Below are 987305 nucleotides of genomic sequence, written 5' to 3' on the forward strand. Positions count from 1 at the left end.
AAACATTTTAAGGCTTCTTTCAGCTGGGATGATAGCTAGGTCTTTATTTCCCTTATCTAAAATGATAAGCCTGCTTTATATTAAAAAACAGTAAAAGAGGTAATTAATTTAAACAATAAGTATGACCTTTCTATGATTTGTCAGATAGGTAGCAGATGCTAAGAACATCTAAATGGATGTTAAATAGAGCACTTAACTTACTTGCAATCACACAAGAAAGACAGACACATGGAAATAATGACATAAATAGATCTTTAAGCCACTGTCTTGGGTAGATGAATATTCCCTGATACAAAATCCTGACCCATCTTGTGTTCCCTCCTCCACAGTTACCATATCACCTCTCTCCTCCCTTTTAACTAAATTTTTTCAGTTACTATGGTCAATTTTCCATTTTCTACTTTATTTAAAACCCCTTACATGTAAATTCTGCCAATATCTTCCCCATAAGGCCACTGAAAGTCTTTCACCAAGGTCTTTCACCAAGGTCACGAAAGTCCCCTCTTAATTGATCCCATGGCAGAATTTGCTAGAATTACTGTTGACTGCTCTGTTCTTATTGAAACGCCCCTTCCTTTCTGTAACACTGCACTCACCTCAATTCCTTTCTGTCTTTAGACAGTTCACTGGGGCCTTCTTTGCAAACCCTTCTATTGCTGTCTATCTTTTCAGGTTGCTGTTTCTTGGGAACTGGTCCTAATTCTCCTCTTACCGGGACATTTCAACCACACCTACTGCTTAAATTATCACTTTCACACCAAAGGTTCAAAGCTCCAACACATCTTCATCACATATCCGTGTCCTGAAATCCACACTCACCGTATTGACTCCAGCATTTGGTTAGAGATCATTAAAAATCAACCTGAAAGACTGAGTTTTGAGTTGCTGAATTACAATGGCCTTTGGATTAATAACGTTGCCCAAGTTTTTCAAGTGAAACTTAGAGCTTTGATCAAATAAGAGTGAGTTTTTAATAACCAAAATAATGAAATTGGAGATGATTGTGAAGATCTTGAAAGCATTGGACCAATGAATCCATCTGAAATGATTTTCATTGCTCGTCTCTTGGCTGAACAAAATGTACCTCCCTGAAGAAGAAAAGCTAAAACTTCAAGCACCTTATTCTAAGTAAGTAGGATTTTAAAAATCTCAATGTGCTTAGGTGATGAAAATGAAAAATCAGACTAAAAATTGTTACAGGAATTCATAAATGTAAAGCACCTGGGGAAATGAATATTTTGCTTAAGCAAGGATGATGAAAATAAAATTCTGGATTAGGCTAAAGTTTTTACATGAGTGAGCTTACCAGAGTTTTTATATCAAATATGGTAGCTCCATGTAGATGTAAACATTTTCCGGGTTCATGAAGACTACTTACACTGAACACAGACCATAAGTAGCAAAAGAGATCAGAAACATCTTGACATAATTTGGAAGATAGAGTTGAAAGAGTTTGAGAGACAGAAATGCTAGACTGAATATCCCATGCTTTAAAAAAAACCCCAACAAACCACAAACCACAAAAAACAAAAATCCTTACCTCATTCTAGGGCTTTCACACTTAAGATGAAAAATAGATTGATAAAAGAAGGACTAGAATCTTTAAAAACAACTTTGATGGTTGTTCATTCTAGGTCACGAATCTAGTAGAAAAACAACAATTGAAATGTACTAAATCCGACTCTATGATTTTTGCAAAAATGGGAGGAACCTGGAGGGCAGAGCCTTTGTAGTGGCAAATGGAGCACAAGAGTGGAAAGAGGTGGTATCTTAAGGAATGATTTGACACTCAGAATTCTCTAGAATGGTAACATAATAATAGAGGCCCACCAAAATATTCAGAAAGTCAGGTCTTACGTAAACTGTAAAAACCCCAAATTCTAAATCTGGTAAACAGAGGCCTGATTTGAGTCACAACATTAGAAAGTCCCAACCACTAACTAGGTCTCATTCCTGAGTGAGATCAAGACTCAGAGCACTTTGGATAAAGAAGAGGTCATGTGCCATTAAGGAGAGTGTTAAGAAGTTGTCAAATTAACACTTAAGTGGAACACAGGATGCCAGATGATGAGTTGCTGTGGTTCAACAATGACCACAAGAGGCAGTGAAATACAGAAATTTACTGCTCGTAGATCCTGGAGGAGGTACCCAGCACACCTTGGGGGGCCACATGGGAGGTCAAGCAAAGTGTAGACAGAGAGTCAGGACCTGGGGCATACACCTTTATTAGGGTCTGTGGGTGGACTGCTTTGGGCTTCCCAGGCTAAGGCCAGATTGGTCAACTCAAACTGAAAGAGGAGGGCTTTGGTAAGCTCCGTGCTGGGGGCTTATCTAAGAGGCACACAATGGGAAGGTCCCAAGAGGCAGGGCAGGCTATTAATCACAAGGACTGTTGGAAAAATCTGATCACCAACTTTGCTGGTGACGCTCTGGGCTATTATCTAGAGTATGTGCTTGCATGGAGGTGGGGTGGCTTGTGTTATTTGAAAGTCACTGCAGCCTGCTTGGCCAAACCAAATGATGCCAAGGCAGCAATATGTGGAGGAGACTAGCTAAACTCTGGACAGAGAGACACTCATAACACACGTGGGTGCACCTTCATCTGCTCTTTCCTAAAGAAACTCTTGGGTAAGAAAGGACTGTTGGCTACAAAATGTCATTACTTTCTGGAGGTCTAGGTTCCCAGTTCAGCCCAATATTTCCAATGGGCATTAAGTGGGATAAAAGTATGTCTATGCTAAGGTGGTTTTATGGCAGACTGAAGGGGATCTTCAACATCATTTGTGGTTATTTCCCAAATCCCTTACTGTATACTTGGAATACATATCTTGAGCAACTGGAAGAATCCTTTACCCATTAAGTAAGTCCTTTGGTCTCTTCTTTCTCCCGAACTAGCAAATTCAAAGCAAAATCATTTCACTGCGGGAAATGCAAGATTGGTATCTACATTCTGATCACATCCTCATTAAATTCCACAGATGGGGAGTTAGAAATACTGAAAAGTCTTGGGGAATGGCAAAGGGTTATTATAAACCTAATCAGGTGATGACGTGAATTGCTGTTTGTGTTTCAGATGTGGTTTTCTTACTGAGGCAATTTAATGCAACCCCTGGCACATGATAGGGAACTATGTCAGCTGAATATATTTGTCTGCTTTTATAAATAGCATAACAATTTTGCTTTAACCTAGCAGTATAATCTTACCATCCAAACTCACATTCATTTACTCTTGTAACAAATGCTACTATCTACTTTGGACTGAAATTCATCACACTCTACCACAGCCCTTCACACTGTGGTTTACACATTGATAACATCGTGCCTGTGTGTCTCGAAGGATAGGAAATAATAGGGACCCTAGATATCTTGGTGTTATTTCCGATGGTGAAACCCTTGGTCAGATTCCCCTATTTAAATTCAAAATCACTTCACATTTATAAAATCAAGGGCTTTTTCTCTTTTTCTCACTCTCTCTCTTTTCCCACCTCGCCTCAGAAAAAAAGAAAGGATATAATAACAGCAAAGAGCAAATGTTAAGTAAAATGTAGCATTTCAGAAAAATTAATTTCCTATGTTGTAGCAAACGGAATGTGAATTTTCTGAGTTCCTCTAAAAAATACATGTCTCAAATAATGCCAGTTTCTATTAATGACATTAATAGAGAGCAGGAGGGACCTGCACAAGGGGCTTTCCTTATATGTAATGATGAAGATTTGGTAGAACTCACCTGTGAAACCATATGGGCCTGGTGCCACATGTATTTCCTTAGGGAATTGTCCATTTGACCTAGGTTTTCAAATGCATTTGCATAAAAGTCTACAAAATGCTATGAGGCTTGTTTAAAAATTTCCTCTGTTTCAAACATTATTTCCTATCTTATTGCTCTTTATTTTGTATATCTGTGCTTTTTCCTTTTTTTCTTTGATCAAGCTAGCTATTTTGTTTGCTATTTTGAGCTATTTTGCTAATCTTTTCCAAAACACAATATTTTGATTTATTAATTAAGTTTTCTGGTTTTTCTATCCTCTAACTCATTAATTTCTGTCCCCTATTTGGTGTTTTTCTTTTAGTTCTATCATTTGATACGTACAAATAATATCACATTAAAAAAGAAAATTCAGTAATATAAAGAACTTAGAAATGTTGTCCCCCTGGACAGAGATGGTAAAGATAATTAGAACAAATGTTTTCTTATTACAGTCTTGTGAATTGTGCCTAATAAAGTATTATTTGATTCATCAAACATTTATATTACCAAATATATTTTGAAAGGCTTAGCCTGGACAATAACATCCATTAACTAAAGAGAAATATGTCAGAAAAGGATGTGTTTTTGCCTGAAAAGCATATTTATCTTCATAATTTAAAAAAGCTTTACTTATCAATGACAAAAGAAGATTGATGGAAAATATATCTCACTGTTTTATATTTTATTCTTGTCAGAATATTTAACTCATGAAACTCATTAAAAATGCAGATTTTAGGGTATTCTATGTATCTTACTTCTTTAGAAAAAAGTGTGAAACTACATGAAATACACTGAAATGATGGGGAAAAAGCATGTTTACTCTCTGGCTGATAATCTAAAAATAGAAAAAGAATACATTATTATTATTATTATTATTATTATTATTATTATTATTATTATTTTTGCTGTTGTCTTTTTCTGAATGTAAAATGAATCCTCTCTTTCCTTCGTCTCTCTGAACCTTCATACTTAGCACATTGGAGTCAGGGATTGTTAGTATATGTGTGTGCATGTGTATGTGGGTATGTTTTGCTTTTGTTTTTTAATCTAGCCTGTAAATTATAAAAGGACAGAGGCCAGCATTCTCTTTGGGCTCACCTGAACTCCAAGCAAAGCACCAGGCATATGTGTGGCTAATGAACACAGAATATATTTCATTCACCTGAAAGAAAATCTTTTAGTTATTCACTTTTTCACGTTCATCCTGTGTTCCTAAATTGAAATTGTAAAACCCACCATCAAACTCCATATACAGTAAATTCTGGGTCAATTACATTCATTGCTAAGGTCACAGACAGTGAGAGAGACTTGTGCTGTGCATTCCTTTTCCATAGTAATGCAGGGACAGGCAGATACCAGAAGGTAACGTCCTACTCAGGCAAAACCCAAGAACAGAGATGTGTCGGCCGGGCAGCAAGTCAACACTAAAGACTGAAGATAAAATGCCTAATCTATTTCTTTTATTTTTTACACATGGGATTTCTTATGGTTAACTGTGCATTGATGATAGAAATGTCAATCTAGATAAATGGAGAGTCTAGGCTTCATGCACCTGAGTATTCCAAAATGGACTGAGAATCTACATTTTAAACTTCAATTTTTACTACATTTCAACTTAGTCACTTTAAGAACTTTCCTTTTTCTATTCCCAACAGTATTTTTTTATATATATATTCTTATCTTCTTCCTTGTAATGGTCAATTCCTCTATCTCAAAGAATTTATAACAAGGCAGTGTTGACTTTCCATCTCAGGAGACTATCTTCATAAGATAATTTCACATTGAAAAACCACATAACTCAACATTAAATTATTTTTATCACATTCATTAGGAGACATTGTATTACAAAGAAAAGGAATCCACCCTTCAGAATGGATATTAAATGGAAATTAAAGATTTTGGAAATGCTTAAACAACTGTTTCAAAAAATCAACAATTTCTACCAATACATATCCAACGCAAGAGGGAGAGAGAAGAAATATTGTAATAATAAGAGCATTTAAAAGCACTCAGGAACAACTGATGCAAAAGGCAATTTAAGAAATCAGAAATCTGGGGGCATCTGGGGTCTCAGTCAGTTAAATCTGACTCTGGATTTCGGCTCAGGTCATAATCTCAGGGTGGTGAGATCGAGGTCTGCATCAGGCTCTGCACTGAGCGTGCAGCCGGCTTGAGATTTTGTTTCTCCCTCTGTCCCTCCCCCGCCCTCACTTGTGCATGTGTGCATTCTATCTCTCTGTCTCTCTCTAAAAAAAAATTCTAGAAATTTCTACATTCCTAGTTCTTAATTAAAAAGCACTAATTTGTTTACTGTCTCTAAGACGCTTTGCTACACGTACTTTCCATTATTTCTCAACTTCATATGGCTGAGACCCTCAAAAGCTAAGCCTATCTTCCAGTCTAGACAACACTGATGGGATTTTTATATCTATGAAAATACTCCTTATTCAGTGCTAGGGAGGAGCTGGTTGGCTTCAGGGTTCAGGTGGGCTAACGGTGAGAGATAGTTTGCTGCATGGTATACGGCGCATCAAGCTAAAAAAAAAAAAAAACAACGGGATTAATGCCTTACTTCCAGAAGATGTGGCTTAATTTAATAATTTCTGATATCTTAATTCAAGAGTTATCAGACTTTTTTGTTAGTATTCCCCACGGGGTTTATTAAAAAAACAGATTTCAAGAACTCATTCCAAAGTCCATGATGCTAGGGTCCAGAAAGCTGTTCAAAAAAAAAAAAAAAAAAAAGAGCTTTCCAGTTGGTTCTAACCTAAGCAGTCTATGTAGCACATTTTGACAACATTGGCTTAAACTACATTCTAGATACTATGCAAAATCTTATAAACTTAGATAATCAAATACTATGATATTTTATATAAAATGTCACATCACATAATTTCTATATTACTCCTACTGCCGTGGATGACAAACTTTAGAAACATTAGAGACATTGAGGTAATGGAATTTGAAAGAGGTTCTCTGATATTTTCAAAAGGGTTTTAGGGGACAGGTTTAGGTCACTTGATGGGACTGTTTTGTTTTGTTGATGTTACTCTTCACTGGTATGTCTGTTTGGTGACTTCTTTTCCTCACTGTGGTTTTTCCTACACTAAGCACAGACTAAGAGATCAAGCCCTAGATAAGTTTGTCACCTTTAAACGTCTTCCTCTTTGCTGAGGCCACCCCTTATTGACATTCCAGCTTCATGCTGTAAGCAGCCTGATGTAATAGTGGATAGAACTGCTGAAGACTTATGAGAAAATCCCAATTTTTGTACTCTAAATTATTTTGTCCGTGTCCTGTATTGTTTCACGTGTTCAACATCAAAGTTTTGGTTGGAGATTTAAGCAAATACAGACAACAATGTTGTTCCCAAATTCTCAAAATCTACAGTATTTTTGCTCCATCTCCAAGTCCTACATTTGCCCCATAGTATGGTTCATAAGACCCCACTAGCCCCCTGGTTCCTTCAGTGAGTTTTGTTAAAGTTTGGTTATGGCAATTGGAAGACCTCAGCAAGCAACACCCTTGCTCTGGCTGCTCCTCAGAGGTTTCTATACTTTAGAGTTTCTGACTCAAAAATGTATATATAACTCCCCTTCTGGAACCTGAAACCAGACTATACCAGCAATGTCATCTAGGCTAAAGCCTTGTGCCCAGCTAGGGACCCAGTGGATTCAAATCCCTATCGTTCTCCTTTGGGGAGCTCTCTGACCCTATAGCCCTCCCAATTATGTGAGGTTGATCAAATGTGCCACAAAGCTTGAGGACTCTGCCTGTTGGATCATTTCAGGAGCCAGTGGCCAGGTCCCAGTGTCAAGTGGATAGACTCGTGAGTATACCACTCCTGCTGCCCATATGGTAACTGTTTTGTGAAATGGTGCAAATTTATGCCTCCAGAATGGAGTTGACCGCTGATTGTGGGTGACATTCACTCACATTGGGTATGGGATAAATGCATGGCTTTGGGACACTGAAGGTCCACTGCCAAATCATGAGCCATGTGTGTGAGCAAGCACTCACTCAACTGTGTTCCAACCATCACAGCTTCTCTAGTCTATAGCAGGGATATTGTGGTCATTCTTTACCCTGTGTAGAGGGGGCTCCACTGGTCCCAGGACGGTCACATGAACTCTGCTTGCAAGCTCACCACGCTGACTTGGTAGTCCTCCTAGAGGGGCCACCCCCATCTCTTCTGAGGGCTTGAGGGCTTCAGGACTGTTGCTAAAACACAATTGGCTCTTCAGATAAAAGTCCTCTCTTGCCTCAGATCTAAGCACACTAAGTATTCTTAAACCATGTTGGAGGAAGGACCGATATTCTATTCACCCTGTCCATGAATACCTCCCTTATCCTTCTCCTTGGCAACATGTGGAAGGAGGGAGTGTGGCCAACACTGAAAAAGATCACATTCCAGGAATGCCATGATTGTGTGCAGTCTAGAGAGGAACAGTTGAAAGATATACTGTTCTACATTGTATGCTACAAAATTTGAAATGATGAATCTAACATGACCAGGAAATAAATTATTGGTCTCATTTCCCTGCACACTCTGGGTACACGTGCATTTGTGGTCATTATCAGTGCTGCTCAGTAACAACCTTTGAGAGGATCATTGGAAGCCAGTGTTCATGGGCCACGTGAAGGATGATGTACTGTCATGAGTAATGATGGAACCAGCAGTAAATAATGGTATTATGAAATTACAGCAGCAAGGAAGTCTATTTTGTTTCAGTACAAAATACAAACACAAATTCTGAAAAGCGCAGCATCGTCTATAATAACAGTGTTGCCACCTTTTTTCTCACAGTGGGAGATACGAAATTAGGATGGTACATGTGACAGGAAAGGTCACAAGAAGTGGTTCTTTGACCCGAACAGAAAGAAATGGTATCTGAACCCCACAAAGAATCTTTATGTGCACTGACCAGACAATAAACAAAAATGTGAGGACCTTTCTTCTTCTCATTAGATATTCATCAATAAGGCAACAAATCTTACCTGTTTCAATAAATGTTATAATAATTGCTTTAAATCAATTTGTTTACAGACAGAGGCCCTATACAAAATATTTGCTCAGGGTTCTCCACACCCAGGGGCAGGCTCAGCAGTAGATACCAGTGACCAAGGACTGAGGGTCCACAGTGTGGTAAACACTCTACGGCTGGTGCATGTATTAACACTAATCTTTAATCCTCACGACCTCTCTGTTGGGTAAATTTTTTAAAAATCAACATTTTAAAGATTATTTATTCTAGAGAGAGAGAGAGAGAGCATGAGAACAGGGGGAGGAGCAGAGGGAGAGAGACAAGTAGACTCCGTGCTGAGCACAGAGCCCGATGCAGGGCTCAGTCCCACAACCCTGAGATCATGACCTGAGCTGAAATCAAGAGTTGTACACTTAACCGACTGAGCCACCCAGGCACCCCCTTTTTATTAACATTTTAAGAAGAGGAACAATTGAGACTCAAAGAAGCTAAGCCACTTGTCCAAGTCTACAAGACAATCGAGTCAAGCGTGGATTTATTTCTAGTCTGTCCAACTCCAAAGCCCAAGCTCTCTCTCACTAAATCAGGAATATGAGCAATGACAATGTAGAACTCTCCAAAGCAGGTGTTTGGGAGGTAATATATATATTAGCAATAATGATGCTGCTACCAAAAGACATCTTTTGAAATCACCTCACTTGAAATGACTTAAAAGAGTATTTAAACCATAATGGGTAGAAACCAGTATCTTTACACAGGGACAGGGATAGTCATCACTGGCCCCAAACCTTTCTTGTTTTCCCTACTTCACTCGCCTGGCCCCATGAAGGAAGATGGGTGGAGGGTTATTGGAACAGGTGAAAGGCTAGGTATGTGTGGGGCTAGTATCTAGAGCACATTAAGGAGAATAGCAGAATGAGGTTCATCTTTGTGCTCTCTGCTGGCAATGAGGACAGTGAACTGATAACACAGATTTAATTGGCTGGAGGCTATAAAAGCAAATTGCTGGACATCGTATGGCTGTACACCAAGGTCTACTAATATGGTACATTCAACTTTCGAAGCACTTTGTATGAATAATACAATGTCATCCTCTCCATGCTGTGTGAGGATGATGAGAAATGCAACTGGTCAGCTCTGGACTTCGAATGTGTTTGTAGTCTGCAAATATATACAAGATGCTAGTGCTGGTAAAGACTGAAGTGACCTAGGACTAAGTTTTTATTTTCTGATACCAGAAAAGATGTGTAAACTTGAAATAGAAGTAAAGATGAATGATGTAATATTAAAGTTACCTGTTTTTGCCCTCATGAGTTAGTTGGTCTTAGATAATTATAACCATTAATTTTTTTATTTAAAATTTTTTTTTTATTATGATGCTAGTCACCATACAGTGCATCATTAGTTTTTGATGCAGTGTTCCATGATTCGTTGTTTGTGTATAACACCCCGTGCTAATTTTGACCATAGACTAATGTCCTATCATCTAAAACATTATATGACTTATGTTAAAATGAGATAGTTTTCTGTGCATAGCTGTGTGTGGGGAGGAAGCATTGTCAATAGACAAATCATTCAATGAGATAAAAAGGACATTAAAATTCATTGATTTTCCAAGAAATTTCCGTATTTTCTCTTGTCATGATCTTGGAATAGAACTGGATTAAATGATGGGTCAAGCCGGCAGTTGTCAGAGTGGCTGCCCACAAGAGACACTGAAATAGCATTGAAATTGATTAAAAACTGGCATAAAAACATAGATTCAGTCCATTAATTCGGGTTGTTATTCATGACTCTTTAGATAACCAGAAAAAAATGCAATTTTGTCTCTCTCCTCTTTGAATATAAAAAAATGTCTTATTTTGAACTGAAATATATTACAGTATTAAATGTGTAAGCCCAATTGCCTCTTAAGGAAGATGGGGCAGTGGTGTGGGGGAATCTTTCATTTTTGGAGCAGAATCAATATGTCGCCCATCATCAAAATGGCCTTAGATACACTGAACTTAAATGAAGTAATGGGTTAAATCGTATGGTTTGCAGTAAGAATCTGGGATAGAGCTAAATTGCTATGTATAATAAACCAAGAGAGACAGTGGTGTGGGGAGTAGAGGGGGCTGGGGTAACACAGGATGGAGGCAAGGGCTTAGGGGCAGAGCAGGGAAAAGGGAACGAGGACACCTGATGGAAGTCCAGAGGCCAAGACATGGGGGGGGGGATATTAATGAAAAATTTTGAAACGAATGTTATACGCTGAGAAATAGAATCCCTCTCCTTGTGACCTGTGTTAAGTTTAATAAAATCACCATTATTTATTAATGCTCCTTTGCAAAGAGAGTTTTATGTGGGGAGAGCCCAAAGGAAAAGGCCAGGTCACAAAAAAGTATATAACTTTTTTATCGTTAGAGAATTATTTTCACAAAAAAACAAGCTGACAGAATCAGGATAAAGAGAAAAGCCATTGTGGTCAGAGAGTTCTAGTACATTCTTCTCAGAAGCAGAGAGGTGAAGAAGACAAACCATCACAAATAACAAAGTTGAATAATGTGATTACTAAGCTCAAACTAATAGCTATACATACAACTTTATGTACTGAGCAGAGAACACATACATTAAACTGTCACTAAATGTATGTGAAATAGTTCAATTTCCCTAACTTACTCTTTGGTACACCAAAAATCTGGCACTTCAACTTAACTCAGCATACGCTACCTTTGGGTCCACATTTTGGACGGCGGATCAAGAAAACCGTTAGAACCATTTCCAGGCCTTCAGTTTGGAATACAGAATCTCTGAGGAGTGAACCCTATCATTTTATATTGCTTCTATCTTGATCCTATACTTTTAAAATCTATTCCTATATATATTTTCCAGCTTTCTGGAAAAGTCATTATTTTGTGTATATCAGATCTCCTCATGGATCATACTTTGTGCTTTGTCCTTCGAGGCCTACTGAGTCTTGAGTTCAGTTTCAGGCCTGTGACTAAAGAGAGATGGTGAGAGTAGGTCCCGAGGAAGATCAGTGGTGCCTTGCAAGCTACGTCTGGGGAAGCCAGTACAAATTCTTCAGCCAAGGGAAGAACAACTCATTAGGCAGAGGTTAAAAGTCTTCTTCTCTAGGCAAAGAAGGCTTGACAGAATTTTGAGGTTCCAAGTACCAAGCTTCACAGGAATTTGTCTGTATGACCCCTTTCCAATTATTCAGATGTTACTCCAACTATATCAATGACCTAACGTTAACAATAGAGGTTCTATAGAATTGGGGATTCGATTTGCATTTGTAAGTCAGCCATCCCCAGAATGAGACACTGGGTTTGATTTTGAGAAGTATTTTCCCTATGGCTATAGAGATAGGAGTTTACTTTGGACAATTATTGAAGCTTTCTGTCCCTTGGGCAGACCTTAAGCTTGGAATTTAAAGCCCTGAACTCATTACTTTCTTTCTCTCATTTCTGCAGCACAGTAGCCAACAAACTCCATTATACTTCTTTTTTTAAAAAATTATTATTATTATTATATTATATTTGTTTTTTTAGAGAGAGAGAGCATGAGCAGAGGGTGAGGGGCTGAGAGAGAGGGAGAAAGAGAGAATCCCAAGCAGGCTCCATGCCTAGCATGAAGCCTGATGTGGGGCTCGATCCTATAACCCTGAGATCATGGCTTAAGCTCAAGAGTCAGACCATCAACTGGCTGAGCCACCAGGCACCTGTATACTTCTTATTTTCACTAAGATACTCTATGGAAGCAATTACTACGCCTCCCAGAGCATTGGCTTCACTGCAAACATGCTTACAGTTGTCTATAATTGAAGTATAATTAAAGTAATCGTTGTGAAATTATGTGCCACGGATGACCAAGGTCCCTTTTCCCCTGGACATGAAGTCATGAATGCCTATAAGTCTAAACTGATCAGAGGATCCAGTCCAGAAAACTCAAAACCATTTCTGAGGACTAATCCTAAATATTCTATCCCTCTGGAATCACTCTTGGTACCAAATTCTGTACCAATCAGCCTTCAATCAGAGCAGCAGAACCAGCAGGATATGTAGATATACATATGAGGTAGATGGAAATATAGCTCTAGATACAGATGCAGATACACAGAGATAGAGGTACGGAGATAGAGATGTAGATATATTAAAGGATTTGCTGCAAGGATTTGACCTCATACAATTACGGGAGCCTGTGAGTCAGTGTCTGTAAGGCTACTGTCTTTGCATTTAATGCTGGAGCCAAAGTCGGCAGGGCGGGCAGGCAGGCAGGCAAGATGATGTAATGGAGGGAAGAGCAAAGACACGTTGTGACCCCAAAGAGCTGGAACCTAAAAGTCTAGATTGAAACACACATCAGTTCTTGTGACCTGTGACCTCGATGGTATGGACGGTGTGTGAGAGAAGCTATTGCTATTGTCGGTCATCGTAGAACTTGACACACACCTGGTTCAAGAGTTAGGGTAAGTGAAGGGGATCAGGGGAAGGTGCAGCTCCATGCAGCCCTTTTACTCTCTTAGTGTTCTGTCAGTTCCTGAGGGCAGAATATGGAAGTCTTCCACTGTAATTGTAGATATGGCTATTTCTCCTTTAAATTCTATCATTTTTGCTTCTTGTACCTTGAAGATTTATTATCTGGTAGATACTTATTTCAGATTGTTATAATTTATTTTTGGAAAATAGCCTACTTTATCATTACATAATGTCTCTATCCCCAATGATATTCCTTCCTCTGACATTTTGCCTGACAGGATATCCCTATTTTAAGTATCTTTGTGCTTAGCGTTTGCATGGCATAGCTCTTTCCATTCTTTACTTTTAACCTATTTATATATATATTTTTATTTAAAATGTGTTTCATCAGATATCATCTAGTTTAGCCTTAAGTAGCTGGGGTTATAAGGAACACTTCTGCCAGGCTTATTGCAAAATTCCCTTTTGTTGGTTTTCTACAACCAAATTCTCACTACTAGAAGAGCCATTTATTAAATTTATTTTCAGAAGGCCCATTTAAAATATAAAATATACATATTTATATACTTGCGTATGTTACATGTACATGTATGTGTATATATACATACACACACATATATATGTATATATATATTTTTTTTTTTTTAAGAGAGAGAGTGAGTGTACAGAAGGCAGTGGGAGAGAGAGGATCTCAAGCAGATTCCCCACTGAGTGTGGAGCCTGATGCCAAGCTTGATCTCATGACTCTGAGATCATGACCTGAGCCAAAACCAAGAGTCAGACTCTTAACCAATTGAGCCACCCAGGCGCCACTATAATATAAATATATTTCTTGAGATGAAGGGCACATCAACAAATTTGTTATCAGTCATCACCACATGAGTAGAAGGACAGTTCCAGAGGGACAGGAACCCACCCTAGATAAACTCTGAAATCTACACAGGATTTGAGGTAGAAATGGAACATGGAAGATAGGAGGGGTTATTCTGTATGTAAGTGACCACACATGATATAAAATAGATATATAACGGGGGACAGTAGACCAGAGAAAAGAAAGGAAGTAGATGCCTAAAAGGCATCAAAGGCAATGAAACGAATTTCATGGTGGGTTTTAGAGTAACTTAAAAAAAAAAAGTCTTCCCTTAGTTATCAGTTTTTTTTAGGGCCAGAATTAGATACTATCCTCAGCTAATCTCATTTCAGCTGGTCTAGTTAGGATGCGGAAACCCTCGGAGAGGCCATCAGAAATAGGAGGACAGAGGTTTAAAATGTCACGAGTTAACCTGGTTCTCCAAAACAGTTCTTTCGTAACTTGACATTTTGACCTGTTAAATTCTGTATCATCTCCAAATTGCTCACTATCAAGAGAGCTGTCTCACTGCTTACACCAACTATGTGGTTCTGCTATATTTGTAGTTCAGTTTTGCGTTCCGTGGAAACTGTTCCATTTTTTTTTTCCTGATGGCACATTACTTTCATAATTCTCTTTTGCTTAGGGCACAAAATGACTTTTTCCATCATAGTTAGCTAGATACCCAAAGCCTTGCTCATGTCGGAATACTTCTGCTACATTTATTTTGGGGCAGAGAGTGGCTGCGTAATTCTCAATAGCCTATCTGGCTTTAAATTGTTTTACCCTAGTTAAAGGCTCTCACAGCAAATAGACAATGATCCCCGCTTGCCACAGCAGAGACACGCAAAGGTATAATGTCACTTTGGATTCCAGATAGACCAGGAATATATACCTTACCCGATGGTCACTGCATATATTAACAACTGAAAATGCTATGTAATGAAATCCAATGTTATGCCACCATACCCGTCTATGCTTTCATGTTTGCCATCATTATGCTGCTGAAGAGGTAGTGGGGGTGGGGAATGGAAAATGACAGAATAAAGCTGTCTCTCTTTGGCAGCACACTTCACTGCTCACAAAGAATTCTTGCTGAATGTTCACTCATTTGATCATTCCAGTGCTGTCAAGAAGGCATGAAATGATTCATTATTTTTTAATGGATGGAGAAGTTCCAGCTGAGTGGGAGACCTTCCCAAGGTCACTCACCCTGGTAGGAACGGACAGAGGCTGAATTCTAGCCTCTGGACTCCTGACCCCATTGTCTTTGCTGGTTGATTTTTTGGGGGAAAGAGATGCATTTGATAGAACCTACTGGTTACTTGAGATTGAGAGCTCAAGAAATTGACAGAGATCGCCGTGTAAATAAATCAAAGCCAGAATTCTGCTTTCGCTTTAGTTACTAATTTTTTGTAGCATAGATCCATTTTCAGTTAGTTTCTTAAGCCAAGTAAATGTCAAAAGAAAATCAACATTCACGCGTTCAGCACCCTCAGGAGACGCCAGCCTCCACGGCATAGGGCACAAGTAGTTTGGTCTGACTCACTTTTATGGGCCTGGAAACTCCTTCCATTCATCAACACCTACTAGAATTTTACCGGTTCTTTCAGACCTATTTCAAAGACGCATGGTTTCTATGAAACCTCTGATCCCCCTCCACCAGGTATGATCCCTTCTTTTGAACTGCCGTTGTAGTTTACTTGCATTTATAATACTCTCTGTGTGCTGTTAAAGTAATCAAACAAAGAGGCCATTACACAGAGGGAGCTCTCATGCCACAGTGGTCTACATAAGCAAATTGAAATCTAAGCCTGGAAATGCCTCAAGGTTACAAAATCAAAGCGTTAAGGGCCACCAATCACAAAAGCCAACTAGGCTTTAAACTACAGACAATCGATAATTTCCTTTCTTTATTTCTGTGCTTTCTCTACATAAATCTTTCCCCTGGTTGCCGTCCACAGACTGCCCCTAACCACTTCCGGTTTGGCACTGCCTAATTCAGATCGATATTTGCTCAAATAAACTCATACGCCTCAGTTTATTTTTAACAGTTCTGGCTCCAGGAGCAAGGGGCAACCAAACACGGGTACCTGTGGGGCTCCTTAAGCATGCTGTTTTCTCACTGCCTCCTGAGGTCCTAGGTAAGCCCCTCTCAGATCCTAGTTCCACAGCATTTGTGGTGTGAGCTTTCAGACTTTATTTGAGCATTTCTTTTTCTGGACTGGGTCTGAAACCAGCCAGATTTGGACTGGGTTCAGAGCTGACTGGGTCCACCTAAACCTGGACTGGGTCTGGTATGAAGTCTCCAGTAAATAAAATTTTGTTTTAATGCTCAACAGGTAAATTAATCTTACCAAAGGTAATCTGGAATTATGGTGGCCACAGTGGAGAAATTTTAACCTAGATAAACGTATCCATTTCTAGGGGTCTTGGCCAAGCACTCCTTATAAAGGGTAGAGGAGCAATCTTCTCTTCCTCTACAGTTTCTGGTGACCAAGATGAGAACCACTAGAACACCCCACTTAATCCAGAGCCTGCAGATGGGATCTGCTGAAAACTGACAGAACTCGGCAAAAAATAAGAATTTTTACCAATAATTTATACCAGCTCTCCCAGATTTCTGTCTATGGTATGTGGTCAAGAAAGGAAGGTAAAATTTCATTTTCTTCCTTCCTTTCCAGATTCAAATTGTCAGGAAAAACATTTGTAAGAACTAAATCTTTGAATTGTGACTCATGAATTTACTTTTGGGTACCAGTTGGTTATTGATCCTTTCCCAGAAAGTTCTTTGTCTCGTGTGCAGAGAATCGAGCTTGGCTTTCTGCCTGCCTGGGACATGTAGGTTCTTGTGTGTGCAGGCAGCTCACCCTTCGGGTTGGGGGCTCCAAAGTATGGCTGGACAGAAATGTAAGATGCACCCCACTTGCTGCTAGGGCCCTACTAGCTATTGTTAGCTCTCAGGGGAATTGCCCAAGGCTCTCTCTTTTGGTTATTTTTGAGAATGGCTCTGGATCTTGCAAGGGTAGTATCTTTTGCACCCTCTGTGGGGATGCCTGTCACACCCAGGGGATTTTCTTACACTGCCAGGAGTTATTATTGTTTATCCAGGCTGAAACCTGAAAAGATATTCCAAAGAATTTTTTTCCAAAGATTTTATTTATTTGTTTATTTATTTACATATTTATTTATTTAAGAGAGGGAGAGAGAGCAAGCAAGGAGAGGGGCCTAGGGAGAAGGAGAGAATCTCAAGCAGACTCCACACTGAGTGTGGAGCCCAACATGGGGCTTGATCTCAAGACCTTGAGATCATGACCTGAGCCAAAATCAAGAGTTGGGCATTTAACTGACTGAGCCACCCAGGTGCCTGCAAAAGGATTTTTTTTTTTTTTTAAAGTAGCTTTATGAGCAGAAGTTGGCCATATTGGAAACTACTATTCAGAGCCTGATAGGAACTTTTTTTCAGACCTTCTCCCCTAAGTTAAAATATAGCCGGAGGGAAAGAAAAATATTCTGAAGCTATTTATGGAAGGATTTACTAAAACATTCTAAAGACACACAGCTCTCAATCTAGAACGCAAGAATCTTTGATTTCCATCTTAGTTGAAGATCTAATTTGTCTAATTTCACTAGAAATGAACGTTTCTAAGAATCCTAATCAAAATGTGTAACTCAAACCACTAGGAGTAATGAGGTGAAAAGGAAACAACTGCACATGAAAATAGTTTTACGGAAAGTTGAGAGTATATTTGGAAAAGGGAAGTCATGGGGGACATGTTTTGTTGTTGTTAAGGAGGAAAAAAGAGAGTAATTTTGACCTAAAGTAAAATGACTGCTGGTTCCAGAATGCACAAGAGGAAAAACAAGAGTGGATAAGAGTTGTAGAAAAGGAACCTTGGGGAAGGAATTTTATGTGTGGTCAAGCTGGTTAAGATAGGAATGAATGTGTATTTAATTTGTTTAAAAAAAGAGTCTTAATATCAAAACTACACTATTAGAATTTTTTTTTTCTCTGTAAAGGACAAAATGTTCTTGGACTATTGGTCTGCTCTTGATAAGAGACTGTGGAAGTTTTTGTTTTGTTTTGTTTTAACCATTTAAGTAATCTCCCTGGAAAACCAAGATCTTGTGTCTTGGAATTACTTCTTGTGTTTCACGTTGTCTTTATCAGGCTTTTCAATACTTAAGGAAATCTACTCTTCTCAATATTAAAAGGGCTAAGTTTTGTCCCAAACTATGAAACCTTCTGTATTTGCCTTTAAAATCTTCTATTGTCACTCTGGTTAGATTGGTAATTATTATTTCATAATGATGTGTGATCCTGTTTAGTCAGATGTTCAAAACTTCTGATGTTTTAACAACTTCCCCAAATCAAATTCTAAATGGAGTCTATTTGACTTCAAAGTAACTTGGAGATTTCCCAGAGGGTCCCTGAAAAAAAATCTCAAAGAATTTGTCTCCACCTTGTAAAGGAGAGATATTAAACTATTGTGGTTTATTTGATATGTTAAATTCCATGGGAAGCTTTACCAAGCAAGAGGTGATAATATGCCTTCTTAGGGCACATATGTGGTTAAATGTTACTAATATAGGTATTCCAAAAATTGTCTGAAGTTTCTAAAAATTTGTCAGTACTCTCATTGTTCAATTATTATTCTAATTTACTGTATACCATGGAAGTAACTGCTTTTCCTTATCAAAAGAACTCTTATCAGATCTTTAACTATGGGCATTTTTTTTGAGAGTCCTTTTGTCATTTATAGTTGCTGTTTTACTCTGAAGCATTTGCAAAAGTGCTTCATCCTGAGGAGATTCATGGAAAAGCCTCCGACAACCACTCTAGAATACAGGTTTCTGATAACTTTAAGACCATGGACCGGAACTGCGTAAGAATTTCCAGAACTAATGGAAAAACTGGATTCAAGCAGAACAAGAATAACAAGGTATTGAATGAAATGATGATGATGATTTTAATTATTTTTACAACTTTTTCTTTGAAGGATTCCTGGTTCCTTTATGCTTTGTTTTTCTAGATTTAAGGTAAGTTTTTTTCTTTTTTTCTTAAGTTATCTATGACTTAGGTAATTTTGCAAATGCACCTTTGTAAACAGAATGGAAACATTTACTTTTTCTCCCTATGTAATCCCTCCAGAATTCAGAAATTTACTGAGTCTTTTATTTTCTTAGCAAGATAGTTCTTTGCAGAAGTTCAATAGGAATCTCTTCTCCTTGTAACAGGACCCAAGTGGAAACATTGGTCTATTATCAAGGCTTTAACCAGACTGTCATATTTGAGAATAAGCATAAAATCAGTATAATCAGATTTAAGAACTGATGTTGAGTTTATGGAGACAATAAAAAAGGCCCTTGGAAAAACTGGCCTGATACCTTGTTGACAGGATTCCTTGATGCCTTACCAAGTGAGTAAGGAGGGTTACTTCCTGGCAGTCCCAGGAACCTCAGGTTATTTTAGGAACATCAAAAAGAGAGGATTTAACCCCAAATCTGTAGGTAGTCCAAGTGAAGTCTGATGGTGAGTCTTTGACTTGGTCGCTTAGCCTCGAGAAGCTTTAAAAGACTAAACTAAGATTCTTCATTAACGGTTCTCACAAAGCAGATTTGAAAAGAGCCCATAGGGTCAATCACTAATCAGGCCAACTTCAATGAGATTAGATTTATTTTTCAAACCAATTAGTTTTACTCTCAATATCTTTGATAGAAATGAGGGTTATTATAGAATAAAAAATTATGTTTCAGTAGAAAACTATAGCACATTTTTGTGGATATTCGAATCTAGTTTTCTTTCCTCAGTGTCTTTGAGGTTTTGTTATATACTTCTAAACCAAACTAGATTCTGAGTTCTTCTAATTTCCTCACATATCTGGCTAAAATTCTCTAAACTAATGTTTTCCATTTTCTCCCACCCTTCTGATTTGGAATCACTAACAACAAAGACTGCCTTTGAACCTACTTGGAAGGGGTCATACCACGTTCTCCTCACTACCCAGACAGCAGCCAAATTCAAGAGTCATGAACCTTCAGCCCACATAGCTCAGTTAAAAAGGACCCCACCAGACTCTCGGAACAGCGTGCCACCTAGAGATCCAAAATTAAAATTGTTCAGAGAGGGAATGATGTCATCAAGATGGCAACATAGATTTTTCCTGACATCAGTCCCCCTCAAAAGAAGAACTAACAACTGTTCAAGAACAAGATACCACGGGGTATCTGTTCTTGACATGGAGGTGAGGCTGAAGCAGAGAGAAAGACTGCGTTAGAAGGGTGAGAGAAGCAGCTACATGCTGACTGCATCACCCCTCCACCAGGCCGGCATGGCACCACCTGGAGAGGTCTCCTTGATGCTCCACTTCCTCCCGTGGAAAAAGAGAAGATGGGGGGACAAGAAACTGCCCCCACCCCAGCAGTGGGGATCACTTTGCAGGAGCCCTTACTCTGATCTCACAGCACATGGGTTGCAGGGAAATCTGTGGGGCTGAGCTACTGGGAATCTGACCATGATGACACGGGCTTCAAACACCAGCAAAGGACCTGGGCAAACTGAGTTCATACCTGCAGTGCCCAGGTAGAAATCCCAACTCATGGTTTTGCTTGTCTGCGGAACCAAGTCAGGGGTGCATTCTGACCAGGGAACTCAGTGGGGGTACAGATCTAATTCAGATCCTCAAATGAGTTTTGCCAGCCCTAGAGCCTTGTTTGCCTATGCCCAGGCAAAGAGCTGAATCAAATACCCACCCAGATGGAGAGTATCTTCCAGGCCTATCAGACCAGAAGGACTGGCAACAACTCCTAGACGCAGTGTAACTCAGTTGTCCTCGAGCGGAGAGGCAAGGGGGCAGAGCTGATGTCCCCAGAGCAAACCTGGTACGAGGCACAGAGCATTCACAGGCTATAGAGAGGCAGGGGGTTTCAGTCACAGCCAAGACTGAGGGCAGCTCTCAGCCCCTCCCAACTGCAGAGCCTGTTTGGGAAATGAAAGTAGCCTGGAGTGGCTCCTTCCCTTCCCTCCCAGGCAAGGGAGCTGAGACATAGCACCAGTTGCTGTGTAGAGAGTCTTCAGGCTCCATTTGACCATAAAAGCTGGGCCCAACTCTCGGAAAAACAACTCCAGGGACACGTGAGCTCAGAGGCAGGTGTGCAGAGCTGATAGTATGCAAAGCCCAGCCAGTGGCCCTGTTTGGTCAGAGAATTTGGGATGTAGGTTGGTGGGACAGTTCAAGTTAAGAGAGCAAAGAGCTCTTTACTCTTTGCTCTCCTTCTGTATCTGGGCAGGAAATCTAATGTATAACCATGCTCCCTCATTGCTGAATACAGCCTTCAGCCTATTTGACCAGAGAACCTAACCAAGCACACTGGAAGCCACATACCCCACTCAGCAACCCAGTGTGCAGTGGCACTTGAACAGAGAGCACCATGGTTTCACTCACCAACACACACAAATTAATCAATGTGATACATCACATTAATAGAATGAAAGAAATCATATGATCATCTCAATAGACACAGAAAAAGCATTTGACAAATGTCAACATCTATTCATGATAAAAACTCAACCAATTTGGCATAGAAAAAACTTATTTCAACATAATAAAGGCCATATACAAGCCCACAGCTAAAATTATACTCAGTAGTGAAAGATTGAAAAAATAAGACAAGGGTGCCTACTCTCACCACTCCCACTCAATATAGTACTAGAAGTCCCAGCTATACTGGTCAGGCAAGAAAAAGAAATACAAAAAAATCAGAATTGGAAAGGCAGAGGTACAATTGTCAATATGTGCAGATGCCATGATTTTATATATAGCAAATCCTAAAGATTTAACCAAGAGACTGTTAGATCTAATCAATGAATTCAGTAAAACTGCAGGATACAAAATTAACATATAAATTCAATAGCATCTCAGTACACTGACAACAAATTTTCTGAAAAAGAAATAAAGAAATCGATCCCACTTACGATAGCATCTAAAACAACGAAATACTTAGGAATAAATTTAACTAAGGAGATGAAAGATTTCTACTCTAAAACTACAAGACTTTGATGAAAAAAATTAAAGACACAAATAGTGGAAATGTATCCCATGGAAGAATTAATATTGTTAAAACATCAATACTACCAAAAGCCATCCATAGATTCAATGTAATCCCTAACAAGATTCCAAAGACATTTTTTACAGAGGTAGGAAACACACTCCTAAAATTTATATGGAACCACAAAAGACCTCAAATAGCCACATAAATCCTGAGAAAGAAGAAAAAAGTGGGAAGCATCAGACTTCTGGCTTTCAAGCTATAGGTACAATCATCAAAACAGTATGGTCCAGGCATAAAAACAGACAAATAGAATTGACAGCCCAGAAATAAACCCAAGCATATATGGTCAACTAATATTTGACAGGGGAACCAAGAATACTCGGTGAAGAAAAGAGAGTCTTTTCAACAATTAATGCTGGAGTAATTGGATCTTAACATATAAAAGAATACGACTGAACCCATATCTTACACGACTCTCGAAAGTTAACTCCAGATGGATTAAAGACTTAAATACAAGACATGAAACCATAAAACTACAAAAAGAAAACAGGAAAAAAGCTCATTGACATTGATCTTGGTAATGATTTTTTAGATATGATACCTAAAGCACAGCATCAAAATGAAAAACAAGTACCAGTACATCAAACTAAAAAGCTTCTGCATGACAAAAGAAACCACCAACGAAGTGAAAAGACAACACGCAGAACGGGAAAAAATATTTGCAAGCCATATATCTGATAAGAGATCAATATCAAACATATACAAAGCACTCATTCAATTCAAAAGCAAAAGAATGAATAACTCAACTGAAAATGGATAAAGGACTCGAAGCTATGTCTCCAAAGAAGATATATGAAAGGCCAACAGGTCCATGAGAAATGCTCAGGATCATTAGTCGTTAGGGAAATGCAAATTAAAACCGTAATGAGATGTCATGCCATCTTCATTTCCAACATGAAAGCTTTATTCCCTTTGCCTCTTCGCTACTTGCTTTTTCTCTCTGCTAATGACCATCATAAAAAAGACACGAGGTAGTGAGCGCTGGTGTGGATGTGGAGAAAAGGGAAGCCTCATGCACTATTGGTGGGACCGGGAAATAAGTCCGACAGAGAAAGACAAATACTGTTCAAACTCACTTACATGTGAAATCTTGAACAAAATGTGCAGAAAAAGAGATCGGATTTGTAGTTACCAGAGGTGAAGGGTCTGGGAGAGGGGAAGGTGGTCAAATGGTACAGACTTGGAGTTATATAAGGTAAAGGAGTACTAGGGATGTATGATACCAGGGTGACTGTAGCTAGCACTGCCATTTGATATACAGAAACCTTGTTAAGAAAGTAAATCCCATGTGTTCTTAGCACTACGAGAATGTTTGTTTCCGCTTTCCTTTTTTTCTTTCCATTGTATCTATATGAGAAAATGGATCTTAGCCCAACCTATTGTGGCCATCATTTTGCAATAGACGGAATTCAAACCATCATGCTGTATGCCTTATATTTATATCGTGATGCCTGTCAATTATTTCTCAATACAACTGGAAAACAGATTGACTAGGGAAGTTCCTCGCCAAAAGTCGATAGGATCTTGAGCTGTATAGCTCACAGATTGCGATCTTCTTCTCCAGTATGAAACCTTTATTCCTTTTGCCTTTTCACTACTTGCTTTTATTTTGAAAATTTATTTATTTATTTTAGAGAGACAGAGTGCTCGAGCTGGGGGAGGAGCAGACGGAGAGAACTTCAAGCCAATTCTCTGTTGGGCACGGGGCTGGAGTGTGGGGGGTGGGGCACGGGGCTCTATCCAATAACCCTGAATTCACAACTTAGCTGAAACCAAGGGTTGGACGCTCAAAGGACTGAGCCACCCAGGTATCTCTCACTACCTGCTTTTTGTCTGTATAAAGTCATGTGATGATGGTACTCCTTCACTTTGGCAGTGATTGCTGAATTTACTGCTAATGCCACAGCTGCACCGCAAAAGTCCCTAGGCTTTCTTGCTAAGGTGGGTTTTAGGTAATAGAATTACGTAATTCTTGCTTGGTAATTGCTTTCAATTACCTATTGGCTAAACAAGGAGGAGTCTCTGCTAAAGGACATAAATCCCTCCTGCCTACCTGAATCAACACTTCTGGTATTGTAGCAAATATAAGATATTAACAAACAAGCCACTCAGGCAAAACAGGTTGATGCCCCTTCGGGTTTGTTCTTTGATTTACTTGACACAACAAACACATACACTGAATACAACAGGATGCAATTTTAGGGCATAATGTGGGGTGAGATAGTGAAAACAACAAAATTATTTTAAAATACTGAACAAAATTGAAAGAGTTCCCCCAATATTAAATGTGTACAATAATGAAAAGATTAATGAAGCTATAATTTGGATGTTGTGATATTGTATTTGTCAATATTTTATAGAATTTACAAAAATGTGCTGGAATATTTGCTTTACGAATTCATTTGCAGGTGGCAGAGCCAGGCTATCTCAGGAAACAAACACTACATGGAAGTCTAAAATAATCACAACTTTCACCTTCTTTTTAAAAGGCAGCAAGCCTACCTATAGAAGCTATCTGATGTAGAACTTTTTGAGAATAAGTTTTCATTTACCATTCAAGGATAGATAGATAGACAGAAGCATACAGTAAAACTGATATTTCTGCTGTATAGTTTTGAAGTTTTAATAACATGTACAGATCTGTGTATCTGCTACCAGAATTAGGACACAGAACAGTTCCATCTCCCCCCAAAAAACTCCTGCAGGCCGTCCCTTTGTACACACTCACACCACCCAGCCCTTGGCCACAGCTGATCTTTTCTTCATGGTTATCCTTTTAATTCTTGTCAAATACATTTTACTCAGAAGGGTTTCTACCCTTCTAGGGAGATCCCAGAAATCTCTTACTGTCTGGGTGATGGGGGTACCATTAAATATCATTTCCTTGTAACAGGTTCAGAGAGGAAATGCATTGAAATAGATAAAGGAGGTTAAGATGATATCATGATTCACCCTCCATGGGCACACACACAGGTGGCAAGATGAAATGGGAAGGACTAACCAAATATCAATACTAATTCCTTTCTCTTTCCCTAGCACATCCGCTGCCGTCTTCTCAACTGATTTCCATCTCAAACTGCACTGGCAGAGTGAAGGAGCCTTCCACGGGGGGCACGGACCCATAGTCTACACCATATTATTCAGAGATGTTGCCGACTCAAAAGAGGTTTACTGGATCAAAGTGATTTTCTTCCTGCCTTGGAATGATAAAAAGTTCAAGTTCTAGGAAGACACAGCTGACTAAGGAATCTCGTTTTAGATGGAGGGAGGAATGGAGATTCTCACTTCTTCCCAAGGGTGGGTGAAGAAGGGAAAGGAAGGTAATGTAAGTGGGTACCTTGAAAAATATGGGGTTTCTGAGAGATGAAACAAATTTGCTATTTCTTGAATGCAGTTTGAGAGCAGAAACCTCAGAGATGTACCCGATACAGTGAGTTCTGGGGAAAGAGGAGAGATGAATAAATGGTATATTTGGACAAGATCTCAATTCTCCCCGACATTCCCTGTGGCTTGGGAAGAGCATTGAAGCGGTCCATACTCGTCTCATGGCTCCAGAGTAAGCTGTGAAAATGAGCTTGGGGACTGAGCTGATGTCCATCTGAAGGGGCCACTTGGTCAAAAGAAAGTCGCAGATCGAGATATGCATTACAGTGACGCACGGGGACCATGAGAAGGGAGCTGATGGCTGGCGAGCCCAGCACACTCTGTGGGTGACCACTGTGTCCCCAGCCAGAGTCAGCTCCACAGAGCATGGACGGTGTGGGATAATGAAAGCAAAAGGAATGCCGCTCTCCCTGCCACAAGCGTGTGGATGATTATCGGGACGGACTTCTCCTTCCCAGACCTGTACCCGCTCCAGAAGACGGTGTAGGAAACTCAGAGTCAAGATCTGAATTTGATTGAGATTGAACTAGTAATCCTGATAAATGGCTCCTTGAACTGAATTTCCCCCAAGATTATTTTCCTGGAGGCAGATAAGTAGCTCCTTTGCTCCTCCCTCAAGCCCTTGGCTGTAGATTTTTAAACGTGTTACACAAATCTGGGATCAGATGGATTCACTTTGTATCCCAGAAACCAGCTTTCAAGACGGTATGTGGCAAGAGCGCTAACCTCTGACTCACCCAACAATCCCGCTGACACAAGAAAATCACTATTGCATTACCCGTGATGGCTCAAGCTTTCCCAGTACATCTTCGAGCACAAAACACATTTCTCAGATTCCATTTAAAATGCAATACCAGTTTCAGCACAACGTTTTAAATATCAAGTACGTATTGAATAAAAATCGGTTTTTAACTATGTTAAGGGTTACATTGCTCCTGAATTTTGTATTTCCGAGGATAGTAAAAAGGCCGGGCCTAGGGCCAGGACCCAGAGATGGCTTCTATCCCCACATCTGCCTTTTTGTCCCAGAGGGAAACGCTACCAAGCGGACCGTGCATTCGTGGGAGCCGAGAGGGAGTGTTTCGGCATTCACAAAACAACCCTGGAAAACAGTGGGCCCCCTCATTCCTGGCCCTCAGCTTTGACAGAGTTTGCTAAGGAGCCCACACTCTTCAAGATCTTTTCTCAACCTTAAAAGAAAGAATCACCAGGGGAGCTTGTTACACATGGAGACTCCGATTTAGCTGTCCCGGGATTCTGCATTCCTTAACAAGCACGCAGCACAATTTGAGGAGAGACCGCATGGAGGACTTGGTTAATGAGTTCTGTGCACTCAGCTTGAACAGCTGGGTCGGAAGACTTCTCAGTATGGGACCTCAATTACGGTCACCTTCCTGCACCGAGCACGCTCGACGGTCTCGGCAGGGCCCTGCTGCCCACGCCAGGCTTTCATCAGCACAATTAATCACTCCTGTTCTTTGCAAGTTCTCCACTCATTTGTCAGGGTTTCCATTTTAACACCAAAGAACGACAGTCCTCAAATTGTTTGGGAAGTCGTTTCCCATCCTGGTGCACACCTGCCATCTGGTGGTGAGAAGTGAACTCCGCGCTACAGGGAAATAAAAGCCACCATTTCTTTTGGCTTCCCTGACCTCGGGCTACGCTATCTCCCCCCGCCCCCCATTTGAAAACTCAAGAGTGTCTGCTCAGTGTATAAGTTTAAAAAACGATGTTGCCATGTTGTGCCTTGGTGCCTTACCTGGCAGGACTGGGGAGTGGGCATTGGAGGGATTCATTCCAGTAACGTCTCTGCTGGTGAGGTGGACCTGAATGTCTGTGGGAGGTTGTGCTCACCTCCAAGTGCGTTTGAGGTCAGTGCCTGTGGAACCAGGCTCCTGTCCGGGCTCGAGAGGAGCTGGGGCTTCCTGGGGCTGACATCTAACTTAGGGATGATCCGAGGCAAGGTTGGAGAAATCAGATCCTGTGTTCTGAAAAGCTGTGGTGGGGAAGACATTCTATCAACGTTATTTACTAAGAAAGAGTAATTAATCCATGACTATTCTTAATCAAGGGGTCAAGGGTTTACTTCTTATCTTACATAGAAGCCACATGAACCCTAAATGGACAAACAGACACAAGTTTAAGGCGTTTGCTTTTCCTGTTGGAGGGGGCACAACTGTGTTTGCACTTACTTAAATTGTGCATTTTCTGTATTTCCTCTGGGAGACTGGAGCTGAACAAGCACACACTGTGGGTGGAGGGCAGAAGAGAGAAACTACTCCTGTTTTTACCAAAATCTGGAATATTCCAAACTCGCATTCCAGTTTCGAGAAAATAAAAACGAGGCTGGAAAAAACATCCAGAGTAGGTTTAGATCATCGAGGCACTCACTTCAGTTTTTATCCTGACACATCTTTCGACGGCTCTGAACCTCAGTCTCTTCTCTTGTAAAATGCAGGTTTTATACTTCTCTCCCGAGATTGTAGCCGAGATGAAATGAGCTTGTGGAAGTGGAAGGGTTTCGAAATTATGAAATGTAGAAAGTATGTCTGTTCTGTTCCTATTGGCCTGAGACAGCTCAAAAGAGGGCCGGATGGACAGATCAGGTGTGTGTGCACGAGGCGGGTATGGGGTTGGGGGAGAGACTTGCTGTCCTCAGGTATCCACTGGGAATCTTTCTGAATAAATGGCTCTACGATTGTGTATTTATGTGTTGATGGTAATAAGCAAGAAAGAGAGAGAGAGGCAAACCATAAAGCAGACTCTTACCTCCAGAGAACCGCTGGTTGCCGGAGGAGAGGTGGGCAGGGGCATGGGTTAAATGGGTGATGAGTAACAAGGAGGGCCCTTGTTGTGATGAGCACTGGGCGTTGTATGGAAGGGATGAATCATTGGGTTCTACACCTGAAACTAATAATGCACTGTATGTTGATTGACTGGAATTTAAATGAAAACTTGAGAAAAAATTAACATAAAAATAAGTTTTTTTTAAGAACTAAGTTTAGAATTCATGAAAAAGTCTGGGATCTTTATATTAAAACGTATACCAATGGCAGCAAATACAGTGACAATATTCTCATAACATTGTAAACGTTTTAAACTTTAAAAAAATATATGTTGACAAAGTTTCGTTAACTGCCATTTGATTTATACCGACTGATAAAGTTTTGAATCTAGCCTAGCCATTGTTTTATAATTAAGTTAATAATCTAAACAGCATTTCACCAAACTTGATGCGAATTCCAATGTGAGGGATTTGAGAACTTATTTCATAATCGGAAACGAATTAACAAGTTTAATTAGCGTCAGAAGAATGCCTTCTTTCTTCTCTTTGTCAGGAACTTGAAAACAGTAAGTATAGTGTAAGTAAAACTGTGGGAGTCTTGACTCTCATCTCTACGGGCCAAAGAAACCTCATCAGGGAACATTTTATACCGAAACCACTAACTTCCCTATTTAAAAAATATTTTTAATTTCAAATTTTTCTTTTGAAAGAGAGCCTTTCATCTTCGGTTTTTCTATACACATAACCAACCCACACCGAATTCTCTACCTACTCTGTCTCTTTCCGGTAGGTTTAAGGCACCGAGAAAAAAAGAAGACCCCTGGAGATACCGCATACTCATTCCAGGCAGAGAGGAGGAGGAGGGAAAGGCGAGATTCTGAGGTAGAACCCTGAATCAGGACAGCACACGAGGAAGTCCTGCCCACTTCCTAAGAAGAGAGGGCCCAGTTTGCTCCTGAATTTTTCCAGCAGGCCACGCGAAGAAGGAAATTTGATCAGGTCCATGAGTCACAGTGTTCATAAAATGAGAGCAGAACCGCTCTGGCAGAAAGCTGCGTTCAGTTTCTGAAACTGCCCACTTCGGCTGAATATTCTCACCTCAAGTTGGGCAAGAGCCTGGACTAAGTGATTTTTTGGAAGGAACCAGCAAAGTTATCTTTCCTCTAGTGTGTGAGACTCTGTGAGTGTGTAAGTAGAAATCCAGAGAGCTTGAGATTTAATGGCCGTCTCTAATTATGGTTTTAAAATTATTTTTTATATTTGATAAAACTACCTTTTCAACGATATGAGGGGAGGCTTTAAAAACTGCTAATGAACAACAGGAATAGGGAAAAGGGGAATTAAAAAATATTTAAAGATACAGAGAGCTAAAATGTAGAAATTCAGATCGTCCCATATCTGACACAGCGGGAGATGATTTAATATTCCTAAATTTTTAACCAGTTGGAGGTTGGGAATGGAGCATCCCTAAGAATACCACTATTTTTGACTTCAGCCTATTCCGGGTCCCAGCTCTGCCTTCAGGAGAATGACTCTAAGGACAGCCGTGTCTCTTTTCTTGCAGAATGAGCAGGAATCAAAACTAGTCATTGCAAGAGCGGAAGGCAGGAGCTCCTGGCCACGTGACCACGCTCGGTGTCAGCACAGCAGCTGAACAGCCTTCAACTGAAAATGTCTCCGGTAAAATGCATTTTCCGGGGCTAACGGCCGACGGTAAATTTCACCACCAGATGGCAGGAGCGCACTCTGTATAAAATGGAGCCGCCAAGGGCACTTTTTCTTTGTTTTCCACTCCCTGAACTCTCCACTAGGTGGCAGCAATATGAACATAGTTGGAATAGCCATTAATGGGTTACGTAAAAAACAATTTCAATTCTTTCAAATCCGCTAGCAGCACTTTAAAAAAAGTATCCACAACTGGAATATTTATTCTCTAGGAAATGACCAGACTATTTGCTTTTAGGCCTCCCACACACTAACCTAATATCCCCAAACCAAACTAAACACAACAAAACAAAGCAACAGAATAAAACTTTTTCGGGGGGCGGGGAGCGCGTTTGAAAGTGCCTGGGAAAGATTATCCTTTGAAACCATTATTACTGAAGAATTAGTGGAACCCAGATTTTCTTATCCCAATTTAGAAAAAAAAAGTGACCAAAAGAGTCACTTTTTTGAAGATAATAAGAGTTATTATTTATTGACTACCGATTTTGTGCCAAGGATTGTATTTAAATGCTTTAAAAACATTGATTCACTGAATCTGGATCAGCGCTTTTTTCAAAAGCCCAGATTTGAACTTAAGCCTGTTTAGGGCCATCACCTCTGTATTTTCCATGACCTTATTGTGCTTTTTCTGCTAGAGCCATTTTCAAAACCCATACTAAAAGAGAGGTTGGCACGGCTTTCACAGTATGATTTTGAGTGCACACAGGGATGTATTCACTCAACTTATGACTTTCCCTTTCGTGTAGATGCATAATATTAATCCAATGAGGGATAATAATATATTCTGATTTTACAGTTACACTGAAGGCTAAAAGTGAAGATTGGTTTGGGAGCAACAGCAAAGTAATAAACACATTCATGCTGAAACATAAATGAGTGTTAGCGTCATGGAAGAGAGCAGAGGAGGACTGGAGAGAACAGGGGGGTACCAGGTGCTTGACGGGGGCAGAAGAGAAAGGTAATGAGATGGGGGGAGGGGGTCAGAAGTCGAGGTGGGCAGCTTCACACACTTCTCCTGTGGTGATCCCTGCGGAGTGCCCTTACAGAGCCTTACCTGTATGTGGCCCCGGACAGCTGGTTGTAACCCGGTGCACACAAATGCTTTCCATGCGTAGCAGAGACCTGAACATAGATCGAATTCCTTAGAAGCAAGCACTGGGCAGTCAAGCTTTGAAAAACAGAGTTAATACGAAGCGGTTGTCTGCCAGGCATCCACAGTGAGTGGGCCTGCCCTCAGGAATCCCCAGGACCTTCGTCTCTCCTTAATTCAGTTCTAAATTGGGCAGAACCTGTTACAGAGGAGAGGAGGAAGAATAAGTTAAGTGCTACAAATATGGCTAAGACAATTGTCGTGCACCACGAATTTATTGTATAGTAAAGGGGCACTTCAGTGTTCTTTATTTCAAGTATCTTTAGGAGAGATACAGTAGAATGGTGTGGTAATCCCAAAGGCTGATTAATGGCAAGAAGAGAAAGTCCCTTTTCTGCTTTATGCGCTAAACTTTGGGGGGTGGGAGCCTGGGGTGGGGGGAATCCTGAAAGAAGAGAAAGGATCAGGGATGAAAAGGATTTAGGATCTGGTGTTCTAGGACAAAGAGAAGGCAGTTGACTTGATTCTCCATCTGTGTCCAGCATCATGTCCCCAGTTATCTGCAGGCAATGGCAGGTGGCCTCAGGGTACCAAGAAGCTTAGCATATATTTGTAGTAAGAACCGTCCTTAACTAGGCAACTACTTACTAGGAGCCCGGTGTTGTTCTTATCTGTCTCTTGTTTAGCCCTTAGACGAGCCCTGCTGGGGAGCTGATCCTATCCTCTCTCAGAAAGGATACCTTGCCCAGGGTCCAACAGTTAGCAAAAGACACAGCAAGGATTCAGATCCTATTCCCTTAGCCGTGTTTCCTCTGCTTTTCTAGGGCCTTCCTCTGAGGCCATGGCTGGTGATACATACTTCCTGAGAGCCACCGGGGCTCACACTAGCCAATGTGGATCAATCAGTAAGCCCAATTGGCTCTACACGTAATTAATTACAGAACTAGGGCCTGTTCAAGTTTAGGTCTACTGAAATCGCTACCTCAAACAGAGGCATTATAAAGCAATCCTGGGAAAATGAGAATACGTTTGAATAAAGCCACCTTCCATCCCTTTTTCTGGCTTCAACAGGAATAAAAGAAGATAAAACAGCATGAATTCAACCCAACAGGCAGCACAACCAGTAGTTCTTACGTTGCACGTCTGAGGCAGCCAGAAATGCTTTGCTCAACTTTTTAGGGACGAGAGGAGGGGGCCGGTAGAAGGAGGTAAGACAAATCTGCAGGCAATTATTGGTGCTGTTCTGTTCCCTATCCTAAGTGTTTCACTTTGGTTGTGTATAGCAGTTTTTCTGTGGTTTTGATCCCCAGAATTCCTGCTTCCCAAAGGACAAAGATCCCTCTGGAATTCATACCAAGACTTCTAGAACAAAGGAGAGAAAGCCAGCATATCTCAGGCAACATTTGCATTCAACAAGACAATGACACTTAGCTGGACATTCAACAGTACATTCATACCACGTGAGCATGTTTTTCTGCAAATGTTTATTTGGAAAGATTTTTAAGAAATTTCAAGTGGCTGTATCGGCAGCAGTTTCTTTAAGTGAAAAGTGTGCTCACGGTCACTATGAAAACCAAGATGCAGGCAACAAGGAGCAAAATCAGACCTATACGGCAATATTTTGAATGCTTTTCTTGCTCCTCTTCCTTTTTCAATAAGGTATCAAAACCGGGCGTGTACATGTCTCCCAACCAAAACCGTAGGTCATTAGGATTTTCCTAAAAAGAAAAAAAAATTACATAGAATAGGATCAATCAGTAATCAGTCAGTGTTACAGACTAATTGATACTGCAGAACAACACCGTGAGAGGTACTGAAGGTTGATATCACACGGTCCCCAGTGAGGCTTAAGTGTCACAGCTCAAATATGAGAGGCTGGGCTTTGAAGAGCATCATTATTTCTCATCAGCAATGGCTTGCGGCTGAGCTGCCCACCCTCTCTCTGCCTCTCTAGTCTCAGTGGACTTTAAGTCTGCTTCGGGGGGTCAGTGAATAAGCTTTGGACTTCTTAGCGCCCTGCTAGGAGAGGAACGGGCACACACGTAGGGAGCTGGGCGGATGCTGGTGATGGCGGTGTAATTCCTCCACCACACTGCTGCGGTATCAACTTCCTGGTCTTAGAAAAGCTACAAGAGTAAAATGAAATTTGGCTGAGCTCTGCGGAAGGATAACCTTGCAATCCTTGTCTACTTGACTGGTACCCTTCATTTTCTAGGTGTCCTAATGCCTGCAATCCTCAGGAAGAACTTCTGTAATCCCAAACTCCTCTCGCATTCTGTTCCTCGTTAGCCCTGCTAACTGCATATGGGGCTTCTTTCCCCCTTTCTTATTTATAAATTCTTAGTAATTTAGAAAATTGGTATTGGCCAAAGGCACTTGGAGCTTTTACAGCCCGTAAGAGGTGAAGAGATTTCAGAAAATAAGTTATGGGCTCCGTCTGCTAGTTATGAGGTGCAGAGAGCTAGTGATGAAGGAAGTCGAATTAATGTAGTACAGAAAGAAATGCTAAAGAAAACGAAAGTCATGACTTTCAGAAGCATCCCTCAAAAGAGTGCTAAAGAATAGCATCATGAGGTCTGGAAGTGCTTTGAGGTGACTGTATGTATGGAGGATGGGGAGGGGAGGGAAGGACCCAGTTTCAGTGAAGCAATGCACCCATTTATATATATATATTTGATCTTTCTAAACATAGCACAGAATTTGCCAACAAAAATATTCCTCATTGCCAACGATGTTCAATCTCCTTTGCCTTACATTCAAACACTTTTTAAGTGTTTTTGAGCCTTATTTTCCCATTATTCTATTACTTAAATTGTAGTGTCAGCAAAAGTGGACTAATTATTGTTCTGACAATCTCTCTCACTTTCTGGTATTTGGGCCTTTTTTCTTGCTACTCTGGATGAGAACCTCCCTGCTCATGCAAACCATCCATATCTTTTGGAATTCTATGCATTCTTCAAGCCCAGCATACAGTAACTTTTTCTTGAAGCCTTTTTATAATCCAGCGTGATTTTGTCCTCTTTTGAATCTGCATAGCCCTTTCTACTATCACTACAATACTATCCTCTTCCTTTATCTTGTTATAAAATTATGACTTGTTACTTTGACCAGTTAGATGAACTTTTTGATGGCAGGGACAGTAATATTCATCTTCAAAGCCCTTTTGCCATTTGGGTAAACAATAAAGAGCAAAGAAGAGCCTCTGGCACTCGGTCCAGAAATATTTGTGAAAGAAAACAATACATACTTTCCTAATTGTAGAAAGTGACCTTTTAAGCAGCCCAAGTGTCCACCCAAAGACAAATGAACAAAGATGTGAGATATATATATAATGGGATATTATTCAGCCATAAAAAAGAATGAAATCTTGCCATTTGTAGCAACATGGATGGAGCTAGACAGTATAATGATAAGCAAAATAAGTCAGTGAAAGACAAATACCATATGATTCCACTCATGTGGTATTTAAGAAACAAAACAAATGAGCAAAGGAAAGAGAGAGAGAGAGAAACCAAGAAATAGACTCTAAGCTATAGAGAACAAACCGATGATTACCAGAGGGAAGGGGGCTGGGGGACGGGGGAACCAGAGGATGCGGATTAGGGAGTGCACTTTTCGTGAGGAGCCCTGGGTGAATTGTTGAGTCAATATATTGTACACCTGAAACTAATATAACACTGTATTTTAACTACAGTGGTATTAAGATAAAAACTTAATTTAAAAAAAAAGAAAAGAAAAAAAGAAACTAACTTCTTAGAGGTCCTGATCTTCAGACTCCTGATAAAAAAACCCACAAGATTACTGTTGCTATGGGAGAGCCTCTGTTGTGGAAACTTCTCTGGAAAAGAAGCTACATTAAGGAGGAGATACATTAAATCTACTAGGAGATCAAAAAAACCTCAAAGACTCTGGACAACAAGATATTTCAAGAGTGCACATTTGAGATTCTTAAAAGTGTAAGATTTTAAGGGGACACAATATTATCCCCTTTGCAACAGAAAAAAATCTTCAGGTGCTTAAGGTATGGGGCTCCGAGCAGATACACCTTCTTAAATGAAGTGTTTGTGGAAGAAGTCAGGCCGCCCTGACCCTAGGGCAGGCAGAGGCAAGCCAAGGCTAGGGAGGAATGCAGCCCACTCAGAAAACAGAGGGCCACTCTCCCTGCTTTGCAGGTATTTCTACATCTTCTATGTGATAGATGACACCAGGGGGAAAAAAAGAAAACAAAGAAAAACTGAAGTTGGGTTTAAGCTGGGTGAATGAGTTCATTGCATACTTTTCCTGTGTTGAAATGTTTTTGTTTTGTTTTGTTTTGTTACTGAGACACAGGAAAATGTCCAAAATGTAAATCTGCCATCTTAAATCCCTGAGTGGGCTTGGCATAAGATGACCCTTGATGAGAACTCCCTTGCACCGTGCCTAAGACAGAGCACGGAATAAATAGTTCTGAATCAATGTAGATGAGGGAATTCTTAAGTCTTCATGAAATAAATGATCACAAAACTAGGGGAAAACATACATAATCTGGCAAATTAATTTTCAAAACCATTTACCTTCTAGGTAAACCTTTCTGTGTCACATCATTTCTTTCTCTCCACACCAGACAGATGCCAGTAAGGGCTGACATAGTATAGGTCAGAACAAATCCATAAACACGTATTGAGTAGGAGAGAAAAAGGGATGTCAGGGGCCAAAATGACCTGAAATCTAGAGATCTGGGTCTAGTAAAGAGTGCTTGTCACTTTAATACCCATTTTTTTTAAAGGAATATTTAACTGATCTAAGGAGGTGATTCTTTGCTTTGAGTACCTTCAGATGCCCAGAAAGGTTTGTGTGCAGGGAATGCCTGTCATACTCCTCAACGGTCCATGAGGGATGCTTTCTTCTTTCTTCCATAGCTTCCTCCAAGCTTAGGTCACCATAGAGCGGGTTATTCTTCAGAACTGACGACAGGGATGGTGGGGGATGGTCCCCAGCAAGAGGGCCCTCTGCACCGGATCGCCTCATTCGCTGCGCGGTAATGGTCTTCTTTTCTCTCTGATGGGAGACACAGTGACACAGCTTCTCTTACCAATGGGCCACTGGTGGCAGAAGATGCAATGTGAAATAACGGTCCCTGAAAATTTGCTCCTTCTGCCTGGAAACCCAACAGATTGGGACAATGAATGAGGAAAGGATTCTAGGCTCTAGTCTGACCTAGAATCCCGCCATTAATTAATTTTTTTCTTTGCATGTGATCTTGTTCAGCTCCAGTGATCATTCATTAAAATGCTCTTTTATAGAACTAAAAAGAAAGAACATTGTTCTTTAATTCAAATAGCAGAATTCTGAACAAAGCCAATTTTTTTCCAGCTCACTTGCATTGAGATTTAATGACATTTTACTTCTATTTGTGCATTCCATGACTGATAAAAATAATATTTAATGTTGCAGTATTAATCCAGCAAAGTCAAGATTAAAAGGCATTTTATAGATATGCTTTGGCTTTCACAAAAACTCTCTTGGGACTCCTATTTCAGACAGCTTGGAGGACAGAACAGCATCCTACTCCTTTATGTGTCTACACACCAGCTGGCTATAAGATGGCTCCAATATTGACTTTCAGATTTTTTAAATCTTTTTTTTTTTATTGAAGCAAAACATATATATAGAAAAGTGGGCATAAATGTATAGCTCAATAAGAAACAGAACATTACCAGCATACCTCTTGTTCCCCTCTATGATACCCTTGCCCTCTCCCTGCCCAAGGACAGCCAGTATCTCAAACTTAACAGTGTAGGGTAGTTGCGTTTTCCTGTGTCTGATTTGAACTTCAGGTTTTTACTTTGCTTATTTTTTTCCTTATAACTATAAAATTATTATGGGGGTAGAAAAATTTAGCATTAAAATTTGTTCATTGGCTGAATAAAATGAAGAAGCAGCAAAAAACTTATAGATTAATGGCTCAGTTATCATGGGACATCAAGGGAGAGGAATTCCACGTAAGTTAATTTTCAGAGAACTTAGGTTTAACCCTTAAAAACTGGTGACACATTTCATGAATTGGCAGCAATTTTTCAATACGTGTGTTTCACATATTTCAGCCTTCCTAAACAGAGAAGTTTCAATAGCAATTAATATTCCTCTGAGTCATATTTATGACCAACAAGACACTGATTTGCTCAGCATATATTGGAGTATATAGGTCACATTAAATATGTATTTATGTAAGCTGGGTTGTGAACTAATATTACATAGTTTCCTTCTGAAATGACTGATAAGCCAAAAAAAAAAAAAAAAATCATCCAGATAAAACCATTCACATTCTCTTTGGCCTTAGGTTTCCCTAATTTTCTTAACCCGTACGTTTTTTACATACTTAGAGGTCAAGTCGGAGATCTTCTCTGAATTTATTAGGTTGTTGGTCTGCTCAAAATCAATTTATATTCTTCAATACTGAAATTTGCAATGAAATAATACATCATCATGCCTTAACATTTGTCTTTAAGATGGATGGCCTCATAAAAAAATGTTTCTGAATTGAGAAAAAACAATTTGATATGAAATTTAGATCATTTCAGCTTAGCATAATTCTGACTCAATTTTTTTTTTCTTCCCCCAAGGCTAGACATCTTTGATCATCTTTGAGAGGGATAATTCTTCAGACATTGACAAATTTGCTTTGTCAGTTTTCTTGCCTGCTAGACTATTCCTTGAGCTTCTTATAAGAAAGCTCTATAAATGAGGAAAATATGGTTTGGGGGGTCAGGAAAAAATAACACTCTATTGCAATGTATGAAGACCTTGGAAAACTAATAGGTATAAGATAACAAAATAATTTTAATAAGTATTAATTCAGAGCTATAGTCTAAAAAGAACGTTCAAGCCCTTAATTCTAAACCACATTCTTGAAAGTCTGAGGTTATCCTAATATATGGTGCCCTTTATTTTTTGTGTTGCATGACAATTTTATGTCTGAAGGACATGTGAAGAGAAAATTAATAGAATATCTTTGCTAAGAATTTGATGGCAGAATAAGAAATACTAATTATGGTTGAGGTTCATTTATATGTTGGCAATTTTTTCAAATACCTTAAGAAAGAAAATAAAAAAGCACGTATTTCTTCTAACTCTTGATACCACATTCTGGATAGATTACACTTACCAAAGGAAAACTCAACAGTTTACTCTATTCTTTAAGTAATATAAACTCTAAGATAATTTGTATTCTAAAATATTTAAGGAAAGTAACACTTCAAAGCTTACCTAGACTTTTCTGTATTCACTGTTACTTTGTCCATTTATCCTTTATACATTTTAGTCATTATCTACACCATTTACATATAAGTAAACTATCATTCAGCAAAAGGAGTGAAACAGAATGCATATTGAGACAAACAAAAACTTAGACTACAGAATTGATAGGCCAATAAAGAAAGAACCTCTAAAAAAATGTACTTCAGGAAGAAACTTGACAATAAAAGTAAAGATTGAGATGCAAAAAGAAATGCTGAGGAAAAGAAAGGAAAAAAGAAAGAAAATTGATAAATCTCTCTCTATTTCTATCTAAGCAAGTATTGATTTTATGGTAAAATACAGATAATAATTACTAATTTGTGAGTTTTTAAATAAGGGACAATTTAATCACTGGACTGCAAAATTTAACACAGATATTTTTGATTAGAACATCTGAAGAAATATCAGTGAGAGCATAGAAATATTAGTAAAAATAGAGAAAGAATATATAGTTTCTAAATCAGTAGACCAGTAGAAAAAAGATAAAAGAAATTTGATCATAAGACAATAAAACTGAAACAAAGAATAGGAGGAACCTCAGGAAAACAGAAAAATTTTAGAAATCATCGTGTTAAATGTAAATAGACTAAATCTTCTATTTTAATGACAGAGATTCTCAGATCAGATTTTTAAAATTAAATTATGTAATATTTACAAGAGGAATACCTAAAATATAAGGACTCAAAGAATGAGAGTGAAGGATGTGAAAAGATATACTGGCAAATAGAGAGAAATGAGAGCTATGTATTGTGATGACTGGTTAAATGCTTATGAATTTTATTCTCCCTTCATGAGCATAAAGGATGACTGTCTTCCCCAGTCTGGCTTGAAGTTACAATGGGACCAGCTCTTTCCTAGTCGACGATGTATGGATAAAAATAACAGAAACTACCATTGAACCTGGTCCTTGAAATCTCTCACAATATTTTTGGCTCACTGTCCTCATTTCCACTTTTGTGTCACCATTAAGCAAGGGTTCTGTGATGGCAGAACTTCAGGATGAAAGAACTTGAGGCTGTGGGTTATTTCTTGGAAAAGAGCTGCCATTAAAATCCATCTGCCCTTCCTCAGACCTTTCATGAGCAAGAAAATTCTTTTATTTTTGGAGTGCCTGGTGGCTCAGTCAGTTAAGTGTCTGACTCTTGATTTCAGCTCAGCTCATGAACTCAGGGCCCTGGGATTGAGTGCAGCATTGGACTGTGAGCTCAGCAGGGAGTGTGCTTGAATATTCTCTCTCTCCCTCTGTCCCTCTCCCTGCATGCTTGCGTGCTCTCTCTAATAAATAAATTGATCTTTTAAAAAAAATCTTTTATTTTTAATTAGTGATATTTTGTGGGGATACATGTCATCACAGGATAGCCTATCCTATCCTTCCCAATACAGAAAGAGGTTTATCTTAAAATTCCACAAACATGTGGCATGGACTTAGGAACCAAGAAGTGGAAAGGGATGAAAAAAACATCAGCAGCAGGAATGATGGTTATTCATATCTTAGAGGAAAAAAAATTGGCATGAATGTCATGTGTCATAATTGGGAATCCAATCACCTGTAGCTCTGGGAGAGATACTTGTAAATAATCAGAACATTTATGTACGTATGATGACATTATCATAATCAGAGCATTAATGTGATACAAGAAAGAGATGAGACTAAAGAAAGAGTTGGACAGTTGAAAAGAAGGAATGAAAAAGAGTAGAGAGGACCTAGAAATTTGATGCCTTCTATCCTTCTACTGTTGAAAATCTGTTTGTGGACCCCAACAGTAAAACACAGATTAAAAAAAAAAAAAAAAAAAAACATTGAGCAAAATATACCTATTGAAATTTCTCAGTCGAATAAGGTAACTCAAGATAAATATCATGTTAGGCTGTGCTTTCATAACTCTTATCCCTGAGAGCCTCTGTGTGGTTGTCACTGACTCTAAAAATACAGAAATGGAGCAGGAAAGCAAGACATTAAAGCCCACTTGAGTGTTATGCCCTCAAAGAACTTTAGGTGTATTTATTGACATATAAAGTTGACTGCAAGTAGTCAGTTAGGTCAGGTAAGATTACATCAGAAGGGGGAATGAAGCATGAGAGACTATGGACTCTGAGAAACAAACTGAGGGCTTCAGAGGGGAGGGGGGTGGGGGAATGGGATAGACTGGTGATGGGTAGTAAGGAGGGCACGTATTGCATGGTGCACTGGGTGTTAAACGCAACTGATGAATCGTCAAACTTTACATCAAAAACCAGGGATGTACTGTATGGTGACTAACATAATATAATAAAAAAATTAAAAAAAAATTACATAAATAAATAGCTTCCTAAAGTCTGTAAGAAATATATGACCAAAGAAATCACAAGCCTACACCTAAAAGCTTTTGAATGTTTAGAATTAAAAAACAAAACAAGAGAAAGCAGTAATAATAACCCTAGATAAATTTCCTTAAGTACAAGTAAACTTTGAAGCCTATCCTTGAAGAATGGTCTACTTCTGATGTGGCAAAAAGAGAACAGTGAATGAAGGGATGCTTCCTAGAGGGTGGAATCAAGGACCATAGAGAACAGTGCACCAGAAGTTCTTCTACAAAACAGAATCACGGCCTAATCAATCTTCCACAACTTCAAGGAAGGAGGGCTGCACAAACTATTCCCATGGGATCTCAGAATTACTTTGGAATAGTGACTGCCATGTCTTTACCTTATTTAATTAATTTCTTTTTAAAAGATTTTATTTATTTATTTTTGCAGGAGAGAGAGGGGAGAGAGAGAGAGACAGAAAGTGCACAAGCGGTGGGGAGGGGCAGAGGGAGAAGCAAACTCCTGGCTGAGCAGGGAGCCTGATGTGGGACTTGATCCCAGGATCCTGGGATCATGACCTGAGGTGAAGGCAGACGCTTAACTGACCGAGCCATCTAGGCACCCACGACTGCCATCTCTTTAATTTTCCCATTCAGAAAGGAAGAATTTATAGATATAAAATAAATATTTATATAATATATGAATTATATAAAATATAATATATAGATATATATATTACATAAATGTGTTTAAAAGAATGATAAACTGTGTCAGAGCCTGGCTAGCAAATCCATTTCTTCTTTATGGGCATACAACAGTCCATGGAGTAGGACATAGGACTGGATTGGGACATGTCCCAACTCAGGGTTGATCCCTGAAATCCCTGGAAAGATTCCTGGATTACTCTCTTTCCAATCTATAGACCCAACAGAGATTCTGATATAGTAGATCCCTAAGAAGGAACAGTCTGGATTCCGCTTGGAAGTCAGGCCCCTAGGACATCCATCCATATCACCCACATCAGACCTTATGTGGGAGGTACATTTTATTGTGTTAAGTCACTAAAACTTTGAGTGTATTTGTATCCACAACATAACTTAAACTACCACTAAGAAAGTAAATAGATTTTAAGACAAAAGATTTGTTAGATACAGAGGATAGCTACAAAATGAATAAAGGGAGATATCATTAGTAAAATACAATAATTCTAAGCTTATATGTATCTAATAGTCTCAAACTTTATAAAGCAAACTGGAGATAATTACACGGAGGAATTAATACATATAATTTTTATCAAGCAGACAAAACAATTACTAAAGATAAAGAGGATTTGAGCAATAAAACCAAGTTTGATCAAGTAACATATACTGAGATCTTTATTAAACAATTGAAAACATTAATTTTTAAAATATACACTGCATATTTACAAAAATTGATAACGTGCTAGACTCTAAAACAAATTTCAAAGACTCAGTATTATATGGATCATGCTGTTTGAACACAGTTAACTAAGAAATTTATATATTGTATTATATGGATCATGATGTTTGAATATGGTCACCTCAGAAATTTAGATATCAATATCGAAAAATTAATTTAAAGTACCACATTTTGTAGAAAACTAAAACATACACTTCAAGGAAATAATAATGGAAATTAAGAATTTAGAACAGAATGAAAATGAAAAATGCTACATATGCAAAATTGTTGGCTGGAGCTGAAATAGTATTTTGAGGGACTATTATAGAAATATATGCTTCATGATAAAAGCAGAATGAGAAAATTAATGAGGTAATAACAAACAATAAAGATAGAAGTAGGGAAAATTACACTGTATGTTAACTGCAATTTAAATAAAAATTTAAAAAAGATAGAAATCAATACGTATTACAAAGGAAAAAACAAATACACAATGGAGAGGATGAACAGTGTTGAAAGCTATTTCTCTGGAAGGGCTGGAAAGATTGAAAACACCTCCACAATACTGCTCAGGAAAAAAAGGCACAAATCCACAGGGTTAGAAGTGTAAAAGAAACATGAGTAAAGACACAGCAGAGATTAAGAAATGTAACAGGGGAATAATGAGAGCAATTTAAAAAATTTACATGCAATTGGGCAGTTTCTCACATAGCTTAGCCAGCTTAAGGAAAAAACAGAAAATGTTAATAAACCTGTGATCATTTGGCTAATTGAATCAAGAGTTTAAAATCGACCCCAACTGCACACAAATTGAAAAATAACAGGCCAACCAAGTGTTGCAGTCAACTTCTACCAGATATTCTTGAAAACGGATCATCCCTATTTTTGTCAAACCCTTTCAGAAAATAGGAAAACAAAGAATACTCCTCAGTTCATTTTATGAGGTTGGTATAGACTTGAGACAAAGGGAGTAAGTAAAAGAAAAGGTAATTTAATAATAGGCCAATTTCTCTTACAAGCACAATGAATAAATCATGAATAAACTATTGCTAAAAAGAATCCTACAATATGTATAAATTCTACATACCAGGATAAGAAAGATTCATACCAGGAAAGAATTTTTACCTAGAGGGTGATTTAAAAAATTAGAAGATTAATATAATCCACCACGGTAACAGGAAAAAAAAAAAAGAATTTTGGAACAGATTATGAAAAAGATTTTGAAAACATTCGAACATATTTAAAGCACACTTTCTTAGCAAACTAGAAATACCAGGGAATCTTTAAAAACTAATTAGGAAAATCTGCCCAAAACTTCCAGGGCACAGTTTACCAAATAGTTGCAATATTAGAAGCATTTGTTTTAGTTTCAGAATTAATACAAGGATGCCGGTAATCACAAACATTCATATGTTATTGCAGTGGAAACCCTAAGCAATACAATAAGAACAGAAAAATAAATGAAAGGAATAAAGGTTTTAAATAATGAAACAAAACAGCAGATGGCATGATTATCTATAGGGATATGTATCGTCAAAATAAAACAGATTAACAGACTTTCCGGATTTAAGATCAATATATAATAAATGCAGTCTATAATAATCAATGACATACATGAGTAACACTTTATTATGAAATATGATTTAAAAGATTCTAGTCTTAAGAGCATAAAGTGCTATCAATATTTAGATATAAACCTAACGAACTTTATGAAAACTTCTATGTGGAGAATTATAAGACATCATTGAAGGGCCATCTGAAGTACTGAAGAAATGAAAAATATATACCATGTTTATGGATTGGGAGAATCAAGATCATAAAGATTTCCATTTCCCCCCAATTTGATCTGCAATGAAATCCCTTTCATAATCATAATGCAAACAAGACCTTTTGTTTACCTATTACTTGTGGGAGTACAAACAAATTTGTGGTCCCCAGTGATCACATTAATTCTGTTTTCCAAATTACTAGAATGGCTATCTTTATAAAACACAGGTTTGATCGTGTGATTCTCTTGCTTAAAAATTTCACAAGCCCTCAAAATTTTCAGGATAAAATTTAAAATCTAAACAACAACTACCAAGACTTTGTATTCTGACCCAGGCCTCTCTTGAACCTTGTTTCCTGCCTTCTTCTCCATCTAGCCAGGGCTCTGGAGTCCCACACATACTATTGTACCACTGAAGGTGTCCTTCAAAAAGGTGTTAGTGCCAGAGGAATTTGGGTCTGGTCTGAGAGCAGTATGGTGGGACAGTTTCGGTGTTGTTTCTGGCAGCACACCATCCAAGGCTAAGTTTCAGACCCCACTGAAGACTTTGTGAACTGCATAAATTTAGCATAACTTGATAAATCATGTTCTGATATTTGCACGTAAATCCCTGAGCAACTGAGCTATGCCCCTCAACTTCCTAGATAATAATTTAAGTGCATCAAAGATTCTATAACATTTCCCCAAATATAGGCTTAAAAATGGGAGACTATTGTGTATGCACGGCTGTTCTTTTCAGAGCAGTAAGTGGAGGATTAGGAATAGAGATATTTTTAGAGAAGGCACGACAGATCTCAAGGACCTGTCCAGAGACAGGTTGTTAAGAGGTGTAATTATAGCCTACGAAACAAACAAACAAAAAACACCAAAAAAATCACCCAAAAGAAAAAACTGACACAGAAGAGACATTAGAATTTAAGGGGAAAAGTTAGCTATTGAGACTGAAAACAAAGCAAGGAAATGTGATTAGGGAATAAACCCAGGAAATGACACTGTCTAGAAATCAAGGGAAGATCAACTTCTTATCCTTGGCCTTTTGGTCCAGCTCACAGGTTTAGCACAGAATGCTTCTGGAAGCCAGGAAAATATAAAACAAAGAGATTAGTCTGAAAAGATTCTGAAGTCTAACTGCTAATCAGAAAAAAAGGGGGGGGGGCCCACTACAGTATCTGAAAAAACATATTTTATTATTTAAACTAAAAAAAAGAAATTTTGCCTTTTCCTCTCATTACCTCGTTTTATAAAGGGATTGGCAGAGATATTTGAATACAATTCCAAATGCCTTCATCAGATACATGCCCCAAATTATTTTAACAACCAGAAACATTAGATTTTGGCGAACGTTTGTTCATTGCACTGAGATGAAATTTATTGTGAAGCTTCTTTTCTTCTCTAGTGAAAGAATCTAAAAAAAGTATAAATAGAGTGGAATCAGGAGATACATGCTCGCTCCTGCAAACATGGTGACCTGTGTGTTTGCGCGGGATGGAATTCACAGTGTCCGGGGTTACTGGCAAGAGTGAGAACAAGGGCTTACTTTTCTATATGCCTAGAATTGCTTCTGCATGTAAAAATGGCTGACAGAATTTCCTCTGAAAGTGTACTGTGAATTTTTAAAAAAAGCTTTGGGAGATAAATCATGGATGGAAATATGATGCATATATTTAGGAATTTGGCTTCATACTTGGGATTATATGATATGAGTTTTAATGGCTGAGTTACCATTAATTTTGAAGGCACTGGTTGTAGGATAAGTCCTTCGACATTCCCTGAGGTGGTCTGACCCCCCAAACACCAGGCACCTGGGTGGTGTGAGACTCAGGGATCAGCTGATGGGACTCTGAAGTCTTTGTGGATTTCATGTGAGTATAAAACCTACTGCTTGAATTATGGATTGACAGATGTACTGACAATATTCCCTAACACCACCATCTCTACACAACCCCCCCTCCATCCGCAGTATAAATAAATAAAAAAAATGCAAGTAGTCTTATTTACTGTTTTTCAAAATCTAATGAAAGGATAATTTCAACACCATTTGGAATATTGTCTAATAATAATAATAATAATAATACACATTTCTTAAACTTTTACAGGAAACCTTTTCTCTCAATTGTTTTTACCTCATATTTTTATTTGTTTTAATTTTTAAACAGATATGTAAAATTAATTTTATACTAATTTTTTAAGTGGAAATATTGAAGCATGAACGAAATAAGGGCCATAGTAGAGGTGTCTTAAAGTGGCTTACTGTGGGTTTGAGACAAGAAGTCAAGTTTCTGGAGCGCCTGGATGGCTCAGTCGGTTAAGCATCCATCTGCTTTCGGCTCAGGTCATGATTTCAGCATCCTGGGATGGAGCTCTGTGATGGGCTCCCTGCTCCCTGTGGAGCCTGCTTCTCCCTCTCCCCCTGCTCCTGCTCTCTCTCGCTCACTCTGGTGTGTGTGCACTCTCTCTAATAAATAAAATCTTAAAAAAGAAAGAAACAAAGTTTCTAATCTCTTTATTCAATGCTCTTCCATTGGCTTAATGTATCCCCAACAGAGTGAAGGTTTTAAGTGAAGAACTTCTGACAGCTGCCACTTTATGCACCCCTAATAAACTTCAATACAGCTGGTATACTCACCGCCTTCTTCCAGGAACACTACAGCCACTTAAAACTTTCATATATGCTTTTATTTTAGATTTATGTTTTATCCAACAAATATATCACTCCTGAATTTTAAGATCCAGCCAGGGAAAGAAGAATTACTTATCCACATATTACAAATAAAAGTAGTAGATATAAATCGTAGTTAGTCCTAATTTGTGTCATGCCTACCCAACTATCTGAATTTGTAAGATTTATTCCCCCCCACCCTATGCATCATTTCAATAGTAAATTGGCCTTTATTCCGTCATGTAACATTTTTTTAAGAGTAAAAGGAAAACTAAATTTACCAAGCTTACGTGTAGTTTACAGTTACCAATAACATATCTAAAGACAAAGGAAGCAGATTTTTACCTCATTGGTGTTCTTGGGATAACTACTGCAACTCGTCAGGACCTACCTGTTGGAAAAGATGTCCCTTAAAAATTGGATGCATTTCATTCAGGTTTAGGAATAACACTCAACAGAGCTTTACACCGTGGAGATTCACATAAGGAAATAGGTCAACTCCAGTACCAAACAAAAGATGTTAAATTGATGTGTTCCAACCTCAAAGGAATTTATTGGATACGTTTTCTTTGACTAAACTTCATAACATGGGAAGGCCAAGGTTTTCTGAACTGATTTTTGAGTCATTTTGTTCCATGATATAAACAACAAGGAAGGAAAAGGAGGAATTTCACTGCATTTAACTTAAAATACAAAAACAATAACCAAAAGGTGTGTATGGGGGTGGGGGAAGAGTTTTGAAGATTACAAAAGGGAAGGATGTGAAAATTTTTTTTACAATGGCAGTTGTCATAACAGGCTGCCTGATGATGGAAATAAATTAAAACCCTTATATAGGTGGAGGAAACACTTACATAATCATTTGAGTGTACTTGATTTTGAATGATCTCATGATAAAGGTCCCGAGGAGCCCACAAACACACCACAAAGGAGTCACTTTACACCAGGACTCATGAGTAGCAACTATTTCTTAAAAGAAAACAAATTTCTGTTCAGGGAATTTGAACCACTCCAAAGGATTTAATGACTTGCAGGGGTTTGTAGGTCAGTCACATCTGTTCTGAAATGAAATGCTTCTTCCTGTTTCTAAATTGACTAACCCTTAACCCCATTAGCCCTCACGTCTTAAAACAAAGATTATTCCTGTTTCATGGGCTGTCCAACAGTCAGGGCCTTTATGTTTATTCCAGCACATGGAACTCATCACAGTTTTGTTCTTCTCTTTCAGTCAGCAAAGAGAAGGAAGATGCAAAAGAAGAAAGCAACAAATGAAGCCTGCACTGGGTTTGAAGGTCTGATTGCTACGTCTTGTCCACATGGGAATCTGTGGAAAGTAAGAGTCTCTAAGACAATAGCCAGCACCTTTCCAAGGAGAAGAGTTCCTTCTATTTTCATTTCCTTCAGTCATTAGGTTTCTGTTGTTGTGCTGTCCTCTCTGCATGAAATGAAAGGCAGCCGGTCTACTGGAGGCATAAGTTAGTTCCCTGGTTGTCTCAGAGGCTGTGTATGAGTCCCCAGTGTAAGCGTCGGCTGCTTTGTGCTTAGAATACACCAGAAGATAGAGGAAGGGTTGCCCCCAGAGTCTAATTTGCAAATGTAACAAGTGGTTTGAAAAATTCTGAAGGAAAGGAGCAAAATGAAAAGTAGGCAATAAAATGCATTGGACAGGCTGAAAAGCGAGTGCTTAGAAGAAAATGAATGGTCGGGGGAATTCACATATTTTATAAAGTGATCAGAGACCTTCCTTATGCTAAGGAAGAAAGACCTTTTTATATTGCAGGAGTGAGCTGCTACCCTGTACTGTGTTCCCTACAGCTTTTTTTTTTTTTTTTTTTTTTTTTTGTACAAATAACGAAATAGTAGCTCAGGAGAAAGCAACGAGACCCACCCTGTGTGCTTCAACTCCCGGATTTTACCTGTGAGTACACGAGGTTTTGCCAGTGCTGCGCCGCAGGGTAGTTCCCCCCTGGAAACCTCACCAGGCCAGCCTGAAGAAGAGCTGAGCTCCTCACGAAAGCCTTCACATCGAGCTGCAGGAATTTGTCAGGATGGTTGTTGTTTGGCAAAACAGAGAGATCCATGTCTCCCTTCGTCTGCGGTGGAAAACAAAGGAAGTGAGGCTGCTCTTGTCAGACTTGTCCATTATTAACGAGGCTGAGGTGCTCCAACTGGCATCTGAAACCAGGTCCCTCAGCTACACTGGGGAGCCACTCTGGAAATGGTACATCACCACACCAGAACAAGGCAGCACCCTGCCTTGCCTTTCACGCACGCACGCACGCACACACGCACGCACGGTGCTTGAATGGGACAGATGGGGTACACTCATTAGATTTGACAAAACGCCAAAATTCAATATGGAGCGCTCATGTCCCTCCGTACAGCGTCAGAAAGAATAGTTTTAGTGGAATTATTCTTTGGATAAAGACTGCCAGCATTTCAATGTCACAGTCCATAACTGGAGCTCGTGAAATATCACCCGTAAGGGAGAGATGCCCTAATTTTTCTCTCTGAACATCGCCGAGCTAACATAGCGGACTCGGCCCCGCCCGCGCAGCCTCCCACGTGATACGCAGGATCTTGTTTCTTCTCCTGTTTGCACTCCCAGAGTCTCGGGCTCTGTGAAACCTGACCACGTTTAGGTTGTCAGCTCTGGTCTGAACCTAGTAATGGCAAGAATTTGCTTGAGAGTTTGCCACAGTAATCTAGTCCCCCAGTCTACTGCCTTGACGCATTCACTAGCTGAGGCCCCTCTGACTCTGTTCCGAGCTGTACGAGCCCCTACGGTTGTGTGGTGTTCGTACGGTGCGCTTGCGACCCAAGGCGAACATGGCTGCTGGGTTTGGATGATGCGCTGTCCTAAGTGAACCCATCTGCGCTTCAGAGAGCCAAGGTGGGAGTGAGGCTGTGGACCGTGTGTGAAGCCAGGGAGGAGTGATGACTTTAATGGAGATAAGCTCTCACATTTCAAGCCACTCTGCCTCGGGCAACCCATACTTCTCATTGGGAAAGTATGGATTTCCACCTAGAAAAAGGGGAAAACTTCCCACTGTGAGAAGGCAAAGGATAGACACATTAGCGGTGTGAAAAAGACAGAGGATGTTTGTTATGTTTGCACCTCTGTAAACCCAGCTGATTCAGCAGGAAGGTTTCTCTTCCAGGGGTAAATGGGGTCACATGTGGAATGTATCAGCACCAGATTTCAGAAGAGTGCCATACAGCTTACAAGCAGCAGCCGCCAGGATGTTCTCAAATCGAGCAAGACACTAGAGAGTACTTACCTTCTTCATAGCAATAAACATGGGGAGTTAAAAAAAAAAAAAAAAATGTCCTACTTATAGTTGGAAAACTGGATTAAACAATCAACATTTTCTGTAAGAATTATTTTTTGGATCCAAACTCTTTCGCCGCCTTATAATATTTCAAATACATTTGGGTGGTTTTAACAACACCTTTCCTGGAGAAATAAGAGGTACTTCATAATGACAGTTAACAACAAAACAGTTAAATCTCAAGTGCAAGAATCAAGTGTATTACGAGCATGTGCAAGTGTTTGGTACTTTCTGGATTTTCCTGGCGGCTGCCAGAATACATCTAATGAATAAATATTTCTCAGGCTGTTTGCTTTTCCTAAAAGATTCTTCAGGGAATAACACACATCTTCAAGAAGAACCTTACTTCTCTTTGGCTCTCTCTATTGGCAAGTGGAGACACAGAACCTAGATCCAAATACATTTGATTAGGCCTTTTCCTTAGCCAAAGTATGAGGTAGGTGAAATGAGCCTTCAGTTCTCCTTAGGCATCCTTCCTTTAGATCCCTCCACCATGCTCTAGATGCCTGGCGGCTTGTACCCTGCCTCTTTCTGTTTATAAGTTTAGTTTCAGCCTCTCCATTTTCTTTCACCATCCTTTGTGCACCCTCACCCCCAAACCATCAGTTCTTACTTCTCACTGCTATCCCTGGAGGTAACCTGCATGATAAATAATTGGAAAATCAAGTAATCTCCTCCCTCTCCTGTTCCTGGCCATCACCTCCAGCCCAGCCTACCCTGTGCCTCTGTAAAGCCAGTCTTTCTGCCTGGAAACTCTGGCTGTCGACCACCTCCTAATCATCCTTCACAGGCCATTGCTGATAACTCGCCACTCACAGAACCTTTATGCATTTTCCCAAGTAAGTATGGTTTCCCCCTCTTTTGAAATCTTAGAGTGATTTGTTTATACTCTCATCTTTCTATCCTTTGTTTGATGATGTATTTCATACTTTTCTTTTACAAGCCCTACACTAGATGATGAAAAGGGGCAGCCCTTTTGGATGCTTCCTTCCCCATGAGTCATGTCTGAAGACCCTCATGAAGTCCTTTGCTCAATAAATAATGATGGCTCTTCTCTTTTCCAAAGCCTTAGGAAGGGCTCTACTCTGGTTGGAAATTGATAATCCAATTAAATTTGATTAAAAAAATGGCTTAGGGCTGTTTTCCAAGCTCAGCGAAAAACAGATTCTATTGCCAAAAATGTTTATGACAAACTCTGTATTCTCTTCTGGTAGCTTATGATACACAGGCTCACACTGAAGACTCTGAGAAGTTCTGCTTTGATAAATCTAGCATTGTCCGAATTGATCTGATCACATAACACCCACTTTATTGTTTTCCTTTTGGCTCAGGGTTTTTATTTCTTTATTGTCATTAGTAACTTCAATCTAGAGTGACAATGGTCATAAATAAAGAGTTGTAATTGCAGGGAAATCTGGAGGAAATGTGCATACCTGGGGCTCCCCAACCCATAGCATGCAGGTAATCATTTGGTTTTTTTCTTTATAACAAATTTTTATGAAAGTATTACTTTCTCTTGGATTTGGACCCAGCTTTACTGTTTTTTGAAACATGAGAATTACAAAAATAGACTTAAATATGGTTCACTAGGCAAAACTGTCTACATACTAATTAACCTTATTTTCTTTTCTTCTCCTCATTCTCTCTCTCCTGTTTTTTCCTCTTTCCTCCCTACTTACCTTCCTCGATCCCCTGCCCCCCCCCAGCTTGTATCGATAACCAAATGAAATATCTGTAAGTATTTCCAGCTGAAAATCCTATATACAATGTCCGGATGAGCAGTTGGAGTTCATCAAAGTATTTGAGAGTTTGGAAATTACTTGGCTAGTTTTGACTATGAAGAAAGCCTGTGATGAGCTTATAAATCATTTTTTATCTATTATCCTCAACACTGGTGAACAAAGCTGGTGATCAGGATAACCGAGTGCACAGAAATTGGAATCAGGAGTGGCATCCAATGAAGTTGTGTTCTTGGGCAAGTTACTGAATCTCTCTAAACCTGTTTCCTCACCTATCATGTGAGGATAACAGTAGCACCTTATAAGGTTGCTGTGAGGTTTTACAGGTAGCGTGGTTAACATAATGGTTAGCCTATATTAAGGGCTTAACAAGAGTTCATTGTGATTTTGAGGGGATAAGAATGTATATTTTTATTTCAGTTGTCTCATACAAAGAAAACTGAAAAAAAAAAAAAAGAAAGAATTTAAGTCATACAGCCATCTTTAATTAAAAAGCAAACTGCATTTCCCAGAATCTCCTTATTTGTGTGATTCTGTGTGAGAACTGGACAAAAGAGGAGCTTCATGGAGATTTGGACAGAAACATGGAAACAGCACCCATTAATCTGAAAGTCTTTTTGCAGTCAGGTGCAGTGAAAGAGGCATAGGTGCCTGGTGGGTTCCAGACTGCCTTTGCTCTCTTGAGTTCCGTGTCCATTTCGCCTTTCCAACTGTCAGTCCTGTTGACCAACAGCAAACTCAGATCTACTACCAGGAGTTTGGCCATGTACCTGCAAAGCAGGAAGCTACACAGAGGCAACAGCAGCCCATAGACCTCTTAACAGATTATCCCTTCTTACCTGGCTGCTCTGATGGGCCGGTGACCCCTCCGATTCTCTAACTCTGCTTGTGAACCTTCACTTCCCCAGTTCCTCCTGAAGTTGTGTGAATTCAAATCCGGTTACTGGTAAACCTGGGTTTGAAATTCACAGTTTAAGGTCTAAGCTGGGAACCAGAAAGCTTCCACGACTATCTTAAAATGAAACCTTTAAACTGTAGTGCTGATGTTTCAGCATCTGTCATGTCTTCTAAATCCATATCCAGATTCAAATCCTAGAAGATCCAAGGGGGCCAGTGTGACATGTGAAGTGTTATGCATGCAAAGGATGCAAGACTGCACCAAGTCATATTAACTGAAACCCAAAGTATACATATGGGAATATTTCTTAGTCGTTTTGTATTAAGGCAGAAGAAATACTAAACTGTATTAGCCCGTGTGTTTCTGATATGGATTCACTAAGAGGAGATTCTGGATTCAAAGTGTTATTTCATGTGACTAGGAGAAACTATAACATTGTGCCTGAAAACTAGACCCAGTGGTGGTCCACACTGAATAAAATGGAGATGCCAAAACTTCCACATTACGATGTAGTCTGTAGGAAGGTATACAAACATTGAGGGAGATTGGTTTTAATATGATAGATGTTCACCCACCTGTTCAATGTGACCCCTAAGAGGCTCCAGAGGGCATTCCCTTCACCGAGGCTTTGCACTCCCTTCACGTCAGCAAAGGCTGTGTTGGAATCCTTAAAAAGAATTTCATAGTGGCATTTCTTTGAAAGTCTGGAATAAGGAAATGTTGCCACAGAACTGGGCTTCTTAAATTTAATGAGGATGATGGAATTCCATAAGGGCAGGAACCAAAGTGCTGCATTTCACCATCAGAGATCATATGGGAATGGTTACCGGAAAGGGCAGCAGAACCCAAGGGGTAAAGGGAATGGTTTGACCTGCAAAGATTTTGGCTAATTGATCATGGAGTCCCTAGGATTGAAATTGACGGGCATTCTACCGAAGTCTTACTTGATTTAAGTATTAAATCTCTAGACTTTGTGAAAAGAGGTCTGATTTGGATCACCACATCAGGATATTGCATGCCTTTGATCAATTTCCATAAGAGAACACGTTCACTGACTCAGACTCCTTGAATGAAGGGGAGGGTGGATCATTTTAAGGAAGGATCCCGCTACACTGTCCAATTTTACACTGTAAAATTTACCTTCAAGTTTTCCCTGATGGGCACAGTGTACTTACTGGAGGAAGGGAAAAAATCAGACTTTTTGATGATTACTGAATCTCATCTGATACTATTCCTGGTGATCCTAAATTCCTATTGTAGGAAAGTCAGAGCAAAAGCTTATGGAAGTCAGATAATTTAATCACATTTTGACTTAAATCTGTCTCATAAGGAACCCAAGAGTCTGTGAACCCCCCCGCCCCCATTGTTATTTTCCTAATAAGGCATATTTGGAATAGGAAGGCATATTTGGAATAGAAATACTTAGAAACTGGGAGAACCCTTGCTTACCTTGTTGGTTCCATGATCTGTAGAATGAGGGTTTTTAAGATGATAATGGCACTGCAAGCCCCTAGAACTGCCTCTACACACCAACATTGGAAACAAAACCAATATTGCATTTTTGGAGGGATTCAAATTACGTATATCACGAAGGATTTGAAGGACACAAAAATGTTAAGCCCCTACCCCCCAACACTAGTGCCAGACAGAATATTTAAAAAAAGAAAGAAAGAAAGAAAGAAAGAAAGAAAGAAAGAAAGAAAGAAAAAGAAAGTAAGTAAGTCATGGCACTATTCTTTTAGGCCATCCTCTTCAGGGTGATGGGGAACATGGTAATACCAGAAATTTACATGAGCAGGACAGGACAGCAAGTCCTTTTATTTGCTGTACTGAGTCAGCCTGTATAGAAACAATGTTGTATGGAAGGCCATAATAATGATATGAGGTATTTGGTAGGTTCATAGAAGAAATTTTGGCAGAAACTCTGGAGGCTGGAAAGGCAAATCCCCATTCAGGTAAGTGATTCTTTCTGTGAGAACAAGCGGCTGCCTATTTTGTGATCTGAGTAAGCATACTACAGTCAAGGGGGTGGGCAGGTCCTTCCACAGAATGGTGCCATAGCAGAAAATGGTACCTTGTCTACTATTGTGAGATTGAGCTCTCAGTAGTGACTGTAGCTAGACTGGTCCTGGTGAGTGGAGACTCAGATTGCTGAACCCATGCATAATCTCCATTCCTGCCACCACTGTCTCTTTGTTCCTGGGCCCATTGGTAAACGACAAGGGTGGCTGAGGAAAGAGAATGACCCATGTATGTAGACCTTGCCTTCTTCTCCACTTGATGATTGAGACCTCTCTCGTGAAGGTGCTCTTTGGTGGGAGGCCAAATGGAATATACAAGAAGGTCTATCCACATACCTTTTCCTCAGAACTCCCTTGTCACTAACTTTTAAATCACATTCCTTCCAAGTCCTTGCCAATGCAGCTAAACCACCTTGATCGCAGTGGGATAAAATCAGATCACTTCTATCACAAAACAAGCAGTCATTGGTTCTCATAGAAATAGCCACTTACGCTGAACATGGATTTGCCTTCCCAGCCTGTAAAGCTTTTGCCACAAAAATTAATTTACCAAATGCCTCATTTCTTGCTATGGTATTCCAGAAGATATTTGTTTCTGGTCAGGGAACCCACGTTACAGCAAATACAAGGTGGCACAGGCCTCACGTTCATGTAAATCTCTGGTATCACCATGCTCTCCCATCATCCTGTAGCAGATGGCCTAACAGAAAGACACAATGTCTTCTTTTTTTCTTTAATATTCAGTTCTAGCACCAGTTGGGTGAAAACATTCTGAAGATATTGTATATGGTCTGATTCATCCACCAATACATGGTGATATTTCTACCTAGATTCAAGGATTTAGGAATCAAGGGATGTAATTGAGAATGTCTCCTCTTACTAAATAATTTTTACCTCTCTCAAGGCCCTACTCTCTTACTTATGATGTGCTGATATTGGTGAATTTTATATCTCAGCAATTAAATGAAAGGATATACATAAGTAAGGGGCCATCTAGAAACCAAATGCCCCCCATATTAAAATGAAGGTAAAACACACGAAAGAGGGAAGCATCATAAACTGCACAGATGCTGAGGTTTTACTCTACTTACGATCTATCACGTGAGCCTGCACACTTTGAGGGCAAAAGACAGAAGACCCCTGGATTAGAGACAAAGGACTTTATTACTCACAGCAAGAGCAGTAGCAGAGAATCAGTATGGTCTTGCACCGGTTTCCTGAGCCCCAATTGCCCCAGAGTGACACGAAGAGAGGCATGTGATATCTGCACATGCAGTGGCTTATATCACAGGAGAGGGATCCCCATTTTAGGGCCAGAAACCTATTTATAATGAGAAGTCAGCATGTCTGCCCTTTGCTGCACCATCTCGATCTCCCAAGGCTGCTCGTTACGCAAGCTTTCCTTAGAAGACGCTCCCGAGCAAAAGCAGACCGTGCCCAGATGTGTAGAGACGTGAGAGACCTATGAAGAACAGCCTCCCAACAGGAAGCTTCACATATTTTATTGAAAAAAAATCTAAGAAATCATGTGAATCATGTACAATATTTTCTCACAAGAAAACATTTAAGCTGGTTTTTTAACGTTTCACAGAATTGTAAAACTTTTTCGTTTTCAAAAGGAAAAAACACAATGAAACTACCACAGTATTATAAGTGTTTTTGTTTCTTTTCTTGTTTCTAGGGAAAAAGCTGAAAAAATATTTGGTAAATTTTCTCCTTATGATTTGTGAGGCTAAGTACTATACTCTTTTATAAATCTGCTAAAAAGATACAAGGAAATGGGTGGATCACTGCTTTCTTTGTTCGAAATATTTTAAAAAGCTAAAATCTAATGACAACATGTTAAAATAATACCTATTTTTGTAGGATGTTACCATTTCTATAATGGTTTCTCTACACTATATCAACAGTGCAACGGTGATTCAGTGTAAATCATTACAGTGTTTCATTGTTACAATACTTGTGTTCAAGTACATGTTCACGAACATGATCAAAGTCTCTATTTTGACTTTTCTTTTCCGTTACTAAAATAAGCTTATAATTACAGTAGAATTTTTCCTATGGATCTCTCTAAATCTGAACCAAAGTCATAATACATTCTCTAAAAACCTGTTCAACACTATGAGGTTTGTCACGTTTACACATTTCCTGTAGATTACAGAAAACGGGCTAATTCTGCGTTAGGACACCAAAAACCAAAAATGATTTCTCTCCATATAGAACTAAACTATCACACTAAGTTAGTATACATCCTGGATAACTCAATGGTATTGGCAGGGAGAGAATAGCACCTTAGAGACAGCCCTATCTTTAAAAAAACCTTTTTTTTAGAGCCTAATGATCTCAGTTTTTTTTTTTTCTTTCCCTTTTTATTTTGTTTCTGGAAACTGGATCCAACTTATTCACATAAAATTATTTATGAAGCCATATAGTATAAATCGAAATGTTTGTATATCCAAAACAAACACCATACTGGATGTTTGGCAGGCACAAAAATAAATTAATGTGATTAAATTATATGTAATCTGATAATATTTGGTCTGAAAAACATGCTAGTGTGTGTGTTTATAAATAATGTAATTGCAAAGAGCTGTGAGCCAGCCAGCCTGCTTGAGGTCAGCTCTTCTGCTGCAGCTTTTGGGCATAGAAGTCCCTGCACGTCTCACAGCAACGCTGGTACCATCGCATGTCCTGACATAGGTTCTTCTCACGTATCACCCGGCAGTACACAGGCCACTGATCTCCCAGGCACTTGAAAGTCAGCGCGGCTGTGAAGCAGAGATTAGGGAACTCAATACATGTAGGTATCCTAGGTTTCAGGAGTAGAAACAAACAGCCATCACTGAAGTGGGAGGATTTTGAACTTTTACTTGGACTCATTTATACTGCATTCTGGAACTTAAAAGAGATAAACACGCACACACACACATCCTATAATAAGGAAGAAAATGAATGAATAATAGTCTTACTTAGGAGCTCTTTCAGACTCATTAAAGCTAAGTTTTCCCAAATTCAGTGAGTTGTAATACAAATGGCTTTTAAGGTTCCATTTTATGGCTTTCATTTAAGCTTCTTTGGATTTTCAGTTGAGAAGATTAAAAAGGAAAAATGACTACGCTCACTCCATCCACTTTTATGGGGTACAAATGAATAAGTGTGGTTATGGATGAAAGAGCAAAACAAGTATGTTTGTGCTTATTTCACTTTCCATATTTCTTAGAGAGCAGACATCTCTAGGTGGGCTACCTGGAGATCTTGATTTCACGCATCTTTAAAATCAAAGCTGATCATCAAAAGTGACCGAAATTTACAGTAATAAAGTATGTGGAATCTTTCTTTTGCCACCATTCTAAGACGACTCATTATTTTACTTTTTAAAACCTCAGGTTTTCCACTGTGCTTGTGTGTTTGGGCATATACCTTCAAGAAATAATAGATACAGAAATGCAATTTTAATTAAAATTTTCTTTTAATCCATTATTTTCTGCCACGTGATACTTCAAGAAGGACTTCAACTAGAGAAAGGGATTATGTTGTTTTGAATACAGGCATTTAGGGCATCTGCTCTAGGATTGCTTAACTTTTTGTCTTAACTATTCTTAATTCTTCTTGAACTGATTATTTCCTAGAAATGTTAATTATGTGGCTTGAAAAAGAGAATTTTTGTATTTCTGTGAAGAACCAGACTTTTCCATTTGATTGAATCCTATGCTTAAAAAATATCTAAGACAATTAAACTCCTTTCATTTTGGCAATATTGTTCTGTGTGATTGAACTGTTACCCCGTGGAGTACACACACAGATTAAAAGTAAAGGTGTTAAGCATAAACTAACCCAAGGACAGTCAGGTAGCAGTGCTGTTAAAAGCCACTAATTGCCAAAGAAATAAAAGCTAAATCATTTATGACATTTTTTTAGGCCAGTGCAGGCTCTATTTACTTAAAGTACATAAGCTACTTCTTGATGATAGATTAGATGGAATAACACAAATTGAGAGTATATATGGAACCATTTATAACATAAGGAACAATATGTTACTAGCATTTATTTGTATTTAATATTATGTCCTTAAGGATTCAAAAACTGTTACCTCTTTCTCGGTGGTTTAGATCCAGGCACGCATTCTTCTTGAAAGCCATTTTTACTCTATGTCTCTCCAAAGGATAATTTATACCCAGGATCAAAAGAAAGGCTATTAACAATGGAGAGATCTAAGATATATACCACAACCTCACCTTTCCAGAGACATTACCTTCATCGACAGTGCTGCCATGAAATTGGTCAGAACCCAAAATATGGTTACATCCTGCGACCCTTAATAAGATGACCTTGTGACGTATGGCACCCGTATTTCCGGGGCTCTGAGTAGATAGCTTCAGGAATCCGAAGTGTTTCGTCTTTAGGATTTTTTTTACCTCCTGACCATTTGTACTCAACTAACTGGTTTAGTCAGAACCAAACTAACTGGTGTAGATTAAGAACTAGGCTTTACGTTAATATACAAAACAGAAGAAGCCATGAGCATTTCCATGTTTCTCAAAACCATCCCCTTTTTGGTCCGCTTACCCAGCCTGGGTGATGTTATGGTATTTACATTAATCTTCTCATTGCAGGGTTGAAGGTGGCATGGCCTGTATGCTGCAGGTTTTTCGGAAGAAAAACATTCATTTCCATGTCTTCCTGTGATCTTATGCATGCACTGGATAACGCGGGACTGCATGCCTTTGCCACAGGTGACTGAGCACTGCAGAGATACAAGGGTGTTAAAATGCCTTGTTGCTCTTTCCTTTTTCTAGGATTGTGAGCCATCCTTCCCATCCCTCCCTTAGAATTTAACATGAGTCACAACATCCAGAGTTGATGCAAAACGTGGGTCAGAAATGTCGATACACATAACTTGGGCACGCTGCTGTTCAGAACCTCTGGCTGACCATTTATAACCTAAGAAACTATGTAAATCAGTAATAAAATAAAGTCACTATAGACACATGATGACTAAAAATACATAATTTTAGCAGATAAATATTTTAGCAGATAATGGCTAAATAGTGCCTTTCATAAAATTTGAAAGCACTTAAGAGAAAAAGATGTTAGTTGCATTCCTTATGCAAGTTAAGTTTTGTAACAATCTGGGAATAACCTGGAAATGAAAATAGTATTCAGGAAATAATGGAAGTTCTATAATTCATTTAACTAAAACAGAATCTTTTCTGCCTTTGAAACTAACAGCATAAGTTTTATCACAAAATTAAATAGTCTAAAACATTTTTTAATAAAAAAATAAATAAGAATAAAAAATAGTCTAATAGCCTTAGGATCTAATTTTCATTAGCATACTTTAGTAATAAAAAAATCAGGCTCTTACTAGTAATAATCTTCTTTGTAAAATACATTTTGGTAAAAAATTTATTGCATATAGGTGAAAAATGAACAGATATTTGGAATGAAACAATTGCAAAGTATCTTCTAACTAGCTCTTACTTTATTATTGAAGATACTAAACAATTGGATAGTTCCTCAAATCTTGTCACTATGATTAAAGACAGGGACACCTAGATGGTTCAGTTGGTTAAGTGTCTGCCTTTGGCTCAGGTCATGATCCCAGAGTCCTGGGATCGAGTCCTGCATCGAGCTCCTTGATCAGCAGGGAGCCTACTTCTCCCTCTGCCTCTGCCTCTCCCTGCTTGTGTGCTCGCCCTCTTTCTCTGACAAATAAGTAAATAAAATCTTAAAAAAAGAAAGAAGACAGACAGAGGTTAAAAGAAAAAAAAAAAAAACCAAAATAATTATGGCCTTGAAATGAGGAGACTGGGCTCTAATATTGTCTCTTGCACCTAATTTATCTGGGACTGATTTTTCCTTTTTGTTAAGCAAGGCATTGCAGTAGATTATAACTATACTTTCAGGTCTAAATTACTACCAAAGTAAAAATTCCCAATCACTGGTTATTAAAAGTTACTGTAATCTGGCATTTTTTAAGTAGTCAAGCTTTATAACAGGAAACTTCATCCTCTAATATTCAGTGTGCCAGCCAACAATGATATGACACAGGTTCTGTCAAGATTATAGTTTGATTAAATGTCTCATAATATCCAATCATTTATTGAATTCTCAAGTATTTATTGATCACCCACTATGTTCAGGATCCCATGCAGAAAATAAAGACGGCAACAACTGTTAATATGATGGAGTTGGTACTTCCATCAGTAAATTTTATTAACAAAACACTAAGACATGAAACAGCTGGTCAGATTATGAAACACTGCGGAAGTTGGGCAATTTCATCCACTTTTAACCAAGTGTTTAATATATTTTTTAATTTATTTGTTTTTAATTTTTCCCAATTGTTTAGTAATTTAAATAACGAGATGCCCTAGAGAACGACAGTTTGCCGCTTGAGGATCAAAGGAAACTGATACCACTACCTCCAGAAGCTTCTACTTCGAAGCTACGATACTAACACTAGTTAGCACTTACTTAGTATTTATGATATGTCAGGCTCTGTGTTAGGTCATAATTATTTTGGTATCTCACATGAAGCCCATGAGTACTAGTTTTATCCCTTTTACACAGATAAGGTAGAGGCTCAAATAAGTGAAACAAATAGCCCAAAACTTTACCGTTAAGAAGTAGTGGAATTGGAATTTGAACTCACATATACTAAATTCAGAGATCGGACGCTTAAGCTTACTCGATAGTACAACATTGCTGATACTCCTGTTTATGTGAATAGTCAGAAATCTTTTCTTGCCCCTCTCCTGCCAAATGGACCTCTAAGCCTCATATCTTACTATTAACTTAAACATTAATGAATTAGAAGGGCTTTTTTGCTTCGTTTTGCTATAACCCAGGTTATAAGGAAGGAGAAAAACTTTTTTGCCTTAAAGACAATTCACATGCATGATTTGTCTTGGGATAGGGTAAGCATATCATTTCTCACCCAAATCAGGCACTTGTGAAAAAAGTGGTTGAAATAATTATTCCTATACCATAGGCATACATGGGACAGTGATGGGTAATCTGGGACATACAGTCACCTCACCTACAGACATTTTACTGGTAGAGCTATGTATTAGAAGAGAAACACAAATGAATACACACAGGAAATAGCTATTGTATTTCAAGCATTATCTAATACGCTTTTACACAGAATGTCTTGGTTAAACTTTGTCATAATCTTCATAACTTTAAAAATGAAAAGGGTGAGATTCATAGAGATTATTTCTTTTATTCATTCATTCATTCATTCATTCATTCATTCATTCATTCAATATTTACTGAAAGTCCACAATGTGCCAAACACTGTTCTGGATATTGGGATTTGACAGTACATAAAATAGACAAAAACACAGGCCCCCAAGGAGTTTACATTCTAATAGGAGGGAGCAGGAAAATAAAGATTTAAATTTCATTGTACATTAGATATGGACAGGCGCGATGAAAAACTAAAGCTGGGAAGGAGAGCTTGGGAAAGTCTGGGGTGGGGGGCTTTGTAATTCAAATGGGATGATCAGAGAAGGAGTCATGGAGGGGGTGACAAAGACTTGTTCCACAAAAAGGAGAGACAAACATCAAATGCAAGTCTTTTGATTCCAAATATGATGGTCTTTCCACTGTGTTTCTATAGATCTCAGATTAATTTCAATGGCTTTTTCTTTGTCTCTCCTTCCCTTTCCCCCTTTTTCCCACCTTCCTTCCTTCCCTCCCTCAGTCTTTTTATCTAATACATTTTAAATCTTGCTCTTCACAGAAGTACCAAGTAAATTTAAAATGTATTTGAAACAAGGCAGCACTCTAGACTTCCACTAAAGGCCAAAATGCTAAAATGTCAACATTAATTTGCCAGCAACTGGTAAAGAAACACAAGGTGTACCTGATAACTTGCCATTGATATTTCTTTAACAAGGAATGTTCCCTGACTACAGTATTTTAAATAGAGAGACTTGTATTGTCTGACAAAAATTCAACAGTTAATCTTGCCCGGAAGGGCCTTTGAAACAAAGCACCTCATGAATCAATTCCATCAACTAGAGGCCTTTAATTCTGAACAGGAAACGCAATCTTAATGACCCAGATTTACCACAGTAAAAAGGAAACCGTAAGCTTTAGAACAAACTTAAACAGTTCAGAAAATTGCTTACATGATTTTGGAGTTAATTTTGACCAAGATAACAAGGTACAAGGAGAACTGGTGTTGTTAATCCCTCTTTCCCACCAAAAAATGAGCCCCAAAGTCTCTGGAAGTGAAATTTGTTTTACTGACTTAGTGATATTCCTCATTTCAGTCTACCTGAGAAAATTATGACCTTCTCTGCACTTGGGAACACATGAGCCATATCTTCAGATAATATCACCATAGATTTCTCTTTTAATGGAATAAATCTTTCCTGGCCCTGGGACATTAACAGCAACTACTAACACTGGATTAATTTATGTCTACACTCTACCCTACATATCAAACACTAAACATGACCAGGGAAACTTTCTCAATAATTCACAGATCGGACTATTAAAATAATTAGGGAAATCGTTTAGTAAATGAGAACATGAATACAAATCCTGGCAAATCAAGAGGCTTTATCCTCTTTTAAAATGAGATACACATTTACAGAACCTTATAACCATTTCTCTTACCTGAAATTTTATTTTCTTTCTGTCACTCTTATGCCAGGTAATAAGAGCTGAACGACTTTATTCTACCTGAGAAAATTTCATTTGAACTAACCGGAAGAAAAATATCTGGAAAAGCAAGAGATGTACAAGTTGGGGGAAGTGTATAGTGGATGTTTCCTTGGCTCATATATTTTTCTAAAAATGGCCAAGGATGATCTGATGTTAGATACAGATATAAGTCTTGGAAAGTTATACGTACTGAGTTAGATGATAGCCCTGCAGTGGACAGGATGTGCCAGCTTGGTTTCACAAACTTATGAATTGGCCTAAATGCAAACAAATGAAGAGAACAAGAAAAAACGTAGGAAAAACAAACACACTGAAAAATTTCTTAACAAACTCTTAGCTATGCGGCCTTATCATAGAAAGAAATGAACTCTGAACGGCTACGAAGTCCATCTCACGGGCAGGCCAAGGTGTGAAATCCTTCCTTTCATCACAAAAGATGGATGGGTGTTAAGGCATTGCCCATCATGTGAACTGCAGGGAGAAACTGTCCATGCACATTTCACTCCTGACATAATATTACTTATGGCATTATTAGACAGTGTTGCTCAGGTCTTGGTTATTACTTTGAAAAACATGTAAACACCTTAGAGAAGGTGTTAAAGAAAATGTGTATCTTGAGATAATTTATTGATGCCTTATAATATTATTTGTTTTCAAGTCTAATTTTGAAAGATCGAAGATAATTAGGTCTGAATTAGTGCAATGGTATAAATAAGTTTTTGATGCATCAAATACTACATAGAAGATATGAGCTTACTCTGCGGCTAAATTTTCATTACTTTATATAGAAATACTCTTTTTATGATAGTTTTAAATATGTTTATCAAGAATCTGCATCTTTTAAATATAATCTACATGTATTGTTCCCCAAAGTTTCTATGAATATCATTATGCTGAGTGACACAGATTTACTAAATAGTAGTGAATGACAGCAAACGTGCTCCGTAATACACTTACACAAGTAAAACACGCTTAATTCAAAGAAAAAGAGCTACATAGGCAGCACGAAATAGCCATATAAAAATTTATGAAGTGTCAAAATGACAGAGGAGAATGATTTTCAGACATTCTCAAGGTTCATAGGTCCTTGTCCATCACACTACTTGAATCTACTTTTGCAAAGTAATAGAATTATCCTTCTGTCAATTGGAAAATTCATGAATCATGTAGGAGTTTCCATAATGGCTCATGGTAAAATCTACCAAGTGTTGTGTCTCTGTTAAATTCATCAAAAAGGGGCGCCTGGGTGGCTCAGGTGGTTAAATATCTGCCTTTGGCTCAGGGTCATGATCCCAGGGTCCTGGGCTCGAGCCCCACATCGGGCTCCCTGCCCAGCGGGGAGCCTGCTTCTCCCTCTCCCTCTACTGCTCCCCCTGCTTGTGCTCTCTCACTCTATCTGTAAAATACATAAATAAATAAAAATCTTTAAATAAATAAATACACAAAGAAATAAATTAATCAAAGAACATTGTTTTCTTCTTGCCCAAGAACTGGCCTATACTTCTAGAAAACGTATTTTCACTTAAGAACCCTTTAGAAATGGCATATCCACAAATATCTCTTAACTACTCACCTATGTAGAGAGGAGACTCTCATTCTTTGCACTGATCTCTGATTCTTCTAGTGCTTCTGTGCTTGATAGGTTCTGAGGTCAAATATATCTATTCTGCATATGTGATTCTGAACATGGAGCTCAAAACCACTTCCACATCTAGTCTTAGGTATGGGGATTCTGTAGTAAAGTGCCAAACTTTAAAATTATTGGTTAAATGGTAGTTTCTTACCTCTCCTTTCAGGGTGTCAGAATAGTCACAGAAACACTGTTATTTGTTACCCTGGATATTTGGGTGACTTGGATTTGGCAACAAACTGGGACAGTGTGGTATAAATTAATTTGTAGACTCCAGTTAAGTAATCAACTAGTTTGCCAGTGAGTTTATAGAACTATTAATTTGTGCATTTTATACTATAAAACGCTTCAAGCTGTAAGTGCTGTCAAATGTCCTCTGAGACATCACACCAAAGAGGTGGAAAACCAAACAGTAAAAATACTACTGTAAGATATTTATTTGCAGTGTTGTTGGCTACCAAACATCACTAACTGGTTTGCTTTTGAGTTCCTTAGGCAAACAAATTTTAGTACATTTAGGGGTTAAAAATAATAATTCTCACACTTGGCCAGCACGGAGATTACCCGAGATTCCTTCCTTCTCGACTGTGCCAAAGATATATATTTTGGAGAGAATGTGTATTCTCTAGGCCAACAGCTAAGGAAGGCTCTGTAATGCTTTACTCATTTCCAGCTGGCCTCTGTAAGAAATAGGAATTCCTAAATTAAGAGAAAATTGTCACTGGCACACAGAGTTCAAAAAAATTTTTGAAACCAATATAATAGACAATCTTACAGATCCTGATATAATCTCTAACGATCAGTGCCAATCTATAACAAGGTTAACAGTACTGACTTGCATAATTTGTCTTTGGGAATACGTGGATTATTCCAGAGTGGTTTAACAAGAGTGAAGTAGCATTCGCAGTGGAGAGTGGACCTCATAAGGGAAGTAAATGATGACTTCTACTGGAAATTATTAGCACAGCATTCCTATTCATTTATGTATATGTTTGGCAGTTCCATCTTTCAGCTTTTCAATAAAGCGAGTGTGAAACAAGCATACGAAGGAACAAAAGTTAGGTTTGTTTTTTAAGATGTGCTGTTTATTTTGGTCAGTGTTTCAGCGTCTTTTTAAAGCCGTTCATCTGCCTTATTTAACACATGGGTATTTGGAGTTGACTCTATTCCTAGAGGTCAGACATTTGAGGATTTTTTTGCATATGTGTTTAATTAATACATCATTTGGTTCTACAGTTCAAACTATTCTCTTTAATGAAAATGTCTGCATATCGTTATAGCCAATCACGGAAATGTGTGTGGCACAATCACGCAGAATGCTTATGAGTGATTAGCAGAGAAGGGAATATGTGATGAAAGGGCCGTCAAATTAACCCCCCAAATCATTTTTTATATCAAAGTACACATTGATCACCACAATCATGGAAGGAAAAAAAAAGATGTTTTGCATTAAGAAGCAATTAATAAACACCAAGTCTTGAGCACATTTGCAATTCTGCCAGCCCTCAGCCTATGAATCACACGGTGTTCGAGAGGTGAAAAAAGACTATCGAGACATTTCTATTTTATCTCTATCATTCCGATGAAACATCTTCCCACCAGAGAGAACTGTTTGGAATGATGGTGATTGAATTTCCTTTTCAAATAAAATACTTTCCAGGTCTAGTCCAACAATTCTGTGTCCAAAATGGATCAGATCCCTCTGTGGCCATGTGAGAGAAATGTGTATGTTTTGTTTTGTTTGTTTTAATAAAGTCTTGGTTTAAAATAGCACAGACAGCACTACGTAGTTACCTTTAAGTTATGCCAACCTGAAATAAACCAAGGACATGCCAGGTCACAGAGAAGATTCTTAAGTGTGCTTTGCTTCCATCCACTGCTTTCTTTCCAGGTTAGGTAACTGCCATCTAACCTGATGGCACCTATTTCAGCCAAATGGATTCAAGAGAATGCAGAAGTCCACCAGCTACCTCCAAGCTCAATGTTAAGCACTTTTTTGGGCTTAAGCAACATGTTATTCAAACAAGGATAGATTTACCTTTTTAAAAAAAAAAAATCACATTTTTAAGTAGTTTGACTTACCATACCGAAAAAGGTCAAGGGAGTCATATATTTACATAAAAGTATACTGATTAATTTTCCCAAAGAAAAATAAGCTGGCTAGTAATTCTTTTGTAGTAAAATATATGCAACATTGTAGTTCTTACAGAATTAGAGTCAGAAGATAAAATGGATCAGAAGAAAAGAAATCCAATGTGTAGATGTATCCTACATTTTTTGCTTACTTGATGAAAAACTTTAGTGATCATTTATTCAATAAACATCACTAAATGTAATGCAATGTTCTGGTCACTCAGAGAGATTTGTGAGAAGTGTAAAAGTGGTTAAAATATTCTTAATTTTTAAAAAAAGATTTATTTATTTATTTGAAAGAGAGAGAGAGCAAGCATGGGGAGAGGCAGAGGGAGAGAGAATTTTAAGCAGACTCTGTGCTGAGCGTGGAGCCCAACGTGGGGCTCGATGCCAGGACCCTAAAATCACGATCTGAGTCGAAATTAAGAGTTGGGCATGTAATCAACTGAGCTATCCAGGTGCCCCAAGATATTCTTAATCAGAAAGCAGCAATATAAGGCAGTAAATAATTAATTGAGAAGAAGTAACATAATCATTAAGTGCAAACAAATTCTGTCATTTATTGTGGAAGTCTTTGAAAAATCAGACACTTCAGATGGTCCTCGAAGGACTCAAGTGCTGGAGAAAGCACATTCTAGGCGGAGAGATATGAGCGAAGACACAGAGAATATACAAGTACAAACTGCTCAGGCTTCAGCTTAGAGGAGATACCCAAGTAATGAGAATAATGAGACATTCTCAATATGTAAGTTAGGACCAGAATATAGAAAGCTTTGAATGACAGCATGAGTAGCTGCTGGTTGACATTCTAGCCAAAGACAATTCTCTGGAAGTACTTAGCCTAAAGGATAGAGTGATGAAGTCATCCCTGTGAGTGGATGGGTCTGAAATAGGAGTATGCTGGTAAGGAAGGACATTAGAAACTGTTACTCTAATCCTGGGGAACAAAAATAAAAAAGACTGCATTATTATATTGGAAGCAAAAAACAACTGAAGCAAAGCCCTACTTGTATGAAGAAGAAGAAGAGCCAAGGGTAGTTTCCAGCCTGGGGAGCTGGGAAGATGATATTGACATTTTTCAAGAAAAAGGAAATTGGGAGTGGGGTATGGTTTGAGGAAATAAAATGAGGAATTTTGTTTTAAATATACAAAATTTGAGGAACTCTTGGCATGCTGATGGCAGAGTCCGAGGGCAACTGAAGTTCGGGCTGAGAATAAAGAAAGACACAGCCCGCCCCTCACTCAACTCCCTCCAGCTACACTCCCTTTTCTAGCTACACTCCCTCCTTGGGCACACTTAGACTTGAAAAATTTAAACACCGTCTAAATGTGGATGATTCCAAAATTTATATTTCCATCCCATTTCTCTTCTCTGATCTACTCGATGCCAGTATTTAAGTCTTTACAGGCAAATGAAACACAGTTCAAAAGGGAAGTGAAAATCTTTCCCCTCCAATTGGACTCTTCTCTTAGGCTTTCCTATTTCCTATCACAGAAGCATCTGTACAAATTGTTCAGACCAGAAAGCCAACCTGGGAGTCCTTCTTAATACCTTAATACCTTCCTTTTCCTCATCTCCCTCACAAATAACCAACCCCAGTTCTGTTCATTTTAACGTCAAAACAATTTCTCCTCATCTCTACTTAACACTACTCTACGAACAATCAGGATTTATCTGGTTACTATGTATCTGACACTATGCTAAGAACTTTCCATGAATTATTTGACTTGGATTCATTAACTCATCTGAACAGAAGATGCAGAATTCAAACCCAAGCCTGTGGGACTCCATACAAGATGTATGACGCTATCATACCTCTTACAGACCCCAATCTTCTCCCCTCCCTAGAAATTCTGTAATAGTCTCTTAGCATCTTTCTATATCCATGACATCAGTCATTTTTGATCTGGTAACCTGAAAATATTTAAATATTAGGAAAGTATGAGTTTCCTTCAATTTCAGACAGAAAACGTTAACTTGTTTACAAAATTAAAAGTAACATATGAATATGGTAGAATTCTAAGCACAGGCCTTTTTCTCCAATGTATTTACAATAAACTATTCTTTGTATATCTGTGCAGAAAAAATTTTAAAAAAGATTTCACTTATTTATTTGAGAGAGAGAGAAGGAGCATGCAAGCTGGGGAAGGACCAGAGAGGAACAGAGAGAGATAAACATACTCTGCACCAAGCATAGAGCCCAACGTGGGGCTCGATCCCAGGACCCTGAGATCACAACCTGAGTCGGATGCTTAACCAACTGAGCCACTCAGGAACCCCCAAATTTTTAATATGTATAAAAATAATATATGTAAACAACTTTAGTTCATACTATATAACTCTTCTGCATAATATTTGTTCACTTAATAGTAGGTCTTTGAGAAACTTTCCCATCATTATGTATTTATAAATATATTTTTATAAAAACTACAGTATTTCTCTGTTTGAATATGGTATTATGATGTATATAATTAATTAATGGACATATGGGTCACTCCCAAATTTTTGTTGTGCCAAAGAAGGCTGCAATGAGCATCTTCATAAATACGGTTAGCAGATTAGGTAAGAATGTCTATAAGGAAAATCTTTGGCAATGGAGTTGTTGAGTCAAAGAATGTGTGCATTTCAAAATGAGATACCATTTTTCTCACCTATCAAATTTGTTAAAAAATTGTGATTATGGGGCGCCTGGGTGGCGAAGTCGTTAAGCGTCTGCCTTCGGCTCAGGGTGTGATCCCAGTGTTCTGGGATCAAGCCCCACATCAGGCTCCTCCACTGGGAGCCTGCTTCTTCCTCTCCCACTCCCCCTGCTTGTGTTCCCTCTCTCGCTGGCTGTCTCTCTCTCTCTGTGTCAAATAAATAAATAAAATCTTAAAAAAAAAACTGTGATTACATCCAATCTTAGTAGTATGGGGAAACAGATATACGAAGGTACCTGGGCAGAAATAAGTAGAGTTTGCTCCCCATAGATGGAGCTTTCTGGTTGCCCCATGGCAATCCCTTGTTGCCTTTCTGAGCCCTGAAGTCGTGTGTGTGTGTGTGTGTGTGTGTGTGTGTGTATGTGTGTATGTGTGTGGGTGTGTGTGTTTATATCTAAACATGTTTTATTATAGTTTTATTATCCTATATGGACTTGTACATATTCTGTATATAGTATATAAAGTTACAGGTTTATATTTTTCTAATCCAATCAATTTGTGTTTTGTCTCTAAAGTAGATCCTTCATTTTAAGTAGCTCAAAATACTCTTTTTTGGACTAGGCAACCGTTCGGACCACTGCATCACTGACACTGGATTACTACTTTTACTTGCACAGAGCACTGTGATATTCAGAAAGACCTACAGTTGCTTTGGCACATTTTACAGATGTAGGAAGGAGGCTGGGGACCCTGTGGAACCGCTCTCTGGCATACAAGACTGATGTTGGTTGTGCTCACGGGCTCTACGGATGCCCCAGACAACCTTAAGCAAAACCAGAGACCTGTTAAAATAATTTTCCCTTTTGTTACATTCTGCATCCAAAGACCCTAAATGATGCCTTTCTTTTTTTTTTTAATGTTTTTTTAAACTATATTATGTTAGTCACCATACAGTACATCCCTGGTTTCTGATGTAAAGTTCGACGATTCATTAGTTGCGTATAACACCCAGTGCACCATGCAATACGTGCTGTCCCCACCACCCATCACCAGTCTATCCCATTCCCCCCACCCCCCTCCCCTCTGAAGCCCTCAGTTTGTTTCTCAGAGTCCACAGTCTCTCATGCTCTAAATGATGCCTTTCTAACTGCCTAATCATTTGCATACGTTTCTTGCATTTTAAATATGTCTTTCTCTGGTAGTCCTGCTGATCTGGTTACATCTATCTCTGGATATCCTCTCGTATTTCGTAAACATATACTTTCCTACATCTAAGCAAAAAACACTCAATGCAAAGACTACTGAATTTTATAACACTCTTATCAAATTTCTTTATATTTTTTATGTGGAAAAAATCTGCCCCCCCCCCCGACACTCAATGTCCCCAGAATGAATTTTGGCATGTTCCATGTTCTATACCCTATAAAGAACATCAAGGGTAATTTTTTAATTAAGTCATATTTATTTACTGAAATGCTTTCAGGTATGATTTATAAAGTGAAATTACAGAAACCCTGGTATGCAGCAAAAGAGTATTGATAGTATTATTTCATAAGCCTAGCAATTTTCCAAGGATTTATTTAATTAAGCCTTGTGGATTAAAAAAATCCTCTTGTGTTTTCTAATCCAAAGGATGTTAAATACATGTTCTTATATCTACACCTATAATTATACATGTGTATGCATATATAATATGTAAATTACATATACATACACATATGCATAGACAGAGACATTACTTCAAGCTCTCTAAATTATAAATTTTCTTTAGATAGAAGATATACACAGATAGTATGTGTACATCATGCTTTTTAAGCTAATGTATTTCTGCTGTGTTCAATCATATCAGCCAGAGGCTTTGACAACTTTGAGTAATTCAAACATTTTGGAAATTAGCTTTTTTTTTTTTTTTTTTTTAATGTACCTGGGTCAAGAGATCAGATTCTTAGGAGACTTTAAAACAAAAAATGGTAACAATGCAAAAAATGTCCCATTCTCTTGCAGTATAAAGAGTCAGAGGCAAAACAATTTGATAGCCAATAGTTTGGAGATTTTGTGCCTGGTTTAGAAGACAGCTATCTTCTCCAGATAGAATGGTGAATAGCAAATTTGTGTAAATGCTCAGTGGATGCATCTGAACAACGTAGTAGAAAGTCTTTCCTGATGAAAAGTATCCTATTTATCACTGAGTAATTTCTTTACTATGAACAGCTTACTCAGAGACAAACGTATGTCAAAGTAAATATTCCTATGATGTAAAATATGTCTTCTGTAGGACATCATGCCCAAATGTTTAACCAAACCCACAACCTCTGACTTCTTTAATTCATTGACTATTCAACAATGATAGATTTCAGTGTGTTAGATTCATATTCGTTTATGAGGTAGCTCCTCAAATTTTCCTGTCTTAAGAGACTCTAATAATAAAGAATGATAGCCAGTTACCTTTCCCAATGACTTGTAGAAATAATTAGAAAATTGTGCTATACAGAATTGCTAATCCACCAAGGATAGTTTTTTAGATTATAGATAATTTCAGTTTGGCTTCAATCTACAAATATTCCGCTGTTTCAAAAAAAGCACTTACAAAACTAGTCTTTCAAATTTGAGTAATCTAATGTAAGCCTTCCTGAAGTGTATTACACGAAATAACAAAGTAGCCATATGTTCTGCAAAAGTGTTCTTTGGTAAAAGAAAAAAGAAAAGAGAAACACTGGAGTCTCTCTTTGAGATTTACCAAGTAGAGAGAAATGTTAAAGGATCTGAAAGTCCTATAGCAAACAGTATTTGCTTATCTCTGTTCAACTACATTATTTCTCAGACCTGGAGACCATATCCCAAGGAATGAGTTTTCCATGGAACTTAATGTGGGGAATACAAGGCTTAAGAATTCATAAATTAATATAAATTTAGTCTTATATAAATGATGACACTCGGACCTTTGGTAAATATCAGTCTTACTAATGTATCTATCTAACAACATGTTTTCTCCATTATAGCAGTTGTCATTTTATTGATTCCTTTGATTCTATGGCTTTAGCTGATACTTAACATTTTCTATTTTTACATTCTATTAGGGTATTTAATTTGGTTATTTGCAGCTAATTATTTCTTTAAATTTGAGTGAGAAATCCTCTAACAAGGAATTAAGCTTCCCTCTATTACTCTGTAACAACCCACTTAGTCTAGTTGTATTAAAAACCAGCAAGATATACATTTGGATTCTGTGACCTCTAACAAGTGGATTTTAATTGGGGTGTGTGTATGCTGGCATTGGGTCAGTCCAGATATGCAGAATTCCACAGTCCTAAGTCCTAGCCTGGCCATGGGGCAACAAGAAATCCCTCCTTTGGAAATTCTGGCTCTGGTTCTTTCTGTCTCTTTTGATTTAATGCAAAAACACTAGGCTCTGTAGATGCATAATTAAAAACATGGTGTTATCTAGTCATTTAGAAGAGGACATTCTTGATTGCATGGGTCAGGACTTCTTTCTCTAAGTTTCCTTCAATGATTCACTGAGTTTTCCTCCAGTGGAAAGAAAGGTCCTCTGTGATTATTCATAATTTCATAGTTTTTAGATTCCTCTTCAAATGAATATACTGGATATAATTGTGGTTTCCTTTTACAGGATAAGTTAAAATGATTCATTATACTGCAAGATTTATATTTACCACTTCTAAACAAAAGATAGACCATATTATTTGTACAATTAAATCATCCAAAATGATTTATTGTGCTTCCAGCATTATTGTGAATTATATCATCACAAAAGACTCCTCATCTCTTATCCAAAAATCTATTTATCATGTCATAAATTCAGATGTGGCCAAAACTATTCATTTTCCAGAATTCTGAAGGACTAAATTAAGTTCAAATTATAGAGTATGAATTGAATCTAAGAATAAACCAGGAATAATTATGTACAATTCCAAGGTGTTTTATGTCTCATTAAAATTCACTTAAAGGAGTTCTCTTGTTAATACTGCACAGAAAAGTTAATGCTATAGGGGTGCCTGGGTGGCACAGCGGTTAAGCGTCTGCATTTGGCTCAGGGCGTGATCCCAGTGTTATGGGATCGAGCCCCACGTCAGGCTCCTCCACTGGGAGCCTGCTTCTTCCTCTCCCACTCCCCCTGCTTGTGTTTCCTCTCTCGCTGGCTGTCTCTATCTCTGACGAATAAATAAATAAAATCTTTAAAAAAAAAAAGAAAAAAAGTTAATGCTATAAAACTTCAGGAAGGACCAAATTTTGTGTAATAGGTAGATAAAACAATACTTTTTTATTTGCTTCTCTATAGGCCTCCAATAATGAAAACAAGAAGCTGCAGACATTCAAATAAAGGTGGAAAGGTCAAATTCTGGCAGAAAAGAAGGCACTTCATTAAACATAAGGGACTATGTTATTTTTCACGTCAGTATTCTAAGGACAGCTTAAAGGAATGAATACGGATTTTTACTGCCCAGAAACATACAGGTCACGTTCTGTTCTCCTGAGAAAGACCCCAAGGCCTTGGGGTCTATATCTGAGATATAGTCAGAATGTGGCATCTAATTGTGTGAATGGTTAATGCAAGCCAGGGCAAAGCAGCCACACTGTATCCTATTTTTTTTTTTAAAGATTTTTTAATTTATTTATTCGACAGAGATAGAGACAGCCAGCAAGAGAGGGAACACAAGCAGGGGGAGTGGGAGAGGAAGAAGCAGGCTCACAGCGGAGGAGCCTGACGTGGGGCTCGATCCCATAATGCCGGGATCATGCCCTGAGCCGAAGGCAGACGCTTAACCGCTGTGCCACCCAGGCGCCCCATACTGTATCCTATTTTTGCCAATTTTCTAGTCTCAATGAAATACATGTAAGCCCTGTTCAACAAAGGCTGTATTATATCTACTTAGAAATCAGAGGTAACGTTTTTATGACCGATTCTTCTCTTTTGAATATTCCTGGATTTCTATTTTTCTCTCTCAAGCTGAGAGCAATTTTCCCACTGTTTATACAAAACTACCAAAACATAAATGATAGAAATCACATAGGCTGATACAAATGCAGTGAACACAGTCTGAGGCATAAACAAACCTTTTTCTTAGGAAGCCTCCATTTAGCCAAAAGACCCTTGGCTCAACAGTGCTTAACGACTTTCAGACAGCGGGAGAAGCTGAGGATATTTTTGTCTTTTAACTGATTCTCTAGGGGTTCACCTACATTTGGGAGGGAGGAACACGGTTTCATAGCTGGATTTTTATGCATATCTCATTGAATATCCCTGATTAAAGCCAATCCAAGACTTAATTTTAAGTCTACTTCGGTTTATCAATCCTTTAAAAAAATACTAGTAGAATTTGAGTGAAACTGACAGATTAATTGAACTCGGAGGAGCACAAAAATCCACCCACAATTGCACACATCTTGTTGCTATTTCTGTTCCAGGGACACAGCTGATAAGAATAAGAAATCTATGAGCTCCCTCTGTCCATGAACACTTTAATCACTGAAACTTAATAATCGCAACATTATTCCTTTTCTCTGTAATTATTTTGGGATGGTTTTTATTTTAACATGAAAGTGGTATGTTGGGAGTGAAAAAGAAGGGGTGAAATCAATAAAGTTCACATGGAGCCCCTTGCTTTAATTTGTGCATGCTGTTTAAATCTGTTACGCTGAGACCTCAGTCATAAGAAAGAACAAGGAAACAGGTTTAAGGATAAGAGCAGATGTATATCCATATAAGGAAAAAATGCAACAGACCGAATCTTCTAAATAAGCAAACAAAAACAAACGGGCCAACAGACAAAGGTAAAAAGTCATAAAACAAAGATGAATCTATCTACTCTTTTCCTTACCCACAAAGGCTATGTTCAAGCTGGGTAGCAGTACGATAACTCAGCAAAACCAACTGAAAGTAATTCAATCTAAGTATACCTAAAAAGGGACACACATGTTACTCCGGTAAATTGGAAAGAATATTTTTTCAGGCTTAGCATGGAAAACAAAAAGTTATGTTTTTTTATGATCTCACCAGTTAATTTTGATTTTGCTTAAGATTTAACCAGAGGCCACATAATAGGCACATTTCTTAATCAACAGCAATAGTATGTATCACGTGAATAGGATTTGCTAGCCATATTTCCACATGTAGCACTGAAGGAGCTTACAGTTCTGTGTCATAAATTATAAAAAAAAACCTGGATCTTCTGTTTTTTTGCAATGACAATTTTTCTTTTTTATAGTTAACTGGAGGGAAACACTTAATGCTTGAAATACTTCCTTTTTTTTAAAGACTTCACCATCCTGAGATCATGACCTGAGCTGAAAGCAAGAGTCAGCTGCCCAACCGACTGAGCCATCTTGGCACCCCTCACTTCGAATATCCCTATAAAGCCAGGAAAAGTAGAGCTCATCTATTCTAGTGATTTTTAAACTTTTTCTTAGAAAAAGAATTGTTACACTTAAGGAAAACACCTCAGATTTCACGAGCCAAAATAAACAAATGTGGAGTGGCTACAGTGAAGAGAGCAATGGGTGATCTTCCCCACACCCCTCCAACTAGGACTTTCATTCCTTGTCCTATTTTATACCTTCAGTGCTGAAGAAAGAGTTAATATACACATAGCTTGAAAACAATGGTGTTATCTATTTTCCTTAGCTCACTCACAGGGAAACAAAGATACAAAGGTATTCAACAGCTTGACCAATTGGTCCATCTGTAGAATGAGGGAGTCCAAACTATGCCCCTCTTGTCTTGACTTTCAAGCCACGGTCTTGCCCCATCATCCCGCTGTATTTTCCTCTCTTAGAATTAGGAAAATATGAACCCTGAACATAAAATAAACTGTTTGTGGTTAATCTGGAATTCTCTTTCCCCTAAAAGTTGTTTCCTCTAAAGTGTAAAGTTCCCTTCCATGGTTCACCAGTTCAAAGTTGCGTGGATTGGGCTGAATATTTCCTAATTCTCTAGGGAGGGATTGATTTACATTGTTTATAAATGCATCCTTTAAAGAGTCCCAATGTAAACTTTAAATGTTGTAGGTCTTTGAAAGAAGAATATAGGTTATGAGAACACGTGATGCTAATACGCAAACATTTTTAGAGAGGAAAGTGTTCAGTAATCACAAGAAAATAGATTTTCAGTGTCAGGAATTTCTTTGGGGCAACATTACACAAACTGGCTAACCATAGTGTATTACACATTGAGAAGATTTCTTCCAGAATGTCCCTTAGGATTCTTTATGAAAAGCCACCACACTCCCTATCATGCCCCAGCATCTACCTGTTGTTTTTCCGCATATAAAATAAAGGGAAAGAAGAGAGGATTTATTATGTCTCTTCGGAGCCTTAGAATTCTATGATTCCATGATAATAAGTATATAAAATCACAGCTGAAAGTGGCAAAACACAGGGATTATTTGATTAAGCTTACATTTTTGAAGACTAGTATTTGAGAGCTGTTTTCACCCAGCAACTATCAGAAGTTTATCTTAAAACATAGGATTTAGTAATACTTCATGCAGAGTGGCTAGATGAGCTGTTTTCTATGGCTCACTCATATACGAGGCTCTACTCATTCATAAATTTAAATATTACTATTTTCACAAAACTAAACTTACCGTTCACCTGCCATATGAATTGTGTCTACTTGATTTGACCAAAGGACTTCAAGAATGCTGCTCCTTTCCATTTCTTCTATATACAACCCCAAAATTGGTGGGAAACAAAATGCCTTTTACATATTAAGATAGAAATTGCCTCTGCTTGATGCTGTCACTACCTTCCTTAGTTATATTTTCAATGTACTTATCTGATAGTATCCTGTTTGTTAGATAAGTTTTAAGCAAAAATATTCTGACAAAGAACGATATCAATAAAAACTCAACAAAACACTAGATAGTACTTTTTGAGAGCTTCTTTTGTGTCAGTCTTCAGTGCTTTATACATTTTATCTTAGCTGATCTTTAAAATGATTTTATAGAGCTCATGATCACGGACAGATAGGATGTGAACCTGGGAATATAACACTCGATCTCTCATGATCCATACGTCTATACAGATCCCCTAATACTGAGAATGTACAGAATGAGTCTCACCTTAGACCAGTCGCCCATTCGCCACACATAACATTTCGAGTAATCCTCACAGTCTTCAGCCTCCCTGGGTCTGGTGGAGAGGACACATTTCTTTCTAGGGTTAGTACACCTCACGGTCCGATGACGTACGCCTTTGCCACACTTGACTGAACACTAAAAGATAACACCAGAGTCTGGATGAGGTCGGTGATTAGAGATATAGACCAATGGTTAAATTACGTTAAGTAATATTTCTAATCATCTCTCATAAGCCTATCACTCACATAAAGACCAGGTTAAAGAATAAAGAGAAGGAAAACACCTGGCTACACCCCAGTACCAGGAGCCAGAAGAAGCTTAGGGCACCGTGTTGGAGGTAAATGAGTTTCAGGAACACAGGACCATTATTACACAGAGCAATATAACATAGGATTGTTGATGAAAGACAAATAATACACAGTGATCAAAGTGTAAAATACTAAACTTGATTGACACCACATATTTATGTATAGTTAAGTAAGAACATTCAAAAATTTATATTTGCTAGGGTTTAGTCTGGTTTAGCCCTAAGAAATGTTTGTGGAAAAGGAATATTTTTTTAGAGTGTCATTTCTCACAGGCTTCTCTTAAAGCAAAAACAGAGACAATTTTAGCAAAAAGAAAATATTTCATTGCATAATTATATACCCCCAGAAATCATCATTCTAAATGGCTATATGCATTGCAAACATTATTCAGTTCAAAAATAGTTTAGTTCATTTCATAAATAATTGAGGCCTGATTTAAGATGGTGACATAACATATAAAGCACCTATGTATATTCCACCAGTTTTTTCTAGGTGCAACTTAGCATCTCATTTTCATTTATGCTCCTTGTTATAGGATATGTGGAAAAACTTCTCAGTCTTACAAAGGTACACATCACTGGCTATCTGGACACAGGGACCAAAATGGCATTGGGTGGGAGAAGAGAGAGGAGAGCGAGAAGGGAAGGGATGAAAGATATGGGAAAACTTGAACATTCAATGAATAACTGTGTCTGAAAAAGGTCCAAAGCAAGAGTTGCAGGTATACATTTAACAACGACATAGTATATGAATAACCATGTGGACTCCAACAGTTTGTGTTCCTAAACACCTGAGCATGGAAGTAATGATATTTTAAATATGGTAACTTTTGCACAAATGAGTGATTGTCTCATTGGCTTATGTTTGAATATGTTGAGCTTTAAAGTGGACTACATGTGTAACTTGGCATTTTAATATGTAGATTCTTATTTTTTTTGCAATTGGAACTAACCGTGATCCATAAAATCAATTTTTAAATTAAATAAAAACAAGAAAGAGATTTTTTTTAATTGGTAGACGGCATTGAGACATATTATTGCTCCCAGCTGTTGCCAAAAAGTCTGTATAGAATATCTCTGACCTATTTTCCTCCTAAAAAGTTCGCAAAAATGTTATGGTTTGGCTGGAGGTGGGGTATGTTCCTTCGCTCACATGAATCTTCTCTCCAGATCCAACGGATTGATTCTGATATAAAATTAGATACCACATGCATCGTCCAAAGTATACTTTGCCAATATAGAAGAATCTGTTAAACAGCAAAGTATAGCCCAGAAAAGGAAGCCAACAGAAAGTCATGCCACTTGCTAATGTATTTTGAGGCGGAGAGGGGTTGGGTTAATTGAAGAATATTCTGAAACCTTATTGTCTAAGCTACTTTATCCTCATTTTCAAAAGATTGGCTACTCACGGTAACCTAGCATTTTCCATTTGTCAGTTTTATATGCTAATATTTTGAGATTAAGCATGTGAAAGATTGTGTTCTGGGTGTGCATCTGTTTGCACACGTATGGGTGTGTTTGCGTGTGTATGTGCATGCGGCCACATGCTCCTCTAAAATGCTAAGAGCAGCTAGAAAATCTAAGTAATGACTGGTATTGATGACGATGCACTGATACATATCATGATAACAGAAAAGACACAGTTGGGCGTGGAACACACCCGTACGTGCCACACTGCATGCTAATGCGCGTGTGATGCAGGGAGCATGACAGCGCCGGGTTCAAACCCCTGATCTCCCACTTATATAGGATTTTGGGTAAACTGTTGAATTTCTCTGAGCTCTATTATAAAATGGTGAAACTATTAACCTTCTTGGATGGGTGACTAAATACAAACAATATACTAAATAAGAAATAAAAACAGAGGCCTTGCTTACAGGAGATGATGGTTAAATGGTAACGTCCTTTCTTCTTTCCCTTTTAAATGTTCAGGAATAGACGGTGAATCAAATGCATATTAACATTTCTGCCCACTATAGAGCATACTCACGGTATATAAATGAAAAAACAGCATACTAAAATGAACGTATAATACGTTCTTGATTATGTTACAATATTGACTGAGTGAAGCATAAATAACTGTTGTACTTCCTGTTTGCAAAATTATATATAATGAGTATATTCCTTTATTTATTTATTTACTAAAAGATTTTATTTATTTATTTGAGATAGGGAGGGAGAGCACAGAGGGCCAGTGAGACAGAGAAGCAGACTCCCTGCTGAGCAGGGAGCCCAATGCAGGACTCGATCCCAGGACCCAGGATCACGACCTGAGCCAAAGGCAGAGGCTTAACCCATGGAACCACCCAGGTGCCCCCGTATATTCCTTTTATTATCAGAAAAATCAGAAGGTGGTATTGACACTGCTGTGTGTAGAGATTCTGAATGCAACAGCGCATGACCTCACACAAGCTGAGAGTCAGAGGAGAGCAAGGACATGGGGAGGCACAGCGGCCCACACGCACCTCAGACCACACTCCTGCCTCCCACACGGTCATGCAGTCCTGGCCCTCGCAGCGCTGGGCGGAGGCAGGCCTGGGCCCGGCGCAGTCCCTCTCCCGCGCTCTGATCAGAGTCCCGTTGCTCAGCTGTTGGGTACAAGCCACTTGTCTGCTCTGCATCCCTTTTCCGCAAGTTCTCGAACAAGGGGTCCATTCTGTCATCATCCATCTAAAAGTAAAGGAAGAACCACTGAACCCAGTTGAAAGATATCGACCCATTGTGTATTTTGTCACATCTGGAGTTAAGAATTGTCGCACACTGACTTTTACCTTTTTCTTAAATACAGTTTTGTCTAAAATACCGGTGCTTTCTATTATTTTGAGTGCTCCGTGTTTCTAATCCGTTTTGGAATCTCAAAGACTGAGATTGCGTCCGCGCTGTGGCACATGCTTTGCCTGTTACTGCTTATCACATTGGCCACACTGAGATACCCGGCAAGTACACAACTGCTGACATACGTGAGTTACTCCTCTTCTTTGTGTTTTAAATCTTTACAATATCTCCATGTGTTAGGGGCTACAACTCTCATGGCCCTTTACAGAAAGGGAAACCAAGGCAAGGGGAGATTTAGCAACTTACCAAGGGTCACAAGGTTATAGAGTCAGAAACTGGAATGAGGCTGTGGATGACCTCACCATGAAAGAAACGCAGATATGGGCAAGGTAACAGAGCCCTGTCACTGGAAATAGCTCTTACTGGGGGAAGCAGTCGTTAGTGCATCAGGCCGATGGCCTGCAACAAGATTTCTGTGTCTGGGCCATATCGTATGGACAAAGCTACGTGTGCTGCTTTAGGCTGGCTTCCAGGGACTTGCCATGTAATCACAGACATGCAGGTGCAGGCTCAGAGGGCTAAACATGGAGTGACCTCAGTCTAGAGGTCCAAAGGAACTCCAAATCTTTTTCTTGGATTTTACTGATTCAGTGATTCTGCCAATACACAGGCATTTTAACACCTAGATGGACATCCTTTTCTCAGTCATATCTATGTTGGGTAGTGATACATATCTGTGGAACTTCCATTTCTAACGAGTTGGGCTATAGCCTGAGGACTACTAATTTAAACACCTCCCAAAATGTATTTTGCCAGAAAAGTGATTCATGAAATTTGTATGATTCTTTTGAGTAAAATGCTCTCTGCACTTCCCATTATTAGGTCAACCCTGCAGGGGGGATCTAAATGCCCCCCGAACTACCTGCACAATCCCATTTTGGCCCAGTGCAGGGCAGTCAGAAGCCCGGAGCTTAATTCTGGGTTCCTTACTAATCGTGCACATTCTTGAAACAACACTCACAGCTGTTACGTTTCCGTTTTGTCATTTGTAAAAGTGTTTATTATTATACTGTCTGACATACAATAGGGACTCAGCATATAGTGTATACTGTATATATTACAGTATATTTATAAGTAATTTATACTTACTCATTTCTCTAGCTTCAACTCTCATTTGTTTGGAAAAGAAACTATATGCTCAGCTTGTTCCTCAAACACTTTCTGTTTTCCTCCATGGTCCCTCTTTATGGAGCATCCGCTGCCTGGACCCTTGACAGCCAGCTCCAAATCCCTTCTTCCTAAAAGGGTTTCTCCACCCAACCCACAACGATGTGCTCTCCTTTGCCCTCTGCCACCTGGCTTGTGGCACTCACACAGCATTTGTTAGATATTCCCTGGGGAAGAGGATGGGTTCACATTCTCCCTATACTTCTTTTCCTGATTAGCATATAAACTCTTTAAAGGCAGAGATCAACGTCTTATTCTTCTTTGCATTCATAACACCCTGCATACAATAGTTGTCATTAAACATTTCTTAAATCAGAATTTGTGTCTATGTTTTACAGAAATGGCATCAATTCTTCCAAATTTACTTAAGCCCAAATGCTCCTGGCAATGATCCAAAATTTGGAAAGTCACATCTCATGCAATCCAGTTTTCTCATCTGTTCAATGGTTTAATTCTAAATGATTCTATGCTTCTATTTCTGAAAAAGAAAAAAAAATCCTGATAATATTTGCATTCCAGTATCGCCTTTAACAAAGTGCTTGTCTGCTGGTCTACCAAGTATGCTGCAGATTACCATTTTGGTTGGGAGTCCCCTAGTGGATTTTTCCTAAAGTACTTATCTTCCAAATTTATTGAGTTTCTGATTCATCTTTCTACATGAGGATACCCAGGTTATAAGTACACTTGAAACCCATGCATGTACCTTTCCCTCCAATTATGGAACCAAGAAGATACTAGTGAAAAGAGAAGTATTTGCTATTTCACAGAATCTAATATTTTTTAAATAAAATAAATTTTTAGAGATCCTTAGTATAATGATAAAAGTTACTTTTTTCTTTTTTTAAAAAAATATTTATTTATTTGTTTATTTATTTGAGAGAGAGTGCATGCAAGCATGAAAGGAGAAGGAGGGGGACAGAGAGAGAGTCCCAAGCAGACTAGGGGCTGAGCATGGAGCCCGATGCAGGGTTCCATCTCATGACCTGAGCAGAAACCAAGAGTGGGACACTTAACCCACTGAGCCATCTAGGTGCCCCAAAAGTTACTTTTTCCATTCCTTGTGAAAGCAGCTCAAAAATAAGAATTAGAATGTAAAACGTATTCTAATAAAGCCCTTTGTCTTTTAGAATTAATCTAATTTGGAATTATCGCATTTCCTTATCTTTAAGATTCCTTCTTCCAAAACTATTTACCAGTGCATTGATATATTTTATATTTGGCACATAGGGTTCCATCAGTCTATTTAGTGACTTTTTCATCAATAAATGTAAATGGAAATTGGAATGTTTCTTACTAGGGTGGGGAAAACCAAAGGTTATGCTATGCCAGCAAGTCACAGAAGGTTTTCCTACCATGACCCCTAATAATTGCTCATGTCCATTTCTTACTTTTCAATATTTTGGTTAACCTCACTGAGATTGCCTCTCGGTGGTTTGCAATACATTGACTCCCTCTCCAAGGGAAGGAAGATAATAATCTCTAACAAAAAGACATCCAGTGTCCAGCTGCAAAAATGTCTCACTCAGAAATGTAATGACCTTTTAAAAATACTCATTTTACCAAGTCATTAGCAAGGCGGAATTCTCCCCCAAGATAGCTGAGGTCAGTGAATGAACAATAAGTGTGTATTGTACATTCTGATCCTTTACAGACCAAGTTCGGAAGTGACAAATAGGCTCTTGTCCTCAAATCCAACTCTTCCAAGATTCCTGATAAATCAGAAAAAGCCAATGCTCTTTCCTCCACATGGAAAAATTATAGGGTATATGAAACAAATGGTGTTTGGAAATATTTTAGCAAATATCACAAGATAAATTAGCATTTTAATATCTATTAAAAGAGATTAAGAAAAATAATTCTTAGGAATGGTAACAACAAAATGATCCAGGTTCTTTAGCTGACAGGGCAAAAGCCAAAAACTCCGCTTTTATATCTGTCCAACACTGAATGGAAAGGAGCCAAAGGCCTGACTGCAGGTAACAATAATTCCCTTCGTCTCTTTTCCTGTTGATTTCAACATTGTCTCAAAAAAGCTTAATTAGTTCATCTACTTATGAAGTTACCCTGAAAAGCAGAGAGCAAGGTAGGTGGAATGGGCATAACATTACTGAGAGTATATCAATGCGCTTTTATCTTTTGCCCATCCTTTTACGTATCATTCTTGGGTCCTATTCCTTAGAAGCATAATTTTCCCTAGGGATTGGGGAAGAAAAAGAATATTGGAGCAGGAATACAAAGGAAAGGAAAAGTCGATAATCACCTTTTGTGACCTCAAATACACCAAATCTATAGAAAAGCAAGCCTTGAGATTTCAGCAGTGTAGAGGAAGAAATGAGTTTCCAAATTCTTTTAAGCTCTCATTAACATAGCATGAGCTGGATCTGAAGGGCTTAATAACTGAGTTTCACAATAGGCCAGAAACAGAGGGAACTCAGGATCAGTGCTACATCAGAGGTGGGGAAGGCAGGGGGGACAGGAAAGCCAAAAGAACTGAACGTTATTAGCCTGGATGACACTAATTCCTAAAGAGATGAAGACAGAAAGGTTTAAATACAGTTAATTGGCAACTTTGTTCCTCCTCCCTCTTTAACGTCCTCCCTCCATACCTACTCACTGTGGTGGAGGGTCAGGAAGCGTATTCTATTAGTTACAGACCACTACAGAGCTACAAATTCTTTGCATATCCGAGTTGCAGGACATGTAAATTCACGGACTCCAGTGCAGGAGCCCGTGAGAGGGAAGATCAATCCCTTGCGGTCCCCTAGGAACTCATAACCAATTACACCCTCACTCACTGAGTCTCAACAGATCTCTGAGTGTCAAGACCGAACAGGTGTCCCTGTGCCTGGATTCCAGAGGACTCAATGCAGTCTCACACTCTTTTTATCATTCTATCTCTGAAAGCTTTTAGGACCTTTGACACTGGGGGTCAGTCCCACTGAAGCCCAATAATTTTTATATGAAACCACATGGATTTTCAAGGGGCCCTACGATGGGAACCACTCCAAACAGCCTTGATGCTCGCTCACTCCCAAATGGTACTTGGGTTCCTCGTCTCTGCGGGTTACTGAGGCATAATCTTTCTACACCACTTTCAGCTGCTCAGCATCCTTGTCTTATTTCCTACTCGAGAGTTTCTTGCCTATTTTGTTGCCTCATACTCAATGGGGAAGTTACAAGAGACCAAAACCGCTGACTGTTCCGTAACTAGGACCCAGCACAGTAAACCAGCGAGCAGAGGTCGGGAATCGGGCAGTCAAATGGGGAACTCTGGGAGAAGAACTGAGGAGGTAGCCTGAGGAACCAGGAGGACCACACTATCCCTGGTGTCCTGTGAAGGACTGGGTCCCGGCCAGTCCTGCTTTGCTTTATATCATCTTTGGCAAGTTCTAACACATCATTGCAGAGAATTCAAGAAATGGCTAAATTCGACCCATAACCAGATTTTTGAAGAAGTGACCAACAGATTACCACATAATTTTAATTACACCTCGTCCATCCGCTTAGTTGTTGTTTTCACACCATGGAGAATACAGTGAAAGTTGAGGCAAATCTTAGCCTTGCTTCTTTAATACTTTTTTCACCCAGGCAATGATCTGTCTTTGCTTGTTTAAAACCTTACATTTTAGTACATATTCCTTTGCACTGTCTTTAGGAAAAAGTGATTCTGTTAATATTTTGAGTATGTTTTAAATGCTAGTAATTTAGTGTCCACACTGAACTTTCACAGGTGGTGGGACATGGTCACCTTGTTTGGCATGGCTGCTCATGACACTTGCGAATCTGTGGCTCAGGCTTGGTTAAGTATTTGCATTTCTTGTTGTCCACGATGCTGATATTTTTGTTCATGATTTTTGTGCAAGACACTGTTGTCTTCCTTTCTCCTGAAAAGAGCAAACAAACAGATAAATTATAGGACTTTACGTAAATGACTTAGGAGTTGTGCATAGGCCTGTTGTAATATTCAGACTTCGAAAGGAATTTTAAGTTAGATCAATGAAGATAATATTTATTGTTCACATAAAAATGCATCTCTAGGCTTAAAGAGAGGTAATGGTCATTTTTTCATTAGAAATTAAATCATGGGGCATCTGGGTGGCTCAGTCAGTTGAGTGTCCGACTCTTGATTTCAGGGTCATGATCTCAGGGTCATGGGATCAAGCCCTGTGTCAGGCTCCACACTCAGCATGGAATCTGCTGGAGATTCTTTCTTCTCTCTCCCTCTGCCCCTCTCCCAGCTGGCACATGTGTGCGCTCTCTCTCTCTCTCTCTCTCTAAAATAAACAAATAAATCTTTAAACAAAAGAAATTAAATAGCAAGTTTTAAATTCCCAAGGGATTGTAGCAGCATGAGTTGCCAAGACCTTAATTAAAGATGTGTTCAGGTGCCTGGGTGGCTCAGTCATTAAGCATCTGCCTTTGGCTCAGGGCGTGATCCCAGGGTTCTGGGATCAAGCCCCACATCGGGCTCCCTGCTCTGCTGGGAGCCTGCTTCTTCCTCTCCCACTCCCCCTGCTTGTGTTCCCTCTCTCGCTGGCTGTCTCTCTGCCAAATAAATAAATAAAATCTTAAAAAAAAATAAAGATTTGTTAGTAGGGACTACACCATCTTTTAGCATTAAGTGGTAGAAAGCTATAATATGCCTTCAGGAAAACGCATAAACACATGTGCGTACTTTATTGTTTGGCTGTACACCATCAGCGCTATGTAGTAAGTTACGGAAAGCAAGCTTGTTCTCGGTATGACTCGGAACTTTGTTCTTACTGTCTCCGATGAAAGTATTCCAGAGCAATGAGGAATTCTAGAAATCCTCATTCCCTGTTTCTTGTGACATTCTCTAAGAAAAGCTATGGGACTCCTTGTATTTTTCACCCAATTTCAGAAAAATGACTTTTCTACTTTCTCTGTTATGAGAGAAAAGTCTGATTACAGGAGGTAAAAACGACCACTTGTACTGTGTATTTATCTTTATCTGGGCCCTACAAGCACACTTACTTGGCAAGATTTTCATTATTTCATCTTGCACCTAAAGAGCCTACTACACACATGTTAATTCTCTTCCTCTACAAAAGTCTATAAATATCTATATAAGATTTCATAATCTAATTTAACTTATTGACATTATAAAGTAACTAAATCAACCAACAATTTTAAAGGCAGATGGGTCATAAAGGAAAAGAATCACAAGTCTTCTGGGTCTCTACCGCAAGGCCATTAGTTAGGGTCCGATGACTGTCATGCAGTGATAATTAGGAAGCTCAGAGCATTCATGCCATTCGTGACAAATATGACAGCCTGGGCTGGTGGCAGAGAGGTCACTCTGTCATTTAATTAACAGAGAGGGAAGGCTGGCACCAAGAAAGAAGGAAGGAAGGAATGTAGAGAGAGAGAGCTACTTTGAATAATTTTTGAGTATCTTTTGCTTTGACCTGAATGGGAGATGTGGAGAGACAACAGGGTGGCCCCGTAGAATATCTTTCCTTCCTTTCCCTCTCAAGAACACTGAACACAGTCCCAGGACAATTTGTAGGATACAAAAAAATGACTACCTCTCTCACCTCTCTCCCTCCCCCGCCGAATGTGTGTAGTAACTAACAATTGTATCTGTGATTATTACATATCGCGTTATTGAAATCACTTAGTTTTTTTTTTTTTAAAGATTTTATTTATTTATTTGACAGAGAGAGATACAGCCAGCGAGAGAGAGAACACAAGCAGGGGGAGTGGGAGAGGAAGAAGCAGGCTCATAGCAGAGGAGCCCGATGTGGGGCTCGATCCCACAACGCCGGAATCACGCCCTGAGCCGAAGGCAGACGCTTAACCACTGTGCCACCCAGGCGCCCCGAAATCATTTAGTTTTATCTTCTAGTAAAAGCAGCACAATGTTGGCCAATTATGCCCTATCTGGAGAATTCCAGGTCTGGTGCAATGCATCTTATTCTATGGGAGCTCAATACAGACAACAGAGTGCCAGGCAGATAAAATGTCTTTTCCCAGCTTGGCAAACAGAACGTGGGCTGAACTGCAGGACTTTATGGCCAGTTGCCTACGTGAATGAACATTTCTGCTCAGAAGTCCTCTAAGCCTGCCCTGTGCACCTCACACGGTTGGGCAAGCTGATGGGAACTGGCAGAGAATAGGCAACATTTCACGCCCGGGGTAAAAGCTTAGGCGCTGCCCAGGCTATTCCCTGGTAGGCCAAGAAGGAGGGAGTGTGGCATTAGATTTACTCATAAGAAGCGTTCGATACCTACCAACTTCAATTTTCAAATAAACTGCAAAAAAAGCAGAAATGGCTTATGTTCATTCTTTCACAGAGAAAACCGGCCTCATAAAGTAGGAGTTAGATCTAAGTGTAAAAAAGTGGGACAAGTGTTGTGGATCACTTCCTCCTGGTTTCCTGCGCTCTGGTGCTGCTTATGACCCAAGGCACACACTAAACAGATATTGTGCAAATTCTAAATAATGCTAACATATGTGAGCACAACTTTCACAGTATGATGATGCCTACGTTAAAGCAGGATTCACATACATGTTACTTTCATTACATATAAATGTAATTTATATGTAATTTAAATCTAATTTAAAGGCTTCAAATCCATAAGACACTCTTTTGCATTATAGATGGAGTTGCCTAAAGTAATTTAAATAGTGGCTTTCTGCCAACTACAATGCAAAAAGATGACTAACAGACATTATCCAGAAAGCTTTTGCTGAACATACATGTAGTCATGAGGTAGATAACTCAGGGCTAATTATACGGCATTTTTTTTCTTTCTTCAGAAAATACGTAACTTTAGTTATACTACCCTAGAGCTAACATATTAAGTTCTTGGAAAAAATCTTTTAAGTGTAAGTGTTGATATATCAAAAGAGATATAGATACCTCTGTCATTTCAGGGATCACCTTGGTGTTCTAAGAAAGCAGGGAGGCGGGACTTCTCCATCCACAGTGTAGCAAGGAAGCTCACATCATACAGGTTTTGGCAGATAGGATAAGCTTGGCCCTACTTTTTAAAAATTTCATTGAACAAAGACAACAGAATTGGGGGGAAGAAATCCACTGCTCAGCTACAGGCACAGCATGCCTATGAAAATACAACTACATCTTAAAGCCATATGGAAATGTTATTGTTTGACTTTTTTCTTTTATATATTTTTATGTTCCAGCCAACACAGGAAATTTCCATTCTAGCATCTAATAGCAGTATTTACAACGCATCCAATACTGTGGAACCTAGGGACGGGCAGAAAGTGATGAAGTAACTGGCTTTCTGCCTGAACCATGAGTAGCTGCGAGCTGTTGACAGTGTATTACTTGCTTTACGGCAATTAACTTCACCTCTGGGTCATTCCCATTAAATCAGTATTGGGGAAATCAGTTTCGATGTTCTGAATACAATTAGGAATAAAAGAACATAACCATTATGCAATTGGTCTCATTACCGAATTTGGTCAAGATCTGAAAACGAAGGGTAATTTTTCTATCTTGACTCTTTCTTTGTTCTCTGAAGATACTTAACAAAGACTAGATATTAGATTGGGTGCCTTCTTTTCCAGGCTCAGATATAAGCTGATATTTTTTCTATGCTCTGTATTTAACCTCATGAAATGGATATTTTTAATAAAAATATGTTCTATCCACAAAACATCCAAATGTGTAGATCACATTTCTAGAACTGGCATCATAAATATGGAAACACGTTCTTGGGAGTGTGTTCAGTGTTTCAATATACATCACTGAAATTCTCTCTGTCTTACTGGACGCTCCAAACTTTTAAATAAAATTGTGCAACTCTATAAGACAGACAGTATATATATTCATTTGTCTTTACAATTTTCTCTCAAATTATTTATTTTCTATTGAACCAACAATGGCCAGCAAGTAAGTGAACCAAAAGTAAATGTATTTTAAGAAGGACAAAGGGCTTTTCTCTGAGCACTTCTTAGAAATACGTGAAATGCAGGGTTTTTTCTTAAGCATACATTTTTTAAACTTGAACGACTTCCAAAATTGTGCATGTCATTTCATTCTTAGCCATTTTTTGAAATTTCTATAAAAATTTTCCCTCAGGGCTTGGGCTTAATATTTAAGTGACTATTTTCTATTTTTTTTAAATGAAAATATTTTTATTTTGTATTTTTTTACAACACCCAATATATAACCCAACCTGACCTTATCATTTCCATGCACACAAATAGTTTAATGGGATCCCATAACTTTCAAGATAAACTTAACTCGAGCGCTAGCATAACACTCAGGCATTTTCATGGACTAGCTACTTTCTATAAAAAAGTAGCAAATGGTCAAAGTAGCTCCCACTCCTTGATCCTCATATTTTGCACCCTAGAAATAAACATTCTCAGAAACCTGTGCCTTTGCACCTATGCATATCCCTGGAATGATTTCTACATATTCCCACATCACTCTGTACAGTGATTTTATTATTAGCTGACCCCTACTAATTGAACAGTGAATCCTCTAAAAGCAGAAAGCACTCACCATTGGACCACTCACAGCAATAGACAGTGCATATTGCTAAAGGAATCAATGAGTGAAATAGAAGAATGTAAGTCAAGGCTGAGGTGCTTTCTGTACTAAGAGGTTCATCTCAAGACCATTTCCTAAAATGGTGAAAAGTCATTTGCAAACCAAATGAGTAATTACGGGGGAGAGTTATCTATGGCAATTTGGGCTAATGAATTATGTAGATATTAAAATTCAAGTTTATAAAGAGCTCACATTAATATAAAAATGTTCTTACTAAAGAAAGCAGAATTTAAAACTGTATTAAATATTACTGAAATGAAATAATGCAGAGAAAAAAATATTTGGGTGCATTTTCTTCAGGTAGTTACTAACGTTTATTATGGAGCAGGCAACGTGTCTTTAAAATGGAAAAATGCAAACACACTCCGCCGGCAAAAAGATAGGGGTATTCTACTCAGAGGTGTCTCCTCAACTTGGACCCAGAGACCTGGATCCTCCTTAGAATCTGTTCACGTACAAGTAAGCCGTGTCTAAAGGATAACACGATATAAGGCCAATACAGAGAGAGTCTTCAGCTGGTTGGGTTCAGACTCATGGGAAGAACGTGGAATGCTGGCTTATTTTTTTCCCTTCAAATGATATCTATTCAGATTTCCTAAAAGCATGTTTACTCATTTATTTCAAAACAGACGATGGAATTTTGGGGCTCTTACTCTAGGTTTGATATCACTAATCCATCCACTGGCTCCAAATAAATTCTAGAGTAATGCGGTTATCGTATGGAGTATGTGGAACGCTAATTCAACACACAACCCTCACATACTGTGAAATGATCCATCTCGAATGCCTCTGAAGACCAAACTCACTTAAAACAGGTCTTTCATGTCAAAAAGAACTTCACCCAGTGAACCATCCTTCTGAGGTGCCAACATATATTTGAAATATCCCGTTAAAGAGTTTTTAGATGCTGGAGAACACCAATGCAGAGTAAACATTTATTTTCCAAATGCATTTTAAGCTGTTTGAAAGTAAAAGGACTAATTTCAATGGCCAATGCTAAAAGATGAAATGATATATATCCTTTCAAATAGTTCTAAAACTATCATTAGAATTTGAAAGGATGGGGGCGCCTGGGTGGCACAGCGGTTAAGCATCTGCCTTCGGCTCAGGGCGTGATCCCGGCGTTACAGGATCGAGCCCCACATCAGGCTCCTCCACTGTGAGCCTGCTTCTTCCTCTCCCACTCCCCCTGCTTGTGTTCCCTCTCTCGCTGGCTGTCTCTATCTCTGTCAAATAAATAAATAAAATCTTTAAAAAAAAAAAAAAAAAAAGAATTTGAAAGGATGGTGCCAAAAGCGTACATATGTTACACTGTTGGAAAAAATTTTCCTGAGATCATCAACATCCATTCGATATTTAAAAATATTCCTTCTAAAAGGCTTTTCATATCTTATAATAACTGATATTAATAAAACTAATTAAAATGCACAGTGGGGGCACCTGGGTGGCACAGCGGTTAAGCGTCTGCCTTCGGCTCAGGGCGTGATCCCGGCGTTATGGGATCGAGCCCCACATCAGGCTCCTCCGCTATGAGCCTGCTTCTTCCTCTCCCACTCCCCCTGCTTGTGTTCCCTCTCTTGCTGGCTGTCTCTATCTCTGTCGAATAAATAAATAAAATCTTTAAAAAAAAATGCACAGTGAATTAACTTTAATTCAGATTTTCATTCTAAAACAGTTTGAGATTCTGATGTAAAAGATCATTACAATAAAAATTTAGCTACATGACGGTAGGTATCTTTTAAAAAAATTGTTTCCCACTTATTGCTGGCAATCTAATGCCTTGCAACAGAATCCAAAAAAATAACATGTCAAACACTGAAATTTTATATTCCTCTGTGATATTTTATTTGCTCTTGCTTAATATAGTCCTGTGAAGTAAAATAATGCTATTATTCCTCTTTGCTGTTGAAGATAAATTTTGCATGAATCTGTTTCCAATGTTCTGTGCTTTGAACTGACTGTCCTTTAATTCATGAATACGCTGAAAGATTACAAAGCTCTTTCTGGCTATAAAATGGACAATATGAAGTTAGAAATGATACGATTCTTGAAATCCTGTCCATCCGCTTTATTTATGATCTGCAAAGGAAAATAATACCCAAAAGCCCAGAAATATTTTGGCACTAAAAGGAATATGTACCCTATTAACATAGTCAGAGATAATTGAAAACTGTTGACTAAACACAATGGAACAGATTTGAGAGAAAAGGTCTATTCAAGTGCAAATCATATAAAGGTTGTGTCTAATTAGGACTACTTTACAAAGCAACCCATTTGAAATAAAAAATAGGGACATACCTAAATTCTTACTGAACAGATTAAATAAAACATCTCTCTGAATCCAAACAAAACTTATCTCTAAGGGACGTGCTCTATTTTGTGAAAAGAAATGACACTAAGCCTTCTGAGCTGCTGTTGAAGGAAGCATGATGTGAGGAGAAGAGAAGATTTGAATTTAGAAGTCCTGGATACTAATCTGACCTCTCCCCTCACTGGGCATGTGGCGTTGGGAAGTCACTAATCTCTATGCATTTAAATTTTCTCATGTTAATAATTAAGAAGTTACGCTTAAGAATATCTAAAAGCCCTTCTGACTCTGGAACTTTAAACATTTACAGCAACTTTTCTTCCTTAAGGTTTGGCAACTGGCAAAACATACTCTACGTTGTAATTAATATTATTTTTGGGAAAAAATGTTAACCCCCAAATTTGTTCAAAATGAACAAATTGATAAATCCTGTATGTTTACTTCTGATGTAGCTGCTATTAGACAGCAAACAGGAGCAAGAAAAAAAGGAGGAAAACAAAATTTCCTGGGCTAACATTTTCCTGTCTAGACTTTCAAATACAAACAGATTTTAATAACTGCCTTTCGGAGCCATAACAAGAACTCAACCTTTTTATCACTCCTTTCTCCCACAGCCCACCATTAGATGGGGGCTGGTCTTTCTTGTCTGCATTCTATTAAAGAGAACATTCTAGCCATATAGATTTTCATTTCAAATGTGTTTGTTCTATTTGTGTTTTTGATTTTCAGTTGGAAAGAGGACGTGAAGCAGAATCCCCTAAGTGAAATGGCCCCTGGCTTCACTACGGAATGGGACTGTGGTGTGTATGGGAGCGTCAGCAGGAGGGGACAGGAAGGCAGTGGATCCCATGTCACTTGACAATAACGGGGGCTCAGGAGAAACATGGCCTTTGAAAACGTCACTGTGGCAAGGATGACTAGTTACATTTTTTTTTTAAACTGTTAGAGTAATTTGACAGCCTTCAGGTGTACTTCTTCTATATCCTCAGGAGCAAAGTGTGTCCTGTATCACCTCCTTCCCTTAATTTTCTTTTGAATCCACTCCATTTAGTCTTTTGAGCCAAAAACTTCATTATTTTTGACAAGGTCATGATTGATCTCTATGTTTCAAATATAATAAATATACTTGGATATAATAGATACCTAGATACTTAGATATAATAGATATATTTTCAAAGGTAATAGTCAACTTTCAGTCCACATTATTTTTGACTTTATAGCTTTTGATAAGGGTTGATCATTCCTTCCTTCTCGTAATACTTTCTTGCTTGCTTTACAGGAAAGCATTCTTTTCTGCCTGCTTCTTCTGTGTTGGTGGCTATTCATTTTACTCTGCTTTGCTGGTTCCTTCTCTCTCTGAACTCTAAATGGTAGTATCCCAAGACTCAATCCTTTAGGAGCTTCTTTCTCTTTTCACTCACACCTTAGGTGTCTTGATTTAGTCTCAGCATTTGAAGATATCATCCATATATTTTCTATCTTTACTCTGATCTTCTCTCCTAAACACCTGAATTATAGACCATACTTGATCACACTTAGATGTCCAACAGGGATCTCAAACCTCTGTCGGAAATCAAAGTCTTTCCTAATTCTGCAGCTGCACGGGCTTTCCTAGGTAAGGTGATGGTGACTTCATCCTGCCAGTTGCTGAGCCAAAACCATCACAGTCAATCCCTGACATCTTTCTTTCTCTCACACTCCACATCTAGTCTTTCAACATATTCTATTAGTTCTACTTTCAAAAAGACCCAGAACCTGACCACTTCCCCCTTCCTCCTCTGCTACCACTGTGGTCAAACTACTATCATCTCTTTCTTGGACTGCTGTAGTAACTTCCTAACTGATCTCTTTACTTCTACTCTTTTCTTTTATTCCATCTACTCTCAACTCAGAAACAGAAATAACTTTTAAAAACATAAAAACAGAACAAGTCACTCCTTTATTCAAATCCTCCAATGGCATCTTACATCACTCAATAAAGGAAGGTCATCCTAGCATTCTTACTACTCCTTGAGCTCGTCAGCTCTACTCCTGCCTCAGAGCCTTTGCCTGGAACTTGTTCCCACCAGATGCCCTCAGAGGCAGCGCCCATCCACGCTCACTGCAGATTTTTAAATCAGTGTGATCTCCTCATTGAGACCTTTTGGACCACTGTATTCTGCACCTACCCCCTCCCAACTCCCAACTCATATTTATTTCTCAGTCTTGCTTCATTTTTACACAGAGTATTCATCACAATTTGATACTATGTTACTTACTTATACTGTATATTTTCCCCCAAACACTCTCCCTCACATGCTAGTCTAATGTGTAATTTTGTCCACTCTTGCTACAGCACACTTAGGCTATGTGTATCAATAGTTTCTTTGCCTAGAGAACAAAATTGATATTCTACTTCTCTTGCACAAACTAGTTTATAGTATACACATAACATATGTAAACACATTATATAGATAATGTATATGTATATAATGTGTATATACTATATATAATGTGTATAATATAAACTATATATATAAACTAATATAAACTATATATATGTGTATAATATAAACTAGCTTGTTTTTATTATATATACATACATGTTATATATACATGTTATATATATGTTATAAACAAATTTGTTTACATTATATGTACTAGATTGTTATATATTGTTTATATTATATATTGTTATATATTACATATATTATGTATGTATAACATATGTATATATTCTATGCATACATTACATGTATGAATGTAAGTACCATATATAATATACGTATATATTATATATGATTATATATTGTCATATTATATATTGTTTATATCATATATATATACTAGCTTGCTTACATTATTTATATATTATATTGCACAATATATACATAGTATACATATGTTATATATAATATATATCATATATTATACCATATACATGTTATATGTTATAAATATACATATATTTTATATATATTATTTTCATATAATTGAATATAATATTTCCTTTTAGCCTTAGGAGGAAGCTATTACTAAAGAACTATAGAAAATTTGTTATTAAGTGCAAAACACAAATGAAATACTACGCTGCTGACATATATGATGGGAAGCTGGGAGCCTCATGCCCTAAGATCCTACCTTGGCCTAAATGGTTCTGACCATCTGTTTAATCTCTGGGACTCAAGGGTCTCATTCGTAGGATTAAGTGATTTGTTAATCTCACATTTTACGCTGAAGCAATTTTGGTTTTTTGCCTGCTAAATTCTAACACAAAAAAATAATTTAAAAGCTTTGGAGTGAAATTTCAGGATACACCTATATTTATAGAAAATAGTGACAGACACTTTTGAAGAATCAAAATAAAGGCACGGGGGAATTAAATTAATTTTTCAGGTGCTCCGTCTATTCAAACTAAGTATGCGGATGGCACAGAAGCCAGCTCGATGTTACTCTTTCATAGCACCTTTGAATTTATTGCAGGTCTACAATTCTTGTGGGTAGATGTGTTCTGGAATTAAGAACTTCAAAGATTTTATAAAAGTAAAAAAGTAAATAGAGTAAGTAAATACAAAAGCACATATATAAGGCAGAACAACTTGTGTGGTGCCTAGGACAGGCCCCACGGACAAATACATTAATATTTATGCAAAGCAATGCAATGACTAACTGTACATGGCCTTTCTTCAATTCACGTTAGATTTGGCACACAAGAGTTCAGGCATTTAGGCACTACACGTGTCACAAAAAACTTTCAGTTTCCAATACTTTATGGAGTTTGGAACTTCATATAAGGGGTTGCAAATGTGCCTTAATTATCCAAGCTTAATTAGAAAACAACTGCTCTTTTGATAAGGTAAGATAAATCCTGGCAAATCCCTCACCTCCTCCACACGTAGCATCGCAATCTTCCCAGCCTGTGTGCGTCCACATGAAAAGGGGTTCGGGTGCTTTTGAGCTCTGATTCTCTGGAAGAGGGTCTGATGGGATAGTATATTCATAGTGGAGACCGTAATTCTGGTCCTGAAATAGCAGCACCTGTAATATAGGAAAGTGATCAAGGCAGCAGGGTTAAAGGAGAGCACAGACAATGTGAAGTATAATACCTAGGATACTGACACCTTAAAATGTTTACTGCATGGTGTGCATGCTCCTTTTATATGTAGAGTTGTGACATGATTACTGAAATCTTCCAAGTGACATACTTCTGCAAAGATTGGAGTTACACACTTACCTCTGAGCTAAAGACACCATGACAAACAGCCCACCTGCGTGAGGTCAGAGACACCAGGTCATTTTTTGTCAAGTCGATGAATGGACTAGGCAGTTTCCCAAAGTATGGTACATGTGGACAATGACTTTAGTAGAGGGGATAGGATTATCTGTCCTAGCTACCATCAAGATATAACCCACAATCTAACATCAAATGTAGCCCTTCCACTCACATAAAACAGCAAGATGGATAGTAAGTCCCTGTGTCGGTGGAGGAAGGGGATATAAGACTGTGCAAATCACTTCACTCCGTAAGGGTAGAAAATGTCTAACTGACCAGAGGACAATAATATTTTTCCATGTTGCTTACTGTTAACTTTCAGTTTTGGCAAGATTGTTAATTTTCCTTTTGTAGGAAAGATCATTTCATTTGAAAAGAAATTGATGTTCAAATGAACTTTTATAAATAAATATTAACTTAATAATGGTACAGTTCTGTACACATATGTAAACAGTGCAATTAACCATGAAAAATATCTGAGAATGACTGAACTCTGGGCCCCACTGGACTAACCCATAGCAGGGACCATGTCTGTTTTGCTCTCCCCTGGTACCCAGCGCCAAGCTTAGGAGTGCATCATCATGGGCAAACAGATCTATTTTAAGTGAAAGAAAAAACGCCTATGTATGAGAATATACGTTCCTTTATAAATACATTTGCACAAAACATGTCAGACAACCCCATGGACTATATCACTTCTATGAATCTGAGGTTTTATGAAAGCAACCTATAGGATACAACATCATGCAAAAAACATATCTAAAATTTAAATTATGCTAAATTAGTCAGGACTTTGATATTAAACCTCTATCAAGGTACTTATAATGACAGATAATTCAGAGTTAACGCTCAACGTGAAAAACAGGACATGGGCACAGGTAAATTTTCTTTGCTTCTTTAGCTCAATACTCTGTTCAATATACTCAACAGAAATGCAAGATATATTTTAATACATGGATTTGGGAACTAACATAATGGAATTGTAAATCAGCTCTATCAACAATAAAAATAATAGTTTTCAAATTCTCATATACATAACATACCGGGGTACTAATTCTAAATACATCCCAGTGCTTATTTTGGCCTTAAATATCTCATTTGATGTGGCCAGTTATAAGCAACCTCCAGCTAAATTAGTTAAAAAAGAGAGAGACAGAGATTGACTTATCTTGTTTATGGACATAACCAGACTATTACATAGTTTTTAAATTGATAAAAAGGACATAAATTATAGCTCTTTGCCAACTTCTTTAATGAAAACATGGCTATTTTTCCTTAAAAAACTACCTCTTCATTGATAGAACTTGAGATTGTCCTTGAATATCTAACGCCACTTCAAATAAAGACATTGGCTACCAAATCATTAGCTCTCTCTGAAACCATTCGCATTTGGCAGCAAATGTTTGCAAGAAGGAAAGTGTGACCGTGTTACAGTTGAGGGGTGCACACTGAAACATGGCAGCAAAAGGTACTGCTTTTCAAAAATTCAATACCGGCTTTCAATCTGTAATAGTCATTAAAGAAAAATATCTTAGAAGTGCAGTTTCCCTTGGATTACTGAAGAAATCCAGGTCACATAGATGCCTTCTTTCAGACATAGTTCACTGATTTTAATTATGCTTCATGCTTCCAGGAAAAACCTTGGTAATTACCAGTCAGATTAAGGATTCTGCAGCAAAGAGACTCCCCCGCCCAACCCTGAGGTCTCACATACTATTTAAAGATTTTGAATTCTAGGCTCAATAAAGAGCTCCTGTCCTGTTGCATAAAAAAATGTAGGTTACATTTGTATAAGGCAGGTCGCCTGATGGCCTTCTCTGCAACCCCATCCTTAAAAATATGTTTGCTGTTGATAACGTTGTTATTAGAAGTGACCCAATCATGGAAAGAGCCAGATGTTGGTCATACAATGTTTGTTTAGTCCTTTTTTTTTTCTCTCTCCAGATGGCACAAGGCACAGAGTGGAGTTTCCAATTCAAATTAAATGATAGGATCCAAAGGAACTGTGAGGAGCTGAAGAACACAATTATTGAAAGTATGTGCACACTTATGATCCCACGTTGTCTGGCGTCAAGAACTTAGAGCTGAGCTTTCGATCGGGAGAGGCAGCATGAAAGACTGATTAACACCTGGTTTATGCACAGCTGAGTAACTTACTGGGAGACACCGCGCACATTACTGAACTTTTTCATACTGAGTTTTTTTTTTTTAATCTGTAAATTGGGTAATAATCATACATATGACACAGAGCTTCTGTGAGGACTGCATGCTGTAACGAATGCAAACTACTTGTGAACAGTATCTGACTCAGTGCTCAGTGAATGGGCTGTATTATCATTATGATGATGATTTGGAGCAGAAGATTCCCATGCATCTCACTCTGCTCCCTTCATCCCTGTTGGTCAGGCCCGCGACTGCAGTTCTATAAAAAACTGTGATCTGAAAATGTGGTCACTGGACCAGCAGTAGTCCCATCAGCTGGGAGCTGGTTAGAAATGCAGATCTCAGGTCCCTGGCAGACGAAATGAATCAGAATGTGCATGTTAGCGAGAACCCTAGGTGATCTGCAGGCACATGAAAGCAGGAAAAGCAAACGGGCTGATACGTGATTTGAACTCTGGCTCCTCGACCAGCAACACAGATGTCTCCAATTGAAGACAAATTCAACTTGAATTGTGCGGCGATATTAAATAATGTGGCACACCACACTCCAAATAAACAGTCAGTTGATCGTGTTTTAGAGTTGTTTTTATGTGTGGACTTAAGGAGGTGTTGAAGTGTCTGAATTTCAGACTCTGCCACTAGGATAGAGAGCATGCCAGCTGTGCAGTCAGTGCTCAGGCTCCTGAGCCATTACCACTGACGGCAAAGATCAAGGTCAAAAAGAGCACGAGAACGAGCCACTAGCTTGGATGCAGAGCCTTACTGTTCCGCTTCCTTCCCTCCATTCTCTGTCCTGCCTCATACCTAGTCTTCTACTACATGGAAAAGAAAGGAATCATCCCAATGATTCAAACTTCTATAATTCTTTACAGGAATCAATTCACCTCGTAAGAAAACAGAAGAGGGTAATTGGAAGCATTGTGAGATATGCTTACCAAATCTTTTCCCGGGGAAGGTATCATTTTATCAAAGGCATTTTATGCAGATCCAGAAAATGCCCACTCCGTGGATTCTTGAAATGCTATGATCTGCCAAAGTATAACACTGTCTATACGGACACCCACTCTTGTTAGTGATTCACTAAGACGCTGCTAGTAAAACTGCTCTTTTAGAATAAACAGGCTCCTTATTGCCTGACAATTCACTTCTACTTTGAGTCTGTGAATTCCTTAAAACATCTAATTCTTATCGCAATAATTTCTGGTTTGGACCTCATGATTTAAAACACATTAAAATGAAAACCTAAAAACCCCCTTCTTAAATAATTTTGTATGTCTACCCGACAATTCAAACTTGGAAAAAAGATTAGAGAAGATAGAGTGGGAATGGCCTTTGACATAGAAAGTTGATTATGCAATGTTAGCAGCGGGTCCCCTCATACCAGGAGGTGTAAAGGTGACGTAGTAGGACCTTTGGCGGAGATCTTCTCCCAGAGGCCTCGTCTTACATAATGGACAGTAGTGCCTGCTAAGTTGAAAGCTCCCGAGTGTTCGATCTTCCAGTCACTATTAATGGACTGTTTTCCAGTGTCTCGTAGAGCTATAAAGAGGTTCGCAAATATGACAATTGAACAAGTTAGCATCATTAATCAATATCTACTTCACATGATTTCATTAAAAGCAGTTCATTCATTTCTAAACTAATGGGTTAACACTCCCCGGTGTAAAACGGGAGGCATCTCCTCTTCAGGAAAGTCCAGAGTCAGAACACGTGCCATAGGCTCTCCTTCCCTCCTGATGCTGTCTATCGCTACACAGCCACATTTATCTTTGCCTCTTTTAACCTCCTCTGGACATTTGAGACCTGTAACCCTTATTTTGGCCCATAATTCTTTATTCTTTAACAGATTGTTGTCTTAAGACTAAGTGTGTCCAGGGGCATCTGGCTGGCTCAGTCGGGAGAGCACGTGACTTCTGATCTCGGGGTTGTGAGTTTGAGCTTCACTTTGGGTGCAGAGATTACCTAAAAATAAAAATGAAAAAAAAAAAAAAAAGACTGTGTCTGTGTTGTCTGTGCAGTAATCCTATGAAGAATGTGAGGGCTGACACTACATCTTATACATGCTTTGTGTGTCCCATGCCACCTAAAAAAGTGATTTAAAGAAAGGTCATTACAAAGCATGTTAACAAATGGATCAGGATGACAAGGTTATACTCATGACAAAACAATTCAAACATAATATGCTGGTTTTACAAATAGAACTCAGGACCCTTGAACATCACGTTTGTGATTTGCTGTGTACAAGAACAGAAGATAAATGCTAATTCTCACCTATAAACAGCCATCATTTATACAGGATTTTACAGAATAACTTCGTTTACCTACATTAATTTTTCTTTCTTTTTTTCTTTGATCTGATTTCTGCTACTATTTAAGTAAGATTCGTGACAAGGAAATGAGATGTCATCATTACCATTTTAAATTAAAGACTCCTTATTTTGTTTCAGATGATTTTATTTGTTTAATTTACACTGCCAGGCTCTTCCATATAACTGAATTCTCATTCTAAGAGACATCCACATGAAGATTAATTGAAAGCTTTTAGGTCATAATTCTATGAAAATGTTTTGAAAACTTAAGCCAATAAATCTTCCTAAATATCATTCAAGCCAATCTCCATTTATGAGTATTTGAAGGTTTCCCAGTTTTTATATTGTAAATAAGGCTCAGATAAATACACTGTGTACTAACTGTATGTGTATCTGATTATTTCCCTTGGATAGATTCCCAGATTTGGAATTACAGAGCCAAATAAATGGAACATTTACAGATTGTGAGAAACAATTTCAAACATTTTCACAAAGGTTGCACCACTGGAGGCTTCCATAACAGTCACCGAGAGTGCCATTTTTGAATACCTTCTCGGAAGCAACTTTTTCATGTACAATATATACTCATGACTGAATAATTACTCATTAAACATCAGCGATAAAGTAGGAAATACTCAAAGTTTTGGGACCTCCCCAAATTAACAATTATAAATATGTTCTCTGGCTTTATGGAATTTATAGTCTAACTAGAATTCGCTGGAACTCACGTGGGAAGAATGAAAGAAGACTTATCTGAGAGACTTCATTTTCCGAGGCTGTAAGCCAGGGGTAAAGAGAAGCAGGAGAGAACATTCAGGACTGAGGGAGCTACAAATGGGAAGGTCTTAAAGGTCACAGCTTGGTGAGAATCAGGGAGCAAGTGTGCAGGACGCCAGATGTACTGAAGTGGATCATGATGAGATGAGGTTGGAGAGGTAAGGGACCACCAGATCTTATGGACCTTTTTCATATTTTAAGGGCTTTTTTTCCGAAAAAAAATACAAAGCTATGAAAGTTTTTGAACAATATTGTATAGAAATGGATCACATGTGGGGCAAATTTGGATTGCAAAGACAGGATACCATAGTAACCCAAAAGAAAGTACTGGTAGCTTGGATTCAGGTACTGGAGAAAACTATCAAGAGGCATTTAGGAGTGAAATTGATAAAATGGGATGATGACTTGTCAGGTGTGAAATTATGCAATGGGAAAGACTAGCAAAAGAACACGTGTGAGGAGAAATACCAGGAATTAAATTATGAACCATGTAGATTAAAAAATATATTGTTTAAGTACTACTGGAGATTCAGGTACTGGAGAAAAATATCAAGAGGCATTTAGGAGTGAAATTGATAAAATGGGATGATGACTTGTCAGGTACTGGATTCAGGTACTGGAGAAAAATATCAAGAGGCATTTAGGAGTGAAATGGATAAAATGGGATGATGACTTGTCAGGTGTGAAAGAAGTGTCAGGTATGATATGAGGCTTCTAGGATGAGAAAACAAGTGGGTTATGCAATGGGAAAGACTAGCAAAAGAACACGTGTGAGGAGAAATACCAGGAATTAAATTATGAACCATGTAGATTAAAAAATATATTGTTTAAGTACTACTGAGGTTAGGGATATTTTAAATTTGCTTAGTAGTCATTTGTGTTTTTAAATATAAATTAATAAAATAAATTATTAGTGATCTGTTACAGCATTTCTGGTTCACTGAGTGATTTTTCTGGGGCTGATATTCTCATTATTATAAGTGACATATCAATAAAATTACTGAAATTTTACCTTATCAACCTTAATTTCTACCAAATAAGATCTCTGCCACGTACTGCACATAAAGCATAAGGTTTTAGATAAAATATTAAGCATACGTATTTTCAGATTTATTAAAAATATGTAAGTATTCATTTTTAACTTGAAATTTAAACCTGAGGGGGTAATATGTTGACAGAAAACTTAACATTTTGCAAATAGCTATTACCATCTACAAATGGATATACTTCAGATAATGCTAAACTGATCAAAAAAGTGATTTTGCCTAAAAGGTAAATATTTCCTTGTATTTCTCTAAAATCTATTAAATGTTTTAAGAAAACTTTTTGGCATAGATTTGTAACTGTGGCAAGCATAATTCCGTATTTTTTCTGTACTTCAACATATACTCAGGACACAATTATAAAGGAATATTTCCTGAAACTCTCTAAAAAAATGCCTTAAAAAAACCTTCTGGGTGTGGCTATAGTATAATGTTTAGATTCAATTGATGTTTCTGGAATTCGGCATCTCCCCCAAAATAGCACATACCCATGAAATCTCACATAATTTATAAGCTTCATAGCATATGAAGAATTGATACACTGAGTAAGCAATTTTCCTTATTCAATGTTTTTGTTTTTCATCCATTAATTTAAAAAATGTGTTTTTAGAAAGCCTGTTTCTGGCCATACCTTAATAAGTGGAACTGTACTGTCTCTCCCACTTTAAACAATGAGAAAACGGAAGAGTGTACGAAACAACTGTTTTCAGACACTGGACAATAGCAAGAGAGAACTGAGGTCCCTAAGAGAAGGAGAACAAATGTGATCTCTAAAATTGCTTGACATTCTGCCTGAAGATATTCACCAGACCAAACCATGGGGAGGAGGAACTCAAGCAGAGCACCGATAATGGGGGCTTCAATGAGATGAGGGTGAGAATGCAGAGAATGGAGTTCAAATTGCCTGAGGCATCTGGAATCTATTTTATGGATTACTGGAGAAGGGGGAGCTGCAGAGAGACAAGCTCTAAAAATCTGCAAAGGTGTTCCTCTGAGCCTATAGCTAAATACCAAGCTGCAAATAAGTGTGGTGAGATTTCTCAGGGCTGGGAAAAGAGCAACTACATCGGGTCTGGAAACTATACAATTCCTGGAGCTCGGGTAGGGCTGGAAGACATATGAGTTCTAGTCAATTAGAGGGGATAGATCCTACTGAATGTACAACAGAGACCTTAGGGGAGGACCTAAAAAAAAGTGCGCATTAGAAATAAGGTTGGATTAGTCTTGGAATAAAGGCTACTCTGGATTCACCCTAACAAACCTTTACAAAAGCTTCAAGAACTTAAGCTGATCTGCAATTAAACTAAGTGGCCAGAAAGATGAAGCTCAACAATGAATAAAAAGAAGAGCCATTCGGCACTCTCACATTAACAGTGTCCAGCAACCAACCAAAAAATTACTAGATACATGAAAAAGTCAGAAAATGTGACCCATAATCAGGGAAAAAATCTGTCTATAAAACAAGACCCAGAAATAAGAGAGATGATGAAACCAGCAGACCAAGACTTTTAAAAAGCTATTAGGCATATGTTCAGGATGCACAAAAACTTAAAGAAAACCCTAGAATATTAAACAGAAAAGTGGAAACTCTAAGAAAATAAGCAAATCAAATTCCTCAGAATAGAAATATAAAATATCTGAAACAATAAATTCACTAAATGGGCTTAAGAGCAGATTAGACATTGTAAAATAACTCCGTGACCTTGACGAGAAGCTTGATAGACTAGAACTAAGTGGAATGCAGAGATAAAAATTAAGGTTGAAAAAATGATCAGAGCTGGGACACCTGGGTTGCTCAGTAGGTTAAGTGTCTGCCTTCAGCTCAGGTCATGTTCCCAGGGACTTGGGATAGAGCCCCGTGTCGGGCTTCCTGTTCAGTGGGGGGCCTGCTTCTCCCTTTCCCTGCTTGTACTCTCTCACTCTCTCTCTGTCAAATAAATAAATAAAACCTTTAAAAAAAATGAACAGAGCATCAGTGACCCACAGGAAATACCTGGTAGATTCATACATGTGTAGCTGAAGTCCCAGAGAACAGGGGGTAGGCAAAAAAAATACTTGAAGACATAATGCCCCCAATTTTTCCAAAGTTGATGAAAACTATAAACTTATTATACTACCAACACAATGGAACCCAAGCAAGAAAAACACACAGAAAGCTCACCAACGCACATCATAATCAAACTGCTGGAATCCAATGATAGGGAGAATAATCTTAAATCCTAAAAAGGCACTTTTTTTTTAAGGGGAAAAAAAGATTACAAATTTTTTGGATATACCATCAGAACTGATAGAGGCCTGAAGACAATGAAACATTACCTTTAAAGTGAAGAAAACAAAATAAAGCAAAACCAAACAAAATACAGAATTCTATATCCAGCAAAAATATCCTTCAGGTAGGGAGGAAAAATAAATACACTGTCAGTAAAACAAAATCTGGGAATTTTGCTGTCACAGAATTGCTCTGCAAGAAATGTTAAAGGATATTATTCAGGCTCAAAGAACATGGTTCCAGGTGGAAACCATGGTCTATGTCTATGTGAAGGCATGAAGAATGTCGGTACAAATACATAAGTATTTTTTTTTCATTAATAAGTTTTTTATAGGATGATTGACTTTAAAGCAAAACTGATTACGATCTATTTTGGTGATTAAGGCATATATGAAAATAAAGTGACTATGTGAAATGTAGAAATAAAATACATAATAGCACAAAGGACGGGAATCAGGTAAAGGGAAATACACTTTTAAGGAGCTTATATTACATGCAAAAGTGGTATGATATAATTTGAGACTGTAATAAGTTAAAAATGCATACTGTAAATCCTAAAGTGATCGTTAAAGATATAAAACAAGAGCTATACACAGCCAATAAGAAAACAGGAGATTAAGTGGAATGTTAAAAAAAAACCAAAACCCTCAGTCCATCAGAAGACAGAGACATATTGAAAAAGGAATAAAAAGGAATGGAAAACAGAAAATAATTCAATATATCTGTAATTATATTATGTTTAAATGCATTAAGGATATTGGTTAAAAGAGAGAGACAGTCAGGCCAGAGGAGAAAAAAAGACCCCACTCTATTCAATTTAGAAGAATGTACTTTAAAAATAAAACATAGGTACGTTAAACCTAAAAGGATGAGAAAAATTAAGTATGAGACACTAATCATAAAAAGGATGAATTGGCTGTATCAGTATCAGATAACACGGACCTCAGGGCAAGGAATAGTTTCAGAGATAAAAAGAGAATTTTTAAAAATACCATTTAAATTTAAATTACTTTAAATGTAAAATTCTAAATGACATTTAAAACTTATTAAGTAAACCATACAATCCTAAGTGTGTAAGAGAGCATTAAAATGCATGAAGCAAAGCTGACATAATTGAAAGGAGACATGGACAAATCCACAACTTCAGTTGGAGAATTCAGTAGCTCTCTTTCCCTAATCTATAAAACAAGAAGAAAATCGACAGGAATACAGAAAATGCAAATCAAAGGAGCTAAGCGATATTTAGAGAAGAGTCAGCAATTACAGAATATAGCTTTTTAAAGTATAAATATAATTTTTTTAAAAAGATTTTATTTATTTATCTGACAGAGAGAGAGACAGCCAGTGAAAGAGGGAACAGAAGCAGGGGGAGTGGGAGAGGAAGAAGCAGGCTTCCAGTGGAGCAGGGAGCCAGCCTGATGTGGGGTTCGATCCCAACACTCTGGGATCATGCCCTGAGCCAAAGGCAGATGCCCAACAACTGAGCCACCCAGGCTCCCCAAAAGTATAAATATAATATTAACCAAATGGGCCATGGGCCATGAAACAAGTCTCAACTGAAATCACGCTCAGCAAATCCTCTTACCACACAGATTGAAACTAGAAATCAATAACAAAGTATCTATTAAAAAAATCTACAAGTATTTGGAAATTAAACAATACATTTATAAATAACCCATGGGTCAAAGTAGAAAATTACAATGGTAACCTGAAAATATTTTAAACTAAAATTGCAATATTCACAAATTGTCATATATAGCTAAAGCAGGGTTTAGATGGATAAATTGTCATATTAGCAAAGAAAAAAGGGCTAAAGTCAATTATCTGAGTTTCCACCTGAAAATGGTATAAAAATGACCAATCCAAAACTTAAGTAGAAAGAAAAAGAGCAGAAGTCAATTAAGTAGAAAGTAGAATAACAACAAAGGAGGTCAGTGACATCAAAAGTTGGTTATTTCAAAAGATCGAAAACTGATAAATTTCAGTTTGAGTAAGTAAAAAAGAAAGACACAAATTAACAATATGGGAAAGGAGTGAAGGAATATTGCTATAATGTTACAGACGTAGTATAATAGGAAAATTGATAAAAAACAAAAAACCTTTAAGGCAATAAATTTGATAAGGTAAGGGAAATGGCTTAATGCTTTGAAGACACTAATTACCAAATCTGACCAGAGAAGAACCTACCTGGGCAGTCATATACATACACACATATGAGTGTGTACACACGTGTGCACAGACACACACCAAAGAAATTCAGTTGGGATTTAAAAACCTTACAACAAAGAAAATACCAAGATTCAAACACTGAAGAAAACTTACCACCAGTTTTAACAAAATATATTATAACACAGAAGAGGAGATCTCAGAGGTCTTTAAATGTACTAAAAATAATTTTTAAGGTAGATAATAAATATAAATACTTGTATTTGATTGTTTCCTTTATAAGTAATACATTAAGAATATTTATTGGTATCTATTAGACATTCAGGAATATTACATTTTCATATTTTAGAGACGAGTTTTTTAAAAAGATAAGTTTTTTTGCAAATATTTTTCTGACACTATGACTTGCCTTTTTATTTTCTTAATGGTGCCCTTTAATGAGCAATATTTTCACTTTTGATGAAATCACACACATTCATTTCTACGTGAAGGGGTTGGTATTTTTGCACATCTATTGTAAAGAAATTTTTGCCAGTCACAATGTCTTGAAGGTTTTCTCTTATTTTTTTTTAAGATTTTATTTGTTTATTTATTTATTTATTTGAGAGAGAGAGAGCACATGCGAGAGCATGTGAGTGCGGGGGGGAAGGGGCAGAGGGAGAGGGAGAGAGACTCTCAAACAGACTTTGGACTGAGCCTGGATCCCCATGTGGGAACTGGATCCCAAAATCTGAGATCATGACCTGAGCCGAAACCAAGAATGCCACTCACTCAACCGACTGGACCATACAGGTGCCCCTCTCTTATGTTGTTTTGCTAGAAGTTTTAGAGTTTTAGCTTTTTTGTGTAGATCTCCAATCCATTTTGAGTTAATTTTTGTGTATGATAAGAGGTAGGAGTTAAAGTTCAGTTTTTGCCCCTCACATAAATACCCAATTATTCCAGCATTATTTGTTTAAAGAATATCTTTTTCTGTGTTTCCTAAACACATTGGTTGGAAGTCAGTTCATGCCTATAATTATTTTTTAATTTCACTATGATGATTGATTTGTCAATTTTTCTTTGTCAATTTTTGCTTAAAAGCTTTCAAGCTAAATTCCTGGGTTCATACAATTTTAAAATTAAAATGTCTTCATGATGAACTGAATTATTTTTTAAATTATTCTGTGACTTCTTTTTATCTCAAACAATGCATTTTCCCCTAAAGCGAGTTCTGACTTGGGCGCCTGGGTGACTCAGTTGTTTAAGCATCGGCCTTCAGCTCAGGTCATGATCTCAGGGTCCTGGGATTGAGTCCTGCATCAGGCTCCCTGCTCAGCAGGGAGTCTGCTTCTCCCTCTGCTCCTCCCCCAGCTAGCACGTGTAAGCTCTTTCTCTTTCTCAAAAATTTTTTAAAAATCTTTAAAAAAAAAAGTGAGTTCTGACTTATATTACAATGACTCTATCACAATTCTGTGGTTTGTATTTTTTCTAGTATAGTTTTCCATTCTTTGATTTTCAGTTTTTCTGAATCTTACATGAATACCATATATTTGAATTATTTTTAAAATCCAGTCTGCTAATTTTTGTCTTTTAACTAGAGATTTTAGTTTTTAAATGTTTAAGATTGCTGGTATGTTTTATTTATACCATCTTATTTTATGCTTTCTTTTTTCCTTTTTGCTGTATATTTCTGTTACTTTTCTCCTAATCTTGTAGTCGATTTGAGTTTTTAAAATTTAATTTTAAAATTTGTATTTGGTTATTTGAATATGTTTTTAGTCAGTTTTATTCTTATTTTTAAATCCCTTTCTCATATTTTAAAACTGTACTATTTTTGTAGTTTCTATATGATCCAAATACATACCTGATTCTGCTCTCCCTTATTTTTACTGTGTCTATTCCCTTTTGTGTTTCTACTTTTTTTTTTACTACTTTTTTTTGCTACAAAATTATACTTGTTGAACCTTATAAAATTCCTCTGAGGTCTGGTTTGAAGGTGCATTACTTCAAGAAGGATTTGCATTTGCACATACCAGCCACCTTGGTAATTTCATTAAAATAAATGTCTCGGAGTTTTGGACTTCCTAGTTGGAAAAGCATTTGCTTTGGGTTTGGAATCTTCAAGGAAGTTCATTTTCTACTTCCACTCACTACCAAAATTAATACAGACATATTTCCTTTTCACTCTCCTTTTATGGTGCAAATGCATTTCCATGTCTCCTTCACACTGAACTTGTAGTCCTTCAGGGTCCTGCTTTATGTAGGTGTCTCCTGTTCAAGCCTCTACTTTGAAAGCCTCAGGCTTTGTTTTCTGTCCACGGTCTGCCTTGGTACTCAAAATCTAAGCTGGTCACCAGGTTTAAGCATAAGTGAGGTTTCGCTCAGCCTAATACTCTGGCTTCCTGTACTCACTTTGTTTTTGGCATGTGAGGGTTCCTTAATTTCTTTTCAGTTTAGAGGTAACTTTAAAATGTGTTTTTTTTCTTCCTCTCATATAATTTGCTCAACATTTTAAATTGTTCTTAGTGAAAAGTTTTCCCATAGCGGTTTGCATGCAAAACTGCAGGCAAGGTAAGTGGACCCATATGACCTTTATTTTTTAGACTTTAAAAGTCCTAAGCTATAATGATTTTGTAAAGATATAACATATAGCCCATCTGAACTCCAGTCCATTTTAGACTTTCTCATTAATTTTTAACAAAACAATTGAGCCATGATACTCAGAGATACAGATAAAAATTACATATGGGAATACAACTCAGAGAGTAATGAAAAAGAATAATTGTATTGGGAGGGAATTAACTGTCTCCTTTGAGATAATATAATTTTATGTAGACGAGTTAATTTGTTAAAGAATGATCAGTTTGCCAGGAAATAATCCATTTTCCTAATGCTATTTCAGAAAAAAGATTTTCAATAACTTCCTTCCAATGTCTAAAGAGGCCTTTAGGAAATGTGGTTTATAATATGTATTCTCTACAATAGGCTTGAAATTTAAGATTTGAGGCTTAAAATCTAGGATTTTAATACTGTATCATTTTTCCCCCAATTTGCCCCCATCCATGTGTACTATCTCAGTAAATGCCATTATTATTTGCCCAGTTGTTTAATCTAGAAACTTAAGTCATCCTTGAATCTTCATCTTTTATCAATGCATCCATTTGAAAAAGTTTCATGAGCTCAACTTCTTCAATGTCTCTAGAAGCCACCGGGTTCTTCCCATTCCCGTTCTTTGATAGGATTATGCAAGTGACCACTTTGTCTTCATTCTTGCACCCTTCTCCTAATTCATCAGGATAATTGTGATTTCTTCGGTTAAGGAGAAAATTTAGTGGGTTCTTGAATAAACATGGCAACATATATATTTTCAACCCTAATCTCCAGAGCAGTAGCATTCAGGATGTTCAGGAACACTTGTGCTGTTTCCTTAGGAAGTAAAAGACCCTAGTAATGTATGCTTAATTCTAAGTACAAAGAAAACTGACAATAATGAGGCCAGATACTTAACACAGACATGTGATTCCATTTCAAATTAAATGTTCTTTTCATAAGAAAAAGTAGTTAGAGATATATGTTTAGAGATATGCATCAGGGAAAGAAGATGGGATCTGCCTGACCCAGAGATGGTGATAAGAGAAGAAAACTGTCTTTTCATGATTTGTATTCCCTCGAGTTAGCTCTATACAATTGATCTCATTAATTAAGAAAAAGGGGAAAGATGGGAGTTTGGGGGCAAAGTTCAAGGACAATGTGTTCATATACGACATGTACCTTAATCACAAGTGTACTTAATCACAAGTGTAATGCGAGAAGCAATGAATAAAAAAGAAAAAGTAAAAAGAGACACTAAGAGCCAAACACTATGGCCACACTGCTCGGTCTGAAATCCAAGATCACGGTTTATTTAGTTGTATGGTCTTGGGAAAGAAACTTAAAACTCTCTTGTCCTCTAGTCTCTGATTTTAAAAAAATTAGAGGTGCCTACTTCATAGAGATGTGAAGATTTATTTAACAGATACATTTAATGAACTGCCCCGTACTAATTATTATACAAGTATGAACCATCTTTCCTTAATTAAAATTCCCTCATAAAAGTTTTTATTACTTTCTGGGTGCCAGAGTCTGCTCTAGTTATTGCAGGGGAGGCTCTGTGCAATGTGATCCCTGCCTTCAGAATTAACCACGGAGATACACAATATAAAAGCACCCATGTGAACAGATAAGAAAATTCAGATGGTGACAGCAATAAATGCTCTAAAGGAGATAAAGCAGGACAGGGCAGCAGGGACTGGTTTGGTGATGGGTCACAGTGGTTATGGAGGGGAAATGATACATTTGAGTCACTGACAGGACTTGCTGATGCATTTGAGTGGTAAAGACAGTCACCAAGGAGAGCTAGTGCTGGTATAAATTACTGGATAGAAATTAGTGACTGTGGTGGGATAAATAACGGATCCCAAGAAGACAGCCATGTCCTGAAAGATAGACATCATTACAAAGTACCTTCTCTGCCCACAAAGGGATGAAGTTACAGTAGAAATCAAGCACAGGGAAAACTAGAAAATTCACAAATGTGGAAATGAAACAACACACTCAAAAAGCCAATGGATCAAAGAAGAAATTACAAGGGAAGTTAGAAAATATCTCAAGAAAAGTGGATATAAAAACCCAACACAGCAAAACATAGAGGACACAGCAAAAGCAGTGTGATGGTGGAAACTTAGAGCAACAAACACATGAAAAGAGAAGAAAGATCTTGGGGTGCCTGGGTGACTCATTAATTGTCTGACTCTTCATTTCGGCTCAGGCCATGATCTCAGGGTCATGAGATAGAGCCCCACGTCAGGCTCCACACAGAGCATGGAGCTTGCTTAAGGTTCTCTCTCTCCCTCTCCCTCTGCCCCACCTCCCCCCACATGTGTGTGCCTTCTCTGTCTCTCTCTCTCTCTCTCTCTCGGAAAAAAAAAAAAGAGAGAGAGAGAGAGAACAAAAATCTCAAATTAACAACCTAACTTTACAACTTAAGGAACCAGAAAAAGAACAAACTAAACCCAAGCTACCAGAGGGAAGACAATAACAAAGATTAGAGCAGAGATAAACGAAATAGAGAATAGAAAAATAATAGAGAAAATCAACAAAACCAGAAGTTGGTTTTTTGAAAAGATCAACAAAAACAACAAAAGTTTAGCTGCATTGACTAAGAAAGAAAAAAAAAAAGAGAAAACTAAAAAGTCAGAAGTGAAATGGGGGGACATTACAGCTGATGTTGCAGAAATAAAAAGGATTATAAGAAAGTTACTATAAATAATCCTCGCACCAGTCAGAATAGCTAGTATCAAACAGACAAGAAATAACAAGCTTTGGGGAGGATGCAGAGAAAAAGGAACTCTCGTGCCCTGTTGGTGGGAGGGTAACCTGTGCAGCCACTGTGGAAAACAGTATGGAGGTTCCTCAGAAAATTGAAGATAGAAATTCCATACAATCCAGTAATTCTACCTTTGGGGATTTACCCAAAGAAAATGAAAACGCTAATTCTAAAAGATACCTGCACCCCTATGTTTATTGCAACATTTTTTATAATAGCCAAGATATGGAAGTAACCTAAATGTTCATCAGTAGATAAATGGATAAAGAAGATATGGTGTCTGTGTGTGTGTGTGTCTGTGTGTGTGTAACAGAATATTAGTCACCCATAAAAAAAATGAGTTCTTGTCATTTTTGACAACACAGATGGACCTAGAGGGTATTACGCTCAGTGAAATAAGTCAGACAAAGAAAGACAATGTGATTTCACTTATATGGGGAGTCACAAACAAACAAGCAAACAAAAACAGAAAAAAATGGAAACAGAAACATACTCATAAATACAGAGAGCAAACTGGTAGCTGTGGGTGCTAGAGGGATAGGCGAAATAGGTAAAGGGGATTAAGAGGTACCAATTTCAGTTATGAAATAAGTTATGGGGATTAAAAGTAGAGCATGGGGAATATAGTCAAGTATACTAAAATAATTCTATGGTGACAGATGGCAACTCCATTTGTCATGGTGAGCATTGTGCAATGTAGAAAACTGTTGAGTCACTATACTGTGCACCTGAAAATAATATAACATTGTATGTCAACTACACTTCAACAAAAATTTTAAAAATTTGTATGCTAACAAATTGGATAACCTAAAGGAAACGTACCAATTCCTAGAAACACAAAACTTACAAAGACTGAATCACAAAGAAATAGAAATCCTAAAAATATCTATGATTAATAAGGACACTGAATCAGTAATCAAAAATAGCCCCCAAAAGTAAAGCGCTGGATGTTATGGCTTCACAGGTAAATTCTACAAAACATTTAATGAAGAACTAACACAAATTCTCGTACTTTCCAAAGAAGTGAATTGGAGGGAAGACTTCCTAACTCGTAGTATGTTGCCTAATTCACTCTCTGCTACCAAAGCCAGACAAAAATACACAGACAATAAAACAAAACTACAGACCAACTTCTCTTATGAACAGTGATGCAAAAATTCTCAACAATTCTCAACAATTCTCAACCAGCAAACCGTTTTCACAAGTATAAAATGCATTCAAATCAGAGAGGAAGAAATACAATTATTTCTGATTGCAGATGATATGGTCTTCTATGTAGAAAACCCTAAAGATTCTACACACACACATACACGAAGAGCCTGTTTTAAAAGTAGCAGGATACAAAGCCAACACAAAGAAAAGCAGACGCATTTCTATACATTAGCAACGAACAATCTGAAAAGGAAATTAAGAAAGCAATCTATGTACAATAGTAGCAAGAATAATTAACTCAACTGAGGGGCAAAAGACGTACACAATAAAAACCAGAGCACATTGCTGAAAGAAATAAGACAAAAATAAATGGAAACACATTCCAGGTTCGTGGATTGGAAGACTTAATACTGTTAAGATGTCAATATTATCAAAGAGACCTACAAATTCAATGCAATCCTTATCAAAATGGCCTTTTTAAAAGAAATAATAAAACCTATCCTAAAATTCATATGGAATCTCAAGTAACCCTGAACAGCCAAAATAAACTGGAAAAAGAGGAACAGAGCTGGAGACTCATACTTCTTGATCTGAAAACTTGCTAGAAACCTACAGTAATCAGAACAGTGTACTGCTAACATAAAAACAGACATACAGACAAATGGAATAAAATAGAGACCCCAGAAATAAACCTTTGCATGTGTAGCCAAATGATTTTCTACAAGGGTGCTAAGATTGTTGAACAGAAAAAAGACAGTCCTTCTACCAGCGGTACGGAGAAAACTGAGTATCCACAGGCTGAAAAGTGAAGTTGTACACTTGACTAACACCATCTACAGAGCAAACCCAAAGGAAAACTTTACAGTATTGAATTTCACAGTGACTCCTTGAATATGGTACCAAAGGCACAGGTGATAAAAGAAAAACAGACAAACTTCATGAAAATTAAAAACTCTTGTGTATCAAAAAGACACCATTAACGGAATGGGAGAAAAGATTTGTAAATCATACATCTCTTAAGGGGTTAATATTCAGAACATACAGCGACTTCCTAAAACTCATCATCGTCAATCACAACAATGAATCAAACCATCAATCTATTTCAAAAAGAGACAAAGAACTTGAATAGACATTTCTTCAAAGATATGCCAATGGCCAAGAAGCACATGAAAAGATTTTCAACATCACTCATCATTAGGGAAGTGCAAATCAAAACCACCCATTAGGATGGCTACTACCAGAATAAAGAGAAAACAAGAAGAGTTGGCAAGAATATACAGAACCTGGAACCCTTGCACACTGTTGATGGGAATGGAAAATAGTGCAGAACTGTGAGAAAGGGCGTGGCAGTTCTTTAAAAAATTAGAAGTGGAATTACCATAAGATATGGCAATTCTACTTCTGGGAATATATTCAAAAGAATGAAAAGCAGGATCTTGAAGAGATATTTGCACACCCATGTTCACACTAGCATTATTCACAACAACTAACATGTGGAAGGAGCCCAAGTAACCATGGGCGAATGAATGGATAAGCGAAATGTGGTATGTGCATATAATGAAATACTATTTGGCCTTAAAAAGGAAGGAACTTTTGACACATGCAACAGCAGGATTAAATCTTGTGGACATTATCCTAAGTGATAGAAGACAGTCACAAAAGAACAGATTCTGCATATAGAGAATATGATTTCACACATGCAGAGCGGTCAAATTCATGAAGACAGAAAGCATGATGGTGGCTACCAGGGGATGGGAGGAGAGGGGGATGGACAGTTACCATTAATGGGGACAGAGTTTCAGTTTTGCAAGATGTGGACGGCAGTGTGGTTGCAGAACAAAGTGACGCCCTCGAAGCCCCTGAAATGTACACTTCACATAGTTAAGATGGTAAATTTTACGTTGCACGTATCTCACCTCAGTTAAAAAAACAAGGGTTATTAAAGAAAAAAAAAAAAGATATCAATTTCTGAATCCCCGGAACCTATGAATGCTAACTTACATGGCAAATAAATAAATAACTTTGCAGATATAATTAAGGATCTTCACATGGGGAGCTTATTCTCAATAGTCAAGTGGGTCTGAATACAATCACAGGTATCCTTATAAGAGGTAGGGAGAAAGAGCTTTGAAGACAGAAAAAGAGGAGATGTCAATGACACTAGGGAGGCAGAAGGAATGATGCGGTCGCAAGCCAAAGAATGCTGGCAGCCACCAGGAGCTGGAGGAGGCAAGGAATGAATGCTCCCCTAGGGTCTCCAGAGAGAGCACAGCTTTGCAGATGCCCTGATTTTGGGTCCAGTGAAACTATTATTGCCTCCAGAACTGTGAAAGAATACATTCAAACTACCAGATGGGTCGTACTTGATACAGAAGTCCTAAGACACTCCTACAGTGACACAGACTATAGGGGGGGGTCTGCTGAAGGAGGAAGAAGTTTCAGCATGGGATAGGAATACAATTTTTGACTTTGACTTATTATTTCTGAGGTACATGAGACATCCAATTTACATCCAATAAACATGGCAAGCAATGGAGTTAGAAGGGATTCCCTAGGGAGGCAGGACAGCAAGGAAAGGGGAAGGACCCAGGCTTGAGATCCACAGTATGGGAATATACGGAAAACATGTGCAGGAGGAGAATCCATTGCAAGACACCAGGTCTCTCTCAAAGTCAACAGAAGAAAGTATTGAATGAATGGTGACCACTGGATGTATTAATATGGAGGGCATTTGCTGACTTTATAGTAACTCCCTTTGTCAGAGGGGAGACAGAAACAAGACTGGATTGGTCCAAGGGCCTAGGAAGTAAGGAATTATAGCATGGAGATGTCCCATTTGTAAAACTGGCTGGTTCTTTCAGTCACATTTGTTAAATTACTAAAAATCATAGTACAATGTAGAGTTTTACAGAATATGAGAACATTCCATTTGAGACATCCATATTCTTTTCCAGCTTGGAAAAAAGAAAACATATTCCCAAGTGTAAGAGCCAATTGTTGGCTATTGAACGAATGTCCTGAAATTGTCTAGGTTTTGCACAGTGTCTCCAAAAACTGGGTATTAGTTTTAATCTGATTTTGGGTATCTGGGATGATTCACTTGCACTTAAAATGAATTTGAAAACCTAGCAGGTAAAAGTAGATGAAATCGGTAATTAGTAATAACAAACTAATGAGTGTGTCACATGACAAAGGATTTCTTTTACTGTCCCCTTTCCTCATATTTTCCTACTCCTAGAAAGCAAACCCTAATGAGAAAAATAACTCAGTCCAAGAGTAGACTATTTTTAATATTGCAAAGTAGAAACAATCATGTAATATTGGGTTATTTTCCATGCACAAAGTGTTTCCCTTGGGATATTATTTCTTTTGAGAAAGAATAATGAGAACATTATTTCTGTTAAGAAAAAAGAAAAGACATGCAGGCTTTCTTTAAAGACAGGATAAATACGATGTTTAAATTCTGGGAGAATCTTTACCCTTTTATCAGACCTAACCACATTAGATCCCTTTATCCGGGGATGCCATATTATAGACAATTATTTCGTATGACTTAATTGCTTTGTAATTTTGACATATAAACAATATGTATTTTGGCAACTGTTTTCTTTCATATATTTAAAATCACTAACTGACCTAATTAAAACAGCTGATATAATTCTTTCCACGTGCAATATTTAAAAATTTAAAATACTCTCTTCATAGTTGAAAATACCTGAAGTGAGGCAAGAGACGGCATCGTTTCCCATTAAAAGACTGTTCAGTATATCAGAATTTTTTTTAAGAATCCCACAAGATCTTCTATTTCTAAAGTAATCATTCATATATATATATGTATACATACACATATATATGCATTTGCACATGCAATGTGTATATATACGTGTATGTATATATGAAATAAATACATTTTTGAAATATATATATGCATATATATGAAATAAAACATACCTAAATCCTCCAATGAGGTTTTGTTTTTTTTTTAAACATGGACTAACATGTGGAAGCAATTTATACTCTCCCAAAAACATAGACAACCAGATTGCTTTTGCTCTGGTAAGTCCCCGGGAGAGAAGGAAAGAAATTCCTACTTGATATGACAAGAGGTGCTTCCTGGGAAATTCAAACATGTAACTAGAAACAGATTGATGTCGTCGTCATCAGAGAACTGTCAGGGCAGGGGGAGGGGGGCTCGTACTTGGATTGGCTCTGTGTCAGGTTACCTAAATAGCTATGTGCCGGCTTTTCCTCCACAACTTTGATTCTTCTTGCTCCGGCAGGTATCACCAGCACTTCTACATAACCTGTAAGAGTCAATAAAACATGAAATAAATCACGAGTTCTTTTAAGATCTGTTTTCTTAATTGACCTGCTTCTCCCTTTTTTACTTTTGGTTTTGGTTTTTGCTATGATATTTCAATACCTACGCAAAGAAAAAAAGTTGGTTATAAAAGCCGTCATAATTTCAAGTGGAGAAGTTTCTTGGAAAGTTGTTGAGTCTATGGCACTATTAAGGGCAAACAGGTAATTGTAGGTTATGTAAAAAAAAGAAAAGTTCATTGATATCTTACGAAGTATGAGGGTGAAAAAAAGCACAATGGTACAGCCCATTTAGAAACACAGTAGACCTTGCAACAAAGCAAATAACCTCAGATTTTGTTCAGGGAGGGGCACCTGGGTGGCTCAGTCGTCAAGCGTCTGCCTTCGGCTCAGGGCGTGATCCTGGAATTCTGGGATCGAGCCCCACGTCAGGCTCCTCCACTGACAGCCTGCTTCTTCCTCGCCCACTCCCCCTGCTTGTGTTCCCTCTCTCTCTGGCTATCTCTCTCTCTGTGTCAAATAAATAAATAAATAAATAAATAAATAAATAAATAAATAAATAAATAAAATCTTAAAAAAAAAGATTTTGTTCAGGGAACTCCTTTAAGTTAGAATGTGTGGGGAAGAAGATAATGCAGCTGGAGAAAATACAGCTGGCGGGGTCAGGTTCCTGGGTAGCTGAGTATAGGACAAGAGAGACCAAGTGCTCCCTTAGGAAATTAACACAGGGTTTTAAAACTGGGGCTGGAGACAAGTGTCAGGTCACACCAACCAATCTGGCATCACCTTGGAAGATGTCAAACAGCTAGAAGGAAGACACATTTAGGTGTTTCTTAGGGAAGATTTTTCAGCAGAGGTTAGGAATATAATACTCAAAGTGAAATAAGATAATAAAATAAAGTGAGACAGAAGAGAGTGTGCAGAAGAACTCAAAATTAAGACTTTATTTAGTGCAGAATAGTGATAGAGCAGACACCTACTTATGGCTGAATAGTTCTGTTTTAAATTATAATACATATAATATATATAATAATATTTAATACTCTTCTTAATATCTGGATAGTTCCATATAGCTGATCAAAGCCTAACTTCAAAGTTAGTTTTAAAAAGGCACAATAACAAATCTCAGAATTGTCATCTGTTGATTATTCCTGAAACTGTTTACAACTTTTGGTGTATGCCCAAAGGTGGCATACACCCCACCTGGTGGCAGTGGCTGGAATTCGAGGCATGTGTTTTTTGAATAATAATTTCCATTAGCAAACGCTGCTTATCCAATTTAACCATTTTTAGTAACACCAAACCTTACAAGCACTATCACTTTGAACAAAATAGGCAGCAATGAAAATAGAAACAAATGGTTACTGCCAATTTATACAGAGAAGTACAGTAAGATCTGGACACTCAATGAGCTCATAATGAAATTGGAAAGACAAGGCAAAAATGCCTTATACAAATATGAGTTTAAAAAAACTTCCAAAATTATGTAAAAGAGATCATATGCAAGACGAGATGGTTAATTCCCTGCTTAAGAATATAAACTGATGTTTTAACTGTCCTCCTCACCTGATCTTGACTCAAAAGGTTCACTGTGATTTTTAACTCACAGAAGCGGGATGTTTTTCTTGTTTTCCTTTTGAATTGTTACATACATTACTCATGTTTGAGAAACACTGGCATCAGCTGGAATCACTCTGATTCACAGAACATTTCAGAGCCAAGGAAAGCTTCACCAAGAAGTAAACAGGCGAACTGTCCCTGAAGAATGGACAGGATTTGGATATGTAATAGAAAAAAATAGGAGTTCGCTGTTCTATGAAAAGAAAAGTAAGAGAGTCAGTAATATTTTTAGTGGCATATCAATAAAATCATTCTGTCAGAAAGAGAAGATGGTAGAATATGTCTCTGTTAAAGAGGGTTTTAATGCATGCCCAAGACAATGAATTGATCCATCCGAAGCTAGTGAACATTCTATAACAAGGAACTTGGTAATAAGACACTGGTTTGGAGAAGTTCTGACAGCAGGATGCAGGGTGCCTAGGGATATAGTTGTGGATAATAGTGTCAGGAGGCTACTGTAAAATCCCAGGAATATGAGAGGCTAAGGAAGAAAATCTAGATGGCCTTGTGAAGAAAAAAAAAATCTGAACTTGACAACCAATACAAAGCGCGGAAATAAACAATGAGCACGATGCATTCTTATCACTTCTGTGAGAATGCAGCCATGGTTTATAAGAACACGGAAGTCAAGTTTTCGTAGTAAGCTGATAAGTTCGACTTTGCAATTTGTACTTAATAAAACCATATAACACACTAGTAAAAATATCTACTAAGAACTGTGGAACATCTGGAACTCCAGACAAAAGTCAAAGGCGAGTGGAGTACTTTTGTGAGGCAGTGATATCAGCCATGAAAGTAACTGGAGAAAACTGAGAGAAGAGAAGTGAAGGACTCAACCTAGGACAAACATAGGTTTAAACAGACAGAATAAAAAAGAATCCAGAGAAGGAATAATTACAAGAAGCAGGAGATCTGGCTATTTTGGTGCAGTGGGAGCCTATGAATGATTGGGCTATCTCCAGGGGAGCCGTTGGTCAGCTATGTCAAAAGAATCAAAGAGAAAGGTGACAGACGAAGGAGAGCCCATCAGAGGTCACAAGCAAGAGGTGACTGTTAATCTCTGAGCAAAGGAATTTAGTAAAGTATTCCGAGAAGATGTTAAATTTCAGGATGGTAAGAAGGAAGACTGGAGAGAGAGAGAGAAGAGGGAGTAACTGTCAATTCCTATTGTGGGTTAGCAGTAAACTCAGAGGTTTGCTGTGCTGTGATATAACACCAGTTATATCTACGTGCATGGTTCTCTCTGGAGCAATTCTCTATTACTCAACTGGAATGGCTTAAAGGACAGACGCGTTAGGCTGAGTTTAAAGAAGGAAGGGAGGGAGAGAAATACTGAGCAAAGACATTTGAAGAGAGATAGCCAAGGACTGGGGGCCTAGATAGTTTTCAATCATTGAGTCATTTAGCAGAATTAGCAATGCACTTTTTTCCAAGTTTTTATTTACATTCCCTACATCAAAAACTAAGGATATACTGTATGGTGACTAATATAACATAATAAAAAATTATTATAAAAAAATTCTAGTTAACATATATTTAAATCAGTGAATACGAGAGTGGCTATTGCCGAGTTCAGTAGTTGGAATAAAGTCTGCGATGCCAAAGCTGTAAACCTGATCCTCATGTTGGATAGTTGACCTTGTACACAGAACATCCTGTTTAATAACCAGAGATCCTGTTCTTAAGAAGACCTCTTAAAATGCCAACAGCAATCATTATCTTCGTGGTAGTAATAATGATACATGTCACATTTTGAACAACTGCTATGTGTTAGACACTATTACAGACAATTTACGTAAATTATTCATTTAATCGTAGTGATAGCATCCAAGGTAGATACTACATTTCTCATTTGATAGATGAGAAAATAAAGGTAGAGGGGAAAAAAATACCAATTTTAAGACTGCTTTGTCAGTAATTAGCTGACCAAAGCTTAGACCTCAGATCTATCTGATTCCACTATGCACTTCCAGCTACGACCCGCTCCTACTATTTCATAAAATAGAATACATAACGGTATGACTCTCCTGTGCCAAACATACAAACAAAAAGTGGAAGCGCATGTGTTCCTTATACAGAATCAGTATCATCAACTCTTAGAGTAAGAACAACACATTTTATGCCCAGTTTCTCCCTAGTATATATTGGTAACTATCTAATTCCACAACCAGCCAAAAATACAATTTATCTTTAAAAATTCCTTTAAGAAATTATCCTGCAGCTAGGCAAGTTAAAGTGAAAGACATGATAAATGCACTAAGAAAAAAACCGCCTCAAGTTTATTTTCTAGCTCCAACAAAAATGATTTAGCAAACTCTAAATAGAGCACAGGGACCGAAAACACCCACATGTGTCTGCACATGTGTTACTCATACAATATATACAGTGTGCATGGCCAACTGGGCCAAAGAAGGCTGCAATTCTTTCAAGAAATTCTAGGAAGTCCATAAACTATAAGGATAAAATTGTCTCCAGAGAAACGAACATAACATTCTTTAAGTCACAAGTAGATGAAGCCCATGATATAATTAAGGACTTACCCAGATTTTTGTTTTTGAAACTTACTAAAAAAATAATGTTTCATTATTAATTATGTTAATACATATTAATGGATCATACACTATGCTGGTCATTGGGAATATGGTGTTAAACAAAAATAGTCATGAGATTTTTCCGCATTGATCTTAAAGACTAGTGGGGAAAGAAAGACTAGTAAATGTAAACTTACAAATGGGATTAGAGCCTCACCAGTTGGATACAAATATGGTGTCACTAAACAAGTTGTTAGTGATGGGAAGTAGAGGTTCTTCGGTGCTCACTGAAGAGGTGCCATTTGAACTGAGATCTAAGTGATATCTAGAAATGAACCCAGAAAAGCTAAGAGAAAGCCAACAGAACCGTATTTTTAAATGCAAGGTGCTGGATGGAGCGTGGTGAGTTTGAGCATCGGTAAGAAATGTGGAAAGGAAAGGGATGCTGGTGTGAGATGCTGCTGGAGAAACAGGTAGGGACAACACCATGCAGGACCTTTTGGTCCAAGCTAACAATTCTAGTCTCTTCCCTGAGAGTCATGTGAAAGTAGCATAGGGTTGGAAGGGGAAAAAAGCAATATTATTAGTTTCTAATATTCCCAGTATCTTAGGCATCTCATTTTCCAAGCAATAGCTTCCATTAATGTGAATTACCAACAGCAAATGAACAAAGTAGAAATCAACATGCAATGAAAACAAAGGAGGTTGGAAGTAGAAATATGGGGGGAAATGTACCCACACAACTGCGGTCAGAATGAAAAGCATCATTAATTTTTAAACTGGTATTTCCGTTTTCTATGCTTAGTGGAAAAATAAAGTGTTATTACAACTAAATAAAGATCTCAGTGCTGAATGTGTATCAGTAATCTTCAGTGAACTGTTTCCATGCATATTAAGAAACCATGAAAGCATATTCTTCAAAAATTCTTGTATCTTTAAAAAAATCTCTTTAGTCTTTCAGACTCCATTTGAACTTCTAGACTGTAAGCCCTCCTCCACTATAATCATCCTGGAAAGCTTATTATAATTGTACTTCTTAGCTGAAAGTCTGAGAGGCTATTACAGCAAAGTATGACTTTTCTAAATGAGTTCTGGCAGATTTTGACTTGTAGGACCTGTCACATTTTTCACAGAAGCTTTGGAGGTTGAGATTTTGATCTGCAATTTACCCTGGGCCTCAGTTATTTTTAGGCTTCAAGATCTTCAAGCTCACTTATCTTTTATTCTTCTGGGGCCTAGCAAAAGGTTATATTCAACTTTAGAGGTCTGTGTCTAATTTTCTTTTCTGAAGGACTCTTTTATCTAGAATGAACTCAGTTTTCTCGATTATTCAGACACAAATGGACTGCTCTTTGTATTCAAACTAAAACATCCTTTAGTCTCAGATTTTTTGATATTTGGACAAGAAAAGAATTTAAAACAGGAAAAAGCTGAGGTATGTAATAGACGCGGACTAATAATGACAAAAACATAATCCCAAATACTAAAGAGAGTTTAGAAGACGTCCAGGTAAGGTGCTAACGTAAATGTCTGCTTACTTGTAGTAAGCTCGGGGGTAAGGTGATTTCTACATATAAAGCAAACCTGTGGGCCATTATTATATTTCAGTACAGACCCTATCACTTGTTTGGGGGATCACGCTAAAACTCACACTACATGGCTCATTCATGGTCGTTTCGTTCTCACATCCCTGGAGTACCAGTATTTATAGATGAGGATACGAGAGAAGAGAGGATGACATCCCACTATTAATATATCTGGAACGTTATCCCATATCTCCTGACTCTCCCTGTTATCATTTCCACTACGCTACCCTGCTACAGACTCTCTATTTCCAAAATTTTATTCCTTCAAATTGAATAAAAACATGAAGAAAAAACAAAATGCGAAGCTGAAAACCTGAAGACTAATACTCTCAGTACAGCTGCTCCAGGCTGTTACAAATCATCATTCTCTGTTACACATCATGCTTCGCATTGGAGAATAAGGTCCGAAGAAACCTGATAACACTAGCCAATGCAAATTAGATTATTCCCTTCCTCCTCCAGTATATTAAATGCATAACAGATGACTTCATATTTACATTAATGGGACACGGGCTTGTTAGAATCTCTGGCTCATGTCACACGTATCGTATGTCATCACGAAAAATCACTCAATCCTCATTACAAAATTCTTCAATTAGGGAGTCAGAACTGTGATTTCTAAGTCAACTTCAATGTAATCTCTCTGTTTCCAAAGACTGGATTAGTAATTTTGAAAAAATTAAAAAAAAAATTACCTGCTCCTCTAGTATGATTAAAATCCCCTTTAATAATTTTGCATGATTTTCCATTGCCGTTGCATACACCGCAGTGATCTTCCCTGGCGAGGGACCCTAATAAACCATCACAGCCAACTTTCTGTAACAAGAGATTGACAGTAGATCATAAAGTGAGTTTTTTTTTTCCCTTTTGCTTTTTTAACCACTAATTTAGAACAAACCTAGTATTTCTAGACTTGACATGTTTAATTGACAAGCTGGTAAAATGTCATATTCTCTGGTGCAAACTAAGAGAGCAAGCTCACGTCGAATGATGTCATCAGTAAAATGACCAAATAGCAGGACAGTGATGAAGCTATTTTTCCCATATTAAGAATTAAATGGTATCCTAAAGCAATTTGGAAAAACACCATTGAGACAAATGCAATTTATATAGATCGCAAAGGAAATCACATTTCTATTAAATATTACATTATTGATCTACTTCATCCTACTTAACGTAGAACAGATACACTCCATTATATGGAAGGCTTCACTTCTTAAGGTGGTTGCAAAGCAAAGGCTGAGTAGGAAATATTAACTTTGTGAAAATCAAACATAAATGTTTATTTTTCACTACAGTTCACGAATAAACTTCTATCCCCGTCGTCTTTGGCATCCAGCACACGAATGTGAGTAAGGCCGCTCACAAGCCACGGCCCCATGGCTACCGTAAGAAAATATGAACAGTGGGGAAATTCATTTTAATTTGCTTCCAGAGGAATTAGGTTAATACGAATTTTCTGGGATAAAATCATTGACTCTTTTCTAGTGAATAATGTTGGTCTCCCATTGATGTTAAGAAAATATGATTATAATTTGCAAAGTTGTGCATACTCAAAGGGCAGAATTTAATATGTCAATATTGCCAGAACTAAATGGTACGAGTATTCCGTGACCCTTAATCAAGAAGGAGTTGCAAGAGAGACTGATGATACATCCATTTGTAATGTTACAATTATTTTAGAGGAATTTTTTTAACATATTAAATAAAACATGAACAAAAACACGGTCTTTTTCTGTGGTTACTGTTCGGGCGGGGGAAGTAAGCACATTATAAAATGCAGCTGCATGATGAATATCCCGAGAAAGCCAAAATCACATTAAACCTGCATAATATAGCAGCCTTTCCTTTTATCAAGGGGGATCTATCAGTGTCAAGAGGTAGACAAAGCAATGCAGTAGTGGAGAAATTGGATCTGCAAATCAAAGCCTATTCAGGGAGAGATAAAGAGAATGTCCTGGATGAAAGAGGTGGCCACCACAGAAAATTCTCAAAATACAGCCAAGGTATGGGGAGAGCTCACTAAGCAGGAGCCATAGAAAGACCTGAAAAAAAATCTCTCATTTACGTACAAATGAGGAAAAATTTACGGCAGAGTTTAGAGTTGATGATGCTCTATCCCTAGCTTGTTTCTTGGCAAATACAATAAACCCAATAAACAGTAGTTAAATGAGTGAAAAAATTAGTACCTACTAATTTATTAGTTCTTTCCAACCCCTGTAACTGGGATATTATAAGTCTGTAAACCTAAAATAAAAGCCAGGGATAGACATGATGCCATGGCTCAACGATCATGCATTTTAAAAATAAGAATAAAAGATTTTTTATTTTGTAACTGATAGTTTCAAGTATCCATACTTATAACATGCCCACGTTATCTCCTAAAGTTGAGGATGGATGGCTTTGTAAAGGCAATGTCATTGCACTGGTGGCGGGCCCCTTTAGTACCACGGGCTTGCTGGCGATGGGCGGATAACATGATAATACAGAAAAGGGCTTTTTCTATCCTTTTCCACGACAGAAATATCACAGAGACAAAATGGGTCGCAAGGAGAATGCTATGTATTTTCAACTGCCCTCCTTCGTCCCTCACCAAGTTTACAATTCTACATTCAGTTCTGGTGTGTGTAGTCAAAGCTGAAAATTAGGAGCTTGTCAGAAAGAAAAAAAAAAGTAGCATGCTTTTAATTATATTGAAAGACTGTAAATGTAGCATTTTAGTTAAAAAGCCAGAGTCTTGAAGTATTCCAATTCTGTCAGAAGGCACAATCCATTTCATGGAACTTTAATGATAACCATCAGATTCACCAAGTGTTCATGCAGAATTTTGTTGTTGTAATTTTGATGTCTAGGGACTCTGTAAAAGATCTGGCTTACACAACACTGTTAAGTGAAAAGAATAACAATTTAGGCTCTTGTATTTGGCATATATGGTTAGGAAAACACATTGTTTTGAAAAAATAAATTCATTGAAGACAGACACTAATCTGATAGATTTACAATAATCATGAAATAAAGTTAAAAACTTTAAATGCACAACATATAGATCTGAAAAACAAAATATGTACGGGTAAATGACTGCGATGATTTTTTTTTTTTTTAACAGGAAAATGAAAAATTACATTTTAGGTTACTGACACAGGCTGTTAAAGAATAAAGGAAATTAAAATGTAATTATAAGACTGTTTCTTATGCCAATGATATTACATGATTCTGTGCTTTAAACTTTATAGCATGCTGCCAAAATACAAAATCTTAGAGCTGGGAAAGCAGTTAAGCTTCATATTGTTTCCAAGTTTTTACCCAGAATTCCATAGGTCTCTATTGGAACGCAGGTTGATCCACCCACACCTTGAAATTGTTTTCAGATTTTGGCGCGCGCGCATGTGCGCGCACTTGTGTGTGTGTGTGCGCGCGCGCGTGCACAGACATGCATTTTTCTGGGAAGAAAGGAAACTTTTCATCAAATTCTCAAAGGAGTGTATTGTACAAAAAAGTCAATGACCATTGGTTTAACGACTTCACTTGACGGACATTAGTGTGCATACCTATTTCAGGTGATTTTCACAAGACTATAGTTTCTTAGTGGCTGTCATTGATTCAGAGCTGCTCCACTCAGATACCTCTTTTATAACTAAGGGATTTATTTCCTTCCCGTGCCCACCCAGTTTATCAGCCGATGGCTCTGAGCCATCAGCCCTTTGCAAAAATTGCCTCGCCTTAAGAAAACTGCCTTTCCCAAGGTCCCATCCCCCTCCTGGTGCAGTTTGCAGCCAGACACTAGTAGATGTTAGGGGTAAAAAGGCCTGGTTTTCTCACCACAAATGAGGACAACTCTAAAGAGCCACCCCAGCTTCAATGCTCCTCACAGGGTGGGCTGAGGTCTTGTTGTGACTGTACCATAGCCCCCTTTCTCCCTGCGCCCAATCCTGTCTTCTTCTCCTCCCAGCATGGATGTTGATCATGGAGACACTGGGCATTAACCTTTCTGCCTATTAATCTCCCTGCGGGAAGCCAACTTGAGATAGTGGTAGAATTGTAAGTAGCAACTTCAAAGTTCTAGCCTTTGATCTTCCCACTGTGCTGTCCCTACTTGCTCTCCTTTTCTAAAGATAAATGAAGAAGCGTGCATAAATGCATGTAGTAAATGGAGATTGTTTTAAAAAAGAAAGATAAGAGCAAATGAAATGTCTAAGCATTATGTGAAATTTGAATATATATATTTAAAAATCAGTTGGTTCTAGTATGTTGAAAATACTGTAATATTAAGTGAGTAATAGGACTGATTTTATAGGTTTTTGCCACATGGCTCAGCCTTGGACACAAGATATGGAGAACTGGAGTGCTTGAATTTTGGGTCTGGAATATTTTGACAGAAAATGCCATTTTAGATGTGTAATATGTACATTACAGAATTAAAATCTCAGGTTCTTTGAGCTAGTCATGGATTTTACTTTGTCAAAATGACAGTTGAGTCAGGACTCACCGCAGCTTTTGAATCTTGGTGCAGAGTTCCCCATCACACTGTGCAGCTGCTCAAAGCCTCCCTCAGCACATACGGTCTCCCTTCTGGAGTGTCTTACCTGACACCTGCCATTTGCACAGACATCTAATCCCTGATATCCACAAGAAGTTCCATCCATCACTTTTTCTGACAGAAGAATAGGCTGTTCTTTCCCAACAGGAGAGCAAAACAAGGCACATGGTTTTTCTACACACAGAGTGGATAAAAAAATGAGCAAAAGTTACTCCATAAATATTTCTATCTTGAGCTTAATTTTCAGAACAGTTGTCGAGTAAAAAATATAATCTGATATGCATTGAATAATGTAACTCTAGAGTAGTTATTATGAGTAGTAAATGAGAAGATGCCTGGGAAAAAACAGATGTCCAATGAATATTTATCTCCTTTTTAAGAAATATGTCTTCAGATTATTTTCAAAACGTATCACTTATTATTTTCTGGCGCCAAACCTCTACCACACACAAACCAATGATTCTTGCACCAAATATTTTACACACCACCGTTTTTTGTTCGTATCTCTTGGAATGAACTCCCCTTTATCTTAAGTACATCTGAGAATTCTGCCTATTCCAGATTAACTTTGTTCATGAAGACTTTCTTGATGTGTCCTTTCTAAATTCCCATACACGAATTTGCAATCCTATGCATTTAGCATTCTAACTGAAAAATTACTAAACGAGAAAGAAGAATTCCTAAGATGAGCAATTCTTTTAAGATTTTCCATTACAAGGATGTGTAGAAATGCAACACAATCCCATGAGAACATCCACTGAAATGCACGATGGTATAAATGCTAGCTAGGACTCAACTCCCTCCGTTGCTTCCTTGGAAAGCACGCCAGTATATATGATATCTAGGTGGAAAACACCGTTCTGGGTAAAGGATGGAATGTGAATGGAATTTTCTAGAGGAGCTCCTTTCTACATTATTCATCTATCTGGTTCTTTAGTGCTTCATTAAGCAATAAGGTAGGATGGGTAAAGTTAAAACGCTTGCCTATCAGGCTCAGTCAAGAGTGGCAAAATATTTTTAAGGGGCTGTTTCTATTTCTAAGCATCCTACAGAAGAACTGTAGAATTTGGTAACGCCAGTAGGAGAATTATCCAAATCTGAAGCGTCAGAGCAATTTCCATGCTACATTACTACTCTACTGGCTTGATACCAGTCAGGCCCTTTACTGTTTATTAAGCTCATATAAATAGAATGGAAAATGGTTTACAGTCTTTGACACTGATCTTCGCTTATGTCTTCAGTAAAGTTCCACGTATGCTGATGGGATTCTATAAATACCAAATAACAGCCAGAGGCATGGAACAGGGTATCACTTTGCAAAGAGAAGACAGACAGTTAAATGAGCCTTCAGAATTGAACATTTCAAACAGTTTTCACATGTGGCTTCTGAATACTGCTCTGAACAATTCTGGGGAGTTGGAACATGGCCTTCAATGTGCATGGTTTTGAAATTTTCCTTTAAGATGCCATTATAAGCCGCAATAAAGCATTTCAGTATGCTCTCACACCTCAAAGTAGGTTATGTTTATTCAATGACTGCTTACTATGTCATATCTTTGGACTTAAAAACAGCTGCTATAATTGCAACACTTTAAAAGTGGTATTTTATACATATACGTATATGTATATATAATTCTCTCTCTGGAGTTTTCATTGAAGAGAGGAGCAAACCAGATATACGAATAATGTGGAAAGGCGCTCATCTAGAAAATTCCATTCACATTCCAAGTAAGAATTCAGATAAAAATCTTTCTATTTCTCCTTTTACAACATATTGTCAATTCACTGTGCTTTACAGATGACATAAACATTTGATCCCAATCTTCCTTCCTGGAGTATACCCTTGAGATTGTGACATTATAGTGATCCGTGTAACATGCCAGTACTTACTTGGCGGGCAGGCTTTGTCTTGATTTAAGAGACCAATCCTTTCCAAGATATGCATTAAACATGGATTGCGGCCAAATCTCAGCACAGTGTATGTAAAATACCTGAATGTTAAAGCCATGCATCTTTTTTTTTCCTCTAAAAATAACTATTCACTATAACACGGATACCCTGTATTTAATTTTCCTAGCCACGGATTCATGTATTACATAAGAATAACAGAAATAACCCCTTGCAGTTTAAGGTGTCATATGCTATGAAGACTTGGGGCTTTTAAAAGAACCATATATTTCAGTTTCTTCCATCATTCCATGTAACCCATGAAGACTACAGTTGTGTATTTTATTCATTATAGGGACTGATGTGTTTGATGGATATGTGTTGCAAAATTATAAAAAATGCTAGCCTACTAATTCTATAAATACTTACTATGGATCATTCTGATGATGGACATCACTTTATAAGAGGTAGTGGCTTTTAAAATTGTGATTTCCAATAGCTTTAATATTTTAAATCGGCCCCCATCCAATTCTGATTTTTTTTTTTAATTTTGGAAGGGAACCTGCTTCCTTTCTCTTATTTCACCTCTGAATGAACAGGTTTCAAATGACCCCAATATTATCCAACTGCACAGCCAGTTAGAGGCAGAGAGAGGATTGATCCTCAGAGGATCAGATGATGATTTTCATTGTTTGAACGGTCATATCTTTTCTACAACAAAAATTTAGGAAACAAATATTTCTCAGAAGCTTAATATCTGCCAGTCTGTTCGCTAAGCACAGGCAATAAAGAGAATTCAGAAACATTAAAATCTGCTATAAGAGGGTGCTTGTGAGGTGCTTGGAAGGAGCACACACCCAATTTGGAGGATCAGGGAGATTCTTTTTTCCTAGAGGACTTGACATAAGTTGAGTCCAAAAAAATCAACAGGCATTTTTCAGGTAAATAAATGGTGAGAGAGAGAGAGAGAGAACAAAGCTTGAGAAAGAAAAGGTATTAAGCCAAGAAACTAGCATGCTTACAGGCCCAGATCTAAGAGAGCATGATGTGTATGAGGGATGGAATGGAAGTTGGCCTGGCTGTGCTAGAGAACACAGAAGGGAATGATGAAGGGAGATGAATGAGGGGAGAGAATGATGAAGGGAACGATGAGGGGAGAGAAGCTCAAGGGGCAGGCCACACAAACAGCCTTAGAAACCGGGCAGTGAGGTTGGAGATTGGTCCTGAGAGCAGCGGCGCTCATGGAAGGGTATTACTTGGCACAGTGGCTGACAGATCCAGCCTTTCAAAGGCAAGTCTGGCTGAAATGAGGGGCAGGGGCTGGAGAGGACTGTGGTCGGAGAGAAGGGAGGAAGCTGTTTGAGAATCCAGGTTCGAGAGAGTGCAATCACGAGCGAACATGCTGGCAGGAGAAAGGTTTGGACAAACAGGGCTTGCTACTTGTTTACAGATGGATGGAGATGGGGGAAGAATGATTCTGGCTAAGCGGGAATGAGGTTGATCACGATGCCATTCTGTATGAGAGAGCACTGTGAGAGAAGCAGATGGTAGGACTGAGAGAGAAAGGAAGGGGGTGTGTTGAGTTAGAAATCATGAGATGTTCAGTAGAGATGTCCATGCAACAGATGCGTAAGCAACGAAGGGGCTCAGGATGGAGAGATCTGGGTTGGAGATAAATATCTGTGTTCCTTTAGCATACAGATGATAAATAAAACCTAGTGAATAAAGTAATATAATCCCAAGGAGAATGTTTGGTGAGAAGAGGGGCCAGGACAGATCAGTAAAAAATTCCTGGAAGGCGCATCATTCATTCACCTAGTTTATTAAGTGCCTACTCTGTTCAAGTACTGCTGCTGATGCAAAACATACAGCCGTGCAAAATAAGGTAGTCCTTGCTCTTCCAACAATTACGGGGATGATAAACAAAGTTAAAACTATTACGGTGGATGGTGATGAGTTCTGTGAAAAAAGAATACAGCAAGGAAAGGAAAGACACTGACTTAGTATTTAACAAAAGACCTGAAGGAGGTGAGAGAATGAAGCCTACAGATATCTGGAGACAGTGTTACAACAGGGAAAGCAAGAGCTTCCAAGACACTAGGACTTATTCTAGGAAGAGCAAGGGAGCCAGTGTGGGTGAGTGACAGGGAACAGTGGAGATGAAGTCTGAGGGTAAGAAGAAGCCAGGTAGCAGAGCTCCTTAAGGTCCTTCCCTTAGAAGGAATGAATAAGGATTTTCAGTGAATTGGGAAGGTACCAGCGGCTTTTGAATGGAAGAATAACAGGACATGACTGACAATTAAATGTATCACTCTGGCTGTTGAGACTGAAGAACACAGGCATAAAGACCAGTTAGAGGGCTTACTGCAATCACGGGGGAAGAGACGGTGGCTTGTGCCAGGATAGGAGTTCTGGTGATGTTCGAAAATGATCAGACTCTGAAGGATAAGGCTCATGACCATAAAAAAGAATGAAATCTTGCCATTTGCATCAACATGGATGGATCTAGAGAGCATAACACTAAGTGAAATAAGTCACAGAAAGACAAAATCTGTACGATTTCACTAAAATATGGAATTTAAGAAACAAAACAAATTAACAAAGAAAAAAAAAGACAAACCAAAAAACAGACTCTTAACTGTAGAGAACAAACTGATGGTTACCAGAGGGGAGGTCGGTCGGGGGATGGGAGAAATAGGTGAAGGGGATTAAGAGTACACTTGGCTTGATGAGCACTGAGTAATATGGAAATGCCAAATTACTGTATCGTACACCTAACACTAACATAACACCATAGCTTAACTACACTGGAAATAAAAAAAAGATAAGGCTAATGTGACCTTACTGATATTTTCAATGTATAGTAAAAGAAAAGAAAAAATGATGACTCCGAGATTTTTGTCTAAGGATCTGGAAAGAGGGAAGTACCATTTGTTAAGAGGACGGTGTGAACAGCAGGTTGTGCTATCATTTCCTCTCAGCTGAGGAAACAGTATGTTTGGAGGCCATCACGGGGAAGAAAACATGGCGTGTCTGAGGCAATAAAACAAGACCAAGATCTGGAGTGCAGAGTGACAGGGAACAAGGTTCTAGATGAGATACGAGGTAAGAGAAGGGAGATTATCTCCTCGTCCTCTCACTATCAAACACACAACACTGTTGTATCTTTAGTGGAGTAATCTGCCTTGTTATTTGGCTGTTGCCATTAGTGCTTGTATGCCCAGGAGCTTACACTGCAAGAAGGGTTCCGTCAGATAGGTGCACTGAAATTGCTCAACAATGGAAATTAGGCTGTTGACCGACGTGTTATTGAAATGATGGAAAAGCAAAGTCCAAATTGACTAAGGGGAGAAATAAGGACAGGAGAGACTAGGGGCATGATGGTCAGGGAAATCAGAAAATTCGCCACCATGTTTGGTAATGTAGCTCAAACCCATAGCTCACTGACTGACCATGGGCAGGAAGTATCGTAAGTAAAGAAGTTATAAGTTATTCCTAAGTAATTCTCTTTTTTTTTAAATGATTTATTTATTTACTAAAGAGAGAGATAGAGCACAAGCAGGAGGGACAGAGGGAGAGGCAGAGAGAATCTCAAGCAGACACCCGGCTGAGCATAGAGCCGGATCCTGGACTATGACCTGGACCAAAACTAAGAGTCAGGTGGCTAACCGACTGAGAAACCCAGACAGCTCCCCCTAACTAATTCTTAAATAAAAGGCAGTATAATTTTCTTAACATGCTTATTCTAAAATAATTAAAGATTTACAGGAAGTTGCAAAAATAGTACAGAGATCTCATATACCTTACCCCCAGTTTACCCCAGTGGTTACACTTTGGTAACTTCAGTACAATGGCAAACCCAGGAAATGGACATCAGTACAGGTATGTGTTTACTTCTGGGCCATTTTATCACGTGTAGATTTCACAACTACCGGCACAATCAATACATTTAAGTACTTAATCGGCACAAAGTTCTCCTTATGCTACCCCTTTAGAATAACACCCATCCTTTTCCCTGCCATCATCCCTGATTTCTGGCAACCTTTATTCTGTTTTCCATCTCTACAGTTTTGTCATATATATATGGAATAACAGAATATATTATATACATTATATATATATATATTATGTATCTATGTTATAAGTTATATAAATGGAAGCAAAGAATATTTGATCTTTTGAGATTGGTTCTTCTCATTCAGCATAAAGTTCTGAAATCCACCAAGTCACTACACATAGCAGTAGTTTGTTCCTTTGAATTGCTGCATAATATCCCAGGGTATGGACGTACCTCAGTGTGTCTGACCATTCAGGTACTCAGAACTTTTTTGGTTGTTTCCATTTTTTGGCTATTGAAAATAAAGTTGCTATGAACATTCATGCATGGGATTTCTTATGGTTGTAAATTTTCACTTCATTGGGAAAATGCCCAGGAGTGTGTGTCAAAAGTATATGTTGAGTTATTTAAGAAACTACCAAGCTATTTTTCAAAGTGGCTGTACCATTTACATTCCAATCAGCAACATACGAGATCCAGTTTCTTCTCATCCTTACCAGCATTTTCTATTGTCACCTTTTAAAAAAATTTTAGTTCATCTAATTGGTGTGTGATAATATACTCCGCATTTTTAAAAAATTTACTTGGAGTCAGTGCTCATGATTGTTATAGGTCATTAAGGGTCGAAAAATAGAGCTCTGAAATATTTAGAATATAATCTGTATCATCTGTTAAATAACACTGACTACCACTATAAAACCCTTTGCAAACCTAGAAATCTACTTAATTAAGATGGTGGTGATCTGGGTCGCATACCTTCATCCAGGACAGCTTGCCACTGAAGAACATGCTTTGGGTGTGAAGTTCTAACACTATAGGCCTGACATTGCCAGTCTCTGAATCCAGGCAAACCTGCAGGACAAGGTGGATTCTCACATATTCTGTACTGTTTTCTGGGACCATTACAATCCCTTGCTTCAGAACCTAGCCTAGAAAAGACAGTACAAATAATCAATTTTATCTTATCTTTATGTTAACAACTACTCATTTAAAAAAAATTAAAAGGCATTAAATTAATAAGGTATAATCCTTTATATTAAATCTACTTCTGACAACGTGGACGTGTTAAATGATTGCTAATGGTAGGAAATCCGTATGCTTATTAAAAACTATATATTTTCCTATCTTCAATCAATTTAACATCTAAAACACATGAGAAATAAAAGCCAACTTGCCATGGAGATAGAAGAGTAAAGGCAGAGGCTGGGGGCAAAACAGAAAGCCTATGATTCCCGTGAAGGAGTTTGGTTCTAACGTTTTCACATCCTTTCTTTAAAATTGCTTGTGAAGGAATCGGGCCACTGAGCCCACACCAAGAGTACAAGTATAAAACTGAAATGATTTTCTCACGCGCTTTCCTGGGATCACTGCAGGAAGCATGGGGTTTAGCGAGCAGACCCTAAAATGCTCCCTATCTGCACACATGCTCAGCACGTCTTCATTTTTCAACACTACTCACTTATATTTACACTGATGGTGCTCTCCTTCCCTCCCTTCCTGAAGTCCTATCACCTTCCTGCTTTCTCGCAGTTCCCTTAATTGTTGACTTACTTTTGCTAACGCAACTCTCCTTGCTCATTTAAACACCACAGTTTCTTTGATTTACTTAAGAAACCACTCCCATGCAACACTGAATTCTTTGTTCTTAGAAGGGTGGTCTTATTTTCCTCCGGGGGAGATTTTATATCATTTAAACAATTTAAGCGATTTTCCTGTTGTCTAACATGGGGTGGGGCTTGAGGGGCTTCTTCTGCCTTCCAACACTGTTTATCAGTAAAACCTTTGCCTTTGGAAATTGAGGAAAAAAAATGCCCTCCCCCAATCCAGGAACTTTGCGTTTACCCAGGACATTTGCGCTCTCGACCGCTGATCCCAGAACTGCACGTTCGGCTACAGGGGCTCCACTCGCTCCACTCTCCGGCCACATGTCCAGGTGCTGAGGTCCTGCTGGTACATTCTCCAGCCTTACACCACTATTCCAAAAGTTATGTCTTAGGTGAACAAATCAGGGCACAACGGAAAATCATTCACTGGCCTACAGAGTCACTGGAATTGCGATTAAATCACGCCTACGAGAGCCCCCCCCCCCCAAATGAAAAAGAACGAACATAAGTTGGCACTTCTTTCTTGTCATAGTGATATAATGGTCCCTTCTCCCAGTTCTCACGTCAGATCACAGGGTCTTGTTAAGAAAACAGCACACACAAACTCGCACTACAGCCCTGAGAATTCAGTACGTATGACAGAGACAGGGTGAAGAGGGAAGTTGGGGTGGCACAGCCACGAAAGGAAAACTAACACAGTCCAAGAAACAGAACAGTTTCAAAGGGACAAATGACCAAAGCACAGTCAAACATAAGAATGGAAAATAAAACCTAAAAGTTCTTCCATGAATGGAGTGAAGCAGACATTTTAGCAAACTTAGCAACTGTGATGTGAAATGGTGGTGGTGTTTCTTGTAATTAAAAAGAAAGTATGATTTAATTTTAGCATCTTCCTTTATGCCTTCTTTCTTTTTTCGTAAAGAGTTCCCATCAAATCCAAACATTAACATCACAGCAAGTTTCCTTTTGAAAGTCATTTCCTTAAAAGACTTAGGCAATTCGATTCTTTGAAATTCCCTCATTTCCTTCCAGTTAATTCAGCAGCTTATTTTGTATCGATTAACTGAGAAAGATTAACTATGAGAGAAGAGAAAGGAATGTACTCATTCTCTTGTTTATATTTATATTTTCATTCACTTTAAACAAAGGCAGCCAAAGAGGCAGTTTCTGTGGCCACGAGGAATGGGTGCCAAGACTTGGGAGGTAAACTATAATAATTTCTCTTTATTTCTGAAAAATCAGATATATCATGGTCATGGCAAACATGTTACAAGTAAAATTAACTGAACAAAATCATGTTGAGATTAATAAGTGAATATTAGCAAAATTCAGATTAATGACTGTATAATGATGGGGTTGAACAAGCTGATTCCTCCAGACCTAAACAATTTTCTGCACTTAAGGGCAACATGATTTATAAGGGATTTTGCAGAAATTACAGAAACACTCTAATCTTCACATTTCCCATTTCAAAATGTGAATGATAATCGGATACCTAATGGACTTTGCAGGAGTAGAATGAAGCACTAAGCACAATGCATAGCCCATACTAAGGGCTTAATAAAAGTTAACAATAATTAATAATGATAATGATAAATTGTATGTACTGTTATCTTAAAGTCATTAATAAGTTTCCAGAAGTCTAACCAAAATTCTATTCATTCTGATCTTAACTGATCCATATTTCTTCAAATTTATTTTGAGATTATGTTTTCAAATGTTGTTTTTAGAAGGGAGAATTTAGAAAACTATGCTACATAGTTTTGTGTGAGCCCAGTTAAGGCTTTTCTAGGCAATAAAATAATGACTTCCTGCAGATTTTTTCCAATAATGTCAAATTTTAAATTCAACCTCTTTTCGATTCAGGAAGTTTTAAATCTATGCTTTAAAAAAAAAAATCTCAACAACTCAGAGTGCATTGATAGGCACATTACATGGAGATTTTGTACAAAGCTTGTCATTAAATTGAGATTTTGTGTGAAGATTCAGTCTGAAAATTGCAGAAGAGGGGGAAACACGTCCTTTTAAACAACTTAGCTGGCTTTAAGGATTAACAGTGTAATGCCATTCATAAAAAAAAAATCCCACATGAAAGCTGTCAAACTTCAGTTGGTCAAATTGTTTTGGCCTATTTGAAGGGTGTTTATGTTTCCCGTAGTGTATATCATAGCTCCTTGCTCAGTGAGCAGTAAACTGACATTGAAAGCCTGGGCTAGCATTCACAGCATCTGGACTTGCACATCATTTAAACCAGACCACATGGGGCAGATGAAGAGGAATGGAAACAGATATACGAGCCAAATTTGCGTACACCAACCAACGAAATGTAAAGAAAGCATAGCATAGTATTTAAAGTTCATCACCTTGCAGAGAACCACTTCTCTGGATGAAACCATGGAGAACCTGCCTTTGTGCCTTCTAGGTGGTGTTGTACTTCAACATTGAGGAAAGGGTTAAATGTTTTTGTTTAAATTATTATATAACTTATTCCATTTGTTTTTTGTTTAAATTATTATATAATACATCCCATTTGGTTTATATATAAAATGACCCTAATGATGCTTTTCATATATTTTCTGGCAACATATTTTGCTTCATTTGTACTTTTGAGCCTCAAAAATTATATTACACTTGGTTTAAAAAATGAAAAATTTGTCGTATCTACTAATTCAGTCTGATTTATGCAAATGCTAAGGAAATATAAAATATAGGTTACTTCTGGGACAGTACACGACCTAAAAAATTGACTGTATTTCCCTTCTATCAAATTTCTATGTGGACATGTCTGGGAAGTTCATGAAAACGTCAGATTGGAAGAGATCTGTGAAGATGACAAAGGGAACATCACTGTCTAATCAATCTTCTTGTACATACATTGTTGGATGAGAGGAGGACAGAAAGCAATAAACTCTCTACATATGCAAATGTGTGAGTGTAAGGATATTACAGTCATTACATTTTCAATAAAGAATCATGATGGTAAATTTCAAGAATCTCAATTTAGGGAAGTAAGTAACTAAAATATATTATGTAGAATTCTTCAAAACAGGCTAAAAACTTTACTAACTTTGTATTTAACTTTCCTTTCCCTTCCCCCAATTCCTAGCAAGTGTTGTCAGTGAAAAAACACACATTTCTCGGTTTTTACTAAATCATTTACCCACTCTTTAACATCTCTTAAATGTAAATGTAAACACAGATGAGAGTATTATAAAGAGAAGAGGAGAAGAAAGAAAACAGCCTGCGTGTAATTTGGAAAAGGCTGTGTAGACATTGTAGATAAATCCCCATCTTTACAATTACTTTGAACCATAAAATTCTGTAGGCAACTGCTCAGACTTGGTTATATACTCTTAGATGATTTAGTTATATAGCTAGATTAACATCACTATACATTATAAAAAATTACAAAATCACACAATTTTGTAACAAATTATAAAAAAAAAAATCCCAGGGCGCCTGGGTGGCACAGCGGTTAAGCATCTGCCTTCGGCTCAGGGCGTGATCCTGGCGTTATGGGATTGAGCCCCACATCAGGCTCCTCTGCTATGAGCCTGCTTCTTCCTCTCCCTGCTTGTGTTCCCTCTCTCGCTGGCTGTCTCTCTCTCTGTCAAATAAATAAATAAAATCTTAAAAAAAAAAAAAAAAACTAAAAAAAAAAAAAAAATCCCAGTTTTGTTTCTTGGTTTGCAATGTACCAGGCTAGCAGTGTTTTGTGTGAGGTTGAAAGCATTCAAATATTTTAACACTACAGCACTCGTCTGTAGAGTGTTGGAAGCTATTTCCATGATTGCTTCTACAACAGCTGGAACAGATGGATATTTGAAGAAGCCCACATGGCCTGAGGAACTGAGAAGTCCATTAGTTATTTCAATACACAAAGCATTACAGAACCACTAAGAGAATATTGTTAGCACAATTAGAAGGAAATAAAAACATTTTACTTTTGATGAGCAATTACAATTTTGATGGCTACAAGAATAAGTTTATTTTAGAGACCTCAAGAATGCAAATCATTCTCATAAAGATCAGATGAAAAAAATAGTAGAAAAATATTTAGGACATCAGTTTATAAAAATGAAGGGATTTTATATTGCTAAAGACGAACTAAGTAAGACGAATGGGTTGTATGATGTTTGAAGAAATACGGCTGAATACTTGGTTATCTTTGTTTATTACGGTTTCCATGTTTCAGGAACGATAAAAATTATAGCTGGTGCAGAGTTTTATGATTCCAGCAATAAATTACTCAACATAATACCGTGAGGCTTGCCCAATAAGCACACGTTATTGTACTTTTGTGTATAATTAAAAAAAAAATAAAACCAACCCAGATTCTGACTCTCCATATAAACTCACAGAAAAACATCTGGCACGGTCCGTAGACAACTGGCTGATAATTCACAGAAATTCCCTTTCAAGAAACCATTTTTCTATTGATTGTATCTAGTGATAAGACATTTCTAGTCTTAAAGATATTTTGTACTTAAGCAGTTATACATTTTTTTCTTTTTTAATTAAAGAAATCATAGAAGTAATAAATGACTACATGCTTTTGTCAGACAACCCAAAAGTGTCTGGGAAAATAATTTTATTTACCCTCAGCTACCCTACTGCCTTCAGCCATCAAGTCCACTTCCTTCTCAAGAGATAACTACTGATTACAGTTTGGAGTTTATATTTTCAAACCATTTTCTAGGAGTTTAGGAATACATACAATGTATGTGTGTATTCATAACATTTTTTGGGGTAAATATCAAAGGGTATCATAAAGTATTAATTTTTCTGACATGCCTATGTATTAACCACCATGTCTTTTAGATCTTTTCAGTTTGCATGTATACGTATATCTACCTCATTCTTTTAACAGCTACGTTGTAACCATTCCTCAGGACATGATTATTTGCATTGTTTCTCATAACTCACCACTGCAAACTGCATTCTTACATAAGCATTTGTGTGTGTGTGTGTGTGTGTGTGTGTGTGTTACATGTACACACATCTTTGTGAAACACATGTATTTCCTTAGCACAAAACTCTAGCAGTGGAATTGCTGAATTTCCATTATGTCCATTTTTAAAAACAATGTACTTTTAAGATAGCATTCTATATAACTTCATTGTTTTCATTAAGGAATTCACTCCAAGTAAGCTTTATATTGTTGTTTCTTTTTAAATTTAATAAACATGTATGTTCTTCAGAGGCAAGGTTTCTGATCTTATATCTAATGAATAAAGTGATTAACCATTCCACTTTCCCTTTACAGAATAAAAATTAGAAAATAATGTAAGCTATTGAACAGTTATCTTTTGATTAACTAACACTATATAGTTAGATGGGATCTACCTCCTTCATATTCTTCAAAAGAAAATTATTTTTCAACGGCAATAATTTTGATATGAAAATCAAAAGAAAATTCACTTTTCAATAGCAATAACTTTGATATGGAAATGGATACTAATAAATTTTCCTGTAAGTTTATGAAACACATTAAACAACTCAGACAGCCAAATAGTTACTAATCTTCAAAATGTCTATTAGAATATTTTATTTATAATGCTTGAAATGACAAGGAAAAATTATGCTAGTGTCTTTTCTGAGACAATGTTTTATTACTGAAAGGATTCATCAGTTCTGGAAGACTGACCTTTTATGCTATTATTTGTGATCATTTACCTATGTTTCACTTAAATAGTAAAAATAAATTCATTTTTTGGTTAAAGTGATGCACATATCTTTCGATGTTCTCATAGTCAAAAATAATAAAAAATAACTGCATTTATGTTAACAAAACAACCATAGATTTGAAAAGATATAAAAGTTAAAACCAAAAATGAATGAAATACTGAAAAATTTTTATAGGTTTACAGAAGGTATTCCACTAGTATTAAGATGGATACACAAATAACTGGCAGAAGAAAATGCGAGTTTCTTGAGTTTCATTCCACATTCTTAATTAACGTGAGGCGACTCAAATGACTTACCTTACCAGTGTCACAATCAGTTCCATCCATCGGTGGGTCTAGCTTGGTTCTGCATTCTTTCTCACCCTCTACCTTGCACCACAACCCTGTGCAAATAACATGCTGAAAACAAGGCCATAATAACTAATAAGGAGGAGGTATCACTTTTTTGAGGTGAAGTCAATAATTTCTGAGAACGCTATTTTGATGGAACAACAGAAATTGTTTGAAGAAAAATATGCTTTAGGTACTTTTCATATAAACTTATAATTAAAATAGCATATGGCTTATGTATAGTGATGAGAATATTGATACATTAAAAACAGAAAATCTGTTTAATACATTTAAATATCTGTATATTTCTTTAAAAAAAACACATGTGATTACTCAGGATTAACGCTACAATAGGAAAAGTGTACGCTAAAAACCATTATTTATACCATTCTGTGAACTAGGCTGGAAGGAAAAGTGATGTGTTTGTGGCATGAATTTAGTGCCTGCTGCTGTCCTAAAGCCTGTCCTCACTTATGTTCTGCTTTACACTTAAAGGCCATGGTTAGTATTTCATTATTTCATAAAATAGCCTTGGCCCTTGACACAATACAGACTCTGAATGGGTATGTTTTTGTTACCAGTCATTTTTACCTCAAGGCACACAGGACACATTCGCATTTCATAGAAATATGAAATCCATGAAGGGTATTTAAAGGTGATTAGAGTAATGCATAATGAAGATGACTGTGTTACCTATCGAGACACGTGGAGAACATGGAAGAAGATCGATAAAGAGAACAAGTCATGGCAATGTGAAAGGCTCAGTCTTGAACAAGATTGTAAAGATTGAAGAACCAAATCTCGAATGCTACGAAGGGTGAAAGACTCTATATTTGGAGGGAGAAAGAAGCCACTTAGCAGTAGACCAGCAGGTTGAGAAGATAACTCTGATGGTATACACAAAATAGACTAAAAATCACTGCAAAGTAAAAATTAGCTTATGACCCAAATCTACTAAATACTTTGGGAAAGATATTTAAAACGAATGTTGTAAGCAGCCCAGTTACAATTCTAATACTGAATTTGTCACAAGGCCGCAAATGATATTTTCCTATTCTTTCTTCCTTTAAAAATATAGATTTCTCTTAAAAATTATATAATGTATGGCAAGAGTGGGATATATTCTATTCACCTTATTTTATCTGCTATGATAGCTTTTGCACTTCAAAATACTTCATCCAAATATACCGTGTTATATTTAGGAGATGATTTAGCTTAACTTATATGTTTTGTTTGCACATATCGTTTACCAAAAATTCGTCCAGGGATTTATTTTTAAAAAATGTCAATGTCTAAATCAAATTGCTTCTCTGCAATATTTGAGACTCTTTCAAATAAACAGATAGGTTGTTTATCAACTACTTCTGTGCACACATTTATATTTGAATTAATGGATCTCTAACCTAAGAATTATAGTTCCCAAATGTATTTTTCCCCTTAATACCCTTCTGTTCAGGGTGTCTTATAGTCATGGGATCAAATGCTGAATTTTCCAACAAAGAACAATTTTGCTTTATCATGTGTGTTCAATAAAGCTTAGCTGTATTGTAACATGAGTTATGTTTGTCAAGCTCATTAGTTAACAAATGCATCTTGAACAAAAAAGCAAATCTTGTATACTGTAGTTTTATAATAATACCAGCTTATTGAACACTGTTGGTGGTCTAAATTCTGACCTTCCACCATTATCTGCTATTCAAAACAGCAGGTACTCTAATTGATTCCCACTTGAGGCACTGGGAGCATAAAAGCAAACCTGGCAGCTTTTCAAGAGAAGCACAGTCATGTAGAATAAATCTCTCATAGAGAGAATCTCTTCCCCCTTTCTGTTCTGCAGGTCCAGGGATCTTACGATAAGTAAATTACAACTCATTCTTAAAAATAACTCGGATTCAAGATTTCAAACTAAACTGTCAAAAAGTAACACAAGAAATTGTTGAAGATGTGTGAGATGAGGGCTGATATTAAGCCCTTTCTTAAGATAGTACAAGGATACTATTAAGGGGCAAGGGGCATCTGGGTGGCTCAGTCGATTAAGGGTCCAACTTTTGATTTTGGCTCAGGTCATGATCTCAAAGTCCTGAGATCCAGCTCTGCCTCAGGCTCCCCACTTCGCGGGGAGTATGCTAGAGATTCTTTCACTCTCTGCCTCTCCCCCCTGCTGGCACATCCAGGCTCTCTCTCAGATACATAAATAAATATTAAAAAAAAAAAAGATAATAAGGGGCAAGAACCAAATACTGTATGTTAGGCTAGAGTCAAATATTTTCTACAACTTAATTGCTGAAAGCACTTAATTTATCAATTAAGGAAAGAACTTTAAAACTTCCAATGCTTGCATGGGAATCCAGGACAGAAAGGCACACCTTAGCTTTTCCTAGAAAACTAATAAATAATAATGCAAAATTCTTTTTAAAAATTCTTCCATAATAAGAAAAGACCATTAAAAGCATATAATAGGAATTTGGATGTTTATCTCAAGTAGGCTTTCTAAAATGTTTACAGGAAAATACCATAGAGTTTAAATGAAATAATTTAAGTGGAAGATAAATCGTCCATGTATAAAAATCATAAATTTTATCTTCAAAGATAACCTATACTCATATCTTTCTGTACAGCAAATAGTTACATTAAGATGTTCTGAAATTTTTGTTAAAATAAAAAAATCTTGGGGCACCTGTGTGGTTCAGTCGGTTAAGCATCTGCCTTCAGCTCAAATCATGATCCCGGGGTCCTGGGATCCAGCCCCACAGTGGGCTCCAGCTCCGCGTTGGGCTCCCTGCTCAGCGAGGAGTCTGCTTCTCCCTCTACCACTCCCCCCTCACTCCTGCTCTTGCTTGCTTTCTCTGTCTTTCTCTCTCAAATAAATAAAATCTTAAAAAAAATTAAAATTAAAATTAAAAAAATCTTCAGTGCATACATATGGAAGTAACAATTAAATCTTGTACATGTAACTCCTTGTTCTACCACTTATATTATCTTCCAAAATACAATGTCAATAACTTAACATTTGGTTGCAAATGTAATTCAGTATGGGATAATATTTTTAAAAACCTTCGTTTCCATCACAGAACATCATAGTACTTTTAAGGGTGGAAGAGAAGAAAAGGGGGGAGAAGGGTATTTTAAAACACAGAAAACTAAAGGAATAATGTAAAGCAGAATCTAAAGGAGTAATAAAAAGCAGAAATCTAGTTCTTTGTAAATACTAATAAAATTGAAAATTAAAGAAAAAAGAGAAGGCAAAAAAAAAAAAAAAAAAACACCAAAAAACAAAACAAAACACAAAAAACAACCCAAACCCTACTACTAGGAATAAAATGAAGGTATAACTACAGATAATGTCAAGTTTAAACAAATAAAATTACATGAACAACTTTATGCCAATAAACTGACAACTTACATGAAATGAAAAGATATTTTAAAAAACTTACTAAAAACTTACTAAAATGGACTCAAGAAGAAAAAGAGAAGCAGAACTATTCTGTAACCATAAAATAGTTAAAATTGATCATTAAATATCTTCCCACAAAGTATACTTCTGGTCCCAAAACTAACAATCTTTCAAAAAACGTATATTCTCAATTTATGTAAGCTCTCTAGAGAAGAGGGAAAAAAGGAACACTTTTAAACACACTTACGATACCCAAACTAGACAGGGGTTTCAAAAGGACATGAAAATAATAATCTACCTTATTTATGAATCTAGATTTAAATATGTTAAGCAAGTTTTAACAGATTAAATCCGGCAATGCATTAAAAAAATGCAATGCCATGACCAAGTTGTTTTTTTCTTCAGAATACAAGGTTACTGTAATATCAGAGATTTGATGAATGTAATCAAGTACATTAATGACTTTAAAATCTATGATTTCTGTATCTATGGTATAAAGCACATAATGCAATTCAATATCTATTCATTAAAAAAAAAAAAACTTAGCTAACTAGCCAGTGAAAGAAATGTCTTCACGATTACTGGACACCTATGAAACTCTACAACAAACAGCATAAAAAAGAGTGAAATGTTGAAAGTTTTCTTTTAAAATTAGGAAAATGGCAAAAATAGCAACTTGGCACCCACATCAGGAAGTGAGTACATGGTGTATTCAAAGTGGCAAGAGGAAAAAAATAACTGTCAATATAAACTCCTGAACTCAGCTAAAATTTTATTCAAGACTGACAGTTAAATAAAGAGTCTTTCAAGGAAACAAAAACTGAGTATTTACCACCAACTGATCTGCTCAAAAGGAACTTCTAAATGATGTATTTCAAGAAGGAATATGATCTCATAGGAAAGGACTGAAAAACAACGGTGAGCAAAGAGACTGATAAAAATGAGGATAAGTCTAAATAAATGTTGAGTATGGAAAGCAACAATAATTGGATTTTAGCCAATATTATAAAACCTCCTCATAGTGGGAAAAAATACTAGAAATGTAGCTCATTTACATCTCAAAAAACTTTATCCTTTAATAGAGAAGATTTGGTCCCGGGCAGTCAAATAAGCTTGATGTTTTCTGTTTTCCCTCCTCTACTCCAAATACTTCAAGATCCTTCCTGGCCGAAGTTGAGTAGCAGACATGGGGAAAAAGGCAGTCCAAGCCCAGCCAACAAATGAAGCAGCAAACTGCAAAGGACGCCTGAACAGAACACATCAGAAAGTATGAAAGAGAGAGGGAAGGAGTGAGAAAAGATTAGAGAAAGGAAGACTGTCAGTACCTAGTTAATGAAGCCCCAAAGAAAAGAAAAAGGATGTAAAGTAAAAAGGAACTCCGAAATATTTCAAAGAAAAATGATCCAGAAATCCCTAGTATGAAAGAGAGAGAAAAAATAAAGATTCCCCTTCTGCAATGGTGGAGTCAGTTCCCCAAAGACTAACCATCCTGCCCATCACAACCATCAGCTGCGGACAGAATACAAAGAACAACCTCATGCTGGTTCTGCAGAATGAACAGAGGTAGGTGAACTTTTTAGGGGAGCTGAAGGGACTGCCACAAGTTGCATTTACCAGCTTTGCAGCTTTGACCCTACCGTGGGCTGTGGTCATCGCGTGACATTACACAGCTAAAGCAACAGCGAGAAACATGCCATCTTTTCAGATTCGTGATGACAGAAACAGCTTTGGTGAAAGCTGTCAAAAACGGATGGGCCAATCTCAAAAGGAAGGGAGAGAAGCCCATCGTCAGCTGGCACCTGACCCACACATCCAGAGAACACACTCCCTACAGGCCAGATGAGGAAAAAGTGGACTGAAGATACGAGCTGTTGTCCACAGTAGGTAAGACAAAGCTTCCGGTTTGAATCTAACACTTAATTCTCTGGGGAGGGGGTGGGGGTGGTGGATGATTGGGGAGAGGAGATACTCTTGAGAGGACTACAACAAAATTCAGAGTACCTGCAACAGGGGTCAGCAAACTTATTCTATAAAGTGCCGAAGTGTATATATTTTATACGCTTGTGGCCACATGGTCTCTGTTGCAACTATTCAACACTGTCTGTGTAGCTTGAAGGTGGCCAAAGAGAACATATGAACAAATGGGGGTGACTGTGTTCTAGTAAAACTTTATTTACAAAAACAGGCAGCCAGTCTCGAGGCCACATTTTGTAAGAAATTAATGTATTAATAAATAATGTGTTAATGTACTCATATTGCAGAACAAAACCTGTCTATACAAATATTCATTCACAAATGATCAGAGTACCCTTATTCATAATAGCTAACATCCCAGATGTCTACTAAGAGGTGAGTTAATCGAGAAAATAGGTTATCTACCAGTGGAATGCTATTTATCATGAGAGAAAAAACTGATTCCTGATACACATAAAAACATATGAAGAATGTATGATTTTTGAATGCAGAGGAAAAATATGGTTTCTCTAACAGGAAGTGGTAAAGGAGAAAAAGAGGAAAAATAGAATATAAATATGAAACACTAACACAAAACAGGCTGACAGAATAAAAATCTCAAATAAAACTAATTTAAATAAATGCAAAAATGTTAAATTAGCTGATGAAAACACACACACACAAACTATCACATTGGTTTAAACAGAAAAATAGAAAATCTAGCTACTCCTTATATCCACATCCATAGTTATATTTCTATCTGGAAAGGCTGAAGATATAGGTATGGAAAATATTAGCCAGGATACAAGTTTTTATGCCAGACAAAATAGATTTTAAGGCACAAGTCATAGAAAAATGGAAAAGGAAAAAACAGATCAAGCAAATGAAAAACTGTAAATCAACATTATATAATATATATAGTTTTCTGCATGAATAAATTTAAAAACAAACCCAAAATGTCTCTGGTGCTAAAGAAATATGATTTAAGCTAAAAGGAAGGGAAGGTATCATATAAGAATTTAATTCCAAAGTAGGGAAGGATGTGTACGAGAAAACAAACAAATAAAAAATATAAACAGCACAACCTTCACGGGAGAATTTGATGGATTCATCTTCCTCAAAATTAAGAGACAAAGGACAGTGTATAAAAAGTTAGCACACACACAACAAACACACTGTTGGTAAGGCATAAGGAATTTTCACCTAGAACATAGAAAGAACTCCTGCAAATCAGCAAGAAAAAGCCAGAAAACTGAAAAATGGGTGAAAATGTAAATGGGTAACTTACAAATTAGGGACTTAAAAAATAAAAGTCCATGTGAATAAAAATTCACGGGAAAAAATGAGTTCTAAAAAAAGAAACGGCTGGATTATGCAGTCAAGTAAACTGCCATGAAAGTCCTCACAGACTAGGCAGCGTTAAAGCTCGAAGAATAAGGTGAAGCTGTGATTAGAATATAACACATTCAGAATCAACTCCTGGTAGTTCTAACCCACCACAGTTTTAATGATCTTATAAGAAGGAAGGATTTAAAATTTACAACTTCATCAATCTTGACAACATGTTTTATCAGTGATGCTATCTTAGTTGCCCTAACAATTACTAGCCATCGAGGGCTATTTGATGCCACATCTTCTTAAGTCCAAATTCCTATTGCCTCTGGAATATCACAATGCCAAATCAGAGACTCGGCCTTCTAGAATTCTTCATAAGCGACCTCATTTCAATGCCAGCCTCTTCACTGGATCAAATGAGAGGTTTTAGAAGTCCATTGGCTTTGATGTACCAATTCAATATAAGAAAAATGTGAAACTGGAACTTTCCTCATTACTTTTTAAAGTGACCATATGATTTGATGAAAGCAGAAAGTTTCCTATTTGATAAAATATACATTTAATTCACTATGTGCCTACTCCAAAACCAACGGCAGATCCTTAGGTTTCCTGGAGTTCTTCAGATTTTTAGTACACTTCCTTCTCACTCAAAAAATGCAACTCTCATGCAGCCACTCCTTACTGTTTCTAGGGAAACACCCATACCTCTGAATTCTGAGCCAGGGTAAGTAAGTCCAGGAAGCTACTCTGATGACTTGATGCTGTTTGGAGCTGGCTCAGCCACGAGATGCCAGATGGCCCAGAAGTACCAACTGCTTAGGACTCAGGAACCAGCCACCAAGAAGTTAGCACATTAAGTCAGAAGAGTGAGCTATTATTACTGGAGGTTGAGTTGTTTCACAAGACTTTAAACATTGTCTCTATGCCTCAACAGACGCCTATTCCTGTAAACATTTTGCAGACGTAAGTTACGATCCTAAGGGTAAATTTACACCATTAATTAGATCAGCATGTATCGTTGGAGTCTCTAGCGCTTGTGTCTCTAGTGCTTGTGTCAAACTATATGTTTATACATATGGAAAACCCTACTTCTTAGCTCATTCAAATATGATGGACCAACTGCCTTTGTCTCTAAGATTCTGCCAGAGACACGCATGTCGCAGAGTTGCTATGAATCTTCACTCCATGCAGCCTGATACTTATTTCTAATTGATGGGAAATGGGATGATCATAGGGTGCCTGATTAATTCACATATAAGACCTGAAACATAAGCCTTCTGTCCTTATCGGCTGGTTTCTGTGCAATCACGGAGTTAATACTGAATAACATTTAGGGGCGCCTGGGTGGCGCAGTCGTTAAGCGTCTGCCTTCGGCTCAGGGCGTGATCCCGGCGTTGTGGGATCGAGCCCCACATCAGGCTCCTCCGCTATGAGCCTGATTCTTCCTCTCCCACTCCCCCTGCTTGTGTTCCCTCTCTCGCTGGCTGTCTCTCTGTCAAATAAGTAAATAAAATCTTAAAAAAAAAAAAATACTGAATAACATTTAGGTCATCGTCATGCTATCTTGGCATATGATATATCCAAGACTTGACTATGAGTGAAAATTTAGAATCATTACTCCAACATTCAGTTGATTCACTTCTTCATTTAACAAATATTTATTGAGCACTCTTTTAGGTGCCAGCGGGACAGTAATAAAAAGAACTGATAGAAAATTTCTTTGATGTTACCAAGCCTGTCTTCTAAGAGACTTGTTTTGTTTAAAAGGCTGGATGACTGACTAGTAGATGTGGTGACTCCACGTGTAACCACATGTGTGGCTTAACCAGGAGAACTCTCCAAAATTCTACACTTCACAACTATTTCCCTTATGTCTTTAAGTTATACCTCCTGACACTTACACGTTCAGGGATTTCCAGAAAACGCCAACTCACAGAGTACCAAATTCTGTGGGAAAAACAAGTCAATTACATATTCCCAGACTTCCTTTTACTCCCGTCTTCTGCTTTTTCATTTCCACTTTGAAAAATGTCCGAACTGAGCCCTCATGATCTCACTTTCTCTCGGTTCTGTTCCTACCAACAGATGTCTTCTGAGCTTTACTTGTTGGTTTCTCCTTATGTTCCTCATTTCCAAATATGGTAGTCAGCAGCTTCTCTGTCTCTCCTTTGTCGGTTCCATTAAACTCCTTTCCTGCTGTAATCATCTAGCATCACATCTTCAATATCACCTACTTATGGATGACTTCGGCATAAGCATCTATCCTGGACCAACTTACAGCTCTAGCTGGATGTTTAATGAGTATCTTAAACTTGAAACTTACTAAAACTTCATTCCAGGGCATTCTGCTTTCTCTTTTCTCTTTACATATCCCTCCCGAGATAAATGCATAGCCTGTTCTCTCACTGCCTTCAGATCTCAAAATAAATGTCACCTTCTCCAGGAGGCCTTCCCAGATCACCCTATAGAAAATAACAACATCCCTACCCTCTCAATCCCTGGTTTTACTCTCTACCCTTCTTACCTGGGTTTACACCTCTCCAAAACATTTATTACCAATTGACATGTTATAAATATATATGCTAAAGTGTATTTATAAATGTTTTTGCCTGTTTTTTGTAACAAAAATGGAAGCTCCGTGAAAGGTGGGGTCTTTGTTTCCTGTTCTGTAGGGTACAGAACTGTGCTTGAAAAGTAGATGGAACTCAATAAATATTTATAAATCAGTGACTGGCATTCGTAAAGAATCTCTTCAGTGGCTCTATTGATCTAGTTACTACACTTTGTACTCTGCACTAATTTGGAATTGAACTCATGATTTTTAAGAGTGGTATCAGAAAATGATTGTGGAATCACAGAAGTCCATTCTCTTAACTCTAAGACTCAGAAAGATAACATAGTCCAACTTCTTGTTCTATGGAGTCTGTCTTAAAGAGAAAAAATTTTGGACTAGGTCTGCACAACTAATACGAGGCAGAAGCATTATTAAAGACTGGGTTCACGTCCCTCCAACCAGTGTTCTCCAATCAAACCCTGACCCAGCGGTGTTGCTTTTCCACAGCAGTCCAATTCTTTCCAGTATTGTTTGAAAAATAATTTTTAATAAATATTACACACAGATAGAAATAAAGAAAAAACTGATTTTATCAATAAAAAAGTCACACCCATAAAACTTGAGGGTAAAAAAGAATATTTCTGAATACCTGAAACCTTATTTACAAAATGCCTACTTTAAAACACAGCAACATCTTACTCTCATCTATGGAACATGAGAACTAGGATGATCGGTAGGGGAAGAAAGAGATAAAGAAAGGGGGGTAATCAGAAGGGGGAGTGAAACATGAGAGACTATGGACTATGAGAAACAAACTGAGGGCCTCAGAGGGGAGGGGGATGGGGGAATGGGATAGGCTGGTGATGGGTAGTAAGGAGGGCACGTATTGCATGGTGCACTGGGTGTTATACGCAACTAATGAATCATCGAGCCTTACATCAGAAACCAGGGATGTACTCTATGGTGACTAACATAATATAGTAAAAAATCATTATAAATATAAAAAAAAATTAAATAAAAAATATAAATAAAACACAGCAACATCTTAGGACATTGAGAAATACAGATTTAAAATCCTGTAATTAACACTTACACTTTCAGAGATGGAAGAAACTCCAAGCAGGTAGGTTAGTGAGAAATAACATATAATAGAGCAAAATAGTTTAGAAAAATAAAATAAGTCAATGAAGATATTTCTTAACTCTGACGATGCCGGAGCTATAGCAGAAGGAACAAATTCAGTTAAAACATAGGATAGGATTTATGATTTTTTTTTTTGAGAGAGAGTATAAGATGGGGGGGGCAGGGAAGGGCAGAGGGAGAAGGAGAGAGACAATCTTAAGCATACTCCTCACTCAGTGTGGAGCCCAATGTGGGGCTCAATCTCATGAGCCTGAGATCATGACCTGAGCTAAAGTCAAGAGTTGGGCACTTAACCGACTGCACCACCCAGGGGCCCTGGCATCTGACGTATGACTTTAACTCATAAAGAAGTTTGAGTTCCCTAAGAGGCAGTAGAGCATAGTGGGTACAATGTACTCCATTGTTTGGATCTGCACCTAACGTTCCCTCCTGGCAGGTATAAGAACTTAACGGAGTTATTTAACTTCTACAGGTCTCAAATTTTTGATCTGTAAAAACAGGACTGAGTAATAACTATGGCATATAATATTTATAGGAATCAAATTAGATCATAAATATAAATAATTAATGTACTATGTGGCATATATTTGAGAGTTCAAAATATTGTAGAATGGTATTAGTGCAATTTAACTAACTGCAATATAAAATAATTTCTGAAAGCTCTTAAACACAATGTTTGTGAAAAATAATCTAAAATTTACCAAAATCATGTTTGCGGTTATCATTTGCAGAGTTTGTCTAACATGTGGGATACTTCATAAAACATGTAAATTTTACATTTATCAGCGCTATCAATTCTCTATAGCACATGAACTGAAACTATGTCCCACATAATACTACAATGGTAAGCAGAAACAGCCCCGTCTGTTTTCCAAAACGATGCTAATTTCAGCACGTGAAAATATACCTCAAAACATTCCTTTTGCCATGAAGATTTAAGAAAGAAGACTATAACCCACCTTTTGATTGTCTGAAGGCCCAGAATGAGAGCAGAGTGAACAAGAAGGTCAGGGAGGGATCAGGGACATAGTACAGAGCCGAGCTGCCTACTGCTGAACCATCACACCTGATACTAAGTTCCAAGGACCCATCGCTCTGCCACATATAAAGCCTTGGGACCCAGGTCACAACACACACCCACACCAGCAGTTCTTCTTCTTCTTTTTTTTTTTTTTTTTAAGATTTATGTATTTATGCGTGTGTGTGTGTGAGAGAGAGAGAGGAAGGGCAGAGGGACAGGGAGAGAGAGAGAATCTCAAGCATCTCTGCACTGAGTATGGAACCCAATGTGGGGCTCGATCTCACGACCTCAGATCAGGATCTGAGCCAAAACCAAAAGTCAGTTGCTAAGCTGACTGAGCCACCCAGACACCCTGCCAACAGTTCCTTTTGAGCTCCACTATTGCCAGATGGATTCTGTAGTCTATACACCTTTTGACATGTCACATTTAACGCAGCTCCAACTCCTTCATACATTCACTTATTTTAATCTTAAGTCGAACCCTCACTGAATGTCTACCATGTGCCAGCCACTGGGCTAGATGCTGGAGAAATGCCCTCTGCCCTCACGGAGCTTACCTACCGATGTGGGAAATGGATAAGAAGAAAATGATAAGTGAACAACTCCTCGGATAAGAACTACAAAGAAGAGAAAAAATCAAATATTTCGTAATGCCATATGCTTTTTTACTTATAATGGATTTTAATTATGGTGCTAGTACTCTGAAACAGCATTATCTTCAACAAAGCCAGTCTTTTGAGGCAATCACAGAAACTGAGGTAGAATGATAAACAGCTACCAACTGACTCTAAGCATGACTATCAATTTATTCCTGCAATACAAAGTGTGAGAGAGAGAGAGAGAGAGAGAGAGTGTGTGTGTGTGTGTGTGTGTATTTTGGGAAGAAGTGGCAATAGGTGGGCAGGTAGGGGATGGGAAACCAAAAGAAAGAAGAAAAGAAAGAAGGGAAAGTAAGAAGAACTAAAACTCTTATATCAATTAAGAAGGTCATTTTGCTCAATCTTTCAGACTTCATATTTTCTAGACTGGTACCGCTGGCCTCTCTGAGTGATTATTTGAATATTAATATACAGATATTGCAAAGTTTACCATCATATATTTACCCCTTTCCTGTAGTTCAACTATTTAAAAATGTACCCTCTAGTTTTTGTTCTGGTAGAACATATTTTTAACATTTTTATTTTCAGGGTTCAAAGATATACTTCTTCCTCCACAATTACATGTTCATGTATCGTTTTCACTGTATTTTTACCCAGTTACCTACCATGTAAGAAAGTAAGAGATTTAAAATAGAAGCACTGAACTGGCACAATATAAATACTTCCCTGACTTCAGTGCCATTTTTGAAATTGAAATTCTTGGGTCATTCCTTCCTGACTTAGATTAAACATCCACGCTTTCTTTCTATCACTTCCAAAGTGCCAGGGGAAAAAACGCAGTAACCTTCTCTTAGAAAAGCTTTCTTTCCAAGATTGGGGTGCTCTCAAAAGAGTCACAGACTCTGAAATACAGTCATCTTTCCCACCTCCAATCAATGCTTCTAAACAATGAATATGAACATATACTTAAAAAAAATCGCATCTGGACACAACCCTTACCTGCATCTCTTGACAAAAGGAAGCCAATGGCCCAAAGAGAATCTGACACTGCTCGTCAGCAGTGTATGTCATCCCTGGCAACTTGGAGGGAACCATCACGGAACTGACACTGTGGGGGTTTGTCTGTAGCAAGCAGTTACTGGCCTTTGACCTGGCAATATGCAGATATGTGTAAAATTTTGAATTTCATGTAAAAACTTGTTATAATTAGCATAGCAACAGGAAACATTTTTATAATGTTAAAAATATGTTCTTACTTTTATTTATAAATTCTTCTACCGAATAGTCACAGAACTCATCCCCTATGAGACTCATTTACGTACAACTATGTAAGATAATCCTAATAATAGTAACATTCAAGGTAACAGAATGTTTTGTATTATAAAGGTCTTTCCTAGGGATTAACTCAGCTAATCTACGTAACACGGTAAGGTGGTTATTACTTTACAGATTTATAAGGTGAAGAAGCTCAGACTTGAAGCATCACTTGCCCAAAAATAATGTGCAAAGGTAAGAAATCAATTATATTTGGGGACTGAGAGGATATACGGAAGGCTCTGTCAAGTGAGTATTAATAGTACAGATATTTTAGTACTTGACGTTGTAATACAACTTCTATTTACAAGGCAACGCTTAATTTTATCCTGCATCCGATTCTTGTGAAGGCAGCCGGACAAAATCACGCATGTTCCTTAGGAACTGCTCAAGGGTTACTGTTGCAGTGAGGTGGTAAGATCAGTGTTACACATTCTGCATACTGTTCTCTACACCATGGCAGAACGCAATGCATATAGCTCACACCAGAGTTATGATAAGGTAGAAAACATTATATTTTGGTGGATTTTAATATTCATTGAACAGAAAAAATAAGCTTGCCCATTTAAGTGGTATGGAGAACTGAATAAAATTTATCTGTATAGTGAACTTAGCTATCTAACTGCTCCTCTGTATCTTAGACTTGCGGATACTTGAATCATCTCTCACTCACTCGCTACTTTGTGTATCACGTACTGTTCCAGCTGCTCCTTTATTACCAAAGGGATAAGTAAATAACAAGGGCTTTAAAATGAAAACTAGAACACAAGTAATATTTTTCATATCTTTTTCCATCCAGAGAGAAACTGCTCCCGCTGCTGAAAGTGGGAAAGAAGAGAATGAGGACTATTATAATGGTGACAACGACGTATTAATGAAAAAATTCAGAGTTTAGAAGTATCACAATGGAAGGGTGGAGCTTTTGTTAAAGAGGTTCTTTGTGATAACAGATGTGCTCAGTGATGAGCAATGAGAACGTTTCCACTGGGAAATTGTGAAGAGGCAATTAAATACTGTGAGAGATAATTTTCCAACCTTCCAAATCATCTTGCGCATTCTTTTATAAGAAAATGTGGAAACTAAGAAGCAGATGGGTTAAATAATATGTTCCAATTCACACTATGAGTCAGTGGAAGAGCCATCATTGGAACCGACTGCCTTGATCCCTAATCTGGTGTCCTCTCCACTCTACCGTGCCACCTTCCTTGGTCGGTAGCGGAAGCAGGCACAGGTAAACATTGACAATACAACAAGAGTAAATGACCTTGGTACCTTAGAAATCTTTCCAAATCTTCCTTGCTACATCGGGACCATGACACATCACCAAGATTTTGTCCTTTAATCCATTCACCAGACATGATATGAAGACCATCAGCACATGATGGGTGGTCATTGTCATGATTAATGCCCATGCTGATTCAGAATATAATTAAAATAAAAAATTACATTAGATAAATGTATTTTAACTTTTTATAATGCCAATAAAATAACAGATAAATATTTAAAATAATGGGAGACCAATTCAAGTTTAAAAGATCGAAACTAAAATTAGGTTTCAGATTGATTTTTTAAAATTTTGTTATTTTGTTAAAGGTAAATATTTTTAGTTAGTAAAAAACATTTTCCCAATCAATCTGGTAAATAACATGTTTAGTCACCCCTATCAAAATGATCTGTAGATAAATTTTTCACAGAGTAGTATATATGAAACACAGAGAAATAGTTAATAGTTTTTATTCAACCATACAAGATTCTTGTTCTTGCCTGGAGATCCTTTATTCATACCTTCTACCAAATCTGAAACCACATTAAAACTATTATTTTCCCCATCTGCTTCATTAGACTATCTTCTTCCACTCATCATACAATACAAACTGTCCCTGGGAAACCTTCCCATTCCTGGCCATCTTTATTTTTTCTAGCGAATCTTGAATCTGTTGCTTTAACTTGAAATTCTAAAAATCTGACTTATCTCCAAATGGATGTACTAGGAGAACGTTAAATTCAATATGTGGAAAAACTGCCCTCACTATTTTCTCTTTCAAACCTCTACTCACTCCTGTATTCTCTTTTTCTTTCATTCTCTTCTTTGTGCCTTTGCTGGCCACCCAGTCTGCCAAGTCAAGAGCCTTCAGGTCATGTTTCCCTTCTCTCAGATCATCCCCCAGGCTAGTTTATTTACTCCATGTGACAGGGCAATTCGTGCCAGTTTTACTTCCCAAATGTTTCTCTCATCTGTCACCTCCTTTTAATCCCTTTGTTACTTTTAAAAAGGATTATTAAGTATTTAGTCCCAACAATATTATGGCATTATTGGGTTCCGTGCCTTTAATCTTTACCAACGTTCTCCCTTTTTCTCCTACTCTGCCCCAGTAAAGTCTATTTAAAACACAATCCACTGCCATGCCTCAGCTTCCCCATGACCCACATGGCACTTGCCAGCTCTCTAACATGGTACAAAGTCTCTTTATATTCTTCCAAATCCTTTACTGCATCTTTTTTTCAGCAAATGATTTCTTGTGTCCCAAACAGTATGTTCTTTCTTTTTCTTTTACAATTAATTGTCCTTGAGCATTTTCTGTGTGTTACATACCATACAAAGGGGCTTATAGGCTTGAATTAAAAGACTCTATGAGGGGGCGCCTGGGTGGCACAGCGGTTAAGCATCTGCCTTCGGCTCAGGGCGTGATCCCTGAGTTCTGGGATCGAGCCCCATGTCAGGCTCTTCCGCTATGAGCCTGCTTCTTCCTGTCCCACTCCCCCTGCTTGTGTTCCCTCTCTCGCTGGCTGTCTCTCTCTCTGTCGAATAAATAAATAAAATCTTAAAAAAAAAAAAAAGACTCTATGAGGTAGGGACTATTAAAACACATTTTTGCTGATGGGAAATAACTTTCCCAAGGGTCTACAGCTAGAGAGTGAAAAGTGGTGATTTCTGAAGTGAGGCGGCTGGCTCTAGAATCACGTGACTGACCGCAACACATGTGGCATCTACAAATTCCATTCCTTCTCCTGCCCTGTCCAAACTGCCTCTCCTTCAATGTCTTTGACTGGATACATTGTACTTAATCTTCAAGAATACTGTCAATTACCTTCGTGAGGTTTTTTTTCACTCACTTCCATCTTACCTGTGTATACTCTGTCCTACCATCAGATTCTGCGAACAACATTGTTATAGCATTTTCTGCATTACATTATACATTTTAACTTCGGGTTAATGCTGCAACTTCTAGGAACTGACTCATCTCTCTAAGATCCTGGCATACTGGAATCATACTCTATAAACTGTACTTAAATGCTGAATCAAGTCACCATGTAGAATCACTTCCACTGCAGGAAAACTTTCATATAATCCCTACTGAATTCTCATAGTGAAGGTTAACAGTGAAGACACAGGAAGAGGAAAGATTTGGTTTTGTAGAGGCTAAGTTTGAAATGATGGCAGGATAGTCAAGTGTTCCCTTTTCTCATTCTCTGTGATCTAGATAATAGTCTTTCATAATAAAAAAAGTGAACAGCTAAAATATCTACATTATATTTTAAAATGCTAATAAAAAATTGTTACAAAAGCTGCTAAGGGAAATCACAACTAGTCTACCTATGTATTCTCAAATCAAAATAAAAATTTTCATGATGATCAAATCACTTTTTCATTGAGATAAATTGAAACTTTGAATCAAAATTATTATATTTAATATGTTTTTGAAAGAAGAAAATGATATGGCTGGAATAAGTAATTTCTGAGTTAAAAATAATGAATAAGAAAATCACTATGCTTGCTAAACTTTTGAAGACTCCAAAAATTCTGGTCTAAATAAAACTAAAAACACTTGACTGAATATCATTTTTCATATTTTTGTGTTAGAAAAATTCAGTTCTATGTCAAACCATATTTTTCACTCCTAATTAATGTCTTCAAATAGGGTCCATATCAACACACATTAATAGGATGACCGACAGAGTAGGAAGATAAATGTTTTCCATACTTTGACAACAAAGAGGAAAAGTAAGAGATAATGTGGCGTACGTATGGACCAGTTTAGTTACTGGGAGGTACGGTGAAAGATGCTGAAGTTGAAAGATGTGAATTCTTTATCTCCCGTCCCCTTAATTCAGGGGACTAGAGACAAGTAAGTAATAATAAGGAAATAAATGTGCTTCAGTTTCCTCATTTATGAAATATACTTTCCTAACTGGTTGTTAGGAAAATTAAACAAGGATGATGTAAAATGCCTGCACAGTGCCCAGAATACAATAGGAACCCATAATGATTCTTTTTATGGGGGCAAGAAATAAGAGAAATCTTTTCATTCTAACTGGTCAAAAGGCACAAGAAGATAAACATCATTATGTGCAATTTGCTGTATTTGTGGAAGTTACTTTGGGGGAAGTTGTGGTCTTTAAGGAAAACCAAGCAAAGAATAACAGCAAGAATTTACTTTGCTTTGATCTTAAATTAAAATAAGTTATTGCAGGGGCGCCTGGGTGGCTCAGTCGGTTAAGCGTCTGTCTTCAGCTCAGGTCTTGATCCCAGGGCTCTCTGCTCAGCAGGAAGCCTGCTTCTCCCTCTCCCTCTGCCTGCCATTCTGTCTACCAGTGCTCGCTCTCTCTCTCTGTCAAATAAATAAATAAAATCCTTTAAAAAAAAAAGAAATTGCAAATAAGGCAGAATCTCACAAATTGAATAAAATGCCTTAACGCACTTCTAACGGTACGGTTCAGATGCAGTCCTTGCCAGGATCACTGTCTCACCTCCACGAGGGAGGAATTCTGGCTGCAGCACACGTTGCTGGGTGACCCTGTTTTATCAACAGCCACTTGCCCTATGGAACATGCTCAACTCTTCCATCTGTGTTGGTACAGTCTTTCAAATCGTACACAAATGCTATGACTTCTGAAAGGCAACTGGTCTTTTTCAGAAACAATAAAACTTCTTAAATAATATGTCCATTTGAGAGGAGAGGTTTCGTTTCCAAGATTTAGCAATTTGGACATTGTCCCAAAGTGGTGTAATGTGATTTTCCAAATTGGGAAGATTACAACTTCTCATCCAGATGATCATTTTCCTTTTGGGATCCTGATTCTCATGTAAGAAATTAGCTATAGCCATGGAGAGATCTGATGATTCAAGCATTGTTTACTATTAGTTCAATTTTCCTAAAGCTATTTAACTTGTAACAGAAAAGATCATCATTAAATTGGGATGGGCTTTTTTTTTTTTTTTTTTTTAAACCACACATCTGGAACTATAAGGAAACATTGCTTAGTTCTGATTTGAAATAAAACAAACTGTGAACCTTTATCTGCACCAGTCACTGTATTAATCATTTACAGTGATGATATCACTTAATCCTCACAATAGCCCCATAATGTTTCCATTATCATGACTTCTATTCTATACATGAGGAATGTGCAGAGGTTAATGGTGGAGTTGGGACTCAGAGCCAGGCAATCTGATGGTCAAGCAGAGAGATCTCTAAACAACCAAACTATAGTGGATCAAAACTCTCCATTTATGCATATGATTTTTTTTTCGTTTCCTGAATAATTTTAAATGTCTGCTCTCTCTTAGCAGACATACACTTCCACATATACAGTTCTAAAACCAAGTCACATGCATTGTATGGAAAACATTCTTGAAGTAAGACATTAGCAACACCTCTCCTCATACTGTGCAACAGAGCTACATTTTAATAATCTCAGTTTAAATTCATTTTGACAAAGAGCCTTGGGCAAATAAACTCTCCACTAACATTGTACATGGTTGTCAAGTCAACTGAAAAAATATTTTTATCTTATAAAACTTCTCAACTTGTTTAAAAGTCACTGCCAGGAAGTTTTGTGATATCCTGCGGAAAGCTGGAGAAACATTTGGATTTTGAAGATGGTCCCTTTTGATGTTTAAAGAGTTAGAAAAGAGAACATTTATGAATTCACTCACATATTTTGCATAATTCAGAAAGGATCAGATTTGTAAACAGTAGTTCTTTAGAAGAGTAAACTTTTTTGTACTAAATATATTAAATATTTTGTCATGATGTATTATTTCCCACTAAAAGCCATATATGATACGGAAAATTTTATTTTAAAAAAAGAAACAAACTGTCACAATGTCTAAGTAGAAGTGCATTATATTTCCATGAAATGGCAATTTCATACAATTCTGTGGCTGTATCTGCTGTGATGTAAGTTCACTGCTCATGGGGAAAAAATCAAAATAAGTTTATTACTTTTCAGAATTTAAATAATTTTAATCATTTAAATTTCGGTTTTCATAAAACAATTAAATATGTACCTCTATTGGAAGTCAAAAGGCAAGGTAAAGCAAGCCAGCAATGGTGTCAAAAAAAAAAAAAAAAAATAGAGGTACCAAAAGAGGGATTCGTTTTGTCTTTGCTGTACATTATAAGACAGGTTTATCTAGAAACTGAACAAACACTTGTTGAGAATACAGTGTATGCTGGATGCTATACTTAGCTGGGGTCATAAAAATTAGTAAGATCCAGTTCTTACCCTCAAGGAGTTTATCATCTACTGGGATTTGGGCACACTACCTTTGCTCTTAGAAAGTGAACACATGCCTGGATCCTGTTAGTTCTGTATTCCTTAAAGCTCTCCCACCTATCCTGCCCTTTCCACAACTAGTTATATCAACCAAGACAAGTGCTAATTCTCACTTCTGGACTCTTGTAATGCTTGTCTGACTGGCCTCGTGTCTGTTAACTCTTTGTTTATTAAGCCACGCTTTAATTACTTTAGCTTGTTATGAATACATTAATACAAAAAACTAGTTTCCTACGCAAAAAAAAAATTTTTTTTTTGAGAGAGAGAGAGTGAGAGAGTGGGGGGAGGGCAGAGTAGAGGGAGAGGGAAAGAGAGAATCTTGAGGAGACTCTCTGCTAAGTGCTGAGCACGAGCAGGGGCTCAATCTCATGACCCTGAGATCATGACCCTAGCTGAAACCAAGAGTTGGATGCCAAAACAACTGAACCACCCAGGCACCACCCTGCCATGCAAAATATTTTAATATTCTTTGGCAAGCAGTGGTACTGAAAATGTGAATAATGAACCATGTGCATCAAAATCCTAGGGCATGCTGGTGTTGGGTTAGTTAAAATGCAGAGTCCTGGGTCCTGCCACAGTGGACTGAAAGAGACTATCTAGAGATAAGGCCTAAGAAACTATAACTTATTTTCTAGATGATGCTTACTCAAAATTGTAAGAAGCCATGATCTATAGGACAAAAACTCAAGCTTTTATCTTATTTTTCAAGAGATCCGTAAACTGACTTCAACCTAATTTTCACTGGAACAGTTAATTCTGCCCTGTCCTTTTGTACAATCCCTTCTTATCAGAATGCTTTTCCCAGATTATCCATATTTACAAATGCAACTCAAATTTTAAGACTTTCTTCATGTATAAAGGACTCTTCAGTAAATTCTAGAATATATTTCCCATGATTGTTAACTTTGGTAGCTTTCAAATATATGACAGGTATACATATCAGAACTACCTTCTAATTTTGGCAAATTTTAAGCAAAACATATAAGCTCTCACCATCTAGAATTTAAGGGTTTGGACAACAAGAATTCTTTACATTAAATAAATGTCTACAGACTTACCAACTGATAGAGAATCATAGAAGCAACTAAATATTTTGTAAATTTGACTGCGAGTTGAAACTAACGTGGCCTCTTCCTGACTTAGAGAAATTATAAGTCTGAAAAGTCTGTAGATGATGTGCTCAAGAAAGGTCCCTTGCCTGACTCTGGACCACACATTTGCCAAGATATATTAGAGAAATGCAAACAGAAAGCCAGTTCTTATAAGACCATTCATTAGCTGGGTGATTTTTTCCCCTCTTCCACCTACTCACTCTGACATCCAAACCTACATTTGGAGAGAATCTGTTGTGGGAACGCTGCCACATCTATACTGGCTGAAGTCCCATTATGATTATTAACTTGGACAAACTACTTATTACTCTAACTGGTATCATTGTCTACATAAAGTATCAAATACAAAAGCTGTGTTAGTGGTCTACAAGGGTCTCCATAATAAGTTCACTTCCTGCCAATCCAGTAAGAGTTCTGAAGGATATGAAATCAACTCCTTGAATGAACAGAGACATATATGGCCAATGGAAGTTGAAGATCTCCTTTTTACATCACAGCATTCATAAAAATAAATACGCAACTACTAATTATTATTATTATTCATTCACTCTGTATTATGTGTCAACCACAATGCCATGCAATTAAAGCATGAACAATCTAACAATGAACCTTGAAAGGAAAACTTATCCAAATTGTAGGGATGAAGAAAATTAGTACAGACACATTGACTTGCCTCAGGTTTATTCAGTGAGTAGCTGGCATGACAAGAATTCAAGCCCAAATCTATTGCTCTAATATGTTTTCCCTAGCACCTGCCCACTGAGTAGTTTCCAACCTTAACCAAGGCACGTATACTACAGGAAGATACTTGTGACTTCTGCTATAGGGAATCCTAAAGGGTACAATGTGGTAAAACGGTACAATATAGTTACATGCGGCCATTAACAATTTTAGTAAGTCAAGGAACATTAATTAAAGAATAATTAAATTTGAACATTTTAAGGAGCAATGGATTTCTAGGGGTAAGTTAGGGTATATTTATTTTTTGACTATTACGGCAATTTGTTATTAGCTACTATATTCCCATCCTAATAGTCCTAGATTATGATGTAATGCCTTTATCTTCATTTCTCTTTACTTTTTACTATTTGTCTACTAATCCTTTAGAATATATCCTCTCTTTTATGGTAGATGCACATCAACGTAGAATGAAAAGCAAAATTTTTACTCCCTTCTGCAAGGTACTCTTACAGCAAGCTGAGAGAGATTAGCCACATTTAGGTTTGACAGGGCATCTCCTGGGGCATATGCTAGCTTCTTATTGAATTAGCAGCATTTTGGATTAAATAATCTAAATAGCTAAAAGTGCGGGATTTGGCCCTTCCAAGTCCACAACTTCAGGACTTACATGAAATAGTTGGATAGGCCTGTACCCAGACTTCAAGGCAGACTCATCGTAACTGATATATCATGTTAAACTATTGCATTTCCACATAGTTAATTTTATATAGGAATACAAAATATCATCAAATACCAAAAATATTTTGCCATCTTTATCTATATATACACATACATATAGTTATAAAACTACACATTTTTTTTTTCTCTCAGTTAAAACAATTGTATTCCTTGACCCCAGCTAATTCCTCTTTTCTACTTCTGGAACTCAACTATCGTCTACTTTGAATTTCAAGAGAACTGCCCAAGAGATGAGTATTTGTACAACAAATGCTTACTCATTCAAACACACGTTTGAGTGCCTACAATGTACAGTGCACTCAACATTATGCTGTGGCAGAAAAAATGTATTAGACAGTAAGTCTACTTTCATAGAGACTGCTGTTCAGTAGGATATGTGTGTAGGGGTTTGTAAATATAGGTATGAATCAGTATATATTAGAAATTAAGTGGTAGTTACAATAAACAGTACAAAGGAGCAGAAAAGGAAATATATTTCCAGCCAGACTTGTAGGTCTAACTTCAGAAAAGTGATAGCATTGGTCTTGGCCATTAACAGATAAGTAAAATTGCAACAGATATAAATCAGTGAGACCGGGAGTTGAAATAAGGAAAGAGCATTAAGAAAGACAAAATTTGAAACTTATGGATTGTTTGCATTCATGAAATAGAGAAGTGGATTATACAGTGAGAAAGGCAGACTGGGATCACTACAAAATTCATGAATCTAAGGCTAGGGAAGTTCACTTATTAGGAGGTAAAGGGCAATAAAGATTTCTGTATTAATGTGTGAGACAGATCCAAAAGGTAAAGTGCTATGGTGTAAAGACCGAGGAAGCAGGTACTGCAATAGTCCAAGCCTAGAAGAATGACAGAAGTAACAGACAGATGGGATAGCTCTTTCACTGGAAAAACAGGTAAAATTTGGCAACTGATTATGAGAGCAATTAAGGGGAGAAAGAGTTAGAGATGATTCAGATGTCTCAACTGAAGAACTAACAATAGTTCTGATGCCAGTAACAGAAATGCAGCTGTCTGAATAGGCAGGTTTATAACCTGGTCCTACACTTGGTTCTATTCCAGGCACAATTTCCAGCAGAGTATGTAAGCAAATGTCATTGATTTCAAAGGCTTGTTAGTTCACAAGACATCTGCATTCTTGGTACTCTGGCAATACTTAAAACTTTAGCAGGTGCCCCAAGTATTTATGGCCTTCAAGGAGCTAACTTTGCATATTTATTGCCTTATTATCCTCTCAGTTGTGAAGAAACTCCTGAATTGCCAACTTAGTGGAAAAGCTGTGGCTCCACGCCAAAGTGCGGCAATATATATAGTAGTCTTTCCCCTGGTTTAACAAGTAAAACAAAACCCAAAACACATAAGCATATTTTGGCCATATCAAAAAATGTTCTGTGTTTTTATAATGACATGATTTATAATTTCCCCTAACTCATGTAATTTTATCCACTCAACAGCTCTGCAAAGTAGGCAATCTAATTACCATTGAAAGTCTTAATCAGTAAATAAATTACATATGCTTAATGCAGTTGCTGTTAACTTATAAAATCCAGAATTCTGCTGGAGCTTTTTTCATTTTCTTGACACTGTTACAAGTGTAAGTTATCATAAATGTGCTAAAATCAAATTACGAAACGGGGTCATATGCCAATCTCAAGACAAACTGTTTTTGTTTATGACTCCTGGATTATTTCAAAATATAACATACCTTGAAAGGGCATCTTCTACGTATAGGAAAAGAAAGCACTGAGCCATCAGATGCTAATCGCCAAAAAAAATAAGTATTGTTTTATTAATGTAAAACAGTGACCATTTTGAAGTCTTTAGGATTATTTTTATTGGCTGCATATTTTTTAAGTATTTTTAAGTAGCCCAACTTTAGCTACTCAGAAAAAGGTGAGATGTTCAACTATTCTAGTAAGCAGAGAAACACAAATACAAATTAAATTAGAATTTAAAACCTGGCAAAAGGAGCTGAAACTGTGGGCACAAGCAGTCCTCTAAATTTGGAAAACTATTGCCACATGGCCTCCAAAAATAGTGTACTGCTTTATACTCCTCTCAAAAATGTATAAGAATATCTGTTTCCCCACACATTTCAACGCTTTACACTTATACTGTTATCAAAATATCATTTAACAGCTCTTCACTGAGCACAGACAAAGGGTGTTAGACAATGTTAAATAACAACAGCCACAAAAGAGAACAGAAAGAAAAAACCAAAACAAGACACAGCTCCAGTCCTTAGGAACCACAATCTAATTAGACACTGAGAGATCAAATAATGACACAAATAATGTAAACCTACAACATGGAAAACATTAGGAATGAAAACTACAGAGAGCCTCTAAGAACATATGTTAAGAGATTTAACCTGGCCATAGAATACTTTTGTGAAGAAATGATCTGAGAGAAGAGTAAGAGAAAATGGGAAGGACGGCAGGAAGAGTTTTCCTGCCAAGGGAGAGAAATTGTCCTTATAGTGGAAGTAAATATGGATAAATCTGTATAGATTTATATAATCTGATAGACGAAAGAAGAATTGCTGTGGTCTCAACTGGCCTTCTATGAACGAGGCTATGTTTTGTGTTTGTATGTTTTGTTTTGTTTTAAATAAAAGCCATGGACAGACCTCCATGAGCTGTGTGGTGCCATTTTTTTTCTAACAGGGCTTTTGTCATTTTGTGTATTGATTTGTATGAGCTCTCTTTGTATTCAGCAAAGTATTACTTTGTTATGTATCTTGCAAATACTTTCACTGATTGTGATTTTTATCTTCTGACCATTTTATTTCTTCCCTTGCAATGATATTTGAGTTGTTAATTTTAGGTGGCTTTTCCTTAAATATTTCTAGATTTCATATCTAAAATGACAGACATTCCTTATTAAAAGACCAAAAAAAGAAAAAAAACCCAACAAAACAAAAAATGACAATGTACACAATCATTTTGGTGTGTTCTGATGTAATATATAAGGCACAGAATCAGATTCCTGTTACGTATATTTATCTATACACATATATATACATAGGTATACATACATATATTTATAAAGAGAGAGAGATTTTTTTTTTTTTTTTTTGAGAGAGAGAGAGGCAGAGACGGAGAGAGGGAGAGAATCTTAATCAGGCTCCACACCCAGAGCAGAACCCAATGGGGGACTCAATTTCATGACCCTGAGATCACGACCTGAGCTGAAATCAAGAGTTGGACACTTAACCAACTGAACCACCCAGGCGCCTGAGATTCCTGTTATTTTTTTGACCTAACGATTCATTTCTTTCCACTGATTATAGGTGCAGCTTTTATTATATGCTACATTTCTACATTTCTTTTCCTACTTATAAGTTTGGTTTTTTTACTCTCTCTTCCACTGACTTCTTTACTCAAGCACCAACACAAACTACTCTATTATGAAACGTATTCGTATCTGATAGAGTTCACCCTTCTCCTCCCCAACATTTTTTTCTTTTTTAACAACAAACTTATGTTGATTTTTCCACATGGGATATATAATCGGTATGTCTAATTAAAAAAAAAAAGGAAAGAAAATTCTACTGGCATTTTTGGGCGGGACACGTTAAATTTATATATAGATAATTGTCATTTTATAATATTGACTGTTCCTATCCCAAACCCGAAAATGTCTTTCCATTTATTTAAACCACTTTTATGACTCTCTGTGTGGTTATAAATTCTTCTTTTTATAAGTCTTGTACATTCCTTTGCAAGTATTTTCCTAGGTATTTTATCTTTTTTTTAATTTTAATTTTATTTTATCTTTTGCTATCTTCAATATAAATGGAATTTTTTTCTTTCTTTATAATGTCCAAGTGGCTGTTGCTTATATACTGAAAAGCAAAAATTTTTATATACTTTTGCAACAGGCCAAAAAAATTCTCTTGTTCTAATAGAGCTCTTTTTAGTAGGCTGTCTTGAGTTTTCCAATTATACAAATAATGCTCATTTTGTCATTCCTTTCTAGTTTTAATTTTCTTTTAAATTTATGAAACATTTTCATGAAAATAAATATGTGTAATAGATACATTTACACATATCATATACATTTGTGTGTGCCTATATGTGTTATGTAGTCTAATACAACTTAATCATTACGGGAAACCGTCACACAAATAAAAAAATCTTAATCTGTTCAATTCTAAGATCCATGTCAAGTCTTTCTATCAGGTCTCGTGTTTCTGCCTTCAAAAGAAGGTACAAAGTACATACTGTTTTAGAAATCATTTCAATCCTGAAGTCCTGAAGATAGTGTTATAGATTTTCTCTTAAATTCTTGTCTGTGATACATCAGTCTTTATTTTATCCAGAACTGATTTTTAGAAGAAATCTGAAGGTATTCAATTTCATTTTTATATATGCAGTAAACCAATTGCATCATCACATTCTTCTGAAAAGTCAACTTTCTCCACTGATCTGCCAAAACCTTGCTCAGACATCAGGTTTTCATGTAGGCATGAACCTGTTTATGACTCTGTATTTTGTTCTAGTGGTCCCTATCTGTCCATATTTGCATAAATGCCAAAATGTCTTAGGTACTACACTTTTGAAATTGGTCTTGATTTCTGTTAGGGAAAGATTCCCACATTATTCTCCTTCTCATCCTTCTCTATCTTTGCCCCTATCTGCATCTCATCCTTCTCCAGTTAAGTTTTGGCTATTTTGTCTATACGTACTTAAATACAAATTGTGAAAATAGTTGTCAACCACAATATAAGACCCTGTGGTGGTCTATTTATTGGAATTTCCATGAATCTCTAAATTATTTACAGCAGAATGAAGAGAATAATTTACCCGCAAACATATATATTTTCAATGACACATTCAATAAATTTTAATAAGGGCATATACTTTCCTACCTTTTGTTGGATTCATTCTTATGGCCTTTGTGTTTTCTGTTGCTACAGTAAACGGTATTTTCTTTGTTAATGACATTTTGTATTTTTGTGTTGACAGCTGATTTTTGTATATTTATCTTATATTTAATAATCTTACTAGATTCATAAATTAATTCCATACTTTACTTCTACATTACATGTTTTTTATAGGGAATCAAACCACTTGCAAATTAAAATAGCTATGTTTCTCCCATTCTCATCTCTGTAGCTCTTATTTTCTGACATGCTTAGTTTGTGTCTCCAGTACATCTGTATATGTGACTTTCTCAATTTTGTAGAAATGTTTCTAATATTTCACCGTTAAGAATGATGTTTCCCCGGGGTGCCTGGGTGGCTCATCTGGTTAAGTGTCCAACTCCTGATTTCAGCTCAGGTGTTTAACTCAAGGCTGTGAGTTCAAGCCCTGTGTTGGGCTCCACACTGGGCATAGTGTCTACTTTAAAAAAAAAAAAAAAGATGTTTCCCATCGATTTTGGTAAATATACATCACTAAGTTTTGTCTTATTGGTTTTTTATTGTGCATCTACTGAGATACTATGGTTTCTACCTTTAATCTATTAATGTGGGGAATAAGATTTTTAAATGATAAATGGCCTTTGCCATCCTACACAAAGCCAACTTTATTCCCTTTAGTAACTTTGTTTACACAGTGTTGCTTTATTTTGAAAATGTTTTTTTCATTTTTGCATCATTGTCAGATATGAAAGGACTGTAGATTTCTTTCCTCATAATTGTCCCTTATTGATTTTTACTTTTACTTATTTTTATTTTTTTATAAGATTTTATTTATTTATTTGACAGAGAGAGAGCACAAGCAGGAGCAGCGAGCAGCAGGCAGAAGGAGAGGGAGAAGCAGGCTCCCTGAGGAGCAGGGAGCCTTTACAGGACTCAATCCAAGGACCCTGGGATCTTGACCTGAGTGGAAGGCAGACACTTAACCGACTGAGCCACCCAGGAGGCCCCTGTATTGATTTTTATATTACATTAATACTAGCCTCAAATAATGAGTTGTAGGGTATTCTTTTATTTTCTAGAAAAATTAGATTGATATTAGCATTATTTATTCATTGAACCTATTCCTATGTCTGCACTGTTTTCTTTGGGAAGATTCTAAAGTGCTGATGCAATACCTTTAAACGGTTATAGAGCTTTATGTCCTTCTATTATATTTTCTTAGAATTTTCCCATTTCATCTGTTTTTAATTTTTTGCCATGCCAGTGTTCAGTGTATTTCCTTAATATCTTTTTAATACCATTGGTGGCATCCGTTACCATCTTTTCTCATTTCTAATACTAATGAATTGTGCATTTTTTCCTTGATCAATTTTATATTTGTCAATTTTATTTGCATTTTCATAGATCTAATATGTCCCAATATAATTATTTTTTTAATATATATATATTTAGAAAAATTCCCCTTTTGGGATTTTGAGCATTTGTAATCGGAATGGGAGACTTCAGTGTCTTTTCAATTTCCACTCAATCCAAATCTTAACATGAATCCTCGTGTGAATTTTTAATGTGAAAAAAATTGCCAACATATTACTTAGCTATAACAACGAAGTTCCTTTAGAAGAATATTATTTTTTCATTTCTGCTAGACAATTAGTACATTTGTATATTCAGCTCTTCTACAGAGCATAGGAGGTTATACAAACTACACTTTTAGAAATAACAAATTTATCTTCACTTAATACATTTTTGAGCACATACTGTGCCAAGTATGCAAGCATTATTGTTCTAGGATGCTGGGAATATAATAGTGAACTAAGAAGTTAAGAATTCACTATACACCGGGCACCTGGGTGGCACAGTGGTTAAGTGTCTGCCTTCGGCTCAGGGCGTGATCCCGGCATTATGGGATCAAGCCCCACATCAGGCTCCTCCTCTGGGAGCCTGCTTCTTCCTCTCCCACTCCCCCTGCTTGTGTTCCCTCTCTCGCTGGCTGTCTCTATCTGTCAAATAAATAAATAAAATCTTTAAAAAAAAATTTAAAAAAAAGAATTCACTATACACATACAGATAGATCAACAGAAAGACAAATATATAGTTGGAACGGGAGAAGTTCTATGAAAAAAATAAAAGCAGGCAGAGGGTCATAAGCTGGGGCTGTGGTTATGTTTACATTGTAAAGAAATGTTAACAGAAAGGTCTCACTGAGAAGGCGATAGTTGAGCAGACACCGAAAGAAGAAAGGCACAGGTGTTTTGAGTTACGGTAAAGAAGCTGATGCATCTGGAGCCCTGTTGGTAATAACCACATGTGAGATGATGGTCATTTGGTCTGGGATGCCAACAGCAGAATTAGTGAGATATAAACAGAAGACAGATATATTATGAAGGCAGCTTCAACACTGGTGGATCGAACGTGGAGAGTGAGAAACAGGGCTCAAAGATAATTTCACTGTTTGGTTGAGCAATTAGAAGGCTGGAGCTTCCAAGCATTGTGATAGGAAGACCTGAGGGGGGAGCACTTCTAGGTTGTGGGGAGTCATTTCTGTATATGCATCGTGGAATAAAGGTTCACTCCATGTGGCCTTGGGTATATTTACAAATACACAACATTGTTTTTATAAAACTTTACCTGATAACTTATTAAAAGTTTCATACAATATTTAAAAACATTCTAAACACTCAGTGCATATGGCATCTTTGCTCCAACAAATTTTCATTGACATTCTATGCATAAGAATATTTTGCTATGAAAATTACTATATTAAAGCATTCACTTATTTTATACATAGTTACTGGACGCCTAATATGTCCCAAGCACTAACAAATGCATTAGGAATCCCACAGTAATAAAAAATGGGCATGGTTCATTACCTCTTGGAGCTTACAGCCTAAAATTAGATGAATGAATGTACATTTATAAAGAGATAGTGCCATTGAGTGTTTAACAGAGAGACTAACCTACACAGAACACATCCTGCAGGCAATGGTTATTGATATGATATATGAACTATGATTCGTAAGAGATAATAATGTGGCTGCAATGCTGACAAGAAGGGGGAGTGTAGTGTGAGGTATAGCTGAAGAGATAAGGTACGGACAGATAATACAGAGCCAGCCCAGAAGTAAGCTGAGTAAAGTTAAGGTACTTAGAAGTATCCTTCAGGGGGCACTGGGTGGCTCAGTTCATTAAGCAACCAACTTGATTTTGGCTCAGGGATGATCTCAGGGTGGTGAGATTGAGCCCGACAATAGGTTCCGTGCTCGACAGAGCGTCTGCTTGAGATTCTCTCTCTCCCTCTGTCCTTTCCCCTCTGCATTAGCACACACACACTCTCTCTCTTTAAAAAAAGTATCTTTCAGGATTTGTGCCGTAGTACAGTAACTAATAACATGAACTCGGGATTTAGAGAGCTTCACTCTGACATCACTTGGGCACTTAATTAGCTGTGTGAGCTTTGGCAATCAACTTCTCTAAAATAAAGCTAATATTGCCACCTTCCTTCTGCAGGTGGGAGCAGAAGTCTTCGGTCTTGATGTACTAAGTCAGTGAGTTTTGCTGTCAATAAATCTCCAGATCTAGCGAGGTCAGAAAAATACTCAGAGGGTTATGTTACTAAGAATTATCTTTAAAACTATGATTTCCCTGATAATGTATATATTTACAGTGTCTAAGATCTGGGGATAAATTTTAGTAAGCCTTACCCAATATGAGAGGCTGTTTTACTTTTGGTTGGAATTCACAGAGAGGATTGAATTACTTACGGCCATAAAGAAAAAAGGATGTGATATGTATATATGGCTTATATTTCTATTTTTGCCATATAAATTATATATGTATATATGTATTATGTATATATGATACATATGATATATTGACACTTTTGTTATACATATGTAAAAAATATATATAACAAAACAATCTAAAACACCACTATTTGTACAAAAAAACCCTTGTATTATTGGCAAAGGATTGTGTCGCTGAAGTTACAGCTAAAAGTACTTCACAAATATATGAGAACAGACGTATACAATTCAATTACAGACCACCTTTTAGGCTAAAAATAAAAATACTGGGCTCTCTACCAACTCAAACATGACTTCCATGCAGCATTAACTTAGAATAAGTATTATGTGGCAGGGCTACTCAGAGTGTGGTCTGTGCCCCGGCTGCCATTAGATGAAATCTTTTTTAAGATTTGTATCTAGATAAGTAGCTGGCACTACAATGTAAATTGGCTACATCACTAAGCACATAGCTGAATCCGGCTGACTGTATTTTTCTTTCTTTCTTTCTTTCTTTCTTTCTTTCTTTCTTTCTTTCTTTCTTTCTTTCTTTTCTCTCTGCCCCCCCCATTTCTCTCTCTCTCTCTCTTTCTTTCTTTCCCCTTCATTTCAAGACTTTTTCAATGAACCAAGCAATGCACTGTATTCTGGCATAGCCCTTACATCATCAGAGACCACATTTTGAATGGTAAGATAATTTATTGAGCAGTTAATGAACAGTCCAATTTAATGGTGAGAACTTTACTACATACACTAAAATGGGTTCTAGGTGGTCTTCTAGTGCTCAACGGTGAAAAGAGAGAGAGAGAAAAAAGAATGAGAGAGAGGAGAGAGAGAAGAAAATATAAAACAAGTAGACAAAACTTTGTTTTTTAAATTTTAGAACGAGGAGGCACTTCTAACCATAAAAAGCTACAGAAGAATAATTTTAAAAATGACATTTGACTACTAAAAAAATTTGCAGTTCAAAAACATGAAAAAACAAGATTACATTAACCAAGAGAACTAGAGAAATCTTAATAATACATTTGATGAAACAAGAGTGCTCTTAATATCAAAAGAACTCCTGAAAAATTAATCTCTATTAGCTTCAGTTTCCTCATCTGTAAAAAGACAATAATCACAAAAGAGAGCTCCAGATTTCTATGAAATCATATTATAGAGGAATACACAGTATTTACTGTAATACCTTCTAATAAAAGAAGACATTATTATTTTTATTAGAAAGGTTTTAACAATCTAATATAAATATGGTATCTTAAGAATTAAAGAATATTGTATCATTGTGCAGTAAAAAGTTAACTCTGCAAGTTTGGGTGGTCTAAAACCTGCTCATAGGTCTAGCCCTTGCCCAGCTCCTGGGAGGTAACATGTCAGCCTTTGGAATATCTTTTGTGATAAGACTCTCTTTGCTTACCTAGGGGCCCTAGGACAAGCCAGATAGCTTATACTAAGAATATGATTTTGGGGTAGGGCTTGGCCAGCTTGACCTCTGGAGGGGATGGAGAATGAAGGTCTTCCTTGGGGGTGGTCAGTCATGCCTCCACGAACAACATGACCATCTATTAAAAACCCTGGATGCCAAAGCTCAGGTTAGTTTCTTGGGTTGGCAATACTTTGTGTGTGTGTTTTGATAGATCATTGTTTAGAGAATTAACACACAGTTCAACTCCACGGGGAGAAGACAACTTTCAGTTCATGCCTTATGTCCCCTGGACCCTGTGCCTGCTCCTTGGCTGATTTTAATCTATACCCTTTTACTGTAATAAACTATCATTTGAATAATATAGCTTTATTGAGTTTTGTGAGTCCTGCTAATTAATCATTGAACCTGAGGGTGGTCTTGGGGATACTCCCCAAACACAGTAATCTAACCACAATTTATATATCAGTCATAAAGCATGGCTTGAAATCAAAGTAAAATTTCTTACTTTAACAAATTATTGTTTATAAAGATCATATAAAATATATAAAGCATAGTGCATATGTGTATCCATGTGCACTCAACAAACTCCATCAGATTCATGAACAATTTCCTAAGGTATTATTTATAAAAATAAAGTTCAACAAAATAAAGTTTTAGCTTTGATCACAGTTAATTATTGAATATCCCATTTGTATTATGTGACTATAAATACATTTAAAACCAATAAAAACATTATATTGTTGAAAATTTTGGTTATAACAGCAACAACAAAAAATCACACCCCCTTGACCTTGACCTATTGTTTAGAAAGGAAAATAATTTTGAAAAAGAACCATAAACATTGGTATAAATCATTTATTTCCTCTTCCTTGCTATGGATACTAATCTATACTTTTGTATATATTATAGAAGATTTTTTTATTTGGCACTTTCCCACAGGAAAATTTGATACATTTTTACATTTAAGATTCCTTTGAAATAGTAAAAAAAAAAAAAAAAAAAGTATTTTTTTGTTCTCTTCAATTACTCAAATTCTCACCCTTAAGGCTCGGGTTTTATTACTTGGTGGCCCTTACTGACTTTTCCAGCCATATATGGAGTTTCTCTGGGAAACTCTAGAAACCAAATTCAAGACAACGAACATAAACACACTCATCCCAAATCAATTTAGAAACATTTCATGTGTGATTACAAAGGCATTCTTTAATTGACAAGTTTAAATGGACTCATTCTGCCATTCTAAAATTGTGGTTTGCAGAATTATATGATCTATTTTCTGCATAGGGAAATAAACTGGAAAAAGTTATAACCTCTCCAAAAAAAAAAAAACCGACGGGAAAGAAATTTAAAAAGACAAAAAATAAGAATTTAACCGTTTCACTTAAGTAGTTGACTTAATTGTATCCCTAAGAGCTCTGTTGATTTGTGTGCGTGCACACGTAGGACCCACTGATATAATTACCTAACATTTGTGAAAACTGCCTGTTTGAGAGGCTATGTGTTATGGACATTGTTTTTTATGTCTTCTTCCTCCATTCTTCTTTCATTGTGCTTTATATCTTACACTGGATGGTGATGATATAGTTTATACAGATGACCTCTCTCCTGTCTGTTCGTTGTATGTTCTTTGTTAAAGACACAATTATTCTGTTAGTGTATCCCACGTTCTAGCATTAAGAAGAACAGTAGCCTCTACTTTTGAAACACATATTGCTTACAAGTAAGGAGGATTTTTAGTAACTAAGTAGTTCAACATATATCACATGTCTTGGTCTTAATCCATCAAGCATTACCCTACCTTTGGCACATTTCTATTGATTTTGGGTACAGCTCTATAAAAGTCAAATAAAATAATATTTGACTACCATTTTAGCCATTCCAACCTGAGTTCCTGGTCATAAACCAATGTTTCTACCACATAAAGCTCAAGTGGCCTTTCCTTAAACTATATCATTTAGTTTTTTAAGTAGTTGGAGGTTCTTGACCAAGCCTTTGCATGTTAATAAAGTAATTTGCACTGTGGCTGGTTCCTTTAATTTGTGTTTTTCCTACGTTTTAGAATACATCAGAGATTAAAGAAATTTATTTTACATATACTAAAGTAAAGTAAGATTGCTTCATAAAGTGAGCCTTCTACTATTCAGGTTACTTGTCTGTTTCATAAAAGTATACCGAGATTGCTTGTATACCACACTGTTAATGCATAGCTTAAGAGTGAAAATTATATTATTAGAAAACTAACATTTAACTTATAAAAACTGTACTTATGATGAATTTGTACTTGTGGTCTTAAAGTTTTTTAATACCAACTTTTTCTTGCCCCTAAACATTATTTTCAGTATGTTTTGTTCAAACAATGCACATGGTTTTCCTTAATATGATTAAATTGGAAATCTTTAAATTATGAAAATTATATTGGAATTAAGAGTCTAAATCCTATCATTCCTGGAGTGCAACACCAAATTAGGTTTTTGGCAGGGCATACTTTCCCTAAAGGATGATGATCTTAAAGTGTTATTTATCTTTTTTTGTTTCTTTTTTGAATAACAAATAAACACTTTGGAGTGTAGAACACTCCAGATTGACCACTGAAAGCCTGCGTGGGAGAAAATGAAAGTATATTCACACCTTTAAAAACAGTGACATCAAAAATCAATCACTGTTGATAATGTCTTACTTGTTAGAGTAGGTTATGGGCACATGGTCATACACAATTTCTAATAACTCATTGAGCTGTATAATTATAACTTGATTTTTCTCTACTTCAGTTTACTTGAATAAAAAGTTTTTTTAATCAAACTCTGTTATGTCCTATATAAATCTTCTTCTGTGCTTTCTCATACCAACCAAATTCTATGGCTCGATTTACTCAATTGTGTACAGAGTCCACGCATATAATGAAAATGGAGTGAGCTGGGTCTATGATACCCCAGTACCACAGAGCTGCAGCCAGTGATGAGCTGGGAAAGATGGGCCCAGTCTAAAGGGTACAGACGCTACTCAGCTCCAAGGAATGGCTGCCATATGGGGCTGTAGGTCTAACGTTGCCAGGTCTGGAAATTTGAATTTTTATGTCAAATTTATACTTTTTAATGTTGGCAACTGATTCAAATTTTTAAACACTACCAGCCAAACTAAATATGTCTTTGACCAAAGAGGCCTCCATAAAGATCACCTCCCTGAGTAGGACCTCACTAAATCTGAGTCCAATTAAAATACTTTTCATATGTACTGCTGATACTGCTAGCACGCAGGGAAGGCCACGGTCAAAATTCAGTCTGACTCCACACCATTCCTACTATAATATACTGCCTGTAAATATGTGCTTGTTCTTACATAATCTGAATCCCAGACCAACCTCATAACACAGGTATTATCCCCATTTTACTAATGAAGGAGAGAAGGCCCAAAGATAGCAGATAACTTAATATAAAAATACAGAACAGTTTGACTTCAATTAAATAGCCCGAGTTCAAATCCTTCCCCCAACACTTACTATTTTCATAACTTTGGAAGGGTAAATTAACTTCTCCACATTTCAGTTTTCTCCCCTGTTAGGTGGGTACTCTAATAGCCATATCTCCCCAAAATGTTCTGAGGATACATAAAGCTCTTAGAAATGTTTTGGCACATAGTAAATATTACATAAATGTTGCTATTACTAATTATGATCGCTATTAACATTATCTATAAAATGAGATCCTTGCTTTTTGAGTTTTAAATGTACCAAACTATGTAAAGTACTTAGAATTGTCCCTGAGACATACTGTTCATTACATATTAACTGTGTGATCAGATGAAGTTTCTTTCAAATACATTACTCCAAGCCATGCAGATTAATTCCTTTACTCTGTATCAGGTAAATAACAAACATGTTATCATAGGTTGGAAGTATTTTTATTTGTACAAAGTGTTTCCTTTGGACATTTGAATAATAAATAGCTCTATAGTGTCATGTTTATTGCCATGTTTATATCATTTGGAAATTGTAATGGAATGAATCATGTGCCACGTAATGAATGTCCTAATGTGAATGTCAATAACGTAGTTAGATTTTATTCAAAGTATCAGGAATGGTTACAGTATTCAGAAGACACTTTAAATTTAGATGATACTTGTTATCTTTTTGTTTCCCTAATTTTTAAATTCCCTAATTCCCTAAACCCCCCAAACACAAAAGATATGCATGTAATTCAATAACTCAAATTACAAAGTTATATGCTAATATGCGGCATAGCCAGAATTTTTACTTACTTGTGACCCATTTCATGAGCAATTGTAAATGCAAGATTCAGGCCATTGTCTTCAGCAATAATACATTTTCTCTTTTCACTACACATTCCACTCAAATAAGCTATACCTAGAAAACATATACATGAATTATCATATGTCAGATTCAAATGTAAATATTTATGCTACACATCAGAAGAAATGAAAAATGATGGTTTTTCCATTCAAATAACGTCAATATTAAACTATTATATCTACCCCTTGTACATGGAATTTTAAGGGAGACTGTGTATGTATAAATCGCTCAATAAACTCAATATTCTTTTCAATTTCATATTTCAGATTAAATTACTTGATCAATTATCCAATTCTCAAAGTGCATGCTCTAAGAATCTATTTTATAAATACCACTTTTCATTGTCATGTAAGATAAATGAATGGACACGAGTTTGAAAATTTAAATCAAAAATCAATTATTAAGTTAAATATTTTTCAATTATTGTAAAGAACCTAGTTTCAGAGAAATACCCCAAAATAAAATAAACTACATATATATGGCATTCTTGAACTTACATTGATATTTTGAGGTAATAAAATTTTGAAATTTTATTTTGTAAAATACCATTTTAACTAATATGACATAAGAACTACCCGTGATATTTGGAATATTGAAAAGCATTTCCTTTGAACATTTTTTGGCTAATAAGATGTCCAACTGCAGAGTATGATAATGAAATACTATCTAAGACAACAATTCCAGTAAGATATTTAGATCTTTTGGTTTAAATCAGTGGTAAGATAATATGCAAAATCATTGCTACTCCTTAGTCAAAGATTTATGTACTATATTACTAATTAAGATACATCCCTGAATAAATATCATTTAACACAAAGAACTGTAACCTTCCAAGTGTAAGTTTTAATGCATTTTCAAAAAACAAAGTTTATTGAAGTAATATCTAGTGTTTATTGAATTGTTTGTATGTTCTGTAATGCTCATATCCTTATAAAATACATTTAAACACATTATATGAAGAAATTAAGGACTGAACAGGTAAAATGATTTGCCAAAGATCACATGACGACTAAATATTATAGAATGAGGATTTGAAATGAACTTTGAATCCATCTACCAACTAACATTTATTTTCCTGCTCATTACAATTTAGTGCAGAGTGGTCCCCAGTTAAAGGCGGTTAGCTGACTGCTTGTGACTTTTCTCTCTTCAGAAACATAAAAAATAGTGTTATGAAATGATTATATTTAAATAAAAGAACAAATTGCCCTGCCCATGTTTTGGAAAAATAGAAGGTTCATGGAAGAATATCAACTGATTTAGGGGAGCACAGCCAAATGACAGGGGAGAAGGATTTTATGACTGTGGTAGAACCCCACAGAGACTCAAGACGGAGGCACACAAGGTTTGAACAGAGGCATTGTTCGAGGATTGAAAATTCAGTATCTGAAATCCTCAACTACCCATTCAACTCTTCATGCAGATTCTCAAGGCCTGGTATCCTCTGGCCTACCAGGAAAATGAAGATACATTCTCTAAGCAAAATATACTATATACATTCTATTTTAAAAACATAACTACAGGAAGAAACAGCCAAGAGATGAAATACATAAAGATGTTATTTTATCTATACATGTAGAAATATTTTATTAAAATATAAAATCTACAAATAGATGAAGTTGCTTCCTTACGAATGGATGGTAGGATGAATAGACAGGTGATAACCCTTACTACTTCATTTGGCTGATTAAGACAACTAGAATTACTTCAGGATTAAATCAAGATATGGTGGGAAGGAAAGATGTGAGTAGGGGTAAACACAGACGGGTTAGGAAAGGGAGAAAAAGAGGAGGAGAAAAACATATTTGTTCTCTAGTTCCATTAAATAACAAATCAACTAAATCTTTGAGGATTCTTAAGCATAATGTGGATCTTAGGAGAGCTAAGTCCTAATAGGACTGAAATTTAGGAGAGCTAATAAGTTGCACTTATTAATGCAACAAAATATGGAAAACAAAGATATGAGAGTAACTAAACTTGTGTTATAGTTTAAAGGAAGATGGAAGAAAAGAAAGATGGAAGAAAGGAGGGAAGGAGAGAAGGAGGGTGAATGAAAAATATCTCCTCTTAATAGAATACTTAAAATTCTCTTGCGCATTTGAAAATTTAAAAAGTATATAACTTGAGAATAAATACAAAAATACTGAATTAAGTTCAACTATAATTGGCATGCCAAAGATCACTGTTTGGTACCAATTTCCTTTAGGAGTCCCCTGTATTTCACAACTACAATAATCGTATCACCATACGCAGATTAACAGTCAGCTAATGTAGACTGTCATTACGTCATGTCTCTTTGCTGTATGGATCAATACATATCAAATTTAGTCACTTTAATAAGTTTTACATTTCTTCTCCTGTACCCCTTCAAATATATTGTTCCCACCAAATTGTCCCTTATTTCTAATTCTTAACTCTTCTGTATTATTCTTTCTATTCTATATTTGTATCTTTTTTCCATATTTTTCTGTATCTTCCTACATTGTCTAGGATACCTTTTTAAAAAAAAAAAGATTTATTCATTTATTTGAGAGAGAGAGAGAGAGAAAGCAAGAATGGAGGGGAGGAGGAGAGGGGGAGAGAGAGAGAGAGAATCTCAAGAAAACTCCCTGCTAAGCACGGAGCCTGATGCAGGGCTTAATCTCAAGAGCCCAAGATCAGGACCTGAGCTGAAAACAAGAGTCAGATGTTTAACCAGCTGTGTCACCCAGGCACCCCGCTGGAAGACTTTCATAGATACCATTTGTTAAGTTAAAGAAATTACTTTCTGATATTCTTGTATGTCAAGTGAAAAAAGATGCAATGTTAGGTGAGGTGTGGATCAAAGGTAGATGGGAGTTAGTATTTTTTGAAAAAGAAACAAAAGCTTGGAATAGTGAGAGAAACAGGAAAGAGAGCCAATTAAGTACTGGGGGAAAGCAGACGGTTCAGCCGAGGATAGACAGAATGAGCCTGTATAAGCACTAATATGCCCAAGTAAGTGATATCCAACCTAATGGTTGAAACAGAGAATATGTGGATTAAATTTGGGCTGCGATTTTGTAGATCAGGTCTAAAGGAAGAATCAAAGGATATGAGAGTTGGCAGTAAATTTGAGAATGAAAGAAAGGACAGAAATTACAGGGCTGGATAAGTGAAGAAGTAAAGTCAAAGGGAAGCTGATAATTTGAAGACTACAATACAGTTGTCCCGAGAATGGAGTCATCAATGAAGGAAAAGAACAGATAACTCTCTGAAAAAGTACTGGAGTCTGTGATAAGAGGTTGGGAATAGAGACATAAGATTTCAGAGGTGAAGTTCCATGATATGATTAAATATCGCCAGGGGAGCAGAGAAAGGTAGACATCATCCAGATCAAGGTCCAAGAATTATTTAGTAGTACTGGTTGGACCAATTATCTGAACATGAAATTGCACATGATCACAGTGAACTCAGGAAGCGGGGAAAGGTGGCCAACATCCACGTGAAATGTGGGCAAGAATCAAGGAGAAGAATCCATCACAGTGAGAGAGACAGTTAAGATGGTAAAGCTGAGGAGCTTCGGCTCCAAATGAAGAATTTTTATATGAGGACAAGAGACTTTGACTTACAGGCAGTAGTGGGAAGCAAGAGGAATGCAAGAGGTATAGAACTTTGACATTTTCCTAGCATCAGCCTTGTGGGATAGGAGAAGAGAAAGAATGAACAGTAATCTCTCCGGAGGCCCTAGATTCCTCACCAGGCTGTGGGAAATCAATGACTACTGTGTAATCATGAAAGAAATTTGCTGATAAAAATTATAATTTATAATATGAAAGACATTTTATACCATAAAATACAAATTTATATACAATAAAATGTAATTTAAAAATGAATATATATTGGCACAGAGGGATGATTATACCTAAGTATTAAAAAATCCATACCATCACATTTTCACAGGAGAATAAAAAGACTACATAAAAATGGGGGCACCTGGCTGGCTTAGTTGGTAGAGAATGCAGTTATATCTCAGGTTTGGGACTGCAAGCCCCACAGTGGACACAGAGCTTACTTAAAACAAAAGACTACATAGTTACGATAATGTTCTAACAGCAATTGTATCATGTGGAGAGATAATAAGTAATTTTTCTTTCTCTTTTTCAATTTTCCAAATTCATTTAAGTATTTACAATACTTTTATAATGAGAAGATTAAAGACATAAATATGATGATCACGTCTATACAATTTAAGTAGTAATTAACAGATTCTCTTATAGACCAGGAAGCAATTTAACAAACACAATGATCCTCTCCTCCTATTCTTTTTTTACTTATGTGTAAAATCAGAGTCTTCAACCAAGACTCTGATAAGTTTGAATTTCATTGTCTTACATTTGGCACACCAGGAAGATTTTCTTTAACTTGAAAGTTATGGAGAATAATTGTAACCATGACTAATTTAAATGACTTGCATTATTCTGTTTAAAAGCCTATGCTTTTCAGTTCCTTTCAAAAACTCACATGTTTCTTATTATAATAAGGGGTAGAGTTTAGAAGGGGAAAGGATTTAACACAGCTGTTATTTAAAGATAGATATAATACAGACTCTTTTTAAAATACTCTTTTGATATAAAAAATTCTACGAACACAAAGGACACCAAAAAACCCTCTAATTTCCCACCTAAAAATGAATCAAGTCATGTATAAGGTGTCAACAGAATCTCTCATCTGAAAAAAAAAAAAAAGTACTATCCTAGGATGTAATTTGATACCTCTCCAAGATAATCACAGACCCTTAAAACTCCACAGGAAGCATGGAGTAATAATGGACTAATCAGGAAATCAGTTTTTATGGGATCAGACGGATGTAGCCTAACAAAATTAAATCGTCCAGCCCCAGCACTATTGCCCTTAAGCACTAGCTAGACTACCTAAGTGCAACATCTCATCTCTCCTGGCACAAAATCCTGCATGGTCTTAGGCAAGATATTTGTCCTAGTATTGTATCCGAGGAGGAAAGTCCTTTCCCTATGAGTACTGCTGTTGCTTGAGGCCTAATGGAACCAGGAATGTTAAGAGGGGACAAGTACCAAAGGTACGAAGATGAATACAGGCTGAGCAGAACCACACCACGACTCACTTGAAAATGTGATCGTTAAAACCTAAAGACATACAAAAGATATTATGGGAGAATAAAAAGAAACCCCAAATAGGGAAAAATCAAAGTAGGAAAGGCTTTTAGGGAGAGAAACAGCTTGGCTGGTATTACTGAGTGGGGAGAGGTTGGTGCAGGGGGTGGGGGGGGGGGCGGGGGGGGGGAAGCAGAGGAAGTTTGTTGCGGGGGGGGGGGGGGTTGGACTCCTGAACAAAGGAGTGAGCAGGGAAAAATGCCTAAGCAGATAGAGATGAGAGTTGCTGTTGTTCACAGAAGGGGAGCTTAGGTTCTTTAAACGCGCCCGCCAGGTAACACATCTCTGCATCAATATGTATTTAGCACGTCCTCAATAAGGGGTGTATGAAATGAATGGCATAGATGAAACTCCTGGAAACAAAGACCAATATAAAGTGTAACTTAATGTGGGGCCTTAACTAAAAATGTAATTTTGAAGAATGGAAATGTATTTCGTCCATGAATTAGAAAAAAATCTTTTTTAGAATGATTTATTGATGGTGCCCACATAATATGAAACCCCTTTACGTGATTACATTCAAATTGGGCTTTAAACATATTTTAAAATACCTTGCCTCACCAGCTCGCTAATTATCTGCCTCTATTCCATTAAAAGACAAGATGATGATCTAGGAATATAAAAGTACAATTATGTAAGTTAGGAGTTGATCTAGGAATATAAAAGTACAATTATGTAAGTTAGGAGTTTAGTATCAGCAGAGTTATAAATGTTTTTTAAAAAATAGGCTTCCATATTAAGTGCTTAAACTATAACATTCTTCATAGTACAGTTTCTAAGAATACTAAGAAAAAAAACAAGAAATAGAGTATTAGTTTAATAAAAACTACAGTAAATCTCTGTGGTCAAAAAGGCAGAATATTTTCTAGAGAGTAAAATGTTGTTTATGTGTTCCCGCAACATGGTAGACAGAGTCCTGTTGTGAAAAACACATAGAGGTGCGAAATAAAATGCAATATACAAAGTTTTTAATGTGTAGTTGAGTTTAGAGAAAAAAGATTCTCCAGTGCAGGACTAAAGCTTAAAATTTTTCAAATTTGGAGTGATGATATCATGAGTTAATGTTGCTAGAGTCTGGGGGTCCACAGCTAATAAGACAAGTCTTATTAAATAATGGGTGTGGTCTCAAAATGTCCACAGGGACAGGAATTGAGTAAGGAACTGAGATCCATCAACAAATCAGAAAGCCTGAAATGGCTATTAATGTGTGAAAATAATCTCAAAAATCCATATGTAGGAGAGCAAAAAAGGAACCCCGGCTCAAAACAAATTCGGGGTATGCCAGAAAAGGCTCTACTAACAAACTGAAACCCAAACCATCAGCATGCATAGGTATGAAGCCACGGGAACATGGAGCCATAAATATAATGTGCAAATGGATCAGACAATTTGGGGCTCTAACAAGGGTGGAAAAAGTCTTGTCAGTTCAGGAAAATAGCCCAGTGATGGGTAGTAAGGAGGGCAAGTATTGTATGGAGCACCGGGTGTTATACGCAAACAATGAATCATGGATCACTACATCAAAAACTAATATGGTCACTAACATATCATAATAAAAAATAATAATAAATTTAAAAAAAAAGAAGGATCACTTTGACAAGACACTTCATCATCTCAACAAGCATAGAATTCCCACAGGAAAGAAAGTTCTACTGAAGATGGGCTTACAAATAAAAATGACAAGCGAAGTGAAGAAATGGCCACTGTGAGAAGGTGGCCACTGATATAAAAACTAGAGAGAAAATGATGACAAAATAAAGACATTTTTAACATAAAGATGGGGAGCTTGAGATCTACATTCACTGGGCCACCGCAAACCAAATAAATGTTTTTGTAGATAGAGAAAGAAACCCTTTCTCCACGACCATTTACGTCAAAGTACCAGTGTAAAGAAATGTTCAATTTCTTCAAACGGAAAGAAAAATCCTAGACTAAAACATGAAAATAAAGAGGAGGAAATAAAGGACACCAGAAAGAATAAATGTATGAGTAACTGTAAATTAATATCGAATGCACAAAATACTAATTTTAATGTCTTCCAAACCTTAAAATATAGGCCAATTTCCATTGGCCACAATGGAAAGCAACAATACATAGTTCAAGTGCTCAAGAGTTCTAGCAATAATCAGTGGTAAAATGATACATGTCATAATACACAAAATACTTGCAAAACAATAGTAAAATGATATATAACTACCAATTATAATTACATAGATTGAAAATGGTATACAAATATTGGATTTACCTATTTTTAAAGGCAGGAAAAGAAGAAAATGAAAGAAACATGACCTAAAGGCATACAGAAAACAAATAGAAAGATAGCATATCATTAAATAAAAAAATAAATAAAAGACAGAATTCGATTAAATAAAAAAGACTATGCCGTGAGAACTCTGATTGCCAAATTGAACAGATATTTAAATTCTCTAAGGTGAGAGGTGTGTGAAGTAACTTGATTGTGATAATCATTTTACAATGCAAAGGTATATTAAAACATCGCTGTCTACCTTACACTTACACAACTTTTATTTGTCAACTTTATCTTGATAAAGTTGGAATGCATGAATGAAAAATAAAGACTACGCTAAACCCAAACTAAGATTTTAAGACTGAATTAAAAATAAACCCTAAATGTATTGTGCTTATAAGAGATACAGCTCAAGCATAACATAAATAAGTAGAAATAAAATAATAGAAAACGATATAATATGCAAGTATCAACCGAAATAGTAAAAGGGTGACAATATAAATACTACAAATAAACAACATTAGACAAATTGAATTTGAGTCACAAGCATCTAGAGAGATGAAGAAGGATTTTTTTAATGATTAAAGGGTCATTCCAACACGAAGACATACAATTCTGTATCTGTATTTACTCAATAACTAAGCTTCAAAATATAAATAGTAAAAATGAACCAAATTAAGAAAGAAAAACAAATCCACAGTTAAAGTGGAGACTTAACAAGTCTCTTAATAGCTGATAAAACAACTATAAAAACCTTCACTCAAGATGTAAGAGATCTGAACAGAATATTAGCAAATCTGTCTTAATTGACATACCAGAATATTGCATCCAACAACAAGATTCATCCTTTTTAAGAGGATATGGTGCATTTATAAAACCTGACCATATACTGAGTAGGAAAAAAATCCCTACAAATTTCAAGAGTGGAAATTATCCAAAGTATGTTCATTGGCCACAATGGAAATAATTTGGAAATCAAGAACTAAAAAGGTAACTAGAACAACCCAAACTGCCTAGACATGAGATGATAAACTTCTAAATAGTCCACAAGTGAAAGCAATTATAATGAAAATTAGAAAATATGTTAAACATAGTTACAGTAAAAATAGAACACATAAAAAATGTGTGGGCTGAAATGACAATGCTCAGGGAAATTCAGAGTATATATTATAAAAAATAAAAGAGACTGAAAGTCAATGATTAAAATTCCTTCCAGAAGCTGAGAAGAGAGCATCAAAGCTTAAGAAAAGAGAGGGAGAGAAATAATAAAGAGCAAAACCAATGAACTATAAAATAAATGTAAAAGAAAATTGGCAAAACTGATAATTCCCCAGTAAACCAATTAAGAATTTAAAAAAAAGAGACAAATACAAATTACCAACATCAACAAAGAATAAGGAAATGTCTCTATAATCCTAAAGACATTAAGGTAATGTATTTAAACGTATGCCAATAAGCCTTACAACTTGCCAAAGCTGTCAAAAGAAGAAATACAAAATCTAGAATTTTCTGTTAGAATGCCATTTATTCATTCTACTCCAGCTATATTGGCTTTTTTTTTTTTTTTTTTCCTTTTCTTGTCATTTCCTTCTCAAGACCTCTTCACTGGCTTTTCACTCTGGAACATTCCCTCCTTAGCTATCTCTCTCCAGATCTTCTTGATCACCAAATTTAAATTGCAAATATCCTTCTCCCCATTCTGGAACTCCCACATTATCTCTTACTTATGTCTACTACTTTTTTTTCCTGAGGGGTTTATCTTTTAATATACTGATTAATTTAACTATTTGGATATTGGCCACCTCTCCATTGGAAGGTAAGCATCACAAGGGCAGGAAAGTACTCAGAAGTCAATTTGTTCATTCCCAACATGAGAACTATACACTGTATAGTACCATGATAATACATTTTGAGGTGTATTAACATGCATCTCTCTTTTTCCACACAGGGCAATCGCTTCTTGGTCTTTTGGCTAAGATCAAGTGTTGTATTTCCACCCAGGTCATGTCTTCTTAACCATCTACAGGCTTTGCTCTGAGGGCAGGTGGGAAGTCATAAGGATTAGTAGTAGGTAGCCTTTGGAACTCTGGAAGATAGCTCATTGGGAAACTCCAGGCTGATCCAGGATGAGTTAAGCAGGGAATTAATGAAAACACTGGGTGAGTAGGTGGGAAGAAGGGCTAGGCTGTCAAATCTGAGCCTACTTCCACTTTCATTGCCAAGGAGGCAAGAGAGGTGGGCAGTTTGACCTTGGGGGACCCATGGATGACATCACTGAGATCTGGCAGCATCTTTAGCAGCAGTAAGAGCAGGACAGGTAGGGACTGGAGAGGATGGGACAATAAAGAGAGTGGTAGAAAGAGTTGAACAGGAGTTACAGGGCTCTGACCAAACCAACATTCTTGAGTTGAACCCACCAAATGCATTTGGAGGCCCAGTCCAGCATGTAGACGAAGGAATTCACTGCAAAGACACAGATCCCAAAGATCTCAGGGGGAAGTGCAAGCACTATGATTTGTGATCCATAGCCCATCTCCCCAGCCATGGACGGGATCAAAGGAGAGGTGAGGGGAACTATCTGGAAGAGCTCAATATTAGCTAAAACTAAACCAAAGCAAGGTAAATGGATAAAGTCATTTAAACTGGAAGAAAAATTAACATCAAATGATGTGTTCAAGTTTTCACTGTCCTGGAATCAAGGGAGGTAGGAAGTTGTGAGGACACGTTTCAATACACTGTACGAAACTAGATGCAACATTTTCTTTTCCTAATTTAGTATCATCTTTGACCTTATAATGTGTATGGCGACAAAACTGTAGTTAATTTTGATGAGAATGTACATGTTAAACAAAAGTCTGTATGTGTTTTTAATTGGTTGCTAAAGGTAAATTAAACAGTGAATAATCACTCATTTTATTTTATTATCCTAAGGTGCGATTGGAGGTATCTAAAATCTGTGAAGTATTGGCGTAGACAGCATATGGATACCATGTCTAATTCTTTGGCAAGCTTTCATATAAAATATTAATACGATGCAGGAAAAAGAAGGTGAAAGGTGGTACAAGTAAATGTTCGTAATAAATAGTGAAAGAAAGTGAGTCCCGAGGGGGAGTGGTATGCTGGGTAGGCAGAGGTGGCCAATTCCTAAATTCTGCTCTTTTGAGAGATGCAGAGAATGTCATGGTAATGGACAAGTTCCAAAAGAGATTTATTTGTTGCTTTTCTTATTTTCACAGGTCCTTAATCTTTATAATAAACTTCCCCACCAAACAGACCCACCTCCTCCCTACATTAAGATAATGAGAAGGACTGCTTTTGTACGAAAGGAAGAACAATTAGGAAGATTTATGGCTGCGGGCTAGTTTTGTGCTCCTGCTCCTGTAGTCCAGATTTATTCTACTTCACATTCACTTCTCTCTTTCAGAAAATTTAAGGGCAAAATATTGGATGGTTTCAGAAGTTAAACTCTCAAATCCTTAGGGACTTTAAATTAAGCTAGATCCCAATGTACCTTACTGTGGTTTGGGTCTATCTTTAATACACCATTAATAACATATACCATCTAAAATTCTTCATTTAGATTTCAGTGCAACTCTGAAAATATAAGGCTTGCGGCACACTGAAAAAGCCATATGTGGGAGAGTATACATCTAACACAAATCAGAAATGAGAAATTTACTGTGCAGTCTACCACGAACATGGATGAAAATTGGTATTCGCATCGCTAAGTTAATTTAAAAATGATAAATGAGCGTTCTTAGGCTTTCTTTATGACTTTGGTCACAAAAGTAAAACAAAAACAAAAACTAGGCTTAATGATTTCATCTGCCTTGGAGATTAAAAAACTGTCATGACTTTAAAAAATAGGTAAGATGAATCACAGTTAAAGATTTTTGTGAAGTAAGCTGAAGGATACAGCTGGAAAAATTTAAAAGTGTTCTGATTGCGTATAAATCAGGAATTTTGGCTAACGCATTTTTATAATGTTATAACGTAATCATATCCTGAAGGCATTAAACAGGGACAATTAAAACTAAAAATATCATGCTACTAAAAAGTTCTATAAATTGTTTTAGAATACTGAAAACACTGACAGCATGCATTTATAACTACAAACCAACTCAAACTTCAAAACATTTGACAACACTTTTTCTCATCATGCCAATTTTTAATCATTTTGCTGCTTTTTATAACCTGCTTTCTATTCAGTATGATCAGTGGTTTTTATTGAAGTAAAGAAATAATTCTATAAACTGGAAAAATCTGAAGAATATAATTATAATTATAATTACAAATATCTAATATTCTTAAATCTCAACTACTAAAAATTAAAATACTAAGTTTAATACAGTGATTTGACATAATTTGTTAAATAAAACACATTTACTTAAGGACAAGTGTTTCAACTTTAGATGCATTTTTAAGATCTCAGCTTTTTTAGGTCTATACAATGAGGTAGTTAATAGTAAACTGGTTAAAAATCTTCTCAAAGATGATTTGATGTTTTCTAAAATCCTATTGGAATTCAACCAATTTTTTCATGACCTGTTTTCTGCATAGTAAAGGCAAAATGCAGAGAATAAAGCTTTAAGAATCTATGCTCTTGTGTCAGATATTCTAGGGTTTGAGTCCCAGCCTTGATTTTTAGCTGTGTGACCATAAGAAAGTTACTTCTTTTTTCTGAGCCCGTTTTCTCAACAATAAAACTGGAAAATTAACCATTTGGCTTAGGAATGCTAACTAATGTAGATAAAATATTTCAAGCCTATGTTGACTTATGTGAAACATGGCAATCATTAAACATTAACCTTTCTTATCTGTAAAATGAGGTTAACTATCCCTTATGACACAGAGGTTTTGAAGGGTTAAAGGAAGTGATGTATTTAAAAACCCATGGCATGTGGTAGATTCTTAGTAAGTGTGTGGTGAATACAAAGTTGCACTTGCAGACCTTATAATAAGAACAACTCTTAAAAACTACAAGGAGGACCTCGGGGTATTTTCTAAATTAAGATGTTTTTTTGTGTCCCAAGGATATATTCTGCATATTTTAATATTCATATAGTGTTTACCAGTACCATTAAAATATTTTCTAATATATACAAAATCCTATAACCAAAAGAAGCTTTAACTGTAAAGGATCTTTAGAAGGAAAGTATCTTATGAACAATCACTTTTCATAATTCCTTAAGAATTATATATCCAAATCTTATCCCAGCAACATGTCATGCCAAAATAGAAATATAAAGTGTCTGATTTATGTTCTGGCTAGAGCCTACTAAGAAATACACCAAAAGCCAAGAATTAAACGAGATAAGTTCAGCTTTGCTTTTATTGTAAACCACAGGAAAGATGTCATTTTCCTATCAAGAATTCATTTCTATTCAGAAATACATCAACTGAGCACCTGGGATGCTCATTACTGTGCTATGTGCTGAGGACACAGACAAGCAGAGAACAAGATCTTTGATCACAAAGAGATTAGAAGGAGAGGAAATGAACGGAATGCAAGGTATATCGAATTCCTCCGAAAGCATGCATGGTTAACAAGCCCCAAAGTGGAAATTAATCAGGGTTCTGAAAAATGGGTAGAATTTGAACAAGGATAAAGGAAAGAAAGGAAAACAAAGGAACAGTCTTCCATTTGGAAATTCGAAAACAATACATTTGAACTCACTCACTGAATTCTGCAAAAATTACCAGCTCTTCAGCAGAAGAGTCAGTTGAGTGCACTGGTGAATTCAAAAGGGGCACAGTGGGGAGATGAGGTTTTAAAAAGGCTTCCCAAGTGCATGAGCAAAGGTGTTTGGTAGGTGAAGTCTGGGTGGGATTTCAGTCTCTTCTGTTCCTTAGGCCCCACAGATTAGGTACTCTGTGCAAGATACAACCTGCAGAAATCTTTGGGAAATCCTTGACTGGAATGCCAAAAGCAAATCTAATGACCACATAATTTCTTTCTCTTTTTGTTTTAATTTTTAAATGCATTTTCATTATTTACTTTTTATTCAACAGTTCAAAGAATTTTAACACTCATATTGATTCATTTAACCACCATCACCATCAGGAGCCTGAAAAGGTCCATCACTCCCCAAAACTATTTTGTGCCTTCCCTTTATAGCTACAGTCTTGCCCATTTTTAAAACAAGAGTGACCACTGGATCACTGATCCGATCATCATTTTAGGGTTGTCTTTCAGACAATGTTGTGTAAGCGGATTCATAAGGCAGGTGACCTTATAAGACCAACTTCTTTCACTCCTTAGACTGTCTTCCTCAAATTACCACAGATTGTTTAAACCATTCACCCCTTGAAGACCATTGGATTGCTTCCAGTTTTTCCAAATTGCAAACAAACGTGGTTTTGGTTTTGTTGTTTTAATATCAATGAAATCCAGTTCACCAATTTTTCCTTTAATGGGTCATGCTTTTGGTATTATATCTAAGAACTCTTTACCTAATTCAAGGTCACAAAGATTTTCTCTTATGTTTCCTTCTAGGCTTTTATAGTTTTACATTTACATTTGGACTTATGATCCACTTTGTATAAACGTTTATAAAATTTTATTAAAAAAGTGAAAGAATTTGATTATTCTTCATTATGCATAATGATGTCCAGTGTTCTCAAGACCATTTCTTGAAAGATCATTTTTTTAAAAGGCTTTATTTTTTTTATTTTAGAGAGAGAAAGAGAGAGAGTGTGAGCAGGGGGAGGGGAAAGAGAGAGGGAGAGAGGGAATCCCAAGCCGACTTCGCACACAGCATGGAGCCCAACATGGGTTTCAAACCCAAAACTCTGAGACCACGACCTGAGCCAAAATCAAGAGTCAGACGCTTAACCCACTGAGCCACCCAGGCGCCCCTCTTTCTTTAGTAAACAGAATTTGTCTCTTTGTAGAAAATCAATTGGACATATTTATGTGGATCTATTTCTGGAAATTCTATTTTGATCCACTGACTAACGTATCTATAACATTTTTTTAGCATGTTTATTTATTTTTTATTTGTTTTAAGATTTTTTATTTATTTATTGGACAGAGATAGAGACAGCCAGCGAGATAGGGAACACAAGCAGGGGGAGTGGGAGAGGAAGAAGCAGGCTCATAGTGGAAGAGCCTGATGTGGGGCTCGATCCCATAACGCCGGGATCATGCCCTGAGCCGAAGGCAGACGCTTAACCGCTGTGCCACCCAGGCGCCCCAACGTATCTATATCTTAACAATACCACACTGTCTTGATTACTGAAGCTTTGTAGTAAGTGTTAAAATCAAATAGTATGATTCCTCCAAAACTATTTTTCTTTCCAAAATTGCTTTGGCTATTCAGTTATTTGCCTTTTCATATAAATTTTAGAATCATCTTGTTTATATCTACAAAAAAAGAGCTCAAACTTTCATTCTGAGTTAAATCTATAGCTCAACTGGAGAAGAGTTGCATCTGTGCTATGCTGAATCTTCCAATCTGTGAATACCGTATGTCTCTCCATTTATTTAGATTTTCCTTTATTATTCTCACCAGCATTTTATAGTTCTTATCACACAGATTCTGCACATGTTTTGCTAACTTTATATGCAGATATTTCATTTTGCATCTATGACAAATTAGAGATATATTTATATTACATATGTACTTATATGTATATTGTATATATATGTGTATGTATACACACACATATATTTAAAATTTCAGTTTTGGAATGTTCAATTCTAGTACATTAAAACCCATTGACCTTGTTGACTTTGTATTTTGTGATCCCATTAAGCTCACATATTAGCTTTAAGAGTTTTTTTCATGTGCTCATCGCCATTTTCTACTATATTAAGAATCATGTTTTTGCAAAAAGGGACAGTTATATTTCTTACCTCAAATTATTTATGCTTTTCATTTATTTTCTTATCTTGTTCTACTCCTGGACTTCTATAGGAAGAATGCAGTAGACAACCCTGCCTCCTTCCAGACTAAGTGCAAAGGTATTCCTTCTTTCACCATTAAATGTGAGGTTAAGAGTCACATAGATAGTAGATATTCTTCATTAAGGCTGCTCCCTTCTATTCCTAATTTTCTGAGAGTTTTTATAATGAATAGATGATGAAATTTGTCACATGTTTTTCCTATATCAGTTGATATGATCATGTCTCTTCTTTAGATTTTAAATAAGTTTAATTACATGAATTGATTTTCAAATATTCAGTCAGTTTTCCTTTTCTGAGACAAGCCCTATTAGGTTCTGTTCTGTTACTCTTATATATTACTGGGTTAAATTTGTTAATATTTGTTATCTATGTTCATGAAGAATATTGGTCTATAGTTTCATGGGTACTTTTCTCCTCGAACTTCTTGGTTTGGTTTTTATATCAGGGTAGTGCTGACTTCATAAAATGAGTTGGGAAGTGTCCTCACCAGTCTGTTTCCTTAAAGAGATAATGTAGAAATGGTATTATCTTTTCTTTGAGAGAATTCACCAATGGAACTTTCTGGGCCTGAAGATTTCCTTCTTGGATGGTTTTAAACTACAAATTCAATTTCTTTAATATGTTTAAGATTATTCAGGCTATTTCAAATCGGGTAAGTTTTGTTAGTTGGTGATTCTCTATAAATTGGTCTATTTTATCTAAGTTATCAAATTCACGTGCATAGATCTCTTTGTATTATTCCCTAATAATTTTTTTAAGGTCTGAGGAGTCTGTAGTAAGATATCCCCTTTTATTGCTGATGTTATTTTTCCTCTTTTTTATTTTCCTTTGTCAAACTTACTAGAGGTTTAGAATTTATTGACATTTTAAAAAAACTAGGTTTGCTCTAATTATCACTATTGTTTTTCTGTTTTCATTTGATTGATATATACTCTTTAGTATTTCCTGCCCTCCCCCCTTTTTTTTGAGAGAGACATGTGGGAGAAGGGGAGGAGGCTGAGGGGCAGAAGGAGAGGGAGAAAGAGAATCTGAAGCAGGCTCCATGCCCAGCATGGAGCCTCACTCCGGGCTTGATCTTATGGCCCTGAAATCATGACTTGAGCTGAAATCAAGAGTCAGACACTTAACTGACTGATCTAACCAAGTGCCCCAGTATTTCCTACCTTTTGTTTGATATGAATGCGCTTTTGTTTTGTTTCTCATTTTCAGTTTATTTAGGTAGAAACTTAGTTGCTGATGAGACCTTTCCTCTTTTTAATTAAAGCATTTAATCTTATAAATTTCCCTCCAACATTGTTTTACCTGTATCCCGTAATTTATATGTTGTCTTTTCATGATTTTTTTCAGTTCAAAAGTCTATTTTTTTTAAATTTCCTCTTTGACCCATAAATTATAAATATTATTTTCCAAATATTTGGAGAACATTTTCTTATTTTCCTACAGTTCATTATTAGTTTAATTCCATTATGTTCGAGAATGGAATGCGTATGATTTAATTCTTTCAGATTTGTAAGTTTTATGAGCTAGAAAATGTTCTCTCAGAAAATGTCACTTGAAAAGCACATGTGTTTTGTTATTTTGGGTAGAGCAGTGTGTCCATGTTCATAGTGCTGTTCAATTCTTTTACATGCATGCTGATTTTCTGTTGATGATCAATTATAAAGAGAGGAGTGTCAACATCTCCAAATATAACTGCATTTGTTTATTTTTCCTTTTGGTTCCATTGGTTTTTCTTTCATGAATTTTAAAGCTCTCTTGGTCGGGGCTGAAACATTTAACATCATTATATCTTCTTGGTGAACTGACACTTTTATTATTACATAACGTCCCTCTTAGTTTTTAGTAATTTTCTTTGTTCTGAAATGTAATTTTTAGCCACTGGAGTGTTTTTAGAATTTTTTTTCATGGTATATATTTTTCATATTTTTACTCTTAACTTACAATATTACATTTGAAGTGAGTTTCTTGCAGACAGCAAAGAATCACATCTTTGTTTTTTTCAATCCAAACCGGTAATTTTTTTAAATGGTATGTTTAGACTATTTTTATTTACTCTAATTACCAATATGTACGTTGGGATTTAGGTCTGCCATTTTGTTATTTGTGTTTTATTGTTGATGTTGTCTGTGCCCTCTGCTTTCCTTTCTTCTATTTCTCTTTCCTGCCTTGTTTTTGCTCTCTTGAACTAAAAGCTTTGATAAGAGGGAAGGTTTCAAATTTTTTACTATGTCAATTAAATTTATTTATTGTGTTTTCAGCTACATGTTTCTATATACTTGTTTAGTAGTTGTTTACTATACATTTTACATTATACATATTCAGCTTTCAAAGTTTACTTAAAACCAGTACTTTACCATGTCAAGTGAAATGTAGAAAGTTTAACATCATGTAGGTCCTTTTGCCCTCCTCCACGTATGTTGGTGTTGTCTTGCATATTACATTTAAATCTATCAAAAATACCAACAAATGGGGCTATAATTTTGTTTTTAATTACCTAAGATATTTAAAATACTCAAGAGGAGAAAAAGTATAATATATTTACCAATTCTCCATTTCTTTAGTGCTTTCTTTATTCCTGATGTTCCAGTTTCTATTAAATATAATTTGCCTTCCCAAAGAATTACTTACTTTGGCAATTCTTTTAAAGATACTCTTTTGGTTAAGGATTCTCTTAGTTTTCCTTCATTTGAGAATGCTCTTATTTCATCTTTATTTATGTTGACAATCCTTTCTTTCAGTGTTTTAAAAATGGTGTGCCACCCAATTGGCTTTCGTGGTTTGTCGAAACAAATCCGCTGTCATGAAAATCATTGTTCCCCTAAAACTAACAGGTTGTTTGTTGTGTCATTTTGTCTTTCTCTTTAGTTTTCACTGTTTGATTGTGATATCTCTGGCTGTGCATCTCTTCAGGTATTTCTTATTTGGAATTTACTTAGCCTCTTGAATCTGATGATTTAAATCTTTTGCCTAATTTGGGAAGTCTTCAGCTATATTTCTTCTCTTTCTGTCTCCTTCTGGGACCCATGATGATTACTTGTGATATTTCCCAAAGATCCCTAAAACTCTCTTCATATTTTTTTCCCAATCTTCTTTTCTCTCTGGTGTTCAGATTGGATAATTTCTTCTGATCTATCATTAAGTTCGTGAACTCTTTACTCTGTCATCTTGATTCTACTACTCGGTACATGCAGAGAAATTCTATTTTGGTTTTCCTTTTTATTTTTTAAGATTAATTAATTTATTTAAAAGATTTTATTTATTTATTTGAGAGAGCAAGAGAGATAGTGAGAGAGGGCATGAGCAGGGCGGGGAGAGGGAAAGGCAGACTCCCCATTGAGCCAGGAGCCTGACGTGGGGCTCAATCCCAGGACCCCAGGATCATGACCTGAGCTGAAAGCAGATGCCTAACCAACTGAGTCACCCAGCCATCCCATTGGTTATTCTTTTTAAATTCTAATATTTCCATTTTTTTGCTTATATATTCTATTTATTTCCTGAGACTTTCTATCCTTTCATTCATTTCAAAAATATGTACCCTTACCTTTCGGAATAGCTTTATAACAGGTATTTTAGTCTTCGTCATATAATTCCAAATTCCGCACCACCCTGGAATAGTATGTATTGAATGTCTTTTCTCATGAAAATGGAGATTTTCCTATTTCTTTATAGATGTTGTAATTTGGGGTTGTATCTTGGACATTTTAAATACTATAGTGTGAGATTCTCAATCTTATTTAAATCCTATGAAGAATGCTGATACTTTAAAATTTTTTAGAATAAAATCATAAAAGTTCCAAAATTCCAAAGCTCTATAGGCTTTGGTTCCATTGTCAAATTTCCAGTGTCAATTTTCAAAGCCTTCTACATGCCTATCTTCTATGTTTGTCATCTAGTGACCAGGTTGGGAATTAGGTGGCTCAATAACTCATCTTGCAAAGAAATTTTTACGGTCCTGTGCACACATGCAAAGCTGAGGTGAGCAAAAGCAGTTGATAAGCAACTGTATGAGGTTACTTTCCCTCGCTCTTCCCTCTCCATTATCTCCTTTGTACCTTGTATGTTCTTATGGTTCTCATTTCAGTAATGCTGCCAGTCTGGGCTTTAGGTACCCCACTGTGTAGTGCACTTTTCATGACTGTGTCTGTGTCTAGGTTTGAGCAATAAAAGGGCTAAAACAAAAAGCCAAGGGGTTCACCCTTCCGTCTTAAAATAAAAGCTCTATAGACCAGAGAGGAAGATTCATGTCAGATTCTTATGACTCCTGTTACTGACACTGTTGCTATCCCCACTGCCACTATCATAGGATTGCTTGGTAGATAGGGAAGGAAAGAATGCAGACTTTTTTTCTTGAAGGGGGGGATCTTCCCCCACTTTCTCTAGATTTAGGAGACCCTCCAGGTCCTTGATGCAAACCAACGGGATTTCCTACCTGCTCTCGTGCTATACGTGCCCTAATGACCACTTCCAAGTTGGGGCTGTTTTGAGTCCAGGACAGTGAAAAAAATAAACTTACTGCTGGTTTGGTGGTACTTCAAATTCTTGCCTTGTTCTCAATCTGCACACTACTATTTATGCTTTAATATCCTCAAATCTTTTTTCCATTTTCCCATATTTTATAGGTCATTCAATGAAAGAAGGGTAGAGTATGTTCACTTCAGCTTACCTTAAACTAAATACAGAAGTTTCTTCTCTGCCAAGAAAAAAAAAAACCCAGTAAGAACTAGCATCGTGCAATTTAAAGAAAATTACCTATGGAATTGTATTATTTCTACAATGCAAATGAAGCATCTCAATAATCTCAATATTCTCTAGAGTCATTACCATTTCCAGCCACTTAAGAACCAGAATTGGAAAGACTATGGCACATGCAAAACAAGAGATTACTGCATCATCAGATTTTTTTAGGTATTAAAGACACAAAGCGTTGTAATATCTGAAAAAGCATTTTCTTCTGTATGGGCTTACACAGTTGCTGCATTTTTTACCCTCTAACAATTTATAATATTCTATATATCATAATAGAATTGACCTACTCAAAAATTTCATTAAAATTATATAGATTGCATTGCTATTAGCACATACTAAAAATTAAACAAGGAGAAAAATGATTTATAAGCTTGATTTTCTTCAATCCTCTCACTGGAAGAATATAAATAAATGGTATAGAAAAATTCTAACCGAGATCAAGACAGAATCTTCTGATCATGAGATTTTTAAAATTTGATGACCCAATTAAAAAAAAAATACTAAGGCTCTTGGATACTTCAGAGAGGTGTATCAATACATTTATGCTTGGAAGGCATGATGATATAAATGTGGGGAGAAAGGGTGGCTCAGAGTAAAGGAAGACGAACGGGAAATGCTTTTTAGTTACCTAAGCAAAAATAACAAAAGGAAAGCAAAAAAGGAAAAGATTTAAAAGAATGTGTAAATAGTTTCATTTTATTCACCACTCTCTCCAGCACCTAGCACCTAACATGCTTGTAGGCACAGAGCAGGTACTCCAAAATGCTGGGAAAAATTGGAAAAATGAAAAACAATAAAGAGAAGGAGAAAAAATAAGTCAAAGAAGATCATCTGAAATGAAAGAACCCAAAAAAAAAAAATTGAAGAAGGACATATAAAGAAGTACAGTTCCTATTATCTTCTAAATAAAATTTGAGGACTTTGAGAGATCACAATTTAAAACACAACAAAAATCGTCACCCTTTTTCCATCTGATAAATCTGACACTCAGACCATAATGCTCTGTGGTATCTGGATGGAAGGAAAGCAAGGTTGAGAGAAATGGTACAAAACCAGCTTTTAACACATGTAGCAAATGCTCTTCTGCCGACTCTTAGTAAGTTCAATTGTTGTGATTGGGGGATTAAGTAATGAAATACCTAAATTACAGAAATAATTATTTTAGTTTAATATTTCTGAATTTAGTACTTTTAATGTATAATTTACAATTCTGAATAATATATAAAAGCATATCTGAAATATGTTTGTTAATAATAGAGTGACCATACAGTTAAATTGCCTGGGGTATTATCCTATTTTATGCTTTTGTCCAAACATTATTAAGCATTATGCCTCCTTTGACTTTTCAAAGTGTCTTAGGGTGTAAATTATAGGTTATATGATCACCTTACAGTATATGAATGTCACTGGCCTTTGTGTTGCAAAGCAAGAGTGGCCTATTCTGGGCCCTTGGTTTTCTTATTTTCTTTGCCAGAAGCCCAAACTTTGGCGTATTTTCCTATATTCTGGGCTGGTGCCACCCAATTGACCCCCTATTACACCCAGTTTTCCCCACCCCTTTCCACAGGGCGGGTGTTCAGACCCATTTCAATTTAGTATGCTTTTTGCTCATCACTGATGCAACAATGGGAAAAAAATATTAAATGTAGAGAAATTGCAAAGGCTATAGGTTGTAGCAAATTCTTGCAAAATCCTCTTAAAATCCTTTCACTCTTCTGCTGTCTCATCAGGTATGGTAAGTGAAAATCTCTTTGAATGTATCCCTTAACTTCTATTTCTTAACACACATTTTCTTTTTTCTTACTCTGGTTTCAGAGGGCCATGAACTGTACTTTCATCTAAGATGGCTTTATTTTCTTCCAGTATATAAACCCCCAATGTATAATGTATAATCATATGCAGACTTTGGTCCGACAGAGTTTTCTCTAACTGCATAGCAAATTACTATAAATGTAGCAGCTTCTGGGGCACCCGGGCGGCTCAGTAGCTCAGTTTTCTGCCTTCGGCTCAGGTCATGATCTTGGGGTCCTGGGATCAAGCCCCGCATTGGGCTCGCTGCTCAATGGGAACCCTGCTTCTCCCTCTCCTGCTCCCCCTGCTTGTGCTCTATTTCTTTTACTCTGTCAAATAAATAGAATCTTTAAAAAACATAGTGGCTCAAATAACACCCATTTATTACTATATAATCCTATAGGTCAAAAGTCTGGGATTGCTGATCCAGACTGAGTTTTCTGCTTAGGGTCTCACAGGGCCAAAATCAAGGTATCATCCAGGCTGGACTCTTATCTCACATCTGGAGAAATACCAGCTTCCATTTCATTTAGGTTGGTGGTACAATTCAGTCCCTTGCCTCTGCTTTAAAAGGTGAATGGAATTAGACCTCCAAATCTTAAGGTAAATGGAAGGAAGGAATATACTTACATCTGCAAAATCCCTTCATAGCAGTACCTGGATTAGTGTTTGAGCAACCAAGGGACAGGAATGTTAGCAATGTCATCTTTAGAATTCTGTCTACCACACAGAATATATTCCAATTGCATTTCTGGGAGTATCCACATTATTAAACATTGAGCAGCAATTTATAACAACATATGTCATACCAATATGATAAATTCTGGATATTTCAAACCTGGATCTAGTTTATCTAACATTATGCACAGTTAAGGTAATGCATGTGTTAATGGCTTTAATGATCTTTTTTTTACTAAAGCATATGTCCCACTAGACTGAGTGATCAAGAGTTCCCATAGTCATCGTTGAATCTATCAGAGCCTTGGAATGGGACTTTGAAGATGATGAATATCCAAACAGTGTATTTGAATTCTCTTGAAGACTTAGTAATGTAATTAGTACATTACATTGGTAACGTAATTCACTTAGAAAGTAAGATTTGTATAGGAAAAACGGTAACTTCATTCTTTGCCGAGTCTAAAAGAATACAAATTTCAAAATCCTGAATATGAAAATAGCATGATTTTTTGGTAAAAGAAATACAGTTCTAACCAAAAGGGCATTAAAATAGAGTTGACCTTAGTAATTTTTCCATATTTCCAGTCTCTAAAATTCTCTGTGCTTTAGGTGCCATCATGCAAAAGAAAATGGACAACAGCTAATGAAAATTAAGCTACTTAAAAAAACTGGCTTGACCTCTTCTCACCCAATAAAAATGATTACTTCTGCCGAAATGTGGTTTGGAGAATGTACTGGTGTTTGGAGAGGGAAGTGTCTGGAGATTCTCACATGTACAGTGTCAACATAAAAGGGTTATTTAAGTATGTTTTAGTCTCTGAATATGTTTCTTCTTGGCAGTTGCTTTCTAGGTGGTCTCTATGCCTGTTTGACAATTTGCAAGTGCATAAAATCAGAATTATTCAGAAGTGTGCAGAAGAAAGTTTATTAATAATACAGAAGCATCCAAGTCTTAGCAACAGAATGCAGAGAGGATCAAAGGGTCTCAGAATGGAAAATCTGGTGGTAAAGGATGCAGAGCCTCTCTCCTGAACAAGAACTAGAAAAACATTCACAGCCAAACACTCATACGGACCAACGTGTACTTTTGCCAGGTCTGCATATTTACCCATTTTCTATACTTTAAAGTATAGAAACCTCCTCAGGAGGTTTCACAAAACACACACACGCTAACAATCACTGACTTCTCACCATCAATTATCAATCATTCTCACGTTATAGCAGAATTTCCCCAAGACTGTTCTGCAAAATCCTGGGCTTCTACAAACTCTTTTCTAAAACCTTTACGAGAGGTCCACAAGGTCAAAACCATCAACATTTGCACTGATGGGGCGAAAACCATGGTAGGCACAATGGCCTAGCACAAATGAAGGAAGTGACACCAAACTTGACTGTTTTTTCACTGACACTTGCTCCCAGGGGGAAAAATGACAATTTCCCTTTAAAACGTCCTAGCTGAAGCAGTACAAGGTATTAATTTTACTAATTAAAATCTGCATCCCTGAGTACACACACCTCTTAATAGTTCATAACAAAAAAGAAGTATGATAAAGCATTTCTGTTGCAGACTAAAAATATGATGTTGTCTCTAGGAACAGGTCTGTGAGATGGTTTGAGTTAGGAGCTGAACTAACTTTGCTTTTCACTGAGCACCATTTTTACTTGAAAGAATATCTAACAGACAAACACTGGTTATTCAGACTTGCGAATTGGGCTGACATTCACCCCAAAATGAACAGAATGCAACCTGTCACTCTAAGGAAATGAACAGGTGGTACGTGTAGATATACATAGTGAGTATATTACCTATTGTTATATATGTAATAGGTAACACATATAACTGACAGTGTGTGTGTATTTATCCATATATATATATATATATATATATATATATATATATATATATATATGCCAGTGACAAAAATTCAAACTTTCAAGGGAAATTAGAATACTGGAAAACTTTTTTTTAACTTTTTAAAAAAAAATTTTTATGCAGGTTTTATTTATTTATTTGAAAGAGAGAGAAAGAGAGCATATAAGCAGGCGGAAGGGGCAGAGGGAGAGGCAGACTCCCCGCTGACCAGGGAGCCAGACCTGGGGCTCGATCCCAGCACCCTGGGATCGTGACCTGAGCCGAAGGCAGACACTTAACTGACTGAGCCACCCAGGTGCCCAAACTTTTTAAAAAAATAATCTCTATGCCTAACGTGGGGCTTAATCCCACAAGCCCCGAGATTAAGAGTCACATGCTCTACCGACTCAGCCAGCCAGGCGCCCCAAATATCGGAAACATTTCATCTGCCAATACGAGCTTGGCAGCTTTCCAACACTTAAAAACTTTTGTTGATGAGATTGAGGGTGATATAGACAAATACGATTTTTTAATATATATTGCATGGTGAAATGTGTCAACATTTAGAAGATCTGTCCAACTCAGTGAAATAATATTTTCCAATTGACCAATGAATGATGCTAAAAAGCCAAGTATTCATCCATTTTCAAACTGCCTGTCTTTGTGAGGTCATTCTTTTCCTCAAACACTTCAATCAAAATAACAATAGCAACACCTTACATGCAAAAGCACATAGAAGATCCCTGCTGTCTTCGACAAGCCCGATATAAAGACGCTTACAAAACTATAAAAGCCATGTCTTCTCAGCACTTTTTGTTTTGAATAATGTAGTGAATTTTTATAAAGAGTATGTTCTTTATGCTAACCTTTGATGAGTTTATTACTAGTCATTTTAAATGACTTAAAATATTTTTGAGAATTTCTCAGCTTTAATTTCTAACGTGGTGACAACTGACAAATAGTAGTGACATAAAAAAAGCCCTTTGGGATCTTCACAAATTCTCAGCAGCACAAAACAATGCTAAGAACAAAAAGTTTGAGAATAATTGGTTTATAGTCTTCACACAATTTAAGTACCTACAAAGAAGCTTCTAAAAAATTTTTTAAACTTGTGGGAGTCATCATAACTATTAACACCAACTCTCCAAATGTCTAAGACATTCACAGCAAATGTGAATGTTGACAAAGTGAATTAATGGTGTGGCCAAACGAAGCTACTGTATGTAAAAAATAACTATATGACAATGCTTTTAAAAGTTTTAAAGCATTTAAAAGGACTTCCATTTCTAGCAGCAAGACAATTCTGTTTGCAACCTATACATATAAATGCTGAATTAAAAATAACAAAAATCCCCTAAATTCAAGGGTGAGTGTATAAATAAGGGAAATGCTCCTGCAGGTCTAAAGAAAAGAAAGGAAATGGCACTAATGTGCTAGCTGTCTCTGGGCGTTAGCCAAACTCAAATCCAAAGGTGTTCAGCTTAAGTCATGACACTGAGACTAAAAGAGACTGCTCAAGGTAAGACCTCGGAACTGAAACGTCTACATAAAGTTATCCCTATATAAAGTGAGAAGGAGGGGATACCATTTTCCTTTCCCTCAACATAATGAAAGAGTAGTTTAGGAAAACAACTGCTCCCTGGCAAAAAGTAGTGGCATAAAATCTTGTCTACTTTGACCTAGACTCTGTTTTTAAAAAAGGCCTCCCCTGAGAATATTCATAGTTGGCATATCTAATTTACATTACCTGAATGGTCCAAGGAATTCTAACCCCAGAAATTAACTTAAATACTCCTAGGGTATATGTTAATAATTTTTTTTCACAGATGCCCCTGTGAATAAAAATTATATTTTGAGAAAGGTACCTCTTTTTCAGGCCATACGGGATTCCCACAGATAAAAGAAATTAAGTAATAAGAACTCAAATACAAAATTATATGACTGAGTGACGAGTCACGAAAAACAAGATTCAACAAAATGAGCAAATAGGACTAGAACCACAAGAACGTCAATAACAGAATTGTTCATTAAGTGAAGTTTCAAAAGTATACTTCTAATGATTTAGACCTAAAAGAAGAGACTGAACACGTAAGGAGGGCTCAGCATATTATTATCAAAATGCCATAGCAGAGAAAGAAAAAACCAAATGGGGTGTTTAGAAATGAAAGAGCTATTGAAATAAAAAAAAAATCCTTGAAAGCCGAACATATGAAATTATTAAGAAATATATGAAGAGGGGCGCCTGGCTGGCTCAGTAAGTTGAGTGTCCAACTCTTGGTTTTGGCTCTGGTAATGCTCTTAGGGTCATGAGTTCAAGCCCATGCTGGACTCCACGCTCAGTGGGAAGTCTAGTTGAGATTCTCTCCCTCTCCCCCTCCTTCTGCCCTCCTCCCCTGTGTGCTCTATCTCTAAAATAAATAAATCTTTCTTTTAAAAAAAGAAATGTATGAAGAAAATAGACAATTGGTATAACTGAGAAACACATGAAAAATTTACCTGGAACACAGCTCAGAAAGACAAAATGGGTATGAAGACAGAAGAGATACATGGAAATCAGAACAAGAAGTTGAAATGAGAATTTATTAGGATTTCTAGAAAGAATGGGAGACTTTTGTTCTGATTTTAAAAAGTGCACTTGGTAATATCAGACTTCTTAAAAAATCACTCTCATTGGCAGAAATCTCCTTTTAATCTGAACGTATATCTTTCTTACTACTAATGGGGTTGTCATCCCTTTACCTTCCTTCCTTCCTTCCTTCCTTCCTTCCTTCCTTCCTTCCTTCCTTCCTTCCCGTCTTCCCTTCCCTTCCTCCTCCCTCCCACTCTCTCTTTCTTTCTTTCTCTTTTAATTTACCCTTGATGTATTCTGTTCTAAAAATGGCTATTAGAGTCTTTGGTTCTATTTGGTATACCTATTTCTTGTTTGTTTCTTATTCACTGATTTATAGATGTTGTTTTTTATATTCTGGGTTCTAATAATTATTGGTGATGTATGTTGCAAATACATGACTAATTCCAAGATTCCCATTATTTCACATTGTGATTTGCCTTCAAATCGATGATATCTTACAATTAAGAATTTACTGAATTTTTTTTTTCCTCTTCAGTGGTACATTATATAATGGTAAGTCTTAAAATCAATGATAATAAAGGCACCATAAAATCCATGAAATAGAGTTATCTTCTACCTCAGAGAAGCCTAATTTCCCCCGGTGTTAGTATGATATCTTTTGATACACAGAAATTTCAAATGTAAATATAGTTGAATTTATCAAGCATTTCCTTTATAATTAGCATTTCTGTATCATTTAAAAAATTTGTCTCTACCTCAAAAGTATAAAATTAATTTTCTACATTTTCTCTTCTAATTTTTTATAAATTTGAACTATGTGATTCATTTTAACTTGTCTCCTTGTAAATAAACATCTTAACATCATGTGTTCTGCTCTCACAGCGTTCTGCTTTGTCAATTTCACAAACACGTGCAATGGCCTTGTCCTATTTATCACATACCGTAGTTGATATGTGATAGAGTGGATTCCCCTTCCATATTCTTCCTTCACTAGTGTCTTGGCAACTCTTAGGTCTAAGCTCTGCCATAACATTTAGAATCAGCCTGTCAATTTTCCTCCAAAACTCCCTTTAGAATTTTTATGGAAATACATTCTATCACTAGGTCAATTTGAGGGAAATGGCCATTTGGTTCACCTTTAGTCTTTCAGACTGTAAGTATAGTTTATATCTTCATTGAGTTATGCCTTCTTGATTGAATTATAAAACAGCTCAATAATTTCCTCCATATGTCAATGAATTTTGTTATTAGATGTAGTCCAAAGAATTTTATTTTTTCCATATATTTAATAGAATTTTTGAATTAAATGTTTCACTGCCAAATGCTGGTATATAAAATGCAAGTAGTTACTGACTATTGCTTGGATATCTAACCATCTCACTCTCCTGTTAATTTTAATATTTTAATTCCATATTCTCTTGGTTTTTTTTAAATGGAGACAATCATAACATCCACTTCATTTTAAGGCCTAAAATTTCAAATGCACTGTTGAATAGAAACAGTGATAATAAAATCCTCTCTTTGTTCCTGATTTTGAAAGGAATGCTTTTAATGCTTCACTGTTTTTCAAAAGGTATTTATGCATTTTGTGTAAATATCTTTGAGTTAATAAAGTTTCTACTTTGTTCTCTTTTGCCAAGAGTCTTTACCATGAACGTGTTTTGAGTTGTATGAAGAACTTTTTTTTATCCATTGTGATGATCATATGGTTTTTATCTTTAATTGTATTACATAGTTACATTTTAAGATTTTCTAGTGTTAAACTACCGCTGTATTTTTAGAATAAATCTCAAATAAAATAACCCTACTTGGTTGTTTAAAAAAACCTTGTGAGATGATATCTGCTAATATTTGGTTTAGAATTCTTTCATTTCTTTCCTGAGTGAGAAAACCTTATTGTTTTTCTTTCTTACACTGTCCTCTTTAGGCTTTGGTAAGAAATTTATGTGGTTTTAATTCACCTTTTTCTATTCTTTAAAATAGCATATATAATATTGGAATGGTCTGTTCTTTGCAATTTTAGTAAAAATCATCTGTAAAATCCTCAGCACTTGGTATTTTCTTGGAAAGATTTTGAAGAATTGATTACATTTCTTTCACTGTTCATAGATGAAAGAAACCATTTCTTTTGTTTTGTGATACTAGAGATTGGGAGCTGTTGACATGACTTGCAAGCCACATAGATTTATTTAACTTTGGGAAAAATTCATTGAGGAGTTTACCTGCTTCCTCTTAATAACAGCAGAAATTATTAATATTGCCTCTTATAAATGACTATATGAGTAACAGGGAAAATCTATGTCTTATGCTGCAAGTTACAGAAATAAAAGCTTTAAATTGGTTTAAATAATAGAGATATTTATTTGCTCACACATTTGGAAGCCAAGAGGCTAGCCTGGGTCCCTGGATGTAGGATGCAGTGATTTGACAATGCCGTCAAGGAGACTCCAAGAATCTAAGCACGCAGAAATAAGGAGAGATCTCAAGAAGGGCACTGGACTTTCCAAATCCTATGTTACAATATTTAAAACCAGTTTCTACCAAGCTCTTAATGGACAGGTTGAATAGAGAGAAGGACTGATTATACCGCTTTCCTGACAAACTCTGATTGTCCAAACACATCAAGGTATTTCATTATTCAAATGTGCTTTAAACCAGAAAATACGTTTCATAGATAATATATATCATGAATATGTATGCTATTTTCAAATAGCAGATTTAGCAAGCTGTGCAACACAGTCATAATCAAAAGGAAATTGGTTTGCCTCATGTTAGCACTTGCCTCCTGAGGCTATGCGCCCACGCTGGAAAGAGGTGACTAGCATGCAGGATCAGGGGAGATACTGCCCCAGCTGCTGATTTCTCTCAGGTACTGGAGTGAGGCAAGAAATGGCTTGCATATGTGAAAGAAGGCTTTGGAGGCAATACAGTTGTTTAGTGGAGGAAAAGGTAATTGTCTTGATACAGGCTTCATCCATAATTCAAAGCTTCTGTGGTTAGGTTGATTAAAACTATATATCAAGATTTAATTTCTAGATATTCAGACAAGAAGAGGAAAAAAAAAAAAAAAAGCCTCAGGAAGCAGGTGAGTTAATGGTAGAAAGATCATCCCTAAATCAAGTCAGCTTTTCCTTGGGTGTCCAGATCTTCTTATGCACAGCCCCTCGTGAATCAAACATTCCTCTGATTCCATCATTAACTGCTTAACACTATTATAACTATTTTCCACTTACTATCTCAGATTTTTAGCATGCAAAGTTGATGAGAAGATGATGGAACATGTTAGAAGTGATTTTTGTTTAAATACCTGTACCCCTTTATTCTGCTTTTGCCCTTTTTAGGTTGTTCATCTTACAAAGAACATAAGACACATCAAAGATGGTTAAGTTAAAATACATCCTACCCTACAGCAATAGACCCCACATGATATGTCAAAACCAGACCATGACTCTTAACTATACCTTACCAATAATGCCTTATTATATACAGCTACATGACTTAAAACTAATATATGTATATAGTAATATAATTAATATATGGTTATATATATGGATAAGTAAATTATATAGATACATCATTTATGTTAGCATGTATGTAGCCATTGTCTCAAAATTAAGAGCTGTAGTTTCATGGATTCCACTGGCTTATTCCATATTTTAGGAATTTTAGATATCCAGGACAAAATACAGAAAATTTATTACTTTATGTACAGAAAATCCGCATTCACTGGGGAAATGAGATGGAGTTTCTTTGACACAGTCTGCAAAGAACTTCAAACATACATAACTCAAAAAGAATAAAACTCATTAGCCTGAGAAAGGTCAATCATATTGACATTAATACATTTTTCCTTGTCTTAGCAATTATAATAGAACTTTGCTGAACCCATGTGTACATCTCTGTGATGATAAGAAAAAAGACCTCCTGATATTAAAGCATTGTTTAAAATTTTTCTCCAGTATATAGTGTATTTATGTCTTTAGGCTGTTTCATTAATAACTGAAGCGTTGACCAATGATTAAACACATAGGTTGGAAATACATACCTCCGACATTCTAAAAACAGTCCATTAAAACCAGCGCTCTCAAAGAATTTCCTATACTTAAACAAATGATGTGTTAAAGGTGTCCAGAACTCCTCAAAAGAGTAGAAAATTCTAGGTGCACTTACCAACAGTATCACATGGTTCATCTTTGTGAACACAGAAATCTTTCCTAGAAAGGAAACAGAAAATGGAAGTAAAAATAAACTTTTCCACAGTCAAGAGAGATTGTGTCTCATGTTGATAGTTACATGAACTGAACCATATACATTACCTCCAAGAATTTAATAGAACTGAAAATAAGATCAAGTTTTAATGCTGAGAAAATGTTAGAATTATTAAATTTTTAATGACACATTTTTCCTGATACACTCCTGAAGCATGTTGTCCTATTTCATCCAAAATATTTCAAAAATAAAATCCTATCTTGTTTTGAATTTTACAGGATTTCATTTTTTTATTACAAAAAATAGTATCTGGTATTGGGACATGGCTATTTGACAAATAATGTAAGATCTCTGCTTCACAAGCACAAAAATAATTTCCAGATAGAAGATTCAAATGTAAAAAATACAGTTTAAAACAGCAAAATATTTTATATCGTAACATTGGCAAAATTTTTAAAAGACTGATAGTCATCGTTTTAAAAAGGGCATGAGGAAATTAGTATTTTTACCCAGGGAGGATCTAACCATGAAGAATATTCTACAATTTGCTTTTTTAATATTGTACCTTGAAGAGCATTCCCTAATAAGTTATGAGCTTCAGAGGCAAACTCTATGAAAGCACTAATTTTATCTACCTTTTAAATTTTACTAGCTATGTGACCTTAGGCAATTTACTTAACCGTTTTGTGCCTCTGTCATCTCTACAAAAAATGACACCTGTCTACCATGTAGGCTTATAGTGCAAGTTAGGTGATTTAACACATATAAAACATACATACATACATTTATTTAGTTAAGAGAGAGCACAGGCAGGGGGAAGGGCAGAGGGAGAGGGACAAGCAGACAGACTCCAAGCTGAGCAGGGAGCCAAACATGGGGCTCGATCCCAGGACCCTGAGATCATCACGTGAGCCAAAGTCAGATACTTAACTGACTGAGCCACTCAGGGACCCCCACATATAGAACCTTTAATGTGAGTTTAGTGAATGTGTTGAATAAATTAATACACAGAACACTTTAAAGCAATGCCAGGCACCTAGTAAGCTCTCCAAAACTAGTTGTTGATGTTTTTGTTGTCTTTTGCTGTTCTTGCTGTTATTTTTGTACTATAATTTAAGCAATTTCCTAGTGATGAGCAAAGATGTTTAGATCCTACAAAATTTTTACTATTAGAAACAATACAATAATTAGTCTTTGTGTATGTGAGGGAGAAATTAAAAAAAAATTTTTTGTTGTTTATTCCTCTCTCTGTTATAGGCATCTGAATGCCATTTCTAAACGAAAAACGATGAAAATTAACTGCAACACTATCAATTTCACCAATGACATCTACTTTGATGATTACAATGGTTAGTTTTCAATTCACATTTTGCTCGGCTCATCAGCAGCCTCTGTGATTTAATATCTGTGCATAGTTTTGTATATGTTCCATGCATATTTAAAATGCAAAGAAATAAAAAACCCAACTCTTAAATATAGAGACCTGGTGGATGCCAGAGGGCACTAGGTGGGGGGGATGGGTGAAAAAGGTGAAGGGGATTTAAGAGTACATGTATGCTGATGAACAGTGAGTTAGGTATAGAAATGCTGAATCCCTATATTGTACACCTGAAACTAATGTAACACTGTATGTTAACTATCTTGGAATTAAAATTGAAAAAATGTATATTCTCAAATTGTTTGGAGCAAAGCTATAAATGTTCATCAGATCTAGCTATATAACCAACTCTGATATAAAATTGCTTAGAGAATGAGAAATTCTGAATTTATTTTTAAATCTGTTAACTGAAAAAGAGGTGTTAAAATTTCATTGTGGTTATATACTTGTTGTTGCCTTCTGATTCTGCTAATTTTTCCTTTATGTTGACACTAAGTTATATCTCTGAATTTTTATAATTTATTTTGAATTAGTTTTTACTGTTATATAGAAACCCTATGTACCCTAATGTTTTCTGTGTTAAAGTGTATTATGTCTGATATTAACAAATACTAATATATCAGTAATACATTGAGATTTGCTTGGTATATCTTTTTTTTTCTTTGTTCTACTTTCAGCTTTCATTTTCTCTAAGTCTCTTATAAATAGCGTATGGTTTAAATTATAAAACTTATTTATAAAATACAGACATGAATTTAATATTTCATTGTGGATATATTTGGGTTTCTGTATAATTTGTGAATTCCATTTCCCAGGTTATACTTTTGTTCTTTTCTTCTTTGTTTTTCTCTTCCTTCCTATCTAGTTTTATTTTCCTTTTTTTTCTTTTTTTTTTTTTTGGCCACTGCTTGAAAAGTAAGGTTAGATTGTGTTTAATTTATGGTGACTTCCACATTTAAATTACATTATATAAGTTTCCTATTGCTGCTGTAATAAATTCCATAAATACAGTGATTTAACATAAATGTATTATCTTACAGTTTCAAAATCAGAAATCTGGAGTCCACAGGACTAAAACCAAGGTATCAGCAGTATTGGATTCCTTCCAGAAGCTCTAGGTGAGAATCCATTTCCTTGCCTTTCCCGGCTTCTAGATGTTGCCTGTATTTCTTGACTCACAGTTGCCTTCCATCCTCAAAGCTGACAATGGTATCACTGGCTCAGTCCCTGCTTCCATCATCACATCTCCTCCTCTGACTCTCTTGCCTCCCTCTTTTCCTATCACCTGTGATTACACTAGGACCCCCCTAGATAATCCCAATCTCAAAATCTGAAACATAATCACATCCACAAAGACCCTTTTGCCCATGTAAGATAACACAGTCACAGGGTCTATGGATTAGAACAGGGACAACTCTGCCTGCAATGTTCATTTGAAATGCCTAAAGTTAAAAATTATCTTCAGGCTCCTCCTGCAGAAAGGACATCAAATGTTTTTAATCCAACCCCTCCCTTCAATTTTTCATGTTATTTTTACTTGACATTATAATTCTATCTCAATTTTTCAAATCTCAATTGAGATTTTCTAAACCATTATTAGATTTGCCCATGTGTTTAGCGATATACTTTCTCAGTAATATCTTGGATCCATACTTTCGAGAGAGCTTGTTATTCTTAAGTACATCCTTCAGGATCTTCTTCAGGGAGGATCTATGAATAAAACCTGTTCCAGAGTTTGTTGCCCATGTATTTATTCATAATGGAACAGTAGCCAAGTATAGAATTTTAGGTTAACTTTACTGCCCTCAGCACATGACAAATATTATTTCATTTCTTTCTAGCATTCATAAATACAGAAGTCAGTGTGTGTGTGTGTGTGTGTATATATATATATATATAAATATATATATATAAATATATATACACACAAATTGGTATATATATATATGAAAGAAGAGCAAGTTGATCACCAACTTGTGTGTGTGTGTGTGTGTATATATATATATATATGCATATATGTGTAGATGCATATATGTGTATATATGAATTTGGTTTCTGGTTAATTTTTCATTGAGAAATAAATGACATATAACATGGCTTTTGGTTAATTTTAAGATTTCTTTTTGTCTTTGAGGTTCTGCAGTCCCACACAGATGTGTCTAGGTACTGATTTTGTTTTTATTTATCTTCTTTGGTACTTCGTATTTTATCTAATTTGAAGAACCGATGAACACATACAAATTCTTACCATTATCTATTTAGCCTATTCTTCTCATACTCTATTGTGCGAGAACTCCTTTAGGTGTATTTTTGATCTTCTTATTCTGATGTCTGTAACTCTAAAGCACTCTTGTAATTCTATCTCTTAACCACTCTATGCAGCCTTCTGGCCGGATTCCTCAGATCTCTGATCCAATCCACTAGTGCTCTCTTCAGCTCCATCTAATCTACTCTTCAACTCAGAAATTGAGATTTTAAGTATAAATGCATTCCTTTTATAAGAGTTTTATTTTCAATTTTCAAATTAACTTTTTTCCCCAAAAATATCTTATTCTTATATTTCTTTTTTTTTTTTTTTTTGGTGTGATTGTTCAATCATGTAAATAAGCTTCCTTTTTTTTTTTCTTTTCTTTTCTCTTTTCTTTTCTTTTTTTAATAATCCCAGCTTTTTAAATCATTCTTTACTGGAACTCCTGGCTCTTACAATGGAAGATGCTGTCATTTTGTGTTTTGAAATTCTCTTGTGAACTCATTTAGTTGTATTTTATTTGCAGTTGTCTTGTGTGGTGTAAATCAAGAGAGGGCCCCTTCAGAGTAGTTTTGCCTAGGCTTTCAACAAGTGTTTCAATGTTGAAATCATATTTGTGGTAACAAATACCCAGACGAGCTGTTTTTTTCCTAACTTAGGGTCATGGCTGAAACAGAACGCTTCTTGTTGACAACCTGTGCTTGTTTGCTGAGCTTCTACCAGATCCCACTTCTATCAAGGGTATAGTTATCTAAGGGTTCTGGCTATATGCAATCATTTCAGCACCACTTCCTCACTTTGCAAAGCCTCCAAGTTCTTTCTTTACATGTTAAAGCCAAGAGCCCAGATTTTTAAGTACAACAAACTCCTCTCAGGGCAGCTACCACTTTACCTCAGAAGCTCTGCACTCCTTCCTTCCTTCCTTCCTTCCTTCCTTCCCTCCCTTCTTCCTTCCTTCCTTCCTTCCTTCCTTCCTTCCTTCCTTCCTTCCTTCTTCCCTTTCCCTTTCCCCTTCCCCTTCCCTTTACTCATCTGTGCACATACAAGGATTTTTATTATATTTTTTCTACAATTCTAAGATGTCTCTAATGGGAACACTTTATGATTATCTAGTCAGTCAGGTTATCACATAATTAAAGGAAGTGGGTACAATTTGTAACATACCATATAGTAATTAAGTATAGAGAAATACATATCTATTGTTAACATTAGATCTTAATGTACATAGAATCAAACCATTATAGGCCTTATTCTATTATGACACTTCATATTATGCAGCTCCTTTTACCAAACTATTAAAAGGACTGTGTAACTGCCTCAGTGAGATGGTTACATTGACTTCAACTAATATTTACCTTTTTTTCGAAGATATCTTCCCACAAGTAAGCATTGTTAATTATGAATTATTGTAAAAAATAGTGATCCCTACAATATTGCCATATCCTTTCCACAAGGTTGGAGCAGAAAGAAAAAGTTTGAGTGGGCAGCCATGGATATGAATGGATGACAGAATGATGTAACTTAATATCAACAATTAATCATTATAACTTTTTACTATTCCTTCTGGCAAATATCTGACAGACATGATTTCTAGAAAATAGATATAGAATCGATCCTTGATTACTAGAGTTAAGGAGAGAAGGGTAGAGTTCAAAAAAGAAGATGAAACATAACCTTAAATAATATGTTTTCAACACAAGGCACAAAATGAACTTAATATAAACTTAATACACTTAAAACATACTCAGTATTCAGGAATATGTTTACCATTCTGCAGTTATAAAGAACAAAAATAATACGAGTTTGGTGGTTTATCACATGAATTTCTTCACGAAGAATCATCTGAACTTTTATTATTCCTGTGGGTCTCTCAGCTAAGAACACTTCTCTGATATTTCACTGTGATTCAGGGAAGGCAGAAACTGAAACCCTCTTGCAGGTTATGCTTTCTTCTTCCTTTTCTCACTTAACCCCACCCTGAAATATTTGGCTTTGGTTTGTTTTAGCAGTCATGCCTACTTCTGCCTCTGCTTTTATATTGCATATCAGAGATATCTTTGGTCTAGAGAGACCTCTCATCTGACTGCAAGGGAGTTGGTCATACCCAAAATGCAATGCACACAGTGCAGTGTTACAATGTGCTATCTCCTGTTAACTGTGTATTTCCAAACAACAGAAACAGCACAGCATGTTTCCACTAATTTAAATTTTTAAATGTTTTTTCTCAAGTAAGCTATTATTTTTTGTTCTGATAAAACTGAAAAAAATAGTTAATCCATTCTGGATACTTGAAAGTTGGCTGTTATCGCTTGATACGTTCATCTTCACTGTACAAAACATCTTTTCTTTTGTATATAGAAGATATAATCTTATCAATATTACTTGCATATGCCTTAAAAATCTACTGTTCCAACTGAATAGATGCTTTAAACTACGTTAATTTTTGTTAGTGATTAAAAAGTAAATAGCAAAGAAAAAGAATTTTCACGAACTAAACGGAATGTCCATCAGCATTGAGTGTCTTTCAGAAAAAAAAAAATCTTTCAGAAAATACATGCCCAAATTAGAAAGACAACTCTAAATAAATGAGGGAAGACACACTTAAATTTTCCCATTAATCACCTAAAATACCATACCCCAAACTTCTCAGTTAAACTAGTGAACAGCATCCTTTTCAAATACTCAAGACACAAAACGAAAACTTTATACATCTGAACAAAACATTCATTGGAACACTTGTTCCCGGGATTATAATTGAAAGTTTTAAAATCCAAGTGATTGCTTGACAGCCACTGAGGAAGACCCTAACTATCCCTTGAGCGTCAGCATCTTTCCACTGAACAACCACCTTCAAATATATAATATTTCACCAGCTTCTAATCACAGAATTTGCCTCCCCACCCTACCCTGACCCAAACCCACTTTTTTCAGAGCATCTAAAGTGAATAATACAGTAGAAAAATATGAATGGCCCCGAATCATCCAAACGTAGTGGTTAACATTTCTAGTGTTTCTGTTCTCAGTCTTTCTTGATGTCTAGTTTCTCAATTCTTCCTGATTCTAAGTACTACATAGAATTTTCTCAACTATCAAAAAATTCCAGAGAAACACCTCTCTTGGTGGTCAACTTGGGCAAAGTTGGTCCCCATGGCTCAAAACCAACAATGATTGATGTAGGAAAATATATCCCTGTGGGGGTGAACATATTCAGAACCCGAGTATAATTACTGATAAAGAAGAATGGGAAAGGTTCGCTGACTTTTTTGTTACAAGTAAATGGCCAGATATATTTAGACGTTTTCTATATCAGAAGATACAAAAATCAAATTTATCACAGGGATACCATGCCTGGTTATATATGTTGTGCACTGCTTAATTCTGGGGATACCTTTACATACACAGCAATGTAAAAAGTTCCCTATCCTGTGGTGTAGTGTACAACCCACACAAGTGGATGTGATTGGATTCATTAAGTGCCTCTTATATGCCAAGTGGTGGATACAAGGAAAGAATAAAAAGATAAGTGAGAAAGCCTTCTACTCTCAAGACAAAGAAGAGGGTGACACACAGTCATTTTTGAAATGTGATAAGGGCCCCACAATCAGTGAGTTAGAGGCCTGGGGAATTGTATTAAATAATGAATAGTTCTATTTTGCAATTCCCTTTGCCAGCAAACAAATGGAGAGAGAAACGCCCACAACAGATGATACTGAATAATATGGTAATGCAGAAAATTAAAGAATCACATAAAAATCAAAATCTTCACCGTAGGGCCAAGAATCCCGGAGTGCAAAGTATATTCAGATGTAGACGGAAAGGGATTTTTTTTTCTTTTTCTAAACATGCATCATATCATAATGCATGAGGCTGCAACATAACTATTTGATTTACATAATGGGAAACAAGGGACTTCATCTGTAACTAAACAACATGATAAAACTATGACAAATGCACTGCTTATTTTCAAGGGTACTTAAAGTCTGTTGCACAGCCAATTTATACTCAGCAAACAAAGGAATAAAGCAAATTATTTCAACAACAGCAAAAAAGATGCAAGGTCTTTTCTCCAAAAGCACTAGAAGTACCCCTCAGTACTACTCAAGAATAAACTGTGAGCAACATTTAAAAAACTCCAATCAGATTATAATTCTTAATCTTCAATTCTTCCATTGTCAGCCTCTTTCAAGATGGACCAAATAACGTATTCTTAGCTTCCTAATAACATTTGCGGGGGGCGGGGGGGCAGGGATGGAGTATAGTGATTCGGTTGCTGCCTAGACCTGTGATCAGGCAGACCGAAATTCTCTCATCCTTGGCTCAAGTTGGCTCAGTGTGCCTGAAGACTGCATCACAGAGTTTCATAATGAGTTTATGGAAATGATACTGTTAGAATCTGGCAACTGGGAAGGCCAATAAATTCTGTTCGTGTTCTGATTTATATTGAAAAAAAATGAAATGTAGCCTTTAATATCCAAGAATGAAGATGCATCTGGGAATAAGTCTCACTGTGCAGTTTTATAGTGCCCTGGGATATACCTATAAATGATTCATTCAGAAATTATTCTATGGGTTGTATCAAATTAATATATTTCTACCATTTGGATAGCTTATTAAATTTTCTATCTTACTTGCCAATGGCATTAGTTTAAAACTAACTTTCAGAAGGACTGCACATAAACCGAAAACACTTCAGTAAATATGAGAAGCAAAGCTATCATTGACAAAATTAAACTCTAAATTTAACAGCATTTTCAAGAGAAACTTATGTCTTCTCCACGATTTCAAGGAGAAACGTGATAATTACACTAAGAAATCATAGAGTTGACAGCTGGGAGGACATGTTTTTTGTTTTTGTTACTATGAGCCCATAAGCACTGGGTCAGCTTTAAAATATTTACTTCATTGTATCACACAGAACAATTTAATAAATATAGTACAGAAGATAGCTTTGGATTTATGAAAACATTATTTATTTTACTTGAAACCAAAACTAACAGCTATCTAAAATTCCTTCCTACTAATATGCTCACATAAGATACAACACTTAATAATTATCTAAGATAAGAATATACTAGAAACCTGAGGTTAGCTTGTCACATGTGAATGAGACCATGGAATCCATGAAGATTTAAATTTTTATGTTATCTTTCACAACTTCCTTACAAAGCTAAAGATCTTATCACCTTTATGTTTACACTAACTAAAAAAGGATTCTTCTACCTCAATTGCTCAAACCTTTCATTTAGACTTTACTGATCAAATGGTGCTAAGCCACTTAGAATAGACATAACGCACTCCCTCTGGTGGGCTGATTTTCATTATTATGGTACTGATATGGAGTGATATGGAGAAACAGGGATCCTTCAAATAAGCCCGATCCCGGGGGGGGGGGGGGGGGGAAGTAAAGGGAGAATTACTAGTCAGTAACTATCAATATTTAATGTAACTATACTTAGACAGTTTTTTTCCTATTTTCAACCAAAAATTTTTCTATTTTCTATTTTATTTCTATTTATTCTTATTGTGATCCAAAAATCAAAAGCAATCTATTAGGTCCTATTCTAAGTCCTGGCTATCAGAGTACAAAAAATTGAAGTCAAGATTTCTACTAAAGGATTGAAGAGCTGTACGAAGATTTTTTTTCCCCATAAAACATGAAATGACAACAAAACCATAGCAAACTTTACCCCCAAAAAGGTTTTTGCATTGGGTTTTGAACAGAAATCCTGTTTGGACAATGAAACTTTGATTTTCTATCCATAACTAAAAGATATCTTAGAAATAACCATGTCAAAATGCACTAACCACAAATGGGTTTTATATACTTGTCACCTGATGAGATCTGTCTTCCTTCTCATGGTTGTTAGGTGTTCAAAATAATGCTTCTGAGACTAAAGAGGATGATACTCATAATTTGATTACTAATTCATATTTTTTCTCATTAAAATGCAATTTCTTATAGAAATTTGAGAACTACAAGAATTAGTCCATTTTTTAAAGAGATTATTTATTTATTTATTTGACAGAGAGAGAGAGCACAAGCAGGGGGAGCAGCAGAGGAAGAGAGAGAAGCAGGCTGTGCGCTAAGCACAGAGCCTGATATGGGACTTGATCCCAGGACTCTGGGATCATGACCTGAGCCAAAGGCAGATGCTTAACCGACTGGGCCACCCAGGCGTCCCATCACTAGCTGGGGATACTCCTAGTTAAGATTTTAAAGTCTGTTTCTCCAGTTTTATTTCCTATGTATTCATATAACTAAACACACTGTATTTAACTAAATACATGTAAAATATATATATTAGGATCATACTCTTTACATGCAAGTCTTGCCCCACCAATACTGTGACGTTAATTTCATTTCTCATTTCTAATACCATTTCTCTCTTCAAAGTCCTGAAAAAAGAATCCGTTAAGTCTGCTATTTTTTTTTCATGTTCTAAAGGTTTTAAAAGCCACACTCTTAACTAACCATTCTTACCTCCCTTGTCACTAGCTTTCCCTAGCAATGTAAGATAAGACAAAATAAAATGTTCTAGAGCATACCTACAGCAGTAACAGATGATTCTTAAATGTTTTAAGATAATGTGGGATGAAATTATAATTCTTTCTAAATTTTTTTGAGTGTAGTTAACACACAACATTACAAAATTATAATTTTATAAAAAAGGAAAGTGAATTGTAACTATGGGCTGACAAAACTATAAATATAAAAACATTTATAATAATACAACAAATAGTCTTTCTGATAGTAGGTCTTTCACATGAAGTGAGTACCTGCATACCACAGGATCTTACACAATTATTTGTTTGGAGTAAAATTATTGAACATTTGCTGTTTGGTAAGTATTATACAAGATGTCTTATATTCTTGACCTGGTACTACTATCCTCATTTTGTTGATAATGATGAGACTCAGAGAAGTCATTTAATCAGTTCAAGGTCACCAGCTAGTATTTGGACAAACACAGGTCATTTCTATTTGATCATCTTACTTACTGAGTTTTAAAGTTCTGTGTATTTGGGGCGCCTGGGTGGCACAGCGGTTAAGCGTCTGCCTTTGGCTCAGGGCGTGATCCCGGCGTTATGGGATCGAGCCCCACATCAGGCTCCTCCACTAGGAGCCTGCTTCTTCCTCTCCCACTCCCCCTGCTTGTGTTCCCTCTCTCGCTGGCTGTCTCTTATCTGTGTTAAATAAATAAATAAAATCTTTAAAAAATAAATAAAGTTCTGTGCATTTATATATTATATGTGTGTATTCACATACATACAAATATACATTTCAATACAAATGCTTTGCTAGACAGAGGTATTTGCCACCATTTTCTCTAATCCAGGGTTTGTCTTTTCATTTTCATACCAATGTCTTTTGGACATAAGAGGGTTTAAATTTTGAAGAAGCCAAAATGATTATTTTTAAGATTTTTTTATTGGTGCTCTTCTTATATCCTATCCAAGAAATTATTATCCTCCCTTGGTCATGTAGATTTTCTCTGTTTTTCTTTTTTTTAACTAAGAGTTTGACAGCTGTAGCTTTCATGTCACTTTCTATGCTCTGTTATGAATTAACATCACACAGGGCGTAAAGCAGGGTTGAAATTCATTTTTTTTTTCACACGGGTAGCCAGATGTTGTAGAGCCATTTCATTAATAGACTATCTTCCCATGACTCAATTATAGTGGTGGGTTTTTTGAGAGTCAACTAACCATACATGTATGGGTATATTTCCAGATTCTTTATTCCACTTCATTCATTTTTACCAACTTTCTGCCAAAAACCCATTGTTTTGATTACCAAATCTTTATAAGTTTTGAAATCAGATAATGTAAGCCCACCCAGTTCAATCTTCTTTTACAAAATTGTTTTCACTCTTTTATATCCTTTCTTTTTCCAAATACATGTTGGAATCAGCTTGCCAATTTCTACCAAAAAAAGCTGGCACAAACTTTCATTGAGAATATAGTGACTCTTGTCAATGTGGGGAAGATGGACATCTTGATAATATTTAGTCTTCCAATAAATAAAAACCTTTATTTAGATCTTTAATTTCTCTCAGCAATGCTATGTAGGTATCACTTTAGTGATTTCACACATTTTTTGTTATATTATTCTTATATGTTTTATGCTTTTGGAGGTTACCATAAAGTTTTCCAACTGTTCATTTCTACTATATATAAATACAATTATTTTTATAAATTGACTTTATATTCTGTGACCTTCAAAAATCCAGTTATAACTTCTGGCAATTCTGCTGCTCTATTTCCTAAAATTTTCTTTGTACCGAGGCATATCACCTATGAAGAGAAACACTTTTTATTTTTTCTTCCCAATATTTGTACCTTTCTTTTTCTTTTTCCCCCCTTACTATACTGGCTCTGATCTTCAGTATAAAACTGGATAGAAGTATAAGAGTGGACATCCTTGCCTTGCTTCCAGTCCAAATGGGAAAACATTTAGTTTTCACCATCATGTGTAATGTTAGCTGTAGATTTTTTTTGTGTATATGTGTGTAGATACCTTTTCATAGATTAAGAAAGCATGTTTAAGAATTCATTGAGGGGGTGCCTGGGTGGCTCAGTCAGTTAAGCAACTGGCTCTTGATTTCAGCTCAGGTCATGATCTCAGAGTCCTGAGACTGAGCCCTGCATCGAGCTCTATGCTCAGCAGGGAATCTCTCTGAGGTTCTCTCTCTACTTCTCCCTCTCCCGTCCACTCTCTCTCTGTCTCTCTCGAATAAATAAATCTTTAAAAAAGTTCATTGAGAATTTTTGTTGACAGGGTGGCACTTCACTCCATACATTAGAGACACCGTTTTTATTATCTTTTGGACTCATTTTTTTTCTGATAGGAAGTCACGCATCGATCTTAACACTGTTCCCCCTGTGTAACGTATCTCTTTCTCTGGCCAATTTAAAACTTATTTTCTGTATCTTTGGTTTTCAGTCATTTAACTAAGATACACCTAGGTCTATAAGGGTTGTGGGGGTTTTTTCAACAATTTGGGAAACATTTTTGCCATTACATCCTCAAATAATTTTTCTTACCCTTTCTCATTTCCTTCTGTTGAGACTCCAATTACAATATGTTGATCAGTAAATGCAACGTCTGAACTATCTCAGGGTCAGTTTCTATTGACTACTTTTCCTTGACCATGGGTCGCATTTTCATGTTTCTTTGCTTAGCTAATTTTTATTATGTTTGAGACATTGTAGATTATAATGTTATGGAGATTCAGGATTCTGTTATCTTCCTCTGAAGAGTGCTAACTCTTGTTTTAGAAGGCAGTTCAATTACTGGCAGGTCACTCTGAAAACTTACCAAGGTTTGAGTTTATTCCTTTGTAGGGAGGAACTGTGTAAAGCTCAAGATAATTCCCAAGCTTTGGTAAACTGGTGGGACTCAACCTCCAAACTCTATCTTCCCTTAATATCTTATAGGGGCTTGGTTTCAGGCTCTGTTAGGGTAGGTCAGAGTAGACATTTCTCTGGATCAAGGTCCCCACTATGAAGGCTCAGCCTTTCTGTTTTCTCAGCTAAATATGAGGACTGATGACAAAGTATTAATAAGCTTGCTACACTCTTGTGGCCTGAATCTACTCAATTCCTAGATTCTTTTAAAAATCTAACCTCAGCAACTGTAGCACTCTGATGCTTTTGGAAAGTTTCCATCTATATATATATTCAGACCAGCCTTGCAAAGTATTCACAAATGATCTTCTTGGTACCATTCTCTGCATAGGACCCTAATCTTTGATACCTTCAACAGGACCACTGTTCTTCACCTAGATTCCAGTTTTCTGTACCAAAAAATTGTCCCCAGGCAAAAAGCTGGGTTGACTGTGGAGTTCACTTAATAAATGTTCCTTCTTTCAGAGACGCAATATTGCACTGCTCATGCTCTAATTGAAAGCAATAGCAGGTCCACCTACATAGCTGGAATGGAAGTCCAACTGTGTTCTAACAATAGATTTTTTCACCTTATGAATTATTTATAAGTAGAATAGCTTTTACATAATTCAGCAACAAGAAGCTATCATGAATTTAATAGACCCATTACAGAAAATCATGGTTAGATGTTACTGTGTATTCTGTGATGTAAAATGTCAATACCTTTGATACTAAAATTAAATTGCCAGAGAATAATGAATTACTTTTAATTTTTAATAGTTCTAAGCAAGAAATTTATGATTACTAATATTGAGTGCTCATATGGAGTATACTGTTGCTCATTATTTCACCTTTTTATATTTACCCTTAATGCTGCATTACAAATGTGTGTTAGTAGTATAGACATTCACAAAGCAGCCAAAAACTAATTAGCTAGAGATTTAATTGAAACTTTTTTCTCAGATGGTATCAGAAAGTTTATCAATTGCTGAGTTTAACATATTGAGTGCTTTATCCATATGGTGATGACTGAAAAAACCCAGTGTAGGTTCATCATTTTGAAGTTCCACCAAAATTTGCTTATCATCTTCAATGGCTATTTCTTCATATTGAAAATTGAGGGTAAATTTTTTTTTTAATTTTAATTATTTATTTGAGAGAGAGAAACAGAGAGAGTGACAGAGAGCACAGGAGGGGAGGAGAGGGAGAAGCAGGACCCCCACTGGGCAGGGAGCCTAATGTGGGGCTAAATCCCAGGACCCTGGGACCATGACCTGAGCCCCTGGGATCATGACCTGAGCCAAAGGCAGATGCTTAACCGACTGAGCTACCTAGGCACCCTAAGGGTAAACGTTTTTTTTAAAATTAACTAGCCAAAAGTTTCGTTAATATGCCATCCAAAATGTGCCTGCTCAGAAATCAATTATTATAAATTGAGGGAAATGACAAAAACCATTATGCCAAAAGTTTTTTGGAACACAAAACCTGGAATAAAAGCATTCTCTGAAAACATTAATCCGATTAACAGCACAGCCATTGAATTAGGAATGTTGTTTAATTGGCTCTGGAAAATTTACCTTGTTATAAGTATCGCTGCATCCACTGAAGTCATGTCCTCTCCCCAGCTTGTTGACATCTCTAAATGTATATCATTCTTTTTGCCAAATTCTTCATGCTGCCACTTACAAAAACTCTCTAGCATTTTCTCTCCATGGTGCCCAATATATAGATCTGCCTGCAAAATAAGATATTTCACTTTAAGGCAAATTATTCTCAGATATACAAAAAACTAAAAACTGAGAAGACATCATGAATTACTAAAGCAGACTGCTGACCAGAACACCATTAATTAGAACCTGGAAGACATTCAGAATTAATTTAGCCTGAGCTAAAAATCTTGAAACTTTGTGAGGGTACAATAACTACAAAATCTGTTCCACGCCATATGAAAAAGAAGAGAGGTGTATTAAGAATGCGGAACTTCGAGACTTAAATAACTTAATTATTTCTATAATTTAAGACCAAATGTTTTCCAAAGTTCTAATTAAGCAGCATACTAAACAGAATATTCTGTTTAAAATGAATAACAGATAAGAAAAGGTTTCAAAAGCACATGTTTAAATAAGAAAATAAAACTGTCATTAAAAATCACTTTTAAAAATTACATCTTGGAAAGCTAAGGTTTGTTGTCAGGAACCTTGGAAACTAAGAACATTCCATTTTTAGAATAAAACTGAGGTATTAACCAAATCTAAAGGCCAGTTTCATGTATAGTTTAAGTGACTTTGTGGATATTTCTGGATTTTGAAGTCAATAAAAAGCACACTCCTCACATTCATTTTTACTTAAAAGTACCTGAACACAACTTCTCACCCACTTAATTGAACAAAAAACTCAAGACTTTCTTACTGGAGTTTCATGGAGCAGAATAAGCTTTATCACACGAAGATTGACCTGCACACCAAGACTCTTGTGTTGGAAAAGGTTAAAAACCTAAAAACAAATAAAAATAAAAATCCTAAAATAAAACTGAAAATCATACTTATTTTTCTTAAAGCCCAGACATGGGAGAAGTCTCAATTTAGTTTATATATATATATATATATATATATATATATATATATATATATATATATATGCATATATATATATATAAACACATTTAAATAATTTAAAAATTAGCTTAATAAGCAAGAATAACTTAGGCAATTCATTTTAAATACCAAGAGGTTTAGACCAAGCCTTCTAAGATACTCATCGCAGCCTTGACTGTCTAGGCATTTCAGCGGGATACAGAGGGAAGGTTGGCCTTTCACAATACTAAAGACAAGCATTGTAGTAACTAAACCCTAGAATTTTTCTCAAGACCACAAAATGCCAGTGTCTTCCTTTCTTCTGAGAAACAGTCCTGAAAACTGAGCCTGCTTTATGCTACTTCCCGATTCATTCCTTGGAGTATTTTTTTTTTCTCTCCCCAAGCTAGCTGCCAAAAAAGAAAAGGGTTTTCAAAGCTCTTCTCTTCAATGCTACCCAGGAAGACAACCTTGCCGACGACTGTTGATTAATGGTATTAGATCCTCATTATAACTGTTTTTTTCCAAAGCATGGCATGTGTAGCAATGCTGGAAAGCAAGGTGAATTTTTATGTGGTACCTTGATTTTTTGTAAAATTTAGTATTTATTTAATTTGCAACAGAATGTAAAACCAAACCCCTACCTTCAGATCTAGAACTACTTAGAAGAAACTGAGGTTGGTAGGCTATGTTAGTCTACCCGGTAACAGAATGCTGGCGGAGTGCTCTGGAGGTAGCTGAACATAGAAATGATGGAAGTGTGGGAAAATCTGTTCACTGCTCAACAAAGCCAAATAGTAAAAATGAGCAAAAACAGTAAAAATGGAATTTTGTGAAACAGCATATATTTACCCTTGAATCAGGGGTTCTTACCCTGCCTTATATGGAAACTGGAATCATAAATGGACATTTGCCTTTGGCTTTTATTTATGTTCATTCTCCCCTAAGAACCACTCTTCACTCCAACCTTCTAATTCTGCCTTGCAAAGGTTTAAGCAGCAGGGTATGCAATTAAGTCAAAGGATTCATTTGGTGGTAAACATCTGTAATATGGTAGGTACAAACTCGATTTTTGCAGTCCACAAATTGCTAACTGAACTTAGCTATGTGTGACCCAGCTGCTTAAAAACTGAGCTGTCTGCTATGAAGTCTTACTCATAAACTAGTATTAGAGCTGACATCAAATCTTACATACCTACGTAAGAGCTCAGTGGATTACCAGCCTCCCCTTTTGTGCCACCTCCTAATGTATAATAACTTTGGGTGGGGCCACGCATACAAAAAAGTATAACATTTCTAATTTCAGCAAATGGCCTTTTATAAGAGAATGAAAAGAAGGGCATACAAAAAAGAGAGAAAAGACTAACAGAGAGCTTTGCCACATCAAAATCGACAATCAGGATGGTTTCTTTTACTAGAAGATGTGAATTATTATTTTGATATCTTTTGAGATGGAGCAATTTGGCATACCCAAAGCATTTTTTTTTACTGACGTCAATAAAAGAAAGGAATAGTAATGAGTTAATTTTTAAAGAATGTCATTATACTCACACATTTCTTCCTTAGAGTTTTCTTGAAAAAATTCCAAGCGCACTTTAAAGTTTGCCTACCATATTTAAGATGGTTAGAATGAATCTCCTGGCTGCATCTGCTCCATGATAGGAAACCATTGCTGGGTCTGCAACCACTACAGTCTCTATGTTGTATTCTTGAGGTAATTTGTATGAATATCGTTTCCCTCTTCCACTTTCTGTTATTTTTTTAGATCTAGGTCTTCCTTTATCTGCAACAGAGAAATGGATTTTCCAATGTGACTCCATATTGGCAAAGTGAATAAAACATTTCTATTTCTTCAATAATTTAAAAAAGTGTTTACTTAATATTAAAATATGCTGATGGTGATACAATGGTGAGCAAAAAACAAGTAAGTTCCCTGCACACATGGAATATAAAAGGGTATCTGGCTTCGGAGCATGACTTTGGAATCAAACAGACCAGACTTCTACCATTTATTAGCTCTGCCACTTGGGAAACTAACATCACTCAGTTAGCCTTGGTTTCCTCATCTATAAAGTAAATACAGCAACATCTACCTTCTAGTGTTGTTGATGTCTTATAATAAGATTGCATTACTCAAATTTCTAGCAGAGAGTAAATAAAATAACCCAATAAAAAAAATCACAATTTTCTTCTTGAAACCAGTGACAAAATAAAGGTCTACTTGCAGAAATTGCTTTAAGTGATTGCCTCACACATCCTCAATTCAGGCAGAGGCCCTTAATTACTAAAACATTATGCATGGGTTACAAAAGACTTGGTTCTGCCTTCCATCAGGATCCCACAGTAGAAGTTCCTTAGGGAAATAAAGATTCTTCAAATAGAGCCAACTAAAAGCAGCAACCACAAATAAACATATTTATACATTTAAGTACATAAAATGTAAAATTTGTTTATTAAAACATGCCACTATCAGAATGAAAAGCATGCCACCAAGTGGGAGAAGATAGTTACAATACTTTTCCATAATAAATTAAAAGCTATTCTAAATCAGTAACAGATAACCCAACTGAAAAATTGGCAAAAGACTTGAACAGCCATTTCTCACACACAAAAAAAGACATCCAAATGGCTAATTAGCATATGAGAAGGTGCTCGGTCTCATTAGTCTTCAGGGAAATGCAAATTAAAACCACAATTAATTAAATTACCTAAAATCCCCAGAATGGCTAAAATAAAGAGATGATTATATTAAGTGTTGACAAGAATGTGGGGACAAATGGAAGTCCTATACATATACAAGCTGGGAGTTTAAATTAGGATAAACACGTTGGAAAGCTGGCTGGCAGTAACCACTAAAGTTAAACACTTACATATCCAATGATCAATGATCTAAAACATATACTCGTCAGAAATGCATGCAAATCACATCTACAAATTATTCACAGTAGTACTATTCTTAATAGTTCAAATAACCATCAATAGTATAACGGATGAAAAAATTTGGGCCTATTCATACAATGGAATGTTCTAGAGCAAGGAAAATGAACCAACAACTGCAATGTACAAAAACATGGATGATCTTCCCAAATATAATGCTGAGCAAAAAAGCCAATTACAGAAGAGTCGGTGGCATAGGCTTCCAATTATAGAAACAAAAACGAGGAAGACGTGATGTTAGACGGCAGGATAGTAAATATCTTGGGGGAAGAGATATTGGTGCTTAGGAGTGGACATAAGGGGGACATCTGTGGTGCTGATATTTTCTGTATCGTGATCTGAGTGTTAACGACATGGGGAAATTTTGGGAAATTTTCATTCTCATTTCGGGAAAATTTAGCAGTTGGACACATCATTTGTGAACTTTCTGTATGCATGTGGTACTTCAATAATGAATTTATTATTTAAACAGCTTTACTGAGATATAATGTACATGACAACACGTGGAGCCATTGAAGTGTACACCTTTAGTTTTAATAAATGTCTACACTTGGGCAACCATCTCCACAATGCATTGTTTTTTTGTTTGTTTGTTTGAATTTTTTATTTTTTTTGATGTAAAGTTCGATGATTCATTAGTTGCGTGTAACACCCAGTGCACCATGCAATACGTGCCGTCCTTACTACCCATCACCAGCCTATCCCATTCCCCCACCCTCCTCCCCTCTGAAGCCCTAAGTTTGTTTCTCAGAGTCCATTGTTAAATCATTGATTGCCTGTTCTGCTCCTTGCCATTTACCAAAATTCTGTTGATGTCCCTAAACTGCTCAACCTCTTTTCCCAAACTTGTACTTGGGAGCCGACATCTTTACCATATTCTTTACTATACTTTTAACAGAATCCCTAGAAGTAAACATGGGTGTTTAGTAGAGTCCCACGGAGATAAACATGTATGTTCAACTGGTCATGTTTTCCTGGGTGTCTCTAACTCTGTTCTGAATCTCAAAGTATGTATTCTCACAGTTCTAGTCCATCATGGTGGCTTTCCCTGAGTCCTGTTGCAGGTACTGTGGCCTTGGTTTGTCGATTCAATTCAAGGCTATTCCATTCTACTTCGCAAACTATTCCACCTTTCTTGCCCTCCAACATCTTTTCATGGTGCCGGGATTAATTTATACCTTGAATTTTTGAACCAATGGTTCCCTTCTATCACTGACTTCTAAGCCCGACTGAGTTACCTCTGAGATCTAACACGAACTAGAATCCACTACCATTGCTGGAAACTCTACTGTTCTGAGATATCTTCATTATTTACACTCTCTCCTTTTCTTTCCAGCAGTGACCCAGACTAAAGTCTATTTAATGAATGAAGTTTTACCCAAATTACCAAAAAGAATTAGTTAACTAGGTTAACAAAAATGTTACTAAGACAAACACAAAGACTCCCTATTTAAAGATAATAATAAAAAAGTATTATGTCATGAAACACGACAACGCTAAAGGACAAAAACAACAGTAGCCATATGCAACAGGACCACAAGAGTTTAAAGTACACTTTATGGATCCATATTTAGTAATTAAAACCAAAGATCTTGATGAAAGACAACATAAGAAATTGGTTTTATCTGTATGTTGAGGTCGATGACAATTAGGAATGAATTTTGTAGTTTTTCTAATCATAATCCCAAACTTATCCACAGTTAGTATATTGTTACACACACTTGTAATATTTAGTAGGTGGCATTCCTACAAGTAGATGAGAAGACTTGTCTTGGTAGGGTCAACACCAAATAAACTAACTATAGGGGGAACATATATATGCAGCTCTCTTACAATCATGTGTCACTGACCTTGTCTGTGAAAATCATGCAATGGTAGGAATAGAAAGGATGAAAAGATAGGCAAAATATTAGAAAATAGATATCATCACAAGTAAAATTATTCAGACTTAGGGGAAGAAAAGGGAGGTGGTTAGAATTACTCTCCCTTGTTGCTGTTGTTATTTGTTTTGGTTTGTGCAGGGGTGGGGAGTTGTTTAGTTTTTATTTTTGAGTGACTAGGTAGATAGATGGTAGAAGGTATCAGCAGGGGAGTCTGGGAAGGAAGATGATGGGTTCAGCTTTAGATTGATTGAGTCTGAAGTGCCTGAGAGACAGCCGAGTACCGGTGACTAAACACCTGACAGGAGAGAGGTTAAAATGGGGATTGGAACTAATCAATGTATAAGTGAGGTTGAACCCACGGATTTGGATTATATCACCTTTATATCCAAAGTGCATGGCATGAGAAATAGAAAAGGAGGAAGCCCAAGGAAATGCTTACATTTGAGGGGTGTACATATGGAAGAAGATATGCCGATGGAGGAGACGGAGACGCAAGAAAAATAAGATGAGAAGACACCAAGGGGAGAGTTATAAAATGAAGGGCTTATGAATTATAGCAAGAATGCTAAATAGACGAAGTAAGGGAGAGAAAAAAGTTTGTTTCCTTTATCGCCCCAGCTATGATAGCTCCAATCTGCCAGTGTGCTACACCCTTATTTGCAAGTTATATTTAAATAGACTACATGCAACACCCTAGAATGTTTCTTAAGAATCTCAACTAAATGGTAGACTCCATCATACAAGGTAACCATAGTGTATGAATCATGCATACTGAAGTAATCTTTTTATCAAGCTGCTTTCTTTGATGGCTTCGTTGTCCACATCAACTCCGTTAAGCTTGCTTTTCATCTCCCAAATCTTGAGACCATTTTCTACCCATATGCATGCATGGAAACAACATATTTGATACCACACACTTCCAGTTAGTGAAGAAAGTTTAAAATGTGTAGTCACCAATGCTCAGTGTGGGCTCTCCACAATACCCTACACATGGTGACAGTGATCTCCACAACAGTTATGGATGGCATATGGAAACAATTTCTGGTGAAGTTAGCTCTAAGAATAGAGGTGATCTCTGTCCTGCTCAAATAGATTGGTCTTCCTCAGTTCTACAAATCTCCTTCTTGCAACAGTGAGTCCTACACATATCCATTACACTTTTATTAAAGTGCTATGTAATATATATGAATAATGTCACTTGCCTGCTTAAAACCTTTTTGCTCCCATATGAAGTCCTTACGATAGCGCACACAATCAAGTCCCTTCTTCATCCTGTTCGAGACTACCTTTCCAGAGTTGCATCTCACGTCCATACTGCAGCCATTTGGCTTCAGCTCCCCCAGTCGATGCTGTCTCCTGACTTTATACTTTTGCATGCATTGCTCATTTGCCTGAAATGTTCTTCCCTGACTAACAATATGCACCAAAAATTTAACCCAAGTTTTTCACTTTCACACATAATCTCGTTTAATTCTGACAACAGCTCTGAGGTTCGGGTATCACTCTCCCCATTCTGTACACTGTGGATGAAGCTTTTGAGAGAGAAAGTCAGTTTTCCAAAGTCACACAGCTGGGAAGTGGTAGCATACATCTGTGAACACAGCAGAGACTCCAGAGTCCATTATCAGAATCCACACACTCTGTTCCCCTTTTTCCCAAAGATGTAAGCCTGTAATCAGGATAAGTTTTACTTGATCTTTGCAGCTCAGCCCCCTGATATCAGAAATGTGGTTTCTTATGTAGTGACTCTGTCAGAGTTCTTATCACGCTGCAGTATAATTACTCACTGAGCAGTTCGTCTACAATAATACACTGGTTGCCTCTTAAGAATAAGAGCTGTGCCATTTAGCTCTACATCCCTGTCAAGTGACTGGACATGCTTGTGTTGCAAATAAAGAAGCTGAGGTGCGAAAGTGGAGAATGGTGTAGAGGTTCCACAGAAAATTAAAAATAGATATAACACATCACCCAGCAATTACACTGCTAGGTATTTACTCAAAGAAAATGAAAACTTGGAAAGATATACCCACCCCTATGTTTACTGTAGCATTACTGACCATAGCTAGGATATGGAAGCAACCGAAGTGTCCGTGGAAAAATGAATGGATAAAGAAGATGCGATATATATCCAATGGACTACCGCTCAGCTATGAAAAAGAATGAGATCTTGCCATACATGACCACACAGGTGGACCTAGAGGTCTTTATGCTAAGATAAGTAATTCAGACAGAGAAAGACAAACACTATATGATTTCACATATGTGGAATCTACAAAACATAACAACAAAGGAAAAACCAAAAAAAAAAAAAAACCAAAGCCAAAACCAAAACCAAAAAACAACCCCACAGACAGACTCATAAATACAGAGAACGACCTGGTGGTTGCCGGAGGAAAGGGGTGTGGGGTGATGGGTGTAATAAGAAAAGGGGAGTAAGAGGTACCAACTTCTTGTTTATAAAGTAAATGAAATGTACAGCATAGGAAATATAGTCAACAATCCTGTCCTGACTTCGTAGAGTGATGGTAACTACACTTACTGCAGTGAGCGCCGAGGAGTGCACAGGGTGTCAAATCGCTCTGCGGTACGCTTGGAACTAATATAACGTTGTATGGCAACTAAAGTAAAATTTTAGAGAAGTTTAAGGGAATTGGCGAAGAGTCCCTAGCTGGAATGAAACCAAAGCTATGCCTTGGATCCATGGGGGGGCCTTTCATGTGCCTTCTCTTTATTACCTTTTATAGAAGAACACCACAGCATCATCCTAAAGTATGACGTTTCCTGTTCCGAAAAAATATTCATGAAGTCAATACACAGAAACATCCTATACCTAAGGCATTAAAATGATGAAGGAGAATAATGCAAGGACCAATTTGAACACAAGGAAACTTTTTGATTCTAGGGCACAGAGGCAAATATTGCAATATTATCCAAAGTTGAATCACGTGTTGAACATGTTAGTACATCAGCCTGAAGTACAAAGGGAAGAGCTACAATTAGACATATTGGTAGAAGTAAATCAACATTTTATTTCACATATCGCTAATTTTAAAGCTGTTTTTTAAATTCTAGACCTAAATTTAAAAAGTATTTGAAAATAGGTAAACTCCTAGTGAATCATCCAACTGGTAGCATAATACTCCTTGCATGCAAGTGACTGACCCAAATAGGTCAACTAATACCTAACAGTCATGCCTTAAAAATAAACACAATAAGAAACTTTATGAGCAACGTTTGCCAAATATTAACTGTGTATTTATGCTCTGTAAACCTATAAAAATTAAGAATTTTCTAGCAATCTGTCTTCTATGCACCATGGCACACAAAGCCTGTTTTGCGTCATCCTGTACATGAGTAATTAGAACAGCTGGAACTTACTATGATTTGCAAGTTGCACAGCGTAGATTTTTAGTATAACTCATACAAGACAATTTCCTTAAATGGACTAAATCCAAGTTGTTGCTGCTATCATTTCTCAACACAAGAGACTTTCTTTGGCTTGGCCATAATACTATGACTTCTTTGTGTCTAACCTTCTTCGAAGAGAGAAGAGGGATGTGTCTCGCTCAAATTGACTAAATCGTGTACAGTGAATAGTGGGGCACAGAGATTCACTTAAGTCCTTCTGAAGATGTTTCCCATACAGACTAACAACGTGAGCTTTCACGGAAGAAAACGGAAATCACGGATTCACTTGAGATAAATATATTTAAACAGAAACATGTTGTGGTTCTTTCTGAATCTGATTACCCTAAGCAAGCAATAATAGGAACAACCTATATATCTGCTGCAAATGCCACTAATTGTCACAAGTCATACGCCAAAACCAGCCTCAAACACCATAACCAATTTTCGAATTGGTATCTTGGCCCTAACTCTGCTAACACCTAATTTTAAATCTGCAAGTCAACTTTTTATGTCTTTTACAACAAAAATCCTTGCATAAATTCATATTTCTTCAGATTCTAACTGGAAATGTTTTCTCCTATCAGTGACTAGTCACTGAGATGTCTGGATTAGATATCTAAAAATTTTTTCCTAGGGACACTTCTAATTATTTTCTGAGTGTTGGCTATGACTTTCAGGTCCCACTTACATAATAGAAATCATTCGTTTTCCTTACCGTTCTTGCTAACACAGAGATCTCTGCCAAAGGAAGTAAGAAAGCTCACAAAACAGTCAGCCCCATTTTATTTCTACACAGAACTGGCAGACGGAGACTAGGATTTGATGGTTGGAAATGTTTATGAGCTTCTGAAATGTCCAGATTTAAGGTATTTTGATACTGAGAATAAAATTCAAAGAAATAAATCTTTACTCTTCTTCCTATTACACTGTTAATTTTAACCTCCAAGATGATTTTTACTTGGGCCAAATTTTAAAAAGAAGAAGAAGAAGAAAGAAGTAGAAGAGCCATCTGGTCAAAGTAAAGAGATATCTATGATGTGCTCAAAGAGGTAGACAAAAATAAGGCCATGAGCTCACAGGATTCCATTTCAGGAGATCAGGAATTCTCTCCATGTCATTTCTATGCCAGTGAGGTGAACAGGACACCACGAGGAACACTTCACATTTCGAGAGAGACTCAGGGCATGTTACACGTTAGTCTCTGAAGTCCTTCTGGAGTTCCATTTTTGATACTAAAACGTAGTACTGCGCAGAAGACTAAAAGAGAAGTCTATAATGGATATATTTAATTGTTCTTAACCAGAAGAGTTTCCATATTTTGAGAAAAGTATAAAACTAGTAGATGGATGGATGGACAGACAGGCAGAGGGACAGACAGATAGACAGAAAGAAAGGAAGGAAGAGAAAAAATTCTTCATGTATTCATCTCACATTGCATATTTGATAAACCCTCCCAGGAGAAGGCATTACCTGAAATGATACCACAGTAATGACTGTGAGGAGCTGACTTCTCTGTGACTTTTTCCTCCATGGACCTTTTCTGCCTATATACACGGTGTGGGTGACCCGTTATGGCCACTGTATCATTGAGTGGTTCAATAAATATGAAGTCCTCATTGAGCTGTATAAATCCCATCTGGAATATATAACATAAAAAGACAGGTAAGAAATACTGTTTGGATAAATTACTTTCTAGGCTCTCCTACTCACATACACTTTACTTTCACATATGTGCATACATTCTCGGGAAGCTTTCTCAGCAATGCCCCTAAGAAGGTAACTGTCTTCCCATTTTATTACTTCATCTTTACATACTTTATTGCACTAGCATAAACTTCATTTAGTTAGACTTAGCCTGTGTGGGTGGGAGGCTAGATGCCAGCAACAGATGCATAGTAAAATTCTGGAACGGTTAAAGGCTCACTTTGGGAGACCCATGGGGTCACTTACATGTAGGCATGTACAGAAGAGCAATACGGTGTTTAATTGCACGCACCACGTGGTCCAACTTTTTGACAATCGCTATTTAATAAAGTAATTCATGTAACATGTCAAAGCAAATGCAGGGGACACAGCATTGAAATTATTATGTAAAATATTCTTGAAGCCTTCTACTAAACATTCCTAAAACCTTTGCACAGTCAATTACAGAAAAAAAAGTGAATCATCACTTACATAAGCATGTTTCATTTCATAGAATGCCATGTCTTTAAACTTAGCCAATTGCAGACAGAGAGCTAAAAACTGTAAAATACTGTTATTATCAATAAAAAGAACTTATAACAAGTAGGTATCCTTTTCTTATATTGAGGCTAAGCCTAGTCATTTCTTTCCTTCCTTTTTTGGAACATAAATTTATATTATAGCTAGGAAAATATCCCACACAGAACATGTGACTTGACCTTTTCGATTTTTATTATTTTATTCTGCTGTGATATATATATTACATGCATAATATATATATAATACATATATTTGACTATTCCGTTAACTCTTTAGTCAATATTTTTGAAGAAATAATCCCTCAGAACCTGCATTATTCGTACCCAATGTGCTATCAAAGTTCTTCATTCTGTTCTGAATTAATTACATAAAAATTATGTGTAGTTCATTTTAGTTTGGTCCACATATACTTAGCATAGTAAGAATATACTTACTTCTTCAGATACAGTAATTCTTCTGAACTGAATATTAAGAAAAAATAAATCTATACTAAAAAGAGGTGTGTTTTCCTTAAAAGTACAGAAGAGACTTTTTCTTTTGTTTTAATCATTAAGGTGTGCTACATCTTCTCTACAGAAAGACTAGGTGATTGCTAATATGCCATCGCATTTTATTCTGTATCGAACTGATGTCACAAGATTTCTTAATAAATCCAAAAATATTCATCACTTCTTTCTTGAATTTTTATAACAGTAATAAAATTCTCAAGTACTACAGTAACAGTTCCACCACCTCTGTCTGTTGTCCCCTTCTCTCTGTGTTTCTCCCTCTGCTTGTCTTTCTTAGACAAAGACACACACACACACACACACACACACACACACACACACACACTCTGGGGGTGGGGATAACGGAGAAAAGATTTACTGTGACAATTCTTGTAAAATACATCAGGCATGTATTATATACTTGGGACATTTTGGGGGTAATTTTTTTTTTTTTTAAAGATTTTATTTATTTATTTGACAGAGATAGAGACAGCCACTGAGAGAGGGAACACAAGCAGGGGGAGCAGGAGAGGAAGAAGCAGACCAATAGCAGAGGAGCCTGATGTGGGGCTCGATCCCGCAACGCCGGGATCACACCCTGAGCCGAAGGCAGAAGCTTAACCGCTGTGCCACCCAGGCGCCCCTTGGGGGTAATTTTAATATGAATTCCAATGAATTCTTTTCTTTTCCACACGTGCTCATTGTCTCCGATGTAAAACTAGAATGAATTTTAAAGTCATTACAAGACAGGCAAAAAAATATTCCCTTGATAGAAAAAAGGACGGTAACAAATATTGAAAACCTGAAATAATAATCATTAAGATGTAGTACACCCACACATCACATGGACTGAGGGGGGAGGGTGTCACATTCTATATCACTGATGCACATGGGGAAAATACAAAAATATGTTACTCTTCTCGCGTATATCAGAATGCTTCTGAGGTTCAGTCAGTATTGAAGGTCACTAATACAACTGACAGTGTGGCTGATGATTGAAATAATAAGTATTTTGATGCTCAGTATGAACATTTCAAGCAAACATGCTCAGTTTCCCTAAATCTTAAATTCACAACCTGATACATTCTTTCCAAAGGTTATAAGTATCATTGGATTTAGAAAAATAAACCAAATAAAATTGAAATGCATATCAACATAGAAAATGTAATGACTCGGGATTTAAGATTATTTGGATTCATAATCGACTACTAGCTAAGTAACTTTGAGAAAGATACAGTGACTTAGTCCACACCACTGCTCCATAGGGCTGTCCAGAACATTCACTTTTGAAAAGCACGTGTAATGCTCTTATCACAGGATCTGATACTGGGTAACCCCTCAGTAAATGTTCACCATAATTTTTATTTTATTAATTAGAATAACCATAACAAATCAAAGCACCCAAACATTTGAGTATGAACTGGAGACCTCAGGAGTCCAAAGAATCAAAACTGATAGACCTTTGTATCCCCATATTACCTTACAAAATATTTTCTGAAATTAAATTTTTGAAGTTAGGATTTGGAAACCACTTCATAATAATTATTTGTTGTGTTAGAACTTTATCTACAGACATTTTTAAAAACAAGAAGGCCACTTTTGAAAAGGAAAAAAAATGTTGGAATAATTATAAATGGTGACTCACTCATTCAATACATATTTACTGTCTGACTACAGTGTGCCAGACTTGGTTCACTCTGGGGCAGAGTTAACACTAAGTGTTCAGCGTTCTTTCTTCAGGGAAGAGTTTTCGTATCTGAGACCAGAATACTATCCTACAGCAAAGGAGGTGGTCTAGTGTAGGTCGGTATCTTTCAGGATAATTCCTTATAGTAAAGCAGAATTGCAGAAAGACTTGAGGTTTTCTGTGTCACCATAAAAGCCTCACTTTCCCCACTAACCAAACAGAAATCTGTATCTGCACTGTGATTTTACAAGCTATGGAAGAACATAAATCCATATTAACCTCTATGCACAAGGGCCTCTGTGTTCAACAATCCACAATTAGGCAGCATTCACGTTAGTGTAAATATTCTCTCCAGTTTTAGAGGGAAAGAAAAGAGAATGTGAATGAATGTTGCACAGCACATCATCTAAAATAAATGTAAGTTTTATAAGCATTTTTTCTCCCAGATTGCTCTCATTTAGATTTTTCAAAATGATTTTAAATATTTTGAGATATTTCACACAAAATTTGGAAATGAAATTAAGTTTAATAGGTGTTCCCTACACCTTATTTCTGTTATCATGTGCATCAGATGGTGGCATTTGTCATTGAATATTATTCTTTGATCTCACAATGTAGCAAGAATTTCAGTATTTTGCAAATTTACCCTCACTTACATTAATATATTACCACTCTTTTTTTTTTTTTTTTACTAGTTCTGACATTTTATTTCTCTATTTAGATGCCTCTGTGCTTTATTAAGACAACCAAGAAAATGGTGCATCATTTAGGTGCAATGACGCTGTCAGTAAATTCTAATCACATGAAATTTGATTTGGTCAATGTGCCAAACACACTGTTGGTAAAGTGCTTCAATTAACCAATATAAATGTTTCATGTATCCAAATTCAAGTTAATTATGGTCTATTAAATAGATCCTAAAACTCTAATGCAAACATAACTTAAGGGGCACCTGGGTGGCTCAGTCGTTTAAGCATTGGACTCTTGGTTTTGGCTCAGGTCATGATCTCAGGGTGCTGAGATGGAGCCCTGAGATGTCCAGCTCCACTCTCATCAGGGAGTCTGCTTGAGATTTTCTCTCTGCCCCTCCCCCACCCAGGCTCTCTTTCTAATAAATAAATCTTTAATAAATGACTTAAAAATTAGAAAACAACATGGCGCTCTCCACTCTTGTTCTCCCTCTTCACTAACATTGCTACTTTACTTCCACGACCTCACTTCCCATTCACTCACAGAACTGAAACACTACCATAGTTATTTCAAATTTTCTCTTCATTCTTCCCTGCTTCTTTCTGGAAAATTATTTTCCAGAACCTTGGTTTTCTAGGTAAGCTTTCAATGTGCTGGCTGAAGGTATTTATCTGAGGCTCAAACTGCATTTTGTCAGTCTTTGATAATGTCCTATTTTTAAAAATACATAGTATTTAAGAACTCAATAGTATAAGTGCTGAAGGACCTGAGGAAGGTGTTAGATCATTATAATTTCAGGATATCAGACGAGTCTTAAGGGATAACAGAATCTGGATACGATGAGGGCAAGGTTGTTTCCATGAGAGGAGATATTATGAGCAAAGGCAAAGAGGATTTGGAGTCTAGCTAAGAGTTAAGAAGATGCCTGCCCTGAGCAGAGAGATGGGAAAATGTAACCTAAAAACAAGATGAACCAATATCATTGAAAACATCAAATGGTGAAGTTCTTGATAGGAAAGTCAACGTCCTGAGGTTCTGAGGATGATTACTCTAGCGTCTGACCATAGGTATATTAGAGAATTACTGAGACACCGAAAGAAGCCCAAGTGTTTTGTTTCTAAACAGCAATTACAGAAGTTGTGAAAAGATCTGGAACTTGAAATGCTTGTGAAAACATTATAGACAAATGTCTGATGCTTTACATGATCTGAGCAATATGCATTTGGCTTTCTTTGAGTATTTTTTGTATGGTAATGTTACGGTATACATCTCATTAAGTAAATAAAGTATATAAAGCATTATATACTTCTGAGCGTAAACATAATAAAAAGCTTGGTGTTAATTATAATATTATAGGTTTGTTGGGTGCTTTATTCAAAAGACATCTTTTTCAGTATCACTATAAATAGGAGTAATTTTTCATACATTTGTGTATTCAATACATACAAGCAAGTCTATAAAAATACACTTCTGACACCCTATCTATCCTATTGTCTTACAGTGTTAAACTCTTCCTGACTCGACCCTTTTGATGTTTCCCCTTTACGCCCACAGGGGGAAACTCTAAATCCTTAATGAGGATATATAAAGTATAAGGTCATGATAAACTCTTGCCTACCTCTCCAGCATATATTTTTACTTCTTAAAATTTATATATAACCACAACAAACACATTTTTAAAAGATTTTATTTATTTATGTGACAGAGAGAGAAAGCCCGAGAGAGCACAAGCAGGGGGGAGGGGCAGAGGAAGAGGGAGACGTAAACCCCCCGCTGAGCAGGGAGGCCAGATGCAGGGCTGGATCCCAGGACTGTGAGATCATGACCTGAGCTGAAGGCGGCCGCTTAACAGACTGAGCCGCCCAGGCGCCCCCAACAATACATTTTAATTGTGTCAACAAATTTTATATTTTAAAGTATTTCAGAATGACTGTTTATTGTATGATCACATCTCGGTACACTGCACATGCTGTTTTCTCTTTCCAGAAAGTCATTCTCAGTTATTGCTTCAAAATCAAGCCAACCTGGTCCTCTCTCCAAAGTAACCACTGCCTCCCTGATCCACTTCCACACTGTACCTGTCCCATTATTACACTAATACATCCACTATAGTTATGGCTTTTGTGTTCTCAGCTTCATGCCTTCAATATATAAGGCCTGGTACACAGCGGGTGCTCAAGGAATGTTGCTTTTACTTAACATATTCTTCCTTTTTGAGATCAAAAGAAAACGTATCCGTTCGATGCTCTCTACTCCACCAGTAACTCCATCTGAGGGGAAATTACTAGTCGATTTCTCCCCTCCGGCATTCCCAGTGTTGCCTTCCTTGTGAGCCCAAGTTCCATCTTTAGGAAAAGCTTCCCTGGCACCACATTGTTAACATTATTCCGTTTTCTTTCCTTGCCAAAGGGCTTCAGAAAGTATCGTGAAACTACAAGGGCAGAAGCAAACCTTAAAATCAGGCCATCACTGGAGTTTTAAAATCAAGAAAACCAGGACTTAGAAATGTTGCATAACTTGCCTAGAATCACACAGAGAGTTCATCCGAGTGTCAGGGCTGGAATCTAACACTCCCAATTTCCAAATTTTTTTGGGGTTTTAATACATCACTCTAAATTTGCTTGCTACCTGCATTCTCATTTCCCCCACTGAACTCTGGAAATTGTTGAGGCCACCCACCATTTCCTGTCCTTTGTTCTCCTCTCTAAGGCATTTGACCCTTGACCACTTCTCTTCTCCAGGAATATTACTATTACATTGTTCTCTCTCTCTTCTCTAGCAACTGTTTCTGTTTCCTTAAACAGGTCATGTTCCTCACTCCAAAGCAGGTCTTTGGTCAGCAACTGCTGGCAGCAATGACCCCTCCCAAAGGACCCCTCTATGGAGCCCATGCCCAAACCCCCAACCCCCTCTCAGCCCACTAGTTCTATTCAAGATCCATGCTCCTCCCTGCTCACTTCCCATCACCTCACTTCAGACGTGTGATCCTTGTCCCAAAACGGTACCTCTCTCTGAGTGTGTATCTCTGTGCATGCCACCAACTTGTTTCTAGTTACCTAGGCTGAAGAAATTTTAGAGTCCTTTTCTCTTTCCTTTTCAAACTTCCTTTAAAATACTTATAAGACAACAATAATGTAAGAAAATACGCCTGCGTGTCAGACACTGTATGTGTGTGTGCGTGCGTGTGTTTGTGTGCGTGTGTGTGTGTGTTTGTGTGTGTGTGTGTGTATATATATATATGATTTCATTTAATCAATCAGCAAGCTCGTGCCACACAGGCTAACCTCACTAGTTTTACAGTTGAAAAAAGTGAATTTCAAAAAGATTTATGGTGTCCTAAGGTCACAAATCAGTATGTGGCGAAGACAGGATTCAAACCAAAGAGTACCTTTGTGAGGCCATCTGAGGAAGTCTAGGCCCTGCCATATGACTGTTATTCCAAATAACTCTCATCTTTAAAAAATTTTGCACTGAGGATTTGACGTCAAGCACAACACCTCACAAATGGTAGATGTCCAAAATTTGACATCAAGAGCAAGGCCAGACCCCATCCCTCACAAAGCAGAAGACAAGCATACTGTGTTAGGCTCTGAACTTTATCTTGGGCTGACTGTTTTATATGATGAGACATATTAGCTGCCAAAAGCACACTGGGTTTCACCCCCAGGCCTCCCTCAGTGCTACAAGCCCAATCACTCCCCCATGGCAGATTTGGTGGAATGTTTCAAGGATTTCGTTTTTCTTGCCTTCGTCCTTTCTTTTACAATTCTCTTTTCTATTTTCTTTCTTAAAATGTGTCCTGATCATAAAACCAGAAGAGTTAAATAGCAAAACACTTAAAAATATAATTAAAAAAAGCAATTCACTGTCCCCAATCCCATCATATAGGATAATTACATAGGTATGTGTATACCTCTTCTTAAGTCTATTAACATACACACAGACACACAAAGTATATATATGAGTATGTACCCGTGTGTGTACATGTGTCTCTACACGTGCACACATTTGTTAAAGTTTTATATTCTACTTTATTTTCCCATTTAAGAATAGTTTAATCGCTGTTTTGTTTCTTAATGGTATTAAATAATCTTTATAAGCCTGGTTTTTAACTGCTGAATAACAGTGTACCCTCTAAAAATATCATAATTTATTAGCTATTCATTAATTTCACCTTCTATTCAATAAATGAGTATTGACTTTGTACAGCTAGAGGTCAGGGCAACAGTGATGATCCAGGCTGGCAAGACCCATCACCAAATTACACACACTCCAGGAAGGGATACAATTTGCTATTTATTTGACTGAGTGACACATACAATTGTTCTATCACAGTTAATAAGCTTTACCTTGATAGTTTATACACTCATTTATGTTTGTGTTCTACACACACACACACACACACACACAGTTTCAAATATAGCGTGGAAGTATCCTCCCATATACCTAAGGGCCAAGGCAGGCACTTAACATGACCAACTAGAGGAGATGAACCAGCCCTCTTCAAAGGACAAGTGTGAAATCCCAAGAGACTGAGGGGCATCTCTGAAGAGGACAGCCTCCCAGGAACTCATCAATGTGGTCCATGAGAGACAGTTACCATTGGAAGCACCTATCAAACATAATGCTGAACACCACTCTCCCATGACACAATTACCATGCCTTACACTGTCGCCAAGCCATGACACTACTGGTCACCCAAACATACTCCTCCTTCCCGCCTCCCTTACAGCTTCTGCCCTCAAGGAACCAGAGGAAGCTCAGTGCAGTGAGCAGAAGAAATGAAAGCCTGGGGGGGGGGGGGACACAAGGACTCTGACTTCACTCCCCCTTCTTACTGCAAGTGATGAGCTCTAAGCAAGCCTGAATGGGGAGGGCATGTGCAGAGAGACTTTTAACTTTATGGGAATTTGGAGGGTTTGATGATTACAGGATAAATATCTTAACTATCAGAAACTTCTTGTGGCTAAGTTTACCAAGCGACTTCTCACAACCTAAGTGTAAACAACACTAGAAAAAAGACCAGGGGGAACAAACCCCCAGTTTCATTATGGCATCCTTTGAGTCCAGTTTACTCAATGAAAAGTTAACAATATGAATTTAGGTGCCAAGTATTTCAAGGATTAGAGAGTGATGTGGGGAAGGTCTTTCGGGTGAGGTAACATCTGAGCCGAGATCTGAGAGTTGGCCAGGGCAAGTTAGAGGGGAGAACATTCTAGGCAGAAGGAGAAACAAAGACCCTGAGATGGGACCAACTTAGCATGTGTAAGGGAAAGCAAGGTTAGAATGGCTGGAGCACAGAGATTCCTGGGAAAATGACGACCGGAAAGGAACCCAGGGGCATTCCATGGCAGTATCACTTATCTGATTCATATTCAAAAATAAATCCTGGTGAAATCCTCCTGTGGTTTTTAGACTATTTATCTTCTTGAACACTGGCTAGAGATTTTACTATGGGATGCTTCATGATGACCTTTCGTGCTATGTTCTTTCAACGGCCTTATTTTATCTCCATAATAATTACTCAGGAATACATGTCACTCTTACAAATTAAAAAAATATGCTTTCTCTTCCATTTTCTTGAAAACCATTGGCCTCCTCTAATTTTTTTGCCAGCATATGACAGAGATATGCATTTTGAAACAATTTCAAAATGTTCCTTTTTAAGTCCATTATAGATCAACGACATCACAAGTATGATTATAAACAGAAGCTGTTCTATGTTGAAGATGTGAAAAGTGGTAAACGTGTAAAGTGGAAAATAAATGCTCCATCCTAACGTTTAAGTTTCCAAAATTACTGACTTTTCATTAGTAGGATGATTGTCTCATTGCTCATTTTATAGTCTAATTTTTGCTCAAATTGAGAAAAGCCATTGATTTGATTTTCATATACTTCCTAACATCCATTCACTTTACTGTAATTTCTTGTTGCTTAGAATGGTTTTTCAATTAATCCCTCAGGATTTAAAAAAAAAAAAGACTTATTTATTTTAGAGAGAGTGCATGGTGGGGAAGGGCAGAGGGAGAGGGAGAGAGAGGATCCCAGGCAGACTCCCCTCTGAGTGCAAAGCTGGACATGAGGCTCAATCTCACAACCCTGATATCATGACCTGAGGCGAAATCAAAAGTCAGATGCCCAGATGACTGAGCCAACCAGATGCCCCATCCCTCAGGATTTTTATGGATTCTTTAAATATGCAAAAAGGTGAGCTGAGAAACAGGAAGAAAATTCAGTTTTAGATCTAAGTTTATCAACCAGTGTAGCCCAAAAGCTATTATGTTCTACTGTACCTTCCTGATGATCACATGTTACAAATGTACCTACTGAATACTTGCCCCATGCCAGCGTGCAAGGCACTGAAGCTTCAAAAATGAAAAGAGATTTTAATTCCTATCTTCACGGACCTTAAACATGAGGGGGAAAGACAGGAAAAATCAGGTATCCAGACAAATATACATAATTATAAATTAGGCAGAGGATGCCACATACCAATACTATGACCCTGCAAAATACACGGGAAGAATTCAACAGATTGACTTGGTGTTTACAAAAGTGCACACTTTTTAATTATTATTTATTACAACATACGTTTGTGTTCTATATATTTATGCCACAGTAAATTTTATTTTAAAAATGAAAACCAAAGGACAAATAATGTAACAGTATTCCTTTGCAATACAGAGGTAAGGGAAGTACTAAAAGAAACGCGATTGCTCCTGGAAGGCAGAAATCAAGCACAGAAAGGAGAGAGCAGGATAGTTTATTTTTTCCACCAAAATTCTTGTAAGTATTGACTTTACAAACAATGTACAGATGTGACTTAGATTATACTTTAGTTTAAAAGAGAGGTTGAAATAGAGGGATATAAGACTTGTTGGGGGGGCACTGCTGTAATTAAAACAGTTAATAATGGTGGCATTGGTGTAAAGTCTATCAGTGAGGAAGACCTATAGATGAGCGAGGACAGCATGAAAGAATCGACAGGGAGACTGAGGCAGTGGCAGGAGTCACAAACAAATAATAATAGCAGCAGAAATAGAACAGATGGGTTGGCAGGCCATGATTCCTAGAGAGCTCTGAAGAGCAGGAGAAGGCACTGAGATTTTATTGGAAACATAATTGGAAGCAACTGACAGTGGATGGCATAATCAGATAGAAATTTTGAAGAAAGTCACTCTTGTTCTTTTTTTTTGGAAAACAGATGATAGGGTGACAAGAAGAGAATCAGGAAGACCAGGCTGAAGTGAACTATAACAATTCAAGAGCCAGCCTATGGTGACTCAGACCAAAGGAGCAACACACAGTGGCTGAACTAAGGATGTGGAGAAAAGTCACCACACTTGAGATTGATTTTAGATACTCATACACACCAGAGGGTGACCACTCCAATTTGTTAAATGGTTTAGATGCTGGGACATGGAGGGACAATAACTCAGAGAATTAAGGATGACTTCAGAGTTTCTGGCTTAAGTACTCCAGAAGGGGAGATACAGGTCTGTAATTGAGATGTAAATCAAAGGACCTTATTAGGTTTGATGTATCTGTGAAATCTCCAAGTGGAGAAATCAAGCAGACAGTTGGAGTATGGAGCTTAGTACAGAGTTCTGAGCTGGAGACATATGTCTGGGAGCTGCCAACAAAAAGATAATCTTTCAATCCGCAGGGAAGAGTGATGTTATCCAGAAAGGGAGTATAGAGAAAGAGCAAAAGAGAGCCTAAAACCAAACCCAGAGGACCCTATCATTGAGAAACAGAGAAGGAATCAGCAAAGGAAGAGCCAGTGAAGTTAAAGGAAAAGTAGGAGCTAGTTGATTTTTTTAAAATAAGAATTAACTCTTTCTAGAAGTGGCTTAAAAAAAAAAAAAAAAAGACAGGAATAAGCTCTCATTCCGCTCACTCCGAAGAAGCTACTGCCCTAACCCACAGGGCTTGGGTTAAAAATTCACTGGTCCCTATGCAAGATGATCAAACACATGTGCTCATGCTTCTGTTAAATCCAGCAGCAAAAACCAAGCGAAAGAACACTCCTCTGCCTACATCAGTCAGGGTTCTCCAAAGTCCTAACAATGTGACTTTTGTTTTACAGCAAGTAAGAGAATTTTACATGTTCCATTTTTTTTAGTCAGGAGGAGAATTTCAGTTTCTTAACTAACTCTGCTTGCCCTATGTACTTTTTTAACAGTTGGCTTCCAGCTCGCCACTCACCCCGGCTCTTAATGAGCTGGTGCATATTCAGTTGTACACCTAGTTGTTAAAGGGTTAGTCACAGAGTCACTCACCATGGTGATGAGCCCCTACAGCACTTATCTCATGCAGTTCCAGCCCCGTGATGTGCTTCCAGTGGAACTGAATGAGACCACTGAGGCAGCTGCGCAGCTGCGATGTGGGGAAGTGCTCCTCACTGCCAGGTCTCACTGGTGACCTCACAATTCACAGAGACGTTGCCAACCTCCTACATACCCCGAGGGAGTGGATGCGAATTCAGTTTACCATGGAAACAAGATTAGTGGAGCAAACTCGTCAAGGGCCATAGCACTGGTACTCAGAGACATGGAAAATGTGCTGCAACTTCTTTTCTGGATTCAACGAAAGGTCAAATAAATAAAATAATTAATTTACTCGACAACATTTACTGAGTACATACTATGTGTCAGCCGATGTGCCAGATGCAGCAAATACAGCAGTGCACCGAACGTGTTAAAACAGCCAATCTTAAGTATCTTTGATAATACAGACAGTCGCCAATTACAACAGGGTTGACTTAACGAGAATACAACCGGACGATGGTGCAAAAGCAATGTGCGTTCAGTAGAAACTATAATTCAAATTCTGAATTTGGGGGCGTCTGGGTGACTTAAGTGCTGCCTTCAGTTCAGGTCATCATCTCAATGTCCTGGGATTGAGCCCTACGTCCTGGGATTGAGCCCTACGTCAGGGTCCCTGCTCAGTGGAGAGTCTGCTTCTCCCTCTCCCTCTGCCCCTAGGCGCACTCGTGCTCTCTCTCTCACTCGCTCTGTCTCAAAAAAACACATAAAGTCTTTTTTAAAAATTCTGAATTGGATCTTTTCCTGGGCTGGCGACATGCATACAATCCTCTCTCTTGAGTCTGGGCAGGGAAGAGCCACCACGGCCAGCCAGCCACGTGATCCCAAGACTAAGCAATTGACGGACCTACTACAACCATTCCGTACGCACGGAAGCATTGTGTTTTTCACTTTCACTGCAGTGTTCAAGAAATCACAGAAGACAGACCACAGTATATTATAAAGTACACTTCGTATTAGATGATTTTGCCCAACTGTAGGCTAAGGTAAGTGTTCTGAACACATTTAAGGTAAGCTAGGCTAAGGGATGGTGTTCAGTAGTTTAGGTGCATTGAATACATTTTTACTTACGATGTTTTCAATTTATGATGGGTTTATCAGGATGCAACCCCACTGTAAGTCAAGGAAGATCTGGAAATAAGGAGTTTCCTTACTGCAGATTTTAAGTCTTCTTTCTCATTTGCATGCACATCAGCAAAATGTGTTACTACTTTTCCATTTAGGACCCTTGGATAATTCAGATATTCTCCCATACCCCCATTTTGAATGGCATTAGGTAATGTCCAAGAAATTATATTGGTGTTTTACCCCCTTACAGGGAAAAATAAATCTTGTGCCAACAAAGTTCGTCCCCATATCCTTTTTCTTAACTTCATAATCCCCAAATACCAATCTGACTAGACAGTACTGAAAGAACGCAATTGAGCGTCTTTCCTCTTCACCTTTCCTGCTCTCTCTTTTGTCCCATCACTGAGTACATAGGCTCAAAAAACTACTGTAACATCAGGCTGACTTAAGAGGTCATATACCTAAAGGGCTGAAAAAATCTGGTAAAAACTAGGAACCCCAAAGCACTCTGCACATACCAGACCACATCAGGAATATTACACCCATGCATCACGTTGTAAAACAGACATTTATAAACAAGAGCGTATCCAAACCAGAAATCAGGGGTCACTTTGTTCCAAATTTCACCCAGAGAAGAAATCATTCATCAACACCTTTGATAAATATTTAATATTCTGCTTACGCATTTCAATCACTAATAGGGCAGTCACTGCTCTGAAGCAATCCAGGCCTCTAATGGACAGCAGTAAGTCTCAGAAATATTTCTTAAAAAGGCCCAGAAGGCTTCTTCACCACCACGTTAAATCATGAGTCCTGACTGTACATCCTAAGCACCTTTCTACACTTCAAATATATGACAAATACCCTCTTGGCCTCTCTGTATGTGGCCAATTACCATCCCTGATATGAAATCTGTCTTCATTCTTTTCATTTTACTTGAATGCTCTCTAGTTTATCAAAGTCATTCTTACGTTTGATTTTCTTAGATTTTTAAGGTATGGAAGTCAATGTTCAATAAAAAATGTCTAGAATTAGGATGAGTTGAAATAACAGACTATAACAAAAGTAGCACATTAGGAACCTGGTACAGACTGGTATAAGACAAGAGAGAAAGTGCTTTTATTTAAAATTATTCACCCTTCTTTCTTAGGAAATATTTCAAACCTTCAGAAATATACAAGACAAAAGACTGTCCAGGAATCCATTCCTAGTATTTAAGAAACGTTAACATTTACGCACTGTAGATAATTTTTTAAAAATATAACAATTTCTCGATTCAGTTGAAATGGACCAGCACACCTTCCCAAAACCAACTCCCTTCTCTTATTGCTAAGAGGTAACTACTACACTGAAGATGTGTGTATCATTTGCTCTCATGTTTTAAATTTTCACTACATATGTACTGTCCTTACAAGTACTACAACGAGCAAACTTGGACCTATCTAAAAAGGTTCACTCCAGTGGCTGTACTGAGGATAGACACAGACGGGGTAAAGGTCACATGATGACAGGTTATTGACAGCTCAAGTAGAAGGTAGAGCTTGCAATGTTTGAATGCACACTCCGAAGGAAAGAAAAGAATTCAGGACCACACTACGATTTTTGGCCCCAGCCAAATGACCATCAGCAGAATGAAGAATAATGTGGGGAGAGGAGAATTTGGGGTTGGAGTGGGAGAGACGATCATTCAGTTTGAAACATGTTATAAGTTTGATAGACCTGCTAGACCTCATGTTGAAAAGTCAAATACATACCTGGACATACAAACTTGGAGATCAACAGAGAGGTCTAAACTAGAACTACATATTTTGGAATCACTGTTGTATAGTTGGCATTTAAGCTATGAGACTGGGTAAGATCCCCAAATAAGTGTGCACAGGGCAGAAAAGAAGGCCCGTGACTGAGCAGTAGGTCACACTGTTAGGAAGGTATAGAGAAGAAGAATGGTCAATGAAGCAGCCTGAGAGAGAGCAGTCAGGGAGCTGTAGGGTCCTGGATACCAAGCAATAAAGATACGTGTCAAGAAGGAGGGACAGCACGACCAGCTATTCCCAATGCTGATGTGGGTACAGTAAGAGAAAATGTTATCAGTAGCCCCAAGTGAATACTTGTCTCTGTTAGGTCCACATAACCCCATCTTTTGCAATTAACTATTCTGAAATATGGACATTTATTTGTTTATAATTCAAATGAAAAGTTAGAACAACTACCATTCAATTCCTTACTTCATTAATGCTACATGCAATATCCATTTCAATGGAAGATGAGGAAAATTTACTCTGTAAATTCTCTTAGTAATCTAGGATGTAATGACACATCTGCATCAGATCACATGGGTTTATGTGAAGGGTTGGGGAGTTTCTTGTCTTGATACCTAACTAGACTTCAATGCCACATGCCAGTACTTATCCCATCTTTCACAAGCTTGAAATTAATTAATTTTTATTTGGTAGAATTTGAGCACATTGTGTACCTTTCATACAATACTACGAATTTATTCTTACCTTGTAAAGTACTTAGCACAGTCCTTAGCAGGCTACCCAAGGGCATTCTCTTCTCATTTCTGCTTCCTACACATTCTTCTGAAATTTGTGAAGGCTGGGTAGGAAATTGAAGGTTACAGGAAAACAAGGAAATCAACCCAACATCTCTGTGGGTGTGCATTTCATAGTTACTTTGATCACTTGGCCATGAGAAGTCACTATGTCATTTATTTGTACTTGAATGGGGAAGTGTCAGAGTCCTTTTGGAAATCAAATCCTAGAGGCCACTTCAGCACTAAAAATTTGAGAGGAATTTTGGTGGCAGAATGTTAGTGAGAAAACTTCATTTAACTGCTCATTCGACCAACAGACATTTCCTGGAATGCAAGGGCTAGTTAGGTTTATATGTTTTCTTTCAGACCTACTTAAACAAACTGATGTACAAATTGCACATGGGTATACCACTACTTATTAACCTAATTTACTATTCCTCTTTCATTTAATTAACTAAAAATTCTAATAGGTAGCATTTCTAAAAGTCTAGAAGATTATTTCATGCGCTGACCAAAATATTTTCCATAACTTCTAAGTAACTTGCTGCACGCTTAAAGGTGAAGACACAGAGACACTGAGAGGGTAAGTAAATTGTCTAAGGTTACACACTACGATTATAATAGGAGAGCTTGGACTCACACAAGGGCTCCTAAGTCCACGCTCTTAATTTAAAGGAGCCAAGGAGCTCTACAAGTGAGCTTGTTACCTCTGGCATTCCATTTGCAATTAGTAATGACTGAAGTTTTTTTTCCCCTGTAAACTTAGAACTAAACTTTAAAAAAATATATATTCAGTTTTAGCTGCATATAGAAGGAGCTTTTCCTCAATGGAGTTTTTTGGAGTTTGGGGTATGTTTATAGGTTGTAGCACATGAAATTGCTTTTTATTGTACGTCAAACATTCATATATTGACAATTTCATACAATTCAACGTATCCAGAACAAACCTTAAGCATAGAGGATAAGGCAGAGTATGTGGCCACGGAAAGACCAAATTCAGTACTTCATCACGTGGGGCCAGTGTCAGCATAAGCAAGTCATATAACATCCTTGGTTCTTGTTTTTGTCATTGTTAGAGTAAAAAATACCAAGGTCTGTTGATCCCGGCTCCTGAGAAACTAACAGTTTAACCTGTAAAAAAATTCTCATCAACAGCAATGTTCAAAACAAACACTATGCACCATTCCAAATAAGAGGGCCAAAGCCCTCATCGCAAAAGGCGGATGCTTCCAAAGCATCCACATAACTCAGAATATGCTTCCTAGAAAATATGAAAACAGGCAATCTCGGGAACTTACAACTGAGCTGTGCATGCATCCAGGAAACTAAGAGCCAATGGTCCTGAAAAGATTCTCATAAAAGATAAAAATGGAAGATCTGAGATCACTGAATTAAAAAAGGAAAGGTTAAGGGCCTTGCAGTTCTGTTTGAAAACTGAAGCTGCCATAGGCCAGGAGGTTTTGAAATGGGCTTCTTCACAGAGACTTCCCTGAGCATCCCACCACAGGCTACACCGACGGTATCACCGTGGTTACCAAAAGGGCCTTAGAGACGACTAACACGTTCCAAATCACAGACAGATGAATACAGGAAAGAGAATTCAAGAGGCACTGTTTCCTCTCACCTGCCACATCACCTTTCTTTTTCTTTTGGTAATGAGCCTGAAGATGAGAAGACCCACCAACTGTTTTAATTGAGTGTATAAATCACGCTTTGCATTTCATAATGGGCACTGGCTACATGCTAGCCCGAATGCGATAATGATGTCAGAATTACTACCTACTGATTCGGGTAGTACACCAAAGCTATGAAAGTAAGCTAAATAGACCCAATTGTGACACTACAAGTCTGATCTTCATAGACTACTGAGGCTCCGTAACATTTTAAAATGTATTCTAGACTCTGGATTAATTTCCTTAAACACCACTCATTCGTTTCAAGAACACTCATGCCAAACTTGGTTCACTTTTCAGCCTTAGGAGCTGGGCTGATGCTTGGCAGATAAAAATGGGTGTAAGTGTCTGTGTCAAGCTTAGCCAGGACAAAGGCAACATTAAGAGTGAAATTAAAGCAACCCTTTCCTATCTTATGAATAACAGCTTCCTGTCCATTAAATGAAATGATATATGTGAAAGCACTTTATACAACCATAAATCTCTGCAGAAAGCGAACTATTCCTGTGTTCTACCTTACAAACTCCTAAGTACTTTATCTCTAGGTAACTAAGATTTTCAATTCAACATAAAAGCCTGGTATGCTTCCTGTGCTATGACTGTTAATAGGATCTCTAGCAGAAAGTAAATAAAACCAGAGGCCTAAAAGTCACACCACCCACACAATACAGAGTTACAGCATTGCCTCATGCTTTCTTTGGGTCTTGCAATTTATCTGGGACTTATTATTTATTCAACTTATCCAACATGTAGACTTCAAATCCATATATGGGTATGAATCCCTTCAGGTTTGATTCAACAACTACCCGAAGAATACATACGAATTACAGTTCTCACTAACTCAAGATACACCAGAATAAATTGCTTTAAAGAGTTGAAGACAAAATATTTTATTGAATTACACTCTTAATTAGTAAGAACACAGACCACTCCCATAAACCGAAAGTAAATTATTTCAACAAACTGCGATTATTCCAAACTGAGAAAGTTCATCTAGAAAATGTTATGCTATTTGGATTTCAGTACAGATGCCAAAAGAAAGGATAAATGTATTTATTATTTTACATATACAAAAAGAAGAAACACACAAAACTTTAAAATTCAGTTCCTTTAATTAGTATATATGCTAATTATATATTTTTTATATATATTATGGTCCATGAATAGGAATCTGACCATTTAGAACTGAATCAAGACACTATGCAGGATGGTGAACTGGATCTGCCCTATGTTATTATAAACAATATATATAGTTTATAATATATACACACACACATACATATATACATATTATATATATATATACACACTATATATATACGCACAGACTCGCACAAATATACTTACTATAAGACACATTTCTATTAAATTTAAAAACAAATCTCAAAGACCATAAAATAGAAACACTTAATATTGACTTATACTACAGAGTGAGGTTTTTTTGTTTTTGGTTTTTGTCGGGGGAGGGGCAGAGGGAGAGAGAGAAGCTCAAGCACGCTCCACAACCAGCACGGAACCTGACATGGGGCTTGAACTCACAACCCTGAGACCTTGACCTGAGCTGAAATCAAGAGTCAGACGCTTAGCCAACTGAGCCACCCAAGGGCCCCCTACAGAGTAAGTTTTTAAGCAACTTTATTTATAGAACTTTAAAATGGTAAGAGTTGAACTTTATGGTTGAAAAGCACTGTTATATATATAATCAATAACATCATATGTTGAAAAATTACCATCTTGTTTTTTAAGCCCTGACTCAAATTTTTCTCTGCATCTTGACAGTGCCCAACTATGCCTTTGAAGAGAAGAAAATAATCTTGAAACTCTTCAGGAATTAAAATAAATGCCCAGGTTGTATAGACATCTAAGAAAGAAGTTTAAGTTGCCTCAACTTTACTGTTTGATTAGTAATAATTATATTGGAAAGAGTATCTCATTTAAGTTTCAATAGTATGTGGACCTACAGAGGGGAGCAGGAGAATGTTAGAAGCAAAGGAGAAAAGAATTGATGTGTCCTCCCTCCCTGCCTCCCTCCCTCTCTCCCTCTCTCTCTCAATCTCTCTCTCTCTCTCTCTCTCTCTCACACACACAAGTGCGCGTGCACTCATTTACTGTAAATTGGCATCACAACTTTTGACCTTTCTAAACTGACTTTTTAGTTTTACTAGCTATTTTATAGGTTTCTTAGGATTTTTCATGTATATAATCATGTTGTCTCTTACTGTTCTATCTACATGTCTTTAATTTTTAAATAAGACCTCTGGTGGCAACATTGAATAGAAGTGGTTAAAATGGATATCCTCATCTTATTACCGATAATACACACACAGTCTTCTGATTTAAAAATGACGTCAACCAGGGATTTTGCTTTTGTTTTTTGTAGATGTGCATGGACAGGTTTTGGTATGTACAATCTCTTAGTTTGCTGAACATTTTTATCAGAAATTAATATTAAATTTATACATTATATAATGTATAATTTATACATTATATAATGTATAATTTATACATTATATAATGTATAATTTATACATTATTGTATAGTTTTTCTCTTTGTTTCATACAGTAAATGACACTGATAGACATTTCTAAGGTTAAGCCATCCTTGTATTCTTGGGCTAAACTTTTTCTGGTCATGATATATTACTCTTTTTACCTATTGCTGAATTTGATCTGTTAATATTTGGTAAGTATTTTAGTGTATATGTGTCTATGATTAGACTACAGGGGTTTTTTTGTCTTTTTTTTTTTTTTTTTGCTGGCAGTATCTTTATCTGGTTTTTGTTTGTTTGTTTGAGGGAGAGAGAGAGATTGGGGAGGGAGTAGCAGAGGGAGAGGGAGAGAGAGAATCCCAAGTAGGCTCCACTCCCAGCACAGAGCCTGCCTGATGTGGGGCTCAATGCCATAACCCCGAGATCATGACCTGAGCCAAAATCAAGAGTCAGACACCCAAGTGACTGAGCCACCCAGGCCCCCCTCTTTATCTGTTTTTGATACCAGGATAATGCTGTCCCCATAAAAGTATTGGGAACTGTTCCGTCTCTTCAAATGACTTCAAAGAATCTGTGGTATTTCATCTATAGATGATTAACAAAATTCACTAATGAAGGCATTTGGGCCTGGAATTTTCTTTGAAGAAAAAATTTTAACTACAAATTCAATTATACTATATTTAGGGCTCTACAGATGTTCCACATTATTTTTGTCAGTTTCTTAATATGTATTTTTCAAGGATTTATCCCTTTCACCTAGTGGTAAAGTGGTAAACTTTCTTGACATAAAGTGGTTCATAAAATTTACTTATTATAATTTTAATTCTAAAGAAACTGTTGTGATGTCTCCCTTTTATTCCTAATGATAATCCGCATTTTCTTCTTCTTTGATCTATCTAGCTAGAGATATAGCATTTTATTGTACTTTCCAGAAATTTTATTTTTCTCCACTTTTTCTGCTTTAATGATTTCTATTCTTACATATATTATCTCCTTCTACACATTTTGGATTTAATTTGCTCTTTTCCTAATTTAAGATGGAACTATCTTATTTCCTGACGTTAAGTATTTAATGATATAGTTTTCCCATAAGTATTACTCAGCTGCCTCCGATATATTTTGAGATAGTGTTCTTATTTTCATTCATTTCAAAAAATTTTAAGTTCCCCAGTGAGTTCTTCTTTTCTCTATGTACTATTTGGTAGTGTATTGTTTCACTTACAAATTTATACTAATTTTCAGGCATTATTTTGTTGCTGATTTTCATGAATTCCACTGTTTCCAGAGAACACATTAATACGTTTTCAGTTACTTAAAATGTGTTGAGAAGAGTTTAACAGCCCCAACACATATGATCTAGCTTGATGACTGTTCTATGTGTATTAAATACAAAATTTTCTGAAAGTGCCAGTTAAATCAAGTGAGTTGGTGGTATTGTTCAGTCTTTCCATTTTTAAAAACAAATTTTTCTACGGGCACCTGGGTGGAGCATTCTGCTGAGTGTCTGACTCTTGGTTTTGGCTTAGGTCGTGACCTTGGGGTCATGGGATTGAGCCCAGTGAGGGGCTCTGTGCTCAGCACGGAGTCTGCTTGGGATTCTCTCTCCCTGTCCCTCTGCCCTGCCCCCATGCTCTGTCATAGATGTTCAAAATTTTTGTTCTACTAATTACCAAAACGTAAGTAAAGATGAGAAGAAAAAATAACAGTCTGACAATACCAGGAGTTTGTTGGTATGGTTGTGGGAAAACACGCAGCTGGCAAAAGGAAAGAGTATTATAATCACCATGAAGAACAATTTAATAATATATAACATGAAGATGTGTATGTCCATAAGCCAACATATTACCGATAGGTATATACCTAAGAGAAACTCTTGCACAAGTGCACCCAAAACTCACGTAAAGATGATCATTATTATATTGCTTGTAACTTCAAAATATAAAAACTAAAGGGGAGGGTGAGGTGAGTGAACGTTAATCAGTAGGGGAATGGAAAAATAAACTCTACTGTATACAAACAAATATTGCAGTTTAAAGGGTGGACCAGACATGCTCACTTCTGCAGCACATAAACTGAAATTGGAATGATACCGAGAAGACTGGCAAGGTCCCTGCACAAGGATAACAAGCAAATTCATGACGCAGTCCATATTTTTAAAAAATTACATTAAAAAACTCAAAAATGCAATATGAATTTTTAAAAGCCAAGTTCTAGAAAGATGTGTGCAGTATGATTCCATTTGTGCAAATTTTTAAAATACAAAACAATGCTGTATAGATTTTTATGGATGCATACCTATTTAATACGATTATTAAAGTATGGATGGAAAATATGTATACAAATTTGAGAAGAGTGGTTACATCTGGGAATTCAGAAAATAAAATGGCTCAACATCATGTGCAAAATTTCAAAATAAAAATCTTAAGCAAAAAATGGTAAAATGTTAACACTCAGGAAACCTAGGTGTTAGTTGTATTTAATCTCTGTGCTTTTCTGTACACTTAAGTAGCTTCATAATTGGAGATTAGGTGTAGCTTTTAATGACTGAAAGATTAATAGAAAAATGGGCAATGATTATCTGCATGCAATCCACAGAAGAAAGGTAAGTTATGGAAAGAAACATTAAAAATTCATAAAATATGTTTTAATACAAAGAAATATTAGCATTCACTCTGGATGAAGATACGAAGAAAAGAGCACTCTTAGGCACTCTTAGGTACAATAGGGGAGACTGTAGACAGGTCTAGTATTTCTGGAAGGTGATTTAACAGAATATATCAAAATTTCAATATTGCAAGCCCTGTGTTGCCTCCCCCATCAAAGAGAACATTTCCAGGAATATCTCTGGTAATTATACTCATATAGATGTGCAAAGATCTATGTAACTGATTGTCATATTGTGAAATTATTGTTATTTGTGTTAGTGTAAAAATGGCACCAACCTAAAGCCTGGCAACATGGGCAGCTTTCTTAATGGCCCCTACCAGGCAGAACTGTAGCAAGAGCCCCTCATGATGTAGTCCATGCAAAGATCATCCCTGAGAACTTGGCTGTGAATGTGTCCAGCTTCCTGGAGCAGACTTAATACCAGGTACCATACCAGGCTCTTCTCTTCAACAGTGATTCTCAGTGGGTATATCTGTATCCCCCACTCCAAGGAGGGGGTGCAGAATCTGGCAATGTCTAGACACATTTTTGGTTGTCTTGATGGGGCATCTAATGGGTAGAGGCCAAAGATTCTATTAAACATTCTACAATGCACAAAACAGCTGCCCACAACAATTATCCTACCCAAAATGTCATTAGTGGTGAGGATGAGAAACCTGTTCTGGGAATAATTTATTTGCATTATTTCTCTAATCTCAACTACAATCATATGAAATAGGAAATATTTTTCCTTGTTTTAAATATGAAGCAGAACGTCAGAGAGATGAAATATCTTATTCAAAGTAACAGAGATAATAGATGGCAAAGTGGCTTGCTCTTAACTAAGAAGTTATATTAGCATTTTAAACAAATTATTGTGCTCTCATATTACGGAATATTATATAGTTATTTAAAAAATTTACATAAATGGCATAAAATGATCCTGAAGCTACAAACTTGTAAAAGATATTTGTAATGTATATAGCTAATAAAATATTAGTATCCCAAGTGAATAAAAATCTCTTACCATTCACTGAACAAAAAAGTTACAGAAGACATAATTATAATTATAATCCCATTTATATTATATAAGCAAAATTAAGTGCATGAAAATACATAAATGTCATGTACCTATGGTCCTACCTACACACCCAAAGAAAATCCTAAGAATGGAATTTTCCTTAAAGGATAATGCTTTCATAGAAATTCATTTAGAAAATCTCAACTTAAAAATAATGGATGAAAATCTGCCATGGTACACAGCAAATGGTGATGGTGTGATTTCTGGAAATGCAAATAAAAGGCCGGTGATCAGTGGGAGAGGATGGTGTAGACGGTAAAGGACAGTTACAGCAATGTCATGGAGCACCACCAGTAACAGTTCTTCATTCTCATGAGTTCTGTTGCAATGTAAACAAATGTTTAGAGCAGCACTTACCTGAAATCTTGCAAATTTATGTCTAATATGATGGAAAGTTGGTGTTTTTTTTGGATCATTGTGTTCTTTGGGAATTAAGAAACCTGGTAGTTCTCTTAATTTGGAGAAATAAAGGGAACAAAATACCCCACATGAAGTATCTTCTGTTCCATGTATATGGAACAGAAAAATGAAAAAGGTGAGGGAATAATTCACCTTGACACCTAAAAGGGTGTCTGGACAACTGAAGGCCCTTAAATTGATAGAATTTATGAGGTGAGCCATTTTTGCCTGGGGAGAGTTCTTAACTACAAGTTCAATTTCTCATTAGAGATGTGCTGTTTTGGGGACGTCTGGTTGGCTGGTTGGCTCAGTCAGTTTAAGTGTCTGACTCTTGATTCCAGCTCAGATCTCGATGGCAGATTGAACACTGCCTCAGGCTCTGAGCTTGGCAGGGAGTCCGCTTGAAATTCTTTCCCTCTGCCTGTCCCCTATTGGCCCGTGTGTGCACATGCGCGCGTGCTCTCGCTCTTGAATAAATAAATAAATCTTTAAAAAAGAAAGAAAGAATGTTCTTCAGATTTACTAATTTTTCTTCAGGGAGCTTTGGTGTTTTATGACATTCTTTGTCCATTTCCTCTAAGTCCCTGAATTTATTGTCACAAAGTTGTTCATTATAGTCCCTTTCATGCCTGTTGTATTTGTAATGATGTCCTCACTCTATTTATACTGAGCATTTGTGTTTTATCTTTTTTTCTTGAAAAATAGTTTATCGATTATTTTTATTTTTAATGCACCAACTTTTGATTTAACTAATTTTCCATATTACTATTCTATTCTCTTTTTCAAGGTCTTATTTTTATTTATCCTTTATGCTTAATTTAGGTTTCATTTGCTCTTCTTGTTCTAATTTCTTCATGTGTATACTGAGATCATTGATTTGAGATCTTTTTCTTTTTTCTATGCGTGTGATGCAAATATTTTCCTCTATGCACCAATTTAGTTCCAGTCCACACAGTACGTTTGTATTTCATTTTCGTTCACTTCCCAATATTTTCTAATTTCCTTTCTGATTTCTTCCCTGACCCCTATGTTATCTAGAAGTGTATTATTTCATTTCTAAATATTTGAGGATATCCCAAATACTTTTCTCTTACTGATTTCTATTTGTAATTTTGTTGGATTGAGAAGACTTACTTTGTATTATTTCACTCCCCTTAACTTCATGGAGACTTACTTTACGGCCCAGAATAAGGTATTACGTTGGAATATATCCCCTGAGTACTAGAAAAATAATGTGTGCTCTGGGGTGATACAAATGTCAGACCAGTTATCAGACAAACACACCAGAAGAACCCTCTGCACATCAGAAGATCTCTCCTAATGCACAGCTGCATCCTCTTTAGTCCCTCAGCAAATCCTAGGTTCTGAGTTCAGCTTCTCTCAAATCCCAATCATGTCTCTTTAATTCAGTAAGAATGCCAGGCTCTATTTTTGTCCCCTTTCAGCGCTGCAGCCTCACTCAGGCTGTAAACTGGGACATATGCACAGATTCTTCATTGGTATCTTTTCTCTCAGGAATGACTGCCACGTGCTACCTTTTGTCTAATGCCTGAAAACCTGTTAATTCACGTAGTTTGCCTGATATTCTAGCTCCTCTTTCATCATGGCTGGAAGTCAAAGTTCCAGGAGTTCCAAGAAAACTGTTTTATTCTACTTGGACACTTTTTAAACCAAATATTCTATGAAAATGACATGCTATTAAACAGAAAACAATGGCACTGATGACACTCAAGTTAGAATAGCCTGGAGTTCACCCTCTACTCTTAACCCTCCCCCTTCATTCTCCTTCACTCCAGAAGCTGAAACATGGCAGCTTCTGAAACGACACTTCAGAACTTTATAGCTCTGCAGAACTCAGTCTTCAAACCACCACCATGAAGGGTATTAACTTTCAAACCAGGCAGACCTGGATTTGATTCCAAGCTTGCTTCCTTGGAGACCTCAAGCAAATTCCTCAATTTCCTGATCAACAAAATGGGTGTAACAACACCTTCCTCACAGGATTACTATAAAAACTACTCAGGTAACTGTTAAAAACCACCAGGTACAGTGCCCCAAAATGAACTGATTCATAAATTATCACTCTGTCTGTAGCTGTTGTCATAGTCACTGCTGACTGTCATAAGAGAGATACAGCATTCTATGTATTGCAAAGAACAAAACCAAGATTAATTCCAAGATGCCAGGATTTTCCAACAGCATTTTCCACCAATGAAACTGGCAAGTGACATTAATAAATTCTTTGCTTTCAGAAGTGTTTATGGTATTGGACTCTGTCAGGCATATTTTAAAGAAAATCTCTCTCTTCTGTGTACTAATTTCTTACTTTAAATTTTTGAGAATCCTAATACAAGACAGCAACTAGAAGGAGTAAGAAAAGATAGGTTATATCAAAAATCAGTAATTTCTGGGAGCCTGGGTGGCTCAGTCAGTTCAGCTTCTGACTCCTGATTTCAGCTCAGGTCATGATCTCAGGGTCATGAAATCAAGCCCTGCATCAGGCTCTGCAATGAGTGGGGAGCCTGCTCAAGTTCCTTTCTCTTCCTCCCCCTTCACCCCTCCCCCATCAAAATTATTTTTCTGCCTCTCAAAAAAATTAGTAATTTCTATTATGTAAAAATCTATTCTTATATCCTCTACATGTCAATTTCCACCCTATACCTAGGATCAAAGAATTAAAATGTGAATGTTATACATCTCTGATAAATAAAACTAAAGCAACAAAATATTTTCACCACATATACAAATACACATGCTCACATATGCACACACACACACAGGTGTGACTCTGCATTTCACCTCCTAGCCTGATATGGGTGATTTACTCAATATCCAAGAGCTTCAGCATCTTATCTATAAAATTGAGTGAGAGCATGTATCTTAGTGGGTTTCTATGAAAATTAGCCATCGGTACGGCAGCATGAGTATGAGTGTGAGTACAGTGTATGGTAGTGCTCAATAAATATAGCTATTTGTATACTGGGCCTCAAGTCTTTCTTTTTAAAAATTAATGCAAATAGCATTCTATTCACTGATCTTTATCGATCTGAAAAAGAAAAAGGTGGAGGCGTTACCTACTTCCTGCCCTCATAGGTATGACTAGTGGAAGAGTCCAGTACCTCTATTTCTTGCAGGCATATCTCTTGTATGCCACTGCCAGGGCATGGAAAGCTACACACACCTATGCATTCATTTGAGCAGGTCACTTATTTTCTAAAAATGTGCAGACATACCATAATCAAAAGATTTTGTAAATGCAGTTTATAAACTACAGTACCTGAAAGACTTGTTATTATCACAGTTATAACCATTTGTAGTATTATGGAGGTCCTCCATCATCTTCCCTTGCATCTACATTGTGTTTTTTTAAGTCTCCAAGATTAATTTATTGGAATCCATTTCAGAATTACAGGAATGGGAGGGACTATAAGCACTGAACAGAACTGAATGCGCATCTTCTAGAGGAGTGGGTAATGGAAAGAAATGAGAGAAGGATTAAGTAGCCAGTTGATTATACAGTTCCAATATAGAGTCTGATGTATTCTCTTACAAGTCTATGGTGAGTTATTAATAGGTTCAGAACACGTAAGACCATGTGACCAAGCACCCAAAAATTGGACACTGTGCACTTGCGGACACTCCACAGCCAAGGCAAGAGGAGCCAAGTTATTAGAACACTTACTAAAATACTACAACTGAGCTAACCATAGGCAAATGCTTTGGAGCTCTCTTAAACCATATTAATGTGCAGTGCTGGGCTGTCCCCAGGGATGCTTTAGTATGTTATTCCAAAAGCATTTCAAATAGAAATAAGGGGTTTCCACATTCTTAAGCTTAGAACACATTCTAAATATGCACCAGTGGATTTGCTTCTCCTTTCATCTTTCCAACTGCTGACCCCCTTCATGACTCTACCTCCCTCCAAGGAAGGTTGTGTCAATTCACATAGATTATGTAAACTCTTGGGGCCTGACAAGGAGAAAGAACTATAGAAACTGAAAAGGCAAAATAAACCATCATGGGAATCAAATTAGTAGTCAAACATATTTCTTTAATTTACTATTCTACCAACTTAAATTTGGATCCAAATTTCAAGTGGTATTTGTAAATATGTCTTGTCTATTTTCCCCTGATCACTCCAAAGCATCTATCCTGGCAGAATTCTTGAGCCATCATTTTATTTCTTTTTTTTTTTATTAAGATTTTATTTATTTATTTGATGGAGAGAGAGACAGCCAGCGAGAGAGGGAACACACAGGCAGAGGGAGTGAGAGAGGAAGAAGCAGGCTCCCAGCAGAGGAGCCTGATGTGGGGCTCAATCCCAGGACTCTGGGATCACGCCCTGAGCTGAAGGCAGACGCTTAACGACTGAGCCACCGAGGTGCCCCCATCATTTTATTTCTTAAAGCTGAAATTCAAGATTTACAGGGATAAAAATCTGATTTAATCCTGACCTACAGTCAACTTAAGCAAAAGAAATTTAAGTATGTTAAAAAAAAAAACAACAAAACTATAAAGATTTCCTGTGTATATTGCCCTTCATTATCATTCAAAACATTTGGATATCATTACTTTTTATTTCATGAGCCAGGTTTTTCCAGAGCAACAGTTGCAACTGGGCATTCATAAATGTTTGCTTTCTAAAATGACACCAAGTCCACATTTGCTTTCATATTAAATTTCATCAATTCTGTGATGCTGTCAGTTTTATAACACACTCCTATGTAAGAGCTGCTAAAATGTGAACAATGATCTACTGAAATTAACTAAATACAATATCTCTATCTTTTATGAAGCCTCTTTATATCATTTTTAAATTAATGACAAATACATTAACTATCTAAGGGCCTTCGTTTTCCTAACATTTCCTCAATCATGATTCCTATAGCTGGAAGACATCTGTCTACACTCATATTACCAGAGAAATCATATTACTTTGGTTTTTAATAAAAGGCTGTATACTGGAAATCTTGGCTCCATTTCAATAAACAGAATTATTTGGATATAAATTTACATTTAGGGATTAAGTGTGAATGTTTGTGACTAAAATCTACTGACGCAGTAGATTTGGATTTTCTGTTTGTTTGGACTTAACTTGTTTATTTTTATTTGAACCTTGACCCCAACAACTTTGGTTTTTTTCACAGCAATGGGATATATGAAGCGGCACTGGAGTATGATAGCTAGATTCACATCCTAATTGTGCAAAGACACTAAATGTAAAACTTCCTATTTGTATATCTTATTTGTATAACTCCAAATGAGTGGCTTTCCTTGTTCTCATAAATCCTTATGAATTTTAAATCTTATACCTTATAATATGGGCTATCAGTAGCTAATTCTGTTCCTTATCAATCAACACAGTGTTCAAAACTGTCCCCTAATGACTGCTCTAGTAACAATAATTTCCAGGTAACAAAAGTTTTTATGTTGTTTCAGATGGAATTGCTCCCAAAATTGATCTGTAAACACAATTTCTATCAAAATCCAGAAGACCCTATGTCGATATTAACAATCTGATCCTAAAGTTTTGATGGAAGTGCAAAGGATAGGGAATAGCCAAAACATTTTTTGAAAAGAAATCAAACTTGAAGTTCCCAAATTCAAAACATATTACAAAGCTACATAAATCATGACCTTATAGTATCGACATAAGGATAAACACATATATTTATATAAAGAAGAGTGTTAATAATTCAAAAGTAAACTTGTATTTATGGTTGACTTTCGACAAAAGTCCTACGGCATTTCATGAGGAAAGAATGAACTTCCCAGCAAACAGTGTTGAGAAAAAATTAGATATTTACATGCAAAGAGATTAATTTGGACCCTGACTTCACGCCATACACAAAAACTAACTCAGAATAAATCATGGACCTAAATACGAAAACTGAAAGTATGGAAGAAGACCTATGCAAACGATGGGAGAAAGTCTATGCAACTTTAAGTTAGACACAGAATTATTAAATACAACACCTAAAGTACATTTGACAAAGAAAAAAATGAGAAACTGGAATTTTTTCAAAATTTATAAAAGTTAGCTTTAGAAGACACCATTAAGAAACTGAATAGAAAAGCACAGACTGAAAGAAAACAGTAGCAAATCTTATGTCTGACAAAACATTTACACCCAAGTATATAAAGAACCCGTAAAACCAAATAGTCAAAAGACAAAAAAAAACTAACTTAAAATAGATAAAGTTCTGATTAGACATTTCGTATGAGTAGCTATGAGACAGCACATGACAAGATGCTCCATACGGTCATCAGAGAAATGCAAACTAAAAGCACAAGGAGATACCACTGCATAGCCATAGATTAGTTATGATCAAAATGAGACAATAACAGGTGTTGTTGAGGAAGTGGAAAAACTGGAATGCTGATACTTTGCTGGTAGGAATATAAAATGGTGCAGTACTTTGTAAAAGAATTTGCCAGTTTTCCAAAATATATTTACCAAATGATCTAGCAATTCTGCTCCTAAACATCTACCCCCTGGGAATGAAAATATATACCTACACAATGACTGTTCTTATGACCATTATTCACAATTGAAAAAGTGGAAACAACCCAAATGTCCACAACTTACAAAGAGATAAGCAAAATGTGGTGTTATATAAACAGTGGCTAATTGGGGCACCTGGGTGGCTCAGTCGGTTAAGCTTTAGACTTGATTTCCACTCACGTCATAATCTCAGGGTCCTGGGATTGAGCCCTATGTTGGACTTCATGCTCAGCATGGAGTCTGCTTGTCTCTCTCCCTCCCCCTGCTTACGCTCTCTCTCTCTCTCTATCTCAAGATTCTACATAGAATATTTTTAAAAAAAATTTTTTTAACACAATGGTTTTTACCCAGCAAGAAGACAAATGAACTACTAACACATGCTACCACACAGAAGAACCTCAAAAACATTACACTAAGTTTAAGAAGCCTTAAACACAAGAGACCAAACTTTATATGATTTCACTTATATGAAATATAAAGGAAATTGTATTCAAACAGAAAGTAAATTAGTGGTTTCCTAGAACTGGGGGTAGAAACAGAGTGACTGCAAATGGATGAGTGACCACTTGGGGTTGATGGAAATGTTCTAAAACTGGATAGCAGTGATGTTGGCACAATTCTGTAAATGTACTAAAAGTCACTGTATTGTACATGTGAGTGAATTTTAGGGCAGATAAATCATACCAGAGAAAAAGATAGTAGAAAAAAAATTCACAATATCCTTTATGTCACATTTTAAATAATGATTTACCCTGGAAAAATCAGCTTGGCATATTCATGAATCTATCTTACTAATGAGAAATAATTAGATTCTACTTAGAAAAATTTTTGCAGGGGCGCCTGGGTGGCACAGCAGTTAAGCGTCTGCCTTTGGCTCAGGGCGTGATCCCGGCGTTATGGGATCGAGCCCCACATCAGGCTCCTCCGCTATGAGCCTGCTTCTTCCTCTCCCACTCCCCCTGCTTGTGTTCCCTCTCTCGCTGGCTGTCTCTATCTCTGTTGAATAAATAAATAAAATCTTTAAAAAAAAAAGAAAAGAAAAGAAAAATTTTTGCATAGAAACATTCAATCTAAAATACAGATTCAATACTTTTTAAAACATCACTAATTAAAAACACCTATTGTGAACTGACAAAATTCTAACTGGAGATCTACAGAGACAAAGGAATTATCCGTGTTAGTAGACAAAACAGAGGATGCCAGATTAAGTTTATTAAAAGACAGATATGTCCACAATGAATCACTCAAACATTATACTTCATTAGTTATATTTATACATAATTATTACTTCCATGATAAAGGACTCAAACTTTCTATTTTGTTGTAATGAAATTCTGAAATGCTATGTATTCTATCTGCAAGCACACAACCAGAGTCAGAAAACAACACAAAGACTCTATGCTAATTATATATAAGTTCCTCGGTCAATAACTGAACCGCCCATCTATGAACTGGGTACACTAAAATATTTGCTGGTAATATAACAATTTTATAATGAAAATGTACCTATTACATTTTACTTACACACATTGGGATCTAAGTAATAATGGAGATACATCATTTGCACCTATCAGATTAGTTGATATAATTACCTGCCTGGCCATTCCTCTTTGCAGGTTGATGTGTTTTGACTCTTAATTCTAATGAGTTTTATACGACTCATGACATCCAAATTCATAGAATGTAAATGAATAGATGAGACTTGTTATTTAATTTCTTGTTAGTTATTTCTGCCATTTGAGATAGCTTACCATTTAATTCTTACACATCTCCAAGGTCCTCTTAACCTGATCACACTGTCCTGCCATTCCAGGGTAGATAATTTCTTGCAAAGAGCTAATAATTCTCTCAGTGATTTTCTAATGCTCCTCAATAATGTGCCTCAGTCTTCATTTATCCACATCTAAACTATTTGGCACCATACACCCCTTTCGATCTGAAGGTACGTTCAGTTTCTTCCTTTGTTGCTGATCAACTTTATTTCATTGCAATAACTATTGTGAAACAGATGGAACAAGTCTTCTATTACATTACCCATAAACCTGTTGATGACACTTTGAAATAATTTAGCTTTGTTGACTTCCAAATTCTAGAATGGGAAGCAAGTTTCAATTTCTATATACTTTTTCACCTAAAGGGTAGAAAAACATTAGTACTAGCTTAAAGGTCCCTTTATATCACCTCCCAACTAACTAGTTCACATCTATAACTTGTTGAATAATGATTTGAAATCCATAAAATCCTTTCCAGCTCAATGAGATCTGAGTGGGTTCCTAGGAGGATGTTAAAGGCAAGGACAAAAGGTATCCAAGTTCACTGTAGGAGCTAAAAAGGTGCATTAAAATCCATTCAAGACACCTAGGATGTAAAGTTTGGTGGATGTAACTCTAGTGGTTAAAGATGGTGAATGCTGGAGTTTTCAAAGTCACTCAAAATTTAAATTCTAGTTAGAGAACATATAACGTAATATTGGTTTCACTAGCAGAATTTAGCGATTCAGCACTTACATACGACATCCAGTGCTCATCTTAATAAGTGCTCTCAATACCCATCACCCATTTAGCCCGTCCGTTCAACCCCCTTCCTCCATCAACCCTCAGTTTGTTCTCTACTGTTAAGAGTCTCTTAGGGTTTGCTTCCCTGTCTCTTTTTCCCCTTTCCCATATGTTCATCTGGTTTGTTTCGTAAATTCCCAGTGGCTACCCTCAAATTTTAGCTTGCACAAGAATTACTTTGGATTCTTTTTAAATGCATTTCTTGGATCCGAGGCCTAGTCTGGGATTCTGACTTAAATGGAGAATTCCCAACTCCCTCAACCTCACCCCTACCTCCATGATTTTGATAAAGCTGTCTGCACACCAGACTTTAGGAAAAAAAGCACTGAGAAGCATAAGCAAAGAGCCAGTGATGTGGGTTCACTGCAGAAAGTGGTCATATATTTTAGATGAAGCCTGGCAGAAATAAAAGGACCAAAAAAAAAAAAAAAAAGAAAGAAAGAAAGAAAAAAAATCTGGGGCAAAACATCTTTATGTGCTTGTGAAGAAAAAAGCCCAAATGTTTAGATCTTATTTTTTTAAAATGGAAAACAACAGGAAAGCAGAAGATGTTAAATAATGCCAAAATTTGCCTGGGCTCATCAGCTCTATTTCCTAATCATCTGAGTTAAAGCCTAACCAGTTAATAATTTACTGCAGATATATGCACACTAATTATGAAATGAAATCAAGTTTCTCTCATTGGAAAAGTCAAGTACTAAACTCTCTAACCCCCAAGGGCCTTCTCAACACCATCACGCAATAATTCTGTACAAATATCTGGGTAGCATTAAAATGGCTTAGTTCCCATTTTCTCACTTCTCTCAGTCTAGGGCTTGGCATAAGAATAAAGATGAGATGGAGACAAGATGATGTGCTCACTATGGCTGCACCCTAAATGCACTTTGAAGCAAGTTATGGTCCTCGCTTAGTCAAGGGAATCCTAAAATTTCCTTTCAGGAAACCCCCCAAATCATAATCCAAGAGGGACTACTGGTTGTCCCACAGCCTCAAAATATGTCAAGATTACTTTCCTAGGGTAAGACACTTCCCATCTATTAGGAACCTGGAACTCCTCTGATTATTCTTTACTTTGTACATAGAAAGCCATAAAACCATCTGGGATAAAAATGTAACTGCAATTAAGCGGAAACATTCAATTGTGCGTAAGCTCAATAAAAATGTGCTGTTTTAGTGCTGCATAAAAAATACTTTCAGGCTCCTGTAAAGAATTTCCTGAATTTGAAAAGTACACCATACACTGATTCAGCTAATAAACTTCAAATAAATACAAAATATTAATAATAATTAAATACTTAATAAGCAAATATTAAACAAAATTTCTTCTCATGAAATTGGTCCATGACTGTATTCTCTTGATATTAAGATATCGATTAATATATGATTAAAGAATTTAGTGACTTATAATGTACAATGTCACTTAATTCATCAGCATGATGATTCTTACAAGACTAGTTTTTTTATTAGAATTCACAGTATGATTGCATTAAATAAGACTGGAGTATCTGCACACTCTACATACAGAAACCACTCATGTGTCACCATTGGCGGAACCATGATCATACACGCCATCTTGAATCTTAAAACAGAAAACCACAGAATGCCTTAAAGAGATGCGCTCTTCAAGGTGATAAAGAGATACTGAACACTTACTAAATCAGAGATCTGTGATGGACACAGGGAGGACAAGAAGTTGAAGCAAAGGAACAGTGTAAATACACTTGAAGATTATAAATGCATCGAAGCAAGGAATTACTTCTTTTATGTTTTTGTCCTCTGGGCATTCAGCACAATATATCTATATAAATAGCCTGCTAAGGATGATTACTTACAATGTTCTGCCCTTGAAAACAACATTGCAATGAAGAGGCTCATGTGTAAATCTTTTGCACATATAGGAATATTCCTGAAAAGAAGGGTGTTTAAAATTTAAGAACATACAATACAAAAGCCTCAACTAATTTGCTCTCCTTCTACGTGTAAGATTAAGTGTTCCTCAAGCATGTCCCATGGATATTATCAATTTGCATAATTTGTGCCAACCTAATGAACCAGAAATGACGTTTGAGGAAATCCGCTTTTATTAGCTTACCAATAAATTTGAAAATAATTGTGTTCATTTGATACTTACATTTCCTTTTAAGCGTAGACACTAAAAAGTGACTATCAATGGATGGTTAAGTTTACAGATGACTTATTTTATATATTTTCCAAACTTTCTATACTCACCATGTATTATTTTGTTATTCACACTTATCTTTTTAAAATACTAATACAGAAAGAGCTCTGAATAGAAATGAAAAAGACCAAAAATCTAATAGAAAACGAGTACAAGATATGAACAGTACATTTATAGGAAACGAAGCAAGAATAAAAGTATGAAAAGATGCTCAACCTCACAAAAAAATACCCCAAAAAAGTCAATTAAAACTACAGTGAGGTAATAGTCTCTTTTGCCTCTTAGATTTCACAAACACCGATGTCTTTACCACCATCCATATTGGTAAAAGCATAGAGGAAAGACGTACTCTCATACTCTGCCGGCCCGAAGAGTACAGAGTGGTACCACCTCTGTGGGGTACAATCAGGCACCATCCCCCCCAAATTACCAATACAACATGCCCTTTGACAAAGATTTACATTACATAGGCAAAAATCACATATCTACAGAGTCCTATTTATTGAGCACTGTTCATAATAGGAAAATACTAGAATTGATCAAATGTACATCAACGCCGAACTGATTAAGTAGATCATGGAACATACTTGCAATCAGATAAAAGGGAACTATCCAAAAAAGAAAGAGGAATCTCTCTGTGCACTCATATGTGGTAATCTCACATGTGCATGCACGTGTGTGTGTATGTATAAATAATGTAGGCTTAAAACTATAAATTTATATATACATATTTATTTGTTTATGCATCAACTGTTTCTAGACGATACACTAGAAACTAATAACCCTAGCTACATCTAGGAAGGAATACAGCAATAACTGGATAAAAGGGGTTGGAGGAAGACTTTTCATTGCATACCTTTTTGGAGGTTCTGTTTGGTAAAGTTTGAGTCCTTATAATTTTGAAAATGATACTATTTTGCCTTTAGGCTTCCATGGTATTTTGGCTCTTAACTATAGAGAACAAACTGAGGGTTACTGGAAGAGGGGGTGGGTGGGGGAACGAGTTAAATAGGTGATGGGTAGTAAGTAGAGCACTTGTGATGACCATTGGGTATTGTATGTAAGTGATGAATCACTAAATTCTACACCGGAAACTAATATTACACTGTATGTTAACTAACTGGAATTTAAATAAAAACTTGAAAAAAAATGGATGATATTTGGGCTGAGTCCAGGATTCAAAATCACATTTCCTCAAAACTCTAAAACTATCAACTCATGATCCTCTAGCATCTATCTGACATTCATTCCATTAGAGATAATCATTCCCTTAATAAACTTGTAGAATTTTCTCTTTTTCTTTGATTTGCTAATACTCTCCCACAATGTGTCTAGGCATGGGTCTCTACTTTTACCACTGTGAGCTTGGTGATTCATCCTCCGATCTGAAGGTACTAGTCTTCCTTAATCTCTGGAAATGTGATTATGATACCAAAAAAAAAAAAAAAAAAAAGCTGTGTTAACTTCTATCTAACCAATATTAGTTATATCAGCCAAATCCACTCGAATCACTGAATTAAATAACACTCTACACACCATCTAGAAAATATGATCGCTGAGGCATACAACATGAGTGCACACAGCTCATAGATTCCTCTCGTCTTGCTACTGGCAATTATTTCCACCAATCAGCCTGTATGTTGACTAAGAATCAGCTTTGCTTGATTGAATACACATAGTACAAAATTCTGCAATCATGTAATTTAATCAGACTAAATATTAAACAACAAAATACAAGTGCAAAAGTGTCTTTTTTTCCTTGAAAATTTTGGAAAAGCTTGAGAAGGTACGTTGTTAAAGGAAAACTACTCTGATTTTATTCGGGATGAAGCAACTGTAAAAGAGTTGAAATTTTTGAAAGTCCAGGATTCTACACATAAGTTATGTTGAGTTTGTCTTCAGTTTTTCTTCCAAATACAGAAACCTGTATTGGAAATTGGTTTGTATGCCTGCTGGGTAAGGCTCGCCTCTATGACCAGTTATCTGCCCTCACATCCAAAGCTTGGCTGATAAATATATATATTGGTGATTTAAATTAGATTCAAATGTTTAGGGTACACTGCATGCATTTTTAAAATTCTATCCTTTATAAATGGGTGGAGGTAAATAATCAGATATGTGCTCAAAGTTTACTGTACAAGGGGATTTATCATGGAGTTAATTATAAAAGTGAAAAATTGGGACAACAGGACATTAGTCAAATAAATTACGCTACACTCACACAAACAAAATTCTATCCTCCCACTTATTTTGAAAAGTTAACCACTATTAGATAAATTTGAACCATCTAGATCGAGGATTCGGGGCTCAGAACTTTTTTTTCATACTGTGGACGCATTTGTCCTTTATAGTATGTGCTGGGAGAATTTCTGGGCCTGATCTTCTAGGTCAGAAATTAACCAGCCAGTTCTTTGATGGAGTTTTTAATTCTTAATGACCACTTATTTTTAGATCCATTGTTTCTCTAGTCATTTTTTTCTGGACAGTGGCTGTTGCTGTATTTTTTTTAATTTATATTTTCCATGAATATATATCCACTCTTATACTTCTGTTAAGGTATCCATTTATTCTATTAAGTTTGTTGCTTCATATATTAACTAGCCAGAGTTTGATGACTCTCCTTTATATGGTTCATTTTCTTAAAAGTGTGATATTCTTGGGTGTCAGCTCCTATCTTTTTTGTTTCCCTGCTCACCTATCTGTTGTGACTCATCGGGTTATTTGGTGAAACAGATGGGCCCTTCTGCTGGGTGCAGGGAGCCAATAGGTCATCTTTTGAAAGGGGAGACGTTTTGTCCTCTGGTGTCACCAACATGCCTGGGAAAGCTCTGCCTTTATCCTCTCTGGTCTTGCCAAGGCATGCACGTGTGGCTTCCAGTGCTGGTCATCCAAAGCGTCTGGGGCATACCTACATATGTACCTATCTCAAGCTACTGTATTTCCCTGTTTCCATTTGTCACTGGCAAGCCGGGCTAGAAGCTCCTTGACGCACACATCAAGGCGTTTTCATCTCCTTTTTGTATTGTCCGTATCTGTAAAATGCCTTGCTCAGAGGACTTGCTCAATGCATGTTCAATTGCTTAGTATTAGGGTATTTATGTGCCTACTGGATCTAATACGTGGCTCAAATGAGATTACTGTTCAATATTAGAGACTAAGAAGGGGAAACAGAAATAGCAAGAACTCTTCATACATCTCTTGCCAGATATATAAATACAATTTGTGTTTTATAAATAGGAAAAATGAGATCCAGAAAGATTAAGTACTTTGAAGAGGCAGCACCTGACCATGTACCCAAAATATCTATTCTAGCACTTTCCCTTTCACAGCACAAGTCAGACTGATATCTGGAGAATGAATTAGCCAATCTTATAAATGTTTATCACTTTGCAATAATGGGTACTTGATGATCTATTTCCTTTGACAGAGACTTTTGGGTCTTTTCAAACATGCAATAATCCAAAAGGTGTTGAGGAGTTCAGGCACCAGAAGGCAAAAGTAGCTGCTGAGAGAGGGGAGGGGAAGCTACACTTAGTTATCTACTCTTTCCTGGCAACTAACCATCAGAAAGTTTTCTCTTACTAAGAAGAAAAAAAGACTGTTGCAAACGAAAAGCAGTTGCATTTAAAAATAATTCACCCCCACAGAAAGTCATCATGCTTCCTCACATTAGAATTAGAGGATCACAGAATTCTGGAAATACAGAAGAACAAGATATGGCCCTATATAGTTAGGGCCTATACAGGACAAGAAAACATCCTATAACAAGAAAAAGCCTATAGTCCAGCAGGCAAGGCTTTTGAGGTCTGATCTCACCAGATACATTAGGATCATTTCCCCTTATTGAACCTTCTAGCCCAGTCCACAGGAGAGTCTTATTTTCATTTCTTTGATAGGTCTTCACATTTGTATCTTCATCATCAGCCCTCTACCTAACACACTCTTCAGCCTTGTTCTGCCTGGGGAGAGCCTCCTCATGCTTCAGTTAAACTCTGCTCAGCCGTCCCCAACTTCCCAAGCTGGATTTACCCCAGACACAGGATTTGATTCAGCACCTCGCTGTTCCCTAGATACCTGGTCATAACCACTTGTGTATGATGTCCTTCTCCCAATCTGTAAGTCTCTAATGCATGACGTAGGATACATTTAACATCTAATAGAATTTCAATTGTATCCTCCAGTTTTTAATTCAATCATCTGATCCTCTCACTTAAGTATTGAAAACCAAAGCCAGAGAGGTAAGGGACTTGTCAATTGTCAGGGTACAAGCCAATATCGGAGCTCAGATAACAAATTATGCTCTCTTTCCTAATCCACCCTCATAAGGGAAAAAGGGCTGGCATGGTAAAGTCTGGAGTAACAAACCCACTCTTCTTGGCTATCTGCCTAACTTTTTACTCAAAAGTCTGACTGCTATACTGTATTGCTGGCAACGTCAGATTTCCTCAATAACAAAGACTTCCCAGTTCAGAACATACACATATGTGGCTAATACGAAAAGTGAGTAAAAGTCCAACATGATAAACAGGGAGGTATGTCAAACTCCTATTCAGTCTATGAAAAACCTACTCATAATTCTAACTTTGCTCCCTTAAGTATGGAGAGAAGGCATAGCTCATTTGGAAAATGTGACCAAAAGCCCACATTTCAACACAGTGAAATGCTTTATCCCCTATTGCTTCTACAACACCAGGAACTTTCTATATGTAATTATTTAATCCCTGGCCAAAAACTAGTAGACAATGAAATCCCCACAAAATGTTTCCCCCAGTGAAGTGTTCAAACATCAGTTCCACAAAAAACATTTTTAAAAGCTTTTCGTGTATTTTTTCCACGCCAACTTTTTTCACTCATGGCTAAAAATGTCCATATTTGAATATTCATCATTAAGAGCATCTGGTAAAATATAGCCCTGTCCAGCAATTTACATCATTGGACTATGAGACCTTAGGAGGGCATAGGTAAAAATTTCCAGTTTCATTTTGTCTGGATTTTGACCATCTTTTTCCATTTCATGGCTTTGGGTGGCTTTGATTGTGTGGATATTTTCTACTCTCCATTACTACTGGATTTTTGTAGAAATGAGCAGACAAGTCCTTGTGGATTTCATCAATGGCTCATTAGAAACAGCAAAATGAAGCCACAAATCACATGAGCATTTTCAATATCTTGTGGGTTGTGCCTTAAACCAGTAATAAAGGCCACAATGAGGACAGTGTCATAACAACGTGAGGATACTTAATGCCTCTGAACTGTACATCTAAAAATGCTTAAAAGGGTAAATTTTATGTTATGTATACTTTACCACAAAGTAAAAGCCAACTTACAGGAGGTAACAGTTATCCCCAAACCTGGGTCAGGGCTGAGGAGAGAAAATCCAATGATGATCTCCATTGTTCAGATAGAGCAAATGGTTTTTACTTTCCTGTTCTAACAGGCCTCTCAGCAAGGCTCCCACCCCTACTACTTTCTACCACCGAGCGGAGAGGAGAAGAGCCAACTACCACCAGGTAAAATGTAAACCTCAGAAAAGAAAAAGTTAAACCACAGAACCATGACCCTCTGCATACTGACTGGGTTCTAAGGTCATTCATCAGTCCACAGCTCCCAGTCTTTCCGTGACTCTTTCTCCACTCCAGTCCCTCCCAGAACACTGAACAGGTGTCCAGTGTGGTTGTGCATGTGTTTAAATTCTAGACAGCTGTCAGAATGTAATTCCCTAGAGAACTGACAACTTTGAAGTAGGACATGAAAAAAAAAATGAGATAATAAATGCAGAACTGGGGATGGGGGCAGACCCCGAGGAGATTCTGCAGGGAGCAGATTGGTTGTCTTCCAAACTCCTAAAAGACACCACGTGCTGGGCTTATTTTGGAAAACAGAAAGAAGTAAAACCAGTGGGAAGAGTTACCAGGAGACAGTTTGATACAGTAATCAAAAGAAACGTATAACTATATAGAAGAAGGCTGTTCATCCATCCAGTTAGCCTTCAGATACACTCACTGCCCTGGAGATTTCAATCGAGGTAAACCGGATAGACTCCTGCATAGTGGAGACTAGGGTGAAGTTCAGGGCGACCCCTTTGGAAGGGGATAAGGTGCATGCAAACCAGCCTGGTGTATGTGGGGAGAAGGAAGAGTGGCGGGAAAAGTGGAGAGCAGGGGAAGGAAGGGCGCTTACCAGGCCACCTCCACAGGTGCTGAAAGAGGCCAGCGAGCCAGGGTGTCGCAGCACCGCCCCGGTGTAGAAGCAGGAGGCGTCGGGTGGCGCGGGAGGGCTCGGGGCGGCTGCTGCCCGCGTGGGGCCGGGGCCGGGACTGGGCCGCTGTTCCACCGCGAAGCGCGGCGCCAGGAAGCGGCCATCTCTCCGGAGCAGCAGGTACAGGTCCCGGGAGAAGGCCGGGATCCGCAGCAGTACCTCGTCGCCGTCCGGCTCAGCTTCCTGAGCCGGGGGAGGAGACGGGGGTGGCTGTGGGGGCGGCGGCTGCCACGAGGCCGGGGCGCCCGGGGACAGGGCGGCAGCCCCGCTGGATCCCCGCGGCAGTTCCTGCGATTCCAACTCCTCGTCCTCCTCAGCCGCCGCCGGCGGCGACGACGACCGAGGCTGGGGCCGGGGCTCGGACTGGCCCTCCGCCGGCTCCACCGGCGGCGCCGGGGCGACGGAACGCACCTCGCGTGAGCTGCCGGCCGCCTGCGCCCGGGCGCCTCCGCCGCGCACCCAGCCTGGGTCCGCGCTGCCCCCGCTGCCGCCGGCCGCGTCCACTGGCTCCCGGCGCCAGAGTGCAGGAAACACGACTTCCCACTCCTCGCGGTCGGGGGCGAACTGCAGCCCTGCGGGCGGGGCAGACAGAGAAGTGCGGGGCTTAAAGTGCCGCGGTTCCAGTAGCCCAAGCATTCCCCGGCTCACACTCTGTTCAGACACAAGGCTCTCGTGTTAATGTGTTGGAGACCACCCGTCTAGCCCCTGAAACTCTTGCAACCCCTGAAGCCTTGCGATCAGATTACAGACCCCAGCATTTTCAAAATAAAAGTACGATTATATGGGGGGAGGGGTGAAGGAGTGGGGCAGCAAAGTTTGGCGAGAGCACTTAGTTGGTGAAGGAAAACCGGTGCAAAGACTCCAACACAGATAAATTATTTTCTTAAGTATATGTCAAAGCAAAGCATCGCCATCAATTGCTGCACTTCCCCCATTTTCCTCCAGGTGCTGTAAACGTACCTTTGCAAATATTACTGCTCTCATTAGAGGAAAGCTAATCATTCCACGATGCTTAAAATGAGGTCGAGAGAAGTGCATTTCGCTCCCGAGCATGACCCCCTGATCTGCAGCCACACGCTCCCTTTTATTGCTACCCACTGAGTCCTGCTCACCGCGCACCGGCTGCACCAGCACTGCCTACCCGTGCGTTCTCGGTTTCCGCTGGGAAAGTTGGAAAGCCAGCCGAAAGACTCCGCAGAACTTACCTGAAACGATCCCATTCGATAAGACCCCCAGCTGGTAAAGGAGGCAGCAGCAGCAGATGTGAGTAAGGCGCATCTCGCGGCTCTTCCCGGGACCGCGCTCCCGCGGCCGCGGCTCCCTGCCCCGCGCGCGCCTCCTTGAGCGATCCACCGCGGGCGCCGCCGCCTCCCCGGAGCGCAAGGAGGCCGGGCGGCGAGTTTGCCCAGGCCCTTTGTCTGCCGGGGGTGGGAGGGGGGGTGCTGTGTGACTCCGAGAGGCTGCCCAAGCCCGGGCGGGGGTGGGGTGGGGGGAGGAGCGGGGGGCAGGCAGCGCCGCGGGCCGCAGAGCTCTGGCTCCCCGGCGAATTAGGTGATGAGCCTATTTTCTGCGTTCTGGACGTTGCGAGAGTTTCCGGAGCCCCACAGGATAGACCCAAAGTTCAGGAGCGAGCCGGCAGGCGCAAGGCGGGCAGTGCTGCCTCCGGACAGGCGGAGGACGGCCCCGCGCAGGCAGGAGCGCCGCGGTGTCCGAGCCGTGGCTCGCCGCCTGCACCCGCGCGGAACTGCCAGGGGCTGTTCCCAGTAACCTGGTGTGCCAAGCTCCGCACACGGCTCGGGTGCCCAGTGCTGCAAACTCTTACCCTGAGAGGCGCGGGAGGGAATTTGTGGCGGGATGAGGAGGAGACACGACTCGCGAGGCGGGTGTGGAGGAGAAAAGATTCAAGCAGATCTGACAAGAAAAAGGGAGCAAGGGGTGCCCACTTCGTGTGACTTTGTGGGACAAAGGTCCCAGAACACCAAACACGTGCTTACACACCCTACTGGGGTGGGGACCCAAATTCCCTCAGCTGACTCCTGATTGGCCAGTCTTGGGAGGCCGATTTGCATCCTTACTCAGCACCCACTCCCACCCCCACGCCCCAGCTGAGGTGTGTGCAGGTAGAAACGCCTTTCCAGTCCATCCCACCCCCTAGTTCTCCCCCCACCATCGTCACATCACACAAAGCAAAACTTACTGCAGGCTTGAACAGAAAGCCGCGGCCCCACTTTCCAAAGACCTTTGATTTTTTTCTATCCATCTTTGTCTGTAGGAATTTACTAAGCCTGGAGATAATGTAATTCGTCATGGAGTGTGCTTCAAAGGTTCCCAGAACAGTAGACACCCTGACATTTCAGAACCCCTTATACAACCTTATCTTTCAGGCTTCCCATTCATCACTGCTATCAATTTCCGCCCCCCTCCCCTTCTCTGATCTCATGCACACGCTCTCTCTCCCTCATAACAAGGGTGAGATTAAAGGGACTCACATTAAATATTGTATGCTAAAGATCTCAGATAAGGTGAGATTATTTTGTCTTTTTTACTTTTTTGCACATTAAAAATATATCTTTCCTCTTTCTGCCTTTTGCGGGGAAATTCAACCTTCAATATTCTTGCTTCCTTTGTTACAGATCCTGATGGTACCCACTCCCTTTTGCACACCTCTCCCTCGGCCACACCAAACCTTTCACATCAGACTCAAGGAGGTTTGATCTAACCTTCCATACGCATCCTCTGGACTAAGCCAGTTACCTAGATATTTTTTAAAATTCCAGCACTCGGAGATTGGTTCCCCACATCCTTTGTTATTTTACCTTCTGTTCCTTGTGTCAGAGGTGACTACTATGCCTTTAAGGGAGGCAGACTATCTTATTTCAAAGGAAAGCCACTGTTTGAATAAGCTGGGTCCTAGAATACTTTCTTTGAGTTGTCCAGGGCTTAAAAACAAACACGAAGACACTCTAGGTGTGTTTGTCAAGAGTGCTCTGCCTTCAAACCTTGTCTTGCAAAATCTCTAAAACTGGAGCAACTAGGGTGGGTGTGGATTTCCAGACATTCAAGAAATATCTGGGTTACTTAGAAACCTACACACTCCTTTTTATGGGATTCAATTATACAGACTTAAAGCTAGGCAAGAAATCAAAGGCAGTTTCTTTTTAACAAATATAGCAAGTATTAAGGCAGACGGCTAGTTTTACTGAAACATTTCCATTAGGATATACGACTTAAATAAAATGTTTCTTATGTAATTTGAACAACAATGGCAACAAAAATATAAGAGTAAAATTGGGGAAGGAATGTATATTGTCTTTATTTACTGGGACACATTTGTGATTCCTTAAAACTAGATGAGCCATATGATGAGGTTAAATATACTCAGAAGCACAGGTTGCCAATAGAAGTTCCCATCTCTGTCCTTTTTTGTCCCTACTGACGCATGAGCCCTCCCAATCCCTGATGGTGGAGGTTAATAGTGATTGTTAGAGAACGTTTTGCGTAATTCCCAGCTAACTCTGATCTTTCTCCCATCTGAAATCCTGTTAGGATTTTTATAATTATTTGGTTTTGTGTCCATCATGTACAAATCGCTTCCACTATCCTATCATTTTTTTTGGAAAGGTCAGATTTCTTTTATATATCTTTTTTATTTTCTTCAGATTTGATTTTTAAGTAATCTCTACCCCCAACGTGGGGCTGAAACTCACAACTCCGAGATCAAGCGTCTCAAGCTCCACCAACTGAGCCAGCCAGGTGCCCCACTTTTATATATCTTTAAAAAAACAAAAAACAAAAAACCAAAAAACAACACCCTGCCTAATTCAATGATTCACACTGAATAGGTGTGGAAATTCTAAGGAGATTCTCTAAGATCATTTAGAAGATGATATATTTCCGTATGGTATTTCATTCCACTTCTACTTCCTCTGTTGGTGATCAGAATTACAGCACTCACTCTGTTGGTGATAGCTACTATCAGCATGATTTCTCTGGCTTCAGAAAGAACAAGCTTAATAGAGAAAGGACTTGTAGGAAGTTTTTGTGCTCTAACTAAAAAGACTTAGATGTGCAAATAAGAGCATCCATTAAAGTGACTTTGAGTGTGTATATATGGACGTGAAAGAAAGACCCAGCCTGATTTGGAATTGAGTAAATTGTGCATGGTGAAATCAAGGAGAAACGACAGGACTGTGACATGTGTGTGCATGACTAACCTCAGAGGGAAGAAAGGAGCAGCTGGGAAAAATATGTTGCTTAAGACAGGTCACTACATATGTCACCAGATGGTAGCTAACATCAACCGAGCACGGCTTTTGTGGGGTGGAGGTAGGTAACAAAGCATCAGGGTAAGTGGAACCAACTGTTCTTATGCACAAGGTGCTTACATGTTGCGTTTTACAAACCACGCTTCTCTACATAGAAAGTTGGCTTTGGTGCCTTCAACCCTTCCTCATTCTCTCAACTCATGGGCCCTAAGCTTCTCACAACCTAAAGCTAATCTTAAATCCTTTCCCCTCCAAAAAACCTTAAAATATTAAGAAAATACAAAGAACGCTTTCACTGAGCTGTGTGAAGAGGCTTTGGCACAGTGAGGAGAGATCCAAACAGAACCCTGAAGATGAGCTGAGTAGGGGACATGGTGAGGTGACTAGAATTTATGGGCCAGAGTGCCAGAGAGGAGGGAACAGCATAGAGAATATGGTAGTTTTCTAACTGCTACATAACAAACTGAGCAGTTTGAAACAGTACACATGTACCATCTCACTTCGTTTCTGAGCATCAGGAATCTAGGAGTAGCGAAGCTGGATATTTCTGACTTGGGGTCGCTCACAAGATGGCAGACACACTCATGGCCAGAACTATTGTTTCTCAAGACTTAACTGGAGATAGAGCTCTGTTTTCTGAATCATATGGCTGTTGGCAGGAAACTTGTCACACAGACCTCTCCATCTGGCTGCTCTTTGCATGTGTTCTCTCAGAACAAGTGATTCAAGAGAGAGAGTGCACCCACACTGCAAGCTTTGGTCTTACAACCCAATCTTGAAAATGGCCTACCATTATTTCTGCCATATTCTATTCATAAGAAGCAAATCACTGGGGTGCCTGGGTGGCTTGGTCAGTTAAGTGTCTGCTTCTGCGCTCCAATTGTGATCCCAGAGTGCTAGGATGGAGCCCCACGTCAGGCTCCCCGCTCAGCAAGGAGTCTGCTTCTCCCTCTGCCCCTCCCCCTCCCCCTGCTCATTCTCTCTCTTTCATACATCTGCGTGCTCTCACGCTTTCTCTCAAAATAAATGAAATCTTAAAAAAAGAAGTCACTAAGTTCAGCCCATAATGAAATGGAGAAGTATCGAAGAATTCATGGACATATTTTAAAAGCCATCAGAGGACATCTATGCCCCCTAGCCATAAATTATTTGCATTTCTTCCCTGTGCAGAATGCACTCATTCCCTCCCAAGGCCCTCAAAAATCTTATCCTATTAAAGCATCCCCTCAAAGTCCAGAATCTCAGTATCTAAACTACGTCAGGTGTGCGTGAATGTTTTCAGCATCGTTCATTAGGTAGAGCTCCGTGAGTTCAGTCTTTCTCCCTCTACAGACTCGTGAAACTAAAGGAACAGTATTTGCCCCCCATACACCCAACATAACTGTGGTGGGACAGGCATAGACAGCAGCTCTAGCTGTTTTTTGTTCTAAAGGAAGGAAAAGAGAAGGCACAGAGGAGTTGCTGGTCCAGGCACAAAGGGGCCACTGGTCTATGGCAATTCTGAAATCCAAGTGGGAAAATGTTTTAAGTTCCTTGATAATGTCTCAAGGTCTGGGAATAATTCCCCATGGTGCTGGGTCTTCCCCCTGGGAACTGGTTTCTACTCTGAGTCATCCTTCCATTTTCATGAAAGATGGCATGCATTTATAACTGATTAGTTTTCTCTATTGGCTTCCTGTCAGTAGAATTTAGGGATCCAGCAACTCCATATCATTTTATATGGTCTCTGCCCCCTTTTTGTCCAGAAATATTTCTTCACATTTAATTGTTTTTCAAACTTTGCAAGTATTCTGTAAATTTCCATGGGTTTCACTTTCAATCCATGAGACAAAAGCCACACCTTCAAATCTCTTTAAGATAAACCCTTCCCTACCTTGAGTTTCTGAGGAGAAGCTGATTAGAACACTAAGAAGTGTTCTTAGACTTGTTAGAATTCCTAGTGTTTGGCTGAAAGGATCCAGGGGACACAACTTAAAAACTTTAGAGGACCTTCGCTGTGACACAAAAATGCTCTGAATGTCCAAGTGCAATCTCGATGAGTTCTTAACAAAGGATTTTATAGTCACACCTTTAGGCTTCATCATTATGCCATACTTTCCTGAAAGTGCCCTATTTGTTCTGATGTAATTTCTTCTTAATTTTGACATTAGTTTATAGAAAAAGAAGCTAAAAAGGTCCAAAGCCATCAGGTCCTGGCTGCTTTTTGTGAACAACCTCCTTCAGTTTCTCTCCCTCGTTGCACACTTTCTATAAGCAAAAAAACACCAGGTAGCAACTTGCAAAATTTTTGGAAATCCCCTTAGCTTGATGAACCCCTTAGGCCCATTTTCTATAACAGACAGCAGTCTTGCTAAATTTAATGGCAATGTATTACGAACATTCTCTTTTCTTTAGTTTACAATAATATTTACCTCATTTTCCTACAATCCCTCAACTATAGCCTAACCCAAGCTCATATGGCTTAAACTAAAAGGTGTTTTAAAGTATTAAAGAAATTAGATTTGTAGTTTAAAAACTTTGGAACAAGAAATCTCTAGTTCCAGATACTTTCAGTGATTACTGAACAGTTATTTTTAAAGTAACACCAATTCTACATAATCTTTCCCAGAAAATAGAACTTTGCAACTTAATTTATGAAGCTGGCATTACCTTCACACCAAATCCAGAGAAAGCCAGTACAAAAAGTCAAAATACAGATTAATATATATCATGAATAAAGATATAAAATCAACAAAATATTAACAAATTGAATTTAGAAATATATCAACACAATTATGTAATATGGCCAGCAAGATATATTTGAGGAATGCAAGGCTGGTTCAATATTCCAAAATCAATCAATGTAATCCACTATAACAACAGGCTACAGAAGAAAACCATGTGACCATACCAACTGATGAAGAAAGGACTTTCAACAAAATTCAACATCTGTTTGTGATTAAAACTCTCAGCAAACTGAAATAGGAACAGAAGGGAAATTCTTCAACCGGATAAAGAATATCTGTTTTTTAAAACTACAGCTGAACATGAGAGGCTGAATACTATCCCTCTATAATTGAGACCAAGGCATGGATGTCCATGCTCACCACTCCTATTCAGCATAGTATTGGAAATCCTAACCAGTGCAATAAACCACTTAAATAAAAGTAATGCAAATTGGAAAAGGATACATAAAGCTGTCCCTGTTTGCCAATGACATGATTGCCCACGTAGATACTTCTCAAAATAAATGCAAAACGATACCTAGAGTAATGAGCAAGGTCACAAGATACAAGGTCAACACCAAAAATCAACCATATTTTTATATACTAGCAATGATTAACTGGCAACTAAAATTAAGATTCAATATCATTTACATTCGCTCCCAATGAAATATTTAGGTGTAAGTCTAATCAAATATGTACAGCATCTGCATGCTGAAGACCGCAAAACACTAAAAATTAAAGACCTCAATAAATGTAGAGATATAGCAAGTTGGAAGAATAAGCATATAAAAGGTGACAATTCTGCCCAAATGTTCTTTTTATTTATAGCAATTCCTGTCAACATCCCAGCAGAATTATTTTGTAAATATAGACAAATTGAATTTTTTAAATATATATGGAAACCACAGAAACTAAAACAGTGAAAAAAAATATTGACAAAAGATAATAAAGTCTAAATACCACCTGAGGACTGAATACCACCTAATATTAAGGTTTAATCCACAGCTACAGTAACCAAGAGACTGTGGTATTCCATTGATCAATGGAACAGAAAAGAGCCCAGAGATATTTTCCACACAAGTACAGTCAACTGATTTTTTGACAAAGATGCAGAAATAATTCAATGGAGAAAAGATGATCTTTTCAACAAATGGGGTCAGAACAACAGAACACCAAGGACAAAAAAAAAGACACTCAACTTGAATCTCATATCTTATACAAAAACTAACTCAAAATGGATCATAGATTTAAATATAAAATGTAAAACTATAAAACATGAAACATATAGAAGAAAACATGAAACAAACTTGTTGGTCTTTGTAAATTAGGGTTAAACAAAGAGTTCTTAGACATGCTCTTTGGAAAAGAACAAAGAATGCTTTTCTAGAAATAAAAATAAAATAATAATAATAAATTCATTAAAAAGTGATGGATTGGACTTCAATTAAAAGCTTTTTTTATTTTTCCTGAAAAAGACTGTTAAGAGAATGTAAAACTGGGCCACAGACTGGGAGAAGATATTTGAAAACCAAACATCTGACAAAGGACTTAAATTCAGAATATTTTTTAAAAACTTTGAATTCACTACTAAGAAAACAAACAATCCAATTAGAAAATGGGGAAAAAAACTCAAAAGCAAGTATATGCAGAACCAATAAGCACGTGAAAATGTATTAAATATCATTAATTGGTAAAGAAATGCAAATTAAAACCATGATTAAATATCATGAGATGCCTGTTAGAATGACTGAAATACAAAATATTGACAATTCCAAGTGCTGACAAGGATGTGGAATCAACTGGAATTCTCATACATTAAATGAACTACTGAATATGATGCTGAATGAAAATCAATCTCAAAAAGTTACATGCTCTATTATTCCATTTACATACTATTTTTGAAATGACAAAATTATAGTGATGGAGAACATATCAGTTGCTGCCAGGGATTAGATTTTGGAGGAGTGTGTATCTGTATAGAAGTGGCAAAAGTAAATTTTTGCAGCTTAATCATGGTTATTGTCACACAAATCAATACACAAAAATATTTCACAGAAACTCCCCCCACCGCCCCCCACACACATGCAGCTGATGAAATCTAAGTAAAGTCTGTAGTTTATTTATAATATTATATTAATATCAATTTCCTTGTTTTGATACTGTGCTATGGTTATGTAAGACATTATCACTGATGAAAAGTGGATGAAATATGGATAAGAAATATTTGTATTATATTTACAAATTTTGTGAGTACAAAATTATTTCAAAAGAAAACCTGAAGTAAAGCTTCTTCAAGGTACTTTAGGCTTTCACTAATACTCTCAGTCTCTCTCTCTCTCTCAAATAAATAAATAAAATCTTTAAAAAAAGAGAGAAAAAGAAATACCTACTTCAAGATACCAAAATATGTAAGAGCTATGTAGTGCTACACAACAAATTACTCCAAAACTTAGCATCTTAAAAAAAAGAAACACTTATTTGTTAACATAGTCTCTTAGTGTTAAGAATTCAGGGAGTGCTTATCTGGATAGTTGCAGTTTAAGATTTCTTATAAGGTTGCAACTCAGAAGGTGGCACAATCACTGATGACTTGACTAGCCAGAAGATTCTGGCTTCCCCTGAAGTAGCTATCCAAGAGGGAGCAAAAGAGTACACTCAAGTAAGAAGTCACAGTTCTTTGATAACCTAACCACGGAATTGATAACCCATTACTTCTGCCACAGTCTATTGGTCAGACGTGGGTCACAAAGTTTATGTGAAGGGAAGAGAATGAAATTCTACCATTTGATGGGAGGAATATCAAAGAATCTGTGGACATATCACAAAGAGAGAACTCTGGATGTTTGCTGAGCAAACTCTGAAGTAATTGTCCATGTTCTGATTTGTGCAGGTATATGGAGAAAGTACCAACAGTCTGGTGGGGAGGGCAGGAGGCAGAAAATAAATGGAACAATATTTCAACTGCTGCATATTCGACAAGCTAGAGTAGAAGGACCTCATAATGCAAAGGACATTTGACAGTGCTCTCAGAAAAGTATATGTTAAGGAGTGGGGCTAAATTAGCCCTGTAATTAAAACTGATTTGCGCTCACTCCAACAAGGCTTAAAAGTAAGCCTCAAAATGGGGGCGCCTGGGTGGCACAGCGGTTAAGTGTCTGCCTTCGGCTCAGGGCGTGATCCCGGCGTTATGGGATTGAGCCCCACATCAGGCTCCTCCGCTATGAGCCTGCTTCTTTCTCTCCCACTCCCCCTGCTTGTGTTCCCTCTCTTGCTGGCTGTATCTCTGTCGAATAAATAAATAAAATCTTAAATAAAAAAAAAAAGTAAGCCTCAAAATGATACATCTGATTCCGAGTAACTTAACAGGCTACTAGAACAAAGTTCATTGTATATAAAGTAATAATAATAATAATAAGCAGTAAGGATGAGAAACTCTCATCCTGTGGCATACAATATAAATTGCAGGCATGTGAAAAGCAGAAAAATATTACCCATAACAAGGAGGAAAATGTCAGGTAGTAAAAATAGATCAGTCATGACAGAAGTAATGGAATGAGCCAACAAACCCATGAAAGCAGCTATGAAGATATGCTGTAACTTCACAAGAAGATAGAGAAAAACATGAACTTGATGAGGTGGGACATAAAAAAGACTCAGCTGTAAATTCTAGAGACGAAAGCTACAATATTTCAAATGAAAAACACACCAAGTAGATTAAAAGTGGGTAAAACCTCAGAAAGAAAGATTAGTGAACCTGAAGACATAACAATAGGAACTGTCCCAAGTGAAGCACAGAGAAAATGAACAACACAAAACCAGAAAACAAGAAGAAATAAATGTCTTGAACATTGGTGAGCTGTGGAATAATAACAGATGATCCAACATATGAGGAACTGCAGTTACAGAAGGAGAGAAGATACAGAAGGAGAAGCGAAACTATTTGGAGAAATCAGACTGAAAACTGCCAAATTTGTTGAAAACTACAAATGTATATATACAAGCAGCACATACATGATGAAAATTACGCCAACACATATCTTAATCATTAAATTGCTGAAAACAAAAGACAGAGAAAATCTCAAAAACAGCCAGAAGAGGAATGACACATTATGTAGAGAAACAAGAATAAGGGCACCTGGGTGGCTCAGATGGTTAAGCATCTGCCTTTGGCTTAGATCATGATCTCCAGGTCCTAGGATCGAGTCCCAAATCTGGGTCCCAGTTCAGCGGGGAGTCTGCTTCTCCCTCTCCCTCTGCCTCTCCCCCTGCTTGTGCTCTGTCTCTGTCTCTCTCTCTCTCAAATGAATAATTAAAATCTTAAAAAAAAAATGAAAGAAAAGAAAAAGAAACAAGAATACGAATGACAGCAAATTTCTTAACAAAACCTATACAGAATGGAACAGGGAGGTGGGGGAATGGGAATCCTTGAGCAGATACAAATTTTGTAAACTTTTTCTCCTAGTATGTGGCTTGCCATTTTAGTCACTAAACAATGTATTTTGAAGAGCAAACACACTTATTTTCTGCAAGGTCTACTTTATTCCTTTGTCCATTATGGTTTATCCTTTTGGTTTCTTACTTAAGAAATGTTTGCATAACTCAATATCAAGTGTTTCTTTTTCCTACATTTTCTTCCAGAAGTCTTAAAAGCTTCCCTCTTACATTTACCTAAATGTAAATGCAACCCATTTTTATATAATCTTAGTAGATAAGGTGAGATAGTGTTCATATTTTCACATACAGGTATCTAACACCATTAGTGATTAGAGAAACATTAGGTATAAATTAAAACCATCAACAGATCATGCTACACACTCATTAGATTGGAGAAAATTTAAACTATTCATAATACTAAGTGTTTGCTAAGCTGTGGAATGACTGGAACTCTCATGCATTACTTATATAAAGCAAAATGGTATAGCCATGTTTCGAAAAAAGCTTGACAGCTTCATATGTTTCTTTACCATACAACCCAGCAGCTCAGTCCTAGATACTTATTAAGAGAAATGGATATGCGTATATCCAAAAGACTACTGGCGTTTTCATACCAGCTTTATTCATAATTGTCCCCAAATGGAAACAACCCGCATGTCCATGGAGTGGTGAAAGGATAAACAATTTTCCTGTACCCTTGCAGGGGATTTTCACTTAGCAAATAAAGGAAACAAACTACTGATACGTGTAACAATGTGGATGAATCTCAAAAGCATTACTCTAAGTGAAAGTTACGTGAAAGTCTAGAAAAGATAAAACTAAAGTGATAGATAGCATATCAGTCCCAGATGCCAGGGCTGTCTGGGGGCACAGAGGATGAAGGAGTATGAGGAACTTTCTTGGGTGACAGAAATGTTCTGTATCATGATTATACTGGTTATGCAATTGTGTTTTTCAAAACTCATTCCAACTATACCCTTAACATTCGTGAAATTTATTGTATGTGAATTATAATTCAACAAACCTATTTAAGGAAAGACTTCAGTTGAATATGTGACATTCCCAAGGCTTCAATTTTAATTATCAAGGAGTATATGAATAGCAAATAGGGATTTTCCTCCAGAGTTCCCCAAGCAAGTAAAAACTACCACCATCCATCCACCCAGATGCTCTGACCATGAGCCCAAGAAGCCATCCTTGACCTGTCTTCTTTATCACCAACATCCCATCAGTCATTAAGTCGTGGCACTTTTTTTTCTCTTTAAATAGCCCTTTAATTCATCTACTCTCTCTAGCACTTCTAGTCTTAACCTGATGCAGCTGTCTCTCCTTGGAAACACGCCTCTAGTGTTCAACTTGTCTCGACCACTATCCAGTCTTCAGGCTGCCAACAGAGTGGCGATTTCAAATGAAAATGACACCCTTGGAATGAAATCCTTAGTGGCTTTCTATTGTTCACAGAACAAAATTCAACGTCCTTAGCATAACCTAAAAGCTTGGGTCATGTGAATCCTTTCATATCGTCAGTTCCATCCCATTCTACTCTTCTTGTTTTGATCTCTCTAGATTCTTAAAACACACTATGATTTCTCCAGCCTCAAGACAGCACTGCTGTTTCCTCTGCCTGAAACATGTCCCTTCTCATCCTGCATATTAGCTCAGGTAGCTCCAGCTTAGTCTTGACACAGAGCTCTCCTCTTCTCTTCTGCAAGCATCCTAAGTACCGGTTAGGTCTCACTGCGCTCTGCCAGAGTAGGACTTGGCTTCCTGCTCATACTCATCCCTGATCTAGCATTTATTTGTAATTGTCTGTTCAATATCGGACTTGGCCCAAATCCCTTGAGCTGCCCCATGATTCTGCTCTCTACGAAGAATCACTGTGTGCCCCTAAGGCTGTTATAAAACAAAAACATATTGACAAGTCAGTATAATACTATATGACAGACAAAATTAAAAAACATAAATATGCATAGCCTTCTCCCTCTCTTGCCTTCTAAGAGACAAGCTAAATTCCTCCTGCTCAGCACATGGGCCAAGCAGTTGGTTCATAGGATGAAAGCCGATCCTTCAAATCCATGTAGTGCAAAGAACTTTTTTATTAGAAAAAATAACATCTGGGAAGGAAAGAAGAGGTAACCAGAAAGAGAAGATCCTATGAAAACTAGTTTTGAGAGCTTCATTGAACTTTTACATGAAGTGGAACAAAGTGTGACAGTGGCAATTTCTATGCTGTGATGAACGGGCTTTGGAAATATGGGTAAATGAAGAACATTTGATTGCTATTCTTGTGGAGGAGTAGGAATATGGGACTTGCGTTTTATTTGGGACTGCAACACGGGGGCATGAAGTGTCTCAGGTTTATTTGGAATTTAAATAAAACTCAACACAGGAATCAGTTCTAGGGGTGCCTGGGTGGCTCAGTCCTTAAGCGTCTGCCTTCAGCTCAGGGTGTGATCCCGGGGTTCTGGGATCAAGCCCCACATCAGACTCTTCCGCTATGAGCCTGCCTCTTCCTCTCCCACTCCCCCTGCTTGTATTCCCTCTCGCTGGCTGTCTCTCTCTCTGTCAAATACATAAATAAAATCTTTAAAAAAAAAAAAAAAGGAATTGGTTCTACCTGGCAGGTATTTTTAGCTTTTTTTTTTTTTTTAATAGTAGGTGAGACCAAGATCAAAATCTCAGAATGGGAATCCTCAATCCTCAAAATAGTAAAGTGGGTTAGAATAAAGTTCTAACTTCATCGACCCCCGAGACCACTTTAGGCTTCTACATATACCACTGAAGTGTCATGTGGCAAGTTTCTGTGCCACTGAAAGTTTGCAGAATTATTCCCAGACAAAAAGGACTCCTAGCAAAAGAAAAAAAAAAGTTTGAAAATCCTCCATTTGTCAACTAGTGATCAAAATAAAAGTAGAATTTCATATTAGTGGGCTAGCAGGGACATTTCCTTTGTTGAGGTTTTGGCTGCCCATCATTTGACCTCCCTTCACTTTGTCATGGGAATCCCCCAGTTAAGAACATGCTGGGATGGGAGGGCATTGGTTCCCACTGAATAGTCCAAAAGTCCAGGTTCTCATTCTCCTTATCCACTGGGGAGCAGGCTCATGACCTAGGTCTAGCTAACTGAATGTTCATAGCTGGCAGGACAGGAACAAGTAGCACAAAGGAAAGAAAAGCAGTTTGGAATTCCTTTCAATAGCAGTGGCCAGTAGCTATGGTGGTGGTCGTGCCAACACTTTGTTCAGGGTCCCGAGCCAGCTGCACAAGCATCCCACCCAGCTGTTCCAGAGGTGGGGCCTTGACTGTAACGAAGCTGCCCAGCTTCCTGGGGTTTCTGCCTGCTTTCGGAGCTTGGTTTTCTAGCCTTCCCATCCATTGAGCTACAACAGCGACATGATTTTATTAAACTCTTTTCTGCTAAAGCTAACCAGAATCCAATTCTGCCGCCACGAGCAAGAACTGTAACCTAAATTGTCGTCATGGAGGAGGGTGCAGTCCAAAGAACGTCAGAAAAATCTAGGGAGTTGTGCATAGTTGGGGTGGGAGGCAATGAACATTCTGTCAGTATTCATTGGTAGGGATCTGTCAGTCCATGATACACAGAGACAGTTTCTCTTTAAATTATTGTCTCTGGTCTACTGGAATGAAGTGTGCACTAAGAGCAGAATTTTCTGCAACCATATCCTTACTGTACGGAATTTAGGAAGTGGCAGTGGGCCGGGAGTAGGGGGCTAGGAGGGGGAGGGGTATCTGCTTCTAACAGTTCTATAGAAGGTCACTGAGCAACACAAATTCTAAAATTCTCGGCATAAAGCACTTGCTGAATTCCAGTTCTATGAGTGGACTAAAAGTGTCTAACTTCTATCCATTCTAGAACTTCCTTGGTTTGTTGGAAAGAAGAAACCCTAAGGGCAGGAGATTAGAACGCAGGAGGAAATTGATCAAGTGGCGTGTGTACCCCCTGCTCCCCACTCCCCAAAGGCCTAGAAGCTGCTCCTTTCTCCAAGGCCTTGAGAAACAAACTGATGAGAGGACTCTGAAAATACATCATCTCTGAAAATACATTAGTGACTGTTTTTCAAAGCTGCAAATTCTGTTCTGGCGTGCCAGTGAGATGGTCTCTCTGACCCTAATAGGGCAACTCGGACCTTGGGTGACAGAGTGGCACCTAATGTCAGGGACGAGGCTCTGGTTACTAGCAATATAATCTAAACGCCCTGACCCACAGGGATTCTGGTGATTTCTAATTTATTATAGGATTATTAGAAGTGAAAGGGGTGGGCTGCTTGCTAAATCCTGTTTGATCTGTGTTTAAAAACAAACTAGAACAAACAAAAATATCCACTGTGTCTAACAAACCAATATAACCGAGGATCATGGTCTTCTTACCAAATTCCTACACCTGGCTCAGTACATAGCCCCAATCCTTTGAATGAAGGGAAGCCTGGACACCCCTGAGAAAACCAATGCTAACATTGTCTATAAGATGAGCTTCCATTTTGCCTGCCAGAAAAGAACCTGTAACTAGTTACTCAAATCACTTTGCTTAGAAAAATAGAATATGCCCACATCTTTTGAGTCTTATTGTTGGACACTAATTCTAACAAAACTCTAACCCCTGGGGGCGCCTGGGTGGCTCAGTCCTTTAAGCGTCTGTCTTCAGCTCATGGCATGCTCTCGGGGTCCTGGGATGGAGCCCTGTGACGGGCTCTCTGCTCAGTGGGGAGGCTGCTTCTCCTCCTGCACACCCCCCCCCGGCTCATGTGCTCTCTCTCAAATAAATAAAATCTTTAAAAAAATAAAGCAAACAAACAGAAAACCCACTAATAACTGATGACCCAACATCCACTGCAAATTACTTGATAGTATTTGGGCTTCTGAAAGTCACAAATGAATTTCAATCGGAGTCTGCTTACAATAGGCCCAGTGAAATCCTGAATTCACACTGTTAGGCTACAGCAACTCTCAAATATATTTTATATAAATAAATAAATCCATATATATATATATATATATATGTTTATATATATGTTTGTATATATATAACATATTTATTTATACATACATACATTACATACATATATATATATACATATTTATATACACATACATATAAAATCATGCTACAGTGTAGCGTAACAAATATACTTCCCAATATATAATGGCCAAAACACAACAGAAATATTTCTCACTTTTGTAAAAATCTGGGCTGGGCTTCCTTATACTTTATAAAGGACCCAGGGTCCTTCTCTCCTGGGGCTCATTCATGTCCCGTACCCTTGCTGCCTGTACCCCACCTACAAAGGGGAGGGCACATGAAGAGGCAGACATGTTTCCAAAACAACTCAGAAGGTACACATCATGCGTGTTTACATTTTTTGGGCAAAATCTGATTATAGGATCCTCTCTGCATGCAGGGGAGGGTAGGCAATATTGCAGCCTAGCAATCTCTGTCACATGCTGTGTTTTATTCGCCACTTGCTGAATATGTACTAGGAATAGAAATACTGAGAACTGGCAGATTTCCCACATTAGTTTCCTATCACACAGGGTAAGGGCTACTGTGATAAGACACCAAATGGAAACCCCTGGAACCGTCCTCCAAATCAAAATTATAAATCAAAGTAATCCTGAATTACTGTCCAACAATAGGGATTAGTGCCTCTATCAAAGTCTTAGAAGATGCAAAGGTGGTGACTTATTTTTCTGTATTGCTATTTAACTCACAGATAGGCCCTGGAAAATAAATGATCTTTGCATATTTAATTAATTTTAGCTGCAATTCCAGATGTGGACTTTTTACTTAAGCAAATAAATATAGCCTCTAATAATTAATAAGCAGCTACTGATTTGGTCATATTTTTTCTTTATCCATATTAATGTAAAGCAATGGAAACAATTTGTTTTTATCTGAAAGAGATCAAAGTACAAATTCCTCCTGGATTATGTCTACCCTCTAATGTTTTCTGTAATTTGGTCCTCGGGGACATTAAATTTTCTATTCCTCCAAGCGACATAATGTTTTTCCTTAAATTAGTAATGATGCTGATAGAACACAGAGAGCATGACGTAGCCAGTCTGGACAGAAACCACATATATTAAAGGGTAGGAGGTTAAGGGCCTACCACTTCCATTAAGTTCCTGGAAGTCCAGCAATTTGGGGCATGTCAGGATCTCCCCTTCGAAGTAAACAATTATTTTGCTCTACCTTGTACCCCACTGGTAAGAAAAATACTTCGTGGGTTCTTTGGATTTTGGAGAAAACATACACCTCAGTTCTTTGGATTTTGGAGAAAACATACACACACATCATTTGAATTTGCCTTTCCAACCTATTTACTAGTTGATCCAAAGGATGACATAAGCTTGAATATAATTCAGAGCAATCAAAGTTTGTACAATTGGTCTTGTTATGGTGCAAATACCTCTGTCTCTCTACCCTATAAACCCAGGAAAATAAGGGGGGCATCAGGCCTGTATTATCTCACCTCGTATGGAATGGTAGCGACTCATGATTAGAAAATCAAAGTGGAAGCCCTTACAAATCTGGAACGTTGTCATGTCCTCTTCTGCAAATAACTATTACCTTCTTTAAAAAAAAAAAAAAACTCTTGGCTGTGGCACCTGGGTAGCACAGTCAGTTGAGCGACCAACTCTTGGTTTGGGCTGGGGTCATGATCTCAAGGACATGAGATCAAGCCCCACGTAGGGCTTCACATTCAGCGTGGAGTCTGCTTAAGTGTCTCTGTCCATCTCCTTCTGCCCCTTCCCCAGTGTCCCTCCCCATTTCTCTCTCTCTCCCTTCCTCTCTCTTTCTCAAATAAATAAATCTTTAAGAAAACAAAAAAACTCTTGGCTTTCTACTAGGCCACGACTAAAACGGAATATCTGACTATGGAATGGCAGACGTTTCGATAAACCGAACTGCCCATCACGAATCAAGTGCTATTCTGTTCTACTGGAACATTAACACCACAAAGGAAGGGACAGGCCTCTCTTGCTCACCAATATCCCCTAGATTATGGAATATAATAGTTGTTTAGTAAATTCTTGCTGATGGGTGGAGGAAAGGGAGAAGGAAGGAAGGGAGGGAAGAAGGCAGAAAGGAATCTAGTTTAACTTGTCTAGAAACATTCCGCAAAGAGAACTTGCATACAGAGGACAACACGCAAGCTGGTGCTCACACTCTCATTTTCGTAAACCATTCTCTCAGATGAGCGTTCATCTCCCTGAAGTCCTTTCCACAAAGCTTATCTGTTGTTTCATGGGGAATTCTCAAAGAGAAGTTGGTAACTACAGAGGAACAAACTCAGCCCCGATTCATAGGTTTCTCTGCACTTGGCTGGCTCCAACCACAAGTGGACTGTGGTATGGTACAGCTGCACTCTGGAGTCATCCTGAGGGACAGCAGGCTGAATTTCAAGCTGCACATCTTTTTTTTTTTTTTTTTTTTCTGTTTTCTGTTTAGCCAGCTGGAAAGAGACATGTTAGAAAGTTTCTCTACTAATTAATGCACGGGGTTAATGGTTTGCCAAGGTTGTAAGAAACTAGGAAGAAATCTGTTGAAGGGAATGGTGAGAAAAAAGCCTGTGTGAGAACGATGGGTATGAACTTCTTCACCTGGAAGTTCAAGAATTTTCTAGAGTGGAAGACGTGTCCGGGGTGAATGTTCCTCAAAACTCCACTCTGTGAAAGAGGGGCTTCTGCCTGGATTTTACAGAACAGCCCTCTCTGACAACATCAGCCAGTCTTTTTTTCTCCACACACGCCTGGCTGATCAATGACCCGGAACGGAGAATCATTGGTGGCTGGTATGGAACTCTTCATCAATTCGCAGCATCGAATTCCCTCCCAAAGGTTTATCCAGCTTCTACTACTGCCGATTGTCTGATATACCAGTGGCAAAACATCCCTACATATTTGAATAATCTTTGGCTGGGGAAGACTTTGAAACAATAGAGAAAGGGTAAAAATCATCAAGAAAAAGAAAGATATTTGAGTTCAATTATTGGACAATGTATCTATTATAAAATACATGTTATAAAGTCAAAAGTGAAGAAGACCAAGGGCTGATATCCCTAATATAAAAATAACTCCTATAAATTAATTTTAAAAGAACACAGCAGTCAGGAAGAAAAATGGGCAAAGGACAGAATAAATCCTTGAGAAAAGAGAAAACACAAATGAGAAACAATCACAGTGAGAAGTTGCTCAGCTTCACCACTAGGGTGAGTAATGCAGATTGTTACAAAAAGGTCCTGTTGTGATTTTTTTTTTAATCCCTCCCACCACCACCAAAACAAAGTGGTAAGAGTCCATGCAGATGAAATGTGACAGGTGGGAACAGTCTTACCTTGCTTCTGAGACCCCGTGTGCTAAGCCTTCTTTGGAAATGGTACTGGTCATCTAGAGTAACATTTAAAAAGATCCAGGGATCCCACCTGAAGAAATGTTTCTTGGAGAGAGAGAGAAGCCTCGGTCCCTAAGGACATCACACGAAGTTTATGGCTCCATTGTTCATAGTGGCATGAAACTGAATGAAAGCCTCTACGTTCATTGTTAGGCAAATGATTGAACACTGCACATCTTACTAGGGAAAATTCTCAGTTACTTTTTAAAACCATTTATTTTTTTTCCTACTGATATGGAAAAGGGTATCGGCGTATTATAAAAACTTTAAAAAGTCATAATGCAATGTGCGTAACACTTCCTCTAATATACCTGGCTGTGTTTATGCGTATTAATATGCAGGAAGGAATGGCAGAACGTGCAACAAACTCTTCATCTTGCATCAAAGACAGGTGAATGTGCGTTAAGTGAAATAGAGCTATAGAGAGAGAAATTTTTCATAATGTTTTCTATTGTGTCATTTAATTCTCTATAACCTTAAAAATCTACGCAAGAATGTATAAAGGAAAAAAATTACAAGCACTCAATGCTTCTCTGTTTTATGTCTACTTTTACCTCATTGACTCATTAATGTTTATTGAGTGCAAGTGCAAAGAGAAAATCAGTCATTCTAGAACAACTGCCTTCTAAGAGAAGACTTTAAATATTAAATACCACAAATTGTTCAGGAAAAGCTTTTTTGTTTTGTTTTGTTTTGTTAAGATTCAACTGTTAATTATTTGGGCATGTGTTTTAAACCTATGACTGATGATGCCCTTGAGGGTTTTTTTTGTTTTTTGGTTTTTTTCCAGCTTGGGAGACATTTGTTTTAAATTTTTTACAATTTAACAAAAATACACTTGATCCATAGAAGAAACTACCCTGGCCGGAATACCTCTTACTACATTAAGGTCACATATCATATGACTATTTAAATTAGAACCAGAAACTTATGTCTTCCTGTTTCTGGAAAGCCTTTTAAATGTTATCTCAGGATAATAAACTTAAAAAAATTCAAGAAAGATTATAAACTGGTTTTGCATCTCAGAAGCATACATATATGTGCTGAGATATGATTTTTGTTCTAAAATGCTTTCTGAAAAATGGTGGTGTTCTCTTCTATGAGGGCAACAATGCATTTCTGTTCATCTAAACAGTTAATTTATATCACATTAAACTCATGATTTTCAAACATTCAATGTGTAATTCTAGACTGTATTTACATGCTTAAATAAAAGATGTATTTATGTATATATGCATAATATTCATGCATATGCATGTATTTAAGATTATTTCAAAAGCTTTTAAAAAAAATTTTAAGGAAACCTTGCTCTAGGACAAAATCCACTTGTGAAAAGGCTCAAATACAATACAGAAAAACAGTCAGGTAAAACAAAGACATCCAACAGCTCTGAATAAATAGTGTGTTGTTAACAGGTTTTACTTCCTTCTTTTCTGCTTTTTTGTTATCCAACTAAAATAGTTCCCTGTTCTCTGAAAATGAGAAAAGATAATTTTTGCACTTAAAATATTTTTATTACATTACAAATATTTGTGGATTTAATTGCAAATTCTCTGTGAAAAGCTGTCATGGACTTTTAGTGATCTGTACTTAAATGATATTAAAGGATTTATTATAAATTGACATGTGCCTTGTTTAATGTCAAGTACCAATGAGAAATCTGAAAAACGTTATAGGGATGCATTTACTTTCTATACAGTGTTTAATAAGAATAAAGAGGGAGAAATGAAGAGTAAAGAGAAATTTATAGATGAACATAAGCCCCAAAGCTTCACATTAACTGGTCTAGTTTATTCAGATTTCCTTGGCTGTCTAGGTTCTACTTTAAGCCCCCAGGGCAGGGGCTGTGTCTGCTCACTGTCAGCACTCAACAAATAATAAATAGTACTATTAACAGCACCACCTGTGGGCAGAATTTGTATGATTATTGTTTTTTTAAGAGCACTATTCAGCAGAGTACTAATTGGATTGTCATTCAAGATTTTCTTGATTTTGTCATGCATGTATTGTGCTGAGGAGAAATGCTCAAATTGATCGTTCATACTTTTAAAAATATGGCTTAATGAAAAAGCAATTTAGTAAATTGTTGAGGGCTGTTTTATATCACAGGGTGTTGTCTTCCCATAGAACAATTCCATTCAATGCAATTCCCTGGGAAGTTTAGTCTAAGCTGAAACACAAAATTTTTGCTGCCTGAAAGGTTGCATGCTTGCCTAATATGCAGAAGTTTCTAGAATAAGGATTCTTAGCCTCAGATACGAACCTTTTCCCCAATCTTTACACCCAGTTCCAATCACTGAAAAGTAGTGGCAGTATGCAGAAAATAATTCAGATGTTTTGATTAAATTTAAGGAAATCACTTTAAAGGTACATTTACACAAATACACACAGACACACAGACACGCACACACTTAAACACAGTTGAGTCCGTAAAATAACTTTCTATTGGATTTGCTTGTTTTTATTTCTTTTATTACTCAAGCAATCCAAAAGAAATACAAGGAAGTTTAAAACACTGGATCAAATCAGTCTGAGTTCTTGTATTGGTAAAAGTATGAAGTAAGGATATAAAACAAGGTAAATTCATTTTCAGAGATATGAAATATGATGTATATAGAAATGTATATATCATTTTTGAATTCTCGTATTTTCATTAGCTTTGATTCTTTCCCATAGTTTCTGGCTCTGTGTTAAAATTGCTCATCTGTTCTTGCATGTTGTCTATCTTTTCTATCAGACCCTTTATTTTATTTTTTTTAAAGATGTTTTTTACTTATTTGACAGAGAGAGAGACAGCCAGCGAGAGAGGGAACACAAGCAGGGGGAGAGGGAGAGGAAGAAGCAGGCTCCCAGCGGAGGAGCCTGATGTGGGGCTTGATCTCATAACGCCGGGATCACGTCCTGAGCCGAAGGCAGACGCTTAATGACTGAGCCACCCAGGCGCCCCTATCAGAGCCTTTAACATATAATTCATAGTTATTTCAAATTTCCTGTCAGTTTCAGCCTTTGGTTATATCTGAAGCTGGTTTTGATAATTACTTTCTAACTTCAGACTGTGCTTATTCTTGACTTTTCAAATGCCTTGTAATTTTTGTCGGAAGCCAAATGTATCATTTAGTACAGTAGATTCTGAGGCACATTTATCTTATGCTTGGAGATCAGTACACTTTTCCTTCTCCTGCAAATTTGCATGAAAGTTTGTGTTAATCTAGGTAAGCATGGGGTGGGGTTTGAAGTCCGGTGTTACAATTTTACCCTCTGTGCCCCAGAGGCTTTATATTCCTTAGTGACCCCTCGTGTTTTGGTGTGGGCTAGTTCACCAGGGACTGGTTCTCAATGTCTGTGTGCAGAGAAGCCGTTTCTCACTGTTCTCCCACCTGCATCTTACTGAGTGTTACCTCAGTGGGCAAGTGGGGGAGGAAGGGCATTCTCTGATGTTCTGAGTAAGCCTCAGTCTTGGCAGCCTCAATGAATTGGTGGAGCATGGCCTTCACAATTGCCCCTGTCTCTCTTTTACCTGTCGTGCTGGGCCTAGCAAGTATTCCTACTCTGCCCCCAGATAGAGCTTTTATCTTTTTCCTCTTCTTTTCTCCTAGTTGATATGAGTTTCCAGTGAAGGAAGGTGAGAGCTGTTCTTGCTCTTTCCCCTACAAATTAAGCTTCTGCTCTACAAGAAAGACTGGGGGTGTGGAATGGGGGTGGCATAAGAGGGTCTGGTTGTGATTTCTGACATTGCCTGGTGTTCCTTTCTCCCAGCTGACAGGACTACGGAGCATTCTCAAGAGTCCCCTCCATCTTTCATTTGAACATCGCTGAGGTTCAAGGAGGAAAAGGTGCAGCCCTCTGGAGTTACACACTCTGACACTAGCCTACATTTTAGCTGAAACTTCCTACAAGGTTATATGGCATCTGATGGTGGATGCCCCAGGTAAGCAAATACCTTTTTTGCTGTAAGGTTGGTTGAATGGAATGGAATGTGAGATCACATGCCAGTGGATCCATCATTCTGTAAAACTTTAATTAGCAGTGCTAGCTGGGACCCTATGAGTAGGAAAGGCAAACCCAAATTCTTCATATTTATCTATTCTTTTGAGAACAAATTGCTAGCCTTTCCAGAACGAAAGTGGTCAAATATAGTCAATGTGGCACCAACTGACCAGTTGGTCTTCTCAAAGATTGTTGCCAAAATGGCGGACGACTGTTGGTATTTACTCTTGGCCATTTGGACCTTTTTCATTGGTTTTAAGTAGATCAGCTAGTAAGAGCAAATGCTGCTGGACACACAGCCTCCACCTTGGCCGTAAGGAATACTTTATTCATGTGCCTAATGTAGCAGCACTAGAGTGGCCAATGAGAGAGGTGAGCTCATATCCCTGGCTGGCTTATCTTTCATTCTGGCCTCTTCTGTGAGGAATGTTTTCTTGTGAACATTAACATACGATACAATAATATTTGTACCCCATACCCACTCTCTTATTTCCTAGTACTTTTGTCTAATCTTTTCTTTTCCTTCCAGGCCTCTGTCAACCATCCAGAGCACTGATCACTACCAATTAATTAATCTTTATATATTCTAACTTCAGTCATGTTTTCTTTTAACACAGTGCAGATAACCAGATTCATAATCTGAAGATCTGTTAATTAGAAGGGTTTTCTCTATCTGCTGTCAGCCAATGTTGCAGGCCACCCCTGAGTTAGGTGGTAAATCCATCATCTATTTTGTACCTATATACTGAGTCAGTCCCCTAAAACCCTTAGGCATGATCTGAAGGATAACTGCTACCACAATGGTACTGGGGCCTTGGGGATTAGGTTACTTTCTCACGCAGCTTGCTTTCGCTCCCTGGCACTGCCCATCCCTGATCCTGGATGTTTCCCTTTCAAGTTATGATGAATTATTAATGGCTATGTCCAACTTATGAGAGTCACCAACACATGGGTCTGACAAGATCTAGCTCATGATAGGCATTTGTGGACACACGCTTATTTAATGTCCCATAGTCAGGTGCTCCAACTCTACCAATGCCCACTGAGATGCCAGTGGTTGTTTCTCAAAACAAGAGTTTCCATTGCAGATGGCATATGCACCCAAACCCCCAGACTCTTCATTGAGATTCTCCCAGTGGGACTTGCCATGGGCTCTAGACAGCCCCTTTCGCACTACTGATACGTCCAACACCACAAAGGTCTACTGGATCAAATGGCTGAAGCTTGGGCCTGCTGCAGAGGACTTTCCTTCTCCAGAAAGGAACATAGCCCTGTTGACCCTTTGATTTTGGCCCAGTGAAGCCTGTATAGGACTTCGAACCTACAGAACTCTAAAACAATAAATTGTGCTGTTATAACCCACTAATTTGCGGTCATCTGTCATGGCTTCAATAGAAAACTAATGCAACGTACAGAGAAGTCCAAAACAGGAATTAAATGTTAGTTCAACTGTTAGGACAACTGCAAGCCATGATAAGAAAAGTCAGAGTGTGAATTAGGAGACAGGGTGCTAATCCATGTTCTCTTTAAAACTACCTCTAGGGTGCCTGGGTGGCTCAGTCAATTGAGTGTCTGCCTTTAGTTCAGGTAATGATCCTGTAGTCCCAGGATCAAGTCCTGCCTCGGGCTCCCCACTCAGCGGGAAGTCTGCTTCTCCCTCTGACCCTCCCCCATCTCGTGCTCTCTCTTTCTCACTCTCTCTCAAATAAATAGATGGAATTTTTAAAAAAATTTAAAACCTCCTATAGAACATTGGGAAAACAGTTCCTGGATAGTTGGGATGGTGAAAACAATTGGGTTTATCAAACAGATTCGACCAGAGTATTTAGAGAGCTGAGGTATAATATTTTGGAGAATGTAAATACTGATGGATTTGTATGAAATACATAAGACAAAGAGATTCTGATTAGAAGAAGAAGATATCATTCTTAGTAATGGAACAGACAACTTAAATACAACCAGCTGTACACGGTTTTTTCCTAGTTCATACTGAAAAAAAATAAGAAGTAAGCATTAAATTCCTTTCTTTCCAAGGCTGGTTTCAAGTAGACTACTATTTTATTTCTTCTATTACACTCCATTTAGTTAATATTAAATAACAAACTGAAAGCAAAGATGTTTTATTTATGAATACCGGGCAAGCCAAATGTCATGTGGCAAATTACCTTGCTGCAACGACAGCCTCCAATTACAGTACCAAGGAAGTTATCCCCGAGGACACGGAACGGAAGGCCCGCAGACTAAAATCAAAGGCTGAGATCATAGTTAGAAGGCACGATTAGTAACAAGGGGAAACAGAGCAAGCTAATGCATATTGCACAGTGCATAAGTGGGGGTGCAAGGACCCTACTGCCTGAATCCTGGGGTGTGCCATGTTCATATGCCCTGCTTTTCTCTCTCCTACTTCTGCTTTCCCTGCTCATGATGTGATGAGTGGTACCAGAGTTTAGCAAGAGGGCCCACAAGTAGAAGGTGTCCTGGACCAATGACACAAACTTCCTTTATTAGAGAGTTAGAGGGACAAGTGTGCTCGGTCAGAGCTGGAACTTGTCAGTTAGCCTTCCAAATGACTGTCACCAATGGGTGACCAAATTAAACACTCGTGAATATCGAGTGCTTCATATATTTCATATATATTTAGAGCATTCTCAATATTCAGTGTATCACAAATATTTTGTAGCTGGGTCCTCATGACTATTAGGTATTTTTTTTATTTGCTCATTCTTTCTCCTTTCTTTTTCTTTATTGAGGTAGAAATGATATGCAAAACTGCCCATATTTAATGCGTGTAAGTCAATGAGTTTGGACACATGGATACACCCTTAAAACCATCACCACAATCCAGGTAAGAGACATATCCGTGATCTCTTAAAGTTCTCCTGTACTTCTTTCATTGCTATTGTTATAAGAACATTTAACATGAGATCAACCCTCTTAACGAATTTTAAAATATACAATAAAGTACTGTAACTATAGGTACAGATCTCCAGAACTTATTCATCCTACATAAGTTAAACTTTATGCTCATTGAACAACAACTTCCATTCCCTCCTCCCCTCAGATCCTGGCAACTACCCTTCTATTTTCTGCTTCTATGATTTTGACTATTTTAGATACCTCATATAAAGGGAATCATGTTGTATTTGTCCTTCTGTGACCAACTTATTTCACTTAGAACAATGTCGTTCAGGCTCAGCCACGTTGTTGCAAATGGATCACAAGAGTTGGGAAGGATATGGAGAAACTGGAGCCCTTATACACTGGTGATGGGAATTTAAAGTGGTGCAGAGACTATGAAAAACGGCATAGAGGTTCCTCAAAAATTAAAAATAGAACTACCATATGATCCAGCAATTCCACTTCTGAGTATTTACCTGAAGGAAACAAAAATGCTAACTCAAAGAGATATATGCATCCCCATATTAACTACAGCATTATTTACAAGAGCCAAAATATGGACAGAGACCAATGTCCACTGACAGATGGAGAAAGAAAATCTGATATAGTCATACAGTGGAATACTGTCTACTCCTTTCTATGTTTAGGATTAATATGCTAATAAGTACTAAGTACTTATCATTAGTGAACACATCCTATGAATTCTGCCTATATCTAACAAAATCTTTGCTTACTAGCTCCTTATTTATACTTGAAATTTCTTTACCTGTCTTTTACAAACTGCAGACCTGTTCACATTTCATACTAAAATTCAATATTCTGAAAAGTAAATGTACATTATGCCAAGCCCCGGAATCTCCTTTCTTGTAAGGTGACATGACATTGTTGTAAGGGGGCCATCCCTCTGGTTAGATATGAATACATTATAATTGGTCTGTAACCAATTCCTTTCTCTTGGTAAGCTGAACTGTAGACTCAGAGGGATTTTCTTGGTAGTGGGAACAGGGAGCTAAAGCGAGGAAAAGAGACCATAAGAGGCTGAGTGAGCACAGGAGGAAACAGGATCCGTGTGTAAGCACGAGCCAAGGAGACCTTCACGGGAAAGAGTGAGTGACTGGTCTGGCAGAGGGAACAGAAAGAAACCCAAGGCAAAGATACATGTAGTAAAGAGGCAGAAATGTAGGGGATAAATATTAACAAGATGGATATTGGTAACCTCCTTATTCGGAGGGGAGAGTCAGGAGGGTCCCTTTGGATTTTGAAAAACTGGCCAGTCCCCAAATTTTCTGAGGTCTAACTACTCTGACAGTGGTAATTTTCAGGATAACTAGTTTGGGAGCTTTTTCTATACTCACATGAGATAGAGCCCAGTGATTAAGATTCCTGTTGGCTAGTGTGTACATTCACTATAATGAAACGGACTTAATTTTTTCAAGATGTACCCATATAATGACCTGAATGTCTTCTCACGAAGAATTGTCTCAACTTCACTGACTATGGAGTATTACTACAATATATCAAATAATTCCCACATAAATGTTTAAAAGGCACCAAGCAATAATATTTGGTACACAGGTGTTTTTTTTCCAAGGTTAATGTAAACATCAACATAAATAAAGTTACCGTTGTACTGCCCTGCATTCTTCAGTGCAGCCAGCATAGCTGGTAATACCAGGAAAGTGACATGAATGATGATGCTAGAGCCTGGTAAAGAATTGGTTTTGGAAAGGATATCTGCCATTTGGAAAATAAATGGCAAGTGTACCATCATTCCCTCTTCCCATTCTGTGGCTGACATTACTAATTAATCACGGTATTGTTTCTCCCCAAATCCAGATAAGTTCGTAGTTAGACATATTCACAGCATTCTGTTTCGGGTCTCATTACTAACAGATCTAAGCCAGCACTCACAATTAAAGCTCTTTGCCATCAGCGTGTTATTTCCTCCTTTGGACTTCTGCCTTCTGTGCTGGCCATTTTCTCCAAGTGATTAATGTAACCTCATTAAGTTAATGAATCTGGTACTTTAGCATTTCTCCAGGGATGAGAGAACTAAAATTATTGGCTAGGTGCTACTCCATACACTGATACATTTTCTCAATTTATTAAAGGTGTTTATAGAAACTTAAGCATGATTTAGAAAATCTCAGTCTCTAAATAAGTACCAGTCCCTAGGCATTACTAAAGAAGAAAGGGAACTAAGAAAGCTTAAAAGAATATTATAGATAATAGTGTCAAAATCAAAAACTTTTAAAGACCAAACTCACCTCAAAGAAATAAAAAGATAGACACTGGGAAAAATATTTGCAACATATACAATATCCCAAAATGACTGATATCATTAGTAAACAAGAGTATTCCTATAAATAAGAAAGTCCCCTGAATGACTGTTAATGACGTGTTATTAGAAGGAGCACAAAAACGAGGCCACACTCTGAAATACTTTTTCCCCTACTTGTATACTAGAATAAGTCCATGTATGTGCAGGGTTTTTTGTTTTGTTTTGTTTTTTAGCCTTAAGAATTCCCTTTTAGGGGCGCCTGGGTGGCACAGCGGTTAAGCGTCTGCCTTCGGCTCAGGGCGTGATCCCAGCGTTCTGGGATCGAGCCCCACGTCAGGCTCCTCCACTAGGAGCCTGCTTCTTCCTCTCCCACTCCCCCTGCTTGTGTTCCCTCTCTCGCTGGCTGTCTCTATCTCTGTCGAATAAATAAAAAATCTTTGAAAAAAAAAAAAGAATTCCCTTTTAAAGTGATAGTACACTTAAGAAATAAGTTAATTTTAATACATGAGTTGGAATTCTTTGGAAACAAAAATGCGACAATTTTCATCTCCAGGGCTGGGTAGAAATGGGGAATATCGTAATTAGGCAAGACCTATGTAACTTTTAAGTACTCTTCAAATATTTTTGTATTGATTTGTTTATTCCAAATATCATAAGACCACATATGAGTCTAGGCAATATTAACCAGTGGCTTATACCATCAGGCAGACATGGATGACGGATGACGGAGTACGCACTGCCATGTAGTCCTGTCCACCCCCAAGCAAATGGTAACATGAATGTGGCCAAGACTCTGAATCTAATTAGAAATGTACAGGATAAATAAGGGTCAGTGGAACATAGTAAACCACACCGTGAGAAATCTGCAAAAATACACACTGTGGGAAACTGTATGTGATAAGCAACCTGTTTCTTCAGTGAAAAAAACTGGAGTGACAGAGAGTGAGAGAGAGACTCTATAGATTAAAAATAGAACAAAATAATAAAACTAAGAAAATGTAAGAGGCATATCAACCAATCACAATTCATGCACCTTAGTGGGATCCTAATCTGAAAACAAACTGTTTTTAAAAATATGACAATTCAAGAAAGTGAACACTGATGTGTCTTTTGATGAGAATGAAAGTTTTTAGGTGTGTTAATAATATCTGTGGTGACCAACTCTACTGGTTTTCCCAGGATTGAGAGGGTTTTTTTTGGGGGGGGGCAGACTTTATTTATTTATTTGACAGAGAGAGAGAAAGAGTACAAACAGGGGGAGCAGCAGAGAGAGAGGGAGAAGAAGACTTTCCAACGAGCAGGGAGCTCAATGTGGGGCTCGGTCCCAGGACCCTGGGATCACAACCCCAGCCTAAGGTAGATGTTTAACTGACTGAGCCACCCAGGTGCCCCAGGATTGAGAGGCTTTCAGAGACTTGGAACTTGTAGTGCTAAAACCAAGAATGCCCTGCACAAATGGTGATTTCCATCAAAACTAACTGGAAGAGGAGTTGTGACGTTGGTGGGGCTAGAGATAAACTCAGTAGGCTTTTGGAGGATAACTGTTCAAGTGTAGTATATATTTGAAAATGTCCAATATTTTTAAAAAGTCACATGGACCAATATTGCTTGAATGTGGAAAGATGGAATGGATTTTACCAACACTCAGAAGCTTCATGAAAGCATTATATCTGGATTTTTTTCTTTCCTTTCTTTCCTTCCTCCTTTCTTTCTTTCTCCCTTTCTTTCTTTCCTTTTCTTCCTTCCTTCCTCTCTCTTTCCTTTCCTTCCTTCTTTTTTACCAGTTTTTTTTTTTTTTTAAGATTTTGTTTATTTCTTTGACAAAGAGAGAGACAGTCAGCGAGAGAGGGAACACAAGCAGGGGGAGTGGGAGAGGAAGAAGCAGGCTCCCAGCAGAGGAGCCCGATGTGGGGCTTGATCCCAGGATCCTGGGATCACGCCCTGAGCCGAAGGCCGATGCTTAAAGACTGAGCCACCCAGGTGCCTCTGTTTTATTAAGTAGGCTCCACTCCCAGCCCCAACATGGGGCTTGAACTCACAACCCTGAGATCAACACCTGAGCTAAGACCAAGAGTCCAACGCTTAACCAACTGGGCCACCTGGATTTTTTTCAAACAGAAAGAAAATGAGTATGAAACATACTATCATCCAAGATAATGCAATGCTAATTTTGCCAGTAAACTTGAGGCTTGCATGTAATAAAATGAAATAGGCTGATGATGACTTCTGGAAAGCCCATATATCATTCTGAAGTTTCTTGTGTTATAGTATTGCTAACAGACAGTATTTACTGAGTGCCAAGGCCCTGTGAGATCTCCTGACATAGCCCAAGTATGCAAATTAGCCATGAGGAAGCAAGAGATTCTGTGTTTTTAGAGAGCTCACGGGAGGAAGCACTCACTGATCCACATGTGTATGTGACCATAGGATAAGTGTATGCATTTATCCGAAATTTAAAAAGATCTATGCGTTCACTAATATTGGAAATGGATGCTTGTCGGTGAATTTGACTAAGGGGATAGCTTGAAAATTTTCACAGACTATGAGAATTTGTGGGTGTCTATTTTTAAACACTGCATGTATACCTTGATGTGTGCTTCTTTCTTTTTATACATTCCTCAGAATGCAACTGTTGAATTGTGTAGTTTACTCCTTTTCCTAACAATATTGAATCACCAATGTAAAAAAATGAAGTCATTTAAAAATAACTTTTATAATCAAATCAGTGGCTTAGTGATTTGTGCGGATCGTGTTCCAAATAGAATAGTCTAGCAACAAAGTCCAAATTTCTTAGTGGAAGAAAATTAATTAACCTACCAGTCATCCTTCATTCAAATTGTGTGATGAATATCTTCTTTGCTCTGTTTCTCCCCTAGCATGGAGAAAGATTCCATTATCCTTGGCAGATTAAAAAAAAAAAAAAAAAAAAAAAAAGCAATGTTACAGAACTATGTTTTTCAAATGCATTTATTCATAAAACTGAGATGCAGAAGCTTGCAGAGAAGGTTTTGTAAGACCATATGAGTTGTGAGAGCATTTGCCGTGTCACGCAGTGTGGGCGCCTCGTCTCCAAGGTGTTCTTCAGAAGCAAGCAATCCAGTGCCTGAACCGCACCAGAAAAGTCTGGAAACAGCAAGGAGTGACAGAGCGATGGAGCATAAAAGTACAGGTTCTTACAGTCATCCTGAAAAGCGGGCCAAGTGCCACGAGCCTCAGATTCATACAACCCTAGAGAGGCTCTTTCTGGGAAGCCTGAGCCCAGAGAGCGCTGCGGCAAGATGCTTTCTGGCCGCTTGGCACCTTGCTGAGTGAGGATGTCCCAAAGGGAAGGAAAGCTGAACCACAGAAGACTAAAAGCCCCCGACCAGACCAATTTACTTGAGCTCAGGATATGCCCTGCTTTGAGTTACTGCTTCTTATAGCGACTTTCTTCTGCATGCTTTCCTAATCCCCCCTCCACGCCCTATCCCCAGTTACTTGTCTAACCCGACCTACCCTTCTGTCAAAAGCCAGCCTAACTGCTTCTCCTGCAAAGAGTCTGACGAGATTCCTTCAAGTAGTAATTACTTCTCCTTCCCAGGTATTTTCACGGGGCTCTCCAGATACCTTTGTTATGGCATGTGTTATAGATAGCTTAAATCCATTATTTCTTATGTGTGTGTATCTTCCACGGAAGTAGAAGTGACCATTTTTAAAAATTCTAATATTTACAACAGTTCTAATATCACAGAATATATTTTAATAATACTGGTGGAACTGAAATAATATATGGGAATTGGTTGCTTGAGTTAAGGTCTCATTAGAAGGGAAAAAAAGAGAGCTGGTAGACCATCCTTCAAAATTGGTTGAGCACACACACACACACACACGCGAAGGAAAATGAGTAAATAAAATATATACCTGAACTACTGATTTAATTTACTTATCTTTTACTCGTTCTATATTTAAGCTAGCAAATTTTAGACTCAGCTAATTAAAATGACTGATCCGTGCGTTACATATTTTCTTTCTGGAACATGATACAAAAGTTAGGGAAGTAACTACTCAGATGTAAAGTATAAGTTAAGAAACCCAGTTTCGAACATATCTTTGTCATTTGTTTAAACTTTAATTCAACATTATCAAAATGTTTACTGAATGTGCCAGGGTTATAAATGCAGTCAAATGTCAAAGTTTGTATTTTGCTCTCATCCCTTTTATTTCCATATAGGAAGAATGCTGTTTAAAAAGCTTTTCAGTTTACATTTCTAAATGACTTCAGAATTTTAAAGACTAGTTAGATAAATTGCTTTTAAACTATAAAACTTTGCATTCCAGACCAGAAACCATTGTCATACATCTGCTTTAAGATAAAGGATGGAGTTATATCAAGATCAAATAACGTTACCCTTTCCAAAACTGCTAACAAGAGGGTAATTACTATGTTTCTGTCATTTTCTTTCTCTATGCTGCCTCTTTGTTTCTCTACTTTCTTGCTCTCTGTCTCCCAGGTCAGCAAATGAAATAAACGCAATTTTGTGACTACCTTCCTGAATCAATTTAAACCTTTTCTGGGAATCAGAAGCATGAAACAAAAAGCCTTGCAAAAAGTATGTCACTTAACTACTGAATCATTTTTTATTTATGGGTATTATATTTCTAAATTATATTTGAAAAATCTATCATTTCCATTGTATGTCACAAGTTCTTGGTAGTAGAGAGAGGCCAATGTAGACAGATAATTTTTTAAACAGTTTTAATGGGACATAATTCATATACTATAGAATTCACTCATCTAAAGTATAAGCAAAATATACATCTTCAGTTTATTTACAGAAATACCCAACTACCACCGTGATCTAATTTTAGAACATTCTCATCACTCCTAAAAGCAACCCTGTAGCCAAATAGCTGTCTCTTCCATTTTTTCTTCCAGCCCCTAGTAACCACTAACCTACCTTTTGTCTCTATAGATTTTCATGTTTTGGACATCTCCTATAAACAAATAATGCAATATGCAGTGTCTTAGGACTGTTTCTTTCACTTTCCATTAAGTTGACAAGATTCATCCCTATTGTAGCATACATCAGTACTTCATTTCTTTTTATACCCAAATAACATTTGTTGTCCGGATGAACCACACTTGTTTATTCAGTCATCCTTTGATATGAGTTGCGTCCATCCTTTGATGATTATGAATAATCATTAGTGTACAGGTTTTTGTTTGGGCATACGGTTTATTTCTTTGGGGCAGCCAGATTATTCAGAGAATCTTACAAGAGTGTTCATGATTATAACTCTAGTTTGTTGGGAATGGTATAAAGAACATGTTCGCAAAGAAACACTGTGAAACTTGACTCCTTGATTTGTACACAGCTAGAATTAGATGTCACATATAAAACGTGAAATTCTGTGCAGACAGAACAGACAGTGTTACAGTGATAGTGCCATGACTGGTTATATCATTAACAAAAGAGAAGAGATCAAAAGTAATGAGAACAGGGGCGCCTGGGTGGCACAGCGGTTAAGCGTCTGCCTTCGGCTCAGGGCGTGATCCTGGCGTTATGGGATCGAGCCCCACATCAGGCTCCTCTGCTATGAGCCTGCTTCTTCCTCTCCCACTCCCCCTGCTTGTGTTCCCTCTCTCGCTGGCTGTCTCTATCTCTGTCAAATAAATAAAATCTTAAAAAAAAAAAAAAAAAGTAATGAGAACAAAGCAGGCAAATTAAATTACAACCTACTTCCCTACCCTTTTTTCATAGGCACTGATTTGGAGACACGGCCAGATGGTCTGGAATAACAAAGTTCTCATGATATTGGTTAAATTGTATCTCCAAAACATGAATGTCATGAATTAATTAATTTAAAATAAATAAAGAAAAAAGAGAGAAACGAAGTCAGAAACAATAGGGTTGATTCGGATTTTAAAATTGATATGTGAAGGGACATGATCCAGAGTAAACCTAAGAGACACCTCTGTTCACAGCTCAAGAACTCGGTTACGCCTGGGGGCACCTGGGTGGCTCTGACTCTTGATTTTGGCTCAGGTCATGATCTCAGAGTCCTGAGATCAAGCCCCATGTCCATCTCTTCCACTCAAGGGGAAATCTGCTTGGGGCTCTTTCCCTCTGCCCCTACCGCTACTCGTACTCTCTCCCTCTCTCTGTCTCAAATGAATAAATAAATCTTAAAAAAGAAGAAGAAGAAGAAGAAGAAGAAGAACAACAACAACAACAACAACAACAACAACAACAACAACAACAACAACTGAGTTACAGCTGGAGCCCTGGTATCAGTTTAGCCATGACCACCAGAACGATGGCTGCGCTGTTCCTGCCTCTGAGCTGCAGTTTCCTTTCGAAATGAAAATGCTGGCCTGGGAAATTATGAATTAGTCAGGCAGTATCCTCACCCAACGGCTTTAGAGTGAGGTGTTTAAATTTTCCAAACCAATATCCAAAATATTAAAAGATAGTCCAGATCGACAATTGTGTTCCCCACTTGACTTTCCCAAATTCTCTCCCCTTCTCCAGAGCTAGATCATGGACATATCTACGCAGTTGTTTTGTGTGAATCTCAACACACATTCAGAGACTGTTACAACTGGAATCTCAGTAATCATTGGGTCAGGAATGCAACACTCTCATTTTACTGATTGTAAAAACCGGTTATGACCTGTGCAAGGACACATCCCAGGGACTGAGGACCCAGAGCTGACCAGGGCACCTAGCTCTTCCGAATCCATCATGACACTTTTCCAAAGGATTCCAAACGTCTCTAGCTGTAACTCTGTCTCCACCGCAGACAGAGGACTATAGTTGTTGTTTGAATAGAAACAAAATATCATTGACTACTTATTAAAAACCATAAGTTGCTGACAGACACTAAGGTTTTAAGTAAAGGTTATCACTTGCTAAATTCTTCCCTTTTGCAAACACCTGGAACATCAATCAATGCATCATTGTGAATGAAAGAATGGACTCTTTAAAATCACTCCTATCGTGCAGGGAGGTTGAAGTAAGTATCTACCAATAATTTTTTTTTCCTTCTTAGAAACCCTCAGCTATGTCCTTTATTGACGCCACTGCTATTGAAGAAAAGAGCAGCAACAAATTACTTGGCTTTGAGTCGTCGCCTTCCGATTATCCTCTCTGCAGGGTCACACTGTGTTCCTCCTTCCTAACCACTTCCGCCATCTGTAATGATCATAGTTAGTGACATGTTCCCTTTTTATCTGTGTGTTTATAATCTGCCTTTTTTTTTTTTAAGATTTTATTTATTTATTTGACAGAGAGAGACAGCCAGCGAGAGAGGGAACACAAGCAGGGGGAGTGGGAGAGGAAGAAGCAGGCTCCTAGTAGAGGAGCCTGATGTGGGGCTCGATCCCAGAACGCCGGGATCACGCCCTGAGCCGAAGGCAGATGCTTAACGACTGCGCCACCCAGGCGCCCCTACAATCTGCCTTCTTAAGCTAAAATGCTAGTTCTTTGGGTGACAGGAATTCTGCTTGCCTTGCTCACCGAGGTGCCCGCAGTGTTTAGCATAATGCCTGATTCTTGGTCAATACTGTTTGCTGAATGAAAGATACTAATACTCAGACCAATAAAAAATCTGCACAGGAGACAGTGAGGAGTTTCATAAAGTTCTGCATTTCTGTGAATGCCTGAATATGTGTAGACATGAGGATCGATGTCCAGATATTTCAGATGTTTCTAGGTCAGCCTGGGGGCAAACAAGTTACATTCTTGTTACTAATATCTATCTATAAAGATGACGTTATTGCCTTACAACTAATTATTAATAGTGTGAACTATTAAAGTATAACTTTAATGTCTGATGAATGAAGCATCTCTTTATTTAAAGGCACAGGTCAAAGAATGTAACTCTGGAAATAAGCCTACATTCAAATTTAGGTCTGCCAATTCTAGTCTATGTCATCTTGGGTAAGTAAATCCATCTCACTGAGTCTCTGGACTCTAGAAATATAGATCCTAGATATAATATTTTCTTCAAGTTCCTGATACAATATGAAAATATTCAACCTGTCGCAAACGTCTCCATTTATTGCAAGGATTAAGCTTTAATAATGCTACAAAATTAGTGACAATCCCTGCTAAATACAGTAGGTGTCTGCCAGATGTATTTATTCTTAGTATTATCGATCCATGGCAACCTCAAAGATTCACACTATGTAAACAAAAAGTGATCCCACCAACCTCGTCACATTGTGGTCATATGGCTTCAGTGGGAGCAGCACGGAGATTTTCAAAGTAGTCTTTATCTGCCCTGTGGACAAGGACTCCCTGTGGACAGCCAGGACTTTGGTAGTGTTATCATCTTTTGCCAGCAGAGTGGGTTTTGCCAGCAGAGTGGGTTTCAAAGTAATACAGCCATGACGATAAATGCCTGGCTTAGTTACAGAATTCTATTATCAGCCTTCCTGGTTTACGTTTTGCCAAATAGAGCATTAAAAGTAAGAGATGTAGTGAGTTCCCCATCACAGAACATGTTCAAACACAAGCTACCCGGTAAAATGGAGGAAGACAATGTAGACAAGATCCAGTCTTTGCTGCTTTGTTGTTAAACTCCCAGCACATTAGGGGTACCGTGTGGTGTGTCACAACCGCTCTGCAGTCTTGCTGACAGGTGTTTCACTTTCTTTGTTGGAAGGCGTCATAATACCGCTCATTGATTCCTAGGTGCGGCATGTGCTAAGGAAATCCTCATCAGAAGCACAGAAGGCTCCTGGAAGACTAAGGATTCTGTTATCTCTGCCTACTCTTGGCACTTAGAAATTTCCAACGAAGTTTATAACGCAGTATCTTGCCAGATTCTCTGAAGGAGAGTCTTTTGAAGTCCTTTCGGTCTTCTAAGGACCGGCTGACCCTTTAGTAAAGGCGCGTGCTGCCAGACGGCTCTGTTCCTCTTCAGTGCTCTCTCACTAACCCCACGGGGAGGCGCTTTGATTTTCTCCTGCTAGATAAGGTCAAGAGACGGTTTGTCCAGGAGGCTAGAGAGCCCTACATTCTGGCGATAATTTTCAGTTTCCTGTTTTCTGTCAGCCTTAACAGCTCACTCACCTTTGATACATTTACTCCTAGACAGCCAAGACAACACCTATTACGGGTCCCAGTACTTCACTATGGACCCTGGAGACTGTGAGCGTGGTAAGAAAATGATAAATACTCACAATACATGTGATAGATGTTGCAGGAGGTAGAGACACTTAAATACTAAGAGTGAGGCGTAAAGGAAGTCGGTTCTCTCTGCACGGGCAACAGACAGATTCAGCAGGGCTTCATTCAGAAAGTGAAAACCTAGCAGGAATTCTTCATGTGAGGACAAGGGCCAAGAGCTCAGCTGTTGCTGCGGCCCAAACCCACGAGTTTCCTGCAGAGGCTGACAGATCCAGAACCTGGGCCCACCAAGTGGAGTGCTGGATCAGCTAAGAAAACTGGATAAAGCATACCAATTATTCAGATTTGGGGAATTTTGCCAGCTGGTTGATACAGCCATTATTAAGTGTCACATCATATAAAGTTTTGATCAAATAAATTAGGTTAAAAACAGAGATCATATTCAAACCTTCTACCTTCCCAGTTACTTTAATGCAACTCTTATGAAGGCTTTTGAGGTTATTTATGTCCACTGCATATGAATAGTAGAAATACTAAATAATGCTGTGCCTCTGTGCATCTCTTTCCGACCCTCACACGGTGACATCATGTTAGTAGCTTGAATGTGGCATCGTGGGAGCATTTATGGCAGGAAAACTCAGCAAACACTACAAACGGAGTTTCACTTACTGTGGTATTGATCGTCTGGGCTTAAGAAAGTGATGGAGAGGGGCGCCTGGGTGGCACAGCGGTTGGGCGTCTGCCTTCGGCTCAGGGTGTGATCCCGGCGTTATGGGATCGAGCCCCACATCAGGCTCCTCAGCTAGGAGCCTGCTTCTTCCTCTCCCGCTCCCCCTGCTTGTGTTCCCTCTCTCGCTGGCTGTCTCTATCTCTGGCGAATAAATAAATAAAATCTTTAAAAAAAAAAAAAAGAAAGTGATGGAGAATATGTTTATGCAGATTGCACTAAAAATATGTTGTACCTACAGCTGTTACATTGTAAATAGAGCAAAAAAATTGAGCAAAGATACTTCCAGGATTACAAAACTGTTTCCTGATTAAGCCAAGTTGCTTACGTCATTGACGAGCAAGCGAAGTTCCAACGCATGCCGTCCTTGCTCACGTTCATCTTAATCACTAACGGAAATAAAAATATCATTAACATTCACGTCACAACTCAAGCTGTTTATCAACTGCAATTCGAGCTTGGCTCCAGACAGAACAACAGTTCAGCAAAAATCAACAAAAGCCGCCTAATAGAATCAACTGGCTATCTTGGATTTATAGAACTATTTCACGTTTATTTTCTTTGTAAACTGTATGCTGTGCATGTGTATGATGTATGCATTACATCACTGAAATACACCGAACTTATGTTTACAGGCACACACAAGTGTATGTATATGTACTTTGTATAGTATACACATATCCTCTTCTTCTCGCACGGAGAGCCGGTCGTTAAACACTCACAGACTTACTACGGTGCATGTGTGCTATTGTACCTAGTACACCAGGCAGAGAGCTCAGCGAAAGTTAAGGGAGCCATTTAATAATTTAAGAAAGGAAATTACATGACTTTCTACATTTTGGCAAACTCTGTTTAACTGAAGTAAGAAGGAAGACAAGAAAATATCTAGGAGACAACTCATGTAGTTCAGGTAAATAAAGTATTGAGGACTTTAGGTTAAATCAGAAAACAAGGAAGAGATGGGTCTGAGACACACATTCCAGTTAGAGTTGAAAGAACATGGTGGCTGATGAACTGTGAAAGAGGGACAACAGGAAGACAGACCACCCCAGACGTGCTGCTCCGAAGGAGAGCGGACAGCAAAGTAAATAAATAGACTAATAATTTAAAAACCATATACACAAACACATACAAACATACACACACACACTCACAATATTTGGGAAAGGATTTAAGAGCTTAGTTTAGGACCAAGTTTGAAATACTTAAGATATTTAAACAGAGTTAATGGGCTCACAGTTCATGATAAGAGTCTGAATGATGGGAAAGAGATCTGGTTTGGACTAGGAATTCTGGAGGCTTGGAAAATAATGTGGTGGGAGAAGACATGAGTTATGAAGGGAGGCATGAAAGAGAATATGAGATTACATACCAGGGCACCTGGCTGGCTCAGTCAGTTGAGCATGTGACTCTTGATCTTGGAGTCATGAGTTCAAGCCCCACACTGGGTGTAGAGCTTATTTAGAAAGAAAGAGAGAGAGAGAGAGAGAGGGAGAGAGGGAGAGAGAGAGAAAGAGAGAAAGAGAGAAAGAAAGAAAGGAAGAAAGAAACAGAGAAGGGGGAAGGAGGGAGGGAGGAAGGAAGAGAGAAAGGAAGGAAGGGAGGAAGGAAGGGAGAAAGGGAGAATATATACCAAGAAAAGGGAAGGAAGACAAGATTCAAACCTTGGAACCACCCATATTTAATGGTGAGATGAGGAAGGGGATTGAAAATGGAGATGAAAAAGAATGAAGATGAGAAGAGAATCAGGAGAGAGCGGTGCCTCAGAAATGAAAGTCTGAAAACGTTGTAACCACAGGTATCAGTGGAGTGGAGAGTCCAAAAAAAAAAAAAAAAAAATCGAAAAAAAACAAAAAACAGTTTCACTGAGCAGAGCGGGCTGACATTCGATTATCTGCTGTGCCAACTCTGGTAGAATTCTATCTGGGTTATCAATTGTTGGATAGCAAACCACCTCCAAAATTAGAAGCTTAAAACAACCACAGTTTATTATTTCTCATGACTCTGAGGGTTGGTTGTCTTCAGCCCCACGGTTCTGCTCTACATGGAGTCTGCTGGAAGGTCCAAGATGACCTCAGTTTCATGAGGCTGCTGAAATGGCTGGAAGCCCCTGGGCCTCCCTCTCTCCCTTTGGGGTTTCTCATGCTCCAGAGATAGCTGGTCTTCTTTAAATGATAGCCAGTTTCCAAGATAGTAAAATGGTAACCTTCAGGGTCTCTTAACGTCTGTCTCACACATCCCACAAGATCACTTCTGCCATATTCTACTGGTCAAAGTAAACTGCAAGTCTAGCTAGGTTCAATGGTTGAGACCATACACCTCACCACTTGATGGAAGGAATGGTATGCATGAGCAGGGATAGGAAAAAATGTTGGTAACCATCTCTGTAGACACTCTGTGTGTTCTTCTTTTGTGCAAATTGAGTATTTTTAAGTCTTGGCTGCCCCTTTCTTATTGTAGTTCAGGCAGCTCCAGGATTAATACGCTGCTCCATTTACATACAAGAGAAACAAAGTGAGTGTATCTAAGATCCACAAATGAGCTCCTACCCAAGTGCAGGTCTCAGAAGTCACGGAAATGAATACCTAGGGCTAATGGCAAGATCTGGATTAGGATGTGCGAAAGGGGCCCTGGAAGAATGAACACACCAGAGATCCTCATCTCTATAAAGCTGCAGAAACACAAACAGAGCTCACTAACTTTCCCACCTACGAGGCTGGGTACAAACGTCCTAACAGCCTCATACCATTTCTTCGCTTTAGCACCCAGACATCTTTTGATCACTTGTGGCCACGAGGTATCAAATAACTGAAAAGGGGAGATGGGACTTTTTTTGTTTTAACAACAGGCTCTTTGTCCACATTGAATGTGCCACAGCAATATCTTAGTATGCAGAAAAAGACTGTAAACAGGACAACCTTTTGCAAGACAAGCTTTCAGGACATATGTTGGCCTCGTTATACATCTCGATGCCATATCACATAGTCCAGTGGATGAGTCTTCGGGCTGACCATGTGTACACAGATGACTAGACTCTTGTGTTTTTTTTCCATGCATTTCTAAAGTAAAAGTAAGCTCTAAATACCTAGATAGGTAACTTGAATCACTGATTTATTTTCCATTTTTTGCTTTCCATTTCCAATGTATGTACATAGGCTGATTTTATTATTTTGAATCATTTCTTAGGAATAACTAATTTCCCTAACAATAAAACAAGTCCACGATACAAATGATTTGTACATGTAAGTACTGCAAGATATATGAATGCAAACAGGCTGAAAGTCATGATAAAATTCCAGACCCATAATTAGAGTGGTTTAATTGTAGAGTCTATTTGTTGACGTCCCTAATTATCATGGTTGGATATAGTCTAGCTGGCTGTGAAATCTTGACCTACTTAGTTCAGGATTATGTTAGGACTAACAAATATTTACACACACACACACACACAAAATCACTATGCAAACAAGTCAATATTCATGTGTAAAATCATAACCCTGAATTTTATGAAAAGAGGACCTTACTGGTTTTGGTCTATTCTACTCTGGCTGGATGTGGAACTGTGAGGTAGTAAATTAACTGCATTGAAATGCATTTTTACAATTTTCCATTGAAAAAAAGTGAATAGAAATAGATCATTCCAGTGGTCCTTCTCCAGCTCTAACATTCTATCATTCCTTGGTTCTGAAAATGATTTAGAAGTAACCAAACAAAAAACAATACCATTTCTAAGAACAACTTAATCTTTCTACAGTACAGAGCTAATTCATTTTCCTCAGAGGATCAAACTGTCAGCATTAGAAGATCAGAATCTCATCTCCAACTAAGTCCCAATGAATCTTCCCCAAGACATCTCACTTTTCGACATGGGAATATTAAAAGGCAAAAATCACTATCCAAACTTTCACATGAAGATGAAAAATCACGACTTTTCAGAAGAAATGTTTCCACCACAGTCACACTTCACCTGTTTATAAAGTCAGACTGTTCTAGATTTAAAAAGTGCACAGGTGCTCACTACATTCGCTTGATTCTCATTTGTTGCAAAGACTTTAATTCTACTCTCATTGATGCTGATGGTTTTTGCCATCTTTTGACTACTACCAACATAATTTGTTTAATGAAGTTGTGTAGAACAAAAAAGGGGAGCTTGGATACTGACAAAAGAAAGCAAGGAACTGGTGATGGAAAGAAGGAGGCCTTCTGTTGGAGAGCCTCCAATCTGAACCCATCTGTTTAGGGTGGCGTGGAGAGGAATGGCATCAATAAACTCAAGAGTCATGCAGAACTGAGTCTGAATCCTAGCTACACTACTTATTAACTTCACATTCTTGGGAGAATTTCCTCATAACTCTAAACCTGTTTCTTCTTTTTTTTTTTTTGAAGACTTTATTTATTTATTTGACAGAGACAGAGACAGCCAGCGAGAGAGGGAACACAAGCAGGGGGAGTGGGAGAGGAAGAAGCAGGCTCATAGCGGAGGAGCCTGATGTGGGGCTCGATCCCAGAACGCCGGGATCACGCCCTGAGCCGAAGGCAGACGCCTAACCGCTGTGCCACCCAGGTGCCCCTAAACCTGTTTCTCCTTGGAATAATTTTAGCAGTAGGATCATAGGCAGTTATTAGTGCAAAAATAGATTGAAGGAGCCTAGCTCTGACCTTGACATATAGTTCACGCTCAAGTATTTGCTGTTGTCGTTATTCTTTTAAGTACTACTACTACCACCATCAACATCATCCAAGCTAAGATCCAATCGATCTCTCATTAAAAAGTCAAGTATCAATGAAATAACCATGAATGCTAATAATGTAATATTTATATATGTCTAATCGTCATTATAAAAATCATTACTTTTATTTTTTATTTTATTTTAGTGTGATACCAACACCTAACAGGAGATCTACTCTGCTAACAAATTTGACTACTTTACATACATCATAGAAGTGGAATTGTGCAGCAATTGTTTTACTGTGACTGGCTTATTTCACTTCACATAAAATCCTCAACTTTTATCCCTGTTGTTGCATTTTACAGAATTTCCTTCTCTTGAAAGGTGCCAGAGTATTACACTGCGTGTATAGACCACATTTTCTTTATCCATCTGGCAGTGGACACTGAGGTTGTTTCCACATCTTGGCTACTGTGAACAGTGCTGCAACAGACATAAGAGGACTAATATCTCTTCGAGATGCTGACTTCAGTTCTTTGGGATAAATACTCCAAGTTTGGTTTGCTCAATCATGGAGTAAAAATATAGGCCACACCCTGCCAAAAGAATGCCTAAAACTAACCCAGGATTTTGACTCAGAATATATAAACGACATCTGTAGATCAATAAAAACTATTATCAAATAGAAAAGTAATTGAAAAACATCAACAGGTATTTCACAGAATCAATGCAAATGAATCATAAGCCTATGTAAAGCAGCTTAGCCATATGCCTATCAGAGAAAGGAACTTAAATCTATAATAAAAGTCAAGTTTATATTTAGCAATTTAATAGTAATGAAAGTTAAATTAAAACCTACTAATAGGGGGTGCCTGGGTGGCTCAGTTGGTTAAGCCTCTGTCTTTTGATTTTGGTTCAGGTTGTGATCACAGGGTCATGAGATCAAGCCCCGTGCTGTGCTGGGCATGGAGCCTGCTTAAGATTCTCTCTCTCCCTCTCCCCTTGTCCCCCTCCCCCACACCACACCCCAGCCCCATGCTCTTGCGTGAGCTTAAAAAATATCAAGGAAACAGGGGCGCCTGGGTGGCATAGCAGTTAAGCGTCTGCCTTCGGCTCAGGGCGTGATCCCGGCGTTCTGGGATCGAGCCCCACATCAGGCTCCTCCGCTATGAGCCTGCTTCTTCCTCTCCCACTCCCCCTGCTTGTGTTCCCTCTCTCGCTGGCTGTCTCTCTCTGTCAAATAAATAAATAAAATCTTTAAAAAAAAAAATATCAAGCAAACAAAAACCTATCAATAGTATGTGTGCCCCACCATGAATGGGATTGTGACTGACATGTTAGTTGGTTAGTTGGTTGGTTTTGGCAATTCCAGTAAAGATGAACACGCACTTATTCATTGAGTTTGACATGAAAGCTACCCACTGGAATTCAAAGAAAATATCTCTTAATGTGAGCAATGAAAACATGCATTTTAATATTATGATCCATTAAACCGAAGTGACTCATTTTACTCAATTTTATCTCTACCGTATATCACAGGAAATTATTCAAAAAGGAAACAAAACAGAAAATAAAATTCAAAATTATCACTAGTCACATGTTTGCTTATAGATGTGAAACTGAGCAAAGATATCAGGGTTAACTATTACTTTCTAGGAATTAAAAAGAGAAATCATTACAAATACTTGTGATACAAGCTATACCAGTAAGTCGAGGGTTTTTTGTTGTTGTTGTTGCTTGTTTGTTTTTTAAAGATTCCATTTATTTATTAGACAGAGAGAGAGAGAGAGCGCAAGTGCACAAGCAGGGAGAGCAGCAGGCTCCCCATGGAGCAGGGAGCCTGCTGTGGGGCTTGATCCCAGCGTCCCAACCGACGGAGCCACCAAGCACCCAGGTCGAGGTTTTGATTTTATGTGCAATCAGAAAGGACTAGTAAATAAAGTATGTGTTAACAGCAGTGCGTGGGAGCAATCACCACTGTGATTTTTAGTTTTCTTTAGTAAAGGAAATTCTCTTGGACAGATTAGACAAGTACTCACTATGTATTTAAATTTCCTGGTCACTAATACATGATTCTTGTGAAAGAATCTCTTCTCTTTTGATATAGAGAAGCATACAATAAAATATTACCAAAAAATCAACTATCCAGAGATTATTGCTATTATCTTACTCTAGATGGTTTTTATTTCCATCTTTTATTTTTACAGTCTTTCACTGCATAATTGGTATATATACTGTTTTGAAAATACTGTATTCTATCACAACAATTTATCAGAATATGCTTGATTATTTAATGGTGGATATATACAGCTAAATTTTATTATGAATAACATTCTGAAAAAAGCTCTTATAGATTTAATTATGTGCTTAACTGTTTCTTTAGGAAAATTCTCTTAATGGGAATTGTTGGGACAGAGTTTATCCTATTTAAGGCTATTGATAATCTATGGCAGGACCATTTGGAATTTTCTTTCAATTATTACAACAATTTGGGGATGGAAAAGGTCTTTTAGATTACTCCAGCCCATATTTACCTTTTTTTCCTCTGAATGTCACACCAATTGCTACATAAGCATACAGAGTATTGTCTGTCCTGACATTTAAATATTTCATGCACAGGATTCTTATGTCTACAACAGGGAAGTTGTGGTTTGCAAATAAGGTATCATACAAAGTCTTAAATGCGTCATCAGGTACACACGGAGCTGTGCTGTGTGGTGTGCGTCGCATACTCTCCGACGTGCACAGTAACTCACTAAATATTGAGAGAAGTTAGAGAATGAAGACAGCTCAGAAGAAGGAGAGCCAGCTGGTGACAGGAAATAATGAAGTGAGGACTTTCGGATACCTAATAACAGTGAAGAAGAGAATAATATTTTGTTGGGTTTTCTTGGCAAATGAGATGGAGTGAAAATGTCCTAAATGGTACTTTGAAGTTGTCTTTCTGCTAATCAAGAAATAATATGGCCTTTTTTTGGATAAGAGAGTGGACTAACTCTACTGGTGATATTTAATGCCAGAAGAATGGATAAAGTAACCAAAGGGAAAATATACAGAGTGAAGAGAAAGCCTAGGATCTGGCCCTTGAAACTTGCAAATTTTACAGGACAGATTAATAAGGAGAAGCAAGAAATGCCTCGTAAGAACGGTTGCCAAGGTAGAAAGGCTCGTAAAACCTAGGAGAGGAGAATGTTTTGAGAAAAACTGATAGCACACCTGTGTCAAATGCTGCTGAGAATCTGAATAACCTCAGGAAAAGAAAAAAAAGTCAAATGGATTTGGAAAAGTGGTAAGAACCGGTAAGAACAATTTTGTGGTGCTGGAGGCAGAAGCCAAATTGGAATGTACGTGGATGGGTCATGAGCAAGCAGAGGTAGGACGTACTGATGCCTTTTCCATAAAGTTTGGTTACACAAGGGAGAGGACACAACGGAACTCTAACAGAAGGGGAAGTGGATCAAAGGGAATTTTCTTTTTCCGACGATGGGCATTGTCCATTGCCTTCCAAGGGTGATTTGCCAAGAGGAGAGAGCAGTGAATCAGGAGGCAGAGGTGGTAAAAATAAGCCAAGTCCTGGGGACAGACAGGAGGAGGGGTCCCGTGGTTGAAGCTGTGTCCTGACGGGCTCCAACAGCACTGCCCTGGGGAAACGTTAGTACAAGTTTTTCAACTGTAGAAATGTGCTAATTCTTTCCTAGCTTCTAAAATCCTCCGTGTGAGAGGGAGTGAAACTTCCTCCCTGCACGAAGCGGAGGCGAGGCCTACAAATGGCATTTGTGAGCCTGTGAGAGTGAAAAGCTCAGCAGAAGTGCTGTGATAAAGATCAAAGTCGAAACAGGACTGTGAATTTTGTGCATACCTTTTTTACCGTTTCTGGAGAAATCGCAGAAGCATCTAGGATAAACGTGAAGCAATACTAAGCAGACTCTAGGGCTACAGCCGGAGAGTAAGCAAAACAAATGTCCATTATATCAAGATAACGTAACGTACTATAGACACAGAACAGATGTGAAACAAATTCACTTTGTTTCAGGAAGCATAGCAACAATACCTATTGGTATAAGGCCGACGTCTTCCCGAAAACACCATCCACGAAAATAAATGTACTCACATTTTGGATAACCTAAACCAGGGCCCCCCGAATCCCAACAAGTTCCCCCCCCCCTTATCGATGCCATGGAGAGGGTTTTTTTTTTTGCCATTTAAAAATGAAATGGGAGTGAGAGTACGTAAACCCATGCCCAGTACATGGCAGGCATTTAATGATATGCTAATTAAATCCAAACCTTTACCCCAAGGGAAGTAAGCCAAGGAAATAAGGGGCTATGACATTTGAGTCTTTATGAGAACCTCTGTGGTTAGGACTCTAGAAAAAATATTTCATTTAATTTTATTTTTCTATGAAGGAGACAAAATAGTAAATATTTCATAAAGTCATAAAACCGGGGACAGGAGAGTGAATCGGCAAAATGGGACTTTTCATAGATTTGAATCGAACTAATTTTTGAGCACGTGACACTTGGTACGTGCTAGTGTTCTTGGTTAGGCTGAATGGTAAGTAATATTCATTGAGCCCAATTTATAGACTTGCTTTTCTAAGAATCACACTTTAGTTCATGTATTTCGACTTAGCTTATCGGAACAAGCTGAAATGAAAAGCACTACTGCCCATTAACTACCCGTATGACTTTGAAAAAGTGTTCAACCAAATTCGCTTTAATGAAAGTGAATGAGAGGGCTTCCTTATAAATCTGAAAATATAACATTAATAAGCCTTGACAGGCTCTAATGCACACTCGAACTAGTGTCTATTATATATGCTTATATTAAATACGTATCTCCGACTGTTAAAATTACAGCCAGAATATATTTAAAGCTTTTAGGGCTTGAATGAAACACATCTCTTCTCAGCTTGTAGCTTATCCTCTGATCTACTTGCAGGGGACTGTAGGCTTTAAGTCAGGGCTTTTGTGCCAGAGAGCAGTCTGTTCTAAACAATGTACTTTCATTGCTATGAGAGAGTTTATATGATGTCACTGACTGTGGGCTATATTCGTCTTAAATTGCTAAAATATGATGATAATTAATTGTTTCAATGTATTTTTCTCTTTTAGAGAAAGGACAGAAGAGTTTATGCACCATGAGCCAGGGATTTACCTGCTGGCCTGGATGCACAGTGGAAATTATACTCAGCAGGAGGAACAGTGGGGGCATGAGAGAGAGACGACAAAGATCTTGGGAAACCAGTCCCCCCTCCATTTGCTCTGACTTAGGAGTCTTACCAGGGGACAATATATCCACCACTCAGCCTACATAGTAGTGAAAGACATTATACGTCGCTTGATAAAAAGATGCCTGAAAGACAAAGTGACAAGCCTTCAAATCACAAAAGTTCAAAACGTCAGCAGAGTTCTAGAAACAAGGGGTGTCCTGAGATCAGATGACACTATTTCTTCGACATCTCTTCTTCACACAGAGAGGACCTAACTGAGGAATCACTGTGTTAAGTCTATTCTCCCGTCACAAAGGACAGGAATCCTGGAGGCACAAAGCCCTTGAGTTCCCTGTCTCGCAGCTGCCAACCTGGCGTGAACTGAGCGACGTCTTCTTTGAAGTTATCACCTCATCAGTATTCCGTTCAGCTGAAGCTTTCCTGGCATGCCCTCTGCTCTTGCTTAAGCTCACACTGAGAGGGGAGGCACCTGATTATAAAGGAGAGGACTGAAGGATCTTCTTTAGATGTGACAGTTCGAAAAGAATGTTTGTGGAAGTGGGTACTTGAGAGAAGCCTCCAGGGCAAATTCCAACAAAATCAACCCTAACACTTAAAATTAGAGGCAAAGATTATTTAAACAAAGTGAAGTGACCATGGATTTGAATGCCTTGGAAGAATTTAAGGCATTTTCCCATAAGTTTAAAGAAGTTTGATTATTTTCTATAATTAGAAAGAAACACAGTGGGAGACATCACCTATTCCATCCACAATTTCCTCTTCTGTGAAGCAGTAAAATCTCTAAGCATATGACAAATTTTTAAAAAATCTCATCCTGAAAGCTGTTACTTAGCATCTAGGGACTGAAATTATCAGGGGGAAAAAAACCCTGCATTTTAATACTCTAAAGACAATCAGCTTAAGAAGAAATAAAATATTCCTGTATTTCTCTAGTACGGTTTCTCAGAGATATCATGTGAAAATACCTTTGAGCAAAAATATAGAAGATATTACTCAAGGGGCGCATGGTTACGCATCCGACTCTTGGTTTCAGCCTGTGATCGTGGGGTTGTGAGATCGAGCCCCGTGGGGTGCTCCAAGCTGAGGAAGATTCTGCTTGGGAATTTCTCTCCCTCTCCCTCTACCCTCCCCCTTGCGCGTGCGCATGTGTGGGTGCGCACGCTCTCCCTCCCTCAAATAATTAAATAAATCTTTAAACACACACAAAAAAGAAAGATATTACTCAAGCCATACCTACAGCAGACTCACTGCCCCACTCTGTGAAGATAGGTGACATCCAGAAAAAACTAAACCACAGAATTTAAGATTCTTTCTGGTATCATTTCAGGTACAGAGCGTGATTTGTGTTTACTTGCCTAATAAGAGCTTGTTGTAAGAAACAAACGATGTTTAACTGGCAACGTACATTCCACTGTTAATTGTCAAACAGTCTCAGCATCAGATTCAATGATCATTTCACGTTGAAATCATAGAGAAAAAAAAATCTCTACTCACACTGTCTTCATTTGGAATGTTCTGGGATATCTGGATGACTTAAGAAGCTTTCCGTTTCTCTCCTATCTGCTTCTCCTGTCCATCTTCTTTTTTTAAAAAAAGACTTGATTGATTGATTTTCAGAGTGAGCAAGCACGTGAGCTGGGGAAGGAACAGAGGGAAAGAATCTCAATCGGACTCTGCTGAGTGGGGGGGGGCTCAAGGTGGGGTTCGATTTCACCACCCTGAGAGCATGACCCTAAGATCATGACCTGAGCTGAAACCAAGAGTCCGATGCTTAACTGACTGAGCCACCCAGGCGCCCCCCCCTCCCGCCCATCTTTGATCACACCCTTTGACACCGATGCTCCCTATACTCCAGCAATCTCCAGCCTCCTGCCATTATCGAAGCTGGCTTGGTCTCTCTCTCATCAGAAGCAGCACACCCATTGCTTCTGCTCAGATCTTCTCCAGTTTGCTGGGTAACTCCACTTCACCTTCCACCCTTTGGCCCACACCTTGTCATGGGTTTTCACAGACTCCCACAAGCAGGACTAATCATTCCTCTCCCTTTAACTCAGTACTTGGTGCCTTTATTAGAACATCTGTCATATCCTACTCTAAGTATTATTGGAAAGGTCAACTTCCATGTTATTTTCTTCTCCTCTTGGGGCCATCTTTATTTCAATAGTGATGCATAGTGTCATGTCAGGATGGTGGGGAGTCAGTTGCATGGAATCAGAATCTAGAAAGGTGTCTACCCTCCCCCCACCATATGTATCAGGGGAGTATTCCCTGGATGGTCTCCTTGAAGCTCCTATGACTGGGTGTGAAGTAAGGAGGCCTCTGATGGATGGAGGGAGAGGAAATTCCTTAGCATTCCGACACACCTCTGCTAAGACATTCTCAAAGTTTCTTCAAACTCAGTTCTTTCATGTGTTGATTCGGGATAGCATTACAAAAGTGGGGATTTGTTTACTTCCACAAGTTTTAAAAAAGGTGTGAGGCACTTGGTTTTGAAGTGTGCACTAGCTGCTAAGACTGTTTTGTTTTTGACCTTTCGGGGCTTCGGCTAAAATTAAGACAAAAAGTTATTTAGAGAAACAAGTTACTGCCAGGCGAGAGTTCTAGAGAAAACACCCAAAGTTTCCCATACCCCCAAAGTGGAATTTGAGGGCATGTAAAAATGGCCCCGTCTCCCGAGTGCGCAGAAAATTAGAGCTCGTGGGCCTCGTAGTGTCTCCCTGTCTGAGGACGCAGAGCTGAAGGGGGTGGGCTGGACAGGCCTCTCAGTGACTGAGGAGATGCCCACAGCGCCAAGATCATCCACACTCCTGAGAGCCGAGTCAGGGCCAACGCACATTCGAGGGACAATCAGGAGCCAAGATAACGTGCAGGGTGACACTGCGTTCAGGTTATACTGCAGCCCACACGTGTCCCCTCTGCTGAGCAGCATTCCGTGAACGTGTGACATCTTTCTTGAAAATGAGTATCTGCCAGCAGACTGAGAAAACGGTACTAGATTTGATTCCTAGAACATTTTTCATAACTTAGGATACTATTTCAAAAACAAGAAACATAACCAAACATAACTTCACTTAAATATCCATTCAATACTCATCAGCAAAGAGGAAAACACTAAGAATTCGTCTCTATGCCATCCATGGAGAGGACTCACAGGGTCATAAAGATCTTCAAGATTTTCAGGCTAGTGCCAGAAAATAGACAGACGTCCCTCACAAAGCCGCATGGGACTGGCTTACATAGAGTAAGCTGTCATAAGAAAGTCCTTCTATTAGCAATCTGTGGCATCTGTTTCTAAAAGAAGAGTTCTTTTGAAGTGGATACTTCTTGTCAGGGAGGCATTCTTAAGTGCACACTTAAAAAATTGGTTACTGTGCCTCCTTATATCCTGGGGCTAGAGGGCAAGCATGGTTTCATACCTGAGGGATGCTGCCTTCTTTGCTGTGTGCAAATAAAATAACCCCAAAATCCTTCTTAACGTAAGAGCTATAGATCTTTTTTTTTTTAAGTGACTTCTCCATCAGATGACTTTTTCAAAAAAGGTTTCTCTATTTTATAGAGAGCAAGTGAGTGGGGGGAAGAGTAGTGGGAGAGAGAATCCTTAAGCAGACTTCCTGCTGATCGTGGAGCCTGATGCAGGGCTCCATCCCAGGACCCTGAGATCATATCAAGAGCCGATATCAAGAGCCCTACACTCAACTGACTGACCTACCCTGGTGCCCCAAGATCTATAGATCTTTTTGATAAAATGCGGGCACATTTTAGTCAGTGTGTCATATTTATACCAAATCCCATACAGGTTTACCTTAATGGTCTCTTAAGTTTTTTTATAATTGTGATTTTGGTGACCAGGAGAAATGGGGCATTTAGTCTGAGGAAACTGGGTATTTAAGTCTTCATCATTTTCTCTCTATATTTTTACAATAATTCACCAGAGAATTTCACACAAAAGTACATATTTTAGTAAGTCCCTTTTCTTATAATATGATTCCCTTTTAACTCGGATACTTGCCCTAAGCTCTGGCAGATACTTGTCTCCATCAAATAGCTTTGGACCTAACTGTTTGCAATGGGGAGGGGTTGGGAAAAAATGATTCGCTAACTCCTAACAGTTTCTAGACATGGATTCAAATTCTCTCTCTCTCTCAGACAGTTCCTTAGAACATACCCACTCTCCAACTTACGTGTTGTTTTTCTCAGTCATTGTACATAAATATGTATATATTTATTATATAACTATAAATTATATATAAGTAAATATATGAAATGTGAACCATCCATCATCATTTTTATGCCATCACACTCTGTTTAGATTACTCTCATTTTTACCATTTTTGTCTTCTTACCCCCTGCCACCTCCAATCTTCCATTTGAGATCCTATGTATTCTTTCTGAAGAAGTGTTTTTCTTCCCAATGGTAAGCTCCTCTAGTATTAGTTCTTTCAGCATCTGTTTGTCTGCAAATATCATTTTTTTTGCTTTAATTTTCTAAAGGCACTTTTGCTGTGTATGAAATTCTGCTGGGCAGTTATTTTCTGTCAGCACTTTGAAAATATCACTCAGCTGTCTCCTGTTTTCCATTGTTGCTGTCGAGAAATTAGGTTTTCATTTAACTGTCATACATTAGAATATAATCCCTGAAGTTTTCTTAACCTTCTGATTGCTTTTCAACTTCCTCCTTGTCTTTAGTTTTCAGCAGTTGCTGAGATGATTAGGTGTAGATTTTCTTTTGTATTTACCCTGCGTGTTGTTCATAGTCTTTTTGAAAAAGGGTTTTTTAAAAAATGGGTTTTGTCTTTCATCGGTTTTACAAAAATAATATTCATCATGTCTTTAAATTTTTCCTTCCATTTTTCTTGGGTCCTGTAGGATTCCAACTACAATTATGTGAAGTATTCTTACCTCGTTTTCCATGTCTCTTATGGTTTCCCCCCCTTTGTCTCTGTGCACCTTCGCTCTTACACTAAAATTCTTGTTCAGTTGCTTTTGATTTATTTTTAAACCACCCACTGAGTTTTTCACTACAGTTATATTTTTCACTTCTAGAATGTCTGTGCATTTTTTATAGTCAGCAATTTTCTCCTGAAAATTTTAATTCTGGCTATTATCACCTCATACACAGTATAATTATTTCAAAATTTGTTTCTGATATTTGGAGCCTCAGTTGGTCGTTTTTACATGTCCTAAACCATTGGGGCTGCTATAACAGAAGGACACAGCCCGGATCGCCGACAAATTAATTTCTCACAGTTCTGGAGGCTGGGAGTCCAACACTAGAGTGTCAGCATGGTTGGGTGAGGGCCCTCTTCTTGGTTGCAGACTTCTCATTGTATATTCATGCACAGGTAGGGGCTCAGGAGCTCTGTGGCGTCTCCTTTATGAAGGCACTAATTCCATTCATGAAGGTTCCACTCTCATGATATATAGTCACCTCCCCAAGGCTGCATCTACCATTACCTTCACCTCTCTTGGTTTGGATTTCAATGTAAGTATTTTGGGCGGACACAAACATTCAGACCACAGCATTATGTTTTGTTATTGCTGTTGGCTTTCAGTCATGCTGTTTTGTCTCCTCACTTGTCTGATTATGTTAGGATAATTTGATTATTATTATTATTTTGGTTTTTTTTTTTTTTTTTTTTTTTTTTTTTGTGAGAGAGAGAATGTGCATGAGTGGGCGGGAGGGACAGAGGGAGAAGGAGAGAGAGATTTTTAATCAGGCTCCATGCCCAGTGTGGAGCCTGATGCAGGGCTCGATCTCACAACTCTGACATCATGACCTCAGCCAAAATCAAGAGTCAGACACTTAAACGACTGAGGCTCCTAGGCACCCCAAATTATGTGTTTGAAAAGTCATTTGAAGAAATAATTTGAGATCACATATGCTGTCATGTTCCAAACATGCCATCTTGTTTCCAAGTCTTTTTGTTTTCCTTCTACTATCTGCCATGGGGCACTAGAAATCTGGGCTTGCCTCGATCCATCTGAGGGACTGAGATTAGTTGGAGCTAGGCTCCAATTCCTGGAAAGACCTTTTAATATAGAGCTCATTCTTACCCCAGGGTGGGGCTCTTTTCACCTAATAAATGAGAAGTCATGCAATTCCTCTTCTTTGGAGGTTTCTGGACTCCAATCCCCATCTCCTGGTCTACACCAGACTGTCAAAGTGCTTAATTCACCTCTGAGTACTTTGGCTCTCCTGTCTTGAGTGGCATAATTAAAGGGGAAAGTCAACCCCAAATTCCAGGCTTACCTCACTGGGGCTCTATCCTTTCCCAAATTCTGGTCTGATAAACTTTAGCTTTCTTTTCCCACCCTCCAGCATTTTCAGAATGCGTGAGTTTTCCCTCAGGTTGTCTAGATATTCTCGAAAGAGTTGGGTCCAAAATATTTTATCTACCCTATTAGAAGCAGAAATGCCTTCAATAATATTTTTAATTACTCTTACATTAGTCAAATATCATTTGTGATCCTTCATTTTGAATATCTGACCTTTGATTCATTTTAAATTTGTGTCATAAAACATGTCCCCAAAGCCAAGGCATATCACATATAAGAACAAATGAAATTTCTTCCTTCATTTGTAAAACTGTGATCAACAGAGTGAAGTATTTTTATAGAAATAGGATGCATTTCTAATTATCCAGAAAATCTGTTAACTGGAAATATGCAACAGAGGCAACCTGATGTGAATGTCCATTCACATGGATCAAGATTTTCCACTCAGAAGTTGAGTGACTTTGGGAAAATTTTTTACTTACATGTGTCTCATTTTCTTCATACATATTATGTGATAATAACACTTCCTTTCGTGGCCTGTTAGGGTTTAATTAATGTATTTACGGCGTTTGTCACAAAATGATAAAGGCTCTTCTTTTTCTAGGACTGGTAGGTTGCCATTTTTTTTTCTTTTTCTTTTTGTGGCTCTCTAAATGACCCATTGTAAGAGAAATTTTATATTTTGGACGTTGCTTCAAGCTAATTCTCTGTTGTTATTTTCAGATCTTGAAAAGTGAAAATGAATGGTAAACACATTTATTCACTAGCTGGATTTTGTCCTCACAGGGCATATCAATACCAACAACGCTCTAAAGTGTTGTCACAATTTCCCAATGTTCTCTCTCTAATCTACCACATAGAACTTATGAAAGCCATTTTTATTTGTGGGGTCTCTATTATTGTATTGAAGTATATATATATTTTTTATAGGAGAAAGGAAAGAGTAAAGTTTTGTAATTCATCACTTTTTAAAACAAAAGTGGGTAAACACGGTACAGGTCACAAGAGTGTGTGGGTGATACATATGTCCGGAAATTTTAGAAACTTTAATTTAGGATACGGTGGGGAGTCTTCTTCATCAAATTTAAGAACACTCTGGAATTCAGATGGTCGTCATGCTTAATGAAATAATCTTTACCCAAAGTTTAGGAATAATTAGAAGAATCTACTTCATATTTTTATCTTTTAAACAATTCCATGATCCATATGAAAATATATTTCTAGTTACAGAAATCCTTGACCTCTCTCATTAATAAGGTTATACGTTTGAAAAGCAGCCTAAACAGCAAAAAAAAAAAAAACCACAAACCCCACTTTGTACTCCGACTAAACACACAAAAATAAATGGACTCATGTTGACTGCTAATGCATACCAGGCACTAAGAGCACTTTTACATGTAATCTATCATTTAATGCCCAATACAAATTTGTGGTATCTGACTTGTGAACTGCGCAAACTGATAAGATCATAAATAAATACAGATAACTTCCAGACATAGCTGGTTTTTCACATCATGCCTTTCCTGGCTCTTCTCTAGTTTTATTTTTGTTCAAGTCAGTCACATGCCACCTAGTGATATTATAAAGAATTGCAACTTATTATTTATTAATATACATTTTCCTACAGTGAATCCTTTCCTCTAACAGCTTTCTTCTTTTCTCTTTCTTCTCTTTTTCTCTACCCCACCCCCACCACATGCTGAAAGGCAGTTAATTATATGGTAGCAATGTGTGCTTAACCATTGATGCATGCTTGCCCCAGGCGACCCTAACATAAATTGTGCTAGGAATAGATAAAATCTCAGCTCTGATAGTCACAAAGAAAAAAGGAAATGAGAAGAAAAGAAGAGAAAATTTTATTAAAAGTAAATATACTGAATGTCAATTACAGTGAGACAAAATACAAAAGGAAGTAACTTTGAATGTATTTTGATCTTACTACACGTATAATACATAGCTGTATGTCTTGTGTTACTCTTCCCATCCCTTTAAGAAATCCTAATTATTGAAGCATTCTCAAATTTAAAATTTCTCTCAAAGAAATAAAAAAGCCCTTGTCTTTGCATAATATAATTTAAGCACAGTGTTTCAGAAGTTAGCTGCCTTATCTACATCTTCCTATTTTTAAATACAAAAAAAAGAACCTATCAGATTACAGAGTGAAAGAAAAAAATGCTATAAGTGCAAAATCCATGTAATGAGGTATCCGAGTAATGTTATGTATATTTTCCCAAATATTCCATATTGACTCTACTTAAAAAAAAAAAAAGACGATTCTACACTGAGCCAGTTCACTTACATCATGAAAAATAATAAGGACAAGAATTACTCCTTTGTGCTCAACGACTCAATAAGACTATAGTAGGTACCTCAGGGTATGGGATCTTAAAGTACTTTCTAAAAGAGCATGGCCTTCAGGGTTTGCCATATATAAATGTACCATGAGAAGCCACCTGGGATGGGTTATTTGGGGAAGTGCCTTTGTCACCCAAAACACCTCTCCAACATAGCTACACTTTCAGATTTTTTTCATTTAGAAATCTAGTTTTGGGCTGTACAGTGAAAAGGGAGTTTGACATGCAAGTGAGGCCACAGTAACAGCTAATGGACGTACAAAAGGATGAGCGCCTCCCACCTGTATCCCAGCCTTTCCTCAAGGCTCATTTCATAGCTGTCCTCCAGTCTGACATGAAGTGGAAAGAAGGGCACCGTGAAGGGTGCGAAAGTGCACAAAAGGGGATGTCAGAAAAATACTCCGCCTCCTCAACAATGTTTCCTCAAGTGACCTTCAACCCTCTAGAACTGAAGACTCTGCCAGAGCTTCTGTCCTTTACTTTGAGGCGTGCCCTGGATGAAGGGAGGGCTACAGGCAAAGGCCAGCCTCTGTCTCCACGCAGAATGACAGGAAGCGCTGGGGGCTGCTAATGTCCTGTGACAGCTCTCCTGGTGGGGCAGAGGTGAGGGGAACGGCAACAGCCTGGGACCACATGCCATCTTCCACAAGCCTGCCCTGAGCCCCAGATCCTGACTTGGAGTTAATATGGCCAAGTCACTAATGGCACAGTCCTCAGAAGACAGTATGCAGCAACCTTTAAAAGTAGTATTGTAGGTATAGGCGACCAGGAAGAGAGAAGCCGATTTAAATCTCATAATAATGGGAAAGAAGTATTAATGCCACATCCAGGATGCCGTTCATGTCATTCCACATAGAGTCAGTTTCCCTACAGTTTTCTTTTTCACAAATGGCTTTGTCTCTAAGAGGATGAGCGACAGTTGATGCCAGCAAAATATTTTATATATGCGTATGAGCTCTAAAGGACTTTCAGCCTCCAAGAGATAAAACATTATGTGCATTAATAACCAGCTATGCCAATTTAATTAACAGGGAAATAAATTACTTACTACTTTTAAAGAATAAATGACATTAGGAGGAAATGCAATTATTTTATATAAAATGTGTGGTGCTTCCTAAGTCTACCTATTATCTCTCTTGCACACACAGAAGCACCATCCACACAAACTTCCTTTTTCATCTTCAACATTCTTCTAAATAAGAGGACTTCACAGGCCCGCTCTTGATGCCAGAATGAACCCCTTTCATTTGCTGATTGAGATCTGGCTCACCAGCCAATGTTTCCTGCTGGGTCCTTACAGAGGGTGCATTCATATTTTATCCTAATTTATTCATTATCAAACATCAAACCTTTGGAAGATAAAACGAAAACCGAGTGAACAATGCCAGGAGGATTGACTGGTTTGTTTTCATCTTCACTCTCAGATGAAAGAATTCTTCACTAGCACTACCCCTCTAACAACACAGCAGCCAGGTAATTGGGGGCAGGGGGTGGGGGAAATGACAGGCTGGGCCAAACCACTGGTGCACACAATAATCTCCAGCATCCAAAGTATCTAATGAGAACCTGAGAACCCAAGGCCTTGTATGAGTTGACCCAATCTTGTAATTAAGTATCAAAAATCCCCAAGCTACTTATGAGCATCTCCAAGTTACACACCCAAATCTCTACATATGCAAGACGAAAGACACAAGTCATGCTTTCCTTCTGGGAGGAAAGCTTTAATGACAACTCTGGCCAAGCATCAGATTTTCAGTATCAAAGACCCCAGTTTCTGTGTTAGTTCTGCTGCTTCGAGATGGCATTAATAATGGATACGTCACATATTCTTATTTATAAAAAGGGCTATTACCTTCCTCAAGGGTATTTGAGAAGGTGGATGAAATCATAATGGGAAGGTTGCTTACAAATGTCCAGTCATATATACACTGATAGTATTGCTGGTCCAAATCTGGTAAAGCAGCCAAGACAGCAACATCCTCCACCGTAAGCGGCCTCAAGTAGGAGCCGTGGCAAACCTGCTAGGATGTAGCATGCTATGTCTGTACCACGGGAGCTCAGATATGTAGATTTCTGCCCCACTTAAAATGCCAAATTAAAAACTTATTCTCCGGCTTAAGATATGTTATATTCTGTCGAAGGTGTCCTAACAACATGAAGTAAACATAATTCGGCGAATATCATCTCTTGAGATTGTCACTAAAAACCAGGGAACAGCAGTCACAACAAGGCAACAGTACACAGAGTGGAAAAGAGGTAAATTCACAACCACTGTGGGCAGAAGCCAGAGCAATCTTTAGGACCCTGGCTGGTCTGAGATTTTCTGGGGTGTTTCACCGGAGCTGATGCCATTTTAGGTTAGTGTTGCTGTTCCAGTGTAAGGAGGGCAACCCTTAAAACTCATCTCTGTCCTATTTTTGGCTTACTTGATCATTTGCAGTATGAAAACGATGAACGTTTTATTGAAGTCTTCTCAACAATGGACTGACAGTTAAATAATTTGGTGGATTTCCATTCTTGCTACCACCCAAGGGCATGGGTGTTCCTGAATGTTGAAGCACCCTCTTTAAAAATTAACCTATGGGGAGCCTGGGTGGGTGACTCAGTTGGGTAAGTGTCTGATTCAGCCCAGGTCATGATCTCAGGGTCCTGAGATTCAACCCTGCATAGGGCTCCAAACTCAGCAGGGAGTCTGCTTGTCACTCTCCCTCCCTCTCTGTCCCTCTTCCCCCACTCATGTTCTCTCTCAAATGAATAAAATCTTTAAAAAAATAAAAATGAAAATCAACTCAAAAAGATTTCGGGCTATACCCATCACCTCCTACTGGTCCTCGTACTTTATTAAAGCACTTTGGTCCCTTAATGTGGATCCAAGGAGAGAAGGACCATCTCCTTTTAGCCACTTCCTGCATAATGATCAGGTCAAAAGAAGTAGAAGGTTACATAGTAATTTGGAAAATTCAGGATTCTTCTAGAGTCATTGCTGGATTTGATGCTCCTTTCTTTCCCTAAGTGTAAACTCAGGCCAGCCTGGTTGGTATGCTCTCCAGATGACAGCCTGGCCAAAAGGTGATCTAAGGAATTCAAACGTAATTCTGGTTTGGCTATCTAGATTCTCTTATTGCAGTGACATGATTCTAGATCATAAAAATAATGACCACTCAGCTGCATCTACTGCTGACCAACAGACTACATGTGCCAAATTGTGATACAATGGGTCTCTGTTGGATAAAAATGCCCTTTCTGGGGCGCCAGGGTGGCACAGCAGTTAAAGCGTCTGCCTTCGGCTCAGGGCGTGATCCCAGCGTTCCGGGATCGAGTCCCACATGGGGCTCCTCCGCTGGGAGCCTGCTTCTTCCTCTCCCACTCTCCCTGCTGTGTTCCCTCTCTCGCTGGCTATCTCTCTGTCACATAAATAAATAAAATCTTTAAAAAAAAATGCCCTTTCTCCTCTTGTACCTGTCCCTTCTTGACACAGGTCTGGACATAGGTAGGGGATATCTGGGTCAAAGATGAAGTCAGAGCAGCTAAGATGGGACATTCTGATTCGGTGGTGGCAGAGAGGTAATAAGCTTGGCACCAGGGTCTGAGGGAAAACCTTGGACCCCAAGAATGAAGGGAAGATAAGGATATGCTTTTTAAAAATTAAGATAAAAGACCTGTGATAAAATCTTGAGCTTGGGAAATCTGAAATTGCTGCTTAAAAAGTGAGTGAACTCAAAGAACACTCTGGAGTATCTTGGATTTGCAAGATGATCATATAAAAAATGGAGACACTTGTTTGAAGACACAAATAGACACTTCTCCAAAGAAGACATGTAAATGGCCAACAGACACAGAATAAAATGCTCCATATCACTTGTCATCAGGGAAATACAAAACAAAACCACAATGAGATACCACCTTACACCAGTCAGAATGGCTAAAATTAACAAGATAGGAAGCAAATGTTGGCGAGGATGTGGAGAAAGGGGAACCCTCTTATACTGTTGGTAGGACTGCAAGCTGGTACAGCCACTCCGGAAAACCGTATGGAGGTTCCTCAAGAAGTTAAAAATAGAGCTACCCTATGACCCAGCAATTACACTACCGGTTATTTACCCCAAAAATACAGATGGAGTGAAAAGAAGGGGTACCTACACCCCAATGTTCATAGCAGCAATGCCCACAATAGCCAAAATGTGGAAGAAGCTGAGATGTCCTTCCAACAGATGAATGGATAAAGATGTGGTTCATATATACAATGGGATATTACTCAGCCATCAGAAAGGGTGAATACCTACCTTTTACATCGACGCGAATGGAACTTGAGGGTATTATGCTAAGTGAAATAAGTCAATCAGAGAAAGACAATTACCACATGGTTTCACTCATATGTGGAATATAAGAAATAGCACAGAGAATCACAGGGGATGGCAGGGAAAAACGGAATGGGAAAAAATCAGAGAGGGAGATAAACCATGAGAGACTCTTGACTCTGGGAAACGAACTGAGGGTTGTGGAAGGGGAGGTGGGTGGGAGGGGCTGGGGTAACTGGGTAATGGTCATTAAGGATGGTATGTAATGTAATGAGCATTGGGTGTTATATGCAACTAATGAATCAATGAACACTACATCAAAAACTAATGATGTACTATATGTTGCCTAATTAAGAAGAAGGTTAAAACAACAAATAAACAAACAAACAAAAATGGAGACACTTGTTTGATCCTGGATCATGGAAGCAGATTGGAGCCACTGACGATAACCATGGTGGCTCTACATATGGGACACATAATCACCTAAGCCCTGTATGGAGTCAATTAAAATAAAAAAATAAATAAATTAGAGAAGAGGTTTTTTTTTTTAGCATATGCACAAATATTTGCTGTTTTATTTGATTTTTTCAGCTCTCTAGGATTACTTTATCTTAAATAGATGTCGATTTTAACGGGACATCAATTTAATATTTATTTAGAGATAAAGATTAATTTTTTTTTAAAGGTGCACAAAGGAAGGTGATGATCCTTTGGGTTTTAAGGAAAATTTCTAGACAATTGAAGAATTCACTACAGTTCACGACATAAAAATATGAATGTAAATCTTATTTTTACTTCCATGTATTAAAAATAAAAGTACACAAATATACACACTTATATATACACGCATATGAATTTCTATACTGCCCACATATATGAATATATACATATAGACACCTATATACTTTAAATCATCGATTGAATGTAGATATAGGTTTCTTCCAAATATCTTAAATATACATCACTAATTAGAGCTTTTTAACTTTATTTTCATGTTTAAGATTAATGAGAATTTTAATGATATATATTTTAAGTGTGTCATATTGGAAAAATTCAGTGCTGTAATTATTCTCAAAGAGAACCAGTGAAGTCCTAAAAATAATAGATTTTAAATAATTTCGTTTACTTTTTTTTAAGAGTTATTTTATTTATTTATTTATTTTAAAGATTTTCTTTATTTACTTGACAGAGAGAGAGAGAGCAAGTAGGGGGAGTGGCAGGCAGAGGGAGAGGGAGAAGCAGGCCCCCCCTTAGAAGGGAGCAAGATGCAGGTCTTGATCCCAGGATCTTAGGATCATGAGCTGAGTCTAAGGCAAACACTTCACCAACTGAGTCACCCAGGCACCGCCAGATTTATTTATTTTAGAAAGTGGGAGGGAGAGAGAGAGACAGCGCATGAGTGCACGCGAAGGGGGTTGGGGCAGAGGGAGAGGGAGACAGACTCTTCAGACTCCCAGCTGAGCACCATCCCAGGACCCTGAGATCATGGCCTGAGCTAAAATCAAGAGTCAGGTGCTTAGCCACAAGGCGCCCCAAATTATTTCTGTGTTTAAAAAGCAGTTGAAAACAACTGTGTAAGAGTGTAGTGCCCGAGATCTTTGCTATTTTTTTTTATCTTTGTCTTATTTCGTGGATTGGCCTGTAATGAATTTTTACCCAAACACATTATGGTAATTTGGTCTTGTCTCAAAGATACCAGTTCTTTGACTTCTCTCTCCTGCCTCCTTTTCCTTCTCTTTCTACCTCTGTCTTATTTTGAGAGTAGCAAAGCTCCTTCAAAGCCACTGAGAAATGTTTTCTTTATAAAATCAGAAAATAGTTCCTGAAATACTAATTTTATAGTTACTAAATATCAATATACCAATCACCAAAAGGGGGAAAAGATTCAATTATTTTCCAAGATCTAGAGGGGAAATACCAGAAGAATTTTAGAGGATTTATTGATTTTTTTTCTCCCTTGGGACCACAGGTTGATTCTTAATCTCTTGCTTCTGAACTAAAAAATATTTCTAGAGGTGCCTGAGTGGCTCAGTCGATTAAGTGGCTGACTCTTGATTTCAGCTCAGGTCATGATCTCAGGGTTATGAGATCGCATAGGGCTTCACACTCAGTGGGGAGTGTGCTTGAAGAATCTCTCTCTCCCTCCCACTCTGTCCCTCCCCTCAACTCTCACTCTCGTTCTCTCCTCCTCGAAAATAAATAAATAAATGTTAAAAGAAATATATTTCTAGACCCTAATCTCCAAGCTATCTATTTTCTCCTTTTAGAAGTTAGGCAGGCATAGAACTTCTGTTTTAGTGGCTATAAAAAGTTAGAAATATAGGTATATAAACTAGGAATAAATGATATATGTATAAAACTAAGAAAATTGGAAAACCACATTTACTACAAGAATATGGTTGGGAGCACCTAAGAAAACAATCTATTCTCAGTGCCAGAGACTTCCAGCTTTAAAACCATTTTATTCCCTGAAAAAATACGTTTAATACGAATAAACTCTGTGATAGAAGAGGTTCCCATACAGTTCTAAGTAAAGATTTGCATATTTGTGAATACACTGGGTCTTACCTTAAATCATTTATAACAATTCATGCCACAAAATGCCCAATGAAAGTCAAGTGCTTTTAACAGAGGACCCACATTTTATCACCACCATTCCTTTGGGAAGGTACATTTTAATTTTGTCAAAAAGTCCACGACATTTAAATATTGGTAATACAAAGCACGAGCTGTGTCCTATATCTGATGAATAACTTCAATGGAGTTTTAAGTTACTACTCAAGCTTCTGCTGCCCATTCAGATCACGTTTCCATTACTTTCTGTTGCTGTTGAAATTGATGAACGATTCTATGCAAAAGAAGTCTTTTGGAGGCACTCTGGAGGTTTTCAAGTCTCTCTTCTCTTTCTTCAGTTAGGGCAGTTTCTTCCGAAAGCTAACGAAGCAAACACATTTAGGAAGAAAGGCTAACTTCCTGATGCTTAAAACTTTCATTTGAGGATCGAAGAGCTTAGTTCCCGTTCTTAAAAAAAAGAGTTCGAGAATCTGAGCTTCTCAGTTGAATTCCAAGACGCTTCCACACACCAAACTAGAGTGCATGCAATAAAAGCCTAATATTCTCATACCTGCCCTCCTGCCTATTAGGAAGAAAAATTCCAAGGAAAAAACCAAACTCCAAGATGCAGGCGTTCAGAGTGCCTCCTCTAAATGTAAAGTTGTCTTTCTAAAGAAATGATTCATATTCAGTTGGGTGATGTTAGTGTGCCTGCACAGGGTGCGATCCTCTACGTTTTTCTGTATATGTGGATACCGTCCATGTACCATGACATTATGAAAATATTTGATTATACATATGCTTTGTCTTATGCACATTCTTTAAAAAGGAACAAAAATAGATTCCATAATTTAATTGTGAGAGTTCTGTTTTAAATTTTGAATTTCAAAAATAATATTGGTTCACAAAAATAATTCCAATACTTTGGAAAGTTCTACAACTAAAACAATTCCCTTTTGCTTTTCTCCAATTCATAACATAATTCTGCAGTGTGAACTTCCATGAAGAATTATTGGATGAACTTTCAGAGTTTAACTTATATACAAATAAATAGCTTTATCCTGCATCAAAATAGCTTCCGCAAGATTTCTGTATCATTTCACTTGATTTTTCTGACCACTGACTTTTATTTATTTGAAACATTCTCAGCTCACGTTTCCTAGAATTAGTCATTTTGTTTTCTTCTCTAATATCCACCCTACTTCTTTCCCAGGTTCATCTACTAAAGTCCTACTCATCCTTCCATTCCCAAATGGAGTACCACTTTCTCAAGACACTTCTGCTATAGTCTGAGACCAGGGCAGTTAGTTCCCAAAAGGGGGGATTCCTTCCTCCTGCACAGCACCTATCAGAGTGAACATTTTAAATTTATTAATGAAGTATTTTGATTGAGATTCCTTCCCTACTACAGCATAATCTCAAAGGGGACAGAGAATATATATGGTTTGAGCTCAGTTGTATCCTCAACAAGATGTGGACTTTCTGGAAAAAAACCCAAGAACTTAAGAAATAATCATTAAATAAATCAATGAATCAATGAGTAAATGGATAAAAATTCTCCTAACAGAAATCAGAGGACAAGTTTTATACTGTTCAGAACCTCTTCATTACCCAGTTTAGATATATCTTTAGACTCTTTTGCATCTTATTTCAGACCTGTTAACTTCCATGATGAGCTTCAATTTAAGTGCTTAGAATTGCTGGTTCATGTTTATGAGGATGGACGTGGGATTAAATTCACCATGACAAGTACAAACTTAAAAGTGCTTCATCATCTAATCATATTTGTGACAGTTCATTTTGCAATATTGAATAATGATTGTAAATGACTGAAACACAATCTACAAAAACACTTGGGCCCATGGTGATAGTTAACAAAAAAGAAATCTCAAGTCTTTATTCAAAGAAACTTCTAGAAAACAGATGAACATATGGGAGAAGGATAACGAGAGAGAGAGAGAGAGAGAGAGAGAGAAACAAACCATAAGAAACTTTTAATGATAAAGAACAAATTGAGGGTTGATGGAGGAAGGTGGGTGGGGGATGGGCTAGATGGGGGATGGATATTACGAAGGGCACTTGTTAAGATGAGCACTGGGTGTTGTATGTAAGTGATGAACCAGTGAATTCTAGTCCTGAAACTAACGTTGCACCGTATGCTAACTAACTAGAATTTAATTAAAATCTGAAAATGAAGCACCCAACTTTATCCAAAAAAATTTTTTTTAAAAAGAAACTACTAATTGACCCTTTCCTTTGAAATTTGCTAATCAAAGAGTGATAATTAAGACTTTACTCTTTGTTGAAATAGCAACTACGGTTTAGGGCACTGACCAGCCTCATTAAATAAGGGAAAGTAGAGAATTCTGTAAAAGAATCAGAGGAATAATCAATTGTCATCAACTATTGATGACAATATAGATTCTGACAACAATCAATTGGTGTTAAAACTATAAAACTGTAAGATGAATGGTTGATGGGAACCAGAAATTTGTACACTACTAACTCATAACCTAGAGATTACTTTTGTTTACATGGGGAAAACTTAAATTGTATTATGGTCCTTATTTAAAAGAAATAAGAAGCAAATTAAATCCATGGCGTTGGATTTCTCTTGGTTTGGATATCTGGGGGCAGTAGGGCAAGTGTGAATTTAAAAAAATGATAATATAGCATATTAAGACACTATTATTTTAATGAGATAATATTATTAGGGGTATAGAGGAAAATATGCTATTTTTTAAAGATGCACACCAAAGCTGAAGAATAAAGGCAAAAGAAAGGTATTTTCTAACACACTTAAATTGAGAAGTTTGTTACTAATAGATCATTATACCACGTAGAAAAAAAAAAAAAATGACCCTGAAGGACAGGCGTGAGATGCAAGGAGTGAAGAACAGAGATAACGGAAAAATATACAAAGACTTGCCAATGGGGCACCTGGTTGGCTCAGTCTATTGATCATCTGACTCTTGGATTTGGCCCAGGTCATGATCTCAGAGTCCTGGGATAGAGTCCTGCATTGGGCTCCCCGCTCAGCAGGGAGTCTGCTCGAAGATTCTCTCCCTCTGCTCCTCCCTCTGCTCACACACACACTCTCTCTCTTTCTCACATAAGTAAATAAATCTTTAAAAAAAATAAAAAAGGACTTGCCAAACAACAATGAGAGTAGTATCTATAGTAGTTTAAAAAGAAAAAAATCAGATGAATTTAAAATAATAAGAGGTCGGGAATGTGAATTATAAAGAAGAATGAAGAAGTTGTGTGGGTCTAACGAGTGCTCCTTAAAAGGTGTCTCACGGAGTAGAAACGTCACACTCAGCTGGGAGTTTGTTAGAATGTAGACTCTCTGATCCACTCTAGACCTACAGAATCAAAATCAAATCAAAATCTACTCTTCAACAAGGTCCTTGTGTGTTTCCATATGGACCTTAAACTCAGCAATCATTGCTGTCTGGAAGCAAATGAAATATTGTTAACTCTAGACTTCAATTATTTTTATTTGAAATAATTTGAAATTAATACTATAACCAAACTAACTAAAGAACAGAAATAGATTTCATATTTTCTAAACTAGAAGAGGGACAGAAATGAAAAGGGAGTAATTAAAAAGACAAGAAATGAGATAAAAATATAGACTAAGCCAAACAAATAGAACCAGAAAATGTGACATGAATTCAAACAACAGAGTATAAGCATTAACCCTTTAAAAATTCTCTTGAAAGCCAGTCATTGTTTCTCACTCTTCCAAGTCTGGGATGACATGTATGGTTCATAAACAAATGGTAGGAGTTACAGAGTTTTTCCCAAAATTGTATCCACTCACTTTCTCCCTCCATTCCTACCCATTGATTTGAGTAAGACAGAAAACCAAGAGTAATTGCTGTGGCTTACATATGAACTTCATCAATTTCTGGTGGTGAGTATGGATTGCCAGTGAACCCCTTCTTTCATTTTATAGCTACTGTGTGTGGCTTAGCTTTCTAGAATTTACTCCGATTTTGGGTAATAACTTTTAGTTTTTGGAGGTAGTACAGATTGGGGAGTTTCATTCTCCTTGAAAATTCCAATAATACTTTTGGATAATCCTCACAAATGAATGGATTAATTATCCATTGTTATGTAACAACTTATCCTAAGATCTAAAAGCCCAAGACATCGAACAGTAATCTCACATATCTGAGGGTCAGGGATCGTGGTACTGGGTAGCTGAGTGGTTTTGGCTCAGGGTCCATCATTGGGTGGCTGTCAAGATGTCAGCCAGGCCTGAAGTCATCATGCCAAGATTTGTATGGCACTAAAGGATCCACTTCCAAAATTATCCCCTGATTGTTGGCAGGCCTCAGTTCCTCATGGGCTAATGGACCAAGGTTCTTAGTCCCTTGTTATGTGGGTTTCTCCATAGCACTAACAACAAAATGGCAGATGAATAACTCCATGGTGAGTAACCAGAGAGAGAAAGAGAGACAGCCAGTGAGAAAGGGAACACAAGCAGGGGGAGTGGGAGAGGAAGAAGCACGTTCCCAGTGGAGCAGGGAGCCCGATGCGGGGCTCGATCCCAGGACCCCGAGATCAGGCTCTGAACCGATGGCAGACGCTTAACAACTGAGCCACCCAGGTGCCCCTATATTTTTTAACCTGAACATGGAAATAATGGATCATTTCTGGCCTATTCTATTTGCTAGAAGTGAGACACTAAATCTAGGACATAGTCACAGGTATTGGAATTAAGCATTACCTGTAGAAGAAAGGAGAATTAAAGCATATGTTGATGTAGTTTTAAAACCACCACAATGTACATGAAGGACTATAATATAGGATGATGACTAGATATTGTACTTTTTTACTGAGAATAAAAATGAAGAGACAGTTAATCCAGTAATACATAAAAGTGGCAGATAAGACCATTTTTGTTCAATAAATTTCTTCGATAATTTTATATTCTTCTTATAAACGAGATTCATGTTCATTATATTGGAAAGTATAAGAAAATGTGAATAAGAAAATGAGGTAAGCTCCTAATTTGACAAGTGCAAATAACTCTATATTTAGACCATCATGGTACCTTTTCTTCCAAACACTTTTATATACACATATTTTTATATGCATATGTTATGTGTTGGCCAACCTCTCTTACTCACTTCATACCTCTATTTCTTCCCGATGCAGGCTTTCACATTTAAAGCTTTCTTAGTCCCTGAAAGAGAGTGATAGCTTCTACTTAGACATAAATCTGAAAGGCATAGAATTTTGTTTTTTGTTTCATTTTTCTTTTTTTGTACAAACTTGATTAATTTCCAATGGCATTGTTTTTCTTGTTAAAGCTGAATAAATACGAGCTGATTTGTGATTTTGGCTGACTTCTTTTTAAAAAGTGGGTTAAAATGGCAGATTTCCTTTTTTTCTTTTTTTTCCATTCCAATTTGGGTTTACTTAAGACAGACCTATCAGAAAAAGAAAGCCAGAGCAAACAGCCAAAGATAATGCCTAATCACCATCTATCATAATTAAGCTCATGACAGTGCTAATCTTGTGGAACACTTGGGACCTGGCAGTTACTGGAAGCCTCTCAGTTGTACTTTGCCCATTGTTCCAACATTTTCTAGCATCATTCTACAACGCAGAATTTTTTTAAGAGTCTTTTTTTTCCCTTTGCATTTGAAGTGAATCCATTTCAATTTTGAAAGAGAATCATTCTACAGCAACTGTTGTAATCAAGATCTGTGAATGCCTGAGTATGAGTCATAGTGAAAATACAAACATTGTCCAACTTCTTCGCATTTCAATCATGGGTCCATTTGCTTACACGTGTACCCCCAGATCCATACATATGGTGCTATGCATTTTGTTGTCATTTGTTTGGTTTTGAGATTACAGGAAATGAGAAAAAAAGTTTCAATCACCTATTTATGAAGGGTAATGGATACTAGTAATTATCTCGAGCTACCTGTAACAGAGACTTGGACTTACATGGATTTCAGATTCCTTGTGTCTCGTACAACATGAGCTAGGATGGTGGCTCCATAAAGCTATCAGGGCCCAGGTTCCAAATTTAACCTTTTGGCTCTATCATCCTTAATGTAGAACTTCCATCCTCACATTCATCACATGATCACAAGATGATTACTGGGCTGCCATAATCATTACTAGAGTCCAGATATGGATATAAGGGAAAAGAATAAAGCAAAAGATCCTCTGGTAGTCCCAGAGCTCTTAAAGAATTTTCCCCAAAACTCGCTCAGTAAATTCCACTCACGTATCATTAGCCACCCCATAAGCAAGGGACATTAGAAAACATAATTTTGGAGATGGGCACATTGTTGCTCCTAATGATATAGAGATTCTGAAAATAATCAAGAAGTAGGGAATAGACAGTGAGCAGGTATATAGGTTATAAGAGAGAAAAATCTGAATTTTTACCACATAAGTCAAAGGTTAGGAAAACTAAGTACTAAGATTCTTTTTTCTTTTGTGTGTTTTTTGAAGATAGATGACACACAATGTTACATTAGTTTCAGGTGTTTGACTTAGTGATATGACAAGTTTATACATTGTGCTGGATGGCTACGACTTCACATAAAACTCTATCCATTCAAATACTGAGGTTAATTATATATTATATTAACATTAGAATAGCACATATTTTTAAAAACTTAATCTATTAGACATAAAGATGAAGTCTCAGGATTGTTTCATTGGAATTTGTTAATGCTATGTAGATTCTTGATATCTGAAGAAATCTGAGCTGCTGAAAGTGAGGCTGGCTATGTGATTGCTAGCAATGGTCCTCTCCTTTCTAGCCTACCATTCTTCTAGACCTTAATGCATGTCTCTGCAACTGGATTCTGGAAGAGAATAACCAAAAGAGAATACATATTGAAGAGAAAGTAAAACTACAGCACCATTTTACATTTGTGCAAGATTTCAAACTAAAAAGAGAGAAAAGCTTTTTATGTATGTTATTTCTAAAAAAACACCTAACACTTCTGTGTGATGGACAGGGATCCTTATCCCCATGCCACTGATAAGAAAAACCGTGCATTCTAGAAGGATCAAATAACTTGTACAACACCATCAAATACATTCATTCGTGGTCTTGCTGGTTCTCGAATACAGATCATCTTCCAACTCCACGATTCTTACAAGAGGAAATAAAAACCCCCAATCATTCTGTCTCAGAAGAAAACACTCAAGACAAAGTCAGGCATCTGACTTCATGGCCACTGAGGAGGACAACAAGATCACAAGAGCAGAGGTTCATGAATTAAGGAAACATTGAGCCCACTGTGCTGATGGGTGTGGGAGCGATGAAAGAGACAGGTTAGACCTACTTGAGTCACATGACTTTTTCAGTCTCAACAATCATTTGGAACATGTATGTAGACAGTATAGACACGGGATATCAGTGGCAGAGGTGGTAACAGTTACTCAAACAGGAAATAAGCAGGCAATATGATGATCTGGATCACATTTTCATTGTAATAAAATGCAAGTCTCCGGAATAAGAGACTTTTAGAATTCAAATTTCATTTGATAGAAAACCTGATTGAAAATTAATTAAGGGATTATAAAGACAACTGTTGTCATTCATTTTCCAAAGTGAAAATGGATAAGGAAGAACAGCAACATTTTTCAGTGGAGCTGAAAGTTCAACTTTTATAAGCAATATGTGTTGCCAGACTGCTCTATAAAGACAGCATAGATGACTTATTAGTTATCTCTTTTAATAGACTGAATACAAACTCTTAACATCTGCTCTTGTCTTAAGCTAGACACCAGCTATCCATCACATAGTTTTGATGTTCAGATCACAAACTGACCTAGCATAATTAATCAAGAAAACAACTCATCAGTGGCCATGAATCAGTCACAAACTGCCGCTGTTAAAATGCAAATACATATTCATGCATAAACAGGAGGGTAGACAGCATCATTCCCTTGTTAGACTAAATCTTATAATGAATCCTTGACAAAGACTATAAACAATTTAAACAGTATCTTATACCATATTTTGTGTGTGGGGAACTTGGAAAGAGTATAGAGAAAAGTACAATAATGATTCAAAGGGCTAAAAAGGGAAGATAAATGATATGATTGAACTATTTATTTAGTTTTAAGAAGAAAAGTTCCAAGAGTACCTAATCTCAGATCTTCAAGCACGTTGTATGATTGGAGTTTTGGACCACATATTTTAATCTATAGGGAACAATATAAACATACTTTAACAAGATACATTTAAAATACACATATGTAGAAAATTATTCACTGTAAGAGCTGTTTATGTGAATAGTTGATAAGAGGATTTGAAAATTTTCCTTCCTTTACTCACCTTAGTCATAAGGTAAACAGTCAACCAACTAGACTTGTTGGGTGAATGATGAGATTTGCATTTGTACAGTAATGTGGAATACCTGGGAGTAGCGACTAAAGATGTAGTTGGGTGCCATATTGTGAATGACCATGTAACCCAAGCTAAGTGATTTGAAAATTATTTTGGAAGCGATGTAAAAAAGCAGAAAATAGTTTTTAACTGGAGAATGACATCAGTTTTACCGAAGGACAGGAACTTAAACAGAAACTTAATCCTTTTGTGAGATCTGAGTTTCAATAAATTTACACTATTTGTTGAGTTTTTTACTCTGTATGAGGCATTCTTTTGACAGAGTCAAAAACTGCCTATGACATTGTTGGGATGAAATGTAAAGCCAAGTAGAATGCCTGCTTCAAAATTGTCAAAAAAATTCCTTCAAAATTCAAAACAGGAAGAGTTAAATTAAATATAATTTTACTATCTTTTATAACTTTAGGTTCTCTGAGTCTGTAATTTTTAGGGATACACAACGTTATTGTATCCAAGAACAATCAGCTGGAATCTACTGTTGTGTTTTGTTTTTTAGAGAGAGGGTGCGAGAGAGCACAAGCAGGGTGAGCTGCAGAGGGAGAGGAAGCAGGCTCCCCACTGACCAGGGAGCCCAATGCGGCGCTCATTCCAGGACCCTAGAATCATGCCTTGAGCTGAAGGCAGATACTTAACCAACTGAGCCACCCAGGTGCCCCAGGAATCTACTGGTTTTTAAAATACTGAAACATGACTTTTTTGTTACATATGCGCTGTTCTTTGATTCATAAAAGATGTCTTACTCTTCTGATACCATAGCAAATAATTTAATGAGATTTATTACATAAGTGGTATTGCCAAATTAAGAGATCTTCAGAAATTCTATTCCCTAAATTTAAAAGGTCCCCCCACTCCTAATCCAATCACAGTTAATTTGGACACAGCCTTAACTTTGCACTTACATTAGGCATAGCTTCAAGATCTCTACAAGATACCAGACTCTTATGGGCCCAAAATTCTACCCATACTGGCGAGATTATAGAAGTTAAACCCACCAAGTTCATACTGACTGATCCCACCATTTATCCAGGCTTAGACACTACTACATGAAACCAGAAGTAAAAGACAGAATACGACTGTTCTGGAAGGGCTAATAAACATAGGACTGATTCCTTGAGTAGCCCTTGCAAGTTTTTGTTTTTTTTTCAGCTTCACCTGAAGCATATGTTCTAGTTATGGATTGAGGTTCTGCTTTCTTTAGATTCCATTTACATTTAGATAATCAACACTCATCTACCTTTACTTGATAGAATCATCAGGAATATATGGACTGTCATGCCCCAGAGATTTCAAGAATCTTTGTCTTACTTTTCACAGGTTTCAGGACCTCAAATTCCCCAATAATTCTATCCTCATTTAATATGTGGATCACTTGTAACAAAACTCTGAAGATGAAAAGAGCTCCCGAAGTCACCTTCCACAGAAAAAGAACACAAAAGCTTCAAGGAAAAAACAAGTATGGTTTGTCACCTTACTTGAGGCATGATAGGCTTCAGGGAGACAAGCCTCTTAGCTCTAATTGACCATAAGTTATTGAAAGCTTCCCTAGACAAATAATTAAAAAGACAGTTCTAGAGAATTCTAGTTCTCACTACCTCTTTCAGACATTGGGCTCCCACCTTCCGTGAAATCATTTTTTCTCTTCATGTTTCCAACATGAGGCTGCATTTTGCAAACTGAAGCCAGCTCTAGCAACGCCCTCCTCTAGGTTTGCCTGACTCCATAAACCTTTCTCTCTGTACACTCATAAACCATCTGGTCAGGCTTATAGCTAATTATAGTCTTTCTCTTTATCCATTAACAAAGGCTAACCCATCTTTCCTCAAGGCTATAGAAGCTGGGGCAAAACTCATGAAAGCTTCTGCTGACATATTTTTGGGATCTTTCATGAATCTAATGATCATCTGGATGAATAAACTTTGCTAGTTAATGAAAAATACTTACTTCATCACAAGCTGGCTTACACTTCATGACTGTTGTTATGTCCTCCTTAATGTATTGCTATTCATCACAGTAATGCATAAACATTACCTCTCCCCTCCTCTTATTAAAAAAAAAGAAAAAGAAAAGAGAAAGAAATGACTGTTTAGCATCTGTCTCACAATTATCTATACCCCATGTATTCTTACTAGAAACTCCTTAGGAAAATCTGAACTTGACTGTTTATTGATGGATCATATATGTAAAGGCAGAAATGAGAAATAATTAGTCTGGGTATTGCATTATAGATTTCCTTTCATCCACAGAATATAATCCCAAAATGTAGACTAAATCTGTTAAAATGACAAAAGTGATAAAATGAGATGAAACCAGAGAGGGAGACAAACCATAAGAGACTCTTAATCATAGGAAACAAACTGAGGGTTGCTGGAGGGGAGGTGGGGGGAGGGATGGGGTAACTGGGTGATGGACATTAAGGAGGGCATGCGATATAATGAGCATTGGGTATTATATAGGACTGATGAATCACAGACCTGTACCTCTGAAACCAATAATACATTATATGTTAATTAAAAAAACAAAACAAAGAAACATAAACAAAAAAATGACAAAAGTGTTTGCCTTTACCAGAAGTTTCCACCTAGCTAGAGAAAGAAAGTTGATTTAGAAACAGACTCTGGGCATGTCTCTGGGTGTCTATGACACTGAGATGATTTGGAAATATCGAGTCTCCCTAATTTCAGAAGGAACCCTAAAACATTGGACAAGTCAAGCAACTTTTAGGCACCCTAATGCAGCAAAGGAAGATCCTATTATAAAGGTAGTTAAAAGAGTGAGTAAAAAGTGGCTGATCTGGACTAAGGGAAATACCCTTGCTCATCATTACCCTGACCAGACCATACCTCTAGAGGGATTTGTGACATCCTCCCAAACCAAGTCCGGTGGAGTTCAAAGAAACTATTAAAGAATGCCACAATTCCACCTCAACGTTAGGTAAAAAAATATTGGAAATAGTTTGGATATAAACTACTTTAAAAGAGTCTGACACTCTTGGACCAGTAGGCGGGTTGCAGCATCGGAGGTCATGGAGAGCATTGCTAATACCTTACACGAGATCTGTCCACCAGCAGGAACAAATTGGTCACTAGTCTAAAGCAACACTCCAGTAGGTAAGTTTTAAGCCACAGAATGTGTCTTTTGTGCATACCTCGCCTGCCAAAAACACAATTCTAGCAAAATTGTCAAGGTGGAGCATGGACAAAAGTCAAAATTGCAAGACGCATGCAAGTACCTTCAAATGAACTCCATACTAACAGCCGCTGCTGTGGAATGTGCACGTGCTCTGGTTGGTGTCTGCTGTTTTTAGGAGGCCCATCCCTTCCCTCTGGAAGAGCTACAACTCTGAGAATGGCAAAAATGCTACTCAGCTTCATGTTTCCTGACTGGAAAATCAGAACCTACCTTTACAGTTACTGTCATTAATAAATTCTACAAAGCACCACCAGTTACTCGAATACACAAATACTGTCTATACCAAGGGCTGGCAAAACAGTGGCCCACGGGAGAAACCCAGTCTGCCAACCGCTTTGTAAAGAAGTTTATTGGGACCTAAATTCATGTCATATTGTCTATGGCATTTTATGCTACACAGCAGAGTAATTACAAGAAGGCCCACAGGGTCTACAAGCTTAAATTACTTATTACCTGACCCTTGATAGAAAATGTTTGCTACATTCAGCCTATACCGTCCTCAATCTTATTGCAAATGTAAGTCAGTTGCCAGTTGTACTGACCCAAATTCTCCCCAACAGTTGAACTTTCCAGGCCCAATGCAATGTGTCCATAGTTACAGAACAAAGAGATCAACTTATCTGGCAGTTAACTGGCTCTTTTTTTTTTTTTTTTTAAGATTTTATTGATTTATTCGACAGGATAGAGACAGCCAGCGAGAGAGGGAACACAAGCAGGGGGAGTGGGAGAGGAAGAAGCAGGCTCATAGCGGAGGAGCCTGATGTGGGGCTCGATCCCAGAACGCCGGGATCACGCCCTGAGCTGAAGGCAGACGCTTAACCGCTGTGCCACCCAGGCGCCCCAACTGGCTCTTTTTAAGTGAGAAAAGCCAACTTATAAATCCAGCGATACCACTTATAGCCTTTGGCTACAAGAAGACATGGTTAGATAACGCAAGTAACTCACACAGTAGACAAAACCTTATCAAACGATACCACCTCTCTTCAACCCTAACTGACCAGCCGTTGCATGAACTAAAACCCTGGAGACTTGGTCTTCTGGAATGGATATCAAAATGAAAAAAGTCCTTGAACCCTCTTGGAAAGAACCTTATTAGGTACTCTGAACAATTATTGTGGGGGGTAATCTTCAAGATAGCTATGATTCATGGATCTATGGGTCCCCATGACAGAGACAAGTGCCTGTGGACTACAGGAAGGCCACGTAGAGAGCTCACAACCTTTGACAGGGGAATCCAAGAATCTGTTTTACATTTTGGGAAGATCGCTTACACTGTTGGCTGGAAACTAACTTGAAGGGAAGAAAAAGTTACAGAAGGAAAATTGTTAAATAACAATTGCAACCATCTAGGTTGTCTGATAAGTGTCTGATAATCGTTTTGGATTGGTCACTTTCCATTGTGTTCAAGATGGGACAGATCTGAGACATATTTCAGAGTACAGACTCAGAAATGTCACTGGATAATTTCTAAGCAAAATATGATGAAAAGTAAAATTGGAAAAGGCCAATAATCATTAAAGGAACTAAATTCCAAATCAAAAAATATCTCTTTTTCCAGGCCTTTTGCCCCAAATCACAAAGCCGAGATATTTGAAGGGACAAGTTTATTAAATTATTAAGGGAAAAAATATCTATTGTATACAAATTACTGAGACAAAATACAAAGGAGGAAGGAGATAACAACTTCAATTTAGAAAAGTATGGTAACACCGATATGAAGATTGAACAAGGACTGTTCAACAAAACAAACAGGTAAGTTAACGTTACTTATTCACTTATGTATAATTTTGACATCGAGTATTACATTTAGTAATAGAAAATCTTCAGCTTCCTGAAGATTAAGAAAAAAGGACATCATGTTCAAGTAGTGTTTATTCAAGGCATAAAAGACATCTAATGTGATTTATCACCCAAAAAGATTAAGGAGAGAATTTTATGTGATCTTCTCAAAAGATTTACATACTTTTATGTTTTGCTAAGAATAGTAATTTCAATAGGTCATGAAAGTATCTAAATTCTTTTGAAACAGCTTTCAGCGGCAGGTGTTCTCTGCTAGGAGATGTTTTATGAGCACTGTCTAGGCACTGAGTGACACTGAAGTGTCCTCTGCACAGTCACCCTCGTGGTAAGTGGGTAGGTCAGAACGTGAGATTCAGTATTCACCCAAGAGCAGCACAGAATCACCCTGAACCCCAAACAGAAGACTGTAAAAATCACTTTACAAATAACATCCATTTGTCTACTTTTCAAAAGTGCCAGCTCTTGAGTGGCAGAAAATGGAAAGACCAAAGGACCGGACATCCTAGGAGAACCGATGCCCAAGTGTTGAGCTCTGCTACCCAGGGTCGGGGGAGCTGGTCCTGCCCTGGCTTCTAAAGCTTAATTTACGCATTCCAGATTTTCATCTTTTGGAGTACTTCTGCTTTAAGGTCTTGTTTCTCTACTAAGTTTTTAAGTGTGCCAGCCTAAGAGCTAGCCAGTCTTCCTCAGTCCTACAGTCAAGACCAGGAACCCTTCTTTGGTGAGGCTTAAATCTGAGTCAAGAATGAAGAGACCAAACACCAAGATCTTAAAAAACTCAAATGATAAGGGCGCCTGAGTGGCTCAGTCAGTGAAGGGCCTGACTCCTGATTTTGGCTCAGGTCATGATCTCGGGGTTGTGGGATTGAGGCCTGTGTCAGGCTCCACGCTCAGTGCAGAGTCTGATTCTCTCTCTCCCTCTGCTCCCCCCACCAAAAATGCGTGCTCTTTTTCCCCTCTCTCTCTCAAGTAAATATATAAACAAAATCTTTTTTTTTTTTTAGCCAAATGATAGTGGAACTAGTGCCCACTTAGAAAAGTATGCATGTGAATATCTGCTGATTATGTAGATAGGTAGGTAAAATTCAAAAGACGGATTATGCTGTGAAAACAAAATGGTTAAAATTATGCTACAACTACTGTCTTTCAGATCATCTCTCTACCTCGTACACGCTAGAATGAGGTCTTGGTGCTGAAAAGCCAGGACCTATGACACAGTTGCAGAAACTATCTTGAGAGTTACTAGAACAGTAATATAGAAAGAATCCTTTTCCCTGGATATCTTTCTGGCTTAGAGCCATCCACTTGCCACAGACGACTTACCACCTGTGGATTAAGAGAAACGCAACCTTTTGTTGTTTGAGCCACTACATTTTTCAGTTGCTTCATTATACAAAGTTTCGCTTTATTTAGAAATCAGCCCCTGCGAAGTGGGAGAGTGCCACAATGAAATCCGTGATCCTGATTTATCCATTAGTGCTGTGATGGAGAGCAAGGAAACAGATGGTACATTCTGGAAAACTGACGATCGCTATTATCCCACAGCAAACATGCGACAAAACTCTGCGTGAGCTAACTCGAAAGGCAGATTATGTGCAGAATGAGACTGTACAATAGGGCAAGCATTTTGAAGAAGTCAAAACAATGATAGGTTTGACTATTTCTTACTACATTTAGCAAGATGCTACAATCTAGGAAAACCAACATCCCGTTTTCAAATATCAAGAACCATTCTCTTCTATAAAATTAGTACAGATGATGGGATAAAATATTGTAAAGCTGTGGTGAGAAAGAAAGCAGTAAGTTTGCCAAAGGCTCCCTGTGGCCCAAAACCTAAACTGACCGAGACTGCAGAAATTTGGGGGGAAACATTGTTTCATTACCTTCAAAGATTAGGAAATAAAAATGATATAGAGGGTTTCTTAAATGCCTCCCATTATTTTTCTCTGTTAATAAGAAATAATACAACAGCAAAACTCAGGTTAAGATTTTGATCTACCAGCTAGATCTGCAGATTCAGGAGACCTCAGGGTAAGTACCGTTGAGGGTGAGGATAACAGGCCAAATATGGGGGATCAGCAAGCAAACACGTGAAGGATTAAAATAACGAGCGGCTACAATGAATTCCCATTTCATACACAACAAGGCATCTGTAATCAAAAGACAGATGATGTCAAGTGTTGGCAAGGAGGGGAAGAAATTGGACCTTCACGCACTGCTGGTTGATATGGTGCAGACACTTTGGAAGATAGCTTAGCATTTCTTCACTATGTTAAATATAAAGTTAACAGATGATCCATATCTATATCTCTTGGGTTTTATTATGTTTATAATAAAAACATACTACAAAATCTTGAACTCAAATGTTCACAGCAGCATTATTCAGAATAGCCAAAAGGAGAAACAATCCAAATGTCCATCAAGTAATGAATGGCTCAATCACGGTATGTCCATACAATGGAATATTATTGAGCAATAAAAGGAAACGAGGGACTATTACATACCACGACATGGATGAACTTTGAAAACATTATGCTTAATGTCACACAAAGTCACAAAAAGATCACACGGTAAATGATTTCATTTATACACACCGCCACAATGGGCAAATCTGTAGAGACAAAGTAGATTTGCAGTTGCACAGGGCTGGCAGCAAACGGTAAGAAGGGGATGATGAGGGTGGGAAGTGACTCTTAATGGATATGGGATTTCTTTTGGGGTGATCAAAGATCTTCAGTTTGTTGTGATGGTTGCACAATTTTGGGAATATGCTAAAACCTCTCAAAATATATGCTTTAAAAAGGTGAGTTGTGTGGTGTGTGAACTGCAGCTCAATCAGGCTGTTTCAATTAGGACCAGGTGAGAGATTAGCTACACTTGATTTCCTAGGAAACTGACTGGAAATAAATGGATAGGAACCTACCCATTCTTGTTCTTGGTTTGAAGGAATAGCATTGCTGCAGAAATCACAAGCTTGACCTTCAATGCTTGTGTTGGCTCGACTCTTAAAGCAGACTCTAGGTTTCTCAAAAATGCACAGAGAACAACTCAAAACACAAGGTCCCAAAGAAGATGTAGTCTCTTAAGACCACTTCAGATTCACAGAAAAGTCCCCGAGAGAACCGGAACAAGGACAAGCACACTTAGGCAAGGGTGCTTAACCGGGGTCTAAATAAGCAGCTTACTCTATTACGAGAACAGGGGGTCTTTACAATTCCTACCCAGGGCTGTTTGATAGGGTTCAGTGAATGTTGTGTTTCCTATTCTTCCTGTTTCTGAATGGAGTTTTTATTGCTGTTAACTGTTCTTTTTTTTTTTTTTTTAAAGATTTTATTCATTTATTTGAGAGAGAGAGGGTGAGCAAGAGAGCAGCAGAGGGAGAGGGAGAAGCAGACTCCCCACTGAGCAGGGAGCCCGATTTGGGGCTCTATCCCAGGACCCTGAGATCATGACCTGAGCCGAAGGCAGCTGTATAACCAACTGAGCCACCCAGGTGCCCCGCTGTGGACTGTACTTATCCCAACCTTTCTAAATAAATGTGCGCACACGTACATGGTCCCATGTTATGGGGATGGGTGGGGCGGCTGACTCGTATTAGTTTACATATTTCTGGACCATGGAGAAGCATGTGTGACCTTAAAGATAAGACCACACCATGCCCAGAAATGCTGGACTCTGAGCTGGACAGCTTTAGTAGAAGAATGGGATTTGGGGTTGTCTCCCTTGGGGCGGAGGTGAGCGTGCACTCTGTGTGGACAAAAATGGTATATGTGATGAGAAGAGTATGTATGGTATGTACCCCACCTTTTATCCATTTTCATCCTGGAAGACATGAGACCACAAGAGAGATAAAAGAACACAGTTTAGGTGGCCACAGGATGGGAACACACCAGCTGCTCAGACTAACCAGGCTAAAAAAATCAACCATCACAGAAACATGCCAATCTCCCTGAACCCATTACATGCTCGTAACACTAACCACCCTTCTAGGCCATCACAGAGGCAGGCCCTGCCAAATCTGGGCAAGGGCGAGAGGGGATTGCATTATTCGTGGGCCGAGATTTCTCAAGTGATCTGTGGGCTATCTCCTGATCTCTGATTTCTTGTGTTTTTTTAAAATGGTATTTTCTGCTTTCCACAAAGAATTATTGATAGCTTCAGCAAATCATTATGCTTTTTCCTTCTCCTTTCTTTTCGTAGATCTTATTTCTCCCCCAAAGTATTGATAAGGACAATTTAATGACTACAATAAATGCTAATTTCATGCCAAGATAGTAACATATAATAAAACTGGTAATGGGACTCTATTTCTTTTTTTTGTTTGTTTTTTGGCATTGTTTCTTAATTACTGGAAATGGGAATCAGAATATCTCCTTATACTATATTGAAATATAGAAAGTGATGGATTCTATGTATACACAGATATGTATTACATATATTTATAGTAGACATGAAAGCTTCTAAATTTATAGATTACCTATTTATAGATTAAAATATTACAAAATATTTACCCATTTCCATTTTATAAAATATTTTATCTGGAGTGGCATTGATTTTGTCAAATCTTTTCCTACCTTTAAAAAATGGAACATTTTTTCACGTTTGTACTATTATGGTAAACTTCATTATATTTCCTTATAGTGAGACCTCTTTGTATTTTTGGGTGATGTATACATGGTCTCAGGGTATTATTTTTTAATGTGCTGTTGGTTTCTGTATTTTTAATAGTTTAGAATATTTTCATTGAAATTGAAAAACGGCTAGTCTATGGTTTTTAGTTTTTTGTACATTTTCTCTGGTTTTTATCATGATATGCTGAATCTAGAAAGGTAATTGTGAGAATTTTTTAGGCATTATATTACATTAGTAGATTAAACTGGGAAAATTGAAAAAAATAAAAAAATCTTCCTAGCACTCTGTTTCCTTTCTGTAACAGAAGGTTTCTCTTCTTCCTGAGAGTTTGATCTAGTTCCCTTGGGGAAATGTTTGCACAAGATCTTTTTGGAGATCACATTGACAAGCTTCCCCCCCCCCTTTTTTTTTTTTTTAAGATTTTATTTATTTATTTGACACAGAGAGACAGCCAGCGAGAGAAGGAACACAGGCAGGGGGAGTGGGAGAGGAAGAAGCAGGCTCCTAGTGGAGGAGCCTGATGTGGGGCTCGATCCCAGAACGCCAGGATCACACCCTGAGCTGAAGGCAGACGCCCAACCGCTGTGCCACCCAGGCGCCCCTCCTTCTATCTTTAATGGGTCTAACCTGTTAAGGCTTTTTTTTTTTTTTTTAAAGATTTTATTTATTCGACAGAGATAGAGACAGCCAGTGAGAGAGGGAACACAAGCAGGGGGAGTGGGAGAGGAAGAAGCAGGCTCCTAGTGGAAGAGCCTGAAGTGGGGCTCGATCCCATAACGCCGGGATCACGCCCTGAGCCGAAGGCAGACGCCCAACCGCTGTGCCACCCAGGCGCCCCTGTTAAGGCTATTACCTGTGGGTCAGTTTAGATAATTTAGATATTAACAGAAAAAGTATCCATTTCACTGAATTTTTCTATTTTATTTACTGCAGTGTTAGCTTCCCATCCGTTTGAAATCCTTGGAGATAGTTCTCACATACTCATTTCTCCTTTCATGTATGTATACTCTTTAAACATCGTGATCTAGATTATCTCTACATTTTAAATAAGTGAGTTCTATTTTCTAGTTCTTTTCAGTTTTATTTTTGTTTTTGCTTTTATTAGGTACAGTTTAATACCTTTTGAATTTGCTGGTATATTTGGTCTTTGTTAGAAATGTATTTATCACAATAAATAATACTTTACAGAGAGCTTTAGTCAATGCGCCCTTATAAGTTGTATACCACAAAATTTTACTAACATTTTATACGTGACCCACAACATCAGTTTGGTTTCTTCTTGTGACCTGAGTTGAATAAGGGCACATTTTAAAAAAGAAATTTGAACACAGTACTTTTTGTTTTGATCTTCTCCTTCTGTTATTCAACGACCACTAAATGTGGTTTGGGGATGTTATTTTGTTACCTGTAAATGTTTCACAGGAACTTGAAAAGAGTTTTTAAATGCGTTAATATATGTAAAAAATGCATAGAAAAGTACGACACGGAAGCAGCACTATGTGTTTTAAATTTTCTATTTGTTAATTAAATCTTCTCCACACTTACTTCCTTGTTTCCTCTATCTATTGTGGGCTGATAAAGGGGAACCAGAGTCTCCTATTGTCTAATTGTTGCCCTTATTCCTCACAACTTTGTCAAATTATGCTCTGTCATTTCATATCCCTTCAGTTGTAATACACTGTGATTTTTTATTATGAAATTTCCTTTGTCATTTTAATACTTTATTATTAATTAAATATTTGATATTTTTTATTAACTTCTGCTTTTATTTAGTTTACATGTGTATGTCTATGTTTGCCCATCATTTTACTTCTACCGTTCTTAATTGTTTGGTTTGGATGAATATCTTGTATACAGCAAAAGGTAGGATTGCTTTACAATCAAACCTTTCAATCTAATAATTTCCCAATTAAGGGATGGATTTATTCTATTTAAATTTATTAATATGATGTGTTTATTAACTTTGTATTATATTTGAAAAAAAGCTCTCGAATTTTATGCTAAAAATACTCTGGTAAATGGCTTGTGTTGTTCTTGTTTGGTTGCCAGTGTGTTTTATTTCCGTTCTTTGCTACTTCTGTAGCTGATTTGTATAACTCAACACAAACCAATAACTAATCCACTGGAATGCTGAGGAAACCAGCATACAGCTCTCATTCTGTTCATGTCTGATTTTCATTTTTTATTTTGTAACTTGTCAATGTTTATAAGGTTTTAAAATTTTTCTTGTACAAATATACGTTATTCTTCAACCCTAGTTCTATATTTAAATGGACTGATCATTTCTAATACTTATACTGTGTTTCTCTATTTAACATTAGGAGGGCCAGAGTTCATCTTCATGTACACTTTCCATAAGGATTACTGGATACTAGATTCCTGGGCTTTTTGTTTGTTTGTTTTTTTAAAGACTTTATTTATTTATTTGACAGAGAGACAGACAGCCAGCGAGAGAGGGAACACAAGCAGGGGGAGTGGGAGAGGAAGAAGCAGGTTTCCAGGGGAGGAGCCTGATGCCGGGCTTGATCCCAGAACGCTGGGATCACGCCCTGAGCCGAAGGCAGACGCTTAAGGACTGCGCCACCCAGGCGCCCCACTTAAAGGTTTTCTTATGTAACATTTGAATGGATTTTGTTTTGCTTTTAACTGGTTCTATTGTTTTCCTCAGATACACTGTTTAATGTATCAGATTTTTTCTGTCCTTTAAAAATTTTTTTTTATCTGTTTTATATGAAATACATTCCTAATACCAATTTTTTTTCTTTCACCACATCCATTTGCTTCAGGCGTGTAAGCCCAACAAATATAACGGCCACAAATGTGTGGGTTTTTTCTTTCATTCACAGAGGGCAAAGGATGAAAGAAATCAGTCCTTTCATAATTAAAGGAACTATATGCCATGTACTTGGAAATGCTGGAAAATAACACAAGACTGGCCTTAATATTTTCATTACCTGCTGTCAATTTCATGCCCCCTTTTGTTCCTTGGAACCACTGCTGAGACTCCCTTTCTTTCAAATGTATATTTGAATCTCTTTTCAAACGTTACCGAACCTTGTTTACTGGGATATCCCTTACTTTCAAAATACAGTGTGAAATCGCTTTTCTGATATTAAAAAAAAACAGACTTACTACGCATGCAAGGAAAAAGTATTCAGAAGAAGGCCAATGTGATGTTTGAAAGAATGTTAACTGCTCAATAACCTCATTTGTTTAATACATCACACATTTTAGCTCGGTAAAAATAGAAGAGAGTTTGGGGCACCTGGGTGGCTCAGTCGTTAAGCGTCTGCCTTCGGCTCAGGGCGTGATCCCGGCGTTATAGGATCGAGCCCCACATCAGGCTCTTCTGCTAGGAGCCTGCTTCTTCCTCTCCCACTCCCCCTGCTTGTGTTCCCTCTCTCGCTGGCTGTCTCTATCTCTGTTAAATAAATAAAATCTTAAAAAAAAAAAATAGAAGAGAGTTTTCATTTCCATGCACACAACGTCCTTGGGCTTTCAGGAGCCTACTGTGTTTTTCCTCTCTCACCTTTGTCCAGATCTCTTGCTGATTTCATTCTGGTTATTAGTCATCTTTGAAAGGGAGGCCACCTCTTTGTTACAAGATGACGTGAGGCACCGCTCAGACAGGGCATGAGCTCAGTCAGCAGACCACTCCCTTTTGCATTGGTCCTTTCCTGTCACTTTGGTACCAGGCGCTAACCCAACATCTGCCTGCAGTCTGAGTCCACCCCGAGCTGGCAGAGAAATGCGGGGCCAGGGAAGATGGCTGTATCTGGTGTGACGATTTGGAGGTAACTGGTCTTTCTTGGATGAGAACCGGCATCTGCAGGGCTGCCTGCCCTGTGCTTGTCTCAGACCCTCTGACACACCGTCAACCTGCCCAGTGCCTGAGTCATTCTTGTCCTTTTTTCCACACTGATAGGTTCAGGGGGAGTCAGGGAGGCTTCCCTCAAGCATCAGCCGAAGCAAGAGGTCACTGGATTAGACCCTCAAATTATGGAACACATTTTGAAGGGCTTTATCTGATACTAATGATCTGATGTGCTGGTGAGCTTAAATAACCCCCAGCACCATCTTTCTTTACTCCTGGTTGTGGCTGCTTTCCAGGTTCATCAGAACTAATAATTACTGATTTGTTATAACATATAGTAAATGCTTCCATAGCACTAGAGTGCCAATCTTTTGAGTTTTTATAAAACCCCTATGAGGTAAAGACATATTCAGTCTCCTTTTACAAATGAGAAAAACAAGACGCAGAAAGATTAAAGAATCTGCCCCACAACACACTCCTAGTAAAGGATCGATTAGAATCCAGGCAGTCTGGCTCCCGAGCGCCTGTTTTCAATTCCTGTATACACCGTGAACTTGTTGACTTTTGCTCATTTTAGAAGGAAGTTCAAGACATAAAAAGGCCTTCTTTTTTTTTTTTTTTTCCAGAAAATGTTATTGGAAATCCTCTCAACATTTTAAAGAGTGAAAGTGCTTTGAAAATTTTAAGGTTCTGGATAACAAAGAACGAATAAAGAACAATCAAAATTTCATTTCATGATGAAACTCTACTTATTTACACAATCCTAGGAGCTGAGTCTGAGAGTAAATTCCACACTGAGATTTTTTTAAAAGATTAATTAATAATTAATTAATTACAGTGGGAGGCAGAGGGAGAGGGAGAGAGAGAATCTCAAGCAGACTCCCCGATGAGCACAGAGCCCAATATGGGTCTTGATCTTGTGACCCTGAGATCATGACCTGAGCTGAAATCAAGAGTCGGACATTTAACTGACTGAGCCACCCAGGTGCCCCCATGCTGTCAGTTTTAATACTCCTCCAGCTTTTAGTTATTTGTTAGCTCTAAAATTGTATTTATATCTTTACAATATCATATAGAGCTGAATAATTTCATAATGACAACCATAATATAGTCAAATTAAAAGACTAGAAAAAAGGAGATATGTAAAAAAGAGAGACACTATTTTAAAATATTTTTTTTTTTACTAATACATAAACCAACAGGGAATTAATAAAATGAATTATGGCCCTTGTATGTACTGGAATATAGCACACCTTTGAAAAGGGAGGTTTATTTATATTCATTGATAGACAAGATGTCAAAGACTGAATGAAAGAAATCATTTGCAAAGATATATGGTAAGACGTATAGAATTACCTGCATAGAATTACATGGATATAATACAGTGAAATGATAATAGTCATAGAAAAAGATGGAGAAGGTGTAAAATAATGATTGTTATTACCCTTTGAGGGAGATTTCAAAAATATTTTTTCATTTTTTACATTTTACATATTTTTCAAATATTCTGGGAATTCTGAAATGTATTAGCAGAAAATCTAAATGAATATAAAAATATCGGGTTGAGCTCAAGTCACAAAGAAAACTGATGTTAACAAGAAGGCAATCCCACCTAAAAAGAGATTTTTTAAAAATCCCTTTAAAAAACGGTGCTATTTCCAAGAACTGTAAGAGGAGAACTATCTAGGGAGACTGAAAATCTGGTGTGGCAGTGTGTAATGGTTGGGAAATAACACGCAAACTTAAGAGAATCCCAAAGTACTGAGTCTTACTTTTGGCTTGTCTAAGTACTGAATGGAAAATTTGGGGTCTATATAAAGAAGTCTTTATGCAACATGTGCTACCAGATAACGGGCTACAAGAGGCTAAGGAAGGGGTTGCCTACCAATTCCTCAAAAGTCCTCATGTCTTTTCAGTAGGGAAAAGGGACACAGCAGAGGACTGAGCCAGGGGTTCTGCCCCAGGGCTGCCAGGGTGAGGAATGAAGAGAGAGAGAGCAAGGGTTCTACTTCCCTTCCTCAGTTAAGGGTAGTAAGCTGCAGGATGGTTTGTCGTAAGAGGAAAACACCAAGCTGTAGCCAGATGTGCATGAAGGACCAGGGGAACCCAACCGGGGCAACGCAACAAGTCTTCAGTTTGCCACACGCCAGCAGCAGGTGGTATTAGGGCATCTGACGAGGCAGTGGAGAAGAAACTCTCACAGAGACCAATCATGATCAAGAGGACAACGCAAACCGCAACATCCATACACATAAACACTATTTCAGGGAGAAGAAAGGAAAAAGAATCATAAAATTCATGAAAATTTGGGGCACCTGTGTGGCTCAGTCAGTTGAGCATCTGACTCTTGGTTTCAACTCAGGTCATGATCTCAGAGCTCCGTGCACAGCAGAGAATCTGCTTGAGATGCTTTCCCTCTGCCCCTCCCCCCCCCGCTCTCTCTCTCTTCTCTCTCTCTCTAAAATAAATAAATAAATCTTAAAAAAAATAGAAATTTATCCCAAAGAGACTGACTCAACCTGAGACTCCATAAAAAGGAACAGTCTGAAACAGCCTCCATGGGCTATATAAATTCTCTGACTCCACACTTGCAAGAAAGTTATAGATGAAGCCAATACAGATATTAAAACAACCACATTTCATTCATACTCTCATAGTAGAAAATGAATTACTTACGATCATGCAGTCTTAGAAAACTTTCTCCCTCAAAGATTGAGATGATGAGTGCGTGAGCAAATCTTATAAATCCTTTCAAATGAGGGAAGGATCTCAGAGATAAACATAACTGCCATTCTATAATGCTACCACAGGCTTCGAAATAGAAAGGGCTGAATCAGTATCTGATCCCCTGGTAGACCTAATCCAGAATGGTCAGTGTCTTCGTCCATTCTGGCTATCATAACAAAACACTAGTGATTGGTATTATGAACAACAAAAATTTAATGCTTCCAGTTCTGAAGGCTAAAAGTTCAAGATCAAGGCCCCAGCAGGGTCACTTTCTACTGGGTCCTCACATGGTGGAAGGAGCAAGGGATCCCTCTGAAGCCCTGTAACAGGGCACTAATCCCATTAAAAAGGGATCCAACCTCATAATTTAAGCCCTCCCGAAGGCCCCCCTTCCTAATTCTGTCATCTTGGGGGGGGGTTAGGATTTCAACGTATGAATTTTGGGGTCACACATACATTGAGACCACAACAGTCAGTTCTAGGAAATGATGAAATTGGTCAAGGCGAATTAACTAGTCCTGCTACTGTGAAGCATTGTCAAGGACCATCCAGTCACTGACGGGAATACCAAGCCCTAAACTGCAAACTTGGCAACATCGGAGGTCCTAAATTGACTGAGCACCATGGTTAGGATTGAGGGTAAGAGTCCCAGAAAACAAAGACCTGAAGATCTCAAAAAAAAAAAAAAAAAAAAAAAAAAGAGGGAATTCAAGTTAACAAAGGTACAGGTTGAACTAATATAGATTATTTGGGTACCCAGAGATAAGGACAGATAAGAGGTGAATTTCAACAACAGAGTGAAGATGTGGCCAGAGATCCCAGAGACTTAACAGCAGAAATATAGTTGCTTTAAGATTTAACTAAAATTCAGTTTCTCAGATGAAATAATATTCTGGTAGACATGAACACCATGTACTCAGAACGAGGATTAACATCTTTATCCAAAGTCAAAGCCAACTAAGGAATACTTATCCAAACTTTTCTTTGCATGTAACTTGATCCACGTCACTTTCAGCCCTCTCCATGTGTTCATTGTTTTGTTTGGTTTTACTTTAGTTCCTTCCTCAACCGGCTTTTCAGAGTATATTCCAATTTGTTAAGAGTAACACTTGGGTCCCTGCTTTCTTGAAAATGTCAGTATAGAGAAGAGCCAGGTGTCAGGGCAGCAGGCCCATCTGGTCAGTGTCCCTGGGAGATTCACAAAACTCTTTGGGACAGGTAGTAGGAATCAAAGCAGAATGTAGTCTAGACTAGTCGTGACTCCTTCTGTCTGGATTTTTCGTGCCTGACAGGAACATAAATGAGGCTGTAACAAGACTGTAGAGTTTCTCTGTTACCGATTCTCCTCTTGTTCCTTGATTACAGGATCCTTACTTTCCATCTGAGTACAGAGCTACCGAATGAAAGGCTGTGATTTCCAACCTCTACTGAAGATAGGAGTAGCCAATGAAAAGGGACCGTAAGGGAAGTGTGCCACTCCGATGGTAGACCCTTAAAAAAAGAAAGGATCATGCCCTTCCCTCTTCTTTTCCAATTTCACTACCTAGAAAGAAATGCAACATCAAGAATTTGGGCCACTTTCGTGGACTGCCAGACGGAACATTCTCATTGCACGTGGCAGAGCAACACGGTGGAAAGATTTTGGGTTTCTAACAACTGTGAAGCCTCCATGCCACTCTGGACCAAGTCCTGAAATTTTTTACAAGAGAGAAATAAATGTCTACTTTTGAAGTTCTCGTTGAATGCAATCTTTCACAGTAGTGACATCAGTTCTGTAGGGTGGAGACAAATCATCTACAAAGCGAACAAAGATTTGTAAATGTGACATCTGTGCCATCACCCACCTCTATACCAAATCTTCTCGTTTTCAAAGCATCTGGAGAAAATCTAAGATCTCGGGATCCAGTTATCAAAATTTTTATGAAAATGTTGTCACTGTCTGTGCCTTAGCAGTACATTGAGATGAACATGGTCTAGCTCTTCCATGTCCGCTTTACTTGATGGCTCACAGAAATAAAATAATTCGTGACAGATCGCAATACATCATATACGATATTTCCTAGCTTTAAAGTCTTACCTGCTTTCTTCCAAAGCCTATGTTTTGATCACCATTTTTTATTATGCCTCTTTCTTATTATGGAGTTATATATAAAATTACCATTACTTTTTAGATCAAAACTTGGTGATTTTAATGTCATCTTCCAATCGTCAGGGACTGTTATCCATTTTTCTCTGTTATAAATAGTACTTCAGAGACAAAAGTTTAAGAAGCAGTGTTTTAGGTCATTTTACTTTACAAATCCAAGGAATTTCAGTATTGAAATCGAGTCCATTGAATCTCTGTTCAGGATAAACAGTTAATGTTGATGATGACTTTTTTTTCTCACTCATTTTTCCATTTTTAGACTTAGTATATATGACTGTTCCTTGTCAAAGAAAATGAGAACTTCCACTTATTGAGCAATTGAGTATAAGAGAATGTGCTACATATATTTAAACAGTTATTTCACGTAAGCTTTATGACAGGCTACGTAATGTTATTCTCCTTTTACAGAAAAAGAGCTGAGCTTCAGGAAAGTTAAAAAAAAAAATAGTAACCAAAGAATAAGAGAAGCAATGAACAGTTCCTATTTGGAAATACTAAGGCTTTCAAATTGTGTTACTTGGATAACAATAAAAATGTTTACTTCAGATGGAAAGAGTATTTTTTCCTCATATTTTCCCAAAGGAAAGTAAACTACTATTCTAGCAGCCAACTCAGAGATCATCTTCAAAACTGGTAAAAATTTCCAATATCAACAACCCACTGAAATTAGTGGATGATGAAACTACATTTCAGACTTTTATATAAACTTTATGAGACCCAAACATAGATGTGGATTACAGAAATAATAAAATACACAACCATTCCCAGAAATATACCCATATATTTATAAACATACCTGATGCCTTCAGTTTTCCACTTGAAAACATAGACAATTTTTCCAAAGGGGAAATGTCAAAGGAAAGATAACATTTTTAAAGCAAGCTGAAAAGCTCACAGATCCCTGGGTAAGAACCAATAGCTTCAGAAGCCCCAGGAAAGTCAGTATACTGCCTATTTTGCTAAATTTAATCTCTTTCCGTTGTTGACCCCAGTAACTGACACCTTGTAAGCACTCAGTGAAGATGTGTCATTCACTGTTTAATCTCATGAAAAGGAAAAGACAGACAGAAACTGTATTTGTTAGTAAAATTTTTGATAGATTTCGTTTATTTGGGAATGCAGCCAGTGATTTCTCATAGATGGCCTTATTAAGTATATCAAGGTGAATTAAATAAGAGTAGTCTCACTAGGAATCTTCTAAGAGTTTTAATCTATGACACACTTCTACAAGCATTATGGAACTAACGAAAGAAAGCTGAATTCAAGCAGGCCTGTGCTCAAAGCTTTGCTAACTCTAAGATCTTGTCAATGCTAAGTTTTCAGGGTTGTAAGCTATCACCACTCTTAATATTTTATTTACAAAAACAATAAACTATTTAAGATCATTAAAAAAAAAAAGAGGGGGCAATGTCCATTCAATCTAAAAGCAAAGTGTACCCTTCACAAGCATGATAGAAATGTAGAAGTTATACCCATAGGTGTATTTTATCACATAAAAATTAAAATTTTATTACTGACATATTTAGAAAAATCCACTATAAACAAATTGGAAAAGGCAAAGTACCAACTGGAAAAATAATTTTACCCCAAATAGTATAAGCATAGGGGTTTGTTATCACTTCAGCCTCCAGGAATTTCATTTCTATGAATTACCTGTACAAATAGCCTGACAAGTGAGAGCAATTCCTTGCAGCTCTTCCGTAAAGGAAGAAGCATGGCAAATAGATTAGTTGGATAAATCATATTATCGCCATATCATTTTACACTTAGTAGTCACTACAGTAAATGCTTTAGCTATGAACAGATTTACAAGATATGTCTGGTGACGCAGAGAGTTCCTAAACATTATATGTAGCATGATGCCCTCGGCAAGTCTGGAGGAGTATAACAGAAAACACACTGCTGGTGCAAGGTCTGAGTTTAGGATAGAGAATTTGTAACATTTATGTAATACCTACTTGTAGTGGTAACGTTTCCCCCACGAATGGCAGTTATTACTTCCAAAAGATTGAAAAGCTTCTGTCATATTAAATGGGAAAAAGATATCCCATTTTTTAAGTATCGAATTTTTAAAAATAATTTTGAAGTCATACTTTTTTTTTTCAGCCACAAGCAAGGTTAGCAAGGGTTTGAGCTTAAACCAGTGTTATTATGAAAGTAAATTTACTTTTTTGTGTTCACACAAGAGCCTGAAAATAGTGCAGGTGTTTATAGTAACAATTATTTATGACGCTCCATGTAAGAATTTCTTCAAGCAGAAAAATTCTTCCCAAGTGGTCTAATTTGAAATGCATTCTCTATCACTTGTTCCAAGTCTCAAATGTATTTATTTTCTCTCTTTAAAGGAAGATATGAGATTTTTTGAAAGCACAGCCAAGGACTTAATAAAGCATGTGCTCTCAGTCTTAAATTGAATTGAATATTAATTTGTTCAGAACTTAACTGAATTTTTCTCATGTAATAGAAATGTAACTAATCATAGAAGCATTACAAGTCATTACGTATTTTTTTATTCAAAAGTAACCGTAGTTATTATTTCTTCTGGGTGAAGGATAGTTTTGTAAATGCATACCACCTAACCCTTGAAATCCACTCCGGTAAAAACTGTTTACTGTTTTTTCTTAGTTACTATGTAGCTTTTCCGTTACAAAACGATCTCAACTTTGCAAGTGAAAACGTATTTCCATCAGGTTAATTTAAAAAAAGCAATGAATTTTAAGAGTTTAAAACATTTACTCTAAAATGTCAAACATAAAATGACCAGGAGGCACCATCTTCCAAATTAGTGCACTTCTGTTAGCACAGCAGAACACGATTAGGGCAGTTAACAATCCAAAATTGTGCTCTAACGTCAAATACATTCCGAGAATTGCAGACCAGGATTATTTATGTATATATTAAGGCAATGACTTGGAAAGAGCATTAAAAGTGTTTGCCATTTTGAAAGGTTTGTTGCAAAGCCACATTTTAAACTTTCTCGATAAGCTGAACGTGTAATATCCAATGTTACTGCTTAGTGTTTGCAAGTCACCCAATCTAATGATCTTGCCTGAGGGAGTCACATGTCCTTTCTGGGCCTTCAGAAGGATGAGAAATAGAGCCAGATTCCATTTCCCTCTTCTTCACTTGCTTGTTTTATTTGGTGGGAGCTCCTTTTGAAGCTGAGAAGGGATAAGAATTTGGCCCTTTGTTTCTGAATGGATAGTTAATCCCCCTTAAATAAATTCCTCTGATCAACCGGCTTCTAATTAGGAGTGGATCTTTTCTCCTGCCTCAGAACTTTTCTGTGGGACTTAGGAAGTCTGGTGAATATTATACACTAAGAATAAACACACTGTGTTGTAATTGGCATTACAAAACAGCTCCTCCAATTAGCATAACATTTTCTTCATTTTTTAAAAAAGTAGCCCTTCGGCAGGGTATTTTTGAGACAAACTGCAGAAAACTTCAAGACATTTTATTATATGACTATGTTTCTTTCTTCCTCCATGTCAATGAAGTCCCATCTCTGAGAAAGCACAGCCTCCTTTAATTATCGCACTGGGGAATTATGAGCAGCAGTGTTATATTTGGTTGGTAGGTTTACTGCATGTCACCAAAATCCAATCAGATGAGCTTCTACTTGATCTGATCCAAAAGATTAATTCTTTCAAAAATGTTTATATGCAAAGCAGAATGTCCCCACTTTTTTTTTTTTCTTTTAGGGAAGGACGGGTATGTTTAGGCAACGAAACCAGATTTGACAATGCAATTTTTAAAGGATCTGAATTCCTATCTGATGAAAGGTATACTGGCCTTAGGTCTGCAGTCATGAGTTCTAAACCTTGATTTATTAATTAGCATAGCTTTCTAGTTTGCCTTTCTGTGTTTAATTATTTTTCATTCCACAAATTTATTCAACATACATTTATGAAGGTGGCACAAAGTACCATTTCAGTAAATATTGGTTTTCCTTCCCCGTCAGTGGGACTCCCTTTTTCCTCACCTCCGCTCCCCTATTATCACTTTTTTAAATAGATTTATCATAATACACTGTTTATTTTTCCAAATGCTCCGAAATACTGTGTGCTCCTTAAGCACAGGGACTATAGCTTGTACCATTTTAATATCGTAGCCACTGGAACACAAGAGATTTAATATATTCTTGATGATCTGAGTAAAATTACATTTATTAATTTCAAAACTGCCATGTATATTGTCCACCCTGCAGCCATACTCTCTTCTTTCTAGCCATAAGAACTCTGCTTTCCTTTGAACACGAACGTGTCAAACTCTAGGGTCCAGGACAGTTATGGTGGCATTATTGCCACTAAGAGTGGAACTTAATCCCATTTCTCATTAGTGAAATGGAAGGGGAAGTCTCCTGGAGAAGGGATTTTGGGGAAAATACAAGGCCAGACTGAAGCCAAGTGAATATCCCTGAATTCTTTCTTTCCCAACTGGGATGCTATCGTGCAAAGATATAATTTTTTTTTTTTTTTTTAAGTAAGCTCTCCACACAATGTGGGGCTTCAACTCACAACCTGGAGATCAAGAGTCGCATGCTCTACTCACTGAGTCAGCCAGGTGCCCCAATTAGGATGTGATTCTTAAAAGTGCCATGTTCATCTTGTGACCACGAGGGGAGACAATGGTGACCGAGACTAAGAGACAAGAAACCTAGAAAAAACTGGATCCTTACTTACTTCATTGCACATAAAAACCAAAATACAGCATCTGCAAATAATGACAATTTTACTTCTTCCCTTACTGATTTGGATGCCTGACCTGATTGCTCTATCTAAGCCTTTCCAGTATGATACTGAATACAAGTGGTCAAAGTGGGCATCTATGTTTTGTTCCTGGTCTTAGAAGCAGAAAATCAACAAGGAAACAGTGGAGTTGAAGCAGAATTTAGACCAAATGGACTTAACAGACATATATAGAATATTCCATCCAAAGGCAGAATACACATTCTTCTCAAGTGCACATGGAACATTCTGCAGGATAGATCATATGACAGGACACAAAACAAGTCTTAGCAAATTTAAGAAGACTGAAATCAAACCAAGTATCTTTTCTGACCACAGTGGTATGAAACAGAAATCAACAGCAAGAAGAAAGCTGGAAAATCTACAAATACGTGGAAAATAAACAACACAGTTTTGAACAACCAATGGGTCAAAGAAGAAATCAAAAGGAAAAATTTTCAAAATCTTCAAACCAATGAAAATCTAAGTACAATATACCAAAGCCTATGGAATGCTGTGAAAACAGCTCTGAAAGTACAGAGCAATGAGTGCACAAAGCAACTAGAAAGACTGCAAACAACCTAACTTTACACCTCAAGAAATTAGAAAGCAAAGAATAAATGAAGCCGAAAGGTACCAGGAAAAGGACAAAAAAAGAAATATCAGAGTAGAAGTCAATGAAATAGAAACCAGAAAAAAAAAAAAAACCAACAAAACTGAGATCTGGATTTTCCAAAAGATAAACAAAATTGACAAATTTTTAGCTGGACTAAGAAAAAAAAACAGAGAAGACTTTAAATAAACTTATAAATTAAATAGGAGATATTGCAACAGGCACCAATGTACACAGGATCATATGAGACTACTACGAACGGTTACATACCAACAAATTAGAAAACTGAGAAAAAACTGATACGTTTCTAGAAATACACAATCTACCAAGACCTAATCAGTAAGAAATAGAAAATCTAAACAGACCAATAATGAGTAAAGAGATTAAATCAGTAATTAAAAACTTCCCACCACAGAAAACCCCAGGACCAGATGGCTTCACTGGTGAGTTCTACTCAACAGTCAAAGAAGAATTACAACCAATCCTTCTCAGACTCTTCCAAAAACTTGAAGAGGAGAGAACACTTCCAAACATTCTATGAGGCCAGCATTACCCTGATAATGATGCCGTATAAAGACCCTGCAAGAAAACTATAGACCAATATCCCTGATGAGCACAGATGGAAAAATTCTCAACGAAACATTAGCACACTGAATTCAAGAACACATTCAAAGGATTACAAACCATGACCAAGTGGGATTTGACATGTATACCCAATCTGTTGACATGACTATGTCAATAGATGCAAAAAAAGCATCTGACAGCTCACAGCATCCTTTCATGAGGAAAACCCTCAACAAATTGGATACACAAGGAAAACACCTCAACATAATAAAGACCATCTACAACAAATCCACAGCTAACATTATACTCAATAGTGAAAAAAAAAAATCATGGAATTGTTAAAGCTGAAGAAAAGCTTCCAGGATATGAGTGACTTAAGCAAGATGACCTTATCATTTACCTTCAGAAATGGAATAAACATCTAGGTTCCTATTTATCTGCTCCAATGTTCTTCTCTTTGCACTGTGCTGCCTAATTAATATCTCTATGCAGAAGAAAATTTTCAAGATTGCATTATTCAAAAGACCCATTTCGTGCTTTAGGAAAACTTATACTTGAGACAGATGGAGATTTCCATGTTATTCCCACTTGTATGAAATAATCTCGTTGACCATGTTTTGTTCTTGTTTGAAAACTCCTAATTATTTTTCATGTTTTGAAGAATAATCCCCGAAATATTCATTTGGCAGTCAGGTCTCATCATTTTCACCCTACATCTGCTTTCCAATATTCTCCTCCTTTTTCCCTACACATAATTAACTCTCTAATTGAATTTACTCATTGTCCTCTCAGCATGCTTTGTGTTCTCTTTCTTTTCATTCCTGTACCTATGCCAGTGTTTCTTTGGGATGATCCACTACACAATTCAAATGATCCATCAGCACGTCAGAATAGCTCACCTAATTATTTAAGTATGTATGTGAATTGTTTCAAAAGTTCTTTAGCTTTTGTCAAACTTTCCAAAATTCTAAGCAACTTTGCCTGGTGTATCATTCATTTCCTTCTCCTAAGAAACCCATTGTACTTATATGTATACAATCACCCCAATGTCTTTTCTACTCAAATCTTCCACAATGTTGTATTGTACCAAAATAAACTGTTGAGAATCTCAGGAGAATCCTAATAAATATCATCCCTTTTCACAGCATGAGTATAAAAACTGTGATGGACTGTTTAGCAACTGAAACACCACACTTACTACTGATAAAGTCTAGAGTCCATTAGCCAGCAGTTTTGCTAATGTACTACAGGCAGATTTATTCACCTGTTCACTGTTATTATTGAACCTGGGTAGGATTCCATGGAAGGAGTAGGTCCCCGCACAATTTGTGCATGACAAACAGTGGAAAACCCTTGTTCCTTAGGAGAAAGGTCGTCTCTAAGAAGAAGAAAGAGTCAGTGAGATGTAAACTAAGAAGAGGTGAAAACCTTAGCTGTTAGAATCAGTAGATTATTGGGTGCCTGGGTTGTGTAGTCAGTTAAGCACCCAACTCTCGGTTGAGGCTCAGCTCCTGATCTCAGGGTCTGAGATGGAGCCCTGCATCAGGTTCCACACTCAATGCAGAGTCTACTTAAGTTTCTCTCTCCCTCTCCTTTTGCCTCTCCCCCTTGCTCTCTCCTTCTCACTCTCTTTCAAATAAATAAACAAGTCTTTTTAAAAAAATAAGTAGATTATTGTGCATATGGAAGTAAACATCAGGAGAGGCCAGTGAGTACTACTCTCAACACAATTAAAGAAAGAAATAAAATATTCGTATATAATAACATATCTGAATACTCAAGTTTTACCAAATGTGAATCCTTTTATCAAATTCTTCTAACATATCTACAAAAAACATAGATTATTTTTATTTATAAATAAGGTAACAAGTTAGAATTTTTTTCGCTAAGCTAGAAACCATGTTTTAACGTACAGTTGAAGCTCCTTGGGTAGATAATATTGACTAAAGAATTCTGTAACTAGAAGACTAGTCCTTTAACAAATCCAACCCTTATGGTCAGATATCACAAAAGATTATGTTTTCAGTGGGTGTTTCTGAAATTGGGTATTACCCCCATTTGGGGTACAAAATGTTCACACACCCCTTCAAAAGGTTATAGTTCCAACATTTAAATACAGCTCTCCTATAGAAAAGGCACACATTATCTTGCTTACTTGGCACTCATTTAACTTGCTGTTGCAAATTAAGAATGACAGAGAACCTCTGAACTGACAAAGGCCAAAAATAATATTGAGAACCCATATGGATTACATAAACACTCAGGCTTTAGGAAACTTGTTCAGTAGAGTCATATTCTCTCTCTTAACATAAATTAAATTACAATCTTCCTTTTGTGTAATTAAAAGCACTGTGAAATAATATTTTACAAATATATTCTATAATACTATTGGTATTAGAGGATTACAGGTATGCACGATCCTTTTATACTCAAGATTATGAACCTATAACCACATTTCACATAATTTACAGGACTACTTCTGACTTTAAATCTGTCCATCTTACATACTGAAACCACCACCTACAACAGTTTAAAACATTTACAAAAAGAAAACCTCAATTTTTTATTTTTCAAGAGAAAGTTAGTTCTAGGGGTTGGGTAAGAAAGCTGTAGCGTGTGCAAAGCGAAGCCGTTTACAGGCTGTTGTTCAAATGCGTGTGCACGGGTGTGCGTCCTGCCATCCAAAAGATGGAGAACAGATGGAAGATTTCAGAACAAGAGGAGGTCCTGCCCCCCCCCCCTTTATCTAAGTCTCTCCATATCCCTACCAGTGCTGAGCACACCCCTGGTGACTTTGTCAGTCTCTGTCATGGTAGCCATCCGGAAAACACACCGGTGTTTAAAAAATTTTAAACTACATGCCTCTCTCCAACTCCCACTCTTATATATACCTATTTGGAGACATGGATAAAAATGCACAGAAACAACAAACTACTTATATACTCTGCATCTTAGAGACGAAGACAATAGGACATTCGATGAGGAAAAATTATTACGAGACATCTGACTGGAGTATATAACGTGTGGGATGGAAGGTAGGTGGCAGGTTTGAGACATTTGATCCATGGTGAGAGTTACAATGCCTTTGCCTTCAAAATTTTCTCGTAGAAAGTAGTAAATATGACTCCTTGGGGGAGAGACAACGTCTTATTCACCTTTGTATCTCTGACCCCAGTACATCATGTAATAGACCTTTCATGCTCAGTGGTTCAGAATTATTTTTAAATAAAATAAATAATCTTCTTGTAAATCAGTTCCTCCTAAATCTGAAATGCTCACTGCATTTAAAAAAGATGAAATACACCCACAATTCTCTCCATAATCAACTCTACACAAAAGTACCACAAAATAGAGCTCTTGCTCCTATTTCCAGCTCCCAGTGGCCATGTCTAACAATAATAAATGGTTTAAACTCAGTCTTTATTTATTAATGGTACAGTATAAGAAATAACAATAAATGTGGCTATTAAGTTTGGTGTGCATTATGTTTTTTAACCTCCTTGCTTCTTGATTTTTATCAAATTTAAAGAGAGAGTCGGGCAGTAAGGCCTGGGTGAGCTGGAGGGAAATCAAATTAAAATCAAAGACAACGTTTCGTTCTCCATCCAGATTCCTAAAATCAAAGCCCTCAATTATAACTCAAACAGCAGCTGTGGAGGTTTTGAAGGACGTCCACGAGTTTAAGCACCTAGGAGTCATCTTGCCAGGGGTTCTCTGATTTTTGCTAGCATGTGACTTTCGCTCTCTCCCAGGTGGGCTATGGTTGAGTCTTAAGAAAAAAGAAAGAGGCAAAAGACTTTGCTTTGAACAGAACAATGATCTGATGCAAGAGAACTGGTTTGTTCCTAAATATGAAACAGTGTCTCGGAGTTGAGAAATACCAAATTCCAGGTGTCATTCTGTTCTTCGAGAAGGACTTGCAAGCTGGTAATTGTATTGATTTTTCTTTTTAGTTAAATGAACTTTCATGTAAACTTTGTCTTGATTTCCTACTGTGTTTTCTAGAATTTTGTTGGCAAACTATTTCCCTAAGAGCACAGTGAGTAGAAAGATGGTTTTAATCAAATACATGTTTTCCTTTTAAAGAACCTAGCAGCCCCTCACAGACTATCCACTCTCATCACACAGAACTACAGATAGAACTAAAATATTAAAATAATGTCAGTATAAAAATTATTCTTGAGGTTTGTATGTTCTAATATTAGATTTTGGAGCTTAAAGACATTCAAAGCAGTCTCTTGATCAGGTCATGGTTCAGTATCATCCATCTCGAGAAATCCTTAAACAATTTCTTATATGTAGTGTCTAGAAGACTGCGGGAGTGCAGTCGATTTAAGATTAATATGACTTCCACCTTCTTCGGTTATACTGTGCACTTCGATCAAAATGAGGAAAGGACAGCAGCAGTGTTAGTGTTTGTGGTCTCCCACACACTAGAGATCAGCGGACTATGAGCTAGAGAGGTAAACTGCATTCGTGTTATTTCTATAACCACACGTTCAGCCGTGACTCCTCATTCCTTCTTATTCTGAAAGAGGGGAAAAATTACAGGTTGCCCCTCAAGCTATTAGTCAAGTGACCTACTTTCAGTCATCCCTCTCCTGGGTGAGGCCAACTCTGATTTTTCCCAGATGACCATATTCTCTTTTTTATTCCCATACAGGCATTCTTAGAGTTTTAAAAGGAAGTTGTGGAGGTCCTCCAAAATCTGTGGTCAGAACACAAATATTTTGAAAGAGTCTCCTTCCCGGCCTGCTGCAGCCATCCACAATATCACCACTTTTTAAGGAGAATCTTTGAGAGATCTTGAAGACACATTTTTCAAAATCTAGTTTTATAACCCGTCATTCTTGGGACAGTCAATTGTACACAATTGGCATGCTGGCAAATTTTTTATTTGTTTTCTACGCCTTTAGAAGTCTTGTTTGTCAGTTGCTAGGGATGTTCAAAATAATCACTATCATTTAATGATAAAGTCATTATACCACCAAACAATGCAGGAATGGAAAAAGTATTTTGTAGAAATAAAGCCTGTAGCTTTCCCCTCATAGGAGAGGAAGGAGTGGAGGTCATTTTAAATTTCTGGTGGGTTTAGAGTTAGCATGAAGAGGGCCAGGAGTTGCAAAAGCCTTTTTGCCGCAAACAGAAGGAAAAGTGAACAGAGAAAAGCAGGGATGGATTTTTCCTAATTGAAAGTCTCAGGACTAAAATGCCTAACAGATAACACACACACTGAATATTATACATACACATGTGTAAAATATGTAACAATTATTTATTACTTTTTTCTTATTTTATATAATACAGTGGTGATTAACATTATAATTCGGCGTTTGCATTAGAAGCATTTAGGTGAGAGTGTGACTAAATTGAGAAGGTATTTATTTTGCCTGTGGATGGAGATCAAGATAGCTCTCCAGAGAGAGCTGCTGTGACTACGGAGACATGTGTGTCTCCTTTAAGTAGGTGCTAAGAGCATCTCTCTTTGTATGAAGGATGGTTGCTAGTGACTTCATATCAAGGGGAAACATGTATTTGTTGTTTTGTGGAAGGTCAAAGACGTGTAGAAAGGTGTATATGAGTGACTGAATTGCATTAAAACATGCGAACGTATCAACAAAGTCAATATTTTCATACTGTGTTAACATAAGTAAGGTCCCCAGTATTTTTCCATCTACCTTGAGGATAACTTAAAAATATGGCTCCGTGCATAACCCACATTCAATATCTTCTTCCACTATGGATAACAATCTGAACTTTTATCACAGTAATGTGTGAAGGTGAGCCAGTATCTGCTTTGTGAACTCACAGAGATTGAGGTCTCTGGAAAAAGTCTAACACTGTTCCCCAGCAGTGACTCCTGGACTAGAAGACTCACCAAGTGCCTGACACCACAGCTAGAGACATCCCTTCGACGATACAGGACAGTCTCCTAGTGGGTTTTGGTGGAGATCTCCCACCACCGAGACACAACAAATTATTCTGAGAAATGAAATACCTATCATGTTATAATGTCAGAAAGACATTCCTATGCAGCAGAGTTTATTGATAAAATGGAAAAAAATATACACAGGAACATGGTCCTGAAAGGGACTCTAGTCTGTATGGGTTCAGGTGGAGGATGGATTGGTTAGGGGGAATCACTCTTAGGGAGATACCCCAAACAGGGTTGCAGCCCCTCTTCTGAGAACTGAATTCCCAGAGTTGTCAGCTCCTAAAACCTAAGATTTTTCTCCTATTAAAGCATAGCAAACTTCCTTGTGTCAGTCAAAATCCCTGAATTTAGACACACAGCACAGTCTGGAAATCTGCCAATGTTTTCCTTGTATTTGATAAAAACAGTGGATGAGGCCAAGTGGACAGATAAGCAACACGCAGGATTGAGGGGGGTTATATCTGGCCGTTTAAAACAACTGTGCTCTTACCTAAGAAAATTTGTTTTTATTTTTGTGGACTCCTGAGCAATGGCCAATTAATTACCTTGCCATGTGGTCGAGCAAATGCACCCTTGATGATTGTCCAATGAAGAATACAAGCATGAGGGCAGTGTACTTACGGAGATGCTATAGGAATTCTTTTTTTTTTTTTTTAAAGATTTTATTTATTTATTCGACAGAGATAGAGACAGCCAGTGAGAGAGGGAACACAAGCAGGGGGAGTGGGAGAGGAAGAAGCAGGCTCATAGTGGAAGAGCCTGATGTGGGGCTCGATCCCGTAACGCCGGGATCACGCCCTGAGCCGAAGGCAGACGCTTAACCGCTGTGCCACCCAGGCGCCCCTGAGATGCTATAGGAATTCTAAGGACGAATGAAAGTGAGTCCATGCAGCTACTCAACAGAAAAACTCAGCTCCTGGCTCGAAAGGGAACTGGGTTGCAAAAGCTGAGGACTTGGCTTCAGTCTTACTTGTAGCTACACATGCATCTCAAACAAACTCGGCGACACCATGTAGAATAACTACACACTTCTCTACCACGTTACGAACCTACTCAAAACATTAAATATCATACAGAACACCAACAGGAAATGAAGCCGTGTAAGATTTCCCAATGACAAGAGCTGGCAGGCGGGACACTGAGGACCCTTAGCAGGAGTGACAAGTGGCTTCAAATGAATTCTGGCTGGAATGGAAATGTCTTCCGTGTCGTTTTTGGACTTTGGGCTTCACTCATCCTGGAAAGGAAGCAACAGCTAAGGATACTCTAAAATTTTGGGAATGGTGTGTTTATCAATTTGGTCCCAGGCTATATTTTGTTCAATGAATATACATTTTACTAAAAAACATCAGATCATACAAGTTTATGCCCCTTTTCATATTCAAAATAACGGTTTAACACTAATTCGAAGGGATACATGCATGCCTATGTTTACTGCAACATTACTTCCAATAGCCAATGTATGGAAGCAGCCCCAGTGTCCACTGATAGATGAATGGATAAAGAAAATGTGGTCTAGGGGCACCTGGGTGGCACAGCGGTTAAGCGTCTGCCTTCGGCTCAGGGCATGATCCCGGCGTTATGGCATCGAGCACCACATCAGGCTCCTCCGCTATGAGCCTGCTTCTTCCTCTCCCACTCCCCCTGCTTGTGTTCCGTCTCTCGCTGTCTCTATCTCTGTCGAATAAATAAATAAAATCTTTAAAAAAAAAAAAAAAGAAAATGTGGTCTATGTATAAAGGTATAAACACACACATACATACACGTAATAGAATACGACCCAGCCATAAAGAAGGATGAGATCTTGTGACAACGTGGATGGACCCACAGTGCATTACACTCGGTGAAAAAGTCTGACAGAGAAATAAATACCATGTTTTCACTTACATGTGGAATCTGAAAAAATAAATGTGTAAACAAACAAACAAAAAGCAGAAACAGATCCCTAAGTGGAGAACAAAGTGATGGTTGCCAGAGGAGAGGGGAGGCAGAGGATGAGCAAAATGGGTGAAGGGGAGTGGGACGTACCAGCTTCCAGTTACAAAACGAGTAAGTCACAGGAACAAAAAGCGCAACATAGGGAATAAAGTCAATGGTATTGTCCTAACACTGTGTGGTGTCAGATGGTGGCTACACCTGGGGTGAGCACAGCATATTAACTTACTGAATCGCTATGCTGTATGCCTGAACTAATGTAACATTGTGTGTCAACCACACCTCCATACAAATAACAAGTAAAATAATGCTAGCGAACTAGAATGGATAATTAAAAGTTAATGTAAGTGGGGGTGGTAAGGGAGGAAGGGCTAACTGACTTGACTGAACAAATGTACGACGACATCTGGATTTATGGAGTAACCAAGGGACGGACTTTCCTGAGGTTTCTGAGCTGTGAAAGTGGGAGTCAGGGATGGAAAATGACACAGCCACAATCTGTCTTCTACACCTTGTGAATTTTTTTGTCTTGTCCAGTCTGGGACTGTACTGAGAGTCCGCATTAAGAAAGGCATTGCTGAATTAATTCCTCTGAATTGCGTACATTCTTAAGGGAATGATAGCTAGATAGTGTCGTTTTGTATTGTTGAAAAAGGATGGACTCTACGTGTAGCCTGTCTAGTTATGGAAATTGCCCTGTTCCATTTTTTAAATCTGCGTTTGTACCCAAAGGAAGCTCTATTGGCAGTGTAGATGGGTGGGTGCCTGAATCAGAGATCCCACCCAGGGTGGCTGAGCCTGCGTCAAGAAATATATGAAATTTTAACAAAGAAACATACAAACCAACAGGAAATTCTGACAGAAGAGAAACGATCATTTACAATGGTAATCATGTCTTAGTTGGAAAAGAGCATCTCAGATGAGAAGAGTAATTTTCCTAAAAGTAGGGCAATCTATGGCCATTCCTAGATGCAAACTCTGGATTTATTTTCTGCTGATAAGTATCCTTGAAGGTATTTTTAGATTTACCCTGGTTTGGAGGAAAAATATCAACCAGCATATCTTGATGATGATGGTGATGGCGATCCCATGAAGACCTGACTAACTGCACCTGGGAGTCACTGTTTGGACGGTGGGTTTGTGGTTTTTTGTTTTGGTTTTGATTTTCCTAGCTTTACGCTGAACCACACATAATGCTCCTGGAAGCTGTAGCTGATACGCTGCGTTTCTGTAAATCAGGATGTTGCCTGTTAAGGTAATTACCTGCAGTATAGACAGCAGTCTATCATTATCGCCTGCTCCGTAGACATTTGAAAGCAATTTTACTAGGGGTAAATGTATATGGGATGTAACACAAACATCGGCTCAAGAACCTGGATGTGGAAAATGCTGACCATTACCATGAGATCGCGGCCACATATCATCAGGGATTTGCCCCAGGATATGCAAAAACGAAATTTTACAAGTCTTAGGACGCACTCAAACCGAATGGCAACTAGAAGAATATGCTTTGCCAGTCATCTCCTGGAGCACTTAATACTTCGGGAATACACAACATACTCGATTCTTTCTCAGAATTTCCATTTCTTTGCTTACATTCCAATCTGTTCTCTCATATTTGCTACTTTCCATTAGAGCCCTTATCATCTTAATTATAGTTGATCTGGATTCAAGGTCTGATCATTCCCAAAGCCCGGCCATCGCAAAGTCTTGTTCTGATGTTTGCCCTCTCTCTTTAAACTGGGTTGACTGTTAATCTGTCTTGTGATTTTTTGTTGAAAACCAGCACAATCAACTTGGTGAAAGAAACTCCAGGAAAGAGACCTTGAGTGTTGTGGTGCCAAGGTGTGGCGGGAGGGGAAGAGTTCTACAGTCCGACCATTAATTCCGTCTTTCAGCACAAGGGCTTCCCAGGCCATCCAGGAGCTGGTCAGGGATTTTCCTTTCCCCAGGCAGGGTAGGCTGCCATAAATCCCCAAGAAGTTAAGGTTCTAATAAAACAGTTTCTTTTGAGGGCAGGCCTCATTAATAACAGAATACTCAGGCATATTCCAAAAGTTACTCTTGCCCTCCCCCTTCCAGAAGGATGAGAGAATTGTTCTCTGACTTTCACTTTAAGAACCTAAAAGGCTCTAGGAGACAAAACTCACAAAAGGATGGGAGTTTTTCTGGAGTTTTAACTCTGATGTCTACACTGGGCCTCCAGCAACTAATCAATTACAGCTCAGACTTTCCGCACCGTGGTACTGGTTTCCACAGAGGTGTTTGTGCTCATGGATTTCCACTCTGTTGTGATTCTCCAAATCCACCTGTCCGTCTCTCGGTCATCAGGGCAGTGGTTTGCCCTGTGACGTCACTTCTCCAACAAATCTAAGTAGAGCTGGTGGTTTTCGAGTTAGTTCAGCCTTTTATTTGTTAGGATGGAGTGGTAACTTCCAAGGTACCTATACGGTGAATCGGAAACTCGAAGTCTTCCATAACACACTTGAGTTGCACTCATGCCATAATACTTGGAAGCAACCACTTATTGGTGCTTCATTCAACACTAGCCCCAATCTACTGAGAGGAAATCCAGGTTGGGGAAACTGGTGTATTAAATCATGGAACTGGATCAAGACAGAAATCTAGCTTTAAAAGAGTTACACGGGCAGGTCAATGCCTCCGTCGAAACCTTTAAAAAGCTAGTAACAATTACATAGGGCTCCATGGGCAAAAGTATAGTCCTAATGGTAAAGAAACATCATAACTTTATGAAGGGATATAATCAAACTTAACGTGTTTCCCCCCCCCCAACTGTTCATGGGATGATAGAAGTCCTCATAGTTAATGACGTTTTGATGCTTTAGTAGGTTTATTTGTATGCAAAAAAAAAAACCCACAGAAGTTTCTGTATTAACAGTTATAACAAAGAATGGAGGGAATGTAAAAATGTTGACAATAGTTGGGTAGAACCTGGAAATAACTGTTAACAGGCAGTTCTGTGAACTTTTCTTCTAGGTTCAGGGATCAGATGATCTAACCTTTGGCTGAATCTTCCTTGTGACACTAACTCACAGTAATAATAAGAGTATACCTACACTCTTTTTCTTTAAAAAAATTTTTTCTTGGTCTTAATTTCTTCCAGTATACCTATACTTAATCCAAGATAAATCAGAATCTTATTGAGGATGATGTACTAAACTTGGCACCTGTGCCTCATTCTTGATATTTTTCAAGGACTGAATAACCAGTATTGATAAGATTCAGCTGCAGTTGGAGACTGAGCAGTAGTCTTGTATCTTCATTTGAGGATCGCATGTGCCTAAATCATATAAAAGCCGAAACAACCAAGGAGCTGGTGAGTTTCCTATAGGGAGATTGTCCCTCTCCACTTAGCCTCCTATCTCTGATCACACATTCCCCAAGTGTTGGAAGGGCATCAGATACCATGCCTGGGAGTCATGAGACCTCAGCCGTGTTGTTGCTGCATTGTTGTTTCTGTGCTAGGGTCTTCGTAAGAGATCAGTAAACTTTATGCTGCATGAAGACAGGTATTTTTGGTTTTTTAGTGTCCAAATCCAAAACCACTATTGCTAAAAGAAAATTTGATCAGGGGGACATTACAATAAGTATATTGAAAGTATTGTATTTCTCGAGGTCTGTGTGTACCACTGGACTGATAGGAAGTGTTATAGGCATTTTGTATTCTGAAAAGCTAGAATTTTGGTCGTTTGATCAATGGCTTTTAGAACAATAAGAACACGTGTTTATAGATCCAATCAATATTTGTTGAGCACCTTCTATGTTATAGTTACCACGATGGATGCGAGCATGCAAAGTAAATAAGACAGATATGGCCTGTCCTCGTAAAACATATACTCAAGTGAGAAATTTAAAAAATAATAATATGCTAGCAAACAAAATGGTTTTATTTCACGATACTGTAATAAGCTTTTCTCCAATGGGGGAGAAAGCCAAATAGAGCACATTTTGGAGAATTTAATATTGACATAAAAAGCCCACTGTACCTAAAGGTGATGAAACATGAATTAAAATAAGAAAACCAAAAGGTCAAAAGTTTTGTAAAGCTGCTCACCCTCACTGGGAATTTTGGATCTCTAAAAACAGTAGTATTTTTTCAACAGAATTGTTGAATCCCTATGTCAGACACCTGAAACTAATGTAACATTGTACGTCAACTATACCTCCATTAAAAAGAAATGAAATAGAAGGCTTGACTGCTCATGGGATTCTAATCAGTACATCAATTTCAAGAACAAAGTGGCTGATCTAAATACGTTGAAAATGAACATAACCTCCGGCCTAGCAAAAATTCTGCATCTAGATATATAACCTAGAGAACTCTCTTACTCATATATGTGCTGTGGATAGCCACACAATCGCTTAGTGTAAGTGCTATAAATATGCCAATATCTCACCGCTTACACTTGCGTGGATACACAAAATTGAAATGAATGTATGTGTTGACATCTAAAAAACAAAAGAGTGGAAAAAATTGGTTGCCAAGGAAATATAAAGCATGATTTTTTTTAATTTAGAAAACACAAATTTGAATATACAAAATAATACTAGGTGGGATTTACAGACATGCGCCTATATAATAAATTATAGAAACCCGAATGAGTGGAACACACGTGTTTTGTACAGTGAATGAACCAGAGTGTTTGTGTTTGGGCGTATATTTTGGAGAAGAACTACACAGATGTAAAGCACAGGTGATACCAAGAGGAAAAGGAGAAAAAGACTGAGATTATGAGAAGCAGTGCTGAAAAATAAGTGTACCACTGTCAAAATGTATCTTACACACACACAAAATAATGCAACTCTCACAGGTCAGGGTGACTTTGACATAGATTTACAAGACCCGCAGGACAAAAACCAACACAGTTTTGAAACATTTTACATGAATCCATTTTAAGAATGTAAATCAACGAGTCAAATTTTTATTGCTACTTTTGTCTTTTGAAAATGTTCTATTTATCTTCCTCTCCTTGAAAACATTTTTTTCTGATTTGCTGGAGTATCTGTCTGTTTTCTGAATTATTTTGGGCCAGAACTTATCCCTGTTTTTTTTTTCTCCTCGCCCCTGCACCCTATTGAGCTTTTGCTCTTATATGATCTTCTGAACTATTTCCTGGATCCTTTGTTTCTTACGGCGATGAATTTCAAGTGATGGAATACAACTGATAAAGTCATTCTACATCTCTTTCTCTGCTTCTGTGCAGCTTTTTAAATATAAACTGTATTAAAAGCTAGCGAAAAAGAGGTTATATAATGACTATCAGAGCCATCATGGCATAAAACAAGATTTAATCTAAATGAGGTATCTTAATAGTTTTGAAACAACAAATTTATCTACTTTTAACAAAATCTCAGAATGACTCAGGCCTACAGCTGCAGATACAACAAGAAATAAAATGCCTTATGAATGTAACATAAAGAATGAAATCTCACCCATAAAACAGGAGATTAATCATATTGTATACTGATGCTGTAAAATATTAAGATGCTTATGTATTTCTAGATTGAATTAAAATTTCAGATTACTATCTTGATGCTCTTCAAAAATCTTTGAAAAAATCCACCAGAGCTTTTTGTGCTAACATTTAATAAAAAAAATAAAAGTTAGAAAGACAGCATTAATGTAAAGACCATAGCGGATGTTTTTTCAAAGCTCTAAAAAAAAAAAAAAAAAAAAAAGGTCATGTGCATCTGTGTCTTACAGAGAGAGAGCAAGAAAGACAAAGAAATTAAGATCTAGACAAGTTCTGTTGGAAAAATAGTCACTCCATATAGGTAGAGTATTTTGAGAGAAGAATTTACCCTGTTATGTAAAAATAAACGGGATTAATTTACAATTAGGTTAAAGTTAGTACTCAATTTCCAGGTACAACTAAGATACTTTAAGTTAGCCTTTTTTTCCTGGAAAGTTACAACTGCATATAGGAAGGGTCCATTTTCCAGACTCATAGTTTCTTAGTTTATACAAGTATATTCTTAACAATTAGATGATTTAATATCTCTGTACAAGGGAAGGAACATTTGACATTAAATTTCAAGTAATCAGAAGAGTGGGATTAGAGTAATGCTAAGTAATTACGACGTGTGCCATTTTAGGCTCTAGGAAAAAATAGTACCTGAAGGACAAGCCAAACAGCTTGAAACAGGAAGATGTCAGAAATAGCTTCTTTGCAGCTGACAAGTGTGGGTATTAGGAAGCAAAGAATGAGTAGAAGCACTTGTTAACATTCTCCTACGATGGCATGATGGCGTAGCACGGTACACCTAGCCTGCAATGGTAGTTTGTAAACCAACTCATTACGACTCTGATATCACGGGGGAGAGGAAGGCACCATGCTGATCTTGCAGTCATGCTTCTGATTTTGATACCATCAAACAAAGCCCCCCAAAAAAGACAGGAAGAGAAAAACTTATTTTTTAAGATTCAATCAGGTTGTTTACATGTCTTTACTCTCCTTGGGCTGTAAGCTCTATTTGAAAGCCTATACTTTTTCCTAACCTAGTAGCATCAGCTTAACCCCTCATTATTTTACTGACCTATGTTTCCTCCTATTTTCCTGTTTATTAGTTGATTTTTTTTAATTCCCCATTACAGGGAACTATTTTGGATTTGCTTTTACAATCTTTTTTTTTTTTTTTAACTTATTTTATTCTTTTTCTTCTGTGACTAGTTTGGTTGTATCTGCCTTCTTCAGTGCAAGAGCCATTTTTACTCTTCTTGAATTATATTTTACTTAATATTTTTCTACTTGCTACAACCCAGTTAGCATTGTTCTATCTTTCATTGTATATCTTTACCTTATATAAGTTCCATTAGTCCTTTTAAAGGTTTTTTTTTTTTTTTAAAGATTTTTTGTTTATTTATTCGACAGAGATAGAGACAGCCAGCGAGAGAGAGAACACAAGCAGGGGGAGTGGGAGAGGAAGAAGCAGGCTCATAGCAGAGGAGCCTGATGTGGGGCTCGATCCCACAACGCCGGGATCACGCCCTGAGCCAAAGGCAGACACTTAACTGCTGTGCCACCCAGGCGCCCCCCTTTTAAAGTTTTTGATGGAAAAAGGAAACATGTAGAAAGCCAGCATAAGGACCACCATATACCCATCACCCAGTTTCCAAAATTGTTTCCACATTGCTCATCTTATCTATTACATGTGTCTTTTGACATTTTTATTTTGTTACAGAACTCACGAATGTATTTAATAAACTAGTGATTGAGTCAAAGTTTATTACTGTTGGCCTCATACAATTTGCTTTTATAAATATGCACACTCTCTAATAAGCCACATCAAAATCTCATGTGTTTATCAAACTATGTACCATACACACTCTAAAATGAAATCAGGAATGCCTAAATTAACATTAGGAAAAGCAGAGTTTAAGACAAGAATATAGCGAGGAATAGCAAAGGACATTTCATTAAGATATATGAGTAAGAAGAAATTAAGTACCTGAAGGATACGCACCGAGTAACAGGGATTCAAAATAGGGACAGAATTGAAAAGAAGTGATAAACGCACAAGGAGAGCCTGGCTTTGTGCAAGAAGCTCTCAGAGTGAGACCAAAGACAATTAAGGTTGGAGAAGATCTGAACAATACGATCCACTGACATTTCCTCATTGCCACTTACCAACCCCACACCAGACCACAGAACGCACAATCATTTCAAGCCTACGCAGTAAATCCACGAGGACAAACCTCATTATAGTCCGTAAAACAAACTTCCAATAAAGTTAAGAGGACTTAAATCACGCACAGTATGTACATTCTCCCAAGTGGAGTTAAACTGGAGATCAGTGATAAAGATACACTAAAATCTAGCTAATAATAATAATCAATAAAAAGAAAGAAATTAAAGAGTCTATGTGTAAGCAACCCATGAGCCAAAAAATTACTAAGGAAATTACAAAATCTGTTTAACTAAATGAAATGAAAATATGTGCCAATATATCATAACCCCTGAAGTAAAAACCACAACGGTGAAAGTTACTAAAAAGTTACTAAAGCTCACGAAAATCCCACATAGAAATACAATGCTTTCAAGACTCAAAGAAAAGAAAAAAATAAAGCAAGTTCAGTGACTTTTCAAAGACCTCTGTTAATTAACAGGGAGCAGTTGTCAACTGAAAACATCAAAAGAAGCAAAAACATTTTTAATCCATTTAGGGGTTGTATTATTATCAGTTTCTGATTTTGATTCTATTGGAAATTCTTCCCTACCTCAAGGTCATACAAAGATTATCTTGCATTGCCTTCTAGTAATTTCAGTGTCTAAAAATGTCTTCCCTGCTTTTCTGCATGTTATCTACTTCTAGAACGACTATTACATGAATGTCATCTAGCTTTCTTGTTAACTTGTTCTTCTGGTTTTCATCTCATCCTTCTACTGCAGTTCCTGTGAATCTCTTCACTGTGTTTGTGAATTCTTCAGTGCGATCTTCCAATTCACAAATCTTTGTGACCAATAGAGGGTTTCTTCTACGTATTGACTTTTAATTCCAAAACACACACGTATCCATATATACACACATGTGTATGTATTCAGTAAGGAATTCTAATGATTTTTATTGTTTCATTTTTCCCTATTTCTTAAAATAATTTATTTTTTTATGCTTATTACTCCCTTAACATTTTTGAAGTTTAAAAAAATAATTTAAAAATACCTTCAGATTTTTGTGCTACTCTTTAGATATTATTAGGAGTTCATCCTCCGTTGTATAATTTATTTTCTCTCTCAGAATTACACTGGAATTAAGTGAGCTAATTTTAAGTTAAACACAGAATCTAAGAGCTGTAAAACTAACAGAACCTGACTAAATATTTTGCTCGGCATTCACCTGATAAAAAACAAAACCAAAAGCAAAACACTCAAAAGACCCAACTACACCACTTGTTAGGATTGTAGAGCCTTTTCAAGCAGCTGTAATTAAAAATAGCGGATTCTACATAACAAAGGTTCATCAAGACTGAGTTCTACGGGAGCCGGTAGCATCTCCATTTGCGACCCCCTGTAATTTACAGCCTCTCTCTCTCCCATCATTGTGATAGTTGAAGTTTTTCCCCCTGAAGTACAACAAGGTGCCTTGCACGGCCTTGATTGTGAAATCCTCCCCTGACTTGGCAGGAACAGCTCGTAGGAGAATAAGAACTTTGGAGTCGTGGCCAACAGTCTGGGCAAACGGCTTCACAGTGTCTGTGACAAGGCCAGATGTAACATTTGGATGATAGAGTGGGGGTCTCCAAAGAAAGAGCAACCACAGTACTTAACATTCATGTGAAGCCAGATAAGTTTGCTATTGTAAGACTTCATATGCACAAGCTACAGGTTTTAAATAGGTGGGGGCTTCTCCTGTTCAACCTTGTTTTATGTGGAAGAATTTTAGAAGCTTCTATCACCAGGTGATTCTCTTCTTTTACTGGAAGCCAGGATAATGATGAAGATGACATGTGCCTGGGCTTAAAATTTATATATATATATATCAATTTATTTATTATTTTCAAGTAGCCAACATACAGTACATCATTAGTTTTTGATGAAGTGTTCAATGATTCATCAGTTGCGTATAACACCCAGTGCTCATCACAACACATGCCCTTCTTAATACCCATCCCCCGGCTACCCCCTCTCCCACCCCCTCCCTTCTGTAACCCTCAGTTTGTTTATATCTGTATAGGAGCTAACTTTTGAATCTGTGGCCAGTCTCAATTACCAGTTACAACCGAGTGAAAGAGTAAGTTGAGCTTGTTCTATGATTACCTAAAGCTCTGCTTCTGCTATTGGTTTTTACTAGGCAACAATTTATTCCCCAACCAAATACTTGTATTTTCAGTGACAAATGAAACTAATAATATGGTTTAGATGTATACGGAGCATCCTGGAGATTCTCCTATGTGCACTGCTCACAGTATACTGTGCAACAGGGTACCACAGGCTAAAAACATGCCATGAACACTGTTGCAAATATTCCACAAGAGAAAAAAATGAAACCTTGTTTTCCACACGACTACCTAACCCATCATTCTGATAGGCTTCTCTCTCTCATGCTATTGTGACCTACTCACTAGGATATTTTTTTCTACAGGTTAAAAAACATTCTTTTGAATGCTACTTGGACAGAAGGAAAAACATTATTGCTTAACGGAAGGCTAACCGAGATATTCACTATGTCTAATTTAGGGAGTTGTCTACTTTCTTGATTCACCAGGTGCTGGAACTTCGATGATGAAAACTTTTGTAACTAGAATTCACGTCGATTCAAAACACGAGCCCAGTGTGGCTGCACTGGAAACAATTACCTGCTCTTCAGGACTCTATCTGGGCCAAAGTGTTAGGAATTTAAAAGAATGTTTTACTCCTAACTTCTTCCTGTATTTGATGTGACTGTCTCTTAGCGCCATTCCCATGGCTCATCTATGGTGTTTAAAAATTACCAAATGCTGACGCTAAAAATTTCCTCCCACGTCCGTGTACAGTTTCTATTCCAGGTAACGCACCTCTGATCTCTATCCACATGTATGGATTCATTATGCTAAGCACAGAGACTACATTATTTCTTTTAATCCTCACGGCTCCCAGATGACATGAAAAAATTATGGCTTTGAGAGATCAAACAACTCGTCCAGGGTCATGAATCCGGGAGTAACTGGTTGAATTGTGATTAATATCCAGATCTTTTTTTTATTCCTGAAGAGCTCTATAATTGTATGGATATGCTAGAAATGCAGTTCTGTGAATTTGCCTCATAACAATCTGAGAAACCCTCAAGACTGTTTTGTCAATGTTTTAGAATACAGTTTCCCCTAGCATCCACACACAGGGCATTAACTGTAATGGGACCCTGGTTCAAACAAACCAGATATAAAATCTACTTAGAGGAAAAGGGTAGAAATTTGAGTATGGATTGGGTATAAGATAATACTAGGGAATTATTAATTTTCTTAGGTAGTTGATGACTTGATGGACATGGAAGAGAATGGCCTTCTTAGGAAATGTGGGCTGAAGATTGTGGGGATGAAATGTTATGTCCATCATTTCCAATGCTTAGAAAATTTTCAAATGCATAGATATACAGTCGTGAAGATAAAGGAAATACTGTAAAATGTGAACAGTTGGTCTGTAATCAGGCATTATTATGCAATGTGTTCCGTTTTCTGTATGGATGAAATTTTTCACAATAAAAAGTTAATAAGGAAAAAAAAAGTATTTTATCCCTGAAGTCACCATCTCTGAGCCTGAATCCTTCTCTACCACTTACTATCTTAAGAAATGTTATCTTATATTTATGGGCTTCACATTCTCAGAGGTAAAGAGGTCATAATAGTAATAACTACTTTAAGAAGAGTTGAGTCCTTAGTAACTATAAATACACTTTGTTATTATTGAGCATTCCCAAATTATCCTCAGAATGTGATTGTCCGTCAAGCCCATGTATTGCTGTTTGTATTATCTGGACTCCTTTTGGGAACTTATCTAGACAGGCTCTTAAAAAACCCAAGTTAAATTAGTAAGAGCATGTATTGCCAGGACTGGCTAGGAGGAGCTTTTGTTTTCCTGTAACTACAACAGAACCACGAAACTTTGTGGTTCTTACATTCTGCTGGGTGTAAAATAATTTTGACGACAGTTTTAAAATAGTAATTGACCATTTTGATATAAAAGTAGGATAGGAAAGTTCTTTGCCGATGGTAAGGTAAATCCTGAACCAAAAAGGTTATTTCTGCATGATTTTGAAGATAATGGTCATGGTGATTTCAGCCGAATAGGAAATCTCTTCAAATGGTTATATAAACATTGGCTAATGGTCTCTTAGGAAGTATTCAGAAGTGTAACTGTTGGAGCTTATTAACAGCCAATGAATTCAGAAGCATAAAATAAGTTTAACTCCTTCTATAAAAATAAACTCATGGCTTCTGCTTCAACTTTATCACAGAGCAAACTCAATCTAGATCATCTCACAGTAAATGTAATTTATGGTTTCTTTATCCCAACAGCCTTTAAGTTTTAGTTTTTGCATTCCTAGAGTTAGTGACATTTACACAGATATGCAAAACAAGTCCTCACTAAAAAGGTCATCTCCAAAATACCATCACTGTATTATCATCTCTAGCATTCCGTGTCTTACCAAATACTAACATACAACTTGTACAGAGCCTAATACAGACTTCCTTAGTCCCCCAATGGATAAAGCCATCTTCCTTGTTTCAAAATTTAATCACAACATTGTTTAAAATGAAAAACCCTAAATGTCAAGAATTCTTGCCAAACGTAACACATGTGTAAATTTTTGTTATTTTCCTAGCATACTCTTCCTCCTTCGCCTTTTCTTCTTGCTCAATGGTCTTTAATTCCTCTTTGGAAACTCGTAACTTCTAGGGAGCCTGACTCCACCTAAGCTCATAACCAAAGTTAAGCTGATCAGCAAATTTCATATCACAGTGACTAGATGAAGGCTGAGCATGTGACTTAAGGCAATCCAAGCAGAAAGAACACCAAAGGTTTGCTGTGAATAGTAGGGAAGCTATTACTGACTTTTTTGTTAATGCGTACAATCACAGAGCACAGGGAGCTGCTGAACGCCATCTTAGATCCCCAGAAGTGGTCAGTCAGAAAATAAAGCTGACCTGTGGAAGAGGGGAGAGGGAGATGGAAAGAAACCAAGTCTTCGATGCCAAGGTTGTACCACCTAATTAGCCATATATGAAACCATCTCTCTCTCTCTCTCTGGATATTTACAAAAGGCACAATTAAGAAGTTCTTCCCTACTTCTGCTAGTGGAATCTGACTTCTGTTATTGGAACCTTAAGGCTTTCTTACTAATACATGTTATTAAATATCTTCTGTGCTGTGGGTGCTAAGAGAAGCCACACAACTTTGGCCTCCCATACGATTCCATGCAATTACGAAAACCAGAGTGTTATCGAACCTGACCCTTATTGGAAACGTCTTTAAAATTTCAAGTCTTCAGAGAAAACAAATCACTCAAAGGAAAACAGTTTATTTTCAATCTAAAACCCAAAGTTTACCAACATCAAAGTTTGTGATTAGAAAATTAATATTATTCCATTCGTATGCTGCCATCTGCATTGCAGTTTGTACCCATTCCCTTTTTGGCTTTGGTTTGGCATTTTTCAAACCAGTGTTAACACAAGAGATGAGCGTTTGCATGAACTTCTAATCAGAATTCTGTGAATCAGTGTTTTGCTTCAGCGAGTGCCTAACCACTAGTTTGGTTGGCGTTATAACTCAGTGGTGGACCCGTAAGACATCAAAGGCTGGACTTTGATAGAAAATTCTAGCTGCGCACCTAGCTGACCATGTGTCTAAATACATACCTGAACGTCTTTAAGTGGATCCCTGCCTTGAAATTTCCGTCCCTCAATTCTGTTTCTGCTCAGGTCTCCTGTAACTGCCTCCTTCAAGTCTACTCACAGGCTGATGCACAAAACAGTTCTTTGACCTTTGGCTCAGAACTCATCAGGACTGGAGGACTGGTCATGTGATATTGATAAAACCGAAAATGGTTGAACTGGATGTTACATCATTTACCCGAAAAAGCATATTTTGTGAGTACTTTATAGGAGGTAAAAGGCTTTTTGTTTCCTAGGCAGAAAACAGCCTCACTGAAATATCTGTTCTCAATTCCTCCCTCAGCCCCACCCCCAGCCCCTTTCCGCCTCCATAAGACTGAAATCCGTCTACAACAGCCCTGCAGCTCTGTGCTATACAATACATGTGATAACAACACTGAGTTCCTTCCAGAGCTCCTTGGCTTCAGATCACACAAAGCTTCCTTAGATGGGGGAGAAAACGGACTTTCGAAGATTAGAATTACCACTTAACAGATACACAGGAGCCAAAACCCACAGACCATTGAGAAGAGATTAAAAAAAAAAAAAAAAAGATACTGACTGTGATGTCTTTCACTTTCCAGTTTAACCAAGAGTCATTCCCCATCTCTGACACAGTCACTGGGCTGCAATCTTGTTTACAGATAAGATTGAAAGATTTTTCTGTTTTACGGTCTCTTTCTTTTTTTTTTTTTTAAGTGTGAGTTCAGCTTCATCGTTGCTTACCAAAGCATCTTAAGTCAATTCTTATGTTTGAATTCTGAGTTCAACAGACCACTTGGGGGTACTGTGTAATCAAGCCAACAGAAAAAGAAACATAGCAAAGATACACCATCTCATTCACAGCCTCAATTTATAGAGGGACTTCTGGAGCACTGATTTCTGGCTGTAACCAGGATCTTTGCCAACTGCTGTCTTAAGAAACAAGAGTCCTGCAGTTACTTTTCTTTAAAGTCTCCAATAGCGGGACACCTGGGTGGCTCAGTCAGTTAAGCGTCTGCCTTTGGCTTGGGTCAGGATTCCAGGGTCCTGGGATCGAGCCTGCTTCTCCCTCTCCTGCTCCCCCCTGCCTGTGCTCTCTCTCTCTGACAAATAAAATCTCAGAAAAAATAATAAAGCCTCCAATAGCCATGAAATTTAAAAAAACAATTAAATCATTTGGTTGGGGTTTTCTTTTTCCTCTATTTGCTTATCTGAGCTTCTCCAAAGATACTATGTGTGTACGTACATATAAATGCACACAGCTATGTATGCACCAATACATAAGCATACACATACATGTACACAAATACACATAAACTATTCAGCTGGGTATCTTAAGATTCAAGTATAATGCCTTAACTCAAAAAAAGAAAAGAATTGAATCAGTATCAAATTGTATTGGGTTAATGGTATTTTTGTAAGGGCATAAAATGATTCACTTATTTTAGGATCTCTATTCATTCCATAAATATTTATTGCAAGTCAACTGAGTGCCAGACTTTATCGTGAGCACTCTATATAAAGTTAATACCCTCTCCTAATATACTGTAATCAAATAAAATTTTTGAGTAAATATTTGTAATAGGTAAATTTGTGTAAAAATAATGGGATCAAAAATTACCCCACCATATAAGTTCTTCCTGTTTTTTGTTTTTTTTTCTATTTGGTACCGTTTCAGGAATCTCTTTCATAGAGCACGCTGGTGAGGGGCTTAACCACAGGAGACAGAGTGAGAACCGAGGTCAGACAGAGGGGGTGAGTAAAGAAAAGGTTTGAGCACCTACGATGTGGGAAACAGGGAGCTCACCAAATGGGACTCTCAAAGAAGCTTTCCCTAGGGGATGTACTCTCAGACAACTCTGGCCACTCCTCCAAAAGGAGTTCAAATACAGGTCTCTATTTTCAAAGCTTCTGGTGTTGGATACATTTCCTCTGAAGACTGAACCTCATGGGGTTATACTCAGGTATTAATAATCAATGAGAAGATTGTAAAGCACAGTATGGACAACAGGTTACAGGGCAACGGAACCCCAAGAGTCAGCTCCGGTGTCTGGCAGGTTAGCTATTGCTCCTGGAAGCCATCGGGACTTCTTCCATTTACAGGAGACAAACGCATGCAAGCAAATTTCTAGAAGCTCATTTTGTTTGTAGGTTAACTCCAAACTGCTTGCTCTGGTCCAGTATTTCATGCTCTACATCCATACCTGTTCCTGACTCTCTAGGTTTTGGACCTGAAGCTCTTTGTCTGATTCCTGGGCTTACGTATTAACCCCTCACGTATATGCTCAACAATGTTTCCTTCGATTCAAGGGGTTACTGTCTTAGACGACAAGTTCTCTCACCCCCTCCCATAGACCTGGGGATTCCTTACATCAGCCTAGTAATGGAGTACAGGGGTTGGGGGCATGTGTATGTTGTTGAGGGATACTTTCCTACATTACAATTCCTGTAGAACAAGATTCCGTTCAATTACAGAACAATTCAAAATCACTATCTTTCACTGCCTACCATGTGCTCTGAAGCCACACGTGGCTTCCCTAGGATCAGTTACGTGTTACAGTAAAGCCTGTGAAGAATGGATGGAAATTATCACTGCTACAAAGCAAAACAAAGTCAAGGCACGCGAAATGTTAAGGCACTGAGTTCTGGGAAAATACTGCAACACAGTGACCTTTCCACCTACTCAATGAGGAACTCACACACAAATACGAAATTTTCTTTTTAATTTTCATTTTCTGTTCAACCTATTTTGCCTCCTTCTGTCTTGTGAGGTTCTCTGCATGGGAGTATGACTAGTAATTTGACACCTCTGATTTACAGAAAAATGCTTCCTAACCTCTAGAATTACATTCTCGACACAGAGCATTCATGAACGTCACTCCTTACTTCACATTTTCTCTTGGACATCTCTGAAACATTTCGTATTGAAGTTTTCCAAATCTGATTTTCTCTGTTCAAATTTCTCCATCTAAGTCAATACACACACACCCCCCCACTGGCCCACTAGCAAGGTCAGAAAACCGCTGTCTCTTTACTATCAGCATCACACAAGTTTTCAGTTTGACTTCCAGAAAGTATTTTCAAATCGCACATGCTTCCCAATCTCTAATTCAAAGGACTGTCACCTACATCCGACACTGTGCACCGGTCTCCTTTGGCAGCTTTCCTCTTCTATGGACTCTTACCTCCTTCCAATCCATTATCCGCACAGCAGCAAGGGTGATCTTCTGAATATTTAAAGACCTTCCCTGCTGGAAACTCTTTTATAGTTCCGTGTCGTACACAGGATATGATCCAAATCTTAAACACGGTCAGCGAAGTCTTACATAATCTGTCCCTAATCATCTTTCCATCTCTTTTTATAATATGCTCTCAGGAGCTTGCCAGAATCTACCATGCTGACTTTTTTTCACTTACTTTAAAGCACCCGACACTTTTCTTCTAGTGTCCTTAGCTCATGCTATTTCTTCTTCCTGACACGTTCATGATCTTTACCAGGCTAACTTAAAACATCACTTCTTGTCATATGTACTGTCCAGAATTTTAAAATATTTTTTAAAAGATTTTTATTTATTTATTCGACAGAGATAGAGACAGCCAGCAAGAGAGGGAACACAAGCAGGGGGAGTGGGAGAGGAAGAAGCAGGCTCATAGCGGAGGAGCCTGATGTGGGGCTCGATCCCATAACGCCGGGATCACGCCCTGAGCCAAAGGCAGACGCTTAACCGCTGTGCCACCCAGGCGCCCCAGAATTTTAAAATATTTTTAACTAGTATTTCTTGTCTGGAGGTATTCTCTGACCAAAGACTACTTGCTCAGCCACACAAAAGGCAGGTCACAAGCACTGGGAAATTAATGCTTTCTCTCTCCATTCCAGGAACAGACTTCAACCAGGGGACTTTGACCAGCTCCCTCCAACCATGATTGGGATGAGGAGTGGTGCCCACTATCTCCCAGCATTCCTAGAGGGAGCAAGCCCCTCTTACCTAAGTGGTAACCTGTTTAACAATGAATACGTAATGATTCCTTCTTTTCTGTTTTAGATCTCCAATCTCCTACTGGTACCTCCCATATACTTCACACACCTTCATCCTTGCCTTGTGTGGCTTCTGGAAGACTCTAACTTAAGGCACAAGGCATTTCGTAACAAAGACAGAATCATTTCTTTTTTTTTTTTTTTTAAGATTTTTTATTTATTTATCTGACAGAGAACAGAGAGAGAGACAGCCAGCAACAGAGGGAACACAAGCAGAGGGAGTGGGAGAGGAAGAAGCAGGCTCCCAGCAGAGGAGCCTGATGTGGGGCTCGATCCCAGAATGCCGGGATCATGCCCTGAGCTGAAGGCAGACGCTTAACGACTGAGCCACCCAGGCGCCCCCAGAATCATTTCTTTAAGTGAGGCATATGTACATAAAACATAAATGGGAAATATTTCACTGATTATGACCGTTTTGATCAAAAAGTGATAATTCTAGAATTATTCAATAATAATGTCCATGTAATCTACAGTTATTCATTTTTCTGTAGGGACAAATGTGTTTACGTGAGCTAAATTGGGACTATTTTAACTATTTATGTGTGAAATAAATACATTTGTGTGAATTAACTGGGACTATTTTATCTAATTATTGATGGGTATACATGTGTGTGCAAACAGGTTTGCCTGAGTTAACTGTTCACTATGTGACTATTTGCATAGGAAATTTTTGTTTTTTGGTTTTTTTTAAGATTTTACTTATTTCAGAAAGATAGAGAAAGCATGGTGGGTAGGGACTCAGGGAGAGGGAGAGAGAATCTCCATCAGGTCATGATCCTGGTTTCCTAGGATTGAGTCCCGCATCGGACTCCCTGTTTAGCAGGGAGTCTGCTTCTCTCTCTGCCCTTCCCCCTGCTTGTGCACACTCTTTCTCTCTCTCTCTCTCTGATAAATAAAATCTTTTAAAAAAATCCAAAAATCATAGTTAATGAAATAAACAAATTAGCTACAGTACTCAACGACTGAGTAACAGCTGGCCAAACAAGTGGGCTTCATGGCTTTTATGACTAAACTTTGTCTCCCTAAGGAAAGCACTGATTCAAATAAGTTCAGAGGCAGCCGCTTCCGGGAAGTACTTGAGTAGAAGGGGCCAAAATGCTGTCCACCCGACTGTTTGTGGCTGTTACTCACACCCGCCCTTTACAAGCCATGCTGGTCTCCAAAGATGCTTCTAGATCAGCCTTCATCGCAACAAAGACACACCATGTTTCTAACACTCAATTTCAGAAGCTGCATGAGCGAAGAGCCTGAGCGTGGTCACTTGAAAATCAGCAATGCGAACAGAATTCATATATAATCCTTTAATAGAGAGTCAACAAAAGGAGTCATCTATGGGGCCACAAAGAGGGCTCCTATTCCACAAAGATGGTATTTTACTGCCTGTTTCTAATTAAGTATCTGCTATTAGGGATGCATGACATTGCCTTTTTATTCCCTCTCTTCTCAGAGGGCATACTTGCTCCCTCCTTCCACCTGAAGTTGGACATCAGGAAGTTTAGGTAACGGCAAGGTGGTGCGGAAGGAATGCTGGCGTATGTACTATGCTTTCTTGTCGTGTCTAGTGCTCTGGGCTGAGCGCCCGGAGAGCTGGAGAGCTCCAGTGCCGCAGGATACGTACAATGCCTGGGTCTGCTGAGGGACATCGACCAGTCTGTGGTTCATCCATCTGGTCTTTTGGATTATCACACGAGCACTCATGACCAAGTGTGTAATCTATAAAATTGTATCTCATGCTGGTCTCCTTATATTGGATACAAGCGTCATTGAGTCCTTTGATTGGCTTAGCACTAACCTGTCTCCAGAATAGGCACATGGAAATTCCTATGCCACATAATATATATGTGGCCATCAGGGCTCTATCTCAAGCCAATGCTTATAGACATGGTCATCTGCCTTTGCTCTTCTGTTCGTACGCCATGTTGAACACGATAGTGAAGCGCTGTACCAGCAGAATTTTCTTAGCATCTTCTTTGACTTCTCTAGGATTTCTCTCATGACATGCATCAACTGCTCTGCTTCTTTTTCTTAGCACCTCTCTTTTATTGTTCTTTCCTAGGGTGAACTTCCCGTATGAAATATCCTTTGTCTACGCTGCACTTTGACTTACTGTTAAACACTAAACTTACATTACTTAGGGGTTGTTCTTTAAAAACTTAAATACAATTCAAAGGTCATTTGAGAAATCAAAACTTGGGCGTGGTGTCCATGTCTGTGCAAATGCCCTTAAGGCAAGGGATGCCTTTAGCTAAGATAAAGATAACTTTGAAGAAAAACAAGAGGGAAAACTCCATTAGCATATTTCAAAAATAAAGTAATTTTCTGTATTATTTTAATAACAAATGGCAGAAAGAGTCACACTTCCATAGTCCTACCTAGATTGTGAAAGTTGCCCACTTTGGGATGAAGTCGTGTTTCTGAACTTTTTTCTGTTCTTCTAACTCTCCTTTTCCTTATCAGTTGACAATAAGTGATCAAATCCTACTTTCAAATATTACAAATGAGATGATAAGCCCTCCCTTAGGTTAGAGAGCACTTAGAGGAGCAGACTGCGGTTTCCATTAATAACTAAAACCATGCCATCCCTACATAAAAGAAAATTTACTAGAGAAATTTTATAAGAAAAAAATAGCAACCATGATTTTATCCTATTCCTTTTTTTTTTTTTTAAAGATTCTATTTATTTATTTGACAGAGATAGAGACAGCCAGTGAGAGAGGGAACACAAGCAGGGGCAGTGGGAGAGGAAGAAGCAGGCTCATAGCGGAGGAGCCTGATGTGGGGCTCGATCCCATAACGCCAGGATCACGTCCTGAGCTGAAGGCAGACGACACTTAACTGCCGTGCCACCCAGGCGCCCCTATCCTATTCCTTAGTAAGTAGTCATCTATGACAAGACGGACTATTAGTTTTGGTGGATGACTTAATTTGGAAGATAGAATAAGGGTTGCAAAATTGAGAGACCTGCTTTATTATTAATAATGCATCCAGCAGTTAACAAAAATTAGGACAAATTGCAGTGTCTCATCCAGTAGCAATTTTTAAAAGGATAAGATAGTAAAGATGCGGGGGGGACAAACTGAAAACCTGAAATAACATAGTTATTACTCAATTCATTTCTTACTAACTTGTGGAATGTGATCACATGAAAAAAAAATTTACAGTCTTTCTCTAGGAAATAGTTTATTTGCCAAACTAGGTTTTTAGCCTTCTTGTTCCTGGTTCATTTTGCTCCTCAAGGCAACAAGATACATAGAGACCAAAGAAAGAGGATTATCCGTGTTCATTATGATTCTGAAAACACACATTTGGATACAAATTTCTATCTCATAGCCATGTAAGACCTCACAGATTTTGAATTTCACCTCAAAGTAAAGTAACTCAAAAAGAATGGTGCTCTTCACGAAACAATGGAGGAGTATCACGTTCCTTACGATGTCAAGAACAAAAAGCCAGCAGTCATGCACTGATGGATAACAGATCACAGAGTCCTTTTAATCATGTCCTCTAAAGTAAGTCTCTACTTTCTTGTTACATCAAAACTATAAAATTACTTCATAAAGTCCAAACACAAATAATCCAGAATGAAAGCTACTGCATTATGTTGTCCCCCACACGGTAATTTAAGCCAAATGTTTTTTTAAAAATTTATATGGATTCTAATTTACATTTCTAAATCAAATTTTGCATGAAGTACACACGCAAACATAAAATTTTGGTTCACAACAGCCTGAGATTTGAAGAAACTTAATCGCATTTCATTGATATTATGCCCTTAGCCTGAAAAAGCACATACGGTTTCTAGTTTTGCTGTCTTTGCCTGGTAACGTTTTTGAAGGCATAGCTACAAAAGATCCACTTGTGTTATCTTAAATGGAAATAGGATAAGGTGACTGGCACACTAGGGATACAGACGACTTCGCTCTCAAGTAATCATTCCTGGATGGGGTTCAGGGCAGTCGAACAGAATCTTTTTATGCTTTTAAGACAATTTATAATACAGGCAACCTTAGACTGCGATGGAGGCATTTAGGTAAGTAGATTTCATGGGCTAGTGTAGGTAGTTCAGGGAAAATACAGAAATTAACAAGAGTTGGGTCCTATTGTCCTGGTTATGCCTTTAAAACCATCTGTAGGTAAAATAACTGTACCACAAAAACAACTTTGGTCAAACGCTGTGAGATGATACATATGGTCACGTCCTTCTTTTTTCTTTTCACATAAAACTAGGGCATACCAGGGGGTCCTAAATGGGAAGACAAATGGGAGGAAAAGGTATAAATGGTTCAATGTTTAGGAGCCCATCTTCTTCAGTAACTTCATTTGCCTATTGAAGTACTTAAGCAGTAAACACATAAAACTGGTGATACTCATGGTGGCCATGGTATGAAAGCATAAAAATACCACAGTAAGACTTGGGTGGTCCTCCAGGGAAAGGGGCATTATGGTGACTTACATAAGGAAACCTTAGGTCAAATTGCCTCAGGGAGCTGAAGAGCCACATTGTAAAACCAACCTGAGCCCACAATAAAGTTAGAAGGAGAGGCTATCCTAAAACACTTCACGTCTGAAACATCTTTGAAAAAGATGTCATTGAATGGAAACCAAAACCTAAATCAGAATTGAAATCCAAGCAGGAAGAGGCAAGTCCCTACAACTAGGGACAAAGGTAATCAGGTAAACATTTTTGGACAGCGGCCACACTATCCAATGTATGGTATGAAAAGTCAAGATAATCTTGTTCATTCATTCAACAAATATTTACTTACTGAGTGCCTACGATATACCTGGTCCCACTCCAGACCCTGGGAATGGATCAATGATCAAAAATAACAGAAATCACTGTTCTCATGCAGATGCCTTTTAGTGATGGATGATACAAAATAAACAACAGGAAATAAACGATACAGTGTGTTAGATGATGATAAGGGCTATATAAGAAACAAAACAAGGCAGGTAAGAAACTTTGTAGAAAGAGAATTGGATCAAGAAAGTTTTCACCAGGGGCACCTGGGTGGCTCAGTTGGTTAAGTGTGTCTGCCTTTGGCTCAGGTCATGATCCCAGGGTTCTTGGATCAAGTCCCACATTGGGCTCCCTGCTCAGCGGGGAGCCTACTTCTCCTACTCCCGCTCCCCCTGCCTGTGCTCTCTCTCTCTTTCTCTCAAATAAATAAATAAAATGTTGAAAGAAAGAAAGAAAGAGAAAGAGAGGAAGGAAGGAAGGAAGGAAGGAAGGAAGGAAGGAAGGAAGGAAGGAAGGAAGAAAGAAAGAAAGAAAGAAAGAAAGAAAGAAAGAAAGAAAGAAAGAAAGAAAGAAAGAAAGAAAAAATTTTTCACTGACCTAGTGTAGTAAGCAAGCCGTGGTAACCTCTGCAGGAAACGTGGTCCACACAGAAAGAAGAGCAGGGACAGAATCCTAATAAAAAGAGTATGTCTGGCTTGTTCAAGGAGGAACAAGAAGCCAATATGACCGGAATGGAAGAATGGATTCTAATGCTGGAGAGCCTTCTAGGCTATTCACTCTAAGGATTATGGCTTTTACTCTGAATGACAGGAGACCCCACGGGCAGATTTTGAGTAGATAAGATGCTGTTTTTTAGAAGATCGCTTGCTCCTGCTGTGCAAAGAAGAAATTACACAGAGGTGAGAATGGAAACAATCCCGACAACAATGTAGCTGCAATTCAGGTGAGAAAAGACAGCAGCAAGAAGCGGTAAAGGAGGTGATGAGAAGTGATCTGATTCTCCAGCAGGGTTTCTCAACTTTGGTGCTATCAATAATTTTATTTTGGGACAACTGTCCTGTGCATTGCAGGGTGTTAAGCAGCACGCCTTAGCTCTACGATAGATGCCAGTAGCAAACCCTCACCTCATTTGTAACAAAAAGGTCCGTAAATACTTCCAAATGCCCTGGGGGCAAAGAAATCGATTATTTTGTTGTTGTTGTTTAGAACAATTACAGATGTATTTCTTTGGCAAAGCCAAATGCACCGCAAAGAGAGGAGTCATCTGTAACATACTACCTATGGGATAGTGGAACTTCAGTCACCATGACACAAAAATTCAAATGGCACAAATGAAACAAATAGGGATCATCCAGGGACCAGCTTGGAGGGGAGCCCTGCCGTCCTAACTCTCTCTCATCTATTAGGTAACTCTCAAGAACTAAACCATTTTCAACTTCCGGAAGGGGAGAAAAAAACAAGATGGAGATCAAACGACAATTGTACGAACATGAAGTGCAACTTGTGGGCTTCAGTTTCATTCATGTGTCATTGTAGAAAACTGAGCTATACAGTGTGAACCTATGAACACGGGAACAGTACTGAACATAGTAAGGTGCTTATCTGACATCCAAGTAGAAATATTTACTAGATCAAAGTTTCGTAGTAGAGACACAAATGTGGGAACTCAAGCCTGTAACATGGGTCAGCTCACAAAACCCATCATCTCCCCAAGGGAGAGAATATATAATAGTAAGGGATTCCTAGCAGTAAGTCTTAGGGTCCTCCACTGCTTCCAATCCAGCAAGAAGAAGAATCAACAAGTGAGACTCGAAGTAGCAACTAACAGGAAGGAAATCAGTGAAGTGTCCCCGAGGCTTCGTGAGAAAGGGCTCTGAGGGAAATAAAATGATCAATTATGTTAAACTCTGATAAGGCCATAAGATGAAGATGAAAAATTAACTATGGTGATCTTGATAAGAGCAATTTTAATGGGATGTTCTATGTGAAAATGGTTCAGGAGAAAGTGAGACAAGGGAACTGGAAAGAAACATTAGAGCAACTTATCCAAAGAGTTTTACTATATAAAGCAGAGCAGAGGGATGGAGCAGATCTTGGGCAGGGGTGGGTGACGGCAAAGTAAAGGATTTTTACAAGCAGATTAGTAATCAAACATGCTATAGACCTTATCAAAACCAGAAGAGGGGGGACATCCAATCAATTTCGGTTACTTATTTCCAGCACCTCAGAGGTTAACCAACTTGAGTTGTGCTATAAACCCAATTCACCTCATTATTTTCTACTTAAAAAGTAATATATCATGGAAAATTTTGTCTTTTCATTCAGAAAATGAAATATAATGCAAAGACATAATACTTTTATATATTAAATACCGTATAAGAGATATTATGTGGAATAAAAAGGTTGACATTCAGTTAATATGTGCTGGCATGGTCATCTACAACCCTAAATGTTTCCTTAAACGGATACTCTTTGTATCTAGCTATATACTACTTACATTAAACACAATGAAATAATAAAAAATAACAGAGGATGAATGTGTGAAACGGAGAAAGAGATAACAGCCAAATACTAACAAAATAGAGACTGCTGTAACTAGGAATATAAAAAATATATATAAATATAATATATATAAATATATATATATAATATAAATCAAAAAGCAAGTTGGCATACAAAAAGGGGTAATACATAATGAAAAAAATTCACGTCATTTGGAAGGGGAAACATGCATAAAATTGTATACACTTAATAGCACAGATTTAAGTATATAAAACAAAAATGGACTGAAAAACAGGCAAACATTGACAAATGTATAATCACAAGAATCTTAATACTCAGTAATTACTAGAACATGTACACATACACTAATCTATAAGCTTGATCTAAAGGCCATAAATAGAATATACCTAATAAATGGGAATATTTTTTCTAAGCACAAATGCAATATTTGTAAATATTGGCTACATACTATAACTGCAAGCAAGTATCAAAAATGGTTCAACTCTGACCATAACATAAGTTAGAAAAATTTTAAAATATAATTCCAAATAACACATAGGTCAAAGAAGATCAACCAGTGCCTTTTTCAACTCATTGGTGTCTATGCTATGCTGCTCATCAAAGATTTTTGTAATAGTATCCTTGAAAAGCTTACTGTAAAAGATAAACCTCTGACATGGTTAAGAAATAAACAAGAGAAAGTAAAAAAAAATTAGGAATGAATATAATAAAGATATGCAGGTATATTTAAAATTAATGGGATTATAAACATAGGTAATAAAAATGTTTATGTTAGAATGATACAATTCTTTAAAAGTGGCTGAAAAAGATATAGCAAGAAAGAGTATCCCATAACTATTAAGAAAATTGATTAAAAATACACACGGTTTTCCTTCGCAAAAGAGAACATGGGCTGAAATCATTATGGAGGTAAGTTCCTACATCAGTTCAGGCAATAACATTCCCCAAATATAAGCTCTTCTACAGAACATAAAATTAAAGAACAGAGAATGAAGGGGGCTAGTTAGATCTTTGATACCCAAGCTAGACAAGGTAATAAGAGAGTGTAAAATTACAAGCAAATCTTATTCACGAACATAAATGGAAAAATCCTATGTAAAACCCTAGCACATGGAAGCCTAGAATGCAGTAAGAAACTATAATGGCCAAATTAATGTGTTTCCAGGGAAGACAGGGATTGTCCAATGTTAAAAAAATCAATGGGGGCACCTGGGTGGCACAGCGGTTAAGCATCTGCCTTCGGCTCAGGGCGTGATCCCGGCGTTATGGGATCAAGCCCCATGTCAGGCTCCTCCGCTATGAGCCTGCTTCTTCCTCTCCCACTCCCCCTGCTTGTGTTCCCTCTCTCGCTGGCTGTCTCTATCTCTGTCGAATAAATAAATAAAAGTCTTAAAAAAAAAAAAATCAATGAACGCAACCTCTGTTCCAGTGACATAAGAAGCAGATGCTTTAAACAACCCCTGGATTCCCAATCCTTACAAATGATAGAGTAGGCGTAAAATAGAGTCCTCACAAGTGTTAAAGAATGCTAACTCCCAAAAGACACAATTTATTACTGTCATGTCTTTACCTCCTGGGATAAAGCTTTGGTCATGGTATATTTGTTATCGAAAATACAACTGTATTTTACATAGGATTTTTATTACAGGGGTCCTTTATATAAAATGGATCATGATTTTATTTCTTCTCTGCTCATTGAGATTTCAAATTTACACTAATTTCACAGCAATATTTAGATACCCTGTACCCAGAGAAACTTTCAAATTATTATCTGTAAATTTAAAATTTGCTAAAACTTCCCTCTAATATGTCTGCTGTGTGCTGTCTTAGAAATGCTTTCTATCGCCAATCCAAGGTTTTCAAGAACCCTTGGTCCACTGAGAGGTCTACATTTCTTCTTCTTGTGCCAGTTTTGGCATTTCACATTTTTCTCCAAAAAAAAAAAAGTTTCACATAGGATTTCAATTATTCCTATATGGTTGCTCAAAGTATTCTTTAATAATTTATAACTTCTGTTATCTACGTAGCTCTTCCTTTTTCACTTTGTATTTTCTCATTTCTTTCACAGTCTCAGAGAAAGTTTGTCTTCTTGCATTAATCTTTTCAAGAAGTACCAACAATTTCCTTTGCAAAGTAAGAAAAAAAATATCAAATATTTTAAAGACTCCAGTGTCTTTTTTACAAAAATTCATTGAAACGATTGATAAATATGTCCTAAAGATTTATCAGTCTTAACTTTAAAATGTGAATATATTCAGACCATTAAAATAGACTACAAAATGAAAACCATGAAAATGACCATCAGCCAACTATTATTTAAACTTTCAAGAAAACTGTTACTATTCACTTACCACACAAGATTTGAAATATATAAAGCTAAACCTGATAGAGTCTACTAGGAGAAACTGAGAAGTCATATTGAGAAAATGTCATAAAATCCTATCAAGAAAATATAAACTTCTAAGAATTCAACAGATCAAACAGACCTGAATTTAAAAAGATAGAGAAGATTTAAATAATATACTAAATAAAAAATATATACATATACTTAATAAAGTTTGTCTGATAAACAGAGAGCTCTGTATTCGACTGGGAATATACTCTCATTTATAATCTGTATTGGATATTGATAAAAATTGGCCCAGTAAAAGGTTACAGAGTAAATATAAGATTGCAAAGAGTTGATAATATAGGAGGTATTTATGCATCAAAATGAAATCGCTTCAGCAGTCCACAGAAACAGAGGCTCACCCACAGAAAATCTACAGAAAGAGAGACTCACTCACATCTGCAAGGATGGCTGATTTCCTGGCTAATCTAGGTAGGCCCACTCTGGGAGGACACACATGACTTGGTTTTGCTCTTGCGTTCTCCAGGTGGCGAACTCAGGCAAGTTCTGATGGGAACAGCTGAGTGCACGAGTCAAAGGGAAGCATGCAAATGCCTCTTGAGGTTAGGCCTGGAAGGGACACACTGTCAGTTTCAGCTCCTATTATTGTCCAAAGCAAGTGAGAAAGAAAACCCAGATTCAAGGGACAGGGACCTGGACTGCCCATCTTCACTGAGAGGAGCTAGGAAATTTACATGGCAAAGAGAGGCTTCAAGGCAGGGCGAAGAACTGGGACTATGCATTTAATCCATCTACCATATGAGAGCCTAGAAAAGAGGGCCTATGGAGTGCTTAATAGCTACTAAGTGTATCCGCAGTATCTGTTGAAAGAATATGAAAAAGGAGAAAGAGGACCTACCTGAGCGTTCTCCAAAGTAAATATGACACAGTACAACAGGAGGATTATGAGAAAATGCTTTTTTATGGGCAAATAACTCTTACGTCTTCATAAATCCAAAAGAAGAAAAATAAATGCAGGATTTGCACCAGTTTGCTGGAATATCATTTTTTTAAAAGATTTCATTTATTTATTTGACAGAGAGAGAGACAGCCAGCGAGAGAGGGAACACAAGCAGGGGGAGTGGGAGAGGAAGCAGGCTTCCAGCAGGGAGCCCGATGTGGGGCTCCATCCCAGGCCTCTGGGATCACGCCCTGAGCCGAAGGCAGACACTTAATGACTGAGCCACCCAGGTGCTCCATGCTGGAATATCATCTTGATAAACTATTAACACATTGGTATTAATATGATTGCTAGTTGCCCTGCTAGTAATGTCTCTCTTTTCCTTTCTGCTTTCCACTTAACTTTGCCCTCAAAAAAAAAAAAAAAAAAAAGTGAAGGAACTTGAAACATTCTGTTGTGATATTTTAGTCTTTACAGGAGGAAAAGTTACTTAAACTGCTTCAGAGGATTCCGTGAAAAGTAACAGTTTTTCATCTTTAATACATCTATGACTTTATGACAGTTCCCCTTCTGGGGGAAAGTAGAGCAGCTTTTCGCTTAGTTTCCTCATCAATTAAAATCTCACAGCAAAGGCTTTGTACATAGTGATGAAAATAAGGGAGGTCCTGAAGGTCATCACTAAGCACTGGGAACTGATGAAGAATTTTAATAATGGGTAATGAATATGATACTATCATACTATAATGGTTTCATTATGTTTCATGATACTGCCACCTACGTATCCTTGGGCATTTTTCATTTATGCTATGCCTCAATTCAAAAAGGATTTGAAGTTCTGAGTGGTCCTGACTCATTAAAGTTTTCTGCGATGTTAAGAGACCATTGTTTCATGATTAACGCCTGATATGCAATACTAGAAAGAAGGGGGGGGGCTATTTTTCCTTTATTCGTATGCTCTATTGTAGTAGAAGTGAAAGACCACAGCAGCACAGCGAGGCAGTCAGAAAACGTCTCACAATAACCTGCAACAGTGTTTTTAATTAATATTGGAGAGCTCTGTACAGAATTGCTACATTTTCTGCCCCTGGAATCTCAAAATAAATGAATTATACTGTAGTTACAGGTAAAGAACGCTTTATTTTCAGAGAATGTTTAAACATACTGCATAAAAGATTAATAGATGCAACAAAATGTACAGGACAGATGTGGCTAATGGTACCTGCTCCAAACGCCAGCTGGATTTGTAATTACATTTTTGGAGAGACTGAAGACCTGAATGGCTGCACTGACTGTGGTATATAATATTTCCTGACAGTCAGTGCTACTTATCTGATGCTCGCTTTTAATTAAAAAGGACATATCAAGTTATTTAATACACACAATGCATGTTGTTATATTTAATATTTTTTAAATTAAAGATATATATCCTTTTATAAGAGAAATTAATATTAGAATATATACCCTTCTAATAAAAAGGAGATAGGTATGTACGATTTTTTTTTGCAAGATTAAATTTCTATCTCCTTGCCTTTAACTAGAAATAGAAGGCAATTCCCAGAAAAGAATACAGAGAAATAGCTCCTAGATTATTTTAAATAAACTATTTTAAAATAGTTTGATCAGCAGCCTTGATATTTCTCTTATTAGCACAGATACTGAACAAATGTATCTAATATTTCAGTAAACGTATAATTGAGAAAACCAGCAGATAGGTCAAAAGGGACCATCAAATCAAAATTAGATGCAAGATAAACCCCTTCAAAACCAGCCTGCTGGATTTACATCCTGTTAATTAAAAGGCAGGGGGTCACAGATCTGCATTAAAGACCAAAAGATGATGGGGTGCCTGGGTGGCTCAATGGTTAAGCATCTGACTCTTGATCTCAGCTCAGGTCTTGATCTCAGGGTTATGGGTTAAAACCCCCCACATTGCCCAATGTGGAGCCCCCTTTAAAAATAATAAAGGCCAAAAGATGAGAGTGAATTATGAATGCCCAGGTATGTGTAAAGAAATTGCTTTTTGAGAAGAACAGCAGTGAAAGAAATTTCCTCCCTGCTTCCCTTCCCTGCTGTCAGGGGTCATCCTCTGCAGATGTCCTTGAAAAATGAGGAGGGTTTGTCTCCTGGACACTCTTCCCTTACCACCAAGACAGCTCTGCACTGCCCCCAACTGCTCCCGGGTTGATTATCACCGCACTCTTCACCCACAGAGCTCACCAGGGACTCTGAGGCTGGCTCTCCTCCACTCAAGGCTGTTCCTGATGTGGCCTCCTCAGTGAGGGGGACAAGTGAGGATGCTGCCTTTTCTCTCACAACACCTGAACCTCATTCCCCATTGACTGAAACCTTCAGTTCACTGAAAGATAGGAAATATCTAGAAAGTATTTTAACAAAGATGTGTGTAAGAGGGAGGAGATAGTTTTAAAAGTATCTTCTGAAGAAGAGTCTTTTGGGAGTCCAAGAAAAAAAATTAAACGTTAGTCTTTCACAAAGGACTTCCTTATGGGAAACCTCCTTTTCTCTACCTTTCACCTTTCTGGCTGAGGGTCTCTCCCTTTTCATTCCCGCAGAGGTAAATTCTGTTTTTCCTCTTCCCTAGGCAAATCCCCAGTTTTCTTCAAGAGATTCTCAGGAACTTCTGGCTTGGGAATCTAGTCCCCTCTTCAAATGTTCTAGTTTATCTATTCATCCAGATTCAATTCCTGAGTCAAGAATAAGAGTGCGTCAGGATGCACTGGCAGGAGACCAGAGTCAGGACATGGCGCCCTCTGCTCAGGAAACTCAAAGTCTGCCCTGCTCAAGACTCCCCTCCACCTTTCAGAGAGAAACATATGCTTTCTTGGTCTTCCTAAAACGAGCTGTGTTGCTTCTTTTTAAAAAACACATCCACACATAATTCTTACCGTGTGAACATGTTTTTCCATAAATGGAACATTTTTCCCCAGTGAAGATAAACTAAATTGATAGGACTTAATTAAATGTAGCAAAATCTGTTTCCCTTTGTTCAAACTTATTTTTCCGGACGATGCGTTGAGCCACTGTTTTCAAAGTGTGGTTTGGGGACCTCTGGAGGTCCAGAAGTTCAAAACTATTTAAAAATAATAACTTATACGTTATTTGCCTTTCTTAAGCTTATTCTAGGTGTACGGTGAAATTTTCCAGAGCCTAGATATCAGCTATTGCCGTCATCACTCTGACAGGTAACCAAATACATGCGTGGGGGTCCTTGTGTCTTCTAAAATATTCTAAACTAAGCTCTTTGGGGTCTTTGTTAATTTTTAAAAGTATAAAGAGGTCTTGAGACCAAAACGTTTGACAACCATTGGCATATAAGATAATAGAGATCGAGTCACTGATTTCTTTTTTTTTTTTTTAAAGATTTTATTTATTTGACAGAGAGAGACAGCCAGCAAGAGAGGGACACAAGCAGGGGGAGTGGGAGAGGAAGAAGCAGGCTCCTAGCGGAGGAGCCTGATGTGGGGCTCGATCCCCGAACGCCGGGATCACGCCCTGAGCCAAAGGCAGACGCTTAACCGCTGTGCCACGCAGGCGCCCCTGATTTCTCCTTCTTTAAACCATACAGACTGATCTACCTGTATACACCCTCTCCAGGTACACCACAAACACTGGGAATTTTACAATTACATCTTCCTGTCTTGAGTTTACCAAACACATGGCTCAGGTGTTCTCCCGCATGCATCCTTTTTAGCACAAGGCTAGCAGCGTGGTTTCCCTTTGGCTCAAAATTTGGATTTTTAATCCCTCCTACCTCCCAAGTTGAGATTTTTCTTTCCCTAGGAGGTGTCTGTATATCTTTATCTATATATTATATATAGATTCACACTATGCATGGATAAAGTCTTGTTGTTAAAACTAACCCTTCTTATAGATTATAGATGAGACATCGAGCAATTTCTATAGATACTATGTCATCTCAATAATTGATAAGCATTTAGACTTTAGGAAATGAAAGTTGCTATAAGAACACACAAACACAGCCCCTTCTTCTGAGCTCTACCAGGTAAACCTTGAGAAACATCAGGGTGTCATTTGCCATGAAGTTTGCGAGCACAACCAGTCAACACTGACCACCTAGTTATCGTTAAATAGTGAAAAATAGGCTTTCTAGTTTTGAATTGCTTTTGGATTCCCTGTATTCTAGCCACCTTAACAACAGCAGGAAGGAAAAAATGCAGGAGAACTGTATCAATAAGTTAAAATCCATCTGTAAAGCTGATTTCTGGTATTTCTATGCCATACGGCGTCTATGTGTACTGAGAGGTTTCCTGTTATTTACTTAGAAGTTCCCTCTCTCCTCGACCACGGGACCTACCCATTATTTTATCCCAGCTCCTCAGAGGCAAAGCACAGCTCAAGAACTTATAAAATGCAACTTCTTATTCAGAGACTCTTTACCACTTGAAAAGTTACCTCCCGGTGCCAGATGTACTGAGAAACCACTAAACGTGGGTCACAACCAAAAATAATGGGTCAATGCAAAAAGACTTAGGAATTAGGGGGGGGGGATGACCTCTATTTCATAATTACTACTTTAAACATATTTTTAAAAATCGGCTTTGTTTTATGATCATTCAAGCATTGTAAAACCTAGATGGAAGTTACTTCCAAGTCTTTTTCCCTGGCTTTTCATTTTGTTAGTATTAATACACAGAATAGAAACAGTAGGCATGATTTAGAACTGAAAACAAACCCCAGAACCTACACAGTTCCCACGTGCTTATATCTTGGAAAAAGAACAAAAATATCTAACATTCTTTACTTTGTACCTTTAAACTCAGTACAACAGTTAAAATAAAAAAGGTTTCTATATATACCTGCATTGTGAAGTGGTCTCAGTATTTATTTAAATTCTTTTTTTTTTTTTTTTAAGATTTTATTTATTTGACAGAGATACAGCCAGCCAGCGAGAGAGGGAACACAAGCAGGGGGAGTGGGAGAGGAAGAAGCAGGCTCATAGCAGAGGAGCCTGATGTGGGGCTCGATCCCATAACGCCGGGATCACGCCCTGAGCCGAAGGCAGGCGCTTAACCGCTGTGCCACCCAGGCGCCCCTTGGTCTCAGTATTTATTGTTGTCATAGTCATGCTTCAAGGGGCCAGCCAAGCCCAAACCCAATTCTTGAGAAGTGAGCTTTCAGACACATTCTCGGCTGAACTACTGAGCCCACATGTAAAGTTCATGCTTTTCTGATCACACCTGACCTAGAAAGTTTGATAAGTGGGACTGGGTCAAGCAGATATTATCTTCAAGAATTTTAACTAAGAAGAACAGATGAACTTGCAAATGAAAATAGCTAGATGGGGGAAAGCAGCTCCCCTCCTACACACAGGTGTGCACACGTGCGCGTGTGCGCGCGTGCACACACACACACACATCCTGTCTAGAGCGCATGCATAAGCCTCAATGGAGCCATAGGTCTTGCAAAAAAATACTTGCCCTTCTCAAGATACATCCCATTTCTCCCTCTGGTTGATACACTAATAACTAGGATCAAAACCTCAGCATAGCCCAAGCAGGAAAGTACTGGCCCCACAGAAGATAAAGAGATTATTCCCTAAAGACCTACAGGACCTGGCAAATAGGTTCCAGCGGGAACCGAGAGAACAGGCCCGGGAATAGGCTCTGCATGTGCTAAACCAGGGTGCGATATATAGCTGAATAATGCAGTTTGTTGACGGGGATTTGTCCCGTGACTTAGAAACCCTGCAGTTGCAACAACTCTCAAAGTGGGTCCCAATGAGGTGGAGGTGGAACAGTCGCCTTGGCCTTGACAAGGGAACAAAAGGCTCACAGAGGTAGCATATTGGAAGGAATCTACTATGTAAGGCTCCAGACTTATTAAATGATTGTGCTCACTAGGGAGACAATAGAACGTGGGCTGCACTAACACATAAGGAAATGTGCTAGTGAAGAGGTCAAAGTATCACCGACCTTGGTAATGGCTCAGTAATGGTCTTCTGCTGGACAAGACTGGTGGTAGGGATGGTGTTACAGAAATGGGATCTTTGACAATTGAGATAAGATTCTGAAATAGAAGAGACCAGATAGCAGGACTTACCTGTAAGATGCAAGTCTGATGAGGGGTGCCTGGGTAGCTCAGTCGGTTAGGCATCCAACTCTTGATCTCAGCTCAGGTCTTGATCTTGGGGTCGTGGGTTCAAGTCCCACACTGAGCTCCATACTGGATGTGGATGTGAAGCCTATTAAGAAAAAAAAAAAAAAGATTCAAGTCTGATGGAATTACTGTAGCTGGCAGCAAAGCCAGATTGCTAACCAAGGGACTGCCACCCATGGAAATTCATGACTAATAAACATAGAGGCAACATAGCTGGGAAACCAAGAAGGCTATTGCTTGATATAAGTTGTTATTCTCCTGGCAGAAACAATCACAATTCCTAGCTTGCTCAGTTTCCAGTCCCCAGCAAGTTCTCAGCGCCAGGGCCCACTGATTGAAGGAGAGGATTAAAGCATGAGGACGGGTCTCTGTAATACTAAAGCAAGTCTTGAAAGGGAACCAATAGCCAATTACCAAGTAAAGGAGCACTGGAAGAAGTATCCAGGTATTTTCACAGCTTTTGTATACAGAACTTGATCTATTGTTGATACTAAAGGGCCCCAAACACTGTTATAGCCCTCCTATTACTGGATGACATATGCAGGCCAGGTAATAATATCCCGGCCCAGATCCATCTCATAGTGAGGCCAGGGGATCCAAAACACTTTCTGGTGGTCATTTTCAGGGTGCCTAATCCCAATGGATATATTTGGGAGCTGACAGAATCCTCACGTTGGCTCCTTGCCCTGCAGAATGAGAGCTATTACAGTAGGATATTCCAAGTGGAGCCCTCAGAAACAGTCGCTTCTGACTGAGACACTTAATCACAACAATACAGCATTCTAGGGGGGCCGCGCCTGGGTGGCTCAGTCAGTTAAGTGTCTGCCTTCAGCTCAGGTCATCATCTCAGGGCCCTGGGATCCAGCCCTGCATCCGGCTCCCTGCTCAGCAGGGAGTTGGCTTCTACCTCCCCTTTTGCCCCTCCCTTCCCTCGTGCTCTCTCTCTCTAATAAATAAATCTTAAAAAAAAAAAAAAAACACCCAACAATGCAGCATAGAAACATCTGCAGACTCAACCACTTCAGGTTCTTGGTTACACCGTGATATCTCCAACAAGGTCAAGAGCACTTCACCCTACCTATCGCTAAGAGGCACAGCGCTTGGCAGTCTGCTTCAGGTTTTAGAAGCAGTATCTACTGCTTGAGATCACTACTCCAATCTATTTTTATTTCAAGTTTTAAGAGGAGAGCAGAGCAATGATGGGATATGCAGTAACAAGTGGGAGGCTTTTTGGGCCACGTGACGCAGCAGTTTGCCCTGTGCTAGACATACCCGGGATGGATAAGATACAATTTGTAGTCTCCGGCGTGCTATGATAGGGCATGCACACCGACATCCAACACCTAGAAGCACGTCTATCCCTTCAGAAAACAGTTCCTGGCATGCTACCTGGCCCTGGTGGAGACTGAGCGTCTGATCCTGAGACAAAGATTGTCTGGGCACCATAGCCACCAACTGTGAGCTGTGTGCTATCCAGGCTACCAAGTCTAGAATCTTAGGTGGGACAGCAGACATCCATTGGATGACAGGAGTGGTCCATTTGGGATTAAGCCCTAGAACTTCCTGAGGAAGAGTTATCTCAGACCTCCCTCCCCTAGTGTCCTGTACCTCGGTTGTACCAATGATCTCATGGCAGTTGGCATTAGGAGGTCCCTAATGACCAGTTGGACAGGTGAAGAGAAAACCCAGGGCTGATTCAAAGACACATCAACTCTCTATGTTGGTGTTTGTCAAACAAGGATTGCAGCCACATTACAGCCCCACTCACTGGAGGTCCTCAAAGAGAGTGTGTATGTGTGTATGGAGGATGGAGTATGTTCCAGCGGGCAGAACTTAGGTGCCTGTGGTCTCTCAGTTTACATGTAAAGAGAGAGGAGCTGGAGAGAAGAATACCTGTGGATTCCAGAGCAGTGGGAAAGGGTTTGGCTGGTTGGTCTGAGGACAGGAAAGGAACAATATTGCAAAGGTGGGGCCCAGCAGATCTGCTAGGAAGTGCCTATTCTAGACTCTCCCATTTTTCTATTAACTTTTTTTCCTTACTGATTTAGAAAAGCTTGTTTATTTTTGATACATACCCTCTGTTGTCATATGTACTGCAAATGTTTTCCTATTGACTAGTTTGCCATTTCACCCTCCTAGGTGTATAATTTGATGAACACTCCTAATTTTAATCTAGTGAAATATATGAACTTCCTATTTGCCTTTTGAATTCATGCTTTTGTGCGTGTTTCATAAATGTCTCCTTACTCTCAATGTCAAGGACAATCTTTATTTTTGTCCAGATGGTTTGGTGTTGTATCTTTCCCATTTCAATCTACCTAACAGCTAGAGTTAATTTTTGTGTAACATGTGAAACAGGATAAGGGTGAAATGAAGTAGGATTTTTTCAATTTTTTTTAATACACATATCCGATGGCTCCAGTACTATTTATTGAAACACCACTCTGCCCCCACTGCACAGCAGTGTAAACTCTGTCACAAGGTAAGTGACTTGAAGTATTAGGTTTGCTTCTGGACTCCCCAACTGATTCCATTCATCTGGTTCTTTTTTCTTTGGAGAGGAGTTATCTGCTTTAATCATTACATCCTTAGAATAATTCTTGACTTGAAGGCTTTAGGCTTCATTGCAGGTGTTGTTTCTTCTTTTCCTCTTCGTCCCCTAATTGCCACAGCTTTTTTCCCCCAAAGATTTATTTATTTATTTATTTTAGAGAGAGAGAAAGACAGTATGAGTGAGCAAGGGGAGGAGGAGAGGGAGAGGGAATCTCTCCCCGATGAGTGTGGAGCCTGATGCGGAACTCAGTTTCACAACACTGAGATCATGACCTGAGCCAAAATCAAGAGTCTGATGCTTAACTGACTGAGCCACCCAGGCGCCCCCAAGTCTTTTTGTTCTTTACATTTGTCATCAGTCCTGGAATCAACCTTGAATTACAGCAAATGGCAACTGCTACTTTCATAGAGTTTCACTGAATCTACAGATGAGTTTAGAGAAAACGGACATCTTTACAATAGGAAGTCTTCCGGGAGCTGAACAGGAAGCATCCCTCTAAGTATTTTTAACTTTCTTTCATTGCTTTGATGGTTTTAGTATAGAGTGACCATGCACATCTTTTGTTAGATTTGTTCGTACATATATGATGTTTTAATTATATAAGTATTCAGAATTCTGTTCTGTATTGGTCACTGGTTTATAAAAAACAATGGATGTATACATACTGATATCTGGATCATACCAAGTTCTTTCTCCACATTTTTCTTTCCTCTCTTGAGAATATGTGACATTATTCTATTTCTTTGAATTTTGGGTCACTGCACATCCTGTCCTGGATGTTATGTTTGTTATATTTTGAGGATTTGCAAGAGTGAGGTTATTGGTTATTGGTTTCACACACAATTAATGTGTCTGGATATTATTGGTAACTTTGTCTCATAGGCAGCAACTCGAGCTCCTGCCTACTAAACTAGACCCTTCTTAGTCCATCCTGGCACCTTTGGTTCAGGTATCAGTCAGACATTCTGCAAAGGTTATAGGTAGAATTTTGGTTTTTCCCTTCTTTGGCTTTTGCTCCTTATTTCTTTCCAGCGTCTTTGATAGCCTACAACTCTCTTTTCTTCTGGCTGGAAATACTATGGGTTTCCTCTTCGAGTTTTTTATTCATGCCTCATTGCACAGAATGGGGTCTGTTTGCAGGCTAGAAGCTATGAAAAAGGGAAACTCACTCATTGCTCTTCGGTTTTTTCCACAGTTCACAGGCTTTCTTGATTTGGTTTGGGTAGTGTGGAGTACTTCCATCCACGTTTAATGCAGAGTCAATAATGAATGCGTGTCAGTCTGCAGCAAACTACTCCTTCCTATTTAGTAATGGAAGCCTTTAAGACATTCTTTTGAATAAATGGATGAATGAAAATCCTTTAAAGAACCCTGTAATTGCATGTTGCCCTATACAGTGAACTGTGCTGTTCACTATTCGGAGCAAAACATAAATATCTTACATATGTATTCTATATCAAATGTGTTTTCCAAGTGAACAGGAAAAATAATATACATTAAGTGTACATAAAAATAGTGTATTAAATCATGAACACAGATGCAGTCCCAAATTCCGCTTCCAGATTACAGATGTTTCTCGAAGGTGTGTCTGACGTATGTAAATTTCAGGACAGAGTCAAAACATGGATGTACAGGTGAGCACGGAGACATGGCTGCAAAGGCACTCGGTCTGACAAGGAACTTCAGTAGTTTGTGTTGCTATTTATTTACCAGTTTTAAGAAACTACTTGGTAAAAGCATATGGAAAGTCCAAGAAGGATGCTAGGGAAGTTATGGCTCTTGTCCAGAGAGTGGGGTAAGAACCAGTCCAATCTTGTGGAAAGTGGATCTCACAATGGTTAACATACATTATGCAATTGTGAGTCCAAAAAGAAGATAAATCAGATGTTATCTATACCCTTAGAAGATCTCTTACTTATATATAAAAAACAAAAAACAACAAAACAAAAAACTCCTTTTAGTACACGAGAAAGTTTAAAAGCTCAAAATAAAAACAGGGACTTCTGGGTGGCCTTTTGAATGCCCACTGTTCACAAAATGCAGTTTAGCTCTTTCCCTGATCACTCTTTTACAGAATTCATATTTCCTTGTAAAGTAATGAAATAAAGAACCTTTAAAGTAAGGACCAAAGTCCTTCCCCATTCCATCCACTTACCCACTTCCCTGTCAGCATCAAAATAATGTTAAATGTGAATATATCCCTGGGGGCTCGGTTTTCCTATGTGCATCTATATGTTTACATCTTTGCACACACGTGTGCACATCTTATGTACACACATTTGTAAGCATTTTTTTCTTTAACCTTGCTCTTTTCACTTAATACTTTTTTTTTTTTTAAGATTTTATTTATTTATTTGACAGAGACAGCCAGCGAGAGAGGGAACACAGCAGGGGGAGTGGGAGAGGAAGAAGCAGGCTCATAGCAGAGGAGCCCGATGTGGGGCTCGATCCCATAACGCTGGGATCACGCCCTGAGCCGAAGGCAGACGCTTTAACAACTGCGCTACCCAGGTGCCCCTCACTTAATATTTTCTATCGAACACTTTCTATGTCAACTCCCAAAGATCTAGGTCATCCTTTACATTTAGTATGATGGTACCACTTTCTTAAAAGATTTATTTGAGAGAGTGTGTGCACGAGTGAGAGGGGCGGAGAGAGAGAGAATCTCAAGCAGACTCCCCATTGAGCATGGAGCCTGACGTGGGGCTTGATCCCAGGACCCTGAGATCATGTCCTGAGCTGAACACGAGAGTCAGTTGCTTAACCTGACTGCGCCACCCAGACACCCTCACCTTTTTTTAAATTCCATGATCAATTAATTTCCACGTTTTTTGTTATTGTTTTACTGTTGTTGTTGTTGTTTTTGCATTTTTAAAATACAATTTTAATAAATACCTTTGGACATTAACCTTTTGACATGGGACAGAATTTTTGAAAAATAAATCCTGGCAAAATGTTTGCTAAGAGACGCTCCATATTTATGTTCCTAACTACAATGTCTACAAAGTGCTGGTTCTCTGTATTTTTTTTTTTTTTTAAGATTTTATGTATTTATCTGACACAGAGAGCACAAGCTGGGGGAGATGCAGGCAGAGGAAGAGGGAGAAACAGGCTCCCTGCTGAGCAGAGAGCCCCACATGGGGCTTGATCCCAGGATCCCGAGATCATACCCTGAGCCAAAGGCAGACACTTAACTGACTGAGCCACCCAGAAGCCCCCAGTTTCTCCACACTCTTAATAACAATCACTATTTCCAACATTTTCAATCATTTTCATCAGGTAATAATATTTTTATCTCAGTTTTATTTTTGTTTTGTGTTTACCTGATTTGTTGTTGATCTCTAGGAGCACTTTATTCTTTTTATTTTTTATTTCAATTAATTAACGTACGACGTATTATCAGTTTCAGAGGTAGAGTTTAGCGATTCATCAGTTGCATATGACACCCAAGGCTCATCACATCACATGCGCTTCTTAATGTCCATCACCCAGTTACCCCATCCTGCCACCCACCTCCCCTCCAGCAACCCTCAGTTTGTTTCCTATAGTTTGTCTCTTATGGTTTGTCTCTAAGAGAACTTTAAATAACATGGCTATTAACCCATTATTATTCATGCTGCAAATATTTTCCTTAAGCCTATTTTCTAAATTTGGCAGATGGTGTCTCTTGCTAAGCAACAACTTTTCTCAATTTTAGGTAACTCTATTACACTTAACTATATTTTTCAAAATCTGTGGATCCTTTAGTATTTTATTATTTGGTTTTGTCTTTTCTAAAAAATTTTTAAAAATGTGCTTCCCACAATGATTCTTGTTTTCTCTAGTTCTAGTTGCTTTTTGAATTTCAAAAAGTTTGCACTACTTTAGGTGCAAACTTATTCATGACCTATCATTTTGTAAAGTTTGCCTCATTGTTTCAACAAATGCTGTTCTTCCTTAAAATTTCCCACTTTTCCTCTTTTCTGCTTGTCATTTTTTGTTTTTTATATGTCCAACTACTTAGACTCATTTTTGTTGTTTTCTAGATGGTTCCCAAAGAAGCAGCTACTTAGATGGTCTTTTTAAAACATAAGAGCTTTGTCTTTGAAGATATCTCATTCACTAAATTTTTTTTTCTCATGATACGTTTGATATTTTTTCCTTTCTTATTTGACATTTTTTATTTTTCTTGACGTGTTTCTTACTTTCCGGTGTTTGAAGATAACCTGAGTTAAGGATGCTGAAGATGTTTTATTTCAGCAAATCATTTTTTAATTAATTTTTTTAAATTAACCACTCAGACCCGATTTAAAAGTATATTATTCTTCAATTTGAAAATATTTTTTGATGATTCCGAGAATTCCTGATTATAATGGTCTTATGGAGCATTTGGAAGGTTTTGAAGATGTCAAACCGATGAGTCAAATCTTAGCATATTGGAGACATAACTGTAAAATTTTAGAATGAATTTTGAGAGAGCTAGAGACAGAACATTTGGGTCAAATATAAGCAAAACTGTTCCCAGTTTCCCTTTTCTCCTGCTCAGTGAGATACTGCAAGCAGCCAGCGTTTGCTCACACTTTCTTTCCTTCTTTCCCATAAAAAGGAATGGTCATAAAGGTTCTGCAAGTTTAATTATATTAAGAAATGAGTAGAAATAATCTAAAGTGTTCAACAATATTACTGGTATTTTAAAGGAGTCCTAGACAAAAGAAATCAAGCTCTCTTCTGTGGAATTTCAGATATTATGCAATTGGTAGAAATACAGTCTTTTAGTAGAATCTTCTTTTGTTCTAGAAACCACAATGCCAAGTATCCCGCTGACATTAAAAATAAAAAGTAAAAAAGAGAAAATATTTCATCTAGAAAATCAGTATGACAATACATTATGCAAAGAAAATGCTTTTGCATCAATGCAGTAATTAAAAATCATTGCCTCTGGCATCAGACTGCCTTTAACCCTAGCTCTGACTTCACGTCCTTGTGACCTGGGTTCATAGAACCTCTGTGCCTCATTTTTCTCATCTGTAAAATAAATAATAGCACACAGCACTTATTTTTAATTATAATTTAAAGAGGATATATATATATATATATATACACACACACACACTCACATATTTAGCATTTAGTACAGAGCCTTCACGACATATCATAAGTGCTTGTAAATAATAGCACACAGCACTTATTTTTAATTATAATTTAAAGAGTGTGTATATATATATATATATATACACACACACACACATATTTAGCATTTAGTACAGAGCCTTCATGACATAAGTGCTTGTAAATAATAGCACACAGCACTTATTTTTAATTATAATTTAACGAGGATACACACACACACACACCCCACACACATATTTAGCACTTAGTACAGAGCCTTCATGGCATATCATAAGTGCTTGACAAAGATTCATTATTTTTACCCGAGAAAACATGGTATTTAGCTTTCCATGTCATGATAGCTTCATATAGTGAAAAAAGCAAATCCTCATCAATAGACTATTTCTCAAAAGAGAACAAAACTCTGAAACATATTTACTTTATAGACATTCATAATGAACACTCACAATGTGAACAAAACTATTCCTAAATGATTTATACTGACTCTTCCCCCAAAATGAAGATACGGCATGATAATTGGATAGAAGGAAAATGCTGCCTTTGTACCTAGGCCATTTTTTCCACTTCTAATATGAAAACATGTTCTTAAAAGACCTCCACACAGAGTGTGTATGATCAGACAGAAATTGTAATTCTGCTTCATTGCCACTTCTTTACCAAATATATAATTGTACTCATTCCGGCGCTACTTAATCCACCTTTGACTTAATCCACCACAATCAAATCAGATTGGCAGATTTTTCATTCTAACTCCACACCGCACTATGTCATTTTTTTTCAGTCTTTGGAACCAAGTATGTAGTGTGTTTATACTGCGGTTTCCTCCATGGGATCCAGATCTATAAAGCCCCTGATAGGCTGTCGTACAGGATATAAAGGTCAACTCAACACACGGATATTTTTGAAACCTCCCTGGCCTCTGTGAAGCCCCCTGCACAGCACCAGGGGCAGGAAGGCCCAGGTGAGGCTACTCTCATCCCAGCGCCTCACGGACGCACGGGCAGCGAGGGGGCTCCTAGTCCTGCATCTGCCATCAGCAGACGCAATGTTCTGAGCTTCAAGGGAAAAAAAAATTGAGGTTTGTCCCCTGGTCACAGATGTGAGTCAAGCAAGGGTGTCCACCAAGGGTAGAATATCTGAAAAATCATGTCTGGGAATGAGGAAGGTCCAGAATATGATGGTCATCTTGGAAACTTCCCTTGCATCCCATACTGCTCCGGTGTTGGCTAGAGTGGTGCAGACAATCTTTATGTGCCAAATACAAAGGGAGCTCCAAAAGGAAATAGGGGTTGTACAGAGGTCCTAGAGTTTGAATAAGGGGAAAAAAGCAAGGTAAGGAAATCTACTGTCTTCTCCTCTCCACTCACCTCTTTACCTTTCTCTGCCTCTTTTTCTCTACCTCTGTCTTGTCTCTCTCTCTGGGAGCACCTCTTCCTCTCGTTTGACTTTCAATCTCTTACACTTTTTTCTTCATGTCTCTTGGGGTATCTCTCCTTCCTTCAAACATTTTTTGTAACCTCCAAAGAAGACAGGCAGTAGGAAGAGATTTTCCAGAAAAATGAGTACTTCACATAATAGCCAGCACGTCTGCGAATGGAGTGGGTCTCAGTCCCTTCTCTGTATTATACCTCAGCTTTGAGTTTTGTATCCAAATGTAGAGCCATTCTCCTGTTCTAGTCTTTTATCATTCTCTGTTCTGTCTATTGTAAAACAATCCTGGTTGACTTGTTTCATGTAGTCTTTCTAACCACAATAAGTTATCCTCCTCAAATGACTTCTGTTAACATTCTGTTGGGCTCACGAACAGTAATGAACCGCTATTGTCTTTTGGATCAAACTTTAAAGAAGTCTAGCATTCCAGGTTCTCCTGTGAGCACCCAGTCTCACTTTAAATGGACTCCAAGGGCACCTGGGTGGCTCAGTTGGAGAAGCACCTGCCTTTGTCTCAGGTCATGATCTCAGGGTCCTGGGATCAAGTCCCATGTCAGGCTCCCTGCTCAGCGGGGAGCCTGCTTCTCCCTCTCCCTATCCCCCTGCTTGTGCTGTCAAAAAAAAGAAAATCTTTAAAAAATAAAAAATAAATGGACTCCGAGCAGTTCATCAGCTGTCAAGCCAACTCCCTCATTATCCTCACCTCTAGCTTTCTCTAGCTTCTTTGTGTTTGCTGCTCTGAGTATCTTCACCCCCTTGAAGGGTCTCACTCTTTCACACCATCTATAATAGCAACTGTTTCAACTTCTGAAGAACCTTCCAATTACAGCCTTTCGTCCCCCCTAAGATTCCAATTATTTTGAGAAATAAAAGACAGTCCTTCTCACATTTCTATCTCTTCGTGCTTGACAATAGAATTTTCTTTTTCCTATAGAGTCCCTTCCGTGTTAGCAGAGCTATATTATAATCTCGATCTCTAAATCATCCTCAGGGGGCTGAGTCTGCCGTGACAATTCGCATTATGATAATCACCCTTTATTTCATATTGTCTCTTCAATAGTTTATTAAAAATATAAGACTATTCTGTTATTCCATTTTTACCCCGCTATAACATTTGCTTATAAGCATGAGAGTACATGCTCTGTTACGTACTTTATTCCTGCTTAAGTGGGTTTTATCAGATTTTTAGCCTTTCAAAATCCTAATTAAGCATCCTAGTGGCCTGACGGTTGAGCGTATGAAGAGGTGAATGCACGTGTATGTAACTGACCAATGTGCACTGGAGGCATCTTTGGCATGTTTACAAAACACATGAAATTGTTTTTGCTTCTGGCTCACTTATCTGCATTTGACCTTTCAGTCTGTTTAAATAATTTACTTGGATCCTTTCTGGTGAAGGTGAAATACAAGAAGGAGATGATGCCAAAAACCATCTTTTTTATTCTCGGCTACTGCCTAAGAAATAAAGTTATATAGGGTTGCAGAAATAGATGAAGTGGAAACACCTTTTTTCTTTGAATTTATGGAAAATCACAATTGAAAAAAATCTAGATGGCAACAGCAGTTGTGCCACATTTTTTTAACTTTAAAATTCTCCAAAATATCTTAGAGCTCATCTCATTTATCACAGTACGGTAATACTAGGTCCTGAACTAAAAGACTATAATATCTTATTATATATATATATATTATATATATACATATATATATATATGTATGTGTATGTAAGCAGAATACATTGTTTTGGTCCTTGCATTTTCCCCTTATGATCTTTCCAAATATATGTGTGTGTGTGTGTGTGTGTGTGTGTGTATATATATATATAAATATATATATATATAATATCTTAAGTAAATATATATAAAATATATATATAATATCTTAAGTAAACATCCAAAAAACTGGAATTGGAGTGGACAATAATCATAGTTTTCACCAACTGCTGAATAGCACCCACATTTACACAAATGGGTCATAGAATATGTATCTTCAAAGCCTATAAAACTTTATACCCTTAAAAACAATTCCAATTTTCTCATCTCAACCTACTTTAATATTTTGTCTTTAGTGTTAAACTCATTACACATGTGTGTACTCCCAGATTAAAAGGAAATGCGAGCTCATTCTAAAATGTAATTTAAACTACAAATTCCCATTATGAAAAAAAACCTCAACATCAAAGAATAGATTCCCTTCTCTACATTCCTGCCCCCGATCCTGCTCCCTCCTAGTCTTTGCGTTTCTCCATGGAGAACATCTTCATAGACTGACATCAATGTAGTTGGAAACGTGCAAACATTTAGTTTATGCTTTAGCTTTTTATTAGAAAAGCAATGCTTGTCCATGGTCACATTCAAAGACTACAAAAGTGTTTACAATCCAGTCTAAGCCTCTTTCCATAAACAGACTCCAAGTCCCTCTCCAAGAAAGACTGGAAGCTTACATTGGTGTATGTGTTCCGTGTGTCTAAGAGATATGTGGAGGTGCAGACACAGAGTCACAGAAATAGAACATACTGGATTCATTTTGGCAAACAGAAGAATACATTGTTTTGGTCCTTGCATTTTCCCCTTATGATCTTTCCAAATCAGCACACAGAGAATGACTTATTTTTAACCACTCCATTGCAGAATGGCATCACAGTTTATTCGATTCTTTCAAATTCTTTTTTTCTTTTAAAGATTTATTTATTTTATAGGGTTTATTTTATAGATCAGACCTGAGCTGAAACCCAGAGTCTGACACTTAAATGACTGCACCACCCAGGGGCCCTCGAACACTTAGATTCTTTAAAGTCCTTTGTCAACAAAGAGAATGCCCCAGTGAACACAGTTGGAAGTGAATCTTCACACATGTGAGTACGTCCGCAGTAGAACTGTTGAGTTAAAGGGTGTATTTTTCACTTTGATACGTGTTGCCAATTGCCCTGCAAAGATAATGTCTTCCCACGCGTATCTTTCGGATATTGTGTATTACTTAATGTGGTTGTGCCTGAAGGAGCACAGTGATTTAGAGTCATATTCCAGTGAGTGACTGCTTGCTAGCAACAATTATTTCAGTCACTGAGGAGCTTTGTGTCTTTGGGCAACATAGCTTAACTTCTCTGTGCCCCAGGTTTGTCATTTGTAAAACAATAATTTATTCCATCAACATTGGCATAGAGTCAATGCTGATTAAACCTTTATTATTATTGTTGTTGTTATTCTTACTATAGCCTTATTACTATTGTCAATAGTACTTCAAAAGAGAAAAAAATAACTTATTAACATTTTCATTTCTACTTTATTAATTTCACCAATACTGAATGTATCTCCGTAGGTTAAAAAATATTTGAGTTTCTTTTGCTGCAATTTGCTACTTTGTTTCAGTTCACCTTACTGCATGGTGGTCTTTCTCTCAATACTGGGTAAAAGCACTCTAAACATTGAATAAATTATCTTTATATGACACATGGTTTTCCATGCAGAAACTTAAATATTTTAAATCTTCGAATGCAGCAGTCTCTTAACTGCTACATTTCTAGGTGTCATGTTTTCATAGTGGCTTCCTTAATCCAAGATTATCTTTTAAAATTCCTTAATTTTATTCTGGAACTTTAAGACTCGATTCTTCTTCTTCTTCTTTTTCTTTTCTTTCTTTCTTTCTTTTAAAATAATTTCTTAGTGGATGTAATTTTTAGTTCACAAACTCAGGACTGTAGAAATTATGATTTTACTTTTTCTTGACTCAATTTTTTATTTGAATTCCTATCTCACTTCATTGGTGGGAAACCCAATCTCAGTCTTTATGTTTCCTTTCAGTCTCCCTCAAATTCTAAGAAGTTCTAGGGACTCTCACAAAGCCAAATGTTGGGAAAACACCCTTATCATTGATTCATTTGTCCAAACAAGGTTCGACTCCCATCAACTCAGCACTTCAGAACTCACAGCTTAAAAAATGCCCTGCTTGGGACACAGGAATCTTTTGTTTTAAAACCACCCATGACCTCATCTACCTTGCTGCACTCCCCAGCGTTTCCTCCCTGGGGTCTTGCTGCCTTGCTAAGGGCATGTTAGCAAAGCCTGCACAGACATCTCTCCCTTGCCTCTGTCCTTAACTCTCCTTCTTTCAGTCCTCAAAAATTTCTAATTTGAGATGACCTATACTAAACCTTGATTCTGTCCCAGACATTTTATTAATCCCATTGCAAAGCATAAGTTTTTCAAAAAAAAGCCAGAATTTCTGCTGAACCCCGTTGTATCCCTTTTCCAGTGTGGCAAGAAGGCTGAGTAAGTACTTAAATGGCACAAGAGGAAAGTGAGAAATCCGAGTAGGAAAAAAACAAAAACAGATTTGTAAAGCAAAAGAAATTAACTCTAGCCACGTAGAAGCAAAAGTAATAATAATTTATGAAAAGGGTATTAGTTAACTGTTAACCTCCAGGATGACTGGAGGACCTAGAATACAAGGTCAACAAGGTCTAGGAGCAGGCCTTTATACTACACCGCTATAAACATCACGGCTGCCTCCACTAAGCCCAGACTCCACACCAAGCACTGCTCGATGCGGGCCCCTGGATCTCACCCCCACAGCTGCTGTGCTATTGCTCGGGTCCTAACATCAAATTACTACCACCACACTACTGTGTAGTTGACCATCACGAAGTACATTCCATGGTTGATTTCTCTCTTTCTGTCACAAGTTACTGACTGAAGGTCTATCTTCTGATGATTGACTGGTAGGGATTCAGTCATGGGCCTTCCATGGAAAAGAAATTGCGAAGCAGAGTGTTTGGCATTTTCAGCTTTTACAGACTAAAGTATCTAAGACATGGAAGGTGAATGAATACTTGTCCAAACAGAAGATAGAAATTTACGACTAAAAAGACAAATGTTTGCTACAGAGTCTCACCTTTGGCTATGCAAAGTAAGGATTCTTATTTGTGCTTCCAAGCAGTACACACTCAATCCTGCCTAACTCAAGTAGCCTTCATAGAACAACCACAACAAAAATGCTTGTAACTACTCTGTAAAAAGCATACATTCAAGACCTTATCAGTTACCACTTCCAGATCCAAGTCCAAGGTCTCTGGGAGACATCCATCCCTCCTAAGGTCCCACCGTGCTTCCAGAGGAGTATTCTTTAGCATACTGAGGAAGTGATGTATTTCACCACACTCTCTAATATACACATATCAATATAGCATGGAAGAAAATGCCAGTATCCTCAAGTGATAGGGCGGCCTTTTTAAGTATTTATAATTTCCCTCCTCTATCACTCTTTGTACGATCTTTTGCTTCAGCTACTACCTTAGCTGAATGGAGATTTAATACCAAACCTACAACTCCAGTCATCCTTCCCGAGGGATCTCAATACTTGCAGATTCTGATCGTGGTGACTCCAGCTTCCATTAACTTTTACCCCTGAACCCAGAGACCTCCGCCTCATTGCTGGTTGGTGACTGACTGGTGATTCCTGGTCAACACAACCCAGATAGGACTATGGACTGATTCATTCATATTTTCTCTCCAATGAAGAAACAGCAGTTGATAATTAGTAGTTCACTTCGCTAGCTGGGTCTTTGGAAGAAATTAGGTAATGAGAGAGAAAATGTGAACCCCTTCCAAAATCCAATGGAAATGTTTAAGGCGGAAATAACAGAATGAGAAGTCACTGTGTGTCTGATGACAAGGACTGGTGTGAGAGCCCTTCAAAACTCTTCACGCCCTGATCAGGGAGGGGGTGGTGCTTCGGCTGCAGTACCGGTTAGCCTTACATCTAAGACTTCTGGCAGGATGAGGAAGGGGGAATCTGAAGACATTACTGAAAAAGAGAGGGCTGGTGCTCATTTTCCTTTGGCTGCAAAGATCCTTATTGTCATTTGGACAGGGATCCCAAGACACAATCGTATTTCCCAAACTCTTCATAAATAGGCCTTGGTTTTTCAACTCTTCTTCTCTTTCACACTCCAACTGTCACTGGAGTTCTTAATTCTCCTCAACATGAAGATGAGAATCAAAATAGGATATCTGCAAATCCTTAAGTTCAGCCCCTTAAAAAGCATTCTGCAAAGTGAGTGACAGTATTAAATACGACAATGAAATAAGAGAGGGGCATTTGAAGGATAAGATAATGAGTTGAGGGGTGCCTGGGTGGCTCAGTCGTTAAGTATCTGCCTTCAGCTCAGGTCATGATCCCAGGGTCCTGGGGTCGAGCCCCGCATCAGGCTCCCTGCTCAGTGGGAAGCCTGCTTCTCCCTCTCACACTCCCCTTGCTTGTGTTCCCTCTCTTGCTGTCTCTGTCAAATAAATAAATAAAATCTTAAAAAAAAAAAAAAAAGATAATGAGTTGAGCTTTGCAAGTGATGTGGTTGAAGGGTATGATCAACACTGAGAGGAAGATGTCCAGTAGTTGGGGATTATGGATCAAGATTTCAAGAAACAAGTCAGAATTGTGGTTGTATTTGGCAGTCACTGTCATAATAAAAGTCCCACACATGGTACTGACCATCCGGAGAAGGTATACGGAGAATCAACAGAATAGGACCAAGGATAAAACTCTGAAAACCACCAAAATTTAAGCAGGAAGATTAACAGGAAGAGAATCCACAAAAAGAAAACAAAACATGAAAAGATAAGAGTATGTTTCAGCGCCTTTTCTTTTATCTCCAAAAGGAGATACATTTGATGTATTATGTTATTTTCAAGCTTCTTCTTCAGTGGGTGGGCAGGAAAGTGGGGATGGGAGTTCTCCTTCATAGATTAAATATAAGAAATTTGTCTATGGATGCATGCCGGTCACAATGTTCTGAGGACACTGAAAGTTTGAGTGTTTTCACTGAGATGACTGGGAGACTCATTTCCATGTAGCAAGATATCCCTGGGGTGAAATATGAGGGAGAAATTAAGTAGTATGAAGAATGCAGATAGACTACTGGATTTGGAACATATCTCACTGCAGATCTTAGACTATGTTAATGGAGTCTGAATTCAGAGAAGAGCTTATCATTACCTTTCCCCTCCTCCCACTAGACTGTACTTTTTCCTTAATATATAAGCGATCACTGAAGGGAAATTCCATTTATATCCACCATCCCCTCCATGCTTTCCTGGACACTGCATTGCCTGGAGTCTCTAGGTCCCTGATTCTCCCCAAAGGCCTGCGGCTGGCACCTAATTCCCCTCCTACCCCACCTACGAGTTAAAACTGCTCTTCTCATCAGCTCCGTGAGTAAGTTGTAAGTGAGAATTCCATTCACAGCACACACATATTGAAGCTACAATGATTAGCCTGGAAGTACTAATTCAATTCTTTTTGTGACTCTGTCTTAGCACTCTTCTTCTCAGAACTCCTTCCTCAAGGTGGAGGAAAACTAATGCATTACTCTATGGGGACAGATTGAAGCACGCGGCTTTTCCCTGATAGCTCAGCTAACTTCGGACTTGGGTGGGTGACCGTCTTCGACAACAGCGGCTCTTCAGACTCACAATCCCACACCACCAGAAACAACAGAACAATCCCACACGTCACTGAGCACATGGGGCTTTTCAGTGGATACCCTGCAGTTGCCTTTATTGAGGGGAGATTTCCCACAGTGGGTAATGACCCACCTGAGAATTAAAGGCTATTTTGAAAATTGCTTTTTCAGAACAATAAGAATTATGAGTGCGAGTATATGACCCTTGGGATCACTCTTAAATTGCAAAGGGGACTGGCTCCACCAAATTCATTTCTCTAACATTTATTTTTTACTTTTATTGCAGAAGCAAACTGATTAATAAACTTCCAGAATGTCTGAGATGGGAACTCACAACCAACATGGGCAAATTCTATACTTGCCAGTATCACCTCAAGGTTTTTTTTAAATTATTTTTTCAAACAATTGCATATTTAACACCTTCATGTGAGCAGAAATCACAGAAGTGTGTTTATGGGCTCCTGAGAAGCATTTAGGATATAAGGCCACCTACAGCCCAAGCTTGTTTCCATTTCCAAGGCTCAGATTGCCCCCAGAGAGTCCTTAGTGAAATTAAATTAAAAGAAGAATTCTCTTGGTTTTCTAGGCGACATAAACTCCTTGTAACCTTTCCTTCATTTGGTTTATTTTGGTAACAGCACTTACAAATGATGGTCATAGGAAAATATCCCTTCAAAAAAGGACCACAGGGGCGCCTGGGTGGCACAGCGGTTGGGCGTCTGCCTTCGGCTCAGGGCGTGATCCCGGCGTTGTGGGATCGAGCCCCACATCAGGCTCTTCCGCTATGAGCCTGCTTCTTCCTCTCCCACTCCCCCTACTTATGTTCCCTCTCTCGCTGGCTGTCTCTATCTCTGTCGAATAAATAAAAAAAAATCTTAAAAAAAACAAAAAACAAAAAAGGACCACAAAAAGGAATAACTGTAGAATTTCTGATTTTATAGTGACACAAATAGTTAACGATAACCACACAAACCATCAAGATATTCTTAAGCATTTCAAGTAAACAATCTTCGTCAATTCAAGAGTTTCTTCTTCTTTTTTTTTTTTTTAAAGATTTTATTTATTTATTTGGCAGAGACAGAGACAGCCAGAGAGAGAGGGAACACAAGCAGGGGGAGTGGGAGAGGAAGAAGCAGGCTCATAGTGGAGGAGCCCTATGTGGGGCTTGATCCCATATCTCCGGGATCATGCCCTGAGCTGAAGGCAGACGCTTAGCTGCTGTGCCACCCAGGCGCCCCCTCAAGAGTTTCTTCTATTTCATGAAATACGTTCCCTGGTAACCAAGACAACCAGGATTTTTCCCCCAAATAATATAAATTAATTTTTTCCAGGTTTTAGAGACAGATACTACAATACCATCAATTTATATTTGCTTGTTATTTCTCTCTAGTCTCATTATGGGACCCCAAGAGCGATCTTTAAAAGTGGGAGGCTTATAAACATTCTCTCAAGCAAGATAAAGGACTGTTCTTTGGCTAGGACTCAAACAATAGATGGAACAAAAAAATTCACAGGTTTTGGTGTGAGTGATGCGACTTGGGTTTTAATCTCGATTTGTGAATCTATCCTCAGGAATATCTCATACCCTTTTGGAGCTTATGCATCAACCCAGAAACATAGTAAATTTAACAAAGGGAATTTGATTGGATCTCCTGGCCTCTTCTAACTGTACACTTAATCTTCTTACCAAACTGCTCTATTCCTACAGACATGAGAGCAATCAAACAAAAATCCAACAGGCTAAGAGGTGAAAAATATTGAGACATATGAAATATAAACTAGTGATACAGTTTATGAATTCAGTAAACATGCAGAAAATAGGTAAATGAATGTTTCCTTATCCTCAGACACAACACCTACACTACAGCAGAATCCACATAAAAAGAGCAGGAGCACTAATCATTCAAGATATAAGAGATGGGAACTCAAAGGTCATTGGAAAGGAAATAGGAAAAGATGAATCTTTAGGTCCAGTGTCTATTTTAAGTGGAAGTCAAAATATGCCCATTGATCTCTTCATTATTGGCATTTATTAATACTTCTGTCACTTCATATGGTCTGATGGAAACAGCAAGGGTTTGCAAGGTCTTGGAAAACGTGAGCAACTCGGCACTGCCACTAACTGAGCAGCAGTTTACATTGAAGCCTCAGTTTACCGAAATGTGAAATTATAATAACGATAGTCACTATCAAGCAGAACTCCTCTGAAGATTACATGACAGAACTCAAGTAAATTCTGGCACCTAGCAGCTACTTACTGAGAGTTAAATGCTTTATAAAATCAACCTCCTTTTTCTAAAAATACTCAGCACTTCATTCACTTTATTCTTAGCTATGGAAGTTCTGGAGGAAGTGTAGACGGTTGGCCTTTATTTGCACAAGGCCACATCTTATGACTTTGCTCTACATACATGCAATTAAAAACACTCATTAGCTAGCAGTAATATTTGCCAGTACCGACCTTATGAAAATGGTCCTAGGAACCTACCTTCTTAGGACTTTATTTCCTTGCCTCTAAGGTAAAAATTCCTTCAGCTACGTATATAATTTTCCTTATGCAAGAGTTTAACACAGGGAAAACCACTGCAAGAACCTGAAGATTCTTGTTAGATGTAAAAGATCACGTTTAGGATAAAGTTCCAAGCTCTTCTCCTCATGGAGAAGCTTATACCGGGGTCCCTTACTGGGCCACTTTCCTTAGTTTACCGGTAGGACTGGTCCATATAGAGTTCAACAAATGTATACTTGGCACCCCTGCAGGTCTTGTACAGACTACACGAATGAATGTGAAAAGATGGAATTAACACGTTTCAGCATCTATACACTGAGCGGCATGCCCGTCTCAGACACCGCTGAAATTATCTCACCAATCCTCATCCGCACCCAAGGACGCTACTAGCTGTGTCCTTCTAGAGGTGAATAAACACATTCACCTAGTGTGATTTTCCTAGCACTCTATTTATTATTTTTTTCCCCAGTACTTAAAGTCATAGGATTTAAACTAGGCTCATGCTGCTCCAAACCCCATCTTATTTGCATAATGGCATACGGACATTTAGGTAAGGAAATAAATACAATTAAATACACACATACATACATATATGCATGACTAGACGCATATGTACTTATGCACATACCCTTATGCATTTATAGGAAGAGCTATGGGATATCAGAGCACGCAGGAACTTTGAATCTGCACCTACCAGCCCTGGATGGGGGGAAAAAAGGAGTTGAGAAATAAATTATCTAACTGATAATCAGTTATTATTATACCATATTAATGGAATAGAACAAAAGCATTTGACAATAATATTTTTGATGAAAACTCTCAACAATAACCTATGCGTAGAAGAAAACTTCCTAAAGCCTATAAAAGGAATTTATTAAAACCTAACAGTTGTCATCACAGTATAGGTGAAATACTGAGGGCATTATGATCAGAAACAAAACAAAGATGTCTATTCTTACCACGCCTAATCAATACTGTACTGTAGATTAGTGCCAGTATAATCAGGCAAGAAAAAGAAAAGGCAGGTAGATTGGAGAAGGGAAAAAAATCAGTCTTTTCAGACATCATCTTGTATATAGAAAACTTTGAGAAATCCATACATATACAAAAATAAAAACTCCAAAACCTTTCAGATTAAATAAACTCCAATAAAGTCAAAGGATACAGTAATAGAGAAAAATACAAAAAAGATAAATAAAAATAGAGAAAAATAAATTGTATTTCCATATACTAGCAATTTGATTTTCTAATAATCTAAAAGTGGTATTAAGATGACAATTCTATTCACACTAACATCAACAAGATGAAAATGTTTAGTAATAAATTCAATAAAGAGTAAGACTTGTACAATGAAAGTTCCAGGGGCGCTTGAGTGGCTCAGTCGGTTAAGTGTCTGCCTGCAGCTCAAGTCATGATCCCAGGAGCGTGGGAGGGAGCCCTGCATCGGGCTTCCTGCTCAGCCAGGGGTCTGCTCCTCCCTCTCCCTCTGCTGCTCCCCCTACTTGTGGTCTCTCTCTCTGTGTCAAATCAATAAATAAAATCTTAAAAAAAAAATTCCAAACATTTTTGGAAGAAATAAAAAAAAGTTTTAAATAAATGGAGATATTCCATGTTCATGAATCAAACAATAGTAAATATAATGAGAATGCTCACTATAATCACTATTATACAACACTGCATTGAAGAACTTTGTCAATACAATACATTGTATATGTGTGTGTCTTAGTGTGTGTGTATACATATATATAAGTAATTTATATATATTATGTATATTACTTTATATATTATATTTTATAATATATCATTAATTTTATATCAATATTATAGAATGAATATTAATTCTATAATATATTATAGAATGATACATAATATTATAATATATAACATATATGTGTTATTTTATATATTATTTATAAATAACATATTTTATATGTTATATATTATATATGTGTGTGTGTGTGTATATATATATATATATATATATATATATATATATATATATATATATATATACACACACACACCAAGACACACACACACAAAGAGTAGTTTTTCATGGAGGGAATTATAAAACTATTAATAACATTTAAGAAGATGAAGGAACAAATTACACCTTGTTCACTGAAAGGAAGACTAAAGCTATCAATTCTCCCTAAATAAACCTATACGATAACTGCAGTTCTGATCAAAACATCAAAAAGATTTTACAGAGAAAAAACTTTCTAGAATTCCTATTAAAAAAGAGAAAAATCCAGAACCACTTCATGTCAAGATTTACTATAAAATTGTAGTGATTTTTTTAACAATGTTATATTGATGCAGGCATAAACTAATTATCCTGTTAATTGTACTAGAATCCTAAAAAACAGATCCAAGCATAAATGGTGAACTCAGTTGAACAAGAGATGTTATTTTGTATCAGCTGGGGAAGGAAAACCTGGAATTGAATTTTTCTTTGGGTAAGTTTAGATGTCTAGCTCACAAACAAAATTTAAATATAGTGAAGACCTACATATGAGAGACAACACAAATTTGGGAATAGGAAAAAATCCCATAGTAGGGATAGGGTAAATTTTTAAAAATAGCCTACACACTCAAAAAAAAGCTATAAAAAGAGATCAATAAATTTCACTACACCAATATCAAGAAGATATGTATGTCTAAAGAAGTCATAAGCAATGTTAAAAGAGACACAACAACTTAGAAATACATAAAATAAAATGGAACTAACCAATTCGGAAAAGATAAAACAACCAACAGCAAAATGGTACAAGGATTTAGGATACTAAACTCAATCTAGACTCCCAGAAAGAAAAAAAAAAAATTTGACATTTTTAAACATCACTGTTATTCAAGGAGATGGAAAGTGTACATTTTCAGTACCATTTAACACCAATGGCAGAATCTAAAGTCTGACGACATCAAACACTGTTTATAATACTCAGCTAAACGCTGGTGATAAAAAAAAAAAAAAAGAACTGGTCTAGCCTCTTTGACATGTAATTTGCCACCATATAAGAAAATGTGAAATAGAAAGTGACCTATGATGGACAATCAATCCTGTTCAAGTTAAAAAGTTTTTAAAAAGGAATTGACTATCAGTTTAAAATCCAGAGAATATATTCAGAATTAGGATGTTTAGATGCAGGTGTGCAATCAGTATCAAATAGCAAAAAGGGTAGAGCTCTCCCTTTTAATCTGCCTCCTTAGTAGTGTTTCTCAATGTGTTGGCTTGTTCTCAAAACATGGTCACTCCCCAGATGTCAGGAACGTTACAGACCCTTGGAGTCAACAAAGGGCAATTCTTTCCATGTAGCTTACACAAAAGTCCTGGCGTCTACTCCAAGGTAAGGTACTTGGTGGGGGGGGGGGGTAAGCAATGTTTCTCAATTGGCTGAGGACTTTCCAGGTTTTAGCACTGAAAGTCTTGCATCTCAGGAACCCACTCAAACCATAATGATTTGCCCAGGGCTGTTCCAGTTATTTAAAATGGAGAGCCCCATGTCCTGGAAACCCTTGTTCTCAGAAGGCAAACTGGGATCACTGTTGCCCTACCAGACGGGGCATGTGACTGCAGCTCTACCTAAGTGGGATGAATGGAGAGTTTATTCAAGAAAACTCTGGTGAGAAGATAAAATGTCAATATCTCTAGGGGATGTGGATTGCCCGTGCTGTGGTGTTCACCCAACCCAGTCTGGCTACATGCAAGAAATACCACTGCTAGAAAAAAATACACAAACCCTTCTGAACAACAGTGAGGTTTCAGCCACTTTAGTCTTTTCTCTACCAGAGTATCATCCTTCACTCACACGCACACATTAGCTGTAGGTTTTCCTGTCTCTTCTGATTTACTTGTTACTTAAGAAAACTGCTTCACCTTACCCTGGAGTGAGTGGGTTTTTTAAATCTCCTATTGTCAATCTCAGGTTTCTATGTACACAGTGGTGCCTATTAATGCCGGTCCTATTTTCTCCTCTGGCTTCACTGTCAACTTCTGTCTGGGTGACCATTTTCCATTAAACATAAAAAGGTCAGCGAAAGCAAAATTGTACTGTTGACATTAACAGAGCTGGTTGTCGCCGCTGCAATCTTAACCTCTCTCAGCTTCTAAGAAAAACCAGTTTGCCTGCCTGGTTTCTTTGACCTCTGCGTCCTTCTGACTGGAGGAAAGCCCAGGACAAAATGTGGGGTGCCTCAAGTGTGATGAGCTGCTCATCTTCCCGCAGTATCAGCCTGAGAACAAAGAAGGGCTCCAAGTCTGCAGGAACGAATTTGTCCTGTCATGAAGGAAAAATCAGAGGTCGGAGGTACAGATGAAGAAATCCGAGAACTGTCTGAAGGGCTGTGAAATAGTGCGCTTGCAAATGTCCATAACCAGCTGGATTCGGTAAACACTGAAAGCAGCATAATTTTGTTTACATTTACTCGAAGTCATAAGAATGCTTTGGCTTCTAAAGCAGAGCAAGCTTCCTTAAACAGAACTACATTGTTTCTCATTAAAATTCATTTCTAAGAACCGCAGGTAAATTTTTATTTGTTTCAAGGTTGCAAAGTTAACCTTCTTTCCATTTGGAGTGTTAACCCTAAAGCCTCATTGGATATCAGCTTTAATGAATCAATCCTAATCTGAACATGGATTTAATGGACTAAAAAGGAAATTTAAGAAAGAAAAACTACTGAAATAAACACTGTCTATTCAGGAGTTAGCCCTAAGTAATAGAAAACTGATGCAATTTCAGTTGATTATAAATTTTACGTGGGCCACTATAGTGATACGATTGTTCGAAATATGCCAGGACGGCAGAATGTATTAGAAGAAACAGGCACTTTTGGGTAGAGATGTTCATCTCTTTTACTTCGCCTAGAAATCATCTGCTCTGTGAAAGGCAGAATGATACGTTTCCACCAAACATGTCTACAGCCTAATTCGTGGGATCAGTGAGCATGTTGCCTCACACGGCAAAAGGCACTTGGCAAATGTGATATCAGTTAAGGAATTTGAGATAGGGAGGTTATCCCGAATTATCTGTGTGAACTCAATCTGATCACATGAGTCCTTAAAAGCTGAGAACCTTTTTTTTGGCGATAGCCAGAGACTATGAAAATAGAGTAAGGGTCAGAGAAATGCAGCATTTCTGGCTTTGAAGATGAGAAAGGAGCCCCAAGCCAAGGAACGCAGGCAGCCCCTAGAAGCTGGCAAATACAAGAAAACGTGTCCTACCGCAGAGCCTGCAGAAGGAGCACAGTCCTGCCCACGCCTTGACTTCATTCCACTGGGACTCACACTGGACTTCCGACCTGAAGACGTGTTCGACAGTAAATCTGTGTTAAGCCACAAACTTGTGGTCATTTATTAGAGGACCAACAGGAAGCTAATATAGTTCTTAATAAATCAGTATCATGAGTCCTATAAAATAACTGATGTTTATGAGATTGCCTTTCCCTTCTTTTCTTAAAATACCTAACCTTACTAGAACAGCATTACCACCGTATAAAACACAAGTCTGTGGCTTCTCCAGGTTTCCACCGTCCTAACATTTAGATTTGAGCTCCCTTGTTTTGTCTACAGGGCTTTCAGCTTTAACACTTCACTGTTGGAAGTAATCTCACCCTGAATTCCCATTTCTAGATTTTATTCACATAATTATATGTATACATTCATTTATTCTTTTCAAAAATTTATGTTTAAAATTCCCTAATATTTGCTCTCCCTGGAAGCCAATGTCCTGCTCAAACACTATCTGAAGGTTCTACCAGTGAACCCTCAATCTTTCTAAAAGACAGTTCTGTACAGCTTATAGAAACAGATCTTCACTCAAGAGAAATGAGGCACAAGAAGACATGTATCTAATCAAATTCCAGTGGCATTTTATAACCTAAACATCTTGATGGGCTTTGGTCAACAGTTCTTGTAGTCACTCCACTGAACAACATAATTCTTTATCCATTAGCCACATCAGTGGAGGATAGCAACCATCTTCAAAAGGAAAGCTTTCAAACTTTTTTTTTTTTTTAACTTTTTAGTTATTTGAGAGAGAGAGAGAGAGAGAGAGAGACAGATAGAGTGACAGAGAGCACAAGCAGGGAAGAGAGGGAAAAGCAGGCTCTCCACCAAGCTGGGAGCCCAGCACAGGGCTGGCATTTGACCCAGGGCTCAATCCCAGAACTCAGGGATCATGACCTGAGCCGGAGGCAGATGCCTACGCAACTGAGCCACCCAGGAGCCTTTCCTCCTCCAGTACGCAAAGCCCTTCGTGCTCCGCTTGGTCACCATTTTCCATGAGCATGGACAAGATAAGCCCTTCTAAAAAAAATGTTTTTTGCCCTTTTCATTTTTGAAAAGTCAGTACTGGACCCCTGTCAAGCGTAAGAGATGGACTGCTTAAGAGCATTTTGAGTATTTGGACGAAATTACTGTTTCCTAAGCAAAATATCACATTTTCCTTGTACACATACATGTTTATACCAAGGATACAATATTTTTGTTGTTTTTAGACTCATTTCATATTTTCAGTATCAGCCAAAAAATTTAATTGGACAAGAGAAAATAAGCAGTAATTTTATCATCAACATAGGAGACATCTCAAATAGTTGTTCCCCTAGGGTAAAACTAACAGAGTTTAGGGGATATAGGCAATAATATCGTAATACATTTGTACTACGTAATACAAATGTATTACAAATTGATACATTTGTGTGGTGACAAGACTGATCATGGGGTCTTTTTTGTAATATGAAAAAATATCATATCACTATGATGTGTACCTGAAACAGGATGTTTTATGTCTGTTATATTTCCATTAAAAAACAACTGACTAAATGGATCTCATTAGGAAATTTGGACCCTACAAATTCTATGATTAGAGACTAGCTATTTTGGACATTGAACAGAAGTTTATGAGGAAAATCAGTAAGACCATTTTAAGATCAGTGGGGTTCCACTAAGACAAGATTTCAACAATGTTCAGGAAAAAGAAATCAAAAACTGCCACATTTGTGCTTCACAGTTACAACAAAATTACTAAGAAAATATCTTTAAGACTAGGAGAATATCCTTCCAGTGAAAATGAAGTGTAACAATAACAGAACATAAACATGAAAAACAGGAATCTTAAACTACAAGAAACTAAAGGAAATTCTGGAAAAAAAATAAAGATCTTGATGGTTTATGTTTTTTAAATAAAAATACAGAAATTTTTTTTTCAAAAACCTATTCATAACATTGCTTGGAAGGTGGAAATTTTGTTATTGTTGTTTCTGTCCTTTTTTTTTTTTTTAAAGAAATTACTTGAGGGGTGCCTGGGTTGCTTAGTCCATTGAGCGTCCAACTCTTGATTTTGGCTCAGGTCATGATCTCAGGGTCATGAGATCAAACCCTGCATGGGGCTCTGCACTCAGCCTAGGGTCTGCTTGGGATTCTCATTCCCTCTCTCTCTCTCTCTCTCTTGCTGTCCCTCTGCTCCCCACTGGCTCACGGGCATGCTCTCTCTCTTAAAAAAAAGTTACTTGGGAAATTACTCTTCAACATAGAATGTTTAATAGATAATTGTGGTGACCACCCAGTGTATTGGGCCAATGTACCCATTCTCCAGCTGCTCCAACTTTGGATGATAACTATTTAGAGCTGCACATATCACCTGTGATTTGACTTTGGCCTGTGCAATCCTTCTCTCAGGCATGGTTCCCAGCAAGGAACTGTCTAACAAAGGGGCACATTAGGCCCTCCCACTTCAAAGAGAGAGATTCTGTGGTGCCATTCACATATGGGAGATGCCCGTGGTATTAAGTCTAGTTCAGGATTCAGCTGAATCATTGTCTTTGCCTAGCTTCTTCCCTTGTCTTACTCAGCTTTGCTCACTCCCCTACAGATTTTTCTTGAGAACATTCCCTCAGTAACTGCATGTACTAGAGTCTCCATCTCAAGCTCGGCTTTCAGGGTAACAAACCTGGAACATGAAGAAAGGAACAAAATGGAAAATGAAGAAGGTAGAGATGGAAGATGGAAGGCCAGGAAACAGAATAAATAAAGACTGCAAGTGAGAAAGACAAAAGGATAATCAAGGAAATGAAGGAATTTTCCTGAGTTGAAGGACGTCTTGAATTCTCTCAGATTCAAAGGATTCCCAAATGATAGGAATATCCAAAATCCACTGTCATCATTTAAAATTATTTGGAGATTTTAATCACTAAATGAACTAAGAAAAGTCAAGGGTACCAGTTAGAAAAAAATAAAATCACCATTATTTGCAGATGATCTGACTACAGACATAGAAAATCTAAGAACTCAAGTGGGAAGTTATTCAAACTAGCAAGAATTTCAAAAAATGGTCAAACGATGTAATCAACCAAAAAAAATATATATAGCTTTCATTCATAGTTGCAACGGTTATTTAGAAAACATAGTGGGGAGAAAATTCCATTCACAGGAACAACATAAATTATCAAGTTCCTAGGCATAAAATCAGCATACAGGGACTAGATTCATTTTTTAAAAGAATTTATAAAACTTCGCTAAAGTACAAAAAACAAGACCTGTATAAACAAATCAAGTCTCCTAAAGGAGAATACTACAAGGATGCCAATTCTTTCCAAATTAAAATAAAAATATAAGGCAATACAAATATGAGTGCCGAAATAGTTAAGGGGCAGTTCTGTGGTATATTCAAGTCTTAAGAAATTAAAAGTGAGGTTCATCTAGATAAATAAAGTAATGAGTTCTATTTAACTAAAGATAGACTTTTGACACAAAAGAATTCCAATTTTAAGAACCGTGTTAAAAAAAACCAATTTTTAGATTTATTAAAGCTGTGTGGATTGCTCATAACCAGAAAATTTTTCATTGAAACTTGACCATGAAAGAGGGGACTGTGAGTATTTACAGTAGGACAACAGGTATTAACAGGCCTGACTTGGGCAAACAAAGATCCCAGTCATACTATTTATGGGCCATATTTTATTAGAAAACACCTTAATATCAAGAATAGTAAAAGAGTTAGCAGGCAAGTTATCTCACTAGTAACTCAAAATTCACCCCTAAAATCAAAACCCAACTATGTTTCCTTAGACTCATTCCAGCTATCTCACAAGATCAAAAATTACTACCCTATAAGTATAAAATATTAACTTATTTAATTTATCGGTTCACTACCCCTGTGGGATAACATACTTAGAAATATAACTTTGCCTACCTATTCCTCTTCCCAAATCCTTAAGTTTATAACGCAGAATACTAATGTTTTATTTAAATACTTGTATGACACCTGAGTACCCAAGTTATTTCAACAATGGCTGTGTTTGGCCATGTGGGGGCAGTGTCTATGAAGCTGTCTTAATATGTATACAATTATGTCTAAATTGCATCTCAATTAATAGTAACTGGGTGTAATTCACCCTAGTTCATCTATACAGGAAATTCAGATTGAGGCTCTGAAGCTCTTAAATTAATGGCCCAGCAGCATTAACATGGCAAGTTTTAATGAGTACTTTAAAAATTCTTTTCAAGAATTTTTTAAAGTACATACATACACCTATTAAATTTGATCTTCTCCTGCTTAAAAAAAAAAAATTCTTTTCCAGGTTTTCATTGTATTACTTCAATAATGCTATCCAATCCAGAATGTATAAAATTTATCTGTTATTAACACAGAGTCATGATGAAAGAAATTCAAAGTGCAATACGGCTACAGAGCTTGGGCATTTCTTTCACAGCCTCAATGACTTTCCTTCTTCTAATTTTTTAATTGGTGGTATTTTTCAACCTCTTATACTTGCTACCATAGAGACTGAGAGTAAGAAAAACCTTTGATTGCTTGACAAGAATCTTAGAATTAAAAGATGAAGAAGAAAATAGATACTAGTTCATTAGTGTAAGTTTAAAATATATACTGATAGCTGAAGGAATGTTCTAGTTACTATAATTTTCTGTTTCACTAATAGTTTCTTTTGAAACATTAACAGAGCATGTAATTACATATTCCTGACAGTTTCAGTGAATCAAATATAGTAAAACTTTCAACAGTCTCTACATTTGCCACTAATCTGAACAATAATCTTTGCATAATAATACGAGAAAAAACTCGGCAATTTAGTTTCAGTAGGCACTGAACTCTGAATGTATCCAGTAAAGCTCTATTAGTTTCCCATTGCTGCTGTAACAACTGACCACAAACACAGGGGCTTAAAACAATGCACGTTTATCATCGTATAGTTCTGAAAGTCAGAAATCCAAAATGGGTCTAGAATCAAGGTATCAACAGGGCTGCCTACTTTCCAGAAGCTCTAGGACAGAATCTGCTTCCTTGACTTTCCCAGTTCAAGACTGCCCACATTCTTCAGTTCCTGTCCCCCTACCCCTCCAACCTTTGCTTCTGTAATCACGTCTCTCACTCACTTTTCTCTTTCCCTCTCATCAGCAGGCTTGTAAATACACTGCCATCACCTGGATAATGCAGGATAATCATTCCATCTCAAGATCCTTAACTAACCACTTTGACATCTCTTTTACCATATAAAGTAACACAAACACGAATTCTGGAGATGAGGATGCAGTCCTCTTGGCTGCCATTACTCAGCCTACCACAAGGCTGTGTGCAAGGACAGCTACTGTTTTAGCTTGTTCTTCCACATGTGCTCTTCTCTTCTGAAGTAGCAAAGAGCCAACATGGGGGAGAAGGGAAAGGGGGCGAGGACACAACGCAACTCACTGTTCTGCTTAATGGAGTACCAAGATATGCCTCTTACATCTGGCGAAGAGAAAGCTACATGGATCAGTAAATGCAAGTGGAAAAACCACATAGGTGAGATAGTCTTCTAAGACAAAATGTTTCCATTATAAATTCTCAGAGCCTTTCCTTTCCTATGTTGAACTAGAGTAACCTAGGATATATATCGGCTGTTCTTCCTAAGACATAACAACATCTATGAAAGATTGTGCTGAGTGTCGGAAATAACACCTCAACACACACCACACACACACACACACACACACACACACACACACACACACACACACACACACATGTTCTGAGTAATGTGAAGTACTTTTCCTATGTTACCTTAAGTATCTTGATAAGGTTCAAAGTCCTTACCCCTGCCTTACAACAGAACCAGAGAATATAAGCTGCCCTTTCTATATTGTGTGGCTATCGAATAGCAGAGCTAGAAGCATAGCCAAGCCTCCAGAATCCTGCCTGTGTGCCCACTGAGTGAGAGGAAGGGTATGAGGGAGGGAGCACTGGAGGGGCAGGGTGTTTTAAGAACAACCGCCAGCTATGTTTCTATACACAGTCTCTGAAGTTCCAAGATAACAAACCAGCCAGATGGGACAGAGCCTGTCCAAGCACATCTCCAGCTGCTGAGTGCGGGGGGGAAAAATAATCCCAGGAGTGAAACAAAGAAAATAACTGCTCACGTTTGGCAAATATATAGCAGCGTGACATGATGAAAACACATATGGATGAATAAACCATTCTTAAGAACTGGAAAGGAAAACAGTGCACATTTCACCCAAAAGCAACACAGAAAAATGCACGTCTTTCATATCCTAGGGAACACATCTCCCCTAAATTTAGGTCAACTGCTTGGCTTTTGCAGTCTTTTTCACTGAGGTTGTCTTTCCTGAAGAACACCATCCGTGGGAACCCGAGAAGTCCCCAGACAGCCTCCATCTCCTGGAGATTAATGCCCTATTAATAAAATCTCAGAGTATCCAAGGTATTTGACCCATTCGTTCAAGTCCCCTGTTAATGTGTGTCCCAATAAATCAATACTCCCATTTTCTTCCTGTTTGTTCCCATTTTCCAGTCTCTGCGCATGCCATTCCCAGTATCTGCAAGGACAGACTCAATTGTCTACTTTTCCCATGCTCACTGCGGGACTGCCTCGTTGCTGAAACCCACCTTAGAGATCATCTTCAGCTTTATGGCTTTTTATTTTTTTTTAAAGATTTTATTTATTTATTTGACAGAGATAGAGACAGCCAGCGAGAGAGGGAACACAAGCAGGGGGAGTGGGAGAGGAAGAAGCAGGCTCATAGTGGAAGAGCCTGATGTGGGGCTCGATCCCATAACGCCGGGATCACGCCCTGAGCCGAAGGCAGATGCTTAACCGCTGTGCCACCCAGGCGCCCCTAGGTAAGAATAGAGTGGTTAACGGGCAGATCCTGGAGTCCAACTGCATTTGACACCGGAATCAACTATTTCCTAGTTAGAGGCAAATTAACCATCTCTTACTATAGTTTCCTCCTCTATTAAGTAAAGACTAAAGGTTTAACCTACCAGGGGTTACTGTGAGGATTAAGTAAATGAAGATACACGAAGAGTGCTAGAATCACGGACTAATACACAGTCAATTCTCAATAGGAGTCACCTGCCATGTGTCCGAAGTACAACTAGTCACACTTCACCCTCTGATTCCAACTGTACTTTTTGTTCTTTAGCAGTCTTTCCATTTTGAATTAATTATTAACGTATACATCTTACCTGCACGCTCCATTGTGTTTTCTCTGAGGATATGAGAAAAGCCTGCCATTTTCTATATTATAATAATCGGAAATCTAGCATTTTCATATATATATATATATATATATTCCATATGTATAGCACATACATGTAACAGTGTGTAGCCGAAATTATGTGACCTTTCCATATTCACCATCTCATTTAAATCTCCCTAACAACCTAATGTGGCAAGGAATATCAATCATCCCCACATCACAGATGAAAGGACAGGTTAACAGGGATTTTCTGATTCTAAATCCCTAACTCTTAACCACTATGTTCTTCGATCTCCTAGTTGCTCGGCTGTAAATGTGTTGAATGACACACTGAATGACCATAATCTTCACCGTAGAGATTTTTTAGACTTGGGTGTGTGGTGGGCACATTATAAACAAGCACTACCTGTCTTGGGGAGCCAGGTTTGACAGCATCACCCAGACACCTGCTACAAATGCAGAACAGTCTTGCACCTAGAGGCACTGAATCACGATCCATAATACAATAAAATCTCCAGTTTAAAAATCATTAATATAGAAGTCATCAACCAGCAATTCTCTACTTCTTAAGAATGAATAAATGGAAATTGGCTTGGACTTGGGGAGATTTTCTTTCTAAAAGCAAATGTTAAGATACCATGGAGTAAATTACAGAAGCAATGCGTAAGAAAAGGGTCTTATTTCCTGTGCATATGAAAGACTACAGTTCATTCTAGAATATAAGCTCCCTGCAAGCAGAGTCTATGTCACATTTATTGCTGTATTTTCCATGCATAGGACAGGGACTGGCATATAGCAGGAAGACAGGAGAACTATGCTGAATGAATAAATGTATGTTTTTAAGATGCTTAGGGCAATTTGAGTATATCCTCCAAAGAGTAGGATTGGGACACTGAACTTCTAGGGTTCTAACTGGCTCTAACTTTGAAGTGTCATTGTCTCTGTGTCCTAAAAGAGAAGAGGTTTCTGCCATTAAGAAGGACCCAAAGAAATGAAGAGAGCGCAATGTTATTACTTTAATGCTTCTTACATGGGAATCAATTATAATTTACTCAACAGAAAGGAAAAACACCTTTTCTTGATGGCTCCATTTTCTTGCTTTAGAAAACTCTTGGGCATAATAAACACGGATTTTTTTTTTCTTTGAACATTTTCCCAGGAGTTTGGTTTGGGACAAAATGATTGATGCTGCACTCTTTCTAGACTTACTAGTCAACACATCTCAGAAAAGGCCCCAAAACAGAGTCAGAACTTGAGCTCAACTAGTGTGAAGAGAACAGCTGTTTTCACTCCACTGTCTTACTCACAACGCAATCTTGCCCTGTATCCTATCTTCCGAATTAAGTCTCCAGTCCCAAGAAACAACCCTGACAATATGAGAAAGAAAAATATCAAACCAGTCTGACTAGCCCCTAGTTTAGAGTTCAAGAAAACAAGTGTAGACACAAAACGACTGTCTTATTAACTATATATGACATAACCAAGATTTCTCATTATCGCAGAGTACTGATAGTATCCGATTCATTTACCAATTCCACTCTTAAATGTTGTTACAAAGTTTTTGCTAAGGTTCAACGATGAGGAACTCACCATCAATGATATTCTCAAATGTTAGAACAAAAAGTGCTTTATTGCCATTATCAACTGCAATTTTGAATGCGTGTAGCTAAATAACTGAAATAAAACCAGGACTACTTTTATTATTGCCTCACAAAGCCATCTATATTAATGTCATTTTCAATATATATTGTCATTTAACAGCAAAATTCTTTATTTACTTTTTTTTTTTAAACAACTGTATTTCTAATAAGAGAATACTAAGATTTTTTTGGTTTTACCATCATAACAGAAGTGCAATGTTTAAGGGGGGGAAAAAAAGCTTTTTTCTAAGAACTTAATGATAGCAAAGCACTGAAACAGGACCATTGTTCTTCACAAACGTTCTTGGCCATGCCCTCGCTGTGCCTGCTTCTGAAAGCCCCCCTGCTTACCTCCCTGATAATTCTCGTGGGTAACCCAGGGCAGTAACTCTGTGACAGGGAAAACGGAAAATATCCGCAGAGGAATGAAGCAAAATAATTCGAAAGGGTTGATGGATGAGAGGCCAAAAATGTCAAGTGCTCCCAAAATTAAATAGTGCACTCATAAATCATTCAACGCAAGCAAGAACAAAAATAATAGTGCTTGTCCCAACAATCACCAGCAGGGACGGACATATTCCAGCCACATACTCCACAGTGCCATGTTGGGGAATATTCGTAGGACAAAGAAGAAAAACAGCCAGCTTAATGGACGGAACTCTAGGACAGATCTCCGAAGAATCATGAAAAAGAATTGCTGGTGTTTACAGAAAAGCAAAACAAACCAAGAAACCAGAACTGTGCCTTTCAACAGAGAGATCCCTAAAATACCTGCAAAACTATAAAAGCGCTGAGTCAATTTTAGCTGAACTAGACAAAGCAACTGCAAGGCCATAAGGCTCAGAGCGGTCTGTTCTTCCCGGGAGGTGTGCACCAAGAAACAACAGATGCTTCCCAGGTTCAAGGTCGATTCAGGTAGCAGATTAATCTACAAATAGGAGCTACTGTGTATAGACACCTAGAGCTGCCTGCGGCTACTTACCTCCAAGCACAAATGGTCAAACCAATGCCCTTTGTCTTTTCTTTTTCCTTTTTTTTTTTTTTTTTAAGATTTTATTTATTTATGTGACAGAGAGACAGCCAGCAAGAGAGGGAACACAGCAGGGGAGTGGGAGAGGAAGAAGCAGGCTCCCAGCGGAGGAGCCTGATGTGGGGCTCGATCCCAGAACACCGGGATCACGCCCTGAGCCGAAGGCAGACGCTTAATGACTGCGCTACCCAGGCGCCCCTACTTTTTTTTTTTTTTTTGACTTAGTTCTTTGGTTGAAAATAAGATTGCTACTAGTATAGACCTCCTAAATTTTGCCTTTGTGCATGTCTGTAATATATTTGGTTTGCTTGGGTTGTTTTCGCCACAAATCAAAGCCTTTTTGATACATACACAGGCACTATTCTGAACCTGGTCTCCTTTTGCTGAAAAGATATTTCAGATCTTTCTTTATTAGCACGTAAACGTCTGCCTCTCACTTTTAACGGGCCAGATAGTATTATATTGATTGGGTGTCCTAACATTTACGCAACTAGTCATCGATACTAAAGTTATTTTTGTTCTTCACGGTTACAAAGAACACAGTGACTCTGTTGCTGGGTTATATCTGTACACGTGCACGAGTGGATCTATAAGGTAAGTTGCCAAATATTCGATTATTGGCCAAAAATCTATCTTTCGTCCTAATTTTGATAGACATCAAGCGGTCTTTTAAGGATGCCAGTTTGTCTTTTGAAAAGAGTTTCATCCACCACCGAACCAGTGTGAGGATGTGTGTTTACACATAGCCTCGACCACACTGCATTTCATCTGTGGTGAGTCTGACAGGTGAAACGGCATCTCCTTTTTTCTTTTCATTTTTCTTTTCAAAATTATAATTGAGATTCACAACTATTCATATTTTTAAGTGCCATTTGCATTTCTTTAAATGTGAATTTGGATTATCTTTCACTGATTTGTCAAAGCCCTTTATATTTCACATTCCATCAACTCTAAGACATCATTAATTTTAACAAGAAAGAAAAAAAATCCCTATTAAATTGAGAAAAAGTCCTTTCTTATCACCTATAATTTCTGATTTGAACGTATTAAAATCATTCTTCTACAGGTAAGTGGACAGGTATTTTTGTCAAGTTTCATCCTCACACATATAGACAGGAAGTGAAGCAAAACCCCATGTCTCCATTTCTGTGTCAGAACCCCTCTGCAGCAACAAGTCCTCCACGGCCACGGTCTTTCCTGAAACAGTGTCCTCTGTGCAGTCCAGAGCAACGGCATGGAAGCGTTTCTTAAAAACAGTCCCTAAAAAAACTAGAAGCTGGCCTGTACTCTCACCCGGACACTGCAACTCACTGGAGCCAGGCTGCTCTTGACTCCAGCGCCAGGAACGTTGCTCAAGGTAACAACACCTACCCGGGGGTCTCAGGGCCCTGTGTTTCACCCACGATGCCATTTTAGGAAGGTTCCACACATTCCCATTCCACAGACGTTGAAATGTGGGGAAGATGTGAATTACAGCAAACAAAACCCTCAGTAAGGAAACGAGCCTTGCATGAGGGTTTGTAAATGTCTTTTCTCAGTTTTACTTTTTATTTCAACTAATTTTTTTTTTATCATTGAGAGTATTTACCTTTTCATGTAGTCCTTTTTTTTTTTTTTAATGGAGTATGAATTTTATGTCTGGAGGTTCCTCACACCACCATGACAGAAAAATGGTCAGTATTTTCCAATAAAGTGTTTTTCCTTGTTTAACTTTTTAACTTAGGAATCTAATCAGAGTTGGGGGTGTGTATGTTTTGTGTTTAGTAGGACATGTGAAATAAAATTCTAGCCTTCTTTTTACCCCCAAATAACCACTCATGGTCTCCATCATCATCATATACTACATTGCTTCATTTGTGTTGGTTAATTTCACAGTATAACATCCTCTCTTTTATGCATTGACCTTTATTCCCATGGTGTGTGACAAAACTGTCATACAGTGCAACGTCATGAAATGCTACAAATCTTGCAAAGCTAATGGACTTTCAATACTTTTTCCCTTAAGTTTTCTGCATTTTATTTCTGTGCTTTGTTCTCTGAATTTTCTGATCAGTTTAAGCTAAAAAAAAATCATTTTACTGTTTTCATTGTTACGCTATTGAACATACATAATTTAGAGAACTGAAATCTATTTCCATTTTTGCATTTAATATTTCCATCAAAACTTTAAATAATATATAATGCTTACTAAGTGCTTTAATAAAGCTGTCTAACATAGTTTAGAATGTTGGTTCACAACCAAAGTTAATTTAATTCACCTTTTAACATTCCTAAAATGGCAAGTGGATTCCCTGACAAAATCAACCTCTAGGCTTAACTTTCAAAACTCTAACCTAAATATTGAAGTCTAACTAGGAAATTATCACAATAAAATTTAAGAACGACGATGAATTCCATTTCTGACAATGTAATGGTCTAGTTGCCAGAATTAACTGTTCCACCAGAACCAATAAGTATTCCTTGATATAATATGGAATATTGCATTTTCAATGATACATCAATCAGTTAGCATAAGAGTAAGAAATTCTCAGCAGAAGGAAAGAAGGGAAGTGGAGAGGGAAGTTACAAGGCAGGCAGGAAGAAAAAAAAAACAAAAAAAGGAAGGAAAAAAGAAAGGGCAGGCTCTAGGCGTATAAGCAGACAACTGCCGAGTGCAGTTACCTTGAGGATATTTACCTTTATAATGCTGTATATGCTTTTCCCTAGGATTGTTTCACCCTATGGGAGTAACTCAGAAATCCTATCACTGCCTCAAGAATTTGATTCCTCATACCTGAATACTAAGTTCAAAAAGGGAAATACCACCACCAATAATTTGCAACCAAAGTCTGTTTTAAAGCCCAAATTGAAACCATTTTGAGAGAAAACCCAGGCAAGGATTTCATTGAGAATCATGTTGAACCATTATGGGCTCTAGGCCTCAGCAAGTTCAAGTGAAAAGTCTCTCTGGAGGGGTGCCTGGGTGGTGCAGTTGTTGGGCGTCTGCCTTCAGCTCAGGGCGAGATCCCGGAGTTCTGTGATCGAGCCCCACATCAGGCTCCTCTGCTGGGAGCCTGCTGCTTCCTCTGCCACTCCCCCTGCTTGTGTTCCCTCTCTCGCTGGCTGCCTCTCTTTGTCAAATAAATAAATAAAATCTTAAAAAAAAAAAAAAAAAGTCTCTCTGGAGAAGACCTTTCCTTCCAAGTTCACAAAGATTATTCAAAAATAAAATTCTAAAGCCAAGAAACATCATACCTATAGAAACTAAACACTCAAGAGCACTGTAAAAACAAACAGCAAACGAAAGAGCCACACTACATATGGTCCAAATATTCAAAGTGGAAAACCTTGTAATTAATAAAGGCTTCTAAGGAAAAGGTAGACAACATATATGAACAGATGGGGAATTTTAACAAAGAACTAGAAGATATTTGAAAAGAGTCCCTTGGATAAAAATCCAACACATGATAACAGAAATAAAGAATGATCTTATCAGGGGTGCCTGGGCAGCTCAGTTGGTTAAGCATCTGACTCTTGACCTCAGCTCAGGTAATGATCTCAGGGTCCTGGGATGGAGCCCAGCATCAGGCTCCTTGCTCAGCGGGAGCCTGCTGGAGATTCTCTCTTTCCCATCCCCTTTGTCCCTCCCCCAACACACGCAGGCTGGCACATGCAAGCTCTCGCTCTCTCAAATAATTAAATCTTAAAAAAAATAACAATGACCTAATCAGGACCAAAAGTAGATTGGATATATATGCGAAAAAAAAAATCAGTGAAAAATCAGTGTGTATTACCCAAACTGAAACAGAGAAGATAATCAGTGTGTGTGGTAGGAGAGAAATACAGAACCACAGCTTCTCAGAATTGTGGGAAAGCATCAAATGGCCTAATATACTTGTAATTGAAAACTCAGAGGGAGAACAACAACAAAAATATTTTAAGAGAAATGGCTGAGATTTTAAAATTCATCTACAGATCTATAAAGCTTAAGACATCAAGTATTTTAAAGACTAAATTCAATCTGCTGAAATCCAGACAGAAAAAGAAAACCTTGCAGGCAGGCCAAGGAAAAATAACAAGGGATGGTATTTACAAAGGAGCAAAGGTAAGAACTACAGCAGACTTATCAGAAAATAAACAAAACAAAAAGTTAATTCAGCAGTCTGTACACAACGGAAACATCTTTCCAGTAAACTGAAGGAGAAATAGAGTTTTCAGGGGGAAAGAATAGAGAACCCATGACCAGTAGAACTGTACCACAGAAAATTCTAAAACAAGTTCAAGAAGAAAATGAACATAACACCAGATAGATAATTGTTCTCTGGAAATGGTTAAAGTGAGGATAAATGTAAAATACTTCTTGTCCCATGTTTAATTGTTCTGTAAGGTAATTCATTATGTAGCAAACACAGTGGCATCGTACACTGGGTTAATACAAGTATAAGAGTAATACATAGTATCAAAGCAACACAAAGGATGTGAAAAAGAAATCTGAAAAATACTGTTGCATAATTCTTACACTACATATGAGGTACAATAATATTATTTGAGGGTAGACTGGTTATTTAGAGATGTATATGGTAAAGCCTAAGGAAAACACTTTTTGTAAAAAAGAGAAAAGCAGTACCAATTGTAAGCCAGTAATGAAGGTAAAGTGGAAGCAAAAGAAAGACTATTAAAATGTAGCAGAGAAGAAAAAAATATCATGGAATCACTATAAATTATTTAGCAAGGTGGTAACTTTTAACCATCTAAATTATTACATGCAATGTAAATGGTCCAAATATATCAATTAGAAGAGAGTGTGTCAGATTGGATTTAAACGTGACTCAAATATGCATACGGTTTCTATAAACAACACCCATCAAATACACAAAGTGAGTAAAAGACAATGGAAAATATACTGTACAAACACTAATCAAAGGGGAAATTTACTGACAATGTTCATTTCAAAGAAACTAGACTTTAAACAAGGAGTATTACCAGGGATAAAGAGGAACTTTATATTGTAAAGGGTTAATTCACCAAAAAGTCACATCAATCCTAAAAATGTATACATCTGAGTTTCAAAATAAATGACACAAAAACTTAAAGAACTGGAAAGAGAAATAGAAAAACCCACAACTACAGCTAGAGATTTCAATACTCTCTCAGGGACACCTGGGTGTCTCAGCCAGTTAAGCCTACAATTCTTGATTTTAAATCAGGTCATGGTCTCAGTGTTGTGAGATCAAGCCCCTGTCAGGCTCTGCAAAGGGCACGGAGCCTGCTTGAGATTCTCCCTCTCCCTCCCTCTCTGCCCCTCCCTTCCCCTGTGCTCCCTCTCCCTTTCCAAAAAAAGAAAGAAAAGAAAAAGAAAAAGAAATTCAATACTCACAATAATTTCTAAAACAAGAGCAAGTCATTAAGGACACAAAAGGCCTGCAAAAAACTAGTAGCCAATTTGACCGAAGTGTCATTTACAGAACAATTCACCAAACAACAAAATACAAATTATTTTCAAACATAGGTCTCTAAGGAGGTAAGCTATGGTGGAAGCCATATTAATCCTGGGACATCTCCAGGGTTCTCTGCCTTTAAGGAGACACTATCTTCGGTCTCCAAGCCATATTTGTTCTTCAAAAACGGCCTTTGCTCAGTGGCTTGTCTTGTGCAGGAATACAAAAAATACAGGGAGAGCTGTTTCCCCTAACAAAGAGCTAAGAGGTATTTCAAAGAAGTGAACTCACAGAACATGTAGTTCTATGGGCTGCAGTTAAAACAGTGTTTAGAATGTATAGCATTAGGGGCGCCTGGGTGGCACAGCGGTTAAGCGTCTGCCTTCGGCTCAGGGCGTGATCCCGGCATTATGGTATCGAGCCCCACATCAGGCTCCTCCGCTATGAGCCTGCTTCTTCCTCTCCCACTGCCCCTGCTTGTGTTCCCTCTCTCGCTGGCTGTCTCTATCTCTGTCGAATAAATAAAATCTTTAAAAAAAAAAAAAGAATGTATATCATTAAATAATGATATTTGAAAAAGAAAAAAATCTCTCAAATGAAGTTAAGTTTTAATATGAAGAACCTTAACAAAGAAGAGTCAATAAACTTGAAGCAAGCAAAACAAAAATCAGTAAAATTGTAAACAAAGTAAGAGAGAAAGGGAGAAAGAAATCTATGAAATCAGAATCTGAATCCTTGTAGAGATCAATGGAATTGATAAACTTTTTGACACTGATAAAAAAAAATCCAAACCACCAGAGAAGACACAAAATACTGTATCAGGAATCAAAGGGGGAACATTTGCATGGCTCCTAAAGACTAAAAAAAAAAAAAAAATCAAAAGACAGCATTACCATCAATTTCTGCCCCAAAACTCAACAAGTTAATGAAACAGATAAATCCCTTAATAGACACAACTTGCTGAAACTTATATAAGAAGAAACAGATCATCTGTACCGTCCTCTATCAACCACAGGAATTTATAGTCAAAATACTTACAGCACAGTAACCTCAAGGCCCAAATTGTTTGGCTAATCAATTCTACCAAAGCATTAAAAAATAATACCAATTTTACACAAACTCTCCCAAGAAATCATTTAAAAAAAATAAAACCAGTGGAAGATATAAAAACACAATTTAACATCCTTCTTGAACATAAACGCAAAAAATCCTAAACACAGTATTAACAATTTTAATCCAGCAAAATAGAAACAAAACAAAACAAAACAGTGCCTCATGATCAAGTGTGATTTATCCTGGGACCCTAAGACTGATTTAATATTCAAAATTCGGCCAAAAGAATTCATTATATCAGCAGACTAAAGACAAGCCACATGTTCATCTCAACAGATGCAGAAAAAGCATTGCTAAAATTCAACATCCATTTATCAAAACTCAGCAAATTAAGAACAGAAGGAAAGTTGCTTAACTTGATAAAGAACATCTGTGAAACTCCCGCAGTTAACACGTAAACGATGAAAAATTGAATGCTTCCTCCCTAATGTCGTGAAGAAGGGAAGGATGTCCTTTTTCATTACTTCTGTTGCATGTCCTAGCCAGTCTAATGAGGTAATAAAATCAAATAAAAAGCATCCAGTTCATGAAATAAAAGATAAAGCCATTTCTAGTCTCTGATTATAATTCTCTATGTAGAAAACCTCAGGTGATGTATAGAAACAATTAGAATTGAATTTAGCAAAGTTTCAAAATATAACCAATATACCTAAGTAAATGGGTGAATAAGTATATCACTGTATACCAGTCATTAATTATTTAAAACTCAAATTGAAAAAAGAAAACAGTACCATTTTTTTTTTTTTTTAAGTAGGCTCCACACCCAGCCTGGAGCCCAACATGGGGCTTGAACTCAGGAACCTGAGATCAAGACCTGAGCTGAGATCCAGAATCAGATGCTTGAGCAACTGAGCCACCCAGGCACCCCAGGACCATTTTTGCTAACACCAAACACAGGAAATACTTAGGTACAAAGTAAAAGCACAAGATGAGAGCAATAAATAAATGGAGAGCCTAAATAAATGCAGAGCTATCGTTTATGAAGGAGAAAAACCACTATGTTTAAGATGCTAGCTGTTCTTAATCACTAGATTGAAGACACTCCAATCAAAGGGCACCTGGCTGGCTCAATAGGAAGAGCATGTGACTCTTGATCCTTAGGGTCATGACATTCCATTCAAAATTCCAGCAAGAATTTTTTTTTTAATTTTTGATATTCCTTATTTTTTACATTTTTTTAAATAGATAATACATACACATGATTAAATCATCCAGTGAAATTCACACTTCTCTCCCTGTGCTCCAGCAATTCCCACAGATAACTGTATTTGTTTCCCATCTGTCATACCAGAGTGGTTTTTTAAATTTTTAATTCAATTAATTAACCTTATAATGTATTATTGGTTTCAGAGGTACAGGTCTGTGATGTGTCAGTCTTATAGAATACCCAGTGCTCATTATAACACATGCCCTCCCCAAAGTCAACCATCCAGTTATCCCATCCCTCCACCCCTTCCCCCCCAGCAACCCTCAGTTTGTTTCCTATGATTAAGAGTCTCTTAGGGTTTGTCTCCCACTCTGGTTTCATCTTGTTTCATTTTTTCCTCTCTTTCTCTATGATTATCTGTTGTTTCTTAAATTCCAGATATCAGTGAGATCACATGATAATTCTTTCTCTGATTGGCTTATTTCACTTAGCATAATACGCTCTAGTTCCAACCACATCGTTGCAAATGGCAAGATTTCATTTCTTTTTGATGGCTGTGTAATATTCCATTGTAGCTTCTTTATCCATTCATCTGTTGATGGACATCTAGGCTCTTTCCACAGTTCAGCTATTGCGGACATTGATGCTATAAACATTGGGGTGCAGGTGCCCCTTCAGACCACTACATTTGTATCTTTGGGGTAAATACCCAGTAGTGCAATTGCTGGGTCGTAGGGTAGCTCTATTCCAACTTTTTGAGGAACCTCCATACTGTTTTCCAGAGTGGCTGTACCAGCTTGCATTCCCACCAACAGAGTAAGAGGGTTCCCCTTTCTCTGCATCCTCAGCAACATCTGTTGTTTCCTGACTTGTTAATTTTAGCCATTATGACTGGTGTGAGGTGGGATCTCATTGCAGTTTTGATTTGTATTTCCCTGATCCCAGCAAGATTTTTTTTAAACACTGAAATGCTTATTCTAGAATGGATGTGACTCAAAGGAACTATAATATCCAAAACAATGCTGGAAAAAAATAGGTGGACTCACATTATTCAATTTCATGACTTCATATAAAGCTACAGTAACCATGACAGTGTGGTGTTGGTTAAGGATAAACACACAGATCCAAGGAACATAATGGAGAGCTCAGAGACAGACCATGGGGGAGAAAAAGACCTCGATCATACCTCACCCCATATGCAAAACGGACCTAAATATAAAGCTTAAGTTTCATTCTATGAAATTTTAAAATACCATTCTAACAAACATGACCTGTAAGGGGTATACTTAAAGTATACCTGAACTTTACAATTTGAACTACAAATACCATACAATTATTAAAGATGACGTACATAATCGCAGAGGTATCTCATGTTCAGTCTGGAACGCTGACGATTTACTAAGATATAATTTTCCTTCAATCTGATCTGTAAATTTAAAAAATTTGCAAATTTCACGATACTTATTCATATGAAAAGCCACTTTTTAAATTAATAGAAAAATGCAAAGGATCTAAAATAGCTTGCACAACTTAAAAAAAAAATGAAATTGCTGGAATTACATTACCTAACTCCAAAACTTACAATAATACTATAGTAAGCAAAACTTCTTAAGGATAGTTCTACAGCTCAAAACAAAATAGGAAGGTCAGAAATTTATCCACATATATATGGTTAACTGATTTTCTGTTATATTTTCAAGATAATTCAATGTATTAAAGAAAGTATTCCCAGCAAATGGTACTAGTATAACCAGATATTTCTACGTGGAAAAGCATTAAAACTTGACCCTTTCCCTACAACATACATGAAAATCAACTTTAAATGTTATCATTGATTTAACATGAAAGCTAAAACTATAAAAGATAAATTTGCTTTTTGAAAGTCACTGTAAGAAAATGCAATGTCAAGACACAGCTGAGGAGATAATATTTCACTGCAAATGTCTGTATGCAAGTTATACCTCAGGAAAAATTATAGAGATCGAAATAAATACTGACAATATAATAGTAATCATAACAATAATAATGTCTTGTTATTTTTTTTAACTGTTGAACATCACCTATAATCAAACAAATGCAAAACAAAACAACAGAATTCCATTTCAAGCCCACCAGATTGGCAAAGAATATAAAGTTTGACAATACTGATGCGGCAAGAACGTTCACGGCTGGTGGGAGTCTAAATCGGGGCAACTTCTTTGGAGGGCACTTTGCAATACCTGTCAAAATTTTATTTTATTTTATTTTTTTTAATTAATGATTTTTTATTATATTATGTTAGTCACCATACAGTACATCCCCGGTTTCCGATGTAAAGCTCAATGATTCATTAGTTGTGTATAACACCCAGTGCACCATGCAATACGTGCCCTCCTTACTACCCATGACCGGTCTATCCCATTCCCCCACCCCCCTCCCCTCTGAGGCCCTCAGTTTGTTTCTCATAGTCCATAGTCTCTCATGTTTCATTCCCCCTTCTGATTACCCCCCCTTTCTTTATTCCTTTCTTCCCCTACCGATCTTCCTAGTTCTTATGTTCCATAGATGAGAGAAATCATATGATAGTTGTCTTTCTCTGCTTGACTTATTTCACTTAGCATTATCTCCTCCAGTGCCATCCATGTTGCAGCAAATGTTGAGAATTCATTCTTTCTGATAGCTGAGTAATATTCCATTGTATATATGGACCACAACTTCTTAATCCAGTCATCTGTTGAAGGGCATCTCGGCTCCTTCCACGATTTAGCTATTGTGGACACTGCCGCTATGAACATTGGGGTTCATATGGCCCTTCTCTTCACTACGTCTGTATCTTTGGGGTAAACACCCAGTAGTGCAATGGCTGGATCATAGGGTAGCTCAATTTTTAACTTTTTAAGGGACCTCCACACTGTTTTCCAGAGTGGCTGTACCAACTTGCATTCCCACCAACAATGTAGGAGGGATCCCCTTTCTCCACATCCTCTCCAACATTTGTTGTTTCTTGCCTTGTCTATTTTTGCCATTCTAACTGGCGTAAGGTGGTATCTCAGTGTGCTTTTGATTTGAATTTCCCTGATGGCTAATGATTTTGAACATTTTTTCATGTGTCTGTTAGCCATTTGTATGTCTTCATTGGAAAAGTGTCTGTTCATTTCTTCTGCCCATTTTTTGATTTATTTGTTTCTCGTGTATTGAGTTTGAGAAGTTCTTTGTAGATCTTGGATACCAGTCCTTTATCTGTAGTGTCATTTGCAAATATATTCTCCCATTCCGTGGGCTTCCTCTTAGTTTTTCTGACTGTTTCCTTGGCTGTGCAGAAGCTTTTTATCTTGATGAAGTCCCATAAGTTCATTTTATCTTTTGTTTCTCTTGCCTTTGGGGATGTGTCATGAAAACGGTTGCTTTGGCCGATGTCATAGAGGTTGCTGCCTATGTTCTCCTCTAGAATTTTGATGGATTCCTGTCTCACATCAAGGTCTTTCATCCATTTGGAGTTTATTTTTGTGTATGGTGTGAGAGAGTGGTCAAGTTTCATTCTTTTGCATGTAGCTGTCCAATTTTCCCAGCACCATTTATTGAAGAGACTGTCCTTTTCCCACCGGATGTCTTTTCCTGCTTTATCAAATATTAGTTGCCCAAAGAGCCGAGGGTCCATCTCTGGGTTCTCTATTCTGTTCCATTTGTCTATGTGTCTGTTTTTGTGCCAGTCCCATGCTGTCTTTGTGATCACAGCTTTGTAGTACAGCTCGAAATCCAGCATTGTGATGCCCCCAGCTTTGTTTTTCCTTTTCAACAGTTCCTTGGAGATTCGGGGCCTTTTCTGTTTCCATACAAATTTAAGGACTATTTGTTCCAGTTCTTTGAAAAATGTCCTCGGTATTTTGATCAGGATAGCATTGAAAGTGTAGATTGCTCTGGGTAGCATGGACATTTTAACTATGTTAATTCTTCCGATCCATGAGCATGGAATATTTTTCCATCTTTTTATGTCTTCCTCAATGTCTTTCAAGAGTGATTTATAGTTTCTAGAATATAGGTCCTTTACATCTCTGGTTATGTTAATTCCAAGGTAACGTATGGTTTTCAGTGCTATTGTAAATGGGATGGATTCCCTAATTTCTCTTTCTTCAGTCTCGTTATTCGTGTATAGAAATGCAACTAATTTCTGAGTATTGATTTTGTATCCCACCACATTACTGAATTGCTCTATAACTTCTAATCGTTTGGGAGTGGATTCTTTTGGGTTTTCCATATAGAGTATCATGTCATCTGCGAAGAAAGACATTTTGACTTCTTCTCTGCCGATTTGGATACCTTTGATCCCTTTTTGTTGTCTGATTGCTGTTGCAAGGACTTCTAGTACTATGTTGAATAAGAGTGGCGAGAGTGGGCATCCTTGTCGTGTTCCTTTCCCCATTGAGAATAATATTTGCTGTAGGCTTTCCATAGATGGCTTTTATGAGATTGAGAAATGTACCTTCTATTCCTACACTCTGAAGGGTTTTAATCAGGAAAGGATGCTGTATTTTGTCAAATGCTTTTTCGGCATCAATTGAGAGGATCATATGGTTCCTGAGTCTTTTCTTGTTGATATGATGTATCACGCTGATCGATTTGTGAATGTTGAACCACACTTGCATCCCAGGTATGAATCCCACTTGGTCATGATGGATAATCCTTTTAATGTAAAGTTGGATTCTATTAGCAAGGATCTTGTTGAGGAATTTGGTGTCCATATTTATCAGGGATATTGGCCTGTAATTCTCCTTTTTGATGGGGTCTTTGCCTGGTTTGGGGATCAAGGTAATATTGGCCTCATAGAATGAGTTTGGTAGCTTTCCTTCTGTTTCTATTTTTTGAAATAGCTTTAGGAGAATAGGTATTATTTCTTGTTTGAATGTTTGGTAGAACTCCCCAGGAAAACCATCCGGGCCTGGAGTTTTGTTATTTGGAAGGGTGTTTATCACTGACTCAATCTCTTCATAATTAATTGGCCTGTTTAAGAAATCAATTTCTTCCTGTTTCAGTCTTGGTAGTTTATAGGTTTCCAGGAAGGCCTCCATCTCTTCCAGATTGCTTAGTTTTTTGGCATATAGCTGTTGATAATAGTTTCTAATAATCCTTCCAATTTCATTGGTGTTGGTCATGACCTCTCCTTTTTCATTCATAATTTTAATAATTTGGGTCCTTTCTCTTTTCTCTTGGATAAGTCTTGCCAGTGGTCTGTCAATTTTATTGATTCTCTCAAAGAACCAGGTTCTAGTCCTGTTGATTTGCTCTACTGTGCTTCTGGTTTCTAATTCATTGATTTCTGCTCTCATCTTGGTCAACTGCTTCCTCGTGAGTGGATTAGGCCTGTCCCTCTGTTGCTGTTTCAGCTTCTTGAGGTGAGAATATAAAAACTGCATTTTAGATTTTTCTATTCTTTTGAGTGAGGCTTGGATGGCTATGTATTTCCCCCTTAGGACTGCCTTTGCAGTATCCCATAGGTTTTGGACCGTTGTGTTTTCATTCTTGTTGGTCTCCATAAATTGTTTAAGTTGATTTTTTATTTCCTGGTTTATCGAGTCATTCCTGAGCAGGATGGTTCTTAGCCAAGTGTTTGAGTTTCTTCCAAATTTTTCCTTGTGGTTGAGTTCCAATTTCAGAGTGTTGTGGTCTGAGAATATGCAGGGAATAATTTCAGTCTTTGGGTATCGGTTGAGACCTGTTTTGTGTCCCAGAACATGGTCTATTCTTGAGAATGTTCCATGGGCATTAGAATAGAATGAGTATTCTTTGGTTCTGGGGTGTAGTGTTCTATATATATCTATGACGTCCAACGCATCGAGTATGGCATTCAAAGCCTTTGATTCTTTGCTTAGTCTTTGCCAGGGTGTTCTGTCTATTTCTGACAGTGGAGTGTTGAGGTCCCCTACTATTAATGTATTTTTATCTATATGTCTCTGTATTCTGGTTAAGAGTTGGCTTGTGTATCTTGCTGCTCCCCTGTTGGGGGCATATATATTTATAATTGTCATATCCACTTGTTGAATACTTCCCTTAAGAATAATATAGTGTCCTTCTGTGTCTCTAACTATAGTCTCTAATTTAAAATCCAATCTATCTGATATGAGAATTGCTACCCCAGCTTTCTTTTGAGGTCCATTTGCGTGAAAGATGGTACTCCATCCCCTTACTCTCAGTCTGAATGCATCTTGGGGTTCGAAATGAGTCTCTTGTAGACAGCAAATGGATGGGTCATTTATTTTTATCCAATCTGCAACCCTGTGGCATTTATGGGAGCGTTTAAACCATTTACATTGACACTAAGAACTGAGAGAGAGAATTTTAATGATGCCATGTTGCCAGTAAAGTCTTTGTATCGGTTGTGACTTTCTGTTCTGTATAACTCTTGGGGCCTTTTTACCTTTATAGAACCCCGCTTAATATCTCCTGTAGGGCTCGTTTCTTGGTTACGAAATTGGTTAATGATTGGCGATTCTGAAATGTCTTTATTTCTCCATCAATTCTGAATGACAGCCTTGCTGGATAAAGGATCCTTGGCTGCATGTTTTTCTCTGAAAGAGCTTTAAAAATGACCCCCCCAACCCTTTCTCTCATTCCAGGTCTGTGTAGACAGGTCTGACGTAATTCTGATGCCTTTGCCTTGGTACGTGAGAAATTTCTTTGCCCTGGCCACTTTCAATACTGTATCCTTGCATCTAATATTTGCGAAATGCACTATGACGTGACGTGGCGTAGGTTTGTCGTGGTTGAGCTTGGGAGGGGTCCTCTCTGCCTCTTGGACACGAATGTTTGTTTCCCTCGCTAGATTAGGGAAGTTTTCAGCTACAATTTGTTCAAATATCTCTTCTAGACCTCCGTTTTTCTCTACCCCCTCGGGGATGCCGATGATTCTGACATTGGATCGTTTCATTGAGTCAGTAATCTCCCGTAATCTACATTCGTGGGCGTGGATTTTTTTAAGTCCAGCTTCTATTTTCGTTTTTTCCTCTATTAACCCATCCTCCAATTCACTAACCCGTTCCTCTGCTTCGGTGACCCAGGCCGTCAGAGCCTCTAGTTTTGCCTGCATTTGGCTCATAGAATTTTTAATTTCTGTCAGATGCGCTCTCATTTCTGTCCTTAGGGATTCTATATTCTCAGTAACCTTTTCGTTAACAGTTTTTTCAATTCTACTCATCATTTTGACCATCGTTACTCTGAATTCCATTTCTGATACTTTGGTTACATCCATATCCATTATTTCTGTGGCAGAGGCCACAGACTCAGTGTCTTTTCTTTGCTGGGGGGGGCTTCTCCTTCTTGTCATTCTGATGAGGAGAGGTTGCGGGGTTGTCCAGAGCCCAAATTATTGACTGGGTCCCAGGCCGTGCCCCTTGTTTTATAGGGATCTTAGGGATGTGGGCTTCTTCTTTAAAGATTTTATTTATTTATTTATGTGGCAGCCAACCAGCGAGAGAGGGAACAGAAGCAGGGGAGTGGGAGAGGAAGAAGCAGGCTCCCAGCGGAGGAGCCCGATGAGGGACTCCTTTCCGGAACGCCGGGATCACGCCCTAAGCCGAAGGCAGGCGCTCAATGACTGCGCCACCCAGGCGCCCCAGTTGTGGGCTTCTTGATTTTTCAGCCTGCCTTCTGGGGGAGGGGCCTGCCGCGCCGATACTCAGGCAACCCCGTTTGGGTAGAGTCTCCGTGTCCCCTGCGAGGGGGGATGGGGATGGGCACTCTCTGAGCCGGTATTTCCAGGCTTTTGTTCTCTGGCGGCTTTCCCTGGTGGTTTGCTGTGCCTCTTCTGAGAGTCAGAGCAGCAGCGGCCGAATCTCAGCCTCTGTCACAGAACAGAGGGATTGCGGCCCGTTCTCTACTAATGTTCTGGCCACTTTAACTCTGTTACTGTTGGTGCTGCTCAACCGTGCAGCGTCCAGGGATGTGCGCCCCACACCCGGAGTCCCAGCCCTCACTTCCAGGGCCGGCGCGTCTCTGTCCTTTGTGTTTCTAATGCCGCGAGCCGCCAGCCGCCCCGAGCGCTCCGGAAGCTCCCGGTCTCAGCCTATGCCCGGTGAGCACACCGGGATTCCGGAATTCCGTGAGAAGCCTGGTGGCGCGCGCACCCGGCTCACGGTCTCAGTCTGCTGTTTTGTGGGTGCCGGTCCCCGAGCCCGCCCGCTCCCCCGTGCAAGTGGCTACCGCTTCCCGGTGCCCGAACGCGGCTCCCTCCCCCTTCCGTTTATCTTCCGATATCTGTGCGCGGTTTCATGGCTCCCCGCTTCGTACCTCAATACTCAGCGCTGGAGATGTTCATTTGTAGAGATCCAGATGCATCTTCCTGCGTCTCAGGCTGGTTCCGTGGTTGTTTAGGCTGGTCTGGTACCGATCCAGCTCCACTCGGGGACCGGCTGAAAAAAGTGTCTCCTACTCCTCCGCCATCTTTACTCCGCTCATCAGTCCATAGTTCTGTACATTCGCATCCCACGCTGCCAGCCCCGTCACCCATTTGTGCCCGTCAGCGAGAGGCCGTTTGAAGCGGGGGTGGCCCCTTCTGACGGGGGACACTCAGTTCGCCCGCAGCAGGGAGCCCTCCGGAGGCGTGCGCGAGGACAGAGCCCCCTGCCGGCCCAGGCGCTGAGCCAAAGCAGCAATGGCAGCTGGGCTGTCTTGTTGAGTTATTAAAGCAAAACTAAAATGCACAGGAGCTTTGAGCTCCTAAATAGGTAAGGAAAAGTATAAAATCAACATTTTCTAAAATCCTTGTATCATCTGCAATAGATTATTTATTTATTTATTTTAAGATTTTATTTATTTATTCAACAGAGATAGAGACGGCCAGCGAGAGAGGGAACACAAGCAGGGGGAGTGGGAGAGGAAGAAGCAGGCTCCCAGCAGAGGAGCCTGATGTGGGGCTCGATCCCATAACGCCGGGATCACGCCCTGAGCCGAAGGCAGACGCTTAACCGCTGTGCCACCCAGGCGCCCCTGCAACAGATTTTTTTAAATTGACTTTTGATTTTGTTATAGTTTAAGATAGAATCACAACTTATCTTACAGACGTAGAGTTTAAACTTCCAAATTATATAAATAGTTTTAATTATAATTATATAATTAATTATATTAGCAGTATTAAAATAAGTGAGACACCTGGAGGGCTCAGTCAATTCAGTGTCTGACTCTTGATTGCTGTTCGGGTCATGATCTCAGGGTCCTGGGATCAGAACCTGGGATGTGGAGTCCAATGCGTAACTCCACACTCAGCGGAAAGTTTGCTGGCTCTGCCCCTCACCCTCTGCGTGCATTCTCTCTCTCTCTCTCTCAAATAAATAAACAAATCTTAAAAAAATAGGTGAGAAAAAACACTTAATCATCCCAGAAGTCAAGAAAGGAAAGAGAAAAGTACAACACACAGGAAAAAGAATATGAAGTAAATCTAAGATTGTCTGAATTTATTTTTCAAAAATCAACTTTAATATACTTATAAACACGTTAAAACATAAGGGTCAAAGTAAAATGATGGAATGAGTTTCACCATGCAAACTGTCACTGAGAAATGGTTCCAGGATTAATGTCAATGTAGATGTGAAGGCAAAAATTATATCTAAAAACAAAGATAATCACTTCATGGTGAAAAAAAAATTCTATTTCCTAGGAAGAGTTCAATTCTGAGTTTTAAACTAGATGAACTTAAGAATACATCAATATATATGAAAATCTAGTGAAAGGGAAGTTGAATTTATGTTCTTAACAAGTTGGCCAGGGTTCAATGGTCCAAAAATAGAAAACATTTTCTCCTAAAAAATGCCAACTACATCCTGATAGAATCCACTTCTCTGACTTAAGGATTTTCCCTATTCACACCATGACTAAAGCATCTTGTGTCCACTTGGCGCAATAACCAGTCAGTCTCCTTCTCACAAAAGCTCCACAGACGGAAAGTCTACAGAGTAGGTATGTTTCACTCCATTCATTACTCCTACTGTTAGCACAGCACATTTCTCAACTAAATCCCGTTTTAACTCATGTTGCAGAAAAACCGTGACCTAAAATGATCAATGCTGTGCCACGGAAGTCTAAAGATGAAAAATGAGAGTTGAAATGTTTATTTTGGATTCAATATTGAATACACCGAAAAAGATTTAAAATGTTGATAAAAATAATTTTTCTTCATCTCTCCACTCATATTTCTGTAACGGGCTGATCCTTGCCTATAAAGCACACCGTCTGCCAGGGTCCCTACCATGTGTCAATCTTAAAACAAAGAAATGTGTTGGTGTTTGGGTGGTAGATAATCTTTAAATGTCCTGTGACATAAACCTGGAAATATATGCAACTTTGTTTGTTCTAAATTTTTTTACAGTTACAGTTTTTAAAATAAGTCAAAAGACATTCAGCATGATTACAAAATTCAAGTATGGCAATAGTCTATGGAATTTTATGCCCTTTACTTAGAAATGCTGCTGCAAAGTTGAACACTTTTAAATAAACTAAGTCTTCCAAAGGACCCTTTACGTTAAGATTTCTCTGGTAGATGTTTTGGTGAAACAAATCATTTTTAATATAAATAACTATTCATAATGCATATCATTTCGATGTTCATAGTTTTACATTTTTCATGTATACTAATGACATACTATAGGTTGCTGTAAGCCATCAAAGGTATATAGAATTGTAATATCAAATTTTAATATGAAAGTTCATATGTTTAGTGATTTTAACATTTTTCTGCATATGTGCTTAGTTTTGATGTGGTGAAAACACAGCTTAATATCTTAATCATGACAGTAATATCTTTCAAGTGTATACACGGGCCTTAAATGTTTGAGAACTTCCCCTACTTTCCGTGGAAAATGTTTGGAAACATATTGTTTAAATCTAACTTTCAAGGTGCTCAACATCACTCATCATCAGGGAAATACAAATCAAAACCGTGATGAGATATCATCCTTATACCTGTCAGAATGATTAAAATTAGTAAAACAGGAAACAAGTATTGGAGAGGATGTGGAGAAAGAGGAACCCTCTTACTCTGTTGGTAGGAATGCAAGCTTGTGCAGCCACTTTGGAGAACAGTAGGGAGGTTCCTCAAAAAGTTAAAAATACAACTACCCTACAACCCAGCAATTGCACTACTAGGTATTTACCGAAAGAGTACAAAAATACAGATTTAAAGGGGCACATGAACCCCATGTTTATAGCAGCATTATCAACAATAGCCAAACAATGGAAAGAGCCCAAATGTCCATCGACTGATGAATGGATAAAGAACAAGTGGGGTGTGTGTGTGTGTGTGTGTGTGTGTACAATGGAATAGTACTCAGCCATCAAAAAGAACGAAATCTTGACATTTGCAAATAGAGGGTATCATGCTAAGCAAAGTCAGTCAGTCAGAGAAAGTCATACCGTATGACTTCACTCATGTGGAATTTAAGGAACAGAACATATGAGAAGGAAAAAAATAAGAGAGAAGCAAATCGTAAGAGACACAACTAAAGAGAACAAACTGAGGGTTGATGGAGGGAGGTGGGTGGGAGGTGGTCTAAATGGGTGATGGGCATTACAAAGGGCACTTGTTATGACGAGCCCTGGGTGTTATATAAATGATGAATCTCTAAATTCTACTCCTGAAACCAGTATTACACTCTATGTTAACTAACAAAATTATAAATAAAAAATTTGAAACAAGCGAACTAACAAAAATCGAACTTTGAGTCTCTGAGCAGGAATAGGACTCAATTATCTCCAAATAATTGACATTATCTTCTCTTTAAGGACATCACGAATGCAGCTTTCAGTTGCCTCAATACAGTCATACAAGGTTCAAAATCATCAGACTCATGAAATTAATACCGAGCAAGATTCTTAAAACAACAATCTCTTCTCTTAGATGTTCATCGCTTATTAGGGGAGGAAGAGTTTCTCAGCCATCATTAGATATCAAAGGGTCAAGAGAATTTTAATAAAATTACAATATCTCTGAAAACAACCCAAACCAGTAGCTGTCTCTCCAGTTGTCAGGAACACACCCTGTAATATTCGGAACTCATTTTAGAGTTGTGACAGAAACAAACTCAACTCAATCAAACTAACCCAACCAAAATGTAACTCAGTCAAAATCTCCCTATCAGCTGAGGGAGAAAACAGCCCGGGAGCCACAGGCATAAGCGGGACAGGTAGTTAGGACAACCTGCTCATTTCACAGGTCTGCCTCTTTTGCACATGCGCTCTATGCCCTTCTCCATAGATTAGCTTCTTCTGTATTATCAGAGATAAGCCAATACGATCTCTGGGTTCATGCCTCAATCACAGAAGCGAACGATGACAATAGCAAAATAACAGCAATAGCACAGAAAAGGATAAGTGAAAGACTTCCTCTAAAACTGTAAGGGAAATACGCAGGCAATTTTTTCAAAACTAAAGAACAAGGGTCTCAAAATTGTAACTGATCACCAAGTGCCTAGCATAATGGATGGAAGAAAAATTTACATAATCTTAGTGAATAATAAAGATCCTTACATTTCTGGGGCGTGGGCAGCATCTATGAAGAGAATGGGCATTAGAAAACTTTGGCTTCTCCAACACTGAGTATTTGGAGGCAATATACAGCACAAAGCCTATTATTCCGTGTCCATCCAAGTTATCCCTCATGAGAGAAGAGAGAATGAAAATATTTTTCACTCAAGCAAGGATTCCAAAATATTCTCTCTCATGCTCTCTTAAGTATTTATCACAAAAAAAATTTTAAATCAAGTGACAGAGCAAGCCAAAAAAAAAGGAAGGCTTAGATCTAAAAAAACACCTAATCCAGTTCCCCTCCTTGGTTTCCAAGTTATAGATCTGTTATTGGAAATTGGTTTGGTGCGTCTACACTTCGACAGAAGAGAGCAAGAAAGGGGATCCCCAGGTAAGACGAGACCAACAGGGTTTGTTTGGAGCAGAAAGATGTCCAACTATGCAAAGGTGCTCGTCAGTGGAAAGAAATAAAAGCTGATAGAGATTTTCAAACTGTGAGCAAACATTTGAATTTATGACTGTAAGATGTATGACGCAGCTCTATGCGTATTTGGGGGAAACTGTACTAAACTTAGAAAGCAATCATTAAGCTAAAAAAGCAAAAGATTATAAAATTTTGGAAACGTAGGTAGAGCACATTCTTTGAATCAGCAAAGAGCAATATTTCCATAAACATGTAAACAATGAGTACTGACTTAGGAAGTATCTAAAAATAGCAGTGTAAGCCTATAGTTTAGAAAAACTGAGTAAATGCAAAGAAAGAGAACTGGAAGTTGAAAGTCATTGCCTCTATAAAGTTTATAGAATGGTTTTAACCATGTACAGCTATTTGATAAAAATAAAAATTTAAAATAAACCAAAGTAGTCTTGTCCACCCCATTTATAGCCCCTAGAGGGCCACTGATAACAATGTCTATTTTAATTCATTCTGGGTACTTAATATTAAACTTTAAATAATATGCTTACTTTGTAAGTTTTGATTTACCAAAATATGAGACAATATATTAATCCCCAAGGTGAAATAGGAGGAATTTGTACACTTATGCTAGCTTCTAATTCTTCTGTCTCCTTCCCTTCTCAATTTTTATTAGTTACATTAGTATCTGTTCATATATTCAAAAAATATTTATAGAACCCCCTACTATGTTCTAAGCACTTAGGATACATAAATGAACAAAATAAATATCTGGCATTGTGTAGTGTACATTCTCAAAGGAGAAGACAAAATATTAAACACATACCGAATGTAAGCAAATAATATACTAGAGTCAGAAAATGTTAAGTCTGTGTCCTTGTCAGCCCATTAACGCAACTGCTTGATCACCATTACCGTTGGGCTGAAATACACCAAGATGTCCCCATCTTGGGGATTCCCTGCCCTTTAAACATATGCTTCACTGTACTCGTTGTGTAACATCAACCATGGTTCCTCACGGTGACTAGAGTCAATCATCTTGCCACTATGGTAACCCCTTTCTTGGCCGGATAGTCCATTGGCAGTGACCTGGAGTTCAAAGTATCCGGGTTGTTGTCATACTTTCAAGTTCAGTAGAACCCTTAATGTGTCCTCTGAAAGAAGCATTCTTCCACAAGTGCAGGCAGAGAAATGGCCATTTACAAGTGAGTCACCCCCAGGTGAAAATAAGAGAAGCCCATGGTTCCCAAAGCAATGTGTTCTAGTTAGTGGGAAAACGCTACTGATTATTGGTAATCGTGTCACTGCATGTACCACAGCCTACAGTACAGCGATCTGAACCCTCAGAGTTTTGTCCTCAAGCTAGCTTCTTTCCTGAGCCTGTAATACAGGCCGTTCCACAACTATATCTCTGGGTCATGAGATAGACAGAAAGACAAATAGACTCCTTAGTTATGAGCCATTTATCACAGTTGTTGACACCGAATGTGTTTGTCTAAAACAATTTTGTATAGAAGACCCATGACAATAGATGAGGCACTGTGTGAGTACTAGAAAAGTGCTTACAGAGTACTGTATGCAAGCCAGAAAAATACCTATCCTTATAATGATGAATTGCTGCCCCCCTCCAGGACGGAGGTTCAAATATTACCAATCTACCACGAAGAGGCTAGGTTATGTCTTTGAAGGACAGTGCTCTGTCGAGGGATCAGTACTCGTCTCTGACGCTGGCATGGTGGACATGGAAGAGACAGGTGCTAGTTCAATTCTGTTAAGAGCAAGTCCCTGCTATGAGCCATCGCAGCACTCAGGCCGTGGGGAGCCCACTGCACCAGCAGTAGAGTGACAAGCTTGTCTGAAGAAGTCTTCTGCCTAGCCACGGACTGATGACTTCTCGGCAGTGAGGCCTTTTGTTGGACATTGACCTGAACACAAAAATCCACATCTCGCAACCACTCCCAAAGTCCATCCAGATTCCAATTTCCCACAGAGTTACTCTGCTTTTTTAATTTTACTGCTTCAAGACTCCTACCCAACCAGCTCAACTACTGCTCACTCTTTCCGTGCCCACATATATCCGTATCTCTTCCTCACCCATGCCAGGTGAACTTCCATGAATACAGGTCACAGCTTTGCCTCCCGGGGGAATTTCCCTTTTCCAATGGTCCGAGTGGAGCCGGAGTTCACTTCTGACAAGCACCAGCAGGGTGTTCCATTTATGGCCTGAGAACTGGACTTAACCGTTGCCCTCTTGCAGTTGGTCATAGGGTATCATCCCTAACTAGGGTGAACTTATACCCAGTTAACCGAACAATGGTTCCTGTATGTGCCAGGTATCCCAGAGAAGTATTAGTAACAGGGGATACACTCACCTTGGGCTTTGTTTGTTCTTTTTCTAATTCCTGTTTGTGTAGGTTTAGATCGTTTGAGCTTTCTCTCATTTCTTGAGGTAGGCCTATATTGTTGTATATCTGTCTCTTAGAACTGCCTTTGCTCTGTCCCAAAGGTCTTGGACTGCTGTGTCCTCATCTTCATTTGTTTCCATCTATTTTTTATTTCTTCTTTGACTGCATCACTTATCTGCCAGTTGTTTAGTATCACTCTTTTTAGTCTCCACGGGTTTGTGTTTCTTCTTTCTTGGCATGTATTTCTAGTTTCATACTGTTGTTATTGGAAAAGATGCATGGTATGATTTCAACCCCCTTAAGTTTATTGAGGCTTGCTTATGGCGTAATATATGATCTCTTGTGGACAGTGTTTCATGTGTACTTGAAAACAATGTGTATTCTGTTTTTCTGGGATGGAATGTTCTATTCTATACATATATTATGTCTATCTGATCCAATGTGTCATTCAAAGACATTGTTTCTTTATTGATTTTCTGTCTGGATGATCTATCCATTGATAGGAGTAGAGTGGTCAAGTCCCCTACTATCACTCCAAAAACAAACAAATAAACAAATAAACAAAACATTACTATTCAAAAAAAGGAAATCTAATTTGTAAGGACTTACAGTCGAAACAAATTATGAGAAATATCTTGATTATGACCACAAAATAAGTGATTTTGCTAGAATTAAAGCCAGGAGTTATTAATAATAATAATAATAATAGTGGATGTAATGAACTCAAGTCATGGTAAGTATAGCGGGTTGCAGTCATTTGGCATTGCATGGTCAGGAACTAAGTCTTTACCAAGGCCCCATAAAAGGCCAGGAGCTATTTCTTTTTTAAGATTTTATTTAATTATTTGAAAGAGAGAGCAAGAGAACGCAAGAAGGGGGAGTGACAGAGGGAAAGGGAGAAGCAGGGTCCCTGCTGAGCAAGGAGCCCAATGCAGGGCTCAATCCCAGGACCCTGGGATCATGACCCGAGCCAAAGGCTGATGCTTAACCGACTGAGCCGCTCAGGTACCCCTAGGAGCTATTTTTGAAATGACTACTCTTCCACTGCAGAAGAAAAGCTCTTCCGGGGCACCTGGGTGGCACAATCACTTAAGCGTCTTAGTCTTGAACAGTTTCGGCTCAGGTCATGATCTCAGAACCGTGAGATTGGGCCCCTTGTCAGGCTTTGCGGTCAGCGCGGAGTTGGCTTCAGATTCTCTCTCCCTCTGCCCCTCCTGCTCGTGTGCACGTTCTCTCTAAAATAAACAAATAAATCTTGAAAGAAAAAAAAAGAAACAAAGAGAAGGCCTTGCTTTAAATTCTGAAAGTCTGCGCTATACCTCTTGATGGGGGATTGCCATGGATAGCACAAGCATCTCTTTCTATCAAGGAAATTTCTACCTGTCCTGTTGTAGACCCTTCCCCTTACACCAAGCCCTTAACTTGACAGTCTTCTAAGTCACCCAGTAGGTGGGACTGAGCATTATCGCTGAGGGCAGCGCACCTTGTCAGGTGATTAGTGGTAAGTAACAAGGGTGATCTACCAAGCCACAGACTTCACCACTACTGCCTACCCTGAATCTTCTCAGGGCTCATGCCCCGCCCTTTCAAATGCGTACGCCCTCTTGCTAGTTTTGGAATAGCTGCCCAGTCCTTCCCAGCTCCTGCTACTTGATCTATGTAGCCTGATGCCATGCATATACTTTCCCAGCGCGATGTTCTGTTAGAAGAGCAAGATGACAGAAGTCCCCACAGACTTTGCTGTGACACCCATCAGGAGGAACATAGCCCATAGCAGGAAAACAAGTATCTCTTGCTTCTCTTTCCGTATGAATGTAAGTCATTGTTGACCGCCCCCCCCCCCTTATGGGAATTGAGAAGAACACATTTAACAGAAAAACAGCACATTACAAATGCCAGAGCTATTGTCCACCTCTCTCCGTAAAACATCAGGCCCAGTGCAGCAGCTGGGACTAGGTCTACTCCTCGGACCAGTTTAGGAACACCACCATAATCCACTCGAATTCACCTCTTAGTGTGGGGGGGTTACAAATAGGTCAATTAGAAGGGATATGGGGGGAACCCCTGTTCCTAAGTCCTTTAAGTCTATGAAGATGGGGATACTTTTGAAATTCTGGGTGCAATGTGATGTTGCTTCAAACTTAACTTCTCTGAAAGGATGGAAATTTTCCTATTTGGCACTTTTTATGTGGCTTTTATTGGCTGTTACTTTATAAGTCAGCAAAAAAAAAAAAAGTGACTCTTCTGTCAGTTACTTAGTCGGTGTATGTGCCCGATTTCCCTACACACAGGCACCCACCAGAAGCACTGTAAGATTATCTTGTGCCAGATCCCAACATCTCCAGAGCTTCCCTTCCAAGCGGAGGGCCGTGATGGTGTTTCAGACGGCACGGTAGCGGCGTCAGCTCAAGAAATCGTATCTGAGAATCCGCAATCAGTTTGAATATTCCACTCCTTCTAGTTCACAGTTAACCTGGCAAAAGCCTGTGCATTCCTTTGGGAAAGGATCAGAGGAATGTTTATCATATGTCCTTGTGGCTTTGCGAGGTCCTTCCAGAAGGATCTTTAATCAGTGGGTTCTGGGTCAGTGAAATGGCTTTGATCTGTAAACCGGGTGAAGAACTGATTTTTCCATTGCAATAGCTGACATCAATGTTCTGCTTGCCCAGACTGGATTGTTTTTGGGGGGGTGGGGGTGGGGGTGGGGGGAATTGGTGTTTCCTACAAGCCAAGTCACATCCAAATTAGTCATTTACCTATCCCGCCATTTGTCCACCAAATTTATTAGCCATCTGCAGGTACGTGAGGGTCAAGGCACTCTTGAAGTAATTATGTCCACTTTGCCTCAGAGCGAAGTGGCACCATCTGGCCTTTACAATTCCTGAGTGACATCATCCCCTTCATACTAAAAACGCCATGCATCCCCAAGAGTCAACCCAGACTGCAGAGGAAGGCCATCCCCAGACTTCTCAAAGATGCTGATGCTTCCCTCAGACATCCCAGTGCCTCCGAGAATCACATCTGTACAATGTAGCTCCGTGGAAGGAGGCTGGACTTTGTAATTACATGGCTCCTGTTTCAATGCTGGCTCTGCTGTTTACTGTGACAGTAACTTTTCTGAGCGTTAGTTCTCTCAGCTGCAAATAAGGAGGTAAAAATACCTTGCATGGTTGCTTTCACAGTTCAAAAACCTCTAGCAGAGCAAGGGCTCGAATTTGAGATTCACACACAACAAGACAAAGTCTAAATAAAATTTCTACTATGACCAATTCTGTTTACAAAACAGCAACAGCAAGAACAAAATACACTAGCACAATGCCTAAGACATACGCACTCAAATGCTTCTTTCCCTTCTCTACTCCTTTCGTATCAAAGAAAACCACACATCTCATTTTCCATCTTGCCTTTCACCACTTACACACAATCCACTGCTCTGTCTACGAATTTCACCCGCCATTTTCAAAAACAGTAAAGGCATTACGTCATGTCAGTGATTCCTTCCCTTCTTCGGCGGGGATCTTTTTCCAGGTCTCCCCCCCTAGTTTGCACTGCTGGAACATGAACCGAATTTGTACCAGAGGCTTGTCCTTTTTTTTTTTTTTAACAAATGAAAGTAAAGATATTAAGATGGCGTTAAGAATTGCAAAATTGCATAGCTTATATACATTGTCCATATTCTAGAAAAAAAAAATCCCATTTTTTTTCCTGGCTAATAGTTAAGATTAAAATTTTTAAGTTGAGAGTTTTACTTTCTTAGAATTATTAATTCCAATGGTTTCTTTTCTAAATAATAGAAATAATTCATACAGATTTTTTTAAAACCACACTAATTTGGCACCAAGAAGAGAAAAGTATAATGGAAACTGCAGCCTAAAACTCTGAAATAGCGGATTCTCTATTTCTTTCACTTAGTTCTCTGTTTAAGGTTCTCTGAAAACATAGATCAGGGTCAGCAAACTAGTCTGCTGGGAAAATTGGGCCCACCCCCTGTTTTTGGCAAGCTTTCCCGAGCACATTCACACCACTCGTGGCTTACTGTCCACGGCGGCCCTCAGGCTACAGCAACAGAGCCAAGCAGTTGTGACAGACCATCTAGCCCCTGTGGATAGCAGAAATCATTCACTCTCTGGCCTTTTACAGAAAAAGAGTGCCAGTCCCTACCACAGAGGGATGCCATCGATAAGCACATTCAAGTTCGCATGACAGATGGTTACCCCAACAGAAGCAGAAGGGGGCCTTCCTGAATAAATCTTAGTTTACGGGATGAAAGCCCAGATAAGAATGGGCAGACTTCCTATCTTCTTTTATTTCTAACGTTTTGAATCTGTGTGAATGAACAGGCGTCTTGCTCAAGGTGAACTAAAACGGCGTCTTCTTTAACATACGCCAAATTACAAGTGTTATGGATGATGTCTTCCAACGGATGAAGAAGTTCCCTTAAACACTGCATTTCAATCCTAAACACTGGATTTGAAAACTAGGACTAACTGGCTGATTCTATAAAATTTCTAAAGCATACTCAACAAAAGCTCTAAAAGGCGAGTTCCCTTTTTAGGTGTGCCACGGGCCAACTAGGCCACCTCAGATGACAGAATCTACTAGTACCTAGGCTTTAGCCTGCCCCCTTCCCAGCCTGAGTTAGGGAATTTAGTGTCAGACACAAGCAAGCAATTTCAAAGTTTTAGCGGTGCAGCGACAAGGCACAGAAGCCGACCACACGTACTCTTTCTGCTACAACAGGACTTCAGTAATTTATGGCAAATGCTGATCCCCATTCTCATCAATCATGCTTTGCAACTTACAGGTATTTGTGGTTTTTTTTTTTAAAGCTTTTATTTATTTATTTATTCGACAGAGATAGAGACAGCCAGCGGGAGAGGGAACACAAGCAGGGGGAGTGGGAGAGGAAGAAGCAGGCTCCCAGCAGAGGAGCCTGATGTGGGGCTCGATCCCATAACGCCGGGATCACGCCCTGAGCCGAAGGCAGACGCTCAACCGCTGTGCCACCCAGGCGCCCCTACAGGTATTTGTTAAGAATGAATAAAAACGCTGAAGCAGGGCCCTGTCACATTGATTTTCCCAGATAAACTCGGGTTCTAGTGATTTCGTTTTTGTAGGGAGGATGCTCTTACTCTCTCCATTGCCATTAGTCAATCTCTTAGAAATTCTATATCCTATTTTCTAGGTGTATAATCTCACTGGTTTTAATCTCATTTTCTAAAAGTACTTTTCCTGGAACACATGCCCTTGCTCTTAGCATCGTTTGCTAAGCCTTTCCTACTCCCTTGGTTCTGTTCCCTCTCCTGCCTACTGTCCCTCACTTCTTCACGGACATACTCCTTAGGATATTTTTCAGTCACATTTGAGAAAATCATCTGTGAAATGAAGAGATTACTACTAAACAAGTCAAAACCCATACCTAACACCAACTAGAGAAAGTGTCCCTGGTTTTTATTTGTAAACTGATGAGTGAATAAACAGATCCGCTCAGAAACTTGGAAGCTTCAGTTGTTCAGAGAGTGGTCTTCTTACACGAGCGGTAGAAAGCTCTCCATTTTGAGGAGGAATTTTCACCCCTAAAGCCCAGCCCCATGTCACCACGCAGCCTCTGTGAGGGTTTCGCCTCCTGTCGTCCGAGTCCATCACAGTGCTGGGCCTTCTGGAGCACCATGCCCTACCATGTCCGTCCTCAGCCCTTCAAACCACCACCGTGCTTACCCACTGCACACACCCTCCTGACTGCTCTCCATCCTTCTAAGTCCTACCTGCTCTTCAAACCTCAGCATTGCCCCAACACCTGCCCTGACCCTTCTAGTCTGTAACACCATCTAGGAAAGTCCCATAGCACTATTTCTTCTACTTCCCAGACAGCACACGACTACCTTACAACCTGACTTCTTTTTTACTGTATGTTGTCACATCTCCCCCAGTCAGAGTCAAGGTTCTCAGAAGACAAAGGATATGCCTTTCTTTTTTTTTTTTTTCCCTTCCATTTTCCTATTGAAGCACACAGAATCTGCTGCCCACACTCTATGCTCAGTCAGTGACGGCTGATGGATTCCTGTGCATAAATTCACCCAATGAGTACACCCCTCATCTCATCAGTCTTACATGGAGACACAGGAAAGCTATACAAACAACTTTTCTTGGCTGTTTTGACGGTGGGGTTGAATTACAAGTATTGTAAGCGATGCTTTCCAACAGACTAAGACGTTATCTTAAACACTGCTTTGCTACTCTGAATACCATATACGAAAACTATGAATGGATGGCCAATTTTTTTTAAGATGTATTTATTTGAGAGAAAGAGAGAGAGTACACACACAGGCACCTAAAAAGGGGGAGGGGCAGAGGGAGAAGGAGGAAGAATCTCAAGCAGACTCCCTGCAGAGTGTGGAGCCCAATGGAGGGGTAGGGGGTGGGGGAAATCCCACAACCCTGAGAGCATGACCTGAGCAGACATCAAGACTAGGACACTCGATGAACTGAGTCACCCAGGCACCCCACAAAGCCAATTCTATATAAAATTTTTGAGGCATACTTCATCAAACGGTCAAAATAATAGTTATTAAAGAAAATTACAATCTGTCTATACGTTGTGTAAAATTTAGGTATGAACATGTTAATTGCAGCATTCAAGATGCCCCAACCCCCCCCCAAAAGCTAAAAGAGTAAGTTCTCAAAATCCAATTTTTAAACATTTTAAAAAATATTTTTCATTACATGTTCTTTCTCAATAAAAGACAAAATACAGCTCCTATCAAGCATATAGAATTAAAGTACCAAACACGTAAGAACATCTGGAACTTAAGGGAACACAATGGGGTGAAAAGGGGGGAGAGATTATAAAAACAGTATACGATTTGAATCTTAGAAAAAAGACAACGATGTGATGAAAGGAAAGCTAAAAAATAAAGTAATAAATTTATGTTTTAGAAAAAAAGGTTGAGAATATATACTGGTATTATTTTGTTAGAGAAAATAGAGCATTGTTATCAAAAGCCTTAAACCAGTCAATCACATGTAGTGAATAATTACAAATCTCCTAAAAAAAATGATAGATTTTAATCATATAAGTGTTCCCAACATTTTTATCTGCAGTAATAAAATATTCAAAGCCACCTAAATATCCAAGAGAAGGAGATTTGGGTGTTTTGTATAATGGAAACATTAAAATATATTTATTTTTATAGACTACCATGAGGATATGCTCATTCTTAACAGGAATTTGTAAATAGGAATTTTTAAACAGCAAGAGGGTAAGGATATTTTATTTCCATCTGTGTACCTTTATGTAATTTCTAATATAACCATTTCTATCTTTCATTAGGCAGGAACCGCCGGGGGAAAAGAATGAGTCGGCCATCGCAATGCACTGGACATTACTGCCATTTATCTGTTCAGTGTCCCCTCTCCTTCATGTGATTACTCATTCCGTTTTGTCCCCATTTCCATGCCCTAGTCATCCGACATAGATAGTCGTTCTTGTGAACTTACGGTGCGTCTTTTAGTGACGGTGTGTTCTTCTACAAACTCTATTGTTCTTTGTATACTTGTATTTTAATAAATAATATTGGGTTACATGTTTCATACTATTCTTCCTTTTTCCCTTGAGCATTATGCTTCAGGGTGGACCCGTATTGCCGCGTGTGTGTGTGTGTGTGTGTGTGTGTGTATTCCCCAAACACTCATCACATGCATTATATAGGCAATACCACATTCCACTCTAGCAGAGTATTAAGCTTTTATATTTTACCACTAGTTTTTCTGTTTTCTAATTACTTTGTTTTCTCACAAGACCAGGTATTGGTGGATAAGAAACATCAGCTTTAAAATACATGGATCATGACGCTGAGCGTTTTGATGAGTCACGATCACCTTGAGTTTAAACATTTCAGTAAAACTAAATCAAGAACAGTTAAAATAGATCTTTCATAAGTCTAGTGGGGAAAAATGGAAAAACGAATCTCAAGTTCATATTAATAAACAGTGATATGAAACTTAATAGTGCAGCTTTCTTATTTACACTATTTACACTTCATAATATATTATTTGTTTAGAATGAGCAACAGCTGCTAATGAAAAACTCCTATTATAATTAATCTAAGATATTGGATTAACACCCCATTGGAACAAATGGCATAACACCTCAAAACAATTATTGTGTCACGTAGGATCTCTGTCATGTTTTCAGGCTGAACCCGAATGACAGGCTCCTACATTCTGACCTATAATACCCAAAATAACCTTCGTTGTACTAAGATATTAGCTAAAAAGATCCTTTTAAAAAGCGCATATTACCATTCCAGATGATGCTGATGAATTAATCATTCACATGACAGACAGCTTATGTTAATTAATTTGGCCTGGGTGATTTCTCCCCAGGTTCTAATAATTAGTAGGACTCTGGAGGGACAAGGAGGTTTCCACCAGGTTAAGGAGGGGAGACAGTTCACAGGACAAGGGATTCTAAAGGTTGTGATACTTTAGAGGACCATGTTTCTTTCCCTTAAAGATGGAAGTATCTATTCAGTTGTACGAAGCTAGAATCCTAATGTTCACACTTGATACTTCTTCCTCCCATCCTTCATTCACCTCCAAGCCACCATCAAGTATGCTGGATTTTATCTCACATAGATTTTTCAGATCTGTCCACTTCTCCCCCATCTAGTCCATCTTTACCACATCTACCATCATTCCTCCTCCCCTCACTGTGTCCAGGCTACTATCCTCTTTCCTGAGGCCAGTTGTAGTTGGAGCTTTTTCTTGTGTTTGTTTTTCCCACACCACCATGCAGGAAGAGTCATCGTTTGAAAATACAAAGCAGAACACATCACCCTAGAAACTTCCATGAACTCTGTATGCCTCAAGATAAACCAAACCACTCCTCACTGTGGAGTCTCTCCTCAGGCTCACCTGGCACAAGGAAGTCCCCTGCCTTCCAATGCTGCCACCTGGTTTTCTGTGAGTCCCTTGGAAGTGCGATGGACATTCCCTTCCTTGGGTCTTTAAGCCTGTCTTCCCTCTACCTCACATTCTCCTCCTGTCTCTCAACTCCTCAATTCCTCCCAGGCTTCCTTCAGTTTCTAGCCAAGTGTTACATCATCCTGCCCCCCCTCCCTTGTCCATTCTCATTTCAGAAATGTACATACCTCAATGAGTTTCCACAATGTTTTTTGAGGTGTTTTATGTGTTTGTGTCTGTTTCCCCCAAGAGACCATCACTGCATGAGGTCAAGGTTCTTATCTACTGTAATAACATGTCTAATACGTAGCATATAAGCTCTTAATACATATGAGTTTAGTATATGAATGGAGGGATGAAAAGTAGTGAATGAAGATTCTGGCATAAAGGATGGCAAGTGTCTGAAGGTCAAACAGCAACATGGAAAAGAAGATTGACATTTACAAATATGTTAAGCAGGGCTTTCTTTAACCTCTGATAATCAAGAACAAATACTCCCTCAGCACTTATGAAGTCAAGTAACATTACACAACAGAAAAAAGCGTAGGTTTTAGAGATCTATAACCAATATTAAAAAGCAAGGATATTGGATAGAGTTATGTTGACAAAATCCATCAAAATACCCTGGGAAAATGTAAAATCACTGTTTTATTTTTATGGTATTTTATTTGACAAATATTTCTGACCATTTCATCTCATAAAACCCACCCTAAATACTGGAGGCATTCACTTTCTTCTTAATGAATTTCACCGTTTTGTGTAAGTAAAAAACGCATGCATTATTGGTTTAGTCATTACAAAAAATAAAGATGTTTTAGGCTATTAAAAACAAGTTAGTCTTTGTGATCATTTATGCCTAAAAATTGTGAAGGTACTTAACTACATTAAATATAATTTCTATTTATCATTGAGGACACAAAGAGCTATTAACACTTCCATTGAGGATTCCTCATTTAATCTACAACACAGAATAAGAGATCCTGTTACACATCCTTGCTTCAGTAACTAAGATATAACTAATTTAATCAGGGTAGAATTATCAGGAAACAAAATCAAATACATCCAGTTTAATGGAGAAGCCAAAAGCAGAGGTGTTTATTATCAAGATTTCCAAATGCAAAACAAATTGTATTTGTCACAATCATTTTCTGTCAAGTGACAGAAACCTGACTCAAAGTACGTTAAATAAGAAGTACAGTATCTTCGTCAATATTGATCGCAATTTCCAAAATGGCTCCAGTCTTTCCTGAGGGTCTGAATACTACCATGTCCCATCACTGCTGTGGCTTGATCACACTGGCTCACGCTCTCACCCCTCTAGCTGGGGAAGTGTGGCCACATGATTGGCAGTCCAACTCGAATCAAGCAGAATTAGAGAAGCTAAACTCACAAAGGGAGAAAGGATGTGGATGAGGCAAAAGTTTCAGATGCCACCTACACAAATTAATTTTCATTAAGGAGATAAATCCTCGTCTTTGAAATTAAATAAGTATGACCACTTATATTAGGAAGAAACTCAGAATTTTAATGCCAATTTTCAAAACACAAGTTAATTCTCTGGCATCCAGAAGACTGCGCCCAATGATGGACGGCTTTTTAAGCTATGAGCAAGTATAAAAATAACGTGACTCCTGCTTCTAAGTAGCTTCCCTGAAAGTAATGTATACAATCTAAGGAACCTGAACCCCCCACTACCTAGACTCCCTTCTCATCTCCCATTTCCCACTCAGAGGATAACAGGGTCAATTTTAAGGGTGGAATGAGACTTACAATTTCATTCCTTTCTCGGAAATAACATCTACAAGTGACATCATTTGACTGTCTTACCAAAAATCTCCCACTGCTGGCTTTGACTAATCAAGAAGTTATTCCATGAACTCTCCTATAAAAAAAAAAAAAAAAGCCCTAGAGGAAGAAGCTCAGGGTGGCTCTGTCCAATAGGCAGCAAGAAACAGAGGTTCCTGCTTCAAGAGTCTGCAAGGCTCTGAGTCCTCGCAAGACAGACATCAACATCTTTTTTTAAAAGATTCTTTTTATATGAGACAGAGACAGAGAATGAGCAGTGGAGAGGAGGAGAAGGAGAGGGAGAAGCAGACTCCCCACCAAGCAGGGAGACCCACGTGGGGTTCGATCCCAGGACCCTGAGATCATGACCTGAAGGCAGACAGTTAAGACTGAGCCACCCAGGTGCCCCAGACGTTAACATCTTACGAAATGTCATCATGGAGATAACATCCCATCACCTTTGCTGTGTTCTGCTGGTTAGATTCAAGTCAAAGGTCATGTCCATACTCAAAAGGAAGAATATACAAGGGCAAGAGTGCCAGGAGGTGGAGAGAAGCGGGATCCACCTTAGAATCTGTCTGCCACAGGCGGGGGTGGGGGGTGGGGGGGAGTAGCAGAAGTATAGGAACGTTGTTTCCTCATCTATCATCATGATTACATTAATACTGTCAAACTTGACATATAGACTTGAAAACTAATAACCCCAACCCGATCACTCTAATAAATTTTTATGACCTTAAAACATTTTTAAAAATAGCTTTCATGGTGAAGAAATACTTAGCAAACCTCAACATTCGCTTCAGTTTCCATTGTCTAGTGAGTGTCTATAGCATTTAAGGGAAATGAAATTTAAAACCTTGACTGAAAATCTCACGTGCAACATAATTCCATTGTTACATTTTTTATCTTTCTATCCAAATATATTTAATAGATCAACATTTCAAATAACTTGTTTTGCTTTTTCTTTCAAAAGTTTTAATGAATATGTATCATTTTTATTTTTTAAAGATTTATTTATTTATTTAAGAGAGAGAAAGAGAGCACAAATGAGAGGGGCAGAGGGAAAGGGAGAAAGAGAATCTCAAGCAGACTCTGTACTGAGCGCAGAGCCCAACGAGGGCCTCAATCTCAGGACCCTGAGATCATGACCTGAGTGGAAACCGGGAGTTGGACACAACCCACTGCGCCACCCAGGTGCCTTGAACAGGTATCATTTTTATAAAAAATTCCTAAGTTAGGTCTGTATCATCACATTCAGCCTTAATATCATTATGCTATGAGCTAACAGTATTATAAACAACGTTATTTCACCAGTATCTATACATTTTCTAGAGCATTTGACAGTAACCAAGACTTACAAAGTTGTTTTTTTCCAGTATTACCCAGAACGAATAATAGCACTTTATTAAGGAATCCCTTGGTAAGTAACCTAAGAAAAACACAATGAGATTAGGAACATATATGACTGCCTTGGGTTTGCTAGAAACAGTCATTTTATAACAAGTTACATAAATCCTAATCAAATATTAATTCAATTATCAGAATTCTTTGATAAAGAAACTTTGGAAAACTAGTAACATGAAAATTCAGCAGCTCTGTAATGGTCAAAGTTCATGTACAGGCAGTAAAAGTTTAAGAAATAGTTTTCACACTATGAAAATACATGAATTATTATATTTGAATCTTATCCAGACTCTAAGTGTTTATGTGATGGTTGGTAAATTTGAATAGATGGCTTATTATGGAACTGAACAGGACGCCTATTATAGACCTTGACACAAGTACAGCTCTGAGTGACAGTGTATAGAAATACGCCTTATACGTTTTTATGTATTTTGCTGACTAGGAAGGATTCTAAAGCCAAGCAGGTAATTATCATCTCAACACATCTTAAAGTATTATTTTCCAACTTTTAAAATATCTTCAGAAAATTATAATCTTTGGCATATATATTTATATATCTACACTCATACATACATGTATGCCATTATACATAATACATGTATATACATATATGGATACACACACATAATGTTATGTGGCAGACAGCTTTTGTGCTATTGAAATAATTGACAAAAATATTCATACTAGAATTCGTTAGTAAGGAGCAGGATTGTAAAGTCTCCTTGTCTCTTTCCATTGGTTTTGTATTTTGGCTATGCAAAATTACCATAAACTTGGTGGCTTCGGACAATACTATGTTACATTTCTGGAGGTCAAAAGTCTGACAGAGGTCTCACGGAGCTACACTCAAGATGTCAGCCTAACCATATTCTTTTCTAGAAGCTCTAGAGGACAGTAGATCTCCTTTACTTTCTAATTTCTAGAGGCCCCTAGGTTCCCTTCTTTGAGCCGACAGAGTCTTGAAATCTCTCTGCAGACAGTGAATCCCCGCTTCCTCCTTTCCCTTACAAGGACTCTTGTGATTATATTGGGTGCATCTGGATAACCCAGGATTATCCCCCCAAATCAAGGTCCTTTATCACATGTGCAAAATCTCCTTTGTCATGTAAACTAACATCCTTACAAGTTCCAGAGATTAGGCTATGGACGTTTCTGTGGGGACTTGGTTCTGTCCACCATATGCTGCATTCAGGTTCATTTTTTTGAGAGCATTTTCAGGCAAATCTTACATTAAGGATTTTGTTTCTAGGATTGTGTTTAAAGAAAGAAGAGGAGAGACCAAAGGCTGATTGCCTTAAGATACTGTAAGAACAGTCCTATCAACTGCCAAGTTTAATCCAGAATAATTCCTTCTATAGTTCTATAAGAATGAAGCGTCTAATTTGGATAATCAAGGGAAGGTTGTTGGAAGGCCCTTGGGATAAAGCATCTTTAATATGCCAGTCTTCTCGGGAGCATGGAGACATCACTTTAAATGAGGGGACGAGCTAGGGAGACACGTCAAGGTTAGAGAGGCAATAGACAGGTATGAGGATAATGAACCTAGCATCCACATAGCAACTGAGAAAAATCTTTTCTGAGATTACAATTTTATTAATTTCCCAATGAGAGACTGGAAAACACAATCTCAGAGGAGTGGCAGGTTTGGTTTGGCTACAAGAGGACAAGGAACAGAATTAGTTTTAAAATTTTGCTTTTGAGAGCGTGATGTCTTACACATCAACATGGGGACTGGGTAAAGCTTGCAAGTCTGAAACCGGACTGCATTTGCGCGTTCAAAAAACAGAACATGCGCTGGAGACTGTGGGGAAGCTGCTGGGTAGTAGGACCTACCTCCACTTTACAGCTCCGCTGTGGAAGGGCGGGGTCTGAAACTCTACAACGATCGATAACAGTTTCAATCAGAAACCATAAAGACGGCTCAAAGCTTGGAGATGAGTGCCAGTTCTATCTTCTTAAATGGGCTAGCCAACTAGCGTGCTTTCTGACCCTGCAGTCTACCATCAAGGGGAGCGTGTATTTTGATTATGTGAATATTTGTACATGGCCCCCAATTTAAGGGCTTGTATCATGCTTTTTGTTAAAAGAAGATTGCTTAACACTTAAAGATCAGAATCAAGCTTTTAAAAATGATGCTAAAAATTTAGGATGTGGTCTTGACTTAGCGGTATGTGAGAAAAAGTCATCGAGTAGGTGGAAATTCATCTACACATCCAAATGTGTATTAAACAAAGGGACTATGTCTAAGTTAGACTTAGGGAAATGTGATCCAAGACTGGCACATTCCTAGAGACACCACTGACACGCAGTGAAAACGGCAAACTTGTTTTCACTCCACGAAATGGCAGGGAGGAAAATTGGGCATCAGAGGTGTAAGGAAGGGGTGGATGAATTGCCTGTGAAGTTTGGTCAGCTGCCCACGGGTCCCAGTTAGGTCTGTGTGGGGTCATTCTTTGCTGAGCCTGATCAAGTATCCTCTAGAAGGAACAGAGAAGCTTTTTATCAGGAGGTGAGGAGAAAAAGAAACATAAATGTCAGTCTTTTCAAATTCAGGGCAGTCCTCTGTTTGTAAGGCACCCCGGTAGCATTCCACAGGCCACCCTCAGCTCAGGTTTTCTTTCTTCTTTCCTTTATAAATAATTTGGCTCAATAACTACACAGAGCTCCAAGAACGGTGGAAATGTTGCTCGTAGCCCAATCTTGTTCTCTGGGAAAAGAGACCACAGGCAGGCTGCCCCCAGTTTATGAAAGGGCTGTATTTTAAATGTTCCTTGGAATATAAATAGTTTAGTACTTGGAATTTATTCTCGTAGAAACCATTCTATAAATAAGATTTATTTCCCTTGAAAGGTTTCAAGAATCTATTTAACTTGTATTGTTCCGCAAGCATGGTTTCAGTCACATTATCTTAATTAGTTACCTATCAGTTCATTTTTTAAAAATAATCAGGCTATTCTTTTCTTTCACAAAGTTGGAGATGTATATTGTGATATGAAGTTTATAGTATCTGAAAGTAACTTTCCCATACTGCTGAGAGACCGCCATTGCTAAAGATGGCGCCAAGAACAAGAAACGAATCTATCTATGATCTATGGATCTATGCCTTTTCTTAGACCTAGTTATCTAGATACTCAGAATCTCAAGACTGTAGGAACACAAATGTTCTTAAGTGCGTACCCCACACTCCATGATTTCTCCCAGCTCCTATAAGCTTTGTACGGCCCTGTAACTTTACGATCATGTGACAGGAAGTAATTTGATCAAACATCTTCTTCAGAGGGCCCATCAAGCAGGAAGCCGGAAGATTAAGTCCAACATGGTATTTTATTTGACCTACATAGAATTTTTAAATATGGAATTAATGGACTGACATTTTAAAATTGGACAGATCTCACAAAGGAATCCAGATTTCCAACTTCTCTTAATAAATTGGAAGATGGGCAAGACCAGGCCTACATTTTCAATGTTCTTTAGTAGCCGAATGGTCATTCAACAATTACTCAATGCCTGTTGTGCTTTTCAGGGGCAGTGCTCCTCCCTATGTTGTCACCTTCCCCACTGTGCCTCCTCATCTGACAGTAGGTGGTGCTCCCTGCCTTTATATTAACAGACTTCCCTGGAAGCATTTGAATTCCATTCTCAAAGGGTAAACAAGTGCTATTTCCTCTCTTGTGGGTAGTGGGAGACTGGCCATAAGTGTGGGCCTTTTTTTTTTTTTTTTTTTTTAAATGAGAGGGAGAGAGAGTGAGAGCTCACGGGAAAGGGACAGAAAGAATCCCAAGCAGACTCCTGCTGGCTGCGGAGCCCAATGAGAATTAGATCTCACGATCCTGAGATCAGGACCTAAGCCAAAATCAAGAATTGGGTGCTTAAGTGACTGAGCTGCCCAGGCGCCCCTGCATGGGCCATTTTTGAAACCAGGAGTATATGTACCCGGAATGTCTTCTATTGTCTAACAATAGATCACTAGTAAAGATTCACAACCTTGCTCATTTATTAGACTTCTAAGAAAATGGGAAATGCTTTAGAAACTAACACACCGTATGAGTGCTTGTTTCAGAAATAAGGACATAGATCATTAAAAAACATTTTTCTTTGGTACCAACATTCTGATTTGTATACTTTGATATACTTCATATTTTCATCTTTGCTTTAAAAAACTTATCTTCAAAAATGAAAGAAAAGATCAAAATGATTATATCTAATCCAAAAAGGGGTTTCGAGTGGCCTTAGGCCACCATGATGTAGATCACGCTTTCCAAGCCAGGTCTCCGACCAGGTGCGTATGCCACGCAAACACGTACTCAAAACCGGCTTTCTGCGTCCCACCTTCTTATCAGATCAGCGCTGGAAAACTCTAGCATACACAAATTCTGGAGCCTCCCCTTAAATGTTATTCAAACAATCTAAATGAAAGTAAACTCTCCACTCAGTTAAACCCCTAAGGGAAGCACTACTACCTACCTATCGTAGCTGACATAATACTCCCTGTATGTTTTCACCAGATAAGTATTAGGAAAACAAACACTTTAATCCAAACAGGATTTTTAGGTTAAATTCCCTAATTTGAACAGTCTCTTCCCATACCTCCGACCACTGGATAAAATCTCTATCTTTCCACTGTCATGCCTTTGCCCTTGGTTTCCCCAAGATGCTCCCCAAGTGTTCTCATGAATATGAGGTAAAGCTATCCTCCATGTGTTTTCTCAAATTGCAGACATTGAAATATGACCAGCTCTAGGCCCAGGTGACTATTGCCAGTGTGATTCTTCTCATAGGATCTCATTTATCCCTCGTATATTCATTAGGAGCATACAACACACCGGACACTTTGGGCAGGGGGATGAGGTGGTACACAAAACCGAAAATTCTAACTTGCAAGGAGTGTACATTCTAATGAGGAGTGTCTAACAATAAACAAATGAATAAAATATATTAGTTCCTTAAATTATAAGTTCAAGAGGAGAACAAAAAGAAGAGAAGGAGGTGGGGGAAGGTGCTGTTATCAAAAGGAAATCAAGGAGGGCCTCTACTGAGAAGGTGACATTCGAGTAAAGATAGGAGGTAGTGAGCCAACAGTCATACAGAGAAGGGGTATCAAGAAAGCTACACAGGCCGATTATGATCCATCACCTATTGTTTCACATTCCTTGAGCTGAGAATAGTTTCCACATATTTTAATTAAAGGAAAAAAGAGTGTTTTGTGCCACATCAAAATTATAGAAAATTCCAATTTCAGTGTCCATAAACAAAATTCTCTTCAAACACAGACATGCCCATTTGTTTGGGTACTACTGATGGCTGCTTTCACAGTACGACGGCAAAGTCGAGTTGGTGCAACAGAAATCTGATCTGCAAAGTTGAAAATATTTACTATTTACTAGTTGACCCTCTACAAGAACACTTCCTGACTGCTAGAGCAAGAATATTCCAAGATGATCTTTCATTTTTATGCCATTTTTTAGTATCTACAGACTTTCAAGTCAGATCTTAATTATAAATTTTATCCTTTGTTATTCATCTGTATTGAGCTAATTTAAGGTTTTACCTTGAATTAAAACTTTCTGGTATTAATATTATGACCCATTATTTAGTTTCGGTTACAAGTAAGTGGTATGCCTTTGCCCATCTTCGCTTTCATCCTTTTTAACTCAGGTGTCAATGCTTTTCAGCCAAAGAGACCAGAAACTCACCTATAGTTAACAAAGTTGGAATGGGGGAGACCACACACCATGGGGAACAATGGAGTGTCTCAGTAAGAGGGTGTTAGCAAGATTTTGGTTCTTTGGAAGAAGGCTCATGGAAGAGGTCTTGGCTAAGGATTAGATGATGCCACACAGTGGAGGAAATTTTATAATTTTATCTTAAAAATTCTTATCTATGTAATAAAAAGAATGAAATGAGGCTAACCTGTAAGTGATGAAATGGCAGGAATCACTCATATTAATCATTTTAAATCTGGGAGGGAAAGGTCTGGGTATTTTTGTGGTTTGGTCAATGTTCTCCTTTTTTAAAAATCTGTGTTCAGGCATGACTGTATGGTAGTTTTGTTTTGGTCCTGATCTATATGGTGACCAACTGGCTTTGTCATGCTGGTGTTTCATGGAATTGTTACGTTCAGTAGAAGAATATTGTAGATTACTTCTGAGGACAAGTCTAGATCCTTCTAGCAACACTATGGTCTACATGATATATATATATATATATTTTAAAGACGAATAAGAATTCTTTATGCAAGCTAGTCCTTAAAAATGGATAAATATAGACATTTCCAAATAACCAAAGACAGAGAATTCACTGCTAGCAAACTTGCCTTGTAAGAAATACTAACGGAAACCCTTCAGGTGAAAAGTAAATGGTATCAGACAGTAAGTTAAATCCATGAAGAAATTATGAGCACCATTAAAAGTATTACTTAACTAAATATAAAGCAAAGTCTGAATATATTTTCTCTTCTTTTGACTAATACAGAAATGTGCAATAAAAGATGATGAAACTTTTATAACTTCTAGCATAAGGATAAGAGAAGGGAGGGAGCTATATTGGAATATAGTTTATTTCATTTGAAGTTAGTATTCATCTGAAGCAGATTTTTTTTTATTTGTTTAAGATTTTATTCATTTATTTGACAGAGAGTTAGAGAGACAGCCCAAGCAGGGGGTGTGGCAGCAGAGGGAGAGAGATAAACAGGCTCCTTGCTGAGCAAGGAGCTTGACTCAGGGCTCTAACCCAGGACCCTGGGATCATGACCTGAGCCCGAGACAGATGCTTAATTGACTGAGCCAACCAGGTGCCCCTGAAGCTGATTAAATTAAATGTATATTATAAGCCTCAAGGAATGATTGAAAAACTAATTCCTCCAAAACGATTTTTTTGGCGATACCCTAAATAAACCTATTTAATCCAACATAAGACAGTAAAGGGAGAACAGCAAATAGCAAAATGGCTGACATAAACTCAGACTTATCAGTAATTGCACTAAACATAAATGCAATTTTCCAATCAAAATGCATACGTTCACAAAATCGAGACCATATTAATATGATACACTTATACTCTCTCCCCAAGAGAAATTCAGTTTCCAATGACATAAAGAGACTGAAAGTGAAAATATGAGGCAGGCTCTATCAGGCTAACAGTAACCATAACAGAGCTCTAATGGCTGTGCCAGTATCAGAAAGAAAATACAGTTTCAGACCAAAAAACGCTAAAATGGTCAATTCAACAAAAATACAAAATATATAAACATATGAATCTAACACACTATCTCCAAAAAACAAGTTTAAAGAAGTGACAGAATTGAAGGGAGAAATAGAAATTTCAGTAATAAATTGGAGATATCAATATTACACTATAATGAAGAGAGCAACTAGAGAGGAAATTAGCAGAGAGATAGACTTGGGCAACACTATCAACCAAACTTACCTAACAGATACCTCTAGAACACTCCAACCACTACACAGAACATACAGTTTTCAAATGAAGATGGAACATTCTCTAAAATAAACTACATACCAGACCGTGAATCATGCCTCTGTAAGGTTTTAAAAATCAAAATCATACAAAGTATGATTCCAAATCAACAAGAGAAGGAAATTCGTGGAATTCACAAATATTAGAAATTAAACCACATACTTCTAAATAACCCATTATGTTTTTATAGAAAAGACCCACAAAAGCTAGGTCTATACAGATGCAATGTAGATTAGTGATTACCAGGAGCTGGGAATGAGAAGCAGGCTCTACTGCAAATGGACATTAGGAATATTTTTAGACAACGGAAATGTGTCCACACGAGACTGCGGTGATGGTTGGGTACTTACGTAAACTTAAAAAAAAAAAAAAAAAAAAACCTCATTGAATTCTAAGCTTAAAATGGGGGAATTTTATGGCACATAAGCCATATGATATAGAACACTTCTAAATAATCCATACCGCAAAGAAGAAATCAAAAGGGAGCTTAGGGTTTTTCTCTAAATGAGAATGTAAAGATAACACACCAAAATTTCTGACATGCTGTCCACACTTATGGGGGGCTTTACAGCAGTAAGTGCCTATACTAGAAAGGAGTAAGGTATGAAGTGACTTAAGTTTCCACATAGAAGCTAGAAAAGGAAAAGCCAATTAAACACAACTCAGGAAGATTAAAGACAGTATTATCAGAAGGGAAGAAGAAATCAATAAAGTGGAACACAAAAAAATAGCAAAAAATAAACCAAGTGCTGGTTCTTTGAAAAGTTCAATAAAATTGATAAGCACTTGGCCAGATTGAAAAAGAAAAGGGCATCTACCACAGAAGAAATGAAGTGGCATCAATACATATTGTGAAGACATTAAAAGGTTGAGAAAATATGGAAAACTTTATGGAAAAGTCAAAAACTTACGAAATAAATTCCTTGAAATACATACACCAAAGCTCACCGGAGAGGAAACAGATACCCCAAGTAGACTTACATCCATTAAAGTAATTTAATTTATAATTTAAAAGGAAAAGTCCATATCTAAGTTGCTTCAATAAATTCTACTAAACATTTAAGAAAGAATATCAATTCTACACAAAATTCTACACAAAAATCAGACAAAGACATTGCCAGAAAATAGAAGACTACTATTTCTCATGAACAGATTTTCAACACAATAAGATATATTAAAAAGCTTAAAAATCACGAGAAACTTCGGTTTTCCCCGTAATGTCAGGCTGAGTTCATGTTCAAGGAAGAAAGAGTAAAATCTACGAATATAATTCACAGGATTTGGTAACTAAAAAGAGAGAAACCATATGATCATCTCAATTGTTAGAGGAGTATTTGACAGACTACAAGACGTATTCCAAATATTTAAAATCTCAGCAAATTAGAGATAGAAGCGAACTTGCACAAAATGATGAAGCACATTTACAGCTAAAAATCACAATGAATGTGAGACACTGCGTTGTTCTCCCCAAGTACAAAATCTTCTAACTGCCAAAGCTGGAACAATTTGAACAATTAAATGCATAATACTGGAGGACTAACCAAGGTATTAAAACGATGTGAAGCCCTCAGTTTGCTTCACATCGTTTTTTTATACTTTGGTTCGTCAGGGGGGTGGGGGTGGGGGAATGGGCTAGCCCGGTGATGGGTAGTAAGGAGGGCACGTATTGCATGGTGCACTGGGTGTTATACGCAACTAATGAATCATCGCACTTTGTATCGGAAACCAGGGATGTACTGTATGGTGACTAACGTAATATAAAAAACCATTAAAAAAAAACAACGTGTGAGTCCACAGTAATAAATGATTATGTAAATAAATGCATACAGAATAAAAGATGAATCTCCCATACAGGACACTTCCAAGTAACTGACAGAGACATTATGTCCTTAAAAAGGTGGAACACAACGCACCACGCTCGAGTTCAGGCGACACTCAGTGACTTGCCTCTACACCACAGTATATAAGGGAGGGAAAGTGACTTGTCGGAGACACAAACTGAGAAACACTATCTTAAATAGGTGATCAAAATTAACATTAGCGGTAGTTACTAGCTATGTTTTTTTGATATGGTAGACTCAGAAGCACTTCACCTCTGTGTTTTTTTTTTTTTAAGATTTTATTTATTTATTCGACAGAGATAGAGACAGCCAGCAAGAGAGGGAACACAAGCAGGGGGAGTGGGAGAGGAAGAAGCAGGCTCATAGCGGAAGAGCCTGATGTGGGGCTCGATCTCAGAACGCCAGGATCACGCCTTGAGCCGAAGGCAGACGCTTAACCGCTGTGCCACCCAGGCGCCCCCACCTCTGTGCTTCTATTCTGGAAATCCTCAACTATAGTGTAACCATGAGAAACCATCACATAAATCAAAATGAGACACTGTCTAAAATACCTGAGAAGTCCTTCTCAAAAATATCAAGGTCATCAAAAACAAGGCAAGGTTGAGCCAGAGTTACAGTTCAAAGAAACTGAAAGAGATAGAACTAAATGTAATGTGATATTCTGGATAGGATCTCAGAAAAAGACATTAGGGAAAAACTATGGAGTTTAGTCAATAAACAAAAACAGGGAACAAATTACTGATACATGCAACAATGTAAGCATGATGCTAAGTGAAATAGATAAGACACAGAAAACTATACATGGCATCATTCCATTTGTATGGCATTCTAGCAAAGTTGTAATGACAGTCACAGCAGAATGAGTCCCAGCGGCCGGAAGTAGGGGGATGGGGCTGATAGCACAGGGACACTAGGGAATTTTCAGTCATGGAAATGTTCTACATGATGAATCACTACCACAGTAGTTACTAGAATACATACATTTGGCAAAATTGGTGACTTTTTATACATTAGATTTTTTTTTTAAGGTTTTATTTATTTATTTGACAGAGAGAGAGAGAGACAGCCAGCGAGAGAGGGAACACAAGCAGGGGGAGTGGGAGAGGAAGCAACAGGCTCCTGGTGGAGCAGGGAGCCCGATGCGGGGCTTGATCCCAGGACCCCGGGATCACTCCCTGAGCCCAAAGGCAGAGGCTAAATGACTGAGCCACCCAGGCGTCCCTGTACATTAGATCTTAATAGGACTGTTTAATAGCCTTTTTGTTGTCTTTAAAGTTCTTAACATTTAGTCATTTTCACAGCTTCAAGTAAAAAGCTAATACCAAAAGATAATACCAGCATGATGTAAGCACGCTGATAGAAGTAAGATGGCATATTATCTCAATATTCAGGGTAGTTGCCTCACACCATCTTGGGGATAGGATCTTAGGGAAGTCTTCCCAGAGTCTCTGAAAGAGATTTTACCATTCCATTGTTTTGCTTCTTTTATGGTTGGTCAGTTTGTTCCAGAAAGACATGCCATTTTCTTTACATGGCAAACCCAGGGAAACTAAGTTTCTCTGAAGAACACAATAATTTAATAGAATATCATGTCCTTGCTCTGTGACCTTACTATACACGCCTCAGCCAGATGCTAAATTAGTTATTATGTGTTAGTATCAGGAATTCTAATTCAATTCAACTCACTGACATTGTTAAAAGAGGGTAAGACTTTAAGGATTTGGGGGAAAACCCTGCAAATGAAGGGGCAATTATTTTTCCAAGTTCATGTAAACAGCGTTTGGCTTGCTATGAAGCTTGTAAGTTTATCACCTTCTCGAAAGTTCTATCAGCACCAGAAATAGTCTTTCCTGCAATATACTTAGGTGATTTTTTCCCCTTTTTCTCCTGCTACCTTCTTCCACCCTACAGCAGCTGGTTTCAATGAACAATTTGAAAGTCAGCAGATTATTTTCAAAAGAAATGTTCAGCATTGATCGTGAACCCTCTGCCTGGTGCTCTGTGTCTTCTTACTGCTTCTGTCCCACAAGAATAAATGCATTTGCTTTCCTCATATATTTATTTATATATATATATATATATATATATATATATATATATATATATATATATATATATATATAAATAACCGCTTATTTTTGCCAAAGATACAACCATCCCCCAATTGCCCAGGCTCACGTTATCGGAGTAATTAATCCTTTCTCCCACTTGATCTCATATACAATTCATCAAGTGTCTCCAACCCTTACCCAAATCTAAGCTCATCTTTACCACATACCCATGTTTATGAGATGGCCATCCTTCTCCTGCCTACATTTCTTCTGGTCTAAAACACCCTATTCACTGATATAAGTGAATATCTTTTAAGTATCTTTACACTGATACCTCTTGCTGTACAAGAATCCATACCTCCCACTGCCTGCTCTAATAAAGCCAAACTTCACTGTCCAGCATGAAGTGCCTCATATAAAGTGTTCTTTGAAGTATCTTATATACCTCAAGAAACTTGGTTTCCCCATTTGGAGTTTAATGTTCACTAATTTTCACATGTGATTCTCACAATAAACCTATACTGTAGATACTCTTTTTTTTTTTTTTTTTAAGATTTTATTTATTTATTCGACAGAGATAGAGACAGCCAGCGAGAGAGGGAACACAAGCAGGGGCAGTGGGAGAGGAAGAAGCAGGCTCATAGCGGAGGAGCCTGATGTGGGGCTCGATCTCATAACGCTGGGATCACGCCCTGAGCCGAAGGCAGACGCTTAACCGCTGTGCCACCCAGGCGCCCCTATACAGTAGATACTCTTACCATCTCTTTTTATACACGTGATGAAACCAATATAAGCAACAAATCCAAATAACTTGCCAAAGGTCACTCACTATGTAAATGGTAGAACGATTGCTCCATTCTAGGTCATTCTGACTCCAAAACCTGTAGCCATAACTAGACGCTACTGCCACCAAATCAAATACCTGATTTTGTAGGGCTCACTTTGTCCACCTAAAATCTCTCTTCTTCACTCTTGTCCAAGTTGACTTTAATCTAAATAATTGGCTGTGCATTCTTTTTCCTGACTCTGGTCTCCGGCTTATGTACTTATCTGTTTGCTCTTGTTTATCGGTAGTCTAGAACGCACCTGCGGAAGACGCAACTTTGAGAATTATGGAGTTTTGTACAGACAACAACCCAGCATCTAGTAAGGTGTCTGGTCTACTGAATGTGATCAATAAATATCTGTCACCAAAAAAAAAAAAAAGGGGGGGTTGTCAGGGGTGCCTGGGTGGCTCAGTAGGTGAAACATCTGCCTTCAGCTCAGGTCATGATCTCAGGGTCCCAGGATGGAGCCCCATGTCAGGCTCCCTGCTCAGTGGGTCTGCTTCTCCCTCTGCCTCTGCCCCTTCCCCCCACTGTGCTTGCTGGATTGCTCGCTCTCTGTCTCAAATAAATAAAATCTTTTTTTTTTTTGAAAAAGAATCAAAGTTCTGAATTTTTAGGAGACTCTGAGTTCTGTATCTCTGAAACCCTTCTCAGCACACAGTAAATACTCGGTAAAAGTAAACTGCTGGCTTGCTGGTAGCTATTACTTTAAATAGGACTGTACTTGTAGATGCCATTTCCTTTGAAAAATACGTTCACGTTCTTTGGGTTCTCTTGGACTTTAGGCCTTCATTTCACTAATGTGTAAATGTTAGGTAAGCAACGGTTGTGCCTGAAAAAGCCTTCAGAGGCTAGAACTAGTCCTAAACCCAACAAATATGTGGCTTTGGCAACTTAGACCTCATGGAAATGAAATGGAATTTAACAATGGCCAAAAAAGTAGCTGAACATATAACCAATAGGAAAATCATTTAACATTTATGAGTACCATCCTTTTAAGAGCCAACAAGATGACCACCACTGCTGTTCGTAAGGAAACATCCTTACATAAATGGCTGTGGAACAAGAAACATTTTTAAGTAAGGAGAAATATTTGCAATTACATAGCATTTTATCCTTCCCACAATGATGTCACCGTCATTTTCTGTTTTTACCCTTAAAACATCACAAGCCAGGACAGGTGTTACTACCTCTGTTTTACTTATGTTTTTTAAAGATAAGAGATTCAATTATTTTTGCAAAATGATAAGGCCAACAAATAACATATCTGAGACCCAGAGTCAGGTTTTCTGAATCACAGTTCAATATTCCGACGTGTTTAAATACTGCTGCACTAAAGCCAGCAATTCATTCACAATTGCTCATTTTGTGATCAGAGATGTATTTGTTAAACAGCGCTACCACCTGCTGGTAAGTTTTCCAATAACGCACATAATGGCAGATTTTAAAAAGGCCCGGAAATAAAAGGATAACCAATACCATTTATTATCACAACTCCACTTATCTACTGCATTTTGAAACTGTACTTCCTATCGTGATACCATAGCCGCTTTGGCACTGCTTTGTAAAGTAGCTCGATGACTCCTCCAAGAGTAAGCGTCCCAACATTTCTTTTCTTAACTTTGAATTGGATTAATTTCGCCTACTTGGTGAGAGGGTTCAGAAGACACAGCTTCCACCAGTACAGCGAGAAATCACCTTGGGAGGGGAGTCTCAGCATCCTTGAAGAGCTCTACAATTGCTCCGCTCTGCAGACAGAACGCGCAGTGTGAAGTGCGGTCACTGACATGGGAAATCTAAACAGTGGGAGTCACGTGATCATGGGAAGGCAAGGGCCAAATGGCGGGTCTCAACCACCCAGGACAAGGTGGAATGGTTACGGTCATGGATTTGAGAGTTGTTCTAACAGCAATCACAATAGTCTGACTTTGTAAACCTAGGATACTGGCCAGCTACTTTGAAGTGTTCTTACAAGTAAAATAGACCAGAAACCTATTAAATTCTTACTAAATCTGTATAACCAAAGAAGACATAGGTTAAATGAACAAAAGTCTAAACTGAATCACAGAGAAGTAAGGCTCCTCGTTTCCAGGGGTAAAGCAGGTTATAAACCTAAACCCGTTGATGAGGGGAGGCCAAGTTCACTACAGCAAGGACCCCACTATACTACCAAAAATTGATACTGTGTTAATATTTCATCCAGCCTTCGTTAAAGGGACCTATGGCCTTTTACCAGACTAACTGTACACTGGGGGAAAAGAAATGATCAGAACTTTCAGTAACTACTAGACACTGGCTCTGAAATGGCACTAATTCTGAGACTGAAAACGTTACTGCAGCCCACCAAAGGACTTAGGAGGTCAGGTGATCAATGGAGTTTTCCCTTTGGTCCGTCTCTCAGGTGGCCAGTGGTCCTGAATCAATCCTGTGAGTATTTCCCCAGTTTTAGAAAATATAATTACAATAGACCGACCTAGCAACTGGGAGAAACCCCAGACCCCAAAAATGCCTAACCTATGGAGTGAGGGCTCTTATGGTAGGAAGACCCGAGTGAAAGCCATTAGAACTGCCTCTACGTAAGAAAATAAGGCAAAAGAAATAGGACATTCCTGGAAGGATTGTAGGGACTTGAAAGAAACAGATTCCCACACCAAATGCTGACTCAACTTTCCCATGTGCCCTGGGCAGAAGACGAACGGTTCTTAGAGAACAAGGGATTATTCTAAGAGTAACTAGGTGGTGACTCCAACTGCAGCTGCTGTACCAGATGTCATTTCATTACTTGAGCAAACTAACACATCCCCTGGTACCAAATATTCAGCCATTCATTTGGAAAACAGCTCTTCCTCCAGCTCTGTCCACAATGCCCATCAGAATTTTTTTTTTCAAGTGGCAAGGCTAGTAACACACCTTCACTGATGTAAATCTATGATAGCTAGTTAATCCTGGTCCTACCTCAGTTGTATATCACAACTCTCCATAATTTACTTCAGAGATAGTGACCCCTTTTACATTCTTTAAGGTAGCACGTTGGTCTATTATACTGATGACAATATATTGATTACACCTAGAGAGCAAGAAATAGCAACTAGTTTAGAATGGTGATATCTGATCACCACACCATAAAGTTGCGTGTGAACAGCAAGACTCCGGAATCAAATGGAAATCATACACACATGACCACCCTGAGCAGATTCTGAAGGTACAAGTAAGTTATAAGAAGTGGCTCAAAACCCCCTGATCAGTACTCCTGCTACACCGTCTTCTCTCTCCAAGCCTGTATCTAGGGCCTCATATGTATTTCCTTACTATCACTGATACAAGACTAGAGTTTAGTTTAAAATTGTTCTGCACAGGGACGCCTTGGTGGCTCAGTCAGTTAAGCATCTGCCTTCTGCTCAGGTCATGATCACGGGGTCCCAGGATTGAACCCCACATTGGGCTCCTAGCTCAGTGGGGAGCCTGCTTCTCCCTCTCCCTCTGTCCTCAGCTCATGCTATCTCAAATAAATAAATTTTTAAAATCTTTAAAATGGTTCTACATGAAATGCAGGTCCTACCTTCAAGTTGACAGCTGCAACACCACAGCTCTCTGTGGGATAGCCCTGAAAGAAAATGGCGAAGGGAATCCTCTCCATGGGCAGGGCACACGGTTTCTCACTTTGCTTAGAAGGAGAAATGGACAGATAGGCAATTACATACCACTTCATGGGCTGTGGCAGTAGCTGGCTGAATGGTCAGGGATTTGGAAGAAATTTAATTAGAAAACTCAAGACAAGAAAATTTGGGGATGAAATACGGGGCTAGACCTCTTTGGGGAAAAAAAAAAAGGTATTTTTGTCCCATGTAAACTCTCACCAAAGAGTGCCGTGAACAGCAAAGGATTTCAATAATCAAGCAGCTAGGATGACCTGGTGACCTGTTCTGTAGATACCAGTCAGCCTCTTTCCCCAGTCGCATCCGTCAACACCCAATGGGCTCATGAATGAAGCGGCCATGATGGCAGTAGTGTGGGTATGAACAGGATTGTGCATATGGACTTCCACTCACTGAGGCCAATCTGGCTATGACCAGCACTGAGTGCCCTATCTGCCAGCAGCAGAGACCAAATCCAGGCCACCCACAGAGCACCACGCCCTTACCTGGTCAGCCATTAGCAGGTTGATTACACTGGACCACTTTCATCATGAAAGGGGTATGTCTTGTCCTTACTAGAATAGACCCTCACTCTGGATATGGACTTGCCTACCCTCCATTCAATGCTTCTGGCAAAACTACCTGCCAAAGATTTACAGAACGCCTCATCCATCATCAGAGTATTCCACACAGCAATGCTTTAGATCAAGGAACTATTTTTACAGCAAAAGAAGTGCAGTGATGGGCCCATGTCCACAGAGTTCGCTGGTCTTACCACGGTCCTCACCACCCCAAAGCAGCTGGCCAGAGAGAAGAGAGTAATGGCCTTTTGAAGACTCAGGGACAGGGCTATTTCAGTAGCAATTCCTTGCAGGTCTGTAAGAAGGTTCTCCAGCAGGCTCCATATGCTCTGAATCAATATATGGTGCTACCTTTCCAAAAGCCAGGATAAACAGGTCCACAAATCAAGTAGTAGAAATAGCAGTGGGACCACTCAGTAGGACTCCTGACACCTACTAGCAAAATTTTTGCTCTGTGTTCTTGAGATAATATGCTCTGCTGGCCTAGCAGTGTTATTTTCCCAGGAAGAAAATCCACCGGGAGACGTAACAATGAATCCATTTAACTGGGAGTTAAGCCTGCCACTGGCTGGCCACCTTGGGCTCTTCAGGTTTCGGAATCTACAGGCCAAGAAGGGAGTTTCACTGTTAACTGGGGTAATTGATCTACTACCAAGAAAAAAACTGGGCTACTGCTCTGTAGTGGAGGCGAGGCAGAGTATGCCTGGAACACAGGCGATTCCTTAGGGCCTCCCTAACAGTACCACGTCTTGTGAGGAAGGTCGATAGGGAACTACACTAACCCCATCAAAGCGGGAGTTCTAACTACCCAAATACCCAAGACATGAAAAACTGGGTCACCTCACCAGTTAAAGAACCAAGACCAACTGAGGTGCTTCCTGAAAACAGAGAGAATACAATCTGATGAGGGCCTAAATAGAATAAAAGGCAGAAGAAGGAAGGATTCGCCTCATTTTCCTGCCTCATTAGCTGAGCAGAGACATCCCATCTCATCTCTCTTAGTCTCAGACCAGACTCATATCATCAGCATCTCTGCTTCTCAGGCCTTCAGACCAGGAATGAATTACACGACCAGCTTTCCTGGCTCTCTGGCTTGCAGACGGCAGACTGTGAGGCTTCCTAGCTTGCATAACCAAGTGGAGCTAATTTCTATTCATAAACTTCCACATATTGACACCCACACACATATATACATATCCCATTGTTTCTGTTTCTTTGTGGAACCCAAAGTTAAAGTAGGTTTCTCTTCTGAACATTCTAATTTTGTCATTTCTTAAAAGGAATCAGAAAAAAAGTGTTCTTTCAAGGAAGCACCCCAAATGATTCTTAAGATGAAAAAAGTTGCAAAGCTCAGACTTAAGCAAACAATTCATACTGTTTCCACCCACAGTTGACTTAGCCAGTCTGATCAAGTCTAAGAATCCTCCCCAAATTCAGTTCTTATTAAGAGAAATATGGGGGCTATAGCAGAATCTGATAATTAACTTTCTGAAAGAACCTTCCATTGTGGACATCATCTTGCCAATGTAAAAATTTTTCGATAGCCGTAACATTTATCTATGGAAGACAAGCCAATGTAGTAAGTGAATTCTCACAAATGAAAATACTGGGAAAAATTTGTTTTATTTAGTCAGCATTGTCGCCATTCCAATTAGTTATCTCACCATCCTACAGAATGGTTAACAAAGATTAACCTTACTAAATAAAAAAGAAAAACTGTCAACATCAGTGGATTTAGCAAAGTAATATTTGAAGTGTCTTCAAGATTTTTTATCATAATCCTTTAATTTACCCACTTTCAGAGTCTAACTGAACAATGTGAGTGCAGAAAGATAACAACCAGGAGAAATGTAAGAGCTTCCCAGCTGTAACTGCATTAGTAACAGTTTCTTGGGCCCATCATACCAAACTCAGGGGAGTTCATTTTACTGACTGGTCCCAAGTATTAAAATTCAAGGGAAAAAAATTAAAAAGTCTCCATTTGAACCACACAAGAAAGAGAAAAACTCTTGATCTTGGATTCCATATTCCTGCCAAATATATTAGGTCTCTAAATTCACAGATGATAAGCAGTTATTTCTAGTTTCATAATAAAAAATAGTGTCTCTTCATATTGCTTGCCTGTTTTAAATTCTTTCTGCAGAGCCCTTAGGTCACACTGAATAGCAATAAATTTGACCAAAGCAGAAAGCTAGTCATCCTTTTTTTCTGTTCTCTCTCTCACTTTCAAAATCCAACCTATTTCCAACATTCTCCTTTTTGCCTCCTAAGCATCTTGGAGTCTGCAGAGTTCTCTCCATCTCCACTGCCATCCAGCAGCCCAAATCCCCATGCTATCGGACCAGGATTACTAACACACCCTGCTAAAAACAAACTTCCTATGAGTCATCTTGCTCCTGTCCCGGTATTCTCTCTTCTGAAATCACAGCTCTCTTTTCAGAACACAAATATTGATCATATTTTATGCTCTGCTTGAGATTCCTCAAACCCTTACTATTTCCCTCAGGAGACTGCTGTTTAAAGTGTGGACCTTGAAACTGCAGCATCAGCAACACCCAGGAGCTGATTAGAAATGCAGGAGAGCGAGCTCCACTCTAAAGCCAGGGAGTAAGACTCCATGTTCGAGTAACATTCCCAGGTGGTCTGAATGCACATTACAGTTTAAAAGCCACTGCATCAACATGGACGGCACTGGAGGAGATAATGCTAAGCGAAATAAGTCAAGCAGAGAAAGACAGTTATCATATGGTTTCACTCATTTATGGAACATAAGAAGTAGGAAGATAGGTAGGAGAAGAAAGGGAAGAAGAAAGGGGGGGTAAACAGAAGGGGGAATGCACTATGGACTCTGGGAAACAAACTGAGGGCTTCAGGGTTGGGCGGGGAAACGGGATAGGACAGTGATGGGTAGTAAGGAGGGCACGTATTGCACGGTGCACTGGGTGTTATATGCAAGTAATGAATCACGGAACACTACATCAAAACCTAGGGATGTACTGAACAGTGACTAACATAATATAATATAAAAATGTTATTAAATAAAATAAAAGCCACTGCATCAGGATCCAATCCAAAGTTCTTCCCAAGTCCAGCAAGGGTCCTCATGAAGGAGCCCCCATGTGCCTTTCCTGCTGTTGCTCCTGACAAGCCCCACCCACCCAATGAAGACGCGATGAGGTCCCCGCCATCTTTTCCATACCATCCAAACCCCTTGCTTGCTGACCTTTTTAATCTTTTAAAAATTATTCCCCCAGCGGCGCCTGGGTGGCTTAGTCGTTAAGCGTCTGCCTTCGGCTCAGGGCGTGATCCCAGGGTCCTGGGATAGAGCCCCACATCAGGCTCCCTGCTCTTCTGGGAGCCTGCTTCTTCCTCTCCCACTCCCCCTGCTTGTGTTCCCTCTCTCGCTGGCTGTCTCTGTCAAATAAATAAATAAAAATCTTTAAAAAATAATTATTCCCCCAAAGAACTTTACCTGGTAGATTGAGATAGATGTTTCAACTAGATACTGTAATGACCCTTTCTATATCCTTATCCTAGAACATCTCTCAGTATTGCATTAGTATGCGTCCCCCAGACTACTCTAAGCACCCCAGAAATAGAAACCTAGTTTAAATCATTTGCTGTTGTGTGTGTGACACCAAAAGATAGCATCTATTCACACACAATACATATGTGTTCAAAAGTTGAAAGGGGGAAAAAGGTTATCTCATAGCCTACTTGGATATCTTTTTTTTTTCATGCCAAACTATGTACAAGAGCAATGTTGTGGGTTGTTTTTGTTTTTAACTTAAAGGAAACCTAATTCTGGAAACTGAGGCTGAAGGTAGAACATACTCAGACCGTCACTTGAGGGCAGTTAAGGAAGAGGAGGCAATCCGAAAGGTAGGATCTCAGAAGGAAGAGAAAGCCAAAGCCAGGGAAACTGTCTGGGAAGTTGTTAAACTGGACGTGGCCGTCAACACGGGCACTTACGTGCACATCGATGGGAAAGATGCGGAGTAAATTATATGGGAGCAAGCTGGTTTTCCGTGGGACAGAGAGCATACAAAAATTCACCGAGTCAAAGAATAGGGCTGATAAGTAGAAGTCTGCAACCTTAAGAAACGATCGTCCAAGGAGTGAAGAACCCAATAGTTCGGAATGTTATGCTTTTCTGTTCTCTTTCGAGGATCTTTTCTCTTCCTCCCCATCTCCTTTATTTCATCTATAGTTTCCTTTGTCTGCAGAGGAGGATTTCACACTCCAAGCGGCTTGTATTTTTAAAATGCTGTATACTCTAGAGAGCTATGTGGCTAAGGAATTACCAGATTTCCAGAGTGGGTACTAGGAAATCAGCGACAATAAATCAAGCTAGTTATTACCAAAGCCTGGACAGTGACTGTGTCAGTGGAGGTGGAGAGGATGGGATACACTTGAGTGACAGTAAAGGGGCAGGGTTGACGAAGGAGATTACGAATGGAAATAGAGGCTCGTTGGTGATCTTGTTTAACAATATCTGATAGATCTAATACGTTGCTGAGGGAATTATAAAAACAAAGTATTCTCTTCCTAAGCCAGGGCTCAGCAAGGAGGACATAATTCAGGTAGAGCATAAAGATCGTGAAGCCTAATGGTGAAGAGCCAGGCAACTTCTAGTCCACCGTCTCTCGGGCTCTCCTTGGGCTACAGATTATTTCCCATGTTACGGTGCAGCGATGGGAGCTGAATATAATACTGACCAAGGAAAATGAAGTTGGTGGTGATTCAAGGTATTATAATCTTTTTTTTTTTCTTTCTATTCCTCAACTGAAATATTTCTACGGAAAAAACACAAAGTCTGGTAAGTACGTGACTTAGAGAAAAAGTTGAGTGGGGAGTACATTGTCTTCAATGCTCAGAAGAGAATTCTGTCTAAGCCAACTTGAAAAAGCTGTATTAAAAAAAAATAATAAAATAAAGGCATCCCAGAAACCACACTCTGACTGCACACATGTGATCCTGGAGGACTTAGTCTTCCCAAACGAAACTGTAAGAAAGAAAATTCAGGTGAAACTGGATGTTAGTCAGCTCGTTAAGGTTTGTTTAGATAATGCATGGCAGAACGACGTGGAACATCATGTTTCAACTGTTTCTCAGTCTGTAAGAAGGTCATCCTTCATCAGCCCGGACCCGAGGATGTTCATTTGAAATCCCCGGAATTTCAGCTGTAAACAAACATGACAAAATATCCTTCACCTAAACATAACAGAACAAAAAACCCCGCAGAAACATTTATATAAAGGCAATTTCACAGCCCAATTTCAAAGACATCCCAGAAATAAAAGGAGCTTTTTTCCCAGGAGATTGATAAAGGCCGAAATAAGCTAAAACATATTCATCCCATATAGACTCTTGTTCCAGAAGGTATCGCTAAGGTATGTTTACCTACAACTACTTAGTACCTAAGAGAGGGACTTGCAAATACTTACGTCAGCATTTACATCATTTTGCCTTATTCTTTTTATACTGCCAAGAAAATAGCAGCAGAGAGATCTTATTAACACCTCTGTAACACCCCATTAATATCACGTGCACTCAGCACAGACCAAAAGCCAACTCTGGAAAGAAGGACCAAGCCCTGAGGTAAGGCCTACTTTAAATGTAACCTAAAACAAATTAAAACCAAGCCCTGAAAGATCACCAAGGAATATTTTGAAGATTTACTTCCTAAGAGGGGCTTGAGAAACACCCTGAGCTTTCCAGAGATTTTTTTTTTTTAATATTTTATTTATTTATTTATTTGACAGAGAGAGAGAGCGAGCCAGCGAGAGAGGGAACACAAGCAGGGGGAGTGGGAGAGGAAGAAGCAGGCTCCTGGTGGAGCAAGGGCGCCCGATCCAAAGCCACTCCTCTCGCCGCACAAGTTCAACAAGTCAGACAGGAGCATTTCCTGCTTCCCACAGCCCAGAGGGGTCAGTGGTCAGATGGTTTCAAGGCAGCACCAGTCACTAAAATTTTTTTAAAAACCAGTTTTAGCTAAACATTAAAGGACTGAATTTCATTTCTAATATTATTAAAAGCTTCTGAAATGTAATAACGGAAACCTTTGAGAGAACAAACGAAATCGCGATTGAACTGGATAGGACACCAAGAACACAAAAAAGCTCAAAGCCTGACATGTCCACAAATAACCAGCTGACAACATGGCCTCCTCCCACTCTGCCGTACTCCCCCTCACAAGAGCCCACCCCACCTGAGGTGTGTATGCTTGTTTACTTAGTTTTAATTTTGCTTTTGTTTACACCTGTCAATAATGCCAATTAAACACCACAATGAAGGGGGTGAATGGGTGATCAGGCAAATAGAAGGCACTGAAGTGTAACAGAGCGGGAGGCTTTGTGTAGCCAGCCAACTCAGGCTGCGCCTTTCAGAGTGATGGACAAAATGGCGTTATTCTCGACATCCTGGTCACAGAAACACACCCATGTTCCTCATTCTTCTGTCACTTTTAACTTCACTGTGAATAGGTGTGAGGTTAACTTGTCAACTCAAGTTAAACCTCTAAATGCTTCTGCCAAGATCATGAATTTTAATTACCCTCATGTTTATTTCAAGAATTCCTTTAAAAACAGGAAAAACTCTTGAGCGACTGGCAAGGCATCCATTGTGTTGCCCACAGAGTACAAGTTCAAGACCTATTTTATCTTCCCCATCCTGTGTCCAATGTAGCAAGGAATTCCATAGGTACAAAACTAGTTCCTTAAAACTAATTGGACAGGGCAAACAACTGAGGTTGCAAACAAGACTAGAAGCTGGTGGGGTGGGATCAGATACCTTCTCACCTCTCCAAGCAGGAGACGTCTGCTAAAAGAGGCGCACAAACGGAGTTTCAAACACAGGCTCCTTGGAGCTTTGGCCATCGCTCCAAATGGAATCAGTAGCGCTCTCTTGCTGTTTCCATGGAAGTTTGTACCTCCAGAGAGTCTTTCTTTTACCTCATACTTAGGTCTTCCTGTTTCTTCTACTAAATTGTAATCAGCTTTAGTTCAGGGATAATATTTAATTTTCTAACTCTTGCAGTCAATACAGTCCTTTTCACACAGGAGACAGTAAGTGTTCACTGAATAAAAAATGGTGGGTGATGGGACCCTGGCCTGAGGAGCTCCCCAGGCACCAAATGGTCCCACATTGCTTTTTTAAAAGGCTAATTCTTATCTTCTGCAGAGCAAAACAAAACAAAAAAATTGTTTTATGGTGAAAAGAAAAAAATAGCTTCAGCACCTTGCCTAGGAATCATAAGACACTCAACAACATAACAGCACTTCAATGTTCTAAAACTACGTGAAAGATGCCTGCCTCTCTCCACCTAAGAGCTTAGTCTGCATAGCTCGTTCCAAACACGTAATCACTGGTCGTATTCTGAAGGTACTTGTCCAAAATGTGTGCTCGTAACTCATTCTAGTTTTAAAAGACACATAAAGAGAGACTACAAAATGTACATAGACAAGTGTTATGTTTAATCACAATTTAAATGAAGGTAACTTTAAAATGTAGGTATTAGAAATTAAATTATATATGTTTTTACTCTCTATCAACAAAATCCCAGGCATTGGGTTGACTTGCTCAGGTATATAAGAGCATATATTCTCTCAATAAATTCACATTTGTGGGGACACCTGGGTGGCTCGGTCAGTTGAGCATCTGACTCTTGATTTCGGCTGGGGTCATGATCTCAGGGTCATGATCTCAGGGTCGTGAGATAGAGCCCTGAGAGGGGCTCCTCTCTGGCTCTGTGCCTGCCGAGTCAGCTTGGCAGTCTCTCCCTCTGCCTCTCCCCCCTCCCCCCACTTGCACTCACTGTCTCTCTAAAAAATAAAAAAAAAAGTTGGAATTTGCTTTACCCAAAGTCAAGAAAACATTTAAATGACCTTCCCAGTTTCCTTGCCTTTAAGAGGTAATGAGAAACTAAGTTCTTAAAGGAAAACCATTCCTTCTTAAAGTAGTTTTGATGAATTAATGAAGAAATTAAATGGTTTTGATAAATGTAACTTACCAGAAAGACAAATTATTTTAGAAATTAGTTAAACACGATCTTTTGCAGCTGGGGGAGCCAGGCAATGTAAAGAAACAGGGGCAGTAATATGTTTTCATGTTTTCAGAAGTCAATAACAAGTTTCTTTTTTTTTTTTAAGAGATTTTATTTATTTATTTGACAGAGAGAGAGCGCACAAGCAGGGGGAGAGGGAGAAGCAGGCTCCCCAGCTGAGCAAGGACCCCAACGCGGTACCTGATCCCAGGACCCTGAGATCGTGACCTGAGCCGAAGGCAGACACTTAACTGACTGAGCCACCCAAGTGTCCCTAGTAACAAGTTTCTATCCATAAGTCCTCTTATAAACTCAAAGTGGAGAAGGGGAAGACATTTTTATTATGAATAACCGGCATAAAGAAAAGTATTTTTAATGTTAAAAAACAAAACAAACACAGATAGGTTTTATCCCCAAGAGAAGTAGCATAAAGAAAAGGGCCTTGGCAGGAACCGTGTTAGATACGGTCTTGCTAAGTTTGCAGATGCCACAGTGAACGTGTCTGGACATTCAAGTGTCTAACTGATAAGGGAGTGCTTCAAACGTGATAGACACAGATACAGTCCAGCTGAGGTCAATTAGTGTGTATACTAATATATTTAGAGACAAAGAGCTCCAGGTTCAGAGCCCATCAAGAGTAGTAACCCAGGAGAGGGAGCATTTCCATGGCTCCCAGCACCTGAACCCAATACTGGACAGTGGTCATGGAAGTCATAAAGGAGACATGAGTAGAAGGAAAAGGGAGAACTCTCACTACAGAGCTTCCGATCTGGGCCTTACAAAATACACTGAAAAAGAAGAGGGTTATTTTATAAGCAGTAATATTGTAGTTTTTTTCATTATAGATTTTTTAAACCTAAAATAGTAACTGTTGAGAAAAATACTCAAGTTTTAGAGATAGGCATATATGTGTCCCTGTGAACTATTAAAGGAATCAGTCTATTTCAGCTCTTCGACTTATCTTCTGACACTGTCAGAAAGGACAATACCCAAGCCCTCCCACAATAGTGCTTTGTGTCTCTGCCAGAGAGAGAGCTCAGAGGGAAAAGATCATGTGATCCCCAATCCTGGAAAGACATAAAGCAAAGTTTAAAGGCTGTACCACTTCTTTGGTTAATAGCCTGTAAAAGTTTATGCAATTAATAAAAATGTTGATGTGTGATGCGAGCCCTTTCTTTATCCCTATATACACACATTTTATAGGTCAAAAAAAAAAGTAAGAAAAAAAAAATTCCCCAAGAGTCACCTTTCCTCTATCAACCCAGTGAAGTGAAAACATGTGCCACCTGTGTGTGAGTACCCAGATATAGGTCCTGCTGTTTCATGGTTATTTAATTATGCAGTGATCATCAAGTTCTCATTTAGTCAGAGCATTATAAAAAGCAATCATCATGAAATCAACACTGAGGCTAAGTTATACCAAGGGGCAGGATTTAGAAAAGTTACATTGCTGTTTTTCCTCTTTGCTGGCCCCTCAGCCTAGCATTCTGGATGGTGGTCAGGAATCACTCACCAGTGAGAATGATGAAGAATTTTCAAGATGTGTTGATGGAACATTGGAATATTCTCAGTTTACCGCGGCCTGCTGGCATTTTTCTCCGTCTGCTTACGGTCTTTATGACAAAGAAGGTTATTTTAAAATCAGAAGACAGTTTTAGAAACACCATGCAATGCAAACGAAGTCCTATTCAGAGGACTGTATGGAGTAGACAGCAGTCATAATCTTGATTGTGTCCTGGATGAGGCACAAATTAAGCAATTCTCCGGAAGTGGTGCATCGGGCAGCGCTGGGAGTCAAGCATGAAACCCAAGACTCTCAACTACTACTTTTAAGAAGCCCACACGCCTGAAAACACTGGCTACCAGCAGGTCACCAGAATGACAACTGTGGAGACATGTAACGAACGAGCAGCCCGAGATGGGCAGCGGAAGCCAGGACAGAAGGGGAGCCCCTTGATGCCGGTGCAAGCGCCTGGCACGGACGCTTGCCTCTCCTCCTCCTTCCCGCGACAGTCGAGGAACACGAAAATGAATGATCGTGTACGCGTGGACAGTTGTGGCTGGTCACCGGGACCTCAGAGACTACCGATTTCCTGCAGCTGTCAAAGTACATGGCAATAGGCTAAGGAAAATAAAGTCCACGAGGAAGCTAAAATGGATGAAAGGGGCAGCTGGTGGCTCAGCCGTGAAGCGTCTGCCTTCGGCTCAGGTCATGATCCCAGGAGCCTGGGATTGAGTCCCACATCCGGCTCCTTGCTCAGCGTGGAAACTTCTCCCTCTGACGGCCGCCTCCCCCTGCTTGTGCCCTCTCTCTCTCTCTCTCTCTCTGACAAATAAATAAATAAAAATCTTTTTTAAAAAATTAAAAAAATAAAAAACAAACAAAATGGAGATGAAAGTCAAACTCCCCAGCGGAACCCCAGACTAGCCTAAGCTCAGTGCATGCAGCAAAGAGTGCAGGAAAGAGCAAAATAAAACACAAGTTGTCGCTTGGTGTCTTTCTATAGAGCAAATACGCCACCAAGTACACACAGCTTACCTCCCTCTTTCATCCCAAGCAAGACTCTTTAAGCTTCTTGTAAAGATCTGTACAAAGCTGCCTGGAAAAAGCTATCGTCCTTTTGTGGATGTGGATACCCCAGAAGAAGTCTTCATTTACAAGGCAATTCTCTGGCTCTGACCACACAACCTGTTAGTCAACAAGACTTACTCAGAGCAAAAAAGACAGACGGACATTACACTCAGGCTTCTCAGTCAGCGAAGAGTCCTGATGAGTAAAGCACATGTACATACAGAACAGAAACCCATGCCGATCCTTGCTATCATCACGGGGTTTTTTTTCTTAAGATTTTATTATTTTTAAATAATCTCTACACCTAACGTGGAGCTTGAACTCACAACACCAAGATCAAGAGGCACATGCTCTCCAGCGGCCCCAGTTTTTGTTTTTTGGGGGTTTTTTGGTTTGTTTGGGGTTTTTTAAAAGATTTTATTATCACAGGGGAAAAAAAATTTATTATCACCGATTTTTAAAGTTGAGCCAACAGCCACTGATTATGGGCCATATGCAGACACCCAGCAACAAAGAAGAGTAAGAAAAACAAAAGTGAGCTTGATAACAAATAACTCAACAATGAAGAGATTTCTGAAAAATGTAATAAGCTGCCCAGATTCTGATTTATCTTAGCATAGATTGCACCTTACAACTGAAATCTGTTCATCAGACCTAGAATTGAAATGGTCCAAACTGGAATAGTAATCAACGCACTCCAAAATGACCGCCTTCCAACGAGAATGTCACGACTGAAGTCCATAAATAGAAATGACTGAAAGTTTGGACAGATTTAGCTATTTCTTTAAGAAAAATCAAGGGTTTTAAATAACATTTTTCCCTTTTTTTTTTTACACCAAATTCAAAGGGAATTACACCACGCTCTGATTTTTGAGTAGAGTAACAGAAAGTAAAATTCACCTGGCTTGTATGCTTAGAACATAAGAAATGGAATCTTAGCACGTACGGAAATGTTGCAGTTGAGTATACGTGACAATAATGTCCAGTACTTATTGCTTTTCTATCCTTAGCTTCAATCCACAGACAAGGCATAGAAGGTTGTGTGGATAGCAAAAAGAAAATGTGTCTGTGTTAAGTATTTATATTAATTTCTTAAGAATTTGGGGCATTTATTGTCTATTGCTCTGTAACAGAATCTCTCAGCTCTTAGAGGCCAGTCACAGGCCTTAACCATTTGATGTTCCCCTAACACAGGGTTTACTTTTTCAAATCCACCATGAAAATCTCCCTTCTGTCTCATAGAGCAAAAGCAGTCACAGGACAGACTGTGCCATCACCTTCATTGCTGTCCCCTTATATTCACGAGTCCTGCCCTCACTCAAGGCAAAGAGATTATACACAGTACATATACGAGGGGGTAGGAACCTTGGGGTCATCTTATAACTCTGTCAACCACACGTACCAGGGGGCACCTGGGTGGCTCAGTCAGTGAAGCATCTGTCTTCGGCTCAGGTCATGATCTCGGGGTCCTGGGATCAAGCCCTACACTGGGCTCCCTGGTTAGCGGGAAGCCTGCTTCTTCCTCTCCCTCTGCCCTGCTCCCCCTGCTTGTGCTCTCTCTCTCTGTCAAATAAATAAATAAATAAATAAATAAATAAATAAATAAATAAATAAAATCTTAAAAACAAAAAGAAAGTGTACCAGTTCAATGTAATGACTAGTTTCTAAAGAATCAAGTAAGAACAACAACAAAAAGAACTTGACTGTAGGCAGACCCGCCAAACACTGCCTAAACCAACGAAGGCAGCTAACATCACCAGGGAGTTCACAGGCAGGTCTTGTGTCCCCAATAATGACATGATGTGGACATTTCACTCTAGTGGTATTCTTCTTCACGTCTCCTAATTCCAGTGTAATCCTGAGGAAAACCATGGTACATTCTCCTCAACACTGAACAGCACTCAAAACCGTCAAGGTCTTTGAAAACAAGGAAAAATGGGCCAACGGCACAGACCATAGGAAAATAAGGAAACACGAGGAGTCAGTTCAATGGTAGTAACCTGTCCTGGAAGCTCAAACAGGAAAGGGACCAAAGCACAGACATCACTGTCATACAAATAAAGTCTGGTGTTTAGTTAATAGAAATGTACCGATGTTGCATTCTCATTTGCGACAAGTAGACAATGATAGTGTAAGACATCAAGAGTAGTGAGAACTGTACAGTCTTTGCAATGGTTCCGTAAAACTAAAACTCAAAATTCGTTCAAATAAAAAATTTGATGTGAGTCACTGGTGTTTACAAATGACATAGTAGAGAGGCAAGGGAAACTGCTTAAAGCGGACTCAAGATATGGGTAAGAATATTAAGTTAGAAATAGAATCAACAGAAAGGATAGCCATCAGTTAGGGAGGAAGGTAAACAGGGTCGGTGGGTCCAGTTAAGTGCATGTACAAGGTGTTATCCGTAGTCATTTGTAGAGGGATGGAACTGCTTTGGAAATCAGTCTGGCAGTTTCTACGACACCTCTGTGAATGGACTACTTAAGACCTAGTAATTCCATTCACACTAACCTACCTCACGGAAATCTGTGACTTTGTTCACTAAAAAGATACACAATGATTATCTGCAGCAACCCTATTCATCACAACCCGAAGCAGAAACCACACAAATGTCCACTGATATTAGAGTGGATAAAAAATGTTATCAACTTCAAAAACAGACAAAACTCATCTATTGCATGAGAAGTCCGAACCGAATTGACTTTCAAAGGGAGGGAGGAGGGAGGAGTGCGCCTCCAGAACGGGTAATGCCGTGTTTCGTGATTTGCTGGTCACAGCAGTTCGGTCACTCTGCCACTTCATTTAGATGCTCAGGTACGATATGCCTACTTTTCTCGACAAAAAAAGTTACCAAAAAAAGTTGTTTGATTTTTTTAAGGGGTTGGGGTTTAGGAAATGGGGTGGGAAAGAAAGGAGCAGGCATGTTATTGTTTTAACAGACATGTTCAACTATTTCATTTTTCAAATCTGCCTTTTAAAATTTGCATTTTAGGGGCGCCTGGGTGGCACAGCGGTTAAGCGTCTGCCTTCAGCTCAGGGCGTGATCCCGGAGTTATGGGATCAAGCCCCACATCAGGCTTCTCCGCTAGGAGCCTGCTTCTTCCTCTCCCACTCCCCCTGCTTGTGTTCCCTCTCTCGCTGGCTGTCTCTATCTCTGTCAAATAAATAAATAAAATCTTAAAATAAAAAATAAAAATAAAATAAAATAAAATTTGCATTTTAAGCAGAGGCAAAGGATTATCTGATTTACCTTTGTATCTCCAGCATAAAACAGGCTGCCTCCCGGAGAGTAGGTACTCAATGAACATACAGGGGATGAGGGCGTGAATGCAGGAAAGAGTAAGTAGCAACTTCAGAGCTACAGGAAACGGCAAATCAAGAGCTCTGGGAACATCAAGCGGTCTCCACAGAGAACCAAATATCGTAGGCATACCTAATTCACCTGGAAAATAAACACCCATTTGTATTTGACTTAAAGACATGAAGGGAACCATTACACACCTGTTAAAATGACCCGAAACCCAAAACACAGACATCATCGCAGGGGGCCAAGGACGTAGGCATCCGCACGAACTCTCACTCACTGCTGGTAGGGGATGGGGATGGCGAGAGCCACTCTGGCAAACAGTTTACCAGTTTTTCACAAAACTAAACATATTCTCATGTATGATCCAGCAAATGCACTTTTTATAGTCACCGTCAGGAGCTGAAAATTCATGTTTACCCCAAAACTGCACGTGGATGTTTATAGCAGCTTTATTCATAATCGCCAGAACTTGGAAGCAGCCGCGGGTCCTTCAGTAGGTGAACGAATAAAAACTGTCATTACCAGACAATACGATGTTATTTGGTGCTTAAAAAGAAAAAGGAAAAAGCTATCCTGGCCTGTTTAGACATGGAGGAAACTTCAACGCTTATTACTACATACACGAAGCTGATCTGAAAAGCCAGGGACACACACTGTAGGATGCCGACTCTACTACAATCTGGAAAAGGCAAAATTATGCAAACAAAAACCACAGTGTGGTCAATGTGCAGGGAGGAGGCAGGGGTGAGGGCGGGCAATAATGAGGCAGACCACAGATGGTTTTCAGGGCTGAGAAAATATTCTGTAGGATACTGTAATGGGGGACCTACATAACTTTTGTCCAAAGCCAGAGAATGTAGAACACCGAGAGGGATCCCTAAGCTGTACGACGGACTTTTGGGAATGATAATGCACGTAGGTTCATCCTGGATAAAAAGTAAGTAAATCGATACCATCCCGGCGAGTGAGGTTGGCAACAGGGAAGAGGCATGCGTGAGTGTGGGCAGGGGGTCTTCTGTGGGAAATCTCGATCTCCAGCTCGATTTTGTTGTAAACCAAAAACTGCTCTAAAAAAATCACGTCTTGAATAACTTTTGTAGGCAATAGGGCAAAAAAGGGTACGAAGGAAGACTTAGGAAAGGCAGTAAAGCTGAAGATGACAGAATCAACGAGTCTAAAGTACTTGGATTTTACAAAGCAAGCAGGCTTAAACCTCATCCTGTGATATTTAGGGATTAAAAAACTCCTGAGATACATAAGGTCAGACAATGGAACGAGTTATCAAAGGTAACTTCTCTCCAGGACCTTTGAAAGAATACAACTTCTTTGCCTTCAGGGGTTTAAAAGTGGCTCTATTTTCTTGAGCAAATGGGCCATGGAGACTCTATTTTGTGTGTAAGCCTGTCTCAGACCTGTGCCATTTGGCTTAAAAACCGAAAAAACTCTACTTGCTGGCATTTTGCTGACTGTATCCTCAAACACTCTGTGTCACACTGTTGGTTCGCTCACTGTTCCCCATACACTGAGGTTAAGGAGAGACCAAAGAAAGAGTCTGACCATCCCAGATGGACAGATGGCAGTTCTAATAAGCAAGGGGGAGTAACAAGGCTTACCTTGGGCAGCTCCAAGATGAGGAGGCACCCATATCCGCAAGCCCAAATCTTAATAGTTTGTATGTATGCGTGTATCTACGTGTGTGTATATATGTAATACACACACACACAGTCACGTATACCATCAGGGTCTCAATACCTTACTCTCTCAAGGTTACACCCTTGCAAGGGCTCCAACTATGACAACAGGGCTGGAACTCCATACCAAGGACAGGGAGGGGACGAGGGGCTTCCGGTTGCCCAGATCCAGCTGTGGAGTCAATCATGCTGTCTCGATGACCTCTTCCAACATGTACTTGCTATTCCCAAAGCTGGGCTGTTGGCAGTCTGGACTGAAAATTTCCATCGTTATTCACATGTTTCCATCAGAGCTCACCTCATTCTGCCAACTGTGAATGGCTCCTACGACCTGGCTGATTGTACATTCTTGATCTTTGGTAGAAATGCCACCTTGTCCATTGTGCAAATGTCCCATGTACAGCTATCCCAGAAATCTATTTACTTTCTACTGATTACTTTATCAATGAACACAGTTTATTTTAGTAATAAAGGCTCGGGAAGGGAGGGTTTGGCCCCTGGGTGTGAAAGTGTGGACAAGTCCACTCATCTCCCTAAACCCTGGTTTCCTCAACAGTAAAACCAAAGTATTAACTCAACACTCTGCTTCTTAGTCTAAATGCCATGGATGCATTTTCATTTTCAAGGGTGAAACAGCATCTGTTCTGGTACATACGGCTGGGAATCACAAGGGAACTAGCTCCACCCATACTATTCAAGTAAACCAGTTCCCAAGCACGGTTATGAAAGCATGTCTGTTCTGCCTCATGGTGGTTCCAACTCTTCATCGTTTGGAAGCAAAATTTCAGTGTCTTTTCTCCCTTCCCAAGTCCTCTCGCTACATCTGGAAATTTCTTCCCGCAGTGAGATCTGTGGTTCTACACAGTATCTTTTGGATGAAAAGAGAAAGTTTCGCATGAAGGTGAGAATTAGCCTCACTTAACAACTTAGTACCTTTGAACACTCTGGTTTTTGAACTTCAGCCCTCACTTTGCAAACTTTCCTTTTCATGCTACTAAGCCATTATTTTAAATTTTGAAAATCATGTCAACTTACCTATTTTTTTGTTCCCATGTAAACCCCCCCGATGGACAGTTTCAGATTACAGTCACAAACTATAACATCCATTTAAAAATAAATCCAGAATGGTAAAGCCTATTAATTTTAGCTACTAGGAATGTATGTGTTTGTTTTTATCCTTTTTCCCCCCCTACTTGATGGGTCTAGTTAGGTAACTCTCCTCAAGTTTCACAATCAAATGGAAGTTCATTATTTCCAAAAGATTAAAAGGGAAAACAAAAAAGCATTGCCAATAAAAGCAACTGTATCTATAATTCTGGTAGAGATCTAGGAAAAATGAATATTCACAAGAGGCAACACCACAATGAATAAAAAACAAAGTGCTTTTACTCCTACAAAATAGAGGTCCTTGGGTCAGTCACTTCTCTAACCCTCAGTGTCCCCATCTATTAAATGGGTATTATTAAATTCCATCCACACAGAGTTGCTGAGGGGTTAAAACATTAGCTCTGAACTACCAACATCCTGTTACAGTCTATAGACTTCTAAGGGCTGTTAAGCCTAAGTATTATACACTTAAGAGCTGGGATGAGAATCAGTAAGTTTTGCTCCCAGTTACTTAAAGCCAATTCTCCGACCCATCTGGGCCCTCAATCCTCCATCTGTGAAAGAGGGTGCTCTATTAGACAATGTGATTTCTCCATCAACTGTGGAATTTTAGAACTGAGTAATTGTGAGCTGGGTAAATTTATGATTTGATGAGTATTTCAGTCTGGGGGAAACGAATGTCCTGGTCTCACAGAGCCTGCTACGGACAAGACTTAACCCAGTGTACTTTCCACTCGGCCATCTTACAGTCTGTAGATACCTAACACTTCCTGAATCAATCAACAAACACCCAGTGAGGGCCTACTTCAAGCCAGGCAACACATTAAGCTCCGAATTAACAAGTTTAAATTAGGTTTAAAAACAATTTACATTAAAAAAAAAAAGTGGCCTATCTCTTCCATCACCCTCTCATCTATAGACTCTGAAAACGAAACAAAAACAAAACCCTTTCAAGACTAAAAATCGCTAATGACACGTCAGTGCCCCTATATCTGATGCGTTGACAAAACACATCTGTACTGTTTCATTCGCAAGTACAGCTGTTTTCTTGATCTTTTAACTGTAGCACATTGTTTCAACATGATAGGTACTTTACGACGGCATTGTCCCCAGTCTCCAAGATACAAGACAACACATACCAGTCTTGCACAGTCTAGTCAGTTCATGCAAAAGCCATTACTTGAAAGTAATTTCCATTTTTACAGCAATGCATGTATAGGAAATATGGGTAAACATTCATGCATACGTTATCCATTCATAAGATTTCCTGGAGATGCATTTTCCTGTGTTTCTTTTGTTTTGGGAAACTGTCAAAGGAAAACAGACGTAACAAACATTTATTCTGAGGCACGTTGTAATTCTGTGACTAGGAAGATATTTTTGTGACAACCATAGTATCACAATACTGAGGAAGAAATGTCAAAGGTCAGGGGGGTGTCACAGGGGGAAAGAATCATCTTAAGGATTTTCATCTCAGAGAAAACCCCAAAGCCGCCACCACTGTTTTCTGAACTCTCTTCCATGTTCAACATCCTTCCTGAACAGCGTCATACGAAATGTCAAAATTCACAGGAAGAAGTAAAACATTTGCTTCTACTTGGAAGTTACTATTCGCAGCTGAGATAGGCTGGTGTGGGCGCCTGTGGGAGCAGGAGACTCCTGATCTCGGGGTCCTGAGTTCGGGCCCCCTGTCAGGTGTAGAGCTTACTTTAAAAAAAAAAAAAAAGACAAGCAGGTTTGAGCTCCCATAGCAAAGAACTGGTAGCCCTGTTTCCAGCAGAAGGTGGTAAGAGCAACACTTCAGCGGGTAACCTGCAAGCAGAGGTAAGGGAGCACCTAAATGTACTTCATAGGTTTTGTCCAGTGTCAGGTCATGACCACACATGAAGCATCATCACTTAAGTAGATTTAAAAATATACCTTAAACTGGCAGCAAAAGACCCACAGGATTCACACACATTCAGGAATCCCTAAACTCTACGTGAGGGTTTGATTTTCATGTGTTCATTCCGATGCTGAAGCCAATGGAAATGTGTTCTGCTCACAGGAAAGCGAAAAGTCCCCTTTTGCTGTGAAACTTCCAACTGGAAAACATTCTCCTAGAACTAGGTGTCCACTTCTCAGGTTAGTATCTGCCCCCACAAGGTATCTGGAAGACTCTACAGCCTGCAAGGGGCCTGCCCCTTGAGCACGGCCGGCTCTAGTTTGAGACACCACAACTAAATAGGAAAGCCTGCAAAGAAAACCACCGTTGGTGCTCAAGGTGACTTGGCCCCTTCCTTGGAGAGGAAAGCAGAGCTCCTCAAGCCGACCCGTAAGAAACACCCGGCATTGAATTGTGCAGACTTCGGAAGCCGCCGCGAGCCAGGCTGGAGGCAGAGAAGCTTGGAGACAATTTCACCCCTTCACGTTTCCTCGTACAGATGCTTCAAGCCCCTGGGGTGCTTATTCTCCGTGTTGTTATGATGTACCACTGCCATCAGAACCACTTCAGACAGCCTGATAAAAATCAAGGCTTGGCCCAATTCCAAGCGTACAGAATCACCATTTCTTGGGCCTGAAAATCTGCTTTACACAAACCACCGCAGGTCATTCCGATACCCAGACCAACAACGACCACTTGGGGAGAACGGGTCATTAGGCAACCACGAGCCACCCGCCCCTGAAGAAACCCATTTCTTCCTCCCCACCGCCCAGAAGCAGCAGTGTCAATTCAGAGTGGTAGAAAGGTCAGGCTCAGCGCGGGGTTCTTTCGGGATCCAGGGTCATCCGGGATCAAAGAAAGCCTCTTCACAGGTGTTCTCACTCCCCAAATGCTCCCAATGTTTCCTTGTCAGGAGACATTTGGAAAAATGATGTTCGGAAAGTCTATTAGTAGCTCGACAGGATGATGGCTGTACATAAAAAAAGTGAAGAGACAGGCATACATTTTTGTACACAGCCGGGGGCTTACAATACGTAACATGTCCAAACTCTTCACGGGACCTGGCGGAGAACCATCTTAGTCCAACGGTCTCAGCCTGATGATACTTAAAAAGAACAGATGTTCATCTTTTTGAGAGAGTAAGCTAAATAGCCTGATTTCTGATCATGTAAGAAAACACATACTCTGGAGAAAATATGGTAAATAATGAAAACCATATGGAATAAAATAGAAGACACTAAATATCGGCCTCAACTAGAATGTAATCGCTAAAAGCAGGGATTTTGGCTCGAGGCAATGCTGTATAGACAGCACTTTGGCAATAGTCAAATTGGCTATTCAGTAAATATTTGTTCAATGGGACTCAAAAGTCAAGGATAACTAATGTCTATTTTGACAAATTTCCTCTCAACCATTTATATCCATCCTTGTTTCTTCCCTAATAAACAACAGGAATGAGAAGTTGTTCTTTGAACTTCAAGAACATGTATTAATATGAACGTGTATTTTTTATTTGACCATCTGCTCTCTGCAAAGTTTGTACCAATTTACACTCAAAACTGTAGGAGATCGCCATTCTCTTTGTTTGCTTTTGGAAGTATTGTGAACAGTGGCCATTTCCTGCATCTTACTTGTAATTTTTGAGAATTACTGAATTTTTTCTTCATGCCATAGTCATTTGTATCATTTTTTGGTACATGCCTGATAATTTCCTATTTGCCTCAATTTCTAATGGAAAAGTCTTTACATAAGAAAGTTAAGTGTATTAAATTAAATGTTGTACAATTTTCCCCAGTTGTTTGCCTTTTAATATTACAGGGTTTTGTCCAATAAAAGATTTTAATTATGTTGTGGTCACATTCCTTGGTATTATATGACTTTTTTCAACCTTGAGATAAGCCTAAAGTAATTGAAGGTGTGTATCTGGTCATTCTATATGGCGGGGGCGGGGGGCGGATCATTAGTTTAAATGAGAGAAAAATACAGTTGCTGTGTAAGTTAATACATTTGATGAAAGAAAAACACGTTCTAAGCGTGAGTGTTTGGAATATTTTTTTCATCATATAGCCCTTAAATATATTTTATTATCACTCTTGCTTCCATAAGATTAATTCAGGTACACTTAGAAAATGACCACTTTGTGGTCTGAGTGGTGTGTGTTTCAAGTCCACTTTGTGCAGACATATTCTCAGTCTCCCTTCTGCGTCCTTCTGCTTCAGATGAACTCACACCCAGTCGTCTTTGTCAGCTAACTTCCTAAGTGTGATTCCTGACAGGAAACACACACTCTGTTTAGAGGCTATATACACCACCTTGTTTTTCCCTGAACTTGCCAGCTAACCTCCATTTGTCCTTATTGTAAGGTGGACAAAATCAGCCATCTTGAGAAGGCAACTACATTGATTTAAAATTCTTTTTTAAAGGACAAAAGTTACGTAACACTGTGAACTCTACTGGAATTAAAACAATAAAAATGGGGGCGGTGAAATGAACTATGGAAAAATAAAGGACAAGCCATCAGCTCATCTTGCCTTTAAGATGACCTAGAGACGCCTGGGTGGCTCATTCGGTTAAGCGCCTGACTCTTGGTTCTCTTAGGTCCTGATCTCACAGATGTGGGGTCGGGCCTCCCGTGGGCTCCACACTCAGTGTGGTGTCAGCTTCAGATTCTTTCCCCCCTCCTTCTGCCCCTCCCCCCAAATAAATATTTTAAAAAATTAAGATTTAAATGACCTAGAAAGTAGGTCCAATGGTGAAAATGTACTTCTGTTTTACTATTTAAAGTGAAATGATACATACAAACTTACTTGTCATAAAACTTAAACAATTAGAGTATACGCCTCAATTTGGTATAGAAAGGTTTTGTGCTTGTTTTTAACAATCTGGGGCCATAGAACTACACAAAAAATTCACTGTGGAAAAATACATTAGATTATGGCTTTGCCAATAGTCTTTATCTCATTAAATTAGGTTTCCTAGCATTTCCTGTACTGATCTAATTTCTAGTTCTACTACAAAAGAAAAACTCTAACACTTCCAAAAACCTGAAAGAAATTAGTTTCACTAATGTTTTGAGTGAAAGACTAAGCTTTTATCATATATGGTATTACAGATTACTTAGCACAATTATGGTTAAGTTTCACTGCTGCACTCTTAAATGAAGTAGACTTTCCCTTAAGAACATTTAAGTAATTTCATTTCTTATTAGCGCCTTTTGATCAGAATTCACCTCACAGGTGGTAAAACACAAAAATCAAAGTTGGAGATAAGACGGAGCTGAGAGGAGGAGTAATGATCCCTGTCCAGTCCATGGTTAGTCACATTTCTGACTAGTTATTTCTAATAAAAGGAGTAAACAATCAGAATGGACAACACTACCAAACCCAACAATTAGAGCTGACTGGCTCGACACTCGCAGACCAATGCAGTTCTCCTGCGTTTGTTCCTTTTCTACCCGCTGAGTGACTCTTTTAGGCATCACTGCATTCACAGTGCAGAGGAGACACAGAATACAAATACTCATCACACTTAGGCATTCAAAAACAACACAAATGAGTAGGTTAAACGCCTCTCAGGAATTTGCATCAAACAGTGTAGGATTCTAATTAGCTAAAAATACTAAGCATACTAATTCAAAAATACTTTTCCAATTTAGCAATTCACATTAATAAATAATGAATCCCTTTTTTTTCCTATCTTGATGCAGGTTTTCTCTATCTGAAGCTACGAGGCCTTAAAAGCTTTGCTTGCCAAATAAACACTAGCCCCTCAAAGCTGCAGGGGAATCTCAGAGGCTTTGATGGGGACTGGTGAGGCAAACAGGGAAGCCCACTGATCCTCAATCTCATCCATGAAAGATGGAGGGAACTTCTCTTGTTGCATTTACTGGAAAATTCTTCGATTTCTAATTAAGCATTCAGGCTCTCTCAATGTAGCTCACTATAGAGGTTTATTAATATTATCACAAAAGATACATGCCTTTCCACAAACAAGAACAGACAACCAGGGGGAAAAATAGCTAGGAATCTGTTACTAAAAGACAATCCAAAAAAGTACTGTTGGAGATACCACAGTAAAGAGGAGATTCACGATTTTCATTTTCTTCAAGAGGTTTCCAGGTGATCTGATTCATTTTTATAAAATGAAAGTTGAGCCACCTCCAGAACGTAAGCTCCACAAAGCCGGGGACTCTTCCTTTCCTATACATAAAGGTGTCTCTGGAACATGAAAAAACGTAACCTAAGAGTCCAACTACTCTGGATGAAGGCCACGTTGAAAGCCTTATTTCCACAGTGTGCCCCAAGGGGGCGTCATAGAGCTGGTGCAGGCAATTTGAGACTAAGGATTCAAGAATGCTTGTACTGTGATACGGATCTTTCCAGACCTCTGAACAGCCAGAGCATCTGAGTGTGTTGCCTCTCCTGGAAAAATGTTATCAGTTTACCCCAAAGTGTCTTACAGCCGTTAGCTTTTCATTTCTATTCCTCTATGATACAAAGACTGTAAAACACTGTGGTGCCTGAGCAAGATAAATGAGCCTGTTACTCAAAAGGAACAGGTGTGACCTTTTTGGTCCCTGTGACCAAAGAACCTTCAAGTACATTGGATTGCAGGCTCATCCACACGCATTAGCTTTCCCGCACGCCCCACAAGGCTGAATAAACTGAACTGCTCAGCTAAAATGATTAATTTGTCTGGGGGGAAAACAGAACTTCGTCTACACATTAATAAGGATCATCTGGCTCCTCAGGGCTACCTCTTGCTTATGGTGAGCCATGGCATCTGCAGAAACAAAGGTAATTATTTTTCTTATTTTATGTGATTAGAGGGCATACAACTAGTTCATTTAAAAAACTGTTTTCATTTGGGTCTAAGTTAAAGGAGAGGCAAGTTCCTTGATGCACAGTGTTTAAAGTATCCTCTGTCAAGAGAAGACATTCTGCCCGGTTCGATTAGGCTCTGAGAGATAGACTTGATGCTGTGTTAATTGCATCGTAAACATTTTATGGAGTCTGGTAAGTAACACAAAATCCTATCTTCTTTTTTACAGCTGAACAGTGATATAATTTGTTTTATTCCAGGTCATCTCCAAGTGCCCTCAGGTAAGACACCTGGCTGATGGAGTCATTCCCGTACCGTATTATGGGCCTGTACGCGACTGCAGATTTGAGACTGATTCTTCTCTCTACCCCATCAGAATCATCTTTTTGGGTTCTCTGTGAAAGCACAGTAAACGTGCCTGCTTCTACTCCTACTTATTTTTAACAATTTGCCATATACACAGATGAAAAGCGACAGAGTGAAGGGCTGCCTGTTTACAAACTAAGGCAGAACAGGATGAAATATGTAACCAAGGATCATTTTTTAAAGTACATGCACACAGAATATTAAGTTTTTAGAAGAAAATGCCATAACTAAAAGACTAACTCTTCAATCCACCTCAAGAGGGGCAAGTGAAGAGGTAATTAGTGTAAGTAATTACATCGCAGTCACACCTAGATGGAACAGCTAATAGTTCTGGTGACATGTAAAATTCTCGTCTCTTTCTGAGGTATCACAGGACGACAACGTGAACAAAACTGAACGAAGGCAGTGATCTTTGACCCTGGCAGTACATTACCCTCACTTTGAAAGTTTTTAAAATACTGATGCCCAGGACTTAACCACTGAATGATTCAATTAGAATCTCCCACGACAGGCTACGCACATGGGTCCATTTTTACTCCTTGGGGATCTAACGTGGAGCCATGGGTAAGAACCACGTGCTAAGGATTAAAGATGATGCCCAGTGATTCTCCAACTCCCACCCACAGGGGAATCACCCAGGAAGCAAAGGGGCAGGGCTTGCGACTCTGCATTTGCCACAGGCACAATGGTGACGATCTGAGGGGCACACCGAATAGCCAAGTCTTCAAGCCCTTGTTCTTAAACTTGGCTGCACAGTGCAAATTACCTGGGGAGTTAATGCTCCCACAGTATCTGGGTCCTCCCAGGGAAATTCTGACTTCCTTCACGGGGCGCATGCTCTGGGGATGGGGCGTTAAGAACTCACCAGGTGATTCTAATAGGCCACAAATTCTGAGGCCATGGCCTTAGCTTACGTGGAGCGACAGAGCAAAGACTAACTAGGAAACCAGGAATGAAGAGTAAGAGTAGCACCATGCTGAAGTGACGGGTTGCACATACAGGTCTCAGGGCCAATGGGCCAACATCTGAAAAGTCATGCTTCTCTGTTGTACGGGATTTGGAAGTTCTGCCACCGCCGGGCCTGCATTCCCCCGTGGTAGCGAGCAGGTGGGCCCCGCAGAGTCGGCCCCTTTACACGGCGAATGCACTTTCCCACGCGCCAGCCGGCCTGCCCCATTCCCTTCATTTGGATTCCCTGCCTCGCCCTGTGAGCGGTCGAGTTTGAGAACTTTGGGTTCAGCAAAGCCTACTGCACACCGACTCCAGGGCGCTTGGCTCAACGAGCAAGTCCCAGCAGAGCTCGCTTTACCCCAGAGTGACTGTACACAAAATGAAAAATGAGCTCTTCAGTCTTTTGACACTGTGTATGCACTGACAAGCTGTCCTTCCCCGTACGTGGTCTTTAGGAATATTCAAGGCCACACACAGTTAGGGGCGAAGCCCATGAAACAGGTCATGCATTCCATCCCCGGGCTCCAGGTTCTTACCCTCTATGTATAAGGAAAATAACCCTGTCAGGGTTTTGAGAATTAGACCTAGAGCCACTACTGAAGACTCCTAATAAGTGTCCAATCGATGTCAAGCTGCTTTTTCCCATTTTGTATCTCTGCCCTCCCCTCGTGCACAGAAGCTGGGTAGGCCCTGTGCACGCTGTGAGCTTGCTGCAAAATTTCCTATTCAAGTAAAGGCCAGAAAATATTTTATAAAATCAAAACGAACTAATCGACCACTAAGCACTAACGAAATTAAAATGAGAACAGGGTTTGGACTTACAAAGCTCTAATCCGTCTGGGGAGACTCGGTCATCTGGCACTCCCTAATGGTGTCCTGCATGTCATCTTTGTACGGACCACGCCGTGTGGCCTTTGTTTCATCGACTGCCAGACCGAGTCCCTTCAGAAAGAATTGCTCTCTCTTCTCTCAACTCACCCCAGTGGGGAGGCTTTCACCAGGTATGTAATCATTAAAGCAGTACTCAAAGAATGAACAAATAAACCCACATATACTCATTCCAGAGAACTCTTGGTAGCTGAAGGGGGCTGGCATTATTTTTCTTAGCTGTTAAAATACTTCAGAATCTCGGCTGTCAGTCTGTCAGTGACCGTTGTTGGAGAATGTTAATAGAAAGAAACCCCTATGCACCTGGACTTCACGTTTTCTACATCCCAATTTGCTAAAACTGTTAAAATTTGGATTGTACGTATACCATCAATAAGGATAGGATTGTTCATTTTTCCAGAACTGTGTTTCATTATTTTGCGAGTTAGTATGGATTAAAATCATTGAACGCTTTCCCACATACCTTTCATTTTTATCTTTATTAGCTCTTTCAGTAAGGACAAGTGTTCAAGAGGTAAGGAGGAGATGCTAAACCTACTTCCAGATGTTTCGAACCACCAAGCTGTCCAGGACTATTCAGCAAAAGTGCTGTATTCACAGAATCTATTCCTGTCATTTGATTTCAAATAAACACCTATTAAATGCATTTCAAAAAAGCAAGCAATGAACTCATCCGTTTGTTCTTGAAAAACAATTTTCCAACAATGCAGTCACTCTAAAATTTCTGTAAGCTAGTTCAGACATTCCATAAAGATGACCGTTTTTAAATGCTCCTAACACGCTTACGCCTTACCCAATCACTGCATTTTTTATGATTATCCAAAGAAAAAGAAAATGAGGTAGTATTTCTTAGTCATGTATTTATAATTGTGTTTGCAGTTCCTAAGACATATTTCTCTTGAAATTACAAAGGGCATCCCTGATTGAACGATCACAATGATTCATTTTCTCTTCTAAAAATCCATTTAACACATGAGGACTATCAGCCGTGCTATGTTTGCACTGCTTGGTTATGTGAAAATTCCGAGGCCTTTTTCTCATTTTTTCGCCTTAGGCAACCTGTGTTATTTTAAATGAAGGTGTTCAGAAAATTCTAACACCTAGTAAGTAGATGAAGGGGTAGACACTTTTTGGCATCTCACCCAACTCCACTTCCTGTGTGAGGGAACCCACACAGCTCTCGGGAAGTCCTGCTGAGGGCCATCCCCAGGGAGCGAGCTAGCCCACGAACCGGAACCCTGCCAGACTCTGCCCGTCCACCTGCGGGCAGGTACAGTCCCTCTTGGGCTCCATCCACGCGAGGCCCCTACAGGTCTGGCTGAATACGCCATGTCTTTAAGGCCCTGAACGCTTCTACCCAGGCCATTTCTCAATGTTGTCTAGGCAGCTGGTCACCTAGAGACAGGACCTTGAGAGCTCCTTTTGGATGAAGGGCAGCCTTGCTTACCGCTTGCTCTAAACGCTCAGTGTGTACCGAGGGCAGGCCTTCCAGCTAGCACGCGCTTCATCGCCCCTGTACATGCCTTAGCTTCTAAGTACAGTAACATCAAATCCAAAGCCCAGCAACGGCTTTAGCTTGAAAAGTCATGTTTACAATTTAACTTAGCAAATGATTTGGTTAGAATTATTCAGAATACGGAGATTGGTCAATACGGCAAACAAAAACGCTCAAGGACTCTAGTATGTGGGTGTTCCCATTACTCATCATTCCAATAAATTCTTATGCTATTTTTGGTCCTTGTCATTCAGGTCTCGAGAGACTTTCTATTTCACTGACCTTCAAGCCAACTAAAATATTCAAGTGTTTAAGAGACAGCTTCAGTCTTAGGTAAGTATATTTTGTTACTGAAATAAGCAGAAATTAATTTGTCAAAGGCAATGAGTATTCACCATAGGTAAGCTATGTACCTCTGAAAGTTTTGAACACATAGGTTGGCTGAGTCGAGAAAACGATTTCCAGCTTAGGAAACTGCATTTTGGAATGCAAATCTAAAGCAATTTAATGAACGTTTCAAGGAAGTTTAAAGAGAGCTAGAGAGTTGACATTTAGTGAAATTCTTATGTTTCTCAAGGAGCTCTCTAAAGAAATTAAATATTTAAAGTAAAAAGTGAAGCCTTCAAAACAAAAATCAAGCTATTTATAGCAAATCTCAGAGTGCAGAGCAGTTTATCTACACAAAGAAAAAACTCGGGCCTAAAGAACTCCCCTTGGCCACCCATGCTTCAAGCGTCATTATGGCTTGCTCTCAGGTTTCCCTAGTGCCGAGAGGAGGGTGACTGGCTCACAGGAGATCAGGAGGGAGCACTGCAGAAAGGTTACTGCACGGTCTCTAAATTCCAGATTCAAACGTGCAGTCAGAATTTCAGTCTCACCACTTCCAAGGAGCTCGACGACCTTGGGCAAGTTACTTATTCACTCAGGTCTTCATTTACATAATAGCGTTATGAGGACTCAGATCCCATGAAGTACTTTGGCACCTGGCTCATTTCCTAAGATGACGGGCACTCAAACAAATGTTCAATTAAATATTCACTTTCAAAATCCGAAGCATAGGATTTACAACTGCAATGAACCTTACTCATGATGCAGTGTGGGCCGAGCTCTCCGTTGTGCAGATGAGAAATTTGCTCCAGGTGCCAGAGCTAATAAGAACGAGGCCAGGTGTGCCATCTCCATGCATTACATAAGCAGGGGCTACTTGGCCAGTAAGAAAATCTCCCGTTCTTCTTTCCTGCCAACTCCGTTCACCAACAACCCAACCACTGTTTTGTTTTTTTTTTTTGTTTTTTTTAATTTGAACAGAAAATTAGGTGAGACCCATCCACACACAGTGGTGTATTGAAACCGTGCTATCTGCAGGAATAAATTGCTGAAATACAATATTGACATCGTAAGATGCTTATTTCTGCCAAATTCACTAAAATAATAAAGCTCTTACTTATTGGCAAACGAACAATACAACCAAGAAGCTACTAACGTTTGGGTGGCAGCCAACAGTCTTCACTTGTGTTCTTCGTAGGTATCATGCATTCGTTCTAGGGTCTTAATTTCTTACAAAAATTAAAAAACTCCACATTTCCAACTTGTAATTTACAAAGCAGTCTACATTTTCAGTTGAGGCTGCCAAAGAGGGTATTCTGAAAGCACAGGCATTTTCTAAAAGCCCAATCCAAGCCGCATGTATTCAATATACGTCAACAATGAGTACTTGTGTATTAACTCTACATTCTGAGACACATTCCCTTTCATTTCTTGTATTTAGTGCCTCAAGTGGGAGGAACAATTTAACAAGGAAGCAGCTGCAAGAACAATGAACAAATCTAAAGCCTAGTGACTTTTAGAGTTCTGTAGTAAAATATACCGTGCAACTAACAATTATATCAAGAAATCCAGCCTCGTATGACAGGTGTGCCCTAAGTTGCCTCTTTGCTGCTTTGAAAAATACAAAAAGCCAAAAGGACAAGGAAAAATGCAGTATTCACATAATAGACTATAGGACATACATTTTCCCTCCCTGCCCCACTTTTCCGGAAACAAATTAATAAGAGCTCATTGGGATGTAAGCTACAGACATTATTTTATTCACTTGACAGCACCCCACTTATTTCCTTCCTCCTTTTCTTCATATAAACATGATTACAACTTTAAAAAAAAAAATAAAAGCAAAATATATTAGTTTCCCATTGCTGTGTAACCAATTTTCAGAAGCGTAGTGACTTCAAACCATTTACCTCCCAGTTCTGCAGGTAGAAATCCAGGTACATCAGGGTTGCATTACCTGCTCAGGAACTCTCCAGGCAGAAATCAAGATGTCAGCCAGACCCCGTTCTCCTCTGCGGCTTCTGGAGAATATTCTTCCAAACTCTACCCATGTTGTTTGCTGAATTCGGCTCTTTGTGCTTGGACAACTTAGGTCCTCGTTTCTTTGCCAGCTACCTGCATTTGGAGGCTTGCAATCTCCTCCCTCTTCAAAGTCAGCAGCAGAGCCTCCCCCTGCCAAGGAGTAGGGGATACCCTCTCACACTCAGGATCTCTTTGCTCCGGAAGAGCCGAGTCCCTTTTAAAATCTCCCCTCATTAGATACAAGCCACCACACCAGTGCACTGATTGGAAACTTGAAACACCTGAGCAAAACCCCTTTCTCGCTACACTGACATGGGGGGTTTAATTGCCCACCTAGCAGCAGGAGCCTGGGAGTGTTCCCACACCACAGTGGGAACTCTGGGGGCCAGTTAGGAGTTTTGTTTCCCAAGGCCAGCAAATCAGGATTATAGTCTATCAAACAGGAATCACTAGGTTATTTTTACTGCGCCAGCACTTTGGATTTTAATCTCTTCTAAAAATACACACTTTCTTGCTATCTGTTCAGACCTAACTGATAAAAGCAACGTGGGAACAATTCTAAAAGCCAACTGCAATTTTTTAAGAAATCCATTTCCATGTCATCTAAGTAATTGGTAATTCTCATTATGGTAGCCTAGTGATTTTTACATTCTTTTTAATCAAAGGTTAGTCGTTGACAATTAGGCCCCGTGGAGGATTAAGGAAGCATTAATGATGTGCGAATATCGATTTGTAGTTATTTGACAATGAAAATAATTTCTATATTACCAGCCATCCTCCCGAATTACTTAGAAAGCCGTCCAGAGAGAAATAAGACTAGATGGAAGACAGCAGGCCCGGGGAGAGCTACGAGCCCGGGGACGATCCCATTGGCTTTGCTCTTGTCAACGGCTGTGCTATTTTGTACTGGAACACGCTGCCTTTTCATTGTTTCCTCCTTCCCTTCTGACCATCTTCACAGCATGAGCCACCGATGTCAGGAAAGCAAGACAATGTGTTAAGAAACCTGGTCCTCATTTTGCTACACCTTTATATGGGCATGGGCATGTTTAGAAAAGGTGTTTATCTCTGGGTCTCATGGGCCACATTTGAAACATAAAACCACGTTAGAATTTTAGAGCTGAAACGCACCTTTTGAGATCATGATCTTTCAAGTTCCAGTCAGCTCGAGTCATATTTACCCAAACATCAACTTGTCAAAAGGGAAAATATTCCAGTTAGAGAAATGTGATATTTAAATGTTTATTAACAGGGTATTTGGTTTCCTGCTTGGAGTAAGTTATCACTTTTATTACTTTTCATTTTAAAGTTCTGCACGTGTTTTTACATTTCGATAAATGAAGCATCTCAGTCCTGTTCCTAACCCCTCAACACTGGACTGGTCTTCTGCTTCAGTGCTCAACTTCTTTATTTCCATCAGTTAAAAAAATAATGTTATCCTGCAAAATTGTAGGCACCTCCCAACTCAAAACCTAATGTATTAAAATCAATTCAGTCTTCTCATAAGAACAAGGCCTTGTCACCTTGTTTTGCATGATCTGTGAAAAAGAAGGGAGAAACCAGAAGTCCTAATTATACTCTTCTGAACTCTGGTAGAGTGACATTCCTGAACTTTTGACATAACCTACTTCGATTTACATTCGCTGAGAGGTTAGGATATATCTGACTCTGTACCAGACCAGAAGTTCCCTAGGAGAATCTTTTTGTCCTCAGCACATAGCACCATGCTGAGATCTTTCCAGAATGAGTACAGAAACTGCACATCTCCTGCTTTCAAAGAGCTGACAGTCTACTGGGAAAGATGGGTTCTAGCCCAGGGATACCCACTTCAGGTTTCTAACCTACAAAACTGTAAGATATTCACTTTGTGCTGTGTTGAGCCACTAAGTTTACGGTAATTTCTTACGGTAGGCATAAGAAGCTAACCTGGGGGTCAGGGAATGGGTTTTAGCTCTGACAACGCTTTTATTTCATGAGAAACGAAGGACATGGATGCAGGTGAGGGAAACAGGTGTTGTCACTTAAATCCCTGCTATTCAAAACGTGTTCCCTTCTGAGCAGCCCGGGTGCAACGTGCCCTTTTATTTGGAAATGCAAAATGTCAGGCCCTCCGCAAACCTGCTGAACCAGAGTCAGCATTTTAAGGAGATCCCCAGGTGAACTGCATTTGTATTAAAGTTTGAGGAGCACTAGGTTGAAGTTTTTAAAAACTATATTAAAATGTGGAGAAATCTTGGATTCTTCTTTTTTGACACCCAAGTTTGCTGGGGAAAAAAATACTCAACTGCACCCACAAGACTTATAGCTTCAGTTTGTTACTGACAAAAGAAATCAACATTTCTACTGCTCTTAAATAATGACAAAGCCCTTCAGTAATATCCATTTGCCCCACCTGCAAAGGATTTTCCTTTGAAAAATTCCCTTTGGTCGAGAGATTTTAAATGTCAAAAGTTTTACACTTTGAAATAAATAGTAGAATTCCTGGAGTAGTACTGACAGAGCCATGTTGTGGGGGACAAAATAATTTCATTCACATAATACATTTTCTTTAATTACTTTAATATAAAAGACAGCAATGTTCCATATTTCACATAATGTAAAAAAAAGTTTTAAAACCCTCTAAGTTTTTAATGAAAATAAATTTATTGAAGGGTAGCAATGACTACAAAATTAATACTACGAAATCATGACTCAAGCCTTTGCATTAACTGTAATATTTGGAGGGTAGGTAGAGAAAATACCAAATAAGAATATGGATGTTTGAAAACTCCATTTTATCCAGCTTCTGACTCTTTGCTAAATCTGGTGCATATTAGATGTATTCAACATTGTTGTAAACACATTCAGCCAAAGTCAAAAATTTAAAACAGTTCTCCACTAATTTTATAACATTGCAAACCACTCTGTTTGCAAAATTAAAACAAAGAATGGCCCAATGAGTATTTCTAAATAAAAGATTCTGCTTTGGAAAAAAAAAAAAAAGAACATTAAGAGAGAATCAGCGATAGTGACTAGAATAAGAAAACAAGCATCATCAAGAAAGACATAATTATTCAATATACGTTGGGTTAGATCAATGCAATTCGCTCAAGTTGACTGCACTGTGAAGGAAAGGGGTAGCATCATCCACAGGCCTATTTGAAATTCTCACCTAATAATCCTACTTCAATCTACCTGTAAAGTAAAAGCACTGAGTCCACACCACAACAGACATCTTAACAATACTACGAAAGTCAAACCATTATCGGTACGTTGTTTTCTTTACAGAGCACAATTTAAGGACACGTCACACGAGTATTCACTTTAAAAAATAATGACCAGTGGATATAGTATACACAAAACAGGCACCTCCATTATAATTTTTTTTAATAAATAAAAGCACATTGACAAAAAAAAGAAGGTAGGCAGCACCTGAAGCCTTTGACATTTGTAACTAAACGCTGGTATCCAAATGGCCTAACTGGTTATGTCTGACTAAGAGGCGCAATAAAGGAGCCACATTTTGACTTTAACATTTTAATTCTAGGAGAGACAAGAGCTCGTCTGGGCTTGCAGTCCTGTCACCTGATGGTGAGTAGCATACCAGTCCTTCAAATGTTCTTATACTTTGGAAAGCAGGCCCGACTCTGGAGCACTCGCCTTAATTAAATTCTGAATTTCCTTGAATTTGGGATGGTCTTTATCTGCCACCAGCTGTAGCAGAACAGCCTCACTCGTAGTCACTATGATCCCGGTTCGAGCAAGACGCTTTAAAAAAAAAAAAAAAGGACAAATCAAAAAATGAGCATAACAAGGGACACTGTATTACAACAGCAAAAGCTAAGGCGGGACACAATAGTGTCCTCAATAAGAACCATGGTCCTTAGCCAGACCATCAAATTCAGTGACAGGGACGGATTTCAAACTAGCCACACTACAAACCCATTATGATTATTCTCGATACTAGTAAGATGGACTAGAAACAAGGGAAAAAAAACATGTAGCTAATGTTATGACTTCTATGTGCCAGAGACAGAAGGGAAATCAAGACTATGAGTGTAAAACAACGATTTTTCATTTTTTTTCTGTCTCCAAACGCCTGACATACAGCAATGTGTGTCCTTCCCATAACAAAGAAATGACGGTGGTAGGAGAGCCTCCCACAAAGTGGAAGAATGTGCCCCGGGGCCGGTAAGAGAACCACCAGCATTGCCACCACTGTAAACTTCAGAATCACCAAACAAGAGCATAAAATTTAAAGTTTCGCTGAAGATCAAAGAATGTCCTCTCCAAACCGCCCTGTGGAATTGTAATAAAGAAGCAAGGACAGAAGTCTCAAGGAAGGAAGGAGGGAAAGAGGAGGGCAAAGAAAACAAAGTCGAGAACAAGCAGGAGAGGAGTAGTAGAGAAGGGAATGAGAGAGAGTTCTGGAGTTAGAGATGTCTTCTCTGGATGTCTCTATTATCAGAAACCATAGGGAAAAAACCGGCCAACTGCTGTCCCAAGAACCATCTGCTGTAAGAACCATGGAAGACGGGCGGTTAGACATAATTCCGAGCCAGGTCAGAGGAAAAGACCAGGATCAGTCACTCCTCATGAAGAAGTCAGGACCAGAGCCAGTACGTCCTCGCAGAGTGAAGGTGACGTCTTCAGGTGCTTACAGATGCACAGGCCCAACCTTCCCACTGGCAGAGCAAACTCTTCCTTTTTGTCCCCAAGGACGCAGAAGGGAGAAGCCACAGCCTACTTCCCGCAAAGCCAGTGTGGACCTCAGCAGCCTGAGCAGAAGAGCACGCTGAGCAGCTGAAAAGAACACTCAAGAAAAGACAAGACAGCAGAATTATGCAGGAAAGAGGGAGGAAATAAGCAAGTGTGCTGGTACCCTTTATTTTGGGACAAATACCCGAAAGTGAGTTTTTCACGGACTTCTGGAAACTAAACTCCTCCTCCTTTTAGTCCGCTTCTGACTATCTTAGAAATCTCCAGGACTGTGTGCTTGCTTCCCAGAGAAGAGCAGGGGACAATGTAGGACTAGATGCAGCCGCCTTGGACGCCGCTCCCGCCCTCCCCAGCTGGAGGCCCTGCCGGCCTTCCTCACTGCTCCTGGTTCAACCAGCCGACTCTCGATGAGTCACTCTGAATCTTAATCACACTTTCAGTGTCTGTGACAGTTGCCTGATACATGCAAAAGTGCCAACAGAGGTCAGTTCTCGCTCATCTTTCTAGTCCCTTCGTGAGGCAGGAAGGACAGAGAACTGTTCCCAGGTCTAAGGAAGCAATCAGATCACCCCTGAAAACACCAGCTTTCCCTAGTGCTCCACTGACCACAATCTGGTTCACTCCAGGCCAACACGGCTCGGTGAGGCTGAGAGTCGGGTCACGTGGCGGAGGTCGGCTGGGACACTCAAGGCACAGAAACACATCTTAGTCAACTGACACTGACGCAGTATTACGTAGCTTCAAGATGGAGACATGGCCAAGGTTGACTGGATTCAAAAACAATCAAGCCAAGAACCTGTGTAAGCAGAAGGCGTGGCTCGGCAACATGCAAAGTTTTTAGAACACACTCCACCACCTTCCCACGGTGCCTGCCAGCTCCGAACTGAAAGGTGCCTGAGCAGAAAGAGCAAAGCAGCAGCTTCGGCAGACACGGGCAGGTCTGTGCACACCCACACATGCTATTAGGAGACCGCAGTCCTGCTCCCAAACTCTCTTTCTTTCCTGGCTGGAAATGAGGCGAAAACGTCAAACCGCGGCGCTTCCATGCACACAGGTCTTGCACTTCATCGGCTTCCGAAGTTCATCCCCTACACGGACAAAACCAGTCCAACAAGGTCGAAGGAAAAGCTTACTCTGACCCACAAACCTCAAAATGCAAGGGTGCAAAGTCATGAGAGCTTCAGAAAGGGCAAAGGGGGAAAAAAAAAACCCTAAACCCAGTAAATTTCCAACCCCCCCCCCCGCCCCGCAAGTCCAAGGGTATCAAGTTCCAGAGAGGGTTTCATTCTCTTTTATTCTGCATTTACTCTACAATTCCTAGTTGAAAGAAACAATGCCTGACACATGGTCGGAGCTCAAAACATGCTGTTGAAGAAAGCACACGCCACAAACACTGGCACTGAAGTTTCAATAACAGTAACTATAAATCTTATTAGTATAACAATCTCAGCAGGCAGTATGGGTAGTCTCAGGAATTCCTCGAGTAGCTGTGTTCTAAAGCAACAGGGAAGGGGAGCTGGCCGGATTGCTCTTTAACCTTCAAAGTCCTGCAGTAAAAGAAAAAAGACCTAACATTTCTCCCAGTAAGTTACGTACAGATTACAACACCTCTGTAGAAAACTAAGACTAAGAGAAAAATCTGCAACGTGGGTGGCATGCCTCCCCCATCACCACCTGACCGGCTTCTTTCTTGTGACTTTGCAACCTCCGTGCTTGAACCCCCGGCAATGCCAGCTGCCCTGCCTCTTCCGAAGCCACCCGGACCGTAGTCCCTCCTTGGCGCCCGAGAACTTCTCAGGACTGGTCCCTGCCGGGTCTGAGAAGCTGACATAATGTTTCTACATTTCGGATGAGACTAACCGCATGGACACAACGAATAATCATCACAAGGAAATAAATGCAGCAGCTAACATTTGAGCGTTTTCTGTGTCGGGCGCTACACTGAGTGCCGTCAACACGTTAGCTCATTTAATCCTCACTAAATCTTCCCTTGTCATGGCTTTTACTGTTCCCACTTCCCCAGTAAAAGATCTGAAGCATGTGTACGACGTAACTTGTCCCTGGGCATAGGTTAACAGAACACCAGACCTGCGTTCAAACCCGTATTACCCCTCCAGTGTCTGGACCCCTGATCACTAAGATTAGACTTCTTAATGAGCGTCAGATGGTAAATAGGTTGACCATGTTTTTATTCCCAGTCTTATGAGAAGACAGAAGTGCCAACAATCATAATTTTCTGTAATAAATGCCATAATAAAGACATGCCTCAAAAACTTAATTTGAATGGAGGACAAAAGTCCTTGCAATTTCTTTATAGGCAAGATTATTGCTATTTTTGGATGTTTTTGGTTTTCCACTTCCGTGGAGACATTTCAAGTTCTGGACCTCAGCCTCCCTAGAGAAGGGATGGCCAACCAGGGCCTTAACAAAACTGCTGCTCCCAGCTCCCCACTTGCTTCTGCATCGGCCCTCTGCACTGAATTTTCCCCCTTCTCGTCTTCGACTCGCTCACTTGCCCTACCTCAACACCCCTGGGAACACTCTTAGCTAAAGAAATGACTTTGCAATCCACCAGAGAAAGTGGTTCATAGGCCAGCTTGGGCCTGAACACTGGAGGATCTCAACGATAATGACAAAAAATCTGTATTTCCCATTCCCAATAAAAATCATGAGTTAAAGAACATGCCAACTCAATCCACATGGACATGACTCTAAAATCACAGAACTAGAATCAAACGTGAGAGAGAGAACAGTCCACAATATGGCATGACTGTTTCAAAGGATTATATGGTAGTTTGCTTTTCAACAGTCTTGGAAGAGAAAATGCTTACGAAAGAGTACTGTTAAGCAACACTGACAAAACACCTCTGATTCCCTGACTCTGTTCCACCCTGACCCTCTGGGGCAGATGCCAACAAACACTAGGTGTGAGTGGTGTCCACAGGCAGTGACACACCTCCCATGCCCAGAAGTTCAAGTCTGAGGCTGAACCAGGCTGAGGCCCACCAGGCCCTAGGGTTGGGTTGAGTTAAACCGAGGTGGGCAGTTTCTGATTTGCAAATTTCTCAGTGATTCAGATTAAGCTTACTAGACTGCCTTTTACAAGTTCATACATCAAACTATAGCAAAGTTATGAGGAAAGATGTACGAAAGCTTTTGGTGTCACTAGAAATCTAGATCTGAAGAGACAGAAGATATAAGACAAGACCGAGTGCCAAGACCTCAAAGGTCGGTCAGTGCACCATCAAGACTCTGGAAGTCGATGAGTCTGATATCGTCAGAAGAACCTCAAGTTGAAGATGTCAATCTTTCATTGCTATGAAGTATTCATGATTCTTCGAATTAATTGGGAAAAGTTCATAAATTATTTATTTTCAAGCAGGACAATTACCTCGAGAGCAAACATCCGGTCCATCATGCTCCTCGATGAGGTGGCATCAGCAACAATATGAACCTCAATACCTCGGCCAACTAGCTCCAGAGCTGTTTGCTGGATGCACACGTGAGTCTAGGAGGAAAATTAAAAATCCTATGTAATAACGCAGTCACACATTTCACAAACGTGCGACAACATGGTAAGGCAGAAAAAGCACCACCGCTCTTACGAACTTGTCCTACAACTGGTTTTGCCTCTAACTTGCTAGGTGATCCTGAAAACAAAGAGCATCTCAGGCTTTGGTTTCCTCACTGTAAAGTCAGAAATTGGATTACATCAAGCTTCCTCATACTGGGATCCTCGAACATATTCTTGGAGCTCTGTGACAAATTTTTTTAAAAAAGATTTTCACCTGTCATCTGGATGACCTTCACAGGGCTGACTACTACCACTCCGTTCTGATGCCACTCGAGGTTGGGTTTATTTCTGAACTCACTCTGAGCGCCTAACACGAAGAATGAGTCAGCAGTAGTGCAGACGGAGAAACAAGTAGAAAAACTAAGTTGGTACGAGGACCCAGTAGTAAAGGTAGGTCAAGTTAAAAATAACAAGTGGCAAAGGCAAAAAATATCCAGTATACCACACAAGCAGAAGTATTATATAGATCCCATCTTTGTTGGTACTAACTTGTAACAATTCGTTAGCAGAGAATACAGAGCAAAACCGTGCCCGACAACAGCTCCGTTATATAAGCAATGAAAGCACATTTCAATGCTACCAGGATGCCAACCTTATGCGCACGTGACGAGTGAGCTTTGGAGAATTATCAACTCACATGTCACTAAAATTGGCACTGGAGGACTGTTCAAAGTTGATTTTGATTAGGCACGAGGTCTAATAATGATGGATGAGCAAAAAAAGTGCCCGAGTCAGCAACAGGACTTGGCATGACATGTTTTTATAAACAGGCTGCCTGTATATCATCATTATTGAAGTCAAAATACAAAAATATTTAACGCACATCCAAACCTAAGGCTGCATCTTTCTGCTCTTAAAACCTACTGTATAAAACCTACCATCAACACGTCATAGGTATATTTAATTAATACTATTTGGATTTCATTGTTTTTATAGTTTTCTTCATAATTTTTAAATTTAATTCAATAGCTGTTTAAATGCTATGAATAAATACGTATATTCATATGCAAAAGACCAGATCGAACAAAAAATCATTTTAATCAGCATGAGGAATCCATGAGTATTTTTTTCCTTTAAGAGGGTATGGAAGTGATTTGAGTGTGAAGGACAATGAGCTACACGACTTCGAAGGTTTTTCTACAGCAAAAATATGAACAAGGTGAAATCCTACAACACATCAACAAAAATAACATCTCTGATGAAAATGTGCCCCAAAAGGAGTAGTTAGAAGCAAAGCCCAAGAATCGATCAGCCTAGATTCACATCCAGCTCCATCCCTTAACCAGCTACGTGCCCCAAGAAGTTGTACAGCATCTGTGTGTTAGCTTCCTCACCTGTAATAGAGGGAGACCGAAAGTACTCAATTGGCTCAGAAAGTCACTGGGAATGTTGAATGGATGAAGAGCTACAGATTACCGTCATGCAAACAGTCAACGCTTAATAAAGGCTGGATGTTTTCAACATTCCTATCACCTACCACCTAGTCTATATATAAAATTGCACTGTCGAAATACCTGGGTTTTCTACAAATGATATTGTATCCCAAACATAACAACAGGCACTTACTTCTACTCCAAATAATACAACACTCCTGACTCCAGGAATCTCGGCTAATGCTGCTTCTACTTCTGGTATTACCATTGAAAACCTGGTCTTTGGAAGTACCAGTTTTACACCTGTTAGATCAATTTCTTGAACGGTGCTTCCAAGACCTTTAGGGTACTGTTCTGTTACAATAACTGGAATTCCTAACATCCGGGCCCCTTGTAACTGGAAAAAACAAACAAAAAACAAAGACAATTAGCAATATACATATCTGTAAACATATAAATGTGTATCATGCTTCAGGGAACTGGAAAAAAATAAACAAGCAAACATACCAATCTTTGTCCCACACTAATAATATCCCCAAAATATTTGATGGCTGGTCTGAATCGTTCCTGCATATCACAGCAGAAAAACACAGTGCTGGAAGGTGTAAGATTTCCCAGGGTGGTGAGCTGAGGAGAAAAGAAAAAAGAATGATTTAGCACTCGTTATACAATGACATTTATTTTCAGTGGAGGTCAATACAGGAGAAAAGTGTTCCCACTGTTTGACCCAGTAAGTCAAATTCTACAACTATTATCCAAAAGAAGTGATTCAAATTACAGGAAAAAAAAGTTATCCACAGAGATGTTGACTGAATTGCTTTTAACAGTGAAAATGAGAAGTAAACCAAGGACCAACAATACAGATAAGACTTCACAAATTTTAACACATTCCCGTGATAAAACATTTTTCAGAGAACTAAAATCATATATGCAAATAAGTTTTCAAAATATTTGAACCATCTACAAAGAAATCCACATGATCTAATGTTAATTTTAATAAGAGAGCACAGTTCAACAGTATTTCAATCATGTAAAAATATAAATAGAAGGTAGAAGCAAATATACGAAAGTATTAACAAGTAGTTACACAGCTATGGGTGCTGGTAATATTTTTTCTTTATACTTTTCTTGCCTTCTTCAAATGCTATTTAAAAACCTTTCCTAAATGTTATTTAAAAATACGCATTGCTTTTGTAATTAGAAAAAAATGTTATGATAGTAAACCACTTAAGTTTGATGATGGCACTGCTTACGAGTACGAAAAGTAACCCCGAAAATAATCTGTAGCCGAGACCGTGGAACATAAAACTGAAAAAACAGAAACAAATCCAGAATTGCTGCTGTAATCAAGACAGAAATATTAAGACACTGTTCTCAGGAATAACTTCGGAGAGTTCAAAAAAGAAATGCAATGAAATGATGCCAAGCACATCACCACTGTTTAATGGACAGACATAAACTGGACATCTGCATTCTTCAACGTATTCATCACCACCAGGAAATTAATATAAGGTTAAAAACAGCTTTACATTAACTGCCATAGTTGCTCTGTAGTAAGAACTTGGGCCCAGCATGAGTCTACAAAAAAGTGAAAAACACTGGTGAATGCTGAGAATTTAATGTCACTCATGGATTCTTAAAGGTCCATGATGCTTTTCTTCTTCCTTCTCAAATTTCAAGCACTGCAGAGGTAGCAGTCCAGTCCTGAATGAACCCATACCCCTCCTCTTACTGGCCAGCCCTTACATCTCCCCTCTGATTTTCCCATTTTGCCCTAAAACCACCCATGGATAATAGCTGTTAATAATTTTCTAGAGAAACCTGTGTCCCAATTACGTGATGCTGGCTTCCCCACCAGCCTGGCCCTAGACCCTCCGCGCAGAGCCTACCACTGCACAGGGTGTACTCTCAGGAAACAGTTTAAGTGAATCACTAAATGGAATCTTTTATCCTTCTAGTGAGCTTGTACTTCCTTATCTATGTGCTGGTCTGAGGAACTCTGGCACCAATCTTCCTTCGGTGTTAACTCCACAGACCAAGTTCGTGGCAGAATGGGCATGCCGTCTGTCATTCTAACTCTATGCATAGAGTCTTCCTACTTTGCCAGTAAAGTATGATTAAATTACATATTCAAGCATCTTAAATTATATATTCTATCTTTCACTGTTTTCTCCCTTAAATTTTTAACGCAAGTATCATTTTCCAAAGCAGTGAGCATGATGTATATATAAGTCCCTAGGACACAATTTTTAAAACCAGTCACTATTTATGAATATGTATTTTAAATTCTCCGTAAAAATTAAATTTTGGATCAAAGGGCCCAAAGTCTAACTGGGTCCCTAGACACCCACAACGTGTTTAGGGCCCACGACGGAATGCAGTTTACCTGCAACTGGTCTGTTTCAAATGATAGCAATGCAGCTCGGCCATTCTCGTCATTCCACAGCAGTGAAAGCAGTAGGCAGGCAAAGTAAACCAAAGTCAGTGTGCCGGATGGCCAAGCGTTATCTCAGAGCTCATAGCCGCTCTATCTCCAGCTCGCAGATCTCACCTCGGATAACCGACAAACTCTGTGTATATTCCTAACAAGTTTAGTCGTCCTGACCCTAAATTCACAGAAGGTTATAAACAGCAAATCAAAAAGGAAGCTGCTGGAGATAGGCAAACTGCTATCAGCAAGAAATGATAGATGACAGAGAAAAGACTCAAAATACACTAAGAGCAGATCAAAACTCAGCAAGTTCCACATCTAGGCTTCTGGTGAAGGAGTACGTATATAACTTATAAACTGGGACACATCATTTTAGCACACTCACTAAGAAAATGTTAAATTACATCATACTTCAGGACTACAATATTAAAATGGCCACAGTATTTAACATTGGGATACTTAAAGGAATAAAGCCTTATCTACCCAGAAACCCTACATATCCAGAGTTGTGGTCTCCTGGGATTTCTGTTCCTACCTCCCTTCAGCTGTGAGGTCTCCTCTTCTGGGCAGGGGGCCACAGCAGGTATATGTCATAGTAGACACAGACTGAGGATGGCAGAAAATGCAGCCATAAAATCCTCACCACCTTGCAAAACCCTTCTAGTATAGGAACTCACCTATTAACCTTCAGCAAACAGAGGAACCACAGAGATAATGTGACAAGGCATGTTTTTGTGCAGAGATGACTGGTTATAATTTAGTGAATCAAAAATGCCCGGATACCCTCCTCTCAGTAAGTCAGAGTTTAACTCCTGACATCCCCTTGGACGTGGGCTGCATGAAGTAATTTGCTTCCTCCAAGCAGAATATAAAGGGGGTCGGGTGACTTGACAGCGGGAAAACCTGGCAGACACTGCCTCAGCCAGGTGATCAAAACCGAGATAATCAGTGAGGCCACATTCATAGTATACAGTCTTGAACAAACGTGACGAGAACGACCTTCACGATCTGCGTCTCAAAATCCCACAAGCCCATTTGAAGCATGAGAAAAACATCCGATAAACCAAAACTGAGATACATTCTACCAAAATATCCGACCAGTACTCCTCAAAACTGTCAATGCCATCAAAAACAATACAAGTCTGAAAAACTGTCATTGCCCAGGGGAGCCTAGGAAGACATGACAACTGAACATAATTAGTATCCGAGAATGGGTTGGGGAAGAGAAAAATGGCACTCGGGAAAAACTCGTGAAACCTGAATAAAGTGTAGAGCTCAGAGAATCTTATGTACCAATGCTGGTTCCTTGGCTGTGATAAGCATTGTGCCCAGCACTGTAAGATGTCAGCCAGGGGGAGACAAGTACAGGTATCAGGAACTCTCTGGGCTATCTCCGCAACTTTGCTGTTAAGTCTAACACTATGGTAAAACTAAAAGCTTATTTAAAAAAAAAAAAAAAAAAGGTATCCCTATGCTATGGTAGTTGGGAAAAAAATACGCTACTTTATGAATAACTTGCATACTTGATAAGCCAGAAAGGAGGCTTTGAGGCTACAATAAAAAGGAGAAAAAATAAAAACAAAACAAAAAACCACCCTGAAAAACTCAAACCATTTCCAACCAACCCCCCACCCCATCCACATTAATTCAAATAAGTTGTTATTAATTACACACTGACTGTAAAATCCGGGAACTTCTTAATTTGACTCATGAACTTCTCTTAAACCAAAACCATGCTGCTCAGACACACGCTGCGACAGCAAGATAGCAAATTAAAAGTGAACTTGACCAAATGCCGTCACAAGTAAAATACAGCAATTACAGATCACTGCATATTCAAGAAGCATGAAAAAAATCATGTATAAAAATATGTGTGTGGGACGCCTGGGTGGCTCAGTCGTTAAGCGTCTGCCTTCGGCTCAGGGTGTGATCCCAGGGTCCTGGGATCGAGCCCCACATCGGGCTCCATGCTCTGCTGGGAGCCTGCTTCTTCCTCTCCCACTCCCCCTGCTTGTGTTCCCTCTCTCGCTGGCTGTCTCTCTAATAAATAAATAAAATCTTAAAAAAAAAGTGTGTGTGCATACACACACACTTTCATATACCTATGTATCTACAAACATCTCGATACACACACACACACAGATAATACATATTTCAATAAACATATTTAAATACAAAAAAACTGATCAGAGCAAACAGCCTCCTCAAACAATGGTTTCGGAGATCAATTTCGAGTACAAATTTTTCTCTACTTTCTTAAAAAAAAGTGCCATTGTTGGATCTGACCTTAGATTTCACAGTCAAAAGACTTTTCATCCCCAAGTCCCATTATTACGGTTACCATGACAGTATCCTCTCCTCTTCACTACCACCTGTGTTCTGACCATTTTCTGACAATGGCTGTCCATCTGCAGGGAACCTGTCCCTCCTCTGCTACGTGCCCCCTGGTTACTCAGGACAGGCACACACAGAGAAGCTGGCCTTCCTCAGTGATGCTCTCTCCATGCCCCGGTTCTGTTCTCCCATGAAAGCAATTCATGGTGAGTGTTATATGTTGAATTCTGTCCTCAAAATTCGTATGTTGAATTCCTAACCCTCAGGACCTCAGAGAGCAACCTTATTTGGAAACAGAATCACTGAAAAATAATTAGTCAAGACGAGGTCATACTGGAGCAGGGTGAGTGCCTAAACCAACATGAACAGCATCCTTATAAAAAGAGGCAATTTGGACAGAGAAGGGCAGAGATGAAGGTGATGGGTCTATAAGCCAAGCAATGCCAAAGATCGCCAGCAAACCACCGAGAGCTGGGAAAGCAGCACGGAAAAGATTCTCCCTCACAGTCCTCCGAAGGAGTCAACCCCGACTGCTGGCCTGCACAACTGTGCGGAAATAGATCTCTGTTGTATAAGCCACTCAGTGTGTAGTACTTAGTTATAACAGCCTTCTAGTGTGAACTACTACAGTGAGTAAACTGTGTATCTTTAGGAATGATTCAAGTTTGGAATTGTATATGGGATGTGTTCAAAACTGTGGTAGTCCATGAGAGTCACAAGATACGCATGATGTGCTGTGGAGAGAGTCCAGAGGGGACCGTCGGGTATCATTACTGCACTCAGAAGTGTTTGCAAGGAAATGTGATTACCACAGCTATAGTGAGGCCTGGCTGCAACACGGACTCCCTTAAAACAGAGTTTTATGATGTGATTCCCCCGGGGTTACAAGGCTCCCTACACCGCAGAGCTGTGGGCGTTAGGATCTGAGACCAAATCTCAATTTTCCTAAATTCAATTACATGAAATCAGACAAATCATTTACATTTTCAAACAGCAGTGTCTCAATCTGTAACAAAGCAACAAAACACTATCTACCTCAGAGGGCTACTTCAAGGATTCCATGGGCTTCCTGTGATCAATCAATAAATTCATAGTTCCCACTCTCACACACAGCTGATTCACAGGGAGCCTCCACAAGGGGAAAAAAGCATAGTGCTCTGCTTAGTAATCCAAAATGTTAAATTTTTTGAAAGTCACAAACACACACAGACCACACACACATACTCCCATCGAACCAGTGGGGGAGAGACAAACCACATCCCTCACGATCCAGCTGTTTCCTCTCAGTGCCCTGACACTGTTCACCTCCCAGAGATCTGTCCCGCCTGCTTCTCTGTTCTGTTTCGGAGCATTATTATCTATCTGCTCCTCCTACGTGCTCTCACAGTCAAGGTTTCATAATCAAAACTCACCACCTTCAAACCAGCAAGCCCAAGGGTACAGATTCCTTTGCTTCATCTTTCCAAACCCCGTCTTCCCTCCCTTTCCACCATGAACTCTGGAGTCTCTTCTAGCTAGTAAATGTCCACTGTTAGTAATAATAATGGTAGTAATAAACCTCTAAGAAAGTGAAAGCTGGAGGCAAATCCCTTCCCAATGAACCATCTCAGGAAAGGTCAAAATAACCTTCCCAGGGAAGCCCTTATCTTCTGCCCACACAAAGCTGCCAGAGTTTTCCCTCCTACGTACAGAGGCAAAATGGCCTCACTGGCATCCTCCTCTTCATGTCCACTTCTTCCTCTCTCCTGTTTGGGCTCTGCCTTCCATGGTGACAAGCTGGAAAATACACTGGTGGTGGTAGGATACCAAATGTACAGGAGTTTTCAGGGCTGAATGTTTCCATTAGTAAAAACTTGGGAAATACCTTTGGAAAAATTAAAACCTGTATGTTATAAAAATGACCTAAATTCCCACCATTTAATCCTCTCATTTACATTTCTTCCTCTGCGTCTCAAAATGCCTCAGACTTCAAGCATTCTGACAAAGCAGAAGACACACACACCATGCTGGCAACATGAGCTGTCTTCAGCTACCTGAGCTGTCAGCAGACACTCGGTCACTGCGACAGATTATTCCAGAGAACAAGACACTCAGAAGCCCACTACTGACAACGGGGGTCTCAAAGATCAGTCCCCACAGAACCGCTAACCGACCACGGGTGCACACAGTAGGACACAGGTAACCACTGTGTTTCACAAGGTCATGGCAGTAAGTCAGAACAAGCACGCAAGCAAAGCCACTCCTCTATGTAAATTCAGAAGATACTCCAGAATATACTGTATGTGAGCCTGGGCCCTAGAGGCTCTACGGTCCAGGTTCAAGGAAATAACAAGCTACATTACTTAAGCAGTGGACTAAATGTGGCCAAACTTATGCTCTCTGTCTCTGCCTCTGGGAGAAAGGGCCTCACCGATGGGCTCACGGATGTGCCATCTTAAGCCTTCCTAAGTGACAGGGATTCCTGAGAACAATGAACACCAGCAAAACAAGTGATATTACAAGCTCAAGTTTGTGGCCTGCTCTCTATTCTGCTTGATATTTTCATTAAGCATGAAAAGAGAAGATGAATGCTATAGTCAGCTATGAGGGAGGACCTTCCCAAGCTTGGATGGCCCCACCATTACCAGAGAACCTTGGGCAATTCCCTCTATGTTCTGCTCTTCCGCAAAATGAGAGTTAGGTTATCAGGTAAGGAACAAGAATGGGGTCTTATCCATGTTTGGATTCATTGTGCCAGGCACTTAAAGCTGCCACCCAAATGTTTCTGTGATGACCTCTATGGTCTCATTCAGCTATAAAATGTCCACGTCTCTAGGATTATACAGCTAGGTCCCAAAAACACATAATAAAGTGTTCATGAAAAGAACGACCTTCCCTTTCACTTCTGAGTATATACACATGTAAGTACACATATGTGTGCTGATACATATAAATACTCATATACATACAAATGGGTATCAGAATAGCTTTATGGATATATATGGAGTGTGTGTAGCCTTCCACATCTGTTTTTATGGCTGGAGGAGGCACAGGGCCAAAGAAGTCAAAGTATTAGGATCACTAAAAGGAGATAATATAAAGAAAAAATTGTCACAAACTTTAAAATACATGAAGTGTTATATAACAGACACTTAGGAACTCTTGGGCTATTTAGTGAGATATAAATAATATTTTTTAAAAGATGGAACAGAGTTGTCCTATTATTAAAATTATTATTTTAAACATCACCACCAAAAAAATGCTATCTCCTATACCAAGCAAAATATTTCAAAAGCCACAAGTGACCTGAATTATAAAATGCCTTTTGAGAATATACAGGACATTTCAGGTATACACATATACATTAATTTCCAGAATGTTAAAAAAGAGTTGGCAGACCCGGGGCTTGAATTTTTCAAAATAAAAAAAATCTGATCTTGGGGGTAAAAACAAACTTAGAGATGTGGGGTGGGGGATCGCTAGTTTGGCATACCATCTTATTAGGTAATAGCCCACCTTACCTCCCAACCACTAGAGGAAATGCATCACAAAGAATTCTGCATCCTCAGCTCAGCTCCAGACCTCCTCAGTTAGAATTTGGATTCTGGCCCTTATTAATGGATCTGTCAAAGGTGCATCCAACTTCTTGGGTATTTTGGCAACAATAACCTAAATACACTGACAAGGAAGGCTGCAGAGAGGTGTCATCCATGAAAACTCTTGAAGACAAAAATGCGGGGTAGTAAACACCTACCAACCACAATTCTCACAATTCTCTGTATGGACAACAGGGCAAATTCTGGGGTATCAGAGATCATCACTTTAGGATCCCCACAGGCGTAAACAGCGGAATCTCATAGCCTTTGTCCTCTGAACACGGGAAATTTATCCAGGTAAAAATATCTGCTTTGGAAGCTTCTGGCATGGGTGCTGGGGTGATAAGAAACAAAACCGATTCTGCAGTTAGCTGTGTACAGCTGGGAAAAAAAAAATCGAGAGAATAATCTTAAGAATATGACACATTAAAAAAAAGAAGAAGAATATGACACTTGAATATTAAAATGCCTTCTAAGCCTGATTCCCACATTGCAGTTTGGTCTTCCGAAGAAATGGCTTTATCAGTTTCTCAACGAAAGAAAAATTGTTGATAGTGTAGTACCTAAAATATACCTTATGCTCTTTCTTTCCAAAAATAAAAATCCTCCAGCGAATCCTCTGAGCGTAAAAAGGACAAGAGACAGGCTCGCATAGTTATTAGTGCATGACTTTAAAAAAAAATTTTTTTTAAAGCTATAAAATAATCCTCAGGTGTAACAACTTTCTCAGCTGGCACCACCGGAAAATCCTGGTGTAGCCAGAGTTGGGTCATTAACAAGGTATTACAGTCCTGGAGTCGAATGACTTTTTCAACGGAGGCGACGCATACATAATCAACGGAATCAGTAGCCAGTTACCAGGAAGAGGCTACGCAAATGGTTATTTCACTTAAGGTTAAGGGAGACTTAAGCTCCAGGACCTGAAAGCTGGGGAGAGGAGCGGGGAAACGTCTGACTCCTGAAGTTTGTGTTTCCGCAAGTGGTAAACACAACTCTGGGTAACAAACCCTGAGGCCAATACTCCGCATCAACTCTCTACCCCATTGGGCAGCACTCCCACAGAAAAATTACAGCTAGTACCGCACAGCCCTTCGGTTACGCAGGCGGCTGGACTCGCTCTTGGCACACAAAGCGGATGCGGGCGGTCGAGGACCACACACGTGGGGGCGTTCTCGCGTGCCCGGACGCGCTGGGGGGCCCACGCCCCCGCTTCGGGCGAGGACAGCTGGTGACCGTCACCTTCGGACTGGCCCATTCGCTGGGCCGTCCCCGAGGACTGCGATCGCGGCGCAGCCCTTCCAAGCCAGCGAGGCGCGCAGGGCCCGGCGCCAGGGCGGCGCGGGGCACCTGAGGAGCGCGGCGGGGGCGGAGACAGGGACGCGCGCGGACCGGGAACCGCGGCGGGGCGCGCGGCCCTCCCGCGGGACCCACCTGGATCTGAAGCGGCACGAGGCGGACCTTGCAACGCTCGCTCACCGCGAAGCCCTTGGGCAGGTCCACGTACTGGCCCCACTCCTCGGCGAAGAGCTGCACCACGAATTTGCGGTGCATGTCGATCTGGTCGCCGTACAGGCTGAGGAACTTCTGGATGAGCAGCTCGTAGCCCGCGCCGTGCGGCACGGAGGAGGGCCGCGCGAAGACCGAGAAGCAGAAGAGCACGGGCACCGTGCCCGACGGCGCCCCCGCGCCCGCGCCGCCGCTATTGGGGAGCGCCGGGACAGCCAGCTCCGCCGCCGCCATGTTCCCCCGAGCGTCTGCCAGCTCCGAGGCCAGCGAGGCGCAGACAGGGCCGGCCGCCGCGGCCCCGCCTCCCCGCGCCGCCCGCCCGCCCGCTCGGGAAGGCGAAGGGGCGGGCCCTGGCGGCCAAGGCTCGCGCGCCCTCCCCCGCCCCGCAGAGGGCGGACCGCCGAGGAGGGGGGGCGGGGGGGCCGGGGTGCGCGCGAGGCAGCGCCTGCGCCCGCCGCCGGGACCGCCCCCTCCAACCTGGACCTGGCTGGGCGGCCCCGGTGCGCGTCTAGTGCGCGGGGGAGGTCTGTGGCCCCAACTTCCCCCACGGTCCGCCCACCTTCGAACGGGCGCTGTTCGCGGGGAGTTTACGTTGTGCTTGGGGACCCAGGGCTGCCCGGCTGAATCTCCTGGGATGGGTTACCTGTTGGCCTTGTGGGGACAGGCGGTCAGTCCTCTTCGAGGGTGGCGGCAGTAATGTCGAAACCAATAGGTCAGACTGATAGAGACCTTGAGAAGAGCCGCAGAATTTAATGTTTCCTTAGGAGGGTCATCCGAAGCTCAGAATTTCATGTTTTTTCAGTCCCATGGAACACAGTATCTCTAGTAATGAATTTGAGGTCTTGGCCTCCCTTTATCTCAACCCAATTTCAGGGAGAACTTGGATTGGGAATTGCAAAATATAAAGAGGCTTATGAGTAAAAATCGAGACTTTGTATTCAAACTGAACATTTTTTTTTAAGTGAGTAAAAGGGATCACCTTTAAATAAAGTAATCCCCTGCCTTAGGAACACTGTAAAGCACTATATACAATTAACGGGAATTAGAGAAGCGTACACTATGAACAAAGTTTCCTTAACATCAGGTCCTGGACCAAGATAGGCTCATGCGTCTAAACACATTTTAGGTATTGGGGGTTTCCTCTTTTTGCAATGTAGTAACTTTGAAGTCAGGGTTTCTCAGACAGCGCTGCTGACATTTGGAAAGCAGACTACTTTTCCACGGGTGTGGGGGGGCGGCTATCTTGTGTATTCATTTGTAGGCTGTTTAGCAGCATCCCTGGCCTCTACCCGCTAGATACCAGTCTTCACAATCAAAAACGTTTCCAGACATTGCCAAACATCCCCCAGGGGGCAAATTTGCTCCCAGTTGCAAACTACTGCTTTCAAGTAATGCTAAGACCTCCATTTGGCCTTTATTGCTCACTTGTACCCAAACTACTAAAAATACTCTGTGTTTTAGTTTCTCTTCAAACTCGGAGAGATTCCATTAAAAACTCTTATTGTCCGAACCCATCAGACCCAAAATTATATTTCTGCAGCTACTGCTCCTGTGCAAGGTCTTCCATATGCAGATGTGAAAATCTGTGCTAATAAGAGTAACAATTGGAAAGCTCCACTGATGCTCTAGAAAAAAAATGAGGAAAAGATCATTGACAAAAGCTCAGTATGAAAGCCAGAGGCCTTTTCGGTAGCATTGAAAGAGGCTCTCAATTCTGCAGTAGGAAGACAGGGAATGCTGAGGACCAAGAGTAGGACTCAACATTAAGAGTAGCAGAACTCCAAAGAAGGTTAAATTCTGAAACAGTGCCTATTTTCTATGCCAAGGCCAGAGCCCTGGTTGGAAATGGGACCGTGACACAAGATATCAGGTTGATGATGCCCCAAATTAGGAGTCATCAGATTCCTTAATGACACATTCCTCCATTTTTTTATGACAATGCACAGGCTTGTCCTCAGCAAGACATGAACTCCCCTAGGATGTTCCCCCCACTTTTTCTCCTGGTACCTAGTCCCATAACATAGCCTTAAGTAACATCAAAACTAGGCCACAAAGGTACTGGGCCTAATAAGGGACTATATCCCCAAACAATAGTAGAATCCAAAGGAAGCGCTAAGAGATTATGTGTGTCACTGGATTATGAGGGTGCCTGATCAAAGATGTGGAGCAAAACTATTAGTTAAGAAACACCCTACCAACATAGAGGTTTTAACACCCTGGTAAAGCTTCGGAGTGACAGACCGAGTACAGTGTGTCTAGGGTAGCTCCTACATGGGCTATACATTTACATTCTCACCCCAAAGCTGTGTCAACCGTTTTTCCCTCTGTCATACTCTGGAGAGACATAAACTGGCTGGATATACTGCAGAATATCACATTTGTCCACTCTATTGATAACATCATGCTAATTGGACAAGGTGAACAAAAAGTAACTGTGGAAGGCCTTGGTAAAACACAAAAACTCCAGAAGAGAGCGAGAACCTCTAAGAAGTTTTAAGGGCCCACAACATTAGCAAAATTTTAGGGCCCAGTGGCCTAGGGCATGCCAAGACATTCCCTTCAAAGCACAGGACAAATGACTACTTCTTGCTCTGGCACTTCCCACCGTGAAGAAGGAAGCACAATGTCTAGAATGCCTCTTCATATCACACAGACAGCATCTGCCACCAGTCAGAATACTACTACTCATTCTGTGTGACATGAAATGCTGCCAACTTTGAGTGGGGCCTGGTAGTAGAAGTGGTTTTGCAGTAGACTCAGGTAGCAGTGCAGATAGCCCTACCTCCCAGGCCACATAACCCGAAAGATCCTATAGTATTGGAAATACCAGTAGTAAAAAAGTTTCCATTACATTGATGGTAAGCCCTAATGCAAGAACTACAATCCAGACACCATCAGTTTGGGAACACAGTCATGCTATCTGCAGCCAAAATTTCTACTGTTCCAATAGTACGTCAAGTAACCGTCTGATGAACAGCCCACCTTGCGCAGATTTCTTTCAGATCCACCAAGACTTGAGGTTAAAAAGGCCCAGAAGAAATCCATAGAAAGTTGGAAGTGCTATGTATGGGATCAAGAACAAGCAAGACTGAACAGACAGATCAAATGATTAAATGTGTCAGCTAGCCTAGATACCCACGTTATCCACTACTGTCCTAACAGTACTCTCCTTCAGGACACATGAGGACCCATTATCACTAGTTAATGGGAGCTAAAAGATCTGAGCTTGGTTCACAAACGCATTGGCTTAATATCTTGGTGCAAGCCAAGGAATGAGGAGAAATCCTCCCCATGGGCAAAGTTTGGGCAGTGATTTGGTCATCTAGTTTTCACGGAAAGAGAGGTTACCTGAGCTGGGCCAAGAAAATATACAGAATCATGGGCAAAGGCAGATGGCTTAGCAAGCTAATCAGGACCTTGGAAAAAGAATGACTGGAAGATCAGGAACAAGGAGATCTGGGATAGTGACATGAAAATGTTCATATGGGAAGGAGAACCACGTGTGACAATTTTCATATTGCATGGTAATGCTTACTCAAGAGGATCCACTAGAGGAGAGACATTATACCAGCAGGAAGATAACCAGAACATTAAAAGGAGTCTTTCTACTCCACGATAAAATGACAACCCAATTACAGTGGGAGAAAAGATCTGAATAAGCACTTCATAGAAAAAGATGAACGAATGTCCAAGTACATGAGAAAGGGCTTAAAATCACTAGTTGTCAGAAAAACACAAACTAAATCAACATAAAAATTCTAGTTCACACCCATTAAAATAGTTAAAATTAAAGAGACAATACAACAATATGGAACTAGAATTTTTATACACTATAGTGGGTGTGTAAAATGGCACAACCATTTTAGAAAAATAGACACGGCAGCTTTTTACGTAGTTAAACATGCATCTGTCTTTATCCACAAAATATCAATCCAAAGAATTTATGCAAGAGACACAAAAACCTATGTCCACAAAGACTTATACACAAATATTCATGGAAGCTCCATTTATGATATCCCCAAACTGGAAATAACCCAAAATCCAGTTGGGTTTGATAAACTGTTGGTGATATATTCACACAATGGAATACTACAAGAAATAAAAAAACAATGACTATCTCATACACAGAACAACATAGATGAATCTGGAAAAAAAGAAAAAAAAAACATGAAGCCAGACACAAAAGAGTATATATCGTATGATTCCATTCAAATGAAGTTCAAAAAAAGATAAAATTAACTTCTGTGATAGAAATCAGAACAATGGTAGCTTACGGGAGGATTTCAAGGATTAGAAGTGATCACAGAATTTTCTGCATTGGTGGAAATATTCTGCATTTCATTTGAGTTTATTTAATTAGAATCCACCTGCGCATTTTACCATACATAAATTTTTACCCTAAAATAAAAAATACAATCCAATGTCTTATGTTAATTATTTCTCTGTTCCTAATTTCTATCACATATGAACCTCAAATCAAAGAGGTCCACCCTTATTTTCTTACATAAAATAGATCACTTACCGTGATCACAATCTATATCCATTTCCTGCTTCACTTTTCTCGTCTTTCTTAACACTTATCCCTGTTTGTATACATAGTGACAGCAGAAACTTGTTTCCATTATTTCCTGCTTGTATCACAAGCCCTAGAACACTGCCTGGCACATAGTAGACTCTCCACAAATAGGGTGAAGGGCTGTTACAGTGAATATATCTTGAAGTTCACTGTACTGAAAAGTCCAAGGTATGTTCAGTCAAAGGTACTACTTAGGTGAAGGCTTTGTCTACATTGTAAATTAATCCCGGGACAGCTATGATTAGAGGATTACCCAGAAGGCTCCAAACAAGATTATCTGACTCCATTTGCGTTTCCTGAAAACTTTGTGATAAGGAAAGCAAAGAAAGTCAAGTATCACACAGCTTTTACACCCTTCTCCATGGGGAGTTCTGACAATTTTCTGCAAAGGAAAGGAAAGGTGTCAAAATGTCATTTCATACATAGATGCGATGTGGCACAATGAAATGATGTGAAGACCTACCAGATAAATTTAAGAACCAGAGGAGACCTTAAGATCATCTACTAGAGATACTCTAGCAGAAACTTATTGCTAGGATTTATTATTATTTTATTATAACATCACCAAAAGTCTTACAGTTGATTGCTGGCACATGCAGCTGGGACTATCTCCCATAATGTTATTCAAACTCATATTAATATCAAATTCAATTGCTTGAATTTCCCATCTACTCAATCAACGAATACTGTACACTTAGGATTCTGCGGTGAACAAGAAAGCTAATAAATATTCTTACAGAGCTCCTTGCTGTGTGGAGCTGACAGTCTACTGGGGTAGGTAGACGATAAACACATAAACAAATAAATGACCTAAATAACCCTGGGTAGCAAAAAGGCTATGAAGAAAATGTCATACACCATAGCTGAGAGTGGTGGGATACAGGATGCTTTAAATAAATTGTCTGCCATCTACTTTCTCGGAAGGCAGCATTTAAGCTGTGATCTGAGTGGTAGGAAAAAGTACTCCAGAGGGAAGAACATGTACACAGGCTCTGAAAGTGTAACCAGCCTCCTGTGTTTGAGGAAGGGAGTGGTTGGAACACAGTGAATTCCATGAGACGAGATACGTGATCAATGGCTGTAAGTGCAAAAAGAATTTGGGTCTATTTTGAGTAAAATGTTTTAATCAGGGAAATGACATGAACTGATTTATGATTTAATAAAACCTCATCTTAGTACTATGTGGGAAATTGAATATAGAGGGTCAAAAGCAGAGACAAGGAAAAGAAAAGCAGAGACGAGGAGACCTGCTAGGTTGGCTGTCAGAGTCATCCAGGCAAGAGCGGATGGCCGATTGCTCCGGAGTGGTGTTTCTCAGCCAGGGGGGATTCTGTCCTCAGGGCATATTTGGCAATGCCTGGAGACAAAAACAGCAGCACAGAATAGACAACTATATCCAATACTGCGGAGAGATCAAGCAGAATGAGAATGTGCAGAGAATATGGGGACATCAAGTCTTTTGGTGATTTTGACAAGGGCAGTTCCAGGGCAAGATGGGGGATAAGAGCCTGGTTTTATGGAGTTCAAAGAGACAACTGATAGTGAGACATGAGTCAGTCAATTCTTTAGATTAAGAGGGACAGGGCGCCTGGGTGGCTCAGTGGGTTAAGTCTCTGCCTTCCGCTCAGGTCATGATCCTGGAATCCTGGGGTCAAGCCCCACATCGGGCTCCTTGCTCAGCGGGGAGTCTGCTTCTCCCTCTGCCTGCCGCTCTCCCTGCTTCTGCTCCCTCCCTCTCTCTCTCTCTCTCACAAATAAAGAAATAAAATCTTAAAAAAAAAAAAGGCATAAAAAGAGAGGGACAGGTGTTTAGGGGAATTTCCTTAAGGACAGGAAATGCTAGAGACATTAGATTATCATATACTGGTGAGAATTAAGCAGAAGAAAGGGAGAGATTTATAATGCTGTAGGAGAGAAGATAATTGAAGGAGCACAGTCCTTGAAAAGGACAGAATCCAGAGCACAGAAGGGGGGTTGTGCTTCTTGTGGGAATGGAGATCCTTGTTCTACTGAGAGTGAAAGGTGGAGAATTTGGGTAAACATCCTGGCAGGTTAATAACTGCAATAAGAACATAAGGGAGTCTATTTTCTTTTTCATAATATATAATTGTGCATATGACTCTTAAATATCTATTATCCTTATTTCTTGGTATAATTTAGACATAAGTTACTATACTAAAGGCAGTCATACTTCTGGCCTGGTCTGGTATTCCTAACTCTGTCTTTTCTTATTCTCTTTTCAAAGGACATACTTCGGGAGTCACATATCTATTTCGACACATTCCTTTCACCATGACTGTCTTTCGAAGATGGAAAGGTGCTTATAATTTATTCTGTTTTGTATTTCAGAACTTCCTACATCTCCTCAGGAAGTTTCTGTCCAATGTGGTGTCTGGTTCATTTTTCAATAAAGGGGCTCCTGGAGTGGACAGGAAAAAGTGAAATTATAAATGTTCCAGAATTTCCATTATCTCCAAAATTTATCTTAAGATCTTAAAGTCAGACAACCTAATACAGTTCAGCCACATGGCTGAAGTCATAAGCTGCATGGCTTTAGTTTCCAAAGTTCAGTTACGGCTCCTTTGGAACTCTTAATCGCCTTTTTGCTCCTCACCACTGCTCTGCTGTGGCTGGACAGACACACTTCTGGGATTTGCCATTCTTTGACAAATAAAGTTCATAGAGCATTTCAGGTCAGCATAGCATTTAGCCCCCACATCTTCCCTCCTGATGAGCTGAAGGAAGCAGCCCTGCTCCTACCAAAGGCTCCCCTTGGGCCCTGGATCCTATGTCTCTCAGAGACTTCTATTCTGCAATTATCCCCAACCCTGTTCTGTGTAAACAAATTCCTCCCTCTCTCCTGGCCCTTTCTCACTGCATATGAGTTTTTTAAGTGAGGAGATAATAAATTAACTCTTTTCCTCTTCTTCTTCTAAAAATAGGGTCCCATTTCTCTTGTGTCAATTGAAAAACTTCTTGGAAAAGGTGACTCCACTTGTCTTTCCATTTATTCCCTCACTCACCCCGCTATGGCTTCTGCCTTCCTCTGTTTAGTCTAACTGCTCTTGTCAAGGTCATCAATGAGCTTCTTCCTGCAGGTCTCATGGCTATGCCTACGGTGAAGGACCATGTTTGCACTCGGAACTTATTGGACTTTTCAATCATATGCAACACATCTCTCATCACTCTCTGCTTTGTGAAATCTTTTTAAGTGGTAACTGCCATTACTTAACATACCCCTGGTTTTCCTTCTCACTGACTGCCTTCATCAGACTTTTTTTTTTTAATATTTTATTTATTTATTTGACAGAGACAGCCAGCGAGAGAGGGAACACAAGCAGGGGGAGTGGGAGAGGAAGAAGCAGGCTCCTAGCGGAGGAGCCTGATGTGGGGCTCGATTCCAGAACGCCGGGATCACGCCCTGAGCCGAAGGCAGACGCTTAATGACTGCACCACCCAGGCGCCCCTTTCATCAGACTTTTTTAAATCTTGTTGTCCTCCGATTATCTGACTTCTAAATGTTAGCACACACCAGACATCAGTCTTGATTCCTCTTTTTGTCTCTCAGCACACTTTCCCTGATTGAGCTCATCTCGTCCCTAATCACCATCTCTATGTTACAACAATCAAATTTTTATCTCCAGTGCTGAATCCTCCCTGACGTTCAGACTTATATGTCAAACTGCCTACTTGGCCCCTCCACCTGATGTCTCCGGAACTTCTCAAATACACCATGAACATGATTGCGGTGCCTGGGTGGCTCAGTCCATTTCGGCTCAGGTCATGATCTTGGGGTCGTGAGATCAAGTCCCGCATCGGGCTCTGTGCTGGGAGTAGAGCCTGCTTAAAACTGTCTCTCCATTTCTCTCTGCCCCTCCCCACTTGCACACTCTGTACAAAAAAAGGGGGGGGCGCCTGGGTGGCACAGCGGTTAAGCGTCTGCCTTCGGCTCAGGGTGTGATCCCGGCGTTATGGGATCGAGCCCCACGTCAGGCTCCTCCACTATGAGCCTGCTTCTTCCTCTCCCACTCCCCCTGCTTGTGTTCCCTCTCTCGCTGGCTGTCTCTATGTCTGTTGAATAAATAAATAAAATCTTTTTAAAAAAAAAAAAGAAAGAGAGAGAGAGAGAGAGAAAGAAAGAAAGAAAGAGAAGAAAGAAAGAAAGAAAGGAAGGAAGAAAGAAAGAAAGAAAGAAAGAAAGAAAGAAAGAAAGAAAGAAAGAAAGAAAGAAAGAAAGAAAGAAAAATTCAAATACACCATGATCAACACAGAACTGTTAATTTCCACCCTATATAGGTCTTTCTTCAGAGTCTTCCCTCATCCTAGAAAGTGGACTCACCTCCCAGGGATCAAGCTAGAAACCTGTGAGTCATTCTGGACTGATCCCTTCCAGCACCACCACATTCATTTTGCCAGCAAAGCCCGTTGCTTCTACCAACCAATTTTGTTCAGGTTGCCACCATCCTAGTTGAAACACATGAGCTCTCTCCTGGATGGCTGCCAGTGGTTTCTCTGATTCAGCTCTCGCCCCTCAGGCCATGCTCCACATGGCAGAGGGAACTGTTGACAAAGTAAATGAGAACATCTCACTTCTCCCCTACAAGCCCTCTTTAGCTTCCAAGTAGATGTAAACCGGAAGGAAATCCATTTCCTTAGCTTGGTCTGCTAGGCCTTATGAAGTCTGACCTCTGTTCCACCCCTCTGCTCTCATCTCCTGTCTTCCTATCCTTAACTCCCAGTGCTCCAGCCACATCGAACTTTCCCAGAATTTTCCAGCTTCCCAGCCTTGCACTTATTCTGCCTGTACGATTTTCCCCTAAGATTTTCCCCTGCTGGGCTCCTTCTCATCCTTCAAATCGACCTAGAGTAGATTCCCTCAATCCAACCCCTTCACTCTTACCACGTGATTGTCTTGATCTTCTCCTTAGCCCTTGCCATTCGGTATTTATTTTACATAAGCTTATTTATGAGGAGTATGCAGTGCATGACGGCAGAAACCTTGTCCGTCTCTTCCGTCCAAGTGCTCCCAGTAGCCCCCAGTAGCCCCTGCTGGATAATACAAACTCGACCAACACGTCAACAAATCAATGAATGACTCAATGTAACGGATTCACCTTTCTCCTTATTCTATCTATCCTCTGGTTGAGTAATTGGAAGTGATTTCCCGCCCTCTCCCCAAAGATGTTCCAGTGGAGTTACATCTTTGGGTGCTCCAAGGTCCCTGAACCTAAAGGGTTGGCAGTCTGAAGTCATTGTATAGATTGTGTCGATCACAAAACAGTTGTTTTCTCTCATCAGTGGTTTTGCTTTCTGCTGTTCGGGTTAACCTGCAATCAAGCACCTTCCAGAAGCAGATGACTCTCCTTCTGATGTATCTTCAGAAGGTCAATAGTAGCCTAATGCTACATGACAAGAGCTGGGTTCTTCACCTCACTTCAACTCATCGGGTAGGCATTTCATCATCTCGCATCATCACAAGAAGCGTGGGTACAGTCCAGTAGGATATTTTGGGAGAGAGAGAGAGAGACCACATTTATGTAACTTCTGTTATATTGTTATAATTGTTTGTTTTGGTTTTTGGTGCTTTTTTTAAAGATTCATTTATTCATTTCAGAGAGAGAGCACGTGCAGGGAGGGGCAGAGGGAGATGGAGAGAGAAACTTAAGCAGACTCTACACTGAGCGTGGAGCCCCCTGCAGGGCTTGATCTCACGACCCTAATATCGTGACCTGAGCCAAAACCAAGACTCAGAGGCTTAACTGACTGAGCCACTCACGTGCCCCTCATTGTTCTATTTTATTATTATTATTAATCTCTGTGTGAATACTGTGCCTAATTTAGAAGTTAAACTTTATCAAAGTACATATATATAGGAAGAAAACGGTACTTATCGAGTTCCATAGTGTCCATGGCTTCAAGCACCAACGGGCATCTTGGAATGTATTTGCTGTGGATAAGGGGGGACTACCGTACTTTTACTTGCAAGAAACAGTATGTCTGACAAACTGTTTACAAGTCAAACGTAACTAGAAGTCAGAAGAGGGTGGTGGCTGCAGCTCAATGATGTCCTCATTTTGGGTTGGTATCTCTCTGATTCTCTTACTCTTCCTTTCATGGTCCCCTGATGGCAGCTACATACAGTTCTAAGCATCGCACAACTGTATTCAGTGGCTGGAATCAAGGGCAGCACAAGGGAGAGACCTTTTTTCTGCTTCTGTTGCAATTATTGAAGAAGAGGAAAAATCTTCCAGAACCCCTGAGCAAACTTCTCCTGGCATGTCATGGGTCAGAAGGGGGCCACATGCCTACTCTTGGACTTGCAAGCAGGTATTGTGGTAGGAAGGAAGAAGGAGGGAATGGCTTCTGGTGGACAACAAAGAGCAAAGGCTATAAACTATTACAAGATGAGCCGAATGCAGCCTTTCCTCTCTGGCCTCGCTTCGTGAAGGCAGCAGATAGCAATTGCCTCAGTTTACACTTCATGATGCAGCTCGCAATCCTGGGATGCTTTTCAACACATGGGCATTGCAGTTGAAGCCAACAAGGAGGCTTCGGGCTTTTTCCACTCAGGTGATGTGTGGCCTTTCTATGTGGCCTCTGTGGCCACTTTATATTGTTGATTCTATCACCTCCATTAAAATTTAAACTCTAGCTGCGATGAAGTTAAGTGATTTCTCATAACCTCCTTTCTGGAGCTAAAACTTGGCAAAAATAGGATTTCTATAATTACTACGGCTTTAATGCCAGCATTTACTTTCACTGGCAGGATTTTCCCCAATTTAAGTTTATTAAAAAATTGGACTATCTCCTATTACATTTCTTTTCAGGAATAATCTCTCTCCAATCCTAACAGGCTACCCCCCCCAAAATTGTGCTATGGGGCTTTTACGCCTTAGAGAGTGAGGAAAAGAATATTTCGGTCTAAAACAAAAAACCTTATGGGATCTTTTTGCACATATTTTTTTATTTTTCCTTAGTCCTATCTAAATCCATTATCTACTTAAACCTCTATGTTTCTAAGTGAATTAGGGCCTTGGTCTTATCTTTTTTGGATACCATTTATTGACTCTTTACTGATCACTAGGTCCAAGACTAAGCACTTTCCATGTATTTATTTAATTTGATTCATACAATAATCCGATGAGACAGTGTGTCTTCACCATCCACCCTCCTCTGGACTTCTCAGCTTACAAAGGAAACTAAGGACCAGAGAGCGGAAGTGTCTGCTTGGAATCCTGTAACTTGTAACTACAGAGCAGGGACCCCATAGGAGGTCAGTTTATCAGACTCCAAAGGTTCTCAGTCACTTCAGTAGATCACCTTCTCTTGCAGGCATTTCTTATTCTTTGGGAAGCACACTTTCAGCGCCAGATACTGCTCAGGAATGTTTTCAAGGCCTTGATAAATACAAGCTATGCCCTTCCAGGTGATTTTACTGCCTGGAACAGAAGTAGAACACCTTCTTAATTAAGTGGAAGGGGAAGGCTTGGAAATGTGGCCACTGCTTCCCTCGAAGGCTACCCAGGTCCCTCACCCTTGTTGCATCTGATTAAAATGTCTGCTGGTGGGACAGGGGCTGCCACATGGCATGTTCTTTTCACTTACCTCTTCAGAATAAGCTTCTATCTGGAAACACTGTCAGTACTCAAGTAAACACAAATTCCTTGAACAGAGAGAGTTAATAGTCCTTGAGCTGGGGCGCCTGGGTGGCTCAGTCATTAAGCGTCTGCCTTAGACCCAGGGCATGATCCCAGGGTCATGGGATCAAGCCCCACATTGGGCTCCCTGCTCTGCTGGGAGCCTGCTTCTTCCTCTCCCACTCCCCCTGCTTGTGTTCCCTCTCTCACTAGCTGTCTCTCTCTCTGTCAAATAAATAAAATCTTAAAAAAAAAAAGTCCTTGAGCTGTCCAATGTTCGGGACTCCAGCATATGAAGTTGTGGCTATTTTCTTGGAATACTAATAGCCAATACTTTTATAATGCTTAGTATGTTATAAGCTCAGGTCTAAGTATTTGTTTTTGTTTCCTGTGGCTACTGTAACAAAATTACCACAAACAACACAAGTTTATTTGCTTATAGTTTGACAGGTCAGAAATCTGAGGTCAGTATCCCTGGGCTGAAGTTAGGGATGGTAGGATGTCAACAGGCCTGGGCTACCTCTGGAGATTCTAGAAGAATCTGTCCCTCGCTTCGTCCAGCTTTTGATGGCTGTTGGCATCCCTTGGTTTTTGGTCACATCACTTCAATCCCTGTCTACGTCAACGTATCACCTTCTTCTATGTCTGCATGTGGTCAGATTTCCCTCTGCCTCCTTTTTTTTTTTTTTTAAAGATTTTATTTATTTATTCAACAGAGATAGAGACAGCCAGCGAGAGAGGGAACACAAGCAGGGGGAGTGGGAGAGGAAGAAGCAGGCTCATAGCGGAGGAGCCTGATGTGGGGCTCGATCCCGGATCGCCGGGATCACGCCCTGAGCCGAAGGCAGACGCTTAACCGCTGTGCCACCCAGGCGCCCCCCCTCTGCCTCCTTCTTACATGGATACATATAATCACATTTAGGGTACATCTGGATAATCTCCCCATCTTAAGGTCCTTAACTTAGTCACATTTGCAAAGACCCTTTTTACCATGGAAGGTGACATGGATGGGTCCCAGGGATTAGGACCAGATAATGGAGCCATGACTCAGCCTACCGCAATATTTTATACATAGGACTCACTTAATCACATAGCCATTGAGGTAAGTATTGTGATTATCCCCATTTCTTGATGAAAGTGAGACACAGAGAGGTCATACAACTTATCCAAGATCAAATAGCCATGGAGTGGCAGTGTCTGGATTTGAACCCAGGCTTGTGACCTGAAAAACTAGCTGCCACTGTAATTAAATGAAAAAATAGTTTCTATAGAAGAATTCCCTAGGCTGAGTGTGTGAAGATCGAAGTCAAATGTAAAGAGGTTTCTCCTTTATAGGCAGTCCTCCCAGCTTATGGAATTTCCCCACTTTCTTCTCCTTGGCAGGACTCTTTGTTCTGTCATGTACTTTATCATTTCATACATACACAATCACTGTACGTGCAGGGCTTTTAGAGTAATGTGAGAAAAGTGTGCTGGATAAACTGTAGACTGAATGAATGGACTTTTAACCGATCCATCAAAAAGTACCATGTTTAAGTTGGCAGTAAGCAGTAAGAAAGCTGGATATTCCTTATTATTCTCCTTATTACTTTTTTTTTAAAGATTTTATTTATTTATTTGAGAGAGAGATAGTGAGAGAGCACAGGAGAAGGGGGGCAGGTAGAGGGAGAAGGGGACTCCCTGCTGAGCCGGGAGCCTGAAGCCAGCCTAGATCCCAGGACCCTGGGATCATGACCTGAGCCAAAGGCAGACGCCTACCCAACTGAGCCACCTAGGAGGCCCTCATCATTTTTAATTGTTAAGACAGATGCTTCTAGAACAACTCGCTAGACTCCTGTGCCCCCCAAATCCCAGCTTAAAGATTCTTCTACAACCCCTCTATTTCAGGACAGGGTTCTCTAGATGGGAAATCCTTTGGCATCAAACTTAGGCAATTTGTAACCTTTAGACTACAGAGCACTAAAGGCTCTGCCATTTGAAATCTTAAACTTACCCATCTCTGCTTCTTGCTCAGGTCAGGCTGTTTTAATCAAGTAGTCCATTTCTATATGCCTGTTCTGGAGACTCTTCCAGAAAGCTCTGTGTTTATCCTTTCCCGAGTCTACATTCTTTATAGTACCCTTTCAACTAGTTCATTTTTATTTTTCTCCCCCAGACACTCAGAGTTTCACGAAAATAATTTTCATCGTTCTTCATATCACTATACTCTTAGGGTCAGGTCACTTGTCCTGAAGTTTATTCCTTTCCATGTATATCTCATTCTCCCTTGACCAAACTAGCAGAACCAACATGCTCCTCAGTTTATAGCCTTAAGCTATCCCACCAGGGCTGGGACACCACATTACTCATCTACAGAATATTGGAAAGATGTATTCAAAAAATAACACCACATCAAATAATAAAAGTATTTTTAAAAATATTATATGTTGGCAGATGAAATAAGACAGTCCCTCATACACTTCTGGTGAGCATGTTAATTAATATAAGTTTTTTAAAAAGCAAGTTGCCATCATCTATCAAGAACCTTGAAATTATTCATTATCTTTGATCTATGAATTCTATTGTGTAAGTCGGTATAGGTTGAGATGCTATGGCTGAGAGACTCAAGCATGTAAATTGGTTTAAAGACAATAGAGGTTTATTTCTCACTCACGTGATAGCCCTAGTTGAGTGGCTTTCTTCAATAGTGATTCAGAGACCAAGCTCCTCCCTTCTAAGGCGTTGCCATCCCCCTGGTCTTCATCATCTGCATGTGGCAGAACTAAGAGAAGAGAGAGCATGGAGAAGACACATTCACTTCCAGTTTTAATGCAAAAGTGACAGACATCACTTCCCCTCACATCCACTGGTGAAACCCATCAGACAACCATAAGAGAGACCAAGAACACAGTCTAGCCTACATGCTCAGGAACAAAAGGAATTGATTTTTTGTTGAAGAACTAAGAATGTCTGCCACATCATGCTTTCCAAAGAAGCCAGCCTGAATATAATGCCAAAAGCAGAGTGTAGTGGGAGTATAGCCCCAAATACAGAGCATATACAAGCATCATGGACCTACAGGTTGATTCAAGTTTGAATGCTTGCTCTGGCCCTCAGAAGCTGGGCCCCTTGTGGAATTTAAAAGTTATCTCATTTTATAGTTTGGATAAATTCTTTCTCAAGGGGATTTGGTGAAGATTAAATGGGATATTGTATTCAAAGCACTTACTCAAGTATTTGTTCCACAGTAATCATTTAATAAATAGCTACCATTATTATAATTGCTATTTTAAAGTTTTATATACCAACATAGTTATGACAGTTACTCCTGTTGAACCAAAATAATCTAAATGTATCAGTGAGTTAACCACAGCACATGCATTCAATACAATAGACTACAGTTCTTTAGAAGTGGTGCAAAGTCTACAAAGTACAATACAAAATGTATACAAAATATAAGAATTTTAAAGCAGGAGACATTTTTAAGGAATATGAATTTAATTAGGTTAAAATACTCTGAGCTAGGTAAAAAATACAAAATGCAATGAAATTTTAATCCATGTTATCTATCTTTTCTTTTTTTTTTTGGTTTTGACTTTGTTTTTGAATTTTTAGTGACTTTTACTGTTTTCTTATTTTTGCTGTTTCTTATGTTAAGACTTCTTCAAAGTAATAAAATGCTATAGATGTATTTGAAATCCCTTTTACAATCCCTCCTGATATGCCTCTCTTCATCTGAGGGAAAATTTTTCTTGAGTTGGTGTATGTCCTTCCTGATCACGTATTTGATTCTGACCATGGACGTATGTTTACATAAAAATATATGATAATTTGGAATTTTTTAAATTGCATAAATGGAATCCATCTTTGATTTATCTTTTCATGTAATATTATGTGTCCAATATATTTCCACATTTAGTCTATAGATCCAGTTCATTTAAAGTTCCATAGTCTTTCATTGGATGAGTATAATACTATCTATTCATTCATTCACCATAAATAACTAAAGATTTCCAGTTTTGTGCTATCTCTAAGAAATATTGCAGTGAACATTCTTTTATATGCTCCCTGTGAACGTGTGTGCTCGATTCCCTAAGGTATACAATTAGAAGTGAAATTTATAGGTTAAAGTGTGCAATCATACTGAAATTTATTAAATATTGCCAAATTGGTTCGTAGCTATTTTATATTCTATTAGGAATATAAGAGGTTCCATTTTTCATACCTTTTCCTCAATTCTTTCTGACTTCTTTTTTTCCCCACTATGACATATTTAAGAATATGTCTCTGTGGCTTTAGTTTTCCTTTCACTGATGATTTATGAGGGTAAACATTTTTCATATTCTTCTTAGGCATTTAGATTTCAACTTTTACCTCAGTTTTTTTGCTATTTGCGATAATCCTTTACTTACTCATCTGTACGGTTCTCTATGTATATATTCTCAAAACTAAACCATTTTACGGTATAAGCACCCCAAATGTCACGGCCTATATTGTGGCGAGATGTATTGTTTCACAAACTTAAAAATCAAACTAGTGTTTGATAACTCTGGTGGAAAATTATATTTCTTTTCCAGTTGTTTTTATTGTGAATAACATATGTGGTTCACTAAAGGGATTTCTGGGGACAAATGCATATTCCACAGGGATCAAAGGAAGACAAGCCAGTGATCCTCTTGTAGTTCACCCTTCCCTGCAGCTAAAGACAACAGAGTCCAAACATTCTGCCAACTGTCAGGGGTTTTCATACTGCTCATCCAGGCTTAAATATCTGCTAATTTAGATAATGGCTACAGCCCATCAGCTAATAGTATTTACAACAAAAACATATGGCCAGTACTTGGAAGGCCAGTCATTAGCTAATGTGAGTCATTTCTAGATGATACAGAGATAATTTATATTGTCAGTATGAATTCCATTTGAGTAGTATGGCATTTACCAGAGTTGATGCTTCAAGAATAGACACTGGTGGCTACTTAATGTGTTGACTCTCGAGGGACTCTGAAAAAGACTACCTGTCCATCGCAATTTAAGGAGTATGGACTGAAAAAAAGCACTAAAGCTTGAGGGAGGTAGGGGAGCGATGAGAGAAAAAGCAAGAAAGAATCAGAAAAGAGTAGAAGGACAGAGACTGAGTGAGCTAAAGTCTACCTTAGACAGAATAGGTGCTAGATTATCTGTAGTAACAAATTGTCTCTAATGATGATGGCTTAACCAAATAAAATTTTTTCTTGCTTATGTTCATGTTCACTGTGGGTCAGAGAGGGCTCTGCCCAATATTCCTCAAGAGGTAGAAGCTTCTGTGATCATCAGAATTTCTTCCCAAAATTGATATACACCATTTCTGATCACACTTGACTGTCCACAGCAGATTCCATGCCTACCTATAACTTCAACAGGAATTGATATATCTTCCACGCCAGCCTGGAAGTAAAGGAATGGGGAACACTTGGTAAACAGCATATGACTAACAAAGACCACCATTTTGGTTATCAAACATTGGTTCAGGGGCACCTGGGTGGCTCAGTCGGTTAAGTATCTGCCTTCAGCTTGGGGAGTGATCCCAGGGTTCTGGGATCAAGTCCTGAGTCAGCCTTCCTGCTCCATCAGGAGCCTGCTTCTCCCTCTCCCTCTGCCCCCCACCCTCAGCTTGTGCTCTCTCTCTCTCTCAGATAAATAAAATCTTAAAAAAAAAAATGTTGGTTCAATCGGTTCAGTCGCTAGTCCCAAAAAGAGAACACATCTACCCTACTCCAAGAAAGACAACCCCAAAATCCCACTCAGTCATGGTATTATCAAACCCCAAGTTTGGCTGTCTATCACTCAAAAGGCCAATACTCAAGAAAAAGTTTTGATTGGAAAGGAATTTGAGCTTTACTTAGGCGGCCAGCCACCTGGGGAGAAGGCAGACTCTTGTCCAAGAGCCAACTCTGAGGTTTATGCCTGGTCCAGGAGTTCTGAAAGGGGTTTAGGGCAGTTAATCAGTGAAGGGAGTGCAGTGGTCTGCAACATTTCTTGATTATGTGCAGACTGGATGGTGCCAGCTGCAAATGTTATCTCAGCCCCCCGGGGTTCATGTGAGCAGGTCCAGTTCTTGGCTAAAGATGTGTAGGAATACTCTGTTCTTTCAGGAGGACAATATCTATAGATACACAAAGGCAGGTTAGTAAAATCATTTGCATGACCTGAAAAAAGAAAAACATTTTGCAAAAGTAAAGGCTAGGCTAATCAAAAAGCTGAGGCAGCTTCAAACAGACTTGCTGGCCTCTGTAGCCTGGGAAAGTTTTGGTCCTTCACTCCTCAAGGTCAGTGGCCTGTCTGCTACTGATCAAGGGACTTAGGTCAGCAAGGAAGGACCATGTTAACTTGAAGCAAGTTACCCCTGCAGACTGGTTAGAGTGCTGTTATAATGGCATTAAGCTCAACATCTTGGAAGGGGAACCCTTACACTGTTGGTGGGAATGCAAGCTGGTGCAGTCACTCTGGAAGATGGTATGGATGGTCCTCAGAAAGTTAAATATAGAGCTACCCTACGACCCAGCTACTGCACTACTAGGTATTTACCCAAAGGATACAAACATGGTGATTGGAAGGGGCACCTGCACCCCAATGTTTATAGCAGCAATGTCCACAATAGCCAAACTATGCAGAGCCCAGATGTCCATAGACACATGAATGGATAAAGAAGACATGGTATACATATACAGTGGAATATTACGCAGCCATCAGAAAGGATGAAATCTTGCCATTTGCGATGACGTGGGTAGAACTATAGGGTATTATGCTAATAGTAAGTCAGAGAAAGACAAATACCATATGATTTCAATCATATGTGGAATTTAAGAAACAAAACAGGTGAACATAGGAGAAGGGAAGGAGAAGTAAAATAAGATGAAACCAGAGAGGGAAACAAACCATAAGAGCCTCTTAACTATAGGAAACAAACTGAGGGTTGCTGGAGCGGGGGGGGGGGGGTAACTGGGGGATAGGAATTAAGGAGGGCACTTGATGGAATGAGCACTGGGTGTTATATGCAACTGATGAATCACTAAATTCTACTTCTGAAACTAATAACACACTATACGTTAACTGAATTGAAGTTAAATTTTAAAAAGAAAGCTCAACATCTTGGACCTTTGTATTATATTCTTTGTATCTACCACAAGTTTGGACGTGACTACTCTTGAAATGGAGAACTATCAATGAAAGAACCAGTAAACCCCTTCCAACACACAGACACACACAGGCCTCATACATTAGTACAACAGAAACAGGTAATTATGCTAGGGCTGGAAGCAATAAAAGTCCGGTTCAAACAGTGAAGAACTACGGAAAATTGCTAGTTTAGCGTGCTTCCTGTGAATCTTACCAACAAGCAGGATCAGGAGGCTGTCTGGCATTTCTTCCACCCAGAGCTAGGTTTAGGGTCATACGTGGAAGAGACAGATACAATGAGCTTCCACTACTCTACTTGGCCAAATTAATACGATAAAATAAAACCATCAGCATGTACAAAGATGGATAGACACAGGTTTGGGACACAGTTTACTTTTACCCCAGGCTTGTCTGTCAGCGTCTGGACGTGCAAAATTAAATTCCCTTGTGGGTGATTGAATTTAAACTCCAGGACTCCTTTAGCAAATGCATTTCTCTTCTATTTCCACCTCACTTTCTTCCCGTCCATGTAGTCTGCAGCCCCTGAGCTCATTTAGACTGGAGTCTAATATCCGTGCTTCTAGCATCTGGTCTGTTTGGTCCCAACTGAGTTCTACACTTCCAAAGATAGAGCTATAAAAAGCAAAAGGATATTTTTAATAAGGATGGAAAACTTTCATATTACAGATGTTTCAGTAGCTGACAGGACAATTGGTTGAAAAGTAAATTCAAAATGAGAGCATATGGGGGTATTTTTGCAGGGGAGGGGGTGGCTATTTTTTAATATGTAGAGGATATTTCCAGAGGGATAACACCCTGAGTTAATAACGTGGGGAGAAGTGCAGAATGCCACACACCAAAGGGAATAAGCAATTGGAAAAAAAAAAAAAAGCCTGGGGAACTTTTAATAGAAGTCAGTCGAGGAAGCTCACCCTTTGTGTCCAAGCGTGACCTGAGCACTAGCAGCAGGGGGTATCATCTGGGAAGTTGTTAGAAAGGCAGAATCATGGGTCCTGAATCTTACAGCATCAGAGCGTGCCTCTTAACTGTATCATTTGGTGATTCTATCTGTGTTAATGTTGGTAGTCATCAAGATTTTAATTATTAAGAGTTATTTTAAAATAGCAAGGTATGATGGCTTATATATTCTTGCATTCAGAAAGCAGGACCTAACACAGTTACCAAAGCTAACGCAACCCAACTAGTTGGTTATTACTAACTATTACTAAAATCAAATCACGGGGCACCTGGCTGGCTCAGTCAGAAGAGCATGTGACTTTTGATCCATGGGTTGTGAGTTTGAACCCTATGTTGGGTATTTATTTAAATAAATAAATAAAAACTTAAAAATAAAATCACCTCTTCTGTAGTGAAAACATTTCTTCCTCTGTGTAGACTGTTCTTGCTAAGATAAACTTTATGTGGATGACAAAGCAATAAATACAAAATTTCAAAGAGGAATTTGAAGTAGAGGAATGCCTCATCATTTATGCATTTATATATTCCTGTATGTGTGATGGACACATGCAGAAATCATGTACACAAATATATAAAATGTAATATAAATTAAAACTGTAAACTTTGTCATGTAAATGTCTTCATATAATAAAGGATACTTAGTCACAGAGAAGTTAAATGTATCCGACATCACAAAACTTTAAGGTGGCAGAATATGGAATAGAATCTAGTTCTCCTGAACCTAATATTACATTGTATCTAATAATTTTGATGTTTAAATACATTTATTAACTACAGTATTTCATGATGAGCTTCAAGCAGGAATCAAATTACAGCTTGAAATCTATGAATTTTATGTTCATGTTTTTCTGGAATTTTAAATAAGTGAAATGTCTGTCTCACAGTTGAAAATATTTTTCATATATTATAATTTCATTTTTTTAATGTTTCTGTTATTTAATTACTATGGACTTTGCTACTTTCAAAATAAGATGGACTAAATTTAATTTAAACGTCAAGTCTTTTCCTCAGAAATGTTAATCTCACTAAAGGCTATCACAAAGTTTCAAATATGAAAGCTTTTCTAATACTTAATTCATTTTAATCTATCCAATTTTTGTAATGGAAACCATAAAACATATTAAGTAATAGAGACTAATTTATTGGGTATTTTCCATGTGTCCTGCACTTATGCCACATTTGTGCCAATAAAACTTCCTTCTCTTTAAAATATTGATATATATTAGTTCCAACTTTTATTATATGTAAATGATACTTTATATCTATACTTCAAAAATAATGTAGAAAATCAAAACATTTATGTTACAATGAAATAATCCAAAATTGCATGTACGTCATGATTTTATCATAAAAATATTCATGCATATAAACAGTGAAATGCAGAAATAAGTTTATTTTCTAACATAGCGTTTTAGATTTTTGCTACTCTAGGCATTTACATAATATATTATTTCAATAAAAACTGAGTGCTCTGTGTATGTATGTTTCTCAAATGAGAAAACAAATGTTTTCTCATACTGTGGCTTAAATTTTTATCTTCTTAATGATCAGTTTAGAGAAACATAGGTCTTAATCTCATTGAATTAGAGACATTAATCTTCTTTATAGTTAGTGTTTGGTTCTCCTTAAATTTTTACGTGTCACAAGTTCATATTCTCTCATCTTCTGAAAACATCATAGTTTTTATTTTCACATTTAAATTTGCAAATGATTTTGTAATTGGTTTTTGTTTGTGGCAGGATGTTGAAAGAAGTTTCATTACTTTCCCATGTGGATATCCAGTTTTCACAACAAAGTATTTGGAAATCATTGTCATTTCCCCCACCACTCTCCAGGGCTACTTTTCCACAAGTCAAATGACCACATGGACACGGGTGTGTTTTCCGGTTCCCAGTTCTGGTCCTTGTTTTATTTCTTTACCTTTGTGATACCATGATAATATCTTAATTATTTTAGCTATAGAATAAATCTTTAATACAGATTTTATTTACTTAATAGTTAGAAGAATATTCAGATTTACAACCTCCTTTTTTATCAGTTTGATTGAGTTGTTTTTTTTCCAAAAGACCTAACATCCATTTAAGTCCCAGAAGGAAAAAAGAGAAACAAAGAATGAGAGAGAACGCATATTTGAAGTGGTAACAACTAAGAATTTCCCGAAACTGATTAAAGACTTCAGTTCATAGATTTGAGAAGACCAAATTCAGATCAAGATAAAATTTAAGTTAGAGGCAAATAAGTGAGAAAATGGTTAAAGAATTCACAGAAGTGGAAAATCGAACAACAAAGAAGCAAATTATATAAAAAGGTTTTAACTCACACACTGTGGATATTAGTTACAAATTACACCACATGTAAATACAGTAAGTGCTAGGATCGGGCTGTTTCAGAAGCTCTCAGATGCTTCAAGCTATGGCGTCTTCAGGAGCCAACTCATTCCTAGTCCACCCTGACTCCTGCAGTGCCATCCTTTGAGCCCTCATCTAAAGCCTGTAGGTATGGAAGGGTCCCCACCACTGGTGTCTCCCCTATCCCCCAAACTCTTTCAATAGTGGGGATGAGCTTCCCTGACACCACTGCTAGGTTAACCAAAGACCCTTGGGCCAAAGCAGCCCTGAATGGATTTGACATTTCTCTGCTTTTCAGTCAAGGCTCAATTGTCTGCATTTCTGTCTTCTCATCCAGTGACGTTTTACTACCTTGTTAGGATCCTGATAACTTCAAGTAAATTTTTTTGTGACATATTTGATGCAAGTTTTCTATTTCTCAGTGGGAAAAGTGGTCTTAATTACCTAGTTTGCCACTACCAGTAAAGATAATTCCACTCTTATTATGACTTTTTTACATGCAGAGGGGCTGTCGTTTCACCTTTCTAATCTAGTTTAAATGGTCTCTTCATGGGGCGCCTGGGTGGCACAGCGGTTAAGCGTCTGCCTTTGGCTCAGGGCGTGATCCCGGCGTTATGGGATCGAGCCCCACATCAGGCTCTTCCACTATGAGCCTGCTTCTTCCTCTCCCACTCCCCCTGCTTGTGTTCCCTCTCTCGCTGGCTGTCTCTATCTCTGTCGAATAAATAAATAAAATATTAAAAAAAAAAATAAATGGTCTCTTCATTTCTTTTTTAAAAAAAATTTATTTATTTATTTATTACAGAGAGAACATGAGTGAGAAAGCATGAGTGGGGAGAAGAAGAAGGAGAAGCCTACTCCCTGTTGAGCAGGGAGCCCGATGCGGGGCTCCATCCCAGGACCCTGGGATCACAACCGGAGCTGAAGGCAGACACTTAACCGACTGAGCCATCCAGATGCCCCTCTTCATTTCTTAAACTTATGAAAAATAAGGGTTTTAATATAAACAGCATAAAATCTCATTAAAAGTCAGAAATCTCGGAGTTTAATCATTAAATTGTATTTCATATTTATAGGTTAAGGGTTTAACAGATTAATTGTATGCATTGCCCTAGTACCCAATTCCATCAGATTCAAATAGATCTAAGTTTCATGCAAGCATATTTAACATCAACTTTCTTCAGCTTAGCTAATTCTAGGGAAAAACATAGTAATAATAGATATAATATTACAGACATGGGGCAAGTGATCTTCCAATATTTATAATCTGGAAGACACTCGAGAGACCGGGGCACCAGGAACTAAAAGGAAGGACAGAAATACAGGGGAATATGTGCAGAAGACAAATTCCATTTTTCTAGGACCTACTACAGCTCTCTGGAGCAGCTCTAGAAGAACTGATAGTTTATCTAGCATGTAAACAACGTCGAATCGGGGGTTCATGTGAGTATTTCTCCCATCTCATTTTCATAGCTTTATGCTTGCTTATGCTCGATAACGAAAACAATGCCAGATGGTATGGCCAGTTAACAGGCTCTAAGAGACAGCCACCAGAACTTAAACGGCAATTAGTCTTAAATAACTCAATTCAGTTGCTTTTCTTACTGTGAATGGTAAATGTGCAGTCAATTGGCCGGAGATAGACAGACTTACTTTAGTACTTCAAGCTTTGTTTAATGCAGTTCTGTTCAGAAACTGTTTCTGGGACTAGGGAAGATTTCTTGGTAAAGACAAGGACCCTGATGACTGTCGAATAGTGAGTATGAATTACCAAGGTTGAGAAGGGTATGGGGGAAGGGTAACTAGCACAGGGATATAGTTAAGAGATGTATTTTTAAACCTTATCATGGGAGAAGCAAAGGAGTAATTTTTGCCTCTAATCAGACAAAAGTTTCTGATCTGACTCACTGGGTCAATGGATAATGGTGCAGTTTACTGTGATCAGAAATACAGCAGGTTGAAATTCTAAGACGCATCAAATTTAAGAAATTGGATTAAAAACAGGGGCAAAGGACTTTGAGATGAAACGGAAGAGAACCCAGAGAAAACAATATCCTAGAAATCAAGAGATTTAAGAGTTTTAAAAGGAAATAAACACCCAAAGATATCAAATGAAGCCCATGAGTCTAAGCAAAAATAGCAAAAAGCCATTGGATTTAACAATAGGTTGATTATTAAGGACATTTAGAGAGCAAATTGACATCATTATGGCATCAAAAATAAGATTGCAGGGGGCGCCTGGATCGCTCAGTCGGTTAAGCATCAGACTCTTGGTTTCAGCTTAGGTCAAGATCTCAGGGTCTGAGATCCAGCCCCACACCACCGCCCCCGCCCCCTGCTCAGTGGGGAGTCTGCTTGAGGTTCTTTTCGTCTCCCTCTGCCTCTCCCCCACTTGTGCTCACTTGCATGCATTCTGTCTCTCTCTAAAATAAATGAACAAATCTTTAAATAAATAAGATTTCAGTGAGTTAAGATGCAAAGGAAGTAAGAAAGTAGAAATAACTAAGGCATAGTAGAGTTTCAAGAACTTTGTCTACATTGTGATGGAATGGTATCTATGAAGGGGTTCAAGTTTGAGGGGAGGGCTCTCTCTCTCTCTTTTTTTTTTCCCCTCCAGCAAGAGTAAATGGAAAGATCAGAAAGACCTAGGGGACTAGTAGGATAAATAGAGGAGCAAAAGCACACAAATGATGGTGAAAAAAATAAGTGAGAAAGAGAAGTCTTGATGGAAAGTAGTGGTAAGTGGTTGGTCATAAAACAGAAGGACATTTTGAACCGCTGAGGGTAAGCCAAGTTGCTTAATGAAGATACAGATGTGAATGTGTCTAGAGAAGCTCAGTTGTGTAGATGATGCATGATCAGACCTTAAACTATGCAAGATACATTGATTAAGCTCCACTCTGAAAACTCAGTTGAAGCCGATTTTTAATACAAAGGATGTAATTAAGAGAAATAAGACAATTTGTAATCGTCATCCACATAATAAGGACTTTAAGTAAGATAAATGATATTGTGAACAAATCCAACAAGAATATTTTAATTAAAAATCTTGCATTCAAGACTGAGCTTGAATGACAATTATGGGATGGAAGGGAATTGCTGGTGTTCCATAAAGGCTATGTTCTCAGCAGTAAGGCTGCCCTTGAGCTTCAAGGACATTCAGTCCATCAACCAAAGAAAATGCCAGTGGTCAGGACAGGGTGAGTATCTGGGATGGCAGAAGTCAAAGGGGAGGACAGGCCTAAAAATATGATGGAAAATAAGAGCTGAGGAACGAGTTTTTGAAGCATTCACCACAATTCATTGCACCTGGTAATCTATTTATATCGGCCTCTGGGATTTAGCTAGAACTCATACATCCCTGTTTGCCTGGTTTACATCTGTTGTCACAGCATCGTTCCCTACTTAACATTTGTCATGGGGGGAGCCTAGATGTAGGCCAACTGGTTGAACATTAAAACTACGAAAGGTCATGCAGAAGTTAAGTGAATATGTCAAGTTAGGAGGGGTAAGAAATTTTTAAATTAGATTGCTGTGACCATTGGTGTTTGCCCAAAGCCACTCCCAGCCAACGCATTTTGCTTTAATCTAATTTGACCTTGATATGCTTGATTTTTATAAGCTTAGCTGTCCAAACTGCAGGAGATTAGCTAAGGCTGAACTACTGACCTGATGATAAAGATCTAATCACAGGAAAAATGCCCAAGAGGCTCATAAACCCCTCGAGGCTTTCTCACTGAATCCCAGGGCTTTTTAGCCACCTAAGAGCTAGCTACCTAAAAAGAAATAGTTATTTGTGGCCACAAGTGGTAAGTAAGGGATTGTGTTCATATTATCTTTTAAGGAGAGAAAAGGGGGGAACAATCAAAGTAATATCTCCTTGTCCCATTAACTTGCTTTGCCTTTCCTCCTTCCCCTCCTCATGATGGAAAACTAACCCATGATTTAAAAATTGTTTCTTGAATACAAAATCAATGCAAGCCACTCTGTAGGCAGATAAGGGATTTTGTACTTCAGGACAGGATTTTCCAGTTTTGGCATTAAAAATGCCTACAAGGCTCATTAAAACACAGGTGGCTGGGCCCTGGCCCCAGAGTTTCAGTAAGGTTGGTACTGAGGGGGAGAATGGAGTGGAGCTAGGGGATTATAGTTCTAACAAGCCCCCAGGTGATGTGGTCCCAGACCATAGCTGAGAGCCCCTGCCTACCTGTAGGTAGCTGCTCAAAATACCCTCTTCTTAGTGTGGTTCTTAAGAAACCCTTCCCCATCATACTGCTGCTCCGATTCAGTGAAAATTCCGGCCTGCACCGGAATCCCAGGTCACTCCTGATTAGTCAGATGCCTGGAGAGGCGCTTTCTGACCCTCAGGGGCTCACGTGAGAATGAAGTGAGAACATATTAAGTTCGGTGGCTACCAAAGTGAAAGGCCTGCTCACAAATCCAAAATTACCCTGGTTACCAACGCAAAGCCGACGGGAGCCAAAGAACGAGGTTAAATGAACACATTCCCCATTTGTAGAGTGTTCTCAGCGCGGACGCCTGATCAGGGTGGAAATCGCTCAGAATTAGTAGTCACTCATCAATTTCTTTCATATCTTCATACGATTGCAATCTTAATGACAGTGGGCAATTTCACAGTTTACTTCGTAAAATTAGGCCAACAGTAAATCATTGTAGTGCTTCTTAAAGTTTTTTAGGTCCTGAAGTTACTTGGAGAAACTGAGGAAAGCTATGGATATTTTCCCCAAGTAAATATACCCAATTTGTTGGGGGGGGGGGCAGTTCAATGCCTCCTGAGAGATCTATATCCTCCAGATTCAGAGCCTCCTGCTCTGAGGGTTTCAGGTTGATCCCCTCCTGCTGAACAAGCTGTCTCACAACCCTAGGATACGAAAGGCCACTTCCGGGAGGATTTCAGAGTCAGGAGGGGCTAGGCCCCCACAGACACAGTCTGTGTCTTTACCTCAATCTTCTTTTGTGCAAGAACTGTATTCATTTTAGCTGTTGTGAAAAATTACCACAAACTCGGCAGCTTTAAAACAACACAAACTTACTCTCTTCCAGCTCCGGTGGTGAGGAGTTCTAACATCAGAGTGTCGGCAAAGTTGCATTCCTTTGGAGGCTCTGGGACAGAGAATCTGTTTTCTTGCCTTTGTCAGCTTCAAGAGGCCACTTGGATTCTCTCGCCGGGGGCACCTGCCTCTGTCCTCAAAGCCAGGAGCCTAGCTTCCTCAGATCTCTCTGTTTTCATCTTCATATCTCCAGGCCTTCATTCCAAGGCCCCTCCTTTCCTCTATCCCTTTGTACGGCCTCTGTGATTATACTGGGCCCACCTGAATCATGGTGACGGATGCTCGTCCCATCTCAATATCTTTAACTTGATTTCCATAAAGTCCCTTTTGTTAAGGAAACACATTCACAGGTTCTGGGAGTTAGAACATAGATCCTAGGGTGTGTGTGTGGGAGACACTCTTCTGTCTACCGGAGCATATCCCTCCAGTACATTCTAGCTCTTGGTTGATTATCATTATTTTCAACATCAGTCAAGTAAAATTAATAATAACCGTGGATTTCAGTTAAGCATTTTGAACTTACTACTAGTAAGGAAGTGGGTAGGACTCCAATGGCCACTCCATGGATTGTAGAAAACTTTTAAACTTAGATATTTATATACACAAATTAATAATGTTGCTTCTAGTTTTCTAGAACTTAAGCATCGTGGAAACATGGTCAAAAGACTCTATTTTGAGACCAACTGAAAAAAAAAATAGAAAAAGAACAAATTAGCTTATATTAAAACACATGATGTAATCAATCAAAAATTCCTGTGTCAAGTATAGAAAACCATGGAATGCAGTAAGAAAGACATGATTTCACTGAAACATTGTCAAAAATAAAGTGTTTTAGTTGACTCCACGTTCAATATGGGTTTTCAAGATAAAGTGATCTTAAGCTGAATTAACAGCAGTATAATATTTAGAAAAGGAGATAATCATTCATTCAAAAAAAGTTGCTTTTAAAGCATCTATGTGGCAGAGACAGTTCTAGACAATGCACGTAACATCCACTTTGTACCGTTACTATGTCCTTGTTTTTAAAAATCTTAGGCTCAGGAAACCTGGGTTAAAAAAAAAATCAAAATTCAGTTACAAGAAAAGGCCTAACTTTTAAACTCAATAAAATATTGGTATAACAAACTTGTTTCTGAATTATTATATCTGTTCATGCAGTTTTATTAGCAAAAGTGTATTTAAAACTGTTTTTTTTTTTTTAATTATCCGTTGCATCATGCATATTACAGTGTTACACCATCTGCTTTCCAAAATGTTCGGTTCAACATCACCGTCTGCTGAAGGGGGTGGAGATTGAGAGCACCCCTTGACGAGCGAGGAGCGATACACAGACTTGCTGAATCACTCTGTTGTACACCTGAAACTAACACTTTCTGTTAACTTCTAACACTTTCTGTTAACTAGACTGGAATTACAATAAAATTTAAAAAACGAAGGAAATTCTGACACATATTACAACGTGGATGAATTTGGAAGATACTATGCTAAGCGGAACCAACCCGTTACAAAAGGAAAAAAATAATAAACATCACCACCTGCAACATTTGAACATTGTTTTTCTTTTACTGTTGGTTGCTCTTATTTCTCATGAACGTCTCTCAGTACGAACCACAGTATAATCCTGGACAAAATTTACATTCTATCATTATGTTTAGCTAAACATTTAATATATTGGAATTTTAAGCTGCAAAGAGTAAGAGTAGCAAAGGCAGTGTTATAAAAATCTTGTAAACAAGGGATTATATCCATGATGCCCTAAATTGTCTCAGCCTTTTCCACAGACTCAGATTCCTGTTGCATTATTGTATTCGGGATAGACACATATTTTTAAAATCCCGATTTGATGCATAAGTAGGCAGATGCTATTTGTGTTACAAGTTTTATGACCAAGAAGTAATCAATTCTTCTTCTTCAAAGAAGTGAATGTGGGGGGCGCCTGGGTGGCACAGCGGTTAAGCTTCTGCCTTCGGCTCAGGGCGTGATCCCGGCGTTATGGGATCGAGCCCCACATCAGGCTCTTCCACTATGAGCCTGCTTCTTCCTCTCCCACTCCCCCTGCTTGTGTTCCCTCTCTCGCTGGCTGTCTCTCTCTCTGTCAAATAAATAAATAAAATCTTAAAAAAAAAAAAAAAGAAGTAAATGTGGGGGGAAAAACCCAGAAAAGTGTGAATGGTGACTGAAGAGTGTATCAGGCTGCCAAGCCAGGTGCACCAGAAGGGAAAGCAGGCCTTGGTCCCTTTGTTCCCATGAGGGGGCCATCGGCTGGCCTGTCCTTCATCCCATTTCTCATCCGGTCTGCAGGTCAGGCCAGTGGCATATGACTGGCATGTGAGCTTCCTCCCCCACTTTGAAGCTTTTCGTCCCAACTCTTTCATTACTACAATGCCCCTCTAAAAGGCTTGGAAAAATACTTGGCTGGGCTCCCAAACCATGCTGGCACAAGGATTCTCTCAGGCCATCTCAGACCACTTTTGCCTAGACACGCCAGAGACAATTCCTACCCACACCACGCCATGTTGGATAAAGGGGCCCTTGAGGTGGTGCTGACTCCCAGGACTTGACTTGAACTGGGCTTCAGAATACCCCCGCCCCCACCACCCACTGCTCTAATTAGGATTTCTGCTGTTCTTCTCCTTCCTGGCATTTGGCCTCAGACATCAGCCAGGGTGCAAGGCGCATTCTCTGGGAATCACACCAATATTGAAACCTTCTGTTTTCGCCTCCAGCTCTCCCTTCCTCCCCCAGGCCTTCTAGTTTGGTGAACTCGAATTCTATCTCCGGAGACAGGAAACAGTGGCTCTGCCTGACTTACACTTCTGAAGCTGAGAAGCTAGGAATTGACTTGTTTGCTCTGTGGTGTGCTGTAATAACAGGCCAATTCTGAGCAAAGGCTGCCCCTTGCCCTAGCTGGGTGGGAGGGGGGTGAGGAGGGAAGGGGAAGGGGGGAAAGCCTCGTTCCTGGGATGGCTAAGAGGTGGATACACATGCGCAGAGTCTCAGCCTCAAACTTATAAAGACAAGAAAAAGGACAAATGTCAGAGTGAATATCTGGAGGGGAAGCGCTGACACTATTCTTGAAATTACAGGAGTTTTGACGTGAAAATAGCTCTACTTAAGAGGGAGTAGGACCAGAGACTGAAATCCAGGCTAGAATAGGAACTTACCTACTCAGGGGAGAGGGAGAAAAGTGCTGGTTAATTAACCAGCTTTACAATGTTTGTGTCATTTTAGTTACTAATTTTTCCTGATAGAAGTGAAATTTGAGATTTTTAAAATGCAGTGAGGAATGAAATGTGCTGGGCAGAAAAGAATTCACTCACATCGTTACAAGTTCTCTTTGGGTCACAAGGTAGTTACAAAATTTTTACCTTTAGGAAGGGCACCTGGCTGGCTCAGTCAGCGGATCATGTAACTCTTGATCTCAGGGGTCGTAGGTTCAGGTCCCACGTTGGGGGTAGAGATTACCTAAGAAAAATAAAGTCTTAAATATATATATTTTTTAACTTCAGGAAAAAAAAAATACAGAGAATTTGTCCTCATCTTCTACCCCTCTTCTTGAAGACTTTCAATCCTAAACGTCGGATATCGTCAAATATGAAAGGCCATTGTCTGTTTTACTTAAATTTATATTTTTGTACTGTTACTAAAGTAATGCGTGTGTTTTTCTAGACAACTGTATTTTTCCAAGCATGATGCAAATTTTATTCTATGTAATAGCAAGGAAAGAATCCAGGCACCAGCTCATTAGTGCCTTATAATCTCCTGTATAAGAAAATAATCCACTTAGTTCTATGGAGAATGAAATGCTATGATTCCACAGGAGGAGTGATATGAAACGGGCAACCTGAGCATGTGTCTCCCTGGCCACAGGCTGACCCCAGACGATCCCGGCACTTGGGAAATAGGCTGCCAGCTACCAATACCCAGAGAGCAGCCAACCAATATAGAGATAGCCTTACTTATGCAATCTCTTTTGGCATTTGAAAGCTTATTTAATCCATTTCTTAAAGCATCTTTTACAGGGGTGTCTGGGTGGCTCAGTCAGTTAAACGTCCCACTCTTGATTTCGACTCAGGTCATAATCTCAGCGTCATGAGATTGAGCCCTGAGTCAGGCTCCACACCGGGCATGGGGTCTGCTTAAGATTCTCTTTCTCTCCCACTCTCTCTGCCCCTTCCCCCACGGGTGTGCGTGTGCGTTCTCTCTCTCTCAATAAAAAAATAAATTATCTTTTACATAAGGTAAGCGTGACAAAATTTGTTCTTATAAATTATTTCTTCATAATAATAGCCACTTGTAATTTTATTATCCGTTCCCCCTTCTGGTTTTGGCTTACTACTACTGCTAGTAATGTCAGACTTTGTGCTTGACTTACCTTCGAATTGAGCGGCTTCCTGAAGTCCCTGATGTGTTTCCTAGTACATAGCACATCAGGATACTTTCAATGACAGGTAACAGGTACCCCACTTGAACTAAAGGGATTTCATTGCCTCCCACAACTAAAAGTCCAGATGAAGAACAAATTGCTTGAGTGGTCCAATTTGGGATTTTGCTCTGTTTTTCTGCAGTGCTCAACTCCACGTTTCTGTATGTGTTCGTTTTCTTCCCCTTAGCTCAAGCTCCGTGTAATTGTAATACAGCTGCTGTCAACATTCAGGGGAACATGATTCCTCATTCACATCTGGCTGGAGAGTCTGGCTTTCCATTGCTCTCTGTTAAAAGTAAGGAAGGACGTTCCCAGGAACCCCCTGAAAAGTTGCCCTGGTGCCTCATTAATGAGAAGATGAGGCTGTTCTCCATTCTTAACAAGCCACCGTTAAAGGGAAAACCAAGACCAACCACTACAGATTAATAATAAGAGAGATTATTCACTATTCTATAGAGTTTATAGAATACGCTAGTCTGATATCTCTCCTACACAAAACCAATAATTTTCTTAAAATTGTCCAATATTTTAGATTCCAACCATAGACGCAAGCATATACACCTCCCGGGTTTTACTGACCTTGATGGCTTTGAGGAGTGCTAGTCAGCTGTTTTGTAGAGTGTTCTCAATTGGCATTTGTCTGATGCATTTTTCTTTGATAAGACTGGGATTATCTATGGGTTATTGCCCACAGTCTTTTCTCAGTCTAGTGTGAATGACTAAAGTCTGAGAAAAACATATGAGAAATCTGTATTAATGCTTTGTTCTTTTTGTATACAGAACTTCCCCCATTTCCCAGAGAAAAAATTAATTCCTTTTACTACAAAACCCCATTTGATACAAATGTCCTTTCATGTTTTCATACCACACAGATCCTAATAGCTTCAAACAATGTTGTCTTCTTGGTTTAAATAGTGTACGAAGGTAATTAAATAGCAAAATAAGGTATTTTGATGCAGATCAAAAACGAGTAACCACTCACAGACTTCCTTTCTAAACATAATAGTTCAGCTTGCCTAACAATCACCAAAATATTGGATTTATGTGGGATTTATGGTAGTAGGTTCAACTGTTATCTTTGATATAAACCAATTAGTTTACATTTTTCCCTTATTGGTTTTCTTGACAACATCAAGAAAGAATTGCCTTTTTGTTCGCTAAACTCACTCTGACAGAAATTTGTTCATTATGTTATTGCCTTTTTGGCGGAAGCCGTCACATATTATCTTCACTATTTGTAGCTCACTTGCATGAAAATATAATGTCTAGTCTCAATACTGCAGCTCTTAATATATGGACAATTTGCTTTAATTTTCCATTATGTCATTCACAATTTATAAAACATAGGTCTATAGAAAATGGCATTTTTTTTTTTGGCCCAGATGTTCACTTATAGATAATCATACATTCAAGAAATGGCACAAAGAGTCCTAGTAAAAAAAGATAGCAAATGGCTTACCTAATTCCATTCCCAAGTCTGGCACCTCGACGTCAGCATACCTCTATCTTTGACCCACCCATTACTGGTATGGGTCCCTTGTTCCCAACCATCATGCACGCAGAAGCCAAAGTAACCCCTGGGCTGCTCTTTCTATTCCAGCTCTAATTCATGAACAGGTAGAAAGAAGTAAAATATCTGCCAATTCTAAGACAATTGCTTCACGAATCATACTAGAAGACCCTAAGAAGCACAATCAATGGACAATTCTCTGAGTGTCTGTAGAGATCCTTTATTGCAATTTTTCTTCCATATCAAGAATTAAAAGATAAGGAATTAAATTTCAGTTTGGACCAGAATCAATCTCATTTCCATATTGAAGGGCAAGATGGCAGCACTTAATTTCAATCAATTTTGGCTTCTCCTCTATCATTTCCCTCAAATTTTCGTCTACATTCTTGAGAGTGTGCTGTGGATACTGGAGAGGAGGTGGGTATTGGGTTACTCCACCATGCAGTTGTCTCTGGAAAAGTCAGTTTTATTTGGCTCCCAGTCAAAGATCCATGGAGTTAGCCACTGAGATGCCCCTATTTCTAGCGCCTAGCTCTCCAGAAGCCAAATGTCCTTCTCACTAATTTCCTGCTAAAGTCAGAGTCGTGGGAACCATTCTGTTTCTGAAATAGCCTCATCGCTTCTCATAGGTCTCTGTGACTCTAAGACGAGACTTTCTACTCTAGGCAGAAGCCCATTCTTCTAGAACCTCTCTTTTCTACATTTTCTTAAGGATTTCATTTCTTAGAAATAAAAATCATTAAACCTTGCTCCCTGCTTTTGTCCTAGTAAATTTGGATCTTGGTAGGAATTCCATTTTCATATTCTCCTCTTCCTTTTGCCTTTTTCTTTCTTTCCTTTTCTTTTCTTTTCTTTTCTTTTCTTTTCTTTTCTTTTCTTCTTCTTCTTTTTTTTTTTTGCAAATGTTCTTGATATATAATACATAAGGGCGACTTCCTTCTCCAAGTTTCTAGATATTTTGTCTTAGTTTCTAGCACTTTAAAAACTTTAATCTTTAGTGTCTTTTGTCTTAAAGGAGTTTTGAATGTCATAGTGTCTTATTTTTGATTTCTTTCTTTTATGTCATGAGTTATTTTGTGCGCTGATGAAAATTTTCTATAATCAAGGGAAAGGCAGAGAAACTCATTATCTCAATTTTCTACAATTAATTACCCTAATTAATTACACAGAGGGCTGACCTTGGTCTTTAGATGTGTTTTCAATGTGGTTGGAGTTTCTTTTGCCTTTGAAGCAGTTTTCAGTGGCATAAGTGTGAGGCTTTTTTCCCTCCATCCATCTACTATTTCTTAGATAACCTGGTATTATGTGTTTCCTATTTTCCAGGAATTTCTGTCAATGTTTTATCCACTGAAGATAGACTCTCTTGTTCCCTCCCCCCGCCCCCCCGCCCATCTTTTAGGGGATTATTGTCTTCATCATATTTTGTCTTTTACTGTAATGGATTTGACAGGAAATGTGCAGGTAAGGGAGTGAGATACGTATGCTAAATTCACCATCATCTTCTCATATCTAAAGATTTAAAAAGTTATGACTTAGTAGTAAAATGTTCATTCAGATTTATTGCAGTAAAGAGCACCCATAAATTAAAACTATGTACATAAAGGCAAAAGAGATTTTTAATGGGAAAGGTAAAGAATACCAAATCACCAATATAAAAATTAAGTGCCAATTTATTCATTCACTTAATAGTTTTTAATAAAGATCATTCATCCATTCTCATATATATAACGGGAGAATGGATATGCTTAGACTTATTTAATTCATTCTTAAGAAATTTTTTCCTTTAAAATTTTTGATTTTTGCAAAATTGATTACATTTGTCATTTTTTTTAATCCTAAAGTTTGACATTTCTATGCTACTTATGCTTAACCTTTACATTTAAAAACTATTTTAACTTTGTAACACTTGTTTTCCTAATAATGATAAGAAGGAACTATAGTATCTGCAACTTCTCTTCCAACCAAAGTTAAATTTTTTTAAAAAGACTTTATTTGAGAGAGAGAATGAGCAAGTGAGATAGAGAGAGAGAGAGGAAGAGAGAGAGAGAGAGAAAGGATGAGCAGGGGGAGAGGGAGAAGTAGACACCCTGCTGAGCAGGGAGCCCGATGTGGGGCTGGATCCCAGGACCCTGGGATCAGGACGTGAGCAGAAGGCAGATGCTTAATCAACTGAGCCACCCAGGCGCCCCCAAAATAAGCTTTTTAACAGAAGACAAAGCCAACTTTCCTTCTCCTTGTACCGGGAGCTAGGTTTATGGGCAAAGGAGCTTTCTGCTGGGATTCGCTCCACTTCTTAAGCCCAGCTCCACAACCCCTCTTGTGGAAGGAGCTCACTTTGCTGAGAGAGTCATTCATGTGGTTCCAGCTTGAAGCAAACTTTGGAGCCTGTTGCTTTCAGACTAAAAGAAGTACAATTGTGTGTATTGCATTGTACTTGCAATACATTTCTGTTAACAACAGCAAACCTGCTCACACTCAAAGTCTTTTCTGCCTCTGATCTTGGTGTTAATACCTACGTTACATTCTAGTCCATTCTTTCTCTGTATCATTAGCGGTTTCTACAGCTCTGTTAGGTTTTATCATTAATTTGATCCCATTTATGTATCTTCCAAAAATTCCTGAATGTTTTGGGCTTACCGGTTTTCTTGCTTTGCTGTATCACGCTTCTATATTTCTTCTATCATCGGAGTGTGAGTTCAATAAGGGAGATAAGAATGCATGCATGAAGTCAGTCAGCTTCCTTGGACTGGAAGTTTAGTTAAAACATCAGAACGAAACCTCAAAACACATATGAATGAAGATGATTTTATTGAGTTATAGGACAGGGGCACATAAAAACAAAACATTTGAGCAAAATTTAACCATTTATTCAAAACCAGAAACTTGAAATAGTAAAAAGTACCTTTGTACTAGGCTTCTAAATTGTTAACCATTTATTGATTATTTAGAATCTTTATGATTAAAGCATATAATATGCACTGAACCCCCAGATAGGTAAAACAAATAATCAACTAAAGTTTGTTATGGACTAAAACAAATGAAAGTTCCTACTTAAAGAAAAGCTGTTGCATATTAAGAAAACACAGCATACGTGAGTTAATATCCATTCCCTCCCCCCATCTCATGTTAAAGAATCACACACTGTCCTCTCACCACTCCTACGAAAACATACGAAAATCCCACGTGTAAAAAATCTTAAAGTTTGACCTCCCCTAACAATATTTGATTATAAAGTTCTTTGGTCAGTGGAACATATGATTTTTTCAAGTTGTCCATGAAATAAAGTGGGTCAGAAATTTTCAATGGACTAAATCCTTCTTCCGCCAATTGAAACTTCTGTAGTTTGAATGTGCCTGTTGTTTCCATCTTCTCCTACAAAGCAATTGTCAGGATTAGTGGAATCATTTCATATTATCTAACATCTATGAACAGAATATTCGATAAGATAGACTCTAATATTTAATTATAACACTTTCATATCCAGTGACCATCTATTTACTACTAATAATTTAACATTAGAAATTTTTAAAACGCCCTCTAGAACACTGAAATCTTTAGCTCGATTTACCTCTTAAGTTTATTCGATGTAGAAGAATTATGAAAATTGTCAAAAACTAATTACAACCGACTACAGATGGTCTAAAACACAGAGGCTTATCTCTTTAATTCACTGTTAACACAGCATCACATGCAGAGAATGCTCTTAGATGCCAAGAAGATAAAACCGATGAAAGAGAGCATTCTATTCCATAAGGCAGAATACTATAAAAAGCAGGAGTAAAGGACGATGTAAATCTTGGGTTCTCAAACTGTGCACTGATGTGTTTTGTGGTACCTCCGTGAATCTCCAGTGTCTCCAAGCTATATTTTAAAATTTCCAAGTAAACCCAGTGATATCTGTTGGTCACCACTTGCAAACCACTAGCTCACGGTAGTTCACAGTTCCAATGTTAGTTTACGACACATTCTTTTCAACGATGCTGTATCTTTGTGAAACAGGGTTTTCAGTGGTTGCTGTCATAAAAGGCAAGTACCGGGGACAAGGAATGAGGCTGTCCCTGGGCAGTCCAATCTAATTCCAAGGTTTGAGGACTTGTACAAGCCCAATTGACATCTTTTTGGTACTCGTGGTTGTCTAACAATAAAAGTATTTTTTCTTTCAATTTATATGCATTATTTTTTTCAATCAGCAACTGATTTGTTAGACCTAAATACTTAATGAATTTGTTTTGACCTAAATACTGAATAAATGGAAATTTAGGTATCTGGTTGGCCCAAGAATGCTAGGAAATACTTCCAGAGACACTAGAGATGCCATGAATCTAGAAAGTTTAAGAAGCTCTCTGCTTTAAGGGACTTAAGAGATAAAGTGTGTGTCTCTGTGACAGCTTCAGGCTGGAGAAGCAAACTGCTTTAAATCGGATGACATGTAGAGGTCCTTATAAAGTTCTATGAGTAACTTGGCCATTTTTATTCATCCTTCTGGACTAATTCAAGACTCAAGTTCTCTCTGTACCTCCTTTCCTGATCTCATCCTTTCTATCCCCCCACCTCTTCCCAACACTGTCATCACAGAATTAGATCTGTGTAGAAACACATACTGTTCTCATTTTTGGAAAATTAGAAGCTCTCTGTATTTATACAATTGATGTTTTGCCTTAAAAATGAAAACAAATCAAAAAACAAAAAAATGGCTCTGGGGCACCTGGGTAGTTCAGTTGGTTGAGCTTCAAACTTTGATTTCGGCTCAGGGTTGTGGGATCTGGCCCCAAGGGCGCTGCAATCAGCGAGGAGTCAGCCTGGGATTCTCTTTCTCCCTCTCCCTCTGCCCCTCCCCCTGCTCCGCTCTCCTGTGCTCTCCCTCTCTCTCTAATATATAAATGAATAAAATCAAAAAAACAAACAAACAAATGAAAATCAGCTCTATAATATGCCAGGTATATTTCTCCAGAATAGGTAATTTTTCATTAGGTAATAAAAACCATTAGGTAATGGTTTAATAAGATCTCATCTAATTATAATATTTAATTAACATTACTCTTATTCTAACTAATAAAGAATATCAAATTTTTTTTACCGCCATAAATAATACTTTGTAGAGCATCTTTATATATAAAACATTCGTCCAGCTTTGATTACTTTCTAAGGATACATTTCTGGAAATGACATTACTAAGTCAAAATACATGTAAATTCTAAGAGCTTAATTATATATTCACCAAATTGTTTTCTAGAGAGAGGTTATAATGGTTTGTGTTTCCACAAGCAGAATGAAAGGATCAATTTAATTTCATCCCACCCATACTAATATCACATCAAAATTTTTTTTGTAAATTTAGGGCACCTGGGAGGCTCAGGCAGTTAAGTGTCTGACTCTTGATTTTGGCTAAGTCATGATCTCAGGGTCATGAGATGGAGCCCCACATTGGGCTCTGCGCCCAGTGGGGAGTCTGCCTGAGGATTCTCTTTCTCCCTCTCCCTTTGCCCCTTCTCCCCCCACCGCCCAGAATAAATAAATCAATTAAAAAAAATTTTTTTTGTAAATTCAGAAGCAAAAAAATCTTTTTTAAATTTGTGCTAAATGGATTTTGATAAGATTTTGATAAGATAGTTGTTTTATCCATTGTCAGAAGTGACTTAACTTTTGCACTGCTTATATCAGATCATTTATTATAATTCATTTATTAAATAAATATTGTGACTGCCAACTAAGTATCATGCGTTGTACTAACTATAGCAAATACTCTAATAAATATAATAATCACGGCTCTATTTCCTTAGGTGTTAAATGATGCTCAAGTATTTTCTAAGTTTGTGTAAGACTGACTTAGATTTCTAGAGTAGTTCTATGCCAAAATATTTCTTCTGTTTAATGAAAGTGAATTTTACGTTGCCCTACGGGAAACACATTTAAGATATTATTTAAACTACCAACTGTCTACCCCACTAAAATATGTTATTTCTAGGGTGGTACAGGGAAGGACAAGAGGGAACTGGGTGTGGTTATAAGAGGGAAACATGAGAAATTCTTGTGGTGTTAGAATTGTTCATATCTTGACGTCACTCATTGGTGAATGAAGCAACACAGGTGATAAAAGTGTATAGACCTTAATACACACAAACACACACACACAAAGTGAAGCAGGAAATTTAATAAGATGGGTAGATCATATCAACGTCAATGTCCTGGTTATAATAGTTTTGAAAAATGTCACCACTGGAGGAAATCGCGTAATGGCTACACAAAGGATCTCTCTTTAAATAAAAATGTCAATTGAAAATGTATTAATTCTGCTTCATACTTCTGCTTACCTTTAGTATTTCAGAGGATTGTTGTGAAAATAATCTGAGGCAATGTGTACAAAAGCACTTAAAGTAAAAAAATATGTAAATGAAAGTTTTAAAAATATGTAGATGAAATATGCATTTATGACAGTCCAGATGAGGTGTCCCATTGGCCAAGCCGTGACAGGGCCATGAAGATTGTTCCGCCAATGCTTTAAAGATGACTATGATGCCATCGATTGCTCCGCTAGGGATCTAATAGTGAGATGATGAATGTATCCAGAAAAATTCTATGTGATTGGACGTTAAGAGATGATAAGTACTAGCTTTGGGTACACAGTACATGAATGGCTGAATAAATGAGCAAGCAAATTCACCTAGTAGCTGAGCAAACTTTTTTTTACTGCGTTTTATTCTAGTAACCTAGTAAGAGAGTGCCTACCGCTCAAAACAAGTAAATTCAGAATTCCCTAAATGTATAAAGACCCAGAAGGAGGTTGGACAGAACAAGGTTAAAAATTAAAAGCAGAATTGCTTAAAGCCAATTGCCTTTAGCTTCTGCACACATCCTGCAGACACCTTGATGTCAGCTTGATGGAACAAAATTTTAGGCACAGAGCACCAAATGTCTTCACAAGGCATGTGTAAAATGTACTTTTGGCTTGCACCATCTCTGAGGTCTTGAGCGAAGAGGAAGAAAGCAATTCTATAATTAGGACAAAGACAAAGACATCCTTGCATTTCACCATGCTCCCTTCTGTAATTAGGCTTCAAATATGGTATAAAATAGCAGCCCCGTGTTTTGTTTTTCTTGAGATTTTCTAATATAAATAAAATACACATATTATCTAAAAGATAAAATATTATTTTGTAATTAAACCATCTCCTAGATTTCTGGTCTTGTGGTTAAGTCGTATCTTCAGTTAAGTAAAATTACCTGAATTCTTAAAATTCAAACAGTAGAATTACCTGAATTCTTAAAAATCGTGGGCAGGCATAAGCAGGTAGAAATGTTAGAACTTGTTCATAAAATTTCTCCAAGTCCAAAGACTTATTTGGTTTTAAAATAATAGAAGCCATTCCTGCTTTTCCCTCATAATCTGAAAAGGAAGTTTGAAATAGCATTAATTTTACAAGTACTAGGTGATTTTTAAAATGATCCTGTTAATTACATACTAATTGTTGCAAATGGAGACATTAATTCTATCACGGCAGCAACAATGCAACAGTAGCATAAAGGAGTGGGTCCTCCCCCCGCCGAGCAGATGATCGACTTCCCAGAAATAAGTTAGGAACAGGAAAGCGTACAGTCTATTCTTAATTGACGACACTACACAAATGAAATAGATGGAATAGAAAACACCATAACTCACTCCTAGTTTGCATCCTACCAGCATTAACATAAAATATTAAGAGGAAACATTTCTTTAACGGTGAATATATTCCAGACAAATGTCCATGTTAAGAGTCAATGCAAAAAATAAAAGACAACATTGTTTTTAAATTTAAAAACCAGACTGGCATTTCTTTATTGAATGCCACAGATCACTCAGTCCTTATCACGACACCTAAGGATTTTTCCAGGGAATCGGAATAGACAGCACCCAAGTTCTGCCTATTACAGTAAACATCACCTTCCTCTGCTCCCCATTTAAACACTCTCACCCCATGTTTCCCCAGAACCTTCAAACATCAGTTGGAAAATATTGTCATTTACCAAAACAAAACAAAACAAAACAACAGCAAAGGAGAACAGCTAACCTATAATTTCAATTTGGTAACTTTTCTTTGCCATTTTCACCACCATGAGACAATCCTCATATGCATAATTACAAAGATAAGTGAGGCAAACAGATTTTAAAATTATTTTTGAAAAAAGATTCAACTTAACCAGGGACTGCTGGGTGGCTCAGGTGGTTAAACGCCTGCCTTCAGCTCAGATCATGATCCCAGGGTCCTGGGATTGAGCCCCTCATCGTGCTCAGCAGGGAGCTTGTTTCTCCCTCTGCCCCTCCCCTCCCACACTCTTGCTCTCTTGTGCACGTGCACATGAGCACTCTCTCAAATAAAATCTTAAAAAAAAAAGATTCACCGTAACCACAAGTCAGTGTTATTAAACATTTAAACTAGCACATATTCCTGTTTGGTGGCATGCATAAACTCTAGTCATAAAGGGAACAAATAATAGACTATTGAAAAGCTGTAACTATTTTCAAGCAGTGAGTCACTGACCAGAATGTTCAAGCTTTACTTAAAAATACACACATCCATTAAAATTAAGTTGGTGCCTGATGCGACCATGGCATTTGTTAGGCTGGTCTAGGGCATTACTTGCCAAGCCAAGACTAAGATATTTACTTTAATATATAAAAAATGAAATGTTGATTTAGTAAGATCGTTGCGAAGTAAAGAAAAGTGACACATTCTATGCTGAGAATTCTTCCCAAACCTGAAATATATTCATACCTGGCACTGTCACCCCGTAGACGTTTGTCTCCTGTATGAAATCCAACATTCCAATAATGTCAGCAACCTCTGTGGTGGCAACATTTTCTCCTTTCCACCTAAAGGAAAAACAAGTTCCAGTCACTGCACCTATATTTAAAGAAGTAGGTACCCGGTTTTAGTTTTAGGGCCTTGCACTTGATTCTGAGCAAGCACCAAGTAACTGAACACAATGGCAGTTTTTGAAATGAAAGGCATTTCTAAGCAAGCACTTTGTTGAGAAGTCAACAAAATCAGAATCATTGTCTAAATTAAAATTACTTTATCTATGTTTCATTGGTATAAATTGGTTACTCTAAGATGTTTTTCTACAATATGTCATAAAAAGACAGTAATGATAACTTCTTTATTTTGAACTGTATTAACAAGTACAAAACATTGCCTATCTCTAATGATAGAGTTAGAAAAAAAATGAAAGGAAAGCTATAGCTGTCTCTCAGTGTAGCGACCTTCTTTAATAGTGAGGGGTCAACTCATTTGGCTCCTTTAATGCATATGAATTATGTATTGAATATGTTACTTCAATTAAAATAATTTTATACGAAGTAAGCACAGAAGTTGGTAAAAGAAGGTGAGGAAGTATGATTCATTTATTCATTCAAACATTTTTTGAATGTCTTCTGTATGTCCTTCACTTTTCCATAGTCATCGAGTAGTAAAGCAAAATCATTGCATAAGCCTAAAATAATCTTAAGGAATTAAGAAGGAAAATGCAAAAAAGGAAAATTTTGCTGTTTCATTGTTTTTATCATTCAGTCAAAAATTAGACCAGACTTGACCGAATTGGTTTCTGTTTCGACTCTGCCATTTAGATATCACATCTGTCTACTTATTTTATACTCTAAAAAAGGAAGCTCATTGATTTGGAGCAAAGTGATTCATTTAAATAATGATAAAAATTGACATCAACATGTAACTTAGGTTTCAATCTAGAAACAGATGGCCAATGAATTTTTAAATGGGGAAACATGACTGCAATACAAGCGCTCCATCTGCCCTGGAGGTAAAGACCGTGTGGTCTATAATGTTCCACAGAGCTTTGCCCGGAGCATAGTTCACAATCACAGAAGAAAAAGGATAACCGATGCTGTTTCATACCTGAAAGTGTCACCAATACGGTCCCAAAAATAAAGGAAATTGTTCTGATCTTGCACCATTAAGTCTCCTGTGTTAAAGTAAACATCTCCCTTCTTAAAAACGTCATAAAGCAATTTCTTTTCTGTGTGCTTCTTACTCCCAGCGTAACCAAAGAAGGGATTCTTCTCATTCACTCGAGAAATGAGGAGCCCAGGTTCTCCTGGGAGACAAAGGCATTTTTCAGTGATTTGATTAAAACTATTATCACACATACCACGCACGTGCTTAGACTATATCTGACCAACACAAGCAGTGTTGCTTATCTTCCCCTGAACTTGTTCTTACTCTATTTGATATTTACTCTGGGGGCCTGCAGCCAGCACACCCTTTCACAGACTGCCACAAACACAAATCACTTTGGAAAAACTAACAAGAAGGAAAGCAAATGCAAACAAAGGCATATTAAATGGATTTTACATCCTATCCTAGGGGGATAGACCAAAGGCTACTCTTCCTTCACATTACATAGATTTTAACAATGATAATAATGACAACTATATAAATAACCATAATAATCTTAATAAGATAATGATAGTAGCAATATTTATTGGGCATTTACTATATAGCAAGCCCCATGAACCCCTTGCAACTGTCATCCTATTTATTCTTCACAGAAATCCTTCAAAAATGATCATTAAAATCCTTATTTCACAGGGAAGGAGCCAGGGCCCAGAAGGGTGAAGTAAGTTACTGGAGACCAACAGTTTGAAAGGAATGGACCTAGAATTCAAATTCAAGTCTATGATTTTGCAACCAGGTTTCTCTTCAATACTATCTCTGATCTAGAAATTACTAGAAACTTAAGAAAATAATTTATTCCTGTGGGATGTTGTGTGGAAATCCTCAACGGGCAAGAGATGAGGCATGAAAGTTTTTAGTATTCCTTATATGTAGACACATTAGCTGAAAAAAATTTCAATCAGATTTCATCAAATTAATCAGGATTTTTCCCAGCAAGCTGCACAGTAAAAATCTACTTCTAAGAGAAGGATGGAAGACAAAGGGGAGGAGCAATCATGCCCCCAAACGTCACAAGGCCATTGTTGCCTTGCTTTGTTCCCTGTGAAGAGAGGTAACGTCCACGCGATTAATGAGATGGGGTTCATTCCAGCACATTGTAAACCAATTTATGTCATTTTAACATTGTTCAACGTTCATTGCTCCCACTCCTCCCGGACATCCTGGCTTCTAAAGGCACATATGCCACTGGCCAAGCCCAGTCTGCTGGGCTACCGCAGAGGCCCCTGATTGTCACTGTCATCACTGACACCTTCATCATCATCATCACCATTGTCATTGTTACACTTCCTGAGGACTTTCTGGGGACCAGTCACTATTCTGAGCTCTTCATTTATGTAACCCATCTGATCCTCATCACAAACCTCTAACATGGACCCTCATATTATCTTCATTTTACAGGTAAAGAAACCAAGAAAGGGATAGTAATTTGCCCAAGGTCACACAGCTGCCAAATGTGGGAGATGGGTTTTTTTGCTGTTGTTTTAAAGGCTCAGGTTCCACGCTGAGATCAAGACTCAGACTTAACTGAGTGAGCCACCCAGGTGCCCCCAAGATGAGTTTTTAGAAACCAAGTTCATCTGACTCCAAAGCCTGTCCTCCAACACATTCCTTCAGTCTACACTCCCTCTATTGCAGACATTTCCAAGCCTCTCATGTTTCCCTTAAAATTTACGTTTTTTGTTTTTCTTCTTCAAGATGCAGGTTGACGGTTTCTTCCCTGACACATTAATTATTGCAAATGCTTAAAAAGATCGTAGTATTCTTTATCAATCCGTTCTAGGCAAATGGATGCAAGACACAATATCATTAATAGAAAAAAACATTGAGTAATTTGTAATGAGAATCACAAAACACTAAAGCAAATGTTTGGAGACAATCTGCTTTAAAAAAAAAGATTTGTAGATTTATTTATTTTAGAGAGAGAGAGAGAAAGTGAGTGCACAAGTCAGGGGAGGAGTAGAGGGAGAGGCAGAGAGCGAATCCTCAAGCAGACTCCCTGCTGAGTGAGGAGACCCACACAAGGCTCAATCTCAGGATCCTGAGATCATGACCAGAGCCAAAATCAAGTCGGCCGCTTAACCGACTGAGCCACCCAGGTTCCCTGCAACAATCTGCTTTTTAAGAAGCCCTGAGTTTGTACAAGCAGTTCTGAGACTCAAGTTCCAATGTCGGATACTATCCTAAATGCAATAAATAAAACACACTAGGGGTGCGTGGTTGGCTCAGTCAGTAGGCCATGCAGCTCTTGATCTTGGGGTTGTGAGTTCGAGCCCCATGTTGGGTGCAGAGATTACTTAAAAAAAAACAAAATCTTAAAATAAACAAAATAAAATAAAATACACTAGAAAAGTGTGTATAAATAAAGCTCTTTACAATCTTTTTAGAAATGGCTTTTCTCTTGGACACAGCTTATAGACTTGAATTAGAGGAAGATAATTGATAAGTGCTCTTAGGTTTGAAATTTAGAGGACAGGGTAATTTGTTTTTTAATAGATAAGGCTTATATTCTTTCCAAGCTTCCAGCTACCAGAACACACAAACAAACCGGGTTTGCAACCTTTAGCTCCACATTTGAAGTAAAGATTTAAATGAATTCATCTTTGAAATGTAGTCTAAGCATATTCTGAAGACAGCAAAAAGTAATTTTGGCCTGATTTATTCAGACTGAATCTCTAAACAATTCCAAATGCACATATCTACACTGAAATTTCTAGACTGATCATACGCAGCAGCAAGTTAGTTATCTAAACAAAAATTATCAGAAACTCTACTTTGACGGAGGAGAGGAGTGAGGGGAGAAGAGAAGGGGTAGGTAGCAAGCCATATGCCAGGCTCTCCATAGGGCTCTGCATATGTCATCACCTCATTTAATGGTCAACAAGAAACCCATGAAATAAATATTGTTATCTCTACATATGAAGAAAATGAGACTCAGCTCGAGTGGCCTGCCCGAAGTTGTACAGTTTCTAAGGGTGAGAGCCCAGATATAAATGCAAGCCTGCCTGACTCTCCACTATACCTAGGATGATAACTAGGGCATTCTTGTTTATATTATATCTTGGTGATGGAGAACATTAGCGCCACTGTTACAACTAGAGGAGTGGATTAGGAAAAGCAGGAGCCCAGTAGTAATTCATTTCAAACTTCAGTAATTTACCATCCGAGTGACCCACTTGGGATCCCTAACATGCAATTATGAAACTATTCTACCTGCATTGAAATTCCAAATAAATCTCATCACATATCAGTAATAGTCATTCTTCTTTTCTAAATTCAGTACTAATTAAATAGAAATTCAGAAACTTTTGCCTGAAGAGACATGGTCAAACACAAGAATCTTACCTTTTTTCACATGAATACACCAGCCCTGTTCATTTCTAGTGGGTTCATCTTTCTGAAAATCATACTTTATCAAGTCAAAAACGAAAAGAAGCTGCAAAAACAAAATTAAACAAAACAACAACAAAATATTTATTTGTACAGTGACACCTACTGGTGGTAGAGTTTATGTTCAGGCAATTGAAATGAATTAGAATGTAGATTTATGAAAACAAGTAAACTTTACTGATAAGAAATTAAATATATATTTGAACATCAAAACTGAAGGCATTAGTAAACAGCATTTGTATAGTCGAATTTACTTTCATTTCATTTCATGTTGCACACTACCTTAGCAAAGCATTAATTTTATTCTTGAATGAGTGATATCAAACATCCCTCTCCTCAATTACACACTCTACTAACTCTAGCTGAGAGGAACACATCTTGCTTTCTTCTTTTTGTAGTCATTCAAACACATCCCTTGGGGGCCACCTGGGTGGCTCACTTGCTTAAGCGTCTGACTTTTGGTTTGGGCTCAGGTCATGATCTCAGGGGTCTTGATCTCAGGGTCTTGAGATCCAGCCCACACCGGGCTCCATGCTGAGCATGGAGTCTGCTTGGGATTCTCGCTCTTCTCCCTCTGTCCCTTTGCTCATGTTCTCTCTGTCTCTGTCTCTCTCTGTCTCTCTCAAATAAATAAAAATTTTTAAAAATCCCTTGAAAATTTCAATAGAACTAAAATTTCATCTACATGAGGGCAAGGATTTTGTTGTTTATTTTTAATTTACAATCCCTTGAAAAGTGTTCGCATGCCTACTTGACCTTGAACTTTTCCCTAGGCCTTTCACCTTAATGTCCCTAAACTAATACTCAGTATTTCTGTGCACTGGTGTGCTGCACGATGGCAAATTTATTAGAACATGCTCATCAGATTGGGAAACAAGCTAGCTGGACATCTCTCTCCTCGTCCCCAAATATTTCCGGCTCTCCTGCTCCTGTAATGTCCACGTTACCAGGTCATGCACAGTCACCCATCCACGAAGACGTGACTCTGGCAGGAAAAATTGCAGATTGGTTCAACTCAACCCCTCCATTTTATATATAAAAAAACTGAGGTTTTGCTGATCAATCAGACAAGCTATCTTATTAAGGTGAACTAGAAAATAGTCCTCCAAAATACAGAAAAATAAGGAAGGACACATAGAAGAGAGACAAAGAGGAGGAGGAACAAAGTGAATAAATATAGAACAAAGAAGTGGGAAAAGATGAATAAAATTAGTGAGATAAATGCACTATGATTTATCTTCAAAGACTAGACACAAACATCCCTGGTTTTTAATCTCTGCAAAATCAGCATGTAATTAGAATCACAATTCATTATCTGAATTAAAATACAAATGCCAGCCACTGATGTTGATTGAGCACTTACTGTCTGCCAGACACTGCTACAGGTTTAAGAGCAGTATTAATTTAATTACCAGCACACCCTATGAGGCAGTAATTAATATCGCCCCATCTTAAGATGTGTGCCAATGAGAGAGGTAGCAAAGCAAAATATATTGTGATTCTAGGCATAAAGATTCTTTATTAAAATGCAAGGTTGTGTCTTGTTGATCTTTGTCTGTAATTGGGATAACAGCTTTCTGGCCACTTGCCTAATGACTGGTAAAAAAGAAAGATTCCAGAAATTCCAGAACCGCGTTTATCATTTGGTCAAACAAGAAGAGAACCTTGTTCATTACCCAACTCCTGTTGCGACATGTTTTATATTTTAAAAAATTTGCTCAGTAACTGATGATATCAGCTTTAGTGTTATTTCTTTTATATTAATTTGTCAATTGCATTCATGGGTGAGATTCGTTCTACACCCATACACCGTTCAGTGTGCCTGTTATCACACACAGCGGCTCACAGGTCACAAATTGAGTAATTTTATGATACAAGTAGAATTTAAATATATCACAGCATCTTCCAGAGCTAGTATTAATTTCAGCTAGAGGGATTTCTATTTTTTTCTTGCCTTCAAGAGATCCCATGAGATTACAAAAAATAGCTCTGTTATCAACACACAGATAAAAAAAAAAAAACAGATCCCCACTTTAATATCCCCTAAGTGTGTGTGCACAGGCACAGGTATGGGTATCTCTGTCTGCGTCCAGAGCAGAGCTGCAGGGGTCCCAGTTGTAACGGATGGGCTAAATGGGTCCCCAGCGCTGTGCACTACCTACCGATACGGCTGTGCACACTGCCCTCGGAGTTCCCACACACACCTGTATCCTTCTGCATATGCATATTTATAAATGTCAAAGTTGGAAGGAGAACACAAAACTCATTCCCTCTGTGAATACGTGCGGAGACGGAATTCAGAGAAAGGCGACTTGTCAAAGTTGAAAACTTAAGGAGGGGCAGAGCTTAGACTACAGGCCTGGGTACGGTGATTGCAGTTTACGGTTTCCCCTCAGCATTGCACTACATTGCCCCCACAATAGAGGCTCATTTCTCTGACATCATAGGGAAAGGTTAGTTTCTCTCTTTTCTTTAACAGAAGCCCCTAAAAAAACACAAACACACATACATAAATCACAAATCTGTTATATATACATGATATCTATTATGCATGTATATCCATAATACATACATGTATCTATTCATGTACATAAATATATATTATAATGTATCTAATATGACACATAGTTAAGTTATTATGAATACTTAGTCTTAGAATGCATTGTTATGCAACAGCATAGTTCTGAATGGCTCTCAGAGTTAATTGTGCTAAAAAAACAAGCAGAATAGAAAAATATGAAGACAATTTATAATTTCCCCAAATTCAACCAAAAGTAAACTGGCATTAACATGGTATAATACATTCTCAACTGAGATACAGTGATCACATCAAAGCTGAAATAGAAACCCTCAGTCTTCTGTTCAAAATCTTTGCTCACCTCACTATGACTACTGTGGTCTCCTTGCTGTCCCTCGAACACGGCAGGCATGTAACCACCTGCGGGCCTTTGTAGTGGCTATTCATTCCACTTTTTTTTTTTTTAAAGATATTTGTTTATTTTAGAGGGAGGAGGAAAGAGAAACTCAAGCAGACTCCCTGCTGAGCGCAGAGCCCAATGCAGGGCTCAACCCCACAACCCTGAGATGATGGCCTGAGCCAAAATCAAGGGTTGGACGCTTAACCAACTAAGCCACCCAGGCGCCCCTCTTCACTCTACTTTGAACATCAGATAGCCTCACGCCTCGTTCCTTTATTTCCTTCAAGTCTTTCCCTAAAGGTCACTTTCTCAGTGTGGCCTTTCTGGCTAGCCTCTCTAAAATTGCACAAATCTTTACACACACACACACACACACACACACACACACACTCTCTCTCTCTCTCTCTCTCTCTCTCTCTCTTCTTTTCTTGCTTAATTTTTTTCCCTCAGCACTTATGAGTACGTACTGTATTTTATATTATGTTATATTTATTTATCTTTGTTTTCTGTCTTCCCCAATAGCATATAACCTGCACCTGAGCAGGAATTTATGTCTGTTGTGTTCACTGTGTCCACAGTGTCAGGCATATTGAAAACTTCTAATAGACTATATAAAGGAAGACATTTGATGAACGTCATCACAAATGTGTTCAAATTGATAGAAAGGTAGGAAACTCATTAATACAATAATCTATGAAAAATAAAAACACACCATTTTAAGAAATGCAATTTAAATTTCCTTGAATTTAACAAAAGAAAATTGAACTATAGTTAAATTACGTGTTGCTTTTTTTTAAAATGACGTGTTTCTTTAGCATAGGAGAAATCAGTCCCTGAGGCCTCAAGAATTTAACCTTAACCCCAGTTTAACCAGAGGTCTGGTTTTCACTCTCAGCTTCTGGGAGATAACCTCTATGCCCCTACAATGTCATGGCCAACAGAAGTATATGTGTTAGTTGAAGGGCTTTTGGCATTCAGATAGTAACAATATGATTTAGATTTACTGTCTCCGAGGCACAGGAATATGTGATGTAGGGTGGGGACTTGGGTCTCCCAGCTTGACCTCTTGAGAACTTCGAGATGTAGGTCAGCCGCACAAGCAGCCAAGTAGATTTAAATGATCGAGCTGCAAAGAAGACCGTGGACGTCAAGGCTGGTGAGCTTCCCTAACCGGCAATACTGCATACACATCGTCACATGTCAGTTCCAGGAGAGCAATGCCATCCTGACTCCGCAAGAAAGGACCCCTAAAAGCCTTGCATTTGGTGCCCACCTGATTCTGCCCTACTGCTTTTCCCTCCCTCTGATTTTAATCTGTATCCTTTAGATGTAATAAACAGTAATCATGAGCATAACAGCTTTTGGTGAATTTTGTGAGTTCTTAGCGAACCCAAAGTGGGTTGTTGGGACTTCTAAACTGGCGAGTGCTGTGACAAGTAAGGGTGGTCTCGTGGGGATTATTGCCTGACTATACAGCTGGCTAAATTTCCTGGCCCATAAAAAATGCCTACTTTTAAGATAATAAAAAAGTTTACAGAAACGTGAAGGAGGCTTTTTATTAAATCCTTTTATTTACACTGTATTTATGGACTTACTATAAAAGATGAGAAAATTAGCACTCATATTTCCTCCTCTCCTCCCACCCAATTCCCATCTTAGTTAGTGCTATAATTATTTTTATATTTTCAAGATTGATACTTCCATCCCATCTATAAACATAATTTGGAGAAGTTCAATCTTCTGTATTGAAATGGATTCAATCAAACATTTTAACTGAAGGTGATTCCTTCATTTCTAAAATCTGCTTTCTCTTCAGGTTGCCTTGACATTTCTACTGACTGACTTTTATAAAGAAGTACGACATTCCTATAAATACATGGGTATTATACTCTCTGGTTTCTTAAAATTTTGAGAACACCTCTTTGTTGCCTTTATACTCAGAGAACAACTCAGTCAGAAGTAAAATTCTTAGGTGAATACCTTCCTTCCTTTTTTTTTCCCCTGGCATTGAGTGTTTTGTTCTTGTTTTGAGAGATGCCTGAGATGATTCCCATCTTCACCCTATACTTTGTACAACCTTTGTTTTCTCCTTACAGTTCTTTAATTTATGTTCAGTAATTTCGCCAGCATATATTTTTTGGATGGTCATTCTGTACTAATTTTTCCCCCCTAGAACACAGTGTGTTCTTTTGCTCAAGATTGAAATCTTTAATTTAAGGAAGTTTTCCTCTATTAGGTTTCAAATCATTATTTTCTTTTTGATCTGCTTTTTTTTTTCCTGCAGGAACACCAATTAGCAGATGTCAGATGACTGTATATGTTTTCAAAATCTTTCTCTTTTATTTATATTCTTATTTGCTTATTCTTTTTATTGTGCTTGTGTGACTCCTTAATCCCATCCACCTTGCTCCCTAACGTTTACAGCCTGTAAGTGGTGTCCCTCTGCAATACTTTCATTCTTCCCTTTTCTTTTTTTCCTTTCAACTGAGTATGTCTACTTCCCGACTCCTTTTGTTGATTTATATTTCCCTTGCACTTTCCTCTCTTTTGAGCTCTTATTTCTTTTTTAAAGATTCTATTTATTTATCAGAGAGACAGAGGGAGAGAGAGCAAGAGCACAAGAAGAGGGAAGGGAAGGCAGAGGGAGAAGCAGGCTCCCCGCTGAGCAGGGAGCCCAATGCAGGACTCGATCCCAGGACCCTGGGATCACGACCTGAGCCAAAGGCAGACGCTTAACTGACTGAGCCACCCAGGTGTCCCGCTGAGCTCTTATTTTTAAAGAGAATATTACTGCAATTTTTGAACCTATGGGAAATTGTTATTCTAAACATTACCTGGTCATTTTATAGAGCTTATTATTTTGCTGTGTATGCGTGTTTTTTGTCAGCTACCTTTTATTAAGACTTATTTTCTCTCTCTTTTTTTTTTCAAGTTTTATTTCCTCTAGGGATTTCATGTTTGTTCCCCTCCTAATTATACTATGCCTGGGTGTAGAAAAGGAGAAGCCAGTCTGTAACTGTGACTTGGGTTTGTCTCTCAAATGCAGTCACCAAATTTTTTATAGTGTTTGCTCTGGGGGCTTATAGGGCACACGTATCCCTTTGGCTGCATGCATTTAAATGGTAAGTGCAGCACAATGACATTTGGGACCAGGAACTCTGTGCTGATGCCTCATCTTTTTCCTTCTTTATTAATATCCTATCTCTGTTTTGTCTCCGAGACAGTAAGTGGAAGCTTCCATTAGGTTTTAATTTTTTGAGAGACAGACTTACCAACTCTCCCCACATCATTATGAAACAGTTAATGGTCCAAATTTTTCTGATAACCTGCTATGTAACAAAACAGTAATATATGCATAGAATGAGAAAAGATAAAGTAGAATTCATATGATACCAGGTACAATTTTTTTCATTTCCAAACTGAAAAAAAAAAACTAAAATAAGTTGAAAATCAGAAGTTTTCCAAATAAGTTGGAGACAATCATGACTTCTTGCTTTATTGACAGTATTACAGTCAGACAGGGAATTTAAGATATTATAAAATTATAATGAAGTCAAGCCAGAATACAATTCTTCTTCATTGTGCTCCTGTTGGATAATTACCTGGGAATGACTCTGCTTCACTAAAGAGCTTTAATGTGAATACCAAATTGTTAATGGAACCATTGCAACAAGTTGAGAAAATTAACTGTAAGGAATGAAAAACTCAGTAATATCAACACTTACTTTCCCAAAATTACTTTTCAGAATGTAGGTGCTTTTTTTTCTTTTTTTTTTTTTTTTAGATTTTATGTATTTATTTGACAGAGAGAGAGACAGCCAGCGAGAGAGGGAACACAAGCAGGGGGAGTGGGAGAGGAAGAAGCAGGCTCCCAGCAGAAGAGCCTGATGCGGGGCTCGATCCCGGAACGCCGGGATCATGCCCTGAGCCGAAGGCAGACCATTAATGACTGCGCCACCCAGGTGCCCCTGTAGGTGCATTTCTGAGATGTCAATGAGACCCTGAAAATCCCAAAGAGTATATCATAAAAATAGTTTGCACCTTCTCAAGTTTCCAAATATCAAGAGAAATTTATACCAGCTTTGAATCTATTTCTTTACTTTTTAAAAGTTACATGTTTCTCTCTTCTGACGCTTCTCACTTAAATGTTTATTTTGTATTTCTTATTTTATGTTCTTGATTACTTTCTTATTTTTATTTTCTTTGCATTTACTTCAGTTGCTTTTTAATTAATCCCCAGAAATGGGTATTTGGCTCACAAATTTTCAGTCATTCTTAGGTAGGTTCAAAAAAAGTTTTGAAATACAATATTTTGATTTTGATTGAGCTCCAATTATTTTTTATTTTTTATTTTTATTTATCATTTTAGAGAGAGAGAGAAAGAGAGAGAGCAAGAGCACGAGCAGGGGGAGGAACAGAAGGGGAGAGACAGGGACAAGCAGAAGCAGACTTTCCGCTAAGCGTGGAGCCTAAGCATGGGCTCCGTCCCACAACTCAAGATCATGACTAAAGCCGAAATCAAGAATCAACTGGAGGCGCCACTCAGGTGCCCCACCTCTAATTATTTTTTAATTTCAATTATGATTTTTTGTTGACTCATGGAAATTTACAGATGTTTTATAACCCAATATATAGGAGGCGACCTACCTGTCATTAAAAAAAAATTATATCTGAGTTAATTAAACTGCCGTCAGAGAATAATCTATACTCAAGCCTCTGAAGTTTGCTGGAATTTGCTAAGTGGCCCCGTAATCTTTGTGAATGTTTCATTAGTGCTTGAACAGAATGGCTATTCTGCAGTTTTTAGATGTAGTATCCTACATGTGTCCATTAGTTCAAGTAATTTGTTTATTGCATATTCTATAACGTTGAAGGTTTTCTTTTGTTTGTTCTATTAAATACAGAAAGAGCTATAATGTAATATCCTACTATGATTCTGGAGTTGTTTATTTACACACATTGTGGTATCTAAATTTAGAGAGTACTTTCTTCACTTTCACTTTTATTCTTTAAAAAATATTGTTGAGTCTAAGCTGTATTTTGACAATTATTTTTTCCAGAGCTGTTCAAGACATTGTTCAATTTTTTGCCTTCCATGGTTGCTATTGAGAAAATCAGCTGGAAGTCTTTCACTCCTAGATAAGTGATTTTTTGGGCAGCTTTTAAGATTTTAGTGGTATCTTGGTTTATCAGAAACCTATACATAATTTTTGAGTGAGATAAAAGTGAAGTGTAAGCAGAAACACTAGATTGAAAAGACTCAGGAAAAATGGAAAGAGTCAAATGAACATGTATCAGAAACTTTGCTTGCTGTTTATACATCATATCGTTAAATTTGAAAACAGAACAAAACACTTAGGTATCATTATCCCCACATTATAGAGGAAAATATGGGAGATAGTTGAGATTTTTATAACCTATGGTTCACCTAGAGGCCATGACTTTATAGAAGTCCTTGACTTAAAAAAAGAAAAAAGAAAGGTGATCATATTTACCATAATTTACAAGCAGAAAGTCTAGAAGAGAGGTAAACTGACCTCAGTATGGTAAAGAAAATACTGTACTTACTTTGTAAAAGAAATTTGTTCTCCCAACGGATCCTATTTTCCCAGTGTGATTCATGAAACAAATGTTTCCTTCAGTAGCTCCATAAAGCTCACACATCTTAATATTTCCAAATCTGTCTAAAAATTCCCTCCAGACATCACTCCGTACACCATTTCCAACTGCCAAACGCACTCGATGATCCTTTTCTCCTTCTCTCTGTTGGAAGAAAAGATTTTACTTGTAACTTATCAATTCCAGTACTCCATTCTTTCTTTCATTACTATAACTTTAACGGCAAATATCCAGAAGTAAGTTGCACATATGCAATAATGGAAGTGAAGTAAAAGAAAAAAAATCATGATAAACTCTGTTGCAGAACCATGTCCAATAGTTAATGAAACTAACACTGGCCTAGAGTAATATGGCTTTTACTACCCCATATCTGGTAAAAGATCTTCCTACATTCCAGATTACGAAAGCCTTATTTTTGGTAGAGATCAGGTAAGGAAGAAAGCATATTTCAGGAAAAAAAGCACTACTTAAAAAAAAAAATATATATATATATATAAAATGTACTTGAGTTTGTACTCTCACCTCTACTACTTATTATCTATATAATTTTGAACAAAAGGTTGAACACTATTCTGATTCTCAGTTTATTCACCCGTAAAACTGCGAATACCTCTTTCACCTATATACTGCATATACAGGTAAACCCAGGGCCTGGCATATGGTAAACAGTACACTGAGGTCATCTAATCCCTGCAGTATTTGACTTGCAAATATTATGACAACTGCTTGTAAAGATTATTTTTGAACATGCAATATTCTCACATTTTTTCTTCTGATTCATACTTTGGAATTGAAAGAAAAAATAAAACTATATTTTACTCTACATTCAACAGGCACTACGTTAAGTAACATGAATTATACACAGATCAAAAATGAGAACCTCACACCTGTTAGAATGGGTATTTTTAAAAAAGATAAGAAATGACAAGTGTTGGCAAGGATGTGGAGGAAAGGGAACCCTTGTGCAAAGGGTGGGAACGTGAATTGGGACAGCCACTGTGGAAAACAGAATAGAGGTTCCTCCAAAAATTAAAAATAAAACTCCCATATGATCCAGCAATTCCACTTCTGGGCACTGATGTGAAGGATAGGTGGAAAAGATATATGTACCCCCATGTTCACTGCAGCATGATTTATAGTAGCCAGGACACAGAAACAACCTAAGTGCCCACTAACAGATGAATGGATAAGGAAATTGTAGTGTACACACACACACACACACACACACACACACACACACACGGGGATATTATTCAGCCAAGAAAAGGGAAATATTGCCATCTGCCACCACACAGATAGACCTTGAAGGCATTATGCTTAGTGAAATAAATCAGATAGAGAAAGACAAAGACCACGTGATCTGATTTACATGTGAAATCTAAGAACAAAAGCAAAAACAACCCCCCCCCCCAATCCCCAATCCAAAGCACACAGATCTAGAGAACAGAGGCAGGGAGTAGGGAGAGGGTGAAATGGATGAAGGGGATCAAAAGGTACAAACTTCCAGATATAAAACACAATGAGTAAGTCTTGGGAATGCTACATACAGCACGGTGAGTACAGTTAAAAATACTGGGCTGGATATCTCAAAGTTGCTAAGAGAGTAAATCTTAAAAGTTTCGCTACAAGAAAGAAATTTGTAAGTATGTGTGATGTTGGACGTTAACTAGACTTATTTTGGTGATCATTTTGCAATATATAAAAATATCAACTCATTATGTTGTACACCTAGGACTTATATAATGTTAAATGTCAGTTAGGCCTTACCAAAAAAATTACAGTAAGAATATTCTATCAATTAGAGTAAGAATATACTGTCAGTACAGTTCTGATAAATCCATGATTCCCTCTGAGCTACTCCCAACTTCACCAAAGGTAATTATAAGATTAACAAGAAATAATAATATATCAACAACAATAAAAGAGAAATCAATGTCCCTGACACTTACAATGAAAAATGATCAACTGAGCACATTCTTTATCTCAGTTCCATCTCAGTCTTAAAGGAAAGATTTTTACCTATTAACTCTCAAGAACAAAGGGAATGTGAGTGCAAGGTCATTTTGGAAACTGGAAAGTAAATAGGTGACAGCCATGTGACTAAGCAGAGTGGGAAAGGCTGGCATCAAAGCCTGAGGTGGGGACACAGTAAAGGCTCTGAGGTGTTATGGAAGCACCAAAAAGAATGAGAAAGGCAGAAGGCTTGGCTGAAAATGTTTAAGAAGCCCCTGCACCTTTACATACTTCAACAGAGACAATGCATCTGGGCATCTGCCCTTGCTACACATTAGCCAAATGCTGGAGACTAACTCTCTGGAGAAGTCATCCAGACAGACACCAGGGTGGGGTTGAGGAATCTACTGAAAACAGTAGCGTTACATAAAAGTATGGATACTAAATGGTGAGATCATTAAACTCTTCTGCTCTGATCTCAGAGAAAACTAATCTATAGTGAGAGAAATCAGAATACTGTTCACATTTGGTGGGACAATGACTGATTATTGAAGCTATCCAGGGGGGTGGTCTTCAAGAAAAAAATAAATGAAATTACTCAAAAATAGTCCAAGTCCTGGGATGCCTGGGTGACTCAGTTGGTTAAGCCTCTGACTTCGGCTCAGGTCAAAATCCCAGGGTCCTGGGATCAAGTCCCTGATCCAGCTACTTGCTTGGGCGGGGCCTGCTTCTCCCTCTACTGCTGCCTGCCCCTCCCCCTGCTCATGCTCGCTCTCTCTCTGACAAGTGGATAAATAAAATCTTTAAAAACATAAAAATAATAAAAATACTCCAAGTGCTGTTAAATCATAAAGAGAATTTCCAGCTGCGATGGAGAGTTTGAGAGTACTTTGATACTAATTCATTTAGATCCTAATTCATTAGGTATTTAGAGAGCTAAATTTTTAAAAAGGCAATTACTAGAAACGAAAAGTTGAAAAAAATCAAATTGTAATCATATTTTAATTACAAGATGTGCCTCCACTGTGAGTAAAATGTACATATTATAGTTTCTTTAGAATAACTGAAAAAACTGATTATCAACATATTTTTAGATGATCATAATTATATTGGTGCCAAAGAGGGAGAAGAAATATATGTATGTGAATATGTGAGTAGGAAGCCAGGTAGATGACAATTAAAACTGAAAAATCAAGGAATAGTAACATACATATTTTATTGAGAAATACGTGACTATATAACAACCAAAAATATCTTAAAATAATGAGGGGTGTTTACCTCTAGGGATCAGGTTTTGATAGCAGGGGGTTACTGTTTATCTTGAGAGTATTACTTGATTTTTTTAAACTATAGAAGTCTTTATTTGATAAAATAAAAATTACAATCAAAAAATAAAATAGGGAAGCAAGAATGTGGATATATCGAAAATAAGACTCCAGGGGCCCCTGGGTGGCTCAGTCGTTAAGCGTCTGCCTTCGGCTCAGGTCATGATCCCAGTGTTCTGGGATCGAGCCCCGCATTGGGCTACCTGCTCAGCGAGAAGCCTGCTTCTCCCTCTCCCACTCCCCCTGCTTGTGTTCCCTCTCTTGCCGCCTTGCTCTCTGTCAAATAAATAAATAAAATCTTAAAAAAAAAAAAGAAAAGAAAAAATAAGACTCCAACTTGCTGATTTCCTTAGCCACATCAATAGGGTTGAAGGTAAACATTCTGCAGACAGAGACAAAAACTCAGACACAGCTCCTTCCAAGACAGAGGAGCAGTTCTATACTGGTTTCCACCTCCCATGGGCATGTTGGATATTGCCTACCTGCCATGGAACTCGTTCTTGGATTTTCTGCTGCCATTTTTCTGTACAAAACGGTAGTGCTGCAAATCTTAGGATTTATTCTGCTTGAACAGAGAACAATCCTTTATATAGTATAACTCTTGGATGCTTTCCAGGTCAGAGATGAGTCTCAGCAAGTATCATTATTTTAAAAATGTGTTGGCACACTCCAGAAAACAGTAGGAAGGTTGTTTATAAACCGAATTCCATAGACTTTAACCTGTCTGTGCTACAGCTATACAAGCTTACTAAATAAGGATAAATATTCATCCAAAAATGATTCAGTTGATAGAGAAAAGCAAATTATCAATATTAGGGTAAGGCTTTTGCCTAAAAATATCAAAGCCACTTATTTAACTCACAAGGTATCTTTATTCTATGGTCTTCTCTTTTATTTTGCTTTTTAAATTTAGTTATTTATTCTAGAGAGAGAGAGGGAGCACACATGGGGGGAGGGTGAGAATCCTCAAGCAGAGTCCCTGCTGAGCACGGATTCCACTATGGGGATACATCTCAGAACCCTGAGATCATGAATTGAGCCTAAATCCAGAGTCAGACGCTTAACTGACGGAGCCACCCAGGCACCACTAGTCTTCCCTTTTAATACAAACCCAGAAGATTATGCTTTGAGGGGTATGAGAAGAGATGAACTGATTCATTACTTACTGTTATGGGGGAAAAAGAGAAGGTATATTTCTTCTGATTTTGAAATGCATGCACATCATAGAAAATTTGGAAAGCATAGGAAAGTTTAAAAAGGAATTTAAAAATCTGTAATCCTACTACACCAACATTATTTTTATATATTCATGTATATCCATGAAAAGTTACAATCACACTGTATAGAGTTATATATTCTACTTTATTAATAAGATAATATATTCTGAACATTATCCTAAGGTTTTAGCTCTGATGCTTCAAAAACATGATTTTTCATGTTTATATGACTATCATATCATTATATTACAATTGATCTACCTATTTTTGGATAGCCACCTTGTTTTTAAATATTCACCCATATAAATAAAACTGAGACACTATCTTGTCTATAAATCTTTGCAGCTCATTTGGACAGAGTCCTAAACGAACCTAACAGTTACCAATTTTTTTGACTTTGTTATCAAAATTGTTGTATAAAAAGGCTTTGTACATCATGCCTCCTCAATGTACTAGAACTAAGAATTCATTTAATTTAAAATGTTAACTTGATAAGAAAATGTGGAATAAGCTTTTATTGGATTTAATTTATTTTCTTTGATTTTAGGCAAGTTGAATTCTTGTCACATAATAATATAAGTTTAACACTTAGTTTTAATAGTTAACAGAATTTGTTTCCTTTTAATTTAATTTTTATTTTTAATATTTGTATTCAGCATTTATTTTTATAATATATTATTCTTCTTTTGTTAATATTCCTACTCAATTTGTGATTAAAAATCTCCTTTTCCATCCAACATCAAAAAAAAAGTCAACAGACTATCTTCTTCCTTACATTTAACAATTATATTCATCTAGAATAAGCTTTGTGAGAAAAGTGTAACTTTTAAAAATTCATGTAATGATTTGTCTCATTTAAGGCCAATTCAGATTTCATGAAAATTTGGTTTACAATTTATTCACTTGTACTTATCCAAAGACTTGGAAATAGAAGGTCGTCAGTTAATAAAAGTCTAAAATTTTACAAACATCTTTAAACTGATTCAGTAAGTACATGCACACAAAACACTTTTAAACCATTCTCTAAAATCGTCCTTTAAAAGATAACTGAGAATCAAAACCTAAGCACTCCTGAAAGAATGAAATATCAATGACATAATGGATGTGAGTGATGTAAATTATAGTTGTTTCACAGTTTCCTGAGATAATTATCTAAAGTTGTCAATGGCATCATTCAGATTTGTGTTTCCTTGATTCAAACCATGAGCCAGGAAGTATATATAAATGAAAATAATATGATTCCTTTGTTTATAACAACAATGTAAAAATTCTATAAAACCTGTAGCAAGCACAAAAGATAGTTATTTTTGGCATACACACACCCATATGTATATACATATGTGGAAAAAGGGAAAGAGAGAGAAATAAAAGTTTTAAAAAGTAGTTTGCACAGGAATGGAAATCTTACCTAAAACGTATATACAAGAAGATGTTACCATAAGGTCTAAATTGAGGGTTAGCAAACTCTAGCTTATAGGGGCCAAATTCAGCCTACCTCCTGTTTTTGAATAAAGTTTTATTAGAACACCATCACACCAATTTATGTGGACTGTCTACTGCTGTTTTTGTAATACAGAGGCAGCATTAAATACCTGTGACAGAGAAAGCATGATCCACAAAGCCTGAAATAATTTACTAATCTGTGCTTTTTTTTGCTGGCCTTTGCCCTAACTTGTAAAGAAAGTAAAAAAAGCAACAACTTCTTAATATTAGGACAAGTCAAACACCACCTGGTTAACTGGATGATATGCTGGTCCTACAAATACTCATTCATTAGAATTCTTCTTCCAGAGTTCCATGGACGCTCATTTTATGTTTCTGTCTCAAGATGGGCTTTATGTCACTGCAAACAACTGGGGACTGGTTTTATTTGTAAAGTGGGTGAGCAGCATCTCATGCACATTGAGCATAGTGGTAGGTGGGCAAAATATTGGTCAGATGAATCTTTTTAAAGACTTCCCAGCTGGTGATGTCGTGAAGCTGCGGGAGAGGACAGGAAGCCAGGGGAGAGCATCAACCAGCGCCTGATGTAATAACTACATACCCTGGTACCAACTGGCATGACGGACTGGGAGGCTGGCAGGGGTAAGGAAGTAGAAGAGGAGGGTCAGCAGAATGGCAAACTTAAGAAAGAAAACATACTCAGGATTGGCAAAAGGAGCTTCAAAAAGTGACCCTGGAATATATGGAAATTGGGAGGTGGACCTGAGGGTTGCTAATTATATTTGGTTTGATATGTGTCCATTTTGAAATTGTTCAGAAACTAGTGGTACATCATCTAAAATACAACCAAATTTTCACAACTCCCACCTACAGTTTAAAAAAATCCCCTTCGGGGTGCCTGAGGTGTCGCCTGAACGTCCGACTCTTGATCTAGGCTCTGGTCTTGATCTCACAGTCGTGAGTTCGAGCCCCTTGTTGGGTACCATGCTGGGTGTGAAACCCACTTAAAAAAAAAAAAATCCCCTTAGCCATCCATAAGTTCCTCCAAACGTTCTTAGAACAAATTCCTATTACTTCTAATTCTCCCTGAGGCATGAACATACTGCCTAAATATCACTAGATACCTAAGCTGTACTGGGAATGGAATGAGGAGAACATGAGATGAGTGAAAGAATACATAACACCTACATAAAGAAATGCAGAAGAGAAAGAAGACACAGATTGACAAAGAACAAGAGATGAGAGAGATAAAGAGATGAGGAGAGAGAGACTACGTGAGAGACCAGCAGAGACACACGGAGAGCAGGAAAGACAGTGAAAGTGAAAGAAAGTGAGAGAGACCCACAGAGCAAGGTGGGGGGGGAAGTATAAACAAAACAGAGAGAGGGACAAAGAGTGAAATAGAGATCCATGATAACAAAGTCAGAGACTGACATATTCAGAGGCAGAGAGAGACACACACTGTGAGCGAAACACTGAGAAATTCCAAGTGATGCAAGGAGACATTTGCACCCACTTATATACGGATGCGATGTGAGACACATTCACAGAGACATAGAGAAACCCATGCAGGAGTGAGATACAGAGATACAGAGATACAGAGACAAATACAGAGATCTCAAGGTCTTGGGTTTCAACAGAGCCGTTTCCCTTTGCCTTTCAGTACCATGTACCCATACCAACTTAGACATACCATGTCCACACCAGTACAGGAGTCACGTCCCGTGGACCGGGGCTCTTGTTTTGTCAAAGCGTTCTCAAAGGAGGCGCTGTTTTCCAGCAGTGTCTGTTGAGCTGCGAGATGCCAGGCAGGGCATGAACTACAGCTCACTCCTACCGAGTCATATATTTACTTATTCCTTTGCTGAAATGCATGCCTCTAGCAATTCCCTTCTAGAAACAAAGTCTTTTTCTTCCAGAATATGGGCTTAATCTTACCCAGAAAATCTAAAACACACCCAAGCTAAATGCTTCTTTATAGGACTATGAAAAGGGAAAGTCTGAAGGTTCTGCTTACATACAGGTAATTTTTATATCAACCTTGATTTCTCAGAAACAAAGCGTGTTTGTTGATAGATGGAGACACAGGAAAGAAATATAAATTAACAGTAAGAACAAAGGGGCAAATCATTTCTGCCTTCAGCCTCGGGTAACTAGCAGCTTAATGTACAAAACAAAAGGATGGTCTAATTCCTGAAGGATCATCTGAAGTTTATAACAACACATGCGGGGGCTTATGATTCTTCCATCTTGATTCTATTTAACCTAAGACCTCTTTTTTCTAAAACCCACTGATAATTACACATGCACGTGCGTCACACCAACACACTCCACGGAATAAGAATAGCCATATTCCAGCAGTTTGCTCCCTTCACAGACACTCCAATATTATACATTGAAAAAAATGAAGGCAGCAAGCCAACTGGGTATCACAGAATGGGTTCAAAGTAACACTAAATGCAAACAGACTGTCAGGGAGTCCTGGGGCCAAAACAACAAACAAAAAAACAAAAAACAAACCAAAAAAACCTTTCTTCTACTCAAGCGGGAAAGGAATGGTCAGGGGACAGGGTGGAGACCTCTTCTGAAAATGGACCGGAGAGTATTTAAAGGAAGAGACCTGCACTGCTAACTTGGTGCGAGCCCCAGCGGCCCCTAAAAGTCTTTGCCACACGACCTCTCCAGCCTGAGTTTGGGCAGGCCATGGTTTCAGAGATGGCAGCCCTCAGTTCAACAAACCATTTTAAGGCATAAATAATAGCTTGAAAAGAGCTCTGTGATCTCAAGTATTACAGCAGAAAGCAACCTCACTGTCGGCTTATTTCAAACTCACTTTTTAAATATAATAGTAAGAAGGACTGCCATGTACAGACCACTTCTTCTGAACAGGTGTTTTCTATCCTGGCAGCACGCTGGGGAACTCAGGGTGGAAGGAAAGCCATGTTGCAGACCAGGGAAAATTCCAAATTGCCTTGTTTGAGAAAGGTTGGCTCCAAGAGTCTATGCAAGACTTGCCTTAAACCTGAATGACAGTGCTAACTCAGCTAAAAAAAAGGGGGGGGAGGGGGCTGTGTAGACATAAAGGGAGGTTGATCTGGAAACAGGAAAAGGGTCACCTGAGCCACAACTAACATGACTTATTAATGAAATGTTCTGAAAAGTGCAGGGGTCCATGACCAATTTCTGCTGTGAGCTGGACGCAGCAACGGTCTGACTCCCTCCTGCAAGGATGCAAACTTTTGATTTATCCAGAATCACTCCACGAGCACTGTCCTCCCCAGGACTGTGACTTGCTGCTTATAACGGAGCTTACCATGCAGGTCTGGGACCAGTGAAAGACTGCTGATCCGGGGCACACAGGTATCCTAGCAATGAGGCTCATTATGTTTGTTACTTTTTAAAAAAAATTACAAATTTTTATCGAGCACCTGTTATGGGTCAGGTACCATTGTGAGTACTGAGGGTATAACTATAGCTGAAGAAGATAAACTCCCTGCTTTCCTGGAAGCAGGAAATAACAGTGAAAGGGGGAGATTTAGAGAGAATAAGGAACAATTACATATAAATTCTGCAATAGGGTAATAGGTTCTGTGAAGAAAAATAAAGCAGTGAAAGAAGACTATGAGATAAACATTGTAATAGAGTCTGACTTCATTCTTGATGTCTGACTGTTGATAGCTTTCAGCTCCAACACACCCTTTCTTCCGCTGCCCCATGTCTGGCCAAGCTGATGAGAACATCCAGTGCTCCTTCCATCCGCAGCAACAGGAAGTTCAAAGTACACAAGCAGCCCCGCGTGCTCAAGACCATTTGCCCCGGTGCCTCTTTCTTGTCACAATAAAAGCTGAACCCGTCTCTTTCCCTGGCTTTCTGAAGCCATTTTTGGATATGCCTGGGAGCCTATCCTGCTCTCCCCAGAAAGCCCCATTATATGAGTAATAAACCTGTTCACATTCTCTTGGTGAATGTATGGTATTTTAAGTCTTCACATCTGTACCAAATTTCGGTATGGGGCCATCTGAGTTGCTAAGGTGACCACACCACACATCAGTAGGACTTGTGGTCAGAGAAGCCCTCTCTAGCGAGGTGGGATGTGGATGGGCTAGGGACAGAACCATGCAAATATCTGAGGGAACATTCAAGGGGAGAGAACGGAGAGTCTGGGTATACTGAAGGAAAGGCAAGGAGGCCAGCAAAACTGTGGTGGCATAACCAAGGAGAGAGCACAGGTGTGGCAGGGAGGTGGGGGAGGAGCGGAGATGCCAGCAGGGGAAGCAGACCGCACACAGCTGTGTGGTCCACCCTAAAGGAATTTGGATTTTCTTCCAAGTTAACCATCAGAGGGATTCTAATAGTGAAGTAACACAACTTGACTTCCATTTTAACGGAATCATTCCAACTGCTATGCAAGAATAGAGTAGAAGGGGACAAAAGTGGAGTGAAGAGGAAGCTGGAGGTAAACTATCAGGAGGAGCTCGAGCTGGCTCAGATGAGAGCAGCAGGAAGGCGGTAAAGTGAGGTTTGGTTCCGGATGCATCTGAAGGTCGAATCTGCAGGGGTTGCTCATGGATTAGACAGGGCGCGAGGGAAAGAGAAGCTCCAAAGGTGATTCCAAGGATCTGTGTGGCTGAGCACCTGAATGGGGCAAGAAGCGAATGTTAATGGAAGAGGTGGTGAAAAAGGTGAGCTTTGGCCATTTTTGAGATCAGATGCCAATTAGATTTCTAATTGGAGATGTTAAGTAGAAGGCAGATACCCAAAACCTGAAATCAAGGGAGAAGACACAGCTGGAGAAACACACTTGAGAGTTAAGTTGTGGATGGTATTTGTAGCCAGAAAAATATCCAGGAATGAGAGTAGAGAGAAGAAAGGTTTGATTGTGAGCGGTGGGCACTGTAACATTTACAGGTCAGGAAGATTAAGGAAGACCCAGCAATGGTGACGTTTTAAAGCTACCAACTGGCACTCTTGGGCTTGGTACTATCTGAGTCTACTCTAAAGACCTATATTGATAAAGGGAGATCTGAACCTTGAACGATCTTCAACGTTGGCATATTTGCTGTGATAACAAAAACCATCTTACGAGGACCATCTTACGAGGTCTCTTCCAGAGTGCCCCTCACCATCGTGGTTAATCTGTTTCCATGTGAATTTCTGTACTTAACTTAACCCTTACATCAACCCCGGACATAACTGTTACTACACTCATTCTATAGATGAAAAAACTGAGCTGGGGGCTGCTCAGAAAAGATAAATTGCCCAACATCACAGAGCTTTCGAGACACGGAAGTTAGGCTTGAATTTCAAGCTCCCTGACTCCAAGGGGCAAAGAAATGAAATGACTTGCCTGATGTGACACATTGAATTAATGGAAAGGCTGGAAATAGATCCCTGATATGTTTAATATAAAGTTATTGTTATTTTTTTCCACTGGGAATAAAATGATCACTTGGAAAATTCTGGTCATTTATCATTTGCTGAAGATCCTTGTGCTTGCACCCTGAAGGGCAAAGACTGGCCATTTCTTCCTTGATTTTATATGTCCATAGCAAGGACGTCAGGAACACTATTAAAGGAATAGGCAATGTGAAAATTTGCAAATAAATAATAAAACCATCCTGGAGGTAAATTTAAAATTGTTAAATCAATTTGGACTGTAGAAAATACCTCACCCACACACCACATTGACAGTGAAAACAGTATATAACCGAAGAGGAAACAGGCATTATATCTTCAGGATTTTTAATTTTATATTCCTGTTTCTAGTGTTTTTATTTGTGAAAAGTATTATGTTATAAAGTTATTACTATTTTAACATTTTAAAGTTTTACTTTGAAATTACCATGTTGTATTTAAACTGGCTTTTATGATTATTATTTTATTTATTTAATTATTTTTTAGAGAGAGAGACAGAGTGCCTGCGCACAAGGGGGGTGGTGAGGTGGGGGAGAGGGAGAGGAGAGAGAGAATCCTAAGCAGGCTCCAAGCTCAGTGCAGAGCCGGAGGCAGGGCTCCATCTCACGTCCCTGAGGTCATGACCTGAGCCCAAATCAAGAGTCAGACGCTTTACCGACGGAGACATCCAGGAGCCCCTAAACTGGCTTTTATAATTAAAGTATGATCTTTATTAGTCAAAGACCAATTATTTTCAACACTCACAAAAATTACTCTAATTTTACAATGACATTTGCAGAAAACATTACCACATTCTGTTTAAAAATAAATTCCTTCCATTTATATTGGGCTTCCCAGTTTAGATTTTTTCATGTATGTCTCATAATTGGATTATGAGAAGCAAGGGGCAAATGAGGATAAGTGGGTGTTGCCACCTATTTTATATAATGATGGGAACTATGGTTCAAAGAGAAGTGACCAGCAGAAAGTCATACAATAAGAGTCTGAAATTGAACATGTGTCTTTTGATTCCATAGTCAATGCACTACCTGATGACTTTCTGCATAAAATTGGAAATTTTTAAAATTTATTTGAGAGAGAGAGGGAGAGAGAGAACAGTATACACATGCACGAGTGGGAGGAGGGGGCAGAAGGAGAGGGAGAAAATTTCAAGCAGACTTCCCGACGCTCCTGGAGCCCAAGGCAGGGCTTGATCCCAGGACCCTGAGATCATGACCTGAGCCAAAATCAAGAGTCTGATGCTTAACTGACTGGGTCACCCAGGTGCCCCTATTTGTTGGGAAATTTAATAAATAAGAGATATTTGTATTCTTAATGGAAATCATAGCATGAACGGTACAAGCAGATAGACAGAAAAAGATATGTATATTTTATATGCATCACTACCCATGAAATATGAATCATTAAATATTAAAATTAGCACTTATTAAAACCCTTTAATAATATACACAGTCTAAAACACCTCAAAATATTCATTAATTCCCTGCTAATTCTACTAGCATTTAGGTAGCTTGTAGTTATTTCTTATCTGAGTCCTTCTAAGGACTATATTTCTATATTTGTAGCTTCTAAGCAGAAAAGTAGGTTCTGGGAACTTGCCTTTTCTGAATGCTTTTATATCTAGTATGAGAATATAAAACACATCTTTGATTTACTTAAGGAAAACTGAGTTTTAAAGGACAGATGATTTACTCAACCATATAATAAAATGCTTCAAATACTTGGGGGAAAGAAATAACAAAAAAAGTATAAATATCTTAAAATGACTAGGTCTTGGAGATAAAAGCAATTGTTTTGAGTGTTCCAGAGTAGAAAATGATAACGAAACTAATTCAGAACATCTTAATAAGAGTTAAAAGCTCATATTAATTTAAAATGTCATTCTTTAGAGGTTATTAAGTGTGATGAGAAAAGTTTCCAGAGCTCAATGCTTTGATAAACTACATCTTTTACAAGATGTGGAATGAGGAAAATGTGATGATAAAACATTTGAAGTTAGGTAGAAACTAAAAAAATGAAAACATGATAAAAGAATGAATGTTTTTAATATACCCATTAAGGCGGATGTATTCATCTACGTCAACTCTGCATAATTTAGTCCCTTCTCTTGGAATTTTATTCTTTGACACATCTCCATCTTCCTCATCCCTACCTACCTAAATATGACAAGGAAAACTCTTTTTTTTTTTTCAAATATTTTATTTATTTATTCGACAGAGATAGAGACAGCCAGTGAGAGAGGGAACACAGCAGGGGAGTGGGAGAGGAAGAAGCAGGCTCATAGCAGAAGAGCCTGATGTGGGGCTCGATCCTGTAACGCCAGGATCACGCCCTGAGCCGAAGGCAGACGCTTAACCGCTGTGCCACCCAGGCGCCCCGACAAGGAAAACTCTTAAAGTTTGGAAGAAATGATAGACTTATTTTGGAAAAAAACAGAGTAGGTGTCTTTTCAAATTTAAGTCTTAAAAAATCTCACAGTGCTGATATTTTATTCTTGTCATTTAACAACTTCATCTTCTTACCCTAAAGAAAGCCCAGCAAACACTTAAGGGTGCCCTGCATGACTGTCTAAACATTGCTGGTCAAAAAATTAGTATGGCTTTTAATGACCAAAATTTAATAAATATTTATCAGATATCTGGGTCCTGTAAAATGTCTCCCTTTTCGTAATGGGAATCGAGTGTAACCCATTTTGTCAAAGTTTTTTTTTTTTTTTTTAAAGATTTTATTTATTTATTCGACAGAGAGAGACAGCCAGTGAGAGAGGGAACACAAGCAGGGGGAGTGGGAGAGGAAGAAGCAGGCTCACAGCAGAAGAGCCTGATGTGGGACTCGATCCCATAACGCCGGGATCACGCCCTGAGCCGAAAGCAGATGATTAACCGCTGTGCCACCCAGGCACCCCCATTTTGTCAAAGTTTTAATACACTTTAATGAAAGTATCCAAAATTCTAAGGATACTTTCTAGCTCCCAGTGAATTTCCTGGCTTCTAAGAAAACAGAGGAGAGAAAAGGGATGTAACTTATAGAAGATATATTCACTAAAATACATATACCAAAATACATACATTAGAAAGTACAGGCTATGCTTTCAGAATGTCAAAACCTAGGTGTTTTACATTGAGACAAACTATACTGCCTAAATGATAAACTATAATATTAACTTGAAATACAAGCATTACACACATAGATCTTTGCTTGGTTAATTATATCCTGCCCTCTGTAGGCTTTGGGCTCCAGATTCCCACATTCAACCACCAATTCCACTTCTTTACCTGGATGCCTAATGAATGTATCAAACTTAACAGGTCCAAAAGAAATTTAATTTTAATTCTTTAAATCTCAGTTTTCCTCACCTCTGCCAAAGGCTCACAGTTTACCTGTTTCAACCAAATACCTGAGACTCATCATTGATTCTATTACTTCACTGCCTAACCCTGAATTAGTCTTATTACCTTTCCTTCAAATAGATTCCAAATCAGTATAGTTTTTTTCCCCCAGTTTGCCTTCATCTTTTCCCAAATGCCCTGACGGGAATGAAATCCAAATTCCCCCTCCATGGTATTCTGAGCCCTACAAGAGCTAGTCGGTGAGTGGCCCCGCCACCCTTTCCTTCTCTAAATACTCAGGCTGTGTCCTCTGTGGGCTTTTTCATTTTCACTTTGTTCTGTTGTGACTGCAATCCCCCAGCTTTTTCATGGCTGGATACCACCTGTCATACCAATTCCTCAGCTCATCGGTTACCAGTTCAGAGAAGCCTTCCCTGACCCCTCAACCTAATTAGCAATGCCCCACCCTCACCACCTACCATCCTTCTCCTACTCACCCTCTTTGTTTCTTCATAACACCTGTCATTGTCACTTCCCTTCATGCGTTGGCTGGGGTATGTTCTCCCTCCCCAAACTAGAGCGTGAGTTCCGTGAGAAGAGGGGGCTTGTTTGTCTTATGTGCCCCCGTATACCAAAACCTGCAATACTATTTGAATGAATGAATGAGTGACAGATATGACCCTATCCCTAAATATTGCTGTTGGCACTTTCAGGCAGAGTGTATTTAAAGAAGATGAACTGTGCAGGAATTCCCCAGAGGATCACTAATGTATAGCATGCCACCATATTCCTCACCCACCGGTATGAAATGCAGCACTAATGTTAAGAAAACAAAGAACTCAATTCAATCAGAAAGTGCATGATGCGGCTTCAGTAATGCAGGAAACTTGGAAGATTGGAACGTGGGGAAGAGCTGCTTTCCTAATCTCCAGGGAACAGAATAATTACTCCATCGCTCCGTGACTAAGAAGAGCCAGTACCTTGGCTTTTTTTAAAAGGGTAGTGCTGTTGCCAGAAGTTTGAGGCACATCCAATGTTTATGCCAAAGGAACTTTTGTAACTGGACTTTTGAAAAAGAGAAAAAAGACAGGGTTGAGTGGCGGGAGGTGTGGATAAACGCTTTCAGCCAGGGAAGGCCAACCCGAGGGTGTTTTTATGCAACTACGTACAACCACATACAGCTTTGGGCAAAGCTCTATTTATTTCCCTCTGTCCTCCTCAATTTGCCTTCAGGTCATTGCTTAAAGATTATTTCACAAACATTATCTTTTCTTCCAAGAACCTCAGTTAAGAATTAAAATACAAAGTCATTAACAAAAAGCAATCAGGAATTCTGTTTTTAAACACTCAACTCAGACCATGAATCCTGCCTGCAGATAAATCTCCTTTGGAATATATTACTTACCCTTGGATGGAGAACAAATCTGGATGTATTTAAAGAAAATGTGGGTTTTCTTTTTCTTTCTTTCTTTCTTTTTTTACTTAAGGATTTATATTAAACAAATGTCTATGGGGCTTCCCAAGGTTTAGAAGACATCCACTTTTAATTCTCTGAGGGTGTGGCCCCAGGCACCTGTTCACTCTCTGGCCCTACCTGAAGCCACTGATGTGCCACAGAGCAGACGTGGCCTGGCCCCTGCCTGCAAGAGCAGGTCATTGAAAGCAATAAATATTGGACAGAAAAAAGCAAGAGCTCCTTGAAGGGGTCAGATGTCTTAACAGAATGTCTTTCTTCTTTCTCTAATCTTTAATGCCAAGAACTGCTTGTTCTTCTGTGTGAAATCAACAAAAGGGATTAAGTAATACAATGCATCCCTGCTCAAAAAAAAAAGGATCACTGTTTCTTTTGAGCAGAGTTCTTTTTTATTTCCCTTCTCTCCTCCTCCACTTCAGGTAAATGCTTAGACATTATTTCACAAACACTATCTTTTCTTCAAAGAACTTTAGTTAAGAATTAAAATATTTAATTAACTAGAAAAAAAAATCAGGTATTCTACTTTCAATTCTCAGTTCTCTCAAATTCTCTGTGGCTGTAGCATTTTCCCCAAATTAGTGCATTCCAAATTCAGAAAGGTGAAAAGGATACTTCTTTTTACCAAAAAAAAAATGAAGGAAAATACTTTGAAAAAAGATCTGTAGTGAACATGACAAACTATTGATAAATACTTTATTATAGGAAGTGGTAGCTCCAACAGATAAAACATTAAGTGCTAAAGACATAGATGAGTAAAAGCCTCAGAAAAGACATTTTAAAGAGAAATGTAGATAATTTTCTAATTATGCAACCTTGCTAGTAATCTGAACAAAGAATTTAAAGATATATTTGTTTCTAGTCTATAAAATTATAAATAAAATTAAGTGATTGTTTCCCCATTTAAAAGAAAACATAAAAAAAAAACCCAAGACATTCTTTGTTCAAACAAAATATTATTAATAAGCCCTAGCAAATTGGCCTTCATCCAACATTTTGAAAGGGTGGACCATGAAGATTGTCCTATTTTCCCTGCTCACTATCCTTCAGGGACTTCTGAGGAACGTTGAAGGAAGTTCTATCTCTCCATGAAGCATAACTGAAAAACCACTATTTTTAATATCACGCAGTCCTGATACGAGACCATATGCACAACAGGTATTCTCTCGCAACGTCAATGAGATTCCAAAGCACATCAACCATTTGGAACAGCAATTTGGAAATATACCCTAAAAGTCACTAAAATACCCATGTCCTTCGACTGACTTCACTTCTGAGCCCCTCTACTGGCTACATTGCATACAGATACTAATTGCAGCATCATTTAACATAGTAAAACTTTAGGAAAAAAGGCACGTGTTCAACTGTTCAGTACATGCTTACTGAGCAAATGACCTTGCAAAATCTAACGTTGCTGTTGAAGGATGAGGAGAAAAAGGAATGGCTAGGGGCGCAGTTTAGAAAGTCCAGGAAGAGGTTCATTATGTAGTGTCTCATCTGTCCTTTACTGAAGGAGGCGTCGATCTTACTGGAGGACATTAATTTCCCAAATTATCCTAGTCCAGATATCACATTACCAAAGAACACAATGAAAACTAGAAAATAGGACAGGTTGTGGCATTATAATTAATTGTTCTACTAGGACTCTTCAGATAAGACCACAACTTTGTCATTGGCAAAGTCTCCCTGAAGAAAATAAAGGTCAAAAAGTCTAAAACATTTCTCTGGGACTCCCTGTCCTAGCGATGGACCTAGGGAATGCAGAGCTATCTGAAGCACCCCTGATCAAGAAAAGAACAAGGATGGCTTCTGGCCACAAAGGGGGTGGTGGGTCAGGAGCTAGATGGGAGGTCTCTACATGGTAAACGTCAAGCTTAAAGTGAATAAAAGCATTTTGTAAATAAGATCATCCAGTTTCGCATTCTTCCTGTGTTTCTCTTCCCTGTGTAATCCCATATCTTCAACAAAGTCAAATTTAAATGCTTCCAGCCTAGTCTCAGCTGTGCTGCGGGTAAAGGAAGGATTACATGTCCGTATTTTAGCCAGCCAGAGAAGACATCCCAGCCCGCCATCCATGCCTTAAGCTGGCATGATGATGGCAAAGGGGATGAGTGAGGAATGAGGAAAGGGGTTTATCAAAGGCCAAGGTCCGGCCATCAGCTTCTGCTGCCTGCCCCCGCACAGGGAGGCATTCCCAATCACCATTATCCATGGGGTGGTGTGGATTTGATGACAGAAGGTCACTTCTTTGTAGCCTCAAGAATGTTTAGAAAATCAGTTAAAAAATAAGCATCTCAAAGTACAAATGAGACCAGGAAAAGAATGTCTGAGGGCAAAAACGCAAACAAATGAATAAAGACAAACGTCAGGCTCTTGCAACTCTCTCCGCCTGTCTATTTTCAGAAAGGCGCAATTTATCTGTTGTTTGTGGGAATGATGGTTTTAGGTCGGGAGACACATGAAAGCAAAATTTCTTTTTTAACTTTAAATCAAAACCAAACAAAGGGACAAGACTAATGTAATCACTTATTCAAAAGAAAAGAAATAACAAACAAGTATAATCAATATCATTAGTTTTGTTTTTTAAAGAACAGCATTTTGAAAGACTATCTAATTCAGCCTTGCAGTAACCACTTTCTGTGTACAGAGCACGCATCTAATTTCACAATCGGATGTGTGCTATATTTGCAGAAATTTTAATCCGTCTAAGGACAAAGTAGACTGGAATGCAGGTCTCTCCTATCCTGCCACAATGTAAAGCACTTTAGTACAATCCTGCATAGCTCTCTTTATTTCTTCTGACTTGTTCTATACTCATTTCTCCTAGGCGTACTACATATATCTCTGGTAAGTCAGTCAAACTATGTTCTGGAAGAAGGTGGAGGACACACAAAAATTATTTTTCTCTCCATACTTTCTTTTTTCTGAAATTACTTTTTCTTTCTGAAAATGATTCCTCTTACCTTAGGTTGTTTGCAAAGATAGCGACAAAGTTCTCCAATATACTGAAACACAGTCACATTATACTTTCTGCAGTCATTCCAAAATTGACTTGCTGAGAATTTCTTCTTTAACACACAAGTAGCACCTATCAGAAAAGGCAAAGAACAGGCACTGGGGAAAAATATTCAAGGGCAGAAGTGACATAAAACATAAATGATGTTGCCCTTTCTAGAACACTTTCACTCAATTTCAAGGCTGTTCTAATCCATCAGTGGACATTTATATCAAGCTCATTTGAAACCATTAATCCTACAACTCAATAAACTTTAAAAAAACTCATGTTGTAATTCTATATTTTGACTGCAAATATATTTTTTCTTTTTGCAATACAGGGGATGAAAGAAGAGGTCAAAATAAGTAGGGGAGTTGCAAGTATTAGAGCATGACTGTAGATAAGGGTCAGCCTTCTTCACAGAGATCAAGAATATTCACTTACTTTTGTTCTTGGATGTGTACATTTTGTTTATTTTTAAAACATTAAAGCTGCCTCAATATTTCTTGATGTTGAGAGTTGGTAAAGCAGAATTGGTACAATAGCACCAGCCAAGTTCGTCGATGACTACAGAACCTAAAGGTAACAACCTAATTTTCACAGCAAAGTCAGTCATATGAATATGTTCCAAGGAAAAGGCTCATGCCTTGACTCTTGCCTTTGTTTATCTTGGACACCAATCATATTCTAAATATGCTACTCCATAAAATTACTTTTTTTTCTATTTCAGACATACACAGATAGTAGTGAACGGTCTCTGTTATATATTATTTAAGGGCCAGACACTAAAATAATCTCAGCATGTTTATGAATGGAATCTGCTGCGTCACAAACTACCAACAGACTTACTAGGTGCCTGGGGTATCTTGTTTGCAAAGACAGCCTCAACAATTCCTGCTATGCACTTAACTTTACCATGTGAAGTTGCCACCTCTCCCCTTCGAGGGGTAGGGTGTGTTTCCTCACTCCGCAAATCCTCAATCTAGACTGGTTTGTGACTTGGTTTGATCCACAAAATGCAGGTGAAATGATCAATGTGATTTCTGACATGAAGCCTTAAGAACTATCCAGTTTCTACATTCACTACCCTCTTGGAAGCTTCCTTCCACCATTTAAGGAGGGGGGCGGTGACCATCAGAGGATGGGTGATCACATGGAAGGAAGCCCAGTCAACAGCCAGCTCCAACCACATGGCCAAACTTCCAAGGCACTGCTCTTCTCACTTTAGGAACAGACTGAGTGTGTCACGAAATTGTGTCCTTTTGATAAAAATGATGTTGCAATTATATAACAAGCCCACAATCACTCTGAATTCTAATGCAGTTTTAAACTTTCACGAACACAAGTTATAGTTAATAAGCATTTTGAAAACTCATCAGACAGAAAATGAAAACTTACCCAACTCAACACATCCACCGATTCCCAGAAGAGCTCCTGAACTATGATACAGAGGGAGAGTGATATAAATGACATCATTAGCAGTACAACCGAAAGCCCACAAGCCGGCAGAGCCTTTTAAAGCCTGCAGCTGAGTAATTACAGCTGCTTTTGGTAGACCTGGGAGAAAAAAAACAAAGAAATATATGTAATAGAAAGCAAGTTCACATATTACGTATGTGCGTTGTAGGGACCACGCAAATGTGAGCTGTTGCTGCAATTAATTTCTAGAATCTTGGATCTCCCCAAAAGGATCGAAACTGAAATGATATAGAGTTTGAGATACCATAAGCTTCAAAGAGCCACATCTGCTAGAAGAATGACAAAAATGCCCCAAATCCGAAAAGGGAGACCCCAAATGAGGCAAATCCCAACATAAATCTAAATTATACTTAAAGTAGAAATTTTCTACTTTCCAAGTAAGACTCTACCTCAAGAACCAGTAACTTTGTCATGTTTTATATGTCCTAGAATAAGATCATTACAGAATATCAGGTTCCATAAAACATGATGTTGAATCACATTCATGTTCCAAACGTAAATCATTTTCTTTTTTTCTTCCAGTCCTCTTCTATGTACAGTGAGTTTCTTATAAAAATTTGTAGCTGTAGTTAGTGTATAAAACATTTTACATACTGTGTTTAATTTTCCATAGTGTTATAGTCTTTTGTATATAATGTCAGCATAATAAATTCATCATGTTAATACATGATATAGTATAAAATTGCCTTCTCTGTGATTAAATATCAGCAACTTCATGTTTCAACCTACATCTCCTCATACACACAACACACAACTTGTTTTCATAACGACAAGTATCCTCTCTGGAATTCATTTGTTAGATTAAATGGTATTTTAGTCCTATTGTGTTTGTCAGTTCAAAGAGTTCTAGTATTTTTGGAATGTCCTCATGCAGAGGGCCCCATCCCAAATCTACCCCACCAATAAAGTTACTTTGATTCATAACATGTAATGGTAACAAGGAGTATCATTCGTTGTTCAGAGAGGCAAGCAGAGACCAATGTCAAAGAAGCCGCAGGAACAAGCAAATGGCAGGACCAACAGTGAAGAGCAGTGACCATAAGTGTGGCCCTTCTCTCTACCCCACATACTGATACAGTCCCACTTACCATTTGTCAAGGGTGGGTTGCTAACGTCAGTGGCTCTGCAAACTTACTGCTGTACCTGATTGGACTTCATTTCCCAATTCTAGAAACTGAGACCTAAATTTCACAACGTGTTTCCCAAATTGAAGTACTTCCTCGTTATTTTCAGCTTGCCTATAGCAAAATATACTCCCACAGTGATGTCAGCTGCAAGGCTGTGTGAGTCATTCCTTTTTTCTTTCTCCTCTGATATACAACTAATGGGACGTGTAGAACTACCTCCCCTCCAAAAGTGCCTCTGTACAACATACAAGGACACCCCAGAGAGCCATCCAGCTGTGGACGTGAATGTGGGTGAACTAGACCCCAGAGGAGGTAAGTGGCAGAGTGAGGGAAGTGGTGCTGGAGCCGTGACCTTTCTGGCACAAGAGGTCAAGGGTGAAGGCCGTGAGTGGGCGAGTAGTCAATCGGCCTGGCCCCTGTGGGCTGCAGCTGGAAGGATCAGTTGCTCTCTTTGAGGAGAGACCAGAGCGACTGAGGGGAGGGAAAGGGAAGTGAAATAGGCAGACAAAGAGAGGTGAAGGAAAGTGACTCCTACTATCTACCCCAGGATTCAAGAGGATCACCCATAGACCTCTAGGACCCCTCTCGCCCCTTGTACTTGATGATTCCCCCTACCAGGGCAGAGGCATGCCCAAACACACCTCCCAGCTCCCACCTCAAATGCCACTGTGCCTGCCTTTTTTTGCGTTCCCAGCTCCAGTAGCAAAACCTAAGAATTGGTGCTATAGCGCCACCTCCTGGAAAACAAAAGGAAGGCTCCTAACCACCAATGTGTTCAACTGTTAGTATCAAAGTAAACAAAATCTTGCCTAGGGGCACCTGGCTGGCTTAGTCAGTGGAGCATGTGACTCTTAGTCTCCAGGTTATGACTGAGAGCCCCAGGTTGAGTGTAGAAATTACTTAAAAATAAAATCTTGAACAAACAAACAAACAAAAAACAAAACTGGGAGGCCTGGTTGGCTGAGTCAGTTAAGCGTCTACCCTGAGCTCAGGTCGTGATCCCACATCAGGCTTCTTCCTTGGCAGGGAGACTGCTTCTCCCTCTACCTGCTGCTCTCCCTGCTTGTACTCTTTCTTCTCTCTCTCTGACAAATAAATAAATAAAATCTTAAAAAAAACAAAAACAAAAAACCTTGCCTAAATAAGAAAGGTATTTGCTGCTTCAAATATGGTGGCAGAGGCACTTTTCATCAAACATCATGAAAAATCATGGTAATAGAAAATAACAGAAAATGACAATTTTCCATGAACCAAACCCAAAGATATGGAATACTGCAATCTAACTGATACAGAATTTAAAATAGCTATTATGAAGATATTCAATGAGCTACAAAAAAACTCAGACAATATGCTGATCTCAGGGATACAATTAATGAACAGGAGTACTTTACCAGAGAGACTGAAATTGTAAAAAAAGAACCAAAAAAATTCTGGAACTGAAGAACTCAATAAATGAGAAAAATGCATTACGAATGCAATGGAAATAGACCAGATCATATGGAAGAGAGAATGAGTAAGATGGAAGATAGAAATACAGAAATTATTCAAGTGTAAGAGGAGAGAAAACTAAGATTTTTAAAAAGTGAAGAAAACCTATGAGAGCTATCTGATTCCATTAGAAAAGCCAACACAAGAATAATGGGTAGCCCAGAAGGAGAAGAGAGGGAGAAGGGGGCAGAGGGAATATTTAGAGAAGTAATAGCTGAGAACTTCCCATACCTGGGGAAGGAACTGGGGATACAAGTCCATGAAGCTAATAGAATACCTTACTATTTCAATGCACAAAGATCTTTTCCAAGACACATTACATTAAAACTGTTAAAAGTCAATGATAATGAAAGAATTTTAGAGGCAGCACAGGAAAAAAAGACAGTAGCCTGCAACAGCACCCCCATTACACTATCAGCAAATTTCACAGCAGAAACTCTACAGGCCAGCAGAGAATGGAATGACACATTCAAAATATTGGAAGATAAAAACTGCCAGCCATGAATAATCCATCTGGCAAAGTTATCCTTTAGATGTGAAGCAGAAATAAAGGCTTTTCCAAACAAACAAAAGTTGAGGGAGTTGTTGAAAAGAGCTCTTTGAGCTGAAACAAAAAGGCAAAGGACCAGAACTCTGATTAAGGTAATAAGCAGTCAGTCAGAATTAGAATACTGTAACTCTTTTTTAGAATAGTATAATAAATTCTTAACTATAACATAAAGGGAAATCGCATTAAAAATAACTATAACTACTACAACTTGGTAATGAAAACATAGCATATAAAGAGATAATTTGTGACATCAAAAATAAGAGAGTAACAGTAAAAAAATGGAATCTTTATAGGTAAATGAAGATAAATTGCTTTCAGTAGAAAAGGAATTATTTTATTTATGAGATGTTTTATGTAAATGCTTGGTAACCACAAAGCAAAAATCTAGAGCAGAGATGTTATACATAAAAAGGGGCAAGACTGAATAAATTAACATGGAAAACCACCAACTTACAAACGTAGACATAAACATAAATGGAAGGAAAAAAACACAATAGAGATACAAAATAACCAGAAGGCAACAGATAAAATGACACTAGTAAATCCTTGCATATCAACAATCACCCTAAATGTAAACGGTTTGTATTCACCAGTCAAAAAGCAGGGTGGCCGCATGGATTTAAAAACAAACAAACAAACAAACAAACAAAACAAAACAAAACAAAACAAAATGAAACAAGACCCAAATATATGCCACCTGCAGGAGAATCATTTCAATTCTGAAGACACACATAAGTTCATAATGAAAGGATAGAAGTTGATATTTCAAGCAAATGTAAATGAAAAGAAGGCAGGCATATTTTCATAGTCACAAAACAGTCACAAAACAGACTTCAAACCAAATGGGTAATAAGAGAAAGAAGGTCATTATATAATGATAAGGGGTCAATACATCAAGAAAATACAATGATCATAAATATGTAATGCTCTTAACACCTGAGCACCAATCTGTATTAAGCAATCAATAACAGATCTTAAGGAAGAAATACACGGCAGTACAATAATTGTAGGGTACTTCACACTAGATCTTAGCCACAAAGCTGGCAAGCAATTGTAGAGAACCTCAGTACCCCACCATCAACAATGGATAGATCATTCAGTCAGAAAAATCAACAAGGAAACACTGGAATTGAGCAACATTTTAGAAAAAATGGACCTAATAGACATGTACAGGACATTCCATCTAACAGCAGCAGAATACACATTCTTCTCAAGGGCACATGGAAAAATCTCCAGGGCAGGTCATGCCATAAGTCACAAAACAGATCTTAGCAAATTTAGGAAGACTGAAATCATACCAACTATGTTCTCTGAACACAATGGTATGAAACTGGAAATTGGCAACAAGAGGAAAGTGAGATCTACCAGTTGTGGAAGCTAAATAACACACTTCTAAACAGCCATTTGGTCAAAGAAGAAATCAAAAGGGAAATAAAAAATTGTCTCAAAATAAAAGAAAATGAAAACACGGCATATCAAATACTGTGGAATACAGCAATAGCAGCTCTGAGAGGAAAGTTTATAGCTACAATTGCCTACAATAAGAAATTAGAAAGGTCTCAAACAAACGACCTAACTTTATGCCTCAAGGAAATAGAAAAAGAAGAAAAAAATAAGCTCCAAGTTAGCAGAAGGAAGGAAATTATAAGGATCAGGGCAGAAATAAATGAAATACGGACCAGAAGAACAATAGAAAGGATCAACAAAACTAAAAGCTGGTTCTCTAAAAAGATAAAACAAAATTGGCAAATCTTCAGCTAAACTAACTGAAGAGAGAAGACTCAAATAAATAAAATTAGAAATGAAGAAGAAGACATTATAACTGACAGTATAAAAATAAAAAGGATCATGAGCGACTAAGGTGAAGAATTATATGGCAACAAATTACATAACCTAGAAGAAATGGATACATTGCTAGAAGCACGCAATGTACCAAGACTCAATCAGGAGGATATAGAAAATCTGAACAGACAAATAATGAGTAAAAAGATTGAATTAAAAAAAAAAAACACACACCAACTCCCCAAACTGAAACCTCCAGGGCCAGATTCTTCACTGGAGAATTCTACCCAACAATTGAAGAACTGACACCAATCTTCCTCAAGCTCTTCCAAAATATTGACAAGGAACAAACACTTTCAAACTCATAATAAAATACAAGATAAAAATACAAGAAAAAAATATATAAGCCAATATCCCTAATGAAAATAGATGCAAAAATTCTCAATGACATATTAGTAAACCAAATTCTAGAACATAGTAAAAGCATGATACACCATGACCAAGTGGGATATATTCCTGGGATGCAAGGATGGTTCAACATATGCAAATCAATAAATGTAATACATCACATCAATAAAAGGAAATATATAACACACATGATCATTTCAATAGATATAGAAAAAAAGTATCCGAATATACAATATCATATTATGATAAAAACCTTTAACAGACTATGTATTGAAGGAATATACCTCAACATAATAAAGATCATATATGACAGACGCACAGTTAACATTAGAGTCAATGGAGAGAAACTGAAAACCTTTCTTCTCTAAGATGAGGAACAAGGGCAAGATGTCCACTCTCACCACTCCTATTCAATACATTACTGGAAGTCTTAGCTAGAACAATTAGGCAAGATAAAGAAATAAAAGTTATCCAAATAGGAAAGAAAGAAGTAAAATTGTCATTATTTGCTGATGATATGATTCGATATACATAGAAAATCCCAAATAATTAATCAAAAGACTATGGGAATTAACAATTTCAGTGAAGTGTTAGGACACAAAATCAATATAGAGTAATCAATTGTATTCCTTTACATTAATGATGGATCAACTGAAAACGAAAGAAAATCATCCCATTCACAATAGCATCAAAAACAATAAAATATTTAGGAATAAATTTACTCAAGGAAATGAAAGATCTGTACAATGAAAACTACAAAACTTTGCTAAAAGAAATTGAAGAAGACACAAATGGAAAGACGTCCCATGTTCCTGTGTTGGAAGAATTAGTATTATTAGAATGACCATACCACCCAAAGCTATCTACAGAGTCAATGCAATCACCATCAAAATACCAAAGGCATTCTTCACAGAAATATAAGAAACAATCCAAAAAATTTGTGTGGAATCACAAAAGACCCCAAAGAGCCAAAGTAATCCTGAGAAAAAAAGAACAAAGCCAGAGGTATCAGGCTTCTGATTTTCAAACTATACTACAAACCATAGTAATAAAAACAGTATGGTATTCGCACAAAAATAGACACATCTACTAATGGAACAGAATGGAGAGCCCAGAACTAAACCCAGGCATATATGGTCAACTAATATTTGACAAGGGGGCCAAGAAAACCCAGTGCAGAAAAGATAATCTCTTCAACAAATGGTGCTGGGAATGCTGGAGAAACATATACAGAACAATGAAATTGGACCTCTATCTCACACCACAAAAAGTTAACCTGACACGGATCAAAGACTTAAATATAAGACCTAATACAATAAACTCCTAAAAGAAAATGTATGGAAGAAGGTCATTGATATTGGTCTTGGCAATCATTTTGAACACGATATGAAAAGCATAAATGATAAAAGAAAATTTAACAAATGGGGCTGCATCAAACTCAAAAGCTTCTGCACAGCAAATGAAACAGCCAAATAAAAAGACAACCTATAGAACGGCAGAAAATTTCTGCAAACCATGTATCAGATAAAGGGTTAATATTCAAAACCTATAAAGAAGTAAGTCAACTCCATAACAGAAAAAAAAAATCCAATTAAAAACGGGGCAGAAGAATTAAATAGTTATTTCTCCAAACTGTACATCAAAATGGCCAACAGACACATGAAAAGATGTTCAACATCACTAATCACCAGTGAAATGCAAATTGAAATCACAGTGAGATAACACATCATACCTATTAGAATGGCTACCATCAAGAAGACCAGAGACAACAGGTGCTGGCAAGGATGCAGTAAAAAGAGAATATTTATACATTGCCAGTGGGAATGTAAAATGGTCTAACCACTGCAGAAAACAATATGGAGGTTCTTCAAAAAATTAAAAGTAGATTTACCATATGATCCAATTCCACTTCTGGATATATACCCAAATGAAAATGAGATTTCAACAAGACATCTGCACTCCCATGTTTATTGCAGCATTATTCACAATAGCCAAGATACAGAAACAACCCAAACGCCCATCAATGGATAAAAAGATGTGGAATACTATTCAGCCATTCAAAAGGAAGCTATCCTTCCATTTGTTTTTGTTTTTGTTTTTTTGATATCCTCCCATTTGTGACAACATGGATAGACTGACTGATGCTTGAAATGATGCTTCATTTTCCCACCGAGATTTGGCTCACACTGGTCTTTCTATCTCCCAACACAAATCTCACTCAGACAACGAGCCCTACCTGTTCCATACAAACTAAACTCCAATTTTGCTCTGGTAGGCCTTCTCTGGTTTCATCCTATATTCAGCAGTTTGTAGCAACCAAAAGTACTTACACATCGCTCAGTCAACTGGGGCACCATCTTACTAATAGTAGGACATCATTCTTTCTCTGATTGAACATATTCACTGATAAAAGCCAAAATTTTCATGGGGTTTTTGGTCACAGTGGCACCTAGAGCTATGAACCACAGGCTTTCGTGACTCTTAGACACCTTAACCCAGGTGCACCTCAGTCCACCTTGCTGCTCTGTCTGCGCTGACATTTTCTGACAAGTTTGTGCTCCATTTCTATGAAACTGGAAGACAACTGATCTCATATGCAAAGCTGGCATTATCTTGCCTTTATCCTGATTAAAGTTTAATTTTTTTTTTTCAAAAGAAGTCTCTCTGGCTCTTCCTGACAGCTTGGCATCTCACAACATGGGAAGTTTCTAGTCATCCGCATGCACAGGGAATCTATCCAAATTTTCTCATCAAAGCCACGTATAAAGATTTTGGGGGAGACTAGCTCCATCCTTGTTCTTGATAATTCAATGCCTTTCTCTTAGTCATCCAGAGGATCAAGCATTTATGCGTTTTCTGCTTCCAAGAAGTTCCCACCCATGGTTCTTCAGTCACTATATTCCCTACTTCCCACACTGTTCCTGATCTCATGGAAACCCAGCTTTAAAATAATTTTTCAACTGGGGTGTGACCAAAAAAAAAAAAAGGATGATTCATCTAGTTGGTTTCCATCTACATGCTTATGTCACTTCTTCAAAGGACTTTAGTAAACTAATTAGCCATGGTTCCCCTCCTAATTTGCTTAGCTTTAAGTCATAATGAACTCATTATTTATTATAAATCATTCAAAGTACTCAGATTTCTTCGGGGGGGGGGAGGAGAAGAGGAAGCAGAAGAGAGAGAATCTTAAGCAGGCTTTACGTCCAGCATGGAGCTGGACACACGGCTCGAACTCATGACCCTGAGATCATGACCTGCCTGAGCCGAAATCAAGAGTCGCTTGCTTAACTGACTGAGCCACGCAGGCATCCCATCCCCTAGATTTTTTGATAAAAGAGACAACAAATATGAGATTGTCCAAGAAATGAAAGTGATCAAACGTTGATGGAGGTTAATGTTTGAAAGAAGGAAAGAAGAAAAAGGAGAATAAAATTTGTTAAAAGTGCATTTTAGCATCCCCTTTAAAAGAATTAGAAAGCACACTGACATTTTAAAGCCCTTACAGAGCCCGGAAGTACAGAAACTTCAGTATTTTTGTTAATGGTGTTTCTCAAACTTACATGGTCATAAAGCCTCTTTCCAATTTTTTCTTTTCTTTCTTTCTTTCTTTCTTTTTTTTTTTTTTTTTTTTTTTTAGGTAGACTCCACACCCAATGCAGGGCTCTAACTCACAGCCCTGAGACCAGACGTGATATCAAGAGTCGGATGCTCCACCGACTAAACCACCCAGACACCTGCCCCTTTAAAACTGTTATTTCATTTCTTTAAAGATGTGAAGGAACATGTCATAGAACACACTTTGAGAAATGCTCCAAAGTCCTTTGCTCTTCTAACCTATGAATCCCTGGCATTGGAACTCCTCATAGGTCCAGGAGGAGGTCCAGACATAAAGGCGGGAGGAAGGCTGTGTCCGGTGATTTGGGGATTAGGAGGGCAAAGGCGGGAGAGATGAGGTCAAGAGAAATCCAATCCAGAGGCAGGGATAAATAATTGGGGGAATTCTGGGATAGTTTTGGAAAAACGAAAAAATCTGTAAGGTTAAGGAAAAGGAGAGACAAAGGAAAGAGAGACTGAGATGGGGACAGCACCTGGCTTCCAGGCATAGCTCAGCAGTCAGTGACCTCATTTTCCTCCTCCCTCTCCTTCTAGGAACAGTTGAACCCATGGCTGCTCTGTCCAGGCTTAAACTTTCCTAGAGATTCCTGAGGCTACCCAACCAAGCCCACTGAGTAATAACAGAATTAGAAGTTGGCAGATAGAACTCCATACATACATGCTCAAGGCACAAAGTATGGATTTACAGATGAAATCAACAAAATTCTAGAAGAGCAGAGGTATGGCTGTGGTGACTGAAACAGCAGGACTCAAGAAGCTGACACCTGAGACGAGCCTTGAAGAAAGCTGATTTGCCCCCTCACAGAACCCCAGAAAGGCTTAGAAATTTGATGAGCAGATGCCCTATAGAATGGAAAATAAATATGGAACTATGAACAAGGAGATTTACAGAAGTTCTATTTAAGAAACAATGAGGTCAAAGTCATAGAAAAGGGAATCTATATAATTCTCACCCCTTGTTCATCAAGATATCACATAATCTCCGAGGTCAAAGAGACAGGAATGCCATCAAAACTAACCTCAACCTTTTCCTTACTCAGAGACACTGCATTTTTTCAAGTGGGAATATAAAATTTTGGTGACCTTGGGCAAACAGGGCTTGGCAGTAGTAAGAATGGCTAGGAAATGTTCAATATCAACCCAAGGGCTTTGTTATAGCCTGCCAAAGGGTTCATGAGCAGACTCTCCCTCCATCGCTCACGGTTTCAAAGCCTCACTTTCTACATCACGTCCTAACATGCGCCAATACCTTCTTCATTATCAACATCAGAAGACTTTGCTGTATGAGAATCAAGTGGCTTTTCTGACATTAAATGGCATACTAATATAAATGATCATATTTATTACCATTACAATCAATTCAGCTCAAGGTTTTGAGTTGCAAAACATCAGTTTGTATTAGAGAGAGATGCCTTTCATAACAAAATGTCAATTAAATCTTTAACAAGGCTGCATGCATCATGGTTTTGTTACACCCTTCGATAGCATTATCTTCATAAATCATGACACCTCCTGTATGACCAATTCTGTACATGGCTCTGCTCTGCTCTCCGTAAGAGGACCTCAGGTTGCTTAGGACTTTGAGCTACAAGAAGATGATATTTGCATCATTTTCCTTGTGCAAGATTATTCGTAAACTAATTTTGGAAGAATGTCAATCAATGCTTTTGGTATTTGTTTTAAAATTCAGAAAATAAAACAAATTATAGCCCAGATTGCTTCTGCCATGCTGGTAGAAGTTATGAGATTTATTCTCTGGAAAAGACAAGCCTCTGGAAACATGAGGAAGAAGAAATGTTGAGCAAACAAGGGGAAGGAGAGAAAGTCTGCTTATTCCTCCAGCTCCCTTTTACATTTGACTTGTTTTACCCTTTGAGGTGCCTGTCTGAGGAACCTGAATCATCCACCAGTCAAAACTGAAAAACGCTGACAGTCATGAATTCCCCAACAAAATGTCCTGGATGATGAAACCAATCAGCCTACAGATTCCACTCAGACACACACAGCTTCTAGCCAGGATCTGTTTTGGGGTTTTTTTTGTGTGTGTTTTGGTGTCTGCAGTTTAAATATGAACTGACAGCCAAAGGTCACCAGCTATTTAAGGAAATCCTCTAGGATAAAGGATAGAGACCAAAATAAACCAAAAGATAAGAGGTTGTTGGCAAAAAGAGAGACAAGGTGACGAAGAGAAATTTTCAAAAAAATATCACTAATATTCTGAGAGATTTAAGATAATAAATAATCTATAATACAAAAATAGCCTGCTACAAAAAGAGGTATTATCAAAGAACAGAGGTTTAGAAGGTAAATCTCTCAAAAAGTAGATGAAAAATAACAGAAGGAAAATGGGATAGAAAAGATTAGAAAATTAAAAATTCAGTCTAGAACGGCCAATCTTTAAAAAGTTTGAGTTTCAAAGACAAAAGAATGAACAAACAACTATAATAGGAGGGAATGGGGAATGGGAAGAAAGAATAGCAATAAAGAAAGAAAAGGAAGGGGATGTAGAACTTTTTTTCTTTAATTTCCAAGTACCTAGACTTGCAAGATATGAGTTTCTAGACTGAAAAGGCCTACAAATTTCCCAGCAAAATGGATAAATAAGACCAGTCCCAGTATAAGTCATCACCAGGTTAGAGACTACTGAAGACCCCCAGAAGATAAAAAAAAAAATTCCCAAAAAAGAAAGAGAAAAACAACACCAGCTTGCATGTAAAGGCTAAGAAATCAGAAAGAAAATGATGTCTCTCTGTGTGCTCGAAGTCAGAAGACAGTGCAATGTCCTCAAACCCTGGGATAAAAATTGTGTCTAACCTAGAATGCTACACAAACAAGTATAAGGGTATTTCTGGATGTGAGGACTTAGAGAGTATACCTCCTAAATACTCTTTTTTTTTTTTTAAGATTTATTTATTTTAAAGAAACAGAGAAAGAAAGAGCAAGAGAGAGAGAGACAGAGAGGGCGCCTGCACGCAAGCATGGGGAGGGGCAGGGGAAGAGAGAATCTACAGCAGACTTCCCCCTAAGCACGGAGCCTGCCATGGGGTTTGATCTCATGACGCTGAGATCATAACCTGAGCCAAAATCAAGAGTCCAACGCTCAACTGACTGAGCCACCCAAGAGCTCCCCTCCCAAATACTCTATGGCAGAAGCAGTGCAGTGATAAAATGGAAAAGTAAACTGAGGAAACTAATTTAGGATCTAGGAATTAGGGGATCAGAAAAAAGAAAAGAATTGAAAGGAATTCCCAGAACGATGGTGAAAAATAAACACAGGACAGCCAGAGAGCAAGGGGTTGAGACTGAAATCGTAGGTAGCCTCCCGGGCAAAAGGTGGCCAAGAACAAGGGCTTGACAACATACAGACTATCTTATCAATGTCAAAGGTGAGTTATCTTCTTGATAAAGGGGTGAGTACGAACCAGCAATAGGCGTATAGAAAACTAAGCAAGCAAGCAAACAGATAAAGACAATGATTAATTCCAGGTTGGGGGGAATTTTACATGGAAGGCAATAATAGTATTTAACTAAGTTGTGATAACTGATACCAATCCAGTCAAAATTCAAGACAACACAATATCAGTGTGACGTTGGGGAAAGAAAGTGTGTGCACCAGAGAGAACAAAATGAATGGAGAGAGAGAGAGTGGTTGGCGAGAGAAGACAACTCCTCACTTCCATCATGGAGAATCAGTAGATACTTTTCAGTAAGCATCGACTAAGTATCCACTAAGACACCCTTTATGCAGAGAAATGCAGGTGATGCTAAAAAGAATCTAAAAATACTGAATATAGTTGGTTTGGAGAAGGAGAAATGGGGAAAGGGGTTATAAGGGTGCTTTTCTCTAAAATTTCTAAGAGTATCAGAATTTTTCATCTCTGTGCTATATAACTAAATATCAAATCAAATAAAAACCACTAGTGCTTTTGCTTTGGCCTGTTATATAAATGCACAGAACAATCTGGTTTCAATCTTGGAAAACAAAAGCTGTTACTAGAGGCTCTGGCTTGTTCTCTCTCTTTTTTCTTTCTTTCTTTCTTTCTTTCTTTCTTTCTTTCTTTCTTTCTTTCTTTTTTTTTTTTTTTGAGAAAGAGAAAACGTGCAAGTGAGCGGGAGGGGGGAGGGGCAGAGGGAGTGGGAGAGAGAATCTTCAGCAGGCTCCATGCTCAGTGCAGAGCCTGATGAGGGGCTCAACTTCAAGACCCTGAGATCACGGCCTGAGCCAAAATCAAGAGTGGGATGCTCAACTGACTGAGCCACCCAGGCGCCCTCCCCGCAATCTGTTCTCTCTCTGGGGGGGTGCGGGCGGGGAGTGGTGAAGAATGTTTGGAAGACCAATCGCTTTCTATTTTTCACAAGAAAACAGCCATATGGATAAATTGGTTAAATACCTTCTGTTGAAAGTTTTCAAAGCATATCATTTCTGAAATTTCACTCTTTCAAAGTCCAAAGTCAGACTGAATGTATGCTGACAATTTGAGACACATGAACACTTTCCAGTTCATTTATCAAAACTGTTTAGACGATGTCAGAAGTATAGTCTACTCTCCAGTCTAAAAGAGATCATTGTTAGCCTCTAAACAGTAAATAAAAAAGAGACAGACACACACACAGGAAGAGAAAAGAAAAAGAGAAAAGAAAAATCCACTTATGCAATAGTACTTTGCTTACAATACCACCTGTGCATAGGAAATTATTTAACAGAATAATTTTCATTTCTCTAATTCAAACCCCTGGTCATCTTCACACTAATTACAAAAGCTTCTTTAGCCTACCATAAATACCATTCACCTTTTCCTCAGAGTCAATTAAGTTTAACATTTCTTTGCATTCTTAGGCAGTTTAATTCTTCTTTTTATTTTGGGGTGTAATGATTTTTTACCTACAAAAAGGGAGGAGGGATGTTTATTTACTAGATTCTATTTTGTATCTTCTCCCAAACCCCCACTGCTTTCAAGACTTCCTGTTTGTCACATGTTCCAATCGCCCTAAGGAAAACCGGGAGAACCCGCTACCCGTGCTTAAATTACAGCTATAGAGCTGGATTGTGTTTAGGATTTAAGATGGTACACGGGAACACAGAAGACCATTTTAAAGTAGACTCATGGATTTTTTGATCCAGGAAGATAATTCGAAACTACTTAAACTAATCTCTTCATTTTATGTATCAGGAACCTTAAGGAACAGAGAAGCTAGCAGGTGTCTTGCCAAAGCTGCTGGCCAAATTTCACACTCTGAGCAACGGGGCTGGATCAAGGTCTTCACACATTCCAAGGTCTTCGATGACACCTGAAGAAAATCTTTCTAAATGAGACAATGGCCAAGTGAACATGGTAACTTGCCAAGTTGTGGTTAGAGCAAATTCATCCAAGTTTGAGAGTTCTAAGATCTGAGAACCTCAGAACTTCTTGCATGCGTGCTTTCTCAGATGTTTGGTGAGTACCATGGTGACTACTGTTGCTTTGCAAATATTTGGCATTCTTTTTAACTCTCAAGAAGAAATGGATCATACCTGTTGTTCCGGAGGTAAAAATATAAAGATGAGGAGCCTTGAGACTTGAAGCTACATGGTAGCTGCGTGGCACGGGCTTGTCAGATGCCGTGCTCAGTTTTTCTTTGAGTGAAGTTACACCTTGTGGAACAGAATCGTTCATCCCCCAAACAGTGATACCTTCTGGGAGGTTCGGAAGGATTTCTTCTACAGTTCCAAGCAAATCTAAAAACCAGAAGTTTAGGAAGAGATAAATAAAACATAAATCTGAAACCATTAACTTGTGTTTTCTTTTCTCTGTTGGAACAGAGATAAAATGTCACTATGATGCTGACTTCCTCTTCATTGGGATAGTGAATATCATAGCCATTTTATGATTCTGATTCATTTTGATTCAAATTGTATTCTGGAGACACCATTATTCAGATTATATTTTTTTCCAATTTTTAAATGAAACTCTATTTTTATATTCTGCTTTAAATCTACACTCAGGATAGCACAGTCAACATTTTCATTGAAATATATCTCAGTAGCTCGTTATTCCACAAAGCCATCTGTATGTCACTGTTTAATTCTACTATAATGCAATACAGTCGGGAGACTTTCCTGACCCCTCTGGAGTCATAAGATCATTGTGGTTTAGAGACGGTTTCAGAGCCAAAAGTTAAGTGAGGAAATTTAGAGATGCCCTTTTCTCTAGATCAGGATAACGGAAGGTGAAAGTCTTTGAAAGCAAAAGGAGGAAATGAATGCTTTTCGTAACAGGCAATAAAGTCCCCAGGGCTCAGCAAAGGAGCAACAATGGCAGGTGAGAGCAGGTGGAAGATAGCAAAACCTCCATCGGCAGCGTGTGATCCAAGGCCCACCTAGAACCAATGCCAAGCAAAATGGAAAGCAAGAAGTAGAAAAGCCTGGAACACGGGTGTCTTCGGGACTGAAGAACTTGAGAGTCTCACAAGACCAAGGGTCTGGGCTGCAATTCAGGTTTCAGAAAGGAAAAAAGGATACACCTCCCAGGAAGCCTCTACTGTAGAAAAACCTCTACTGGAGAGGAGAGGCTATGTTGCGTTAATTTGGGAGACTGAACCCGACCTTTTTCATTTGGTCATTAACGTAGAAGAAAACGTTATTTGCTGAGGAGGAGCTGGGGTGAGAAGAGAGACAGAAGGTGGGGCGAGTCCCCGAGGAGCAAATACTTATTAAGGTATTCAGCACTCTGTAGTATAGAAAAGAAGCAGAGCATTATCATTCCCAGAAAGTCTTCTGTATAAGCCAGTGAGGCTCATATTTTTTTCTAGAGTAGAGACATAGTTATTTATAGTCTTTAAATACCTTTAAAATTTAACAGTTCTCTACTTTAATATGGATCTCTAACACTGAAGTTTGACTTTTATATTCCACAAAGGTGCTCCAATTTGAGTTTAGTATTCCTGTAAAATGTCACACTTGTCTAAGATACAAGGGATTTCTGAGTGCTACATTATTTATCTTAAAATCTACCTTAACATCCTTAGAGATAGCAAGCAGTAATATCCCACTGGCCTTTGGAGTTAATGCAAGGAATCCCAGTGATTACCAGTAACTGCCAGAAGCTAGGAAGAGGCAAAGGAAGACTTTTTCCTAAATCCTTTTGAGGGAGCAGGGCCCAGAAGACATTTCATTTTGGACTTCTAGCCCCCAGAGCAGTGAGGGAATAAATTTCTTTTGTTTTAAGCAACCCAGTTTGCAGCAGCCCTGGAAAATTAATACACCAAGTCCCAAGTTGGTGGACAGAATTGTTACTCTAACCTGTGGCCAATTATCCCTAATCTATACATGACCTCATAAAAGAAATCAATTATAAAAAATAATGTTATTTAACATAAAATATACCCTGGTTAGAAGCTCGAGTACATGTAAATATGAACCTTTCCATCCAAACAATTCTATTTTTTTCCTAAATTTTTAACAAAACTTCGAAAATAATTACAAGATCTATTCTGCTTTGAAGCTGAACTCAGTGTGCTGCATTAAACATTTTTTTGGAAATGGAAATCAGTATCTGGGAACCTCAAAAAGCCATCTGTCAGCCACTTCTACTATAATATAATATATTTGAGAAAAACTCATGATTTAGTTCCTCACAATCTATAATCCAGATTGATCACCAAGAAACAGCAAAAGAAACATGTCAAATTAGACCAAGCAGTTCACAAATAAAACCTGTAATATGACTAAGGAAACACAGAAAATGATAAAGAGTTCATATGTCGGGGTAGGGAGGCAGACTGGGACTTGAACCTTTTTGAATTAACTTTAATTTCTATCACAAATCCACATAAAATAAATTCTAAGAGTCCAGAGTTCCCCCAAGCTTACAAAGCGTGTTGCTAGCCATAGATTGCTTCGGTAAGAAGTGAAAAATCACAGGCAATCCTGAGGGAAGAACAAGCCACAAATAAATGAAGAAAACAGGACAAACAAATGATCGAGACTTTCTATTTTCTTTTAATTTTGTGTTGTCCTTGTTGTTTTTGAGAGGGGAGTGGCAGAGGGAGAGGGAGATAGAGAACCTGAAGCAGGCTCCGCGCCTAGCACAGAGCCTGACTCAGGGCCCAATCTCACAACCCTGAGATCAGGACCTGAGCCGAAATCAAGAGTCAGATGCTTAACCCACTGAGCCACCCAGGCAACCCTAATTTTGTTTTAAAGACTTTTTCTGGCAATTTGAATGTATAAGTACAGGTCTCTGAACTGATTCATTTCATTATCTTAATTTCAAATCTCTCGTCTGTAATTGTAAATTAACAGCATAAACTTATAAAATGTTTTTTTGTAAAGATATGTAAGTCTAAGCAGTCAAAATAAGTGCAAAGAAGTTACAATATGATTAATTGTGGCTCCAAATCTTTTCTGGAATTGTAGAGTCTAAAGAAACACTTGACGTTCAAAAACAGTGATGATTTTTAGAAGAAAAAGGAAGTGAGCTGATTCCTAAGAATTAGAGGAAATACAATTCAGTTCCCTTCATAGGTTAAAATTAAATTGACTTGACTTAGCTGAGACATTCAGAATTCTATAGAATTTTATTAAAGTATTTCTTCAGTAGTCGTAAGTAATGTGGTTGAAGATAATGAAAATTGAAATAAAATTTTGAACGGTCTTGTAGAGGATAAAAAATGACAATTTATTTATCACTGTCAATCTTCCTTAACACAATGAAAAGGTTCAGTGTTATATTGAAAGTAAATTCTGAATCTTAAGTCCTGACACAAAATAGCAGTTGTTTAAATACCTCAAGGATACTTTTCAGTGAAGGGTACTACCATCGAAACCTGTCGAACTGTAAGGACCTCAAACGAACAATGTAACTAATCCGTAACTCCGCTCATGGCCCCTGGTGCATAGACGCTGGGGTGCTGAATAGAGATCTGGTTATGGGATTAAGCTCTGCCCATGTGATCCCCTGGAGATGCAGGTCTTGACAGAAAACTGTTATAAGAAAATGAGACATCTGAATATTCTATGACCTTGAACAAAGTCTACCTTACAGGATGAGGCTGTAATGCAGAAGGTTTTCACAGCAATAGTGTCCTTTTAAGAAACACTTATTGTTTCTCAAATATGCAAGGCACTTCATTAGGTAGTGCTGTGAGCATCAAAACGGGTATATTAAAGGGCTGCCTGGGTGGCTCAGTTACGCACCTGACTTCAGCTCAGGTCATCATCTCGGGGTCCTGGGATCGAGTCCTGCATTGGGCTCCCCACTGTGCGGGGAGTCCGCTTCTCCCTCTCCCTCTGCCCTCCTCATACTTTCTCTCTCTCTTAAATAAATAAATAAAATCTTCTTAAAAAATAGGTAAATTATGATCGCTGCTTATGATCCTTCAGCACTTTTGGTACCAGTTAATTTGTTTCTACCTCATCTTGTCTCTTATTTACATTACTGACACTATAAATGCAATGAGTAAAATTTAACATATCCCTTTCCTATGCCATTAGTATGAATTATGTTATTCATCCTGCATTAAAAACTCTTAAAGTTATCTTATTCTACATAAAACAAGCTAATGCTTTCAAAGGAATAGCTTGCAGTTCTTAATACACTGGCAAGCACTGAAACTTTGAGGTGTGAAGACAACTTATATGGAATTCCAGGACAAATGGTTACCTTGAGTTTCCCACATTCCAAAGCAATAATCACACAGAATCCAAAGTGAAATTATAGATCTCGCTTCATGCTTATAAATACCATTCTACTACGTACAGCAGCTCAACAGGTTTTTTATAGAAAGCATGGGCAGGCTCTGGTTTTCAACAAAACTGATGCTTAAGTAAGCAATGTCCTGAGGCAATTCATATCCGGCCAGAAACTCATCTCACCATAAATAATATGCCAGCTATTCTAACAAATATTAGTTTATTAATAATCATAACCTAACCCTAGGAAGTACACAGAAGCACAAATCTTCTGATTGTGATAACATATTCTTCCCAGAAATGATCTTATTAGCTGTCTTGAATATATGCACACAAGTTGGTAAGTGGGTTTACGTGCTTTCACTCTCAGCTGTCCCCATATGTTTTGAGCGACAGAGAGCATATTTATTATGGGTAAAATTGTGCAAGGAAGTAAAAAGTAGAACACTTCATTTGATTTTATTTCCAGCACATCTCCCATTGCCAATGAATAATTATTACCCAAATGGGACCACAACACCATGATGTGTTTGGCTTGCTGTTTTTCATTGACAAAGGAGTAAAAACTAGTAAATGCACAGAAAAGCTCTCTAGACACAGACTAACCAGTAAGTAAACTATAAATTGGTAAAAAGGCAATTCCGAGGTAGTATGTCTACAAGATTCATATCCCATCAGAGTTATTTTCCACATTCCTTTCTGGTTATAAATGCAAGAATCCTCCTTTTCTTGGCCAGAGAAGAGCTAACCATCTGGCTCCTAACTTGTCTGACACCATTCCAGCCCTGGGTGCTGAGGGTTGGGAAGTAGATATGGCCACAATGCTACTGGGGAGGACAGAACAGCTGCTTAAAACCAGTTCGCGTGGGTCACATGCCATGTGCCCGCATCCGCCACCTGATGGCCTTCTGTCCATAGCAAACGCAGACGGTCTTACTTTGCATATATGTCTCTGTTGCTATGCAATTAAAAATAATTATGGCGACCATTTATTGACTATATACGATGGTCCAGGCACTCTGTTGTGTTCTTTACGTTTAATTCGCACAAGACCTACTGATACTCATTGACCATCTGCTGTGTGTTAGCAGTCAGTTAATGGCAGAGTTAGGCTTCAAGCCCATGTTTGCCTGACTCCAAGATGTATATTTCTCCCACTTAGTCCTGCTACTTCTCTGAGCAGGCACAATCTCCTTTTAAATAGTTTTTGCTCCTGCCAGCATTCAAACATCATTCTCCTACAGTGAACACATGTTCGGCAGATAATGTAAATAAGAACCCCACTCAGTGTCCCCATGATCAGAAAAGAAAAAAACCACAAATGTATCAGTGCTTAGAACACTGGCTTTTCCAGCAAGTGAACCATGAAGCTGCTTAACCTTCCTACTGAAATGAGCAATTTTCTTTTGGAATGGAGGTCATCTTTGAGCTGAGTCTAAAATGGAAAATAAAAATGCAAAACAGCCATTCGTTCTACTAAATATAAGTAAAAACATAAAAATGTCCTAAAAATGAAAACAGATAGATGTGAGGATATCACGATACCTGGATTAAATAATAAAAGTTTACATGAGCCATGTATCTTATCTATCTGAATACATAATCCTTTCTATAAAACTTAAAAGGTCTTTATTTTTCCTCTAACCCTTCCTCTTGGTCTTTAAAAAGCAGATGGCTTTATGGCTGAAAGTCATTTGGAGAATTACAATGGCTTGGATCGTTAACTGGAACATTTGCCCTGCACAGTCTGAATGCAACAGTTCAGGAAAACTAACGGGGCAAATCTGCATGCATTACTGTAAGTTATTAGAGCCATTTCTTGTGAACAGGAACACAAAACCTGTCCAAACATGTTGATACTATTGAATCTAAAGTAAGAGTTCAGGGTAATATTAATATATATTTTTTAGTTACCCACTTAGAATAATTTGTGTATATTAAGAAAGGAGAGAGGACAAAATACCTATATGCAAGTAAATCTGAAACTTCGCGGATGCTTAGTGTGTCTAAAATGCTTCGTACTTTTGGGGAGTCATGATTCTAACAATTAGCAAATTAATATAAAACAACACAACAAAGAAATTCCACTGATATATCTGCTATCAAAATCAGTTACCAAATGGACAGCAGAGGGACGATTTATTAGCAAAAATATGCAAGTAAATAAGAAGTTACTGGGAGTCCACATGTACCTTATACTTTTTCATGAGGTCATTCATTCATTCATCCTGGCAATAAATATTTGTCGAGCAACTCCTCCATGCCAAGTTTTGAGAATTTAGCAGCGAAGAAAACAAACTTCCTCTGCTCAAAGATCTTACATCCCCATTCTGGGCCTAGTCCTCAAGAGTCCACACAAACAGCAACTAGAACTTGACCATCCCACTGGGCGGCTGTGAACAGCCATACCACACCTGACACAGGAGGGGTTAGTGGAAAAGGTACCGAAAGCAAGTAGGTGGATAGACAGATGGTGAGAGACAGTGAGGGAAAGGGGGTGGGGAGCAGGAAGGGATGGGGAAGGAAAGGAAACAATGGCAATGGGGGAAAGAGCAGGAGCAGGAGGAGAAAGACAAAGGTGTACCCCGCAGACCTGCACATCCGAAAATCCCGGCTCCAATCGGTACGTTGCTTCCTCTACATGTGTCAGCTTGAGTGGATGGCTTGCCCGCTCTAAACCATGCTTTCCCTACCTTTAAAACAAGGCTATGGCTGCGGTGAGGATCACGTAAGACAATATATATATAAAAACAATGTGTAATTCATAAAGTACTTTAGAAATGGAAGAGATTATTATTACTGATTATTAACACTATTATTATTACTGCTAAAGAGATCAAAGAATATAATTACATAGACTTTTTAAAGTGATATACAAGCATCCCAACATTTCCCTTTTTATTCTAAGTAAAGAGAAAAGCATATAGAGGTAGATGATAATCTTGGCCACAGGCACTACTGGCAATAATCAAAGTTGAAATATTGGGAGGAAAGGACCAGGTTTAACCTAAGACTATCTAATTTCCCATAAGCACTGAAATTTTCCAGGGAAATCTGAAATGCCATTTGATACCTCTTCAAAACCACATTGTACAGATAGAAAACTTTCGGGGCGCCTGGGTGGCACAGCGGTTAAGCGTCTGCCTTCGGCTCAGGGCATGATCCCGGCGTTATGGGATCGAGCCCCACATCAGGCTCCTCTGCTATGAGCCTGCTTCTTCCTCTCCCACTCCCCCTGCTTGTGTTCCCTCTCTCGCTGGCTGTCTCTATCTCTGTCAAATAAATAAATAAAATCTTTTAAAAAAAAAAAAAAAAAGAAAACTTCCTAGCAAGTATTTTTGAATCTTCAGACTGTGAGAGAAAGGGATAAGAGTCTTAAAAATATTTAATTTTTTTCTAATTATCTGTATACGAAAAACATGGCATCTTAATATTGGCAACCTTGATGTAAGTCACCTATTTTTATGTAACTGGAATACATAGTTTTTCATAGTTACATCAACAGGGGACTGGCAGCCTCAGAAACAACTGGGTTATATATATAGTACAGCATAGTCTTACATCAGAGATCAGCTTTTGAATCTTGGCTCTGCAAACTAAGGTGTGTCAAACTAGACACATCCTCGGTGAACTTCTTTCCCTCTGCTGCCAGTATATAGCTCTGTACCTGCCTCGGAACCACTGAGAGTACCTTTTACATAATCTTTGTTAAAGACAGTAACGATTCGCCTGGGTAGATTAGTTGACATCTTTTCCTTTGACTTATTCCTGAAGACAGAATTATAAGACCTTATTTGGGGGCTCCTGTGTGGCTCAGCTTGAAATTCGCTTGACTTCAGCTCAGCTCATGATCTCGGGGTCCTGAGATGGACATGGTTTTGGGCTCTGCGCTCAGCAGGGAGTCTGCTTGAGATTCTCTCCCTCTGCCCCTACCCCTACTCACTCTTTCCCTCTGTTTCTCTAAATAAATAAATAAATAAAATATATTTTTTAAAAAGACATTACCTGGCCTGCCTATAAAACCTGTTTGAAATCGGTTCTATATAACTTCTGGAAAATAAAATGTTGTTAAAACATACCAAAGTAAGGTGTTCAAGGTCCAACGCCAAACTACTTACCAGCCTTTCTTATAGCTAATACCAAATTAGATTGTAGCAGCAAAATCCAAGTAAGTTTCCTTATTAAACGCCTCAGGTGACTTCATAATAATAATAATAATAATAGCAATTATTTCAATTCACCACAGCTCCAGTTAGTCCATACCAGGCACTCAGCTAGTCACTTTACAGAAGTTACATCACTGAATCTCAGAATTACATTGTGGAATAGATTGGTATTGTCACTATTTTACAACTAAGTAAAATGAGACCCAGGGCAGATGATGACCTTTTCCTCAATGACACAGCTAAGAAGTGGTAGACCATAAATGAAATCCAAATCTGTCTGGCTTATCTCCATCTACACCCTCTGACTCACTTCTTTCTCAATACAGCTTCCCTGTGGATATAATGGTTTAATGATACATGTCCATTAGAAACATTCCACGAGACTCTAAGACCTCTAAAATTTAAAGCTCTAAAAACGGTATGTATATATTGTTCACTAATTTGACTCAAGATGCCAAGAATACAGTATTTCAGGCTAAGAGCTTCAAATACCAAAACAAAACAGAACCAAAAAAACCCCACCACCACCAACAAAACAACCCCCCCAAAACACAAAAAAACAAAACAAAAAACTCCCAACAACCTAGTAATTACATAAAATACAATTTGGAATTTATATATTCTAAAGACACACCAAAAAGAACTGTTAATAAGATATAAGGTTGGTTTCTCCACCTATCTATTACGAAACAAATTGACTAAATGGTTTTGGCTTAAAACTCCAGCATCCCAAATTGGCTTTTATGTATAAAAACTACTGTTGGTGTGAAAGTCAAAAACAAGGAAACAACGCAATTTAGTTACTGGCAAGTAAAGCAAAACTTTGGCACAAGTAAAACTGCAAAATCAATTGGCCCTAATTAAGCAACCACTCAGTCAAGAGCAAAGTTTGACTGCTTTTTGTTGAGAGATAATCAGCCCTACACACTTCGAGAGGAATCCCTCAGGAGACTGGCAATTGGATGTTTCTCAGGTTGGCTTCAATAACATGACCATGGAAGTCTTTTTAGCGATACTCTGGCCCTCTTAGTTTGCTCTTGTAAAAGGAATTTATGGCTTTATCCATTTTTAGCGCAACCTAATTTTGATATGCTCTAGAAACTGCTATTTAAATTAGACTGAGCAATAAAATATTAGAATATATCCAGAGATGAATGATATTTTTTTTCTGCTCCAATCACATTTATCACCTGCCCCTGTTCACCATGATGTCCAAATTCTGTGTGACTCATTTAGCCTACTTATTGTTACAGTTCAGAGGAAGTTCACCACACTAGTTAACCTCTTTCCAAGATAAGGGATTGAATTTCAGTCTTGGAGAATATGAATACTGAATGAAAAAAAAATGGAACAAAAAATAGACAAGAGAGACTATTCAGCTTCTCCACTCCTTTAGATTAAACAAAATAAAATCAGTGCTTGAGAGTAAACATTTTGCTACTTTCTCAGGTCACAAGTTGGGCTGGAAGGACAAGGGGAATGAGCCAAAATGAAAGTCTTGAAAAACTAACCCTTGTACTATACATCACCTAACCTATTATTGTGTGATATGCAAGTGTTATATAATAAAGGTTACTTGTAAAGTTCTATACTTTGGAGATCGCTAATGTATAAATGTAGATAATTTTTCCATAATGCTCTATAAATCTAAAAATTCTCTATGAGGTGTCAGTGTGTATCTATTAGTCTAAAATACTTAAGTACTTTCACTAAGGTCCTTGCTGGGGATCCTCTCCTCATCCTCCACCGGCCCATCTTCATGCAAGAAAAAATACGCATAAATCCATCAGATTATACCAAACAGGTATCACTGGTCATACTTCAAGTCCACTTGGTTGTGGGATCCATCTTCCTAGGTTCTTTGTTAATTAGGTATTCAACCAAAACCTTTTCTTTGTAGTTCTTTGTCAATATGTGCATCCAAAGCCTAACTTCAAGGGAGGAGGGAGAAGACTAGAACCTACTGATAGAAAAAAAAAAAAAAAAAAGAAAAGAAAAGGATGACAGACGGGGGCTGGGGTAAGAGAGAGGAAGAGTCTGCCAAGAGCCCACCCACTGGCTGGGAGATGGGAACCTAACCTTGCTAGGCAAATCCTAGCTTGCAAGCAGTGCAAAATAAGAGCAGACATGAAGATAAGAATTCATGCAATTCAGATTAAACATATTTGTTCTTCAAATGTAGTCAACCTTGATAATGTTACTATTAGTGGCAGGTAGGTATTCTGCCATGAAATCAAGATAACTTCCCTACTCGTCAAATAATTTTGTCAGATGGGACAAAATTTAAAACTTACCAAGTTCTATCTCTCTGTGTTCTTGCATTCGCTGAAGGCATCAATAACAGTAAAACTGCCCCCTCTCCCCAAACAGTAAGAAGCAGAGAATTCAGAAAAGTTTTCTGAACCTCTCTTGGTATTTACTAATCTACAACAGAGTAAGTGATGGAAATGGAAAGGGGAATTAAACTGCCAGTCTCAGAATGGTAAGCCTGTTTTGTACCCTTACTATGCACACTTCATCACACCCCCAAAGTATTAATTGTGAACTGTTCTAACAAAAAAGGGCGGGGGGAGGGGGTGACCTTCACCCCATACTTTACCTGCGCCTACCACGAGGGCCCTGGGCTCGCAGCAGCGGATACAGTGCAGAAGGGAGTTGGAGCGAATGTTGGAATTGAGGAAGGCCACCACGCAGCCCAGCTTGGCCAAGCCGAACCACACGTGGACGAAGTCAGGCTCGTTGCTCATCAGCAAAGCCACAGTGTCCCCCCTTTTCAGCGTAGAGTGGTTCAGGAAGACGTGGGCCACTCTGCTACTTCTTTTGTCCACATCCTGATAGGTGTGGATGTCTCCCTCATAGATGATGAATGGTTTCTGGGGCTGCTTCTGGGCAAGATTCAGGAATTTATCCAGGACAGTGCACAGTTCCCCTTTCAGTTTGTACATCTCCAACCGAATTCCATAGCGTACCACCTTCAGCAGGTACCAGAAATCTTCCCAGAAGTAAGGGAACACGAGTTTCTGCAAGAAATGCAGGAAGACTATTCCAGCTGCTAGTCCTGTTAACCATGACAGGAGCATGGGGGCCACCAGGACAGAAGGCAGCTCTGATCCCAGCCCTTCTCTTCAAGTGAGCTCTCCGCAGAGACCGCAGGTCCTCCGGGAGGGAGAGGGTAATCTTGAGAAACAGAATCAGAAGGGTGCACAGAAGTCGCCCCAACGGATGCTGGGGATAAGGCTTGGGTCACCTGGCAGATGAGGGGAGAGCGCGCGAAATCAACGCGGGCACTCGCAGGGTCCTCGGAATCTAGGAGCCCAGTTCAGCGCCCCTGGCAAAAGCCGCAGCTGCGGCCCGCGCCCTGCGGGGTCTTCTGGCCCTCTCCAGCCCTCTCCTCGCAGGCTGGGTCAGTCCCCGGAGCCTCTGCGGCCCTCAACGAATCCCACCACCCTCAGGAGAACTACGTCCAGGGGCAGATGCTCTTCTGGGATAGGCTTTCCGGCGGCTGCAACTCGGAGGCTGAACTCGAGCCTGGAGAAGCTGGGGTGGCGACGGTTGAGAAACGCAGCGGCTTCCCCTCTTAACCCGCCAGAAACCTCGCGGGGCGTCTGGGCCACGCCTCTGTCGGGGATGCCCCAGGTCTACTGGGATCCGGGTCCGAGCCCCGCCCCCGCTCCGCCCCGCGGCCGGGCGTCCAGCCCCTCCCCTGCGACACACCGGATCCCGGCGAACAGCTCACCGGTGACCGCCGCGCCCGCTGGGAGTGGTTGTCTCCTGCCCGGGCCGCTGGTCCCCTCCGAGTGTTCTTGGGCTGGTGGATCTCTCCTCTAAGCTACCACGGAGGTGTTGTCCGCCTACCGCCCGCCTCCAGGCTCGCGGCCAACCCCTGCTCCGAGCGCCGCCGCCGGGACAGCTCGGGCCCCCTCGCCGCCTCCTGCCTGGGCGCGCGTCCCGCCACCCCCGCGAGTGTGCCGTAGCTGGGTCCTCTGGTCGGGAAAGGACCGTCCCTGGAGGGAAAAACGGGGATCCCCGGAAGTCGTGGCAAGAGTCGAGGGCAACCAGGCTGCCGGAACTGGGGCGAGAGAGTTCATTCACTAAACAATAAAGGAACTAAACTAAACTAGAGGCTGGAGAGGCGATTGGAAGAATTAAAACATACGTATTTATAAGTATATTTATGTATGTACATATATCCCTACGCAAAGAGAGAGAAATAACAAAGAAGATATCTATGAACTGGTCAGGTCAAGGAATATTTGCACTCTTTGATCATAAAATACAAAATTGGATTGTTCTACAAGAAGTACTTTTAAAATCTTATAGGTTAGAATTGACATTTATATTGAAATTGTATCCTTAAATAAGTGCCTACAAGCGCTTTTTGCAAAATTTTACAAAAATATTGATTCATGTGGGAGCTTAAATCCATATCCACACCCCTTTTATTATCTATCTACCTATCTATTTATTTAGGTATAAGATACTGTAGATAGCTCAGTCGGTTAAGGGTTCTACTGTTGATTTTGGCTCCGGTCATATCTCAGGTTCTTGGGATGAGCCCAGGATGGGACTGGTGTTGGGCATGGAGTCTGGGATTCTCTCTCTCCCTTCTCCCTCTTTTTCTGTTCACCCAGTCCCTCTCTTAAAAACAAACAAAACAAACAAAACCAACCAAACAAAAAAGCTATTTTCTGTCCTTAAAAATAACTTTTTTTTTTCATTTGATCGTTTAAACCATTACCAGGACTTCAAACTAAAGATTCCCAAGGTGAGAGGGGAAATGGAGAGGAAACAAGTAATTGTAAAGAATAACAATAAAACTTTATGCAATGATGAAATTTTACTGAAGGTAAGAAACTGAGGGCATTTAATTACACATTTTTTTCTTGCAGACACCATCATCCCAGGCCTCTGCTTTTTTAAGAAGCATGAATACATGGTTAATTGCACATAATGAAATGATTAAGCATTGCCTCACATTTCCCTCCTTCTGTCTTATGTTCTGCAGCTGGGTTCTCGCTAACTTCAGATTTCCTAATAAAGAAAAACCTGATAACTCCAAAGCAGACTCTGGTTTATTAATCCGAAAATGATTATTTTAAAATCACAGTGAAGAGCCCAGAAGAAAGACAGGCTCTTTAATCCTATTTGTGCATATAAAGAAAATGTTTTTTAAGTTTACCCAGAAGCTCTGGTCTTCTCAATCCAAAAACATCTTCTCAGTTAAAAAAAAAAAAAAAAAAAAGTGTTAGTATCAAGTCAAGTTTTCAACTTGAAAAAGCATCTTTGAAATTTGATCCTTTTCTCTCCTAGCTGTAGTCTGATTCAATTAGCTCCTGGAAAACAACATTTGTAGCAGACAAGATACTATGGAGCAGTGCGTTTTAGGCTTTTGGATTTCCAGCACAAGTAAACTCTGTCCTCCTCTAGTGCAAAAAAACAACTAAAGAATCATAGGTTGCCGTCTTTTAATTTGTTAAATTAAAAACATTAAGCACACATTAAAACAATTACCATCTACTGTCACCATTGTTTTATAAAGGGAAGGATTTATTTCAACATTAAACACAAGGAAAGAATACTATTATAATAAAACACAGTCTTTTAAAATAAAATTAGCTTCATGTGTTACACTTATTTTTCTCATCATGGGCCTGCTAACATCATCCCAAGGCACAGAGCTAAATTTTTAGTAACTACAGATATAAGTGAGTTAAGAAAATATTTGGCACTATGAATGCGAGACACTTTGATTCATTAGGAGAGCTACAGCCTATGTTGCCAAAATCTATATTGGCCAAGACCAATTCCTTGCCTGAAATCTCACAACAAAAGAAGGAATCAGTGAAAATCTTGGGACAGCTAGCGGTATTATATGTACTATTACATCAGCTCATATGCCTGTTCCTGTTTTTTCTATAAATTTGGTATTCACTTTCAAAAAGAACCAAAGACAGCTAAGTAAAATAGATATAATCATTTGTTACAGTTGTTAATTATTGTAAAATGGGGGTCAGACAGTAAGAATAATTGCAAGTGAATAAATTTATCATTTAAAATAGAAACAAACACATGCGAATAGTCTAGACATTTCTATTAACATTACTTTTGATCAGGGACAATGCAGTATTTCTTAGGTTTGCTTTTATGAAATAGAGAAATTTAATTTTTTCTTTAATGTTATTTGAAAATAAATATTGTGACTAAATGCAAATCAATGCAAAAAACAAAACAAAACAAAACAACCCTTCCTTTATTTTCAATGTAAATATGCTCTCCTCTTTCCCCATTTCTGATTTGACTTCCCCTCTAACCTGCTCCCAATCCCCTCTATACCCCCAATTCTGTTGAAGATGAATTGTTTAATGAGTAGATAGAAGCAAAACTGAACAAAAAGCATCATATGGTAGATCCTGACATCTTAGGCCCATAGGATTTTACTACTGTATCTTAAGAACTCTGACTTTGTGTAGACAAATTACTTGTGCCCATGAGAATTCTAAGGAAATTCTATGGCAGTCATATTTTGGATTACAGGAAGTTTTGGGGGAAAAGGTAGAGGTTTCAAAATTCCCAAATGATGCTATGTTAGTACGAAAATACCACAGCAGGTGTATGCCATGGGCCAGGAAGCTGAGTTCCAAGCAGTGCTTGGGGAAGGATGTGGGAATGGAGTGGACCGTGTGAGGCAGATGGATGGTGAAATGAAGCTGGGAAGGGGTGAATGCGAGACTTATTAACTTAACACTTCTGTCCAGGGATGGGGTCTTGCTCAGGTTTTAATCACTGTTTTAGTCTCTGGTCATAGCTTGGTTTTTGATGGGAAGCCTAACTCTTCCTACAATCGGTTTGTTTGTATTAATGAACCGTCATTGCCTACAAGATTATTCCCCACAAGGACTCATGAAGCAAACTCAACATTAAAGATGAGAAGTGGGTTAGAGAGTTGGACAGTAGTAACATTACTACATGTCTTTGACACATCAAACACTTCTTGAAATATAAAAGTTTTATAGCACCATGTAAGTGATCCTATAATAATAGTCTAGGGAACAATTCTCAAACAAATTAAACCTTTAACTATTATTTTTGCCGCAGACCAGAAACTATGCCTAGAAACTTTTGCCGGTCAGGATCCTGCCAAGAAGATATGTGTTTTATCCATGAATTTTAGAAACCGCTTTCTTATATCCAGGTACTTCTGTCTATGATAACTTCCCCTTCCTCGATATTGGTGTACTATTTGGAAGGGATGTTTAAATAAAGTTTTACATACTGATTCTGAGTCCTCGGGGTAGCTTCCTTTCTATTTTATAAGCCACCTACATGGAAGCAGGTCATATGATCATTAGTAAGATAAAATCAAAGAAACTCTTTGACAACTTTTACTGGGAATTAACAATGTTCCAAATATCACAGTGAGTTGTTTTGTGGGCCCCTAATTTTGCAAGTCCCACAGTGTCTAAGATTTAGTCTCAAAGGTGTGGGAGGGGAGAGTGGGACTTCTGAAGTCCGGAGTGTGTATATCACTTCTTGACACATCGAGCAAATTTATGACACTTTAAATTTTTTCCCCAACGGCTTGATTATAATAATTATTTCTCCCTGCTCCAGAGCGGGTACTATTCTGCCAACTTCACCTTGTGCCTTCCCACTTCGGGGTCAAGGCAGCTGCTCCAGCTCCTGCCAGCTCCCAGCCTTCAAGAGGGAGAAGGGCAGGGGACCGAAGGAGTCGCCTTAACTGTTGTTTCATCTCTTTAGTTTCATTTTTCAGTTTTTTATTAAATAAAATTTACAAACACACATAAAGATAGAAATAATACAATAATGATCCCCCTACCAAACCGTCATCACCTGGAGTTCGTGACTGTTAACATTCTGCCCCGTTTGTTTCAACTCCTTTTTTCTGGAGTATTTTTATTTCAGACAATATAGCATTCCCACCCTGAATATCTCTAGGTGCTTTTCTGAAAAAAGGAGATTTCACTCCCCAATCACCATACCATGATCACATGCGTTAAGATCAACGCTAATTCTTTAATACTATCTAATACTTAGTCCATATTTAATTGCTTCCAAAATGTCTTGGGAAATTGGTTGTTCTAAAACCAGAATTAATTCAAGGTCTAAAGTCTAAGTTATCTTTTAATCTAGAAGAGTGCTTATCACAATCTCTTTAACTTTTCCGCAGACATTTCTTAAAGACAACAGGCCAGTAGTCTTATAGAGTGTCCGACCTTCTGCTTTGATCTGATTGCTTCCCCATGTCTCCTTTAAAATGTTCCTCTGTCCCCCCACATTTCAGGTAAACCGGTAAATAGACCTAAAGACTTGGTGAGACTCAGGTTAATCATTTTTGGGCAAGAATATTTCATAAGAGAATCTACGTACTTTATATTGTATTACATCAAGATAAACATGCTATCTAGCTGTTGTGAATCAGACAGCCTATCATTGTTGATGAAGAAACATACCTTACTGTATACACTGATATCTATCTGGTTTTGTGCCTCTAATGTACTCTGGTGACCACAATCTGTCATTATGCAGTGATCCTCCTCATTTTCTTTCATGGCTATATATACTCCATCATGTGGTGAATAATGTAACTTACTCAACTTGCTCTCCACTGGTGGGCTTGTTTTCAGCCTTTTGCCATTACAAATAGTGTTACAGTTAATGAGTCTATGCACATGGCGTATATATTTTTTTCAGTGTATCTTTGGGATAGCTTCCTAGAAATGGGATTGCTGAGTCTAAGAGAAAACATATGTGTAATTTTTCTGAATATTGTCATTTTCCCCTCCATATCAAATGCCCACCATCAATGTATGAGAGTATTTGGGAAAAGCAATGAAGTCTCTAATGACTACTTTCACTAAACTGGCAATACCAGGAACTACATACAATGTTTCCACAAATATGTACAAGTTAATTCACGTTCAGTATTGTAAAGCATTTGGTTCTGTGTTCTGACACTGTTATTGAAGTGTTTCATTTTTTTAAAAGATTTTATTTATTTATTTGACACAGAGAGAGAAAGAGAACAAGCAGGGGGAGCAGCAGAGGAAGCAGCAGGCTCTCTGCTGAGCAAGGAGCCTGATGCGGGGCTGGATCCCATGACCCTGGGATCATGACCTGAGCTGAAAGCAGATGCTTAACTGACTGAGCCAACCAGGCACCTCTGCAGTGGTTCATTTGTACTGAATATAATTTTTTCCTTTTATTTTACATGAAACTATATAATTCAAAATCCACATCTGTGGTATGATTTGGGCAACACTAAATTTCCAGCCCTTTTAGACAGTAAATTACAAAAACATATTTAAAACAAAAGCTAAAGTAACAGATCTTCTCAAAGATGAGAAATAAGACAGCAATGTGGCCTCAACACCCAGACCACACACTTCAAAGAGATAGGCTTCTTCAAATTATTACAAGAATATGTGTTCTTCAAATAGTCCTTAAATTTGTATGGAACCAGAAAAGGCCCCGAATCGCCAAGGAACTGTTGAAAAGGAAAAACAAAGCTGGGGGCATCACAATGCCGGATTTCGAGCTGTACTACAAAGCTGTGATCACAAAGACAGCATGGTACTGGCACAAAAACAGACACATAGACCAATGGAACAGAACAGAGAACCCAGAAATGGACCCTTGGCTCTTTGGGCAACTAATATTTGATAAAGCAGGAAAAAACATCCGGTGGAAAAAAGACAGTCTCTTCAATAAATGGTGCTGGGAAAATTGGACAGCTACATGCAAAAGAATGAAACTTGACCACTCTCTCACACCATACACAAAGATAAACTCCAAACGGATGAAAGACCTCGATGTGAGACAGGAATCCATCAAAATCCTAGAGGAAAACATAGGCAGCAACTTATACGACATCGGCCAAAGCAACTTTTTCATGACACATCTCCAAAGGCAAGAGAAACAAAAGATAAAATGAACTTGTGGGACTTCATCAAGATAAAAAGCTTCTGCACAGCCAAGGAAACAGTCAAAAAAACTAAGAGGCAGCCCACGGAATGGGAGAATATATTTGCAAATGACACTACAGATAAAAGACTGGTATCCTCGGGGTGCCTGGGTGGCACAGCAGTTAAGCGTCTGCCTTCGGCTCAGGGCGTGATCCTGGCATTGTGGGATCGAGCCCCACATCAGGCTCCTCTGCTGTGAGCCTGCTTCTTCCTCTCCCATTCCCCCTGCTTGTGTTCCCTCTCTCGCTGGCTGTCTCTATCTCTGTTGAATAAATAAATAAAATCTTAAAAAAAAAAAAGACTGGTATCCAGATCTACAAAGAACTTCTCAAACTCAATACACGAGAAACGAATAAACAGATCAAAAAATGGGCAGAAGATATGAACACTTTTCCAATGAAGACATACAAATGGCTAACAGACACATGAAAAAAATGTTCAAAATCATGAGCCATCAGGGAAATTCAAATCAAAACCACACTAAGATACCACCATACGCCAGTTAGAATGGCAAAAATAGACAAGGCAAGAAACAACAATTGTTGGAGAGGATGTGGAGAAAGGGGATCCCTCCTACATTGTTGGTGGGAATGCAAGTTGGTACAGCCACTCTGGAAAACAGCGTGGAGGTCCCTTAAAAAGTTAAAAATTGAGATACCCTATGACTCAGCCATTGTACTACTGGGTATTTACCCCAAAGATACAGACATAGTGAAGAGAAGGGCCACATGCACCCCAATGTTCATAGCAGCATTGTTCACAATAGCCAAAGCGTGGAAGGAACCGAGATGCCCTTCAACAGATGAATGGATTAAAAAGTTGTGGTCCATATATACAATGGAATATTACTCAGCTATCAGAAAGAACGAGTTCTCAACATTTGCTGCAACATGGACCGCACTGGAGGAGATAATGCTAAGTGAAATAAGTCAAGCAGAGAAAGACAATTATCATATGATTTCTCTCATCTATGGAACATAAGAACTAGGAAGATCGGTAGGGGAAGAAAGGGATAAAGAAAGGGGGGGTAATCAGAAGAGGGAATGAAGCATGAGAGACTATGGACTCTGAGAAACAAACTGAGGGCTTCAGAGGGGAGGGGGGTGGGGGAATGGGATAGACTGGTGATGGGTAGTAAGGAGGGCACGTATTGCATGGTACACTGGGTGTTATACGCAACTAATGAATCATCGAACTTTACATCGGAAACCGGGGATGTACTGCATGGTGACTAACATAATATAATTAAAAAAACATTAAAAAAAAAGAATATGTGTTCTTATTTGTTACAGAAGGCACATACAAATTTTGGTTCATTTAATTAATGATATCCATAGGCAGCATAATATCAGATGAAAACCTAAAAGTTACAGACAAGGAATTTCTGATGCATGCCAACAGGAAAACTTGTCAACTCTTTAAAACTGGCTTTTGAACCCAGAGAAGGTTCCAAAGCCCTCATATGGATTTTTCTCTGTGTGGAAATTTCAAGAATAAATCTATAAGTTTGATAATGCATTCCTTTGCCAGGGAAAGACACCCAAAAACAAATGGAGAAAGCCTGGTACTTTCTCCCAGCGAAGGGTTTTCAACAAAGTCAATATCAGATTCTGTGGCCCTGTTCCAACAACCTGAGAACCAGTACAAACACGGTACCTGATGCCCTTCTTTAAAGATCAGAGTACAAGGATACAACTTCAGCAGTAACATGCTGATAGAACTTGCGGATAAATGATTTACCTGGGGCTCAATGATTTATCTAGAAGAGGGTAAGAAGCACAGTTAGACCTGGCTGCTGTCATTTGGCCACATAATTTGTCAAAACTTGGGCCAAGAGTGCCCTCATGCAACTCAGGACCATTTTGGACAAGGCTCTAGAGGAAATGTTAATTAATTAAGCCATCCCACCGGGGAGGCTTATGTCTCTGGCACTCTGCCTGTGCCCCAGCATAATACTGGTGGATCTCCAGCAATATTAAGCATGCAGTATCTGGGCTTCAGGGTCATGTGGTGATGCTCGGCTGAAATAATGACCCACATTGGACAGAATATATTAATCTGGTAGACCAGATGAACTGAAGCATTTTCTGTACCTGCCCTTGACCCCCAAGAACCCTGGGGTATGGTCAGTGGACCCACATATTGGTCTTCACACCCATATTAGCTGAGGTTGCCCAATTCAACCCTCCCTGATATGAGTCATCCTCAGAGCTCTCCATTTAAGTCTTTATGTCCCCTGGCTTCCAAGGTCACACGATATAAAACTAAAGAATTCTAATTCATATTCCTCTCTTACAGAGTTCTATTTAGTACTCACCACTATGCCAATAACAAATGCAGCTAAAACTGTAAGCTGAGGGGCACCTTGACTGCAGTATCACCCAGTGTATCTCTCATTTCTGTGGGACAAAATGGACATATTCTCTCTACACATTTAATCAGCACATATTCTTTATTATAACAGCGTTTATCCTTTTCACACTCACTGTGGCTATTCCAATAGCAGGTCAGGATTTAGAGAAGCTGCATGACAAATAAAGGGGCTTGAAGTAGGTAAATCAGAGATAGAAAACCATAACCAACAAAGCCTACATTGTCCAGGTCTATATGTAGTAGGGAGCCCAGATGAAATCTGTAGTTCTCATCTTTCCATAAGCATTAAATAAAGAAGAGGTTACTTGAAAGTTGCGCACGCACCAAACTAATAGCCTAGAAGTTTCTGCCTGATGCTTCCTTTCCCTTCTCTTCTCGAGAAGAGACTTGAACATTCTCTTCTCCCAAGGCTATCACTAGCCCATCAGCTTGCCTTCCTCTGGCAGAGAGCACCTACTGGAAGACTGGGAAGTACTGTGACCTGATACCTGAAGGACATTCAGACCACATGTGAGAGAAATACCCCTTCAGGGACCCAGCCTTGGGCTTCTCCACTAGACATGCTGCAGCCTCTAACGTCGGCAGGTTGGCCAGCTGGTCTCTCAGCTTAGGCAGCTGGCCATTCCCCACTAACTCCCATGAATCATTGATCCTTAAATTACCAATGTGCCAAGATCAATTTGATCAATGGCAAATTCACCAAAATTTAATTCACTAAAAGATAATTTGCTGAACTATCGATAACTTCTTTAATGTTTTAGTATTAGTTTTGTTTGTTTGCTTGACCATTACCTTCCATTGCTACTGATGCCTTGGTCTTGACCTTGTCCCTTCCACAGGTTGTCAGACCAATACTGGAATGTGTGTAAGGCAGTTAGTCCAGCCCTGTTGCCACCAGAGCAGGGAGGGGGCAGACCCAACTCCAGGAGCAGGGTGACACTGAGCTGCAAGCAGAGAGCTTAAGTGTCAGTCTATTCTTGGAATATAAAACAGGAGGGTCAGCACAAGTCAAGTGTAAAGACGGTGGAGCAGGAAAAGAGGCAGGGGGAGGCAGACACCTCATTTAGCAAAACTGAAGCTTTCCGAACAGTGTGAGGTTTTTCTTTCCAGCCACAATGCTTGGTATAGCTCTCATATTGGATTTGAAAGGTGGAGTAAACCTACAGACCACCGGAGATTCATTATGGAGATAGAATGAGGAAGAGATTGACACATCTTAATGAGGAGTTTTTCTTAAAGCCTCTTAATTATTTGAAAATGTATTTGAGGGTGGTAAGGCGGGTTCAGCAAGTTTTAGAAGACAGAATAAAAGGATTCGAACATACAAATTACTTCCTTGTATTTTATGGCTTAAGGATTATGATGTACTCAAAGCACCAGGCTAACTAAGGCTAGGCCACCCATTCACTCTCCCACTTATTTCAGCAGCTCCTCTTCGTCCCTTAGGAAGGCCTGTACATTGTTTTCTGACGTGCTCTGAGAACTGTCTGGCTTCTGTGCAGCTTTTTGGGGAAAAAAAAAAGCATGCTTGTTCACTGGACTAAAAATAGAGACTCATCAGCGCACATACACAGAAGCATCTACTACTGAGGCATTCACAGCATTATGTGGGTTCTTTCGTTTTAACTTCATGACAAAGCAAATAGCTCAGCATTAGTTTATGCATATATGTATATCTGTCCATTCTTTCCTGTGTAATATCTAATAAGTAGGAATATTATTATTAATCAAATGTAAGAGTTCTTTAGGTAACTAATTGAGTTTCTTGAGAATGTCTTTTTTTTAAAACAATACCTTACTGAGGTATAATATAATATATAGAATAATTTTAAAACTGTACATATTTAAAGCGTATAATTAAGTCTTGACTTATATATAGATGTGCACGAAATTATCACCACAATCAAGATAATGAACATATATCCATCAATATCCAAAGTGTCCTCACTTTGAAATCTCTCCTTCCAGTCACTCCCCCCCACCTGCCCCACCCCTATCTCCAAGCAAATACTGACAGTGCTTTCTATAGATTAGTTTGCATTTTCTAGAATTCCATGCACATGAATCATACATGTGGTTCAGAGGATCTGGCTAGACATTTTTCCAAATAAGACTTATAGATAGCTAATTAGGTACATGAAAATATGTTCAACATCAGTAATCAAAACCACAGTAAGATATCACCTCACCCCTGTTAGAATAGCTATCAACAAAAAGACAAGAGATAACAAATGCTGGGGAGGATGTGGAGAAAAGGGAACACTAGTGCACTGTGGGTGGGAATGTGAATTAGTGCAGCCACTATGGAAACCGGTATGGAGGTTACTCAAATAATTAAAAATAGAAATATCATATGATCCAGCAATTCCACTTCCAGGTATTTATCCAAAGAAAATGAAAGCAAAAATGTTCACAGCAGCATTCTTTACAATCACCAAGATATGGAAACAACAGAAGTCTCCATTGGCAGATGAATGGATAAAGAAGTAGCCATGGCATACACACACACACACACACACACACACACACACACACACACACACACACCATAGAATGTTATGAAGCCACAGAAAAGAATGAAATCCTACCATTTGCAACAACATGGATAGACCTGAGGGCATTATGCTAAATGAAATAGTTCAGGCAAAGACAAGTACCATACGATCTCACTTACATGTAGAATCTTAAAAACCCCAAAAAACAAAAACAAAAACAAGCTCATAGATTTAGAGAACAGATTGGTGGTTGCCAGAGTTAGGGAGTGGGAGGTGGGGGAAATGGGTGAAAGAGGTCAAAGGGTACAAAATATCAGCTATAAGATAAATCAGTCATGGAGATGTAATGTACAGCATGGTGACCATAGTTAATATACTGTATTGCATATTTGAAAGTTGCTAGGAGACTAGATCTTTTTTTATCCTTGAATATTTTTTTTAAAGATTTTATTTATTTATTTGACAGAGAGACAACACAGAGAGGGAACACAAGCAGAGGGAGTGGGAGAGGAAGAAGCAGGCTCCCAGCAGAGCAGGGAGCCTGATGTGGGGCTCGATCCCAGGACTCCAGGATCACACCATGAGCCGAAGGCAGATGCTTAATGACTGAGCCACCCAGGTGCCCCATCCTTGAATATTTTTTTAATTTAAATTCAATTAGCCAACCTATGGTACATCATTAGTTTCAGATGTAGTGTTCAATAATTTATCAGTTGCATATAACACCCAGTGCTCATCACATCATGGGCTGTTCTTAATGCCCATCACCCAGTTACCCCACCCTCCCACCCATCTCCCCTCCAGTAACACTCAGTTTGTTTCCAATAGTTAAGAGTCTTTTATGGTTTTTCTCCCTCTCTGATAATTTCCCATGCAGCTTTCCCTCCCTTCCACTATGATCCTCTGTGCTATTTCTTACATTCCACATATGAGGGAAAACATGTAATAATTGGCTATTGTGGACATTGCTGCTATAAACATTGGGGTGCAGGTGCCTCTTCAGATCACTACGTTTGTAAGTTTGGGTAATTACCTAGCAGTGCAATTGCTGGGTCATAGGGTAGCTCTATTTTTAACTTCTTGAGGAACCTTCAACCCGTTTTCCAGAGTGGCTGTACCAGCTTGCATTACCACCAACAGTGTAAGAAGGTTCCTCTTTCTCCTCATCCTCACCAACATTTTTTGTTTCCTGTCCTGTTAATTTTAGCCATTCTGACCAGTATGAGGTAGTATCTCATTGTGGTTTTGATTTATATTTCCCTGATGCCAAGTGATGTGGAGTGTTTTTTCATATGTCTGTTGTCCATTTGTCCGTCTTCTTTGGAGGAATGTATGTTCATGTCTTCTTCCCATTTAGGAGACTAGATCTTAAAAGGTCTCATCACAAGAGAAAACAATTCTGTAACTATGTATGGTAACAATGTTAACTAGACTTACTCCACAATGTATACAAACAGCGAGTCATTACGTTATGCACCTGAAACTAATACAATCTTATATGTCAATTATACCTTTAAAAAGACCTCAAGTATAACTATGGCTTAAAAAAGCAAAAAGAAATATTCTTAATGAACCTAAAAGCTCATTAGCTTTTTTGTATTGTATAAATGTATTTTTTTTACATATGAGAGTCTTAAATCAATGAAAGCCTTTGGTTTGTCATTATGTTGCCTTTTTTCTTTTACTTTCCTATACGGTTTCAAATATGTTAATAAGCAACATGAATTACCACGTTATTAAATAATTGTTTATTATGTATTGTTTAACTTCTCACCTGAATATGATTGTTCTTAATATTTATATTTGTGGACATATTATTATTATAAAATAATTTAATTAAAACATTATTATTGTATCCGCCCTAATGGTAATACTGAGAGCACCAGCAACTTCAGCTGGAGCAGCAAAACTCTATGCTTCACTCATATGCACTTAACTACTATTAAGGGAAGATTTGTTTTTGAATAATACGTATTTACAAGACAGAATAAATTCCAAGATAATTAACAAGGCACACCTGACATTCATGCACCATTTTGTTCAGCAAGTGGAGACATTTTGAAATAAATCTTTTATCCTATGTCAGAAAGAAGTCCATAGCTATCAGGATGAGGACACAGAAGCAATCAGGTTAACCGTGTCTTGATGGACCAGGCAGCTCTTAAGAAGAGAGACACATTGCTCTGCTACTAAGAAATATGCCAGATTTCATTCATGCACGGTTTGGGGTGGTCAAGTTGGACCAAAGAGCAATATTCCTCAAACAGTGCTCAATCAAATTCCTGCCTGCACTGTCCTCACCAAAGCAGAGCCATGTTATTGGTACTGAGTGATGGTAAGTCTTATTTTATTTATATTGATGGTCAACCTACTGGCTTTTATTTCTACAGAAACATGTAAAGTGTTAAGCCATTCATCTATTTAATGGATATATATTCACGATCTAGTAAGTAGTAGATATTGATAGATGCTGGGGATATGACATGTATATCACAGTCCCCTCTATGGAGGAAAAGAGAAGTGGGCACGCGGGCAACGAGTAGGCTATGGTTTATATAATGGATGAATGAACAAAGTGCATTGAGGAGACAAAATGAAAGAATCCTCGGGTAATGTGGGAGAATCAGATACATCTTTCTAAAGGAGGTAATACTTGAAATGCACTTTCCTGAAATTTCTCATATGAAAGAACAGAGATGTCCCAGGCACAGGTTCAGGAGTCAGACTGCCGGAGCTCCGCCTGGGCTTCCTGTGATATGTGAAGCTACCTGGTCTTTTTGTATTACTTCCACCACCCACCACGAAGGACTACTGCAGACACAAGGTGAGATAACATAGATAAAGAACAGCATTGTGCATAAGTTTCTAGTAAATATGATCCATTCCTGCTTTCTTTCCATTACGAAATGTTTAGTCTCATCAGGCATTAGGTTGACTGCGTCTGGTTCCGTTTTCACAAACAAGGAAAAGCAGATCCAGAGACGCTGGTTGGCCATAGCCACCCAGGTCATTATTCTTTTGAAATAATTTGTAAAATTAACTTATGACTTTCCTGGAAGTAGAATTTGCTTCATTTTCATTTTTTTGACTCAAAATATACTTAGATTCTGAGCTTATCATTACTAAATAAAGTAGCATTCAGAAATTTATGATAAAATGAATGAGATTTTAAATCTTCACATTGTCAAAACCTTCAATTATTTTTTTATCAATCGGACCAAAAATTGGAAGTATTTGCTATTTAAAGACTTTAAGTATTTTCCTTCACATTCTTGATTATGTGAATATTTTTGAAGATCATTTATCTGTCCGATTCTGGAAGCTAACATTAGCATTTATTTATTTATTTATTTTAAAGATTTTATTTATTTATTCGACAGAGATAGAGACAGCCAGCGAGAGAGGGAACACAAGCAGGGGGAGTGGGAGAGGAAGAAGTGGCTCATAGCGGAGGAGCCTGATGTGGGGCTCGATCCCACAACACCGGGATCACGCCCTGAGCCGAAGGCAGACGCCCAACCGCTGTGCCACCCAGGCACCCCTAACATTAGCATTTAGTTTCTGAGGAAGAATTATTCTTTCAAACGCGTTAATACTTTATTGAATAAACTAGGTGATGCCCTCAACGATCTCCCCCTTCACACCTCAGGACCAGCAAGTATAGGCAACTCAGCCTTAATCACACTCAAGCCTAAAACCACAGGTGACACTTTTTAAATTCTGTATTCATACTGTCCAACATTCCTGTTGCACAATAATTCATTTGAACAATATCTGTGCCCTACATCTGTATCTCATTATCATAATGCAGATGAAGAGTCCTAAGAAAAGAACTATTCTTACTTTTAATGAAAACGCATGAGATCAATACCAGTAAATAATACCTTTCCAAATGTTTTGAACATTAAAATTGATATTTTGATACTAAAACAACATTTATATTGATTTTACCTACATATCCACTGCCTACACTAAATTAGTCAAAGTAATGAAATTATTTGTTACATCCTTCTTGTTTGGTTTTTTTTTCTGTTAATTTATTGGTATTTCATGCTTGTTTCATTAGCTATTGTGCAAGTGCTTATTTGCTAAAAGAACACATTTTTGTTCACTTGGCTTAGAAGCAGGCACAAGGGATCATGACATTCATACATTGAATTAGTCCCTTACAGATTTTATGGGCTGGTGACATTTGGGTTGTAAATTAAAATTTTCAGCACATCTGAACTGACTGGATTTACACACAAAATATTTTGTCTGAAATTTCCTGTGCAATGAAGATGGTTGAAATGTAAAAACATCTAAAAAGGAAAGCAGCAATGGGATTTCATGAGTGTTTGCCCCAACAAACGGGCATCTCTGTACTTGATACTCCTTACTCTGATCCTACTGACTAAAAACTGTACAGAAACTGAGTTACAACTTGAATCAACTAGCCAGTATAGCCATCTAGTCAGTATAGCCAGCGACTTCCCTGGATGGGAAGATTAAGTTAGATCTCCCAGTTTGGTGACAGAAGGAAAAAAAAGAAAGGGGCGGGGGGGGGGGGAGGAAAGAAGGAAGGAAGGAAACAAGCAAGCTTCAGATATTTAAATTGCAGGCACTGCTCATGGGTGGTAGATGTATTTTAGTTTCCTATACAGCAGGGAGATATACTCGCATACACCCAGGAATGGCCTCTGGCATGTGAAAAGCTATCCTAGAGAAGGACCATAATAGTTTGCTTTTATTTCCCAAGGCTGCAGCTTCCCCTCCCCTTCACTGCCTATGACTGCCTTCCCTTTTCTTTACATGGAATCTTGGTTTTCTAGTGATACCCTCTCCCATTCCCCTCCCCCAAGCTTTTGGTGGTAAGAAGAGAAATAACAAGGAAGCTAGTTGAGAAAGAAAGGTGGAAAATCTCCAAGGTGGGTTCTCTTCTTACTTCCTGTCTCATCAGCAAGCCACACTGTCAATCTCCCAATCAAGCTTTCACCTCTTGGGGCTCTCCCTCCTTCTCTTCGCGGAACTTCTAATGCAGATTTTGCACGGAACTGCCAAGGTAGTCATCCTTTGCATAAAGCAGAGCTGAATTCCCGAATGTTTAATTAAACCTTAGAGAAATTGATTGCAACTGATTGCAAACAAGAGAGACCAACTAACACTAAGCAGATTTAAACAGAAAAGGCATTGCCAGAGAGGCTGGAGGACTGGACAAAACCAGGGCAAGAACCAAAGAAGGCTGGACCCCATGACTGCCCTGAAAGCACAGCTCCGAGAAGACGCCGCTATCTTTCCAGCCGTACAGGAGGTGCCCCATCTGGCACACAGTTCCATCTGCACCAGACTGTGTGTGCACTGTTGTACCACAGTGACTGTGGCCACAAGTAATTCATGCTGTCGGATGAATTCTTGCTCTACATCAAGGGTCTCTATGGTTGTACTCATCTCTCACCTCTAGGGCCTGGAGAAAGAACGTGTTTGGGCAGTGGTGATTTTGTACTAAGAGACAGGCCTTGCCTCCCCAAACATCATGAAGCAGAGAATTTCCCAAATAGAGAAGAATAGAGAAAAGGATTTTGCAAACATAAAGAACTTCAACACCTAAACAGCCAAAGTGAACTAAAAGGCCCAGTAGAGTGTCATTTTTTAGATGACTTGAATTTCGTGGATTTCCCCATGTTAGTTTTAAGCTGATTTTTTAAGTTTTATTATTGAAATGCTTTTAAAACCTTTGAATAAAGGTTCTTCGAACAATGAGATGTGACCTCTAAATGTGTCATTAAATCAATTTAGTGAGCTAATTTTTTCTGACACACTAGAAGGGAATACAAATGATCAACGTGCATCACACACAGTCTTATGAGTTTTTCCCCTGAAACTCCTGTTTCAGTTATGTAAATATATAGGTACGTACTTATTTAATTATGATGTAAAATGCTTTTATGACAGTGGGTCATAGTGAATAGAAGTCTGAAAAGCACTCCTGCAAAAGAGTGTATACTTGGATTCAGGCACTTGGAGACCAGAGAAGAACATCAATTTTTCATGACAGTGACCTGGGAGAGGAGGTAAACTGTGAGCAGAAGGGACAGGTCAGGGCAGTAGAACTGGAAACATGCAGGCCACTCTCAGGGCCTGAAAGTAATGTAATTGGGAGCTGATGCAGAATGAAGACCCTCTGAGATCTCCTTGTTTCTTCCAATTATCCTTTACCCAGCCCCAAATGACCGGAATTCTTCATCCAGGTCTCAATAATCATTCCCAGTGATTGAGGAGACAGTGTTGGAAAGGGTGACAGCAGTGGACATGGTTCCTCTCATCCCAAGTTAAAATATGTTATGCATTTCCCCCTTGGAGAGCTTGGAGTCCAACCCTAGTGTCTACAGGGCTACTACTGCTATCGTGAGGAGTGTCATGAGTTCTGTAGCTACGTGTACATTATTATTTCTATAGGAAATACATTCAATTTCCTAAGAACTGACACACTCTGTAGTGATTTGGTAACTTCCTCTGATACTTCCAAGTAGACGTGGGGGTTGGTGAAAAGTCATGTGCACAAAAGAGGAAGTGTCTCTCGCTATAAACATACGAACAGGCGGCAAAAGCTATGTCAATATTGCTTTGTAATTTGGTATTTTCAGGAATTGTAGTAATATTAGATGTCTTTAATGTTGTCATACTCTGACATTATTCACTTTTAGGTCTCCCCCAAACTGAGTTATCATTAACCGGAACACACTGACAGATAGTCTATATTCCTCCTTTTTGTGGGGTAGATAATCTCGTCAATTATCATGTTGATCTGCACGTGTACCAGGCCAGAACATCTCGTCTTGGCATTGGAGTGTGCAGTGAACTTCACGGTTTATCTGCTGAATAAACACTGTTCTGTGACTCAGAACTGCCTGGTGTGGTACAGCAGGATACGGCACTACAAAGAGAATCATCCCTGAGATGCAAACACATTTTCTCTCATAGATGACTAGGCTGCAAATTTCCAGACAGCAAGGAATGTGATTTCTTTTACTCTGTGTTCCCGGGTTGGTTCTAGAGCTTGATATCCAACTAACACTCAACGTGTCATTCTGGAATGCGATGGCCACATTTCCCTCTGACATTTCCTAATACCTGCTTTACTAATTAATCTTTACAAAAACACTACAAACTAGGTTTTATCACCTTTTACATGATACAAATGAGAACACTGGGGAAGGTTAAATAATTGCTCCAAGTCACATAGCTCGTGGGAGGTCAAGCTGGGATCTTAACCATGCAGTTTGACTCAAGAATCCACAACCTTAATCGACGAGTGAAACTTGATGTCAAAGTATTGTTCGAAGGAAAGAGGACCACAAGAAGTATGACCAGAGGCTTTAAGAAATTATCAATGAGAATAAAGGTAAAAATTATACAAACCTATTTTCTTTGCTAAAACAACTTTCCTCTCTGCCTCCCTCTAGTGAAACTCTCTACAGCGTGAGTGTTAGGATCTGTATAGACCAGAATATACCTTAATAGTAGGGGTTACATAAAGTTTATTTTATTCTCATGTAAAATAAATCTGGAGGTAGGAAGTCCATCTTACGTTTTCATCAGAAACCTCAACTCCTGTTGCCATCCTCAGGATATCTTGTGACCCAAAAAGCTCTATGGAACTTCAGCCATTATATCTGAGCTGTGGGCCAGAAGACAAAAGGCAGAAGGATAAAAAGAAACTCCTTCTTGAAGAACCCAGATGACCATTGACAGATGAATGGATAAAGAAGATGTGGTATACATATACAATGGAATATTACTTAGCTATCAAAAAAATGAAATCTTAGCATTTGCAATGACATGGATGGAACTAGAGGGTATTATGCTAAGCGAAATAAGTCAGTCAGAGGAAAACAATTATCATATGATCTCACTCATATGTGGAATTTAAGAAACAAAACAAAGGATTATAAGGGAAGGGAGGGAGAAATAAAATAAGACAAAATCAGAAAGGAGACAAACTGTAACAGACTCTCAACTCTAGGAAACAAACTGAGGGTTGCTGGAGGGGATGTGGGTGGGGAGATGGGTAACTGGGTGATGAACGTTAAGGAGGACACTTGACATAATGAGCCCTGGGTGCTATATGCAACTGATGAACCACTAAACTCTACCTCTGAAACTAATAATACACTATATGTTAATTAACTGAATTTAAAAAAAAAGAAACACCTTCTTGCAAGTCAGTTACCTTTAAGAAATATTCACAGAAATCATACGTAACACTTCTGCTGACATCTCACTGGCCAGTTCCTAGTCACATGACAGCACTTAGCTCTAAGAGAGGCTGGGAAATGTGGTCTTTCTTTCCATGCATTAGTGGGCTCAGCTAAAAGTCAGGATTGTGGACTAAGAAGGAAGGGGGACCATGGAAATCTAGGTAGACAACTCATAGTTTCTGCCACATCCCTAAATGACAAGTCACCTATTCCAAGAAATCTTTCCTTTAACTTCTATTCTGATGTGATCAGTCCTTACTTCAAATTCCATAGCATATGATGTGTGCTTCTAGTTACAGCTTTTTTTTTTTAATCTGATCTATACTGTGCTTTTGCTTTATCCTTACAATTTGATAGTCAGATTCTTGAAGTCAGACACTGCCTCAGCCCTTCACCCATTCCATGCAGCACCAAGAATATAGTCTTGCATTGAGTGGATATTCAGTACAAGTGCAAATGGAATCTTTTTTGCATTTCAGGGAAACAAAAGAATGGTCATGCATGATGTTAATGTTAATGTACAACACGTAGATGATTTCTAATAAATCAGTAAGACTGTACGTTTTCCAGCAAACAAAATTATTTGAGGATCTACTTTGACATAAGCACAGGGCTAAATAGTAGAGATAATTTTACTGCATTATGCAGACATGTGCAAATAACACAGAATGCAAAACATGAGCTTATAATCATTGTCATTATTCCTTCATATTATCATCTAATCATCATTACCTTCAGGGAGATTCTACGCAAACAAGGAGGTTAACTAGTACATCAATGCCATGTGAGCAAATCCCCAGTGTTGTCTGAAATAGAAAAGAGAAGATTCTATAAAAACGAAGGAGAAGCTTTCCTCAGAAAGTGATTTTTACAAAGCTGCAAATAGGGGATTTCTCTCTCTTTTTTAAAGATTTTATTTATTTTAGAGACAGCGCCCACCATGAGTGGGAGGGAGGGGCAGAGGAGGAAGAAGCGGGACAAGTAAACTCCTTACTGAGTGGAGTGGAGCACATGCGGGGTTCTTAAGACAGGAGCCCAAATCAAGAGTTGGTCGTCCAGGTGCCCAGGATTTCTTTAAAAAAATTTTTTTTTGAGATACAATTGTGGTAAAACATTACATTAGTTTCAGATGTACTACATAATGATTCAATATATATATATGTATCAAAGTGATCACTACAATAAGTCCAGTTAACATTCATCACCACATGTAGTTATAAAATTTTTCCTTGTGATGAGAAACTTTCACATGTACAATATAGTATTATCACCTATAGTCATAAAGCCATACATTACATCTCCGGGACATATTTATTTTATAACTGGAAGTTTATACCTTTTGACCAAATTCACCCATTTTATGTACCACCTACACCCCACCTTTGGCAAACACCCATATGTTCTCTGGATCTGTGAGTTCAGTTTTGTTTTTGTTTTTGATTCCACATTTAAGTGAGATTATACAGTATTTCCCTTTCTCTGTCTGACTTATTGCACTTAGCATAAATGCCCATATATGTATGGGTTTATTTCTGGATTGTCTTTTCTGCTCCATTAATCTATGTCTCTGTTTTTTTTTTTAAGTTTATTTATTTATTTAAGCAATCTCTATACCCAACGTGGGCCTCGAACTCACAACCCTGAGATCAAGAGTCACATGCTTCTCAAACTGAGTCAGCCAGGTGCCCCTATGTGTCTGTTTTTATGTTAATATTTTTGCCAATACTGGATAGCAGGGGAGATGGAACTGATAAAAGATGGATATACAGCTTGTCGACTACTGTGCTAGAGAAGGAAGCCTCAGACTCCAAATGGTTTATCTTGGGCCTGGATATCTAGGAGTATCTTAGACACGCATGAAAGATACCAGTATGTCATTCTATTGGACAGAGTACTCAAGTATCCCTCTTCAAAACTGGCAGAGCTTACCTTAATAGAAGGAAACAGAGGTCATCACAGTATCTTTAATAACGGAAACAAACCATCCCTAGACTGATTTATATAGACACCATATTGTAAATGAAAAATTAACATAAAATGCCAAAAAGGCTGCAAGTCCCAAACTCAGCAAGAGAATTCGGTTCAGCTCTTGAAGAGATGATAAATCATAGGATTTTCTTTTCATTTTTCTCTTGGCTTGAATTCTGAGGCAGTTATTTTTACTGTCTTAGCTCTGTAAACATGCTCACAATTTTGTCTCTTAAAATATAAAATAGAAAGTATATTAACAGTCCTTCACTTAGCCTAAACTTTTTTCTCTGCACTTAGCAATTCCTTTCTACTAGTAATAGGAGCCAAACAGTGGTTTATGTATGTGATGTACCTTTTAAGAAAATCTGTGAAGTTTTACTACTTTATATTAAGTGCACTTATGTTTCTTAATTTCAAAGAGAGAAAAAATAAAACTGTCATGGAATTATTGAATAGACCTTATAGAGTTATCTAAAATATTTCTAGGAATCGGGGGAGATTGTTAGTTAGCTAGATGGTGGGCAGACAAGTAAAAACAAATACTTTGTAGAGGACTGGCCCAATCATTCCTGCAAAAAAGAGCAAATGAATCATAATGTTCACCTCTCTCACCAAACCTCTTCTCAGAACTGCTGGATCCTACCTTAACTCCACATTTAACATTCTGAGGAAATGCCAGCCTTTTTCCAAAATGTCTTCCAAATTTACATTCCCATCAGTGTAAGAGAGTTCCAATTTCTCCACATCCTCACTAATAATTATTTGTCTCTTTGATTATAGCCATCCTTGTAGGCGTGAAGCGGGGTCTCGCTGGAATTTTGATTTGCAGTTCCTTGGTGAGTAATTGTGGTGAGCATGTGTGTATCTTCTTTGAAGAAATGTCTATTCGGATCCTTCGCCTTTTGTTTTTGTATATATGAAAAATTTATTTCGGCTTTTAAAATTTATTTTTCCAGTCTTTTTTTTTAAAGATTTTATTTATTTACTCGACAAAGATAGAGACAGCCAGCGAGAGAGGGAACACAAGCAGGGGGAGTGGGAGAGGAAGAAGCAGGCTCCTAGCGGAGGAGCCTGATGCGGGGCTCGATCCCATAACGCCGGGATCACGCCCCGAGCCGAAGGCAGACGCTTAACCGCTGTGCCACGCAGGCGCCCCTATTATTCCAGTTTTATTAGGGTGTACTTGGTAAAACTGGATGTATCTGAAGTGTACAATGTGATGATTTGAATTATGTACACGTATGAAATCATTACCACAATCGAGTTAGTTTTATAACTGCATTTTTTTTAAAGTAGGCTTTTACTGAGTTAATTTTATGTTCTTAGGATTTTTAGTTTCTTTGTGTTTACGTACAGCATTTGAGTACTTGCTGTATTTTATGTACGCTAACTTAATTTAATTGGAGTCAAGGCTGAGCATAAACAAATAATTAATCCAGGTACTGCACTGGCCTAGTTTACAAGTAGTTTACAAAGAAGGCTGAGAATATTGTGACTGTCCTTGGGATCACATTGTCGGAAAACTGACCTCTGTGCTCCAGAGCCCAAATTTGTAATGTGAAGACAGAGTTTGGGTATAAAGAGGAACATTGCTTTGCTGAGAAAAGGAGGCTGCAGCAGGCGAAGGCCTTCAAAACTGCAAGCTGGCCCGAGGAATGGCTGGCAGGTTTTCTAGGGAAATAAGAGGATCTAGCTGGTTTCTACAGGAGTTGTGTTTCTGCTGCCAGGCTCCTTCCTCATGTTTTCTGGGTGGTACTGGGTTCCTGAAACAACAGGCTAAGAAGGGAGTAGGGGAGGTTTGTGGACGAGAGGGAAAAGGTTACTTAGGTTAAAATCAAGCCTCACCGAAGCCTTCAGGCAGCATTTTTGACTTTTGTTCAACTTGATGCTTTTAAGTGGTCTCCACCAGCTCACAATTCTCTTTCTCTCCCCACATGTAAGTCACTTTAACATGTGCATGAAGACTGAGTAATTGTAAACATAATCTGCTCCAATGCATGTATCCAACCTACACTAAACTACGAACGGGCGCGTTTTAAAAACTTGTTTTTATTTTATAGTTCACAGCAATAGGTTAATAGCTTGTATTGCTTAAATCTGTTAGCCGTTTGGTTATAGCCATTTTTAAAAGTTTTATGACTTCAGGGGCGCCTGGGTGGCACAGCGGTTAAGCATCTGCCTTCAGCTCAGGGCGTGATCCCGGCGTTATGGGATCGAGCCCCACGTCAGGCTCCTCCGCTATGAGCCTGCTTCTTCCTCTCCCACTCCCCTGCTTGTGTTCCCTCTCTAGCTGGCTGGCTCTCTCTCTGTCAAATAAATAAATAAAATCTTTAAAAAAAAAAAAAGTTTTATGACTTCAAAAATAAAGATAATAAAATAAAAATAGTCACTGGGCTGTAAAAACAAGTGTATTACAGAGCAACGGGTGTTTTTAATCCTTTCACACGGTGTATATTAAAGATCAATTAAGGAAATAGAATTATTAACGCAGAAGGAGAATATTTTTCTACCTCAAATACATTTCACTTCATTCTGCAATCTTCGATTTTTAGAAATTGAACAAATCTCTTGAGACATTCTGCATTACACAAGAGTAATCGTTAAGTATGAACTGTTTGCCTGGAGTGGTCATTTCTTTTCAAATTCACATGGAATTTACTGAGCACTATATAATTAGATATCGTATCTTGTGGCATCTCTATTTCTCACACTTTATTCTAATTTCGGAGTGACACATGTGATTAAGAAATTTCCTCCAGGGGCACCTGGGTGGCTTAGCCTTTAAGCGTCCGCCTTTGGCTCAGGGCGTGATCCCAGAGTCCTGGGATCGAGCCCCACATCGGGCTCCCTGCGCTGCTGGGAGCCTGCTTCTTCCTCTCCCACTCCCCCTGCTGTGTTCCCTCTCTCGCTGGCTGTCTCTCTCTCTCTGTCAAATAAATAAATAAATAGAATCTTAAAAAAAAAAAAAAGAAAAGAAATTTCCTCCAGTAAGTTCTGGGATGACTACCAAAAATACAGTGGCAGTGTCCCCACATATTGGGGGAGTTCTGCCATTAACAGTATAAGAAACCAAGGGTGAACTTGAAGGACAGGGCCCCAGAGCTGGAGACAGGGTACCAGGCAATGGGATTCTCCTCTTCACAGACAGTGGTTCTCAACTAGGGAGATTTTTGCCCTGATGCTTATTTGGCAATGCATGCACCACATTCTTCATTGTTACAAGTAAGGTTCCAGGTGGCCAAGAGGTGTGAGGGCCAGTTGAGGGGCAGGTGCACTAGAAGCATTTAATGGGTTCAGATGAGACACTTGGATGCCGACAGAAAAGAAATGGCTCTATCCAAATGTTCTGCTTCTTACTGGTAAAGGTCATTATCAGTTGAATTCCAGGCAGCATGCCAGGGCTTAGACACTATGTCAATTTCTCTTTGGACTCTCTATATATTATCTTAGCTCACTCTTCATGTTTTCTATGCAAGGTAGTGTGATGGCCAGAATATATTGTTAATATATGATTCCAATTCATTAAGAACTCAGATATGCATGATGTTTGAAACATGGCTCAAAAAAAATCAAGCAGCCCTGGGCCCTGTTTTTACGGGACATCACTTAAATACTAAAGGTAAATTTTTATCTTAAAATGTAAGGGTAAGAAAAATACACCATTCTTTTCACACTCCACTTGTACATTTTCAACTAAACTGAATTTCAAGTGATTCCTTCTCTTCAACCCATCAACATTAGAGGGAAGACCATCACTGGGGACTTTAAATTGATCTACAGATAGTTCAAAAGACATCATTCTAATGATTGTCTTCTTCTGCAATAATATGCAAAATTAACATGATTAACAGAAAAAATAACTTATCAAAAAGAGCCTAGGGAATGGAGTAATGTAGAATAAAACAGCTGTCATGAAAACAATCAGACATCTTTATCATTCATTGTGTTTTCAAGCCCTCCCCACTATCACGATGTCGAGAGCACCTTTCAATTTACTCCATCAAACTATTTGCCATAAGGCAAATAGAAATTTAGCCCAAGATTTAGGAGAAACGTCCTATTTATATTTAATTACTGGCTAGGCATTTATAGTTTTTAAATTAAAAAATATGAACCTGTTCCTGCGAACAAAGATATTTCAAATTTATCTTATGAATGACACTTAGTGCTTTTTGATTTAGGTTGGATATGAATATTTCTCCTAGCTGCTAAGTGCCCTTCTTTCTGATAAGTGCTTATTTCCACATACTCCAAACATTTCTAATTATACATACTAGCAAATACACAAAAATCACCTATTTTATATCATCCCTTCAGTGCCATTTCCTACAAGAAATTTTAGCATGTGAAAACGATCAAATTGACATTTTTGTTTAAGAAAACTCATACTTTCCTTGATACCATGAACCAAAAACTAATTAACTATGGGGAAACGACCATCACAAGCAGGGGAAAAGGTAAAAAGCAAGAGAAGAACAAGCAAAATGTGAGAACGTTTCTAGTGGTTTATCTGTTAAAAGGAGAGCTTAAGTGTGAAAACCAACCTGGAGAAAGAAATGGAAATGGAAATGTTCTGAGGCATTGAGAATGAAGGGCTCCTTCCCTGGGAAACACAGCAGTCATCCTGCTATCCGACTAGCATGCTGTTGGAATGCCAGGCCATACAATTAGAGTTGTATTGTGTTTCCATTTTCAGCAATCAACTAGGTATTTGTACAATTACTCTGAATAAAAGCTTTTACCAAATGGATGCGCTGAATATCACTATTATCACCCACACAGCTTCGTACACGACTCCCTGCTAATTGTGAAAGAGTAAATTTGGTCAATTACCCAATTACCCACCAGGGGCCAAGGAGTGTTGAAGAATGGCACCTCCTATTTTGAGGCTATTTTACCTTACCTCTGAGATCTTCATTTCAAGGTCTGAGAATAACTTTTTCTTTTTTTTAAGTTAGGCTCCAGGCCCAGTATGGAGCCCAACACAGGGCTTGAACTCACGACCTTGAGATCAAGACCTGAGCTAAGCTCGAGTCCGACGCTTAATGGATAGAGCCACCTAGGCTCCCCTAAGAGTAACTTTTGAGACAAAAGAAGTTACAATGTTCTGAGACAATCCTCAAATTATCCCTCATTGTCACTGGGGGGCAAAGTTCTCCACAGGAAAGTCATGAATAAGAAGTAAAGCATTCCACTTACAAAGGTTCTTCTGCCATACAAAGGGTAAGGAAAAATTCATCTTGAGAAAGAAAGACTTGCATTTTCTGCAATAGAATCATTGTATATCTAATTTTTAGGCCCTGTTAGCCAATAAAGAAAGCACCATACTGAGTGTCATTTATAATGTAATGATTGAAATGGAAGCATATTTTACAGTTTTTATAAAGTCCTCGACACAAACTGTTTCCAGTATTTTGGCTTCAGTGGTGTTGTTTTCCTCTCTCTCTCTCTCTCTCTCTCTCTCTAACATTCTTTCATCATATCCCATGTAAAAATGTTATATACAACATATTCGGAAGAAAAGAGAGATCAAATATGCTGGCACTGGGAAATGGAATAAGGCCTAAGACTTGGAAGGAATTTCTTGAATGGTTTGGTCCAATTAAAATGCTTGAGGTTTATGGATCCACAGACTGAAATACATTTATCTTCATGTACACAAATGCCACAGGGTCTGCGGGACATCACAGTGTCTTCTCTGAGATAAATGTTAGCTGCTTTTGTGTAGACAGCCTGCCCGAGCCCTGCCTGATTCAGATTTCCTCCTGCGTTTGCCAAAATAACCATGATTTTACCAAATGATATTTTTTATTTCATTTACCTTGACGGTCCTTTAACTTTCTTGATATTTAAAATGAAAGAGAATGAACAACGTGGAAAGGAGCAGGGGTGGTGTATCAAGGCCAAACTGGGTTTAAAATGGCTTTCTTTCTAGTACCCATTGCTGATTGCCTGAGATGAAAGAAATAACATAGTATTATTGTGGCGACGATGACATAAACATAAAATAAAGAATACAGTGTAAAGATTAATGCCAGACAAGCAGAAGCAGAGCAAGTCTAAAAGTAAAATATCTTCTTGATATTTTGAATAGTGGCTTCAAAAAAAGGTATGTCCATGCCCTAGTTCCTGGAACCTGTGACTATGACCTTATTTGGAAAAAGGCCTTTATGATATAATTGAATTAAAGATTTTGAAATGAGAAGATGATCCTGGATAATCTGAGTGGACCCTAAATTCAATAACAAGTGTCTTTATAAGAGACATACAGAAGAGAAGACAGACACACAGAGGACAAGTCAATGTGAAGATAGGTGTCAGAGTCTGGAGTGATGTGACCATTACCCAGAAGTTGGAAAAGGCTCCTCTAGAGCGTCTGTAGAGTAAGGCCCTGCCAACACCCTGATTTGGGACTCTAGCCGCCAGAACAGTGACAGAATAAATTGCTATGATTTTAAGCCACCATGTTTATGGTAATGTTATGGCAGCCCTAGGCAATTAATACACTTTCCAAACTACAGACACCCACCGAGAGAGAGAAATATGTGTATATATACATGAACACATGATCATACATGTACATATGCACATATGTTATATACACGTAAGCATATATACCTGTATGCACACATGGTCAGGTATATACATATGTGCCATATGTGTTACACATAAGTATATACATATATATACAAATTCGTCCTTAATATATTCCTTACATAGCTTCCACTAAACAAATCTTAACAACTTAAAATGTTCTCTAATGTTTGACAAATATCCCTAGGCTCCTGTAATGGACTAAATGTTTGTATCTCCCTAAAATTCATGGTGAAATCCTAACCCACAATGTGATACCATCACAGTTTGTAGGAGGTGGGGCCTTTGGGAGGTAATTTAGGTCATAAGGCTACAGCCTTTATAAAAAGACCCCGGAGAGAGCTTGCTCCTCTCTCCCCGCACCATGAGAGGAGACAGTAAGAAGATGGCCATCTGCAAACCAGGAAGAGGCCTTCACCAAGAGCCTGACCATGCTGGCATCCTGATCCTAAACTTCCAGCCTCTAGAACTGTGGGAAATAAATGTGTCTTGTGTATACCACCCAGTTTACGGTATTTTTATTTGAGTTGCCCAAACTATGACAGTGCCCTAAGTTCATCAATTTTTCCTAGAGGATATGATCGTGAATGAAGCATATGGTAAGAGGATTTTCTATTATCCTTTCTCTTGCTCTCAGAATGCTTGCACCTCCACTCGAGATTCTCTGTGAAAGCTACACTGCTCACCCTTCATCTATTTTCTGAAGGAGATGCTCCCACCATGGTGAGTGTATCCCTAATGGAGTATGTGATTGCCTGGAAACTGTGTAACGTGTGAATGCACTGGTTTCCTGTCTAGGACAATCTTATTAATTAATGCAAGATTACCTGTAATCCTATATTTTAGTGCAATTTAAACAAGGGATATTCACTATCAATAAACACTGACAATGATTCCTTTAAGAATAAGAGCAGGAACGCATTTCTAAACTCTCTGTACAGAGGTGCCCATGTCATGAACTAATTAAGAGGGCAAATATCATTTTTCTTTCCTTTTAATGCTCGGAAGAGGTTGCCTTTTTATACCCCAAGCGATCCCAAGCTACACCTTCCTAGGCTATAATGGAAATGAAAAAGCTACTAAAAGCAAACTCCTAAACGGAGTATTTGTAAGAGGGGATCAGTGTTAGAATTTGGGGGCCCTGATCTCCATGACCCAAGAAGGGCTTCTGTACTCAAGAGCCAAGTCGGGGATGCATTCAGGGAATGCATTTCTGCAAAAGTTGAGAGGTGAGGCTCAGTCACTGAAGAAATGCTTTGAAATCAGCTGGAGAGATAATGATGTCATGCTCCTTCTGAAAATTATATTCAACATATACTAAGGCCTAAGATACAAACATTGTCTTTCTACACAAGAAATCTGAGATCCCAGTCACGTGGCTGTATCTTGGTTTCGATCACTGCATAATTAGGTCCTTTTGTACTTTCCTTTCTTGGCCTTTGCGTTAAGTTGACATCAGGCACGATTCACACTATAACTGCACCAGAATGAACACCATTCTCATACTGAGTTGTTACAATATCTTCACAGCTCGAAAAAGATGTGTTTCAAAAGGAATTACTGGAAACAGCCTGCTCATTTTTGTGTTTGAAGATACAGTTTCCAAACTGGAATTCAAATATTTTAGGAACTAACGGGGGGGGGCACTTTTTGAATGAAAGCTATCTTACATGCTATTTTCCTTGCTGGTCCCTAGGCACAATCTTCTCCATTATTTGATAAGACACACCTTCTAATATTTGCTTTTCACTACCTGGAAGCTACTGGGTGTCTTTGTGCCCCTTTCTGATATTGTCATCTTTTTTTACCTTTTAATTCACATCTTAGATATCTGGATTACAGTTTTATTAAGAATGTGGGTTTAGTTTTTGTTTTTGTTTTTTCCAAGGAGAGTGATAAGGACATTTGCCTTAACACTGAGCTAGAGAAAAAACTTGGTTAAGGTTACATTAGCTCTTACTTTCTGGAAAAAAATTTACAATGTCAATGTAGAATATGTGAGTATATATGAATAAAATAAACTTGTTTGAAATAAAAGCTCCCAACTTTTTAACAAAAAGGAGCTTATTTTCTGTGCACTGTATAGTTAATGAGATGAAAAAGGAGAATATATTTCAGCCACGGAACCCATTGCCATGCTGGAGTTTTTCAAGAGGCCACTCTATGTGGAGTGAGACTAATAGATACAATGCAGCTTGAGTTTTAGAATTTGGCTAATTTTTTATACCTGAATATAAATTTATCAGAAGGATTGAAACTCAAAGACCTCTAAAGAGGGAAAGTAGACAATCAGAATTTCTCCCAAGTAGGAATTAGAACTATTATGTCTTCTGTTTGCAATTTCACAGAAGTTATTCCACGTCAAGTTTCTGTACTTACTACTCTGACAATAAGTTTCGAAAGGTGTGAGCATGTTTTTCTCAGAGCTTCAGGGCACTGGCTCACTGAGAGTCACTGAGTCTTTACTTGGCTAACTCTACATGAAATTGAACGTAACTCTGTAAGTACAGATGCCCTTAACGCTAAGTATCTTGATCGTGTGTGTGTGTGTGTGTGTGTGTGTGTGTGTGTGTGTGTGGTTTTGTTTGTTTTCCAGTTGACCTGCTTCTTAAGTAATAAATTATGAAATTTCAATTGCATGACATTTAAAGAAGAATTCCACTCAGCTGATAATTTTGAAACGAATTTTAAACCATGTTAATAATTAAGCAACAATTAAAATGACCATCCATTGATCTTACCCTCTAAAGAGCAGGGAGGAATGGTGATAGGGGTTCTTATCAATCTCAAGAGCTACATGGGAAAAGAATCTATGAGCACGCTGTGAGTTTCCTCCTAAGATGAGTCATGGTAAGGAAAGCGTTATCGCTCCAAAGAACTATACTTGGTTTCTGTTAAATAGTTTCTGATTCCCTTCCTCTGAATGGAGTCCACCCGGGAAGACTGAGGACTGTCCAGACTTGGTACGAGGAATACGTGAGGCCATGTTGGTAGGTCAGCAGCAATGGCTGGAGGCTGAAGTGAAGGGATAATCTGGAAGAAAGCTATAAATTCCATACTTATTTTCCACATTCGCCTAAGGAAAACTATTGCTTACCCTGTGACTCAAGAAATGCTCAGCAACTGCCAGCCCGTTGGGATTGGTGGGCTAGAGCAGGCCATGGGTCCCCCGAATTCTCTCAGATTTTTATGAAGAGACATGCACAGGGATGTTTAATACAGCCTCAGGTGAGCGCAGGGAGTGTAGCAGAGGCATCTCGTGGGCTATCACGCAGCAGTGAGTGTTTCTTTTAACCAAAATATAAAACCTTGTGTAAAGAAAGGTCTACTTTTAGACCACTAAGTGCTTAGAAAAGAAACTGTAGACACTTTAACCCTAAAGTTGTAAAATATAATAAAAGTGGTATATTTTAGCTACCATTTGGTCTGACCATGGGAAATAGCTTTGGGCACTTTGGAAAAATAGGTTTCTCAAACAGGTTGAATTACCTAAGGAAATGAGGTAAATCAGAGTTATCAATACAAATTATTAACACTAGTAATTTCAATCTTCTCCTGTTCCCCATGTTCTCATATCCATCGATCCACAGAAGCACGACTGTCAGCCCTTCCTCATGTACACCAATGGTTTATAAAGTCATCTTCCTTGTCATGTAACCCAGTAGGGTTGTCCTTGAATCTGTTTGATTCCACACCTGAACTGGGCAAGTCAGGAGTTTTACAAGGCAAACATGGAAAATCGGGATGCTTTAACAACACAATTAATCCCTTGTTTTCTAAAGACTGTCTAATGATTTAGTCTCACCTATCTTCGGAGAGAGATTCTCCATCACTCCTGCACCTTCTGTTGGCAGGCAGGCTCCAGACCTGTGTAGCCTATGTTACGTAACTTAGCCTCGTTCCTCTACTTTTTGGAGATTATAAAAACCAACCAACCAACCAACCAACCAATCAACCAACCAACCAAACAAAAAAACAAAAACCTTTGCGACAGTAGAAAAGCAATATTAAAAGAGATACTGCATAATTTAAAAATTTCATTAACTGGAATTTTTAGGCTCTTGTGAAGACAACACCAACGTTCAAATACTTAAAAGGAGCACTAACAATAAAAGGATTTAATCCAGGTATCGTCTCTGGGTCATTGTATTTGGAAATCCAACTTTCTTTTAACAAAGGAAACCTATAAGAATACCGCTTCTGACCAGGTCTTGTTATAATCGTTACCATGATATTTTGCAAAGCACATGGGATAATTCTGAGGATCTGAAAAATCACTATGATTTTAATGGTTATCTGGAAGTTTTTCTAATCAGCATTGCTACATCTCATATCCTTTTCATTTTTTATTTCATACCAAAAAGTATCATTTTTAATTGAATCATGGATCTCAAGTTTTGCAAGTAATTAGTTTTAATGAATACATTTTGTACCAGGAAGTCAATGAATGGGAAGTCTAAGGACTTAGAAAATATTCTTATTTAAAATAAGCATACTGGGTATTTACCCCAAAGACACAGACGTAGTGAAGAGAAGGGCCATATGCACCCCAATGTTCATAGCAGCATTGTCCACAATAGCTAAATTGTGGAAGAAGCTGCTATGCCCTTCAACAGACGAATGGATTAAGAAGATGTGGTCCATATATACAATGGAATATTACTCAACCATCAGAAAGAACGATTACCCAACATTTGCAGTAACATGGACGGGACTGGAGGAGATTATGCGAAGTGAAATACGTCAAGCAGAGAAAGACAATTATCATATGGTTTCACTCATTTATGGAACATAAGAAATAGCAGGGAGATCGGTAGGAGAAGGAAGGGAAGAATGAAGGGGGGTAAACAGAAGCGGGAATGAACCACGAGAGACTATGCACTCTGGGAAACAAACTGAGGCTTCAGAGGGGAGGGGGGTGGGAGATTGGGATAGACTGGTGATGGGTAGTAAGGAGGGCACGTATTGCATGGTGCACTGGGTGTTACACGCAAACAATGAATCATGCAACACTACATAAAAAACTAAGGATGTACTATATGGTGACTAACATGACATAATAAAAAATTATTAAAAAAATAAAATAAGCATATTAATTTCATTGAATGTATATCACTATGGGCTTTTTTTCACAAATTAATAAACAGAGATGAGTTCTTTTTTAATAGTAAAGGTAAGTAGTAAACAGGATCAGTTATAGTATAGACCCAAGAGTCATTGGATGGTCAGAATCCACATTTTTTAAAACTGCCTGTGCAGGTCTAAGAAGCATGTGTGTGCTTGACTAATGACCAAAGACTAAACATGCATGGTCATAACTGTAGAGGCTCTGTTGGCTGGGTCAGACAAGGTCATTTGATGATTTCAGCAACAGCCTCTTCTTGGAACTCTTTAAAAACAATTGCCCTCTGCTCCAATCCATGTCTCACCCTGCATCCATATTCATGTCTTTAAAACATCGAATTCTAGATGATCCCCCCCCACCCACACCAAGTGTTCAGCCATCCTTCATTACTTGTGGAAGAAGCTTGGCAACATAGCATTCACACGTGCCCTGCTGGCTCCATCCTGCTAGCCGATCTGCACATCTCCCTCTAACTCATTCAGCCCTACCTCCCAGGAATCCCTACACCACTCTCTGACCCAAACTGCCCACTTCCAACTTCAAGCCTTACCTTGTGCTTTTCATGACACTTGCCCCTTCTCAAACCATCAGTGACATCATTCAAGCCCACTTTCTTTAAAAAAAAAATCTCAGTATCCTCAGCACTCACACAATCTAGTCTCCGAATTCTTGTAGTGCTTATTTTCTCATCTGCTTATTTTAGCATCTAATTATACACTTCCATATCTTGTTAATTATTATTTCAAAGTTTAATCAGGTTCCTATAATTAGGTATTTAAATAATAATTACTGCTGCATGTGAGATTTTACTGTTTTCCAGCTAGCAAAGGATTTCGCTCTTAACAGAATCTTTTCATCTGTTGAGAGAGGAAGTTCAAGTCCAGTGATCTAGCAAAATCAAAAGTAATGTCAGGTCTCTCGGTTACATAAGTTCAAAAAATATGAACTATAGGACAGCAACTAATGTCTCATCCATGACAACTTCAGGCAATATATACCAGCAGGAAGTGACTTAGATATGCTGTTGAGACACCTTCAGTCCTCAGTAAGATTCTGACAAGACTGGTTTTTCAAGTCTGGATTGTTTTCAGTTTGTCTCTCCTTGATCTTGCAGAATATCTAACAGTGCCTCCTATCATCTCTTTGGAACAATCTTTGGCAAATAAGATTGTTTCAAGATGTGCCTGAAATACTGCCCCCAACTTTTAAAAAAGTAATAATAGATTTTATACTTCTAAATAGATTTTGTTGTTGTTGCATATTTTCTTTGAAAGACTGTGATACATGGTCTTAAAATTTATCACAGACATATCTTCTTAAAATTTACAATCAGATCCACTTTACTAGTTACACGAGACAAAATAAATCTTACATTATCACCCTAACTCATTTTGGACTCCAAAGAATACCCACTTTATTCACTAAATTTAGTTCCAAATTGAACCACCCCTAAAACAAATCTACCTTCAAAGGATGATTTGACATTATTGATAATATCTTTAGGAAATTGGCTCAGATATTGAAGGCAATTACAAAGGAGGAATTTGGCGGGGGGGGGGGGAGTCAAATGGTGAGAATATTTCCAGCTTCCAAAGGAGACTTCTTTGAAGATTAAAAAAAGAAACTCTCTTACATGTGTAAATTCTGGCATATTTGTCCATATCATAACATTCTAGCCATAGACTAAATGAATGTGTGTGTTTTCATATCTCCCTTTCAGTTCAAACTGATATTGAATACCTTTCATCTTCTAGGCACCTTGCTGGGGAAAGAAACAGAAATGAAACAAACTAAAATATCTCCAAACAGCCTCCTCCCAGTGAAGACATACCGTGTATGATTAACTATAATAAAATGTTATGTGTAAGTGTCCATGGGCATATCGAGAGTTTGACCTGCGATTTTTCTGGGCAGGCAAGGGAGGCAGAAGAATGTCAGCTTCTTTTCATTACCATAAGGGCTCTCTTAAGAAAGCAGAAATGGTGATTTCTTTTTACAGAGCTTCTAGGAGAGAAAGGAAGACAATAAGCAAAAATAACAGCCAAATACCATGTTGTAGTAACATGAATTATAGAAAACGGAAGCAGACAATGGAGATAGTGGTGTTGGGGTGATCAAAATTTTAACAGAGGTGATCAGAGAAAGCCTCTGTGAAAATGGAAAAATTGAGCACCATCTTGAAGGCAAAGCAGCCTCTGGAGAAATCGTGCTCCAGGCAGGTGCAGAGAGCCCCATAGAGAATTCTGACTGATGTGCTTCAGGAACAGCAAGGACCGCTGGATGGGAGAGAAGAGGAGCTGGTATGTGAAAGGATGAGCAGTGGGGGCCATTGGGTAGGGGTGGCAGAGTTAATACAAGACGAGATCAGAGAAGTAGGGAGTAGGTGCATAAGTCACAGGGTATTAAGGCCATTTTAGGGCTTTAACCTTTCTTTTCTTTCTAAATTAATTAATTATTTATTTAAGTGAGCTCTATACCCAACGTGGGACTCAAACTCACGACCCCAAGATCAAGAGTCACATGCTCCTCCGAATGAGCCAGCCCGGTGCCCCAGGGCTTTAACTTTTCTTGAGTAAAGATGGAAGCCAATGACATTTGGGAACAGAAGAGTGCTATGATCACACATTTTAACAAGGTTGCTCCAGATGTTAGGTTAAAACCAGACTCATGGGACAAGGACAAAACCAGGAGATCTGTCAGGAAGCTATGGCGCTTATCTGTTCCAGGAATGGGAGCGTCCTTGACTGTCCTAATAGTAGTGAGGAGAGACAAAAGTGCTCAGAGCTCGGAGACATTAAGATAATACAGCTGGCATGCATGCTGGTGAAGAGTAAGTCAGGAGAGGAGAAAAGGAAGGAGGCAAAGAGAAACCCACAGTGTCTGGATCATCAGAAGGACAGAATTGCCAACAGTTCAGTTTTAGGCACATAGAGTTGGAGGCCTATGAGACCTTAAAATAGAGATACTGAGTGAACACTGAGGTCTAGAGTGGAGGGAGGAAGTCCTAGCTGGAGATAAAAGTTAGAAAGTCATCACATGGTTTGAAGTTTCATACCTATGTTGAGATATGAATACAAATGGTGTTATTATCCATATTGACTCAATAGAAACCCAAGACCCACACAGGTGGATTATCAGCACCAGGTCCCACACCAGTGGGACAGAACAGGAATGAGAACATGTGTCTCTAGTCTTAGATCAGGACCCTTTCATTTACAGTGCTTGCTCTGTTTAAATACATCTGCCATGCTGCTACAATTAGTTGTTGCATCTTCCATGAGCATACATGGAGCATGTGTTTGCTGAACACCCAGCATACGCAGAAACCATTCCTGGGGCTGGGATACAAAAAAGGGGGAAAAAAGTGATAAAATCCTGTCTGTTGAGGAACCTACATTTTGTTAGGGAGGAACGCACCTAACTCAGTAGATGTGTGGTGGACTGCTTGATGATAAAATATAGATTTTAACAATAAATCCAGATAAAGGGGGAAGGGAATACCAGGGCTAACATAGGTGTTACTGTGTCGTTATTGTTCACAGTGTGGGCACAGAAGGGTTCACTGAATGGAACTGAGCAGAGACGGAGGGAAATGAGAGACAGCCATGTCCAATCTGGGAACAACTTTTCATGGGGAACAGCAATTTGAGACGATTGCCCCCCAAAGTCAGTAAATCAAAAGAAAAACAAAATAAGATTTGTAAGTGAGGATATTTCTTCTCCCACTGGTCTAAAAGTAAATGGATTTTTCACCAGGTAGCTTAATTTATAAAACAACAAATTTAGATCTGATATTATGCGGTAAAAAACAGGCATTGCTCTCAAACTTAAAAACATGTGCAACAATAAAATTAGCAAAAATGTTAATAGGTTATATTCTGGAAGGTAGGAGCTAGCCCTTGAATCATCCTTTACAGGCCCTGAAACCAAAGGATCCATTAACTATACCCTAACAGGGTAGTACTGTAAATAAGAATCCTTGCATGTGCTGCCATCTTGTGGCACAACAGAAAAGTGTTACTAAGTTACTACCTTAACGGCTATATTTATGTTAACTATTGGTTGTCTTAGTTGACCAAATGTGGCTCTTGGGAGAGAAAAAGCATGCTTTATAACTGATCTGGGAGGTGAAATGCCTTTCAGCTAACATTCCATAAAAGAGCTGGAAAGACTGAAATTTATAAAAACCAAGGCTTTATCAGTTTGCCTAAAAAAAAACTTAATTGCACAGTAAAATTACTTCACCATACATAGTATTTCTCCTCAATACACAAATACATATTTTAAGGTGAATTTCATTATGTTGTATGCCAAATTAAACCACCTTTTTTCTACACTTAAACAGATCTTGTCTTTCTTGACAAACTGCTGACTGCAAATACTAGGTAACATACATAAGAGCAATTTTCATTCTTCCCTGTGTCCATGAATTTTGTGTTTGTTAGCTGTAAGTGATTTGAACAGACGGGTTGCCTGAGTATTTATGAGCACTGTGCTTGGAGGAATAGGATTCCTGGGGGTGGGGGAAGGAGGGAGCTGCCTAAGGCTGTGATTTAATGTGTCTTGAAAACTAATTCCGTCTCTTGGAGAGTTAAAAATCATAGGCCATCACCAGTGGTATATTCTCATGACCCCATTTGTCTTGAGAGCCAAAATGTTTGAGACATCACTCAACTCTAATAGAGAGAGTCACAGGTTTGACCTACAACTCCATCTCTGGTTACTCATCCACACAGCCTGTTATGGCCCTGCTCGCACCTGATCCCACATCCATCATTTTTGTCTTACAGAGGACTGCTGCTTGGTGGGCCTCCCAGACCTATCTTATCTCCCTTACTAGATACTACTTTTATATTGTCAAAACGTATGGCGTTTGCATTTGGTTCTGGTAGCAGTAACTCTCACATTCGGTTAACCTTGATTCTGTGTTTAAAGAGAATCAATGTTTATGACGGGGCGGCTAGTGGTCCCCCTATATCTACCCTCCATGTTTTTGTGGTCAGTAAGAGAAACCTCGATTTTCACCTGCACACATGGTTGCCCAGGATGAAAAGTGCATTTCCTGGCCTTCTGGATATGGCCATCTGACTAAGTCCTAGCCCACGAGAAGGAAGCAGAAGGGCCAAGTGAACTCTTTCAGGAACTTTTTTAAAAGACAGCTAGCTTCCTACAAATTAATTTTTTAAAAATCAATTTCAAGAAGTGTCATTTATGTTGGAGGAGTCTAAGCCCTACAAAATTGCAGGGGTATATCACATCATTAAGATTTCAGGAGTCCAACAGAATGGGGCACAGCTAGACATACCCTCCAAATTAAAACACACTTTATTACTACTTGAAGTCTGGCCACTCGTGGGACGCCTCTGAAGGACCATGCAGGGTCTAAACTCTCCATTGCAGGGACTGAGATCTCTCTCTTTTTTAAGTAGGCTCCACACTGAACCAGGGCTTGAACTCACCCTGAGATCAAGACCTGAGCTGAGATCAAGAGTCAGATGCATAACCAACTAAGCCAGCCACCCAGGCGCCCCTGGACTGAGACCTCTCTTGCAACTTCTCAGCCCAATTCTGTTTTCCTCAATTCCTTAGAGATTAAAAGAAAGGAGCAACCTGCCCCCCACCTCTCCCTAATTAAACTCCTGCCCACATCATCTCATTTCTGAGTGCTCTAGTGAATGCAGCCTGCGACACCTTTCAGTGTCCACCCCATCTCCACTCAGGCCTATCAGATCAGCACATTCTTCTGAATCCCACACCATCTGATGGTGAATGTGTTTAATGCTGACCTCCAACCCCTTCTTAGCCATTCATGTACAATATATACAGTTAATCGTAGTATGCAGTATGATCCTATGTATACTTGAGGATTTTTTAAAACACTGGACAAAAGTCACAGAATGGATACAGAATTATCTCTAGAGGGTAGGTAACTTTGTTTTCTTTTAACTAAATATCTTTCTTAGAAAGAAAATTTATTATTTCTACAATGCAAACTTTTATATAAGGAAGACCTTTCCCATCTAAAAATAATGCTAATAATAACTACCAACCAGGAATACCAAATTACCCAAAAAAGGCGGTGGGTATGTAATACAAATCCTATTTGTAGTAACGGATAAGCACCTAAATTATCTCAAGTCTGTCTCCTTCTCTGCATTCCAAGAAGAGTAGTGAGATAAACTGTGTAGCTCTGGCTAGGAATATTTCAACACTCAAAAAGGAAAAAAAAAACAAAAAACCCCACAATGAGCTATTTCTGCAATCTCTGTCAAGTGATGCTTCTGCTGTAATCTGCTTTGAGCCAAGGAGAAGATAAACACAATAAAAGTGTGGAGTGAGAACCACATTGTAACACAGTCACTTAGCTTTGTTCAGGTTAGTCAGCATGAATGATCTTTGAGAATTCACCAGGGGAGGATTTCTAGTGGTTATTACTATCAGGAGAAATTACAGAATGAGCTGCAAGTTTAGCTAACCTTTAGCTAACATTTGAGATCCTGTCTTTCACCCTTAACTCTCCTGAGGTACAATTCTTTAAGTCTCTCTTCTTTTCCCTTTTAGTCCCATCCTACATCGTTCTCCAATTTTTGCTGCATTTCTTAGGAAAAAGAAATCTCATAATTCTCTCTTTTTAAAGATTTTATTTATTTGACACAGAGAGAAAGAAAGTCCAAGAAGGGGGAGGAGCAGTAGAGGGAGAGGGAGAAGCAGACTCCCCACTGAGCAGGGAGCCGGATGCAGGGCTGGATCCCAGGACCCTGGGATCATGACCTGAGCCAAAGGCAGATGCTCAACTGACTGAGCCACCCAGGCGCCCAGAAATCTCATAACTCTTTACAGATTTAAAGCTAATGCTTTATTTAGAGACGGTGCATCCCTTTCCTGGAGCTAACAGCTACAAAGAATTAGACCAAATGTTTCTCAGTGCAGGTAACATTGCCTCTTTCCACCACTGATTTCTGAGGCTTTCTGTTTGTTGCTTCCAAGGATAATCGTGAGTCAAAGTGACCGGGGACACACCTGCGGTTTGCTCTGTGTTCGTGTGTGTGTTTGATTTGTGTTGAGAAGTCTCTAGGACTTTGTCTGTCTGGCACACAAGTGGCTCTGTCTCTTAAGACAATACATTTGTTCTCTCAGATCTGTAAGGACACCTGTATTAATGCTACATTTTGCAGCTCACATCTTCTTCCCTCTAAAGCTATACAAAGCTTTAATTTTAAGGATAAATGAAACACTTTTCAATAAAAACATTAGTCCTAACACTGTGTGGTCAGTTATTAAATAATATTACAATAGCTGAATGCCTTGGAACATTAACAAGGAAGGAAATAAAATGTTAAATGGACTTGATGCTTATATATCAGTTTTGAATTATTTTAAGAGATGGCTCTCCTGTGGTCTTAAGCACCCTGCACATATTCTCGAAAGGACACTGGGTGAGTCAACTTCCCAAAGAAAACACATCCCTTTGCTTATGGTGCCTTTTTCAGGATGAGTATCTTCTCAGCAGATTCCTGGCTCTTTAAGGGTTGGACTTTGGGGTTCATATTTTTACTTTATAGCAATTAGCATGGTGTCAGCATTCTGCACCTAGTGCTAATGGTTATATGTCAAAATGATTGATAGGCAAGAGATTCACACTGTGATGGGACTAACTATACAGATTAGTGTTGTCAGCTTTGAGGAAGAATGAACAGTTGCTGTTTGATTAGCAGCAAGTGAACGAACAGCTGTGTACATACATTCTCATGTGATCCTGAGCTGACTGTGACCATATGTGGCTTATGAAAGATGGCCACACATGTTCTTTGACACTTCTTTCTTTGACACTGGGCAGGATGTCCCTTCCCTTTGAGTCCAGGGTACCTTTGACTGCAGTGACCAATGGGGCATTGTGGAAATATATTACGCTGGTTCCAGGTCTAGCCTAAAGAGGATTGACAACTTTCAGCTTGGTTTCTAGGAGCCCAGTGCCACGGTGTAAGAAGTATGACTACCCTGAGGGATAGAACACGTGGGGAAGCCCTGAGATTATGATACGGAGAGAGGAGGAATGACAACTCATTTCCAGTTGTCTCTGTCAATGCAATAGGCATGTGAATGAACCCGTTTTAGACCCTCCAAACCAGACCAGTGGCCAGGTGAATACCACCAACTGACTCCAGCTGATGCCACATGGAACAGAAAAATAACCCAGTTTGACTCTGCCTGACTCCCTGGCTCAAAAAAACATGAGATATAATCAAAGGGTTGTTTGAAGCCACTACTTTTTGGGGTAGTTTCATACACAGCAATCAATAACCAGAATATTCTACATGTTGGTTTGTGTGGGACAGTCCCAGTCTCTGACATTTGTCCAAGCACCATGTCATGGTTTATATGTGTTCTGGATTTTCAGTTTTCACAAAGTATTATCAATCATCGTATTTAAATAAGCCAAGATAGTCTTGATAGTCTCTGTCATGTTCCCATCCAGAAGAGAGCAAGAATTAGGTGGAATGAATAGTTGCAAGCTGAAACCTATTTAAACTGGGACAACTGATGAAACCTTTTCTCTTCTCCTGAAGCCCTCAGACTGAAACAGACTAATCTTTCCCCTTGGAGGTTAGCATGCAAGGTGCTTGCTGATAAAGTTACACTCCTGGAACCATCAGCTGCAGAAAACAACCATCTCCTTCTGATCTCAAGCAGTGGTGGAGGGAACCCCATTCTCTGGGCTGCTATACTTGGCCAGAAAGTGGTGCCTCGGTCCTGCTTTGGTCTACAAGAGAGACAAATCTGCCAGGCCACCAGCCCTGCATTAAACTGTTCACAGTAGATTGGGGTGAGGGGCCTCAGGGGGAATCACAGGAAATTATAAGTTAGGTATATATGACTAACATGTAGGAAATAGAACTGGAGCTGTCCTTCAACAGAGTGAATAGAAAACAGTCTGTATTCTTCATGTAGCGGTAATGGCATTACTGTATCATGTAAATCTGTAACATTTATTCCTTGTTTCCCAAGTTTTAAAATCTGCAAGAAATGTTCAGAAGCAATGCGCTCAAAAGAAATGTCCATATTGAAAGATAATTAAATATTGAATTTTCATTTCTCAAGAAAGTAGATGATAAAAAAGTAACTTGCACAAAATGTGCATCATTGCCCATCCAGCATGTTCTCTGTACTGTGTCACTAGCCCACGAAATCCAGAAGGCCGAAATCTGCTAAAGAAGCACTGGCATTTGCCTCAAAAATTAATTTTAAGAAAACTGTGCCTGAAAAAAACAATTTGGTATATGTAAATGCAGAAGACCGAGTTACACATGAACCTGTGAAGCATGACTTACAATTATATCAAAAGACTGTCTTCCTAATTTAAATGTGTTCATTTTAAATTCCAAGATTACTTGTGCACATATAAAAGCGAAGCAGTAGCTGTCAATGCATCCACTATTCGCAAAACAAAACAAAACAAAAAAAAAAACGAAAGCAAAAACAAAAAAACCTTTGCAAACATTGTGAGTTAATGCTGTTTGTTCATCCATGGCATCAGGTGCTTCAAGTAGAAAAATCATTTAAATGGATCTCAATAATGGATAAAGAAGATGTGGTATATATATACATGTACAAGGGACTATTACTCAGCCATCAAAAAGAATGAAATCATGCCATTTGCAACGACATGGATGAACTAGAGGGTATTATGCTAAGTGAAATAAGTCAGAGAAAGACAATTATCATATGATCTCACTCATATGTGGAATTTAAGAAACAAAACCAATGAACACGGGGGAGGGGAAGGAAGACTAAAATAAGATAAGAGGAAGGCAAACCATAAGAGACTCTTAACTACAGGGAACAAACTGAGGGTTGTTGGAGGGGAGGCAGGTGGGGGGATGGGGGACCTGGGTAATGGGCATTAACGAGGGCACATGATGTAATGAGCACTGGGGGTTATATGCAACTGATGAATCACTAATTCTACTCCTGAAACTAGTAATACACTATATGTTAACTAAATTGAGTTAAAATAAAAAATTTTTAAAAATTCATATCAGCAATCATTCAAATATTTTTTACCGAATTATTAGAACCAAAGAGAAGTGTTTAGTTCATTTTGCAAAAGCTAACAGTATGGCCCCCATAGTAAAATTCATTTAAAAGTTCAATACCATAGATAAAATTAGTTAGTTAGTAGTAAAACTATAAAGACAAACTTAGAATAAACAAGTTTTACGATAAAAACAATGGTCTTAAGAAGTTGAGAGAATAATTCACTTGGAATTGATGGTGACGAACACATAACTCATAACTGAAGTTCAAACAAGCTTTAAGAATCTACCAATTGAAATAGAATATGTTTAGTGTCCAAATTTACAATCTACAAATATTATTATACATACGCAGCTGGGGTGACTGGTCTATGTTTTAGTGATGAAGCTGATATTTAACATTTTAAAAACCACTTGAGCACAATTGCAGATACTTCATTAATTTAATGTTAATTAGCAGTTAGATATATTTAAACCTTTGAAGCACTATCTTGTAAATCAACCCAAGTGTTCTATGACGGCATTGAAAATTTCTATAAATTCGTTCTTTAAAGTTTAGAATAATTTATAAAATTTATATAAAATTTATATAAAATTATAGGAAACTTTTAATCCAAATGTTCCACAAATTAAGCACCAGAAATCTTTAAAGCATTTACATTTTGCACCAACTGAAAGCATTGCTTGCAGAATGGAAGACAGTGAAAATCATCCTTACAAAAGGTAAGGAGGAACTGAGCAAATTAGTTAATGTGAACTCAGGATGTACACGATGTAAGTTTGATGCTTTATACTTGAAATTTTAAATGTTTCAACTTGCAGAAATAATCTTTAATGGAACTCCTTTAAAAAAAAAGATTTATTTATTTTAGAGAGAGACACAGAGAGAGCATAAACGAGCCAGGAGAAGAGCATGGGAGAGGGAAAGGGAGAGAATCTCAAGAAGCCTCCCTACTGAGCATGGAGCCCATTGAGGAGATCGATTTCCCAACCCTGAGATCATGACCTGAGCTGACATCAAGAGCTGGACGCTCAACCGACTGAGCCACCAAGGTGCCCCATGGAGTCCCTATTTTTAATAAATTTAAATTCTATACTGAAATCAAACTGAGACGGCCTACAGTTTTCTAACATTACAGCTTGGCAAAACATTGAAAAGAATTATACACAGAGAAAATTTTTGTCTTGGAGTAATATTTGTCAAAGATGGTTCCCTGAATGGAGGTTAAAGATCACCGAAGATATTAAGCTAAAATCTTTTTACAGTTTAAGAAAAAATTTAAAATGGAGGAAGTCTTCCATTTAGCAGAGCTTGCTCAGAGTTTATTAAACATGTCAGCACCTGCACAGAGAGCATTTTATCAAGTAAAACTATCATAATCTGCAGAGAAGTCCATTTCAAATTCAGTACCATAAAATGCAATCTTCAAGACAGACAATTTTATAAAAAATTTATCATAGTAACATTATATTGAAAGTATATTCTCCAGAAAATATTAATGACAAAGTATTGAAAGTAGAAATTGCTGCAAAACTGATTCAAGTATGTGACCATACATAAGAAATTATTTTGTTTATATTATTTAAAATTTTCAGTTTATCAATATTTTTGATTTAGTGTATATGGATATATTCTATTTCCAGAAATCAATTTTAATAGAACTGTTTTATAGGTCCACGAAAAAAATACAATTTGTTCACCTACAAATATTTCTAAAAGTTGTAACATTTTAACGATTTCAGGGCTCATGTTTGGTCTCAGAAATGTCCCATTTTTGATGATAAATGGTATGGTTGCTTTACTTATTTCTAATCTGAATTACTATTTCCAGTCATTTCTTCACTCACATTACAACCTCAGGCTATCATCATCAGATTGTTTTTCTTTCTTCACAATGTGCAAAAAGTCCATTTCTTCCTACTTTTTTCAGCCTGACATTTCTTCATTTTCCTGTGAATTCTGCTTTCTGTTCCCTGAATATGCTTTCCCCCTCTCAAATATCTAGGACGCTGTTAATGTTCTTTTGTTGACATTTTTAAAAATATTTATTTATCCACGTGGGGGGAGAGAAAGAGTATGAGCAGGAGGGGCAGAGGGAGAGGGCAAGAGAAACCCAAGCAGACTCCACGCTGAGTGTGGAGTCCCACTCGGGGCTTGACACGGGTCTTGATCTCAAGACCCCAAGACCCCAAGATCACGACCTAAACAGAAACCAAGAGTTGGAAGCTCACTCACTGTGCCACCCAGGTGGCCCTCCTTTTTGACGTCTTGAACTCTTCCCTTCCAAAGCAACTTGTGACAATATTTCCCATTTTTCAGTATCTGGCTCAAATACTGTCTCCTCCCACATTCTCTAAACCACAATCAATGTCTTCCCCTTGTACTTCCACTGGAGCACACTGAGTTTCCTTTACATTGCACATAACTACATGCCCAGCTTTTCCTTCCTCTACATAATCATGTCTTAAATACTGTATCTTCTTATTGACCTCGGCTTTCTTCCCTGCATCTCCTCCTTGCTGTGGTAGACTGCATAAGCTGAGTGGTGCTTTCTAAAATTTGTTGGACTAATTGCTATTTTTCTATAAATATGTTTTGATTATCATCTCTTTACACATGTAATCTTAGTCCATTTTATAGTTTTAATGAGGTATGTTTATACTGTTTTTTCCAATGTACCTTAATTACTCTCAGTCAAGCTTCTCACTATTAGTATCCAAATATGGCCTTCTTTGTTTTTTTCCTCAAAAATGGATACATCTTCATCTTGCCTGATGCATTTCTAGTTTTGGGGTGTTTTTTTTGAGATTTTATTCATTTACTTGAGAGACAGACAGAGAGAGGACGAGCAGGGGGAAGGGCAGAGGGAGAGGAAGAGAGATAAGCAGACTTTCCACTGAGGATGGAGCTGGACCTGAGACTCAATTCCAGGACCCTGAGATCACGACCTGAGCCACCCAGGCACCCCCATCTCCTAGTTTTGCTACAAAATCTAGTATTTCTTTTTGTAATGCCATTGCCACTTTGACAAAAACATGACCATTTCTTCTCAGCTTTTAACCTCCAATATTTCTCCCCATAAAGGAGAATGCATGGTTCTTCAGACAATGAATAGTAAGGGGAAAAAAAACACATATAATGCTTGACAAAAACAGATGAAAAAAATAAGGCCACAGATACTATTTTTAATACAAGGAAGCTGGATAGGAAGCAGTGTGCAGAATGCACATATATGACCCTGATTAATCAAATGTGTTTTAATTATGACTCGCTGAAGTAAGAAAATGTGTTTAGTCAAAAAAGACAGAATTTCTGGTAATACAAACAACGGAAAATTGGTTGGATTTAATTTGTTTATAAAGAGCTTTATTGGTATACTTAAAAATCGACATCACAGAATTCAAAAAGCAAAGAGAACAAATTATGTGATATAAACTTTTTTTTTTCTGTGTAGTAAGGGTTATGAAAAAGGAGATCAGATTTTAAGTATAAAAGACAAAGACATTCCTGGCTTTATTTGTAGTTTTGTGTGCATTGTTACTTGACGTGTGTTATAATTTTTACTCACGCTTACTGTTTTATGTTCGCTTTTATTTCTCTACTGCTTTGGAAGTTATCCACATCCTAGTTCTATTTTTAAATTGACTTAAAATTTTTAACATGCATACTTTACTTAAAATCAAACAACATTTAATATCTCTCTCTTATTCCTAAACAATCAGGGACTTTTTGGACACATTAAATTGCAATCGCCAAACTCTTTCAGCCTAACATATTATTATTTTGGTTGTTTTTGTTATTTATTTTAACCACAAAAACCAGGCATTGCTATTATTGTTTTAAACAATCACTGTTGACTTAAATTTGTCTGCAAGTCTACCAGTTTCCTTGGACAACCTTTCCTCACACATTCATTTCTCTTCAGAAATTTCTTCAGTTAAGTCTATTGGTAATACACCGTAAGTTTTGGGTTGTCGAAAAAATGTTTGTATTTCATTTTCATTCTTGAATAAAAATGTACCTTGGAATGGAATTTTATATCAAGAGTTACATTTGTTTTGCATTCATCAAGATATAATTCACTATATATCTATCTATATATCTATCTATATATATATATCTATATATAGATATATATATCTCTATATATCTATCTAACATGCTATATATACACACACACATATATATAGCATCTAACATACTATATATATAACTATAATATATCTAACATAGTACATATCTAACATACTATATTCATTTCACTTAATGCATATATTGTTTTGTATACAAACAGATTTAGCTCATTAAATTGTAAGCTTTGTGGGGGTAGGGTTTTTGGTTTTGTTTTGTTTCGTTTTTTATATTTCCAGCACCTAGGAGAGGCCCATAATAGAGATTGACCAAATATTTTGTTGAATGAATGGTCAAAATACTTAGCCATTTTTTTTTTATGAAGCGCAGTGGAGGCTGGTTGTCTTCTTTTAAGTCAGAAATACTATAAGATTTTTTGAAATTTAATCGTAAATGCTACTTTTAGAGTAAATTGAAAGAGAGATAACTTTGTAATGCTTATTATGTGCTAAGTAATGTGGGGAATTTGCAAAACAGAATTCAATAGATTCATTAATTGAAGACCCTGCATGATCAGAAGGCAACTCTGATCTGACTCAGGGGAGCTCCTAACTTCAGCATACCATTTTCTTCTTACAGATGGAACAAGAGGTGTTAAATAGCTCAGCCATCCGAAACATAGTCACTGAACTCCAAGTCCAAATAGTTTCCTGCCACTTAGCATTCTCTCTTAGCTATTTCAAGGTCTCCCAAACTCATCAGACCTAAAACGAAAATAGACTCCTCTTCACACCAGACCCTCCGCCCAAGAATGCCATCTCAACCATCCTATGACACAAGCATTACTGACACAGGCAGTACTTCCCTTAAGTCTTAATATGAAATCTATCATCAAGCACTCTTCCATCTACCACCCACATACCTATTAAATTTATCCCTATTTCTCCATCTCTGTCACTACTGTCCTAATTCACATTACTATCATCTCTATTTGGTTTCCTGCAATAGATTCATAACTTGTTCTCCCCTGCCAGTTTCGTTCCACTCCCATTCATTCTACACACTTCAGCCAACATAATTTTTGCTAAAACAGATCTGTTTAAAATATTGTATCAGCATTTTATTCCCCTTACGGTAAAGAAAATATTCTGAACTTGCCTAAAGCTTTGTATGGTTTGGTCCCTGTCTACCACTTCATGTTAAGATACTCTCCTCCCTCTTTTTTTTTTTTTTTAAGATTTTATTTATTTATTCGACAGAGATAGAGACAGCCAGCGAGAGAGGGAACACAAGCAGGGGGAGTGGGAGAGGAAGAAGCAGGCTCATAGTGGAGGAGCCTGATGTGGGGCTCGATCCCATAATGCCGGGATCACGCCCTGAGCTGAAGGCAGAGGCTTAACTGCTGTGCCACCCAGGCGCCCCGTCTCCTCCCCTCTTTATACAGCTCCCACATTTATCATTTCTCATTTTCTGGAATGCACCTTGTCTCCTCCTGCCATTTTGTTCCCACTTCCTGGGTCTCTCTCAAGCTCTCACTCCCTCTCCACAAAACAGGCCTTGTTGTCTCTCAATTCATCTAGAGAACTATCACTAAACATCTACCAGATTTCAGCTCAACTCTTCTTGCCCAAGGAAGCTTTCTCTGACCATCTTCCCCATCCACCACACCGAATATCTAGGCTAAGTATCAATGTTATATTCTCCTATGAACCATGTTCTTTGTCTCATAGCACTTATTTGGTTTGCAAATAAATAACACTTGTAAGGTTACTTCATTATTATTTATATATTAAGCTCTGCAAATTAAAGACCATGCCAGCTTTTGCTCTACGTGTTTACCCAAATACAATGCCCAGTGCAAGAAATCCTTATTAAATGTATTATATAGCTTTGTATTAAGTAGACCATAACCCAATGTTACGGTTCCCCTATGGCTTCCTTTTTGCATTACCTTCACTGACATTGCCCCACCCTCTGCCCCCCAGTAACAGCTCCACATAGCAGACACGGTTTTCTCAAGCTCTGAGAATGAATAAAGACAGTACTGCTCAATCATGTGGTTAAGGATCCATAATAATAATATAACTGCATCAGGCAAATACATGGCCTACTGCCTACAAAAAAGATGGTGAATCAGTATTGCTCATCCCCGTACATTCTTTACCACTAACATGTAAAGAATATATTTTTTTATAAATTAATAAACATATGTATGTATTAGAAGTGCATGAATGTATTAGAAAATCAGTATTGATCATATACGCAGTCATCACTCAGCTCCCTTGTCTCTTTTTATTACCTGTGGACTCCAGGCCCAGCTCCATAAAAACTGTGAAGTCGGCCAACTTGTTTTTTTTTGTTTTTTTTTTAATGTGCTCTTTCACTCTCCTTTTCAACCACTATCCCCTCTACTCTCATTCTTTCCTCATGACCCTGTGGTTTTTGAGACACGCGGTTTCACCTCTTCCACCTCCCCTGTCTTGAGCCTCCTTTATCTGCTTCCCCACTATTACTTGTGAAGTATATTATCAGATGATTTGTAAAGAACCCAAATTGTTACCCGTCCTGAGAAAAAACTGGCTAGCAGTGGAATTTCATTTATATAAAATAGGCTGGTGGATGATAACTGTAGGATCAAAAAATATTGTACATGTCTCTGATTCAAACAGCGTAGGTATGCTCTAGAGACCAAAGACAACCCAGATCTTTTCCCAGTGGTGCTATTCTTAGCAAGTGTTACACCCCCTCCCAAAAAAAAAAGGAAAAAAAGAAAGAAGAAGAAGAAAAAAAAATCACCCAGTACAGCATGTAAGGAAATGTATCTTTTTAAAGCTATTGAAACGTTTTAAAAGCAAGAACCACACCCGTAACTCAACATTACGGTACTTGCTATAGATTTCCTCCCTGCCTTTGGAAACAACCCAACTATTTTCATGTGGTGATTTAGTAGTACTTCTCCACCCCCATGATTGATGTGGTTTGAATGCTGAAGTTATAGTTCCCTTGTCATCCGAAGTGATTTCCCAAGATGATCTGTTTCCTTTCAAACTTCAGACATTTTAACCTACACTCTGACAGCAGCCAAGGCAGTTCTTATAAAGATCAAATTAACTTACCATCAAGGATATGTAAAAAAAAAAAAAAAATTCTGGATCCTAGTCAGTGTTCTTAGATGTTCCTGGACGTGACTGAAGATCTAAGACATGTTCTAACTATAGTCACTATGGAAAACAAATTCTATTTATTTCAAGTTAAAGGAGATTGATTTTAAAGGTTCATTTTTTCCCAATAAAATTATTTAAGCTTCATTTTGACTACATGCACCAAAGGGAGGGTTTAAAGAAATTATCCTCTGGATAACAGAAAAATGTCTCCCACTATTTTATCTTTGATGATCTGGATCGTTCAGGTAGAGAGCCCTGTTTTGGCCTGAATTGCTTGGGCAAGGCCTCAGCTGTGCATACTCCCTAATCGACTGGGAGGGGTGACCTTTGTAGTAGCAAAGGTGTTTCTGATGTTCTCTTATCACTGTTCTTAATTAAAATTTAGAGATAAGGTTTCCATTCTCCACCAAAAAGACCAGATAAAAAAATAACTCACAAAACTTATGCTTTGTAAAGATGAAACTGAAATTTGTAGAACTGTTAGTAATACTGGTCTTTGCCTCCACCCATCATCTGCCTAGACCACACTTGCCAAATGCACTCCTCTGTTTGTAGCACCACCTCAGGAAATTGCTTAAATCAGATACCAGAACATAAATGCTTGAGTCCAATCTTTTCATCTATCTCCACAAACGATACTGCATTTTTTTTTTTTTTACCACAGGTTAGTACTTCTAGAATTCCTCCACTTTTCGTCATTCTTATTGGCTCTACCTTACTTGAGGCCTCTATCAATTCTTGCTGGATTATGGGGAAGCTTCTGCCTGACTTCTCCAGCCTGATCTCTTTGTAAAGCTTTCTACATCATCCTCCTCACACCCTATCCTCCAACAAAGCTGACATATTGGTAGGTCTAAGCATACATCGTCCTTACTCTTACCTCTGGGCTCTGTGCATTCTGCTTCTTTTGTTCGGACTCTTCTCCCCAACCTCTCCTACCTACTGCTTGTTTTCTATGTTTCCTTCAAGGATGAAGTCATTAATTAGTGTCCCTGACTCTTTCCACCACCACGAGTCTGATGGGTGGTCCCTCCTCTGTGTTCTTTCTGTCAAAAGAAAATTTAAAACAAACAAAATCAAACTTATCTTTTAACTAACGGTATGGTTTTAATGATAACAATGTTTCCAATAGACTGCAGGAATTACTGAAACAATAGTGGGCATTTCTTTCTTTGACCACACGGTTGTATTCCAGAGGCCACGGTCACTGCGATTAAGTCAAAGGAGGGAAGCTGCTAACGCTACGGCACTTTACTAAAGGCAATGTGGTGAATGGAATCTTGTGGCCTGCTTCCAACCAGATCATTCTTGAAGCCACTTGATTTATAGACCTCTTTATAAAAAGTACAGGTCTCCATAATTTGGCGTCTTTACTTCACAATTTTGTAATTCACAAGAGAATGTGGATGATTTAGCTCATTAGAATTTCAGCACTTATTTCTCTCTGTAAATACTCATCTCTACAATTGTTTTCCTCTCAACCAGAGAGTTTCAGAACTGATCTATGTATTATAATTACGATATAGCTTCATTGTATATGACTCACTACAGAACACTATTTTTCCTTTACTGGTGTTTCTGTCATTACCTCAAATTGCAACCATCCAAAAAAAAAAAAAAATGTGTGGACTAAAGCAGAGATAAATGAGTTTAGCAAATATGAATTATTTTGCCAAAAAGGAGAAGTAATTTGCTCTTTTAAATCCTCTGAAGTGCCTAAAAGGAGTCAAAGCAAAGTCTCAAACCCCCCAGGAACTACCCAAGCTGTGCCCTCTTTCAATCTTATTGACTGTCAAGTATCTCATGTCCTTCCAGGCTCTCCGCCTTGCCTTAGGTGAGCGCAACATCAGCTCATTCAAATTCATGAAAAAGACTGATAGCTTCAAATAGTACCCTCTTTCCATTTTTGTCTAAAGGAAGACTTGTAACTATAAGTAATAAGTCTTAGGAGAAGTGAATTTGGGGGAAGTGAGCCTTCAAGACTCTTCAAACCTTAATTGTCTAAGCATAAAGCACACTCGATCTCAGAAGGATAGAAGGGTTAGTATAGGGATTGTCCTATACAATAGGTGCTCTATCATGAGGTGCAAATTAATATTCTATATTCATCAAGTATTTAAGTCAATAAAGTTGATTTTATGCTAAGATGGAATTAAAAATATGTACACTTAATCATTAAATCTTTACTATTTTTAACATTTCTTTGATTATACAGGTATTTTAGAGTCTTGCAGGACCTTAGGATTCTCATTAGTGGGAAATTCTGATATGAACTAAATACATTTTATTATCTAATATAATTAATAAGAGCTGATTACTTAGTAATTCAACTGAAGATATTAAGTATTGTTTGCCTTTGCTATACTCCCTTCTAACAGCTGGTGGAGAGCAGAGGCTTTGTTTTGTACTCTTGTAACTCCCACTTCCAACAGATGATTACATTCATGGAGGTTCTTGGATGGCATTAAGGCTTTCAGCACATTGGAGGAGTTTTTGATCAATACTTCTGTCATTTTCTGTCTTCTCCTCTTGGTACTCCCATTTTACATATGTTGTTACACTTAATGGTGTCCCACATTTCTCTGAAATTCTGCTCATTTTTCCTCATTCCTTTTTCTCCCCATTCTTCAGGTTGCATAATGTCTAACGATTTCCATTCCAGTTCACTAATTCTCTATTCTGCCAGTTCAAATATGCTGTTGAGTCCCTCTAGTGAAATTTTCATTTCAGTTATTTTACTTTTCAGGAAAAAACATAATTTCCATTCAGTTCTTTTTATAATTTCAGTCTCTTTATAGATATTCTCTCTCTGACGAGACACTGTCAACATATCTTCCTGTATTTCTTTAAGCCTGGCTTCCTTTGGTTCCTTGAACATATTTATAATGGCTACCTTAAGGTCTTTATCTATTAAAGCGGACATCTGGTTGCTCCCATAGGTAGTATTTGATGTCTGCTTTCTTCCCCCATGTATAGATATTCCTTTCTTTGTGCCATGATTTTTTGTTGGAAACTGGACAATTTTAGGTATTATAGCAAGCTTAGGTACTGCTTCTGCAGCCCCTCCACATAAGGGTTTGCTATTGTTTTTTCAATGTTTTTTTGTTTAGTGATGGGCTGGATTAGTTGAATGAAGTCTATTTTCTCCCCCCAGTGTGAAACCAGCAATGTTGCTCCTAGAGGGAGCAGCCTTGAGCACACTCTGCAGATGACAGTGATTTTGGCTGGGTTCTCTTTGACCATCTCTTTCCCTAACCACAAACAGCTGTTAAGTCCAACTAGTTGCCAGCTGACTGCTCTATTATTTTCAACAATGCTCTGGGGCATAAATTGCTCCACAGAAGGATCCATTGCATTCAGGATCCTTTATTAATTTATGAGGTTAGTGTTTCAGATTTGTCCTGACTCTAGAAGGTCACGTTTTACTCTCGTAAAGTAGCTGGCTGATGGTTTATCTTCTCTCTCTCAGGAATCTGTAAGTCTCCTCTAAATTGCCTCTATTATTTCTGAGAGTGCCCTTAGGCTTGAATTTCCCCACACTCTGTGGCAAATGAAGTCAGTTCCTTTAGAAAGTGTTCCCATTGCTGTGTTTTACGATCTGCCTTTATCTCTGGCCAAACTTTCTGTTCCCCTCTGAAGCTGGGGCGGGGGGGGGGGGGGGGGGGGGGGGAGTGACACACTCTGCCCCGAGTAACACTCCTGCTTTAGGATCTGGTGCATTTGCCAGGGAGGTAGAGGTTGAGGACTGTAGGCTCAGGTCTCAGCTGGCCACTCATCCCATGGAACCTCTGCCTTACAAGTGAGGCAAGAGAGATAGGACTCCAGTATTCACTGCATTTTTGTGCTAGAGCTTCCATACCATGAGAGGAGACTGGAGGGAAGAAAAGAGTTCCCAACTCTTGGCTATATTTGATCAAAACTTAGTCTTTGCAACATGTTGCTGTGGGCAGGATGAGAAATGCTGACATCCTGCCCCTCTCTGGAAGACACCGTAGCCTTGAACTGGCAGCTGGGGGAGGAGAAAGCCCTGTGTTTTTGGCTGTACCCATCTGGAGTGCCGTTTCCACCATACTGAGCTGGGATTGGGGGGATGAAGGGAGCAGACGATGATTCAAATGCTACAAATTTCTGCATTTCTTACCAAGTTTTAGCAGGATTTCAGAATAATTTTTTTTTTCCTGTATGCCCTTAGAACCATTTCCAGATAATCTAAATGGTTGGGGTTTTAAACAATAATTTTCACAACTTTTGCTGAGAAGTAGACCCATGGAGCTTCTCAGATTGCCATGCCAGAAGAGGAACTTCCATATGCATTCATAATTAGTAAATAAATGCATCTAGCCAGATGACTGGACTCAGAATCATCATCAAATCAGACTCCTTTCACAAATTTGGAATTGGGAAGCCAAGAACTCTAGCAGTTATTAGGAAGCGCAGATGCCAAAAAACTACATCAAGAATTTTTATTGAGATAAAGAGGACCTGGTCAATTCAAATGGGTTACAGCAAGTCTAAATGAATGGATACCATGAGGAAATGAAGACAATGCGATAATTATTAGAATAGAAAAGCCAGAGAGAAGATGGTGGGGGGACCTGTACGGGGCGGGGGGGGGAACCATGTAAATGCACTGATCCCAGCTCCATTTTATGTAAGGTCAGGTTTTATTTTGCTTCTTATACTTGAAGCCCTGAGATTCCTGTAATCTTATTACATTTATACAATACAACCAGCCTAGTATGGGGTCAAGGACAGGCTGCCCCAAGACGAACCATTTTGGCTGATGAAATGAATAATCATTTTGAGCTGAAGGCAAATGAGACCCTGCAGGCTCAAGAGAAACTTTTTTTTTTTTTTTTTGCCTCTCCCTTAATTACACAGAAAAATCTAAATTGGGGATCTTTCTCAGAATGACAATTATTACCAGAGATAAATTTTATCTGAGTGACCCATCTGTATGGCAGGGTGAACATCTAATTACCAAACATCGACAGTTTTTCTTATTGCCCTCTGAATTGCATTCCCTCCGTCGAAGTCCCAGACCGCTGCCCCTGCCCCTTAGTTCAGGATGACACATACATCTCATTGTGCTTGACTGCCTTTGGAATTTTGATGTCTGTGTGGATTCACCATACATATGCTATTAAATTCAATTGTCTTCTGTCAATCTGTCTCAGGTCAGTTTGATTCTTTGTCCAGCTAGAAAGACCTTGAAGGGGACAGGAAGCCTTGCTCCCTGACACTAGCAATCAAGTAAGACTAAAGAAAATAAGAATTCTCTATTTAACAATGAAGCCTCAGATGTGTTTGTTTGTTTGTTTCTCTGCTCTCTTGCTTACTTGTCTCTGCAATACATTATAGTAGAATAAAAATTGTAAAGGTCCTAAGCGTAACATTATTAGAGAATGCCTATTTGGGAAAAGCTGCAGTTCAGATGGTCTGGAAAACTAATATTAAAAAAAAAAAAAAACCCTAGGAATTCTGACAAATATACTTGTTTTTTCATTGTGGTAACACATAAAATATACTATTTTAACCATTTTGGAGTGTACAGTTCAGTGGCATTAATTATATTCACGTTGTTGTGAAACTACCCCCACCATTCATCTCCAGAACTTCTGTATCTTCCAAAACTGAAGCTTCATACCCATTGAACAACTCCTTGTTCTGCCCTTCCCCAGCTCCTTGCAACCACCATTCTGCTTTCTGTCCCTGTGAATTTGACTATTCGAAGTACCTCATGCAAGTGGAATCATTCAGTATCTGTCCCTTTGTGATGGACTTATTTCACTTAGTGTAATGGCCTGAAGGTTTATTCATGTTGTAACATATGTTAGAATTTTTTTTTTCTTTTTGTAAGGCTGAAATACTACATTGTATGTACGTAATATGTTTTCTTTATCCACCCATCTCTCAGTGGACACTTCATTTGCTTCCACCTTTTGGTTATTGTGGATAAAGCGGCTATGAATATTGGTATACAAGTTCCTGCTTTCAGTTATTTGAGGTATATACCCACAAGTGGAATTGGTGAATCATATGATGATTTCACATTTAATTCTTTGAGGAAATGCCGTACTGTTTCCATTCGTGTCTGCACCATTTTATATTCCCGCCAGCAACGGGCAGGGGCTCCAGTTTTTCCACACCCTCACCGACACTTGTTATTCTCAGTTTTATTTATTTTTTTCTTTTTATAATGGCCATCCTAATGCGAAAATGTAACAAACATACTTTTAAGTCCATATCTGAGCGTTGGGGAAGAAATACAAAGACAGTGAAAGCCAAAAAAAAAAAAAAAAAAAAAAAGACGGAAAGAAAGTGAAAGCCAACGTAGTTAAACTATGGAAGAGGCTTATGTTTTAACAGTCACTAGGACACATGCGACAATTTCTCTTTTTTTAAGATTTTATTTATTTATTTGTCAGAGAGAGCACGAGCAGGGGGAGCAGCAGGCAGAGGGAGAAGCAGGCTCCCCACTGAGCAAGTAGCCTGATGCGGGACTCAATCCCAGGGCCCCGGGATCATGACCTGAGCCAAAGGCAAGATGCTTAATGAACTGAGCCACTCAGGACTCCCAGGACAAATGCTGAGACTGGACAAAGTAAAGGACTGAATGAAGTGCCTAGATAAAACCAGGGTCATCAAAGAGCTACATTCTTTGTGGAAGAAAGCTCTGGCGGGGAGGGGGATAACCTACCAGTTTATGGAAATGAGCAGAGAAATCTTGCCCATTTTCGGCTGGGGTAGAGAGTACAAAGATTGAGTAGAAAGATCGCTGAGAATTTGCAACCAGAGTTGTGCCCTCAAGCAGATTTTGAATCAAATGTACACTCCTGTGTGGCCTTAGAATACAGAGGCTAGCATATCAGCAGGAAGTAGTCAGGTCATCCTGTCTATTAATGACCATGGCTGAAGAAAGTGTAAGTAAATTTTGAGACTCACACCGTCAACCCAATCCCCAGAAGATCTCCTAAAATAAAGCTCCACTACTCCTTTCCAACAAACCTATAAGACACGAGAAAATATGAACTATCACAACCAAGTCATTAAGCACAAAAAAACAGCACATTTATACACCAAAGTAAACCATGGAAGCATCAGTAAATAACAACATTAAAATGTCACCCTGTTCAGAGAAACAAATATGATAAAAATAAAATAAAGGGATATGATACTTCCAAAAAATATGAGGCTGATTTGAACAAAAATAAAATTTCTACAAAGTGAAAAAAACATAAAGTCACTGAAATGAAAAACAAACCACCAATGGAGTTGTTCATACAAAATATCCGACACAACCAAGGATAGCATTAGTGAGCTGAATCGCAGTTCTAAAGTGATTGTCTATACTGCAGTGTGTATAAATAAGTGGAAAACACACAGAAGGAAAAGAAGAGATGTGGTGGAAAGAATGAGAAAGGCCAATATGCCTCTTATTAGAGTTTTAAGAAGAAATGTAGATAATAAATGACAGGAAATACTGAAAGATAATGGCTGGGAATTGTCCAGAGTAAAGGGAGACACTGTGTCCTCAGATTTGTGACATATACTAAATCACAAACAAATACATAAGACCAGATACAAACCTAAACACTATGTAATTAAATCAGAGTATTTATATAGCTATAATAACAACTAGATAGAAATGACAGCAGGCTTAGAAAGCAAAAAAAAAAAAAAAAAAAAAAGTCGGAAAGCATAAGTAAGGGAAATAATAGCCTCAGAGTGCTAAGGTGATGAAGTGCTAAGGTCAATAATCATCAGCCAAGACTTCTTTCTTAAAGATTTATTCTATTTATTTTAGAGTGAGAAAGACAGGGAGAGGGAGAGAGAGAGAGAGAGCACACGTGTACAAGTGGGGAAAGGGCAGAGGGAGAGAATTTCAAGCAGACTCCAGGCTGAGTGCGGAGCTGGATGTGGGGCTTGACCTCACAACCCTCAGATCAAGACCTGAGCCAAAATCAAGAGTCGGTCACTCAATGGACTGAGTCACCCAGACGCCCCTGTTAGCAGTGATTTTTAGAGCTTGTCCCAAAATATTAGCTTTCAAGAACCAGGATAAAAACCATCACCTACTCAAAAGAACAATTTTGAGGAAATTTTTCACCAAAAGGCTTTCACTTAGAAATTCCCATTTCTCCAAGAGAGGAAAAACTGAGGCAAAAGAAGTAATGCTGAGCAACGGAATTGGTAAATTTGTGGTTATATTTACAGAAGCAATAATTGTATTAACTCTAAGAAAAATAACAGAGAAATTGGTTCAGGAGCAAACTTGATGGAGAAAATTCTCACAGTTAAATAGTCTGTTATTGTCCAGGCCCAGTAAAGGTAATGGTTAACTTTTGCCTTTCTTAATTATCTCTAAATAAGTAAAATTTTAAGAATGACCACAAAAAAGAGGACGAGAATAGTATTGCTTCCCAACCAATAAAGGATAGTAAAGGAATAAGGAAATCTTTAAATTTAAAAAGGAAAAAAAAAAAGATATAGAAACAGAAGAGAGGCAGACAACACCAAGTGTGAGAGTAGAAATAAAAACAAATGTAACTAAGCTATGTGCAATACAAATCCACTCAAGAACTAGGCTCAAAACATAACAGCACTTAAGGTTAAATTAAAAAAAAAAAAAGGCAGGTGCGTAACAAGTAAACAAAAGCCAGTGTAGATTTTTAAACTGATGCTAAGGCAAGAGGTGACTATATTTGTTTTGTCTTTTGACAGGTGGTGGGTCCACGGTATTACCTTCCTAACTCTTTATTATGGCTGAAATAGTTCCTGATAATAACAAAAAGTGATAAAGGAAATGGCCCAGGGTTTAGGATTAGGCAACAGTCCAAAAGCATCTGGAGGAGCCCCAGTAGCCAATTAATACAATGAGGATTTGGCTTCTAGGACTGAAAACGTCACCGGCATTTGTGTATAATAAGGTGCTAAGAAATGCTGTCCACTGTGAGCTATGAATCGGTAACAAAAGCAGCACAAGGGTGTTGTTGTGGCAAAGACCGAAGGGACCAGAGCAGCGAGCTTGCTTTTGTCTCTCTAGATACTTCAGACCAGATTTTACCTTCGTTGGACAAAGATCAAATTTCCCATCCTGTGGTTTATCTGTGAGGGTTAACTGAGGAACCCAGGTAGCCACTGTGGACTTCCTCAGCACCTGAGACAAATCTTGGGTAAAGAAAGCAGAGCCCTACTTTGGCAAGCATTTCTAATTTATGTCAACAAAGAAATGACAGAACACGTGCACGCACATGTCGAGACCCCCCCCCCCTTTCATGCACACATGCATGTGCACGCTATTTCCTGGAGATGCTGAGAGATTTCAGGGCAGAGAAGGGGCAGCCAGGACAAAGGGGGAAGGTAATAAAGATGAATAGAGTGCCGTGAAAGGAAAAAATCCAGCTTTCCATTAGAGGGTGAAGGTGCAGGGTGGGAGGAGAGAGAGAAAGAGGGAGAGGGAGAGAGGGAGGGGGCAGAGAGAGAGAGAGAAAAGAAGAGAAGGAGGTAGGAAGGGACAGAGAGAGCAAGGGAGGAAGAGAAAGAGGAAGAGAAGGAAAGAGAGAAGGGGGAGGAGAGAGGAGGGGAGGAGAGAGGAGGGTAAGGAAGAGTTTGAGCCAAATGTCAGCCTCGTTCAGAAGTCCATATAGGACTGCTGCTATATATCCGCAAGTACGATGAAACTTCAAATAGCTAGACTTTGCAAAGACAAAGTAACGTAATCTAAACTCTGCCAAACCAGGACAAAATCACATAAACAAACAAAACAAGCTTCATGATAATATTCGATCAGGCATATCTTCTCTAGGGAATATGCCACACATTACCCCCCCCCCACTGCTTTCCCTTACATTCTAGTAATATAGTAATATTATTATTAACTCAGATTTTACATATATACTATTTGAATATATAATAATTGAATGTATTGATATAAATAAATAAACAAACTGATCAAATTTTCACAGCAACCCTGAGAAGTAGGAATGGTTTTGTCCCCATTTTACAGATGGGGTAACCAAAGCTGAGAGAGCTTAAATAACTTGTCTGAGGTCACACAGAAGGTAAAGAAGGGTTCTGAACCTAATTAATCTGGTCTTAATCTGAGTGATGACTGCCTCTGGACTTTAGGAAGGCAAGTGTGACAGCATGCCTGTACAGGCAAGCTGGGCTGTGGGCTGGGACCCTGAGATCATTCTCCACTCTCAGGACATTGTCCCTGTGGCTCTCAGGATCTTAGGTGCCGCTAAGGCAGAGCGAGAGACAGAACTAAAACACTCAGCTCAAAGACAGACCTGTTTTACGCTCGGCCAGAGTAAATCACGGAGTGACTGCAAGGGAGCAGGAGAAAAGAGCGCAGGACACTGCCATGTAGGAGCTCCTGCCCTGCACGGCTCACCGACTACCCCTCAAAACTGTGGGCCTTGGTGGTCTCTCTCTCCATTAGCACTATAAGCTAACTTGCAGAGCAGCTGAGTAAATGCATGGAGTGTTGCTCTTCAGTGGACCTCTCACTTGTTCCTTATTACGTGTGATGCCAAGTTCCATTCAGAGTCCAAACCCCCCAACCCCCAGAAGTCCCTGTCTCCATACGGGTCTAAAGCTCCCTCCACTATACCACACCAGTGGGCACCCAGAAATTCGGAGGCGCCTGTTCTCAGATTCCAAGACATTCTTAATTCAGAGGGAGCCCAGCAACTCCACCTGGGACCCCTGTGGGCTGAAGACGGAGCCCTTTTTACCCTTCAGTGGGCAGCCCTGAAGACACGCCACGGCAGTTGACAAAAATTAAGTATTTTTATTTGCCTTGAGAGACTCTCTGGTCAATTTTGCAGGAGTTCTTCTGTCCTGGTTGTTTTTCTTAGATTAAAAATTTCACCAGCATTCCAAGGGCATACACTCACTCCTGCACAGGGGCCCAGTAATGAGCGGGAGTGCCACTTTGGACTCAAACTCTGCCAAGTCTAATACTAAAAGTAGGTGAATGAGATTTGACTGCCTCCTAAATTGAACATCTGTGGAATTTCTTGGACCTGAAACAGAGCCCAGAACAAGGTCTGTATAGTAACATTCACTAGGTGTCAGTGTTTGACAAACTGTCTTGCCAGCATCATTAGTGAAATGTTCATTTTGGCACAAATTGTCTATGGAAAATGCAATTAGGAAAAAGTTGTGCAAATAGCAATTAGAAACTGAATAACCCGCCTTATTCCTTTTATTCAGATTACCCTTGGCTACTAAACTGAAATGAAGCTCTGCTGGAAAGAGCTCGCAGACCGTCACAGTGGCCTCTGAGGCACATTGTCTACACGTGGAGTGAGAAGAACAGGCAAGGGGGCTCTTCCGTGCTTTTCTGCTTCCTCTTCCTGCCACTTTCTTCCCTTTTTTCTGGACACTGTCTTGTCACTGCAGTGGCCATTAAGCCCAGGCCTCCTTCCTTGGCCACAGACTAGTCCCAATGGAGGGAGAGGAAAACCCCTTCCGAAGAGGGGCATTTAATACATTCCAGCCTAGACAAACATTGAGCCGCTTTGAAAAAGGAGGAAAAATAACTGCCCCATTTGTGATTGGTAAAGTACCAAAGAAATGCATTGTTCCTTCATTCAGTTCATTTGATCCTCAACAATGTACCGAACGGTTACAAAGTGCCAAACACTGTCCCGAGTGCGACAGAAATAACAGCAAACATCCCCGACTTCACGGATGCTGCTGTTTTCGCTTGAGAAGACAAAAGAAACAGAATAGTAAGACATATAGTGGGCTAAGTGTTGATAGATGCCATGGAAGAAAATAAAGAAGGGAAAGGAGAGAGCGAGTTCCTGGTGGGGAGAGGGGCTGCACATGTATCCCGGTGGAAATCATCCCTGACGAGGAGGCACAGGAACAAAGGATTTGAAGGAAGGGGGGTACTAATGCCCATCTCAGGACATGGTGTTCCAGCGGAGGAGAAGGCAAACGCAAATGCCTTGGGGGATGAATGTACCTTGTAGGTTCAAGAAGGAAGCAAGGATTGTGTGGCTGGAGCCGAGCAGGAAATGAGATTGGAGACGTGAAGGAGGAAGCATATGCCATGCGGAGGGCCTTAACGCTCTTGTAGGAATGGGCATTTTCTCCAGGAACCGTTGGCGTGTTTTGAGTAGACGAGTAATAGGATCGGGCAGAGGTTTAAAAGACGACTCTGTTGAGGGCATTCTCTAGGGGTCAGGGGGCAAAGATGGAAGCAGAGGGACAAGTTAGGGCTGTTACAGTAATTCAGCTAAGGCCGTGACATGGAGGAGCGAAGAAATAAAAAGAGTCAAGAAACATTTTGAATGCATAATTTAGAAAGACTTGCTAGTGGATTGTTTCTGGAGTGCGGGAAGACAGAGGAGTCAAGAATGCTTCAAAAGATTTTGACTTGAGTAGCTGGCCGTGCCAGTGCCATTTCCTGGCAATGACCTGGAAGGGAGGTGTGGATAGGGGAGTGGAGGGAAGACAGCGGGTTAGTTTTGGACTTGCTAATTTTCATAGGCCTCTTGGCAACCCAAAAGAAGATAATGAGGTGGCAACTGGCTACACAGGTGTGGAGCTCAGGGAAGTGGTCCAGGCTGGGCATACAAATGTGGGAATTTCAGTATGTGTATGGAATTTCAAGCCCTGAGAGGGGGCAAAAAAGCCAGGAAGGGAGTGTAGACAGAGAGGAGACAGTGTGCCAGGACTGATCCTGGGATGCTTCATCCCTTAGAGGTTGGGGTCATGGGAAGGGACCAGTGGAAGAAACTGAGAACGAATGGCTAGAGAGGCAGGAACAAGACCTGAGGTGTGTGGGATCCAGGAAACTAAGGGAAAAGAGGGCTAGGAATCTTCTAGGATAGCCCTTTCATTTTGTTTGCAGTCCACATACAGTAGCCCTGAGAGACACTGCTAATATTTGGAAGTAACAATATCTTTATTTTGCTTAATTTTGCTTCCTTCCTGATTGAAAACTTCAGCCACTTTTACTTCTCATCTTAGCCATAGTTCTGGGCTTGTGTGTACACGTGTATGCACACGCGTGCACACGTACACAGACAGTGAGTCAGCTCCGGGCATCGCCAGGAGTTGGCTCACTTGTGCCTGTGGAGAAGTCCCAAGAGTTATTTCTGTCTTCCCTGGGACATCTGCTACTGCATACAGTCCCACAGATCAAACCTGAATGCGTTAAGGGCCCTCAAGGCAATAGAGATCTAATTTAATAAAAGGGGTGGGGGATGTTACGATCGTGCATCCAATTTCAACTGATAATTAATTAATTCGTGACATTGGTACCTCTTCAAAAACATGCTAAGCTAAAATGTTGTGTTTGCTTGTTCGCTGTCTCCTCTTCTTCCTCCTCCTCCTTCTTTTGCATATGACCAAATTTCAAGTAAATGTTCTTAAAAGATTATGGTAAAGATAGAAGCAATGTAATTGGGTTAAAAAGAAGTGTGGTACAGCAGCCAACCTAGAAGAGCTCTTGATGGTCAAAAATGGGACAGTCTGAGCAAGAAAATAAGTAATAATAGTACTGGATTGTAACCCACAGAGTAAATTAAATGTCCACAAGGCCATACTAATACAAACCAACAACGGAATAAGTAAGTTAATGCTGTTTTTGTGTGTTATGTAAGCAGTCACGAGAAATAAATCTTTTTTGTGCTTTTCTCATTTAACAGTTTATTTGGATGATCTAACCATATTATTATATATATTTTGGCTCAGTGTTACTAAGTAATGCCTAGTATTTCACCTATGTACTTACCTTAGAGATAAATACCTAGATTTCCTTCTACTTTCCAACTATGCTGTACAAACACCCCTGACCATGACCTGTACAAGAATATTTCTCTGGGACATGTATCCAACAGCAGATTCTCTGGGTCATAGAATGAATGCATACTTCATTTTACTAAGGACTTTCGAATTGCTTTCCAGAATGAGTACACAAGGCTGTACTTTCATACAGACCATACAACCTTCCTATCCCTTCCCATTTTTGCCAGTACTTGACGCTGCCCACCTGTCTGATTTTTGCAATTCTGATGGGTATTGTATACATGTCCCCTGATGTTGTAACAGGTCAGCAGAAACGGAATGGTTTGAAACAACTCGAATTTACCTTACAATTCTGAAGATCAGAAATCCAAAATCAGTCTCACGGGGATAAATCAAGGTGTAAGCAGGGCTCCATTCCTTTCTGGATGCTCAAGGGAATAGTCTGTTTCTTTGTCTTCTCCTGTTTGTGGAGGCTGTTGGCGTTCCTCGGATCATGGCCCCTTTCTCCATTTTCAAAAGCAGCAATGTATTATCTGCAAATTTCCCTCTCACTTTGCCTTCCCTGCTTCCTGCTTATGAAGACCCTTGTCACTACACGAGGGCCATCCAGATAACTCAGGGTAGTCTTCCCATCTTAGGAGTCTTTCTGCCATGTCAGGCAACATAGTCACAGGTTCCAGGGATTTATCTGGGGGCCCATGATTCTGTCCACCATAGAAGTAAAGTTTTTTGTTTTTTTTTATCACCTTCAAGAGAGTGGTAGAAACCTCTCTCTCCCCTACACACACACACACACACACACACACACACACACATGCACACACGTCCATGCACCCTAATACCTGTGCTTTTATTTTTATTCATTTCCAGGCCACACAATATTTAAAGAGCCATTAATGTTATGCAGAAGGATGGTTTCTGGGTTTTCTCTAGATATAACTGCAGCATATCCATTTTGGTGGGGGACGTTCACATGGAATCATGTATCCAGGCTCTCTGTTTCATCCTGCTGTCTGTTTTCTTACCCAAGACCTTGTAAACACTCACTTCCTGGGTTGTGAAAGGAGAGGTTAAATAAGCCTTCTTACCTCTTGTGAGATTCTTCCGGCAGCCAAGGCACCCACTTGGGGTTCCAGATTGCAGATCCAATCTGTTCCATATGAATGATCCTTTGGCTGCCTTGCACTGCCTCAAGCCAATCTTTCAATCATTTTATTCTCTAACCCAGTTTGTTTGGCTGTACCTGGCTAATTTGCCCTCTAATTTCCATATCAGCAGCCAATTATGTGGATTGCTCCACTTTAGCCAAAAGATTTAAGTCAATTTATAGCTTTTAAGGTAACCAAAGCCAAATCAAATCACAGCTGAGGCTCATGGTCACATTTCAACATTTGAAGGGTTGCTAAAAACAACAACAAAATAACAAACACAGAGCCCTTTAGACAGATGGAAACAAGGCAATGACTAAAAACAGAGTACAGAGTGTGGTGATGATTTTTTTTTAAAGCCAAATTGTCTAAGAAATGTTTCTAAATTGAGTGCTTCAAATAGAAAACAATCCATCAAACCAATCAAGGGACTGCAAATGTTGCCAACTCCTTGTCATTTTTACCAACCGAGAACCAACAGATTAAATTAGGAAGACCATATAAATACTGTAGCTTCAAGGATATTAAAAATAGACTTGAGAGAAATGACCATAAGGGTGATTTTGAACTCCAACTGAATGAGACACTGGGCAGATGACAGAGATGCTGTGAGGTGCAGAGCATGAATTTTGGTTTGTTGGGAAGGAGGGGTGGTGGATGAACCACAGGGGACAGTGAAATGGTAGGAAGAATTTAGAGAGTTGGAGACGAGAGTTTAGAGTTTGTTTTATCAACAGGAGGCTGGCAAAGTGATTACAATGACCAAGACATTGTACACCTGCACATACACGATGGGCTCTACCGTGCATTTTAACATTTATTGGAACTTTGTATTTCTAATTTCAAGTACAAAATTTGCATTTCTCATACATACCAGGATCATATTCCACATCAAATATCCTATGCGATTTTTTTTTCTTTCACTCCCACTTTGCAATGTTGCATGACTCTCATTTCCTGATAAGGACGTTGGAGAGCACGCAAAGAGGGGACTCGTATTAGAAAACTGATTCTTTAGACCAATGCAAATCAGGTACTCCATGAATCAGTTTCTAAATAAAGCTGCAAGTTCCTAACACCTGACAGATGAACAGGGAAGCAGAAATGCATACAGTTTCATTTAGCTCTGAAGACATAGATTTAAAAAGGAATACTCTTATTTGTTGAGTGTTCAAATTCAATGTCATTAATACACAATTTCTACACAAATGTTAAGACAGATCTGTTATTTTTATCCCTGAAAACAAAGTTGTTTCTGAATTTTTATGCAGAACTTCACATTGGTCCCCACTTCAAGGGTGCAGGTTAGAAACGGAGGAAGAAAATAACCTAGGGCATGTTTTCAAAAAAAATTTCTTTTTCTTATGATCAGTAGAAACCTTTTTCAAACACATGCTTATATAGATCACCAAAGTGTGGTAGGCTGAAAGCCAAGCTTTCTGGTTGAAACGAGGTGGAAATCCAAGAGAAAAGCTCACTCTTCCTCTTTACCCTTTGTAGGAGGCCCAGTGACATCTCTTTGGCGCCCCAGGCTTTAAGCATCACAGCCTGACTAATCCTGGGGTAGTCTAGGGAGTAAATTCCCAAAACAAAGAAAAAACTATGAAAATTTTTGTGCATGCAGTGAACCTGTGCGGGGAGAAGGAGGTCCACTTCTAATTTGTCACCGCACTCAGCACAGTCTGCCTGAGGTTCTCTCCTTCCCTCTTCCTCTGCCCCTCGCCCTGATCTCGCTCTCTAAGTAAATAAATAAAATCTTCCAAAAAGATTAACTATCACAGCAAGCAACCTTTATTCTAATTCCTTTATTCATTCATTCAAATGTGTTTGCTGAGTCCTGCCCTATGCTAGGTACTTTCTTAGACACTCAGGATACAGAAGAAAACAAGACTAACTGGGTCCTTCCTTTCATGGAGATCACAGTCCAGCCAAGAAAAAAACACAAGATACTGAATGAGGTTTTGCATACCAATGAGGAATTTTGGCTGAAGACTGTGAAACACACGAGATAATTATCCTGATATTTCAAAGACAAGTGCTTAGTTTTTGGAGTTATAAGCACATAATGTATAATATATGAAATTACTTCCCTCAAAGTTGACTAAAAAACTCAAATGTTTTGGGATGGCTTAAAATTTTCAGAATGTTTATGTCGTATGGCATTCAACGAATACGATTATCATCCTTAGGATATTTCTATCTAGATAGGGCAAATATTCTAACTGGCTATAAATGTCGAAGTACATTATCTGCTTAGCTAAATTTCTGCTAGTGCTCTGGGCAGCTGTAAAATGCTCACATTGCTTGTCCAGTAAATCGACAATGGCCAAAAGACTACCATTCCATTTGGATCTTATGGGAAGACAGAGTGTGGCCTCAGAGCATCACTTGAATAATGGTCTCACACAATAATGCGCGGGGGCAATTCTGGGAGTGTTCTCACTCTGCCTTCTCTGTAGAATCTGGCTTCCTGCTGTAGGCAGTGGTGCTTGTCAACCTTCCAAAATGGAGGCAGACTTCTCAAGAATGAAGATTAATTCAAGCTAGTAAGCTTCTAGAGCTTCAGGAATTTGGATGGCTTATGTTTAAAATTTTTTTTTAAAGATTTTATTTATTTATTTGACAGAGATAGAGACAGCCAGTGAGAGAGGGAACACAAGCAGGGGGAGTGGGAAAGGAAGAAGCAGGCTCATAGCAGAGAAGCCTGATGTGGGGCTCGATCCCATAACGCTGGGATCACGCCGGGATCACGCCCTGAGCCGAAGGCAGACGCTTAACTGCTGTGCCACCCAGGCGCCCCTGGATGGCTTATGTTTAAAATATGACCTATGAGCTACGTGACCTTAGATAAGCAGCTTCATTTCTCTGTGATTCAGTTTGCTAATCTGTAAATTAGAGACAATATAGCTCCTATCTCATTATATTACTGTGAGTAAACAGAATAATGTTAAGAAACAAGAATAATTCCGTCACTCAATATGTTCACTTCTATATAATATACATACACACACACTTGCATCTATATTCTAGTATTTATACAAATATATAGATATATGCACTATATGTATTCATATGTGTATAGTCATAATGTACATGAATAACTTAAGTATATCAAAATAAAAATTTACTCTCTTCCATTGTTCTTCTAAAATGTATTTAATGGGATAATATTTCCCTGGATGATATCTCTCTATCTGAATAGACTCCATTTAAAAAGATTTGTTAGCCATTCTCAGTCCCAATCAAGCTTCAGTTTAGATATTAGGGTATACAGTTCCAGACAGAGGTATCGAAATTCTGCTTTTGGTGTAAGGTCAAATCTTCACCTCTGCCCCAGCTGGGAGTGGCCCTCTCTCTTCACTGAGGATTTTCCCCCCCTCCGTGTGCTCTTTATGTTTTTGGACCTTTTCAGGGTCCTTCCTTGGAGGAGAAAGGTTTAGGAGAAAGGGAAGTTTTGCATTGTGAGTGTGTTGGCACCTACATTATTGGAGCCCAATACCCACTGGGCACCAGCTGTGGAATGCTGTCACTCTTACCAGATAGGTCTTCTCAGCTTAGAGGCCAAGGCACATTTCCTAAGATAGTATGCACTATTTTCCTGCACGGGAATATAGGGAGGCATGCATCTATAATTTTTATTCAGTCCCAGAAAAACAAGACAAAATGAAACACTGCCTTACACAGACATGTCATTCACGGAAAGCTGGTCTGACCATGTCCCCACTTGCCACTGTGGTAAAAGATCATTCAAGCAAAGGGAAGATCTCTGGGGGAAACAGAGGTCTTAACAGCGAGACAGGAAAGAAAAGGAAGGAGATGTGACTGGATCTGTACCCTGAATTTGTAGAGGGGGTTACCGGGTTTACAAGTACCTTCCTCAGAGAGTGGTAATAAAGTAGAAGTGATACGACTAATGAAGACAGCTGTGCACTGAGCCTCTCCTTTGTAGCTGGTACCCAGGGTTTCCCAGGCATGTGAAGAGGACCCAGCCAGTCACAGGTACTTCATAAAGAGTAATTCCTGCCCCTCTTCTAGATCTTCCTTCTAGTTTTCTCCCTAAGCTTTCTACAAGATTGTGTAGCAGGAATTCATCAACGAGAAAACTCTCTACTTATCCAAATGTATTTGTAATCATAAACGAAGGTTGGAATGTCCAAGACTGAAGTAATTCACTAACTTCTCAGTATTCAGAAGTAGTTCCTTTCCTTTTCCTTTCCCCCATTTCTTTTATAAACATATTTTAAGAACCTACCTAAAGTATTTCTTCTCTGTTACTATAAAGATCATATAAAGATCAGAAAGAGAAATGTTACTTTCAACTGTTCCTCCCTGATAGCCCTGCTTGTGTTCTTGCCTAAGAGTCATCTCTAAATGCTCATCTTCTTACAATGCTGTAATGAGTGCATGTATGCCTCCCATAATGTTTTCCCCGTTGCTCCATAGGCATTGTAATTATCTTTATAATGGCTGGCTGACACCTCATGAGATACATAATTTTGCCTTCCCTTTCTGTTGGCTACTTTGATTCTTTAACTTTAATTCTGTTACAAAAAATAACATTTTATTCTTTTCTTGGATTAATGTCCTTTAGACACAATTCACAGAAATGGTATGACTGGGAATTGCTTTCCTCTGGGAATGTTTTTTCTATGCTGTCATCAGAAACTGCAGGGTGTCCAACATTACGGTCTACGTTCAGTAGACCGGATAAATCTTTGGTGTTTATTAAGTTCAGTATTTTAAACTTACGCTGTCAAGAGTCACCCTAAGTTAAGACAGATGGCCCAGAAAAACAACCAAGAGTCATACTGGTGCTCATGACCTAAGTGGCTATGGGAAGTGGCCACTTCTTCCTTGGGTGACTCTTAGAAATAATGAAGAGCCTCTCCCATAAGCTTATAGGTGACCCTGTATGAAGGAAGCAAGGAGGACAGGGGACAGAAGGAGGTGGATGGCATGGTCTTATCTAGCTTTCCTTCCTGGTTCGGCCTCCATAGAAAGTTTTTTGAAGGAATTAAAAGTGTATGTATCCTAGGGAAAATATCCACAGCATGTTTATAAAAGATCACTTTGGTAAGCTCCTGGCAAGCCTTAAGGATCATAGCTGTCATCTTTGCCTATCCTTCATAGTCTGGAGAAGATGAATGATGATAAAGTTACTCATCTACGAGAGTTCAGTTTTCTCCATAAACACAGCTGTGTCGTGAGTTAAGCAAACTCAATATGTGAAAATTCAGAATGACTGAAAAATAAACTAAAGATGCTTATTTGCACCATAAGAGAATTCCATGCTTTATAAATGATTCATTATGGAATTATTTTGAATAGTGAGGTCTCTTAATGATCCTGAAATGTAATTCTGTTTATAGGCATGTGATTTGCATGCAAGTTTTTAAAGCCTCATTAATTGCATACAGAAAGATATAATCACACTGATGGTTCTCCCTTGTCTTTTGTAAAAGATTGTTTATTTTTCCAAAGGCAGATCAGTTTTGGGTTATTCGTGTGTGTGTGTGCGTGTGTGTGTGTGTGATTTAGATGTGAACTTAGACTTTAAGTTTCCTGTTAAGTTGGCTTTTTAGGAAAATAACATGTATTATTTCAATGCTAATTAAAATAATTTTGCCTAACTCTAGAAAGTAATACTACAGACATTACATTAGTAAGGATAGATTTGTAGTCACATCACTTGTGTTTCCAACACAGTGCTGCGTCTAGGAGTAATTCACACTTGGGCGTGGGATGGAGACCAGGCCTGAGTTAAGTGGACTGTACTGTCTGAAAGGCTTGAATGATTTCACCACTTTTGAGTAGACATGCAGATTCCATTTCTCTCAAGTCAGCTTCGGAGTATGTGATTACTTGCCAGACTAGTAAGTGAATTTAAACCTGGCAGAAGCTGGGAGATAGAATCAGGTAATGAGCAGCTAAGAGGAATATAGAAACACTCACATTTGAAATTCACAAGATGGGAGGAAGCAGAGAGAGATATTTGCTGGAAGCAAAAGAATACCATTTACAACTTCAAAGGGAAAAATAAACAAGATGCAATAGCTAAAAATCATGCATGTACTTAAAAATTGGAAGAAGAGAGAAACGGGGTGTAGCTTAAGCAGACTAAGCCCTTCTCTTCTATAGTGGAGGAGGGGCCAAAATGTGCCATTGAAACGTTTAAAATCAAGAAAAAAGCACGATGGAATAAGCATCGTATTTAAACTTGGCTGCGAAGCTACGAGAAGGATTAAAACAGAAGTGGCTAAAAGTGGTTTTGTTTGAAGGAGAAATGGAAGAGAAAGTGTGCAGACCACTGCTTCTCAGCATCAGCCCTTCCCTCCTGGCTTTTTTTTTTTTTTTTTTTTTTTTTTTTACTGTGTACCTGTTTTACTTTGATTTTAACAAATCTTTTGCATGTATAAACAGAGACATACAAATACACCAGAAGCTCAGTTGGCTTGCACCATCCTGACCAAAAAATGCAAACTTCTCAGCAAGATCACAGGGCCATTCATGACCAAAAACTTCTCACCTGTCTGACCTTTAGCCGGTTTCTAATACCCAGTCATGCTGAGCAACTTACAGCTCCTCCAAACCTGTCTTTTTCTCCTGCCCTTCAACATCCCTGTCCTGCTGCTGGTTATTTGCCCACTGGCTCTCCCGTCCATTTCCTGTCCTTTCTCTTCTCCGTTCTGTATCACAGGGAGCTCACTCCAGCAAAGCATATTCCCAGACTCCCATTCTGGCCAGTGGGAGCCAGTAATGGGAGCTGGGCATGCAGGAGGAAGATAAAAATCAGGGGCTTGCCCCTTCCCCGCCCCCTCATTTCTGCTACAGGCAGCTTCCCAACAGTCTGTGTGTCCTGGATGGTCCCAGTTCCCAGTCAGCAGACTTGGCCCCGCTTCTCCTGCCACCTGGCAGCCTCCGAGGCTCTGCTCCTTCCAGGCACATCCGCTTCTCTTTATCTCTCTAGCCCTGGGAGCCAGAGCGGTTGCCTGGAGGTGCTAATCTCTGAATTGCTTCACCTTTTGCCATTTGTTCTATCAACTCCTGCAGGACCTTTGAAGTTACTTCTGTTTATTAAATTTTCCCCTTCAACTACACTGGAGTGAGTTGCATTTCTCTGACTTGAGCCTGACCAACGGAGCTGGCTGATGCTTCTCCGTCCACTGAGACAAAGGTCAGGGCTCACCACCTTTAGGAAGCCCTCTTGTCTGTGTTAGCAGCTCTTCCTTTGCCTCCATGATCATCATTCTCACTTCCATGCGGTGTTGTGGCTGTTTCTCTGTTCTATTTTATCAGACTGTGAGTTTTTCAAGGGCTGAGACCCTGTCATATATGCCTTTCCTTGTATTGAATACTGACTAGACCCAGAGAGCACCTAGTAAATATTTGTTGAAAGACGATATTAGAAATGTGGAAAATTTTCTTTTCAGATGGACAGTAGTGCTGACATCCCAAACACACACATCTAACAGTCTGTGGATGGCATCCTCAGGTAATTCTTGGAGATATCCACTGTAATATTCTTTAAACTGCATCTTTTGCCCATGGCATGGGCCTTTCCAATGTTTCCCAGCATGACACCCAGTAAAAAATATGTTTTATATAGAGACTCAGTATTTAATAACAAGTAAGTATTTTTAATTATGCTTTTGTTTTCGCAATAGGTACATACATACATGAGATGGGTACTTAGTATTCTATTCTTTTCAACTCACTCTGTTCTATTTCATTAAAAAAAATTCTGGTTGCATCCCGCTAAATTAATTTTAACGAAAATCTAGGAGTCACGAAGTTACAGTTGAAATGCCTACCTTAGGTGATAGGGACAGCTTTTACTTAAACAGAATTCTTCAAGGATGGGTAAGATTATTTCTGCTGTCCTCTTTTAAAATCATTCCCTCAAATATATTACACATGCCTGAAATCCCACTGAGGAATTTTAGTAGCCCTATGTTAAAGACTCAACCTCTCCTTCTCCTCCTTTTAATAATAATAACCATAAAAAATAATAATAATTACGATGCTCTTTGGGAGCATTACAACGTTACATTCTTTTCTCTCCCTCTGTGTAACACCAAACTATGATCAAACACACCTGAATATATATAAATGAGTTTCAGATCTTCCTATCAGGGTAAGACTTAATGAACAGAGAAGGTAAAAACACTGAACAGGGGCACCTGGGTGGCTCAGTCAGTTGGGCATCTGCCTTCCACTCAGGTCATGATCCTGGCATCGCAGAATCGAGCCCTGTGTTGGGCTCCCTGCTCGGCGGGGAGTCTGCTTCTCCCTTTACCTCTGCCCTTTACTCCCGTTCGTGTTAGCTCTCTCTCTCTCAAATAAATAAATAAAATCTTAAAAGAAAAAAAAAAAAAGAAGAAGAAGAAAGCCAAACACCTGAAGGGAAAGGAAAAAGGTTTCCTAATTTGGATATGCATACACATAAGAAAGAAAAGATTTAGACAAACTTAATAATTTTACCTTGAGCATTTAACAGTTTATGTATGTTAAGCTGATATACTAATCAATACGAACTCATTAACCTCTACTGAGTTACATACTTGTGAGGGTGATTTTTGATTCATTGAATTCTATCTTATAAAAAGCTTGAAAATGTTCATAATCTGGACTTGGATGCTGCATGAAACAGGCTGCAAAAAATCAAAATAATATGGTCTCACTGATCAAATATTTTGGATCAGGCTTACTATCTGAATATCCTCAGCAGATTTGCAGGGCACTACTCCATCTCTCTTAGCCTACAGATATTGTTTCTCTTATTAGACATTCATGCACAGACACAAAATAATTTTTTCCAAGGTAAGTAACAAAAGACCATCACTGAGCCATCTGCGAAAAATTTCACATCTGAAATGTATCACCAAGGTCAGGAATAAAAACACATAATAGATGGCTCAGGGTCAAAGTCTACATCCTGCACAAAGAGGTAGATGTGATCCAAAGCAAAAGAAACGTTACATTCTTTTCTTTCCCTTCAGCTTCTAGAGACTATCAACTCTGGGTTTGATGGGGGTGGAGTGGGGAGATGAGCATTTTTACATATGAACCTTTTTATTAATTTGGCATAGTTTTTAGAAGTGTACGTGTCTTTACCAAGCTACTGTTCGGTATTGTTAAAAGACTTTTGTATGTGGTCCACAGCAGAGGAGAAAAAATAAATTTTATTGAGCCCGACCCTCCCCGTCACCAAAAAAATGCTAGGAGAGCCAGAGTTTGTTCTAGCCTGCAGGTGTACATTCCTTTTATTAGCTGGGGGGAGTCTATTCAAAGGGAACTGAGTAGAGAGAGGGGAATGGTAACAAGAATGACAGAAGGAAAGGGTGATAAGCAGATGGAGAGGGGGAGCACACAGGAACATATATTTATAACACTAAGATTTCTTTCTTTCTGGAGGTTCCAACTTACCAGAAATATATAGCATTGTGTTTCAGGCTGGATCCTATCCTGAACCTGGGTTTCTTGCTGACAATTAGTTCGTCCTTAAAGGGACACTGTTAAGGGTTGAATTGTGTCCTGGAAAAATTCATACTTTGAAGTCTTAATCCCCAGTACCTCAGAATGTGACCTTATCTGGAAACAGGGTTATTGCCAGTGTAATTGATTAAGATTAAGTCATGCTGGAGTAGGGTGGGCCCCTACTCCAATATGACTTATGTCTTATGAGAAGGGGAAATCTGGACAGAGAAATAGGCACATATGGAGGGAAAATACCATGAAGAGATGCAGGGAGAAGATGGCCATCTACAAGTCAGGGAGACATCTTGGAACAGATCCTTCTCTCACAGCTTGGTATTGTACACTAGCCTCCAGAACTGAGACAGTACACTTCCGTTGTTTCAGCCACCCAGGTTTTTATACTTTGTTATGGCAGCCCTTGCAAACCAGGGCAGATACTAAGGCAGATTTCAGTTCACTTGCTAAAAGGGAAATGGTCTGTGAAACATTAAGCATTGCTCTAAGATAGGGACAGAATGACGCGTTGCTCAGTCCCTGCCGTCCAAGAGCTCACGATCACAGCTTGACTGTTCCAAGCGCAAGTAGGGCATTTCTTTAACTATTCTAAGTGAAGAAAAAGCAGAGGACATATATCATTCTCCCACTTGTAAAGGCAAAGAACCAAACAGGAGAGATTACATGACTTCTTAAACTGAACAACACAAGGGTGAATTGAACTTTTCTCACTTAATTTGCCCAGAAACAAATGGTTTCATTTGTAAACCAGGGGTAAGGAGGGTGGGAGTAGAGAGTTCTTTAACTAGGGGTCATTTGGGGGGTCGGGTATGACACTGAGTGTGAAATGCTGAAGTCCAAACATTTGTTTGTCTCACTCTGCTGTTTCCCTTCTTCACCCTTATTTATCCAGATTTCCTTTTCTTCCCTCTGCTGGTAGTATGTTTTTGGGATACTATATATGGTAGGCTCAACAACAAATAATAGTAATACTCCTCAAAATAATGGAGAGAGAGGGGATAAGAGCAAAATTGAATTGTAGAAACATGAAGACTCAATTCGGACAACGGTGAAATGTATTTGAAGTATAAAGAATCTATTGTATTGTCTCTTTAGTAGAAATACTTGTTTTAGGCCAGTCAGCTATTGGGTTATCTGCCATTTTAACTCTCAGGTCTGACAAACACTCGACAGTGTTTGAAAGGACATTATCTGTGCAGGGCTGTCTATAACTATAAGGCCGTCTGGTATTTTTGCCATGTTTTACAATACGATTCCCATGAGGTCACACACAAGACTCATAATCAAGAGATGTTTTTGCTGTGAAATTGGCTGTGCAGGATCTTGAATCAAAAATTTAGGTTATAGTATCAGTCCCCACAAAATCCTACTCTGCCCTATTATCAGCATCTCCTAAATAGATTACCTTGTGTTAGATTCTAGCATGAGAAAAGCAATTTAATTGTGTCTTTCATGTATCCTTTTTCCTTTCATATAATATATTAAATGCTTATTTATCCATTAGAGGGCAGTGTTTCACAAATTTTAATTCTGTTGTCACTTGGGAAATTTGAATGGTCAATTCCCTGACAAAATAGTGAAAAGCCTTAGAAAATTCTATTTCAACTGTTTGATTTGGAATTTTGAAGACAGCATATGTGAAGTCTTCATATAGAATGTAAATTCCAAGAACATCAGACATGTTTACGTGGCACATTTACATGGCACCAGGACATAAGTAATGACAAATGAACAAAATATTTTCAGCATCAAAGTGATGCTGATAAGGCTGTGTAATAAAATGTTAAAGCTTCAGATTATTTATTGGGCTTCAGAAACTCAATCTGGTCCTCACATTTTTTCACTCGCCCATACAAAAAGTCCATTTCCTCGTACTTTCTGTATATTCTGCATGCAGAGAGCAACCAATGAGTCTTTGTACTACTCTGAACTAAAGAAAACTAACGCACTAAGAAAGTTCTAGAAAGAAACACATTGGCTGATTCAGTGCTTACCTCTGGACAGGGAATAGGTTTGAGGAAAGATGTGGGAAAACTTTCACTATTAGCTTTCTATTTTTGTATAGTTTGCATTTAATATAAGACAAATGATATTATACATTGTGTATTTTTTTAATAAAAGGATGGACTGGAGCATCTACATTTAAAAATGTTATTATTTCAGTTGACGTTTATAGCTCTCTTTTCATTACAATTGTTATATTTTAGAGGGAAACATTCTGTATATAATCATTGACAATGGATTAGATGCACAATACACAGAATAAAGTAGATACTGGCATTTGGGATTTTTATACTATTGGTGTAGATAGTTTGAATGATCTTATAATTTGACGATTTTGAGTATGCAATGAGACGAGATTTTCACCATTCCTTTGTTCTACACAAAAATGTTTTCTAACCTAGAATATTTGAAATACAAAATTATTTAGAATTAAGGAAAAAGGAGTTCATTAGACAAAAATGAAAATAATAATTTAGATGAACAAACTTGTTTTCACTCTTGGTACCAGCTCATATGCAGATAGTTACTGAATAGTCATTCTAGATTGCCTGTCAAAAAGGAATGTCACCAGGAACAATGGTTCATTCTTGCAAATTCCAGAATTCCAAGATATGAAGACAAAACACATATCCTGTCTACTCCATTGTTATACCCCTAACTCCTTCCCAAGTCCTTCCACTTCTTTATTCACGCTCTTGACTTTAGTTTTTGATGAGACTTGAGGAGGTGAACTGACAGGACTATCAAGCCATCTGAATTTTTCTGCTTCCCAGATTCTATTTATGAACTTTATAAAGATGGGGGACAATTGTTAATGACTAGAAGTAAAGTGGGTATTATGTAGCTTATCCCTTTGGAGCAGTTTCCTTTTCTAACAGAATTATTCGGTCCTCCAGAATCCTACATCTGTAACAGGGCTGAAAGAGCAAGTTTCTAAAATTTCAACTAACCCTGGTCAAAGACCTCAGCTATTTGGGACATCTACAAATGATAACCTGGGTTATTTAAAAGAAATGAATAAGTGGAATAGGATTCTTTTCATATTTGCATAGTCATCCAAGAATATTAACTTCACTCTCTTCTTAGGTCTCAAATCTATGAGTAATGTGCACTGTGGTGGGACAGAACTGATGAGTGAAAATAGCCAAAAGGGAAATCTGTGGCCTGGGAAATTCTGTGAGTTTGATGGCTTAATAGCAGTATGAGATAACAAGTCTAGACTATATAAATTGAAATGCCATTATATATGCTTTAGAATAATGGGAAGATCTGGAAAATGCATTTACTTAATTCACTTCAGGCCCCTGCAAATACCAGAAAAATGATCTGCAGGATAAATGCAGATTCTAACACTCGGGCATTATTACCATCGCTCCTGGATATGTGGATCCGCAAAACTAATTAATTTACCCCTTTGGCTAGATCTTCTAAGCCCACAAACAATGCTCTTCATGCTCTTCTTAACTGGAATGTGAAGAGTGAAATGAACTGAGTGAAGACTATCTCTGCTATCCATTCTGCTGACCGAGTTTGATGTCAGACCTGTGCCAGGGCTGGGTGAGTGCCTCAAGGAAAAGAAAGGGCCTTCATTCTGCCAGGCCACAAGGTGGGGCATTAAGAATGCGGTGACATATTACAACTCGGGAAATGTACAAAAACCTAAGATATGAGCAAGAAGAGGAAACTAAGGCCACTTCTGGTTGACAGGTCATTGGGCTTCCTCCAATATTCCTGCTCCCACAGAGCTTTTTCAAACCATGACCACTTTCAACTTCTTCTGGTCTTGCCAGCTCTCGCTCAGAGAAAACAGCCCTGCCTGTTGCTTCTCTGGGAACAGCGGTTTGTTCGCCAGGATGAGCTCCCCTCAAGCCCTGTCCCTTCCAACTACACTTAACCTCATGCTCACTAAGCCTTCCCTCTTTTCTCAAAAGGAGAACTGCCTCCACCATTTGTTTGCCTTTGAGACTATGATCTGCTTCCCATGCCATTTCACCCGATTATCCTTTCAGAACTTGCTCCGTCAATTAGTATCTTACTCCCCTTAACATAAAGTCATACTCAAGCTTTTCACTTAAAAAAAAAACCCCCAAACTGTCTTTGGTGCTCTACCTGCCTAAAGTGTCATCAAAACATCAACATCTTACTTCTACTGCTTGAAGTAGCTTACACTGCCTTTCCTTTAGCATGACTTTGAATTGATACCTCTACCAGCTGTAATCTTGATTTTTTTAAAATAATAATATTTTTTATTATATTATGTTAGTCACCATATAGTACATCCCTGGTTTCTGATGTAAAGTTCGATGATTCATTAGTTGCGTATAACACCCAGTGTACCATGCAATACGTGCCCTCCTTACTACCCATCACCAGCCTATCCCATTCCCCCACCCCCCTCCCCTCTGAAGCCCTCAGTTTGTTTCCCAGAGTCCATAGTCTCTCATGGTTCATTCCCCCTTCTGATTACCCCCCTTTCTTTATCCCTTTCTTCTCCTACCGATCTTCCTATTTCTTATGTTCCATAAATGAGTGAAACCATATGATAATTGTCTTTCTCTACTTGACTTATTTCACTTAACATTATCTCCTCCAGTGCCGTCCATGTTGCAGCAAATGTTGAGAAATCGTTCTTTTTGATAGCTGAGTAATATTCCATTGTATATATGGACCACAACTTCTTAATCCAGTCATCTGTTGAAGGGCATCTCGGCTGCTATGAACACTGGGGTGCATATGGCCCTTCTCTTCACTACGTCTGTATCTTTGGGGTAAATACCCAGTAGTGCAATGGCTGGATCATAGGGTAGCTCAATTTTTTTTTTTTAAGATTTTATTTATTTATTTGACAGAGAGAGAGACAGGCAGTGAGAGAGGGAACACAAGCAGGGGGAGTGGAAGAGGAAGAAGCTTCCCAGTGGAGGAGACTGATGTGTGGCTCGATCCCAGAACGCCAGGATCACGCCCTGAGCTGAAGGCAGATGCTTAACGACTAAGCCACCCAGGCGCCCATCAATTTTTAACTTTTTAAGGGACCTCCACACTGTTTTCCAGAGTAGCTGTGCCAACTTGCATTCCCACCAACAATGTAGGAGGGATCCCCTTTCTCCACATCCTCTCCAACAATTGTTGTTTTGTAATCTTGATTTTTTGGTGCACTTACTTCCACAAAGCTTCTAATGTGTAGGTCTAGTGACCTCTACTCAGTCCCCAGCATACTTCGAGTTTCTGGAGCATCTGACGCTGACCGTGCCTAGCATTCTCTCCAAGAAAACTTCTGGGACATCCTATCTCTTGCCCTCCCTCCTCCTTCTCTGACTCTTCACTCGATGGCTCCTGTTTTTCTTCCAATACAGTAAATCATTGGTTCTCAAACTTAGTTCGTCAGAAGCACTTGGAACACACATTTATCTGTTCTACCCAGATGTCTCTAAGTGAGTAAGTCTCAGATATGGCCTGAGAATATGCATTTCTTTTTTTTTTTTTTAAGATTTTATTTATTTATTCGACGGAGATAGAGACAGCCAGCGAGAGAGGGAACACAAGCAGGGGGAGTGGAAGAGGAAGAAGCAGGCTCATAGCGGAGGAGCCTGATGTGGGGCTCGATCCCACAACGATGGGATCATGCCCTGAGCTGAAGGCAGACGCTTAACCCTGTGCCACCCAGGAGCCCCCAAGAATATGCATTTCCAACAAATGCTGACTTCAATGCTGCTAGTCTGAGGCCCACAGATCCACTCTTTTACCTGCTTCCTTCCTCTTTTATATGCTTGTGTTAAGAAAATTGACCTATTCCTAAGTATCATCTGTAATTTGTATTCAGATGACCCCCTCCTGGAATTTCTAGATCAAAGGTCCAATCATTCCCCTCTTGAACTCCTCATCCAGGTTTACTAACACCTACTAAACATATCATCTTTGCTTGCATATTTTATAGGCTCCTCCAAATTAACATGTCCAGTATGGTACATACTATGTTCTCCACGCCAAATGGACTTCTCATTTGTGCTCTCTTGCTGACTTACAAGCATCAGCCTACCTGAACAGCAAGGGGCTTGGAGCCAGCTTTGACTTCCTTTGTTCTCAGCACTTTTTGCCCCACATATAATGGTTCTCAAAATCCTCTAAATTCTACCTCCATTATATTCCTCTGCTCTTGTTTTCTCTAATTTTTCTTGTCTGCTATATCACAAATACATCCTAATTGGATCCCCTGTTCTCTGTCCCATCATCAGTTCTAAAATTCATCTTTCTATAATTCACATCTAATCATGTCACTTCACCCTTCTTTAAAAACCAAACTTACAATGACTGCATTATCTACAATGTAGAGTTATGATGTCTTAACATGATACTCATAACCTAGCCCACCTAATTTCATCTTGTGATTCTTCTCTTTGTTTCTAGATTTACAGTTATACCTGAGAACCTACCACATCCAGAATCAACTATGCAGGTCCCTCCTGTGTCTACTCAAGCTGGATCAATCCCTTTGACTTGTTGTCCAATTAACCAATACTCACCTGGAACTCCTGGCAAAATTAATAGACCTCTCTTGGGCTCTCATGCCATTTTGTTCATATAGCCTATATAAACTTTCCACTTGGTATTGTGGGCCTTTGTATATATGTCAGGCTACCTTGCTAGGTCGGAAACCGCTCGATGGTCTGAGTGGGCATCAGTCATGTTCACATCCCAGGTACCAAACACAGATGGAAGGCCTTTCATAAACATTTAGTTTGAATTGAAGCCCTACTGTCAGACAAACATCAGAAAGTATAGACAGACCCCCATGAGGCCTGGATTCCTAGCCACTCTGGCTGGAATTGTAGACTTCCTTTTCTCCTTCCCCAGCACTACCAGAGTTGGAGTAAATGCTCAACTGCCATTAACGTGACTTCATTTGGATTGTCTCATGATGAACCCAAAGAACAAGCTCCAAATTAGGTTTATATAATGTATTTCCTGAAGCTCTAACTCCCCAACTCTCATTTGTCTGTTGAGATTGAACACCTGCCTTTAATCTTATGGTAGAGCCATGATGTACCTCTTATATAGTTCATAATCCTATCACAGAGCTTGTCCTAACTCTCCATTCACATTTGTCAAATGCCTTAACCTATCTGGGCCCCAGTCTCCTCATTTCAACAGTTCTTACCCCATAGTCTCTAAACAGGGCTTTCAAAACAGCTCCTCAACTAGACTTTCTGCATCATCCTCTCCCTCCAAGTATTTAAATAAGTATTTAAATAAGTTACCTTAAAGTATTTAAATAAGTTAGTATTTAAATAAGTGTTTCAGTACTAAATAAGTTAGTACTTAAATAAGTTAGCTTAAAAATTAAATTAGTAAGTACACACTAGGTGCTCAATAAATAGTCACTACTTTTAATGTTAGTTGTATTCTGAATCTCTTCCATGGACCCCCAGGACAGAACTCCAAAGATTAAATTTTCCAAGCTGTTTACATATGTTAAATGTCTATATTTTATATATAATCACTAGAGATGCGAAATTATTTTTTTAATAATTAGGCCTGGAACTGCTGAAAATGCCTTCAAACTCTTTAGACACTAGAAGCGTACTTTACTTGCCTTATAGAAACTGTGTTATCATACCGAAACATATCCCATTTGTTGGTACACGTCTATTTACTGCAGGAGAGAGCAATGTGTCTGTATCATTTTGCAGTTCTGAATAATGGACATAAGGATAGCAAATGCTAATATGCTGAAAATTGCATTGAATCTATTTTTTCCTCTTTATTAATAAAAATCATGTTTTTCCTAAACCCACAAACATATTAAGTGGTCCCGGGGAAAGAAACAAAATAAAAGTAATTTGACATCAAAATCTGAGATCGCCAAAACTCCTTTATCCACTCCACACACAGCTCTTAGCCAAAATATTTTCCTATTGAAAATTTTATTCTGCATTTAGAAAATATTCATTCATTCTTGTAGCATTCCTGGGTTTTAAGAGAGATAATTCCCAAATTCTATCCTCACTTCACCCCCCTGAAATTCGAGACCTCTAAAGGGAATCTAAGACATCAAGAGGTTAAATGGCTTTCTCAGGACCACACACCACGTTAGGGTCGGAGCTGAGGTTAGAGACTGTGAGTTTCTCCATTTCTTTCTTAAATAAGTGTTTCATGAGGCTGACTTTCCTCTCTATTTATTTAGGTGTAGTAACTGTGCTGGTCACCAGTGAGTGGGGTTTCACAGTGTGGCAATAAGATGTATAAAAGATGACCTTTTAGGAAAGCATTTTGTGCCCTTTGTTTAAAGGAACACAGATACTCTGAAAATAAATCTTTCTCTCCATTTGTCTGGATCTGAAAGTCTGTGTGTGTCAACATAGCAGGTAACCAGCTTTGGGACATATGTGTGTCTTGTTTGGTTCTTTAAGAAAATCCCTTTCCCACAGGCATCTTGCTTTACATTTTTGTAAGAAATCTTCGGTGTCTTTCTTTCCAAATTACACTTTGAAAAGTAAGAGGAAAATATTTACTTACTGTTATGGAATACAACATTTGTGATATAATCAACTATCCGACAGCTTCCATCAGACGGGGATGCAATGTACGGTTGAGTAGGTCATGTAGTGACTGACTAGGGCAAGTCATTCCCATCATTGTCTACATGAATGGTGTCCTCTAAAGTTACACAATGCACAACATGCGTGGCCATACACTGCTGTCTACTCGATAAAGCTGAAGCTTGTATCCACATACAGAATAATTTCCAGCTATGTCCTCTTGCTTAGCCCATGAAAGATGGAAGTATTGACTGATACCGCCAACAAAATGTTCGAGAAAATGTCACAATATATTAAAGCACTTGAAATTTGCTCTTAAATTTTTTTTTGCTTAATCTTTTATTTATCATTTTTTAAAAGATTCATTTATTTGAAAGAGAGAGTGCATGTGGGGTTGGGGCAGAGGAAGAGAATATTGAGCAGACTCCCCACTGAGTACAGAGCCCCACACGGGACTCAAGGCCATCTCAAGACCCTGAGATCAGGACTTGAGCCAAAACCAAGAGCTAGACACTTAACTGAATGAGCCAATCAGGTGCCCCTATTTATCATTAAAAAAAATTCATTTTCTCTCTTTTGTTTTCTACTATCATCATATCTACACTTTGCCACTGGAGTTTTACGTTATTTCATTATTATTTTTTTTTCTTTTACATTTGTCCTCAAGAAAAAAAAGGTTAATGTGCATGGATCATACTGTGGTTCTTAATAATAATGAATATAAGAGTAGCAAATGTTCACTGTGTTGAATCTATTTTTTCTCCTTATTAGTAAACATTATGTTTCTTCTTAACCTACAAACATATTAAATTGCCACTGGGGTAACGTAATTTTTACTTGGATTTAGCTATTATAGGTCTCTTCCAATAACTCCTTTCCACCTTCCCTAATTCCTCTTAATTTACTTTATAACCAGTTTGTTTTTGGAGTTGGATAAAGTGTACAAAATGTCAAGCCAGGACAACGTGGTTCTGATTCTAGTGGTTCTGAAACAGAGGTTCTAGGATTATGAGTCCAGATGTTCAGCTGCCTCACCTGAAAACTGAAAGGGATGAACCAAACAATCTCCAATACCACTCCTAATGTCAAAGATTTGTGTATCAATAAACTCCTTTTTTTAAAAAAAAATACAGCATTGGGTGCATGGCAAATTGTTTGTGGTTTAAGGACACACTATCATATATATTCTGGCTCAGAGGTTCCACTTTGACCAAAAATCTCAGTGATAACTGAAAAAACACTTACAGTCAGCCTTATGAAATCCCGAGAAACCGCCACTATCCAGAGAAGCAGGGTGGTGAGCTGAAAAGTAAGTTGGGACCAGTCAGTGGCAATTCCTATCTTCTGCTTCTTATTAATATTCCAGTATTATTCCCATCCTCATTAGGGACAACATATTACTTAAGCTCATCTGTAAAGTGAAGATGACATAGGACTCTCAGGGTTTTTGTAAGACTGAGAGAGATAACGGAGGTGACAGTGAGGGCAGCGTTCGTTCAATAAGTATTCACATCCCTTCAGTCCTTTTGCCAACTCAGAGTAAAAAGAACTATGTAACAGATCAAATAAAAGGAACTATGTATCATACAGATCAAAGTTTTATTTGGGGGGGACTAAAGTTAAAAAATACTAGCTTTCATGGAGGTATGACGTATCTCTCCAGAGTCATAAAGAAGAGCATGAATTAACTGATTCATTAATAGACAGTCAATCCAAAGACCATAGAAAACCTGGGGACAGACTTTGGTCTGAATGACATGTGACCTCACTATCATGTGACACAGCGTGGAGTCCCACCCTACCTCATGTCTGCCCAGCACATGTCAAGGCACTGGCAAGGTGTCTAAGACTTTCTAGCAGGACTTAAAAATCAGCATGGAGATGGTAAGCATTAATATGCCTGACAAGAATTACATCTATTTTTTAAAACGGTTTGAGATATGACTAGAAGGGCAATTAAAGTTCTTCACCAAAATAAATGCTAGTAGTTTAAGACATAAAATGCAATTTGTTTTCACTTATTTCACAAATGCAAAGAATAGCCTGACAAAAGAAACCTCAGAGATTACAAATGAGCATTTGGTAAAGGAATGCACTTTCTACTTTGCAGATTTCTTTGGAAATAGATAACTCACAGGTTAAATCTAAATGTTTCAACAAAAGAAATTGTAAAGGGTTTTCACTGTCTGACTGACCGTAAGTAAAATAATGGCTCAGATCCTGAAATAGCAAAGATAAAACACAAGACAAGCATCCTTTTTTTAAAAACTCAGTATCACAGTTTCAGAGAACATGCTTCAGGAACTTTCCACTTTTTAACCTACTATGTGTACAGCCCTGCCTGATAAAAAGCATATATGCCTACACCACTTGCCAACGTTTCAGTTGCAATTAACACTCAAGTCAAATCAACTTGTCTTTAAAAATAAGGACAATTCTCTGGCCTATTTTACTGAAAAGTCTATAGGCTTCGAATTTGATCTCTTGGCTCAATGGCATCACCAAAAACCTTGTTTCTTTCTCCTCATTTACCAGCTCTGATTTCTTGGTGGTGGCTCCATTCTCAGCCTGGGTCTCCCTTATGTGGAAGCCTCCCACACAAGAAATACTTGCTTGTTCATTTCCAGTGGATAATGAGAAAGTTTACTTTTCAGATACCTCAATCTCAAATCCCAAAACTGCATCTTCCAGCCCTCACTTGCCTGGCTTGTGTTATATGCCTACCCATGAATAAATTATAGCTGGGGATGTGAACGATGAAGGCTGGTCTAACTCAGGACTCAGGAGAACTAGGGTTATGGTAAATCCTTGGCAAAACACATGGCTAGGAGACTCAGAGTGACATTAGGAAGGGGAGAAGGAGAAAAGATGAGGAGAGATAAGTAGTAAATATCCACCATATTGATTCCCTCAAGCTCCTTACAGTTCCATAAGGGCAATAAGAGGGGAAAAAAGAAAACCCCTAAAAATGCCACACCTTTTTTTCTCTGTAAAATGAATAGTTCCTTAGACCATCCTGGTTAGAAGAGGCACTTTGAATTTTAATATTGTCATCATTCATGTGGGATTCAAGACAAAGATCTCCTGGATCTCCTTTGCTTGCTTTATGTTTCTCAGGCCATGGGATGCATAGGTCCTGACTCTGTACGGCATGACCACCATCCGACCAATCAGTCACCCTGCCCAGGGGCCAGCTGAGTGGAAGCAATCAGTCAAGTTAGTTTGAGTGATATGAACATATTACCTGTAAACTCAAGGTTGCATCATATAGATGGCCTTTCTATTATTTATATACAATAAATAAAAATACAACCTGTGAAGTTCCTTTCCTCATAACTTTGGAAAAGATCTTATTCTACCCTTAAGTGTAATTAACTGCTTTTTAGAAAATGACTCTGATAAGATTTGTTCATCTTAAACATTCTTTCATTAATTTACTCAACAGATACTCTGAGCACAGAGGATGTTCCAGTACCAGAATTACACAAGAGTTTCTCGCTGCTACACTCTGTTCCTCCTGCACACCTCCAAAAGAAAGAAGGAGGCACCGAGGTGTCATGTGTGTTGTTAAACCACTTATACTGTCCACATTCAGATACGGGTTCTAAGGTGAAAACATACAAAGAATGTTAAGGAGGTAAGGAGGATGTTTTCAATCGCGTGCTTATTTGACTTCATGGCCAATATCTCTTCAGTTCCTTTCATTATTCATTGCAAATGCATTACTAAACAAATCATTTTTTTTCATTTTCAAAGCTTTTTTAAATTATATTCTACTTAAGGTTCCACATTAATATTTTCTGTTCCCCTCCTTCCATAGTGTTTTAGGATTTCAGAGAAGAAATGGGATTATGTAGAAGTGAAATGTCAGTGAATCAATTGATAAAAGTGAAGAAACTATTTTTTGAGAGTTAGGTTTGACTTCTTTTTGAAACAATCAACAAGATATAAGCTTTGAGTAACATAATTCTCTGCGACACCAGGCAACTTAATTTCAGAAAATAGCTATGGACCTCTTTTTGTATTCAGTGATATTGTATCTCTCAGTCCGTCAAACCTTACATCCCGGATGATCCTGGGCTAAGCTGCCCACACGATTCTCATTAAAGATGTTAAGGAGACAGAGAGCAAGATTCAAAATTGACTGCTCCATTCACCTACTAGCTGTCTCAACTTGGGCAAGTGTCTGCACATTTCTAAACATTGGTGCTCTGAAATGACAATGACAATAAAGAGGCCACAGGGGTTTTGTGATGAAAGAATAAAGTAATGCTCACAAGGAGCTCAGCATGATGCCCGGCATAGAGGAAGAGCCTACTGACATATTAGCTACTATCGTGAGGTCCTTTTATCTCTAAAGCATTTTTCTAGAGAAGCCCTCCGGCTTTGTTTTGGCAGTAACAAAGCCCCTGCATACCTCAAATCTTGAAAACTTGTTAGATATTGTTCCAGAAAAATATGGAGAACGTGATTACGGTCTTGAGCATAATTTGTAGCAAATTATGCTGTTTTGTGTTAATTCTAATGTCCCACTGCCTCGTGAGGTCTAAACAGCTATTAAGTGAAGTCAGCATTTGTCTGTGAAGCCTGATAGAATAATTCAGGACAGCTGGTTGTCTCCACTGGTGCAAGGAAATAAGCAATTGCCAAGTGTCTGCTTAACTTTCTGCAATATAGACAGAGAATGTTTGCACATCCTAGAAATATGCTGTGTCTAACAGCAGCAAAGCAAGGAATTTTTTAGTTAGCTGTTGGAGGGATAGAGGGAATCTTCAAACCCGGAATAGATGATAGGATTATTTTAGTGTGGAAAATTCTGACTAATATGAATGGACTTCTATTACTCTTTGCTTGTAGAGCAACTAATCTTCTTCCCAACTAATGACATAATTTGGCTGTTAAAGAGGGTTCTTGAAATGCCTTGATATCTTGTTCCCTCACACCCAATTCTATCCATCTTTCATACAAGTTGATGATATTCACAGAGGAAGGGGGGATGAGTAGAGTGAATGGATTTGTGTCTGTGTACCCATTCTTTAAAGGGGAGAACTTAAACACAAACTTAAGAACATGAATGGTTCCCAGACTATCACTTTGTAATAATCTATAAAAGGCTAGAAATCCCTTGGAAATATGGTTCTTGGTTCTTCTTTCAAACTGAACTAAAGGAAAGAAGATATAATACTAAGGAAATGGATGTAACATTTACTCAAGCCAAACAGCCATTCAGAGTTCATAGCAAATTACAACTTGTCTGTGGAAGTAGGAGTATATTGGCTATTTTTAAAGAACATTTTCTCCTTCTATTACCTATGAATTAACTTCTTATCTAGCATTTAGAATAAGGAAATATAATAGTAGACAAATTATTGTTAAAGAATACTCTTGTTTTGGTTTCTTGGTTTTAAATACTAGCTTCCCTTCTGGAATCTTCTAGTACTAAACAGATTTTTTTTTAATGATAATTTATTGGCAGCCATAGACTGATGTCACAGTGGTGTTAAGAAAATATGATAAAAAGCTGTTGTGGCAGCTGTTTTCAAGATGTCAAAACTTAGAGAATGGTGTCACTTTCACTTAAAAGTGCATTAATTATTTTTCCTAGTAAATTCTGCCATTCTTAAACATCCTTTATAACAATTAAGAGAATACTGAAGGTTTCTGCTTTTAAGCATTAGGACTCACTTAACATCTCCGCAGTTGTGAATTACGGATTTCACCTTTCTTCCATTACATATTTCATTTCCAGTGTGACCACTGTGCTACATACTTTCAGCACCCTAGTAACTATTGTTTAACAAGACTAGAGATTTCTAAAACCTTAGATGATCTTTCTAGTTAGGAGGTATACTTCGGTTTCTCACAATAATCTTCCAATCTTACCAAGGATGAGGGAGTAGATTGTTCACATGTAAACACTTGTGGAGATGATTTGCAGCCTGAGTGATGACTTAATAACCATGTCTCTCTAATACAGTGCCTCAAGAGACTCCTTAGCACCTGAAAGAATTCCTACACCTCTAACACTGACCAGCTTGCATCTGGCAGACACCCAGGATCTGTGAAGACTCCTGTTAGAATACTTAGTGTCATTGAAATACGTGAGCCTAATTCCTCAATATGGAGCTCTACTGATAGACCTCCATTGCCATGTTCGTTGTGGTAAGACCTTTCCCAAAACAATACTGGAGTATTTTTATATTAGCAATCCATATGAATCACATGACATTGTAGACGTCTGTGTTTGTTATGACAATTTTCTAACATATGTCAGTGAAAGGTCTTCTTCTGACGTATCACAATATCAAACAATTACCATAATTATATGGCATTGTGACAACTGCCAAGCAAAATTCACGCGTTTTAAGGTAGATGAGACTTTTTAAAATTCACACAAAGGAGCCATACAGAGCCACCTAGGTTCAAGGTCTCCCTGCTCCTATCCTCCTCATTCACTGTATTCCAGTCCCACAAGTCCTTTCAACACATCAAGCTCACGTCTATTCTTGTAAATTTGCATTACTGTTCACTGTGCTGGGATTTCTGGGATTTTCCAGATTTTTGGCTGGTCCCTTCTCATTATGCATAACTGTCCCTGCCTGAGAGAGGCATCTCCTGACCAACCCATCAAAAGGAGTCCCTGCTCGTACCATTATCCCACTGAATTACTGTCTCAACATTATCACTATCATTCTCTAAAATAAATTTTCTTTGTTTGTTTACTTTTTAATTGTCTGTTTCTCACATCTTTACTAGGATTTAAGATCCATGAAAACAGAGAATTTGTCTATTTTGCTACATCCCCAGCCAGGAACAATGGTTGGCACATAGCCAGTGCTTAACAATTTTTTTCCTGTTAAACAAATGCATGAATGGATATTTATGAAGAATTTTTCTCCAAGCTAAGCAGTCGGTAAACTACAATATAACCTTGGCTTCCATAAGACCACCAGTGATCTGTGTTCTCAGATGACATCTTAGGATTCCATTCATGGACTTTTGCTTTGGAGGAACTTGAGATCCACTTTAGGGAATGTTATTGCAAAAGCTTTGTGAAGGCCATTGCTACATTCATAACAAGAATGATACTGAAGACATTTTCTCACCATTAACATGTTCTCTTTATGAAGACACAGAGACAAAAATTCTCATAATTCTCTGTACCAGAAAAAGAGATAATTTCTCCTGAGCAGCTGGTTTTTCTTTTTCAACATTGAACCTCTCATATGATTAATCCCATTTCACTTCTTAGCTTGTTTGCTAGGAAATTCAGAGCCAAATTTGTGGCTCACCTCTAGTGAGCATATGGCACACATTTCGTGTATTAAGCTTATTTCTTGTTTTCCAACCCTTATTTTCTGTTCAATTTCCATTAAATTTCCTACCCAATTTCTTCCTCAGTTCTTATTTATTTGCTTTATCATAATTGAATGATTCTTTGTAATAATATTGTTTGGAACAAGGCAAGGTGGAAATACACTTTAAAGTGAGACTATGTTCCAAACAGGACTGTGTTATTTTTGGATCTAATATTTTGAGAATGGAGGTAGAGCTCTGAGTGACACAGAGGCCCTTGGGATATGAGCAGGTGTGCTGTAAAGATAAATTGAAGGACCTTCCTTTAGTGACTTGTTTTTTTGGCCTCAGTATTTAAGATGCTCCATATGCTTGGACAAAATCATCTTCCTAAGAAAAACATAAAAGTCACTTTTTGGACATTCAAGGAGGTGAAAGAAAAATCCAGATTGCTTTGAAGGACGAGCCTGCAGTGCAGAATGGTATAAACACAACCCCAGATACCAGATGTTTTAGCATAGCCATGTGACGAAATACTCCCCTTTCTTTATTTACACTTTACAGCAAATATTTTGCAAAGAGAAAGCAAAGAATGTTGATGTCCCACCAGTTAAACTTCAAGCATAACAAGGTCCCAAGTTCCAAAATGTAGCATTCCTTGTGGTGTCCTTCAAATCTCTGGGTGAATGATAAGCATCTGGCATTCTATTTTCTTGTGTCCAGAAATGATGATTTATTAGGACCAAAGAGGAAGGAAGAAAACCCTATACTTCTAGCTCTTTTCTAGGTTGCAAGGAGCTACATGAAATGACATCACTGTTACTTTGTTTAACCAGAGGAAGGATTTACTAATTTGCATTCACACACACACACACACACACACACACACACACACACACAGAGAGAATAACCACTTTTCCTGCCAGCAGAATGCTTCAACTTTTTTCAGATGGTATTATTAGACCATAAAACTATCTTCAAATGTAGACATTTGTTTGATGCTGGGAAAATACTCCTAGTGGAGGTCTCCCTGCTCTGAAAACTAATCCGTTTAAAACAATTCCTTAAAAGTGACCATTTGGATTTTGTTACCAACCTAAGGTTCTTATTTCTTATTCTTGTTAGTAAATCAAAGGAAGAAATACTAAATCATACCCTTAATAAAACATCAAAGACAGACACGGCTGGAAGTGACTCCTAGTACCAGTCCCATCACATTTGTCAGGAGGGTCTGATGCTGGGGTAGTAAATGTGAATAGGGCTGGGAGACACTGAGGGGAGGAGGGGGCTTCATAAATCTCACATCACAGAGATTTATTCCAGCATGCACTCAGCAAGCACGGGAAGATGGTATGAGTGGGTTCTACACACGATTCATAACAGAGATGGATAGATTACTTTGTTTTTGAGAACAGATGATCAGACTAAATTACATTTCAGAGACCCTGAAGCCCTTTACTCTTAAAAAATGGCCCCTTTTCCTCCCAGCTCCAAAAAGTAGGGAATTCGGTTCCATAAAAGACCAAAGAAAAAGTAAGGTGCTGGGCTGTTACAGACCAACTTATCAAAGGGGGACCTTCTAATAAAAGATCAAAGAAATCAAGTCTTAACAGGAATCTTTAGTCCAGGCAAATGGAAAGATGAGAAGATGCTCTACATCACACCAAAGTTTTGTCACTGCCCTCCAGGTGAGAAGATAATCTGATTTTATCTCATGAATAATGAAGGCCATAGCGGGAGTCTAGGGGCCGACCTCTTGAAGAGATTACAGAAATATGAGGCAGGCCCAATAGGAGGTCTTATCTGGAGAAGTAAAGCTAATGAAAACAACTGGAACAAAGAGGAGGTTAGAATGGGTTTTTGAGATTATTGGAATATTTATCTTATACTTTTTTTGAAGGGTGTGAAGAGGATCACACAGCAAACGGAGATTAAACCTTTTCAATTTTAGACCTTCTCAATATGCCCCACAAAGCATTTGTGTTTCTAGATGAACACATCACCTTACACCAACTTTTAAGCATGAATCTGATATTTTTGAAGCTATCTACCATCGTTCGGATTGATCCCTTCCCCCACTTTCTTAACTGCTTACCCCTTAACTTTGACCACTGGTCCCTTCAATATTGTGCATTTGCAAGCTGACAGCCCAAGTCTGACTTAGGTAAATATGTATGAAAGCAGCTAATGAGAACTAACTGTTAACATGAGACCTAACCCAGCACCTTCATTTTATTCCACTAGACTCTAAGAAACCCATTAACAAGTCATATGAAGGTTGAACACAGAGCCACGTGATTTCATCTGTGACTTTATATTTTTGTTTAGTTTTTTGTTTAGAGATTAGGTAGTTTGACTATTGTTAAAACTAGGACAAGATTATATCCATAACTATAATTAGTGGGCCTTTAAATAGCACAGAACTGATAATTACACCAACTTCACATGTCATCTGGATGAATGTTACCTCTACTGGATTATTCTTACCTTTTTTTTTTTTAATTGTTAAACTTCTGGTTCAAGCATCTGTTTTCAACAGCATAGGTGTGTAGGGAGAAATAAGTGAAGATTAGTGTTCTTTTTATCTGCCTTCTGCTCCTCATAAAAGGAAGGCACGACTCCTGCATCAGTCAGGGGTTGCTGACTTTGTCTCTGATAATGTCTTTAGTATCATTCCTAAGTAACATCTGGCAGGAGGGACAAAAACATGACTTTTAAAGCTGGTTCTCAGAAGTATTTCATCCTGTGCAATGACTGCTTCCTTTGGGTCTGTATGCGGGCACTGTGTCATGCCGTTTAAATACTTCATCTCCTTTAATTGTCATAGTAGTCATGGGGTAGGTACTATTATTTCCATTTTACAGATGGGGAAAACGAAGCACAGAAATATTAAGTAGCTCACCCAAGATAATGCAACCAGAAAATAGCCTAAATTCTTCCCTACTATTCTTACTGGCTTTGATTAATTCACCCACACCTCTATTCCCCAAATAAAATGCTCCCTAAATATTCATATTTCAGTTAATGAGCTTATTAATTGGCAAAAGTTACTATTATCATCTTATCTGAGTACTTAAAAATGCATTCTAAGTAGCCACTTAATGTTGTGTTAACACATTTCAGGATATTTATTCTCTTTTGGATTGCTTTGTTCTGGAACTATTTGTTGTATTTCTTTTTGGAAAGGTCTGTTATTCACTGGGGAAAAAACAGACAACATTCAATATCTTGAATGCTTTCTACATTTTGGAAAAGAAACCATTTGTAATACATAAAATATTCTTATAAATTAGTCACTATCTTTTTTATTCTCATTTCATTTTCATTATGTAAATATATCTCTTCTAGTTAGCTCTTTTTTTTTTTTTACTCTCCTGGTCAGGAATTTTAGGGAAAGAAAGTTACCTTCAAATCTCCTCTATTAGCAGATATTTACCTGTCTTTGCCTCTCTTACTTGCAACAAGTTCTACCTATGCTCTGTTTTTATTTTGATCAAATTTTTACTTTTTTTTTTAAGATTTATTTACTTATTTTAGAGAGAGAGAGCACAAGCAGAAGGGGCACAGGGAGAGGGAGAGAGAATCCCAAGTGGGCCCCATGTCGAGTACTGTGGCCGACATGGGGCTCAATCCTAGGATCCCAAGATCATGACCTGAGCTGAAATCAAGAGTCGGAGTCCCAACTGACTGCACAACCCAGGCGCCTCTTCACCAAACTTTAAACATCTACTATACTCCATTTTTCGATCTGCTAATTACTACAACTAGACAGATTTGCCATTTTTTTGATACCAAGATTGAATATCTACGTTTGTTTGGCATAGAGAATCATAATACTTAGCTGGTAATATTTCATTTTAGGAGAACTTGTAACTTTAGAATATGCTGGACAATATCAGTTATTTTATAATTGTGTTTTCTTGAGCACAATCCCATGAATTTATTCCTCAAGAGATTAAATTAATCACATAATCTCAAGGAGGCATCTCATTATTTATAGAACTGAAATTAAAAGTGACTTTAGTAGAATAAAAATTATTTATATAATATTGTTGGAGCCATGTAAAAAAAAAAGCAAACAGAAACATATTCATTACCCTAAAGACTGGGAAAAATACACCAATTATAATGGAGCTAGTGTGTGGTCCCAAGAATACTTTTTTAACTCTTAAATTTTTGGTATTTTCTAGATTCCCTTTAATAAACAGAACCAATTTTATAAGATGTTAACTTTATGCTGGGAAATACATACTTTTTGCAGAGCAGACTTAGAAATTTGTGTTTCATTTACTGTGTTCCATCATGTGGGCCTGCTCATGATGTAGAAATGCATACTCGGAGGTCCTCTATGCAATTCTTTTTTGCCACTTTGACTTTTCATAACTAAGGCTAGCTCAGCAAACTGAGATTAAATTGCAGCAGAGGCAGAAGCTCACAGGCCACCAGTGTTGACGTACTTGGGAGCAGGCCAAAGCAGAGGGAATTTTCTCCTCTTCATTCAGAGCGTCTCTGAAATCTAGACTCTGAGCTGGGAGACGGAGACTCTCTGGAACTCAGGGGCAGATAGCGCGGTCGGGGCTGCATGGAATTTTCTACTTTTTATAGAATTGTTTTAATGCATTAATAGAGAAGAAGCGCTCTTGTTTATGTTGGTAGAATTTCAAACACTTTTGTTTCATGCCCTCTTTATTGTGTTTGGAAAGCAATAACCCACTCCCTGAGGTCACTTTTAGGAATGACAGGACTTCAGCCCACTATATGCCATGATTGTTAATATTGTCTGCATTTGAGAAGGGTAAGCATTTTCACAAACTCGAATTGCTTCTATGATTAGAATTATAGAATCCAAGATTGAAGGGTACTACCACCTTATTCTATATTTAAGGGAACAAGGGATTGAAAGCAGTGAAAGTGATTCGTTCAAAATCAGAATGAGAACCAGAAGCAACTGTCTATCATGCCATGCAAGTCAGGCAAACCTGACGCTTTGTCCCATTTCATTCCTTCCTGTTCATGTGGCTTGGCTACTTCTCCATTGCCACCAGCCTCAGGCGCTCGTGTGAGATTAAATGAGATCATGCAGGTTAGGCTCCCCATCCCTACCTAATGCCCAGGGCTTCTCCTGCATCCTCTCAAAAACTCTTATTTTTTGGTCCTTCTGTTCCACAAGGGAAAGAGGACTGAATCCAAAATGAAGGGAAAACGTGCACACTTACTGCTGATAATGTCAACTCACCCTCCCCCCACCACAGTTAAAATTCTTCAGTGTCCCTTTTTTTTCTAAAACTTGGATAAAATCCAAGCTCTTGCATACAGCCCACTAGGAACTCCAGGATTTAGCCTCTGTTTCTTCAAAGACTTTTCCACCTTTCCACTCTCTCCATGAACCTCATCTTCCATCATGCATTTGCTGAGCTTCCGGGGAAAAACGCCCACCACAAAATCCATCTTCCGACACCCACCTCATGTCCCCTCCTCTACAAATCCCTCACTGCCTTCACTTACCCTCCCCATTTTTTTTAAATGCCTACATTCTGCAGAAGCAGGGATTCTACTTTATTCACTTTTGCAGCCCAAGACTTGATCTCAGGACCAAAGTGGACAATATTAAATCTGTCCTGAAATGTTAGACATTACAGTTTGGCAATTAGGAACACAGGCTCCAGGCCTAGTTTCCTTGAGTGTAAATCTTGGCTCCACTACGTGCCAGTTTCTGTGGCTTTGGAAAAGCTAATTAAGCTGCTTGCCCTTAGTTCCCTCATACGTAGAACAGGAATCATCATAATGCCTGCGTCGTGAACTGTGCTGGGAGCTAATATAGCTGAAATAAATAAAATAATGCTTGACATATGGTTAGTACAATTATCACTTATCTATTATTATTAACATTTTATTACTAAGTATTATTATCATTACTATTTTTATTTTTATTATGTAAGCTAGTGTGGAACAGGGACAATATCTTTTCCACATAATTTATTAAACTCTACACAGCTACTACAGAGGGAGACATTTTTATATAGCTCAAGGAAACATGAGCTAATCGAATTCTCATAAAAGATTCTATTCAACAAATATTCAGGCTCCCTCCTAATGCAAAACACACTAGGTTATGCTCCGGGAGATAGAACTGGGAATAAATCAAGGGCCTAGTCTTCAAGTTCACCATGCAGCGGAAAACACAGACACTCACACGCGGAATCCTAACACCCGAGGAACTAAATGAAGATCAACCAACTGAGAACAAGGAAAGGCTGCAGAGCTGAGCAGACCAAGAGAGTCAGCTACTGCCACTTGCACTTGGTAGAGACTCAAAGGCGGGTAAAGGGGAGGGAAACCTTTACAGGGGAGAAGAGGGAAGGCTCTGTGTGCCCTACCTGGAGGCTGTTGGCTGTTGGTACATTGGCTACACGGGGGCTAAGCAGAAGCTGGACTCCTATGGGATTGAGTAGGGTTACATATTTAGCTCCGTCTGACCCACCCTCAGTTGGAAGTGGGAACAAAATTAGGAAAACTGTCAGTTATCACTCAAGTCCTGGCCATGGTGGGTTGGTCATTATCATGATTACTATTTGGCTTCTGGTAGGTAACTAGAGAGAGGAGTCGGACTTGCTACAAGTCTGACTCACAGATAGCTGGCTGGCTCCTCTAGCTAGAGAGTGGGCTGGTTTCTTGAGCTGGCTGCTGCGGGTTGTGGGTGAAAATTCTACTTCTGTACACGTTCTGACCATTATTTGCTGGTGTATTCAGTCTCTCACTCGGGGAGAAATTTCTAAGAGCTAGTATTTCTCCTCACTACTACTGACTCCACTTTCTAGCACTGTCTAAATTCTCCTTCCTCACTTTGCATCGTGTTTCACTTCCTTAGCTCACAGCACTGAGGGGGAGAGCAGGCTCTGCTGTCTCCTTTCAAACCCCAGCTCAGCCTTCTAGTAACTGTACAACCTCGGGCAAGCTACTGAACCTTTGAGGGCCTCAAGTTCCTCATCTGTGAACGTGAATGGAGAGCTATCCCAACCTGGGGTGGGGGCAAGACCTACTGTGAGGATGTGCCAGGGAAGCTCCTATAAGACTGTAAGTATTCAGTGAATTTTTCATCTTTATTACTCTTTTATCTTCAATATGATAAATGCTCCACAGGCAATGTGGCCCCTTCTTGAATTCCCTGCCACTTTTCTCTCCCTTTCCCCTCTCCCCACTACCCAGAAGATGTGACCATATGCAAAAGAGCTTACCCTTGAGTCGTTTACAACATACCCATTCTTAAGAAAAGTTAACTATAAATACGGGGATCCAAGAATAATTATACAGCTACTCTGCTCACATCTATGCTAATAAATTCAAAGACCTGAATGAACAGATGAATTTCTCAGAAAATATACATTTCCCAAACTGAGCTCATCCAAAAAGTTAAAAAAAAAGCTGAAATCTATAAATTATCACACTGGAAATACAAAACGTTATTAAAGGAAAATCTCAAGGAAAAAAAGGATGCACAAAGTCTAGTTTCGAAGGCATATTTTCTTAGTTGCAAGGAATAAATAATTTCTAATGCATTTAAACAATTTAAGAGAAGAGAGACAAATTTCCTCCTTATTAAGCCAACACAACAGAAACTAGTAAGAAGTAACACAGAAAATAAAACATTATGGAGTAGACTACCTATCAATAGCCACACAAAAACCTTTGTCTTAAGGGCGCCTGGGTGGGTCAGTCGGTAAGCGTCTGCCTTCAGCTCAGGGCGTGATCCCAGAGTCCTGGGATTGAGCCCCATATCGGGCTCCTCCCCTGGGAGCCTGCTTCTTCCTCTCCCACTCCCCCTGCTTGTGTTCCCTCTCTTGCTGTCTCTCTCTCTATCAAATAAATAAATAAATAAATAAATAAATAAATAAATAAAATCTTAAAAAAAAAACAAAACCTTTGTCTTAATAAATAAAATCTACCGGAATATGTAAAGAATTATTCACTTTGCATAACTGATGACTATCTCAGGAATAAATTGATTGGACATTATTGAAACTCACAAAATTAATAGATCAAATAAGAAAAAGTGCATGTTCATTCTTATAGATGACAAAACCATTCATTCATATGAAATGCTCTAGATTAAATAGGATAAATGAAAATCTTCTTAACATAGTAAATATACCTTACGCAAAAAAGCAGCATAATATTTTACGTATTATTGGAATCATTCACATTAAAATAAAAAAAATGGAAGAATGTTAGAATGTAAAGTCTACATTTCACATAGGAAACTTTATCTGTCTTGATCAGTGATGAATCTCAAAACTTAGAACATAGTGGATGCTCAGTAGATATGTATTGAATGAATGATGTCAACCACCACTACCATAATTTATAAAGGTTCTGGAAGTACCAACCAAGTAACAAGGGGAAGACATGAAGCACTGAAAATAAGACAGAATGATACAGCATTAAAACAAAGAGAGAGAGAAATGATCTGATTTTAGACTCAAAGCCCACAATGGCCAACCTAAAAAATTTTTTAAAAATAAGAACTTAGGAAGTTAGTTGATCACAAATTAATAAGAAAAAAGCAATTTCCTTTATAACAAAAACAACCAGTTTAGTTTAAACCGTAACTGAAATTCCCAAAATTCCTGTTCTTTGCAAAACAAAGTTGATTTCATCTGATTCTAGTTAATGGAAAATAAAATGGAAGAAAGATCCAACCACAAAGCTATACTACCCATACATGTATAGAACATTTAAGGAAACAGAAAACTTTATTGGTAAATTATTTTTTTAAAGATTTCATTTATTCATTCACTGTAGAGAAAGAGTGCACAGGAGGGGGGGGCAGAGGGAGGAGGAGAAGTAGAAGAGACAGAATCCCAAGCAGACTCTGCACCCAGCCCAAGGCAGACATAGAGCTCAATCCCACGACCCCAAGATCACGACCCCGAGATCATGACCGGAGCTGAAATCAAGAGTTGGACGCCCAACCGACTGAGCCATTCAGGTGCCCCAACTGAAAAATATTTTAAAAGACACTTGAGTACCTGGAAAGTTGTATTCTGTTTTAATTAGGAAATGCAGTGCTGTGAAGATACCAATTTTCTCTTAATCTAAGAATAGCATGTAATTTCAACTTTTTAAGGAGTGCATGTTTATGTGGTTCCTTACATGGATGTTTATATAGTTCCTTTCATTTTCCCCTTTTAGACAAGTTTGTTCTGATATTTGCATAGAAAAGTAGAATTGTTAGTATGACAAAAAAATGTCTGAAAAACAAGAGAAACAGGTCCATTAAAACAAGAGAAAGGTATGAGACTTCCTTGCCCAGGTATGAGAATAAATATAAAGCTGCAGAAGAAGAATGTGTCTAGACAAAAGAATGATTATATAGGAAGCACAATGGAAGAGATTAAAAAGTACAGAAATAGATCTAGGTAACTAAGCAAATTTAATGTACTCTATGTATTCAAATTGGTGGATAAAATGTAGTAAATCACATAGGGATAACTGTTCAATAATATACTTCAAAACTTCAATAAAACTTCAACCTGAATTTCAAATAAATTCTAAATGAGTCCAAATTTTCTTTTTTTTTTTTTTAAAGATTTTATTTATTTATTTGACAGAGAGACAGCCAGCGAGAGAGGGAACACAAGCAGGGGGAGTGGGAGAGGAGGAAGCAGGCTCCCAGCGGAAGAGCCTGATGTGGGGCTCGATCCCAGAACGCCGGGATCACGCCCTGAGCCGAAGGCAGACGCTTAACGACTGCACTACCCAGGTGCCCCTAAATGAGTCAAAATTTTCAACATAAAGAATGAAATTTCCAAAAATAATAGAAGACTATAAGAGTGGTTTTGTTTTTATCTTGGGAAAGGTCTTTGTAAACAAGATACAAATTAGGATAACCAGAAAGTAAAGATTGATAATTAACTACACACACTAAAATTTTACCCAAGGCCAAAAATTGCCATAAACCAAAAGGTAAGTGAATAACTGGGGGGGACATTTACAATACATGTCAGTACTCTATTATTTCACTTAGAGATAAAAGTACTACTTTACTTAGTAAATAAATGTACTATTTTAGGTAGAAATCAGTAAGAATATGCTAACGGCTCAATAGAAAAATAAATCAAGCTCATCAGGAGACAGTTAATATGGAAAAATTACAATGGTTTACAACTGTCTGAAAAGATACTCATTTTCACATATACAAATTAAAAAGCCAATGAGGTCACTATTTTTCACTTTGGCTGAGAAGATTAAAACATTTTTACAACTTTGTTAAGATATAATTCACATACCATTCAATTCACCCATTTAGAATATATTCACAGAGTTGTGTAACCATCACACAACCAACTTTAAAACACTTTCATCACTCCAAAAAGAAACCATGTACCCCTTAGCAATCACCTAATTCCTCTCAACCCTACACATCAGCCCCAGGTAACCATTCATCTAATTTCTTCTTTGATGGATTTCCTTGTTCTATACATTTCATATAAAGGGAATCATGTTCGTGCAAATGGTCGCAAAATGACCCTTGGTGACCAGCTTCTTTCACTCTTAGGGTTCATACCTTTTAGAACCTATATCAGTATTTTATTGTTTTATTGTCTTATGTTCCATTTTATTTATCTATTCATCAATTGATGGACATTTGGGTTGTTTACAATTTTTGGCTATTATGAGTAGTGATGTTATAAACATTTCTGCACGGTTCTTCAGTGGATATATATTATAGCTAGTTTTGTGAAATGTCTATTAAAATCCACTGCCATTTGTCAGTTGGATTGTCTTTCTATTGTTGAGTTCAGAGTTGTTTATGTATCCATAATATAAGCCCCTTATGAGATAAATGGTTTTCAAGTATTTTCTCCTATTTTGTGAACTGTCTTTCCATTTACTTTACGGTATTCTTTTGAGCACTTAAGTTATTAATAATGATGGAATCAAATTTACCTATTTTTTCTTCTATAACTTGTGATTTTGTGTCCAAGAAAGCTCTGCTTAAATCAAGATTACAAAGATTTACTATGTTCTAAGAGTTTAAAGTTTAGCTATGATCTCTCTTGAATTAATTCACATAAATGGTATAAGGAAGAAGTCAGATTTCCTTGTTTTGCATGTGGATACCCTGGTTCTCCGGTACCACTTTTTGGAAAAATAATCCTTTATCACTTGAATTGTCTTGGCATCCTTGTTGAAAATCAATTGATCATAAAATTGTAAGGGTTTATTTCTAGACTCTAAATTCCACTACATTGATATTATGTCTATGCTTAAGCCAGGACCACAATGTCTTTATTACTATAGCTTATGGTAGGTTGAAATTAGAAAGTGTGATTTCTCTAACTTTGTTCGTTTTCAGGATTGTTTTAGCCATTGTCGGTCCCTTATATTTCCACACCCATTTTAGGAATATTCAGGTGGGATTTTGAACAGGATTGTGTTAAATCTCTAGGTCATTTTGTGGGTCTTGCCATGTAACAACATAGTTTTCTGATCCGTAAACATCAGCTGTCTTTCCATTTAATTAGGTCTTCTTTAATTTCTTTCAGCAATGTATTGTAGTGTTTGGTTTACAAATCATGCACTTCTTTGGTTAAATGTATTTCCAAGTATTTTATTCTTTTTGATGCCATTGTAAATGGAATAATTTTCTTAATTTCATTTTGGGAATTTTATTGCTGGTATATAGAACTGAAACTGATTTTTGTACATTGATTTTGTATTTTGCAACCCTGTTGAACTCATTTATTAGTTCTTCTAGGTTTCTTTTACTAGATTCCTTAGGATTTTCTCTGTGTAAGATTATGTAATGTACAAATACAGACAATTTTACTTCTTTCTTTCCAGTCTGGAAGCTGTTTAATTTGTTTTCTTGCCTTATTGATCCAGGCTAGAATCCACAGTGATACAAGTGGTTATCCTGTCTTCTTGATCTTAGGGGGAAAACTTTCCAACTTTCATCATCAACGATATTAGGACTGGATTTTTATAAATATCCTTTATCAGGTTGAGGTATTTTCCTTCTATTCCTAGTTTGCAGAGTGTTTTTATCATGAAAAGGTGTTGGATTTTGTCTTTTTATCCCCCTGTGTCTGTGGAAATGATCCCATGGTCTTTGCCCTTTAATGTACTGATAGATACACTGCATTAATTGATTTTCAGATCTAAACCAACATTGCATTCCTGAGATAAATCTCACTTGTTTGCAGTATATAATCCTTTTAAAATGGTGCCCGATTTGGTTTATTGGTATTCTGTGAAGGATTTTTGCATCTCTAATCACAAGAGACATTGATCCATAGGTTTTTTTTTTCTTCCCTTGTAATAATGTCTTTGTCTGCTTCTGGTATCTGAGTAATACAGACCTGGTAGATTGAAGTGAAAAGTTTTCCCTTCTCTGCTATATTTTAAAAAGAATTTTTAAAGAATTTTTAATTCTTCTATAAACGTTTAATAAAATTCACCAGTAAAGCCATCTGGGTTTGAGTTTCTCTTTTGAGAAGTTTTTAAATTCCTAATTTAATCTCTTCACTTGTTATTGGTCTATTGCAATTTTCTATTTCTTCTGGAACCAGTTTTGATAGCTCGTGTCTTTCCAGAAATTTGTTCATTTCATCTACATCATCTCATTTTTCAGCATACAGTTGTTCATAGCATTCTCTTACAATTCTTTTTATTTCTGTAAGATTGGAAGTAACATTCCTACTAAAGATTAAGACATTTCTAGGATACAATGTTGACAGTGCTGCAGAAAAGAGTTTTGCACGCTTTATGGTGGGGATCGTGAACTGACACTTGGTGAAATCTTCTTGAGGACACTTTAGCAGTCAGATTCAACAGAACATGGTGGCAAATCAAATGTAGGTAGTAGTTAGGAGGAATTAAAGACAGCTCTGAGTTTTTGAGTATGAGTGAAAGGAGACTACCCTCACATACGTACATAGAGGGGAAATTAGGAAGGAAATCAGATTTAAGGGGAAAGTAATGAATATAATTAATTGTTATATGTGATCGTTATATGGCTTGTAATGTAAGCAGACAGCCAGAAATTCAGAATGAGCTATCCAGAAGAGAATAATTAGGGTGTCTCTGTTGAAACAATATCTGCTTGAAACTACATGACAAGATGAGGATACTTTTAGTTTGGTTTGGTTTTGGTTTGGTTTTTGAAAAGTGCATACAAGAGACAGAAGGACAAAAAAAAAAAAAAGGCAAGATCTTAAGGCATACCTACAATTATGGGGTAAAAATAGAGAAGGAAATTAATACCAGAGCTGAGTGGACACATTCACAGAGATAGAAGGAAAACTAGAAGTGACGTTAAAGTAACAAAGTAGAGGGACACTGTAAAGGAAAGAAGAAATTGGTCTTTGAGATCAAGTAGGGTGATGACTGGGAAGAGGTTACTGGGTCCAACAAATAGGATGTCAAGTTTGGCTTTTGAAAGAATAGTTGGTCTACCAAAAATCCATTAGAATTTCTTCCCAAGAGTTACTTATTTCAAATTGTAATTGGTTCCTAAAATTGACTAAGCAGAAATATTTTCAAGTACTTAAATGTACAATACTTTTGAGTTCCCACATATCATCATTCTTACATCTCATAAATATAATTTCCATTAACTGTATTTCTGTGCTGAAAGAGAAATTCAATATTTTTTGCAGTAGATCAAGGAAATTGTTTATATGCTTTGCCAAATATTTATAACTCATCTTAAATGTTAGCAAACCACTACCAGAAAATAAAAGAAAACCAAATGGATCCCTAAAACCAAGATAAAATGTTTCCGACTGAAAGGTAACATTGGGGACTAAAATTTATCTTGGCATAAATTTTATCCTGTGAGTAGAGAGTACTAAAATCAGACTCCTATTCTCTTGTGAAAAATTTAAAAAGGCTACATTATCCCCTAAATAGTAACTGTCTGGATGCCTGACCAGAATGTATTCCATCTGGTCCTTGGTTTAGGCAAGTAGAGATGTAATGTAAGTTGTAGCAAATTAGGAACATTAAGCCACATAAAAATGTCATTTTGAAACTGTTAGGACATTCTCAGAAAACTGTGATTCAGTGAAATATGATGTGGAAAGCACTCACTCTGCCCTAGGGGATAAGGGAGCCATAGCTTCCTGCTCAGGAGGCACATACACCAACTGCAGTCTTGCTGCCTTTGACTCTTTCTGGCTCATGATGGGATGATCACCAACCAGGCGGCCATCTGCCTCTCAGCAGACCTGAACACCTGAGGCTGCTAAGGCAAGGCCAGATCCCCATGCAGCCCTTAGCCTGAGCAGGACTTCCCTGCATTACTGAAACTCAATCCCTCTGATTGCTCCAAAAGGCCAGGGATACAGTTAATGGTACTAGTACTTGGAGCTACATGGGACTTTGAAAAGTCTCAACTGTAAAACAAGTTGTGTGGATAAGGAGGTTAACTGTCAAATTCCACTGAAAGTTTAAACTATACAACAGAGAACAGTTTCTTTTGTTAAAAATTAATGAGCACTTTGTTGTTTCATGATATCTTCATTGGAATTAGCTATGCATTATGTTTTCCTAAGATTAATTTGCTGGTGAATGAAATAGCCATTGGTCAGATTCTAGTCTGACTTGTTTTAATTTTAGAAATGGAAGTTGTAAGGCTCAAAAGCAAGAATAAACTGTAAGGACTACATCAAAATAAAAAGCTCTGCATAGCTAAGGAAACAACCAATAAAATAAAAGACAACCTACTGAATGGGAGAAGATATTGGCAAATGACATATCTGATAAAGAGTCCAAAAACTTAAACAAATCAACCCCCGCCAACAAATAATCCAGTTAAAAATGGGCAGAAGACATGAACAGACATTTCTCCAAAGAAGAGATACAGATGGCCAGCCGACACATGAAAAGATATTCGACATCACTCATCATCAGGGAAATTCAAATCAAAAACACAATGAGATATCACCTCACACCTGTTAGAAGGGCTAAAACCAAAAACTCAGTAAACAACAAGTATTGGTGAGGAGGTGGAAAAAACCAGAATCATCTTTGGTAGGAATGTAAACTGGTATAGTCATTGTGGAAAACAGTATGGAGGGTCCTCAGAAAATTCACAATAGAACTACTCTATGATCCAGTAATTTTACTACTGGGTGTTTACCCAAAGAATATGAGAACACTAATTAGAAGGGATATTTGCATCCCTATGTTTTCTGCAGCATTATTTACAAGAGCAAACTATGGAAGAAGCCCAAGCGTCCAATGACTGATGAACGGATAAGGAAGAGGTGGTATACACACACACGCACACACACACACACGCACACACACACACACAGGAATATTATTGAGCCACATAAAATGAAGCCTTGCCATTTGTAACAACATGGATGGATCCAAAGAGTATCATGCTAAATGAAATAAGCCAGTCAGAGAAAGACAAAGACCATATGATTTCACTCATACGCGGAATTTAAGAAACAAAACAAATGAACAAGGAAAAGAAAGAAAGAAACAACAACAACAAACCCAGACTCTTAACTATAGAGAACAAACAGATGGTCACCAGAGGGGAGGTGGGTGGAGGGATGAGGGAAATAGGTGAAGGGTATTAAGAGTATACTTAATCTTGATGAACACTGAGTGATGTATGTAACTGTTGAATCACTAGACTGAAACTGATATAACACTGAATGTTAACTACACTGGAATTAAAATTAAAAATTAAACAAAGAAATGAAAGTTGTAAAACTAAAGGGCTGAAGAAATTCCATTATTTTTGTTCGTTTGTTTACCCACCCAGGCAAATCTTCTTATAATAGAAATGCTTGAAAAAAAAATTTAGGAACGCACTTGAAACCTCAGGGGAACCCCCTCCATCCATTTGTTTCCAGACTCAGAAAATCAAGGTCTATAGAAAAATGAAAGCTAGGTTTTCTGAGCAAGCTACAACACAGAAGTCTGGACAGACCCTTCCACCTTTTGTCTTCCACTCGTCCTATTCTACACTAAGCCATCTTTCTCTATTCAATCAGAGCAGTTGGGGAGAGTAGGCAGGGACCTGTGCAGGGCATGGTGTTAATGAAATTTATTAAACCCTGAAACTGAAAAGAAACTTCTAATTTGCTTCTTCTCTTCAAAGCAATAGGGAAGTAATGTCTCGCCTGGAAGTCTTTCTAGTGTAACTGGCAGTCCCGGGAGGACAGACAGAGCCAAATAAGGAAATGCAGAGAAAAGGAAGGGGTATTATATGCTTGCTTGAGAAAGTGGAATGAGATGATACAAAGATTTGTCATTTTGTGCAGTTATTGACTGGATCTCCTGAATGTATCATCAGTACCTGAATTCAGCACCTCCTTAACAAGTCATTTTTTTAGCTTCATCAAACTGATTTTATGAAGCCAGAACAAATCTTTTCAAAAAATTTTAAGCAGTTAATTTAGATCAAGATCTGTAAGCTTTTGATGCTCAATGAAAGCTCAGATTACCAGCATCATTTGAAGACACTCTTGATTAACAGAGGACATTGCTCATAACTCCTTCAACATCTCTAGTCCTTAACTACTTGAAACTTCAGTTTTGAATCAGAAAAAAAAGGGGGGGGGGACTTCACTACAGGGGTCCAGGAAAAGCAGAAAGAAAAGCTTTCTGCACATAAAGTATTGTTACTCCCCTCCAATTCAAATAGTAAAAGAATCAAAGATTTGTTGAACAGCTTTATGGATAATCTATTTTCCCCCTATAGACTTAATACAAAATCCCAAATCTGCAATTTAACCCAGGTTTATGGCTTGTCCCTACCTTTAGGTGTTATTCTGAATAATTTGCATTTTAGCCACTTTTTAAATGCAGTTTGTGAAACTACATTTTTAGTTGCATCTGTACATTCTAGGAAGAATAAAAATTGAAGAGTGGTAGAAAATGGGTAAGTAAAGGGACACTGATTTTGTGCATCTCTTATGTTCAGAAATGATCTTTTAAAAGTCATTTCTAAATAAATCTGAAGTCTGGCACCATGTTGAAGTCTGGTCATGCTGAAATGTTAGGCTCTATAAAAGGAAATGTAAAAAGGATGAGTGTGGGTGGTCATAAACAGAATCTTCACTTTTTATTGATTCTTATTATCAGGTAATATGTTAGTAAGAACTAGTAGTGCCAGTAAAATGGAAGAAAATGTTTCCTTTTCTCTTTCAAAGTATATAGGAATCAATAGGTGAAGATATGTTCTGTGAACATCTAGCCAAAGAAAGAATTTTGTATCTCTTCTAAAATATTTTTCCTTTTGGCTTGCCTACCCACACCAGCGCCAGGAAACTTAACAGCTTCTTTTCTTTATCTCTGAAAAAAATTTTCAGAAATGTTCAAAGAACATTTTCGATATGAGAAATTTAATTAGGAATCTCCTGAGTTCTAAGATTTTGAATTTGGGGCTTAACTCTATAATACATGAGAAAAACATTCCTACAGCTATAAAATGCTCTTTGCTGAAAACATACTGTTTTCATTTTGTGATCCCAGATCAATTTTAATTTAATTCTTAAGAAGAGAGAATATACCGATTATAATAATTTAAGGGAGGGAGAATATACCGATTATAATAATATCCCATCTTAAAGAATGCAAGGTTGATTCTTTGAGCATCTACATGACTTTTCAGTTCCTGATCTCAGAACAAGAACAAGTGACATTTTAAGTGACATGAGGTGTCCCAATCTCTGAAGTATAGCAATAACCTGACAAGCTTAATAGCTTCCTTGTATCTCACTCGAAAAAACAGAGCAAAGGGCCTGAATATACATTTTCTAAAGATGACACGCGAACAGTGACCGAGTACATGAAAAAGCGCCCAACATCACTAATCAACGGGGAAATGCAGGTCAAAACCCCAATGAGATACCATCTCACACCTGTTAGAATAGCTGTGATCAAAAATACAAGACATAACCAGTGTCCGCGAGGATGTAGAGAAAAGGAAACCCTTGTGTACTGTTGGCAGGAATGCAGACTCGTACACCAACTATAGTAAAGAGTATTGGATGTTCCTGAAGAAATTAAAAACAGAACAACCATATGACCCAGCAGTCTCCCTTCTGGGTATACAACCAAGGGGGGAAAATCATTATCTCAAAGAGATAGCTGTATTCCCATGTTTACTGCAACATTATTCACCCAACAGCTGAGGTATGGAAACAACTTACTATCCATCAAGGGATGAACAGATAAAGAAAATGTGGTGTATACATTGGAATGTTATAAAATCTTTAAAAAGAAAGAAATCTTGCCATGTGTGACAAAATAGAGGAAACTGGAGGGAAACAAGTCAGACAGAGAAAGACAAATACTGCATGGCACCACTTATATGTGAAATATATATACGTAAGAAAAGAAAAAGTCAAACTCACAGAAACAGAGAGTAGAACGGTGGTTACCAGGGGCTAATGAGTGGGGGAAATAGGGAGACCCGGTCTACGTAAATCATGCTTATGTGTATTTCCTAGGTAAATTACTAGGGTGTTTACCTATTAGAATGGCTTGGTTACAAATTATACATATTTTCTTATTCATAGGTAATGCCAAACTATTTTTTAGTTAATTATGCCTGTTTTTATTTCCACATTTTGGGTGTAAAATGTTTTTTGACCTTTTTATTCCAATTATAACATTTATTTCAAGAAATGTTATTTGGTTATTTTTCAAAGCTGCTTGGTCGTTTGTTACAGTTCCTTATATCCTACACATATTTTCAAATATGGCTCTTATTTCTAATAAGAGATCAAACATATTTTGTAAATGGTGCCTGATATTTTATTGTCCCAAAAATTCTCAAGAGTTTGTTTCTGCTGGTTCTTCCTCATGGTGTCTGTTTAGTTATTTTTGACTGTGGGCTTCCCAATTGCCTTAGGATTTATTATGGAAATTCACTGAGGACTGGCATGATGGTGGGTTCTTGCAGACATCTGCATTTGCTTCTGCCAGGTGGTCTTTGGCGCATCAGTACTTTGGGATCACTCTAAATTAAATTCTCAGCTTGAGGTTTTTGACCACCCAAGTGTTGTGTAGCTTCAAGTGCATGCTAGGATTGGTTTGTGGTTACAAATTCTCAACAGCCCCCCCACCTTCCATTCAACACCTATTTGAGAAGGTTGATTTTCCTTTTAGGCTTATGATTGGGGATGAAATTTTCCCACACCACTTTCACATTGAGGGTGTTGCCATTTAGAGTCTCAGTTGTATGGGAAGGATGAGTTTGTCTATCAGACTCCTCATCATGGGTAGAACTTTGACTTTGTCTCTTTTCAGTCATGTGAGACCATGAAAATCAAAGTTCATTTTAATGTAGTTGAACAAATATCCTCGGATGAATATCTAGCTACAGTGGTCCACATAGTTCTCAGTCCCTTGACTGAGAATTCCTTACTTTGTCATCAGCACATTGATCCTCCTATGGGTATTTTATCTTATCCAAGTAGTTCAGTTGTTTTTAGTAACAGACACAAAAGTTGCATTGATTTTCTTTAAAGTCACTTTTCCCCCCTGGGGGGCTTATTCATATCTGAAGAAGTCTATCACCTTACACATCTCTGTGTCATGACAGATGAATGAATGAATGAATGAATGAATAGCAGCAGCAGCTGCAAGCTAAGGGATGCCATGGATTTCTGGAAAGCCACCAGAGACTAGGAAGGGGCAGGGAATGATTCTCTTCTACATGCCACAGAGGGAATATGGCTGTGCTAACACCTTGATTTTAGACTTCTGTCCTTCAGAACTGCGAAATAATAAATTTCTGTTATTTTAAGCAACCCCACTCCCCTCCTGCCTCTAATCGGTTACTTTGTTACCACAGCCCTAGGAAACTAATACGGCCCCTATTCAAAATGATCCCTTTAGAGTGAAAGGATCTTCAGGATACGTGATTGCCTTCCAGGCACAAGAGTTTGTGCCTTGAGAAGAGGAATGAAGGAGAGAAAGCTCTCAGTGTTCTCCCTAGTGCTGTCTTCCAGGCAGTCAGGAATGGCCTGAGCAATTGTGTTCTGTTTTTCGTACACACCAGTGTTTCACAAACTAGTATTTGAAACACTTTCTGACAAAGATTTAATACAAGTTTGTTACATGTGGGAAAGAATACCTGTATGAAGTAAAACTACTTCCTTGTAATGTTTAAGGACAACTATGCAGAACATTGTTACTACTAGGAAACAAAGTGATACAATGTTGCTTCTTTTCAATTACTAGTTCAAATAAAAATGAGCACAACTAAACAGCCAAAAACAGCAAGCCAGGTCCCTAGGAAGGTTCTCATGAGGAAAGTGTGAAACCACTATATGATTTCTAAACCCTGGATATCACAAATTAAGAAAAAATTTCCTAGGCGCCCTGTATACACGTAAGATATAGCATTGGCATGGGGCACCTGGTTGCCTCAGTCAGTTGAGCATCCAACACTTGATCTCAGTTTAGGTCTTGATTTCTGGGTCATGAGTTGAAGACCCAAATCGGGCTCCAAGCTGGGTGTGGAGCCTACTTAAAAAAATACACACACACACACACACACACACACACACGGCATTGGCAATTACCAGAGACCTGAATTAGATTAGAAGTTAACAACGCAAAAATGGAGAAGGAATTAGGGTAAGAAGAACATTCCAGACAGAGGGGAGAGCGTGTACAAAGGCTCAGTGGATGGGTAGAAATGAAAGAAGGCCAAGGTGCATAGAGTGTAGAAAGCAAAGGGACTGTGTTGCACAGTGAGGCTCAAAGTGGTCAGCTGTAGCCAGTGATGTGGGGCTTTGCAGACCATGTTGAGAAAAGACTTTAAAGTGTTTTATAGTATGCACAGGGCACTTGGATGTCACAGGAAGACACTGGCAGGGATACAAGTCTGTGAGTAATCTGATGATTGGTGGATGCAGAATCCAAGGGCTCACCTACACAAAGCACACAGAGTGAGAAGACAGGAGGTCTGGAGACCAGCGGAAACTGAGGCTCAGAGAATATCAGTAACTTGACCAATATTACACTCTTATCACATCCTCCTGGGGGCTCCTCAATGAGAGGAGGGCTCTGTTTAAAAATGGTTGTGCTATGTTGACACTAAGCCCTAAGTTGTCCACAGAAGAAAAAAGCTGGCTCTTTGAATAAGCACTTTCTCCCAGGTACAATAAAATGGTATTACAAAGCACAGTGAAGGCCTTTCCTCACAAGAAAAAGAAGAAAAAAATCATCATCACAGACTGGGTATGCACATCCCTAAGAAGACAAGTAGCATTTTCTGTTGCTGATTTTGGAAAGGTCAAAGACTGAAGGGGTTGAAGAAGGAAGTCTGGACATATTATTACATGAGGAGTAGGCAGATCACACAGACAGGAAATGCACTCAATGTACACTCAAGGCAAAGATCTGTAAACGACAAAACTGCCCTCTGGACACCTGAAGGCAGCATGTATCAGAAATTGTGAAAAACATCCTGAGCCACAAGTCAGGAAAATTAAATACTGAAAAATAGTAGCTGAGTTTAATGAGAAGCACATCACAAGTTAAAATACCAAAAATTCTGATATTCAGTAAATATCATGAATACAGGTACAATTATTTTGATAAATACTGCAATTTTTTTAGAGATTTTATTTATTGGACAGAGAGAGACACAGCGAGAGAGGGAACACAAGCAGGGGGAGCAGCAGGTAGAGGGAGAAGCAGACTGCCCGCTGAGCAGAGAGCCAGATGATCCCAGGACCCTGGGATCATGACCTGAGCCGAGGGCAGATGCTTAATGACTGAGCCACCCAGGCGCCCCTAAATACTGTAATTTTTAATGAAAATTTCCTATTACCAAATTTTGTGCTCTAGCTCATCTCTTAAAATTTTTCACACCTGGAACTCACCAATTTCCATAGCTTTTGGTGGGCCCTGCCATTCTCTGGGAAGCATCTGTTTTCCCACTCTTTCAGAAAACCTTGTGTGAACACCACACTCCCCTACCCACAGATCCATTTTTGCTTTTCTGTATGGCAAAATGAGAGGACTGCAACCTCTCCTAGAATATCCATCCTCCCGTTCATTCCTCATCATGCTGCACTCAGGCTTTTGCCCCCACTGCTGTGTTTAAATGGCATGTTTCCAAGAACACCAACGACCCAATGACCCCCTTGCTGCTAAATCCAGTAGCCAATTCTCATTTCTCATCTCACTTGACCTGAGTGGCATTTGTCAGAGATAATCATACCCTTTAGGCCATGTAACACTTTCTCACCTTGGCTTCCAGGACACCACACGCTTGTATGTTTTCTTCTCCTTCCCTCACTGGCCTGTTCCCTATCTTAGTTCTTCCTCATCAGTCTGACCGCTAAAAGTCTGAATACCTTAACCTTTGTCCTTGTACTTCTCTCCTCTCTCTCCATTCACTTCCTTGGTGATCTCATCTCCTTTAAATTCTACCTATGTGTACAATTCCTAAATGTATATCTGCAGCCCAAATGTTGCTCCAGAATTTTAGACTAAAGTGGTCAGCCACTCACTTTACATCTAAAACAAGAAAGCATTCTTGGCAGTTTAAAAAGTGACAAAGGTATTTTAACATTTAATAGTGGATTGGAAGACAAAATGGAAGATATCACCTAGAAAAAAGAGTTAAAAGTCAAAGTGATAAAAATGTCAAGAAAAGCATTAAAAATTTGACAGTCTACTCAAGAAAGTCACTATTCTGCTATTAAAAACCGTATGAAAATAAACTGAAGATATAGAGAAAGAGAAATTACCAAAAATATATATAATAATTTTCCATATGAAAAAACCCACCTAGATCTGTATATATAAAAAAAGCTCTCTAGAACCCATAATAGAATAAATTTTTTAAAAAAATCTATACCAATGCACATCATTGTGCAATATCACATCTCTAGAGATGAAGAGGAAATCCAAAATGTTCCAAAAAGAGAAGCAGGGTAGCATATGAAGGAGGAGTCATGAGGATGGCATGTGGTACTGAACTTTTCAAAACAGCAACACTATAAGCTAGAAAATAATCCACTTAAGATGATTGCTTAGTGCTTACTCTGCACCAGGGACTATGCTATGCTCAGTGTTGACCACAGAGTGATGCCTTTGAAATTCTGAGAGAAAATTGTTTCCAACCTAAAATAAATTGCTCTACTCGGGCAAACAAAAGTACATAAGCATCATCACCAACTGTACCTCTTACGAGCTCCTGCTCAAGAAGCTCCTGGAGGGTGTGGACTACGAACAGAGTTTGTAAGCCAAGAAATCCTCAGAATTTAGGGAATAAGGGATAATCATGAATGGACAGACTGGCCAAGATGACTGGAAAGGCTATTCCAGGACAAAAATTATCCCTTCCTGAGTTCAGACTCAAGAAGGGATATGGGGAGGAGGGGGAGATAGAACTTTCTGATTACCTATTGTGCTCTGACTATTTTTAGAAGAGTTTCAGAATTCCATTAATTCTAAAAATCCAAATTAAAAGTTATGGAAGTAGCGGCCTCTGGCAGTAAGACTTGAGATGGAGTATTTTTATCTCTACAAGTGGTATAATAAAAATATTTAATTTATGGTCATTTATTACTTAATAAAAATAATAAGTAGACACTTTTCAAAGAACTGAACTGGAACGAAAATACCCTAGTTAAGGCAAAAAGAAGACAGTACTTTTTTTTCTGAAACCTGTTTTAACACACACACACACACACACTAGAACATTAGTTAGCCATGAAAAAGAATGAAATCTTGCCATTTGTAATAACATGGAGAGCATATGCTAAGTGGAATAAGGCAGTCAAAGAAAGATAAATACCATATGATTTCACTCATATGAGGAATTTAAGAAACAAAACAAATGAACAAAGAAAAAAAGAGACACATAAAAAAACAGACTGTTAAATGCAGAGAACAAACTGATGGTTACCAGAGAGGAGGCGGGTGGGGGATGGGTGAAATAGGTGAAGGGGATTAAGAGTACACTTAACTGTGATGAGCACTGAGTAAGGTCTAGAATTGTTGAATCTCTATATTGCATACCCGAAATTAATACAACATGGTATGTTAACTATCCTGAAATTCAAAAAACAAGTAAGAAATTAATTTGTTGCTTTGCTTTCACATAAACGTGATGCTTTGCTTTCCACTATCATTGCTATTGCTCCTCTTAGGATATTTTGAATAGAAGAACATCAGTTTCTCACCCAGTTAGCAAAGCATATTGTGCAAGGTAAGGACTTAAATGAAACTGATGGCCTCCATAAACAATTGCATCACGCTCTGCAGCCTGTATTTGCTTAAGAAGGAAGATAACATTTTCTTTATCAAAGCAAGACAAAACAGGCTATAAATTATACAATGTCTGTGTCCTGGTTCACAGAAAACTACAGTCCATCTGGAACCAAGCAGGAATGGAGTTACATAAAAACTCTCTAAGTCAATGTAAATCAGAGAGAGAAGAATGTTTCCACCCTGGTGCGCCCATCGTTCTGGTCGATTCCTTTCTTATACTTTCATATGCATGGCAGCCAACTGACTGGCTACCAGATACTTGGAACATTTTTATATTTTATATTTACTCACCAGTAAATAAAATTCAGTAGAAATAACAAGCACCATGGTAAAAATTGGTGACTTTCATCAATTTTGTTAAAATGCTTCTGCCGTAGTACAAATTTCCCAGCATGCGTATACGGAAAATCCAGTGTCTGTAACAGTAATGTCATGGTAAGAACATAAAAAGTTGGAAGTAGTAATGTATTAAGAATGTGAATAACCTTTTCACCCCAAGAAACCTGAATTCAAAGACGGTTAACCACAGAAGTGAAAATATCTTGGGTGGTCTAACTCTAGACATTTGTTCTTAGTGTATTTGGCTCAAGCACAAAACCACCAAGGAGTCTGGCATGATGGATGGTGTCTTCCTAAAAGATGCTTGGGATTAAGCAGGTTGTTTTAAGTCAGACACGGGTGGAGTAATTGTGGCAAAAAGCTAGTGGAGAGGGTTGTCATTTGCCAGGTCATAACCAGTCCTTTTTCCGTGAGGATGTCATTAATAGAAGCCAGCCTCCTTCAACACTCTACTTTTCCTCTATTCCTCCGACCAAGTAAAAATTAAAACCAAAAATTCTGGACCTTCTATGTAAAACATACTAAGAAGAATGTGAAAAGCAGAGACAGGAAAGCAGGCCAGCTGGGGATGGGAGGGCACAGTAGCCTCAGAGAGCCCAGACTGGGAGCTGAAGGAGATGGCCACCTGCAAACACCAGTGCGTACAGACCAGAAAAGAGCTCCAAGAAAAGCTTGCGCTCTCCAGACAAAGTACCAGGAAATAGGTAGCTTAGCAAGACAGGAGACTTTTTGATAATAACTGTTCTACCACTGCCAAACACCACAGGGAAAAAACAAAACAAAACAAAACTGATTCCATCCTTCCCTGCACCCACAAAGGCTAAGTGGAGAGCTGGGAATTCCATCCTGACCAAGCTGTAACAAGGTGTCCCATTCCCATTCTTCCACTGCGCTGGTGCCAGGGCAGTATTAGAGATGGCTGAGTAGGAAGTTGGGACTTTTATCCCCACCATGATACAGAAGGCCACTTCCCACCCTGTGGTGTCAGGAGCAGCCAAGTGGGTAGCAGTGGAAGCGGCCTCACATGCACATCTACTCTTCCCAGCTAGGAAGCTATCATTGGAGGTCTAGTGGGGAGTTGTAACTCCCATTCCTGCCCAGCAATGAGGAGGAGTCCACCACCTCAGGTGTGAACTAAGGTAAATGGGAACCTGGACTTTTACTCCCACTAGCAATAAGGAGGCAGTGGCCCCCAACCCCACACTCCTTTTCCCTGCTAAAGCTATGTCAGAAAAAGCCAGCTAAAATACAAGGCTTAATTAAGAGCCAGAGGCTCATAACAAAATATTCAAAATATCCAGGTTTCAATAAAAAATCACTCATCATACCCAAACCAGGAAGATAGTAAACTAAATGAAAAAAGATAATCCATAGAGGTATATGCACCAATCAAGAGAGCTACAAAATATGGGAAGCAGAAAGTGACAGAACTAAGAAGAGACATAGACAAATGTACAAGTAAAGTTGGAAGCTTCAACACTATTCTCTCAATATTGACAGAACAACTAGACAGGAAATTAACAAGGATATATAACTCAATGACACTACCATCCAATAGGATCTAATCAACATTCATAGATCACTTCACTCAACAGCAGAACACTCATCTTCTTCAGTGCTCACAGAACATATACCAAGACCATAACCTGAGCCACAAAACAAACCTCAACAAATTTAAAGTAATTGAAATTAAACACAGTGTGTTCTCCAACCACAATGGGATGCAATTAGTAAAGAATAATAGAAAGATAACAGGAAGGTCTCCAAATGCTTGGATACTAAACTTACAAATAATACATGGGTAAAGTAGGAAGTCTGAAAAGAAATTTAAAAATACAATGAACTACATGAAAATGAAAATGCAACATATCAAAATTTGTGGAACACAGGCTAAAGCAGCGCCAAATGGAAACTGATAGCACTAAATGCATACATTAGGAAACAGGAAAAAAAATCTCAAATCAATAATAATGACATGATTGCCTATACAGAAAACCCCAATGTAACTCCAAAATACTCCTAAAACTAATAAGCAAATTCAGGAATGTCACAGTATATAAGATAAATGTACAAAAATCAATTGTATCTTTATATAACTAGCAATAATCTGGTGGACATAAAAATTAAAAATACAATACCATTTAAAATGGAGAGAAAAAGACAGTGAGAGTGAGAGAGAGTGAGAGAGAAAAAGGAAGGAAGAAGGAAGGAAGGAAGGAAGGAAGGAAGGAAGGAAAGAAAGAAAAAGAAAGAAAGAAAGAAAGAAAGAAAGAAAGAAAGAAAGAAAGAAAGAAAGAAAGAAAAGAAAAGAAAGGAAAAGGAAAGAAAGAAAAAAGAAAGGCAGGAAGGAAGAAAGAAAGGAAGGAAGGAGAGAGAGAAAGAAAAAGAGAGAAAGAAAGTGAGAGAGAAAGAGAGCAATGAACAAAAAAATGCAGATATAAATCCAACAAAACATGTAGAAGACTGAAAAGCTGACAACTACCAAATGCCCATAAAATAAATCAAACATCTAAGTAAATAGACGGACATGCTGTGCTTAGGGACTGGGAACTCAATACAGTGAAGATGTCAATCCTCCACAAACTGATATACAGTTTCTATGCAATTCCTAGGAAAATCTCAGCAAGATTTGTGTAGAGATAGAAGAATTAACCTAAAATTTATAAGAAAAGCAGAAAGAACTAGAAGAGTCAAAAATGATGTTTAAATAAGAAGAATAAAGTGATAGAAATCAGCATATCTGAAAAAAAAAAAATCAGCATATCTGATTCCAAGACTGAGTAAATAGCTAAAGGAATCAAGGCTGCTAGTTGGCAGAGAGGTTAACATATAAATCAACAGAACAGAATAGAGGACCCAGAAATAGATCCCCACAAATGCCCCAGTGGTTTTGGACAAAGGTGAGAGAATAATTCACGGAGGAAGTAGAGCCTTTCAACATAAGGTGTTAGACATCAATGGGAAAAAAATGAACTTTGACCTAAGTCTCACAACCGGTACAAAAATAACCTCCACCTGAATCACAGACTTGTACTTAAATGTAAGATGCTAAACTATAAAACCTTTAGAAAAAAACAAAACAAAACAAAACAAAAAACCAAACCAAAAAACAAGATCTAAGGGTAGACAAAAAGTGACACCAAAAGCATAATCCAAAATGGGAAAAACTGAAAAATTGGACTTCATGAAAATTTAATGCTTTCCCTTTGTTTCCCCATCGCCCATAATCCTCATGTTGCCTCACGTTTTAGAAATGATATTAATGTTCAGTATATATGTTCTATGGTGTGTGCATTAAACAGGCTCCAGCTCTTTCTGCTACACCATCCCTCTGAAGCCTGCCTTCTAAGACTTTGGGCATTTCATCAGGTCATAAATTATTATCCCTTGTCTTCCACCAATCACATCAACCTTCAAACCAGGACGTTTATCTGTGTTTAATAACACAACTTTTCGAAGCACAGGGTTTGTTATTAATTTCCCCTTGTGATTACAGTATCTCTTTCATACTCTGAGCCTTCATCCTCCTTTCTTCAGATTTTTCTAATTATTTGCAGCATTTTAAAAAATTGTACAGGTAATACATGAACAATACTTGTGAAACATAATTCAAAGAACATAGAAGTATTCAGAGAAAAATATGACATTCTCAATGATCTCAGTCCCACTCTCCTTCTCAGAGGTAACAATGTTAACATTTGTCACATACATGCTTCTACCATCTTGTCCACTTTCTATGTATTTACATGTATTTTTATAAATAAACAAATGTCTTTTATATTCTATAAATAATACCACAGTAGGGGTGCCTGGGTGGCTCAGTCTGTTGAGTGTCTGCCTTCAGCTCAGGTTATGATCCCAGGGTCCTGGGATTGAGCCCCACATTGGGCTCCCTGCTCAGTGGGGAGTCTGCTTCTCCCTCTCCCTCTGCCTGCCACTACCCCTGCTTGTGCTCTCTCTTTGTCAAATAAATAAATAAAATCTTAAAAATAAATTAAAAAAATAAAAACCTTTGAAAATATGCTGGGCATAAAATATTAGAAACTTATTCTTACTCTTGCCAAATTTTTTAGAAAAATTTCTTATGCGGACATGCTATTCAGGACGATTTTTTTTAGAAAACTCATATTAAAAAGTTCTGTTTTTCTTTTCTCAGATACTCTCAGCCAAGGTCAGATGTTCTCAACTTGAACTTCATCTTAAAGGTGTTTTGGGTTTTGAGGAAAGTTTCCTTTCTTCTCAGTAAATGTTTATTGACCTCCAGGCTGATTTCATAATTTTATCTTTTATTTTTATGGTTTTATTTTGATTTTTTACCTTTTATGGCTAATGTTTTTCTCTGGGATCGAGCTTCGTGTCCACTGGGTGCCTGCTCAGTGGAGAGTCTGCTTCTCCTTCTCCCTCTGTCCTTCCCTCCCGATCGTGCTCACTCTCTCTCAAAATAAATAAATAAAATCTTTAATAAATAAATAAATAAAACACACTAAATATAGTATTCTAAAATTTCCTTTCCATTATAATTTTGGGGATATTTTCATGTCAATGTCTATAGGTCTACAGCTCTCTTTTTTTAAACTACATATTACTCCACAGAACAACACTACCCTAATTTACTTAACTACTTCCTCATTGTTGAACAATTACAGTGTTTCCTTATTTTTATCATTAATTGTACCCTTATGCTTTTGCACACATGAGTAATTATTTCTTTAAGCTACATTCCCAGAAGTGGAATTGTTGATGTAAATGTAATTTAATTTGGAGAAATACTGATCAATTGCCTTCCAAAAGGCAAATAACTGAACATAAAAAGATTAAAAATACCTCACAAAGTTCTGATTTAAGAAATACATCTCTATTATGTTAACATTTCCTTGATTGTCAGCGAAGCTGAGAAGACATTCATATATTCTTGGAACCTTTTATGGCTAATGTTTTTAGATTTTCCTATCATAACATTATGGTTTTGTTGAGTCATAGCTTACATATAGTTATTCAATTTTTCCTTATGTATGGTGTGAAGTATGGGTTGGAATTAATGGTTTTTCCAAAGAAAGTTAATTTTCCCAGCACATTAAGTGACCTATCTGTTCTTTCGTTACTGATTTTAAAAAACTTCTTTTTTTTTAAAGAATTTATTTATTTATTTGAGAGAGAGAGAGCACAAAGGGAAAGGCATAGGGAGAAGCAGGATCCCTGCTGAGCAGGGAGCCCAATGTGGGGTTTGATCCCAGGACACTGATCCATGGCCTGAGCCAAAGGCAGACACTTAACCGACTGAGCCACCCAGGCACCCGCCCCTAAAAAACTTCTTTATCACAAATTGATTACCTTATTTAATCTCCTTCTCGACTTCATTGGTTTCCATTTTTCCATTTATGCTTGCCTGCTCGATATAATACCAGGCTACATAAAGCACATTTTTATTATATGCTTTGGTATCTAGAGTAATTGTTCATCTTCCCAATTGCCTTTGTTATTTTACTCATCTTTTTTTTCCTTTTAAACTTAAGAGTAAGCTTGTTATCATTTATGAAAAATATTGCTGTGATTTTGAGAGATATACATTGAATTTGATTATTATTTTTTCAAAATTTAGCATCTTCATGATTTGAGTCTTTCATATAAATCATGATATGCCTCCTCTATTTGTTTAGGTATATTTTGGGGGATCCTTTAGCAGCAGTTTATAATTTAATTCATACAGTTCTATACAGTTCCTATTATATCTGTGCCTAAGACATTTACGACTTTGTGAACAGGATGTTATTTTAGCATAAAATTTTCTAATTGGTTATCACTGATGCATAGGAAAGTTAATGATTTTCATATGTTGGGTCTTTTGTTCAATCACCTTTATGAATGGTCTTATTAATTTTCGTAGTTTTTCAATTATTTACTTGCAAATAATTACTGGTTTTGTGTTTCTTCCATCTGGAAATAGATATCGATACACATACATATATATCTGAAACATACCTCTACCTGATATATGTACACATTTTTTATGAAATGTAATTGTGTTTTTCTTGACTCATTGAATCATTGAGGTCCTCCAGTGCTATATTAGATTGTAACGGTGATAGTGGGTGTTCTTATTTTTCCCAGAGGTACATTTCATTGGACTTCACAGAAAAACATATTGGTTTCACTCACTAATTTATTTTTTATACTATTTGATTAACCTCTACTTTTAACTTTATTAATTTATTTCCTTTAATTTCATTGTGCATTTTTTTTTCCTTTTTCAGCTCTTTAAATTTTATACTTGGTTTATTCACTTTATTATATTTTTCTGTTTTCTAATATAAAATTTATATATTTTCAGACATCTTTTAAGGAGCTACATGTTAGAGATATTCTTTTTATTGAGTTATAATTGACATATAACATTATATTAGTTTCTGGCATATAACATAATGATGCGATATTTGTGTATATTGTCAGATGATCCCCACAATAAGTCTAGCTAACATATCTCCCCATACATAGTTACAATTTTTCTTTCTTGTGATAAGGACTTTCAAGATCTACTCTCTTAACAACTTTCAAATATGCAATATGCAGTATTATTTATTATTGTCACCATCCTGCATATTATATTTATTTAATAACTGGAAGAAATCTCTTACTTATTGGTAGGGTTTTACTATATCACTCACTGCTACTTAATGGGGATATGACTCACATCGAGTTTTGGGGATAAGGGAAGATGATTCTGCACAAAATCTGTGATTCAGGGAACCACACAAATACACATTATTTTCCTTGTTAGTCATGAGTCTAAGTCTGTGATAAGCTTTACAACCCAGTGGTCCCCATGGAATAAATGGACAGAACTTACATTAGGAACAACTGTCCTTGGCTGAGGGGAAAAAAAAATAAAACAAAAGAAAAGTCTATTTCCATTTGGGGACTTTCTTATGGTTGCCTTATACCCAAACTGGCTGCATTTCTAGGTTTACTTTCTTATATTTGTGTTAGTTTAAAGGTCAGGAAATTCTGTAGGGATCAAAAAAAAAAAAAAAAGAATTTTTTAAAAATTAATAAATACACACAAAATAAAAAACAGGAGACCAAAGAAGAACATCAACATATAGACAAACCAGACATCTGTCAACTCCTTCTTCAGAGAAAACGTAAGCCTAGGGCTATTTTGTTGCTGCAATAATTGAAGCAGTCCCCTTAGCAATTCAGAAACATCGGAAAAGTTGTCCTCTGTGCTATCAAGCATGGAATTTAGGTTTACATTTGCTTTGGTAATGTCATCATTTTAGAGAATGATTCAAAGAGAATTATAAGAATGTATCTTTCAGGCATTCATGTGAGGTGATTGGGGAGCTTAAGGCAAAATTCTAAAGCCTGTTAGTGATGTGGGTGGAACTAGAGGGTATTATGCTAAATGAAATAAGTCAATCAGAAAAAGACAATAATCCTATGCTATCACTCATATGTAGAATTTAAGAATAAAAAGAGAATCATAGGGGAAGGGAAGGAAAAATAAAACAAGATGAAATCAGAGAGAGGGACAAGCCATAAGAGACTTAATCATAGGAAACAAACTGAGGGTTGCTGGAGGGGAGTGGGTGGGGGATGGGGTAACTGGCTGATGGGCATTAAGGAGGGCATGTGATGTAATGAGCACTGGGTGTTATATACAACTGATGAATCACTGAACTCTACCTCTGAAACTAATAAAACACTATATGTTAATTAACTGAATTTATTTATTTATTTTTTAAAAGATTTTATTTATTTATTTGACAGAGAGAGAGAGACAGTCAGCGAGAGAGGGAACACAAGCAGGGGGAGTGGGAGAGGAAGAAGCAGGCTCCCAGCGGAGGAGCCTGATGCGGGACTCGATCCCAGGACTCCGGGATCACGCCCTGAGCCAAAGACACACGCTTAAGGACTGAGCCACCCAGGTGCCCCTAATTAACTGAATTTAAATAAAATAAAATAAATAAAGCCTGTTGAAGAATTCTTGATGTAAATTTCTCATGGGCATTCAATGACTATGCAGTACTTCTCTCTTCTTTTGCATACCATTGTATTTAGCTGGGTTTTACCCATGCTGTAACAAAGCAGGAATTATGCGGATGGATTTCAAGTGAAGGTATTGCATTTTACCAGTAAGTCTTTCAAAATCCTAAAAAGTAACACCTAAATGGTAACGGAGGACAAATCATAAGAAAAGTAGAATTCTAGGTGACTCTCCATTAGACTTCTAAATTTTATTCCAAGGAGTACTATGTATTAAAAAGCAAACCCTGAATGTGAACTGTCTCAGTCTCCACCCTCTTTTGTACCTCAACGATCTGGAGAAGCCTAAACATAGGCCTGCTGCTAATGAAGATGGGGAAGCTTGGATCACAGAAGAATGGAGCAGGGAGGCATAGACAGAACTTCCATTCTACCCAGAAGTAGTTTTACCTGCAATATCTAGCCCAGGAACAGAGTTAGACTACAAGGATCCTCTCCACGGCAGTGGTGGCCAAAGACAATGAAATGAAAATGGGTCAGAAGAATTTTTTCCACCTGCACCTAGGAATATTTCTTGTTAAGGGATCTCAAGAGCCCAAAGAGGAGACTTGAGTAAGACAGGCTCCCATCTGAGACTGTTCCTCAGACACCCAACTTCTGTAACCTCAGTGTTCTCATCTGAGAAGCCAGTACTTCAGGACACAGAACAATGTTTATAAATACCTTTCCCTGTCCCCCGTACCTATTGACACGTAAGAATATAATGACAAACAGAGGGACACATGGACTCTGTTTCATAGCATAACATAACCATAAAATAATGTGACTCTCTCCTAATGGCATTATAGGTGAATCTTAGGGCCGTTGACTTACATACAATAATTCCTCTTGCTATGAAATGCCTTTACATGTGCAGTTCATGAGTAGTCTAGCTTAAAAGTCTGGTAAGAGCCATGACTCCTCTTACCCATGGAGGCCAGAAAACTGCAAAGACAATAAACCTTGACTGCTGCTCCAGGCTAACTGGCTGCGGCCAAGGCACAGGGTTTCCATGTCACCTGGGTCTCTGCCAGCCCATTAGTCATTATGTATTCTGCCCCAGCGGTGCATTCGACATAGAATGGACTCTGAGTATGCTCCGGGGGAAGAAAAAGAAACACCAATTTATATTCGGTTGGGTTAAAAGTTTTTGGCCCTTCCCTTGCTGGGAAAGTTATATTTAAAACAAAAACTGAAATCCTTGTTAGCCAACCTTCAAAGTCACTTTTCCTGTAAAAGTATGCCGTGGTTATTAACAACTGTTCAAGTATGCAGTGGTTATTAACAACTGAGAGAGATGAAATCCAAAGGAAATGGGATAGTTAAGGACAAAGATGGCAGATGTCCCTAGTTGAACAACCTCAAGTCATCTGCTTACCTTTTTTCCCTCCTACTCATCTCTATACCTTCGAGGGCCTTTCCTATTAGCCCATCTGCTGGTCAACAAACACCATAATATGCTGTTCTGTGTACTAGGGACCGTGGAATTGCCCACAGAATCTTGGGATTGTATTTTTAAGGACAATCTCTTTTTCTAAGTGGTAAACCATAGAGATTAACAGCATCACCACTTCAGACACAATAATAAAAAACAGCTGACCATTAAAAAACAAAAAACAAACTATTTGGTTTAATCTCCAAACAATGGCTTGACATGCTTAGCAACTGAGGCAATTAAGGTTAGGTATCTACAAGGCTAAAAGCATTCAAGTTGAGTGTATAAATCAACTGTGCTTATACTGATCATTACAATCACTGTTTCATCAGTAAGTAAAACCAACATACAAATAGGAATCTGCGAACGTGGTTTGATGTGATTTTTGTTACATGTGGTAAACAGCAATTTTTCAGCTACAAATGACAAACATACATTTCAAACAATGTGTTCAAAGAAATAGGAATTTCTTTTGCTAAAAATGCATGGGTGTACTAACTTCAAGCATAGTAGGATCAGGGACCCAAACAATGTCTTCATCTAGTTTCTATTTGCAGGTTATTCTCTCTGACAGAAGAGAGCTTTATGTGAATTGAAAAGATAACCACACTCTAAAAAAAAAAAAAAAAACTGTCTTAAAAATATGAATAGTGCCAACACTGAGAATCCCCAACACAGAGAGAATTTATGCACAATTACACAATTACTAATTACTGACAAATAATTAGTAGAGCTGGAACACACTTTTTTATACAAATATATGTTATTGGTTCAAAAGGTATCTCAAAACTGATTAAAGTGTGTGAGAAGTAGCTCCTTTCTCTTTATGATTGTGTGTCTATTAACTTCACATTCTGCAGCATTATTAAAACCACCGTATCTTAGTTGATACAGACATTTTTGCAACAAAATGGATATAGTAATGTATATCAAATGCTTATCTGCACATATCTCTCCCCTATGAAAACAATTAAGTGGTTCTCCCTCAATCCTAGAATTAAGACCAAGCTGGTTACTTCGGCATGCAGGGCTTTCCATTATCAAGCTGTAACTATCTCAACTTCCCGCTCAGCCAAAATAATCATGAAATAATAAAATGAAATAAAAAGATGGCCACATACATCTCCTGCTTATGTCATTCTTATAAATTTCAATGCTACAGAAAAAGAGGCATCCTTTGACCTCTAACATCCATGTAACACGTCTTTGGGAGGATTCTTAATGTCTGCTTTGAGTTACCTTCTCCTCTTTAAACTAATCCCCTTGGACATAGGGATGGCACTGTGGGCTGGTCCAGGCTGGGTCCTTGCCTAACCCTTTGTTCTGGTGGGAGGAAAATACAGAGCACATGCTGTCCTACCTCAGCCAACCAGGACTAATATCTGCCGACACAAAGGCCAACTTTCATAATGCTTTATCCCTCTCAATACTCTGATTTTAGACCAGCTCGGACCAAAGACAGTCTCCTTCTTACAGAACCAAGGAGGCTTGTCCAGAAGTTAAATTATCGGTTCCAGGTTAAAATTAGCGTGACAAAGGCAGGGGCTCAGGAACTAGAGTAGGAGATTATAAAAAGAGTCTGGAAAAATTGGAGAGGAGAGACAACCCAACCCCTGTCTCCTCCCAAGCTTCTCTGCCTGGCAACCCTTCTTGATGGTGGCAATATTTAACCTCCCTTTAAAGAGCTCTCAACTGGCATTCAGACGGGGACAAGGAGCAGACTGGTAGGGAAGGGAACATCATATATAGGAAGCTCTACCCTGTGCACATGGAGTTACAGGTTGCTCTTAACAGATATAAGGGGGAGTGATGCTGGTTGTGACAAAACAGGAAATACTGTTGATAAAAACCAACAAAAACAAGCATGACAAGCCTTTGACCTATACCTGAACATGGTCTTCCTGTAGGGATTGTTTAAGCGTAGATACTAGAGCACTGGGTTCAGGTATATATTATTTGTTTTTTATAAAGTGATGTGCTACAGCTACAAAATCTGGTTGAAGATATTGTGCCAAAGATCTAAGTTTACCTCTCAGGATTTCATTTTTCCTAATGAATGCCATTAAGTGACTTCAAAACAGAAATAAATCAAGAGAGAATATCCATATATTTATATATATCACACATTTTATAGATAAATACTTAGCAACAAGGAGACATACGGTGGGGGGGGGGGAGCTAATCCTATATGTAAATGGCATTGTTCACTTGATAATTTTCATTACTTTACAGTTCAAATAAGATTGTTTAGATATCTTTATCTTAAAATTAGTAAGAATTGATCTGTAATGGAAATTTTAAAAATACACCAACAATCTAATTCTAATAACATCAGAATCTAAATCAAATGTTTTCACAATATGAAGCAGATGTTTAATCCAAGAGGCCATTCCATCTGGGGTTCTCAATGTTATTTGAGCCACCAGAATCTCCTTAGGTTTTTCTATGGAAGGCAGCTTAAGTATTGTGAATTGACACTTTAAAATTTATTATATAGTAAAGTTAAAAGAAAGGCATACAACCAATTTTTATACAGTTTAGCAAATGTTATGCTTTCTCAACAGAAAGAAGGAAATTCACTTTCAATTTTTCATAAAGAAACATACACTACTTTTCTTCTCTTTTATCAAAGGAACTTATAACGTGTAGGTGATAACCCTAAAAAATAATAAATGAAAAAAAGAAAAAGTCTGAATTTAGTTTTCTCAGAAAATAACACCCAGTTCTCATGGAATGCAGCCTCATATAAACTACCTCCCTGTTTCACTCCATTACCCCTGCTGAGCTCACTTTTCTGCATCACTTTCTCCTTTAAGAATTCATGAATCAAAAATATTAATAACTGTATGAATTATTTCATATAGCAAAAGCCCAAGTAAATATATTTTTGTACTTCTATTTCCTGGCTTCAGAAATTTATTTTCTCATATTCTGGCTTTCTTTATACTATAGAATAAAACCAGGATGCTGTGTACCGATTTTTAGCGTTGTATATCTGGCATACCTGAGTACGAAGAGTAATAAGTAAACAAACAGCATGAATATATAAAAATTACGTACAATCAACTTCATTCCATTTTAAGTGGATGGAGACAGCCTATCTTAAGCTACTGAAGCTGATTTTTATGAGAGTGGCAAAAAATGTTTAGAAAGTATGTTCCAGCATAAAATATAGAGAATAGAGAAAAAAGCAGTAAAAAGGAAAGAATGTGTTTTGAAGCTAACTGCATCTACGAACTACAAAAACAAATTTGCAAAATGAAAAGAAATGTACCAGATCTTTTTTCAGTCTTCACAGAATCTTTACTGACTTCAACCCTTTCTTACGGGTCAGGCTTAATTTCTCTCAAACCTTGAGCTTATGAGTTCAAACCGATTTTCTGAGTTGTATCTAAGTCCTGTCCATCTATTTTGTCTATTTGTTTGGTGCATTTATAATTGGAAACCAGGAATTGAATCCACCGAAAATTTCCTAGGATGTGAAAAATCTTCCCAAAGACACAGGTAAATATATAGACTCAAAGACAGATACAAAACCATAGAATTAGATGATGAGATTTTAAATTTATAAGTTAGGTGCCCCAAAGTGTCTTAAATGTTTCCAATTTTATTTACTATAAATAAGCAAAAGGGTAAATCTATAGTTTAATGACAATACACATAGGTTATGACATGCAGAAGGTCATAATTCCTCAATAAACTTCAAACAGGCCTTCTATTTTTTTTTTTTAAAGAAAATATTTTCTTTTGTATTTTGGGGAAGGGAACCCAATGAATTAAAATCAGCACTCAGGGATCTCTTATTAACTCTGGACCATTTGATCAGCTCCTGCCCTCTGTTAGCCTCTATGAGAGCTTTAGTGGCTCTCAGGGAAGTTTATTCAACTGCTTCTCATCACATCCACCCACACAGATTTACATGCAAAGAGCTCAGGATGTCCAGAACGTGGACTTTGAAAGCAAAAAGGAAGACGGGGGTGGGGGTGGGGGTAGAAGAGCGGAAAAAAACATTCTGAAATGTGTGCCTTCCAAGACATGTGTAATAACTACAGCCTTTTACACAGGCCATTTTACAAAATTATTAGCTGTTAGAAAGAAGTTGTGTCGTCATCATCGGAGTATGCTGAGCTCACCAGGACACCTCATGCTTTTCAAAGCAAAAGAGAGAGAGGCAGGAAATAACTGCTATTCTTTTTTTCCCTAAATTTCCTGAAATGTGATGATAAATTAAGGTGACTGTAGGTACAAAGGGGTCCCCAGTGAGACGGGTCTCTTAGAATATTCCTCCAAGTGGCACTTCTGTGTCACCCACCTTGGAGGGATTCTTGGCACCATTTGCTAACATCACCATTCACATCTCAGCCTCATCTTAAATCAACTATTCTTTCCTATTTCAGTCTTTTGAAGTGAGGGGGGAAAAACTTTAATAAAATTTAAGAGAAAATGTATAAAATTAAAAGACACCAGAGAAGAATCTTTTATCCTCATGGTGTCCACTTTGCCTGTAGATTTCTTTTGATAGAAACTGTCACCTTCCTAGTCCGTTCTTTTATAAAGGAAGCACTTGATAAAATTTCTTATTTAAAGGCTGTAGTGTTCTGACTATGTATGCAGACACTCTGGTAGTAATCACTGGGCCAGGGACAGTATAAGAGAGGAAATCCATCCATAGACACACAAGCACACGTAAGGTAGCCAAGCATTAGAACTTCACTCAGCAGTTGCCACTGTGAACCCCTCTCAGGAATCAGAGCAGGGAACTCACAGAAAGACTCCTTGAGTACAGGAACTCAAGAGTTACACAGGGAACTGAAGAGAAAAGATACACAGAAAGGACAGACAGAAAAAATAGTCAAATTCTTATTAACTACTAAAAGAAGGTAATAATAATATTATTGAAAAAGCAGCATGAGGCCTCTGAATAATCTTTCATTTATTAAAATGTTTTCTGGATGCCAGTCTGCCTTGGAGCAGGCTGGCTTACTTACCATGGCTGAGAAATCTATTTTTCTCCGTAAATCCTTACAATAAAGTTCCCTGACTGGAATTACTTCGAGTGGTTGCTGTTATTTGCAACTAAACAATCTAACTAACACCAGGGGTCAGTAAAGATTTTGTAGTTTGAATGAGTGAGGCTTTGTGAATTTATGTACAGTGAAATAGATGATTAGGAATCTTGTAGACTAAACTATGGGACAACAAACAATTTAACAATATACTCATGCATCTACAATTTCAGGTTTCTCCCTTACTTCTGAGGATTCATTTAGCTGCTTTTACTAGAAATCTAAATTGATTCTTCTTTCCTCTCATTTCTCAGTCACCAAAATCTGATGATTCTCCTTTCAAATTACAACTTCAGACCTTCTACCATCCCACAGTCCTTCAGCCTGACACTAGTGATACTGACTTCATGTATGAAAACTACCTTCTAACGATCACCATGATGTTTCTGACCTGAATTGTTTTCACTCTACAACAGTTCATTCAAATCAGTCATGTGTTTAGAAGTTTGCTGTCATTTCACTTCTTTAGGATAAGGGCAAAATCCCCTGGCATAGTCACCCAGACTCAAAGAGCTGACTTCCAGGACCATCACTCCAGCCTTTGACACTAAACTGCTCTATTTCTACTCCCCAGTTATTAAACTGTTCTCTTTTCAACCCGAAGGTCTTTGGTCCCATCTTCTCCCCTTACCTGAAACCTTGCCTCCCATCTCACTAACCTCCACTCTCACCCCATTCACCTTAATTGCAATGGCAGTTTTAGAGTCCTTGTTCAAAATTCGCTTCTTCAGGGGAACACTTCCTGACCCTGTATTATAGACCAGGTTCTTCTGTTGCGTGATTTGAAAACATCCGTATTATTCATCCATAGCATTCACTACATTTGAGACTATGCAGTCATTTAAGACTTTAGTCAATTAGTCTTGTAGGCTCACCCTCCTTCAATATGCATAAAAAGAATTTAGTTTCTGACTTTTAACATTATGTGAAAATTGTTAGATATATTCTCCTCCAAATCTCAAGTAGGTCTGAGACAGCTGAGTGTAAAATATAGGCTATGTCATATCAAAATTGACTTTGTGGAGCTTCTTTCATATCTAATAATTCAATTCTATAGATTTTGTGACATTTGTTAGTGCTGTAAAATTTATACTCTTTGAATTTTGTCATAATATCATGCATGTAGGAAATGGTCAAGAAAGAGACAAGGAGTTGGTAAGCTGGTGGGTTGGCAGGGGGTTGGGGGAGATTTAAAATGTTTATAAATTTTGGAGGTGTCTGATATTAATTTTATTTTTCCTGTAAATATATGGTAAATATTATATATATATCATATATATTAATATATATGATATATATATAATATCCCACCATGATGACAGATAAATCTCACTTCCCCATTAATAAGATCTTAAATAAGAATTCTGAGACAGACTAAAAGGTCACTGGAGAGGGAGAACCATTTGCTGGTAAGGAAGGAAAGAGGCTCACTCAGAGGCAAACAAACAGAAGCGTCACCTAATTGAAAACACACAGGCATATACTTCTGAAGGGCAAAGTTTAAGTGCCCAAAGAGAAGGTACCATTCTCCAGCATAATCAAGTACAAATCAAAGTTGGGTCCATACAAGTGCCACCTTGGAGAAACATGCCTCTTCATTTTTTTTTTATTTATTTGAGGAAGAAAGAACACGACTGGGGGGGAAAGGCAGAGGGAGAGGAAGAAGCAGACTCCCCACTGAGCAAGGAGCACAATGCAGGGCTCTATCCCAGGACCTAGAGATCATGACCTGAGCCAAAGGCAGATGCTTAACCGAATCAGCCACCAAGGCATCTCCAAGACCTGCCTTTTTAAAGGCAGTTGACCCAAGTGTAGCACAATGATTGTAGCACAATTTGGGAGACATATATCTTATGCTATAAAGCAGAAAAACAGTTCAAGTATGTAACCCAAATTGATCATACGAAGATAATCAACATCAGTAGGTGTGTGAAGATTGTGACTATAATTGAGCCCTTATTTGGAAAAGTGAGCTGCATGTTTCAATAGCAAGATCCTTTTCCATTATTCTGTATATTGTGCTCTAGAATTTCTGACTAGCCAATTTTCCTCTTGAGTATTTCCCAGCATTTCACCATGTTGCTCTATATCTCTCTTGTTCTGCCTCCTTTTCTCTCTTGGGTCCCTAAGTTGCTGTTTTCCAGTCAGCCTCAGAAAATTCAAACTTTTCCAACTTTAATAAATTAAGCAATTTATTTCTAACTTTCGGTATACCTAGTTTATCCCAGCCAACCCCCTATTGACACTTTCTTTATACCTAGAAAAGGTATCAAGACAATTTCTAATAACTAAAAACAGTTATCTCCCACAGAGTAACAAGCTTTCCATCAACATTTATTTTTTCTTGTTGCTCTATTTGTAGGATTCTTTGTTACAGCTGTTTTTAGATGTCTCTTTCCTCTACTGGCTATAAGGTCTGTGAGGGTAGGAGCCATATCTGTTTTTTCTTTTCTGAATCTCTAGAACTTAGCAGGGCAAGAATAAGAGCTTCATCTATATTTATTTGATGAACAAATTAATATGTGTTGATACATACATCTTCTTAGCACAGTTTGAGAGGTACTGCTGACAACTTCCTGGAGGATCGCCCCTCCCTCTGAGCATATTTTAGGATACGAAAACTAGCATGCAATGATAATGCTGCTTTTGAGTGCAGAGTATATGCAGATGATGTTTAGAAGTAGCCACCCACTGCCTACACCCTGGGACAGAGTCAGAAGGAGCCAAATGAGCATAGCAAAGCTAGGTAAGCTGAAAAGCTCACACTTGAGTAGACAAGGCCCACAGTGGGGTAAAGAACACTCCAAAATGATACATACAGTTGTCCCCGACTTGTAACTACGTGTCTACTGCACTCTCTCAATGCCCAGCTTGTCCAGTGATGAAACCAACCACCAAAAACGTGAAAATTCAGTAGTGTCCTCTCCATTTTACATATGAAGAAACATGGCTTAGAAGTTACGCAGCTTTGGGGCGCCTGGGTGGCTCAGTCGTTAAGCACCTGCTTTTGGTTCAGAGCACGATACCAGGGTCCTGGGATCAAGCCCCGTATCAGGCTCTTTTCTGCTGGGAGCCTGCTTCTTCCTCTCCCACTCTCCCTGCTTGTGTTCCCTCTCTCACTGGCTGTCTCTCTCTCTCTGTCAAATAAATGAATAAAATCTTAAAAAAAAAAGTTATGCAACTTAGCACAGATCTAGCTGACAACAGGAGGAACTGGAATCTGAGTCCCAGCGGGTCTGACCCTTTTCCTTCCACTTCATGCTCTAGACCATGTTTCCACCATGATCAGAAATATGGGAAGGGACAAATGCATATAAGTGAAGATGCTGATTTTTTCCTAACAACACCTGTTTGATCAAGGAAATATCACTAAATATTTCCTTTAAAATAGTCTGGGCAGTTTTACTGTGAAGAGGTTTCTAATCCAAAAGTTTGCTCATGATCAAATGAATGGACAAAACTGTTTGCTAAATAGTCCTGTATGCTCATTGTGATGTTTTATAAATTAGAACTGCAGCTCCCCCAAGAATGTTTCTCATCAAGGATCTTCTGCACACTGAAGATACCATGAATTTAAAATAAAACACATATTGTTTCTTAAATTAGAAAACCAAAAATTCAAAAAGGATTTATTTAAGTTTTGTCCTAGATACTTGAAACAGACAGTTGAAAACATTCCAAAAATCATTTAAATATAACCTTATATATAACTTCTCCTCAATTATCTGAATATTTAGGTACAAGTGTTCTTTTTATTGCTTGGTGTTTGTTTGTTTGGTTTTTTACTATATTTAGAAATTTTCCCAGCCACCCATTTTATTCTTTGGAACTGAGATGCTTCTTAAACATAAACCTTAATAAACATGCTTTCAAAACAGAACAAGTGATTAAAGTTTAAAAAGCTTTGTGCCAGTGTATTATTCTATCTGTTTGTATCCAGGCTGTCACATGTTTCCCCCATATTAGAAATCATCTCTCAGGTGTGTTGTTGTGGTTTGTTTTTAATTCTGTCCAACTTTTCTAAGCATGTTATTTACCGTGTTTCAAATGTCACTGGTATAATGACAGAAAATGTCCAATATTGGCAATTACAGGTTAGGTTCAGATATGAATAACACATGACCTCCAACAAGCCAAGGCCTTGTATTTCATTTCACGTGGGCAGTATTTCCTCTCTTCTGTTTTCACTGGACACTTGCCTGCTTTCACAGTACCATACACCACACATCCTGTTTATTAGTTTAAAGGAGTTTAACAAGGGGATTTATTTTATGTTTTTCCCTGTCCACCAAAGTGCAGTTTACTACTCTTATAAAAAGTGGTTTCCCCACTGTGTTCACATTGGACTTCATTATGACTTCTTCTGTAACATTGTATTTGATGTTCAGTCACCTTTCTTACCATCATCCATGCAGAAGTTTCCTTTCATGAGTATTACCCAGTAGCAATTTCCTTGTCTATTTGATTTAGAGCTTAAAAATTGTTCTCTCCACTTCTTGAGAATTCAAAGTATTTTTTCAATTGTACATTTTGTTTATCATGCTCTTCAAAAGAACCCACTTGTACCCAATCCTATTGCAATGTATTACTTTGTATCTATTATAAGAACTCTTTACTTTAGATTTACGACTCTTAGCAAAATGGAGGGAACACATCTTGCTTTAATGTAATTTCAACATAGTCCCTCGCAGGACTGCTTGAACAAACTAAATACCATTACACTGATGTTCTATTTACAGAAAAGGTCTTATTATTTAGCATTTATGTAAACTGCTTGCCTAGTTCCCTTAGAGACCCACCAATCCAAACTAAAAATATGCCCTATCATTTCCCCTGATGTTACCACTAACCAAGCCTCTCGCTAATGGGCCTGACATGCCTTGGTGTAAAGAGCACAGAACTCCAAGTGCCAGCCCTGGTGACAACACACATAGCTAATGCACCTCCCTGCAGCTTGGGGATTTTATTTTTTCTCTCCTGGAGCCAACCACACTCTCTGACATAGTGGCAATACTGTTAAAGTTTTCATCCAAGTGTCTTCATCCTTTCACATGTTTCACAACTATGATTCCTGGCCCAAGACCATGTCCCCAAGAAGCAAATAATATCTCTTAATCAAAATTAAAAAGTCCTGTCTTCAAACTCTTCAACTTCCCCACTTCATGCTAGAAGAATAGCTTCATTTGGCTCGCCACATGGAATGTTGTTTTCCTGGCTCCAAATATCATGAACACTAAATTCAATTACATAATGAACCATATGATGTGGATACTGCTGGAACACTATGTGGGTCAGTGGGACTAAGCACAAATAGAATAATGAAAACCACAGTTAGTGTGCAATGCTCATTTGGGCTTGTTAGGAAGGCAGTCGTGGGAGCTGTGGATACTATTAGAGTAAATTACACTGATCTATTCTGATCCTACAAACGAGCTCTTGTACAGTGCAAAGAATGATACACTCACTTCATCTTAGATGCAAAGAATATATAGGGATGCGAGGCAACAGGAAACCTTTAGCAGAGATCTCCCATACCAAACCTCCTTCTAGATCTCTGGCCTCTCTGGCTCAGGCCCTCATGCCTCCTTGAACTAGCTTTTACCAGGTTAAGAGTAACACTTTGCGGTGACTATAGATAGGAGCTTCCTGCTACTGCTTTCTCAAAAGGGAACAGCACGGTGTAGAGTAACTGAATAATGGACTCAGTTTGTCTGGGTTCAAGTCACACATCTAGCAATTACTACCTATACGATTTTGGGCCAAATACCTCACCTGTCTAAACATGAGGTTCCTCATCCAAAAACCAAATAATCTAGTCAAGAAATGGGCAGAAGACATGAACAGACATTTCTCCAAGGAAAACATACAAATGGCCAAGAAGCACATGAAAAAATGTTCCACATTACCTGGCATCAGGGAAATACAAATCAAAACCACAATGAGATGCCACCCTACACCAGTCAGAACAGTTAAAATTGACGAGACAGGAAACAACAAGTGTTTGCGAAGATGCGGAGAAAGGGGAAACCTTTTACACTGTTGGTGAGAATGCAACCTGGTGCAACCACTCTGGAAAACGGGCTGGAGGTTCCTCAAGAAGTTAAAAATAGAGCTACCCTATGACCCAGCAATCGCACTACCAGGCATTTACCCCAAAGATACAAATGTAGTGATCCGAAGACGCACCTGCATCCCAATGTTTATAGCAGCAATGTATGCAATAGCCAAACTGTGGGAAGAGCCGAGATGTCCATCAGCAGATGAATAGATAAAGAAGATGTGGTTCATATATACAAGGAAATATTACTCAGCCATCAGAAAGGATGAATACATACCATTTACACTGATGTGGATGGAACTGGAGGGTATGATGCTGAGCGAAATAAGTCAATTAGAGAAAGACAATTATCATATGGTTTCACTCATATGTGGAATGTAACAAACAGTGCAGAGCTCATAGGGGAAGGAAGGGAAAACTGAATGGGAAGTTACCAGAGAGGGAGAAAAACCATGAGAGACTCTTAACTATAGGAAGCAAACTGAGGGTTGTTGGAGGGGAGGTGGGGGGGGGATGAGGTAATTGGGTGATGGGCATTAAGGAGGGCATGTGATGTGATGAGCACTGGGCGTTATATGCAACTGATGAATTAGTGAACTCTACGTCTGAAACTAAGGATGTACTATATGTTGGCTAATTGAATTTAAATTAAAAAACAAACATGAGGTTCCTTTTCTGTATAATGGAAGTAAAATTAATAATACTTCCCTCAAAGTGTTCTTACAGAGACACTGATATAAGGCACTTCAGCTGCTGGTTTTTAGTAAGCACTCAGATTTAAATTATTGCTGTTATTCAAGTTCTCATGAATAGCCTATTTCCACATAGGTATAGAAACCACCTCAGTTATGGGGACCAATCACACCAGTTTATCCATACTAAAAGGTTTCCTGGGCATTGGACTTGGAGACTGAATCCGGGGATGTCCTGGGCAAACCAGGGTGAATCCACCACTGAACTCAAAAGTAATCATGCTACCATGAAAGTTTCTTTTTGCAATTAAAGTACTATCTCTATGACTTGTGTTCTTTGCACTTCCTAGCAAAAAAGGGGTTGGGAATGTAATTGTAATGAACACCACCAGCTGGGAAGAAATAAAAACAAAAGTATTCAAAGAGTAGGTTTAAAAATGCCTTGAAGGCAGAGTCCTTTTTCATGAAGAGAACTCTTATGGAAGAGATAGAGACTGACTTTCTTTCTCTACATACTAGATTTTTTACAATTGTCCTTTTGTTTTCACTGTTAACAAAATGGTTGCTAACACAATCTGTCAGATGGAAGCAGAAATAAGATGCTGCTGGGGCTGCTATTACTCTCTGCTACTCAACCATATCTGCAGGGAAAAATACTCATGATTATCTTTCTCCTATGGGTGGCCACAGGAGTTAAAAAAATATATATTAACTGCTCTGGAATGGAAGGTGGGAGTGAGAGAAGGAAGTGCTGTAAAAGACATTTGTCTAAGGTTGATCTTTGGGGAAATAAGGAGAATTTGTTCTCTGTTTTGTTTTGGTTTTGTTTCCTACCACTGTATTTTATACATTATTAAAATGCTTGTTAGGATTGTGACACCCTCAAAAGGCAATTTCATGAAAAGATTTGGGTATACAATATAAAGAATATCCTTTTTCTATGTTTGTCAGAATGAAAGATTTCCTGGTTTCTGTCTCTCTAGTCAGCCCTCCACCGCTGGAAAGGCCCCTGAATCCCGCACATTCATCCCTGATTTAGCCTAAGATATAAACCACAACAGTTACCTCTTAATGGTGTGTGAACAGAACTCACTTACAAAGCTGAAAAGACACTGAGTTCTTTCTTGCAGATGGCCAAATGCCATTTTACATACCTTAATAATTCTAGTTGTCATATCATTATGTCAGACATTGATGTGCTAATGAAACTGAAAATAACTCTTTAGGAAAGAATTCTCTCTCTTAATCGGCATGTGACATTTTTCACTTTAAAAACATTTAGCAAGTAACTTACAGTAATAATTATAACTATATAGTGATCGTGTTGCAGAAAATAGAATTACTTTTCATGTAGTATCTCATATTATCTCATTTATTCCTCCCAACGATGCAGGAGTATTCAGAACTTTTCCAGACAGATGAGGAAACAGGGGCCACAAACAAAAAAGTATTTTGCCCAAGTCTCACTGATAGAAATTAGCAGAATCTGGCTTTGAACTCAAATTTGACTGCTTCTAACACCACATTCTCACCCACACATTGCATTTTCCTGCTACTTAAAAGCATCTGTGCTAGATACAGTCATAGACAACACAAATAACACAGTGTCCTCTATGAGTAAAGCCTTTTAGTAAGGCAAAACACCATCACTGGAAAATAAGTGACTTTGGACAAAGAACTTAATATTACTGAGCCTTAGTACACTTGCTTAGACCTTGAGACTAGTAATATCCAATACACAAGTTGTTGTTTGGATACAAAGAGGATGTATGCAAATTAAGAGAGTTTGAGACTAGTAATATCCAATACACAAGTTGTTGTTTGGATACAAAGAGGATGTATGCAAATTAAGAGAGTTTCAGTGCCTGAAACAATGCTCTCTGGGCCCCATGGTCCCATCTTGGGTACTTCTACGTGATCAGTTCATTCAGGTATAGAGCTCCTTCCCATCATCTCAGTAGATAGAAGGGCTCTTCTTCAGCTTTCTGGCTGTGCTGAGGAACATCCAATAGAAATTAATCTTACGGGAAAGCTGGCCTACGGCAAAGCAAAGACTCTAGGCAATGTGTGAATGTCTACTCCCAGAAAAAGAAATAGACAGAAGAGTAGTGTGTTGGGAAGGATGCTGATCCAGAAGGATTTCACTCACATGAAGACAGGGCAGGCATTTGACTCCTGACCACTCTGATCCCAAACTTTCAGATAGTGCCCATGTCCCCATTTTGATCCACTCTCCTCATTCCCTGAGCAAGGACCCTGACTCTAGGCCTCCATTCTCAGTGTATGGCCCTATCCACATAGGTTACCTTCTCTCTGGTTTCTGCCTCCATCATTCTCTGTCACCTGTCCAATCCCATTTACTCTCTATGCTCCTTTCTCTTTTCTTCTCATCTAACTGCCCTCAGTGCCCATCAGAATGGCCTCCAAAACTCCTTAAAACATGGGTTCAAATTGTGATTATCAGACAATTAGTTCCCTTTTCCTTATACCCTACCATACATTTCAATGCCCTTTCCTTTTATCCACTCTACTCCATTTATCCAACAGGTATAATTTGAATTATGTAAATATAAATTATAAATTATGTAATCTAAATTATATAAATGATCTGTCTGAGAATTTCCCAAGTCTACCAAAGCTGAAAAAAATCTCTTGATCCACCGAGATCTCTTGAGCAAAATTTCTCATAGCATGCAATACTTTTTATTATAATAATTTGCTTATATGTCTCCGTCCTTAAGAGAATATAAATGCCTTAAGGAATAAACCATGCCACAGTTAACTCTATCTCAGCACCGTCTGCCAAGGGAAAAGCTAGGGTATCTCCTTCTGTCTTTCTTTCTTTTTTACTTTTTTAAGATTTTATTTATGGGTCACCTGGGTGGGTCAGTCAGTTAAATGTCTGCCTTTGGCTCAGGTCATGATCCCAGGGTCCTGGGATCGAGTCCCGCATCAGGCTCCTTGTTCAGCAGGGAGCCTGCTTCTCCCCCTGCTTGTGCTCACTCTCCCTCTCTCTTTGAAAATAAATAGATAAAATCTTTCTGATTTTAAAAAGATTTTATTTATTTATTTGAGAGGGAGAGAGCGAGCGAGAGAGAGCACAAGCAGAGGTGAGGGGCAGAGGGAGAGGGACAAGCAGACTCTCCACTTAGCAGGAAGCCCGACACAGGGCTCGATCCCAGGACCCAGAGATCATGACCTGAGCCAAAAGCAGACACTTAACCAACTGAGCCACCCAGGAACCCCTTTCCTTCCTTATTTGTTTCCTTGTTCCTATACCGATTGGTCTCAGAGTAAGGGTAGAAATGCAAATAGGAAGAGTCTTAGATAAAAATTTTGCCTATGGCTGTCTAGAAAGTAAGAATCAGCAGTAGGAGAATAAGTAGGTAAATAAATTATGATACATCCATTCTATGCAATAGTATAGTATGGAGTGATTAAGTAGAATAAGGCAGTCGTATATATGAATTAATGTTAAAAGTTATCATATTCTATTAAGTGGAAAAAGCCATCATAGAGTAACTGTTTGAACATGATACAAGTTGTGTGATTTTTAAAAATCCAGATAGGTGCAAGAATAATCTAAATAACTCTGGGCGTGTAAGTTATAGTCTAGAAAGAATCTGAGATACATAATGGATATAATTTTGTGACATCAACAATTAAAAGGGGTGGGATGGAGCTATAAAGGAGCAGAGTTTTTGTGTGTCACTCAAGTGAAGCGCATATAAATTCAAACTAAAGTGCTATAATTTTAGGATGCTAAATGTAATCCCTGTAGTAACCCCAAAGAAAAAAACTGTAGGATGTACACAAAAGGAAATGAGAAAGGAATTTAAATATTTCACTATAAAAAAGCAACTGAACACAAATGAAGATATTAATGTAGGAAATGAAGAACAAAAAAGCTATAAGACATAGGACCAGAACAGCAAAATGACAGAAATAAGTCCTTATGAGTAATGTTTTTTTCTAAAGATTTATTTATTTTTGAGAGAGTGAGAGAAAGATAGGTGAAACGGGGAGAAAGATACAGGCTTCCTGTTATGGAATGAGTAAGTCTTGGGAATAAAAGGCACAGCATAAGGCGTACAGTCAATGATATTATAAAAGCAATGTAACAGGATAGATGGTAGTTACACTTGTTGCGAGCACAGCACAACGTATAAACTTGTCGAATCACTAAGTTGTACACCTAAAACTAACATAACATCATGGGCTAACTATGGGCCCAATAAACAAAATGGGCCAAATAAAAAGACAGAGGTTGGTGGAATAGAGTAAAATTAAAATTAAAAAAAAATAATTCAGCCGTGTACTGTCTATCAAAAACTCACCTTAGATCCAAAGACACAAATAAGCTGAAAGCAAAAGGATGGAAAAAGATATTGGATGCAAATAATAGCCAAAAAAGGGGGTGGAAAATTAAACTAATATCAGACAAAATAAACTTTAAATCAAAAACAGATACAAGAAACATAGAAGGACAACATATATTTTTAACTTTCAATACAGCAAGAAAATATTGCAAATGTACACATTTCCTATAATGGACCATCAAAATATACAAATGAAAATTAACAACACTGAAGGGATAACAGACAGTTCTACTATAATAGATAGAGATTTCAATACCCCATTCTCAATAATAGCTAGAAGAACCAGACAGAAGGTAAGAAATAAAGAAGAGGACTTGACAACACAATAAACCACCTAGATCTAACAGACACATAGAGAACACTCTATCCAATAACAGCAGAACACACGGTCTTCTCAAGAGCACATGAGACATTTTCCAGGATAGACCATGTGTTAGGCTACAAGTTAAATCTAAATAGATTTTAACAGATAGATATAGTACAAAGCATCTTCTTTGACCATGATGCAGTTAGAAATCAATAACAACAAAAAAGAAACTGAAAAATTCACAAAATTGTGGAAATTAAACAACACGCTTTCAAACAACCAAGAGACCAAAGAAGAAATCACATCGTTTTCACAATGAAAATAAAAACACAACATACCAAAATTATGGAATGCAGTGAAAGTGGTGATAAGGGAAATTTACAGCTATAAACACATTAAAAAGCAAAAAAAGATCTCAAATCAATAACTTAATTTTACAACAAAAGGAACTAGGAAAAGGAGAAAATAAACCAAAGCTAATGCAAGGAAGGAAATAAAAGAGTAGAGCAGAAATAAGTGAAGTGGAGATGACAAAACAATAGAGAAAATCCATAAAACCAGAAGTTGGTTCTTTGAAAAGATCAACAAAATTGATGAAACTTTAGTTAGATGGATGAAGAAAAGAGAAGATGCAAAATATTAAAATCAGAAATGAAAGTAAGGACATTACTACTGATTTTGTGGAAATAAAAAGGATTCTACAAGAGTGCTAGATGAAATTGCAGACCAATAAACTGGATAACTTAAATGAAATGGACAAATTCTTAGAAACACAAAACCTACCAAGACTAAATCACAAGTCGAAAACATAAATATATCTATAACTGATGAGGAGATTTAAACAGTAATTAAAAAAAAAAAAGCCCTCTCTCTCAAAAATAAATAAATATATCTTTAGGAAAAAATAATTACTGATGAGGAGAGACTTATTTCTGTCATTTTGCTAAAAAAAAATCTCACACCAAAGGAAAGACTTGGACTTGATGGCTTCAGTGTGAATTCTATAAAACATCTAAAGAACTAATATCGGTTCTCAAACCCAAAAAGTGAAGAGGGGGGAACATTCTTAACTCATTCTTTGAGGCTGGCATTTCTCTGATACCAAAACCAAAGATACTACCAGAAAACTAGACTTTTATCCCTAATGAACACTGGTGCAAAAACTGAACAAAATATCAGCAAACCAAATCTAGTAGCATATTAAAAGGATTATTCACCATGACAAAGAGGAATTTATACCTAGAATACAAGAATGGTTCAATATACAAGATTCAATCAACACCACGTTAACAGAATGAAGGAAAAAAGTCACACCATCATCTCAATTGATGTGGAAAAACCACTTAGCAAAATTCAACAGCATTACATGACAAATGCACCCAACTAAGGAGGAATAAAAGGAACCTACCTCAACATAACAAAAGCATTCATAAAATATGTGAAAAACCTACAGGAAATAACTATATTCAATGGTGAAGAACTAAGCTTTTCTTCTGAAATCAGGAACAAGGCAAGGATGCCCGTTTTGTCACCCCTTTTCCACACAGTACTGGAAGTTCTAGCCAGAGTAATCAGAGAATAATAAGAAATAAAAGGCATCCAATTTGGAAACAAAGAAGTAAAATTATCTGTTAGCAGATGATATAATCTCATATGTAGAAAATCCTAAAGATTCCTTTAAAAAAATGTTGGAACGATAAATGAATTCAGCGAAGTAGCAGGATCCAAAGTCAACACACAAAATCAGGCATTTCTGTACTAAAGATGAATAATCCGAAAAGGATGTGAACAAACCAATTCTATTTATAACAGCATCATAAAGAATTAAACACTTAAGAATTAACTAAGTGGGGGTGCCTGGGTGGCTCAGTCGGTTAAGCAATCTGCCTTCGGCTCAGGTCATGATCCCAGGGTCTTGGGATCGAGCCCCTCGTCGGGCTCCCTGATTAACGGAGAGCCTGATTCTCCCTCACCTTCTCCCTCTGCCTGCTGCTCTGCCTACTTGTGATCTCTCTCGATCTCTCTGTCAAATAAATAAACAAAATCTTAAAAAAAAAAAAAAGAATTAACTAAGGGGTGAAAGACTTGTACAATGAAAACTACAAAACACTTCTGAAAGAAATTAAACATAATAAATGGAAACACATCCCATGTTCATAAAACTGAAACAGTATGGCAGTTCCTCACAAAGTTAAATGATGCAAAATTAAATATAATATAGCAATTCCCTTCCAAATATTGACCCCTCAGAACTGAAAGCAGTGTCTTGAAGAGATATTTGCACGCAGATGCTCACAGCAGGCATTGTTCACAAGAGCTAAAACGTGGAAGCAAGCCAAATGTCTATCAATGGATGAATGGGTAAGCGAAATGAGTATATACATTTACGATGGAATGTTATTCAGCCTTAAAAAAGAAGGAAATTCTACACACATGCTACAACAGGGATGAACCTCAAGGATATTATACAGAGTGAAATAAAGTAGTCACAAAAAGACAAATACTGTATGATTCTATTTATATGAAATACTTAGAGTAGTCAAAATCATAGAGATAGAAAGGAAAATGGTGGTTTCCAGGGGCTAGCAGAAGAGGGGAAGAGGGGATTTAATGGGATTGAGTTGCAGTCTTGTAAAATGAAGAATCCTGGACACAGATGGTGATGATGGTAGTACATCACTAATGTATTTAACGCCACTGAACTGTACGCTTAAAAATGATTAAAATGGTAAATTTTATGTTTTCGTATTTTACGAAAATAGAATATAAGAATTGGAAAACTTAGGATCCACATTTCTCAAACTGTCACAAATAATTTCTCATATGTCCTTCCATAAATGTGCAGTGAATACAAGCAGATAATGATAGTCTCCCATTTCATAAGTGAAGGGACTATACAAATGAAATGAACAAATCACATTCTCAACAGTTATCTCTGTACGTTGTTAATCACCTGTGTATCATCAGGAACTAGAATTTAAAACTGTGAATGTCATGCTCATTATCAGCCTTGGCCCCAGGAATTTCATGCATTTATCAAATATTTATCAAATATTTTTTAATGTCTCGTTTATGCCAAGCATATACAGGAAGAATAGCCGTGAATGATATACAGTACTGCCTTCATAGACCACTTTCCAGGGGTGCAAGAGAGGTATGAAGTCTTTAAAAATAAACAGATACATAAAATTAGGTGGTAAGTCCTCTTGAGAAAAAATCTTGCAAGGTAAGGGAATGCAAAGTGGCTGAGAGTACTATTTGAGATGGAATGGCCAAGGATGACCTCTCTGGTATTTAGGAAGGCACACACATAGGTTGTGGGGAGAGGGTGGCCTGTGACTAACAACAACATTCCAGGTGGAAGAAATCACTGTAAGAGCCCCAGAAACAACAACATGATTGTTATGTTCAAAGAACAGTGGGGAGTTTTGTGTGATTGCTGCTGAGGGAAAGTAGTCAGAGATGGTATCAGGAAGGCAGTAGAAGCCTGGTTTGTGTGTTTGTAAGGGACACTGTGATGTCCAAGTTAAGGTGTGTGGTCACAAATTTGAGAGGCAGACGGCAAGGTTAGTCCCATATTCCCCAACTCAGGTCCATGAGTTTTTCCCAGCAGATAAGATGGGGCCAGACAGCAGATTGCTGAGATTACATGCAAAGGGTGCAATGTAAAATTGGGTTGAGGGTAAAATGAGGGCATAACGGAGGTAGAAGACAGAAAGGTCAATGGATTGGAAGTCCTGGTGAGGTTGAAGAATTGCTGGGTTTGTTGTGAACTAGTGTATATTACTATTGAAATATAGGAGATATTGTTGAACAGGATGTTTAAAACTGAGTTTTAGAGTGGGTATGATTATTTGTAATAGCAACTTCTAGGATAACCCTGGACTTGGGAGTAAGTTGGTAGTTTGATTTAAGGATCCTGAGGGTATTCTCAGGGGGTATGTGAAATATCGTGGCTTGCGGGAATCAAAGAGAGATTTTATAAGTGAAAAAAATATTCATAAAATGGTAGTCTGAAGGGTTGAGAGTGCAATGAGGGCCATGTGGTCCAGGATTTGGCAGGGTCACCTCAGACTGGGTCAAACTCACTACCAGATCTCCTCAAGGGGAAACCCTCTTCACTATTAGCCCCTGAACACCAGGCAAAGGGAAAATCCAAGATTTACCATGGCCAGTGGTTGTCTCTGTAAGTAGAGAATCTGCTACAGTTTTGCAATGGGGACAGCACAAAATAAACAGGAGAACTGGTTACCTGAAAGGAAAGGGGGAAGGCAGCATACTCAATGTGCTAGAAAGAACTTGAAAACTGTTCAAGACAAATTCTGGCACCATCAGCAATGTCAGGAACCTTCCTCATGTTGCAAAGAAGTGCTTCTGGTTGGTGCTTCACACATGACTGTTAAAGGCTGCAGCTGGAGGTGTTTTGGGTTTTTTTTCCCCCCTGTGGTCCATTTCAGCAGTGGTGATCCACCAGTGATTAATCAGACAACATAATAATTGTTTACATGTGTCACGCATCAAACACTAAACTGAAAACTCAATATTTGTTATGTTGTTTTATTTTTATGGTAGCCAAAGTAAGTAGAGAGTATTGTCACTTCCCATTGTACAGACGGGGAAACTGAGGTTGCGAGATACTAAGTAATTTTCTCCGTTCATATAACTATTCAGAGGCAGAACTTGAACATGAAATCCAACATATTTGACTCCAAAACCTGTGCTCTTAACCTCTGTTCTTTACTGCTAAGCTCTCCAGAAAATAAGGTAAAAGCAACTAAGAATGCAAAAGACTCATGAAGCAAGAACTGGAGTGTTTATGAAGCAACAATTTCCACTTCCTTTGTGCTTACTCAGAATAAAGACAAGGTATCGGGTAGATGAAACAGTCTCTAAAAAATTACGAGGCAATTGGGTCTAAAATAATTCTCCAACATTTAAGTCAATATTTATAAAAATCGAAACGAACATTCTAATAGGATTATCTTATGAGGCAATTTTGGCTGGTAACGTAAGGTGTTACTCTCATTTCTCCGCAGATAGCGGGAACACGTAACCCTTCATCGATAGCTACACAGGATATATGGCAAAAAGATTTGGATGATTCATTAAATGCAAAGCTTTGGCAGCACATATGGGGAAGTGTTTATAAAGCAGTTTGGGAAACAAGACTGCAACAAATTCAGGTTAATATTCTTCCCAGAACCTGCTGGTTCCCATCCAGATAGGGTTATAGACAGATACTTTATTTTGGAAGTGCTGAAAATGCAGAGCCGTTACTCTTTGTTACTTCAGTTTGGTTCTGATCTCTACTTAAAGCAGTAAGCCTAATTCCTTTGTATCAACACGAGGTCTTTGGATGGGTAATTCTAGAACATAGCACATTATCAACAAAACAATAATACGTACTTTATTTTAAGCTATGCAACGAACATTTTGAATAGGGAATAAATAGTGCCCACCCTCAGGCCATGAAGAAAATTGCCAAGACAGAATTACTGAGTGAAGGGGTAGAAGGTAGAACTGTTTTTACAAGGCAGAGCCTGGACTCCTCACTGGTTCTTGACCAATAACTTTTGCCAAAGAATCAACTTTACTTCTCATTTTGCCTCCAAATTTTACCTCATGTTATATGGGAGATTGTTATTTAAATTATACAAGCTACTCCAGATTTGCCAGGAGTTCTTTGTCACTCTCTTTATAAAAGAACTAGCTGAATGTTGGTCAAATTTTAATGGGGAAAAAAGAAAGGGAGGAAAACATTGCTGTCTCTCTAGGTCATTGGGGTAAAGAGAATTTGGGGACGATGGGGAATCACTGGACCTTAACACTAGCAGGCAGACCAGTTCTGCTTAGTTTCGAACCTCGTTAACTCCTCTTGGTTTGCCCCCTGACCCAGGCTGGCCCAAGTGAGTTCCAGCAAAATCTAAGGAATGTCAGGTGATGCCGCCTTCAGTCAGGAACTAGCAGGAGCACTGGCGGCCAGCCACACCAGCCTGCTTTGGCATTGGTAAAGGGTCTGATCATGGGACCAAACATCACTCACAAAGTTCTTGGAAGAAAGAGACGTTTCTTCTGGCCGCCCAAGGTGGCTGCCATGGGAAGTAGAGGGCATTTCTGGGGAAGCCGTTTGCCCCCCTGCCCTTCTAGAATTGGCGGCTACTCTGGCTCCAGTCTCAGAGGGATTGCGGTAAGAAACTGCCATCACGGCTGTCAAGTAAGCTATGCATGTGCAGAGGGCTACATACCCTGCCACCATGCTGCCATTTTCCATCAACTCCCTGCGAGGGAATCTGTCCCTGTGTGTCATACACAATCACGAACCAAGAAGAAGAGACAGATCGGAAGGTGAGAGAGGCACCCCGGGTATGGGATCTCACAAAGGGAACTTTAAAATCACCACCACCACAGCCCAGTTACTGAGGTCTTAGCTTGGGCCAAACTTTGTGCTACGAGCTTTGTACCAATTATTTAACTGAAGCCCCACGATAACCTTAAAGGGCAGGTATCATGAGCCACATTTGACAGCCCCATTGGTCACATGTTAAAGTTAACGGGCTTGACTCAAATCTGGCTGGTGAGATTGCTCCTCTGTTAACCAAAACTCTATTTGCTGGAGTCCTGCGCAGACATTTCAGGATTTCCAGGAGCACAGTCCCTATGTGAGCCAGCTGGCTCCAGAGGCAGCCAACATTCTTTGGGCTGCACACCCGTGATGGGAAGCTGGAGTCCAGCCCTCTGCACAGCTGGCTTATGAGCAAGCCTCTATTTTCCCCCTGGAACTCCTTCTGTCTGCAGGTTTATGATGCTCAGGCCTTTTGTTAAATCAGGCTGGACTGTAAATGAGAATAATACTTTGCACTTCTACCATGCCTGTTATCTAAAGTTTTAAAGGACTTTACAAGTTATGGCAGTAAACCACCCCATCCCCCTAGTATAGATACTTCCACCATTCTAGAAATGAGTAATAAGCAAAGCAGATTTACTTCTCTGTTCGAGGGTTTTCCTAACCACTTAATTAATTAGCAGATGAAACATTGATGGCCTTTGCCAAGGGGATTGATGGCAGAACCATTCATTTGGAGACATTATACAGGCTTTAACAAAGTAATGTTTCCTTTGTCTACCACATCAAAATCTGTGGCTCTTACGTGGTAAGACAGCAATTGCTGTCACCTGATGCCTGCAACCTGAAAAGTTTCCTCCTGTTATTTGCTTTGCATGAAAATGACTGTATTAGTTTCATTTTTCTGCTCACGTGGGTCAGATACCACTACATGAAAACTTTGTCTTCACCATCAACTCCCAGAATGTTAGGAAACAGACCGCAGAACCAAACTACCTGGGTTTAAATTTCAACTCTATCATGTACGATCTTTGTGTCTTAGACAAGTTACTGAACTCTTCTATGCCTCAGTTTCCCCATCTGTAAGTGGGGGTAATAAAACAGTTCCTATCTCATGGGTTTGTTGGTGAGGATCAAATGAATTAATGCGCCAAAATTTCTTAGAGCAGTCACTGACAGATAGCAAGTTCCGTATCAGCGTTGGCTACTATTATACTAATGAATATTAATGTCACAAATCTGTACAAGAAGTAAACCATACTGTAGCTTCGGTACTGTGTGTTCCCTTTCCACAGGATTCCAAGAAAGCATTTGATTTCCATGTGGATATTCTCATTTACAACTGAACCAGGGAGAAAATCACTCACCCAAGTGAGCAGATGCACAGTCTTAGTTATTTGTATAGATTATCTTCTCAAAATCAAGATGTGAATTTACCTTCTGTAGAAAATGTGATTTGCCATGGTTTCATATACAATTTAAATGTGTTTATTAATCTTCATTTGTTTGCCTCTTTCTTAGCGTGATAAATCTATCTATCCTCATTTCCCTTACATCTTTTTCTGATTAAAATACCTTTTCAATTTTCCGGACATCTCTTTCTTATGTTTGAACAGTTTATTTTAAACCAGAATTTCATTTTCTCTGCTTCTCTTCTCAAAGCACACCACTTTCTGTTACCATCAGCATTGCATTTTCTCCTGATTCATCACAGCCCCATAGTCACTAACCTTCCCCACCTCCTTCCAAACTTCGGTTCCCATATCTGGGTTCACAAACCCCACTTTCTCTCTCTTTCCCTTTCTGTGTTATATTATCTGGCTCCTTTCCACTGGATTTCAGTCCTACTTTGTTTCTCCACCAGGAACATTTCCCTCCGAGAACTGTGACATAAATCCCTAAAACTTTAATTTCTATAAGTGGTCATTCCATATATCCCCGCCCCCCCATCCCATAAGCCTCGGGGGGGGGGGGAGCCTCATCTTGGCTTCTATTGGATGTGTAACACTCTAAGACCATCTCAGGGAAAAGTCAACATTTTAAGGACAATTCAACCAATAGCATAGCTCCTCCAACTATCCTAAATACAGCACTGGGAATACTCCCATTTGGGCCATATAAATCCCAGTCTTTAATGAGGAGTTTCCTTATTCATTTCAAATAGACACCGACAAGTACAGTAAATTCCTCAGAATGAAATGTGACTGACAGATAAATAGTACCCAGGAGGATGAACAAAAAAAACCCCTATGGCCTCTACATATTCTGGCCAACCCATACAGCCATTTCTGAACAGTTCTAGAGCCATCAATGGGTCAGCACAGTTAGCAGAGCAGGCTGCCAGAGAGCCAGATGTTACTGTTGGAAATGCATCAGCAACACCTCGTGCACACAGCCATGGGTCTACAGAGGAGAGACTAGATGGCACATAAACTTTTATCCCTTTATGACAGTCATTCAAATGACAATTGCTAGAAAACATCGGACCTTTGAACTTTTTTTCTCCCTGGAGAATCTGCACTAGACAATGGAGATTAGAAATAAAGAGATGTTAAATTCTTGATAAAATGAGAGAGAAAGAGACCAACTTTCACTCTGCAAGGAACACGCTTTTTGTTCCCTCTGAGAATGAAATACATCGTGTTCCATATTTGAGCTCAATAACGAGTCAGAGCCAATGCAACTCCAGTCTCCACTGGGAACATTTTCCTTGGCATCAGTCTGCACATTTTGGATTAAACACTGTTCTCTCTGAACTGACGAAGAACTTAGGTAATGTCTTTTTTTGTAAGAACTTTACAAATACATTGGCAATGAAGCTAATCACACTTCGAAAGCTCCCTTTTTCTAGTAATCACAAAACAATCGACATTATACACAACTGGAAAGAACACCCTTGTGTTAAGGTTTGCTTTACCCACAATTAAGGTATATCCATCTGTTGAAACCATTTACTGGTACTTGGAAATACAAACTAGTGTTTTAGAACATTTACTGAAGAAACATGATGTGTCTGACTCATAACACAAGGAGATTTGTCTCAAAGAGGGACTATGCATGAAATTAGGTACTGGGACTGCACAAACAGCAGTGAATTTCCCTTAGGGATGGCAGTGGTCTCTTTCCACCTTCCTCCCCTGCTACTGCATTGGGCCTCTTCTCTGTCATTTGGTAGAAAATCTCTACAGATAATTGGAAATGTCACTGAAAAGGAACATTCCCCTCAGCACCGTCCCTGCTGCCCTTGTGATGTTTACTACCATTACCACTACCTGCAGCACCCTCAGTACAACCGTCTACACCATCCTCACTACTAGGTTACAGCCACCCTCATGACCACCACTCCCATCATCCGCATCACTATCACCATCACCCCATCACCCCATCACTATCACCATCACCCCCATCATCCAATCACTATCTCCATCACCCCATCGCCTCCATCACTATCACCATCACCCCCATCACCCCATCACTATCACTATTACCATCACTCCCATCACTATCACCATCACCCCCATCACCATCACCCATCACCCCCATCACTATCACCATCACCCTATCACCATCACCATCACCTCCATCACTATCACCCCCATCACCCCATCACTATCACCATCACCCCTATCACCCCCATAGCTATCACCATCACCCATCACCTCCGTCACTATCACCATCACCCCCATCACTATCACCATCACCCCCATCACCCCATCACTATCACCACCATTCCCATCGCTATCACCATCACCCCCATCACTCCCATCACTATCGCCCCCACCACCATCACTATCACTATCACCCCCATCACCATCACCCATCACCCCCATCACTATCACCATCACCCTATCACCGTCACCCATCACCTCCATCACTATCACCCCCATCACCCCATCACTATCACCATCACCCCCATAGCTATCACCATCACCCATCACCTCCGTCACTATCACCATCACCCCCATCACTATCACCATCACCCCCATCACTATCACCATCACCCCCATCACCCCATCACTATCACCATCACCCCCATCGCTAACACCATCACCCCCATCACTCCCATCACTATCGCCCCCACCACCCCCATCACTATCACCAGCACCCCCATCACCATCACCCATCACCCCCATCACTATCACCATCACCCTATCACCATCACCCATCACCTCCATCACTATCACCCCATCACCCCATCACTATCACCATCACCCCATCTCTATCACCATCACCCCATCACTATCACCATCACCCCATCACTATCACCATCACCCCCATCACCCCCATAACTATCACCATCACCCATCACCTCCGTCACTATCACCATCACCCCCATCACTCCCATCACTATCGCCCCCATCACCCCATCACTATCACCATCATCCCCATCACTATCACCATCACCCCCATCACTATCACCATCACCCCATCACTCCCAACACTATCACCCCCATCACCACACCACTACCATTATCAGCCCCTCCGCCTTCACCACCCTAGCACCATCAACACTACCATCACGACTACTACCACAACCGTCATTCCTGCCACCATCAACACCCTCTACACCCTCTACACCACCACTGCCTCCACTATCCCCACATCAACATCCTCATTACCACCCTCACCACCACAACTTCCACCCTTCCCACCACCATCACCATCAAATATTTTTCAGGACTTTCCTTCTCCTTTTCATTTTATTTTGCAGGTATACGATGTGCCTCTCATGCCCAGTTCCAAATCGATTTTCTATAACAATCCAGCTAGCCAGAAATCACTGTGACTATCTATATTCCCCTTAGCTGCTTTGTGTTAATGCAATAATAGTAGAAGCTCTTGGATATTTTCTCTTAACATTTTTTTTCCCTCCCCTCATCTCTTTAGAACATAATGACTTCTTTGCCCATAAGAGGCACTCTACAAGAACGTGACAAAAATACATGAGTAAAATAGAAAAAAAAAATCACCTTATGTTTCTCTTCATTTCTCTACCCCCTGTGAGAATGCCTAAAATCTATCAAATGGTGAGACACTGAGCAATGGAAGAGAAACAAGGGATATGATTATATAAGCACCAGGACATTAGCCATCAAATAAGCAAGACTTGGTTGTATTTATTTATATAACTTGTGGATCTTTCCTTATTATTAAATTCTGCAGACCTCTATCTGAAAAAAAAAAAATCTGAAAAAACGCCATCCACCCTCCAATAAAAACCACAGTAACAATGGGACAGTAGGAGTAGGTGCAAACTGATAGCAACAAATTCTTGCTTAGAATTTTGCCACTTGCCCTAGCACTGGCTCCTTCAGAAGAAGGACCAAAATAGAATTACAACTGCTCATGTTTACTCATACAGCATATACCAGACCCCATAGCAAATTAAAAGGAGATTAGGAGTGTTACAGAGTTGTTTTTCTTAAGGAATCTCTGGCTTTATTTTTTTTTAATTTATTTAGTCTATCTACCTATCTATCTATTTTTGTAAAACCTTTTCTTTGCATGCAATTTATATGGAAGGGGCAAGAATTTGATAACTTCTGAAGTCCCTTCCTACCCTGCTGCAATGCTAGAATTTTCTATCATTTGTGGACAGGATCTGTTTTTACAAATCCCTTGAAATATGAATCACAATTCTAGCTGCAGAAAAGAAACATTCCTGAAAGTACTTTATCTCAGCCATGGCCTCAAGGCTTCCCTTGCAAAGTTTGTGAAATCTAATGGGATTACAGGGGCAAGATGGAGAGAGACTGTCAGCATCTCTCACACGAGATAACAGCAATAATTCTAAAAATGCTTTTGTCTTGTTGCAACAACTGTCATCAGATAGGCACACATTTTCCTCACAGCAGCAGCATCTTTACAGACGTGAATCACTCCGGAGAGCAGGAGGAGAAGGCAGAGAAGAAGGTTTATATGTTGCAGCCTGAATAGCTTAATCACCAAGGACATATAGTTTGATGGTCGCCTGGTTTCGGGGATTAAGGAGGAGGTTATTTGTTCCACTGCCAACTCTTTCCTAATAAACTTCTCCAACTGGGGTCCATCCACTCATTATCTGTTCAAACTGTTAAGATTAATTTCTTAGTCTATGCAATCAGAAAAGAAGTCTTGCGATGTGCTTCTTGGTTAATGTTGTGCCAGAAACATCAGGATCTAATGAATGGAGTTCTGGCCCGAAATCCAAACTGATCTGATTCTTTTGCCAAGTCCATCCCTGACTGACTCAATCACTGTGCCTGATGAAATGGGCTCAGCAGTGAGTGCCTTAGCTCCTCAAATAAGTAATTAAACCGCCCTGACCTGAAATTCCTTACCTCTGAAATGAAAGGATTTCTTATGTTACTGTGAAGCTGTAAGCTCCCCACAGACCAATCCCATCCTGGTAGGAATGGAAGAAACCTGTGAGTTAAATCACCTTGTCCACACCACATATGGTGAAGGCATAATTAGCCTATTGCCTTGATATATCTTTCATTTATTCGACAAGTATTGATTGCATTTCTACATTGTGTTAAGTACCAGGATACTGTGATGATCAATCAGAGATATATCTACTTGCCTTGTGAAATCTATAATCCAAGGTGGGAGCCATATATTAATAAAGTGACCACATAAATATACTGTTACAACTTTGATAAATATAAGGAAGAAAAAGAAATGTGATGCAAAGTGGAACATAAGTGTTTCTCCTCCCTCACATACACTCAGGTGAAATGTTGATGGTGCGGCCAGTTGAGGTGGAAGGGAAGGGGAGAAAGTTTGCCATGACTTGTAGATGGTCTACGGCAGTCAAGCCACAGTCAATGCTGTGGACACTCAGAGGCACAAAATCGAAATGACAACATCACAGGGAACTACTGAGTTCATGAACAAGGAGGTATAACACACAGTCTAGTGAACAGATCTCTCAGAAAACAGGTGGCCACTGTGTCACCATGTATCAAACAGCCACTAACAGCTGTCTCTCTGTGTGTCTAACGTGCCACTAGGTAGGACTAAAGCCCTGAGAATCAAGAACTGGGCAAGAACACCAAGGATAGTTGCTGTTTGTCCTACTTTCTGTGTGATTTGTGGTGGTTAGAACGTATGACAAGTTGTATTGCCTTTACTAGAATTACCTTTATTCAGAATCTAATTTCTGGTTTCCCTTTGCAGTTTCATACTGTCTGAATATGCTAAAATGTGATTTTGTATGAAATTATGTTTTTTTCACTTTTATCGATACCTGTGATAAGCACAACAAATAGTCATTGCGCTGAAATGTGGAAGGTCAGAGTTCATTATACCATCAGTTTGCTTGCCCCTCTGTCAGCCGGCAGATGTGGACGTGCCCGTGGGGATTACCACTGACTCCAGATCATGTGTATCACTGAAAATTGGCTCCCCACATTTCAGAGAAGTTTGATTTGGTTTATAATCTCACACATATTATTTTGTCTGGACTTTATATGCCTACTTCCCTGCTCCCTCTCATCCCGTCTACCCTCCAAAGGACCAAACTTGTCCATCAATGCAGAAGGACAGAAAAGCAAAAAGAGAACACTAAGTGCCTTTCTGCCCTCATTTCTGAGGATCTGGAGTAATACTGTATCAGGAGGAAAAAGTTCTATCTACCACTCTGACCCCCATTGCACTGCCTCTTTGTTCTTTCCCCATTAAATGTCTGACTCGACTCCTATCCACTCCCAACTGCCTCCACTCGTGCGTTAGTTCGCCTCTTCCTGGAGTGAAGTCTGGCTGCAGCTGTCAAATCCAGCTCTGCTGCCATTGGTGAAGGCTGGCTCTGCTTCCCCGGTGCCTGCCTGCAGCTCCCTGGCCTCATCAGGTCCGTGCCCTCCCTCTCCCTCTGCCCAGAGCCAGGACGTCAGTCCATAGCAGTTCAACTTTGTACACTTGGCCGAGATTCAAAAGATGTCTCTATTCTCTTGCTTCACAATTTATTGGCCTTTTAAAAAAGTTACATTGTTAATGGAAGAAGGATATTATTAAAATATTAAAACAACTGAAAAAGATACAAAACAGAACTGTAAAAATAACCCCAAATCATACCACTCAGGATAAAGCAAGGTTTAACATATTGATGAACATTCTTCAGACATCTCTCTCTCTCAGCAGAAGTGCTCCCATGATTTATGACAACAGTTTTACTTGCATAAGAGCATGCAGAACAGGATGATTGGTAATCTACATGTTTCCCTTCTGCATGCTAGTAAATCAAGATCTAAAGCCACCTGATAAATGGCTGCATAAGACTTCCATTCCCACCTGCCCCGTGTGTGTGTGTGTGTATGTGTGTGTGCGTGTGTGTATGTGTAATTATTTATCGAAGGGCATTTGGATCATTTGGAACTCCTGAATGTAGCCATCTAGGAAATTGTGGAGGGTAGGGCTGTTGCTTGGTGAATCATTTTGGGCTCCCTTTTCTTCAGTAACCCCTCTGTATTCTAAAGTTGCACATCTGCCTCTCTGTCCTTCCACTGGAATGGAGCATTTGGAAGGGAGAATCATGATGCCACAGCTTGTCCATGTTCTAATCCCCAAACCCAGGCATATGCTACCTTACATGACAAAAGGGACTTTGCAGATATGATTAAGGTAAGGACCCTGAGATGTCCCTGTCTCAAGATATCCCTATCTCATATACTGCATTACCTGTGTGGGCCCGATGTAATCACACAATTGCTTATAAGGTAAAGAGGGAGGCAAGGGACTTGGAGTCAGAGAAGGAGATATGATGACAGAAGCTCAGGTCAGAGAGAGAAAGAGATTTGGAGATGCACCTTGCTGGCTTTGAAGGTGGAGGAGGGATCATGAACCAAGTAATGCAGACAGCCTCTAGAAGCTGCAAAAGGCAATGAAACAGACAGATTCTACCCCAGAACCTCCAGAAAAAAACATTCTGCTGGCACCTTAATTTTAGAACTCACCTTCTCCAAAACTGTAAGATAGTAACTTTGTGTTGTTTGAAGCACTTCGTGTCTGATAATTTGTTACAGCAGCAATAAGAAATAAAGATGGAGCCAATCTCCAATTTTTCCCTTAATACTCTCCAGAGAGATTAAGTGAAACCATTATCACTGATTTTAGGGACTCTGGCCCAAATATAAAGAACTAGAACATGAGCCTGAAATTCTCCTTCACAAATAGTCTCTTGGAGTCCTGCAGATCATTAACCTAAATCACCTTAGCTTCGGGAAAGTGTTCTCTCTGAGAGGTTGGTGAGGAAAAAAGAGTGCAGCAGCCTCTCCGTTGTATCAGGCAAAGTCACAGGTGAGCCTACGACAGATGTAACATCCCAACTATCCTCATATGTAGGGAGTCTCAGTGGGGCCTCCGTTCTGCCTGACTCCTACCTTCCCCATGGACAGCAGGAAAAACAGACCCTGAACAGTGGCTTTGTTTGAATATTACAGCTCTCTTCGAAATCTTGGTACAAATTAAAAACCTTCCAGCGCTAGACTGCACAGATGTCTTTTTTTACAAGGTAAAGTAAGAGTCAAAGGTTCAAACATTTGAAAGAGTAAAAGGAATTAGCAAGCCTGGGGTGCACGCTGGAGTATATCAACTACAACTGTTTGGTTATATAATCCGCTCCTTAAATTTAAGAAGATGAGGCAAAACGATCACTGAGCCTGGGAGGAGAATTGCAATCCATGGCACAGACGAGGACCACAATGAACCATTGTATTCTATCAGCTTCCGGGTTCTGTGGTTGCAACCAACTGATACAGATGCTGGCTCACTAATGAAAACAGAGATTTTATTGCAAGGGTATGAACTAGCTCTTGAAATCCATGGGAAGCTGAATATCGAGGCCTGGAAAGGTCAGCAAGCAAGGCAGCTCTGGAGACCTGAGTACCAGAGACCAATAGACAGACGCATTAGGGCACTGCCCTTGGGATGCAAAAGCTAAAATATTTAAAGTCCTGGGGAAGAGTCATGTGCCCAGTCCTTATAAAGTTGGGGAGAGGAGACTGATTGCCAATCCCTAAAATACAGCTCCCAAAGGAGAGAAATTATTAAATAATAATAGTAATAATAATAATAATAGCAAACAGTTCTATAGTGTTTCACTATGGTCAGATACCACCACAAGCAATTTGATAGATGTCAACTCAAAACTCACAGACCGCATAAGGCTGCTTGGTTTTGTTACTGCCACCACTTTATGTGGGGGGGAAACCGAGTTACTGAGAAGTGAGATATCCTGACCAAAGTCAAAGAGCTGGTAAACAGCCACACCAGGACTTCAATGCGAGCAGTCTTGACTACACAGACTTAATACTTCACTGCTATGCTACGAGGTCTCTCTGAGCATCTCCCAAGAGAAATCTGGGGTACTAACATCAGGGTAATGTGGAAGGGCTATGAGTGGGGAAAAAAAACCACAGTGGGAGCCAAACTACCATTAGCATTTATTGGTAGTTTATGACATTCATTGACTACATGTCATTATGCAAAACAGAAGGAGCCCCTACCCTTGTACAGAAAACACTATTAGAATATTATTATAATAGAATATAAAGCAAAATAATCAGCTATAAGCTTCACTAGGACAAACATTTTGACATCTTGTTCAACACTATGTCCTGAGCTCTAGAACATGGTCTAAGGTCTGGCACATAGTTTGGTACACAATAAATATTTGTTGAGTAAAAGAATACAACAAATACATTTAAAATGTATCTAAATATTTTTTAAAAACATATTCAAATATGACAATCATACAGTATATCTGTGAGAGAGAGGCCAAGTGAAGACATGAAGTGACCAAAGAAATCATGGGAAACTTCCCCGAGTAGGAGGCTTGGGCCATTGGACATTAGAGTTTGTAATGACCACCAGCATGCAAGTGCTAGGGAGAACAACATAGCAAGCTTCACTACTAGTTCATTTGGAAGACTTTTCTAATACTAATAAAAGATTATTACTTTCATAATGCTTTAAAGTAAGTTGGAAACGATCTGAAAATAAATGTTTGGTCCTGTTTTGCATGTGGTTATAGAATCTGAACAGATTCCCAAATTTGAGCATGTTGATGGGGCAGGAAGATGATGAAAGGGAAGGAGAGAGAGAACATAAAAGGTATATTTTAAGATCAGATTTTTTTTTTTTTTTGGCCAAGAAACAGTTTAAAGTGCAGAGAAAGGGTTATAATTTTTCCCTTTCAAAAATCTGGAGATAGAACTGAATATTTCTGATTTTTCAATGAGCTGAAAATCAGACTCTACATAAAACCCCCTATAGAAATCATTTCCCTTTATTTCTTCCTGGGGTTCGCCAGTGTACATGCCAGAGACATTTAGACCATCCCAGACATTGAAGGCCAGTGTCTGTCCCAAGTGGCAGGTGCCCACATTGCACCAGCTATCCAATATTTTTGAAGAAAGCTCCCTGGTGGGTGTTCAACCTAGAGAAGGGAATGGGGCTGAAAGCACAGTAGAGATTCTTCTCGTGAAGAGGATACTGATTTATGAACAGAAAGCAAAGGATGGTGAAATAAACAGATGCTTCCTTGGGTGACCATTGTCTTCAAGGGCAAGTACTGAAACTCATTTCATTTAATTTTTATAGATGACTGAGAAGAAGCATTCGTCTATAATTATGAACTCCACCTACATTTTATAACTAGCCAGTACCCAGACTAAAGACTTAACACCAAAGGGAGTCCTAGGAACCTCTATGAACAAAAAGTCCAACAAGATATATTCTCTACCCGTCACAACCCAGAAAAGGGATCTGACGCCACCATGGGAACACTCTGAGAACACGTGCACAACGTGCAGATGCGTACTCTACATAATTAAAACTAGGAGAGAGAGGACAATTTCTCCAGCCAGACTAAAACAGTTGGGATGGGTAACTCCAAAAAAGCAGAAGCTGAGAAAGAACATGATGAAAATCTACAAAATCATGGAGAACTGATAAAACGGGATTGCTTACTACACGACGACTAAAAGAAGGAGGCCTTTTTGGCATGAATTAAATAAATGCAACACTAACCTTTAAAGTTTTTCTTTCTATAGTTTTAACCTAAGGGGTCTCTTGAGGATAAAGATTGGTCTTATTCTTTGCTATGTACTCATTTCCCACTATGCAAGCTAGAAATAATAGATGTTCATTAAATGCTTCTTAGATAGACAAATGGTATATAAATTAAAGAACTGTAGGGGTCCATTATTTTCAGGTCCAAGGGACTTTAATACTGTGTGTGCATGAAGGAGAGAGAGAAAGAGAGAGAAAGATTTCATGGATAGAGGATAAGTCACTTGAAGACGATAACAAATAAAAATATCATATGGTCTCTAATCATGACCCTCTTGCTTCCCCAATACAATTCACCTCTTATATCCCCAGCCATTCATACTCTAATGTCTGATTTCTAAAAGAGCTGCTAGTAATGTGATCCATGTAGCCAGGTTTAGTGACCAGTGAGTGTTTATGGAAAGAGAACGGTCTTTCTTTACCTCCTCAGCATTTTCATGACAGAGACCATCTGGCTCCCAAAACCTAAAGTATTCACTCTCTGGTCCTTTCCAGACAGAGTGCCACCCCGTTTACTAATCACTCAACTCTGCCACCGTAGCATGAGAACAACCATAGACAATTAACAATGAATAGGCACAGCGGTGTGTGACCTGCAGGGCATTGTCTGGAGAACCCTGCTATGGAGGAAAAAGTCCTGACTCCACCTCAGGAACTCAAGGACGTGAACAAGTACCACTGCATCAAGTGATGGGTGCCAGGGTCTGGAAGAGGAGAGCTGGCAAAGCTGAGGAGCACAGAGGAGCGCATTCTGGCAGGGGCCACAGCACACGCACTGAGCTGACAGGAGAGTGCGGTAGTCAGCAATCTGGAGCCGGATGGTGTGTCGGAAACATGTGTTGCACGTGGACAGTGTTCACAGATGGGCTGGAAAGATGAGTTCCACTCAGTCTGGATGTGTCTACACTGTTTAGCTCCTTCTCCGTGCCTGCCACAAAGCCTGTCACGTAGCAGAGGCTCCAAAGATGTTCGCCCACGCAGAATGAAAGACAGGCGGGGTCTAGAGCAGAAAGGGACTTGAAGTTTTGTTTTTATAAAGTACAAGGAAAAGAGAAAGCCAAGAGGGCTATGCCACCGAAACATCAGGACACGGCCACTTAGGATCTGCCACCATGGGCAATTTCCTCACCCTCTCTGGGTCTCCAAAGCTCCATTTTCCTGAACGTCCAACAGCAAGGGTGTGGCTTACCTTAGAGCATTGTCAGGAGTATTAAATTCGGTGTGGTTTCAGAAACTGCCTGGTACACGGCCTGGCACCTAGAGGCCGCAATTATCGTGAGTCTGTGTTACTGCTGAGTTTGGCAGCATCTCAATGTTTGATATTGTATCTCATCTGGCAGGGAAAACTGAAACAGAGCTGAAGCCCGTGATGGTAAAAGCAGTGCGCTGCGATCCTGTTCTGGTTTCGGCCGGGATTGTTTGTTCAGTCCTAACAGCTAGCATGAGTCCTCCTCTGGGACCTTGAGAAATCACCAGCCACACGGTAACCAAAAGGCAGGCAGAAACCCGAGCGGCCAGGAGGGAGGCAGAGACGGCCTTTGTGGAGAAAACATTTGTTCCCCTTAAAGAAATAGGATGTTTGAAAAGAAAACACGCAACACTGGAGACGCGTACTCCAGCACATACATACATTTCAGCTACCACTCCCTCCAGATGGGCTCAACGATCAAGCCAGCTACACGATATATTCCTTTGCCAGGAACAAAACTCATTACAGAGAATGCTGTGTTCTCACACAAAATCATTTTTCTGTTATATTGACCTAGAGTGGTTTGCAATTGCCATTTTCCAGAAAGGAGGCGACCCCTCTGCTTCCTCAAATTCATGATGCACCTAGAAGTCATGAAATCCGTAATCAATTTGTGGTCCAGGGGAGAGGGTTGTTGACTCTGCCTAAAAAAGTGCCCTGGAGTTGTTCTACGCTTTAGAAATGCAGAAGAAAACAAGTCAAAGGCACCCCCTTGAGTTTTACACTTCTTAACGTGGTCTAGACTGGAATTGGTAAGAGTGTCTTGGCATGGGAATAATCTACATCCAAACTTAACCTGACTGACCTCACTCTGCAGGGAGCCTGGAATAATACAGCTCTGAAGAGGAGACAAGTAACAATTTAGGCACAGGCAAAATCCAAAAAAGCAGAGTTCAGGAAGCCGAAGGGAAGCCACAGAAGACTTCCTAGGATATTCCTGTCCACGCTCTTGCAAACTTTTTCCTCTGTAAAGTAACTTCTGGAACAACCCACTCATGCTCTGATGACCACCTTGATCCCCACTCAATGAACATTCTTTCCCCTCCTTGCTTGTCTTACTGACACCAGTGACATTCATCCAAATTAACCAGCTTCCTATGTAAAATATAATTCCCGTTTAGGAGTTGACTTTAATGGCACCCATTGCAAGTACTGGGAAATAATACTTTGTATTTATCTTATTTTTCTTTATAAATCTTTTCTTATAAATTTTTGGGCCTTTCACTCAAATTCCCAAAATGATGATTTACTTTGCATTATTATTTAAACCAACTTTTTTTGTCAATAATAATACATTTTAGGGGCTTATTGGATCTAAGAAATGTTTAATACTCTTAAAATATAAACCTTTACATGCATACACATGTATGTATGTACAAAACTGTGATCTGTTGTAAAGATCACAGGTTATATGAGGTTTCCTTTAATTTTTGTGTACTCACAGGAGATTAAGTTTTATACAGCTCTGGTGTTTATTCTTGCCCCTTTCCCGAGCATCTTCTCTAGCTATACCATGGAAAGCTATGTGCAATTACATATCTGGAAGCAATTCTCCATCACTGAACAAGAGTTCCCAATGCAATGTTCTAGAATACAGCAACAGGAGGAAAACATAAAAGTGATACGTTTCTACTATTTATAAGTTAAATATGCTTGGTGATAAGCTGGCTATCTGCAAGCTAGGACATCTGCACAACCTCCTTTCAGAGAATGGTCATGTGTGTGAAGCATGAATGGGTCTCTGGCCTACGGCCTTTATGACTTATTCTTCCCCTGGTTGGTCTCATTTTGTTCTTGGTGATCTCCTCAAGGTTGAAACAATTCCTGCTTCTTAATGTCTCTGCGTATGTAACCCTTTCCTCCCTTTAGTCTGGTTCCCCCTTTTCTCGCAGTCTCTGTATTTGCTATCACCTGCTCAGCCAACACTTTCCATTTTTAGTGCCATCTTGGTCATACTGTACCGTTCTTTCTAAAACAATCATTGTATAAACTCATAATTTTCTATTATTTCTTAGACATGTTGAATTAAAATGTATTTCCTGTTCCATAGATGAGAGAAATCATATGATAATTGTCTTTCTCTGCTTGACTTATTTCACTTAGCATTATCTCCTCCAGTGCCGTCCATGTTGCAGCAAATGTTGAGAACTTGTTCCTTCTGATAGCTGAGTAATATTCCATTGCATATATGGACCACAACTTCTTAATCAAGTCATCTGTTGAAGGGCATCTTGGCTCCTTCCACGATTTAGCTACTGTGGACAGAGCTGCTATGAACATTGGGGTGCATATGGCCCTTCTCTTCTCTACATCTGTATCTTTGGGGTAAATACCCAGTAGTGCAATGGCTGGATCATAGGGTAGCTCATTTTTTAACTTTTTAAGGGACCTCCACACTGTTTTCAGAGTGGCTCATCTATGGAACATAAGAACTAGAATGATCAGTAGGGGAAGAAAGGGATAAAGAAAGGGGGGTAATCAGAAGGGGGAATGAAGATGAGAGACTATGGACTATGAGAAACAAACTGAGGGCTTCAGAGGGGAGGGGGGGGAATGGGATAGGCTGGTGATGGGTAGTAAGGAGGGCACGTATTTCATGGTGCACTAGGTGTTATATGCAACTGATGAATCATCGAACTTTACATCAAAAACCAGGGATGTACTGTATGGTGTCTAACATAATATAATAAAAAAAATTTTTTAAATGTATTTCCTAATGGAACATTTTATGCTTTAAAAAAAATCCCTCAATTTAGTTAATTTAGTTTTTTGAATTAAGATACAGTTGACATATTAGTTTCAGGTGTACAACATAATGATTCAATATTTGTATATATTGCAAGATGATCCCCATAGTAAGTCTACTTAATATCCATCACCACACACAGTCACGACTTTTTTTTCTTTTGATAACTTTTAAGATCTTAGTTAACTTAGTTTTTAAAATTAAAATTGAATTTTTACTTATAGGACATCGATACTTATCTTTTTCCCTTAGAATTACTGGCCATAAGAGCCCCTTAGGATAAATGAGTATCCTTTAAAATTTGTATTTAATTAAATAAATAATGCATGATGTTACATTTTGGCAATCTTTATCTCATACCTTTAAATGACTTTTTATTATTCTGAAGTATAATAATAAACCATAATTATTTCCCCATTGATGAACATATAGTTCTTTTCATTTTAAAATCTGTGAACAAAAAGGCCTCAATAAGTATCCATATGTATGTGTGTATATATATATGTATGTGTGTGTGTGTGTATATATATATGTATATATATATATATATGTATATATATATATATACATATATATATATATCCTTTTTTTGAATGTGAAAATTTGTTTTTAAGATAGCTCTATTAAGTAATGTTTCTGGCTTAAGGATTTTATGCATTTTCAATATTGAAGTGAGAAGTGACTTTCTAAGATGGACCTGCTTACATAAATACTAAAATTTTCTAAATGAAAAAATACCATAAGGTATTTAAAGAAAGACCTGTCTTCCTATTTAATAAAAGTTTTATCAGGAATGGGTGCTGGGTTTTATTAGGTTTTTTCACTCACCATCTGGGGAAATGATCATTTTCTTTCCTTTATCATGATTATAATACCTTGTATTAACTTTATCTTATTTATTGGTGATATATTGGTGGTAGACATTATTTGCCAATATTTTATTTAGGATGTTTGCACAAATATTCATGAAACAGCTGGATCTTCACTTTTCCTTTTTTTGTATCCCCTTGGTCAGATTTTAGTGTCACTGCTATGCTGTTTTTTAAGATTTTTTTAAGATTTTTTAATTTTTTTTAGATTTTTTTTTAAAGATTTTATTTATTATTATTATTTTTTAAAGATTTTATTTATTATTATTATTTTTATTTATTTGACAGAGAGAGACAGCCAGCGAGAAAGGGAACACAAGCAGGGGGAGTGGGAGAGGAAGAAGTAGGCTCCCAGCGGAAGAGCCTGATTCCAGGACTCTGGGATCACGCCCTGAGCCAAAGGCAGACGCTTAACAACTGAGCCATCCAAGCGCCCCCATAAAAATAATTTCGATCTCTCTGTGTTTTAGAACAGTTTAAACAAGTTGGAGTTGTCCATTCCATGGTGTATTCACCTATTCAACAGTTTCCTTGTAATTTGCTAAACATTAGAGACCTAGTCTCATGGCAGCCAATGTTTTTTTTAAGTTGGGGTATAAATATACATTGTAAAATTCACAGTTTAGGCAAACCTATACATTCATGTAACCAACACCCAGTTGAGAAACAAAAGACTGTCCTGCCTCTAGAAAGTGCCCTTGCACCCCCTTTTCAGTCAATCTCTTCCCTATCAGAAGCAACCACTATTCTGATTTCTTTTCTCATAGATTCATCTCTGCATGTTTTTGAACTTGATACAAATGGAATCATATTGAATGAACATTTTTGTGTTTGGCTTCTTTCACTCAAAATGTTTTTTGAGAGCAACTAACGTTGTATTTATTTATCAGTAGTTCATTCCTCTTTGTTGCTGACAAAGATTCAACCAGGATATGACTATGTCACAATTTGTCTCTCCAGTTTCTTGCTGATGGATGTTTGGGTTGCTTTGGAGTTTAGGTTAGATTACACTGCTCTTACGTAATGTTTCTCCATCACTTTGGAGGGAGGGGAGATCTGTAAAAACATGTACTGAATTCTGGAATATTTTTTATTCTTGCCATTTGCTTGAGAAAGGTTTATGGGTTTTCTTATTTTCTTCTTTTGATAATTTCATTAAAATTAAATTAATTTATCTTTAAGATGTTATTTATTTGAGAGAGAGAGAGCACAAGAAGTGGGTGGAGGGCAGAGTAGAGGGAGAAGCAGACTCTTCACTGAGCAGGGAGCCCAACAGGGGGCTCAATCCCCGGACCTGAGATCATGATCTAAGCTGAAGCCCAATGCTTAACTGACTGAGCCACCCAGGCACCCCTAAAATTTAATTTTAAAAATTGATAGACTGAGGGCTTCAGAGGGGAGGGGGGTGGGGGTTTGGGATAGGCCGGTGATGGGTATTAAGGAGGGCACATATTGCATGGTACACTGGGTGTTATATGCAAATAATGAATCATGGAACACTACATCAAAAACTAAGGATGTACTGTATGGTGACTAACATAACATAATAAAAATAATTTAAAAAAATAAAAATAAAAATTGATAGAGAATCTTCAGAAAATTCCCTTACTCTGTCATCTTATCTGAATTATTAGGGTCCTATGAATCAAATATATCTTAAGTAAGCACTAAAGGCTTTAGAACTTAGAACTTCTAAATGTAGTCTTAGCTAAGCATAATAGAAATAAAATTGCAGAGGGGTGCCTGAGTGGTTCAGTCAGTTGAGTGTCCGACTCTTGGTTTGGCTCAGGTCATGATCTCATGGTTGTGGGATCAAGCCCCAGTCCCCATCTAGGGCTGCACACTCAGTGCAGAGTCTGTCTTGGATTTGCTCTCCCTCTCCCTCCCCTTCTGCTCCTATCCCCACTTGCATGCATGTACTCACTTTCTTTCTCTCTCTATACCGTAAATAAAACAGGTAAATAAATAAAATCTTAAAAAATTAAAAATTGCAGAGTTAGCTACATACAGGTATTATTTGGGCTATTTTTCACTTTTATTGAGATACAATTTAGAGTCAATAAAACTCACTGATTTGAGTGCACAATCTAGTGAATTTTATTAAGTGTATAGAGGTATATAACCCCTGCCCAAATCAAAATATAAAATAGGTCCCTCACCCTAAAAGGTTTCCCTTAGCTTCTTTGTAGTCCACCTCATTCCTCGACCTCCAGCCTCAGGCATCCACTGATATGCCTTCCTTAACTATAGTTCAGCTTTTTCTAGACTTCCTTATAAATGGAATCACATAATGTATAGTTATATTGTGTTTGTTATCATTAATTCAGAATAAAGTTTTAAAAAACTTTAGAGTGGCATATTTTATAGATCATAAAACCTATTCCAAGTGTTCAATTCAGTGATTTTTTAATATATTTACCAACTTGTACAACTATCACCATAAATCATTTGTAGAATATTTTCATCACCCCAGTGAGATCCTTCATGACCATTTACTGTACATCCACTTCCCACCCTCTGCCCCAAGCAACCACTCATCCACCTGCTTGTCTTTTGTGGACATTTCATATAAATGAAATCATACAGTATGTGGTTTCATGTGTCTAGCTCCTTTCACTTTGCACACTATTTTTGAGATTCATTCATGTTGTTGAGTGTATTAACATTCTATCCTTTTTTCACTCATTTTATCAAAAAGCATAATATTAATTAATTTACTTATCCATTCAACTTCTGGTAGTCATTTCCAAGTTTGAGGCTATTACGAATAATGTTTTCATAAACACTTTCAACCCTGCATATAAAATATGTTTTCATATTTGGGGGTAAATATATAGGAGTGAGATTGTTGGGTCCTATGGGAAGTGTATGTATAACTTCATAATACACTGTTCTACTGGTTTCAAAAGTGGCTGTACAATTTTACATTCCTCCAACAATGGAATACAAATGGAATCATATTGAATGTACATTTTTGTGTTTGACTTTTCACTCAAAATGTTTTTGAGAGCTACTAACGTTGTATTTATTTATCAGTAGTTCATTCCTCTTTGTTGCTGACAAGGATTTAACCAGGATATGACTATGTCACAATTTGTCTTTCCAGTTTCTTGCTGATGGATGTTTGGGTTGCTTTGGAGTTCAGGTTAAACTGCTCTTATCTAATGTTTCTCCATCTCTTTGGAGGGAGGGGAGATCTGTAAAAACATGTATTGAATTTTGGAATATTTTTTAATCTTGCCATGTGCTTGAGAAAGGTTTGTGGGTTTTCTTATTTTAAAAGAAATAATAGGAGGAGTTAAGATGGCGGAGGAGTAGGAGACACCGTTTTCAGCCGGTCCCCCGAGTGGAGCTGGATAGGTACCAGACCAGCCTAAACAACCACGGAACCAGCCTGAGACGCAGGAAGACGCATCTGGATCTCTACAAATGAACATCTCCAGCGCTGAGTATTGAGGTACGAAGCGGGGAGCCATGAAACTGTGCACAGATATCGGAAGATAAACGGAAAGGGGAGGGAGCCGCCGGCGTTCGGGCGCTGGGAAACGGTAGCCACCTGCACGGGAGAGCGGGCGGGGCTCACGGTCGGCACCCGCAAAACAGCAGACTGAGACCGTGAGCCGGGTGCGCGCGCCACCAGGCATCTCGCGGAACCCCGGAATCCTGGTGCGCTCACTGGATCCAGACTGAGACCGGGAGATCCGGGAGCGCGCGCGGGGCGGCTGGCGGCTGGCGGCTGGCGGCGTTAGAAACACAAAGGACAGAGACGCGCCGGCCCTGGAGGTGAGGGCTGGGACGCCGGGTGTGGGGCGCACATCCCGGGACGCTGCAGGGTTGAGCAGCACCAACAGAAACAGAGTTAAAGTGGCCAGAACATTAGTAGAGAACGGGCCGCAATCCTTCTGTTCCCTGACAGAGGCTGAAATTTGACCGCTGCTGCTCTGACTCTCAGAAGAGGCACAGCAAACCGCCAGGGAAAGCCACCAGAGAACAAAAGCCTGGAAATACCGGCTCAGGGAGTGCCCATCCCCATCCCCCCTCGCAGGGGACGCGGAGACTCTACCCAAACATGGCTGCCTGAGTATCGGCGCGGCAGGCCCCTCCCCCAGAACGCAGAAGGCAGGCTGAAAAATCAAGAAGCCCACAACCCGAGGTGCCGGGGTGGCGCAGTCATTGAGCTCCTGTCTTCGGCTTAGGGCGTGATCCCAGCGTTCCGGAAAGGAGTCCCTCATCAGGCTCCTCCGCTGGGAGCCTGCTTCTTCCTCTCCAACTCCCCTGCTTCTGTTCCCTCTCTCGCTGGTTGGCTGCCACATAAATAAATAAATAAAATCTTTAAAGAAGAAGCCCACATCCCTAAGATCCCTATAAAACAAGGGGCACGGCCTGGGACCCAGTCAATAATTTGGGCTCTGGAAACCCCGCAACCTCTCTTCATCAGAATGACAAGAAGGAGAAGCCCCCCCCCCCCAGCAAAGAAAAGACAGTGATTCTGTGGCCTCTGCCACAGAAATAATGGATATGGATGTAACCAAATTATCAGAAATGGAATTCAGAGTAACGATGGTCAAAATGATGAGGAGAATTGAAAAAAATATAAACGAAAAGGTTACTGAGAATATAGAATCCCTAAGGACAGAAATGAGAGCGAATCTGACAGAAATTAAAAATTCTATGAGCCAAATGCAGGCAAAACTAGAGGCTCTGACAGCCAGGGTCGCAGAAGCAGAGGAACGGGTTAGTGAATTGGAGGATGGGTTAATAGAGGAAAAAATGAAAATAGAAGATGGTCTTAAAAAAATCCACGCCCACGAATGTAGGTTACGGGAGATTACTGACTCAATGAAACGATCCAATGTTAGAATCATCGGCATCCCCGAGGGGGTGGAGAAAAACAGAGGTCTAGAAGAGATATTTGAACAAATTGTAGCTGAAAACTTCCCTAATCTAGCGAGGGAAACAAACATTCGTGTCCAAGAGGCAGAGAGGACCCCTCCCAAGCTCAACCACGACAAACCTACGCCACGTCACGTCATAGTGCATTTCGCAAATATTAGATGCAAGGATACAGTATTGAAAGCGGCCAGGGCAAAGAAATTTCTCACGTACCAAGGCAAAAGCATCAGAATTACGTCAGACCTGTCTACACAGACCTGGAATGAGAGAAAGGGTTGGGGGAGCATATTTAAAGCTCTTTCAGAGAAAAACATGCAGCCAAGGATCCTTTATCCAGCAAGACTGTCATTCAGAATTGATGGAGAAATAAAGACATTTCAGAATCGCCAGTCACTAACCAATTTTGTAACTACGAAACCAGCCCTACAGGAGATATTACGGGGGGTTCTATAAAAGTAAAAAGGCCCCAAGAGTGATACAGAACAGAAAGTCACAGCCAATACAAAAAAAGACTTTACTGGCAACATGGCAACATTAAAATCATATCTATCAGTAATCAGTCTTAATGTAAATGGTTTGAACCATCCCATAAAACGCGACAGGGTTGCAGATTGGATAAAAAGAAATGACCCATCCATTTGCTGTCTACAAGAGACTCATTTCAAACCCAAAGATGCATTCAGACTGAGAGTAAGGGGATGGAGTACCATCTTTCACGCAAATGGTCCTCAAAAGAAAGCTGGGGTAGCAATTCTCATATCAGATAAATTGGATTTTAAACTATAGACTATAGTTAGAGACGCAGAAGGGCACTATATTATTCTTAAGGGAAATATTCAACAAGTGGATATGACAATTATAAATATATATGCCCCCAACAGGGGAGCAGCAAGATACACAAGCCAACTCTTATCCAGAATAAAGAGACATATAAATGAAAATACATTAATAGTAGGGGACCTCAACACTCCACTATCAGAAATAGACAGAACACCCTGGCAAAAACTAAGCAAAGAATCAAAGGCTTTGAATGCCATACTCGACGAGCTGGACCTCATAGATATATATAGAACACTACACCCCAGAACCAAAGAATACTCATTCTATTCTAATGCCCATGGAACATTCTCAAGAATAGACCATGTTCTGGGACACAAAACAGGTCTCAACCGATACCAAAAGATTGAAATTATCCCCTGCATATTCTCAGACCACAACGCTCTGAAATTGGAACTCAACCACAAGGAAAAATTTGGAAGAAACACTTGGAGACTAAGAACCATCCTGCTCAGGAATGACTCGATAAACCAGGAAATCAAAAATCAAATTAAACAATTTATGGAGACCAATGAGAATGAAAATACAACAGTCCAAAACCTATGGGATACTGCAAAGGCAGTCCTAAGGGGGAAATACATAGCCATCCAAGCCTCACTCAAAAGAATAGAAAAATCTAAAATGCAGTTTTTATATTCTCACCTCAAGAAGCTGGAACAGCAACAGAGGGACAGGCCTAATCCACGCACGAGGAAGCAGTTGACCAAAATGAGAGCTGAAATCAATCAAGCAGAAACCAGAAGTACAGTAGAGCAGATCAACAGGACTAGAAGCTGGTTCTTGGAGAGAATCAATAAAATTGACAGACCACTGGCAAGACTTATCCAAAAGAAAAGAGAAAGGACCCAGATTATTAAAATTATGAATGAAAAAGGAGAGGTCACGACGAGCACCATTGAAATTGGAAGGATTATTAGAAATTTTTATCAACAGCTATATGCCAATAAACTAAGCAATCTGGAAGAGATGGAATCCTTCCTGGAAACCTATAAACTACCAAGATTGAAACCGGAAGAAATTGATTCATTAAACAGGCCAATTAATTATGAAGAAATTGAGTCAGTGATAAACAACCTTCCAAATAACAAAACTCCAGGCCCGGACGGTTTTCCTGGGGAATTCTACCAAACATTCAAAGAAGAAATAATACCTATTCTCCTAAAGCTATTTCAAAAAATAGAAACAGAAGGAAAGCTACCAAACTCATTCTATGAGGCCAATATTACCTTGATCCCCAAACCAGGCAAAGACCCCCTCAAAAAGGAGAATTACAGACCAATTTCCCTAATGAATATGGACGCCAAAATCCTCAACAAGATACTTGCTAATAGAATCCAACAGTACATTAAAAGGATTATCCATCACGATCAAGTGGGATTCATACCTGGGATGCAAGCGTGGTTCAATATTCGCAAATCAATCAGCGTGATACATCATATCAACAAGAAAAGACTCAGGAACCATATGATCCTCTCAATCGATGCCGAAAAAGCATTTGACAAAATACAGCATCCTTTCCTGATTAAAACCCTTCAGAGTGTAGGAATAGAAGGTACATTTCTCAATCTCATAAAAGCCATCTATGAAAAGCCTACTGCAAATATTATTCTCAATGGAGAAAAGCTGGAAGCCTTTCCCTTAAGATCAGGAACTCGACAAGGATGCCCACTCTCGCCACTATTATTCAACATAGTACTAGAAGTCCTTGCAACAGCAATCAGACGACAAAAAGGGATCAAAGGTATTCAAATTGGCAAAGAAGAAGTCAAAATGTCTCTCTTTGCAGATGACATGATACTCTATATGGAAAACCCAAAAGAAGCCACTCCCAAATTATTAGAAGTTATAGAGCAATTCAGTAACGTGGCAGGATACAAAATAAATGCTCAGAAATCAGTTGCATTTCTATACACGAATAACAAGACCGAAGAAAGAGAAATTAGGGAATCCATCCCATTTACAATAGCACCAAAAACCATACGTTACCTTGGAATTAACTTAACCAGAGACGTAAAGGACCTATATTCTAGAAACTATAAATCACTCTTGAAAGACATTGAGGAAGACATAAAAAGATGGAAAGATATTCCATGCTCATGGATCGGAAGAATTAACATAGTTAAAATGTCCATGCTACCCAGAGCAATCTACACTTTCAATGCTATCCCGATCAAAATACCAAGGACATTTTTCAAAGAACTGGAACAAACAGTCCTTAAATTTGTATGGAAACAGAAAAGGCCCCGAATCTCCAAGGAACTGTTGAAAAGGAAAAACAAAGCTGGGGGCATCACAATGCCGGATTTCGAGCTGTACTACAAAGCTGTGATCACAAAGACAGCATGGTACTGGCACAAAAACAGACACATAGACCAATGGAACAGAATAGAGAGCCCAGAAATGGACCCTCGGCTCTTTGGGCAACTAATATTTGATAAAGCAGGAAAAAACATCCGGTGGGAAAAAGACAGTCTCTTCAATAAATGGTGCTGGGAAAATTGGACAGCTACATGCAAAAGAATGAAACTTGACCACTATCTCACACCATACACAAAAATAAACTCCAAATGGATGAAAGACCTCAATGTGAGACAGGAATCTATCAAAATTCTAGAGGAGAACATAGGCAACAACCTCTACGACATCGGCCAAAGCAACCTTTTTCATGACACATCCCCAAAGGCAAGAGAAACAAAAGATAAAATGAATTTATGGGACTTCATCAAGATTAAAAGTTTCTGCACAGCCAAGGAAACAGTCAGAAAAACTAAGAGGCAGCCCACGGAATGGGAGAAGATATTTGCAAATGACACTACAGATAAAGGACTGGTATCCAAGATCTACAAAGAACTTCTCAAACTCAATACACGAGAAACAAATAAACAAATCAAAAAATGGGCAGAAGATATGAACAGACACTTTTCCAATGAAGACATACAAATGGCTAACAGACACATGAAAAAATGTTCAAAATCATTAGCCATCAAGGAAATTCAAATCAAAACCACACTGAGATACCACCTTACGCCAGTTAGAATGGCAAAAATAGACAAGGCAAGAAACAACAATTGTTGGAGAGGATGTGGAGAAAGGGGATCCCTCCTACATTGTTGGTGGGAATGCAAGTTGGTACAGCCACTCTGGAAAACAGTGTGGAGGTCCCTTAAAAAGTTAAAAATTGAGCTACCCTATGATCCAGCCATTGCACTACTGGGTATTTACCCCAAAGATACAGACGTAGTGAAGAGAAGGGCCATATGCACCCCAATGTTCATAGCAGCAATGTCCACAATAGCTAAATCGTGGAAGGAGCCGAGATGCCCTTCTACAGATGACTGGATTAAGAAGTTGTGGTCCATATATACAATGGAATATTACTCAGCTATCAGAAAGAACGAGTTCTCAACATTTGCTACAACATGGACAGCACTGGAGGAGATAATGCTAAGTGAAATAAGTCAAGCAGAGAAAGACAACTATCATATGATTTCTCTCATCTATGGAACATAAGAACTAGGATGATCAGTAGGGGAAGAAAGGGATAAAGAAAGGGGGGGTAATCAGAAGGGGGAATGAAACATGAGAGACTATGGACTATGAGAAACAAACTGAGGACTTCAGAGGGGAGGGGGGTGGGGGAATGGGATAGACCGGTGATGGGTAGTAAGGAGGGCATGTATTGCATGGTGCACTGGGTGTTATACACAACTAATGAATCATCGAGCCTTACATCGGAAACCGGGGATGTACTGTATGGTGACTAACATAATATAATAAAAAATCATTAAAAGAAAAAAAAATAAATAAAATAATAATAATAATAATAATGATAATGATAATAATAATAATAACAGCTACAGTTGCCCCATATCTTTACCAACACTTAGTATTGTCAGTCTTTTAAATTTTAGCAATTTCACTGAGTGTGCGATGGGATCTCTACAGATATAGATAGATAGATAGATAGATAGATAGATAGATAGAAAAATAGATAGATAGATATGTGTCAACACAATCTCAATCAAAATCCTAGATGGCCTTTTAAGGAAATTTACAAGCTGATTTAAAATTGATATATAAAGGCAATGGAACTAGAAAAGCCAAAACAATCTTGGAATAGAAGGACTAAATTGAAGGACTCACAGTATCTGATTTCAAGACTTACTATACTGATGTACCACAAGACATTGTGCTGTTAGCCTAAGGATACACAAAGATCAATGAAGCCAAATAGAAAGCCAGGAAATAGATCCATACTTATGTGGTCATTGATTTTCAACATTAAAGGTATTTGAATATTCATTCATTCAATAAACACTTATTGGACATCTTCTATATACCATGCACTGTAATAGGCACTGGGGATACAATCATTAACAAAACACTCAAAAATATCTATTTTCATGTAGTTTATATTTTCATAGGGGGAGGAAAAAATAATCAAAATAAAATTTTAAAAGCAATTAATATGTTAAATAATTAGAAGTCCTTTGGGGAAAACAAAGCAGGAAAGAGGGAGAGGGAGTAATAGGGATATGTTTGAAATGCTGCAGCCAGGAGAGAAAGCTACCTACGTAACATTCTAGGGAGAGGAAGCAGGATGTGCGAGTCCCCAACACGACATTTTAAGGAGAGAAAGCAGCTTGTGTGAATTCTCTGAGGTAGGCTTTGACAGCGTGAGACCACTGTGAACAACTCTGCACAGAGTCAGGAGTCTCCGCTCAGCGCAATAGCCTAGCCCAGCTCACAAGGACTTTAGTTTTGACTGCCTGAGACAGGAAGCCACTGAAGATTGGGACTGGAGAGGTGGGATCATACAATTAAATGCTTTCAATGACTACGGCTGATATGGTGAGAATGGAAGTCCAAGACAGAAGGCAGGGCCAGGGGGAAGTGAGAAGTATAGCCTAATCAAAGATTAATCCAGCAGTCACAGGACATAACCACAGAGAGAGTGTAGAGTGTTAAAAAAAATAAAAGATACAGATAGACCGGTGCTAAGGTGAGCGGAGGTCAACCGATCGCAGCATAAAAGGAAAGAAAGAAGCTAAAAGAGGTTAAGGGAGGATTAATTTTCAAAAAGCAGAGTGGGATTGTGTCAAATGCTTCAGAGACGACAAGCAATACGAGGCTGGGAAAAGATCTGTGAATTTTAAGCACAGTGGGTTATTTGATGAAATTCCACAGCATAGTCTCAGTACCATGGTGGGACTTCAGTGGCTTTGAACAAACAGACGCAGGGGTACAAACCACTTGCTTAAGAAATCTGCCAGTGAAAAAAGGGACAATAGCACAAGCTAGAAGACGGTGGGGAGAAATGAATGTTGATTTCAAGATAGGCTAGACCACAAGGGTTTATAGGCTGAGAAGAAAGATCTAGTGAGCTGGGAGTAACTGAGGACGGCAGAGAGAAAGCAGAAGACTGGAAGAGGGCTGGAAGGGGTGGAAAGTGGGGGGATGGCTAGGGAGTAAGCTTCCTAAAATCTCCTAGCCAATTCCAGAAATTGCCTTGAAGGTGCTGTTTCTTTTTATATTTCGCAGTGTTTGATGTATCCTCCTGAAGTACTGCATTCAAAAATGCATCATTCCCACCCACGTTTCTCCCAGGGCACAGATGGGTCACCTCATCTAGTTTATCCCCATCTGCTTTACTCCTAGCTGAGCTCTCCTTCTACTTGGAAAATCTAAACAGGATGAGAACATTCCAGGAAGATACCCGTCAGTCTTGTAGAAGGCGTCTGCTAGATGCTGCCCAGCTGAGATTTGCTCTGTACTGGGCGCTGTACCTTAGTACTGTGAATAGTCTCAGCCTGGTGCTGCTTGAACACCTCATCTGTGAGCCAAGGGAGGTGCTGTTCTGCTCCCTGACACACAACATCTGGGCCTTGCCTCGAAGGGCAGCCTGGTTTCTAAGTAGGAGGTAGGCAGGAACAGCTGAGAAAGACTTGGGGATTTCACCCCCCACATACACATCCTTCTTTAATTTTTCCTTAAAAGGCTCACACCCAGTTTCATTTTCACACACAAAGAGGTCCTTTGTATTTCATTACGACCAAGTCACAAAAGTAAATGTTTTCCTTTGAAAAGAAAGTGGGTGTGGATGATGGTCGCTTGGGTGGAATGTGAACAAGGACTTCCCCCAGCAAGCTGAACTCCAAAGGAAAATGGAATACTGAGCTCCCAATTCCATGACAATGCTTTCATTTAAATTTTTTGTTTGTTATTTTGTTTCTTCCTGATCTGTAAGGAATTTTGGAAATATTTTAAATTTAACCATGTTGGCTAGAAGGAATTCTTAAGCCTCTGAAATGAGTTACACTGCTGAATAGAAGCAAAGTCTTTTCCATTCTCCTTTCTTTCACAAGTGGATGCTCAACTGAAATTTTCAAATATGCCTGAATATCATTGTAAGGTGTGGAATGCATTTTCTACATGGCAACTAAAAACAAGTGACCAAACAATGAAAAAATTAAATTAAATTAAAGTGACCTAACCAGATACAGCTCAATGGGACTAGAGCAGATCGGTTCCTATAACTAAAACACACACTTTGGTTTCCTTTCTACCACTATCCCTTTCTGGCTGACCACATGAAGCATGAGGACCCTGCTTTTGCAGATCGTGAAGTAGACAAATACTTAGAGTGAGCTACCGCAACGTGTGCTTTTTATATTCTTCACGCCTGACAATATGTCCCCGTTCCCTTGTTCCTGTGTTCCCTGAAGGCCGCATGCCCTCCCCTCAAGGCTTCCTTCCATCTAAACCTCCTTTTGAGAAAGGATCTTAAGAATATTAACTTATATGTAATCAGTAAGTCCTTAATGTTGCATGTCACAGCAACCTTTACACTAAACATGGAAACAACACAGCGAGGGAGGCCAAGGAGCAAAGATTTAAGCAATTTCAGATGGAAACAGCACAAGCTTTCATTTCTTGAGGACAGAGACTTTCTAGCACCTTTGAAAAGACACATCAGCAACTTCCTACTCTGAACAGTCTGCTGCCTGGGAAGACTTGTAGACAGGCACTTCCATTCAAAAAATAAAAGTCATTAATTCAACAAATGTTTTTTGAACATACCTTCCTATGGCTTTGACTTTTTTTTCCCCCCGAGGCTCACATTTTATATCATGATGCAGCACGAGTGCGCGTGCACACACACACACGCACACACATTCTGACTTCGGAAACTGTATTTTCATTAAAAAGTACTTATCTCACCCAGTGCAATGCACTTTGATATTTCCATTCTACTGAATTTATTTCACGCTCATCGCATCTCACAGCACGGATATCATGACCTAGTTTTAAAACTCAGTGTTAGACTCTTGGGACCCTGCATCAGGCACTGAGGACACACACCTACTTTCAATCTTCAGTGCGTCCGCAGTCCAGAGTGGGAGCTATTCTAGAAGTAAATAATTATAATTTGTGATACATTCTCTGGAAGTAACCAAGATGGAACTCCGATAAAATTAGGAAACATAACTTGGAAAGAGTGGTCAGAGAAGACCTCTTTGAACAGGAGAGTAAGCTGAGACCCAAAGGACAAAAAAGAGACAGACATACCAAGGGCAGGGGGAACAGCATTCCAGGCAGAGGCGACCACATTCCAGGAGGCTGGAAGGAGCCTTTTGAAGAACTGGCAGGAGGCCAGTGTGTCTCCCTGTAGTGAGAGAGGAGAGGGGGTTAGGAAATGAAGTTGGAAAGAGGCAGGGGCAGTCGTCACACACAAGGATTTGGAGGCAAGACTGAAGAGTTTGGATTTAATTCTAAATGGAGTGGGTAGCTCCTTAAAGATTTTTGAACTGAATCAGGTTATGCAGCTGAAGTTATTGTAAATCATTCTGTGTTTTGACCTCCATTGTTGAAAATTCCATACTGCATTTTCAGAAGCCTGCCAGGTTGCAGAAGAACTCATTGGCTCTCCAATGACTTTAGAGGCTGCATGTATGAGTTGAGCTCATGTAGCCAATGAATAAACGGAAGCATTCCCTTTGGGAATGGAAATGTCAATAGCGGCAAAATATATTGTCTCCACTCAAATTCAAGTGCACTTGAGACACTCCCATTCAAAGGCACAGTTGTTTTAATAGCTGCATAAAATTGTTCATATTGAATCTTTCCAAAGTGGCACACAGTTTGCAACTCACAAATTTCCATCTCCCCAACCTGTATCTGGACAGCTGTGCCTAGAAAAATAGGTGAAAGATTACATTTGCCAGTTCTCTTGGTATTCCCATTTTATGGCTTTTGTGGGAATGCAGTTCAAGCTTGCCTGCTATTTTATTTAATACGCCTCCTTGTAAATTCCAGCTCTTGACCATGTAATTAATCCCCGTATGGAAAGAATATTGGCATTTGTTCCTGCAATACCAGAGCTGCATCCCAACAGAATTGCATTCATCACAGCCCTTGCCATTACTCTACAGTTGTTCCTTAGAACTGTTTTACGTACCACACAATTAATACACGCCAGGACCCTGCTCCCAAATGTGATACAGTCACTCAACGATGACTTTCATTTATTCTTCTTGGTCTGTAGTCACTGAAATCCAGGTTCTTTTTTTTTTTTTTTTAAGGATTTTATTTATTTATTTGACAGAGAGAGAGACAGCCAGAGAGAGAGGGAACACAAGCAGGGGGAGTGGAAGAGGAAGAAGCAGGCTCCCAGCATAGGAGCCTGATGTGGGGCTCGATCCCAGAACGCTGGGATCACGCCCTGAGCCGAAGGCAGACACTTAACGACTGAGCCACCCAGGCGCCCCTGAAATCCAGGTTCTTAAATAACAAGCATCTTTTATGTAACTCCTAATAAAGGTTACTATTTAACTTTTTAACTTATATCAGAGAGCGGCCATTAGAGTAAATACAATGGTCAGATTCTGACAGCTATAACTGATATAAGACTTAGTCTTTGACATTTATCCTTGGCCACCAGACTCTCTTGTTGGGTTCTTTGTAGCTTCCCATGCTACAGGTCCTCTTGTTTACTCATTTCATCTTAGCGGATACTTCTTTTTATAGATGTATGGAAACCTGTTTTCCTTTATTACACCCAAATCAAAATGGCTGAGAATTTTAAGCACCACTTTCACAGAAGTATTTGCCTCTTCATAGGGAGAAACTTCTAAGATAAAAAGAAAATTCACCTGCTTTTTGTCCAAAAGGTGACTGGACAAAGCTCTATAAAGTCTGCCTGTCCCTGACAAGTCCTCTTGTAATTAGATCTTTACTACAACTATGCTCATTATAACATGATATCCGGAATGAGGGTAACACCTACACTATTGTTATTGATTTGATGGCAAAATAAATCATCAAACATTTTCAAAAATTCACATTTGTATAAGGAAATTGATGAAAGATCATTGGCTTTGCAATAATGTCTGGAAATCAGTTTGGTTTTTTGTTTTTTGTTTTTTTTGTTTTTTTTTTTATAAAAGCCCAAAGAAGAAAGGACTTTTTTTTAATTACTACTATCTGGAAATTTACCCTAGGATCTGGCAAATGCATACACTAATGAAGAACAGCTGTATTTGGGGCAAAATTATGAAAGTAAATCACACATTTGACTGGTTATGTTTTCTTTAGGATAGAGATAAGAAGATACATCGCCAACCCAAATGTGGATGGATTTTAATATGTTTTTGTAATATATAAAGTTAAAGGCTGCTTTGTAAAAGCTTACAATTATTTATCAAATTAAAGCTATTTGTCAAATGGGAAAGAAATTGGAGTGAATATATTTTCTTGATTGAAAGAGAGAGTAGAAAATTCTATGAAGTACACCTGAGTGCAACATTTTAAGAAGAAAAATGGTGATGAAAACTTCTTAAGGACTTTCTAGTTTGTCATTTCCTGTAGGGTATTTTAAGGTCTGGAGAATGGCTCTGTTAGCCATAACACAAACACATAAAAGGAAGCAGGTATCAGTGTAAGGATACATTTACTTCTTCAACTAATATTATTTGATAATTTACTGTATTTAAAGTCATGGGAGGTATACAGTAAATTTGACATGGAATGTGTCTCAAAAGAGTCTGTTTTTGTCAGGAAGAAAATATATATAAACATGAAAGACTTAAAGATGATGAGTTAATTCCATCTATACACTACAGTGCATTTCTCATGGATAAAGGAAAATTATTATCATCATCAAAAGATTCGCTTATTATTTTTAGAGAATTATCAGAAATACACATGTCAAAGTTGATATATGTTAAAAACTGTTTTTTCTGGACACTATTACAGCATCTTTGCTTTTGTACTGTGAATTGTCTTACATTTTTCAGATTGGAATAGGACTAAATTTTTATAAATGTTTTCCTACAAAATATAAGAATATAAAATTATAATCATTTTAATATATTGTAAATCCTGAAAACAAGTTAGAGCAGGTTTAAAGATTGGACATCTGGAGGACAGCTTTAGAACAAAGTCTATCCCAAATGTTATCTCATCTATATAGAAACCCATCAACATTCTTGCCATAGTGAAGGCATGGCCCATGGGGCAGACAACCAGCTTAAGCAAAGCTTTGGTGTATGAGGTTTTTGAAACTTATCCAACCAAGATGTATGTGCATGTGCATGTAAAATTATTAATGTTAAATATGGCTACTGCACACTGCTGCTGATTCAATAAAGGTTCCTATTCTCCCTAAATCTCTTCCTAAATGTTCCATAAACCTGCATTCTCCCCTTCCATGAACAAACAGCAGGAAGGGAATCCACTCTTGCAGGCTCTTATTCCACAACAGTCCTCATATTACAGCATCTGTGTTGAGAATTACTTAACAGAAGCTTATTTACCTTTATGTAATATAGGAAAAAAATCTCTTATTAAAATAAAACCTAGAAAATTATTTTCCTCATTGCAAATTAATAAATTGCTAGTTTCAGGGGTTGTCTACCTCACTCTGGACCCTCACCTTCTTACTGGGCCAGTTCAATCCTTTACTGAGCCACCCATGAGCATCAGCTCCAGGACTAACACTCCCAAAAACTGGGCAGAAGGAAGAAATGAGCAGCTGGATGACCTCTCGAACACTACCATCTGCTCACCTTCTCTACACCAGTCACTGTTCTCTTTGCTGGTAAGCAATCTGCCAGGAAGGGGTAGATATATTCCTCTTCTTCCAAATTACGATGCTTTGCCATGAAAAGAATGTTTCACTGGGTGGTTGGTAGAAGTTGGAACCCTTTTTTAAAAAGTGGAACTATAATTACATACATTAAATTGCATTATGGTTTGTGGTAAAATGCTTTCTGAGTAACAAACAGCTAATTCACAATGGAATTTCTGGAATACGATTCAAAATAATAGCCATGAAAATGCTTTTCTTCACCCATCAAAGAGCCTGTGTTGGATTGCTTATGATCTGATTATCCTCAAGTGAGATGACAGCTAGTGTTTTGTACTTTGGTCTCCTTCAATGCCACGGCAATCACTAAGAACACAGCTTCCAGTGAGGCACACCAAGGGCGCCCTGCTCCCCCAGATCCAACATGCACGTCCCCCTTCTGGGAAGGGGGTGCTGTATAGGTAAGGCATTTTACCACTTTACATTCTTCCTTTTATTTCAATCTGCTTCTCTAAGACCAATTACCACTACTGAGGGCAAAATCTTCCAATTTTATATTATTAGAAGTGGGTTGGGCCTGAAGCAGTTACGTACTGATGAACTCTTAGTCATCACCCACATGTGTACATACTATCTATCTACGTTCAATTTTCTGCTGTCAAGAAAATGGAGAAGTAATGTTAAAATTTTCATTTTCCTGAAAGTGAAGCAGATACACATCTCTTCTGCTTTCTCTACAGTGGAATTTTGATCTGATGAAACCATAAAAGCCAAAAACCTGGGGGGACAGTACTGGCATAATCATGTTCTGACTTCAGTACCATTATTTTCTTGATTCTATGTCCACCTCCAGAAATCCCTGCTGGCGCTTTGTGACTCGGATTTATTTTTCCTGCTGTAGCTGAATCTGTGTCATTCCAACCTCATTGGCCTTTGACTATCTGTTAAGAGACATTTCTCAATCATCATTAAAATTTTTGCATGCATGATTGAGTTTTGGGGACCCAAAACAAGTAAACAAAAAATCTTTCAAAATGAGAAAGACTTAATGAAGTTGGTTAAATATGAATAACCAAAAGAAAGGGTTCACAAGTTGGAAGAGAAATAATAAGGGAAGGCACAGGATGTGAACCCAGGGTTTGGACAATTCAGTTTTAGAAGATGGTTGTTCAAAAGATACGTACAGGCAAGTTTGGTAAGGGAAAAAAAGAAGGCAAAGATTGCAAGATTCTTTCTCACTTGGGAATTCTGAAGAAATAACAGGAAATGCATTAGAAAATCTGGAAATTTGGAGGAATTCTTCACTTACACAGTCGAGAGATGAGGTCAGGGGACAGAAAGGGAATTGAGAAGTGAGAGTTCTCAGGGGTTCAGGCTTTCCAGTCTCTCTGTGTTTTCATCTGGAATACATTATTCTGAGATCCTTCCATGCTAAACTCGGAATCTCCTTTCTGAGCTTTAAACTATATCTGCCTTATACCAAGAAAACTACCGTAAAGTTTTCAATTAATTTTAAAGAACTGTAGTTTTATGTTACTTGGAGAAATTGTTTTTTATTGAAGACAGACTAGTAGAAAGTCTAGAATATATCTACAGTACACATATGCAGAAATCATGTAAGAATGAAAGGAAAGTGAACAAACCAATTGGATGGAATGCCAAGATCAGGGAAGACATTTTCAGTTCTATTAGCGTTATTCCACAGATTTTAGGCAATAAATCAGAATTTTTAAAAGGACTTCTCTAACACATCATTTCCATACCACTATGGTTGCCTTGTTAATTCAAGTCTTTAAAAATAGCTTCTGAATCTGTCTATATCTTTCTCCACAGGCTAGCCAGGGTTTAGCCACCTTTCTTGCTTTCTTGGAGGACTCACCACCGTCCACCCTAATTCCTTTTAATTCTTGTCCACACTTGAACAAGAATGAATTTTTCAAAAACAAACCAAGAACAACAAAAATGTTATCCTGTTGTCAGTAACATCCTACTGATCTTAAAATAGAGCAAAATTCTTCAGGAGGCCTCACACATCATTCTACTCTGGCCTCACCCCCTGTAACTCACCCCCTCCATCCATACACTGCTGTAACCACTCTGGCCAGCTGACCTCCTCTTCCTTCCTCCCTGGTCGGACCTCCCCAACAGTGAGGAGCACTCCTCACCAAGGCCCCTTCTCATCGCATTAACTCTGACTCATTTGTCAGATCTCAATTCAAATATCACGCTCCCTCAGGGAAACACTTTCTCAGCACTTCTCAAACCAGATCAGAAACCCTTATAGGACCTCATACCTCCCTGTTTTCCTCCTGCATATTAATCCCAGTTGACCCTTGTGACATAAGAAGAAGGTGAGTTCTTACACTGTTGGTGCCACAGAGGCAGAAGAGCCTCTTGAAAGCCTTCTCCAACTTCGCCTCTTTTCACTGCCTTATCCCTACCTTAATTCTAGGTATTCTATAAGGATATTTTTATACTTTGAAATAAATAAAGCATTTAAAGCATTTCTAATGGTCTTTTCTTAAATGCACAATGAAAAAGCAAAATATTTATAGAAGAATTACAAATCCTAAATTAGAAAAACCCCAAGCTATAATTTAGATAAGCAAACTCTCTTCTCCCTGTACCCATTTCACCTTCTACAGTTATAATTTCCATTAATCACTTCATCCTACCAATTATCTATCTAAGCAAGAAACAGAGAAATACCTTACTTACTCTTGACTCAACCATATCCAGTCCATCAACATGTGATATTTAGCTTGTACTCTCCATATGGCTGTGCTGATTGCCTTCTTGCTACCCTATTACCTAGCATAGATCCCGTCAGATTGCTTACTAAAACTGCTTCTCACAAAGACTCATCTGACCGCCACACCCCACTTCTCCAAACTCCCCACTACTCTCTATTGTCCTAATGTTTTGAACATATCTCCACTATATCTGACTTTCCCAAATTCCTCATAATCCTCATCTATAAAACGGAGGTTATAAAAGGATTTCAGTCATTGGGTTGTTATAAGTATTAAATGAGAGTGCTTGAAAAGTTGTCATCAGTTTTTCTTGTATTTATTTCTTATAAACTCAAGTCCCCCCAGCACTTTGGCTTTTTTTTTGTTGACGGTGGGAACTGTATTACCTTCATCTTTTCATCCTGAGTGCCTGCCTCACTGACACAGAGGAAGCTCTCAACAAAGGGGCTGAATAAATGAATTAATAATAATAGTGTGAAATCTCATCACACACATAAGTATTAAAAGTTCCATAAACCTCTTACACACAAACATAATTAGACATTGGACACTTTTTAAAATTTCTGTGTTTTTTTTCTTTCCTTTAAAAAAATACCAAAAGGAAACCAACATTCACCATAACTACATAGAATATCACAGATGTCAGGAAATGTATAAATTAGAATTGCTATAATAAACTCAAATTCACCCACATTGCACATAATGTCTATTGAGGTACCCTATTTAATAGTGTAACTAGTAATTACAAAAATTATATATATGCAATGTGGGTGAAGTATAGTTATTATGAGAACTTTACCTCATGTATTTCTGGACTTTTTTTCTTTTGGATGGCACTATTTCTGCACATTAACAAAGTATTTAACATATTTTCAAGGAATTTCTCTAAGAAAATACAACTTAAATTTCAGGATGGAGTCTTTTGTAGTGAGACAAATATATTCTTCCACTTCTAGTCACAGGTGTAGCTCCCTTAGGAATATTCAAACCAGTCACTGAGGACTCCTTGGCTGAAGAGCTCAAAGTCTGTTCAATGTGCAAAACCTCAGGACTATTGTTAAATTTCCAGGCAAACTAGAAATCATTTGAGCCAGAAATTACACAATTGTATACAGACCTCCAAACCAGTGGTTCTTCCCTAGAGCACTTTTAATCATTTTAGGAGAAAATAGTTTTATTTTAAAAAGCTTAAAACTTGGAAATATACAGTGTTGGGGCAAAAGGCAGACAAAGTGATCTTGCAAAGTAAATCCCTTCCTTACAAGTGATCACCACAGACAAAGCTTCCAGAAAGTTTTTAAGTCTGTAAGTTGAAAAATCTGGAATCATCGGTACCAGGAATACACAGTGCCTTCAGTAAAGATCGGTTTTACATTATCATTATTTTTGGATTTGAACCAGAAAAGCCTCTGTTTTTAAGCAGTTAGGAACTTCAAGAGCTGAGATGTGAACACTCAATCTAACCATCTAAGTTCAAATATCTTATAGTAAAAAAGAAGTTCAGGAAAAAAACAAAAATGCTTAAAGATTTTTTTCTCTAGACTTAAAATTTTTATTCTAAAGTTAATATGGAAAAAAAAAACCAGTAATATCCAGGAAAAGTCTGAAAAGGAACAGGGAGAGAGGACTAGCCCAAATAGGCATTAAGACATACTATAAAATATCAACAATTAAAACAGCATTGTATTGGGGTGCCTGGCTGGCTCAGTTGGTGGAGGCTGCAAGCCTTGATCTCAGGGGTCATGAGTTTGAGCCCCATGTTGGGGGGCAAAATTTACTTAAAAATAAATAAATAAATAAAATCTTTTTAAAAAATGGTATTGTATTGAGTAGGAATAACCAGGTAGATGAATAGAACAGAATAGAAATTCTAGAAACAGACAAAAATACATATGGGAAATAAGAATATGATAAATCTGCCTGTTCGTATCAATAGCCTGCTGACAAACTTTTTAATAACTGGCATTGATTGGAATAATGGATAAACACTTGGAAAAAGATAAAAGTTGGACTGACACCCCATTACATACTCCAGTAAAAACTCAAAAAAATGAAGATACAGATTTTTGAAAGAAAACCACATAAAATATGATAAGAAAATGTGAGTGAATTTCCATATTACCTTCAACTAGGGAAGGCTTTCCTAAATGTGATATAAAATGCAAAAAGAGAGAAAAGACTGACAAATGAAAACACATAAATTAAATTTCTACATGTCAAGAGTGTGGGGAGAAACATCATAAGAAAATTTTAAGACAATACGCTGAGAAAAAAACCTGTACAACAACTATCACAAAGGTAAATTTTCCTAAATGTGAAAAACCACTAGAAATCGAGAAAAGAGAAAAAATCCTGATAGACCTACAAGAGAAAGATAAGAGAATTCATGGGGGAAATAAATGCCCCTTTAACACATGAAATGATACTCCATCTGACTCATATTATATGTAAAATAAAACAATACACCAAGGTACCATTTCTTTTTTTTTATGTTTTTTTATTATGTTAGTCGTCGTACAGTACATCCCTGGTTTCTGATGTAAAGTTCGATGATTCATTAGTTGCATGTAACACCCAGTGCACCATGCAATACGTGCCCTCCTCTTACCAACTTTGCAAAAAATCCAAAAGTTCACATTGCTGGTGGAGAAAAAATGGCCTCACTGCTATGCAGGATAATTTAGCCATCTCTAACAAAATTTCAGATATATCTGTGACCCAGCAGCCACGTTTCCCAGAATTGATCCTACTGATACACCCATGCAAGTATGTAATCACATATGCACAAGGGTATTTGTTGCAACAATGTTAGTAAGAGCAAAAGATTGGAAAAAGCCCAAGTGTCCAGCAATAAATAATCAATCCAATGAACTATGATACAGCCATTCAACGCAATATTATGTGGTTTTTAAAAAGGGAGACCTCTGTGCACCGATGCAGAGATTGCCTACGTACACTTCCAAGCAAATATATCCAAGTGCAGAGGAGTGTCCATCTTGTGTACATTTTGTGTAAGGAAGAGGGAAAATGTGTACATACGTGTGCTTGCAAAATGAAACAATGGAAGGATAAATCAGAAACTACTAAGACTATTTACCTATAGGGATACGGTTACAGAGTAATATAGAAAAGGGGTAAGTATGACATAAACAAACTAATCAATACCTGTAGTTATCTATGGAGGGCAGAGGAATAGGCTGGAGGGAGCAGGAATGGGAGCATGTGTATATATTTCTATATAATTTTAACTTTCAAATCATGAAAATGCATTATTTCTTGAAAAATTATAAACTAATTATAAAATAGTTCCCTAAATTGAAATTAATTATCTACTGGTAGCCTAACAGCAATGTCAGTAGCAATGAGTACCCAGAGCACACAGATGTTAATCTCTTATTTCTATCCTGTAAAAGACCAGGCTCTTTGGAGAAATATTAATTTCAAAACTGAGATAAATAACTCCTAATGGGACACATTTTTGTGCCAGTAACAAAGAAGCTTTCCAAAATCAGCGGGATCCTATCAAAAGCACACAGGAGTCAGTTTGAAGGTGTCACACTAGCTAAAATTGTGGATAAAATGAGTCATAAAACAATGATTTGATGAACGGGTAGTAGATTGACTGTGGAAGGCCCACAGAAAAAGTTGGCTTTTGAGTAAAGAACTGCAAGAGGGACACAGAATATCTGGCAGAAGACCACTCTAAACCCAGACAGAGAATAGCAAATGCAAATGCTCTAAATCCAGAGAGTATCTGAGGCATTGAGAGCCACAGGGTGGCCATGGTGGCTGGAGTATGATAGTTATGGGGAATATAATGAATGAAAGATGATCCTGCAACCACAATGGGTCCGCATCGCAATAGAAACATATGGCATCCATTTAATGGCCAAGTGACAATGACCTATTGGGACACTAGAAAGTTACAGACCCTTGCTATGCAGAGACAAAGCATCTCAATACCTTACATCTTCTACCACCTATAAAGCCAAATGACTACCTCTGAACCTTTGGTTCTGGGTGAGAAGGTCAGAAAAATGTTGGAAGTGTGTGTTGACTTTGAGTAGATGCGTGCAGCAATATTCCAAAAGGAAGAAATAAGCTTCGGTAAGAACTGGTTTAGAAGCAGTAACAAAAGGGAATAGAGATTTGAGGCTTCAAAATGCTTATAAAGCTCATTGCTATGAACTCCAAACTTAAGAAATAAGAGCAAAAAAGCCCTGAACAACAAAGCCCCATTAAAACTCAGCCCTTTGGCAAGGATCAGGTGAAGGTGCGGCCTTCCCCCCCAAACTAACGGCTTCATAGTCAATGCCGTTCTGTTGAGAGAGAGGCCTGCAGGCACAGAAACAAAGACACCAGGCTCTAGCATTCTGTCCTGGAAAGGATGCGGCTGTGTTTACTGACACATAAAACTAATGAAAGCAAATCAATCCAAAGCCTACTAAATTTTCAAGGAAATTATATTGACAAAGAAATGACAAACCTCAATTGAAAACGGCTTTGAATGTCTGGGCCACAAAACAATCCTTGGGGTCCCACATTTGTGCCAGAATGGAGTGGCTACAAAAGCTTTACAGCCCCAGAAGTCATATTCCCCTAAATCCACTTCAGTTGTGGCCATGGAAGATAATAGGCAAGGACAAACCTCCCAGAAAGTGGAACTAGAGGTCACAAAGAACTATGAACAAAAGCGTTCTCTCCGCAGAGCAGAAGCAGGTCTAATCAAGGAACTCCATTCACCCAGGGCAGAAGGCTTTGACAATGCTTACCCCTCAGGCTTTTATCATTGTTATGAATTTCCCTTTTCAAAGTGGAAATGTGAATTGTAATTATCTTGTCCCCGCTCCACCACTGGGGAGAGAGAGAGAGAGAGCACGAGCGTGTGTGTGTGTGTGTGTGTGTGTGTGTGTGTGTGTGTGTGTGTGTGTGTTGGGGGATGGCCTGGAAGGGCTAGCGGCCATAAATCTGTCTCATTTATAGGTCTCAGGAGCCATGTTTAAACCTGATGAATAGTGCTATGCAGAAGAGCACCTAGAGATCCTGACCTTTGTAATGGATGCAGTAAATGAGCAGGCAGGACTTTGGGTTACCAGATAGCTGGTGGCAGAAGAAGAGGCTAGTTAGCTATTCATAACTCATTTTCTTCCTCCTGGGCACTCTCATCCAGTCCACCTTTCCCAGCCCCCCTTGTCTGCATCAGAAAAACCTTTTCCATGATCCTATTTGTAGAGGCTGCTTTTAGGCAAACAGGCTTGAGGGATGGAATACAGACAGGCCCATCGGGGAGCCCACCTCAAAATACCCACAAGCCCTAAGTGACCAATGGACTACTTACAATTAGGCACAGTTACCAAAAAAGGGAAGATTCCATAGGTCACCATATGTCCTCATCTCCCCCCTTTAAAAACAGCCCCCACACACTACCTCCTGGAAGACAGCCTCTCCTCTGCTGTCCTGCCCACCACTCCCTTGTGGTGTATTCAGTAAACTTCTCTCTCCTTTGTCCTGCCTCAGGTGAATTCTTTCACCTTCCGTGCCACAGGCTTCTACCCAATCATCACCCCACATTTGGAGGCCCCCATCTGGTCAGACAGACACCCCATTTAGACACCACACTATTCTCTTTTCCACTAAGATTTTGACCATGAGGATAACCTTGGAAATCAGGTGGTGAAGCTGGCAGAGCCTTCATCTTGAATGATGAAGAGCTTCATCATTCGATACTTGAATGATCCCATGGAACAGGGCCTCCCTCTTCTCCGCCATCCCACAACGAACTCTGAATAAAAAAATAAACCACTGAGATTTCCTTTACATTTATAGGAACTGTAGACAGTGAGCTAGGAACTAAAATTTTTCAAGGAATGAATAGGTATGGCCCTATGAAAGGAACAGTAGATAACTGCACTTAGTTCAAGCAGTAAATGATTTCAACTGATGACTGTGATTCAAAAACAGAGGGGTCTGTGGATGAGGAAGAAAGAATGGTCCAGAAATATCAGCGATGATGTAAAAAGATACCTACCAACTGGTGATATGAAGAGTCCAGTGATATGAAGAGTATGGAAATGAAAATTTTGCCTACCCTTGAAGAGGACTGAAAAAGCAGCAAGATCACGTAGAATAGGTTTTAATTAAAGCAAGAATGTGAGGGGAATGGTCACAGAAGAGATGGAAGACTTCAGAAAATAAGAAGCAATCAGAAAAGGCAACACACAAAGTCATATGGAATTAGAATCTGGCGGATGAGGATGGCCTTCCCAATTCTGCTTTTGGTGGTGGCTGACTTGACCAGAAATGAAAGGCTAATTATCATTAAGCCCAAGGATCCCAAGGCAAACAGGGTGTGATACAGAAGTTGCAAGTGTTGAGGGTCTGCAGGGGGTCAGTTCTAGCCGGTGATGACTCCCACCCATGCAGGCACAGACTCCCCCCAGGTGACATCACTTGAAAGTGCGAGCCTTGTCCTGCCCCTTGCAATGATGGCTTGTAGAAGCACGGTCTGGCTTCAAGTTCTGCAGAGGATTGATTCTACTCCAGGCAAACAAGTACTCTTTTGTCTCTTCCTATTCTACACTTTATTTCTATTCTGAATACAGCGCTTTCTAGGATCCCCTAAAAATTTTATCTTGCTTATTTAACTTGCATACTTATCTTTTGCATATTGTAGTATTAGGCAATGTTTTACCCTCTTGTCAAAGTGGAAGAGGATATCAGAATGTTTTAACTCCTATCACCTCATTTGTAATTACATGCCATTGTTTTTCAGTATTTTATCCCATAATGATTAAGAAATTGTTTATATCTTCTTAAACCACATTTGTTTAGATTTATTCTTCCTTGCACCGTTTGCTTTGCTCAGCCTTGCTTACTGCATCTCAAACCTTTGTTCTGGAATCACTTTTATTCTCCCTTGAGTACATCTGTTAGAAGAACTTTTAGCAAAGAGTCCATGGACTGGCAGAATTATTTGTTTTCTCTTTGTTTTGTTAAAAATACTTTTATTTGACACATTTCTCAAAATATTTTTCTGGGTGCACAATTCTAGATGGATATTTTCTTTTATAATTTTGAATATATTATTGTTATATTCTTTTGCTGCTATTGAGAGGTCAGGTAATTGTTATTCTGTTGTATTTTTAGATTTTATTTATTACTTAAACACTACTCATCTAGCATTTGTCGCATGCTGGACTCTGTTCTAAGCACTTAACAAATATTAACTTATTTAACCCTCAAAACAACCCAGTGAGTATAAGGTAGGTACTATAATTGTGATTCCTATTTTACAAATTAATTACTTAAAGCATAGACAGCATATCCTTTTGCCTAATGTCATCCAGTTAGAGAGGATCTGACCCAGCATTTGAATACCAGCTGTGGGTTCCAGAGTCCCTGCTCTGAGGTGTTACTCAAATGATGCCTTTCTCCCTTTTCTTCCCTCCTGCTTTAAAAAACTCTGTCATGTTTAACAAGACTTGTAATACAGATGTTTCTAACAATCTAAAAAATAATAAAGTAAGAAATAAAAACATTTTAGAGAAAAAAAATCTCTTTGCCTTTGGTATTCTCTATTTTGATGAGAGTAAGTATACATTTTTCCTTGCTTTAATCATTTTTATTTAAGACTTGTTGGGCTCCTGGGGGCGCCTGGGTGGCACAGCAGTTAAGCATCTGCCTTCGGCTCAGGGCGTGATCCCGGCGTTATGGGATCGAGCCCCACATCAGGCTCCTCTGCTATGAGCCTCCTTCTTCCTCTCCCACTCTCCCTGCTTGTGTTCCCTCTCTCGCTGGCTGTCTCTATCTCTGTCAGATAAATAAATAAAATCTTTAAAAAAAAAAAAAAAAGACTTGTTGGGCTCCTGGAATCCATGGGTTGGTATCTTTCATCAATTCTGTTAGTTTTTTCCAGCTATTTAAAAAGAAAAGAACAGTCTCTCAGTCATTTTTTCTTATTGTTCCTTCAAGAACTGTGATTAGATGTACACTGAATTTTCTTGCTTTGTCTATCATGTCTCTCCACAATTCTTTCATAGAGTTTCTTTAGGTTCCCTCTCTGTGCTATATCCTGGATGCTTCCATCACGTCGGTCTTCTGGCTGATGATTTTTCTTTAGCTGTGCCAAATCTGCCCTTTAGGCATTCCAGTAAGCTTCTAGCCTAAATTTTTTCATTTTTAGAAATTTCATCTGATTCCTTTCTAAACACGACCACCTAAATTTTATATTCTTTTGTTCCTTATACTTTTAAGTTTTTCTTTTATTCATTTAAACATAGTGAGCACACTTTATATCCTGTAGTCTTTATCTCTAACATCTCAATTCTTGTAAATCTGATTCTATGCTTTATTTCCATGACTCTCACTCTTAATAATTTGTTTTTTTGTGAATTAGTGACTTTCTAAATGATGAGATAATGTACTTTTGAACCATAATCTGGGAGAATTCTTTGAAGCTTTTAAAATTTATTTTCTCCAAAGCTGGTCAACATTTGCTTCTGGCAGACATCAGAGAGTATTATCAATCTAGAATCACTTTAAATAATGTTTTCAAGTTCTGGGTTGTTTTTTTTTAATTTTTGTTTTTGTTTTGTTTTGTTTAGAATTACAAAGGCAGCACAAATTCTGACCTGACCAAATGAGCAAGAGAACTGGGATTAAAAATTCTCAGGGGAGTTGTTTTCCTCATTCTGCTCTAAGACGAGCTAAGGTGTAGGTCACCACTTTTTGTCTCCGTGGACCTAGGTTTATTTGTTTGTTTCTTTGTTGTGAGGCAGGTAAATGAATTAGTGAAGAGGGTGTCCTTTGGAGTATTTGATTTTATGTAGAAATTTTTTTATTTAACCTCTAGTCTTGCTTTGACACCAGGCTTTGTCTTGTGTCCATTTCTCACCTATAACTCAGACTCTGGGCTTTAAAAGAGAGGCATATCAGCTGAGGAGAAACCACCTTATAGAGGCTCTTAATTTTCTTCCAGCTCAGTCATGCATTAAAGAGTTTCTTTAATAATCCACCAGTGTTCTTATTTGTGTTATGCATAGGAGTCTCAATAAACATTCACCATTCTTTGATGTTATTTGAATATCAGCATCCACCAACATTCACCAATAAGAATTCAATGAGTTCTCATTATGTACTAAACAGTTTCCCAGACACTGGGGGATATGGGAGTAAATCAAGACAAACCAAAACAAAACAGCATCTGACCTAAAGGGGCTTATAGTATTGCTAGTAAAACAGCCATTGAAAAAAAGGTAATTAAACAAAATGTGATAAGTGTGGTGAGTTATGACATTTGCCTATGGCTTGTTATGACTAGTCCATATCATCGATCTAAAAGACTTTATATTAAGTAAATATGTACATTTAAGTATCCTAGAAGCTATCTGAAACCATATGCAGTGGTTACTCCAGCAAATGTCTGTGAATCTAGAATGGTTGACCACATACCATCTAAGAAATCCTGATAAAGAACTTTTTAAAAATGCCTTATTTAAGAAGAATTATGCTAAGAAATCTTAATACATAACTTAAAAAAAAAAAAAAAAGAGAGAGGCACCTGGCTGACTCAGTCAGAAGAATACGCAACTCTTGATCATGAATTTGAGCCCCACGTTAGGTACAGAGATAACTTAAGTAAATACACTTTTAAAAAAATGTTGCATTTAAGGGGAAGTGAAGCAATTAAAAGAAGTGAAAGGCAGAATATTTTCTTTGTTGGTGCTATTTGAGATGGTTCAATGTGACAAATGTACAGTGGGGGAAGAGGCTGCACTCCAGAGGGCACCAGAAAAGGGGAAGAGAACAGAGGCCCCAAGCCAGATCTCACTCAGTATCAGTGTGGACTGTAGGTCACCTATGTAGTGCCAGGAGGACAGAAGCAAGACCATAAAGAGCCTGTAAAGGAATCCTGTGGAATTGTAGTTAAAACTCCCAGGGCAACTGCTTCTAGCCAAAAGCTGCAGTCACCAGACGTCCACTTTCTAAAGGGAGAATGTGTATGAGTTGGGCCCCAGAGATTTCCCACCACTGATATTTGAACTTAGTTGATACAATTCTGTCCAAGGACTCTCAAACATCCAGGGTGTCTCCATTTTTTTTTTTTAACTTTCTTTCTCCTAACTATTCTTAGTACACAATATCAAAATCTTAACAAGTACCTACATCTATGACAGGGTTTTTAGAAGTGTAGTTTGTTTGTTGCAAAAAGAAATCCAAAGGGCTTTCACTCCTTTATTCAGTCCTCTTTTGTGGTGATGCTGGTGCTTTTCAGATTATTTTGGAAGTTAAAAGTGAAGGGGAATGTGCGGCATATTTAATAAACTGAAATATTATTCTGTATGGCTAAATGGAGAACAGATATGGTGTAAAAGAAGAAGTACTCATATTTTAAAAATTGTTACTAGACATTCCTTGAATTCCAAAAACGTTCCAAGTACGATGTATACTCTCTGATAACACAGTTTACAATACCATGGGGAAAAAAAAAAGGCAAATCTGTGAAGGTCAGTAATACATGAGTTGCTTAGGATAACTCCTATAAGTGTAAGTAACTGTAGCTGCAATGAGATCATTATTTGAAAAAAAAATCATTTACATCAAGTGGATAATACTAACAGACAACATCTTCTAGAATAAACATAATACAGTTGGGATAAATGCTTGAATGATGCACTGTATTTAAAAGTTTTCAATTCAAAAGTTTTCAGAATTTGAAACCATCTTAGAAATGATCTATTTCTATTCTATTCCCTTTATTTTATCAGTGAAAACAGTCTCATTAAGTGATTTTCTAGAGGTTGCATTGAAATTCCATGAAAAAAACAAGAGATATTTAAATACACCAACAACTCACTCAAACTTGTAGTGGCTAGAATTTGGGGGTATGTGGCTGCTCTATAGAAAATCACTAGTTCTCTTCTTGATCAGTAGTTTTGTATTGACACTGAAACGTGGCCCAGAAGAGGTACTGGTTTGGGGAACCAACGGTGAAAATGTTAGCACCAAAAAGGATCTCAGATAACAGTTTCAAACCCATCCATCAATCCAAATGCAAGTACTTGAGGCCACAGGGATTGAATTCCAACTGGATATGCAGTTAGGCATAATGCAACAGAAAAAAAAATGATCTCAGAAAGAAAGAAGAAAAAAGGAGGACACGCTTCTAGACTTCACAGATGTGGGCTTTTCTTGCCAAGAACATGCCTTCCAACAATAGGATAAGGCTTTGTGATGCTTGTCCTCATGGTAATCACTTGAAATTAACTTATCAGCTGAGCCAACAAGAGGAATTAGATCAAACAAATTTTGATATAGCATTCATCAGATAGCTTAATTGCATCCAAAATGACAGTATTAGCTTTGTTTGCCAAACTAGCACCGGAGAAATTAAAATAAGAGTAAGAGCATGCATTTTGTAATCATCTCCTTAATGAAAGATATAACAAAACTATAAATATTATATATGTGATCCATGGTGGGAATTTAAATTGCGGGTCCTACCAAAAACCTAGACAAAAAAAAAAAAAATCTTTCCAATTTGTATCACTGAACTCTTTCTTTCTCAGGCCACCTGAAGGGAATAATATGCATTAAAAAAAAAAAAAAACTTCTAATTTTCCTCTTCTTTCCATTTATCTTTGACATGTTGAAAAAGAGGAGATCTCTATTATTTAAAAACCAATAAGTTTTGAAAGCCATGATTCCTGGTTCATAGGATCTTGATTTGTGATTGACTGATTACGGGATAAGTTTCCTGAGTTTTAAAGAGTAATTACAAAGAAACAAATCTGAAATACTCATTGTGGAGTCATTTCAATCTTGAATGATTTACCAAAATGTTTTCTTTTTTCTGTATAACCTAAAGACACCCAATACCTGTTATATTAACAGAAAATGTATTTATTTGAGGATTATGCTTCATTATTCTTAATAATGGGGAAGGCAGCCAATCACAAATAAAAGAAACAATATCAAAACCTCATGTTTGGTCATTCATCTCTAAAATCTTCCTCTACAGTTATGCCAACATCTGAAATTATTCTGCTCCCCTCCTTTTGCCCTCCTACTAGCCACTCCTAGAAGTCACGATAGGCCTAGTCAAGTTAAAATGGTGCTAGGAATAGCTTGTTATATGACTCATGATAGCACAGGCTCAGTGACACCGAAGAGGAATGATAGCCTAAAGGGTGCTTTGAAGTTCAGTGAGTGCACAGCTGGTTAAAAACATGGAAAAGCTGGGCGCCTGGGTGGCTCAGCTGGTTAAGCTTCCAGCTCTTGGTTTTGGCTCAGGTCAGGATCGCTGGTCATGGGCTCAAGCCCTGCTTTGGGCTCTGCGCTCATAACTTTGGATTCTCTCTCTCCCTCTCCTTCTGCGTCTCCACCCCGCTTGCATTCTCTCTTTCTCTCCAAAATAAATAAATACAATCCTTAACACACACACACACACACACACACACACACACACACACACACACACACACACACGGAAAAGCAATGTCTCTTGTTGTGGAACCACTGATGTGCTCCTCCACCAAATCTTAACCAGAGAGTAAATACAGCCACACCACCTGAGGGCCACCCGAGCTTTGCCCCAAGGAAATTCTATAGGAGATAGTCTCAGACTCTTTCCTAGACAGTGTGTATTTCCTGAATTTGCTTTGCTCCCCCCCTCAAGCCTATGTGAAAGTTCTAAAGTCATACTCCACCAGGTACCCTAGTTTCCCTCTATTCTTCCTTTTGTCCAGAGTTTGATCCTGAATTGCATTAACCCTGACAAAACTTTTCAGGGGGCTTACATGGTCTTTCTTTCAAATGTGCAGTAGTTGTCAGTTTTTGAAATTAGATGATTTTTCATAGTGTCAAAGTATTGTCCCTATATCCTCTACAAGCAATTATTATTAATTACAAAGCAAAAAAAAAAAAATCCTAAAAAATCTTGATAGTGGAAAAATTTACGAAATGCCACCTTATCCAAGTAATGAAGATTGACATCACCAGTAAAAAGACCTATCAACATAATATCAGAGGTTATATTCTAGGAACTAGCAGAAGGTAAGTACTGAAGATAGGTTTTTCTTTGGAATGTGCCAGGTTTGAGCAACTCAGGCCTGGTGAGATAATGCTTTCTTGCATAGTAGAAAAACTAATGATATCTAAATAAATCTGTAGCTTATAGTATTGGACCAATGTTAATTTTTGAAGTGCGGATTATACCACGGTTGTATCAAATGTTAAAATTAGGGGAATCTGGATGCAATGAGTTAAATAGTGACCCTCAAAAGAGACTGGTCCAAGTTCTAACTCTTGATAACTATAAATGTGATCCTATTTAGGAAATAGGGTCTTTGCACAGAGTTGGCCACACTGCTCTCTGAGCACAGGACAAATTCCAGAAAACATCTCAGCAACCACCCACCCCCAATTTCTCTAGTGTCTGTCCTCCCAGTGGGAGGTTGCATTACCAGGCCCCACTCCTACCTCCTGCTACGCTGCCTTGAGCTTCTGAGAATTGGCTGACATATTTCCAACATGAGACTTGGAATACGTCAGTTGCACATGCCCACCTCAGACAGCCTACCTGTGGAAGACAATAAGCATCGTAAGAAGCAGCATCTTTGTTTATGTACTGGAGTAAGGTGGGTTTCTGAAAACAATTTGCTAAGAAACAAAAAGATCTCCCTATATATATTCTTTCATACTTCGCTTAAACTTTTTTAAAAATGTATTTTTTTTTACTCTGTTCTTCAGAATAACGTAACCAGTGTATATTCTTCTATATACTAATCTTTCAAGAAACCAAACATGTACTCTTATGGTAACCATGAACGTGTAACAGGTATTAATATATTAGTGGTCTGCATTTATTAAGATAATCTTGCAAAATTTTGTAAGAAAGGGAATGAAAAGAATAGAAGAAATATTCTCAGCCATAGTAGGATATAAATACCTCCCCTAAATATGCGCTTTTCAAAAAGGCCTTTCCTGGAGATTTGTTGATTTTGTGCTTTCAGAAATTTCAATAGGAATTAACAAAACTTAAATCACTGCTGCTTGCTAAAACAAAGGAACACCTTTCCAGGAAAACTTATGAACGTGTGTTTGAGGAATAAGCTAAACAGGAAAAGAGAGACAGAAAGATGTATAAAAATCAAACATGCAGGCTGCCACCTTCAGTAAATATACATCTGGATGACTTCGTTTTGATCACAGTTACCAAGTCATCACAGTGCAGGGAAAAGGGCATTTTTCCATTTCTCTTTCTTTTAGGTGGTCCCTTTCATCATTTGTCTTTGGCCACAGGTGCAATGGAGATGCTTTGGAGAATGTAGTTTGATACAAGTTGCATATTTGCTCAAAAACCCCATAGATGAAAAAAAAATCCCATTGGTAGATACAACTCCTCAGGGACATTTGTATCAATGAGAATAATTCATTCATCTATTAAACAAATACTTATTGAGGATCCTTGCTCAGCAGGGAGTCTGCTTCTCCCCCTCCCTCTGCCTCTGACTCATGCTCGTTCTCGCTCTCTTAAATGAATCTTTAAAAAAAACCACACCAATATTTATTGAGTTCTACCACATACCAGGCACCATTCTAAAAGTTAATACCACAATCAAAGTTCCTTGCTTGCTAAAGGGAGAACACTTTAAATACAGAGGGGAGGGCAGGGGGAAGATGGGCAAAATGGGTCAAGGGGAATGGGACAAGGGCGCCTGGGTGGCTCCGTGGGTTGAGCATCTGCCTTTGTCTCAGGGCATGGTCTCGGGAGTCCTGGGATGGAGACCCCGCCTTTGAGCTCCCTCCCTGCTCAGCAGGGAATCTGCTTCTCCCTCTCCCTCTGCCCCTTCCCTGTCCTGCTCCTGCTCTCTCTCAAATAAATAAATAAAATCTTTTTAAAAAGAGGGTGGGACATATAGTCTTCTAGTTATAGAACAAGTAAGTCACTGGAATAAAAAATACAGCATAGGGAATATAGTCACTGTTATTGTAACAGCATTGCGTGGTGACAGATGGGACCTACACTTGTGGGGAACACAGCATAACATATAGTCATTGAATCACTATGCTATACCCTTAAAAGCAATGTAACATTGTGTCGTGAACTATAAAACAACAGAAAGAAAGAAAGAAAGAAAGAAAGAAAGAAAGAAAGAAAGAAAGAAAGAAAGAAAGAAAGAAAAGAAAAGAAAAAAGAAAAGAAAAGAAAAGAAAGGGGGAGGGAGGAAGGAAGAAAGGAAGAAGGAAAGATTCAAGATAGAGAATGGGGAGAGAGCTTATTATTTACTGTATTTAATCATGAAAGTTTCACTGAGGAGAAAACGTTCAAGCAAAGTCCTGAAGGATGAGGAGAAATTAATCATCTAAAAAAAAAAACCAAAACAAAACAAAAAACAGAAGAGATAAGAAAGAATTTAGCAAGGAAGAGATAATAATGATAACAGGAACAGCTAATATTTAGTAAATACCAACCATTCTGTTATGCATATTACACATATTACCTCTTCTAATCTTCCATAAAGGAGGGAGAAGTACTATCCCAGTTTTAAGTAAATTTATTCCACTTAAGTAAATCATCCAAGATCACAGAGGATGCAATTTGTGGGGTCGGAATTTGAACCCAGATCTGTGCACTTGCAAACATTGCCCAGAAGCCGCCTGACTCCAGTTTGAAAATAAAATCTGACCACTGAAAACACTGTATACATTTCCACCGCCTGGAATTATCTTTTCTCTGTATTTATCTAATCCTACCCACCCTCCAAACTCAGCTCAAGTACAACCTTCTCTGCACTTCAATCATAATAATTGTAATAACAACAACAATAAATTCGTTGCCATTTTCAGACCCCATCATCATATAACATTTAGTCTTTGTAATAACACATAACCAGGATCCTTAGACACAGGTGACACAGTAGTTCTCAAACTTCAATGTGCATGAGTATCCCTTGAACAGTGTGTTAACATAAAAATGGTTTAGTTCCCTATAACCCAGCCATTGCACTACTGGGTTTTTACCCCAAAGATACAGACATAGTGAAGAGAAGGGCCATATGCACCCCAATGTTCATAGCATCTCTGTCCAGTAGCTAAATCGTGGAAGGAGCCAAGATGCCCTTCAACAGATGACTGGATTAAGAAGATGTGGTCCATATATACAATGGAATATTACTCAGCCATCAAAAAGAACGATTTCTCAACGTTTGCTGCAACATGGGCGGGACTGGAGGAGATAATGCTAAGCAAAATAAGTCAAGCAGAGAAACACAATTATCACATGGTTTCACTCATGTATGGAACATAAGAACTAGGAATATCGATAGGAGAAGAAAGGGAAGAAGAAAGAGGGGTAACAGAAGGGAGAATGAACTATGACAGACTACGGACTCTGGGAAACAAATTGAGGGCTTCAGAGGGGAGGGGGGTGGGGGAATGGGATAGGCTGGTGATGGGTATTAAGGAGGGCATGCATTGCATGGTGCACTGGGTGTTATACGCAAGTAATGTATCATGGAACTTTACATCAAAAACTAGGGATGTACTGTATGGTGAGTAACATAATATAATAAAAAATTTTTATTATTAAAAAATAAAAAGAAAAAAATGGTTTAGTTCCCATCCCCACAGTTTCTGACTAGGTGGGTGTAAGGGAGAATTTGCATTTCTAACGTTCAAGGAGATGCTGATGCTGCCAGTCTGAGTATTTGAGAATCCCTGTGTTAAATAACTTGGGCCAAATCTACTTAGCCAATAAATGGCAGAGTTAGCTGGGATTTGTATTCAGGTAAATGGCACCCCAAACTTGCATTCTTCACTAGAATATCAGTACTAACTTGTTTTGTTCCAATACGGTTTTTGGTAAATACCAAGTATTTGGCACTTAGCTGACTTCATACTATTTACTGGCTTATTTTCCATCCCTCGAATCAGAGCAAATTACAATAAGCTCCCCTTGGTTCCCCAGCACCTAGCGGCATTCTACATAACCAAGATGCTCTGTGAATGTTGCTCTGCTGTCCTCTCCCTTTCTGCTTGATTTAGGTTACTTCGACTGCCAGCACTCACAACTTGCTCAGGCTAGCTTTTGCAACAGAGGTTTGTTACAAGGATATGTGTGACAATTAGCAAATTTTGGCAGGAATCTAAGCCTGGACTCATTGACACTGGATCTGATGGTGTTCCGGACCCCAGGCAGCTTTGAGTATGTCAGCCACATTATCATTTCAAAGCTATTCGGAATATATCTGTTTCCCTTTGTATCAATCTACTTTCTTTCCTATTGCTGTCTAGTGGATTTTCATTTTTTCAGGCTGATTCCTGAGAGAAAAGCACCTGATAGGGCGAGATGATTTCTACTGTCCCTATCTGGAGAGTGCCTTTCACGGTTGACCAAGTAACGGGCTTCTGCGCCATCTACAGATCAGCAGCCCTTGGGTCTGATGCCCAGCCCTGGTCCAGCCAGCTGTGGTCATCTGAAAAGGGTCTCAGGGCCAGAACGTAGTTAGCCCCGGCTGCACTCAGCAAGGGCTGTGGGCACAATCCATGTGATTGACACGTCTGGTACAAAAATTACTTTCTACCAGGTCTCCTCCTTTTATTATTTCTAATCATATAAAGTATTCCAGAAAATGACATGAAGACTTTATAAATATATTCTGCGGTTCACAGAGTTTTCTTTTCTTACGTCTTTTTGTTCATTAATTCTTTGATGAGATTTCTCCTGTAGTTTTACATGTAATACTATATTCTCAATGGAGCATTGTAATAGAGCTATAAAGAATGAGAAATAACAGTGGAGAACTATTAATCCCTTATCCCAGAATGTGAGAATAGCATCTTAATCCCATATCTCAGAGGGTGAGAATAGATATGGGAGGGAAGTTCTGTTTTAGGTAAAATGACACTGACAGTCTCATAAATTCAACTGTCTGCTTGTGTTTGCTCTCTTGGCAGAGCCAGAGTGTAATAATTGAAACCTTTTATTCTTCAAACAAAACCTATATTTTCAGAAAAACTTGGACAGAGATTTTGTTTTACCTTGGATAGTTTATACATTCTTTTAATTTTTTTCTTTTTTTCCTTCAAATAGCATACCATATATTAAGTTTCCAGAGTCAGTTAGGCAAACATATAAAATTTAAACCAACCTTACATTTCTAAAAGATTTTTATCTTAAGAATTGCTACCATTAACCCACTAAAAAAATCCAGACTTTTTTTAAAGCAAGGGTTCCAGCTGTGATTTTATTTGCTAGTTGCTGCCCTGAAATTCATGAAGACCTACTCTCAAATTTCAGAATTTCATTCATCCATAAAACAGGGGTTCAGAATGACTTGTCTCCTGAAATCAGTTACTAAACTAATATACTTTATTGACTTTCCTGTTCAAATTCCTCTTCCAACGTAGGCATGTCCTGCTTTGGGGATTATCTCTATCCTACCCTCTATTTTCAGGGACTTCTTAGAGCTTACTCACTCTTGCCCTTTTATTTATTGGGCTTGAGTATCTACAGGTTAGAGTCTGGGTACTTAACCTTGGAAATGATAAGAATTTCATTTTTAAAACTTCCTGTATGCATGTTTTTTAACGTTATTAAGATATGGGGCAAGATCCACTTTCTCATTCAGTTATTTCCCATCAGGGGTAGGGTCATATGAAGAAACAGTGCATGATACTGAAGAATTGTCAAATGTATATGGATTTAATAAATGTTCTTATTCATCGCCACAGGCATATTTCATAAATGAATTTTTAAAATACCCGTTTTAAAGTTGAAAAACTTTAGAAGTAGCCTCTTTCAACTCTGAGACATACTTTTCTGAAATTAGTCAAGAAAAAAGGTGATTTCCATGGTGTTAAATTAAGTCACATCAAACAAAATTGCATCCTTCCATCTCTGATGCTGGTGACGACCCTGGCATCAACCTTCCTCTTAAAGGCCAGCAGAACTGTGTCCATATGAATAGTCAGAGGCACAAAAAGGATAGCCTTGAAAAGAAATGAATGGTCTCAAATACAAGTCAGTCTTAAATGACATCATATGGAGAAAGTGCCTCTTTGAGAACATACAGAATCCAGTCAGCACTGAAAGATAGGCTTTTCATCCGCTATTTGAAACACAATGTAGAAACTTAATTTAATGTAACCTGTAAAAGTTTCCTCTTTTAGGAGACATATTATGAGCAGCAACAAATTCCATGAAACCCTTTATAGGAGATGGGGGCCACGGTGAACATCTGGATTCCCTCTGTATCATCAAAAGGTCCTGGGCTTAGCCTCTTAGGAACTTATTTATTCATTTTTCCAGTCAACCATGGGATGAGAGAGAGAGAGAGGCGAAAAAGGGTGAGAAAAATGACTTTGATATGATTAAAACTTCTCTCTGTAAGAATGAATAATTATGATTAAGTAAAAATAAAGAAGAGAACAAGGAAGCGATACTGGGATGCCATAGTAAGACAATTAACAAGATCGATTTCTTCAATTATGCAATGAAGTTGCTTCTTGGCCTTTATTTCTTTGGGCACATACATGAGTCAGGACGGTGTATAAAAATCATTCTGTTTACACAGAGTTGGATGTTTGGTGGATCCTCCCCCACCCCCATCTGTTCCTAGCTCTTCCTCATTGGGATGGAACAAGAACTCGAAGGAAAGGTGACCTGTTTTAAATTGCAGAGAATTAATTATATCATGTCACCTTACTTATGACCCAGCTGAACTTTAATTACTCAACTCTGCAATTCTCAAAGCTGGCGTGTAGAATAATACATTATAGAGAGCGGGGAACATTTCCTAGGAGTCTCCACGTCTAACTTGCACTATGTAATTTAGCTTCAATTAACTTCAGGGGGCTAACGGAACAGAAGAGGCAAGCTCTATAATTTCCAATGCAGTTTCAAAATAAAGATCACATTTAGAAAACCTTTTTGTCTAATAGTTTTGCCCCCTCTGAAGACTGCCAAGCTAGTACTGGTCATTTTTTGTTGTTTCTCCATAACAATATTAAGAATATCTGAGGCTGAAGGAAGAGTCAAACTTGCTTTCCCTGCTGCTGACTTGACAGAGAAAGTAAGTAAGAATAACTACAGTGATTGTAACTCAGAATTATGCATGAATTCAGGGTGAAAGTGGGTGAAAACTGCTTATTCTACAGAGGAATACTCATTAAACTTCTGCCATTTTAGGTATAGTAGAAATATGTTATTTCCTTTCTGTCAAAGCCTCTTTAGATATATAAATCAGATCTCAACACAAGAAAAACATAACAGTACTGGTTATCACTTATGGAGGGTGTCCTGTGTTGCAGGCGTTATACTAGGCACTTAAAAAACCCTCCCACTCTGCAACCTATGCATTATTGCTCTTTCCAGATGAGGACGTTGAAGCTGAGGAATGAAGGAAGTTTCTCATGATCACCATGCTGGGAATAGTACTGAGGCCCATGTCTGCTTCACTACAAAGCTGAACTGCTTGTCTGTTCTTGCTTCAAAAAACATTAGCATATGACATCAATAACCAAATAAGAGTAATTTACATTGGTGGTTAAGCCAATCTTGATGGAGCTGGGGGTAGAATTTCCATTCACTTTCAAACCATGTGGAATAATACAACCTTTATTTTCTTAATATAGTCCTTGCAGGAGATTAGATTATATCCTCATTACTAGAGGTTAAACCTGCTTTTAGGAAAGATGCAATTCACTCTCGAAAAACTCTAAGGCATACAGAGAAACTTAAGCTTTGCTTTCAAAGACCCATTCAACTGTGCATGCACAATTTAGGTTCCAATATTCGACATCCTTCTCTTTCCAATCTATCCTCAAAACTTTCTTTTACCTTAATTCCTTACCCCACCACACCATATTTTAGAAACACCTTAGGCTTTTAGACAAATTAAATTCCCTTTAGACTAGGCAAAACTTTCATTATTTTGCCTAGACCTTTTTTCTGTCCATAACAAGAATAAACAGCAGGAATTTAATTCCTGTTCAGTTTGGCCCTTGTCCAGTTGGTGATATTCCACCCCCCACCCTTTCCATTGTTGTTAAATGCAATAGGCTCTTACAGAACCAGACTTCGGCAGGACAGCACCACTTCCAATCTGAAACAGCTGCAGCGATGTTAGCAAAATCCTATTTCTAATGATTAATAGCAAGTTTCTGAAGGGATAAAAGATTAAGCAACAAATCCACAGGATTTCTTTGGATTCCCCAAATTCAACATTATCCAAATTCTGTATTTTCTCCTCATACTCTTCTAGGCATATGTGTTACACACAAAACATAACAAGTTACATTCTCTTCTAACCTGTATTAAATTTTTATGACTTATTTATGATTTATAAATCTACAGATGATAGGAATTGGACTTTTACTGGTGAAAATACATTCAACATTATTCTGTAGAAACTTTCAATGGCTAGAACCTTAATAGTCTATCATTCTTGAAATGAGCCATTTGTTTCAGTCCATCAATCTGTGCAAGAATAAAAAGGAATCTGTGGTATTAACTCTTCAAGAAAGTAGAGAATACACTCCATTTCCACTTTAATCCACCAGGTTTCCAGAGAAATCCTTCCAGTGACATGCTTATGTCTTGATTACTAATACATAAGAATATTGTGCAAAACAATTCTTATTGAGACATATTGTGATGCTGCCTAAAGGATCACTAAAACATACCAAAATCTTTTTAACTCTATTCATTAAAGGAATTTTTTTGAGTAGAGATTGCGCAAGAACCTAGTGCCCCTAAATGAACACATGCAGATCTTGAGACTTAGAGAGTTTAAATAACTTCTCCAAGGACACAGAACCCTCAGTAATGGACCCAGGATTTGATCCCTATTCTGTCTGACTGCAAATCTTATCCTTTTAATGTCTGAGTGAAGGCATGTACATAACTCATTATAACAGGAGGCAGAACATAAACATTATTGGAAAGGCATGCAAAATCAGAGAAGGAAAAGGTCATGTTAAATTGGAAAACATAATGGATGCAGGAGGTGGTGAGCTGGACCGTGTAGGATGGAAAGCACTATGAAGTTATGAGAAGAATCTGTGTATGGGGCAATCCAGAGGAATGGAAAAAAAAAAAAAGGCATGAAAGGAAAGTGAATACTGGTGGAACATGGCTTGGGAAGGAGTTCCTGCCACCTGCTATGCTCTGTCAATAGAGGGTGCTAGAGAGGGACTGCGAGGCTGGAGGAGAGAAAAGGAATTTTTTCCTTCCTGTTTAATTTCTGTGCTTGTCAGGGTAACCCCAACAATGTTTCTTCAGTCCATTGGCAGCTGTTTGCTCCTGGAGGAGCAGCAAAATAATTTGTTTCAACCTCATTAAACTCTTCCAGAAACACTAACACTACAGCCAGCCAGAATCTACTCTGCAGATGTCTGGGGCCAAGCTCCATGGATCCCCATCTCTTCATGTCCATGCTCAATAATTCCAACCTTTTCTTTTTGCTTCTTCCTACACTTACTTCTTGCATGGTCCCTGAACATTCTGTTTTTGCCTTTCCAGTTCTTCAATATCTGCTTAATCAGTATATTAAATCTATTAAAATAACTGATATGGCTACTGTCTCCTGAAAATACCCTGACTAAAACACATCCATGTGCTAATGCCCAAATCAACCGATGGTAGGAAAAATAGAATTACCATAATGTGCTCATTATTAATAAATATTTAACTTCGCAAATGGAGAAGTACTCATAAAGTGCATGTGTGACCAGTATCTGAGTAAAATTGTGCAGTAGGGGTCTGTTAGCAAAGATGAAGAGGAAAGGGCTCTTATGGAGATAAGTAACATGAACATACACAATGAGTAAGAGGGAGCAAGGTGAAGAAAGGAAAAGCATTCTAGGAAAGAAAAGAAGTTGCATGTGGGAGGGACCAGAGTTGGGAGAGAGCAAGATTTACTCAAGAAACTAAGGGAAGTGCCATATGGCTGGAGTGGTGAAAAGGACAGAAAAGGGGGAATCAGACGAAGTTGAAGAGGTCAAATTCAGGAAGGAAAGGATTTAGATGGTTTGAGATTAGAGTCCAGAGTTAAAAACCTGGTTGTGAAATTTATAGAAACAGGGATGTTAGGAAAAGAGAAGAAAAGTAAGATAGATGTTATGTTGAAGAGAAGGGGTTTTGCTGCAGGACCACATAACTTTAAACTTGATATGGGAAATCTTGACCTGGGTCATCAGCTTCAAGGCAATGAGGAAGCCACTAAAACAGAAAATAAAGTAGAGAAAAGAAGAAAACTAAGGGCAAACTTTAGAGAATACCTACATTTTGGTGGTGTGAGAAAGGAGACTACAGTCAGGGAGTGGAAATGGAGAGGAGACTGACTGCTTCCTAAGAATGACTAGGTCAAAGACAACTCTTATCAGTGAATGGATATAAAGAAGTGGAGAGACATTAACTAGAATTAAGGAGGTTGGATAATTGGAAAAGCAGAGTGTCAAAGGGGTAAGAATTTGATACTGAAGTCACTGATGATAAGAGATAGGAAGATTCAGAAATTCAAGTTGCTGGGAAAGTGAGGAGAGTTTCCCTGAAGACAGCAGTTGAGTAAGATGAGAACATGATGCACAGGAGGTCTGAAGGACAGTCATGGAATGGCGACCAATCACTGGTAGAGAGGACCAAGGTGTATGTGGTTTATTCTTCACCCAAAACACCTATGCTTTACTGACTAGAGTTTAAAAGAGGCCAAAGTTCACTGTGACTCTATAGCCTAAAGAGTAGAGCTCATGTGGGAAAAGAAATGATGGATATTTAGGTAAACACTGCAGCTGGAGATTTTACTGAGTGTTTAATATTTAATTCAATAGCACTTCCTTTACTGTTTCTTCTTTCAGTGTTTTCAGTAGTGTTCTTGTTATCTATTGCTGGGTAAAAAACTGCCCCAAAACTTAGTGGCTACAACAATCACCTTATTCTGGCTCGTGATTCTGTGTGATAGAAATCCAAGCAGGACTCAACTGTTGACTCTTCTGCTCCATTTGTCATCAACTAAGAGCAAGACAGATCTGGAGAATCTCAGATGCCATTTTGGTGGGGATGGCCAGATGGCTGGGCTCAGCTGAGCACTTCTCCCTTATCAGTCAGTCTCAGGGTCTCTCCACATGGTTTCTGCAAAGTAGTCTGACTTCTTATATGGTGACTCAAGGCTGCGAGAGTGCATGTTCCAGAGGTCAGGCAAAAGCTACAACCTTGTCCTGGAATAGGGCTTCCACTTCATTTATTTTTTGAGTAAGTCACAAAGGCCAGCCCAGAAACAAAGGTAGTAGAGGAATACATTCTACCCTCTCAGGAGAAGAATAGCCAACTGGTGGCCATCTTTTATCTACCACGCCAAGTTGTTTTCAATGCCTCATTCCTTTACCCACACTTTACTGTGCAAGAAGTTATTCTCAGGGTTGTGTGATTTATTCAAGGAGAAAGCAGAATGAGATGGAACTGATATCAAGAGACAAAGTGATATTTTTGGCTCTGTTGTGACTTGTGTTGCTTTAAGCAAAGCATTTAACTTCTTTGCATTCTTGTGTTTATTTCTCAAATAACCTTATATCTACTTCTTAGGATTCTTATAAGGATCATATAAAAACACTGACAATAATGAACTCACATTATGCAAAGTGTAATCATTATTTGCTGGTGTCATTGAGATCATAACAAATCCTGACAGTTTACTCTTGCGGAGCACCCATTTCGTAAACCTGAATTAGGATAATCCTCGGGGACAACTGAAGAGCTGTCATCAAGGGTTCCAGATATCCGAATATTTTGCAAACACTTGAGAGGCTCTTGTAGTCTGCTGACAAAAGCTGCACACATGACCTTTGCTTCTCTAAAACAGTCCCCCGAAATGGAAGAGTTACATGATGGGAAGTAACTGCATTCTGGCTTTTCTCAAGAGAAGCCTAATGAATCTCTCCACGTGAACAATACTTTCTGAGATTAATGTCATAAAGACTCAGGCCCAAGCTCCAGGTCAACAAGAACTTCTGTCAGTGGAAGTATTAAATCAATTAGAAGCTCCCCTTTTGACCGAGAAGCACGTTTAAAACTGAACCATTTTAACAACAAAGACACTATTTAATGTGCTCATTCTTAAATAAAAATAATGGCACACCAATTAACCCTACTCTTGAAGCTGTTATTCACTATGGGTTAGACCTGTTCAATTTCTGACAACCCAAAGACCTTTATTTTAAATATGAGGGACCCTATTATGAGGTAATTTCTCAGCACAACGTAGATTCTGGGGATCACCTAGGAAGCTACTTATAGAGCCATAGTTATAGACTGCCGCTCTTGTGAGCCTCAATCAGTAGGTCTAGGGAGGAACCCAGACACCGACGTTTTTTTTACTGCAACACAAGGTAATAATGATTCAGGGGCTCTACACGTGAGAAAGATTGCTTGGGGGGGGCACCTGGGCGGCTCAGTCGGTGAAGCCTCTGTCTTTGGCTCAGGTCATGATCCTAGGGTTCTGGGATCAAGCCCCATTTCAGGCTCCCTGTTCAGCATGTGGTCTACTTTTCCCCTTACTTCAAGAAGGTTATTCAATCTCTCTACAAGTCGTCCTCCTCATATAGAAACTGAAATAACATCTTTCTCATAGGATTGCTGATATAATAAATGAATCAACATATGTAAAGCATTTATGGCCGTGCTTGTTACACAGTATACAATAAATTATGACTATTTCATATGAAAAGAGCATTATAAGTCAATTGGACTCAGTGCTATTCTTTGTTTATGCAACTGAAAACACATACTGAAATATTCTAAACTGGTTATATGCTTTGATCCATTCTAAGAGGGAGGAAAATCACCTTGGCAGATGCTAAAGATTTGAAAATAATTCCCCAAATACCAGATTTTGGTCAAAGAAATCCTTTTTATACACCAATTTTTCAGAGTCATGATATCACCTATGACAAGTCGATATGAGGAGAAAAAGGTGAGAGTGGAAGAAAGGAAAAATCTGGAAGGATGCTGTCCTCAGGAACCATCCGCAGATAACTATGAGTTCCATATTGCCTAAAACACTTCCTATAAAAGAGCATTATGGGGGTGACTCCAGCCTTATTCAGCTGTCCAACAACTATTTATTAAGTCCCTACCATGGGCCTGCCTCCTTTTTAGGCACTGTGGACATATGAATGAGGAAAACATGCAACAATTCCTGATTTCATGGTGTTTAAATTCTAGTAGAGGGCAAAAGACTTATGAACAAATAAGTAGAATATATTTTCTTCTAGATTTGACATAATAAATGAGAGAAAGGGATAAATAGTAGGCTAAGTCAGATTTAACAAGGGTTAAGTTCTGGCTAGGCCTATGTGACCAAGATCAAGAAGAGCAAGGGAAAGAGACCTTGGAGTGAATATAACTATGTTCCATGAACTCTAAAATGAGTAGGGACAGAAACCACAACATGAGAGGATGCAGTGAGGACCAAAGAAATGCAGGTCCTAGAGGGAATTAAAAAACTGTTGTTGTTATATATCTTGGATTGGGTTCTCCCCAAAAGGGACCTTGAGACAAGGACATGCATGCAGGCAAGTCTATTTGTGGGGCAATTCTAGGAAGCGCAAAGTGAGGAAATGAGGAAATGGGGTAGTAAGAGAAAAAAACAAGTAAATTCAAGTAAGCTGGGAAACTGGGGTTCAGACTCACAGGGAACAATCTGAAAACTATATAGGATATGCCTCAGAATTGTCCTACTAGAGACAGGGAGACTGGGACGTTATTCACTGACTATGCCCATTGGCTGAGGGCTTCCCATGGTGATGTTATACGCCAACCCTCTAAACTTCTGAAATGTGACTACAAATAGTGGGGGAAATTCCTATGAGAAGTTCTTTTTTTTTTTTTTTTTTTTTCTGGGCAAGTCCTCAGAAAAGAAGAGAGAGAGAAGACAAAAGGCACAAGTTACTGAGATGGAATGCCATCAGCATGCTAGGAACTGTGACTTCAGGTGAACACAGTTGGGCCAAAGGGATATAGAGGGAACATAAACAATCTTTGCTTTAGGAAACTGGAGAAAATAAAGGAGAACTGAGGAGGTAGTTATGGGTGAGTAAGATGCTTAACAATGATACTATGGAAGGATGGCAGTTATTACTAGTAACAAGGTTAAGGGTATGACCATAAGACCAAAAGCCAAGGTACAGTAGGTGACAAGACAAATGGAGGAGAGAGATGAAGATGAAGAAACTTACAGTGCAGAATTTTGGAAAGATCACCTATGAGAATATTTAATTCACCAGAAATTATAATGAGTGGTGTTGGAGAAAGTGGCAGTGAGTCAAGAAATGAAAACTTTTGTAAATTATGAAAGAGTGACCAAGTGAACTACAGATGGAAACAACAAAGAGGGAAAACATCTGATAGAGCTTAATGGTATGAGAATCAAAGTGATTTTAAGAAGCGAGGTGAGAAATATGGTCATGAAATATTGATAACGATGCAAAGAGGCCCTTACATTTCCAGGCCCAGTTGTAAAGAAGCGTGGAAGAGAGAACAGTCTCCACTGAGGTAAGAGCCAGGTTTCAGCAATAAGATGAGGGTAAAGGGAATCTTCATTAAAAAGGTTTAAGCATGTAAAAAATTTTACTGATAACTAACCTTGATATTCAGGGGGCCCATATGGCAGATTTCAGGAATTAGAGATGGATGGTAAAGAAAGTCAGAAAGGCAGATGCATGGAGCCAATGGAGACGGAATCAGTGAATGTACAATCCTGGGTTTCATGTGGTTTGAGCTTTACATTTTAAAAATTGTAATGTATGTAACAAGCCAAAGTAAGGAAAATTAATTTCTCTAATTTGCCATCTTAATTTTTCTCCAGTTCAATAATTGTGTCAAAGTGATTATCTATTTACAAAAATAAATTTATACTGTCAGAATATTGGGATATAATGTTTGAAAAAAATGTAATATTGTAATATAAGAAATATCTCAAAAAAAAGGGGGGGTAACCTGGGTGGCTCAGTCAGTTAAGCATCTCTTTATTTTGGCTCACGTCATGATCTCAGTGTTTTGAGACTGAGCCCCAGGTCATGAGATTGAGCCCTAGCCCCAGACTGAGCCCACGCTGGGCAGGGAGCCTGTTTAAGATTCTCTCTCCCCTGCCCCTACCTCTCCCTCTTAAAAAAAAAAAATCTCAATAACACACAGATTAAAGAATTATAAAATGAATTATAAAACATTCTAATCAGAAAATAATGAAAACACAATATACCAAAGTTTTAATTATGCATCTAAGGTAGTTTTTAGGAGACAATATATGGCCTAATATGTTAATATCAAAAATTATTAATTAAAATAAATGAGCTAAGTCTATAGCTCATGTATAAAAAATTAATACTATAAATCCAAAGAAAGTAAACAAAAAAGGAGAAAAAATAAAGAGAAGCCCAAAATTAATGAAAAGGGGGACAGGGGGCACCTGGGTGGCACAGCAGTTAAGCGTCTGCCTTCGGCTCAGGGCTTGATCCCAGCGTTATGGGATCGAGCCCCACATCAGGCTCCTCTGCTATGAGCCTGCTTCTTCCTCTCCCACTCCCCCTGCTTGTGTTCCCTCTCTCGCTGGCTGTCTCTATCTCTGTCAAATAAATAAATAAAATCTTGAAAAAAAAAAAGAAAAGGGGGACAAACATATAGAGAAAAATAAAAAGTGTGTTCTTTGAAAAGAACAGCTGACAAAGTACTGTGAGATTATAAGGACCAATGAAAAGGAGAATAAATAAATATTCAAATGTAAGATTTTTAAAACATACATCACAGCAAGTGCTTCAGACATGAAAAGAATGTTATGAACAATTTAACCATAAATTTGGAAACACAGATGAAATCGGAAAATTCTGAGAAAAATATAACTTGAAAGAAATGAATTCAAAAAGAAATACTGTGGAAAGCCTAAACAGTTTTATAATCGTTAAATAAAGGGAGTATATAGTTCACAATTTTCCCACAAAGATGACTTCAAACTCAAATGTCTTTCTCAGCAAATTTTACCAAAAATCTAAGGAACAAACTCGATTCTCACACAAACCTTTTCAGAGACTAGAAAAGAGAAAGCTTTAAGAAGGTAACATAGGAAGATACCTTAATGATTATAGAGTAGGGAAAGCATCTCAAGTGGGAAGATAAGCATATTTTCAAAGAAAAATATTGACAAATATGATATGTAAATTAAGTATTTTGTTCATCAATGGGGGCCCCTGGGTGGCTCAATTGGTTAAGTGGCCGGCTCTTGGTTACAGTTCAGATCCAGGTCTCAGGATCCTGGGATTGAGCCCTGCATTAGGATTCACACTTAGCAGAGAGTCTGAGGAGTATATCTCTCTCTCCCTCTGCCCGTCTCCCTGGCTCTCATACTCTCTTTCTCTCAAATAAATAAATCTTAAAAAAAAAAAAAGAATTTTGTTCGTCAATGGATACAACAAAGAGAGTGGGAAAACACAAGCAACTGATTTTGTTTTATTTGTTTTGCAGTACTTAAAACTGATAAAGGACTAGTATCATAAATATATAAAGAACTCCTACAAATCAAAATGGAAAACAAAAAGACGCCTCCCCAAATAGATGGAATACTTAAACATCTAAAAGAAGAAATTCAGAGAGTCAATAAATAAATGAAAAGTGTCCAAACTTTTCCGTATAGAAATGCAATTTAAGATCGCAATGAGATACCATATTTCAATATTTCTTCATTAGGCAAATCTTAAAATGTCTGGCAAAATCAAATGCTGGCAAGGATAGAGACAAATGGGAACTTTTATACAATGTATGTCCATTGGTTTAACCACTTTGGGTAAAAGTTGGAGTCACCTAACAAAATTAAAAGTGTGCATATCCTTTCACTCAGCAATTTCACTCCAGGTATATTTCCTAGATTAACATGCACATGTGACCTAAAATATATGGAGTGTTCATGAAGGAATGCCCATAACAGCCAAAAAAATTAAAAAAACAAACTAAATGTCCAATAATAGTTGAATGAAAAAAAATTGTGGTATAATCATACAGTGGAATACTATGCAGAATTTATATTTTTTCCTCCAGATACTCCCCCAAACATGGATGAATTTGATAAACATAGGATTCAGCAAATGAAGCAAGAATCAAAAAAAATGCACATATTATGAGGCACCTGGGTGGCTCAGTTAGTTAAGTGTCTAACTCGATCTCACTCAGGTCTTGATCTCAGGGCTGTGAGTTCAAGCCCTGTGTTGGGCTCCATGCTGAGTGTGGAGCCTAGTTTAAAAAAAAAATATATATATATATATATATGTATATGTATAATGATTCCATTTACATAAATATCAAAAAGAGGGAAGATTAAGTTATATTGTTTAGACATGTATACTGAAAGAGCAAATCTATAAAGGAAAATGAGACAATATTTTTAACAAAAGTTGAAAAGTGGCTGTGATCAGGGAGAGTACATGGGATACTTCTTGAGTATTAAATATGTTCTATTTTGTGACATGGGAGGAATTTCATATGAGTGGACTTCATAAATGTTTGTTATATTGTACATTTATATTTTCTACATTTTCCTGTGTGTATTTCTCACCATTTTTTAAATACTAAAGAAGAAGATGTATGGAAAATTATCTGCATGTTCACAAGATGATTTTTTTCCTTAAGATCCAAGACACCTATTGATCAATAAACTACTGAACACTTATCTTTGCAATACTGCACATCTGAAAATTATATGAGTTCACTAAGCATTTAACAAGTGATTTTTAAACTGAAGCAAATTTCTCATCTGTCTTCCACTAAATTTAATTACTTCTACAGGTGCTTTCCTAAACTTACCACAGTTTCTAAGAAATTGAAATTCCCTGAAACATCTGGAAGTTAAAAAATTTTTAATTAACAGTAACATTTTCATCATTTCTCAGAGTCTTGTCTGTAATCCTTTCTTTCTTGACAATCCAAGAATAAGTCTAGTAGTTTCTCTTTGGGGATTTTTTTTAATCTGTCCCCTATAATATTTGCACTTGGTAAGAATGAAGTTTCTTGAGATAAGTAGTCACCATAGCTGATCTCCATGTGTTGTTTCCAATGCCTTTTAATGAAAACAACTGAGTTAGAAACTTGCTCTGATATGACAATATTATTTTCAATGGTTTTTACGACATTCTTACCTTTGCACTTTCTCACACTGACAGATTTTCACTGGAGTTTTCCACTAATTCTCCTTCCTCTGGCTGAGCAGACCTTGCAATTTCCAGGAAGCAAAAGTACTTAGTTCATGAAAATAAAGTGGCAAGCTATGCTCACATTTATTTTCATTTGCTTTGGAGATCCTACTAGCTAAGTGGTAATAACAAGAATTTCTCTCATATCACCACTTTTAATTCATTTTGATCACACCGAAGGCTAATAATTTCTCTATATTATAAGCATAGGTTAATTACCTCCTGATAAATTGCAAAACATTTTCTTTTAGGGAGATTGAGTAACTATCAGAAGAATTTAATATCTAGGTCAATCATTTAATTTATTACCCTGATGACTACTTAAATATCAAAAAAACAAATAAAAATCATTTTTACACTTTAAATTGGCTCCCACTCAATCTGGTTTTATCTTATCAACCAATCAATCACATACTTTAAGAGTTATGGCTGAAACAAACAAATATAACTATTTTGAAAGATTTGAATGATCAAGTCAAATCAAAAATGATTCTGAATGATCTGAATGATTTATTTGATCATTCAGATCATTCAGAGTATTTTTCCTACAAAGTAATTTAGTTCAGTCTCTGGGAAAAAAATAGTGATTTAGTCCTAAAGGTTCTTTCTGGTTTTTAATACATACTTGTCTTAGATGATGTGCTTGTGTTTTAAGCCTTATTTATTATAAGTGCTTAGTAACCCAAGCCACAAAATTGCGAAGACCTTACCCTTTTCCTTTCCCAGTTTCTCTTTCCTCTCTTAGTGGTGCCAGCAACAAAAGGACATGTAACTTTATCCTTTCTGGCTGCTAATACTTTACCTTGTAGACTCTGGAACGACAAATTCTATAATTGCTGCTATTTTTCACCATTCTGTTTCTTTTTGTGCTATGAAGTGGCTAGTACGTGCTTCCAAATTATATTTTTAAATAAAACTCCTTTAAGTGGACAGAGGTTAAAGAAATACCCAAGCCAAAATGTTTTGGACTTTGGTTTTTTAAAACAGAATTTGGTTTTGCAGCTCCAGGAATGGGTCACTTCAAGCTTTCCAGGTTTTCCTTTCTACAGTCTTTGTATTAAAAATAAATCCTTTTGTCTTTTGAAAACTATTTTTCATTATTACTTGGTATAAATTTAAAAGACATTAACAATTTCATTTAACATATACTGAGTGTATGCAGACAGCCTTCAGATTAACAATGGAATAATATAGAGGAAAAAAAAAAAGATCAACTGGAAATTACCATTACTGTGGGGGGTGAGGGAGACAGAAATCAGACTCCTGTTACTCAGTGAGTTCTTACAATTCAACCCGAAACTTAAAATCTGGATTCCTCTACTGCTTTTTGCTATACAGTGGATCCATGCATTTTCTTTTGTCCTCATTTTTGGGAAAACAAAGATTTTTCTAATTCATCAGTGCTGTCTTCCCTGACTTTCCAGAATCCATGATGGAGAGAGAATGAAACGTACTAGAAACGATTACCTTCCCCAACATTGACTAAATTCCAAAAAATTTGCATGACTCTGCAACAAATGACAGCACCCATACAATAGCGAATTAAGAAGATAGCAATTCCAAATTTCACTTACAAAAAATTTTCCTCATATAAACAATAAGGTCTTTTCACTACTTCAGACTCTCTCCTTGGACACAGTATGGTTTATCTGTACCAATTAAAATTTGACATCATGTATTCTTTTTTTTAAAGATAAAGATTTTATTTATTTATTGAGAGAGAGAGCCAGAAAAAGAGAGCATGAGCAGGAGTGAGGGGCAAAGGGAGCGGGAGAAGCAGATTTCCCACTGAGCAAGGAGCCCTGTGTGGGGCTCAATCCCAGAACCCTGGAATCATGACCTAACTGAAGGCAGACGCTTGACTGAGCACCCAGGCGTCCCGTGACATCATGTCTTGAACACACCATACTATATAGTTTGACCAGCACAGAGCAGAACAAGTCTGTCATCATGCTTGCTGTGCATATAGTACTTCTATTATAAATCTTTCTCACACATGTTGCTCTTAAGCCAGGTGTAATACATCTTAAGTATGCACAGTGAGATTGGGGTCCTAAATTACTCCTATTAACTATAAGTTTGACAGTATAGAATGCCAGCCAATTAATTCTGAACACTGATTTCATCATCTGGTATATTAGATCATCCTGCTATTTCAAATCATCTACCACTTTACTGAGGACATAGTTGAAAGTATTGAACAGACAGGGTAAAGGGTAACATAGATTAATTTTAATCAGTGACCTTTGCACATGGTTCCCCAAGTTACAAATTCACCTACCTTTACAACTTTTCAGCTCAAATTTCTCTATCTAGTACTTTGAGAGTCTTTCAAATGCTTTACTGAAATTAGGGAGTACTGTGGCCATACCATACCTCTAACCCACAGTCCAAAAAAAGGGAATGAGTCCAAAGCTAGTCATGCTTTTTTCATAAATCCAGTAATTACGACTTATTTTTGGAACTCCTACAGCCAATCTTTTAATAATCTGCTCTGGAATCTTTCTCAAGAACATAAAGAAGTTTGCAGAATTTACTTTCTTGTGAATTTCAAAAAAGATCTCCTTTTTAGACATTGATAAGCTTCTTTATCACACTTTGTAGATTGGCAGGCAGAAGCTCAACAATACCAAATACATACTCTCAGTGTTCTATTCTATAATTTTTCCCAAAATAGGAGACTGAGATGCACTTAAATCATCCAGTATTTCAGAACAAACGGGGAAAAAAGAGAGAAGTACTATATTTACCCAAATGGTTGAATGCAGCTAAAATGAGTTTGCTTAAGGGAGGTGAAAAAGTAAAAACAATTTTCATTTTAAAACTCCACTAACACATATTTCCTTTTATGAAGCTCATTCCTTCTCCTCTTACCTAAACAACAAAACCTGCTTTGAGTCAAGATCTGATATAATCAGATATTTTAGCATGACTTTAAGTCAATATGTTCTCTTTCAAAGGGAGTATTTGTGTTTTTAATCCCCACTTCTCTTATCTTTAAGTGTGGAATTTAAATCTAGGTCCTTTATTAAGGAAATTTCAAGAGAACAGATGGGGGAAATTCGGGTAAGCTGGGAGGGGGAGAAGGGCTCCTAGTTACCCCTGAGATCACACCACTTGAATGCTACCTCTTCCTTGCACTTGTAATTGAAAACCACCTGGACCAAAAACAAAACAAAACAAAAAGCCCTACCAATAATTCAGAAAAGATAGTATATCCGCCCTAAGCGTCACATGAGTTCTGACCCTTGTGTATCTGAAATATGAGTTTGAAAATATAAGCCTGATGGGGCGCCTGGGTGGCGCGGTCCTTAAGCATCTGCCTTCGGCTCAGGGCGTGATCCCAGCGTTCTGGGATCGAGCCCCACATCAGGCTCCTCCCCTAAGAGCCTGCTTCTTCCTCTCCCACTCCCCCTGTTTGTGTTCCCTCCCTTGCTGGCTGTCTCTCTCTGTCAAATAAATAAAAATAAAATCTTAAAAAAAAAGAAAAGAAAAGAAAATATAAGCCTGAGTTTATCTTCAGAAACATGGATCTTAAATTTCTGTCAATAATTCAGCACTCGCTGCTAAAACATTGAAAGATAGACCCTGGAGAGGGCAGTTGAAAGTCACTCCAAGTTCAGCTCAGAGAACGCTACAGAGGCTGAGCTTTGGTCCTTATAACCTCTCCTCCCTCACAGTGGTTACTCTCAACAGTGCCAGTTTGGAAGCTTAACAAAAAACTTCGGGCACAATTTTAACATTTAATTCATATCTAATGATAAATACTATTATCACCATAATCCCAATTAAATTGGACTTTCAGTCTTTCAAATAACCATCCATGGAGCATACCTTCTAGAATGTCTATGTTTAATAGCCTGTGTTTAAACTTCTGTGTTTAATAGCCTGCAAGGACTTTTCCTGAATCAATCCTTATACATATTTTTATATGAAAACATTTTGTTCTAATGTCATCTCACCAATAAAATGTATCATGTGATATAGTTTATGAACTCCTAGCTCAATGCCATTTGTGTTTTAGGTCAGATATTAATGGGGGATGAGGAGGAGAACCCTACCCAGGAGAATTACTCAATGCCCTAAGCAATGAGATATTCTAAGAGAGAATCATAAAAAAGAAAAGATAAGGTTGAATAGCAATGATTTGGCAAGGATCCAAAATTCACTTCTCATATTTTGGTGACTGCATTTGAAATTCCAGGAATTTAGCTTATTGTAAATCTTTTTCCTTTTGTTCCAAAAGCTATTTCTGAAATTGGAAATGCCTCTGAGAAATGACATAGAAAATTAATGATTATCTCAAAACACCCTTGGCAAGTAAGGAAACAGATTTGAATAATTATCACCTATTCCAATTGTGAATTTATTGTAAATAGTCTGATGCAATTTCTTGTATGTTAAAAATAAAGGATAATCAAATTGTCTTAATCTATTGGAAAGTTGCCTTAATCTATTAGAACATATATGAAGAGATAGGTGGGTAGAGTCACAAACTTCTAAATCTGCCACTATCTTTGTATTTGAAGATAAAATAATAAAATAGAAAATTGTTAAATCAGATAGCTACATAACACAATATGAATAAGAAAACAGTTTTTGCTTTTGGTTTTTGCTATGAGCTTCAAGGTAAACACAAGAACAACATCTGAAAGGTTTTTCTAACTGGGCTCAGTTTAGACTTGATAACCTAGTTTCTTAGTAAAATATAACATATCCAGTCCAATTGTTCTCTTAAAATACTGTCAGACCTATCTTTGATTTAAGAAAAATATTTGATGGGGCACCTGGGTGGCAGAGCGGTTGGGCGTCTGCCTTCGGCTCAGGGCGTGATCCCAGCATTCTGGGATCGAGCCCCACATCAGTCTCCTCCGCTGTGAGCCTGCTTCTTCCTCTCCCACTCCCCCTGCCTGTGTTCCCTCTCTTGCTGGCTGTCTCCATCTCTGTCGAATAAATAAAAAGCAAAATTTTTTAAATAAAAAAAAGAAAGAAAAAAGAAAAATATTTGATGAAAAATTACAGTAGAGATGGGTAGAAACTATTTTGGGGTGGGATAGAAGAGAAGTATTTTGGGAACTACTTTACATTATAGCCTTGTCTGTACATTTTTAAAAATGAAATAATTCTGGGAGATATAAATAATTACTTCCATTTTATAGATAGGAAAATTAAAGCTCAGACATGCTAAATAGTCTGCCCAATATTGCTCAACCAGCATTCATATCAACTATGTTCATTCCAAAATCCATACACTTTCTGCTATACCAAGTAAATATCTAATAATAAGGAAAAGATTAAGATAAATCACAAATTACCAACTTGTGATGGTATTACATAGCACTAAAATTATACATATGAAATTTAACACCATGGGAAATATTTATAACAATTGTTCCATGAACAAGAATTCCAAATTATAACCAGCCTGTGATTACTATTACGCAAAAATGAAAAAAAAATTGATAAAGTAGTGATAGGATTATGAAGAATTCTAAATATAGCTCTTACCACTGTGGTAAAGATATAAATATCTATACATGGAGAGGAAGAATGCCAGTTTCTTCTTTGGATATGGTCCAAATGAATGTCTGGGAATAGATTTTTAAGTTGGGAATGCAGCTTTCAAAAATGGCTTTAAATGTGTTATGTCGTTTAATCCTCAGAAATATACAAAGTGGGATCATTATTATCATATTTCATGTTAAGGAAAATGAAGAAGAGATAGATTAAATAACTTGCCTAAATTACCCAGCTAATTAATGATGGAGGCAGATGTTGAACCCACAGCTCATTTTTTAGCCATAGCACCTTAGCTGCTAGTACTTACAAAAGATGGAATACACCAACAATGCTTATTTTATGGAAATGAAAGCTGGATGTTGATAAATTACATAACAATGACAACATGAAAACTAATATTAAATACCTAGGAAGTAACATAGAGAAACTTAAAAGGATAGGTAAAAAATCAAGTGTTGGGGATAATTCCAAAAAGGTCACTAATACTGATATGATATCATACAGGTAAACCACATCAAAGAATGTGGCCAACTTAAATATATTTTATAGAAATTAACAAAAATAAATTTGAAATATATTGAGATTGGTATTTAAAGAAACAATTGAACAGTGATGGTTGCCAAGGAGAAAACATGAGAAGAGAAAGAGAATGACAATCCCAAATATAGGAACAAATGAAAAAGATGGTCCAAATATCATCAGTACAATACTAGCAAACTGAAGTCAGTAACACATTAAAAGAATCACATACAATGATCAAGTAGGATTTATCTCTGGGATGCAAATGATGGTTTAACATACACATACCAATAAATGTGATATACCATATTAACAGGATGAAGAACTAAAATCACATGATCATATCTCAATAGATGCAGAAAAAGCATTTGACAAAATTTAACATAATTTCATGATAACAACACTCAATGGTATAAAAGCAATATACATCAACATAATAAAAGCCATATATGACAAGCCCATAGCCAACATCATACTCCACAGTGAAAAGTTGAAAGCTTTTCCTCTAAGATCAGGAACAAGACAAGAATGCCCATTCCAGCCATGTCTATTCAACATAGTATTGGAAGTCCTAAGCAGAGCAATTAAGAAGGAAAAGAAACAAACTAAATCAGAAAGGGAGAATTAACATTACTTGTTCCCAGATGACATAAGCTTATACATAACAAACTCTAAAGTCTAAAACAAACAAACAAACAAACAAAAACAACGCTGTGCAAACTAATAAATAAATTCAGTAAACTAGCAGAATGCAAAATCCATGAAAATCAGTTGAAGTTCTATACACTAATAATGACCTATCTGTAAAGGAAAAATTTCTTAAAAGCCCATTTACAATAGCATCAAAAAGAATAAAATATTTAAGAATAATAAAATAAGTCTCAGAGATGAAAAGCACAGCATAGGGCATACAGAAAAAGAAAATAAAATAAAATATTTAGGAATAAACTTTACCAAGGAGGTAAAAGACTTGTACACTGAAAACTACAATATATTGGTAAAATAAATTAAAGAACATATAAATAAGTGAAAAACATCCTGTGTGTGTGGATGGGAAGACTTAAGATTGTTAAAATAAGAATTTCTGTATGCTATTCAGTAGCCCAGAGTCCTGTGTAGTAAAGGTCAGGAACTCTTCTTCTAGTCACACTTTGCCATCATCTGTATAACCTCAGGCAATGACTCTGCCTTCCCTGTCCTTGATTTTCTGATGTGCGGAGGAAGGAGAGCCTCTAAGCTCAGCCTATGAGTCTAGCCATTTCTGAGCTGTATTACAATTCAAGTCACCTGAGCATAGTGACTGATGAAATGTGTGAAAAGAGGAGACGATCTGTAATAGTAGTCCAAACAAAATAACTATTTATTGTAAACAGTTATTAAAGTTTATATAATTATTTACCTTTTTTTTTCTTATTTAAGGCAAAGTGTTTTAATACACTCAACTTAAACTGTACATCTCAAAACTCAAGGATGGAAGAGGCTTCAAAGGCAGACAGAGAAGTCTTGAATGTCCTGCCAGGACCCTCACAAAGGGATTTACTTAATCTCTTTGAGCCTCAGTTTCCTCATCCGTGGACTAGTATTATCTATGTAGGATTATGATGAGGATACATGAAATAAACGGTGTAAATTTGTCCAATGACTGCCACACCACAGTGGGGCTAATGAGCAAAGCAAATCAGCTTTATCAGTTGAGTAGCAATCCATGGAGATTTAAAGACTGAGAGAAATAAACCAGGCAAACATCCACTTTCCTGGCTTTATGCAGGCAGCCTACAAAGTTGAAGTACGACAAAACAAAACAAAACAAAACAAAACAAAACAAAACCCCCCAGCCAAGGGAGAGGTGGTTGACAAAAATGCGAAGAAATCAATGCAAGAGAATGCAGATAAATGTGGGAGAAAAGAGCTAAGCTAAGAGGAAAAGTATTTTGAATCTGAGTCAAGTATGTGACTGATAAAGCTGTGACCCTTCCCAGGCAGGGCAGAGGGTGGTCCCAGAGTTTAGATGTGATCCCAAGAACATACTGACCTAGATTCTGGCTTTAGTGCATCTACACGTAAAGGCAATGGAAATTTTAAAACATAAGACTTTAGCTACAACAGGAAAAGTGTTGCAAATAGTTAGTTGGTTTTAAACAAGAAATTTGTCCACATACTCTTTTTCCTATTAAGAGCAGGCACCAAAGTCAGGGACAAGCCCCAGGCTTCCTAAGTCTTCACATGCATCCCAGATTGATGGCTCTATAGGGCCATCAGGGGCATCACAAGCTCTTGAGACATCACTTTGTTAATTACAGACTAAAGTCGAGTACTTAGAATCCAATGACAAGCTCTACATGGGAAATGCTTCATGTGGAAAAAAGGACCCATGTAAATATTCACAAGTCAATTAATATAAACTGCAATTTCCCATTTTTCTGCTTTTGTTCCTGCTCTTCTCTGCCTGAAGAACTCTGATTTTCACAATTCATACAGTTTTTAAGTGTCAGGTCCAATGGCATTATCTTTGTGAAGATTTTCTTCTCTCTATATCATAATCCAAGTGATTATTTTCTACCTCAGGAGCCTCCTATACCATTACTTACACGTTCCTTATAACATATATTTTGTTTTATATCATAAAGTTCATTTTTTGCCTTCCTTTTCCTCATCAAGTTGTAAACTCCTCTAAGATAAACAATTTGATTTATTAATTTTCTTTAATCATCACCATTGCCAAGTGCTCATTTCCCATGTTGGAGACAGTATTTGTTGAATGAATAGAATGTTACAATTTATTAACAATGCCCTGTAGTTTTAGGGGCATCTGTGTGGCTCAGTCAGTTAAATGGCTGAGTCTTGACTTCAGGTCAGGTCCTGATCTCAGGGTCCTGGAATCGAGCCACACGCCAGGCTCCACACTCAGGAGGGAGTCTGCTTGAGGATTCTCTCTCCCTCTCCTCTGCCCCTACCCCTGCTCTAAATACATACATACATACATACATAAATCTTTAAAACAAACAATGTCCTGTAGTTTCAGATGTTAGAGTGTGACAAAAATCTACTGAACTTCTGGAACACCCTCAGGAGCCAGCAGCCACCCCAAGACCACAAAAGCTACCAGACCAGTAGATCCTGAGTCCTCAAAGTAAAGTTAGCCCCTTTCCAGCCTCATGTGCCTATTCTCCTCTTTCTGAGACAGTTGTTTTCTCACCTGATCAGATTTTTAAAAATTTTAACTTCAGTATAGTTAACATATAGCATTAGTTTCATCTGTACAATATGATGATTCAACAATTCTATACATCACTCAGTGTTCATCAAGACAAGTGCCCTGCTTAATTCCCATCACCTATTTCACCCATTCCCCCACCCACCCACCTCCCCTCTGGTAACCATAAGTTTGTTCTGTAGAGTTAAAAGTGTGTTTCTTGATGTCTCTCTCTCTTTTTCCTCTTGCTCATTTGTTTTGTTCCTTAAATTTCACATAGGAGTGAAATCAGATGGCATTTGTCTTTCTCTGACTGACTTTGCTTAGCCTTATACCCTCTAGCTCCAACCATGATGTTGCAAATGGCAAGATTTCATTCCTTTTTATGGCTGAATAATATTTCTTGCATATATACACCACATCTTCTTTATCCATTTATCTTACGATGGGCATGTGGGCTGTTTCCATAATTTGACTGAAATAAATAATGCTGCTATAAACATAAGGGTGCATGTATTCCTTTGAATTAGTGTTTTTGTATTTGGAGGATAAATACCTAGTAGCGCCATTACTAGATCATAGGGTAGGTCTGTTTTTCACTTTTTGAGGAACCTCCATACTGTTTTCAACAGTGGCTACACCAGTTTGCATTCCTATCAACAGTGCATGAGGATCCCTTTTTCTGCACATCCTCATCAGCACTTGTTATCTCTTGTGTTTTTGATTTTAGCCATTCTGACAGTTGTAAGGTGATGTCTCATTACAGTTTTTGATTTGCATTTCCTGGATGATAAGTGTTGTTGAGCATCTTCTCATGTGTCTGTTGGCCAACTGTATGTCTTCTTTGGAGAAATGTTTGTTGATGGCTTTTTCTCATTTTTAATTGGATTATTTATTCTTTGGATGTTGAGTTGTATAACTTCTCTAGTATTTTGGATACTAGCTCTTTATCAGATATGTCATTTGCAAATATCTTCTCCCATTCATTAGGTTGTCTTTAAGTTTTGTTGGTTGTTCCTCTAGCTGTGCAGAAGCTTTTTATTTTGATGTAGTCCCAATAGTGTGTTTTTGCTTTTATTTTCCTTGCCTTAGGAGACATATCTAGAAAAATTGCTACGGCCAAAGTCAGAGAAATTGCTGCCTGTGCACTGTTCTAGGAGTTTTATGGTTTCAGGCCTCACATGTAGCTCTTTAATCCATTTTGAGTTTATTTTTGTGTATGGTGTAAGAAAGTGGTCCAATTTTATTCTTTTGCATGGAGCTGACCAGTTTTCCCAACACCATTTGTTGAAGAGACTTTTTTCCATTGGATATTCTTTCCTGCTTTGTCGAAGATTAATTGACCATATAATTGTGGGTTTACTTCTGGGCTTTCTACTCTGTTCTTGATCTATGTGTCTATTTTTATGCCAGTACCATACTGTTTTGATTACTAGAGCTTTGTAATAAAACTTGAAGTCGGGAATTTGTGAAACCTCCAGCTTTGCTTTTCTTTTTGCAGACTGCTTTGGCCAGACGGAGTCTTTCATGGTTTCATACAGTTTTTGGATTATTTGTTCTAGTTCTATGAAAAATGCTGTTGGTATTTTGATAGGGATTGCATTAAATCTAGGTTGCTTTGGGTAGTACAGACACTTTAACAATATTTGTTCTTCCAATCCATGAGCATGGAATATCTTTCCATTTCTTTGTGTCATCTTCAATTTCTTTCATAGATGTTTTATAGTTTTCAGGGGACAGGTCTTTCACCTCTTTAGTTAAGTTTATTCCTAGGTATCTTATTATTTTTGTACAATTATGAATGGGGCTGTTTTCTCAATTTCTCTTTCTGCTGCTTCATTATTATATATAGAAACGCGACAGATTTCTGCACATTGATTTTTTCACCTGATCAGTTTTAATGAGCCTGTCACATTTAGGATCATAAAAGTCAACACATTAAAGGTTTTGTGTGTCCGTTCATTCATTCATTTATTTAACAAATGTACTGAGTACTTCTCATAAGGCACCTACTGAGGATAAAAGATTAATACACAGAAACCTCCCCTCCCTGAACTCCTGATGTAGCAGGAGAAACAATGCTCCAGGAGGTCAAAGACTGTACCAGCCTTGCTCCCTGCTGAGTGCTCACAGCCTGACAGCACATATGGAGCACTTAGTCAGTATTTGCTGAATTAAAAATTCATTAAAGCTAATATAACACTGTATGCTAACCCTACTACAATTAAAATTGAAAAATTCATTAAAAGTGATGTGTTATACAGAGAAGTACGGCTAAAGCTGGTGGTAAAGTACACAGAAGGCAGGAATTTGCTCTGAGGGAGGAGTGAAAGGAATGGCTTTAGAAAAGAGAGAGCATCATTACCAAATCTTGAATGATAAACAGAAGTATATTAAATTGAGAAAGGATAAGAGCTGCCAAAGCTGAGTGAACAACACAGAAGATGTGAAAAGTGTGTGGCAGGCAGGCTATCAGGTTTGACTGATCAGCCTTACTGTTCTTCAGGATGGAGACCATTTTGAGAATTTGATGACCACTCTCACCAAATTTCTCCAGAAAAAAAAATACACTTAAACCCATTTGGGATGCCTGGGTGGCTCAGCCGGTTAAGCACCTGTCTTTGGCTCAGGTCATGATCCCAGGGTCCTGGGACAGAGCCCCATATTCGGCTCCCTGCTCAGATGGGAGTCTGCTTGTCCTTCTACCCCTCTCCCTGGCTCATGTATGCACATGCTCTCTCTTTCTCTGTCTCCCAAGTAAATAAACAAAATCTTTTAAAAAAATGTATGTAGGAAGGTATTTTCTGCATAGCTTTGGCGAAGACCCAAAGGTAAGTGTCACAAACCTGCATATTCCAAATTAAGGTTCCATACCATTCCAAATTAAGGTTTTGCAGGATTTGCAAAAAACGGTTTTGGAGTCCTTCACTCATCATGCAGCTTGAGGTCATACAGGTTTGAGGGAGAAGGATGCTATCACAAGGTAAGACTGTGTGGGGCTGAGGTATTTTCCTTATTGCTCTAAGTAGGGAGAGGGAGAGAAGAGGAAAGGTTGGAACCAAGTGAGAATAATATAAGGGGTCCACACAGAGGACTTGGGAGACACAATGAGCTAGGCTTTAGCTCATGACTGAGAATATGAAGACACGGAGGGAATGAAGCAGACAGAAAATGACATGGTGCATTTACAGTGAATGGCATTTCTCCAAAGAAGCATCACCACAGATGGAACTGGCCTGGGGTTCTTTTTAAAGGGACTTTGTTCAAAAGTACTGTTTGGGGGGCAGGGAGTTGATGAGTAAAATGGCCCAACAGAAAGGTGGACTTCTGAGGCCAGGAGGCTAAAATGGCCAGCTGGAGGAGGAAAGATGGCATTGGATATTCCCAGTGGAGAAACTTTTGAAGAAACCCACAAAAATGCACCAAAAAGAAAAGGTCCAGAGATCACCAATACCAAATCCCAATGATATCAGCTGAAGGCCCTTTCACAAAGTCTATCCTGTTGGCCAGCCGTGAAAGGGCCAGAACCTCAGCTAGTAAATGGTAAAGAGTTGACAAAGTAAGGAGAAAAGAAGCCAAGGGGACTTCCAGATCAAAGCAGTAACAAGCTGGGGCAGAAGGATGCTTTAAATCAGAGAAGAGTTTTCAGTCTTGAGTGTTACACTGGACTGGAATGTCAAATAAAATACAAATCTGGATTTTGTAAGAAGAGAATTATTCAAAAGGACTGTTGCAGTAGCAGGAGAATTACTGCAGTGGGGGAGAACACTCTGACAATAAGATCTGCATGAATCTCCAGGTTTAGGCGAAGAGTTTTCTGGTTTAGGGAGCTGTAAACAAGGCTAGAAAAAAAAACAGGTGTTGGGAAGTGGGATGAAAGGGCAGTGTGATTAGAGAACAGATCAGAGAATGTTTTACTTTGAAGCCAGCCTATTCTCAGGAGAGGTTGTATGTGGCTCAAGCTGAGGATGAGTTGAAATTCAGGGGCCTAGAGGAAGGAGAGAAAGTTAACCAAAGTTTGATTAGCAAAGGATTTGTTCCTACTGATCAATAGAGACGAGCGGTTCAGCTAATCATTTATGAGGCAAAGAATGAATGAGATTAGCAGGGACAGAGTCTGGCCTTGACATAGGTAAACAAGGAGGTATCCATTTGTCTTCTCAAAGTCTTATGGGGAAGGATGGTAATTTGCAATAAGCTATTTCCCAGAACACAAAAGAGGTGGCGGGGTGGGGGTGGGGGGATTTCCTAACCATCACTGTTTTCCAGTAGCAAAGGACTCAGGTAAAATTTAATTTTCAGGAATTTTCAGAAATTTTCAATTTCTGCAATAAGAGTGTGGCTGTAATTGGTAAGGACCAGAAAATCTATGGAAGTTGCCAACATTTTATCCAAGAGCAAGAAAAACTAGTCCACTGGACGTGCCTGAAAGGATGGTGGCTTGTTAAATCCCTTTGAATTCAGCTCACTTGTGTAACAGCTCCACATGTAAACACACAATTGTATGTTCAACTTCAGGGATTTCTCAGATCACACGCTAGAAGATCTCAGGGTGTGCAGAAAAGGCAAAATGGAAGCAGAAGAGGCAGCATGCTTACCCAAGCAGCCTTGATGGTTTTCTGAACCAGACAAATAAGATAGGAGGTTTGTTTTCTGGGGGCATTTACTTCAAGAGAGTAAAAAAAGAAATATGAACATATTATTACAAAAATAGAAATGTACAAATACCATGAGGCATACGAGAATTTAGAAGAAGAAAATCCTCATTACCCAAAGAGCTATAAGAAATCAGTAAAAGAGCATGATTTTTTTTTCTCCTGAGATCATCAGGAAAGGAGTTCTAAAAGCATTGAGTTGATTCTAGTCCAGTGTGGGATTAGAAAATGTGCAGAGAGGAGGAGCAGGGGTATTCCAGCTGGGGTGACAAAAAGCACAGGAGAGGAGATAGGATTTGAGAAGACCTATGTGAGGACTTGCAAGTAGTTGGAGTAGGGGATACAGGAAAAAAAAAAGATAGGGAGATAATACTCTAAAGGAGGTAGCAAGACATGAATGCCACATACTAACGGAGTTTAATGTGATTTCATTCTACACAAAAGACTAAGCCCCCCAAAATACTGGACAAGTCAATGGCATGATCAGATCTGTGCTTTAAGATACAACTCCATCAATGTAAAAAAAGAATTGAAGAGAGAAGACCTGGGGTTAAGATGGGTGAATGCCACAAGTGATATGCAAAGTGAACCACTTTTTAATACCACCTCCTGTTTATGACAAAATTATTTTCAGTAGAAACCGTGAAATGAAATAAATAATGTAGTGGATAGGAAAGAAGAGCAGCAACTAAGATGTTTTCCTATAGCTTTGTGATAAAATTATGCCACTAAAGAAATAAAAACACAAGCACTATGATAGAGCAAATATATATTTACACACACACACACATATATATACATGCATATACATGTATGTGGATAAGCTTTTTAATATTTTTACACATATTTTTGGAAAAAGGGGAAATCTTACACATATGGGTCCACCACAATAGTATTAACATTAAAGTTTCTGTTAAGAGCTTCCATTTTTGCAGCTTTGTCAAAATTGAGATTTTTGCGTATTCCCAGTCAGTGATGAGTATAGCCAGATTTTTTCATCTCTCTTCATTGAGTTGATTGATAAAGATGTTTTATTAATTTTAAGTTTGAATTTTTTTTCATATGAAGGAACCAAGAGTCTGTGGGCAGCTATAGTCTTAAACATAAGTTTGGCAGAGATTCATAAAAATCTTATTTCACAGTAATTTCTAAAAATTGAAACACAAAAACTTCAGATGCTCACCTAGATTGACAGAATGGAGTTAATTCAAATTCTGCTTTTTAATCTTCTAGACTATCATTGTTTGTTTCAGATCTACTGTTTAAATGCAAGAATACGTAATATCACATGGTTGAGAGATCCAAATTGTACCTGAAACATGCTTGAACACTTCCAACATGTCCTTGCTGTGGATACACTCAGGTACAAAGGCACATAGCCTGGTCTGTATGTGTCAGGGGCAAAGTGCATAAGGGGAAGTTCTCTGGATTAATGTCTGTGTGCAATGTTTTTTAAAAGATAATACAAATGGGCTAATTTGAAGCTATTATAATTTGCAGTTACTGTTGAAATTCAGTAACAACAGCAGCCATTCTTTAGCACTTATACCAACAGAGGATTTTTTAGAGGAGAAATGTATTATCACTGACATTTTGTTTAGTTCTAAGCACTTGATGTAATACCAAGCAAATGATCTTTTTGTCACTTACACTTTAAATTCCCTATAATTTAAAATTCACTCCTTTACTACTTGTGACTGAGGCAAGAGCTTTCACTGCCCCGCTCTTAAATCCTCCACAGAGAAGGGAAGGGAAAACGGAAACTGTCAATTTAGTAAGTATCAACACTGGGCCTAACAGTACGTAGGATTCTATGTAAGAAAACTCTTTGAAGGGATTATTATTTTGTCATTTTAAGATGAAGAATATTAGGATCAGTTGCCAAAGATTACACAGCAAAGGAAGCAGTGAAGTTGGAATTCAAACTGAGATTGCTCGGATTCCAAAGCACATACTATTTCTATTCTACCTAACTGCTTCTTGAGTGCAAGGGGTAAATTCTAAGGCTGTGGCAGAAGTTAGATGTAATTAGTGCTCGAGTTTGGTAGCATCAAGAGAATGGAGAGATTATAAGCCTGGCATGGGGGAGACAGTGATACTGCAGGGTCAAAACGGACCAAATCGGACAATATCATGGAGGTGGGAACAATGAAGACGGTGAAATTCAAGTTTAAAAACCTGGAAAGAACAGAGCCAGGCAATATTTGAGACACCAATATCTAGAATTTGCTAATACCTTATTGAAATTTCAATGAGGAGCACTTGGGTGGCTCAGTCAGTTAAGCATCTGCCTTCAGCTCAGGTCATGATCCCAGGGTCCTAGGATAGAGCCCTGCATCAGGCTCCCTGCTCAGCGGAGAGCCTGCTTATCACTCTGCCTCTGCCTACCACCCTACTTGCATGCACACTCTCTCTCTCTGTCAAATAAATAAGTAAAATATTTTTAAAAATTTCAATGAGATGAATAAAAAAATCTACCTACTGGGACTCCCATCAGAGGGAGACCTGCATATGAAGAGTGAATGCTTTTAAAAGCTGCTTGGCATGGATAAGGAATATTCTCTAGAAACAGTAGTTGAACACAAATTGCCTTCTAAGAATGGGTAGTCTAGTTAATCATATAACTTTTGCTTACTGAGTAGGAAATGCAAGTTTGGAGGCAGAGCTGAATTGCTCAGGAAGGCAGACAAGAGGTTAATGCAGCTGCGATATTTAGTGGCATACAATTGCCCTATAACCTCAGCCCAGGGTACTTTTTCTTCAAATATCATAGCTTGGAGTGTCAACAAATTAACAGCTTTCCAAGTATATCTACATTTGGTACTGCCACACATATGGTACTACTTGAAAAATAAACCCGATATAGATAGATAGATAGATAGATAGATAGATAGATAGATAGATAGAACAAATGAGCAGATTTGCAAGGGCCAATATGCACAGCCATGCATGTAGACTCACAAGCAATTTAGGGTCATTCTGCTCATGCCGTTTGGATTAATGGCATCTTCCCAGGCAACATACTTCCCAGGATGGCTTTCTGACACTTTGATTTCTTTTCTTCTATGGGTGGGATCCTGTTTCTTTTCCTATCATCTGATTTCCCCAATCATCTATACAGATGAGACCAGAGCAAGTTGTGTTTACTTCTGTAGCACTCTCATAGGGGTAATTCTCCTGAAGTCCACCGGCCACCTGCTGGGAGGACACTGCACTGACACCAACTGCCACTATGGGGCAGCAGGAAGCTATTTCCCTGCCTATTTCTGAGTATCACTGGATTTCACATTCCTAAGACAGAACATTCTCATTCAATATCTATTTATAATTCTTGGAAAATACTTTCATATGACCAATTGTTTTATGATAGGTATGTTTTACCTACTTCTTAAAACTAGAAAAATTTAAAAATTCTATTCACACCATATTTATAAAGAATCTTAAATACCTTGAATGTCTTTAATGGCATACACCAATGTGGCTAGATCGTTTAAACCAATCATTTACAGGATTCTGAGAATCATTTAAATTTTGAAAAGTTTATTCTTTCCCACACCTGAAGAGTCACATTCTACCCTCAGTCATTAAGAGTTCAAATTTACTGAGTTTGCATGTGACAAGCTCAGTTCTAGGTGCTTTGTGTAGATTGACTCATTTACTCTTCAGAACTCTTGAAGGTAGCTTCCATTCTCAATTCTTTTTCAGATTAGACACCCAATCAGAGAGGTCAAAACATTGCAAAAGGCACAAAGCTAGTAAGAGATGCTCAAATTTACACCCAAATTGTTGTCTGGCCCCAAAGTGTTGTCTGGCCCCAACACTCCTGTTCATTTACTCTAAGGCAGGCCATAATAAACAATAAGAACACAATTCAACAATTAACATTATTAAACTCTACTGTTGCACCATGGAAGCCTACGAACATTATGGGCGTGTGACAGGTCTACAAAAATTACAAGTTCTGAGAACCTTTCACCTGAACTATGGAGCAAACTAAGAAAGACAGGGAAGAAAAAAACTACTTTGAAAGGGTTAAGGATTCCAGAAGGCTGTAATAGCAGGTTTGCAATCAAGGGCCACCATAAAGAAACAGCAGGAGAGGGGGGAGGTAATCTTGGTCATGCTGTGAGTGCACAAGTCTTTAGTTTAGAATTGTGTCAAACCACCCAGGAGCAGAAGAGAAAGCTGTGTTTAAACTTTGTTCCGTTTCAAAATGGACATAGTATTTTTTTTCTGAAGCCAAAAAACTGAAGATTAACTTAGAGCATTTGATTCAATAGTATCCATCTGAGAAGTTGGACTGGGTTTTTGCTAACAGGGTTACTCAGGAGAAGTCTATTTTACCATATTAAAATAAAATAAAAATTATCCATACTATTTAGCAGCAAAAAGCTTTTGAACCCACCTCCCAAGTAAAACCACAACATTCTTCAATTCTGCTCTCTGGTAGGTCAATCAATCTGGACTTAAGAAAGGGGCGGGGGGTGGAGATGAAGAAGAAATGCTTGTTAAATATGTTGCTTCAATGTTCCACTGCCTAATTCCCTTTACCCATTTGGAAGAGAGATCCATTAAGGCCATCTGTGCTCTTTCATTCACATCTATGGGTGTAACTTGGTTTTCTGAGGTGCAGAACAAAGTCTCCCAGGAGCATGGTCGTGCAATTATATTTTTTTCCAAGCAGGAAAGCCAAATCTTGAGGTTTGGAAGAGCTAAATGAAAACGATGTTGGCAATAAGCTCTACAGCAAGTTGGTCCAATCTGAAAATGGGCACTTTATTTTTGCATACACTACATCCTTTAACCACCCTTTCTGAATCCTCATGGATTCATGCAAATCAATGAAAGACTGTTTTTTGGGAGGAAGAATCAGAAATACTATTTCAGGTATTTAACCTGATTAAAAGGACACAGATTTTTGGTAATCGAGCTTTATGAAACATGAATTCTGTTAAACAGAAAAAAAACCTGAGAATGGGATAATGTAGAGATTCTTCTACTTCTCTAAGAAACAAAGCCCTGTCACCCTGAAAGCTACAATATTGTGCCCGGTGGTTTCACTGAGAACCAGCCCAACAGAGAAATTATACTTATCTCAATCAGGGGCTGCTAGGAGAGGGGAGAGCAAACACCTCACAATAGAATCAATACTTTTTTTGGTTCAAAATATTATTAATGTGTTACTGTGTTTAAAACGTTAGTAAGAGGACAGCACTAACTGCCTTCTATTTAATATTAGTATTTCCATTTAATACAAAGTTACTCATTAAGTGACTTTAGAAGAAATTAACATTTATAAGCATGTTTTCTAATTGACTTTTCCATAAAGATGACCTGGAGCCTTTCTAGAGATTTGTGCCAATCATCTCCACTTTGCCATTCGTCTGCTTATGAAAGCATTAACTCTCTTATTCATTCTGAATGCTAAGTGGATCCGATAATTCCCTAATTTCTCTCCGTGGAAGTTGGTGCTCTACAATTCACAATAGATAGACTGCCCTTCCCTCCCCACAGATTTTTTTCCTGAGCACTTCTGATTGTTTTCACAAAGGGAATCACAACATAGGATCTCCTCTCCTCCAGCTTGTTCAGTGCCCCAATTTGGATGAAAGACATTTATTTTGTAACTGTGACTATAAAGAATCCAAATGCTTATTCTTTCCGATTAAACAGGTATCTTCACTTATTCACTATATATTTTCAAATATCAGCGTGATTTTGTTAGAAGGAAAATCAAGGAATTTCTAAAAATTAATCAGTGTAATTAAGATGATACTCCCAGGTATTCTCTCACTTGAGATAAAAACCAAACTGAAAACCCAAATCCCTTAGAATAAATGCATAGTCCTGTTGTATGTGTAAATTGCAAACACACAATAAAATTCCAAAAATAAGTCAATGGTCAATGTTTCAACTACAAGGAAACAAAGACTTGGGAGGAAAAAATGTAAGAATTTAATGATTCTTGTAAAAACATCCTATGTGAAAATACTGCCACCCACCATCACTTCCCCCACCTTTTTTCTCCCTTTTACTAACTACAGCACAGTTTTTCAAGGAATTTTTGGCATCTCCAGATGATAAATTATGTGAATTATTGTTGGATCAAAATTCCTTTGAAATAACTGCAGGTGTTCAAGATCCTGTCAGAGCAAATGCATTTTAAGTCCCCTGAAGACTGACACTCAGCCATTTCTCGGGCTTCTTTGAGGTAGAGCTCCTGTTGGGAGTGGCTTTGTTTAAAATTGGAGACATATGGAGAGCTGCGTGGTGAAGACAGGAGGAAGCTTGTCCAATTGGCACAGAATTAGAATCTAACTCCTGATTTAAGTCCACATTTGAGGGTCTCTCTTTCTGCTCTGTATTCTCCCCTTTATGTCTTCCTAATCCATAGTAAAATGCTACAAGGAGTGGTATTTCATTGCTAAAATGGGCATTATAGCTTCTTAGAAATGTAATTTGACTCAACATAACGATGTCAATTATAAATGTGATCAGCATTAGAAAAATCCTCTGCATTCACAATTTATTTTCCTTGAGGTTCCTCTATAGAAAGTGGATTTAAAGATACTGTCTTTTAAATTAATATAGGAAGTAAAACCTAGCAAGTATTTCTGCTTTTTGAAAGAACAGATGGATGAATGAATACATACTGGCTTGTATTTTAAGAAAAAGGGAAGGGCACTAAATGTAACAAATTATAAGTCATATGTCAAAAGCATATTACAAGTCTCATTAAATTCTTACATAATATTTAGAAGATAATTACTATTGTTCATGTTTGTCTATTAAGAAAATCGAAGGTCAGAAAATTTAAGTTGTTCAATGTCACACAAGACAGCAAGTAACAAGAAGATATTTTTCTCGCTTTGCTTCATTCTTACCAATGGCCATTCTCTTTCCATTTTACTTGTATTCCCAAAGGATCAACTTTAGGCTTTGATAATTGTCTCTACTGTATTTAGGTTAAACCATAATTGCTAGTATTCAACTATTTTTGACCAACAAGCATGTTAATTCCATATAAATCCAAAGCAATTTTTGTTTCCTATATCATTTCCTGCGTTATTTTTTCCTTATTCTTTTCATTTATTCTGTTGTACTTCTAACTTTTCAAGTTTTAACAATTCATTAATTTTTTCAGTTTTTTAATTCATTTAATTTAATGAAGTTTATAAATTACAAGGACCTTGGCAATATCCCACTAATTTTGATTAGTATTTCCACTGTCACTTAGTTCTAAATAGTTACTGGTTTTGATTCCTTAATTCCTGAGTTATTAAAAATGGTGTTTTTGTTTTTGCTTTTGTTTTTATCTTTGTGTTTGTTTGTTTGTTTGTTTTTCGAGAGAGAGAGCACAAATGGTGGGGGAGAGACAGAGAGAGAGAATTTGAAACAGGCTCTATGCCCAGTGCAGGGCCCAGTGCAGGTCTTGGTCTCACGACCCTGAGATACTGACCTGAGCTGAAATCAAGAGTCGGGTGCTTAAATGAGTGAAACCATATGATACTTGTCTTTCTCTGCTTGACTTATTTCGCTTAGCATTATGGGGCGGGATGGGATAGGGTGGTGATGGGTATTAAGAAGGGCATGTATTGCATGGTATACTGGGTGTTACATGCAAGTAATGAATCATGGAACTTTACATCAAAAACTAGGGATGTACTGTATGGTGACTAACATAATAAAAAAATATTATAGGGGCGCCTGGGTGGCACAGAGGTTAAGCGTCTCCCTTCGGCTCAGGGCGTGATCCCGCCGTTATGGGATTGAGCCCCACATCAGGCTCCTCCGCTATGAGCCTGCTTCTTCCTCTCCCACTCCCCCTGCTTGTGTTCCCTCTCTAGCTGGCTGTCTCTATCCTGTCGAATAAATAAATAAAATCTTTAAAAAATATATTATTATATAAAAAAAGAGTCGGGTGCTTAATTGCCTGAGCCACCCACGTGCCCCCAAAAACTGTGTTTTGAATTAATCGAATATATTTGGGGTATTTACAATGGATTTCTAAAAGTGTGCTGTGGTCTGAAAGTGTTCTTTGTGATACCAGTTCTTTCAGAAGATCATAAGATGTGCCTTAACCTAACTTACAGCCCATTTTTGTAAACATTCCATGTGTACTTTAGAAGAACATACATATCCTGACTGTGTAGGTGCCAGATCCTATTGTTAATTATGTTGCTCACGTTGTCTACAACTGCAGCAATTTTGGTCTGCTGAATACTTGAAATACTGAGAGGTAAGTATATTAAAATGTCTCATTCTGATGAAAGAGAGATTTATTTTAAGAGATGGTGATGGCTGTAAGTAGAAAATCTGTACAGTGGAACAGCGGGGTGGAAATTCAAAGTAAGAGTAGATGTCCTAGAGTCCAAATTTCACAGGGAAGCAGGCCGGAAACTCAGGCAGGGTTTCCAGGTAGCAGTCCCAAGGATTTCTTTTATCTTCAGAAAACTCCAGTCTTTGCTCTTAAGGCCTTCCACTGACTGGCAGAGGTATACCCATATGATGGAAAGTAATCTACTTTATTCAAAGTCTACTGATTTAAATGTTAATCACATATAAAAATACCTTCACAGCAACATCTAGACTGGTATTTGACCAAACAATTGGGCATCACAGCTTAAACAACCTGATACATAAATGAACACCCGCACTATTCTATTGAGTGACAATTTTAGAACTCATAGCTTTTGCTCTGCATTTAATTTTTTGAGTCAAGTGACCATATTAATCTCTAATGATAGATGCTTAATAAAATCTAAAGGTAATCAGTGTAATATAAAGAGTTTAAAATACATTAATTCAAATTATTCCACTCCTAACTTATATGTTGTTTTTGTCCATTATCTTATTTCTTTTTTTTTTCTTTTTTTAAAGATTTTATTTATTTATTCGACAGAGATAGAGACAGCCAGCGAGAGAGGGAACACAAGCAGGGGGAGCGGGAGAGGAAGAAGCAGACTCATAGCGGAAGAGCCTGATGTGGGGCTCGATCCCATAACGCCAGGATCACGCCCTGAGCCGAAGGCAGACGCTTAACCTCTGTGCCACCCAGGCGCCCCCCATTATCTTATTTCTATCTTATTTTTTAAATAAGCCACAAATAGATATTATCATTGCTGTTTTATAAAGTCATTTAAAAAAAAATTTTATCCACATATTTTCAATTTATATGTTTGCTATTAATTTTTGTGTTTAAGACATGCATTCTGGGATTATTTCCCTTCCTTCTAAATGTATTGTTTGGGGGTTCCTTTGTACGTTGTCCATAGGGAATAAGTCATTTGCCTTGTTAGTCTGAAAATAGCTTTGTTTCAACACTCTTCTTTAATGATAATTTAAAACCATATGAAGTCCTAGCTTGATGGTTGTTCTCCACTCTGTTGACAATTCTATCACTCCAAACAGATTATCTGCAGATAATCTGCTTTTCTCCGAGTGCTTTTAAGATCTTTTATTTTCCTCCATTTTACTGCAGTTTTAGTACATCATATCTTGATGTATATTCTTTTTTATATTTTACCGGTATTCATTGTGATTCCTGTGCTCTTTTATTCCACCAGTTCTGGAAATTTCTCACCTATTATCTCTTTGAAACTGACTCACTCTGTATTCTATTGTTTTCTGGAAACCCAATTAAACACATATCAAAACTCATTCTTTTCTGCACATTGTTTAATGGCATTTTTATTCTTCCCATCTTTTTTCTCCTTCACTGTAGCTTTCTAGTCAATATCTTAGCTCTGCATTCTAGTTTAACCATTCTCACTTCAGCTATGTCTACTCTGCTATGTTACTTCTTCAAGAGTTATGTTCCTATTTTTAAATTTCATGGTATATTTTTATTTGTTGAAGTTCTACCTAGTTATTTTGCAAATAAGTGTTTTTACATTTGCTTTCTGCAATATGTTATCCTTGCTCAGATTTTTATGCATTTTTCATATGTTTAAATAACTTAAATATTCTTGTTTTGTTTTACTCCATCCTATTTTTATTTACTCTTCCTCATTATGTTTTATAATTTTGGGTTGTGAACTCATGTTTGAAAGTTTGGGTTTTCTCTAGGGAAATCCTGCTGGGTCTGAGTTAAGGATTTTTGTTTGCTACTGTCAAGGGCCTATAGGCACTGCCTTACCACTCTGGAATCACTGAGTAAATTTCTTGATTTGGGGTTTACCTTAAACTCAAAGTGAAATTATTTCAAACCCAAAATCTAAATGAGAACATGCCCATCTTTTAAACATATTTCAAGGAAAATTTTATTGTTTTCTTCCCAGAGCCCAGGCTGAGATCAAAGATTTTCCTTATCGGCTCCTTTGCTGCAATGGATTTCTTTCTCTGGTCTTCCTTTGACAGTGTGGCCTTCTCATGGTCCTGACTTACACAGCAGTATCAATGCAAACTTCCTGTTTTACACGGCTCAAAGTTCTATCTCCTGAGCCTCATGTAATTAATAGAACCCAGGACTCCGTGCAGGATCAGCTACATAATTTGTAGAGCCCCTTGCAAAATGAAAATACGCATCCTTTATTTAAAAAGCTGGGGGGGGGGGGCGCGAAGTTACCATTGAAGTTACTAAAATACCAAACTTTTTCCTTTCTTCCATAGTCACTCTCTTGACTCATTATTGTGCTTTTTATTTGCTATTTAATATCATACTCCTTCAGGCATGGGACCACTCACAAGGTGAATACAGACTCTCACATCATCCTAGAACCCACCCTATGGCTTGACATTTGAAGTCCACCTGTTGCTAGGTTTGTCCTTCTGCCAACCACCAGACCAATGTGCCATGCCTGGTCAGGCTGGAAAAGTCAATTTCTTCTTCCTATGGGTCCACCTCCCCAAGCCATAATAGATGAGCAACACTCGAGGTACTACAATCTGTGCTGGAATATATCCAACACCTAGATTAGGGACAGGTGAGTGGCTCACCCCTGCTGAGTCACCTATTGAACATCCTATGGTACGTAGTCTGGGGTGGGGACAACCACTACCATGTCCCCCCAGCACCAGCCCTCTCTCAGGTCTGCACCCAGATGCCATCATGGGCAGGGAGCAGCAATGGTTGCAGAAGTAGCTGGGGAAGGGTGGCCTTGTGGGGTGGAGAGTCCCTTGCAGTGGGTTGCAACAACAGTCACTAGGTGGGTGTAGAGAGAGGGAAGCCATGTGAGGTCAGGGTCTGGGAGAGCAGGGACTGGGCAAGCTGAGAACATGTTCAGGATATTCAGGGAGGTGGTAGGTGACAGGACCATGCTTGATTGGAGATTCTGGGCCCCCAAGGCTTGCTCCATTGTCCCATCGAACTTCACTTATAAACCACAAATTCTGGGCACCTGGGTGGCTCAGTCAGTTAAGCGTCTGCTTTAGGGTCAGGTCATCATCTCAGGGTCCTAGAATCAAGTTGAACATCGGGCTCTCTGCTCAGCGGGGAGTTAGCTTCTCCTTCTCCCTCTCCCTCTGTGCTCTCCCTCTCTCTCAAATAAATAAATAAAATCTTAAAAAAAAAAACCCACAAATTCTAAGACAAAACTGTTAAGAACTTCAAGAGGGCAACTACAGAGCATTAAATTCCAAGTATAGGGCCCTTTTGAGCATGGCAATCCTGGCTGTATGCTCTGCCGTGACTCTAGCTACCAAGACTGGCAAAGGATGTCAGAATGGCCAAAGGGACATTGTCACTGGAGCACAGAAAATTGTGGCAACAGTCATCTGACAGGACCTGCGAGCTTTAGTATAGGGACATAGCCAAAATATGCAGGGAGGCTCCAGGGCAATAAATACCTCGACCACACTTTCTTTCCATTGTTCTAATTTCCTGTTTGTATCTCCCATTAACCAAACCCTCAGCATCTCACAGATATAGCACATAAAGGTAACATTTTGAGGAAAAGAACATGACAGAGGATGAACACTATTTCTGGAGGAGCGCAGGTGCCAATGAAGAACTCCTGCGATTTCTTATAGTGTGTGTATATACCTGTGTGTGTTTGTGTGTGTCTGTGTAAGGGAGGGCAGGGAAATATAGTGAACTTGCAAAATTGCCCTTCACAGGAACAATCAATGAGGTTGATTAGCAACTGCTGTGTTTAATTAAGCTTAAACTTTCTTGTTTTTCACAGCCTTCTCATTGCCCGTTATTTATGTTAGCAACCTGGCCTTATAGATTTAGGGTTATGGATAGGGTTAGGAAATTTATTCAAAAACTTATTATAATTCAGAAGAAAAAGGGGGAACTTGATGAAAAGGAAGAGATGAATTCAAGAATGATTTAGAGGTAATATTATCAAGACAGTAACCAATGAAATTTGGCAAGTGAGTAAAAGGAGAGAAATTAGTATAAATTCTAGATTTATGGCATACGTACCAGTTACATCATGGGTCTAGCATACCAAAACAAGAACTGATTTGGAAAAACATATTTCAGATATTTAGAATATGAGATTTTTGAGGGCACCGGGGTAGTTCAGTCAGTTAAGCCTCAGACTCTTGATTTCAGCTCAGGTCATGATCTCAGGGTCCTGGGATCAAGCCCTGAGTGGGGCTCCAGGGAGTCTGCTTGAGATTCTTTCCCTCTGCCCCTTTCCCTGCACTCTCTCTCTCTCTCTCTCTCTCTCTCTCTGCTCAGTGCACAGTCTACTTAACCCTCTCCCTCTGTCTCTCCCTACCCTCTCAAATAAATTAATTAATAGATAAAATCTTTAAAAAACATATATAGGTTTTTGTGTGCCATCAACCTAGAAACAGTAAGTGTAATTTCTTCTAATCTGGCCTCTTTTTTTGAAGCTTTTAGTTTTGTAGGGATTCACTGAACAAATTACCTAAAAGCCTTCTTAACTGAACATAGATGCTTCTTTTCTCCAGAATTCCTAGAACCAAGTGAAATTTCAATTTTCTATTTCCACTTTCATGTACATAGTCATTTATAATTTTCATCTTGATAGAATTTCTATTCCTAGAAAAGTACACATTGTTACATATATTAACAATGGACAATATGAAATGCCTAGCTGCATAATAATGAAAAGTAAATGTAAGCAGTTCGTAATAGCATGTAATAAAAATATAATTCAAAATGCCATTAGACTAGGCTGTCAGCAGTCAAAAGGCACATGCATTTTAAAATTTAGACACTTAAGATATTACTCTTTATGTATACACAGCCAATTCTTCTCAGTAATGAATAAAAAATTCAAGATAAACACTAAGTGAAGCATAAAACATTTGGAATTGATTTGAATTTTTTGCCCAGCTTTTATAAGAGGTTCTCACAATTCTGTATAGAAATCCTGGTCCATGAACTATGTAAATTAGTCCTTTAACTGAGGCTTAAAGTAGGAGGATATACTGCAGAGATTGGACTGTCATCAGGGATAGAAACCTTAGTCTAGGCTATTTATTGAAAAAGCATATAAAATATTTTATTAGTATGTAGATGTTCTCTGGAGAAAACAAAATACTTCTTTCATTCACGCTTAACAATTCCCTGTAGACAATAAAGAGAATGCTTTATCTATATTTGAGAAAGCTGAGTTTAAAAGAGTTGATTCTATTGGAACATTTTTCTATATTATATTCTGGCAAAATTTTAATTTACATATATCCAGGAATAGCCTCAGAATATGAGAAATTACATATGTGATATAAATTGCAGGTTCATGGAAGGCCCTCTACAGAAAAATTTACTACCTTTAATATCTAGAAAATATCAATACTTGGTCAGATCTCTGCATTACAAATTTTCCTTTTTCACTTTCTTAACAGTGTCTGTGGAAGAGCAGAAATCCATTCATTTTGCTGATGACCAATTGATCGCTATTGTTCTTTTATGTTTACATTTTGGTGCCCCTTTAAGAAATGTTTGCCTAACCCTAGACATGCATATTTTTCTTATATTCACTTTTAAGAATTTTTTATAGTTTAGCTTGTACAGTGTTCTAGTTGTCTACTGCTACATGACAAAACACACCACAATTTAGTGGCTTAAAACAACAACAACAACATGCATTTGGCTCATGACTTGCAATTTGAGCCAAGCCTGGTGAGGATTGCTTGTGTCTGCTTCACTCAGCGTCAGTGGGGCAGCTGGAAGGCTAAGGATGAGAGCATGGGAAGGTTCATTCATTCATAGTCTGGTGGTTGATACTGTCTTTTAGCTGGGATCATTGCTGAGGTTATTGGCCAGAACACCTACATGTGGCCTGAGCTTCCTTATGATAGAGTGGCTGGATTCAGACACCTTCAGTGAAACAGCCAGAAACAAGATGTCGCACATACTATGACCCAGCCTCAGGCGTCAGAGTCATCTAGCTTCTTTTCTTGGAGTGAGCTGGTAAAGCTGGTTATATTAAAAGCTGATCTATATTCAAGAAGACAGCATTTTGAAGGCAAGTTAATTTTGCCATTGTGTTTAAAACAAACACATACATTTAGGTATAGACACGTGTTGAATTAGTTTTGAGTACAATATGAGGTAAGGCTTACAGTTAATTATCCATCCAAAATGAATATTCGGTTCCACCATCATTAATTGAAAGGACATTGTCTCCCCACTTTGAATTGCACTGGAGTCTTTTACAAAAATAAAATAACCACAGACAGGTGGATCTCTTTCTGGAATTACTCTTCTGTTCCATTGTTCTATATGACGATCCAGACACCAACACCACTCTTTCTTGATAACTGCAGTTTTGAAATAAATCTTGAAATCAGTTAATATAAGTCCTCCAACTTTGTTCTTCATGTTCAAAATTGTTTTGCCTATTTTAGTGCTTTTACATTTCCACATAAATATGAGAATCGGACTGCCAATTGCTACCCCAAAAAATTCTACTGGGATTTTGGGCAGATTTGCATAAACTCTATTGATCAATTTTTAAAAAACTAACATTTTAACAATATAAACTCTTCCAATTCATGAACATGATATATTGTTACATTTATTTAGACATTCTTTAATTTCTCTAAGGGTTTTTGTGGGCATATTTTCCAATGTACAGATTTGCCATATGCTGTTATGTTTTTTTCTGAAATGTTATATTTTAAATGTTTTTATATTTTTAAAATTTCAAATTCCATTTGTTTATTGCCATTAATAGGAATGTATGATTTTTATTTTTGCAATTTGATACTGTATTCTACAACTCTGCTAAATGCACTCAATAGTTATACAAGCTTTTTTTTGGGGGGGGGTACATTCTTTCGGGTTACTTATATAATCTTCCTTTCCAATCTGTACGCCTTTCACTTCTTTGTCCTGCTTTATTACATTGGCTAGAATCTACAATACAATACTGAGCAGAAGTCTTCAGAACAAACCTACTTGCCATTTTTGATCTTATGGGAACACACTTGTTAGCTTTAAGTTTTTCAGAGATGCCTGTTTCAGCCTGAGAAACTTTCTTTTTTTTCTCCCCTTTTCTTTCTTTATTATACAAAAGATCTAAGTTTTTTAATATATAAAGAGCTTTCATCAATCAGAGAGACAAAGATTAAGAACTCAATAGAAACGAGACAAAGTAAAGAGGGGTATTTAATGAAAAGAAATGGAATTGGCCAGTAAAAATTAGAAAACCATGTTTATCATCACAAATTTTAAAAATTAAAATGATATATTTTCTACTTATTACATTGGTATAGATTTAAAGGTTTTATACATAAATTATACATATTTAAGGTATACAACATTATGCTTTGATATGCACGTACATAGTAAAATGATAACTGTCAAATTATTATCATATCTCCTCCCATAGAGAAAGTTCCTTTCTATTCTTATTTTGCTGAGAGTTTTTTTTTTAAATTAATGGGTGTTGAATCTTGTCAAATACGTTTCCAAGTAAAATTTATTTATATGGTCATATGACTTTCTCCTTAATACTCTTTAATATGGTGAATGAATTATATTGATTTCCAAAAGCTAAACAAATCTTAGATTCCTGGAACGCACTCCACATGATCGTAATGTATGGTCCTTTTATACATTACTAAGTATACTTTGCTTTTATGAAGTTTATATCTAAATTCAGGAGAAATAGTTATCTGAAGTTTTCTGTTCTTTTACTATCTGGTTTTGTACACAGAGTAATGCTAAAGTCATAAAATGAGTTGGAAAATGTTCCCAACTCCTCTATTTTCTCAAATAGTGTTACTGAGATCGGTACAATTTCGTTTTGAACATTTAGTAGAATCAACCAGTGAAGCCATCTTGCCTAGAGTTTGTGTTGGTGTGTGTGCATGTGTGTGTGTGCTGGAAAGTTTTGAGTGATGAACTGAATTTTTTAGATAAATATAGAGATGTTTAGATTTCCTATTTCTTCTTATATTAGTTTTTGTACTTGTCATCTTTTAAAATTTTTTCCATTTCATCTAAGTTGTCAAATTTATTACATACAGTTGTTTAGCTGTTTATGGTGTTGCTATATTAGTATTTTTGTTAACATAAGATATATACTGCTTACTCCTTTATCATGCCTGATATTAGTAATTTGTGTCTTCTCTCTCTTGTTCAGTCTACCTAACTTTCTATCAATTTTATTTTTCTTATTAAAGAACTAGCTCTGGGTTTCATTTATTTTCTCTGTTTTTCTTTGTTTCTCCATTGATTTTTCTCATAATTTCTTCCCTGTTACTGATTTTGAATGTAATTTTCTTCCTTTTTATGTTTTTTACGGTAGACATTTGAATCATTGATTTTAGATCTTTCTTCATTGCTAACATAAGCATTTAAAGCTACATTTTTTCTAACTATTGCTTTAACTGCAATCCATAAATTTTGATATGTTGTATTTTTACTTTTCATTGAGTTCAAAATACTTTTTAATTTCCCTTATGATTTCTTCTTTGCTCAATGGCTTATTTAAACGTGTGTTGTTTATTTCCCAAATATTTGAGGATTTTTCCAAATATATCTTTGTTACTGATTTCTAACTTAATTCTATTTTGGCCAGGGAACATTCTCTTTATAATTCCAATCCTTCTAAACTTATTGAGATTTGTTTTACAGTGCAGCACACTGACTAGCTTGGTGAATGTTCAGTGTGTACTTGAAAAGAATGTGTGGTGTGCTGTTACTGGGTGAGTAGTTTTATAAATGTCGGTGTCAAGGTCAAGTTGGTTGAAGTCTTCTACATACTTACTAATTTTCTGTCTATGTCTATCAATTGCTGAGAAAGAAGTGTTGAAATATCTAACTAAAATTGTGCATTTGTCTATTTCTGATTACAGTTCCATCAAATTTTGCCTTGTATATTGAAACTCTATTAGGTGTGTAAATTTCAGAAATTATTTTTTTAAAGATTTTATTTATTTATTCATTCGACAGAGATAGAGACAGCCAGCGAGAGAGGGAACACAGCAGGGGGAGTGGGAGAGGAAGAAGCAGGCTCATAGCGGAAGAGCCTGATGTGGGGCTCAATCCCATAACGCCGGGATCACGCCCTGAGCTGAAGGCAGACGCTTAACTGCTGTGCCACCCAGGTGCTCCAAATTTCGGAAATTTTTATGTCCTCTTGATGAAGACACTCCCTTTATCTTTATGAAATGGTCCTCTTTATAACAACAAAAATGTTTTCATGATTTAGGTGGTAGTTGAAACCAGGGTTTGGAATGGTATGTAAGGGTGAGAGAGGAGAATATGGAATGAGAAAAGACAAAGGTTAGTGAAAGAACCCTGGGGAACACAAACATTTAAAAATTTGGCAAAAGAAAGGAGCCAATGACAGAGATTAAAATGAAACCAAGACCAAACATGAAGAAAGACCATGGAAATGTGGTGCTCTGGGAACAGAAGAGAATTTTAAGAAGAACATGTTTAATATAGTGTCAAATGCTTCTAAGCCACTATTTAAGACATGGTCTGAAAATTAACAATAGAAGGTAGCACCAAGGAGATTACCGATAACCCTAGCAAGAGCACTGAAGTAATGAGCTAGACTCATAGTACATATGAAAGGAAGGAAAAAGAGGTCAATATCTTTAAGGTTATTAAGGGGCTGAAAAATGTGAAGGTGCAGAAGAGAGAGGGCATCTCGTAGAGGATATTTCTTAGATTTATAAATTGATTGGAACAAGAAATGCAACATAATGCCAGTATTAATTGGCATAATTCATAAAAACAACACTTTATCACTCCTCATAAACTTCAGTGAGGATCATTTCTACATATCTTAAAGCACTATTTAACTTGATTTTTCCCCTAATTTTTTTTGTAGAAGAAATACTAACTACTATTTTTGACACATCTGGTTTATCACAGAAACACTCATTATTTACCAATTATTTTCCTTTGGTTTCATCAGTTTCCTCTTTGTGTAGTGCTATGTCTCTCCACACAAGAATGTCATGTTTTCCCTTTATGCTAATGTACACAACATGAAGAAAATATGTTTTCCAAGTAACATTCTGCACATAAATTACATATTTTCCATCACTTCTAATTTGGAACACAAGTTTCTTTCTAGTTTTTAACATGATATAGCCTACATCTAAAATGTGAAGAATACCATAATTGCAACAACTTATAAACTGTTATCGGTATAAAGAGTAGTAATAGTAATGCATTTTTCTTATTCACATGTCCATGTGTAATTTGCACATACATTACATATTCTTAAAAAGGTGTTAGTGATGTACCTGATTCTCTTCTTAAATGATGGAGACAATCTTTGCTAGTTATTAAAAGACTGCTTTCTCAGAGTTCTTAATCATTTTCAAGTTACAGGTGAAACGAGAACCTGACAGGTTATGTTCCATGTTCCTGGAAGAAGGACATATATCTATACACATACATAATTTCGCACACTCTTTTAGAGTAAAAAAAAAAAAGCATCTGATTTAGAGAAATATAAACTTCTTGGATATTGATGATAATTTCAAAGAAAAAATAAAGAGCATAGAACCATGATTCAAAAGCATGGCTTTTGGAATCAGTTAGATTTAGATACAAGTCTTGACCCAGCACTTAGTAGTTGGATGATCTTGACCAAGTTACTTAGCAATTAGCTAACTCTTAGCTTAAGTATACCCATATGTAAAATGGGGTTGGAGAAAGTATTAAATCAGATTTTAAAAAGTAAAGTACATGGCCAGTGCATATAACATAGATAATCAGTGTTTGCTTTAAATATCAGGGAAATTTCAATGGAATGGTTCATAAAGGCATACAATTTTTTCATTTAGATTCATTTTGCATGTTCAAATCTGTTTGACTTGGATTAAGAATCTCACAGAAAATGCATCTCAAGCTACAACTTTCTAACTGCTGAGTTGAATAAGGGAGTATCACAACACTGGATGGGTAGTGTTCAGGTAGAGCCCAGCTCTGGTGGGGAAGGGAATTCTTGGTACCACCATGACCATCAAGTGACAAGACACCACATTATTAGGAGATACAACTAATTATCGTTAGTATTTCAAGTATCCTGTGGAGGGACATGTGTTTTACCACATTGTGCCCGATATTAGTAATTCTAAAGATATCTAGGCTCAAAAGGTGTTTAATGTTGCCAGAAAAAGCATACATACATATATACTTCACAAACGAGATAGGATAATTGAGATATAATTTTATCAAATGACCTGAGTCATCCTCTTATGTTTCAATCATCAAAGACACTATTCTTGGCACTGTTCTATTTTTTCCTAGATTTTAAAATGTATTACAAGGCTACAAGGGTAATCCTGGTTGCAAAGGCAATTAGTTTTGGCTCATCTTGACATACTTGGCCTCTTACACTAGGGCTCTCCCAAAAAGCCCCGTAGTCTGAGGCACAGACTCACCAAAGAGGGCGAGGCTTTAATTTGAATTTCCTTGTCTCTTCTCTGATTTCAACCAAGGAACAGTATCCTAAGGCTGTGTGCTGACCTCGGAACATAAGTCTAGACAGAACACTAAAAATTGCCTTTAAAAGGTGCCATGAACAGTATCCAAAATATCATCCCTTGAATAGGTTAGACAATTTCCTGTGCCAAAATCCTTCTATGTGCAGTTGCACCCAAAGCAGGTGCTTCTATGGAAAATATATTCACGACCATTCTGTCTCAGTTTACTTTGAGCAAAGCCAGTTTTTTTAATTTAAAAAGTATTTGCTTAGATGTCTCTGAGATGTTTTACTGGCGTAGTAATCCAAGTAACTTCTGACTGAGGCTAAGGGAAGGTATCTTTCTTTGAGGATCCTTATCAGAGAGCAAGAGCTTTTAAATGTTTTGGGAAAGCTCTGACCTTCTGAAGTTGAGTTTTGTTCAGGACATGAAGATTTTAAGGACATCTGCCTCCTTGCCAATTTTATTATTCCACTATTTTTTATTTAAATTACAGATTCCTTTTTGTCTCTTTCTCCGTGAGAGGCTGGCACCAAATCATCCCCTGAGTAGCGCAGACATTCCAAAGGATGTCCTGCCAACAATAATGGAAAGCTGGATACAACTGAATGGTATAAAAAGGTACCTGAGATGCTTAGAAAACTGTAAAGTTTAATGCTGCACACCCAGAGCCCATGCCAACTACTACAGCTGCTGGTTATACATGAAAAATGTGTGTGTGTATGTGTATGTGTGTATGTATGCTTTTAAACTCATGGTCTCTTTTTAATTTTTTGCTTATGAATCTCCACACATCTGTCTTTTAAAATGTCTTGTTTATAGGGTCAACAATTTCTGTCTAATGAGATGGGCCAAAAGACCTTTAATCACTCACAGACTCACAAGGAAAATGACAATGTGTCCCAAATAAAAGACTGAACAGGAATTATTGCTAAAATATCTTAAATGTTCTCCAATAACATTTGCCAAACATAATTTATAATACTGACTGAACTTTTCTTCCCTTTAAGAGGTATACACTCATTTGAAGTAAACAGTATATCAATACCTTTTGAAGTCTCAAAATGTTAAGCTGTCTTTTTTAAATTCTAAGAATATTTTGTAGAAAAGAGTAAGGAACCATCTCTTTAATTTAAACAAATGGCACAATGCATTCACTGAACAACCAACCACCATAAATATCATTGAAAATACTGAAAGACACGTGATTGAGGAGATGAAGCAAAATCCTACCTTTCCAGAAAATTTGTATTTCACAAGGAAATCACAACCTTTCTGGAAGCATTGTCTTTGCACCTTCAAAGGTGATTTGATTATTCATTAAGTAACTGTGCCCTAAATCACAGAACCTTAGTAAAGAATAACTTTAAAATGCATTGAAAATGTAAATTATTAAAGCCTTAAAGACACATTTCACGTGATTTCACAAGAAAAGGAAGGTACAAATGGACATACCATGCAAAAAATTGTGTAAAGAAACAATGACATAAATTGCTACTACACTTAGGTAAGGTATCCTTCTTAAATGAAACTTTAAAATAGGAACAAAGACCCTGATACTGGAGGACCCACTATAGTGTAGCTGATTTAAAGCACCAGGGGTTTAAACGCTCACAATATATTATTTTCGGTAAGTACACTTCTGGAATGTTTCAGTTTGGATTAAGCATCCTGAAACATGGATTTAATTAAAGGAGCCCTTCAGATAATTATGGGACTGATTTTCAAAGGCGTGCTAGATGATTCAGATTCCTGGTAACATTCTGAACTGCATCATTTAAAGCCTGGTCTGGAAGGACTATCCTCTGAGAATTTACCATTTTCCAAAAACTAAAGAAATTTCCTGTCTGAATATTTAGGAGTCAAAATTGGTATTTAGATCATCTTTATGTTAAATAGTATCGATTTTGAGCAACTTTTAGGAATCCCTAACAAAGGCCTCAAAATGGCTGGCATTTGATAGGACAACACAACATCTGATTGTCTAGAAGCCAGCTCAGACTTCTGGGACCCCTCCCAAAATTCTTATCAGTGAAGAGACTTTATGGATACTCAAAACACTAAAATGTCTCAGCTCAAGGACAGGTGAAAACAGTGACCTCCGAAAGGGACGTTTATGCTCTTCCCAGGAATGGGTAAAACAAGTCACTGGGGTCTAGAAAGAAAATACAACTTCTATCTATATTTACTTTTTCGCTAAGAAAACTTGTATGTATACATTTAGAATGCACCTAATAGGTTAGCACAGTAGCAAATGGATATAAAGTATAAGTAAATGGCTATACATATATTTGGACACATGAAAAACGGTGTCTTTCTAAATGGATATCCCAAATTCTGAGGCACTCCCCCATCCTGGACCGCTCACAATCTCAGAATGTGGGGAACAGGATTAGTGGTTCTTCTGCCTGGTACTGCCTGATAGCAAGTTGGGGCATTCAGCTATTCTATACTGTTGGAGACAAAAATGGTGGGCTGTGGACTCATTTACTCACTCAATAAATATTTACTAAGCACCTATGAGATCAAGGGATAAAAAGTGAACAAAGGAGACACAGTTCTAGCTTTCATAGAGTTTATATTCTAATGAGGAAAAGGAAGATAAGCAAGAAAATGAGGAAAACCTAGAACCAGCGTTACATTCTCCTAATGTGAGTTGGAAGCATTACCTAGGTGATATTCCTGTCAAAGATGTTGAATCTGACTCAAACCATGAGAACATAATTAAACAGATTAAAATTAAAAGGTATTTTTCAAAATTTTTAATAACATGAAAAACAAAAAGAAGCTGGGCAACTGCTCTAGATTGAAGATGACTAAAGAAATTAAAATGCATGATTCTTCTAGGATCCTGGACGGAAGAAAGAACAGCTATAAACAACATTACTGGAATGAGTGAGTAACTGACATAGGGACTGAAAATCAGATAACAGCATTGGATTAATATAATTGTTCTTGACTGTGATTATTTGGTTGTCATTATTTAAAAGAATGACCTTGTTCCTGGAAAATGTACACTGATGTAGGCAAAACTACGGGAACACTATAAGGTATTGGTTGACCATTCCAACTTTTCTATAAACTTGAAAATTTTCAAAATAAAATGTCATGAATAATAAACAGAAAGTGTATGTGTGTGTGTACGTGTGCACACAGCAAGATAAGGGAATAAATAGCAATGAGGGTGGATGGAGCTGGGAATATCATCTTATGTTGGTGATGAGAGAGACCGTCTCTAATACGCTGACATTTGAGCAAAGATATAGCAGCAAGAAGAAGTGAAGAAACAGACCATGTGGCTATCTGAGAAGCAAGAGTTCCAAGCAGCACAACGGCCATACCGGAGAAAGAGAGAAGATTCCAGTGGGACTGAGTGAATGAGAGGGATGATGAAAGAGACGAGGTCAGAGAAGTAACAGGGAGTAAGATCATTGCTGAGCCTTATAAAGCATGATGAGCACGTTGGAATTGTACTCTACGTATGAAGAGGAACTGCTGGAGGTTTCTGAACTGAAATATAATGTGATCGATTTTGAGTCTACTGTAAATGGAATTGTTTTCTTAATTTTAGGATTGTCAGTATATAGAAATATGATTGATTTTTTGCATATTTTTCTTGTACCCTGCAAAGTTACTGAATCCATTTATTACTTACAGCAGTTTTTTGTGGATTCCTTAGGATTTTGTAGGTAAAATATCATGTCAGTTGTGAATGATGAGAGTTTTATTTCTTCCTTTTCAATCTGAATGACTTTCAGTTCTTTGTCTTGCCTAATTTTAGCACTACCTCCAATATAATGTTGAAAGAAGTGGTGAGAGTGGATATCCTTGTACTGTTCCCCATCTTAGAGAGGAAGCATTCCATAATTTGCTGTTAAGTATGATGTTATCTATAGGTTTTTAGTAAATTCTTTTTTTCAGGTTAAGGAAGTTCTCTTCTATTCCTTGTTTGTTGAGAGACTTTATCATGAATAGTGGTTGGCTTTTGTCAAATGTTTTCCTACATTTACTGAATTCTTTCTCCACTGTAAACTATTTTGAAAGGAACATTTTGATGGCTTTTGGGGAAGAGTGGGTCAAAGGTAGAATAGAAAGACCTTTTAGAGAGCAATTTTAATAGTCCATTCAACAGACTGTGATGGGTTGAACTACAGTGATAGCAGTGGAGGTCATGAGAAGTAGGTGGATTTTGAGTAAATTTCAAATACAAAATAGAATATGCTTATAGATAGAATATGGTATCTGAACAGAGTAGACTACAAGGAATACTCTGGAGTTGGCTTTTGTTTTCTTGTATTTTTGAGCAAGAATGAGGATAGAATTCCCATTTACTAAAATGGAGACGTTTTCTTTTTATACTTTATAGAGCAGTTTTAGATTCACAGGAAAGTTGAGAGAAAAGAACAGAGAATTCTCATATGTGCCCTCCCCTCACACATGCACAGCCTCCCCCATTATCAACATCTCCTCATCAGAGTGGACGTATTTGTTATAATCAATGAACCAACACTGGTACCAATATCAACCAAAGTCCATGGTTTAAGTTGGGATTGACTCTTTGTATTATAGTTCTCTGGGTTTTGCCAAATGTATGGTGACATTTATCCACCATTACAGAATCATACAGAATAGTTTTACTGGCCCCCAAATCCTCTGTGTTCTACCTAATCATCTATCCTACCTTCCTAATGCCTGGCAACCACTAATCTTCTTGCTGTTCCATAATTTTTCCTTTTCCATATGTCATATGTTTGGAATCATACAGTATGTTGACTTTCAGATTGGCTTTTCTTTACTTAGTAATATGTATTTAAGATTCCTCCACATCTTTGTATCTTGATAATTCATTCTTTTTAGCACTAATATTTCATTGTATGTATATACCACAGTTTATTTAGTCAAATCACCTACTGAAGGATATCTTGGTTGCTTCTAATTTTGGACAATTATAAATAAAGCTACTGTAAATATCCACATGCAAGTATTTGTGTATATATGAGTTTCCAACTCATTTGGGTCCACACCAAAGAGCATGATTAAAGGATGCTATGGTAAGAGTATATTTAGTTTTATAAGAAACTGCCAAACTGTCTTCCAAAGTGGTTGTACCATTTTGCACACCCACCAGCAACGAATAAGAGTTCCTGTTGTTCCACATTCTTGCAAGCATTTAGTGTCCTCAGTGTCATTTATTTTAGTCATTCTGAATGTCTAGTGGAGGCCTTAGATGGCAAAGCTGGAGTTCTAGTCATGATCCCCTGTGGGGGATCAATCAGGATGTCACAGGTGGCACTGTAATATCTTGGGGTGCAGAGTGGCTGTGTACTGGGCCAGTGTAGTCGTAGTCCAAGCCATATAATTTGACATCAAGCAGGCTGATCTCATTGTTTGCATAGATGGCTGCTGGGTTTGGGAAATAGCAGACCTCAGGGGGCAGGAAGTCCTGCACCAGTCTCCACATGTCCTGGTAATAAGCCAGGTGGAGCATGAGGCCCCTGGGCAGCAGGTGCCAGGACCCGGGCTGCAGCCAGGGCAAGAGGGCAAGGATGAGGCAGCTCGCCACCTGCAGTGGCCTTTGCATCACAGCCAGAGCCCAGTGGCCTCCCACAGCTCTGCACCCACACCCGCCACCCACTGCTCTCTCAGCCCTCAGCCCCACCACCGGTCCACCTCCCTCCCAGCAGTACTATCTTATATAAGCACTAAGGCACAAAAGATTTACATGGTCTGAATAAATTTACATTGCAGTGCCACTGAGCGTAAGTTCTTTAAATGAGCTCCTTATAATTTTAGGGTTCTAACAGAGCATCTTGTAAATGCATGGCATCATCTTGATAAAGATCTGCAACCTTTTCTTATAAGACTTTGAAAAGCATTTTTCTTGAATTGCAAAAGCAAAAAGGGATGTTAAAGGGTTTTTTAGACCAAATCTCTCTTTTTCCATCAGAGGCAGCTGAGGCCCAGCAAGTTTAATTTACCCAACTGTGTTTGGGTGCTTATATAAGATAGTACTGCGTGAAGTAGTTCTTTAGCTCAGTGGCACTGCAATGTAAATTTATTCAGACCATGTAAATCTTTTGTGCCTTAGGACAGCTAAAGAACTACTTCACGCCATTTCCATTATACCATTGTGCCCCTTGAAATTAACTGTCAATAGCATCCTTGCCAATTCTACTTGCCTCTCTTGCCTGAGGAATTACAAGTCACCAAAGTCTCCTATTCTGTTCCACAAAAGCTCTATTTCCTTTTGAAATGATCAGTCTACTTACAACAATTAAATTTGAGGAGAGTGAAGATAATCCTAAAATCATGACTATTCAAGGAAAATTTTCATAAATGTTAGCTTAGTTTTCCTTAAATAAATTTCAAAAACTGTAATGGGGATATCTGAATTGTTCAAGATTTCCCATCCCTCTCTTCCTGTCATCCCTTTTCTTAAAAGCTGTAAACCTTCCCTTCCCTTGAGTCCTGGTTGCCTTTCTATTCTTTCCCTTTGCTTTTGGGTCATTTCTTCCCCTTTAGGTTAATGAAGACTAACACTCTGGTGGCCACTTTTATGTTACCATTCCTTTCTAGACTTACACGCCTCCCTTTGTGCAAATCCTGAGATTCTAATTTATGTAGAGATAACAGTGCACATGATGTTCTTCCTTAGCAATTAAAAAGAAAATGTTACTTTCAAGCCAGTTATAAAATAATAGTAAACTATATCAACAAAAAGAGCAGGAAGAATTTATTTCCTGACTTCCTGAATTAAGGAAAATATCATTTGAACAAACATCAGAAACATACTGCGATATGAAATTGTTTGAGTAAGTAGATTGGGATTTATCACTAGGAAAATACAGGAAAATATAGAAGCAACTGCCACAGTTATCCTCTGGGAAATTAAAAAATAATAAATAAATAAGGAGCCAGCAAGTAACTGTGAATGAGAAGATGCAGATGTTTCACAGAAATAAAACACTGTCTTAATGTTGTTCTGACTGTACTTAAATATAATAATTCTATGCAATGACAGATTATCCCAAGACACTAATGGAAAAGAGGTTATCATTATGAGATATTTATAATAGCTAGGTTCTGCCTCAATGTCAAATTGAAATATCAGACATGATATATGCTCAGCAGATATAATCATACTAAAGTTATACTAAAAATGAGACTCAAACATAAAAAGTATGATGCTACTAGAAGTGAGGAAGGAGGGTTTCATGAAGATATGAAAGAAAGTTGGATTAGAAATGAAAAAAAAAACAGTTATCTTAGGTATTAGTGGTTGTCATATTTAATTTAGTTTTATTTTATTGATTTAGTCTATTTCAACTACTCATTTAGACTATTCATTTCTTTTTCTTTAAAGATGTATTTATTTTAGAGAGAGAGCACACGTGCACGCACTCACATCGGGGGGCAGAGAGAGAGGGAGAGAGAGCATCTCAAACAGACTCCCTGCTGAGTGCGGAGACTGACCGGGGCTTGATCTCACAACCCTGAGATCACGAGCTGAGGTGAGCTGAAATCAAAAGATGGGTGCTTAACTGACTGAGCCACCCAGGTGCCCCCGTTCTTTTCTTACATAACACTTAAGGAGTTCAATATTTGAACTTTTGAGAAAGTAATATGACAATTAAATTTTGAAAATACAAATAGTATAAATTTGTTCCTGTGATGGACTTCAAAGTATTTACCATTCTTCTAAACAATTTCATATATTTGATCATTGAAAACCATCCTTTACTGCTATATTATATAGAGTTATAGTGGACAAACACAGCTATTTCTTAAAATGTCATATTAAAACATTATTTTGTCTCCCATTTTCTTTTATTTTTATTTAATGGGGCTAGTTTTTCTGTCCTTGGAAGTAACGGCTTCAATACAGACATTAAAATGTCCAGAACCATGTAATAGCTAAAACTCTGAATTTATTTTAAAATTAAGGCATCTTCTACCCCTCCTGTCATCCTTCCTAAGCTCATAACAATATGACAATATCTTCTGCTTTTCAGCATAAAAATCTGTTATCCCTCACTCTAGGCAGCCCTCATAGATCAGCCTTCCCTGGTGTTGACTTTCATGATCACACGTGATTCATGGGTAACATGTATACATTCCCTAACCCCAATAAAATCTGAATATGCAGACTCCAAATGAGGCCACCCACCTCTTGCTAATTGCCAGCATGTTGCCTGGGATCCCTCATCCTAGAGATTTCAGGGGACAGTAAGATCTCACACTTAGAATGGTCTTTTAAAAACCTCCTCTCTACACATAAGACTAAAGGGTAATGCAACTATTATACGTATCAGTGTTTCAAGCCCATTACGTCAAGGCACAAGCCATCATTACATCCATGTTGGTTCATGTGTCTGGTCCAGCCAGTGTAAACAACTTGGATAGTGTGCCAAAAGTAGTATGTTTAGACCACGAGTCTCTCTGGAATGGTCGTTGTTGAAGAGCTGGTACAGATACTGGTCATATATTCATCTTTCCTATGTCTTATAATGGACCTGAAAGAAGCTCTATCTTCTAGCTGTGAATGTCTGAAGATGGCTGTGGCTGAGCGGGAGGGGTAGAGTGGGGCTTTCACTAGCTTTTACCAAGATTTCAGTCTCTGCTGCCTCCTGTCCTGGCCCTTGGGCCCCTTAAAAGGCCTGACTCTAGCCCCAATAGAAAGAGACCCCATCACCCACCACCTTCTATCCCCACTCTATTCACTCGAGGCTCTACCATGCACCCTCCCCAAGCAAGACACTCCAGAGGTGGGGCAAAGGACCAACCACAGGCAATACCTGCTATCACTCTCTGTGTGACCTTGGGCAGTTCACTTTAGCCTTTAAGCTTCAGTTTCTTCCACTCTAAAATTAAAACAATAATAATACATATCTCATAGTGCTCTTCTGAGGATTAAGTGAGCCTCACTCATGTAGCAGCAGTAAGTTAAGCACAATCCATATATTCAGTTGATACCAGAGATTTTATTGACTGAAGGGATCACATGAAAATTTCTTGCAACCAAACACCATACCTAAGATATGTATCATATATGCACATAATACAGTACATGTATACATATATATACATATCTGTGAATGTAAATTTTATACACTGACAAGTATTTCATTTACTTTACCATGCACTTTGAAATATGTTGCAAAGTCCAGCTACATGTTACAGAGAACAAATAGGGCCCTGAGACCACATGCAGATGAATGGAACAGGTGAGAGTAGCATTCCAGATATCCTTGCTAAGGCCCAAGGCAAATAAGTGAAGGCAATTTGGATCCTCCAGTCCAACCTGGTCATCAGCTGAATACCACCAAGTAAATGCAGTCAGCATCATGTAGAAACAAAGAATTGCCCAGCCAAGGCCTGTCTGAATTTCTGATACACAAAATCATAATACAATAAAAAGGTTGTTGTTTTAAGCCACTGAATTTTGGAGTAGTTCTTTAGGCAGGAAGAGATAACTGAATACTATCTTAATTTAAGCTAGGCTTTATTCAGGAGATAGTCATGTTATAATTAAGTTTATTTTTATTTTTATTTTTTTGTATGTGAATTATGTTTATTTTTTCTTGCTGATTTTTAGATTATCCAGTGTCATCACCAACTTACAATGTGCTTGTCTCTGGGAACAGGAAAGCCTGAATCTAAGTATATTTGCTTGAAAAACTGAGATGAATCCTGGAAAATACATAATCCTAAAGAGAAACTAGAGTCTTGGAAATAATCCTGACCCACATTAGTAATTAAAACACATAGACTTCTATAAAAGGGCTTGGTGTCTACCTTTTTACCCAGCCTCATCTGAATTACTGCCCTAATCCTTGTTTATACAGAGATGGGTTTGCCCACGGGCTGGGGGCACATTGAGGAGAGGAAGAGTACTATAGTCAAAGCCTGAAGGAGTTATTTCACTTAAATTCCCATAAGATATGGCATGAAAGCATTTTATGCATACACTTTGCAAACAGCACAGCTATGATACCCTGAAAGCCTCAGCACTTGATAGGAACAGTACCTGACAGGTAACCACTGTCTTCAAGAGAAGCAGGACACCGTTAGGATTCGCAGAACTTGACAGAAGCCATGTCAGTGTCCACTGACATAATGGTGTCTGGCTTGGCAGAATCAGGTAGAAAGGGGCAGTAATCAAACAGGTGATCCATGTGGCCCTCAGAGGAGAGCAGGTGGGACAACCTCCCAGGCATGCTCTGAGCACTGGAGGAAGAAGTGTCAGGGAGCTGGGACCCTACGGGTAGAGTGAGCACCATCAAAACGTGTCTGCATTCTCTTACCCCAGCTCCTCTGAGCCCGCTGTCCGGATTCAGTGTTCCGTCTGTAAAACGACGCGAACAACGCCCATGGCAGGCTGAACACTCACGGCTACAAAGCCAAGCTCTGCTACTTCCCCGTGGGTGGTCAGCAAGAATCAATCATTCTGCTACAAAATCTACTATACCTGTGATTGCCATAGCGAAGTGTTGATGAATATTCTGTAAACCAATGAGCAATGAACACAAAAATCCTTGTTTCTCAGAAAGCAACCTGGTTAGGCAGCTTTTCTATAAAGACAAGTCACTATAAAAAGATACTGTCAATGTAGTCCTAAATGATAAAAGTGCACAAGATTGAAACAAAAATGCAGAAAGATTATGTGCTTAGGTTCCTTCACAATTCTAAGTTCTTGCCCCTCTTTAAAGAAACCAAACCTGGAACCTACATGCTGGGAGAGGTGGGAAGTGTGCTGATACCTTTAAAGAACACCCAGACAGGCTTCCCCTTCCGTGCTCTGCTCCGGATGCCTCTCAAAACCAAATGGCATTCTGTAAAGTGCTACTCCACCTCCTTTCGTGCACCACATGCAGGGGGTGGATTTAGGCTAATACTCCTCTGCACACAATTTACTATTAAATAGTATTTGTTACTACTATCACTATAACTTATTTAGCTGCCTTTCTCCTTTTCTTAAGTAATTCTTGATATTGACTTAGATCTAGGATATGTTTTCTATGTTTTTAAATTGTCTCTGACTCTTAAGAGATGAGAATGTTTTAACTTGTCTATGTTTACCAGCTTTCACAATCTTATTTGGAAATAGAAGACTGAACTGCCCACAGTCGTGCAGAAACCTGGTTCCTTTGACTTTGATGTAAGTTTACTGAGAAAAAAAAATCAAAATCTCAGTACTTCATATCAGAGATTCTAACCCTTGTTCTAAGTCATATTAGCTAGGGTAGTAAATTACCTAGTAAGAAATACCTCCGCAAATCTCAGTCATGTGTACAATGTAAGTTCATCTCCTGTATGCAGACTCCACTTCTGAGTTCCTGGCCAGCATCATTCAGCAACCAAGGCTTTTCTTATCGTTCCTTAAGGCATGGGAATTCCCTGTGGGATTTTCTGCATGCACTCAGGAAAGTGACTCGAAGAGTAAGCATGGGAACTGGTAGAAGAGTTTTTAAATGGAGCAAGCCTGAAAGTCATACATTAATCCTATCCATGTTCTATTAGACAGAATTCAGTTGTCTAGTGACATCAAACTTCAGAGAACACTGAGATACAGCATTTAGCTGTGAGTCCTGGAAGAGGGAGCAAGTCTGAGTGAGCACATAGCAGCCTCTACAACAGAAGTCCTTCACTGCATATGACAAACTCGTCCTGTGTCCGAAAATAATACAGAGGAGGTAAGGGAAAATTTTTCTCCCTTCTAAGTTATATTGTCCTCCTTAATGTAAAGAATTAAGCTGAATCTTTCCTGTAATGTATTATAATATATTTTGAATTATTGCTGCCAGTAACTGAGTTATTTCATTGCTATAAGGGGCATCAAAACTTGCCTTCCATAGTGTTACATATATAGTTACGGAATAAAGATATTACCTCAATGGGAAGTAAAAGAAATGCTCAGAAGAAATGACCTTTCGGAGAAATAAGCCCTGAGTAAAGTTAACTTTCAAACCAAATTTCATTGTTATTACTTACTTTCAATTGAAGAAATGTAGTTGCTTGATTGACTTTTAAGATAATGAGAAATAAAAACGTTTTTATTACACAAGGATAATTACAGATTACAGAAACACAATCTATGTTCATCTTAGACTGTGGAAGACTGTATGAAAACCAAATGTGACATAAAAATAATAAAATCATAATTTAAAATCTGGAGAATATACTTCATAGAGGTTTATCCCCAGGAAAGCCAAGCTAGAATTACATAAATTAGAGCTCTAAAAACATTCTTCTTAATATACAATTTAGAAATGAAATAACCAAATCCAATTTAGAGGAAATATTCAAAAAGATTAATTTAAGATGTTTCACCAAAAATTCTTTAAATGTCCCAAGGGAACAAAATGTTTTAAACTATAACCCAGAAAAACTTTAAACTATGAAAGGAAATAGCTTCACTGTATATTTCTAATATTTTAGGTAATATGCACAATAAGACTATAGATCAAATAGCTTTAATGAACTCTCTTTATGGCACCCCCCCCCCCCCCCCGCCAAGGCTCCAGTTCCTGCAGGAGAAAGAGAATCTGCTTGTCTGTCTTCTCTGAATGACCTCCTGAGCAAAAAGCAAATGATGCCTCCTTGGCTGCCTTTACAGTATCATTTTCCAGTCAGCAGCACTTAATTCTCCTCATCCCTTTATTCATCCCAGCCCAGGCCAAGAATATTCTGGCATATTTCACAACTAGAGGGTTGGATGGGTGGTGTCTGATAGTTTGTTCTTTGGAACGGTTATGATCGCTGATGGAATAATAATTCATTTGACCAGAAAGGCCAAAGAAAAAATTGGAGAGGCCTGGGAAGCAGAACTGAGTTCAAGCAAAACAGTGTAGTAGGTGAGATTTATTTTCAGCATTTTTGATCACTTTCCTTTCACTAATTTCCCCTCTTTAAGTTCCTCCCTGTGAGGCTCAGCTTGGCGGTAACCTCAGACACTGCATTATAATCTGGACCTTTTCTTTGTTCTTTTATCTTGGGTATCATTCCATCCAGGCCTCCTCAATAGCCTCGATGACATTTACTGACATAATCAATTAATCTTCAGTATCGGTGTCGCGGTGTTACTCTATCCCCAATCATTCGTATTTTAACACAGACCTGCGGACATGAAAATTTAAATCTCTCTCTTGGAGGTGGAGAGAGAATTCTGAAGATGCAGGAATAGAAGGACCATCCCATGGCCTTCAGATGTGAATTATATCTGTACCACAGCTGTGGCCTTCTCCTTTGACAATGGACCGTTATTTTTATTTCTTTCCTAACATGCAATGGGATAATGGGTTTGTATGAAAGGAACAATCTCTTATTAGATATTTAAGTAATTCATGCTATAAGAAGACTGATTATCCTGTTACTTAGATTACAATTATCCCTTTAAAGTGATGGTCACAATCTCAAAGGCCCAGAGGGGCTAGGTAGGTAAAGTCAAGGTGTGAATTTCACAGCACATACTTCTACCTAGAAGTATTTAAACCATCATAAACATCATGCCAGCTAAATTAAGCAAGCTTGCATCCTCTGCTCTAAGGTTCACAGCAACAAAGTCGCACCTCTGTGTTAAGAGAAAGGAGGCGTAAGAGACGGATGAAGGGATGTCTTGGATTCTTTACAAACTAAGAATTAAGATCCCATGGGACGGAGAAGGTACTCCAGAACTCTTGGTCCTCCTGATGGAAGAAAGGTCAAGCTATCTAATCTATAACTAAGAGAAGAAAGATAATATCTGAATAGCAATATCCCATGTTTTAAAATATATATATCCATGTGTAAATTAAATAGATGGTGAGATTCTGGAATTTTTAATTTTCTTCCTTATTATTTAATCTATTTTCAAGTATTAACATCATTAACAAATAGTGTTTTTTAATCAGAAAACAATGAAGTCTTTGTTCATCAAGATTAATTTCTCAAAAAAATGGTGAATTTGTTTAGAAGATAATGTTTATACTGGTATGTTTATAGCACCATGCCAGAGTGGCAAGCATCAGGAAAAGTGGCAACCACAGGGATGTGGGCCAGGCAGTGAGGACATCTCCTGGAAACTATGGGTGCTCGCATTAGTCTCCAAACAGGATGCAAAGCGGAACGCTCTAGTGAATGACTCAGAGTTTGTGCTTTGCACGACAAAATGGCTATACTGCTTATACTTTGGTATATTTTTCATTTTTTCCCTGGTCATTCTGGAGATCCAGCCTGTTTAAACTATGCTAATGGAAACAAGAGAAAGAGACTTTGTCCATATTTGAGAAGGGTAGAGAAGGACAAACTCCTGCAAATCTAGCTTATGGGTGGCAGCTATAACTAAAGGCCTTCCAAGAAGATAAAGTCTGCAAGACCCCTGACCCTGCTTCTTCTCCCAAAGTCATGCTGGGGGTTCAGGATTTGCATTTTTCTTGAAGGGGAAGACAGTGATTCCTAAACCTGGAATAAAATGAGTCAGGCAATGCCCTCAAAGCCCTGATATTTTTTTTTCACTGCCCTTGGACATTCCTTTAGAAAAAGAACTATGAGACTCAGGCATAAGCCTCAACACACCTAAGATGGGGTAACTTCACCTCGAAGAGGGAAAAATACCACATAATTACTTTTTGGGAGAGCCAAAGAGATGTCTTATGGTGCCTTGACTACAGTTTTTGTCCATGGCCACAACTAAACAAGAGAAAAGGGAGAAGTAACTAAGTTTTTTCAGATGGTTGACTGTACTAATTCATATCTTGGCCGGAGTCGCAGACCCAGAGCTGCAGGACCCTGGAGACATGCTTCTCAACCGCTCACCAGTCAACATACAGCCCTCTCAATCTGGTATTTAAAGCAGTCCACAGTTGCCCCTGTATTAATTTTCTATGAGTGTATAACCACAAGTTACCACAAATTTAGCAGATTAAAAGAACACCAATTTATTACCTCACAGCTCTGTAGGTCAGAAACCCAGGCAGGCTCAGGTGGGGATCCTGCTCTGGGTCTCACAAGATCAAAGTGAAGGCGTCAGCCCACCCTTTCCTATCTGGAGAGTCTGAGGGAAAATCTACTCCCAGGAGCATTCAGGTTGTTGGCAGAATTCAGTCTCATGCAGTTGTAGGTCTAAGGTCCTATTTCCTTGCTGACTGTCGACCAGAGATCATTGTCAGTTTCTAGAGGCTGCCCACATTCCTTGGCTGGCTGCCTCTCCTACTTCAAAGCCAGCAGTGGTGCACTAAACCCTTCTTGTGCTTTGACGGTCTCGGACTTCTCCTGCCTTCCTCTTCTGCCATCATCTGAGAAGGCTCTTCACTTTTTAGGGCTTACGTGCTTGCATTGGACCCAATAGGATAATTCAGGATAACCTCTTTAAGATCAGCCAAGGACTAACTTTAATGACATCAGCAAGGTCCCTTTTTTCCATGTAAAGTAACGTATTCACAATTGTGATATTTCCTCTTATTCACAGGGTCCAAGTATTAGAAAATGGAATCTTGGGGGCAGCGGTTAAATTTGGAGAATTCTGCCTACCAAAGACCCTAACGAATAATACTTCAAGCCAAATCAGGAGAACTCATTTCCTCAAACCATGCCCATAGTGTCCTGACTGGGTACCTTTTCTTACCCAGCTTCTTCTGCCTGGGATGCATCTTTCCCTTTACATTCCATCTACCTAGGTCCTGCTGCAGCTTCAAGGTCAACTTCAAAGGGCTCTTCCATCAAGAATCCTCCCAGTGTGATCGGCAAGCCCCCACCACCCACAGGGTGTAATGTATACTTCTCTTTTGATCCTAATTACATTTTGCATTTCATTTTGTTTACCTTTATACTCTGTCCTTGATAATGTAGATTGATGCAAATGTGTGGAAGGCCGTGCCGTGTCCTCATCACCTTTGAGTACCTCTACCATTCACTTCCTTATTACCAGTTGAGGTTATCACATATTCAATATGGTATTTTCTGAAAAGAAATATGTCGTTCTTTTTTCCAACGGACGAAAAGCTTGAACCTGCATGTAGGACCCTCCTGACGGGCTTTGTGTGTGCTATCGTGTATCTTCTTGGCCAGCACAGCACTTAGCACACTGCAGTGGTAGTATTTCCTTACATGGCTGCCTCAAACACAAAATGCCTTGAGGAAAGGGAGGTACTTGAGTCATTTATTTACTCGTTTGACAGGTTATACGAGTTAGCCATTAGGCTTTGTGCCATGCATACGGGTACCACCGCGAACAAAAGAGACCTCATGGAACATACAGTCTGATGGGAAAGGCAGACATGAGGGAAACAGTCACAGAAACAAATGTATCCTTACAAGGTTCAGGAAGGAGGTTGACGGAAGAGTGAAAGATGCTATTAGAGAAAATACCAGGGAACCTTACTGAAGGGGAAGGACAAGAGGCACCTCCTTGAGAAAATGACACTTAATCTGAAACTTGAAAGAACAGGAACTTTCAGGAATAAACATTGGGAAGAATGATCCAGGCAACAATATGTAAGTAGGGAAGATGATGCTGAGTGAAGCTAGAGAAGTAGACAAAGTCAGGTCATTCAGAGCCTCAGAGGGAAGTGTTGAGGATTCAGATTTTAATTTAAGTGCTCTTACAATGATTGAAATGAAAGTTTTAAGTAAAGAAGCAAGGTGGCTAGACTGAGGGTTTCAAAAGAAATGAGCAATAGTGTGGTGATGGATTGGAAGCACCACCCAGCAAAGAAGGGTCATGCTAATGTTGTGGGACTGTGACACTACCCAGGGGACTGGTCATCTTCACGTATCCATGACATGTGGACCTTTCGATCTAATGGACTTCTGGCTTCCACTGGGTAGAGAGACTCCTACCTCAAATATTTACATTGGTTGTAAAGACATTAAAATGCTATGCAATAATATTTTTCTGGAAGCTCAAAATATGTGTGTCAGTACAAATGATCTGACTTGTAATGTTTATGTGACTCAATTAAATTGCATGTGTAAAATACCTAACACATTGGGGTTCCTGGGTGGCTCAGTCAGGAGGAGTCACAAGACTTTTGATTGCGGCTCAGGTCATGATCTCAGAGTTGTGAGATCAAGTCCTGTGTTGGGCTCCATGCTGGCCATGGAGCCTGCTTAAGATTCTCTCCCTCTCCCTCTGCCCCTCCCCACCGTACTCTCTCTCTCTCTTTTTTTCTCTCTCTCGGTCTCTCTCTCAAAAGGAAAGAAAAAAAGAGAGGAGAAAAGAAGAGAAAGGAGGAGAAAAGAAAAAAGAAAAATACCTAGCACATCAACTGGCCTATGGTAAGTAATCAAAAACTATTAACTCCCTTGTGTCTCTTCTTTATGTGATCTTCCCCACAACATGACATATTGGTGCCACTTCATTTCCTAAACAAACAAAACAAAACAAAAAACTGCTATTTCCTCATCAGAAACCCAACATGGTCCCATATTCAAATTGTCTAAATTTTAAGAATCCCATTACCAAAGAAAATTTTTGAAGTTATATTATTTACCTACACACCTATGTGAATTCTTTATATCAATAAAAGTCACCATACAATCATTACCAACATGATTCCTAAAAAGGGTAAAGCTCTAGTGAGCATTCCTCTGAGCTGGCTGCATACTCCACTGCACTGAGTTCAGAGTCAGTAAGACAGAAGTGATAAATGAGTTAGCATGACCCAATATCAATAAATACTCTGTCCACATGGGTTTTATCCAAGGCAGTTCAAAAATTTTGAGGAGGAAAAAATAGGCCAGTGGCAGAGATCCTGGAAAACTAGAATATTTTGGAAAAGTTCTGAAAGACCTATAATCAGAATAACATCCAAAGAGAATAAAGTAGGTGAAATTAGAAAGACTGAACTACAAATTGTGAAGAAAATCAGTGTGATTGGCACGCTAAATAAATTCCGTTGAAACAGGAGTATAGCAATTTTCCTGATGATTACACATGTGAAGTATTAGAGATTTCAGTTGATTTACAAATTGATGCAGTTATTGACTAATCATGGATTATAGATCAGTTCTTCTAATATGCCAGAAATCTTTCACTTAATTCCTCCTCCAAATTGACTCTCCATCCTTCTCCACCTTGCTTACTATCTAGGATGGATTATGTCAATGGGCTCCCAAGTCCTCTGGCTTCTAGTGTGGTTTGGCCAGCAGGAAGCTGAGAGTGGGAGGGAATTAAGGACAGAATATTTGTTTTCCTGATTCCCATGCTATTAATTTGCCCTGGACAGCCTGTGTCCCTTGACAGAAGGTCACTTTGCCACTCCAGGTGGCTGCTCTCTGAAACATAATCTCCTTTAGAGTTCCAGTAATATCTTCTTCCCATTGTGCATTCAGCTCCATGGTGATGAAAGCTTGCTTCTGCTAACTCCAGGTTTCTGTACTATGTCTTGTGCCTCCCCCCCCCCACCACCATATGCACACCTTTGTAATTAGTCCCTTTTATAAATAAACTCTCTTCCAGTTATGCTAATTTGAATGTAATATCTTTTCCATTTGAGATCCTGCCTGATATCCATAATTCCTGACAAACTCTACTTGCACTAGACCTATGTTTCCAAACTTCAGTTATTCACGTAAGGACTCTGTGGCCAGAGACATCTGAGTAACTGATCTTTGTTTTCATGCCATAGCACTGAGTTCAGAAACATCTTTGAACCAGATCTGGCCAGGCTGGGGAGAAGGTGATAAATGGGGGCTGTGTTCCTGGCCTAGTGTTCTGTGCTAACATGTGCTCTGTAGTCATACTGTGTATCATACAGCACTGAAAGTGGTGAGGTGCACCTGGCACCTCATGAGGGGGAATCCAGCACACTAGCCTACCTAGAAGTGGCTCCAGTCATTTAAGGTGGACCTGGAGGGTGCTGCTGAACTTCTAGAAGCTCTGATGTGACCTTCAGTGATTCATGTTATCACGTGAAACTGTGTGACCCGTGGATGAAGATTTCAAGGTCCAGAAGCTTATATAACTATGAGACCTGAGAAATGTTGCTTATTTTTCTGCTCTTAATTGTGACTGCTCTGGCTTCATTCTCTATCCTGTGACTATGCAAACTTTGTACAACATACCTCAGTGGTCTCTGAGTCTTCTCTCACCATCACTGCTATCCTGTTCTTGACATCTGTCAATACAGCAGTTGCATGATTAACGGTATTTCTGATTTATGCTTGATCTACATACCACTTTTCAGTTGATTTTAAATCTACCTCTCAATATTTAAAATATTACAATATGTAAAATATCAGTAAAATCACAGATTTGACATGCTAGTTGTATGATTTCTTATACACATTAAGATAATACACAACGTTGTTTAGATTCTGCTGACATAACATGTTAAGTACTGGGATCACCCTTTTACTGAAATCAACTCAAAGTCTTAGATTAAAAAAAAAATAAAGATTTTTAAATCTTCATAAAAGCACAGATGCACCGACAGAGAAGTGAACAATTCCCAGACACTGCCCAAACCTGGGTTTTCATGGCCTTATGATAGGCAGAAATAAGAGATAAGCTTCAAAGCCTAGTCAAAAAGGATAATTTAAGAAAAGAGTTCCTCTGCTTAAAAAAACTTGTTCTCTCAAGTTGTAAACTATTTGGAGGTGAGTAGAAACAAATTCTCCTCTACTTAGACCCTGAGAAAGGGGGGTGGGGAAGTTGTTGTTGAAAATATGGGAACAGAAGGTAGCCTTCTTCTACCTGCCCCTATTCTACTGAGGTAGACCAAAATTACCAATCCATAAATATGACGCAGAGTGATCCATAAATATGACGCCGAGTGATCCAGAAAGTGTAATGTTCTCACATGCTTAGCTGAAGCAAACATAATCCTATCTGGAGGACTCATTTGAATCAAAGACCTCAAAAAATTTCTAGAAATACACTGACAACAAAAATGAGCAAATCAGAGGTTCCTGGGTGACTTCGTCAGTTAAGTGTCTGCCTTCAGCTCCGGTCATGATCTCAGGGTCCTGGGATCGAGTTCCGCATGGGGCTCCCTGCTTGGTGGGGAGTCCGCTTCTGCTTCTCCCTCCGCTCCTCCCCACCCCTCGTGCTCTCTCTCTCAAATAAATAAATATTTTTTTAAAAACGAGCAAATCATAGGCAAAAATAACTAACCACACAAAGAAATAAAGCTCTCTGAGGAAGAATAACAGAAAGGTCAGAAATACAGGAATTTCAGAAACTAAAAATATCAGGACACAGATTCTGAAAACCTTATACTCATCATGTTTTCAGACATAAAAGACATTCATGAAAATGTATGTAGGTATCAAGAAACTATAAGAAATGATCAAGGACATTTTAAAAAATCAAATAAAATTTCCAGAAATGAATAATTTAATGATAAAAATTATAAATATATGCGTTTAATATTAGTTTACGCCTATGTCAAAAGGTAATTGGTTAAATGGAAGATATATCTGGCTATCCAGAATGTATCATAAAGGGCCAAGAGAAAAAAATAAAAGAGAAAATAAGAAACAGTTAGAATAGAGTAAGAAGTCTAACATGAATTAAGACACAGTTCCATATGGAAAAAAAAAAGAAAATGAGCCAGAAATAATTATTTGAAGATAATAATATTTGAGATGTACCAGAACTGATGAAAGGCATCAATCCTCTCATTCAAAATACACAATAAGTGGCACCTGGGTGGCTCAGTCAGTCAAGCATCCAACTCTTGATTTTGGCTCAGGTCATGATCTCAGGGCCATGAGACTGATTCGCGCATCAGGCTCTATGCTGGGCATGGAGCCTGCTTCAGATTCTCTCTCTCCCTCTCACTCTGCCCTACCCCTCTGCCCCTCTCCCTTGGTCCTCCCCATGCTCATTTTCTTTCCCTCAAATAAAATAAATAAAATCTTCAAAAAAAAAAAAAACCTAACAAATGCCAAACAGGATAAATTAAATCAATATTCAAACTTACCATAATGAAACTTCAAACGCCAAAGAAAAAGAGAAAGTCTTAAGAACCACCAGAATGAAAAAGAAAAAAAGAAAAAACAAAAACTGTACTATTTCCAAATGAACGACTATTATAGTGAAGAGACGATACACAGAACATAGGTGTCAACCTAGAATTATAATACTAGCCAATATTTTTTAAGAAGGAAATTAAGAATGTTTTTAGGCAAATCACAACTGCGAAAGTTTGATAGCTATTGCCCTTACTAAAAGAAAATTCTAAAGTATGTTCAGTAGCTATAAGAAAATTAATGAGATTTTTAAAAAAGAAACAATAGAAAACAAATCAAAAGCAATCCTTCTATAATAATTCATAAAATAAACTTCTCACAAGACTGATCAAAAGAATAGGGTAAAAGCTCTAAAACAATGCATAGAGAAGGATAAATACAAAGAAAAGAGACATTAATAAAATAAACCATGAGAGAATACCATGAACCACTCGAAACAAATTTTAAAACTTGAATGAAATGACTGATTCTCCCCAAAAATCATAACATAAGGAAATGGACTCAAAACATTTTAAAAACTGAAATTGGGGGGGGCGCCTGGGTGGCACAGTGGTTAAGCGTCTGCCTTCGGCTCAGGGCGTGATCCCGGCGTTATGGGATCAAGCCCCACATCAGGCTCCTCCATTGTGAGCCTGCTTCTTCCTCTCCCACTCCCCCTGCTTGTGTTCCCTCTCTCACTGGCTGTCTCTATCTCTGTCAAATAAATAAATAAAATCTTTAAAAAAAAAAAAAAGGAGTCACATGCTCTTCTAAAAAAAAAAAACAAAAAAATTAAAATTGGGGGTGCCTGGGTGGCTCAGTCATTAAGGGTCTGCCTTCAGCTCAGGTCATGATCCCAGGGTCCTAGGATTGAGCCCCGCATCGGGCTCCTTGCTCAGTGGGAAGCCTGCGTCTCCCTCTCTCTCTGCCACTCCCCTCTGCTCCTGCTTTCTCTTTCTCTCTGAAATAAATAAATAAAATCTTTAAAAATAAATAAATAAAAAATAAAAACCGGGATTGGCATTTAACCTTTAAAGAAATGGTATTGGGAGTTAAAAATCTTTTAATAATAACAAATAGCAGCAATGTCCACAATAGCCAAACTGTGGAAGGAGCCCAGATGCCCTTCAACAGACAAATGAATAAAGATGTGGTCCATACATACAATGGATTATTACTCAGCCATCAGAAAGGATGATTACCCACCATTTGCATCAACATGGATGGAACTGGAGGGGATTATGCTAAGTGAAGTAAGTCAAGCAGAGAAAAACAATTATCATATGGTTTCACTCATATGTGGAACATAAGCAATAGCACGGAGGACCATAGGGGAAGGGAGGGAAATCCAAAGGGGGAGAAATCAGAGAGGGAGACGAACCATGAAAGACTATGGGCCCCAGGAAACAATCTGAGGGTTTCAGAGGGGAGGGGGTAACAGGGTGGTGGGTATTGAGGAAGGCACATGTTGTGATGAGCACTGCGTGTTATACATAACTAATGAATCATTGAACACTACATCAAAAACTAATTATGTACTATACAGTGGCTAACTGAACATAATTAAAAAAGTCATAAAAAATAACAAAAGGAATTGCTACCAGGACCAAAGAGACAGGCATATTTAAACTTATATTCAAGAAAAAGGTAAAGTTTCTCTCACACTTACTGTTGCAGAGAACTAAAACACTGGAAAGATTCTAAATCATTGCATGAGATTAGTAGAAACTCAAATACCAAATCTTACAAGGACATCACAAGACCAGAAAATTATAGACCAATCCCAAGAAATTCTAATAAAATATTAGCAAATTGATTCCAAAAATGCACGCCACACACTATACCACGACCAAGTGAGTTTCATCACTGTAATGCAAGCTGGATTTAATATTATAAAATCTATTGCTACAGTTTACCACTATCATAAAGAAGGAAAAAAATCTTATGTTTATCTCAGCAAATACAGGAAGAGCATTTGATAAAATACATTACCATTCAAAACCAAACTCTCAACAGAGTAGAAATAAAAGAGGAATTCCTTAACTTGTTAATGCTTATACCAAAAATCTACAGAGAACAGCACCATGAACAGTGAAACAGCAAAAGGAATTCTGCCACCAGTCACCATCCCTTGGACCAAAAAGGAATTCTGCCATCAGTCACCATCCCTTGGCTCAGCCAAATGCCCAAGGTGAATTCCCAATGGGTGTGTGTCGTGCGCTGGCGATGGCAAAATGGCACTTCCTTAGAAACCACTCTCCATTTTCAATAAGTTATCATCACCTTCACAAGCTGTCTTCCATTTCCTGGCCCTGTATGTTAGCCCAACCCCCCCGCATGTCGAACGTGACTTTACCTCCATGACTCAGAACAGCAGCAGCCACTGCGTACCCACCACTTTCCAAGAACAGTGGTTGTTTTTGCGGAAATTCAAAGCACAGATGGGGCTCTTAGAGTTTGCCTTCTGCATGTTCCTTGTAATGTAGGAATCCCAGAGAAAGTCACCTCATAGGCGAATACTGAAAAGGCTGCCTGTGCTTTCCCTTTTTTTGCTCCTTCTGCTGAGTACCTTATAGCCCCTGAGGAGTTTCTAAACATTTCATAAGATTCTCTCCAATTCACTCTCATTACTGTCTCCTAAGCATCCCAGAAGCCACGATGCCTTCTGAGAGTCCGCTTCATCTCACCCCAGCAATTCTTGAACAAGGACAAAAACAGATAGCTCTCCTTTGGGGGTCATAATGAGTCTTTGGAGCAGATGTGGACTGCAGAACGTGATCGGCAGTCCTAAATGTGCACCAAGTCTAGGCAACCACAAAAGTTAACACCAGTAGCTCATGTTTATTGACTTACTACCTGCCCCACATTGTTCTTACTGTTCTAATTCATTTATTCCTCACATCAACCCTATGACATGAGTATTAGTATTGCTCTCATCTTACAGATAAAACAACCCAGGAACAGAAAAGCTAAGTCACCTGGCCAGAGTTACACTGATAATAACTGGCAGAGACGGGACTCAAAAGCTATGTAGCAATTGAGAGTTTATACTCTGAACCACTGTGCTAGGTTTCAAGAAACAGCAGTTTCTTTATTTTCCCTAAATAAGCTTAAATTACTCCCTGAGTCCTCAGATGGAAGGAAATTTCATCTCAGTCACTACTGGGGCACCACATCGAATGTCTGCAGTTCCATAGACAGCGAATCATCATGGGTGCAATCCAGGTAGACTCTTCTGTACAGTGGCTCAGAATTTTCCTTTAACATGTCACATTCTATGCATCTTGAAAACAGTATTTCCCTCAAATGCTCACCTGCTGCAACGGTGGAAGTTTTATTTCAGTCAAGCTTACAGGTCCCTCCTCCTCTTTATAAGCTTAAGTAAGAATCCCAGAGTCACAAGCAGTCTGAGACATTTGGGAAAGCACCGTTGGTCTCAAGTTCCTCTTGGTCTCTGTTCCAAATGGTCACTGGGGGTGTGTTCATGGTCTTGAAGTCAGAGGCTTTGCTGGTTAGATGCCAAGCTTGAGCCCATGGGTCAGTACCAGGAGGAAGCACTGCAGTACTTGGTACCCAGCCTCACTGGGACACCTCCCATCTGGTCTCCCAGAAGCCCTGAGAGCCCCTGGGGTCCAGGGAAACAGCAGGATACAGAGGATCTCATAAACCTTTCCCCACATCGGGTCCTAGGAAAAGCTCTCCAAACCTTTTCCAGTCCCCAGCTTTTGCCCAGTTCCTGAAGGTCCTCCTTTCCTTAGACAATTCAATTCCATGGCTCCATGAATCTACCTTGAACAAAAGCTCTCAGTGGGTACTGTTTTTGCTTTGTCTGGCAAATTTTACTCCTGGCCTTGTCACACAAAAGCCATTATTAACTTCCTGCCGTAAGGAAAAAAGACTTGGCCACTATCTTGGAATATGGAAGGGAAAATTACCTACAGCCAAAGAACAAAAGACAAATTATTATTGCAGTAAATTATCCTACTCCTTATATATATTTACTTAAAAGTAGTCTTAATGGATATTTCCCAAAATATTAATAGAGTGCACCATGGTCTCAGGAACTTTCAAATTACCTTTTTTTCCTTTTAAGCATGTTTTTCAAGTTTTCTACAATGAATGCATATTTATGATTTTTTCAAATGTTGATTTTTCATTTAAAAGTGTTCATTTGGGTTTTTTTGTTAACTAATTCAAAAGTTAAATTTTTCCTCTCTTTTAAGAATGCCGAGAAGAGTGCCGTTCAAAAATCAAATATATCTATGTGGTGTATATGCTAAATGATTTCAGTGAACAGAGTGATTGCATACACCAGGTTTTATTTTAACATTAAAACAATCTTCCGGAAAAAAAAAAAAAAGCTAAAAATACTGCTTAGTTCCTGGGGAAAAAAAGGAGGAAACGACCACCCACTTACTGGAAAGTGTTAAAATTGGGTCCCCACTCACACAGAAAAATGGATTCAAAATCACTTCGGTTTGCCCTGCCTCACTTCAATCACTGTTTTAGAGGAAAACTTTTTTTCATATTTCAAAAAATTACTGGAATTCAGAAACAATGAACATGTTATTGTGGTGGACATAGTACACGCTATATCACTTACGATGACATCAATGACAAGCCACGGTTTGACTAGTGAGATTAAAATTTATCTCACAGCTATTCAATTCCAGCGCTCTCTGGATTTTATAACCAATTTCTCAAAGTAGATTATCCCTCCTAACACTGAAGGTTGGACAGTTTTGAGTGTGTGTATATGTGTGTGTATTTTTACAGAAAAAGAAAACAGACCACCCCAGAAGTTAGGATATTTCTAATATATTTTTTGAGCACAAATAGTTTTTCCAGAAGTTGGGGAGTAAAAATCATAATAGTAAGTGCTGGAATTTTCCATATTCTAATGGTTTTCCTGGAAAAATAGAAAAATAAGGTTAAGAATGATGTTGCTTTCCCAAGAAAAGTGTTGAATCAACTGATTCCCATACATAGCTTAGCAGTAATTAGAATTCTCACCTATTAAGAAGGATGACTTGTTATCAGCGCACCCTCGACATTGACTTGAATGGGTCAGAGTAATCAATTGCACCTAACCTTGGTTTTTAACGATAATTTATTGTTAATGTTAGTTCATTTACTGCTGGTTTTAGCTAAATTAACAGTAAGGGAGGAGGTTAAGATTATCCAGCAAGTTATATTTAAAATATATATACTATACATTTCAAAGCTGAATCATTCAAACCCTATCGCTAAAGTACATGTACTGAGTATCCACTACCTCCATTGATCCCCATCACCACCTCAAAACAAAATGTGCTTAAACAGTGATACCCACTATTATTAAAGCCCCTTATCATTGTATAGTGTGAATAAATATGGCTTTTTAGTCATTTAAAAAGCTTTCAGAAAAAAAACTGGTTGCCCCTACTCTATAATTTCAAACTTAGGAAAAATTAATTTAAATAAAGAGAAGAGTAAATTATCACCACTCCCCAATAAAAACTTTTTCCAAGCATCTTGAATGTTTTGAAGGTAAAAAGTAAAAACACCAAAACAAAAAATCAAGATGCTGTGTGTTCTCAAAGATATATATAATTTTAATATTGAGATAATTTAAGATGTTAATATAAGCAAGAACAAAAAAAATTAAGACTTCCTTATCTCTTATATTCACATCATTTTTTTTACTTTTAAATTTTTAAAAATGTATTTGAATTTCTTTACCTTTTTTTTTTTTAACTTTTATTCAAACATTGGATCATGACCAAAAAATAAGAAAGGGAATTTTTGCATATAACACCCAGTGCTCCATGTCCACTGGGTGTTATATGCAAACAATGTATCATGGAACACTACATCAAAAACTAATGATGTACTGTATGGTGACTAACATAACATAATAAAAAATTTGAAAAAAAGGGAATTTTTGGAAGACTGTGAAAATAGCATTATAGAAGGAATTGCAGATAGAATCATCAAGGAAAAAATAAATGGCTATGTAAGCAGAGACTGAGAGCAAGGAATACTTAAGGAAAGTTGAAAGTTGTGGTAAACTTCAATAAAGTGGACTTCAATAAAGCACTTTCCACTAGTCTTTCCCCTGTGTGACTATGGGCTAGCTACGTGACTAGACTTGGCCAATGCAACACTCACACCCATAAAATGAGCAAAGGCTTGAGAAGTGCTTGCACATTAGGACTTGCCCTCTTGAAATGCTCCTTCTTGGAACCCAGTTCTGGGGATGCCCAAGAATCCATGCAAAGGAGTGGTTCATATATACAATGGACTATTACTCAGCCATTAGAAAGGATGAACACCCACCATCTGCATAGACATGGATGGAAATGGAAGGGATTATGCTAAGTGAAGTAAGTCAAGCAGAGAAAGACAATTATCATATGGTTCACTCCTATGTGGAATGTAAGGAATAGCACGGAGGACTATAGGGGAAGGGAGGGAAACTGAATGGGAAGAAATGAGAGAGGGAGAGGAACCATGAGAGACTATGGACTCTGGGAAACAAACTGAGGGTTACAGAAGGGAGAGGGGTGGGGGGATGGGGTAACTGGGTGATGGGTATTAAGGAGGGCATGTGTTGTGGTGAGCACGGGTGTTATATGCAACTAATGAATCACTGAACACTACAACAAAAACTAAAAAAGAAAAAAAAAAAGAATCCATGCAGGGCTCTAAGGTGGAGAAATAACCAGTAACTAGGCAGCTAAGCTACCTATAGGGGGCCAGCACCAGTTGCTGTCCATGTGAATGAAACCATTTAGGATTTTTCTAACCATCCCAGTGCCCCAGACAACCCTATATTAGGCAAAACCACCCATTCACACTACAGATTTATGAGAAATAGTGAATTCTTACTGTGTTAAGCCACTGTGTTCTAGGATGGTTTGTTTCAAAGCAACAGATAACTTTAAAATAAGAATAAATGAGGCTCAGGGATTTTAGGTAATTTTCCCAAGGTGACAAGTAGGTAAATTCTGGATCAGGGTTCAGAACAAGATTTCTCTGACTTAAAATCCATGCTCTTGGCCCAGTGTAGCCCACTGTTAATATTTAGATAAGGGGGGAGGGCGCCTGGGTGGCTCAGATCATTAAGCGTCTGCCTTCAGCTCGGGTCATGATCTCCAGGTCCTGGGATCCAGCCCCACGTCGCAGGGAGTCTGCTTCTCCCTCTCCCTCTGCCTCTCCCCTACTCATGCTCTCTCTCTGTAACTCTCTGTCTCAAATGAATAAATAAAATCTTTTAAAAAAATAAATAAGGGGGGAAAAGAGTCTCATTTTTTTTTTTTCTCAACAGGACAGAGCATGCAGCTTCCTTTTATAGTAAGTAGAAGTACACACAACCTCCTGTATCTGATGCCTGCGATCAGAGACCCCCACCTGGATCACATCTCAGAGTTCTGTAAACAGACCACTCCAGAAAGGCACTGACTTATGCTCTAAATCAGCAGTATTCTCTGGGTGGCAATCATCTAATCCTATCTTCTATATTGAACACATGGAAGCTGAGACCCGTATAGCTGTTTGACACACTAAAAAAAAGTAAATGGGCTATTTTGAAAAACGAACATTACATCATTTCTTAGAGAATGATTAAGAGTTCACATCATTAAAAAATTGACTTTAATCAACCAAAATTTCTCTGCTCACACTTAATTTTGTGATATAGATTTTGAAGGAGAATTAAGGGGAATATATGTTGAGACAGTATGGTCCACAAACTATTTTGTTCAATAAAGTAAAAACCCAGTGGTCTTCTTCAGAAAGGAAATATATGAATGATCAAAAAGCACATGAAAGGGCTCATTAGACACACGTGAGAAATACAAATTAAAATAACAATGGGATACAACTATCCAATCACCAGAATGGCTCAAGTTAAAAACACAAAATGTTAGTCAATACATGGAGCAACTATAATTCTCACATGTTACCGGCGGGAGTGAAAAACTATACAATCACTTTGGGAAAATCTCTGGCCATTTCTTATAAAAACAAACACATACCTAAGTCTGTGATCTAACAATTCCACCCTTAGGTATTTACCATAGAGAAAGAAAATCATATGCCTACAGAAAGAATGATACGAAAATATTGATAAAAATTTTATTTACAATAGCCCAAAACAGGAAAGAGTCTAGGTTCCTATCACTAGAAGAATAAATAAATAAATAGTGTTCTATTCCTACAATGGAACACTAGCATGGTGGTCATGAGTAGACACAGCTGAGATGTCCCTCTGGGAAGAGTATAACCACCAACAGCCCCCACTGCTGCCCCTCTGGATGCAGCTTCTTAAGGTTGCTTCTAGCAGATGACCGGACACGGTAGGCGTAATGATGGAGACCTCAGGACTACGTCAGCAGGCAACTCTGACTTGAGGACTCCCCATCATTCTGTCTGAACCCTTTTCGGAGCTGCTCTGTAGTCTGAGGCTCTCCCTACCCAGTCTTCTTTAAAGCCTCCTATCCATCACAGGTGTCAGACCCACATTAAGGTCTGAAGGATCTCCCTACCTACTCCGACTCCTTTCCCTTTATCCTTCACAAGTGTTTCCCTCAGTAATTTTTATTCCACATCTAATCTTGTCTATCTGCTTCTCAGAGGCCCCAACTCACACAATTACTGATGAAATCTCAAAAACATTATGCAGATTCAAAAAATTCAAACTCAAAGGAATAAATACTAAATGAATTCCATTTATATGGAGTTCTAAAGAAGGTAAAACTAATGTATGATGAGAAAACAATCAGAATAATGGTTGACACAAGGGATTAGGGATAGGCAGTGACTGGAAGTGGTATGACAGAACTTTCTATAGTGACGATAATGTTCTATATTTTGATAGAGGTTTGGATTGCATAAAATTCATCTAATGGTAGGCTTCAGAAGTGCGCATTTCATCACATGAAAATTTTACCACAAAACAAAAACTATAAATACTGAACTCTAGTTGATATGCATGCTAAAATATCTGAATATTTAATCTGAAATATCTGAATATTTAATCTGAAATATCTAATCTCTGCAACTTCCTTAGATTTATCAAAAAAGCAAGATGATTTGATGGATGGATAGAAGGATGAATAAATGGACAGATACATGATAAAAACAAGGAGATTAAAATGTTTATGGCAGAATCTAGGAAAGAGTACATGGATATATACTATAAAATTCTTTCAAGTTTTCTGTATGCTTAAAATTTTTTTTAACAAACCTCACACATTGCTGACTTAAAGGAAAAAACAAAAACAAAAACCTTACAGACTTCACGACATTAGGTACCAAAAAGATGAAAAAACATAATGACCTTAGAGTAGAAGATAACGTAAGGGCAAAATAAAGTCATTTTCAGGTTAAGAATCATAGAAAACTTGCCTATAAGTAACCTTTCCTCAGTAGATGTGTTCCACTGATAGAAAATAGTAAGAAAAAGGAAGATATGACATCCAAGAAAGAGAGATTCAATGTAGGGGCAAGATAAAGAGAAGTCCCAGTTTTAACAATGATAAGAAGTCCCAGGATGACAAAAGTGACGCTTGTCTAGATAACAAAAATCACAGAAAAGAGAGCTCAAAGGGATGTTGCTAAAAAAAAAAAGAAAAGAAAAGAAAAGAAAAGAAATGAGAGAGAGAGAGAATGATATTGATAAATTATCTGTGGTGCTTGACTTATGACCTTATTGTCAGGAGTTCACAGATCTGAAGAATTTGGTGATTGTTAGTAACAAGTATATATAAAATAAGCAAAAATGGTAAAGGAATTCATTATTAACTCCAAAAAAAATGAAAAGCTTTACAAGAAGTAGAATATCACCACCCTACAAGCTCAGCTTATGACAACATTAATGTAGTCAAAAGAATGTAGACATTCAATATCGATTTAACCAAACACTGCTACAGCTATACTGGCAGTGACAGATAATATTTATAATTGAAAAATCAAGAGAGAGCTGAATTACTTAGAAAGCATATTATTTGGAGATATAGCAGTAAAAAGAGCTAGTAGTTGATAATCCCTGCCCCTGAAAGCAGAAATTGGGCACAGGGGTAGATAAGGGGGGCTGCTTTCATTGACATAAGACTAATTGTCTTATTTGGCTTTTAAAAATGTGTATATGCATTTTCTTTGATTAAATTTATAATTGAAAAGTTTTTCTATCTAGTAAAACTATAGTTATAATAAGAATTTACTTTTCCACACCCTATCCATTGAGATACCAACATTCCAAAAAGTATGCCAAAAAGTAAAGAATGTGAAGACCAGAAAATAGGAAGACAATAGTGGGCTGACCATGCGTGAACTGTTTAATCCGCTCTATGCGTTCTTTGGGAGGGTCTAGAACTCACTTCTTTAATCAAAGTTTGTGATATACATTAGTGAGAAGAGCACCAGCACCTTAGAAAAATATTTTCATGATAGTTCTCTTGGGGATACAAGTGGGGAAAGTGCCCAATGAATCAGTTTCTCTGATTCCAGTAAGGTGTCCATAATGTGGCTCTTAATTCTCAAAGGGGAAGGAGGCGTAGTTACGATAGCAATCAGAAAGTTCCAATATAGGTATTTTTTGCATTGATTAATCAACCACAGGGTTTCTAGGGCTAAAACAGAAGGATAACCCAGTAAAGTCTTACTTCACTTACATATTTGAAAAAACTTCTGGGTCTCATAAAAAATACCACCAAAATAGAAATTAAATTCTTGACCTCTCACCCAATTCCTAGAACAGGGTCATTTCACAGACCCAAGGCTCTTCTTTATTAATGACCTCAAAGGATAATAAAATCTTAAGTGACAAATTCAGAGAGGAGGTGCATTATACAGAGATAAGGGCTTGTATTTAGGAGTCAGTCTATCTGAATTCAAATTCTGGCTCCACCGCTTACTAGCTGTATAACCTTCGGCATTTAGCAGGTTGACTGTGTTATAAGAAAGGAAAAGTATCCAAATACTCAGAGAAATATAAAACACTGAGAGTCAACATTAATTCCTGAGAACTTAGGATTCTAGTGTGATCCACTACTATTCACAGAATTAAAGCAAATGGGCATTTATTCACGTCCTGGTAAGCCAGGTCTGGACGTTTCATACAACACTGCTTCCAACTGAGGCAGCTACTGTACATTAAACATGACCAGTGGATACGCTGCTTTTGTCATGTGCCAATCATCTAGAGCCAAAAAGAGGTGAAACAGACTGGTGAAGATTGATTCAAGTCATTATGTAGGAGAAATACATTGAAAATTCACCCTGTAGTTCTGTAGAAGCATTAACTGTTCTGAACCAGCAAGTAGTAGTAAGTGATTCTGTTTTTCCCCAAACCAAATTGTACTAATCTGGGAATCAAGGGCTGGAAAGGTGATGCTATTCACAATTACTTCATTAGTAATTACACCTTGCAAAATTTTTGTTTTCCATCCCATCATTTCCAGACTCCGGTGGTATGGAGAAAAGAGAGGAAAGCTTTCAACATTTAATGGAGCTGAGACTTTCATTGGGCCATTTCATGTTCCTTATGCTATGAGAAGGAAGTGGGGGGGGGGAGAAAGAAAGAAAAGAAATAAAAAGAGTGTTTTAGCCTAGTTTGATTGATTCTAATTTTTAAGAAAAAAACAGGATTGCTGTTATACAATGGGAGCAGGGAGGAGAATAAACAGAACACCTTCTCATATTACCAAGTCCAGTGCTAAAAGTTAATCAAAGACTCTGGCAATCTATTCAGGCAGAACCACCAAAAGCTTAGATCCTTCAGGAATGAAGGTTTGAGTGACCCCACTGGGTAAAGAATCCCAGCCAGCTGAGGTGCTAGCAGAGGGCAAAGCAAACAGAAATGCATGGTGGAGGAAGAAAGTCGTAAATACCAGCTACTGCCTCATGGCCAGTTGCAGAAAAAAGACTAATGCCTCTACCTATTTTATTTCTTCCCTGTTGAGTCAGGGCTATTTTTATATAATTTAATGAAGTTCCCTTTTCTTGGGGGGAAGTTTGTTGGTAGTAATTAATGATGTAATGCATGCTATCAGTGGCAGGATTCTGAAGTGGGATTGTGCAAAGCTAGAGGAAGTGGACGTCACCCAAATATTGTGGATTAGAGCCTGACTTGCCATGGGTTTTCTACAAAGGGGGAGGGAAGAAGCGTATCTTAAACTGTCTATGAAATAGTGACATTAATTTGGGTGAAGACATTTTTAAATGTAAATATGTGCAGAAAGAAAAAGAGAGGGAGCCAAAAGGGCAAACTAGTGAATATTTGTCATTTGTTGTCTATACAAACCCCTTCCAATTGGAAGGAATCTTGGTTATGTGAGCCTTGATGAGAGGTACCACCCATCTCTTGATACAAGGGCCAACGGAAGCCAAGTAGACCTCCTCCTGCACCAGCAGCTATGATAGGGACATGTGCCTAGACTCAGCCACCAGGCTCTTTTTTCTCAGCTTTTGTCCCTTCAAAGAGTGACACAGAGATGAAGTTTATGGTGCAGTGTTCAGTGGCAGAGATGGGCAGTGATAATAGGTTTACTGTCAGGACGCTTTCAGCCAGTGGCGGTGCCCTGCCCAGAGCAATTTAGAGGTGAGACTCTCCCTGTGCTCCTACTTCCTGCCCTCCTCTTGTGTCCCACCTTATACCCTTCCAGTAAATTCCTTCTCCTTAAATCAGACAGAGTTGTTTTCCATTGCTTGCAACCAAGAGCCAAGAGAGACAAAACTGTTTCGTACTTTAGAAGAGACAGCCATTTTGTTAGGGCTGGGCCATCTGAAAGCGGGAAGGGAAAAATATATGGCTTTGTTAAAAGAGGCCCCTTCTGCCTGCAGCCAGGAATCAAATACGTCAGAAAAGTCAGATAATATTGAGCCAAAATTTCTGCCCCAAGCTAACATAAGTGAGAGAAAAGGGAGAGGGGGAGCTTTGTAGGATTTATGACTGAGACCTGGAAAATCCCGACCCCACGCGGGCCCAAGCACCAACTCTAGTGTACTTTCTGTTTGACAAAGGTTCCAACTACCTATGCACGAGCTTCATACGTAATTTTAGGAGTTCATGGATCCCAGAAGACCTTCCCTGCCTTAGGTGGCCCAAAAAGGACAGTCATTCAACAGATAAAAAGTAATTAAGTACAGGAATGCTGCCACAAATGGAACAACTAAACTAGTCAAACTATTGATTAATTTTTGAAGAAGGCCAGAATCAAACATTACATTTAGCAAGCTGACAGGGAAAAAAAGCTGCAAAGTGAACTCATGTGAGTCAAGACGCAAACTCAAATCTGTATAAACTTTCCATGTAAATATCTTTTCTTTACAATTTAATAACTATACATAAAATGGAGTTTTGCTACAGAGTGTAATACTTGCATTAACTCCTCTCTTTTTAGTCAATTTTAAAATATCCTCTTTCCTTTTACTATATCCAAATGAAGTTTTTGTCTTTTCCTCTTCCAGCATTTTTTGTTCCAAATGGACTAGTGCCCAGCATTGCTGAAGGGAGAATTTCTCCTCTGGAGTCAGTGGCTTCCATAGAGGCCAATAATTCAAGTTTCCTCTGCTAATCTAAATTGAACACCGGAAATAAAGCTTTGGTCCTGGCCAGCTAGCCTCTCTCGGCCAGATTCAGCTGAATTCATCTGAAGGTGCAGCAAGGCAGCATGGTACCCAAATGCAATCTCTATTTCAGCATCCCTGGTGAGCCCCAACCTTCTCCCGCTCTCCCTCTCTTAGTAAGATGTAATACCATCAGTCTGGTCCCCAAAGTCAACATATGGAATAGACCTAGATTCCTACCTCTCCCCTCACTGCTGATCCTCTCAAAGCTGTCCACTTCTGTCCATCTCCTTGGGCAGACCCGCATCATATCACACATAGATTGCAAGCAGTAGTCGCTGAAGTCCTCCAGAAGCTTGACTCCCTCTGCCTCACTCCCCAATAGTAAACACCAAAATGACTTTTCTAAAACACATCGTTTTCCTGTTTAAAACTATTCAATGACTGTCCATTCACTTAGGAAGAAGCCCAAACATCTTAGCACATCTGCAAGGCCATACAGAGCTTAGCTCTCTACAGCCAAAGGAATGTAATCTTTGACACTTCTTGCCTTGCAATTCCTTGTGCTTGAGGCTTTGCCTGGAGGAGGGGAGGAGACTGTGCTTTGAATATCCTCCTCTCCAAACACTCACTCCCCCAGCTAAATCTGCACCTCCTAGCCACAGCTCAAATATTGCCTCTTCCAGAAGCCTCTCTGGTTGGCAAAATCTTAGCACTGTGTATGCAGCTATCTAAAGGCTGTCACCAAGTTATAATTCCTACCAGTACACCCAAGGCAGTCAACTGTGTGCTCCTCAATGTCAGGCTCTTTATACCCAATAAGCAATAAACAGACTCTGAATGAGTGAATAATTTATAAATGTGGGTGTTTTCTATGGCTATTTCCCCCTCCATAACTAGACACGCTCTGCAGGCAATAAGATATTCTTCAGTTTTTCTTTTTAGAGTCTTATTCTTGGACCCATGCCCTTCAAGTTTTACTTCTATACTTAAAAAAAAAAAAAAAGCCAGAAATAGTTTAGCACACTGTGAGGAAAAAATATTGTTGAATATAGAAGATAGGACTCCTACATTTTTAAACTATACTTTGTCAATGATACTGAAGAAACAATCCTCTACCACCTTTCAGAAGAACGGATCTTGTCTGACCCAGTGGCAGTCATGACATCCTACAACGCCCACAGGCTGTATGTAGTAACCTTTCTATGCAAACATTCGGTTTAACTTCTTTGCAGGAAAATTCCTTGTTTTTCTTCTTGGCTTTCTCGAAACCTAAAATTCACATTTGTCATCCTCTGGACCTCCATACTATATTTCAACTTTGTGTTAGAATGCTTTTTTGTTTTGTTTTGTTTAAAATTGAGGCCTAAAATCATACACTATGTCAAAAGAGAAATGGACATTTGAATCAAATATGCAATAACCTGTCTTCTCTGAAAATTCTTCTGTAATTCAGGTAGGAATGAAAAGTTGCAGCGGCTGTTGGGTGTTTTCTCTGAGGTCTGGAGTAGGAAAGTTATCGTGCAATATGAAACACGTGTGAATACGTCACCAAATTCCATTTTACAAGATAGCTACTTTCACTGACAGCCCTGATAACATTTCTTAGAACCAAGTATATTCATCAATGGATCTAATTTAGGAAAAATATCTTTTAGAGCTGTCAATTCTTCAGTAGGCTTTAGCTTAAAAGATGTGGAACAGAAAGGATATTAATCGTGCTGAGTTAATTCATTCTTGAAATATATGCGGTAGAAGTTATAAGACGTAAAAGGACAGCTGGAATTCTGGATTCATTTCGTTTACTAAGGAGATGAGATAAGAAGTGTTTAGAGTTCCCTTTTGCAATTGTTGTAGAAATACTATAGCAACAGAAATTCTACAACTGTATATTTTTAAAAATTTTCTCTCCTCTACATTTTGTAAACTATGAGGAAAAAAGTGAAACCTTTGAGCATCTGGAAGATTGTGTATCCATATGCCAATTCTTTTTTTTTTTAATATTTTTTTGTTATATTATGTTAGTCACCATACAGTACATCCCTGGTTTTTGATGTAAAGTTTGATGATTCATTAGTTGCGTAGAACACCCAGTGCACCATGCAATATGTGCCCTCCTTACTACCCATCACCAGCCTATCCCATTCCCCCATCCCCCTCCCCTCTGAAGCCCTCAGTTTGTTTGAGTCCATAGTCTCTCATGCTTCACTCCCCCCTCTGATAACCCCCACTTTCTTTATCCCTTTCTTCTCCTACCGATCTTCCTACTTCTTATGTTCCATAGATGAGAGAAATCATACGATAATTGTCTTTCTCTGCTTGACTTATTTCACTTAGTATTATCTCCTCCAGTGCCGTCCATGTTGCAGCAAATGTTGAGAACTCGTTCTTTCTGATAGCTGAGTAATATTCCATTGTATATATGGACCACAACTTCTTAATCCAGTCATCTCTTGAAGGGCATCTCGGCTCCTTCCACGATTTAGCTACTGTGGACAGAGCTGCTATGAACATTGGGGTGCATATGGCCCTTCTCTTCACTACGTCTGTATCTTTGGGGTAAATACCCAGTAGTGCAACAGCTGGATCATAGGGTAGCTCAATTTTTAACTTTTTCAGGGACCGCCACACTGTTTTCCAGAGTGGCTGTACCAACTTGCATTCCCACCAACAATGTAGGAGGGACCCCCTTTCTCCACATCCTCTCCAGCAATTGTTGTTTCTTGCATTGTCAATTTTTGCCATTCTGACTGGCGTAAGGTGGTATCTTAGTGTGGTTTTGATTTGAATTTCCCTGATGGCTAATGATTTTGAACATTTTTTCATGTGTCTGTTAGCCATTTGTATGTCATCATTGGAAAAGTGTCTGTTCATATCTTCTGCTCATTTTATGATTTGTTTGTTTCTCGTGTATTGAGTTTGAGAAGTTCTTTGTAGATCTTGGATACCAGACTTTTATCTGTAGTATCATTTGCAAATATATTCTCCCATTCCGTGGGCTGCCTCTTAGTTTTTTTGACTGTTTCCTTGGCTGTGCAGAAGCTTTTTATCTTGATGAAGTCCCACAAGTTCATTTTATCTTTTGTTTCTCTTGCCTTTGGAGATGTGTCATATGCCACTTCTAAGTCATACATTTTAAGTTTGTGAAATATTTAACAATTAAGAAAGATGTGTTCCTAGGAAACGTACAGGGTATTAATTTTTTCATTTAATACAAAATATTGATGAAAGTTAGAAAATTATGAGTAAAAGCATTTGAATACAACACTGTGAAGGCTTTTTTATAGTCAAATCTCATAGTTGGAATTTTGCATTAAAAAAATGGTGTTTAATAGTTCCATTTGTCTTTCAAAGTCCAGTAGTTATATAACTTCCCAAGAGTGTTAATATGAGCTAAGAGCACATCCCAAACAGAAGTTTCCTAAATTATATTTATTATCTATATTTCGTTTGAGAAGGAAAGTAATATTTCCCATGAGCCAATAAGCAATGGTTAAAGTGTTTAATGGTAAATGGGAAATCCATTAGTCATTAATACTGGGGAGTCCTAAATTCTAATTTCTTCCTTATCTTTTGTTATGATCCTATTATTCAAGCCTGGGAGGGGAATTTGATTGAAAGAAGCCTTTACGAAATCATGAAGTAGTAGTAAGCAGGATGTGGGGATGTACTGGGATTTCCCTCGTGCCCTACATTATAATTCCTTTATTATAATACCAGATTGGTATCAAATGTGAGCAGGCAGTTGCATCTGATGTTTACGCATTGTGATACCATTAGTGCATTAAAAGACACTGTGGTTTGCCCCATCTGGGGGAAGTTAACAATTCACACAGAAGTTTCATATTACAGATCTTAGGTTGATCACTCTCAAGGGACCTAGTGAGGGCTGGAGTTTTTATAAAAGATCTGAGCTGACTGGAGTTGAACCTGAAGAGAATTGTCAAAGACTACTGCCATATCTGGCCCTTGAAACAAACCCTTTTTAAAAGGAAAGACAATGATAATCATTCAGATTTTACTGTAGTGTTAAGCTTACCTGGAGGTAAAAAAAAAAAAAAAAACAAACAAACAAACAAAAAAAACCAGTTGATCCTCTAGCTCAGGCATTGTCTTAACAAAAGAGTGAGGTTTGTTAAAATCTTGTGTTAACTAATATTGTACGACAGTTTCAAATTACCACACTGAGTGACAAAAATGTCATGCCAATGATAAGATACAAAGTCTTTAAGTGTCTGTTCTACATTAAAAATCTGGTGATTAAAAATCATAAAAAATTTTCAATACTGAGAAGATGAATCCTTTTACCCCTCCTTTGAGTATGTGACAAAGTTATGCCATTTCTTCCACTCCATTTTTCTAAAGATTTACTTATTTATTTGAGAGAGAGAGAAAGAGAGAGAGAAAGAGAGCACATGCTGAGGGGGGAGGGGCAGAGGGAGAGGGAGAGAGAGTCTCATGCAGACTCCACACTGAGAACAGTGCCCAAAACAGGGCTCAGGGCTAGATCTTAGGACACTGAGGTCACGACCTGAGCCAAAACCGAGAGTCAGATGTTTGACTGACTCCCCCACTTAGGCGCCCCCATGCCTTCCACTCTTAATGTAGCACTGGAGAAAAACATACAGAACGTATGATTTTTCATGTTGTATTGGTGCACACTATTCACTCTCAGATCTAAGGAAGGCTTCTATGACACTTTACTTTTAGTACTGCAACCACGGGGCATTAACCACTACCTCACCGTTTTTCTTAATTACTCAGAATTGGAATATCAATTAAACAGAACACTCATTAGGAATCCACCATGGTAGATCCATCTAATACCTGCAGTAAACATTACTGTATTAACTAACTAGCTTTGGAGTGATATGTAAAGAGCTGCCCAAGGTATCCAGGGCAGAAAATATGGTACAGCAGAGGCAGCTTGGACCTCACGGTAGCTTGGCTTCAATGCCAGTCAAGATCATTATCTCTCAGCTGTGTGAGAAGGAAGGGTTATCGCACATTGGTAGTCATTTTACCCATCTATTCCATTCCTACTTCCCCAAATCTAATCATAAACTTTCAACCATTCACCACTATCCTCAGGCTCATCATTTGTTTCCCACTCCCTGACTCTCAACACATGATAAAGTCCTTACTTAACTGAAAAAGAATGATTTAAAAACCTTTTTACTGGACCTCCAGTTCCATCTATAACTCTTCCCCATGCATCTAGTAGTAGGGTACATGTGTACACAGAGGTAAGTAGCAGAGTAATGGGTTATCATCTCCCTGAAATATTAGCTTCTTTCCAAATATTCAGAAAAGATGAGATTCAAACAACTGAACTTTTAAAAGTTGCAAAAACATGTGCAAATAATACCAGCAAAGTGTGGTTTTCCATAATGGCCAATCTTATATTTCTTTCTGGGAGCCTTGGGAGTACAAAGTTTCATTAGTTATATTTAATTGAACAATCTGGTTTAAAATATTTTAAATCAGATTTTAACTTTAAATTATTATAGTAGATATAAATTTCTCATATGTCAAAACCATGTGAGATATGTATCTTTATTTTTCATGTATTTTCATATATACATATATATAGGAAAATCTCCTCTGAAATACACATAATCCATCTAGCCCTCAACCCTTATAATTGGGCTTGTTGATATCAATAGGAATGGGAAGAACTCTGACCTGCCAAGTCCAGATGGTTGCAGAAGTATAGCATGCATCTTTATTATCAGGGACCAACAGGATGCAGGCACCAAGAATCAAAATGGATGCCAGCCATTAGAAAGCACCAGCTTGTAAAAGCAGAATATTATCCCTGGTTTTCATAGCAAACAAGAGTCAGCATGATCATGCAAGTTCCAAGAATGCGAGACACATAGAGACCGCTAGTTGAGGTTTATTAATCACAAAACCACAGAAATACAATAGATAGTATGGCTTTACTGGATTTGCACATCCAAAAATATTCTAGAGACCAAATTGAGCTATCCACACTACGTCATGGCCTCTGAGCCAACTCCCCACACTTAGAGACCCTTAATAAAGTCAAAATCACACATGTTAAGGAAGGATATACTGTAACACCTAACACCACATTATGTTCTCTAGTCCTTTCCCTCAGCCTTTCAAATCAAAATAAAGTAATGTGCATGGTGAAAAACAAGAAAGAGAATTACCTGAACCTTTTAGGCAGAATTGGATACTGAGTTATAGCTAACCTTATAAGCTGCCAGTAAGCCATAAAGTCACAGTGGTCTGATAGAATGAGGCTTGTGGGGTCCAATGCCAAAACGGAGTACCTGCCAAGGCCAATGGAACAACAAACCTTTCCAGTGACTATTTTCCCAGCATACTGGTGTATACCTGGATGGACATCTTTGGCCACTGGCAGAATCCCTATGCTAGTTCACGGACCCTTGATATGAAGGCCATTATAGTAGGAAGACCCAAATGCAAGACATTAGTATTCCTCAACCCAGGAACTAATACTAACTTTTACAGTAGAGCTTTAGGCATTTAACCTAATAGATGTAGATTTCTCACTCATGTGACAGTTCCAGTATGGGTGCTCCTGGCTGGCAGCATTCATCTACACAGTGGTTCAGAGATCCAGAATCTTTGTCTCTTCAATCTCTGCCATTCCTTAGAGCATTGTTATCCTCTACATCTACCAGGATGTATCACGGAAGATTTAAAAAAAAAAAACTATAAAAGAAACACAAGACTTTTAAAATGTCTCAACCTGAAATGGTAGGGACCATTTCTACCTACATTCCATGAGGTAGACACAGTCATATGATCACACTTCACTAGAAAGGAAGCTGCTAGGTATAGCCTAGAAATAATTGCAAGAAGAATAAAACAATGATGATTTTGGTGAATAGCCAGCAGTCTGCCACATGGAAGAATTTGAGAGATTTATGTCGTGTCAATCACTTAAGAGATGCACTTCTTCCTAAATCTGTATCTGTAGATTCGCTAGCAACACCTTTCCACTGGATGATTGAGGATGAAAAACTGGTTTGGTTTTCAGGTGGTTCTCCATGTTCTTCTCCAACAGCTAGTATAGACTGCTACTGAATTACAATCCTACTTGTTTGTGGCCCTAGAAGACAGTGGAGAAAGACAGTCCTTCCAATGGATGGTATTTTGAATTACACCTCTCCTTATCTGCTATTTCTTTAAAGAAAAATAATCTGAGACATTTGCATACTGATTCACAGGCACTGGTAATGGTTTGCCCAAATGGAGCTCTGGGAATTGACCAAGGCTAATATCTATGTCCCATGTGAATGTTACCAGACGGCCACCACTATTTAAGAGATGTTTAGGAAGACAACAATGACAACAACAACACGTACAAAGCCTTGTGCAGGGAAGACATAAACAGCTGGTAAGGCTTTATGAGTAGCTGCAGAGACAAGGCTGACATAAAACCCATAGATTTCAGACCTGAAGCCGAACGCATTAAATGGTTATCATCCAGTTAATCTACCCCACAGTGCTGCAAGTACGTTCTGTTTGAGATAGATTTGTTATGTCAACTGAGGGTATTTAAACTTTTTCCTATATGGAGGAAAACAGGTGTGTGTGTGTGTGTGTGTGTGTGTGTGTGTGTGTGTGTGTATGCGTGTAGACGGTACGCTACTGTTAGAATCTGGTGGGTATCTGTTGTTTTTCCTATATTGAGAACACTCACCTCATTTTTTAAGTTAACAACAACAAAAAAAAACCTACTTTGAGAAACTGTTTCCCATTCAAAGTACTCACTGAAGTGTAGGAATAACCCAGTCTGTGCCAATTAGATAGATATCTGTCCTTGGAATTGGAATGTGAGGCAGGGATAGACAAGAATGAGACAGACAAGAGTGCCAGCACAGATAACAGAAGACAGTCCCGAATCTCTGGGTATTGGGACCCCCAGCAGCCTTCACTCTTACCCTTCCAGACTGGTTTTTTGGCACATCCTTTGATGAAATAACTAATATAGTAATTTTTTTCAATAAATTATCTGCTTTTGCTTAAGGGGTCAGAATTGAATTATCTTCTTGGAACTAGATACAACAGGCATAATCTTGCGAATCTACAGAAGTAGACGTATTCCAGTAGACTGGAATTTTTTTTAATTAGTTGGGCTCTTACAAATGAGGTCATATAGGGAATCCAAATGCATCTATTCCTTCTGTAATGACTTTAATCTATTCCTAAAAATAATGCTCCTAAGTGAAAAACTGTTACATATGGAAGTGTCCATATCAATCTAATAAACCGACATGTTTCTCAGATAATACATCAACTCAATAAAAGAAACATGTTAATAACAAATCATCAATCTGAAACTGAACACTATCTGCACATATAAAGTAACATAATGAAGTTTTATTATATTTTCAAAGGAGAAAGATTTATGATAGCTAGAGGAGAAGGAGTGAAGTATCATTCTTTGAAGGGTGGTAGAAAGTCAAGTGTTTGAATACTGGGCAGGCATTCAATATCAAAATCATATGGTCTTGACAATTCTCTTTCCCTTGAGACTTAAACTCTAAAATAACTACCTGATATGGAAGGCTTTGACATAATAGAAAAGACTGGAGTCGTTGGATAGAAAACTACGTGCTTTAAAGCATGAAGCAACAGTTTACATACACAAGAAGGAGGGGGAGTAAAGAGGATACAGCTTTATTCCTCTTGCGTGGCATCCACAGGCAAAGTGACACATCTGGGTTCATCCAAACTTAGCATGCATTTCAAATTTGTTCCATGTAATATTCTTTGACTAGAAACTATTGTATAAAATAAATTTGTAAGTGTGCCTTTGCTTGAAACAGTAATGTTGAAAATATAACTTTGTTTAATATGCTTATTTAGTGGACTTTAAGGGGGAAAGTCATTATACTGGGGAAAAAGTAGTCATTGTCTAAAAAAGCGGTATAAATTTTAAGAGTTGTGGTGGTAAAAAATCTTTAAGGGAAAAGTGATGTGTAAAATTAGACTGTATATAAAATCAATAAAAGCCAAAACAGCAAGGTGGTAGTGAGCTGTGATCTTTTTTCCCTTCTCTCTGTTGCCATCCCAGGCAACCATTTCCAACATTTTGGCCAACTTAGCTTCTCAGCTTAATACGCTGTAATTTCTTTTCCCAATTCCCAGCATCCACCGCCTGAACTGTCCAACTTGCTGATTCTTGAAAATGTTACGAACTTTCAGGCCTTCAAGAAATTGTTTATATTCCTCCTTTTGCTAAATACCTTCACTATTTCCTCAGAGTTTAAGAAAACCCTACTCGTGTTCAATTCCCAGCATATATGTCACCATCCCAAGCCCCACCTAAAGCAAAAATAAATACTTTGTCATGTATAGTCTCATAGCATCTGATTATACTTCCATTCTAGTACTTATCACATTTCATTATAATTAGTTGTTTATAAGACTAATTCCTTCATAAGGTCTTCACAGAGAGGAATTCTGCCCTATTTGTTTTTGTACGCCCTGTATCTAGCTCGCTGTCTTATTCATCAAAAAGATGAAAATATACATGTTGAATCTTTGGTCATGGAAAAGAGGAGAAGAGTTTTAAGACGTATTTGGTGGTTATAGCAGAAGATGAACAGAACTGAAAGTCCAGGTGGTTCAAAACGTTCATGTTTTGAGAATGCTCTCTACCCAAACATGTAACAATTAAGTACAGAAGAGATAAATTTAAAAGACAGCCATTTTCAAAAAAGATAATAGAGCGAAAACAAAAAAATACTCGGTGTGCTAGGTTGAGCTGAAGACACAGACCTCCTAGGCTTCAGATGGTCAGCAAGTACAGATGACTAGTTTAGATTATGCATAATATGGTAAGCTCTCTGCATGAGGAGAGAGTGTGCAGCCTAAAACATTCATTTAGTGCGGGTGGGAATATATAAACTGGAACAATGACACGAAAAATAATAAAATACTCACACCTTGTGATTCAACTATTTCATTTCTGTGCATATATGCCACGACACCTTGTCCAGGGACACAGACATTTGTCCCAGCAGTTACGTGTACCTGCTCTGGAGACAGACTTTGGGCTCAAATCCTAGCTCTGTTACCTTCAGTTATGAAGCCACGGACAATTACTTAACCTCTCTTTGCCTGGGTTTCCTTGGAAATAATGGAAATAATAGGAAGACACATACCTTGGGGATAGTGGTGAGGATAAAAATGTGTTAACCATTTGTATAACTTTTAGTATAATGCCTGGCGCATAGTAAGGACTCAAATTTTAGCCACTGTCATTATTATGGCAGCTGTAATACTGTTAAATACAAGGCAACAGGCCCCAAATTGAACAGTTTATGCCAAACCTCATGTCACCAAACTGAGACAGTTTTAGCCCTACCAGAAATGAAATCTTAAACCGGTCTGTCAGGAATCACCTCATCAGTGCTAGCTAGGTAATCTGCCTCATAGACTCCTGCCATCCCCTAAAGGACAGTAACCATGCAATAACCAACCTGCGTTTTTGCCTCCTATACTTGCTCCTTTTTGCCTACAAGTCTTGCATTTTGTACATCTCCTTGGAGCTCCTCTCTATCTGCTAGCTTGGATGCTGCTTGATTCAAATTCATTTTTGCTCAAATAAGCTCTTAAAAAATTTAATACACCTCAGTTTTGCTTTTAACAACTCTGGCTTCAGAAGGGGGAACTGAAGGGACACCCCCAGTGGCCCCCGGAGCAGTGAGCAACCAGACGAACGTACCTGTTGTGTCGGCGAACTCGCTGTTCTCTCCGAACATTTGGAGGCCCTGCACGAGTCCCTCTCAGATCCTGGCTTCGTAGCTTTTGCATTAGGAGATTTCAGACTTTGAGCACTTCGTTTTCTGGGCTGCGTTTGAAAACTGGCAGGAGTCCGACTGGGTCTGACTTGAAAACAGGTCTGGGTCAGGGAAGCGCTGGGTCCGATTTGGAAGCCGGACCGAATCTGCGTCAGCACTGGTTCCGGTCTGAAGCCAGAACGAATCTGGAATCTGCGGCAGCACTGGTTCCGGTCTGAAGCCGGACCGAATCTGCGGCAGCACTGGGTCCGGTCTGAAGCCGGACCGAATCTGCGGCAGCACTGGTTCCGGCCTGAAGCGGGACTGAATCTGCGGCAGCCCTGCGTCCGACTTAAGCTGAAGTGAGTCAGGTGTGAGACATCGCGCTAATAAAATTTTATTTTAAGGCTGAACAAGTAGGTTGTGGCCACGTCGATAAGCTTATCCATTTACAAAGGGTCTCATCCAATCCCTACCTCTATCTAAAAGGTAGAGGAAAAATTGTTTTTGCTCCTCTACAGTTTTGGGGGACCAGGATGCGATCCACGAGAACACCCTGCTGACCCCAGAGCCTACAGCCAGGATCTAGGAAAACGCAGAAACCAGCAAAGGGTGAGCATTCTTCTCAGAGTCAGCTCTCGCAAATCTCCACCTGTGAGGCCCCGTCAAGGAAGGTAAAATTTCACATTGTTGCTTTCTTTCAAATTGGCAGGCAAAAATATTTGTAAGGATTAGATCTTAGAATTGTGACTCGTGGATTTGCTTTGGGTCCCATTGGAGGTTGATTGTTTCTCTCCCAGGGACAGCTGTTGCCTTCTTATTTGACTCGCTTTATGTCCTGAGAACTTGGTGTTGCTTTCCGCCCAACTGGGTCCTGCAGGTATTTGTGTGTGCAGACAGCTCAGCCATCACGTTGTGGGGGCCCCAAATGTGGCTGGACAGAAATGTTTGTTGCACCCCATTTGCAGTTAGAGGTGGCCTGACAGAAATGCCATTTGCGTTCCATTTGTGAATAGGGTCCTACCAGCTATTGCCAGGTCTCATGGTATTTCTCGAAGTTCTCTTTGGGAACGCCTCTGAATCTTGGGAGGGTAGTATCTTTTGCACCTCTTGGAGAATGCCCCATGTGTCCATCGATTGTTCAGTACTGCCAGGGATATTTACTTTTGTCTAGATTGAACCCTAACAATATATTCAATAGAATTTTTTTTTTTTAAATGCGGCTCTAAGGTCAGCATTTGGCCAAATTGAAAGGTGATATTCAGAGTCTGATAGGGACTTTTTAAAAGGCCTTCTCCCCTCAGCTAAAATGGAATTATGTACCCAAAGAGAAAGAAAAATATTCTAAAGGCTTTGTGGAAGGGTTTACTAAGACATTCCAAAGACACATATTCTAAATCTAGAACACAGGAAACTTTATTTCCGTCTGGCTTGAATATCTTCTCTGTATGTTGGTGTAAAGAAGAATATACACATATATAAATGGATGTGAAAATGTAGAAAGTTTGTGCAAACGTAATCTTGGGAAAATAATTTTATGTGTGGCTAAGAGTGGAATGGATTTGTATACTTTTATTTTTTGAAGATTTTATTTGAGAGAGAGTGCGATAGCATGAGCAGGGGGAGGAGCAGAGGAGAGAGAGAATCTTGAGGGGACTCAGTGCTGAGTGTGGAGCCTGAGGCCCATGGTGGAGGGAGGTGCTCAATCCCAGGACCCTGAGATCATGACCTGAGCCAAAACTAAGAGTCCCACGCTTAGCAAGCTGAGCCTCCCAGGTGCCCCGGAGTTGTATATGTTTTTAAAAGTTGAGTTTTAATGTCAAAAGTATACTGGTGCGAAGTTAGGATTTGCTTTTCACTCTGTGAAAAGGACCAAGTTGGGGTGCCTGCGTGGCTCAGTAGGTTAAGTGTCCAACTCTTCACCTCACCTCAGGTTTTGATCTCAAGCTTGTCAGTTCATGCCCTGCATTAGGCTCCACACTGGGTTTGGATCCTACTTAAAAAAAAAAAAAAGACCAAATTTTCTTATATTATTGGTCCACTCTTAAATTATAAACAAAGGGTTTTTGTTTGTTTTTTACCTTTTAAATTATAAGCGTGACAGCAAACATTTTGTGTCTTAACCAAAATGATTTGCTATGCTTCATGTGGTCTTTATCAGGTCTTTGACTACTGAAGGAAACCTAGTCTTCCCAATATTATAGGAGCTAACTTTTGTTTACAGCTATATAACCTTCTCCATTTGTCTTTAACATATTCTCTTGTCCCTTTGGTTAAACAGATAATTCAGTATTATTTCATAATGATGCGTGATTGTGTTTAATCAAATGTTCAAACCCTTTGACATTTTCTCTAAATTCTAAGTGGAGTCTTTTTCCCACAAATTAACTCAGATTTCCCAGTGTCCCTGGAAAATCTCAAAAAACTTAGCTCTCGCCTTGTAAAAGAGGGATGTTAAACTAATAAGATTTATTTGGTATGTTAAATTACATGGGAAGCATTGTCAAATAAGTGATGATAAACTTTCTTGGGTTGTGTAGAGATGTGTATTACTAATATAGGTGTTCCAGAAATTATTTGAAGTTTCTGGAAATTTGTCAATACTCTCGCTGTTCACTTATTATTCTAAATTATTGTATGCTACAGAAATAACAACATTTCTTTATCAAATAAATTATCATCAGATCTTTTACCATCAGCATTTTTAAGTCTTCTTTCATTTACAGTTACTGTTTTATTCTGATGTTTTTGGTAAAAGCGAGAAGCATGGGAAGCACCCTCCCAAGTACTCTTGACCACTAACACTGCTGCCAAATAAGAAGGTCTTAGTACCTAAGTGCACATCTCACTAATGAATAAGGCCCCACCTGACATCTGGTCCTGTGTAGACGCTGAGACCTCAAAATCAAGTTGACAAGGAAACAAGGTAGCCAACATCCAGGTAAACCGCTTACTCCCAAGAAGTCAGATCAGATGAATTTTTCTATTCCTCCTTTGTTCTCTGACCTTCCTTTTCCTGATTGTTCTTCCACAAAGATCTTTATAATTCTTTTGTCCACCTTTTTCCGTGCTCTGGTCTGGAAAGATAATGCTATCGTTCACATATCTGTCAGGCCTTACAAGGAAGGCAATCCGCCCACCCAAGGACTGTTGCCTTTGCCACAGTGCTGGTGATCTTACAGTTCTGCCCATCACACACTTCTCCCTGATTGCCAGTGCCTCAGTTTCTCTGGAACGAACTCAGTGTACTCTCTTTTGTGTCAGGCTCCTTAAACCTGGGGGTCTATTTCCTGTCTCTGCTTAACAATCTCAAACCGGGGAACCTTGTACCCAGGCTCTGCAAAAAAAGGACACAAAGCAAGGGTAACCAGAAAACAACCTCCTGTGTGGTCTACAGATCCTTGCATTTTACTGGCCTTCACAACTGTCATCTTTCCAATCCCAAGCCACTTACTCAAACCAAAATTACCAGGAGACATTCTTTATTTTTTTTTTTTAAGATTTTATTTATTTATTTGACAGAGAAAGAGGCAGTGAGAGAGGGAACACAAGCAGGGGGAGTGGGAGAGGGAGCAGCAGGCTTCTTGCTAAGCAGGGAGCCCGATGCGGGGCTCGATCCCTGATGCGGGTCTCGATCCCAGAACCTGGGATCATGACCTGAGCCGAAGGCAGATGCTTAATGACTGAGCCACCCAGGCACCTCACCAGGTGACATTCTTAATTCAAAATTTGCTTCCTTTGTCAGATGCCTACTGCCCTAGCTAAAAGTAAGTGCAAATGAAGCTATGATCGGGAGCAACCCCTTAACTCTTGAAGATCTTAACAAAATCTGCTGCTAAAGCAACAGCTGCCTGATGGCAGTCCCTTAATCCTCTGGCCATAGCTGTTTTTGATAATAGTATATAGTCCTTGATTATCTTTTAGCTGACCAACGAGGTGCTTGCCCTACAGTCAACACCAGGTGCCACACTTAGATGGAAACTTTGGGAGAACTTGAGACTCCGTTACATAGGATCAGTAAATAAGCCGCTTGGCTTAAGAAAATGACTCCTTCAATGGGCCCTTTCTTTGATACATTTGATTCTGCTTCCTTTGGGTTTGAGGGACCATGGCTTCAAAATGCACCCTCAACATTGGTTAGTATCCTGCTTCTAATAATCATAGCAGTCTCTCTGGCACACTTTATTCTCTCATAAGCTTTACGTGCTTGTTCGCAGCTGCTAACTATGAAGCAAATGATCTCCCTAAGAGGAGAATGTCAGAAAAGCAACAAAGAACTTGAAGAATGTGAACCCGATGCTGTGACCTGTGAATGCCACACACAGATTCAGCAAAAACTGCAAGAACTCCACAGCAGTAGCTGAGAGTAGCACTTATCTCTTATTTTATTTATTTTTTATCACATCTCTCAGTTAAGCTGAGAGTGTGATCTAAAGAGGGAATTCTTAAGAATAAGACAACAGTCCCAAAATGAAGTTGCTTATGCTAAGCCCCATGTCACCAAACTGACATTTAATTTAATTATCGTTTTAGCGCTTCCAGAAATGGAATCTTAAACCAAGTCAGTCAGGAATCACCTGGTCAGCGCTAGGTAGGTAATCTCACTGATAGACCTTTTGTGGTCTCCTGAAGGAACGTAACTGCAATAACCATCATATAACTTCCACATCTTATAACTTCCTTGTTCATGCTCCCTTCTGCTTATGAAAGTCTGCTTTTGGGATGCTGCCCAATTTGAATGGATTTTTGCTCAAATAAACTCTTAAAAATATTAATTCATCTCAGTTTATCTTTTAACAGTTATAACAAGAAAAAAAAATCCGATCAATGGAAAATTCTACCACCAAGAAGATAGATCTTCTGTAATCAAACACTAGAATTAGCCACTGCAGTTCAAGAGTACTTGATATATCTGCACATACCCATTTGGATAAATCTTAGAAACATAATGTTTAAAAATAAAGGAAATGGGGGCACCTGGGTGGGTCAGTCAGTTAAGTGTCCAGCTCTTGATTTCAGCTCAGGTCGTGATCTCAGGGTCGTGAGATAGAGCCTGTGTCATGCTCTGTGCTGGGCATGGAGCCTGCTTAAGATTCTCTCCCTTTCCCTATCCCTCTGCCCCTCCTCCACCACCCTCTCCCTCCCTCCCTCCCTCCCTCCCCCTCTTCCCTGCTCATGCATGCAGGCTCTCTCTCTCTTTCTTTCCAAATTAATTAATTAAAAACAAAGCAAAGAGATTAATAATATGTTCGGCACTTAATATGTAAAGTTTAAAAAGAGAAAATAGTAGTATCGTAATTACATGATACCATATGTGGTAAAAGTTTAAAAAGTTGAATAAGAAGGCCACAGACCAACTCATAATAGAAATTAACCTATGAAAGGACAAGCAAGAGAATAAGATTATGAAGTGAAAACAGGATTTCAGTGTTTCAGTATTTTTACTCCTTTGAAAGAATATTGAACAAAATGGAGGGAAGGAATTGTGTGCAGGGCCAATCTATTTCAGTCTTCTTCCCTCGTATCTACAGAAAGTACATCTCTATATTAAAGTGGCACTCTCTAAGAATATGGCTTCTATTATTTACTCTATGTATTCTAATAAAATATTATCTTAATAGAAGTTATATTTCATGTTAAATTTATTTCTAAGGATTGCTAAATGTTAGATTTTTTTAATATCTTAGAAGTAGATTATTTCTTCAAAAGCCAACATACATAAAGTGAAGAAATCAAATGTGGCCTAAAAATGGTATAATGCTAGAATTGCTTGACATGTCACATTGATAAATAGTCTCAACAGACTATTCAATTGGAGACCTCACGTCGACATAAAGAAGTAAGACCTTGTGTAAGTTTCCCTTCTGGAAGCCACACAAATTTGTTAAACCACTTTGTGGATAGGAGTTCAGGGCCAGAGCACTACCTTGGGGCAAAGGTAATTGGTTGAACCAATTTTGTCCACTAATAGGACATGAACTATGGACCAGGGAACACTGCATATTGTTTTCATGCTTCCCTTATGGAAATAGGGGTTCTTATTTTGTACTTTTCCCCATGTACAGTAGAATAGGCATGTTTGTCCTTTAATCCTAGGCTGCCAGAATATGAAAACTGTAGTAAGAATTGATTGAGAAGATAACCTTAGGTCATCTCCCTTTGGATAAGAGTGAATACATGTTTTGTTATTAAGTTTTGAGAATTTTTTATATATTTTAGATAAAAGTTCTTTATTAAATATGGATTTTGCTAGTATTTTCTTTTGGTCTATAGCTTTCCTTTTCATTCTTTGAACAGTGGTTCTTTTAATTAAGGCAGAATGTTTTCACTTTAATGAAGTCCAGATTATATCTTGGGTTGTGCTTTTTTTTTTTTTTTAAAGATTTTATTTATTTATTTGACAGAGATAGAGACAGCCAGCGAGAGAGGGAACACAAGCAGGGGGAGTGGGAGAGGAAGAAGCAGGCTCATAGAGGAAGAGCCTGACGTGGGGCTCGATCCCAGATCGCCGGGATCATGCCCTGAGCCGAAGGCAGACGCTTAACCGCTGTGCCACCCAGGCGCCCCATGTGCTTTTTTTTTTTTTTTAATTTTATTTATTTATTTGACGGAGACATAGAGAGTACAGGTAGACAGAGCGGCAGGCAGAGGGAGAGGGAGAAGCAGGCTCTCCGCTGAGCAGGGAGCCCGATGTGGGACTTGATCCCTGGACTCTGGGATCATGACCTGAGCTGAAGACAGATGCTTAGCCAACTGAGCCGCCCTGTATGCCTTTTATTTTCTTGTGTTATTTCGGTACATTGTTGAATAGGAGTGGTGAGAGGGGACATCCTGTTCTTTTTCCCCACTCACAGGGGGGGAAACATCAAGTTTCTCCCTGTTTAATATATTAGCTCTAGGTTTCTGTAGATCTTTATCAAGTTGAGGAATTTTTCCTCCAGTCCTAGTTTGTTAAAGTTTTTATAATGAATAAGTGTTGGAGTTTATCAAATGGGCTTTCTTTCTTTTTTTTTTTTTATAATGATTTTTTATTATATTATGTTAGTCACCATACAGTACATCCCCGGTATTCGATGTAAGGCTCGATGATTCATTAGTTGCGTATAACACCCAGTGCACCATGCAATATGTGCCCTCCTTACTACCCATCACCGGCCTATCCCATTCCCCCACCCCCCTCCCCTCTGTAGCCCTCAGTTTGTTTCTCATAGTCCATAGTCTCTCATGTTTCATTCCCCCTTCTGATTACACCCCCTTTCTTTATCCCTTTCTTCCCCTACTGATCATTCTAGTTCTTATGTTCCATAGATGAGAGAAATCATATGATAATTGTCTTTCTCTGCTTGACTTATTTCACTTAGCATTATCTCCTCCAGTGCCGTCCATGTTGTAGCAAATGTTGAGAACTCGTTCTTTCTGATTGCTGAGTAATATTCCATTGTATATATGGACCACAACTTCTTAATCCAGTCATCTGTTGAAGGGCATCTGTTTACCCCAAAGATACAGACGTAGTGAAGAGAAGGGCCATATGCACACCAATGTTCATAGCAGCAATGTCCACGATAGCTAAATCGTGGAAGGAGCCGAGATGCTCAAATGGGCTTTCTTAATCAATTGATAGAATCATATGGTATCTTTTCTTTAGCCTGTTGATGTGAAGGATTATGTTAATTGATTTTTAAATGTTGAGCTACCCTTAACACACCTAAAATGAATCTCACTTGGTCATAGTGTATAATTCTTTTTATACATAGTTTAATCCAGTTTGCAATATGTTGTTGAGCTTTTTTGTAGCCATGTTCATGGGCGATATTAGTCTGTAATTTTCCTTTCTTATAATGCCTTTGGTTTACATATTAGGGTAATGCTGGCCTCATAAAATGAATATGGAAGTGTTCTGTGTGCTCCAGCTTTCTGGAAGAGATTGTAGAGAACTGGTATTTTATTTATTACATATTTGTTAGAATTCACCGGTGAACCCATGTTGACCTTGTTCTTTCTGTTTTGGAAGATTATTAATTATTGGTTCAGTTTCTTTAATAGATATGGGCCTGTTCACTTTATCTATTTCTTCTTGTGTGAGTTCTTGTAGTTAGTGTCTTTTAAGGAATTGGTCCATTTTATCTAAGTTACCAAATTTGTGGCATAGAATTATTCATAATATGCTTTCATTATCTTTTTGTTGTCCACAGAATCAGAAGAGTTGACCCTTAGCATTTATGATATTATTAAGCTTGTCTTCTCTCTTTTTTTTCTTGGTTAGTCTAGGTAGAGTCTCATTAATTTTGTTGATCTCTTCAAGAACCAGCTTTTGGTTTAATTGGTTTTTCTCTATCGATTTCCTGTTTTCAATTTTATTGATTTCTATTCTAATTTTTATTATTTTTTCTTTTTCTTTTATGTTTAAGTTACTCTTTTTTCCCTCTAGTTTCCTAAGGTGAAAATATTAATTATTGATTTTACAGTTTCCTTCTTTTCTAGGGTATGTATTCATTGCTATAAAAATGGACTGCTTTTCCTGTATTCCATAAATATTGATAAGTTCTATTTTCTTTTTTATTTGGTTAAAAGTCTTAAAATTTCTCTTGAAAGTTCTTCAATTTGTGTTATTTAGATATATGTCTATCTCCAAACACTTTGGAATTTATCGCTAAGATTTTGTTATTGATTTCTAATATAATTATATTGTTGTCTGAGAACAGACTTTGAACGACTTCTATTCTTTTAAATCTGTTAAGGTATGTTTTATGGCCCAGAATATGGTCTGTTTTGGTGAATATTCCATGCAAGTTTGAGAAAAGTGTGTATTGTGTTGTTTTGTTCTGTTCTATAAATGTCAGTTAGATCCAGTAGATTGATGGTGCTATTCAGTTCATCTATATCTTCACTGATTTCCTCATTGCTGGGAAGAAAGGGAGTGTTGAAACATCCAGCTGTAATGTGAATTGTCTGTATCTCCTTGCAGTTCTGTCAGTTCTTGCCTCATGTGTTTTGATGCTCTGGAGCCCTATTAATGTGATGGTAAGATGTGGGAAATGGAGGTGTTCTATAATCTTATGATTAAATCTCATCCTTTGAATGGGCCTAAGTCCTTGAGCTAGATTCTCAGAAATGTTTCTTAGCATTTTTTTTTAACCTACCCTGACATAAGACAGGAGGACTATAGGCAGTTGGGTTGGCTAATTGCCCTTCACCAGGTCAGATAAGGGTCTGATAAAGTCCTTTCCCTGGACATTGTGCCTTTGCTACAGAGAGTACTCTGAGCATATTTCAGAATGGCTGCTTTTCTCCTCCTCCTGGTAGGACATGACAGAATTTTTTTCTTTTTTCTTTTTTCTTCTTCTTCTTCTTCTTCTTCTTCTTCTTCTTCTTTTTTTTTTTTTTTTTAAATCTGCACCTTGAGAACACAGTGTGGTTCCTGGAAGTAAAACCCACAAAAGTATGGGAATCCCTTCCTCCCCCCAGTGACTGGGCCCTCATAAGTTTTTGTCTTTCAAGCTAGTTCAAACTCATATTCCACCAGTTCATCAAAATGTTCCATATAATTTTGAGAAAAATGTGTATTATGCTGTTGTTGTGTAATATATTCTATAAATGTCAATTAGATCAAGATGAATTTACCACCTAAGTGTCCCTGCCATTTTATGGCTCCACTGGCTTCTGCTCCAGGTAGGCTGAACGTGACTGTGATTTTTCTCTATTTACCTTGTCTCTCCATATTTCACTGTGACAGTTTGCCCCATGATCTCAATTTTCTGATGGGTCTAAGGAAAGTCACTGGTTTTCCATTTGTGCAGCACTTTTTTTCTTTGAGGATGGGGGAATGAGCTCCCAAGCTCTTTAAATTTTAGAACGGAAATGATCTGCCTCTTTATATTTTTAAAATCCAAGTCAACTACTTTTAAGTGAACTCACCTGTGACTCAGCCAGATTAGCAGAATTATTTTGCATTTTCTGTGGGTACAATGGAGTTGTTCTAATAATAGGGGAAACCTGAGGCCTTGAGTCCCTTAGTCAGGAGTGCCTGGTAGAATTGTTGCTCTTTTAGGCTGGACAGGTCAGAAAAATTGGTGAAGTCGAAAATATGGAATAGTGTTTGGTAGGTGGGTCCAAGCATATACTTCACCAAAGATCTCATGAGATCTGAATAAAATTAGTGCATTATGATGGTATAAAAATGGATTGTCATCCTCCAAAGACTATGATCTCTCAAGAAATGTACTTTATTTCCCTTGAGAAGATGAAAAGTGATCAAAACTATTTAGTGTCCCCTGACTCCTCCTGTTCTAAGGACTTCCCCAGGGGAAACCAACACCTTGGAAAACAGGTTAAATGGGCTTCTTTGTCTCTGAGTAGCTATCCTTAATGTCAGGCTCCTATGCCATACAGCTTCTCCTTGCCCCCCATAATGAGAAAAGAGGTGGTTAGGGAACCCCAAGAATAGTAATATTTCCTTATGAACTTACTGGGAAGGAAAATGAACAACCTGGAAAGACATAAAAGAGGAGCTAGACCACATGAGGGAACCTACTCTCTCCTGCCCCGTGTTTTAGATCAGAACCAAAGCTGTGCTGTGATTCCCCACCCCTGGCAGCTTCTCTCCCAGACTCTGGGTTTATAGATTAACTCACTCCTCCTCATGGAAGAAGAGACTAAAAAAGGTAACGTATCAGAAAGGAGCAGTCTCTCAGGACTCAAGGGCAGTATCTGCAAAATGACAACCAGATGGGTGGGTGTCAGTCTCATGACAAAATAATAAATACTGTCCATCATACTGAATCTACTGAACCTCAAAAATTGTCATTTATACTGACAGGAGGAAACAGAAGGGAAGAAAAGTATTGCAAAGTTTCGCAAAAATTAGAATGCCCAGGTACTCAATATGTTTTGTGCAATAAAAAAATATAGAGTAACACATTTTCTTGATTCTAATATGTAACAACTAATTTAAAAACAGCTTCTACTGAAAAAATATAGAACTCCAACCACATTAAACACACTACCCATTGATATAGAATGCCTCCTGGCATTAAAAATGTTAAAATGTTCACATCTGAGCACTTTACATTTGTAGACACACAGTATTTTATGGTCTCTACTGAGTTATATCATTCTAAGATAAAACAAAACATAACAATGAGGGTCTTACCTTCTTTTGATATAAGTGGAACAGGTTAATGAAATTGACAGATATTTATACAAATGAAATTTTTGCTTAGCCATTGCCTGAACATTAATAATGCATTTAAAAGTTCTTTGAAAACAAATTACAACCTTGCACATGAAATATAGATACTTCTAGAAATGAACTTATTGAACAATAATTGCTAGTAAGGCAGTAAGTATAAGGGCTACTACAAAAATAAAATTAGTAACATTATCTGGTAATTCAGTCCCAAGCACACACTTGAAAACTTAGTCTTTAGACAAAGATATATGAAATCTTTATGGTTCATGGGGAAAAGAGTAAGGATGTTTGTAGATTGTACATGTGTGCTTACGTTGATTTATTGCTTCATAAAGCTTCTGACACATACATAACGGGAGAATAAATTCTTAAGTGTTTAGATCAGTTTTTAACATACCATCAAATAATTTGGCAGAAATACAGAGACATCTGTATTGATGATGAAAAATCAGTGGCAGAAAGAAACACAGGAGTAGTGAAAAGTCTATTGCCCAAGTATGTTCAAAGATCCATGCGTTTCATAGACAAGCACTGGTAGGTTTCATGTGTTTCATAGACAAGCACTGGAAGGTTAAAATGTAAATGATTGGAAATAGTTCTAAATAAAGATAAACTGTCCATATATTCAGATACAGTCTTTATGTTGCAGAGTTTTCAGAGTGTAGTATAATTACATGGACAGGAAAATCAGACTCCAGCCAGTTCTTCACAAAGCCTCCTCTTTTGCTCTCCACTTCTATATACAGTGAACTGGCTCCCTCCATTAAACATAGACAGTGAGTTTGCAAGGGTGCTCTTTTTCTGTAGGAGGATGGTAGGTGGCTAAGTTCTTTGTGCCGCTAGGAAGGGAAAGGCAGGCAGTCCTCCAAGTAATGAGACACATTTCCTTGGACTTAAATGCAGTTCCAAAAGGCTTCCCCTCTCCTGTCTGTTTCTGGCTGGAGTTATGGTGGCTAAGCACCATAGGCCTCTATGCCTCCTCAACTCCCCCCCACCCCCATACAGTGGAACAGGAAACACAAGAAATGATCAAAATAAAGGGTAATTCGGCTTCTGGAGAGGGGCATGTTACTCCCCTGTGCTTATCTCACCAGAAGCAGGCCCTGGCTTGAATCAAGAACCTGTCAGTCATTTTATTCACTTATATATTTGGTTTTATAGTCCAAAAAAAGTTGATAACCATCTCTGTGCAATGCACTATTTTAGGTACTGGGAGCCATATGTGAAAACACTCTATTCACAAGTCCAAGAATACCTATATCTCATGAGCTGCAATTTAATTTTAGGTCTTAATTTTACCAGTGATAGTAAGAGAGTTCCAAAATTTATTATATTGAATTTCTTTAAGAATAAATCAAAAGGGAGAAAAATTCCCTCTCATTTCTTAAAAAGAAACAGTGCTGGCTAAGTGTATCTCAGATACAAGTAACCAAATTCAACTGGATTTTGTTGGCTACACCTCATGTGGCACCTGCCTTGAAGTAAAATTAATAAAATCCTTCCTGAAATATAACACACACACACACAAACACATATAATTCCAACAAGCACTGATAAAATTGATTTTCACTGATATTTTCCTGGGGTAGTGGTTTAAATCCCACATCATATAGCAAAACTTTCTAAACATCCTCTTCAAAGATGAGTGCTGACTGTCTTCCATTTCCCCTTCAAATCCTACCTCCATCTTTTTCCACCCTGTTCTGTGGCTTAGAAGGTTAAGTTGTATTTACTCTATCACTGGGCTCTTTGCCTTGTCGTCAGTGGTAAATTCCAACAAGAAATAACAGCAGAGGAGTGCCTGGCTGGCTCAGTCAGTTGGGTGTCTGCTTTTGTCTCAGTTCAGGATCCCAGGGTTGTGGAATCAAGCCCCACATTGGGCTACCCACTCAGCAGAAAGCCTGCTTCTTCCTGTCCCTCTGCCTGCCGCTTCCACTGCTGTGCTCTCTCTCTTGCTCTCTCTCTCTGTCAAATAAATAAATAAAATATTAAAAAAAGAAAGGAAGGAAGGAAGGAAAGATGGACGGACGAACAGTTGACAGGGTGCCTGGGTGGCTCTGTTAGTTGAGCGTCTGCCTCCGTTCCAGCTCAAGTCACGATCTCAGGGTCTTGGGATGGAGCCTGTCAGGCTCTGCACTGAGTGGGGAGTCTGCTTAAGATTCTCTCTCAGTCTCTCCCTCTGCCCCTCCCCCCACTCTCTGTCTCTCAAATAAATCTTAAACCCCCCCCCTCCAGAAAAAGAAAAGGAAAGGGAAAGGGAAGGAAAGGAAAGGAAAGAAAAAAAAGAAAAGAAAAGAGAAGAAAAGAAAAGAAAAATAACAGCAGAGTAAGGGACCAAACTCCCATATTGATTGTCAGTATGTCCTATCCATATGTCCATCTCTCCTAGATGTATCATTTTTATGACTATCAAGGGCTTGATAATATTAAATCTGGGGTGTGGTCTCTGGCGGGGGCCCTGGACTGGCTATGCGGAACCGACTAGTCCCAAGTCTTGACCAGAATCTTGCTCCTCAGGAAGTTTGGATGCACTGCACTCAATCAACTTGCCAGGGCCTTCAGCTTTCCTGACTCACCCAGGCAGCCGCCGCCTGAGACTTCCGTTGACTGGCAAAGTCAGCCTGGGGCCTATGAGCCATGTTTAGCCCCCATTCCCCCTACACTAACCTGTTCTGGCTGATTCCAGTTTTTGGAACTGTGTTGCCTAGCACATTGTTACAAGGCTTGCTGCCAGTGCCTCTCAAACCTAAACATATGTGCAGAGTAAATCTCTACTTCCTGTTGACAGGCTCCCACAAACTAAACAACAGAATCTAGTCTCTCCCAGCTTTTGCTGCATTATCTTTAAACACTGTGCTGTAAGCACAGACCCTTATGCAGGTCCTAGAACATGACCCTCTAAACCCCCTTTCATTTCTCCACTTCCAAGACTTGCCGTCTACAAGTCCTTGGAATATTTTAACCTTGACTCAGTCATCTACCCTCCCTGGCACTACCTTGAAAACTTCTCATTTCCAATAGCAAGAGACTGCTATTCATGGTTGCAAAGCTAGCTTAATGATTTTCCCCGCTGTAGGATATTTTAACAGAAGACAGCTAATCTCAGTTGCCTTTAGATATTAGTTGATTAGTAAGTGATTATTAGGAAAACTCCGTATCTTTCCACTGGAGAGCTGTTGGAGTATAAGTCTTCAGGACTAAATTCAGAGACTCAGATTCTATTCCTGCCATTTACTGGCTGAGACTTTCTGAGCTTTGGTTTACTCTTCAGAAAATAAGAGCACTGGACTACCCTGGAAAGATAAGCAGTGTTCTTTGCGTGTGTCCTTTCTGTTTAAATAGCAGTGGCTACTCAATAGTGCTCTGTTGAGAAATATTCAACAGTCAAGTTCAGGCTGTCTGGGAAGAAAGTTCCTGAGAAGACAAGGGTCAGTATCCCTCTCCTGGACTAGATTATTTCTAAATCCCTCTTCAAAGCAAAAACATGACAGTACTAAAGATTTCTTCAATACCTAACCAGCAGCCACTGGTCCACTGATCCATTTGCAGATGGGCCTATCAGCTAATACCCCATTTTGGATGTAGTTGTCTGGAGAATACAGAGATGGCAGTCAAGGATTCCAGGTAATGCAGTGGGTACTATCTTAGTCACTGTATAATTACTTCTAGTGAGGGCTATACCCTTGTCAATATCTGTAAAGTATAATCCTATCAATTCCTCAAAGGTGAACATATCATGTGACAGCTATACTACTTGGCATGTTAGAAATGTGTATGAATTTTTTCAATAAATTATTTTCCTCAGTCACTGTTTAAAAATACAAATTATACTTTTATACTTTGAAATATAGGGATGGATATCTGCAAAATAATTATGTGTAGGTTTTAAGTATACTTATTCTTTTATATTTACAGTAATACACTAACCCCAAAGTGACCACTTCTTAATTTTTTTCCTTTTATTTTTTCTGTCGGTAACACATATGCACAATATGTGAAATATTTTACCCTAGGCTGTAAAGAGGAAGGGTGTAACTAACATTTCCTTTTCAGTCTGAAAATTTACAGGAATGCACTAGCACATCTGTATGGAATTAGCAGAGCTGATTCTATAGATTCATGTGACCCTCCAGTTCTAGTTTCCGTGCTTCTGAGATCAGCTTTTTTTTCCTTTAATAAAAATATGACTTGTCTATATTATTGGTAACATAACTAAACCAGGATACTACAAACTTGTTTAAATATAAACTCCACACCATCAAGTTGCTTCACATGTTTGCATTCACTTCTAAAATATGATCTCCTGAGATATCTTTTATTGGGCTAAACACCAAAACAAACAAATGGATTGTGAAAAATAAAAAGACAGCATTCTGGGATTTCAAAGTTGACAAATTAAGAATTCCTATGCAATAAAATGATTTCATCTTGGAATCTTCTTTTGCTATTTAATTTATGTACTCTACATGATCCAAGCTTACATTTCACAAAAGTGTAAATATATGTAAGATAGATTACACTTGCTTCATTAATCATGAAATCAGACATTCAGTCCTAAACTATAGGTCTTTTTTTACGTGGCTCCATTGGGAAATCACTCATGGTGTTAATACTTTTTTTTGGTTTTATTTATTTATTTGACAGAGATAGAGAGATAGAGACAGCCAGCGAGAGAGGGACTACAAGCAGGGGGAGTGGGAGAGGAAGAAACAGGCTTCTAGCAGAAGAGCCTGATGTGGGGCTCAATCCCAGAACTCCAGGATCACGCCCTGAGCCGAAGGCAGACGCTTAACAACTGAGCCACCCAGGCGCCCCTCATGGTGTTAATATTTTTGACTCCTAAGGGCTTGTTTACTTCTATTTTTCACTTTTTTAAAAATTAGAGTTCCCATATATTAGAGCAGCTTTTACATTTGTCTACATAAACCATTGAAAAGACTAATACAACTTAGGAAACAGCCACCGAACACAGTGCACAAATATCAAAAGCCTTGAAAAAGAATACTGGATTGTTTTTTTATTTTTGACACCAAGCCATTGGTCCAAATGACAGTTGAGCTCTCTTTCATCAATTAAAAATATGATTACATAACTACACATGTAAGAAGCAACCTGTAAGTCAGTGCAAACTAATTGCAGTTCCATGGAAGAGTTTATGCCTTAATGTTTAGGGTAGTAAGAGAATATATACTAGAGGAATTAGCCAGTAAAGATAATATAGAGTGGATAGATTTTTTTCAATGCATTTTGTTAAAGAAAAAAGAAAATTTATATTCTAGATAAAGTGACACATGCAGAAATTGGAAGATAATAGTGTGACTGTAGAGATCTGTGTTAGTGATGGGTGATGATGCTAAGGACTGTGACTAGGAAATAGTATGTAGGACTAGAGAGAAATCTCATTTTTTTCACAGGAGTGGAAAATCTAGGGGCGCCTGGGTGGCTCAGTCGGTTAAGCATCTGCCTTCACCTCAGGTCATGATCCTGGAGTCCTGGGATCAAGCCCTGCCTAGCATTGGGCTCCCTGCTCAGTAGGGAGTCTGCTTCTCCCTGTCTCTCTGCCCCTTTCCCCCTGCTTGTGCTCTCTCTCCCTCTCCAAATAAATAAATAAATAAATAAATAAATAAATAAATAAAATCTTTAAAAAAAAGAAGAAGAAGAAGATGTGTGGGTGAAGGAATATTATGTCTGAGCTGGGAGTGAGGAAGATGACTTGTTTGATTTTATATAAAAATGTAACTATACAGCAAGGATTTATTCTGGCATGAATGTTGCTGAGAAGACCAAGCAGAAGGCTTATTTTGGCTGGAGTGGGGGTGGGGAGTGCGTTTGAAACAAGTTCATAAAATTGGGTAGTTAAGAACCTGGAAAGTCTGCAAAGCAAAATTTAGGCCTGAGAGGGAAAAAAGTAGAGAAGCATTTGATTGTGACTCTAGAAAAATCAGTAATGGTCTGTTTTTATATCATTTCCAAAGTCATCAAAAAAAAAAATCGTTACATGAAAGAGGTCAAAATGTTTGAATGACCAGTATTTTAAATGAAAAAAAAAAAATCTAATGAGCACTAAAGTTAGGCATGCCTATGTTGTTCTTCTGAAACACCTAGAGAATTAAACTAGAAAAATTTCTTCGGTAAAACTTAAAAAATATCAAGTTGGTGATAAAGTCACTAAAAAGGTCTTGATACAAATATAAGAAAAATTACAGAAAAAGAATTTTATTTGCTCTATATATTCATTAAGGGATTTAAAGCTGACTTTTGAGAAATAAGTACCTTAAGAATGAACATCCTTTAACATAGTAGTTTAAATTTCTGTTCATTTGGGCAGGGAACCATTGTGTATTTGAAGAGGAAAATCTTATTTATAAAGGGCTTTCTCATCCAAGAATCTTAAATGTACTATTGCAATTGGCTTCAAAAATTGAGTCCATAAATTGCCTAATATACTTTAAAAATGGGGAATTTGAAACTTCAGGATTCTACTTTCATAAGAAACTTTCACTATTCCAGAGGGATGAAGGGAAGGGAGATGGAAATATAAGAAAATGGGAGTGCATAGAAAAAATTCAAACAAATCTATAATACAAAATTTAAGAAAAAGATTAAAGATGTACGTCTCTTAGCAGCTTCATATCACTAGCATCTATCTACTTTTTCTTAAGAAAATACTCTTTATTGAATTAACTGAGAAATTCCTTTGCTTGACGGACAAAAAAAAAAAGCAAAAACTGGCTTATTCATTTATACTTTTAAAGTAGATAATAGAGTTTTTACTGACTATATTTGCATGGTTTCAGGAAAAAGTTAAGTCAATTTCCTACATATTGTGCCAAAAACTGGGATGGAAAAGGCATACAAAAATGAAAATAATATAAAGGTTAGTGTAGTATTTTAAAGTTTTTTTGTGCAATAAAAGATTTGGTTTCTTTAATCAGATGACTTAAAAAGTGGAAAATATGCATTTTAAAGATGAATATTTTAGTAATACAGAAGTTAAAGCTGTAATATATGCAAATATTTTAGAAGATTAATGTATCCCTAAAAATCTTATCCTTATTTCTATCAGATATAGAAAGAGTGTCAAATAGAGGTTTTATGTGTTCCCTTTAAAAGTTTTATGAAACATCTAAAAGGTAGATATTTAGAGAGTAATAACAATGACTGTATTTAGATTGAATGTAATGATTTAAATTCTGGTTGGAAGGATTGTTCCATATAAGGAACCCTCTACGTATATTATTTGTCAAATAGATAAAATGTAGAAGATTATATCTTTTAGCTCAGTGATCACAGTTTGTTTTTTAATATTTACTAAAAATAGAAATACAATTTAAAGATAATAAAGAATAACAACCAGTTAGCTGTATTTAATAATGAAGTAATAGAAGTAACCTTATTCAACTTTTAATTTTGCATCAGCATAATTAAGTAAATAGCAAAAATGTAGTAACCAGTATATATTGTTCTAGTAATTAGTACCATCTTAATAATATAAGAAAGAAAAGTTAAGTATTTTTTTTAGAAATGAAAACACAATGATTTTTTTTTTTGGCAGTATCAACTAAACTAAATATAAAATTTATTCCACAATGTCAATATTTTTAAAATAAATAAATAGGATATAAAATTATAATTAAAAATTACTTAATTTAATGAACACAAATTGATAATATTCATACATACCAAAAAGAAAATATTTTTAAAGTTGTTTTCACAATAACAGCAAAGTAAAAACTACCTGGCAAAAATCTTGCTAGGAAATATATGTGAAAGATACTATAAAACTTGTATAAGCAATAAAGAATAACATCTGAAGTGGAGACATACCCCTCATTCCTATATGGGAAGAATAAATTTTATAAAGATGCTAACTGTTCCAAAATTATTTACTGGATAAAAGTAATTTCTATAGAAGTCCATGAAGTTCTTAAGTTCATCTAGAATGAACAGTACATAGAGTGAGTGCTATGGATATTTACTCTTTGGCATCACCCAGCATTCATTTCTTCCACATTGTTTCCTTGATTTTACTCCTTCCACAAATGCCCCATATGCTGCAACAGAAGTCACCTCACTCAGGTCAGCAGTGGCCCATGATTGGCTTAAAGCAATCAGCTACTCCTACTTGCTTACCAGAGAGATTGTTTCAAATTCAAGCATATTTTACTAGAAGCTTCAGAGTCCTTGGTTTTGCTTGGAAGTTACTTGGGACACTCTCTCTTAACTCTCTCTTGGTAAGAGTCCATCCCCTAGAACAGTGCCTGACACCAAGTTGCCTTTCAAAAAGTTGTTGACGCACTAATTAGAATACTGCAGCCCTTCTAATGGAGCCATACAGGAAAAAAAGAGTGACCAAAACCATGAAAAATAATAGAGAAATGAAAGCCCTTTTTAAACAATGCTGTTAAGCCCCTCTATAATGCACATTTGTCATGTGTGAGTGCCCAGTATATTCTGAGTTCCTTTAGATTTAAATTGTTTCCTAATTGTGGATCTTGCCTTGCCAATACAGAAACAAACCACCTTTCTCAATTTCCTTTGTCTCAAGGATAAAGAAATATGGCTTCGCTTTACCAACCAAGCATACCCAAAGCTGGACTAGATCGTCATAGAGCCACATGAGGAAATGGGCAGAGTGAAGGCATCTCTTCAGTGTGTGGCAGCAGAGCTAGCGTGGTCTGAGCCTACAGTAGTCAGAACAGTAGAACAGAGTAGAGGAAGCATTGTTCTGGTGGTGACAGTAACAATGTCAGTAGCAGAAAAAAAACAGGTCTGGAGAAAGATTCTGGGAGATTTTCAGGAGGGTCAGCCTCTCTGTTCCTCCAGTACTTCCAATGATTGTGTATGCTTTCTCACATCCTTTAATAAACATTCTATTGATAAAACAAGCTCAGTGAATCTGTTGTCTACAGTTAAGAACCATGACCAACACACAGGCCTTCTGTGTTCGCTTATTTTGTAAGCTGCTTTGTGTTGGAATGTCTATTGGTCACAACCTAATTTATTCCAAGGTAGCAAAAGCAACTTGGGGGCGGGGGGGAGAAGATTAAGGAAAACTAGAACTAGTGCATGTTCTTAGTATATGAAAATATCACCTAGGGAAGGAATGTAGTTAGAGAAAGTCAGTTGCCAGGTCTGTTTAGAGACCTTGTATGAGAGGAATAGCCTGCAAGGGACTGACATTAGTAACTAGTGAGGTGGGCAGAAAGGGTATTATAGGAGCAAAAGTAAGAAGCATTTTTCAAGAAGGAGGGAATGATCAATTATTTTTAGAGAGTGGGGTTGATAAAATGAACACAGAATTATATCCGCTGGATTTGGCAATTTAGCATCCATTTGGCAGCACTGGAAATGACTAGCTTCTGTATAGTAGTCAAAGAAATCTTAGTTGGCCTGGGTTTAAGAATAAATAGGGTGCCGGGGCACCTGGGTGGCTTAGTTGATTAAGTGTCTCGCTTTGGCTCAGGTCATGATCTCGGGGTCCTGGGATGGAGTCCCACATCCGGCTCCCTGCTCAGCGGGGAGTCTGCTTGTCCCTCTCCCTCTGCTCCTCTCTTCCTTCCCCCCTCCCCACTTGTGCTCTCTGCAATCTCTCAAATAAATAAAAATAAAATCTTTAATAAAAACCCATAAAAAAAGAATATATAGGGTGCTGCTGATGTGGCTGTAGCTTTAGCAGAGCTCCAGCCTACTTGCTCCTTCTGACTTCCTGCTCTTCTCTCTTCCTGGGAAACAGTGGGAAAAAATTCTCACTGCAGCTATAACTTCTAAGGATACTGGAAACACAGGCATAGAACCAAATTAAAATCAGTGGCCATGAGAAATCCCTGGAAAAGATCTGGGCTAGGCTTGCTTAGAGGTGCAAAGAGGTGTTTAGAACTTCAAAGGTAAGACAATAAGTGGGAAACCTACCAAGACTCTGAGATTCAGTACAAGAAAAATTCCTTGTGGTGAAGGTTCTAAGAGTTGAAATTCTTTTCCAGAATAGAATCATCAAGTGACTCATTGCCTTGAACAGCCCTTCTGAGAGGAAGCAGATTACTTCCATCAGTATTGAGTTAGAAGTAGAGGTTGAGATCATAACTGCAAATGGTTGTCAATTATTTTAATAAATTGGCTATCAAATGCTATTTAGCATTAAGTAAGTAAGTAAATAAATAGGGATGAGGAAGCAAGGACAGTGGTGAAGAATAGAAAAGAAATATCACAGTATCTGGAATGAGACAAGAGACAAAGGAGAATTTTTTTTTTTTTTTAAGATGAGGGATAACTTAATGCTGGTGTACTCAGGCTGAACAGATGGTAGAGCCAGAAGAATGCAATTTTTCCTACGTCTGGAAGAGACATGTTCCAGAGCACTAAGTTGACTTCTGATTGGAAATGGACATTTCTTCCAGTTTAGCAAGTGTTGAAGCAAAAAAGTTCAGATGCAGTTCAGGTTAGTAGATTTGGTCATGAGAATGAAGGGGTTCCTGTCTTATTTCTTTTATCATCTCAATGAAGCATAAGTGGGTGGGATTATCAACTAATAGAGGAAGAAATATGATTAAGTACAGAAGGTTTAAAAGAATGGAAAAGGTGTTAAATATTTGTGTTGAAAGTAAGAACATGAATTTACACAGCTATAGAACATATTTATCATTGCAGATAGTTCTGCGGGGCTGCATTATTTCAGACCAATGTTTCCTTCTTTGGAAGCATGTACAAAATGCAGGGTTTAATCAAGATTAATTGTTTGCTAGGTGAGGGGGATAGAGAAACAAAGGAGTTGAGGGTATTTGCATGGAAGTTCCATGAAATGTAAGCTGGTTAAGGAAGGAAGTGAACTAGAAGATCACGATAGAGAAAAGTATAAACGGTGGCCAATGGTAATTTCAATGATGGTGAAAACTTTTTTGTAGTGGGGTATTATAGTAAGTGAGCTGGGCTAGCAAGTGATGATCAGAGAGTAATTAGGAAGATTGAACAGTGATTTCAAAGAGAATGTAGTTACTCTTAGTAAGGTTTAATGTGTGACCATGAAAGTGAGTAGCTGAGGTAGGATGGAATGATGATTATAGGGAAATAAGGAAGTTCAGAACTGGGAGGCCAGGGTGTTGACCATGTTATTGACATGAATGTTATTCTATGAGAATTATGACAGTGGAATAGGAGAGTAAGAGATTGATCTAGGAGTTCAAGACTTCAATAAATGACAGGGAATTATAAGCAATTGCATACTGAAGGAGAGATGTTTTGGTAGCAGCAATGAGGAGAAGGAGGACATTTAGTTACATTGTGCCCCTAAGGTTCATGAGGTGTGGAAAAAAAAAAAAAACCTAATGAGGGTTGCAAAGGCACTGGTGACAATGAGAGCCCCGTCAGGTTTCTGATAAGCTAAAGGAATTAAAACACTGTAATATTGTTATAAAAGTAGACAGAGTAATGGAACAGGGTACATAAAAAGGAATTAGACCCTAATACATACAAGAATATATTATAAAACGCTACACATCATTAAAAAGGGGTAGTGTATTTAAGAGTTAGTGTTGGGGACTTAGCTCATCAAGTATCAGAAAATAAAATCAAAACAAATATCAAATTTCTACTTAAGGCAGTGCCTTCGAAGTTTTGAAGAAATGGTGTGGCAGAAAAAAAATTTACATTGACAGATTTAAAAACTTTTGTAAATAAAAAAAGAAAACATAATTATAAAAGTAAAAGATAATAGCCAAGCAGGGAAAATGTTTCCAACAAATACTAAACAAAGAAAGAGATTATCATTAATGCTATACAACTTCCTGCAGGAAGACCAAGAATAAGAATTTGCTGTGATCTCTCCCTTGACTTGACTGAAAAGGAAAAATACAAAAAAGAATAAACTCACAACAGTGAAAAGAACAGGAAGAGGCTTACCATGGAAGAGAAGTTTCAATAAATTTAGATTGAGAACATCCAAAAGGTGTACTATTTTACTACAAGGTGTTTCAGAAAAGAACAGAGAAAGTGGAGGGAAGTGAATATCCAAAGAATTGAAGAAAGCCACCATTCTTGAGATCACAAACTGTCTGAAATACTTAGCATGATGAATTTAAAAAACCCCTCCAGTGACATTTTTGAACCTCAAGAAAAAGTAGAAATTGTCACATTTTATAAAAAGAAAGGAAAATAATCTATTTTACTTGCAAAGTCATGAGAATCAGGCTGGCATTAATTCTCATCATCACACTGATAGAATACAACGGGGTAATGAAAAAATTAAAAGGGGTAGAGGACAACAAACAAACCAGATGTGTGGCAAAAAAATTACCAAATTACATGTCAGAATTAAATGCATTTTTGGAGTGTAGGGACATTGTAAAAATTTGTTATTTAAATATGTGTGTGATTGTTTTCCTTTGGCTATATATTATCCAACCTGCGTGCTTTTTTTTTTTTTTTTAAAGTAGGCTCCATGGCCCAACATGGGGCTTAGACTCCTGACCCTATGATCAAGACCTGAGCTGAGATCAACAGTCAGACACTCAACTGATTGAGCCACCCAGGAGCCCCAAGCTGTTTCTGTTTTAAGGAGTATTTCCTATTGTGTGCGGTATTGCTGGGACACAGTTCTACGCCTTCAACTCTGGAAGACAGACAGGTAAGTCCTCCCCTAGAGGCCATGTGGGCTGGTGCCTAAACTCAGCCACTGGACATTGATATCCAGGACTCTGAATCAGAAGTGAATGGTGTAAAGATGAAGGGGCAATATAAATCATTAAGGATCGCTGCAATAATATCCAGTGATGACAGAAGGCCTATTCCTGCTAAAATACAGTAGTTATACTTCCTGTTTGAGTTGCTTGTATCTTGAGCCTCATTCTGTAATTCCTATCACATTTGTGAGCTAAGTTCCTTATAATAGATGCACTTCATGATTAAAATGGTTTCTTCAGGTTTCTAGTAAGAATCCTAGCTTATTCTATGATTATATCAGGTTTCTGGTAACAGATATCAGGAATTGGTAGAGAAATTTGGCCCAGCTGGAGCTAAAGGCAAATAGCTAATCATTATATTGTTTTTTTGTTATCAATTACCATTTATGGTCGAGCACTTGGTGAAACTCATTGCCACTGCAAATTAACAGTATGAAAGACATGAGGAATTCAAAGATTACTAAATGGGATGGCTACTTCTGAAGGCCTCACATGTGTTAAGGAAAGAACACCTAGATTAAATCTCTTAAGTTTCAGTCAAAAGTAAAAGTGAAACCTAAGAAATGTCTATAATTTTGCTAAAATAACCTTTTATCTCTCAGAGCCAAAGAACTATCAAAGCCAACGACCAAACTTCCAATTTGACCATGAAGATTGCCGATACACAATGTCAATTAAATTTACCATGTCTTGATGAAGGTATGTGTTCCAGAAAAATTGAATTCAGTCTTTGATTTGAGAGGATGGATATGGTTCTAATTCTTGCTGTGCTTATAAACAAAGCTATAGACTCCCAACGATGGTCCTCACTAAACAAAGTTGAGATGCCAGAAATTCTTTGGTATGATATAGAGGAAAGAATTCAGACTTTGAGATGAAGGCATGCTAAAATATATTTATTAAGTGTGTCCTGCCACCCACCCCCCACCACCACTATGTCACCTAACAAATCTCAGAAAGCATTTCCTTTACCAAAGGTTTGTGTCCTGTTAGGGTGAGACCAGTACCGCCTAAAGAATGAAGAAATGGTAAATATGTGAGTCAATATTCAAAAATCCTCTCCATTTCTATATACTCAGTGTCTCAGAGTCAAGGTTTCACCAGAGAAAAAGAACTAGTAGGATATGTATGAGACTTATTGCAAGGAGTTGGCTTATTCAGTTGTAGGGGCTGGCTAGTTAAGTCCGAAATCCATAAGGGCAAGCTGGAAGGGTCAGCTGGAAACTCCTGGACAGAAGATGAAGATGCATTCAACATTTGGAATTTCTTCTTTAAGAAGAAAAAAGGCTCTTTAAGCCTTTCAATTGATTAAATCAGGCCCACCCAAGTTATTGAAATTATTATAATCTTTACTTAAAGGAAATTGATTATAGATTATTTATAAAGTCTACAAAATATATTCATACAACACCTGGATTAGTGTTTGGCTAAATAAGTGGGTACCATAACACAACCAAATTGACACATGAAACTGACTATCATATTAAGCAACAAATATTTGGAAAATAAAATTAATGGTACAGTGGTATTAAAATCATTAAATACATAGGGTAAATTTAACAAAATATGTTTAAGACCTCTACACAGAAAATTATCACTAAGAGAAATTAATGAAGACTTAAATAAATAGATATTCCATGCCCATGAATTGTAAGACTCCATAAAGACCCAGTATTGATGAAATTCCTATCCTTTCTCTTAAATTCAAATTTAGCGCAATTCCAGTCAAAATCCCAGCAGACTTTTCTGTAGAATTTGATAAAATAATTTTAAAATTTAAATGAAATGCAGTATATCTAGGGGAGTCAAAACAGTTTTGAAAGTAGACTAAATTAGAGAACTGTAATCGTTTTCAAGACCTACGTTATAGCTACAGTAATCAAGACAGTATGGTAGTGATTCTTTACAAAGGTATCAAAGCCATTCAGTGAGGAGAGGGAAATGTTTTCAACAAGCAGTGCTACAACAGACTGTATAAAAACAAAAAGGAACCTAGATTCATTCCTTATATTCTACACATAGACCCATTCCTTACATTCTACGCAAAATTAACTTGAAATGCATCATACACCAAACTATAAAAGCAGAAAGCTTGATGAAGAAAGAATAGGAAAATACCTTCATTAGCTTCAGTTAGGTAATGATTTCTTAGCTAGTAATCACTCTTCATGAAATAAGATAGATGTATACTTCATCAAAAGAAAACATATTCTCGCCTCAGGCTGGGAAGAAATATTTGTAATATCTACATCTGATAGAGCACTTGTATCCAGAATATATGCACAATTCCTGGGGCGCCTGGGTGGCTCAGTCCTTAAGTGTCTGCCTTCAGCTCAGGGCCCGATCCCAGGGTTCTGGGATCAAGCCCCGCATCGGGCTCCCTGCTCTGCTGGGAGCCTGCTTCTTCCTCTCCCACTCCCCCTGCTTGTGTTCCCTCTCTCGCTGGCTGTCTGTCTCTCTGTCAGATAAATCAATAAAAATCTTAAAAAACAAAACAATATATGCACAATTCCTAACTCAATAGTAAAAAAGAAAAACAATTCAATAAAAATCAGCAAAAAAACTTGGATATTTCATGAAGGAAGATATAAAAATGGTCAATAAGCACATGAAAAAGGCTTAACATCAATCATTAGTTATCTGGAAACCACAAATTAAAATCACAATGATATATATCACAAATAACTAAAATAGCAGAGATTAATATGGGCAACATCAAATGTTGTTGAGGATGTGGAGCAATCAGAACTTTCTTTCTTATATTGCTAGAGCTAGTGTAAAATGATAAAACCCCTTGGAAACTGTTCTAGTAGTTTCTTATAAAGTTAAAAGTACACCTACTCTAAGACCCAGAAATTCCAATTTTATTTCTTTACTCAAGAGAAATGAAAACATACGTACATAAAAAGATGTGTACAAAAAAAAAAAAAAAAGATGTTACAATAATGTCCATGACAGTTTTCTTCATAATAGCTCCAAACTGGAAACAACCTAAATGTCCATTGTCACCAGAATGGATAAACGAATTGCAAGATAAACAGACAATGGAATACTTTTCAGTAATACAAAGGAAAAAAACACTGAGACATGCTACAAAATGAAAAAACTTCAAAAATTTTATGCTGAGTGAAAGAAGCCATATGAAAGAGTACCTACTGTATGATTCAATTTATGTGAAGTTCTCCAATAGGCAAACTCATCTACAGTAAAAGAAAGCCATACAGTGATTGCATTTGGTAATGGGGAGTAGGGTGGCATTAACCAGGAAGTTGCATGGGGGGGAGGGGGGGGTCTTGCTGTATTTTAATGAGGGGGTGGCTTAAAGGGGAATGTGCCTTTTTCACAACTCATCAGACTTTACACTGAAAATGAGTGCATTTACAGTATGTAAATTTTTCCTCCATTTACAAAGAAAAAGGGAAAAAATGCCTCTAGGGAGTAAGGTTTGGGTTAAACCACAGTGAAGCTGAACTCAGTTGTTTCTTATCACAATATTTTTGCATGATTTGATTTGTAACCATTTGTATTACTTTGATTAAAATTTAAAGTACTTGTACAGACTTCCAAGTTAAGGTGGTAGAATAAAAACATCTGAAACTCTCTTTCCCCACCCATAATAATAGAATAACAAATAGGACCAAAACAGCAAAAATACCTCATAATCAATCAAAGAAAAGGACAGAGCTTCATGCCATACAGTTCAAACTGTGCAACCCAAAATGAGAGAGAGAAGGAGGAAGGGAGGGAAAGAGAGTGAGACAGAGAGAAGGAAGAGTTTTCCTTGAATCCAATTGTCTCCTTGCAGTAAAACAAAATTACTAGTCCAAACCCCCCAACACACACACACACACACACGCACACGCACACGCACACGCAAAGTATACAGGAAATGTGAATGAAAAATTTTTTGAAAATTATACTAAGACCGTCAGTATAAAGAAAGGTGAACCAACACACAAAAATTGCACCTGCACAAGTAAAATATGGGAAGATTTAATTTAAATGTTTCTGTGTGGGCAGCAAAGTAAGAAAATCATCAGCCACCACTAGCTGTAAGTCTTAGAAATGTTACCTTTTAGCTGGGTACATTACTTCCCTGAATAAAATGAGTGAACTAGAAATTAGAAAATATGGAAAAATGGATATTAAGTAGGCTACTTGTAACATGCCGCAGATGACACATCTTACCTAGGAAAAAAATCAAAATTGAAGAAACTGATGAAATTTCCCTAGGAAGGTTTTGTTTTGTGGAAGAACATAAGGAAAACATGAACCTAATTAAAGCAGAGAACCTTAAATAAGAGATGGTAAACAACAGAGCTGAATGAAAAGAAAAATTACAGACCTAAAAAATGTAGAAGCAAAACCAAACCAAACAGAAAAAAATGACTAACTTTAGACTTGACTAATAATCAAATTACTAAGAAAGACAGAAGGTTTGAGATAACCATGATGAATGTAGAAGAAAAGAAGATTAACGTAAGTGCATAGCAGAGAGTAGACCAAAGCAAAGATAATCTGTGTCATTGAAGTAAGGAACTCCGTGTGCAGAATAGAAAATATATTCAAAGAGAAAACAAAATAAAAATTTCTGGAAAATAGTAAGAATTGAATCTTTAGAAAAACATTATATCATGTTCCATGATGGAAAAAAAACCCATAAATGATGAAATATGTCTTAGGTAAGTACATAAAGCTTTAAAAGTAATGGAAGTATTGTCTAAGGAGAAAAATCAGGTTAAATGTGAAGTGGAGGTGGGAAGGCCAGGTCTGGCTAGTCACATACTGATTGATAACCACATTCAATGCCATTAGAAAATGTAGAATCATCTACAAAGAGCTAACAAAAGGGTTATAGGACTCCAAAATATCATGCCTTTTGCTGAGCTGAGTAATTATCCAAGTATAAAGTCAATAGGTAGATATTCTCAAACAATAGGCAGACAGCTTTAAAAACAAATAAATAATGAAATATACAGTAGTGCATTTTTCTTGAAAAAGAAATTACATCAAAGTATTCTGCCCTAGTAAGAAGTGAAAAGAAATCATAGCAAATATGTTGTTAATTTAAATATGTAACAATGACTAAACTATTACAGGATATATAATTAGGGAAGGGAAATGTTATTTTGATAAATTATAAGTTGTGAAGATAGTAATTAAAATTTGGAGGAAGAAACAATATATTCCTTTTCTCACCTTTCTTAGTGATAAATGAATTATCATATCAAAATGAATAAATCAGCAAGTGGTAGTCTGAGTATTTTGTTTATATGTTATAAAGAGAAATCACCAGAGCTAAAAATAAGGCTGCAAGGACAAGTGACCAAATCTGAAAGTGAGCAAGAGAAGAGGTAGGAAAAAGTGTAGTATGCTAATTATCTAATTTTTCAAGGGGGCATCAACAAATACTGTCTAAAGCTACTGTATCAAGAAGGAGTGGTTAGATAAAACATATGAATGTATACATGTGTCAATAATAATATCTAAAGAGAGGATAGGATATAAGCCTTCCAAATTATGAGAAGGAAAGAACACACTGCATACATTTAATACAATTAGCAGCAAGAAAATCCATGTACAAGAAGGCAAAAGACGAAGGAGGCACTTAAAGCCAAAAATAAAACATAAAATTGGATGAAAAAATTAAAATAAAATGTATTTGTTTTGACACCAAATGTAAATGGGATATATTCAGACATTATCAGATTTGATAAAAACAAAACAATAGTTGATTATATAAGAAGCCTCCATGCTCAGATTGTATGAAAAAGCAAAACATAATAGACAAATAGTAACAAAATGAAATCAGAAATCAGAATACCAATATGACAAAGATTGAGTCCAAAGCAAATGTCAAAAAAGATACCGGTACATTTTCTAAGTATGAGGTGTGCAGTTTACAATGAGGATAGAGCTGCCATTAATGTGTATATTTATAATGAAATGAAAACACTGTAGGAAAATAAATAGAAATGGAGAGAGACACATCATTAGTAGATTTTAACTTGGCTTTGTAGGCTTTTGACAGATTAACTATACAATACAATACATAGATCATTTTAATAATATAATTATACTTCAGCTAACAGAGATGCCACAAACTCAATAACATGAATGGGTATATACCTTCTTTGCAAGCCTCCTGAAAAATTTACAAAACCCAATGGCATGTAAAGAACACAGATAATTTCTGAATATATATACACAAATACGTAATAAGCAGACCATAATCCATGAATAAACTACCAATAGAATGAGAAATTAATAATCATAAATAGAAAGTCTAGCCACAGAAAAATTATACAGCTTTCTCTTAAATACTTCAAATTCAAAATGAAGAAAGTTTATAAAATAAAATGAGTACATCCTATATCAAAAAGTTAGGGATTTTCTAAAGTTGAGCTCAGACAGCAATCACACGTTTACACATTTAAGCAATTAAAAAGGAATCTAAGCAAATAAATTAAGCGTTGGACTAAAAAATCTGAGCAAGAACTAGAAAATTAAAGCATGTATTTTTCAAGGAAAACATAATAAAATAATGACGAAGGCAGGAATTACTGATTTGGAAAACAGAAAATCAATAGAACTGACAAAACCTAGAGTGTGGATTAAGTTTGTGATTATTAGGGGAAAGGGAGAAAATGTGAAAAAAAGACAGATGATGAAGGCTCTCAGGAACCAGTCTGTACCATTGAAAACAAAACAAGTTTTCATTATGAAAGCCTTCAAAATAGACAAAATTAGAGGAATATAACTACCCACATATCCAATGCCATACTATCTTGATTGCTGTAGCTTCTATAGTAAATTCTGAAGTTAGGTAATATCAGTCTTCTGACTGTTCTTCAGTATTGTGTGGTCTATTCTAGGTCTTTAGCCTCTTCATATAATCTTTAGAATCCATTTATTGATATCCACAAAATAAATTGCTGGGATTTTAACTGGGATTGGGGTGAGTCTATAGATCACATCAGGAAAAACTAACATCTTAACAATATTGAGTCTTTTTACCCATAAACAAGGAACATCCCTCCACTTATTTAGATCTTCTTTTGATTCTTTCTTCAAAGCTCTGAAAGTTTCCTCATATAGATCTTGTACATATTTTGCTAGATATATACGTATTTTTTTGTCAGTTTTCATTGATATATAGGAAAGTAATCAACTTGTCTAGATTGACCTTGTATCCTGCAAACTTACCATAATCACTTATTAGTTCCAGGAGTTTTTTGTTGATTCTTTGGAATTTTCTAGACAGACATTATGTTCTCTGTGAACAAAGATAGTTTTATTTCTTCCTTCCCATTTGTATAACTTTTATTTCCTTCTCTTAACTTATGCCAGTACATTGTTGAATAGGAACTAGTGAGAAGGGACATCCTTGTCTTTGTCCCAATCTTAAGGGGAAAGCATTCAGTTTCTCACCATTAAGGATCATGTTAGCTCTAGGTTCTTTGTATTTCTTCCTTATCAAGTTGAGAACATTTCCCTCTATTTCTAGATTGCCAGGCGTTTTTCTCATGATTGGATATTAGGTTTTATGAAATGCTTTTTCTGAGTCTATTGACAGAAGATTTTTCATTTTTAGCCTATTGATGTGATGGAATGCATTAATTGATTTTTAAATGTTGAACCGGTATCGCATGTCTGGAAAACATCTCCAAGAGTTACAAGTGTATATAATTCTTTTTATACATCATTGGATTCAGTTTGCTGCTATTTTGTTGAGGGTTTTTGCACTTATGTTTGTAATATTGGTCTGTAATTTTCTTTTCTTGAAATATCTTATTTTGATTTTAGGGGACTGCTGGTCTTATAGAATGAGTTAGGAAGTGTTCCCACTACTTTTATTTCCTAGAAGAGAGTATAGTGATATCGTTTGTTCCTTAAATGTTTGTTAAAATCCCAGTGGATTTATAGATGCCATCTGGGCCAGGTACTTTCTCTCTTGGAATGTTATTCATTATTAATTCAATTTCTTTAATAAATACAGGTTGATTCAAATGATCTATTTCTTCTTGTGTGAGTTCTGATAACTGGTGTCTTTCAGGACATTAGTCCATTTCATTTAAGTAATCAAATTTGTAGCAGAGTTGTTCATACTATTCCTTATTATTGTTTTAATGTCCACAGGATAAGTAATGATGGCTGTCTGTTATTTCTGATATTAGTAATTAGTGTCTTCTCTCTTTTTCTTGGTTTGCCTGAAACCAAAGTTTATTGATTATACTGATCTTTTCAAAGAACCAACATTTTACCTTGTTGATTTCCTCTATTCTTTTCCTCTTTTCAATTTCATTGATTTCTGCTATAATTTTTAATATATTCTTCTTTTTACTTTCGATTTAATTTGCTCTTCTTTTTCTTGTTCCCTAATGTGGAAACTTAGATCATCAGTACTAGGGCTTTCTTTTTTCTTTTCTTTTTTTTTTTTTAAGATTTTATTTATTTATTTGACAGAGATAGAGACAGCCAGCGAGAGAGGGAACACAGCAGGGGGAGTGGGAGAGGAAGAAGCAGGCTCATAGCGGAGGAGCCTGATGTGGGGCTCGATCCCATAACGCCAGGATCACGCCCTGAGCCGAAGGCAGACGCTTAACCGCTGTGCCACCCAGGCGCCCCAGGGCTTTCTTTTTTCTGATGTATGCATCTAGTGCTGTAAATTTCCCTCTAAACACTATGTTCACTGCATCCTACAGATTCTGATGACTTATATTTTTATTCTCAGTTCAACATATTCTTTAATTTCTTTTGAAATTTCTTTTTTGACATGCATGTTATTTAGAAATGTGTTGTTTAACACCCAAATATTTTGGTATTTTCTAGCTCTCTTTCTGTTACTGGTTTATGGTTTAATTACATTGTGATCTGAGAACATACTTTGTATGATTTCCATTCTCCTGAATTTTGTTATGGTATGTTTTATGGCCCAGAAAGTGGTCCATCATGGTAAATATTCTGGGGGAGCTTGAGAAGAATGCATTCTGCTGTTTTTAGTTGAAGTATTCTGTAAATGTCACCTAGATTCAATTAATTGATTGATACTGTTCAGTTCAACTCTGTCCTCACTGGTTTTCTGCTTACTGGATCTGCCAGTTACGGATAGAGAGGTACACAGCTTTAACAATGCTTAACACTGCCATTTCATTTAATCAATCAGCCTCTGTTTTTCAGTCCCATGTAACAAAATTTCTCAATATGACACTGATAAAGGAGATAGGGAAGAATGAGTCAAGTAGTAAAATACAAAAACCCTTGTATTTCCCAATGATATTATAATTTATTTTAAAATATAGATTAACAGAAAGTTGCAAAGAAAGTACAGAAAGGTCCTGTTAACTCTTCACCCAGTTTTCTCTAATAATTCTTATGCAGCTATAGTACAATATAAAACCCAGGATATTGACATTGGTACAATGTATGTATATAGTTCTGTGCCATTTTATCACATGTGTGCATTTGGGCAAACACCAATAATCAATTAGAGAACTAGTCCCTCACCACAAAGATCTCCCTGTGCTACCCCTTTAACTTATCACAGTCCACTTGTATCAGCATTTTATCAGTTTAGAAATTTTACTACCCTTTATGAGCCATTGTCATAAATATTTCCTCTGCATACATTGAGGAGCACATGAGACAATATTAACATTTTTGCTTTAACCATCAAGTATAGTTCAGAAAATCAAGAGAAATAGTTTATTGTATTCATGCAAATTTTTCCGTATTTTCTCTCTTTTCATTGTTCTTTCCTCTTTTCTGATATTCCAAGATCCCTTCTGTTATCATTTCCTCTCTCTTTAGAGATTCTTCCTTCTTTCTTTCTTTCTTTTTTTTTTTTAAGAGATTTTTCTTCAGGCATTAGTTTAGTGTAGATCTGCTGGAGACAAATCTTCTTTCTTTCCTTCTTCTGAGAATATCTTGATTTCCCTTTCATTCCTGAATGATATTCTCTCTGGTGGTAGAATTTTATATTGACAATTCTTTTCTTTTTTTTCCCCAGCACTTGAGAAATGTGTGACAATTCATTCTGGCCTCCATGACTTCTGATGAGAAATCTGCTTTCATTTGAATTGTTTTACCCTACCAGTAAGGTGTCATTTCTCTTGCTGCTTTCTTTGTCTTTAATATTCATAAGTTTGTGCTGAATCATGATGTGGATTCCTTTGGGATTATACTGTTTGGGATTCCCTTAGCTTTTTGAATCTGTTTGTTTCTCTTTTGCTAAATTTTGCAAATTTTCAGCCATTATTTCTTCAAATAGTTGTTCAGCATCTACCCTCTCTCTCTGCTTCTGAGTCTGATAAGCAAATGTTAGATTTTTTTTTTTTAAGATTTATTCATTTGTCTTACAGAAAGAGAGGGGAGGATGGGTAACGGGGGAGGGAGAGAGAGAATCTTAAGCAGGCTCCACGTCCAGCTTGGAGCCTGACTCAGAGCTCAATCCCAGGACCCTGAGATCATGACCTGAGTTGAAATCAAGAATCAGATGTTTAACTGACTGAGCCACCCAGGCATGCCTAGATTTTTTGTTATAGTCTCACAGGTCCCTGACACTGGTTGTTGGTTTGTTTTTTCATTCTATTTTCTCTTTGTGTTTGTTGGGTAATTTCTATTACTCTATTTTCAAGTTTGTTGATTATTTCCTCTGTCCCCTCCATTTTGCTGATAACTCCATCCATTAAGCTAATTTTGATTATTGTGTTTTTCACTTCAAAGACTTCTATTTAGTTCTTCCTCATATCTTCTACTTCTTTGCTGAGATTTTCTACTCTTTTTTCCTTTGTTTCAAGCATGTTCACAAATGCTCACCAAAACTTTTTTTTATCATGGCTGCAGATAATTCAAACACCGGTGTCATCTCAGGGTTGGTAAGTATCAATTTTCTTTTTTTGTTTGAGTCTTGGCATGATGAACAGTTTTCATTTGAATTCTGGATATTTTGGGTGTTATGTTGTAAATTTTGGATCATATTAAATCGTGTTTTAACAGTCTCATCTGATTCTGCACAGAAGGTAGAAGAAGAGTGGGGGTGGAGTCCAAGTTCTTCCTCTTTTGAGACACTTGGGATGCGAGGAGCATTTTGTGATTGCTAGTGAGGGGTGGGAGGACTTACTTTGCACTAAACCGCTGCTGTACCTCTCTGGCTGGGAGGGAGACCTTTGCTTCATTCCTACTCTTTATGTGGCTCTTTGTGGCTTCTCATGACATCATGGGGATGGGCAATAATAAAAGTCCTGACCCTCTACTTGCTGGCTTCTCTGATACCAGTGGACAGGCCAGTTCATTACTGTTAGGTAGAAGTGGAAGTCCAGCTTCTGCATTGCACCGTTGGGGTGTGTCACGGGAAGTGGTTCATTATCTGAGCTTCTCTGACAGTACTGTGGGAGAAGGGGAGGAACACCTTTTTATAGCTTGGTGAGGATGAAAGTTTAAACTCTCCATTTGGCCTTTGCTGGTGCAGGGGTGATCACAATAAAAAATGTCTTCAGATATCATCAAATGTCCACTGTAATGCTTGGCTAGTTGTAGAGCTGCTATTGTCTATAAGTTTTCTGTTTTGCTAGTGCATCCTTTTTCTGACCTTTGGCTAGAAAGTGCAGGCTTTTCTCCAAGGCTTTTTTTGGTCTGTGCCAGTTGGCATTTCCAGGTTTCCAGCTTCTTCAGCACCCAGTCCAGGATATATGAGGCAAAACAAAAACTCAGGGAACTCACTTCCATGTCACTCCTCAGGTCCTGGGGTCCAGCCAGTCTGCTGTCTTCCTTCCACTGTTTAGAGTCTTCTTTTTATATATACAACATTCAGGATATTTAGCTAAGTATACTTAGCAAAAGGAATAGAGAAAAGTACATCTAGTCCATCTTTAAAAAATATAATATCATTGTCACACCCCTCCCAAATGAAAAATAAATCTTTAACATCTAATAATCAGCTTTCAATCCCCCATATTGTCCCAAAAATGTCATTTTACACCCATGTTAAAATAAAAATCCCAGATAAGGTGCAACCTTATGTCATTTATTTGAACAAAATTGATCCTGTGGTATTTCCCATATTCTAGATCTGGTTGACTGTATTCTTGCAATACCATTTAACATGTTTCACTACCCTCTACAGTTCCTAAACACTGGAAGTTAAATGTAAAATGATGACTACATAATTCAGGTTACGTTTTTTGACAAAGATATTTTATAGGTGGTTCTTTGTGCCTCCTGTTGCACCATTTGAATAGACATATAATGTCTGATTGTCCTGTTTTTCAGAACTTAACAGTTAACCAGTAGGTTTTGATAGTAACAACTTAAATATTTTGTTAAAAAGTTCCCCCTTGATTGTTCACCTAACATAGAGTTTCTCTTATAAATTGGTATCTTGGACCAGATGGTGCTTTGTTATGGGGAACTGTTTGTGCAGTGTAGGATATTTAGCAGCATCCTTGGTACCCTTGACCTTTCTGCCCACCACACACCATTTTGTTGTGACAATAAAATATGTCTTCAGATATTGCCAGATGTCCACTGGGGAGAAAACAGACTACAGGTAGGAATGGCTGACTTAATGGTTTTAGCAGTCATTGATAACTGTTGCTCAGATCCATTATTTCATTACAGTTTGTGAAGTTGTGATTTTTCTATCATTCCTGTGTTTACAATTGCAATTTTTTAAAAAAGAAATACTTTAAGTCTCTCCAGCAAAGGCAGAATACATAATTATTTTATCAATATTTCTAGAATAATAAGCTATGCTTAATAACCTCTAAAAGTGACCAATTAATTTTTACTTGGGATATCATTTGGAACTCTTAAACTTTTATACATTTCATATATTTCAGTCTTTTGTGGTCATTTTTCTTTTTGATGCTCAAATTTTCCCATCCTTGGTCAGTGAGATCTTTCTCGTGTTATCTTCAGTTTTCTTTTGACATGATCCCCAAAGTGATAAATTCCTTGCTTTCAAGTATGACAAGATAGATAGTTTAGATTTAACATATCTTACATATATCATGCCCCAAACCTGAAATCAGATTCTTAACCAAGGAACTGTCATTCCTTTTACTGGTGTTTAGGAACCATAATCTGGGCACAAAGGGTGTCTGTTGTTATTGGGTTGTCCCTACTTCCAGGTCTTTTCAATGTGTAGGACCAGGAAATGAGTATTTTTTGAAAGATAAAGATAAGTTCTAATTTCATATTGACATTTTATAATTCAATTGAAGCTTACAACATTTTTTTTTATTTTATGTATCTCCATTCTCTTATGCTGAAATCATGATTTCTAATATTTTTCTCCCTCTTTCTCTTTCTCTCTTCCTCTCTCATATTACCACCTTTGAATACAATTTCAGGCTTCTTGAATTTGGCTCATTTCATCCTTAGATTATATCCTACTAAAGATGTACATTTCACATATTGTGTTAAAGTAACACCTTGAGTAATTATTCCCTCTGGTTATGCCACCAGTGTGAGAAATAGGTTCATTTGTTTTAGTTTGTTCTAAATTTTTAGGCATTGCTCTTTTTAAGATTTTATTTATTTGTTTCTAGAGAGAGAGAAAGAGAGAGCATGAGTGGGGGGAGGGGCAGAGAGAGAGAGAATCCCAAGCAGACAGCATGGAGCCTGACATGGCGTGGGGTGGGGCTCCATCTCACCACCCGAGATCATGACCTGAGTTGAAATCAAGGCAGATACTTAACTGACTGAGCCACCCAGGCCCCGGTAGGCATTGCTCTTTCTAAATTTAATTTTGTCTTTAATTATATAAAATATATACATGGTTCCAAAGTTAGAACTATAAAACAAGGCATATTTACAAGCATCTATCTCCCATCATTTTCTCTTCAATATCTTTCTTCCCTAAGATAACCATTTTTATTAGATTTGGTTTACACTTCTATTTTTTAAAATGCACCCATAGCCACACACCATCAAGTAGCATACAATAAACAATATCCTACACCTTGTACAATTTTTTTTTATTTTTGTAAAATATGCATGCCATAAAATGACCATTTTAGCCATACTTAAGTATACAATTCAGGGTCATTAAGTACATTCACAATGTTGTACAACCATTTTCACAATTAATTTTCAGAACTTTTTTCATCATTCTTTGGAAATTCTGGACCCATTAAACAATAATTGCTCATTCCCTTCTCCCCACCCACCCACCCCAGACATTGATAACCTTTATTCTTTCTACCTCAATGGATTTGCCTATTTCTATCTGTACTTTGGCTCTTTTCCTCCCACTAAATTGCATAATCTAGAGCTAACTCCGTAGGACTGTACAGAGATCCCCATTCAATTTTTACAGCTATATAGTATTTCATTGAATGTATTAAACTACATTCAAAAATTTTCTTACTGACGGGACATTTGTGTTTCTAATATTTTGCTATTACGACAGTGCTGCGATGAACAGATGAATGCATTCATCATTTCATTTCTTTCGCCTGCACGTCTTTTAAATAGATTTCTAAAAGTTGAATTGTTGAGTCAAAGGATACATGCATATGAAATTTTAGAGCATTTGGATTTTATGTGACAGACAGGAATGAACCCTGAAGCCATATAAGTATTAACAAAAACCCATTTAACAAGGTTAAATGTTTTAAAGAGTATAATTAAAATATGGCCTTCAGCCAGGAGATAGTTACTTTATTTAGTTCCTTTAGTTAAAATGGTTTTATTTATTTGAAGCACAGTGCATGACAAATACCTCTATTACTGTCTTTAATTTCTTTGAATTTGTACAAATTGGTGTCTCACATGGAATTATGTGACTCCTACTTTTTTTTTAGGCCTTATGAGACTGTTGTAAGTCAGACTCTTTGTCTGACTACATTTGGAAAATAGAGAAGGGAGTTATGCCAATTCTCAGGGAATTTTGGCTGCCAAATAACACATCTGGGCAATTCAGGCGCGGGGGGGGGGCACCCCCCCCCCCACATATGTATTTAAAGTAAAGTTCCCTAGGCCTGAATAACCCAGACATTACCCTCTTGTACTGTTTCTTAAACTGTGTTTGGATGGTTAGCCTTAGTTTTCAAGGATGTTTGATTTTTAATTATGCAGTGCCATGGGTTAAGAGATGACTAGGGCTTTACAGAGACCTCATGAGAGCAGGGCCACAAGGGAAGACCCCAGAGGCGGGTGAACGCAGAGGCAGTTCTAAGGGTTCAGAGGGCAGGTCGCCAGCCTGGATGCACCAATCGCTAGGGCTTAATCATTAATGAGGAGTCCAAACCAGGAACCAAGGATATGCCCGAATACCCATTTACCAGTTCTGCGCCCCCCCCCCCGCCGCCACACCCCTGCCACTTCAGGGGCTCTAACTCCTCGCTGGTTGCAGACCTCGGCAGAGCTCTGCCAAGGGGTCACTCCTGAGCACACCCCCTACGCGGACTCCCCAGGACCGCGGCGCCCGCATGTAGCCGAGGCCCCCCGCGGCCGCGTGAGCTCTCTCTTGGAGGTGGAAGGCGCATTTCAATCTGGAAATGCCCAGCCCCTGTGCGGGTCCCACAGACTGACGCCTATCCCGGGGGTTGGGGGGTGGGGGTACGAGGGCGATGGGGAGGGCCAGGCCTCCTTGGATTGAGATAGAGACCAAGTCCCGCGCGAGTCTCTATTCCTGCTCGGCTGCGAGTCCCCCCACCCCGGGTCTGGGTCTGGGTCCTCGGGGGAGTACCCGTTCTCCTCCTCAACCCTGTGGCCTCTGCCCGGCGAAGGGAACTTCAGCTGTGGGTCCAGCCTAGTCAAGCGCCTTTAGAGACCCTCGTCCCTGGTCCGCGGCCCGGCGAGGGCGGAGGGGGAGGGGAAGGGACTGCTGCCTCTTTTCCCAAATCCGGCCCCTAACCGCCCCCTCCCCCGTCGTCTACTTGCTTTGTACAGTCAAAACAGAGCTAGCGGCCAATTGAGG

At 38.4% G+C, this 987305-nt stretch overlaps 4 protein-coding genes, 1 long non-coding RNA gene and 1 other non-coding gene across 18 annotated transcripts; 2 read left to right on the top strand and 4 right to left on the bottom strand.

Moving 5' to 3' along the window:
• Window positions 1-24776: 24776 nt before the first annotated feature.
• MINAR2 (membrane integral NOTCH2 associated receptor 2) lies at window positions 24777-55853 on the bottom strand. The gene is made up of 4 exons (XM_045794795.2): window positions 52460-55853; window positions 48466-48642; window positions 35952-36179; window positions 24777-32860 (listed from the first exon to the last, which is right to left on the bottom strand). The coding sequence occupies exons 2-4, from the start codon at window positions 48628-48630 to the stop codon at window positions 32681-32683; spliced, it is 573 nt and encodes a 190-aa protein (XP_045650751.1). The 5' UTR covers window positions 48631-48642; window positions 52460-55853; the 3' UTR covers window positions 24777-32680.
• A 1033-nt stretch (window positions 55854-56886) lies between these two features.
• On the bottom strand, window positions 56887-327392 carry ADAMTS19 (ADAM metallopeptidase with thrombospondin type 1 motif 19). 3 transcript variants are annotated; one of them, XM_087862325.1, is made up of 23 exons: window positions 278290-278622; window positions 277007-277656; window positions 235751-235916; window positions 227663-227835; window positions 225889-225972; window positions 225057-225214; window positions 210428-210471; window positions 179260-179365; window positions 157111-157251; window positions 155524-155674; window positions 142493-142594; window positions 136747-136877; window positions 135661-135833; window positions 129007-129134; window positions 125119-125239; window positions 118590-118670; window positions 100685-100842; window positions 96752-96905; window positions 85778-85913; window positions 80493-80697; window positions 77703-77855; window positions 59106-59283; window positions 56887-57307 (listed from the first exon to the last, which is right to left on the bottom strand). In XM_087862325.1, exons 1-23 carry the CDS (start codon window positions 278360-278362, stop codon window positions 57156-57158), a joined length of 3618 nt encoding a protein of 1205 aa, XP_087718451.1. In that variant the 5' UTR covers window positions 278363-278622; the 3' UTR covers window positions 56887-57155. The 3 variants fall into 3 exon arrangements, with proteins under 3 accessions (XP_087718451.1, XP_087718452.1, XP_087718450.1); XM_087862326.1 differs by lacking the exons at window positions 277007-277656; window positions 278290-278622 and adding an exon at window positions 327305-327392; XM_087862324.1 differs by lacking the exon at window positions 225889-225972 and having other exon boundaries at window positions 278290-278466.
• Window positions 257510-257616, top strand: LOC123790618 (U6 spliceosomal RNA). The gene has a single exon (XR_006779146.1). It is a non-coding gene; the product is annotated as a U6 spliceosomal RNA (small nuclear RNA).
• Window positions 276746-326838, top strand: LOC148110132 (uncharacterized). The gene is made up of 5 exons (XR_015724584.1): window positions 276746-276851; window positions 278030-278347; window positions 300655-300826; window positions 303640-303730; window positions 325692-326838. It is a non-coding gene; the product is annotated as an uncharacterized LOC148110132 (long non-coding RNA).
• Window positions 327362-550891, bottom strand: ISOC1 (isochorismatase domain containing 1). 4 transcript variants are annotated; one of them, XR_015724583.1, is made up of 6 exons: window positions 550548-550890; window positions 541284-541403; window positions 540970-541173; window positions 539221-539337; window positions 415794-415935; window positions 327362-327445 (listed from the first exon to the last, which is right to left on the bottom strand). XR_015724583.1 is itself a non-coding variant. In XM_045794802.2 (5 exons), the coding sequence occupies exons 1-5, from the start codon at window positions 550854-550856 to the stop codon at window positions 531198-531200; spliced, it is 834 nt and encodes a 277-aa protein (XP_045650758.1). In that variant the 5' UTR covers window positions 550857-550891; the 3' UTR covers window positions 509730-531197. The 4 variants fall into 4 exon arrangements, 2 of the variants coding, with proteins under 2 accessions (XP_045650758.1, XP_045650757.1); XR_015724582.1 differs by lacking the exon at window positions 327362-327445 and adding an exon at window positions 531067-531281 and having other exon boundaries at window positions 415852-415935; window positions 550548-550891; XM_045794802.2 differs by lacking the exons at window positions 327362-327445; window positions 415794-415935 and adding an exon at window positions 509730-531281 and having other exon boundaries at window positions 550548-550891.
• A 12604-nt stretch (window positions 550892-563495) lies between these two features.
• SLC27A6 (solute carrier family 27 member 6) lies at window positions 563496-653416 on the bottom strand. Of its 8 annotated transcripts, XM_087862332.1 has the most exons (13): window positions 652207-653411; window positions 641284-641487; window positions 626721-626879; window positions 625291-625415; window positions 606124-606318; window positions 597593-597683; window positions 594191-594389; window positions 593054-593151; window positions 591557-591687; window positions 581736-587675; window positions 578350-579050; window positions 568199-568238; window positions 563496-565596 (listed from the first exon to the last, which is right to left on the bottom strand). In XM_087862332.1, the coding sequence occupies exons 1-10, from the start codon at window positions 652685-652687 to the stop codon at window positions 587499-587501; spliced, it is 1860 nt and encodes a 619-aa protein (XP_087718458.1). In that variant the 5' UTR covers window positions 652688-653411; the 3' UTR covers window positions 563496-565596; window positions 568199-568238; window positions 578350-579050; window positions 581736-587498. The 8 variants fall into 8 exon arrangements, with proteins under 8 accessions (XP_087718458.1, XP_087718456.1, XP_087718457.1 ...); XM_087862330.1 differs by having other exon boundaries at window positions 563496-579050; window positions 581736-583519; window positions 584253-587675; XM_087862331.1 differs by having other exon boundaries at window positions 563496-579050; window positions 581736-583079; window positions 583373-587675.
• Window positions 653417-987305: the final 333889 nt, after the last annotated feature.

This window comes from Ursus americanus, chromosome 5 (assembly GCF_024610735.1).
Source record: "Ursus americanus isolate L20-20 chromosome 5, mUrsAme1.1.p, whole genome shotgun sequence".
Taxonomy (NCBI): Eukaryota; Metazoa; Chordata; class Mammalia; order Carnivora; family Ursidae; genus Ursus; species Ursus americanus.

Excerpts from the sequence above, each read along its gene's own strand:
- MINAR2 (XM_045794795.2), bottom strand. The coding sequence starts at position 48,630 with ATGGATCTCTCTGTTTTGCCAAACAACAACCATCCTGACAAATTCCTG. Across the intron at positions 36,180-48,465 it reads AAAACCTCGTGTACTCACAG|AGAGAAAAGAAGACCATTAC; the intron begins GTAAAATCCGGG and ends GTCTCCCATCAG. Across the intron at positions 32,861-35,951 it reads ACCTTTCTGGGCATCTGAAG|GAAAATCCTAATGACCTACG; the intron begins GTACTCAAAGCA and ends TTTTCTTTTTAG.
- ADAMTS19 (XM_087862325.1), bottom strand. The coding sequence starts at position 278,362 with ATGCGCCTTACTCACATCTGCTGCTGCTGCCTCCTTTACCAGCTGGGG. Across the intron at positions 157,252-179,259 it reads GCTCATGAAATGGGTCACAA|CATGGGCATTAATCATGACA; the intron begins GTAAGTAAAAAT and ends ATTCTGAATCAG. Across the intron at positions 125,240-129,006 it reads GTGCAAATGGCAGGTGTCAG|AAAGTTGGCTGTGATGGTTT; the intron begins GTAAGACACTCC and ends CTCTTGTTACAG.
- ISOC1 (XM_045794801.2), bottom strand. The coding sequence starts at position 550,856 with ATGGCGGCGGCGGAGCTGGCTGTCCCGGCGCTCCCCAATAGCGGCGGC. Across the intron at positions 541,404-550,547 it reads TCGTGCCGCTTCAGATCCAG|CTCACCACCCTGGGAAATCT; the intron begins GTGGGTCCCGCG and ends TTTTCTCCTCAG. Across the intron at positions 534,879-539,220 it reads ACCGGATGTTTGCTCTCGAG|CGTCTTGCTCGAACCGGGAT; the intron begins GTAATTGTCCTG and ends TTTTTTTTAAAG.
- SLC27A6 (XM_045794805.2), bottom strand. The coding sequence starts at position 652,687 with ATGCTCCTGTCATGGTTAACAGGACTAGCAGCTGGAATAGTCTTCCTG. Across the intron at positions 625,416-626,720 it reads CGGTGGATGTGTTGAGTTGG|GTGCTACTTGTGTGTTAAAG; the intron begins GTAAGTTTTCAT and ends CTTTTCTGATAG. Across the intron at positions 606,319-625,290 it reads ATCTTTGCAAACAACCTAAG|AGAGAAGGAGAAAAGGATCA; the intron begins GTAAGAGGAATC and ends TTCTTCCAACAG.